This window comes from Myotis nattereri, assembly GCF_964212035.1.
Source record: "Myotis nattereri genome assembly, chromosome: 1".
In the NCBI taxonomy this organism is placed as follows: Eukaryota; Metazoa; Chordata; class Mammalia; order Chiroptera; family Vespertilionidae; genus Myotis; species Myotis nattereri.
The window spans coordinates 113,584,258-114,737,690 of NC_138075.1; the positions used below are offsets into that span (position 1 = coordinate 113,584,258).

At 43.0% G+C, this 1,153,433-nt stretch overlaps 9 protein-coding genes and 2 pseudogenes across 13 annotated transcripts; 8 read left to right on the forward strand and 3 right to left on the reverse strand.

The window, feature by feature from the left end:
- Nucleotides 1–13,278: 13,278 nt before the first annotated feature.
- Nucleotides 13,279–592,950, reverse strand: THSD4 (thrombospondin type 1 domain containing 4; the record flags this gene model as incomplete). The annotated part of the gene is made up of 17 exons (XM_081084939.1): nt 13,279–14,923; nt 15,894–16,038; nt 32,985–33,164; nt 36,116–36,289; nt 44,156–44,329; nt 44,878–45,082; nt 46,001–46,130; nt 52,751–53,026; nt 56,564–56,660; nt 58,992–59,167; nt 137,920–138,124; nt 343,550–343,686; nt 483,867–483,969; nt 507,923–508,370; nt 538,071–538,426; nt 581,746–581,815; nt 592,922–592,950. The coding sequence occupies 17 exons, from the start codon at nt 592,948–592,950 to the stop codon at nt 14,781–14,783; spliced, it is 3,048 nt and encodes a 1,015-aa protein (XP_080941065.1). The 3' UTR covers nt 13,279–14,780.
- On the forward strand, nt 507,501–507,683 carry LOC308530290 (cytochrome c oxidase subunit 7C, mitochondrial-like; the record flags this gene model as incomplete). Its single annotated transcript, XM_081106847.1, has 1 exon — nt 507,501–507,683. One exon carries the CDS (start codon nt 507,501–507,503, stop codon nt 507,681–507,683), a length of 183 nt encoding a protein of 60 aa, XP_080962973.1.
- A 77,191-nt stretch (nt 592,951–670,141) lies between the features above and the next one.
- On the reverse strand, nt 670,142–879,311 carry LRRC49 (leucine rich repeat containing 49). Of its 3 annotated transcripts, XM_081085233.1 has the most exons (17): nt 879,168–879,311; nt 878,479–878,535; nt 870,165–870,261; nt 862,501–862,698; nt 862,149–862,251; nt 857,002–857,205; nt 853,133–853,199; nt 828,137–828,280; nt 813,923–813,984; nt 743,120–743,267; nt 730,107–730,190; nt 726,473–726,639; nt 700,922–701,159; nt 699,373–699,558; nt 687,048–687,157; nt 678,094–678,247; nt 670,142–670,794 (listed from the first exon to the last, which is right to left on the reverse strand). In XM_081085233.1, the coding sequence occupies exons 1-17, from the start codon at nt 879,213–879,215 to the stop codon at nt 670,591–670,593; spliced, it is 2,271 nt and encodes a 756-aa protein (XP_080941359.1). In that variant the 5' UTR covers nt 879,216–879,311; the 3' UTR covers nt 670,142–670,590. The 3 variants fall into 3 exon arrangements, with proteins under 3 accessions (XP_080941359.1, XP_080941357.1, XP_080941358.1); XM_081085231.1 differs by lacking the exon at nt 862,501–862,698 and having other exon boundaries at nt 870,174–870,261; XM_081085232.1 differs by lacking the exons at nt 828,137–828,280; nt 853,133–853,199; nt 857,002–857,205; ... (3 more) ...; nt 878,479–878,535; nt 879,168–879,311 and adding an exon at nt 814,093–814,211.
- On the forward strand, nt 779,125–779,870 carry LOC308526839 (peptidyl-prolyl cis-trans isomerase A-like). Its single transcript, XM_081102077.1, has one exon. The coding sequence runs from the start codon at nt 779,161–779,163 to the stop codon at nt 779,653–779,655; it is 495 nt and encodes a 164-aa protein (XP_080958203.1). The 5' UTR covers nt 779,125–779,160; the 3' UTR covers nt 779,656–779,870.
- LOC308512966 (bridging integrator 3-like) lies at nt 781,422–786,029 on the forward strand. The gene has a single exon (XM_081082708.1). The coding sequence runs from the start codon at nt 782,738–782,740 to the stop codon at nt 783,365–783,367; it is 630 nt and encodes a 209-aa protein (XP_080938834.1). The 5' UTR covers nt 781,422–782,737; the 3' UTR covers nt 783,368–786,029.
- Nucleotides 784,185–784,747, forward strand: LOC308528286 (NEDD8-conjugating enzyme UBE2F-like; annotated as a pseudogene). The gene has a single exon. The product of its transcript is annotated as an NEDD8-conjugating enzyme UBE2F-like (transcript).
- THAP10 (THAP domain containing 10) lies at nt 879,214–893,202 on the forward strand (the record flags this gene model as incomplete). The annotated part of the gene is given in 7 exon segments (XM_081102605.1): nt 879,214–879,399; nt 879,600–879,755; nt 879,759–879,853; nt 892,777–892,899; nt 893,009–893,075; nt 893,079–893,119; nt 893,121–893,202. Coding segments are annotated over 7 exon segments (750 nt in total).
- On the reverse strand, nt 887,768–887,923 carry LOC308514913 (large ribosomal subunit protein eL39-like; the record flags this gene model as incomplete). Its single annotated transcript, XM_081085259.1, has 1 exon — nt 887,768–887,923. The coding sequence occupies one exon, from the start codon at nt 887,921–887,923 to the stop codon at nt 887,768–887,770; it is 156 nt and encodes a 51-aa protein (XP_080941385.1).
- A 31,633-nt stretch (nt 893,203–924,835) lies between the features above and the next one.
- On the forward strand, nt 924,836–945,050 carry LARP6 (La ribonucleoprotein 6, translational regulator). Its single transcript, XM_081085277.1, has 3 exons — nt 924,836–925,124; nt 939,413–939,623; nt 943,459–945,050. Exons 1-3 carry the CDS (start codon nt 924,925–924,927, stop codon nt 944,524–944,526), a joined length of 1,479 nt encoding a protein of 492 aa, XP_080941403.1. The 5' UTR covers nt 924,836–924,924; the 3' UTR covers nt 944,527–945,050.
- Nucleotides 945,051–991,149: 46,099 nt separating this feature from the next.
- Nucleotides 991,150–992,820, forward strand: LOC308521164 (polypeptide N-acetylgalactosaminyltransferase 1-like; annotated as a pseudogene). The gene has a single exon. The product of its transcript is annotated as a polypeptide N-acetylgalactosaminyltransferase 1-like (transcript).
- A 26,533-nt stretch (nt 992,821–1,019,353) lies between these two features.
- On the forward strand, nt 1,019,354–1,139,199 carry UACA (uveal autoantigen with coiled-coil domains and ankyrin repeats). Its single transcript, XM_081085268.1, has 19 exons — nt 1,019,354–1,019,604; nt 1,082,572–1,082,705; nt 1,087,640–1,087,728; nt 1,093,471–1,093,535; nt 1,094,338–1,094,395; nt 1,099,663–1,099,733; nt 1,099,836–1,099,942; nt 1,102,194–1,102,375; nt 1,103,459–1,103,496; nt 1,106,182–1,106,250; nt 1,107,485–1,107,592; nt 1,108,113–1,108,145; nt 1,110,559–1,110,657; nt 1,116,217–1,116,253; nt 1,117,838–1,117,890; nt 1,120,071–1,122,809; nt 1,124,477–1,124,629; nt 1,133,958–1,134,023; nt 1,137,507–1,139,199. Exons 1-19 carry the CDS (start codon nt 1,019,530–1,019,532, stop codon nt 1,137,576–1,137,578), a joined length of 4,248 nt encoding a protein of 1,415 aa, XP_080941394.1. The 5' UTR covers nt 1,019,354–1,019,529; the 3' UTR covers nt 1,137,579–1,139,199.
- The last annotated feature ends 14,234 nt before the right edge of the window (nt 1,139,200–1,153,433 follow it).

Below are 1,153,433 nucleotides of genomic sequence, written 5' to 3' on the forward strand. Positions count from 1 at the left end.
CGGTGGTTGAGTGCGAACCTATGAACCAGGAGGTCACAGTTAGATTCCTGGTCAGGGCACATGTGTGGGTTGTGGGTTCAATCCCCATTGTGGAGTGTATAGGAGGCAGCCAATCAATGATTATCTCTTATCATTGATGTTTCTATCTCTCCTTCTTCTTTCCTCTCTGAAATCAATAAAAATATATTTTAAAAGCACACAATATTCTGTGCCTGATTTCAGGATTGCAATAAGTTGTTTCCAAGTGTCTTTAGATCTAAAGCAGCCATGATAACTAAATGCAGTTTTCAGTTATGATGGATCATAGGCTATTCAAATGAAAGGATTTGGAAATAATGCATCCCAACCTCCTAAATTCACAGGTGACTGACTTACAAAGAGAAGCAAGCTCATCAGGTGGTTATTGACTGGAACAGCTCAGGCTCCCAGTTCAAAAATTCCAAAAAAGACAAATTATCCTATATACTAAGCTATAACATAGTAAAATTAATGTGAAATTGAAGGTTACTTCAACTTACATTTTTTATCTTTTCCATTGCATCAATAGTGTTATATGATAGGGAAATAAGGCACATCCTTAGCCTAATAGGGTCTCACAGTAGAGTGCAGTACACGGAATGTGTAACTTACCCCATAGTGAGAAAAGAGTGCAAATTCACGAACAGGATGCAAAAACATCTATAGAAAATTTTTAACTTTTGTTACATTAATGCAGGTTTCGCATTCAGATGTCCCTGACTGAAGCCCTGCGAAAGCCATATTCAAGGGTGTGAACCCCAGACCCACCACGTATAGAACCGATGAAGTTTGTTCATGTGCAACATCATTTGGCTGTCATTTTCCCATCAAACTGGCTGATAGTGCAGACTCGAACTGTGTAAATTGTTAGATATGATGAGTCGGACAGAAGGCTTGATCTACCTGATACTGGATTGGTGGCTGACAGAAGATAGGCCTTACAGACAAGGGTGAAATCAAAAGGTTGATAACATCACTTGTGCCATTTGCTTTCCTCCCAAACTCCTTCTATTCTCCTGCCCTTCATATGCTCTCCTCCAATTGTTTTATGCAAGATTTCTCTCTATTTTGAGGACTTTTTTGTTACTAGAAGCCCGGTGCATGGATTCATGCACATTGAAAGGAAATTAATTAGGAGCTGGCCAGCGGGGCGGGACTGGGCAAGACGGGCCTGACACGCTCTGGAGCTGACCTCCCATGGTCCCTCCCCGGCCATCCACACCTGGGGCGGCACTGGGGCTCGAAGGGTGTCTGAGGCGTGAGCAGGGTCCCTCTGGCAGGTGGGGTCCCTTGGCCTGGCCTGTGGGGATCAGGCCGAAACCCGCTCTTCAACATCCCCCAAGGGGTCCAGGAGCGCGAGAGGGCACTCTGCAAAGTTGCTGTCACTCAGCAGCTCCTGTGTTGAGCGTCTGCCCCCTGGTGGCCAGTGTGTGTCATAGCTACTGGTCAGACAGTTGAATGGTTGTAGAGTTGCTTGGGCTTTTACATATATAAATTGAAATTTGTTCCTAGCTTTATTGAGATATAATGGACTTTTAACATTGTGTAAGTTTAAGGTGTACAACGTGTTGATTTGATACTTTATATTGCAATATAATTACCATTATAATGTTAGCTAACACCTCCATCACGTCACATAATTATCATTTCTTTTTTTGTCGTGAGAACACTGAAGATTATTCTCTTAGCAGCTTTTAAGCATATAATCACCACGCTGTGCATTAGATCCCCAGAATTTATTCACCTTATAACCGGAAGTTTGTGCTCTTTAATCCCACTTTAGATTCCACAGGTGTGTGACCTATTTCCTTTTGCATAGCTTCCTATCTAAACCTGCTGCTGGCTTGTCTCTGAGCGGCCTTTCCCTGTTCCTCCAGCCGACTCCTTCACACACTTCACAAGACCCATCTCCAGCGTTTCTCCTCAGACCAGATCAGGAACTATTTTATTCATCTATTTGTTACTTGTTATTGCCTGTCCCCTTCAGCTGGAATGTAAGCTTTAGGAGGCCAGAAATCTTGTCTACCTGGTATAAGGGTTTGACACGTAGAAGGAGCCTGATAATTGTTTCTTGAACGACTGACTAAACATTGGAAAGCTTCCTCCAGTTCCCCAGCAGTTTGCTTCTCTTTTCTCTGCTTTGTCCCCTGCTCGTGCCTACCAGTCTGAGAGAACCCGCTCGCTGCTCCTGTGCAGAGCTTGGCATCGGGCCTGGCCTGGAGCAGCCCCCATCCGTTCCTGCTGCTGTCACACCCATGGCCAACATTGCCATTGATTCTGTCATAGGAGCTTTAAAACATTTACTTGCAATTGAAAAGAAATCAGAGATTATGTGGAAAGAGAGATGTAAGAACAGAGCTGCTGATCATTGTGGCAGAGAGAGAAAGAGTGTTAATAAATGGCCAGAACAGAAAAAGGGTGAAATGACAAACCACTTCAGAAGGGAATGATATTTCCTAGGGGTCCCTCTGAGGGATCTTCGCTCGGTCCCCACAATGGTGTTCCCACATGGGTGTAGCAGGGAAGCAGCCCCGCCTGTTCTCTCCCAGAGCGCGGTCGCCCCCAGGATAAACGAGCTGCCCATTCCGAGTCCTTGTGGGACCAGCCTGTCAGGCGGCTCCTGTGGCAGCCACGGTGCTGCCTTTCAGTGAACCGGCAGCAGAGAAGATGTTTGAATGGTCTGAATAACTGCTAGTTACTACAGTGTTGCTCTCTATTGAGTAACATCCACACAGTTTAAAGGAAAATAATTGTTTCACTCATCCCCAAGGTTGAATAGAATAACTTAATGTTTAACACTAATGTTTAAAACATAAAACTAAGTAGAGGGATTATAACTGTTTGTTATAGAACTCTGTAATCAAAAGGAAATTGCTGATTAAGTAAAAACACTATTGCCAAACAACATTAAAAGCAACAACATTGATAAGATATATAATGTTTTTGCTGAAACTCAGTTGCCAACATGAATATAGGGACCAACTAAAGGGTGCAAATTCTTTTAGGTTTGGCAGTAAAGACAGGTAACTTACAACTCTTGTCTACACACGCTACTGAAGACCCTTATCTCAAACATCAAGTCTGTGACATAATTTGGCTTTTGCTTGGCAGCAAGGAATGCATCTTTTAATACTAAATTTGACTCCATTCTTCTCATAGTAGCTCAGCGTGTGGCAATTAAACTAATACTACCTGGTCCCAATGCTGGAACCAATGGTATCTGGCCACAAAGAGTAAACTAGAAAATGGAGTATATATGTTCATGCCTATTGTAACAAGATTATTATTAACATTAAAATACAAAATGAAAAAACATTATGAAAACACTCCTGACAACTCTGTGTTATTATAGTCTATCCCCAGGATGAATTCCCAGGCAGGGAATTATTAAGTGAAAGGATATATTCGGCGTTATCACTTTTGTTACATTGTGCTAAGCGGATTTCCTAAGTCAACGTTTTCATTGAGCTGGTATTTCTCAGCTTGCCTCCAATGCTAACGGCCTAACCCAGGAGCGGAGGCGGTTGGGGCACAGTAAATGCAGTGCAGCCCCTGTCAGGGGGCTTGAATCCCATCTTGAATCCCATCACTCCTCTGCCTGGATGCCTGACTGGCCTCCCGTCTCTCTCAAGTGGAAATCAAAGTCTTTCCCAGCTTCCAAGGCGACTGACCTCATCTCCTCCTCACCCCCTGCTCCCTGTTCTCTCCGTTTCTGGACACTCTGCACCTGCTCCAGTGCAGCAGGCCTCTGCGCCTCCCTGCCCCTCGCCGCCCTCACCCAGACCTGCCTGTGGCTAGTTTGTCCCTGTGGTGCCCTGCCCGTCTCCACCTTGTCCCATTCATCCCTCAGCTTTGCTGTTTTCATAGCGTACATGGCCGCATGGCAGCTTAAGTTGCTTGTTTGTTTCCATTTTCTGCCTCCCCCATTCGAATGGAGCTCCACTTGGTGCACTGGTTCTTGCTCAGTGCCGACCAGAGTGTTAGGCACAGAGTAGGCATTCAATAAATATTTGTTGAATGAGTGAGTGACTGAAGGTGAATCCCAAAGGAGATTCACTTTCAGTCACTTGTAAGTGGAGACACAGAAATCAGAGGTCAGGGCAGGCTGAGGGGCCTTGCCTCCCCCCTCAAATCTGGGATGCCTGTGGTCAGCGTTGGCCAACGGTATGAGGCAGAAGTGGTGTCTGGGGCTTCACAGCCAGGCCTCGAGGGCTCTGGCAGCCTCTTCCTCTCTCGTGTGATCTTCCTCCTCCGGTCACCATGTTTGAGAAGCCCAAGCTACAAGGAGAGACCACATGAGGAGGACATTGGAGAGGGTGAGGTGCCGAGACTCCACAGGGGAGAAGCAAGGAGTCCAGCCAGCAGCAAAAACTGAGGCCCTAGACCTAGGACCTTGGGCAAGGCCGTGCCGCCAGCTCAGCCGGCCTCAGGCCTGGGCGTGAAGGAGCTGCCTTGGGCAATCCGGCCACAGTGGATATCGAAGGAGAAGACAGGATCTGTGCCCAGCGTACCTGTGGGCACCTGACCCACAGAATCATGATGACTAATCAAATGGCTGTTGTATTAAGCCACTAAGCTTGGGGGATAGTTTGTTATATAGTAACTAGAGGCCCGGTGCATGAATTCGTGCACCAGTGGGGTCCCTCGGCCTGACCTGTGGGATTGGGCTGAAACCAGTTCTCCGACATCCCCCGAGGGGTCCCAGATTGGGAGAGGGTGCAGGCCAGGCCGAGGGACACCACTGGTGCATGATCAGGGCCAGGGAGGGACGCGGGAGGTTGGCTAGCCGGGGAGGAACTGTGGGAGGGCTCCAGGGCATGTCCGTCCTGTCTCGCTCAGTCCGGATCAGCTGGACCCCAGCAGCAAGCTAACCTACCAGTTGAAGCGTCTGCCCCCTGGTGGTCAGTGCATGTCATAGTGACTGGTTGACCTGTTGACTATCTGCACCCTGGTGGTGAGTGCATGTCATAGTGAGTGGTTGAGCAGCCTTAGCATATTAAGCTTTGATTAGTTGAATGGATGACTGGACACTTAGCATATTAGGCTTTTATTATATAGGATAGGTAAGACAAACAAGATCGTTGCCTGAGAATATAAATTGGGGGTGAGTGGGGCATGGGTCAGCGAACCACAAGGCAAAGATGAGAGTAAAAGTTAGACAGGGAAGACCACCCAGGGCTCAGGTGGAGCTAGGAGCCACGAATTCTGTTGTCAGGGTGAGAGATTGACTCCGGGCTTACAATCACATGTAAAAGCAGGTCACAGAAGTAGCAGGGAAGCATCTTCCTGGAGGCAATGGTGTGAAAGAGAGAATGTCACAGAAGAGCTGCCAGTGCCCTCGGCTCTGGCCCGAAGCCAGGGAGCCTCTGTGAGGCCACAGCAGCCTCGGCTGTAACACGCAGCACACACTCAGGGAGTCAAGTGTAGCTTTAAAAGGACTTTCACTTCACACATGGAGAGTGAGTGTTAAAGAGGAACAAGCATAAGTTTTGACGTGGGTTTGAGTTCCTCAGCCCTTTGACCTGTGTGATCAGAAGTAAGTTTCCTCATCTGGCTGAGACCCGGCTTTCCCGGCTGGAGATCCGTCCCCCGCTGCCAGGTGGTTGTCAGTATGAAAGGAGGTGTTGGTGGTGCTGCACAGAGGAGGCACTGCCAGTGCGCGTTCCCTGCCTGCCTGGTCTGAAATAAAATCTGCCGAGCACCGTCCATCCCAGCTGTCAGGAAACGGAGAGGCAGATATGACGTCCGCTTATTTGCCATTTATTTTGGAAGCCTGGCTGCATTGATTCCATCTGTCTTCTTTGGGGGGGGGGGGGGGCGGGGGGGTCTCCTTAATCTGCAAAAGTTTCAGGTTGCACAGCATTTTGTAAAGTCTACCTGACTCAGTGCCCCAAACTGTGCTTGGCATGAGGTTTGTGCTCAATAAATATTTGTTGACTAAGGGGAGATGTACAGCCTCACGCCACATCAGGAGCAGCGCCCCGCAGGCCAGCGTGGAGGAGAGGGCAGGGCAGGGCTTGGACTCCGCTGCTCCTCCCCACAAGTCTGTGCTCTCACCCTGTGCCCGTGCCACCGTGCATCCAACATCTGTGGGTGGATGCTGATTGGTCAGAGCTAATCAGGACAGTCCTTTCTCTGTGTTGCAGCCAAGATGGCATGGAGCCCTTTTGGCCAATGAGATCTAAGTGGAAGTTTGTTTGCTGTGGGGAGGGGTTCTAGGAACATGTTTGCTTTCTTAGTAAATGGAGACAAATGCAGCTGCTATTGCCCTGCCTCCTTCCTGCCCTAAAGCTGGATGAAAGAGCTGGAGCCGGAGAAGCTGTCTTGCAACCTTGAGGTAGAGGCCAAGAGAACTGCAGAGAAGCTGACCGATGCCAGCAACTGCTTTCCTTCTGACTTCTCACTATGAAAGCAAAACAAATCCCTAAGTCAGTGTAGTCGGATTTTCTTCTAAGTGTGGCCAAATGAATGCCTTGGATGATACACAGATTATCTGGTTAAAAAATTAAATAATGCATGTCGTGAGTAAAAACATGTCCAACACTTTCAGAGTTTCTGTGTTTCACTGAGTGAAGGGACAAACTGGTAGATTAAGGAGAAGGATCTCAACTTTATGGATCACTGTTTCATAAAGAATCTCAGCAGTCATTGGCTCAACTTCCCAATGAAAAACAAGGAAACCTGCAACTTTCTTAAGGGTTAATTTAAGTGCCTCATTTTCAAAGCAGTAGCTTCACCTGGGAGCTTGTAAGACCTGCGGAATCTCAGGCCACATCCCAGTCATCGAATCAGAAAGTGAAGTCCAGCAAGACCCAGATGACTCACACACCCTTCCCAGGAGTTCTCAGCCCCAGAATTCCCTGCTAATTCCAGGACACCAATGCCTGGTCTTCACCCTCAAGAGCTGAAGACTAGAATATCTGCGGGGGAGGGGGAGTCCCAACATTACTTAAAATATAGTTGATTTCATTATAAAATGAAGCATGATAAAAACCTAAGGCTGACCCTGCCACTTAACGGCTATGTCCTTGGTCAAGTTACTCTCTTTGAATCTCAATTTATGTATCCATAAAATGGCCACAAAATGAAGTGCTCATTTCTTAAGAGTTGTGAAGATTAAACTACACCATGTAAAGGACCTGGAGGATATCTGGCACATGGCAGGTGCTCGGTAAAGGTATTGACCTGAGGATCACCTGGGGCATGAGGCCTTACAGACACTGTGCTCGCCTCTGTGGGTGCCCTGCGCGTGTCCCGGTGCCGGATACACAGCTGCACAAGGCACCGTGGGAGAGAGGAGCAAGGGTGTCTGTGTACCTTAGAGAGCTCAGGCGTGTTGAGGAGCACTCCAGGTGATTAGGTCATTAGACAAATGTGAAAACTGAAAAAAAACGTTAGTTCTCTTAATTCTATCTTATTTTGTAATTTATCCTCCCAATTTTTATTTTGGAAAATGTCCAACCTTGGAAAAGTAAAGAATAGTGTAATGAACACACAGGCCCTTTGTTTGTATCCACCAGTGTGCTCACCTTATTTGCATGTACCCGGTCTACCCACAGAGGGGCACTGCCGCCAGGAGAGTGATTCGCAGACATCAGGGCCTCCGACCCTCAAGACTGCAGCAGCGCACACTCCTGCTCAACTAGACACCAGTCACCACATCCAAGAAGTTTTACACGATTCCACTGTGTCATCCTAACTACAGTCCATATTCAAATTTTCTCTCTGCCCAAATGTTTTTTTTGAGGGTCTCACAGTCTCTCAAAATGCCTTTCCCACTGTGAAGCTTCTATTACAGGCACTCTTCTCTGAGCCAGGTCTAATTCCCTGCCCCTTTTCTTTGCCGATCTGCTGTCGTTTCCAGGTTCTTGTCTTTTATCCTGATAGTTCTGGAGATTTCTGAAAATGGTTGAAGACAGTTTCCCCTCTAGACACCCCCGATTCCAATCACCATCCTGGCCACCATCTCTGGGTTCCTTCCTGGAGTTCAATCAACATGTATGGCGTGTGGTCCCTTGAACTGGAGCCCAAGTGACCCATCTGGGTCTGGTCTCAAGAACAGAGAAGGGCGCATTTCCTCCCTCTGGGTGGTGACTGTGTCTCTTCAAAAGCAGCCTAGGACCAGGTCGGGCATACCAAGCTTGGTAACAAACCATACCAGACGTGTCATCAACAGCGAAGCACCCATCCAGTGCCCATGCAGCCGCTTTCCAATGATTGGAATTGGTGTGGAGAGAGGCCGGAACTAGCACGGGCTTGGACCATGAGCATGCCAGGCCCTGGGGAGCTGGCGCTGGGGAGACAGGCCGCCTCTGGGGAAGCTGACTGTGGAAATTTGGTGCCGCCCCGCCAAGTGGCAGCTGCACCCAACCGCTCTGAGTTCTCATTTATCAAAGGCGGTAACATTCTAGCTTCGGGTCCGCTGCGACGAGTCAACAAGACGGAGTGTGAGAGCGCTCGGCACGGGTTGGGGATTGCAGAATAGACGGAATTCGGAGATAACGAAACTGTTGTGCAGCAGGTTGCATGTCACTGAATGCATTAAACACCACTGAACTGTGCACTTAAGACGAGGAAAAGAATTTCGGTTACATGAATTTTACCACAATTGAAAACAGAGTACATGAAGACTTTTCCAGGCAGGAAAAGGGGGGTGGGAGGGCTGGGAAGCACATTTCGGGCATAATAATAAGTTTCTGCGAGGGACTGATGAAATGCTGTGCAGGATGGAGTCGGGACAGAGCTCATAGGCACCCCACGAGCGATCTCGGCCAGCGTGACTTTCCAGAGGTGTCATGACCTAAATCACAGTCACCTTATTACACACCACGATGACCTGGAAGATCGTGTCAAACACTTTGCTAACCTTGCGGCCAAGGCGAAGTCAGCCGAGGGAAGTTGGGAGAAGTTTTAGTCAAGTTGGGAGATGGAGCCACACTGAATGGCACCGTGGGCCCCACCTTTTCTCCTGCCCGAGGGACGTTTAAAAAGAGACCAGGAAAGGGCCAGCTGGGCGTGGCCACTTTCCTGAATATGTTATCGTAAGCTCTTCCGGGGATCCTCTCACAGCCAAGCTGAGGACTTGCACAGACCACAGGCTCACAGCCTCTGTGTCTAAGGTGGACCCTGTCCTCCAAGTGGCCCCGCCGCCCCCAGGGCGCCCGGAACACAGTCTGACAAGTCAACTGCCTCTGAAGGGCCCGGTTCTTCTCTGTAGAGGGGGCTGTCTGAAGCAATGTGAGCACAAATGTGTTAACAAAGCTGATCTCTTAACCAGTTTATTGTATTTTTACAATAATAAAAATAAATTAGTCATACACAAAAATAGTTGTCCTTTTGGCTGAAGAGAAAACAGACTGTACTTACTCATATAATTCACCTTCACATTCCACCTCTTTAAACAATAATTTAACATCACAAGGTGACACAGTCAGTGGAGTACTCAGGGGGCTCCTTGCTCCTGACTTTGCAGTTATTGATAGGAAAGCCCAGAGCCCCCACTCAGCAGTGCCCAGGGAGCCCCGGACACAGGGCGGTCAGCAAATGCATCTTCATGCCCCCGGGCCCTGCGGGGAGGGAGACTCTGCTTCACCCAGGGCTCTCACCGAGCTCCCACAACTCACTGCTGGTGACTCTCATGGAGGAGGCAAGACAGAGGAGACAGGGAAAGACCCTCATATTTCCCTTTCCAAGTGTTTGGGCATGAAGAGAGGGCATATTATATGAGCAAAAAAAATATTTAAGATGAAAAGGTGGCAATCTAGACGGATACAATGCCAGGGAGAAAAAGCCCTGAGCAAGTCGAAAAGCCAAGTAATTTATATTCCATCTTGAAACCCAAGGAATTTGACTAATCAGTGTACAAATCATAACTATGGACTTAGGGTAAGACGTTGTGTAGCAACTTTCCAGGAAGCTGGGTTAGTAGGATCAAATGATTTTACACAAACGTGGATTGCATATGTAAATAAATACCTATTAGGTCCCTTTAAAATTAACTTATTCTAAATAAGAGAACTATTTTGGTGTAGTGACTCATTCTGTCAATAGAGTTCAGAATACACATTTCCTATAAACATCTTGTATTTACAAAGAACAAATAATAAGTTATAACAAAGTATATCCTTCTGTCAAACTGAATGGTGGGGGCGTGGGGCTAAGGCAGGTGCGGCTAGCTATGTAACAGGATGGCTTTCCTCTCACTGAGGCGAAGGGCTCAGTCTGGAAGATGGTGAGGAAGCGGTTGGGAGTTCCCAGCCTCTCATGGTCACCGTCCTCAGCACGGAGGGCGGCTCCCACTGTAACCCGCAGGCGGCACTGTTCGGGGTGGAGAGGGTTACTTTGCTCCAGCAAAGGTGCAGGAAAGGAAGGTGAACTGAGAAACAGAGATGGTACTAGAGGGTCCTAGTCTAGTAGAGGCTCTGCCGCCATCAAGGCATGTGACCCTGGCATGGAACTGTCCATCGGGACATTTGGTTACTCGTGTACAAAGCAGGACCAGTCAGGGACGCTCTGACCAGTTTCCTAGTGGCTGCATTGAGCTTGGAGGGGTGCGCCACAGGGTCCAAACTGCAGACACAGGAATGGGAAGTAGCCGTGCCTGCACTGGCCATTCCAGACCAGAAGAATCATTTAAACTGTTCTACTTATAGTCACCCAAAGCCAGACTTGGTAAGGACCTTAGGTCATATTGCCCCAGCTGCGTGCGTGAACCCCCTCTCCAGCATCCCCGACAAAGGGCCATTCAGCCTCTGCCGAGACCGCCAGCGACAGGCCAGCCACCACCGGCCAGGGAGGCTCTGCCTCCTGAAGGCTCTAACTTGCAGAAAGCCGGCTCTTCTGCTAGAGTTGAAATCTGCCTCCCTGTAGATTTAGCTCCTGTTCCTGGATAGCTTTCCCAAGGGCTCCAGGCTAAACATTCTCATAAAGTCTTTTCCTCTGTTTTGACCAGCCTGCACCGCTCATCAGGACTGGGCACGCTCAGCCTAACGTTACACACAGGTGACACTCCCCACAACAGGGCACACGCTCACCAGCGTCTTCTCCTTATGTAGCCCAAGTGTTTTGTGTTTAATTTTGTTGTGGTTCCATCCCACTTTCCTGACTCACACTGAGCTTAGTCAACCAAAACTCTTATATCTTCCGCATCTTGTATAGTATTTTTTTTTTTTTAACCCAAAGGTAGGACTATATGTTGCTTCCTGGTCAATAGTCTCCCAGATCATGTGGGTCCAGAACCTGCCACCCACGCTGTTAGCTCTCCAATGCCAATGCCATCTACAAATTTCACCAGCAAGGCACTATTCTCCCCTCCAGCCACACTGACAATGTTTTACACAGCACGGATCAAATGTTGGCCCCCACCTGCCATGCTGGCACAGGTTCCTTCAGGTTTGAATATGAAGCCTGTTTTAAGGTAAGTCCTATTTCTTTTTACCACTTATATTTGTGTCTTCTTCCACATTAAAGAACTGATATTTAAATTCTAAAATGGCCATATTTTTTAAAAAAGACATTGGCTTAGCATGGTACTAGTAATATTAATAATATCTGGATTTCTCTCTCTGCCACACAATTGCATGGAAATAAATTAAGCTTGCTTCCCATTTTTTCATCCGTCTATAAAGCCATTTGTTTTAAAGGAAAAAGAGTGCTGAATATTGAACACTCTGAGGATACCTAAATGATACATATTCAAGGAAATGAAAAAGGAAAACTCAAAAAGAACCCTGGGCCAGAGAAGGCAAAGGCACAGTTAGGAACAGCTCAGAGAGCTCCTGTCACACTGCAGGTCCCTGAGGGCAGAGAAACTATTTCTGTTTAGAGCTCTGTTGATGTTTGTGAGAAAAACAGGTAACAGCTTAAATTCACCTAATTTTAAAATTCAGGGCAGAGAATGAGGCAATCCAGTACACAGGAAAAAAAAAAAAAAAGCACCATCAAGTGTAAATTTCAGTTTTGCATTGTGGCCAGTTAATAGAACATGGAGAGGATTGAGAAGGGGGTGGCAAGTAATGCAGAGGAGAAAGCAAACTCATAGGGTCTAGGAAAGGGCGAGGAGACACATCTGGAGGGAGGGAGCCACCAAGAGGGGAGCTTTCCTTAGACTCCCTACACAGGCACGCCGTCGTCGTCGTCGTCGTCGTCACTGGAAATATCAAAGGACTTTATCTGATGTGCTGTGCTAAGGACAAAGGCATTTGGATGCTGACACGAGAAGCTAGGAAATTAGTAAAAATTGGATTTCTAAGACAAATAAACAAATAAAACCCCCATTCTAGTAATTTATAAACTTTCCAGAGATAAATGAATTCCAAGAATAGCTCAGCTATTTGTTGGAAGAGAATAAAGCCCCCGAGTTTAGGTGCTTCTGCCCCCTCCCCCGAAGTCATGAGCTCCCCCCCCCCCCCCAACCCAGTTCCACAACGGCCGTCATCACGAGGTCATCACGGAAGGATCGCTGTGCTTTTAAAGAACTGTTAGGTAGCATCTGGGAGCCATGGACGTTGTCAGATGTCAGAGACAAAGCCACCACTGACCAGCGCATCATGAGCATCCCGAGGTGGAGGGAACCGGGATGTTCACCTCCCCGCGACAGAGAAGTCCCACTTAGGATGGAGAGCGAGCTCACAAATGGTGGCCACACCTCTGTTGGGCAGCTGGTATGGCACAAGGTTTTCTCTTAATTTGAGGTGAAATCAGCCTTTCTGCTCTCCCACCCACTGACCCACCCTGCCCTCCCACGTGTAAAGACAGCCTCTTGCAAGGACTCCAGCAGATGGCTGGCTTGTTCAGCGGGCTCCGAGGGCAGCTGCATCAAGAACAAACTCCCCTTGTGATTAGAAGCAAAAAACTTCTAGCGAAAGGAAGGGGGGACACGGGATGAAATCACTGACACACTTGGTGGCCGGAGGAGCGGGGCCTCTTCCTGCCTGCTTCTCTGCAGGAGTCCCATAAGAACCAGGAGAGAGGGGGTGCTTCTGGGGAGTGGTGCTGGGGCTCCCCAGCAAGAGGACAGCCACAGGAAAGCCAAAGAGAATCCCTGGAAACACAGAGTGTGTCAGACTAACTGGTGATACTGCTTCCAAAAACTGCAAGTGATCATCTAATTAGCAGATTTCTGGTTTAAAGGGCTCCTGGGAGAAACTCAATTGCTAAGGCTTGCTTTAAAAGGGAAATGGGCCCAGAAACACAGTACTAAGAGCTTACAATTCGTTTAGCCTGGTACTTTTCTTAATGTACATATATTTTCTTCTTCTTAATGGATTTTTCAAAGAGTTCCTCTCTCAATAGGCACTGTACCCCCACCCCCTACTGACCCCGCAGGCTCTGGAGCTACAGAGTTAGGTGAGGTGAGTCAGGGAAGAGCCCTCTGATGAGCTGTCACTGGAGCTCACAGCCCCTCCTCCCAGACTGGCTCCATTAATGCAGGTGTTAGTGCTCCTGTCTGGGAGGGGCGCGGGGACATGGGTTGTCAGTCCTGGGTGAGAAAGGAAGGATTTGAAGTAATAGAGAGAAATCCATAAATCAAATCAAAAAGACCAAAGGGAGACACTTTCTAGTAGAAACGAGGTTTTTGCTGGTGTGGGTTGGTTACACTTTCCACCAGGCACGTGTGGAGAACAGCCCAGGAGGGTGGCTGAGGAGGGGCTGAGCACACAGCTCTGGAAACCTGCTCTGGGGCCAGAAAGGGACTGTTGTGGCCAAAGGGACCCTGCCTTCCGGTTCCAGGGAAAACATCTCACTGGGGAAGGAAGTCAGAATTTCAGGCAATGACTGTGATACCCAGCGCCTTTATGGTCTCAGGGGAGAGTTTCTTTCAGGACGGGCTTAATGAGAGCTGCAGTGTCCTGTGATGAGGGCCTGTGACTGTGGGGGAAGGGATTGCTGGAAACAGACTTCTGAAACAACTGATGCTGGGATAAAGTTTTGACCTTTGGTTGGAGGGAAGAATTCAAAGACCTGGGTTTCGTTTGCTAATTAGGAAATTCTCACTCTTGGTCTGAAATGAAGCCGCATCCTGCAGACCTAAGACTTCTGGACAGGCCTTGGGGTCAGGGTTTTGTGGTCAGATGATTGGGGTTGGGACTGAACAGGTGAATATGGCTGGGAGGTCAATGAGTCTCAGTTTCCTTGCTAGTAAAATGGGACAATGATTCATTCCCTGCCTCCCTTCTGGGGTGTTATAAGCTGCTAAGGAATTAATATCTGTGAATATACCTGTGAAACAATAAAGCACTGCATGACATGAGATGTTTGTGTCATGGGGCAGGCAAACAACTTCATGTCTTTGAGAAAGAGGACAGGCACAGCGGGGCTGAGGTAACAGGGATGCCGGCATCTGAGCAAGGCTTCGTGGGGTCCTGGGGTATACGGGTGCTGCCTCCTCTGACTGTCCAGGAGGTGCTGATATTGGAAAGGCCAATAGCCCCCTGGGGGAGGCAGTGCCCAGTCAGGGCTAAATTGCTGCCTTAGAAAGTGCCAGGAGGAGTGGGCTGAGAGCTGCCTGAACGCTCCCCTGACTGGTTTTCAGAGAGCACTGTTAGAGGTTCCCAGGTGTCCCAAGGGGGGAACTTCAGTTGATGGCGATGCTCAGAGCTGTGGCTCTGCGCCTGGGCACCGTGTGGACACTTTACTGAAGGCGGGGCTGGTGACCAAATTGTCTGGCAGCGCCCTGGGCCAGGGAGACCCTGGTGGATCAGCAGCCTGCCAGTCACCCTCTTACAGACTTGCTGCTCTGCTCTTTGGGTAGGTGCGGGGTGTTATCTGCTCCCCAGGAAGCCCGTGTGCCTGTTGGCCACGCGAGTGCATGAGGCGCAGCAGGCAGTCTTGTAGTAGTTGTAGACGCAGAGGCGGGCCTGCACCACCACGTTGCAGTTGTAGTATCTGTCCTTGCAGCTTTCATCTGTAGCAGAAGAGAACAAGATGCTCTGAGCACGAGGAGCAGCCTGGACTACTGGGGAGAGAAAGTGAGGTGAGGGCTCTCCATCCTGGTCCTGCTGCCTATTGCTGATGGAGTGTGGGTGTGCACTAAGAGCTTGCATTTTTCTTTTTCTTTATTATTACTACTAGAGGCCCAGTGCAGGAAATTTGTGCACAGGTAGAGTCCCTAGGCCTGGCCAGCAATCAGGGCCAATCAGATTCCCCGCCTCCCCATCTCTCTGCCTCCCTGCCTCCCCGCCTCCCCGCCTCCTCCTTCCCTCGCTCCCTCAGCGCCCTGCTGCCACCCGCCCGCCATGTTCCGTGCAGTCCCCTGGTGGTCAGCGCACATCATAGTGAGCAATAGAACTCCCGGTCTCCCAGTCAAACTCCCAAGGGGACACTTTGCATATTAGCCTTTTATATACTAGTATGTAGATTATTACTTAAAAATTCTCAACTGAGAATATTTTTCCATTGATTTTTGTGAGAGTGGAAGAGAGAGTGGGAAAGACAGAGAGAAATATCAATGTGAGAGAAACACATTGATTGCCTCCTGCATGTGCCCTGACCAGGTCCAGGCTGGGGAGGAGCCTGAAACTGAGGCATGTGCCCTTGACTGGAATTGAACCTAGGACCCTTCAGGCTACAGGCTGACGCTCTATCCACTGAGCCAAACCAGGTAGGGCTTTTTCTTTTCCTTTAAACATGACATTAAAATCTCACTACTCTGACCCTAAGGATGATGGAACCAAGTCTCTGAATGCATTACCATTTTAATCAATTCACGTTTAAGTTTATTTTTTGGTGGGTGGCGTGGCTCACCATCCAGGCTTATAAACTTAACATACCAAAAGTACTTTGACCCTTGACCTCCAGATGGATGTGGCATTTCACACCAGAGAACTTGACAGAGCTTAACAAAGATGAATCTTTACTCCAGGATCCCTACTTACCGACTTCAGGGACACAGTCTTGAGGGTTACAGGATTCTTTCTCTTCTGGTTTCAACTGAGGGTCACAGAGATTACTTAGGGCCATGTCATCTGACAGACAGCGTACTTCCCGGACCCGGAAGCCCCCCTGGCAGCTCTTGGAGCACTGCATGGGCACAAAGAGAGAAGGTTGGATTTCTTGGCCGTCTATTAGCTCGGCGCACTGCAGAGGACAACTAATGGATGATTTCAAACATCTCCAAAAGGAGACAATATTCAAACAAACTCTTATGCACCTGTCAGCCAGTGTCCACACCCATCAAATCATTCAAGTCATGTCCCAGCTACTCCCACCCATGTCCACTCCTCGGATTATTTTGAAGCAAATGTAGACATCACATCATGTCTTCTGTAATATTTCAGTTTGTAGCTCTAAAACATAAGGACCCCATAAAAATTACCACAATACCACCCTGGTCAGTGTTTCTTAATGATTAGAGTGTTGGCCTATCCACCAAAGTGTGGTGAGTTTGATTCTGGTCAAGGGCACATACCTAGGTTGCAGAGTTGATCCCTTCTACTCTCTCTAAAAGAAAAAAAAATCAATGGAAAAAAAATATCCTCAGGTGAGGATTAACAACAGCAACCAAAAATTACCACAATACCATTATCACACCTAGAAATTAATAATACATAGTTCCAGTTACTATTGTTTTTATTTTTTTGTTAATCCTCATCTGGGGATATTTTTTCCATTGATGTTTTATAAAGAGGGTGGGAGGGAGAGAGGCAGGAGAGAGAGAGAGAGAGAGAGAGGGAGAGAGAGAGAGAGAGACAGAGAGAGAGAAACATTGATGCGAGAGAGACACATACATTGGTTGCCTCCTATATGCGCTCTGACCAGGGCTGGGAATCAACCTGCCACCCTTTGGTTCAGGCCTAACCACTGAGTAACATAAGCCAGGGCAATTCTGTAGTTTTTAAATACAGGGGTGGGAAAAAGTAGGTTTACAGTTGTTTGTATGGAAAATAATACAATAATCTATAATAATAAAAGCATAATATGCTAATTAGACTGAACATCCTTCTGGACGTCCTTTCAGACAACCTTCCGGACGAAGCCGCAGCGGTGGGGGCCGAGGCAGAGGCAGCTGCCGCTGCCACGGTGGGGGCCAAGCTTATTTCATGCATCAGGCCTCTAGTTAATAAATCATACTACAAGAATAAACTTTTGCATACTCACAACTGTAAACTGATATTTGCCCACCCCTGTAGATAGTCAATGTTCCTATTTTCACTTATCTTGTGAATTTCATAAAATTTTAATATTTTTTTTAAAAATCAGAATCCATATCAGATCTGCACACTCAGTTGACTGATACGCCTTTTATCCCCTTTAATCAATAAGCTCCCCTCTTCTGCGCTTTCTCCCCTTGCACTGAGTCATTTGGCAGAGTCGGGATTTTGCTGACTGCATCCTCATGGGACAGTTTAACATGCTCCTCTGGCTTCTGTATTTCCTGTAAAATGGAAGTTGGATCTAAAAGAGGCCTTAATGGGTGAAAGGTTTGATTTTTTTGGTGAGACTACTTCTCAGGATGTGTATAATTGCCTGTCTTTTGGGGATGTCAGCAGCCACTGATGATCAAAGCCCAGATCTTCTAATTCATTCAGGGTTGAAAAATGCTGATTATATTCGATTATCTCTTCTTATATTAGCTGTAGTCTTTGGTAAAGACTCCTCCCCTTCCCCAACAGTGCCCTAGCCATTACTCTCCCGTTACCCAGTGGTACAGCTTGTTTGTTAGTAAATGCTTGACTCTTTTCTTTTATCTATCAGTTTTCAGAACAATGAGTTGGTTCCTCTAACATTCTCTAATGGTGACCTATTAGTTTATTATTATTATAATTTATAAATGGATGAATTTAACATATGTGATGTGTTTCATTCAATCTATGGTAGTTATTCTTTTTCCTGATGCTCACCGATGTCCCATCAATGGCTAGCAGGAGCCTCTAAAATTTGGCTCTTGAGTCCTCTGGTCATAAACTCAGTTGTCTTTGAGAACTTCCTAAAGTATATTAAAAATATTAAAAGATATTAAGATATATTTCAATCTATTTTATAATTATGTAGTCCCAGATCTTGAATTGGCCACCTATCTAAGAATTCCTGGTTCTTTTAGTGGAGAGTGGTAGTTTGAAACTATATTCTGGCTAATAGGTGTGCCATTTGCTTCTGGGCTGGTCATGGTTTCTAGACTCTATCATTGGATAAAGCTAAGAAAGTAAGACTAATTTATGAGTTCATATCGATATTTCTAATTCAAATCCAGGACAACAGGGTTTTCACTTAAACTTTTCTTTATTTAATTAAAAAATTTTTTAAAAAATATCTTTCACTGTTGATACTATTACAGATATCTCTTATTTCCCTCTTCCCCTCTCCTCCCTGCCCTTACCCAGCCTCCTAGGTCTTCACTACCCTATTGTCCGTGTCCATAGGCTATGATATCTATATATATAAAAGCCCAGCGACCGTTAAGGCAGAACGACTGGTCACTATGACGCTCACTGACCACCACGGGGCAGATGCTCAAAGTAGGAACTGCCCCTGGTGGACAGAGTGCTCACATACTGTGGGAGCGCCACTCAGCCAGAAGCGGGGCTCATGCTGGCGAGTGCACCGGCAGTGGCGGGAACTTCTCCCACCTCTGTGGCAGCGCTAAGGAGTGGTGAGCCAAGCAGTAAGGAACAAGCAGGCGGGTTGTAAGGAGCGAGCAGGCGGGTGGTAAGGAGCGAGCAGGCAGGCAGTTAGGAGCAAGGGGTCCTGGATTGTGAGAGTGATGTCCGACTGCCAGTTTAGGCCCGGCAGTTGGACATCCCCCGAGGGGTCCCGGATTGTGAGAGGGCACAGCTGGGCTGAGGGAACCCCCCCTCCTGCCCCCACCGTGCACAAATTTCTTATTGTCCTCCCAACCCCACATTGAGGTATGCCAGTCTGTTCCATGCCTCCCTGCTTCAGGTCTTATTTTGTTCATTAGATTTCACAAATAAGTAAGATCATGTGATATTTGTCTTTCTCAGTTTGGCTTATTTCACTTAGCATAATATTTTCCAGGTCCATCCATGCTGTCCCAAAGGGTAAGAGATCCATTTATTTATTTATTTATTTATTTATTTATTTATTTATTTATTTAATTTTTTATTTTTATTTATTTTTAAATATATTTTATTGATTTTTTACAGAGAGGAAGGGAGAGAGATAGAGAGTTAGAAACATCGATGAGAGAGCAACATCGATCAGCCGCCTCCTGCACACCTCCTACTGGGATGTGCCCGCAACCCAGGTACATGCCCTTGACTGGAATCGAACCTGGGACCTTTCAGTCAACAGGCCGACGCTCTATCCACTGAGCCAAACCGGTTTTGGCAAGAGATCCCTTTTTTTTTACAGTTGCACAGTATTCCATAGTGTGAATGTCACACAGCTTTTTTTTATCCACTCATCTACTGATGGACTCATGGGCTGTTTCCAAATCTTAGCTATTACAATAATGCTGCTATGAACATAGGGGTGCATATATTGTTTCTGATTGGTGTTTTGGGGTTTTTAGGATATATTCCCAGAAGTGGGATCTCTGGGTCAAAAGGAAGTTCCAGTTTTAATTTTTTGAGGAAACTCCATATTGTTTTAGATAGTGGCTGCACCAGTCTGCATTCCCACCAGCAGTGAACTAGGGTTCCCTTTTCTCCATATCCTTGCCACCACTTGTTGTTTGTTGATTTTTGATGATAGCCATTCTGACAGGTGTGAGGTGATATCTCATTGTGGTTTTAATTTGTATTTTTCTAATGATTAGTGACTTTGAGCATTTTTTCATGTGTCTCTTCATCATTTCCATGTCCTCTTTGAAGGAATGTCTATTCAGGTCCTCTGCCCATTTTTTTTTTTTATCTTACATATAATAATACTAGAGGCCCAGTGCACAAAAATCTGTGCACTGGTGGGGGTGGGGGGTACCCTTCAGCCCCACTTGTGCCCTCTCACAGTCTGGGACCCCTCGGGAGATAACGACCTGCTGGCTTAGGCCCACTCCCGGGTGGCAAAGGGCAGGCCCAATCCCTAGGTGCAGCCCCTGGTCGGGCTCAGAGCAGAGCCGATTGGGGAGTTGGGGCGCCACCCCCTGTCATGCACAGAGCAGGGTGGATCAGGAGGTAGCAATGCCACCCTCAGTCACGCTCAGGGTAGGGCCGATTGGAGGGCTGGGGCACCGCCCCCTGTAACACTCAAGGCAGGGTCGATGGGGAGGTTGCAGCGCCACCCCTTGTCACGCACAGAGCAGGGCCGATCAGGGGGTTGGGGCGTTGCCCCCTGTCACAGAGCAGGGCCCATCAGGGGGGTTGGGGCTCTGTACCCTGTCACACACAGAGCAGTGCCAATCAAGGGGTTGGGGAGCTCCCCCCTGTCACCCACAGAGCAGGGCATATCAGGGGGTTGGGGAGATCCCCCATGTCATGCACAGAGCAGGGCGGATCAAGGGGTTGGGGAGCTCCCCCCTGTCACACTCAGGGTAGGGCCGATGGGGAGGTTGCGGCTCCACCCCATCACACACAGAGCAGGGCCCCTGGGGGGGGGGCCTCACCCTGTCACACACAGAGCAGGGTCAATCAGGGGGTTAGGGAGCTCCCCCCTATCATGCACGGAGCAGGACTGATCAGGGGGTTGGGGCGCCTTCCCCTGTCACACATAGAGCCACAGGGTGATGAGGGGGTTTGGGCGCTGCCCCCTGTCACGCTGCTCCAGGGGCCAGGAGGCCTCGAGGCTCTGCTGATCCCAGTGCTGGGAGGCATATTACCCTTTTACTATACAGGATAGAGGCCTGGTGCACGGGTGGGGACCGGCTGGTTTGCCCTGAGGGGTGTCCTGGATCAGGGTGGGGGTCCCCACTGGGGTGCCTGGCCAGCCTGGATGAGGGGATGATGGCTGTTTGCAGCTGGTCACACCCCCTTCAGGGTGGGGGTCCCCACTGGGGTGCCTGGCCAGTCTGGGTGAGGGGCTGAGGGCCGTTTTCAGGCTGGCAGGTGACTGAAGCTCCCAACCTCTCTTTTATTTCTTTTTTCTTTTTTATTCTGGGATTTATTTACCTTTTATGGCTGTAACTTGGAGCTGAGAGCCGTCTTTAGCTCTAAGGCTCGGCTCCAGCTCTGAGACCTCGGCTTCTGAGACCTCGGCTACTGAAAGCAGGTTTCTGGGCTTTGTTTACCTTCTGTATTTGAAACTTTGTTGACACTCCAGCTCTGAGATCCTGGCTGACTGAAAGCAGATTTCTGGACTTTGTTTACCTTCTGTATTTGAAACTTTGTTGTGACTCCAGCTCTGAGATCCCAGCTGACTGAAAGCAGGTTTCTGGGGTTTTGTTTAGCTTCTATATTTGTATCAATGTTTCTTAGAGAGCAGCTGAGAGGCCGGCAGCGGCAGGCGGGGAACCTGGCTTCCTCCGTCACTGGAGCAAGCAAGCCTCCCTGTTCGCATCAGTTGCCTGGCTGCCGGCGCCATCTTGGTTGGCAGTTAATTTGCATATCTTGCTGATTAGCCAATGGGAAGGGTAGCGAAGTTACGGCTAATTACCATGTTTCTCTTTTATTAGATAGGATTACATGGAATAAACATTAATATTTCAAGAATAAAAGGATTTTAAGTATAATAATATTACCAAAACTGTACTTACATAGTATGATATCACAAAAGTTGTAGGAAATATTAAACATCTGCAAATAACAGGATTACTTCTATTATATTCTAGTACATTTTTGTTTCCCTTTGGCTCTATTTTTGTTCATCAGTTTATGTTGTTCATTACATCCCACAAATGAGTGAGATCATATGATATTTATTTTTCTCCGACTGGCTTATTTCGCTTAGCATGATGCTTTTAAAGTAAATTTTGTTGGATGTGAGTATTGCTACTCCAGCTTTTTTTTTCTTTTCCATTTGCATGGAAAATTTTTTCCCAACCCTTCACTTTCATCCTGTGTGTGTCTTTTGTTTTGAGGTGGGTCTCTTGTAGACAGCATATAGTTGGGTCATGTTTTTGTATCCATTCAGCTACCCTACACCTTTTGATTGGAGCATTTAATCTATTTACATTTAGGGTTATTATTGAGAGGTACTTATTTATAGCCATTTAATTCTGTATGGCTAGGTTTCTCTGTCTGTTTCTTCTTCTCAACAATCCCTTACAGCAATCCCTTTAGCATTTCTTATAATGCTGGCTTGGTGGAGATGAACTCCTTTAGCCTTTTTATTTTTGGGTCTGGGAAGCTCTTTATTTGACCATATATTTTGAATGATAGTCTTGAGGATATAGTAATCTTGGTCTCAGATTCTTGCTTTCCATTAACTTGAGTACTGCAGGCCATTCCTCTGCCCATTTTTTTTTTAAAATATATTTTATTGATTTTTTTACAGAGAGGAAGGGAGAGAGATAGAGAGTTAGAAACATCAATGAGAGAGAAACATCGATCAGCTGCCTCCTGCACATCTCCCACTGGGGATGTGCCCGCAACCCAGGTACATGCCCTTGACCGGAATCGAACCTGGGACCTTTCAGTCCGCAAGCCGACGCTCTATCCACTGAGCCAAACCGGTTTCGGCCCTCTGCCCATTTTTAAATTGGATTGTTTGTCTTCGTTTTTTGTGTGTGTGTGTGTGTTTTTTTAATATATTTTATTGATTTTTTACAGAGAGGAAGGGAGAGAGTTAGAGAGTTAGAAACATCGATGAGAGAGAAACATCGATCAGCTGCCTCCTGCACATCTCCTACTGGGGATGTGCCCGCAACCCAGGTACATGCCCTTGACTGGAATCGAACCTGGGACCTTTCAGTCTGCAGGCCGACGCTCTATTCACTGACCCAAACCGGTTTCGGCTGTCTTCGTTTTGTTGAGTTGTATGAGTACTTATATTTTGGATATTAACCCCTTATCAGATGTATCATTGCCAAATATGTTCTCCCATTCAGTGGGTTTCCTATTCATTTTGATGGTGGTTTCTGTTGCTGTGCAGAAGCTATTTATTTTGATGTATCCCATTTTTTAATTTTCTCCTTAGTTTCCTTTGCCCTAGGAGCTATATCCATAAACATATTGCTACATGAGATGTCTGAGATTTTACTGCCAATGTTCTCCTCTAAGATTTTTATAGTTTCATGCCTTACATTTAAGTCTTTTATCCACTTTGAGTTTATTCTTGTGTCTGGTGTAAATTGGTGGTCTAGTTTTATTTTTTTGCATATGTTTATCCAGTTTTCCCAGCACCATTTGTCGAAGAGACTGTCTTTACCCCATTGTATGTTCTTGCCTCCTTTGTCAAATATTAATTGGCCACAATGGTGTGGTTTAATTTCTGGGGTCTGTGTTCTGATCCATTGGTCTATATGTCTGTTCTTGTGCCAGTACCAGCTGTTTGGGTTATAATGGCTTTGTAGTATAGTTTGATATCCAGTATTGTGATCTCTCCTACTTCACTCTTCTTTCTCAAGATTGCTGCAGTTATTTGGGGTCGTTTATGGTTCCATATACATTTTTGGAGTATGTGTTCTAGCTCTGTGAAGTATGCCATTTGTATTTTAATAGGGATTGCTTTGAATCTGTAGATTGCTTTGGATAGTATAGAGATTTTAATGTTGTTAATTCTTCCAATCTATGAACATGGTATTCCAAGCATGTCAAATTTGCGGCCCATGGGTCGCATGTGGCCCACAATGAATATTTTTGCAACCCAGCCAATATAACAGTATGTAAGAAATGTTTTAATAAAAATTTCATAACTTAATTTTTACAATATCCTGTTATACATAACTAGAGGCCTGGTGCACAAAATTCGTGCGGGACGGGGCAGGTGTCCGCTTAGCCCAGCCTGCACCCTCTCCAATCCAAGACCCCTCGGGGGATGTCTGACTGCCGGTTTAAACCGGCAGTTGGACATTCCTCTCACAATCAGGGAGCACTGGCTCCTAACTGCTCACCTGCCTGCCTGCCTGATTGCCACTAACTGCCCCCACTGCTGGCCAGGTCACCTCCATCTGCCCCCCTCTGACAGCCTGGTCACCCCCAACAACTCCCCTACCAGCCTGGTTGCCCCAAGCAGCCTGCTGTTCAGTCATCTGGTCATCCCTCACTTCCCCCCTTGCCAGCCTGGTCGCCCCACACAGCTTGCTGTTCAGTTATTTGGTCACCCCTCACTGCCCCCCTTGCCAGCCTGGTTGCCCCACGCAGCCCACTACTCAGTTGTTTGGTTTTCCCTCACTAACCCCCCTGCCGGCCTGTTCGCCCCACGCAGCCTGTTCGGTTGTTGGTTCGGTTGTTTCAAATGTGACAGTTGCTTAGGATTTTATACACCAAGTGGCCAGATTATTATGACCACCTGATGTTTGTAGGCAAATTAGCTATAATTTCACGCTGAAGTTGCTAGAGGGCCAGACCATTATAAATAGGGAAGGAGGTTGTTTACAAAGACAGTAGAAGTGATTTTTTTTCTGAAGATATGGGTAAACAATGTGATTTAACAGCCTATATACAGTGGATATATATATATATCCCATGTTCCAAGGCTGTTAAATCACATTGTTTACCCATATCTTCAGAAAAAAAATCACTAGAAGAAGCTGGGGACCGAATCAGTGAGTTAGAAGACAAGGTGGAAAAACACCCAAGCAGAGCAGCAACTGGAAAAAAAAAGCAGGAGGAGAGTCTAAAGGAGGTCTGAGACAACACGAAACAAAACAACATCAACATAATAGGGGTGCCACAAGGCAAGGAAGCTGAACAAGGAATAGAAAAGCTGTTTGAAGAAATAATGACAGAAAACTTCCCTGACTTGGGAAGAAAAATTCACACAAATCTAAGGAGCACAGAAAGTCCCAAACAACATGAACCCCAAAAGATTAACACCAAGAAACAATGTAATTAAACATCAACAACAAAGGAAGAATCTTAAAGGCTGCCAGAGAGAGACAGAAAGTTACCTACAAGGGGTTCCCCATTAGACTATCAACTGATTTCTCAACATAAATACATCAGGCCAGAAGGGAATGGGATGAAGTATATAAAGTGATGCAAAGCAAGGGGACTGAATCCAATAATACCCTATCCAGCAAGGCTATCATTCAAAATAGAAGGTGAAATCAAGAGCTTCACAGACAAAAAAAGGCTAAGGGAGTTTATTACCATGAAGCCAGCAATGCAAGAAATTCTAAAGTAGTGGTTCTCAACCTTCCTAATGCGGCGACCCTTTAATACAGTTCCTCATGTTGTGGTGACCCCCAATTCCATTGTTACAAATTGAACATAATTAAAGCATAGTGATTAATCACAAAAACAATATGTAATTATATATGTGTTTTCCGATGGTCTTAGGCGACCCCTGTGAAAGGGTTGTTCGATCCCCAAAGGGGTTGTGACCCATAGGTTGAGAACTGCTGTTCTAAAGGGACTGTTGTAAAAAGAAAAAAATAGAAAGGTAATAAGGAACAGAGGCATAAAGAATAAAAATGGTGACAAACAAATACCTATCAATAATAACCTTAAATGTAAGTGGATTAAGTGCTCTGATCAAAAGACATAGAGTAGCTGAATGGATAAGAAAACATGACCCAACTATATGCTGTGTACAAGAGACCCACTTTAGAACAAAGGACTCACACAGAGTGAAAGTGAAAGGATGGAAACATTTTTTTTCAGGCAAATAGAAAAAAATAAAGCTGGGGTAGCAATACTTATATCTGAAAAAATAGACCTCAAAGTGAAGGCTGTAACAAGTGATAAGGAAAGCCACTTCATAATACTAAAGGGATCCATACAACAAAAGGCTATATGTCTGGTAAACCTATAGCACCCAATACAGGAACATCTATATATATATATATATATATATATATATATATATATATATATATATAAAACGTCTGGAGGATATCAAGGGAGAGATCGACAGCAATACAATCATAGTAGGGAACTTTCATATCCCACTAACATCACTGGATAAATTTTTTAGACAAAAAAATCAATAAGGAAACAGCAATCCTCAATGACACTTTAGAACAGATGGAACTAATTGACATCTTCAGAACATTCCACCACAAAGCTACAGAATGTACATTCTTCTCAAATGCACATGGGTTATTTTCAAAGATAGACTACATATTAGGATACAAGCTAAGTCTCTACAAATTAAGAAGATTGAAATCATATCAAGCATCTTCTCAGACCACAATAGCATGAAATTAGAAATCAGCTACAAGAAAAACGCTCAAAAACAATCAAATACATGGAGGCTAAATAGCATGCTATTAAACAATGAATTTTTTTTTTTTATTTCAAAGGAGAAATAAAAACATCCTGGAAACAAATGACAATGAAAACACAACAATCCAAAACCTATGGGACCCAGTGAAAGCAGTCCTGAGAAGGAAGTTCGTAGCACTACATTCCTATTTCAGAAAACAAGAAAAACTGATAGTAAGTTAGCTAACACTACAACTTAAAGAATTGGAAAGTGAACAACAAGAAAAGCCCAGAACAAATAGAAGGAAGGAATAATAAAGATCAGAGTGGAAATAAATGATATAGAGACAAAAAAAGCTCCAACAATAGAAAAGATCAATAAAACCAAGAGCTGGTTCTTTGAAAGAATAAACAAGAGTCATGGACCACTAGCCAAGCTCAAAAGAAACAAAAAGAGAGGCCCCAGCCAGAACTGGTTTGGCTCAGTGATTAGAGCGTCAGCCTGCGGACTCAAGGGTCCCAGGTTTGATTCCGGTCAAGGGCATGTACCTTTGGTTGCGGGCACATCCTCAGTGGGGGGCGTGCAGGAGGCAGCTGATGGATGTTTCTCTCTCATCAATGTTTCTGGCTCTCTATCCCTCTCCCTTCCTCTCTGTAAAAAATCAATAAAATGTATTAAAAAAAAAAAAAGAGAGAGAGGCCCCAAATAAACAAAATCAGAAACAAAAGAGGTGAAGTAACAACTGACCCCACAGAAATACAAAGGATTGTAGCAAAATACTATGAACAACTTTATTCCAACAAATGGGACAACTGGGATGAAATGGACATATTCCTAGAAAAATACAATCTTCCAAAACTCAATCAGGAAGAATCAGAAAATCTGAATAGGCCAATAACTACTGATGAAATTGAAGCAGTAATAAAAAATCTCTCAGAAGCCCTTGTCCAGACAGATTCACAGGGGAGTTTTACCAAATATTCAAAGAACAACAAGTCCCTCTACTTCTCAAACTATTCCAAAAAACTCAAGAGAAAGGAACACTTCCAAACTTTCTATGAGACCAACATCACCCTAATTCCAAAACCAGATAAAGACACAACAAAGAAAGAGAACTACAGACCAATATCCCTGCTGAACATAGATACTAAAAATCCTCAACAAAATTTTAGCAAACAAGATCCAGCATTACATTAAAAAGTTTATACATCATGACCAACTGGGATTTATTTCGGAATGTAAGTCTGGTACAATATTCACAAATCAATAAACGTGATACAACACATAAAGAAGTTGAAAGACAAAAATCACATGAAATATCAATCGATGTAGAAAAAGCATTCAACAAAAAAATCCAACACCCTTTTTTGATAAAAACTCTCAGCAAAATGGGAATAGAAGGAATATACCTCAACATCATAAAGGCTATAGATAACAAACCTATAGTCAACATCATACTCAATGGGAAAAAACTAAAACCATTTACTCTAAGAACAGGAACAAGACAGAGATGCCCTCTTTCACCACTCTTGTTCGACATAGTTCTGGAAATCCTGGCCATAGCTATCAGACAAGGAGAAGAAATAAAAGACATCCCAATTGGAAAGGAGGAAGTAAAACTCTCATTATTCACAGATGACATGATACTGTACATAGAAAACCCTAAAGACTTCATAAAAAAAACTACTAGGTCTGATAAATGAATTAAAAAATGTATCAGGATACAAAATTAACACCCCAAAATCCATAGCATTTTTATAAACCAGAGAAACCTTTTTATTTAACCTTCAGTTTTGCTAGATACAATAAGTAGTCTTGGATTTAGGCCCTTGCTTTTCATTATTTCAAGTACTTCATGCACTCTCTTCTGGCCTAAAATGTTTCTATTGAGAAGTCAGTTGACATTCTAGTTGGAACTCCTTTGTAGGTAATTTTCTGTCTCTCTCTTGCTGCCTTTAATATTCTTTCTTTGTCTTTAACATTTGCCATTTTAATTATGATGTGTCTATGTGTGAGTCTCTTTGGGTTCATCTTGATCGGGATTCTGTGCCTCCTGAACTTGTGTGACCTTTTCCTTCATCAGGTTGGGGAAATTTTCTGTCATTATTTCTTCAAAAAGGTTCTCTGTTCCTTGCTTACCCTCTTCCCCTTCTGGTATTCCCATAATGTGAATATTGTTACATGTCATGTTGTACCAGAACTTCTTTAAGCTATCTTCCTGCTTTTTAATTCTTTTTTTTTCTATTTGCTGCTCTAATTGGGTATTTATTTCTACCTTATCTTCCAAATCACTGATTTGATCCTCTGCTTTATCCAATCTACTCTTAATCCCTTCCAGTGTGTTCCTGATGTCAGATGTATCACTCTTCATTGTCTAGTTCTTGTTCATGGCCTCTATTTCCCTTTTCATGTTGTTATAATTTGCACTAAGTTCCTTAAGTATCTTTATAACCATTGCTTTAAAGTTTATGTCTGATAGGTTTCTTGCCTTTATCTAATTTAATTTTTTTCTGGAGATTCCTTCTTTTCTCTCATTTGGGGGTTGTTTCTTTGTCTCTCCATTTTAGCTATCTCGTTGTATTTGCTTCTATGTATTAGATAGAACTGCTTTAGCTTCAAGTCTTTGTGAGATGGCCTTATATGGAAAATGTCTTGAGGGGTCCAGTGGTGTAGTCTCTTTGTTTTCCTGAGCGGGATGCTCTAGGATTGCCCCTTGTGTGTGTTGTTTGGGCTCTCCTGTTTTAATTGGGACTTGAATGTTGATGTCCTGTTTGTGGGAGGGATTTCCCCTCTGAGTTTCTACCAGTGAGGTTCAACTTCAATGTTGTAGTGTCAGCTGTTAAACAGGAGCTTTGGGTCCACTATTTGTGGGGCTTGCTGGATTTTGCTCTGATGTTGTTGAATGGTCCCTTTGGTATGTCTATCCTGGGACTCCTGGGAGCTTCCCTAGTGTAGGTGAATGTGAGTAACTGTCCCTTTCTGGCCCTGGGCAACTTGATTGAGGTCCAATAGGTTGAATCCCCTAGTAGTCCAGTGTTTGGGGACTCTTTAGCCCAGATGCTGGGTCTGCCTTGAGTCTCATACCTCTGTTGACCTTGTTCTGAGCTGTACTCCCTTCCCCAACAGAGCTGGTCCTGCAGGCGTCAGCTGGAGGCACTTGGGGTCCCACTGGCTTTTGCCTCACTGAGCAGTCCAGGATGGGACTGATCCTTGGCCCCCCTGGGAAAGGGGCCACATCCACTGCCACCCACTCCCAGTTTCCTGTCCCAGCTCAGGGTCTGAAGGCCCTGGCGGGGTCGGGAGAGGAGGAGATGGTTATTGGGCTGGGCACGGAAGGAACAGACACCAGACGACGACACTGCTGCTGCAGTTCCCCACCTCCACCCTCCTCCTTCCCTCACTGCTGTGCTGCCACCACAGCAGGTGGGTGCTGACTGGGGCCTGCTGGCCGGGGGAAGGGATGGGGCACAGGAGGTTGGCTGCCAGCCCCGAGGAGGGGGCCAGCCCTTGGACCCCCCTGGGAAAGGGGCCACATCTGCTGCCACTCACCCCTGGTTCCCCATCCCAGCCTGGGGCCCAGCCCCGATTGGGCGATTGGGGCCTATCAGCCGGGGGGACCATGGGAAGTTGGCTGGCTGGGGGAGGTTGTTGTGGGAGTGCACTGACCACCAGGGGCAACCCCTGTGTTAAGCGTCTGACCCCTGGTGGTCAGTGCGCATCATAGCGACTGGTTGTTTCAGTCATTCGGTCCTAATGCTCACTTAGACTTTTATATATATAAATTATATAAAATGTTGACTCAGTTATAAACTCAAATTTACAAAACAAGGCATCTTCAAAGACATCTGGGTTCCATCACAGTCTTTATTATTATCATTTATGTCAAAGTTTCATCCCACACAACAAATCCCCTGGTGAGATTCAGCCCACCCCACCCTCTGGCAATCACTGACCTGGTATCTGTCCCTATAGTTTTGCCTTTTACAGAATATTATATAAACTAGGGGCCCGGTGCATGAAATTCGTGCACTGGGTGTGTGTGTGGGGGAGTGTCCCTCAGCCCAGCCTGCCCCCTCTCACATACTGGGAGCCCTCAGGCATTGACCCCATCACCCTCCAATCGCAGGATCAGCCCCTTGCCCAGGCCTGAGCCTCTGACAGAGGTGTCAGGCCTGGGCAGGGGACCCTCATTTCCCCCCATCAATGGTTCTGCCCCCAGCCCAGGCCTGATGCCTCTGGCCCAGGCTTCAGGCCTGGGCAGGGGACCCCCAGACCCCTCCGATTGCTGGCTCTGCCCCTTGCCCAGGCCTGATGCCTCAGCCAGAGGCGTAGACCCCCATCACCCTCCGATCGCCTGATTGGCCCCTTGCCCAGGCCTGACGCCTCCGCCAGAGGTGTCAGGCTTGGACAGGGGACCCCCATCTCCCCCCGATCACTGGCTCTGACCCCAGCCCAGGCCTGAGGCCTCTGGCCCAGGAATCATGCCTGGGCAGGGGACCCCCATCTCCCTCTGATCGCTTGCTCCATCCCCCACCCAAGCCTGACGCCTCTGACCCAGGCTTCAGGCCTGGGCAAGGGGACCATTATATCCCTCCAATCCCCGTCTCTGCCCCCCACCCAGGCCTGATGCCTCTGGCCCAGGCATCAGGCCTGGGCAGGGGACCCCCAGCTCCCCGCGGTTGCAGGCTCCGCCCCTGCCCAGGCCTAACGCCTCTGGCTGAGGCATCCAGCCCGGGCAGCTGGGACCGGCAGCTGCAGCGGCCCTGCGATCGTGGGCTTCGCTTTAGGCCCAGGCAAGGGACCCCTAGCTCCTGGGACTGCCAGCTTCCACTGTGCCCAGCTCCCATCGCTGGCTCCACCCCTACTTCCTGCTATCACTGGCCAGGGTGGAAAAGGCACCTGGTTCTCTGATCATGGCTGGGGGGCAGGGCAAAGGCGGCCCCAGGGCCGCCTTTGCCCTGCTCCCCAGCTCTTAGCTCCCCCCTGGGTTTCCGATCACTGTCAGTGGCAGGGGGCTTCTTCCTGCTTTCCCTTTCGCCTCCCTGCATTGTGCCTACATATGCAAATTAACCGCCATCTTGTTGGCAGTTAACTGCCAATCTTAGTTGGCAGTTAACTGCCAATCTTAGTTGGCAGTTAATTTGCATATAGCCCTGATTAGCCAATGAAAAGGGTAGCACCGTACGCCAATTACCATTTTTCTCTTTTATTAGTGTAGATGGGATAGTACAATTTGTAGATTTGGGAGTCATTTAGCAAAATGCATTTGAAGTTCATCAACGGTGTTTGGCTACCAACAGTTCATTCATTTTTGCTGCTGAGTAATATATGTGGTTCAGAGGTACCACATTGACCTGTTGAGGGGCATTTGGGTTGTTTCCAGACAGTTGTTTTCACAGTTTGTCTTTTTTGGTAGGTCTGGTGAATCTGGCCCTTTTAGACTCTTCCAACCAAACAGTAAAAGAAAACACTGATCTGTTCCTGTGTTCTCAAGGGCCTTGGCCAGCATCAAAATAATTAAATTCCATTTCCCAGAAGTTGACAAAATACCTCCGAAACTCAACACCACTTTTGTTTCCATTTGCCTCTGATCTATGGTTCACCACACGCCAAATGGCTGTTCTCACTGGAGCTAACACACACTGTTTGGATACAGAATTCTCAGCTTTTATTCATATATTTTATAAGCAAAATCCTTTTTATCACCTATGAATGATTTTGAGAAAGGCTCTGGCCTCTACTTTGGGCTCACCCACAGCCATGCTTGAAGATCTTCAGTGAAACAAAGCAGAATGAACCCCACCCCCATGAGTCCAAGGTCTGTTATTTGGTCACCAGGAATGATGCCCTGAGGACATTTTCTGTTTTAGGATGTTTCTTGAAAATAAACTCTTTTACTTGGAGAAAGAAAAGGGTTTTATCACTATTTCCATCCTTTTCCACTTCATTCTTAGTAACCTATTTGTGTATTAACTCTATCTCTCTGTCTCAGACTCTCTCTGCCTCTCATCATTCACACAGTACCCTCCTCCTTACAAAAAGGATCTGAGATGGCTTAAGAAATGCTTTGAGGGTTACAAAATGTAAAATGATCTGGGGAAACTGAGGTTAAATGAAATATAAAAGTAGGAAAGATCCTTTGTAAGGTCTGATAAATTCTCTCTTAGAGATGGACCACAATTTTAGCTTTGAGTTTTCCAGGAGTCAATTCAAAGAGAAAAACAGGATCAGTCCCATAATACATAGCCCATATCGTCTATTGGGTTTTAAACAAGTGTATACACACACACACACACACACACACACACACACACACACACACACTGAGGCCTGACTGGTGTGGGTCTTACTCTATTACTGAGACCTACTGAAATTCCTTCATGATGCAGTTTCTCAATGGCATCCTTGAATCCCTTCAGCCATGAATCCTCTGCAGCAGCACTCCTCAAAATACAGTCCAAGGACACCTGCATCCCACTCTCCTAAGGAGATTATTCAAAATGCAAACTCCTCTTGGTGGACCCAGAATTCGTTTTTTCTAACAAGGTCCCAGCTGATTCTTATGCATACTGACACATGAGAGTCAGTGCTTAATGGCTCCGAGTTTAGATCAAGATTGCCCCAGCCTCAGGCTCCACTCCCCAAGGAGATTGCATCTGGGGTGTCCTGGCAGTAACCAACCGGATAGATCACTATAGGGAATCTACTTGAGGGCTGAGCCCTGTGCCTGGCACCTAGTAGGAGGCCCACGTGTGCATATGGAAGGAAAGCAGGAGAATGATGCACTAAAAGCAGCAATCTCTACTAAGAGCACCCTCACTTACCATGCTCCATTCTGTGTTAAACCATTTGGCTCCACAAGGCTTCAGGTGGCAGGACTGTTGGTTGGGGGGTTTCTCTAGGAAGGAACATTCATAGGGGTCCAGCACTTCAAAGGTGTCTGCATTCTTCCTAACACAAATCACCTCCCTCTGTTGGGTCCCACTGCCACACTCTATGGAGCACTAAAGAAGGAAGCAGAGAAAGATGTTATCACATCACGGGAAGGAGATGAGAATGCCAGTCCATCAGGGTATGTCTGCACATCATCAATTCAGTGAGGAAGAGCCCAAGGGCATTGGAAAACATTTCTTGAAGAGCAGCGGCCCATGAATTCCAATTTTCCTAACAGTTCTGTGTCTGGGACGGAGAATGGGTGTCCTGAGTCATCATGACTTCAGGCTACTGGTCACTGAGATCACGGTGCCCTCTGTGCTGAGACTGAAATGGTTCCCCTTAGACTCCCCTACAGGAGCACACCAGGCAATTACTTTGCTTGTTTCTGTCCAGGGGACTCTTACAGACCCCTGACTGTAAGACAATCAACTAACACATTAATTTTCTGCTGGTCCCTTAATGGGCAGACACTGGGGATGAATTAGTCTCTCAGAGCCTGCACACTTGTGCGTGAAGGACTAAGTTAAAATTCACTGAGACATACAAAGCTGAATAGAAGATTCTAGACTTGGGACAATATGGCCAACCCTCCCTTCCCAAGAGCGTGGCCAGCAGGAAGCCTTTCACCATGGGGCCCATTGCTCTCACTTCCCTGGGGTCTGAGCACAGAGGCCAGAATATTACATACATTGATGCATTTTGTTAGCTTATGGAAATATGATGCATATAACTACGCACAAATCTATTACTTTGTAAAGCGTTTTTTATTCACATTTGGTTTACTCAATATATCTTGATTAAAAAGTTTAAAACTTGTGTTTTATAGGCCTTCAGAGACTTTAAAGAATCCACTACCTTTATGAAAAGATTTAACAATGTCTATAGCTAAAGTTCTTAACATTAGCCTTGCTTCTGTAGGCAGGCACATGGTCAAACAAAAATGGGGGCGGGGGGACACCAGAAAAGGAATTGGTCACATGGGGCACAATAAGCACCCAGATTGGCAATGTCTGCTTTGGGCCTTCTTTTCTGCCATCTTCATAGGCATCCAGGGAACCTCCTTGGCTTGTATTTCCTATTTTCTTCCATGTTAGTTAGTTATGGAGTTAGTTAATCTTCTTGTGCTGGAGGTTAAGTCCAATCCCAGCATCACAGGCAGACTGTATTCTATCTATTTGGTGTGTACAGTGTGTATTAATGATGTACTCTACATGGGATTTCCCTGGATGTGATCTTTCTCATCTGTGTGTAACAATACTCATCATAACATGTTAGTTCATTATTGATCTGACACATTTTTAGTATATTTATGTTTTGAAGTGGTTGAGATCATAGGATTCAAAGATTTTCATGTAGTTTTTCACTTGCCACTATATCAATGCACTTTCCACATCTTCCTAATTATCATTGTTGCACATAATATTTTAAGGAGTTATGATATACCATAATATACTGCCCTGCTGTCATGAACATCTCTGTCAAAAAGCCTTTTCTCTTCTATTAATTATTTCCTTAAAATGAATCCACAGGAGTGGGGTAAGGCAAATGAACATTTATATGGTTCTTGACTTTTATTACTTTCCAAAGGGGTTATACCAATTACCAAGGAAAGGCAGCCCATTTTTCTCAGGGTCTATGTTTAAAGCTACGTAAAATAAATAACTCTCTATATAGAGCCAGAGATCCTGATAATGTGTAAATCATGATCATCAGCCAAAAAGTCCTTGGAGAACCAGCCAGCCCTGGGAGCCAAATGCTAAGTGGTCCAAGAACTCAAAATACTGATGGTAATCATAACAAAAAAAATAGGAGGGAATGATATTTTCCACATTTTCTAAGAGAGTTCATGCTCAATTTTGGCACAGTCAGGAAAACATTAATTGATCAATTAAGTCACTTTATTAAAATATTTAGTTCTTTATAATGAACAACCTTAATTTTTTTTCTTTTTATGCTTCTTTATTTCTCCAGCTTTATTGAGGTATAATTGACAAACAAAATTATAATATATTTAAACTGATGATTTGGTATACGTATACATTTTAAAAGGATTCTCACATTGATTTAACACATACTTACCTTTCTTTTCTGTGTGAACACTTAAGTTCTACTGTCTTAGCAAATTCCAGTTGTACAGTACAGTGTTATGAACTATAGTCGCCATGATGTACATTAGAACCTTAGACCTCAGTCATCCAATAAAAGTTTTACCAACCTCTTCCCACTTCCTCCACTCCAACCCCTGGAAATCACCATTCTACCCTCTATCAGTTTGTTTTTTAAAAATTCCACATATAATTGATACCATGAAGTATGTGTCTTTGTCTGACTTATTTCACTTAGCATAATACCCTTCAGGTTCATCCATATTGTTGGAAAGGGCAGGATTTCCCTTTTTTAAAAAGCTGAATAATATTCCTATGCATATTTTCTTATCCATCCATCTGTTGGTGGACAAATACATAGGTTGATTCCATACCTTGGCTACTGTGAATAATGCTGCTTTGAGCATAAGAGTGCATGCAGATATATCTTTGAGATAATGATCTCATATCCAGATATAGGATTTCTGGGTCATATTTATTTCTGATTCTGACACTCATATTCAGACAAAACTGGCTTTATTAACAATGATAGCAGCAGTAGCTGTGGTTTATTGTACATTTATTGTATTTCAGGCATTGTGCTACATACTTAAAATACATTACTTCATTTCTTCTAAAAATAATCTCTAAGGTGCTGTTGCTACTAGCATTTTATAGACAAAGAAACCATGCTACGCCATGAGCTTCCCTGAGGGCAGGAATATTTATTGTGTTCAAGTGCTTAGAAGAGAACATAATAAATGCTCAATAAATAGTGTTGACTGAATGAGGCTCCAAGAGCATAAGCAACTTCTTCAGGGTCATGGGTAACACAGCTGGGATTCAAACCTAGACATACCAGGTCCAGTTCCTAACCCCTCTGCTATGCTGCCTCTTCCAGGGACAGGCAGACACACCCAGTTCTGGCCACTCACCTGACTCCAGCTCCCAGCAAACCACTCCACCTTGCCCATGCAGGGCCCGTTGTCACACGGAGTGGCCTCTGCCGGCCGGTTGTTCCCACAGCCCTCCAGAGGCAGGCTGCTGATGTGGTTGGTCATGCACACCACCGAGCGTGTCCGCACTCCAGCCCCGCACTCCGCTGAACACTGTGAGACAGAAGATGGACACAGTAGAGGGGAGGCCTCTCCCCCCAGGTTCTTAAGCCACATTTAAATGATTCCAAGGAGGTTTCCCCACCAACTGTTTGCCCTGGAAATGTCTGACCACTTCTCACGCACAGCCTGCTCCATCATGGGACGTAAGTATGGCATACCCCCCGGCCTTAGATTTTCTGGGACAGTCTAATTCCATTGTTGCGATTGATATGCTTACACTTGTCAATCTATCTGTTCTGGCTTTGGATTTCAAAAATATATTCAGCAGAAGAACAACGAGAGCATGAAAACATGGGCACACGTCTACATACTGGTAGTGAGTCTGGGCTGGTCTGAGGAAGGAGGAGAGCTGGCGTCTGTCACCTCAACAATGCTGCCTAATAGTAAGGCACATGGTTGTAGTCCCTGAAGGGCACAGCTGTGATGGTGTACAGGAGGCAGCCTGGTATAAAGAGAGCCTGGACTGGGAACCGGTCATATTGGTGTTAATATCACTACCAGTTGTGTGGCCTGGGGCAAGTGACCTGAGCCTCTCACTTCTGGCATGTTTACCTGGACCGTGGGCATGGGAACACAGTCCTGGCAGCATTTCAGGGAATGCATGACATGTAGAGAACAGGTGCTCAATGAACCCATGCAGTAGGTACTCAATAATGGTATGCGGGGCTTTAAAGGGCCGAGACCTACATCTCTACTCTAAGAGAAACCAAAGCTCACAGGATTAAGCCTTCACTTAGAGCCACATAACTGTCATTACTACAATCTCACTCTGTCCTCACCCAGGTCACAGTAAACACTCCCCTGAGTCACACCCTGAAGCTCTGAGAGCATTTCCCATGTGCCTTGAAATACTTTGGAATGTTGCCTTTTTTTGCTTCTCATCCTATATTTTCAGGGCATCTTCGTGTGGGTGTCCCATCGATACCTCATGTCCAACAGGTGAAATGATGGGATACCACCTTCATCACCATTCCCATTCCTCCTCTGGGTTTTTCAATGTGTGTTCAAATGCATATCTGGATTCAAAAACGACTGCTCTTTGGCCTCCTGGTTTCCCATATCTCGCCAGCTAGCAGGTCTCATCGATTCTAGTTTAAGCACATTTATCTGTCTTGTCCCTGCTGCGGGTGATGCCCAGCACCCTGACATTCTCCCCCGGACTGTGGCCACAGCTTCTTGCTCAGCTCCACCGGCTCTTCTTGTCACTGGGCTGCCAGGTGCTGGTATATCCATGTTGAAATCCCTCTGTTGCTGGTCCATTCCTAATGACATTCACTATGGACTGCCCCTAAATGGCATTAAAGGTTTCCATTCTTCTAGACTACACTGGGAACACACTGTTTTTCATATATATATATATATATATATATATATATATATATATATATATATATTTAATTGATTTCAGAGAGGAAGGGAGAGGGAGAGAAAGGCCAAAGAAGCATCAATAATGAAAGAGAATCATTGATCGGCTGCCTCCTGCATGCTATACACTGGGGATAGAGCCCACAACCCGGGCACGTGTCCTGACTGGGAATCGAACTGTGATCTCCTGGTTCATAGGTCGATGCTCAACTACTGAACCACATCAGCTGGGCCACACTGATTTTCTTGATAGCGGTTTCCACATTATCACCATATGAACTTCTAAAACAATCATAGGGGCCGAATAGTTAGATGTAATATATGAAAACCACTGACTATCCTGGACAGAGCCAAGGTTCACTGTTCCCTGGCCACATGAAATGTTCCCAGCACCTTGACCCTGCTGTTCCTTCTGTCTGGAGCACTCTTGCCCTTCCCTGGGACACTCAAAATCTGTTCAGGTTCAGCTCAAGTGCCATCTCCTCTGTGAAATCTTCCCTGATTTCCCAGTTCAATATATCCTCCCATCCTCAGAATTCCCATGACATCTTGTGGGAACCATGCCAGAGTCCGCCGGATGCTCAAGGCCAATTGGAGTGTGAAAGGCCTTGTTCAGAGTATGCCAGATGGCCAAGGCCACTCTGAGCATGGGAATCTTAATCAGGGTGTCCAAGGACTATGCCAGTGCACAGCAAGGTCACTATGTGGCAAGAAGCCTCCTTTGTCTAAGTAGTATAATACATGTTACTGGCCATCCAGTGTGGTAGGGAGAAGCTGCTGAGGCTACTTAGGAGAGCTCAGAGCTCAGGTGCTGCTGCTATGCTAGAGAGGCTCCTGGGACAGAGAGAGCTCAGGTGCTGCTGCTATGTAAGGCTGTGGGTACAGAGGCTACTACTACTTTGTGGGAAAGATGTATTGTTAGCACCTGGTGCATGGCTGCTGTATGGGTCTATCGTGAACAACGTTTTGTTTGATGGCTCCTTATTAGCAATGGCCACTGGCTCCTCCACTAGAGACTCATTTTTATACACCCACAACTTCTCATGGCCTTTCCTTCTACCACCTGGCGTCCAAGAAGGTCCAGCCCCTAGCAGAGGGGCTCAGCCCCCACAGTTAGTGTAGTAGGGCTGGTTTCACAAGAATAAGTGGACTCAGTGCAGCTGTGCTCTGACACATCTGTATTCTTCTGTCATCCTTTGTATTATGGTTATTTGTGTCCATTTTTTTTTTCACTATAGAAGTAGGCTCAGTGCCTACATCACCTTTATTTCATTCTTAGTGAGCACCTTACTTATGGGCAAATCCCTGAATATCGGCAGAATAAATAAATATGATGGGGGTCCTCCCCCGCTCATTTTTCTCCTCTCATCAGCACCTTCCAATTCTGAAAGTGCCTTTTCATGATGACCAAAGCCCTTCTGGGATTTCTGCTGGGTCTTTTCTTAAAAATAGAGTCAGTGTTTGGTTTCTACCAATATTATCTTCTTAAAAGTAAATAAAAGCAATATAACTTTAAATAAAATTTGAGAAAAGGAATAAAAATATTAACAGCCTAATTTCTTTATCAAAAATCCTACTTTTGTTTTTGTAACTTGCTGTCTAATCTTGTAAAATCATAACCCAGGATGAGTAAAATCATAACCCAAGATGTTACACAATCCCTCAAGTCTAACTGCTTCTCTGGGGTTTTCATTTCTTTCCTATGAAGTCCCCTTCTCCCTATCCCCCACGCCATACAAAAACAATAACATCAGATACGATTTGTATGCTTTTCTCCGGTGAATCTGGTCACTGTTGGCTTAATCTGCAGCCCTCCGCTAAAGAACCTAAGAGAGTAAAGGAAAAGTTGTTTCCCCTTACAGGTTCACAAATGCTTTTCACGATTTTCGTTTTAACTGCGTTATTAGAAATCTGCTTTCCAAACTAAGTAATCTTGGAAAAACCACATGCATCTTGGGAAAGTTTCCCCATATCCCTGTGCACTTAATTTAAAAGATTAATGTTAAGGACCAAGTCAATGCCCTGTGAGAGAAAATCACAAGGATGAGCCCTGCGAAGGCTGCAGTGAAAAGCACAACCAATTTATATGTAAAAGGAGCTACTGACACAGAACCTGGCCAGGGAAGCCTAGCAGTAGAAATGAGGGGAAGGCGGGGTCCCCTCCAGGCAGCAGAGACTAACCTGCAAAGTGAGGCACCGAAACACCCCCATGCACTGTCCCTGAAGGATGTGCCTAAAAGAAGGACCAAGCCCACTTCAGAAAAGAACCTGACTCTGAAATGAACTTCTGGACAGATAAAGCACAGAGACACATGAAATTCCTAGGCAACCCTCTGGTAAGGACTGTCTCCTCACCCCAGCAATAGCTAAATGCTAAACTTGGCCGAGTGGCCCCTGAGGGACTATACGGTTCTAATGACTATTCCTGAACTTCAGTTTTGTGCATCATTTTTCACAATGTAAATAACTCAATATCTTTACTTATTTCTTCTCTTGGAAAACATACTTAGAAATTAGGTGCTAGAAAATTGAGGCTGGTGGACTTTCTAAAAGACTTTTTTCTCTGTTGTGATTAAAAATTGCACAAATTTTTAAACCTGCCACTGATTTGCAGAACTAAAAAGTAAATGAAGCCTGAATCTAATAAGCGCTACCCTCAATTAAAAGTTCTTCAGCTACTTTTAATATCCATATATGCGTAACCCATGGACACAGGCAATAGTGTGGTGAAGGCCTGGGTGGAGGCTGGTGCGGGCTGGAGGGGGTTAATAGGGAGAGAGGGGAACATTTGTAATACTTTCAACAATAAAAATAAATTTTTAAAAAGTAGCTGCAAGGATGTTTTTAAGGTGAGTCATCAAGTCAGAAAAACTATACATATTACCCTAGACCAGTGGTCGGCAAACTCATTAGTCAACAGAGCCAAATATCAACAGTACAACGATTGAAATTTCTTTCGAGAGCCAAATTTTTTAAACTTAAACTATATAGGTAGGTACACTGTTATTAAATTAATTAGGGTACTCCTAAGGCTTAGGAAGAGCCACACTCAAGGGGCCAAAGAGCCGCATGTGGCTCGTGAGCCGCAGTTTGCCGACCACGGCCCTAGACGTTTAAGAGAAGGTTCAGACTGAGTTTACAACCTCGATTTATTTAGGCAGAGACCAATTAATTTTAAATCGGACAACAGGCTACTTTTGGTATTCTGGTGCCAATTTCAATGTGTGTGCGGGGTCCCCACACCATCAAGCCATTTTCTGACACCAGCTGGGTGTCCTGCCATTCAACTCCATTCTGACACGACCTGGAGATGGCATTAGACTCCACAGGTGACTGCCCCACCCCCAACTTCAGCAGCCAACCCCAAGTCCAGTTTCTTACCTGTACTTCTGACCAACTGGCTAAAAATCCAAGGGTCCTAAGGCTCTTCTTCTCAGTTCGATTGCTTTGCTACAGCAGCTCACAGAACTCAGAGAAACATTTTGCCAGTTTATTATACAAAGATGTAACCCAGGACCAGCCAGATGGAAGAGAAGCACAGGAAAAGGCATGTGGGAAGGGGTGCCGAGCCTCCACGCCCTCTCCAAGTTCATCACTCCCCCGGCATCTCCATGTGTTCACTAACCCCAGGCTCTCAGAACCCCATCAGTTTGGGTTTTGATGGAGGCTTCATGTTGACAGGAAGAAGAACACAGCCCACAGGAAACCCTCCTGGCATGCCAGTCTCATCGAGGTCATAGTTTCAAAGGTGATTCCCTTCATGCTCACTCAGCAATGTGACAGAGGAGGAAACGGAGAGGCAAGGAGTCAGCAGCTGCTCAGGGTCTCATAAGAAATAATTCCTGAGGAAAGGGTGCCAACAGCAATTCACCTTCCTTAAACACAATAGCACCCCTTCCCGCTCATCTACTCAAAATAATCAGGAACAATGATCTATTTTGGGGGTCGATAAAGCAAACTTACTTATATGATACATAGGACACTTACATGGCTTAACACGTCTTTTCCAAAGAAGTTCTCTAAATGGAAGAATAAAGTGCTCATTCTTTGCTCTATTTGGAATTCTAAGACAAGGGTGAGATCCAACAAGTACTTAGTTAAAATACAAAGCAGAGAGTCTTTATTGGAGGGAAAATAGCTAGTGTGTAAATTTACTTGTAGAGTTTTACTGTTCTAAGGAAATATGGGAGACACACAGAGAAATGAAACATTGCAATTTTCCTCCACATAGTTGCTTTTTTCTTTGTACACAGGTCATTCTGAGTCCAATGCTTTTTTCAGAGCGTGGCAAATGTGGAGAGATGGAATTAAAAATGGTAAAGAATAAGTGAAATAAAAGAATTATAAAAGCGATCTCAGTTGCTGCTTGGGAGAGTCTAAATTGAAATAATCCTCTGGAGAGACATTTGCCAAAATATGTCAAGAGTTCTAAAGGAGTTCACAGCATTTGGTCAAATAATTCTACTTCCTAAACATTATTTTAGGAAAACAAAGAAAAGTGCATATAAAGATTTATACATAAGAATATTTACTGAGCTCAGTGGTTGAGCGTTGACCTATGAACCAGAAGGTCACGGTTCCATTCCCGGTCAGGGCACATGCCCGGGTTACATGCTTGATTTCCAGTGTGGGGCGTGCGGGAGGCAACCAATCAATGATTCTCTAATCATTAATGTTTCTTTCTCTCTCACTCTCCCTTCCTTTCTGAAATCAATAAAAAAAGAATATTTACAGAAATATTATTAACAATAGTAAAAAAAATTAGCAAAAAATATCCTCAATCATTTAGAAATAGGGCATTATTAGTTTAATTATAATAACCATATAATATCTTATTCTAATTAAAAAACATGCTTTTAAGGTTTTTAATCCCATTAAGATGTTTACAATACAAAAGTGAAAAAAATCAGGTTAACAAATTATACATATATTATTATCATATCTTTAAAATATATATATGAATACAAAATACTATGTATGCAAAGTATGTATGAGTTGAAAAAAGCTTGTCAGTATAGCTTAAAAATCTTAAATTGTTAGATTGAAGAGATTATAGGTACACTTTGAGATTCTTTTCATATTCTTTATAATAGTTTATATTACTGTATGAGCAGAAAAATGAACTATTTTCAAAAACATTTTTCCAATATAAAAAGAAGTCCCAGTAGCATTGTTTTCATTAATTTGCTTATACACTAAATTGGGCAGGTTTATTGTGAGTACAAACAAATTCTGGCTAGAAATCTGGAAAGACAAAATCAGTTGGAGGAAGTTGGAATGTTTAGCCTGGAGAAGGAGTGGGAGGGGCTCCCCAGCACCTGTGGTCTGCACTGTAAGGACAGGGCACGCACGCACTTCTGACAGGGCATGCCGGGAGCGGCAAGAAACACTTGGGTTCAATGTGGAAGGAAACCTGACACTGGGTTGTACAAGAAGCAGATGTCATTGGTTCAACACACAGGGAGTTTCTGACAAAGGGATCAGACTTCTGTCAGGGACGCTGCCAAGGGCTCCTTATGCTGCAAGGGAGGTGCTCAAAGTGACCCCTGACAGCCCTGAGCACTGCTTCCCCAAGGCCAGGAGCCATGTGCTTGCTGGGAGGGGAAGCAGGCGGGGGCTTTGGTTGGCGCCTTTCTGATGGCTAATTTGGTGCTAGAGCCCAGGGCTGGGCCGGAGGCACAGTGAGCTGCTCACCTAAGGGCTCAGTGCTTTCCCTAAAGACCCTCTCCCGGGGGACTGTCTTGGGGCGAGGGGGCAGGGGCTGTTTGCCGCGAGGTGTCGGGGAACCATGAGGGGATAAACCACCTGATGGGAATCTCTGGGGGGCTCTCTGAATGCGGAGAGAAGGCTGCATTTACAGGGTTGTTCTTCCTTTCCTTCCGAGCAGCGCCCCCCGGCGTGATTGTTTTATTGTGCTGAGAGGGAGGCTGTGCAGGAAACCCATGGAACACCTGCAGGGTGATGTCCAGAATACTCAGCAACTGGCCCATCGTGAGCACTGACCAGTCAGAGGGGACGCTGACCAGCTGGAGTCAACCAACAGGGTGGGTGGCCCCCATCCTCTGATGTGCCCCTTACCCCTCCCAGCTGGACATACTGCACTGTCTGTGGCTCACATGACACTGGGGGAAGGCTTGGGAGGTCGGGAGTACCTCCTAAGACCTGCAGCCTTGGCACCATCGGGGGCGCCTTAGAAATGCAGGATCCGGGCCAGCCCGCCCCTGCAGACCAGGTTCTGTGTAACAAGGCGCCCAGCGATCCAGAGGCACCGATACTTGGAAGCACCGTGGAGATTCATAGGATAGAAAGCCTGCAGTAGTTCATTTATGGGCCTTTCCCCCAGAGTCAGAAATTCCCCTTGGGATTCTGGGCTAGTAATTCATCTTTGTATGGTTTGGGGGGGCACCTTGTGACACCCGCTCCCACCCTTAGCCCAGCAGCCTCCACGGCCCCCCTCCCCCCTCCAGAAACCCCACTCCGCACCACACTCACCCTCTCACCCCACTCGGTGAGGAACCAGCTCCTCGCACAGGGCCCCATGTCGCAGTTCTCAACGTCATTGGGCCGGAGCTTCATGTTGCATTCCTCGTCGTCAACCACGTCCCCGATGTTGCTCACACACTTCACGTCCCGGGTCCTCTGCCCCACTCCACAGGGCACGGAGCACTGCAACACAGCAAGCTGTCAGCGGGCGGGCGGGCAGCATCAGCTCTGGCGCCCTCTTGTCACCTGCCCCCTAAACAGAGGGCTGGGGAGACTCCCCGAGTTGCTAGGTCCCCCGCATGCAATGCTACCTCAGGAGAATCCCAGCCCTGATCATTTCACAGGCCCTTTCGCTAAGGCCTTCTTTGATATCTTGCCTACTCTGTCCATCTGAGCCTCTGTTCCGTCATCTCGAGAATGGGAGAGAAGATGGGGAGGAGAGGACTCTACCAGAATTTGCCAACCTTCCCTCCACCATGACGAGCTTTTGCACATGGCTCCCCTGGGCTCTCCTGGGCTCTCCAGTCCAGTCGGCTGTGGTGACACGCTGGCTTTAACTCTATCGAGCTATGGCACATGCTACGGTTTATAAAGGTGGCTGCCCAGAGCCCGCAGACAGGTTCTCTCCTGGGGGACTCGGGGTCCTTCCAAGTCAGGTCTTGGAGGGGGAGGCAGGAGGGAAGTGTGGGCCTTGGAGGGGGTGCGCCAGAGCAGGGCCCCCCTCCACGTACCGAGGTCCAGTCCGTCCGGATCTGCCACTCACTGCAGATCTTGAGCTGGCAGGTGCTGGTGGTCTCGGGCTTCTCCAGGTGCTGGCAGCGGTAGGGCTGCACCGTCAGGCTTCGGTTGGCGTACACCTGGCGGCACAGAACCTGGCGATGCTGCATGCCCAGGCCGCAGGTTTTGCTGCACTCAGACCACTCCCCGATGTCCCAGCTGGCTCAGGAAGGAGAGAGGGGCAGGGACAGATCACTTCAGTCAACAGGAAGAGGCAGGAGCTGAGCTGACTTACACAGAACCATCAGAATCCTCGTGGGTGACCCGGCTCCCAGGGCATTGCTTACCAGTCTACCTACGGGCCACCGACTCTGCAGAGAAATGAGGTTTGTCCCACATGCTATTTGCCAGTGAGTATATACAACGTAAGAAAACGGAGAAGGTACAAAGTTATCTGGTAGAAAACCCCACATAAACAAACCCCAAAGCTAGTTTCATTACCCTGTAGGACATTAACCCATTTTGGAACTAACTTAGAAATCTGAGCCCAGCATTCTTTATTTTTCATGAACTATTTATGCATCAGTCTCATATTTCCTCCTTGTGCCACCCTGCTCATCAGGTGTTCAGATGAGAATATGTTTTTATTACTTTGAGAATTAAGTTTCGACACCTTTTGGGCCCTTTCCCCATGTTCTCCTGAAAGTGTCCCATGTGTCATTCAGGAACCAGTCCAAGGCCTCTCTGAGGGGCTCTTTCTGGTCTCTCCAGGCAGATGTGGTGTGCCGTTCATTATTCTCTCTGCACACAGCTCTCCTCCGGCACTGACTACACTGGATTGTAGTTCTTTGTTTCTCTCTGTTTCCCTTGTCAGGCGAAACCCTAATTGCTCTAATTCCCAAAATGGTGGGCTCCTGGGCGTGTGCTGACCTGCTAAAGGCTACAGGCTCCTGTGTCGATCCTGAAAGACAGGTGCTCTTGCTAAACAGACTGCATCTTATGCAAAGATCAAGTCTCATGTTTCTAAATCAGATGTAGACTGATTTAAAAATGAGATTATATCTGCTACCAAGGTCCTACGCACAAGCAACCAGAAGTGGCGTGATAATGGGGATGGAAGCAGAGAGGGCGTCTTACAAGGCCGGGCAAGGGAAGATGCTGCAGGGCTCCTCCTCGGGGGTCGGCTTCGTGCTGGAGTCACAGTAGCTCTCGGGAACCTCTTCATGAGTGTTTCTGTGCACACAGCGAAAAATGGGATACTGCGATCCTAGAAGGACAAGGACAACGTCTGAAGGGCAGTCCGCACACCTGCGTGCTGGTCTGTGGTGGAGATGCACAAAGACCCAAGTGCTGATGGAGAGGCCACAGAAACAGAACAATCCACGCGCACATTCCCACGCAAGGGCTCTGCTCAGCATTGTGGGTGCAGAGGAGAGTAGGAATCGTTCTTGCCCTCAAAGAGCTTACAGTCTATTGGTGAACATGGTTTGAAACGCTCAAAGGCAGATATAAACCAATTTCCATAATAGTTTTTTATATCACTGTGCCGGGGAGAGATTATAAAATAAGCACAAACAATAACTTCTTGAAGGTTTTCTGGAGACATCAAAGCGAAAGGGCCCGAGTGGGCTCCAGCTGCATTCCAGAGAAAGGGTTCGGTGAGAACCTGTTTGCACCTGGGTCTTGAAGGGAGGGAGCTATCCAAGTCGCTGAGCTAGAACAAAAATGCCCGACAAACTGGCCTGCAAGCACCAGATATGTTTAAGAGATAGTTAGGCTGGAGCAGAGAAATAAGAAGATTCAAGAAAGTCTACAAGCACAGCTGGCTTCCCCTATGTAAAGCATTTGACACCTTACTCTAATGTCCTGGTCCAGTGGTGTTTTAGTTACTTAAGAGTATATGTCTGCTCCCATGAGACAGTGAGCTTCTGAGGGACAGCACTAGTTCTGGGCATCTCTGTATCCCCAGGACCCAGCAGAGTAGTAGGTGTTCAATGGAAGTTTGTTGAATGAATATTTGTTAGTGGTCTAATATTTATTTTTACTACTTTGCTTAAAAATTCATACTAACTGCCTCAGATTTTTGTATTAAAAACACACATCTACACAGCCTAGTTTCATTGTCTTAAAATTTATAAATCTATTTTTGGGAAAAAAGAATTTAAGTGGAATTTCTAGCTCTCAAAACAACTAAAAACCTGCCAATGCGCAATTCTGCCTTCCTCTCCTTGCTACCCCCTGGTGGCAGCACTGAAGTATCAAGAGGAAAGTTTACAAAGTGAGAAATGTGACCAGCTGAACCTGCACCCCAACTGCTGGGAGGGTAGGAGGCGTCTCACAAAGAGCTGACCACCCCCCAGGTGAGGCCACCGCGCAGTTCCTGCCCCCAGAGCACCAGCCTTATTCTGTAGCTCGGTCTCGGCTCTGCTGCGAGTGGCCAGGCATGTACAGTTTCTGAACTGCCAGCTTGCTACAATTTTAATTGTAGTTAGAGGAATAATTTTTAATATGTGTCTCAATATTTCGTCAGCCATGAGCAGTGGTTCACTGCCTCTTTAAGCTGGTCTTGTGTGACATTGAGCCAGAGGGTAGTTTTGTAAAAAACTGGACAGTTTGTAAGACAGTTTTGAATCTGAAACACACACTTGCTTAAAGTACTCTGGCAGTAAAAATTTACGATGTGGCTATAACTTGAGACCATTATTTATAATAACATTCCAATTAAGCATCGTTATTAGCTGAGCAAAAAGCAGTAGTGATTGTAAAATTAATAGGAAGCAAAAACTTTTGCAGAACTAAGTTTGGTCCAGCGGTATATCTGCTTCCATTTAAGAAGGATCTTCAATTAAAGTGAACAAACATTAAGCACGTTGTTCTCAGTTAAAAGGTGCATAGATTCAGTGCATGGCTTTAGGGGTGTCCATTGGGACTCAGCTATTAAGGGATTAAGTAAAAGTCTTATTTTTTAGCCTATCCCTTTTCCTTCAGACCACTTGAAGTTTACTTTTCTTTTTTTTTCTTTTTCTTTTTTTTAAAAAATTAAATCTTTATTGTTCAGATTATTACATTTGTTCCTCTTTTTTCCCCCCATAACTCCCCTCCTCCCAGTTCCCACCCCACCCTCCACCCTCATTCCCCACCCACTGTCCTCATCCATAGGTGCACGATTTTTGTCCAGTCTCTTCCCACATCTCCCACACCCCTTTCCCCACCAAGAATAGTCAGTCCATTCCCTTTCTATGTCCCTGATTCTATTATAATCAACAGTTCATTCTGTTCATCAGATTATTTATTCACTTGATTCTTAGATTCACTTGTTGATAGATGCGTATTTGTTGTTCATAATTTGTATCTTTACCTTTTTCTTCTTCTTCCTCTTCTTAAAGGATACCTTTCAGCATTTCATATAATACTGGTTTGGTGGTGATGAACTCCTTTAGCTTTTCCTTATCTGTGAAGCTCTTTATCTGACCTTCAATTCTGAATGTTAGCTTTGCTGGATAAAGTAATCTTGGTTGTAGGTTCTTGGCATTCATCACTTTGAATATTTCTTGCCACTCCCTTCTGGCCTGCAAAGTTTCTGTTGAGAAATCAGCTGACAGTTGTATGGGTACTCCCTTGTAGGTAACTGTTTTTCTCTTGCTGCTTTTAATATTCTCTCTTTGTCTTTTGCCCTGGGCATTTTAATTATGATGTGTCTTGGTGTGGTCCTCTTTGGATTTCTTTTGTTTGGGGTTCTCTGTGCTTCCTGGACTTGTAAGTCTATTTCTTTCACCAGGTAGGGGAAGTTTTCTATCATTATTTCTTCAAATAGGTTTTCAATATCTTGCTCTCTCTCTTCTTTTGGAACCCCCATAATTCGGATGTTGGTACACTTGAAGTTGTCCCAGAGGCTCCTTACACTAACTTCATATTTTTGGATTCTTTTTTCATTTTGCTTTTCTGGTTGGGTGTTTTTTGCTTCTTCACATTTCAAATCTTTGCCTTGACTCTTGCGCTCCTCTGGTCTGCTGTTGGGAGTCTGTATAATCTTTATTTCAGTCAGTGTATGCTTAATTTCTAGTTGGTTCTTTATCACAACATCGAGGGTCTCATTAGATTTCTTGAGGATCTCACTATATTTATCGGCGGTCTCACCAGTCTTTTCGAGGGCCGTACTAAATTTATCAGCGGTCTCACCAGTCTTTTCGAGGGCCTTACTAAATTTATCAGCGGCTTCTAGACAGTTCTTTTCTTGAGAGACCTTAAAAGTGTGGTTTTGAGCTCTGTATCCTCCATTTCTGTCATTTCTGTCCTGTTTCTTTGTCTCTGCATTTTTTATGCTTTCTTGGTGCACCCCCTTGTGGTCTTTGTGCACAGTCTTGTTGTAGTTAAGCCTTGATTGTTGTAGGTAACACTGGGGGGGATTTGACCTCCAGGCTAACTGGCTATGAGAATCAGCTGTGTCTGCAGTGGGAGAACTTCTGTCCTCTAGGGAGGAGCTAATCTAGCTTTTGCCTAAGGCTATCCCGCAAATGCCTCTGTGCAAGGTTTGGGCAGGTCGGGTCCCAGGGGATCAACAGGGTGGGTGGGGCGAGCAGTTATGGCTGCTCTCAGTCCCATCCCCAGAGGCTCTGCCTCTCAGAGTCCCAGCAACTGCTGCAAACCTCAGAGAGAAAGCTGCCCTCGAGTTCCGACCGATGCCAGACAGTCCCGCTTCTCCCGTTTGAGTCTGGGTCCCCAGAGACTCACCCGGAACTGGAGCTCAGAGCCTGAGACTCCCTCCCGATTGAAATAGACAACCTCGCCCTCAGCCACCAGCCCGCTCCGCGCGCACCTCCGCACCTTTGTATTTTCCACACTGCGCCTCCTCTGAGTCTCGGTATGCCTTTCTCTTTCCTTCTAGTTGTAGAATTTCCCCTCAGCGAGCCTTCTTGTGTTTCTGGGTGATGTCCATTCCGTCTTTTAGTTGTATTTTCGAAGTGGTTGTGCAAGGCAGCAATCTCCAGTGTTTACCTATGCCGCCATCTTGGTTTCTCCTCTGAATTTTACTTTTCTACTTACAAGTTTGTGGGTTGGAAATAGCAACTACCCCAACCACTTGGCATTCAAGTGAGAGGGAGATTTAGTATTTCTAGGGAAAAGGATATGGACTACCATAGGAATGCTCTGTGTCTTGCAAAGAGGTGTCCTGCTTGGGCTGTTTGCCCATGGCCTCTGCCTGCCCTCCCTCACCCTCTCACCACCTTTACAGTACACTTGTGCATGGTCCAGCTCCAACGTTTAGCTGAGGAAATAAAGTTGGAGGCTCTCCCTGTTTCTCTGATGTTGAGAAAATACCAGATCTATAATTCTTGACTCCAGTGACCACGATGGTTTCTTTCTTTGGGTCAATTTTGATCTCTGCAGAAAGGGAGAAACCTGGTCATCTCTTCACTGTTCCAGCATTCCATTCAGCAGGAACAGGGTAGTGAGGTCAGGTGCTGACTGGGCTTCAGGCATCAGGAAGAACCTGGGATCAGTTTGGTTGGGTTATATGTTGGATGTATTGATCAAAACAGAAGTACATTAAGTTGGACAGGGCACTGTACCACAGGCAGAGGTCAGTAAGGCATTATGGAGAGATGGACAAAATAAGGAGCAAGAAGAAAATAAGTCCAGTGTGGAACTCCACGTACCAACCAATCAGGCCAAGAGTTTGACCAGATAGAGGTCTTAGCAACGACTGGACGGAGTACAGGCCACACCTGAATGCCTGTGACAGGGCCCCTTCTGCGATGATGATGTCATGATGCTGACATTTACAGAAAGAGAAATTTTAACGTGATGGCATAGAAATGTGCTGGAGAAGAGCTTGGGAGAGGGTCAGTGTGGGGACAAATGATGAGGTCACAAGGGGAATGGGCTTGGGTTGCCCAGAAAAGAGCCGGACAGCACTGGCAGGCTCAGACTTTCTTGTCACGACACTCTTACCACCACCGCTGACGTCCGTGAGATGAGCTAAGTGTTTGGTGCATTCACAGGGCCTCACCTGCCCTTCACCTTTGACTGAGGCTTTTGATGTCTGGGAGCAAACCTTCAAGGGAGCAAAGGAGGGCCACCCATGGGCTACTGCCATTTGTCACATGGGAGAAAAAAGGGGGCCAGGGGGAGGCAAGAAGGGAGTGTTAGAGGAATAAGACATCTCTCTTTTTCTTATATTTCCAAGGCACTTCTTCAGCAGCTCTTTGGCCTGAGAATCAGTGCAGTTTACCAGGATAAAGAGGATGAGTGAGCAAGTCATGTTAGGCACTGAGTGCGTAGGTGAAGTGTGTGTGTCCCCACAATGCAAAGGAGAAAGACTATCTCAGAGCATGAATAAAAATAATATGGAGCCCTAACTGGTTTGGCTCAGTGGATAGAGTGTCAGCCTGCGGACTGAAGGGTCCCAGGTTCAATTCCAGTCAAGGGCATGTACCTTGGTTGCAGGTACATCCCCAGCAGGGGGTGTGCAGGAGGCAGCTGATTGGTGTTCCTCTCTCATCGATGTTTCTAACTCTCTCTCCCCCTTCCTCTCTGTAAAAAAATCAATAAAATATATTAAAAATAATAATAATGATAATATGGAAATCTAGAGAAAGAGCTTCTTCAGCTTTGAATACATAAATCCACATTCTTTATGTTACTGATAGAACATGGGCAAAGGCAATAACAGATTTGTATATCCAGGATGCAATGAAGATGTAAATGCTACCCTTATATCTTTTCTAATAGCTGATATATAGATATAGAGCCATTCGTTCAAGAAGCACTTGAGGAGCACCTACTGTGTGCTTGGTATGATACCAGCTGTAGAGGTTGCAAAGTGTACACTCATGGAGACAGCCAAGCCAAGCAGAGCTGGGACAAAAAGAACTGTGTCCCAAATTGCCGTGGGGTCCAGGGGAGAAGTGCCGACCTCTGCCTTACAGAATCAGGCAGGCTTCACAGAGGAGGTGATGTCCGAGCCAGATGGTGAAGTGCAAGCAGGAGCGTGCCCGCCAGATACCAGAGAACAGTAAGGGTGGTAGATTTTATTTCAGCGTGAACCATGAAGACTGGAGTGGTGTTGAGGGGGGCAAGATAAGCAGAACCTTTAGCTGCAGGTCCCAGCATCACATCTGGCACAGAACAGACGGGACCTGCCGAATGGCCTCCTGGATGAGTAAGTGGCGTCATCTGGCGAACAGGCTGTGTGAGCAGCATGAGGGTGAGCTGGCTAACGGCACATGCTTTTGTCCTCATCCTTTATGTCCACCCAGCAATGTCTGACCATCTCCAGAGAGGGCCGCATCTCACCCTCCTGGGCGGGCTGGGCCAGGCAATTTTTAAAGGCATGAAATGGAGGAGAATCTACACATGCCACCCTCGATGTAAAACCACATGACAACCATTTTTATCTTTTTTATAACTTTCCCTTGTTTCCACCTGGTTCTGAGTGTATCTGGTTCCTGCAACAGGCATCACACCATACCCAAATGGCAGACTATTTCAGTAAAAATACATTTTGATCTTGGGTTCCTGTGTCAATTAACTTTCATACTGCTTACCTCTATCGTGTCATGGTCCTCGCCAAAAAGGTTTTGGCCTCGATGTGTAATTATCTCTAGCTTTCTGTCTCCCTTTGCCAATTCTAACCTATATATTTTTCATTGTAATAAGTTGTAACCATGAGCACAGCAGCATTCCTGTCTCGTAAGTCCAACCTGAGGGTGATCTTGGAGTCGCCCCCACATAACCTCACACTAGTGAGCCATTGCAGGGCAGGCTCATGTCCCTGCCCCTCCCTGCCCCTCCCTGCCCCCTGCCCACTGCCACCCCAACACACACACACATACACACACACACCTGTCTCCTGGTTCACAGAGGCCCTGCCAGCCCACACCTCACCTTTCCCACAGGTCGTGGAGCACTCCGTGGTCCCAAGCTGTTTCCAGTTGTGATCTCGACTTCGTCGTGGGGGCTGTGGTGCTGGTAGCACCAAATTGCCCGGCCAGTGGGAAGAAAATCTATCTGGATGCCTGGCTGAGAAGGTCTGCGCAGATTCTGAGGTGAATATTTCTGGTGCCCCACCGTGCAAGCCTTCCTTCTCCTCAGTCCGTTCCTTCTCTTCTCCCGCCTCCTGACTCCTCCCCTCCGGGAGCAGCTGGCCACGGAAGGGCTCCCCTGGGAGAGGCCAGGGCCACACAGAAGGAAGTTCAGTTTGGAGGGTGAGTCGTAAAGAGGAAACTGCTTCAACATTTGAAATCAGGTAGCATGAGATCATTTCTAATTCATAGCACATATATTTAAAATAAGCAGACACAAATTTCCCTAATGTTTAAAACATTATTAAAAACAATAAGAAAAAGATGAACATCCAAGTAGGAAAGGTAGGCAAGGGCCAGGGAGAGACAGTTTACTAAAAAAGAAATACAAGCAGCCAAAAGTTCTCAACTTCACTCATAATTAAAGAACTACAGGTGAAAATAAGAACAACAACAAATCTATTAGCCTAACAATAAAGATTAGAGACCTTGGAAACCCTTAATCCCTACACTCCTTGTTGAAGTTTCCTGAAAACACGTTCTCATACATACACTGTAAAAGAGTCTGCAAATAAGATGCAAATTTTGGAGAGCAATTTGGCAACATTTATCCAAGCACATATTACTTTATTACAAAATAAGGAGGCAAATTCTACAGTTACTGTCAAATCAAGTTAAAACATAGGGCTTTCTTTGTCTCTTCACCAGCACATTTTTATCTAGTTGGCTACTTACAATACTTTGTGGTTTAAAATATGACATGCAAATTAAAAGAACAGAGTCAAAACCAGGCATATTGATATAAATGAGACTGTCCAAGATGTTATCAGCAAAAAACACTTTTGAGTACTTTGTATGTACTGGGCACAAGGATTGATGCCTAATTTATTAAATTCCCTCCCTGCTGCCCCCCTCAAAACAAAACTTTTGAGTGTAGTTTTTCCCTCTCTGCTTTCAGACAGGAAATGTGTTCAGAGACGTTACTGACTTGCCGGAGGATACACAGCAGGAAAGTGGCAGAGTTGGATTCAGGCTCTGTCCTCCTGACTCAGCTGATATGGAGGATGAAACCTGGTCCAGAATGCCCTTCCTCACCAACTTTTTACAAATGACCCCTTCTGGGCCCGCCCTGTCCCAGGCCACGGATCCCAGAACTCCATGCTACGTGTTAGGTGAAACCCATTAGACTTGTTATCAATGATCAATATCCTATATGATCTCAAGTAGTCTGTCCAGTTGCCCTTGTAAGCCAGCATTAATAGTTTGCCACCTGGGCTTGGTTCTCAGACTGTGTATTGCTCCTGGAAATGGTTTAAAAATTCTGTCGGGTTGGCTATGCTAACCTGGAGTTTGAACAACACTTGGACCCTATGTGTCTGACGCACTCCAGGCTGTTGTTTCCCAGTGGCCAGTGGCATCAGGTAACCTTATTATCTGATTGGCAGCCCAGAAAAGGATGGATGTGCCAGGCCTCGCACCTGTCCCCTCTCTCTGTAGGACAGGCATTGGGCCAGGTAGCCTCTAGGCCAGTGATGGTGAACCTTTTGAGCTCGGCGTGTCAGCATTTTGAAAAACCCTAACTTAACTCTGGTGCTGTGTCACATATAGAAATTTTTTGATATTTGCAACCATAGTAAAACAAAGACTTATATTTTTGATATTTATTTTATATATTTAAGTGCCATTTAACAAGGAAAAATCAACCAAAAAAATGAGTTCGCGTGTCACCTCTGATAACCAGGTTATTTGGGATTTTGAGAAGGAGAGATTATCCTGGTTATTTGCGTGTCATAGGTTCGCCATCACTGCCCTCGGCAGTATAACAAGCACAGGGCTAGTCATACAGACAGGCCTGAGGTCACTGTGGAATCTGGGTAAGAACCTCATCTCTCTAAGCTTTCAGTTCCTTACTTTTAAAATGAGGCTGATAACAGTACTTTCCTCTGAGCACTATGGTGAACACTGGATGACTAATTTATGTGAAGGGATCAGCAGTGTCCAGCACACAGCAAGGACCCAGTGCGTGTGAGCAACTATCATCATAAATATTTCTGCAGACCTTCCTGTTTGAAAGATGGAAAAGATAGTCTCCCTTCAGGTGGTGGGCTCCAGGAGCACTCGGTAAAGAAACATCTGCAGAGCCCGAGTGTGTGCCATTCCTAAGCAAAAGCTGCCTGCCCTGTCCACCAGCAGAGCCCCAGGGAAGAGGCAGGTTGCTAGGTGTGAATTCGGTGTTCTTTTCTGATAGGTCAACGTATGTTAACAGAAGCAAAAGGGGGCCAATAGGAAAGGCACTGGCAGACAGACCAGTGGCCCTCAGAAGATGTCTGTGTCCCAATCCCTGGAGCCTGAAATATGTCACCTTACATGGCAAAGGGGACTTTGGAGATGTGATTGAGATTTTGAGATGGAGAGCTTATCCTGGTTATCTGGGTGGCCCCAATAAGGGTCCTTATAAGAAAGAGGCAGGAGGGTGCGTGTCAGGGAGCCCACCCTGGTGAAAGATGTGATGATGGAAGCAAAGGGTAAGAGCCAGAAAGAGATGTGAAGGGCTACTCAGCTGGCCTGGAAGATGGAGGAAGGGGCCGTGAACCAAGGAAAGCTAGCGGCCTCTGGAAAGAGGCAAGGAAACACTCTCTCCTACAGCCTCGGAGGGGACATGGCAACGATATTGATTTTGGCCCAGCAAACCCATGTTGACCTTCTGACTGTTAGAACAGTAAAGGAGTAAATCTGTTGTTTTGAGCCACTAAGCTTGAGGCGATTTATTATGGCAACAACAAGAAACCAGTATAAGGCATTTCAAAATGAGGGCCTGGAGAGAAAGACCCAGGATGTTCACTTGTTTTTGAATCAGCAAAGGCTCAGATAAATGGCGACCTCTGGGCCACTGACTCTGAAGTATGCGTCCCTGGGTTTTCTCTGTGCTGAGTTAGAGACAGAGGGTAGCTGCACAAGAAGAAGAAGGAAGGGGCTTTAAAAGGAAATGCCCCAACTTTCAGCCTTAGCCTGCATCCCCCTGTCTTGGTATGCCGGGTGCCCCTCTCCGCTGAGCCCTCCTGCACCCTGCCCGGCTCCCGTCCTGTCCCTGGGGCTATCAGTTGGCTAATACTCCCATGGGTCACATGAGACAGATGAGGAATTCGATGCTCCCTGGGTGACATACTTCAACAAGCCAGGTATTGATGTCTGGGAATTGCAGAAAGGGATGAACACGCTTGTTGGCTACGATCTGGTTCCAGAACCCAAAATCACTGATACTGCTTTGCGGGCATGCAGACGGTTATTTTGCTAGTGCTGTTCGCATCCTAGAGGTTGTTAAGGACAAAGCAGGACCGCATAAGAAAACCTACCCTATGTCATCCAAGAACTTAGACCAACTTTAAATGAACTGGGACTCTCTACTCCAGAGGAACTGGGCCTTGACAAAGTATAAACCCTAGCAATGGGCTTCCCAAGGATTTACTGATGATACGACTTGAGTGTAAACAATCAGCTGGAAATACTGATGATAACATATTACCTTATTTGGACAAGTCTTCCTTTACTGAGTACCAAACCATGTAATGGTAACTTGAACTTTAATAAAAAGGAAATGAGATTGAACTGAAATTAAAAATAAAAATAAATAAAGAGAAATGACCTGAGTGCTTGGCAGAAAAACAAGGGATTTTACCTGGTCTCCTGTGAGGTGGCACTTGTGGGCTGATGGCATTGGTCCCCATGATAACGTACTCATAGTGGACTCCTGGGTTAGGCTGCTGGTGTATCATCTGACAACACAAAAGTCAGTGTCACTGGGCTGGCACGCACATCCATGTCCCCCTGACTTTGGGTTCAGTGGAATAAGTGACAGGATCTATAAATGAGGGGGTTGATTCACATCTAATAATATTAGTGAACCTGTGACAGATTAAACAAATAGCTATGAAAGCTATTTCCAGATGGCTTTTTGTTATTTGCTTTAGAAGAAGGAAAAACTTAAAAGAAAACTAGGCTGAAAGTGAACATTTTATAAATTCCAAATAGGAAGATGGGAGCAATGATTGGAACCTTTTTGTTGGCTCCCAACCATCCTATACCAGGGCTTAGATTTTGCTTAGTGCTCTCAAAGTGTCCAGGCAGATACGTGTTGACACGACACAGAACTTGTTTGGACACTAGGTGGCGAGAGAGTCGAGCAAAGGGCCCACCTCTGGCAGAGCCAGCTGGATCCTTTAGGTTCTTTCAACACTTTCTACGTGGCCAGTGAGGCTGGCTCAGGAAAGGCCTGCCCCCACCCTCTTCCTCTTTGACTCTTGGGTTCCTCCACTTCTCATCCATAGAAAGCTCCAGACCACAAAGAGATGGGGTCAGGAAATCAGGTCTAAGGGAAGTAACTGTCCCTAGGTCCTATTGTCTTAGGAACTGACGACAAAAGTAGAACAGCAAGCAGGAAGCTGCATAGGGCTGTGGAGGTCACAGTGAGACTTCTCTGGGGCAAAAGAAAAAATAAATCAGCATGGCCCAGCAGAATGAACCCCTCTCTATTGGTTCTGGGGCACAAACGCCCATGGCTTTCCTGGTGGGCAGCAGGGTGATGGGCTCAGTTCACCAGCGGAACGAGGATTTACTGAGTAAATTGAGTCAGGTAAGGAGACACTCCACATCCTGGTATTTCGGTCTTTATTGCTTCATACAGCGGCTCTCTTGTTGACCAGCTGTCTAATCTAGATCAAGTCCCTTAATCTCAGTTTTTTATTTCTTCATCTGGAGAAGAAGTTGGAATCACAGATGATCTCAAGTCTTTTCGGCTTCAAGCAGTTTGGTTCCTGAACATGTCTATTATGTCCATTTATGCCTTTAACTCTTATGTCTTCCCTGCATGTGAAACGAGGCAATCCCTTTTATAAATCACCCAATGGACTTCATACACTCAGAAACCATGGTGGTGCACACAGAGCCCTGCGAGACAGTGTTATGACCTCAGGTTCCTGCGGTTTACCCCTCATCCCCTCACCTACTTCTCCTTTCACACAATTCCACAATTGGTTTGTGGCCGGAAATCCTCTCTCCGTCTTCCCATGCCTCTTGAGCTGTGTGAGCATTCTGCCAGTACAAACCTTGCCCCATTTAGAAAATTATTGTTGGCCACCACATCCTAGACCACCCACGGTGGTCCTTTAACAATCTGGCTTTTTATCCCTGATGCCATTCTAAACCTACCCAGAGTCCAACAACCCACTGGACAGTGTAAAAGAATATCGAAAATTAACTATAACAAGGCTTTCTTTACTGTTTCCAGTCCATGAGCCACTAGGCCCAAGAGGAACAAACATGTAAATTTGGAGAAGTAATATATATAAAACCCTAACAAAGCACACATCATGTGCTGGTTTTGGAGGTTGTAAGAGAATGCATATCTATAAGAAAGCTCCTTCTTTTTATCATAAAACCCAATTTCAAGCTTTATTTCTGTCACCTTTTATTTCCTGATGTTTTAAAGAAGACTGGATTCTAGTGTTTCTTAAAAAACAAGGACCATTTTTAACTTGTGTAACTTAATAATTGATTTTCTTGTTAAGTAAGCTAAGTTCCCTGTGAAGCAGAGAGTGCCTAGTAAACCTCTGTATTGCTACCCTGCGCTTTATTGGGTCACCTGGAGCACGCTGGAGTTCTCCCGTCTTCATTTGCTTTAACAGAATTTGAAGAGGGCTGGGAACTGTGAGTGGTCTTGTCTTGCTTTAGGCATTTGCTTTCTTTTGCCATAAAAAGAAAACATGCCAAATTAGCATTAGGAGGAAAGTGCCTGGAGGAGATCCAATGCTCATGAAATAAAGGATATGTTTTGCCTCTGATTTGGTTCAACAAGTAAAATTGGTTTTACTGGGTCAATAAACTCTGAGGGTTCTAAGCATCTGGTAAAGTTTAAGGTTTCTGGGAGCTGGGCACATTCAGGGTGAATGGTGAAGATGAAGGCCAAGATGCAAAGGCACCTCCAAGGACTCCGCTCAGATGGTCATATTAAGCACGGGCAACGGTTTGTTGCTTTTTGTTCTAAGTGTGGCCAGAAGAAGCAACAAAATAAACAATCCAGAGAACAGCCCAGAAACATACAAACTCACATAAACATCCAAGATCTCGTTAGTGGGACCTTCAGCCAGAAAGGACTCTCCAGCAGTGCTCGAAATCTCATTTGGACGCTTGTAGGTGAACATTGTCCCTCCACCCTCGTATTTTCCAGGCCGGTCAATTGCCCAGTTCCCGTTGATGATGGAGCGGCCAGAACGACTTCGCAAGGCTGTCGAGAGAAATGACACAGTTTCTCAGGTAAGCCCAGGGTATGCCATTCTAAAAACCTGAGCTGGTCCCCTACCCCCTGTTACTGACTTATTGATTCATTATGTTTTTCATCAGGATCCACTCTGTGCCAGGCACTGATTTAGGCCTTGAGGCAGGATGAGGCGTCTAGATCACATCCCTTTGGGCTTCATCACCTCTTCAACCCACTTCAATCTCTTCCACCGTAGAAATGAAGGGCAAGCGTGGTTAGGTGAGGGGAAATTATTATATCCCATTATCTAGGTGAGAGGGTGCACACTGGCAGCTCAGTAGCTGATTTTGGCCTGCAGATGGGCTTAATTTGGCCTTCGTGCCTTTGTATTATTAATTTTTAATGTAATTTAACTTAAATTTAAGAATTGGGAGATTTCACATGAAAAATTTAGAGCATTAGCTTGTCTTGTAAAACAAGAAGACATGTTAACATTGGCCGCATTCCCTCAAGGCAGCAATCGGTTAGCGCTATGGAGGACTGCCCCTTTTTGATGGAGCCTGCATGCTCTGGTTTGCCCTAATTCCCACCACTTAGGTGAAGTCTTAGTTTATTTCCCATTTATTAATGAACATGAATTATGTATTCCACTTGTGATCATGCTTGCAGTGCAATGTTTCTTATGGAATGAATTTTTCACATAATTTTTCTACTTGTATGCCTCCTAAAAGTGGCAAAGCTAAAGAAAGGCCAAGCAGTGTCACAAGATTGTCTCCTGCCAGGCCAGCTTCATTTATTTCTGTTACTCCCCCGAGTTCTGTGAGCTACGTTAGATACTTCCACATACACTGTCAGAACTAATCCTCGAAACATTGCTAAGCAGATCATAACCCGATCTTTCAGAGACTTGGTTCACAGACCAGAGGGACTTCGTTCAAGTTCACGGAGATGATAAGTGATGGAACTGTGATTTGAAGTCCACACTCACCAGGGAAGTAAAAAAGGAGGAGAGGAAAGAAGCAGGAGTCAGGGTTAACGAGGGAAGAAAGGACAGCACACTAGAGCAGACTTGTTTCCTTACACATGTGGCACCTTGAAGTCCACAAGCCAATGGCAGATTGAAGGAGATCCTTCGTAAGTGCCATGTAAACAGTGGGTCCTGGGCTCTTCGAACTTGCATCTTACCGAGTTCCTAAATGTAATGTTTTACAACGCATTGTGGAAATTGTATATGTAAACACAAGAATTGAGAACAACATAATAAACATCCAGGTACCCACTGCCCAGCTTCAACAATGATCAATTCATGGCTTATCTTATTTCACTTTGCAAACCCCAGACTCCATTTTTACTTGTTTTTCAGTAGGTGTCTCTAAAACAAAGGACTCTTTGTTTCTTTTTTTTTTCCTGTTTTTTTAAGATATATTTTTATTGCTTTCAGAGAGGAAGGGAGAGGGAGAGAGAGATAGAAATATCAATGAGAGCGACTCATTGATTGGCTGTCTCCTGCACGCCCTCTACCAGGGATTGAGCTGGCAACCCATGCATGTGCCCTTGACCAGAATCGAACCCGGAACCCTGCAGTCTGCAGGCCAACACTCTATCCACTGAGCCAAACTGCCTAGGGCAGGGCTCTTTGTTTCTTAACCTTGGGTTCAGTAGTGATTCTGTAATGGAGGCTGCTCCAAGGATGAAAGAACCTCCAATTCTTTCCAAGCAGCCTCCCCTTCAGACTCTGCCCCTTGTTGCTATGGCTACTGAGAGACCACAGCTATGGAACATTGAATTATAAAATCAATTCAGCTTATTGAGTGGCAAAGAAGGGTCAAGAATAGACACTGAGGAGGAATAGGTTTGGGCTGTTTTCTATCAAAAACCACACTTCTCGTGAGTGGGCCATACAGTGTTTCCATGTCCTCATTTTCCATTCATTCCTCAATCATTTCCTGTTTGACCTTTGCCCCCATTATCCTACTGAAACAATTCATATTAATGTCACCAAAGCTGTCATGTTGCTAAATCCAACGGGAACTTTTCAGGCCGCCTCTTACTAGACATCTCAGTGGCGTTTGGCACTATTGACCATTCCATCCTATTTGAAACACTCACTGGTTTCTGGGACACCACACTTGGCTTGCTTTCCACTGCTCTCAGGCTTCTGCTTTTCCTCTCTGTCTCATCTTTCTCTACTGGGCTATTAAGTATTAGCATTCTTCAGGGATTCATGGGCCATTGTGCCCATGCCCATGGCTTTAATTACTGTATGCAGTGACTTTCAAATTTATGTTTCCAATCCAGACTTTTCCTCTGCTCCCAGACTTCTGTATCTAATTGCCTACTTGACAGCTTCACTCAGATGTGTTGTCTAAGACTGAACTTATCCCTAAATCTACCAGTGTTTCTTGTTTCAGTAAATGGTACCACCATCTAATTAGAAACCTAGGAACCATCCTGGACACTTCCTCCCTTCCTTGTCATCTCTATCCATCCATCATCAAATTTTATTTGTCCTCCTCCATATTTCTTGAGCCCATCTGCTTCTCTCCTTGTCCATCACCATAACAAGTGCCAAGCTACTATCAGAGCTTATCTGCACTAACTCAAAAACCTTCAGCTTAGTCGTTCTGTTTCCCTTCTTTTCAGCAAGAGTAATCTTCTCAGAGTTCAGATTTGGTCACCATCTACAGCTCAAAATCCTTCAATAGCTTTCTCTTTCTCTAGGGAAAAACCCCAATCATTAATGAGGCCAGGGCCATATCTTGTATCACTATCTTCTCTGTGCTCTGCGCTCTGGCCTTCTTTTAGCTCATCTGACACATCATATTCCCTCCAAAATGCTGTGCCTTCCTCCAGACATATTTCCGTGAGCCTCCAGTCCCATTTGATCTTTTTTCCCTTTATTTTTTTTAATTGAATTTGCTGGGGTGACATTGGTTAATAAAATTATTACAGGTTTCGGGGGCACAATTCTATAATGCATCATCTATATATAGTATCGTGTCTTCACCATTCCACGCCAAGTCTCCTTCCATCACCATTTATCCCCTCTTTACCCTTTCCTACCTCCCCTCCCCTCCTTCCCTCTGGTAATCACAATACTATTGGCTGTGTCTATGAGTTTTTTTGGTGTGTTTTTTTGTTTGTTTGTTTTTGTTTAATCCCTTCACAATTTTCACCCAGCCCTCCAACCCTCCTTCCCTGTGTATCTATAAGTCTATTTCTATTTTGTTTATTTTGTTCATTTGATCCTGCATATAAGTGAAATCATACAGTGTCTGTCTTTCTCGTATTTGTTCTTTAGCTGTCGGCTCCTCAGCAGTCTTCTCCCACCCCCAGCCCAAGCCTGTCTCTTCTCTCACTTGCTCTAATGAATGTCTATCTCCCAGGACACCCTAAGCTCCTAAAAGGCAAAGGCAGTGGTGCTTCCTCACTGTTAGAGCTCTAGTCCCAGCACAGTGCTCACCAGGTAGTAGGAACTTGCTATTTGATGAACACAAAAGTAGAAAAAGGCAACATCAAAAGAAAGGCAAGAAATGATAAGTAGGCAATTCACAGAGAAACAAGTACAAATATTCCATAAGTAAATTAAAAGATGCTCTATCTTGCTTATAATTTAAGAAATGCAAATCCAAACCACAATGGTATATTCTTGATCCACCAGATTGGCAAATGTTTTAAAAGATGTAATGCTGCCAGAATTGACAGGTATATGAAGCAAGCACCCATAACATTGTTGGTGGGAATATAAACTGATTCAATCATATTGGAGGGCAGTGATTATATTGTTAAAACTTTATGTGCCTATACATAAAGTACCCAGGAATTGTACTTCTAGGAAACTACTTGAGTAATACCCTTCTCTAAATATTCGAAAGTATTTGTAACAAGATATTCTCTGAAGATTTTTTTTTTAAATGTAGAAAAACAAACAACCTGAATATTCATCAGTAGAGGATTGCTTAAGCAAATTGTCATAGTGGATGTCCATGCAGTGGGCCCTAGAAACAATGAGATAGGTCTGTGTGTGTGGGTATGGCAAGGACTCCACGATCATTTTTGAAGGAAACAAAAATGCAAAACAGTGTGTTTGGTATGATCTCATTTGTGTATACTTTATGTAAAAGCATATACATAACACATGCAGGCACATGCACAATACTTTTTAGAGAAAGTCATAAAACTGTTAACATTTGTGGACAGAAACTGGGGTTTAGGTTGGGATGTGAGTTGAGAAGGGAGCCATTATTTCTTATTTTCTATCTTTTTACTACCATTTAAATTTTGCTTTACCATATGCTTATATTACTTTTTTAAAGGCTTACGATTTTGTAATTAATATAAAGAGCACAGTACAAGCAGACATACCCTGAGGGATATATGTATTTTCAATTTTTTACAGCTTCTCCTTAAATCCCATTCAGAGTATCAAAAGCTCAGAACTGAGGTAAGTTCTGGCTAAGATTTTATTGCTGTTAATGGAAATATTGTACAAGAAGTTATTACCTGGAAACAAAAAGTTCTAGTAAAGAACCATTTGAAATACTTCATAGGAGAGAGCTGCAAGGGCCTCCAGCAAATAAAACATGGGACCTGAATCTTTTTATTGTCTACTGTCACTCACACATCCCTGCAAAGGTTTAGAGGAGTCCTTATCATTTAACAGCAAAGCATATAAAAGCCATACCAGATTTTTAGCAAACACACTCCTGATTCCATATGCCCACAGGTCAGCTTCTGAAACAGCTCCCAAAGAACCACAACCTGGTCAGACATATTGAAAACAGCTGTACCTACCGTTTATGTGCCTCTAAGCCAGCGGTTCTCAACCTGTGGGTTGAGACCCCTTTGGCGGTCGAACGACCCTTTCACAGGGGTCGCCTAAGACCATCCTGCATATCAGATATTTACAATATGATTCATAACAGTAGCAACATTACAGTTATGAAGTAGCAACGAAAATAATTTTATGGTTGGGTCACAACATGAGGAACTGTATTTAAAGGGCCAGAAGTTGAGAACCACTGCAGCAGTCACAGGGCTATAAATGGTGTCCAACACTGCCCTACAAAAAGGTGCAGGTGACTCATGACTCTTGCTAGTGGGTGTGTCCACTGAAGGTCAGGCTTTGACAAAGCTTGTTTGAAAGTCAACCTCACAGCTGTGTCAATGTGAGGAAACAACTTCTGTTTGACAGTTGGATTTTATTCCAGTTTTAGTTGTCAATGCCTGGCACATATATTTGGCTTAAACTATCTGCGCCAGCAATGCCCTCATCCAAGATCTTATGAATCGTGTATAATCTAAGCCCTGCTTCTCATACATTTTACCCCATAACCTTAATGCCCGTTGTTGACAACCCAACCACTGGCTTCCACAATCAAATAAAGAAGGTGACTTCCTTAGAGCAAACAGGTCACTGTGATCTGGATGTCGTTTCTTCCTTTGGAAGTGCTAGCAAATCACAAGCTTCTCAATCTTTCAGCAGGTCTTAGAAGTTATTTGGGAAGTAGAACAGCACAACAAAGTCTAAGGCGAAGGGGTCCGACATCACTGGCCACTGCCACAATGCCAACTTGAGGTCTGCAGCCCTGACATTTTCCGTCTAGTCTATGAGCTTTAACAAAAGCCCACACATGGGCACAAACCCAACTGAGTCCCAGGATATGCTAGTGAAGCTGGAAATGGAACACAATTATTCACTTCATACTACCACCTTGGAAGGGTCTGTCAATTACATCTTTATCTTAGCATTTCTTCTATTATAAACTAGAGGCCCAGTGCACAAAAATTTGTGCACTCGGAGGGGTCCCTCAGCCTGGCCTGTGCCCTCTTGCAGTCTGGGACCCCTCGGGGAATGACCGCATGCTGGCTTAGGCCTGCTCCCTGGGGGATTGGGCCTAGGCTGGCAGTCAGACATCCCTCTGGCAGCCCAGGAGCCCTTGGGGGATATCCATTTGCCAGCGGGGAGCAGGCCTAAGCTGCAATCGGACATCCTTAGCGCTGCTGAGGAGGCGGGAGAGGTTCCCACCACCACTGCTGTACTGGCAGCCATCAGCCTGGCTTGTGGCTGAGCAGAGCTCCCCCTGTGGGAGTACACTGACCACCAGGGGGCAGCTCCTGCATTGAGCATATGCCCCCTGGTGGTCAGTGTGTGTCATAGTGACCAGTCATTCCCAGTGGTTCTGCTGTTAGGGTCAGTTTGCATATTACCCTTTTATTACATAGGAGTGCCTGGCCGGCCTGGGTAAGGGGCTGATGGCTGTTTGCAGGCTGGCCACAGCCCCTTCAGGGTAGGGGTTACCCCTGGGGTGCCTGGCCAGCCTGGGTGAGGGGCTGAAGGCCATTTTCAGGCTGGCCACACCCGCTTCAGGGTGGGGGGATCCTGCTGGGATGCCTGGCCAGTCTGGGTGAGTAGCTGAGGTCAGTTTGCAGGCTGGCCAAGCCCCCCAGCGGGGACCCTCACCCCTTGAGGGTGTGGCCAGCCTGGGTGAGGGGTTGATGGCTGTTTTCAGGCTGGCCACACCCCCAGCCACCCAAACTCCCAGTGGAGGCTGGCTGGAAGCAGGTATCTGGGATTTATTTGTCTTCTATAATTGAAACTTTGTTGCCATGAGCAGAAGCCACAGCCAGCTCAGGGCAGGCGGGAAGCTTGGCTTCCTCCATTGCCCGGGCAACCAAGCCTCCTGCTTGCTCCAGCTCCGTGGCTGCCGGCCACCATCTTGGTTGGGTTAATTTGCATATAGTCGCTCTGATTGGCTGCTGGGCGTGGCTTAGGGTGTAGCGAAGGTACGGTCATTAAATCTTTGTCTTTTATTAGTGTAGATGTAGGCAACAGACCATAACAGTACTAGTAGCACTGTGACTTTGTCACCAATAGAAATCACGTATGTATTCATATGACATTAAGATGTTACAAATACTTTGAAAAATTGTTTAAAAACTCATTACTATATAGGTCTGAGATCTCATGTATTCAGGCCTTCTTTGATTTAAGAAACTATAAAAATTGTATCAACAATACAAAATTAAACCATTGTTCTTAACAGCATTGACCCAAAGCAATACCAGAGAGCCAGAAACCCCTAAGGGGGTGACGGGGCCTAATGGCCCACTAAATACACCTGAGCCATCTTGTTCACCTTATCTAGGACCCTGAGAAGGACTAGTCCCATCAAGCCACAAGAGGAACTCAGCCACCCAGGCTCCCTGACTACCATCTGCCCTCTCCAGGCAGTAGCAGGGGGAGAGTTTCATCTTCCACACAAGGCTTAAGATAAATTAAGATAACTTTAGGAAAGTTTTCAGATAACCCTAACAAGTACATAGATGTTCTTCAGGGATGGACATAAACCTTTAATTTATCATGGGAGAATGTAATGCTTCTTTTGAGTCAGACACTCTCAGCATCAGAGAAGCGATACAATCTAGCAGTTTGGAGACAAACACTTCTCAGCAAATGCCAGTAGGGTCTCCCATGATCAGATTGGACTGTTTTACTCCAGGGTTTTAGAGAGAGCTCCCATTTGTTTGGTCAGGCCTTAGCTCAGGATTTATGTCAGTTTAACCACCCGCAGATCAAAATATACAAAGGTCACTAAATTCACTGGTTCACATGGTAATTGGTCATAGAATGGCCCTTCCTACTATATATATGTCAACAACATATATACATACAAGTATACATATGAGAACACAAGGTATTCTTAGCAGACTATGTAGTTAAGGGAACAAATATCACATTCTCAATCTCATAAAATTTAGGCCCAAATCCAGGGTTTACTACCTGTTCCTAGCATTATTGTTTGGCCCTTGTTTACTCAATTGTCTAACTCTTTTCATCCTCTCTCGCCTAGAATCCATCAAACTACAGATGGTTATAGAAATGGAACTCTGAATGACATCCTCCCATCTTCCATGGTCCCTTAGATTGTCCACCTCTGATGGAGCCCCAACACCCCTTGCATGTTCCTCTTCAGTTGGAAGTAGCCAGAGCAGTCGTCACTCCAAATTCCAACAGCAGTTGGGGTCTCCGAATCAGAGAGGGGAATGAGACAGAAAAAGTTAGGTAGATAGGGATGGGACCATGGGAGGAGGAAGCGAAACCAGGAACCCAGATCGGCGGAGCTACTAAGACACCCCAACTCGAGTGGGAAGAAAGGGTGTGCATGAGAGGCATAAATTTTAAAATGTATGAATATTACCAAGACAGACAGAGTGCAGATAACCAATCACAAGACAGTGAGGTAAACATATATACAAACAAGCGCGTGCTCCCTTCCTTTCTCCCCTGGCATAGCGCACAATGGATATCTATTGTGGGGGAGCACATCCCCTATGCCAGTGGTTCTCAACCTTCCTAATGCCACGACCCTTTTTTTTTTCCATATTTTTTTTTTATTATTATTAGTTAAGGTATTACAAATGTGTCCTCATCCCCCCCATTAACCCCCAACCTCCCCACCACACACAAACTCATGCTCCCATCCCCCCGTTGTCCATGTCCATTGGTTTGGCTTATATACATGTATACAAGTCCTTCGGTTGATCTCTTCCCCTTACCCCCGCCCTCCCCTACTTTCCTTCCGACCCTTTAATACAGTTCCTCATGTTGTGGTGACCCCCAATTTCAATGTTACATATTGAACATAATTAAAGCATAGTGATTAATCACAAAAACAATATATAATTATATATGTGTTTTCCGATGGTCTTAGGCGACCCCTGTGAAAGGGTCGTTCCACCCTCAAAGGGTCGCGACCCACAGGTTGAGAACCGCTGCCCTATGCCCGTGTGGCTTATGGCCATGTGGGCCTCCACCAATGGGCTATTAGACTTTAATTAGCTTGGATACTAAACTACCCTCAACTGTAACATGGAAAGGAAGCTCTGGACTTGCTACTCCTGAAATCCTAGCTGCACCTTTTCCAGGACTGGCTTCTCCCAATAAACTTTGGTTCCATTAACAAACAAAAAAACAAACAATTTCATCACAATATATAATAATTACTGTGATTATTAGGCCCTCTAAGAGATCTCTTATTTTAATGATAAAGAAGCACCTGCTACTATATTGCAAATTTGCTTTCAAAAAATATGCTGATAATTATATTTCAGTATAATTCGTTTCCTTTGTACTCTTCTGTATCTTATTTTATGGATTTAAAAACAAAATTCTGAGAATGTACCCATTAACTTCCAAGAGAGTTCCTGGCACAAATAAGTGAAGAGCACCCATTTAATAATTGATGGTTTTCAAAACACAAATGAATAGATAACATAGTCAATAACCTCTAATATAAAAGCCTAAGCTATGATGCGCACTGACCACCAGGGAGCAGATGCTCAACGCAGGAGCTGCCCCCCTGGTGGTCAGTGTGCTCCCACAGCAGGAGCGCCGCTCAGCTGACCGATGGGTGCCAGACACAGGGCTCACAGCTGGTTGTCGCAGCCCAGAGACCGCAGTGGGGCCAGGATGAGCAGGAATGGCAGGTGGTGTTGGACTGCTGGTTTTGGCCCAGTACCCGCAGGCCATGCCGAGGGACCCCACCAGTGCACGAATCTGTGCACTGGGCCTCTAGTACTGTAATGAGTTTGTATAGTGACAAGCATAACTTTGTGTGGTGATCACTTTGTAACGTATATAAATATCAAATCACTATGTTGTACACCTGAAACTAATATAATTTTGTAAGTCATTATACTTCAATAATAAACCCCACAAATGAACTCATAATATGAATGCCAATCCTATAAGGCAAGCAGAACACATATTACCTTTCTTATAGAGACAAGGAAATAGGCTCAGAGAGATTAAGTTGCTTGCTCAAGTTTATAGGCTGTTATGCAGAGTTCAGCACTTGAACTTTGATGATCTGATTCCAAATTCTTCCCTTACACCAGTGTGGTCTTCGGGCCAGCAGCATCAGCATCCTGGTAGCTGGTCAGACATGTAGGTGCAGGCTGGCTGAATTGGAAACTCTGGGATGGGGACTAGCTTCAGGCCCCCCAGGTGGCTGTGGTGCATTTAAAGTTAGAGAACCACTGCAGTATACCTTCTCTCATCTCTTATTTTTGAGCCCTGATCAAAAGAAATGTTTCTCAATCAAGGGAGGAAAGGTTTTACCTCTCATCTTCTGGCTCTGCCTGGACAACAGGGCAGACACTGTGAGGAGGGAGGTGAAAGGGCCGTTCTGGGGGTTGTGGCCTTCGCTCCTCCCTTCTACTGAAGCCCTCACAACATGCCTGCCCTCCCTGTCTGTGAGTATTTAGGATTCCCAGAGCCAACTTTTTCGAGTTATCAGCAATCAATCTGAGAAGACGCCTATAATCGTGTGACATTATACACAAGGCATAAGCTATTAAGGGTTTGGATTGTGTAATCCTTGGCATGGGGGTGGGAAGGGGGGTATAAAAGAGTCCCATTCAACTCAACACAAACTACCCCCTGACACTAAGCCCACACGCTGCCTTGTTAAATGCTAGCATGTGCCATTTTCCCGTCTTCACTGACACTGGATGTGTCTTACGACAGAAAAGCAGTAGTGGCCAGGCAGATGGTTGAGTTCTGATGTAGTTGTCATTTCCTGAACACTTGAAATAGGGTTGATTAGGTCATTTCAGTTGAGTTAATTGCATTGGCAACCTGATTTGTAGCTGTATTAAAATATTTTAAAATTAGGATATTACTTATATATAGTAAGGTATTTATAAGTTTATAGCTAGATTTTTATATTTGTATTATACCTGTGTTACTATTACCCAAATAAGATATAGATCATTCCAGCACCCCAGCAGTCTCCTTCCAGGCTTCTGAAAGTCATTATCCCAATCCCCACAAGCCTCAAGGGTTACCACTAATTACTCTGCTGTCTAGCTCCATAGTTTTGCTTGTTATTGAATTTCATATAAATGGAATAATACCATACATACTCTTTTGCATGGGGCATCTTTTATTTAACTTTATTTCCATGAAATATGTTCACATTGTTCATTCTTTTTCATAGCAATTTAGTATTATACCACCACCATTTATTTACTTTTTCTAGTATTTATGGACTTTTGGGTTCTTTCCAGTTTGTGACTGCTATAAACATTCTTGTATGTTTTTGGTGGACACAAGTCCTCACTTATGCTGGGGATATACCAAGGGTAGAATTGCTGGGGCATAAGTATATGTATGTGTTGTAGTAGGCATGCCAAACGTTTTTCCAAAGTGGTTGCTCCCTGAACTTGATGTTGTTGGGAGCCAGGGATCTCACTGTGGAAAAAGAGACGTACAACTATTGAATGCAGAAGGCAATATAGAACCCTGTGGTGATGGATTTGAATTTGAGGTAATGTGAATTTATGATCTTGAAATTATGTATATGTGCACATTTACATGTGCATTTATATATGTACATGCATGTGAGTGTGCATATTTTATGTATTTATATGCATATGTATATATACATGCATTTCCTAGTTCTGTCTGCTAAGAGGGCTAAGAACCAAAAACACTCCACTAGCTATTAGCATACCTAGCACCTCAGTCTTGATCTCTACTACCATTTCCCATCAAAGGCACCATTTCCTGGAAAAATGATGAGTTTCAGGGATGGGGCAACATAAGCATGAAAGTGTTCACAAGCCCTGGTCAGATCGCTCAGTTGATTGGAGTATCAACTTGTACACAAAAAGGTTGCAGGTTCCATTCTCAGTCGGAGAACATGCCTAGGTTTCTGGCTTGATTCCCACCCCACTACCCCTCAGGATGCTTACCAGAGGCAACCAATTGATGTTTCTCTATTTCTCTCTCCCCCTTCCTCTCTCTCTCAGATCAATAAACACATCTCAGGTGAGGATAAAAAAACTGTTCATAAAAATGAATGGGGACATGTCACAAGGGCATAGGAGTCATGAAGAGGCGCCTACTGGCCACATCTGGAATTCTTTGCACACCCAAATAAGCATGGTGATAAATTATAAATTTTAAAAAAAGGAATATATTAATCCATATCAAGAATAAGTAGATTATTATAATAAATATAATACATGGGTAAAAAAGGGGAGAGCTCTTTCTTATGAGGGATTTTGAGGGCTGGCTGGTAACTATGGAGGGAGTGCCGAGTTGCAAAATCATTTCCCAATTGCCATGGTAAAGATTGTTTCCGGCAAAAATCATCAACAGATGGTAAACCTTGGGAGACATTTTGTTGTGGAGGAAGACATTCTCTTGGTCTTTCTTTTTTGCTCCTCATATTTTATTTTTTAAAAATAAATCTTTATTGTTCAGATTATTACAGTTGTTCCTCTTTTTCCCCCCAAAGCTCCTCTCCACCCAGTTCCCACCCCCCCATGCCCATACCCCCCCATTGTCCTTTTCCATAGGTGTATAATTTTTGTACAGTCTCTTCCTGCACCCACACACCCCCTTCCCCCTGAGAATTGTCAGTCCACTCCCTTTCTATGCTCCTGATTCTATTATATTCACCAGTTTACTCTGTTCATCAGATTTTTTATTCACTTAATTTTTTAGATTCACTTGTTGATAGATATGTATTTGTTGTCACTTTGCTGTTCATAATTTTTATCTTTACCTTTTTCTTCTTCTTCCTCTTCTTAAATAATACCCTTCAGCATTTCATATAATGCTGGTTTGGTGGTGATGAACTCCGTTAGCTTTTTCTTATCTGTGAAGCTCTTTATCTGACCTTCTAAATGATAGCTTTGCTGGGTAGAGTAATCTTGGTTGTAGGTTCTTGCTATTCATCACTTTGAATATTTCTTGCCGCTCCCTTCTGGCATGCATAGTTTCTGTTGAGAAATCAGCTGACAGTCGTATGGGTACTCCCTTGTAGGTAACTAACTGTTTTTGTTTTTCTCTTGCTGCTTTTAATATTCTCTCTTTGTCTTTTGCTCTTGGCATTTTAATTATGATGTGTCTTGGTGTGGTCCTCTTTGGATTTCTTTTGTTTGGGGTTCTCTGTGCTTCCTGGACTTGTAAGTCTATTTCTTTCACCAGGTAGGGGAAGTTTTCTGTCATTATTTCTTCAAATAGGTTTTCAATATCTTGCTCTCTCTCTTCTTTTGGAACCCCCATAATTCGGATGTTGGTACACTTGAAGTTGTCCCAGAGGCTCCTTACACTAACTTCATATTTTTGGATTCTTTTTTCATTTTGCTTTTCTGGTTGGGTGTTTTTTGCTTCTTTGTATTTCAAATTTTTGACTTGATTCTTGGGATCCTCTAGTCTGCTGTTGGATCTCTGTATATTGTTATTTATTTCAGTCAGTGTATACTTAATTTCTAATTGGTCCCTTTTCATATCCTTGAGGGTCTCACTAAATTTCTCAGAGATTTGTAGAAGATTCTTGAGTAACCTTATAGCTGTGATTTTGAACTCTATATACAGTAGTTTGCTTTCTTCCATTTCTTTCATTTGTGACATGTTTCTTTGTCTCCGCATTTTGGCTGCTTACCTGTGTTGATAAAGTGGCTTTGTGTGCTAGGTGTCCTATAGGGCCCAGTGGCTCAGCCTCCCTAATTACCTGAGGTGGACACTCATGGTGCACCCCTTTGTGGCTGTGTGCACAGTCTTGTTGTAGTTAAGCCTTTATTACTGTTGGTATCACTGGGAGGAATTGACCTCCAGGCCAATTGGCTGTGAGGACCAGCTGTGTCTACAAATGGAGAACTGCTGTGCTGGAGACACACTTATGGGGCAGTATTTGCTTCAGTGGGGCTTTGGTGCTCACTGAGTCTTCCCCTTGAGTGTATCACGTATGGATGTGAAGAGTTATAATTTGGTATGGTCTCACACTGACCACTGGGTACACTGGCTCTTGGATCTCCAGGGAGGTGCAAAGTCAGCCACTGCCTAAGGCCACCCAGCAGGAGCTACAGAGAGATCTGCAGATTCCTCCTCTTTGTTTGGGGTTTGGAGGTGCCAAGATGAGGCCCAACTGTGAAGCAATGCAGGCTGCTGTGGAGCCTTAGGCCTTCTTTTGGAAGCTCTGGGGCTCCTGACCCAGCTGCAGTTCATTAGGTTTTAGATTGCAAAAGGACAGTCCATTCATATGCAAAAGCCTCTGTGTACATGTTGGGTGGGGTTGTAAATTGGGTGGGGCAGGGTCTCAGGGAATCACCAGGGCAGAGCAAACAGCAATGGCTGCCAGTCAGCCTTGCCCCAGAGAGGTCCCTGGGTCTCTGTGTCCCATGGCCCCGTGCAGGAACAATGATCGCTGTAAGCACCTCTGAGAGAAAGCCGCCCTCATGTTCCAGCCCGATGCCAGACAGTCCAGTTTCTCCCCCGAATGAGTCTGGGTCCCCAGAATCTTGCCTAGAACTAGAGTTCAGAGCAATCAGGAGCTTGTATCTCCCTCCTGATTGAAAAAGACAACAGCGCACCCAGTAGCCAGCTCGTTTCAGGCATGCTTCCGTACCTCTGCACTTCGGCACCTCCGCACTTCCTACCAGTCTCAATGCGCCTTTCTCTGTCCTTCTAGTTGTATAACTTCCACTCAGCCAGCCTTCCTGTAGTTCTGAATGATATCCGTTTTGTCTTTTAGTTGTAGTTTTGATGTGGTTGTGTGAAGCAGCAAGTATAGGTGTTTACCTATGCTGCCATCTTGGTTCCTCCTCCCTTGGTCTTATAGGTCTCTCAGATTGTTTAATAGTAGCAAAGGAGAAATTGGGCAACACTTTACTAGGTGCTCAAATTAGGATCAGTGAGAAAAGGTGAACATTGCGTGCGTCCAGACGTCGTATTTTGGAAAGGATGCACTGCTACTTCAGTGCTCCGGCTGAAAGAGCATTATTGCATCTAACCACGAGGAGCATTCTAGCTTTTGAAAACGGGGGAACGGTATTCTTCAGAAATGTCAGTATCACAAAAGATAAAGAAAGTCTGCATACAGTTTAAACAAGGAGAAAGAGAAATGTCAACTAAATGTGGTTCCTGACCCTGAACCAGATTGGATCCTGAATGGGATGTAGAAAAGTGCTGTAAAGGACATGACTTGATCAATTGACAAAACTGGAGTATGGGTGGTAAATTAAATACTTTTAAGTACTGTACTAACATAAATGTGTGAAGTTGTTCGCTGTACCATGGTTACATAAGGGAATATCCCTATTCTTAGGAAATACTCACTGAAACGGTGGTATGCACAGGTAAAGGGCCATTATATATGTAACACCCTCAAATGGTTCAGAGGAAAAACATCTAGGTGACTCTTGATAAAAATAAAGGGGTTCTTTGTATTATTTTTGTGTTTGTTACATTTTATGAATTTCAAATTATAGATCCTCCTCAGCTTACAATGGGGTTACGACCTGATAAACTGTAAGTTGAACATACTGTAAGTAAAAATGCACTTAATCCACCTAACCTACCTAGCCTACCTTAAACGGATCAGAACACTTGCATTAGCTGACAGTTGGGCAAAATCATCTAGTACATATCCTATTTTATAATCAAGTGTTGACTATCTCATGTAATTTATTGACTACTGTACTGAAAGGAATATAGAGTATTGTATGGATCCTTATTAATGTGCATAGCTGAAAGTATTCTGGGTCTGGAAAATGTTTGAAGCATTGAACTAAAACAAAAGCTCTGGCTACACAGTGCACTGCAGGGCATGGGTTGCTTACCCTGGTGACAGCTTGGCTGACTGGGAGCTGCAGCTTCTGCCACTGCCCAGCATCCCGAGAGAGTATTGGATTTCATATCGCTAGCTCGGGAAAAGATCAAACTTCAAAATTCAAGGCCTGGCTTCTACATATCACTTTCTCACTATCGGAAAGTAAAGAAATCATTAAGTTAATCCATCCTAAGTTGGGAACTGTCTGTATTTCCAAATAAAAATTTGACTCCTTTTCCCTCTAATCCTCATGACTGAGTTCTGCCTCCCAGAGATGGAATTTAATTGGTTGGGGTATAGCCTGGGCATTGAGTGATTTAAAAGCTCCCCAGGTGATACTAATCACAGAGCTGGATCAGATAATAAAATTTTCAAAGCTGGCAGAAGCTGTTGCCGCTGACTCCTGCATTCTGGATCACTACTCTCTTGCTCCGCATGCATTTTTCAAAAGTTTTGAGCTAACTCTTAGGCTACAACTGCTAGAAATATGTAATTTGATGAAGGGACAACAATATGTATAATCAAACATGCAATTCAGACAAAGCCCCATTATTCCTTAAAATGCTTCGAACTTCTACTGCTTAGTGTAAACATACTAAAGGAAGGCTATGTGCACAGATTGCATGGATTCTGTCACTGTTTGCTTCTCAAAACTGCCAAAGGCCAAAAATGGTTCAGAATAAGTTTTAGGATCTGAATCAGAAGAAGGCTTAGAGTCCAACTTCAATGGCAATAGAACGAAGTAGCATGTGTGTTATGCTGTTAACTGTTATGGCTGGTTTCTATTATTACATTTATTTCCCTATTTTATATAATACTAGAGGTTTAGTGCATGGATTTGTGCACTGGTGGGGTCCCTCAGCCTGGCCTGAGCCCTCTCGCAACCTGGGACCCCTTCTGGGATGTTGGACTGCTAGTTTCGGCCTGATCCCTGCAGGACAGGCTGAGGGACCCCACCGGTGCATGAATCTGTGAACCAGGCCTCTAGAATGCATATAAGATCTTTGGTTAATTTCTTTCTGCCCTGCCCCCTCCCCTCTTCCCTCTGAGATTCATCAGTCTGTTCCATGTTTCTATGCCTGTGCATTGAGCGTCTGCCTCCTGGTGGTGAGTGCACATCACAGCTACAGGTTGAATGGCTGAATGGTTGCTTAGGATTTTATATATATAGACTAGAGGCCCAGTGCATGAATTCATGCATGGGTGGGGTCCCTTGGCCTGGCTGGTGATTGGGGGCCAGCAGGCTGTGGAGGGGTGGGGGAGGGGCTGCGGGATGTTGGCTGGCTGGGGGAAGGGTCCACAGGAGGTTGGTCGGTCATGGGAGGTTGGTTGTGGGAGTGCACTGACCACCAGGGGGCAGCTTCTGTGTTGAGCATCTGCTCCCTGGTGGTCAGTGTGTATCATAGTGACCGGTCGACTTGTCAACTGGTCGTTCGGTCGCTTAGGCTTTATATATATATATAATATATATATATGCACCTGCCTTCCTTGCTACAAGGTGAGTGCATTAAAGGCAGACACTGTGATATAAGCATGTTTGCCCACTACCTGACTCTTGCTTGGGACTCAAGAAATGCTTGTTGAATAGAAGTAAATTATGAGCTGTATTGTTCTGATCTATCTTATTTTAACCTTGGAGTTCAGATAAGAGAGTCTTGGAAACTCTACTTTAAGTAGATGTTCCTGTTTAAGAATTCCAATCGCAAAAAATGTTCTCCATTCCTCCTGACCCAAATGGTAAACAGAAGCAGTGCTGCATAAAAATTCTGTCTAAAAAAAAAAAAGCAAGCATTTCTTTTTAGGTAGATCCAGGCCCAGTTTGATAAAGTGTACAAATTATGATTTCTGTTAAATAAATATACGCATGTATCACACTGTAATTTTTCAGTTCGGATTCGCATTGGCATTTGCAGTTTGGAAAAATTGAATCTGTGTGATTTTCTAAAATATGATGTAACACATTTGGACTGAAAGTCAGAGTATCAGAGAAAGATTGGCTTTCTCTTCGGCACTCTGTGATCCCAGGTTGTGAAGGGTTTGAATAAAGAGAAATGCCAAGTCTTTGTTCTTATTTCATTGCTAAATTATAGGTAAGTACAGCTAATTCTCATTCTTTAAGATATTAACATTTGATTTATTTCAACTCCAAATTTCCTTTGAATATGTACTAACTATAAAGAAGGTTTGTGTTTTCAAGCCTCAAATAATTTGTATGTAATAGGTTCCATCTATGGTTTAAGCAAGAAAATAAACCGGGCAAAGCAGTATTGAGGGGCTGCAAAGGTAAGATAGCTCATAACTTTGGAAGCTCAGACACATGCTAGTACAATGGGAACAAAGAGGCTGGTAAAACTTCTATGGAGGGTAGAGGATCTTAGAGAAGAGGTGGCATTTGAGCAGGAATTTGCAAGGTGAGAAGCAGTTCACCAGGCAGAGGACAGGGGAAGGGTGCCTGGGGGCAAAGGCAGAAGCAGAAAGAGACCTGAGCTTGTAGGAGAGGGGACAGCCTGATGTGCTAGAGAAGGGGTGTCATGGATGCTGGGGACTGGAGTGGAGTGGAGGCTGTGGAGTGAGAGCCCCTGTTGAAGAGGTTAGAAGGGAAGACAGGATAGACGGTGCGGGCTGGATTGTGGGTACTGGGGAGCCATGGAAGGGTGTTTTTTTAAATTAAATTGATTGGGGTGACATTGATCAACATAAACATATAGGATTCAGGGGTGGGTTTCTATGTTACAAGATATGTATATTGAACTGTGTGCCTACCACCCAAAGTCAAATCTTCATAATATACCACATAAACAAAAGAAAGGATAAAAATCATATGGTCTTATCAATAGATGCAGAAAAAGCATTTGATAAGACACAACATCCATTTATGATTAAAACACCCAATAAAATAGGAATAGAAGGAAAGAACCTCCACATAATAAAGGCCATCTATGATAAACCCTCAGGTAATATCATAGTCAATGGTGAAAAACTGAAAGCTTTGCCTCTAAGATCAGGAAAAAAACAAGGATGTCCATTCTCACCATTATTATTCAGCATATGCTGGAAGTCCTAGCCAGAGCAATAAGGCAAGATAAATAAATAAAAGGCATCCAAATAGGGAAGGAAGAAGTCAAACTGTCACTTTTTGAGGATGACATAATTCTGTATAGAAAACCCTAAAAACTCCACCAAAACACTATTAGAAGCAATAAATAAATACAGTCAAGTTGCAGGATACACTAAATCCAATGTTTAGTGTCCTTAAAATAAAAAGGCATTTGGATACTCAGACACAGAGACACAATGCGAGAATCCCTGTGATGAGGCAGAGACTGCAGTAATATAGCACAAGCCAAGGAGTGCCAATTGCCAGCAGGCATCATAAGCCAGGAGAGAGCCATGAAACAGAATCTGCCTCTGAGCCTCCAAGAAGGAACTAATCCTATTGAGACCTCAATTTTGGAATTCTGGTCTCTGGAACTGTGAGAAAATGAATTTCTGCTGTTTTAATCTTCCCAGTTTGTGGTATTTTGTTATGGCAGCCCTAGGAAACTAATACAGACAAATATCTAATTCATGTTGCTTGTTTAAGGGCTGTACATATTTGGTGGTTGTAGGGTGGGGGGTGTATAAATCAGCTTGCAACAGAGTAAAATACCAATATTTGAAGCCAGAGTTTGAGTATTAAGTAGACCTATCATGAATAGAGAAAAAAGCCAAGAGCCTAATTCCAACTCCAGAGCACAAAACTTGTGGCTAAACTGTAATGACATTAGGGAATAAGCAGAATTTTCAACACAATGGGACAGTTAGTGTTTTAAATTTTATTACTTATACAAACCTATAATTTTAGAGTTCCATTCCTGTTCTAGGCTCTGTATAACCAAAGGTCCCTCAAAGCTGGAGATTTGAGAAATTAAAAAAAAATTTTATTGTTGAAAGCATTACTTGTTCCCTTTTTTTACCCATTGACCTCTCCTAGCCCTCCCCCAGCCCCTGCCCCTGGGTAATTTTTAAAAATGTTTTCATTGATTTCAGAGTGAGTAAGGGAGAGGGAGATAGAAACATCAATGATGAGAGAGAAAAACATTGATTGGCTGCCTCCTGCACCCTCCCTACTGAGGATGGAGCCCGCAACCGGCCATAAGCCCTGACCCAGAGTCAAACCATGTCCTCCTGGTTCATGGATTGAGGCTCAACCACTGAGCGACATCAGCTGGGTGGGTAGTTTTTTTTCCTTAATTACAAAAATTGATGACAAAAAAGAAGAAGCTTGAAGCATAAACTTGAATCCAATGAATAAAATGCAAGATTGTGAGGGAAATTCCAAACAACCAATCCAATAGTGTTGTTGTTAGCAGTTCCAAGATGTCAGCAGCAATTCAGTGGAATGGTAATGGCAGAAGCAGTTATTCTAAAAAAACATAGTATGTATTTAGATGTTAATTTAACATAAAGGTTTCATTGTAGAGACACAAATGAAGCCAAACCATGGTAACAGTCCAGTTTGATGACCACTGCTCTAGAGGTTAGGCTAACTTGAGACATGGACAACTCCAAGAATCAGAGATCTGATATTCCCTAGGCAAAATTTAAGAATCCTTGCTGTTATATTTAATCTTACAAATTCTGCTTTCAAATTTTATGATAAGGTATGTGCTGTAGACATCTCTGAAACTTATCCGCTTCAGGTATTAACCCACCCTGAAATTCAGTCCATGCCTGCTACAGTAATCAAGACAGTGTGGTATTGGCAAAAGAGTGAACACAGATGGACAGAACAGAACAGAATACAGCCTAGAAATAGATCTGCACAAATATGGCCAACTGATTTTTAATGAGGTTGCAAAGGCAATTCAATGAAGAAAGGGTAGTCTTTTAAACCAATGCTGCTTTAACAATTGGACATCAATATGCAAAAATTGAATTTCAACCTATACTTCCCACCTTATACAAAAACTAAATGAAAATGGATCATAGAACTATATGTCAATGTAAAACTTTTAGAAAAAACATGGGATACAATTTTTGTGACCTTGTGTTAGGTGAAGATTTCTTAGATATTACACCTAAAGCTAGATCCATGGAAAAAACACACTGATGAACTAGACTTCATCAAAAGTAAAAAGTTTTGCTCTGTGAAAGACTCTGTATTATATCCAGAAGATGTAAACAACTCTTGAAATTCAACAGTAAGAAAACAAAAATCCATTTAGAAATTAGGGGAAAGATTTGAACAGACACCTCACCAAAGAAAGATACAGATTGCATATAAGCACATTGATTTTCTCTATTGTTTTCCTATTTTCAATTTCACTCACTTCTGCTCTTATTTTTATTTTCTTCCTTATGCTTGCTTTGGGCTTAATTTGCCCTTCTTTTCCAAAATTCTCAATGTTGCAGATTAAATTATTGACTTGAGATTGTCTTTTCTAGTACAAGCATCTAATGCTATTAAGTTCATCTAAGCACTGCATTAGCTACATCCCAGAAAAAATTTGACATGTTCTATTTTCACTTTTATTCAGTTCAAAATATTTTCTAAATTCACGTGAGACTTGTGGTGTTTCCATGTGTTGTTTAACTTCAAATAGTTGGGAAACTATTTTGATTTCTAGTTACATTCCATCATGGTGATTTGGGTTGTTTTATTGAGCAGGATGCAAGGGTTCTTGTCCAGACGGATTGGAAGAATGAAGCCATGGACAAAAGGTTGTAGGTGAGAATTACAGAAACTTTATTGCAAGCAGATTTCTAATTCTAAGTTTCTACTCTGTCTCTCCTGGCTAAGGAGGGACAGAAGGGTCCTCTAAAAAGGGCGGCTGGTGTTTTCTTTGTCTGAGGCATTATAAAAGGCTATAGCTCTTTGTCTGCACATGACCCTTTCTAGTTGGACTCCTCCCCAACCTAGGACCCCCTTGCTTTCCTCATTGGTCACTCTGCTAAGGCCAAAGCCCACATGGCGCCCCGCCCCCCTTCTCTCCTTTAGATCCTGTGTCTTTTCTTTGCTCTTCCGATATCTAACTTATCTGTTCAGGTTGGAGTTACTTTTGATTTATCTTATGGATTTATCCCAGTTGTGCTGGCCAAAGGTGTTTTATTTTATAGTTCTCCCAGCTGCTCAGGTCAGGGCTACTTTTGATCTAACTATGGTACTTAGCAACCTTATCCTACCAGGTCTTGAGACTGAAACCACTGACTTCTCTGCTCAAAAGAGCAAAGCAGCCTCTTTTTTTCCCCTCTTGTCCAGAGATTTATTCTTCTATGACTCTCCCAGCTGCTCAGGCCAGACATTTCCTTGTCCTTGGTTTATGGCTCTTTTAATTGCTCAGGCCAAGATGCCTCCATCCTCTCCAGACCCCCTCCCTTTCTGTCTTAAGCTAGCTAGTTAACCCTTTTCAATGGTAGAAAAAGTCATAGTTTATATAATTACTAGAGGCCCAGTGCACGACATTTGTGCACTCAGTGGGGGTTAGGGGGGTGGGAGGCGGGGTTCAGCTCAGCCTGTGCCCCTTGCAGTCTGGGAGCCCTCGGGGGGTGTCCAACTGACAGCAGCAGTTGGATATCCTTAGCACTGCTGTGGAGGTGGAAAAGGTTCCCACCACTGCCCCTGCACTCGCCAGCTGTGAGCCCAGCTTGTGGCTGAGCAGTGCTCCCACTGTGGGAGCGCACTGACTGGCAGGGGGCACTCCTGCATTGAGCATCTGACCCCTGGTGGTCAGTGCACATCATAGCGACCGGTCGTTCCTCTCTTCAGTCGATTTGCATATTAACCTTTTATTATATAGGATAATCACATTAAATTTGTTAAGGTCTGTATTATGGCTGAGAATATGGCTTATGTTGGTGACTTTTTCATGTGCACTTGGAAAGAATGTGTATTTCTGCTGCTGTGGGTGGAATGTGAGCTTGGTCAAATTGTGTACCTGCTCTATTAATTTCTTGAGAGAAATACTAAAGCCTCCAAGTATAATTGTGGATTTGTCTATTTCTCCTTTTAGTGCTACTAGTTTTTGCTTTATGTGTTTTGGGGCTTTTGTTTAGGTACATAAGTATTTATGACAGCCATGTTTCCTTGGTTAATTTATCATGTAATTTTTCTCTTTATCCCTGATAATTTTTTCTTTTTTTTTTTTTTTCTTTTTTTTTTTTAAATATATTTTATTGATTTTTTACAGAGAGGAAGGGAGAGAGATAGAGAGTCAGAAACATCGATGAGAGAGAAACATCGATCAGCCGCCTCCTGCACATCCCCGACTGGGGATGTGCCCGCAACCCAGGTACATGCCCTTGACCGGAATCGAACCTGGGACCTTTCAGTCCGCAGGCCGACGCTCTACCCACTGAGCCAAACCGGTTTCGGCGATAATTTTTTCTTGATCTTAAGTCTACTTTGTATAATATTAGTATAGCCACCCCTGCTTTCTTTGATTAGTATATCCATGGCATAGCTTTTTTTATCCTTTTACTTTTAATCTACTTATATCATTATATGTAGAGTGGGTTTCTTGTAGACAGCATATTGGGTCTTTTCTCAAAAATTCAACCATACAATATCTACCTTTATTTGGCATTTGAGACCATCTACATAATTTAACATAATTGCTGACTAGATTTATATCTACCATTTTATCAGTCCTCTGTCTCTTCTGTTGCATGTTCCTCTGTTCTCCATTTCCTTCCTTCTTTTGGATTTGAATCATTTTTGGTATTCCATATAATTTATCTATTGGCTTTTGGTCATATTTCTTATACTGTTTTTAGTTGTTGCTTAAGAATTACAATATACAAACCTCATTTTGTCACAGTTTACTGAGAGTTAATGTTTACCAGTTCAAGTCAAATGTAGAAGTCTTAAAAACATATAGGTCTTCTTATCAGCTCCTATTTATATTTGCCATATGTATGACATCTACATACACTGAAATTCTATCAGTGTTACAATTTTTGCTTTCAGTGATAATGAATATTTTATATAACTTAAAAGGGTATGATCTTAGTTTACTTTTTTAATCTCACAATAATCCCGTGAAATAGGTAGCTAGTATAATGAATTCCATTTTGGAGAGGAGGAAACTGGTAAGTTAGGCATTCACACAACTGACTAATAGCAGAACCAGGACCCAGCCTATTTTTCTTCACTTCCTATTCCTTTCCCGTCTCCTAGGCTGCCATATGTAAGTTACGGCATTGGTGAGCAAACTAGAGTCTGTGTGGCACAGGAGGTGCCATATAATCATAAAAGATACTGGAAAGGAGAACACCTAGATTTAAGACTTGCTCTGCACACTGTAGGACACAAAGATAGAGCTTGATTCAGGTTGAACCTCAACATGTGAATGCAAAACCTGGGAACTTCAGCAAATAATATTTTAGCATTCTTCTCTTTGGAAATGCCATGGTGAGCTGGAGGAGGTGGCTCTTTTATCCCATGTGTGGCACCAAATAATAAGCATAAATAGACCTGGGTCTAGTTTCCAAGGCACTGGATCCACGACAGACTGGCCAATGCTGCTCATGTTCCCAGCTAACAAGTAGTGTAGGTCCAGCCATCGTCATTTATGTTGGCTCTCCTCCATTTGGGATTTGCTACTTCTATTAATCAAATTAATCAAGATTCCATCTATGTTTGGCTGAATACAAAATTAATTTCTGTGGCATTCCCTTCCCTTAAATTGGTGGTTTTAAAAAACTGTGTTCCCTGGAGTCCTTGAGATTATCATGAAGTTCCCAGATTTCCATGAAGTGTCCTCAGGGGTCATCATGAGAAGAGTGGGTGGGGATGGGGAAGGGAAAGTAGAATTTACCTCCTTCTTACTTCCTTTAGTTTATTTGAACAAATAGTTCCTTGGAACTATTAAAGAAATTTGAACACCTCCACCTCAGAGCACTGACTCAACCTCTCAGAAAGGGTGGGCACTTGAGGTTTGTCCCCTTTAGTCTAACCACCCATGGAAGGTTTGGGTTCATCAACCACCAAGTAACACCCGGCCTGGGTCTGAGCTGCTTCAATGGCAGGGATTCTCTTCACCCCCAGCAGCTCACTCCTCCTTTGCTCAGTTCAGATCTATCAGTTCTTCCGTAGATCACTGCTTTGCAAAGTTGGCTGTCTATTGCAATCACCTGGAGAGTTTTAAAAATACTGATGCCTGGGCCCCAGCCCCAGAGGGTTTGATTTAATTGGTTTGGGTTCATCCTGGACAGTAGAAAATTTAAAAAATTTCTTGATTCTAATTTGCAGCGAAATTTGGGAACCACTGTCTTAGATGAACTGGGATCTGCACCTTTGAAGTGGCCACCCTCCTTTGGAAGACACATATAATGAGACAAATCCATCTTCCACGTAAGAACATTCCCCAAATCCGAAGAGAGCTTTCAGTTTCTCCCCAGAGTTTTCGCCTTCCAGTTAAAACCTGGAGCTCCCTAGATGTCTCCTCCTGCAACATGTTATCGGGCTGGTCTATATTCCTCTTAAAACGAGGAGTTTCCCGCGGCATGCAATACCAGGACGAATTTGGTCTTTCCACAGGAGAGCAGAACCAAGGTGTCCCTCCTCCTCTGCACTTTGCCTTCAACCTGCAGTTTTCTGAGCACATGGCTGATTTGATAAAGAGCCTTTCCCCCATCCTGCATCTGGGTACGGACTACTGGGTGAGGTCCATGACAATCAGAAAGTCAGATCAGCACAGCCTTACACTTAGCCTTTTACAGTTCCCCAGGTAAATTCACGCCCGCCTTCCCCGTCCCGCAGGTGTCCTCACTCCAATCCTAATATTCAGGAGAGAAAGCTAGTTTTAAAACAAAACAAAACAAAACAAAAAGAGATGTTTTCAAACCCCCGAGTTTAGTAAGAGCCGAGCTGGGGGTAGTGAAAGGCAGCTGGCAGCCACGTTTAGCGATCTTTACACAGGCCACACCCTCCCACGTGGCCGCACAGCACTGGGCGGGCCAGGGCCGGCATCTGCACAGAAACCTCTGGCTGCTGCGGGCCGCCCACGCTCTCCGCACAGTGTGCGCTGCGCGACCACAGGCCAGGGGCTCTGCGGCAGTGCTGAGAAAGCAAGCCTTCGGGCGGTATCAGGTGCCCCTCGCTCTGCGTGTGACAGAAATTATGTGGTAACTTAAAAACCTCCTTCGAGGAAGGCCCCATGTGCATGGCTGAACCTAAACCCAAACCCAAACCCAAAAACGGGTCAGAAATGGTGACCATTTTGGTAAAAATTCATATTCCGTCTCAGCATCGATCCCTTCTTGCATGTCCATGTAATGCCTTTTTCTTTGGGTTCCCGACTTGCCTTTGCCCCAGGACTAAAACAGATCTTTTCTAGCAGCTGATACCTTAACTCCATACCCTTGTAGCTGCCAGCTCAGCTAGGACTCCAGACTTGGGTCTTCCGGCTGCCTGTTTAGGACTTCCTCATTTCAAACTCCCAGGGCTGACCCTACTGTGGGTCTTAATTTTACCTATCCTCTCAGAGACTTATTACCTGTCTCACAGACTGGAGAGCCCTGGGCGGGGCAGTGGGGTGGTCTGTCCTCGGTGCAGGCTATAAGGCGGTACATTGTCTGTAGAGGACTTTAAAATGATAATAAAAGTGTTGCATTTATTATCACCATGATAAAATGCTGCCACTGTCCTTCCTCCCCACTGCGTATGCCGCTGTAACATACAGTTAGACATCCATCCCAACCCTGCTACAGCCTGGGTTCTGTGTCTGCCCTGTCTGGCGGGTAGGGCAGACATCACAATGAACCAGGCTCAGCGGGACTTCCACAAAACTCCCTGCACAGTTCAGGTGGAAGGGAACTCAGTTAACTCTCTTGGAAACAATATACCCCTAGATGACAGTGCAGCTTCTATTGCAGAACTTGAAAACCAGAGACAATTGGATTTAAAAATCTCTAAGATTGTGATCTTACAGGGCACACTGCTTGCTCCTGAGCCCTGGCAAGTATTGCACTGGAAAGAGAGCAAGGAATTGTTTTTATTTGAGAGGCATTTGTTTGAGAAAACCAGGCTTTCTCCAAGCAAAATGTTAGCATGCCTGGTTAGAAGTTAATTACATTATTCATTGCTTAAAGCCAGCCTGGAATTTTGGCTTGAATTCTTATGAGTCCATTATTCAGGGGGGAAATTACCTACTCAACCCAAGGCTAAAGGTTGATCTGATAACTTCCTACTTCAAAAGAGCCCGAGATAAGAACTATATCCCAGAGGGTGTAAAAAACAAAACTGTGGTTTTAACTTTTTTGTTTAAAAAAATTAAAATTTTTACGTATTGATTTGAGAGGAAGAGAGAAAGAGAGAGAGAGAAACACACACACACACACACACACACACACAGAAACAATGCTGTTCCACTTACTTATGCATTATTTGGTGGATTCTTGTATGTGCCCTGACCAGAGATCGAACTTGCAACTTGGGGTATTGGGATGATGCTCTAACCAACTGAGCTACAGGCCATGGCTAATACTATAGTTTTAGATCTAGGAATGTTATCGGACCTACAGGAATGTTTGTTACTGAGATTGGAGCTAAATGAGGATATGACTTGAAAAGATCAAGTGGTTAGTTGCCTTGACTCCCAAATTAATAATGTCCTTGTTCTTTGATATCTTCAATATTCACCAATTGGTTTAATTAAAATATTTGGAAGTTGAAGTCCAGTGCAAATAAAGAAATCATGCCTTTGCTATGTGGCTTAATGGACATTAGCTTTACCTAAAACTCTAACCTGTCTCCCCGTAGCAACGGTTATGCTGTGGGTCATCTTCCTTCAGCCCCTCCCTCGGGGCTGAGTACCAGTGACTGACCTGTTTGGGCCTCTAGGTATCATTATTGTTTTCCTGCTGTTCCTTCCTTGGTGCCTATTTGACCTTGAACTTTGGGTTTTCCCCAAGGTTGAATGTAGTGAGCACCTGGGAAGGCACATGGGCATTTCTTTATTGTCAGCTGAAGCCAGTGGCGTTGGCAAAGCCAGGTCCGCAAACACGTTTTGCCAAAAGGCAGGAGTGTTGTCAGCTTGACCTTCAGCCCAGGTGCCAGGGGGTGGGTTTTGTTATTTAAATCCAAACAAGCACCAGGAATGAATATGACTGGGGCCCACCCAAGAATGCAAATAATCTCCTTTGTTTTGACTTTCAGTAAAACTTCCTGTTTTTTGCTGTATAAAATAAATATGCTCTATGGGCTCGGGGTCACTGTCTCTGTCCCTGTCCCGATCTGAGGACAGTGGTCCCAACCGGTCCCAGCTTTTCTCTTCCATCTCTGTGTCTGTCTCGTTCTTTCATTTTCTCAATCCTCAGTCACCTCTACTCAAGAAGCAGACCGCTCTCTAGCAGCGCTGGATGTGGAGAAGAGAGACATATTTATAGTTGAAGCCTCAGCCCTTTAGTTGTCTTCTTCCTGTGTGCCTCACTGCAGCGCTTACTCCACGTATGACTCTCCAGCCTGGCCCTGCCACCTCAGCTCAGAGATTTCAATTCCAATTGTCAATAGGCCATGTCCTCAACCTTAATCCTCCTGCTTCCTTCAGGATCACTCTTCATCAAGCATTCCTTCTCTCTTCCATCTCTTATCTCCCCCTCTCCCTGCCAGCTCCTCCCATTTTCCAATAAACATATTTAAATCTATCCTAGCTTTAAAACAAAAATAGAACCACATCTTGTCTCAACCCTGGCACCTTTTAATCTCTCTCTTTCTCTTCACTTTCAAACTTTCTGATAACATTTGCTCTGGCTGCTTTGCACCTGTGAGAGTCAGGAATCATGTTCTAGTTGCTAGATCCAGCTGCCTCTTAAGCATCATGCTTGTGGCATGTTAACCCTTTTTGCTGGGACATAGAATGATCCCTGTGAAATCTTTCTCATCTCCCGCCCCCAGGATATTGCATCCCCAACACCTGCTGACCTCCACCTGTCCTGGGTCCCCTCTGCCTCCTCCTTTCCATAGGGAGTTGTGGCTACGGTCTGCTGAGCTTCTATTTCCCCTCCATCCCCTCTCTTGGATAGCTTCAACTCACTACCCTGAAGAGATGACACTCAATTTATATCTTTGGTCTTGACACCTTTCTGAACTCCAGGAACAGCCTGCTAGAACTTTGCCCTGCGTTTCATAAATGCCTTAGAACATGTCCCAAACCAAACACATCATTTTCTCTCCCAGCCCTACGTCTTCCTGTTCCTGGCCCAGGTGTCTTCCCTGCCACTGGGCTGGAAACCTTTGTTTTTTTCCTGGCTCTTCCTTCGCCTGTGGCATCTGATCAATTACAAATCCTGTTTCAAAGCTAACTGCAACTCTCATTCCACCTGAATGAGGTCAGAACTTGCACCCCTCCAGCCAGCTGCATACACTGCATTCGGAGGAGGCGCTGCCTGGGACACTGAGAACAGAAGCTGCAGTAGGTAAAGGCTCAGTCTCGACTTGCCCCTACCCACCCTGCATGCAAAATGAAGGCTTAGACAGACCATCTCTGAGGCTTTGTGATTCTCTGGATGCAATTCCTCACCATGCCTGCATGGCCACAACTTACTTATCCTTCAAGATTCATGGTTAACTGCTGCTTTCTTCTGAAACTTCCTCCGACTGCCTCCCTGCCCGACCCCAAGTAGAAGTAACACCACCCCCTCTGGATTCCTATAACACCATCTATATCTCTTTCAGGGAATTTTGACTCAAAGATTACTTCTTATCTCCCTCATTAGATGAACTGACCACATACTCCTGGGGGAAGAGCCCACGTTTATTTTTTCTTTTTTATATCTTCCTTGTGGATAGTAGGCAACTCTGAAATACTCACTGAATGAATGAATGAATGAATGACTGCGGAATCCTTTTCCTGGGTAAAAAACCAACAATAGCTTCTAATTTCCTCCTGGCAGCTGTCCTGAGGCTGGGGCTGGGTTAGCTTGGCTGCCCTGAGTGCTGGGCAGGGAATGGGCCAGCCTGGCAGCTGCTGGGGCAGTGGTCTCTGAGGAGCTCTCAAACATCTTTCGGACGGCAATGCTGCCTCGCAAGAAATGCAAAGGTAGGAAATTTCATCTCCTTCAACCCCTCTTAGGGGCTTCTGTGTATGCCCGAAGACCTCCCCAGATGAGCTGCTCGCGGTTCAAGGAGAACCCGTTCCACCACACTGCAGTGCTTCATGAACAACAGAGACCAACCAAATGCCCTCTAAGGAAAGCGGGTTTGGTTATCTTTGGGGTTTAGTTTTGCTAATTAGGGTATGGAAATTGAAGTGCTGCTACCATTGGTCTCCCTTTTCTCACACAGGGCGCAGCTTCTTCTCAAAACCAACGCTGATTAAGCATTTGAAGGACTCACAGTTTGAGGGGCCCCTGGCTGTTGGCGAGCCATGGATGCCCATCCTTCCCAGCAGACCCTTCATTCCAGTCCTGCCAGCTCATTGGTGACCTTCGTGGTTTAGGATTATCTTCAACCCTTGGCTCCTGCTTTTCCTTTCCAAATTCTACCTGTTCTTCAAGGCCTGGCCCGTGTCCCATCTCTTCTGTGTCTCCCCTGCCTACGATTACTCTAGACATCACTGCTTTCTTTCCGTTTTTAACTTCTCCAGGCCAAGCTCTTCAAATCAGAGTCCACGAGGATGGCATCACTCTCCACTTCCCATGTGGTGACCTAGGCTGCCACGTGCACAGCTAACAGGTGTCAGGCTCTGGATTCAGAGCTGGTGTGGGCCCCGGGCTCCTGCCGTGTGTCCTGCATCCACCCCCACCCTACTCTGTTCCATCACATGTGCCACTGTGGCCTGTGGGTCTCTAGGTTGAGTGCCTGGATCCTGGTGGTTGCTGGATAAATGTGTAATAATAAATACTTAGCTCTCAATTATATAATTTAGTATAACTGTATGCACTGTCTTTACCTTGTCACTTAGCAATTTTCACTCTAAGAAAAAAAAAACCCTGTGGTTTCTTAGTGGGAAATTATTTTAAATTATGTTTAAAAACTTTGTACAGTTTTTCATTAAATATTAACTAATATTTGCCAAGATCCTTGCCCCTCACCAGAGAGGAGGACAGAAGTCAGACCTGACAAGTGTGAGAATTATGAGAATCAAACTGTAATCTTTTCTGTCAAAGAAGGAAGCTCCTTAGCTTAAGAGCAGCCATTTTCAGAGATGGCTGCCACTCTAACGCCCATGACTTGCAATTCCCCAAGAGGCTGCCATTCTAAATATCTGTCTCCTAAATGTCAACCCTCCCCTGTCCTTTGAATTAACCCTTGCTGTCTGACTCCTGAGTATCCTTTGTGTTGTACCAGGACCCCTAACTCTGGGGCTCACCTTCTTCTAACACAAGGAAGAAATGAAGGCTCCTATTAGTAGAGCTTCTCTGTCTACCACCAGAGGAGCCTTGGGCCTGCAGCTGAGTCCACGCCTGGACTTGCCCTCACTCCAGACCCTCCCATGGCAGAGGACCCACTGCTCTTGTGCCATCTGTCTGCACTGCAGGCCCCGGTGAGCTGTCTCTGTGGGAAAACCTGCAAGAGGCCAACTGGTGGGGCTGGCTTTAGGCATCTTCTAGAGCACCAAGCCCCCGGACCCTGTCCTTGGTACTTAAGATCTAGGTCAAATCTATCCCTTTTCTTTGTCACCTGACTCAGGTTATAACCACTCACAGGTTTCCCCCATCTGACTCAGGCCACTACCCAGGAATGACTGAGTAAAGCATTCAGATGACAACAGACAGCTGAACAAACATCATAAATTAATAGAAATATGTTCAATCTCCCTTGTAATCCACACAAATTACAATAATAGAGCTGTACCATTTTTTACTTAAAAATACCCTAAATGATAATATACATTCCATGGACCAATGAGGGGACAATCACATAAGAGCAGGGCCAGAAGTGGGTGTCAGACTTGCACCTCTATTCACCTAACAAACTCTTTGAGCACCTACGATGTGCACTGTGTTATTCTGGGCTCTAAGGACACAAGAGACACATGGAGTCTGCCTTCTTTGAGGGAAACGGGTTGCTGGAAGGGACAATGATGGGAAGACCTTTCAGAGGAGGTGCCTGAGTGTGGAGAAGGAGCCAGTCTTGTGAAGAGCAGGGACGCACAGCCAAGAAAGAGGGGATAGCCTGTGTGCAAAAGTCCCAAGGTCAGAAGGACTGAATTTGAAGGAATGACAGAGGTCTGGCTGATAACATCTATAATAATAAAAGTGTAATATGTTAATTAGACCGGACAGCTGAATGACCTTCTGGACAAAGCTGTGGTAGTGGGAGCTGAGGCAGAGGTGGTTAGGGGCAATTAGGCAGGAAGGCAAAGGTGGTTAGGGGTGATCAGGCAGGAAGGCAAAGGTGGTTAGGGGCAATTAGGCAGGAAGGCAAAGGTGGTTAGGGGTGATCAGGCAGGCAGAAGCAGTTAGGGGTGATCAGGCAGGCAGAGGTGGTTAGGGGTGATAGGCAGGCAGGCGAGCAGTTAGGGGTGGTCAGGCAGGCAGGCAGAATGGTTAGGGGTAATCAGGCAGGCAGACAGAGGGGTTAAGGGGTGATCAGGCAGGCAGGCAGGCAGAGGGGTTAGGGGTGATGAGGCAGGCAGGCAGGCAGGCGAGTGGTTAGGAGCCAGTGGTCCCGGATTGCAAGAGGGTGCAGGCCAGGCTGAGGAGTCTCCCCCCAACCCCCATGCACAAATTTTGTGCTCTGGGCCTCTAGTTTGTTCTATAAAGAGAAGTGACTATGGTTATCCTTCTGGGGGTGTAGGTGAGCAGCTGACAGCAATAACATTCTCAAATGGTGGCAAAGGGTTAGGAGTTTGCTTTCATAAGAATCAAGAAACAAGGCTGAGCCTCAAATCCAAGGGTCTTAAATGTAACACAATATATTAATGCTCCTTCCTTGGGCCTCTGACTCCTCATACATAAAACGTTAAGATTGAACTGAAAGATCTCCAAGGTCTCTTTAAGTGAAAAATTCTCTTAAAAGATTAAATTTAATTAAAATAATGAATTCAAAATGATGGAATGAATTAACTAAGAGTTTAACTATGACAATGAACTCCCAGACTTGGTGGTAGCCTCCTCCTGCTTTTCCCTGGTCCTGTTACAACACTGCAGCTGTGGTCACGGTGGTGTGTGTGAGGAGCCTGGACGAGGCGGCAGGGGAGAACCTGACGGGAAAGCCTGACCAGCGAGGAAAGCCCCAGAGCACTTTGCAGACAGCCCAGGCTTCGAAGTCTGTCAGTTGGGAATACCTCAGATGAGGAGAGTGGAAGGGGCGAATGGTCTGAAGACACTTTTCAGATTTGATTCATAGGCTGGACAGTAGTGTTGCCTCTGCCCGTTTTATTTGCCATGTTTCTCACCAGGATAATTTAAGTTTTTTACAACACAGAGGTTAATTCATTAAACACATCGTGTCCTAAAGGCAAGTGGAAATTCTCTCTTCTCCCTCTGCATAGCCCCAATCTCACTTCACTCCATGAGGATAACCACTTTTAGCAATTTGGTGCCTATCCTTCCAGACCGTGTTTTTTTTGTTCATCCTCACATGAGGATATTTTTTCCATTGATTTTTAGAGAGAGTGGAAGCAACTGGCTGCTTCCCACATGCGCCCTGACTCGGCCAGGGAAGGAACCTGCCAGGGCTTCTTCCGGACCGTTTAGTGCATGTTCCCACACAGATGCATATAAAGTGATATATACAGTGGGACCTTGGTTCTTAAACTTGCTTCGTCCTGGAAGGCTGTTCAAGAAGCTATTTGTACAAAAATCAAATAATTTTTCCCGTTACAAATAATGTAAATTGAATTAATTTGTTCCAGACCCCCAAATGATTCCCTGTTTTAACCTTTCTTATATACAGTATATAGTACAGGTATAATATACTGTTTACTCTATAAACACTTTAAAAACAAAATGAACATGAAATGTAGATGAAAATGTTAACAAAAAGGAAATGAAATATACAGTAAAAAGTGAAAATTTACAAATACATTAGAACTCATCTTTAATGTTGAGAACTACTGATGACTGACTATGGAGAGGAGGGATGGAGGAATGGAGGAATGGAGGGATGGAGGGATGGAGGGATGGAGGGATGGAGGGATGGAGGGATGGAGGGATGGAGGGATGTTATTGTTTGGAATGGGAGTCCCCTTCTATAAAAACATCAGGTAGCTGTTCTGGGCTTCTTTCTCTCTTTCTCTCTTTGTCTCCACTAGAACTTGCTTCAGGCTCACTGAGCCTCTGTCTCGCTAAAAGCCTATCCAATGATGTGTTTGTGTTTTTGCTGCGTTTTAACACTTGCCTGAGTAAAACACTGCATTGTTATTATTATGGCAGGGTTTGCTACTTCTTTGTCAGGGTGTTATTTCTCAATAAAACTTTGCATTTCTCCCCATTTGCGAAGCACTTCCTTGATTAGTTAAGTAGAAATACCCCCTTCCCTCCCCCTCCTCTGAAGAGACTCCTCAGCTGCTGCCTGTTGCTGCTCCCTCTGAAGGTCCTGGAGCTCCTCGGTGGTCAGCTCAGTGCTGTGGTGCTCCACCAACTCCTCCACATCGTCATCATCGACCTCCACGCCATGGACTCGCCCAGAGACACACTGCCCTCCACAACAGACACAGGCTCATCCTCAAAGCCCTCAAAGTCTCTTTCAGCAACAGACTCAGGCCACAGTGTCTTCCAGGCTGATTGCACATTTCCCCCATGCTTTGTCTATCAGCCTCATGCAAGTGGGGATATTAAAATGTTCCTTCCCAAACTCCCGGAGGGTTAAATTAGCTTCAGAGGTCACCTCAAAACACTTCTGAAACAGTGCCTTTGTGTAGAGCCTCTTAAAATTAGAAATGACCTGCTGGCCCAGGGGCTGGATGAGAGGAGTTGTTAGGTGGCAAGGACCTCACAGTGCTGACACTACTCCTCCACCAACTCGGCCTGCAGGCCTGGGAGCGAGGGGCATTGTCCGTTACAGGAAGTGCCCTGAGTGGCAACTGCTTATCCCAGAGTTACTTCTTCACACTTGGGGAAAACACTTCATGAATCCATTCAATAAAAAATTGCCTGGTCACCCAAGCTTTGCTATTAGCCCTCCACATCACATTCACCTTGTTTTTCATGACATTCTTTTTCTTGAAAACTCATGAGTTTTCAGAATAGTAGACAAGTAGAGGCTTCAATTTAAAGTCCCCACTCGCTTTCCCACACAGCAATAACATCAGCCTGTCCTTCATTGGCTTGTGTCCTGGCAATGACTTCTGCTCCAGTGTGATGTAGGTCTCTTGGCCATTTCCTTTCAGAAGAGGACTGTTTCATCACAATTGAACACTTGTTGGGAACAAATCCTTCGGCCTCTACATATTCTTGAAATTCTGTCATGAAAATATCAGCAGCTGCTTTATTAGAACTGGCAGTCTCGCTACACTTATGAATGCCACTTCTTTTCTTAAATTTATTGAATCACTCCCTACTAGCCTTAAACGAGTCACTGTCAGCATACATTCCAGGTGTCTTCCAGTAGGTCAATATGTAGCAACTTTGCTGTTTCACAAATCATTGCCTCCAAAATTCTATCATCAGGTAACTGATTTTCATTTATCCAAATCAACAACAGTTTTTCTACCTCTTCAATTGCCTGTGATTATTGTTTTGTGAGCACTTTCACACTCATAGCAACATCAGCATTCTTGATGGCCTCTTAATGTTTTAAAATTGTGCTAATCATTGATTTCACCATGCCGTACTCAGTAGCCAGATCGGACACGTGAACACTTCTATCATACTTTGCAATTATTTCTTTTTTAAATTCTACCATTGTTCTCACAACTGCCCTTTTCATGTTGCTATCACTAACCTTCATAGGACCCATGCTGACTTACTGTATATATCCTATATAATAAAGGGGTAATATGCAAATTGACCCTAATGGCAGAACGTCCAGATTGACTGCTCCGTCAGTCACTATGAGGCACACTGACCACCTCTTGGTCCCTTTCCCCGGTCAGCAGGCTCTGATCGCCTGATGGCAAACAGGGAACCGGGGTGGGTGGCTGCGGGCAGCCAGGGAAGATGGCCCTGATTGCAGACCAGGCCTAGGGACCATACCCATACATAAATTTCATGTGCTGGGCCTTTAGTTAATAATAATAATCAGCAACAAAAGCAAAAAAGCATGACAATATTCAAAGCATACTTTCCTGAGATGTTATCAACTAGTGGTTTAGTGGTAAAATGACTCACACTGGCACATTCCCTCCTCTGTTTGTCACCTGAGAGACATGTGACTGATCATACAGGCAGGGATCAGCATGAAAGGGTTGTTGGGTAAGAATGAAATTTTGTTCGACAACTGAGACATTTTTCCATGAACAACTTGGTTGTAAAACAAATTGTTCAAGATGGGAGACATTCAAGAACTGAGATTTGACTATAATTTCATATGGTGTATTTTAAAAAATATATATTTTTATTGATTTCAGAAAGGAAAGGAGAGGGAGAGAAAGATAGAAACATCAATGATGAGAGAGAATCTGCCTTCTGCACATCCCCTACTGGGGATCAAGCCCACAACCCGGGCATGTGCCCTTGACTGGAATCAAACCCAGGACTCCTCAGTCCGAAGGCCAACACTCCATCCACTCAGCCATACCAGCTAGGGCTCATAAGGTGCATTTTTAATACAAAAATGGGACCCTACTATGACTTTAAAAAAAAAGCCCAGAATCCCTTCAAAGATGTTCATTTCATGTCATTACATGTATAGAAACTCCATTAATTTTAATGGCGAGTGTTTCACAGGATGGGAAATATAACATTTAATCCCTTTCCTATTGTGGGGTGGTTAGATTGCATTTAATGTTTTTCAGCTTATAAAATTGATTGCAAGAAACATTCTTGCATAGTTATTTGTGCTCTTAAAGGAGTATTTTCATAGGGTAAACAACTGGAAGTGGAATTGCTAAGTCAAGGGTTTGAATTTGGTGGTATATTACATACTTAACACTTGATGAGAGCGGCCCACTATTTTTGCCTCCTCTCCCACACTATATATATTTTTTTAACCAACATTTACATTTTGGCAATCTGCTAGGCAGAAAATACACTGCCACAATTTGAACTTTCCAGATTATTAATGGGATTAAATATCCTTTTACATATTTTTTAGATCATTGGTGTGTCCTTCTGTCCAGGAATTATTTGCCTATATCATTTGCCTGTTTTATATTGGATTGTTTTATTGTTTCTTAGTGAATTGTAGGAGCTTTTTCAAATATTAAGGAGATTAGTCATTAGTCCTTTGTCTTTATATGTTAAAAATATTATCATTTAGTCTATTACTTGTCTTAAGCAGAGTCTTTAGACATAGAGGAGGTTCTAATTGTTATTAAATCAGATTTGTATATCTTATTAATGCTTACAGAGGCCAAGGATTTAGAGACTTGTTAGAAAGTCTCTCCTCCCCATAGAATTTAAAAATATTTTTCTCAGGTACTTTTATAGATTTTATTTTCCTATACTGTTTTCTGATATATTCATACTTTTTATATTAATTTCTATAGTGGCATAAATTTGGTCTTATATTCCCCATAGTGATAACTAATTACCTCCCATCCAAGCACTGACCATGCCAGACCCTTCTTAGCCTCCAAGGTCAGACAAGATTGGGTAAGTTCAGGGTGGTATGGCTGTAGATTGCTGATTATTGAATTGTACAATATTTCCTCAATTATTTAAAATGCACCTTTTAGCATATACTCTATGTACAGTCTATTTCTAGGCTATATCATCTCATTGCAATTTCTTTGGTAAATGTTTTCACTTCAACTTTATTCAAAAACTGTGATTAATTTTATACATTTGCTCTTGCTTTTCCAGACAAACTTTTGAAACAGTTAGATGATTTTTATTAAAATTCTATTGGAATGTTGATAAATTTTTAAAAAATAAAAATGATGAATTAATTTGGGGGAAGTTAATAGATCTTTAATATGGAATCTTAGACATAAACATGGTATATATTTTCAATTTATTTAAATTTCCTTATATATTCTTCAATAAAGTTTCATATGGTTTTGCTTTTCTGAAGCATTTATTGTTTCATTTATTCCTAAGTATTTTAAGTTTTTGTTGTTATAGTAAATGGCATATTTTATTACATGGTTTATATGGTTATTCTTTAGATATAGGAAAACTAGTGCCTTTTGCATACTTAAACTGGAATGAATATATAATTAGGTCTAATGAATAAGTGAAATTATGTTGATAAAAAGTTGTTGGTAAAAAGTTATATCATATGTAAAATTTTATCTTTCCCCTCAATATTTGTTCTTTGTTTATTTTTCTTTTTTCTGTTTTTTAAAAATTTATCTTTATTGTTGAAAGTATTACAGATGTCCCCTTTTTTATCCCCATTAACCCCATCCAACCCTCTCCTGCACTACCCTCCAGGCTTTCATTGCACTATTGTCTATGTTCATGGGTTATGCATATATGCATATAAATTCTTTGGTTAATCTCTCTCTACCCAACCACCCCCACCTTTCCTCTGAGATTAGTCAGTCTGTTCAATGCTTTTATGTCTCTGGATCTGTTTTGTTGATCAGTTTATTTTGTTCATTAGATTCCACATATGAGTGAGGTCATGTGAGACCTGCTTTTCTCTAATTGGCTTATTTCACTCAGCATAATACTCTCCAGGTCCCTCCCTGCTGTTTCAAAGGGTAAGATACTTTTTTTTTTTTTACAGTTGCATAGTATTCCATGGTGTAAATGTACCACAGCTTTTTTTATCCACTCATCTACTGCTGGGTATGTGGGCTGCTTCTAGATCTTAGCTATTGTAAATTGCAATGCTTGAACTAGGAGTTCATATATTCTTTCTGATTGGTGTTTTGGGTTTCTTAGGATATATTCCTAGAAGTGGGATCACTGGGTCAACTTCCATATTTAATATTTTTAGGAAACTCCATACTGTTTTCCACAGTGGCTGCATTCTACCAGCAGTGTACTAGGGATTCCTTTCTCTACATCCTCTCCAGCACTTGTCATTTGTTGATTTATTGATGGTATCCATTCTGACAGGTGTGAGGTGATACCTTATTAATATTTTAATTTGCATCTCTCTGATGCTTAGTGACTTTGAGTATTTTTTCACATGTCTCTTGGCCATCTGTATGTCCATTTTGGAGAAATGTCTGTTTAGATCCTTTGCCCATTTTTTAATTGGATTGTCTTCCTTTTTAAAAAAGAAATGTTTTAATTGATTACAGAGAGAGGAAGGGAGAGGGAGAGAGAGATAGAAACATCAATGATGAGAGAGAATCATCGATCAGCTGCCTCCTGCATGCCCCCCACCTGGGGATGGAGCCCTCAACCCAGGCCTGTGCCCAATCATGACCTCCTGGTTCATAGGTCGATGCCCAACCACTGAGCATTTGTTTTCCTTTCGTTAAGTTGTATGAGTTCTTTATATATTTTGGAAATTAATCCCTTATCAGATGTATCATTGGCAAATATGTTCTCCCATGCAGTGGGCTTCCTTTTCATTTTGTTGATGGTTTCTTTTGCTGTGCAGAAGCTTTTTATTTTGGTGTAGTCCCATTTGTTTATTCTCTCCGTGGTTTCCCTTGCCCTAGGACAGTGATGGCGAACTTTTTGAGCTCGGCGTGTCAGCATTTTGAAAAACACTAACTTAACTCTGGTGCCGTGTCGCATATAGACATTTTTTGATATTTGCAACCATAGTAAAACAAAGACTTATATTTTTGATATTTATTTTATATATTTAAATGCCATTTTGAATGATACCTTGCTGGATAGTAATCTTGGCCTCAGATCTTTGCTTTCTATTACCTGAGCACTTCATGCCAGTCCCTTCTGGCCTGTAGAGCTTCTGATGAGAAAGCAGACGTCAGCCTTATGGGAACTCCTTTGGAGGGAACAGTTTTCTTTTCTTTTGCTGCCTTTAAGATCCTCTCTGTCTTTAATTTTTGGCATTTTAATTATGATGTGTCTGGGCATGGGTCTGTTTGGGTTCTTCTTGTTTGGGGTTCTCTGTGCATCCTGAACTTATGTGAATTTTTCCTTTACCAGGTTAGGGAATTTTTCTGCCTTTATTTCTTCAAACACCTTCTCTATTCTTTTCTCCCTTTCTGCCTTTTCTGGCACACCTGCTATTCTAATATTGTTACATTTCATGTTGTGCCACAGCTCCCTTAAGCTATCCTCCTGTTTTCTAATTGTTTTTTCTTTTTAGTTCTCTGATTGATATTTTCAACTCTAATTCACTGATTCATTCCTCAGCTTCCCCTAATCTGCTGTGTATTCCTTCTAATGTGTTCTTTATTTGTGTTAGGTCATTCTTATCTCGGATTCTTCTTTTTTTCATAGTTACTATATCTTTTTCCATACTATTGAGCATTTTTACTATCATTACTCTGAACTCTATTTCAGATAAATTTCTTATCTCTGCTTTATTTATCTCTTCTTCTGGAGAATTCTCTAGTTCTTTCATTTGGGGATCACTTCTTTGTCTCCTTATTTTGGTTGTCTGTTTGGGTTTGTCACTATGTGCTAGGTAGATCCTCTATACCTCTCAATCTCTAGTGCAGGACAGTGTTAAAGGCTGTTTCTGACTAATTGGATCATGCGAAGAATCAATGCCTCCAGAGACCACCTGTCTACAGCAGCGGTTCTCAACCTGTGAGTCGAGATCCCTTTGAAGGTCGAATGACCCTTTCACAGGGGTCGCCTAAGACCATCGGAAAACACATATAATTGCATATTGTTTTTGTGACTAATCACTATGCTTTAATTATGTTCAATTTGTAACAATGAAAATACATCCTGCATATCAGATATTTACATTATGATTCATAACAGTAGCAAAATTATAGTTATGAAGTAGCAACGAAATTAATTTTATGGTTGGGGGTCACCACAGCATGAGGAACTATATAAAAGGGCCGCGGCATTAGGAAGGTTGAGAACCAGTGGTCTACAGATTAATAGGATTCTGACTTGAATTGCCCCCAGGCAATCATCCCCAGGTGTAGCGAGAGTTTTTTCAACAGGGTGGGGCAGTGCTTCTGCCTGGAGGCTAATTTTTACTTTTAATCTTTTAGTGGCATCAGGGCAAGGTGTTTTCCAATAGGGTGTGTCAACTGTCTTCCCCCCAGGCAAGGCAGATGTCTATGTGGGAAAGATGTCCTCTGCTGGGTGAGAGAATGATCAGTTCAAGAAACTTGGGGTGTCTGCCTTCTGAGCTCTATCTCCCGAGTCCCCAGTCCTGGGTTCTGCTCTCACAGCTCCAGGCCACTTCATCCTCCCTCTGCCAGAGCACAAGGTGGGTGGCTCCACAGGGAATTTTTGTGTGTTGGCCCTTCAAGAGGGTGCCTACACTTTCAGCTGCCACTCCCTGGCAGACAGCACCTTGCTGCTTTTCACAGCTAGATGTTATATGGGTACCCTCCTCAGATTTGGTGCTCTCTGCTGGGGAGGCCAGCTTGGGGATTAGATCCCAGAGTTCTCAGTGGCACCTCCCCACAACTGAGATTTCTCTCCAGGACTTCAGTTGCTGTCTGTGGGTGCCTGGCCAGCCCTTTCGTACCTCCACCCCTCCTACCAGTCTCTATGCGGTCTTCACCTTTGGTCCTCGGGTATCAGGGTTCTCTCCTGTGAGTTTTTCGTTGATTATTCAGGAAGCCTTTCTGTACTTCAGTTGTAATTCTAGCTTGTTCATGGGAGCATGTTTGTGCAGCATCCACATACTCTGCTGCCATTTTTAATCTCCTCCTTTCAGTTTTCAAAGATCTTCTCTTGCTGTGTTTAAAATTCTCTCTGTGTCTTTGCTGAAACCGGTTTGTCTCAGTGGATAGAGCGTCGGCCTGCGGACTGAAGGGTCCCAGGTTTGATTCTGGTCAGGGGCATGTACCTGGGTTGCGGGCACGTCCCCAGTAGGGGATGTGCAGGAGGCAGCTGGTCAATGTTTCTCTCTCATCGATGTTTCTAACTATCTCTCTCCCTTCTTCTCTGTGGAAAATCAATAAAATATATTTAAAAAAAATAAATAAAATTCTCTCTGTGTCTTTAATTTTTGGCATTTTAATTATGATGTATCTGGGCATGGGCCTGTTTGGGTTCTTTTTGCTTGGGACCGTCTATACCTCCTGAATTGTGTATCTTTTTCCTTCGCCAGGTTAGGAAATTTTTCTGCCATTATTTCTTCAAACAGGTTCTCTATCCCTTGCTAACTTCCCTTATCTTCTGGTATTTCTATAATGAAAATATTGTAACATTTCATGCTATCCCACAGTTCTCTTAAGCTATGCTCCTGTCTTTTAATTGTTTTTCTTTCCTTTTTTTTTTTTTAAATATATTTTATTGATTTTCTACAGAGAGGAAGGGAGAGAGATAGAGAGTTAGATGAGAGAGAAACATCTATCAGCCGCCTCCGGCACATCTCCCACTGGGGATGCGCCCGCAACCCAGGCACATGCCCTTGACCGGAATCGAACCTGGGACCCCTCAGTCCGCAGGCTGATGCTCCATCCACTGAGCCAAACCGGTTTTGGCTGTTTTTCTTTCTTTTTAGTCCTATAACTGAGTGATTTTCCTACCCTGCCTTCTAATTCACTGACCTAATCCTAGCTGTGGTCTAATCTGCAGTTTCCTCTCATCTACTGTTTATTCTTTTTAATGTATTCTTTATTCCTGCTATGTTATTCTTCATTTCTGACTGGTTATTTTTCATAATTTCTATATCTTTTTTCATGCTGTAGAGCATCCTTATAATCATTACTTTGAACTCTATATATGACAAATTGCTTATCTCCATTTTATTGAACTCTTCTGTAGAATTCCCTTTTTCTTTCACTCAGGGCTTGTTTTTTGTCTTCCCATTTTGGCTGTCCGTTTGAGTTTGTTTCCGTGTATTAGGTATATCTGCTATGACTTCCAGTTATCTTTGGTGCAAGCCAATGTCAGGCTGTTTCTGACTGGCTCCGAGCCCCTTGTTTGGAGTTAGGAGCAACCCACAGCTTGTGGCTCCTTCTGCTGGGGCTGGGTGCATTTGGAAAGGACCAAAATACACACTAAGGTCTCCATTTCCTAGCAGCTGGTCCAGAGGACTTCAGGCAAAGATTCAAAGTACCCAGAGTTCCGCCTCTGCCAGCAGACTGATTGTTATTCTCAGTCTCTTAATAAGCCTCAGACTGTAGACCATAGCAAGGTGTAAACTCCACAGCGTGGGTCAAGAGGTTTCCAACGGGTGGAGCAATTCCTCCTCTCCAACCCCTGGCAAAAGCTGCCTGGATAGTAAAGATCTGCCTGAGAAAGATGTCCTCTGCTGTATGGGGGAATGACTCAGCACAGGAATCCATGCGGCTGCCCTCTGAGCTTTATACCCAGAGCCACCAACCCTGGATTCTCCTCACACAGCTCTTGTCCACACTACCATCCCTCTGCCAGAGCCCAAGGTGAGCGGTTGCCCATGAAATTTTGTGCATTGGCCCTTTAAGAAGGTGCCTGCATTTTCAGATGTCTCTCCTTTGCAGACAGAAACCTCACTGCTTTTCACAGCCAGATGTTATGTGGGCACCTTTCTCAGTTTTGGTGCTCTGGGCTGGGGAGCCCAGCTTGGGGTTTATACCCCAGAGTTCTCAGCAGGAACCCCACCCCAACAGCTGAGATATCCCTCTATAATTTCAGCTGCTGACTGTGGGAGCTCAACCAGCCCTCTCGTGCACCTTCACACTTCCTTCCTGTCTCGATATGGTCTCCACTCTACATCCTTCATTATAAAGGTTCTCCAACTAATCTTCAGTTGGTTATTCAGGATGGGTTTTCTATATTTCAGTTGTAACACCAGTTTGGTCCTGGGAGAGTATCAGTGTAGTTTACACTTAATCCACTGCCATCTTTGAAAATCCACTTGTTTCTTTTTCTTATCTTATTTCATTGGCTAGAAACGTCACAGTGATAGTGGGTGTCTCTACCTTTTCTGAAATAGGACTGCTTCTCACATTTCAACTTAAGTATGATGAATACTATTGAATTCCAGTAGACATTTAATATCAAATTAAGGAATTTCACTTCTATTCCTAGCTTATTAAGGGGTTTTCTTTTTTGTTAATCCTCACCTAAAGACATTTTTTCCATTGATTTTTACAGAGAGTGGAAGGGAGGGAGGGGAAGAGAGGGAGAGAAAGTGAAACATCGATGTGAGAGAGTCATTGATTGGTTGCCTTTCACATGCGCCCTGACCAGGGCTGGGGATAGAACCTGCAACTCAGGTACATGCCCTTGACTGGGAATCTAACCACTGAGCAATGTTGGTCAGTGATTATTAAAAGTTTTAATACAGCTTGTGTGGCAAATGTTATCAAGTGACTTTTAAGTCCTATTAAGATGATTTTTTCCATTTAATATATATTACTAGAGGCCCAGTGCACAAATTCGTGCACCAGTGAGGCCCCTCAGCCTGGCCTGTGGGATTGGGCCAAAACCAGCTCTCTGACGTCCCCTGAGGGGTCCTGGATTGTGAGAGGGTGTAGGCCGGGTCAAGGGGCCCCCCTGGTGCACCACTGGGGCTGGGGAGGGACATGGGAGGTTGGCAGAGGGGGAGGGTCTGCTCAGTCCTGGTCGGCTGGACCCCAGCAGCAAGCTAACCTACCGGTTGGAGCATCTGCCCCCTGGTGATCAGTGCACGTCATAATGAGTGGTTGAGTGGTCTTAGCATATCATTAGCATATTATGCTTTGATTGGTTGAATGGATGACCAGATGACCGGACACTTAGCATATTAGGCTTTTAATATATAGGATAGGATAGTAAGAGAATTCCTAATATCACCTATTTTTTATTTCCAGAATTATTTGGACTTTAAACATTAGTTTTTTATTCCCCACAAAGCCTTTTTGATAAGATTGACCATGAAACAACAAAGATTGTCATATTCATGTGGAAAATTCATTCCATTCAGGATGCAGGTCCTGCTATCTCTCAACCTTTTTTTGCTCTGTTTGGCACTTTCAGGCACAGACAGCCTTGATGGAGCTGTAGTATGTCAAGCTGTAAGTGGGCATAGGCTCAATTTGAAGATAGTTTTTAGCAAACCCTGGGCTGTATCTGTCAACTAAAATGTGAAATGTCCAAAACAGGGAAACAAAGGAACGACAATGTTATTTTTAAGACAGATGATAATAGACACTAGGGATTCATAACATTACTAAATACTGGAGTAAAATATTTGCAGATACCTTGCTTTGGGAAATAGAGAAAAATAACAGATCAGAAGACAGGCCCTGACCAAGTAGCGCAATTAGTTAGAGCATCATCCCTATATGCCAAGGTTGTGGGTGTCATCCTTGGTGGGGACACATTAAAGAATCTACCAATGAATGCATAAATAAGTGGAACAAAAAATCAATGTTCTTCTTCTCCTTCCCTTCCTCTCTCTAAAAAAATCAATAAAGTTAAAAAAAGAAGACATGCAATATATATAGGACATACACATTTTAGCAATGAAAAATATTTTAATATCTAGCTTTGCTATTCCCAAAGGAAACTTTTTGCAAGTCTGGGCTTGAGGTAAGGTCTTATAAGACATTCTAGTTCCAAATGCCATCTTGAATCCCATGAGATGACCAGGCCATAACCCTGTCCAGCTGATTTGGCAAATCTGGCTGACAAAGTCCCCTTCCTCTCTGATTGCTCCTGGACTTCCTAATTCACTCACCCATCCTTGGCATTCTCATTTCCCTTTTCCCTGCACAAGCATGCTATGTTCTAGAACAGTGGTTCTCAATTTTCTGGCCCTTTAAATACAGTTCCTCATGTTGTGACCCAACCATAAAATTATTTTCGTTGCTACTTCATAACTATAATGTTGCTACTGTTATGAATCGTAATGTAAATATCTGATATGCAGGATGGTTTTAGGCGACCCCTGTGAAAGGGTCGTTTGACTGCCAAAGGGGTCACGACCCACAGGTTGAGAACCTCTGTTCTAGAACTTCCTGACACTGGACTCCTTAACATTTTCAGAACATTCTATGCCTATTTACACTTTAATGCATTTACAGTTTGTTCTCCTTGCCTTCAAAAGTCTTTCTCCATTCTCACCTGGTGAACTTTACTCTTCACAATCCAGCTCTGAGGCAGCTCCTCAGAAGGCCTTCTAAAAGCCCTTTTCTCTCCTCTCCACATCCTTCGGGCAGAGTCCATTGATCTCTTTTTGATTCTATCTAGTACCCACCTCACTCTGCTCCAGAGGGTTGTTTAATCTTCTGTCTTCCCTCTACACTCTGAGTTCTCCAAGGGCAGGAAATGATGTAATGAAAAGATGTGAGGTTTTATAAATATCTGATCATATCTGCCCCCCCACCCCAAATACTTAACTCAAATGCAGGTGTTGCAAACTTCACAATTTTCGAAGTGTTAATCAGTGTTATCAAGGTTGCTCTGTCTCCCTTCTCTCATTTTATATGGTGCATTTTGGACTTTAGTGACCTGAATTCTACATCATTCCTAATCCATGGTGTCTATAATCATCACTTTATTCTCAGTCTCCTTTCATCTAGCTCCCACATGCATACTCTTTCTTTAGAGCAGAGCCCTTTAGATGTTTTACCCCATCTCTTTCCCTTGCCAACAAAATACCACATGCGGGCGCGCACATACAGTGCAACTGAAACTTTGTGGCCCATGTGCAAAAGTCAGTATTTTGTGGAAGAGCCATACTCAAGGGGCCAAAGAGCCGCATGTGGCTTGTGAGCCACGGTTTGCCGACCACCGCCCCAGAGTTCATGGTCTGATCTAGCTTGTTTAGTATTTTTGGGCTTAGAACATACTTAGTTCTGCCTGGGAGCCATTTTTTTTATTTTTTATTTTTAAAATATATTTTTATTGATTTCAGAGAGGCAGGGAGAGGGAGAGAAAGAAACATCAATGTTGAGAGAGAGCCTGCATGCCCCACACTGGGGATTGAGCCAGCAATTCGGGCATGTGCCCTGACCAGGATCAAACCGTGACTTCCTAGTTCATAGGTTTATGCTCAACCACTGAGCTATGGCAGCTGGGCCTGGGGGCCATTTTAGATCAACCTGAGGCCTCCATGCTATCCTCTAATTTTCTCTTCCCTAGAGGTTTCTTGCACACATCTCTGCTCCCACGCAGGGGGGCGAAGAGGGGGGGCGTTGCGTGGGTCTTCATGTGCTGGGATTTGGTGTTCTTTCCCTTTCAGTTCGTTATTTTAATGTCGGGACATTCTCTGTCCTCAAGTTATGCTGAGATTGATTTTCCTGCAGTTTCATTTTTCCCTTTCTTAATGTTCTAGTTTGTTTGTGGAGGAAATACTGGGAGATGGGCACCTAGCCATTCTCTTCAGCTACCTTTTGTTTTACTTTTATTTTTTAGAAAGATTTTTTTATGATTTTTAGAGAGAAGGGAAGAGAGAAGGAGATAGAGAAACATTGATGAGAGAAACATCAATTGGCTGCCTCCAGAAAGACCCCTACTGGGTATGTGCCCTAAACAGGAATCAAACCAGTGACCTCTTGGTGCATGGGACGACACTTAACCAACTGAGCCACACCAGCCAGTCCTCAGCTACCTTAAATGACCATAGTTAGTGTAAAAGAACTCTTTCAACAGACCAGATACTTATATAAAAATAGTAAGACATTTATTGAAGTTACTAAGCACCAGGCATGTCCTAAATGCTTTCCCGGTAGGTACCTCTATTATTTATTTACATTTTAGAGAGAAGCTAAGTAACTTGCCCAACATGTACACATTATCATATATAATTTTCACAAAGTCTCTGATAGGCATCACTAACTCCACTGTGTAGAAGAGGAAGCAGAGGCTCAGACAAGCAAAGTAAGTTGCCCAAGTTCACGGAGCTACCATGGTTCAAGGCCAGATTTGAGCCGGGTTCCAAAACCATTCTTTTTCCTGTGAAGGAGGAAGTAGCATCTGTGCTGGCTGCTGAGTGTGTGGTGCGGAAGCTGTTCCTAGATGTGGGGCGGCAGTCAGGACACCTCCCTGACTCCGTTGTGGTTGCTGCTATCTCCCCCTTCACAGGGGGCCCAGGGACAGCAGAGGCTGGGCCTTCCTGCAGTCCTCCCTTCTTTGAGGTTGTTTCCAGCCTTCACAGAGCTATGCATCTGCCTTTTGGGGCCAGGACATTCCATGTCTCAAGGTGCCCCTCTCCTGGAATGGCAAGGGTAGACGGCAGACACAGGAGTATGGTTGGAAGGGAGAGAAGCTACAGTCTGCCAATGTCTTTACTGAGCTTGATCAATTATAGAGATATCAACATATATGAGCTGGCATCTTGCTCAAGGGACTGTGCCTGACTCTGATCAGACCTCTGATTTAGCTGCCAATTGGCAGAAAATACAGAGGAATTTACTAAACTCTACTATGACTACGCAATCAGCAAAACTCACCACCATGGAAAACCTTACAATCAAATACCCTGGGTCCTCCAACAGCTAACTCATTAAAAAAAGAAGAGAAGAGACGATCTGTAGATAAAGAGAGGCTGAAAGGACCTAATTAAAAATGGATAAGACTAGACTATAAGGTCCAAGAATGCACACTTGGGCAATACAATTATAAATAAATAATTGTATTTATTTATATAATTTATTGAACTCTAAACAGTTTAGAACTTCGTGAATTGCCTGTGACAGTACAAGAAAGAGAAAGTCACCAGAACATAAATGAAAATCCAATCCATGGCCGATGCTTTTCCAAATAGAGCATCTGACAGACAGCCTTTCCCAGATGGTCTTCACCAAAGCGTCAGCCTTGGTGGAAACTGTTCTCTTGCTTAAATGTTTATTTTTGCCATGACTGACTTTAAAATGAAAAGTTTTATGGAATTATAATTCCAGGATAATACCGCATAGATAAAGTTAAAAGGTAGTTTTAAATAGTAAATTCCCCCAGGTCAGCATTTCCCAAACGTTATACACTGGGACATGAGTCCCTCCAGACACCAGGGTGTGCAGCCGGACTCCTTACTGCCAGCAGATGCCATTCAGCCGCCTCACTGCCACGCTCTCCACCCACTTTCACTTGCTGCTGCTTCTCCAGGCCACCCTCAGACGGCAGAGCCACACGGGAAATCAGGGTGTCCTGTCCACCCCCTGGCTCTGACAGCGAGCTGAGGTCACCGCAGCTGGCTCCTGCCCTCCCGCTCTGGTAGCCCCCTGCATCCCACAGAGCTCAATCTTACAACTCAGTGAACAAAACAAATCTCCAGTAGAAGAATATGTGTCCTGCCATAAAGTACAGCGTTTGCCTGGCTAAATCCCCTTGGCATCCAGCAAAGTGGAGAGGGGGTGGGGTGGGGGGGTGTCCTGAAGTGTTTTTGAAAGATGACCTGGGAGCATAATTCCAGTAAGGTGACCTCATAATTTCTGTAATTATTGTAAATTATTATAGCAGCAATTCAGTTTAGAATGATGGAAAAATCAAAATTAGACTCAAATGTTCTCTTACATGTGCATACATACCCACATCTCTTTTATCAGGTTGCGTCTGGATGTTCTGGAACACTCATTTGTATGTACTAATGTCCTGGTATTTTGTTACTCTTAAATTAATCATGTGGGAACTGGCCCAACTGAGGCTCTTGTCACTTGAGAAAGAACACACCCTATGATTACTTGTTACTTTTGTTGAACATCCCAGCTGGAATTTTGTTACCTTTTGTGGAGAGATTTACACATTCCAGCAGGACCACACTGCTGTGTTTGGTTGCTTTCCCCTGGATGGTGCGAGCTTTGGGAATCTTGACTTCCCTTGGATGTGCTGAGCCAAGTCTTCCTGTATTCATTGCCCTTGGAGAAGAGAGTGCCCAGCTGCCTTGAATCCAAGGTGCCTTTACTGTCCTAAGCTTGGGCATCATGAAAGGGTTAAACTGCATGAGGTACTCCTACCTGGCACCTTGTAGACTTTCAACACACAACTCTGGGAAGAATTTCTCTTCTTTTAGGGCGTGGGAGATTGACATTCTCCCTGAGTGACATTCTCTCTGGTAGCCTTGTTCCAGAGATGCCTAGTGACACCACTGTGGGTAGCTGGGCCACCAGCTGGATTCAGGGCAGCTGAACACTCTCTTCTCCAAGGGCAATGAATACAGAATGAAGAGTGACACCCAGAGAGGGGAGCAAAGTTGGTTGATAATGAAAGAAGGGGAGTGTCTAGGTGTCCTATTGGTGCTGTAACAAATTATTATAAACTAGAGGCCCAGTGCACAAATTCGTGCATGGGTGGGGTCCAGCTGGCCAGCCTGGCCCAACTGGGGAGGATCAGGGCTGGGCCTGTCGGGAGGAGGAGATGGTGGGAGGTTGGCTGGCTACGTGCCCTGATTGGGGCTGATCAGGGCCAGGCTGGCTGGGGGAAGGGGCTGTGGGTGATTGGCTGGTGGGCTCCACCCCCGATTGGCGTGGGAGGGTGCGATCAGGGGTGGGCCAGCTGGGGGGAGGGGCTGTGGGCTTATCGTGGTGGGGTGGGCTGACGGGGGGCGGGGCTGGGGGGGAAGGTAGGGAGTGTTTGGCCAGCCCACTCTTGATTGGGGTGGGAGAGTTTGATCAGGGGCAGGTTGGCAGGGGGGAGGGGCCTCGAGGTTGGCCAGCAGTCTCACTCCCTGATTTGGCCAGTTCGCTGGCCACACTGGGTGTCATAGCGACCGGTTGTTAGGTTGTTATGGTTGTTAAGGCAGCTGGCTTCTTATATATAGAGATTTAGTGGCTTAAAGCATCACCCATTTAATATCTTGCATCCCTAGAGGTCAGACATCTAATATGAGTCTCACTGAACTAAAATTAAGGTGTTGGCAGGTGTTCCTTCATGAAAATTCCAGGTCAGAATCCATTTTCTTGCCTTTTCCACCTTCTAGAGCTGCATTTCCCGCACTCCTTGGTTTATGGCCCCTTCCTCCATCATCAAGCCGGCACGGAGCATCTTTAAATCCCTCTCTGACTTCAATTTTTCTACCTCCCTCTTCTACTTATAAGAATCCTTATGATTACATCAAACTCACCTGGATGCTCTCCCTGTCACAAGGTCTTGATTAGTGACTTTAATTCCATCTGTGACCTTAATTCCCCTTTGCCACCTAACCTAACATGTCCACAGAAAACAGGACGTGGACATCTTTGGGGGCATTATTCTGCCTTCCTCAGATTCTACGTCCTTTCAATTTTGAGATTCGCTGATAATGGCACTCAGGTCTCCATGGCTCCTACACCACGTGTACTGACCCATGGCTCTCACCCCACTAGGCAACCTGGTGGGGTGCCATTCAAAGATAGAAATATTGACTCTGCATCATCCCAGGAGGCAAGGATGGGAGCTACAGCTCCGCAGAAAGGATTCTGAGTTGATGCCCAGTGGTCCAGAGAAGGAGCCAGCAACACTGAAGGAGACAGTTCCACCAAGCGGTCTTAAAAATAGGAGGCTTGGGAACACACACAGATGCAATTATCCATTCCTCACAAAACCTCATTCACACCAGGGTCAAGACAGAGGGCAAGGAGGGCCCTTCTGTGAAGATCCTACTGGCTGAGCTTTTATATATTATTTCCCTTTAAGACTGGCTTCAATGCTTTACTGAACCTGATTCCATTAGGATAAAAAACCTTACGTGGAGAAAGGCTCAGGGCACCTATTATTCCATTTTATGAAGAGGCAGATTTTGGCTAAATATAAAGGACTTTTGAACAATCAGAGCCGCTCAGGGTTGAAGAGGCTGCCTGGTGAGGAAGTCAGCGGCGTGCCTCTGCGGTGTGCAGGGAGGGGGAGCATGGTCAGAATTCCAGACAGGATTCTGGACTCTGAACCCAAGCAGGAGGGAAATAACACTGGGAGAATCCCCTCCCTGGTCCAGAGGAGGTGCTGGTCTTTTTATCGGCACCTTTTCTTAGACCCCAGGACCTCAAGGGAGGTGACAGTATTGGCTCCACTTTGTGGATCAGAAAACTGAGGTGAGACACAGAGACCGGCCCGGGAGCGGCTGCCCAGGAGGGTGAGGGGGCCGGCGCAGCCTCGGGCGCTCAGGCCCTCACACCTCTCTGGTTCAGAGGGAAACCTGGGTGCTCTGGGCTGCCCCTCTGGGCTCACTCATTTCCCGGTAGCACTGGGAGTGGAGGCAAGAAAACAAAATTTACTTTGCATGTGGAGGCACCTTCATATAACATTACCCAATTTAATCCTCTCGATATTTATTTTTATTGCTATCAGAGAGGAAGGGAGAGGGATAGAGTGATGGAAACATCAATGATGAGAGAGAATGATTGATCAGGTGCCTCTTGCATGCCTCCCACTGCGGATGGAGCCGGAAACCCGGGCATGTGCCCTGATGGGGAATCAAACTGTGACCTCCTGTTTCATAGGTGGATACTCAACCACTGAGCCATGCTGGCCTGGCCTCAACATTTATATCCTCCCCACTTTATATGGGAGGAGAAAGAGATTCACAGAGTTTAAGCAAACATGCCAAAGACCACAGGGCCGCCCCGTGGTAGATACAGAGTTCAAAGGCCCGCCGAGGCTCCAACAGTGGGGCTCTCATGGATGCTGCCGTGGGAAGCCCAGGGCTCCCAGGCACCCGGAGGAATATGTGGTGGCTTCCAGAGCAGAAAGGACATGCCAACTCTGAAATCCATATTTGGTTTGGCTGCTTCCTTCCACCTGAGGAAACCAGGAGGACACAACACTTTCCGGGGCTAAAAACACTTTGTCGACATTTCCAATAGGGAGTATTATAATCTGAGGGTCATATTTCAGACATACTGTTTATCTGTCAGACTCTCTGCAGGTCCTTATGACAGTGCTTCGGATCGGAGGACCCCTGGCACCTGCCAGGCGCCCAGCCATGGACCAAAGACTTCCACGTGCCTTGTCTGTGGGCCAAGCAGGAGACAAGGAGGGAAAGGCCTCGCCCCCGAGAAGGGTCAGATGCACGTGATTCTGGAACTTCTATCACAACTGGGGATGGAAATGTCAAAGAGAATAACTAAAAATAAATAATGAACACAGAGTGATCACTTCAAGATGTTAACATTTTGCCCTCAAAAGCAGATTTTTAAAAATTACAAGCAGCTCACAAAAAGAAAAAAGAGAAAAACAACTACGGGTATTAAATAGGTAGCTTAATAGAAGAGTGCTATTCTTTTTAATCATAAAGGTTTTAATTTCCCCTTTACCCCTATTATTTCTGCTAATAAGCTTGCCACCTGGGCTGGAACTGATTATGAAAAGCTGGGAACAGATTTCATTGCCCAGAATAACATTTTTACACATTAGCATTTTATGCTTCAGTTTTATGAATTAAGCGTAATATGGAGTCTCTTTAAAAGTCAGGACACAAGTCAAAATGGTACCTCAGGATTACTTCATCAGCACATATAAATACACTCATCTTCAGGGTGAAGTCTGGGTCTTGGTGATGACTAATTCTACACAAACCCTTAAAGGTAGGAAGGAAAATGTTCTTTGCAACCTTTGGGAACTATAGGGAAATTAAAGGAAGAATTCCAGATGGGATTTAAGACAGAGACTGGATTATCAGGGCTTCCCACCAGTCAGTAAATCAAAATGTGCTTTCTCAGTGCGCCATGGCCACAGAGCATCCAGCTGTGTGGAGGATTAGGAAGAAAGGGAAAAGTACAGATCTGCACTCAAGGATCTTTCATTATTAAAAGGGAAAGTAGAAGAAATTACTACATAGAATACATATGAACATGTGAACAAAACATTTAAAAGGAGCTATAGCTGAAGTCATAACTGCAGCCTAAAACAGACTTGCCTCATAACAAGCTCTCAATAAATGTCTGCTGAATGAATGAGTGAATGAATGAATGATTGGGCATAATCTGTATATAAGCATTCAAATATTTTTGTCTGATTGATGGTCGATACAGATGAATTGTAGATGTTAGTGTGAGCTTAGCCCTTTAAGAGGTGGTTCATTTTCCCTGACAGCATTTCCTAAAAAGAGAAAGTACTACTAGAAGGAAGCAATGATGCCTGGTTATGTCCTCCTGGTGCAAACAGCCAAGAACTACAACTTTGAAAAATTAAAGAGGGTTAATTGTTTATATAAAATAAAATTCTTACTTAAAACAGAACATAACTACATTAATGAGTGAACTAAATAGTTCTAAAGAACAAGCAATTAAAAAAGTGAACACCTCATAAGAAGTTGGTAGCTTAATTTTTATTTCCCAGTGGTTTCTAGCTACCTTCTAGCTTTGTGGCTCAGAATTGACTATGAAACTTTTCTCAACTAAATGCTTGGATGAGAAATGAGTCCAGCTCTGGTACCTGTCAATAGGTGGGGTACGTGATTATCCTTCCCTGGTTACTGTTCACCTGTGTGCGGGTAGAATGCTCCTTCAAGAAATCTCCTTCAAGACTCTAGTGAAGCATGTGATAGTCAGAACTCTCAGCCCGTTTTCAGATCTGCCAGGCATTCATTTAGCATAGGCTGGGAACTATAGCCTGTGGGACAAATTTGGCCTGCCATATGTTTTTGCAAATAATGTTTTATTGGAAACCAGTTACTGCTTTCACACTACAACAGCAGAGTTGAGTAGTGGTGGCAGAGACTATGTGGCTCACAAAGCTTAGAATATTTACTTTCTGGCTCCTTACAGAAAAAGCTAGTATAATAGTGCTGGAAATCTTCCCCTGACCCTACTGTCTCTTTTCCCTCCAGAGACTGAATCAGTGGAATCCATCACCATCACCACCACCACCACCACCACCACCACCACCACCACCACCTCCTCCTCCTTCACTTTCTAGCAAGCATGGCTTCAGGGATTCTTCCTTGCTCTGACCTTACAACCCGAGTTTAACAGCATGGTGTGTGGGGGTAAAAGGCCATGCCATTACTCCACCCCCAGTATGTTCTGCTTTCATGGTTTACACAGAGAGGCAGGGACTGATGAGTTGATGAAGGAAGACTGCTATAGCCATCTCAAGACAAAGGCACTCATATGGAGGGAAAAACAGCTGCCACTTTTTGTATTTGGTATAAACCTCATGGCTCTGACTCAGTGAGAGAGGGAGGAAAAATTCCCTACTTTTCTTGTTCACCCAACTCCTGAAATTGTACAGATTACATTTTTCAAAGCAACAAAACCAGAAATCAACAGCACAAATATAACTACCTAGACATGTAAATACTATTGACAAATGCCTTAAATAATTTGGGTTAAAGAATAAATCAGAATTATAGATAATGGTTAAAGAGTTTCAGTTTCAGAGGATGAGAAAGTTCTGGAGATGGATGGTTGGCTACACAACATTGTGAATGTACTTAGTGCCACTGAATATACACTTAAAATGGTTGAAATGATATATATATCATGTATATATATATATATATATATATATATATATATATATATATATATAATATATATTACTACATTTAAAAAAAGTTAACTTAGGGGAGGCTGGGTGAAGAGTATATGGGAACTCTATTACCTTTACAATTCTTCTGTATATTTAACATTATTTAAAAGTGAAAAAATTACACATACTCCATTTATTTAGAATAGCATTTCTCAAAGTATAGTCCTTGAGATTCTTCCAAGGGATCTGTGATATCAAATCTATTTTCACAATAACACTAAGATGTAATTTGCTTTTTCTTTCTCACTCTCTCATGAACATAAAAACATGACAAGTTTATTGATATGGTTTCAGATTCCACACTGAAACTCAACTCTAAGAAGCTACCACTTTTCTATTTTGGTGTACTATCAGAGAAAACAACTCACAATCTGAAGACTAAATCGATTTTATGCTTGCCACCTATACAGTATAGCTATGTGAAGCCAGATTTTCTTCACATACAACAGCCAAAACAACATATGTCAATGAATTGAATGCACAAACAGATATGAGAATCCAGCATCTTCTATTAAGCTAGGCATTAAAAAATATTTGCAAAATTGTAAAACAGTGCCACTTTTCAATTTTTTTTTTTTTTGCTTTGGGAAATAGTTGCTCTTCAAAAACTGTTCTTATATAATGAGTTTATTATTATTATTATTAAAAATTAATAAATAAATTTAAAATTTCAGTATAAATTTTGAATACTATAATATTAACAAATACAATTCATATAAACTAAGGTTATTTGGAGTCTTCCATAACTTTTAGGCATGTAAAGGGGTCCTGAGACTAAAACATTTGAGAATCACTGACTGAGAAAATAACATAAATAAAACAAACACTGAATTTATGAGATGTGGTCAAAACCATAAATACTCTTATTTCTTAAAAAATTGATATCAAGGTGGAACTATTAAAAGTTTATAAATCGAAAAAGAAAAACCCCCACTTAATTAGAAACTGAGTGCTGTTTCTCAAAAAGTATTTTTAATAAGAAACTTTAATAAAGAAAAGAGCAATAAAGTCCAAATAAATAATATTCCAACTTAAAAATATATCAGGTTACTTTAAATTATAAGTGAATTATACATGTAATTCTATTTAACATTTGAAACTCTACATGAAAAAGATACATTGAAAGAATTAACAAACTGACTTAAGATGAACAAGAAACATTAGTAGCCTTAGAACAGTGGTTCTCAACCTTCCTAAGGCCGTGACCCTTTAATACAGTTCCTCATGTTGTGGTGACCCCCAACCATAAAATTATTTTCGTTGCTACTTCATAACTATAATTTTGCTACTGTTATGAATCATAATGTAAATATCTGTTATGCAGGATGTATTTTCATTGTTACAAATTGAACGTAATTAAAGCATAGTGATTAGTCACAAAAACAATATGCAATTATATATGTGTTTTCCGATGGTCTTAGGTGATCCCTGTGAAAGGGTCACTTGACCCCCAAAGGGGTCGTGACCCAGAGGTTGAGAACCATTGTCTTAGAAGAAAATTTAAAAGTTACAAAAAATAATTTCTTCCTAAAAGATTCTAGGACCAGATGTCTTTTGAAGGAATAGGTAATGATAAAACCCTCTCCAGAGCATATAAAAATTGGAAAGCAAACCTAAATAGCACAAAATAAAAGCAATTGGCCTGTTTCATGTGTAAATTACAGATTTAAAAATTTAAGTACATTACCAGCAAACTGCATTCAACAGAACATTAAAAGAATCACTGAGCAAGATGAAGGAGGTTGTATTCCAGGAATGCAAGGATGATTTAATGGAGGAAATTATTGGGAAAAATAATTTAAATAGATGTCAAAATGGCATTTAAAAGTTATCCTGGTAAAAATATTTACAGAATTAGAAACAGATTTTCTCAATCCTATAATAAGCATGTAATTGTATAGTAATTTAAAATATGTATTGAGTATACACCTCTCTTTCTTGATAGCAAAAATTAAAGATGAAAATTAAAGTCAGAGTTAGTGTATAGATGTCTGCTATCACTTGTTAACAAAAGTTCTAGAAGTTTTGGTAAACTTTTGGTAATATATCATGAAAAAGAAATCAGAGGTATAACTATTGGAAAGAATGAGTCAATATTATTTCCATATGATATGATTATTTCACTAGAAAATCATGAGAATCAATTGAGAAATCTCAGAAGTAATAAAATTTCAGCACAGTGGTCATATAATGATAAATGTAAGAAGTCTAAAACTGCAGTTCTATTTACTAATACCAATCTTAAAGATTATATAGAAACCGATTTCATTCTCCATCATTATCATTATCACCATCATTACCATATTCCAACAAATACAATTAAATATCTAAGACCAATCTTCACAAGAAATGTAGAGAATCTATATGGGAAATATCAAAATGTTACTGTCAGATATAAACTATTTGAATAAATGGAAATAAATGCTATGTTCCCAGGTTGGATGTTTCAACCATGTCTATTCCTTCCCAGTTGACTTAGAGATTAAATACATTGTTGCATGATGCAGGTTCAATTCAAGTGTCACCTCCTCTGAGAGACCTTTTCTGACCATGTAACTTGAATAGCAAGTTACTTGCTCCTCCAGCCAGTTACTTTGCTTTTTTCCCCATGTTTTCTTTTCTTTATAGCATGCATTGCATTCTGAAATTATTCTTTTGCCTCCAGTCTTCCCCACTTGAATGTAAGTGAGTCAGGGTAGGGTGATCTTATTCTCTGTGGTATTCCCAGTGCCCACAACAGAGCCTGGCATACAGGAAATGTTCAATACATGTTTACTGAGTGGAATTAACACCACTTATCACATGAAAACACCATTAGAATTTTAAAAATATATATATTCTATTGATTTTTTACAGAGAGGAAGGGAGAGGGATAGAGAAATTAGGAACATCGATGAGAGAGAAACATCGACCAGCTGGCTCCTGCACACCTCCAACTGGGGATGTGCCCACAACCAAGGTACATGCCCTTGACCAGAATTGAACCTGGGACCCTTGAGTCCGCAGGCCAACGCTCCATCCATTTTTTTTTCTTGAATGTGACAAAATAGTTCCAAAATTCACTGGGAATATATATATATATATCCTATATAATAAAAGACTAATATGCAAATTGACCCAACAGCAGAAAGACTGGTCGCTATGACGCACTGACCACCAGAGGGAAGACACTCAATGTAGGAGCTGCCCCTGGTGGTCAGTGTGTTCCCACAGGGGGAGTGCTGCTCAGTCAGAAGCCAGGCTCAAGGCTGGTGAGCACAGGGGCAGTGGCAGGAGCCTCTCCCACCTCTGCAGCAGTGCTAAGGATGTCTGACTGCCAGCTTAGGCCCGCTCCCAAGCTGTTAGTCGGACATCCCCATGAGGGCTCCCGCACTGCGAGAGGACACAGGCTAGGCTGGGGGACTCACGAGTACACAAATTTTGTGCACCGGGCTTCTAGTATACATATGCTAGATGATCTAAAATGTTACTAAAAAGAAGCAAACCAGGAAGACTTGCCATGACAAATATTAAAACACATTTTAAAGCTGTGATAGTCAAAATGTGGTACAGAAATAATGTGACAGATAAATGGAACAGAGCAAACCTCTATGAAACAGACTTAGGATAATAAATTGCTATCTACTTATATAAAAACCATGGGTGGTGTTCATCACAACCATCAGAATCTCAACCAAGCAGAAGGAAGTCAGTCCTGCAGGGGTTGTCTTGGCAATGGCTACGCCCTCCCCCAAGCTGTTTCCTGGAGCTGTTTCCTGTAAGGGCAGGGTTTGAGGCAGGAACCCACCCTGGGAGCACGAAGGCATCTCTTTCTAAAGTGTGCCACACCAGCACAGCCAAGGGTTAACCTGAGTGGGGGCAGCTGAAAGGCTTAGACAAGACAGACAGGAGAATGAAAGCCGGGTCTTGGTGGGATGCTGCTTCTCTGAGAGACAGCGACCACGCCCACAGCCATGCCTTCATTTTATAGCAGATGCTACGAGGCAAAGGACATGACCAAGATGTTTACAACATTATCCTGGGTTTCAATCCTACTCAACTACATTCACCTGAACTCTATCAAGCTTACATCACTCAGGCATGTGGGGCCATGTGTTCGGACCATAGGTTCAAGCTTACAACTCCAGCCGTTGGCTATAATTGTGCTGGGAGGGCCCTGCCCTCCAAACTGGGACTTGCATGTGGCAATGAGAGGACTGAGCCCTCTCATCAGTCCAAGGCTTGAACCTGTCCAAAACACTGTAACAGCTCCCCACAATAAAGTTTTAATTCTGTTTCTTTGTTAATAATGTGGTGGCCCCACCCCATAACAAAGAAACAATTTCTGGAGGATGAGGCCCAGGAATCGGGATTTTAAGAAGATTCCCAGGTGATTCTATTGTGCAGCCAAGGTTGAGAACCACTGCTATAGATAATATTAAAAATGTATCTAAACATGCAATTCTTTGTCCAAAAAATGAGCATGTTCAAAAATTAAAGGAAGAAAATTTGGATATACTCGATGGAGATTTTCACACATATTTGAGTGATGATTCCATTGATTCCACAGATGATGCTGAAAAGGAAAATTTTCCCATCCAATTTCTTAATAGTATTACTCCTTTGGGAAAGCCGTGTCATAAATTAAAATTGAAAGTGGGTGCAATCATCATGCTATTGAGAAATCTCAATAGTAAATGGGGTCTTTGTAATGGTACCAGATTTATTATCAAAAGATTATGACCTAACATTATCCAAGCTGAAGTATTAACAGGATCTGCAGAGGGAGAGGCTGTTCTGATTCCAAGAATTAATTTGTCCCCATCTGACACTGGCCTCCCATTTAAATTGATTCAACGACAGTTTCCCGTGATGCCAGCATTTGTGATGACTATTAATAAATCACAAGGACAAACTCTAGATAAAGTAGGCATATTCCTACCTGAACCCATTTTTGCACATGGTCAGTTATATGTTGCTTTCTCTTGAGTTTGAAGAGCATGTGATGTTACAGTTAAAGTTCTAAGTAGTTCATCACAAGGGAAATTAGTCAAACACTCTGAAAGTGTTTTCACTCTTAATGTGGTGTACAGGGAGATATTAGAATAAGTTTAATCACTTTATCAGTCATTGTTTCCATCACTGTTGTTTTTATATCATGTTTTTGTTGTTTTCATATGTTTTTGTTGTTTTCATAACATGTTTTTGTCGTTTTTATATCATGTCTCTGTTGTTGTTATATCCTTTTGTTACTGTTTATTTATTAATAAATTTATATATTATATTCATATACATTTTACTAACTTCCTTTCATCTCTCACACTTCTATTATAGGGAAAGGGCAAATAACAATATTAAAATATCTCTGCTAATTAATTCCCTTTTTAAAAAAATATATTTTATTGATTTTTTACAGAGAGGAAGGGAGAGGGATAGAGAGCTAGAAACATCGATCAGCTGCCTCCTGCACACTCCCCACTGGGGATGTGCCCGCAACCAAGGTACATGCCCTTGACCGGAATCGAACCTGGGATCCTTGAGTCCGCAGGCCGATGCTCTAGCCACTGAGCCAAACAGGTTAGGGCAATTAATTCCCTTTTAATGTGCATGAATTTCGTGCACTGGAATACTAGTTAGTATATAAAACTGCAGTTTTAGATTTCTTACATTTATCATTATCTGATCACTGTATTCTAAGGACTAAGCACATTCTAAGCTTTCCAAATTGGGTTGGAAAGTTGGCTAAATATTAGGGAAAATCTATATTTTCATTTTATATTATACTCCAAATTAAATGTAAAAATGTTTAGTGCCCCTGCTTCCCCCAATTAAAAAAAAGTATATGCTGTATTATTCCTTTTATGTAAGGTTAAAAAAACAAACAGGCAAAATGAATCTTTGGTAACAGTGGTCAAAGCCACAAATACTTTTATTTTTTAAAAAATGGAAATCAAGGTGGAAAATTTAAAACAAAAATGTATAAATTCTTCTCGGGAGTGGGAGGTATTAGTGGCTGAGGGGGGAGGCGCCGGAGGGCATCCTGAAATGCCAGTAGGGTTCTATGTCTTGATCAGAGTACTCGCTCCAGGAGTGTGTTCACTTTGTGAAAATCAATAAGCTGTGTAATTTTCAACAGAGGACTTATCCTATGTATTTATACTTAAAAAATACTTCAATAAAAAGCTTATTTATCAAATAAATAAATGTGAGGCCAGCTGATGGCCCTGGCCAGAGGTTAGGGTTTCTGTACTTAAACATCCATTTCTTTTTCACTTGTGCCTTCAGAGATGGGGATAAAGCTCTGTGGTGCAAAGTTGGCCTTATTTACTTGAAGCCAATTAAGCAGGTCTGTAAAGATCCTGGGTTGAAACTTGTCGTCACCCCTTCCAGGGAGGGTCTGTGTCACAGGGGCTCCAGGAATCCTCATGCTGAACAGACCTGAGGATCTCTGCCCTCAATCTTACATGCCTACAGCAGGAATATTGTTGTTTGGTGAGTATCTGAGATGCAGATGAACATTTTGAAAAATGACTCAGAATAGAAAGTCTATATTCATATTAAAAGCAGAATATCTAAAAGCCCAATCCTTGCTACTTGTCCAGACCTTAAATATGTGTTAATTAATTTCTGGTTGTATCTATGAACATCTTGATGACACCTCAAGCCAATGCGCTCAGTTAGAGTACATCACAGCAACTGGGTACAATCCCAAGAGCTCTTGAGATCTAGTTCATTGCCAGTTATAAAAGCATGTATCATAAAACTTTGATTTTACTATTTGCTTGGTATGGTTAGAAAAGGATCTTTGCTTGTGGAAAGGTATATACTGTCCAGACAAAATCTCAAAGCACAAAGACATGGGTCTATAACCATATAAATAAAAATTAGTCTATATAATAGTAACAACACTAAAAGCAATAATGACACTTGAATACTCATCGAGTAAGTATTTTGTGATGGATACTTTACTAGTAGTATCTTATTTAATCTTCCCAATGACCTGATGAGATAAATATTATTGTCAATGTATTTTCCAGATAAAGAAAGTGATATTTGGAGAGGTCAAGTGACTGAGTGAGGCCACAGAGCCAGAAAGGTGAATGGTACAACGTGCACAATCCTGTTTGTATTGAGATGTTTGCGACTTTGAATGTTGGATACATTTGCCAGTGAAATTAGTGACTAGTATTTTCCTTAAAAATTCCAAGTTAGTCTTAGCTATTCACTTTTTTATTTTTAAAATATATTTTATTGATTTTTTTACAGAGAGGAAGGGAGAGGGATAGAAAGTTAGAAATATCGATTAAGGAGAAACATCCATCAGCTACCTCCTGCACACCTCCTACTGGGGATGTGCCCGCAACCAAGGTACATGCCCTTGACCAGAATCGAACCTGGGACCCTTCAGTCCGCAGGCCGACGCTCCATCCACTGAGCCAAACTGGTTACGGCTATTCACTTTTTTTTTTTATTGTTGAAAGCAGCGGTTCTCAACCTGTGGGTCGCGACCCCATTGGGGGTCGAACGACCCTTTCACAGGGGTCGCCTAAGACCATTGGAAAACACATATATAATTACATATTGTTTTTGTGGTTAATCACTATGCTTTAATTATGTTCAATTTGTAACAATGAAATTGGGGATCACCACAACATGAGGAGCTGTATTAAAGGGTCACGGCATTAGGAAGGTTGAGAACCACTGGACTTTAAAGTATTACATATGTCTCCTTTTCTCCCGATTGACCACTCTCCCCTCCACTCCCTCCTCCCAGGAAAAGCCCCCACCACCCCAGTGTCCGTGTCCATTGGTTATGCTAATTTGCATGCATACAAGTCCTTTGGTTGATCTCTTCCTCCACACCCCTGCCTTCTCTCTGAGGTTGGACTGTCTGTTCAGTGTTTCTTAGTCTCTAGCTATTCACTTTTGTGTAAGTAAAGGAGAGGCTAGCTACAATGTGGAGTACTCATCAGAAGAAATCTCAAGTCTAATAAGTTAATTAGATCCTTTTTCTTTGATGAACCAATTTCCACCATACTAATAAAAAATTATCTTAAGGATTAATATTGGTCTTCTTGCAACAATTTTGGAAACTTATAATTTATGAATATATGATTTATTTGGGATAATTAAAAGTAGAAAAATTCAATTTAAACAGAGCATTAATGAAGGACCGGGACAAGACCTCTGCTGTCCAGTGAGAATTTGCTATGCAGATTAGGTCATTGCCACGGGTAATGATCTAGATAACTATTTAGCATTGGTGTCCCCAGAACACACCAACAAGGAAGGAAAGACTGGGGTAGGTTTCAAGAGTTCTGCTTTCGAGACAAGGAAAGAAACTTAGTTTCTTTCAAACAACTCAAATTTCCCTTTGTATATTGTTCCTCTCTCTTTTTCTTATTAAGTAGGATTAGTCACTTAAATTTCCAACTTTAAATAATTTTAGTACTCATCTGTCCCTTCTACTCTCATTTGCTCCAGATCATCTCAAAATGCTAAATGCACTTTATCATTCCATGTTCTAGCAATACTTTGGTGTGCATTATATTTTTGTATAATAAGGCACTAAACCTATAGTCTCATTAAAGACACATGTACACAAACTCTAGTTTTCAATGAAGGTTAAGATCATTGTTTGGAATCCCCTAGCCCAGTGGTTGGCAAACTGCAGCTTGCGAGCCACATTGCGGCTCTTTGGCCCCTTGAGTGTGGCTCTTCCACAAAATACCACGTGCGGACGCGCACATACAGTGTGATTGAAACTTCGTGGCCCATGCGCAGAAGTCGGTATTTTGTGGAAGAGCCACACTCAAGGGGCCAAAGAGCTGCATGTTGCTCATGAGCTGCAGTTTGCCGACCACTGCCCTAGCCCACTGATACACCAATATCTTTATTAGTCATTTCTGGTCCTCAGACTCTTGGCACAGACCTGGCACTTCTAAAACAGTTGGTTGCTTTCTGTTACCCTCCACCCCTACAATTGCCAAAAAAGTCTTTGTTGTAACCCTCCCCCAGCCCAGCATCTTCAGTGGCCGACCACTGCCCAAAGATTTAATCCAAAGATTGGAGTTTGGGATGAAAGGTCTTCCAGGGCCTGGCCTACGCCTACAGCTGCAGTCTCAAATACCAAGGCTGCTGACCTGTCTTGTAAGACACCAAGTGCAGGCCTGCCTCCCATTCCCATTATTTTGTGGCTTAGCTCATGCTGCTCCTTTGGATGAAAATGCTCTCCCCTCCTTTCCTTCTGATAACAGCCTACCAGTCCTCTAACGCGAACTACACATGGAGGCCAAATTTGGCAACTGCCTTTTTTTGTAAATTAAGTTTTCTTGGCACACAGCCTCACCTTTCACTCACATATCACCTACGGCTGATTTCCCACTGTGACCAGGAGTAGCTGCAGCTGTGACCAGACGGCCTGCAAAGCCTAAAATATTTCCTATAGGACCATCTCCCACTCCGAAAGCCCCGTTTAAACACCATCCCCTGGTTCCTCCTCAGGTTATCCTGACAGAAGTAATTTCCCCATCCTTTGTATTCCCATAGCACTGGGTCTCTTATCAAAGTCTTCAAAGGCTTTTCAAATGGATTATAAATGTCTTTTGGAGCAGGGACCATGTACTGTTCAACTTCAGACCTCGGCAGTGCACTGCATACAGAAGGTGCTTATAGGTTCATTGAAATGTCTATTTTGTATGGTATCTGAGAACGTGGGCCCCTTCACATGCTCCAACTCCCTCTCCCACCCAGAAGTCCTAATATACCCATGTCTTTCACAGCCAGTCCTCTGAATTATTTCTTTGGAATAGACAAATCATATGCTGAGGTTTCCTCAGACCTAAGCTCTTTGTATAACAAATATCAAGTCAGATGAAGGGCAATGTTTTACCTAATCAGACTATATAAATACTAGATAAAGAGAGAAATATTGATGAAGAAGACAAATTTTGCCTTTAAAGAATAATAAATATGAATGTGACTGTCAGGCCATAAAGAAAGTTGGAGTAGGACTATGTGAAAGTATATTTTCTAAGGTAGGACATAAATGTCAACTCAGAATTCAGACAGAAGGAGTGGGCCTTTTCCATACTGACATTTATGTGATCCCTAATTCAAGAACTAGTGTCTGGCTAGGGGAAAGGTAGAATAAAATCAGGAGATGCCCCTACTTCCAAGAGCAGTTGGTTGATGCATGGCTAGACAGCTGGAGAAGAGCTGATAGACTGAGGCCACAATGAGAAGGAGGAGAGAGGTTTATCTTCAAAGCTCCCTCCTTCAGGGATTTATTAGCAAGAAATAAAGTTTCAGAAGAAGAGCAGAATCTGACTGGTGTTCTGCTTGATGAGAGAAGGGAAAAGGGTGCTTAATACCTCCCGTGGGAAGGTGAGAGCAGGAGAGGGGCGGGGGGCACTCCTGGAAGGCACACTTCCCACTCCTGAAGCTTGACCCATGCAAGAAAGTAAGGGACACCCTAATGACAGCGTGACCACAGAGCAGCAGATGGTGGTGCCCCAGCTGCTAGTTAAGAAAGCCTTGAGGTTAGTTTTTCTCAGCTGTCACTTCTCTTTCAAGTCAACTATATTTACTAAATGTTGTTTAAACTTAGCTATCTCTTCTTGAGGCTTAACTTGTATTAATTCCCTAATGAGAAAGCTCATCAATCTAACACATAGCAAAGCCTGACCTTGATTCAAAGAGGGAGGCAAGTGGGTTAGGAAATGGACTGAGCTGGGACAGCATTATGCACACCTGACTCACAGACATTGGCTACTGGCTATTACCTAGTCCAGGGAGGAGACCTGGGAGCCATTAGCAGCCCTGCTGGAGATGCTGTCTGGAGGTGCTGCGGTCCAGAGCAGGCTGGGAGAGAATGTTACTCTCCTGCAGGGCCAGGGCTGTCAGATCACTTCCATAAAAGTCCACGACCCAGCCCACTCAGCAGCTGTTTCTTGAAATTGAGGAAAGCATCCCATTAGGTGTAGAAAAGCAGGTGTGGACGCTTTGCATATGTCGGAGACAGATGATACAGTTAAAAGCAAAAACAAATGGCAGGGTCACTATTTCACAGAACCAATGGCAAATACAAGTACAAACAGGCACACCCAGTCTTACATTTCCAGGTGATGAGGTGCTAAGTAAAAAGCAGGTTCTGTTTGACCCAGCAGACCTGAAAGCTTTTCAAGGCAGAGCTACTGACAGTGAAGGTGAAAAGAAAGCCCATGTAAGTAGATTAAGGACATGAGAGCTTTTCTGAATCAGACACCAGGTGGAAATATGTAATGCAAAGTTAGGTCCAGGAGCATGAAAACAAACAGCAGCATCTTTCCAAATTGCAGCAGGAGGGCACCATCTCCTTGGCAGGGGATTTCTGTGTGAAGATTTGGTTTTGGACAGGAACCATAAAAGCTAGCTGAACAAAAGGGGAGAACTGAGTCCCAACAGGAAACCAGCTGCCAGTGATCACCTTCTCTCATGAGGTCAAGAAGCTCCAGACCCCAGTTGGAGCTTCAAGGTGTTTGTGGTTTGACCAGCTCCTGGGACTGCCACTACCTGCTGCAGGTAGCGAGGAGGGTCACAAAGCCCATCTGAGCATCCTGTCCTGATGTCGAAAGCAGACCACTGCTGCGTATCACATCACCTGCTAAAATATTATTTTAAAAACATGGCATTTTAGTTAGTATGTGGAGAAATTGGAACCCTCATGTGAGGAAACAAAAAGGTGCAGCCCCTGGGGAAAACAGTTTGGCAATTCCTCAGAAAGCCAAACAGAATAGCGATATGGCCCAGCAATTCCACTCCTCGGTACCCAGAAGAACTGAAAGTAGGGACTCAAACAGATACCTGTACAGTGACATCACAACAGCCAAAAGGTCCAACCACCCAACTGTCCATCAATAGATGAATGGACAAAGAAAATATGTATATACATAAAAAGGAATACATTGTTGACACATGCCACAACATGGATGAACCTGGAAAACATGATAAGTGAAATAATTCAGACACAAAAGGACAAATACTGTATGATTCCATTTGTATGAGTTACCTAGAGTAGGCAAATTCACGAGACAAAACGTAGAATAGAGGTTACTAGGGGTTTCAGATAGAGGGAAATGGGTAATTATTCTTTATTAGGTATGGTTTTGGGATGATGAAAAATTTCCAGAAACAGAGAGGGTTACAGTTGTACAACATCATGAATGTACCTAATGCCACTGAATTATATACTTAAAATGATAAAATTTATGTTTTATATATATTTACTACAATTATATATAATAAAAGCATAATATGCAAATCGACCGAACTGTGGAACAACCATTAGGTGGAGGGGGGGACGGGGTCGGCAAGCAGGTGGCGTCAGGCCAGCCAAGGCACATGCCAGTGGGCAGAGGAAGGGGATGGTGATGGGGTGGTGGTGGGGTGGAAGGGGGGTGGTGGTGACCAGTGGCAGGGCAATGGGGGCTGGTGTCATGCCCTGATTGCCCTGCTGGTCACCTCTTACAGAGGGAGGCCAGACTGAGACTTAAGCCATCAGTTGGACATCCTCTGAGGGCTCCTGGGCTGCGAGAGGGCACAGGCTGGGCTGAGGCCCCCCCCACTCCCCCAGTGCATGAATTTTTGTGCACTGGGCCTCTAGTTAAAAATAAAAGAGAAAGAACCCACATGTTGTTTCATTTCTCCAAAGTGTTGTACTCTTTTTAAGGGCTGGATGTCCTTTTAGATGATAGTTTCAAAAGAACTCTGCTGAGGCAGATGGTGAAACTGGTGACTAAGCTATAACTAAGGCAACTTAGTACGAGAATTCATGATGGGAGGGTAAGCCAAATGATTTTAACCAGCTTTGAGGTCATAGTGGGGGTAGGCCAGAGTAAAGGGGACAAAAATACCTTAAGGAATTAGGACTTGTCTTTCTTCTAATGGTGGGGGAGGGAGGAGGCTCAGGTTCTCCCCACCCCAGTGGTTGAGTGTTGACCCAGGAGCCAAGAGGTCACTGGTTTGATTCCTAGTCTGGGCACATGCTCAGGTTGTGGGCTTGATCCCCAGTAGGAGGCTTGCAGGAGGCAGTTGATTGATGATGTTTCTCTCTCATTGATGCTTCTATCTCTCTCTATCCCTGTCTCTTCCTCTCTCTAAAAGTCAATAAAAACATTAAAAACATAATAAACCAAATGAACATACCAAATAAATATATGAAATAAACTGACAACATACACCTGTGTCACTTATTGAAAATATAATGGAAATAAAGATCTTATACCATATTAGCAAAAGCTATAAAATACCTAGGAATAACATAATAAAACATATGCAAAGTCTACATAAATAAATATTTCTTATTAAAGAATATAAAGTGGGGAGATATATCATGCTCCTAAATCAAGAGTCAATATTGCCTGGTCCATGTGGCTCAGTGGTTGAGTGTCAACCTATGAACCAGGAGGTCACCGTTTGATTCCTGGTCAGGGTACATGCCTGGGTTTCTGGTTTGATCCCCAGTGGGGGGAGTGTAGGAAGCATCTGATCAATGATTCTCTCTCATCATTGATGTTTCTATCTCTCTCTCCCTTTCCCTTCTTCTCTGAAAGCAATAAAAATAGAAATATTTTTTAAAAGAGTCAATATTGTGAAGAAAATTTTTGTCTTCAAATTAATCCAAGTTTACTGCAATCTCAATTAAAATCTTAACAGAAGTTTTATAGATTTTAAAGAGTATGTAGAACAAATATAAAAAAATTTAAGAAAAAAAAGTGTTTGAGTAGGGAATTGGGGAGGGCACAGAGAGTTGACCTACAAGAGAATAAAACACAAAAAACTTCAGTAATGAAAACAATATGATACTGAAGCAGGAAGAGACAAATCAATTAATAAACCTGAACTGAGAATCCACAAATTTATCTACACTAGAGGCCCGGTGCATGAAATTCGTGCACATGATGGGGGGGGGGGGCAGAGTCTCTCAGCCCGGCCTGCACCCTCTCTAATCTGGGACCCTTTGAGGGATGTCTGACTGCTAGTTTAGACGCAATCCTGCAGGGATCAGGCCTAAACTGGCAGTCGGATATCCCTCTTGCAATCTGGGACCGCTGGCTCCTAACTGCTTACCTGCCTGCCTGCCTGATTGCCCCGAACCCCTCTACCTGCCTGCCTGATTGCCCCTAACTGCCCCCCCTTGTCAGCCTGATCACTCCTAACTGCCCTCCCCTGCCGGCCTGATCGCCCCTAACTGCCTCTGTCTCAGCCCTCGCCACCATGGCTTTTTCTGGAAGGCAAGAGTACCGGAAGATATCCGGTCGATCCAGTGTAATTAGCATATTACCCTTTTATTAGTATAGATAGATTTGAATTTCATACATAGTGGAGGTGGCATTTTAAATTAGTGAGGGAAATTTAACAAATAGTATTGGGACAACTGTCTATTTGTTTGGACAGAAAAAGTTAGATTCTCTATCTCACACCACACACAAAAATTAATTCCAGATGAATTAAATATTTTAATATAAAGAAGATGATTATAAAAATAATAGAAGAAAATATTAGAGAATAATTTTATAATGTTTTAGGTGGGAAGATATTCCTAAATAAGACATAAAACAATCATTGATGGATTTGATTTTAAAAAGATTAAAATTTTTCTGTACAGAGTAATAGATATCATAAGAAGAGGGGAACACAGATAAAGATTAATATACATACATGCAGAAAATGGTTATTATTCATAACATATATGAGTTCTTAAAATCAGTGAGGAAACTAAAAACAATTTAAAAATAGCAAATTCATATAGGAGGACAAATAATGATAAAAATGAGTGGTCAGGAAAGAGTAAATAAAAAGATATGCTAAAAATGAAGTACATTCTTTTTAAAAAAAAATTCATGTTATTTTCAGTTATGCATTGTTATCTATACAGTATATATAAAAGCCAACTGACTGGAACGACCAGAACAACAGAATGACCGGAACGACCAGTTGCTATGATGCCCACTGCGGCCGGCTGTGGCCCCTCCCCCTGGCCGGCCCAGCCCCTGATCTCCCCCGGTTAACAAGCCAAGTTTCATAGTGTGAGAGAAGGGGGTGCCGGTCACCAAGCTCCTCCTCCTGCCAATTCTGGAATGAAGATAGAGGTCTCGGAGCACCAGTGCTCTCACTCAGGCCTTGGTTCCCTTCGGCTTTGGACAGGGAGGTGGATGCCAGCAATCTGGATGCCTGTTCATGTACAAGTTTTTTCCGCTATCCCCCCATTTTTCTCCCACCCCACTCTCCATTTTGCTTGCTGACCCCAGACTCAAGACCCCTTAGGCTAGCGGTTCTCAACCTGTGGGTCACGACCCCTTTGGGGGTCGAACGACCCTTTCACAGGGGTCGCCTAAGACCATCGGAAAACACATATATAATTACATACTGTTTTTGTGATTCATCACTGTGCTTTAATTATGTTCAATTTGTAACAATGAAATACATCCTGCATATCAGATATTTACATTACGATTCATAGCAGTAGCAAAATTACAGTTATGAAGTAGCAACAAAAACAATTTTATGGTTGGGGATCACCACAACATGAGGAACTGTATTAAAGGGTGGCGGCATTAGGAAGGTTGAGAACCACTGGCTTAGACTCTGCATGCAGGCCAGCCCTTCCTCAACACAGTCCCCTCTGCGACCTAGGCTCTTATTTTGTCTGCTTGGTTAGTGAACATTCTTCCAGAAATTTGTTTAAATCATTTAACAGATGCCCCCACTCCTGTTTTCTTGGTGGTTATAGGTTATATCTTTTCTTATTCCTTTAGGATCATTTTGATGAATATTAGGAGGAAGGGAGGAAAAACTCATATACTCTGTCTCCCATCTTGAACCAAAAATCTAAGAAGTATTATTTGTAGTAGTAGAAAACTGGAGATAATATAAACATCCCTCAATAGGGAAATATTTAAATGGTGTTACATCCATTGTATGGAATATTCTACACTCAAAAAATAATGAATGAGTTTTATATTCATTGATATGAAAGGATATCATCCTATATAAAAAAGGCCAGGGACCATAAGCGTAACGACCGGAATGACCGCTTGACCAGACGCCATGAGGTGCATTGACCACCTCTCGGTCTCTCTCCCCCCCACACCCACCTGCGAGCGGCGGCTCACGGTGGCGGGCGGGTGGGGAGGCTCATGGCAGCAAGTGACAGCGAGCTATGCGTGCACGATTTCATGTGCTGGGCCTCTAGTAATATAATATTAAAGAAGCAAACTGCAAAAAGTGTGTACAGTAATATCAATTTTAGAAAATATATATTTATTTGTACTTTCCCAAAGGACTGCAGGATACCCACTAACCTGTTAAGAGTGGTGATTTACTAGTAGCCCTAGCTGGTTTGCTCAGTGGTTAGAGTGTCGACCCATAGACTGAGGGTCTCAGATTTAATTCTGGTCAAGGGCATGGATCTTGGTTGCAGCTCCATCCCTGGCCCTGGCTGAGGCATGTGTGGGAGGCAACCAATTGATGTGTCTCTCTCACATCAATGTTTCTCTCTCTCTCTCTCTCTGTCTCTTCCCCTCTCTTCCACTCTCTCTGAAAATCAAAGGGGAAAAATCCTTAGGTGAGGATTAACAAAAACAACAAAAAAAGAGTGGTTATTTATCTCTGTCTTTCCCCTTGAAAGCAGTGGATCAAGCATGGGGTTGGCATGAGGGAGGAATTTTATCTTTTTGCTCTATATTGTCTCTACTGTTCAAAATTTTTACAATGCAAATGAAAAAATATTTGGGATTAATTGTCATACAAATACAAGACATCATTTTTAAATTCTCCAACCTTTTCCATATAGAAAGCTGTTAAACTAATAAAGTTTGCAAATTATAGATGATCCATGATACCTGTTATTTAAAATGTGAACCATTATTATTATTGTTTAAAATGTTTAAGAAAACATACTTAAAAGTAAAGATATTGCCATTTTATTTTTAAAGCTTACAGACCTTTAAAAAATTCTTTCCAAGTCTAAGGCTCTGTGACAATGTAACATGTTGGCAGATAGGACTGTCCTGTAGAATCAATTTTTGTCTGGTATGCTTTTATGTCTGATTTCTTAACTGTTACATAATGACATTAGGAAACTGAACTGGCTGAAATATGCCAAACTCTGATATTTCAGCTAAAATAATTTTACATCTTTTATTAAGGAAGAGGCAAGTAATATAAAATGTTAATCATTTTAGTAAAATTAGATTTAATTTTTTATTTTCCAAGAGAAGAGTTCTGAGTAACTCATGTGCACAAGGAAAATACATAGCCTACCACAAATATAGCATTTCCAAAGTCTTTTCCATGAAAAAAATCTAGGAATCTAAGCCACCAACTAGTCTACATTTTAGAGCATGTGAACAAAACCACTCCACTGAAAAGTGGAGCTCAATCCTGTAGAATTCAATTGGTTTCTAACTTAAAATGAGGCAAACATCCCACCTCCTGAAATCTGTGCACCATTCAACACCATGGTTGCTCCAGCTTTGTCCAGAGAAACATGAAGTGATGAACTAGCCTGTCCCCCGCTCTGCGTGGCCCAGTCTGCTGTGAGCTACAACAGGGCCGGTGCCAGACTCAACCTTCAGAACCTGAGTCCAGAAGGTTCAGTTATTGATGGCCAAACCAAATCCAACCATAAACTTACTACTTACACATTAGCCAAGGTTTTTGGTATACATGCCTCCTTCTTCTATGTAGTTTTTGATTTTTAAATTTCAACTTTCTTAGCCTAACTCTATAATTGCATTTTTAGTAACTATCACACTTAATCTTTTTATGAAGCAAGCAAAGTAAAGAATGTCCCATTTTAAAAGGCAGAAGACAATGCAAGTAAAAATGCTTGGAGACAAAGTGCTATGTATTCATATAGCATGACTGCTGTTAAAGACTGAGTGAGTGGCCTCAGTCATTTAAATATTGAGGGCTTAAGAAAACCCTTTCAAACGAGGTGATTAAACCACCTTCTACTTTTTATCTCTCAAGTTCGAAGAGTCAGTCATTAAAAAATACAAAGTGTTTCCCAAGGAAAGTTTGTTTTGCAGCACAAATAACTAAAGGTAGTTCTGGAAAATAATAGGGCAGCTGAAAAAAATCGTTCAAGTTGTATATATTTTTTAAAAGCAATGATACAAATTTGAACTATTTATTTTCTCAATATTGCCTATTCTGCAGGACAAACAGCTAAATCAATTATGTGAACCAGGTTAAACTTTTATACAAAATACAGTTTACATAGTCAATATCACAAGGTAAGAAAGAAAACCAAAACTTCCATCATTACCTGGAAAATTGTGGAGAAACCCACCAATATATCTTTGAAAAATGTTTCAACATTTGGAAATGCGTAATGTAAAAAATAGTCAATGGACAGTTCAAAAATAGCTGGACAGATCTGTGCTCTAATGGCATATACACACGATCTTAAGTAATCCCATTCAATTTTAATTTTCAAAACATACAGACTTCACAGAAGATTTAGCAGGATAAGTCCGATAGGTAAAGAAAGTGCTTGTGATGAGAAAAAGAACATCCCAACAACTGTGCACTGTCAAAGGGTGAATTTTATGGGATGTGAATTTTATCTCAATTAAAAAAGGTTTTAAAGAAAAGGGCATCCACAGTGCTGTTTAAGTCCCACAGCCAGAATCTCCTGGTCATCATCTCTGGAACCGCCTTCACTATATAGCTTGCTCTTCTGTTTCCACTCCTCCTCCTTTGCCCACGTGGCATCACGTAATATTGCACAGACTTTGAATTTCTCATGCACCCCCCTGGTTGCTGGGCATAGGAAATTTAACTCAACTTTCTGAATCACCCTCTCATGGACTCTTGGTACTTCCAATTTCCTCTTCATCTTTTTGAGGGGGAGATGGAATTTTGATTCCACAAAGCTTTGATTAATGACAAGCTCTCTCAGACAAAAAGAAAGGGACTGAATATTTACCATTGCTAATAAATGCCAGGGGCTCCGCTGAGCCCTGAATGTCTTTACCCTATCGTTTCTCACGAATACTTCCAAGATCAGGATTCTTATTCCATATGCTAGATGGAAACACTGAGCGGTTTCCATTCAGACACCCAGTGTTTATTCACCCAGGATATGGATCTTATGTTCAGAGGGCACAACTTTCAAAACCTCTTACTGCATAGGACTAATTCAAGCCGGGGAAAACTTACTAAAACAACACAAAGCTTATAAAAAGTGGCATTGTTTGCTGGTACATTTGAACACCACACTTCAAATAATCCTGAAGAACACTCCCATTCTAGGAGACAGGATGTTTATGCAAATGTGGTCTAATAATACAAAAGAAAGGAGGAAACATACAAGACTATTTCTTTATTTTAAAATATATTTTACTGATTTATTTATTTATTTATTTATTTTTTTACAGAGAGGAAGGGAGAGGGATAGAGAGTTAGAAACATCAATGAGAGAGAAACATCGATCAGCTGCCTCCTGTACACCTCCTACTGGGGATGTGCCCGCAACCAAGGTACATGCCCTTGACCAGAATCGAACCTGGGACCCTTGAGTCCGCAGGCCGGCGCTCTATCCACTGAGCCAAACCAGATAGGGCAAGACTATTTCTTACAACTAAGAATAACACACAAGCCCACCAGCGTGGCTCAGTGGTTTAGTGTCAACCTATGAACCAGAAGGTCACCATTCAATTCCCAGTCAGGGCATATGCCTGGGTTGCAGGCTCCATTCCCAGTGTGAGGCATGTGGGAGACAGCTGATCAATGATGCTCTGTCATCACTGATGTTTCTATCATCTCTCTCTCTCTTCCTCACTGAAATCAATAAAAAAACATTTTTAAAAATTAAAAAGAAAAAATAACACACAAACCATTCACTGGGAACCGAGGCTTATTGCCACTTTGACGGCTCCTGGGTTTGCCAGAGCCAATGTAATGCCTTTCCACTTTAATTTGGTTTGTCTCAGAGTTCCATCTGCCATCACTTCCTCCTCCCACCAATAAAACTAAGTGAGGCTAATTTTGGTTGCATTCGACTGGACAGAGAAAGAAGAGCTGCAGAACCTGGAGTTCTTGGTGATCCTGATGCTTGAAGTTTGCAAAATTAATGATCTCTCAACTGCTGCAGCCACTGACTGCTTCATGGCTGATGGTATCCTGGAAGGCCTTGGTTCTGAGAACTAGTCCTGAGCATTATCTCTCAGTATACTACTGCACTTGGAAAAGACAGCCTGGGTTCAAATCCCAGCTCCACCTCTTCCTTGTTGTGTGACCTTAACAAGTTACGTTATCTCCCTGTGCCTGTTTTCTATCTATAAAATGGGGATGGGAAGAGCTCCTGTCCCCTAGGGCTGTTGAGAGTGTTCAGCAATCTAACACATGGAAAGCCCTAAGGACAATGCCTGGCACCGGCTGTGCTATTTAAGTTCCTGTTAAATAAGTAATTCAAACCTAAAAATGAGCATTGTTCACTGAAAGAAATTGCTTTCCTTATAGTATTTTGTTAACTGATTTTGTACACGCTTACTTGAATTAGAAATAGGTAAAAATTAATTTGTAAGGCCTCTATTGTTTTGCATAAACGCAATCAGCTAGAAACTCAGAAAGCAACAAAAATTTCCCTTTGTGGGAAAATGGGTTAAAAAATGGCCTCTCCTATAGATGATATTGCCCCAAATGATTGCTGAGCGGCTCTGCAGCTGTTCATAAGACACAGACGTACTGTTACCCCAGGCAGATGAGGCAGAAAGAAGAGAAAAATGACTTTTGCTTTAGACCCCCAGGGAGTAAAGGTCCAGACAGGATCATCAACTGCCACTGGCTACTTCAAACTCCAGCAGGACAAAGACTGGCAGATCTCTGGGCGTTATAAAGAGCTTCCCCATCTCAGAGAGACAGTTTAGCCCTGTGGTCGGCAAACTGTGGCTCACAGGCCACATGCAGCTCTTTGGCCCCTTGAGTGTGGCTCTTCCTAAGCCTTAGGAGTACCCTAATTAAGTTAATAACAATGTACCTACCTGTATAGTTTAAATTTAAAAAATTTGGCTATCAAAAGAAATTTCAATCGTTGTACTGTTGATATTTGGCTCTGTTGACTAATGAGTTTGCCGACCACTGGTTTAGCCCATTATCCTATACTAGAGGCCCGGTGCACAAAAATTTGTGCCCTGGGGTGGGGAGGGGGCGTCCCTCAGCCCGGCCTGTGCCCTCTCGCAGTCTGGGACCCCTCGGGAGATAACAACCTGCTGGCTTAGGCCTGCTCCCGGGTGGCAGAGGGCAGGCCCAATCCCTAGGTGCAGCCCCTGGTCGGGCTCAGAGCAGGGCCAATTGGGGAGTTGGGGTGCCGCCCCCTGTCATGCACAGAGCAGGGCGGATTGGGAGGTTGCGATGCCACCCTCAGTCACACTCAGGGTAGGGCCGATTGGGGGGTTGGGGCACCGCCCCCTGTCACACTCAAGGCAGGGTCGATGGGGAGGTTGCAGTGCCACCCCGTCACGCATAGAGCAGGGTCGATCAGGGGGTTGGGGCGCTGCCCCCTGTTACACACAGAGCAGGGCCGATCAGGGGGTTGAGGAGCTCCCTCTTGTCACTCACAGAGTAGGGCCGATAGGGGAGTTGGGGCACTGCCCCCTGTCACACACAGAGCAGTGCCGATCAGGGGGTTGGGGCGCCGCACCCTGTCACACACAGAGCCGCAGGGCGATCAGGGTGTTGGGGAGCTTCCCCCTATCAGGCACAGAGCAGGGCTGATCAGGGGGTTGGGGCGCCTTCCCCTGTCACGAACAGAGCAGGGCAGATAGGGAGGTTGTGGCCCTGCCCCCTGTCACACACAGAGCCGCAGGGCAATCAAGGCGTTTGGGCGCTACCCCCTGTCACGCTGATCCCGGTGCCGGGAGGCCTCTCGGCTCTGCTGATCCTGGTGCTGGGAGGCCTCGCGGCTCCACTGATCCTGGTGCTGGGAGGCATATTACCCTTTTACTATATAGGATAGAGGCCTGGTGCATGGGTGGGGGCCGGCTGGTTTGCCCTGAAGGGTGTCCTGGATCAGGGTGGGGGTCCCCACTGGGGTGCCTGGCCAGCCTGGGTGAGGGGATGATGGCTGTTTGCAGCTGGCAGGGTGGGGGTCCCCACTGGGGTGCCTGGCCAGTCTGGTTGAGGGGCTGAGGGCTGTTTTCAGGCTGGTGGGTGACTGAAGCTCCCAACTGCTCCTTTTTTTCTTTTTTTTTATTCTGGGCCAGCTTTAGCTCTGGCTCCAGCTCTGAGGCCTCTGCTGCTGAAAGCAGGTATCTGGTTTGTTTGGTTTCTATAATTGAAACACTGTATCAACTCCAGCTCTGAGATCCCAGCTGGCTGAAAGCAGGTTTCTGGGGTTTTGTTTAGCTTCTATATTTGTAACAATGTTTCAAACTGCAAGCTCAGAGGCCAGCAACGCAGGCAGGGAATGTTGGTTTCCTCCATCACTGAAGCAAGCAAGCCTCATGTTAGCTTCAAGCTGCCTGGCTGCCGGCCGCCGTCTTGGCTGGCAGTTAATTTGCATATCACCCTGATTAGCCAATGGGAAGGGTAGCGGATGTATGGCTAATTACCATGTTTCTCTTTTATTAGATAGGATAATAAAGAGGTAATATGCAAATTGATCCTCACACCATAACGTTGTCACAAGATGGCAGCGCATACAGCAGGGGCAAGGCAGCGGGGGTGGGGCCGACGTCCACTCCGCGTGGCTTCCGCAGGCGTTCCTGCAGCCCTGTGGGGTTGCAGGGGTCCCGGTGTCCACTTTGTGCAGCTTCTGCCGGGGTTTCCGTGGCCCTGTGTGCGTGCGTGCTGCGGGGGTCCTGGCGGCTGCCTTGCATGACTTCTGCCAGGGTTTCCACGCCCCATGTGCACACCTTGGGGGTGGGGCCCAGCGGCCGCTCCACATGGCCCAGAGGCAGGGCATTGGAGCAGCACTCTAGGACTTGGGGACATCCTGTGGCACGCCAGCCATGCGGGGCGGGACTCCGGGACTCAGGGCGGTCCCATGGTGTGGGGCAGAGGGGAAGGGGTCCTTGGTCTTGCGTATTTTGTGCGACGGGTCACTAGTCCTATATAATAAAAGCCTAATATGCTAAGTGTCCGGTTGACCAGTTGGCTCTTGAATCAATCAAAGTGTAATATGCTAATGATATGCTAAGACTGCTCAACTGCTCGCTATGATGTGCACTGACCACCAGGGGACAGACACTCTGACCGGTAGGTTAGCTTGCTGCTGGGGTCTGGCTGATCGGGACTGAGCGAGATGGGCCAGATACGCCCTGGAGCCCTCCTGCAGTCCCTCCCCAGCTGGCCAACCTCCCACGTCCCTCCCCGGCCCCGATCATGCACTGGTGGGGTCCCTCAGCCTGGCCTGTCCCTCTCATAATCTGGGGTCCCTCGGGGGATGTCGGAGAGCCATTTTTGGCCAGATCCCGCAGGCCAGGCTGGGGGACCCCACTGGTACATGAATTTGTGCACCGGGCCTCTAGTTGAAATCATAACCGTATTTCTCTTGGAAAGAGCAAAGAATGGCTTATTAGTGTAAATACTAAACATTTACTTGCAATTATGACTTTTTAAATTTTCCCCATCCAAGCTGCTCATTTCACTTTGAAGACATTGCTTTGGCATTCCTAGTGACACTATGTGTCTGAGAACCTCTGGACACTGCTGTGTTCATCTCACCACCCTGGAATAAACCAGCTGGAGTGACAGATGTTTTCTCTGGAAAAAGACCAAGCTTACCCAAATAGTTGTTGCTCTTGTGCATCTCGGTGATGTTGATCTTTGTGGCTCCTTGGGGAATCTCAACAACGCGGTGGTAGCCCAGGCTGGTGAGGGCGTGCTTAAACACGCCCGACACAACCTGACAGCCTGTGTTATCGCCTCCGCACACCCCGCATTTGTCCACCACTTTGTCGGAGCCTAGGTAGTCGTCACAGCCGATGCTCTGCAAAGAGGTGGAAACAGAAGATTCTTGTAGCATCTCTCAGGGGCATCCGAGGAAAGAGGGAAAAGGGATGAAGATCTAGTGGTGGGGCTCAAATTGACCCTCCTCCTGCCCCATTCCATTCCTACAGATGAGCAAGTTCCTGCTTCCCTTCACTCAACAGATTATCATAGAGCATCTACTCCGGGCAAGGACCTTCTCTTCGAAGTATGTGTGAAATGTACATTCTAGGGGCTGGTGGGGAAACAGACAGTAATAAGACAAGTAAACAAAAGCATGCATTTGGTGGTAGAACATGACCAGCAGAAAAATAATGCAGGGATAGGGGTAGGGAGAGTGTGGGGCTACAGACACTTATCACACAGGCTGGACAATGAAGCTGTCCTGCAGATCCATCCCCCAAGGGACTCAGAGAGGAGAGGCAGGGCCATGTTGGGACTTTTATATAAACAAGTTCTTTGAGACCGTAAGTGCCACACTTAACACTGGGGGCTGCCCCCAAGTTTTCTGTTCTAAATGATTTGATGATACAAACACTTAGCAAAGTACCCCTAAAAGTCATGTTCTCGGGCCCAGTTTCTTAGGAAATTAAATTTGTTGATATTTGGGTTCCCATTGTTCACTGTGGCTCTGAGGAGCTGGATAGAGGACTTCTGTTTGGCTCCTTCAACGCACTTCCTCAGGGCAGAGGGTGCAGGGAAGCAGGGGCCAGAAACATCAGCAACCTGGATGATCACATCTAAATCAGTGGTGTACAAAGATGGTACAGGCATTCTCATCAGTGTTTAAAGGAACTCTGACTTCCCACATTTCCTCCTGAAAGAATCTCCCATTTCTCATTCCAAGATTTTTTTGCTTTATCTTTCCAGTCCCCATTTATGTTTCTGTTGGGGCAATTTTATTTTGCATAAAAAAGCTAAACCTTGGGTCAGAATGAACGATTGGCATTGGAATCCTTTCCCACTCCTGGAGCTGATGCAGAGAACTCACAGCGCACTCCTAAACCCCAAATAGGAATACGTGAACTGAGCAAAGACTTCCATCACCTCTCCCCAGGCAGACAGAGCAGTGGACTGTGGCATGGACAGTGAAATACGGAATGACAGAATCATTTCACTGAGGTATGGCAACAGGGAACAATACTTGAAACCAGAATGGAATTCTAAAACTTGAGACACATGTTTGCTGAAGACAGGCTTGTGTTGGTTTTTGAATTCTAACCATCAGACCTCATCTCAGGGGCAAAGTGGTCTGCAAACCATTAAAAGTCCACTTCTGATCTTGTTAAACAAGCCTGGGTCTGTGCATGTGGGTCCTGCGGGCCAAATCATACAGGCAGAGTCAAGTCAGGAGGTGTCCGTTCTTCCCCTCCACGTTCACACTGACTGACATCGTGCTGCAGGCACTCCGGGTCTGCACTGTCACTGCCATATTCCTGAAAGCAGTTAGTCCGTCAACAATAACTGGCCACTCTTCACCAATAGCTTCTCTGCAAAACATTATTTCTGACAATAACAGAACATCATCTCAATATGTTCATTCACATGCAATTAGCCTTTCAAAATGCCATGTTTGCTCAAATATTTCTTGTCCCTGCCCCATGCATATTTTAGCAGGGGAAAAATGTTTTCCACATGTGATTTCCACCTTCTTAACTCCTCAGTTCTCCTTTGCTTTGAAACAAACAAACAAACAAAAATGCCACCACCAACAGAGATTGTTGCGAGATCCTAACAAGAATTAAGGAGTGCCTCTGACTGTATGGCCATACAAGCAATGGCAAGAACTAAAGGGGCGACATTCTGTCTCTTCAGGGTTCAGCTCTGGATTCTGAATGACCAGGGTTCACTCCTCAAAAGAGAAATCAGAACTAGGGGTATGCAAACCTTGCTTGGGGGTGACAAGAGCTGACAGAGCACCCTGTCAGTGTTCTAGTGATTACCCCAGGTCTCTGAAAGACTGGGTTGCCATGGAGTTGCCAAATGCCCCACAGGCACTTCACAAAGCAGGAGGGACAATCCTACAAGGAGGACTGGGCAGACAACATGCATTCAAGATCTTTATTTTTAGGTAATTACATACCTGACAACTGTCCCTTCTCCAGCCCAGGGCATATGTGAGAATCAGATGATATAATGAGGGGCCATTTGGACTGGATGTCCAGGTGTGGCCTGGCTAAGGGAGTGATCCATGGGCCAGGACCCGAGTGACAGGAAGGCCCAGCCATGGGAGAACCTGAACATGCAAACATGCATTTTCATCGCCGATGCTGTGGCGTGACTACACCAGGCAGGTGGGCAAGGCCATCCCAGGCTGTGTCAAACTCCGTTTCTGCCTTCGAGAATTTGAGTCTAACTGGGGTGATGGGACACACATATGGATTTATTAGACAAGAGGAGGCCTGCATTCTCTATGTCATGCTGGGCCAGGATTTACACTCTTTTAGAAAGTTGTTAATTAACAATGAGGTACATAAAGTCTAGAGGATGATGCAACATCCCAGCCTGAACTAGGGGAATGGTGATGGAGTGAAGAGGATTTGAGAGACATCTAGGAAGCAAAATGGACAGGCCTTTGTGATTGATCAGTTGGAGGAGTTTGAATTCTTTTCAGCATCATAATATTCACAATTACAGTCCTCTAAACATGCATTTTTCTCATTTAACCTTAAAAGCAATCTGTGATATTGCTTTTGTAGGAAAGACTTAGGAAAGAAGTTAGGACCACGGGAACACACCAAGATACTTAGTTTTGCCCTGGCTGGTGTGGCTTAGTTGGTTGAGCACTGTCCCATGCATGGAGAGAGGTTGCAGATTCCATTCCTTGTTAGGGCATATGCCCAGGTTGCAGGCTCGATCCCTAGTAGGGGGTGTGCAGGAGGCAGCCAATTGATATTTCTCTCTCTCTCTCTCTCCCCTCTCTCTCTCTAAACATCAATAAAAAATATTTTTTAAAAAGCTAGAGCTGGGATTTGAACCATAATCCCATGTTTTAACCATTATGCAAAAATCCTCCCAACTTCTGGCCCCGCCCCGCCCAAGGATCAGAGGCTGCCCTGAGCTCCAGCTTTGTTGAAGGCAAGGATGGTAGCGGTGACTAAATGCAGAGGAAGAAGTCCAGCACTGTTGTCACATCTCAGTGAGAGCCTGGCCCAGAAGAGACTGGCATTCTCCTCTTCCAATATTATGGAGCACCAACCACGTACGTATCTCTCCCACATGGGCTGCTTTAACCCTATACTTTACACATAGTAAGTGATTAAATATTTTAGTTAATCTTCCTATTACATTAGTTTTTATTGTTATAAATTCTTATCTTGAAACAGTTTGACTCACAAGCAGTTGCAAAAACAATACAGAGTTTCAGTGCCCCTTTACTCAGCCTATCACATGACAATACCTCACATAAGCATAGCCCAGCATCAAAACATGGCCATCAGCATGACACATTAACTCCTGAGTAAACCTGACTTTGATTTTACCACTTTTTCTTGGTGTGTAGTTCTATAAATGTTATAACATGTCTAGATCCCTGTACTGTGCTACTGTACAGCAGCTGGCATTCTCCAGGTCACGGCCATGTAATTGATCAGTGGAGCTTCTGTCAGCAGGAAAGGCAGTCGGCACCATGGAAAGGACGTTGGACTGGGACTCAGGACACCTCGGGTGAGCCCTTGCTCGACCCCTGACTGGCTGTGTGATGCCCGTGGGTCACTTCTCTGTGGAGTTGGCACTGAGAACATTTCTACCACATCCAGATCTTTGAGAAGATAGTGTCCAAAAATGAATTTGGCCTGAATTCTGGTTTGTATCTTGGGAGACTGGTCAATTGGTTTCTGAAGCGGATGACTTAACAGTGATGGCCTATGTCTCCCAGCTCTCTCAAAGGCACCACCAAAGTGCCATCAGTGGGAGCTTAAGGTGGCACTAGTCAAGAGGTGGGCAAATTTTTTGACTCGAGGGCCACAATGGGTTCTTAAACTGGACCGGAGGGCCGGAACAAAAGCATGGATGGAGTGTTTGTGTGAACTAATATAAATTCAAAGTAAACATCATTACATAAAAGGGTACGGTCTTTTTTTTTTTTTTTTAGTTTTATTCATTTCAAACGGGCCGGATCCGTTTGCCCACAGCTGCACTAGTCTCTGCTGGACCTAGGTCATGGGCTGGCTCTGCCACTTGCGGGCACTGCCCCTTTGGACATGTTTACTAGGCATTCTGAGGCTCAATTGCGATATCTGTGGCTGGGGATGGTGCAATATCTACCTCAGAGCACTGCTGGGAGGATCAGAAGAGGTAAACATGGAAAGCACTTAGCAGAATGCTGTTAACAGGGTGTCTTCTTATTTTTACCACTGACTTCATATATTGGTTTCATCTGGAATCTATTTTTAAGTAAACCCCATCATCATGTAACCATACTTGGGTCATATTTCTATAACACTTTCTATTATTTTTTAGTCACAAATAATATCTTCTTCATTTGGAGAAATGCAGAAAAGTCCAAAGAGCTAAGAAAATGCCTTCAGTCCACGGGCTGACACTCTATCCACTGAGTAACACCAGGGCCTTCCAGTGATTTCTGCAACATGTTGCAGGAACATTTTACACGTTGCAAGTCATCACAGCAGAAACTGCTCAAGAACTGCCCCCAGTTGTGTGCCAAGATTAACCTAAATGGAATTTCCTGAGGGAAACGCACAATCTGATGACATATTTGGTGGTGGGTTTCACGGGGAGGGACCTCTGTGCACCCTGGCAGGGAGGCCAGTGCAGGGTGCAGACCGTGGAGCTCCTGATTCTCTAATGGGAAGCAGGTGTTTCTGTGTGTGTGCAACATGCACAGCCTCAGCTGGTCGGCTAGATGACACCAGCAGGTAAAACGATGTGCCTTAATAATCACGCTGTCACAACAGTGCTGGTGGAGAACGTTATTTTCACAATAGTTAGTAGCTGACATCAAATTTACAGAGAGCTAACTGGTGGACATACATATGGATGCCAAAACTTTTATTCATGACATTCTGTTGAGAGAAATCCTTTGCATATGATAAATATCTCCCTCTTATTACTGTTTGGAATGTAGATCAATACCATCTTCCTGGAAGGCAATTTAGCAATATATACTGTTTGGCCCAGTGTTCTCCTTCCAGGAAGTTATCTAAGGGAATTGTAAGAAATGAGGCCAACAAGTTTTGCATGAAGCAACGTCCCAAAGTATTATTATTATTAATACAGAAATTGGAAACACCTTACGTTTCCTACATAGGGAAACAGTTAAACAATATCTAGAACTTCTCTGGGGAAAACTGGATGGGTCTTTTCCCAGTTGTTATTCTCATTAAAATCTTCCAGTGCTTGTGCCGGCGTGACTGACCTTCCGTGTTCCCTGAGCAGCTCTACCTGGCACCCATGTGGTGTGGGCCAGGGAGGCTGGAGGTGAAACAGACCCGGTTCCCACGTAGGGTTTAAATCAGGGGTCGGCAAACTACAACCCACAGGCCAAATCGGGCCCACTATCTGTTTATGCAAATAAAGATTTATTGGAACACAAGCATGCCCATTAGTTTAGGGCAGTGGTTCTCAACCTTGGCTGCACATTAGAATCACCTGGGAAACTTTTTAAAATCCTGATTTCTGGGCCTCATCCTCTGGAAATTCTGTTTCTTTGTTATGGGGTGGGGCCACAACATCAGTAACAAAGAAACAGAATTTCCGGAGGATGAGGCCCAGAAATCAGGATTTTTTTTTTTTTTAACAGAAGGTCTCCTTTATTTGAACATATTTTTTTTAGTCTTTTTTAAAAAATTCTTTATTAGTTAAGGTATTACAAATGTGTCCTCATCCCCCCCATTAAATCCCCATCCTCCCTCCCCCCCCCCCCCCAAACACACACACACACTTATGCTCTCATCCCCCTGTTGTCCATGTCCACTGGTTTGGCTTATATGCATGCATACAAGTCCTTTGGTTGATCTCTTCCCCTTGCCCCCTCCCTCCCCTACTTTCCCTCTGGGGATTAATAGTCTGATCGCTGTTTCCCTGTTCATCAGTCTATGTTGTTCTCTATATTCCACAAATGAGTGAAATCATGAGATATTTATTTTTCTCTGACTGGATTCCCAGGTGATTCTAATGTGCAGCCAAGGTTGAGAACCACTGGTTTAGGGTATGAAGTGTTTTGGAGTGTTATTGTCTGGGCCAGTGATGGCGAACCTTATGACACGCATGTCAGAGGTGACACGTGAACTCATTTTTTTGGTTGATTTTTCTTTGTTAAATGGCATTTAAATATATAAAATAAATATCAAAAATATAAGTCTTTGTTTTACTATGGTTGCAAATATCAAAAAATTTCTATATGTGACACGGCACCAGAGTTAAGTTAGGGTTTTTCAAAATGCTGACACACCGAGCTCAAAAGGTTCGCCATCACTGGTCTAGGCCCTAGACTCTAGGGCTGCTTTTGTGTTGCAACACAGGGTTGAGTAGTTCTGACAGAGACGGTATGGCCCACACAGCTTAAAATATTTATGAACTAGCCCTTTGCAGTAACAAAATGCCAACCCTGCTCTAAGTTGACAGGCAGACACAATCCCATCACTCAATATGGCGGGAAATGTTGAGGGAATGTGCAGAGCCCAGGCAGCTTGGGGCTCAGGCTGATGCTTCCAAATTTGCCCCCTCTGTGCCCATCTCCTGAATCACAGACACCCCTCATGGCCCAGGTTCCTCAACCCTGTCCCTAGTGATGTTTTTGGGCCAGACAGACTTTGTTGTGGAGGCTGTCTTGTGGATTGTGGAATCCCCCTCAGTATGATAAATAAAAATTTCTCCAGACATCGCCAAATGTCCCCCCTGGGAACAAAATCACGGCTTGCTGAGAATCACTGCTCTTGTTTATGCTAAAGCTCATGGGACACCTAGGGGCACAGGCCAGAATGCCCAGAAGTTTAAAGTTTAAAACAATGGCAATTCCACAGATGTGCATAAACATGCTACAGAAACTAACGAGCAAAGAATACTTAATTGCCCAGTTTTAAAATTACTTCCTTGCTGCCAACAAACCAAACTAGCCTGCTAGAGTTCTTTAACCTTGCCTGTGGTTTAAACAGAATGAGCAGGATTATGTACGAAATGAGCACAGTGCCTGGCATACAGCAAGTGCTTAAGAACTGTTTCTGAGTGAAAGAAGAGTGGTGGAGGTCAAAGTTATAGGACCAATTTGTTCCTTGAACTGGATCATCTCTAAGGTCTCGTCTGGTGCCGAAACGTTTCTGAATAAAAGAGCCCTGATGAGAAGCCTCTGCTACAACTAAAGTCAGAGGAATCTGCTCAATGTAGACAAAATTAAACCGGAGGCAGGAATCAACGGGAAACAGACCAACAAAGCCATTCATTCCACGAGAAGAAGCGGTCCATGGGATTAACGGTATTTTGGCTTCCTTAGTGACAGCAGTTGTGAAACCAGCGATATGGTTTTCATCAAGCTTATGGTTATCGTTTCTCAGTACCACATCCTTTTCCATGAGAGAATAGCCTGACCAAGCAGCTCCATGGAAGAAAATGCTGGCACCCTTACAGGATAAAATTGAGGAGAATCAACCACAGCACTTGTTTACAGATCTGAGGAACGAAGCCCGAGAGGGAAACAGTTGCTAGGCTGGGAGAGAACTGCCTTCCCCCGGACCGCGCACACGCCTGCACTCCAGGTCCCCTTTCCCTGGAGAGCAGAGTATTTCAAACGCCAAGATTCCAGCACTCCACTTTCACAGTCTTCCTGTGGAATAAATTACAAGTCTGACCATTGCTTTGTTATAAAAGTAAGGTATCCATATTTTTGTATGGAATAGAAACCTGTGGACTTGCACTTTACGTTTAGTGTAAGGCTGTATGCTGAATGCGCTGTTTAAGAGAATTCTGTTAGAAATATCTGACCAGATTTCACTGTAACTCCATGGAGCCCCAGCACCATGTGGGACGGGTCGGTTAGAGGTTATGGGTTGGGCAGCTAAGAGGTCAGGACTAGGACTTTTCTTGCAGAAAGGTTCAGAGAAATGCTGCCACACGGGCAACGTTCTGGAAGCTATTGTATCGGCAAAAGGGCATCGGGTTGAGCTCTGCTCCAGGGTGGAGGCTGCTTGCACACTGGCCCAATTTCCATGGCCTCCTGGGTGCAGACAGCCCACGCCCACAGGTGTGGGTCACGACCAGAAGGCTCTCAGAGGATTGTGGGCGAATGCAGTCACTGGAAGACAATGGTGGAGACCCACCCATGTGTCATCATTTCCTTGACACAAATCCTATTACCTAATGTGCCTGTGTGCATTTTTCTCCACAAGATGGCACCTATAAGCCTTACTGAAAGAGTAGTCACCTAAGGAATACGTTTAGGGATGAGAAACACTGGTTAAATATTTAATGGAATGATAGTTGAAAAACACAGGAAGGGTGAACTCGGTAATTCAGGCTGACTGCATATTTTTTAAAATATATTTTATTGATTTTTTTACAGAGAGGAAGGGAGAGGGATGGAGAGTTAGAAACATCAATGAGAGAGAAACATCGATCAGCTGTCTCCTGCACACCCCCTACTGGGGATGTGCCCCCAACCAAGGTACATGCCCTTGACCAGAATCGAACTCGGGACCCTTCAGTCCGCAGGCCGGCGCTCTATCCACTGAGCCAAACCGGTCAGGGCAAGGCTGGCTGCATATGTATTGTGTTCTTACGGGTGAGTTTCTGCAATCTTGTTAAGATATGATTTTCATTTCTCAAAATGTTTTTGTGGAGCGCTTAACAATGTGGGAGGAATATTCAGGCCTTTTATTTTCAGAATGTTCAAGAGAATTCTTAAAAATTTGTATAAAAGAAATAAACTTTGGGGGTTACATGGCTTTTCAGATGCCACTGGGTGATCTTCAGGGACCGTTAAGAAGACTGGCTGGTGGGTGGGAGGAGATGATGAGAGAAAAGGTTGGTTACCAAAGCATGTGGACTCGAATCCCAAGCTCTTGAGTGGGGGAATGGCATACTGAAATGCGTTTTTTGAAGATGCTTGGCAGACACAGGCAGTGGGTTGGGGTTTAAAGAGACCAGAGGTTGAGACACACAGACACCTGCATTAAGATGAGCACAGAGGGATGGGGGCCAGGACCAGAGAGATGAAATTAGAATGGCGGGCAGGGGCGCACACAACCTTATGCTGAAGGAATGGCCGATGGGCTGAAGAAGGATGGCACCTATAAACCTTTCTGAAAGAGTAGTCACCTAAGGAATAAGTTTAGGGATGAGAAGCAGCCTCATCCCTAAACTACTGAAGGTGACATAAGGAAGGCTTGGAGGTCTGGGAACCTAAGTGAACAATAGCTTTGACTGTTTCAGGCAGAAATTTTACGGAGGGAGCAGGCCTTTGATGAGTCATCTTAGAGTGAGGGTCTGAGTGTGGATCTGATAATCAGTAATTCATTCATTGAATTGTGCCATAGTAAGCCTCTCTCTCTCTCTCTCATTGGAACTTTCCTCTAGGACTCTAAACATTTTTAGTTTAGTTTTTTGGATGGGAATCTTTCCAAAGTGTATACTTCTCTGCTATTTTTTCTTTTTAAATAATAAGCACTCTTTGATCTTCTCTAGCCCCTCGTTACTCAGAGTGCGGTCCACGGACCAGCAGCATAGGCATCAGCTGCAGGAAAGCCTGTCCGCAATCTTGGGTCCAGCCAGGCTTACTGAGCTGGAATCTGCATTTAGGCAGCATCCTCAGGGGATTCCTGTAATCCTGGACTATTTGACTTTTCAGGTCACTTTTTGTTTACTCTGTGGACTTTCTTCTTTTCTCAAGTTGCACACTAACTCCCAAATGACAACCAACTCTCTCATCCAGTCAAAAAAAGAAAATACAACACTATCTTCCTTTTGGTTACAATCTGAAAAGCAATAATGGCTTTGGAAAGCTTTTCTCTGTGAGATACTTAATGGGGGCAGGGGGGCAGTAAGACCCGTGTTTGCAAGCAGCCTTCTAGAATCTCAGTGCCGGACAGCAGGAAGGGCTCTGGGAACGCAGCCCTTGCTTCACCTCGGACAAGCTGCATCCTGGGAGGAGAAGTGACTTTCCCCGGGTGCCAGGGAGAGGACTTCCTGTAGAGACTCCGTTTCGTGACACCATGGTGTCCTCCTGCTCCGTCTGAGGCAGGGTTTTACTGTTTCCTCACAAGTTTCTGCCATGGGGTTAAGATATGATTTTCGTTTTTCAAAATTGTCTCTTTTCTTTCTTCTTATGTCTCTGTAACCATGCCAACAACTTTGTACCTACCAGTTAGAATAGCAACTCCTTTCAGAGAGCAAACTGTTTTATGAAAATACTTGAAAAACTGCTTGGGATGGGGGTGGGGGACCTGAGGCCTGGGGGGTCAGCAGAAACCAAGGCAACAAGAGATAAGGGCCACCCAAGATCAGGCTGAACAGGAGAGGAGCTGGGCTTTGCTTCCAGGGCTGGAGAGCGTAGACAGGGACAGAAGGAGAGGAGGCGAGAAGCTAGGAGATGGTAGAGGGACAATGACAGGTCTGAGTGTTAATACCTGGCCTGGAATTGGAAGTTCACTTGCTGTGATTTAAACCTCTCCCTGTTCCCAGCCCTTGCTTGTTTTCACTGAAGCTCTGCATCTACTTAAGCTGCTGTTCCTGCCTGGAGAGCTCCTGGGTTACATTCCATGAGCCCCTTTTCCATTTGCATAACCTGAAACAAAAACCTGTGTGTTCCTACATCTTTAAAAGCCTTTTCTTCTAGGACATGATGCTCACCTAAGAGCACCTGATACCGGCGGGTGACATCATTTTTCTGAGCCTTAGTTTCCTTGCCTGTAAAACAACGGCATTAAAATGTAATTCCCAAATCTCTTGTGAGGATTAAAGGGGAACAAGCAGATGACAGCACCTAATTCAGCACTGGCATGGAGGAAGGCTGGAAAATGCTGGTGTACTCCCCCCCCCCTCCCCACCTGCCTCCTTCCCTTCTCCTCCTTCCCCTCCCTCTGCTCCTCCCTCCCAATCCTAACCCTCCTCCTTTTCCTCCTCCTCCTCCTCCTAACCCTCTCTTCCTCTTCCTCCTCTTCCTTCTCCCTCTCCTACTCCTCCCTCTCTTCCTCCCCCCTCCTCCTGCTTCCCCTCCTCCTCCTCCTCCTCCTCCTCCTCCTCCTCCTCCTCCTCCTCCTCCTCCTCCTCCTTAAGGCTGTGGCTGGCTGCCTCCTGGCAATGACCTGTCCCTGTCATGGCCAGGAGAATACCTTTTCTCACACAGGCACACACATTCCTCCACTAACAGCAGGCTGTTCTGTTTGCACTGTTCACTGAAAGCCCACTTCTATTTACACAGGATTCTCAAGTGGTATTTGAAGCCAGAGTTGTAACAGGCAATTTGCTGTGATCTAGTCGCATTTCAGTAATGGTCTGGTGGGACAAAGGTAATCAAGGTTTCCAGAGAGATTTTCTTGTAACTTTGGGTACCTCTCTATTTTTTTTTAATGTAAACTTTTCTTTTGTTAATCTTTCCTAGTTTGTCTGGGAGACCAGCTATGGAAAGTCTCAAATGTCATAAAAAGGTGATGTTCAGTTAGAAACAGAGCGAGGGAGGCTGCTGAAGGAGTTTCTCACCTGGGCTTGTGGGATCAAGTCCTGTAGAAACTATAGGTGAAAAACAGACGCAGCTCCCAGGGAGGCAGGCAGTAGGAAGCCCCACACATACATGAGACAGCCATCACAGGTAGAATGCTCATATGTCATCTTGGTTAATTATCTTGATTATCCCTATTTTACTGAAGCTTAGAAAAAGCAAGTAAGATGTCAAAAGTCACAGAGAAGTGGTGATGGTAGGTTTGAATGAAGAACCCTTGGCTCAAAGTCCAGGCTCTGTTGCCTCTGCTGGTTGCCTAATCCTTTAGTCTAATGGAAATTCTTCTTTACTTGTAAGAACAGGGCCTGTAGATGGCCAACCAAGGGCCACATATGACCAAAAAATCAAATAAGGACAATTCCCTCTTACTGTTTCTATTACTAGACTGCTCTCTGGCTCACCCAACATCTTTCCACAGGGGCTCTACTTGCAGTCTGAGGCCTCCCCTCCCACTAACTGAATTGTTTCAGCATCTCCTATAGCTTCTCTTTATTCTCCTGCTTCCCCCAAAGTCCTAGGTTGTCTCTTTCCCATCATGCAGTGCTCATTCACCCAAGTGAAAGAACATCGATCACACCATCCTTCCTTTCATAATAAATATCTAGGTCCAAAATTATTCAGTGAAATAGTAACTATTTTTTGCATTTGTCTTCCTGGGAATGGAAACTGTTTGTTTACCAAGCTGGACATTTTTATGATCAAGGAAAGACATCAGGTTCCATGGAAGATATTACCCAATCCAAGAGCTTGCTCTTTGGGGGAGAATGACAAAAAAATCAAATAAGGATAATTTCCCCTATTATCTCTTCTAAACGTAGATGCATCCAATACATATCTAATATGAATATTCATTTCATTAAGAAATAAAAGCATTGTGTTCCATGCATACTCAAAAGGAAGAAATCTGGCTGAAATATATAAACATGAAGGCTTTTTCATGTGACCTTTGAAGGATAGCTAAGAAAAGAATTATCTGTCAAACTCAATGTGTTCCATAACAATAATTCAGGTGGCAGCCAGATGAATAATTGCCCTTCTCTTGCAACTTTTGGCGAAAAGGAAGGGAAAAGGCATCTGATACCTAGAGATGGCTTCCAAGTGACTGCATCAACAATACGCACTTGTGTACACAGCATTTAGGACCTGCAAACCAGATGAGTAAGCACTGATTCTTCACCTTCTTTGGTGCAACCTTGAAATTCTTAATTTCCACCAGTTCCTTCTTTAAACAGATCCTATTTATGAGCTTTGAAATCATGCCCCCCGGATGTGTGAGCATAAGAAAGGCTAATGTTGTGGTTTCAGGTAATCTATCTTGCATGTGGCTGTGAAATTTATCTTCTCAACAAAACTGCCGTCGTCATGTCATTGCTCTGGCTCAAAAAGCTTCCTGATGTCAGCTGTCGATTAAACAAGATGACTATTTCCTCCTAGGTATTATGCCTATATTTGGTCCCTGATTCCAGGTGAGAAGGAGAGCATAGGTCTGTAGCAGCTCAAGAATAAGCTTTATCCCAGGTCTGGGTAACTGAGTAAAAGTAGGAATTTTGAAAATGACCCAGCCTCCTTATGCTTTGACAGCAAAAATACTTTGTCAAAGTGACAGTACATGTTAATTAGCAATACTAATTATTAATTCTATATTTCAATTTATTGGGCTGATTTTATGATGACAAAGGGAGATAAAGTTTGTAAAAAGCATTTGACACATGGAAAGAACTCAATACATATTATGTTTTATTTAAAGTAACATTAAAGATAACATAGAGGTACATTCAAAGACATACAAACAAAGGATACTCATTCCTAGCTTAAACAACAGCAGCCCTGGAATGTTAATTAGCTAGAGAACAGCCTGCCTATACTTTTAAGAATGTGGAATGACAGCAAATATGAAAGTAAAAAGAAAAGCATTTTTCGGGCAGAGTAGAATAAACCCTAGTTAAAAGAGAGCCAGAGTCAAAGTCAAATTGAGTCAAAAATTCAATTTTGATAACTGATAGACTCTCTGGGCCCTGCAAGAAAAGCTTGCTCTCATAGTCAGAGAGATCTACAAAAATTCTCATGAGCACCAGGTAAAGAAATAGGCTCATGAGCACCAGGTAAAGCAATAGAAAGAAAGGAACTGGTATTTGCTGAGAACCGACTAGGGTGACAATATTTATTACCATTTTAGTGGAGGAGGAAAGAGGAGGTTAAGTACCTTGCCCAAGGTCACATACCAAAGCATCAGGCTATGAACCCATATCTATCTATCCAGTTGAAAAACTCAGAAGCACAGTGATAAGGTGGAAGCCAGGCAGGCAAGTTAACACAGTGATTGAAGACAGCACATATTACCAAGTGAAGGAGGGCAGGGGTTTCAGGAGCTCTGAATGAAGGTGGCGCTGGAAGTGGAGGGATGCAGTGGCCTGAGAAGGCCCACAAAGGCCCTCCTCCACCCATGCAACCTGAGGTAGACAGGTGGTGGTGGGAGAGAAAGGGCTCCAGGTGGCTTCTGAATGCCTCCTCTTCCCTGATATTTCATGGAAAGGAGTCATCTTATTATCATCTCAGACTTCCCCTTTTATTCTCACAGGAGAGCTCCAATTTCTCAGAAGCTTTGCGTTCTCTTTCCTGTGGTCTCCCTGTGCTGCCCGAAGCCCTGGCACTGAAAACTCTCCCAACCATTCTTTCCTGTTGCAACAAAGGGATCTGATGGGAGCTTTCTCTCCAGTGCAGGCCCAAGGGTCTGGGACTTCAGATGCTTTGGAGAGCCTCTTTTCCTACAGGGCTCATTCTGCCCCCGGCCTCCAGAATGCTCTTTGACTACCAGAAAGCGAACAAAAAAATCATAGCATCATGAGCTAACAGACGAGGATTTCCCCAAGACCATCTTTCCTTTGGATTTATTGAGTCATCTGAGCAATACTGGGCACCCCTATTGAAGCCCAAGGTTATCCTCTTTGAGACTATATTCTATGGATGTTTGAGGTCTGCAAAGAAATCACTGTGTAATTTTAATTTGCTCAACTTGTTCTTTTATTTATTTTATTTTTTTATTAAATCTTTATTGTTCAGATTATTACATTTGTTCCTCTTTTTTTCCTCCCATAGCTCCCCTCCTTCCAGTTCCCACCCCACCCTCCGCCCTCACTCCCCACCCACTGTCCTCATCCATAGGTGCACGATTTTTGTCCAGTCTCTTCCCGCATCTCCCACACCCCTTTCCCCCGCAAGAATAGTCAGTCCATTCCCTTTCTGTGTCCCTGATTCTATTATAATCACCAGTTCATTCTGTTCATCAGATTATTTATTCACTTGATTCTTAGATTTACTTGTTGATAGATGCATATTTGTTGTTCATAATTTGTATCTTTACCTTTTTCTTCTTCTTCCTCTTCTTAAAGGATACCTTTCAGCATTTCATATAATACTGGTTTGGTGGTGATGAACTCCTTTAGCTTTTCCTTATCTGTGAAGCTCTTTATCTGACCTTCAATTCTGAATGAGAGCTTTGCTGGATAAAGTAATCTTGGTTGTAGGTTCTTGGTATTCATCACTTTGAATATTTCTTGCCACTCCCTTCTGGCCTGCAAAGTTTCTGTTGAGAAATCAGCTGACAGTCGTATGGGTATTCCCTTGTAGGTAACTGAGTTTCTTTCTCTTGCTGCTTTTAAGATTCTCTCTTTATCTTTTGCTCTTGGCATTTTAATTATGATGTGTCTTGGTGTGGTCCTCCTTGGATTCCTTTTGTTTGGGGTTCTCTGCGCTTCCTGGAGTTGTAAGTCTATTTCTTTCACCAGGTAGGGGAAGTTTTCTGTCATTATTTCTTCAAATAGGTTTTCAATATCTTGCTCTCTCTCATCTTCTGGCACCCCTATAATTCTGATGTTGGTATGCTTGAAGCTGTCCCAGAGGCTCCTTACACTATCTTCGTATTTTCGGATTCTTTTTTCATTTTGCTTTTCCGGTTGGGTGTTTTTTGCTTCTTCGCATTTCAAATCTTTGACTTGATTCTTGCGCTCCTCTGGTCTGCTGTTGGGAGTCTGTATAGTATTCTTTATTTCAGTCAGTGTATGCTTAATATCTAGTTGGGTCTTTATCATAACATCGAGGGTCTCATTAGATTTCTTGTAGATCTCATTAAGTTTATTGGCGGCTTCTAGACAGTTCTTGAGAGACCTTAAAAGTGTGGTTCTGAACTCTATATCTTCCATTGACCATTTTGTCCTGTTTCTTTGTCTCTGCATTTTTTATGCTTTCTTGGTGCACCCCTTAGTGGTCTTTGTGCGCAGTCTTGTTGTAGTTAAGCCTTGATTGTTGTAGTTAATACTGGGGGGGATTTGACCTCCAGGCCAAGTGGCTGTGAGAGTCAGCTGTGTCTGCAGTGGGAAAACTTCTGTCCTCTGAGGAGGTGCTAATCTAGCCTTTGCCTGAGGCTATCCGGCAAATGGCTCTGTGCAGGGCTTGGGCGGGGCAGGTCGCACGGGATCAACAGGGCGGGCAGAGTGAGCAGTTATGGCTGCTCTCAGTCCCGTCCCCAGAGGCTCTGCCTCTCAGAGTCCCAGCAACCGCTGCAAACCTCGGAGAGAAAGCTGCCCTCGCGTTCCGACCAATGCCAGACAGTCCCTCTTCTCCAGTTTGAGTCTGGGTCCCTAGAGTCTCACCCAGAACGGGAGCTCAGGGCCTGAGCCTCCCTCCTGATTGAAACAGACAACCGCGCCCTCAGCCGCCAGCCTGCTCCACGCGCACCTCCGCACCTTTGTATTTTCCGCACTGCACCTCCTCTGAGTCTCGGTATGCTGTTCTCTTTCCTTCTCGTTGAAGAATTTCCCCTCAGCCAGCTTTCCTGTGGTTCTGGGTGATGTCCGTTCCGTGTTTTAGTTGTATTTTTGAAGTGGGTGTGCGAGGCAGCATTCTCCAGTGTTTACCTATGCCGCCATCTTGGTTCAACTTGTGCTTTTAAATAATGATAGGAAAACAGTCTGCTCCCTTTAAGATAAAGATACTTCTAGAGTTCGTGAGCAGAAGAAAGCTATAAACCTGTAACCTATAGGCATTACTGTAGAACATTGATTTTGAATTGTTCATGACTCCTGTAGGTTCCATGAGTTAACCAAGGCATTACCCCTGAGATGAGTGAGCTGGAAAGTTACTGGAAGTGTCTACTTAAACACTGGAAAATCCCTGCCTCAAATAAGTTGGTAATAGTGACATGGTCAAAACAAAGCCATGTTAACTAGCAAAATGATTTATCTGCTTCTTAGGGTGGCTGGATTGTTCTGTGCTGTGGCTCAAAACCATCAACAAATTGAATCAGGCTCTGTGATATAGGCTAAATGTCAGGGAACAAAATACAAACAAGGCATATGTCACTGACCTCGCTGGTCATGAAAATTAAATTTGCACCTTACAGTTACCAATGAGTGTTAGCAAAACTCACTAACTCTCCTTGCTGTAGAAGATCACAGTTTTCTATTTTACATAAACATTAAAATGGATAGGAACAAAAATAAAATGAATTTGAAACAAAAAGACATCTATCTTTTTTAGAAAATATAACTTTGAAATTTCATTTTATAACAGATATTTGTAATCCAGAGAACAAAATGGCCCAACCAATAGGATAAGGAGAAAGCTTATCCTAATAAAATTAGGCTTAGTAGCAAGCATTCCCACTAAACATAGAATTCTAGAATCACAGAATCTTAGAGTAGGAAAAAACCATAGAGGTCATCTAACCAAAGTCAGAGGCGGGACTATAAGGGGCCAAGTTGAACACTGGGGCCTGCTGAGACCCTGGATGGGTCATTGGGTTTAACTTAACTGATAAAAGATGTCTGCTAGACAAGATAAGTCAGCGGCTTTCAAGATGTTTCAAGGTTCTACTTTAATGTTTTTATAATCTTTAAAGCATTTAAAAAATATGAAGAACTTGATAGTATCATACATTATACTAAATCATAGTATATACTTAATTATAACACACTGGACACAATGCTACATTAATTCATTTTTATGCAACCCTGAGGACAAATGGCTCTCATGTTTATGTGGTCAAAGAGATTATCTGTTAATAATTCGCATTTTCTTGTCTGGGCTAATCAAGAACTCCTAGAGTTGTAAACAAAAACAAAATTCAGAAAGAAATAGGTACATGCAAAAATAACTGGTACATGAAAAAACTAGAGCACTTTCTTACACCATATGTAAGAATAAACTCAAAATGGATTAAAGACTTAAATGTAAGACTTGCAATCATAAAAGTTCTGGAAGAAAATGTAGGCAGTAAAATCTCTGACATTTTTCTTAACAGTGCTTTTTTTCTGACATATCTTCTTGGGCAAAACATACAAAAGAAAAAAATAAACAAATTGGACTACATCAAACTAAAAAGTTTTTGCACAGCAAAGAAATCCATCAACAAAACAAGAGAACAATCTACTAAATGGGAGAATATATGCACCAATTATATTAAGGGGTTAATATCCAAAATTTATAAAGAACTCATACATCTCAACACCAAAAAATACCAAACAATTCAATTAAAAAATGGGCAGAAATCTGAATAGACACTTCCCCAAAGAAGACATACAAAAGGCCAACAGACATATTAAAAGATGATCAATATCAGTAATCATCAGAGATGCAAATTAAAACCACAATGAGATATCATCTCATACCCATCAGAATGGCTTTCATCTATAAATCTACAAACAGTAAGTGTTGGTGAGGATGTGGAGAAAAGGGAACCCTTGTGGACTGTTGGTGGGAATGCAGATTGGTGCAGCCACTGTGAAAAGCAGTATTGAGTTACCTCAAAAAATTAAAAATGAAACTGCCTTATGAGCCAGTGATTCTGTTTCAGTGTGTATCTGAAGAAACTCAAAATTCTAATTCAAAAAGAATTTATGTACTCCTATGTTCATTGTAGCATTATTTACAACTAGAGGCCCAATGCACAAATTTGTGCACAGGTGAGATCTGGCTGGCCCGGCCCCAATCGGGCCGATCAGGGCCTGGCCCACAGGCGATTAGCCAGCGGGCCCCACCCCTAATTGGGGTGGGGAGGCCAAATGGGGGTCAGAGACCAGGGGAGGAGCTGTGGGAAGTTGGCCGGCCAGCCCCACCCCTGATTGGTGTGGGGGGCTGATCGGGGCTGGAGCTGGCTTGGGGAAGGGGCTGTGGGCCGATTGGGGTGGTGGGGGCCCATCGGGAGCGGGGCCCGCTGGGGGGAGGGGCTGTGGGTAGTTGGCCAGCCAGCCCTGCCCCTGATCAGGGTGGGAGGGGCTGATCTGGAATAGGGCTGGGCAGGGGGAGGGGCTGCAGGAGGTAGGCCGGCTGGCCCCACCCCTTGATCGGTCAGTTCACTGGTTGCAGTGGGCGTCGTAGCGACCAGTCGTCTGGTCTTTACAGTGTTCTGGTCACTGGCTTTTTATATATATTGATAGCCAAGATATGGAAGCAAGCAAAGTGCCCCCTCCCCCCATTATTCAGTCTTTACCTGAATGAATCTAGTGATGAGGAGCTCACTTTCTCTCCAAACTGCCTGTTCCATCCTGTGTGTATGTGAGTGTAAAGAAAGGTTTGAACCATCAGATGGGTTACTATATTGATGAAGGATTAAACATCTATCATGCGCCTATCTCTAACCCAGTTCTCTAGAGAAATCAAAAGTGGCAGGTGTTACATCCTTGTTCCCAATGGGATTAGTATCTGTCTGGGGAGATAAGATTCTTGAGCAAAATAAGTGAGATCAACTGCCAGAGGACCAGGATTTGATGACTCAATTAGGCAGCAATAGCTAAGGAGCTCACAGATGGCTTCATGGCAGAATTGGGGTTCATACAATAAAGAATGGCTTTTTAGACTCGAAATAAAATTAAAGATTAAACAATTATGCAGTTTTGGGAAAGTATCGAAAGTCTACACAATAGTCAGTGTGACTTGGGTCTTTATCCATGTAATGTTGTCTTCCTTGAACTTAGCTATGAAGGAATCACCTGGTTCAGTTACATCTGCCCAATTTGGAAGATCTGGAGACCAGTCCTGGGCAGCCTCTGGGAAACTCCTGGCCCTTTTGCCATAAATTACCCACCAGGCTTTGCTATAATCTGTCCTCAAATTTCAAGTCACCAGATTAGAAAGTTGCCTTTGTAACTACTTTCCAACTGTATCCCCAATACTACTATTTGGTGGCTCAAAACATAACAATTTCTTTTTTGACCTGTCGCTCCTGAAAAAAGTCCATAATACTAGTATTCATTGTAAGATGCAATATTTCTCATAAAACTAAAGTAAATTTTATTTTGAATAAGAAAAAACATTTTAATGATTTTCTGGCTTGATGTTTTTTGCTAAACAGGTCATTAACAATTGAATCAGACCGCCCTGCAAGGATTAGGGAATGAGAATCCCCAAGAGTATATGGGCAGTGAGTGGGTCAGGATTGCACAAAGCCATGCAATAAAGATCATAATGCTTTGTTGATTAACAATTTAACAGTAAGTTGTTTAAAATATTTAAATCCAAACATTATCATTGGCCTTAGACTAAAATTACATCTAAATCCCGTGAGAAAAGAACATGTGAAATTAAATGCTGCATTCCTTTCAGAACTAGCACATTTTAAGTGACAATACTTCTTAAATTGAGAGTAAAATTCCATGATTTCAACTGGGCTTTCATTCTTGTTCAGAGAATGGAGAAATTACAGCTTAGATCCTGGGGGAGTGGAATTTTATGGTTTAGTGCATTTTGGTTCTGTACCACAAACGGGGCATTTAAATCAAAGAGACACTCTTATTAGCTTCAGCAAATGTTTCTCCCAAGTTTTACTGGCCAACTGGGACTCCCCACCCCTCCTCCTGTGAGCCACCAGGATTTATTTCAAAATTACAGTTTACAAAGTTGATGAAAGTACTAATTTTTTCTTCTTAGGGAAAGGGAATAAACAAGATGAACTCCTGTTCAATACTGATGTTTCTCAGTATCTGATTCTTTGATTTTTCTGAAAATGGAGGGTTACAATTTCCCACCCCTCTAAAGTTAGGTGTGGCCATGTGACTAGTTTCTGGCCAATGGGATGTGAGTGGGAGTGGCAGGTGTCACTTCCAGGCTGAAGCATTTAATTGCCGGTGCTCAGCTCTCCAACCCTTTCCTCCTCTGCCAGAGCAAATTTTACAGACTTGGGTGAAGCGGCAGCTGCCTAAGATGGCGGAGCCTCCACCAACCTGAGTCCCTGAGGGACTGTGATGAGCAGAGCCCCTGCTGGCCCTTTAAGGACTAGTGTGAAAAAGAAATGTGTGTTTTGTATTTGTCACTCAGGCATAATATAGCCTATTCTGCAGACTTGATTCAGAACTTTTGGTTAAGTTCTTAAATCCACAGCCAAAAAATTATGTAGAATTTCATGCTAGGCGACAAATGACTAGACCATACTAAGTTTTAATATTCGATATAGTCAAACTATGCCATGAATTCAATCTTTCTGTTGCCCAAATAAGTGTGTACTTTTCACAATAATATGTCCTAAATTAAGAGGAAAGTGCTGTGACTATGTGAATAAAAAAGCTCTAAATTGAGTAGTTGAAATTGCTTAAATAGGTGTTTTTTTTAAAATATATATATATATATATATATATATATATATATATATATATATATATATATATATATATTGACTTTTTACAGAGAGGAAGGGAGAGGGATAGAGGGTTAGAAACATCAATGAGAGAGAAACATCAATCAGCTGCCTCCTGCACACCCCTACTGGGGATCAAGCCTGCAACCAAGGTACATGCCCTTGACCGGAATTGAACCTGGGACTTTTCAGTCCATGGCCCAATGCTCTATCCACTGAGCCGAACTGGTCAGGGCTTAAATAAGTTTTTTCTTTATTATATCAGAAAGACAAGCTACAAATAGATATGAAATGCTACACATCAATTCCTCATTTTCATGTATAGTTTTAGTGTTAAGAAAGTGCTTCTAGGTATGAGACATAGTTTGGAAAACCCCCTTACAAGATATTTCATCACAACTTTTACATATCACCCAAAGCCAGAGGGAAGCAGAGGCCCATAAGTACCCAGATGGCCTTCAACCCTCTGGAAACACAACCCAGAGAATCCTGCATCACTTGCTCACACTTCACAGTTATCAGCTCAATATGATATTATAACAGAGTAACGGGTCTTGCAAAAACACAGAAGTTTCATGTGGGATCATTATAGCCCTAAGTTTGATGCTGCCTCTACTTTTGCATAGTGTCCTCTCACTACCAAATATTTGGAACAAGCACCAGCTTCACAATCATGTCTCCCTAACCTGCGCTACAGACTTCTGCCCTCACCAGGTTACTGAGGCGTCTCCCATGAAGATGTCAATGACCTCATCACTTTCCCTGTGTCAAACTGAGTTTTCTCAGGTCTCATTTGTTCAGAAGGGCCTTCCTCATGCTTCAATCCAGTGGTGAAAAAAGAAAATAATTAGAAGGGAATGAAACAGAGGTGGAGTAGGAACTGACATTTATTAAATACCTATGGATTTCATTTATACTAATTTCATTTAATCTTTATAGCCATGAGGCAGCTGTTATTTTTTTCAGTTGAAGAACTGAAGTTCAGAAAAGTGAAGCAATTTGTTGAAGGTCACATGGCAGGCCTGGATAAAACTCTGGTCTATCTCCAAAGCCCACATGCTTTTTGTTGTCTCAGGATAACAGTAGTGCTGAGCAGGCACTTCAGGACAGAGAGAGCTCAAGAGCTCTGAGTTCTGACCCTGCCTTTTTACAGCTGGGTGACCTTGGGCAAATTCCTTAAGCTGTGAAGCCACAGTTACCTCATCTATAAAATATACATAAAATAGTACCTACCTCATTGGTTTTCAAGAGCCAAGTGAGATGATTCATGAAAATGAGTACATTTAAAGTGCCACAGAGTGAGTACCTAATAAACATTAACACCATGAATATTATGATTGTTACTAGTGGCCCAGTGCACAAAATTCGTGCACATTAAAAGTGAATTAATTAGAGGAAATATTTTAATATTGCTATTTGCCCTTTCTCTATAATAGAAGTGTCAGAGATGAAAGAAAAATAGTAAAATGTATATGAAAATCTTCTTCCTGTCAGAGTCTGGGGCACGCTGCAGGACCCAGAGCCAAGTCCCTCCCACCTGCGTGCACCTCAAAATCACATGAGACTCAGACCCGGCTGGCCCCACCCCATCAAGCCCCGCCGGGCGGGGGCGCAGCCTCAGGTCCCTGCTGATTGCTTGTTAGGGCTCGTTATGGGAACCCTGCCTCTGCTGTGGGCTCAGCCATCTTGTGTTATGGGAACCCTGTCTCCACTGTGGGCGGAGCCATCTTGTGATGGCATGATGGAGTGAGGGTCAATTTGCATATCACCTCTTTATTATATAGGATTATTGTCAGTATCATCTGCACCACCACATTCCTGCTCCAAACAACGTGGTTGGGAAAGAATCAGTATTTTATTTCTTTGATAACTGGCAATCTTTGTATAGTATGTTTTTGATTCTCTATTAATTAAAGCATTTGGTAACCAAAAGATCACATTCCAACCAACCCACGATGTATTTCCTTTAGAGAAAGGCAGATATAAGAGAAGGTAGACTACTCTTTTTAGCCCCCTAGCAGAGTTTCAGTTATAAATTGGTCCATTTTTGCCTTCACAGAAATCCAAGCTGCAATCTTGAAGACCATCTTCTCACATGATTATTTTTATCAGATAGCTTTTCATTTTCCAGGGTGCCTCAAATAAAGCGTGTGTGTGTGTGTGTGTGTGTGTGTGTGTGTGTGTGTGTGTTCCCACCCAATAAATCTCCTGCTTGGCAGACAGTATTGATGGTTTCTGTGAAAGGGTCTTTGTGTCCCTTTTTGTCTAAGAAACTTTTTCATTAGAAGCCTGGAAGTTAAGGTAAGTGCTACAGTGTTTCAAGGATCTCTTGGCTTTTCTCTGGTGTCCAAATTATCTCCTGGAAAAATCAAGTCCTACATTCTCTGTCATCAGTTAAAGGAGTGACAGCTGTGAGAGCTTCAAATATGGCCTTAATTAAGGGGCATTGCACAAATGTGACCAACACATATTTGCAAAGGAGAGGCTTTAAATAGCATCCAATGTTTGTGAGCATGATGCCATGCCATGGCAGGAAATATCTGCCCATCTTAATGGGATCAGGCTTTTGTGTGCAAATAATGGCGAGCAAACCCCAGCCCAGCTGAGAGCTGTTAGAATAGTTTTCCTTTTTGGTGCTGTGAAAAAGTTCTTAAACAGCCACTAATCAGAACAGAGAAAAGTGAGCTGATGGCCTAATGCAGTGGTTCTCAACCTTCCTAATGCCGCGACCCTTTAATACAGCTCCTCATGTTGTGGTGACCCCCAATTTCATTGTTACAAATTGAACATAATTAAAGCATAGTGATTAATCACAAAAACAATATGTAATTATATATGTGTTTTCCGATGGTCTTAGGCGACCCCTGTGAAAGGGTCGTTCGACCCCCAAAGGGGTCGCGACCCACAGGTTGAGAACCGCTGTCCTAATGCAAACCTTAATGAAACTGGGTGCTCAAGGGAGTGGCCCTGCAGAGATATTTGAACAGTTTCCATGGAGTAGCCTTCCCCTTGAACTTGCTGCCACCCTGGGCACAGAGGAGCATCAGCTCCTTCAAGAAACTCCTCCTTGACCTCTGAGGCTAGTACTTTGTTCTCATTTCTGAGTGTCCTCTCTTCCAACTGTTCCTTCCGTCCCCTCAAAGAGTCAGGCCCTAAGTCACTGTTCTCTGTTCACATTTGCTATGTGAGTGGCTCCCCAGGGAGATTCTTTCTCCCAAGTCATATAGGGGTTTAAGAATGGAAATTGTCCAGATATGGCCAAAGTACTGGACATGTCATTGGATTGTGGGTGTGCTCATGCTTGCCTAAATACTTACCCTGGTGACAGCAAAGACCTGGACACGTGGGCATGCTGTACATTCATTCATTTCAGACCCTTTCACTTCCAGGTACAGACCTAGAAGCTGGTGGTGCAGACAAGAGACCCCATGTTCCCAGGGAACTTATAAAACTACCCTCATCCTCATGGCAGCAGCTGACCTGGATTGGGTATGCCAAGCCTTCTGCTGGCTGCTTTACTTATATGACCCCACTTAATCATCAGAACAACCCAGTGAGGTGGCTATTCTTTCTTTCTCTTAAAAATATTTTTATTTATTCTTCTTTAGAGAGAAAGGAAGGCAGAGGGGGAGAGAGATAGAAACACCAACCATTAGCTGCCTCATGCATGCCTCCTTCCAGGGATCGAGCCTGCAACCCACGCATGTACCCTGACCAGGAATCAAACCAGCAACCTTCTGGTGCATGGGACAATGCCCAACCAACCAAGCTACACTGGCAAGAGCAAGTCTTTCATTTGACAGATAAATAACTGAATTTTGAGAAAGAGGGCAATCAGATAACTTTCCCCACACTAGGGAGCTGGCAAGCAGCAGAGCTAGGACTAGAATCAGGCTTATCTGTTGTCAACCATCCATGCCTTTATACATTACACTATGCAGACATTCCTTTCTAGTCATTTGCCTCCCAGTCTAGTGAAGAGAAATAGGCAAATAGGTTCACAATTAGTGGTAATCAGAACCCAGTAGGAAAATGAATGAATAGGAAGACAGATATTAATAATCGATATCAATACCCAGGTGAGCTGTATGTTTAAGAAATTAAAATGTGTCCCTTCAAAGGAAATACTGCTTTGGTTTCAATTCACCATGTTTCCCTAGTTACACCTATCTTCAGCCTCAGTGGAATCACCCTCACAGGCAGTTCTGGTTATTTTTACACCTAATGGATGGGTGGTGACTTAGAACAAGAATGTGAAGATTCCAAGTTTGGGGGCAGTGCAACAAAATATTCGTGGAAGCATTTCCTGTTGAGGGTCAACCCATGCCTCCAAGTTCCAAAGAGTTTGATTTTGAGGCAGTTTGCCTTTCCTCCTTTGTTTCTCATCTCTTCCTGACTCCCCACAAAAGGGGCAAGCTGTGAGGTAAGCTGCCAAATTGGGGTGACCTGTAATAAAACAACCGTCGTAGTAAACAGGAGATTTGTTGCAGCAATAGGCTCAGAAAAGAGCTGAAAAGCCAGGATTCAATTTCTCCTCATTCATGAATTAGCCTTTACCATCAGCCTCTGTGTCCTCGGGAGAGAATTTCACAGGCAAGCTGTTTGCACAGTCTTCTTATTAATGTAAATAAACAAGACCTTACATGTGCTGTAGAAGAGAAATTCATCAGGACCAGCAATGTTTCCAAATCACTCACAGCACTTACTGGGAAAACAAAACTTTGTATTTAAAACATGACAGGGGAAATATGCAACATTTCAGTCCAAGACACATAAACTGTGAGCAGGGGAGTTCATTTGAACAACACTCGGAATGACTGGAAAGCACACACACTTTTAAAACACAAACAAGGGAAGCCAGTCAAGGTTCTCGGTCGTGGGAACCCAGACCAACAATCCTAATACATGAGGGGACCACAGCGGGGCCAAAGGGCTTCACCCTCTTGGTTGCAAAGAACCCTTGGAAATTTTAATCAAGAGTCACAAGAGGCTAGTAACACCTGGGGAGAGGTTGCTGGGTGGCAGAGCTAGGTAGACTTGCCAGAAAGGGTGAGCAGTACAGAACTCAGGTAGTGCCAACAGAGATGGGGAGGAGGCGGCCAGATTTTCCAAAGACACTTCCAAAGAATAGGTCACAGGACTTCTTGATCTACTGGACTTTGGGGCCAAAGAATAAATAGTGGTAGTAGCTAGTATTTAGCAAGCCATCTGTCTACATAGTACTTTTTATGAATTATCTTATTTAGTTCTTTGACCAGGTCTGCATATGAGATAGGCCTAACTATGATCCCCATTTTAGAGATGGGAAAACTGAAACCCAAAGAGGCAAAGCAGCTTACTTGCATGCGACCTCTTAACTAATAACAAGTCCAGTGACCTCCCAGGCTCGTGCTCTTGTCTCCCTGCAGTAGTAGAAAGGAGGATGCAAGATGACTGAGGCCTTCCAGCAGCCTGAACTGACACCCAGATGTCGGACACGAACGCGCCCTATTGTTTTTCTTATCCCTTCAGTCTGCTAGTAGGACCTTTGTATCATGGAGGGAAATGGAAGGACACACAAGACCCCACGCCCGCACTGCTGGAGCCACTTCCCTACCCTCGGTTAGCTGGAGCCAAGTGGCCAGAAGGACTGCGTTTCAGTTTCAAGACCACTCCCCATCCTGACTTGTCCTTCCCTCTACCCTGAGGTCTCTAAGACTCAGCCTGCTTTTCTGTTTTTGAATCCCCAAGACAATGTCTACTGCCTTCAGGATTTCTCCTCTCTCCCAGGCGGGCTGTGAGGCATTACCCAGGCTCCCTAGCTTTAGCACACGGATTCTTCCTTTGGAGTTCTACTAACTTCTAAAGAAGACAAACAGAACACACACAGACTTAGGATGGTTGTTTGTGCTCGTTGGCCTTTCCTGCCCGACTCTCTCATTAAATTGTGATATCTCAAGCTTCCTGCTCCTCTCCTAGTCCTCTGGAGGAGGTCATGAAAGTTCTCTTTCTCAACCCTAAGCATTTACTGGAATCACTTGGGGACCTTTCGAAGTTATTATGTCCAGGCCTTCCCCCCGGACCCTGACTTAGTTGGTCTGGCATGAGCCTGGCCATTGTAATTTGTTGAACGTTTGTCAGGTGACCCTACTGTGTGCCCACTACTCTGGGTCCCACAGACCCTGCCTCATAGAAAGACCTCTTTGCAAGTCCATTCAATGAAGCAAATGGTTCGCAATGCAGGAGATTTTGCTCTCCCCGGGGGAGACATTATTGATTGTACAATGGGTGGAGGTAGGAGGAGATCAGAGCGCACACCTGGAGAGTAGAGGCCAGGTATGTCACTAAGCATCCTGCAATGCACAGGACACATGATTGGTTGGTCCCAAATGTGAACAGTGCCACTGATAAGACACCCGCTCTAATACAACTGGAGACACACGAGCACGCTCAGCCCGCCGCCTCCCAGGGCAGCCCCGGGGCGTGATGGCCCTCTGGAAGGGCAGTCTTTCCGGGGCTCCTGCCTTCCTGGACAGCCTGGCCGTTGTTACCATTCTGGAAATGTGGCCGTGTAGGTTGTTCTGTCATGTCCTCACGGACTTTGTGCCTGACATGGTGGGGAGAAACCTTTCTCTGTCTTCAGGGAAGGAGCCTATTGCACAGTCCTGCTCAGAGCGCTCACACCTCTTTAATTATATGAAGAAAGTGCTTGGGGAAAGCATGATAAGGAACGAAAACCCTAGAACTGAGGGTAAAATATAAACAAATGTTTTGGCTGATGGAGTGCACATTTTTCAATCAAAAAGTGTGCTTTCAGCGTGTACTGAGTCCTGCCCAGAATGGCTCAAATTAAAGATCAAAGGCAGTGCCGTGACGAGGCAGAGCAGAGCTCATGCCAACTCAACATCCCAGGCCTCTCCCGGATGTATCCATGTGGCCATCCATTTGCCTAAGACGTGCTTGTATGAAGCACTAGTTAAGCGAGCACTGATTAAAGGAGGGGTGTGGGAGTGTATGTTTTCTTTCTATTGTGAGAACTTTGTAACGTCATTAGATAGTAACACGTTTCAAGAAAAGAAACTGGTTGAGAGCCAGCTTTCAAAGACCTAACTAAGTCTGATGCTTGGAAAGCATGTCTATGTTTCTCATGAGATTCCAACTTGAGGCAGGGGGAAAGCTGGCCAAGGGGTTGGAGGCCTCTCTCTGGGTACACAGCGGGTATGACTACATGAGCTGTGGGTGCAAAGGAGCCACCACAGGCCCCAGAGTGGAGCCATCACTGGCCACAGAGGGCTGTGAGAAACGGAGGAATCAAGCTCCTGCATGCTGAGGCTGCAACCAACATATCCTGGATGAGAAAATAGACAGAAAGACTGCTCTAGCAACTGCATTTAAGATGGATTTTGTTGGGGACAAGGGAAGTAAACAAACAGAGAAACTTACAAGGAGGCTGACGCTATAGTCTAGGTGTGGGATGCGGGGTGGGGTGGGGGCTGGATGAGCAAGAGGTAAGTCTCTGAACATCACAAAGGAATAACTGCGAAGTCCTGAGAATCTCCTTATGTATCACAGCCTCTAGAGCTGAGCTTCGCTTCACAAACTGTCCTCACAAACAAATAAGAAAGGAAGGTGTGACCAGAGAGGTCACAAAAGCTCTACATGGGCATGGGATGGGGCGTGCCTGGGGAGGCCGCTTTAGCTTGGACAGTCAAGGAGGCGAGTTCTGGAGAGACAGGCATCTTCCCTGGAAGGACTGTGAAGGGGACATGGTGATGGAGCGACAGCTGGGAAAGCACTCAGCATCCCTCGAGCTCTCCATCTCCAAGCAGGACCAGCACTGCCAGCACTTCCAATGGTGCTTACTATGTCGCGGTTTGGGTCTCCTCCCTGACTGGCTGCTCTCCCTGGACAAGGCCCAGCTTGCCACAATTCCCCTTGAGATGGGGCCCAGAGATGCAAAGCCAGCCCTGCAGCTGCACGCTGACCGGGCAGAGAGAGCTAGTTCAGGCCACTTCTATCCGTGCAGATGGAGCCCGCATTAGTTTTCTGGCAGGTCCACTACACTGTTTATTCATACTGAGCCAATCTGGTGGCAGACTGCACAGAGAAGCTGACAGAGTGAGAAAAGTCAGGATATTTCAAGGGTTTGGGCCAGGAAAACTGTAAGGTAGACATGTAACTAAAGCCTGTGATAACTTTGGTTTAGGTTCACTCCACTAGATTATAAAAGAGCTTTGTTTATCTTTGCATCTCAAGTGCCTAGAACAGTCTCCAGCTCACCGTGGGCACACAATGAATACTATTGTGTCCAAGCCTATTTCTGTCACTGCCAAGCCCATTCTTCCCGATTCTCAGGGAGCCTGTCCGATGCCTCAGCAGGACAAGCAGCAGCTGTGAGTCAAGGTGAGGCTTCCCAGACATGCACGGACGCTAGGGCCAGCTCATTCTGTTTCTCACCTGGGAAACAGTCATCAGATTCATCTGTAATCAAAGACTCCTGAACAACTTTATCAAGATCACCCAAAACCTCCACATCAAAGTGTCCTGTGGACCAGCAGCACCAGCGCCACCTGGGGGCTTGTTAGAAATGCAGAAACATGGTCCCACCCCAGACCTCCTGAAACTGAATCTGCATTTTAACACATATGCTGGGAGACTCCTGTATGTGCACCAAAGCGGGAGCAGCCTGGTCTCTGTCAAATGAGCTCAGACTTGGTGCATCTTGGTTCAAATCCTGGTTCTGCTAATTAGTGCTGTGCAACCTTGGGCAAGTTACTTAGCTGTTCTGATCTCTGGTGTCTTCATATTTAGCTTGGGGATAAATAATGCACAGGTTATGAAGCATTAAAGAGGTTGTGGATATAAAACTATCCAGTGCAGAATCTGGAATATAGAAGGGCCCAGGGAATGTTGGTCTGGTCATGCACATGTGACCCTTCCTAAAACATTTTCTTCCTGAGAGCACGGTCTGCTTGCAGCACTCACTTAGGTTTCCTTTCCACTGTCAAAACTGAATTTCTGCCTTAATCCAGATGTTCTGCTTGAAACTTCTGCATAAATAAACTCCTCCAGCAATGGAGGACTAACATCTCTTCTTACTCTGAACCCAAATCTGCTTCCCTCCTGTCTTCTGTGCAACACAGTGCACTGAAAGCAGTCTACAAGCCCCACTTCATGGGTATTCTTTAAATATGAGAAGACATCTATCATGCCCCTTACGGTCATTTCCAGTCCAGCTCCATCAGCGATCCTTGTATGAGATTTCTGGACCCCTCACAACCTTAGTCAAACTCCTCTGAAGGCCAGTTGTTGGCTACTGAATATCCATGTGTCCTTCTAAAAGGTAAATCTACTTCTCATCTAATGAAAGGTTTACATGTAAGCTCAGACTCTCCCAAAGAAGTAATTACTGTGCTAGCTAGCCATTTGCTTCCTGGGCCCCAAGTCAGTGATCCCCCAAAATGCCAATGACAGGATAAAGAACTATTGGCCTTGTCACTGATGAAGATGTCAGAGGGATTTCATCCTACACAAACCCACAGGGTCTAAGCATCTTGCCACTTGAGGCTGCCTTCCTAGGACCAACAGGACACACTGATTAGAGAAGAGACATTTGTGTGCCCTGGACACAGACATATATTCTGACAGTCCTTGGCTCAGAGATGGTGCCTTCTTGTCCTTGAGTAGCTCTTGGGGTACTATTTCTCCTCCTGAAACACCCAGGTGGACACTCTTTTTTTTTTTTTTTTCCATGAGCACCTAAATACAATAGGTGCCAAAACCGACACAAAGGCTATGGAAGACATACAGATCAGTGGACACTAACTAAATTGATTTAGTAGTAGAAGATCTCCTTATGCCTCCCCTTCTTCCCCCAAAGCACTAGGCCCAGATGATTTTCTGGGTAAATCCCACCAATTTTTCAAGGAACAGATAATCCCCACTTTACAAACTGCTCCTTGAACACAGAAAAAGAAGATACGCCGAGCATTTCATTTCATTTAATGACATTGTTACACCCTTGACTCCAAAGCTGGATAAGAACAGTGAAAGAACCAATAATAATAAGCCAATGTTCTTTACTTTAATATGCTATAATGTAGAATAAAAATTAGATAATGAGATCTAGTAGTATATTAAAATGGTAATAATTATAATCAAGTGATTTTTATCTCAGAATGCAAGGATGGTACAAACGCTGATAAATTTATTAGTGTAATCCATCCTGTCATTGGTTCTAAAGAATAAAAATCATATTGGCCTTTCAAAAGATACAATTTAAATAAAGCATTTGTTAAATCCCAATTCATATTTAAAATAAAGCATTCTTAGAAAAACTTAGAAGGGCGCTTGCTTCCTGAAACTAAAAGTGGTTATCTACCAAAACCTACCCACAGAGAACATCACTCTCAAAAGAGAAAATTGAGACACATTTCCTTTATGGTGTGGAAGAAGGCAAAGATGCTCACAATTACTGCTGCTCGCCAATAATATATGGAAATGTTGGCCAGTGCAACAACACACGGAAGGAAATAAGCAATATAAGGGCTGAAAAAGATGAGAAAAGACTGCCATTGTTTACAGATATTGTGTTTATCTACATAGAAGAAACCAACAAAATCACCAAACTTAGAGTTCTGCGAAGTTATAAGATACAAGGTACTGTACCAAGTTGAACTGTAGTTCTCTATAACCAACATAACCAACCAGAAAAACAATATAAAATAACATACTCTTCACAATGGCCTCAAACAATGTGAATTACTTAGAAATTAAATTCAAAGACATTTTATAAGATCTTTATGGAAAAATGTATACAAATCCTCTTAAAGGATATAAAGGAAGCGCTAAATAAGTGGGAAGATGTGCCACAATTATGGATGGAAACACCACATTTGACTTACTCACTTCCAGTTCTGCAGAGTCCTCTAGAGGCGACTCCCTGCAGGAAACCCTCCCTGACTCTCAGGGCAGGACTTAGGAACTGCTGGTCTGTGCTGTTGCAGCCCCTGTGCCTCTCTCTGCATCAGCATGTTGTCATCTGACAGTCTCTATACTTTTCCCCAGACAAGTGAGCTCCCTAAAGGCAGAGGGTGAATATTCCTGCTGTACTCCTAGCATTTTGTAGAGTGCTTGGAACATAGTAACTGCTCAATGAAGGCTTATTGCACAAACGAATAAAAGAGACACAGACCCCTGCTTGCATGCTCCCACTTATTTGCTATCCATCAAGATAAACACAAGGACTATCTTCATTAATGAATATGGATGAGGTAATGAAAATAAATAAGAGGAAGTTAAAGAAGGTCTATGAACCTCATTCCCAAAGATGGCCATAGAATAGACTGATTTATCAAAGGTCTTCACTGGCCCACTAGAAAGGGGTTTCAAACTTTAATGAATCTTAAAGGCTGTAAAAAAAAAAATATGACTGGATCCCAGTCCAGCCACCAGGAATCAGATTCTTTGGGAGATAAAGTTCAGGTATGCCTGTATTTTGTGTGTGTGCCTAATATTTGTCCAGATCAGCAGTCGCACCCTGGAGTGTTCCCTAAATGATTTTGGCATGTGACATGATTCACACAGCTCCTTTCTGCAGGCAAGCCTGGTGAGGTCTAAAATGACAGACTTGAAGGATGACCTCATGATACCATATGAGCTGGATTCCTGGTCAGTGATGGTAGTCCATGCCCCTTCTTTAGTCTGAAACAAGAAATCCAGACTAGACTTCTGCTTGAACAAGGCATCATAAAAAAGAGAGCAGGTGTGAAAACAGTATTGGATTTACACATTAACACCAAATGGGTCCAAAGCACAGTGATTCAATTAAGCCACACACCAAATGCCTTCCTCATTGATTATTTTCATCAAGAATTAAGGCCATCATTCCATGGCAAAGAAAGGTACTGACAGATTTATTGGGTTTCTCCTCTCCACTGAATAGTACTTTAAAAGGAAAGTATTCCTCCCAAATGTGACTTAAGTGTTTACCTACTGTTCGCATATTGAAGTGTAGATAATTAAAAAATATATGTTTTTATATTTTGTTGCAGTGGATGCTGTGGTATATTGTGTAGATTCCCTTCAGGACTGAGGCTGGAGACTCACAGTGGAATCCCTCCCAGGATCTGCCATGAGCAGAAGAAAGCTGCTTTGTTCAAAGGTCACTCTCCCTTCCTGAGCACAGCCAGCATCTCATCTACTGACTGCTGGATGGAGGGCTATAAAGTTGTCCCTTGCTTTTACTGGGGCAACTCTGAAGGGTCATTCCAGCCCCAGAACTCCCTATATGATCAGTTGAGGTCTCTGTTACATCTGCCCATTCCTGAGCCCCGTCCCCTCTAAACCTTCCATGCACAAATCTCAGAGTGTTTTCTGGGGAATACAACCCATGATATCTGTGGTCCATGTTGAAGGACTTAATTCTCTGGTTATATTTTAAACTCTTATGATAAAATACTTTAAGATGCCATAATACCAAGTACAGTGCTAAGAAAAATATTGGACAGTTCTCCTTTCTGCCTTTCAAATATTTCTAATGTTCCTCTTTTTTAGCAGGGGCCCAGGTGTCAGTCGGTTTAGGTCGAGATCCTAGCTCTACCAATTAGGGGAAATTATTTAACTTTTCTTTCATCTGCAAAATGGGATTAATGGGATGATAGTATTTATCTCATAAGGTGCTGTGGTGATTAAATGATATAATCTATGTAAAACACTTAGCACAATGCCTGGCACATAATAAGCATTTGATAAATGGTAGCTGTTATTGCTATTAATGGCATACTACTGGCACCTGGTGACCTCAGTTATTACAGTACCTTCCTCAGTCATCACCTTACTCCATATATATATAAACTTGTCTTCCTGCCTCTTGGTTTTCCTCATCCTTACGCCTTCCCTCCAATTCTATAATGCTACCGAATTAATTAAAATATTGCTTTCATTACTTCATTCCTCAATTCAAAGTTTTTTAGGGATTGCTCTCCCTTATTTTCTTTATCAGTCCAAACCCTGCCAGCTCAAAGTGCACCTCAACAATCCAACTTCTCCTCAATCTAAGTCCTGAGCCTTCACTTAGCCTAACATTCTCCCACATTTCCAATACTGTGCAGTCAAAGGCATCCCTAAAGTTCTAGATTTTCTTCCAATTTCATAATTGGGACAAAATCTTCCTTGATAAGCTCTTCATCAGGGCCTCCTACAAAGGTTGCTATTCTGAGCCTCTCCATTGGTCTGTAGGTACTTTTCACATCATTAAAATTTACAAAAGAATGGTAGTAAAAAAGAGAGGAGACATTGAAAAAAAGATTTGGAACATGTTAGGAAAAAAAGTGAATCCTACCCATAAATAATGCACAAGACCAAATGCTGAGCTGCATGATGAGGTAATGACACATATATGGAATTTGTCTAAAAGGAGTCAACTGGCTTCCAGATTTGGAGGTTTGATGCCTCTGAGTTATTTTTACTGGTAGAGATTCCATCTTATGAGTAATATTTGGGACATGATATCAACAGTCAACAGTTCATAAACTCTTTAAGAAGTCTCCCAGCAGAAAAAGGTTTAATTAAGCTTGACAGAAACTATCTTGCAGCTTTTGTAAGTAATTGCGTTACCCAAAATAGGACTACACTAAATGATTTCAGAAATGATGAATCAATAAAAATGTTTATAGAAACAGCATTTTGATTAGTTCCTTCAGACTAACAAATTCATGGCACATGTGATAATATAAGATTCCTACTGTCAATTAGGAAAACCCAGAAATCAAAGCCAGAGGTGGCCCATTGGATAACTGGTCCCAGATTTTGGCATTGGAAATTGCTTCCTAAGATCAACCGTACCACACCTCTGGGCCTTATTCTGGGACAGTCAGGTTCAAAGTCGCTTCAATTGGCAGCATGCTAATCGCCACAGTGAAACTGACTACAGACAGCATGTGTTGTGATCATTATGGAGGCTCGATAAACCAAGCAACAAGTCATCCAAAGTAACTAATGGCTTCTTTTTTTAGTACAAGTTGAACAGCAACAAAATATCATTAGCAATTATAATAAAGTTATATCTCCTCTATTACTAGGTTACAAATTAATATGAAAGTTCCATTTGTCTATAGTACAAATAATAAATATTTTTCTTAGATGGCACTACGTTCACAGCAAATAACTCTTGCGCTTCTAAAACTCCTTTTAGGGCATCAACCAATATGAAATTATTTTGACTATAGTTTTAGTGTCCAAATTTATTTATTTGAAAATAAATAATATGACAGCTATAGTAACACTCAGCTAATCAATTAACACCTCAATGAAATTTTACATGTAATTATTTAATAGATAAAATATTACTATGTCATTCCCTAAACCACCTTCTATTTTTCCAAAATGTTCTACAGTCACTTAACAAGTGCACAAAATAACAAACCAAATAACCGAAATAAATTTAGTGTGTCATAGCATCTCAGGACCAAACGGAATCTTCAGGGACACCCAAACCTATCCCTCCTCTGGCATAACTGTCCTAGCGGCTCCTGGGGTGTTTTCTATGTTAACAATCTCCACTGAAGTTGCAAGGATTGTAAACTCTAATTTCCAGTCAATATGTTGACAGAAATTTTCAATTTTTCCCGTAGAAACTCTTGATAAAATAGTACTTAGTATTAGCCATTAATTTAATATATTTTACAGAAATCTAAATTGCCATTCAATTGTACTAGTAAGTTATATACTGACTTCCTAGATGTAAAAATGTGAAAAACATGTGCATTTTAGAATCAATAACATATGGTAGTTTTAGTGTTCAATCATATATGCAATGAACAAGAAATCTGGAACATGCAGAATACTGAAGCAAAGAAGCCCAGATATCTTTTAGTCTAACAGCCTACATCCTTATTTTAAAGACCAAGAAATTTCAAGCCAAATAAGTTATTTGCCCAAGATGACACAGTAGGGAGTCCAATAGTGAGAATGAAAACAGGTTGGTTCCCAGCCAGAAGCTTGCCCCATTGGTTGTTAACCTTTTCAACCCTCAACCCCATCTGAGGGTTAAGACATGCCCCCACCAGTAACACTGGCCACTAGGGTAGTGGGTCTAGACTAGAGGGATGGCATGGGAGCCTGAATCTATCCACTCTGAGGCTTCGCTTCTTAAAGCTTGTACGGGGGGCACACAGAATTTGTAGATCTAATTCTGTCATTTGATACCACAACTATTATTACTAGGGTTGCTTCAACTGAGTTATTTGGCTGGAACAATGAGCTAATCTTGATGCCCTTATGATGACAAATCTTCATGCTGACCTTTGTTTGGTAAAGAACATATGGATGGTTACAATCGAAGGGCAAAACCTTGATATGCCAATCTGACCAAAGCTGGGCAATGCAGCACACACAGACCAGGTGTCCTTATGGTTATGTGCAGCATCTACGTGTCTCTATCTGTCTTCTGTCAGGGACAAGGAAGAGGAACCCACAACGATGCTTTCAAATGCCAACAATACATCAGGCTCTGGAGTAAGCAATTTACATTATTTATATTATTACATTCTCAACATATTCATAAGGTAGGTATTACTGACCTTATTGTTTGGATGAGAAAACAGAAGATCCGAGGTGTTAGGTATCTTCTCCAAGGCCCCACAGGTGGCGAAGTGGCAGACCTGGGACCTGGAGCCCCAGCTATCTGACCCCAAACACTGGGTTGTCCCCTCTATGCCTCCCTCACAGGATTCTCCAAGCCTGCAATCACAGCACCAGCACAATGTGCTGTGCATTGAATGTTTTTCTTCTGGGACTGCACATGAATTTCTAAAGAGCTGTTTATAATTCTAGTCTTATGGGCTGGTTACTCTTGATAGAAACGCTGAATACTAGCTGAACAGAAGCAATACTAAGTAACATTTAAATAACCTCAAAACTTGGTCAGGATTTCCAATCAGGTGTTAACTGAATTAGTTGGTAAAAGAAATTGTTAGTGTCGAACAGACTTCCCTCCACATGTAGGTGTTTCCACTTATTAAATAAAGTTCCACCTGAAATAGAGAGTGGGCTGTGCCATTCACTTTTATGTCCTGTTTGGGTCTATACATTTGAATATAATGTACAGAGAGAAGAGAAAACTTGAGCCACAAAGTGACACAATGAATGGGAGACATAGACATTTCAATCTATATTATCACCAAGTAGGATTAAAAATTTGTGCCAGGCAAGTAGAATGTAACCAGGAAGTTAAGCCATTAAACAACAAGCATTTATGGAACCTTAGGAGCAGGTTGCTGAAAGAGGAAAAGGAATTGGTTTGAACATAGTTCTCCTGGTACTTCAGCTTGTTTCCTCAGATGCCGCTGTCCTGCTCTGCTAGGTTACTTTGAGAGAAACCTTGGGTGCTTGACAGTGCTTCCTTCGTTTTTATATAAATCCTGGTTTGGCCTAATTTTTAATTTGTAAATGATCTAAAGATGCAGAAAAGTATAGATAATTATACCCAAGTGCTCACTAAATTAACTTTTTGTTAAACGTGCTTTAGGTATTTTCTTTTTTAGGGAAACACAACATGATAGGTGCTGTTGAAGAGCCTATGGTATCCCTCCAATCCCCTCCCCAGAGGCAGTCTCTGAAGCTGGGTGTAACCATGCTCTTATATTGAATATTTTGTGTTTTATTTAAAACCTGCATCATGTAACATGTTTCCAGTAGCTTGCTTTCTTCACTGTGTTGTTCTTGAGGTCCCTCCATGTGGGCACATGCATCTAGCTGATTCATTTTAATGGCTGTTAAGTGTGTACATGTGGTTGCCCTAACGTATACACCTACACGTGGAATTGCTTGCTTTTATGGGGTGCACATTTTCAGTTTTACTAGAAAGTGCCTCTGTCTTTAGGTTTCGCTTATCAATTCATGCTGTTTTTACATCTAAGTAAGACTACTTCCAACAGCACGAGGCTAAGAGGGAAGTTTTATGAAAACTTAAGTGGGGTCAAATGAGCATCATAATTTTCTTCAAAAGATCACTTTGGGTACTTCTTGGTTTTAGATCTTTCCATGACTGAATGTGTTTCCAAGCTTTGGGCTAGGACCAGAGACGGGAAATAAGAGCCCTTGTTCAGAGGTGTGTGCTGATTGTTTGGGGTCAGTGGACAGCAGCTCATGCCAGCCGAGTAAGAACTGGTAAATGGCTCCTTTGAGAAAAAAGATAAACAGAAATAAAGAAATGCCAGAGCTAACTGGAAAATTGTTTTCATAATTCAATTTTGTTTTACATAACCTTGCTCCCCAAATGTTAGCAATTTAGCTCAAAGAGCTGTTAGTGTTATTAGTCACTAAATGTTGCAAAGAGACAGCTCAGCAAAACCCACAAATCGAGAAGCCATTTTATGACCATTGTTTCACCTCTGGGGTGGCTCCCTTCGTTTTGTTCCAGGTCCCTAGGGCCCAGAGGTAATAACATCTGTATTTTAAAGACCAGCTCTGCACCACACCTGCATGTCAATTCCCTTTTTTGACTTCTGCCTCTAAACCAAAGCCAAATGTTTGGCTACAGATTTGGTTTCCAGGGCTTGGCTGAGTATTAAATGCAGCAGCTCCAAGACTTCATTGGTCCCACAAACATTTTTTCAAGTGATGTTAACTGAGTCCTGGGAAAGACTGAAAATTTGAAATTTTTAGAGGATAGGAGATGAAAGAAAAGAGAGGATGAAGAAGAAAAGGGAAAGGCAGTGAGAAATTACCGACCAAAACACAAGTTAAATCTAAACGATGGCCGAAAAATTTTAAACTAAAATAATTTAAGAAAAAATATTATAGTCTAATTCCATGTACTTCCTTTAATTTACTTCTGGCTTGTATCTGATTTTATTTAAAATGTAGGAGATTGCTATTAAATGTTCTAAAAACAACCAAGGAGAGGAATTTGAGATAAGAATTTGAGGAATTCAAGAAATCTAAGATTAAAGTTCATGTTAGTTGATTTGTCACCATAAACTTCTGCTCACATTTGCCACGAAATCATATTTTTCCATTAAGTCAAGGTGAATTTCACAATGCTTTTTTCTTTTTTAAATATATTTTTATTGATTTCAGCGAGGAAGGAAGAGGGAGAGAGAGATAGAAACATCAGTGATGAGATAATTATTGATAGGCTGCCTCCTGCACACCTCCCACAGGGGATAGAGCCCACAACCCAGGCATGTGGCCTTACCGGAATCGAACCTTGACCTCCTGGTTCATAGGTCAATGCTCAACCACTAAGTCACACCAGTCGGGCTCACAACACTTTTTAAATAAGGAAGCAGACTCAACAAATGCTTTACTTGGTTATTCATATGACCAGGTGGCTCTAAGGCCTTTATTAAACAAACAATACCCTTCAAGACGGAATCATTAAGAAAAGCACAATTTATAAATTTGCTAACTCCTTCCTACTGATGGCAATCGCACTGTCTTCAGCCACATTCAGCAGCAGCCAGAAACTTCAGGAAAGCTGCATCATCCACCCTGCTCAGGTTCACTGGAGAGGCTGGAGTGAGCCTCTGAAACATATCAATGCTCTGACCCTGTCACAGCCTGGGCCTCTTCCCGAGTGTGAGCCTGGCAGTTGTAGAATTCGAAAGGCCATGCGGCAGAAGTGAGAGGAAGGTAAATGGCCTCCCATTCAAGTCCCGCGGCAAGGTGTCACGAGTTTAAGCCGCTGCACATTCCTCTTCTCTGTCAACAGCTGCGGCCATGGAAGAGCCTGCACAGATTCCCACTAACAACCCACACAACCTCGGAGAGCCTGGGCCGTTCTGGCGTCCCGCGGCCTACCCCTGCCCTTTGGATTCCACATCTGCCATCTCCGTGCATTTACTCTGTGAAATGTCTGTTTTCAGAAATTCTTCAATTGAAGGCACCTCTGACAAAGAAGTTTGCAGAAGTCTTGCATCAAGCCCACGGGGGGAGGGAGTGACTAGCTGAAACTGTGAGCTCATCCAATCTTAGAAAGCCTCATTACCTTTTTTACAAAAGGCTTTAATCCCCCTTCAGTGATTACACTGACACAAGCACACAGACATTGTTCATTCATGACCCTTCTCCATAGATCTTCCAGGCCTGGCCCCTCCCTGACCACACAGCTAGTGTTTCCCGTCATTTCCCGAGAACTGGCTAATGGCATGTCTTCCAAATAACCAGTCCTCTTGGGGCTCCAAACAGCTTAGCTACAATTGGTACACGATGCTCACGGACTTAAGTGCCTCTATACAGCAGCAGTTCCTGGCAAAGAGCCTTACCCTACTTCTGATCAGCTCAAAGCCTTCAAGATCTGACCCCTGCCTAGCTTTCCAGCCTTATTTATAACCATTTCCCACTCCCCGACTTTCATGCTCACCAGCACCCCCATGGATCCCGGCGTTCCAGACCCTTAACCCTACCACATGGTAGGCTCTGCCTTAACTGTCCTCATTGGCCAGACACACAACATCCTTTAAGTTCCAACTGAAATGTCATTTCCCCAGAAGCCTTCCCTGACCTCCCCAGGCAGGGTCAATCCACTCTTTACTCTGCATTTACCATCAATCACTTACTGGTCATATACACAATAGCTAGTTGTGGATCTATCTCTCCTATGTCTAGACTGGGAGCTCCTGAGGGTCCCCGCTTAGCACAAAGCAGGTGTCCATAGCGTGTTCACTGAAAAAAAGAGAACTGCCGAGTTTCCGCTGTGAGTGGGTGCAGGGGTGCTGAGGGAGAGCTGGCTTCCATAGGATACGCTGGCAGTGGGATGCAAGTTGCAGCAAAACAGACGGGCTGGCCTGGTACCACCCTCGATCTAGTTCTAGAAGGAAAATGTAATACTTTCACTTTCCATGAAAAACCCAGGCCCCTCGGAAAGCCTGATGCAGAAAATAGGAGACCAGTAGAATGGTACAAGAACTGGAAGAGCCAGGAAAACAGAAGGGAAATGTAATTTGTTCACTGGAACTACCACGGACTCTTACCATATTTACCGACTGCATGTCCGGGAAGGTGCAGTGCAAGCACATTGGCAGTAACTTCAATGCTTTTTCTTTTAAGGTATCTAAGTGCACTTTTAAAATTGCTAAGGCCTCTGCAAACAGCTGTATATTAAGAATAGAGGTCAGGCCCTGGCCGGGTTGCTCAGATGGTTGGAGTGTAGTCCCATACATCAAAAGGTTTCGGGTTCAATTCCCGGTCTGGGCACCTACTGACCGATGTCTCTCTCTCATATTGACCCCCCCTCTCCAAAAGTCAATAAAATATATCCTCCAGTGAGGATTAGAAAAGAGAGAGAGAGAGAGATCAGCATGCTGCTCATTCATGCAATCCTCTCCACAGCCCAGCCCTTCTTTCTCCTTCTCTTTCTCCTGCTTCCCCCCCTATTCACACTTGTAAATGCATATGTACATAGTATACATGTGGACATACATATACACACACACCAACTCACCTGGGGCATCTATCTAGACGCCCACACTCATGGCACAACTGTCCTGTCTGCTTTATGCTCTCTGTTCACCACCAATTTATATTTGGAGAAGGATTGTCAAAGTGTTAGTTTCCCTTATGTGAGCAAAGAGGTATAAAGACAGGCATTTTATACAACACAGGACAGGAGAGTATTCCTGGCATTGTGTGCTTCACTGTACTCCACAAATGTTGTGTTTTTTACAATTTGAAGGTATGACCCTCCAACAGCAAAAAATATTAGGACTTGCTTTATTGTGGTGACATGGAACTGAGGTGAGAGTCTCTGAGGTATTCCTGTCTGTACATAATGTGCATAAATCCCCTGAGTCTACTTGTGAGCACGGAGAGTGTTAAGTGAATTACTGGAACCCGAATGTCCTGCACACCTGTGCCTTCTAAGTGGAACCTCACCCCCAGTGTAAGTTCTCTCCTGGTGCAGGACAGACTGTTTCTCAAAGGACAGTCCATTTGCCAAACTGAGGAGTTTTGTTGTGAAAAAACTATCACGGCCTTGAGTATGCCCCAGGGCTTTCTAAGGATGGCCATTCTCTGCTTGGTAGGGGTCTCTAGTTCACACCTAATTAGGAACTGTGGCGTTTTCATTTTCTCTTACTGACAGGAGCAATGGATAAAAGACTAAGGGGGAGATCAAGGAGGGCAGAAGGTAGATAGGGGGCTCTGAGGTGGGGGAGGCACCAGCATGTATTTCCTCAGAGACATGGGAGTGGTTGTCATCAATTACTCCTCAATCGGATGGGGTCCCCCAGCTGGTACCACTGCGCTCCTCTTGTTAGGGAAGGGATGCACTTGACTCCATGAGCTTTGAACAGATTATAACAGATTATTAAATCTCTTTGCAAACAGTTTTCTCCTCTTCGTTGCTGACAACAGTCTTGGGCTCCATGCCAGGGAGCCTGTCTTTAATTTGAATTGCTTACTGGCCCCTAATTGTGCCAATGGAGTTCATTTTCCCTAAGTTCCTGGCATACAGTAAGCACTCAATAAGTGGTAGTTCTGATTGTTATTTTTCTTACACTTACCATGTGTGACCAAGTGAGATTACTGGCTAATGTGGGTCTTTCAAGAGAGCAAATCAAATCCATGTGGCCGATCTGACTCACAGCCTGAGTTAAAACCTGAGGTGACTCCAGACCTGGATGTCATTACCTGTGATCTTAAGGTCTGAAAAGCAGAAGCGATATAGGAGGGCTCAGGCATGTAGCCGAGCTGAGAACAGCTCAACGTTTTCCTGGTGAAATGACCTTCAACATTGATGAACTATGCAACACTGTTTAGAAATGACTGCAGCGGGTCTTATTGGTTAACTGATTTGCATGAACTCATATATGCTACTTATTAACATTAATAACACACATTACGTTTCCTGCTTCTCCCCCTTCTCTCTCCATAATCAGTCTTCAGCTCATAAATGCCCCAAAGAACAAGCAGCAGTGTGTTAAGAAAGGCTTCTCTCGTGTCAGTTGGTAGTTTATCTTTAGCCTCATCACCAACACACAAGCAGCACTAAGAAGAGCAGGCCAGCAGGCCTTGTAGCTCATGCCACTCTCCAGGGGCCCATTGCTGCCCAGGGAGCGCGAGCGACGCGGCTCTCGAATGACCTAACCTGGTGCTGGCTCTGTCCCTGCGCCTCACGGGCTGTGTGACTTGGAGCGAATGGGAAAACCTGTCGGCCTCGGCTTCCTTAGCTATAAGTTGGAGATAACACTAATTTCATGAGAACAGTACAGTATAAAGATTAAGTGATATCAAATTTTAAATTACAACATTAACTTTTGGAGAGTATGCAGTGCATGCTGCCAGCTGAAGCACAGATTGGAAGTATTTGTGGGAAAGCCATTTGGCAATAGGAATCAGGAGACTTAAAGTGCCCATGCCTTTTGACCCAGTCACTCTAACTATAGGAATTAATCCTAAAGGCATAATCCATACAGGATGTTCATCACAGCTTTATTTATATTTACATAAAACTGAAGACAACTTAAATTGCAGTGCTAGGAGAATGATTAAATAAATTATTGCACTTTCACATGATGGAATGTTACATATTGCTTAAAATAATATTTATAAAGAATTTTTAATAATGTGGGGAGTCCCCTTTAAATGTTAAGTGATAAAAGGATGGAAGAGAAATTATATAATAAAGGAAGAAGTACTTTAGAATGCTAACAATAGAGGATTATTTTTTCTTTCTACTTTTTGTGTTTTATCATCTTTCTACAATGAGTACATTTTTAAAGTTGAAAGGTCACAATTAAACTTAAAAACAAGAAAACCTTCACAAAGAGCCCAGTATACCGCAGGCATACTACAAACACCAGTCCCGTTCCCTCCCTCCTAGTACGCTGACCAAACTGCTGCAGATCTGGGCCTTGTCCACTTTTTCTACCTCATTCCCTCAGGACTCTGGGCACTTCTACACTCCCAGCTCCCATACATCCCAGGACCTTTCATGCTCTTCCACATGTGTTTGCCTGTGTTGGAAAATTTTACAGGTGCCTCCTACGCACGCCCAGGTCAGCCTCATTCAGCCAACTAACTGCACACCTCCACTGAGACTTCGGGTGAGGCAAGGACCTACCTCTTCATTCCCCAACTACAACCCTCGCGCTTTGTGCGGTCATGACCACACACTCGCTTCACCAAATGACTATGGTGAGGGGACTACATCAGTGTAGGCACCACCTTTTGCACCTTTGAGTTCTCAGTGCTGGGCATGATACCTGGGTCTTAGCAATTAGTGCAGAATGAGTGCAGAAGTGAGAGGCTCTTATTTCAATACCTTAACTCTCTGCAGTCATCTCTCAAGGTCTTTGTCACTTACATATGCCATCTATCCTTGCCTTTGAGTCTCTTTGCAAGCTGGACCATCTGCCTGCCCTTCCCCTTCCCACTTACTCCCAAGACAGTTAACCTGCCTTTCTCCAACCTCTGCAGTGGCTCCCAGAGCCCACCTCTCCCCGTGCACAGACCTTCCTCTGGCACGTCTCAGTCAGGGACTCCTGGACCATTCTGGCTCTCTGGTCTCAGCATCTAGCCAGTGACAGACCATCTCCATTTGTATCTCCTGAAAGGTCCTGCATTACTCTTACCATGTTGCTCCCAGCTGGCCTCTCTTCTCCCAACACATGTCTGTGGAAACACCACTGAGCTTCTGGCTCCCCAAAAGCTTTGATGAATTCTTTCTTTTCCCCCCAATGCATCCCCAAAGCCAGGCTGTCATCCAGCTCTGCCTTTTCCCCCCTCCAAGATGTTTTCAAATTTCATCTCCCAATTTTAAGGACAACCACATTACAATTGCCACGCAAAATATGTTATTTCTGGGAGGTCTTGTTCCTGTGAGCAGTTTATCCTGTCTCCTTGCTGGAATCTGTGGCTCCCAAATTGCATTCATTTTGCTGCAGGAGCTTAAGTGACAAAAAATATAAAATGAGTTATCACATCGCGGCAAAATGCCCCATCCCCAAAAGGAGCCAGATGCCAACTGAAAACCATATGGGTTCTGTGTTCTCTGTGCAGAGGAGGTTAGGAGACATCTCTTGCTTTTCGCAAGGACTGAGGAGAGGGCTGAGGAGAGTGGTAAAAAGATAAAACACAGAACGCATCCCCCACCTCGCCCCCCCACCTGCGCCACACACACAACACACACAAACAGAGACAGTATTCCTTTTGAACTTGCTGGAGGCAGGCTTCTGACCTCACTATGTACAGACATCTCCTTTGTCAAGGTCACTGAGGGCTGTTGTGATACTGAATCCAATGGTGAATCGGACTCCTCATTCTACAGGATCTCTAACGGAAACGTTCTGCCCAGCTGACTACCCGCTCCTCCTGGAGATACTGTCTTCAGTTGGCTTCAGGCACAACATGCTCTCTGGTTTATTCCTATCTCCCTGGTTGATTCTTCTGTCTTATCTGCTGTCCCCCCCATTTCACTGACTTCAAACATTGCAGCATCCCAGGGCTCAGTTCTTTGACCACCTTCTCGCTTCTGTTTACACTTGGAAAGTGTATCCTGACTCTTGGCATTAAATATAACACTCTGAACCTCTGAACTTTATACCCACTGGCTCTCCGACATCTCCACTTAGCTATCCAAAAGGCACCACCAAAAACTTTAATGTCACCCTCTGCTCACTTTTCCCTCCCACACCCCACATCAGTATGCCACTTTCCCTTCAAAATATTTCCAGAATTATTATGAGAATTCATAATAATAGAATTATTATGAATACAGACGCTTCATAATAATTCTGACAGACACTTCTCATCACCGCCATTGCTGCCCCGTGAGCCAAGACACCTCACCTTCCACGGGTTCGTTCAGTAGTTAACTAACTCACATCCCCTTGCCTGTTCTGTCCACTCAACATCTAGCTATTCTCCATGTAACACTCAGACAATCATGTCAGAATCAGATCTGTCATCAGAACTCTCCAGGACCCCCACTTCAATATGTGAGCAGGCCAAAGCCTTTAAATGATCTATATGTAGGGTTACCATAAAGTTTACCATCTAAACAAGAATGCTATTTAGAATAAAATAATATTAAGATGATTGGTATAAATTTGGATTGTCCCAGGCAAACAAGATTTAAGTTTATCCTTCTTATAAAACTCAAGTCTGGTTCACTGTCAACTTTATAGGTCTCCCCCTTCCCTTTCCTTCCCTTCCCTTCCCTTCCCTTCCCTTCCCTTCCCTTCCCTCCCCTTCCCTCCCCTCCGCTGCCCTCCCCTCCCCTCTCCTCTCCTCCCCCTCCCTCTCTCCCCTTATTAGCCATGAGGTGTGGCCAACCTCCTGGCTAATAAGCCTTCATAAGTCCTGAAAGTACAGAAGGTAGAATGCTCTAGGGAGAAGATCACAAACTCTGGAGCCAGGAAGCCCAGAAGCCGGTGTCCAAATCCCAGTTTGCTGACTGACCATCAGCCTCATGACCTTTAGAATGTCACTTGATCTCTTTGACCCTCAATTTTTTTTTTACCTAATTATTTTTAAATAATTCATAATCCATACAATTTGCTTTTTTTAGAGTATATAATTCAGTAGTAAATTCACAAATTGTGCAGCCATCAAATTATCCTGTTCCAGAACACTTCCATCACTCCCCAAAGGGAGCCCCATTAGCAGCCACTCCCCATTCCTTCCCCTTCACCCCCCTCCAAACAACCAGACCCTGACAACTACCAATCTGCTTTCTGTCTCTGGATTTGTATGAGCCTCTAAACTGAGCATAATAACATTAACCTTATAGGACTACCATGAGGATAGAGGCAATCTTGCAAAGTTTCTATTTCAGAATTTGGCATCTGAAAGCACTTTAATAAATTACTTAGAACATGCTAATTATTTCTCTGGCTCCTTCCAATTCCCCAGTATGAAACTCTTAGCTCCAGTCACCTCACTTTCCTTATCACTGCCTCACCTTACCTCTCTGTTCTCTCCCCTCAGCTCATTTCTGTCTCCTGGATCTCTGCCTCTCCAAACCCAACATGCAAGACCCAGATGAAATCCCATCTCCACATGTGAAACCTTCGCTGGTGTAACTGCGATTTTTCCCATGGTTTTTGCTAAGTTCCCCTCAAGAGAGAAAAGAGCCCTTTCCTCCCAATGTTAAACATTTCCAACATAATGAGATTCTGGTTATGACTCCAGGCTAATCAAACTTGTGTTTATTCTAGATTTTGCTTTGTGATACATACAAGGATGCTCCTACACACAGCTGCTCTGAAAGAACAAAAAGAGTGCTACAGTATTTTCAGAAGAGATTTCTGATCTTGCAACCAAACCTCCAGTACAAGATTACATTAAAACAATAAATAGTGACATGTCAGTAGCACCATACATGGCAGCTACATTTGTCCATATTCTTGCAATTTGCAATTTAGAACCACCAAAGATTACAGTCTCTTCAGAGTTTATTTGGTCTTGGAAACATTCTTAATGAGTCTGACATTTTTATTAGACTCAAAGTCTTCCACCAAAGACTGGTGCAATTATAGTCATTTATAAAGTAGCTAACCTGAAAGAGGCTAGGCAGGCCTATGACAAGTCCTTGCAAAGACCAGCTACCTGAGAATGCTCAGCCAGTTTCTGATTCCCTTGTCCTGGAAGCACCATGTAGGCCAGGGGGCAGTGGCTGGAACTGGGGTAAGAGTAGATGATCTGTAATGCTCTTTCTAGCTGTGAAATGATTTCATTCTAGGCTGAGCTCACAAATGCCTTCGTGCTCTCCACTCCCCCAGCAAAATTGTGGAGGGAAGAAAGGGGAAAGCCTGCTCTCACACAGCAACAATTGTCCAATGACAGTGCTTAGTGTAATGGAGCACTTAAGGCTGGCTCCCTGCAGTTACATGGACCTGGGCTCAAATCTTGCTTCATCATTTACCCTCTGTGGGCTGTAGGCACATTATTTACTCTCTCTAAAACAAAGTTTCCTCACCATTAAGATGGACATCTTATATAATAAAAGGCTAATATGCAAGTAGACGGAACAGTTAACAACAGAACAACTGATCGCTATAATGTGTGCTGACCACCGGGGGTGTGCACAGAACATGGCGGGCGTTGGCCGTGGTGGGATGGTGGAGCAGGTGAGTGGGGGTGCCAGACCAAGGCGGGGCACTGGTACCTGTCATTAGGGTGAGTCTCTGGTGGTTACTGAAAATTCTTTGCTCCCGTGTGCCATAGTCCTGCCTGGTGCTCGCACCTGCTGCCAGCGCTGGCCCTGCTCGCACCTGTTTCTGGCACCTGGCTCTGGCCCTGACTGTCAGCAGGTGAGAGTGGGGCTGGCGCCACTAGTGCGTCGGAGTGGCAGCGGCAGGAGTGGGGCTGAAGGCAGACAGGGGACCAGGGCCGCAGTGGGAGGGGCTGGGCAGGGGCGTGGAGGATGGGCCGAGACCCTGTGCTATAGCAGCCTCTCGGCCCACAGTTCCTTTTGTGGTGCATGAATTTGTGCACTGGGTCCCTAGTCATAATATATAAAGTGCTTATCACAGTTTCAAGAATGTAGCAAGTGTTCAGCTAATAATGGCCATCATCACTATTTTAATTTCCATCATCATTATCAGACAACATAGTAATGAACCAGTCATGAAGTTCATTAAAAATGGTTGAATATGTTACAAACTCCCAGTTATAAGATAACAATTTCTAGGGATATAAGGTACAACACATCTAAAGTTAGATTGCTGTATGTAAACCTGAAAGTTTCTAAGAGTGTGAATCATAAAAGTTCTCATCACAAGAAAAAAAGTTGTAACTATGTGAAGTGATGGATGTTAACTAAACTTATTGTGGTAATCATACATATACATATATTTATACACATAAAACTAATACAATTTTATGTATCAATAATATACCAATAAAATGAAATGACAAAAACAAAACAAAATGGTTGAGTATGATAGTTCAAATAATTCCCAATCACTCAATTTTTACCCCTACACCCCAAATATCTAAAAAGTGTCTTGTGTATGTAAGGCACAATGCTAGGTATTATCTATATCCTATCTAATAAAAATGGAATATGCAAATTGATCATCACTTCATGACAAAGATGGCAGCGCTCACAGCCAATAAGGAGGGTGTATGCAAGTTAATGTACAAAGATGGAGGTGGCCAGCCTGGAGTGAAGGCAGGAGGTGGTGGCCAGAGCAAAGGCCTGGGTCCTGGGTACCAGAGGGAAATTGGTGCCGGCAGCCAGGAAGAGGAAGGCCTATTCTTGCATGAATCTTTGTGCATCGGGCCTCTAATACTAGTAATAAAAGCCTAAGTGATCAATATGACTGGTCACTATGATGTGCACTGATCACCAGGGGGCAGATGCTCAATGCAGGAGCTTCCCTCTGGTGGTCAGTGTGCTCCTACAGGGGGAACGCCATTCAGCCAGAAGCCGGGTTCTCAGCTGATGAGCGCAGTGGTGGTCTGTGAGAGGACTGTGAGAGGATGTCCACCTGTCGGCTTAGGCCCGCTTCCCGTGGGCCAGCAGGCAGACATCCCCTGAGGGGTCCCAGACATGAGAGGGCACAGGCCGAGCTGAGGGTCGCCGCCCCCCCCCACCCCCAGTGCACGAATTTCGTGCACTAGGCCTCTAATAAGGATTATAGTGATTAGGAAGACACAGCCTCTTCCCTTAAGACCTTACAGAAGAGTAAAAGTCACTGAGGCATGTATTAAGATAGGACAAAGAAAAAAATAAGGGTTCCAAGAGAAGAGAAAAAAAAAAGCCCTCTGGAAGTTCAGAAGGGGAACATGTCGAAGGCCAGAGAAGGCCTCCTGGAGGAGGTGGTAGCCGAGGTGCGAAGTGATGATAAGATCTGACCACTGGAAGGCTAGGGGCCAGACACTCCAAGGAGAAGCTAAGGCTTTGGATTCCAGGCAGCGCTCTCTGGTGGCAGTCTTGCACAGGATACTGTCTGATCCACAGTAAGTGATAGAGCTACCTAGTGATATTTTCCCAAGGCCATGTTGCTATAAAATCTTAATTTCTGTTTTAGTCTTTAAAATGTTTTCTTATGCTCAGTCACTTTGCACTTTGGAAGGGAAATTAGGCTTTCATCAGACGGAGTCATAATGGAAACATGACACTAACCAAGCCTGGCTGGTTCAGAATCTGAGACGTGAGAGCTCTCAGGAAAACAGAGCCAAAGTTGCATCACAGTGAGATCTGTAGCTCTGCTGCTGAAAAGGAACTCCTCATACTGGGGTGCACTGTGGTGGAGACACTGGGCTTTATGCAACTCCCTGTCCGCAGGCACGAAGGGAGCCTCTCCACACATTCAGGGAGGCCACGCGCACCCCTGGATGCACACACATTCCTCAGCCCACCAGCGTCCACCCAAACCACTGCGTGGCAGAATGTAACCGTTCTCACTGAAAAACGCTCCTCATCAGGTTACATGAAGAAAATGAGCGAGACCTTGACGGGAATGCATGCCACCGAACTGGACTGCAATTACCCTGTGTTCTGACTTACTTGGGCAGGGCTCCTGTTTTCAGATCCTTCCCTTCCTTGAGATATAGCATTTCTGAGACCTCCCAGGAGACCAAGGTCTGGTCAGAACAGTTTGCATGAGTCTGAGCCTCAAACTGAGGAGCTAAGAGGAAGCATTATGGTGAGTACTGGCGGAGTAGGGCTCAGTCTGTGACAGCATGGATGAAGGAACGGCAGAATGTGGTAACATCAGCCCACAGGACTTGGACAACCATCCATATTTCCACGTGGAGGGAAAAAGCCACAGCAAAGCAGTCAATGTTTGCCTTGTACATACTGCATAACAGCATCGCCCTGTGCCAGACAGAGACTGAACTCAAAGAAACACCAAACCCGGCCCCTGATCGCCAAGATTTGCAATTTAGTTTGTGAAACAACACTAAGCCACACAAAATACTTGTACCCAATGTCATTTAGGAATTCACTACGGTTTTTGAGTGGTCCCAACTGGATAAATACTGACAGAACATGCAAGTGGGGTTCAGAGAAAGTAAAGAGGCCAGAGCAAGTTTGAGGAGCTGAGAAAGGTGTCCCGGAGCGGGTGGGACTTCAGTGAGGTTGTCTTTGTGAAATAACTTCTAAGAGAAACAATAAGCACTGAGCAATCTTGTGAGACAGGCCACCCAGGTTATCTGGTTTGTGAGAGGTGAGAGGGGATTTAAACCCGGGCTGTTCTTGAACCTCACATGCTGAATGACCATCATGGAACTTGCCAAGCCCTGGCCTCATTCTAGGTAGTGTAAGAGTAATTGTCATTTTCCAAACACATCATGAGCTGGATTCCTCCTGCCCTTGGTTCTTGCTCTTGTCCTGGCCTGGAAGGCCTGTCTCACTCATCTACCTGACCAATTCTTACCAGTCCTTCCAGGTCTAACCTCACTGTGCGGGGCTTGCCGCCCCCCCCCCCGCCCCCCCCCCGCCCCCCCCCCCCACACACACACAGCCCTTCCTACCTCTTTCAATTGCCTTCCTCCTTACTCAGCTCAGCCTGTTCCCTCTCCCCCACAGGCTGGGGCACTTTGAAGACCTGAATATGGTTTGTTCATCTGGGTGACTCAGGGCCCCAGACAGCATCTGACTCCCAGCAGGCACTCACTACGTATCTGAGGGAAGAAGGAAAGCGATTCAAGGGGGAGCCTGAACTCACTCCCTTTGGGGCTGACACAGGGGTGTTCCCTGATGAAGTGCACCACAAACACAACCTAGGGGATTGGAGTCAAGCTTGGGGGCTGGGAAGGGAGGGTGCTCTCCCACCTGGGGAGGCCATGGATGGAAGAGGCTCTTCTCACACGTGGTGTGGAGCTTGTTAAAACCCGTGTCATCTAATGATTTGGGGGCAGTACACAAGAGAAACCAGAGCACAATGTTGGACCAGAGAGTGTCTCATCTTGTGCTTTCAAGGGAAATCAGTGTGTTCTCTGAAAACATGATTTTTGGTGAAAAGCTTTTCTTTTATACATCTTATTCTCCTTACTAAAGGCCCAGTGCACAAATTCATGCATGGGTAGGGTCCCTAGGCCTGGCTGGCAATCAGGGCCAGTTGGGGCCTTCTGGCTGCCAGCCGGGGTATCCCTTCCTTGGCTGCCGGCTGCCCACCAGGGCCTCCCTTTGTTCCATGCTGCCCCCTGGTGGTCAGCACACATCACAGAGAGCGATTGAACTCCTGGTCTCCTGGTCGAACTCCCAAGGGGACACTTTGCATATTAGCCTTTTATATATATAGATAAAGACTTCTCTTAGCATGCTCTTTACAGCGTGCACTATCTATAGAAAGAACTGAGATAAATATTCTGTACTATGAGTTGGAAGGATCTGCATCTATTATCTATATTTATATAAAACACTAATATGCAAATAGACTGAACGGTGGAACAACTGAACAACTGGTCGCTATGACATGTGCTGACCACCAGGGGGCGTGCGTGGAACATGGCGGGAATTGGCAGCAGGTGGCAGAGTGCAAAACATGGTGTGCATCGGCTGCTGCGGGATGGAGGAGCAGGTGAGTGGGGGCGCCAGACCAAGGCAGGGCACCGGTCACTGTCATCGGGGCGAGCCTCTGGTGGTTACTGAAAATTCCTTGCTCCTGCGTACCACAGTCCTGCCTGGCGCTCCACCCGCTGCCAGTGCTAGATTTGCTGCTCGCACCCACTGCTGGTGCCCAGCGCTGGCCTTGAAGGCTTGCTCAGTGCCATCAGCAGGTGCGAGAGGCGGCTGCCGGCCCCAATTGCCCCTCAGGGCTTCTCCACCTCCCCCTGCTCCTAAGGGGTGATCAGGGCTGGCAGCCGCCTCTCACACCTGCTGGTGATGCCAGCCCCAATCGCTCTGTGCCATCAGAGGGTGCGAGCAGGGCCGGCACTGTCAGTGCATGGGAGCGGCAGGAGCAGGGCTGCTGGCAGACAGGGGACCGAGGGCTGCGGCAGGAGGGGCTGGGTGGGGGTGTGGAGGGTGGGCCGAGACACACCCCTGTGCCCACCGCAGTCTCGCGGCCCACAGTTCCTTTCAAGGTGCATGAATTTGTGCACTGGGCCCCTAGTAAATTTATATAATCTATTTAGCAGTTCTCTGAAAATTTGCAAAACACATACCAGACACTGAAGATCCACCCTGTCAGTGTTAGCCAGGCTACTTTTACACGCTCTCGCCTGTTGGAGAAAGGAGATTCTGGGTAGCACCAAAGAGGGCCTGTGACGAAAGCACACCAAGGAATCTGAGAAATGTGATGCTGCAATTTAGAAATAATCTAAATAGTCTGTTCCACCCCAAAACAAGATGAAAAGAACAATACTGTTGGAACATTAAGAAAATAAACATCTTCAAAGCTAAACTTGCAAGCAAGAAATTTGAACTGAAAGAAAAAAGTGAAATTTAGTTAAATATTTTGGTTTAGCAATAGTTCCCCTTTGCCCCACCCAGCTTTGTTCCCTAAAGCCTGCGGCTTCAATGCTTCTTGGCTGCTTTCCTTCACTCCCATCTCTCCGGCTGCAACTCTTAGACAACAGCATACCAAGCCGGGAGGGCCAGGGTCACCCAGGGCCCAGCAAACCACCACCACTCTTCCACCTCCCTGCGCTCTGAGCTCCCCAAACAGGGCACCATCCTTCCCCAGCTAGGAAGCCTGCAGGGTTCCCACCCCACATGCACAACAGGAAACAAGCAGAAAATGGTTCCTTCACTAACAGGTTGGCCAAACGGAGTGTGAAAGGCACTATCCAAGCAAGTATCAATCCAGGCCTCTTCTACACCAGGAAACATTCAAATTCAGAGCCCCAGAAAGTGTCTCCATCTGGAGTAATGACGCAATAAAAATACTTTTTTTTCTTTTTTGAGAGAGGGAGAGAGAAACATTCATGTGAGGGCACCATCAATTGGCTGCCTCCTACATGCCCCCTACTGGGATCAAGCCCAAAACCTGGGTATGTGCTCTGATGGGGACTCGAATCGGCAACCTTTTGGTGTACGGGACGACAATCAACCAATGGAGTCACACCAGCCACGACAAAACTAAGTATCTTGGTGTGTTCCTGTGGACCCAGTATTAGTAAGCACAATCGGAATGGCAACTCAGTTTATAAAATACAAAACTCTTAGCAATAAGCTTTCACATCACGTTCTAGAAGGTGGATATTTAATGCATTAATTGGGTCAGAGAACCGATGGCTACTTCGGGAATGTGGTGGAAGATTTTTCTTTGTTTATGATAAAGAGCCTTTGGAAATTACCTTGTATTTGTACTTGAAGAAAAAAGAGAAATAAGGAAAACCACAGTGATGTCATGATTTTGACAACATGTCTGCCCACGGAGAGGTGGCGTACGCCCTGCCATTTGCGGAAGGTCACTCTCCCCTCAGACCAGAGTTGCCTCAAGGTTTCACTCATCACTCAGTGATTTATCACAAGAGAGATGTTTTTAATAAAAGATGGAATGAATACTCATAAGAAACAAAAACACAAAAAGGAATACCTCAAGGCCATTCTGGTTGTGATTTAAAAAACAAAAAAATCCTACACTTTTGGCTGGGAAAGAAAAATAGTGACGGTTGGACAGAGGACTCACATCCCAGCCTGAAGGGACAAGAGAGGCTAAAAAGTCACCCGAAGCAGTGCCCTCTCTCTGGCGAAACCACCATGTGCAGTTACACCAACACGGACTCGAAGCTTCCCTGCTACTTACACCCACCTTGGGCAAGTTTCTTGGCCTCTTTGGGTCTCGGTTTCCTGTGTGTAGAATGGGTATAACAATACCTACCATCTTCAAATCGTGGGTATTGAACTAGCAGACCTTGGGGTGACGGGGTTCTCCTGCTCTAATAATGGAGGGGAGAATGTTCTCCAGTGCAGTAGAGGTGCGGTTAATCATTAACAGGACTCTGGAAACACAAGAACCAGTAAAGGATGCGCCCTCCTGACTTGTGTGTACACACGTGCGATTTCAGGCTCTCTGAATTTCTAACGCGCTAACCACACTGCTTATTAAAACAAACAGTGTCTGACTTCCAGGCCTCTCTGCCCACAGTGCCTTTCCAGCATCTCCCTGTGTGTAGAGGGGAGCACCACCACGTAGCTTCCCATCCCAATCTGATTAAAGAGAGCAGCCCACCATTTAGTTTAGTAACAATGTCACCTGACTTTCCTAACTCCGCTCATCCCTGACCTCTATGCTCCGGCAACACCAAACTACTTTTGTTCACACCTTACCCTCCCCACTCACTCCTACATTGGAACTGTTCAGCACTACAGAGCTGGCAAATGCTTCCTCCTTCTAACGCCCAGCTCAGATGCCATCTCTTCAGAGAAGGCTTCTCAATTCCCTAATCCCAAGGAGACTCAGCTACTCACTTATCTCTGCTCCCAAACACTCTGTGTCTTCCTTAGCATAAAAATACGTCACACCCTCCCTCTCTCGTGCAATCCTCCAGCAGACCCAGACTATATCTTATTTTCCTTTCTGCTCCAGCATATCACACAAGACTGAGATTTTGTAGGGAGTGGGTTAATGCTGGCTGGAGAAATAGAGGCAGGAGGATGAGGGGCCTGAAGCATCACCTTCCCATGTCTGCTGCCAACGCGAGGGAGGCCACTGAGACTCCAACAAGGAGGCCTCAGGTCTCCACCTGCAGCAGCGTGGGCAGTGCTTTGATTCGGGAAGACTGGATCACCTGCTCACACCTGGGTCAGGCTGGATCCTTCTGGGCTAGGGAAGAGGCTGGCTCAGAGAGGGGTAGAAATCCCAGCTCAAAGAATCCATGCAGGCTTGGAAACAGATGGGGGCAAGCAGAGCCACCAATCCAGTGGGTGGCTGCGGGTGCAGAGGGAGGCGGCTGGCAGGAAAAGGCAACTCTATTCTGTGTGCACTCAGCATCACCACAGAGCTCACTTCTATCCATCCCACTTCATTACCTTCCCGTCCTTCCTGTCCTTGAGCACCTTCCCCCTTCCCATTGGCCTCCTCTCTTGGTGACTCTGAGCTGTCACTGATTAGATAGTAATAATTTCCAGCTAGACACAGAGGAGAGAAAGGGAGATGAGACAGTGAGTGGGGAAAGGGCATTACCATCTTGTGGGTGTTGCTGTCTCTCCAGGGACTCAGTGTGTTTTAAAAGGCTGCCCATAGTTTTCCTGAGGCTTCTTTTATCTTAACGATGCCAAGGGACAAGGCTGAGGACAGAACTAGAGGCAGGAGACCTCCGCTGACTTCTTCATTTGGTCTAGATGTGATCTGACTCCTGGAAAGAATTTGAGCTTCAGACCTCGATTCTCCCTGGCTGTACACCCTTGAAAAAGTTAACTGACCTCTCTGTGAGTCCGGTTCCCCCTCCCCCACACACAGCCCCAGCACAGCCTCATACAGGCCTCGTACCTACGAATCACTAAGTGTCACTCCCGTCTCCTCCTGCGGTCAGCATTGGGAACCAGACCCCTAACACCTCAAAGCTCAATATTCCTCCAATTTATGAGCAGGCTATATTCCAAACTTCCATTTGCAAGCTAAACTATGAACACATCTCCCATAGAATGTATGTTATACATGGTGACCGGGCTCCCAGACCTGCCCATGAAAAGGCAATCCGGAGGATTTTGTCACTGCGGGCCAGAACCCAATATCAAGGAGGACATGGTCTCCATGGGAAAATGAGTTCTGCATTTTGACTTGTGATGCCAGACGACTGGCTTCTCCTTGCCCTCTACTGAGAAGTCACTGCTCAGCTTCTGCGACAGCAGGACCCTGTGGCTGTGCCCCAGGCAGCAGGGCACCTGGGGGCTGCCGGCAGCCTCTTGCTCTCTGCCATCGTGCGCTGCATGCTGGATGGCACATGCAAGAACAGCATTCACCTGGACAGCTGTCTCACCAAAAACCTCGAATGGTCTCCTAGCCCAGGACACCACGCCCTCCAAAATCTACTTCTTTCCATGGTAACCACGTGTTGGCTTATAAATGTCTGTTCTTTTCTCTTTCAACTTTATTGCTGTGTAATATAGAGGAAACACTGAGCATCAAAACAAAACTCTAGTTCCAATCCTGGCTACAGGGTTTGCCCCAGTGATGCTGGGCAAGCAAGCTGAAGTTTTAGCTCTTGTTTGTCTTTGAATTGAGGGGTACTGACACTTGCCTCATAGGGTTGTTAGGAAAATTACATGAGATAATGTTCATACAAGCCTGACACGGAGCCTATCACACATTAGAACTACAAACATTTGATTTTTGCCTTTTCTTCCATTATTTATGTAGTGAAACCATTTCTGAACAATACCATTCACATTACTTGTCCCTTCTTGTTACACACCCACTTTTTTTGTTTGTTCATTCTTAGTATATGGAAGATGTCTGGGTCTGTTGAAATTTTTTTCCTAAGGAACACATCTGGCCCCAGTCTAAACATCACTTCCCACAAATGGGCCGGTTTCAAACATTCTTGCAGAGGTTGCGCCAGGCTTCATTCCCCCAACAGCTGCCCTCTGACATTCCTGCAGCTCTGCCAGCACGAAGTTACCAGGTGTTCCCCCTCAGAGTCCTTGTAGTGCCATCTGTCACACATGGGGCATGCCATAGGACCAGCAGGGAAGCCCAGGCCATGGCCTGCTCCGCACCTCTAAGGTGGAAGGGTGCCAGGAGGACCGTTACAGCAACGGTCTAGCTTCTTGAGAGTTGAGGATGTCTCCACAATCAAAATCTATGTATCACGTGGGCATGTGCTTGTGATACACATTCAAGAAAAACAGAGACTTAAAGAATGATACTTGGGCTTTGGCCAAAGGTGGGCCCCCATGCCAGTCTTGAAAGAGTGAAAAAACCATGAGTGGACCGGATTCAATTCCCCATTCACCACATATTACTGTCTTGTCTAACCAAGTCATTTACTTTCTCTAAATTTCATTTTTCTGAGGGTTATAATAACAAACAAATGCCCTATTTTGTGACCATAAAATGAGAAGACGTCTGTAGAAGTGGTTTTCTATTTTGAAAAGCCCTTCCAAAACACAAGGTATTATTATTATTATTATTATTATTATTATTATTACTATCAGACATTGTGTGGGGATGCCTCATCTTCCTGTCACCTCGTCTGGTCTGCATGGCTCAAAGCTACACCATTGCAAGTCTCCAAATCAGTCTCTGCCCAGCCTGGCTCATGAACTACCATACCATTCTGCTCTACTAAATACATGTATTATGGAACACTTCAAGCCTGCAGACAAACAGAGGGAACCGTACTACAAAACACGAGTTCCCACTGCCCAGATTTAACATAACCAGTGCAGGTGAAAGGCTGTCTCCTGGGCCCATTCCCCCCTCTGCTCCACCAGCCATAACCACTATCCTTGGTTTGCTGTTATCAATGCCATGTGTGTATATACTCCTACTAATATTTGTAGACCCATAAATAATTCATTGTTTTGTATGTTTTAAATTTTATATAATCCTATCTAATAATAGAGAAACATGGTAATTAACTGTAACTTTGCTACCCTTCCCATTGGCTAATCAGCAGGATATGCAAATTAACTGCCAACAAAGATGGCGGCCGGCACCCATGCAGCTGAAAAGAGCAGGAGGCTTGCTTGCTCCAGTGATGGAGGAAGCCAAGGTTCCCCACCTGCTGCGCTCAGCTCTGAGCTCCGAGCTCCGGATGCAACAATGTTGCAATTATAGAAGCTAAACAAACCCCAGGTACCTGCTTTCAGCCAGCTGTCCTCAGAGCTTAGAGTGGCCAGTGATGGCAACAGAGTTTCAATTATACAAACTAAACAAACCCAGATACCTGCTTTCAGCCGGCAACAGCCTCAGAGCTGGAGCGGGCTCTCAGCTCCAGTGACAGCTATAGAAGGTAAATAAATCCCAGAATAAAAATAAAAAGAAAAAAAAAAAGAGGCTGGGAGCTTCAGTCGCCCACCAGCCTGAAAACAGCCCTCAGCCCCTCATCCAGGTTGGCCAGGCACCCAAGCGGGACCCCCACCCTGATCTGGATCACCCTTCAGGGCAAACCAGCCAGCCCTCACCCGTACACCAGGTCTCTATCCTATATAGTAAAAGGGTAATATGCAAACTAACCCTAACAGCAGAAAGACTGGGAATGACTGGTCACTATGACACACACTGACCACCAGGGGGCAGACGCTCAATGCAGGAGCTGCCCTCTGGTGGTCAGTGCGCTCTCACAGGGGGCAGCTCTGCTCAGCCACAAGCCAGGCTGATGGCTGCCAGTACAGCGGTGGTGGTGGGAGCCCCTCCTGCCTCCTCAGCAACACTAAGGATGTCCGACTGCAGCTTAGGTCTGCTCCCCACTGGCAAATGGACATCTCCCGAGGGCTCCTGGGCTGCCAGAGGGATGTCTGATTGCCATCTTAGGCCCAATCCCCCAGGGAGCAGGCCTAAGCCAGCAAGTGGTCACCCCCTGAAGGGTCCCAGACTGCGAGAGGGCACAGGCCGGGCTGAGGGACCCCCCTACCCCCGAGTGCACAAATTTTTGTGCACTGGGCCTCTAGTACATTTATAATTCAGAAACAATTTTTTCTTTCATCTTTGTTTTTCTGTCCATGGTGATTCATGTGACTTTAGTTTCTTTTTTGAACTGCTAGTTGGGACTTCATTACATGCACAGCCCACAGCTTACTTATCTATTCTCTGGATGAACGTCGAGGTGTTCCCAATTGCTGGTGATTATGGGCAGTGCTGCCGGCACTGGCGACGTCACTGCACTCGTTCCTGCGTACACATATGCAAGACTTTCTCCGGGGAGCATTTCTCAAACCTTTGGACAGCAACCCAGAGTAAGAAATATATTTTACATCACAGTGTACTGTGTACCGTACAAAATGCAAAACACAAAATATGTACACACACAAAGTGGAACTGTTTCAAGAACTAATACCAATGATCCTTATTGAATCCTCTGTCCTTTAATATATTCCATCCCATTCAATTCTATAGTTTAACTGCTGTTCACAACCAATAAATTGATTTCATGATCTATTAATGGGCCAAGGGCATATAGTCAGGCATTGAATTGCTGAGTGGATGAGAGGTTATGTGAACCACCAACTCCCCATATAAACACTGCTATTTTAAAACACTCTCCAGCTAAAAAGCACACTTCCCTACCATCTAACACCCGACGGGAAACTCCTCGGTCTCTCAGAGAGGTCATTACCCCTTTGACAGGCAGCCCGCTCCTGCTCCCACAACACACGTTGCATGTTCCTGCCTTTGCTCAACTTGTCCCCTAGCCTGCCCCTCCTTTTCCCCTCTGCATACCTGTGTCCAGCGCCCATCAAGCATCCCCAGCTACCCCAGCCCCACACTGCTCTTGAACTTAAGCTGCATTAAAAAACACCACTATATATTTCTTCCTTGATCTTCATATGTTTTCTGTGTCTTGTTTGGTCTTCCCAAGGATAAGATTCTTGAGGGAGAGACATGCCACAGAGAAGATTCTGGTCTTAGAGCCAGAGGGTCTCATTCTGAGTCACAAGTCCCAGCTCCAAGTCACTGGGTGTGTCATCTGGGGTTAATCTTTTAACCTCTTTGAGCTGCAGTTTCCTCACATATGAAATGAAAAGGTGGTAGAGCTTCTCTTTTTTAGGAGAAATGGGGTCACAGCTGTGGACATGCTTTGCAAGCTGTAAAGCGGCAGAGAGGGCTTGTGTGCATTCTGCATCCCCCCGGGCCCCAGGGTAGGCCTAATGCTCGTCTTCGGGATGAGCAGTTTCCCTTTGGCTGCAAAAGAACAGTGTGGCAGGCAGAATTCTCAGATGATCCCCATGCTGGACAGCCGCCAGGACTGCCAATGAGATGGATTTTACTCCCATGATTAGGTAATGTCAAGTGGTACAGATGACTTTGAGACAGGGCGATTACCTGGGTGGCCAATCTAACCACTGAGACTTTTAAAGGCTTGGAGTTTTCCCTGGCTGGTTACAAGAAGGATTTGTCACACTGTTTCTGGTTTGAAGATGAAGAGGTCACATGGCAAGAAATGTGGGTGGCCTCCAAGAGCTCAGAGCCAACAAGGAAATGGGACCTCAGAAATAAATTCTGCCAGCACCAGGGAAGATAATCCTGAGCTGTGGATGAGGAAGACAGCCCCGGGGACACCTTGATTTCAGCCCAAGGAAACCCTGATCAGAAAACCTAATAGTGCCCAGATTTCAGACCTACAGAAACGATGATGTAATACCTAATATATATGTATTAATATAATATACTAGAGGCCTGATGCACTAAATTCGTTCAAGAGTAGGCCTTCCTTCCCCTGGCTGCTGGCATCGGCTTCCCTCCAGCACCCAGGACCCAGGCTTCCCTCGCAGCCCCGGCTTCATCTGGAAGGACGTCTGGTCTAATTAGCATATTATGCTTTTATTATTATAGATTCTGGTATACCAAGAAACTACGACATAATACATCTGTGTTGTTTTCAGCCACCAAGTCTGTGTCAATGTGTGACACAGCAATAGAAAACTACTGTACACAGAATTGGGCAGTTGTAGTTACTGGCTGGGTTTTCCATTTCTCTGTAAAATCAGTGTCTTTCACTGCTATTGCTTTACCTTCCAATCATGGCGACTCAGATACTCTAAAATCTGTGACTGGAAAGTAGAAACCCAGGCTGAGGGTCAGCAGAGCTATGGGACTAAGTGGAGGGGTGCCTGGATGGGAGGCGGCCACTGCCCAACAGAGTACAATCCCCCTTCGGGGTGCGGAGGCGCCTTTCTCCAAGCAGAATGAAAGTACTGAAATAAAATAACAAAACTTCTGCACTGTGCTAAGCTAAGAAAGTGAATCTAGACCATTGAATTATTATTATTTTTCACTTATATTCTCTCCCTTTTCTGGAGACTTGTTTACACAAAGGTATTTCTAATCCCTCTTCTCATCAGAACCTCCAGAGGCTTGCTACAGGCAGCTCACCATGAGGACAGGTGGGTCCCTCAGGGCAGCCAGCTCCACCAGGAGCTCTCTCAAATGCCAGTGGCCCTCCAGCAAGTTAACAATAAGTAGGGGGCACCTAAAGAGCCAGATCTTAGGAAGGATACAAAAGAAATAAGGTAATAAAATTCCCTTACCTAAATTCAGTCCATGACCAGCCCTGGCTACCCCAGCCCCACACTGCCTTTGAACCAATTTATAATTATTTATCTCAAATTATCTAAACTAAGAAAATAATTACCACTACTTTCATAAGAAAAAGGTCAATGCAATCCAGAGCCCCAAATTAAATCAATATATTCAAAGACAACATCAAATGTCACTAAAATGGTCATAATTACTTCACTAGAAAACATTAGTATCATAATGTAACTTTAACCAAGTGCTTTCTTTATATTACTCAATTTATCAAATATCTGTCTATTTGTTCTCCTTAGGCTATTATCCACTGTATACTTAAGAATATACTAGAAAAAAATACATGTATATGATACTCAAAGTTTAATAATTCAACCTTTAATTGACTTAACTGAATTTAATTATTAAATTAAAGCATGCTCAGCCAGATGTTGGTGCCAATTGCACCACTGCCCAGATGACCACCTGCAGGCCACACAGCAGCTCACAAGGTGCACCAATCCACACTGGGTTTCATAAATATCAAGAGAGTATCCTCCGAACTAAATCAGGGGCATGGAGTGAACGTTTAGTAAAGCCAAGGAGTTGTAAACCAGAGAAAGAATTTCGCAACACTTTGCAGTTTACAAAGGATTTCTCCATCTTGTAAGCTCCTCCATTATACCACATTTATTTTCACCTCTGTGAATCTGGAAATTGTCCTTCATCACCTTCCCCAGTGGCCTGTCCTACTTAGCAAGTGTAAGTCCCAGAACGTTAGTGACCTTAGCCAGCATGTTTAACATTTGAGAAGTCAAGGATTAGACAGGTGACTATCCTGCCTTCTGTCTATTTCCTTGCACCTCGTCTATCCCCAGAACATGCAAAACAGCGGTCTAGTCAATCAGCAAGTCCTCATCACCATTACTTATGTCCCGGTACTGACCTGGAAACTATGAGGAATTTAAAAGGATATGTAAAACAAAGGGATTACATTCTAGTCCAGAAAACAAGGCTTAAACAAGTGAAATAATTTGAATGAGAGAATACTAAAGGTTTTTGGTAGGACAGTCCTGGAACATACTCTGAGGCATTTGTAGTTTGTGTTGAATAATTCATTATTTTCCAAAAAATACCATTAATTATAAAAAGAATTCTATTTTTTAAAAGTCCAACATAGGCTTTGGACATTATAAGGTTCATAAAAATAGAATCCCAGCCACAACACAGCCCCGGTAACTAACTATTGCGCAGCCAGCTCTGGGCAGTGAACCTCCACTGGACAGAGAGGCCCTATAGCCTCAGAGGCCAACCCCAGAACACTGCCACCCAGAGGCTGACCCACAAACTGACTCTTTGCTAAACACAAAATAAGGCAGTCTGGGAAACAAATGCGGCTTGCTTTAAAATAAGGACTGTGGTTTACAACACAGAGGAACAGTGTATCGCAGGGAAACTCAACACTTTCCTGAATACCTGGCAGGTCTAAGGCGAGTCACACTGAAGAATAGAAGAACCGAAGGACCTTCACTACTGCAATTTTTTTTTTCTTTTTTCACCTTTTAACTACGAAACCAATTTTTTTTTCTTTTTTTTCTATTCTTTTTTTTTCTTTCTTCTTTTTTCCATCACCTGACTTTACCCTTTTAATTACTACCTTCTTATTTTTAACCAGTATTATTACTGCTACCATTTTACCATTTTTTTTTAAAGTGCCATTTTATTTTCTCTTTATTTTGGGATTAGTGTCCTCCATTCTATTTTCATCGTTATATTATTGGTTGTTTCTAGTTTGCATTCATCTCCAGGGAGCTGTTGCTGGAATTTGTTGGGATTAATGGCTGTTCTATAGGAGTATTCTCCTCATATAAAATAAGTCTCCTCCCCTCTCCCACTTCATTCTCTCTTTTCGCTCTTTTTTTTTCCTTTTCTTTTCTTTTCTCGCTTTTATTTCCCCCCCTCCTTTTTCCCAATTTCATTTTTGCACTCCTTTTTTTGGTCCCTACTTTTCTTTTCTTTTTCTCTTTTATCTTTTTCTCTTCCTTCTTCCTTATCCCCTAATTCTCTTAATTCAGGTGGTCACCTTTATTTGGGGTTATTAATATCATGAATATATTTGTGTATAGTGCCTGGTACGTGGTGCCTTGTTGTGTTGTATTTTGTGCCTTTAAATCAATGCAGCAGATCCAAGCAACAGCAACCTCCTGAGCACCAACACCCTCTGCTGAGGAACAGCAGCTGTACGTGAAACCTCGCCCCACCAGCCAGAAGAGCCACCACAGCTGTGAACAGCACCCACCAGAGGAGCTGCTGCCAACTGAAGAGCAGCTGCTACCGCAACCGCCTGAAGAGCAACTACAGACCAAGGAGTCACTGCCACCCAGGGAGCAACCACTGAACGACTCAACGTCTAGATATGTCAGTGAGATCAAACATGGGTAGACAAAGAAACCCCCAAAGGAAAGAGAACGAGGACTCTCCAGAAAAGCAGCTAAGTAATACAGAGGCATGCAACATGACAGAAAAAGAATTCAGAATAAGGGTCCTAGAGTGCATAAACCGGATGGAGGAAAAAATCGACAACCTCTGCAAGAAGCTAGAAGAAACAGATGAAAAAATCAACAACTTAAGTAAGGCCCAAGAAGAAATGAAGAGTGATATAGCTGCAATGAAAAACTCCATTGAAAGTATCAACAGTAGACTAGGAGAAGCGGAGGACCGAATTAGTGAATTAGAAGACAAGGAAGCAAAACACACCCAAAATGTACTGCAATTGGAGAAAAAAATTAAAAGACAGGAGGAGAGCCTAAGGGAGCTTTGGGACAACATGAAACAAAACAACATACGAATAATAGGGGTACCAGAACAACAGAAGGATGAACAAGGATTAGAAAACCTATTAGAAGAAATAATATCAGAAAAATTCCCTGAGGTGGGGAAGAAAAAAGTCACACAAGCCCAGAGAGTCCCAAGCAAGGTGAACCCGAAAAGACCCACACCAAGACACATCATAATTACCATGGCAAATGTTCAGGACAAAGAGAGAATCTTACAGGCTGCAAGAGAGAGACGGAAAGTTACATACAAGGGATCTCCCATTAGATTGTCAAATGATTTCTCAACAGAAACACATCAGGCCAGAAAAGAATGGACAGAAATTTACAAAGTGATGCAAAGCAAAGGACTGAATCCAAGAATACTCTATCCAGCAAGGCTATCATTCAAACTTGAAGGGGAAATAAGAAGCTTCACAGACAAAAAAAGGCTAAGGGAGTTTATCACCACCAAGCCAGCAATGCAAGGAATGCTAAAGGGACTGGTATAAAAATAAGAAATAAAAAGCTCAGAAAGAAAACAGCCACACAAAAACAGAAATGGCTACAAACAAGTACCTTTCAATAATAACTTTAAACGTAAACGGACTAAATGCTCCAAACAAAAGACATCGAGTGGCTGAATGGATAAAAAAACATGACCCATACATCTGCTGTCTACAAGAAAACCACCTCATTAGAAGGGACTCACACAGACTGAAAGTGAAAGGATGGAAAAATATCTTTCAGGCAAATGGAAAGGAAAAGAAAGCTGGGGTAGCAATACTTATATCGGACAAAATAGACCTCAAAGTGAAGGCCATAACAAGAGATAAGGAAGGCCACTTCATAATACTAAAGGGATCAATACAACAAGAAGATATAACTCTGGTAAACATATATGCACCCAATGCAGGAGCACCCAAATTCATAAAAAAACTCCTGGAAGATATCAAAGGAGAGATCGACAACAATACAATCATAGTAGGGGACTTTAATACACCACTGACAACACTGGATAAGCCCTCTAGAAAAACAATCAGCAAAGATACAGCAATCCTAAATGACTCGCTAGATCAGATGGACTTAATAGACATCTTCAGAACACTTCACCCCAAAGCCAGGGAATATACATTCTACTCAAATGCTCATAAGACATATTCAAAAATAGACCATATATTGGGTCACAAGCAAAGTATCCACAAATTCAAGAAGATTGAAATCATAAAAAGCGTCTTCACAGACCATGATGGCATAATATTAGAAATAAACTACAATAAAAACAACCCAAAATACTCAAACACCTGGAAGCTGAATAGCATGCTATTAAATATTGATTGGGTTACCAATGAAATCAAAGAAGAAATTCGAAACATCCTGGAAACGAATGACAATGAAAACACAACAATCCAAAACCTATGGGACACAATGAAAGCAGTCCTGAGAGGGAAGTTTATAGCTCTACAGGCCTACCTCAAAAAACAAGAAAAAATGGTAGTAAATCATCTAACTCTACAACTCAAAGAATTAGAAAGAGAGCAACAAGAAAACCCCAGAGTGAGCAGAAGGAAGGAGATAATAAAGATTAGAGCAGAAATAAATGACATAGAGACCAAAAAAACAATACAGAAAATCAATGAAACCAAGAGCTGGTTCTTTGAAAGGATAAACAAGATTGACAAACCTCTAGCCAGACTCACCAAGAAGCAAAGAGAGAGGACCCAAATAAACAAAATCAGAAACGATAGAGGCGAAATAACAACAGACCCCACAGAAATACAAATGATTGTTAAAAAATACTATGGACAGCTCTACTCCAACAAACTAGACAACCTGGAGGAAATGGCCATATTCCTAGAAAAATACAACATTCCAAAACTCAATCAGGAAGAATCTAAAAATCTCAACAGGCCAATAACTATGGAAGAAATTGAAGCAGTCATCAAAAAGCTTCCAGCAAACAAAAGCCCAGGACCAGACGGCTTCACAGGGGAGTTTTACCAAACACTCAAGGAAGAACTAAAACCTATCCTCCTCAGACTACTACAAAAAATTCAAGAGGAAGGAACACTTCCAAGCTCATTCTATGAAGCCAGCATCACCCTAATACCAAAAGCAGGTAAAGACAACACAATGAAAGAGAATTACAGGCCAATATCCCTCATGAACATAGATGCCAAAATCCTCAACAAAATCTTAGCAAATTGGATCCAGCAGTACATCAGAAAGATCATACACCATGACCAAGTAGGATTTATCCCAGGGATGCAAGGATGGTACAATATCCGCAAATCAATAAACGTGATACATCACATAAACAAATTGAAAGAAAAAAACCACATGGTCATATCAATTGATGCAGAAAAAGCATTTGACAAAATTCAACACCCATTTTTGATAAAAGCTCTCAGCAAGGTGGGAGTAGAAGGATCATACCTCAACATAATAAAAGCCATATATGACAGGCCCACAGTCAACCTCATACTCAATGGACAAAAACTAACACCATTTCCCCTAAGAACAGGAACAAGACAGGGATGCCCGCTCTCACCACTCCTGTTCAACATAGTACTGGAAGTGTTAGCCATTGCAATTCGGCAAGAAGAAGAAATAAAAGGCATCCAAATTGGAAAAGAGGAAGTAAAACTGTCCTTATTTGCAGACGACATGATATTATACATACAAAACCCTAGAGACTCCATCAAAAAGCTACTAGACTTAATACATGAATTTGGCAATGTAGCAGGATACAAAATTAACCCCAAGAAATCTGAGGCATTTCTATACACCAATAGTGAACTTTCAGAAAGAGAGATTATAAAAACAATCCCGTTTACCATCGCACCAAAAAAATTAAGCTACCTAGGAATAAACTGAACTAAAGAGGTAAAAGACCTCTACTCAGAAAACTACAGGACGTTGAAAAAAGATATAGAGGAAGACATAAACAGATGGAAGAACACACCGTGTTCATGGATTGGTAGAATCAACATCATTAAAATGTCCATACTACCCAAAGCAATCTATAAATTCAACGCACTTCCCATTAAAATACCAACGGCATACTTCAGAGATCTAGAACGAACTCTCCAAAAATTCATCTGGAATAAAAAAAGACCCCGAATAGCTGCAGCAATCCTGAAAAAGACCAAAGTAGGTGGGATCTCAATACCAGATATCAAGTTGTATTACAAAGCCACTGTTCTCAAAACTGCCTGGTACTGGCACAAGAATAGGCATATAGATCAATGGAATAGAATAGAGAGCCCAGAAATTGGCCCGAACCAATATGCTCAATTAATATTTGACAAAGGAGGCAAGAACATACAATGGAGTCAAGATAGTCTCTTCAATAAATGGTGTTGGGAAAATTGGACAGATATATGCAAGAAAATGAAACTAGACCACCAACTTACACCATACACAAAAATAAACTCAAAATGGATAAAGGACTTAAATGTACGACAGGGAACCATAAAAATTCTAGAAGAATTCAAAGGCAACAAAATCTCAGACATATGCCGAAGCAATTTCTTCACTGATACAGCTCCTAGGGCACTTGAAACTAAAGAGAAATTGAACAAATGGGACTACATCAAAATAAAAAGCTTCTGCACAGCAAAAGAAACCATCAACAAAACAACGAGAAAACCCACTGTGTGGGAAAACATATTTGCCAATGTCATATCTGATAAGGGCCTAATCTCCAAAATTTATAGGGAACTCATACAACTCAACAAAAGGAAGATAAACAATCCAATCAAAAAATGGGCAAAGGACCTAAATAGACACCTTTCAAAAGAGGACATTCAGAAAGCCAAGAGACATATGAAAACATGCTCAAAGTCACTAATCATCCGAGAGATGCAAATCAAAACAACAATGAGGTACCATCTTACACCTGTCAGACTGGCTATCATCAACAAATCCACAAATGACAAGTGCTGGAGAGGATGTGGAGAAAAAGGAACACTTGTGCACTGCTGGTGGGAATGCAGACTGGTGCAGCCACTATGGAAGACAGTATGGAGTTTCCTTAAAAAACTGAAAATGGAACTCCCATTTGACCCTGTGATCCCACTTCTAGGAATATATCCCAAGAAACCAGAAACACCAATCAGAAAGGATATATGCACCCCTATGTTCATAGCAGCACAATTCACCATAGCTAAGATCTGGAAACAGCCTAAGTGCCCATCAGTAGATGAATGGATTAGAAAACTGTGGTACATCTACACGATGGAATACTATGCTGCTCTAAAAAGGAAGGAACTCTTACCATTTGCAACGTCATGGATGGAACTGGAGAGCATTATGCTAAGTGAAATAAGCCAGTCAATGAAGGAAAAATACCACATGATCTCACTCATTCATGGATAATAGAGACCATTATAAACTTTTGAACAATAATAGATACAGAGGCAGAGCTGCCTCAAACAGATTGTCAAACTGCAGCGGGAAGGCTGGGGAGGGTTGGGGGGCAGGAGGTAGGGGGGTAAGAGATCAACTAAAGGACTTGTATGCATGCATATAAGCATAACCAGTGGACATAAGACATTGGGGGATAGGGGAGGCTAGGGGACTGTCTAGGGCGGGGGTATAAAATGGACACATATGTAATACCCTTTGTAATACTTTAAGCAATAAATTAAAAAAAATTGTATTAGGAAAATAAAAAAATAAAAAAAATAAATAAAATAAAAATAGAGGAAACCAGGAAACTGAAAATATATTAGTCGTAAGGGTAAACAAAGTTGTTCTGATTGAATATAAAATCTGAATTTGAGGCCATTGGCATCCAAGGCAAAAAAAGATAATGTGTCAAGTTATCTCGTTATCTGAAAAGAGAAAAAACAGACCTACAGGTCATTAGAAAGGATCCCAAGACTTCCTTATGTGGAATTTTAAGGTCTACTGTGTACTGTACGAGAAAGTGTCCTTAACAACAGCTTTAAAATAAAACAAAGGCAGGAGTAGATTTTTAATTCATTGTATCATCTTTTGATCTCCATCAAGCTAAGAACATCACAGAGGCATGTAATTATTGAGGTCCAAGCATTCTAACTTTCTCAAAGGCTAGATCCAGAATTCCTAGACAGAGGGAGGAAGGAGACTATGTCTTAGATTAATTTACCCAAAACCAACTTTTAAAAAGCATGGTTGAACTGCAGATGAAATGAGATAATATTTTCTGTTAAGGGCTTGGTCATACAAATGTATTGAGAAGGATTATACTAAACATTTCTGTATTGGTTCCCTCTTTCACTCAGCCACAAGTTTTCAGAATTGTGGGTTTTGTAGGCCAAAATATTTCAATTCTCCAAAAGACTTTGAAGACTCTATAGATTTGTTCCCTTTTTATTGTCAAGTAAGAACTTTTTTTAAACAACAACAAAAAAATACATCTGTGTTGTTTTCAGTAGATAGTAGATGTATCTACTCTATCATTGCATAAATAAAAGAGAATTTTAAAAAGTGAATATATTGCCAGTCAGCGTGGTTCAGTGGTTGAGCGTTGATCTGTGAAAAGGTCAGTTTGATTTCCGGTCAGGGCATATACCCGAGTTGTGGGCTCGATCCCTAATGTGGGACACGCAGGAGGCAAGCGATTGATCATCCTCTCTCATCATTGATGTTTCTATCTTTCTCTCCTTTTCCTTTTCTCTCTGAAATCAATAAAAATATATTTTTTTAAAAGAATATATCTAGTTTCATGTAAGCTTCTCCATACCAGTCTTCATTTTCATATTTTGCTTATGGCCACTGAAAACTGCTTTTAGGAAGGTTTGTAAACCACGGGACCAGACTGTAAGCCTGGAGCGGGCAGGGGCTGGCTAGGTCATATACAGAGATACCTCCCTCTCAGCCTTTTTCATTCCATTGTCAAATATTTGTACATCCACTCCTACATAAAAGAGACATGTTTTATACCTTAGGGGGCCATTCATAAATGTACCACAGTCCTCCACATAGTCCATACACCTACAGCTAGCTCCACCTTAGAGATGGTAACAAGGGAGTGTCATCTAGTGGTAAGAACGGTAATTTTATTTCTAAAATAAAAATCTTTCTAGAAGATACGGTTTCCAGGTTTGAAGTTTGGCTCCATGTAGGACTTCCAATACAATTTATTAAATATAACCAAATAAACAAAAAGTACCCTAACTTTCAGTACATTTCTGAGTATTTAAAGACACTCTACTTGCTCATTCACTTAGTAATTTTATTTATCACCTACTATATTAAAAACTTACAGCTTATAAAAATATACAGTGCAATCAAACAAAAATTAAGTAGAAAGGAGATCTGTTAAAAGGAAGAATAACATGAAGCCTAAAGTGAAGTCAGTACCAAAATATATGTCAAGAGGTCTTCCTATTTGTTAGCTGTGAATCACATATTTGGCTTTAAGCTTTCTAGTAGACAAGTTAAAGAGCGAAATCCATTAGTTGCATGAGTCACAGATCTGTAAGATTAAAAACCAGCCCAGCTCCAGAGAAGCCCTGGTAAACCTAGTACAGAGACAAGAGGAGTCCCGCCCGCCGGCTGCTAAAATGGACAAAGTCTTTGACAACAAGCTGGGAGCAAACGGGACAAGGAGCTGCAGAGTCCGCTTTCCCATAACTTACCTGTGTTTGGGCTGATGCATCGCTACAGGCCCGCTCGTGGAGCTGATTCTAAGGAGGGCCTTAGTGTATGGCCCAGGTACGCAGCTTCTGCCCAGCTGGCTTGGTCTGAAGCTATTCTAGGGTCTTGAGAGAAATGGATGATGTCAGCGTCAGGCAGTCACGGTGGCTGCACTGGCATCCAGGCCTACACAGTGGCAATGCGACGCTGCAGCTCCCCCAGGGAGAGATGGAGTCCATCTCCTCACCCTCGAAGGCCTTGCATGTGTCTGCTCACCATCTTGGAATTACAACACTGTCACGTGAACAAGCCTGGGCTAGCCGGGCGGAGGATGTGTGGTCCATTCGCCCTTGTCACCCTGGTGGATCGCCAACAACTGCCAGACATGTGTGTGAAGCTCCCTCAGATCAGCCAGCCAAGGCCCACCACGCATGGCCCAGATGGGCAGAACCACCCCAGCTGACCTATAGACTCGAGAATAGTAATAAACGGCTATAGTTTTATAGTTTTAAGCCTCTCTTTCCTGCCTTACCTTGCATCCATCATCATGTCCAGGTGATTTTCTCCTTAAAATCCTTATGTCTAGCTGCACCTCTCCATCTGTTCTGTGGCCTTCAGTTCATCATCTCTCACCTGGGCACTACCAACTGAGGCTCAGAGCAGGGAAGGACCTGCCCAGGGCCGCACAGCAGAAGAGCACGGAGGTAGGATTAAAACTTTTTGACATCTGACACCCCGCTTCACAGTCACCTCAGCTTACTTTCTTGGTGAAAGGAGATCCAGAAGCCAGTTTTTGAACCAGGTGGATGCAGGTGAGAGAGCCAGCTTCCCCTTTGCACCCTCTTGGATGGGTACTTGGTGTTTCCAAACCACATTTCGCTCATCTGAAAAAGGGATGGTGGTGTCTACCAAGGTGGTTTGCAAAGTTCAAAATGAAAAAGGTCTTTGGTATCCAAGAACTCCGTGAATGTATGTTTGTTATTGTGTTTGCATACGGTAGGCGCTCACTGAAGGCTGAGTGCATACAGGAAAGGCTGCCTTACTGTTGAAGGCACAGGCTTGAACTAAGAGCAGTGGCTCACCATGAGACACTCGAGAGCAGGGTTGGTCTGTCAGCAAATATTCACTGAGCGCCCAGCATATGCCAAGGTGCTGGGATAAAGAGAGCATTTGACCAGGTCTGTGCTCCTTTCCCAAGAATTCACGTCTTCAGTTATGTACCTGAACTGCAAGAGTTCTTTCTGACCTCTCCAAAATTTCATTTTTAAAGGACTGAAAGTCCTCCTTCATTCAGCAGACATTTATTAGGCACCTTGCTTGCCCCAGGTACTCCAGAAGGTGCTGGGAATAGGGTGATAATGAAGGTAATCGAAGTGACACAATTAGTATCAAGTTACTAAATGAAGTCACAAGTAATGAGACTGCAGGAAATCAGTCAGAACTCACACTGACATTTATTATAGGTCATAATCCTGCAGAAGCAGTAGGTTCATAAGCTACCCATAAGCAATGTAGGGCATGTGAATGGAGAACACTGTAGAGGGGAAATTAGATGATCTATTCCCTAGAGAGTAACTCATGTATATACTAGTAGAGGATTTGAGGAAATATTTTTACATGAAAACAGTATGGTACTTAATCCATACTGTTTTTTTTTTTTTTTTTTTTTTTTTGAGGGAAGAAGGGATTCACTGAATAGACCCAAAGCATATACTAGTAATTCACAAAGCACAGATTAGAGTTTTGAAAGGAATAGAAACATTCCATTAGCCAATTGGTTCCTAAAGTCAAACACCTTTCCAAAAGCTACATTCTACTTTTTGCTCAGGGCTACACACTGATCCTTGGCTGTAAAATCAGTAAACCTCATCATGTCCCTTTCTAAATGTCTTTCTAATAGGACCCCTCCCTCCTATTCTCACGCCACTGCCCTCAGCATCCTTCCTCGAGTCTTGTAACAGCCTCTTTCAGATGCAACAAACCCTGAGCACCTAGTGTCCAGGAGGCTGGGAGTCCTCACCTACTGATTCTTCCAGAAACCCTCAAGTCTGTTGTCCCCCCTGCAGGTGCCACAGTGAGTGTTCTCGAAGGGCATGTCTGCTGAGCTCAGGCCTCTGTCTGTAAGGCGTAGGGGCTTCACCAGGTCTCTGGGATGAAGTTACTCTCCTTGGGGTGCATCAGAGGCCTCTCAGGATGTGTTCCCTGCACACCTTCCTGTTCAGCTCAACTCCTGTTACACTCTTGAGGCATCCTAAACTCGGCCAGAACAAAGCCCTGGCATGAACCCAACGCTGCCAAGCTCCGTCTCCTGGCATTGTTTGCCTTTCCTGGAATGTGCCCTCCCTCCTCCCTCCTTCCTCCACGTCACTTTCTCCTTCAAGAAGCAGCTCAAGAGGCAGCTACGCTTCAGGAGCTTCTCCCCACTCCCACACCAAGGCCACGTTTCAGATTTGGTCAACAACAAAGCATACATAACTCATAGATTATACTAACTATGGCTTGGTATTAGATGACTCAGCAGCCCTTTCAGACTCTGCTGTGCTGTGAGCAGACAGCGCCTAATATTAAGTGTCACAGTAGACAGGATATACGCCCTGGGCCAGCGCTCCACACCTCTCCCTGGGGGAAGCAGCGCGGTGCCTTTTCTCTATGCCCAGACCAGGGCCCAGCGCCAGCCATGAGCTGCACACTCTGGCGTGGCTACCATGCTACAGCTACCACCTTAACGACGGGGTTGAAGGAAATGGGGAAAATAGCAACTGCCTGACGGGTGCAACTGCAGCCACGCAGCCACCACAACCAAGGCTGTGACAGCTGTTGGATGACACAGGAAAACTGCTCTCGTGTAACAGTTATTCACCCCCACCCCCACCCTGCAACTGAAAGTCACATAATTGGCCAGGAGTGAGGATGAATAATCACAGGCAAACAACTTTTGTAAATCCAAAATATTAATAGTAGTAAGTTTGCTACGCTGGGATTTTATTTTCTTTGTTATGTCATTCTAAATATCTCTCTGCAATCTCTCTGTTTCTGCCTCTCTCAAAAATGAACATTAACTATTTTCATAATAATAGGCAATTTAAAGTAATATATTTTTATTGATTTCAGAGAGGAAGGGAGAGGGAGAGATATCAATTATGATTGGTTGCCTCCTGCATGCCCCCCCCCCCCACCGGGGATAGAGCCCGAAATCCTGGCACGTGCCCTTGACTGGAATCGAACCCGGCACCCTACAGTCCGCAGGCCAACACTCTATCCACTGAACCAAACCAGCTGGGGCTAAAAGACAATTTTAGGAGGGCAGTTTCGGCTTGGCAAATGAAAAACTGTCTTCAGAGATGCTGGAAGAAAAAAAACACAATCACAGAGAAATTGCCAAGGCTGTTCTGGCCTGCCCTGGTCCTGAGGGAGGGCTGCACAGAGGTGCAGAATTGCAGTGTAGAGCTCACCGGCATTGAAAAGCTTGTCCCAGGCTAAAGCCAAAATCTCCTACCTCTCCCAAAGCAACCTTTACTACTAAATTAGGGGGGCTTCCAGTCTCACTCCTCCTCTATCCCCTCATGGCTCAGAGGAGAATACTGTCCACAGTAGGTACTTAAAATGCATTCCAGGGGCTAAATGCAGGCATTTTTAGGGAAGCACACCAGACATCTGGGGAGTTGGTGAGGCAAACTTGCCTTAATGCAATGGGAACATGGAAATCACATTTTGAAATATAAGCTCAGGGATCTCTCTCTCTCTCTCTCTCTTTTTTTCCCATTAAATAAGGAATTTTTGGGGATTTGCTAAACATTTTGGTTTTATTCGACACAGAAACTTTTAGGCAAAGGGATACCAGGAACAAACCTGAAAACTAAAGCTCAGGACAGGGTTATTTACTTGGGCTCAGTAAACTAAGATGCAACACCCTGTTCCCCACCCCCTCACTGGGAGACCCACAGAGACATGGCCAACCTGTAAGAATACACAGCATGGACATGGGATCTCTGGGCTCAGAAGAGGCTTAACAATGAAAGAAAGAAAGTGAGTTGTTCACCAGGTCTGGATCCAACTTCAGGCACTTCCTACTGTGACTCTTCCTCAGAAGATCTATGCAGGGCAAAGTATCGATCAGTAACAATAAAAGCCTATCTGCTAATGCCTGGGAAACACCCTGTGGGGTACCTTGGGCTCAGTGGAATTCTGGCTTCTCTCAGACTGCATGATGCAATCTGCAAGCCTGGGCCCCAGCAGGCTGGGCCAACGGTGAAGGTTAAATGGCCCACAGAAGTGTGGCCAGCCTGTACACAGAGCAACTGCTAATGCGAAAATGAGTAGGAACGCCCTGGAGTATAGTCTGGGAAGCTGCCTGGAGCCACAGAACCCAGAGATGAACAGGCTGTCCCAGCTGGAATGAATCTTCCCTGACCAGTCATCCTCTTCCTTATTCCCCAATGAAGACACTGCAGCTCCCAGAAGAGGGGCCTGCCCATCACCACATAGTTAGTGGTGGGCCTAGGAGCAGACACCTCCCATGAACTCAGCTTAAGATTCTAGAGCCAAAAATCTCAAGATTCTAAATATCCACATTTCCATCACCATATCCCCCTCCCCACAATCATGAAGTAATAAAAAGGTTTTTTCTGAATAATCTGGATTTATATATTGGGTTCACCAATTATCTATCTCTATATATAAAAAGCCAGCGGCTGTAATGGCCATAACGACTATAATGACCAGTCACTATGATACCCACTATGGCCAGTGAACCGCCCGATCAGGGGGTGGGGCCGGCCAGCCAACCTCTCGGCCCCTCCCCCTGCCAACCTGCCCTGATGGGACTCTCCCAACCAAACTCCCTTTCCCTCCCCCCCCACCCCCCCCCCCGGCCCCCAGCCAGCCCCGCCCCTGATCATCCCGCCCCACCACAACAGGCCTGCAGCCCCTCCCCCCAACCACCCATGGCCCCTCCCCCAGGCTGCTGGCCCCTGATCAGCACCCCCCCCCATTTGGGGGTGGGGCAGGCCAGCCCACCACTCACAGCCCCTCCCCATGGCCGGCACTCCAACCCAAATCGGGGGTGGGGCCCACCAGCCAATCCCCATGGCCCTGATTGGGGCTGGGCCAGCTGGACGCCACCCATGCATGAATTCGTGAACTGGACCTCTAGTCCTATCTAATAAAAGACAAAAAGGGTAACTGACCATACCTTTGCTATGCTTCCCTTGGCTAATCAGGGCGATATGAAAATTAACCGCCAACGAAGATGGCAGTTAATTTGCATACATAGGCTCCAAGCGGTGGAGCGAAGCCAAACAGCCCCGAAGCCAGCCGAGCAGCGAGGCCTCAAGGCCCCGGGATCAGCGGAGCCGCGAGGCCTCACGGGCCCTGGATCAGCGGAGCCGCGAAGCCTGACAGCTGCGGGCGGGAAGGGGGGAGGCTCTGGCCGGAGCCCAGACAGAGCGAAGGCCTGGGTCCCGGGTGCCGGAGGAAAACCGGTGCCAGCAGCCAGGGGAAGGGAAGGCCTAGTGCATGAATCTCTTCGTGCAACAGGCCCCTAGTGTGTATATAAAAGGCTAAGCGACTCGCTGACTGGCTGACCGGCCGGTAGGTATGATGCGCAGTGATCACCAGGGGGCAGATGCTCAATACAGGAGCTGCTGAGCAACAGCAACTTTGCAGAGTGCCCTCTCACACTCCGGGACCCCTCAGGGGATGTCGGACTGCCGGTTTTGGCCCGATCCCTGCAGGCCAGGCCAAGAGACCCCCACCTGCTGGAGGGACCCCACTCACTCCACAGACACCCTTCAAGCCCCAGCACCGCCCCGCCATCCACCTCCTAATTAATTTCCTTTTAATGTGCATGAATCTATGCACCGGGCCTCTAGTTAGCTATATAACCTTGCTTTCTTCATGGAAAAACAATGTCTTCCTGGCCAATACCTCACAGGGTTATTGTGAGTAACAAAGGACTAATGTAAGCAGCTGTATCTGCTACATGATGTTCCTGTGCCATGATTACATGGGCTGGGATAGGGCTTGGCATACAAGAAGTGCTCTACTGGTGATAGATAGTATATTATTTGTCTTCATTTAGTGGCACTGACTTCTTGAGTCAAAGAAAACAATATCATTTATCCTCTTTGTATATGTTCCTCCAAAGTACCTAGCTCAATACTACATCCAAATAAATAAGCTTTTTTTTAAACCTATGAATCATATATTTGATTGTATTCTCTTATTTTCTCTGGCTGCTATGAAGCTCTGAGTAGATTTTCTGACCCATACTCACTAGGACTTTCCTATCTTATTTTTCATATCTCAAGTTTTCGCTTTGCTCCATTTTTTCTCCCTTACTTGTTATCTTCTACATTACAATCACTGTTTTTTAGAATGAAGGCATCTATATATATAAAAGCCTAAATGACTAAAAACCTAAAGGACTATAAACCTTTTTTTAGTATCTCCTAATTTTTGTCCTGTTCTCATGGATGCTTCCCTCATTCTCTCTCATTCATCTCACTTTATATTCTGTTATAATTTGACAATAACTCCTTGTAGCTTTACACAATTTCTCTGGCCTAACTGAGACATCCTCCATTAGGCTTGAGAGATCAAATAGCATGGAGCATCTGCTATGCAACAAACACTTTATGGAAATTACTTCCTTAATCTTCACTAAAACTCGATGATGTTGACACAACCCTCCCCATTTTAAAGATGAAGAGAATGATGCTTAGAGAAGTCACTTAGCCTGCCCAAGTAAGGACGTGCAGAATGGAGATCCAAGCTCAGACCTGTGTGTCTCAAAACCGTGGGTCTTCTCCCCTCTATTTATGACATTACAGGGGTTCGTGATATGTGGTCACTCTGAGATTAAGAAAATAGTAAGTTGAAATATATTTAAGAAGTCATTTAGTTTTAGTGACTTCCAGTAGACCTAAGAAATATGAAAACATATCCACAGAAGAAAGGAATGATATAATGATATGGAAGAATGCACACATATTATATACATCTATATCTATACTGATAAAAGGGTAATGTGCTAATTAGACCAGACATCTTCCGGACAACCTTCCAGACGTCCTTCCGGACGAAGCCATGGTGGTGGGGCCGAGGCAGAGGCAGTTAGGGGTGATCAGGCTGGCAGGGGAGAGCAGTTAGTGGGATTCGGCTGGTAGGGGAGAGAGTTAGGGGGATCAGGCTGGCAGGGGAGAGCAGTTAGGGGGATCAGGCTGGCAGGGGAGAGCAGTTAGGGCAATTAGGCTGGCAGGGGAGAGCAGTGAGGGGTATCTGGCCAGCAGGCAGAAGTGATTAGGGGCAATCAGGCAGGCAGGCAGAGGGGTTAGGGGCAATCAGACAGGCAGGCAGAGGGGTTAGGGACAATCAGGCAGGCAGGCAAGTGGATAGGAGACAGTGGTCCCGGATTGTGAGAGGGATGTCCGACTGCCGGTTTAGGCCTGGCCTAAACCAGCAGTCGGACATCCCTTGAGGGGTCCTGGATTGGAGAGAGTGAAGGCTGGACTGAGGGACACTTCCCCCCCGCCCCATGCATGAATTTCGTGCACTGGGCCTCTAGTCTACACTAATAAAAGAGAAACATGGTAATTGGCATACGACTGCTACCCTTTTCATTGGCTAATCAGCGAGATATGCAAATTAACTGTCAGCCAAGATGGCGGCCGGCATCCAGGCAGCTTGAAACTAACATGAGGCTTGGTTGCTTCAGTGACGGAGGAAACCAACGTTCCCTGCCTGCAGCTGCAGGCCTCTGAGCGGGCAGTTTAAGAAACATTGTAACAAATACCACCGGGCTTCAGCCAGCAGGATGGCAACATTGTAATAAAAGACCAGAAACCTAAGAGCTGAAGCCAAGCCTCAAAGCTAAAGCTGGCCCAGAATAAAAAGAAAAAAAGGAGCAGTTGGGAGCTTCAGTCACCCCCAGCCTGAAAACAGCCCTCAGCCCCTCACCCAGACTGGCCAGGCACCCCAGTGGGGACCCCTACACTGAAGGGGGTGTGACCAGCTGCAAACAGCCATCATCCCCTCATCCAGGCTGGCCAGGCACCCCAGTGAGGACCCCCACCCTGATCCAGGACACCCTTCAGGGCAAACCAGCTGGCCCCCACCCGTGCACCAGGCCTCTATCTTATATTGTAAAAGGGTAATATGCCTCCCAGCACCGGGATCAGCAGAGCCATGAGGCCTCCTGACACCGGGATCAGCATGACAGGGGGCAGCGCCCAAACCCCCTGATCGCCCTGCAGCTCTGTGTGTGACAGGGGGTGGGGCCACAACCCCCTGATCAACCCTGCTTTGTGCCTGATACGGGGGAGCTCCCCAACCCCCCCCGCCCCCCCCATGGGCCCTGCTCTGTGTGTGATGGGGTAGAGCCATAACCTCCCCATCGGCCCTGCCCTGAGTGTGAGAGTGGCGGTGCCCCAACCCACTGATCGGCCCTGCTCTGTGCATGACAGGGTACAGAGCCCCAACCCCCCTGATGGGCCCTGCTCTGTGTGTGACAGCGGCAGCACCCCAAACCCCCTGATCGGCCCTGCTCTGTGCGTGACAGGGGGTGGCGCCACAACCTCCCCATCGACCCTGCCTTGAGTGTGACAGGGGGCGGTGCCCCAACCCCCCAATCGGCCCTACCCTGAGCGTGACTGAAGGTGGCATCACAACCTCCCAATCTCCCTGCTCTGTGCATGACAGGGGGCGGTGCCCCAACTCCCCAATCGGCCCTGCTCTGAGCCCGACCAGGGGCTGCACCTAGGGATTGGGCCTGCCCTCTGCCACCTGGGAGCAGGCCTAAGCCAGCAGGTCGTTATCTCCCGAGGGGTCCCAGACTGCGAGAGGGCACAGGCCGGGCTGAGGGACGTCCCCTCCCCGCCCCAGTGCACAAATTTTTGTGCACCGGGCCTCTAGTCTACACTAATAAAAGAGAAAAATGGTAATCGGCGTATGGCGATACCGTTTTCATTGGCTAATCAGGGCTATATGCAAATTAACTGCCAACAAGATGGCAGCTAATTTGCATATGTAGGCACAATGCAGGGAGGCGAAAGGGAAAGCAGAAAGAAGCCCCCTGCCACTGACAGTGATCTGAAACCCAGGGGGGAGCTAAGAGCTGGGGGGCAGGGCAAAGGCGGCCCTGGGGCCACCTTTGCCCTGCCCCCCAGCCATGATCGGAGAATCAGGCACCTTTGCCGCCCTGGCCAGTGATAGCAGGAAGTAGGGGTGGAGCCAGCGATGGGAGCTGGGCACGGTCGAAGCTGGCAGTCCCGGGAGCTAGGGGTCCCTTGCCTGGGCCCAAAGCGAAGCCCACAATCGCGGCGCCCCCCGCTGCCACTGCAGGTCCCCGCTGCCTGGGCCGGACGCCTAGGCCAGAGGCGTTAGGCCTGGGCAGGGGCGGAGCCTGCAACCGCGGGGAGCTGGGGGTCCCCTGCCCAGGCCTGACACCTCTGCCGGAGGCCTCAGGCCTGGTCAAGGGGCCGATCCGGTGATTGGGGATCGGAGGGTGATGAGGGTCAACTCCTCTGGCTGAGGCATCAGGCCTGGGTGGGGGGCGGAGCCGGGGATTGGGGGATATGATGGTCCCCTTGCCCAGGCCTGAAGCCTGGGTCAGAGGCGTCAGGCTTGGGCGGGGGATGGAGCAAGCGATCAGAGGGAGATGGGGGTCCCCTGCCCAGGCATGATTCCTGGGCCAGAGGCCTCAGGCCTGGGAGGGGGCCAGAGCCAGTGATCGGGGGGAGATGGGGGTCCCCTGTCCAAGCCTGACACCTCTGGCGGAGGCGTCAGGCCTGGGCAAGGGGCCAATCAGGCGATCGGAGGGTGATGGGGGTCAACGCCTGAGGGCTCCCAGTATGTGAGAGGGGGCAGGCTGGGCTGAAGGACACTCCCCCCCCCCCCACACCCAGTGCACGAATTTCGTGCACCGGGCCCCTAGTTTATAATAAAATGTAAAGTATATCTTTACAAGCTTCCATGGGACATTTACAGAAATTGGTATATTTGGCCACAAAGAAAGCCTCCATCCTTTTCCTAGGCTGAAATTGTACTGTGTACAATATGTCCCCCAGCCATCTTGCTTACATTATCTCTCACTACATGTACATGTTCTGGCCAAAAGAGAGAAAAAGTATCATTTACCATTGTCTAAATATGCCCTTACCTTCCCAACTGAATATCTTTCTTTATTCATATGGTTTCCGAGACTTGGAATGGCTTCCTTCACTATCCATCTTTAATCCTATCTTAAATGTTCTTTCCTCCATATGGGTGTTCCTGATCCTCACAATAGAGAGTGACGAATTTATCAAGGTAGTTCATGTCTTAGCTTACTTAACCTATTGCTAGTGCCCACCTTTAGAGCACAAATGAAGGGTCTCGCCTCCGTATGAATCCCACGACACTTAGCACAGACCTTATACACAAAATAGCACTCAACACACAATTGCTGAATTTAATTGAGAGTTGCTTATTTTGGGGCAATGTAGAAATAGGAAAAAAAAAATCATAGGTGGGGATATTTCAGTATATTGTACTACAAACCACTTGGTCTTTTACATCAATTACTCATTCTGTCCCTTAAATATGCCTGTGTTGAAATTTTAGCATTTTTTTGTCAGTTCATATTAACTTTCTAAGCTAAAGTAAATACATTTATAAATATTCTGAGTCAGCAAATAAGGTTTTTTCAAGGAAAATATCCAATAGTTTCTTGGCAAGTAATTCTTCTTAAAAAGTGGCAAATAAAATTTTGTTTGAGCCTCTCACAATATGCCAACCACACTTCTCTCTAATGTAGCTGAGCTGCTTTATAACATTAGTTACACATGAATATCTTGTATACATATACAAGTTACAGTGTAACAATAATTCAGGAAAATGTCAAATAACATACACCAATAGCAACTACATACCTAGTATAGCATCAAAAATTAACTTGTGGCCGAAACCGGTTTGGCTCAGTGGATAGAGCGTCGGCCTGCGGACTGAAGGGTCCCGGGTTCGATTCCGGTCAAGGGCATGTGCCTGGGTTGCGGGCACATCCCCAGTAGGAGATGTGCAGGGGGCAGCTGATCGATGTTTCTCTCTCATCGATGTTTCTGACTCTCTATCCCTCTACCCTCCTCTCTGTAAAAAATCAATAAAAAATATATTAAAAAAAATTAACTTGTGTGACAATGCCAAATATTGATAAGGAGATAGGTCATTGAGAACCCTATGTACTGCTAGTGGAGGCAAAAACTAATACAGCCACTTTAGAAATAAATTTGACATTACCTTGTAGAGTTAAACACATACTCTATGACCCAGTAACTCAATTCCTAAGTATAAACCCTAAAGCAGCGGTTCTCAACCTGTGGGGCGCAAACAATGAAAATACATCCTGCATATCAGATATTTACATTACGGTTCATAACAGTAGCAAAATTACAGTTATGAAGTAGCAACGAAAATAATTTTATGGTTGGAGGTCACCACAACATGAGGAACTGTATTAAAGGGTCGCGGCATTAGGAAGGTTGAGAACCACTGCTTGAAAGGAATCTTTACACACATACTAGTATATGAAGAGATATGTTCCAAAATGTTCATAGCAGCATTGTTTAAAATAGAAATAAAAGAGCGCTGGAAAGAACTCAATTATCAACAGGAAAAAAGATGGCATGTTACATAGAAGAATAAAATACTATGTAGCAGTGAAAATGAGTGATCCATAACTACATGCATCATCATGCATAATTCAAAATCTAATGAATACTGTATTTATAGAACACAAAACCAAACACTTCATTCATTCATTCACTTATTTATTTATTTTTTGGGAGAGACAGGGAGACAGAGAAAGAGAGAGAGAAAGAGAGAAACATCGACTTGTTCCATTTATTTATGCATTCATTGGTTGATTCTTGTATGTGCTCTGAACGGGGATTAAACCAACAAAGTTGGCTGATCAGGATGATGTTCTAACCAACTAAGCCAACTGGCCAGGGCTACGTTATTTACATATACATATATATGTGAAAAATTATTAAAACACAGGCAAGGAAATGACAACCGTAAAATTCAGGATGATGGTTCTCTTTCGGGGAGAGAAGTGCGGAGGATGTACCTGGAGAATGGCACACAGTATTGGGAATGCTTTATTTCTTTATTCGGGTGATGAGTTCATAGGTGTTTGTTTTATTATTCTGCTTCATAACTTGCTTATATGTCACGTTTATTTTCATATATATATATACATATATATATTAAATATTACACATTTTTTAGAAATAAAAGAAAAGATAGTCAAAGACCATCCCTCCACAAAAGGGCTGGTTTTTTGACCGAGTTCAACAAACCTTCAAGAAATGGCTAATTCCTCTGTTTTTTACACTGTTTCAAAGCACACTAAAAGATGAGAAACTTCTGAATTTATTTTACAAAGCTAGCAAAACCCTAGAGTAGTACACAATAAAACAGAGCCATGAACCAACAGTACTTATTAAAAAAAAAAGACAAAAATTCCAAGTAAATATTCACAAATCAAATATAATAGCAGATTTGATAAGTAAATCACCATGATTAAGATAGTTCTGAGAATGCAAAGACAGTCCAACATTAAGAAATCTGTTAATATAATTCACTATATAATTAGGTTAAAGGAGAAAACCATATGACATTTTGATGAAGTCAAACAATAAATGTTTGGTAAAATTCAACAATCATTCCTGGTAAAAACTTAGACGGGAACTTATAACTAGATAAAATTTATCTACTTAAAACATCTTGCAAGCATTACACAGAGTGATGAAATATTAAAAGTTTTCCCATTTAAACTTGGAAAAAGACAAGAGTGTTCACTTTCACTGCTGCAGTTCAACACTGAACACTTCATGTCCTCGCAGTCACAAGACAAGAGGTAGAAACAGGAGGCACCAGCTATCAGAAAAGAAGCAAAACACATCTAGCCATATGACTTGAGGCATTTTTATTCTTTTAAATTATGAAAGTTGCAAGTCATAGGCATTATTTGCAAGTTGTAGGCATAATACACACATACTTGCATAGATATACACATATGCACATACCCTTATGCTTAAAAATGTGTAGAAATGGCTCTAGAAGGACAAATGCTAAATTGCTAACAATGGTTTCATCTGAGGCAGGAAGAAGGAGTGAGAGGAAGTGAAGGTAAAGAGAAACCTCTACCTTCTTATTCCTTGTGTTTCTTTATTGCTTGATTTGTTTTTACAACAATAGCTTTCATAATTAAAAAAATAAAAAATGTCAAAAGTCATATGGCTAGACATGGTTGGCCCAAGGCTCAAACTCGGGTCTTGCTTTATCAAGTTAGTTCCACAGAGTTGTTTTTTTATGTTACACAGAGAGTGAAGAAAAGGGGGAGCCGCCGAGAGCTGTGGAAGAGGAATCAGTCATTACAGGCATTCCATTGACCCTGCTCTATTTGCTACCAGTAACACTCCAGGGACTAATAAGGATGGCTAGCTTTTTACACAGGCTATCCTGCTTACAAAGCAACTCTACGTTCATTATTTAATTTGATTTAATCCTTTAAAATAATTTCAAAAATCTATGACCAAGAAAATGGCCCACCGTGATCATCTAAAGGACATACCATAAAAAGATAATCTTGAGAATGTAGGCATCGAATTTCTAGAAGCTTCAAAGGCACAGAGAAAAACTCCAACACTTGGGATCCAGGTGACTGAAAACCTCCTGCCACATCTCCTCACAAGGCCGTAATCTGAACTAAGCATTCTTTCCAGAATATGCTGTGTTCTTATTTATGGGGCTCTATCGATCTTTTCCCTCTGCCTGGAATGTCCTCCCCCCACTACTCTTTTCCACTTAAAATGCCTACCCATTCATGCAGAAAAGAGTTAACAAACTCAGCAGACCTGACTGTTCTCCTTGAAAAAGACCCACTTACGAGGTTGGCCATTGGCTGGCCTCTAGGAACTTGGATTTGGAGGCGGGGGGCGGGCGTTCCCACCATTCCCAGAACTGACAAGAGCAGCTCATTGTGCCCACACTGGACAGACAACGCAATTTACACTGAACTCCTGCTTCCCTTCTGGGAGTCCATAATGTTGGTACATGGCAGGCAGAGGGTGCCTTTGCGGCCAGCACCCAATAAAAACCCGAGGCGCTGCCCTGGCCGGTTTGGCTCGGTGGGTAGAGCATTGGCCTGTGGACTGAAGGGTCCCGGGTTCGATTCCAGTCAAGGGCACATGCCTGGGTTGCGGGCTCGATTCCCAGTGGGGGGCATGCAGGAGGCAGCCAATCAATGATTCTCTCTCATCATTGATGTTTCTCTCTCTGTCTCTCCCTCTCCCTTCCTCTCTGAAATCAATATTAAAAAACAAACAAAACAAAACTGGGTAATTAAAAAACAACAACACAAAAAACCCTAGGCCCTGGGTCTCTAACAAGCTTCCCTGGTTGGCGACATCCTGCGTGTTGTCACACTGATGCCAGGGAATCAAGTGTGTCCTGTGTGCCTCCACTGGGAGAAGCACCTTGGAAGCTGGTGCCCGGCTTCCCCCGCTCCGCCCAATGCACTTCCTTTCCGCTGTTCACTTCGTTTGTCGCTGGGATAGCTCAGAGCTGTGGGTGCCGCCATGTGCTGGGTTATCAAATCACTGACCTTGAACACACAACCCTCAAGTCTCAGTTCCATAGGACATGGTTTGCGGAATCTTTTTCACTTTCCGAGGCAGATTTTGTTGCTTCTTTGCATCTGCTCTTGCAGTTAAAGAGACTTTCTTGTTGCATGACCACTGTTTGCAAGTGCTCCTTTTAAAGTATAAGCTCGTCAAATACAAAGACCTTACCTTTTCCCCTTGCTTTTTGCAGCACCCAGGTGGCACACCATGGGAGCGTCTGCAACAGCAATTGCAGTACCAGCCAATAAGGGCTGTCTGCTGTGGCACCGCAAGGTCAGAGCTCTACACATGTTATCACATTTATTCCTTTCAACCACCCCTTAACGTAGCTGCCATTATCCTCATTATAAAGATGGGGAAAAACCCAGAGGGGTTACAAGTAGGTGTTAACTGAGTGAATTAGTCACCTAAACAACATCATTGTAGTCCTTAGGAATGACCTCGCTGAGCTGCACTTCAGTGTTCTGGCTACTAACTCATGTGCACCCCACCTTAGCACGCGCTCTAAGCTTCTGATGAGGACGGTGCCCACTAGAGTGAAATGTAAGTCTCTCACCTGCCCTCCTCCACAGCCACCCCTCCCCACTCCTTGTACATCCTTCCAGAGAGAGGACAAATACGTTAACTCATTTCACACAAGTCGCATTTTATACACATTGTTCTGCAACTTGCTTTTCTTATCTAACAACATATTCTGGTGGTCATTTCACATCAGCACATCTAGAGCAACTTCATTCTTTTGACCATCTGCACATTGCTCCTTACCAAGGGACATTAGAGTAGCGGCAACAACCTAACTATGAAAAAATGGCTCACAGAACATTTTGCACAACCAGAGTGGATCTATGATAACATACTAGAAATGGAAAAAGCAGGGTCAAAGAGATGCTTATTATTTATTTATTGCTTTTTTAAAGGGTATAATATCTAATCCCCAAACATGGTCATCACCACAAAAGAAACACCATACTCATTAGCAGCTAAGATTTAAATTTTTTTATAGGTTTTGCCAAATTGCTTCATCAAAACTAAAATAAACATCTTTCTGATTTGCTTCTAGGTACCTATCTCACCACAATACATGGAATCCTACAGGTTTCTAACTGCCTCTCACCCACCCATCTATAACAGTATCTTATTGGTTTCACCTGAGAAGGCAAGTTCAAGTTTAGGAAAGAAAATACCCCCTCCCAAATTTTGCTGCATCCGACAAAGAAGCTGGACCCTGCCATGCTTCCCACACTGACAAACACACCAAAAATCCACTGACCTTTCAGTCCTTTACATTCTTCTGGGGGAGGCTTGCAGTTTGTACAGTGAACACCACTGTCCTAATGTTGACAAGGGCAAGGCTTACAGCAGGGGTCCTCAAACTACGGCCCGCGGGCCACATGCAAATACAAATATTGTGTTTGTTCCCGTTTTGTTTTTTTACTTCAAAATAAGATATGTGCAGTGCGCATAGGAACGAGTTCATAGTTTTTTTTAAATTACAGTCCGGCGCTCCAGCGGTCCGCGGGACAGTGACCTGGCCGCCCGTTTAGAAAGTCTGAGGACCCCTGGCCTACAGTGCCCTCCGTGTCCTGCCACCACAAGTGAACGAAGGAACAGTTCTTTGTGTTTATCCTGAAACCCAGGCGCTGACACCATGCCAGGTGTTCTATACTTGGATGCCAGTCGTTAGTGCCAACAGTGCCAGCAACAGGGTGCCAAACGAGGCTGGCTTTGAATTACACTCTCTCCTCCCACCACCGCCAGCCCCTGTGTATCGGGCAGGACCTCACACCCTAGCAAACGGACCGGACCGAGCCTGCTGAGGGGCTTCCGGCCCCAGGCTGAGAGCACAGCCGGCCACGCACCGCTAGGTGCAGGCTTTCTCCTCCTCTCTTCCTTTTCCTCGTGTGTTTTTATGAACATCCAAAGGGAAGATAATTAAAACCTGCAAGAAAACCAGCTGGCAGAGAAAAAGGAAATCTTGGTGACTTGAGGGCGACGCCACATGTTATGGGTGAGTTTCATAAGGAACACGGCAATAAAAAGCAGCCTCTTACAAATAAATGCCACATTCTTCAAAGACCCATATAAACGACATTCTTTTAAGGAGGGAGGAGGTGCTATTCATGTTCCTCCCTCATCATGTTATTTCCAACAAGGGGAAGGAATCCCGCTAACTGTACAATTTCCCAGGAGCACGGTGGGTATGGAGCCACAGCTTTGCCGTGCGTGGCTGCACCACACACACAGGGAAGAGAACGAGGAGGGAAGGAGGGAGAGGCTCACCGGGGTCCTGATTTAGCACCGCAGAGTAGAACAAAGGGGCAGAAGGGCAGGCACCTCATCGCTTATGACTGGGTTTTTGGCTACTGGGTGCACACACACTGTGACTCTGCCTTCCTCTCCCGCGTGCTGAGCGCCCTCTGAACAGCATGAAGGTTTGGATGCGCCTGTGCAATCTCCTTTCATTTTTCATCTGCTTTGCTGATTGTAACGTGAAACAGCCACTCTCACCTCTCTGCATGTGACACAAGGCTGGAGGCACACACATTCCAGAGTGGCCTTCCCCAGAAGCCAGCTGTGTGCAGGTAACCGGAGCCTGCCCTTGGCCCTGCTGTTAATAAGAGTAATTGGCACGCAACTGCGTGATTTGCTCCGTACGGGGGTCTCCCCTGACCACATGCACATGCAGCGGTGATAGAAATATTTTCCATATGAGCTCTCCTCTCACATGCCGAAGCGCTCCAGGCTGTCAGGCTGGCCCATTTGTCATTTACTCCGCACAGTGAAAAATCAATGGGGAAGCTGTGAACTTCAGCTACAACTAGAGGGCAATGGTTTGCTTTCAGCTCCCAGCATCACTAACCCATTCAGTTCCTTCAGTTCCCATTCAGTTCTGGGCCTGTGGGGGCTCGATACCCCCGCAGGCCCAGAAAGTATCTACAGCGCAAAAGACGGGTAACTAATAGGCTAAAGGCCTAGAACAAGTGAGCCTTTGCTGCACGCCCTGAGCCACAGATCTGTTTGAGCAGAGAAGCAGGCCGCTGAAACCACAGCAGCCTTGAAGCCTGGGAGGGGGAGCTCGCTCCCTCCCTCCCTCCAGAAGAGGGGAAGTACTTACATTCAGCTTGCAGAGCCTGCTCCATCCTGACAATGCCAACAAAAGACAAGCTGCAAAGTGGCCCCATGGCCTTTTCAGGAGACACACTTTCACTTGGCTTTTCAAAGAGCAAAATGGAAAGGCTATCCTTTCGTTACTCAGGCCTCTGACTTTTCACCAACTTGAGGAGGATAAGAAGTGGACGAGGTAAATTTGTTGCAGGCGAGGGTGGATACATCTCCATGCTTCCCTCTCTGGCCCATAGGTCATCCCTTCCAATTTCTGCCTGCATCAAAAGCTAGCACCTACAGGCATCTATGATGTTCACAACTATATGCAGCAAACATATAAGCTGAACCAATATGAACAAATCATCCTCACGGGCCTTCAGTATCCCTCCTTCTATGGTAGATCTGGACACACTCCTCACCCTGAGACGTTATCATAGTCCTTCTTCAAACGTGTGACAGAAAGTTAAGCACAGATTTTTCCAAGCGCACCAAAGCATACAAGGAGAAAAAGTAGTGAAAAGCGGCAAAGAAAAGCAATTTCTCTGGCATTCATAACAGTGCCCCGGGAGGGAGCCTGACCCGCACGTTTTCTCCCGTCTGCAGCGGCAGGAGAAGCGTGCACCTCCAGGCCTCTGTCACCAAGGCCAGGCCCACTCCCCAGGGTGGCCACTGTACCACCTCAGAATGAGATTTTAGAGATGATGGGGCTCTTCAAGAAGAAAACAAGTCTGCCTATAAGAAATGGCAGGAAAGCCTAAGACAGCAGTATAAAGCATTACTCTCTGCATACCATAAACGCCCATTCCCTGATTCCTGTTGATAGATAGAAAAGGAAATATAATTCTGACAAAAATACAACTTCTGACAAGATATTTTATTTGGCTTACCTCTCCCCCAGGTCTTGCTAACACTGCTGTTTGAACGTGGAGCAATGTTAATATCAGGAAGCTGACAAACATTATTACCCGAAGTTAGAACTACCTAGAGGAGAGCTCCGTCTGCCAAGTGCTAACAGCTAGCAGATGCACTTGTGTCCCGGGTTCCAGCCCTGGAGTTCCGCTAGGCACCGCGCTGTTCCCTCTGCTCTCCCTCACCGTACTACCCGGAGCTCCCAGCTCAGCCTCTGCTTGGGAGAAAACTGGTAAGCTGATCTCTTCATGTAATAACTTCTCCCGGCTGGGGGAGGGGACAGGGCCAGCTGGGAGCTGGGGGGCTGCCTTTAACAGAAAGCAGAAAGGGGAGGGACAGAAATGATCAATGTGGAGTTCTGCATCTGGTCTCATTCATGAAAAGGCTCCAAGGTAAGCACTCCACATGCAGGGGGGCGACCCCTGCCTCATCAGCTGAGGCAGGCAGGAGGCGGTGAGCTGCGGCAGAATGAGCTGCAGGCTGAGAGCTGGGACCGGGAGACCCGGGCCTTCCTAGTCCAGCACCCCCTGCCCACGAGCTGTGTGTGCCCGGACAAGTTGCCCAACCCGTGTAGGCATCAGCTGGTTTTTTCACTGATACAACCAAGGGTTGGATGAATGACTTCTGAGTTCCCTTTTAATTCTGGCTTCATGGCTTCAGAAATCTAGGCAGGCAAAGGCTGCATTATCAAGGGCAGCCTCAAAGAGAAAAAGTCACAAGGATGCCATGTGTGTATGCATTGACCACATGGACATGATGGATGGGAACTTGGGAAGCCACTGGATCCCCCTCCTGCTGCCTCCCTGGGTCACCTAAAGAAGAGCTAGAGGAATTATAGCAGACGGTAAGGTGTGAACAAGTGGAGCCCAGGTATTAAACAGTACTGGCAGAACACACTGAAAACCCTCTGGGTAAAGTCAGGTGAACCAGGCTGGAACTTTGGGCATAGGCAACACGGGAGCAAACTGTGGAGCAGGTGTTGCTAAAGCCACTTGAGACACACCTGAGCGGCCAGCTCTTACTGTGAAATACAGGGCTCAAAGTGTAAAAAAGGTTGAAAAGCCACCAGATAGTAGATACTACTTAAAATGGGCACAAGGAACCATTCTGAGGCTGTTGGTGGCCACAGAGGACAGGATGACTGCGCAGTGCAGTGGAAACAGTCTGGGGCCCTGGAACCCAACAGACCCCTTCAAACCCCAGCTCTGCTATGGACTCCCTATGAATCTGTGGGTGACTACTTAACGCAGTGAGCCCCAGCTGAGAAGTGTGGCAACGCCATCTGATGGTTATAATGATTATCAATTAGGCCAACTAAGCACAAGTCTTGGCATTGTTCCTGATACACAGTAAGTGCTAAATATGCTGGCTTCCTCTTTGATCTAAATAACTATCAACACCCAGTCCCAGAGAGTAAGTTAATAAACACTTGAAAAGCTTGAGGTTGTGGGCATTTTCCTGCATTAATGGGGAAACTTTAAGCCAAATTGTCACTTGTTGCCATCTCAGGGTGTTTATTTTCACCAGTCACATGCCAATTTAGTAGTGGGGAGTGATTTGGGTGAGCTGGGTAGAGGGACTTACAATCCCTTTCTCCAGAAGGTACGGTAAAGATATCTCCAGTTCGAGTAAAGGAAGGAAAATTCATCATTATTATTATTGTCTGTTCTACTCAGTGACTGAAGGGGCACTGTCTTCTACTCAGTAACTTTACCACAAATGCAGGATTGTCTGAGCAAGTCAAAGTTCTTGAAAGTCCAGGGGTCTTGTCTAGTCCAGGGGCTGAGGAACTTCCTGTGAAGGGCCAGATAGTAAGTACTTTCTGTTTGTAGACTACATGGTGTCTGTGGCAACTACTCAACTCCGCTGCTGCCGCACAAAAGCAGCCCAGGCAAACGCAGGAACGACCAGGCTGTGTTCCAATAAAACTTTATTTACAGAAACAGGCAGCAGGCCAGTCTTGGCCACAGTTCATCAGTCCCTGGTCTAGACACTTCCCAATCACCCTTCCACTCACTGCAAGCTGACTTTTGACCTCTACTCCACTACAAGGACCCCAGAAATGTCACCAGTGGCTCCTGTGTCACGAAATAAACACAAAGGATGATTTTTCAGAGCTTATCTTATTTGAGTTCTTTACCGAATTGACCAGTAATTTTTCATATTGTGATGAAATACGCAACATAAAGTTTACCATTTTTACTATCTTTAAGTGTACAATTCAGTGGCATTGAGTACTAGCACATTCACAATGTTGTGTAACCATCACCAGATCTTTTTCATCATCCCAAACAGAAACTCTGTATTCATTAAATAACTCCCCAGGCCTCCTCCCCAAATCCTGATAACCTCAATTCAGCTTTCTGTGTCCATGAATTTGCCAATTCTTGGTTCCTCATATACGTGGAACCATATAATATTTGTCCTTTTATGCTGGGCTCACTGCACTGAGCATAATGTTTGCAAGGATCATCCACGTGAATGTATCAAAGCTCATTCCTTTTGAAGGCTGAGCAGTGTTCTACTGTGTATATGTACCACATTGTTTATCCATTCCCCTGTTGATGGACACTTGGATTGTTTCCACCTTTTGGCCATTGTGAGGAACACTGCTATGTACTTGAGTGTACACTTATCTGTTTGAATCCTTGCCTTCAGTTCTTCTGGGTACATATGAGGAGTGGATTTGCCAAATCATACAGTAACTCTGTGTTTATTAACTTTTTGAGGAGCCACAAAACTTTTCTATAGTAGCAGACCCTGTTATAAACCACCAGCAAGGCCAAAAGGTTCCAATTTCTCCACATCCTTGCCAGCACTTATTTTCTACTTTTTGATAATACTTATCTTAAGGGGAGCCTTGCTCAGTAATTACAGTGTCAGCCCATGCAACAAAGGGTTGTGGGTTTGACTTCAATGGAAAAAATATCCTCGGGTGAGGATTAACAAATGACAATGATGATGATAATAATAATCCTATTTAATAAAAGAGAAACATGGTAATTAGCCGTACATCTGCTACCCTTCCCATTGGCTAATCAGGGCGATATGCAAATTAACTGGCAGCCAAGATGGCAGCCAGCAGCCAGGCTACTGACACGAACAGGAGGCTTGCTTGCTTCAGTGACGGAGGACTCCAACGTTCCCCGCCTGCCGCTGCTGGGCTCTGAGCTGCTAAGAAACATTGTTACAAATATAGAAGCTAAACAAAACCCCAGAAACATGTTTTCAGTCAGCCGGGATCTCAGAGCTGGAGTTGCAACAAAGTTTCAAATACAGAAAGTAAACAAAGTCCAGAATCCTGCTTTCAGCAGCGAGGTCTCACAGCTAAAGCCGGCTCTCAGCTCCAGTGACAGCCATAAATCCAAGAATAAAAAAAAAAAATGAAAAAAGTAGCAGTTGGGAGCTTCAGTCACCCGCCAGCCTGAAAACGGCCCTCATCCCCTCACTCAGACTGGCCAGGCACCCCAGTGGAGATCCCCACCCTGATCCAGGACACCCTTCAGGGCAAACTAGCCAGCCCCCACCCATGTACCAGGCCTCTGTCCTATATAGTAAAAGGGTAATATGCCTCCCAGCACTGGGATCAGCAGAGTCGCGAGGCCTCCTGGCTCCAGGAGCAGCGTGACAGGGGGCAGCGCCCAAACCCCCTGATGGCCCTGCGGCTCTGTGTGTGACAGGGGGCGGGGCCACAACCTCCCTATCTGCCCTGCTCTGTTCGTGACAGGGGAAGGCACCCCAAACCCCTGATCGGCCCTGCTCTGTGCCTGATAGGGGGGAACTCCCCTACCCCCTGATCGGCCCTGCCCTGAGTGTGACAGTGGCGGTGCCCCAACCCCCTGATTGGCCCTGCTCTGTGGGTGATAGAGGGGGGCGCCCCAACTGCCCCCCATGGGCCCTGCTCTGTGTGTGATGGGGTAGAGCCATAACCTCCCCATCGGCCCTGCCCTGAGTGTGACAGGGTGCGGCGCCCCAACCCCCTGATCGGCCCTGCTCTGTGTGTGACAGGGTACGGAGCCCCAACCCTCCTGATGGGCCCTGCTCTGTGCGTGACAGGGGGTGGTGCCACAACCGCCCCATTGACCCTGCCTTGAGTGTGACAGGGGGCGGTGCCCCAACCCCCCAATCGGCCCTACCCTGAGCATGACTGAGGGTGGCATCACAACCTCCCGATCCGTCCTGCTCTGTGCATGACAGGGGGCGGCGCCCCAACTCCCCAATCGGCCCTGCTCTGAGCCCGACCAGGGGCTGCACCTAGGGATTGGGCCTGCCCTCTGCCACCTGGGAGCAGGCCTAAGCCAGCAGGTTGTTATCTCCCGAGGGGTCCCAGACTGCGAGAGGGCACAGGCTGGACTGAGGGATCCCCACCCCCCCGCTGAGTGCACAAATTTTTGTGCACCGGGCCTCTAGTCTATATATATAAAAGCCTAAGCAACCGAGGGATCGACCAGTCACTATTGATGTGCACTGATGACCAAGGGGCAGATGCTCAATGCAGGAGGTGCCCCCTGGTTGTCAGTGTGCTCCCACAGTGGGAGTGCTGCTCAGCTGACCGCTGGGTGCCAGACACTGGGCTCATAGCTGGCGAGCGCTGTTGCAGCAGCGTGAGCCTCTCCCTACCGGGACTGACTGGGCCTGAGCCCGTGGCAGACACAGCAGGGCTTGGATGAGCAGGAGCGGCAGGCAGCTTTGTACTGCCGGTTTCGGCCCAATCCCCGCAGGCCATGCCAAGGGAGCCCACCAGTGCACGAATCCATGCACCAGGCCTTTAATAACAATAATAATAACAATAACAACAGTTATTGGAAGGGGTGTGAAGTGCATACCCTTCTTTATGAACCACCTTTAGCTTCCAGAGCACTCTCTAGTTTTCCTTGACCTCCAATTTGCCAGCATTCTTTGAGCACTATGAGCCCAGCATTAACCTAAGAGCTTTGCAGATAGCGTCTCATGCAATCCTGACAACAGTCTTATTAGATTAAATACCAGTAACTTGTCCTATGCCACACACAGGGTGGTGGCAAAGCCAGTGTGCTGGCCCAGCAGCCTGCCTCTAGAACTCAGCCTCTATCACCCCTGCTCTGGGCATGTTCTGGTCTCCTTGCCTCCTCCGGGCCGAGCCTCTGACTGCCTGTGCTCTTGGACCTCTCTCTACTCTGTCCATTCACCTGGAGCCGTCTCATTTCAATGGCCTCAACCACCCTTTCAATGTCAGACTCTCCACAACAATCTAGCCAGCTCTCCCTCCTGACCTATAGGCTCACATAGCCAGTTGCCTAATGGATACTTGGGTTTTTCAAATGTACTCCAAACGGAACTGCTCTGAAACTGAATTAACGCTTCCCCCGAACCTGTTCTTGCCTTAGTGAATGGCATCATTACCAATCTCATTCCTAGAGGCTGGAGACTGGGTGTTGTCCTGAGTCGCCTATCCCCAACTTCCTTATCCAAACCATCACCGGCGCCGACTGAGTTTCCCTCTGGAGACCTCTCCTGTCTGTCCATGGCCTCAGGTTCCTTCTGCCCCGTTCCCACCGGCCTCCACTTTCTCTTCCTGAGTTTTGTAGCAGAACCTTGTCCTGGCCTTTTCTACTCCCAATCTCCTTCCCCCCACAACCACTGGGATTGTTCCACAATGTGCACCTATCATGTCACATCCCTGGTTCTCTTAAAAAACTTTTTATTTCAAAATGATTTTATGTTATAGAGTAGTTGTAACAACAGCAGTGTGTCACAGTGTGTTTCCACCCACTTCCTCCCAATGTTAGCATCTGGAATAGCTATGGTACCTTTAGGAAAACTAAGATGGTAACAGTAGTACAATTGTATTAACTAAAATAAAGACTTTCTTCATATTTTCCAGTTTTTCTCCAAATATCTTTTTTCTGTACCAGGACCCAACCCAGGAGACCACTTGCATTTAGTTGACACACCTCCTTAGTCTCCATGACAGTGGCTCAATCTTTCTCTGTTTTTCATAACCTGACACCTGAAGAGTACGGACGAGGAATGTTGTAGAATCTCTCTCAAGTTGGGCTTATGTGATGTTTTCTCATGATAAGACTGTTATGGATTTGGGGGGAGAATGTCGTGAGGTATAGTGCCCGTCTCATCACATCTGCCAGGACCCTCTACATGGCATGGCGGTACGGGTGATGTTAGCCTTCACCACTTGGCTGAAGTGATGCCTGCCGGGCTTGTCCACGTAAAGTTACTATTTTTCCTTCTCCACATCCTACTATTAGAAATGAGTCCTCAAGTCCAGTGGAATTAAGCTCCACTTCCAGGAGGGGGAATATCAAAGAATATTTGGGCATACATTAAAACCATCACAATAATTAATAGTTTGGCGGAGATACTTTGAGGCTATGCAACATCCTGTTTCTCAAAGTTTTGGCCACTAATTTGAATATTCATCCATAGATCATGCCTTCAGCAACTGTTACCACAGTGGTCTACATGGAGATTTTCTGCTTGCATCACACCTTCTACATCTACTAACCAGAATTCATCAATATGGAAGATTTGTCTCTCCTCCCCCAATTATTTATTAATTCAATCATTTATTTATGCTTCCTTGCTTCTTAAAATCTTTTGATGATTCTCCATTAGGGATGAAGTCCAAACTCCTTAATATGACACTTGCAGGGCTGTTTGCAATTTGGTCTCTTCCTACCCCTCAGCCTCCTCTCCTCTCTTCTGTACACTCCACTCTCCAGACACCTTGAGCCACAAGAAACTATCCCGCGTGCCATGCATTCCTGGGCCCCATGCCTTCCTTCATGCCGTTCCCTTTTGCTAGAATGTCATTTCCCCATCCTCACTGGGTTAGCTCGTTACTCTTTGTATCTTTGGAAACTTGGCTCAAATTATTTATAAACGCCGAATATTGAAAACCACCTAAATACCCATTGATAAAGAATAAATGAGTAATTTGTGACATGCATAAAATGGGATACTCTGCAGTAAAATAAATGAACAAGTAAATAAAATAAGAAATTGAGTTTGCTTCCTAAGTAATGATATGAAACATCTATTACTAAGTGAAAAAAGGAGAATGCCCAACAATGTGATCATTGCCTTATTGTTTGCATAACTTGTGTAGAACTGCTTGTGGGTGAATGTGTATAATTGCTTGTGTGCATGGAAACTGCCCGTGGAAGATTACACTGGAGGCTGCCTATCTAACAAATCTAGGGAGGGCACTCAGTGGCTTCAGGGCAGAAGTGGGAGAGAACCATTACTATCTCATCTTGCAGTCATATGTGGTTGCCTGAAATATGGCTATTCCAAACTGCTGTGAGTTATAATGTAAAATACACTTTGTATCAAGTTAAAGGCTTGGTACACAAAAGAATGCAAAGCATCTCAATACTAGTAAAATTTGTATGTTGACTAGATGTTGAATTGATTTTATATATGTGGGTTAAATAAAATACAGTGCTAATAGCAATTTCAGCCCTAGCCAGTTTGGCTCAGTGGATAGAGCATCGGCCTGCGGACCAAAGGGTCCCGGGTTCAGTTCTGGCCACGTGTCTGTACCTCAGTTGCAGGCTCCTCCCTGCGGCAGCCCTGGTCAGGCTTGTGCAGGAGGCAGCCAATTGATGTGCTTCTCTCACATGGATGTCTCTGTCTTTCCCGCTCTTTCACGCTCCATAAAAATCAATGGAAAAATATCCTTGGGTGAGGATTAATAAGCAAGTTCACTTTTTTTGCTTTACTTTTAAAAATATGGCTAAAAAGCTGAAATCACATCATATTTCTATTGCACAGCACTTCTATTACCCGTTTCATACTTCCTGAATGAGTTGTCACACATGCGAATGTATCACTATTCAAAAAGTAAAAATGAAACAACAGTAACAGTAACAGTTAATAATAGAAATAAATAAATATGCACACAACCTCCCCTCCCCCAGCTTTCCTGGGAGTTGTGCCTTGCCAGCTCCCCGCCACGCTGAAGGCAGAGCCCTGGCCTTTGTCACCCCCATGCTCTGATTACCTCCTTTGCAATTGTTATCAGGCTGTCCTGTCATTGTTAACTAATGCATCAACGTCCATCAATGGAGAGCGAGGTCTCGAGGACAGATGTATCCTTCTGTGTTCCCAGGGTGCTGCTGAGAGACAGCTTTGCACAGTGTGTGCTGAAGGTGGGGTGCATGCAAGGGAGGGTTGTACAGAAATCTGCCTGTGACTGGAGAAGAGGTCTTCTGATGGTGCGGTTTAGATAACCATGAAAGACAAAATGAAACGGAGACATTCATAGAAGGTGTATCCCTCAAGGAGATGCAAATAATTTTCTACCTACCTTTTGGGCGACCTTACTGGGGAAAATGTGAGTGGGAGAAAACAAATGGTTTCCCATGACCACGTATTTCATGTAAAATATAATCATGTACTTCTGTCTTAAGGACAAAGCAGAGTGAACCACAGCAGGCAGCACCTCTATTTTATTTCCCACAAATAATGCTGTCCTTTTGAGAAAGAGGAAGACACAGGCTTCCCCACAGTGGTATGGGTTGTAGGGCTCAACTGTTCAAACTATGTTTATTTCTTTAAATATGCTACATTGTAGGAATAGGTGGAAAAAGTCTCCGTCAAACACTTGGCTGTGGGTCTGGGATCAGAAGCAGGTGTTAGTGATTAACTCTCCCTTTGTGTGGACCAAGGAGCCATTAAATGGCCGAGGAAGTGGGAATGCGGAAACCAAAGCAGAGTTCTCAGCTTTCTTCCCCCTAAACACAAGGAAAACCACGAGAACCTGTAGCACAGAGAGTCACCGCGTCCGTGAAAGGGCACGGAGCTGGCTGCGTGTGCAGCTCTCAGCAGCAGGGCAGCCATGAAAGGGGCTGTGCTTCTTGGCTGGGCTTTGAAGTGGAGCCAGGAGCAGGGCCACAGAAACGCCCCGCAGCCAGCGAGGTGCTTATGACAAGCGCACAGGGCAGGCAGACTCACCATGGAATCAATTCGGAGAAGGCACCAGGACCGTTCTCAGGCTGACCAGATTCTTTATTTCAAGCATTTAAGGCAGAGGCTCTCAAATTGTGGTCCCTGGATCAGTATCATCAGCATCACCAGGGAACTAGTTAGAGATGTAGATACGTGGGCCCCACCCAGACCTACTGAGTCCGAAACTCTGGGGTGGGGCCTACTAAAGCTTGAGAACCCCAGCGCTCTGAGGGACAGATCTCTGTCTGGTAACCCTTCATTCAAACTGTATAGCTCGAAATATTTTACATTTTAGAAAATGTAACTGTCAGACACTAAAACATAGTATAAAGCCATAGAAATTAAAACACTGGCACCCTAGCTGGCTTGGCTCAGTGGATAGAGCATTGGCCTGCAGACCAAAGGGTCCCGGGTTCAATTCTGGTCAAGAGCACGTACCTAGGTTGCAGGCTCCCTGGTCAGGGCTTGTGCAGGGGGCAACCAATTGATGTGTTTCTCTCACACTGATATTTCTCTCAGTCTTTCCCGCTCTCTTCCACTCTCTCTAAAAATCAATGGAAAAATATCCTCTGGTGAAGATTAAAAACAAAAACAAAACATCGGCAAATGCTACCACTGTAGGATACACTATTTACATAACTAAACATGGGAAAAGATTTAGTGTACAATCAACGAATCACTTCAAATCTGCAAGGGAAGGAGGGAAAAAGATTGGGAATCTGGTGAACCACTTCTGAAGTAATTATTTCCCTAATTTATACCACATGCCAATATAAATGGCAGGTAGATTAAAGATGTTAATGCAAACAATAGGAGTATAAAAGCAGTAAAAGAAAATAGGTCAATATTTCTATATTTGTGGAGTGGAGAAGGACTTTAAACATAGCTCTAACAAAGACAAATTCTAAAAGGAAAGATTTATACATTCGTATATATATTTAAGATTCTGTAAATAAAAAATACCATAAAAGTTAAAAGTCAAATACACAGTAAAACATGTATTTCCCTTGTTTATTTACTCAAAATATCATGTGCTGAAACCTGAAGTTACAATGATTAGCAAAAGCAGAAAATTCCGATCTAGAGCTTACTGTCTGGTGCAAGAAGCCATCATTCATGACACCCAACAAATAAATTTAAAATTGCAATGTGAAAGGGCTGCAAAGGAAAGGTATGGGGTGCTGTAAGAGGCTTTCCCATTAGGGCAGTGGTTCTCAACCTTGGCTGCACATTAGAATCACCTGGGAATTTTTTTAAAAATGCTGATTTCTGGGCCTCATCCTCTGGAAATTCTGTTTCTTTGTTACTAATGCTGTGGCCCCACCCCATAACAAAGAAACAGAATTTCCGGAGGACGAGGCCCAGAAATCAGCATTTTAAAAAGATTCCCAGGTGATTCTAATGTGCAGCCAAGGTTGAGAACCACTGCGTTAGGGAGACTGGCTTGCGGTTGAAGCAATAATGGCTTTAATGAGGACCTGAGAAGAAACAGGTGGAGAGTGAGCATGGGATTAGGCTGAAGACAAAGGGAAGGAGGGTGCATGGTAAAGAGTTTTGTCCTCTTCCTAATGAGAATCTCTGTTAAGGGCAGAGGCAGTAGTCACATGACTAGATTTGCATTTTGCAAAGGCCACTCTGTTTATGGAAAAAGGATTGTAGAGGGGCAATTGTGGACGCTGGGAGATCAATTGAGCAGATTATGGCTACAGTCCATCCAAAAAGGAAAATTCTATTAGGTCATTTAAAGTGACATATTTATTGGTATAAGTATATTTTAATGTTACGTTGTTTTAAGATAAAAAGTAGAGCATATAAATAGAAGAGTCTTTTCAGCAAATACTGCTGAGATAACTGGATAACCATATGCAAAAGAATGAAGTTGGACCTCTACCTCACACAACATACAAAAATTAACTCAAAATGGACCATAGCCTGCGGCCCCCCAAAGACATCCATGCTCTAATCCTCAGAAGGTGTTAACACGTTACATTACACTGCAAAAGGGAATTAATACAGCAATAGGAATTAATGTGACCAAGCAGATGTCTTTAAAATAAGGAGATTATCTTGGGATATCCTGGTGGCCTCGGCAACAAGCAGCGAGGCAGAAGAAGTTGGAGTAACCTGATCTGAGAAGAACGCAACCTGCCATTGGCAACTCTGAGCGAAAGAGCCTGAGCCCAGGGATATACATGGGCAGCCTCCGGAAGCTGCGCAGGCGGGAAGGCAGGGATTCCACCCTCGAGTCCCCACCAGAATGCAGCCTTGCCGACACCTTGACTTCACCTAGTGAAAACCATTTCGGACATGTGACCTAGAGAACTGTGAGAAAATCAATGTGCGATTATCCCAAGCCATTAAATGTGTGTTAATCTGTTACAGCAGACATAGGACACTAATATATAAAACCTCCACAAGAAAACGTAGGAGTAACTTTATGACTTTCGGTTAGGTGATAGTTTCTTAGATGTGACACCAAAAACTCAAGTGACAAAGGAAAAAATACATGAATGGGACTTCATCAAAATTAAACACTTCGTGCTGCTGATGAAAGCATCAAGAAAAGGAAAAGACAACCTCCAGGGCTGGAAAAATATTTACAAATCATGTGTCTGATAAGGGACTTTTATCACAAATATATATAAAATGTTTACAACTTTATAATAAAAAGACAAATGGCCCAATTAAAAAATAGGCAAAGTATTTGAACTGATATTTCTCCAAAAAAGATATACAGATGGCAAATAAGCTCATCAGCATATACAGATGTGCAACATCATTAGTCATCAGGGGAATGCAAATCAAAACCACAGTGAAGATACCACTGCATACTCACTAATCAATAACAAATATTGGTGAGGATGTGGAGAAACTGGAGTCCTCATACACTACTGGTGGTAATGTAAAATGGTGCAGCTGCATTGGGAAACAGTCTGGTAGCTGCACCATAAACTTAAACGGAGTTAACACATGACCCAACAATTCCAATCCTAGGTATATATATCCAAGAGAAATGAAAACATATGTCCACATAAAACTTGCACATGGATGCTCACAGCACATGATTCATAATAATAGCAAACAAGTGGAAACAGCTCAAAAGTCCATCACCTGGTGAGTGGACAAACTGCTACACGATACAATGGAATATCATTCGACAATGAGAGAAATGCAGTGCTGACACTTGCTACAACATGATGACCCTGGGAAATATTTCCCTGTATCTGTTGAATATACTGCAGAAGTGTAGCATTTACAGTGAGTTTATCTGTATTAAACCATTAAGCTCCTTTTCATCCTGTCATGCATTATTTATTTCCTTTTCATCCCTCTACACCAAATATTCCCAAATCAACCAATGATGGCCTGAATTCTTGGTTGCCTTCTTTCGCCTATAACAAAAATCAGCAATCTTTTTCTCTAACAAGCCAGATAGTAAATATTTGAGTCTATGCAGCCCATCTGCCTGCAACTACTCAACTCTGCTGTTGTAGGTGAGAGTAGCCACAGATAGCCTGTAAGTGATGTGCATGCTGTGTTTACAAAAAGAAAATATTATGCTAAGAAGCCAGTCACTTATGAAATGACTGTTTGCGTGGGATGTCCAGGATAGGGAATTTATGTAGAGACAAAGTAGACTGGTAGTTCCCTAGGCCTGAGGGGTGGAAAGGCAAATGGGAATGACTGCGTGGGCAGCATTTCCTTTTGGGGTGATGGAAATATCCAAGACTTAGATTGTGGTGATGGCTGCACAGCGTTGAATATCCTAAGAAAGGTGGCATTATACTCTATAAGGGGGAGAATAGTATATGCGAACTATTTCTTAATAAAACTTTTTACAAGTAGGCTATAAAATGGCATGCTTAATATAATTCTATTTTGAATAAACATAAAAGGTGATTCTTGCTTTTAAGATTTTAGTTATTCATTTTTATACACTGAGCAGCAGAAAATGTAGTAGGAAAAACAAAATTATTTTAATTTGAAAAAAAGGTGAACATGACAATAAAAACGGGGAAGACTGTAAACAGGCAATTCACAAATGAAGATATACAAATACGATATTAAAACAGAAAACAAAAAAAATTAACATCAGTGGTAACCAAAGAATTACAAAACCAAATAATATGACACTATGTTCACCTAACACGGGAAAATAGTGTGCAGTGGGTAGTCTGACACAGGGCTGGTGGGAAGGTAAGTCAGACCAGGTGCTGCAGAGAACTGGGCTTCTCAAACCCTACTGTGTGCACACATCACCTGGCCTCTTCAGTGAAAAGCCAGCAAAGCTACTTCTTCCTCTTTCAACCCCTGATCTTTCTTTTACCTTTTCCCCTCTCCTTCCTCTTCCTCCTCCCAGCACAGGAGTTGAGCGGGCAGAAGGGTACTGAGACAGAAGTCCTGACTGCTGTTAACCTCAGCTGGAACCAGCAACCGCCTTGCCTTGACTGTAATGGGCCCCAGGCTGCTGCAACAGCGTCTGAAGTCTGGGAGTCTGCTCTACGGGGGTGTTCCCCGCTCACATAAAGAACTTGTTCATCTTTGCGTAACACAGTTGACCTTTGAACAACTGTGGGTTCAAAGGTTTGAACTGAGCAGGTATATGTGGATTTTTTTTTCAATAAATACCGCAAGTGTATTTTCCTTATGATTTTCTTAATAACATTTGCTTTTCTCTAGCTTACTTTATTGTAAGAATACAGTATATAATACATGTAACATACAAAATAGGTATTAAGCAATTGTTTATTATCAGTAGGGCTTCCGGTCAATAGTAGGCTATTAGTAGTTAAGTTTGAGGGAGTCAAAAGTTATACATGGATTTTCAACTGTGCGGGAATCAGCACTCCTAACCCCAACATTATTCAAAGGTAATTTGCCAGGAGTGTTTTATTTTCTTCTCCCTATAAAAAAGATTTGAAGATGATAACCTGAAGGCTGTTTTTACCAGTAAAAGTAAGAAGAAGTCAAGATGAACTGTAAGACTAGATACCATAAAAAAGCACCCTGCTCTCCAGCACCAACTGATGTTGGTTGGCATAAGCCGTCAAAGATACATTAGAAGTCTGAGGGTGATAATTCACGTTCCTAAGCATAATTTCAAAACAAAATCCAGTAAACCAAATAACTAAAGGAGAGGTCAGGGCTTCAATAGTTACTGTGTGTAATCTTCAATATGTATTGTGCGAGGCATTAGTCTGAGAGGTAGACATGCTCCCATCTAAGCCTCAGATCCTACGGATTAAGTAACCCTGACTTACAGTTGGTGTAGCTAAAGACGGGCAAACGGGCAAAGGTACAATTATTTTTAGCATAGTAGCTTGTTTAAGGAAATAAAACAAAAGCATAGAAAATACTTTAGGACAATTGTAATTTTCTAATTGATGAATTTCTAGTAATTAAAAAAAAATTACGTTTATTCTCCCATCTTTATCGAGCCCACCCTCCCCCCAACACAGCCCCTGGCAGCAGGACTGTTTAGTTTAGCACACAATACATGTAGTTAATCACTAACCCTGGCTTCTGGCTGAAACTGTTTGGCAAAAAATCAAATAGACTTCTTGCTGATAGAAAACCTTGTTCTATATTGATATACACAGCATGTTTTGCATAGATAGACCATATAGGTAGTTTTCAAGCAATTATGAAATTTGTTTCCTAATAGTAACAAAATATAAAATGGTGCTGTCATGTTCAGAAGAATGCCAAATGCATCACAAGGGGAAAGTTTTAAAAACCTACCTCTTGTTTCACCAGGTTTATTGGTTAAGGTCATGCTAGCTGCTGTAAAGGGAAAGCCTGGAGGTTTTAATGACTTCATATAAAGAGAGCCTCTTGTCGGGGGAAGTCCAGGTGGTGGGCAGGTGGTGCTCTGCTCTCCGCGGCCACTCAGGCACCAGGCTGCCAGAAGCGCTCCCACTTCAACATACTGTTTCCGGGTCGCCCTGGACATTGACGTCCACCTGGCAGGTGGGGAGGGGAGAACGTGGAGGACCCTCAGGGTTGGCCCACTTTCCATTGGCTACATGTAGCTGCAAGAAGCCTGGGGAAAATGACTTAAGTGGGCCCAGTGAGAGCCACAGGTTTGGCAAAGGAAACAGTCTGCATTGTAGGCAAGATCTTCTGAAGGAGCGTTCCCCTCTGTTGCCTGTGACGAGGTTTGTAGTAAGGTGACCACGTATAGCCCAGACTTACTCCTTATTATCTAGGTATGAGGCCTACATGCCTGCTATATATTCAGCTCTCCCCTCTGCCCCTGCTTCATCAGAGTCCAACAAGAAGTCTGATGAATTCACTAAGGAAGCATGTCTCATCCCCATCAGCAGGTGGGCAGATAGTTCAGTTTCAGAACCGAGGCTGCAGCCCAGCAAGGGAATTATTGTTTATGTTACCGGTGTGGAGGGGCAAGGAAATGAACGTTTACTGGGTGCCTCCTCCATGCTGGTGCTTGATGGACATGATCTTACTTAATTTTAATAACCATGAGGAAGAAATTTTATTTCCATCTCCATTTTCCAGATGAGAAAGCTGAGGCTCACATAGGCAGTCAACTCTGCCAAGGTCACAGTAGTACAAAAGTAGCCCCAGCCTGGTGTTGTCCAAGTTCATGCACTTTCCACCTTAGCCCTGCCTCCCACAGAGCCAGGCTCTTAGGTGACATTGTGGGGAAGCCCAGCATGGGAAGGTCCTGAGGGCCACGACTCTCAGAGTCAAGGAGCCCTGTCTATCACAACACATGGCCAAGAGAACGCGCCTCTAACCCTCATCAGCGGCCCTGACAACGGCAGAGGTGAAGGGAGGAGGGGAGTTTCCAGTTAGCTGTCCTCCATTTTCCACTTTTGTGGTTTCCAGTAACAATCACTTTGGAAGTTGGTTATTTGTCTAAGAGCAAGAGATTTCCAGGCTCTCTTCAGTGTTAGCGAGGGCAGCTTCCCTGGGCTCACACTTAGGGTAACACAGAGGGCCCTGCGGCACACGTGGAAACATGGGGGAAATCAACACAAGCTGAGTGTCACTGAAGAAAAGCAGCAAAACTTGAAGAACATTAAAAAATCCAAAATAAGAATTGTAAACACGAACTAAAGTTTCTGTGGGGTGGGTATATATCAGAGCCTAATTGATGTTTTTGGGAATCGATGAGTGGTTTGCAACCTTTTTGTGTGTGTCTATAAGGCACACTTTCAAATACTCAAAGTTTTGGCTGTAATATGAAGGACTTTAAAGGTGAACATTGATTATGGAAACGAAAGCTTCAGGAAATTGCAAGATTTCTGTACAGCTGTCACATTCTTCAGTTTTGTTGCCATCCATTTGGGAAGCATTGTTTACTTTCCCGATCATATGCTTTTTATATTCATGAGAAGTGTCTGCATATTTCAATAAATGGCCATTTTCATATGAGGCGACGCTATGTCTTCTATCTCATGACACAGAAACTGTGCCTCATTCTGTGCCACACCCCACAGACTGCCCAGTTCAACCGCTATCTGACAGACGCTATCAGAGAGTCAATTCCAAGTTGAAGCAAGAATAACTTTTACATATAGATGAAAATGCAGCAGAATACTAGGTGCCACTGCTACACAATAACCCACCACTGGCTCTGGAGATTTCCATCACCTACTTGGAAATGTGTCAAATAAAAGTCACCACATTTCACAAGTGAGATACTACGCCCCCTTTCACACGAACAGTCTTCCTCCAGCCTGTTAACCGCCAGGAGAGGGTCAACGTCATGTTTCAAATGCAGCACTGAAGACATCATTTCTTTTAGGAACAAAAGAGAAACAAACACAAGTTTAAAAAAGAATCACTAAATGAAGCCTAAGACGAGCACAATAAAACTGCCACCAACAACAGCGCTTCTGCCTGCTCGGTAGACCTTCAAGTGACTGTCCCCTAACAAGAAAGAAGTAATTTGAAAATATTCTGCCTGTGCCAGTGATGTGTGATTTAAGAGAGGAAATACTCAGGGGCTTAGGAGACCTTTGCAGGGAGCCTGGAAGCTGGCTGCAAGTCTGAAGACATTTGCATTCCCTGGAATCTAGGCTCATTTCTCTCTGGGAACCACCGGGATGTAGATTCCATAAACTGTGAATTTAGAAGGTCCCTGAAGCAGGCAATGAATCAGAACAAAATGAAACTCAGTGCAAGTAGGTAGCAATTTATCGTGGTTTTGTCCCAGTACGTAGAGGAACATTCAGACATTTGCAATGAAATAGTGATGGGCCATTGAAAGCACTTTAAGTTTGATAATGTTTCCAGGAGTAAATGCAGCTGGACTAGGGTGGTTCTCATTTCCTTGGCTCAATTGATTCAGCTACTATTTCCTGGTTGTCTGCAGTGCAGGCAGCTCCTGGGAGAAGGGCTCCAAGTCCCGAGGTGATTGCGAGGCACTGTGTCTGCAGAGATGCTAAGGCAGAGCTGCAGTAGATGAGATCTGCTCACCAGTGCCTGCCCCAGACCATGGGATTCCACTGCACTCATGGGAGCAGTGAGAGGTATGTGCTTCTCAGAAACCCACCCGACTCGGACTTCTCAGCATGATTTAGGACGTAGACTTCTGTGTCTGGGTCCTGTTTCCGCACAGTTGGAATGTTCTGGCCATGGACTGTGATGACAGTAGTCAGTTATTTCTAACTCATTGCTTGGGAAAACATCCCACTAATATATAAAATCTTTGCATGCGGCTCTTTCTGCGCTGTAAATCTGTATAACTGACTATCGACCTCATAGTTTGAGTAAACTTATCCACGGGCTCTTTTCAACCACCATCTCCCCCGATGGCTCTGAGCCCAGGCCTGTCCAGTTATGTATACTCCATTGCCTTCTGCATATTTCCATTTGCATGTCTTACCAACATATGAAATCTAAAACATCTGTAATTAAATTTGTAATCTGGTGGTTATGAATGTCAGTTTTAACTCTGGACTGCCTGAAGCCACATGCTGGTTGTACCACACACTAGCTATGCATCCTTGGGCAAGTAACTTAATCCCTATGTGCCTCATGTTCCCCACCTATAAAATCTGATGATTGATGGCACCTATCCCTTAGGGCTGTCATGAGAATTAAATGAGGTGTTACATGTAAAACACTTAATATGGTTTCTCATGCGTACTAAGAGCTCAGTAAACATCCATCTTTTTACAATCATTGCAAAATTGATGCCTATATTTGTCACTGGCACCACCCAACCTTCTCTACATGAGGCAGGAAGGGCTAAAGACTGGAGGGGCTGGGATTACTGTGGAGGTCAGGGGGCAGGAAGAGAACAGCTGTGTTCTTGGAAGGTCCCTTTCCACGCAGAGAGGAAAGGTGGGAAGGCAGTTCTTTGAGGTGTAAAGTAAGAAGGGCTCACAGCTCACCCTGCCCTCCTGTGCCAGCCATCCTGCTCCTGGCAGTATGGGAGTCGACATCCAGTGGTGCAGAGTTGGCGCAATGTGGACACTTATGTGCCACACCTCCTCTAAAGCAGAAGCTTCTGCTGTGGATAAGGAGGCACCAGAGAAAGAACCCAAACCACAGCACAGTCCCACACAATTCAAGTCAAAGGCACCTGTGCAAGCCTTCGAGGGGCGTCTGCAACTCCCTCGGACCCTGTGGCCATCCCCGTTGCTGGCAGAGGTCTTGGGCAACACACTGGCCCTCACCAGACCACCTGACTTGGTTTTCTTCACTCCGTCCTTCTGGCCCTCACATTTTCTTTTCTCCCCAATCCCTTCAGCAGAGGGTGGGAGCCTAAGAGCAATATTTTCCAGAGAGGTGTGGGTCCTTTGTCCTCTGAGATAATCTAGGGAAAACAGGGCCTAGTCCAATAGGTTTGGGAAAGGCTGTCCCACGTGTCCCCTCCGGAAAGGCGCCTTATGCACGGGCGTGCCACGGCTGGGAAGGGCCACCGAGGAGAAGCCTGTCCAGCCCTGTCTGACCCAGAGTTTCCCTAATTTGTGTGCCTATAGCACCATTCCCCACAGAGTGCCTGTCATTCCTAGCTCCAGTATTCTACAGCACACATTTTTGAACAACATGCGTTAGTTAAAATTTTTTAAATTAAAAATTTTCTTTCTCTCATTCACCAAACACACAGTGATCAAGTCCTAGCACACTCTTTCATCAAATGTCTCAGATTCCACCTCCTCCTCTCTATGCCCACGGCCTCCACCCCGAGCCAGTCCCCGTGTCGTCAGTCCTGGGCTAAGGCAGGAGCAGCCATGAGCCCAGTGTCTGCTCCCCACCTGGCATCCTGCTCCCCTGGCAAACTGTCTTCCTAATACATCCCCATCACTGTAATAGATTGAATGGTGGTCCCCCAAAAAGTTATGTCCATGTCCCAATCCCCAGACCTGTGAATGTGAATGATGGGGTTCAGAACATGGTAGCCCAAATATATGGCACCTTGCCACATTGAACATATTAAGCGAGAAGAATTTAAAAAATGGCAGGTGCAAGAAGGACTCTCTGGTCTTCCCTTGAAGCAGGTCATAGAACCTGCATGGGTGAGGTAGCCCCCGCCCCTGGAGGAGAGGAGCACCCTTATCTCCACCACAGAGCGTCCATGAGGACGCTGGACAAATAGGCCTGGATAAGGCTTAATATGTTCATCTCAGCCTCCTTTTTGTCTGACAACATTTTCCCAAAACTCTCTACCCTCCGTTAAAGCTAGTAAAAAGACACTCAAGTTTAACTGTTTCTTTAGGCCTTCGTTCCCTTAATGGCTCTGTGTCACCCAGAGCTTTCATTAAATAAATTTGTATGATTTTATCTTGTTAATCTTCTGTGTTACAGGGGCCCCAGCCAAGAACTTAGAAGGATTGAAGGAATATTTTTCCCCCCTTACATGATCTTATTTGGACAAAGTGTCTTTGCAGATGTAATTAAGGATCTCAAGATGAGATCATCCTGAATTACCCAGGTGGACCCTAACTGCAAAGACAAGGGTCCTTTTAAGAGACACACAGAGGAAGCCTACAGAGAGAGGAGAAGGCCATGTGACCGTGGAGGCAGAGACTGGGGTGATGGAGCCACACTCCAAGGAACGCCTGGTGCTGGAGGAGTCAAGGGAAGAGTCTCCCTAGAGCAGTGGCCGGCAAACGGCGGCTCTCGAGCCGCATGAGGCTCTTTGGCCCCTTGAGTGTGGCTCTTCCACAAAATACCACCTTTGTTTTTAGCAAAGGCCAGCTTAGGAGTACCCTAATTAAGTTAATAACAATGTACCTACCTATATAGTTTAAGTTTAAAAAATTTGGCTCTCAAAAGAAATTTCAATCATTGTACTGTTGATATTTGGCTCTGTTGACTATGAGTCTGCCGACCACTGTCCTAGAGCCTTCAGAGGGGATGCAGCCCTGCCCACACCTGACTGTGTATGCCCTCCAGAAGGTGAGAGGATACATTATGTGGTTTCAAGCCACCACGCTGGAGGTAATTTGCTACAGCAGCCCTAGAAAACTAATACAGTCACCATGATACATTTTTGCTCATTTCCAAAAATAAAGCAACAGGAGCCAGCGCTGATTTGAGCGTCACCTCCTCTGTTCCCATCACGGGCCGGATGACAAAGTGAGGCCACAGGTGGTGGTACACCCAAGTGTGATACTGCGGCACCAGGGAGGCTTCTAGAAAGCATGGCTCCTCCTGTGCCAGGTTCCAGGCTGGAGTCTCCAACTTTAGAACTTACTAGATCCCTTCTTTTCACTTTCCAGATTTACTGCCACAGCACCAAGTTCCGCACTAAACAGCACCTGAAGATAGACATTCATGAGCTCTGCCACGGAAACATTTCGGTCCCACTGAGAGGCTGCTACGGAAGTGTTAAAGCAGATATTCTAGGAGGCACGTTGCAAAAAGGAAGTGACTTTGCTTGTATTTATCCTCCTGATATTTATTCAGTCCATTAATGTTTCCTGAACCCATACTGACAACCACTCTCCCCGTTAACTGGTTGCATTTAAGCATGAAATGCTGAATACTTCTCTTTCAATCAGTGAGCCAGATTTCTGCTTTTCCAACACTCGTCCTGAAGCTGCATGTTCCTTTTCTTACCATATGCCCCGGACCTCCCTCACCCCCACTCCTCACTCCACACCTTCCAAGAGAACTGTGTTTTCATGGGTGGCCAGTGCGTGCCTGGGCCTGGAGAGGCAGCCCAGAGTACCATTTGAGTTCGCTTCCACCAAGGCCTTGCAGCACAACATGCTGGCTACTCTAAATAAACATATGGCTGTCAATAATAAATCATAACAAATACATACTAATAAATGTGAGGACATTCAAAGATGTAAACAAAATGTACATATAATACAATAGGCTTTTATTTTAGATAGAAAGTGCTGTGAAGCAGGAATTTGGGGTCTAAGGCCTGGCTCTGCCATATCCCACTCAGGTGACCTCTCAGATCCCATCTCCTCATGTCAGGGGAGGTAGCCTCGGTCATCTGCAAAGCCCTATCTGAGTCAGGGGCAGGAGTACATTACTGTAACAGTGCACCAGGGACAGGATCTGGAAGTTATGTGACTGTGTTCAAGGCTTTAGGCCCTTAACTCCCAAGGAACTTGGTACAGAAAGAAACACAGGCCGGCTCAACACACAGGTGGCTGTATCTGCCCCTTACTGATTTCTGTGATAATTTCTTCAAACAATGAACCCTTAAGAACAAGGCTCTCACCTTATTCATTTTTGATGTTTGGAGCCTGGAACACATCAATAGTAGGCACTCAATACACTTTCGTAAAACAAAGGGACGCATGTCTATTATTCATGACACTTTTCTCCAGAGGAGCTCAAAGGGACATTAAGTGACAGCAAAATCTGATCCACCAGGTGAAGCAAAGGAAAACACACTGATTTACAGGTTGATGAATTCTTTCAGAATCCAAGCGAAGGGCTGAGAGCAACCTCATCGGCGGTGTCCTTACTCAGGGCCATTTGGCAAAGATACTGCCAGCCCTCCACTGTGGGGAGCCGATATAGGGTTAAGCCTCGGACTGACCTGTGGGCAAAGTCACAAACAAGTCCCAGCGTAGAGGGCTCAGTCCTCTTAGCATAATCAGGCTTGACCTTATGAGGCTCCCTAGATCTTACCTGGGAAGCTAATGGGCTGAGGGAAGTGCAGCAAGAATAAGAACAAAAACAAGTGAAACTCACAAGAACAGTGTAACCATGGGAACCACTACCTTGTTTACCTCTGACTATAAAATAAAGGCTCAGCTTGCCTCTGGGTCTTTCTCTGTGGCCTCAGCCAGGCACAGGAAGGTCCACGGAGACTAAAGAGAGCTAGAGAGCTCAGAGCGCTGTCTCCGTGTAAAACATTCTCCGCCGACTCCGCCCACACCTTTGGGAGCCCCTGGCCCCCGGGCTGGACCCCGGCCCTCCACAGCAGTCCCGTTGTGCTGGGAGTCCAGGTATTCTCAAGTGGGAGAAACACCAACTGTGATTAAAAAGTGACTGTGCCAAGATGACCGGGCCTGAGAAAACTGAGATCAGATTACCAGCCCATGTTCTTGGATAGGACTAGATGAATGTCAAATAACATATTTTTTTAAGTGATGAAATGGATTTAATTAAATATGATGCCTAAAGAATCTGATTTCATTCACTTAAAAATTTCTTTTTAAAATACCCTACATATTTGTTTTCTTTTAAAAGAGTGGAAAACTAAAATACCTTAGCAAACATCTTTCATAATGCTACCACATTTCTTGTTGTGGGGAGAGTGGGGAAGTAGACAGCTTTCTAGGTGTTTACTAAGTGGAATTAAAAAGGGGAGAGTATTATTTGAGAAAGGTCACTTTTAGATTCAGTAGGAGAAAACAAGTAAGTAAAGCAGTAATTTCTTTCTCTCTATTCACATCAGTTCTCCCATTCCTACCCTTGTTTCCCCCAAGTCCATCACCTTCAGGTTGCTCCTGATCCTGACATTTCAAAATCAGTTAGTCACAGAAGACCTTGGCTGTTCACTCGCAAGACCACTCTTTCAACTCTGTGTTGCTACACTCCCTGGTTCTTTTGGGTTTGCAAAGACTTCTGGAGAAGCACTCCCCGAGCCCAGCTTCTGTATGTTCCTCACCTGTAGCAGAGTGGGTAAGGATTAACCTCTGATATCAGAGTGCAGTGTGGAAATCTCAGGTCCACCCCTCACTGTAACTTTGGGCAAGTTATATAACTCCTCTAGAACCCAGTTGATCAGAAAAAGGGAGCAAGAATAGTAGCTATACCATAAGATTGTTGTATTTATTGAAGGAACAACACATGTCAAGTGCTCAGCATAGAACCTGATACATAATAAGTGCTTAATCAATCATAGCAAATGATCATTATCACCAAATGACAGTCATGGTAAAACATCCCAGGAAATGTGTGAATATGAGCATTCTCCCCACCCAAGAGGAGTGGGAAAAAGAGGTCAAGACAGCGTCTTATTTAGATGGAAGTGCCCTTCCCCCAAAGGCTGTCTGAGAAAGTGCTCCCAGGAAGGAGTTAGTTCCTGCTCACCGGAGGCTCCCGCCCACCCGCCCACCCACAGGAGCTGCAGGAGAGCAGGCGCTCAGGGTGCCAAGCTTCCAGTTCGTGCTGACAGAGAACCTTCAGTCGGGGGAATGGCATCACGAAACAAATGTATTTACCTTCGTCACCCTCATCTGGGTCTCACCTCCAGACCAGTCTACCCCTCCCTTAGTGAGGTTACTCTCCAACCCGCTCTGACACCCCAAACCTGGCCACTCCAGCTTCCTAAATCACAACTGTCAGCCTAACCATGCCACCTAGTAGCTCCCAGTTTCTTAACTCCTTGTGTCTATTTCCTGTGGAAAATGGGGCTAATAAATGTCTACAGTCTAGGATTGGGAGAGGGCTAAAGAAGTTATTCCAAGAAAAGCACTTAGAATAGTGCTAGACGCTGCTCAATAAAAGTAGCTGCTGTTATGTGATTAGCCACCACTGCTGCCGAAACAGGCTCCCAATAGCTCATCTTCTCTTCCGAATGTTCCCTTCCCTTCAGCCCACTGACTGGACCTGGCTGACACCCCCCGCCCCCCCCCCCCCCCCGCCCCCTGGCTCCTTCCTCACATCCTGAATATCTCAGGGCCTGGGTAAAGGGAGAGTAAATGCTCTCTTGTCTCCAACCCTTTGCTGTTTCCAAAGCACTATCCTCCTTACTGAACAGACCCCAGCCTCTCGGAGGTTCATGTTCTCCTACCATTTCCTCTATCTGCTCCTGTACCTGCTATTCTCCACACAGAAACCAGGGTGAACTTTTAAAAGCTTAATTCAGATCGTATACCTCTTCTGCTTAGAACCCTTCTGCGGTGTCCTGTTTTACTTGGAACAAAACTCAAAGCCTGTCTCCAGGTCTGACCTTATGTCACTCACCCCCAGAGGCTACCTGGCAAAATCGGCCTTCTTCCTGTTCCTGAGACACATGCACTCACTCTCATCCCAACGCCTGTGCACATGCTCCTTACATTACTAATCCTCAACACGTGCATTCTGGATCCTTCATAGCATTGAGATCTGAGTGCAAAAATCCATCTTCTCGGAAAATTCTTCCAAGAGCTCCCAACACAAGCAGCCGCACCTTCACTAAAACTTTACTCCATCACTTGTTCTTATGGCATTACCAACATCTGAAATGAGCAGATTTCTGCTACAACTTACTCTTTTTCTGCTTTTATTCCTTAGGACATAAGATCCATAACATCAGGGGTCTCTCCTTTAATATTCATTGTAGAACCTGCTGACCTACAACAGTGCCTGGCCCACAGTAACTGTCAGTTAACACGTGATAAAACAAAAACAAAAACAAAAAACAGAACTACAGGGTCAAATTCCACAGACCTCTGACATTGGACAGACCTGGGTTTGAATCTCAGCTCTGCCACTAATAGGTTGTGTGACTTTTGACAAGTTATTACCTCTCTCAGACTTAAATTCCTCTCTCAGGCAGGGGGAGGTAGAGTCCATACCATCAGGGTTGTAATGAGGATGAATGAGATTGTGTCTATAGCACCTAACACACTGCTGGGCACATTCCAAGCATTCAACAAACAGTTGTTAGAGTTATTGTTATCCGAGGACAACACAGACCTTAAATTTTAGCAAAATGAAGGTTAGCTGACCTTGGGTCTATTTCTCTCTTTCAGAGTGCGGAGCAGTACGGAACCTAGCCGGGAGGATGTTTCCATTACTCCCACCCAGGCAGGGACTTCCCATCTTGGCCAAATGCCTCCCTTTGTCTGAGAAAGAAAGCAGATCATCACATCACCTTCCTGAGAATAATCGATCCCACATTTAAGGTTTTAAAGCTGACAGATGAAGGATACCAAGGTATCCTAACTTCTTGTATAAATTAGCAAGAACTAAATTTTCCATAGCCCAACTGAATGCATTTAGACTGGGGTAAAAACAAAACAAAACACATTTCCCACAAGAAATGAATAAGACTTGATTCTGTGTCCTCGTAAGGAAGGGTCTAGTTTGTGCAATCAAGCAATGCATGTATGTTCCCCAGTGCGTCCTGCTCTTCTGAGAGCTCTCGGATTCACCTTCTCTCAGAGTTTCCTGTCTGGGGCCTCTGGATAATTAAAATAAGGAGAAAGGAGTTTGGTCTGTTCTACTCCTCGATATTCATGGCCAATAGACAAAGCATACATATGTCTATGCAGCACTCCCTCTGGGAATCTTCTAGAAGCTTTCCAAACACTAGCAATGTGGTTTTTTATTTTAAAAGAAGTTACATCAAGCCTTCTAGACAATTCTCGGCTTTTAGGCTGCTCAATAAAGGTAACCGATTCCACAAAGGGAGCTTTGGGCTCCTCTTCCATGGGCCTGAAGAGAAGCATGATAAAAAATTCTCTTGTTCTTTTAAAGGGGGCTTTGGAGGGGAGTAGGGTAAAGCGAGTAGTTAGGTATGGCTACATCAGTGGGGAGGGCAGGCAGGGGTTTGAGTGGAAAACAGTTCAGTGTTAGGCGTGCTGACATTGAGGTGCCAGTGGGACTTGCAAGGTGGGACGTCTGGTGTGCGGTTGACCACATGTCTATGGCATTCTGATAGGAGGAGGCAGCCCTTATTCATGGTGCAACTCAGAATATCCTTTGGCCTGACATTATTGTAGTTGAAGAGTTATTTAAAATATGAAATCCAAATATACTCTGATTATGAATTAGGGAGATTTCTGGTTGGAAAGGGAAAAGGAACATAGAGAGAGGACTAAGAAAGGGCAAGAATGAAAGCGAGGCCAGGACACAAAACAGAGGAGCAAGAGGAAGAAGGAGCATGAAAGCAGAAAACACAGAGACACGCAGAGAAAGGTGAGATGGCCTGGGAGAGAGAGAGGAGGGGCAGAGGGTGGGGGAGGGGCGGAGGGACCGAGGGCCACAGGAAAGAGTCAGATTAGGAGCAATGACGTGAATCTGTTGCTCAAGTTCAAATGCTTCTGCTTACCTTGCTGCTTACTTGGATAATAGTCTATAATGGTCTCGGATAACTGGAATAGACTATTATCGGACATTTTTGCTAGCACTTAGTAAACTAATACTAGTCACAGTTATTTGGATAATCTGACCATATATTAGCTCACCTTGTGCCAATGAAAGCAGCCAACGTGCCCTTGGCAGACAGACAGCTCCCGGGTACAGCCTGCTGCGAAGACGGGCTGCTCTCTGCATGTCCCATATGGCGCCGCCAGCCCTGGTGGGTGCTGAGCATTTAAAATGTGGCTAATTCATTCAAGAAACTGAATTTTAAATTTTATTTTAACTAATTTCTCAGATAGTGATATGTATATCAAAGGGAGTGAAAAATGAACTACATCATATAGTAAACAAATGAACAGTTAAAAAAATTTAATAGTTAAATAACAAATTGTTTTTCTAATCCTCACCAGAGGATTGTCCTTCCCCGTACCCTCCCACCCCCAATTGATTTTTAGAGAGAGTGGAAGGTAGGGAGTAGGGGGTGGGGAAAGAGAGAGGAGGGGAGAGAGCGAGAAAGAGAGAAAGAAACATGAACATGGAAGATACATCGATTGGCTGCCTCCCACATGCGCCCCGACCAGGGCCGGGGATCGAATGGCAACCGAGGTACATGCCCTTGACAAGATAAGTGCCCTTGACCAGGAATTGAAACCCTTGACTCTTCAGTTCTCGGGCCGATGCTCTAATCACTGAGCAAAGCCTGCCAGGGCACTATGTAACTATATTAAGGTATATTAGAAAACTATAACCAGTATAGCAGAGATGGTTTAATAGATACTGCATTGCTCGGAACAAGAAAAAGTGAAAGAATGCCTTTATTTGAAGACAGTAAGTAAATAATTGTACGAATGGTGTGTGGACGTGGCGCAAGTTGCGAAGGCTAACGACTGAAGTCTGGAAAACACGAGAGTAGACAGTGCCGTCCAAGGGCATTGTACGGAAGCCTGGCAGGGGACTACCCGTTGTCAGCATGGTCTCCCAGAGGAAGAAGGAGGCGCTTTTTAACTGTCCTCATAGACGAGTGGGGTGAAGACGACGATGTGAGACTGCGGAGACTTAGGGGGAGTCACGCCAGTCTGGGGCTGCTGTGCAGCTGCTGGGCACTCACCACCAGCAACCCAGCTCTGCAGGTGCTCACTGGTGACCGGGGGCAGAATAGCAGTGATCTTCGGAAATGCTCTAGGACAGCGGTTCTCAACCTGTGGGTCGCGACCCCTCTGGGGGTCGAACAACCCTTTCACAGGGGTCGCCTCAGACCATCGGAAAACACATATATAATTACATATTGTTTTTGTGATTAATCACTATGCTTTAATTATGTTCAATTTGTAACAATGAAAACACATCCTGCATATCAGATATTTACATTACGATTCATGACAGTGGCAAAATTACAGTTATGAAGTAGCAACAAAAATAATTTTATGGTCGGGGGTCACCACGACATGAAGAACTGTATTAAAGGGTCGCGGCACTAGGAAGGTTGAGAACCACTGCTCTATGGAGTAGATAAGGTAGGCTGCAAACCGTAGAGAACCAAATACAAATGTTACTCCATTGTATTCCCTCTCCTCTTCCTTAGCTTCATCTCCTCTTCCAGGACACTACCTGGGCCCCATTTCAATGGATCACAGATAATTTATTAAGAAATAATACCAATTTCTGTGTTTTTGGCTCTTCATTTCCCATAGTATGTTGATTGCTGTTTCCATTTGGTCCCCAAATCCTTCCAAGGCACCCCAATTCCTTGGTTCCAGGGCTGGCTGCATCACTGTCTATCACTGTGTGTGACCCTGGGCAAGTTATCGCTTACCCTGCCTGACCTCAGTGGGGGATTGAGGAAGACCTAATCGCTACATTATCTTCAGTTACAGCATGCTATGAATCCTTGGCTATGTACAGCATTCCTCTCAGAGCCGGGGCTTGTAAATGGAGAGTGTCAGGCCTTTGAAATGCAGCCTTTGTGGGAAAGGGAAAAGCCCGGCAACCAGTGTGCTGCTGGGTCAGAATTCTATGTTCTTTGTGAAGGAATACATTGTGTCTTGGCTCTCGGATTGTTTCAGGTTGCCTTGGGCTTTTGCAAAAGTGGCTCTTTTGGGGGGAATTGTTCCCATTGCCGGAAAGTGGGTGTTAATTTGTACTTTGGCCATTTTCCAGGGCACAGTCTGGCAAAATCCTGGCAGCTTCATTCAGAGGATAGGCAGGTCCAGTGGCCTTGCAAGATATCACACACCCTACATTAACAAGCCAAATCAGACCCGTATTCAAAGGCCTAGGTTTATGAAGGCCCAGTTATAATAGAGCAGCTACTAACATTTTTGCTCCAGTCCTGTGTGTATATGTGCATTTTGATTTCTCTTCAGTAAATACCTAGAAATGGAATTTCTGGATCAGTTTTCCGAAGTGCTTGTGCCATTCTATATGCCCACCAGCAATGGATGAGGGTTCCAGTCTCATCAGGCCCTTGGTTTAGCCCATTCTTTATTCCCTGCACGTATGTGCTTGCCCTAGAAATACATTCCAGGATGCTCTGTGGGATAAGATGTGAATTCTACTTCCCAGAATAAAATATTAGCCTGGTTTTAGCACTGAAGGTCTTTAACAACTGACTTCCTGTCACCTTTCCCTATCTAGCTTTTATTGTTTTTAAAATAAATGTTTCAACAGAAAAGTGTAATTATATTTTCCCTATAAAATAATAAGGATTACAAGAGTTGACAATTCATTGCTATTTCAACAATGAGTTATTCCTAGCTAGAAGAACCTGAGCTCAGCAATTTGACTCCTCTTTATGTTTTGTCATTTGTTTGTTCATTCACTCATTCATTCATTACTTACTTACTTATTGATCACCTGCTAGAGATGAGTTGCCATGCTTAGAGCTGAAAACAAGACCCAGATGCTAAACCTTTTTTTTTTCTATTTTTAAAATTAAACTTATTGGGGTGACATTGGTTAATAAAATTATATAGGTTTCATGTATCCTATATAATAAAGAGCTAATATGCTAATTAGACTGAACAGCCAGACGACCTACCGGACGAAGGTGGGCTGCGAGGGCTGAGCCCCTTGCCTGAATTTCATGCATCAGGCCTCTAGTGTAATTCATAATATATCACCTGTACATTGTATTGTGTGTTCACCACCCCAAACCAAGTTTCCTTCCATCACCATCCCCTTTCCCTCTGGTAATACCATGCTGTTGTCTGTGTCTATGAGCATTTTTATTTTTTTTTCTTAATCCTTTCACCATTTTCACCCAGTCCCCAACCCCCCAACTCCTTTGACAGCTGTCAGTCTGCTCTCTGTACCTGTGAGTCTGTTTCTATTTTGTCTGCCAGTTATTTTGTTCATTAGATTACACATGTAAGTGAAATCATATGGTATTTGTCTTCCTCTGACTGGCTTATTTCACTAAGCATAATGCTCTCCAGGTCCTTCCATGCTGCTCCAAAAGGTAAGATTTTCCCCTTTTTTATGGCTTTCTATTCTATTATGTAAATGTGCCACAGCTTTTTTAAAAAATGTTTTTATTAATTTTAGAGAGAGAGGAAGGAAAAGAGATAAAGAGACAGAAACATCGATGAAAGACATTGATCGTCTACCTCCTGCATCCCCCTACCTGGGATTGAGCCAGAAGCCTGAGCACGTGCCCTGACTGGAATCGAACTAGAGACTTCTTGGTTCCTGGATCAACGCTCAACCACTGAGCCACACCAGCCTGGCTAACACAGCTTTTTAATTCACTCATCTACTGATGGAAACTTGGGCTGCTTCCAAATATTACCTATTGCAAATAACACTGCAATGAATATAGGGGTGCATATACTCTTTTGAATTAGTGCTTCAGGTTTCTTCAAATATATTCCCAGAAGTGGAATCACTGGGTCATAAGACAGTTCCATTTTTTAATTTTTTGAGGTAACTCCATACTACTTTCCACAGTGGCTATACCAATCTGCATTCTCACCGACAGTGCACAAACTTTAGCACTGAAAGTCTTTAACAACAGACTTCAAGTCACCTTCCCTTTTCTCCACATCCTCACCAACACTTGTTAATTGATTTATTGAAGATAGCCATTCTGACAGGTGTGAGGTGATATCTCATTGTGATTTCAATTTGCATTTCTCTATTGATTATTGATGTTTAGCACCTATTCATATGCCTATTGGCCATTTGTATGTCCTTTTTGGAGAAGTGTCTATTCAGGTCCTTTGACCATTTTTTAATTGGATTGTTTGTGGTCTTGGTGTTGAGTTTTATAAGTTCTTTATAAATTTTGGGTATTAACTCTTTATCAGATGTATCATTGGAAAATATGTCCATCCATTCAGTGGGTTGTCATTTTGTTGACGGTTTCCTTTGCTGTGCAAAAACTTTTTTTCCCTTGCTCTAGGTCTAGGAGATATATCAGGAAAATATTTGCTATGAGAAATGTCTGAGATTTTACTGCCTGTTTTCTTTTAGGATTTTTATAGTTTTGAGTCTAACATTTAAATCTTTAATCAACTCTGAGTTTATTCTTGTGTATGGTGTAAGTTGGTGGTCTAATTTCATTTTTTTTGCATACATCTGTCCAATTTTCCCATTGCCATTTATTGAAGAGACTGTCTTTAACCCATTGTATGTTCTTGCTTCCTTTGTCAAATATTAACTGACGATAAAGGCATGGATTTATTCCTGGGCTCTCTATTCTGTTCCACTGATCTATGTCTGTTTTTATGCCAGTACCATGCTGTTTTGATTACTGTTGCCTGTAGTATTGTTTGATATCAGATAGCATGATTCCTCCAACTTTGTTGAAAGAACAACAAAACTTCTGTGGCTCTTCTGGGTCTTTTGTGGGTCCATAAACATTTTTGGAGTATTTATTCTAATTCTGTGAAATACACCATTGGTCTCTTGATGGGAATTATGTTGAATCTATAGATTGGTTTGGATAGTATGGACATTTTACTGATATTAATTCTTCCTATCCATGAACACAGTATATGCTTCCACTTATTTGTTTGTAACTTCTTTCAATTTCTTTCTCCAGTGTGTTACAATTTTCCAAGTATAGGTCCTTTACATCCTTGGTTAAATTTATTCCTAGGTATTTTTTGATGCAATTGTAAATGGAATAGTTTTCTAGTTTCCCTTTCTGATAGCTCATTATTGTTGTATAAAAATGCAACTGATTTCTGTATATTTATCTTGTATTCTGCTACCTTAGTGAATTCTTTTATCAGTTCTAGTAGTTTTTTGGTGGAATCGTTTGGGTTCTCTATATACAGTAACATGTCATCCGCAAATAATGAAAGTTTTTCTTCTTCCTTTCCTAATTTATTGCCTTTCTTCTTGTATGATTGCTATGGCTAGGACTTCCAGTACTATGTTGAATAAGAATGGTGAATGTGGACATTCCTGTCTTATTCCTGATCTTAAGGGAAATGCGTGTAGTTTTAGCCCACTGAGTATGATGTTGGCTATGGGTTTGTCATATAAGGCCCTTATTACCTTGAGGTATGCTCCTTCTATTTTAGCTGAGAGTTGTTGTTGTTTTTTTAATCATAAATGGGTGCTGGATTTTATCAAATGCTTTTTATGCATCTATTGATATGATCATGTGATTTTTATCCTTCATTTTGCTTATGTGGTGTACAAACACAAAGCTTACTCTGAGATGTTCACTGTCTGGTAAAGAAAGCTGACAGGTAAAGAACCTTCCTTCTACAATATGGGAAGTGTTATAATGCTGGTACAAGATGCTAAGGGAGTTCAGGGAGAAGTGGTGCATCTATCCCAGAGCACTGACAGTGACAGCGGCATTTCACAGAGGAGGTGGTAATGAATGAGCAGTGCATTAAAGGGTAAGTAGAGATGTGACAGAAAACAAAGAAGACAACCTCCTAAGATGCTAGGAAGAACTTGGTTACAGAAGTTATACCTAGCTAAAAAGAATGGGAGAGAGAGAGAGAGAGAGAGAGAGAGAGAGAGAGAGAGAGAGAGAGAGAGAGAGAATGGGAATGAAGAAATGAAGTGATGACTCTCTAACAATTAAAAATAAGAAACCATACCTTGGTGAGTCATGCTGAGATGGATTCTCTCCCACGGCAGTGCTAGCTGAGGTGAGTACATGGAAAGAAACTGAACAAGAAACAGATGGTGTCACTCCAGGGTGCCCTGTATATTCCTCCTTCACAATGACTGCTCAACTACTATCTGCTTCACCTCTGTGGAAACAAAGACCAGGTCCCTTTGGCTCCTTGTCCTCCTTGTCCTGTCCTCGACACTGTGCCCAGCACACCCAGGCACTGGAAATGTACCAAAGCAATGATGCAGGAAGTCCTGAGTGAGAGGCCGCTGAGGCTGGCGCTGTCCTACAGGTAACCCACTCACCCCCCTGTCAGGGCCTTCTGCACCAGGATGTCTGTCTTTCCACTCTCATCCTGTGCTAGCATTTTGATTCTTGCTTTACATGTTTAGCATCATTTAAGCCACTATAATTCCAAGGTGATCTTAGAATATTTTGTGCCTGTCTGAGGAAGAATTTGGGAGAAAATTCTTATGTAATAGGAAATGTTCAAAGCATTCCCATAGGACTGGATCAAACCACTTTTACTTAGAGTTTTAGGGGAAGAAGCCCTGCCTAGAAACCTGGCCCAGGAAAGGATAAATGCCTCTGACCTCTAACTGGGCACACGATGATGAACACTTTCATCCCTTATTTCGGGAGGTACCTGTGCTACAGAAGTAACTTCTGTTATTTCTGAAGAAACACCAAAATGGAGCTTGTTCTTTTCTTGCAAAACTGCATTCCCAGGGCAAACCCACCTGTGGACTGGGCCTGCACCGGATGGGAACGACGGCCAAAGTGCCAGTCAAAACCCCAAAGAGATGCCGCTTCACACCCACTAGGATGGCTGCAATATAAAAGGCCAGGATGTGCAGAAACTGGAGCCCTCACACATTGCTGAATGTTAAAGGAATTAGTTGCTTTTGAAAAGAATCTGGCAGTTCCACAAAAGGTTAAACACAGAGTTGACATACAGCCCAGCAATCTCACTCTTAGAGAAATGAAACTTACATTCACAAAAACACTCACACCAAATGTTCATAGCAGCATTATTTGTAATAGGCAAAAAATGAAAACACCTCAATGGCCATTACCTGGTGAATGGATAAGCAAACTGGCACATTCGTACAGTGTAATATTATTCAGTCATAAAAAGGAATGCAGTCCTCATACATGCTACATGATGAACTCTGAAAATATTATCAGTGAAAGAAGCCAGTTACAAAAGACTACATATTGAGTGGTTACATTTATATGAAATGTCTACAGTGGCAAAACTATAGAGGCAGAAAGCAGATTAGTGGTTGCCAGGGTTTGGGGGTGAAGGTTTGAGGACAAATGGTGAGTGGCTGCTAATGGATACAGGCTTTCTGTTTGGGATAATGAAAATGTTATAAAATTAATAGTGGTGATACTTGCCTTTGTGAAAATAGTACAGACTATTGGATCATATACTCTTAAGTGTGAATTGTATGTTAATTATGTCTCAATAAACTTATTTATATACAGTACATACCAGGGGTGGGCAAACTTTTTGACTCGAGGGCCACAATGGGTTCTTAAACTGGACCGGAGGGCCGGAACAAAAGCATGGATGGAGTGTTTGTGTGAACTAATATAAATTCAAAGTAAACATCATTACATAAAAGGGTACGGTCTTTTTTTGTTTTTTTAGTTTTATTCATTTCAAACGAGCTGGATCCGGTACGCGGGCCGTAGTTTGCCCGCAACTGGTATATACTGTATATGGTAGGACAAAGTTCAATTACAAAGGGAGGCCAGGCTGTCCCAGAACTTTCCATTCCTCAGGTGAAGAAGGGTTCAAGTTAACATCAGAACCACTCTTGCATTTTCTACACCTGTATGTGTGTGGGTCTACATATTATTTATTTAGCTAACTCTTGGGAAACTATGCATTTGTGCTGTCTGATATGGTAGGCATTGGCCACATGTGTCTATTTAAATCTAAATTATTAAAAATGCAATGAAATTTAAAATTCAGTTCCTCAGTGGCACAAGCCACCTTTCAAGTGCTCAGCAGCCACATGTGGCTGGTGGTGACCATGCGACGCAGACACAGGGCAGTTCCATCATCTCAGATCAGGCTCACCAGACTGTGCTGCTCTGAGAGCCAATCCCCTCCCACCAGTCCTCTCTTTAAAGCCCAGAGTTAAAGAGCCCTTTCAATGATTGTCGTAGGCAAAAATCTGTGACCAGACCAGGCACAGAGCAGCCCTTGTAAAGAACGGAGCCACAGCAAGGCCTGTTCCTGTGTGAGTGTGTCACTCCATACTCCCACACTTGCTCTGTCCTGCTGGGACACAGGCTGCTTTTGATTTCTTTAAGAAAAAAGATGGCCCTAACTGGTTTGGCTCAGTGGATAGAGCGTCAGCCTGCGGACTGAAGGGTCCCAGGTTCGATTCCGGTCAAGGGCATGGACCTGGGTTGTGGGCACATCCCCAGTGGGGGGTGTGCAGGAGGCGGCTGATCAATGTTTCTCTGTCATTGATGTTTCTAACTCTCTATCCCTCTCCCTTCCTCTCTGTAAAATCAATAAAATATATTTAAAAAAGAAAAAAGATGGAGGAGGAGGAGGAGGAGGAGGAGGAGGAGGAGGAGGAGGAGGAGGAAGAGAGGGAGTTCCAGTATTGTTTTTATAATACCAGTGGAGTAATAAACAATTGTTTAATGTTCTGAACTGTGAGATTAAGCCGCTAGGGGAATAGGAGGGAAGATAAATCAATATTTACCAGTAGTCCTTATCCCACATTAAATATTAGCTTAAACTTAAAAACCCATGGCTTTTGTTGCTGCTTTCCCTCAGGCCCACATTTCACTGGCTTCTTGCTCTTGTAGAGAAATAATCATTTCAGAAGCAGTGGGAAATATTTGAACCATGTCCATTATATGCACTTTACCGTCATCTTTAATAGTTACTGTAAACGTAGGAGTCGCAGGAAAACATTGCCAGACTGACATGGTTCATACTGTGTAACACAGGGTCACACGAATGTCAGTGGGAGTCGACCGGCATAACCAATAAAGCTGTAGGGGTATCAAAATGAAAAGTCATTTGCTAGAAGTTTTGACAAAACCTTGTGAGCTGAACTGGAGTGTTGCATTTCACAGATTTGCAAAACTAGAGACATTGACAGTCCCTGCTCATCCTATATAGACATAACCATGACCTCCACAAGCTGGGCTTAGAACCTGCCATCTGTCCAGTTTGTGCAGCCATACCCCGGAACCACTAGCCACTGGGAAAACAGTAAAACTCGGTCTGCGGAGAAGCCAGAAGAAAGTCTCAGAAGGGAATGTGAAGCCAAAACCAGGTAATGTTATAATATTGGTTAGATGGTCCATACAGCATAGTTCCTATTGCATAGTAAAATATTCATGGGTACTGCCCTCCCTGGGGTTTCCAATAAAGATCCTTTATAAACACTAACTGAATAAAATTCCCAACACCATCTCCACAGGAGATGTATATTAATATCAAGCTCTTCTTATCGATGCTAAGGCTCAGCCCGAGAGGTGAAATCACTTGCCTTAAATAACAGCACGCCGGCGGAGTCCAGGTGCACTGGCATCTGAACCTGCTTTGTAAACCTCATTATAACTGTGTAGCATGTGACAAGAAATGCACTCATTCTACAAAGAATTTTGGAAGTTAAGTGGTTATTTAATCAAAGTCACTTTAATGATTTATGGGTGGAAGGATCAAAGAATTAATGTTACAAAATTAAGGAAAAGCCAAAGCAAAAGCAGTGGGAGTGGGGTGGGGGCTGGAAATCTGGTTTTCCCATGTTTTAATTCTTTTGTGAAATGAAACCCAACAAATGATTAAATATTTACAATGCAAGTAAATCCCTCACTACTCCCCCGCCCCAAGGAAGGAAAATGACAAGATTTGTGTTGCTCAACTCAAGGCCTCCTCGACCTTCAAATAGTCTCCTATTCCTCCCGCCTTCATTCCCAGGTTAGCTGCAGAGGGGGGATTGGATCTTCCTCTTGGTCCTTTGACCAAGAGCTCAGCCAAGAGCTGAGACAGAGGCTGGTGATTCCAGCCATGTTGTAGTTGAGCCTTGATTGCTGTTGGCATCACTGGGAGGAATTGACCTCCAGGCCAACTGGCTGTGAAGACCACTTGCGACTATAGCAGAAGAGTTGCTGTGCAGGAGACACCACTATGGAGCAGCACTTACTTCAATGGGGCTTTGGTGCTCACTGAGTCGGCCCCTTAAGTGTGTTGCTTATGGATGTGTAGAGTTGTAATCTGGTATGGTCTGAAGCTGTCCACTGGGTTCACTGGGTCTCTGGGGCCTGCTAGGAGGTGCAAAGTCAGCCACTGCCTGGGGCCAACCAGCAGGAGCTACAGAGGGTTCTGCAGATGGCTGCTACTTGTATTGGGCTTGGAAGTACCCAGGCGAGGCCAAGCTGTGAAGCAAAGCAAGGTGGTGGTATTGTCAGGTTATGGGTCTCTTATTGGTAGGTATGGGCATGCTGACACCAGCTGCTTGTTTAAGAGATTTTAGTAAAGTCTGAAGCCTGAACCATGACAGGCCATTCATATGGAAAAGCCACTGCACACAGCTTAGGTGTGGCTAGAAATTGGATGAGTGGGGTGTTAAAAATGCATGAAGGCGAAAGAGCAGCAGTGCTGCCTTGCAGGTGCCGAGGCAGAGCTCTGAGCCACAGGGCAGCCATCAAAGGGCACAGGAGGAAGCACAACTAGCTGCATCCTCGAGCCCTGTCAGGAGGCGTGCTTCTCCTGGAAAGAGCCCTACTACGCACTCCTTTTAAATTTGCTTAAAATAGATCTCTAAAGCCTCCTGCTTATGCGGCGCCCTACTGAAGGTGTTTGTTTGATTGTTTTTACCTTGTTAAAATGTATAATTTCACTCCCATTGTTCCACTTCCCCCTGCTTCAGAAAAATCACAGATATATCAACTTAACTTACATCCCATGGTACACTGACATCATTCCTCCCTTTACCAGCCACCCGTGAACTAATCCATGTCATAAGAGCATGAGCTGTAACAGAACGGAGCACACTTCACAGACAGATGAGCCTAGAACACAAACTCCATGAACCTGGCAGAAAGGTCCAGCCATGGCAGAGCTCAGGCCAGTGCAGGTCAGGAAAGACAACCTGTTCTTCAAGGGCCCATAGTGACAGAAATGGAAAAACTAAAAAATAACGGGAATTGTGGGAAATAGGATCTGTGCTTCCTATATGCGACCGGATGGTTTCATGTATTATACAGTTTTGTGTGGATTACACGGATTTTCATAATCTTGTGTTGACATTCTTGTACGGGATGAAATGCCCACTGTGTGGCACTTGTGCTGGACAGAACCGAGGTTTGGAAAGGCCATGTGCAAACAACCTAGATGTGGCTGGTATGGGAGTTACAAAGCAGAGTCAGCATATGTCGACAAATTTGCCCTCTACCTGCCCCTGGGCTGTTCCTCTTGCAAGCACACGAGGAAATGTGAGGAGAAGTGCTGACACGTGTGGTCACCTAAGGAAAAAGCACAACCCTAATCCTGTGGCAAAAGAGATTTGACTCTCAAGACCAAGAAGCAAAAACGCAAATGAGAGGTAAGGAATAACATGGGGAAACCATAGTGTCCATGTGGGGATGGACCAACTCCTGACGCCTTGTCTGATCAGGGAAGGCACACAATGAATTCTGCATGAACAAAAACATTCAATTTGACATTGGGTATAAACCACTTATAGAAAACATGTTCATGCATTTTTCCCCTAAAAAATAAACAAAAAGCATTTTATCAGCCTAAATTGTTTCTAAAATGGATTTCAAATTCCTTTGTTGTTTGCCTCTCAAAACAAACGGTTCTGTTTATAGAAATCAAACAGCAGGCCCAAAATCAAGCTTCTGGGACAGTCCTCCCCAGACCTCTTCAGTAAGTCCAAGCTGACAGCTATTAATCATTTAGGGGCTGCTAAAGGCTTCTTGCTAACTGCTCTACTTTTACAAGATCAGATAACTGGATTACTTGGCTTTTCATTAAAATTCACCTCACCTATTTGAAATGTATTTTTCCACTTATGTTTCTGTTCCCATACAAACTCAAACCACTAAATTTCCTCTACTTCTGCAAATTTTTATTTTAAAGTTGGAAACTTGTTATTTTTAAACTTTCGCTTGTGATACTACTTTTTCACTTTGTATTTGCTATCTGAATCACAAAATCTGCCCCTGTTTGATTTGGCTGTCTACTGTTGGCTGCCATTTTTCTCCCAAATTGTTTTTGTTTTTTTGGGTTTGTTTTTTTTTCTATATCTACTTTTGTATTTCATTGCGTATATCCTTTCTCAAGCCCTAAAAACATCTTTTTAAAGTGCATGTCTGTTTCATGCTCTCTCATGGACAATGTTTAAGCAGATAACAAACTCTATAAAGGGAGAGATTGCTGCTAATAAAGCAAGAGAATAATTGTAGGAGCAGGGTCTCAGTTAAGATAGGAAGGGAGAGGGTCCTAGGATGTTAAAAGGGACATCCATACCACTTACTGGGAGCTGAAAGCAGGGGAGGCTGGCCATAAGGATAGGAATGTGCTGGGTTAAATGCAAGAACTATGTTCAAAAAAAATTAATCAACATTAATATCCCCAGTGAATTTGTGTGGATATCATGTGCCCCTGATATGATGTGATGAGAAGGGCACTTTTCTTCTGTGGCAGTCTTCCCCCAAATCCATAACGCCAGTCTAACATGGGAAAACCTCAGACAAACCCATTCTGAGAGACATTCTACAATATAGTTGACCAAGAAAACCAAAAAGACTAAGAACCTGTCACCGACCAGAGGAAACTAGAGGATATGATGACCGAATGTGACGTGGAATCCTGCATTGGATCCTGGAACAGAACAAGGTCAGTAATGGGAAAACTGATGATCTGAATAGTCTAAAGTTTATTTAATAGTAATTTACCAATGTAGGCATCTTAGTCTGACAAAGGTAACTTGGGAATGTAAGATGTTAACATCGGGAAACACTGAAACTGGCTACAATGTACATAGGAACACTGTGCGTTCTGTAAATTTCAAATTATTCCAACATAAAACTTAATTTAAAAATTAATCAAATAATAAATTATTCTCAAGACCCTTGTACTTGTGGCTTTATCCTCTGGCTCCATTATTTCTATTCTTTTCCCAACCTCCTATAATTATTTGTATACTTTTTGAGATCATTGTGTGGCTTTAATTTTTATTCTTCTAAAATTGTTTCTTCTGAGATCACTTGACTTGATTAAGAAGTCCTTTCATTTTTTTCATCAATTCTTCTCCATAAATCAAAAGCAGTGGTCATGCTAACTTTCAATTGTTTCAGCACCCATAACCCGACATGCATACATTCATTCATTCCCTTATGCCTTTATTCAACACACATACATGGAGAGCCCTACAGTAGGCTGGGCTCTGAGCTACTGCTCAAAATATGCTGGTGACTTAGAATCCCAGCTCTCAAGTCATCAAGATAAAGGTAAAATTCTTTTGACTTGCTCATCATAAAACAAGGTTATATAGCAGGGGCCTTGCTGGACCTTTAAGGAAAGCCTTCATTTTCTACTTTCTTTTCTACTTTTCCCTTCCCTTCCCTCCCCAAGCCCAAACCAGGCTACATGCTTCTCTAAAATAATAATTTACTGAGTAACTGGGTTCCAGAGGCTGGCTGCATGATGAGTGACAGTATGAGCTTGTTTTTCATGGTCACTTGAGTTAAGAAATTACATCAAAGACAAAGGTTCCATTTTCCCTGTTTTGTGTATAATTTTTACCTATTGAAAAAATGGTAAGGTTGGCTCTAGGAGTTGATTCAGCACTCCTTTTGACTTTGCTGTGCTCAAAACTCTCAATCCAGGACCCAAAAGCAAATAAATTAGGAGGGTGACATCCCAGGGAGGGGTCAAGAGGTCAGCAGAGAGGGGTGGCCCAGGTAAATGAGGCAGAGTTTACGTAAAAGGTGATGGTGGTTGAAACAAGCTATAGGTCTTGAGTAGACACTTCCTGCTGCCTACATAGTAACCTCACTCATCTTTTTCCTCACTGTCAGTACACCACCCTGAACTTATAGGTGCAGCAGTGTGTACAGCCAAAACCTACCTTCCTAGCATCCCTTGTGGCTGGCAGTGACCACGTACAGTTCTGGCCAATGAAAAATAAATGAACATTGCTAAGTGGGGTTTCTGAGGGAAGCGTTTTACATGGGAACACGTTGCTGGCAGCCGCTTCTTGCCCTTTCTCTTCTTCCTGATGGGAATACAGATGCAATGCTAAAGAGGGGCAGCCACCCAGCAGCACCGAGCGTGAGGACAAAGCTCGCACTCTAAGGACGAGTGAGCAGAAAGATGGGCCGGGCCTGTGTCCCTGATGGCATGACGGAACCACCAGCCTGGGCAGTTTATCTCGGGGTTTCTTTTTATGTGAGAAAAAAATTCCAATCAAATTTAGCCCCGTTTAGTGAGTTAATGCATTCGTATTTGTTACTTGTCAAATCTTAGCCGATGGAGGGTCTGAAGTCAGAGAGGTAAGAACTAGGTGGGCATCAATTCTGCAAAGCAGAAATATAAACTTCTTCATGGTAAAAGGGTAAAATAATCAGGAATCCTAGAGAAACATAAGTAGTGGTAAAGAAAGAAGAGGTATGAGGAATGCCTACTCGTTTCCTCCGTGGCAAAAGATGTAACTATAAAAGCTACCTGAGATCACCTGTCTAGAATGGGAAACGATGTCACCTGACTCCCATAAATGGTGACAAAAGTATCAGAATTTTCCCCAATCATTGTCTTAGTGACTTAGAAGTTGTCTAAGAGACTTTCTCTCCAAGGAAAGGGTTTCGTGTGAAAAGAGAGAAGTCATAGCTTTAGAGGCCTGATATGCTAACACCAATGCTATGATGACAGTAACGCTCGCCAAAACATGACATCTCGGCTGTGATTTGCTAGATTTTTAATAAACCTCAAAAAAGCACCCTTACTGAAGTCTCTCCCGCAGCACATTGGGGTTGTGTTCACACCTCCTATAGCCTTTGCTAACCAGTGCTGTTCTGAACTGTATATACATTTGCTCGACTTCTATATCAGTTCACATACATATACACAGTACATATACATAAATGCTACAGTTATACTATCTAATCTAATAATAGAGAAACATGGAAATTGACCACACCTTTGCTACACCCCAGCCACACCCACCAGCCAATCAGAGTGTCCATATGCAAATTAACCCAATCCAAGATGGAGGCCAGCAGCCACAGAGCTGGAGCAAGCAGGAGGCTTGGTTGCCCCGGCGATGGAGGAAGCCAAGCTTCCCGCCTGCCCTGGCCGGCTGTGGCCTCTGCTCAAGGCAACAAAGTTTCAATTATAGAAGATAAATAAACCCCAGATACCTGCTTCCAGCCAGACTCTACTGGGAGCTTGGGTGGCTGGGGGCTGTGGCCAGCCTGCAAACAGCCATCAGCCACTCACCAAGACTGGCCACACCCTCATGGGGTGAGGGTCCCCACTGGGGGACTTGGCCAGCCTGCAAACAGCCATCAGCCCTTCACTCCGGCTGGCCAGTCACCCCAGCAGGGACCCCCTCCCTGAAGGGGGTGTGGCCAGTCTGAAAACGGCCTTCAGCCCCTCACCCAGACTGGTCAAGCACCCCAGTGGGACCCCCACCCTGATCCAGGACACCCTTCAGGGCAAACCAGCTGGCCCCCACCCATGCACCAGGCCTCTATCCTATATAATAAAAGGGTAATATGTAGCCCTGACTGGTTTGGCTCAGTGGATAGAGCGTCGGCCTGCAGACTCAAGGGTCCCGGGTTCGATTCTGGTCAAGGGCATGTACCTCGGCTGCGGGCACATCCCCAGTGCAGAATATGCAGGAGGCAGCTGATGGATGTTTCTCTCTCATCGATGTTTCTAACTCTCTATCCCTCTCCCTTCCTCTCTGTAAAAAATTAATAAAATATATTTTATAAAAAAAGGGTAATATGCAAACTGACCCTAACAGCAGAAGGACTGGGAATGACTGGTCACTATGACACACACTGACCACCAGGGGGCAGACACTCAATGCAGGAGCTTCCCCCTGATGGTCAGTGCGCTCCCACAGGGGGAGCTCTGCTCAGCCACAAGCCAGGCTGATGGCTGCCAGTGCAGCGGTAGTGGTGGGAGCCTCTCCCACCTCCTCGGCAGCGCTAAGGATGTCCGACTGCAGCTTAGGCCTGTTCCCCGCTGGCAAGTGGACATCCCCTGAGGGCTTCTGGGCTGCCAGAGGGATGTTTGACTGCCAGCTTAGGCCCTATCTCCCCGGGGAGCGGGCCTAAGCCAACAGGTGGTCATCCCCCGAGGGGTCCCAGACTGTGAGAGGGCACAGGCCGGGCTGAAGGACCCCCCTGAGTGCACAAATTTTTGTGCACCAGGCCTCTAGTAGTACATAATATATATGTAAGTCCAACTGTATGTAAGTTCACTCTACTGCAAATTCTGAGGCCGATGAAGCCTCTGATATGTCACCTGGCCCCCAGGACTGAAGGATAAACGTGTGGTGTCAGAGTGAGGACACCAAAATTTGGCTGTTTGTCAAAAAGACCTCACTTATAAAATGACTTGTTTTCTCTCTCCAACTCATTTAAACCATTGTCTACCCTTTTCCTAGCTAAAGTGGACAGGAGCCTGAAATTATCTCTTGAAGAACATATACTATGACCCATCTATTGTTTTTCAAACTGCTTCAACTCTTCCTATATCTTACTTCCCAATGCTTTCATCATATTTGTCCTCTCCAACGGTCCTTTCAAAGTTCCTTCATTTCTCTAACTTGTGAAGAATAAAACTCGATATTTTATTATTGCACATAGTTAATTTCAAGTTGGAAGCTTTTCAATAGATTTTATACTTGTTCAAACATCCTTTGTACTTGCTTTTGGATAAGATATTGTGTCCGTGTTCATCTGCGATCCGTAATGACCTTAAATTGTTTTCTACCACAGAAATTCACAGAGAAGCACATCCCATTATTTTCATTCATTTCCCCACCCTAATTCTGATGAACTTTTGTATGCCTGGTTAATTTCAACAGCATGTAGAAATTGTTGAGATGTATTTTTAAGTGCTTTCTGGACTGGCCCTAAATTATATACAAGCATCTCTAAATATCTCCAAAATCTAAATGCGTGAATTTGCCATGATTATGTACCTTTCTTTTCAGTAACTGTATCAACTCTAATGAGCATGCTATTCACTCCTGTACAATGGGGCTGGAGTTAAATTTCAGTTCCCACAAATGTTCTGGAATTTTATGAAAATACTTCTGTATGAGATCAGTATCGTGGATTAGTTCTACTTTATTCCTAAAATCAATCAATGTCAAAGGCCTCATTCTCAGTTTTATATTTAAACATGTTCCACATTCCTGGATGGATCTTAAACATAGTTAAATAGGTTGCATTCTCTGCATGATTTGTTCTCTCTTTGGTGGTAGAAATTATGTAACACATACTAAGTAGAGGAGGAGACAATGGGAAGGGAAGTCACAGAGATGGCTCAAAGATACCAAAACAAAAATGGTCGGAATGGAAAGGGATAGTTGCATCTTTAAATTCACATGTGCCTTCAACTGTTGGCTATTCAAAAGAGGCTGACAAGTCAGAGGACACTGCATGTTGTTGCCGTGTTGAAATACCCTCTCCAAAGAAAGGCAAATAACGACCTTGCCATTACCTAGGCCTGGTATGAAGATAGTCAACAGCTCAGATTGGCAGAATTGGAAAATTCCAGCATGAAGGAGAGTGGAGAGAGATTGAGAATGAGACTGAGAACAAACAGAATACAGGCCTGGAAGTCACTCTGGGCAAACACAGACTCTGCCATGTACTAGCTGCATGACCTTTAATAACTGAAATTATAAAGTGTGCGTCTCTGTTTCTTTCTCTGCAAAATAAGGAAACCAACACTTACCTCATAAGTTTATACTGAGAATAATCACATATGGAAAGTGTTTGATACGCTGAAAGTGCCAAATATGTGTTAATTGATTTCTTTCTCTTTTCCTCCCTCCTCCAGAAAAAAATAAAAGAAAAATCCACAGTATTGGTGACTCTTTTTCATACCTTTTTATCATCAACAACAACCTTATGATTATACTAGAGGCCCGGTGATTCGTGCACAGGTGGGGTCCCTAGGCCTGGCCGGCGATTGGGACCGATCTGTGGGGTGACTGGCAGGGCAATTGGGAGGTCCCTGCTGGTACCCACCTTGGCTGGCCTGGGGCCTGTGGGCTGGGGGCAGCTCCTGTGTTGAGCATATGCTCCCTGCTGGTCAGTGCATGTCACAGTGACTGGTCATTCCACTGGTCGTTCCGCCTTTTGGCTGATTTGCATATTAGGCTTTTATTATCCTATCTAATAATAGACAAAAATGGTAATTAACCATACCTCTGACACGCTTCCCATTGGCTAATCAGGGTGATATGCAAATTAACTGCCAACCAAGATGGCAGCCGGCAGCCATGCAGCTGAAGCGAACAGGAGGCTTGCTTGCTCCAGTGATGGAGGAAGCCAAGGTTCCCCGCCTGCTGCTGCTGGCCTCTGAGCTTCACTCTAAGAAACAATGTTGCAATTATAGAAGCTAAACAAACCCCAGAAACCTGCTTTCAGCCAGCCGGGCCTCAGAGCTGGAGCTGCAACAGTGTTTCAATTATAGAAGCCAAACAAACCCAGATACCTGCTTTCAGCAGCTGAGGTCTCAGAGCTGGAGCCAAGTCTCAGAGCTAAAGCCAGCTCTCAGTTCCAGTGACAGCCATAGAAGGTAAATAAATCCCAGAATAAAAAAAAAGAAGAAAAGGAGAGGTTGGGAGCTTCAGTCACCTGCCAGCCTGAAAATGGCCCTCAGCCCCTCACCCAGACTGGCCAGGCACCCCAGTGGGGACCCCCACCCTGAAGGGGGTGTGACCAGCTGCAAACAGCCATCATCCCCTCATCCAGGCTGGCCAGGCACCCAAGCGGGACACCCACCCTGATCTGGGACACCCTTCAGGGCAAACCAGCCAGCCCCCACCTGTGCACCAGGCCTCTATCCTATATAGTAAAAGGGTAATATGCAAACTGACCCTAACAGCAGAAGGACTGGGAATGACTGGTCACTATGACACACACTGACCACCAGGGGGCAGACGCTCAATGCAGGAGCTGCCCTCTGGTGGTCAGGGCACTCTCACATGGGAGGAGCTCTGCTCAGCCACAAGCCAGGCTGATGGCTGCCAGTACAGCCGTGGTGGTGGGAGCCTCTCCTGCCTCCTTAGCAGTGCTAAGGATGTCCAACTGCAGTTTAGGCCTGCTCCCTGCTGGCAAGTGGACATCCCCTGAGGGCTGCCGGGCTGCCAGAGGGATGTCTGATTGCCGTCTTAGGCCCTATACCCCGGGGAGCGGGCCTAAGCCAGCAGGTGGTCATCCCCTGAGGGGTCCCAGATTAGAGAGGGCACAGGCCGGGCTGAGGGACTCCCCCCCCCGCCCAAGTGCACAAATTTTTGTGCACCGGGCCTCTAGTATACGATATAAAGAACTTTGCTAAGCACCTAAGATCTGACCCTCAAATTGTTTATTAGATAAAGGTATGGAAACTATAGTACAGCTATCTCCCCTTATCTGCAAGGGATAAGTTCCAAGACCCCCAGTGGATGCCTGAAACCATGGGTAATACTGAACCCAATGGATACTGTGTTTTTCTCATACATACATGCCTATGGTGAAGTTTATTTATAAATTAGGCACAGCTATAGATGAACAATAACTAGTAATAAAGTAGAACAGTTACAACAATATATTGCAATAAAAGCTATGTGAATATGGCATTATTAAGTGAAATGAGGGTTACTTGAACACAGCACTAATACTGTGACAGTGGGTCTGGTAACCGAGATGGCTACTAAGTGACAAATGGGCAGGAGATACAGCGTGGAGACGCTGGGCCGCGGTGATTCATGTCCCTGGTGTGAGATTTCATCACACTACTCAGAATGGTGCTAATTTAAAACTTATGAATTGCTTATTTCTGGAATTCTCCATTTAATATTTTTGGAATGCAGCTGACCATGAGTAACTGAAACTACATATAGTGAAACCAAAGATAAGGGTGGGGGGTGGACTAGTATACATGGTGACATAGCAAAAAAAACCAGTCAGGAATACTATGTGCTTTGAAAACTCAGTGTTGGAGAGATCACTGCTCCATGGAGAGTCAGAGCAAAAGCAAAGAGGCTTCCTCCTGGAATTTGAGGGATGGATCGCACATAGTTAAGAGACACAAGGAGGTTTTTTTTAGCACAAAAGACAATGTAAGGCAAAATTGCAAAGAGGGGACAGCAACCAGGAGTTAAAGTAATTAGATCAGAGTGAAGGGTTTGTGTTTGGAAATAAGGATCAGTGCCAAGCTGCAGCACTTCATCCATCATCGACTCAATACTAATGAATGTCCTTGAGCTTGGTGATTAGATGACCAAAGTCATGTCATGAAAAGATTAACCTGGCTGCCCTGAATGGGCTCAGTGGAAAAGGTGGGAGCTGGAGGCAGAGGGAGCACCATGGTGACTACTGCAATGCTTAGGAACCAGAGATGAACCCTGGATGAAGGTGGTCACAGAAGTGAGAGGAAGGAATAATTCTAGAGATCTAAGGAAGAGAAGCATTAAGAGAGGCAGCCACGGGATTAGGAAAAAAAGAGTGAGAAACAAATACTGATCTCCAACTACTATCAGTAAGGTAGCACAACTGGGGTGAAAAAATTTAAAATATTCTGAAATACATTTAAGGTACTTATACACAGCAGGAAGGTTTTGTGGGTCTCAACTTGCAGTGGTCCTAAAATGTTGGCAGTTTAATTAGGTGAGAAATAATCAGCTTTCTCAAGAAGAATGAGTTACACCCCCCCCCATTAAAGCATGATAAATTATACTACTATATGGATTATTCCCATGGAATCTTTCTGATTAGACAGCGTTATGAAACTTAATATTGTTTTAGGTAATATAATCCAACAGCAGGGTTTCTATTAGTTAAAAATAACTTAATCATTAAATGTGAGTGACTATTAGATTTCTATCACCAACTCATGATGGCTTCATGCCATCCCTGACTTGGGACAAGCTCCTAATTCATTATCAGAATCAACCTGCACCCCACCCTTCTCTTGTAAAGAATCGAGTCTCCTTTAAATATAATTTTAGTAGCTTTTTGCGTTTCTCCCCTTCCTCCATCCTGCTGCCTGGAATGTGTTCTGTTGTGAGGAGTCCCAGTAGTGACTTTGGACCCTGAGGCCACCCGGGTGCAAGCTGCATTGGAAGGGTGACAGGCACAGCCAGGAGCGACTCATGGCTCTCACTGCCCACACACAGACTGCTCCAAAGGGAAAGAAAACAAAACCACCCTGGGACTACAGCAGGCCACTTTGAATCTTCTGTTTGTGCAGCGGATTCTAACCCTAATTAACCGGATACCTCATCCCGACAGTTTTCTATTGTGAACGAAGTCAATTTTTAATGTGAAAGACATTTTTTTTATACTATGAGGCAACATTAGGAAGCAAAAGCTATAGTTCAGGCAAGTTACAGACAGGTATCATCACACATCCCTAAATTATCTCAGTTCAGCTTAACCAAGGGGTAGCTCAGATTAACACAGGACAACTGGCAGTCGAGATTGACCTGTAACTTAAGGAGCCAACAGATGGTAGTATTTTGCCACAATCACCCCTCCCCCCAAAGGAGAAGCCTCTGCTCCAAGGCGGGCAGGGCCTGAGCTGGTGGTTGACTGCACCCTGAAGAGATGACTGTGAAGCCCAGCCACCTTCCTTAGGACAAACTTCCTAAGCCTGAAGCTCTGCCTGTCCCTTTAGTGACTCTACCACGGGCTTCAACAAGGTGCATGCTCTTCTCCTAAATGAAGCCTCACAAAAAAACTGAAAACGAGGTGGACTGCGTGCCTGGGAGAGTCCCTGGAGACAAGGAGATGAGTTTGTGAAATAGAGACTTGAGACTCTCTCTGATGTGGCCCATATGGGAGGTGTCTAAGCCCAAACCCTTCTCTATGACAGCGATAAGGACAGGGACTGTCTCCTTTCCAGCCGCTGCAGGCTTCAGCTCTCCCGGCCCAGCAGCTTGGGCAGGTCCTACCGGATCTGTTGGGTATCGGATCCCCTGAGCAAAGAAAAATGATGCTTTCTATTCTCCTATGTCATATTTTTAACTCTCAAAGAGAAACTATACTTCTTAGTATTTTATTTTAGAGTATTATTTTGGGGGGACTGGATATGGGGACCATCAGCTAATGACAATAAGATGTTCAAAGTCTATTCCTCTACTGGCGCCAACACCTGACCTGAGAGAAGCTGGCTCCTGAGCCTTCTCCTTCCCTGGATCTGGGCATTTGAGGTAGTGCTGGAACTGCCCCAAGCAGTAGGAGGGGTGCTCCACTTCAGATTTCTCAAAAGTAACCAACGATTACTTTAGTTATGGTGAGTAAAGCAAAGTTGGGGTACTACTGGCAATTGTCAACTTGAATGAACAGCTTCTGCCTTTTGATGAAACTGTGACTTAGTTTCTTTTCCCTGCTTTCTGAAAGCAATACATTGCCCCTGGTTCCTAGGCACCCTCCTCCGCACTGTGGGCCTACGCCAGCTCAGCTGTATCAATACTTCGGAAGGTGCGTGGACCATTAAGCAGAGACCAGCGGTGGCCTTTCTACCAGCACTTCATCAGGGAACATAAATCGCTTCCCAGGCTCTGAAAGAGAAACACGTGCCAAAAATATGTCGATTTACAAAATGTTTTCATCTTTACAGTATTTTATTTCTCCTGCTTCTTGTGACATAAATAGCATATAACACTGACCCCAGAATTCTTTAAGAACCAGCTGTGAAATTTCACTAGCACTGGCATGAAATCAAGAACCGAAAATAATTCACCCCAATGTATGGGGGCTTCTGTCTGACTCTGGTGGGGCTTTGATTTGGAAATGGTTTATAAAGCCTCTTTTCTTCCTGAAATGAAACAGAACTTAAAAGAAAAATATGGAATTTGCTAATGGACAAAGATGCAGACAGTGTTTTGGGGGGAGGAGGGACTGCTGCATGGTGGTGGTGGCGGCGGGGGGTGGGGGTGGAAAGAATATCCTATATGATAAAAAGGTAATATGCAAATTGACCCTCACTCTGTCACAAGATGGCTACGCCCACAGCAGAGGCAGGGTTCCCATAATGAGCCTTACCGAGTGATCAGCAGGGACCTGAGGCTGTGCCTCCACCCCACCTGGTGGGGCTTGACGGGGGACCTCAGGCCATGCCCCCCCTACCCCCAGCACCTGGCTGGGGGACCTGAGGCTGCGTCCCCCGCCCGACGGGGGTGAGGCCGGCTGGGTCTGGATCTCGCCCAATGGGGGTGGGGTTGGCCGGGTCTGGATCTTGTGCGATTTCGAGGTGCATGCAGGTGGGTGGGGTCTTACCTGGGTCCTGCAGCGTGCCCCAGACTCTGACAGGAGTAAGATTTTCATATACATTTTAATAATTTTCTTTCATATCTGGCACTTCTATTATAGAGAAAGGGCAAATAGCAATATTAAAATATTTCCTCTAATTAATTCCCTTTTAACATGTGTGAATTTCGTGCAGTGGGCCACTAGTGGAAGAATAAAAAGGAAACTTTTAAAATACTTACTTAGTTTGCTTGAAAGATTTAAAAATATTTAATTAAAAATCAGTGTCCTGTTGGAATCGGAACTTATGATTTGTGCTGCTTTTTGGAACGAGACTAGAGACGCGGGGGCTCGCCTGGCCTGGGACGTGGACACGTTGAGGGCACAGGTTTCCCAGCTTGCAAGGTGGAAAGGAAAAGATGGGGCAGAAATGAGTCAGTCCTTTTTTAACATTGGTGTTCATCTATTTTATTATAATTAAAAAAAATAACACCCTCCTCTCAATAAGTTCAGTTTGTAAATAAGAACAGTAAGTGAAAATTGAAAATAGTTTTCTCTATATTTTTTCAATTACAGAGCTTCAGGTGTACAGTAATCAGCAGTGTGGTGCCTGAGGAGAGTGGGGGAGGGATTGGCGGTGGGAGATGGGATAGAGGGTATAAATGGTGATGGAAAAAATAATAAAATAGGGGGAAATTGCCTCCCCATATTGGTAAGCATAATTTCCTCAAAAAATTGACCCTTGCTCTTCAATTAAATTAAAGTTGTATTACATCTGGGTGTTCCATCAGTCAGATGCCACCTGAAAGCAATGCTACTAGGAAGCTCCTGGGCAAGGCTTCCAGGTACAGCCATGCCCTTGCTAGCTCTCACAACCTGAGCCTCACACTGTTAGCACAATGCCAGTGCCAGGCCACACAAGGCTGAGTTCACACCCAGTGCAGCCTCTAGTGAGCTGTGCTATGTTCTTGGGCAAGTAAGGCTCTGAGCTCCCTTCCCCAGCTATAATGATGGCAGTCATCCTTCCTTCAAGGCAGATGTGGTTGGTCCAAGATTCTGTGTGCAAAACACCTAGCAGAGTAGATGGTACAATAGTGTGAGCTCAGTAAGTATTTGCTGTCTGAATGAAAGACGCTGTCCTTAAGACAAAGAGAGTCCATTCCAGCAATCTCAAGGCACTCCAACTGTGTTCTCTGTTTGCACTGAAGTGTATGGAGTTCTTGGAATAAAAATAGAGCCCAGGTTCATATATTACTGTTGATGCATACTAGCCGTCTGACTAACACACAATACGTTAAGCTCCTTGGAGCCTCGGTTTACTCAACTATAAAATGGGGATAATAGCTACATTTTCCATGAAGATGATAAAGATAACAAGAAAGAAGCTCTTGGGACCTGTGGGGTGCTATAAAAATATAGATTATTATTAAGTTTGAGATGGCTTTAGTCCAACTCAGCGGAAATTATGCAAAATTATAAATAAATCAAAGGAGTATAAGAGTGAGAGGAACAGGGACAAAGCAATGGTTCATCAGCCAAGCTTCAGAAAAGGCCACAGGCGGTCTCACAGTTAGATGTCAAGTTCTCCAGCTGTCTCAAAAACCTACTATCATCTCATTACCCCAGAGCACATGGAGTGCGAGGAGGGGAAGCTGGCTCAGGGGCCATGCTTCTATGCCAGCCTACAAGGACTTCCCAACACATGTTTCCTCTGAGTAGCCCAAGCAGTTTTGTTTATTTTAAGACATGAGGAATAACCATGTGTTTCAGAAATAGATTCTTTCTGCCTCCTCCCTGCCAAGATGCCCACCTGAATTCACAAAATGTCATTTGGAAAGTTTGATGGCTGCTGTGGTTTTTCCAGGGCTACTTTGTGCATTATAGTGATTAACCCCTTTTCAACAGTTCATTACACGGTTTCTGAAAAACATAAAAAAGACATTATGGGAGGGCAAAGGCTTTAAACGTGGCACACTTCAGGAATAATGCTTGCCACACACAAATCCATTCCTGCTTCCAGGTTCCATGAGTAATGGAACCGATTTAGGGGCTAATTGAGGAACAATGGGGAGCGTTTCCTTTTTGAAGAAGACCCTGGTTCACTCTGGGGCTGGGAAAAGAAAGGAAAGAGGGGTTTGCTTCTCAACTGCCATGGTTCCTTTTTGGAAGTTTCTTTCTCTCGGGCTCAGTGAGGAAAGCTCACCTTAGCTTTCCCACAAAAATATGCTTCCCTTCAAAGCACAACCTAAGGCCCAAGAAGCGCCACATGTCTCAGCCTCACGGTGCACCATCCACTCAGCTGTGGGTGCTGAGGGCACTCTGTTTTGAGAAAAAGCAAAGCTATCAATATCCAAAGTGTCACTTATAACTACCTGTAACATTTAAATATATCTCACAAATCCTGAAAAAAGCCCCCAAACAGGAAAATGTGCAAAGGACATGAACAGGCAATTAAAAAATGAAATGAAAGTGACAATTGTGAAGAAATGTTTCACCTCACTAGTAATCAAAGGTAGACGAACAAAAATAAGATACCATCCTTCAACTTACAACATTTGTAAAGATTAAAACGTATTTTTATACCCCATGTTGTTAAGATGTGGTGAAAAGGGCAAACTTTCATACTCAAGTAATGAAGGAGTGAACCTGCCTTCTGGTGGGCAACCTGCAAAAGCCATAAAGATATTTAGATCCCTTTGATCAAAGTAGTTCCTTTTTCTTATGTAGAGAAAATAAACATACATTTATCCGAATGAACATGGAAAGATGTTTACTGGAGCACAACATGGTTAGAAACTGTTTCCCTAAAGGGCCAGACACTACATCTACTACAAGCTTGGCAAGCCAGCGGTCTCCATTGCAGCTACTCAACTCTACTCTGATAGAAAGAAACTAGCTACAGACAATACATAATCAAATGGACACGGCTGTGTTCCAGTAAAACGTTATTTACAAAAACAGGCTGGATTTGGTCCATGGACTATAGCTTGCCAACCCTTATAGTAAAATTTATAATAATAATAAAATAGTCACCTAAATAAATGCCTGACAATATGGAAATGGCAAATGAATTTATTTCATGCAGCTATTACAACATCTTTTTATTTTAGTAATTTGGGGAAATAGTCATGTGTAAAAAAATCAGAATATAAAAATTTAGGATTAGAGTAATCCCAATTTTTTTTTAAAGAAAGAAAACATGTAACTATAGAAAAGGGATTAAGAGAAATAGATAAAGTTTTTTTTTATTGTTTAAAGTACTACAAATGGTAGTACATATGTCTTCTTTTTTTTTTTTTCCAATTGACCTTCCCCCGGCCTCCCCTACCCCTGGGCACATGCCCTCACCCCCCTCCCAGTGTCTTGCATCCACTGGTTGTGCTTATATGCATGCATACAAGTCCTTCGGTTGATCTCTTAGCTACCGCGCCCCCCCCCCCCCCGCAAGCCTCCCCAGCCTTCCCCCGCTGTAGTTTGACAGTCTGTTCGATGCTTCTCTGCCTCTGTGTCTATTTTTGTTCATCAGTTTATAATGTTTTTTTAATAGTGATGGTATTTATTTTTTATGTTTCTCAGGATCTGAATTTTCCATAATGTATAAGTGTTTTATTTTTAAAATAGAAAACAATGTTTAAAGTGACAGAAATGGAATTCTCATGTAAACATGGTTGCAATAAGTCAGCATTCTCTCTCTTTTGCTTGTGGAAATGAACCAAAAATGAAGACAAAAGGAAAAAATTTACTATCTTCCATTTGTGCAAAACCAAGAAAAAAACCATCAATTTTTTGCAAGGAATACAAAGAGGAAACACATTTTCTCTGGTGCTACAGAGAAGGAAATGTAGAGAAGAGAAGGAGGGAAGTTGAGGGGCAGCCAATTTCACAGAATGTGGCCCCTCTGAGGGTGCCAGGCACCCTCCGGACTAAGCAAGACCCAACAAACCCAGTGATGGGGCGAAGCTGGGCAGCAGCCTGGCCTAGATCACAGTCAGGGGCTGAAGTTGTACAATCTGGGGGTCTCTTTTAAAGATTAATGAGTTAACATTTTAAATACATAATTAGGTACCAACATTTATGTTCAATGAGCAAAGACAATAAATGTAAATGGGTTAAGCTGAAAAAATCTACAGACACCACCAAGATTCAAAAAACTGTTTCTAAAGACTAACTGCAACTATCTGCATGATCCACTTCTACAGCCCCCTCGCCTCTGAGCCCCCTCCTCTCTGAGCCCCCTCCTCTCTGAGCCCCCTCCTCTCTGAGCCCCCTCCTCTCTGAGCCCCCTCCTCTCTGAGCCCCCTCCTCTCTGAGCCCCCTCCTCTCTGAGCCCCTCCTCTCTGAGCCCCTCCTCTCTGAGCCCCCTCCTCTCCGAGCCCCCTCCTCTCCGAGCCCCCTCCTCTCCGAGCCCCTCCTCTCTGAGCCCCTCCTCTCTGAGCCCCCTCCTCTCTGAGCCCCTCCTCTCTGAGCCCCCTCCTCTCCGAGCCCCCTCCTCTCCGAGCCCCCTCCTCTCCGAGCCCCCTCCTCTCTGAGCCCCCTCCTCTCCGAGCCCCCTCCTCTCCGAGCCCCCTCCTCTCCGAGCCCCTCCTCTCCGAGCCCCTCCTCTCTGAGCCCCCTCCTCTCTGAGCCCCCTCCTCTCTGAGCCCCCTCCTCTCTGAGCCCCTCCTCTCTGAGCCCCCTCCTCTCCGAGCCCCCTCCTCTCCGAGCCCCTCCTCTCTGAGCCCCCTCCTCTCTGAGCCCCCTCCTCTCTGAGCCCCTCCTCTCTGAGCCCCCTCCTCTCTGAGCCCCCTCCTCTCTGAGCCCCCTCCTCTCCGAGCCCCTCCTCTCTGAGCCCCCTCCTCTCTGAGCCCCCTCCTCTCCGAGCCCCCTCCTCTCCGAGCCCCCTCCTCTCCGAGCCCCTCCTCTCTGAGCCCCCTCCTCTCTGAGCCCCCTCCTCTCCGAGCCCCCTCCTCTCTGAGCCCCCTCCTCTCTGAGCCCCCTCCTCTCTGAGCCCCCTCCTCTCTGAGCCCCTCCTCTCTGAGCCCCCTCCTCTCCGAGCCCCCTCCTCTCCGAGCCCCTCCTCTCTGAGCCCCCTCCTCTCTGAGCCCCCTCCTCTCTGAGCCCCTCCTCTCTGAGCCCCCTCCTCTCTGAGCCCCTCCTCTCTGAGCCCCCTCCTCTCTGAGCCCCTCCTCTCTGAGCCCTCTCCTCTCTGAGCCCCCTCCTCTATGAGCCCCTCCTCTCTGAGCCCCCTCCTCTCTGAGCCCCTCCTCTCTGAGCCCCCTCCTCTCTGAGCCCCTCCTCTCTGAGCCCCCTCCTCTCTGAGCCCCCTCCTCTCTGAGCCCCCTCCTCTCCGAGCCCCCTCCTCTCTGAGCCCCTCCTCTCTGAGCCCCTCCTCTCTGAGCCCCCTCCTCTCTGAGCCCCCTCCTCTCTGAGCCCCCTCCTCTCTGAGCCCCCTCCTCTCTGAGCCCTCTCCTCTCTGAGCCCCCTCCTCTCTGAGCCCCTCCTCTCTGAGCCCCCTCCTCTCTGAGCCCCCTCCTCTATGAGCCCCCTCCTCTATGAGCCCCTCCTCTCTGAGCCCTCTCCTCTCTGAGCCCCCTCCTCTCTGAGCCCCCTCCTCTCTGAGCCCCCTCCTCTCTGAGCCCCCTCCTCTCTGAGCCCCTCCTCTCTGAGCCCCCTCCTCTCTGAGCCCCCTCCTCTCTGAGCCCCCTCCTCTCCGAGCCCCCTCCTCTCCGAGCCCCTCCTCTCTGAGCCCCCTCCTCTCTGAGCCCCCTCCTCTCCGAGCCCCTCCTCTCTGAGCCCCCTCCTCTCTGAGCCCCTCCTCTCTGAGCCCCCTCCTCTCTGAGCCCTCTCCTCTCTGAGCCCCCTCCTCTCCGAGCCCCCTCCTCTCCGAGCCCCTCCTCTCTGAGCCCCCTCCTCTCTGAGCCCCTCCTCTCTGAGCCCCCTCCTCTCTGAGCCCCCTCCTCTATGAGCCCCCTCCTCTCCGAGCCCCCTCCTCTCTGAGCCCCTCCTCTATGAGCCCCCTCCTCTCTGAGCCCCTCCTCTCTGAGCCCCCTCCTCTATGAGCCCCCTCCTCTCTGAGCCCCCTCCTCTCTGAGCCCCCTCCTCTCTGAGCCCCTCCTCTCTGAGCCCTCTCCTCTCTGAGCCCCCTCCTCTCTGAGCCCCCTCCTCTATGAGCCCCCTCCTCTCCGAGCCCCCTCCTCTCTGAGCCCCTCCTCTCTGAGCCCCCTCCTCTCTGAGCCCCCTCCTCTATGAGCCCCCTCCTCTCCGAGCCCCCTCCTCTCTGAGCCCCTCCTCTCTGAGCCCCCTCCTCTCTGAGCCCCCTCCTCTCCGAGCCCCCTCCTCTCTGAGCCCCTCCTCTCTGAGCCCCCTCCTCTCTGAGCCCCTCCTCTCTGAGCCCCCTCCTCTCTGAGCCCCTCCTCTCTGAGCCCCCTCCTCTCTGAGCCCCTCCTCTCTGAGCCCTCTCCTCTCTGAGCCCCCTCCTCTCTGAGCCCCCTCCTCTCTGAGCCCCTCCTCTCTGAGCCCCCTCCTCTCTGAGCCCCCTCCTCTCTGAGCCCCCTCCTCTCCGAGCCCCTCCTCTCTGAGCCCCCTCCTCTCTGAGCCCCCTCCTCTCCGAGCCCCCTCCTCTCCGAGCCCCCTCCTCTCCGAGCCCCTCCTCTCTGAGCCCCCTCCTCTCTGAGCCCCCTCCTCTCCGAGCCCCCTCCTCTCCGAGCCCCTCCTCTCTGAGCCCCCTCCTCTCTGAGCCCCCTCCTCTCTGAGCCCCTCCTCTCTGAGCCCCCTCCTCTCTGAGCCCCTCCTCTCTGAGCCCCCTCCTCTCTGAGCCCCTCCTCTCTGAGCCCTCTCCTCTCTGAGCCCCCTCCTCTATGAGCCCCTCCTCTCTGAGCCCCCTCCTCTCTGAGCCCCCTCCTCTCTGAGCCCCCTCCTCTCTGAGCCCCTCCTCTCTGAGCCCCCTCCTCTCCGAGCCCCCTCCTCTCTGAGCCCCTCCTCTCTGAGCCCCCTCCTCTCTGAGCCCCCTCCTCTATGAGCCCCCTCCTCTCCGAGCCCCCTCCTCTCTGAGCCCCTCCTCTCTGAGCCCCCTCCTCTCTGAGCCCCCTCCTCTATGAGCCCCCTCCTCTCCGAGCCCCCTCCTCTCTGAGCCCCTCCTCTCTGAGCCCCCTCCTCTCTGAGCCCCCTCCTCTCCGAGCCCCCTCCTCTCTGAGCCCCTCCTCTCTGAGCCCCCTCCTCTCTGAGCCCCTCCTCTCTGAGCCCCCTCCTCTCTGAGCCCCCTCCTCTATGAGCCCCCTCCTCTCCGAGCCCCCTCCTCTCTGAGCCCCTCCTCTCTGAGCCCCCTCCTCTCTGAGCCCCCTCCTCTATGAGCCCCCTCCTCTCCGAGCCCCCTCCTCTCTGAGCCCCTCCTCTATGAGCCCCCTCCTCTCTGAGCCCCCTCCTCTATGAGCCCCCTCCTCTCTGAGCCCCTCCTCTCTGAGCCCCCTCCTCTCTGAGCCCCTCCTCTATGAGCCCCCTCCTCTCTGAGCCCCTCCTCTCTGAGCCCCCTCCTCTATGAGCCCCCTCCTCTATGAGCCCCCTCCTCTCTGAGCCCCCTCCTCTATGAGCCCCCTCCTCTCTGAGCCCCTCCTCTCTGAGCCCCCTCCTCTATGAGCCCCCTCCTCTCTGAGCCCCTCCTCTATGAGCCCCCTCCTCTCTGAGCCCCTCCTCTCTGAGCCCCTCCTCTCTGAGCCCTCTCCTCTCTGAGCCCCCTCCTCTCTGAGCCCCCTCCTCTCCGAGCCCCTCCTCTCTGAGCCCCTCCTCTCTGAGCCCCCTCCTCTCTGAGCCCCCTCCTCTCTGAGCCCCCTCCTCTCTGAGCCCCCTCCTCTCTGAGCCCCCTCCTCTCTGAGCCCCCTCCTCTCTGAGCCCCCTCCTCTCTGAGCCCCCTCCTCTCTGAGCCCCTCCTCTCTGAGCCCCCTCCTCTCTGAGCCCCCTCCTCTCTGAGCCCCTCCTCTCTGAGCCCCCTCCTCTATGAGCCCCCTCCTCTCTGAGCCCTCTCCTCTCCGAGCCCCTCCTCTCTGAGCCCCCTCCTCTCTGAGCCCCCTCCTCTCTGAGCCCCCTCCTCTCCGAGCCCCCTACTCTCTGAGCCCTCTCCTCTCCGAGCCCCTCCTCTCTGAGCCCCCTCCTCTCTGAGCCCCCTCCTCTCTGAGCCCCCTCCTCTCCGAGCCCCTCCTCTCTGAGCCCCCTCCTCTCTGAGCCCCCTCCTCTCTGAGCCCCCTCCTCTCCGAGCCCCTCCTCTCCGAGCCCCCTCCTCTCCGAGCCCCCTCCTCTCTGAGCCCCTCCTCTCTGAGCCCCCTCCTCTCTGAGCCCCCTCCTCTCTGAGCCCTCTCCTCTCCGAGCCCCCTCCTCTCTGAGCCCCCTCCTCTCTGAGCCCCCTCCTCTCTGAGCCCCTCCTCTCTGAGCCCCTCCTCTCCGAGCCCCTCCTCTCTGAGCCCCCTCCTCTCCGAGCCCCTCCTCTCTGAGCCCCTCCTCTCCGAGCCCCTCCTCTCTGAGCCCCTCCTCTCCGAGCCCCTCCTCTCTGAGCCCCTCCTCTCCGAGCCCCTCCTCTCCGAGCCCCCTCCTCTCCGAGCCCCTCCTCTCTGAGCCCCTCCTCTCTGAGCCCCTCCTCTCTGAGCCCCCTCCTCTCTGAGCCCCTCCTCTCTGAGCCCTCTCCTCTCTGAGCCCCTCCTCTCTGAGCCCCCTCCTCTCTGAGCCCCCTCCTCTCTGAGCCCCCTCCTCTCTGAGCCCCCTCCTCTCTGAGCCCCCTCCTCTCTGAGCCCCCTCCTCTCTGAGCCCCCTCCTCTCTGAGCCCCCTCCTCTCTGAGCCCCCTCCTCTCTGAGCCCCCTCCTCTCTGAGCCCCCTCCTCTCTGAGCCCCCTCCTCTCTGAGCCCCTCCTCTCTGAGCCCCTCCTCTCTGAGCCCCTCCTCTCTGAGCCCCCTCCTCTCTGAGCCCCTCCTCTCTGAGCCCTCTCCTCTCTGAGCCCCCTCCTCTCTGAGCCCCCTCCTCTCTGAGCCCCCTCCTCTATGAGCCCCCTCCTCTCTGAGCCCCCTCCTCTCTGAGCCCCCTCCTCTCTGAGCCCTCTCTTTTCTGACACCCCTGCTCTATGACACCCCTGTTCTATGACACCCCTCCTCTTTAACATCCTGCACTGCCACCCTGCTCTATGACGACTCTCTTCTATGACGCATGTGCTCTATGACACCCCTCCTCTATGACAACCCTGCTCTAAGACACCACTCCTCTATGACGCTCCTCTGATATGACATCCTGCACTGACACATCTGCTTTATGACACTCCTCCTCTAAGACACCCCTGCTCTTTGACACCCCTGCTCTATGACACCCCTGCTCTGACACCCTGCTCTATGACACCCCAGCTCTGACACCCCTGCTCTATGACACCCCTCCTCTATGACGCCCCTCCACTATGACATACTGCACTATGACACCCTTGCTCTATGACAACCCTGTTCTAGGACACCCCTCCTCTATGACACCCCTGCTCTATGACACCCTCCACTATGACACTCTCCTCTATGATGCCCCTGCTCTATGACGCCCCTCTGCTGACATCCTGCACTGACAGCCCTGCTCTATGACACCCCTCCTCTATGACACCCCTAGTCTGACATCCTGCACTATGACACCCTCCTCTATGATGCCCTACTCTATGACACCCCTCCTCTGACACCCCTCTGCTATGACACCCCTCCTATATGACTCCCTTCCTCAATGACACCGCTCCACTATGACATCCTGCGCTATGACAACCCTGCTCTATGAAGCCCCTCCTCTATGACCCCTCCTCTATGACATCCTTCACTATGACACACCTGCTCTATCATGCCCCTCCGCTATGACATCCGGCACTATGATACCCCTGCTCTATGATACCTCTCTATAACACCCTTGTTCTATGATGCCTCTACTCTATGACACGCCTCCTCTTGACAACCTACACTATGAAGCCCATCCTCTTTGACACCCCTGCTCTATAATGCCTCTACTCTATGACACCCCTCTTCTATGATGCCCCCTGCTCTATGACACCCCTCCTCTGTGAGGGCCTCCGCTATGACATCCTGCACTATGACACCACTACTCTATGACACCCCTCCTCTATGATACCCCTGTTCCATGACACCCCTGCTCTATGACACCCCTCCGCTATGACATCCTGCACCATGACACCCCTCCTCTGACACCCCTGCTCTATGATATCCTCCACTATGACACACTCCTCTATGACACCCCTCCTCTATGATGCTCCTGCTCTGACACCCCTCCTCTAGGACCCCCCCCTCCTCTATGACATCCCTGCTCTATGATACCCTGCACTATGACACCCTCCTCTATGACACCCCTCCTCTGACACCCCTCCTCTATGACGCCCCTCCTCTATGACACCCTGCTCTGACACCCCTGCTCTATGACACCCCTGCTCTATGACACCCTGCTCTATGACACCCCTGCTCTATGACACCCTCCTCTATAACACCCCTCCTCTATGATTGCCCTGCTCTATGACACACCTCCTCTATGACGCTCCTCTGCTGACATCCTGCACTGACAGCTCTGCTCTATGACACCCCTCCTCTATGATACCCCTGCACAAACACCCCTGCTCTATGAACCCCTGCTCTATGACACCCTCCACAATGACACCCTCCTCTATGACACCCCTCCTCTATGACACCCCTCCTCTATGACACCTCTGCTCTATGACACTCCTTCCTCTATGACGTCCCTCTGCTATGACATACTGCACTATGACACCCCTGCTCTGACACTCCTGCTCTATGACACTCCTCCATGACACCACTGCTCTATATTTCTCCTCTATGACACCCCTGATCTATGACACTTCTCCTCTATGACATCCTGCACAATGACACCCCTGCTCTCTGACACCCCTCCTCTATGACGCCCCAGCTCTATGACACTCCTCTAAGACACGCCTCCTCTATGACGCCCCTGCTCTATGACATCCTGCACTATTACAGCCCTCCTTTATGACTCCACTGCTGTATGACACCCCTGCTCTATGACACCCCTCCTCTATGACACCCTCCTCTATGACACCACTACTCTAAGATACGCTGCACTATGACACCCTCCTCTATGACGCCCCTGCTCTATGACACCCTGCACTATGACACCCTCCTCTATGACACCCCTCCTCTGACACCCCTCTATGACACCCCTCCTCTATGATACCCTGCACTATGACACCCTCCTCTATGACACCCCTCCTCTATGATACCCCTGCTGCATGACACCCCTGTTCCATGACACCCCTCCGCTATGACATCCTGCACCATGACACCCCTGCTCTGACACCCCTCCTCAATGATACCCAAGCTCTATGCACCTCTGCTCCATGATACCCCTGCTCTATGACACCCCTCTTCTAAGATACCCCTCCTCTATGACGCCCCTGCTCTATGACACCCCTCTCCTCTATGACACACCTCCTCTATGACACCCCTGCTCTGTGATATCCTCCACTATGGCACACTCCTCTATGACACCCCTCCTCTATGATGCTCCTCCTCTATGACATCCCCGCTCTATGACACCCTGCTCTATGACACCCCTGCTCTATGACACCCCTGCTCTATGACGCCTCTCCTCTATGACACACCTCCTCTATGACGCCCCTGCTCTATGATATCCTCCACTATGACACACTCCTCTATGACACCCCTCCTCTATGATGCTCCTGCTCTATGACACCCCTCCTCTAGGACCCCCCCTCCTCTATGACATCCCTGCTCTATGACACCCCTGCTCTATGACATCCCTGCTCTATGACATCCCTGCTCTCTGACACCCCTGCTCTATGACACCCCTGCTCTATGACGCCTCTCCTCTATGACACACCTCCTCTATGACACCCATCTGCTATGACATCCTGCACTGACACCCCTCCTCTATGACACACCTGCTCTATGACACCCTCCTCTATGATACCCTCCTCTATGACACCCTCGCTCTATGACACCCCTCCGCTATGACATCCTGCACTGACACCCCTCCTCTATGACACACCTGCTCTATGACACCCTCCTCTATGATACCCTCCTCTATGACACCCTCGCTCTATGACACCCCACCTCTATCATACCCTCAAAATATCTTCTTTCCCTATATTATTTGCTGCATTATCCTTGATCACTTCTTCATATAATAAGTTTTAATGTGAAAAAACTAGGAATAGCTGTTCCCATGAGCTTTTGTGTGAATTTCCAGAAGAAGGACCGGCCACCACACCATGTTCGGGCAGCCATGGCAAAGGCCCTGGTGGGTGCTCTGAATGCATTTCACTGTAAATGTAAAATCACAACAGACTTGAGTGTTAGGTTGGAAAAGAAAATTATAAACTAAAGAGGAGCAGAGGGAAGAAGTTAATGAAAATGAAACGGCATCATGAGTTAGGAATAGTAGAATGAAAGAACGACATGCTCTTTTGGGGATAAGAGTTCATCGCTACCCTAGTTAGTTAGGAAAAAGGGAGCACATTATAAATATACAAGTAAGAAATATAAGTAAGTAACAACCAAATATTAGCACACTAAAAGAACCATAAAAGACTACTTTGCTACACTCAAAGAAATGCATTTGAAAACCTAGATGAATACACAATTTTTGAAGAAAGTGCACCTAAATTATATATAAACTATAATATACTAAAATAAATATACCAAGGCCCCAACAAAAGAGAATTGTAGACAGACCAGGTTCTATAGGAGAAAAATGAGGAAAGTTGACAAAGAGCCTCATCTCCTAAAAAGTACCAGGTCTCACTGGTTTTCCATATAGGATTTCCACCAAATTTCAAAGAACAGAAAATCCCAATGTAATGTAAGCTATGCCAGAACATAGAAATAGAATGAAAACTTCCAAACTTCCTGATGTACTCAATAACAAATACAACCAATACTTCAAAACTAAAATCACAGACCATCACTTATGAACATGGAAATAAAAATCCTCAACTAAATATTAACAGACTCTTGAGAGTTTAGCTAAACTACTCCATGGTATGATTGTCTTGGAATCCCTTTGTTTGGCCTAGTGGCCTTCAGCGATTTTAAATGGACACTAGCCTCTTTAGGGAAGCTCATGCCCTCGATAGCAAGATAGCCTCGGGGTCACATGCAAAGGGAAGTTTCTGATATAAGGCCCCTAACGGCCCTGGTGATTAGCAGTCTGTTCTGCCTCCCAGCACCTGTGTGCCTTATGCTTTAGGTAAGACCCCACTGGGCTTACCAAAACCCTACTCTTTGGTTTGAATTGATCAATCAGGCCACAGCTTGGGAACCAGAAAGCACTGCACCCATGGACCCTAAAGAAGGCATATGCCGAGGTTCTGCCTCTCACGGTCTGTACTCTGCCTTCAACTCCCCATGCGGCCCCTCGAGGTATGTTGTGTCCTTCCTCCAGGACCTCTGAATAATAAACGTGTCTATTTCACTTCCTCTTGTGGTCTCTTGTTGAACTGTGGCTCATCATCTAGCATCCTGTGCTCCACTTAACAAAAGTTAATTTCATGAATTCATAACATACACAGAACCTAAGACATCAAAAAACAATGCATCCCAATCAGGTGGAGTTTATGCTAGGAATAGAGACAGTTCAACATGAGGAGACACATTAATATAAATTATCATATTAATAAATTTAAGTAGAAAAATCATAATGCAACATCCATTCTTGATAAAAAAAATTCAGTGATAGCTCTCACTGGTTTGGCTCAGTGGATAGAGCATCAGCCTGTGGATTGAAGAGTCAGGGGTTCGATTCAGGTCAAGAGCACATGCCTGGTTGCAGGTCTGATCCCCAGTAGGGGGTGTGCAGGAGGCAGCCAATAAATGATTCTCTCTCATCATTGATGTTTCTATCTCTCTATCCCTCTCCCTTCTTCTCTGAAATCAACAAAAATATATTAAAAAATTCAGTGACATAAGAATACTTCCTTCATATGTAACAGTTGATCTACCCTTTCCAAGAGTTTGCATCATTCTGAAGAGAGAAATAAATACAAGCAGCATTTTCAGTTGTCAAGAACAAGACAAAGATACAAAGATTTAACTTATTTAACTTTGCACTAGAAGTATTAGCCCATGTAATTAGATTAGAAAAAGAAAATAGGACTAAAAATACTTGTAGATGATATGGTACACACTCAAAAGGAAAAATAATTAAAAACTACTGAAATAATAAATGAATTTAGAAGATAAAGTAGAAAAATTACACAGACTTCAGTAACTCATATTTACAAACAATAACCAGATGGAAGATATAATGGAAGAACATATCCCATTTACAATAGCAATAAAAGTAATAAAATAAACATAAATCAATTTAAGAAATGTGAAAGGCACTTATAAAACTCTTTAAAATATTTCCAAAGTCCCCCCAAGAAAATCTGAGCAAATGGAAAGGCATACCGTGTTCTTGAATTGTATATATTTAACGTGATCTTAATAGAAGTATTAACAGTTTTTTCCTCTTAGAACTAGACCGATATCTACATCCAAGATTCTGTGCTGGGCTTTAGGAAGACTTCAAACATAAGTCAAACAAGACTTGCCCCAGTGGTCGGCAAACTGTGGCTCTTCCACAAAATACCACATGTGGGTGTGCATGTACAGTGCAATTGAAACTTCGTGGCCACACTCAAGGGGCCAAAGAGCCGCATGTGGCTCACGAGCCGCAGTTTGCCGGCCACTGCCCTAGACCATGTTGCTTGCAACCTCATGATCTGGTTGATAATTTGTGTTTACACCTATTAAAATACTCCAAAAAAAAGCTATGTATACATTAAAATACTCCAAAAAAAGCTATGTATACTGAGACTCAGAAAAGGCAACTGTATTTAGCTACAAAGAGGTTACTACTGATCTCTGAGAAAGCAGTTTCCATAGAGTAGGGAAGCTAAAAATTAGTCTGCATGTCTTAGCAAAAGCCACTCATTTCAGTGCCAAAAGAAAGCAACAGAATTTCTCGTCTAATTACAGGAAACTGAACTGATACAAAAATTCATCTCTTGCTCCAACACATAGATAAACTGGATAAAATACATGTACACACACACACACACACACACACAATATCCCACATAGCCAAATTCAGAACAAGAAAAGGAAATCCTGAGGCATCATAAAGAGGAAATGCAAAGTCAGAGTGTTGTGTTGGCATAAAGCTGAATTTCTTAAGTAGGTACCAGTTCCTAATAAATCCTGCAATTTTAATACAGTCTACAGTCAAGACTATAGCCAGCCCCTCCCCAGCTGAAAGGGAGCTGGACCTGATGGGTTTTCTCAGCATAAAGCTGAAAGCTTTATGAACTGGTGAGGAGCTACTCAACTGGTGTCTTAAAAAACTGAGATGTTAACATAAAACGTGGGCAAACACTGGGGAAATCTGTAGGATCCCAAAAAGGCAAATTCACAATTTTCCCCTAGGTACTCTTGAACCCAGGGCAAGTGGGTCTCCAATGAAAGAACTACTAAACCAGTGGTTCTCAACCTGTGGGTCGTGACCCCTTTGGCGGTCGAACGACCCTTTCACAGGGGTCGCCTAAGACCATCCTGCATATCAGATATTTACATTATGATTCATAACAGTAGCAACATTACAGCTATGAAGTAGCAACGAAAATAATTTTATGGTTGGGTCACAACATGAGGAACTGTATTTAAAGGGCCAGAAGATTGAGAACCACTGTACTAAACTAACTCACACTCCAAAATTGCAAAGCGTGGGAGAAATGCCTCACCATTAGCCAGTGTCAGCACCCAAAACATCAGATAAGAGGCCAATCTGGAACAGACTTTCAAAAACGATTTCTAAAATGTTTACAAAGTGGGGGAAAAATAAAAACAAAACCTGAAAAGAAACTGGGCATCAGGGAGACAGACCTCTGGTTCCAATGAAGGTTTCTGTACCATGTGAGTTACACCTGCATGCGCTAGGCCAGTGGTTGGCAAACTGCGGCTCGCAAGCTACATGCGGCTCTTTGGCCCCTTGAGTGTGGCTCTTCCACAAAGTACCACGTGTGGGCATGCACGTACAGTGCGATTGAAACTCCGTGGCCCATGCTCAAAAATCGGTATTTTGTGGAAGAGCCACACTCAAGGGGCCGAAGAGCCGCATGTGGCTCGCAAGCCGCAGTTTGCCGACCACTGCGCCTAGACCAAAATGGAAAAACAATAAATAGTTGGGAAAATGAACACTTATTAGGAGCTGATTATGTCCCAGGGACTGTCCTAAAATGTAACTTCCTCATACAATTTCCACAACAACTGCCCTGCGGAGTAAACACCTTCTTGCCCATTTTTTTAACTGGACCTCTGAGGGTCTAACTTTTCCAAGGTCACACAACAGGAATCGGAATTGGAACCCCAAATTAGGAAAGAGGGAGACAATAACTATAGCTTCTAAAGAAAACATGTAAAATGGAGGGGTTAATATCACCAAAGAAGGGAGAATTAAGGAAGTTGATTTTAAAGGAAGATAGATACCACCTGAGCTCTCACTCGGAGAAAAAGAAATATTTGAGAAAAGGAGGGAGTGTGAGAGTACTGAAGACTATATACAATATATAATGCTAACATCCCCAAACTGGAATCACCTCTTATGCAATTATTTTAGCAGGAAAGGAAAAAATGATCTGACTTCAATTTATTTAGCATGTATTTTCCAAAAAAGGATATTTGCCATAAGTAATTACTGTGAAAGGGGAGCTTTCCTGGTTTCAAAGGTTTTTAATCATGAAGTGGTATTTGACAATGTAATTATTTCCACAGGCTGGAAAACAAACTTGTCACTGAACTATACTAGTAACCGGATTCGACCACAAAGAAAATAGTATGCATTGCTGATACACGTGGTCACTAATTTTATTGGAATAACACCAACATATATATTAATAATGATGTGACATTCTATGAGAGGCACTGAAACATAACGTAGGAAACACAATTTTATGCTCACTTTTGTTCTTAGAGGTGGGTGACCTTGGACCCGGGCTGTGGTCTCCCCTTCACAGAAGGTGGGGGAAGAAGTCTTGGATCTTCATGCACTTGTGAGTCCAAATTCCACTTTACTCAAGCCTCATTCTGCTCAGCAAGGCTGGGCACCCCAAATGTTCTGGAGACAATGGTGAGCTCAATTTTCTCTTAATGATCTCAAAACATTTTAAAGATGAATTTGCAATAAGCTCCTCTTCTACCACTAAACCACAATAATTTTGAGCCAAAAATAGTCAATGATGGTGAACAGTAATTCTACCCAGGGAGGAAAATGAATCACAGAAAAATTCCTGAGAGGGTTTCTAGTTCAACTTTGTCAGCTGAGGGATAAGGATCTGAGGTGCAGGGGTGGACAGTAAGATGGACACTAAGGGCAAACCTTGGCCTAGAACCCATGTATTCCAGTTTCTCAGCTAGGCAAGGCTCCATACCATGCTGATGAGAATCAGGCCAGCTTAATAATGACAGAAATTATACACACACACACACACACACACACACACACGTTAAGTGAATGGTGCCTAGAAAAAGACATTTGCATTAACGAGGACAGCAGAAGTACAGTGGTGGTTACCCATCAAACACCCCTCCTCAGCCCTTCCCTCTTTCTTATAAAACCTGGAAACACTAGCTTCTAGAGCAGCTGGGGAAAGAGTGAAGAAACAGCATATCTGAGACACAATTTGGTTTAAACATTTGTGAAAGTCAGCAAGCTAGTCAGCACAGTCAGAGGAGAGCAGAGCACCCTGGCCAGAGGTCTGTTCCCAGAAGATGGGGAATCTTAAATGAATTCAACCACAATAAACATTTTACCAGTCAGGACCAAACCTTGTCAGAAATCCATGACCTCCTTTAAAATGGAATGCTTAACTGTCTTGGAAGAGAATCTTGGACTCCAGGTCTTACTCCATCACAGGTCTCCCTCAATCATGAATTCCCTGTAGCATCATGGATAAGTCACTTCACATCTCTAAGCCTGAGTTTCCTCACCTATAAAATTGGGACCCCAAAACTCTCAGTTCAACCAACCTCTAAGTTGAGAATAGGGTTATCCTATATAATAAGAGCCTAATATGCTAAGTGTCCGGTCATCCATTCAACCAATTGAAACATAATATGCTAATGATATGCTAAGGCTGCTCAACAGCTCATTATGACGTGCACTGACCACCAGCGGGCAGACAGTCGACCGATTGACCAGTCACTATAACATGCACTGACCACTGGGGCAGATGCTCCTACTGGTAGGTTAGCTTGCTGCTGGGGTCCGGCCGATTGGGACTGAGCGAGAGGGGCCAGACATGCCCTGGAGCCCTCCCGCAGTCCTTCTCTGGCTGGCCAACCTCCTGTGTCCTTCCCTGACCCCGATTGTGCACTGGTGGGGTCCCTTGGCCTGGCCTGCACCCTCAATCTGGGACCCTTCAGGGGATGTCAGAGAGCCAGTTTCAGCCCAATCCTGCAGGCCAGGTCAAGGGACCCCACTGGTGCACGAATCTGTGCACTGGGCCTCTAGTGTAAGATAAAAGATGTGCTTAAAGGATGATGATGAGAAGGAAGCAGAAAAGAATTTTGATGCTGATGATGTTACCTCTCACCCCTGACTGGAGTTGAGGCTAAGCTCTGCCTTCAGATAAGGCAAATCTGGTTTAAAAGCCAAGCTTTGTGCAACCACGATTAAAACACATAACTCTTTCTGAGTCTTGGTTTTTCTCAAATTTAAATTTGGAATAATAATAGGACCTAGCTCATAGGAAGAGATCCAGAGCCAGTTTATTCTTCTGATGTTATTCATGGAAACAACAGCATGTGGGCCTTTCTGAAAGCTAATTTAGAAAAGTGAAACCATTCTGTGTGGATGTTCCTCATGATTAAATTATGCTGGAGGAATCAGTAAAATCAGTAGACAGACTTCCCCCCGTGGTCGGAGCATTAGGAATTTTGTGGGAAAATATTCCAAAAGCTTCCTTTTGGGAACATAGTCTTGCTTCCATCTCCATTTCAAATCCCGAGAAAACCCAGTTTAGAGACATGCTATTTGATGGACCGGTCTAAAACAGATGCCATACTCACACAAATTTAAAGGCCCATTACTGTTTACTGTGGACATGCTCATTTTTTGCTCACCACCCTCTGAGGTCGGCAGAGCGGATGCTGTCTTCATTCTCCAGAAGAAGAAACCAAGCTATGAAAGTTCAAGTTACTTTCCTGAATAAATTGCCAACCAACCCAATGCTGTTCGAGTTTAAGAGCATTACCCTCACCTAAATAAAATGTCTGTCAAAAACCAATATGTCTCAATATTAATCATTAAAAATATTTTATCCATTATGATACCAACATGTCAAACCACACATTTCCACATATCCTATCTAATAAAAGAGAAACATGGTAATTAGCGTACAACCGCTACCCTTCCCATTGTCTAATCAGGGCGATATGCAAATTAACTGTCAGCCAAGATGGCGGCCAGCAGCCAGGCAGCTTAAAGCGAACATGAGGCTTGCTTGCTTCAGTGACGGAGAACTCCAACGTTCCCCGCCTGCCTTGCCGGCCTCTGAGCTGCAACTCTAAGCAACTATGTTACAAAAATAGAAGCTAAACAAAACCCCAGAAAACAGCTTTAGTCCCCGGGCTTCAGCCAGCAGGATCGCAACATTGTTTCAAATACAGAAGGTAAACAAAGGCCAGAAACCTGCTTTCAGCAGCGGAGGCCTACGAGCTGGAGTCAAGCCTCAGAGCTAAAGCTGGCCCAGAACAAAAAAAAAAAAGAAAAAAAGGAGCAGTTGGGAGCTTCAGTCACCCGCCAGCCTGAAAACAGCCCTCAGCCCCTCACCCAGACTGTCCAGGCAACCCATTGAGGACCCGCACCCTGAAGGGGCTGTAGCCAGCCTGCAATAAGGCCATCAGCCCCTCACCCAGGCTGGCCAGGCACCACAGTGGGGACCCCCACCCTGATCCGGGACACCCTTCAGGGCAAACCAGCTGGCCCCCACCCATGCACCAGGCCTCTATCCTATATAGTAAAAGGGTAATATGCCTCCCAGCACTGGGATCAGTGGAGCCGCGAGGCCTCCCGGCACCGGGATCAGTGTGACAGGGGGCAGTGCCCAAACCCCCTGATCGCCCTGCGGCTCTGTGTGTGACAGGGTGCGGCGCCCCAACTCCCCCGCCCCCACGGGCCCTGCTCTGTGTGTGACAGGGTGTGGCGCCCCAATCCCTCCCCCACCCCCCCACAGGCCCTGCTCTGTGTGTGACGGGGTAGAGCCATAACCTCCCCATCGGCCCTGACCTGAGTGTGAGATTGGTGGCGCCCCAATGCCCTGATCGGCCCTGCTCTGTGGGTGATAGCGGGCAGTGCCCCAACCCCCACCCCACTGGCCCTGCTCTGTGTGTGATGGGGTAGAGCCATAACCTCCCCATTGGCCCTGCCCTGAGTGTGACAGTGGTGGCGCCTCAACCCCCTGATCCGCCCTGCTCTGTGTGTGACAGGGGGTGGTGCCCCAACTCCCCTATCGGCCCTACTCTGTGAGTGACAGGGGGGAGCTCCCCAACCCCCTGATTGACCCTGCTCTGTGTGTGACAGGGTACGGAGCCCCACCCCGCTGATGGGCCCTGCTCTGTGCGTGACAAGGGGTGGCGCCACAACCTCCCCATCGACCCTGCCTTGAGTGTGACAGGGGGCGGTGCCCCAACTCCCCAATCGGCCCTATCCTGAGTGTGACTGAGGGTGGCATCACAACCTCCCAATCTGCCCTGCTCTGTGCATGACAGGGGGCGGTGCCCCAACTCCCCAATCGGCCCTGCTCTGAGCCCGACCAGGGGCTGCACCTAGGGATTGGGCCTGCCCTCTGCCATCCGGGAGCAGGCCTAAGCCAGCAGGTCGTTATCTCCCGAGGGGTCCCAGACTGCTAGAGGGCACAGGCCGGGCTGAGGGACCCCCTCACCCCACCGAGTGCACAAATTTTTGTGCACAGGGCCTCTAGTCTATATATATAAAACCCTAATATGCAAATAGATTGTACAGTGGAACAACCGAACAACCGGTTGCTATGATGTGCACTAACCACCAGGGGGTGCGTGTGGAACATGGCGGGCGTCGGCAGTGGGCAGCAGAGGGTGGAACATGGCAGGCATCGGCTGCGGCAGGATGGTGGAGCAGGTGAGCAGGGGCGCCAGACCAAGGCAGGGCCCTGGTAGCTGTCATCAGGGTGAGCCTCTGGTGGTTGCTGAAAATTCTTTGCTCCTGCGTGCCAAGTTCCCACCTGGCGCTTGCATCTGCTGCTGGAGCCAGCCCCACACGCACCCACTACCTGTGCTGAAGTTGCCACTTGCACCTGCTGCCAGTGCCTGGAGCTGGCCCTGTTCGCTCAGCACCGTCAGCAGGTGTGAGCGGCAGCCCAGCTCTGATCACCCTTAAGGGCTTCTCCACCTCCCCCTGCTCCTGAGGGGTGATCAGGGCAGCAACTGCCACTTGTACCCGCTACTGGCACAGGCCCCAATTGCTCCGTGCTGTCAGCGGGTGTGAGAGGGGCCGGCGCCGTCAGCGTGTGGGAGCGGCAGCGGGAGTGAGGCTGATGGCAGAGAGGGGGCCAGGGGCCATGGAGGGAGGGGCTGGGCAGGGGCACAGAGGATGGGCCGAGACCCACCCCTGTGCCCATAGCAGCCTCGTGGCCCACAGTTCCTTTCAAGGTGCATGAATTCATGTGCTGGGCTCCTGGTTCACATATATAAAGTTTGGGGGAAGTTTAAGAAGCAGGTACTGGAGAAGACCTGAGGTTTTTAATACTGTGTGACCAGTCTGAGGGACTCAAGACCAAATCAGCCCAGCTTAACCTGTGTATCTCCCCTTTTTGGGTCCCTTTGTATCCCTGGATTATGCTTTAATATTTTATATTCCTTGTGCAAGATATTTTTATTGGCAATTCTACACCCATTCTCACCTCCACACTATTTTTAATGACTTCCCCCAAAATATAGTAAAACCTCGATGTAACAGACTGATTCCAGTGAAGGGGTGTCCATTAAAGCTGAAAGTCTGTTATATAATAAACTAGATTTTCTGAATGCTTATGTTAACAAATTGTCAAATTAATTTACTTATTTTTACTTATGTAGACACATTTGTGTAATTAAAAGTAAGTATGTATGAAAAGTTTAATTTCACAGAAAAGTTTTTGTATGTATTACTGTAATTTTAAATGTATACTGAAGAGGTGTAGTGGATGTGTGCATTCACCAGGCATGGAGAGTAAACGAGTGCACAAGGCTGGGAGCGGCTTAGTGCAGGTCGGAACATCAGCCAGCAGTGTTAAAACTGCTGCAGGGCCCTAGCCAGTTTGGCTCGGTGGATAGAGCATCGGCCTGCGGACTGAAGGGTCCCAGGTTCAATTCTGGTCAAGGGTAGATGCCCAGGTTGCGGACTCGATCCCCAGTGGGGGGCATGTAGGAGGCAGCCAATCAATGATTCTCTCTCATCATTGATGTTTCTATCTCTCTCTCCCTCTCCCTTCCTCTCTGAAATCAATAAAAATAAAATAAAGTAATTAAGAAAAAAAACTGCTGCAGAAAGTCACACCATGTGACAACAGAACCAATTCCCTCCTGATGTTGTGTGATTACATGATAATCATTTGCCCAACATTGTTTATGAGAGGCGACTCTTGGATTTAAATATGTAGACTATAGTTATAGATGTGTAATATTTACTTACGTTGGTGAAATTACTAGTGTTTTTTCCAACATATGGCCTGTTCTCTAAAACTTGTTAAAAATAACAGTGAATTAATAACAAAAAAAACCACACCCTGTTAATTATAAGCAAATCTTGGTTAAAAGCATTTAAAAATGAACAGGGTGTTAATTTTCACATATGACATATGCACTGGAAATTTTGTCCCTTAAATTCGAAGTCTGTTAAATCGAGGTCCACAAATAGAGGGTTTCCTGTACTTACTTTCCCAGCCCTCCCACAGTTAGGGATGGGCATGCCAAAAGTTCTGGCCAATGAGATATAAGTTGAGCTCAGCTGGGGCAGGGGAGGAGGGACAGTCGTGGGAAAGTTTTGATTTCCTGATAAAAGCTATAGTACTGCTCTTTCTACCTTTCTTTTTGTCTTGAACTCAGATGTAGTGGTTGGAGCTGTAGCAACCATCTAGTGAACATGGGAGAAAGGTTATTGCCCACCTATAGATTTCTTGTTATGAGATGAAAATAATATCTCTTGGTTTTAGCCACTCTAAGTTGGTTATAATTACTTGAAGCCAAACACATTACTAAATAATACGGCTGTCATCTTAAGCTCTTTTGTGATCAGAGTGTGGTCAGAAGAGCAGAGATCATTTTTCTAACCCATGTTGATGTTGGACTCTGGGAAGGGCACTTTTGGTTATGGGCCATTTTTCTAGCGTTAAAAGCTAAAAGAATGCATTTTCGTGGAATGGAGGGAAACACACCCAAGATCCCTACCTTCTCACTATTCACTTATGGGTGTTCACCCAAAACATTCATTTATTAGAAACCATACTATTCGCATAAATGTCTACAGAATGAAAGATTGAGTTAATGAGGTGAGAAAATAATACTCTAGTCAACAGACACAGTGAAATAAATGATCGCTCTATCACTTGTGCACACATATGCATTTTTTCTTTTTCTCTTACTCCTTTCCTCCTTCCTTCTTTCCTTGGAAATTAAAGAGCTCAAAGAACCAATGAAAAGGAGAAAGGTGGAGGTTAAAGTAGACACAGGAACAAAAAGCTAGGGAAGGGGAAAGAGAGAAAAAAGTGAATGAGTAAGGAAAAGAAATTTTTATCTCCTCTATCTGGGCTGCACATATCAGGGAAGGTTGTTCTCTGTCATCATTGCTCTTTGGAATTCGGTGAGGGTCCTTAGCTACTTAGAAAAATCCTTGCTATGCTCTGAAAGAAGTGATCTGCTTATATTTTCAAACCTTAATGCTTATTTTAAAATTTTTTATTTTCTTAGGAATTCTAAAGGTTTCATATGAAGGTTTTATATGAAGGAATAATTCAGATTTTATAAATATACTGAAAAGCTAAGAGGTATCTGCTGGTACCTTCCATGTGAACCAAATAATATGGTATTCCAAAGTCATCAGATTACCTTATCCTGGATCTTTGAGAACTAATTGGGGCTTCTTATTTCACAAAACCTAAAGGTAACATTTTAAGAAAAATTTGCCAATAGGTATTTTTTTCCCCTTTCAATCAAATACAGCTTTTTTTGTTGTTTTGTTTTTTGGCTTAGTAAATATTCTCCTTTTTCCTCTCCTGAAAACAATCTCACAAATATCAGTAATAAATCTTCCCTGGACAATTGTTTTGTTTTGAAACAAGTTGAACAAGGGAAGTCTGGTCACATGTACAAAATTCCAAATATATATAGTCTTTGACCTTTTACCAAATTTCACTTGTCTGACTTTATCCTAAGAAAATCAATCAGGTGTGCAGACTGCATGCATAGGCGTGCTCATGGAAATGTTCAAAATAATGAAACATGGAGACAACCTGTGGTAAATTAGATCATGTTTGGAAATATTTACTCTTCATTATGTCCCTTTCTGTGGATCCAGTTATATTCCTGTCCCTGACTTCAGGCTGGGCCATATGACTTACTGTGACATTGGAACATTGGAGAGCAAGATGACACCCAAGGCTGGAAAAGCATTTGCACATTTTTTCTGTCATCACCATGAGAAGAACATACAACACTAGGTGCCATCAAGATGAGAAGATATCAGGAGGGGATGAGGACTCGTGGAGCAGAGCTTCCCCACCCGCCTCATTGTGTATCAGCATCACCCCGCCATTCTGCAAACCCCTGAGCAAGAAGTTAAGTGCTTATTTCTGTATGGCACTGAGATTCTGTGGTTGTCTGTTATACAGCATTATCATGACCATTGCTGACTGATATATACCCAAAATGTCAAAAAATAAGGAATTTAATAATCCATGATACTTACAATTGAGTGTTAAACAGTTATGATCTAAATACATTTTGACATGGGCAATATCTAAAATACATTTTTTAAAAAGCAAGTTATAAATATACATGCATAGGATGAGTCCTTTCTTATATAAAAAACATATATATATATATATATATATATATATATATATATATATATATATTTACATGTATAGGAAAAAGCCGGGGAAGAAATATAGCAAATATTGGCAGTGTTTCTCACTGAGTGGTAGGAATATAAATATTTTCACTTTCTTCCTTATAAATATCTGTATTTTTATATTAAAAAGAAACTTATAGCAATTTTAAGTTGATGAAAATAATAAAATTATGTCATTTAGAAAAACAATTAAAACATAGAATTCTGCCTTAATTTGACTTTCAATAGGAAAAATGTTATTTTCTTTTAAAGAGTTACAGGTATCTTTTTATTTATAAGCTGGCAACTGAAGGCTGCAATATGTTTCAAAAATTAAATCAAATTCCCACCAACATACCCAAACAGCCTAGCCTTTTATTTCTCAAAATCTGTTTCAGACTTTGAGTGGCATATCTGTGAATTAGTCCTTATACAATTCCCCAAAGGTCGAGTTAACCTTCTTTCCCACCACTCACTCTTGATGATTTGGCCTTGATCTACCTATAAAAACCCCCAATCCAGAAGCAATGATTAGCAAAGTGCAGGCTCTAATAAAAAATAATTTGAACTGCGTCAGAGAAAGAGAAAGCTTACCCAATTAAAAGGACTAAGGTTTGGATTGGTATCAGGAACAGAAGCTGTGAACATGATAAACAACATGGACAAGAGGACACAGGGAGTGGTATTTAAGTCTCCTGGGAATTTGTGTGTGAAATACATCCATCTAATAACTCACGGAGGTGCAGGGGAGTCACTGAAAACATTTGACAAAAAAAAAAATCTGCCAGTGATCAGCAAGCATTTACAGCTCCCAGACATGGCTTACAAAAAATTGCTCTAATTTTCCCGCAGGTGTTTCTGTCCCCCTGGACTGCCACTATCAGGGGCCCACTGCTCTCTGGTGTTAAGGATTATAGTCGTTTCAGTTACAGGATAAAAAGCAGACCTGTGGTTTCGTGAAATAGTAAAGACCTGTTTGCTTGCAGAAAAATGACAGAAGCTTTCATTTCTGGTACCCAGCAAACAGTCCCTCTCTCTCTCTAATGGCCCAGTAGGGAAGCACGAGCGGAACAGGCTCTCAGAGCACTGCCCAGGGTCTGGAGGCCCAGGTGGTGCGTGTCCCTTGCAATCACTCAGTTGGTTGCCAGGGACCTCCCATTATAAGAAAATATTTTTTGTTATATGTTACATAATTATAGTGAGTATTTGTGTTTTAAATCACATGAAATGATTCGAATTTTGGTTGCTTCCTAAAACTGAAATTCTTTCCAGTTAAAATTCAAGATCTAAATCTCTCTTCACAAACCTGCACTATTTTATGACAGGTTACTAATGTGCTGTTACTTTGATTTTGTTAATATTTAATACATCCTTTTGGTAGTTGCATCTTTCTACTTAAGAATTATATCTCTACAGATACTATACATGACTCTTCATTTACAAAAACATGAGAACAGAGGGCATAATTCTTTATATTTTATATCCCATCTTCCAGGAGGCTTAACTAAAGATAGGCACCAATACAAGATCATGCAAATTAAAATAAGTAGCTACACAATGAAGCCATGAGTGGCATTAGCAGGCAACACATATTGTGCCTTTTCGTGTACTTGCTAGAGATGGGCTCTGAGCTTTCTGCAGTAATAAGACACAGGATTCACGGACCGGGGTAGGCTGCTTGCTCAGCACGAAGACAGCTAATTCTGCTCAGCTAAACCTGAGGGAAATGTCTCCCTTTAACCTAGAACTGCTACTTCAAGAACTTAATTCTACTTATAAGCTCAATGTATGTGCAGATCTATAACAAATATCACAACTGTGTGGATTCGCAAACCTAAACACACAGCAACAGGTGCATCAGGCAGGTCCCCAGCGAGCAGATGGCAGGTTCAAATTGTGACAGTCTGAGGATGGCCTAATAAAGGGACTGTTAGGCAAAGTTGTGGGTAAGACAAAAGAAGAGGGTAGTGTGGCAGTTCTCAAACTTGAGTGTGCATTAGAATTACCTGAAGGGCTTGTTAAAACACAGACTGCTGGGCCCCATCCCCTGACTACCTGATTCTGTCGGTCTGGGATCTGCTCTTCTACCTCTAGATGATCACACTGATTTTGCTGGCCCACCACACTCTTTGAGAATCGCTTGCATAGAGAAGTAACATAGGACTAGCAAGTCTGAAGAAGCAGCCCTCAGGCCCAATGGGACAAGGGGAGGGAGAGGATGCTGGAACCTGGAAGGAGATGGTCATGTAGAGAAAGCACCTGAGATGATATTGTAAGGAACAAGGCAAGGGAATAAATACCCCAACTCACTCCCTTCCCTCCTTCCTGTCTCATGTTTGGCTTTCCACTGGCTGAAGCATTTGGAGGAGCAAGAGAAAAATAATCTGGTATAATAGTGGATTGGTTGCATAAAGCAATGGAGAACTCTGAAGATATGAGCAAGAATAAAGCAGCAAATGCCGAATACTGTGTACCGCAACATTGCCATTGGGCCCAAATGGTGCAGAATACCCTGTAAGGACGCCCGGCTACCAGGGTGCCTCTGCTTCTGTGGCACTGAGATTCCTGGAATGGTTAAAGCATGCCCATGGAGGGCATCAGAGGGCGGGTGGGTGCACCTGACCAGAGAACCACAGGAAGAGAAGCAGTCAGCATTAAGGTCCAGAAAGGTCCACTAGTGGGGCCCATGAGGGGACCACAGGCCACCACTGAGCCCTCTCACAGAGCCCATACTAAGGGACCTCACTGGGGTGGGTTTCACCCTGGATGCCCATTTGAACCACCAGGGAAGCTCTGAAAACCACCATATAGATCCTGGTCCTAAAAGCTCCCAACGAACTGGGTAAGGCTGGGCTGCTAAGTGAGAAGGTCCCAGCTGCATGTCGCTGCGCATTGTGCCAGCCCCCTTCCAGCTACTCCAGGATTCCGCCTTCAAAGCCCCCCCCGCCCCCCGCTCACAAAACAGGATTCTAGACACCCTCTCCTCTGCCGCTGAAGCTGTGGCGATAGGAAGGGCTGGGGCACAGTGTGAGCCCCCTTGTTACAGTGGTATGGGTGTGCCAGGCATTCGTGCTGAAGCTATTGCTCCTAGAAGAGAAAATAGTGACGTAGCAACAGGTCACCTTGTGGATTTGAAGACCTGGACACAGTAACTCTGAGTAATACAGTCCACAATCCTGGCTGGGTCATGGCCTGGAGAAAACGTGGCTCTTAAAATGATACAGAATGATGTAAAAGCAGGTTAAGATTCACAAAGCTGAATACAGTCAATAAAAACTGTGAAAAGATTGGGTAACATTAGGAAACAAATAAACAAAAAATCAACCCTAAAAATGCACTATTTAAAACAGACCTCACCAAGTAACAGCATCTGCAACCAGTTGGCCCGCACCACCCAGGTATTCTCCCACCAGGGCTGCGGAGCACAGCTCCCAGCCTCCGCCCCGTTTCAAAGGCTCCATTTCCTCCCAACGCTGTTTTTCTAAATTTGGAATGTAAAGTTTACCACTCACACAGTTTCAATTAAGATGACATATGCTTTATGAGAACAACACTCAGTCTACCTCCTGTAAAATCAACCCTTCTTAAAATCAAGATTCCTGTTTCTAAGCAGGTCAGTGAGCAGGACTGCAAGGATGCGTTGAGAGAGAATTGTTTCTGGAACACTCGTCTGGGAATGAAGGAAAATTCCTCAGAGAGACAATCCTAGTTTGTCTGATGTGGAATTCTGCCGGTTAGGGGAGCCAAGCCTTTGTCCACTAACAAAAGCAAAGAAACCTTTCACTCGGAGGTTCTCGCTCGGAACTTTGAGTGAGAGCAGCAGTATGGACTTGCCGGCGGTCGGAGCCTGCTGGCAAAGCCCCTCCTCAGATGAGCTTTTCACAGGTGCTCAGGAGAGTTAGTCTAGAATGGGTCAGCTCCAACTGGCGGGGATGATGATAATGAATGACAAGTTACAATATTTATTGAGCACTTAATTTGTGAGGACTGCACGCAGAGCATTTTACTGTATTAAGTTTATAAGAATGAAATATTTACAACAACCTCATAACATGGCTACTACTATTATGCATCTCCATGGCACAGAGGCGGGTAAGTCACATGGTCACCGGTTACCTGTTAGCTGGCAGACAGGCTAGGATTCCAACCCACCATGTGGCTCCAGAGCCCAGGCTCCCAACCACTGCACAGAGGCTCTCACAACCAATGCTACTGAGCTCTGTGGATGATCTTACTTGAATCTCTCTGACAACACTGCAAGGAAGGTTTTATCAACCCATTTTATAGATAAGAAAGCTGAGAAATAAAGAGTTTGGGGGACTTGTCTAAGGTGGCATACGTCATAGGTCGCTTAGGCAGGATTTGAACCCAGGTGTGTCTGAGCAGAGTAGTGTTTGCTCCCGAGCACGGCAAAAGGCAAATATCTGACTGAGGCCACAGAGAGGCCAGGGCAGGATCAAAGTGGTGAGCTAGGAGGCCTCAGAGGAGCACACGAGACCCAGTATGCCACCTCAGAGCTGACCCTGGTGAGCAAGAGGGGCCATTGGAGAGGTGAGAGTGGAACACCCTACTCTCAAGGGATGAAACAAAAGGGATTAAGCACATGTAAGGGAGGCAGGGACTCCTGTAAGAACATTCTGGAAACTCTGGCACCTGCCCCTCCCTCCATACATCTGATTTTTGGATATCTCCACCTGCTTGCTTTCATCCTTAGTTCTGAATGTTACCATTGTTACACAGAGGGCCAGTGTGCTCACATTTGTTGTCAGGCGTAGCTGGTGTGGGGCGGGGACAAGCCACAGAGGCAGCAGCCAGAGACAGATGCCCTGCTGGAGAGGGGCCCACAACATAGGAAGGCCAGGAGTGCTCCCGAGATGTCAAGGCCCCGAACCAGCAAGTTCTTTCTGATTTTGCTTCATAAATATATTTTTGCTTAGCTTAACAGCTCAAAAATAAAATAAAGAGCCTGATAACTTTAAATACACTGCCAAACTTTTGAACTGTGTAGGAGTTTAAAGTCCTGACTCAGCCACTTACTAGCTTTGTGACCTTGAGCAAGTCAGTTAATTTGTCTGACTCGGTTTCATCATCTATAAAATGGGAATAATACCAGTATTTACCTAATAAGGTTATGAAAATTAAATTAATCAATACATATAAAATGCTTAGAATAGCACCTGGTATTCTACCACATAAATATTGGCAATTGATATTTTCTAGCTGTGTTCTTCTAATCAGATTTTAAAAGCCCTTTATATTGAGATTACAGAAGTGCAGCATTCACATGGCTCTATATAGTCAACCTCTAAGACAGAAATCTAAATTTTCAGTTTTGCTGGTGCCCCCCAGGGCGGGGAGTGAATAGAATAACAAATTACAAAATCCCGTTCCATAATCTTTGGATGCAAAATCATCATTCTAATAAAGTTCTGACTTTTAAAAATCAAATGTGTTGGGGCAACATTTGTTAATAACATTTCATAAATTTCAGGTGTACAACATTATAATACAACGTCTGTATACAGTATTGCATGCTTATGATCTATTTTCCTTCTGTTATATATTTAGCCCCCTTTCCTCTTCATCCTCTCCCCCGCCCCATTCCCCTCTGGTAACCACCATTCTGTTGTCTGTATTTATGAATTTTGTTTTATCAAAGCTCTGATTTTTGATAAATTAGTGGTAATTATGAATTGCTTCTAGAAAAAAAAATGAAAAGTTTAGTTTTATAAAAAACTACTTTAAATACTACTAGATCTTCAGGTTAGGGGACCTCTTATACATACATCCTGTTTAAAGCCAAGAGGTTGTTTCATGCCTTTAGATCTTTGCACAAGTTGGTCTCTACCTATGATGTCTCCATCTCCATTTCCATAGGCCTAGTGAATGCCTATTCATACGTCAAAATCCAGCTCAGGCATATTATCTGTGCTACTTAGATACTGTGCACATATTTCTACTGTATGCTTCTCTCTATGATATAATTGCATATGTTTAGCTTTTCACCCTACATAATGAGCTCTTTGAAGACAAAAACCATGTTTCAATTCATCATGTAGCACATGGTGTTCATTCATCTATTCATTAGCAAATATTTATGGAAAGCTTACTCTATTTCAGGCAGCACGTGAAACACTGAGGCAGGATACAACAGTGAGAAAGAGCAGTGTAGTGGAGATCATGGGTAGGGGAATAACCATATTATGAATTTCCTGCTTTCCTCCCCCAAAAGAGCAGTCTTCCCAAGATATATTTGGTGTATATGTGTTGAGCATAGTTGAATACATGTCCAGCTAAATGTATTTGCATGGGTGCTGTTTAGCAGGTAGATATCTGTGCCTCACTTCACCAGAAAGGGGCTATCAGAATAAGTTGGTAGAGAGCTTTTCAGCTTTGAAAGCAGCCACCAGTATATGTCTGTGGACCTGTGAGGCATGGGGGAGCCATACCAAGGACATCCTTGCATTGTTCTTTCACTATTCACCGTGGCTGTTGACGTGGGAACCTGTTGTTGCTTTCTGAGAACTGGTAAATCTGGAATCGCGACCTCAGTCAACTGAAACTCTGATGTTGTATGAAGACCAGGCATATATGTGCAATCCAAGGTACCACACTGGCACAGAAGCGTGGGGCATGGGCAGTTCAGGGCCCGGGAAGCCAGCATCGTTTATAACATGGAGAAACTGTTTTCAGCAGAATCCTCTTTGGAAGTGAGCTGTAGATGTTTGAGAAAAATATCCCAGGTCAAATGTGAAGTGTGAAGGGAGCCTGATCATATATCAAACTAGGCAGGGCAAGAAAGATGGATGGTTATTGTTATAGGTGTAAAAGTCTGCAGGATGGCCCTAACCGGTTTGGCTCAGCGGATAGAGCATCAGCCTGTGGACTCAAGGGTCCCAGGTTCGATTCCGGTCAAGGGCATGTACCTTGGTTGCGGGCACATCCCGTGTAGGAGGTGTACAAGAGGCAGCTGATCCATGTTTCTCTCTCATTGATGTTTCTAACTTTCTATCCTTCTCCCCTCCTCTCTGTAAAAAATCAATAAAATATATTTTTTTAAAAAAAGAGTCTGCAGGATGTCCTCCAATATTTATTCTCCCTTCCTTCCATAGTAATAGAACACCCAGGTGTTAGCTGGGCACAGGTCTGCCCAGAATACAGCCTATATTTCCCAGCCTACCTTGTAACTCGATGTGGCCATGTAACTAAGTTGTGGCCAATAGAAGGGAGGCAGAAAGCCATGTGCAACTTCTAGGAAATGTTCTTAAAGGGGGAGCACATGACCTTCTCGCAGGCTGGAATGTATGTGTAAAGCTGGAGCTACCGCAGTCGTTTTGGATGGTGAGATGAAAGGTCCCGTACTAAGGAAAGCAAAACTGCCTGCCACTCTCTGACTTCCTTAATGTGAGAGGTAAAATCACCTCTCATGATCATTTAATCTTCAGTAAAGTTAGCTAGTTCATAAAAAATAGCTGCATACCATGTGGTTGTGTGTGGAAAATAGATTTGGGAGTTTAACTAACAAGGACACAAACCAATGCAGCACATGAAGGTGTGGAAGTGAAGAAGCATAGAGAAGCATGAAAAAGCAAGCCCCTAGTCTCTGGAAATCATGGGAAGTGCCTTAGGTTTCTAGGCCTTTTCCATCTGAGTTTAATAAGATTTCTTGGAGGGAAAAATTGAGTTAATAGTCAAAATATGTAAGTTGGATTATAAATGTGAGGGCAATACCTCAGAGGGAACGTCCAGTTAAGGTTCTGGTAAGGAAGGCTCTCTAAGTTGGGGACCTCATGTCCAACCCAGTGTTGCCAGAGTGAAGCTGACGGGCAAGAGGGGAGGACTGGGAGATGAGCAGAGGCCAGGCATGAAAGGCCTCAGAGACCCGTTAGGTGAACATTTCAGCTTAAGGGCAATGAGGCTGTAGTTTCTCCAGGTTTAATCAGAGGAGCCCGAGATGGGCGCTGCCTTCTGGAAAGGTAGCCCTGGCTGCAGCACAGAAAACAGATCAGAGACTAGCCAGCATGAAGCGGGGGAGTCCATTTCCAGGCCAGGGCAGCAAACTAAGCAAGAGGTAAAGGCGGCTTCCACCAGGGGATGGAAGCGCAGCAGCTGAGATACATCCAGAGGGGAACACCAGCACCTGAGGGATGGAGAGGCATGAAACTAGTCTGCAGAGAGGGTTCTGCCCCAGGGCCAGAGACGGGAGGCCTGTCAGGTAACGGACATGACCTCTATGACTTTTGAGGGCCTCTATGTGGAGGCCTTGGGGCGCAGGCAGGCAGTGAGGGTCTGTAGCATATCCAGGTCTGACCTTGTTCCCCTGACCCAGTTTCTCCTCCTCAGGACTCGATTTCCCAAGCTAAGCGGAAGCGGGGAAGAAAGGAGGAAGGAGAAATAGCCTCTAGATTCTCAAGGAAGGGTAGGTCAGACCCCCTTTCCTGCATCAGTTTCTTCCCGGGTCCTTGGACAGTTCACGCCTTTGTCACAGAAAACTTGAGCACTTACCCCCCATGGAATTGCCAATAAATATCATGAATAGGCATTCTCCTCTTTGTCACTATTTAAAACTCATGTAAAGCGGCCAAAGCATTCTTTCCCTTCCATTCCCTACTCCAGCTGATACCATGGCTTTATAAACAAGAAAGCAACAAAGCAAGTTTTGGGAAATAGACCATTAGATTAAGCTTTTCCCAACAGGGGAGACAAATACCAACAATGTAACTGAAGTTTGATTTACATGTAGGTAACTTGGGCTGCAGAGATAAAAAGTCTGGGCAAATACAAATTTTAAATTTAAATGCACGTCACCCAGATTTTAAATAATGAGTCCCCTTTCCTTTGGGCTCATTAAATTTGAAGCCAAAGAGAGAGGCCAGGGGGAAAATAAAGCATAAATCTATCATTTAGCTTTATAATGTAGAAAAGGCTTGAAACTCCCCAAAAGGTAGCAGGAACAGCTTTTAAATCCTGCCTTTTCTCTGCCCTGTCTACTTCTCACAGCCACCCCAATTAACTGCAGCGCAAGTGTCAAACCCTGGAACCACAGCCAAGATGCAGTAGGAGCCTGAGCTGCGAAGTTCAAAGGGGATCATTTGTTTATTACTATTATGTAATGCCACATTGAGCATCCTGGGGGAGATCCTGCTTCAATTAATAAAAACCTTGTTTTCTTCAAAGTGAAATACAAGAAGGGATTAATACATTTGAAAATGAGTATAAACAGGCTCATTTAGTAAAGAATTTCAGTGGCTAAAAGCTCAGATTTCCTAGCTTTTAAGGGAGAGCCAAGAGTCCGAGTTCTGTTGCAAGTCACTCACCCACCAGGAAACAACTCAGAGAAGGGCCACACACAAGCACAAATTCTACTTAGTTTGAAGGTTTTAAATGTTCACTTCCACTTACCATTTAGGGGATATACATTGATGTTTAGAATGCATATATTCACTATCCTAGGTAGGGAGTTAACGATTTAAGGGAAAAGGTGATATTTTCATCTCTTAGTTTAATTTGTAATCATAGTTTTGGAAGACCACAGAATAAATGAGCAATTGGTAGCTAGCTACCTAAGTGGAGCTTATGAATCAGGATTCTAAGAATTCTTGGTCAGAAACAATGTACATCTCATTCCTGGAAGAAACACAGGAGCAAGCTCCTTGACATCGGTCTTGGTGATTATTATTATTATTATTATTATTATTATTATTCTTGGATTTGACATCAAAAGCAAAGGCAACAAGAGCAAAAATAAACATCACACTAACATCAAACTAAAAAGCTTCTGCATAGCAAAGGAACCATCAACAAAATGAAAAGACAATCTAGGGAACTGGAGAAAATATTTGCAAATCATAAATCTGAGAAGGAGTTAACAGTCAAAATACATAAAGAACTCATACAGCAGAAAACCAATGTGATTAAAAAATGGACAGAAAAAATTAATAGATGTTTCTCCAAAAAAGCATGCAAACGGCCAACAAGTATATGACAAGATGCTCAATGTCACCACTCATCAAATAAATGCAAATTAAAACCACAATGATATATCACCTCACACCAGTCAGAATGTCTGTCATAAAAAAGGCAAGAGATAAAAAGTGTTGGTGAAGATGTGGACAAAAGGAAACCCTTGTGCATGTTGGTGGGATTGTAAATTGTTGCAGCCACAACAGTAAAAAGTATGGAGGGTTCCTCAAATGTTAAAAATAGAGCCACCAGATGACCTAGCAATTCCACTTCTAGGTCTATATACCAAGTCAGTGAAATCAGTATCTCAAAGAGAGAGTGTAAACTTCACAGTGAAAACAGGAACTAGTACTGTATTTGCTTACAATTCCAGAAGGAAAGGCACAACTCAAAGAGATATCTGCACTTCCATGTTCACTGTGGCATTCTTTACAACAGCCCGGACATGGAAACAACCTAAGTGTCCACAGAGGAATAAATGGCTAAAGAAAATGTGAGATATCTATATCTATATCTATCTATATCTATATCTATCTATATCATCTATATTTATCTATCTATTATCTATCTATGAATATTATTCAGCCATAAAAAGGAAATCCTGTCATTTGTGACAATATAGATGGACCTTAAGGGCATTATGCTAAGTGACATAAATCAGACAGATAAAAGCAAATACTCTGTGATTTCATGTATATTTGGAATTAACAAAATAAAACTGAACTCATAGAAACAGAGAATGTGGTTACCAGGACAGGGAGTGGGAGGTGGGAGAAATGGGTGAAAATGATGAAAGTTATAAACTTCCAGTTATAAGAGTACTAAGTCAAGTCTGTTGATGTAATATGTTGCATGGTAACTGTAGTTAACAAAGTATTGCACATATTTGAAAGATGCTAAAGAATAGAGGTTAAAAGTTCTTATCACAAGACAAAAAATTATAACTACGTGAGGGGAAGGATGTTACCTAAACTTATTAGGGTAATCAGTTCACAATATATACATACATCAAATCATTATGCTGTACACCTTAAACTAATACAATGTTATATGTCAGTTATTTCTCAATAAAACTGGGATAAACAAAACTCTAAAAAAAGAAAAAAAAAGAAACATACATCTCTCAAAACTGGGGAAAAGATGGAGAGTTTTAAGTGTAAGCATGAGAGGGAAAAATAAGTAGGTGAGACTATGAGACTGTGCTAGAAGACAGTGAGTGTGTCCCAGGAAAAAGCACCAAAGCTCTACATGTTCCATTAAAAAATTAGGGCAAAAAAAAAAATTAGGGAAAACTGAGTATGCTGCTCACAACTTAATGATCAACTATGGGTAACATAGTTATTTTGAATTGTTACCCTTGATGTTAAGTACCTTTTCATTCTTATCACCAAGAATGGCGGTAGGGACTCACTACTACATTCAGTAAAATATAAAAATAAGTGAAAAGAAGTAAACCTCTAAGTTCACAGGTAATAAACAGTACTGGATTGGAAAATGGAACCCAATCTCTTCATCTATTTTTCCACCCACTGCCTCCCCAGTCTTTCTGACAAGCAAATGGTAGGCTCTGTGATGTAGGGTCCAAGGTAGAGCGGGGTGATGTGTGCTCTACTTGTAGTAATTGATCCAATGGAAGTCATACCCTGGAGGGAAACAAGGTCTGCACCAGAGCAGACTGTCTAAATCTAGTTATCAAAGCTAAGACCCAAACAAAATGTGCAAGTCAGGGCATGAAGCCAAAAAGATAGAAGAAATCATAGATCCTTACACATAAGGGCGGACAACTAGGATGGTGAGTACAGGCATGTGTTTGAAAGAATTCCTAAGGTGGAACAGGGCTGACCAGGATGGCTTGTTATGGATTCATGTTTGGGGTTTGGGTAGTTTGTGTAGTTGTAGAGGGTGCATTAAAAAGTACTGACATGGCATGAACACATCTTGCACAGAAACTTACACTATATACTCAAATATTTAGTGATTTGAATTATGAAAATCCATGAACCTGAGAATGTAAGCATGGGAGAGTACAGACAAATGCAGTTAAATGGGGAGGGTGAGATGAACCCAGGACAACCAGAAAAAGCAGTTGATTAGGAGTTTAGAGACTTGGATTCTAATTAAGATTATAACACTTATAAACAATATAGGACCAGGGCCAGGGGTCAGTCAATAGATACATCTTCATGAACCTGGAAGTCCTCTAGACTGACCCAGGAGTTTGGTGGTTTGGGAGCTCAAGCAGAAGACAGAATGGTCCCCAGTTTGCTCCATTCCCTTTCTCCCCTGGAGCAAGAAGCAGGTCACTATAACTGCCAATTGTGAATGTCATAGACCCAGAATGCAGTGATTAATCAAGGCATCTGGCAAAATCTCTCAGGAAATTCTTGTGGACAAGATGGAGAAATGCAGACCAGATGACAGTATAATTTGGGCAACACATAGTTGGCTCTCAATCTGCTCTTAAAGGGTGCTGATGGGAGGGGGAAGGGAGGTGTCCAGTAACTTGTCAAATGGCTTGGTCACTGGTCCTATTCCACTACAAGTGAATTGAAAACAAAAACAGAAGAAACGCTGATAAAAACTGCAGATTACACAAAGCTGCAAGAAATAACTAATACAATGAAGTCAAGATTAAGAGTTAGCAAATATAAAAATTACTTCAATGGACTGGAACGATGAGTTGGACCAACAAGATAGAATTGGATAGAGATAAATGTGAAATCTTTAATTCAGGTTCAAAAACTAAATTACATGAATACAGTGCTGAGAAGACCTAAACTGACAATAGTTCACTTCAACAAAAACTGAGCATTTTAGTTGATCACAGCCAAAAATAATCCAACAGCTTGACATGGCTGCAAAAAAAGCTCATGTAATCTCTAGTTACATCAATAGAAACATAACTTCCAAATTAATTGGAAGACACAGTCCCACCAGGCCATGTCCTGTTCAGACATACGGACTGGCACAATGCCCTGCCAATAGACATCATGCAAAAAATACTTGTCGCACAACTGGAAGGATATGCTACCACATTCTCAGATGGACCTTGAAATTAAGATGGTCAGGGATTTGGAAACTGTTCTCAGAGGAGAAGGCTGAACAAACATGGACTGTTTAACCTGCAAAAGACTAAGGAGACCCACATGAGAGCAATTTTCAAATATTCAAAGGAATTTCACATTTGGTTTTGCTCCAGAGGGGGAAAAATGAAGGGTCAATGGTCAGAATATCTGCAGAGATAAAATTTGGCTCAAATAGCAAATGAGAACTCTGACAATCAGAGGTAATGGTTGTAAGCCTTTTCTCATTGTTGATATTAAAGGAGAGTGGGGTGATCATCCATCACATCTGTAGTGTTCAGAATATATACCTACATGCATTGGAAGGTAGGCCTGGAGGGTATCTCAGATTCTTTCCAACTAGCCATAGAAGATAGGATCCTATGATGCCTCTTGTCTTATTCCTTTAGCTCCAGAATGAGCTTCCAACTCACTGGAGTTGGCTTGCCAACACACAAAGCCTTGTGCCAGGCAATCTTGGCTCTGGATTTCAAAGAAGCAGCTAACAAAAGAGCCTGGCCTGCGCTCCAGGACTGCAATCCATGAAATGGTAACCTTGTGAAAGGAGGTTCAGTTTTGATTTGTTTGTTCAATTTTCCTCAATGCAAATACCAGGAGAGAAAAGGAAACTGACAGTGCCCATGTGGCTTCATGACGGTGGAAGAAAGTCCTGCTGGGAATCGTGATCAAAGCAGACTCTAACCTTGACTTTTCTGGACTGTGTTTTTTGTTTCTTAACAAACATCAAATCAAATGTTTGGAAAGGAATACCTCTTTAAACAGTACTACATATAATATTGACACTGTTTGGTAGTCATATTTAATACTGATGGAACCTACAAATCCCAACAGCACCTTCAGTCCTTTATTTATAGTAACACTATGGGACTTTTTTACTGAAGGGGATTGAAAGTTATGACAGGCTACAGAGAGTGTGGTAGCTCACCCCTAAGTAGGCTCCAACAATTCTTGCCTGCTGCTGTTTACGCCCTTCTGAAGTTCCCTCACACACAGAATAAGGCTAATCTGTGTAACCAAAAAGATACATTGGAAATGATGAGGTGGCTTCTGAGGACAGGTCATAAAATGCATTGGGGTTGCTACCATGTGCTTTTTGGATCATCTGGTGAAGGCAGTCGCCATATTGCTAGACACTCAAGCAGCTTAGATGGTGAGGAACTGAGGCCTCCTACCAGGAGTTGTTTCCAATTTCCTAGTCTTGTGAGTGAGCCATCTTGGGAGCAGGTTGTTTAGCCACAAACGTTTAGATGGCAAGAGACCAATTAACACCTGATGCCACCTTGATGCCAGTTCTCTCATAGACCCCAAGTCACAATCACCCAGTTCCTCTGCTCCTGAATTCCTGTCCCATGGACACTTTGTGAAATAATATTTTTTAAAATATGTTTTTATTGATTTTTAGAGAGAGAGAGAGAGCTAAACATTGATGAGAAAGAAACATCTATTGGCTGCCTCCTGCACATCCCCAACTGGGGATCGAGCCCACAACCTGGGCATATGCATGGGATAATGTTCAACCACTGAGCCACAATGGCCAGGCATATCTATTATTATTTTTAAATGGCTAAGTTTTGGAGTAATTCATTACACATCTAAAGATAACTGATACAGGGAAGTTAATACAGAGCTATAATGAGTAAAACTCAGTTTTTCTTTGTAGTGCTTAAATAGTAGGGGCCTCCTACTAAGGCCAAAATGGATAAAACGAGGACATTGGAAATAATATGGAAGACACAGATTACCATTTAGTCTCTCCAGGACAGACCACTCTACATGGTGAAAGATTAGATAAACATTTCCAGAGAATGGTGCTCTGGTGACTTCCAATCCCATCTAGCTGAGTGTCAATGACTAGACACCAGCAAGGAAAAATGAGCTTGACCTTAAACACTAAAGGCAGCTGAACTGTGCTCAAACAGAAAACATTCATCATTGTCACAAGTAGCCCTTTTCTATTTTCACTAAAGAGACAGCCACCAGCCCAGTGAGAGAAAGGCAGAACCCAGAGAGTGAAAAGTGCTGATTTTCAATGGTCCAGGATACATCAGTGCTCTGAGTCACGGACATCTGTCAGACTCTGATGTGAACTCGGGAGTTGAGGTATTGTAGCCAAGCCACTGTCTTTACAATGTGCACACATGTCCACATGCCATCCAGCCCTGCTGGCAGGCATAGTACATTCAAAATCCATTAGGTTTGGGAGAACAGGCATCATATTTAAGTGCCTTTTAAAATATCATTTAATTTACTCCTGGGGTTATCTGGGACCAATGGCATACTTTACGTAAAAAAATAGGCAACTTATATTTCTTCTCCTCCTTGCTACCTACCTGTATTTTTTTGAATGCTGGTAGGTGATTTATTTCTTCTATTAGTATGAGCTAGCCTAGTATATCAACTTCTTAGCCATTCCCTTAGGGAATTCTTGGGGAATATGCCAAAAAGAAAATTACCATCAGTATCGTGGGCCACAGAGATCAAGGGGTAGAGAGGGTACTGCTGCAGAGAAACACAAAGATGGGGCCATGGCACTTCTCTTGGGAGAGACATCAGTGTGGCCAGAAGTAGAACCTGGAGACAGGCCCAGAGGTACAGCATATTGGTCACTCCAGGGCCACAGAAGTATGGCAGAAGACAAAATCCAGGCTGTGTGGAACTGACTATAGAGCCTTTAGAAGGGAACATGATCCAAAAAAATTAAAAAGTGTAAAGTTCACTTGCCTAAGAATACCTCCCTTGAATGTATCAATCCCCCTGCCACTATCTAGTTCTGAGCTACACACAATGGCTTATCCTTCACAAAAATATATCTCATTTATATTTTGTTGCAGTTCAAGGATTATGGGTGATCATTTCTTTTGGGGTACATGAGTATCTTTTCAAATTTTTCAAATTAAAAAGGAATCTAAATAGCTCTTGTTTGAAATATTCTATTTAATGTAAGAGATTCAACATTTTGAAGAAAATTTGCAGAAGAAATACTTCAGTCTACCTTGAACCAAGCAAGGTGAGCCGAGTACAACACATACCTGCAAGCGCACTGGAGCTGACCAGGCAGAAAACCCACACAAAGATGAGAAGGCCGACGACTACTGAAGATTTGAGGAGAACTGACAAAGGCAGAGTTACACCCTTCAGTTTCCTCAAACATAGTTTGCAACTACAGTTGACCCTTGAACAATGCAGGGGTTGGGGAGCCACAGCCACGCAGAGCTAAATTTCAGGGGATGAATCTCCTCCTCTAACCTCAGGCTGAATGTATAGGTTGGAAACACCTGAATCACCACCACCCAGAAGCCTGCTCCTTTGCAGGCTAGGATGGAAGCTACATCCCATAGGCCTGTACCCTTGCCTACAAGGTGTTCATGAGGCTCTCTCATCTTACTGCTTTACCTCCCCATTCCACCACGACTCTCAATTTCTAATAAGGACTTGTTGAGAAGGATGCAAATATTGGGAAGCAGTGCCTCCAGATGGGCTCTTGGACTCAGAAGGCCCTCAGACCTTGGGCAAACTACAGAATGCACCTGGTTACCATGTATAAACTGAGGATCATGACAGAATCTTCCTAGTAAGACTGGGGATCAGTCAAGATGCTCAGGTTGGTAGTGTGCTTAGCAGAGCACCTCACTCATCTCTGCTATGCATGAAATAATACCACTCCTTCCTATTTCAGCAAGTGAGGCATTTCAGTATTTTCACTATCTTACTAGTACGCTAAGGTTATTCTTCTTTGCTAGTGGCAAAATTATCCCTGGAAATGGAAGAATTATGTAGGAAAAGAAATGCATAAGATTGCCTTAAAATCTGAGGTGAAGGGGAATACACAGGGTGGAAAATGCATGAAGGAACATGCCTTGGCATGTTTAACTGGGGACATTTTCAACTATTTATTTAAGTAATTCAAAAGCAAGCCACAGGAGGAAAAGACAGGAAGAGAAAAGTTCTTTGCTCATACCCAAACCAAACACCACAAAATAAACGCTGTCACTCATACTAGGAGGTTCTAATTGGGGGAGGAAAGCCTGATCTGGTTGACAAAAGGGGCCCAGTCTAAAGGCATCGGCTTAAACTGGGCTGGGCTTGACCCCTGACCCTCTGGCAGGCTCAGAAAGCTCAAGAGAAACAATAGGACCTGAGAATTGTCCAGCAAAGCACAAAGCTCCTTCTTGCTTCAATCCAGGGCCACCCGAGGTAAAGGGAGCACTTTCGTCTGTCACACCCCCTCCCTTTCAGCATCTACTGTGTCACACTTCTGTGCTTTCCCCTGCTCCAGTTCCTCCACACTACCTCTCATCTGGGGCTCATCTGAAACATCCACCAACTCATTACATGCTAGGCCTGGGTGTAATGCTGTGGGGAGAACAGCATCTTATTACAGGCCAATTCCTGAGGTCAAAGAATGAATCACTAATGCAGGGCATGGGCTGATGGCCTATGGACCTTCTGAAGGGACAAGCTGCCTGGAGAGTTGAATGATGGCTGCTTTTTAAAAGGGGAGCCTCCCCATCACTGACATAGGACCAACAAGATAGCTGATAGAAAAAAAGATGTTACTGCCTCCACCATGCTCTCCTTCGAACACTGCCCACCCACCAAATCTCCCATTCGCAGTCTAAGCAAAACCATACTGTTCTCCATAAACACAGCTCTAGGATAAGCCCCATAACATTGCCTCCAATCTTGGGTCTGACAGCCCAGGCCCTTCTGATTGTGTCATTGTGGTGCCACCACCACTGCAAGTATGAACACTTTCTAGCCTGAAGAGGCTTAGGCCTCAGTGTAGGGCAGAGGCAGGAAAAGCAAAGCCTGCTTTCTTCAGCTGCTCACCTCCCCGCTCCGCAGACCTCACCAAGCACCCAGAGCAAGAGATGCCGCGGCCCTGAGAAGCCAGATAGGCATTGACTGATGATAGAAAGCCAAGCCAGAAAGGATCAGCAGGGGAGGCAGATGTTTTTGGATGGTAAAGGTGGGTGTGGGAGCGAGAGGGAGCTTCTGTGAGCAACAAATCCAACCAGAGAAGATCTAGCTTTGGAAGCAAAGCATACTTATTCCTCCATCTTGCTCCCTTCAACTGAGCCCTGGAGTTTTATTTCTTCAGCCAATTTAGCTGTCTTAGTGTCCAATCCCTTTTACTTTTGTTCCTCTTTGGAATGGCCTCCATGTCAGCAAGAGATGTTTGGAGGAAGAGGGGCGGGGGGTGGGGGTGGGGGGGCTGGGCCACCACCACACTGAGAGAGCCTTCTTTTCAATTACCTTCCTGACCACTACGAATGAATTTTAAAGGGCCGTTCTTTTCCTGGGACATTTTTTCTTTGAACTCCCAGACTTCCCTTCATTGCAAGTTGCCATAATATGAACCAGATTTTTTTTCCTCCCTCTTGTTTGCTTAAAAGGCGTTAACTATAAATTAGAGTATCTTAAGAGGGAGGTGTCACATGCGGGGCCTGGGCTCCTCAGCCCTGGAGCCCCACAGCTGGGAGAGGGGCCAGGCCGCCTCTTGCTTTGGCAGCCAGGCTCCAAGCCCCAGGCCAGGGATGATCCCACCCTCCTTTTCAGGGCTATCCAGTTACATCAATGTACAGAAAAGGCCTTGTTTGACTTAAGCATTAAATTTTATTCCTTCTTTTTTTTAAAAAAAAAAAAAATTTTCCTGGAGGAGCAAGGAGGGAAGAGTGGTTTTAAAGGTACACTTTTGAGTTACTTTCCATGTGGTTCTTTCATTCCAAAGGGCATCACGGTTCATTTGCAACAAATATCCATCCAATGCTCCCATGTCTGGAGTTCCTCACCTTTGGGGGCTGCCAGTGCATGGCCATGATGGTCACTACATAAGGAGGCGACGCTCATCACAGTGTACCTTTTACTGTACTAGCCATCAGAGCCCCATCACAACCTCCGCAGTGGCACACACCCACGTCCCTCCAGGTCTGACTAGCTTGCCTCTGGGGGCAAAGCAGATAACCGTTATTTTAGGGTAGTTCAGCTTTGTTTTTTAGGACACCCAAGTTCACAGCTGTTACTCAGTGTCAACATTTAGGAAACATTCACTGAGTACCAATTGTTTACCAGGCACAGTACTGAACAATTCCACATCTGCTCATGTCACCAAACAACGCTGACAATTATTATGCAATGTATTGTTCACCTGTGGTAGGTAACCCCGTGTTGCTCTATGGCCCTTCATCCAACGAGGTATCGAAGGACAAAGGTGACTAGAGGTCAGTTCCTGAAGCCCATCTCAGACAGAAGAGTCTGACAACAAAGCACTGTGCCTTGCAAGAACGAGGTCCTTTAGAGAAAAAGAGTTTAGTTTTGAATTCCAAAGGGCTTGGCCTGCAAGATCACACAACTGCTGGGTGTGAGCCTGAAGGTACAGAGAGAAGAGACAGGCTCTCACAGGGGCTGTGTCATGCACAAGGGACAGGGGTTGTTTTAGCCTGGTTGGGCTGCCACAACAAAATACTAAAGATTAGTGGCTTAAGCAACAGACATTTGTTTTCTTACGGTTTTCTAGGTTAGAAATCCCACATCAAGGTCCACAGAGTCAGTTTCTGGTGAGGACTCACTTCTTGGCTTGCAGACATGGCCATCTTGCTGTGTCCTTACATGGCCTTTCTTCCATGTGTTTGTGTGATGTCTGTCTATCTATTTTTCTATCTTTCTATCTTTCTATCTCTATCTCTTTCTTTATCTTTCTATAGAGAGAGCACACAAGTTTTCTGGTTTCTCTTCTTATAAGGGTTCCACCCTCATAACCTCATTTAAACCTAATTACTTCCCAAAGGCCCCTTCTTTAAATGCCATCACATTACCATGAGAGCTTCAACATACACACTTTTTGGGAAAGAGGCAAAATTCAGTCCAGGAAAGGAATAAATGCCTTTGAGAGCTAGGAGAGGAGTGGAGACTGGGAAGGGAAGGGCTGAAGTATGGAACTGGTTTCTTCACCATAGGCAGCTCCCCACCCAGCCCAGCGTAGAGACACGGGAGGTGGAAACAGAAACTTCCAGACTCAGCTGGGAACCAAAGCTAAGGGGATGCGTGTCATCCTTCCCCTGTGGGAAAGTGGGAGCAGGGAGACCCCTCACTGAGTGTCCCCAGCAACACAAGACAGCTGCAGGAGAGAAGAAACAGTGGTGTGGTGAGCTGAGACAGTGGCCTTCAGTATAGCACGAGGTAGACGGCCCAGAGCTGGGAGCCGAATGGTCATGTAGGGGGCCTGGGAGCACCTATAGGGGAAATGGAACTGAGCTAGGGAGGAGGGACTGGGTGAGGATTGGAGTCCATCAGCCCTCAGTTGTGCTCTAAAAACAGCTGGAGAGCTACATCTGCTGACCTTGGCGCAGATGCGGCAAGGACAGAGGGACACCCAGAGACCCAGGCAATATGGACAACAGTCAACTGGTCAGCAGGAGCCAGCAGGGAAGGACAGCAGGGAGCCAAAGCCTATCCCCCAGCACTTCCTTCTTCACCTGACTCTCCCCAGGAGAACAGACGAGAAAGGGGAAGAGAAGGGATGCTTGAGAAGGAGGGAGAAACTCTGAGAGGATTTTCCCAAAGAGACTGAGCTAGTCCACCATCCGCGTCCGCCCTGGACGGTCACACTACGTCAGAGCCCCGACCCACTCCTTCGCATTTTCATGTTGTTTTAACACGGGGAGTAGTTTCTTGTCCTGTTTTTAAACCTAATGGTCTTTTTCCAAGTGTCTATAAATCCTATTATGCATCTTTGGCCAAGTAATCTTCCGGATACCAGTTGGTGTTCAAATGGCTACTTTTCATTTTCTGGTAGTTTGGGGTCTGAATTTTGTTGCAAATCAATTTCCATCTACTTAACTCTACTTATTTCTAAATGCTACTTTAACTTGAACCCAGTAATAGGTTTTACTGTTAAATTTAACTGCGTTTGCTCCCAACACTTTTTACAACTCAAGTTAAACTGATTATGAAATATTTATATAGGATAGGAAGAACTGGTAAGCATCACTGCCCTTTGTGACTTTAATGAATTTGGGAGTAACGACATCACTTTCTTGTGCGCTGACAGTGTAGCAGGTGCTGTGCCAGGTGGTTTTCATAGAACTCTCTCACTTGATCCTCACAATGACTCTGAGAAGTAGATTTTATTATTATTTCCATTTCTCTGAGGCCGAGAGGTTAATTCACCTGCCCAAGGCCACACAAATAGTGAGTGATTGAACATGGACTAGAACCCAATTCTCATCAACTCAAAGCTCATGTTCTTCACATTTTACTCTATGGCCACATAGAAACGATGTTCAATATACCCCCAGATGATCTGGTCAGTCAATAGAACAAGAATTTGACCCCAGTGGTGTTTAATAATAATATATGTCTATATTGTTACAAGAATAACTTAAAAACCAATCAGCCTAGTTACTAACTCATCCCAACACATAAGCCTTCTCCATCTCAATAGCCAAGTCATGGCTTGGCAACTGAGTCTCCTATGTGATGATCACCTCAGTACATGACCAACGTGAACAGGGCGGGTCACAGACGGGGTCTCCTGGGGCAGTGCTGAGCTGCCCACTGGTCAGGCAGGCACACCCAGGTAAGACCCGTGAGTCTGTTTTGGGGTTTGCCTGCTGTGGTTGCCCAGCAGGGACCCGGGATTTGAAGGGGAATGAACAGAGGGCAAGGGGATTCCTATGGAATCACCAAATGTGTTTACAGCCAGCCCCCACTTTCACCACCTTTCCTTTAACCAATCCAGGCATCCAGCCACGCCTGAAAGCCACCTATATTTAACTTTTCACCACCTTGATTCAAGAATTTGTCAGTTTCTACCAGGCTGTTAACATTACCAGTCAACTGTTGCCCGGTCAATGTGTGAGTGCCATCTAGACGTGAACAGAGATAACTGCAGGCCACGGTGGGCGAACGTGCCACTGCCCAGTTCTTTCCTAACATCTTTCACCGGCCCTTGAAGAGAGAGCAGGAAGGACTGCGTTAAGATCCTCAGCACACAACTTTATGCTGGGCTTTATATCTAGCAAATCATGCAAATATGCCTTCTGCTTCTGAAGACATGTTTAGGTAAGCCTGGGAAAAGAACTGAATGAATCTAATTTCTATTACTCCAAGGTCACAGAGAAATTACCAAATGTCTAGAGTGCTAAGGGAGTTACAATTGAGATAAGGATAAGCTGTTTCCCAAACAATCTCTGCCACTAAATTTCAGGCAAATTTGGACAAATGACACCTCTCTGGGCCTCAGCCCGCTCAGCACTGCCTTCTCAGTACTCTGTGAGGAAGCTGGACAGTGTGCTAGAAGCCATTCTTGGAAGGCTTGGTTCTGGGATATAACACAATACTTCCATGGGACAGCTTTTAGTGGCTGCTATTTTGTTGAAGATGCTACAACAAATAAGGAATAAATTACCTTGAGATCCTTTAGAGGTGAGTGAGACAGGCACTGCCAATGCCTGCACATGCCCCAGCTTCCTCTCTTTCCTAATTGAGGGACCCTCACAATGTTGGGGTCAGCAATGTCCCCATAAGACCAGATGCCACCAGAAGTCAATGAGGTGGAACTTCTGAGTACGCATTTATTTATCTGAGGAAAAGACACTATCCCAGCTGGCAAGTACCTTTAGCCTTTTTCTTGCCTGGACTCAGTAGAGAAGAATAGCCAACTTTTACTATTCTGAGAACATGCAGCCACATGTTAAGGAGAGTAGAACAAGGTGCCAGAAGAAGGCTGGGTCCTGGACAAATGGCAAGAGCATCTTCATTAGCCCGGGGCCTCCTTCTGGGGTCACTGTTCCATGAGAAAAGCAAAACCTGCCTTTGGTTAAAACACTACTGTTGGGATTCTGTTACAAGCAGAAAGTCACCCCTAACTGACATAAGAACTCAGATTTTGTTATTCATTTTCTTATTCAACAACTGTTAGAGTATGTGCCTGGAACTGTACCAGACACTAAAAGAGTCCAACCCCAAGGCACTTGTGGTCTGGTGGGGCCAGTTCCAGGGTGGTGTGACACACAAAAAGCATTGGAAGGGATGACATAGAAGTTTTTGCAAGGTGACTCCTTAGTTGAGTATTCAAGAATTAGCCTGGTAGATTACCAGGAATTAACCTGGTACAGGAGGAGAAAGAGGGTGATAGCAGACTCTTGTTTGACAACCCAATGGGCATTTCTCTTCCTCCACAGTGTCGGTGCCCTGGTTTTCATTCCATGGTCCTTCCCTCCAGTCCCCCACTCTTGGGGCTTCCTTAATTCCCTTTGCCAGTGGTTGGTTTAGGATGGGCATGAGACTCGGTTCCGACTAATGAGACACGAGGCAAATTCTGCTGAGAGGATCTAGAAAGGTCTCCTTCACTCCCAAAAAGAGGACATTTAAAGAGCAGTGTGCTCTTCTTGCCAGACTTCATGTCTGCCTGAGACCCATGTAGGTATCCTGAAAATGAGGAAGGGGAGACTGCGGAGACCATGAGCTCGGCAGAGTGGAAAGATGTAGGAAACCTTGACCTCAATGGCAATGCTGAACTGCTGCGTAGATCAACCCTAGAATCACCAGGAACGGGCTTATGTTACTAGACTGAGTAAGTCCTCTTAGCGTTAAGTCTTCTCGCTGGATTTCTCTGTTGCCTGCAGCTAAATGTTTCCTTCCAGGCAGAAGCCTCAGCAAGAGGAACCAAGAGATGTGACAGAAGATGGCTGGATTTAAGAACTGGAGGCATTACCGATCAATGTCTACACTGAAGGAGTGGCATGACAAAATGACACTGCAAACAGCAGGGACCTAGAGACTGTGGCAGAACTGCTGCAAGTTCTCATCACGGAGTGACACATTTTGATGAATAATATTTTAGAAAATGACACTGGCAATTCTGTGTAAGGAGGGGCAATAGTAGAGATAGGAAGAGCTCTACAGTATTTGCTTTACTTATCTACATCAGCAACGATGAAGGCTTGAAGAAAGGAAGTGATGATGGTAAAAAGGGGGGAAGAGCAAAATACAAAAACCTATTAAGGAGGTAGATTACTTTACAACCTCGTCACCCTGGGATGCGGTGGGGAGAAAAAAGAGGAACTGAAGATGACACTCATATTCCTGGCCTGGGTGACAGTTGGGATTGATTGCTCATGGAGATACAGGAGAAAGCATCTATGATAGTAAGGATAGAATGGGGAGGGGATTTGGGGGAATGATAAAGTAAATTCAGTTTTAATTACCCCGAGATTTAGGTCTCTGTTGGAAATCCAGGTGGAACTATCCAGCATGCAGCTGCCAAGGGGGTACAGTATGGCCATGCTTGGCAATAGTTGCTCACACTTAGTGTTTTGGTGAACAGGGAAGGCTCAGTATCCCCAGGAGCCCATGCACTGTCATGGGCAACATTTCAATCCTACAATCATGAGAACTTTCTGAGGCTTGAGCATGAAGCTAGGTCCTCACTTGCTTCCAAACGGTGATTCCATCCCTCTGAACTTGAGACTTGATCTTACCACCAGAAAGATTGGAGGGGTCATCTGAGAAAACAGAGAACCTCCAGAGGATCAAACTGATGGGGATCAGAACAAGGATTCTGGGAGGGCTGCTGTAAACGGGACACACCTGCATTATGTGGCCATGCGGTCAGGGGTATTCAGGTGAAACCTGGTGAAGAATGAACAGATCAGATGATGCCAGTAACTCCAGGTGAACAGTGTTGCTTTCTATGGTGACCTCCTAGGTGGCTGAATAAAGGGTCCACTTTATTTTTCCACTTGAACAAACATCTTTTGAGCAAGTACTGTGTGCTGACTCATTGTGCTCGTCAGTGGTCACTAGTTCGAGGTGTTTCTAGGCATCCGTGGGGAGGCGGACATGGAATTTAAAAAGGACAGTAAAGAACTACAGCTGTCATGAGAGAAGTCTTTGGGGCGCAATGGAGAGAGGCATCCACCCTCTCCTGGGGCCAAGAGTAATAGCGCTATAGAGGAAATGACACCCAAGCTGAGTCTGTGCTTTGTAAGGGGAAGAGGAGACATTCCAGGCAGAAGAAGGGGCAAAGCTGAGAGGCATAAAATGGAGACATGGCCTGTTCAGAGTGGTGTGGCTGGCTGAAGTACATGCTTTCGGAGAAGAGAGGTAGGCAGGGGCTGGATCCTGGAGCGTGCTGAATGCCATGCCAAGGAGCAAACTTTATCTGTGGACAATGGAGATGGGCATGGTGGGCCCAGAAGCAGAGGAATAACTTATTCTGATTTAGATCTTAGAACCTGTCTGGCAGCAAAGTGAGAGCTGAACTGAAAGAGAATAAGAAAAGAGGCAGGAAGTCCAGTTAGGAGACCCCTGCAGTGGCCCAAAGAACAAAAGACTGAAGACTTAAAACAAAGACCTAAATTGAGAGGACAGGGAAGGAACGGACACAAGAAGGACACCTGAAGGACACAAAACCTTGGTCACCACTGGATGTGGGGAGGTGAGAATGAGGAAGGTGCCCAGCTGGCTCTGGCTTAGAGATGGGCAGAATGAAGGTGCCACTTCTCCAAATAAGAAATATAGAGAATGAGCAAGGTGGGAGGGAAATATAGATCACGTTGAGCATTTTCAGGTGGAAATGCACAAAAGTGAATTAGTAAGAGTCTGGAGCTCAGGAGAGGCCTGGCCAGAGGGCACGTTGATTCTCCTGGTAAATTTCTGTCTTCTGACCAAGGACTAATGGATAAGCAACCAGACAAGTTAGAAATGTCACTTGTGGCCACGGAGGAGATGGTGTCAGTCTAGGACTCTTCAGATGGACTGCTTTAGACGCTCCGCTGACTTTTTTAGAATGACTGGTTCACGGTATCTTAGACTGAAAGGGACCCAGGGATGATCTTGTCCAAACCTGCTCTCAGTTTAAACACTCTTCTCCAGCACCAGGTTATCAGTTTGCCCACACTCTGCCTGCACATCTCTCAATGTGCTTGCCCTTCCTCCTCCTCTTCACCGCCCCCCTCCCCCCAAGTTTATCACACATTTACTGGCACTTACACCGTTTTTAATGGGGGAGGCATTACTACATGAAGTGGGCCATTCCACTGTTGGAAAGTTCTATTTCTTAGGAACATTTCTTTTTTTAATGTTGACAAAAGGTCTGTTATCTCAGAAACTACCATCTTGGCCTCGGATGATCACATGAGAGACAGATTTACAATTGAGAAAAAAGCATCTGATCTTCAGGAAACCCATACAACAGAAGGGATGTGTGGCAGTCTTTACTTCTAGGATTTGCCTCAGGCTCTTTCTTCTAAAAGATAAAATAAAATAAATTAGAAGCACTTGAAGAGCATTTGCAATGAAGCTTTCATTTTGAAATTACATTTGCCCATTGTAGTTTCATTAAATATAGAGGTTAACCATTTACAAGGTATTTGCTGTAGAAGGGACTAGGGTAGAAGATAGCTTTGAACATGGCACCATTTATGCTTTTTAAAGAACAGAGAATGAATTTTTTTAACAAGTGACCTGGGAAGCAGCAGTTCTGCAACAGCCCAGCAGGGGGCCTGGGAGTGACAATATATAGTTTTTCTCCCAGCTCTGAACTGAACATGCATTTTTTACTGGACTGTTCCAATGTTTCCTCTTTGCAAAATTAAGGTTATCCCTCTTCATCTCCAATTCTGAAATACACGGTGGCTGCCAAGAAATGTAAAGAGCAGTGTTCATATCTAGGAGGAGAGGGATCTGTTTCTCTCTTAATGACCGGTGGAACCCCAGTTGAGCAGAGCTAACTCGGGTACTGGACTGGCAGGTGGAGAGGACAGCTTCCTCATTTGGACACAGACAGTATTTCTGAGCAGCTTGAGCAGCCCAGGGAGGTCAGGACAGGAAGGGGAAACACACGACAGGTCTCAGAACCTAGTTCAATACTCTCCACCCCCAAAAAGGCCTTAAATGCAAAAAAGAAAACAGGGCAAATCTTTCATTCACCCCTCCAATTCTGCATTTTGAAGGATTGCAAGCATACAGAAAAGGTTGCAAGATCAGCTCAATAAAATCCACACAGTCTAGATTCAAAGAACATTTGCCACACACGTTGTACGCTGTCAGCTTCTCTCCCTCTCTCATATTTCTCAATTCTATCAACATTTCTTAAGCACTTAAAGCTCCGTCAGGCCTTCTCAAGGGGCTCATCGTTTATCAGGGAGGTCAGATATGAAAACAAATATGGGCACTACAATCTAATGAGAGCAGAAATTGTGTCAAAACCATAAACTGTGGGCAAAGAGCAATGATGACCCACCCCCAGAGCCAGGGAATGCTTCCCAGAGGAGACCTAAGTGGAGGTGGAGGGGAAAAAGGATTCCAGGCAGAGGGAACAGGGCAGAATGGCAAGGAGGATCAGTCACGTGTCCAGGGGCTGAATAGAATTTTGTTTGTCTTGTTTTAAATCTTCTGCTTCTGTCTCCTCCCTTCATGGCGAGAAGCAGTAAGAGTTAACAGAGCGTGCTTACTACGTGTGCCTGGTGTGTCTAAGGGCCTCATACACATCTGCTCATTTAATTCACATATCTTTGCCAGGTGAGCGCCAATTATCAGCCCATGTTACAGAGTGGAAAATGGAGATCAGGATAGTCAAGAAATCTGACAAAGGAGACCCAGCTAGTGAGTGGCGGAGTAAGTGATCACTTCTTCACTTTACATTTTTTTTAATTGATTTTAAAGAGGAAGGGAGAGGGGGAGAGAGAGAGGTAGAAACATCAATGAGAGAGAATCACTGATCGGCTGCCTCCTGCACGTCCCTCACTGGGGATCGAAGCTGCAACCTGAGCATGTGCCCTTGACTGGAATCGAACTCAAGACCCTTCCATCCACAGGCCAACGCTCTATCCACTGAGCCAAACCAGCTAGGGCTGTACTTTACATTCTTAAAGCTTCTCAGGCAAAACACTCTACCCAAGGCTGCCTGAGACTTCCTCCCATCTTTCTCTCCCGCACCAACCCCAAGTCAGCTGGGCAGTAGCTTTCTCAACCCCAGTGCCTTTTGAGGCAGAATGATTCCCTTCACTTGAGCCTCATACAAGCCACATTTTCTGTTCACATCAGGATACAGCTCTCGTTGCCCACTATTCCCATGATCCGGTTACAATCTCCTAGAAAATTTCTACACCTGGTCCCATCTGCCTTTGCTACCCCCTCAAGGTGCAGCAAATGAGCTCCAGACACGTCACTACCTCACTGCCACCAGCAGCACTGCCCTCATGATGCCCTGCCCCGCAGCTGAGCTCAGGTCTCTATAAACCAAACAACATTCAATTCTCCTAGAACTTAATGAGGTGGTTTCAGCATCTCTGTATTTAAGGGGATTGAGTCTCGAAGAAATGATGGGACTTGCTCAAGGTAATTTGGTTGGTGAGTTCAGCACACACCTGATTTGGGAAGGGTCAAGGAGGACTGAACTAAAAAACTGGATTAAGAACTAAGTCTGAGAGCAAACAGCGGTCTACTTTGCATGTCCATACACAATATCCCTCAAGTGTTATTTACAGTTCTTGGTGGTGTCATCAAGAAGACATCAACCTGCTCGCCCTAGCCGGTTTGGCTCAGCGGATAGAGCATCAGCCTGTGGACTAAAGGGTCCCGGGTTCAATTCCAGTCAAGGGCACATGCCAGGGTTGTTGGATCGATCCCCAGTAGGGGGCCTGCAGGAGGCAGCCAATCAATGATTTTCTCTCATCATTGATGTTTCCATCTCCCTCTCCCTTCCTCTCTGAAATCAATAAAAATATTTTTTTAAAAAGGAGGACATCACCCTCCTAACTCAAATTTGCCCCAGTTATTATCTTCATCACTCCACTTCCACTTATTTTAATTCTGGCCTATTTAGTCTATCTCCAGTCCTAGTTTCCTCAGAAGCTGATTTTAAAGACATGTAATTTCAATACTGAACACTAGATGTCACTATCAACCAGTTATATTAAACAGCCCTTCTTAAGGTATCAGCTAAAACAGGAGTCCTCAAACTTTTTAAACAGGGGGCCAGTTCACTGTCCCTCAGACCATTGGAGGGCCGGACTATAGTTAAAAAAAAAACTATGAACAAATTCCTATGCACACTGCACATATCTTATTTTGAAGTAAAAAAAACAAAACGGGAACAAGTACAATATTTGCATTTGCATGTGGCCCGCGGGCCGTAGTTTGAGGACCCCTGAGCTAAAAAGTCATCACCAGAAGGAATATTCAAGTTACATTTACTTGATACTGTGCTACATAATCTATAAGAGCTGGAAAAGTGGCAAGACACATACTTCTTACAAAATAGTGCATGTTCTCTAGCCTCACTCAGAGGGCTTAAATATTTATTTTTTAAAAAAGCCTTTTTTTTCTTTTTATCAAGTGAGAAATATTAGCAAGAATACATTAAGCAACATGGAACACCAGACACTGTACTTGTTAATATTGTATATTTGAAACCTCTCATTGTATGTGTGAAATATTGAGATCGGGCTTTTAGAAACTGATTTGAACCCAAAAGACAATGATTTTTCACCTAGGAAAAGCTCATCTTAGCTCTCACAAGTCTGACAAGCATACCTTAAGGTTTTGCCAAGTACAAGTTTTGGGAAAACAAGGCTAGTATTTGGATACCAAATGTGTGAACCCAAGATCTTTTTACATATATGATTTTACTCACTCCCCTTAAATGACAATCATGGTTAATACCGATCTTCCTTCCTTAGTCCTTTTGGGTGAGTTTGGACATAGAGCAAAAAGAGTCTTTTCTCCTGCCATCCTTTCAGGATCTGGTTAGGAGACCAGGTTTATAATATCTGTAAATGCGACAATTACTAGCATTTTGCTGATAATTGGGAAAATAAAACAAGAGAAATAAGCAGGGGAAAATGTAAATTTCAAACCATCAAGGGATGGGTTGATTAATTCTAAAAAATTTGGTAGGATCTGTATAAAATAAAACTCATAGAAGATACTGCCCATTTTCTAAATGGCAGAAAATGATACAGGCGATTCCCAGCCTCTCCCCGCCCCCATATTTTGTTCTGAAAAGCAGAACAAACTTTTCGTGCTTTTCAATTAATCTACTAATTTTATCATCTGGAGTACTCTTCATATTTGTGACTTCTGCCATACAGTTCTAAAAATTAATAAAACATAAGTTTTCAATCAGGTAAAAACTTATTGTAAATATGAAGTCTTGTTAAGTCCCCTAAAAACAAATGGCTTTTCCTAAAGAACCATTTGCATCTGAAGTCCATGAGTGCCTGAGCTCCAAGCAAAGAGCAAGCTTTCCTTGCATAACTTTAAATGCCAGAATATTTTATTTCTGTCAAAATGTATGTTCTTGTATTCAACATGTAGACTAATGGAATAGAATAGAAAGCCCACACACATACATACACATATACATACAGACAGACATATCTACATACATACCAAGAGTAATGAAGAGCAAGCCCAAAAACAGCATGGGAAAGATTTATTCTATTATGGTAAAGGCACACTGGGTAACCATCTGAAAAAAACACAAAACTGAATCCATACCTCACATGAGACATTAAGGTTAATTTCAAATGGATTAATATAAAATGTAAAAATGTAAAAGCATAGAGCCAATTACTGAAAGAAGACATAGCAGAATTTTTCCTTATACTTCAGAGTGCGGAAGAAAGTTTTTCTAAGGCACAAATTCTAGGCCGATAAAAGTGGACATTGCTAAATTCACCACTTGAAAAATGCATGGCAAAAAGTAATGAAACACCATGCACATAAGTCAAAGACTACCTAAAAACAAGACAAAACAAAACAAAACCCCCCTGCAATTTATATAATAAAAATTCTTCCATTTCCTAAAAATTAAGAAAGATCAACAACTCAATATAAAAACAGATCACACACAAGGAATGAAAAGGGTTCCCGGGTCAAAAGGGTACACACTCTTCGGGGCTGGGACTCCAATAGGGCAGGGGAGGTGCCTAAGGCACAAAATTTAAGAAGAACCTGAGAATTTCATATAACTTAATCCTCCTTAAATTGTGCCCCTCACTCCTCTTATTCCAGGCCCTGTGGTTCTTAAACATATGAAAAGATGCTCAAACTCACTGAAAATAAGATAAATGCAAATGAAAACTACCCAAGACTATCTCTCACGAATGGGACTGGCAAAAATCCCAATGCTGTTCAGCACACATACCACCTCAGACATTGCTGGTGAAGCTGTTAGATGTTTCAACCTCTGGAGAGCAAATGCCACCCCTAGGCATTCAAATCACAAATAGATGCACACTCTTGACTCAATTCTAGGAATTTATCCTATAGACACTTGCAAATATGTTTACTGGCCCACACACAACTGTACTTACAGCAGCATCGCTGGTTATGGTAAAAGACCGGATATAACCTACATGTTATAATAAATTATGGTTAGTTTATTCAGTGCAGTACCGCGCAACCATAACATGAATAAGGACATGCTTTAGATATTGAAGCGGAGAGTTCTCCAAACTATGTTAAGTAAAGCAAAGTTCAGAGCCGTGTGTGTGATGTGCTACTCCATGTGCCCCCTAACAGGGAAAATAATATAATATGAATGGGCTCCTGGGTGCAGAAAAATATTTGACTTAAAAAAGAAACTATCAAAGTGGTTATTTCCTGTTGGAAAACAGGAAACTGGGTGGAGAGGGAATGGGAATCACCTTTTGGTGTCTGAGTCATGTAAATGTATTATTATCTATAAGATAAAAAATGTGTTTTCATCTAGCACTTTTGTCATCATACATACATACACACATACACACATACATACACACATACATACAACACCTCCAGATAGTTTCTAAGGCTTGTCTATCACCCTCGCAATGATACTCACTACTCGGTTTGAGCCGACTCTGGCAGAAGTTTAGTTGAGATGCCCCCCCAGCTTGGTGTTAGGATGATGGGCTTCCCCCTCCGTCTTCGCTCAGACTTCCAGGCTCTGCCGGAATCATCATCAGGCTTAACGGCCTGTGTTTTAAAAAAAGTCTGATCCTCTGACAGTGTCACCAGTAAGAGCATGAGCTGACTAGCAAGAATGTGCACGGGACCGAAGAGAAAGGGGGCTACTGCTCCCCTTGGCCGTGCTCGTCTGGTAGAGAGCCTGCGGTTTCTGTATGCAGCACAGGTTTCTGCACCCCGAGAATCTTATTCTGTGCCTGTGGAACAGCATCTTAGAGCCGAGCAGGTATACAGTGAGCACTGTGCCACTCTGCAGCCGTGTGCCACAATGGAGCCTACTCAGGCGGGGCTTCCAGTCTGCGTCTGGTTTAGGGGCAGGGATGGGGTGCGCTGGGGCAGAGGTGACTATCTGGCTCTGCTGAAACTCCTCTCATTTCTCAGTCCCAGTCCAGTCACCAGCCCTGCCGATCTGGAGACAATACTTCTTTAGTTCCCTTTGGGGGAATGCTGCCCATTTAAGGAAACCTAGCAGGGAGGAACCCTGAAATTCTCTCTCTCCTGACACTCTGATGTAGGAGGGCCACCAGGAGGGGTAGGTTGGAAGCTCAATCACCTTACTCCACTCTTACTGAGCAGCCCTTCTTTCCTCTGTTGTAGTACTGGAGATCCTGTCTGAGCCCCAAACCTGCTCTTGATCCATTATTTCATCCAGTTTCCAGGGCAGTCTTCCTGGGCCTCAAGGATGACTGAATGGAACAGGTGGAGGGCTTTCTATTGCCAATGCCAGCATGTGTTCCAGAAGATGTGTGGGCACCCAGGAGGAACTGAGTATGGCACCATCAGGAGGAGACCCGATTAACAGGCCGAGAGCAGGGAGAAGGCACAAAATGATCACCCCACATCTGTCAGCTCCTGAGCACCGCGCAGGTACTGGGTCCTGGCTGGAGACTTGGTCTACATTTTCTCCAAATCCCAGGGATTGCCAGGTCAGTAAGTAGTCTTGCCTCCACTTGTTACCTCCACCTGCCCTCCCTGGAGACCTTCCCCTACACCCCATGTATGCCTCCCCACCACTGCTCACTGCTTCAGTTCCTATTAACTTCATAACACTCATCAAAATGTGTAATTCTTGCTTGTTAACTGGCCTTTTCTCTTTATTACTTTCTCCATTAGATTTTAAGTTCAATGTGGGTAGGAACCATGTTAATCTTTTCCATTGTTTTATCTACAATGCCTAGCCCAGTGTATGGCAACAAGCAGTTAAGATTATTTGTTGAATAAATTAATAATTATATATTGCTTGGTTGTTAATTCATAATTAATGATGATAATAATTAATAAGTATGTATTAATAAAGAAATCTAAACATGCCCTGCTGGTGCGGCTCAGTGGTTGAGCGTTGACCCATGAATCAGGAGGTCACGGTTTGATTCTGGTTGGAGCACATGCCTGGGTTTTGGGATCGATCCCAGGCATGCAGGAGGCAACCGATGTTTCTCTCTTATCACAGATGTTTCTATCTCTCCCTCTCTCTCCCTTCCTCTCTTTGAAATCAATAAAAACATTACATTTAAAAAAATAGATCTAAACAGAGTTTTTATGTGAGGTAGTGGTCCCGCTGTTTAAAAATGAGAAAAATCATAGATAATGGGAAAGAAGTGCATATAATTAGGTACATTTCATCAAGTTCACTTTAGATTTAGGATTTCAAGAGGTCTTGAGAACAGGGCCTGGGTTCTAAAATGCCAATACTTTGTTAAACCTATTCTTGATTCTTGTAGGAAAGGTTTCACAATCAGTGTTTGACTTTTTTTTTTCGTCCACACATCTATTTTAAGAACATTATTGGATAACTTTCATATGTTAAGCACTGAGGATACAAATATATCAACACTCATTCTCCTTTAGAAGCTCAGGCACATTTCAATACGGTAACTACAACTAAAATATAACATAAGCATTTTAATAGCCACAAGCGGAAAGACTTTTAGAACACAGTTTGATGGGGATAGGAATACAAGAGGGAGTCCACAAAGTGTCACATTAGCTTGGAATTCTGCTTCAAGGCTGAACCATGCAAATGTCTAGCAAAGGGGAGAAACCTCACCCAAAGTAATTACTCTCTAAGTCTCATTCAAGTAACGACAGAACTCTAAAAAAAAGTACATAAAATAAAGCTGCTCACCAAGAGAAATTAGAAAAGCAACTCAGGGCAAACAGGTAGGAAAAGAGCAGGGTCTGTTTGGCTGGGGACAGCACAGCAGCAGTTGCTAGAGGAGGAGGATGAAAACCCGGTGCCTGAACACCCACAGGACACACAGATGCCCACCATGTCTTCCTTCCTGTCAGGGCCACACGCAGATCCAGAGTTTGTCTCTGAACATTCGGAACCAGTTACCTTGCTTTAATTTATGAAATAACTCTGAAACTGCTGATGTGTCCGGATGGAAGCCTAGCGATGCCTCAGCTGAGGAGGAGATGTGAAAGGCTCCAAGAAGTGTGCTTGGAGGGCAGGCCACAGGAGCCAATTCTAGCATGTCATAATTGCCAGAAGCCAATTCTAGAATGTCATAATTGCAAGAGTTTCATCAAAAGGTTGATGGAACTTGGGGACTCAACAAGGGCTGAGTCACATATGTTGTCACCTGTTGGGAATGGCTGATGGCATTTCCCCAAACCTGAAAAGAGATGATTGTTTGCTGCCAAACAGCTCAGAGCATCTTAATCTACATGTTATTGCCTCCTACTGACCAAACACCTGAACTGCCGGCCGTAGGCTAAGTCCCCCATTCTGACAATGCCTCTGTACAGGAAACCCTACCCCTTCGAAGTGTATATCTCTGCCTTGCCTCAGGACAATTTGTGTTAATAAAAAGCATGGGGTCTTGAGACTAGATCTTAGTTCCTTCTAGCTAAGCTCCTCTGACCCCATATGCCTTTCAAAATTATGCTTCGTCTCTGGACTCTTAAGTTACACACAGCCCCTTTTCCAATTGCTGAACCCTTCTAGATGCTGGAACAAGAACCCCGGCAGGGCTGAGTAGGAAGGAGGGAGCAAGTGTGGGGGGAGGGGAGGGAAGAAGGGGCACTTTCATCTCAACAGAAGGCGCCATGGGAGCACACACTTGCTTAGGTTTGTCCTGTCATTAGCTCTGAAGTGACTCAGGAAATTCAGAGTGAGCAAAATTAAAAACGAGATGAGAGAGACAGGAGTTTGGGTGCCAAGAAACTCTCCCCAACCTCCAAGGCCTTGGGTTCTGGGGATTGGGCCAAGGGGACTTCATGCCGTTGTTTTATCTGCACTGAGCTGCCCAGCCCAGCCCAAACCGAGACTCTGCTGCATTCAAGACTGATTTCATTTGCTAAAATCCACTAGATTGAGTCATCAAGTACCTTGACTCACTCACTCATTTATTTTCAGCACCTATTCAAAGGGTCGGCATTTGCTAAAGCCAAGTGCCTGGAATTGCTCCCGGGATGGCTGGGTGGCAGGCGGGGCGGTGGGAACAAACAGTTACAAGAAGTGGGAACAGAAGAACAGAACAGTACACAAGGGGGTGAGCCGGTGGCTTTTGAACAGAGCGTATGGGGCGGACCAAGAGTGGGCACAGCATGGCACTCCAGACTGATGGAACAGCGTGTGCATTCCCTTGGAGGCACAGCCTGCAGCCTGCTGGGTCACGGAGAAACACGTCGCAGCCTGGCCAGCCCTGGGGGCCCAGGGAGGCCTGGCAGCAGACAGATGATGAAGGGCCTGGCCTTTATTCCATAGGCAATGGGGCGCCAGAGATGGAATTTAAGCAAAGAAGAGGCATGTCCTGATGTGTGTTTTGGAAAGACAGTCTTTTTGGGAAGAACCAGGGAGAAAAATAAACTCAGACTAAGGGAGACCTGAAGCACAAAGGTCTCTCCCATCACATACAAACTACTCTGTTTCAAAAGTCAATATTTTTGAATCCTCACCTGAGGATATTTTTCCATTGGTTTTTAGAGAGAGTGGAAGGGAGAGAGAGACAGAGAAACATTGATGTGAGAGAGACACATCGATTGGTTGCCTTCCCTCACGATCCAACCAAGGCTGGGGATCAAGCCTGCAACCTAGGTACGTCCCCATGACCGGCATCGAAGCCGGGACCCTTCAGTCCCCGGGCCTATGCTCTTTCCACTGAGCCAAACCCACTAGGGCTTAAAAGTCAATATTAATAGTCAACCCCTATGCAGCACTTAGTGTGTCCAAGTCATCTCATCTTTTCAACAGTCTTTTGTAAAACAGGGATGAAAACTCCTATTGATTGGCTAATTGTGAAGACAAACGAACTGATGAAACAACTGCGAAGTAAGGCACCGAGCAGGGTCTGGCACATGGCCGGTTCCAGTGCCTTGCTAGCCTGCATCAGCTCCAACATCTGCTTCCTTTGAGGTTTTGCATCAGCTTTGCAATACAGAGGACTGCGCTTTACCACCAAAGGAACAGCGTTTTTGGGTGGATCTTAGAGTGATTCTGACTCTCTCAGTATCATGCAGCTCTGGAACGTGGAGGTTTCTGGAAGGCCAGTCTCCAGGGAGTGAGGTTGGTTTTTTGGTAGTCATTACCCAAATGACCCTGTTCTTTCAAATGCCTGCTAAACCTTTGAAGGCAAAGTTTCATTTATTTGTATTAAATCATGAGCAAAAATAATAAATACACATTTAACTATAAAAATTCAAAAAATTTCAGGCAGAGTTTAAAGCTGTGATCATGTTAAAAATCATGACAGCACAGTTAATGTGATGCTTAAGGATTGATCTCTGTTCATTAGACATAAACGCTCTCATCCCCATAAGTGGCAATAATGCCTGGGCAGGGCTGGAAGTGTCTCGGAGGCTGCTCTGGAGACGGGCCAGGTGGTCCTCTTTGATGTCCAGAGGGAAGGGGTCTGGATGAGGAAGGCGGGACTCTGTGAGCTCCGGGTGCTTTAGAGAAATGACAGGGCAGAGCGCTTTCCCTTCAGAGCCTACCTGCATGCAGTCCTCAGCCTGGAGCCAACAGTTGGGGTCCTTCAGTCCTTGTCCAAAAAAGAAGTGTCACCCAGCACTGGAGGGGTCCCCCACTTCCTCCAGCCTCCAGTCCGAGGACATCTGCATTCTTCCTGCCCCTCTCCCAACTACTGGCTGTAAAACAGAGGAGCCCCAGCAAGAAGGCGAGCACGCAGGGTGCCCACCAGGCGCTGGGCAGAGCCTTCCTGCCTGCCTGGGCGGTTCGGCCTTCCGCTTGGTGTCTCTTTTGTGGGTTTCATTCGTTTTCCTGTTTAATGCTTGCTGCCTTTCATTAAGTTTTATTGCAGCAGGGGCCTCTGGAGTTATTTCAGAGGCAGACAGTCATGACCGTGAGTGACAGCTCTCTCGGCCATGAGTCAGCCAAGCAGATATCAATCTGAATTCTGGGCTTCCAATCAAATATTCGGAAAAGGGCTCTGTACCCTTTGAAAGATGCAAAGTAAACAGAATCTCAGCCTGGGAAGCAAACGTACCTCAGATCATTTAAACGGAATTTCTAACGAGGACGGGAGAGTCAGTGGTTCCAACAACTTTAATGAGTGAGTTTTAGGCGAAAGCACAGAAAACAAATAGGATGGAACATCAAAGTTGTCCTCGTAACATCCAATTCCTATGAATCTACTCACACCCTGAGACTATCTGTCTCAGCCTTTTAGCAATTATCAACTTCAAACTGTGTTGCCCTACAGTATGAAAGGTTTTCATCAATTGGTAAAAATGTATATCCATGTCCTTATAGTCCTTATAAGTGTTTGCTTTTCTTTCATATCATCAGTTCAGAGACACTCAATGCAACACTAAGAAAACATGCTTGCCCAGTAGAAAGAGATCACATTTCTTCTTCCTTCCAAATCATTTCACCACTCTGTATTTACATTTCTGATTCTTTGTTAAGTAGGTTTTAATCAGTGTCCTTTAAAACTTTGCTACACAAAGTATAATCCATAAACCAACAGCATCCATATCACATGGCAGCATGTCGGAAAACCAGATACTCCAGTCCTCCCCAGACCCACCCAACTAGAACTTGCACTCCCCAGGAGTCACACTGCAGTGAGAGAGCTGCCTCAGAGACTGTATGAGCCCTGCCCAGTGTTTCTCAGCGGTTAGAGTGTCAGCCCACGCACACCAAAGGGTCTCTGATTGGATTCCGGGGCAAGGGCACGTACACCTGGGTTGCAGGTTCAATCCCCTGTCCCACTCGGGGTACGTGCATGAGGCAACCAATCGATGTGTCTCTCTCACAGCAATGTTTCTCTCTCTTTTCCTCTCCCTCCCTCTCTTCCACTCTCTCTAAAAATCAATGGAAAAAAACACATCATTGGGTGAGGATTAACAACAACAAAATGATGGTGTGAATCTGACAACTCTATAATCTACAGAAAAGCAAATACTTTTGCAGTTAAAACTCAAATGCAACAAACAATAATACTGACACAGCAGCACGCTTACTCAGTGCAGACCTGTTACAGGGCCTTGCGGAGTAGCTCCCGACTCTTCACTACAGACAGGAGGTAGGTACTATCCTCCTCAGCCTGTAGATAATGTACAGAGGCCCAGAGAGCTTACAGAACTTGGGCAAGACCACAAAGCAAACCAGCGGAAGAGGCAGTCTGACCTCAGAGGGCATGTTTCTAACCATTGCACCGTACCCCTCCCAACAGTGTGCACCTGCACCAGGAGACCAAGCAGTTCATTCAGGGTCTCAAAGAAAGAGCCAGCTGCTTCAGGACCGTCATTTCAGTCTCAGCAACACTTAGAAGCAGAGGCCAGTTGAGCTGGACGCCACAAACGCTAATGGAACTCCCCCAGGGCTCATCTGAGGGAGGGGAGGCTCAGAGGGAATGTGTGAAACCCAATGGTTTTTTCAAAGGAGTGAAAAAGTGGAGGCCAGACTCCACTATACTTCCCACCATGCTCCCTTCCTCGCCTACACAGATTTCTAATGCTTTCGGGGGGTCGCTCTTCCAAAGATACCTCACACAGATTAGATAGCAAACACAGCTTGTTCCTTTCTCAACTTTCAGTCACAATCTGAGACTATCCAGATAAGTTATTTGTATCCTATTTGAAACCTCCTCACTATAAAAAGACTGCGGGGGAGGCCGTGCTTAGAAATCACACTTGAATAGCTCTAATACGGAGTACTGTAGCAATCTACCTTCCAGGTAGAACAGGAACCTTCAGATGTGATTGAGCTTTAATTAAGGTAGAGTTTCAGTCTGGGCTCCAACTAGTCATTTACCTGCTCCGCTCCACCTACTACGTTACAGATGCAAGGAGAGTGGCAGTCCGGGCCCACGCTATTGTGGCTGTGGGACTTGTGCCTCCTCATCTAAGATGCCTATTTTTAACCAAATGATGCTTTCCGCCAAAGGTTAGCATCCCACAGGGCTTCTCTCAGGCCCAGAATGTTTGCAGAATGTGCTGCTGGGAGTTCCTGGGACAGACTTCAGAAGGCCAAAGGGGCTGAAAACTCTTCCTGTTTAAAGTACAACTTCTGTTGTAAAGGGCAGGAGACAACTTTCATTTGGAAGCCTGCCCCATCTGGTGGGAGGCAAGATAAAATAAACCATGCCCTTAAAATGCCACCTTCAGGGCCGTCCCAGCAATGGCTGTTCCATAACCTCCACGCCGGAGGGAGGAAGGGGTTCCCGACGCAATGAGCACAGATCAGTGTCCCCTCTGAAGCAAGTAGGTAAACATAAATCACTGAGTAATTGAAATACCAGAGTGAGACATGGTGATTCCCAAAGATAAAAAACACAGAGCAGACCAAACAGTCCCATCTCCTCCCACTTCTCCCAGAGCTTATGTTTGGGGCCTCTGGGTTGGGGGGGGGGGGGTAGCAGCCCACAGCCTGGCAGTCAGAGCTCAAACAGCCCAAGCATCCACCCCGATGCCTCAGTCCGGGGGCACTTACCTTGCACTGCCCAGACACGCAGATGGCCGAGCCGTTCTGGTCGCAGGGGGTGCCATCAATGACCTTCTCAGCTTGGCGTACATAGAAGCGATAGCCCATTGCCTGGCAGTTCAACTCACACTTCCGATTGCCCTTTACTACAAAAAAACAACAAGCAGCATCTTTTTTTTCCCTTGTATTTTTTATTGAGATACAATTCACATTACATAAAATTAACCATTTTAACCAAAGTGTAAAACTCAGCGTTTTTAGTACGTTCACAATATTGTTCAACCATGACCACTAATTCCAGAACATTTCCATCGCCCCACCAATCTATTTTCTGTTTCTATGGATTTGCCTATGCCGGATGTTTTATAACCACACACTTTAAAATTGCATGAGTACTATTAGATCTCTCATAGTTGATGGCAGAGGAAAGGCATTGCAGTCTGATCTGCTGGCATATAATAGAGATTTGATGCTGAGTGAGTATTAGAAAGGAATTCTTAAAGACTTCAAATCTACCATGCAATAGTAGATTCTACTTTTAGACATCCTCTCATTCGTTGCTATACTCATAATTACAATTTATATATCAACAATCATAGAGAGTACACAATTTTATTGTTCTGCTATTGTTTTAACTTAAACTCAATGTAGTTATACCATATTTATGTTCTTTTGGCTAGGGATTCCTATAATAATTCCTCCATGATGAAATATTTTAGTGATTTCCCCATTACCTTAGGTCAGTGGTCGGCAAACTGCGGCTCGCAAGCCACATTCGGCTCTTTGGCCCCTTGAGTGTGGCTCTTCCTAAGCCTTAGGAGTACCCTAATTAAGTAATAACAATGTACCTACCTACATAGTTTAAGTTTAAAAAATTTGGCTCTCAAAAGAAATTTCAATCATTGTACTGTTGATATTTGGCTCTGTTGACTAATGAGTTTGCCGACCACTGCCTTAGGTTGAAGTCCAAACTCCTAAGAAAGGAATTAAACATCTTTCAAATATAAATAGTCCTATTTCCAACTGTTCTCCCTTAAATCCATGTTCTGTACAAGTAAGCGTGTCCTCTGTCCGGCCACTGCCTCGCTGCTCCTTCTGCCGCTGCCTCACTTGTTAGCACCGCATCTACTGTGTTTTAGTTCCCAGATTACCTCCTCCGGGAAGCTGCCCCTGGACCCTGATCTCACCTATACATCCACCCACCACAGACTGTTCTGACCTTTTCTGCTTCAGGGTTAATCAAGCTTGATTGAAGCACGGTCTTGAGGGACAACAGGGATATGTCTGTCTTATTCACTTTTGTATCCTCAGCACTCAGTCCAGACCTGGGCACACAGAAAATGCTCAACAAATCCCTGAGGGCCCGGCCGGCATGGCTCAGTGGTTGAACGTCAACCTATGAACCAGGAGGTCACGGTTCAATTCCTTGTCAGGGCACATGCCCGGGTTGCAGGCTCAATCCCCCAGCCAATCAATGATTCTCTCTCATCATTGATGTTTCTATCTCTCCCTTTCCCCTCCTCTCTGAAAATCAATAAAAATATATTTAAAACAAAACAAAACACAAACAAATCTCTGAGGAATAAAAGGAGGGATGGATAAATGAATATTGGCTTTTTCCCCTTTGTCTTTCTCTCTGTATTCACCTACCTCTGGGATCACTTCACACGAAGCCTGACACACAGTAGGTGCTCAGGAAAGGTTAAATTAATCACCACTACAACTAATATCTCCAGGGCAATTTAGTTGCCTTCAAAATAAGACCGAGAAAAAATTTTAGGCAAGATATACATTCATATCTAAAAGAAACAGACAAGCCAAGTACACAATGATTTTTTAAAAAACTGTTTTTGGATTCAAGAAAATGCTATGCTCAGGCATAGACAGCATGTTCCAGGGCCATGCCTTTGTCTGAAAATCTGATTGCTGGATTGGGTAATACTGACTTTTTCCTACACAAGAAGATACATCATATTTTCCCCAGTGTGACTGCCTGATTATCATAGCAATGAACTTCCTTGTCCTCCACAGCCATTTAAACCGCTACCCGGAAATAACATGGAGCCTCCGGGTCCACAGGGCTTAGGGAAGACTGAATCTTCTATATACCCTAAGCTCTATCTCAGAAGCCAAGAGACCTGGTTTCTTACCCTGGCTGTCCAAAAGTTGTAAGAGATGACCTTGCAAAAAAAAAAAAAAATCACAGAATCAGGTACCTTTGGGAATTATCTAAAACTAAAACATCATTTTATATTAAAAACCAAACCACAATAGCCCTAAACAAATGAAGTGACAGGTTGGAGGTAAAACTAGTCTCCTACAACTTGCTTTCTCATGTCTGCTATCTCTATCCAGACCATGCTTCCTCTCTCCCCACTCTTCACTTTCTGAAGTGACAGCAGGAAGTATCCAGATGACTGCATTTTAAGTAATAAGTGTCTGAAAGGCAGCCTCATATGGGGCAAGGGTTTTGAGTTCTCACCTCTCTCTTGGCTTCCTCCCAACAACCTCTATCCTTTGCAGCCCAATTTTATTTCTCAATATTTACAACCACACCACAGAAGAACATTCTGAGAACAATAACAACAACAAAAATGGTTAAAGGTGAGATAATTGTGGCAGCATCTCCAAATGGCTACATGAAAATAACCCAGAGGGATGGCCTTAAGTTTGGGCTCCTATCTGTGGCCCAAAGGAGACACTCAGTCTGACCCTCTGCCTAAGTGACTTAGTGCCCCTGCCTTCTCAGACGTGCAAAAAGGGGACGGGGGACCCTAGGAGATAACAAAGTGTGCACAGTGTCTCCCGAATTAAACTGCCCAGAACCTGTTGCCTTAGCAACACTCAACGAGTACTTCTCATAAAGTTACACAAGGACTGACTTCTCCAGACCCTGCACATACTTCCCAACCACTTTAACATTTCACATAAAACTACATTTGCAGAGCTTCAGTTAAAGGTTCTTCATGGAGTGTCACTTCATTCCCTCTTTTCCCTTGAATACAGTTATAATTCTGATGCCAGGAGCTGTTTCTCTAAGCACTTTTAAAAAAAAAGATATCAGAGAGGAATAGAGAGAGATAGAAACATTGATCAGATGAGAGAGAATCACTGATCAGCTGTCTCCTGCACGCCCCACCCTGGGGATGGAGGCTGCAACCTGGGCATGTGCCCTGACCAGGAATCGTGATCTCCTGATTCATAGGTCGATGCTCAACCTCTAAGCTAATTCTGCCATGGTTTTATTTTGTCATGGTTTTGTCATGGATAAAACAGAAGTGCGGCCACAAGCTGGGTGCAATGGGAAAGAGCAAGTGGGCACATCCTTTTCCTCCCTGTTTATCTCCCTCTTATTCCTCTCCCTCTCTGTTCTCATCTGCTTCCTAACTGTCCTCCCCACCCCCAAGGGAGCACCTTTAACTTTCACACACTCAGGTAGTGATCCCCAGTGTGGGCCCAGGACCAGAGGCAGCAGCATCACCTGAAAGCCTGTTGAAAATACAAATTCCTGGGCCTCACCTCCAACTTCTAAATCGGAAGCTCTGGGGATGATGCTGGGTGACCTGCGTTTTAACAAACTCTCCAGGTGATTCTGGTGCTTAGTCAAGTTTGGGAGTCACTGTCCCAAGAAAAATCAAGTAGTGAAAAGATTTGGAAGTAGCTAATCATTCTTATTTTGAATCCATAATGTTCAAATTCCACATCTAAATTTAAAAGATAATGTAAGCACCATCTTTAATTAACTTTAGGATATTGCCAAATATCTGGATCCCTGATAATAAAAAAGATCTCTGGTTATTTTTTAAATGCTGGAGAATATACAAGAAAATTCAGTTACTTAGAATAAAGTAGCTAACAGCTAAAGGGTTTCCCTCAAATAGAGATTAAATATTTAAACTACTCATTGAGCTCTGTTCTTTTGGAAAAACCACTGAGTAAAGACACTTTTTTTTTTTTTAGTGATAAATACAAAGAAAATAGAAAAGGAGTGAACAGTTACAAAATTTTGGAAGGTGGAAGTAGAAAAACCCACAGTAATGACTCGGCAAACCCAACCAAACTAATCCTAGGCAGGAATTGAAGCACCAGAACAACGTCATGATACCTGTATGATAGCATTTCTAAACATCAACTTTGGTATTAAAGGAGAATGCGGGGCTAAAAACAGAAATTGTAGGGGTGTTTAAGAGGCAGTTCAGAGGTCCCGCTTTCCAGAATGGTTGACTAAAGCCTCTGAAAATGGACTTTGTCATAAAAGCAATGAGAACACTGGCAAAAAGCAGCTGAAGTGGCTACTAATAATAGATAAAATAGACTTGAAGACAAAAATTTTTATTAAAGACATATAAGAGCATTTTATAATGATAAAGTGTCAATCTGTCAGGAAGCCAACAATAGAGGCCCAAAATACATGAAGCTAAATCTGACAGAAGTGAAAGGAGAACTAGATAATTTAATAATAAAGGTTGGAAATGTGGATACCACACTTCCAATAATGGATAGAACTAGACAGAAGATCAACAAAGAAATAGAAGACTTAAACAACACTATAAATCAATGACACCTAATAGACATAGATAGGACATGCCACCCAACAGTAGCACAATTCATATTCTTCTCAAGTACACATGAAACATTTTCCAGAAGGGAACAAATGTTAGGTCATAAAACAAGCCTCAATAAATTAAAAAAAAATGAAATCACACAAAATATGCTCACTAACCACAATGGAATGAAATTAGAAAATCAACTAAAAAAACAAATTTGGGGACTTCAAAAAGATGTAGAAATTAAACAAAATACTTAAAAAAACTGATCAGGGGGAAAAGCACAGAAAAATTAGAAAATACTTTGAGATTAATAAAATAAAAACGCAATATCCCAACTTATGGGATGCAATTATATAAGTATTTAGATGGAAATTTATAGCTGTAAACACCTATGTTAAAAAAGATCTCAAATCAAATAACCTAATATGCCACCTTAAGTAGTGGGGGTAGGGGGAGAGCAAATTAAACCCAAAGCCAAAGGAAGGGTGTAAATAAATTAAACAGAGAAGGGACAGACAATAGAGAAAATCAATGAAACCAAAAGTTGGTTCTTTGAAAATATCAATAAAATTGACAAATTTTTATGTAGCCTGGACAAAAATAAAGGAGAGAAGACTCAAAATATTAAAATCAGGAATAAAGAGGAGACATTACTACCTATTTTATAGAAATAAAAAGGACTTCTACCTAGGGTGATTAGTCAAGAAAAAGAGATAGGACACAGATTGAAAACAAAGAAATAAAACTACCTGTATTCACAGAGGACATGATTTTATATATAAAAAATATAAACAATGCACCAAAAATTATTTAAATTAGTAAACAAGTTCATCAGGGTTAAAGGATATAAGATCAATATACCAAAATCAATTTTATCTCTATATGCTATCAATGAACAATCTGACAATAAAATTAAGAACACAATTCCATTTATGATGGAATCAAAAACAGTAAAATACTTAGAAATAAATTTAACAAAAAAGTTTAAGACATACACTGAAAACTACAAAATATTGTTGAAAGTAACTAAGAAAGATCTAAATAAGTGGAAAGCTATCCCATGTTCATGCATTGAAAGACCTAATATTGTTAGGATGGCAATACTCCCCCAAATTGATTTACAGATTGAATGCAATCCCAATAAAAATATCAGCTGGCTTTTAATATTGTAGAAATAGACAAGATGATCCTAAAACGTATATGGTAATACAAGGGACCAATAATAATCAGACAACCTTGAAAACGAAAACGAAAAACAAAAACTGGAGGACTCATACTTCCTTATTTTTAACAAAAACAGTGTGATATTATCATAAGGCTAGACATATAGATCAATGAATAGAACCGAGAGGCTGGAAATAAGCTGTGTGTGTGTGTGTGTGTGTACATATAGACGTATACACTGAGTGGCCAGATTATTATGACCACCTGACGTTTGTAGGCAAATTAGCCGTACACTGCATCGTATGGGACATGGAAGCCAAAGGCCTGTTCGAACACCTGTGCTGTCTGCAGTTACCAAGATAAAACGTCTCCAATTCGCACAGGAACACAAGGATTGGACAGTCGAGCACTGGAAAAAAGTCATGTGGTCCGATGAATCACGTTTCCAGTTGCATCATGCAGATGGAAGAGTGAGAATTTGGCGGAAACAGCATGAAAGCATGCACCCCACATGCATGAGTACAACCCTTCAAGCTGGTGGGGGCAGTGTTATGGTATGGGGCATGTTTCCCTGGCATGATTTGGGCCCTTTAATTCGTGTGGAACAACATCTGAATAGCACAACATACCTAAGTATCATTGCTGATCAGGTTCATCCTATCATGTTGATGGCATATCCCAATGGAGATGGCTTCTTCCAACAAGACAATGCGCCATGTCACCGTGCTCATATTGTGCAGGAGTGGTTTCAAGAACATGAGGGAGACTTCACCTTGCTTAGGTGGCCCCACAATCACCAGATCTCAATCCAATTGAGCGTTTGTGGGATGAAGTTAAAAGAGCCATCAGGCAGCTGGTTCCACAACCATCAAATCTCACAGAACTGGACAGTGCTATTCATCAGGCATGGTGTCAGATTCCTTGCATCACCTTTCAATATCTCGTGGAGTCAATGCCAAGAAGAATCGCCGCAGTATTGAAGGCAAAAGGTGGCCCAATGAAGTACTGATGGGGTGGTCATAATAATCTGGCCACTCAGAGTATGTGTGTGTGTGTGTGTGTTTAAAGGCTGTTAAATTGTGTTGTTTACCCATATCTTCAGAAAAAAATCACTTCTACTGTCGTGGTAAACAATCTGCTTCCCTATTTATAATGGTCTGGCCCTCTAGCAACTTCAGCGTGAAATGATAGCTAATTTGCCTACAAACGTCAGGTGGTCATAATAATCTGGCCACTCAGTGTATGTATGATGTATGCAAAGCTTGGACTAAATAATAAAAGTTAATTTTAAAAAGAACGTAAAAAATTACCTCAACAACTCAGGTGCTCAAAAATGGAATCTTTCTGCAGTTATTGTCCATGGTTGGTTCCTCCCATTTTTTTCAAAATTAACAAAAAGGGTAACAACTCCTTGTTGTCTTTTCAGGAACTCTGCGTGAGAGAGTGAAATGTTGCTCAAGTGTGGAGGTTCTAGATTTTAGCTAGCCTGTTACCACCTACCACTCTCAGAAGGATGGAAGGGGCCAAAAGTGGCAGGAAAGGAGCTTCAAGCTTTTCCCAGGCTGCACATTCTCCAGCCTTCATTTAAGGAGGGAGAAAGCGTGGGGTAAGAAGAGAGAAGAGATTCTGTAAGTAAATATGCAAAGCTTTTGAATACTTGGAGAATGGATAACATCTGTGCTTATTTTTGGATCCGTTCAACTTCACAGGTTCACTCCAAGTTTAGCGCCAAAGCCCTCATTTCCTAGAGTCAAGTTCCATGTTTTGGGTAGAATATACTATAACCCTTTTCAAGAAAAGCAGCCTCATAAACACAGCTCATAAAACTCCGCCGTGGCAGGGTGCTTACCCAACACATGCTGATGAGTGAAATGTAAAGGAATTTAAAAAATGTGGATGCAATGTCTTAAGAGCATATGCAGGGTTTAAGTAATGTAAAAAGGGGGTTGCCCAAGCAGTGGGCATGGAGCTGGCAGCATTTGGTTTGCAGCATTTGGTCAGAGTGAATAAAATAGTCCAGGGGTGGTGGAGCCAGAGCAGCGCTGGGCTTAACCTCAGTGGCTGCATTGTCTGTGTGGTGTACCTCCTATTTAAGACAAAGGGCCTGCCTGCCCTTGAACTCCACATTCTGGACTGGATGCTGATGATTATTAGTTAAACTGCTTTTCCCCAGACTTCATTTTCCAGGACAAAGATATGGAAAATAAAATGAGGAGAATGCTTCTGAGAACCCAAACTGCTCTGGAATATGAAAACTATTCTGAAAAAGTCCAAACAGAGGCATGACTATCTAATTCTAGCCTTTCCTGTTCTAAAAAGGAAATTGTATTGGCCATATTCCATTATTAAAACTTAAATGCAAAACCATATAACTTATCAATTGCCTAAGATCCTAGCCTTCTATCCAACACTCGCAACTGTGTAATTAACATGTAGTCAGATGCAGCACCCTACTGAATCCTACTTCACTGACAGTCTCAACAGGCTGGGGGATCTGGATGAGAAACCATAGACAAAATGTCTTTTAAAAAAAAACCTGAAAATTCATTGGCTCCGTGTTCCAGAGATATTAAGTTCCTCTTAGCACTGCTCACACTTAAACACAGTTCTATTCTGTAACACTCTAATGCAGTGGTTGTCAAACTTTAATGTCCTCAGAACCACCTGGTGCTCTTATGAGAACACAGACTGACGGACTCCACCCCTAGAGAGTCTGCTTCATAGGGCTGGGGTGGAGCCCTGAGTCTGCATTTCCAACAAGGTTCCAAGTGACGCCCAGGAACCAACCTTTGAGAACCACTGCTTAACTGATACAGGATGGAGAAAGGAGACCTACCTAGCAACCAGACCTCTAGCTGACACCTGGGAATGTATTACCAAAGCCGACATAAAACATGATTTTTGGCTAACTAAATAAAAGTTTACAGACTCCCTGGATCAGAGCGCAGCCTCATCTGTGTGTAACTACAGTCTAATAGGGAAGACAGGTGTTAATTAAGTATTCACACAAAGAAATAGGAAATTTTAACAGTGAAGGGTAAGTAGGAGTTTACTGTGTGAAGGGGAGGGGAGGAGAGCAGAGCACTCAAGGCAGAGGAATAGCAAAGGCCACACCCAAAGGCCAGGAACATGCCCATCAAGAGGCTAAGAGACATTCTGCATGGCTGAAGTACAGAGTGGGGGAGAGCATATGAGATGAGGCTGCAGAGTCAGCCAGCAGCCCAGATCAGGCATGACCACTGTTCTTGTGGAAAGAATGAGCGTATCTGTCTAGAGCTCTATGAAGTGCCGCAGCTTGCATTCCTTGTACTTTTCTGGAGAGCAGAACATGGAACAACCACAGTTTCCCATCTGGAGAAAGTTCCTAGACATGTAGTTTCATGGGAATTGGCTAAGCCAACTTTATCCAAGTTACCCAACCTTTTCCTGCAATGTTTCTTTTTTCTCTCACATCAACACAGTAAATCTAAGCTGGAAACGTTTCTGGAAACAAACACTGTTCTGGAAAAACACAGTGCTGTTCAAAACCCTTCACGCTGTGTGACATGTAGTGTTACATCCTAAAATTTTACATTTACTAAAAAATGAGTGGTTCTGCCAGTAGAAAGCCAGCTTGGCCAACCGTTAGGAAAGCAGCTTGACAGCTTCAATAGACGCAGACCCATAACCAGCTCTCATGGCTGGGAAAACAGGTCTCTCTCGAGCAAATGTGGACTTATTAAAATGTGGAATACATACACATCCTCCAGAAAAATGACATGGCTGGGCTTTTTGGTCAAGGACTGAGATTGTTGAAAGCGCTGAGAAAAAAGTGGGGGAGGGAACTCTGGTACAAGTATCATATAAAGTACAAGTCTCAGAAGACAGAGAAATTCAGAGGCAGAGGACACAGTATCCACCCTATAGGCGACAACCAGAGGATGCTGGTTTACTTCCCATCTCCTGCTATTACCATCTTAAATTATATATCTACTAGAGGCCGGGTGCATGAAATTCATGCATTCGGGGAGGGGGGGGTCCCCTCGGCCCCACCTGCACCCTCTTGCAGTCAGGGAGCCCTCAGGGGATGTTCGACTGACGGCTTAGGCCCGCTCCCCACTGTGAGTCAGACATCCTTAGCGCTGCTGTGAGCCCAGCTTCTGGCTGAGCAGCAGCCCCCTGTGGGAGTGCACCCACCACAAGGGGGCAGCTCCTGCGTTAAACATCTGCCCCCTGGTGGTCAGTGCATGTCATAGTGACCGGTCATTTCGCTGTTGGATCGATTTGCATATTAGCCTTTTATTATATAGGATATTTATTTGTAAATGTATGGATATGTATGTGTGTATATGTGGCTATGTTTGCATATGTGAGTATTATGCATATAAATGTGGATGGAGGAATGCATGTGTGTATATACACATGCATGTACGTGTGTCATACGCATGTGTATATATGTGTATTTATTTATATGTGCATTTTATGTGTAAGTATGTACATGCCTGCATGTGTATGTACAATCATGTGTGTGTGTCTTCCAGTCTGTTGGCACCCAGCCAGAGCAATCAACAGTGATAAGAACACAATATAGGCTGGTCCATAGTTGGAAAAATTTACGGCATGAATGCGTGGGCAGACACAGCAGGTCCACATATCTGAAAACCCAGCAGTGGTTCCAACAAAGTCACTAGCTCTCTTCTAAACATTTAAGAGCAGACATGGTAAGACTGGGAAAAGAAACTTTCAGCAGGAAGAAAGTTTTGATGGCCTCAGGAAAAGAAGTTTTTTAGTATGACAAATTTTCAGAATTTAGGGAAAGCTTCAGCTAACCTTGTCTCAACTTTTAAAAAAATCCTCACCCGTGGATATGTTTACAGAGAGGAAGGGAGGGAAAGAGAGAGAGTGAGAAACATTGATATGAGAGCGAAACATCTATCAGTTGCCTCCCATAATGCTCTGACCAGGGATTGAACCCACAACCTAGGTATGTACGCTGACTGGGAATTGAACGCACAACCTTTTGGTGTACAGGATGGCACTCCAACCAACTGAGCCACCAGCCAGGGCTTGTCTCAACTTTTGACTGCAGGATAATATGGAATAAAAGGGCAATGCCTCTGTTTCTCCTGAGTGTCTGGGACCTGCTTGTGCTCAGCACACACTCTGTGCGTGGGAGGCAATGGAGCTCAGTAGGCATTTCTTGACTCGATGTTCTCTGCCATCCCCTCACTGTGTCCTTAGCAGCCCATGGAGGGCTCATGGACTCGGCCTCCCCTTTGGGGATTTAATAAAACCTCTGAAGAATGACTTTCATCATGTTAGCACTCTTCTCACAGCCATCCTGAGTTCCTTCCTGTCCACAGAACATCTACTCTAAGATGGCTTTCAAGGACAGTGTTCTCTAACAATTGGATCTTTAACTCTTATCTACTCAAGTGCTTTCTTCACTGTTCTGGAAATACGCCATGGGAATTCTCACTTCTATGGCTCTATTTCTTTTGTTCACCCATCAAGAATATCCTTGAGATTTCAATCTACTGACATGAACCTTAGCATGTGTTTATGGAATATTCAAACATAAAAATCGTGGCAGGTTAGTCTCCCCAGGAATATGGAACAGAGATACTGACTCTGTCTAGGGCAGTGATGGCGAACCTATGACATGCATGTCAGAGGTGACACACGAACTCATTTTTTTGGTTGATTTTTCTTTGTTAAATAGCATTTAAGTATATAAAATAAATATAAATCTTTGTTTTACTATGGTTGCAATGTCAAAAAATTTCTATATGTGACATGGCACCAGAGTTAAGTTAGGGATTTTCAAAATGCTGGCACGCTGAGCTCAAAAGGTTCGCCATCACTGAGCTAGGGTATCAGGAAAGGCTTTACTGAGAAAGAGACTTATGAACTGAAATCTGAAGGATGACTTACTGCTATGAGAGAGGAGATGGGAGGGAAGCCGACTCAAGGAGAGGTACCAGACTATATGAAAGGCCCTGTGGCAGGAGGAGTGGAACGGCAGCCAGTGTGGCTGGAGAGTACACAACAAAACAGCCTGGAAAGGAGTCAGCATGGATAGTAGCCTTTCTTTAAGTCCAGTTTTCATGATCTCTCTGGATTAGGGATGCCAGGTAAAATGCAGGATGCCCACTTAAATTTCTCATATATTTTATGAGACATACTTACTGGTACACTAAAAATTATCTGTTTCCCTGATGTTGAAATTTAAGTGGGCATTCTTTATTTTTATTTGCTAGAAATGTGGATACAACCAAAGGACATATTTTTCTACATAACTCATTTGTATTTTTAATCACAATGGGTCTTTTTTTTAGTTGTCTTGATGTCTTTTAGTCTCCGATTACCTAAATCAGAGAACCTTAAAACAGGGATAGTCCTTCTAAAAATCAGCTGGCCCAACCTTCTAACTCCACAGACAAGAGCAGGAGGCTTAGAAAGGCACCTAGAGCCACACAAGGTCACAGAGAGATCCCACTGGGGTTTCTTTCATGCCTCCCTGCAGGACCTAGGACAGAGGTGAGCAGATTAATCACTTGCTCTGTTGAATTAACAAGCTCATTTGCATGCCTCTGTACGGAAGGGAATGAACAGATACAATCCCAGACAGCCAGGAGCTTTCCAAACAAAATAAACAGCAAGCCAGACAGAGAAGGGGCCATTTGCACATGCACAAACACAGGGACAGACACAAAGGACCCTAGCAAGTGGCTGCTTTGACCAGCTGGACTCCAGTCTTTTCCTGGGGATTCTACAAGAGTCGGGAACCAAGGCTTTCCTCCTCGGCGGCTTGGTGAATTTACTCCTGCACAGTGGCGCACTGGATTTACAGGGCAACTGTAGACAGTGATCATTTTTACCTAAAGAGAGAAATTGTGAGCCTGAAGAGACACACCAGCCAGCTTCATTTGTCCCTTTCAGGCCCTCGTTGTTTGCTAAGAGACTTTCTTCAGGTCCTCTCTGCAGGCAGAACACGTTCTGTCCAAATACGCACAACCACCAAGAGAAAAAGGCAGGGCGGCCCCTCCACCGCTCTTTACGGAATGAAGGCAGCCCTCCACATTCAACTGGATGAATGCAGGGGATAATCCCTTCGAGTAAGCTTGGCTTTCTTTCCTCCAGGGGACTTTAAAAGATGTCAATCTATCCCAATCACAATCAAATGCAAGCATCTCACTTCCCCAAGACAAACAAGGATTTGGACAAATGAGAGGGGAGAAACTGAGGTTTCCTTGGGGTGGCGTGAAAAGGGAATTCAGCAGCCCCAGATCGTCCTGGAGGAAGCACTGGGAAGGATGCTCTTGCTGTGGCCACACAAAGTGGGGCATGAGCTCGTCATGCCGAAACCTAATTGAAACCTCAGGCTGAAACCATGTTTTGTGGAATTTGAGGGAAATGATGCACAAAGACAAAAAGGAAACACAAAGGATGTGTACAGAAGCAGCATGAAAAGCAGCCCACTTCTTGACTGTGGGATAATTTGGATGGTGGCCATTGAGTTAAATGAGGTACAGCCTTCCCCTCAACCTCGCTGAGATCCAAAGCCATTTTGAAAAATACTGCTGCCAATATTATGGTTCCATAGCCAAAGTCTTCAGGGCTCATTGGGACCTTCAAAATGCAATTATATTCAAAGAAATGCAGCAAAAAGATGCTGGTTAGGCCTGTAGACAAAACTACCTGGCATTCGAGAAACTACTGAAAGGCATGGTAAAGAGAGAGAGAGAGAGAGCATGGTTTTCTCATGTACTTACCCGGATTTGTAGCTGAGTTCTGCCACTTAATAAACTTGTGTTATTGGACAAATATGTCTATGAACCTTGCTCTTCTTATCTGTTAAAATGGATATGTCAGTGCTTATGTCACAGGCTTGTCTGAGAATCAAATAATAGAATGTTTGTAAAAGCACAGGTGCTCAGTAGATGTTCACTTCCTTTTGTCCCCCCTGAAAATAGACACACAGGAAACTAGTGGAATGTCTGGGTTTGGAAGCTTTATAAGAATTGCAGACATGGAAATATCTGCCTTTATCAAAATGTGGCAACTGTTGGCATTAAAAAAAAAAAAAAAGGTGGTAGACCCAGTCGGCTCAAGGCTTTATTAAAAGTACCCCCTAGCCCGTAGGCAGCTCACTGATTTTAGGCTGCCCCCAAAGCCCTTCTGAGCTGCCTGTTCTTTTAATTTTCTTTGATAATTGTCACAGAAGCATGGCCAAGTTAAAGTATGCCTGGAAGAAGGTTAGAGAGAGCGGCTGCACAGCTTTTTGGCTGCACGTCAGGACTCCAGCTGCTCAGTAGCCAAACCTTGGGAATGCTGTTCAGGATCTCATTATTCTATTTTCTTTCTCTTAATGGTTCTTGCAAATAGCCACCTGCAAAGTCTTTGTAGAGAAATGGTTTTAATTTTCCTTCTTCTGAGAGTCTCCAGTGTTCTGAGAGCCATAGTCTCCTGCAGTCAACTGTCATCCACTGACAAACACCAGTGTTAGTGAGGGGCTCACTTTTCTTTTCCTTCAGCGAAAGTCCCCAGCAGACAGCACACTCAGCCTCGATGAACTGGGCTAAGGCCCTACACCCCAGCCCCGCCCAGCAGTGCAGGGCCACAGCCAGTCAGCCTCTGTGCTACTGGCTCTTTTCCTGGACGCAGTTCCCTACACCACCTTGACTGTGTAGCCAGAGTCTGATGCTCTGGTTTCATCTGGATAGATTTAGGCATCCATAATTACCTAAAAAGCTGGGGGAGAGGGCTGGAAAAATAGAGACTTCTCTTTAAATATCAATATTTTTTTAGATGAAAGAATGTGATCTGAATAAACCAGATTATTACCGTTTTCCTTCCTACTGTACTATGTAGATCAGGCTCCAAAAGAAATTCCTGGATGATAAAATATGTAAACTACTCCTCAGGGCAAAGTTCTGACAAAAGGGCAAGCACAAGTATAGACCAAAGACATTCGAATTTTTTCTGTGGGTTTAGAGTGCTGGAAGCCAGGGGAAGATTATGTGACAGGGTAGATATAGGAAGATACAAGAGGTAAAATTGAATTTAACCTTGTAGACCTATGTAAAGGAAAGTTAAACTTTCCATAGCTTGTCTATGCAATCCAGAAATCTTCCAATAGTTCTATCCATATTTTTAAGTCCCCCCTAATAATTCCCCCACTCTCTTTGTCCAGTTAAGGCCATACAAAGAGTTCACCAAAAACAGATATCCCATGAAAATCAAACTAGGTAACATAACAGAGACGAAATGTAATATAAGCCCTCTTAAACCTTCGACCTACACTCCATTGGGCCCATCCTATTTGATTTTTGTAACCAGGTGTAGAGCAGCAAATGGTAGCATTTTCTGATTTGCATCTTCTTACCTGAAAAGGCAGGGATTACTCAGTATATTGTTGTTCATTCTGTTTTATTATTTCACCTTTAAAAAAGGACCCACCCAATATATCCCACCTGTTAGGATGGCTACCATCAAAAGAACATAAAATAACAAGTCTCAGTGAAGACTGAAGAAGCAGAAACCCTCATGCACTGTTAGTGGGAATGTAAAATAGTGCAGTCACTATGGAAAACAGGATGCAACCACTCAACAAATTCAAACAGAAGCACCATATGATCCAGCAATTCCACTTTTGAGTATATACCCAAATAATTGAAAGCAGGATCTTGAAGGGTTATTTGTACACCATGTTCATAGCAGCATTAGTCACAAGAGCCAAAAAGTAGAAGCAACCCATGTGTCCACTGGCAGATGAAGGGACAAACCAAACGTGGTTGTACATACAATGCAATGTTACTCAGCCTTAAGGAGGAAGGAATAGTCTGACACATGCTACATGGTGAGCCTTGAGGACATCGTGCTGTGTGAAATAGCCAGTTACAACAAAACACTGTATGACTCTACTTACAGGAGGTACTTAGTCAAATTCACAAAGACAGAGAATAGAGTGACGTTGCCAGGGGGCATGGGTTGGGGGGTGGGGAGTTGTTTAGTAGAAACAAAGTTTCACTTTTGCAAGATGAAAAGAATTCTGGAGATTGATTGCACAACAATGTGAATGCACTTACTACTGTACACTTAAAAATAGGTAAGGTGGTAAATTTTATGTTACGTATATTTTACCATAATTTTTTATTTTTTTATTTTTTTAAATATATATTTTATTGATTTTTTACAGAGAGGAAGGGAGAGAGATAGAGAGTTAGAAACATCGATGAGAGAGAAACATTGATCAGCTGCCTCCTGCACATCTCCTACTGGGGATGTGCCCGCAACCCAGGTACATGCCCTTGGCCCTTGGCCGGAATCAAACCTGGGACCTCTCAGTCTGCAGGCCGACATTCTATTCACTGAGCCAAACCGGTTTCAGCTTACCATAATTTTTTAAAAATGGAGTCAATACGCCAGAATCTATAAAATCAAAAACGCTGCCCTTCCCCTATTATATTTCAAGGAATCAAATTGACACTAATAAAACAATCACTAAAATTGGTGGCCAGATTCCCGTTGCTGGAATGATCTCCTACCAGAACACCCTGCCCTACAGTGATCTGCTTTCTGGTTTCTATCCTCCTCCTCTTCATATGAAGCCAGGCCCACAGGAAGAGCTGAACAACAAAAATCCTTTCAGAAGGGAACACATTCTTGGGCGGGGGTGGGGGGGGTGGGGGCGGGGCGGAGATCAGCGGTCCTCTGCAAACAAAAATGGCATTCCTGACCCCAAAACAATCAAGCATGGGCTACAGTTGCTGTGTTCCCCATTACCTGGGCTACATGTCCATGGCTTCATCTGCATTTTCCTACTACCAGTATACAGTGCCTGGACTGTGGCGGTGTCAGGTACTCTGTATGGGTTTGGTGAGCAAATTAATGAATCACAGAAGAGCTAAAGGGAGTAAACCAAGCAGTTCTACAGAAGAGATGTAGGAAGCCCTCAAGAGTGTTAAAATGCAAATTGATTGCTTCTTTCTGGACAAATTTAAGGGATGATGTATGTGAAATGAGTTCAAGTAAGTTCTTACTAGTCTCAGGCTTTAGCTGAGAATGTGTGACCCTGAGTGCAGTTTTGATTTGTCTTCTGTGTATGGAAACCACAAAAGCCGTGAACTGCCGATGGCCAGTAATGAATGCCTCTGCCTCTCCCAGGAGAGATTAAACAGCTCTGGGCTGAGAAAAAAAAAAAAAAAAAAAAGACAAGATCAAAAGGAGATCCAGACATCCCTGGCTGGCAGGCAGCAAGAGGTCCCCTGGCCAAGGGAGGGTAACCTTTGGGTGAACTTGAAGGAATGTGGAAAAGGGGTCTGGGCTGGAGAAGAAAATCGCCAAGATGCTTCTCCTAAGCTGTGCTAACCAGGATTCTGAGTTACACGCCTGAAATTCCCTGTTAAGTCTTTGCTGTATATGCTTAGACTTTTTTTTTTATTTTAAGAAAAGAGTTCTTTCCTTTTAATGATAGCACATAAGTTCAGGGTGAAAGTAGTATGTTTTTTTTTTTTGTTTTTTTTTTTAATATATTTTATTGATTTTTTACAGAGAGAAAGGGAGAGAGATAGAGAGTTAGAAACATCGATGAGAGAGAAACATCGATCAGCTGCCTCCTGCACATCTCCTGCTGGGGATATGCGCGCAACCCAGGTACATGCCCTTGACCGGAATCGAACCTGGGACCTTTCAGTCCGCAGGCCGACGCTCTATCCACTGAGCCAAACCGGTTTCGGCGAAAGTAGTATGTTTGAGTGATTGACTGGTCCAATGCTTTCAGGAAAATAAGGCAGATTTCAGGCAACATAATTCATACCCACTGACCCGTTCATCCCCCGCTTGGAATTTACTCTCAGACCAAATTCTAAAAGTAGAGTAGAACATATTACAGTTTTCCTAAAAATGTGTTTGAATGAATTTTGAGTTATTTTTAAAAACTCAGTAGAAGGCATTGGGGGAGATAAAACACAGTCTATTTACACTTAACGCCATGTTGTCTACCTATGACTAACCCTCTATAGGCCCAGCTTCATGGGTACCACTTCCTTGGTTTGGAGACAATCACCCACCACATCCTGAGATCTAAAAAAATATTTCTCTAACACCTGTGATCACCCAGACAACATTGTCCATCAAAAAGATCTGTTTCTATAGCCACTAAGGCAGGGTTTTTGTTTTGTTTTTAAATGTTAATGAGTTATGTCTAGCAGCTAGCTCTCAATAAACAGCTTTTACTAGTAAAGTCTACAAACAGTGAAAAAGCAGGGCCCAAGTCATCAGAAGCCTAAAACAAAACCCAAGCAAGCTATGAAAACAAATGACCCCCGTGCTTGTTCAGGGCTGCAAGGGAATCTCTAGGGACCAGGAAAAAGGAAGGCAACAAAAACACAAACAAAAAGCCCTGAAACCTAGACTCCTAAAGTAGCAAGTACTGTAATGCAAATGCATGTTGATCAGAAGGCACGCAGAACCCTTTTCTGCCTTTGGTTTCCAAAACAAAGCTTAGAAACATAGTGGGCTTTTTTGTTGGTTTTTTTTTTTAAAGTCTCACAAAGCTAGGAGGAAAGAACGGGCTAAGACTTTCAATCATTTAAAAAGTGAGCCTTCTGAATTAGAAACCTAGGCGATGCCCGTGCTTTCTTTAAACGAGTTATTTACATAAAGATCAGAGTGGACATATTTTAGGGTCCTCTCTGTTTCTGCCTTCTAAGAAACAAACCGCCTTGTTTGGAACCTGGGGAGTCTGCCCCCACCTCTAAACGTCTCATTCACGTGGTAACATCTCCATCTGCTGGAAAGTTAGATGCCTGCATTAAAGGCAGATAATGTTAGTTTTATTTTCCTATAAATCTAGATCAATGTTAAAGTCCCATTTTCTCATTCATATGCATTGCCATTTTATATAAAACATCTGCCTTTCCCCCTTATTTCCAAGGTCCCCAATGGTTTTTATTTCCAAGTCATTTGCAGCACCTTCCCTCCAACCCTGCTCAGCCCTCCCCACAGGTTGGGCAGGTTCCCCTCAGTGCTTCTTAATAACTGTACGACCTTAGGCCAATCCCGAAACCCCTCTCTGAATCTGAACCTTGTTTACCTGGAGGTCAGGCGTTCCTGTCCCCCTCAGGCTGGCATTCCTTTGAACTAGGATCTGAGTTGTTCACAGCACAAGCTCCTTTATTTGCCAGAGCAAACTGTTATGCCTGTTTGTCTTTGATTTTAAAAATAAATAAAGCCACACACATTTGGGCAGCGAGGACAATGCTGTGTTTGCCACTCTACTGTTCTGGTGCCTCCAAGTTTCCTGCTGCCAGTGCGCTGGCCTTTATCCCCCCTTGGCCAGGCACCCACCCAGGGAACAGCCCAGGAATACAACTGCATACTGGACATGCACACAACTTCTCCATCCTTCCTGTCTATTCATGAGCTCCTACAGCATCACTTTCCTCTTCTTTCTTTGGAGGTTAGTCACCATCCTGCCATTCCTTTCTTTAAAGTAAACCAATGTGCAATTCCACTTGTAAAGTACTGCTTCCTGGTGTTAAACTCACAATCGGAACCTGAGCAGCCTTGGGGCCTCGTCTCTTTATCTGCACAGCAAGGAGGTTGGGGTGATCTCTTAAGTCCATGCTGTGTCTGATGGTCAGAAGAAAAAGAGACCAGACAAGTGAAGCAGCCATCTCCTTCTGGAGTCTCTCAAAGACAACAAATTCCACAGAGCCAGAGGTGGGCAAGGAAGTAAAGCTAGGCTCATCCTGTCCTCCTCTCAGGACTGGAGAGGGCTGGTGAATGACATGCTAGGTATGAGAACACCTGACTTTAAGAAAATAGTAGTCAGATAAGTCTAAGACAGCAAATCCTCCTCCATTTTTCCCTAAGAGAACTTAGAACTGTGGAGATGAACAGGCAGGCCTTGCCTTGTCCTCCATAACCATCAGCTAAAACATACCCCGAGAATGAGAAAATGAGAAAAACTAAACAAAAACTCCTCTCTCTTTCTCTGTCTGCCTCTCTTTACAGCTGCCTAATTCAGGGGTAGAAGCTTTTGATCTCAACAACTGGTTTAAAACAAGTTACCTTCTTCTGCCTAGGAGAATTAGGTTCATTAAGCAGTGACTCACAAGAGTAAAAGGTCCGTTAAAATGACACATTAATTATGGCTAATATTTAAGCTCATTCCATTAAAAGCAAAAGCATAATGGACTGAGTTTGCGCCCCCAGCACATTATATGATTACCACATATTGTTGTTTCCCTACTTGTGCTCCCACTTAGATTCTGAATTCCTTGAGGTTGATGGAACCTTTTTTTTTTATTATGTAACCTGGACAGAGATCCTCTCACACACAAGTATTTGTTTTCAAAAAATGCTTATTATTTTGAAATGGATTGGATTGACCAGAGCCCATTCTATGATCCACACGTGGAGAGAAGATTGCTGGTGATCTATTCGCCAAAGCACTGGCCCCTCATTCATCTGGTGGGAACTCTCCAGCTCTCTTTCTTGGGCTTTGCAAGAAGTGGAAATGGTGTCCCTTCCTTTTCTATTTTACTTCCACCCGACAGAAAACTGTCACAATGTATTGATATTGTTAAAGCCACTTTAATGCCATCTGTAGGAAAGTTGTCATAGTAAATATGCAAATCACTCATGTTTAGAATCAACACAGTCATAATAAAACTATAAAAAAAAACTAATAAAGAAAAGTACAATGTAAATGCTGCCCCCTTAGAGGAAGTAACCTGTACAGTGAACAGCCTGAAGAGCTGTGCAAGGCAGATGACTTCTTTGGGGCATTTATGTGACTAGCCTTGAGAAACTGAGCCTAGGAGTTGGTGGCAAATGGTAGAACAATTAATGTTTTGCTACTCGTGTGAGCTTTCAGAAGAGTCACTGATAGAAAGAGGCAGGAGTGTGTGTGTGTGTGTGTGTGTGTGTGTGTGTGTGTGTGTGGTGGGGGGGTGGTACATGGGCATGTGCCAGGAGGTTGCGAAGGGGCAGGGAGGTGATCACAATTTAGATCACAAGGATTCTAAAGAATGACTTCTCTCCATCACAAAATTCCCAGGCCCAGCAGATTTGACCTGTAAACTTGTCCACAAAAGGATTTCCCTGTAGACAACCTGTTAATTTAGGTATCAAACAGCTGTCCTGATATATAACGGCCCACAGCACTCTGGTGTTGTCCATAAACACACAGGTACATTCACCAGGGCTGTCTCCTTTCCCGTCCTCTCTGCAGCATTAGAGCTGCAGACACCACTGCCCCCTCAGGGCTCTCTTGTCCCTTCACGTCCCTGCCGCTGCATCCTCCTGGTTGCCCTACGCGTAGGCTGTTCCTTGCCTGGTTCTCCTGCTACCCCTGATGCAGGCATCCTCCAAGCGTCATGCCTCGGAGTCTGAAGCTCCTTCTTCACTCTCCCTTTTGTGACTATCTCCCGGGAGAGGGAACACCCACATTCCTATTCACCCCAGCCCCGCACCCCAACTGTGGTCCTGGGTCTCCAAATGCCTGCTCAGCAGTCCCACCTGAATACTGTGCTTTATCACTCAAGTCAAGGGCTCAGCTTCCTCCCAAACCCCTTCTGCTCCGCTGGCCTTCCCTTTATGTCAGCGCTGTCATTATTCCAGTCACAGAGCTTCAAATTAGTGTCTGTCACCTTGACTCTTCTCTGTCCCGGGCTCCCTGCATTAAGGCAGCCGTGCAGCCTGACTGACTTTCCTCGGCGGTGTCCCCAGTGTTTCTTTCACATGTCAGTTTCTTTCGACTCCTACAACCAGTGCCACTTGCGGCCTGGATAACTGAGGCAGCCTCCTGCTGGTCCTTCCCCTGCTCATCACCCTGCTAGGTCAGAACTCCTCCAGCGCCTTTCAAGTGTCACCACCTTCCCCAGCTCAGAGCCTTTTGTGTCTCTCTACTGAAGCATGAAGTCCAACCTCCAGATCTGGGGGATAAAGACCCTCCATAAACTGACCTTACTAATTATTTCCCAATGTTTCAATTCAGTGTTTTACCGGTTCTTAACCCAACCAGACTGGTCTCCTTTTGGAACCATACCATGTTTTTCATGTTCTGACCTCCATGCCAATGTCACAGGGAGGGCCAAATCTGTATGTGAGATAACATAAGGATTTATGTCATAATCACCTAGAGGGCTTATTAAAACTGACTGCCAGGTTCCACCTCCAGAGTCTCTGAATAGGTACTTCTAACAAGGTCCCAGAGGATGCTGATGCTGTTTGGTCCAGGGACCACAGTTTGAGAACCACTGCATTTTGTAAAACCCATATCGTCTCTCCTCTTGTCCTCAACTTATCTCTGGGGCCAGCTGGAGGCCTTTACCTTGGCTTAAAATGACCTCTTCCATCTCCACTCAGAGAACACCAATACTGCTTATATAATGTGGCAACAAATATGTATTATGCTGGGAGTGACACAAAGAGGCAAAATCCCTGCTCCTACAAAAGTCACAGTATGCCGAAACCGGTTTGGCTCAGTGGATAGAGCATTGGACTGCGGACTGAAAGGTCCCGGGTTCGATTCCGGTCAAGGGCATGTACCTGGGTTGGGGGCATATCCCCAGTAGGAGATGTGCAGGAGGCAGCTGATCGATGTTTCTCTCTCATCGATGTTTCTAACTCTCTATTCTCTCTCCCTTCCTCTCTGTAAAAAATCAATAAAATATATTTTTTTTAAAAAAGTCACAGTATGGGAAAAGGGGGCATAGGCAGTATAACAGTCAATTACAATTCAGTGTGACAAGTGCTGTGAGGGGGGCCGTACAGGCTCTGTGGAAACACATAGCCAGAGAGCCTCACCCAGTATTGGAAAGTCAGAGAAGGCTGCTCAGAAGAAGACGCAACTGAGCTGGGATTTGAAGGATGAGACAAAGGTAGACAGGGATAGAGGGAAGAAACTGCCTTGGGTTGTTCCTCTTTTGCACACAAGTGTGTATGCACATGCACACACTCTATCTTATCTCCACGTCTAGAAGGTAACCTACTCAAATAAAGAGAGAATCTTTAATCTACAAGGACATTCCTTAGAGTGCTTGGGCTCTAACAGATGCGGATGTTTTTATTCACTCTTTGAATGCACACATGGCAACAGGCTGGAATTGTTCTGTATTTGGGAAAGACGGGAAAGGAGGAGAGGGGAATGTGAGGACATGTGGGTTTGGCTGAAATCCCCCTTGTGGGCTTTTGGTGATTTCTGGGTCTGTGAGGATTTCTCTAATTACCTGCAGGACAGGGGATTCAACATGGAGCCCCTACAATAATCTCTGCCTCAGCCCAGTATGCTCGCTTACACCCAGCAGCCTATCTACCGAGGATGATTAATAGCCAGATCCCAGCCCAAGCCACCATCTGTGAACAGTCTCTTGCTTGAGTAATAGCTGTGCCTAGCAAACTGTTTGCATTTTATAAACAGAGATTGGGTGTTTTCCTCTACTGCCTTATTTTCAGTGATTAGGCTGAGCTCATTCACGCAAGCAACCTCTTTGCAAGGATTCAAAGTTTAAGGGTCAGGGCCATTGCTGACACTCAGGATTCATCCCCCAAAGCAGCCTCCGAGGAGGCTGGGGGGAGGCGCAGCGCTCTGGGAGGTCAAGGCCGCCTTTTTTGACTGTCCAGTTGGTAGACCATGATTCCTTCCCCCTACCCAGCCGTGGGCAAACTACGGCCCGCGGGCCGGATCCAGCCTGTTTGAAATGAATAAAACTAAAAAAAAAAAGACCGTACCCTTTTATGTAATGATGTTTACTTTGAATTTATATTAGTTCACACAAACACTCCATCCATGCTTTTGTTCCGGCCCTCCGGTCCAGTTTAAGAACCCATTGTGGCCCTCGAGTCAAAAAGTTTGCCCACCCCTGCCCTAACCCCCAACTTTCTGATTTGGAAATTTAGATGCAGTTTCTTACCACATCCCTTTTCTTACCACACCCATTTATTTGTATTTAGAATGTGTTTGGCTCATGTCCCACCTGAGGTGGGATAAGAAGTGACAAAATTCTACCAGTTCTTTTGTCTCTCATCTATCTTTGTCTCTGCAGAAATGAACAGAGCCTGACATGTACTGTATGTCAACAGATGGAAAATGAATAAAATAATTAAGATACTGATTCAATATGTATTTGAAATGAAGAAAATAAACCAAGTGTTTTGTATAGAAGGTTACACTTCCCTCTGCTTCCCCCATTTGAGAACTTCAACCACCCACAGTCAAGGTATCAGGGGAGAAGGTGCACAGTGAGCGCTAGACACATGTGTCTGCATCACTTTCAGCGAGTACACACATCACCCAGCCTGTGCACGACTGTCCCCGACAAAGAAGATACAAGCCAGCAATGTGCGTATCATTCCAGGTCTTCTCTCTGACCTGGTCTGTCATTGAATTTGGTCCAGTGGTCACATAACATACCAAGGAAAGGGTTACCCCAGTGACTTTTACTACTGATTACAGACCAGCAGTTCCAGAATTTTTAAAATAATGATTCTGTAATTCCCAGGAACCAGTGTGCAATATTGGCCTGTGTATAGTTCTTTCTCCAAGAAACACTCACTTTCAATGGGAACACCCTCTTTCATGAACTAGCCGTGACCCTCAGGATGGAAAATGCCAGAAGCTCACACTGCAGAGTCTCAGACTCTGAGAAACAGAATTGACCCTGAGAACATCTGCCCTGAGCCCTGTATTTCATGGGGAGGCAATTTTTTCAGGGGCAAGCTAGTGGGAGAGTTGGGCCAAGAATTCACATGCCCTGCCTCAACATCCAAAATTGTTTTAGAAGTGGGAGAAAACCTCACCACCACATCTTATGGATCTGGGTAAGATTTCCTGCTTTACTGGGAATAAAATAACGAAAATATAGTTGAGTTTCATATTTGATAATGTTTTCAGTGATAATTTGCTATTTTAAAGACATAAGCACCTCCAAAATATTTTTGTTTTACTGTTGGGATTTCCTTTGTATAAGACCCTGAACTAGAAGCTATGTAAGTCCAAGGTAAGAGGAAGCCACAAAACTCTGTACTCAACAACAACAAATAAGTAAATACATAGTCTTCAAATATCCATGGTACTAAAACTGCCCAGGTATTAGGTCACCATATAACCCTCACTACATTCTAAAAGTTAGAACTCATTCAGAGCTATATTTCTGACAGACAAACAAACAAACAAAAAACAAAAAACCCCACAACCCCCCACCCCCCAAAAAATAACCCCAAACAATAAAACTAAAAATTAATGCTAAAATAATTATTTTTAATCTATCTATTAGCAAGTTACAGACAGTCCCTTAAGTACTCTTTGATTAAAGAGGCAATCAAAACTGAAATTATGAACTACTTAAAAGAATTGTTTTCAATCCCAGCCCTAACACTATCTGAACACTTAAGGACAAATCCCGTAATCTCTCAACTTCTTTCTTTCTAAAAGGAGGCCTTGCCAAGATTAAAAGAGATAACAAGAAAAAGGGTCCAGCATAGTAGAGTGATGACAGCACAAGAATGTTAAAATGGGCTGTTGCTGTCTCATTTTCAGCTAAGATAGGAAAGCAGTGGATGTTATCTTTTGAAGAAACTTACATCCAAAAATTGAAGGATAAACTCAATACATGACGCTTGAATTGATTACTCATAGTGAGGAATGACTAGTTTTTGGGAATGAAGCTTGAAAGAGGACTTTGGAGAGAGCTGTGTTGGCATTTCTCCCTCCTCAGGATGCGGGTGGGCTCTTCTTCAGGTTAAGAGAAAGGACTTCATTGAGATCACTGCATGGGTTGATCTGGGACACAGAGCCCTGGGTCTGATTCCTACCTGGGAAATTTAAAAGGTTAGATGCTCTAATGCACAAGCAAAGGAGAGGTGTCTGCTGGGCACTGTTCTGGAGACTGTCAGGGCATGTGACCTGTGAGTGCTACTTGTAGACCAGAGAGAAGGCATGTTATGTGGGGAGAGAGTCACTCTGGATCTATTTTAAATCTCAGCTAAGAAAATTCCATAGGAAGGTGACAGAGCCCCAACTGAAAGGGTCTGTGTAGAGTGGACCACTGGGAAAAACTGAGCTGGAGACAGAGTAGCCAGTCAGAGGAAAATACCACCCGTGTGTCAGGGGAAACACAGTTCAATGTGGGGTCTCAGGAGAGCCCACAGAAGAATCCGTGAGAGGAGGCAGCTCTAAAGACCCTCCAGATGATATGTTATAATAGGACTTGTCAAGTAAGAGCTTCCTACCTTTCCCTCTTCTCTCCCTGTACACCCAGCAGAGTTAGAAACCCTGGCACCAACAGGAGGGCAGGGGTGTGAGAGGAGAGCAGGGGTGTGAGAGGAGGGCAGGGGTGTGAGAGGAGAGCAGGGGTGTGAGAGGAGGGCAGGGGTATGAGAGGAGGGCAGGGGTGTGAGAGGGGGGCAGGGGTATGAGAGGAGGGCAGGGGAGGGAGAGGAGGGCAGGGGTGTGAGAGGAGAGCAGGGGTGTGAGAGGAGGGCAGGGGTATGAGAGGAGGGCAGGGGAGGGAGAGGAGGGCAGGGGTGTGAGAGGAGGGCAGGGGTGTGAGAGGAGGGCAGGGGAGGGAGAGGAGGGCAGGGGTGTGAGAGGAGGGCAGGGGTGTGAGAGGAGGGCAGGGGTGGGAGAGGAGAGCAGGGGTGTGAGAGGAGGGCAGGGGTGTGAGAGGAGGGCAGGGGTGTGAGAGGGGGGCAGGGGTGTGAGAGGGGGGCAGGGGTGTGAGAGGGGGGCAGGGGTGTGAGAGGGGGGCAGGGGTGGGAGAGGGGGGCAGGGGTGTGAGAGGAGGGCAGGGGTGTGAGAGGAGGGCAGGGGTGTGAGAGGAGGGCAGGGGTGTGAGAGGAGGGCAGGGGTGTGAGAGGAGGGCAGGGGTGTGAGAGGAGGGCAGGGGTGTGAGAGGAGGGCAGGGGTGTGAGAGGAGGGCAGGGGTGTGAGAGGAGAGCAGGGGTGAGAGAGGAGGGCAGGGGTGTGAGAGGGGGGCAGGGGTGTGAGAGGAGGGCAGGGGTGTGAGAGGAGGGCAGGGGTGTGAGAGGAGGGCAGGGGTGTGAGAGGAGGGCAGGGGTGTGAGAGGAGGGCAGGGGTGTGAGAGGAGGGCAGGGGTGTGAGAGGGGGGCAGGGGTGTGAGAGGAGGGCAGGGGTGGGAGAGGAGGGCAGGGGTGTGAGAGGAGGGCAGGGGTGTGAGAGGAGGGCAGGGGTGTGAGAGGAGGGCAGGGGTGTGAGAGGAGGGCAGGGGTGTGAGAGGAGGGCAGGGGTGGGAGAGGAGAGCAGGGGTGTGAGAGGAGGGCAGGGGTGGGAGAGGAGAGCAGGGGTGTGAGAGGAGGGCAGGGGTGGGAGAGGAGAGCAGGGGTGTGAGAGGAGGGCAGGGGTGTGAGAGGAGGGCAGGGGTGTGAGAGGAGGGCAGGGGTGTGAGAGGAGGGCAGGGGTGTGAGAGGAGGGCAGGGGTGGGAGAGGGGGGCAGGGGTGTGAGAGGAGGGCAGGGGTGTGAGAGGAGGGCAGGGGTGTGAGAGGAGGGCAGGGGTGTGAGAGGAGGGCAGGGGTGGGAGAGGAGGGCAGGGGTGTGAGAGGAGGGCAGGGGTGTGAGAGGAGGGCAGGGGTGTGAGAGGAGGGCAGGGGTGTGAGAGGAGGGCAGGGGTGGGAGAGGGGGGCAGGGGTGTGAGAGGAGGGCAGGGGTGTGAGAGGGGGGCAGGGGTGTGAGAGGAGGGCAGGGGTGGGAGAGGAGAGCGGAAAGGAACCACAACCTCTCTCACCTACAGCAGGTTCCAGTTTGGAGAGGAGAGCAGATTTAATGTTAAAGCAAGTCAGAAATTTTGGTTATTACATAGACTGGACAGTTTTAATAACTGAATTGAAACTGTGTTGTCAACTTCCAGTGGCCCCAGGAATTTTTATTACTTGAGAGTGACCAGAAAAGTCATGGGACTACCTGTGCTTTCAACCAAGGCCAGTGAAAGAACTTCTCCTGAATTACTTTTAAAAGGGCAGTGTGAGAAAAAAATAGTTGCTTGGAATTACATCCATGAGTCTCTTCGTCAATTCACAGGTTTCACTAACAAGCTCTATCTCCGTTCCAATCCTAACCCACCCAGCTCAGGAGGCTCTGATATCAAGGAGGCCAAAAAACAAAAGAGACCACCTTCCATTTTACAAAATCTCTTCTCTTCCTCTCTCCACTCCCCTATATTTCTGAGAAGTATCAGCAGATTATGTGGTTGGAGAAAGGCTGTCATAAGGAGAGAGGAAAATGTATGACAGAAGAGAGATTCTGAGAGCACAGAAGGCTTTTCACTAGAAAGGGGAGTTAGGCCAACTGCAGCTAAAAGAAGAAGGGGTGGGAATTCCAGGCAGGCAGAGAGCATCATGGAGTGGAGGGTGCCCTGGAGCTAAGGCTCCAACTCCAGAGTCCTGCCGGGACCACCATTTTGTTAGACTTATACTGTACATCAAGCATGTCAAACTCGCGGCCCATGGGCCGCATGCCGCCCACAACAAATATTTTTGCGGCCCAGCCAATATAACGGTATGTAAGAAATGTTTTAATAAAAATTTCATGACTTAATTTTTACAATATTCTATTATATGTAATAATAATCAATAACGAACTACAACGTTCGCTAATGACTGATTACTATATTCGTTTTGCATTCATTTCCCTTATGCGCCTTACGTGCAGACGCAGCATTTCTCTCCACTAATACCAGCAGCGAATATTTTATCAGCTGATTGATTTGTTTGGTGTGCACAACAGGAAATATTTCGCTTTTGGAGAACAAAAAAAAAATAGGTTTATTTGCATTATGCCTATTAATTTGTGCAGTTATTCAGTGTCTGGTAAGTTAATGTTCAAGAAAAATATTAATTTTCATTAAAATGTTCTATTTTTCTATGTTAACAATTACTCATTTATTTCAGCCCTTTGTATTTAGCATGTCCCTATCAAAATAAACCTACGTTTCTATGAAAATTGAAGCTTTTGGTTTTATGCGACCCACATAAACTTAAACCTTGTTTATTTGGCCCGTGTTAGCCTTTGAGTTTAACATGCTTACTGTACATCATTGACAGTGACATGAAATACAAAGACTGACAATTACAAGGCAAGCTAAGACAGTCAGGAGGCCAGACTTTCTCTGCTTCACTTGGAAATCCTCATAGATATTCCTTAAATCACTATAACCCCAAAAAAGTCTTGGCTGGTGCATTTGTGCGCATGTGTTAACGTATGCATGTGTGTGTGTGGGGGGGGGGGGTGGGAGAGGGAGAGAAGTACAATTTTATGATGATCTACAAGTGAAATGAGCATCATTTCCAATGGTCAGATAAATGATTTTTATATTGTTCCTGGGAGAGAAAAAAGTGGGATATGTAGTTAAGGTGCCAAAGTAATAGAATTCCTAAGATAGTTTATTGTTTAGGTGGAAGCAATGGGTCAAAATATTTGTGACTAGGGCTGTCCCCCAAACCTGCAATTTAACAGAACTTTAAATAAACATTAATTCATATGAACAGTGTACATTCCATTTATAATCCATCCCCAAGTAAGCTTCAAACCATTTCATACTGTTTCCCACTTACTTTGCCCAGAATACATGCCCCTTACACCATGACAAGCTTTAAAACTCAGTACAAAGACTAAAGAGAAAACACATGGTCCAAAATGATGTGATGAAAATAAGTAAAATAAAACTGAATTATATGCATGCTAATTACTGTGCTGGGAAATCTTATGAAATCTGGAAATGCTGATGTACAAAACATCTATTCATCCATCGGGACTCGACTTAGTGGCCATCTCCTCTGTGAAGCCTTCCTGAGCCCCAGAGGAAAACCAGTATTTCCTGGAACTACTACTTGCCAATTTGTAAAGCAGCCCTGTGAGGTGGATATCATGTTCTGCATTTGCAGAGATAAAGAAGTCAAAGCTGAAGTATTTTGCCCAAGGGCACATCCCATGGAAGGAGGAAAACTAACACTTAGTACACACTGCCCTGGCCCCCAAAGTCCTAAGTACTAAGATAAGTGCTTTCTCATTTAATACAACAGCCTGTGCGGCAATTAATATTACCCCCTAACCATAGATGAGCAAAGGGCCCATCTTGCCCAATGTTGCAGGGGTGGGAAGTAGCAATGTTGGGACTCAAACTCAGTTTTTCAGCTCCACTCCTATGCAAGGCCACCTCGCCTCACTGCCTCTTCAGACATGGTCCCTGGATGTGTCCACCTCAGCCCCTCACTGAGACGCCATTCCTCGCCTAGAGCACCGCTGGGAAACTGACCTCCTTCCTGCACTTTCACGGGCTTAAGAAGTGGCCGCTGTCAACTATCAAACTGAGTCTGAAAACCTCATGCCTAGATTTCAAGATCTTCTGTAATTTAGAGCAACATGAGCTTACTGAATGTTATTTTTATCATACAAAATTGTAAAAAACTTTGAAAATATTTTAAAAAAAGATCCCTGAATATCTTTTCCAGAGAATAATTAGACATTGTTTAATAACCTTTTCCAGGTCATCTAATTTTATAGGTCTGTGTCTTTTATTCCCTTTAGCTGAGCTCTTTACAGTTCTATAAATTGTAGAAAACTGACAGTAATGGAAATGAGTTTTGTTGGTGGAGATGCAAATAATAAGCCTCCTGGCTTCCCAGGAGGCCAGTTTTTCATCTCCAGCAAATTCCTTTCCACACTCCCCATGGCCTTTGTGTGCGCTTGCTCTCTCCTCCGAACTAACTATAACATCATACGGGTTCCATCATAAATTAATGAGCTAAAGAAAATCTTTTACAAGTGTTCATTTTACATTTGAAAGATAATTGTGATTTTACCTTTTCTTAAATAATTATTCCTTAACATCCCCATTGCTGCCTGAGGCATTAGATAGTTGGCATGGATTCCTTACTAATCTGTATCTCTCCTTCTTCCATTTTCAGTTTCCTTCTTCCCAGAGACCACAAATGCACACATCTGTGTATGTACACACACAGGCACACATACCAGAAACATCATCCATTTTCCAGAGGGAGTCAAGGAAAGGGTAGGAAGTGAAAGGGAATATAACAATGAATCCCATGACATCAAACTATGAACTAGGTGACTGTGGCCCTTTGACCAAATATGGCTTGCTGCTTGTTTTTGTAAATAAAGTTTTATTGGCACACAGCCATGTCCATTCATTTATGCACCATCTATGGCTACTTTTGTGCTACAATGGCAGAGTTGAGTAGTTACAACAGACATTGTCTGACCTATAAGCCTAAAATATTTACTATCTGGACCTTTAAAAAAGAAGTTTGCTGACTTCTGAGTTAGACACAATCTTAATTCTCTTCAGAGTTTATAATCTCAATGAGTATACAATGATGAGAATTAAAAATGACAATAAATAAAGTTGGTACCATGTTTAGGAGATGTGGGGGGCGGGGATGAAACTTAGGAAGGGAGTGTTGAATATGGATGGAAAAGGAACTAACCAGTTAAAATAATCCCAAAGTAGAACACCAAAGCCATGCCATGTAAATCCATTAATTTGTCTTTGCAAAACAGCTCAAGTGAAAGGCTTATATGCTCATCTTAATTCACGTCAATATTCTGTCATATTTTGCTTCAGATTTTATTTTTATAGTCTTTCTTTAACTTGGGAAAATGAAGCTAGGTTTCTTTCATTAACTAACCATAAAATGAAGAGGATCCATGAAATATTTATTCCACCCCTAGATCCAGAGAAGTAATGGTTTATTTGTTTGAGTTTCTTGTTTTTGTTTTGCCTCATAAAAACCAACATTCAAATGTTTCAAAATTCAAAAGGTACAAAAGAATAAGAAAAAAATTTCCTCCTACTTCTGGACTCCAGCTACACATTATTATGAATAATATATAAATGTATGTTTCCTTCCAGAGATATTTTAGGTATATTTGAGCATATATATATATATATATATATATATATATATATATATATGTATATGTATATATATATATATATTCACTTTCTATTTACAATTTTTTTCTTTTCATCTAATATTTTATTTTGGTAATCCAACTAGATCAGAATATACAGAAACTCTCATTCTCTTTTTACAAGATTTCATAGCATTTCTTTGTATGAATAAAATATAATTTATTTGACCAGTTATCTTTCCATGGCATTTAGATTGTTTCCAATCTTTTTCAATTACAAACAGGCTACAATAAATAATCATGTGCATCTGATGCTTCCTCTAAATATAAGAATATCTATAGGCTGAGAAATGGGATTGCTAGGTCAAAGAGTATGTGCATTTATAATTTTAATAGATATTTCCAAGTTGTTTTTCAAGGAGAAGGTGCCATAAGAAAGCCTACGTCCTCACTATCTCAGGTGATATTAGCCTTTCTGATCTTTGATGCTCCAAGAAGTGACAAGTAATATCTTAGTGTAGTGTGAAATCGCATTTTCCTTATTATGAAGGTGAGCATCTTTTCATAAAGTTAAGTCATTTGCATTTGAATCTCTAAGAACTGTACATTCAAGTATTTTTGGTCCATTTACTTTTGAGCTATTGGTTTTTTCTATGGGGAGGAAAGTATCCCCTTAAAATCCATCCAAAATGGTATGGCCATGATAGAGTCTGGGGACAGAGAAGTAAGTCAGTAAGTAGCTTTTAAACTCCTTCCTAGATAAATGTACCATGTGTAGGTCTTGTCCTTCCAGGGCACCCCATTACCTATCAAATCAAATCTAGGCCCCTTAGTATGACACCTAGGGCCCTTCATGCCCTAGAAATACCAAACACCATGTGCTATCACATACCCCTACCCTAGTTCCCACCTCTTTACCTTGATATCTCAGGCCATTCCTTCTGTCCCAATATCCCCACACCTTTCTTTACCCAGATAACTCCTTCTGTAGACTGTAGATTCATTATGAGGATCACATTTTCCAAGAAATCATTCCTGAACCCCAAATACTGTTACATGTGTCTCCTCTGGGGCCATGTGCAAACTTCCATTCCCAATATCTCTAAAGTACCCATCACCACTATTAAACTGTAATCTCTTCAAGGACAGGAATTGGGTCTTCTCCTTTGTTCTTCTAGCTTAAGGAAGACCTGAAACTTTATAAAAAATTAACCATATGATTTTGAATATGCTCTCTTGGGGGTCTTGGTTCTCTCCTTTATAAAATGCAAAGGTGAGATGGATTACTTCTAAAGTCCCTCTTGGATCTATAAATATATGAACCAATGAATAAAAGAGGCATCTGATGAGGATTTGTACTATAGCAAAATATACAATGGATTAGCAGCTGGGGATAGAGTTAGAACCCAATTAGGAGATGATTGTACTGAATAAAAAATGAAGCACAACAAAATCAGACCCTACTAAGGTGGTGGCAGTAGAATAGAACAGCTAAAAGGGACTTTTTAAAAACATGTTTTTATTGATTTTAGAGAGGGAGGGAGAAGGAGAGAAACATCAGTGTGAGAGAACCTGCAACCTGTGTATGTGCCCTGACCAGGAATCAAACTGGAAACTTTCCTGTGTACAGGACAGCGCGCAACCAACTGAGCCATACCAGCCTAAGAGGGACTGCTTTAAAGCAAAAATATTGATGGGTCTTGGTGACTGATCAGATAAAGATGGTGACCATCAATTCCTTCCTTGACTGTATATACATGCTCCTTCTCATATCAAGAGATAGAACCTGATAACTTGTCCCATTAAATTTGGACTGGCCTCCAAATTTCTTGCCTGACCAAGAAAATGTGGTGACAGTGAAGGTCTGGGAATTCTAAAGCTAAGTCATAAGAAGACTTGCTGCTTCCAATGGATCTTCTAGAATGATTGCTGTGGGGAAAAATCAGCTACCATGTAGGAAATTTGACCACTCTGAAGCCACCATGCTGTGATGAACCCCCAGCTCTTCCCAACCTGAGTGCCAAATATGTGAGTGAAGGAGCCTTTAGATCAGCGGTTGCCAACCTTTCGGACCTCATGGGCCACCAGTGGTCCATGGACTACCGGTTGGCAACTACTGCTTTAGATGATTCCTGTCTCAACCACCATCTGAGTGCAAGTGCAGGAGAGAACAAATATGATTGAGCCAGCTGAGTGCAGTCAACCCTCAGAATCATGAAATAATAAACTATTATTTTAAGCCACTATTTTGGGGTGGTTTGTTACAAAGAGACACATAGCCAAAACATAAAGAAATCAGCAGATAGAAGACAGCAGAGTGGGAAGTGCAGAAGATGGAGTCTTACATACCTGGGTTTCAATCCCAGCTAAGCTTACTACTTAGTGGCCTTTGGCACGGTTCTTAACCTCACTAAGCCTCAGTTTGTTCATCTGTAAAATGGAATGATTATAGTTCCTACCTCCCAGGGTTACTGTGAAAAACAATGGGATGATATTATTGAAGAGACCTGGTATGATAACTAAGGCCTTTACTGAATGGAAAAATATTAGATCAAAATAAGTAGAATAAAAGATAACTCAAGATTAATGGGAACATGGTGATATGAATGAGGTAATGGGGGTCAGGAAAGAGTTTTAGGCAGCTTGAGTCTGATATACAAGGTGAAAGTCTTGCGAGTCTTCCGTGACTTCTGGGCCACCTAGCACTCCCCTGGATCTGTACAGGCCCTCAACACTAACTGCCTGACCAATTCACAGCAGAAGATAGGATGCAAAGGACACACATGGAAGGTGGGAAAAGGAGTTGATTGTTTAGAGGGAAGATTATGTTAACTTGTGCCAAATTAAAATAAGTAACAAGGATTATACTTGTCATTACACAGCCAGCCACACAATAGTAAGATGGAGTCTTCCATCCAAATAGCTGACAGGCTACACAGAACCAGGCTGTGTTGGAGAGGGACAAGGGAACTCATTTTTGTCAAGTTTTCACTAGGAATCAGACTCTGGGCTAAGAGTCTTCAAATACATTCTTTTTCAATCTTCTTGACAATGCTATTAGCATTATACTCACTTTCGTATAAGGAAGCTAAGATTCAAAGAATCAAAGTAACTGGCACAAGACTACCAGGTAGTAAGTAAAGATGATGATGACAGTGGCAATGATGCTAAGAAACATGAGTTGAGCAATAGCAGGCACTGTTCAAAGCACTTTATGTTCATTATTTCACTTAATCCTCACAGCAACCTGAGGTAAATACTATTTTTGTACCCACTTCATAGATGGGAAACTGAGATGCAGTGAAGTTATGTCTTTGCTCAAGGCCATCCATTGATAAGTGGCCAAGCCAGGATATGAATTTATGAAATCTGGCTCCACTGTTGAAGGCCCATGTGTGTTCCTGTCCGTCCCTCCGTGAGGCTGTTGGACAGCTGCCTGGAGGCTCATCTTATCCCACTCCACCACTGAAGTACAGTCACTAACAGCTACTAACTATTCCCTGGACTGATAGTGAAGAGACTTCCTTATAAGGGCAACCGTGAGGTGGGAACTCCCCATTAAACTGAACAGAGAGGAGTCAGGAGCAGGATTCCAGGAATAGCTGAGACGGAGGAAAGGGAAACCCTGACAGGACATCATGGGGCAAGACAAACACCTTTGAGGGTCTCTGGCCAAATGTGACCAAACCCTTCAAAGCCAGAGGACAGGAAGGCCCTGGGGAAGGTGTGCCCAAGTTCCAGGTACTTGATAAGAGGCACAGCCCAGGGCCAAAATTAATGCTTTATTTCCCTCTTCAAATCAGTAAAGCAACCACCGGTAGCATGATGGCGAAGGAAAAACTTCAAAACAGATTATTTTACAAAATAACATAACTCAGTTATTTTCAGACAGCAGAAAGGGAAAACTTATTTCTCGCCACATTTAATTTTCTCACTCTCTTTCTTTTATCCGTCCAAAATCTCTGTCCCTGCATCTGGAATGTGATCCTGATGTACACTCCCCATCCTCTGCCAGAAAGGACTCCAGTGGCTGGATTCTGCCAAGACACTTAATCCGGCCTCACCCATATTAAAACTGCAGGCGGGAGAGTGAGCAAGGGTGTGGGGCCCTGCATGGACTCGATGCCTCAAATACTTTCTCAAAACCTGGCAGCCGCGCCGCTGCTCTTGGCTGCACGGCCCACGCCCTCCTGGAGAAGCTGGTCTGCAGGGCGTCCCACGGGTGGACTTGCTGAAATACACACTGAAGCGCGCGTCAGCTCCCACCTGGCCAGGAAAGGTAGCCAAGGAAACACATGCCTCCAGCCAAGCCACCTCCGTGACACGATACCAGAGCGGGAGCAGCACAGATGTCTCACACACACTGCCGGCTCCATGGGCCTCTAAACCGAAGGGCTCCAAGCAGCGTTCCAGCCCGGAAGGAGGCAGGAAGGCAGGAGGGCACATCCCTTTGCTTTTGCTCCAACTACTACACAAAACGAATAAGAGCATGCTGGGAAGGGAGGTAACGATCCTTGGCGCAGATGCCACAGGACACAAACAGAGCAGCCACCATGTCCTGTGCACCTACTGGGCACTGGGAGCACTGGCATAAGTATGCTCTTCTTACCCCAGATCCACAAGGAAAACGTCATCTTTCACACTCATGAGGTGGAGAAGCAGAGGCTGAGCTGGGCAGCCCCACTCCCTCTCTGGGCTTCTAGGCTAGACCGACCACCTCCCTAACGTGGGGCGAATGTCCAGGGGCCAAAGCTCCCCTTAGAGAAGGAGCTGTGGGGGCTGAGGAAGCTGGTGTGGAGCAGTTCTGGGCCCCTCGATGCTGAGATAGCTTAGGCAGACTCCTGTCTGGCTTAAGACAGTGCCGTGGGCTCCAGGGGGTGGGGGGATAGGTGAACCACACTGAGGGAGCAGGGTACCCCTCAAGAACTCTGATGGCTGTGATCTCTTCAGTCCCAGCTTGCTTAACATAAAATCAATTAGTGTCCCTGCTCAAGTTCCCTCCTTCCCTCTCTCCATCCTTCCCTCCCTCACGCAATGTCCTTCCTTCCTTCCTTCCTTCCTTCCTTCCTTCCTTCCTTCCTTCCTTCCTTCCTCCTTCCTTCCTTCTCTCAGTTTCCTGTTCATTCATTCAATGCATTTTCATTAAGCAACAACTATGTACCAAGTAATTTTTGTGGGCTATGGGGACATAGCAGGGGATGTAGCACTAGGTCTCCACTCTCACCAAGTTACATTCTATTGGGGGAGGGGGCAGTCAATCAGTAAATAAGAAAAAAAAAATGCCCCCACCGCGTCAGACTACACAAATGCGTGATGGAGACCAGACAGGCGGTGGCCATTGCATGGCCTCCTGGGCTGGGCGCTCACAAAGGCCTTTGAGCCTCAGAAGCACGTCTGCAGAGAGTAGTCATCAGCCTCACTGGAAGAAGAAACTAAGGATAATGTTCTGGAAAAGCACTAGTTAGAATTAACTGGAAGAACCTAAATTGGAACACTGGGAAAGAGTTACTGTAAGACAACCTGCTTGACACATGAAGGAAACACGACTTTATTCCTTGACCCTGGGTCGAGCTCATGGAAACTACTCAGCCTCTAGACAAGCAGTAGCACCCTCCTTGGGCCTTTCACCCATTCACTCAACTCCCTGAGGCTGGGCCTGGCTGCCCAGGGCCCACGTCCCCAGCTGAGCAGGGGCTGGTCCAGCAGCCCAGGACAGTCCTCTTCACCTGGAGATCGTCTTTCCCAGGGCGCCACTGAACAACACAAACTGCAGTAATATCTGGAGTACATACTTGCCACAAAAACAAGAAACAAACCTCTGGGCAGATAGGGCAATAAAATGACATTCATTTACAGCCTCCATTTTGAGTGTGCACACTCACACACACTCACACACACAGCTAATTTCAAACTAGCTAGAAAGTCGTCATGTTTACAAGTCAATTTCAAATACAGAGAGTTAGCTCCTTGGTAAAGTGAGTTTAAGGAGTTCAGGATTAATACTTACCTTATATATTAATAGATCAGTCTTTCATTGCTTGTGGTTTTGCTCCAGGCAAACCTTTTTTTGACGCATTATTTTATCGTCAGTGTGCAGAAATCTCCATTAAGAGGACTCCTGCCCCAAACAGGGTCATGTATATGAAAGTACCTAGTATGGGGCCTAGCTCATCATGGGCATTCAGCAAACGTTATTTTTGTTTTACAGAACATCTGTAATGCTTCCATGTTAAAACAACAGGATGCCCTGGGATGAAAAGAAAATACTCAGATGCAATACTTTTATCCACCTGCCAAAAATGGTCATAGGTACCACACAGGCACAGGAAACACCAGCAAGAACAAGGCTGTGAAGCTTACAGAGGGACATCCTACAAAGAAAGCAATCTAAGCATGACCAGAGTTCTGTATTAAGAACTGAAAGGCATTAATTGGCCCCCACCCCCACCCCAGTCTTGCCTGGGCAGTGATGATAAAGGACTCATTTTAGACTAGAGAAATTTTACAGGTAATCTAGGCTCCATCCCTTAGACCTGGAGAGATCGCGTGGCCTGCTCAAGGCCACACAGTGGTCCTACACGTTGTGTGATCAGCTCATCTATGCTGTTAGCATTGCAGAGGTAGAAATAATCAATGTTGGAGCCTAACGTTCGTTCTTAAGGTGAGACCTCATGAACTGAGTAGATTTATGTTGAATTAGGAAAAGAGGAGTGTTTAACTAGTTCACCAAGTAATTCCTGAGCACACTTTGGAGGAGTATGATCTGGGATCAAAATAAAAAATCAAAGGTGTCCTGTCAGTCCTTATCTAGCTGGATTCCTCTGAGGCCACTCTGGTAGCACCCTGCTTGACACTCTCCCTCCCTCAGCTCTGGACACTCTTCTTTCCTTGCTTGCCTCCTGGCTTCCTGGCATCCCCTTCCCAGCCTTCTTCATCAGCACCCCCCTTCTCCACAGCCCCTTGGATACTGTTACTCCCCAGGGTCCATCCTCAGCTCCTTCCCTGCTCAATCATCCGGCAATCTCATCTGCTCTCATGATTGCACGTGTGTGAATCTCATTATCTGTTCCCATATTACTTTCCACATTCTCTAGGGAGGGGAACAAAGCTGAGGTCACATGCATAGCGAATGGTAGAGTCGGGATTTGAGTCCAGGTCTGTCTGCGGCTCAAGTTCATGCCTCCAGTGCACAGAGGCTGGGATTTTTTCTTCTGGGCATTGAAGATGTAGTGGGGACATTGCATTCCAAAGACAACATATAAATAAGTGGCTCCTATCATTCTGGGGACTAACAGACCCTTTTTGGAATTGTATAAACGCACGGACTTTCTCATAGACATAATGTGTTTGTTAGTAGAGAAAATGTGTTGTAAACAATCTAAAGGCCGTCCTGGATCCCCCTGAAGCTCATTAATGACTCCCTCTGGACAAGGGCCCTCAAATTTAAGGAACTATCCTATCAAGACACAGCAAACATTTATGAAGTACTTTAAATAGAACCACAGTTTAGGCGCTCTTTCTCAAACTGCTCTGACTTGCCTCTCGGAAGCCAACTGAAAACTGCATCACATCATGTATTCTTTTGCAATCCGACAAAGTGGTTTCTAATAGAAAAACATGGACATTTGATTATTAGCATGGCTTATTTATTATGAAAAAACTGTACTGGGCCAAGCCAATTGAAGATGTGTCACATGAAGATTATTTTTCCTCATCCCCACTGCTCGCCTAGGTGTGACATCCTGGCTGAAGAAAGAAAAACGCTGCTTCTGCTCACGGCCACGTCTGCTGGAGCCACCAGGGCATGGCAGACACGCTGCGATTAAAGTGCTCAGCAGTGTCTGGTATGTGGCACGGAGGTGAATAAATGTAAGTTACTGCCTGCAGCTCCTTGGAAGGCTGGCCAGTGCCCACCTTCATAGCCTCATCTCCTGATCCTCCTACCTACTCTGCCTCTAGACAAGCCACTTTCCAGAGCTTTATGGCTTCTGAGCCTTCACTCTTGCTGTTCCCTCCTTCTAGAATGCCTCTTACCAATGTGTCCATCTGGAAAATTCCATCAAGACCCAGCTTAAATGTTAAGCTTTCCATTACCCCACTCCCCCACCCAAACTGTGGTTGGAATTCATTTTCCTTTCATTGGACCTCAGAAAGCACTGTGGATAAACCTCTTATCATAGCACATATGATATTGTGTTACAATTATTCATTTCTTTCCCCAGGTACCTTGGAGCTGGGAGGACAGGACGCTGTCTCTATCATTTGTATCCCTAGCAGACCACAGAAGATCTCCAGAAAGACTCTGAAATGAAGTCAGCGACACTAGCAAATCCTTTCAAATCTCAGGGTCTTTAGAAGCTTTAGTGAAGTTCAAATATGTTCTAATTTACCTGGTTTTTCAGGACCCATAACTTTCAACCCTGTTCATAACTGACCCAGCAGACACAGTACTGCCTGCCACTCAGTAATGGGGCCTTGAGTGTGGGAACTTCCTGGAATGTATCTCCATACAAGGTCATTGCCAAGGGGAAGAAACACGTCTGCTTCTCAGAAACAATGGCCGGCGCCCATCAGGGCTTTGGATAAACTCAGGCCGTTTCTTCAGCCAGTTTACCTTGTGGACCCATCATCAAGCCTTAGCTTGGCTGCGGACCGCACGTAACAGAAACAGTCAGACCAAGAGCGACGGCGTTTAAAGTTTCAGTCTTTCCGAATGGTTGGGAAAGGATGCTAAACACAGAGGACAGGAAAGTATCAACTCTGCTGGAAGCACCAACCTGCCAAGAACAAACGGACAGTGTAATCTTTTTTGTTGTTTGTTTAATTAAGAGACCCACTTTGCAAGCCAAAGAGGAAAGGTATGAGAAATACAGGGTTGTCATGATTCTTCAAAATGAGTTTTCATTGGTTAGCTGCATGATGTATTGAGAAGTTTTAAAAAGAAACAGGGTTGGAAAACTGGATGGAAAAGTCTAATGACAGAAAGTGGTTTTCCTAAATACAGACCAGGGTCGGCAGGTTACCGGTATTTGGTAAATGACTTCCGAATCAACGCGGCCCCTGTAAGGGGAGGAGGGAGACAGAAGCAAAGGCATGGACCAAGTTGGGAGACGCACTGCAGAAAGGACACTGGCTTCCATGCTCTTTCTAGTCTAATCTGACCTGAGAAAACACCATCACCAGCCCAGGAGAATACCATCTCCAGTCCCTGGTGAGAATCCAGATAAAACTGGAAATAGCTGCGATCCAGAGTTTGCAGCTATGGCCCAGATAATGAGAGCAAGAGCACAGGTGAGAAGTGTTCAGATATAACTTCGAAGTTACAAAAGGATTGCTTAGTTGATTCTTGTATATGCCCTGACCGGGAATGGATGCATAAATAAGTAAAATAATAAATCGATGTCGGTCTGTTTTTTCTCTCTCTCTCTCTCGAAAATCAATTAATAATAAAAAATTCTCAAAAAATAATTGCTTAGTTTTTATACAAGGAGGAACTTAAGAGCAGAGATGGCTGGAAGAAGTAGCAAGGTCATGAAATCCAAAATTAATTCTCAGAAGCAATATAGCTTAAGGGCCTACTACACATGTCTGTTTTACTTATATATATTTTCCCTAACGCAGGAGCTTTTATAATTTACTTATTTATTTTTTGGCAATAATGATACACACCATATATAGTGTGTTACAGTGGGAAACACAGAAAGCTCAACGCAGCACCAAGTAGCAGACTGACCGCTCCTCACCAGCTGAGTTTGGGCTTCTCTTTTACAAAAGACTGGATTGGGTGCAATGATCTCTAAAGCCTCCTGCAGTGCGCATGCTCATGACAGATGTAGCATGCAGCATGAACTTGTGATGCAGGGACGGTTTCCTACAGTACATGTGGGCTTCTACCACTCCCCAGTGGTTCCCCAAACACTCACCTGATACCCAGGACTGAAGCTGGCTTTGGAAAGCACTTCCTAAACAGGTCACAGGCAGCCCAGCCAGTGCTCAAAGCAGAGCAGCTTGTCTGATGATGCTTCTTGAACACAGGACCCCAGCAGCCTCATGCACCCGATTAGCTTAAAGATAATAAAACCACTAATCCTCCCAGAGGTGTTTCTTAGGGGAGTTATCAACAGTCTTGGTGCAATGACAAGGGCAAAAGTGTGGACACATGACTTGCCTGCAACTATGTACTTATGAGACTCCCCAAATATGGGGTGGCACGCCCTTGTCATGGACTCTGTTTTTTTTCTTCTTTGCCTTTCCCTCTAAGCAAGCCCTAAGCTTAGCTTCCGCGTCTTCCTCCCTGCCTTCCTCCTCATCTTCCATGGACATCTCAAGCCTGTTGGACATTCTTTCTAGATGAATTTTTTTGGAACTGAAGAAATTCAACTTCAGAGTCATGTATAAAGGGCTATGTTAGGAGATTTTTATTTTAAGAAATCAAGAAGGAAAAATAAAAATTCAAGTCTCAAAATACTCACTCTAGAATATATGGTACGTTGGTTATGGGACAGAGACCCAGGGAGGAAGTCACCAAACCAGCCAGCGGCAGCCCCGAAACAGAATGCAGGGCTGCAGGTTCTCAGCAAAGGGTCTGCTGCTGTTCCACTGCCCACATGGCACAGACTGTCTGAATTCTGGGGCACCCGGCTCCCCCAAGAATGCATGCTTCAACTCGAAGGTACCAAAAGGAAACACTAAACAGACACCACTATCCCTTCATGTTATACACTGGAAAGCATAACTTGGGAATATTTTTAGTGAGTGAGTGTGGCCAAACTCAGGGACTAAACAGAGTTCAGCTTAAAATAATGAAGCTTAAGTTATTATACCTCACTTTGTTTTTGGCATCACAGTACATGTTTTTTTTTTCTTTTCTGGTACTCTGCAATTTATATAATTATAAGCCTGGAAATCTATCGCACCACCTGGGCAAGGATATACTATAACTGTACTAAAATAAAATATAGACAGATATTTAATTATCATGCTACTCATGCTTTTTAAATAACAGTGTGTCAGCACCTCCATAAACCAATTTGCATTACATTAAAATTAATGGCCTGTAAACCTCCGCTCCTGGTGAAATGGACCATGCCCATCTTTCCCTCCTGCTATAACCTCCTTCCTGAGACCAGCTGCACATCGGCTACCCCTGGCTGGGTCCCCACTGAGTCTCCCCCTCAATTACAAAGCCCCTGCGGCCTCCAAGAGTAAGGACTCTATCCTATTCCAAACACAGAAGCACACACATACAGCCTCATCCCATTTCTCTAAAACACATAAAAGCAAAACTAAACAAAAAGCTGTTTAATCTCTCAGCAATCCTTCTTTCCTTAGTGACCTTTGACCAGTTCTGGAAGCAGCTGTTTTCACTGTAAGCATGTTATCCAGTGAAGAAAAGATGGGGAGGTTCCTTTCCAGAGGTAAGTGGACCAGAGAAAACACAGGATTGTCAAGGCCAAGGGCATGAGCTCTGGGTTTGGGTTACTGACAGATGCTAGGCAGACAGGGAAGTGATGAGAGCAGCTAGTGGCCACATCCTCAAAAAGTTTGTCTTTGGAGGGAAGGGGAGATGGAGTAAGTGAGCAGACTCACGTCACCAGTTTTCTGGATAGTGGAAGCGTGCATGGCTGAAAGAAGAAAAGAACTGAGCAGGGAGGGGCCAACACTATAGAGAAAAACAACCAAGAAACAACATTTTCGGGTGCTTTTCTGGGCTGGGCCCTTCTGTATGCAATTTATCCTTTGTGAACATTCCATATAATTTAATCTGCACACATCAGAGTAGCCTCATCTTAAATGAAAACACAGAAGCTCAGAAAAGTTAAATACTTTGTGATCTCACTGCCAAGAGAAACTGACAGGCTTTGCACCCTGGTTAGCCTGACTCCTCTGTCCTAATTTCCCCACCTCTCTGTGCTGCGAAGACCTGGGGATGAGATGGATTTGGGAACAAAGGTGGAAGGATGATCCGAAGAAAGGGAATGTATGTCTGAGGTCCAGACCGAATAGTTATAGAGACTGAAATACAAGATGTGACTGTAAAGGAAAATGAATTTCATAATAAAAAGGTGAGAACCTGCCTATTCCAATAAGGGCACTGCCCCCCTGGAGCCTTGGCACTTATTCCAAAAGTGCTTGTCACTCAGAATGTTTACGTGACTTCTCATTAAAACAGAGTTACAGAATAGGTGGCACATTCCTTTAAATGGCTCAGTGCTAACAGCGTTCATCCTTTGGAACCAGATCTAGAGCAAAGGTTGTTCTGGGAAGTGTAAATTGTCATTAAAGGCTAAAACAGCCATTATGATTAGGTGTGACTATAAAATAGAGAGACTACATCTTCTAAGCTCTACCTGATTTTGCACACGAGCAAGAACTAAACTCTAGGCCAGCGGTTCTCAACCTGTGGGTCGCGATCCCTTTGGGGGTCGAATGACCCTTTCATAGGGGTCACCTAAGACCATCGAAAAACACATATATAATTACATATTGTTTTTGTGATTAATCACTATGCTTTAATTATGTTCAATTTGTAACAATGAAAATACATCCTGCATATCTGATATTTATATTACGATTCATAACTGTAGCAAAATTACAGTTATGAAGTAGCAATGAAAATAACTTTATGGTTGGGGGTCACCACAACATGAGGAACTGTATTAAAGGGTTGTGGCATTAGGAAGGTTGAGAACTACTGCTCTAGGTTATTTTCTGGAGTGGTGGCATCATCAGAGTACAGACTCTTAAGGCATCTCTGTTGAAAGACAACACTTATCTAGATATCAAGTTTCGGTAAGCCGGTGTCCTGAGAGAAAACAAAGGAAAAACAGAGAAAAGGCGTGATACTTCTGAGATTCAGCATCTCAGACATCCAGACCAGCAACATCAGCACCCATCAGGGCCATTAAAATGCAGAGCCTCTGACTCCAATGGGAAGGCCAGCGGACCTGAAGTGAGGGTGAGAGTGTGAAGGAGGGAGGGAGGGAGAGGACCAGTGTGCAGATGTGTGTGCGCACGTGTGGGTGTGTGTGTGTGTGTGTACATGCGTGTGTATCAGTCAGATCGCACGCTGGAATTTGGGGTGGTTCGAGAGCCACTGCTACCACTACAGCCACTCCCCGGGCACAGCTCCAGCTTGAAGGCCACACCATTGTGAAGGTTTTACAAGGTCCTCCTTGGGAGGAGGCTATGGGGAGCAGCAGTGGCTAGGCACCCAGCCTTGCCACCACCTGGAACCACTTCAGAGAGAGAGGGGGGCTCATAGGCATAAAGAAAATAAATAAATACCTATGAATAATAACCTTGAATGGAAATGGAATAAAAACTCCAGTCAAAGACATAGGGTGACTGAATGGATAAGAAAAAAATGACCCATATATATGCTGTCTACAAGACTCACCTCAGAACAAATGATACACACAGACTGATGGGGTGAAAATATTCCATGCAAATGGAAAGGGGAAAAAAGCTGGGGTAGGAACTTAGTGTAATTACAAGGAACTCAGTAGGAACTACAACAACTCATATCTTACAAAGTAGACTTCAAAACAAAGGACATAACAAGAGATAATGAAGGCCACTACATAATACTACAGGGAATGATTCAACAAGAAAATATAACACTTGTAAACACATATGCACCCAAAACAAGAGCACCCAAATACATAAAAACAAAACAAAACAAAAAACTCTTGATGGACTTTAAGTGAGAGATCAACAGAAATAAAGTCATGTTAGCGGACTTTAACACCCCACTAACATCACTCAACAGATGTTCCAGACAAAAAAACCAACAAAGAAACAGAGGCCTTAAATGACAAACTAGAACAGATGTATCTAACTGATATTTACAGAACATTTCACCCCAGAGCTGCAGAATATAAATTCTTGTCAAACAAACATGGAACATTCTAAATGACAGACCACAAGTTAGGACACAAAACAAGTCTATACAAATCCAAGAAGGTTGATATCATACCAAGCATCTTCTTTGATCACAATAGCATGAAGTTAGAAATCAACTAAAATAAAAAACTCAAAAACACTCAAATACACGGAGGTTAAATAGCACCTTATTAAACAATGAGTGGACTACCAAAGAGATCCAACAAGAAATTTAAAACTTCTTGGAAACAAATGAAAATAAACACACATCCACCCAAAACCTATGGGACACAGTAAAAGCAGTCCTGAGAGGGATGCTCATAGAATTTGAGGCTTACCTCAAGAAATAAGAAAAAGGATGAATAAACTATCTAACCCTACAACTAAAATAACTGGAAAGAGAACAGCAAGTAAAGCCCAGAGGAAGTAGAAGGAAGGAAATAGCAAAGATCAGAATGGAAATAAATGACATAGAGATAAAAAAAAAAGAGTACAAAAATCAATAAACCCAAGAGCTGGCTCTTTTAAAAGATAAAAATGATTGATGAACCTTTAGCTAGACTCATCAAGAAACAAAAAGAGAAGACCCAAATAAATAAAATCAGAAATGAAAGAGGCGATATACCACAGAAATAAAAAGGATTGTAAGAAAATACTATGAACAACTATATGCCAACAAATTGGACAACCTGGGCAAAATGGACAAATTACTAGAAACATTCCAAAACTCAACCAGGAAGAATGAGAAAACCTGTATAGGCCAATAACAACTTATAAAATTGAAGCAGTAATTTAAAAAATAAAAAAAAAAAAACTCCCAGCAAACAAAAGTCCTGGACAGGATGGATTACAGGAGAATTTTACCAAACATTCAAAGGAGAACTAACACTTATCCTCCTCAAACTATTCCAAAAAATTCAAGAGAAAGGAACACTTCCAAGTTCTTTTTATGAAGCCAGCATTGCCCTAATTTCAAAACTGGATAAAGACACTACAAAGAAAGAAAATTACAGGTCAATATCCCTGATGAACACGGATGCTAAAATCCTTAGCAAAATATTAGCAAATCAGATCTAACAATATATTAAAAAGATCATATACCATGACCAAGTGAGATTTATTCCAGGAATGCATGGCTGGTACAGTATTCTCAAATCGATAAATATGATACATCACATAAACAAAATGAAAGGTAAAAACCACATAATCATATCAATATATACAGAAAAAACATTCAACAACATCCAACACCCATCCTATATAATAAAAGGCTAATATGCAAATCGACTGAACAGCGGAATGACAGGTTGCTATGACACACACTGACCACCAGGGCGCAGACACTCAATGCAGGAGCTGCCCCCTGGTGGTCAGTGTGCTCCCACAGGGGGAGTGCAGCTCGCCAGAAGCAGGCTCAAGCCTAAGCCATCAGTTGGACATCTCCCGAGGGCTCCCAGACTGCAAGAGGGCACAGGCCAGGCTGAGGGCCTCCCACCCCACCCCAAGTGCACAAATTTCGTGCACCAGGCCTCTAGTTTTTCATAAAAACCTTCAGCAAAGTGGGAATAGAGGGATCATACCTCAATATAATAAAGGCCATATATTACAAACTTACAGCCAACATCATTCTCAATGGACAAAACTAAAAGCATTTCCCTTAAGAACAGGAACAAGACAAGGATGTCTGCTCTCACCACTCTTATTCAACATATTACTGAAAGTCCTAGCCACAGTGATCAGACAAGAAGAAGATATAAAAGGCATCCAAATTGGGAAGGAGGAAAGTAAAAACAGTCATTATTCGCAGGTGACATGATATTGTACATAGAAAGCCCTAAAGACTCCACCAGGAAACTATTAGACTTAATAAATGAATTCAGCAAGGTAGCAGGATACAAAATCAACATCCAGAAATCTATGGCATTTTTATATAACACTAATAAACTCTCATAAATTGAAACTAAAAAACAACCCCATTTACCACTGCAACAACAACAACAACAAATAAGATACTAAGGAATAAACTAAAGCAAGAAGTAAAAGACATGTACTTGGAAAACTATAGGACATTGTAAAAAGAAATAGAAGATACGCACAAATGAAAGAGTATACCATATTCATGGATGTGGAGAATTAACATAATTAAAATGTCCATATTACTCAAAGCAATTTATAGATTCAATGCAATTCTTATTAACATACCAATGGCACCAAACTAGAACAGATACTCCAAAAATTCTCTGGAACCATAAAAGACCTAGAATAGCTGCAGCATTCCTGAGAAAGAAGAACAAAGTTGGAGGGGTCACAATATTGGATATCAAACTATACTACAAAGCCACTATAAACCAAACAATCTAGTACTGGCACAGGAACAGGCATATAGGGCAATGGAATAGAACAGAGACCATTTCGGTCAATGAATATTAGACAAGGGAGGCAAGAAGATAGTCTCTTCAACAAATGCTATTGTGAAAACTGGACAGACACATGAAAAAAGATGAAACTAGACCACCAACTTACACCATATACAAGAATAAATTCAAGGTGGATAAAATACTTAAATGAAATCTATGGAACCATAAAAAATCCTAGGAGAAAACATAGGCAGTAAAATCTCAGACAACTTACATATCAGAATTTTTGTCAATACATCTCCTAGGGCAAGAGAAACAAAGGAAAAAATAAACAAATGGGACTACATCAACACGAAAAACTTCTTCATAGCAAAAGAAACCGCCATCAAAATGAAAAGGGAGCCCACTATATGGGAAAACATATTTGCCAATGATACATCTGATAAAGGGTTAATTCCCAAATATATAAAATACTCCTACAGATCAACAAAATGAAGGCAAACAATCCAATTAAAAAATGGCAGAGGACCTGAATAGACACTTCTCCAAAGAGGACATACAAATGGGCAAGAGACATATGAAAAAATGCTCGAAGTCACTAATCATCAGAGAGATGCAAATCAAAATGACAATGAGATAGCACCTCACACTTGTCAGACTGGCCATCATCAATATATCAACAAACAAGTGCTGATAAGGTATAGAGAAAAGGGAATACTAGTTCACTGCTGGTGGGAATGCAGACTGGTGCAGACACTATGGAAAACAGTATGGAGTTTCTTTTAAAAATTAAAAATGAAACTGCCATTTGACCCAGTGATCCCACATCAGAAGTAATATATGTGTCTCTACATTTGTAGCAGCATTATATACAATAGCTAAGATCTGGAAACAGCCCAAGTGCCCATTAGTAGATGAATGGCTAAAAAAGCCGTGGGGCATTTATACAATGGAATCCTACGAAGTTGTAAAAACGATAATCTCTCACCCTTTGGGACAGCAAGGATGGACCTGGAGGCTATTATGCTAAATGAAATAAGCCAGTCTGTAAAAGACAAATATCATATGTTCTCACTTATTTGTGGAATCGAATGAACAAAACGAACTGACCAACAAAATACAACTTAAAGCAGGGAGGCATGGAACAGACTGACAAACCTTGATGTGGGGGTGGGGGACTAGGAGAGATAAACCAAAGAACTTACATACTTACATGCATAGCCCATGGACACAGGCATATAGCGTGGTGAAGACCTGGGGGGGGGGGAGGGGTTGGTAGTGCTGGGTGTAAGGGTAAAGGGGGGGATGAGAGACATCTGTAATACTGTCAACAATAAAATGCAGAGTCTCAGGCCCACAGACCTACTAAATCAGAATGTCTGCATTTTTACAACATTCCTATTTGGTTCTGCTGCTTATTAAAGTTTGAGAAGCACTGGTCTGAAGGGGGAAGCCCTATACCAGTGATGGCGAACCTTTTGAGCTCGGTGTATCAGCATTTTGAAAAACCCTAACTTAACTCTGGTGCCGTGTCACATATAGAAATTTTTTGATATTTGCAACCATAGTAAAACAAAGACTTAAGAAAAATCAACCAAAGAAATGAGTTCGCGTGTCACCTTTGACATGCATGTCATAGGTTTGCCATCACTGCCCTATACCAAGGGTTGGGTACTGAGGAACTGAAAAAATAACTTGGAATTGAGGTTTCCAGGAATGACCTAAAAAGCAAGCTTTTCAAAAGCTCACACAAGCAGGAGTTTTGGTTGTTCTCATTTTATAACTGCTGCATCACTAAGTCCCAGAGTTCCCAAGACAGCCTCAGTTTCAAATATTCTGTTCCCTTTGCAGCCATGTATCCTGATGGGCTGGGGATACACCACAGGTGTAGTGAATGAGCAGTCAGGAGTGAGATTAGTGAAGCTGCTACCATGTGGGTGTGGAGACAGGCTAGTTGGCATGATGGGTGCCAGCAGGGGTCCTCAAACTAGGGCCCACAGGCCACATGCGGCCCGCCGAAAACATTTATCCGGCCCGCCGCGTGTTTTTGCCGCCACTGCCTGTCCTGCTTAGCAGCCGACTCGTCCCGGGCCCGCAGTGCGCATGTGTGGAATGTCTGAGGGACAGTGAACTGGCCTCCTGTTTAAAAAGTTTGAGGACCTCTGAACTAAGGTAAAGTAGGAATGAAGGGCAGTCAGGGAAGAATCGAGGTTAAATTAGGAGGAAAAAGAGAGGATTTATGTAGCATATACCAGAGCTATCCAACAGAACTTACTGAAGTAAGGGAAATGTTCTATATCTACACTGTTCAATATGGTAGCTGCTACCACATGTGGCTATTGAGCACTTAACATACAGCTAGCACAACTGAGAAGCTAAATTTTAAATTGCATTTCTTTCTTTTTTTTTTCAATCTTTAATTTCTTTGTTGATTAAGGTATTACATATGTGACCTCATTCCCCCATAACCCTCCCCCTCCCCACTCATGCCCTCGCCCCCCTGTTGTCTGTGTCCATTGGTTAGGCTTATATGCATGCGTACAAGTCCTTTGGTTGATCTCTCCCCCTTACCCCCACCCTCCCCTGCCTTCCCTCTGACGTTTGACAGTCTGATCGCTGCTTCTCTGTCTCTGGATCTGTCCCTGTTCATCAGCCTATGTTGTTCACTATATTCCACAAATGAGTGAGATCATGTGGTATTTACCTTTCTCTGACTGGCTTATTTCACTTAGCATAATTTTAACTAATTTAAAATTAATGTGGCACATGTGACAAATGGCCACCTGGACATCACAGGGTACACAAACTCATGGATCAGAAACCAGGCCCCATGCCTGCCTAGTAAGACCAGCAGGATCATGTTTAGGAAAAGGTCATTGATGGGACACTAAAGATATAGTCAAGTAAGGAGGAAGGTTTGAATGAGCATATTTAGACATATAGAAGAAAGTGTATCTTACAGAAACTAGAAATCAGATAAATAATTATAGCTGATGTCATAGACCCTGGCTAGGCTAAGAAAGGATCGAGGACAAAGATGAAGAAACCCGAAAACAGTTTGTTTGTTTTTACTTTAAGTCTCATGATTTCCTCCTTGAAAATTTTGCCTAATGTAACCTGCACCCCTCTTCCCACACTTCTCCCTCACAATTACGTACATACTCAGAATTCTTGGCTCACTTTCCTGACATTACACCTAAAGAGCATTTCCCACATCAGCTGGGCCTGAGAAATAGACTTTCATACCACACCACTTTTTTAAAAATATGTTTTTATTGATTTTAGAGAGAAAGGAAGGGAGAGGGCTAGAAAGATAAAACATTGATGAGAGAGAAACAGCAATCAGTTGCCTCCTGCATGCCCCCTACTCAGGATCGAGACCACAACTGGGGCATGTGCCCTGATCAGGAAGGGAACTGGTGAGCTCTCATGGGTCAGTGCTCAACCACTGAGCCACACTGGCTGGGCATATACCACACAGATTTCAAATCCTTTTTTTAAAAATATATTTTATTGATTTTTTACAGAGAGGAAGGGAGAGGGATAGAGAGTTAGAAACATCAATGAGAGAGAAACATTGACCAGCTGCCTACTGCACACCTCCTACTGGGGATGTGCCCGCAACCAAGGTACATGCGCTTGACCGGAATTGAACCTGGGACCTTTCAGTACACAGGCTGACGCTCTATCCACTGAGCCACACCGGTTTGGCTCAAATCCTTTCATAGCACTGAAGATTCTGATGAGCCAAAGCCACATTTGTTGGGTAGATATTGTAACAGATGAACACAGACCCCACAGAGGTGAGCACAAGAAATCTCTTTGAATGCTCACCATAAACATGGTATTTTCATGGCTTTTTCTGAACATAAAAATAATGCCCCTACAATTTACTGTTTTTCCAAAATTATGTCTGGCAAGAAACAACGAAAGATAAGCTATAGCACAGTGTTGGGTGTCAAAGAAAGACACGAAGGATAAAGGAGGTAAGGTGTGTTTTTTTAAAAAAATATATTTTATTGAATTTTTACAGAGAGGAAGGGAGAGGGATAGAGAGTTAGAAACATCAATGCGAGAGAAACATCGATCAGCTGCCTCCTGCACACGCCCCACCAGAGATATGCCTGCAACCAAGATATATGCACTTGACCGGAATCAAACTTGGGACCCTTGAGTCCTCAGGCCGACACTCTCCGCTGAGCCAAACCGGTTAGGGCAGGAGGTAAGGTTTTTTAAGCAATCAACAGCTAGCACCTTGCATGTGTACCTGGTGAAGCCGCTCACATGTGTTTGGAGAGGCTGCAAATGCTTCACCATAAGGTGGGCATAGAGCTGTGGTTCTCAACCTTGGCTGCACATTCGAATCACCTGGGAATCTTTTTAAAATCCTGATTTCTGGGCCTCATCCTCCGGAAATTCTGTTTCTTTGTTACTAATGTTGTGGCCCCACCCCATAACAAAGAAACAGAATTTCCGGAGGATGCGGCCCAGAAATCAGGATTTTAAAAAGATTCCCAGGTGATTCGAATGTGCAGCCAAGGTTGAGAACCACTGGCATAGAGGACTGTATGCTTCCCTCTCTTCCCAGAATATGTCCAAATCCTGACCCTGGAAACTGAATGGAACCTTATTTGGAAAAAGGGTTGCTGCAGATGAAATTAAGTTACGGATCTTGAGATAAGATCATCCTGGATTTTGAGTCTAAATTCAATGTCAGGTGTCTACTTAGAGAGGCAGAAAAAAATTAGAGTCACAGAGACATGGAGAGGGCCACATGAAGGCAGTGCCAAGATTACTGTGATGACCTAGAAGCCAAGGGAAGCCAAGGACTGTGCCAAGGAGAGCGGCATGGAACGATTCTCCTTATGACCCTCTAGAACCAACCCTAACACCCTCATTGCAGACTTTTGCCCTCTGAACAATGAGAGAATAAATTTGTATTAAGCCACCAAGTTTACGGGCATTTGTTACAGCAGGCCTAGGAAACTAATACAGTGGGAAAGGCAGGTCATTTTGGGATGGGCTTTGTCTAGGAAAGAAGCAAGTTTCCCTCCAAGTTATGCGAAAGTAAGACCAGAATGCACAAAGTCTCTGGCAAAGGCTACTTCTCTTCAGACCCTTCTGTATGCTGAACTGGACAATACAAGGAAGAGAGCAGAGAGCTTTGAAACAAACTAGGACCTAATACGCTTTCTGAGACTCAACACTTAACTCTCTCTAAGGGTCTGGGTGGGCACAATACCAAAGGCCCAAGAGGAAATTCACACACAGAAGGGGGCATCTGGTTAGTGTCCTGGGCCCCCACTCGGTACTGTTGTGGGGCAGGACTGCTCCAGGCTCTGCTTCTGGCTGAGGCTTGGCTCTCCTCCAACACAGTGCGTGAGAGTCAGCCAAAGCGACTCTAGCCATGGAGTGCACCCAGGGGCCACTCTGAGACCTGCAGGGTCTGTCCTTGCCAGAGCACCCTGGGCCGAGGGAAGAAGGAAACACATGGAAGCAGGAGAGGAACTGGAGAGCCGAAGATATTATACAGTATGGAGATCAGTTCAATGGGAGGTCAAAGAAGGGAGAGACACGTGTGCTGAGATGACAACTCTGTTGTCTGTTCTCTCCTGGTCTCAGTCTGTCCTCCGTTTAAGGGCTCTCTATCTAGAGGGTCTGCTAGGAGAGGACCAGGGGCCCAAGCCCAGGACATCAACCCCACTTCTTTATTCGATTCTATGCACATCATTAATATTTTTGCACTTCCCACAACAGTCCCTATGACAGAAAGGGCCTCTCCATTCCAGCTTACCAAAGCATATTTTAAACCTCAGCAGCTATGTGATTTTTAAACTCAGAAATGAAATTTAGTAGATGCTGTTAAAGAACATCTGTTGTCCCATTTTTATTTTAAAAAGCATTTCAGGAGGAACCAAGATGGCAGTGTAGGTAAACACTGGTACTCGCATCCTCCCACAACCACATCAAAATTACAGCTAAAATACAGAACAACCATCATTCAGAACTGCCTGAAAGCTGGCTGAATGGGAGCCCTACAACTAGAGAATTAAAGAAGAATCCACATTGAGACTGATAGGACGGGTGGAGGTATGGAACAAGCTGGTCCAACACTCATGTGTGGTGTGTTTTTAATCGGAAGGGATATCTTGGCTAAGGAGTGAGGGGTCCCAATCCCACACCAGATCCCCAGCCCAGGGTTCCAGAGCTTGGAAGAAAAGTCCCTGTAACTTCTGGCTGTAAAAACCAGCAGAAATTGTGGCTGAGTAACACAGAGGCTCTTGGAGTCCCAGAGCAGTTTCTCTTAAAGGGCCCACACATGTACTTACTCAGACACACTCTCTCTGAGCTCCAACATTGGGGCAGCAGTTTGAAAGGATCCAGGGACATATGGGGAGGAACTAAATTGCCTGGCATCAGGGCAAGAACTAGGGGTCAGCTTTTTCCAGACCAAAGTGCTGGGACTTCTTCCCCCACTCCCCTCAGAGCTGACTGGCAGGTACCATATCTGAGTCTCCATCAATCTGACCCACATTGTTCCCCACCTTGGTAATTCCCTGAGATCTCGTTCCACCTAATTTGCAGCGCTACCAAAGCTGTTTTCAGTGTCTTTTCTATGTGAATGGGCTGCCCTGGCTCAGGCATCAGACTTCGCTAAAATCTCTCAAACAAGCAGTAGGCCGAACTCAGTGTGCCCATAGCTCTTAATAAGTGGCCCCAGGACTAGCACTAGCAGCAGCTTGCCAAGGTTCACAGCTTGGTTTCTCCTAGGCACCTCTAAGCCCAACACAATTAGCAGCTACTAGTATCTGCAGATCACTCTGTAGCTTCTGCTGGGGGGCCCCAGGCATGGTACAGGCAGTGGCTAACTTTGCACCTCCCAGTAGGCCCCAGAGCCAGTGCACTCGGTGGACAGCTTCAGACAATAGCAGATAATAAACGTACCATATCTACGAGCAACACAAGGGATAGACTCGGTGAACACCAAGCCCTACTAAAGCATGTCCTGCTCCATAGGGATGTCTTCTGCACAGCAGCTCTTCCACTGTAGTTGCAGGTGGTCCTCACAGCCCATTGGCCTGGGGGTGAATTCCTCCCAGTGTCACCAACAGCAATCAAGTCTCAACTACAACAAGATAGTGCACACAGCCCACACAGGAGTGCACCCAGAGTACCCATCTCAGGTGACTAGGGAGACTGAGCCACTGGGCCCTACAAGGCCACTCTACCAATTTCAGGAGACATAGCAGCTCTACCCAAACAAACACAGGGAAGCAGCCAAATGCTGAGACAAAGAAACATGTTACAAATGAAAGAACAGAAGAATCTCCAGAAAAAGAACTGAAATGGAATCAAGCAAACTACTGGATACAGAGTTCAAAACAATGGTTATAAGAATGCTCAAGGAACTTAATGAAAGCTTTAAGGAATTTAGTGAGAGTGTCAAGGAACTTAGTGAGAATTTCACGGAAATTAGTGAGAACATCAAAGACATGAAAAAGGACCAGTCAGATATGAAGGATACACTAGCTGAAATGAAGAATAATTTATAGGAGATCAATAGTAGAGTAGAGGATACCAAGAATCAAATCAGCAATTTGGAATATGAGGAAGCAAAAAACACCCTATCAGAATAGCAAAAAGAAAAAAGAATCCAAAAATATGAAAATAGTATAAGAAGCCTCTGAGACAACTTCAAGCATATCAACATTTGCATCATGAGGTTGCTGGAAGGAGAAGAGAGGGAGCAGGAAATTGAGAACCTATTTGAAGAAATAATGACAGAAAACTTCCCCTACCTGGTGAAAGAAATAGATATACAGGTCCAGGAAGTGCAGAGAGTTCAAACACGATGAATCCAAAGAGACCCATACCAAGACACATCACAATTAAAATGCCAAAGGTTAAAGACAAAGAGAGCAGAAAGAGGAAAGCAGCTAGTTCCCTACAAGGGAGCACCCATATGACTGTCAGCTGATTTCTCAACAGTAATTTTGTAAGCCAGAAGGGAGTAGCAAGAAATATTTAAAGTGATGAAAACAAGGATCTCTACAACCAAGATTACTCTACCCAGCAAAGCTAGCATTTAGAATTGAAGGTCAGATAAAGGACTTCACAGATAAGAAAAAGCTAAAGGAGCTCATCACCACTAAAACAGTATTACATGAAATGTTGATGGGTCTTTATTTAGGAGGAGAAGGAGGAGGAGGAGGAAGAGGAGGAAATATGAATAATAAAATGGCAATAAATACATATCTATCAACAATTGAATCTAAAGATCAAAATAAATGAACAAGGAATTTAATGAACAAAATAAATTAATGATTAAATAAAACCAGTGGCATGGAAACATGGAACAGACTGACAAATCTCAGAGTGAAGTGGGGGAGAGGGGCGGGAAGAGATTAACCAAATAATTTAATTGGGTGCAGCGGGACAAGATTAACCAAAGAACATATATGCATATATGCCTTACTCATGGACACAGACAATAGGATAGTGAAGGCCTGGGGTGTGGTGGGATCCTGGAGGAGGGCAATGGGAGGACAACTGTAATACTCTCAACAATAAAGATTTTTTTAAAAAGAAAAGAAAGTAATTAAAATAAAAAAAGCACTTCAGTCAACTGATGTATTGCTTTCTCTATCAAGATGTCCATCAATCAACCCACTCACCTATCCTCCCTCTCTCTCTTTCTCTCTGGGTTATACATATACATGCATTAGAGATGTCTGGAATTATGTTCATCTACTGTAAACAAGAGTTAATTCTCAGTGGTGGGATTTGGGGTAATTTTTTACTTTCTTCGTGGCTCTCATCTGGATTGTTTGAATTCTTTACATTGGACACACGCTACTTTAAAAAAAAAACAAAAACATTAAGGTCAGTGTTCTAAATGAAATATCAAAAAGTCCCGTAGTGGAAATAAACTGAGAGAAAGAAAGGAGAGAAGGGGGAGAAAAGAATGAAGGGAAGGGAAGACAATAAAAGAAATAAGGAAAGGAAAAAAAGAAAAATGAAATGGGAGAAAGGGGGTAAATAATCCATGCTCAGAAGAAATGCTGAGTCCATTATCTGCATACTCATCTTAGGGCCCACTGTAGGCCCTCCCACTCCCTTTTCACAAGTGAACCCTGAGGGAAAGCCCATGGAAGACGCTCATTAAGGCCCAAACACCAACCATCTCTCCTACAAAAGAAGCTTGGGAAGTGGGAGGCCTCTATGGCCACGGCCCACCCAGCTTCCAGTGAACTGTGGACCCAGGCCACACTTCATGGTTCCTCTGTTTCACCCCCTTGAGGATTTTGGTTGAGAGACCAGAACTCTGAACTACAGAGCGGGTAACATTTTAGACTGCCTGGGTTAAGCTCACGTTCAGAGGTCCACGACTTCTACCACACCTTGGACTGTAAAGTGACCTTCGACAAGTCACCTTAACCTCTCTGAGCCTCAGGTCTCTTATCGCTGAAATGGAAAACCAAGACCCATCCTACGAAGGTGCTGAATCCAACATGTGCAGCACAGGCAGGTCAAGCTGTCCTTCCTCAACAAGTGCACAGCCTGGATACAGAGACGACACAGAGCAAATCAGCATACGTCTGTTGGCTACATGCTAAGCTCCAAGGCTGCAATGGAGCCTGGAAATGCAGATCAACATCAGTAATAGTTAAGACTTATTGAGCAATTATGTCCTCTATACATAGTGCCAATTTGATCCTCACAGCATCCATAGGAAGTGAATTTTTTAATTATTCCCATTTTATACATTAAGAAACTGAGGTAGAGGGAGGTTAAGAACTCCTGAGTTAAAGGCTGGCCTCCAGTCACAAAGCTTTCAAATAGTAGCACTGCAGTTTTAATTTAGGCAAATCCATCTTTTAACACTACACCCTTTGCCTACTCCATAACAAGTAAGATGTGACTGTCATTTTTTATGAGGTTACATGTTTAGATGGGGACAAGGCACACAAACAAATACAAAATAGTGCACTGTGATGAATTTATTTTAACAGGTCATATGTGCAAAGTACAGAGATAACCTGGGGGAAAGAGGGTCAGGGAAGATTTCCTAAGAGTAATGAAACTCAACCTGGCTTTTAAAGAATGAATGGGAGTTTTTCTGGGTTAAAAAATAAATAAATAAAAGGGAGGCCCAGGCAGAAGCAATAGTTTGGGTAGACAGAGGAAAAAAAAAAAAAAGCAAGTAACAACACAGTACAAATTTAATAGAGACAAAACATCAAGAATGCTAAAATGCTGGGACGAGACGAGCACAGTGCACACAGGGAGTGGTATCTCGAAGCCTGAAAACAAGGCTGACAAAAGATCTGGGAAGAGGTCAAAGCAAGATGACCTGAGGAGAGGTGACCCACAGAGGTGGCCAGCAGCTAGAACAAGACACAGTGTGACCTCCCTGCAGAAAGCTTAGCTTTCATCCTATAAACAGCCACACCGACTCTTGTAGTTCCTTCCCCACAGGAACAAAGGGGACTCCTAGGACAGACAGCCTTTCACTGACAGCTCCAGAACTGACTCTGGTTTCCAGACAATGGCTGGACCCTGGCCTTGGTTCTGGCCACACCACACTGGATACTTAAATCTTTGCCAAGCTCACTCTGGTGGTTTGAGTTGGAGGGTATTTCCTATTTTGTCTCAGTTCCCCTTCCCTATATCTCACCAAGTGTCTGTTACTCCAAGAGGTTAGTGATGGGTGCCTCTTCTTCCAAATCATCTCCATTTTCAGTCACAGATTAACCAGACCCAAACAATAGAACTTGCTCAAAAACAAAGGGCTAAACTCCAACCTGATGTGCTGAATGCCTACGTTTCTAACTGCTCAGTCAACAACCTTCAATCTCCCTGCTTTTCTCTAAGGACACCATAAAAGGAGAAATCAGAGCCGAAAGAACCTCACTGCAGAGCAGATCAGCATATTAACTTATAACAGTCCACATACTCTTGGCATTACCTCACAGCCTGATTCTAGGTTCCATGCACGAGTATAAACTAGGACAACATGAAACTCCCTGATATAAAGGCTGGTTTAGGCTCAGGTCCAAAGAAAATGGATCATGCAACATGTAAGCAGACTCTGCTTTTGGATTCTCCCGTGCTACTGCGGAGAGCTCAGAAAGGAGGGGCCTGGGCCATCACATCAGGATTCCTGATATTTCACAGCATGCCAACATTGCAGGCTTGGCTCAAAGTCACCCATCTAATGAGTGAAAACTCTAGGATTCAAAGCTCAAACTTATTATTCAATGTTAAAAAAAACGAAACATACTTTGAAAACAGTTCTTAGGGAAATAAGGTGATGGAGTTGTGTTCTGTGTGGGTTTTTTTTGGGGGAGGGAGGGCCGGGGGACAGTTTTACAATAGCACAGGGGAGGGAAATAATGGACACCAGCCTTTGCCAGGTACTGCTGGGTGCTTTACACACATAGTTCTGTCAATCCTCATAATCCTTCAAGGAGGTCACCAGCACCGTCACTGTAGGTCACAGGGAGGGAGCTGAGGTTGAGAAGAGGCTTAGAAACGTGACCACAGTCAATCAGTGAATGAGAATCCAGATTAGAACTCAGGTTGACCTTCAAATGGGTCATCTCCCTACATCACGCTGCATTCAGGAGTTGTGTCTGCAGGTGTCGCAGCCCTCCACCAGGCCCTCATGTGCCCCCGCAAAGCTTTATCTTCCACCCTGGCCAAGGCCTCTCTTGCCCAGCGCGGAGCTCCTGAGGTCCTTCAGAGCTGAATAAAGACTTGCTGAGTAGATGACTGCCAGGGCAGAATGTACCAGGGCTTTCTCAGCCCATCCAGAGCTGGGAAACCTTTTAGCTATTTATCAGGCCAGACCAGTTTATCCAGTTCCAATTTAGGACAAATTTTACACCTTAACTAGTTGGTTCTTGTAGGGTTTTCTCACAAGGCAAGTATTTGTGGTTTTTCTCCTGGGGCAACACACACTAAATAAACAAAGCCAAGCCCTGTAGGGCCAGGTTTCCTCCCAGCTACCCTGCTCCATCTATTCCTCACTCTTAGTCCACCAATGGCCACAAGGTCTGGTTCTACACAGGCTTACCTGGTACCTAATGCAGCCGCCAGGTTCTCTGAGCCTTCATGCTGGATCCACCGTCCATTCTACCTCTGGCTTGGCTGCTCAGCCACTACCACCTCCCACAGTTCTCTCTTGGGGTTGGAAATGGCCACTCAATTTTTTAAGCAGCTGTTAGGGGTTGAACTACAGAAGCAATTTAGTGTTGTACCTAGTCAAGCCACATCTACTGCAAATCCATAGACATCCCCAGCCTAGCCTTGGACCAGGGTGGGTTTAGTTTACACACACATGGCTCCTCTCTTTCCTCCCCTCATCTCCCTCCCTACCAGACAGGCAAGTACACACACACTGATTTTTCTCAAGGTCTGGAAGGGCTACACAGATGATAAAATGTCCCCAGGCTAATGGCACCCATGCAAATAAGGTAAGGGCCTTTGCTTCCCAAGGCATTGCTCAAATGTGGCCTTAATAAATAGCATTTCCCCTGATGAAAGCCTTGCTTATTTTGACAGGTTTGATAGGTTTGTATGTCATTCTTAGAATTGTGATTGCTTCCTACAGAAAATTAGATTGGTGTCAAATCTGTTGCTTCAGAAACTCTATCTGAATTACCAAATAAAAGGAAGTAAGTTATGAATAAAAAAAGTATTTTGGGGAACAGAAATGATAAATTGTTAAATTGAGCTTCTTGAAAGCACATCTTATAGAAAGCTACCCTTTCTTTGTACATGTGGTACTTCACACCCAACAGACACACTTAAATGTGGAATATTTAATAATAGGTGGTAACACCACTGTTCCAAATACTTTAAGAAAAACAATCACATTCAAATGATCACTTTACTTTTTTCCTTAAGTGTTAACATGACAAAATATATGGTTCCTTGCTTTAAACATTGCTAATTAGAAATTCTAATATTTCAGTAACTTGAATTTAAATTTATGTTTAAATGGAAAATGAATTTCAGATTTAACAAAATATTACAAACTTGTAATAAAGGACATTAATTAATATATGTATGAAATACCACTTGTTTCCATGTAGCTCATTAGACCATCACCACTCAGACCAAAGCTGAAAAATGTGTTATTATTAAAAGTTGAAAACCAATTGCCCTAAATCACTAAACTGAGTAAATAAGTCCTAGAAACATAAGCATTTGTAGGCGAGAGAGAGTGTGTACATGTGTGTCTCACACATGCTGGGGGCATGGCAGCCATCACATTATTTCCCTAATGGATTATAACTGAAAGGCCATCCGCTGAGGTGATTTCTCCCCAATTGGAGACTTGTTTTAATTTTTTTACTGATTGTGCTTTGTTGCAGTCCAACCCCTGAGGTTTGATCTTCCACATCGTTCCCTTGCAACCCAATCCCATGCCCTTCTAGAAGAAGAATGATCTCAAGTGGGAAAGAATCGCCAGCATCTGCTTGGGGCTTTGATCCCGTGGCTTATTTTACACATCCTAATTCTGCAGGAAACTCCCTGCAGATGTGGAGGAGCCCTCGATCACTGACCTCTTGTTAAAAGCAAACAGCCAGAAATCAGGAACATGACCAGGAAGATAAACAGCTGTTCAGGTCTAGCTGCTTGCCAGAATGGCAATGGCCTCACAAATGAGCCACACGCTCATCTTCATGGAGGAGGTCAAGCTTGAAGTTCCCTTGTTTAATTAGAGACGGTAAAAGCATGGCATACGTGCCTTCCCACCCCTCTCCCAAGCCCATCATAGACATCATTAAGCAATCACCATACCCTTGTCCTCTGAAATAAATCCCAGCATTATTCTAAAAAAGGTCTAGCCAGATCCATAGCTCCAGATTAAATCTACTTGCCATCCTGGGAGTCTAGGTTCTAAGGGATGAGGATCATACAAAACTCCTTATGGAGCTGAGAGAGGGAGGTACTTTTTTCAAGTCCTAAACAGAGTGGGAGGTTCTGTTTCATTGAAGTACCATCTCTGAACCCCAAAACATTGATTTAAGCATAGAGCCATCAACTAAAAGAAGACACTGGTGTTGATAAGTGCCTGTATGTACTGAACGTGAGCTATGTGCCAGGTCCTGCTCTATGCACCTCACTTGTATTGTCTCATTTAATTAATAAAAGATGACTCTGACGCTAACATGACCCAGGATCCAAGACTCATTTCTCAGATCCAACATGTTTCACAGATGAGTGCAGCAAGTCACACAGGACAGCTGCATGCCAAGAGTGCTCTCACCCTCCCAGGACTCGAGCACATTAATTCTGCTCAAGAAGGAGGGCTTTCTAACATCCAGCGCAGCCCTGGCCCATCTGTTCCAGTCTGTCACTTAGCCACATTCGAGTTCTGAATGTGCAGCTTCAAAAAGAAACGGATTTGTAACATAACTTCGCCTTGGCCCAGAAGAACAGCACAGCTTCCATGAAGATATACATCTTCCTTACACCATCTACCATATCTGCCAATTTCTGAGAGTTGTGAAGGCCACAAATCTATTCAGCAACAAATCAAGATGATGCCAAGGGCTTAATTTTAGAGAACTGGAGACAGGGAAGCTATTGTGTTTCATCTCTGGGGCTTGGGTCAGACCTAGCCTGCTGCGTCACTTGCACTGATGGGCCAGCAGTTGGCCATCGACTTGGCCAACGTCCATCCTCAGGGATTCTCCATAGATCCTGAGAGATAACCTTGCACCAGCTGCCCCAGAGCTAGAGATTGGCAAATAACAAGAATGATGGTGAAAATAATGATCAAAATGAGAGCTACTAATTCTACTGGATGTTTAGTAAACACCCAGGAAATGTGCCAGATGCTTCAAATATATAATCCCCAAAGCGTCTAGGACCTGTTTACTTAGAAAGGCACGTACCTCCCAGAGGAAGGTTGTGGAGAAATCACGTGTTGGTTTCAAAGCTAGGATTTTGAAAAAGTCCTTTAACTCTGTTTCCCTGTTTGCAAGAAAGATATCTCTCCCTGTTTTACATGTGTATGTCATAAAGAAATATGATCCATGTGAACATGCTTTGGACTACTTTGTGGAAAAGAGCTAACTAAGTTCTCAGTTTATGACTCTTCTGTTTGTTGATATACTGCTCTGGCTTCCTGTTTGCTGGATGTATCTTATCACACTGTCCTCCATAATGTGAATTCTAAATCTTAAAAACGGTCTATCTTTAAATATTTTCATCAACTAAACTGCAACTAAAATAGGCTGGGAGGTTGTGAGTTTCTTGAGGGCAGAGGTTGCGTCTTACTCACTCTCTGAGTTCCACATATTTGTCATAAAAGAGACAGGCAAGAAAAAGAACCAAATGGTGGGAGAGAGGAGGCAGGAAGAAGCCAGAGCCTTAATCCACACTTTTCCAACAAGCATCTATTAAGCCTGCAAGAAAGAAAAGCTTGGTACCACCTTAAAAATCAGATGTTTGATACAAAATGTTACCTTCATGGAGAGAGAAATAGCACTGAGTAAAATGTGAACCAGACGTAATATGTGTTCTCAAAGAGAGCCACAGGCCCTAGTACCCTTGTTCTGCCTGGTTCTTGGGAAAATAAAAACACCCACATTGATGCCATGGGAATGTCTCCTAATAGCACTGCCCTCCTGCACTGTACCAGTTGCCAGCCACTCAAATCCATATTTTTCCAGTCCAACATTGTAGATGCCAGAATGACAAGGCTCCGAGCCAAGAAAAAACAAAGGCTCACCCTAATTAGAGCATGTGGAGGGTGAGAAAGCTCAAGTCTGAGAGGCCCACACACCAGAAATGGCAAACTAAAATAGGCAGCTGTTTGGAGTCTTTTTAAAAAAATATATATTTCTTTATTGATTTCAGAGAGGAAAGGAGAGGGGAGAGAGAGAAACATCAATGATGAGAGAGAATCTTTGATCGGCTGCCTCCTGCATGCCCCCTACTGGGGATCGAGCCCGCAACCCAGGCATGTGCCCTTTGCCGGAATCAAACCTGGGACCCTTCAATCCACAGGCTGACGCTCTATCCACTGAGCCAAGCCGGCTAGGGCAGCTGATTGGAATCTTGACGGCCAGTTCTCCATTTCCATGACACATTAACGGTCCTTTCACAAGTACAGTAACCAGGGGTCTTTGGGTTGGCTGGGGCCCACACCACAGATTATGCCTAACCTGAGACCAAGCCTCAGTACATTCCTCCCTGTGTCCTCTCAGTCCGGAGATTCCAGAGGAAGGGCATTCATGCTCTTCTTGCGTTGAGTGGCAAAAGCATGCATTACACCCTGCTTCTTCAGGCAGAAAGCACAGTGTACAGTGGCTCTCTCCACCATGACCTTGTGGCCAGCAAAGAGGGAGGATGTCCTTCTCAACCAAGCATCCGGCTCCCATAGGAGCACCACTGTCAGAGAGGCCTGGGGGGCAGGGGGAGTACTCATGGAATCTGGATGAGCTACACTGGACACCAAGCTAACGGTATGCACTCCAATATTTACTGGGAGCCTTTCGTGATTACACAGCGTGGACAAAACAAAACAGCCGCCATCAGGGATAACGATACCTACTTTAACCTTGTGGCAACCACTGGATCATAATATGTTAACATCACAAAACTTGAACTGGGATTCAAATCTCAGGCTGCATTCTAACTTTGAGGCTTCAGGTGCCCAACTTCCCAGGATTTGTAGGGAGAATTAGATTAAGGCAGTAATTTGAAGATCCCTGAATTGGGCCTTTTCTTCCCCTCAGACCCCCTGATTTCAAGCCTGGTGTTCTTCCCTCTACATTCTAAAGATATATATCCATGCACAGGTACACATCCTTAAAATAAGATCTCTACATCACTGATCTCTTATCCTCACAGACACCTTGTAGTGTAGGTATCTGTGGCACACATGAGAATGTTGTCCTTTGCAGACCTCCCACTACAGGCACCGTAACTGACCAGGGCCCTAGCTGCTGGGCTCTGAAACCCATCTCTACTGCAGCACTACACTGAGCTGAGCTTTCCAGGGCAATAACTGAAGCCAGCAAGGGTATGAGGCAAGTCTGCTCTCAGGATACACCTCTGAAGCCTACTTTGACTCCAGGGCTCCCCCACATGGCCTTGCTGAACCCTCCTTGGAAATCTGGGACTCTTCCCCCAGTCTTCCTCCCTTGCTCCTTCAATGGAGGACAGACCTGCACTGCTGTCTGAGCATTCTCCTTGGCTACCCATTTCCCCTAATAATATCCTTGCACATGTAATCCCAACTTGGTGTCTTCTTCTTGCAAGAACCTGACAAACAGAATCTTATTATCTCAATATTACAGAGAGGGAGGGCCAAGATCAAGGGATAAATAACTAATGTCACATAGTTTGCTCGTTAGAAAAGAGCTGAGATTTGATATCAGCTATTTGTGCATCCAAATGCTAGAGATGCTGCCCACCCCTGCCCAAAGAACCCCAGAGATGGGGCCGAGGTGTTTTCTGTGAAGCTGTAAACCCTTCCCAGGTCCCATAACTGATTAGTGGAGGGCCAAGACCAAAGCATAAATGTTCATCATCTAATCAGGGATCCCTTACACCTGCCTGCCCGCCCGCCTGCCCGCCTGCCCGCCGGGTATGTCTCAGGAGCCAGGCGCATCAGAGCAATCCCCTCTAGAGGAAGCGTCTGCAGTTCACCCAGCCCGCGGTGCCTGTGGAACCACAGCAGGATTTTGCATTTAGTAAGTGTGTTTGCAGACAATCACTTCATAAAGCTAATCCGCTCTGCATGGGAGCCAGCTGAGGCTGATAACGTGGAGGCTCCGCAAATGTGGATTTCAGAGGCAAAGCTACATTTCTTCCCGCTGCGCTGGCCGCCGGAGACCTGACTCTCTTCAGATGAAACCAAGTGTGCATGTGTCCACACCTAGATTTTCTTGGCCTGTCCCAGTTGGAGATTTCAGAGCTGCTTCCTCAAAGCCAGGAGGAGCTCCATCACCCTCACAGGCCAAACACCTAGGTGGCTGGGGAAGATGCCCAAACACCACGTCAGAAAAACCAATCAACTCTGTCTAAATGACGGTAGCAGAAAGCTGGAGGGGGAGACAAACAGCTTTGCTGGCCAAAGGCCTGAGCAGAGAAATGAGCTCAATTCTCTGTGCTCTAGGAGAGGCACAGGTGGGAGAGCAAATGAAGAGGACCTGCCTCCCCACTCGCCGAGGTGAGGGTGCAGTGATTCCAGGTAACCAGGCAAGTTAGTGTCTGTGCATTCAGATCACTGATGTCTCAACTGATGTCTGCTTCCTTTTAAGTTACTCACCAAATTAGCCTCTCTCTGACTCTTGGCAGCCAGAAGAGCAATGGACCTGACAGCCGCAGCAGAGACAGGGAGAGAAAGTGAGAAAAAGTGAGTGGGTTTATAAAACAGTAATTTAGGGCAGAAGAAACTCAGTGCAGGGCTTCACTCAGCAGCTGGGACCCAGGAGAACTGAGCAGGCAGGAAGGAAAGCCCTAACAGTCCCTGAGGGCTTGACGGGGTGCCAGGCATTGGGCTAACGGAGTCACATGTGTGGTCATGTGATCCTCACTGTAACTCTAGGCAGCTGATACTATTATTATTTCCATTTTTCAGAAGAAGAAACCAAAGTTCAGAATGGTGAAACCACTTTCCTAAGGCCTCCCAACTAATAACCGATCAAGCCTGGATTTTAGTAAGTCAGTCTAACTTTAGAGCCTCCTTTATTGACCACTACATGCATCATTCCCTGTGTTCACTGAATATCTATTGTGTGCCTGGTGTTTTAATTACATGACCTTATGTAATTCTTACAATAACTTTCCATAGTGGTTGTCATACCCATTTCTGAGAAGTGAGAGCTAAGATTCAGAGAGATAATTAGTGTGTGTGGGGGGGGGGCAGGGGGGGCACGGGTACAGGTTGAAACCGAGTCTTCATGACTCCACTCACTATGAGTCCTTCTCATGGGTACACCCAAGGGGCACTGCAGCCACTGCTCAGATAGCCCAGGAGGGCAGAGCAATACTAGCAATGATGCTGAATACTGATGGAGCATTTACAACATGCTGAGCACCGAATTTTGCACATATCATCTCATGTAATCATTAACCCGGCCTTGTCAAGGAAGTGGCATTACCTCAGTTTCACAATGCAAGGCTCAGAAAAGCAGGCCCACAGTCATCTGCGCAGAGCTGCAGCTCTAACTCAGGCCCACATTTCTCTGCCCACGTGGCAGCTCAACTCAACCTTCACCTTTCCACTCAGCTAACATGCCTTTTGCTAAAGAATCCTTGTAAGGGAAGTTGTTAAGGTGGCAGCAAAGGAAGGTTTCCAGGTTTCACTCTGAACAGGATTTCCTAAAAGAACCTTCTAGAAGTTATGGGCAGTGTGGGTCACCCACAGGCCCAGCCACCTTTCTGTCCAACTTGAACTTTCTTCAGGCCAAAGCCTCCCAGGTCTGCCTCAGCCTTCCCAGAAAAAGGCGCTGGCTGTTCAAAGTCAGCGAGTTTCCAGCGGAGGCCTGAGCTGACACTCAGCCCGCCCTGCCTGTCGCCAGGCAGCCAGTTCCTTGTTTTTCCTCCCATGATGATGGATACAACCTGTCAGGAAAGCTGGTAATATTTTTAGCTACTAACTGATTTTTATCTAAATTTAACTCTGGGCCACAGCACCAGCAGAGCTGCGTCCAGAGGGCAGCCAATGTTTTCATGGCGACACATCATAACTGAGACGTGGTTTTTCTCAGATCCCCTGGCGCTGCCTTCTGCTCACATAAGGCAAACAGCTCTTCAGGGAAAGAATCCTCATCGTGTAGGACTGGAGTCACTGGGCTGAAGAGCTGGGGGGAATCATGGGTATTCTCCCACCTCCTTGTTTTATAGGTGCGGAAACTGAGGCCCCGTGAGCGTTAAGTGAGTGAAACCTCAGAGTTTCGTCTTGCTTTCTTTCCACAACACCGCACTGCCTCTGGGAACACAGCAAACAAATCAGATGTGATGTCTGCAGAGGGCCATAACTTTTTATTTTATAAATCACTAGAGGCCCGATGCACAAAATATGTGCATAGGTAGGGTCCCTAGGCCTGACTGGCGATCAGGACCAATCTGTGGGGCTACCAAAGGGATGATGGGGGGCGGGGGGCACTGGCACCCACCTTGGTTGGCTTGGGGCTGGGGGCAGCTCCTGCACTGAGCATCTGCCCCCTGGTGATCAGTGCATGTCATAACAACTGGTCGTTCCGCCATTCAGTCGATTTGCATGTTAGGCTTTTATTATATAGGATAATGTCAAATGCTCTGTGTCCTGGAGCTGAAGCTTGTTTAAATCCTGATCTCCAGGAAGCAGTGGCAACTGTCTGGTTCAGCATTTCAATAAACCCATGGAAACTGGACTTTTTCCAAGGTTCAGAGTTGAAAAAGTTCCAATGAAAAAACGCCAGTGGGGCCTGTCCTCCACTCTCCCCTCTGGCATGTGAGGTCCTGGAGAGCAGGGCAGTGTCAATTTACTCACAGCTCTACCTCCAGGCCTGGATGGCACCTGGCACATAGTGGACGAATCACAAATAGTTATTCAATGGCAGACTGGTGGTATAGGCACAAATGAGTAAACATGAGGAAGAGAATGACAGGCCTGGACTGGCCGTTGGTCTGAAGGGGAAAGCAAAGCCACAAGCAACAGAGTAAGGGTACCCTTTGCTCTCCTAACTCCCATGGTTGTGCAACTGTCTCCCAGGAGAATTACATGAAAGGTTTTTTCATGGTCGTACAATAAGATGCCGACTGAAACACCCAAATGGTCACTGTCACTCAGCCGAGGGCTAGTCTGTACAACTGAAGATTGAATTAAAGAGGAAAAAAACTGAAAGAAGAGTGGCAGCCTGCTCCTGCGGCAACACAGCAGAGTCACAGCAGAATGCGACACGGAGTTTTAGTATTGTTAGAGTCCGATCACCTCATGGCTCAGGAAAGGAGCACACACAGCCACTCAGCAAGGCTGTTAGGGGAGTGGCTTTCCTTTTTGTCCCATCCCCTTAGTAACTTTGCAGGGAAAGATACAGTGTGGTCGCTACCGTCCATTTATTTATATTGAGAAATCTTCATTCTGTCATAGACATGACTGAATTGATTAATATATTCTGAGGCTCAAATGGTATCTGGTGTCCTGGGCTCCACATTGTAATACATTTATTTGCACAAGTGGGTCACTAAATATATAAACACAAAAGGCTGTATTTGTGTATATGTGAAGGCATATGATGATATGGGGAGTGAAGTAAAGAAAAAGCAGCAAGAGAAAAAGCATGATTTATAAAAAGATATCCAAATACAGCTTTATTTATTGAATGATCATTGTCCTATATAATAAAAGACCAGCAACTGAATGGCAGAATGACTGGAATGACCGGAACAACCACAGCCCCTCACCCCAGCTGGCCCCATCGGGGCAGGCCGACTGGACCCCAGCAGTGCACGAATTGGTGCACCAGGCCTCTAGTATACTATAAAGAATCTGGTTTGGGCCCTGGCCGGGAAGCTCAGTTGGTTTGGAGCATTGTATTGTCCCAACACACCAAGGTTGCAGGTTCAATCCCTGGTCAGGGCACATACAAGAATCAGCCAATGAATGCATAAATAAGTGGAACAACAAGTCAATGTTTCTCTTTCTCTTTCTCCCTTCCTCTCTCTCTAAAATCAATAAATAATAAATTTTAAAAAGAAGAATTTGTTTTTGTGTGTGGAGGAGAGGGAATCGGGGTAAAAAAAAGCAGATGAGATTTAAAAAATAAATATAATAGAATTCTTCACTTCAAAGAGCTTCAATTTGTTAGGGAGACAAAATAAACACAAACATTCCTATGTAAACAAAATGTATACATTTAGCATAGTAAAGCATTAGTGATTCAACAAGTCCCAAGAAAGGGAGCTCTAGGTGGTCAGTCTGGGAGTGCTTCCTGAGGGAGTGGCCAAGACCTAGTGGAAGAAGGCTAGGGTTTAGACATGCAGATGCTGTTTGAAAGCAATGGTGGGTGCCCGGACAGTGTGAGCCCCATCACAAGCAGGGGAATTTAACACAGGAGGAAAAGGAGACCACCATAAGCAATTACAAGGAATTAATGGAATGTAGAGGATAGGCTATTGGAGTGCTGAAGCTGTTTATCAAATATCCTTTTCAAGAACACAAGTAACATTTACGGGGCCTGCCCACCATAGCAACTTTAACATTATTTCCTTTGATCATCACTGTAACCTCAGGGGAAGGTCCTGCTCCCATTTCACAGGTGGACAATCAAGGATCACCAAAACTCAGTATTACAGAGCTGATGAGGATCAGAGACAAAATGGGGCTCTAGGTCTGTCGACCTCCCACACCTCTCTTCTTTCTACTCTACCTCTTTGCTGAATGTGTTTCATGCTGTTCAAAAAGAAGTTACTCTTCATTCTCTTTCCCTGCCACTGAATCTCAGCTACAGCTGCAATACAACCAGGAAAAAACGCTCCTGATTCACATTAGCAATACTTTTCCCACTTTTCCATCATCATCACCACCACCAGCATCATCATCATCACCAGCATCACTATCATCATAACATCACCACCACCATCATTGTCATCACCACCGTCATCATCATCACAATCCCCACAATCATCATCTCCTACAATTTATTGAGTGTTCGCTCTGCACCAGGTATTGGCTCTGGACCAGGTATTAACATTAGCCCTCAACACGCATTCGCTTCGGAATCCGCAAAACAACCTGGTACAGTCTGTATCATTATTTTCTCTACATTGGAAATGAGGAAACCAAGGCTTTGAGAAGTTAAATCACTTGCCCCATGTTAGTGGCCGAATATGGGTTCAAACTGTCTTTTTCTCCCACGCCATCCGCTTGATGCTATATCCAACTGACTAAATTCTACCCCTGGCAGCTTTGCAGAGCAGTTACATGAAATCATTAAGCAGATGTTCTTGCTCTACTAGAATGCAACATTTATTACCGAGGCGGAAATTGTTACGGAATTTGCCATAATGTATTTTACATGCATATCATTAGAATTACTCAGGGGTGAGAGGGAAAATAGTTCCCAGTAAAAATCTGTATTTCTTTCTCACTTTGATGTCGCTATAAACCCACAGTGTTCCTCTGCATAAACCATCTAGAGTTCCTGGAGGTATTTTTATTTAATTAATGTCATACTCAGAAGTCAATGGGACCTAATTTAGCATTGCTTCTGATGCTCTCTGATCTAAGCTAAACCCCAACAACAAAAAGTTTGAAAAAAAATCCCTGTGCAGTCAGTACTGCTAGCCAATTGCACAGATGTGGAAATTGAGGTTTGCAACCACCATAAGTCATGTGATCATGTGCCCTGACTAGAGCTCCAGGGAGGATTGGGCTGTGGCCTATCCCAGTTTTGAGCCCCCGTAGCCCATTTTAAAGACCCCTTTGGGCATTCAAGTTCCCTGCCTCCTTTCCATCCTCATTGGCCTCCTTCCCTTTACTGGCTGTGATAAAATCGGTTTCTCAGTCATCCCTGAAGCACCAGTGCCAGACTCAGGACTGGCTGGCACCAGGTAGGCAGTCAGAAACAGTTGAACTGAGAAATGAAGAGAAAAGTCATGGTGTTGAACCAAAGGGAAAGGAGATCACACTGGAGGTTGTAGGACAGTCTGCTTCCTGCACATGAGAGAAACGATGCCTGGACATGTGTGAGGAGTCAGCTGCAACATTGCCTATAACAAGTAAAACCTGAACTAATCCACATTTTCAGTAATGGGGGCAGATATGGGTCATACAAATTGTTAATGCACTCATATCCCGAGATCCCATAAAACCTCTATAAAATGTTGCTATAGTGCATGCAGTGTCAAAGGGGGGCAAACATTTGTTTTTCGGAGGTAAAAAAAAAAAAAGCACAAAACACTTAGATATTACAATTATTTTCAGACCTCCAAAGGACCACAACGTATAACCAGATATCCCGTGTATCTGCAGTGTTAAAATGACATGGTGGTGTTAAAAGGTTCCTTAGAGGAGCAGCATTGCAAAGGAGAAAGACTGTGGAGCAGAATCACTCTTGGCAGAGATCGCTGGTAAAGACAAGTGCTGCCTAAGAGAAGCAGTGACGGCCACATGACACGCCTTACACACACACACACACACACACACACACACACAGGGATGTGTTTACTATCACTGGGAAAAACTGAGACTATAAATTGAGTAGTATTCTTTGAGTAGTAGGGTTACAGATTATTTTTATTTTCCTCTTAAGTATCTACTTTTTCTAAAGTCTGTATAATATATTCCTTATGTGCAAAAGGGCTCCGTGTGTTTCTAACACCATTATTATTATTATCATCATCATGCTTATTAATATTTTTATTATCATTGTTACTGTGTTTTCTTGTCCTAAACCAAAGCAAAGCCACATAGGCGGCCCTTGATTTTTGCTGCTTCATCCTTTACCTTTCTTCCGATCAGCCGCTGTTCTCTTGCCAACCAGAGGACGCTAATCAACCTCCCTGTGAGGATCCGCAAGGGCACCAAAGCCTGCGGCTCCAGATGACCTTCCTGGAACCCAAACCAACCGGAAGCTCTGCAATCAGTTTTCAGGGAGCCCGAGGGAACTGAAGGGGCTTTCTAACTTCCCCACTTCTGCCACGCTCCTTCTAATCCTTCTAATTCCTCACTGGATGTCTAAGCAATCCCATCTTCTTTCCAATTGGCCTCATCCTTCTCCTTTTCTAAGCTGCTTACCATATGTCGGTCTCTTAGGCCTCCTCCTGTAAGGCTGGCCATAGGCAAACATGGGTTTCTCTGCTCTCCTCATGATCTTTCATCCTGTTGCTGTGGTAGTCAGCCTCCGAGAGGGGCCCAACGGCCAGTGCCTTCTAGTATTCACGCCCCTGTGTAGTGTTCCCACAGACTGAGTCAGGACTCGTCTGCGTCACCAATAGGGAATGGCAAAGGGAGCACTTTAAGGCTCCTGACACTAGGTCACTCAGCAGGCTGCACCTTCTCCGCCTCCTCTTTGATTGGCTGCTTTGAGGAAAGCCATCTATGTGCACAGGATGCTCAGCAGCCCAGGGAAAAGGCCCATGTGGAGCGCAACTGAGGCCTCCTGCGCCTGCCAGCACCCGCGTACCAGCCCCGGGAGTGAGCCACTTTGAAACGCTCCAGCCCTGTGAAGCTTCAGATGGCTGCAGCCCCGGCCAGCACCTGCCTCCGCATGGGAGGTGCACATCTGCTGGCCAGCCACTTCTCAACTCCTGACCCACAGACTTTTTGTGAGATAAAATTATAAGAGAAAGTTTATTTAGAAAGTTACAGAGGGGGTAGAAGTGAGCCGAGCCGGCTGGGCTGCGTGGGCTCAGGAAACAAGCTACAGAAGCAGAGAAGGGCCCTGGAAGCTTAGGAGGGAGACAGGCAAAGGGAACGTGCCTGGGGGAGGAGAGGGGGACGAAGGCGCGGGAGTGCTCTCGAGAAGGAGAGCACATTTATTGCTGCTTTTAAGCCACCAAGTTTTGGGGTAATTTATTACATACAATAGACAACTAATATATTTGTGTTTTTAGACTTCTACTTACCCAGGATCATGCAAAACAGACAGGACAGCAAAATTTACAATAGGAGGACAGCACATCGAGAAAACAAACCTAACCCTTATTCTGGTCTGCTGTTCCTTAGACTAAAAGTCTTTATTGTTTTTCTGACCCTTTTTCTCTGGATTTTTCTGATATCAAACATCCTCCAGCACAGGCTGAGTCTGTCCAGCCCGCCCGCCGCGGTGGTGTCAGCGCCTGTCTCTCTACCTCAGCAAGTGAGTCAGTGCCCTCAACTCAGGCCACCTAGGGCCGTGGTCGGCAAACTGCGGCTCGCGAGCCACATGCAGCTCTTTTGGCCCCTTGAGTGTGGCTCTTCCTAAGCCTTAGGTAGGAGTACCCTAATTAAGTTAATAACAATGTACCTACTTATATAGTTTAAGTTTTAAAAACTTGGCTCTCAAAAGAAATTTCAATCGTTGTACTGTTGCTATTTGGCTCTGTTGACTAATGAGTTTGCCGACCACTGGTAGGGGACGTTTCCTCCAAGTTCCTGCCACAGTGCCCATCCCTCCCAGTCGGAATTCCACACATCGTGTGACTTGCAATGGAATTTTAAAAACCATTTTTAGGTGCATTTACATGTACTGCAAGCTTGATTTCAACTCAATTCAACCCACATTAAAACCCAAAAAAGAAACTTATGTTATCATTTTACTCAGTTCTAAATTTTCCCTTAAGTTATTGTGATTAACATTTGCAATTGTTGATTCTGGCTTTTATTTGTTTTAAGCTGCTTTTCAGGGTATTAAGTAATTGTTTTGGTCCTTATTAAATTAACTATAATATTTTAAGATTCTTTTCAACTTTGCTCTTTTAATAGGTCTTAAGTTTTTTCAGCTATTTTTGGTTAAATATTTTAAATTAAAAAACTATCTTCTATGTTATAGCCTTTTAAGAATGCAATTACTATTACATTTATTTTAGTGCTTTTATATTCATAACTGCTTTTAATATCCTAATACCTTATTTAGTTCTAACCTATTCTTGGAACATAATTTCACAATGTTGTAGGAAGAGGAAAAACTATTTTAAAAGATGATGTTAACCTTTTGTTTTAATTCCAAGGGTTGATACAACAGATTTAATGAGGAGGATAATGAAATTCAGAAGCACTTAGTCCCTGTTCTGGCTATTTCAGTCAGATAATAGTCAGTTATTTCACCTCTCCAAGACTCAGTTTTCTCATCTGTAAAATGAGTCATCATATATTTTGGGTCAACTTCGGAAGGTGACATGGCAACTGTTATGATAGCAGTTCCAATCTTCACAGTTTTGCCATCAAATGGACTTCTATGTGTTTACACTGTTAAAAATTTTATTTTCAAAGGAAATATTATCTTACTATGGAAATGGAAAACCCATATCCCTTTCCATTAATAAAGGGTCACAGTAAAATAAATACAAATGAAAAAAATCACACAATGTTATTAAATTCTAGCAAGGTACTACTGAGGGAGCTCAGTTTGAGAACTGTTAAAGACATAACTAGCACCCAATTGAGACGTTTTTCTTGATGTTACTAAAAAAGGATGCAGCATGGAGTTGAAAGAGAACTCAAACAGGACGACTTTCTCATGTATGTTACATTACTATGTAATTAGACTTCTTGGTTCCACTTAAAGTTGAGGGACAGTCCCCAGCAGCAGCCGAGTCTCGGGTTCTGAGAAGCCGATGTAAATAAGGGAGGTCAGGGAATGTTAGTAACAGTCTAGGAGCGCGTGTCCCTGGGCTATTCAGATCTTCCCTTTTATGTGTTGTCTGTCTCTCTTTCAATCCAAGGTGAGCTGCACTGTATTACAAGGCCAGAGATTTTAAACATCAGTGATATCAGGCACCTAAGCGAGGGGGAATAATTTGTGACCTAAGGAGAGTCCCCTTTGCTGGGATGTGGTGTCACCATGGAAAGAGGAAAGAAAGAGCCTGGGAGAAGGAAAGTTGCTGCAATACAGAAATGCTCAGCAAATAATGCTGAGGTTGTCTCAATCTGGGTTAACTAACTGCTGGCCGTCAGTACATTCCCAACACCGCTGACCCTGCACAGTGGAAAAGCCTTGTATAACTGTTGACTCCCCCAAAACTTAAACGATGAATAGTCCACTGTTGACTGGAAACCTTATTAATAAAGTAAACAGTCAATTAACACATTTTGCGTGTTTTATACTATCAGCATATACTATATTCTTTTAATAAAGTGAGCTAGAGAAAAGAAAATTTTATTAAGCCCAGCTGGCATGGCTCAGTGGTTGAGCACTGACCTATGAACCAGGAGGTCGAGGTTAGATTCCCATCAGGGCACATGCCTGGGTTGTGGGCTTGATCCCCATTAGGTGGCCTACAGGAGGGCAGATGATCAATGATTCCCTCTCATCATTGATGTTTCTATCTCTCTCTCCCTCTTCCTTCCTCTCTGAAATCAATAAAAACATATTTTAAAAAAGCCACAAGGAAGAGAATATACATTTACACTATTTATTTTAAAAACACACACAAAAAAACCTTGTATACTAGTAAGTGAACCGGCATATTTCAAACCATGTTGTTCAGGGTCAATTGTATACGAAGTCTTTTATGAATTCAAATCTTATACCAAATGTAAGGCGTATGGAATTATCACACTAGGCTGCAATGTGGTTATTATGAGTGACAGCAGAATGACATGCAGTTCATTCACCCTGATGTGAGATGACTAAAGGCCAATTTCAGGCGAACTAGGAGTTCCCAGCAAACTCTAAAGCAGCATTTCCCAAAGAACTTTCTCAAGAATGTTTGTGCCAAGAGATCTCTGTAAAAACACCCCCCAAATTTAAGAAGGTTCTGTGGTAAAGTCTGGTTACTATACCTTCCCCTTGAAAATCTATAATTAACATGGGCAGAGTAAAAACTCTGAGAGAATTCCTATAATAAAGAATTTGTAACTCATTGGTCAAATAAGCTTTTGTTATCAGCCTAGCAAAACTCACATTCAGAGCCACCCTGATTTCTCACAGGGCACTACCACCAGCAGGGCACTCTGGAACCAGGACTAAGAAAATATTGAGTAAAAAATAGTGTTCTGTTCTCTTGACTGCTTTAAGTGGTTTTCCCTTGGCGTTAATATAAAAGAGTAGTTCCTAGAAATTTTAAGTAGGACTTTGGGAAATTTCAGAGATTTTGAAATTTTTACTTCCTGTCAATATTTCAGTGTTCCTTGTTTCCATGATCATGTGTATGAAGAGTATCCTAAGGTGAGCAGTTATTACTATGTCATGCTGGAAACAGACCTGGACCAAATACCATTAAATGTGACCAATTAAGAGAAAGTATTTTGCATGATCCGTATTGGGCTCAAGTGATCATTGTTCCACTCAGGACACCTGGCTCTGCCAGTAACCCACATCATGACCCAATGCATGGCCATCCTCATTCTGCAGGTGAGGAATTAAGACTCAGAAAACAGCAGCTTGTCCGAGACCTCACACCCAGCTTGGATAATCCCACTGGCACTTCCGTTCCAGGCCTCAGCTCAGCACTCTTTCCACTTGCTGCACTCCGACTCCTCTGCCCACCTGCTTCTCAGGCTCACACGTGACATCATCTGATGTTTGTCCAGTTGACCTGGGGGTCTGTCTTCCTTCCATCCCAAGTCTTAGAGTCATTGTCCCTACTAGCCTCTGAGTATCTTGACCCTAGTAACCTCCACCCAAGAATGAAATAATCCAGTGTGGTTCTGCCCTCTCTCAGGGTTCTGACTGCTGATGGCCTGAGCTCCAGACTCCGTTACTGGCCCCTGACTCTGTTTGTGTTGGTTCAAATGATCTTGTCTACTCTTGCCCCATCAATGACTGTGACCAAACCCTGAGTGTCCTTCCCATTAGGATTACTTACTCCAGGGGCCTTTGTGACCCAAGGGCGGGGAGTGAATCCTTCCCTTAAAGCGTCCAATTCTCAGTGTGGCTGAGGAACAAAAGGCTCAGGAGGGGAGGGCACTGAACCAGCCCTGCTCCACACCACACCTCGCACGTCCCTACCGCCACTTCCGGACTCCCCTCTGTCTCCCACCACTGACTTCAGTCTTCATCCTGGTGGCCATCCACACACAGAACTGTCCTGTTCTATGCTGACTAGGAGACTCAGTTGCCTGAGTCCTATCTCTCACTGGTTTATCTCTGGCTTATCGTATGCCTCTTGGGAAAGACCTAAAATCTGAACTACCCCCAAGTTGGCCCAGGAGAATTAGGGACACGTAACTCCATGCTCCCTGAATCCTTCCTTCCTCCATACCCCCTATATTCCACTGGCAGGTGGGTGTTGGGCAAGAAGTACGGTACTCCTGGTTATGTTACAAGCTCCACTGCTTTCTCTATTGTTAATAATAACAGCAGCGAGGATCAAAAGAACTACTAACATCTACTGAGCACTGACCAAATACCAGGCATTTTGCAAATCAAACACTTTAGGTGGCTTATCTAATTCAACACCATAACAACCCTATGAAGGTAAGTACTAGGATTTCCCCCATCTTTACAGATGTGGTAAATAAAGCTGTAATTTGTCAAATGTCTATACTAAGTGCTGGATCCAGAATTTGAAACCAGACCATCCCCAATGTTCAATTAACCAACTGGCCCCTTTGGAATCTTAAGGAAAAAACAAAATTCCCAAGGGGTACATTTCACCACCGTCGACAAATTCCATCCTATGTACACAGAAATGCGTTCCCAGGGAACAAATGCCCTTTCCCTTCATGGCTGCTCCTCACTTCCAGGCCTCTCCATCACAAACCTGTTTCAGAGGTAACAGAAACAGAGAGTCGGCCACTTTCATATCAACTACTTTAGACACAACAGGCAACTCTGAAAATTATTCCTTAGCAGTTTACTCAGACTATTCTTACACAAAGCAAACACTTAGGCAATCTAATCTGTCTAAACATTTACATCCCACCCAATCTTTTTAAAACTCTGGGTTCTGCCAACACTTTCGGAGAGACCTGCAAACCAGTTCCCATGGCTCATTTTGTGTTGCATAAAAATATAAATGTCAGGACTGGCAATGCTTTATTAGGTCCCACTGAAAACTACAAAGTACAATATTTTGGGTATTTTCCCAACATGGGCTCTCACAAAACAGGCAGAAAACAGGTCTTCTCTGAGAGTCCCTATGTTTGACCCTAATATCCACTACACTGTCTTCTTAGAACTCCACTGACGTGCTTGGGACATAAACCTTCCAGGCAGTTGCTGCTATTCATTGTGGGCCCATGATACCCCCAGCCTTATGACAGAGGGCCCACTGGAGGTCCGCAAGGCCCTAAGAGATAGTGGATCATAGAGGAAAGAGGTAAAGTCCCTGAATGACTCTGTGGAGCAGAGCACTCCCACCTACCCACCACCTACTCACACTGCTCTGTGATGTGAGAAATACATCCTGATCCTGTTAAGCTACTAAGATTTGGGGGTTGTTTGCTATAGCAGTGAACCTAACCTGACCAACACTCAGTCATAAGATTAAGTGACTAATTATATCTTGTTTTTCTGGCAGGGATCCTAAGGAGGCATTTCTCACAGGAATATTTAAAATTTTGCCCAATTGGAAGGTCCAAAATTTGACTTAATTCTTCACATATACAGCAACTAGTAGGTAGCACGTTAGTGTTGTTCTTGCAGTCTAACAAGGGTTATTTTTAAACAAATGTGTATATGACAGAGGTGGTTTGACAAGCCAGTGGAGAAAAGATGACTATTCAATAAATGGCTAGGACAACTGAGCCATAAGAGAAAATTTAAAATTAAATTCTTAGTTCACACTGCACAAAAATAAATTCCAGGTGGACTTAAATACAAAAAGCAAAACTTTAAAGCATCTACAATTGTAAATAGGACAAAGTATTTCATACAAACGGTATGGGAAATATCTTGAAAAATACACAATGCACAAACAGAAAAGAAAAAGATTGGGAAAAATTGATTATACTCTAATAAAAAATTCAGTATAATAAAAGGCTTCATGAACAAAAAGATAAGCAATAGTCTAGAACTGGAGTCAGCACAGTATGGCAGAAGGGCCATAATCTGGCCCTCTGCCTGCTTTTTTGTAAATAAAGTTTTACTGGAATACAGTCATAACTATTTGGGTATGTATTGTTCATGGTTGCTTTCACACTATAATGACAGAATTAAATAGTTGCAAAGAGACTCAATGAACCACAATGCCTAAAGTATTTACCGTCTGGCCCTTTTCAGAAACAGTTTGCTGATCCCTGATTAGAAGAAGGTATTTGCAATACATAAAACTGACAAAAGATTATAGTGTGTCTATGTCGTTCATGCATATAAGGAGGCACTATCTACAAGAGCTAATAGCTAAACACAGGTGAGTGTCCCTCAGTGTGGGAGTGGGAAAGTTGTGAAGTGCTTATACACTGGAATATTATGCAGCAGGAGTAAATTAGATCTGTAGATATCAACACAAATAAGTTTCAACTGAATGTTGAAAAAGGTAACTACAAGATGATACCGTTTTAAAAACACATTGAACAAATACTACAATATTTTGTTTAGGTACATACATAAGTCATAAACCATAAACTACATAGAGTCACAGCTTTCAGGATACTAGTTTCTGCTGAGGAGATTAAACAATGAGAAGAAATGATGAGGCAGGTGTTATTTCTGTAGCTTTAAAGTTTTGTATTAACTATGGCAAGACGGTAGCATGCCGGAAATATTACTAGTGAGTACAACATATTTTATCATTCTCTGTATTTTTCTCTACATTTGAAATTTCCTAATTTAAATAACCATAACATAAAAGATTTAAAAGGCCCAGATCCCTGCTATCGAGTAAGCCTTTTACAGGTACCAAATTACAAGGCAAAGACAAGTGTGTCCCCCAAAGTTGGGGGCAGTGCTGCTGTGGGGTAACACCAGCCACTCACTCATCAGCTGTCATTTCAACTATAAAACAAACCCTCCTCTATTCACTCTGAGAACAAACACCTACTTCAACGGTGTTATGAGAATTAAGTGAGACAATGCACGTAAAGCACTTTGCCCAGTGCAGACACATACTAATTGTTCAACAAATGGTAGATATTACAATTACTATTATTATAAGTGAAGTCCTCTCTGAGAATAAATAAGTACAATAGATACAAAAAATGAGTAAGATGCACATTAATCATAGGTCACCCTAAAAGGCAGAAAGTTTGTCAAAACGGGTAAGAAAGACTTGGTTAGAGTTGTCTTAAGGTGGTCTGCGGAGAGCAGTTCACAGACGTGAAGAAGGACTGCAGCACTAGAAGGGAGGTGTCTGCCGGGGTCTCCAGAGGGAAGTCCTTGGAGCCTGACTATCTCCAGCTGTGCCCCAGGGAGAGCATGTCCTGGACAAATCAGATGCGTATCTGGTTTCTGGACACACGCTTTTCAATTTTGAAAAAGGAATCATCAGACTCTCCAAGACTTTAAGCCCCTTGCGGTTCCCTCTGCTCAAATTCAATGATTAAGTGACTTTTTTAAATAACAATTCTGTAATACCAACAACTACCATTACCATGGTGCTTGGTACTTACACATTATGTCATGTAATCCTTACTACAATTCCTGTATAATGAATGATCACTACCCTATTTTACAAATGAGAAATCAGGTTCTGTGGACTTAGCAAGATCACACACAATCACACACTGTAAGTTCGGCGGGTTGAGTTACAACCTGCGTTTAAGTCACCTTTGTCCAGCTAAACAGCTCAAGTCCATTACATCATATTTGATAATTGCTCATCATTCAGGACACTAGTGGGCTTCTCCTACACATCTTGCTCAAGGGAGAAGACTGTGGGGACCAGTTAACATGAGTCTAATTCACCTGGCAGCCAGCTGCATTTACTCCTCTTAATAATTTAGAGCTCATGTGAGTCAAATCACTAACATCTAATGTCTGATTGTGCAGGGGAGAATCAGACTCTGCAATGTTGGGTTCAGACAAGTATCCCCTCTTTGAGGGTGCTGCCAGAATGGCTACTCAATCTCCTATTCTGATATTACTGTTTAATTTTAACATACCATGACATTAAGGCAACTAGAGAAAAAGAGTGTGGTCCACACAGAAGTTGGTCTCAGAAGGGAGTAAGACTGACCATTACATATAGGCTAGCAAAGCATCTGAGACCCCACCTAGACATTTCTAGGTTACACGTGCAAATGTGGCAGAGCTGGACTCAGCAAACCAAACAAGAGGTGGTACAAATTATTTGGCACAAGTATTAATCAGCACCTCTTATTTTGCCCTCAACAAAATCACAGGATCACTATTGTTGGAGTTAAAGTGGGAAGATCCAGTACTGACACAGGCAATTTCTGTTAGCCAAGGTGTTAAACAAAGGCTTTCTCATGGTCTCATTTCTGTTTATTCTTTACTCTGATACTATAAAATAAAGATAATTCAGCCCAGAATTTTTTAGGAGGCTCTCAATATATCGCTCCTTCTTATGCATCTGATCCTTTGCTCTTAAAATCTATTAAAAAGCTGTAATACAAACTCTAGTGCTATTAACAAAAAAATAATCTTTAAACAGTAATTGTTCAAAAAACAAAGTGAAGATGTGGTACAAGATGCTCAGTAAGGTTTGATGCAAATAAATATGAGCCAATCATATAAATATGCAATCATTTATTTCAATAAAATCCTTTTTGGAAAGCTTATTCAAAGATAACAAAAGCTACAATGTGGTCACACAAACAACAGTGCCATCGTCAAAGTCTACAAGATATTGAATGGGTGTCATGATTCCTGCTCTAGATGTTTTTCATAAGGATGCGGTAGCTTACATTTCCTATGGAATATCAATGTGGTGCTGTGAAAGCTCCCAGGCATCCAACTTGGAGATGAAACTTACAAATTTTCAAAAAAGTTGTTCTGAACTTATCCCACAATTTTCAGCATCTGTCCCTTGTGCAGAGGCTGGATCTCTTAACTAGAGCCATGTGTATAAATGTTATCAAATGTATTTTATAACCGAAGACCTCTCCCAAGACCTCATGATAAAAGTAGTATTAACAGAATTATAATGATGAAAATGTAACTTGTATGTGGATTTCATATTACTCTCTTTCTGTAGACTCCTGAGCCATTTTCAATCTGGGACTGGTTTGAATATGGGGATAAAACTGGGGAAAACCAACAATTTTCCTTTCTAGGCAAAAATCATCCTCTCTGATAGAGAGAAAAAAATAATCAATTGCTAAAGCTTATCACTACATTTCCAAAATCCTCAGGTCTACAATTCAGCATGTGTGGGAATAGGCTTCCAAGAGAGGCTCTTGGCTATGATGGATATCACACCCATCGGATTCCTCTGAAGCAGAAATTTATCTCTGTTGCCATTCCTGGCCTCTATCCCACTCTCTATTCCTACATCTCCAAACAGTTTCCCCTTAATGTTCCAACTTTACTTCCAATTAAGTACATGTAAAACTAAAGCCATGTTTTTAAGACAAATGAACACATAAACAATGAATAAGTCCTCTCTGCTTCCAACTCAAGAGGAGACCTAAGATGATCCTGGTGGGACCTCCATCGTTGGAATGCTGTTTTGAAACTTTGAAGCTACCCTAACTTCTTACTCTGCTTGCAACCAATGAGTGAGTGTCTTACTAAGCTTTCCTTGTAATTTCTCTTGCACTCCATATTCACCTTGATTTCTAGTTTGAAAATCACCCCTCAGTTCACTTTTGAGGATAAGGTTAGTGGATTCTACTATTAAAAACACAGCAGGACAATATCTGTGTGTGTAGAACACAAGGGCAATAGTGTTAAATATAATCTCAAACATTTTTATTCCTTGTATTCCTATTTCCAAAGGCTCACATCCCCTCCTTCACTGACAGCAGATATGATCTTGAACAAAGAAGACATTGCTAATTCTTAAAGCTTAAAATAGCAATTATTATTATTATTATTACTAGAGGCCCAGTGCATGAAAATTCATGCACTGGAGGAGGGGCCCCTCAGCCTGGCTTGTGCCCTCTCATAGTCCAAGAGTCCTCAGGGGCAGGAGGTAACCCGACGATCAGGGGAAGGTTACACCCCATCACACCTCTGCTGCTGCCACTGCCGGCAGCGGAAACCTTGGCCGGCCCTCATTACCTGAGCCTCAGGCTGGCCCTGGGTGGCTGGGGGGTTGAGGGGACTGAGGGATTCTGGAGGCAGCCACGTGGCAAGACCGGGCCCACCTAGGGGCGGGCCTGGCCTTGCCACATGCCTGCCACACCAGGGGGATTGAGGGGACTGGGCACCTCCATCTTGTGGCTATGAGTTCTGCCATCTTTGAGGATGTGGCAGTCAATTAGCATATTCCCTCCTGATTGGCTGTGGGCACTGCCATCTTGCAATGGCATGAGGGCCAATTAGCATATTCCCTCTTTATTAGATAGGATTATTATTATATACTTCTTAAAAAGTCATAAAATAGTATTTTCTAAATCCCTGGTCTAGAAGCTTGTCTAGAAGAGAAGTTCCTAGTCAGGCTTTGTTAACAACCAGGCTTGTTAAAAGGAAAAGAAAAATGTATTTGTGGGTTCCCAGGGGGCAGAGCTTGTAAGACTGACCACGGAGGAACTGTGGTCTGTCACTTAGATCTGGGAGGAACCACCCCCTAGGTGCTACAGGTCAACCAGAGGCAGCCACAGTGGGTGAAAAAGGCAGGGTGGTGTGTAGGCTTCAGAAATATTTCCCTGGGTCCTACAGTACGGAAGCTGTGTGTGGCCTGACAGGGTAATCAGAGTGCTAAAGGGTCCCAAGGACTGTCAGAATTCAGTGTGGGGACAAGGAAAACACAGAGTGTGTTATGTTGTGGCTGGAAGCCAAGGACCATCATCTGCTGCACAGAAAGACCCAGCTGGGAGGGCAGAAGGGTCCAGCTGCGTCAACGAGAAATGAGAAGGGATGAAGGCCAACAGCCCAAGGCCAAGTTGGGAGAATAAGAGCACCATAAAGGATGCCAACAGCACCCAGAGTGCAGTGTGTATACTATTCAGTGCTCCCACTGCCATCACCATGAGGCCACTCCCACCAAGGTGCCACTGATCCCAGAAGTCACCCTGAGGAACAGAGAACCCCAAGCAGAGACTAGCCCTGGACCTTGAATTGACTGAGTTTGACCCTGAGTCTTTGGAGTAATTATATCCAAACGACTGTATTAATTTGGATGAGAGAGTGAGAGTATAAGTACTGCACTTGAAAATAGAAGTTTATTTTTTGATTGCGTTGTTTGTCTTCCTTTTGTTAAGTTGTATGAGTTCCCTGTAAATGTTGGAGATTAAACCCTTATTAGAGATATCGTTGGCAAATATGTTCTCCCATGCAGTGGGTTTTCTTGTTGTTTTGTTGATGGCTTCTTTTGCTGTGCAGAAGCTTTTTATTTTGATGTAGTCCTATTTGTTTATTTTCCCTTAAGTTTCCATTGCCCTGTGTTGGTGAAGTTATTGCTTCGGCATACATCTGACATCTTGCTGCCTGTGGATTCCTCTAATATTTTTATGGTTTCCCATCTTACGTGTAAGTCCTTTATCCATTTTGAGTTTATTTTTGTGTATGATGTAAGTTGATGGTCTAGTTTCATTTTTTTGCATGTGTCTGGCCAAGTTTCCCAGCACCATTTATTGAAGAGACTGTCTTGACCCCATTGTACTTTCTTGCCTCCTTTGTCAAATATTAATTGAGCATAGTGGTTTGGGTCGATTTCTGGGTTCTCTATTCTATTCCATTGGTCTATATGTCTGTTCTTGTGCCAGCACCAGGCAGTTTTGAGAACAGTGGCTTAGTAATATAGCTTGATGTCTGGTATTGAGATCCCTCCTACTTTGTTCTTCTTTCTCAGGCAACAGTTCTAAATAGATACTTTTCAAAAGAAGACACAAGGAAGGCCAACAGACATATGAAAACATGCTCAAAGTCACTAATCATCCGAGAGATGCAAATCAAAATGACAATGTGGTATCATCTCACACTTGTCAGAATGGTTATCATCAACAAATCAACAAATGACAAATGCTGGCGAGGATGTGGAGAAAACGGAACACTCGTGCACTGCTGGTGGGAATGCAGACTGGTGCAGCCACTGTGGAAGACAGTATGGAGTTTCCTCAAAAAACTAAAAATGGAACTGCCATTTGACCCAGTGATCCCACTTCTAGGAATATATCCCAAGAAACCAGAAACACCAATCAGAAAGGATACATGCACCCCTATGTTCATAGCAGCACAATTTATAATAGCTAAGATTTGGAATCAGCCTAAGTGCCCATCAGCAGATGAGTGGATTAAAAAACTTTGGCACATCTATGCAATGGAATACTATGGCGCAGTAAAAAGGAAGGAACTCCTACCATTTACAACAGCATGGATGGAGCTGGAGAGCATTATGCTAAGTGAAATAAGTCAGTCAGAGAAAGATAAATATCACATGATCTCACTCATTTGTGGACTATAATGAACAACATAAACTGATGAACAAAAACAGATCTAGAGACAGAGAAGGATCAATCAGATGCTCAAACCTCAGAGGGAAGGTAGGGGAGGGTGGGGGTAAGGGGGAGAGACCAACCAAAGGACTTGTATGCATGCATATAAACATAAGTGATGGACGCAGACAACAGGGGGTGAGGGTGAGGGCAAGACTGGGGGGATGAGGGGACAATGGGGGGGATAAAGACACATTTGTAATACCTTAATCAATAAAAACTTTTTAAAAAAGAAAGAAAATAGAAGTTTATATTCTGTCATATTTGAAAATAAGAGTTCATAAATTGTGTTTTATTATAGAAAAAAAATTAAAGTAACTGTTGTATTCATCTGAGTCTACTGTATAAATGTTGAGCCTTCCAGAGGAGGTATATTTACCACTCAGAATGACTAAACCTGCACAGTGCACGCTGCAACCAGTGGTGGTGATGCTTGGTCACAACCTTGTGGGACAAATAATAAGATTACATCTATTACTATATATGTTTTTATCTGAAGCTGAGAGTGAGCACATACTTTGTTCTTTTAAAAAAATGAAAATAGAATATTATAGTAACTGATCAAAATCAGTATTACCAAGCCTAAGTTTTGAGATAATATAAGCAGTTCCAGCCTAAATCAAACAAAAGGGGGAAAAATCAAGGTATAATTTAATCCCTTTCTCAATAAATTGTAACTGTTACCAAACCTTTAAAATGAGCTACTGTCACATGACTGAAATTATCCTTTCTATTCATCCGGAAGCATTATTAGGGTCAATATACTCTAAAGACTGCAAACAAGCATAGAACTTTCAGGGAATTTGTATTCAAAGCCCTCCAGGCAGCAGATTCCCCCAGTAAAAGCTTCCATAAGCCTAGTCATCTGAATTAGCTTATTACAGCTCAGTTAAATGTTGGCTTTAATTTGCTTTTGTTAGAAGAAGACTGTGCTGTGCTTTTTCTGATTATCTGTTCTAGTAGAGACAATTCAGTTACGGAAACAGTCATGTAGAAATATGATACTAGTAATGGCATAAAAGCCACACAGAGCTGGAGTTGGTGCTAGTTTACTTTGATGAAGGGAGACTGTGTAGACCACAGGCCATGGCCAGGAGGTCAGCTGCTCCAGGACAGGAAAAGTACAAAATGACATGGTCCTCCTAAGACACTAAAAGGCAAACTCTCTCCTCTCCTCAAGGCAGTATTTTTAAAAATTTGCAATTAGCCATATGTTAAAAATACTCTTATCATACATCTACTCATTCATTCCAATTAATATTTATTGAGCCCCATTTTGTGTCAGGCATTGTCCTATCAAGTAGAGATATGGCAGTGAATAAGATAGAGGCAGTTGCCCTAACCGGTTTGGCTCAGTAGATAGATCGTCAGCCTGCGGACTGAAGGGTCCCAGGTTCGATTCTGGTCAAGGGTATGTACCTTGGTTGCAGGCACATCCCCAGTGGGCAGTGTGCAGGAGGCAGCTGATCGATGTTTCTCTCTCATCGATGTTTCTAACTCTCTATCCCTCTCCCTTCCTCTCTATAAAATATATTTTAAAAAAATAGAGGCAGTCACTGCTGTCACAGAGATTTCATTCCAGGAAATAAGTAAACTGACTCCATAAATCTGAGATTGTAACACATACCATGAAGAAGAAAAGGGTACTATGAAAGAGAGTGGTGGAGTATCACAGGGAAGACCTCTCTCCTGATAACAAGGAAGGGAACCACAGGAAGATCTGGGGGTCAGACCATTCCAAGAAACATTAACAGCAAGTGCAAAGGTCCTGCCAGGAGAGTGTAGAGAGAAGTCAGTGTGGCTGGAGTGGAAAGAGAAACACAAGACAACAAAGGGTCTGAAGTAGGGTAATGGACTGTGGGGAGGGAATGGCAGAAATGAAAGGCAGGAGGCTACTTGGGAAAGTATTTGCAGTAGCCCAGAGAGGAGATAATGGTGGTGTGCACAAAGTGGTAGCATGGGGGTGGAGAGAAGAGGCCAGATACAGAATATGTGTGGGAGGTAGAGAAGACAGGACTTGCTGATGGACTGAACAGGAGCAATGAGAGAAAGACTTAAGGATGACTCCAAAGTGTCCTGCTTGTGCAACTGGATGAACAGTGGTGCCATTTACTGAGAAGGAAACAGATTTTACTATATTACAAGCATGTATAAAAGAGAAACATGACATCAGCATATGATGTGAGATTCACCTTTATAAGTCTAGAACAAGGATGTGTGGTGGTAGAAAGCAATGCTAAGTGGCCAGTTAGAAAGCAAATCAGAAAATCCCTGGATCATACTAAGAAGAGTCCAGTACTTTAATAATTGGTTCAAACAATTTTCTGGAAGAGACTGGATTCCAGGAATTGTTCAACTGATGGGCGTGCAAGAGAATGTCTGCTGTCTTCCAAAACCCATGATCTTCCATAATAGCGTTTTTAGCTGAGTGCATGGCTGCCCCCTCCCAAGATGACATTTCTGGGCCTTCTTGAAGTTAGATGTGGCCACAGGTGCATTTCTGGCCAATGGAATGTAAGCATAATGGTATATGACAATTTCCTAGAAACCTACTTTGAAAAAAGCAGGTCTATGCTCTTTGCTCATCACCCTTCCTTCTTCAATATCCTGTGACCTGGAATTGAAATATGATGGATGGAACTCTGACTGCCTCTTGAGATCTAAAAATTAGGACACCTGAAATAATAAGAAACATATGTATTGGTCTCTGCCCAGGTTTCTAACAAAGTGCTTCTAAAACCCTTATACATAGGGACACCAGGAGAACCTTTTGTTTTATTATTAAACTTTGAGCCCAGTTCCCAGCACAGAGCTCCTAAGATCCTTGTAATTTCCTAAGTGATAAGAAACTAGGAGCATCTTTTGTTCTAAAATTTGGTCTTTGGTTGCTGACACAGGGTTCCTGAATCCCTTGGAATTTCCTGGGTGTGAGGAGCATCTTTTGTTTTAATGATGCAACTCTGAGTGGGCTCCCAGATGGAACTGGTCACCAGAAACACCAAGCCATGTTTAGAACCCTGGAATTTTCAGCTCCAACCCCCATTTTCTAGAGAAGACAGAGGGGCTGGAAATCGTGTTAATGATCCATGTGTATGTGAAGAAGCCTCCATAAAATCCCAATAGTAGAGGGTAGAGGGAGCTTCCAGGTTGGTGAACATAACCACCTACCGAGAGGGTGACACACCCAACTCCACAGAAACAGAAGCTCCTTGCTTGGGACCTCCCAGACTTTTCATCTATTTCCTTTGTTATATCCCTTAATAAGCTGGTAAACAGTAAGTAAACTGTTTTTCTGAGTTCTGTGACTCACCCTAGCAAATTAATGGAATCCAAGAAGGAGATCATGGGGACCTCTGATTTACAGCTGATCAGTCAGAAGCCCAGGTGACCTGGACTTGTGATTGGTGTCTGAGGTGGAGTGGGGCAGTCTCATGAGACAGTCCTTAATCTGTGGCATCTGGCACTGTCTGACCTGCCTACCTGAAACTGTCTCCAGGTAGACAGTGTCAGAATTGAGTTAAAATGTAAGACACGCAATTGGTGTTTCAGAGAATTGCTTGGTGGGGGAAACCCCTCATATCGGATGTCAGAAGTGTCGTGAATGTGGTAGTCAGGTGAAAGTAAAAGGATACACAGGAGGAAGGTGACTTTTTTCTCCACAGAACCAAACCCTAGAAATGGAGGAGTGATGAGATGGAAAGTCCTAAGGACTTTGTGGAGCGGAGCCATCATCCCAACATTGGATAATCTTCCACTTAACTTTTAAGGTAAGGGAGAAATCAACTTCTATCTTGTTTAAGTCACTTTATTTTGGGTGTCTGCCACTTAACACTCCACTAATCTAAGATGATAGAACAGGAAAGGTAGAGTTGGCTCTTTGTGGTGGAGAGCATTACATAATGTCCTAGGTATCCTTTTACCTTAATGATAACTTGTTTCTAAAGAATGCCTCCCAATCCCATGGTAAAAGAGTGTCCTAAGGTCTGGGTTCCTAGATAGTCAAATGGAACTCTCAGAGCAGAACTATTAGGATTAAAGGGGCAGGGTTCCAAGGATCACTGTTTGAAAACTGTTGCCCTAAATTACTGTTATCCAACTGGTATCTTTCTATGGTCTACCAGCTAACGTTCTCCTCCAAAGCTGATAACAATTGTATTTTAGGAATTGTATGAATAGTAAATATTTTCAGGGTGAAGACAAGCTGCATAGCTAGGGAGCCATCAATGGCTGGGTGTCCATTGCACAATATGACTGAGAGCAAAACAGCAGAGAGCAGCACTGGGGTTGATCTAGGTGCCTGTATTGTCGGTGTAATGGGGCCTGCACTTCACCATTAATCCTCAAGCCTCGTTTTTTTGTTAAGAGAGAAATGAGAAATAAACCCAGTTACCTATGGTCAACTGATTTTCAACAAAGGTGACAAGATCATTCAATGGGGAAAAAGTCTATTTAACTAACAGTGCAGGGACAACTGGCTATCCACATGCAAAAAAAAAAAAAAAAAAAAAAAAAGGAGTTCAACCCCTTCCTCCCACCATTTACAAATATCAACTCAAACTGGATCAAAGACCTAAATGTAAAATCTAAAATTATGAAAGTCTTAGAAGGAAACATAGGTGTAAATCTTCATGACATTGTATTGGGCAATGGTTTCTTAACTATGACACCAAATGCACATGAAGTAAAAGAAAAAAAGATAAATTGGACTTATCAAAATAAAAACTTCTATGCTTCAAAAGATACCATAAAGGAAGTGGAAAGACAACCCACAAAATGGGAGAAAATATTTGGAAAGCATATAACTGATAAGTTTCTAGAATATAAAAAGAACTCTTACAATCCAGAAATAAAAAGACAAACTACAAAAATTTTTAAATGGGGAAAAGATTTGAATAGACATTTCTCCGAAAAAGACATATAAATAGTCAGTAAGCATATGAAAAGATGCTCAACACCATTACCTGTTAAGGAAAAGAAAAATAAAATCACAATGAGATACCACTTCACCCCCACTAGGATGGCTGAAATGAAAAAGAGGAACAGTAACAAGTATTGGCAAGGATGTGGAGAAATTGGAACCCTTATACACTGCTAGCGGGATGTAAAATGGTGCAAGTGCTGTGGAATACAGTTTGGAAGTTCCTCAGAAAGGTAATCATACAGTTGTATGACTCAGCAATTCCACTTCTAGGTATTTACCAAAAAGAATTGAAAATATATGTTCACATAAAAACTTATACATGAACACTCATAGCAGTATTTTTCAGAATAGTTAAAAAGTAGAATCTCCAAGTGTCCATCAACAGAGGGATGGATATGCAAATGTAATGTATCCATACAATGGCATCTTATTTGGAAAAAAAAAAAAAAGCAAGAAAGAAATGAAGAGCTGATCCATGCACAAACATGAATGAAACTTGAAAATATGCTAAGTGAAAGAAGCCAGTCACAAGGATCACATATGATTCCATTTATATACAACTAGAGGCCCAGTGCACGGATTTGTGCACCGGTGGGGTCCCTCAGCCTGGCCTGTGGGGATCAGGCCAAAACCAGCTCTCTGACATCCCCTGAGGGGTCCTGGATTGCGAGAGGGTGGTTCTCGGGTGATGCACCCCAGAATCAGGCTCCCTCCTCTTCGGTTCCCGGTGCATCTCCTGAGAACCTCAGCTGCCAAGTGACCGCAGCTTAGCAGCTCCTGCACTGAGCGTCTGCCCCCGGGTGACCAGTGCACATCATAGCTAACAGTCAGAGCGTCTGGCCCCTGGTGGTCATTGCATGTCATAGCTACTGGTCGGATGGTCAAACAGTTGGATGGTCGCTTAGGCTTTTATATATATGGACTAGAGGCCCGGTGCACAAAAATTTGTGTACCGGGGGGGGGGGGGTCCTTCAGCCTGGCCTGTGCCCTCTCGCAGTCTGGGACCCCTCAGGGGATGACCACCTGCTGGCTTAGGCCCGCTCCCTGGGGGGATTGGGCCTAAGATGGCAATCAGACATCCCTCTGGCAGCCCGGCAGCCCTCGGGGGATGTCCACCTGCCAGCAGAGAGCAGGCATAAACTGCAGTTGGACATCCTTAGCGCTGCTAAGGAGGCAGGAGAGGCTCCCACCACCACAGCTGTACTGGCAGCCATCAGCCTGGCTTATGGCTGAGCAGAGCTCCTCCCATGTGAGAGTGCCCTGACCACCAGAGGGCAGCTCCTGCATTGAGCGTCTGCCCCCTGATGGTCAGTGTGTGTCATAGTGACCAGTCATTCCCAGTCTTTCTGCTGTTAGGGTTAGTTTGCATATTACCCTTTTACTATATAGGATAGAGGCCTGGTGCATGGGTGGGTGCCAGCTGGTTTGCCCTGAAGGGTGTCCTGGATCAGGGTGGGGGTCCCGCTTGGGTGCCTGGCCAGCCTGGGTGAGGGGCTGATGGCTGTTTGCAGCTGGTCACACCCCCTTCAGGGTGGGGGTCCCCACTGGGGTGCCTGGCCAGTCTGGGTGAGGGGCTGAGGGCCGTTTTCAGGATGGCGGGCGACTGAAGCTCCCAACTTCTCCTTTTTTTCTTGGATTTATTTACCTTCTATGGCTGTCACTGGAGCTGAGAGCCGGCTTTAGCTCTGAGGCTCGGCTCCAGCTCTGAGATCTCAGCTGCTGAAAGCAGGAATCTAGGGTTTGTTTGGGTTCTATAATTGCAACATTGTTTCGGTCCTGCTCACTCCAGCTCTGACGACTGAAAGCAGGTTTCTGGGTTTTGTTTAGCTTCTATAATTGCAACATTGTTTCTTAGACTGCAGCTCAGAGGTCAGCAAGGCAGGTGGGGAACATTGGCTTCATCCATCACTGGAGCAAGCAAGCCTCCTGTTCACTTCAGCTGCCTGGCTGCCGGCCGCCAACTTGGTTGGTAGTTAATTTGCATATCGCCCTGATTAGCCAATGGGAAGCGTGTCGGAGGTACAGTTAATTACCATGTTTGTCTATTAAAAGATAGGATCTCCAGAATAGGTAAATCTACAGGGAAAGAAGGTAGGTTCATAGTTGCAAGGAGGGGGTAAATGAAAGAAGGAGTTTCTTTTGGAGCTGATGGAAATGTTCTGGAATTAGGTAGTGGCAGTGGTTAAAAAACATTGTGAAATACTAAAAACTAATACTATTATTGTACACTATAAACTGGTTAAAATGGTGAATTTTATTTCAGTGAAAAATAAGTAAAATTTTAAAAAAGGAAAGAGGCAGAGCTATCTTGACCTTTCATACCAAGGTAAAAAATGGTCTCTGCCATATTTCAATAAGCACTCAGTCAGGAAAACAATATCAATGTAAAGTACCTGTTTTTTTACTTAAATTCAGTAATTCTAAAAAAGTAGCAACTTACAAGAATTTAAAAACTGTAGTAGGCGGAAATGGTTAAAAAAGGGCTAACTTCAGTAGGTCTGTGATGTCCAAAACCTGTACGTTATAAAGAAAGGCTTGTCTTACAGATAGGCCCTTGGCCAGACTACTGGGAGAAAAACTTTGAGCACCAAGAATATTGTCCTGATAAGAGTGCTGATGTATACCTGGGGCCTTGGACATGCTATACCAGTGTGACCACATACATTTATCCTCGAAAGATGATTTATGGTGAACACCTGTTTCTGTTTGGAAGTGGGGGAGTGGGAAGGTGCCAGAGTCTGAGTAGCTGAGGTCAGTCATGCAGGTGCTATATGCCTACATGACTGACCCCAGTAAAAACCCTGAACACCTGGGGTCAGGTGTGCTTCCCTGGTCAGCAACTCTTCACAGGAGTTGTGACATTATTGCTGAGATCGATAAGTGCATCCCCACACAACTCTACTAGGAATACCTACCGGGACTCTTGTTCCTGGTTTCTCCTGGACTTCACTCCACGCACTCTTTCCTTTTGCTTATTTTAATGTGTATCCTTTCATTGCAATAAACCTTAACTATGAGTATAACAGCTTTCTGGAGTCCTGTGATTCCCAGTCCTCAAGCCTGAGGGTGTCTTGGGGACCACTGACACACTTAGTCTTAAAGGTTCAGTATGCTGGCATATCCAGTGTATTTAATGTGCATATAAATCCCACAGATTTAGAAAATGAGTCTAATACCAAGTCATATGTAGGAAAGATGGAAACTGAACAGAGGCCTCACAGCCACGGCTATAACTAGGGCACGATGGCTACCTAGGTTCTGAGAGGGGCCCAAGCACACTTACTCAGCCAGCCTTAACAACATGCCAGTGACAAGGGTCCCAGTCAAGAAGATCAATCCTCATAGATCAAACTCCAAGAGAAGCCCCAAGAAAAAAAGGCAGAAAGCTGACCCAAAACCTTGAAGGGAAATGGTTCTGAGGGATGGCAATAGAGCAGGAGCCGAGAGAGCATAAAGGACAAGCACCTGGGGTGGTGCCTGAATATCCTTCCAGGCTTGAAAATAATGCCAAGTTAGAAATCTAAGAAATTTATGCTTGTACTTCAGACTGATATTTCCAAAGAATGATCTGTGAAGAGACGCAACAGAGTATTAGCACGTGTTTCACATACCCGACGGAGATCTGCAGTTTGTTTGCAAGACACTGGGTTAAGCAATTGTAAATAGTGGTGTGTTTTTTTAATTGCAGGACTTTCTTGGAGCATTTACCATGCTAATGTGCACTGTGAGTTGTCGAGCAGGAGTACAACATGTGGCCCTCCCAACTACTTTTGCCCACAGAATTCCTGTTCAAGCAGGATTTCAGAAATCAACTACTCTCTCAGTCACCAGATAAAGGCATATTGTGCATCTACTGAAATATAAACCCACAGTCAGCAAAACAGAAACGTGTGTGTTTCAAAATTCTATCCCCTGCAAACCTTTTTAACGTGCTGCTTGGTTTGCCTTAATTTCTTAAGAAAGCTCCTTGAGCAGCATGAAGGTGCACTGGAATGAGCATGGACTTTAAGAAAGATAAACTGGGAGTCTCCTCAGTTTCCTTGGGTGATCATACTTCTCAGGGTTGTTATAAGGGTAAAAATGAGATAAAATCTTTGACTTATCTAGCAAGATGCTGGCCTAGAGAAGGCTCCAATAAATATACACCCCTTCCCTCCTTATCTTTAAGCCTTCCAGATCTTATACACATTTTCGGGGCAGAGTAGGCATCTTCAGACTACCTCTAGTGGTAACGGAAAGGCGTGCATGTTGGCCAAGGTGGCAGTGGTAGTGGTGATGGTGACGTCCTACTCCAGGACCTGGGGTGCTTGGGATGACAGTGAGTGGGAACTCCAGAAGGACAGACTTGAAACTGGATGTGAAGGGAGGCCTTTTCTAGCAAGACAGGCCCCACAGTTAGTGGAACATGTAAGCTTCATTCTGCTATTAGAGTAAATAGCTTTTTCTTTACTTTCCTACTTCTCCTGGACAACCTTATTCTCCATCTGTGACAATCTTGTTAATAAACACAATAAAAGCTACCACATCTTAAGTGTATTTGAAGTACTTGGCAGCTTATAATGACATCATCAATGCTCCTAAGAACTCATAGTTAACAAATTAAGAAAAGGAACTCAGAGAGGCAGAGTAGCTTTGAGGTTTACATGGCTCCAAACCCAAGTTCACCACTGCCCTCAACTCACTCTGAGCTCCATCCCCTCTCTCAGGGTGCCCCCCCCCCCTTCCCAGCCCTGCAGCGAATTCCTCCTGCTGGTGGTCTTGGGAAGATGGCTCACCCTCATGGAGAACCTTGTGTTTGATGGTAATTGAATGTCTCCATCTTTCTGTCATTCCAGCTTTACATGGTGGATTGCAGGGGCTCCTCTGAGACTCAGACATGTCCTCTGGGGACTGGTAATGTCTTGGGGTGAAATTAGTACTTTGATGCATTAGGCAAGAAGGTTAAGAGAGAAAAATGTTTTGTCCCAAGTTGGCAGATGATTGGCCATGTGATTTTCATTTCTCTATCATCTGTCAGTTGGTCGTGGGGGAAAGTCTCCTCCCTCCTCAGGGTTTCCTCCAAAATCCTTATCAGAAAACACTTGCCCACCTTTCACCGGCAACAGAGTGGTTGGGGAAAGAGATTAAAAGAATATGTGTAGGGCCACTGGCCACTGATGGAAGAGAGGTGTTATAAACAAGCCTTATGTGCTATTTGCCTGGGCCAAGGAGAGAAATCATCTTTATTGGACACATGTATTTGATAGCATCTGGATCCATTTAGTAAGTATATTTACTTCATAACAACATGAGATCATGATGCCAGGATGATTAATGATCTTTTATAGTCTACCACTCTTTTTGCATAAATCCACAAGTCTATTAGGGAGGTTAATTAGCTGAGATGGGGCAAATAATCCTCTTGGTTACTCCTTTTACCATGGATCTCTTACATGGAATACATTTACCACAGACAAGGTTGGAGAACATTGGAAACCGCTTTAGGCGTCTTCCAAATTAGCAGCCCCTGGGGGCTTGGAAAATAATTTCAAGGTTCTTAGGTAATGCTCTTACACATCCCAAAGGGAAATACTGATATAATCCTCAAATTGGGCGAGAAACAAGGGAGGAAAGATAATTAGGGCCTAAATTTTAGTGATAAGACTGCCAAACTTGCTGCCAAAGGCATTTTTAAATATACAGGATAATACTGTATATTATAACTACACTGGAAATAAGTGACATTGAAATACAATGGAACAGAAATGCTATTCTCTATATGGCAAACTTCGGAATACGTGATGTTTCCCTTGATCTTCCTCCAGGAAGGTTTAGGATCCAAGCTCATGATTGTCAAGGCACCATCTGATCTCTGAAAGCAGCACTAGGCTCCCTCTCTCCCCTTCACTGCTCACAGGGTAAGAACAGACAGTCCGGACCAAAGGCCCCGCCGGCCACAGCCAAGAGGCAGGCTTTCATGGTGTTTCACAAAGACTGAAAATAGGTCCTGGCTTTCACATGATGCAGTCCTTTCAGTTTGATTTCCAAAGCAAGTTCCCCTCCTGGGAGGGGCATCCCAACACAGATGGAATAAAAACAACGCAGCTTGAGCCAGCTCTGCTCTTCAGCCCGTAGACCTCACGCATTCCTTGGGGACATGCCCTTCTCAACTTTTACCATCTAATCTGGAAGGTCACAACCAGGGTCACCTAGGAAAAGGGAAATCAAAGTGCAGCCCAAGATTTCTACTGTGAGGAGTAGCTGGGAGGATCAGCAGGCATAACACCCAGTGAGCGTCCAAGCACCTATAGTTGCCTATAGTGATCTTCAGTTAAACGTGCTGAAGCCACACCAGTCACAATGTCAGGCTGGAAGTAACGAAGAACACCAGCACAGTATTCTCCCTGGAGACCCCAGGCACCAGCACCCAGTTATGAGCAAGTGTCACCAGATGAATTGCACCAAATGCAAGACTCCAGGGAAGAAGTGTCAATAGTAATACAGAAAAACCTGAAAGGGAAGATTCTGGAAGAGGTGACACATTTAAGACTCAATACCAATTTCTAGCAGGCCCACAATGGTTCTTTCCACAAAATCAAAATCAAGCAGAAACCACATCTTGTTTTTTCCACAGAGCTAATTGGCTTATATGAGTTCCACATTTATAGGCCAGAACATATCACATTATTCTTCACTTTACAGGCCATTTATCCTTTGCCTCCCCATTCCCTCTGTAGCCCAAGCAGACAACAGTGTCTGCCAGGGATCTGTAAACCCTTAGCCCACGCTGGCCACTCACTTCCTGCCCCACAGCTCCCTAATCTGAGTTGATGTGGGCCCTGCCTGGAGGTTCAGCCACTGTCCTGATGACACAGGGAAAGTACAGGTGCCTGGAGCCAGTGACAGCTAGATGTGCTGGTGGCCAGAATCACCTGGGGAGCTTTTATAAACATGGATTCCAATGTCTCTGTAAGAACTGGCAAATCAGAGTCTCCTCCTGGGGGAGGGAGTCTCAGAATCCAAATGGTGCAGAGTTGTTGAGGTACATGACTCAGAGCAGACCTTACATCGGGTCAGCAGACCTAGAGTTGCTTGGAGGGCTCTCCAAATGCAGCTGCCATTCTTAAGGACCAAACAAAGGCCTCCCAGGGAAGGGCGGCCCCTTGAACCCCTTGCATAATGCGGACGGGTAGTGGAAGAGGGCTGCATGAGGAACCAGAAGGCACAGCAGCTTGTGCGGGGCATAGTGCTGGGAGAAGAGGAAAGTGAGCATGATCTCTAGTAGCTGAGGGAAGTGACTGACACAACATATGCACCACTTTCTAAAGCCAAGCCAACTTCCTGACGGCCCAAAGAGGGGGTGTGCCATAGGTAGGAGTGTGTTGGTTAGACAGCAGCCACAAATCTTCATCATCTGCTGTGTTAGCTCACTGGCCCTGGACACCCCAAACCACCCCCCTTGGACACTGGATGTGGGAAGGGCCCTTTGCAGCTGTATGCAATGCCAGAGACGGGCCTGCTCTGAGCAGCAGCCCAGACCTCTCTGTGGGACGGATCTGCTGGCACTGCTCATCTCACCTCCCTGAGTCTGGCCTTTCCCACTATGTGTTCTGGCTTCAGGGCTTCCTTCTGCCCCTTTGGTGCCGGTGACCCACTGGCTTTCCTTCTTGGGCTCATCAGGTTTTGGCTTCTCCATTTGGATCTCACCTCTGCTCTGCCTACTCCCACCCTCCACCCATTCTCCAACCTGGGGTAGGAAAACCTCTGGGTAGCCCCAGGCCCATGAAATCCCACATATAAGGACTAAAAATCCTACTAGAGACAGGAGACCCCACCCACTACTCTAAACCTCAGTCTCTGGAAATATGTCCCAAAATAAACCAACCCTAACTTTGCTCCCATGGACAAAACTCCCAGTTCTTGTCTGATCATAAAATCAGAGTGCCCTGGAGCTGTTTGGGCAGGCCAGGGAGGGCATCAGGCAGCAGAGGTCAGACCCCAACAAGACCCCCACGCAGGAGGGCTCAAAGGCACCCCATTCTTCTAATGTCATGTACTGCAAAGACTGAGTGACATTTCCTCCCCTCCCCACAAGTTCCACTGGGTAAAGGAGAGAATATTTACCTTGCAGATGTTGGGTGGAATATAATTTCAACTAAATTGAAGCATACCCTCAAATTAGAAACTCTGAATTATAATTTGAATCTCAAATTACTATAGAAGGTCTCCAAATAGCCCAGAGAAAATCACTATAAAAGAGATACTAAATTACTTCTAAAAAGAAAGCACAAGAATCACTCTAATGTTCATCTGAAAAGGGACAGCCCAGAACATCAAGGAGAACCTTGGAAAAGGCAGAGTAATAAAGGGGAATTAGGCCTGCCCAGTAGTAACACATACTCCTAAAGGAACTACACTGGAGTCATATTAGCATTAGGATACAAAGAGAACTTAAAAATATATCTTATAAAATATAAATATAAAAATTTAAAAAGAAAAGTGTCTCATCCTATATAATAAAAGCCTAATATACTAAGTGTCCAGTCATCCGGTGACCGGTCGACTATTCAATCAATCAAAGTGTAATATGCTAAGACCGCTCAACCACTCACTATGACGTGTACTGACCACCAGGGGGCAGATGCTCCAACCAGTAGGTTAGCTTGCTGCTGTGGTCTGGCCGATCAGGACTGAGTGAGATGGGCCGGACACGCCTCCTAGGCCCTGATCATGCACCAGTGGGGTCCCTCGGCCTGGCCTGTGCCCTCTTGCAATCCAGGACTTCTCGGGGAATGTCAGAGAGCAGGTTTCAGCCCAATCCCGCAGGCCACTCCCCTTGGGAGGGCGACAGATGCAGGGGTCACAGCTGGCGAGCACAGCTGTGGCAGCACAAGACTCTCCCAATCAGGACTGATTGGGCGCAAGCCTGAGGCAGGCACAGTGGGGCCGGGATGAGAGGGAGCAGCAGGTAGGAGATGCAGGCAGCGATGGACTGCAGATTTCTGCCCAATCCCCACAGGCCACCCTGAGGGACCCCACCCATGCACGACTTTATGCACCAGGCCTCTAGTATCTTATAGGATGCTTGTAAGAGCTACTACTCTCAGAGATGTTTTATGACATTATTGATTACTAAAGCACGAACATCGTCTAAATGATTTATATATGTTCCCTTAATCATCACAACAACCCTAGGAGGTAGGTATTATTTTATCACTCCCATTACAAGTGAGAATTTAAGCCACTTGCTCAAGGTCACACAGTTATCGAGTTATAAGTCAAGTCCAGACAATCTAAACCAGAGTCAGTGTCTGCATCCACAACACTCAGCTGCTTCCTCTAGCAAATCAACGAAAATGGTCATTGCAGAAAACAGTTTAAATAAGTTATTGTCAATAAACTCAAAATAGTATTGTGTAGGCCTAAAATCATGGTTATTAAACAAAGAATTAATTTAGAAAACTGTTCATGACCTTATGGGGTACAGCTGCAGTGTTTTGGACAGGTTCAAGCCTTGGACTGAGGAAAGGGCACAGTCCTCTCATTGCCACGTGCAAGTCCCAGCTTGGAGGGCAGAGCCTTCCCAACACAATGATAGCCAACAGCTATAGTTGTAAGCTTGAACCTGTGGTCCGAACACGTGGCCCCACATGCCTGAGTGATAGAGTTCAGGTGCATGTAGTTGAGTAGGGTTGAAACCCACGAGAATGTTGTAAACATCTTGATCACACCCCTACTTTGCCTAGAGGCATCTGCTATAAAATAAAGACACAGCTTGTGGGCACTGGCACTGTCCATCAGAGGGGCAGCGTTCCACCGAGACCCAGCTTTCATTCTCTTGTCTATCTATCTTTTCTAAGCATTTCATGGCCCCCACTCAGGGTCACTGAACCAGGCTGAGCTGACATGGCACATAAGGCGCCCTGGGGCTGAGTATGCCATGGCCGTGCCAGCTCCCCACGTGATCTAATATTAAATTTTTTAAAAGGCAGACACTCTGAGTGAAATCACAAAAAGATGTATCTGTATTTAGGAAATATATATTTATGGAAGCATGCATGATGACTGACCAACACTACAGCAGTGGGCCCACCCCATGCCAGCTCCAGAAGTTTTTACAGATCCAATTGACTCCAATGTTCATCATGATTAGGAACCTCTGGTGTAGAGTTCAGAGCCAGGTGAGCCAGGCTTTGTTTTTTCCCCAATAAATGAGGATAAGTAAACTGAAAGCTAAAGAGAAGCTGTAATTAGCAGAAAACATTAATAAACAATTTATTAAAGTAGGACTATAAAGGACCAGAAGACCTGGAAAGGTACTGAAAAAGAAATTGAGATGCCACTTTTTAGAACAGCAATACACAAAGGTATATGTTCAGAGATGTTTACTGAAGCATTGGTTTACAAAGTAACATCCTATAAACAACCATGAGAGCCATCAGTAGGTGATTAATAAAATATATTATGTTTCACCCACTAAATGAGATACTTGGAACACTAAAAATCATGACCTAAGTTTCTCTCTATTCACCTGAAAGCTGTTTACAATATATTTTTAAGTTCAGAAAGACAGACTAAGCAACATTATATATAGATTATCTTAGTTTCTGTTGGAAGTTAAATACCATATAAAACCAAATAATAATGGCAGTCATTGCTGAGTGATAGCATCAGAGCTGATTTCTTCTCTTGCCATTAGTCCCTAGTTTTGTTTAAAAACATACAAACCACAACAATAAAACCCCTAACCTTTAACGAAAGAAAATTAGTAGGTAATTAGGGGAAAATGACCTTAGGGCAGAGAAGTTTCCTTAGTCCTTCAGCAAAGGTACAGATTATCCTATATAATAAAAGGCTAATACACAAATTGTCCCCTCAACCAGGAGTTCAACCAGGAGTTCGACCAGGGGGCAGGGCTGCCTGCCAGCTGCCCATGACTCCGCCCTGGGCCAGCCCCGCCCCTGATTGGGCCCCCCCCATCCTGATCCCAGGCGGGGTTGGCCAGCCAACCTCCACGTCCCATCCTCCTGGCCGGCCCTCTCCAATTGGCCCCAATCAGGGCTGGCCAGCTGGACCCCACCTGTGCATGAATTCGTGCCCCGGGCCTCTAGTTTTAAATAAAACAGTCTCTGTCTAGATCTTACTTACCTTCTCCCTTAGCAAATTCTTATTTCCTAAAAGGGATTTACTCAAACAAATATTGTTTTGGACAATGGTAAAATGTCGGAGCAAAAGATTCCCCTGGCCATAATTTCAGAAAAAAATATTTTCGGGAAAAAGATATTTACAAGGCACTTTGATGCTCACTTAGAATTTGCCAGCACAATCCATTTATTTTATTATCTGGCTTGTAATTTCTTAATTTGGAACTTAAGTGACTTCTCATATACTGTTTGACTGCCAGACATTACATGAAGCGTTTAAAGCAGACAGAGCAATCAAAAAGAACACATTACACTCTCCAGATTTTTAATGATACATCTTACTCTTATACTAGTGTATTCATGGATAATTGTTTGGGGATTGGTAAATTTAGGGCTTAAAAAAGCTGACTTCTGCTTTGAACAGGCACTGAGAGATTCAGTGGGAAAAGTGATGAGAAACTTCTATGAATACAGCATCTGGTCCAGAAATAATAACCAAGCCAATCCCTAATACTCAACATGAATCAAAGCACCCCAAGTTCCAGCCATCCCCGTGCAGCTCTGAAAGCCCCTTCTACACAGAGGAGTATCATCTTGGAGCGATACTCTATGATTCCTAATAAAGGTACTGCTTATGTTCTTCTGTTAACTTGGTTAGTACCTAAAACAAACTTAAAACGCATAGGAGTGTTGTATCCTTAAAGACAGAGTAGATTAAATTCATATTTAAGAAAAAGCTCAGTTCTGCTAAGTATTTAGAGGGAACACATCTATACATAGAAAACTTTTCTTTATATGAAAACTTGGTCCTTGTTATACAATAGGGATGATAACTTCTCCATTTGTTCCAGACTGCTCCAATGTAAGAATCTATTCCAAACAGATTTTTTAAACCAATCAAAAGGCACATATATAAAAATTCCATCCCTTATCCCCAAGAGGTATTAGAGTTAGCATCGGTTAGTTTAGGGCTTTCTAAACCTGCTTTCTAAACGGTGAGGGGTCTCTTCCAGGGCCAGATTATGGGCCAGGGCAGCCAGGACGATGCCAAGATGCCAAAATATAAGAACCACTTAACTAGAGAGAAAATACTATTTGCCAGAACTCCTCTCAGAGAGGGTTCTGTGAATGGTTGGAAGTCCTCTGATGAGGGCCTGTGATGGTCCTGACAACATAAGCGGCGGGCCTAAGTGACAGCAGCTGTCACTGGCATGCTCAGTTGGGCATGCAAATTTGGGGCCAGAGCTGAAATGCCCAGAGTGATAAAGGAGCTGCTGCCCACAGTGGTCCTACTCTAAAAAGTATGGAAAACATATATAAAGAATGTCAAAGCACCCATAATCCTTAGTTTGCCTCTATCAAAAGGCCAAGCATCTATAATAATAAAAGGGTAATATGCTTAGACCAGATGTCTTCTAGACATCATTCTGGACATCCTTCCTGACGAAGCCGGGGCCAGAGGGAAGCCAGCCGGGTCCCAGGTGCCTCTGGGTGGCCCAGGGGAAGCCAGCCTGGGTTCCAGGTGCCAGAGGGAAGCCAGTGCCAGGAGCGGAGGGAAAGAAGGCCTACTCTTGCACGAATTTTTGTGCAACGGGCCTCTTGTTTGAAAATAAAGCTACAAGATAACCTAAGTATTAAACAACTCAAAATATGGTAAAATAGTTTGAAACGGTCCCATAAAAGTCACCCTACCCCGTACCTCCTCTTTTAATTATCATTCTGTTCTGTGTTTTTTCGTCCCCACTGTCCAGCTGAGCCAGGTGGAGCACAGCTCAGAGCAGACACTCACAAAATGCCAGGGCAGAACCTGAGAGGACCAGGCAGATGCAAGGGAAGGGGTGATGTCCAGCACCAAACCAGGCAGTCCCCAGGTTTAAAGCCATCTGAGAAGGAACTTGCAAATTCCACACAATGGGAGACATTATTGTAAAGGAGATTGGAGGCTTTGCAACAATCCAGTACTGGTGCCAGATATTGTAATAGGTGCTTTTCATTCCTTGTTTCAATGGGTCTGAATATTAATCCTGCAAAGTCCACATAACCATCCTCATTTCACAGATAAAAATCTAGGACTCACGGGGTTTAAGAAATGTGTCCAGGGTGCCACAATTAGCAAGGGCCTGAGCCTGAATCAAATTCACATTTGTCTCAATTCAATGTCCATGCTCTTCTTAAGAGATAGACAGAAACAGAACCATCTAGGAAGAAGGCAGTGCCACCGGACTTTACATCAGGAGACAGGATTCTATTCCAGGTTTCAAATCTTCCTAACTGGGCAAGTCACTAACCTCTCTAGGAGAGACAATATGCATGTTGATAAAATTGGAGGGTGCAAGAGCAATGACAGTAAAAACGACAATGCCCATTATAATAAAATCCAAGAGGCACATTGAGATGAGTCAGAGGTGCCCAGTCTATGGGAAGAGCACCAACATCAGGTCGTTGGGCAAGGTGGAAGGTGCCAAGGTGGGCAGCAGACACCCTGATAGGTCTCCTGAGCTGAGGGTCCCTAAGGAGGCTGGACAACTATAAGGGGAGAGCTGAAGCCTGCAGCCAAGGGCATCCCTGGGGCCCAACAACAAAGATTCTGCTTATTCAGCCATGGAGAGGATCAAAACAAAATGTCAGCATTAAACCAGGGGCTTAAAGATAAATTAATTAGCCATAAAACCGCAGATGGAGGAGAGAGGTGGAGTCAATCACATGGAAGAAGGGACTATCTAGAGCAGCGGTTCTCAACCTGTGGGTCGCGACCCCTTTAGGGGTCGAACAACCCTTTCACAGGGGTCGCCTAAGACCATCAGAAAAATTATATAATTACATATTATTTTGTGATTAATCACTATGCTTTAATTATGTTCAATTTGTAACAATGAAAATATATCCTGCATATCAGATATTCACATTACGATTCATAACAGTAGCAAAATTACAGTTATGAAGTAGCAACGAAAATAATTGTATGGTTGGGGGTCACCACAACATGAGGAACTGTATTAAAGGTTCGCGGCATTTGGAAGGTTGATAACCACTGATCTAGAGAAACCTAGAAGAGAAGAAATTAAACCTCATCAGGTGAAAAAAAAAAGTGAGATCAAACATATATATCTGATTTTATAACAGACATAGCTGAAACCCTGGTCCAGCAGCAAAGTAAATGTTTATAAGTTGGTCCTGCAGAAGAGTGGGATGGCCTGTTAATAATGGAAGTGTCTTGGGAAAGAACAACAAATTGGAGGGCTAACACTTCCAAAACTTTAAAACTTGCTGCAAAGTTATGGTAACGAAGACAACGTGGTATTCTCACAAGGCTGGACACACAAACAATGGAATAAAACTGAGAGTCTAGCAATAAATCACTGTATCTATGGTTAGTTGTAAGAAGGTGAAAAACTTGTACAGTGAAAACTACAGAACACTGATGAAAGAAATTAAAGAAGACACAAATGAATACCACCCCATGCTCATGGACAGAAAGTCTTAAGATTGTTAAAACGGCAATAAGCCTAAAGAAATCTACAGATTTCCATTAAAATCTCTATTAAAATTTTGTATAGAAATTGAAAAAAACAGTAACTGTACACCTGAAACCTATATAATTTTATTAACCAATGACACCCCAATAAATTCAAATAAAATAAAAGGAAATAAAATAGTTTTACAGATTAAAAAAAAAGAAAAGAAAAAACAGTACTAAAACTCCTATGAAATACAGAAAACCTCAAATAGCCAAAACAATCTTGAGAAATAACGAAGTTGGAGGCATCACAATTCCTGATTTCAAAATATAATACAAAACTACAATAATTAAAATTTATGCCACTGGCATAAAGATAGATACATACCAAACCAATAGAACAAAATAAAGAGGCCAGAAATCAAACCATACATATAAAATCAACTTATCTTCAACAAAGATGCCAATAATACAAGGGGAAAGGACAGTCTCTTCAACAATTGATATTGAGAAAACTGAATATCCACATGCAAAAAGTGGAATTGGACCATACACAGAACTTAACTTGAAATGAATTAGAACCTGAAATTGTAAAACCCCTAGAAGAAAACTTAGTGAAAAAGCTTTATGACATTGGTTTTAGCAATGTTTTCATGGTTATGACACCAAAAACACAGGCAACGAAAACAAAAATAGACAAGTGAGACTATATGAAAGTAAAAACTTTTGCACAGCAAAGGAAATAATCACCAGAGTGAAAAGTCAATCTAACCTTGTGAGAAAATATTTGCAAACCACATATCAGATAAGGGGTTAGTTTCCTAAATTATAAGGAACTCTTACAACTAAACAGCAAAAACAAATAAACAAATAAAAAACCCTATTAACCAGATTTTTAAGTGGGCTAAAGACTTAAATAGACACTTCTTCAAAGAAGACATACAAACAGCCAACAGGCATAAAAAAATATGTACAACATCACTAACCATCAGGAAAATGCAAATCAAAACCACAATGAGGCATTACCTCACATCTGCTAGGTTGGTTATTAAAAAATGAAAAAGACAAGTGTTGGTGAGGATATGGAAAAACTGGAATCCTGGTAAGCTATTGGAGGGAAAGCAAAATGGTGCAGTCACTATGGAAAATAGTATGAAGATTCCTCAAAAAAAAACTAAAAATAAAACTACCACATGATCCAGCAATCCTACTTCTGGGTATTTATCCAAAAGAATTGAACTCGGGATATTGAAGAGATATTAGCACTCTCCTGTTCTTTCAGCAGCACTATTCACAAAAGCCAAAATGTACACATAATCTAAATGTCCATTGATGGATGAATGCATAAAGAAAATGAGTGTGTGTGTATGTATGTATGTGTGTGTATGTGTATGTGTGTGTGTGTGTGTGTGTGTATTACTCAGCCTAAAAAAATGAAGGAAATCCTATAATATGTAATAACATGGATGAACTTTGAGGACACTGTGCTAAATGAAAGAAATCAGTCACAGAAGGCAAATGCTACATGTTTGTGCATATATGAGATATCAAAAATAGTCAAGCACATAGAATCAGAAAGTAGAGTGGTGGTTTCCAGAGGCTGGGAGAAGGAGGAAATAAAGAGTTGCGAATCAATGGACAGAAAGTCTCAATTTTACAAAATGAGTAAGTTCTAGAGATCTGCTCTGCAACTGATACCATTAAAATTAACCTAGTTATTGATCACAGGAAAGGAGCAAAGGGAAGGCCAGGCATTAAAAGGTATAGTCTTTTGTGCAGCTTTGCCAGGAAGCTGCAGTTTAACACTCCCCAGGGAGCAGATCTACTCCCTGCAGATCCCTGGGGGGAAGAGACTTAACAGGGGGGAGAATAGACACATGCCCAGTAATGTCTGGGTGATATAGGGAAGGTAGTTGTCTGTCAGTCACACCTAGGAGCAAGTCATTGGTCAGAGTAGGTATTAAATATTTAATCCCCTAAACAAAAGAACGCATTCTCCTATCTCCTGGCCCTCTTGGTTCTCTTGGGACTCTTGTTGCAGGGGGCACACTCTCTTGGCTCCCCTGCATTCGCCCACATGGCCAACAGCTATATGGACCCCACACACAAGGGAATAATGGACTGCTACTAGCCTGATGCTGTACTGGACCCAGTTCCAACATGGAGCGGAAACTCTAGACACTGGCTTTGCTTCTAGCTCTACTGAATCCCCAGCTGCACTTTTGCTAGGACTAGATTAAGGGAAATGGGAATTTGGAAACCCAGAATGTAATTCCCTGCAAATAAAAATCACCCATCCTCCCATACGAGTCTTAGAAAATTATTTTTCTCAAGATATCATAAGGACCCCCACCCCCATCATTCAGTGGGGAAAGAGGTACCCCACTTCCACGGATAACATAACATTGTCTCTGTAATTAACTATACTTAAAAATTTGTTAAGAGGGTAGATCTCATATTAAGTATTCTTACTACAATAAAATACAGTTAAAGACGTAATGGAAGATATACAAATGGCCAAGCAGCACTTGAAAATATTTATAAAAATGGAAGAGGGCACAGGAAGAAAGAGGGAGACAGCACTAAAGCCTATTTTAGTTACATTTCACATATTATCTCATTTAATCCTTACAGAGATTCTATGATGTCAATAGTATTAATGCCATTTTGCAGATAAGGAAACAGAGGCTCAGAGCCATTTCAGTAAGTAGTCACCGCTAATAAATGGCAAGGTTGGAATAAGGCTTCTCAAAATGTTACCAAAATGACAGCAACCAAGATTATGACTTAAAGGAATAGGATACAGTTTTCATAGGCACTGAAAACTGGGCCCTTGAGTTTATGGCACTTTTACAGCATGATAACACATAAAAACCTGTGATAAAATTTTATGTCTATGAAGCCAGGGACATGATGCCTTGGCCTGTGCGGAAGATAATGGAGGACAGGTGCTGCACAGATTTATGCATGCTGCTTGGCCATTCCCCTCCATCCCGCTCGGCATAACTGCTTCTCTGACCCAAAGACAAATAGAAAGACTTGGCAGGAAAATGCAACTTGCCCGAGAGGCACAAACTAATAGAGAAAACTGGCCTCAGCGAGGCTTCGGAGGTCACCTGGTCTTAGTGAGTCGGAACACGTATCCACCGGCCAGATGTATCTAAATCACCTTGGAAGCTTGTTAAATCAAATTCCTGGGCCTCACTCCAGACCTCTGGGGAGTAAAGCCCAGAAATGAGAATTTTTAAAAGGCTCCCTGGGGAGCCCTTATATGTTGCTGGTGGGAATGTAAAATGGAGCATTCACTTTGGAAAAGAGTTTGGCAGTTTCCTAAAAAGTTAAATACAGAATTACCATATGACCCAGCGATCCCACTTCTAGATACCTACCCAAGAAAAATGAATACATACATCCCACAAAAACTTATACATAAGCCTTCTTAGCACCATTACTCATTGTCTGCTAAATCCATAAGCTGAACCAAATGTCCAGGAACAGACAAATGGGTAGACTAAAATGGAATACTATTGAGCAATAAAAAGGAACAATCCGCTGATACATCCTACAACATTAATGAAGCTCAAAAACATTCCATTAAGCAAAAGAAGCCAGATGCAAGAGACCACATATTGTTTGATTCTATTTATATGAAATGTCCAGAAAAGTCTATAGAGACAGAAAGTACACAGATTACTGATGGCTTGGAGCAGAATGGGGATTAACATGGGCATGTGGAATGTTATTGCCATGATGAAAATCAGTTCTAAAACTGATATATGGTGAAGGTTGCACAAGTTGGTAAATGTACTAAAAATCATTGACTTGTACACTTGAAATCAGTCAATTTTATATGTAAAATATGCCTCAGCTCCCTGGGTGATTTTGATGCACCAGCAGATTTGGAAACCACTGAATTTCAATATACTTATCTGCCAATGAGAAAACTGAAACTCAGAGGGAAATGATTCACCCAGGGTCACACAGTGAGTTTATACAGAGCCAGAATGCCTCTGATCTGTGTCTCTGCGAAAGGAAACAGAGGGCCAGGCATGACCTGATAAAATGAACCAAAGGGGACAGCCAACCTCAATGAGTCAGTCTGCATGAAAGCTTTTCCCCTCAACTAGCAGGAAGCCGGCTTGTTTTGCTTGAATGATCCAGGAAAGGGGCTCAGGAAGCAGCTGGAGGACAGTGGAAGGACCACAGACTTGGAGTCAAAGGCCTGAGTTCAAATCCTGACCTGAGAGTTAATGGTGACCCTGGGCAGGTCACTTCGCCTCCCAGAGTCTCATCTTTTCATCCATCTGTAAATAGAGTGGATAACATCATGCTCCCAGGATCACCATAACATGGGTAAGGAAGACATTGAGTAATAGAGGCAAGAGATGATTCCACATGACTTCCTTCCTGCCTAACTGAAACCACAGATGTCCAGCCCAGTCTGCTTATCTAAATGCCACAGCTAGAGCATCCCTTTCACTGTTAGGGTACTCACAGGTCCTTCAAAGGTCTGATGCAAGCACTGCCAACCCACCTCAATCTAGGTCCCAGTCCCAGCTTCATCTAACTTCCCAGGTGTCATAAGTCTCTGGAAAAGGGGAAATAGGACTGTATTTCTTTACAGATATGGCAGCCCCTGACTGAGAACAATATGTTAAAAATAACAACCTTCCGAGTGGCCACTGATGCATCAAATACTGCATTGGGTGTGGTGTTATTACAAGACCAAGAGAATGTAAAATATCCTGTAATATATCTCAGCAGAAAATCTTTTCCATGGAAAAGAAATCTGTCTTCTGTCTAAGAGGAATGTTTGGTAATTATTTGGGCCTTGGATAAACTCAGGCCATACGTTTTGGGCCAAGCGTTTACATTCTGTACTAATCATAGAGCCCTGATGTGAAGACAGATATTGTAGACCAAGAATAGTGAGTTCCCAAGATGGACAAGGCAGCGTCAGCACTTACAGAGGGACGTGCAGCCTGTGTCAGGATGGGGAACATTTAGGCCAAGATGCTTTTTCTTAGAAGGACAGATGTAAGCACTGGTATCTCCTAAACTGAACCCACTGAAGTGGGGCTGAGCTCTCGGCCCCTGTGATCAGACAATGTCAGCGTGGCAGGAGGCACAGGTGCGTAGGCCCCTGTCCAGTTCTGCTTGCTTCAGCCATGTTTTGTTTGCTTTATTTGACTTCCTGGAGGAACCTGTTTGTGTCATTGACTATTAGCTCCTGGTAACTGAACTAGACACTGACTAACAGACATTCTTTGTAAAAGTCACTTGGGACAGACAAGAAGACAACAGAAAGAGAATCACAGCTTATGACAACGGAGCAGGCATAGACTGCGAGGAAGAAAGCTTAACTTGAGATCATTTGATTCAGAGAGGTGTTAAAGACTTGTTGAAAATATAATTTTAAGCAGCAGTAGCAGAGAATAAATGACTACAGGAGCTATAAGAGGGACGGACTAGGGAAGGAAAAATATGAAGGGAAGCAATGAGTAGGAGGACTAACATCTAAAATGGGAATGGCAAATACTTAGCATCTGAGCTGCAAAGATCCCACCCAGGATTCATGGTGGCTTCAGCAGCCCCCAGGCAGCCCCCATGCAGGGGTGGAGGGAGTGTGGGGTACATGCCTCTCTCAGGCCTGAAGGGAAAGCCTAGATTTTCACTTCCAGTTAAATACAGAGGGGTGACTATCTGCCTTTACCTCCTCTTCCTCCCCAAACCCTACCAATATGTTGGTAAAATAATTAAAAATAATTTAACCCACAAGGATAAAGGCAACTGAAAGGAGACATCAGCAAATAAAGGTGTCAGCAGACTTGGAGAAAAGTGGATGAAAAAGTTGTGATAGAGGATAAGCTGCAAACTCAGTAAAGGATGTTGCTGAGACCAAAGCTAACTGCCAGACCACCCGCAGCTCAGCCCTTGGAAGCACAAGTTTCATGAAGGATGGGGATGGGAATCATGATGGAAAGCAGTCACTGAGCCCACTTTATGCAGCCAAACCCCTGTGCATCCCACAAACCCATCTCCAAGCACACGAGGTTTATTCTTAGGAGAAACTGAGGAGAGGCGGCAGACTCAAGAAGTAGACAAGGTGGAGGTCAGAGGGGAGGGGACAGGGCCTCCAGAACACCGGCCAAATGCTTACCTCTCCAGACAGGTTACTGCAGGATTCTTCTCTGGAGAAAATGAGCAATCTCAGAGGAAATACATCCATATATCGACACTGTGTGTAAGGCCAGCTCAAAATCTGTTCTCCCCAAGGAAAGCTCAGCAGCCAACTGACTTTTAGTGCCTTACTCACAAAGTACATACAAGGTGGACAGACATTCAGGCAAAGCCCCTGACATGACAGGCAGCATCCAGACAGACAGAAAAATAACTTGGGAGGTATGAGCACATGCAGGGAAAATAAAAATAAATTTTAAAATCCTATTATATTCTTAGAGAATGAATAATTAAGATATTGCATTCATGAAACAAGAACAGGGTGTTATATTAAAGAAATAATCAGAAAATAAGAAAGAGCTCTTGGAAAGTACATGTGAATAAAAATTTAAAGCTTAACAGAGAATCTAGATGATAGCCAAGCAAAGTCCCTAGAAAGTAGAGCCAAAAAACAAAACAATGGAAAATAGGAAAGAAAATGTAAGAAAATGGGAGACACTATCCAAAAAAGAGCTCCAGAAATACAGAATGGGGAAAATATAAAGAGGAAACCTATCAAAGAACTATTAAAATAAATGACCCACAAATGAGTTTCTAGCTTGAAAGGCTGCACGGTAAGGTATGCACATGATACAGTAGACACATAAGTGCCCTCCCCAAGGTGTCTCACTGCTTAAGCATGGGAATGCCAGGGGCTACGAGAAGAAAAGCTTCCAGAGGCAAAATTCACATTTCACATGAAGCAAGGAGCTTCAGAAGGGTCCTGCTACAGAATGCCGCAGACAACAAGGAAGACCTTCAGAATTCTCAGAGACAGAGGAGCTCCAATCTTACTTTCTAAAACTAGTTTAATTGTAAGCCAGTTGTGGGTGGAATAAGCACCTTTTTTAGATATGCAAAAGCTAAAGATAAAATACCTTTGGTGCCCTTCCTTAGGTAGCTGCTGGAGGAGATGCTTCAGCCAAGCAAGAGAATAAACCAAAAAGCTGAAGAGATGGGATATGGTTGACAGGGCCATCGTGATACAGGATGCCGGCTATGCCCCAGCCTAGAACAGAAGCAGTCCAGACTGGAGCAGGAGGGTAAAGGACTAAAGGGGAAGGTTTCCAAGAGGAAGCAAAATGTAAATGGTAGGCTATTTTATGTATTTGAGCACTTGGAAAAATTGATAGATGCCAAAAGGATACTGTGACAGCTCTGGCCAGTGTGGCTCAGTTGGTTGAAGTGTTGTCCCACAAACCAAAAGGTCTCAGTTCAATTCCTGGTCAGGGCATATATCCAGGTTTCAATTTGATCCCGGATTGGGGTCTGTGGGGAAGACAAAGCCCTCTCACATCGACCTTTCTTTCTTTCTCTCTTCTCTCTCTTCTCCTCCTCTCCTCCTCTCCTCTCCTCTCCTCTCCTCTCCTCTCCTCTCCTCTCCTCTCCTCTCCTCCTCCTCTCCTCCTCCTCCCCCTCCTCCCCCTCCCCCTCCTCCTCCTCCTCCCCTCCTCCTCCTCCCCTCCTCTCCTCCTCCTCCTCCTCCTCCTCCTCCTCCTCCTCCTCCTCCTCCTCCTCCTCCTCCTCCTCCTCCTCCTCCTTCTTCTTCTTCTTCTTCTTCTTCTTCTTCTTCTTCTTTCTCTCTCTCTCTCTCTCTCTCTCTCTCTCTCTCTCTCTCTCTCTCATGCTTCCTCTCTTTCTATCTTTTTTTTTTTAAGGTGCTGTGACAATTTTGTGTCAGCTTGACTGGGTCACTGGGTGCCCAGATATCTGGTCAAACATCATTCTGCAAGTGTCTCTGAGTGTCTCTGAGTGGGATTAACATCTGATTTAGTAGACCGAGTAAAGCACACTGCCTTCCCTAACGTGGATGGGCCCCATCCAATCAGCTGAAGGCCTGACTAGAACAAAAAGACTGACCCTCTCTCAGCAAGAAGGAATTCCTCCTATCTCAGGGCTCGAGCAGGGACATCAGTATTTTTCCTTCCTTTGGAGTCAAACGGGCCTGCTGGCTTTTGGAATGGAACTCCTTGTGTCTCGGGCCTGCTGGCTTTCGGAATGGAACTCCTTGTGTCTTGGGCCTGCTGGCTTTCGGAATGGAACTCCTTGTGTCTCGGGCCTGCTGGCTTTTGGAATGGAACTATACCACCTACTCTCTTGAGGCTCCAGCTTGCGAATGAACTGCAGATCTTGGGACCTGCCAGCCTCCACAACTGTGTGAGCCAATTCCTTATAATAAACTATATATCCCCATCCTATTGGTTCTGTTGCTCTGGAGAATCCTGACTAATACAGATATATCAAATTATTGAGAAAAATGTGGTAACATATGAAGAACTGTAGTGAACAGTATTTCCATAGTCATAATCATGTAAACAATGACTATTTAAAGGTTCAGTTATAACTACATGGGGAAGGTGAAGGAGGGGAATTGAGGCTGGGGGTGACTGGTGTAAGACTACTAAATACAGTCACCTTACAAGAAAGAGGACTATCCAAAATGGATTCACATGGTCTAGAAATATGATAAATGCCAAAAGAAATAGCTCATGGAGTTGAAGATAGCTGCCTCTGGGGAGGGGAAAGTATTGGGTGGAATACTGTTTTTCATTATAAGTCTTTTAAGACTGTTCGATTTTTAAATTATATGCATATGTTCATAAATAAAATTTAATTTAAAAAAAAGGAAAAAGAAAGGAAACCAGATTTTCAAGACAGATCAATTAGGGTGTGATTATACATGTTAAAAATAAGTTGATTGCAGTTGGCAGTAGAGACAAACCTCCCTGCCACCTTTAACACGTGATGACAAGGTTACTTATTTGTAACCAAAAGTCTTTATGCAGTGAAGTTTGTTATGGGCTATAAACAAAACACAAAGGTACTAACTTATCTGTTGTGACCAAAATAGATATTCATATTATAATTTTCTCTGGTATATTTTCCAGGCAGTCACAGTTTTTTAAATTAAGCACTATGAACGATGTATCTCTGCTCTTGTTAGTAATCAAAGCCTGAAATAAATCTAATTACCATGCATTCAGTTTTCTTGGAATTCAATTCTTGGAAGAAAAAACTTTTGCAAGATAATTGTAAACAAGATAATTTTTTAAAGCCACCCAGCTAGTTTATAGTCATGGAAATCCCAAAGAGACACTAAGAAGACAAAAGGGAAAACAAGCCAAATGACATACAATTTCCAATGGCAGCATCGTTCATGGATTTTAAAAGTGCTCTAATGCACACAGAGCACCCAACCCACCCTGGCTGGTTTAAGCAGAATACACATTAAAAGGACAGGAGGCGGCCACAGGAGAGCCAGCTCAGAAGCTACTTAGCCAGGAGCAGAGGACATGCTGTCCCAGCGCTGCCACTGGGAAGCCCTAAGGGCAGACCCTGGCACCATCACCTATAGCTCACAGTATCCTAACATACTAATAACATGATTATTCAGCAGGGAGGGGTCATCCAGCTAAAAAAAATAGGTAAATGAATCCCATCAGTTATTCTCCCATCAGCAGAAAGCTAGAGACATGTTCTGTGACAAGGGTGAGCCCCACAAAAAAGCTGGAAAGCTTAGGCTAGGGCTGTGCCAGGCAGTTCAGAACTCTACACTCTATGATCCTTTGTTCTTAAAACAGATCATCATGGCCTGTTTTCTGAGTCAGGTAATGTCTGGAACTGCTCTGGATATAAAACATTTAATTTAAAAATATCCTCATATGCATATCCAAGAAGAATGTAAGGATATTAATATTATCCCATAACACTTATTGAGGTAGCACAATGGGTGAAAATCTTGATCTGTTGATTTATATAAAAACACTGTGGAATAATATTATTTTCAGTTTTTCTTTGGCTTCTCCAAATATTCTCTAATTAAATATCATCACAATCCTATATAAAACCCTAATATGCAAATCAACCGAACGGCGGAATGACCAGTCGCTATGACGCACACTGACAACCAGGGGGCAGACACTCAACGGTCAGGGCAGCTCCTGCGTTGAGCGTTTGCCCCCCCCCCTCCACCTCCCCCCCCCCCCCGAGAGGCAGGCGACCGGTGGAGGCCATTGGGGGACGGGGCTGGCCAGTGGGCAACACCAGGCTGCTCGCCAAGGCAGGTGCCATTGGGGGGGGGGGGCCTGATCGCCCTGCCTGCCAGTCACCCCACAGATCGGCTCTGATAGCTGGCCAGGCCTAGGGACCCTACCCTATATATTGGGAATATTCTCTTACATTTAAAAATTAAAACCTGGCAAGGCTACTCTAACACTGAAAAAAACAGGATGATGCAGCAATAACATGCATGGACTCTGGCTTGCACATTTTTTGTTCAGCCCTGATTCTGACACTTATAACTGTGTGATAAAGCGAATTACTTAACTTGTCTCTGCTTCAGTTTTTCCACCCATTAGATGGAAAAATGATACTACTGCCTCAGAAGGATCATGTTATGTACTACTTTTTATAATCAGGGCAAAAAAAATGTAGCTGCCCATACAACAGCAAGATGTCTTTCACCTGTATGAAAAGTATGGTCACTGGTGCATGCAGCATCCTGGATTGTGAGAGGGATGTCTGACTGCCGGTTTAGGCCCGGTCCCACAGTCAGACATCCCCTGAGGGCACAGACCAGGCTAAGGGATCCCTCCACCCCTCGCTGGTGCATGAATTTTGTGCATCAGGCATCTAGTATTCCTTAAGGTGATGAACCTTCCTGCATTTCCTTATATAAGTACTAGAGGCCCGGTGCACGACATTCGTGCACTGGGGGCGGGGTGTCCCTCAGCTTGGCCTGTGACCTCTTGCAGTCCAGGACCCCTCAGGGGATGTCCGGCTGCAGGCTTAGGCCCATGGACATCCCCTGAGGGGTCCTTAGCACTGCCGCGGAGGCGAGAGAGGCTCCTGCCACCGCCACTGTGCTCGCCAGCCGAGAGTCCAGCTTCTGGCTGAGCCACGCTCCCCCTGTGGGAGCACACTGGTCATCAGGGGGCAGTTCCTGCGTTCAGCGTCTGCCCCTTAGTGGTCAGTGTGCGTCATAGCGGCCGGTCGTTCTGCTATTCAGTTGATTTGCATATTAGCCTTTTATTATATAGGACAAGCACATGACACTGCTGTATTCAACCACTCAAAAGGCTACTCCTGGACTTTTCCTTGCTTCCTACATATTTCATTTTCTCTAGTATATTTTCCAGGCAGTGACAGCTTTTAGTATTAATTTATTTATGACCATGACTTTAACTCAAATATCATGCTTCTCAAACAGGAGTCTGCACATCCCTAAGAATGGTGATCATTTGTCAAAACTTGGAAATCTGAAGTATAAACTTTTAAGAAAAAAATGTGGAAGATAATCTGAAAGCAGCATAAGTTTTGAAATCTCCTCACTATAAAATTGACAACAAATAATAATAATAGGAAAACAACAATAATAAAAATAGGATGATCCCAAACTCAACATATAGCAAACAGGTCACAATCAATCTAAAATACATAGAAAGAATTTATACGTGTATGTCAAATTAAAAAAAAAATCTACCTACATGTAAAATAAAGAGTTACCACTATAGAGATACAAATGAGCCCAAACCTAACTATTTTAATTAAAAAATCTGAGTATTAACTACATGAGAAAATTTCTTGCAATGATATTAAGAAATTATAGATTTAAGCAGAGCTGTAGTGAACAGATATCTTAGAGAACCAAGATGGCTGCCGATGGGACGGCAGGCTGCAAGACAGTGCATGAGTGAGCGAACGAAAGGAAAGTGTGTGGATGTGCAGGGCATGTCTGTATTTGTGAGTGAGGGACAGCTATATTCCACAGGTCTGTTGGGGATTGGTGGACCAGGCTCCCCTGGCTGGGCAGCCTCTACTATTGCTGAAATATCTCCTGGAGCGGCTGGTTCTGCTGCAGAAGCCTCGCCATCTTGAAGGGGAGACCAGCTGTGATTGGAAGCCCAGCCTTACCTTCAACCAGGGAGACCTCAGATACCTCCCAGGACCTTACAACCACAACGCCCAGGGACCAGCTGCCTCAGTTGCGAACCCACGAACACCGAGACTCCAGCCTCCCCAACTGAGGGCACCTAAAAAGTCTGTCCAGGGGGAGACAAAGTGGTGCCAAATACGCAGACAGGCCCTGCGACTGATCACAGAGCAGATAGAAGGAACAGCTGAATCGAACAACACCCACCCAGAATTGGTGAATTAAGCACAGCTGGTGAGGCAATCCATGGACAGAAAGGTCAGATAATGCCTAGAGAAAGTCAACACAGGAGAGAGAAAGCTACACAACCAGACACCCTGAAAAGAGTGAACATGGGGAGACAAAGAAACAGCCCACATATGAAAGAAAAGGAGGAATCACCGGAAAGGAAGTAAACGAAATAGAAGCAAGCAATATGTCAGAGAAAGAATTCAGAGCAATGGTCATAAGGACACTGAAAGGGATGGGAGACAAATTCAACAATATGTGGAAGAACCAAGAGGAAATGAAGACGAACCAAGAAGAAATGAAAAATGACATCGCTGCAATAAAGAACTCAATGGAAAGCATCAACAGTAGACTAGAGAAGCAGAGGACCGCATCAGTGAGCTAGAAGACAAGTAGAAAAAAATAGCCAAGCAGAGCAGCATCTAGAAAAAATACTTAAAAAACAGGAGGAGAGCCTAAGGGAACTTTGGGACATGAAACGAAACAACATCCGCATTATAGGGGTGCCAGGAGAGAAAACTGGGCAAGAAATAGAAAACCTGTTTGAAGAAATAATGACAGAAAACTTCCCAGATATTGGGGGGAAAAACCTCACACAAGTCCAAGAAGCTTAAAGAGTCCCAAACAAGATGAACCCAAAAGACCTACACCAAGACACATTATAATTAAATTGGAAAACACCAATGACAAAGTAAGAAACAACAGTGACAATTTTGTGTCAACTTGACTGGGTCACTGGGAAATAGGGCTGTTAGACTTGGTGAGTTCAAATTCTTGCTCTCACTGGCTGTATGAGCTTGTTGACCAAACAACCATGGGCAGTAGTGTTGAAAATATCTGACTTGCCTACCCCACTGGTGCACGAATTTGTGCACTGGGCCTCTAGTCATCAGATAAATACCCAAAAGTGGGATTGCTGGGTCAAATGATAGTTCTATTTTTTTTTTATTTTTTGAGGATCCTCCATAATGTTTTCCACAGTGGCTGCATGGAATATTAATTAGTTTGGCATTAAAAAAAGAATGAAATCTTATCATTTGCAACAACATGAATGGAGCTAGAGGGTATTACCAAGTAAAATAAGTCAGACAGAGAAAGACAAATACTATATAATTTCACTTATATGTGAGATCTATAAAACCAAATAAACAAATAAACAAAACAGAAGCAAACTCATAGATACAGAGAACAAACTGATGGTTGTCAGATGGGCTGAATGATAAAGGTGAAGGGATTAAGAAATACAAAGGGCAGTTACAAAATAGTCATGAGGATGTGAAGTTCAGCATAGGGCAGTGATGGCGAACCTTTTGAGCTCAGCGTGTCAGCATTTTGAAAAACCCTAACTTAACTCTGGTGCCGTGTCACATATAGAAATTTTTTGATATTTGCAACCATAGTAAAACAAAGATGTATATTTTTGATATTTATTTTATATATTTAAATGCCATTTAACAAAGAAAAATCAACCAAAAAAATGAGTTCGTGTGTCACCTCTGACACGTGTGTCATAGGTTCGCCATCACTGGCATAGGGAATACAGTCAATAATCCTATATAATAAATAGGTAATATGCAAATTGACCATCACATCCTCGCACAAGATGGCCGTCCCCATGTGGTCACAAGATGGCCACCACAAGATGGCTGGCAGGGGAGGGCAGTTGGGGGGGACCAGGTTGGCAGGGGAGGGCTGCTGAGGGCTATTGGGCTGGCAGAGGAGGGCAGTTGGGGGTGATCAGGCTGTCAGGGGAGCAGTTAGGGATCAATCAGGACAGCAGGGGAGTGGTTAGGGGGTGATCAAGCTGGCAGGCAGAAGTGGTTAGGGGCAATCAGGCAGGCAGGCAGGCAGGTGAGTGGTTGGGAGACAGCAGTCTTGGCTTGTGAGAGGGATGTCTGACAGCCAGTTTAGTGGGATTGGGCCTAAACCAGCAGTCGGACATCCCCTGAGGGGTCCTAGATTGGAGAGGGCACAGGCTGGGCTGAGGAACAACCCCCCCCCCCCGCCAGTGCACGAAATTCGTGCATGGGGGGTTGGGTGGCAGTGTGTCCCTCACGTGGCCAGCACCCTCTCACAGTCTGGGAACCCCCCCCCCCAATCTATTGCCCCACAGAGGGAGGCACCTGGCCACCCACCGCAGCACCGCTGCAGGATAGCCATGGCCTCCCTCTTTAGGGGGATCAATCATGGGGCTCTGCAATCCATTGCCCCAAAGAGATAGGCCCTGTCCACCCGGCCGGGGCTCCGCGATGGATCGCTACCCATCCCCGGGCCCCCGCAGAGGGAGGCCTCGCCCACCTGCCACAGCCTGCTGGTTTGTGGCATGGGCCTCCCTCTTTGGAGTGATCATGGGGCAATGGCTGGGCCCCCGGTCAATCGCATCACACCTGCCTTGGCTGGTCTGGCGCCAGTGGGTGTCATAGCGTGGTCGTCCGGACAGTTGTCTACTGTTTGGCCATTCAGTCTATTTGCATATTATACTTTTATTATTATAGATATGGTTTCAGGTAGGTACTAGACATATTAGGGAAATCACTTTGTAAGTTAAATATCTAACCACTATGCTGTACATCTAAAACTAATGATATTGAATTTATACTATAATTGAAATATAAAAATAAAATTAAAAACAGAATAAAAACCACTCAATAGAAAATAAAATATTGCTCAGCTTGAGTTAACTGATCTCATCTTTGGGACTGGAAAAATAATAATAGTAGGAATCTAAGAACTAACATTTATTGAGCACCTACTAGGTGCAAGTGCATGAAGTATTTCATTTAACCTTCTCCAAAGACCTGTGAGGGGAAAACTATTACTATGCCCATTTTATTGATGAAGAATCTGAGGCCACTGGTTCCAGAGCAGGTAAATATCAGGGTCATGGTTTTAAAGGCTATTCTCCATGGGCCTAAGCCAAAAGGCAGAGAATATGGTGATGGTTGAGTATGAAAAAATAACAACTTTTGTTACCAAACAGCTTTGAAAATTAGAATAATCTATAATGCAAAAATCCCTCCTGTTAAGAAACCAAACCTATAATTACTGAACAAGAACCTTTTGTACATGCAAACTGATTCTTCAAGTGAAAAAAATCATTATCTTAAAATGCCCTAAGGCCATGAAAAGGGGATTCCACTTAACATGATACAGGCATCCATAAACAGCTGGATACTGAATTTCTATAAATCAAATACTAACTATATTTTCTGAAGGACTTCTCTAGGGTAAACATGCAGTATTTAATAAACTGGAAAATCATTTTGCAATCTGAATAGTCATTCAATAATTGCATTTACAGCAGACTCTTGACATTCCTGAGGCATACATTCAGAACCTTCTCGAATTCCCAGATTTACAAGTACAAAAACGTTTAAAGAGGCTCCCAGCTTTCTCTCAAATCACATTTCCATGGAAGGTCCCATGAGTTTCCTGTTCTCAGCCTTACACTACACACAACTTAACCATGCTTTCATATTTCACTACAGGCTTATCCCTCACTTGATCACCATTTTTCACAGAAACAAGATTTCTAATTAATGAATGAATATTATTGCGAATGCACAAATAAGTAGCACTAAAGCTATATGACCATTCTTCATACACATATTTTACAAAGCACACTTTCAGATTCATATTTCAGTAAAACTTTGTGCCACAGGCCCTCAAGGAAAGGAGTCACAAGCCTACAAGTTAATCCTAGGGACTAAACACATTTATTAAGTTTGCTTTAGCAGGGACATAGGCCATATCTATAGAATCCATTAAAATGCCACTGTTTTTATGAACCCAAGAGTTACAGAAGTCAACTGAGCATTTTGGCAATGAGTCCAGAAAATTTGATTATAGAAACATTAGCCACATGAAATCACAGGAATTTGCCTACTCATTTAAAATACCTATACTGTACTTGGTATGGTTGGGGTTGGTGAAAATTAAAGGTGGATGATTTCATTGCCTTCAGTAATGGAGCGAAGTCACAGCTGGCACAATGGGTACAGAACCCCGGCAGCTAAATCTTAAAGCACTGTGCTGGAACACTCAACCTCTGGCTGCGTCTGGACCCCTCAAGCTCCACTAACCATGACAGATGGGAAAGCATGAGTGACTGAGAGAGAGCCCTGGCGGGAGGGAGGATGCAGGGAGGGAGGGAAGGGAGAGACGGAGGAAGAGAGCAAGAGAGGGTAGAGGGAGGAAAGGAGGGAGAGAGGGAGGGAGGGAGGAGAGAACGCAGAAAAGAAAGAAAGGAGATAGAATGAAAAAGGAATTTGGCTGCTGTGAGGGGGAAAAAAGATATCATTTCAAAATATATACCATATACATTTCAGAACATATTCTAAAATACTAGTGTCAAATTTTCAAATTTATTTATACCCCTTCTTGTTCCAAAGAGGTTTTGCAGCATTTTGCTGCCAGATTAATTTTCTTAAGTTCAACTCTGATCCTGTCACTCCCTTGCTTACAAACCCCAATAGCTATCACTGCCTATCAAATGAAGTCCAATTTCCTTAGCCTCCTGTTTGAGGCCCTCCATTATCTGGCCCCATACTTCTCGCCCAACCATCTCCTGCCCTTCTTCCCTTTATACACCTCAGTTCCAGCCAAAGCACACTCTCTGTTGCTCCTAATACATTCTGTATTTTCCATCCTTGCACCTTTGCCTGTGCTGCTCCCTCTACCTGGAATGCCTTTCCTGGCATCTGCATTTCTTTATACTACGCACCCTTCCTGCCTCTGCTGAGAGGACACAATGCATGCAGAGGCATCCATAGAGGAGCTTACAACATTTATACACATGCTTTAGATACATCATCTCACGGGACCCTCACAAAGGGAGGAGGTGATTTCTTAATGTGGTCCAAGGAAGCTGGGGCTGGTTCCCCTGGGGTTGTGTTCTCCATCCACTGTCTTTCCTGCTACCCTAAGGCTATCTCTCACACAGAATAAAAAGTGGCTACATGAATCAATGCCGGATACTACAACAATCTTTTTTTCTAAGGTGATAAAATGCACCTTTCAATTCGCTTGTCTAGTCTGGAGGCAGTTTCATTTGGCAGCCCCTATGCAGCCCTCGCCAGACTCCATGGGGCAGGACAATACTGATTCAGAAGGCAGAGAGGCCCAGTGGTCCAGGGAGCCAGCTGGGAGTGGCTACCCCAGACGCCCCTCCACGATCCCCACCCGGAGATGCTATGAGATAATACACGGAAGGAGACCCATGACCACTGTAAACCTCAGTGAGTCAAGTTTCACGCCTTTGCATCCTAAGAACATTGACAAAGGAGTTTTTGAAGGTGCAACTTATCACTAAGGATAGGAGAGCAGGTTGGGAAAGCCATTTATACAACCTCCAAAGCTGGCTCAGACAAACATGGCAACCGGGTGCAGGACAAAGATCCCAACTGACTGATGGGGTCTATGAAGCACACGAAGCCGCCAATATCCACGTGCTCACTGGACAAGGACCAGAGTATTAAATGATGAGCAGTTATGTAGCCTTGAGTACAAACGAAACTTGGGTTGGATGCAACTGATACCTTCCCTTTCTAATGGCATCAAGAGGTTACATGAATAGACTGGAAGGTAAGAGGCCTCCCTGCCACTTACTCCCTTTCCTAAGTGACAGGCAGGCCGGATGACCATAGCAGAGACATCACATCATAGTTCCTGCGTGGCTTCCCCCAAACCAAAAGCCCCACTGCCCTGTTTAAATCTATGTTTAATGGGCTATTCAATTTAAATCATGAACAGTCACTGGAGCATGACTTTCTATGAGAGCTGTTTCCAGGGACTAATCCAAACTTCCAATTACTCTCTCTGGACAAAACTCAATGCAGCCCAATCAATTATGGATCATGGTAAAATTCTAAAGCAAAAATTAATTCAATAACCATGTGAAATCTATGGGTGCCCTGCCAGTCTCTTGCCCTATTGTGCTGTTGGTTCTGGCCTCACTAAATGCATGATAAGGCTTGCCTGTTTAGAGTTTCTGAGACCTGCAATGCCTGGCTCTCTTCCCTGATAGCCTGCCATATTCTGGTCTCTCCCAATGGCTGGACACCCCTCCACAGTCAGTGACTACCCTCCATAAAGAAATACCATTTGCATACAAATTAAGAGAAAAGTATTAACCAAATACAATGTAGAACTTTATTTTACTAAATTGTTCTTGTTAGCAATTACTAAATAGCAATCTTAAGTGATAAATTCTGTTGACCAGCTCCAAAACTTAATCACTTACATTTACAAAACCTCCATCTGCTTTTAGCAGTCTTCAGTTCAAAGCTAGAAATTCAGATGGAGCCTTTCCCTATTTCACTTCTGAATCATTTAAATATATCCAAACAGATGTTTGCCAACAAAGTTATATGTTGGTCTCCTCACAGAGAGTGTTGGTGGGTATTATTGGTGCAGGTTGTGATGGTGATGGAGGGGTGTGTGTGTGTGGGGGGGGGGGGGGGGGGTGCGCGCGCGCGCGCGCATGTGTCATTGGGCAACCCAAAAAGAGAGAATGATAAACTACAGATGAAAAACTAAGCACTACCAACAGAAGGGATAGCTGAACAGGAATCTGATACAATGCAGTAGTGATGACCACCTTGGCTTTGCTCCAGGAAGTTATAGAACTTGTGCCATCTTAGTCCCAGCACAAAACGGGTGGAGAGGTGTGCTTCCTTTAGTGGGCCACCCAAAGATCCGTGGACATCATCAGAGGGTGAGAATGGAGCAGTGACATCCACAGAACAGGAAAGAGAGGGAAAAGCAAAAATCCAGAAATTTCTCCTATGTGGAGAGGAATGGTTATGAACGAAAGCATTTCACCTCAGGGTAATATATATAACTAGAGGCCCGGTGCACAAAAATTTGTGCACTCGGGGGGAAAGGGGGGTCCCTCAGCCTGGCCTGTGCTCTCTCGCAGTCTGGGACCCCTCGGGAGATAACGACCTGCTGGCTTAGGCCTGCTCCCGGGTGGCAGAGGGCAGGCCCAATCCCTAGGTACAGCCCCTGGTCGGGCTCAGAGCAGGGCCGATTGGGGTGTTGGGGCGCCGCCCCCTGTCATGCACAGAGCAGGGCGGATTGGGAGGTTGCGATGCCACGCTCAGGGTAGGGCCAATTGGGGGGTTGGGGCACCGTCCCCTGTCACACTCAAGGCAGGGTCAATGGGGAGGTTGCGGGACCACCCCCTGTCACGCACAGAGCAGGGCCAATCCCGGGGTTGGGGCGCTGTCCCCTGTCACTCACAGAGCAGGGCCCATCAGAGGGGTTGGGGCTCCTTACCCTGTCACGCACACAGCAGGGTTGATCAGGGGGTTGGAAAGCTCCCCCCTGTCATGCACAGAGCAGGGCCCATCGGGGGGTTGGGGAGCTACTGCCTGTCACACACAGAGCAGGGTCGATCAGGGGGTTGAGGAGCTCCTCCCTGTCACTCAGAGAGTAGGGCCGATAGGGGAGTTGGGGCACCACCCCCTGTCACACACAGAGCAGGGCCGATCAGGGGGTTGGGGCGCCACCACTATCACACACAGGGCAGGGCCGATGGGGAGGTTATGGCTCTACCCTGTCACACACAGAGCAGGGCCCGTGGGGAGGGAGGGGTTGGGGTGCCGCACCCTGTCACACACAGAGCAGGACCGATTAGGGGGTTGGGGCGCCGCACGCTGTCACACACAGAGCCGCAGGGCGATCAGGGGGTTGGGGAGCTCCCCCGTATCAGGCACAGAGCAGGGCTGATCAGGAGGTTGGGGCGCCTTCCCCTGTCACGAACAGAGCAGGGCAGATAGGGAGGTTGTGGCCCCACCCCCTGTCACACACAGAGCCGCAAGGCGATCTGGGGGTTTGGGCGCTGCCCCCTGTCATGCTGATCCCGGTGCCAGGAGGCCTCTCAGCTCCGCTGATCCCAGTGCTGGGAGGCATATTACCCTTTTACTATATAGGATAGAGGCCTGGTGCATGGGTGGGGGCCAGCTGGTTTGCCCTGAAGGGTGTCCTGGATCAGGGTGGGGGTCCCCACTGGGGTGCCTGGCCAGCCTGGGTGAGGGGCTGAGGGCTGAAGCTCCCAACTGCTCCTTTTTTTCTTTTTTTTTATTCTGGGCCAGCTTTAGCTCTGGCTCCAGCTCTTAGGCCTCTGCTGCTGAAAGCAGGTATCTGGTTTGTTTGGGTTCTATAATTGAAACAATGTATCAACTCCAGCTCTGAGATCCTGGCTCGCTGAAAGCAGGTTTCTGTGGTTTTGTTTAGCTTCTATATTTGTAACTATGTTTCAAACTGCAGGCTCAGAGGCCGGCAAGGCAGGCAGGGAACGTTGGAGTCCTCCATCACTGAAGCAAGGAAGCCTCATGTTAGTTTCAAGCTGCCTGGCTGCTGGCTGCCATCTTGGCTGGCAGTTAATTTGCATTATCGCCATGATTAGCCAATGGGAAGGGTAGTGGTCATATGCTAAATACCATGTTTCTCTTTTATTAGATAGGATTAGTAATCTTAAAGAAATACATATCCCAATGTAAACTGAGGTACTAAGTATTAACTAGCTGTTATTGAAGCCTAGGGAAGAAGTGTCAGAATGATGTGTAAAGTTAGGACATAATGACAGCTGGGTTTGGAAGCAGGATGATTGGAGACAAATTACTGCTGCTACCTCAATTTTGTTTTGCTGCGGTAGAGACTGCATCAGATGCAGAAGGAAATACCATTCCAAAATGAAATAAACCTATTTAATACATAGATATCAGACAATCCAATTTTTAGAATTATCCTTGATTTAGTTCCTACATCTCTAGCTACACTGCAACCCTAAAAAGAATCCTTAATTCAAGGCAGGTGTGCGGAACCTTTTTTCTATCAAGGGCCATTTGGATATTTATAACATTATTAGTGGTTCATACAAAATTATCAACTTAAAATTCAGCCTGTTATATTTGGTCAAACATTTAATTAACTCATTACCTTGGCAGGGCCAGACCAAATGATTTCTTGGGCCTTATATGGCCCTCAGGCCGGACGTTCCTCATCCCTGATTTAAAGGATCACTCTTGGCACCATTTCAGTCATCCTAATGTGTTCTCTTACAAATGACAGTCAGATATTGTTTGGCTTTAACTTACATTTTAAATGGAACAAATTTTAGATATATTTTAGATATAATGTATAATGACATGTGCTCCTCATATTTATTGGCATAATTTCCCCATATTTTAAAATCAGAAGTTTTATACAAACATTTGTAGCAGGCCTAATGCAATGCTTGGCAAACTTTGTGAATTATTTAAGAGTCTCATCTCTGTTCAATAAGAATAGGAGCTCATCCCAAATTTCAAGCAACTAAAAGGGTTAATTGGCACCTCTGTCATCAGCAGGATAAACAAATAGCATGCTCCAATGCCTAGGGAACCCATTGAAGGAAACTGAAATATTCAGCAGGCCAGTGAAACCAGAACCTAGTGAAAAAATGACTACTTTCAACTATCTGAAGGGAAACCTGGACATAACTTTCAATTGGCTCCAAGGGGTAACCAGGCACTAAATAACCCTAGTAGAGGAACCAGAAGTGGCATTATAAGAATGGGGGGGGGGGCAGAGTTTAGGCAGGATGAGGAGGCAGGGAAAGCAGCCTAGAGGGGTAAAGGATGACTGCTAATGCACGCTCTCTCCCTTTTTTCCATCCACAGATACACAATATAGTTTTCCTTTTATCCTTTGCAAACAAGTCCTATTGATTCACAGAATGTTCTCAATGGGATGTCTAAGAAATAGAGACTAAAGGCACAGTTGCTGTTTAATAATTTTGGGGGAGGGACTGTACAGTTAGGGGAGAATTTCTTTGATGTATATGTAAGGGATGGGCTGAATTTACAATCTACACTAATAAAAGAGAAACATGGTAATTGGCGTACGACCGCTACCCTTTTCATTGGCTAATCAGCGAGATATGCAAATTAATTGTCAGCCAAGATGGCGGCTGGCAGCCAGGCAGCTTGAAACTAACATGAGGCTTGCTTGCCTCAGTGACAGAGGATCGTTGGAGGAAACCAACGTTCCCCGCCTGCCGGCTGCAGGCCTCTGAGCGGGCAGTTTAAGAAACACTGTAACCAATTCCCCAGACTTCAGCCAGCAGATTCGCAACATTGTAAGCAAAGGCCAGAAACCTACTTTCAGCCGCCTGGAGGCCTAAGAGCTGGAGCCAAGCCTCAAGGTAAAGCTGGCCCAGAATAAAAAAAAAAAAAGAAAAAAAGGAGTGGTTGGGAACTTCAGTCACTCCCAGCCTGAAAACAGCCCTCAGCCCCTCACCCAGACTGGCCAGGCACCCCAGTGGGGACGCCCACCCTGATCCAGGACACCCTTCAGGGAAAACCAGCGGGCCCCACCCATCTACCAGGCCTCTACCCTATATAGTAAAAGGGTAATATGCCTCCCGGCACCGGGATCAGCGTGACAGGGGGCAGCGCCCAAACCCCCAGATCATCCTGCGGCTCTGTGTGTGACAGGGGGCGGGGCCCCAACCCCCTGAGCAGCCCTGCTCTGTGCCTGATAGGGGGGAGCTCCCCAACCCCCCCCCCCCCACGAGCCCTGCTCTGTGTGTGATGGGGTAGAGCCATAACCTCCCCATCGGCCCTGCCCTGAGTGTGAGAGTGGTGGCGTCCCAACCCCCTGATCGGCCCTGCTCTGTGGGTGATAGAGGGCGGCGCCCCAACCCCCTGATGGGCCCTGCTCTGTGTGTGACGGGGGGTGGCGCCGCAACTTCCCCATCGACCCTGCCTTGAGTGTGACAGGGGACGGTGCCCCAACCCCCCAATTGGCCCTACCCTGAGCGTGACTGGGGGTGGCATCGCAACCTCCCGATCCGCCCTGCTCTGTGTATGACAGGGGGCGGCGCCCCAACACCCCAATCGGCCCTGCTCTGAGCCTGACCAGGGGCTGCACCTAGGGATTGGGCCTGCCCTCTGCCACCCGGGAGCAGGCCTAAGCCAGCAGGTCGCTATCTCCCGAGGGGTCCCAGACTGGGAGAGGGCACAGGCTGGGCTGAGGGACCCCCACTCCCCCCCGAGTGCACAAATTTTTGTGCACCGGGCCTCTAGTCTATAATAATAAAAGCATAATATGCTAATTAGACCGGACATCCTCTGGATGACCTTTCGGATGAAGCAGGGGCTGTGAGGGAAAGCCTGGGTCCTGGGTGCCAGAGGGAAACCCAGGTCCCGGATGCCAGAGGGAAGCCAGTGCTGACAGCTGGGGGAAGGAAGGCCTACTCTTGCACAAATTTTGTGCATTGGGCCTCTAGTCCTATATAATAAAAGTATAATATGCAAATTGACAGGTCAGTGGGGGGCGGGGCTGGCGAGCAGGCGGCGCCGTCCCCTGATAGGTCCACTGGTCGCCTCCTGCATAGGGCAGGGAGCAGGCCTAAGCCATCAGTTGGACATCCTCTGGGGGCTCCTGGAATGCGAGAGGGCACAGGCCAAAGTGAGGGACACCCCCCCCCCGCCCCAGTGCATGAATTTTTGTGCACCAGGCCTCTAGTTTAAATATAAATTGCATATGTGTTGATTACTTTCTAGCTCTAAACCCTCTAACTCTAAAAAACTTCTTGGTGTTGGCCCAATACGAATTTCTGGATGTCTATGCAAGGTGCAACACAATATCCCGACCACTCCCACAGTCACATCCCCACAATAAGAGACCACTCTGCTCAGAGGGTGACAGAACTGTGCAGCAGGGACTAAGACAGAGTCCCCAGACTGCCTGGAAAAGTCTTCACAGTCTTGATGTAAAATGCATCTGTTTGTTTTGAAAGGAAACAAAATCGGTCACGGTTTGGTTAGGTTTGGTTACACAGAGGGAGAAATTCTTCTGTAGCCCCTAAGGCGAAGGACAAAGGACTGTTCTCAGCTCATCAGGCTGTGATCCTGTAACTTCCCATTTAATCTGAGTCTTCTATTTTATTCTGTGACCTCGGTCAGACCACTCAAGCCTTAGTCCCTGCATCTGTGGAACAGGAGCACTGCAGGACATTTGACCTTGCCCATCCTGGCCAGGCATAGGAGGACTGAGGCAGTCTTTGTAGAAAGCTGAGCTTCTTGAAAAAAAAAAAAAGAAAAGAAAAGAAAGCTGAGCTTCTTGGAAGAGAGAAACTACAGAATTGAGTCTCATTATTTCATATTTTGCAATGGGTTTAAGCTCTATGCTTGGTTTTAAATATTTTAAATTATTCACATTTAGACTAATCTGCTTATTAGATGTTGAAATATATCCTGAGGGTTTTCTTTACTAATGACCTAGAATGACCCTTGTTCAAGTGCCAAGAAAGAAATTGCTTTTACACTAATCACTTACACCTCCTAGAATACCCTAGAGCAGGGGCAATTTTTCCTCCAAAAAAATCTTTACTTTTCCAAATCCTAAATTTCCCAGTGAAAAGACAGAGAGAGATGTGTAATAACAATGGCTCCATCCTCCATTCTGCTTACTCTTCAGAGAGAAAGAGAAACTCAAAGTACATGAGAATATGTGTACTTCACATACATAATCCCAGCAGGGAGCAGGAGAGCTAGACTAGGCCAGAGGATTATGGAAATCAGGAGGATGCAACAGAATCATTAGCAACCCCCTTAACTTCTCCCTGAGGTCACCTCCTGACACCACAGAACCTCAACCTCTCTCAAGCCCCTGTGTCAATGCACACTGACCAACCTGCATTATACCAGCGTAACACTTGGGAGCAAAGGGGACCCACACAGTCACATGCCTTATATCTACAAGGAGGCCTAACTGTAGAAATCTTCGGAAATGTAAACACGACTAGAAGAATGAGTGATACTTATATGTTATATTCCAATTCCAATAATCCCTCTAAGGCAGTGGTCCTCAACCTTCCTAATGCCACAACCCTTTAATACAGTTCCTCATGTTGTGGTGACCCCCAACCATAAAATTACTTTCGTTGCTACTTCATAACTGTAATTTTGCTACTGTTATGAATCACAATGTAAATATCTGATATGCAGGATATATTTTCATTATTACAAATTGAACATAATTAAAGCATAGTGATTAATCACAAAAACAATATGTAATTATATATGTGTTTTCCGATGGTCTTAGGCAGCCCCTGTGAAAGGGTCGTTCGACCCCCAATGGGGTCATGACCCACAAGTTGAGAACTGCTGCTCTAAGGTGTTAAGAAGCCTTGTGAGTCTCCTGATGAAATGACAGCTGACAAGCCAGGAGGGCTGCCTGACTTGTCATTCACCAGTTTCTGTCATGGACATTGGTCACTTTGGGCCATCCAGGATCCACTCTCACCTCTTTTGATCCAGCATCTGGATTTCCTTTCTGAGAATTAATTCTCCCCCTCTGCAAGTATCTTGGAGGGAATATCAAGCAGGACCCCCAACCTGCCTCCCTCAGCCAAGGGGCAGGCATGTGACACAGGCCAAACCAATCGAACTCTTATTTCCAGGGCTTTGAATCTTGGATGGAGAACCCCATTGGAAATTATCCCCTACAGCAGTACCATGCAAGTCAGACCATCAGTTCTTTCCACCTGGACCCTCAAAGCTTCCTCAGCTGCTGTCCTTCACCATGCCTGGTTCTACATACTTCCTGTTGATTCTCTGAGCTACTGGATATCCTCCCAATAAAATCCTTTTATGTTTGAATTAGACAAAATTGGTGTCTGATTGCAAACAAACAAACAAAAGGAATGCTAGCTATTATGAATGTCCAGCTTGCTTCCTCAGATTCTAAACCTATCTGACAATTTCTAGGCCCAAAAAAGCCCTATGATCCTTAATGATTCTAAAAAATGACATGATGCATGAGTCTATTTTCCCTAAAATTCTTTTGTTCCTCTATGGTTACTAAGAAAGAGTACCTATCCTATCAAATAAAAGAGAAACATGGTAATTAGCGTACGTCTGTTACCCTTCCCATTGGCTAATCAGCGAGAAATGCAAATTAACTGCCAGCCAAGATGGCAGCCGGCAGCCAGGCACCTTGAAACTAACATGAGGCTTGCTTGCTTCAGTGACGGAGGAAACCAATGTTCCCCGCCTGCTTTGCCGGCCTCTGAGCTTGCAGTTTGAAACACAGTTACAAATATAGAAGCTAAACAAAACCCCAGAAACCTGCTTTCAGCAAGCCGGGATCTCAGAGCTGGAGTTGATACAGTGTTTCGATTATAGAACCCAAACAAACCAGATACCTGCTTTCAGCAGCAGAGGCCTCAGAGCTGGACTCAGAGCTAAAGCTGGCCCAGAATAAAAAAAAAAGAAAAAAAGGAGCAGTTGGGAGCTTCAGTCACCCACCAGCCTGAAAACAACCCTCAGCCCCTCACCCAGGCTGGCCAGGCACCCCAGTGGGGACTCCCACCGTGAAGGGTGTGTGACCAGCTGCAAACAGCCATCATCCCCTCACCCAGGCTGGCCAGGCACCCGAGTGGGGACTCCCACCCTGATCCAGGACATCCTTCAGGGCAACCCAGACAGCCCCCACCAGTGTACCAGGCCTCTATCCTATATAGTAAAAGGGTAATATGCCTCCCAGCACCAGGATCAGCGGAGCCACGAGGCCTCCTGGCACCGGGATCAGCGTGACAGGGGGCAGTGCCCAAACCCCCGGATCGCCTTGTGGCTCTGTGTGTGACAGGGGTAGGACCACAACCTCCCTATCCGCCCTGCTCTGTTCGTGACAGGGGAAGGCGCCCCAACCCCCTGATCAGCCCTACTCTGTGTGTGACAGGGGGTGGTGCCCCAACTCCCCTATCGGCCCTACTCTGTGAGTGACAGGGGGGAGCTCCCCAACCCCCTGATTGGCCCTGCTCTGTTCGTGACAGGGGAAGGCGCCCCAACCCCCTGATCAGCTCTACTCTGTGTGTGACGGTGCGGCGCCCCAACCCCCCATCACGGGCCCTGCTCTGTGACAGGGGGCGGCGCCCCAAGCCCCCTGCCCCCACAGGCCCTGCTCTGTGTGTGACAGGGTAGAGCCATAACCTCCCCATCGGCCCTGCCCTGAGTGTGAGTGGCGGCGCCCCAACCCCCTGATCGGCCCTGCTCTGTGGGTGATAGAGGGCGGCGCCCCAACCCCTCACCCCCACAGGCCTTGCTCTGTGTGTGATGGGGTAGAGCCATAACCTCCCTATCGGCCCTGCCCTGAGTGCGACAGTGGCGGCGCCCCAACCCCCTGATCGGCCCTGCTCTGTGTGTGACAGGGGGTGGTGCCCAACTCCCCTATCGGCCCTACTCTGTGACAGGGGGGAGCTCCCCAACCCCCTGATTGGCCCTGCTCTGTGCGTGACAGGGGGTGGCGCCACAACCTCCCCATCGACCCTGCCTTGAGTGTGACAGGGGATGGTGCCCCAACCCCCCAATCGGCCCAACCCTGAGCGTGACTGGGGGTGGCATCGCAACCTCCCAATCCGCCCTGCTCTGTGCATGACAGGGGGCGGCGCCCCAACACCCCAATCGGCCCTGCTCTGAGCCCGACCAGGGGCTGTACCTAGGGATTGGGCCTGCCCTCTGCCACCCGGGAGCAGTCCTAAGCCAGCAGGTCGTTATCTCCTGAGGGTTCCCAGACTGCGAAAGGGCACAGGCCTGGCTGAAGGACCCCTTTCTTCCCCCCAAGTGCACAAATTGTTATGCACCGGGCCTCTAGTATATATATAAAAGGCTAATATGCAAAGTGTCCCCTTGGGAGTTCGACCAGGAGATCGGAAGTTTGATCACTCTTAATGACGTGCGCTGACCACCAGGAGGCAGTGCGGAATGAAGGAAGGCCCCACCGGGCAGCTGGCAGCCAGGGAAGGGAAACCCCGGCTGGCAGCTGGAAGGCCCCAATTATCCCTGATTGCTACCTGTGCACAAATTTCATGCACACCTAGGGACCCTATCCATGCATGAATTTCTTGCACTGGGCCTCTTGTTTAAAATAAAATAGGGGAGAAAAAGGTGGGTGGGAAGGGCAAGACTTAGTTTGGTATCTCTGAACCTACTCTATCCTAAAAGAAAAGATGGAAAATAGGCATTTTTCTTCCTCTGGGAGAAAGTATATTATTGGTTCCACATGATAAATTTACACTGGTTCTAAATGTCAATTTTAGGAACTGGAGAGGCAGAGAAAGAAAAAGATTAATGGCCTTTTTAAAGTATAATTTATATATAATAAAATACATAGATCACAAGTGTACAGTTTGATAGGCTTTGACAACTGTATACATCTGTATAACAACCACATCAATCACATACAGAACATTACCATCACTCCAGAAAAGTCCATCATGCCCCTTTCTAACTAAGCTTTCCCCATTCACAAAGACAAACATTATTCTGATTTCCATTAGCATGGCCTAGTTTTCCCAGTTTTAGGACATCATATAAATGGAATTAGACAGTATGTACTCTTCTATCTGGCTTATTGTGCTCAATATAATGCTTCTGAGATACAGCCAGCCTGTTTATCAGTAGAGTACTCTTTTTTATTGCGGAGTAATACTCCACTGTATGAATGTACCAGTTTGTTTATTCAGTCTCCTCTTGATAAATATTTGGGTTGTTTCCAGATTGGGACTATTATTTAGAAAAAGAAAAAGCTGTTGTGAATAACCTTAAGTCCTCTTTATGGACATACTAGAGGCCCAGTGCATGAAATCTGTGCGTGGGAGGGGGGTTCTTGAGCCTGGTCTGCACCCTCTTCATTCTGGGACCCCTCGGGGGATGTCTGGCAATTGGACATCCCTCTCACAATCCGGGACTGCTGGCTCCTAACCATTCACCTGCCTGCCTGCATGATCACCCCTAACCACTCTGCCTGCCGGCCTGGTTGCCTCTAACTGCCCTCATAGCCCCTAACCGCCTCTGACTTGGCCCCCGCCACTGTGGCTTTGTCCGGAAGGATGTCTGGAAGATGTCTGATCTAATTAGCATATTACCCTTTTATTAGTATAGATTAGTATAGATGATTGCTTTCATTTCTTTTGAATAAATGAATGTTTGTTAAATGTTGAAGAGTCTTTCTTAAGTAGCTTGCAGAAAAGCAATAATATACTTGCTCCTGGAAGGGAAAAAAATGACTATTTTCCATCTTTTCTTCTAGGATACAGTTGGCTCAGAGATATCATTCTATTAACACTGTATTTCTCTCTAAAAACTTCATTCTCTCAATCTATAGACATCCTCATTTCTCTACCATTCTAAACAAATCTTTCTCTTTCCCTTTAACCTAGCCAAAACTCTGACTAAGCCTTCTTCGTGGCAATTTTTAAAAAGAAAGCTAGCTATACTCACTGATTACTCTCTTTATGTTCTCATCGGTAATGTTCCCAACAGCCCACTCTAGTCTTATTTTCTCAGTTCTCATTCTCCCCTTGACCTCTGCTCAGCTGTACTGACTGTGGTGCCCCTCCCTCTACTGAGAAAAGCTAAAATTTAATTACTCAGGTAGTTTTTACAATGAAGACAGGTACATAAAGACTCATCTTAAATGCTCACACCGTACAGATCCTTCTCCTGACTACCATACACATTGCGTGAGAGTAGAGATTCAGTAGCCAAACTCTGGGATTTGAACTTGGCTCTTTCACTGACCACCTGGGTGACCTTGGGAAAGTTATTTAACTATTCTGTTGCTCTGTTTCCTCTGTAAAATTAGGCTGATAATAGTATCCACCTCACATGGTTGTTGTGAAGATTAAATGAGTTAGCATTTGCAGCTGTGTCTGGCGTGTAGCAAACACTCAACAAATACAAACAATTTCTGGGATCTCACTTGGACCTCATTGTGGTATATATAATAAAAGAACTTTGTAAACCACAATATTTTATTAACATAGGAAATGCTGTAAGGCAGTACAATGCCTTGGTGCCCTCTCCCCTCCAGCTTTCTTAATGGTTGAGCCTCTTTCCGCTGCTTCTTTAATGTGGACATACTCCAAAGCTCCTTCCTTGATCCTCTGTCCTCATGATTGTTTAAGGACTTATCCTTCTCGGTGGTTTGAATTATGACATCAAGGTCAATAACTTCAAGTATAGGTCTACAACTCTAAAGTCTATCCCTTAAACTTCAGTTTCCATCTCCAACTTCCTGCTGAGCATCTTGTTACCACTCATTCAAATTCAACACGTGTAACACCAAAATCACCGTTTTGTTTTCACAAAGAGGTTGCCTCAGGATCTTGCTCCTCATTGATACACTCATATGCTAAGTAAATGTAGCCTAGTCTTGCCAAATATTCCCAGGCGTGTATAAGAGAGCTTAAGAAAGAATCATGAGGGTATTATTGAAATACTTCTCTTGTTTCCCTAAGGCTTCCCAGTACACTCTGAAAGGTCCATGCAGGAGGGGTGTACTGGGGGAGAGAGTTCCAAGTACCTAGGAATGAAGCTGTTTCATTAAAACATGAACACTCTTGCCCTGGCCAGTGGCTCAATGGTTAGAGCATCAGCCCATGCACCAAAGGATCACAGGTTAGATTCCCAGTCAAGAGTACATACCTGGGTTGCAGGTTCAATCCCTGGCCCCAGTTGGACACGTGCAGGAGGCAACCGATTGATGTGTCTCTTTCACATTGATGTTTTTCATTGATGTTTCTCTCTCTCTCTCTCTTTCTCTCTCTCCTGCCCCCCTCCCCACTGCCTCCCTTCTACTCTCTCTAAAAACCAATGGGAAAAACTATCCTCAGGTGAGGACTAACAACAACAATAAAAATGAACCTCCTCATCCCAGGTTCACCAGCACTTGAACCTAAGCCTTCCTCCATCATGTACCACACTTTTGATAATAATTTCCATATTTTTTTTCGGCATCCTTGCCCCATACCCAGCATGATGTCGTGCCAGGGCAGACTGCTGGACTGGTAGAGGAATCAGCAGCTTACCTGGGCACCTGGAGCACATTCCATCTCTGTACCTCAGAGCTTTAATCAAGAGAAGAACTTAATCTACTAGTAAGTGGCTCAGAGCCCTGTGGCTCATAGAGACTGTGGCACCTTCCATATCCCCTGCAGCAAAATCTACTAATTTTGCAAGCAGTCTAATAAAAGTCACGTGGACTTAGAGAGCAGGCATGCAGGAAGTTCTGTCAAAGCGTCCTGCCTGTGCTAATTGTTAGGACTGCTCATAGATATTCCATTTTCTCCTCCTTCAAGCATATGTGGGATGGTACCTCCCTGCTGCACTTGAAGTTAAGTGTGACATGCACCTTGCTTTGGCCAATGATATGAGAGCAGAAGCTTTAAAAACTCGTGCCTGATGCACTTGCCCTTTCCCTGTCTCAGTGGAAGCATGAGTTAAGATGCCGCTTCTACCAGCCTGGATCCCACATACTTCATTACATATGGAGCAGAGCAAGAGACAAACTTTTGTTTGTGGAATCGATAGGATTTGGGGGTTCTTTGTTACTGCAGCATAAGCTTGTTACTCCTGACAGATACAATGGCCCTATTCATTCGACAAGATGACAACCTCCCATTTCTGACCTAGCCTCACCTCTGACTTTTAGATTTCCACTCTGTTCAGTTCAGTCTCAGGGTTCCTTGGTGCACTTAAGCTACCCAAACCTTGGTTTATGGTTAAGACCTGCTGCTGTATAGCCCACAGAGACTCAGCAAACCCTGGACTCTAGTGCTGCCCAAACCCAATACGCTAGGCATGGAAACAGGCACAATTTCCCCCAACTGCAGCACCTAGTCTTCCTATTAAAGTTTCCCATCCTAGCTAAGTTGACCATATAAATTTATTGCCAAAGTGTTTTTGAGAGTGAAAGGGGAGTGGGATGACAGGCTTAGTCAGGACTGTTCTAGGGAAATAGGGATGCTTCAGTACCCGAATTCTACTCTGTCATCTTCACAATAGAGGTCTGGGGCTGTGAGAAAAATTCCTACAGGCCTTATCTGAGGATAGATCACCATTCCCAGGAAATGCGATTAAAGGCCTAAGAAAAAGCATGTGGTGAAATTAATGTGTTTATCAGAGAGTGGACTCTGCTTTGACTATTGCATGCGGCCTCAGACCACATGGGTGCAGCTGTTTCCCTAAGTAGGCACATGCAAATAGCAATAGACATCCAAACAAAACCAAGAGCCCATGCAAAATCCAGCCATAAAGTATGAACACCCTGCAGAAACATTAACAGCATCTTCCTCCCACAGGTCAGCCTGGGAGTCATTTCAGAGGAAGAAGGACAAAATCAAGAAAACAATCTTAGCAGCAAAAGTAACCATTTAAACCAGTGGTTCTCAACCTTGGCTGCACATTAGAATCACCTGGGAATCTTTTAAAAATCCTGATTTCCGGGCCTCATCCTTCGGAAATTCTGTTTCTTTGTTATGGGGTGGGGCCACAACATTAGTAACAAAGAAACAGAATTTCCGGAGGATGAGGCCCGGAAATCAGGATTTTAAAAAGATTCCCAGGTGATTCTAAGGTGCAGCCAAGGTTGAGAACCACTGATTTAAACAAAGCCACTGTTGATGCAACTTCTGTGGCCACGGGCCCCTCCTCTACTAGGCATGTGAAACATTAAATGTCAGTACATATTTTTAAAGAATGCTGACTTCTCTAGTTAAAGTAACACATTGTAGAAGACAGCTGATTTCTCTAATCTGCTGCTATTCTGCATTTTTCTTTACTTTATGAATCATGAGGATTCTAATTGGCTCATTCAAAATTTCAGTGGTCAGGAAGTACAGAAGATTCTGTTTTTCAGTCTGTCCCAATCCCCACTTCCCCGGGGCTCCACATTAGGTGATACGGATCCCCAACCACAGGGTTGTCACATGACCTTAGCTAGCCCAAGTACTCCCAAGCCCCAACTCAGGTTCAGAGATGGGAATATGAGCCAAACAAGATCACAGCATGTTTTTTCTGGGATTGAAACCATCTCTGGGTATCTTAGATTTCTAAGCTGCCATACCATATTACCACAAACCGGGTGGTTTACAACAATAGGAATTTATTCTTTCACAGTTCTGGAGGTTAGAAATTCTAAAGCAAGGCAGTGGCAGGGCCATGTGGGTAAGAATCTTTCCATGACTCCTCCTGGTTTCTGATGGTGCCAGCAGTCCTGGCTTGTAGCCATATCACTCTAACCTCTGCCTGGGTTGTCACATGGTCACATCTCCCCTCTGTCTCTGCCTGCAACTTCACAGGTGTGCTCCTTTCTATGTGTGTCTCTATTCTCTTGTCTTTTTACAAGGATGTCCATCATACTGGATTAAGGGCCCACGCTACTTCAGTAGGTCCTCCTTTATACTTACATCTTAATTACATCTCAGACCCTATTTCCAAAAGAGAGCACAGTCACCGGTACCAGGGATAGGACTTCCATATATCTTTAGGGGGGATGCAAATGAACCCATAACACGAAGTGAGAAAGAGCTTCTCCCACTGACTGCCATGTAAGCCTGCCCGCCCACCTGAGAAGTAAACAGAACCAAGAGATGGAGGAAGGGCCCTATGTTATTCAATTCCTGGAATGCATCTATGTCCCAAGCCCAGTCCACTTCTTGGATTTCCCAATAACATGACCAACAAAATGCCTTTCTTATTTAAATGCATTTAGAATGGATTTCTGACACAATCAAGAGTTCTAATTAATACATCTACCAATGAACAATACTATATAAGGTTATATCAAATAGTTTTCCATAATCTAGGTGGGGAAGAGAGGGTGGGATATATACTGGCATGAGCAATAACTGTTGAAATTAAGTGATGGGTATATAGGAGCTTATTTTATATATATATATATATATATATATATATATATATATATGAAATTTTCTAAAATGAAAAGTTAAATCAAGGGTTAAAAACAAATTTCCCCAAGACTCACACTTAAAGTCCAGCACAACTTTGGAGCCTGCTCTCTTTGTGATGGAAAGAAACAGCTCAAAATTTAACACTTCTCAACCCAAAAGCCACAGTAACATCTGGATTTCAACAAAGATAAATGGTTCTGGGACCCAAAGCAGCACTGACAAACTCTACCAAAATCAGATCTTCTGTCATTTTGAAACAGCAGGAACCTTGGTCTATGGACAATGCCTGCCTATCACATTTCATCTTTGGAAACAGCATGCGAGGCTCCTCTCCCCCGACAGGAAAGCCAAACAAATGTTAACCCTGCATTCCTGCAGTTTTCTTAAGCCATCACACCAGCCCCTGCGGCAGAAACCAAGGAAAAGGGGAACTCCATCCTGCTCACTCCTCACAACCTCAGTTTGAACCTCATGCTCCAACCCATACCCCTCAAGCCCTGTCCTGTCCCACTCACCCTGCCTCCTCAGATTCTGCTTGTTCTATCAATGCCTCACCCATCTGCTGACGGATGGTCCAGGGATCACTTGAGCTAGACTACCTTTGGTGAAGACCTCTGTAGGCTCCCCTCTGCCCAGGGGTCATACTTCCTCCTCTATTGCCACTTTGGTCAGGATGACCAATTCCTCCAGCATCAACCTGAAGGCAACAGGGTTAAAAAAGCAGACAAAAATAATTCCTACAGACAGGGCAGGGTCTATTCTTACCTTCTGCAAATGGTTCCCATTCATAAAAGCGGCCCATGAATGGCTTGTTGTTGTAGGATGCACACTGTACCTCCCGAATACTCCTACTGCTTTCTGGACACACCTAATAAAGCAAATAGTAAATACGCAATTAGTGTCCACATATATCTTTCTGTAGCCCCAGTCAAATCCCGGAAGACTTCTCCAACTTTAAATACCAGTCCTCTTATACCGAAACCAGGACTTGTGAGAATTTGCTGATTTTAACTCCATCAGAAATTTTAAATACAGATTCCAAGGCTCCACTCCAAGTTTACTAAATCAGAATCTTTGTATGGACACTAGATTTTTAGCAGGCTCCCCAGTTAAGTTTCGGAAACTGAAAACTACTAACCTAAACCTTCTGCTCCTGACAAGTTGGTCTGCTCACTTCCGAGGTCATGCATTTCTGTCTTTGGTCATGCCATTCACGTGCATGGCTTAATATTCTCAGCAAACATGTATAGAGAAAGCCCTTACCATGGGCAGCCACTGCTTTAAACATGTTACACATGTTGACTCATTTAATCCTCACAACAACCAATGAGGTAGATAGGAGAGTTTGCAGACTCCTCACAGATGAACAATCTGAACATGGAGGAGCCACACAGCCAGCGAGGACAGAGACCGGATTTAACTCCAAGCAGTTTGGTCCCCACCAGGCTGCATCTCAGTGTCCTCCCCACTTGTCTACATTCTGGTCTAAAGTCTCTCCACCACCTAGTGAAGGACCTCGCAACCGTTAGCATGCAAAAGCCTCACCCAGAGATCTCCCGGGAAATGCAAATTCCTACATCCCTCTCCCAAGGCTTATCTTTCAGTAAGACTGGGATGAGATCCAGAATCTGTATTTACCTAATTACCCAGGTGATTCTGATACTCTCAACTAGTCAAAGAAAATATCCAGCTCCCTATGGCTTCTTTCTTATTTGTAAATACTACAAAAGAGCAAAGAGTGACATAAAATAAATAAATGTGAAATAAGATAGTAAGATCAGAATCTCTCATCCAAATCATGAATAAAGTAAGATCAAGCACTTTTTAATATATATATATTAATGATTTCAGAGAGGAAGGGAGAGGGAGAGAGAGATAGAAACATCAACGATGAGAGAGAATTGGCTGCCTCCTGCACAACCCGTACTGGGGACTGAACCCACAACCTGGGCATGTGCCCTTGACTGGAATCAAACCCTTCAGTCTCCTGGCCGATGCTCTATCCACTAAGCCAAACCAGCCAGGGCTGATCAAGCACTTTTAAACCTAGCTACGCTCTGTTTAAGTGTGGAGTGTGTGCGTATGAGTGTGTGTTTTAATAATCAGGAAGGAGAGGAAAGGAATCTGCCCCCTTAAATATTAAAACCCTGTATATAAGAAGTCTTTGGAATAAATTTTATATATCAGAAACACCATGTTTCCTGGAAGATGAGAGAACAGGAAGAAGAATGAAACCAGGTGGGAGGAGAGCATCTCCTGCTCAATAAAGGAGAGTCGGGGAAGCTGCTGGTACAACCCTGCAGCAGCCTGAGCCAAACCACGTGGAGCAAGAAGCCATGCAAAGTAGAACGTGATGGAGACTGGTGGGAAAAATGAGCTCCGACATCAGTGAGAAGCCGACAGGCCAGAAGGGCTCTGAATGCCACGCTGCTGGCAGCCCAAAAGCCAAACGCCAGGTGTCTCCAGGAAGGATTTGGTGTTGATGCCTTTTACAACCTTTTGGCCAGAACCAGAATTCAACTAGGATGTGATCAAGTTGGGCAACTTGGGAGAAGGCACCATCCTTGCAACCAGAAGCAATCACAAGGCTTTTGCTAAAAATACAGATCCTCAGGGCTCACACCGTGGGAGGGTGGGGAAAAGGGCCTAGGAACAGATGCTGGATTTGCTCTCTCAGGTGACTGGAGCAGTCAGCCTGACACCAGACTGTACAGCCACACCCAAACCTCAGTCACACTCCAAATCCCTTAATATGCAATCACAAAGTGGTAGAGCTGTGAGAATCAATTCCAACCCCTTTAAGGAAACAGGTCTGGAGAAGTGGCATACTTTGCCAAAAGCCCCACAGTGATAAGAGACAGAGCACTGTCACCACCCACCCTGGCTATAAAAAAACAAAATAGAGATCAGCTGCTGGGTGGCAGATTTTCTACGGGAACCAGACCAGAGCAAGTAGGCCAAATGTCCTTTTCCCAAATAACCACACCTATGTAAAGCCACCTGCCTTCCATGAGGCCCCAAACTACCCTAATTAACCGGCTGGCAGTTACCAGAATTGGAAGCTGCAGACCACAAAACTTAGCCTGTCTGCTTAATCCCTTTCTCTTCATCAGCAAAATAGTGCCAATAGGCCAGATGATGAACCCATGCACTGTCAGAATCATTGTGAACTGCTCAGAATTTGATCATATAAATGTCTATTTTACCTACAACCCATTAAGTGAAAAAAAGTGCTAAAATGATTATGTGGTGTGTGTGTGTGTGTGTGTTTGTACAAAGAGAGAGAGAGAAGTTAAAAGTGTTATCTCCAGAAGGTGGGTTATAGACATTTTCTCTTCACAATTAACTTTTTGTTTATTTATACTAATTTTTCTGCAGTAAATATGTAATACTTATGTAATAAAAATATGCCAGAGGTGAGCTCTCCCAAACACATCTGGCCTTTAGCCACTTCGTATGTGCTTCTAGTTTATAACCTCACGGTGTGTTTCCATGTCCCACTACTGCCTGGTGTACTGATTACATCCATATGCATCTGCCAAGCCAACCAGTTACAGGTGATAGATGGGTTATTCAGGACCCCCTTTCTCTAGTTATCAACAAGTACTTTATATTTGAGCACAGTCAGAGGCACGAGAACTTAGGTGGCATCCAATCCACAGTAGGGGGTCACCTACAATTGCCAGGAGGCAGCCAAGCCCAGAGGTTGACTATCCAACTAGCAGTTAGCATGGGGAGGTACAGCAAGAAGTAACATGCCCTGGCAGATGGGCATGACACTGTGTGTGACCCTGAGCAGGGACCCACATGATGCCAGGCAAGCTGCCAGTTAGAAGCAGGGCGCCACTTCCTGAGACGGAGAGGGATCTGGTAAGAGAAATGCAAGGCTCACAGGGCCCAGATGTGGAAGTGAGTTACTGAGATGGAATTATGGTGCAGATGAGGAAGCAGAAGCATGGGATGGTGGTGGTGGTGATGATATTAAGAACAGGTAACTTTTATTGAGTACTTACTAAATGCCAGACACTGCACCATGTGATTTATGTATATTAGTTCATTTAATCCTCCTGACAGTTAATATACTCATTTTACAGATAAGGAAACCAAGACAACAGAAAGTTAAATGAGCTGCCCAAGATCATGCATAGGGCTAATAAGGGGTGGAGTCAGTATCTGAACCCAGGCACTCTGTGTCTAGAACACATGCTAGTAATCACTATGCCATGATGGCCCTTGAGACTGTGCGGACAGCAAAGTTAATAAGCAAAGAATTATCAGACAAGAGGGCCTTGAATGCCATCAGGAGAAATCCTAGAGGCTAAGGTCAGAGTCAGCCTCTGAGGTATGGTGAAGTGGCCCCGGTGTCAGCAGCTGGAAGCTGTGGGCTGAGGATGAAAACCAAGCTAGGCTGGGGAAATTGTTTCAGGTCTCTTTTGTAGTTTAGATTTGTTTTTACTTGTTATACTATTATCATTATATGATCTCCTCTCGGTTTACAGACTGTCTAAAATTAACATTTCATTTCACATTAGTTATGGTTTAAGTGGGCTCTTTGCTGATACCATACATAGACCAGGGGTGGGCAACTCCTGGCACATGTGCCAAACATGGCACGCCAGTAACTTTCGCTGGCATGCAAAACCCTCTCTTATAATCTTCCATTTACAATTTTTTTCTTAATATTGACTTTTTTATTTTTCAGATAAATTCAGTGTAGGTGCATTTTAGATAAATAAATAATTTTACATAACAAGTTATCTTAAAGACCATACACATGGCTGACTTTGAAATGCAGTTGACTGAATTTCAGAGTAGCTCAATTTGGAAGCAGAAATTTATTGACCTTAGAGTTGACTTGGAAAACATTGGAAAAAAGGCGATTAGAGACAGGAATACCAGAGAGAAGTGTCAAAAACGAACTATTGAGGACTTGGAATGCCATTCCAGAAAATTTTTTCTGTTTAAAAAACTTTGCAACAGCGTTACTCTCCATGTTTTCATCCACATACGCTTGTGAATCTTTGTTCTCAGTGATGAATTTTGTTAAGTCTTGAAATAGGAGTAGCCTGACAGATGAAAGTAGTAGCTCGTGCATATCTCTGAAGGTCATGAAATATAAACCTGATGTAAAATCTCTGTCATCAGTGATGCAGCAGCAAAAGTCCCACTGATACTATCAAACAGAGTCATAAAATTCTGTCAGACTATCAGTGTACATGTATACATTAAAAAATAAATGTATTTTTCATCATCATATACTGTGTTTTTGTCGCTCGAATGAGTTTTATTATTTCTTCAATATTCTTCACATACGTACACCTTAAGAGATATCAAGTAGGAATAACATAACATGTTCTCAAAAAATTAGGGTTGGCACACAGAAGAATTTTGAGTCAGAGATTTTGCTGGTTTTGGCACGCACTCACAAAAAGGTTGCCCACCACTGCCATAGACTGAGTCACCCTCACCTTATCAGTAATTTTGTTTTACACTGTGAGCTAGCTTTGGGCAGATTTTCTGCAGACAGAAGATCCCTTATGGACACAGATTCTTGGAATTTTCAGGCCAGAAAACTGTGACAGGGAAAAAGTCATGTTGATAGAGATCAGGCTCACTCAGGATGGGACCAGAAAAGACTGGAGCTTCGGAGCCAAGTAATGCCCCCTGGGAGATAAGCTCCTTCAAATGAGTCTCTTCTGCCCAAAGAAGGAGGGATGTATCCACTGGTCTCTTATGGAAAGAGGAAGAAAGATGCACTTCAATATAAAACTCTCAGGCCCTGGCCAAAGTTCCATCTAGACAACTGTCTGGGGTTGCTATGAGTCACAGGGAGTGTTATGGAAACTGGGGCTGTGTTTCCAGTGACCCTGGTTAATTGGAGATAACAACGGACTCCACCCAACTTCATTGTTCAAGTGGCCACTGTTGGTGATCACACAGTTAATTTTTGGTAATTAATTACTTTCAGTTCCCCAGGAGACTAAAAAGCATCATCTGCAATGAAAGTGGCAACAGGGAACATGACCTTGAAGTGTGCCTGAGTAAAATATGCACTTTTTTTATCCTTTGCATTGCTCTGGATTCAATCAAAAGATCAGCTATCACAGCATCATATGATGTATTTAATATCACCACAATAAGGAAATCTAAAAAAAAAACACCCCACAGAAACAAATCTAAAAAATATGTCCACACTACCATAAGAAAGTGGCTGTGACCTTGGGCAAAGCACTTTGCTTCTCTAAACCTAAATTATTCTATCACCCACCTCCCAGGGATTTTGTGAGAATTAAATTAGTAATACGTTTAAGTTTCAAGCTCATAGCAATGCTCAATAAATGTTAGCTGAATTGGAATCTAAATAGACAACACAGGTGAAGCCACCAGTTCCAGAAAGTTCCTGAAAGGTAGGTGTTTGGAGCAAAATCCTCTCCTTTGTTTTCCAACTATAGAATAATGTAACCATAGACCAAAATTTCCTACAAGTAATCCAGCACATTTTTCAACAAATATATTTATTACCTGCTTTCTCAAACTATTCGGAATTCAACTTTGCAAAAACTCTTCTGCCACCCCACCACTGCCAGCATACCTCACATGGAAAGAGAATTGGTTTTTATGAAGCCATAATTATCCTAATTCTAAAACTAGATAAAGACACTACAAAGAAAGAAAATTATAGGCCAATATTTCTGATGAACACAGATGCTAAAATCCTCAGCAAAATATTAGCAAATGGGATCCAGCAATATATTAAAAAGATCACACACCATAATCAAGTGAAATTTATTCTGGGGATGCAAGGCTGCTACAATATTCACAAATCAATAAATGTGATACATCACATAAACAAAATGAAAGATGAAAATCACATGATCATATCAATAGAGGCAGAAAAAGGATTCGACAAAATCCAGCACCATTTTTTGATAAAAACTCTCAGCAAAGTGGGAAGAGATGGATCATACCCCAACATAATAAAGGCTATATATGACAAACCTACAGCCAACATCATTCTCAATGGGCAAAAACTAAAAGTGTTTCCCTTAAGAACAGGATCAAGGCAAGGATGTCTTATTCAACCACTTTCACCACTCTTATTCAACACTAGAGGCCCGGTGCACGAATCCATCCCACCAGTGGGTTCCCTCGGCCTGCCCTGCAGGGTCAGGCCAAAACTGGCTCTCTGACATCCCTCGAGGGGTCCTGGATTGCGAGAGGGTGCAGGCCAGGCCAAGGGACCCCACCAGTGCACAATCAGGGCCAGGAAGGGACATGGGAGGATGGCTAGCCAGGGAAGACCTGTGGGAGGGGTCCTGGGCATGTCCGGCCCATCTCATTCAGGCCCAATCGGCTGGACCCCAGCAGCAAGCTAACCTACCGGTCAGAGCATCTGTCCCCTGGTGTTCAGTGCACATCATAGTGAGTGGTTGAGCGGCCTTAGCATATCATTAGCATATTACACTTTAATTGGTTGAATGGACTGGACACTTAGCATATTAGGCTTTTATTATATAGGATAGTACTGGAAGTCCTAACCACAGTGATCAGACAAGAAGAAGAGATAAAGGGCATCCAATTTGGAAAGGAGGAAGTAAAGCTGTCATTATTTGTAGATGATATGATACTGTACATAGAAAACCCTAAAGACTCCACCAGGAAACTACTAAACTTAATAAATGAATTCAGCAAAGTAGCAGGATACAAAATCAACATCCAGAAATCAATGGCATTTTTATATAACAATAATGAACTCTCAAAAAGAGAAACTAAAAAAAATCCCATTTACCATTGCAACAACAAAAAATAAGATACCTAAGAATAAACTTAACCAAGGAGATAAAAGACCTGTACTTGGAAAACTATAGGACATTGAGGAAAGAAAAAGAGAAAGATACAAACAAATGGAATAATATACCATGTTCATGGATTGGAAAAATTAACATTACTAAAGTGTCCATGCTACCCAAAGAGATCTATAGATTTAACACAATCTCTATTAAAATACCAATGGCATGCTTCACAGATCTTGAACAAATACTCAAAAAATTTATATGGAACCATAAAAGACCCTGCAGCAATCTTGAGAAAGAAGAATAAAGTTGGAGCAAACACAATACCGGATATCAAACTATACTACAAAGGCATTATAATCAAAACAGTCTGGTACTGGCACAAGAACAAGGATATAGAGCAATAGAACAGAACATAGACCCCAGAAATTGACCCACACCATTATGGTCAATTAATATTTGACAAAGGATGCAAGAACATGCCATGGAGTAAAGACAGTCTCTTCAACAAATAGTATTAAGAAAACTGGACAGACACATGCAAAAAGATTAAAGTAGACCACTAACTTACACCATACACAAAAATAAACTCAAAATGGATAAAAGACTTAATGTAAGCCATGAAACCATAAAAATCCTATAAGAAAAAATAGAGTAAAATCTCAGACATATCACAAAGCAATATGTTCACCAATACATCTCCTAGGACAAGGGAAACAAAAGAGAAACAAATGGGACCACACCAAAATGAAAAGCTTCTGCACAGCAGAAAAAAAAAAAAAGCCACCATGAAAATAAAAAAGTAACCCACCATATGCAAGAACATATTTGCAAATGATACATCTGATAAGAGATTAATATTCAAAATATTCAACTCAATAAAAGACAAACAATCCAATTAAAAAATAGGAAAAGGCCAAATAGACACTTTCCCAAAGTGGACATACAAATGGTCAACAGACATATGAAAAAATGCTCAAAGTCACTAATCATCAGAGAAATGCAAATCAAAACAATGAAATATCACCTCACAGAATGGCTATCATCAACAAATCAACAAACAACAAGTGTTGGTGAGGTTGTGGAAAAAGGGAATCCTAGTACACTGCTGGTGGGAATGCAGAATGGTGCAACTACAGTGGAAAACAGTATGGACTTTCCTCAAAAAATTAAAAATGGAACTGCCATTTGATCCAGTGATCTCATTTCTAGGAATATATCGTAAGAAACCTGAAACATTCATCAGAAAGAATATATGCACCTTTATGTTCATAGTAGCACAATTTACAATACCTAAGACTTGGAAATAGCCTAAGTGCCCATCAGTAGATTAGTGGATAAAAAAAAATATGGTACATTTACAAAATGAAATACTAAGCAGCAATTAAAAAGAAAGAACTATTGTCATTTGCAACAGCATGTATGGACCTGGAGAATATTATGCTGAGCAAAATAAGCCAGTCAGAGAAAGATAAGTATCACATGATCTCACTCATATGTGGAATCTAATGAACTAAATAAAATGATGATCAAATAAAGACCCAGAGACAAAGAAGCACGAACAGACTTTGAACCTCAGAGGGAAGGCAGAGGAGGGTGAGTAGAAAGAAATCAACCAATGAATTTATATGCATAACCTGTGGACACAGACAATGGGATGGTGAGGGCCTGGGGGTGGAGAGAGCTGGCTGGAAGAGGTTAATGGGGGGAAAAGGAGGACATATGTAAAACTTTCAACAATAAAGATTTTTAAAAATGGCCAGAAGACCTGAATAGACACTTCTCCAAAGAGGATATACAAGAGACATATGAAAAAATGCTCAAAGTCACTACGCATCAGAGAAATGAAAATTAAAATGACAATGAGATATCACTTCCCACCTGTCAGAATGGCTACCAAAAAATTAAAAATGGAACTGCCATTTGACCCAGCAATCCCACATCTGGAAATATATCCTAAAACCTGAAACACCAATAAAAAAGAATACATACATCCCTATGTTCATAACAGTATTATTTACAACTAGAGTTCTGATACATGAAATTCGTGCATAGGTAGGGTCCCTAGGCCTGGCTGGCAATCAGGGCCAATCTGTGGGGCGACTGGCAGAGTGATCAGGGGTGGGGCCCCCGCTGGCACCCGCCTTGGCTGGCCAGGGGCCTGCGGGCTGGAGTCAGCTCCTGCATTGAGTGTCTGCCCCTTGGTGGTCAGTGTGTGTTACAGCAACCAGTCGTTCCACTGGCTGTTCCACCATTCAGTTGATTTGCATATTAGGCTTTTATTACATAGGACTAGAGATCCGGTGCACAAAAATTTGTGCACTCGGGGGGGATCCCTCCGCCCAGCCTGTGCCCGTTCGCAGTCTGGGACCTCTCAGGGGATGTCCACCTGCTGGCTTAGGCCCGCTCCCCGGGGGATCGGGCCTAAGCTGGCAGTCAGACATACCTCTGGCAGCCCGGGAGTCCTCGGGGGATGTCCACTTGCCAGCAGGGAGCAGGCCTAAGCTGCAGTCGGACATCCTTAGCGCTGCTGAGGAGGCGGGAGAGGCTCCCACCACCACCTCGGTGCTGGCCATCAGCCTGGCTTGTGGCTGAGCAGAGCTCCCCCTGTGCGAGCACACTGACCACCAGGGAGTAGCTCCTGCATTGAGCATCTGCCCCCTGGTGGTCAGTGTGTGTCACAGTGACCAGTCATTCCCAGTCATCCCACTGCTAGGGTCAATTTGCATATTACCCTTTTATTATATAGGATTGCTAAGATCTGGAAGCAGTCCAAGTGCCCATCAATAGATGAATGGTTAAAAAAGCTGTGGGACAGTTACACAATAGAATACTATACAATTGTAAAAAAGATCATCTCCTACCATTTGGGATAGCATGGATAGACCTGGAGACTATTGTCTAAGTGAAATAAGCCAGTCTTAGAAAGACAAATACCACATGATCTCAATTATTTGTGGAATCAAACAAAATGAATTGACCAACAAAATAAGACCTGAAGCATGGAGGCATGGAATAGACTGACATACCAAGTGTACTAGTTAATAATGTGGATTTTTTTTCAATAGATGGAGTTACACATATGTTGATATATATGCGATTTGATATGTATGCTATTTTGTTGTATTGACAGCAAGCTTCAAAACTTCATATGTCAAATTTTCTGAAGGTGTTAACATTATAGATATTTTTATGCTTAAAAATGTCAAATTTCATGCCAAAAAACGAGCATTTGCGGGAAGTTGTAATTCATTACTTTATTCTGAAGAAAAGTGCTGCTGAAAGTTACCATATAATTTGGGAAGCTTATGGTGAACATGCGCCATCTCAAGATACTTGTGAACGCTGGTTTAGACGCTTTAAAAGTGATGATTTTGATGTGAAAGACAAAGAACGTCCAGGTCAACCGAAAAAGTTTGAAGACCAACAATTACAAGTATTATTGGATGAAGATGCGTGTTAAACTCAAAAACAACTTGCAGAAAGATTAAATAATTTCCGATCATTTACAAGCAATGGGAAGATTTTAAAGGAAGGAAAACGGGTGTCACATCAACTGAACGAAAGACAAATGGAAAACCGAAAAGTCATCAGTAAAATGTTGCTTCAACGGTATGAAAGAAAGTCTTTTTTGCATCGAATTGTGACTGGCGATGGAAAGTGGATTTATTTTGAGAATCCCAAACGCACAAAATCATGGGTTGATCCAGGTCAAGCATCAACATCGACTGCAAGGCCAAATAGCTTCAGAAAGAAGACAATGCTCTGCATTTGGTGGGATCAGGAAGGTGTGGTGTATTATGAGCTTCTAAAACCAGGTGAAACCGTTAATACTGGTTGCTTCCAACAACAAATAATCAACTTGAATAAGTTTTGATCGTGAAACAACCAGAATGTGCCAGAAGACACGGCAAAGTAATTTTGCTTCATGATAACACACCATCACACACTTCAAAACCAGTTAAAGACACGTTAAAAGATCTTGCCTGAGAAGTATTAACCCACCCGCTATATTCACCAGACCTTGCTCCTTCAGATTGCCACTTGTTCTGATCAATAGCACATGCACTTTCTGAGCAGCACTTCAAATGTACGAAGAAGTGGGAAATTGGGTCTCTTAAAACAAGAAAAGTTCTATTGGGACGGTATCCACAAATTACCTGAAAGATGGGGGAAATGTGTAGCTAGTGATGGACATTACTTTGAATAAAGCACTTTTGATGTTTTCTCTTGAAATTATCGTGTTTTCTTTGATTACAAAATCTGCATTATTAACCCAGTACACCTGTTACCTGGATGTGAGGGTAGGGGGATGAGGAGAGATAAACCAACTTATATGCATAACTCATGGACACTGAGAGGGTGGGTAGGGGCTGGGTGAAGGAGAATAAAATGGGAGATATCTGTAATACTATCAACAATTTAAACAGATAGGACGCGCACTGCAGCAGCCAACTAGCCTAATCTGGGCCCCAATCAGCCCCCCGCAACTGCCTGGGCCTCTTCCCCGCCCCCCACCTGCCCAGCCCCTGATGGGCCCACCCCACCGATTGGGAGCGGGGTGGCTGGCCAACCGCCTTGGCTGGCAGAAATTTGAGGTCTGGAGACCTTGGAGGTGCTTGGTCTTGGGCAGCTGCACTGGACCTGGGATCAGGGCACCTGAGTGCGAGATGAGGCGGGGAGGCTTACCTGGTGGCCGCCGCAGTCCCCGCGGCCTGTGCATAGCAGCCCGGCGTTTGGCCCTGGTCGGAGCAGTGGCGGGAATAGGGGTGGCAGGACGCCCAGGAGCCAGGAGGCGTGAGGCCCAACCTGGGTGCTTACCCTGCCCACGTGGGCCCAGCAGCACCAGCAGGCGGGGCATGGTGCGCTGTGAGGAGCTGGGGTTACACAGCAGACCAAAGGGGAAGCAAGCTGGGAGGGCGAGGCCCTGGGCCAGCCGGAGCCCTGAGCGATGTGGGCGGGGCTGGAATGTACGGTGCGCTCTCATTGGCCAACAGGATCTCAGAACTCATGCGGGGTGGGCGGGGATGGAGCTGGAAACCCTGGTGGAGTGGGCAGGGCTGCAGACCAGTGCCTTTTAGGCCTTGGCCTTGGAATTCTGCAGGCGACCAGTGTACTGGCTACCAGCGCGTCAGAGGTCAGCCCTGCTTCCAGAGAGAGGACGTGGCGGAAAGTGGCAAGGCCACAGGAGGGATGGGAAATGTGGCCATCTTTGGGAAACACAGCTGCCATGGTCTTCAGTAACTATGAACAGGTAATCTTTGGTCTCCCTTCTACAGAAGAGGAAGCTGAGACTCAAAGAAGGGAGCCTTCTGCAACACCTCACCCGCTTCTCAGACCTGCGTCTGTGCAGCATTGTTTTCGTTGAAAGTAGAGGATCCAAAATGTTTTTAGATCGTTGCTATTTTAGGCAGGAAACAATTTAGCACAGGGAATTGGTGCTTGGGAAATCATCGGAAAGCTGGAGGAGTGGGTCTTAGGCTGGCCCCCTCAGCCACAACTGAATTCTAGGGCACTCTGGCACAGCTGTCACCCGGAGATCAGGAAACTGCTGCCCCTGCAAGTGCCCTCCAGCTCCCACAAAACTGGTCACTGGGCACTGCCTCTGCACAACTGCCTGTGCACAGCCTGGATTCCGCTGCAGAAAACCTCCACATCTCTGCAAACATGGTCACCAGCCCAAACTGAGGGAAGGAGCCTCTGCCCCACTTCTGCCTTCAAAATATTGTGCAAGCGCATCCAATCGGCAGAAACGAATTCATATGCAGAAACCTAGCTGCGAAGGAGTTTGGACAGTTGTATGCAACATTTTTAAACAAAAAACAATGTGCAGCCAGAGTCTTATTTTATTCCAAATGCAACTGATAGACCATCAGAACCATCTGCAGATGTTTTGAAATACATGCAAATATTCTTAAAGGGGATGTGTATATCTGGTGCTGCTGATTTATAAAGGAGGCATTAGACTATCGGCCCTGGGGCCGATCGGGGCCAGCCGGGGGCAGGTTGGCTCTGGGAGTGCACTGACCTCCCGGCTGGCCAGGGTAAGGGACCCCATCGGCGCATGAATTCGTGCACCAGGCCTCTAGTATATATATTTGAAACCTATATAATTTTATTAACTGATGTTACCCCAATAAATTAAATAAAAATTAAAAAACAAAACAAAAGGAGTTGGGTCAAGGCTTTGGATTTTAAAAAACTAAGGTCTCCTTAGATTTCAAACACTTCTTTTCCCCATTCAAGTTCATAATGTTCTCCTAGAGCAGCAATTTTCAACTGGTGTGCTGTGGCAGGCACACTGGTGTGCTGCAATAATTTTTAAAACATGCAATTCCTGACTCTTTAGTCAGGGGCACTGACCTCTTTTTCCTTAGATTGTCAAATAAAAAAAATGACAACAGCCAACACAACAACAGATGTCTGGTGTAAATTATTCGAGATTATACCTATTTTTTTTGTCAGGTCAGCAAAAACTCTATTTTTTTGGTGTGTCCCAAAATTTTAGTAATTAGTCTGTGTGCCATGAGATGAAAAATGTTGAAAATCGAGGTCCTAGAGAAAGGTATTTCCCTCTCATTCAATGCATACATCACAGACCCAACAGATGCTAAAATCTAGGCCTATCCTAAGAGTGCTTGCTTATTTCTCCCTCGTTAGAATATTAACATCTCTATGCCTGTGAGAAGTTCTAAAAGAGAACAGCTTTTTTCTAACTAACCAGGAAGTATGGCAAGATGCAAACTTTTTAAAACATTCAAAACTCCTACTTTCCCAAGGAGCATAAATTTCCTAGTGGCTACTTCAGGGATCACATGAGTAAGATTGATTTCCTTCTCTCTGCTGTCTGCTAGGGCAGGATGTGAAATGCCTTCAAAGGTAAACAGTGACTGTGCTCCTGCCATATGCCAGGTGTTGTGGATTAAGGATACAGAGAAGAACTCCTCATAACTGTCTCCTGCAAGGATTTCACAGGTCAAGGTGAGAAAAATACATCAACCAAAATACTGGGTGGGTAAAAGTAGGTTTACAGTTGTTCGTATGGAAAAAGATACATAGGTTATGATTATTACAATAGCTTTACTAACTCAAAACAATGTCATTCATAACTATAAACCTATTTTTTCACACCCCTAAGTAGTAATTCAATGAGAAAAATTTAATGAATTATTTGGACACTAAATTTCTAATCTTGCAAAACAAGGAGTTAACTGATCCTTCCTCATGTTGATAAATTAAGGAAATAAAAATTGTCAGTATACTATATATAATTTAAAATATAACTGAAAATTGAAATGTGGCTAGCAGAGATCAGCAGAGTGGGAGGACAGGGGTGAGTGAGGAGTTGACAGAGTGAGGAGTTGACAGAGAAAATTTGAAGTTGATATATCAAGAAGCAGAGGTATTAGTGTGCTATTTAGAGTTATGGGAAGAATGACCAGAAAAAAATAAGCATTAAATATAGCTAACTGTGATTGTATCTTGGAAGAGGGACTAGGATATACCTCTCTACCGCTGTTATTATTTTTTATTTTAAAGCAAGAATGAGAGCGAGAGAGAGAAGAGGAGAGAGAGAGAGAAAAAGAGACATCAATCAGTTGCCTCCTGCTCGTGCCCCAATCAGGGATCCACAACCTGGGTATGTGCCTTGACCAGGATTTGAACCCACCACCTTTTAGTGTATGGGACGATGCTCCAGCCAACTGAGCCACATCAGCCAGGGCAACCACTGTTCCATTTCTTACTATTTGTACATTTTATAATCATGAAAAGTGACAATTGTGAACAATTCATATACTAGTATAGGTGTGAGTGATTCATACGTTCATAGTTCATACATATGAAATATTTGTGACTATTTCCATTTAATATTTATATATTTAATAAGTACACTTAATATTTATATATTCATATATAGTTCACATAGGTATATGCAAGGCCACTGACAGAATATGAAGAAGTCAACTGGAAAACTTTCTGTGGAAAATTCCAAGCAGTGTAGAAGATGGAAAGCAGAATGTTCTGGAAAGCTCTGACACTAGCACAGATTTCCCGAATAAGAAGGTTTGGAGACAAGCTCACGATAAGAGAAAGTTCAAGGTCCTGTCCATCCAATAACCGGCCCACAGTAACCGGCAAGTTTTACGCCTTACAGAACTGCATTAAATTATTGCCTGGCCCACCTGCTAAGTTTCTTCTTAAAACTGCAGTCAGGAAGTTGTCAACGTCTCTTCCATTCAGTGTCAAACTAAAAATGGGGCAAAATTAGAATCTGCCTGAACAGAACAGGCTTAACTACACTGGAGATTTGTCCAGCATCTTCCCTTGATTTCACATACTGCGAGGCAGAAACAACTCCACACGAATAAATCCAGTGTCAAAATCCAGTCCCACTCCTCCCCTACCCACACCCCCCTCCAAGGAAATTTACTGAAGAGACACCCATACCAGAGCTCATCACATTCCTGCTTTTAGCAATAACTGCAGGCCAGTTATTGGATGGACAGGACCTCTAACTTTCTCTTCTCGTGAGCTTGTCTTCAACCTGCTTATTTCCTCTCATAACATTAATTGTACTCTGCCTAAACTCCTTTGGCAACAAAGCACCTTAAAAATTTACACTCTAGCCCTGGCCAGTTTGGCTCATGGATAGAGAGTCAGCCTACGGACTGGAGGGTCCTGGGTTCGATTCCGGTCAAGGGCATGTACCTTGTTTGTGGGCACATCCCTAGTGGGGGGTATGTAGGAGGCAGCTGATCAATGTTTCTCTCTCATCGATGTTTCTGGCTTTCTATCCCTCTCCCTTCCTCTCTGTAAAAAATCAATAAAATATATATTTTTTTTAAAAATTACACTCTAATCCCTGCCTTGCACTTACAGCCTCCCTTATGCAGGAGCTGGAGCGCCAGTCCCTCTCCAGGAGAAAGAAGTGCTCCAGAGAAGGCAGCAAGAGACACCACCTCCAGCAGTGTCCTGGTCTGCTCATGTATTTAGCAAATAATAATACAAAACCCAGAAACAGAATTTTACTTTAATTGTATCCCCTCAGGCACCAGAATAACTGCGGTTTGGTTTTCTTATTCCCCAGTTTCACCCCTTTAAATGCGCTAGTTCTTTCGTTCCCAAGTTTTGGCCAAGAGTTTCCATGAATAAGAAACAACTATTTACTCGAGTCCTTGAGTATTTGCTATTTTTTGCCACAGCTGAGGAAATGCGTGTTAGACCTTCCCTGCTGAAGACACACTTGCAGGTGAACACCGCTCACTGGGCAAACTTCTGACTCACTGACAGGTTTCCCCCACACTCACTCTTGTTCCTTGGCCATGATGGGAGTATAAAGGGACTCTAGATCCCTGTCACTCCCTCTTCCTAGAAAACTCTCCCCTCACCTGGATAGCCTACTTCTCTGTTAGATTAGTATGATTTTTCACAATATTGCCCTTTCACTACTTCCCTCTTTGAATAGGAAGATTTTCATAATTGGGGATTCCTGTCATCTCTTCATGTTGGACATGGGAGAGGATATGTCATTGGTGCTAAGATGCTGGAGCACGGGGGTCCACATGGAGAGTGTGCAAGTAAGACTGAACACAGCAGGACTGAGTCTGCTCTCCTTAAGAAGGGCCTGCTTGCAAGGTTGGTCCTTGGCTGGGTCTGGAAACTTGGAAGTCAGACGGGTTTCCACCACTCCCTAAGTGATAAGAGTGACTCACTATGCCCAAACCATAGTTTATGCTAAACATATGCTTTTCTTTTGGACTCTGGAATTTTGTATGTGGCAGGCTGAGAGTGCCTTCATGACCAGCCCCCAATAAAAACTTTGGGCAGGGAGTCTCTGACGAGCTTCCCTGGTAGACAACCCTCCACAGATGTTGTCATAACTCAATGCTGGGGAATTCAGTGTGTCCTGTGAGACTCCACTGGGACAGGACTCTTGGAAGCTGGTGCCTGATTTCCTCTAGACTTGGCCCCATGTGCTATTCTCTCTGTAGATTTTTCTCTATATCCTTTCATTGTAATAAATCATAGCTGTGCATATGACTGTATGCATCTGACTGTAGACTACATGCCAAGTCCTGTGAGTCCTCCTGGCAAATCATCAAACCTAGGTGTGGTTTTGGGGACCCCTAATAGAGAGTTTTAAAGTGTTCATAGGGTATAAAACTTCTAATCAAGATGGTCATGAAGGTGAATACAGTACTCAAATCCTCTCACAACCACATCAAAATTACAGCTAAACTACAGAACAACCATCATTTAGAACCTCCTGAAATCTAGCTAAACAGAAGTCCTACAACTAGGAATATAAAGAAGAAGCCACATCAAGACTGGTAAGAGGCGAGAGAGGAAACTAAGATGGCGGCATAGATAAACACCGGGAAATCGCCGTCTCACACAACAATTGAAAAATACGGCAAAGGTCAGAGCAAACATCATCCCGAACAACAGGAAGGCTGGCTGAGTGTAATTTCTACAACTAGAAGAAAAGAAAAGCATGCTGAGAGCCAGAGGAGCTGCGGAGGCTGAGTGCAGAGGTACGGCGGCGGCTCGCGCGCGCGGAAAGGGGGTGGCACCTGAGGACGCGGCTGTCTTTTTGAATCACAAGCTCCCGACTGCTCTGAACTCCGGTTCCAGCAAGTCTCTGGGGACCCAGGACATATACGGGGAGGAGCTGCTCTGTCAGGCGGCAGCGGGCGAACTTGAGGGCAGCTTTCCCTCAGAGGTGCTTGCAGCCGTTACCGGGACACTGAGACGCGCGACTCCGGGCGCGGAGAATCACCATAGTTGCTTTCTCCGCCCTTTGCCTCCCTGAGACCCCGCCCCACCCAGGCTGCGGCAGAGGCTTTTGCATGTGAATGTACCTAACTACAGCCCAGCCAAGCAGACCCGGAACTTCCAAGAGAAGGCTCAAGGCCCCGCAGCAGCTTGCATTGCTTCACAGCTGAGCCTCTTCGTGGCGGCTCCGGCTGTGTGGCCTCAGGCAGGGGCTGAATTAGCACCTCCTTAGATCCAGGAGCCACTGTACCCAGTGGTCAGAGGGGGTCCATTCTCCCACTTCAGACACAGCTGCTTCCCACAGCCAATTGGCCTGGAGGTCAATTCCTCCCAGTGATCCTACAACAACCAAGGCACCAAGAGTGCACCAAGAGTGTCCACCCCAGGTAACTGGGGAGGCTGAGCCACTGGGCCCTACAGGACACCTGGAGCGCAGGGCCACTCTATCAACACAGGGAAGCAGCCAAAATGCGGAGACAAAGAAACAGGTCACAATTGGCAGAAACGGAGGAGGGCAGACGACTGGATATAGAGTTCAAGGCCACGTTTATAAGGTTTGTCAAGAATTTTATGGAAACTGCCGATAAATTTAATGAATCCCTCAAGGAGTATAGTGAGACCATGGAGGACGTGAAAAAGGACCAACTAGAAATTAAGCATACACTGACTGAAATAAAGAATAATTTACAGAGATCCAACAGCAGACAAGAGGATCCCAAGAATCAAGTCAAAGATTTGAAATACAAAGAAACAAAAAATACCCAACCGAAAAAGAGAAAAGAAAAGAGATTCAAAAAATACGAAGATAGTGTAAGGAACCTCTGGGACAACTTCAAGCGTACCAACATCAGAATTATAGGGGTACCAGAAGGAGAGAGAGGTCAAGATATTGAAAACCTTTTTGAAGAAATAAAGACAGAAAACTTCCCCCACCTGGTGAAAGAAATGGACTTACAAGTCCAGGAAGCGCAGAGAACCCCAAACAAAAGGAATCCAAAGAGGACCACACCAAGACACATCATAATTAAAATGCCAAGAGCAAAAGATAAAGAGAGAATCTTAAAAGCAGCAAGAGAAAGACAGTCAGTTACCTACAAGGGAGTACCCATTCGACTGTCAGCTGATTTCTCAACAGAAACCATGCAGGCCAGAAGAGAGTGGCAAGAAATATTCAAAGAGATGAATAGCAAGAACCTGCAACCAAGATTACTTTATCCAGCAAAGCTATCTTTCAGAATGGAAGGTCAGATAAAGAGCTTCACGGATAAGAAAAAGCTAAAGGAGTTCATCAGCACCAAACCAGCATTATATGAAATGCTGAAAGGTATTCTTTAAGAAGAGGAAGAAGAAAAAGGAACTCTAACCATTTGCCACAGCATGGATGGAACTGGAGAGTGGATAAATACCACAGGATCTCACTCATTTGTGTAATATAATGAACAACATAAACTGATGAACAAGGACTGATCCAGAGACGGAGAGGCATTGATTGGACTGTAGGGCCTTGGAGGGAAGGTAGGGGAGGGTGGGGGCAAGGGGGAAAGATCAACCAAAGGACTTATATGCAAGTATATAGGCCTAACCAATGGACACGGACAACGGGGGGGTGAGGGGATGAGCGGGGGGTGGGGAGGGGGGGGTAGAGGGTACACATATGTAATGTCTTAATCAATAAAATATATATATATATAAAAAAAGACTGGTAAGAGGCGCAAAGAGGCAGAATGGGCTAGTCCTACACCTACAAGTGGCATTTTAAGATCAGGAGGGATATCTTAGCTATGGAGGACACCCTTGAGGAGCAACCGGTCCCAGCCACACCAGGCCGCCAAGCCTAGAGTTCCATTTCTAGGAATAGGAGTCCCAATAACTTCTAGCTGTGAAAACCAGTGGCTGAGTGAAACAGAGGACTGCTGGAGTCCCAGGCATTCCTCTTAAAGGGCCCACACATGGACTTACTCAGATTCACTTGATCTGAGCTCCAGCACTGGGGCAGCAGCTTAAAAAGTACCAGGGACATGTGTGGAGGAAATGAATTATCTGGCATCAGGGAGAGAACTGGGGGACAGCTTTCTGCCAGACAAAAGTGATGGCAGAGGCCATTGTTCCTTTTCTTAGACCGACCCCCAACCACAGAGCCAGCATGTGGGAACCATACTGAGTCTTCATCAACATGGCTCACATTGTTTGTCTTGCTCTAGTGATTCCCTGAGACCCCAGCACCACACAACTTGCAGGCCCACCCAAGCTGTTTCCAGTGGCTTTTTCATACAAATGGCCTCTCTTGTCTCATGCTTTGGACTTCCTTAAAATCTCTCAAATAAGCAACAGCTGGCCTCTTCATACACCATACCTTCTGCTAAGGACCTCAGGCCCAGTACTAGCAGCAGCAGGCCTTGGTTCACAACTTAGCCTCTCCTGGGCACCTCCAAGTACAGCACAAGAAGCAGCCATCTGCAGATCATTCTGTAGCTTGTGCTGAGTGGCCCCAGCCAGGGCACAGGCAGTAGCTCACCTTGTACCTTCTGGAATGCCCCAGAGCCAGTGCACCTGGTGGACAGCTTCAGACCACATCAGATTTCAACCTTACCACTTCCACTAATGGCACACTCAAAAGGTAGACTTGGTGAGCAACAAAGCCACATTGAAGCAAATCCTGATAAATATGATTGACTTCTGCACAGCAGCTCCTACACTGCAGTTGCAGCTAGTCCTCGCAGCTGAGTGGCCTGGGAGGGGGGAGGGGTGCATCAACAGCAATCAAGGCTCAACTACAATAGGACAGTGCAAATAGCCCACACAGGGGCACACCTTGAGTACCCAGCTTGTGTGACTGGAGAAGCTGTGTGACTGAGCCCTACAGGACCCTACTATACAAGATCACTCTATCAAATCTGGGAGAATTAGCAGCTCTATCTAATACATAGAAACAAACATAGGGGAGCAGCCAAAATGCAGAGACAAAGAAACATGTCCCAAATGAAAGAGCAGGAGAAATCTCCAGAAAAAGAACTAAATAAAACAGAGGCAAACAAACTACGAGATACAAGTTTAAAACAATGGTTATAATTATGCTTAAGTAACTCAGTGAGTACTTCAAGGAACTGTAATGAGAACTTCAACAGCATGATAAAGTACAAAGAAAACATTAAAAAGACCACTCAGAAATGAAGGATACACTAACTGAAATGAAGAATAATTTACAGGGAATCAATAGTAAAGTAGATGAAGGTGAGAATCAAATCAGCAATTTGGAATAGAAGAAGCAAAAAACACCAAATCAGAACAGCAAAAGAAAAAGGAACCCAAAACAATGATGTAAGGAGCATCTGGGACAACTTCAGGGGACCAACATTCACATCATGGGAGCACCAGAAGGAGAAGGGAGAGAGCAAAAAATTGAAAACCTACTTGAAAAAATAATGACAGAAAACTTCCCTAACCTGGTGAAGGAAATAAACATACAAGTCCAGGAAGCGCAGAGTATCAAACAAGATGAACCTAAAGAGGTCCACACCAAGACACATTATAATTAAAATGCAAAAGGTTAAAGACAAAGAGAGAATCTGAAAAGCAGCAAGAGCAAGCTGGTCAGCTACCCACAAAGGAGCTCCCATAAGACTGTCAGCTGATTTCTCAATAGAAACTTTGCAGGCCAAAAAGGAGTGGCAATAAATATCCAAAGTGATGAAAAGCAAGGACATACAACCAAGATCAATTACTCTACCCCGTGAAGCTATCATTTATATTCAAAGGACATATAAAGGCCTTCCCAGACAAGAAAAAGATAAAGAAGTTCATCACCACCAAGCCAATATTAAACAAAATGTTAAAGAGTCTTCTTTAAGAAGAGAGAAAAAAAGATAAAAAATATGAACAATAAATTGCAAAAAAATACATGTTTATTAATAATTGAACCTAAAAACAAAATAAACAAGCAGAACAGAAACAGACGCATAGATACAGAGAGCATTTTGATGGTTGCCAAATGGGAGAGGGGTTGGAAGAATGGGTGAAAAAGGTGAAGGTATTAAGAAGTACAAATTGGTTGTTACAAAATAGTCATGGGGATATAAAGTATAGCATAAGGAATATAGTCAATAATATTCTAATAACTATATATGGTGTCTGATGTGTATGAGATTTACCAGGATGATCACTTAGTAAGTTATATAATGTCTAATCACTGGGGTTTTCACCTGAAACTAATATAATATTGTTTGTCAACTGTAATTGAGAAATAGGAATTATTTTTAAAATAATTTTTAAAAATGAAAGTGTTCATAAAGTATGGTCCAAGTCACAAGAAGCCATGGGCTTATAAAAAGAAGATATACAGTAATAGAACTGCTAAGGAATGCTTACTCAATAAGAGTAAATAGGATGTGGCTTGGGGTGATAGGGTGCACTGGGGAGGACACTGTGCAAAGTGTTACAGCAGAGAAGGCAATTAAACTTGAATGATCCTTTGCCAATATTTTATTATTATGTCTACTACATCTTTGTCCTGGGTTTGAAACATTGTTTTGCCTATTTCCAAAATATAATGAATTCACAACAATTTTTGAAGATTCATCGCAATTCAATCTCCTCAGTAGTGGAGTTACCCCAGAACCTAGAGAAACCATGTTTGATACATGGGCTGGACAGCCCTGCTATGGAAGCATAGGTCTGGCAAGAAGTGCCCAGTCTAAAGAAATGTAGGTTAGATGAAAAAATGCTTAGAAAATATCAGGTCCACATATATGCCAAATACCCTCTCCCTTTTCCATTATCTTTGATTTACTTGGTCTTCAAAATTAAGAAACAGACTAGTCAATGGGAGAATGAGTTCTCCACTGGAAATGAATTCATTTCATCTTAAAAGAATTGCAATGAATGAACAGGGACCATGTCTAATCACTGGCACTAATATTTCTTTTTGATTTATGGTCCTCACAACTTTGTTACAAGACGAGCAATGATGCTCAATTAAGACTTACTGGTTGACTGATTAGTAATGGCTTTCGAAAAATCGCTGCTTTACAAAAATTCCTGAAGTCTGTCAGTTGAAGAACAAGCTAAAAAGCAATCCAGGAATTCAAAGAAATTATTAAAATCACAAATTAAGTCATTTCTATGGACTCCATGGCAGGAAATATATCTTTAATGAGGAAATTGAAGCTAATATATAACAGCTGTCCTGTTACCCAGTAACAGAGTATTAAAGCAGATTAAATTATTAATAAAAAATATAGCAACTTGGAAATTTAACCTTTACACATTCTCCATTCCTTTCTCTTTTATATATAGTTTTTAAACTGATATATTTTTAAACACATTTGGTCATATTATGTAGTTTCCATTTATAATTTCCTTTGCTATTCATTAGTTGTGAAATCTTCAATTACTCACTATCAGACTTTCTCAAGGTCTGTATCTAAAGTGTGTGTATGCCTGGAAGAGCAGGGAGAGTTCAAGGAAACTTACTGAATGATACCGAGGCTAGTCAAATGCCTAAACTCCCACTTATTTGGTGCCACCACAGGCTGCCCTAAATTAGCCAAACTGCACTTGACCCACAGATCCCTGAGAAAGAAATTGTTGACATAAAGCCACTGAGAATTTGGAAGTTGTTTGATATGAAGCAATAGGTTGTCAATAAGTGATTCAAGAAATTATTTTGGGGAGAATAAATGGAGAGAAATGAGAGGCAAGGAAGGTTTAAAAACTGAAAATCATGGCCTAGCACACAGGGGAACTTGGCTGTGAAAAAAGGAGGACTTTGTGTGGTACCACCACTTCCTCCTCCTTTGGTCTCGGCGCCTTTCACTGGGTTTCTAAAAGCGCTATGTTGGGACAGAGCACCTCGAAGTTCACAACTTCCATGGTCCGTAGGAGCCACTGTGAGGAGGCCCCAGGGAGGAATTTGCCATTTCCAGTGGAAAACAAGTGGCGGTTACTAGTTATGATGATTATATACTTTGGATCAGGATCTGCCACACCTATCTTTCTAGTAACACCAACAACTTAAGAAATAAGGGTGTTTTAGTTACTCCATGAAATAGGTAATTACTTAATGGATTTCTCTTATTCCCAAAGCAATGTTTTCCCTTTATTTCTTTTTTCCTCCTTTCTGCACTCCTCCCTCCAAAAAAAATTCCAAAAACATGGCCTAGAAAACCATGTCTTGCTGCCTTCCACATCTTCACTGCCACCCAACAGGAAGGTAAGCTAGCAGCCATCCCAGGCCCAGAAGAGGCATGTACTCACGTTGGTATTGCACAGCTTGTATTGGCGATAGGCCCCAATGCAGGAGATTGCTGCAGACCGGGCTGGCTGGGCGAAGCTCAGGGCTGTGCTGTGGGCCCCCATGCCATGGCTGCTGCTTGTTTCTGGGCTGTGCAAGGAACTTGAAGCTACAGGGAAGCCCTGGTCATGGGTCAAAGGCAGCTGGTAGATGGAAGCCTCTGAGGCCTGCAGTCCAGAATGAGGGCCACTGTCACTCCGGTACAGAGGGCCACGGTGGGGGGCCCGGCCACGTGGAGGGCTATAGCCATAGCTAGGACCCGATGCCTCTTGGGACCTGGAATGCCGGGGCGAGGACCTCTGCCTCCGAAGCCTCTGCGGTGAGTGTGTGGAGTCCGTCTGCAGTGGTAAAATGTATGGGGCCTTCCCATAGCCATACTTGCCAGGGCCGATGGGACCTCGGGTCCTGCTCCTACAGAGACACAAGAAAGGAGATGAACAGTCATGGGAATGGTCATGTTCGCCCAGAAGTTCTGGTCCATGGTAGAGGGACTGGGTAGAGAGGTTTAGGAGAGAGCCCGTGGTGGGACAGGGAGGCAGAGGGTGCATTCCAGGAAGAGGGAATGTCCTGGGGGCTGGAACAGGCTCTGCAGTGGCTGGAAGACAGAATGAAGGTGGGTGATGTAAGCAGTTGAAAATGAGTTTAGGACGGTGAGCTGTGGTCTGTACATGACTTATGTCAGGGAGTTTGGGTATTTTTATAGGTTGTAAGGAGGAGCCACTGAAGGTTTTTTGAGAAGTATAAAGATATAATTGTAATTTCAGCTATAGTAACTTCCTGTCCATTTTTTTCTGATAGTGGTTTGTGGGTTTTTTCTCACTCAACTATGCCTGATATTTCAGACCCTGTTTCCATTACCATTCATGTCCAAATAGCATTTCTAGATAAGTAGTATTTAGCCAAGCAGCCAAATTCTAATGTAGTCCTAGGCCTGACTTGCACTGTGTCAGACTTACTCCCTTAAGAAACCAGAGGAGGTTGAGCAACTGGCTACACATCACTCTTGAGGCAACCCATGCTGAACAATGGTCATCTACACATTGGTATGGATTTATTGAGACCTGCTGCCTTGTAAGACCTTATGAAAGTCACGTAAAAAGTAGTGTGCTGGGAAATGTTTGACAACTGGCATTCCAGGGCATAAAAGCTCTGATCTGTAGAATTTTTTTCACTTCCATAGTGTAAATACTCCCAGCATGGCCAACTTCAAGCTGCCATTGTGAAGACACCATCAGCTCCAGTGAGGAGAGGAAAACCAGGTCCAGCACAACAATGCATGTAAAGTGACTATAAAGGAGCTGTTTGCATAACAGGAATGGTAATGAAATACAAGAATGAATCAAGCATAGTTCCCCAAAACCTCAGCCTTACAACTAAAAGCAAGTAGAACATAATGCAGAGCAAGATAAAGGTTTTGGAGGCATTGCAAAAATGGTACACTCAGGACTGTGAGGCAAGAGGAAGCACTTTCTCCTGTTAATATGTTGTTGTTGTTGTTTTTATCTGAGAGAGAGAGAGAGAGAGAGAGAGAGAGAGAGAGAGAGAGAGAGAGATCTATCAGTTGCCTCCAATATGTCAGAGACTGACCTGTAACTTGGGCATGTGCTCTGACCAGGAATCAAACTAGCGGCCTTTTGGTACATGGGACTACACTCAACCAACTGAGCCACACCGGCCAGAGCAAGAGAAAGAACTTTTGACTGGAGGGATCTGGAAAAGTTTCAGCCACTAGTCTGAGAGTTGGGAAGCGCAGGTTCCAATATTCTGTGGAATGACTTCATTAAGTAAGTCATATAACTCTTACTTATTTGTAAAATGACTGAACTGGATTAAATTACTGCGAAGGTCGTTCCAACTCTAAAGTCATATGCTTCCATAATAATTCTACTTTTACATAAAATTGGAAATGTGCCCAAGGGTTTCTACAAGATGGCTCCATTAAAATAAGCACATTAAGTAGCAATCAAGGTGAAACATTAATTTCTGTCCTCAGGAGGAAATATCTTCACTGAACATACTAGTAACCACTGAATATAAAATTTAACAGACCACAACCAGTTACTAACATCTTCATCACTAATTGCACCTTCATTCTTAGCTGATACGGTTTTGAATTAAACTATGCTACAGTGCTTATTTTGCCTTTAGGCATTTCTCAATTAATCTTGGCAACACTTGGGATTCTGTTAACGATGGGAGATCCAGCATGTTGCTTTAAGAGATGCAGTTAAGAAGTTAGTCTTAAAAATATGTATAACTTGAATGTAATTTGCCTTTTTCTTTCTTGTGGCAGGCCAGGTAAAATGAATGACATCATGCAAAGACAAAGGAAAGAATTTCTCTCTGTGCGTGTGTCTTTTTTTTAAAGATCTGAAAGCCTACCAAAAATTCTAGCCTCGAAGTAACTACTGGGTGGAAACACCCAGCTGAAGGCGACTGAAGGTGACAGAAATGGAGCAAAGCTTCTCAAACATGGATGTGCCCAGGAAGCACCAAGGGATTTTGTTAAGAGACAGGGTCTGGTTCAGGAGGTCTGCGGCAGGGCCTGAGGCTCTCCATCTCCAACAAGCTCCCAGGTGCTGCTGGTGCTGTTGGTCCACACACCCACTGCTTTGAGAAACAAAGTCATAGGATGGAATTGAAATTCCAAACCAAAAGGTGAAAATTCAACAGCAAAATTTGTCACATTTAATGAATAACTATAAGTATAAAGTTTTACAAAAACCCTCTGAGTTTGTGACATATGTCAAAAGACCTAGGCCAGACTGCACTGCGGCAGCTCACCTAGTGAGAGCTGATGAAGCAAGACTGACTGGACCTCTGTCCTGGGAGCAGAGCAGCCACAGTAACTGCTGTTGGCTGAGGACTTGCACAAGCATCTTTTCCAAGGCTGCCCATCACTCCTGAGGGTAACGTGTACATGTGCAAATGTATATTTTTCTTTTCACACTGCCTTGTGGGAGGCTCTGCCTAAGCAGGAGAACCATTCAAAACCCACAAATAGTAACACCATCAGAAAGATGATCATTTGTAAATAAATGACCAGCTAATTCTGAGAACCAGACTAATGAGAATGAGCAGCCAATCAGGCTGTGATTATGAGATGTGATTTCTGAATACTTGACTCGGTGGCATGTTCATCCCCACTTGGCCAGGAGGACTTGTGTTTTCCCTACAGCTGGTCAGAGCCCATCATCCTGACCATTCAGAATGGCCTCTTCCCCGCCAACACAAAGTACATCTGGCCACTTGCAGAGCAGCCAGCACGAACCAGGAAGGTTTATGCAGAGTTGGGATAATGAGCACAGATGTGGCCAAGGCGGACTGTGCGGCCAGTTAACCCTCCATGTGGAGGGCTAACCCAGGGGTCCATGCGGAGAGGCCGGGGGCTGTTAAGCTGAATACTTCTGCGTGGTCTCCCCATAACCCATTGCCAGAATTTTCCCCACTTGTCACAGCTCTGGCTAATTTCAGAAACTGAAGCCATAAGAAAGAAACAGAAAAATCCCAGTTTGGAGATCAAAGATGTATATGATGGTGTAGTATAGTAGTTGTTGACTTGGACCCTGAAGCCAGGGTTCCTGGGTTTATATCCCAACTCTGCTAACTTATTAATTACTGAGCCTTTGGAAAAGTTACGCAGTGTTCTGATGCCTCGGTTTCTCCAAACAGGGCCAAGAGCAGGATGAGGCCAGTGAAGCACAGAGGGTCAGGCGAGTGCTGTTTGAACCTGAGAGTGATTTCTTAAGTTTGGGACCTAAGGACCTTCCCCTGGGCCCAGTCCTGGCCCTGTATGCATTTCTAAATAAAGATGACAAGGCCATCTTCCCTAAAGGTTGTTGTAAAGAGTAAGTAACTTAGTAAGAGCAACGGATTTAAAGCACGACTAGCAAGAACATGGATGACACAAGTGTTTGCTTTTAAAAAAGACCTGAGTTGGCCACTTAATAGCTCTACAAACTCCGGCAAATAATGAAGCCTCAGGTTTCTTACCGATAAAATGAGCGCATAGCCACTAGGATGGCTAGAGTAAAAGGACAGACAACAACAAGTATTGGAGAGGATGGAGAAACACTGAAACCATCATGCATTTCTGGTGTGTAAAATGGTGCAGTCCTTTGGAAAACTATCTGGAAGTTCCTCAAAAAATGAAATGTAGAGTTACCATATGACCCAACAATTACAATCTTGGATATATAACCAGATAAATTAAAACATATATCCACGCAAAATCTTAACTCAAATGTCTACCAACTGAGAATGGATAAACAACATATATTATATTCGTAGGATTGGCTTATTAATAGCCACAAAAGGGTTGAAATATTGATATTTTCTATAATATAGATGATCCTTGAACACATTCCAAGTGAAAGGAGCCAGTCAAAAAAAAGGCATGCATTATATGATTCCATTTATATGAATTGTCCAGAACAGGCAAATGCATAGAGACAAAAACAGTAGAGTAGTGGTTGCCAGGGGCTGGGAGAGGAGAGACTAAGAAGTGATGCTAAAGGATATAGGATTTCTTTTGGGGATGATGGAAATGTTCTGTAATTAGATCGTGATGATGGTTGTACAACCTTGTGAATATACAAAAAGCCTGAGTTATATACTTTAAATGGTGAATTTTATGCTATGTTAATTTATCTCAATAAAGCTGTTATTTTTTTTAATGAGAAGATGAATAATTTTCATCCTATCGACTTAGAAAGGTGTCAGAAAGATCAAATTGAGAATGAATCTTTTAAATCTGAAAGCAGTTTTTATCATATGTTTTCCATCATTTGTTGCAACAACCTTTAACAAACCTTCATTGAGCATCTTCTATGAACATCTACTCAGCATCTGCTGTGATGTTTTTTCTGCTTGTTCACATTTCCAGCCCTTGACAACGTAAGTCAATGCAGCGTCCCCATCCCCCACAGCATGGCTCAGTGACAAGAACATAACAGTAAGGGTTCTGACACCAGGTACCAGGCCCAGTTCTTCCAGTGAACTACCATGGGTGTTTGGGGAAATTGTTTCTTGAGATAATGGCTGCAAATAGCATTTTGGAAAGGGTAATAAACACACAAAATATTTTGCTCACAACAGGCTGGCTTGTTATGTGTGATGTTACGCAGCTTTGTGATGTTAATGCTAAACAGTCACTGTGATGATTCACACAAGGACACCACATCCTGTCTCCTAACTACGTAGGGACCCTGAAAATGTGTCATCTACAACCATCACCCACAAATGACAACAACCTGTCCTCAAAGTCAACCACATAGACCCGACTAACCTCTAGACTCGGGCCTGCTTCTCACCTGTGATGTGCAAGCAAATCACATGGGGATCTAGTCAAACTATAGCTTCTGATTCAGGAGGTCTGGGGAGCCTCTGAGTCTGCATTTCTAACAAGCTTCCAGGTGATGCTGATGCTGTGGGTCCTGGGTCCACAAATTGACAGTCTCACCTAGACCTCCTCACACGCATTTTTTTTTAAATCTTTATTGTTGAAAGTATTACAGCTATCCCTTTTTCTTCACCATTGACCCTTTCTAACCCACACCTGCCCCTTGCCCCAGGCCTTCACCACCCTATTGTCTGTGTGCATGGGTTATGCATATGTGCACACAAGTACTTTGGTTAATCTCTTCCCATCCAAACACCCACTGCCTCCTTCCCTCTGGGATTCCATATCTGTTCCATGCTTCTATGTATCTGAATCTATTTTGTTCATCAGTTTATTTTGTTTTTTAGAGTCCACAGATGAGTGAGATCATATGATACTTGTCTTTCTCTGACTGGCTTATTTAACTTAGCATAATAGTCTCCAGGACCCTGCATGCTGTCTCAAAGGGTGAGAGAGCCTCCTCTTTTACAGCTGCATAATATTCCATGGTGTAAATGTCCCACAGCTTTTTTATCCACTCATCTACTGATGGGCACTTGGGCTGTTTCCAGATCTGAGCTATTGTAAATTGTGATGCCATGAACGTAGGAATGAAGATATTCTCTCTGATTGGTGTTTCAGGTTTCTTAGGATATACTCCTAGAAGTAGGATCACTGAGTCAAATGGCAGATCCATATTTAATTTTTTTCAGGAAACTCCATACTGTTTTCCATAATGGCTGTACCAGTCTGCATTCCCACCAGCAGTGTACTAGGGTTCCCTTTTCTGCATATCCTCGTCAGCACTTGTCATTTGTTGATTTGTTGATGGTAGCCATTCTGACAGGTGTGAGATGGTACCTCATTGTTATTTTGATTTGCCTCTCTCAAATGATTAGTGACTTTAAGCATTTTTTCATATGTCTCTTGGCCATCTGTATATCCACTTTGGAGAAGTGTCTAAGTCCTTTGCCCATTTTTAATAGATTATTTGTCTTCCTTTTGTTAAGCTGTAGAAACTCTTAATATATTTTGAAAATTAACCCCTTATCAGATATATCATTGGCAAATATGTTCTCCCATACAGTGTACTCCCTTTTGATTTTGTTGTTGGTTTCTTTTGCTGTGCAGAAGCTTTTGATTTTGATGTAGTTCCATTTGTTTATTTTCTCCTTAGTTTCCTTTGCCCTAGATGTATCCGCAAACATACTGTTCTAATAGATGTCTGAGATTTTGCTGCCTATGGTTTCTTCTAGGATTTTTATGATTTCACAACTTACATTTAAGACTCTTATCCATTTTGAGTTTTTTCTTGTGTGTGTATGGTGCAAGTTGGTGGTATAGTTTCTTTTGTCTTTTTTTTTTTTTTGCAGGTATCTGTCCAATTTCCCCAACACCATTTTTGAAGAGATTGTCTCTACTCCATATGCTCTTGCCTCCTTTGTCAAATATTAATTGAGCGTAATGGCTTAGATCAATTTCTGGGTTCTCTGTTCTGTTCCATTGATCTATATGCCTGTTCTTGTGCCAGTACCAGGATGTTTTTATTAGAGTAGCTTTGTAATTAAACTTGATATCTGGTGTTATGATCCCTCCAACATTGTACTTCTTTCTCAAGATGGCTGCAGTGATTCGGGGGCCATTTTTGGTTCCATACAAATTTTTGGAGGATTTGTTTCAGATTTGTGAAATATGCCTTTGGTATTTTAATATGGATTGTATTGAATCTATATGTTACTTTGGACAGTATGGACATTTTAATTATGTTATCTCTACCAATCTATGAAAACGGTATATTCTTCCACTGTTTATATCTTCTCTTTTAAACATCCTGTAGTTTTCTGAGTACAAGTCTTTTATCTCCTTGGTTAAGTTTATTGCTAAGTATCTTAATTTTTTTGTTGCTATGGTAAATGGGATTGTTTTATTGGTTTCTCTTTCTGAGAATTCATTATTGCTGCATAAATGTGCCATCGATTTCTGAGTGTTAATTTTGTATCCTGCTAAATTGGCAAATTCATTTATTAAATCTAGTTTTTTGGTGGAATCTTTAGGATTTTCTATATACAATATCATGTTATCTGTGAATAATGACAGCTTTACTTCTTTCCAATTTGGATGCCTTTTATCTCTAATTCTTGTCTGATCACTGTGGCTAAGACTTCCAGTACTATCTATCTATAAAACCCTGATATGCAAATAGACCAGAGGAACAACCCAATAACCAGTGCCTATGACATGTGCTGACCACCAGGGGGTGCGTGCGGAACATGGCGTGTGTCGGCTGTGGTGGGATGGTGGAGCAGGTGAGCAGGGGCACCAGACCAAGGCAGGGCACGGGTCGCTGTCATTGGCGCAAGCCTCTTGTGGTTACTGAAAATTCTTTGCTCCCACGTGCTGCGGTCCCGCCCAGTGCTCACACCTGCTGCTGGTGCCAGCCCCACTTGCACCCACTGACAGCGCCAGCCCCAGTCGCTCCACGCCATCAGCAGGTGTGAGCAGGGCCAGTGCTGTCAGTGCATGGGAGCGGCATCAGCGGGAGCAAGGCTGCTGGCAGACAGGGAGAGGCTGGGCGGGGGACGTGGAGGATGGGCTGAAACTCGCCCCTGTGCCCACCACAGCCTTGCAGCCCACAGTTCCTTTCAAGGTGCACGAATTCGTGCACTGGGCCCCTAGTGTTGAATAAGAGTAGTGAGAGAAGACCTCCTTGTCTTGTTCCTGTTCTTAGGGGAAATGGTTTTATTTTTTGCCCATTGAGTATGATGTTGGCTATAGGTTTGTCATATATGGCCTTTATTAAGCTGAGGTATAATCCCTTAACTCCCACTTTGCTGAGAGTTTTTATAAAAAATGGGTGTTGAATTGTATTGAATGCTTTTTCTGCATCTATTGATATGTTCATGTGATTTTTCTATTTCAATTTGTTTATGTGATATATGTTTACTGATTTTTGATTATACCAGCCTGCATCTCTAGAATAAATCCCACTTAGACATGGTGTATGATCTTTTTAATATATTGCTGGAACTGATTTGCTAATACTTTGCTGAGGATTTTAGCATCTATGTCAGGGGTGGGCAAACTTTTTAACTCGAGGGCCACAATGGGTTCTTAAACTGGACTTGAGGGCCAGAACGAAAGCATGGATGGAGTGTTTGTGTGAACTAATATAAATTCAAAGTAAACATCATTACATAAAAGGGTACGGTCTTTTTTTTTTTTTTTAGTTTTATTCATTTCAAGCGGGCCGGATCCGGCCCGTGGGCCGTAGTTTGCCCACAGCTGATCTATGTTCACTAGGGATATTGCCCTGTAATTCTCTTTGCTTGTAGTGTCTTCATCTGTTTTTGGAATTAGGGTAATTCTGACCTTATAGAAAGAACTTGAAAGTGTTCCTTCCCCTTGGATTTTTTGGAATAGTTTGAGGAGAACAGGTGTTAATTCTTCTTTGAATGTTTAGTAAAACTCCTCTGTGAAACCATCCAGACAAGGGCTTTTGTTTGCTGGGAGTTGGGTTGTTTTTTTTTAATTATTATTACTGCTTCAATTTCACCAATTGTTATTGGTCTATTCAGGTTTTCTGATTCTTCCTGATTCAGTTTTGGAACACCGTATTTTTCTAGGAATATGTCCATTTCATTTACATTGACCAGCTTGTTGGCATCTAGTATTCACCGTATTTTCTTACAGTCCTTTATATTTCTATAGTGTCAGCTGTTACTTCACCACTTTCATTACTGATTTGATTTGGGTCCTCTCTCATTGTTTCTTGAAGAGTCTGACTAAAGGTTCATCCATCTTGTTTATCTTTCCAAAGAACCAGCTCTTAATTTCATTGATCTTTTGTATTGCTTTTTTTTTTTTTTTTGCCTCTATGTCATTTATTTCTGCTCTGATCTTTATTATTTCCTTCCTTCTACTTACTTTGGGCTTTTCTTGTTGTTCTAACAATTTAAGTTGTAGGGTTAATTTATTAATAATTTTTCTTGTGTTTTGAGATAAACCTGTAATGCTATAAACTTCCCTCTCATGACTGCTTTTGCTGTGTCCCATTGATTTGGGTTGTTGTGTGTTCCTTTTCATTTCCAGGAAGTTTTTGATTTCTTTCTTGGCCAATGGGTAAATCATTCATTGTTTAATAACGTGCTATTTAGCCTCCCTGTGTTTGAATGTTTAGTGTTTTTACTGTATTTGAGTTCTAATTTCATGCCATTGTGATCTGAGAAGATGCTTGATATGATTTCAATCTTCTTAACTTATACTTGTTTTGTGTCCTAAAATGTGTTATCTCTTTGAGAATGACCCATGTGCACTGGAGAAGAATGTATATTCTGTAACTTTTGGGTGAAATGTTCTGTAAATATCAAGTAAATCCATCTGATCCAGTGTGTCATTTTGAATCACTGTTTCCTTGATGATTTTTTGTCTGGAAGATCCATCCAGTGAGGTCAGTGGGGTGTTAAAGTCCCCTACTATGACTGTATTGCTGTGAATCTCTCCCTTGAAGTCCTCTAGAAGTATTTTTTATATATTTATATACTTCTATATTGTGTACATATATGTTTATTGGGGTTATATACTCTTGTTGGGTCAATCCCTTTAGTATTATGTAGTGACCTTTATTATCTCTTATTATGGCCTTCATTTTGTAGTCTATTTGGTCATATATGAGTATTGCTACACCAGATTTTAAGAATATATTTTTATTGATTTCAGAGAGGAAGGAAGAGCTAGAAACATCAATGATGAGAGAGAATCAGTGATTGGCTGCCTCCTGCACACCCCACAGTGGGGATCAAGCCCACAACCTAGGCATATGCTCAGACCAGGAATCGAACCATGACCTCCTAGTTCATAGGTCGATGCTCAACCACTAAGCCTCACCCGCTGAGCACCCTAGCTTTGTTTTCATTTCCATTTACATGGAAAATATTTTTTGATCCATTCACTCTTATCCTGTGTGGTTGGGTCTCTTGTAGACAGCATATATTTGGGTCATGTTTTCGTATACATTCAGCTATCCTATGTCTTTTTATTGGAGCACTTAACCCATTTACATTTAAGGTTATTATTGACTAGTGGCCCGGTGCACAAATTCATGCACAGTGAAAGGAAAGTAATTAGAAGAAATATTTTAATATCACTTTTCGCCCTTTCTCTATAATAGAAGTGTCAACTAAATTCACAATCAACGACAGATGGAAACACATGCGTGCAATTGGCACCAGCGAGAACTTTATGTATATAAACTTGCTTAATTACACCTGCTTTCTGATTTAGCTAAACTTTTTCCAGCCCAGTGAAGCACCCCAACTTCTCTTTCAGGTGATTTTCAGCAACACAGCAGTAAATATCAACATGAAGCAGATTATTATTGTAGATCACCCAGGGAGAACAAAGGGTTTAACTGCAGCAGCGTTTGACTATATTCTGTGCAGTGAGAAAACCTGAAGTCATTTTCAAGGTCCACCATTTCTTACTTCTTTTCAGTTGGGTCAAGTTTCTAAGCTTTCTAAATCTCTGTTTTCCAGCTAATGAAAACAGGATTCCATCGAGTCTCCTATCTACCTACTCCAGGACTTCTGTGAAAATCAAATGAGATGAGGCACAGGGCATTTGGTTAAAGTGTAAAATGTTCCCACTTGGCTTTAAAGCAGGTCGTGTTCCTGGCTGAAGAAACTCCAAGGAGGCTAGTCACTAGGAGAGGAAGCGGGTGTTGCCACGTGACGTCATTACCCGGTGCCCACAGCCACTGTTCTAGGCTGGGCTGGGCTGTGGGCCACATTTTGTGCCATGGAGTCTCAGCAGCGTTGGCTGCAATTTGGTGGGCTTTAGATTCAGGGTGATGGTGGGGCCTGTGTCCTGCTTGGGGGAAACTGAGTGTTGCTTTTTGGGCACCAGGTCTGCGGTGCCGTTTCTCTGTAAATGCCCAGTGAGTGTCACAGCAGCTCCTGTGTTGAGCATCTTCCCCCTAGTGGTCAGTGCATGTCATAGCAACTGGTCTGACACTTAGCATATTAGCCTTTTATATATATAGATTATATATATAGACAGGTACTTACTGCCATTTTAATTATTTATGCCTAGATCTCTCTCTCTCTCTCTCTCTCTCTCTCTCTCTCTCGATATATATATATATATATATATATACACATATATATATATATATATATATATATATATATAGTTCTTATTATTATTACAGCAGTTACTTCAGCATTTCTTGCAGTGCTGGTTTTGTGTTTTGTGGTGTTAAACTCCTTTAGCCTTTTTTTTTTTTGTCTGGGAAATCTTTATTTCACCTTCTATTTTGAATGATAGCCTTGCTGGGTAGAGTAGTCTTTGTTTCAGATCCTTGCTTTTCATTACCTTGAATACTTCATGTCATTCCCTTCTGGCTTGTAGAGTTTCTAATGAAAAATCAACTAACAGCCTTATGGGAGCTCCTTTGTAGGTAACCAATTGGTTTCTCTTGCTGTCTTTACAATTCTCTATGTGTCTTTAATTTTTGACATTTTAATGATGATGACTCTGGGCATGGGCCTGTTTGGGTTCTTTTTGCTTGGGACTCTCTGTATCTCCTGAATTGTGTGTCTTTTTCCTTCACCAGGTTAGGGAATTTTTCCGTCATTATGTCTTCAAAGAGGTTCTCTATCCCTTGCTCACTTTCTTAATCTTCTGGTACTCCTATAAGGTGAATATTATAATGTTTCATGTTGCCCCACAGCTCCCTTAAACTGTCCTCCTCTCTTAATTGTTTTTTCTTTTTTGTTCTCTGATTCAGTGATTTTTCCTACCCTGTCTTCTAATTCACTGCCTCACCTAATCTACTGTGTATGCCTTTCAATGTGTTCTTTATTAATGCTATATTTGTTCTCATGCTATTGAGCATCCTTGTAATTATTATTCTTTACTCTATATCTGATAAGCTTCTTATCTCCATTTCACTTAGCTCTTCTTCTGGAGAATTCTCTTGTTCTTTCATTTGGGGCTTGATTTTTGTCTCCTCATTTGGGCTGCCTGTTTGGGTTTGTGTCTATGTATTAGGTAAATCTGCCAATCTCTGGTGCAGGACCATGTCAGACGCTGTTTTTCACTGGCCCTGAGTACCATTTAGAGCTATCAGCAATCCACAGCTTGTGGCTCCTCTGCTGGGGCTAGATGCCTTTGTAAATGACCAAGATGTGCACCAGAGTCTGCTTTTCCTAGAAGAAGATCAGGCAAACTCAAAGCCTCCAGAGATCAGCCTCTGCCTGCAGTCTGATTATTATTAAATCTTGATTAGCCTCAGGCTATCAACCATAGCAAGGTGTAGACTCTCCAGGGTGGGGCAAGATTATCCAGGATGTTTTTCAACAGGGTGGGGCAATTGCTTTCCGCCCCCCTCCCCCCTTCCCCCCTCCCCAGGTAAGAGCTGCCTGGATGGTAATAGTCTTCCTGAGAAAGATGGCCTCTGAAGTATGAGGCAATGACTCAACACAAGAGACCAGGGTGTCTGCCTTCCAAGCTCTACCCCTGAGCCCCCTACCCTGGATTCTCCTCACATAGCTCTAGCCCACTCTGCCCTCCATCTGTTGGAACCCAAGGTGAGTGGCTGCACATGAAATTTTGTGTGTTGGCCCTTTAAGAGGGTGCCTGCATTTCCAGCCATCTCTCCCTGGAAGACAATAACCCTGCTGCTTTTCACAGCCAGATGTTATATAGGCACCTCTCTTAGTTCTGGTGCTCTGGGCTGGGGAGCCCAGCTTGGAGTTTAGACCCCAGAGTTCTCAATGGGAACCTCCCACAGCTGGGATATCCCTCCAGGCCTTCAACTGCTGTCTGTGGGAGCCCAGCCAGCCTTCTCGCACCTCTGCCCTTCCTACCCGTCTCTATGTGGTCTTTAGTTTCTATCTTTGGTTATAAGGGTTTTCTCCAGCTAGACTCCAATTGATTATCCAGGATGCTTTTTCTTTATTTTAGTTGTAATTTCAGTTTGGTCCTGGGAGAATGTCAGTGTAGCTTCTTGGACTCTGCCACAACCTTGAAATCTCTTTCCCACAGACATCTTAATTTCAACACATTCAAGCCCAAATTCATCATCTTTCCCCACCAAAACTATCCTCTTTCTAATTCTTCCTATGTTCTCTATCTCAGTCATTCTCAAACTTAAGGAACCATCAAAGTTACCCGGAAATCTTGTTGAAATTGTTCAAATGGTCATTCAACCCCACTTGCAAAGTTTGATTCAGATCTGGTGTGGGGTCTGAAAATGTGCATTTCTAACAAGTTCCAGGGAAGAATTAAGAGGTGGATGGTACTCCACACATGCCTATCAGAGCTGTAAAGCCACCCAGGCAAGGCTGTCTTTCAGCTTCTTGAAGCTAGAAGATGGCGTCACACTTCTTTCCTTAGTTTCCAATACGGAGCTGGACAGGCAGAGTGAGAACCCTGACCTCCGGAAGCCAGGCTGTTTGTATTTCTTATATTCTACTTGTTTATCCCCCTTTTGTTTTCTCTTAGAGCTCAGTCAAGTCTCTGTGAGAGGCCTAGCCTCTCAGCTGTGCTAACATGAACCACATATGGGCCATAACATCCCACAGAGCAGCAGCCTTGGGAAACAGCCTTCGAGGAGGCCCAGCAGTCTGAGTCTGCCGGCCTGGGACAAGGTGGTGAGTCAGCTGCCCCTATTCAAGTGAGAAACCTCCTTGCGCTGCTTCAGCTTGAGACTCTGGGTTTACAGTACTAAAAAAGTGGCATTTCTTGCAGCTATGTACCTGCGTTGAGTTTTTAGGTAAACAGATATTGGAAGATTATTTATTACTGAAGATAGCTGACAGAATCAACGTGGATGAAGTCCCTGCACTAGAAGCTGTTGATTAAATCTAAGAACCTACTGAATCTTGCGATAGCTAATGAATAATCTCCATCTGCTTTAAATGGATCCTTTATGCCACATTTGCACTTTGCACTAACATTAAAACTAAACTCTTACCCAGCCAATGTTTTGAAGCAAATTTACGTGGCCAGTCTTAGCACTGAAGACAGGCCAGAAGGAATGAGAAGGTGAACTTCACAGACTCCTAGTCACAATGAACGAGTTAAATCACAGTAACTATCAGAGTACACAGTGGAGCACTGCACGTCTGTTTAAGAGAATGAGGCAGGTGTGTACCTGACACAGAATGGTCTCCAAAATACAGGTAAGTTAAAAAGAACAAGTCACTGAAGGCTACACAGAATAGACATGCTCCCATTTGTGTTTAAAAAGGAAAAAGAGAAAAAATATACAATGTGTGGAACTGCATACATATGTATGTATATATTTAGGACATATATCCGAATTGATACAAATAAAATATTGGGCAATGATTTCCTCTGGGAAACAGACCCACAGGCATGGAGCAGAGGCAGATTAATTTGTCATTTATTATTCCTTTGTGCCGCCATAAAAATTTTTGTTTGCCTTTTGCACAGGCTTTCAATATATGAAAAACACTAACCCATTTTCCATGGAACTTTAAGAAGTGTAACTGTCGATGTGGGAGGATCCTGAGAAGCAAATGCAGGAATCTTCCATCGAAACTCCCAGAAGCTGAATCTGCTGTACAGGCAGCTTCACTAGAGGAGCCACGTCAGTGCACCTGATATTTCCATGTGCAGACTTTATGACCAGACACAAAACACTCCCTCCGAAATAGGCTGTAAGCCCCAAAGACTGAGGGAGCAGAAATTCTTCAAGGACAAATTATTCTTCTGAAATGTCACTAACAATAACTAAAAAGTCATAAACTCCCAGAAATATTTTAGATCAGCAAAGGCCATCAGCAGCCTCATGTGCAGACGGTAACATTGCTGAGTAAAAGGCCTGGCCCCCCCACAAGTCTTCTAGTCCTTCAGGGCAAGGCTTGCCATTTTCTTATCCTAGTGCATAATCCCTGAGACTGGCAGTGGGTCTGACCCAGAGGTACTCTGTGCAGGTTTACTGAAGTAACAATATGAGAGACTACAGCTTAATTGCTCAACATGTCTAAGCAATGGGTCAATGAAGGCTGCCTGCCTCTCTGGACCTATTAATGGAGATGAAAGGCTCTGAGTTCCAATAAGCAAGAAGTCAGGACAGCCCTGCACATCTGGGTGGGAAGCAAAGGGAGCTGATGAAATTAAAAACCAGTAGCCAGCTGAAGGCAGAAACCTGCGTTCACAGAGGAGTCACGTGATCTGGTGAGCTGGACCAAAAGGAATCTACAGCCTGAAACTGGAAAGAGAGCCCCATGCTTCTAAAACCCTCTCTGTTCCATTATGATCACCTGCCAAGCTAAGTTCAAAGAGGCTATGAGCAAACGGTTTAGGTTGAGTGCGTCTGTCTTCTGGGACATTCAGAACACTGGATGCTGCCAGGGCTGCTCTGGCAGTCACTGACCTGGTGTCTACAGAAGATAAAACTCTGACCACTCAGGGAAACAAAAGTTAGATGATGGAAACAAAAGCTTTCCTGCTTACCTACTGTGTGACACACATTGTCACAAACATTCCCCATTTTGCCCAGATCTACTGTTGATCCCGAAAAAGTATTTAAGGTCTGCATCTAAAGACCAGTGTGAGAATCAGCTGACAGGTTTGCTCTGAACCTTCAGGAAGAAGGATCCCAAAGTGGGGGAGGAAGAAGGGGAAGGGAGGGAAGAGGGAGGGACACAGAGGGAAGTGATGAATTTGTACTAATAAGAAAAGAGGTCTTGTCATAAATGGATTCAGAAGCACGACTAGGAGCCCAGAGGCAAGTGGCCTAGCAAAGGAAGCAGAAATCAACTGTGAGTTTAAAAGGCCCTTTTAATACACATACACACACACACATATATATTTATATATATATATATATATATATATATATATATATATATATATATATATATTATTGCTTTCAGAGAGGAAGAGAGAGGGGGAGAGAGATAGAAACATCAATGACAAGAGAGCATCGTTGATCGCTGCCCCTTGAATGCTAAAGGTTTTACACCAGGAAGCCAAACCTAAGAAGACCTATCTTCAGTGACCCACCACTGGCCTCCCAGGAGGTGAGGGTCACAGGATGGGACCCAGGCATCCCTAAATAAAACCGAGGGCAGCCTTCAGAACTGACCCAGACCATCTGGGACAATAACCTAGGAGATGACAGACCGATTCCAGCTATTGCCAACAGGCTGCTGCTTCTTGTTTAGAGGATGATGTTTGCAAATGAGCCAAGCATCCCAGAACAAATCTTCCCAGTGCTCACTGGGCATCCATGTGGTTCTGGATTTCCAGGACTGGTCTGCAGGTGTCTTATTCAGTGTGGGCCAGAGGGGTGGAATAAGACGAGTAATTTCAGACCAACAGAAAGCAATGGTGTCTAGTGTCTGCAGAGATGCCACTTAGAGCTGAGCAGGCTATTCACAGCACAAGGACATCTGGGTGCTGAAATCCAGTGTGGGGAGATGAATCTGGCCAGAGGAAGAGGCATCTTGTTTGAATTCACACAAAGGTGAAAAATGAGCTTATGGAGGTTCAACATAGAGGCATTTCCAGTTAAGGCTGGGCCAATATTGGAGAACTCAGAACAAAGAAGCGATGGCCCCACCCTCTTTTGTGCTGGCCAGGGCATCCTGGTAGGTGAGGGTCAACTAGGAGAGGGGTAGTAACATAGGATGGCAGAAAGAGTCTAGGCATTCCAGAAAATAAGCCAATCAGCCACAGATTACCTGTGTAACCATGCGTAAGTCACTCCCCATCCCTCATCCCAGCAGTAAGATGGGGATAACAATGCCTACCTCATCTGGCTATCACATGGATTAAATGAAATAATGCAGGTAAAGTACCTAGCACAAGGCTTGGCCCTCAGTGGACACTCCATAAATGGAGGTTTCCATGACAGCAACACTGTCCCAAAGGTGAGAGGCACAAAGCTTCCAACCTTGACATGTGAGGGTCACTGCAGAGGCAGCCAGCCAAACACGGGCTGAGAGGTACGGAGCCAGTTTTTCATGAAAGAACAGTAAATGCTTTCATTTCTCCAGCGTAACTGAGAGCAGCCCTCTTGGGAGTCAAACCTGTTGCTGGTATGGGTTGTAATCTGAAGCTGAGCAACCCTCCAGGACTACAGGGGTTTAGGAAACCAAATGAAATTACCTGTTGGGCACAGTGCCTGGTCAGGGCAAGTGCTAAGCAAATGTGAGTTCCTAACCCCTCTCCACTAGGGAGCCTCAAACAGTGCCCCTGCCCCAGAGGCGGATCCACAACAGGTTGAAGCAAGTTGAAGAACTATTTGCTTTAAGTTCTGCTGAATTTAAATCAATTATAATGCAACTTACATTTCTTAAGCATCTTTTATGTGAAAGGCCCATGGAGGAAGCAATGTTATTTCTCTCATTAGAGGCCTGGAACACAAATTTGTGCATGGGTGGGGTCTATCTCAGCCTGGCCAGCGATCCGGACCATGGAAGGTTGGCTGTGGGAATGCATAGCTACCAACCGGTCGGCCAGTCGGCCGGTCGTAATGGTCGCTTAGGCTTTTAAATATATAGATATTCTGGAAGTCTCCCAACTCTGAATTTTTGTGCTGTTGTTAATCCTCACCCAAGGGAATTTTTCCATTGATTTTAGATAGAGTAAAAGGGACTAGAGAGACAGACAGACAGACAGACCGAGACATTGATGTGAGAGAGACACATTGATTGGCTGCCTCCCTCATGAGCCCCAACAACCAGGGCCGGGGATTGAACCTGCAACCTAGGTACATGTCCTTGACCAGAATTTAATCCAAGACCTTTTGGTGCAGATGTTCTAACCACTGAGTAACACTGGCCAGGGCAGCAACTCTGAATTTTTATACCACCTTCCATGTGCCCGCTTACCATCTATCACTTCATTTTTTTTTCTTTGTCATAAATATGAAATATTTTAAGTATGGTAATTAAGGGTGAAAATGATGCATACCTTTCTCCTTTGCATTAGAGGAAATTATTTAGGTGTAAGTCTGTCACCCTTAGTTAATTGAAGGAAAGAGGGGTTTGTTCTAGAGTTTTTCCCCATCCTTCAAAATATTTAGCCTCATGCACTTGAATAAATTCGGTATTCAAATAGCAACAATTTACTGAACACCTGCCGAATGCTATATCTATGTTATCCTACTTAGCCATCACTGCAAAAAGCAAAGGAGCCATTACTCCACTTTTATGTATGAGAAAACGGAGTCTAAAACACATTGAACAACTTGTCCAAGCTAGTAAGTCTGTGTGAACAAATATTATTGTAATATTAACAAATGCTACTGAATGAATGAATGGTAAGCTCTTACGGAACTTAAACAGCTGCAGTATAGTACAGCTTATAAATACCAAATGCCATTCACACAGCATTACAGGAATGAACTGTTTGGAATGAGACTTTATTGGAAAACAGGGAGCAAAATGACTATTTTCCTCCAAATCCAGAAAGAAATGTTTTCTGCACTAGCCCACAATGAACTGTGTTCTAATTACTGAGGAAAAGGGAGTCTCAGTTAACTGCTGTTTGGTCCACCTGGTCCACAGGGGACCAAATGTTTCCATATGGAATTCATGAGAGAATAAAGAAAATAAAGTATGCCTAGAAGTCAAACCTTAAAGAGGAACAGGAAGGCTCTAAGGGCAAGGCTAGATCTTGACCTTGGCCTGACCTATAGGGCATTGGGGTGAGAATGGAGTCTGGAGCAGGAAGGGAAAATAACACAATGGTTAAGAGCAGAAACTTGGATCTAGAGTCTGACTCTAGTTCAGATGCTACAACCTCCCAGCTCTGGGACCTGAGACTCCTCAGGGCAGAGTTCCTCTCATTTAAAAAAAAAAAGGGGGTGGATAACACAGATACTTTATGTATGAGTCCTTTGAGGTTTAGCTCAGAGCCTTAAACATAGTATATTAGTTTCTTAGGGCTGCTGTAACAAACTACCACAAACTTGGTGGCTTAAAACAACAGAAATTCATTCTCTCACAGTTCTAGAACTTCAAAATCGGTATCTATGGGCTGAAATCAAGTTGTTGGCAAGGCTGTGCTCCCTCAGGAGGCTCTAGGGAAGAATCTGTTTCCTTGCCTCTTCCAGTTTCTGGTGGCTGCCGGCATTCCTTGGCTTGAGGCTGCATCACTCCATTCTTCAAAAACAGCATCTTCAAATCTCTCTGTTCTATCTTCAAATCACCTTATCCTCTGTGTCTGTGTATCGGCTCTCTCTCAGCCTGCTTCCTCTAAGTATACTCATGGTTGCATTTAGGGTACGCCTGTATAACCTAGACTAATCCCCACTTCTCAAGATCCTTGATCACATCTGCAAAGTTCTTTTTCCAAATAAATTAGTATTTTAGGGCTCCAGAGATTAGACTCTGATATCTTTGGGGGTGCACATTATTCAACTCCCTAGACAGCAAACCCTCAGTAAACATCAGTTAGGAATACTCTTGTTACTGTTCATAGAGATTAGCCAAAAGTACTACACATCCAGGAAAGGTCTATGGATGGACAAGAAAGGGAGGCTATTGGCACTTTGCCATGAGAACCAACAGAGATGCCACAGGGTTGTTCCCCAAATCTCTCACATACAGGCACATTACCTGGATCTGCATTACAAGCTCAGAGTGGCAGTGAGAAGAGTGGGGACATTGGGGTCAGGCAAGCCTGCATTCAAATCCTACTCTGCTCCTTATAGGAGCACGACACTGGGATTTCTCTACCTCAGCTCAGTGTAACTATAAAATGAGGCTGCTTGAGGTTCAAATGCACATGTAAATGACGTGGACATGATAGGTGCTCTGAAAATGATTGCTATTAATACAAACGAGCCTGCAATGCGTGCAGGAAGGGTGAGTAAAGGAAATGACAGTAACCAGCGCATGCAGGAAACACCCCTCCCATCCTTACTCAAAAGCATCTCATGCTGCCACCAGGCGTGCATCCAAGGAGAAGCCCTGGGGGTCTCAGATGCAAAGCTGAGATCCCCCTTCTGGGACACACATATTGCAGTCAGGCCTTTTCCATAGCCCATCGTATCTTTCTTCTGGAATCCAGAGTTATGAATGACTTGGAGGGGGTTCAACAAAACATTCTTATAGCAAATGTGATCTTTGTTCTGATAACTAATGAAATACTTCTGACACTTAATGAAATGCCACAAGAAATGAACAAGGGCTCTTTGGAGCCTTGTCTGAGATCAGAGTAACTCAAGCTTGAAATCTGGCTCCAATCTTTCCTAACCTACAGGCAGAAATGTACATACCAGTGGGCCGGCTCTGCTACAAACTCTCCCACTAAACAGGGCTAGGGTTTCCGATTTAGAAACCAAAGCATATTAAAACCCCATTTATCTGGTTAGCATCAACAGGTAACTTCTTGTCAAACAATTCAGGGACTAAGTGGAAATCCTGTCTCAGAGGTAAAGAAATGAAACTTTTCCTTGCAGGAGCAAAACAAAAAACACCAAAAATGTGAAGTATACATTTCAAACAGATGTACCTGCTTTCTCTGCTGACTGCCCAGGATTGCCAGGGAGGTTTTCCAAGGAGAAACACAGACAAGGCCAAAGATTTCCCTTCTCTTTGCCATGTGGTTTCTGCCCCCCTGTATGTAATAAGACTCCCTAGGTATCGACTGAGGGACAGGAAACCGGCATGTGGCTTTGTGAAGCTTAATTAACAACAAGTTTCCTATCCCGCATCATGGAGCCCACTGGCTCCAGGGGCCCACAAGACAGAAATAACATATTGCTCCAGAGTTATTAATGATGAAATGCAAATAGCCTCCAAGAAAGTGGGCTGGAAAGGAGGAGCTGAAAAAACAAATGATTCCTACCAGCAGCCAGGGACAGTTCCCTGGGGAGGCAGGAAAGGGTGACTAAAGCCTGTGATCGAAGCTTGATCCATCTGTCCTGTCTCAAAACTAATAGCCCTTTCAAGCAAACACGCACACGCACATGCACACACACACATAGCACCAACACACATGCACACAAATATGCATGTCCATGCATACATGCACAGGCACGCACATGTATGCATGCACACATACACACATACTGCACACTCACACTCGTATACATGCACATGCACACTCATACAGGAAGTTAGAGAAAAAGACACAAGGCTGTCAAACCCAAAGATAATATGGTAAATGACAAAATAATTGGCCATGTTGTTTTTGAAGTGTCTTATATTTTTCAAAATACTTTTATAGCTATTACCTCATTTGACCCTCTCAATGGGCCTCTGTGGTAGACAGAAGACATATAATTATGCACATTTCATACATAAGACTATCCAGTTAGCAGATAATAGTGCTGAGACAGGAAGTGGGGTCCAATGACGCCAGGCCCAGGGTTTCTCCAAGGTAAGGAATGTGAATGCTTCCAACAGAAAAGGGCAAGCCCCGGGGGGTGGTGGCGGGGGGGGGGGGGGGGGGGCGGGGGGGAGACCAATAAAAGAAGGTCAGGCATGTTGATGGCACTTTTAAGAAAAACTCATGTTATGAGACAGAAATCTGAACAGAGGTATCTGAAGGGAGTGATGTTGTATCTAGAAAGAACAGCCAACAAATTCTAGAGCATGTTTGAAAGTCTGTCTGAGGGCTGTGTCTCCCAGCCACCTTCTTCCCTTTCAGCACTCAGGATGGCAGAATGGTGGTGGAACATTTAAAGCAGCAACTGGTCCTCAACAATGCATCAGTATCTAGCAGGAGACCTTAATGAATGGGATAGATCCCTTTTATTTTACAAACATGTAAACCAAAGCCTAGAGAAATGAGGTGATTGGTCAAGGTGAAAACATTGGAGAGAGTTGGAATTTGGACCCTGAATTCTGGACTGGGATATAGGGCTCTTTATGCCTTCCAGCGGCCTTGGGCATCTATTATCTTTAACCTCATTACAGGTACCAGTCTTGGCTAATACTAGTGCCCAAAGAACACTGAACGATAGGGTGGGAAGCATGACTTTCCTTTTCTTTTTGGGGGGACAGAACTGCTAAATTTCCCATGGACAATCCCTAGACAGGATGTGGGGAAGTGCCAGTGGTCCTGCTAGCACAGAAATTGTCTTATTCCTTGGGTATTTTTAAAACTCCAAAATGGTTGGCTGGATAATCCTCTACCCCTACCCCAAAGGCGTCCATGTCCTAGTCCCCAGTGATTTATGTGGAGAAAGGGCTTTGCAGCTGAGATTAAGGATCTTGAGCTGGAGGAGGATCCTGGTTATGAGTGGGTGCGATGTGAACACAAGGGTCCTCGTAAGCAGGAGGTCTGAAGATGAGGGTTAGCAAAGTGGGAAATGACAGAAGCAAGAGGGTGGGTGAGGGGAGGAGCCGAGGAATGCAGGCAGCTTCTAAAAGCTGGAAAAGGGAAGGACACAATTTTCCCCTGAAGTTCCCAGAAGAAATGTAGCCCTGATAACATCTTGATTTTAGACTTCTGACTTCCAGACTGCAAGAGAATAAATTTATGCTGTTTTAAGCCACTGAATTTACGTTAAGAGTTACACCATCCGTGGGAAACTAACACAACTATTACAAAACTAGAGGGGCAAGTCTTTACTCCTCAGGGAATAAACGGGCTTCGTAAGATGTGGCACAAACGTTTTTAAAATCACAAAGGCATTAGGAGATATTTAGACTGACTAAACACTAGATACACTGTCTTGCTTTAAAATAGAAAAGAATTGGTTAGCTGTGTTTATGGGGATTTCTTTCTCAGATAACTTCTAGTTTAATTCCCTCGGTCTGCTCCATGGTCCCACCCTGGAGGGGAGCGCGTGGACCTCCCCGTCCCGCCTGGACACTCCCTCAGATGCAGCCTGTGCTCCAGCCGCAGCAGGCTGGCTCTGACTTCTAGAACGTCAGGCTCACTCATGCCTCCAGGACTCCATCCTGCACTTTGCTTTTTGGGCAATGCTCTCCTCGCCCTTGGGCTCTGCTAAAACCCTTCTTCCTCAAAGCTCAGCTCAGTCAGCACTTCCTCTGAGAAGCCTTCCCTGGCCTCCCCAGGCCTCTCTCCCACCCACTCCCCACACCCAGAGCGTCCCTCCTCAGAGAGCCCTGAACCCTCAGTCTCAGAAATGTATGTTTGCTTATCCTCCTCCCCACCCCACCGGCATGAGTCCCTCGAGGACAAGAGACCTTCTTGTTTCTGTCACCAAAGCACTGCCACCCCCTATCCATTCCAAGCACTTCCTGGCTCCTTCCAACCTGAGGAAGGCAAGCTCCTCTTGATTCCCCAAGAATTAGCCCCACCTCGGTGCTCCCAGTGTCCCGGCAAATGGAAGGCAGTCCGCCATGTTCACTGAGTGTTTATGAGTTGCTCTAACTGTGCTGAGTGCTTGTAGGAATTATCCATTCACAGCAACCCAGTGAAGCGGGTGTATTATTTTCCCCATTAGGGGAAGTCTGAACAATGCCAGCAGGGCACAGGACTAGTAAGTGGCCGAGCTGGGTAGACAATCACACCTACCAAACCCAGGGCTGGACTGTTCGCTATCATGTGTTAGCTCCTGTCCCCAGGCCCCACCTCATCATCTGAAGGTCTGGCTAACAGAAAAACAGTCATTGAGAACTGAGCACAAACTGCTCTTGGGCTGTGGGTCTGCGCAGCCTCTGTAAGAATACCCCTGATGTAGGCAGAGTCCCTCTCAACACGAAACCAGCTCTCTTCTGCAGGCGGTTCTGGGACGCCCACCCTCGGCACCCTTTCTGACACACTCCACCTAATGAAAACAGTGACCGTGATTTCCACAGATGTGACTGTCAGCTCCCAGGCTCCGACAACTGTCGCCCGTAGACACACACAGCCGTTCTACACTTGCAATGCTCAGTGGGGAGGGGAAGAATGTGCCGATCTTGAAAAGCTCTGAATTAAAGTATCAAGCTTCCCATTCCTCAGATGCCACTAGTGCACATGTGTAACGATAAGAAAAACTGGCCACTGTAGGCGAGCGTAAGGAAGGAAGCCCAGGGGTAAGGAATGCGGGCTCCCTGGCACCCAGGGAGTGAGAAAGCCCTGCAGCGGTCCTCGATAGGAGTGGCCAGCGCCCTCACAGCCTGACTTTGTGGAAGCTGAGTTAGACTGGCCAGTGGACATTCACAACATGTTTCTCTAAGGTTATGCCCTTAGACTCTGGGCAGCAGAGACTCTCTCTGGGTGCCGTTTCCCCCAGAGATTTTAGGAATGGAAAGGAATCCATTTGGTTTTGGTGTTATACAAGGGAACACTCTGCAGTAGCTCCCTCCAGTCTGCGGGTATCCATTCTGGAAACTGAGGGGAAAGGCTCTGCTACTTTGGAGTGTTGTCAATGCCACAGGGGTGTGCTGCTGCATGGTGTACAGGCTACCAGACTCCCCTGACACCCTCCTCCTCCCCCGCCCCTCCCCCTACAGCCACCACAGGGCGAAGCCTTGGGCAGGGAGAGAGGGAGGAGCTGGTGAAGTGCCCTATGGAATCTGTTGATCACGACCTGCAGGCTGAACACCCCCAGTCCAGAGCCTCCCCAGACAGCCACTCTCTTAAATCCCAGGGGAAGGCCACGCTTTGTGGAGGGCTTTCCTGAGCGGTCACATCAAGAAAGGGCAAAGGGCAGGGTGCCCAGGCCCTGGGATGCTGTGCTGCCCAGAGTCCTGCCCTCTTGGACTGGACCTCAGTTCCTGGCTCCCCATCTTCCTTGTGTGGCCCCATTTTTCCACCCGATCGATCGTTCCTGCAGAACCACAATTCTAACTGGAACTCTCTAACGCAATGCCCAGCCTTTACACCAGCCGTGGGCAAACTATTGAAATGAATAAAACTAAAAAAAAAAAAAAGACCGTACCCTTTTATGTAATGATGTTTACTTTGAATTTATATTAGTTCACACAAACACTCCATCCATGCTTTTGTTCCAGCCCTCCGGTCCAGTTTAAGAACCCATTGTGGCCCTCGAGTCAAAAAGTTTGCCCACCCCTGCTTTAAACCCATAACGGGAGTTAGAGCTATAATTTATTGGGCACCTACTATGAACTGGGCAATATAAATATTTCATTTAATTATGCAACAATCCCATGTGATAGGTATTATTATTATTACTCTCATTTGAAAGATAAAGTCGCTGAGGCTCAGAGAAGTTTAGTAACTTTCCTAAGCTCAGGATCTTTGGGAGAGCTCCAATAAACACTGATATGATTTATATGGCTTTTAAGAATGTGATTTGCAGTGCATGCTTGTGTTTTAATGAAACAAAGGTCTGATATGGAAGCAAGTGGACCCAAAAAATTTCCAGATATATTCCAGCTAAGTAAATTCTACTGATTCTTCAAGGTTGGGTTCAAACCCTACCTGCTCTGTGCAGTGTTCCAGGACAGCTCCATCCCACAGGGAATTCCCATCTTCCTGAACTCTGGTCACACCTTTACTGTTTCCCACCATGTGCAGTGTTTCCTGGGTTTCCACTCATCCACCACCACAGTATCAGGTCCCCAAGAATAGGGACTGTGTTTCCAATTTTTTTGAATCCCCCTGGTGCCTAGGACTAGAGGCAAAGATTTTGCTGATGAAGAGCGCTGAACACTGCAAGAAAGAGATGCAGTTCTTTTTAAGCCTTCAGGGCCAAATCCACCCACTTTTCAGGGTGTGGCCCAAACTGTCCAACCTTCCAGCAGCCTTTCTGATCACACCTGCTGGAAGTAGGCTGCCTCACTTCCAAAATAACCATTTCCATGAAAAGGACTTTAGTACCTGATTCCAACAGACCTCCGTGGAATTCTGGTTCTGCTGCTTCTGAAGGGGGTGATTGGAGCAGTTCAATTCATTCCTCTGAGCCTGTTTCCCTTCTGTGAAATGCGAATCTGCCTCCCAGGGTTGAGGGATGAGTGGTACATGTGCATCTCTGTATCTGCCTCCCAGGGTTGAGGGATGAGTGGTACATGTGCATCTCTGTATCTGCCTCCCAGGGTTGAGGGACCTGTGGTCCATTGCATCTCTGTATCTGCCTCCCGGGGTGGAGGGACCTGTGTTATAATGCATTTGATGTCGTGCCTGTACAGAAGACATGCTCCAAATGGTAGCCACTATCATTCCCATTACTATTTCATCATACTAGCCCATAAGGAAAGCATTTACATCCATGCCTCTTCTAACCTTCTGGAGCTCTGGTTCTGAAACTCTGGAGTCTGTCAGAATCATGTAAACGAAGTTACCTAGATCACCTCATGGACTATAAAATAATCCCCATTAGGCACGGGAGATGGTGGGGACCAGACTGCTCTACTTTTAACAATACTCCCCAGCCCACTGCAAGTGATGCTTATATGTGCTCACTAAACCTGGAATATTCTACTAGACAGTATTTGATTCCCAAATTCTTTTCCATGGAACCTTGAAAAGTTCCCAAGATACTTCCAGACCTATGATTCCCAACCTTGGCTGGATTCTTTCCATGTCTACGGTAAGTACAACCCTTAGAGACTCTTATGTTGGTTTGGGATGTGACCAGCGTGTCAAGATTTCTAAGAAGTAGGCGAAGGACTCTAATGGTCAGCCAAGGTTAAAAACCACTGCCCACTTTGTGTCTAGTCCCCAGGTTTTGGTTGTTGTTGTTGTTTAATCCTCATCTGAGGATATCTTTTCCATTGATTTTTTAGAGAAAATGGAAGGGAGAGGGAGAGAGACAGAGAGAAACATCGATGTGAGAGAGACACATCGATTGGTTGCCTCCCACATGTCCCCGACCAGAGCCAGGAGCCTGCAACCAAGGTAGGTGCCCTTGACCGGAATCAAACCCAGGACCCTTCAGTCCACAGGCCGACGCTCTATCCACTGAACCAAACCAGCTAGAGCTAGTCCCCAGGTTTTTATAGTGATGTCTCTAAAACTTCAAACAGAGCAGCTCAGCTTTTGTCTGTTACAAATTGAACCTCCATCTAAGACTGATTTTGCACAAAGAATTCTTATGCCTTAGAAAAAAAAAGTTTGCCAGCAGCTGCTCTAGCCTGTCAGTAAGAGCCTGATGCCTCCAGCCCTGTTTTTGTTATACCTTTGTGTCCCAGAGCCTTACAACATAGTAGATGCTTAATAAATATTTGTTAGAAGGTTGAATAGTTTTGTTTTACTTGTTATGTGGCTCCAGTTAAGTTTTCAGTTGCCTAGCATAACAACCTAACAGTTTCTTAAACATCTAAGCCCTAACAGCCTCCGCCTCAAACCTCAAACCTGAAACAGAGAATGAGGCAGACAGCCATCCAGAGAACACACTGACGTTTCTTCTGGGGTCATATATACTATGCAAGTTCCTAATCACTGATAAACATAAGCAAATGCGATTTTCATCAGCCGGGAAGAGCGTGACATTTTTCAGCAGCACAGGCCTCCCAGGCTAATATTTGGATTATTTCATCTGAAACTGTCAAATTACAAGAGCATGATAAAAACTTGTAGGAACTTCATAGTAAACAGTAACTGGCCCCTTGTCAATAAGTTAGAAGAGAAAACTTTCCTGCTGCCAAACGCATGGGCCGGAAAGCCTGCAGCCCAGGCCGGCAGCCAACGAGAGCCTGTTCCCTGGGCAGCTTTTCTAGGTTCTCAACCACAATGGCTGGAAGAGAAGTTCCTGAGTACTCTAGGGATCTGGGAGTCAGCAGCACCTTCAAATCTCAGCTTCTCTGTGGCTTCATTTAGGATTCTGACTAGTCATTTAATATCTTAGAACCTCGATTCCTTATGTGTAACATCTACTTCATCAGGTCCTGATAGCCATGGCTCCCCGGGTTTGAATCCTAACTCTTCGCATACTAGCTGCGAGGCCTTGGACAAGTTACCCCACTTCTCTGGGCCTCCATTGCCTCACCTCTAAAATAAGGATATTAGCGGCCATTTCATAGGGTTGTCAGTGTAAAGCGACAGGAACAGTGCCTGACATAGGACAGGCATTCAACAAACCTCAGCTATTATAAATCTGCAATCCTGACAGCAAGAGTTTTGAAAACTGAGTTTTTGTCTTTCTTTTTCTTTTAATGTTTTTATCAGTTTGGTGTCAAAACTCATTGGGGCAGCCAACCTGACCTTAACAGGCATGGTCTCTTTTACCCTACGTGATCTGAAATCCATATGCTTCACTGCAGACGTAAAAATGTGTTTAATTATGGGATGCTGCCCCACACCAGAGAAGGAATGTCATTAAAGTGTGAAATATGCCGTGAATTACCTTTCTAAAATCTGAACAGTTCTGAATTCTAAAATGCACTGACCATAAGTATTTCATATAAGGGACTGGGGAGCTATGTTACTATGAGGTGTGTCTGGAATGAAAGGAGCTAACACATGATAAGCCCTCAGCCTTCAGTAGTGGCAGACCCTCCAAGTGTCGAGTGATGTTGGAGGGTCTTCAGGTTTCTACACAGGAAGAGAGAGAAGGAAACATTCTCTCCCAGCTGGTCCCTCTCTTTACTCTCCCACTGACAGGCCAAGCCAAGCCTTGAAACTCTCGGCTCTCTTCTTCTCTCTTCTATCAGCCCAAACATGGTTTATTCCTCAGAATTCAGCTAAAGCATCTTCTCTGTGAAATGGTCCCCTCCTGACCAGGCCAAAAGCATGTGGCAGGGAGGCTGGGTGGGTAGTATCTCCTCTCCACATCCAGTCAGTGGCAGGGACAGCCTACAGCACTGGGCTGAGGAAAGACTCTCACAAACCATCTAGCCATAGTGGGAACGGGTGGCCATCCATGCTGAAGTCTGAACTGCAACTGATAAGAGAGGCTAGACTACCCACCTAACAGGCTCAGACCCTGCCTGGGATGGGCATTAACTTGGCTTGACTTCTAAATTATACCTTTCTTAAACACAGGGATTATATCTAACACTTTTTGTTTTTCCTGTAAATGTTCGTTTGTTGTTGTTAATGCTTTTGTATGAATATCCTCTCAGATTCTATTATGAGCCTAGGGCACCCAACAAATACTGTTGAATGAATGCCGTAATCTGCAAATACTGTTTGATCAATTCACTGACAAGCTCTTCTCAGCCCCTTTGCCATGGGCACTGCCTAGTTTGGCATATTTATGCTGGCCTAGCCAGGGAGGCTTCTTAGGGCTATACAACTATTTTAATGCCATGACACTGTGTCTAGAGTTTATATTTTATTAAGTCTCTAGACAACATCTAGGTCCTCAATTAGACACAGCCTCAAAGCTGTGTGTTCACTAAAAATACACTGGAGAAACTTTCTAGAAAAGTTCATAGAATCCTGAAACCTACAACCTGAGAGCAGGTAACACTCCAGACATTCAACGTGTCTAAGGATTTGAAACTCATATGAACTTAAAAGGCACCTTGGGTTAAAAGCACCTTGTCCTCAGCTCAAACCCACACAGTCTGCGGCCGGGGTCTCCCTTTCCTCCTGCACCAGGCCAGCTGTACTGGAGGGAGGTCTCCCAGCACCCACTCCCTCTTTACCCTCCACAGGGCCTCCCTAAGGTTGATGCCTAAGGGCTTCTAAGAATTAGCTTCACTTTGAAGACTATTCAGAACCACAGAGTGGGGTGGGAGTGGCCTCAAAGCTTTAAAAAGCTGCAAAATAAATCAAAGGATGAAAGGAGATTGTGGAGCCAAGAATTCCTCCCCACCCGGCAGAAGCAATGCATTAACCAAGCAATCTGTGGTGCAGAGCAGCGGGCAGCACGTCGGGCGGGCGGGGAAGAGACAGGGCCAGGGCAGCGCAGGGCGGGCAGGAGCCTGGAGGGCGTGTACCTTCTCTCCGCGGTGGGTTCGCGGACCCGCGTCTGCGGGTGCCGGCTGCCCCGCAGCACGGGGCCCTGGCGGCTGGCGTTGAAGCCGGCGGGGGCGCGAGGCTCTTCTCGGCTCCGGTGCAGCGGCACTGAAGTGCGCACAGCCGACACCACGTGGCCCGCGAAGGCGTGCGCGGGGGCTCGGGGCCGCGGGCCGCGCGTGCGGTGGGGTCCGGGCAGGCAGGGCCGCGTCTGCTCCATCACGCCGCCGCTGCAGCTGCGTGAGCACGCGGACCAGGGGCCCCAGGCGCCCCACACGCCGGGGACGCCGCCGCCGTCCTCGGGGGCGCCCTCCGCCGCTGCCATCCGCTGAGGGACCTGCGGAGACAGAGGCTGGTTAGGGACCGGACACACCGCTCCTGCTCGGCCCTCGGAGGCTGTGGGTCACCTGAAAGGTTTGCCTATTGGGCACCAGTAGGCACAGAGCCTGTGTTAAAATCTAAAGAACAAATTATAGAATCCCGCCTGGATTATATTTGTCTCTATACCAGCACACTCATAAAATATAATTTTAAATATTTCTATGGAGGAAGCAACACACCAAGGCACAAGTGCTCGGGCTCACGGAAGTCCTAACGCAGTCCTTGCTTTGGGTGCTCCCGCCTTGGAGCGCTCAGTTTGGCGCCCTCTCCTCTCACTGAGATTCTCCCCTCAGGCGTTCCCCTGAACCTGGGTCAGGCCATAAGGAGATTTAGGTCAGGTCAACCATGTGCACAGCAGAGAGCTTGGCACTAAATGCATATTTGTATGCACCATTACGACAGTCTTTCCTGCTTCCGTGGTGAATCCGGGGAGGTGGGAAGTGTCAGAAACTTAAAAGGACATTTCAAAGAAGGATCCGGAAGCACAAGAGCGCTGTCTATCCAAGGGGCACCAGCACTGAGCGAGGCCCTGAGGACAGAGAAAGCACCCAGGTCCACACAAACGGCCTGGACCCAACAGCAGGAAAGCTCTGAGCAGCTAATATGAGATTGGGGGAGGCTGGTTGGTGACGGGGTGCGGGTGGGAGCAATGAGAAAGCCGCAGAGGTGAGACTGCATGCCCACTCGGTGCCAGTGACACATGTAATCGCCACCCCACCGCAGCTCTGGTCACCACCACTCCCACCTTCCAGAGGTGAGGCGCCCGGCGGAGGTTCAGAGATGTGCGACCTGCCCCAGACATGTCAATTTAGCAGAGTTGGGATCTAAGGCTACCTAGCTCCCTGTACCTGGAGCTCCAGCAGCCCTGCTGTCTCCCCAGCAGACAGCGCTCTTGTGCTTCCGGATCCTTCTCTTGAAATGTCCTTCCTTTCAATGAGCACCACCGTGACTTTCCTTAGAAGGTGGGATTTTCAATGGCCCTCAGGCTCACATGTAAAGTGCAAAAGTATCTCCAGATTACCTGAGCCTTTTTTTGTTTTTTAAGATGTTGGTTTTTGGCCGCTTTGTTTGGCTCAAGAGCTCAAAGACCTGTCACACTTGCACTCTTCCTCTGTCCCTCGGTGCCCTGAGCAGTGAGAAGGTCCAGGGATTGCCTTGCCCTTTGTGTGGAATTCCTTCCCACAACAGGGAATGAGAGATGGAGCCAAGATTACTTCCGAGGATGACTGTGAGGAAGCATGAGGAGACCTAAGTGCTCAGTAAATGCCACCACTGTTGTAGCGGAACCATATTGCTAAAAGCAAGGACTCGCCCTTGGGTAGAGGTCTTGACCCCAGGCACTCAGTCAGCCTGAAGCCATGGGGCGGGTTTAAATGGGGCTACTTTCTGTCAACTACGTTCCAGTACACAGAGTGGTTCCAAGATGACCTTTTAAGCTTAAATTGGATTCCTGAAGGTTGAGGGAGCAACAAGGCAAGATGAGTGAGAGAGGGAACCCAGGGAGCAAACAAGAGTCTAACCAGAGAGTGAAGCCTAGAGCTGGATATCAAACAGCCAAGCTACAGGAGCCCTGTTCAGAGAACCGAGGTGGAGCCATTAAAGATGGGGTCAGAGCAAGGGCATGACAGGGGTCCCGTGACAGGGAGGCTGCAGCTCCTTGCCACCCACATGTGAGCAATGTGAGCGCCAGATGGGGATGAGCACAGGAATGACGTGCTCAACTCCTCACTGCTAAACGGGGGGCCCGGAGAGAAGACCTTTTGCCTGCTTATGAACGCAAAACAAACAAGCTTTTGTTCTTTCTTCTCTTCCCTTACATGTCCTGATTTATTAATATCAAAATGATCATAGATTCACTGAGGTGGTTATAAAAATGCCTATCAGGCCACAGTCTTGACATATAAAGGAACCCCTAAAGTGTGGGTAGTGGTTTGAATGGTGACCCTCCCCAAAAGTATGTCGATGCCCTGACCCAGAACTTGTGAATGTGCCATTAATGGAAAAGGGTCACTGTAGATGTAATTAAGTTACAGACCTTGAAATGAAATCTTCCTTGATTTTTCCCGGTGGGACCCACATCCAATGACAAATGTCCTTATCAGACAAAGACAGAGGAAGAGGCCATGTAACCACCAAGGCAGAGACTGAAGTGATGTAGCCACAAGCAGAAAGGCCGGAGCCAGCAGGAGCTGAATGAAGCAAGGAGAGAGCCACTCCTAGTATAGCGTGCAAGTGGCCTCTGGGCACCTGGATTCTGACCTTCTGACCTCCAGAAATACATTTCTGCCATTTTAAGCCATCAGGTTTGTAGTAATTTGCTAGGACAACCCTAGGAAACCGATACAGTGTGTTAGTACGTCTGAGACAAGAGAGGAAAGTGGACAGACATTTGCAGAGCACCTTTTCTGTGTCCAGCACTGCACAAACAGCTCACATGCATAAGGCTGGGTTCTATGGCACGGCCCCTCAGCCACCCTGAGGTTGGAGTTATTTTGTCTCTCTTACAGAGAAAAGATGAGGCCCCCAGGGTTGTGTGACTTGCCCATGGTTCAGGCTAATGAGGGGCACAGACAGGACTAAATTGAGGTATCCTGACTCCACTCCAGTGCTCTTGTTTTTCCCCCATTGCATGTTCCCTCCCTGCTGATGTTAGTAAAAACAGAAGGGCAAGATGAGTAGAAATAAATCCACTTGTATAGTTCCAGTAGAATGATAAGTAAATGAAGGCAGAAGTATGTTTCTGAGACATTTGGGGATTTCACTTATCACCAAGTCCTGATTTCTCACTAACATATCTCTAAGGCACTATCTATAATTTTAGGTTAAATGTGCAGCTATACTAAAAATCCGCTTCCTAGAACTAATCCCATCCTTAATTTACTTTCCTGTAGCGCAGTTGGGCTGGGTCCCTGGGAAAAGAAAATACAAAACCACATTCCATTCTATTCTATTCATAAGAATTCTCTAATATATACATAGTTGAATTATGGTGAGTGACTTGAAATTCCATCTCAGTCCCCATGGTGTGAATCTAACCACATTCTTCAGAATTGTGTTTTTATAGTATGTAGCCAGAAACATAGGGAAAGGGTGCAGAAAAAGCAGAACGGGTTAAATACAGAGAAAGAGAAAGAACCTCCATCCTCCTTCCACTCCTTCCCACCTTCCAAATAATAGTCAAAGAGTTTTCTGTGAGGCAAAATGAGTAAACTTCCAAGTGTTCTGTGACATAATATTCCTAAAATTAGGACTAACAGGACCTCTGTTAGTCAATCACAAACAACAAAACCAAAGAAAAAGTCATGGTAAAGTACAAAAACAAACAATCCAAAGTCAAAGCCTGTAACCTGCCAGCATGGTGCCCCTTCCCCAACACACTACTTGCAAAGACTGGAGCAGAAAACCTGAGGTGCTTCTAAAAAACACCCAAAATACTGATGTTCCTCATTTACGAAGAAGTCTAACCAATTAGTAAGAAAAACACGAACAACCCAGAGCAACTAGGGATGATGGACATGAATGGGTAGTTTACAGTTGTTACGGACTGAAAGTTTATGACCCCTCAAAATTCATATATTGAAGTCCTAACCCCCATTGTGGTGGTATTTGGAGATGGGACCTTAGAGAGGTCAGATTTAGATAATGTCATGTGAGTGGAACCCTCATGATGGGATTAGTGTCCTTATTAGAAAAAGAAAGGCCAGAGCTCTCTGCCTCTCTACCATTGAGGACATAGCAGGAGGCCAGCTGTTTGCAAACCAGGAACAGAGCCCTCACCAGGGAAACACATCTGCCAGCACCCTGATCTGAGGCTTCCTAACCTCCAGAGCTGTGAGAAACAAATTCCTGTTGTTTAGCCACCCAGTCTGTGGTATTTTATTATAGTCCAAGTTGACTAATGTAATGGGGAAATATATATAATACATGGAAACTGTTCAACATGTATCATCAAGTAAATACAAAATAAAACAACAGAATTCCAGTTTATAGCCATTAGATTGGTAAAGATTATAAAGTTTACAAGATTGCTATGGCAAGAATGTTCACTGCTATTGGGAATCTAAATTGGAGCAACTTGGTTGGAGGGAACTTCGAAATAGCTAACCAAATTTTATTTTATTTTATTTAAATTATTTATTGTTGAAAATATTACATATGTCTCCTTTTCCCCCCATTGACCCCTCCCAGGCCACTCCTCCCCCCACCCCCGCATATGTCCCAGCCCCCCTACTATCTGTGTCCTTTGGTTATGGTTGATCTCTTACCTCCCCCCTCTCACTCTCCCCTTCCTTCCCACCGTTAGGCCAGCAGCTCTACTTCTCTAGTAGTTCACTCTACAGATACTCAAAACTAGTGCATTAAGCTGTGTAAGTTGTGTATATAGACTTTTACTGCATCTTTTTTTAAAAAATAAAACAAAAATATCTGAAAACAAACTCGGAGCTTGGCTCAGTGAAATCTAATCTGCCCGAACAATGGAATACCATTTATCTGTTAGACACTGGGTGGCTTCAGCCTTCTATGGCATATCCATTAAAGTGGACAGCTCTCCATAACATATTAATTAGTGACAAAAAGCACATAGAGAATAAACCTATCTGCATATATCTCTCTTTAAGCATTAGGCTGAAACATAAACAAACAATTGCTGATATCTGACTATTCTTAATCTACAAAAATGCAATTTCATGATTCATTGTTTCAAATGATTCACGATTCAACCCAATATGAGCAATTCTCTGAACCAGCAATGAAAAGAGCCCAATTAGAAAATATTTTACCACTAAACTGGGCAGCATGAATGAAAAACCAGAATGTAGTGTGGCCTCCTCACCCACCCACCACCACCTTTGTATAACTGGCTGGTTGCCCCTAAAAGTCACCTCAACAGCTTGGAGCAGCTGGCAGGCCAGGCCTATCAGCACATATTTAACAAATGATACTAGTAACAACCATCATTTAGTACAGAATAGGGGCCAAGCTAAAGGCTAATTACTTTATATGTATTACCTAATTTAATCCTCAAAATAGCCATGTGAAAAAGCTATCATCCTCTTCCCTTTACAGATGAAAAACTGAGACTTAAAGAGGATGAGTCACAGAGTTAGTGAAATTCATAACAGTTCATGAGCACACAGGACTTCCCCTGTGGAGCTTTCCGATAATATTTGGATTGACCTTTGGGGTAATTAAGATTCTATACTGTTCAGCCCTAGCTAGTTTGGCTCAGTGGATACAGTGTTGACCTACAGACCGAAGGGTCCTGGGCTCAATTCTGGTCAAGGGCACTTACCTCAGTTGCAGGCTCCTCCCTGGCCCCAGGCCCTGGTCAGGGCGCATACAGGAGGCAACCAATTGATGTGTTTCTCTCCCATCAATATTTCTCTCTGTCTTTCCCTCTCTCTTCCACTCTCTAAAAATCAACTGAAAAAATATCCTTGGGTGAGGATTAAAAAAAAAAAAAGGTTCTATACTGTTCATATGTGAACAGATGGTCACTACAACTTGAATGGTTATTTTTAAATGGTTTCACACATAGACTGCTGGGCACTAAAAAAAATTAGGATAAAATTATTTAAATGATAAAAATAAATAAATAAACAAACAAAAGAGATCTTGTATTATGGAAAGTGATACAATGTAAAGAAAGGAGTGGATGATGAAGATGACACTGGATGACTTCAGCCTTCTAAAACAAAGCTAAGAACTGCCTCTGAGATGAGTGGGGGAAAATGGGAGAATTACAGAAAGAAAAGGTGTAGAAGTAGCAGTAATACCCTTTATCTGCCTGAGCTGCTATAATACAAGCCCAATATCTAATACAAGATTCACTTCAAGGATTTTTATTTCCATTTTGCAGATTTATTCATTGAGGTATAGAATGCCCTAGTGGATGAAGCATGGGCTTTGAAAATACATAGAAGAGATAAAATCATGCAAATATGATGGTGTTGTCAGGTAGATTAAATGAATGAAGTAAAGCATCACACCCACTACCAGTCATCAGCAGGAGCACTGCAGACCTCCATTTCATCCCTTCAATGGGAGAACTTACATCACGAGTCAAAAGTTTTAAATATGTAATCAGCAGTGTAATATGTAATATGTAAATATGTAATCAGAGAACCAGAATGGATCTTTCCATTCCACCGGAGATTTTAAAAAATAGGGGTAGGGTGGGCATAGGGGTAAGGTAACAGAATCAAAACAGAAGCTTTTGATGGGATTAAAGTACGCACACCATATTATGCTCCTTTCCCCAGAGGTTATGCTAGGTCCTGCCTAGAGTGAAGCTAAGGTGGGGTTAAGGGACACACATATGTTTTGGATAAAATCTTCCAAACCTTCTGTTATTCCCTTCCTCATATAAAAACTACTGCTTGATATTATGCTGCCTCTCTAAATAGTACTACGGGGCATAAGCCAGGGAGCAGGAGAAAAGGAAGGCATGCAGAGATGTAGGAGAATCAGGTAGAGTCACATCCCTCTTTAACTCAACTTGGGCCATGCAAAAGAAGAGGCTGTGCCGGAACTAGAGGGGGAAGTGAAAGCCTCCACAGGTCTGGAGTTGGCTGCCGTAACTAACAACAGTTTGGGATTGGTTGTATGGAAGTGAATGTTAGGCAGGGATGTTTGTGTAGATGTATGTGGATGGGAAGGTTGTGTGTAGGGCAGCCTGGCAATCATTCTCCTTTCCCTGGGTCCTTTAGGAATCACCCCTCCACACTGGATGAAGTGTGGTGGGAAGGTATTCAGGGGCCCTGTCAGCTGAAGCCAAGGTAGGCAATGTGGGTCAATTGAACACTCCCTCCCTGGAATTTGAATCTCCAGTAAAGTGACCAAGAGTCCACAGACGGTGCTGAGTCCTTTACCCTAGCAGTAACTCCTCTGACCCAACTGCTTATGCTTTGAGACCACCCCTCTTACTCTCTGGTATTGCCTCAATGCCCACCTGCCTCCTAGGCTTGTTCCACTAAATTCCCCATTAGTTCTCTTAGTGTTTGTTGCTTATAATAAAGAACCCTACATCATATCTAAATGATTGCAAATATCATCTCTCTATATAAAAGCCCAAGCGACCATCACAACTGGTTAACCAAACGACCGGTCAACCGGTCGCTATGATATGCACTGACCACCAGGGGGAAGACTCTCAACACAGAAGCTGCCCCCTGGTGGTCAGTGCGCTCCCACAGCCAACCGGAGCCCTAATGGGAACTGGGCAAGATGGCCCTGATCGCCCCAATGGTCGGCCAGGCCAAGGGACCCCACCCGTGCACAAATTCGTGCACTGGGCCTCTAGTAATATATAAAGTATAGTAACCAAGACAATGTGAAATAAGCCGGGTCTACCCTTGGCACAGGACTTGGAGGGGAGAAAACAGTGATTGGGATGATCAAAGAAAGTCTAGACCTGCCAGAGCCTCTGGATTAAGGGAATCCAGGGCTGGAGGATCCATATGGAGACAGTGGTTGACCACATTCAGCATAACCAGAAAAGAGTTCCATAGGGACAGACAGAAAGTGACCTCAGAGAAGATCAGGAGAAACAACAATTAGGGCCATGTCTGCCATCGCACAACGCCTCACATGCTCCAGGGACGCTGCCGGTGCCCTGTGACGCCAGCCAGCACCCCGCCCTGCCCACCACGAGAGCTGCTGCTCCTTTGGTCGTGATGCCATTACAGCGTCACAACCACAGGCCTTTTATGCTATAGATAATATTTTTAAGGGGGACATATTTGATTGTAATAGAAGAATGGGCTTAATAAATTAAGGCTTAATAACTCAATGAAATATCATAATCATGAATAATACAGAACAATATGGAAATAGTCTTATAATACAATATTAAGTGAAAAATGCCAAATTCAAACTTGTAACTATATCATGATTATGATAATGTAAAGATTCTGTAGGAACATGGATAAAGCCTGGAAGGGAACATGGAAAAATGAAAACACACAATCTGTTACTGAAGCTAGACATGGGGTAAGTTTCCTTGTAATTTAAAAAGTTCAGTCATGGTTACAATATTGCTCGCTCAATAAATAAAAATAAATAGACTAAATAGAGGAAGATTCAGAACAGATTGTGGAGTATGCGAGGCAGGGAGTAAACCAAGAATTGGTAGTCCTTGTCACAGAAAGCCCAGGCATTTCTCATCGCCACCAGTAAAGCCATAACTAGGAACAGCTCTAAATGTTTTCAGTGTATTTGGTTTCGGTCTTAATGTAACATCATGTAAGATTTCACTGGTTTCTAATTTTCTTTCTACAAAATTAAACCCACCATCTGTTTTTCATAGAAAACGAGTAATATGCAAAGTCTGAAATTCTAAAGTCTCATTCTAGGAGAGACTGGAAAAAGTAGGTTTGGTTTTAGCCACATAACCAAGTCACCACCTTAAAGCAAACATTACAAAAATACACCTTGGAGTTTGAGCCCAGAGAGCAAAGCTTTGGACAGCTGAGAGCAAATACAAGCAGGAGCCTGCAGCTGGCAGCTCAGCCAGGACATTTGTGACCTGGGACCCTGAACAGGAGCAGGGGGAGGTGGCGCAGATTGATAAAGAAGCTCCAACCTCAAACCAGTTTTAAATTAAGGACCACCACGATGGTTTTCTCCAAGACACAAATTCAAGCTAACATCTCAATAAACTCTCTTGATTCTGACATAACACGCTGCAAAGGTTCCAAATCTTACCTCTCAGCAATGCCAGCAGCTAAAAAAAATGTTAAGAACCTCTCGCAAGGGAGATGAGCACAACACTCTCAGCCTGGACCACTGACTCTGAATCCCACACACAGTAATTTATATATGAATGAGTTCTACAAGTGCATTCCAGGCACAGCTGAAAGGCTTCATTTGCACAAAACCATAACAAAGGGGGAGTGAGTGGAGGCCCAGGGAGAGATAGATAAATGTGAAAATCAAGTCATAGCTACAGCAGGAGCCAGACAGAGGGAAAAAAACATTGACTTGCAACCATCTGAAAGCTCAGCAGGTGGGGATTTGGTTGCCCTGCAAATTCCAGCTCTTTGTGTAGGGCCCTGAGGCTTTCTCTCACTATCTTTGTTTTCCAGTTGGTGAATCCTTACAGTGAATGACCTTATATGTCAAACTGTACCATATTTATCCATATAGATGGTATTGAGTATAAACTCTGACCCAAACACTGGAGAACAACAGACATACCCTTGTCCTTCTATTCCTAGTCTTGTGTTGTTTCTCCATGTTTGACCCACAGGGTACCTGCAAAACAATCAACCTACATCCACCTCAGACGTGCAGATTCCTGGCTCCTGGATCATACCTAGTGAATAAGATCCTCTGGGGTGGGGCCCAGTAGTAAGCATTTTAAATGAGCTTCCCCAGTGATTTGAATTCATCTTCTGGTTTGAGAATCCCTGGCTCCTGGATACTTCTAGGCGAGGCTCAAAGAGGAAAGCACTCGGCGGACCTAAACCTCCAGGTTTTGGAGCTCCACCAATCACTGCTATTTCCTTAACCCCGAAGTGCTTAGCCACATTATTGCATTACCCTCAAATCCCCTGCTTTTTGACCTATCCCTTTTATTTCTTCCATTCAAATTTGAGGTCAAATTGGAATTTATCATATGAGACAGGAAAACATTGGTGGAATGATACCTGACTAACCTGAGATCCATGCTAAGCAGACTCTATTTGTAATGTACTTTCATAGCAGGAACAGGAACTGTGGATATGAAAGAAGAGGGAGGGGAAGACTCATGGGAAAGCCTGGACTGGGCCCTGTGTTCCAGTCCCAAGTCTACTCTGCTCACTCCATATATTTGGGGCAAGTCAGTCTGTGGCTCTGGACTTCAGTTTCCGTATCAGTAACATGAGCCGGTTGGGCTTGATGAGGGCTGGGGTCCCTTCCAGTGCTAACAAGCTCTGATTTTTCCTGGAAGAGAGTTTACATTCCTTGCCCCATATTGATTCTCTTCTAGAGCCACAACAGAAAGAGGCAATCCCACAGGTTGTGCCCAGGGCTGCCCACTGCCCACGGAGCAGGCTGTAAGCGCAGAATATCTTCCCTGGATGCAGTGCAAAGGAGGCCAGGGTGCCTGGCCACAATATTCAGAGGCAGGGCCCAGCCAAAATGATGGAATGAGGTAAATATTTGGATGTGATCTGCATAATCGGAAACACTCCCACTTCTGAAATTGACCTGACTCTTTCATCACCAGCCACATGGAAACCGTCCTGGGTTATAACTAGAAAATAACTCAGAGCATGTGCGTGGGTACCGAGTCTGCCCTGTGCTGCCGCACAGCCACTCAGGAAACAGAAGCAGATGTCTCTGTGCGCAGTGCCAGGCATGTTCTTTTGTTTGAGGACTAGCCCATTTGGCCTTGTGCTCTCAACAGCATTTGCCTATCTGCAACCTAAGGGCAGTCAAAATAATGACTAATTCACACAATAAAGAGTGCCGGCCTCTGGACCCTGAGGTTAACTTGGGGAACAGCAACCTTCCAACAGAGAATCCTGCCTGGTAATTGGGCCATCTCCATCTAGCAGTCCTTGGGAAGCAGCTGGATCCAGCAGGTTCCTGAAAAATAGGTGCTTCAAAAGCCTGTCCCTGGAAGGTGGCAGCATACAGCATGGGGCAGAGCACACCGTAGGTGTCCTATAAATACTTTGCTAAATAAATAAGGCTGCACATGGTTTGAGATAGGACTCTACCTGGATTCCCTCAGTATTTTCCTTGCTCACTCAGACCTCGCCAGGCTATTTTCTTGAAATCTAGCTCTACTGTGTTACTCTCTTGCTTACCAATGTCTCTTGAGTTCTCACTGTCCAACAGATAAGATCCAAACTAGTCTTTGCCATGGCATTCTAAGCCTTTCATAATCTGGCCTCACCCTTCCTTCCAGCTTCAGTTCTACCACTGCTGTCCCTGCCGTCCTGAGGCTCACACCATGCATGATATAGGCCTTGCCCTTTCTCCTCTCCTGCCTTCATCATGCTGCTCTCTTAGCTCCAATGCTCCCTCCCTCCTCCCCTATCTGCCTATGAACTTCTACTCACCTCTGAAGACCTTTCCCATCCAAGTCAGATGGTCTCTCCCCCACGCTCCAGAGCCACTGCACCCATCCCTCTCCAAAGCACCTACCACGGGCACTGTAGTTATCTGTGCATACAACCAGCTCTCCAACAACACCGTGAGCTCCTCAAGGCAGGGATTATGTCTTATTTATCTTCGTGTTCGATCTAATCTCACTAACAGCACCTAATACAGAGTCTGTCACCTGACAGGCCTTCAGGAAATATTTGATGGATGATTGAATGAGCACATGGACGAATGAATGACAAATGCACCAACTGCTTGGTTTCTGCCCATTCATTGGTGAAATGTCAAACAACTCTTCTCTCTCGAAGCACATGTCGTGGCTATTCAGCCACTGGGATGGTGATCTCTGAGGCCTCTCCTGTGTTCCTTGCCATATGTGCCTAAAGGACGAGAGACTGACAATCCAAATGACAGCTCTCCTGTCTCTTCAAAGTCATCCACAGGGTGTTTCATCCCCTGACTATCTCTTGCTTGTTGAAACTTTCTCTCTCCTTCACTCTCGGACGCTATATTGTCCTGGTTTCCTCCTAAACTTCGAGCTGTCTTCTCCTCTTCTACCTGCTGGCTGCTCCTTTATCTGCTCCCCGGATGTTAGGACTGTATTCCAGTACTCCTCAGCTTATCCAAACTTTTCTGTGGCAATGATCTTCCTGTTGGTCTCCCCCTTATTCACAGGTGGCCCCAGCTCTCTCCCGAGCACCACATTTACATTCCCAATAGCCAACCAGACATACAACTACCACCAGGATGATGCATGGGCTTTCCATACCCATTATGTCACCAAACCAGGACCCGAATACCTGCTCCATCTCTGAACTCTCCATTTTCCGATTCATCCAGTGGCCCCACCCCTGAATCTGCTCCTCCAACTGCATGCAAATTACACTAGTTTTACCTTAGAAAGATCTCTGCACACTTTCCCTTTTCCTCCATCCTCCTAGCCCAGGGGTGGGCAAACTTTTTGACTCGAGGGCCACAATGGGTTCTTAAACTGGACCGGAGAGCCGGAACAAATGCATGGATGGAGTGTTTGTGTGAACTAATATAAATTCAAAGTAAACATCATTACATAAAAGGGTACGGTCTTTTTTTTTTTTTTTTTTTTAGTTTTATTCATTTCAAACGGGCCGGATCCGGCCCACGGGCCATAGTTTGCCCACGGCTGCACTAGCCGGCGGTTGGATCAAGGCCGCACTCCCATTTGCTCTTACCTGGTCTCTATCCATCTCCCCACTTCCAGAATTACATTCTTAAAAATCACATCATCCAAGCCCCATGTTTATTAACCTCGCTGAGCACCCTTTGCCTCTAAGACTAAACTCAGTCCACCAGCCTGGTTCACTAGGCCCTTCACTCTGTGACTTCTAGCTACCCCTACAGCCTCCCCTGTGGGCACTTCCCTGTTTTTAACCTCCTACTCAACCATGCCAAGCCTTTACACCACTCTGTGCCTCAGACACAGAAAACCCATGTCACTGGCCTTGAAGGACCTCCCTCACCCCCAGCTTACTTCTTGCTCGTCCTTTAAGATCTACTGAATGTTACACCCTCTGTGTAGACAACCTCAGCTCCCCAGGCAAGGATAGCTGCTCTGTCCTTTAGGCATCCACAGCATTTTGAGTACACTTCACCACATTTCATTTTAACTTCTGTTTTTATGTGTCCCATACCCCAAGTTGTGAAAAAAACAGGTATACATTTATCATGATAATTTAAAAATGGCATGAATATAAAACTGAAAAGAACAAAATTCAAATTAACAATATTAATTTCATGTGATGCATAGCTGATAGAACTAAGTAGACATTGTTGGGTGTGCCTATAGGAGGTATGTAAGACTTTGAAGTTTCACTTATTGATTACATTCTTTGAATTTGAGCACAATGAACCATCATTTTAGTTGTTATTTTTTCCTTTTGAAAAATGAACTTGTTTTAAACCACCAATCCATTACATTGGAGGGCCAATCTATAAGGCTGAAAAGTTTTAAATGATGCTTAATGAAAAAAGCAGCACACTAGTATTTATCACTGTACTTGTTGCTAATGAACTAGTGTGAGTTGGGTCTCAAAAGACAGAACCTAGCAGTACAGCTGAAGGTGGACATGGTGTGATCTCCACAGGTGAGGGTCTTGGGAGGTTAGTACCCTGCATGGTATCTCAATATCTCCACCCTTTTATGGATTCAAGCATTTAAAAACCTTCTCTCTCTAGCATGGAGGTATTCAGTTAACAAACTATCTCAGATTATCTAGAATAGACTTATGTTAATATTTTTAGGTTATCAAATTGAAAATTCTAAACTAAAAATAATTTAAGTTGCAGACCACCAAGCATATACCCAAGATTCCAGGGACCTATAGGTCCTCAGTTTACAAAACACTGTTTTAATTTTTTTTTTAATCGCAGATATGGCTCTGAGACAGGATTTTCCCCCAGGTCACGCTGACTCCAAACCTCTGACTCTCCTCTCTAACCCCAGCATGCTTAATGCTCAAGAATACTGCTACCAAAGGGCTTCACAGACCATAACATCCTATACAATTGTCAGTTTAGGGTTTGGTTACTAGTATGTAAAAGACAATACTTTTAAAAAGGAACTGACGTTTTTTAGGAAATGTACAATACAATGCTTCTTTAAGGAGATAATAATTATATCAGTTCTTCCCATATACGTAAAAGGTTACAACTCAAACTTGATATTATTTGATTGAGGAGGTGAAGATATTATAGTGGTGGGCAAAAATAGTATTACACCATGAGTATGCAAAACACAGAGCTTATTCTTGTATTATTATTTATTAATTATTGTATCACCTATTATTATGATTAACCTACTTTTGCCCATCCCTGTATTTACATGCTCCGCGAGAGCAGGTCATGGCAATAGGTAAGTAGAAAACCTAGGCCTCTACAACAAAGAAAAAGGTGCTGGTGAGCAGGGGCCCAGGTACAAACATGATTAGAAAGATCCTCTGCTTACTCAAAAGCACTTGAGTAGCCATCCCCAGAAGAGGGGCAATAATCTGGGCTGCAAACAACATTTTAACTGTATCATTTCCAAAGTCTACTTAAAGTCCCTGGTTACTGTTTTGAGACCCTTCCAATCATGTCTGATGACTTATAATCGATTTCCCTGTGTTTAAATTGCATTTCTTTTATTCTTGAAGAGAGACAAATAATGTGTACTAAGCCCCTCTACCATGTGCCAGGCACTTGACTAAATTACTTGACTTAATCTTCAAAGTTGGCTCCCCCTTATCAATCCGACCTTAATTTAAATATCACCTCAAAGAGACTTCTCTGACCACACGCCTACACACACACACGGGTGTGCGCACACCCACATGCACACATATACTGTCACTGTCACTTTGCCCTGTCTGTTCCATTTTCTTCATAGCGGTTATTACAGTATGAAATGCTTGTATTTGTTTACTTGTTTATAGTCTGTTCTTCCCATTTAAAACAGAAATTCCTCATTATGGAAGAGAATTCTATGCTTCTTATTCACTTCTAGTCCTGTTACCGGGAAACCTCCAGCTGGGCTCAGGCTGCCTGTCACTGTGTCCAATAACAAAGGCAGGGTTGAATCATACAAGGTATGTATTGAGAAGGCTAGCCAACCAAGAAGACAGGGCGCTTACAAGCATTCAAATCCTGTCTTATAGCAAGGTGCAGGGACAGGATTATAAAGGGGAAGCGACTAGGGTGAGGCAGCCCTGGAGGTCCGCAGGTGTCAGCTATTGTCCTTTACTAGTAGTCATCAGGTGATGAGATGATGTTTTGACTCCTGGTGGTTCGGTCTGACCCTGTTTGCTGGATTCACAGCTGAGTCACCTTCTCAATCGCTTTGCACAGGCCTTGAAAAGGAAACTTAAGAAAAACTTAATCCCCTATTCACATAACTATATTTTTTCTAAGATTTAAAATAATATGATTATTTTTTAGATTAATTCAGGTGCTATATCAGATTATAAGTCCCCCCCATCAGTCCTAGCTCCTATAACAGAACCTGGCACATAGTAGGTGCTATATGGTTGGTGAATGAACAAAGCCTACCAGGTAGGAAATATCCTGCTGTTATAACTGAGAAGGTGATATAAACTGCCTAAGGTTAGGCTGTTAGGACGTGATATAGTCAAAACTCAAACTCATATCTACCTGCTTTAGGAGCCAAGATGCCCGCCACCCAGGCTTCTCTCAGTGAGGTTATTAGAAGTGCACTGAGGGACCCCAGACATCCCAGAAGAAAATGTGGCATCTTCCCAACTATCAATTCCTAAAGGATTTAAAAATAGGTGCGTGCATGGGAGCTTTGTTCTAATGTTAAATAAGTTAAAATATTGTACAAAAATGAAAATAATCAGTCATGTTTTGGGACAGAATGTCACATTTCCATGAATGTTTTAAAAAATAATAGATGTCAAATAAGAAAAAAAAATAAACCTCAAGGAAACTTTGAGCCTTCAGTAGGCCACTTTGGGCTACCCCAAAGACTGGATGTGTACATAAGTGTGTGCATGTGTGTGCGTGTGTACACATGTTCACACTCTTTTGCTGACACAACATTTGGGGGGAGACAATGGGAAGCCCTGAACTGTACTGGCTGCCACCCAGAAGTGCTAACGTTGAAATGATTTAACAGAGAATAAGGTATCTGAGGGATGACCACTCTGAACAATGATCTTCAAGGTCAAAAAGGGTGTTTCTACAGAGAGAGATGTCAATAGGCCTCAGCTAAAGGGGTTTGGGTGAGAAGGCAAAAGCACAGACATCATTAAAAACCAACTCTGTTTCCAGGGTGGTTGTAAAGTCTCCTTCCCAGAGCAGTTAGAAATAGAACAGCCTCGTTGTTCTGGGATGGCATAGGCGTGGTCTTGCCTGAAAGAGAAGATTCTGGAAGTTATTTCCATCTCAAGATCTCTAAGGTCTAGACCACCAGTGGCAAACAATTTGGGAGCTTCCTCCCCCCAGCTCCCCACTATTTCTGGAATGATCAAAAGGGTCCCTCTTAACAGTCTGTCTCAATTTGAAATTTCTGCCCCGGATATTCACAGCACTCCGGCAGTGCCCATCATGGAGGTGAGCTCCTCCTGCCTGTCAGGTGCACAGGAACACCTACCTGCCCATGCGGACCCGGGTCACTGTATGGCAGAGAAGGGGCCTCTCGCTGCAGCACTCCTGGGCTTCCCCAAACATTTAACGTCTCCCTGGCTCTGAACCAAGAATCCCTCTCAGAGCCAACAGCTTACAGCCCATTAAAAACCCTGTGTGATTGCAAACACTCTTTCCATTAGACAAGGAAGAAACAAGAACCACGTCTTGGGACCAAGCTAGCAGTTGCTGAAACTAGACTAGGGGCTAAAGTCCCTGAAGAGGAAATATCACTGTATTAAAAACCACAACTATTTCCAATGCTCACAGTCAATTACATGGGAGACCAGAGGTGCCGCTGGAAGCGCAGCAGCGAAGGAAAGCCTACCCGGCCACATTCTGGCCGGGCTGCTTTGGGGAAACTAGAGGCACCTTCAGATTTTTGAGCTGCTTGGGGCTTGAGGCCTGGTGTGTTTAATAGTAAGAAGACTACATTAGGGCGTGCCTAAGTCATTTAATCCACACCCCAAGCCTGTGAGATCAGCATCATCCTCATTTTATCCAGAGGAGAGCCACTAACCTGTTAGAATTGAGATGCTAACTGGACCACATTCATTGGAGAGCAGAGGCACCACTTAGGCAGCCTCCATCCTCCTCGCCCTTGCTTCTTCTCCATGGAGCCCTCCATCTCTTACTTCACAACTACCTGGGAGTGCTGGCCCTGCTCTGGGCTGACAGAGACAGAGGCGCTACTGAGACCTCAAGTCCAAGCTGTGTGATCCACTTGAGCTTCACAGGAGCGCTGTGTAGAGAGTCACTAGGCTCTGAACCATGTAAAGTGTTTTCTGGCACTTTATTCACAACATAAATCTTTATACTGTGAATTGAGTATAATGAAAATGATTAAAAATGAGCACAAGCACCATCACCTGGATATCGGCCATCTGAGATGCCCACGGGAAGGCAGTCTCGCGCTCGGGAGACGTCAGGGCGCACACAACACAGCCTGTGCACCCACATGGCTTGCCGTCCTGCTGCTGGTGGCTGAGAATGGAGATGCTCTGAGGTCTGATTCTGTGCTCCCTGCCCCCAGCACCTCCTTTCAATTTTCTACTTTATTGATTATAACAATAGATTATGATGATCATGGCCTATAACTTTTACCAAAACATACTTTGTAGCGATTAAAACACTATTAATTAAATTCTTACAGCAAAAATTATATTGTTATTGCAAGTATAAAACTCTTGAACACAACCCTTTCCTTCCTTCAGAACAATGGCTTTCACCACTTGAGCTCTCAGGAGCAGAGCTAGACATTATAACCAGACACACCATTGTGTTTCCCATCTGTTACTGTCTCGGGGTCTCTCCCTTAGGAATCCCACTGGCAGAATTCAAGTATTTCAGGGCCTTTGGCCATACTACTACTCAATGACATGGTAAGCTCACCAGGACACAGCACTGACCTCATACATGGCGTGCTCTAAGTCACACAGCCAGTGAGAGGCAGAGCTGGGACACCAGCCCAGGATTGCTCGTGCTCTGTCCACCACCCCTGTCCCCATCAACTCAGTGTCCTAGAAGCTGCAGACCAGCCAGTCTGGGACAACAGAACAGAACAATGTGAGGAGTGGTGGGGTTTCTGGCTGAAAGAACAGCCACAGGAAATGAAAGAGAAGCATGCTGGGCCCAGGAATGGGAGGGAGCTCTGGGAAATGCCCTCAGGCACCCCAGCAGGATTGCCTCAGAAACTCCCTACGGAAGTGGCCATTCCTCCTGCTGCTGCTGCTAGAATAATGGTTCTCAACCAGGGGCAATTTTGCCCACCAGGCACATTAGCCAATGTCAGCAGACAATTTTGCTTGTCCCAGCTGAGGAGGTGGGGGATGCTACCGATATTTAGTGAGCAGAGGTCATGGATGCAACTAACAGGCTACAATGCATGAGACAGACATCCCTGTCCCTGCCCCGCCCCCCCCCCCCGCCCCCCGCCCCCCGCCCGTTATCTGGCCCGACATTTCAACAGTGCTGAGGGGAAGAGACCCTGCTCTAGAGTAAGCAGGGATATTCTAGACACTTCTCAGCACCTTCTTCTTCACCTTTTTTTTAATCCAGAAGATATTTTTTCACTGATTTTTAAAGTGTAGAACAGAGAGGCAAAGACAGAAATATCAATGTGAGAGAAATACATGGATTGGTTGCCTCCTGCAAGCAACCTGACCAGGGCCTGAGCCGGGGAGAAGCCTGCAACTGAGGTACGTGCCCTTGACCGAAATCGAACCTGAGACCCTTCAGTCTGCAGGCTGGCGCTCTATCCATTGAGCCAAACTTGCTAGGGCGCTCTCAGCATTTTCCCTGTAGAACCCCATTTCTGACATGTGCAGAGCAGAGGAACCCAGTCTCCAGTTCCCAGAGGAGGAAACGGGGGAAAAATTAGAAGGAGCAAAGCTACAGAAAGAATGGTCTACAGGGAACTGGAATGTGGCAGTGCATATGTGGGACCCCTAGTGGTTCCCTTGGCTCTCCTTCTAATGTGCCATGACCCCCATGCGAAGAGCCTGAGTAGGCTGCTTGGTTCCTGGTGCATGGCTGGAAGATGTTGACATGGGTTATTTTTAAACAAGGTCATTAATACAATGACACATCAGGGGATTTCCAGTGAATCTATTAATAGGGCAACTTCTTATGCCAATTGATTAAATTGATACTACTGAGATTAAATTGGGACGATACCCAGACTGGAATTATCAATTGGGATGACAAGGAATGCTGCTCAGATTCATTAAATGGTTGAGACAGGGCCCTTGAAGTCATTGGTCCGTATGTGAAGTTTTATGCAAAGACACCTGGCTCATCCATATCAGTGGGTGGTAGTGTGCCCTCACATGCATGGCTGAAAGAATTAACTAGATCTGACATACCTCATTGCTCTTCTTGGGTGCCAGGGATACCTGGACACGGGGAGGAAACAGATCATGCAAGGTTAACAAGCTCCTTATCCTGAATCCAAGCATCCTTCTGACCTACACTGCCCTCCAAAGCTACACTTGTGACACTGAGACACCAGTGACTTATATCCCTCCAACCCTGAGCAAAGGAGGGCAACTGTCCAGCTGGGGGAGGGAGGCGTGCAGAGAGGATGAAAGGGGTGATAGATGGGCCCCAAATGCCCTCCCAGCCTAACATGCAAGAATTTTGGTGTCCTGAAGAGAGCCCAGGGGAGACTGATCTCAAAGAAATTGGGCAGAGCTGCCCACCAAGAGGAGCCAAGGAAGGAGACAGCATTCGGGCAGCACAGCCTTCCTGTGCCAGCCTCGGGCCACCTTGTCAGCCTTTCCTGTCCGTTTTGCTCTCTTTTCCCTGCCACATCCTCCAGCTTCTAAGTCACACATGTTTCCTGCCAGAAGCCCTTATCTCTGCACCAAGTCTCCCAAGAGAACCAAACACACATAGGGCCATACACTCACCCACCTCCCCACCCCCATCCCCAGTGAGGCTGGGTAGGGAGCAGACAGGAGGCAGGGGTGCAAGACCGCCAGGCAGATAAACACAGAATCCTGCGGCCCCTGGCCCTCCAAAGGACAAGAGGCCAGTCCACACAGCCCATGGTGTGTCCTCTGTGCTGCCTTCACCTCCAGAGCTGTCTGGGACCCTTCCACCTGCCACGGAGCACGCTGTGTGTTTCCCATGGTATGGCCAGTGAGGCAGCACCAGCCAGCAGAAGGGGGCTCTGGTCTCTGTATGAACTTGGGGACCAAAATGAAAGGAAGCTCTGTTGGAACATCTGGCCCCCAAAAAACAACAACAACAAAAAACATAAAAGTATGGGAAGTTCTAGAAATAGGAGATTCTTTTTAGTACTGAAAAGCCACACGAGGCAGCAGAAATCAGGCATGATAAACTGAACAGCCCAAACCCCTGAAGAAAGGATGTCATTCCCAAGGAAACACAGGCTTCCCCAAGTCCAGCAGGAAATCATACCTCCCGCCCCTCATAACTGCCCTTCATTCTCAGATGTGTCTTTAAGAATTCTAAGCATAATCAAGTGAGTGTCACTATGCTCCAGGCACTGTGTGCATGTTGTTCAACCACCGCTTGTGATTCCTGGGACCACGCCCAGCAGCACAACCTGCCTGGGGCAGGCAAGAGAATGCCCATTCTACAGATGAGGAAACAGAGAATAATGGTCTTGGGATAAGTGGAGGAGTCACATTTCAACTCAGGTCTGTATCAAGAAGGTTTTCTGGGCCTTTCAAGAACAGGGATTTGTCTTTCTCTATCTCCTGCACCAATTGCAAGGCCAGGCAAATAGAAGCTAATAGGACATGTGTGGTGAGTTGACCTGGGCCTCCTAAGTTCAGGCTGGAGCACTAATCCTGAGTGCATGGCAGTCAGAGAACTCTCTTGGAACCAACTCCCCCATTGGTTTCTGCCATGAGCACCATGATGCTATTCTTCTTCCTCTTCCTGCTCCTCTGACAGCTACTTCTGCTCCATCCCTCATCCTACTTCCTCCAGAATCTCCCCGACATAAGATGCTCTCTCTTTGCTGTGCTCCTACTCTTCCATATTCACCGCTTGTCTAGAATGTGCATCAGGGAATATGACTGAAAATGGCCATCTGGCATTTCTGTAGTATCTTGATGGCCACATCTCTGAAACTCATCTCAATACCTTCTCATCTCAACCCCTCAAGATCCCCTCCTCCTTGTGACACTTTGGGTCTGATGGCTGTATTTCCTCTCTCCTAATATCTAATATCCAAGGCTACAAAACAGTCATTATTTTTCTCTCTGAGTCTCCTTAGCTCAGTTACCAAGTGTTCTTGATTCTTCCAATCATCTCTGCCATTTGCAATTTGATTATAACTCCCCTAGTTTGAATCCCAAATTCATAATAAATATCCCCACCTATATCCCCAGTCTAGGCTTTGAAAGAAGTCAGTGTTGAATTCACGTGCTGGTTCTGCCAATTATAAGCTCTGTGACTCTGGGTGGGCTGTTCAACACAGATAAGCTTCACTTTCCTCATGAGTTAAGTGTATTCTCTTTGTAGGGTTGTTGAGTAAGACTGAAATCATATGTGTGCAATACCTAGCACCTTGGGGATGCTCAAAATTGGTTATTATTATTATTATTATTATTACCACCAGCTGGTTTCCCTGCCATCAGTCTCTGCCCATCCCCATCCATCCTACACACACTCCAGTTGATCAGATAAATGTCCTCCCTCCATCTATTGGACAATTCCAATCCTGCCTCCCAAACCATTCTGGATCCCTGTAGAGCAGTTGTCCTTCCCTGGCAGGACATACTAGTACGTATAAAGGTTTTAACATTTCTTAGCATCTCCCATGGACTGAGTACTATTAGGTACATTCACAAATGTTGCATTCACCTTCTACAGTGGGTGAACACAACACCTTGCACATAAAAGCAGTCGATAAATACTTGCTGATGGAAGAAAACAGTCCTCAGTGAGAGTGTGGAGGGCACGTTGCATATCATGGAGGGTACAGGCCCAGACCCAGCCCTGACCTGGATTCCTGTGTGCCAGGCTCTGTTCCATTCTTCTTCCTGTGCCTCGGGCACCACCAGCTCTCCCCAAAGGATTGCAGATGTAGCAGCCACAAGGGATAGCTACGTGTGGTTCTCATGACTCTACAGTGAAGCCACTGAAGGGGGTCCCATCACCAGAGTACAGGTGTGAGCCCCTGAAGGAGAGGCCACTGAGGACCAGGAACTGCTGGTGTCCAGAAGGCAGAGGTGTGCAATATTGTGCGGCACTTGCAGGACACCACAAAGGAGGTGCAGCCTTGGACTGGTAGGATCACAGTGGGTTTGTGGGGGCCTTTCCAGATAGGACCTATATTCAGGGTCAAGTCTTGGTTTCAGTGAAAAAATGAGTGGCAATCAGAGACCAGGCCCGGCAGGGCAACAGGCCACCAGGATGGGGCCATAGGGAAACTACCCTTATACTCCCATAGGCTCCAGAAGGCTAAATTCATCCCCTGGGTCCGGGTGGGCTATGCTCTCGGTGGCAGGTGGTAGGCACTGCTGGTGGCTGGCTAGGGCTAAGTCAGTGGTGAGAAAAGCAGCCTGAGCTTATAGAAAAGAGATGTGGGCATCACTTTTTACCATCTATTAGAGGGAAGAAAAAAGGACAGACTTCCTATGTCCTTCGTATCTCCTTCATGTGCACCTGCAGCGTGCTTCATTCTTAACAAGCCCGGCAGTTGTTCCTTTAGGTAACTGTGATTGGTGACAGATCCAGGGGTGGAAGGATCTAGAAATCCTAGCAGTTATGGATCATAAAATTGTACCAATTACACCTAGATGTTTATTTTACTACTAGAGGCCCAGTGGGACTGATCAGGGCTGGCCCCGCCCCCAATTGGGGTGAGGGGGTGTTTGGGGGGGCGGGGCCAGCAGGGGTGAGGGGCCATGGGAGGTTGGCCGGCCAGCCCTGGCCCTGATTGGGGGAGGGGGGGGCAATCAGGGCCACAGTGCATGTCAAAACAACCAGTTGTTCTGGTCGTTCCGGTCACTCCCGCGTTCCGGTTGCTTGGCTTTTATATTTATAGATATCATAGCTCCATGCTACGTGTGTTAATATGGTTAATCTCTTGTTTAAGTGCTTGTTACTATTATTCACATAGTCCTGTATGAGGCATGCCAGGAGCTGCTACCCCACTCACCAACCTGTGCCAGTGACAGGCTGGTGTAAAGCCAAGGTGGCCCTATCTGACTGAGGACAGCCAGTCCATCTCAGAATGGAGCAGCGAGGCCATGTGAGGGTTGCGCTAATACTCGGATTTTCAACAGTGGCCCAGCTCCTGATCAAAAGCAGGAAAGGCAGTGTGTCCCACGGAGGCCCGCCCATCCTGCTAGAAGTCATTTGTACTCCTGTGCAGTCATCCGTTCGCAGCCAGGTTTGGCTGGGGGAGTCCTGCTGCTCATTTCTCTCCTAACCTCCCTGGTGCACAACCAAGTCTCCATTTTATTCAAACTTTAAGAACAGAAATGCATGAAGAAAAGTGATTCCCATAAAGAATGGAAAACCAATCAAACATGTGATTACTGCTGTGCAGGGCACTGCGGGGGGGGGGGGGGGGTACCTGAGCAGAACAGCTCCCGGACGTGGGAAGGCATCTCTTGGCCTTACTCACATCATCCTGCACGGATGGCTGGAATGGACAAGAGTAGGAAATCAAAATCATCGACAATGATTTGAGGGATCACCCCACACAGGGAAGCATGCTGGGAACTGTTGGAGACTGAACTAAGCTTATGACATAGTCTCTATGCTCAAGGGTTTATAACATATCCACAGAACAACACTGCCATACTTGAAAAGGGGACCCAAAGACATTATACCAAAAAAACAAAACAAAAACAAAAAACAGAAAAAGGCTTTTAGAATCCAGAAGGTGTGGAGAGGTCAAGAGGACTGAGCTTGAGAAGTGACACTGCTCTCGGAGACTGCATGTCACCCCAAGGAATTGAGCAAAAATGTAGAGCAAAAATGACGTGACCTGGAGACCCAGGAGTAAACGGTTCGTTCTAACTCTTACACAGGATAACAGATGCTAGGGCAGATCTAGAAAAGCCTCGTGTGCCAACCCAAGGAGCTTGGTCTTTATTCTAGGTACTCTGGGAAGCTGCTGAAGGCTGGGGCAAAGGGGGTGGCAACTGAGTAGAGTGATTTATGAGTGAGGGCTCAGAAGCCCAGAGTAAGCTCAAAATTCTGCCCCCCCTCCACTTGTCAGTGGCTAGGAGCTCTGGCCAGGTTCCTAGCCACCTCTACATGTCTCTTCATGGGAAAAAGAGGGATAATAATAGTGTCTACGAATCATAAGGTTGTGTCAGGTTGGAATGGGATAAGAGCATACCACGTGCGCACAGCAAGCACTCGAGATGTCTGCAGCCAGCGGCAGGAGTGTGAGCACATCAGAAGCAGGACTGAGTGCGACGTACTCGGGAGGAGAGTGGGGCCTGAGGGCGGGTGGTCCTGGAAGATTATCACAATCACCCAGCAGCAAGGTAGCCGACTGGCCATAGTGAGAGGCACGAGGTACGGGTATCAACTGGACAAGGGCGTTAACCTCCCTGAGACCCCACCCCTGGGAAATCAGAAGAGAGTGGGCTTGATGAGAAGTAGGGGAGTATGGAAACAGGGCCAACTGAGTGGACACAAAAGAAAGCTCTGTTTACAGATGCTGCCGGAGACCTGGTCTCAGAGCATCTGTCAGGCCAGTGCCGAGGATCTGGGGAAGGAATCCAAAGGAAGGAAGGTGTGCAGAGAAGTGCTAAGGGACCAGGATGGCAGCACTGGAGAAATACTCCCGTCTAAGGAGCAAGGGACGGCAAAGAAGGTAGCGAAGGAAACAGCGAAGGAGAAGAGAGGAGGCAGGAGCAACAGGCTGCAGGACAGGAGAGGGTGGCCAATGCTTCATGGAGAGCAGACAGAACGTGAAGTGCCCGTTCGGAGGGCATGGTGACATCAAGAAGGGCAAATTGAGTGGAGCAGGCGGGCAGCTGTGAAGAAGGGAGTCTTGGGAAAGGCACAGCACTGATGCGTCTGGCTAATGGCTCCCAGGCTGACGGCACCAGGGAATCACCGATGATGCTCACAAAGCTGCCGACATGAGGACCCACCTCCCAACACACCGATGCAACTGCCCTGGGAGGGGGCCCAGCAGCAATAGTTTTATCATTTGTTTGTTTTGTAAACTTCCTAGGTGATTCTAACATGCCGCCAAAAGTCCAGGACCGCTCCCAAGGGTTTCCCTCTAATGCACACATAGGGCTCAAGTTCCACAGACTTTTTAAATTATTGATTTGGGAAGTGCCAGTCAGACTGTCTAGCTCAGCACACAAAACAATTCAGCGTGTGAGCCAACCCCATCAGACTGGGGTTGACGGCACAGAGACGAGAGGGGCGGTGGGCCCATGTCCAGACTCAGTTCAAAAGCCCACAGGGATCCTCCCAGGGTGGGAGGGAAGGGGATGGCTGGACATGTAGCTTCTCTAATCCTAGCACAGACTCCACAAAACAGACTCACATAATTTGAGTGTCAGTTAGAGACCATGGGCCCGATTGCAGCAGTCTCTGGCCTGGATAACATCTGGGACAGCCAGGGCAGCGGCTCCAGCTCCCAGGGTGCGCTCCCCGGGCCAGCACAGCCAGCAGCTCCTGAAATACAAATCTCAGGCCCCACCCAGGATCTGCATCAGAATCTCTGGGGTTGCGGTCCAGCATCTGTGTTTAACATGCCCTCCAAGAGATGCACCTTACACACACACACACACACACACACGCCTAGGCTCACCAGGATCCACTGAAACAGAATCTCTGGGGGTGAGCCCAGGAACCTGTATTTTTTAAGCTCCTCAAATGGCGCTGATACACATTCAGGGAAGGATTCCACTTACTGCATTCTGCTTTCTGTCTTATGTTTAATTTCCTCGCCAGCATCCCTGGAAAATAATCAAACTACTCGCAGAGACCTGTGTCTCCTGGCAACACATTCAACACACAGCTGGTCACCTTGAGCAGCTTTCAACCTTCCCGAAACTCATTTGCTTCATCTGTAAAACAGGCGATCTCATAGGACTGACTGTTCTTGTGACAGTGAAGCGAGCATCTAGCTTAGGGTGTAGCTATGTCTTGGGCACTCAGAAAATGATCTTAGTTGGGGGGAAAAAGAATGAAGAACAGAGTAGCAGACATAAGACAAAACGGATAGTTTGGCAGCTCACGTGGAGCCTTAGTTCTGACTATAGTCAAGCAAAGTTACGAATGAGATGATCACCCACCAGAACAGATAAGCGCCCCATGCTGAGTCATCCTCCGACAGCCCGTCCTCGTGCACAGCCTGCTCCTATAAATGTGTGCTTTTGGTTATGTTCTGTCAAAAGTCATGCTAAAATAATTTTAACTGATGTTAGAACAGCAAGCTCATGTCAACTCTTGGCTGAAGGCTTCTACTTAGAGGAAACCAAAGACACCAGAACATCCGTTTGCCTCACCTGTCACATGTGGAAATTTGAATTGACCTAGTTCACAGTGTGGCCGTGGGAGAGAGGCAGGACGAGTGGCATGATGGTGCAGAGCACAGTCCAGAGGCAGCCACTGTGGTTCAAATCCTGTGTCTGCAACTCGTTGTGTGTGACCAATCCTAGACCAGGACCTGTTGATCTTTGCTTTTTCATGTCAGAACCTAGGGCAGTGATGGTGAACCTATGACATGCGTGTCAGAGGTGACACATGAACTCATTTTGGGTGACACACATCAACAGAGATAAAAAATTGCATAATTCAAATATTTGTCTCTCTCAACGGCCAGAGTAGGGCATCACTCGAGTAATATTATTACTCACGTTACTCATGATCAATATTGCAATTCTAAAACCGGATGTAAACATGTACATCGGTGTTGCATAGCAAAGATACATAGTAAAAACATCCAAGATACATTGTTCCAATATTGACATTAATATGAAAAGGTTAAGAATTGCACTATAAATAGACTAATCTTTACTCATCTTTACTTTTATTTTTACTCGAGTGACAAAATGCCCAATTCTGGAAACGGCCTCGTTATTGTCAACATGTGCCTCGGGTAAGCTTCCCGTGCGTTCAGGTGCATTCGGCAAATGGACGCATTTGATCACCATGTTCATTAGGAGACAGGAGTGGGAGGGTTAGAAGAAAAAGATATACAGTGCAACAGTGCTCAACGAGACATTCTGCATGTCGGATAATTGATTACAGCACCATATATTTGTTGGTTATACATACTATCTTTGAATTGTTTTGCACCAGGAGTGAGTGCAACAACACTGCAAAAAGTTAATAGGTAAGAAACTTATCAACCTTTTATAAAAAACGCCTTGATTTATATTTATTTATTTTTGCAGGCTTGATATGGAGAATCAAAAAAATAAAAAAGCAAGATTGAATGATAATGGGAGTGGAAGTAGCAGTAGCTGACCTTTTCAAGACATATGGACCGAGATGTACGGGATTGTCGACAGAAACAACAGATCATTGTGCATACTGTGTAATGAAACAGTAGTAAGCAGAACGTGGAATGTATAGAGACATTTTGAAACTAATCATTGTCAGCTCTTGAAAAAAAGTATCGATGAAAGGAAGGAATACATTTCTAGGCAGCTATACCTCTATAAAAGTCAATCAAATTCCATCATTAAATTTGTAAGATGCTCTACAAATTTAACATCAGCAAGTTACTGTATTGCTCACTCCATAGCTCAGCATGGAAAAACCCTCAGTGATGGAGAATTTATTAAGGAAACATTTCTAAGATGTGCACCAGCTCTATTTCACGATATGAAAAAATAAAGATGATATTATTAAAAGAATTTCTGAGTTACTACTCAGTAGAAATACTATCAAATACAGAATAATAGATCTTAACAAAAACGTACAACATCAATTAAAAAAAGACTTAAATAGTTGTGAATATTTTTCGATTTTTCTTGATGAAACTACTGATGTCACATCAAATGCTCGGTTGGCCATTATTGCTAGATATTCTGATGGTCTCACAATGAGAGAAGAGTTGATCAAGTTAGAATCAGTGCCAATAAGTACATCAGGAAATGAAATATGTAAGGTTGTTATAAAAACATTCAGTGACCTAAACATTGATATCTCTAAAATTGTGTCAGTCACGACAGATGGGGCGCCAAATATGGTGGGAAAAAATGTGGGATTCCTGAAATTGTTTATGGAAGCTATTAGACATCCACTTGTACCTTTTCATTGCATTATCCATCAGGAGGTGTGTGTGCCAAATCGGGATTCTCAGAATTGAATGATTTAATGTCCGTTGTAACAAAAATTGTGAATTTTATAGCTTCTCGACCCCTTCACAAGCGAGAATTTTCTGCACTTCTACAGGAAGTTCAACCTACAGTGGACTACTGGTGTTCAATAATGTGAGCTGGCAGAGTCGAGGTAAAGTACTTGAGCGATTTGTGGAGTGCTTTGAAGAAATGACGGTATTTATTGAGAAGAAGGATCTGGCAAACTTTCCTCAGATCAGTGATCATAAGTGGGTCAGCAATTTGATGTTTTTTACAGCTCTCTCTGTTCATATGAATGAACTGAACTTAAAATTACAAGGTTTTGGCAAAAGTATTGACGTTATGTTTGGATACATCAAATCTTTTGAAAGTAAACTTAAAATTTTCAAGCGAGATATTGAAACTAAAACTTAAAAGTATTTTCCTCGGATAAAAAAGTATTTCGAGAAGGCCACTACCACGAGTGTAATGGAGTCCATTCTTATGTACCAGAATATAGTAAACTCATTATTTGAACAGTTCAGCGGAAAGGTTTGACCAATTTAGAAGCCTAGAACAGACCATTAAAATAATTAAGTATCCGGATGTAGTTGTTTACAGTACTTTGGAATTAAAGGATTTCCAATGAATGCAAATTGATGATTTAGAGATGCAACTTGCAGATTTTCAAGGTAGCATTTGGACTCATGTGTTTGTCAACTTAAGGTCGAAACTTGAAAATCTGGAACGAAATCGTTTGAATAATGAAGAAGAGTGCAACTATGAACAAGAAATTTTGAGTGCTTGGAACAGAGTACCTGACCCTTTTAGGGACATAAAAAATCTAGCGATGGCTATGCTAACAATTTTTTCATCATCATATTTTTGTGAGACTTTGTTCTCAGCATTAAATAATATTAAAACAAACAAAAGAAACCGGCTAACAGATGAAGTGAGTGGCGCTTGCTTGGCCTTGAAGTGCACCAAGTATGAACCTGCAATCGAAGAATTAGCAGACAAACTTCAGCACCAAAAGTCACTAATTTCTAGTTTTCATACCATTTGATTATCATTACCATTGTTTTTATTATTATTTTTTCCTAAATGTACATTGTTGTTCTGTTTTTGTTCATTTTATACATATTTTTGGCTGATTTTTCTTTGTTAAATGGCCTTTAAATATATAAAATAAATATCAAAAATACAAAACTTTTTTTTACTATTGTTGCAAATATCAAAAAAAAAAAATGAATATTTCTATATGTGACATGGCACCAGAGTTAAGTTAGGGTTTTTCAAAATTTTGACACACCAAGCTCAAAAGGTTCGCCATCACTGAGCTAGGGCTTCTGCCAGCCTCCAGGGTGAAGCGCTAGTTCCCTACCTGCCCCCACCTCTCCCGTTGTTCTCCCCTCTCCTCAGGAGAAACCTCCATCTGTGTGGCCCCTCGAGACCTTGAACACGTTTCCTCACAATGCTCCCCACATTCATCCAGGCACCTGTCCCCCTTCATGAGTCCTCATGGTTTGAAGCTTAGGCCCATAGTCTCCCTGTCAACCTCAGCCCAGGCCCCTTCCCTTCCTCCTCTGACCACCTAGCTACCTCTGTCCCCACGCTCAACCTTTCCATTCATGCTTCCTGCCCTTCTAACTTATGTGCACTTAACAGGCACAAGCAGGATGGCCCATCATTAACACTCCTGAGAGTAAATGGAGGTGCTATTAATAATTACCTCAGGATAACAGGCATAATAAACAAGGATGTTCCCAAATGAAGCCAGATGTCTGGTGACCTCAAATTTAGCTCCCTTGTTCAGCCGATACCCACACCCCACGCCTCTCACTATGGCCACTCTTGCCTTTGTCTCCTTACAGCCTTCTCAACACCTGGGCCTTATAAACAAGAGTTGACAAAGTGAAATGCTGGGAACAAAACTAGCTTTCGATGGAGATTTAGGAAAATTAATCTGGCCATGCTGTGTCCAGGAGACGGGAGACGAAGGCTAGAATAATAACAGCTCACAGTTATGAATAGAAATGAGTAAATGACATGCAGCCTTTATTTCATTCTCTATAGAAATGCAAATGCAGCCCAAGGGCTGGCGTGAGGGTGAAAGGAGCCTTGCATGAGAAATTCCGTTTGCATAGTTTAATACAATTTAATATCTACTCATGGCCAGCTAAGCATCTGTCTCTAATTCCACAGCCACGGTCCTTTCAAACTCACTGCCTCTGGATGTAAGCTCCTCAGAAAGAATGCGCCTGTGTCCAATGCCTGGAAAGCAACAGCATTTGGCCACTGAGCTCCTCTCTATCCCCACCAAGCAGCCTTTCCTGTTTTGTTTTTAGCTCCAGGGAAAGGACAATGGACAAGTCAATCAGTGCAGATTACCCCGCACAGGGAGGAGCGGCACCTGACGGCCAAGCCCTTCACAACGTCCGTAGGGCAACACGCAGGGTGATCGGGTGCATGGAGAATGCAATTCTCATCAACCCCGAGGTGGCTTCATTGTTTTGCTGTTTTCCAGAAAGTCTTTAGGGTGGAGGGAGGGTGGGTGGGAAGGCAGGGCTTTGCCTATTAGCAGATATTTCAATGCGATCACCCTCCACCCCCAATCAATGTCAGGGATCAGCCCTCGCACAGGAGCGGCATCACACAGGCACAATCAGGGCTCCGGGCTGCTCTGTCCTGCTGCACTCTCGACCTGCCTTCCCGGATGAAAAGGCTGCTTTCCACTAGGCATGGCCCATGTATGGAAAAATTCCACCTCTGGTTTGCTCTCATTGTACCCACCCGCTGCGAACTCAGACTGCGTGGAGCAGAGGCCAAGAAGGTTTTCCTAGTAACCTGCCTGCTCTACACACTAGTATAGGGCTTAGCTCAGTGATGACTAGTTACGGAATCCTGAGATGTGGGATTATTTCTTTGTTTCTCACCTTTCACTGAGCAGTGCAGAGGCTTTCGTTTGAATTATAATTAATCACGCGAAACGCCTAGCACTAACTGGTATCCCCATTGTACAGATTACAGTGCTGGAGGCTCTGCAGTAGGTTCTGGGGATACAGACTTGAGCATCCTAGGGACAAAATGTCACGGAGGTTACTAATAAGTGAGTTGCCCAAGGTGACCTGAAATCCATCCAGCTTGAAAGACTGAGGACCTGCAGCTCTGGGGCTTTCCCACAGAGGCCCAATTCTTATTGGGCCCAAGCCTACGCTCAAGGTCACTTGAATAACCACTTCAAGGCTGAGTAGTTCACCCAATCACTTAAGAGCATTACATAATTAAGGGCCCATCACTTGAGGATGGAAGAGAGTTAGAGTGGGGTGCCGAGAAGCACAGACTGCTCTTTGATAAAAAAGGGTCACATGCCCTGGCCAGTGGTGCAAAATGGTTAGAGCGCCAGCCCTCACACCAAATAGTCGTGGGTTCAATTCCCAGTCAAGGACACATACCTGGATTGTAGTTTCCATCCCCAGCCTGGTCAGGACACGTTCAGGAGACAACTAATCCATATGTCTCTCTCACACCTCTCTTCTCTCTCTCTCTCTCTCTCTCTCTCTCTCTCTCTCTCTCTCTCTCTTCCTCTTTCTTCCTCCCTTCCTCTCCCTCTAAAAATCAATGGAAATGGAAAAAATATCCTTGGGTGAAGATTATCAAAACAAAACGCTGTCAAATGGTTGAAATCCCTTGATTGTGTGCAGACATGATGCTGTACCCCAGCTCCCAATGCCCCCTTGAAACACAGAGGTCATCTCATCCACTTGCCTCTGCACTTGCTATTCCCTCATTCCAAAATCTTCCCCTGGATAATTCTTACTTGGCTGGTAAGACTCAGCTTAGGGACATGCTCTCTGAGCCTCAGCTTCCTCATCTGTAAAATGGGGATAATCGCAACTTCCACCTCACACAGTTGTTGTGAGGATTAGAAAAGAAATAATGTGTAGAGGAACCGTGCCAAGGATGTAGAAAGTACTCAATAAATGTTAGTTGTCACTATCAGGAACACCATTCTCCTCTGTGATCCCACACACATTGTCCGGGTGATCACAGCATCTCTCCGACTGCAGTGCCACTGTTTATCCCCACTTGGCTCTGAGCTCCAGGCAGGGGCCATGTCCCCCCACATCCCCGTTGCCTATGTGATGTCTGCACATACCAAGTGCTCGTTAAACCTCCAGCATTGTTTGAATTGGTGATTAATTCCAGTCTGAACCTTCAGCCCTCCTCCTGTGGGCCTGTGCATCCATGTGTTGTGCCTTCCCTATGAAAGGCACACGAGGGAAATAAAGGAAGAGAACTAGATGTTCTCAAGGCTACTCAAAGACTTTCTCAAAGATTCTACATAATTCATTTGTACTTTGACATTTCGCCGCCTTGATTTTCTCCCAGTGCATTCTACAGAGGCTGATGTTTTGTCTAAAAACTATAAGGACAATGACCTCAAAGCCAAGGGTTTTCAGACAAAGTGGAAAATTGATCTCCCTGTGCTGAAAACCATCCTCTTTTCTTCCCCATGTTCACACTGACTGAGCTTGTGATCCACGTGGCCTCAGTGAGAGGAAACTGAGGTAGGCCAAAGGAAATCAGGTAACATGGATTTATGGTCCACATTATTACCAGTTCGTATAAAGTATTACTGTAACAGAGGGGGAAATACACCATAGTTTCCAAATGGCCAACATATTTTGAAAAGTATTCAATACAAGAAAGAGCCAGTAAAGGCCTTGAAGTTAGGTAGAACTTTTGTTCCACACTTCGTTCTTTATATTTGGCTTAGATGGAGTTCTGTGTCTGGGACAGAACTGAAGACATACTAAGAGTGACCACTTCTTGCTTATAGGATGAAGTTTTAAAGAGGTTGGTCTTAGGAAAATTTAGATGTTAGGACACCCAGTGGCAGCAAGGTACATTCTGTGGCCTAAGGGCTTAGCTCCAAAGTTTTAATCCAATTGATAAGATTGGTTAACAGCACAGTGAGCCTTGTCAGTGGCAGAAGCTCAGTCCGTGTGAATATGGGGAAGAAAAGAGGATGGTTTTCAGCACAGGGAGAGCAAAGACATGGAGGTGGGGTCAGGGTGGGTCTCAGCTGTGACATCATTACCACGAAACAAAACCAAACCCATCACAGTTCAGGTGGGCCTGGGGCTCCTGAGTCTGTGACCAGGAGAGATCTAGGAGCCTAAACCTAATTAGGGCCCAGACAGGGGACATTCCAAGGAGTGGGCTGCTGCTTTCTAGAAAACAGAGGGAGGCAGTGCCTGTGCTGAGATGGACAAGCATCACTGGGGTTCAGGACCTGGGGGTCAGCCGCCCGGGTGTGAGTCCACACTTCTGCCACTTGATAACTGTGCACTCACTGTCTCTAAGCTGAAGTTTCCTCATCTATGAAACAGAAATAAAAATAACTGCCTTCAGGGACAATGTGAACAAGCGCTTAGAGCAGCGGTTCTCAACTTGTGGGTCGCCAACCTGTGGGTCGCGACCCCTTTGGGGGTCAAACGACCCTTTCACAGGGGTCGCCTAAGACCATCGGAAAACACATATATAATTACATATTGTTTTTGTGATTAATCACTATGCTTTAATTATGTTCAATTTGTAACAATGAAAATACATCCTGCATATCAGATATTTACATTACGATTCATAACTAGCAAAATTACAGTTATGAAGTAGCAACGAAAATAATTTTATGGTTGGGGGTCACCACAACATGAGGAACTGTATTAAAGGGTGGCGCCATTAGGAAGGTTGAGAACCACTGGCTTAGAGCTTCGTATTGGGAAGCATTCTCTCCGTGTTAACCAAGGGTGCTCACTCAGCAAGAGGAGAGGGAAACACGCGATCCAGAGCCCGGCCATACAATCTCCCCGTATGACCCTTCGACCCCTGCTTGCTCTCCATAGCAATAAGCAGTGAATGCCTTAAACCAGTGGTTCTCAACCTTCTGGCCCTTTAAATATAGTTCCTCATGTTGTGACCCAACCATAAAATTATTTTTGTTGCTACTTCATAACTGTAATGTTGCTACTGTTATGAATCGTAATGTAAATATCTGATATGCAGGATGGTCTTAGGCGACCCCTGTGAAAGGGTCGTTCGACCGTCAAAGGGGTCGTGACCCACAGGTTGAGAACCGCTTCCTTAAACGCTAAGGGGCAGCCCTGAACAGAAGTTCTAGGGAGACTATGCCCCTCCTTCCTGTTTCTAGACTCTAGAGAAATCCATGGGATCGACAAAGAGGAAGACTTCAAAGAGGAACCCCCGCCCCTCCAACACACACACACACACACTAAGAAGGCCTCAGCAGTAACAGCAGAAGTGTGCCTGTTTCCAAACATGTGGCTAAGAGGCACATGTAACAAATAACATGCATCTTCATAAACAAGCTCAGGGAGCCGGGGCCGGCACTCAGTGGTTAGAATGTTGGCCCACTGACCACAGGGCCATGTGTTCCATTTCCAGGGGGTGTACCTCGGTTGCCGGTTTGGTCCCCAGCCAGGGTCAGGGCACGTGTGAGAGGCAACCAATCCATGTGTCTCTCCCACATCAATGTTTCTCTCTCTCCCCCTCCTCCCTCCCTCCCACTCTCTCTAGAAATTAATGGAAAAACTATCCTCAGGTGAGGATTAAAAAACAAACACACAGCTCAGGGAGAAGACAGTCACATGCAGCTAGCGCTTAGCAGCTAGCCACAGAGCTGCCTCTGCAGGAGGATTCACCGTTTAAATAGATGGGTCTCAGCTGGGGCACCTTCGTCGCCCAGGAGGCATTTGGCAACGTCTGGAGACGTTTTCCGTTGTCACAACTAGAGGAGCATCTTACTAGCATCTAGTGGGTAGAGACCAGAAATGCTGCTAAACTTCTAACAGTTCGTGGGACAGTCCAACAACAAAGAATTTTCTGGTCCAAAATACCAGCAATGCCAAGTCTGAGAAACTGTGCTCTAAGAAAATCAGGCCTGGGCAGAGATTGTGCCCATGAGGTTAGGAAAGGAGCATTGTGAGAAGAAGCATGTTTTGGCACCAGAATGTAAGCACAAGGTTGGCACTGGTCATAACAATAATTGCAAACAATGACAACACTCACGTAGCATTAACTATGGGTCAGACAACACCTTAAAGTCCTTATCTACAATTCATATCATCCTTCAAACAACCTATGCCATAAGTACTATTATTATCTCCATTTTACAGATGATAAAACTGGGGCACAGGGCCTTGGCCAATTTCCAGAATTAGTAAGCAACAGAGTGAGGATATGAACAAGGCAGTCAGGCTTCAGGGTCCAAATTCATATACCAGGCAATTGATGAGTGTTCGATGAATTAATGGAAAAAATGAACTTGGTCATAAGTAAAAACATGCATGAAACACACAAGAAGCAATACAAAGAGAATAAAATTAGAAACAAAAGGATTTTGATATCTCCCCTATTTCTCAAAACTGACCAAGGAGTGAACATCTTGCGGTGGGAAAAGAAGGGGCTGTCCCGTGAAGACTCCAAATCTCCCTTCATTGAGAATCAGGTAACATCATCATTTGGAGGAGAAGGTGGGCCACTAATATACACATAAGGATATTGGCCTCGAAACTGTACTGTGATTCACTTTTTTTTCCAAAGAGCAAGATTTGTGGTGTATGTGACAAGTTATTCTGTCTGTCAAAAGTTTGTTTTAACTATAATCTGGCTTTTGAAAACATAACATAGTGGGGAATTTAGAAGTTATTTAAGAAGTACCTTTCTATGGTTTGAGTTTTGTTTGCATAAGTGTGGGAGGGAATGGAAAGTTCAATAAAAAATTAAAGTACAAAAATACTAATTTTTCTTATAACCTGTTATAGTCCCAAAGTCATCACTTTATTAGGGTCAAAACACACACACACACACACAATTTATCCTGCATGACTTGGCTTGTTTGCAATAAGATCACATTTGAGATACAAGGTAAAGTTTGTTCAGGCAATAATCTACACTAATAAAAGAGAAAGATGCAAATTGGCCATACCTTCATGACACCCACCAGCCAATCAGGAGTGGGTATGCAAATTAACCCAACAAAGATGGTGGGTCAATGTGCATATGCAGGCGCCATGGCAACGATGCAGGCGTTCAGCACAGCCCCAGCTGCTCTGGGCCTCTGGGCAGCTTGGGAAGGCAGAAAGGCAGCTCCGGGCCAGAACAAAGGCAGAAAGACAGCTCCAGCTGGAGCAAAGGCGATGCCAGCAGCCAGGGGAAGGAAGGCCCATTCTTGCATGAACCTTTGTGCATCAGGCCTCCAGTAAAATTATAATGTATTTACTTTTAAATACCATTACAAATGGAACTACACACTCCAAAGGAAGGAATTTATAAAGTTGGATTCTGCATGTTTCTGTGAAACAAGAAAACAAACACTTAAAAAGAAGTATTCACAATATAGAAAAACAAATTTGTATGCCCCTGAACTTAGTATCAATTAAGTACCAAAAGGAGTTCTTCAAAGAAATCAAGGAAGAAGGTGTCATAGAGCCCTGACCGGTTTGGCTCAGTGGAAGGAGCGTCAGCCTGCGGACCCAGGGGTCCCAGGTTCGATTCCGGCCAAGGGCATGTACCTTGGTTGCGGGCACATACCCAGTGGGGAGTGTGCAGGAGGCGGCTGAACAATGTTTCTCTCTCATTGATGTTTCTAGCTCTGTATCCCTCTCCTTTCCTCTCTGTGAAAAATCAATAAAATATATATTTTTTTAAAAAAAGAAGGTGTCATAGAGAAGGAACACTCAAAACTCAATGATTATCATTTTTTGGAGGTTGTTAAAAAATATTTTTATTGATTTTTAGAGAGAGAAAGGAGTGAGAGAAAGAGGAAAAAACATCAATATGAGAGCAAAGCATGAACTGGCTGCTCCAGCATGCCCCTACCTGAAATCCAACCTGAGACCCAGGCATGTGCCCTGATCAAGAATGGAACAGGCAACCTTTTGGTGCATGGGACTACACCCAACTAACTGAGCCACACCGGCCAGGCTGCTATCACTTTTGCCATTAAAAATGCGGGGCAGTTGCCTCCGTTTCCCATCTTACATTACGCCTGCTTTCTCTGACGGTCCCTCAACACCCTCACAAACTTCTAAAAACAGAATGGGCGGGCCAAGCTTCTCTAGGTCTTTCCTGTTCCTCTTCTTGGTTTGGAGCCTTCCCACAAGACAACAACGCCTTTCACAGTCCAGAGACGGAGGGATTGGAAGCAGGTAAGGGTTAACAACAACAACAACAACAACAAGTTGAAGGCAGGGCCATCATGATGGGGGCGGGGGGACGGCTATGACTTCCCTCCAGTCTGCCTGGCATTAGGCACAGGTGTTGATACCAGGGTGGAAGGGACCAAGACTCCTTCTCCACAGGAGAGGCCTGGTAGACAGCACAAGGCTGGGAGGACAAAAGCCAATTCAAGTCAAGTCAGCCAAGGCTGGGGAAGGCGGAGGTCCCCACGGACTGGGCAGGTAGATCCTGCCCGCGGTTGAAGTCAGTAGCACTGGCCACCATGAAAACTGGGTGCCAGGCAGAGCTGTGGATTCCATGTCCCACCCCGTGCCACCTGCACACGGTAACAAGCACACTCAGAAAAAAATTAGGGATAGGAAGGGAAACCCTGGCCCCAATCCAGCAAGAGGCTAGAGGCCAGGGCTGCCCCAGTGCGCCCAAACTAAAAGCCTGAAGATGTCCTCTTTCTGCTACGTTGTAACAGGCTTTCCAAACACTAAGTCCTACGTTTGCTGCTCCGTTAGGAACAGAAGCTGATTTGATTTTTCTGCCATTGAATTTGAATCCAAGAGATTTGGCACACCATGAATTAATGAACATTGACATTGTTCCCAGTCCTTAATAAAGTCTCTTTTACTCTAATTTCTTCATTTCTCATAAGTAAAAATACTCTTAATTTTTCAGAAGCAGTCAGTTACATTCATGCCATTAGAAACAGAAGGCCTGACAAATAGCAGCTGGAAAAGGCACAGTGCCTGCTTTGCAACTGGCTTCCAGTTCTGGAAAGGTTCTGCGGCCAGACCCTGGCTCATGAGAGTGCACTTCCCGCTGTCCTTTGAAGAGCATCTTTGTCTCCTGGTAACTCTCAAAGGATAACACCGCACTGCTCCAAAGACTTCTATTGCCAATTCAGTGCTAGCATCTGATGCACTGCGTTGTCTTACTCCTCCTCCTTCTGTTTATTGAGGTATAACATACATAAAGTGAATAAAGTACACTCATTGTAAATGTATGAGATTTTACACTTTTAAAGACATAAATAACCACCACCTAGGTCAAGATTAAGAATGGGCCCAACCTCCTGGGTACCTATGTGCACATTAATACCCAACCCCCTCACACAGGTACCCATTATTCTGATTTTATTTTTACTACAAACTAGCTTTGCCTGTTCTTGAACTAAATATAAATGGAATCATACTTCATACTGTAAGTAGTTTTGTGTCTGTCTTCTTATGGTTAATATGAAGAAATTCATTTAGTGAATGAATTCACATGAAATGCATTCAGTTTGTTGCCTATGTCAGGTGTATATTCTTAATAGCTTTATTGGGGTATAACTGACATACAATAAATTGCACATACTTGATGGGTAAGATTTGGTAAGTTTTATAATATGTCTTCACCCAGGAAACCATCATCACCATCAAGATAATGTACATATCCATCACCCCAAAAGGTTCTCTGCCCCCCTTGGTAATTCCCCTTCCTCCCCTCCTCTTATCCCCAACAAACACTGATATTCATTGTCATTATAGCTTAATTTCCATTTTCTAGAAGTTTATATAAATGGAATAACACAGTATGTCTATGTTTTTATACATATTCTTCTACTCAGAGTAATTATTTTGAGATTAACCCATGTTGTAGCATGTAAAAATAGTTCTTTTTTTTATTACTGAGTAGTATTTCTTTGTATAGATAAACTCGCTTATCCATTCACCTGTTGATGAACATTTGGGTTGTTTCTGGTTTATGGCAAATAAAGCTGCTACAAACATTCATGTACAAGTCTAGGTATGGATATATATTTTCTTTTCTCTTAGGTAAATACTGGATCATATGATAGGTATATTTGTAACTTAATTATAAAGAAACTTCCAACTCTTTTCCATTTTTATATCCCCTCTCGCAGGGTATGAGAGAACCAAGGTCTCCACAAGCCATCAGCACTCTGTATGACCAGTCTTTTTAACTTTAGCCAGTACAATAGGGGTGTAGTTGCATATCGTTGTGCTTTTAATTTGTATTTCCTTAATGACTAATGTTGTTGAGCATCTTTTCATGAGTTTATTTGCCAACCATGTATCTTCTTTGGTGAAGCATCATAAATGTTTTCTCTCAGTCTGTGGCTTGCCTCTTCATTCTCTTTAATGTTCTAGAACAGAAGTTAGTAGTTTTGATAAAGTTCAATTGGTCAATTTTTTCTTTTATGGATAATGACTTTGACGCTTTATCTAAAAAAAAGTTACCAGTATTTTCTCCTTTTGTTTTCTTCTAGAAGGCTTAAAGATATAAGTTTTAGGGAACTCATACAACTTAACAAAAGGAAGATAAACAACCCAATCAAAAAATGGGCAAAGGACCTAAATAGATACTTTTCGAAAGAAGACAGAAGAAAGGCCAAAAGACATATGAAAACATGTTCAAAGTTACTAATCATCCGAGAGAAGCAAATCAAAACAACAATGAGGTACCATCTCACACCTGTCAGAATGGCTATCATCAACAAAACAACAAACAACAAGTGCTGGAGAGGATGCGGAGAAAAAGGAACCCTTGTGCGCTGCTGGTGAGAATGCAGGCTGGTGCAGCCACTGTGGAGAACAGTATGTAGTTTCCTCAAAAAACTAAAAATGGAACTCCCATTTGACCCAGTGATCCCACTTCTAGGAATATATCCCAAGAAACTAGAAACACCAATTAGAAAGGATATATGCACCCCTATGTTCATAGTGGCACAATTCACCATAACTAAGATTTGGAAACAGCCTAAGTGCCCATCAATAGATGAGTGGATTAAAAAACTGTGGTACAGCTACACAATGGAATACTATGCTGCTGTAAAAAAAAAAGAACTCTTGCCATTTGCAGCAGCATGTATGGACATGGAGAGCATTATGCTAAGCGAAATAAGCCAGTCAGAGAAAGATAAATATCACATGATCTCACTCATTTGTGGAATACAAAGAACGACATAAACTGATGAACAAAAATAGATCCAGAGAGCGAGAAGCATAGAACAGACCATCAAACCTCAGAGGGAAGGCACGGGTGGGGAGCAGGGGTAGTAAGAGATCAAAGGACTTGTATGCATGCATATAAGCATAACCAATGGACACAGACAGTAGGGGGGTTTGAGAGCATGTGCTGGGGAGTGCGAGTGGCTGGGGAGAGGTCAATGGGAGGGGGGAAGGAGACATACGTAATACTTTAAACAATAAAGAATTACATAAATAAATAAATAAATAAATAAATAAATAAATAAATAAATAAACAAACAAACTCTAGGTCCAGTCTCATCTAACTATAACCTAAGTGAGTATGGATAAAACTGAAGGTATGGTTTGTTCTGTGGCAAACTGCTCTCCAGCTTAGAACCTGTGAGATCAATATGTTACATGCTTCCAAAATACACTGGTGAACAGGTACAGGACATTCCCATGCAAATGGGAGAAAGAAGAAAGTAGAAAGGAAAGAGAGGTTCTAAGCAAGTTTAAAACCCAGCAGGGCAAATTCCATTAGACTTTAAACCTCAAGAATAATCCTCTTTGGCTTGCTGCTATGCCATCCAGGCCTCTAGAGCAGTGGTCCAGCCTGCAGCTTTGCTGGACAGAGGTTGGAGCCCCAAGGCTCCAGATTGTCCTGCCCCGACAGCTTTGGGCAGCCCTCCCCCCCACTGTGGCTCTCCAGGATTGGGGTCCTGAGACCACCTCATCCAGCCACTGGAGCAGCACCTGGGACAGCCAGTTGCTCAGCACCAGAGTGCAGGGAGAGGAGCCCACCAGGGGAGGTGGTGCAGAGGTGAGCCAGGTTCAGAAGAACCAGCAGCCCCTCCTTTGCAGTTTCCCATTGTCCTAGACAACAGCTCCTAGCTTCCGTCAAGATGGCTTAGTATTCTCCTTACAAACGGTCTCTCAGCAACACCCTTAGCGTGCTTTCCTGAACAGGCTTTCTCATTCTTTTCAATATAAATAAACTGAGAATTCTCCAAATCATTAAGTTCTATGTTCTGCTTACTTTCCAATTAACAATTCCATCTTCAAGTCATTTCTCTCTTCTCACATTTTACTACAAGCAGTCAAGAGAAACCAGGCCATAGTTTCAACACTTTCATTAGAAACTGCTTAAGCTAAACATCTAAGTTCATCACTTACAAGTTCTACCTTCCACAGAACACAAACACAGTTCAGCCAAGCTTTTGGCCACTTTATGACAAGCATGGTCTTTCCTCCCGTTTCCAATACCATGTTGCTCATTTCCATCTGAGACGTCATCACAATGACACCATTCATATTTGCACCCACAGTGTGTTAGGAGACTCAAGTATTGTCTGAGGCTTTCTCTACAGTTTTTTTTTTTTCATTCTGAGCTCTCATTGGAATTGCCTTTAAAAGTCCATTCATGGCCATGCAAGCTTTTCTGGTATGCAACCTCAAACTCTTCCACTGCCAGTTCTAAAAACAAGTACCATAGATTGGGTGCTTTGTAAACAACACAATGTATTTCTCACAGTTCTTGGGGCTGGGAATCAGGTATCAGGGTGCCAGCCTGGTGCCTTCTTCTGGGTTGCAGACTTCTCACTGTATCCTCTCATGGCAGAGCAAGCTATCTCAGGATTCTAATAAGGATGCTAATTCCATTTGCTCCCATGACATATTCACCGCCCAAAGGCGCATAGAGATGGGGGTAGGGTTGTGTGCAAATTTCCAACATGATGTTTAGACCTTGGCCAGGTTTTCCATTCATTCAATCATTCAACAAGTATTTTATTGAGCACCTATAATATTCTGATTCCAGGAGCTGAGAATATGACAGTACACAAGGTAGGGCAGATCCCACTTTCATGGAGCTGACATCTGAGTGGGGCATACAATGCAATACAGGTTTATATCAAGCCTAGAAAAACAAAGCCAGAACATAATACCCAAACCTAAAAGAAATTAGACTAATCAGACAAGAATATTAAGAACTTCTCCCAAGAAGGTTCACATCTAGGCAAACCCGTACACACTCTTTTCTCATTCCCTTCTCTCCTGGACTTCCCCTGTGAAAACCCCGTCTCAGAAAAGGTTCCAACCGACTCAGTCACGCTTAGGTACACACAGCTCTGAAGTGTCGGTGTTTTGTTACAGGTAGACATGAGGTGGCAGAAGGGAACTCCACGGACCCTCTCAGCGTCATATTGTGCATCTACCTCTAAGGAAACATCCATCACGCACCTGCACAAGGCTGGTTTAGGCAACAGTGAGTAGTTCATTTACTATGAAACACACAGAGCCTGGAGGGAAGTGTGCTGGATACTGTCTGTGCGTGCCTCCAGATGCTCTGTGACCCTTCTCCACCCAGCTCTGTGGCCCCAGGAGGCTGGCCTTCAAGGACTGCATCAGGGCTTTTTGTCTTCTGTCTGTGGTTGGATTCAGCTAAAGGGAATCACCACAGGAGAAAGAGGGGAGGAGGGGAGAGAGGGCCAGGTCCTGATTTCCCTGCTCCCTCCCTGCCTGGCTGCTGGTTGGCAGTGGCTGTGTCCTCTATCAGAAATCATGGCTCCCTATTAGGGTTTCTTTTCTATAGTCACAGCCACAGCTATCTATCACTACAGCTGTCTCTCTAATCATCCACACCCCTTGCCCCTGGTGGTGCCCCTAGAGCAGTGGTCGCCAATTTTTCGGACCTCATGGACCACCAGTTGATGACCGCTGCCCTAGAGGGCAAAGCTCCTTGCTGGTGCCCACCATTCCCAGGTATGTAGTCTTCTCACTGCCCTCTCTCACCTGCCCCATTCTAAAAGGCACAGGCTGCAAAGCCAGCACCACCCTCTAATCAGAGACTCGGAGCTTCATTTTTCAGCTCCAAGGACTTAGGGGGGTTTGGAGGAATGGTGAACATCCTTTAAATGGTGTTTCCTTGCAGAAGCAGCGGTGACTCACCTCCAAAAAGAACAAAACTCAGGGTGGTAACTAGAGTGACACCAGCCCCCTGTGCAGAGAAGAAAAGCCTCTGAATGGCCATGGCTTACCTTTCTGTGTTCAGTGGAAGGATGTGAGCCGATGAGCTGGAATCCTAACAGCAGCAGGTAACCCAGGACTCTGAGAAGGAAAAACAGCAACAGGCAGGGCGGTGAGCATGTTCCAGGCAGCAACACCAGCAGAAGGAGCATTTCTGTCTCATCACTGGAAGGGAGACACCAGTCCAACCCGGGGTCTGGGATGTGACCCAGTGAAGAGGCAAAGGGCAGCCCCCGGGAGGGGAGGCAGCGGACTGTGGGCAGGGCTGTGGCACCGGACAGATCTGGGATCAAACCCAGCAATACCACTTACCAGCAGGGTTTCTAGGTCAGAACAGTTAACCTCTTTGAGCCCCGTCCTCTTCCTGGTAAGATGGGGATAACACAGAAGCTGGGCCCAAGGGTTGGGGAGGACTGAATGCAACAATGTGCCATGTGTGACACAGTGAGTGCTAGTGCACGCTGAGTGCTCCCGGAGCCGGTTAGGTCTGGGCTCTGGAGCCGGGCCAGGGGAGTTCCTCTCCCACACACAGGCCGTCCTCGGAGCCTTTTCCTTGCCAGTCCTTGGTCCTTGGTGTCACATATGTTCCCCCAGGGCGGGATTAGCTGTGTTAAGCCCCACTGTCACCAGCCCTGATTAGGGCTTGTCATCAAATAAAGGGAAGGTACGGAAATAGGAGCCAGCTGGCCCTGAGACAGCGAGTGTGCTGGGAGAGCGTGAGCTTTGGATTCAAACACATCGAGGCTAGAATCCCAACTCCACCCTTCCCATCAGGGTGATGCTGGGTCAGCTGAGTCTGCGCCTCCTTGTGCTCATCTTCTGTGAGGATCACTGACGCCGACAGAGGTGAAAACTCCCGCACAGACAGGCAGGCAGGCAGAGGAGACAAGTATTGTCAAGTAATTAAATGCCCAAAGCCCCCTGATTTCAAACCAACAGCATTGTTTTAAGCATCCCTACAAAAGGCCTTGGGCCCTACTGAGCTGTCTTGAATCCTTTCTAGAGGTTAACCCTGAGGACAGAAGGTAAGCAACCCAGTGGTCCTCAACCTGACTGAGACCTCCAACAGAACTGAGAGATAAAAAACACTGCCTTGTCCAAGAAAATGCCCTGTGTGGAGTTGGAGATGAAGAAGGAAACCTGTCTGAATCTGGGCTGAAGGCTTGCGGCATTAGAAGAGGCTCCTACCATCTCTAAGAATCCTAAATCCCACCCAAATCCCCATTTTGGATGTGAATGAGCCCGGCCCTAACAGACCATACAGCACGGATATGACAAACTGGTTAGAGACTGCGCTGGGGCAGGAAGCAGGGTGAAGGGACATGCAGCCAGGTGTTAAATGCATCCTTTCTGCTGAGGCCCCAGCACAAGAACCAAGCGTATTCCATGTGCACACATTCCAAAGGGAAGGGCTGAACGTCTCTGAGGACTGAAAAAGGATGTGCACCTCCCCAAGATATCTTCCAGCAAAGGGGCAGGGGTGTCTAAAGCAGTGGGCGTGCACATGGAGGTAGAAAAAACACAGCTTTTTTCTAATGGTATCCTTACTGGATCCAATTTGTGCTCTAAACCAAGAAACATGTGCATCATGACTCAGGAGTCTATGTGCTTTGGTTCCATGACCTTGGGCAAATCACCTCTGTGCCTCAGTGTCCTCATCTGAAAAATGGAAATAATATTGCCTGCCCTGCTGACCTCAAATGAGTGAATGTGCGAGAAAGCACATTATGAACCACGCCTACAAATCTGAATGATTTGTAACACATCCTGGCACTGTTACTCATTTAAGAAAACAACAACATAGCTTGGTGTGGTTTTGTTAAAAAAACAACAACAAGCAGCAGCTCTATAAATGTGTTACACCCAGGCCCTCAAAGTTCTTGGCAGGCACCTAAGCCACACATCTATAATGTAATCAGAAGCAATTCTGCATAACTGCTCATCCCAGGTTGCACTTCCAAAACTTCAGGGCACTTGAGGCAGGAAAGGGCGAGCAAGACTGGAGGAGGGAAGAGTCTAAGTTTGTCCCTGTCTCAGAGGAACTGCTCTCCAGGTTGCCTGGTCAGCTGTACTCCCAGATATTCCTGCAGCTTGTTCCCTCACCTTCAGGTATTTTATGGAGAAAAGACCCCTGGCCCTGAAGAAAACAGCACTTCTCCCCCAGGCCGGACAATATTTGTCTCCAGCACTCACTACCTCACAGACGATGACTTTATTCGTTTAAAGTACACCTCTGCCCACTGGAGTATAAGCTCCAGGAGATTTGAGAATTGTTTCATCTCTACTTTATCCCAGCAACTAGCCGTGTCTGCTATATAGTTAGAGCTCAATTCATTGAATTAATGAATGATGTCACATCATCTTGAAATGTCAAGATAAGTGGAAATAGTGTGAATTACCATATTAAAAAATGTCCAAGGTAATCTGGGAAATTTTGAAAAGTCCTGTCATGAAAAACTTATAAAAATCAGTTACATTTTTTAATTTCTATGCGATGCCCCAAAATTCATTCTCATAGGATTGACACAAGGTATGGCAGCAAAACGTTTGCTAGTGCCGCCTGTTACAAAAATTCAACACTAGTAGTACTTAGACGTTCAAATGCTTCTTTTCTTCATTGAGCTGGGCCCCAGTGAGGCTAAAATGCATAGGGGACCCAATACAATTCATCCTGGAATAAAATCGTAGTTACTCAATGGGCTCTGGTCTGAATGGAATAGAATAAATCCCCCCAACGGGGACATTATTCTGTGGCTGCAATAGCAGCAGCGCTAGCAATATACAACCCCGGGGCCAGAAGCAACTCCACCAAGGGCGGTAAGTTTCCCACCCCTGCTCACAGACTCTGCTTTGGGATACCCCGCCCTGCTCACACATACCTATCCAATGGGTAGTCTGCAGCTGTGCCCACACCTTTTCAACACGCCAACAATCTAGCCCAAATCCTTGTTCCTCCTGACCCAATTCGAAATTAATGTTCAGGGAATGCGAGAGCATGTGTGTGTCTGTGTGTGTGCAGCTCCAGCTCGTGTGTTATTTCACTCCGATAGTTTGCTTTGGCAAACTGCTCCCAGCTTGCAACGTTTTGACAGACTGAAGGCTACCAGGGCCTTTGGCAAACAAATCACAGTTCCCTCCGAGCAGTGGGGGAGCCACATTCCTACCAAGGCTACCTGATTCACCTTGTAGGCGAATTTCACACCAATCAGAAAAAGAAAAAGATATGCCATCCCCCCGGTGTTGTTCTAGAGTTTAAACACACCATCATTCCGTTTCCTCATGTAGAAAATAATTCGCATTGAAATTTGGTACAAGATCTACATCATGGAACTGGGGCTCTGGACTTCTGTGTTTGCCTTGCCCTCCCACCCTCATACCCACCCACGATCCTCAACTCCAGTGAGGGTGGGTCATGTCACAGCCACTGTGTTCCTCAATTAACTCAACACCACTTGAGCATATCAAGTAACAAAACAAGGAACACAGAAAAAAATCTTAACTTCTTTTCTTCTTTAGTTAATACAACCCAAGAGATATTTGGGGAGCAACCTGATCACTAATAAAATTATATTGACCTTAACAAAGGAGAGCCAAAATCTTAGCATTGAAGTGAAATCTGTACCTACTGCACTCTGGAGATCAAAAAAGTTTGCTAAGCATGCATTTTACATCTTCGCTCAATCATCTGCCTTCCTCAGACAGCAGTTAAGAGTAAAAAAAGCAATGATCTTGCTTAGCGATACTTGATGGTTACCACCAATATCAATTCTTACAAGTATTATTGCATTTAATCCACAACCATCCCATCAGATACTTTTATTATACCCATTTTGTAGGTGAAGAAATTGAGGCACAGAGAGGCGAAGGCATCTACTGAAGGGGAAAAGCCTAATTCCCATGCCAGCAGTCAGACCCTTGGCCTGGACCCTTAACCACTGTGCTCTGGGGCCTCACTGGAAACAACACACCTTTAAACCAAGTATTCACATTTGATCACATCAATTTCCTTCCCCAGTCTTAGGAGGCTGTGGCTTCACACATCTTGTTTTACTTTCTGTCACTGCTTGCAAAAATAACCAGAAAATGAGTGAATGCAATACAATCTAGTTTACCCAGCCTCACCAGAGAACATTAGAAGTTTTAAAACAATTGAAACTAACCATTTAAACTTCAACCTTGAAAGAAAAATCATTCTATTTATTCCCTCTGCTTTCTCATACAACATATGCTGAGCTTAAGTGACCTTTCTTAGATGGGTCACCAGTGTGCATATCTACCAATCTGCACAGCAGTAGGTGGTGGCCTTGGAGCAGAGAGGCTGAGAGCCCAGCCTGGGGCTCTCTGAATCCTACCGGCCTTTTGCTGTTACCTCCCCGCTGTCAGGCATTGCCTCCTGGACTGTGGATGAGCCTGTGTACTCCTAATCGGCTCCCTTCGGGGCGGCCTTGACCTTGGAACCCTTTAGACAACCAGGCTGCAGCCAAACCAAGACCATACAGACTCTGGAGAAAGACCTGCCTGGCTTTTGTGGGGCAAATATTTCCATTTTAAAGCATGGACTTTGGGACACCTATTCTAGCTGCATATTGGTTTTTATTGCTTATTTCCAGCTTATCCACTCTTGCAGCCATTTCTGGTTTCTGGACCAGGGCCTCTGGAAAAGTGAGGTGTTCTGTCACTGCATAGCTTTTCTGGGCACAACATCCTTTGGTAAATGTCCCTGCTCTCCAGAAAACAGTTCTGATACATCTTTGCAGCTAGCAGAACACTCAGCAGAGTCCACACTCAGGGATAGTAAATAGGAAGTGAATCAAAGAATGGCATGATGGAATCAAGAAGGGAGAAAGAGGGAGGAAGTATCAGCCACTAAAAAAATGAAAGTGCTGCGGTGACAGACACTTTTCATCAACAAAGTGTTTTCTAAGTGCGTCCAGAATTCTGTCATAAAAATAGAAGAACTGGGAAAAGGAACACAATCGTGAAAGGAGGATTTCTATAAGTTGGAGTCATTGGTTCTGATCCCAGAAGGTCGGTGTTAACTGAGGTCTATAAATCTACTTGGATACGTAAGGAATGGGTAGCTTGAAACCCAATGATCACACCTTGACTTCATTGAACCCTTTTGGTACAGAATGTTCTAGCAAATCCCACAGTCAAGTATTAAGTGATGAGGACATGGTCCAGGTGCAGGGCTGTGCCAGGCATAACAAAAAATCAATACTGTCCGAATCCCTGCCATCATTTTATAGGAAGGGTTTGCCAGGGCAGTCTTCCAAAAATCAATTTTATTTCCTCCTGGCCTCTATGCCTGCCATTCAGATGGCTCCTACCGGGCTTCCCAGAACTCATTCCAGCAGGTTCTTGCTGGTACACTTGTGTTCGTCTGCTCTCACCAGATGACTTGTGTTTATAGAGAGTCAACCATGGTCCCATACCTGTTTATGCCCGTTGCTTTGCGATTACATAAAATATTCATATAACACACAGACCCATGAAATAGAGTGCAAAAATTAAGAGTAGTTGTTAGCTGTTTCTACAAAATGAAGCTGAATGCTTTGTAAAGATGCATTAAAGAAAAGTAGCCAAGGGGAAAAAAAAACTGCTGGCAAATTAGGTGTAGATGAGACGACCGTAAATGATTAGGGGAAAGAAAAATAAAACTCTAGAATCATTCTGTACTCAGATTGCTTTGCAAATGTCTTTAAATTCTCACTCCACGTTAAAGAAACCCAAATGCTGAGATAATGCTCATGGGTGTGGTTTGTGCAGGAGAGACAATCGGGGGTTCATGTGCAAAGAAAAGTCCTTGGCCTCACATAAAAACTGGCGAGTGAATGCACATGTGTTTTAAGTAAAAAATAAACTGTTAAAGGTGTGTGTGTATAATTTGTATGATTTTCTACTTTAACCTGTTTTATAATTAATGATCCTGGTCAGAAAAGAAAAATTTTCTCCTTTACTCCTTTTACATAAAAGATAATTATTAATTTATTCATTCAATATTCAACAAATATTTATTAAGCATCAACTGGGCAGCGGTTTAGATGTGGGCTACACCAACTGTCCCTGCCTATTAACACCATGAGGTTGAATATGTATGACCCTCCTCTTTTTCCCTCTCCCCCTCCTCCTCCTCTTCTTTCTCATCTTCTTCCTTCCCTTCCTCTCCTCCTTCTCCCCACTCCTTGGTCACTGGCATAAGGACACTGAATTACCCATGGTCCTTCCCAATTCTCACATACTAGGGGCCCAGTGCATGAATTTGTGTATCTTGAAAGGAACTGTGGGCCGTGAGGCTTTGGTGGGCACAGGGGTGGGTCTCAGCCCATCCTCCGTGCCCCGGCCCAACCCCTCCCACCACGGCCCCCGGTCCCCTGTCTGCCAGCAGTCCCGCTCCTGCTGCTGCCACTCCCATGCACTGATGGTGCGGGCCCTGCTCACACCGGCTGACACCACAGAGAAACTGGGGCCAATGCCGGCAGCGAGTGCGAGCAGGGCTGTTGCTGGCAGTGGGTACGAAAGGCAGCTGCTGGCCCTGATCACCCCTCAGGAGCAGGGGGAGGTGGAGAAGCCCTGAGGGGTGATCGGAGCCGGCAGTCGCAGCTTGAACTTGCCGACGGCACTGAGCTATCGGGACCAGCGCTTGGCGCTGGCAGCGGGTGCAAGCGGGGCTGACACTAGCAGCAAGTGCAAGCGCCAGGTGGGACCGCAGTGCCCAAGAACAAAGAATTTTCAGTAACCACCAGAGGCTCACCCCAATGACAGCAACTAGCACCCCGCCTTGGTCTGGCGCCCCTGCTCACCTGCTCCACCATCCCACCATGGCGGATGACACCCGCCATGTTCTGCACTCTGCTGCCTGCTGCCAACACCTCCCATGTTCCACACACGCACCCTGGTGGTCAGCACACATCATAGTAACCGGTTGTTCAGTAGTTTGGTCTATTTGCATATTAGGGTTTTATATATATAGATTTCTTTACCCCTGAGGGGAATCTCTGTTCTCACTGTTGAGTCATACCTCAAATATCACTATTTTGGGCATTCTCTTTCTCATACATACAAAGACACTTTTTTTACCCACTTTCTTCCTTTCTGTATTCAGGATCTTTTTCAGTTGCCTGAAGAACATCAGCCATCTTTCTCTTTCTCATTTCCTCAATCCCTTTAGTTGTATTTCTAAGCAAAGTAGCTGACAGGCATTACAGTAATATTATTCACTGAAATGTATATCAAGGAAAAGAAAAGCCTTTCTTTTCAGAAGACTAAAACCAGACACTTGACCTAGGGCCATCAATCTGTACAACGCTTAAAATGATCCAGAACTCCCCATAAAATCTATAAAAATCACCATCTAACTCTGTAATCTCTCTAATTACATCTGCATTTTTTCAAAAACTACCATTCAAAATAAGAATCACTGAATCAACTTTATTTCCTGCCAATTTAACCAATCATTTGGTATTTTCATAGTTTTGTTTTCTTCTGTGTTTTCATTTTAAACATAAAACATATCAATTACACTAAAGCACTCCACCAGGTAAAGGAAGAGCCCCAAGCAAGCAGACTGGCTCTAACAGACTCAGCTGGCTGCCCATGGTAGGCAGTCGTCATCACTTGTTACAGAGCTTCTGGGGAGAATCTGTTTCCTTCAACTCAGTCACTGAGCAAGCACATAAGGATGTACCTGTGCATACAAAGAAAAAAGGTACATGATTTGGAACATGTCTTTAGCAATATAAACACTTCTCATCACTTAGTACCTTTTCCTCTCTACCTTGGAACAGATTAAGGAACATTCCTTAATCTAGCCTTGACTGACTCTTTGGTCCGAAAGGATTTTACTTACCTTATATTTTGCATGGCATCCAGATCTGGTCCAAGGTTCAGTGACAGCCACTAACCAGTTCCATTAAATGTTTAAATCTTATATTTCTTCTGCTACTGGGTTTAACCGTGATTCTTTTTCATTACTACGGACGCTGAGTGAGTCGAACTATTCTTGCTACATTAGTAGTAAGGGCTTCTCTGTCCCTTTTAATGAGGAAGAAGCTGACTTTATGCTTTTTTGTGACTTGGCAAAAACTGAGCAGGGATTTTTAAACTAAATCTCTACATATCAGAATTGTGAATCCCCTTAAATGTTTTTTCCTCTGAGGGATTTTCTTGGCAGCTAACTTCTAATTTTGACCTGCTTTCCCTATAGGCAGAGAAGTCCGTCAGCTTCTCCAATAGATCTTTACCCATTTGGTCGCCTTGATAAATTTTAAAAAGGCCTAAATATGTGTTTCTCATCTACCATTTTTATCAATGACCTCTTACTCTTAAAGTAACCATAGCCCTTTTCCCCAGAACATTTTGAAAAGTATTTAAACAAAAGACACTCTATGTTTGTTTTCTCTTGGGTGTGGAGGGTTGTGTGATGTCTGCCCAACACCCCCACCGCCCGTCCCCAGTTTACATGGCTCTAGAAACAGACTGTGATGTGAAATAGTTTGAGTACCTGGCTTAGGAAGGAGACCTAATGGGAAACTCCAGCAGAGCTCTCCCAAAGAATCTGTCCTCACAATTCACAGTTCCCCCCCCCCCACCCACCCCTCCACCCCCTCGCCCCGCCGAGTCCTCAGGGGAACTGTCCGGCTGAGCAGCCTGGTTCAAACAATCCCTTTGCAGGGCCCAAAATCCAGAGTCCTGCCACCAGGACAGCAAGGTGACGTCACGCTGACAAGTACTCCTGCCTGCTCATTTCTAATCTGTGGGCACTTTCTCTGAAATACACTGAGTGGCCAGATTATTATGACCACCCCATCATTACTTCGTTGGGCCACCTTTTGCCTTCAATACTGCGGCGATTCTTCTTGGCATTGACTCCACGAGATGTTGAAAGGTGATGAGAGGAATTGGACACCATGCCTGATGAATAGCACTGTCTAGTACTGTGAGATTTGATGGCTGTGGAACCAGCTGCCTGATGGCTCTTTTAACTTCGCCCCACAAATGCTCAATTGGATTGAGATCTGGTGATTGTGGGGGCCACCTAAGCAAGGTAAAGTCTCCCTCATGTTCTTGAAACCACTCCTGCACAGTACGGGCACCATGGCATGGCGCATTGTCTTGTTGGAAGAAGCCATCTCCATTGGGATACGCCATCAACATGATAGGATGAACTTGATCAAGTAACGATACTTAGGTATGTTGTGCTATTCAGATGTTTATAATGATCTGGCCCTCTAGCAACTTCAGCGAGAAATTATAGCTAATTTGCCTACAAACATCAGGTGGTCATAATAATCTGGCCACTCAGTGTAATGCATAGCTTAGAGGTGAGCCTGGGACCCCCTTGATGGGAGAGGGTCTCCACACCACAGATCCTTACAAGGCTATCAATTAAAATCCTAGGACATCAAGAAAAATATTTGCAAAAGGGGATTTGTCCCAAGTAAAGCCCTTCCTGTGTAGCCTGATGGCCACAATTGTGAGGGTCCTCAGTACTTTTAAGGGCTTTTCCGATAACAACCAGAAAAGCCAAAGATCTGTTTTCTCATTGATTTTAGAGAGAGAGGAAGGGAGAGGGAGAGAGATTTTACTCTTTTTTACCACATGGTGAACCCAACTTTGGTCCTCTGCTGCTCTTTTCAATCCAGTTCAGTATGTGACTGTGACATCCGCTTCTCTGTGCCCCCTTAGGTGCTAGTGTTCAACGAGGCCGAGGTCCCCCTGTGGCCAGTGGTTTTACAGTGTGGTGGAGCTTCCACAAAACACATGTGTAGTGCATGACTTCAAATACCTTTTAAATTATTTTCTAAACTATTGCTTAAAAATGCACACATGCAAAATTAAGTTAAATGGCAAATATTAACCCTGCAGAGACCATAAAACATTAACGTGGGCTGCCCTGATAATGGCTGGATTTTGCAGAGGCCTCTAACTGTTTCTGACACGCTTGTGAATGTCACTGATGAAGAAGGCTGCAGCTCTGCACAGGTTTTTGAACTTCAGGCCTGCACATGTCTGTTCATGTAATTATACAAGCAACTACAGACTACAGTGCACACACACGCACTACTACACTCAATTAAATGCCAGGCCTAGGCCTAAGAGCACCTGCCAGGCAAATTCTCAAGCATTGGTTGGGCAATCGTATGTGGCACCATCATAATAACATACTATAAACCATTTTACTTTTTAGTAGTCCCTCCACAATAATGTATCGTTATGGGGGGGGGGGGGGATTACACAATATCCTTGGTGACTCAACTTTGAAACAGAAGGTTCTTCCTTCCCATCTTTCTAGATTCTGAATTAATTAATCTAAAGAATATCCTAAGATTGCAAGATGAGTTTTAGCAAAAACTGTTACTAATTGCAATTATTTACCTGTACGGATCAAGGTTTTCTTAATACTATGCAGCTAAAACAAGTGTAAAATCAACCAGGTGATGAGGCTGATGTACCAGCTATCAGCCATAAATCCTGAGTTCAAATTTTGGTGTTTACCCAAACAGACTCAATGACCTCATAATGTGTAAATATTACAAAGCTGAACTTGTAAAATAAATTTATCTTTCTTTTTTTTTAATCCTCACCCAAGGATCTGTTTTCTCATTGATTTTACAGAGAGAGGAAGGGAGAGGGAGAGAGAGAGAAACATTGATATGAGAGAGCAACATCTGTCGCCTCCTGTACGTACGTACCCTGACCAGGGATGGAACACACAACCTGGGTATGTTCCCTGAGCAGGAATCAAACCTCGACCTTTTGGAGTATGGAATGACACCCCATTAACTGAGCCACACTGACCGGGGCTAAAATAAATTTATCTTAATGAACTAGTGCCATTGGCTATTTTATATATTGAGATTTTACATAAAATTTTGATTAAAGAATTTTTAAAAGTGTCTATTAGCTTAAAGCTTGAAAATAGCCTCCATGCCGGGGACTACAGTTCCTGAGCACAGAGCCCTTTTTCTGACTCTACCCTGAAGGAACGTGGCACAGCAGCTGAGGACTCTGAGCACTGGTTTCTGTTCTGCAAATTGGAGATACTAGTGCTTGTCCCACTTACCTCGCATGGTTGGTATTAGGATCAGACAAAAAAAATGCAGGTGAAAGTCATAAATGTTTTGAGCAGATTTTGACTTAACTGATCTGGTTTCTTATTCTTTTTTTAAAAGGTTCTCCACTTACCTGAGAAACCCCATGAAATTGGAAACCATGATGCCAGGGTCCAGGGAAAAAGCAAGGGCTCCTGGGAGATGTTGCCAATTTTCTGCAGGTGGGAGTGGTATTCAAACTCCTACAGAAGGAACAACAATGCTATTTTTAGCATGGTGCTTGGGAAAATTCTTCAGGCTACAATGAAACCAGAAGTGAGCAATGGAAGACATGAGAACACAAATTCCACTGACCAGTTATGGTTACCAGCTTCCCCAGTTGAAGTCTAATTGTGTATGAACATGAGATACCAAATTTATAGGCCATTCAGCACAGTGACTAATCCATACAAGATGGCCAATAAATACCTATCAATGATGATCTCTGAAGACCCTAAGGAAAAAGATACCTACTAAGAAAAGCTCCAGGTGGCTTACTGGGCTCAAATTAAAAACCAAATAAATAAACAACAACAACAAAACAGAGCCTAGCAGCCATTTCTACTCAGGAGCCTCTTATGCAAATTGCACTTCATGGAGAAGCCTGCATTGTGTTTCTGCCATCTGAGCCAGCCCTTGATGAAAGAATTCCTGAAATCTAATTTCAACCAATAGGACTGAGGCTTTCCCTATACAATCAGAGATGTGCAGCTTCAACAAACCAGAGAAGCTCTATGCTGATCCAACAGGATAGAGCTTTTTGGACCAATCAAACTGTGAAGATTTGGAGTCCTCATTTGCATGAGAACAGGCCAATCGGGGAATAGGAGCTGGGACTTCTGTCTGTATAAGCCAGCTCCCCTCTGGTTCTGAGAACGCACTTTTCCTGTCCACCTAGGACTGAAAATTGCATTACCCTGGCTGAGCTGAACCACAAATATGTCTCACTGGAACGGAGTGGAGCAGAGCAGAGCATTGCAAAGCAGACCAGAATGGAGCACAGCAGACCAGGAGGAGAAGAGCAGACAGAGGGCTGGCCACACAGGTGCCTCACAGCCCTGCTGTTTGCACAGCCATATTGTATCACAATGGGGCTGTTTTGTACTGAAAAAAAGTTTCCTTTTTCATTGCATTCAAAATTGGGGATTCCTATTGGCAGTGAATTGGTACCAACCACCATCGGTTGACACCACAGACTCCAAGCTCATAGCCAAACTGGCATTAGGCTAACCTGCACTGAAAATTTAGCCCCATCTATTGAAGGCTACTTAACCACAGGAAAGTCATTCTGCCTCTGTGTTTGGGTTTCCCCAGTGTACAACTGCCCTTCTTGTGCTCCTCGATGTAACCGTTTCCTTTGAGTGAGAGGTGGACAGCAAGGGGTGGGGGCTGTGGTTGAGGGTGGGGCTGGGACCAGAGTTAACCTCAGAAGTGGGTAAAAACACTAACAAACAAAGAAATTACATACGGACACATGCTACAACATAGGTGAACTTTGAAAACATCATCCTAAGTAAAAGAAGCCAGCCACAAAGATCCAAGATTGTATGATTCCATTTGTAGCAATTGTCCAGAATAAGCATATCTACAGAGACAGAAAGTACATCAGTGGTTGCCACCATCTGGTGGTTGGATGGGGCTCATGGGAGGGTACAATGTTTCCTCCTGGGGTGACAAAAATGTTTTAATATTAGACTGTGGTGATGGCTGCACAGCCCTGTGAACATATTAAAAGCCACTGAATTATACACTTTTAAGTTGGTGAAGTATGGTATATGAATTATACCACAATAAAACTTTTAAAATACTGCATAAAAACTACTCAAAGTAGTTGTGACAATTAAGTGAGTGGACATTGGCCCAGTGCCTGGCACAGAGTTGCACTCAATAAAAAGTAGCTCTGATGATACTCATGCAAGAAGAGGTGAAGTGACGCTTAAAATGTGTTATCATAGTAACATCAGGAAGCTAACACTCCCTCCCCTACTTTATTCAGAATCCTTCACTAAACAGAATTTCTAAACATTTCAAGTGATCCAACAGTTTCAAACTTTATGAAAGCCCAGGATGGGAGGTTTGGTTGAAATGTGATGGAAGTTGGGAAGTAAAATCATGGCCCAGCCTCCTCTCCTCCCACACCTCTTTTCAGAGAAAGACAAATAAATGAGCAAGATTTCCAGGTGTGCCAAGGAGTCCTCTCTAATGAAGCCAGTTTTCCAAAATCACTGGTTTCCAAATTCTTCCTAGGACTTGACATTTCCTTTTCACAAGAAAGGGAGGATGAGAAGGTAAGTTATAAGCACTTAAGAAAAGACAGTCGTGAGAATCAGAAAATTCCATTTACAGGAGAAAATAATCAAGGTTTTAAAAGTTACCACTAGTCCTTTCTGAGGGTTAATAAGAAAGTAGAGCCTCTTAACCATAATCACCCCTAATTAGCCATCAGCAACTCATGAAATTACTCATGGTCCTGAAGACCCTTAAATTCTTGGGTCTCAGCCAGAAGTTGAGATCCACCAGGAAGAAAGCCAACAAGTGCAAAATGGAACAGTTAAAACTACTCTGAATCCGGTCTTGCTCTTGGCTGGGGAGCATGTATGTGCAAAGACAGGATTTAACTTGGGAGTCAGATGAAATCTTTGTCATCCTCCTGATGACAATCAACTAATCACTAATATTTATTCAGTATGTGGAGTCCTCAGGTCCTCTCCAAGGGATTAAAGAGAAGAATGAGTCAATGCAGGGTCTCACTTTACAATCTAGCTTAGGTAGGTGAGATTTAGGGAATGGAATTATCTGGGGGGAAGTGATGTTATTCAGAACAGCATAGAATAAATGTTGTTATATGGAGACCCTAAGTACTAATCAAGCCAGTTCATTCAACACAAGGAGACTCACTGTAGAGGGCTGGCGGGGCATCAGCAAGGATGGTGGGACTTAAGATCAGCCCTTAGCCTATGCCGGTGACCAGTGAACAACTTAGAGCAGTTGGTAAGTGTACACGCTGCAATCTGAAAGGCCTGGGTCTGAGACGAGCACCCCCACTTCCTAACCCAGCGACCTTTGGCAGTTAACCCTTTGTCTTTCAATTTCTTCATCTGTGAAATGGAGATACTGTTTGGAACTACTTCATAGAGTTGCTGTATTAATTATTTTTTGAGACTGCAACACATACACACACACACACACACACACACACACACAGTAGGCATGGTCCCTGCCTTCAAAGAACTTATAGTCTAGAATCTAGCCCAGGGGTGGGCAAACTTTTTGACTCGAGGGCCACAATGGGTTCTTAAACTGGACCGGAGGGCCGGAACAAAAGCATGGATGGAGTGTTTGTGTGAACTAATATAAATTCAAAGTAAACATCATTACATAAAAGGGTACGGTCTTTTTTTTTTTTTAGTTTTATTCATTTCAAATGGGCCGGATCCGGCCCGCGGGCCGTAGTTTGCCCACGGCTGATCTAGACTATAGATACTAGAGGGCTATATACTTTAAACAAACTGAAACATATTAAGTATAAAAATGACATTGTGATAAGAGCCTCAGAAAGTATACTGGGCAGTGGTCAGGGAAGGACTCTCTGAGGAAGTGGCCTTCATGCTGGGGCTTCAGGGGCGAGGAGGAGTCAGCCAGGCGAAGGGGCTGAGGGCCGTCCAGTGAGAGGGGGTCTGGCGTGTAAACTCCTGCGAGGACTGGGAGGAAGACGGAGCCCAGGTGGTGGGAACTTGGCAATCCAAGGAGAATGTGGGGAGATCTGACCCCATATTTCCCAGACTATGGTAAATAAATGGTTGAGGGGCAAGGGAAAGAGAGGTGTCAAAGATGACTCTCTCCACATTTCTGATGGACGGAGGCAGCCAAAGGAGGTGCCAACAGAGCTTTTCCGTTTTGACAGGAAAGGAAGGGCAATGTTAAGGGTAGAGGGTATGATATAAAGCAATGTTTCTCAAATCTGACCAGAAGTCCACCAGAAACACATCTTAAATTACCAAAACAAATTGAAAACTGATTTACAACTGCTGCTGAAACCCATGAGCCTTGTCCTCTGTCTGTACTTTGCCTTCAGATATTTGCTGATAATAAAATGAAGCTACCATGAGTAACATGTCAGTATGAAATATGGTCTCTTTCATCTTTAGCTGATCCTTTTAAAATTTATGTTTTGAATGTATGTTTTATATGCTCACATAATACATTGATAGGCTAAAAAATAACCAAACATATATTAGAGTTATACACTCAAACATATTTTTTTTTGTTAATCCTCTCCTGAGGATATTTTTACATTGATTTTTAGAGAGAGAGGAAGGGAGAGAGAAAGACAGAGAGAGAAAAACATCTGTGAGAGAAACACATTGATTGGTTGCCTTCACACACGCCCCGACCAGGACCAGGGGTCGAGTCTGCAACCCAGGTACATGCTCTTGACCGGTATCAAACCCTGGGCCTTTCAGTCCACAGGCTGATGCTCTTTCCACTGAGCCAAACCAGCTAGGGCTACATGCAAACATTTTTCACTGATGGGGTGTGCAATCAAAAAGAAATTGGGGCGGCCACTGCTCTAGAATATTTTGGGACCAACTTTTTGTCAGATTTGATGAGTCCATTTTTTCTCCTGACACAGTTGTCCCTGGAGAGTTCCTACCAGCTCTGCCAGGTCCTCCCTGTTCACTGTGCCTCCGTGATTAGCACTATGTTAAGTTGGCTCTGCTTCTCAGACTGTGGGTCACCACCCATTAGTCAGTCTACCATGAAATCAACCTTGTGGGTCACACTTTTTTAATGAAATAGAAAAGATTGAAAAGAAGAGCAAACACCAGTGTTTACCACACACAGTAAGGGTGAGTATTTCTTACTGTGGCTGCCAGAAAGGTTGAAGCCCTGGCTCTAGAACCCGGAAGGCAGTGAAGGATTCTGTGGCCTGGGGAATAAAATTGTGAAGATAGGAGAAGCCCTCCCAAAGCCCCTGAAAGGTGGCCGGAGGAGAAGTTAGGACGAGATGGGCAAGAAAGAGCCACCATAGGTTCTGGAGCAGGGAGGGACCTGATGAAAGTGAGGTCTCCCGAAAATCCGCCAGGCAGCATTGCCTGGAGCAGACCAAGGGGACTGAGTCAACAAGCCATCTATGGCGCCAAGCCGCCTTTTGAGGTTTGCTCCTGCTGATTTATAACCCTTCTTGACAGTGAACAAAACATCTAACCATCTAGTTTCTGTTACAGCATATGCTCGCTCGGGGGGGGGGGGGGGGGGGGTGGAGGCCCCACCTTCTCTCCTTTCCACAGGATCCTACAGGAAGGCTGACCAGTCACCTGATTTGATTTAAGACAACGTCGAAGTCCCCACACACTGGGTGGAAGTGGCAGGAAGGTTCGAGGCTCACGACAGCAGGGACAGAGAGAGGGGCCACCACAGATCCAGCCCAGGGCAGACAGTGGCTCCCTGGCCCCAGAAGATGCCAGACAATGGTGCTACTCTGCTGCTCCTTACCCACCGCCCCGCCTCTGAGTGTCTCCCTGCCCCTTCTCCTCAGGCCCGACCAGAGCTCCTGGTTTTGGGCCGATTCCGGAAAAGAAGGCTCTGCTCAGCCTCCCATGTCTGGGTTCAGAAAGACCTCCTTGAAGCCACATCCCAACTACAGGGCAAGTTCCACCTCCCTCCCGCCCATGCTCTAGCTTCTCCCCCTGGAAGTCGCACAAGGTAAAGCAACCAACCAGACCAACAAGAGCCCTAATCCCAGTGGGAGACAGTGAGTCCCAGCACAAGAATGTGGACCAGAGATTTCAGAGGGAGGCAGTTCCAGACCCCAAATCAGCACCCACTATCACATGGTGAGGGTGAGTCTCAGAACTTGCCCGTCTGTGAAAGCCACCCGGGGGTCCTGACAGACAGGGAGCCTCCACATGGGGCCTGCATCCTGCCCCATCCTCTGTCACCAACACTACCAGCACATTCTCTGCCATTTACCCAAACTTCCTCACAGTTTGTAGCGCCCCGAAGCTGACATTCCAGCTGTCTGTGAACGAAGCACAGGATGGTGGTCCCAGCATCAGAGTGTGTCTAACCCACCCTTGTGCTGCATTATAAGAAAAGTGGAAGAAGAGTCAGTTATCAACTTTCACTAAGCACCAATAGCTATTTGATCCTTACAGCAAAACTGAAGCCACACGGTGGGCCGAGGGTAGGGCTGTGACTACACACAGACCACCAACACCAGAGTTGGTCTTCTCTTCACTCTGTTAGACTCACTGGCTTCCACCTAGTAAAGAATCATGCATAGCTAGACACTCAATAAGTGAATGGATGGATGATGGATGAGTAAGTGGGTGCTATCCCATAGATTTGCTGGAAGACAAAACCTTTCAGGAATGACTGTCTATTGTGCCATGAGCATCACCTCGAGCAAAGTAGAGCCAAGATGAGTGATTTAATAACCTACTATTTCAGATAATAATAAGGAGGAGGCTGAGGATACTAGCAAAGTCTGGGTGATTACCGAGCATCAGATGGCAGACATCTGCTAAGTGCTTTACACATAGCAACCCACTTTATTCTCGCAACCCCTGAAGGAGACACCATTGGGAAATGGAGGCACAAAGGAGTTAACTAACTTTTCCAAAGTCACCCAGCTAGTAGTGTGAGAATCAGGATTCAGTCCCAGGTAGTCAGAGCACTTCACCATCCTCCGACTGTCTTCTACCCCATACAAGCAGGGCTACCTTAATGACCAAACACGGGTTGCTGGTGCAGGTCGTTTCCCAGGTGTCATCTTCAGCACTGGTTTGGAGATAAAGAAACATTACAGGCCTCCATGCGTGACATCCTCAAGTCACAACACAGCAGAGTGGCCCGTGACCCGTATCGGGCTGGCCCCAGTCCTCCTGAGGTCGTGGAGTGTTTGTATGTGGGGCAATCAGGTCACCAGTGAATGAACACTCAGTGCCTACTGGGTTATGCAACACACTCAATATATTGGGGGAGGGGGTCCCCTGCCCTAGAGGATCTTACACTTGTATTGAGGCAGACCAATAAACAAACAAAAAAAATACACAAGTGACTATTTCTTTAAAAATGGTAAATTACTTCAGACTGAATGCCCAATGTTTGGTACAGGCAAAGTGGAGCCCCAACATTCCAAGGCAGCAAATAGCACAGCAGACCTTATGGCGAGCATGTCCTTATTTTTGCCACACACTGGTCACTGCGCTACGGACAGTACGTGCCAGCTCATCTAACCTCATAACAACTATACGGAGTAGGTAGCGAGTGCTGTCCCAGGTTACAAAGGGGATAACTGAGGCACAAAAGGGTTAGTGGATTTTCCCATGTCCCTCAGCTAGTAAGTGGTCACACTGGTGGGCTTCAAGGCCAGGCAGTGTGACTCCAGACCCCATCCTCTGGACCCCGTCCTGGTTGCCTCGTGGGCTCGGAGATGCCTCCATGCACCAGGCAGGCTTTAGGGATTAGAAGAATGTGAGCTGGCATGTCCGGCACAGGGAATAATAATGGCTGGCTGAGGGATGAGGTTTGGGGAAAAACAAAGGCTTCTGAAACCTTCAAAAGAAAACAAGGGCCCTGCTGGCGTGGCTCAGTGGCTTAGCATCGACCAGGATGCTAAACCAGGAGGTCATGGATGAATTCCAGTCGGGGCACATGCCTAGTTGCGGGCTCGATCCCCACTGGGGGTGTGCAGGAGGCAGCCAGTCAATGATTCTCTCTCACCATTGATGTTTCTATCCCTCTCTCCCTCTGCCTTCCTCTCTGAAATCAATAAAAATATCTTTTTAAATGAGGTTCTCATGTGCTTTGTGAATGGACAAACTCTCTAGTGGAGAGAGAGCACAGTGTGAATGAATAACAGAGGGTAGAGGACCAAGGAGCCACCATCACCCAGTTAGCCGAAGAGGAGCAAGCTGGAAATGGAACACAGGGGGAGGCTGTCCTGCACTGTCCTGAGGTGCGGTCCATGGAGAAGGATGTGCATGCAGGGTGTCTCTTACTCCCCTCCACTGAGAAGATGTGGGGGATCTGGAGAAAGGACTTTGGCTGGAGAAGGAAGAAGGCTGCCAAGAAGAGCAGGCATATAGAAAGCAAAAGGCAGAAAAAGAGGTGTTCTTATTTCTTGAAGGTACACCCCACTTAAAATGAAATGATTATCCAGAGCAGGAAGAACAGAGGGAGGGATACCCTTTAAATAGTCCCCATGAACACTGTCACGGGCAAATGTGCAGCCAATAATGGAGGGACAAGACAGGGTAGAAGCTTAAAAGAAAAGGGAGCACCTTGTCTTTTAACAGAACCAAACATGCTGTGCGTATGCTTGTCCCGCACTGGACAGGAAGCTTCTCAAGGCAAGGGCTATGTCCTCTCATCTTCACACCGTTACTCAACTGTGCCTGGTGCAGGTGGCCATGCAATGAAAGTCTGATGAATTAATGTGTGGATAGGTGGATGGAGGAATGACTAAAGGATGAATGGCATATGTCTCTAGTGCTTTCACTTCTTAGAAAGCAGAGTCCATGTCTGATTACTCTCTGTCTGCTACTGCTGATTCAGCGATGTCTACAGCCTTAGCATGTCTTCCATCTGCCCTAGGACCAGATGGAAGACATGCTAAGCCAGATATGTGCTGGAAGACATGCTCAGATATGTGCTGCCTCCAGGGAAGGTCCGACAGGAGCCCTCTGGTGGCCGGCATCACTTGCCATAGCCCTTTCAGGAGATTCTGCTCCAGGTAGCAGGGCACTGGGGAAGCTGACATAGGAGCCTCAGGCTGGTCACCTTTCCAGCCTCCTCCTGCTGGGCCTTGGGCGGAAGCCAACCAAACACTCCCTTTGCTCTGGGTCTTTGCTGAACCCCGATGCAGAGCCCATCCCTGTTTCCGGGTCACATTTAAACTCAGCCACAGAGTTTATTTCTTCCCATTGAACCTCCACACCACAAACTCGCCGGTTTGCCCACAGCAACATGAACACCGACAGAGTCTGAATTAAGAAAAAATGTTGAGGAGATCTATTAAAACTCCCATACTTTCAAGCTCACACATTACAGTGGCTTCTGTTACTCATTAAAGGAACACCGGACTTCTTTCTTACCTAGAGAAATTAGGTAATCAGCACAGATTAGTTCAGGACTTCAATACCAGTTGCATCATTCCCATGGCCATTAACACTGCTGGAATTCATATTTGTTTTCAGCCTAAACGGCATTTCCCAGGTAACGAAGGAAAACCTTCAAGGGCAGACGTATCAGGCAAGTAAGATATTTAAAATAAATGAGCCAGTTTTTCCTGCTTCTGCACAGTTGCTTTTTCCATTTCAAGTGACATGATACCGCGGATCAAAGGGAGGCACGCAATGGAGTAAAAGCGCTTTCTCTCCCCCAATATTACTTAGTCACTGATTTACAGCATTTGATAAACCTGGTTGAATTTCTGGACTTCTGTGTAAGACTCATGTGGAGAATTCCAATTTAGCAATTGTGTATCATGGTGATTTATGCTTGTCTTTCTCCACGTAACATGGGATTACAAATGAGTAAAGACTCTCTTCAAAGCCTCATTTCTTATGTTCCTGCTGCCGAGAGCAGCGCTGTGGGTGTTCTGCGATGACTGACAGAACTGACATTCATCTCATCTCTCTCAAAGCTGAGTATGTTGTGTTGTCAAGGGGCTGTGCTGCCCAGCCCAGGATTTGAACAGCTGTTTTACTCTTCTGTGTAGGTAACTGCTAACTGTTTCTGAAATTAACATCATTAAGGTCATTCTCTGCTGGACTCCTAAAACACACAAACAAACAGCTGCGATGGGATGCAGGTCCCTCTACCTAGGAATCAAAGCCACTCAGAGACACACTCCCGCCTTCCTCCCACTCAGATTCAACCTCTCCCCAGCATCCTCTGCCACAAGCAGTTAGTAACCCCTGGGCTATAGTTATCAAAAGAAACATGATCAGGCAACGCAGCAAGGGAACCACAGATTTTCTGATGTGCTACCAAGGCCTCTCCAAGATGATGATCCATCTCATTCCCAAAACCTGTATACTCGACAACCACTTTGGTCAAAGGCAGGTGGCCATGGCACTACAGGCAACTTTGGCTCAGGCTAAGCTACCCTCCTTCCTGGTCTACCTTCCCTTTCTTCTTTTTTTTTTTAATATATTTTATTGATTTTTCACAGAGAGGAAGGGAGAGAGATAGAGAGTTAGAAACATCGATGAGAGAGAAACATCGATCAGCTGCCTCCTGCACATCTCCTACTGGGGATATGCCCGCAACCCAGGTACATGCCCTTGACCGGAATCGAACCTGGGACCTTTCAGTCCGCAGGCCGACGCTCTATCCACTGAGCCAAACCGGTTTCGGCCCTTCCCTTTCTTCTGACACAAGGCCCAGGTCCTGCCACCTACAGATGGTTTACTGCCACTCTGGCAAGCACCTGAGTACATCTGTGTGCAACACACATGAACACACACACACATATGTGTGTTAAGAAAGGAAAGTGTTCCAAGTGCACTGACACTGAAAGAACAGCCTCATAGAGAGTAAGTACCACATTCGTCTACAAAATAGGTCTAGGTGAGACTTCAGGGCCAGGTGGAACAGAGCTAATGTGGTATTCTTTTAGGAAAACAATTTGTCTACAAAATTATACATGTTTATTGAGAAAACTTTGAAAACTGGAAAAAGATAGATAGGAAAGCTATATTTACTCATAATGTCACAATCCAAATTTAGCACTACGAAACCTTTTGGTGTTCTTCCTTCTGGTCTTTATTCTATACAGAATACTTACACATATTATCAGCATGTTTTACATATATGTCTACATAAACAAAATCACATATACAGTTTTGCATTCTGTTTTTCACTTTAAAACATCAACATCTCATTAGTAATATTCAGAAACATTTTTAATAAGTTCGTCCTATGGAAACCAGAAAATATACTTAATAAATTCCCTTATTGTTGGAATCTGTGATGAACATCATTGTATAAAATTCTTTATGTGCTCCTCCACTTAGTTCCTTAGGATAGGTTACTAAAAATAAAATCACGAAGCCAAAAGGTATGACTATTTAAGGTCCTTCATACATATGGGTTTTTTCAAAGAGCAAATCCACCTAAAATCTCACATGTAGTGGATGAAATAGACACATTTGCCAATAGTGTTAGCATTATAAAATCCTTCCTAATTTGATACTTCACTAGGGTAGGCTAACTGTTGCAACAAACCATCCCAGAATTTCAATGGCTTAACACAACAAAAAGTTGTCTGTTCAGCTGACTGTCTCAAGTGGGCTGGCAGGGCCATTCTGGTCCACACCGTCCCGCAGGCATCCAGGGACCAAGTCTCTTTTCATCTAGTAGCTCCAGCATTGTCTTGGGCCTCAGAATCCCTGGCTGGTTTTTTCCCATCAATGAACAAACAAGAGAAAAGAGAAATCGTGGCAGATTGAGCTAGCAGCTTCATTGCTACCACTTGTGTTCCATTACCCAGCTTAGACATGTTGACATACCTAACTGCAAGAAAGTGGAGAATGTGCTCTGCCTGTATTCCCAGGAGGAAAACTTTGGTGAACACCTCCTGGTAGAGGGTGGGCAGTCAATGTACTGTTGTAAGGGGGGGGGGGAGTCAATGTACCCTTTTGATTATTAGTAAATTGGAACAAATTTTCCTTTTTACTAGTCAAGTTACTGTCTCTTCTTACAACTTCTTTACCAATGTTTCTGCAGTGTTCATAATGTTATGAACTGATTTTTTAAGAGCTCTTTGTAATATTAAGGATACTAACCCTTCTTTTGCCTGAGACTTTTTTTCAGGTTAATTTTTGTCTTTTAATTTTGTTTATAATTTTATGTAAATACGTTTTTATGTCTTTGAATATATCAGTTATTTTCTTTGTGACTTTTCAGATTAACATCACAGAATTGCAAAGCACAAAAAACTGGGAGATTCTCACCCAACTCTCCAATTTCATTATTTTGTATTCATAATTTACAGGTGAATAAATGATACTCAATGAAATAAAATAAATGCTGCAAGGTTTTGCAACTGATTAAAGGCAAAGTTAGGGTTAGGGATTTTAAAAATTGATTCTGTGTATAATATGTGACAGGCTATGCCAAACACTTTTCAAAGTTTGACTATGATGTATTATTTTAATTGATTCTCAAGACAACAGGAGGTAGATGCTATTGACTTCCCCATTTTACAGAAAAGGAAACTGAGGCTGCAAGCAGTGAAGCAATATGCCTGAATATCCCAGAGTTAGTAAGTGGAAGCCCCATGATCTGAACCCAAGCCCACCTGATCACTGGAGCCATGGGGTCACGGCACTACAGTGAACGTCCCACAGGTCTCCTGACACTGACCAAATATACAGCCCCAGGAGGGTGCCGCCCGGGCCCTACCCAGTGGAGATGCTGTGCATGAGGTTGTGTTTGGCCTGTTCACTCCTGGTTGGCTTTGGCCTGGAGTCCAGGATATTTTCTCAGTGTCCCTCTGCACTTGCCAGTCCAGAATGCATTCTGGCTCAGTGTGCCACAGCCACCATAAATCAGCCCGCCACACACGCTGCCCTTGGTGCTTCTGAACATCAAGGGAAAGGATTTGCCTTTTCCTGCTCCGTTCTGCAGTGACATTTGAGTTATGCCATTATTTTTTTAAGCCACAGAAATCTAGTCAATGATCTGTAGCAATCACTGCTGTGCAGGGTATGCCAAAAGGCTCCATATATCCTTACAGAAGAAAGCAGGAACTTAGCAAATTAGTCTTACTTCCTTGACACAATTCTGTGATGGGCTTGTATTAGGTAAAGCTGAAATCAGGTGCGGTGATTAACCGATTATAATAATGTGAAACAGACAGCCATCTCATGAATTAGGAAACATTTTCAAGGAAATCAAGAGAGGCAAGTCATTGGGGTCAAAGGTCACCTAGAAGTCGAGGGGAACAATAAAAGGTCGGGTTTAGTAAGAATAAAACTGTTACCATACCCTTTTTCTTGAACTCCATTGTCAATGTCCATGCAAATCTGTTCTCTTCCTGTCTCTTCTGTCTGCCTGGTTAGTATCCCTGTGACCTAACTCCGGGTTAGAAAAATGTCAACAATAACCAAGCCTCTCTTTGATTATTATTTCATGCCGAGGTCTCAGAAACCAACATCTCAAGACCTATCCTCTCATTCAAACTGCTTTCCTGTATTTCTAGTTTCCTCCTGCTGGTGGCCCATCCAAGATGAATAATAAAAGGACCAGTTAGTTACCAGCTCCACATCAAGTTCTCCACTTGTTGAGGTTTCCTACTCTGGTGGTGGCATCACCATCTTTCCAGTGACTCAAGCTCAACATGTACCTGGGCTTCTGTGATTCCCCCTCCCCTCTGCCCTAGGTCCAGTCTTTTGCCAACACTCAACTCTTCATTTGCAGTATCTCTCAGAAAAGTCTTTCCTCTCCCTCCATTTCTACCAGCCTCATACAAACCATCATTCAGATCATTACAGTTAGTGTTTCTTTAATTTGCCTATCCACCTCTGTCAAAAATCAGAGGGGCATATTTCTGGCTTCTCTATTCTGTTCCACTGATCTATGTGCCAATTCCTCTGCCAGTACCACATCGCCTTGATTACTGAAGCTCTGTAAGTCTTAAAACTGAGTAGACGGATTCCTCCTACTTTGGTCTTCTTTTTCAGAACTATTTCTGAAGTTTGACTATGATGTATCTTGGTATGGGTTTCTTTGGGTTCATCCTCTTTGGTATTCACTAAGCTTCTTGAATCTGTAGGTTTGTGTCTTATCCTAAATTTGGGAAGTTTTCAACAATTATTTCAGTGAGTGCTTATTTTCAATCCCACCCTCTTTCTTCTCCCGTAGGATTTCAAATACAGATTACATTTTGTTACAACCCTACAGGTCCCCGGGACCTGTTCTTTTTTCTTCCCCCAGTCTATTTTCTCTCTGTTGTTCAGATTGGGTAGTTTTTATTGTTATATGTTCAAAATCACTGATCCTTTCCTTTGTCATTTCCATTCTCCTGTTTAGGTCATCCAGTGAGATTTTATTTCAGTTACTGTTTTATTCAGTTCCAAAATTTTCATTTGGTTCTTCTTTATATCTTCTATTTCTTTGCCAAGACTTTCCCTTTTTCTCATTTTTTAAGCATGAATATTGCTCGTTGAAGCATTGTTATGATGCTGCATCAAAATTTTTGTCAGATAGTTCTCACATCTCTGTCTTCTCAGTGTTGGCATCAGCTGATAGTCTCTTTTCATTCAGGTTGAGATCTTCCTGGTTCTTGCTAAGATGTGTGATTTTCAATTAAAACCTGGACATGTTAGGTCAAATGTTATGAGGCTCTGGGTTTGCCTTAAACCTGACAATGCTCCAGCAGGGGGAGGTGGGCCCCACCTCATTATGACCCGGTAGGGATAGAAGTACAGGGTCCCTACTTGACCTCCACTGGCACCAAAGAGGTAAGGGAAACCATCATTACTGTTGAGCAGGGGTGAGAGTTCCAGCTCAAAGTGGTCTCCATTAATACTTCCCCTGGCTGGGAAGGATAGGAGTACCTCATTACTGTGCCTATGGCACCACTGGTGTGGGTGAGGGTGGAGAGAGGGGTCCCAGACCGGGATACACAGCCTTGCTGGGTGATGGTAAGAGTCCTGACTCTCCACAGGCATCCTCTAACCACCAGTGGGGACAGGAGGGATGTCTCAGCGCTGCTGTGGGAGTGAAAATCCAGGCTCCCCACATACCTAACAGAGAAACAGGCTCTCGGAAATGGGCTAGGCTATCACCATTCATTTAGGAATGAAGAATTATGACTCCAGATATGAAGAATAGGTTGCTGCAGGTCAAGTGGCAAGTTAGTGGCAAAGTCATAACTCAGTGCCCATGCCCATGGCTCCAGGACCACTTGTCTGTGAGCCAAAGAGTCCTAAAGCACAGGAGAAGCCAGCCCCCAACCCAATATGATAACGAAAAATCTAACCAGCCCAAGGTCCATGGCTGCCTCCCTTCACATCCCGCCAGACCCCAAGGCCAGAAAGCACACAAGGTTATGCACCATCATCCCCTAAACAACACAAACACACGTATACTCAAGACAGACCTTCCATCCAACACACACAGAAAAGCACACTCGTGAGCCAAGAACTACAGCATCAGTCACCTTCAGGGCTGGTAGTCTTCCATCTGGAGAGGATCCTGGCTTTCCTGCCATTGGAATCCCTGACACAAAGATCCACCCAGGAGCTGCAGCGCTCAGGGCAGCCTGAGGCCAAGCTCCCCCTCCTGGCTGGAGAGCTGGGTCTGCACACCGCTGGAGGTGTAGGCCTGGCCTCTTGTCTGGCGGCCCTGGCTGCTGGTCTCAGCACAGCACTGCTTATTCTCCCCAAGGGAAAGCTGGTGACCCAGGAGAGGAAACAGCCTTTGTTTTGTTTCCATTTTAAAAGGTTCCACTGACTTTAGGGCTCGTGGAAAGAACCAAAGTAACAATTTCAAAGAGGCACAGCTTGTTTTGGAGCTGGCCAAAGAGACAGAGTTTCTGGGTGGGGAGTAAAAGAACAAATGTTCATCCTACATGTACCAGTGCCAGACACAAGCCTCGGGGCACCTGCCATGCCCTCCCCTGGAAGCCAGAACCCAGCTCCAAACCCCTACCACAGGCCATCAGTCTGCTGAGAATCAGGCAGAGTTGTTAGACTCCAGGATGGTATGAAATAATGAACAGTTTTATGGAACACAATTGAAATTGTGAAATTTAATAAAGTCATTTGATGCCTAAATTTCTAAATAATGTGATTTAAGTTGTTAAATTCATTAAAACAACCCTTTAACAAATTATAAATTGTGTTGAGGTAATTGCCTGGTGGTTATCATACAGGCTGAGAAATACCCATAATCTTTTGATAGAACTTGTGAATTAAGCTATGTTTTATGAGCTCTGGGACTTCTATGAGTGATTTTGTTGACTATGGGGGTATTTTAATGTTCACTCTTTTTACAATTTAAAACAATTTTCAAACATTATAGTCATCTAGACCAGGGATCAGCAAATCCTGGCCAATGGGCCAAACCTACCCCACTGCCTGTTTTTGTTACATTTTCAAATGGTTGAACAAATATCGAAAGACAAAAACTATTTTATGATGCAAAAATTATATTCAAATTGCAGTGTCCATAAATAAAATGTTGCTAGAATGCAGCACAGCCTATCACTCATGTACTGTCTATGGCGCTTTTGTGCTCAAAAGACAGAGTTGATTAGTTGCAACAAAGCCCATACAGCACCAAAGCCAAAATACTTACTCTCTGGCCCTTTACAAAACAAGCCTGCCAACTCCTGATCTAGACAGTCTGTCGAATGATGATACCAGACTAAAGCTCACTGAGATGATAGTGCAGCAGCAACAACAACCAACTTGGCTACTGAGCAAGCCAAGTAACCGTCATGCGATACCAAGTAGGCAATTTATAAGCAAACCCACTGTGCAATGTTAGCGCCATCACCCACAATGTGAAAAGCAACATGAAGGCAAAACGCTGACACATTCTGAGAATGTATCAAGCACAAGTGCTCCCTCTTTACATTTGTTCTACAGGGGGTGGGGGATAGTCTGGAATCTGGGTAATGAGAGATCATCTGAATCCTGTGAGGTCTTCAAGAATGCAGCCCTCCCTTAAAACAGAACAGCCTTCTACTTCCTTTCTCCCCTTGACACCCCAGATTGTTTCCCTCTGTTAAGGTTGGGGGATGGCCCTAACCAGTTTTGCTCAGTGGATAGAGCGTCCACCCGGGTTCGATTCCAGTCAAGGGCATGTACCTCAGTTGCGGGCTCCTTTCCAGCCCCGGCCCTGGTCGGGTTGCATGCAGGAGGCAACCAATCAATGTGTCTCTCTCACATTGATATTCCTCTCTGTCTTTCCCTCTCTCCCTCTCTAAAAAAATAAATAAATAAATTTAAAAAATCAATGGAAAAATATCCTCGGGTGAGGATTAAAAAAAAAAAAAGGTTGGGGGCATAGCTCAAGTTTCTCTGAATTCCCATCAATCTCAGTCTGATGCCATTTCTGCATAACGTCAATCACATTCATTGATCATCCTCTCTGCCTGCCCCTCTAAGGCTGCAGGTCCCCCCAGACAGAAACACCATCCTCCTTATTTCTAAGCTGGATGGACCTTGCAGTACTCATTAAGGCACATAGTAGGTGCTTTGTTTCGTTGTAGGAATGACACTATACATATGCTGTCTTCTCTAAATCCTTCCCTAACTCCTCATTTGTACAGTTCACCACACAAACGAGGAAACAAGCTCAAGGCGGTAGCTGTTCAAGCCACACAGGCAATAACACGCGGCAGAGTCAGGACTGGAATTCACAAAGCAGGGTGCCTGATGCCTAGTAGAGGCTCAGAAGTATTGGATGCAAAAGAGAATAGGCGCATAGCGATGCCCATACAGAGCATATAAGCACGATCTCGGAAGTTGCCAAGACAGTGAAAGAAGCCAGTCGCAAAAGAGCACGTACCGCATGAACACTGACGTAACTTCCTTGTGTGGAGCTAAGAAAGGCCCCACCTCACAGCACCGCCTACATCTCCTGCGAGGAGAGGTGCTGAGCTCCTCTGTGTGGGCCTGAGGGCAGAACGTGCCTACTGAGGAAAAGAAAGGGGAGGCCGAAAACAAGCACCCATTCTGTCTCTGGGAACGCTCACCTGGGCTCCCAGTGCACCTTCCTGCCGAGTTCCTGAGCAGCATGAATGTTAACAGAGAGACTCCTGCTTTCGACCTGGTAATTACATGGCCAAGAGCTGAGTTTTCAAAACAGAATGTGAGATCAGAAGAAGAAGAAAAAACTACAGCAAACTGAACATTCATTTTAGTAGCACTAATTTTTTGATCTGGGAAAAACGAGAAACAACTGGATTGCTAACAGTGAGTCGGGAACCCATGATGGAGAAAAATTATGGAAATCGTCATTATGCTTAAAAATGGGAACCCTGACTAGGTCAAGAGTGGGAAATGTTTACACAAAATCATACCAGTACTATGTGGAAAAAGACAAATGTGCACATGCTCAAATTAAAATACAGGCAAGTTTCAAGGAGAAGACAGAAGGGTGTAAGCTGTTAGTGTACTATGCATTTATGCGAGGTGGGGAGGGAGGGCAGAAGAAGGAAGAAGAGGAGGAAGGGGGAAAGGAAAAGGGAGGGATGGAGGATGGTTCGGTAAAGTTACATGTACTGTAAAACTCAGATTAAAAAATAACATAGTTGTGGAGTAATAAAGCATACAGTCTTTCTAGCAAATATCTTGAGAATATTTCACTTTTTGCCCAGAAACATTACGATGCATTAACAGAAGTATTTAAAAATGCACAAAACAGCCTCCCCACGATGAACCCCCATAGCTGTACCAATGGCACGAGCCAAAGGCAGCCCAACAGGGTGCCCAGAGGGAAGAGGCTGGGCCTCCCTGCTACTCCAGACCTGGGCACCCAGCCAGCCCCACGGACCCACCCGCACACGCGGGCAGGGCACTCACCGCACCTGCCCCCTTTCCACATCTGCCCACTCTCCACACTGGGCACCTCCTGAGCCGCATCTGTTCTGAGACGGTAACTCCACCCCTTCTCTGAGCAGAACAGTCAGCCTTACCTTTTACTTTAAAAGTGGGAAGTGGTGACACAACGATCAAAAGGAATGGAGTGCTGATACATGCTTCACCGTGGACAAACCTTGAGAGTGCTTTTCTTAGTGAAAGAAGAAAATATGCGGCCAGTCACCAAAGACCACATATCGTATGATTCCATTTACACGAAATGCCCAGAATCCATAGAGACAGAAAGTAGATTAGTGGTTCCCAGGGACTGGATGAGGGAGGAGTGGGGAGTGACTGCTAATGGGTTCTGAGTTTCTTTTTGAGGTGATGAAAATATTCTGGAATTAGATAATGCTGATGGTTGCACAACTTTGTGAATAATCTAAAAACCACTAAATTATGCACTTTAACATGATGAACTACAATTGTACTTTCCAGTGGATTACAATTAGACTGAGGCACTAACTGGCTCATTAGTTCCCACCTAGCACATGTTTTGGAGTCAGATGAATTGGAATTCAAACCAAACTCTCACATCTACTTGCTGTGTGAGCCTGTGCAATGTCCTTAACGTCCATGACCTTTGGGTTTCTGAGCTGTAAACTAGGAATAATAATGTCTAGCTCACAGGGGTTGCTGAGAGGATTGAGTAAGTGGATGCAGCACCTGACACGGAACTCTGTACCACGCGCTCCCTCTCCCTGAGCCGGCCAAAAGATCCTTTGAACCTCAAGCAGAATGAAATCCTGGGCCTCCATCACTGAAGTCAAGCTGGGCCTGAGTACCTGTCTGTTCTGGAAAAGACACGAAATGGAGCTGGAGGCTGAATGTCAGAGCACACCCTACACTGAGTCTTCAAAACCGGCAGGCATGGCTCTGCCTCCAAGGCTCACCTGTGAGCAGCAATAAACTCCCTCAGGCGTCTCCGAGGGCCTCCCTGTCGGTCTGACCTCCTCTCAACCTCTGATAGTGTTACTATTATTAGCTTCAAGCAAGGATGAGGCAAAGGGGACTCAGAGAAACCAGAGAAAGAAACAGGGCTTCAATTCACATCCAATTTTTAAAAACTTTTTAAAATTTACTTTCTCAAATAATACATTTTGCTTTAAAAAAGTTTACACAGTTAAAAGTGAAGCACATGTCAGCAGTATCTTTATAATACTAAAAAACTAAACCAAAGACTTTATTTTCTTTTTAAACACCTCCAGCCCCCACCTAAAATGTTGTTATGAGCCGTATTGTAGGAAGGGCTGTCTCCACACTCCCAGGGTGGCTCTCAAGGCAGCTGCCCTCGCTGCTCTCAGCCGCTTCACTCGGGCTGCCAGGGCACAGGGAGGCTGGCATCAGGCAGAGCTGATGTGGAGGTGGCCGTGCCACAGAGGCCCAGGCAGGCGTCAGTCCACCAGATCTGGCCCCCAGGCATGGAAGCCAGGGCAAGGGGCTGGCAGTAATAAAAGGGCAGCTGGAGGCCAGGGAGCCAGCAGCAAAGGGAGGTGGGAAAGGGACCAGAATTCCAGGCATGTGAGGGTCAGGGGTCAAACAAGCAAGATCAATCAAAGAGTAGCTGTCAATTCACCCTAAGCAAGTCTTAGGGGGGGGGAGGAGAAGCTGCTTAGATCTTAGGTGGGTAAGTGAGAAAAATGACAGCTCACATTCACCTCCTTTTAAGCATTTTACATTGTCATGAATCATACCCATTTCACAGGCCGGAAAACTGCAGCACAAGAGGTTAAGGAGACTGTTCAGTGACACACAGCACGGGTGGAGCCAAGGACTGAAGACAGGCTGCGGCCTCAGAATCACGGAAAGAGCACCAGACTCCCTCTTTTATCTTCCTGGAAACGACAGGTGCTCAGGGCTCTGCGTTTCAGGAAAAGTCTGTTTGGCAACGACAAATCTGTAACTTGCTGATATGATCAAAGCAGGGCGAACAGCCTCCCAGCAGTCTGTGTATCCATTTTCTTAAGAAATTCATCTCTCTTGACTGAGCTCCCAAGAAAAATGGTTAAGTTCAAGACAGGGTTTGTCACCCACCCCGGCCCAGCCGTCCTGTGGCTGCATCCATGCAGCAACGCCAAGGCCAGGCTCCCCTTCCTCAGAAGCCTGCAGATAATCCCCTCGCCATCGCCCCGCTGGGGCTCCAAGGCCCATGGCCTAAAGGGTTAACCATCCCATTTCCTCCTTGTCTTTCAAATTTTAATCCCCATCCTGAGCTGGGTGCATTCCAAGCCCACCTGGAACAGGTCAAGACGAGCCCGGCCATGGCTGGCCCTTCATTTCCCCTGGCAGGAGATTAGATGGGGCGCCCATTAATCACTCATTACTTGGGTCCTCGATGCTGGCCAGCCCTCAGGCAGCCAGCCAGCTGCCTGGGAGGGTGGGGCAGGCACCGCCCCTGCCCAGCGCAGGTCCTGGGCCTCCCAGTGCCACCCTTTTGGGACAAGATACCACAGTGCAAGCCTGGCCCTCTACCATCTGGACCATGTCCAAGAGGAGAGGGGTTAAAGGGCAACACTACCAGGGTACCACTAAGCAATCAGTTTCAGCATGGCACATCAGAGGGCACTGTGCATTGTGCAGTTAGTTGAAAGATTAGGTAAACAGAAGACATAGGTGGAAAGAGACCACTGTCCCAGGACAACTAACCATTAATAAAGAAAACTGCTGCCCACTGCTTCTTAAATTCTTGGAGGACTCTGAAGAAAAACTGGAGAGAGGAGAGGATGTTGAATGCAGAATTCTTTATTATTATTACTGCACAGCTAGGACTGTTCATTTGCTGGGTTTCCATACAAGGTTGCAACAGTCAGCCCTTTAGACACAAAAATCCTGGACCTGAGGGGGCCTAAGATTATATATTTTTTTACAGCACAGATATTGAGCACCAAGATCCTGCCACACACTGACCAGGTGCAGAGTAGATAAGAGAAATGGGATGAGAACAGACACTGAGCACCTGCCATCTGCCAGGCATTTGCCTAACGCTCTGCATGCTGTGCACTGGTCCCTACACACCCTCCGGGCTTTGTCCATTCCTTTGTTACAGCTGAGGAAACAGAGGCTGGCGACTGGAGAGGGGCAAAATAAAGGTCTCTAGAATGAAGGGTACCTGTCAATCACCAGACCCCATGCTAGTGCCACTCACCATACCTGGAGGGCATGGCTGGCAAGGTGTGGTAGGCCCTATTTGGGGAGTTCTAGCCCATTTCTCGCCCTGGGAAAGTTGAGGCTCCCAAAACCCCCACCCTGATGCTTCTCCCTCAGCACTTGCTCAAGCTCAGGAATAAATTCACAATGAGCCTGATGGAGGCAGGACTTCCACGCCTGCTCCCGTGGGGGTGTGGGGAGTGTGCTTTCAGGGCTGCACTGAAGACCCCCTTCACCAAAAGAGGGCTCTCCACCTGGCCTGGGCCGCGATGCGTCCTTGCTCACCCCCTTTATCAAAGGTCCCTGTTAAAAAGGAGCATGCTACCTGGGGGAAAGCGGCTTATGAACTGACCACCTGACACTAGCCCCTCATTGTAAAGGCAGCCCAGGGCAATCGTCCTCAACCTGAACCTTCGGAAGAACCACCTGAGACAGTCTTAAAAATGCCAACTCCTAGGCCCTGCCTCCACCCTGGAATCTGTTTTGTTTTTGTCCCTCCTCCCCACCCCCCACCCTCTCCTCACCCTCTCACTCCCGCCAGATCCTAACTCTGATTCAGATGTTCTGAAGAAAACGCTTTCAGGAAAGAATGCTATACTGGAAAGAGCACCAGACTTAGAGACCTGGGTTCTAAGATTTAGGTTCAAAACCTGAGTTGCTGACATCAGGCAAGTAACCGGACATTAGCATTCATATCCTTATAAAATACGAATGCTAATGTCTCCGTCATAGGTTGCTGGGAAGATTAAAGCACCAAGTACAGAGCACAGCCCTGCTCATTGAATATAACCTGGATGAGTTCATCAGGCCAGTGGGGCTCCAGAAACCAGAGAAGACAATTTTGGTGAGTTGGGGAAAGAAGAGAGGGCAAAACAGGCCCAGGAGATGAGGGGGACCCTGAAAGGGAGCAGGAGTCAGAAGAGGCTAAAGCCAGAGCCTCCCACAAAAGCCCCCCAAACCCAGCATCAGCCTGTGTTAGCCTGTATCATACGTTAGATTTTAACAAAACATTTCTAATCCATTATTTTCAGAGAAGATAGCCAATATATATACACATGCAGCCTTTATATCCACATATACATAAATATGTGGATACAATTCTGTGTACACACACACACACACACACACACACACACACACACACACGGAAAGATAAAAGGGAGGAAGTGTGGAGGAAAGAGGAGAAAGATGGGAGAAGTGAGATGGCAGGTCAAACCCAGTCAAGTCACAGTGTCGACTTTGCTGTGCTGGTGATGTGATACCCCCCTTGGAGAGGCCAAGGAGAGACCAAGTACTGCTTGCAGAAGCTTCGGGGTGTCTGGGAAGATGGGGCTCGCCCTCTAGGACATGTCCAGGCTGAATATAGAGTCAGTGCAAATAATGCAGGAGAGTACAGAGGGGATTCTGGGGGTGGGGAGGGCAAGAAGGCTGGGATTCACTTCTTGGCAGGGTCTGGATTAGTAGAGGGGACATCTGAATTTCTGAGCCACAATAAAGAGAATGGGTAAGAGGAGTGAAGGGTTTCAGGCAAGAAAGAATTGGGGTGCTCTTGGATCAATAAAGCAGACTGGAAATTAAGCCAGTTTTAAATGCCCCGATAAAGAATGACCTTGGTTCAAGCTGTCCATAAAAGTACTTTCATATCTCCAGGGCTTTGCTCAAGCTCTTCCCCCTAACAGGAATTCCTCCTCCTTCCAGCCTTTTCCATCTCCTTGGAGTCCTCCTCATGCTTCAAGCCCAGCTGTAACCTTCCTAGCTCTTCCCGTGCAGAAAAACAGTCTCCCTCATCTGTGCCTCCTTGATGGTTTGCACACCCCCAATATTCTGCATTGTTTTGTGGTTATTTCTTTATGTCTCTTTCTCTCCCAGGTGGCCATTAATCATCTGCTAGCCTGTCAACAAACTGAGGGCAAGGATATTGTCTTGTTCTTCCTGAACCTCCAGCATATAGTAACAGTCCCTGGCACAGGAGATACTCCGCATATCTGCTGGCGACAAATTAAACAGAAATGAATATGGGGGTTGGGGTGGAGGGCCGATTTTGATTTCTTGAGAGGAATGATGTGGTGAAATCAGAATTTTAGGAATATTAATCTGTCAACATAAAAGAAGATGGATTAAAATGAAAAAAGAGACTCATGGCCAAGAGTCAAGAGAGGAGATTATCACTGTAATTTGGACATAAGTGGGAGCAAAGGGAATGGAGACAGAAAAATAATTTTCTGAGATATGACAAAAGAATGTAGAAGGGACTTTGGTAATGAATGAGCTATAAACGTGGGGGATAAAGTGGGGGTAGTCTGGACCACTCAAATATTGAGACTCCTGGACAACTGGGAGACAAGTGAGAGAAAAATGTGGTTGATCAAGGAGAGGGGTGATGCCTGGCCTCTCTCTAGGATAATAGGTTGCAATTACAAGCATTTCTCAGCAAAACAAAGAACAAAACCCACAAATCACAATTTCTAACTCTGATCTTACTCCCCAACTTTGGCTTGTATTTTATTCATTTTTTTCCTAGCAGTCATTTAGAAACATTTCTTCATGGCAGGGGAAACTGAGATAAAGATAAGACCCACCTGGTGCCCTGTTCAGTGCTGGGCATGGACAAGCCCACCAACCCTCCCCGCAAAAGTCCAGTGGGATGCACTGCTCATTCAGTGTGCACTCCAGTATTCTGATCACCCTCTCTTCCTTCCCGTGCCCAACCTCTGGGAAACCCCTGTTCCAGCCCTGCAAAGGTTTATAGGAAAGTCCCAGGACTCCTGTCTGCTTCCTCGCATTAATTCCAGGGCGAGGATTTTGTTTTCTAAAGGAATCCAACTATGGTGCCAACAAAAATCTATAGGAATTGAGGAGTACTGTATTCAAATAACGTTCTTAAAATGTTTGCTTCTTTGTATATTGAGACCCAGTAAGATCCTATTATCCCAACCACTTCATCGCCTTTATCAGTGAAGTAGAAGACATGTACAGGTTATGCAAGCTTCAAGAGCCGTGCAATTTTGAAAATCTTTACACTATTCTGTGCCTGGATTAGCAGAGGAAACTGTTGGACAAGATAATTCTGTAGACCTCTCTTGGGTCTCTATTTCTCTTACTCCAAATTCCAACAGGCATCTCATGATCATTCAGCTCCCCAGGTCCAAGATTTCAGATACACTTACTGCCTGCAAAAGGGAAAAGCGCTGGCGGTGGGGTCACAGAGGAGACAGGAAGAGATCCAAGTATGCACAATTAATAGGCAGTGGTGGAGGCTGGGGGGTGGGGGGTGGGGGGCGGGGGGGGGGAACGTGTGGACTGCTGAGGAAACACCAGAGCCACACATTCCAAATGCTAAGTGGGCCTGCGAACGCCCTGAAAACCCTTCCCAAGTTAGCGCTAATGTTCTTTCAAGAAAAAGAATGAACTCCCAGGTCCCTAAAGCCCCAGGGTGAGCCAACTCTGGAACAGCTAATTCTAAGAGCGCACCGAGGGGCTGCAGGTACGTGGGCTGCACTTGGGGACGCGTCCGGAGTTGGTGGGAAAAAGCCATCCACTCCGACTCCCACTGGCTCAGCGTCGCCGCGGCTTAGCTGAGACACACACGGATTCGAGGCTTCCTAGAAAACGGCGTGGCCAAGGCCGCGTTTGCAGCTCGACGCTCGCCGACCCAGACCCGACCAGCTCAACTCTCAGGCGGCGGAAGGAGGGAGGCGAGGCTGAGGTGGGGGGCGCGCGGGCTGGCCGTGCATTCGCCGGTCCCCTCTGCCCAGACCAAAGCGCGCGGCCCCGACTCGGGGAGGGCCAAGGTGGGCTGTCCCTGGAGTTTCAGAGTTGGAGGGCAGAGGGGAGAGTGCTGGCGCCGGCAGGACGGGCTAACCCACCGGGAAGGGGAGCGAGGGAAGGAGGTGCTTTGCACGGACCGGCGCCGCGGGCTTCCAGAACCCCGTGCGGGCGCAGCCCCGGGCGCCCCGGACACACCCACTGCGCCCGGGCGCCGCCGATAGCCCGCCCGCACCGCCGTGCAGAGCGGGCAGAGGAGGTAGCAGGGGCTGGACCGGGTCGGAGCGCGCGGGCGGAGCGCGGGGGGCGCGGGCAGCTCTGCTCACCTGGGGGTCCACGTCCCGGAGCGGCCGTCGGCCGCCTCCCTCACCTCGCCCAGTGTAGTTCCCGGCGCTGGGCAGCCCGCGCCCGCCGCCGCCCCGCGCCCACCCAGCACGGGCTCCCGCTGCGCCCCGGTTCCGCGTCGGGCTGCGCGGGCGGCTAGTGGCTCGGGCGCGCGCGGAAAGCGCTGGCTCGGAGTTTGCGATCAGGAGAGCCTGGACCCGCGCTCGCTGCGTCCCGCCTCCCTCCCCCATTCGCGGCCTCCTGCTGTCATCTGGAGCCGCTCCTGCCGCCCCCTGGCGGCCGCCTCGGGAAGGGCAGGCCCCAGTTCACCCCTGGGACTCCTGAGGGTCCCCTTGCAAGGATGAGCAAGGAGGATCCTTGGTATTATCCCGTATATGGGAGGACAGACTCTACCAGAGGTTTAAAAAGTCCTCAAACTTTTTAAACAGGGGGCCAGTTCACTGTCCCTCAGACCGTTGGAGGGCCGGACTATAGCTTAAAAAATAACTATGAACAAATTCCTATGCACACAGCGGCGGCAAAAACACCCGGCGGGCCGCATGTGGCCCACGGGCCGTAGTTTGAGGACCCCTGCTAGACAGAGGCAAGGAGGACAAGAGCGGTCGTGGCTGGCCAGGACTAGTGAGACCAGTAGATAAGGTAAGGCCAGATGGTGGAAGGTCTTGAATTTCATGTGAATCTTATCCTGAGGTCTGTGGGAGGCCGGGAAGGACTGAAGCCCAGGGGAACACGGCATCCTCAGGTTTTGGAACAACCATTCTGGCTGCAGCAGGATAGGCCTGAGGCTGAAGCAGGGAGCCAGCAAGAAAAATTATTCTGTAAATCAGAGCAGAGAAGGCAGTGACTGTAAGGATAGCGAGGTATAAGCCCTTGTCTAAAGAGCATGCACAGTCACACTCCCCGGCATATTCACACACAAGAGCAGCCTTCTGGATGCAAGAGAAAAAGACAAGAGTCCTCCAAATTCGGCCTGGGGCTGGACAGCATGGGGGAGAGAGAAACTCCCTGACAGGAGCATGGCTTCTTGTCTTATTCAGGGTAAAACTTTGGGAAGAAAAGAACTGCCACAACATCATCATCGTCCTCATCCTCACCATCCAGATATGATCTGTATATCCAAGCCCCTCTTTTTACTAATTTGGAAATTGTCCCAAAGAGGGCAGGATCAAAATTACACAGCTCGATGGTGGCTACTTAACTGGAGCCCACATTTCTTGACTCCTGATACAGTACTACATCCTTTACCTTCAAACAGAGGTGTTTAGGGCTAGTGAGGTAGGAAATAGAGTGACAGAGAGGAAGTGTCCCTCCTCTCCAAGGAGGGGAGGGTGGCCTGAAACATTGGAAGCAGCTGTCCAGACACAGGCAGTCTCCCTAAATATGAGTCACCTGTGTGTTTATCACTGCCTCCCAAGTCCACCAGCAGGAGTTGTTTTGAAAGTGCAGGTACAGGGTGGACAATGAAGGCAGTGATAGAAGGCAAGCTGCCTGCCCCAGAGCCAGGCCAAGCCAGGGATGGGTGCCCTGTGTGGGGGAGAAAGGAGAGCAACAGGGCAGAGAACTCTGAGGGTGTGTGTGTGGGGGGGGGGGGGGTGAGGGGAGTGAACAAAAGAGAAAGTGGCCAAGTTAGGCCAATGAAAGAGAATCACATTTGAGTGCTGACTACTGCCCCAGAGCCTGGGCAGAGCCAGTTCTCACTGATTCACTGGCTCAAATGGGTTGAAATAATTCCACACTTGATCAAACAGATTCTGATTGCAGGCAGCTGGTGTGAGTGGGATTAAATTAATTCTGAGTGTCACAGGTCCCATAGGTCCAGGTTAAGTGGATCTAACAGTTCTAGTCAATTCTGGCCAATTTAAGCCATTTAACATGATAGAAAAATAATACAACATCAGAGTGTACTCAAAGCCATTGAATTATACACATAAAAATGGTTAAAAGTATAAATTTTATGTAATGCATATTTTACACAATTTTTAAAAAGAAAGTAAAACATAAAAACGTGTTTGAATTGATTTATCAATTCATTTAAGAGATATGTACGGAATACTGAAAAAGGCTTGGTGTTAGGAAGTAAAGGTGAAATGAAAAATTTTTTCCAGTCCAAAAAAGCTCAGAATAAGGTGAGGACGTTGTCATATAATCAGGAAATCATACTAGTAGGTGGTAGGTATACTTGGGGATCTGTAGAAGCATATGAGAGCGCACAGGAGGGGAGGGGGATCTGAGATGTCCCTCCTGAGCTGAGTTCTAGAGGATGAGGGGAGGCCATCAGGCAGGGCTTGTGGGTTTATTAGTCTTTTTGGGGGAAAAAACCTAATTTTAGATTTACAGACAAGTTGCAAAAAATAGTACAAAAAATTCCCTTATATCTCCCACCCTTATATCTTCCCCTAATGTTAACATATTACAAACCAAAGTGTACTTATTTATTGACCAAACTTGATCCATCAAACCTAGTCTGGCTCTTCAGAGCTGCTTCTGGTCCACTTCAAATCGCTTTGACCATATTTTGTTTACAGATAATGTTCTTTATTTGAAGTCAAGACTATATTGCAAAATCTGCTCACATTTTACATGAAAAGGTATTTGCATTGCATATAGCCACCTGTGTATTAATTATTAAAAGCAAGTTTTTAATCTTTCAGTCCAGGTATGTTTCTACTTTTATTCAAACGTGTATATATGCATGCGTCAGATTGGCAGGATTTGGTCCCAGGTATGAAAGGAGCTACTAACCCTCAGCAATAGAGGGGACAAAGCGGGGTGGGTGCCTCGGATCACAGAGGCAGCCGCACGGGGCCTCCCTGGCGTGTCAGTGTCTTCTATGCACAACATCTTGGCGGGTGGGCGTTAGTTACCCGGTTGCGTATCTCAGTGCATACTGTCGTGGGAGGCTCTCTATTAGAAAGCCCCTTTCCATTTGAACTGAAAACTTTCTCCTTGTGACTACTCCCCAGTGGCAGACAAAAAGCATAACTTTCTGCATGTGTGAGCTCTGTATATGCGGGACAGTCCTAGCTCACACCTGATTTCCAGGTGTAATGACTAATTTATGATTAATAGTGCCCCCTTCACTCTGTTGTCCCAGTTGAGATGCTACATGATCTGGTCCTCCATGCAGAAGACGTCCACCACCCGCCTCACTAAGGCTGCCCCTGCGAGGCCCAGTCCCAGCGTCGAGCCAGTCCTCCGGAGGGGTCCACCTGGAACAGAGTCAGCGTACCGCGAGGGTGCCCAAGTGCTGGAGGCTGCTGAGACACTTTCTTGCTCCAGCAAGGTACTAGGATCCATCACAATACTTACAAATTGTTTCATTTTCTTGGTTGTAACCTTTGTAGCCTATAAAGTCAAGGCGAGCTTGTATCCAGTGAATAATAAGGAAATAAGGGAAGTGCCACACAACCCTTTAGAGCTGGTAAATTTGTCATTGTTTTAAGCAGTTTCTAAGCCCCCAGGGTGAGTTTCAAGAAGCAGGTTTCCTCCTTAACTCAGTTCCTGGGATTTCAGAGCAGGGTGTGAACAGGCCACAGGAGAGCAGCGTGGGACCCCCGGACCCATGTGGGGACTTGGGAGTCACACACCTGCTCTTCAGGAGGAAGCACTGACCACAGGGCCTTTCACCAGCACAACGTTTCTGGGGCTGAGAGTCCCAAAAATTACAGTTTGAAAAACACTGCTCTGCATTCTCGACAAACACTGGTGTTTTCATCCTAATGGCATTTCAGGGGGCTGCGTGCGTCCCAGCAGGGAAGGAAACCCTTATATTATCCCGACTTTGTTAATGTTTGGGAGGCGGAAGGGAAACAGACATGTATTCAAACCCCTAATTTCAGGCTCCAGCAAGGTACTAGGATCCATCACAATACTTACAAATTGTTTCATTTTCTTGGTTGTAACCTTTGTAGCCTATAAAGTCAAGGCGAGCTTGTATCCAGTGAATAATAAGGAAATAAGGGAAGTGCCACACAACCCTTTAGAGCTGGTAAAGTTGTCATTGTTTTAAGCAGTTTCTAAGCCCCCAGGGTGAGTTTCAAGAAGCAGGTTGCCTCCTTAACTCAGTTCTTTCTCTTCCTACTCCTGTGCCCCTGCCTGGGGCTGGCTCCCTGCTGGACCTGTGATCCAGGGCCCGGCAGAGAATGGAAATCTGCAACCACCACTCCAAGGGCAGAAGCAGAATGGTTTCTAGGTGGAAAACCAAGGTTTCCCATGAAGTGTTGGAGCCTCAAGCTACATTTCAGGTTCCAATTCTCATTAGAGCTTCACTCTCATTCTTTCTTGCCCTGTGTCCAGTCAGCGAAGATAGAAAATTTCATGTTACCTTGTACAAGACAGCTTTTGGAATCCCAAATATTCAAATGATTTCCCTTTTGCCTCTTTGCAAATGATAATACCCACCACGAGGAGGCATCACCCAGACAGCAGCCGCCCTCTCGAGGAGTAGCCACGCTGAGCTGGTTGGAAGGTGGACATGGTGGCCTCCAGATTCTCAGGCTTCCTATCTCCTGGTGATAATTAGCCAGGTGAAGACAATAGCCATCTTTGGAATAAGTCCATTTCCAAGTGCCTGCCTGTCTCAAACATGATTGATCATTCACTCATGTTTATTGAAGCCAACTATGAATGATTGAAGGGAAGATGAGAATTGTTAACCCAGAGTCAAAGGGGGTGGTGTAGGAGAGACCATTCTAGACAGAAGGGCGCACACGTGCAAAGGCCCTGAGGGGGGCCTGATGCACTCAGGGAGCACAGGAAGGGCTGTGTGGCTGGGGCTCAGAATCCAGGACGGAGAAAGGAGGGAGGTGCCGGAGGGGGGTGCCGGGAGCAGGAGGGCGTGATCTGACTGTGTGGAGCCTTCCCGCCATGACTAATAATCCTTTGACAACCACAAAGGCATGGGCATGTTGCATCAGAACAGATACAAGCCATAGGTGGAAGCAGGGTTCCGGAGCCCCCTGCTGTACCAGAGGCTGGATTTGGGGGAGATCCAAGGATCCCAGAGTGGAAGTAGTGAGGGCAGCTTGGGGTAGTGGCTGTTAGTCGACCAATACGGAAGTATATCATTTTGTAAACGATTGGAAAAACTGTTCTGTGCAAATCTGTTAAAAGTCAGTGATGCTTATGGCCATTTTTGCGCATTGGGTTATTTTCAAATGAGCAAGAGGAAGCCTCTGAGGAGTTTACGTGGAAGCTAACATGATCAGATCTGTGTTTATCCGAAGGGAGAGGGGAAAAAACATCCCTTTGTTATTAAGGGAAAAAGAGGTAATACAAAAACATCATTCCACAATTCTTTTGTCATGAAAAACAATAAATGCAAAATAAAACAACCCCATCGTTCTAAAAGAACAGCCTGTGCTTGCCTTCCCTGCTTCCCGGGAGACTCCTCATAAGGCCCCGTCCCTCACCGTCCCCAGCTGCCCTCGTGACAAGCTCTGCAAGCCTCCAGGACAGCAGGGGTGAGAGGTCTCCGGCGGGAAGCAGGGCCTCCCTTTGAGGCTTAATCAGCTTACACTGTGCCTGAAACTGCTGTCACCTTGGCCTCTTTGGCATTTTTCCCTCTTTAGTAAACTGGCTTTAGTGTTGAATGAGTTTGTTTTTATAAAGTCTCAGAGATAGCGCATATCTCGTGAACACTGGGCAGGTATGGTTTGTGTATAAACCCAGGGCACTTCAGACCAGGAAGGCACACAGTCTCCAAGTTCATTGCTTTTGCTTGCCCGCTCACCTTTGTCTTGCGTCTGTTTTCAGTGTTTAGAGGACCTACTGTGTGCCAATCATGAAATCTTGCCAGACTTTGCTGCCAAGATTCTGTGGGTCCTACATTCCTTTCTTTCCCTTTAAAGTTTTCTGTCTCCCTTCTCTCCGCATGATGGTGGAGTCCTCTACTCACGGACAGCAGGTTAGTGTGGAGAAAACGGCCATGAGTGCCCCAACCACCACGCGGGCATCACCGCTCCTAGCCCCGCCACCGAAGAAATCCCCAAATGTGTCTCCTGGTCTGTAAACGGAAAGAGCATGTGTATTCCTGTTGGAAGGAAAGGGGACTGGCTCACACCAAGTGTTGAAGCCCCTTCCAGCTCTCAGATCTGTGACTCTCAGAAACTGCAACAGGAAAGTTATGCAGCTCCTTCTGGATCCATCTGGGAAAAGATGACATACACAGAGAAGTATGTGACTTCTCTTTAAAAATCTCAAGCTGCACTTGAAATGGCTGCTTTCACACCCTGTAATGTAGAAAATGACCACGCAACTGCAGTGCCCCTTCACGGCTTCGAGGGAAAACTGCCCGCGGCCACGTCCGGAGCGGTTCAGACTCCCTGGGACAGCCCCTGTGCTCACCCACTGGGGTCGGAGGAGACCAGGCCTGCTGCGTGGGCCAGCCCTGCGGTGGCTCCTGTGTTCCTCCAGAGTCACTGCCAGCCAAAAGCTGCAGGATCCATGTCCATGCCAGCTTCTTCCCACGTTCATTTTCCCTATTTCAAATCATGGCATTCTAGCGGTGAGAGAGAGCATCTCCCCTTACACAGGTAAGGGGTGGGAGTGAGTCCATGGGTGGAGAAAACGGGGATCTTGTGCTGTCAGAAAGAGACATCGAAACCACTAAGCACATCTTGAGGTTCAAATCTCTTGCGAGTTAAAGCTGAGGACTTTAGGCCCTACTCAAAGCATATTTAACCTATTCACCTTATCTTTTTCCTTCGTTGGGGTTAAAACAAAAACACTGCTGCCCTGGCCAGTTTTGCTCTGTGGCTAGAGCATTGGCCTGTGGACTGAAAAGTCCCAGGTTCGATTCCAGTCAAGGGCACATAACAGTTGCAGGTTTGATCCCTGGTCCTGGTCAGGGCAGGTGCAGGAGGCAACCAATTGATGTCTCTCTCTCTCATCGATGTTTCTTTCTGTCTCTTCCCCACCTTTCCACTCTCTTTAAAAATCAATGGAAAAATATCCTCAAGTGAGGATTTAAAAAAAACAAAGCAAACAAACAAAAATACTGCTGGGTCTCCCTCATGGGCTTGTCCAAAGGCTCAGCCCGGCGCATGGACACAAGTTTCTACTACTACCCACGCCCCTTTCCAGAACTCTTCCAGGTCTGTTCAGGAAGAGTTCTGAGGCCTGAGAAGCATTTCTACTCACGTATTGGGGGACTACCATCTCCCAAGCAGGGGGCGACTGCCTCACCTTTGTATCTGCTCTTGCAGCTGCTCTTGTAGCCGTCAAAGAGCAAGCCGTGTGAAGGTGGGCGGCTTTACACAGGCAGAGCTATCCCTACCTTCCTTGCTATGGCAGCCTGAAGGGCAGGTTCCCAGGAGTAGGAGGGTAGGTGGAAGGGTGCAGAGTAGAGTGGACAGGAAACTAGATATGATTCAGAAAAACAATAGCAGCTGGTGTTAATCTGCTTTATCCATGGGACCTTGAGCAATCACTTAACCTCTCTGAGCTTCAGTATCCTCACCTGCAGAGTGGGACTGGCACTCACTGCTGACTTGTGCTCACTGGGGAAATGGGTAGGGAGCACTCTCATGCCCTCTGTCCTCCCTCTCAGAGCTCCAAGTCACAGGGAAGGTGGGCTGTGTACTTGGTCGGTCTCTTTTGTCTGATTAGCTATGTTGTCATTCTTTCATTGTCATGGGGACGTTCCAAAGGATGAATGAAGGGTATGGGATCAAGCAGAGAACAAACATAAGCAAGAACAAGTGTGCTGATTAAGATACACACTTCTCCTGACCCGTCCTAGGAGTGGAAAATACCACACAGTGGGAAAGAAGCCAAGTCACCTTGACATGCAATTGGATATTGTGGGGTGAGGGGTGGGGAAATGGCAAAGGCCTGCCTGGCTTGTTTTATGTTTTCTTTTCATCTCTCTCTCTCTCTCTCTCTCTCTCTCTCTCTCTCTCTCTCTCTCCTTTCTTTTTGCTGAAACAGATTGTTGCAAGGAGAGAAAAGAAACTCATTTTCACAAAATTAACTTTAATTGGAGGTCAAACGTTTTACTTGTCAGCATCTGAAGTTCCCTTGAAGCTAATAAGAACCATCTCTGTACAATGGTTTCATGAAGAGGAGACATCTGAGCTGTGGAAGATACATAAGTTTTACAGCCTAACAGATGTGTGCCTGCACCCTCGCTCTGCTAACTTATTAGCTGTAAGACTTTGGAAAAGTGACTTATTAGAGTAAGTATTTCAACTCTAGGGTTGAGATAACAACTTAAGGAAATGGTCTGGGTAGTCATTACTGAGGGTCGCCATTTCCTCCTTAGGGACAAGAGAGGATTTAATTTCTCTGTCCCTGGGAAGTTAAATGTGGCTATATGACTTTCTTTGGCCAATGGAAGGTGACTTCTCCTTTTAAAAATAAAAATAAAAAAAGGAAAAGACCGAAAAGCTTGCAGATGTTTTAAGAATCTACAAATCATCATGTTACATTTCCATTGGTGCTATGATTATGGAAGCTACTGCCAAGATGTAGCTTCAGTTAGCCTGGTTCTCAGAGGTCTGTGGTGAGCAAAGCACCCACCACTCCTTGCTGTAGGTATAGCATCTTTTGTTGTGTTAAGCCACTGAGATTTGGTTTTGTTTGTTATTGCAGCAAAACCTAGGCATACTATGACTTGTACAGTGGTGGTTACAATAAAATGTGATGGTGCTTGTAAATACCATTTGGCAGTGGCAAAAGTGCTTGAAAAGCTTTGTTATTCCACTACACAGAGGCAACTGTGCTGATTGATGGGCTCAAATTAAGGGGCAACTTCTTGCACAAGTCAGGCAGGCTTTCAAAGGCTGCAACTCACTCCAGACTATTTGTCTCCACCCAGGGCCAGAATCAGGAAAATCCTGAAAAATCTCCCCTAGTAGATCTGCCAGGATGACCTAAATGCCACCTCTGCCTTTGAAAAAGCTCCAGTTAAAGGGTCAATCTGTGTCCTGAAAGGGGGACTGCTCTGAGGAAATCGCCAGGCTCTTAGGTGGAGAGATGCTAAGGAATGGGGGGAGAGGGGGAGGACATGATCGCGGGAGGGTCTGGAAGAGCAGCATCTAGAACCGAGGCCTGCATCATGGTGGGAAGTCCTTGGCAATGGAGAGTTTAAGCACACTTCTGCACATGTCCCTGTCTCTCCTCTCGCCACGCTATGTAGTCTATCCTCCCAGAATAATTCTTTTCCTCACACTTCCACAACAACTTGTTGAGAGTCATTCTTTATGCCACCAACTCTAACCTCAACTCCAGAGTCCCATTTCCTGGAAATGTTGGCAGTCTCTTCAAGTCAATGTGTCACGGATAGAACATATCACCTCCCACCTCACCACCACCAAAACCGTGTCCCATTCCTTACTCCATATCTGGATGCTGGGGAAACATCTTCCCAATCACTCAAGCTCAAAATCACACAGTTTTTATGGCCTTCTTGGAACACTCTTCTTTCCATTAATGTGAAAAGGAAAAATGCAGACAAAACAAATAACATAAGGTATTATTTGGGCCAGGTGAGGTTGTGGTTCAATCTTGGTGTGAGTTTATTGCTGTGAAAATTTGTCTTGAGGGGAATGTCTCTGATAGTGGAGGTACGATGTGGACTGCCTAACTCTTTCAGGCCATAGTAAAGGGTTGTTGCTGGTCAATGAAATTTAAAATGAAACTTTTTTCAATAAATTTCATAAACATAAACTAAGATTCCATTTCCCACTTAGCCAATGACCAATGATTTAAAAAGCAAAATGAGATGTGAATTACAGAGAAGATGGGATAAGAAAGGACACACTAACTGCAACGATAAATCCTGGACAGATGGATGGAGCAGCTCTCCGAGGATTCTGAAACAGAAATTGTAGCAAGCAGATTAGGGAAGGAAGACAGAATGCAAAGTCCCACTTGCCCAGCGGTGGGCTTGCCATTTTTTCATTTTTTATTTTTTCCTTCAGAGTTGTCCGACTGAACTCAAGGAAGGCAGAAACTCCGCAGTGTGCACCAGGGCAGAAGAAGCTTCCAGAGAAGCCCTCTTCTTCTGCCCAACAAACAAGAAAGGGGACTGCTAACCGTCAGAGAGATGGGGGACATCCTCTGGCTTTTGCTTCTCTTCTTCTTTTTTTTTTTATCTTTAAATTCTTTATTAGTTAAGGAATTACAAATGTGTCCTCATCCCCCTCGCTCCCCCCACCCCCCCGCCCACTCATGCTCTCATCCCCCTATTGTCCATATCCATTGGTTTGGCTTATATGCATCATACAAGTCCTTTGGTTGATCTCTTCCCCTTACCCCCACCCTCCCCTACTTTCCCTCTGGGGATTAATAGTCTGATTGCTGTTTCTCTGTCTTTGGATCTGTCCCTGTTCATCAGTCTATGTTGCTTCTCTTCTTTCCAGCCTCTTGCACAGGCAACGCTGTGGCTTCAGAGGCTGGAGTGGTGGGGGGAGGGGGCAGACACCTAACACTCTAGGGGAGGGGATCTGCTTTAAAATGGGCAAAGCTGGTTTTAATCTGCAAGAGCAAAATTATTGAAATTAGAGGTGATTTGAACCAAGCTACTTTGACGAATGCCACTTTAAACTGGTTTCATTCCGTTGGAATCTGTTTGCTCTGCCAGGAGTCATTGCACTATTTTGTTTCTAATGTGAAGCAGTATCACGTGGCTGAACCCAGTTTCCCTCTTCTCAGTGGTTATGACTCCATCCTGTTGATCTGACCCAGTAAGAACAAGTCAGAACCAGGCTTACCTGGTCTCAGTCCGATGAATTGCTCTGAACCTGGTCTGTCCCGGGTTGCAATGGCTTATTCCCCTTGAGCTGGCTGTACACAACTTGGTCCAGGAAGGTTGGATTTGACCTGGTTAAAACCAGTTAAAAACTGATTGTAGCTGACCTGGAATCCATCTGCTATTTTGAGAACCAGTTGGTTTCTGTTAGAAACCTGACATTCGGGAATGGCTTGGCTGGTCTGAGCCCACTGTGAGCCGCACTGACCGCCTGAAGTTGGAACTCTTCAGTCTGGTCTGAAACACTAAAAAAATGGGAGGAGGGGTGCAGAGGTTAGGGCCTAAGAGGGGTGAAGGAGGAAAACAAGGTGTTATATCTACTCTCTTCTACATATAGGTCAGTATGGAGGATCAAGGTCCCAGAGAGGTCGGAGAGTATAGAATGGAGGGATTGGGTCAGAAATCAAGTAGGGACAAACTTTTATTGTAATTAAATAAGGAGGGGAGAGAAATTATATGGATGTGGTAAATGTTAGCTTTAATATCATATGAAGGAAATCTTAACTTTTAGAATAGAATAGTAACTTTGGTTAAACAATTTATGTATTCTTTTGACAAGTCTACCAAATTTCCAATAGCTGCAGTTTCAGCCCTCTGAGGCTTGGAGAGCACACACGCATCGTGTCCTGGCCTCACTATACCTCCCCTGTCCCCAGGAAAGACAGGAACCTGGGGGAGGGCCTTTGGCAGCCTAGGGAAGATGTTACAGGAGTTTGCAATGGCCTCCTCACGTGACCCTACAAACGGACCCACGTTCTGAGCTGTAGCGAGTGAGCACCTCTTCACCACTTCCTGTTGTCATGTAAGTGTCCGGGCTGTGGCAAAGGCAATCTCCTCCTACCCCTTCTATAGAGGTGACACTGGTGTTAGGATGACCATCTGGCCTGTGTGCCCAACACAGTCCTGGTTTACATCTGAGGTCCCAATGTCATACTTAATAGTGGTCCTTTTCCTCCCGAAGTTGTAAACGTTTGGGCAACAAATTACATGATCGAGCTTTCTAAGCCCTGCCTCCTCCCATCTGTCTCTCGGTTCCTCTCTCTTTTCTCTTCCACAGAGACTGCATTCATTCTCATGGCTTAAAATTCCTTCTCTTTGAAGATAACTCCAGAACTTTTTATCTTTGTCCCTTTTTCCCTGAGTTCCAGTCCATAATTCCCACTGGGATATTAAAAGAATCACCCACTTGGTGCTGGTGGAAATGACACAGACTGACAGGTATTGCTTCAGCTTGCTGCCCAGTACACACCCTCCACCCAGAAACTTGTTGCTTGAGGATTTATCCAGCCCAGCCCCTCACCAAAGAAAGTTGGGAAATGTGTTCCCATGTTAGAAAATAAAAGGTATTTGCACACATTGCCAGGGTGCTTCTGGAGAGCATCCAGGAATCATTCCAGAAACTCTATTTCCAGGTGTGTGTTTCCTTAGAGTCTAAGGAAACGTTGTGCAGCTGAGATGGAACACCCTGCCAGGTGCCACTGGCTGTAGGTGTAGCTGTGGTGAAATAGCAAAGGGAAGCGTCATGGGAGAAATACCACATGAAAGGGCAGAGCGCACACTCCACCCATGAGGAAGCCATAGGCAGGTAGCTGTTGCATTTCCAGAATGTGCACATTAAAGGGACCCACTTCCCCAGCTGCAGACCTACAGCAAGGACATGCTCCAGAGGAGACAGGCTCCACGCTGGATCAGGGAGCCAGCTCATACTTCTGCTGGACCCTGGGCCCCCACAGCAGGCTGTTTTGCACCAGCCTTAGCCTGGGAGAGAAGCAGGGTGCCTGCCTTCTTTGGGAACTGAAGTGGAGGCCAGTTCCGGAGATGGGCAGCTTGTCCAGAGTCAAGATTTGGGCTGATTCATTCATCTTGTCTGTGAAGAGAAGGACAAACTCCAGTGGGAAATTTCTGAATCATGTGCCCGTATTCACCCAGAAGGGCCCTCTTGAAGTGCATCTATTTCTTTTCTTCTTTTTTCAAATCCTCCACCAAGGATATGTTTTTTTAATTATCGATTTAGAGAGGAACAGAGAACAGAAAGAGAGAAACATCGATGTGATAGAGAAACATGGATCTCTTGCCTCCTACACATGCCTGAACAGGGATTGAACCTGCAACCTTTTGGTGCACGGAACAGCGCTCAATCAACTGAGCCACCTGACCAGGGCTCAAAGTGCATCTATTTCTTTGATTATGAAATATGGCCCAAATTCCATTGAAAAAATAATTTTAATACCATTTATTAGAATAATAAAGGAAAAGAAAACTTACGTAGTTAAATACCTACTAAGTACTAGGCTCTCTGCTGGGTGTGTTACTGAGAGGAGTTTATTTGAATCCTTATGCAAACCTCCAAGGGGAAACAGCAGCCAACTTGGAGTCTTTGTAGTCAGCGACTTAATTCACCAATTTGAGCCGCCGTTTTCACACAGACAAAATGAGCTGACCCTACCCTGCCAGTGTCCATTGCAGAGTGACTGACAGCTCTAAATGAAATCACAGCCCACAGAAGCTGCAGAATGTGCAGCTCATGGAAATGTAATGTAACCCAAGCTTGAAGGGAAGTGGGTTGGCTCTTCTGACGTGATTCTTGGATATTGTTCCCTTGAGCAAGTGTTGTCATTTTAGGAGAGGGAGTCTGTCCTGGGTGGGGTTTCCCCAAAGGCAGACCCTGAGCTGAGGATTCCAGTAATTGTAACTTACTTGGGAGGTGATCTCAGGAAGCATGCGGGGGAGTGAGGAGGTGACACAGGGAAGAAAGGACAGCTAACACAGGTGTGTTGGTCAGTGGGTTAGCACCGTGGGCAGCTGGGGTTCAGTCCTGCTGGTGATCCTCCGGGGACTGTGGAGCTTTCCAGAGTTACCACCAACTGCTGCTGCTCACTGGGCAAGGGTCCTCTTACAGTGTTAACTCACTAGCAGCTCCGACATGTCCCCTAAGGCAAAGCCTGGGCTGGGAGTGCCCGAAGCACAGATGAAATGAGCTGACCCTACCCCGCACAGAGATCCAGGAAAACATTCCTTGGTGGGGAACTGTCTGCATATAAACTCCATGGCAGACCCAGGAGATATGTTGGGGGGCCAAGAGCGCCTCCTAAAGAGAGCCCCAGCCTCCTGCCCAGAAAAGGAGGAAGGGAGGGCGCCTAGAGGGGAGTGAGGGGGAGAAGAAAGGCAGCCCGTGAACTTGCAGAGTGTGCCCGACATCAAAGCCTAGGCTTGAAAGTTTAGAAATTGGTCTTCCAGGAGCAGAGTGTTTCTGTCCCAGGCCACTTGTATTCCTCTCCTTCCCCCGGGCCCCACACCCCACATGTGAAGTGTGAATCCATTTATAGGGGCTGGCAGGAGAACTGGGGGCTGAAAGTGCCCTCACAACTTTTCCTACGCAATGGTGGCTCTCTTCAGCCTGTTAGACAATGGCAGGAGCATTTATGGTGGCCACATGTCAGGGTGTTTAAGCAGGGAATCTTAAAATGATACCTTCGGGACTTTAACTTTTGGAGTGAGACCAATCTGGGTTCAAGGTCTAGTGCCTTCCCCTTCTACTTGTGTATCTCAGGCCAGTTTCTTCATCTTTTCATTCTAAAGTTTCCTCGTTTGTAAAACTGGGTAAAATCATAGTAAACTTCTCATAGATTTGCTGTGAGAGTTAAAAGAGCCATTGCATCAAATGTCCTTTTCACAGTATCTGGCACATAGAAAATACTCAGTGAACTCTAGTTATTATTATTTCTCACTCATTCAACAATCATTTATTAAGTCTCTTCCATGTGTCAGGTCCTATTTCAGGCACTAGTAACACATCAGTGAACAAGACAGACTCAGTATTGCCATGAAATTTAGATTCTACTGCTTTAGAGTCAGACAATAAACAAGTAAACACATTAATGATCATTATAATTTCAGGTAATAAGAAGTGCTTGAGCTCTAAATAATGTGAAGAAGTAAGGATGAAAAGATCCTGCGGCAGCAATCTAGGCAGAGGATATAAGAAATATGAAAGCTATAAAGTGAGAATAAAGTTAGTGGGTTGAGAAAAAGCAAAACAGTTGGTATAGTTAGAATAAGGAGGGCTAGAGAGAGAAGGTGAGAGTGAGAGGCAGCCATGGTAAAGGAATCTGGATTTCATTTTAAGTGTTTAGCTGGGGTTGACATGATTTTATCTGTATTTTTAAAATATCCAGTTGGGTGACAATAGAGTGAGGGAGGGACACCAAGCAAGGAAACAGAGATGAGTTATGAGACCATTAGAGGGAGATGGGGTGGCTCAGAGAGGTAGCATCAGAAAAGATGTTGAGAACTGGTTGAATCTAGCATGTATTTTGAGGATGGGACCAATCAAACTTATTGATGGTTTAGATGTGGTGTAAGGTGAAGAGAAAACTGAATTACAGCTCATAGGCTTGGAGCCTGAGCATCTGGGTAAATGGTGGTGCCCTTGACCAAGAAAGGGGTAGCTGAAGAAGACACAGGCATGGAAAGGAGGTCTGGCAGGAAATTCAGAGTTCTACTTTGGACTGTCCAGCAGGTATACAAGTGGACATGGTAAGAAAGCAGTTGGCTTAGAGCGGATATCTAGGCTGGAGAAATGTTTGGGAATCATTATAGTAAAGCCGGTATTTAAAATTACTCCTGGGTAAGATCACCTAAGGAGTGAGGGGTGGTAGAGAACAGCCTGACCACTGAGCCTGGAACACTGACATTTAGAGGGAAGAAGAGGAGGAGAAGCCAGCAAAGGGCATGAAGGAGTAACCAGCGAGTAGGAGGATAGCCAGGAGAACTGGCTACTCCAAAATTTAAGCAAAGAGAATGTTTCCAGAAGAATAAAGTGACCTACTGTGCTAAATGCTCATGAGGTCAACTAATATGAAGACTAGAACTGACCAGTAGATTTAGCAAGATAGAGTTGTTGGTGACTTTCAATATTGCTGTGAAGACTAATGCCTGGATGATATGTGTCCAAAAAAGACTAGAATAGGGGAATTAAAGATAGTAGCAACAGCTGTTTTGAGGAGTTTTGCTATAAAGAGAACAAAATAAATAATAAATGAAGGAAGAACTGGAGGTTGAGGAGAGATTGATTTATTTATTAATATAAGAAGGGATGTTACAACACATTGATATGCCAATAGGATGAACCACTAGAAATGAAAAAATCAATGACACAAGAGTAATATGCAAAGTCCTTGAATGGGAAGAAGGATGAGAAGAAGGAATGGGACCCTGTGCACAGATGACAGGTTGCTATGGACACAGACAGAGGCAGGTCATCCTTTGCAACAGGAAGAAATGCAGAGAGTAGAACTACGGCTGCATGAATGTTCCTGGATGTTTAGGAAATTTACTTCTTTCTTTAGAAAATTTTCAAAAATTCAACTTAGCACCTAGTAAATAGCTCAGCTGGAGCTGGAGGTTTTGTGCTACCTGCCAAGCAGTTGAGGTTCACAGCTAATCCCAAGAGGGTAGGGAACATGAGGTTAGAGACAACATTCTTTTCCACCCTTGTAGGCTTTCGATAAATGTTCATTGACTTGAATTATGAAAAACTAAACTTCACTTGCTGAAGGTCTCCTTAAAAGATATTTAAAAATGGTTCAGGAAACCATTATTTTAGGGCATGAAAGTAGCCTCCACAGTAGTCTGAGCAAATCAGTCTGCAGATGAGAAACAGGAAAGGATGGAATCTTCCACCCCTGAGAGCTAGGTTTTGTCCACTGACTTGGCTTCTGTCCAATAATATGGCTTCCTCTTAGTCCCACTTACCAATCTGACCATGCCGGATGGCGAGCTCCCTGAAGGAAGAGGTCATGTCTTAGGCAATAGTCTATGGCTTCCCCAACCACCCCAGGTGCTTAGTCAATGTGTGTTAGTGCAAACGATGGGGCCTCTGCTGACAGTTATTAGGGACGGAGAGCAGATCTCCTAGATATAAAAGAAGACCCTCTTCACATCATGTTCCCTTAAAGGATTCTGACTGAAACACTGAGCCTAGACCCCAAATACCTCTGAGAAAGAAAATGTCAAAGTTATCAATGAGAAAAAGCTTCCACGCAGGAAGATCTGGAGTTCTAGTATATTCCCCTCATCACCTAGCAGCTCCTGCAATGATAATCATTTTCCCTGGGGTTTCCTGGCCCCTCAGGAGCTGCCTTATCCACACAGTCTTCTCTTCCTTTCTCTCACCACTCCATTGGGACCTGTGCCCACCTCATTCCCCTCACCTCCATACCTAGGGGTCCCGCTTCTCTTTGACCCTCTGTTGAGGGTCTCAGATCCATGGAACCTTCTAAGAATACTTCTGGGAAATTTAGAAAACCAGCTCTCATAGTCAAAGGCCTTTATAGATATAACGTAATGAATCTTCCAGACTTTCAAAAATGGCCTCCTCTTGGCACGACCCCTGCGTGTTTCCAAGCCCCCCTAATGTTTCCATGGCTGCATGGAAAGTCTGTGGAAGGGGCTGAGGCTGCAGAAATAGGCCTGTCCTTCCAGGAAAGCGTCCACATCTGAGTGGCTGCCTGCCTACCAGAACCGGGTACAAGGCAAATTGCTTTTGAAGACCCCGACCAGCATGTACATGCTGAAAACTTGCTTTTCTTTATTGGATGGTCCAGAAGGGATTCAAGGCTTCAAAGCAATTCTGCACACAAGATGGTCATTGCAGCTGGAGGAAGGGACCGTGAGTGAGGAGTGCCCCCAAACTTGGGTCAAGTTGCTCTTTGAGAGCCAAACCTCCATATCCGATTTTGAACAGATATAGCCTCCTTACAGAAGGCGAGGCCCGCAGGCCAGAACAAGACTGTGCATTCGTTAATGGATTAAATTAGCATATCTAAAGAAAGAGTGTGTGAAAACAAGCAGAAGTAGGTCAGCAAGGAAATTATAAGAACCTTCATCAGAAAGGCCCACTTGGGAAGAGTCCATCTCCGCCCTGAGTTGTACTTACAGTCACCTCATCACAGTCACCATCCTGCTGGCTTAAGAAGTGAACTGGCTTAAAAGGTGAATGCCTCTGGAGTACCCAAACATCAGCCTTTGGTAGATCCAAACACTCCTTCCTTGTCTCCGATCTTCCTCTGCTCCTCGTGGGTAAATGGAGACTGAGAATGGTGTATACACAGCAGGGAAGATCCTGGTATAGGGAAGCAATTACTCTGTGAGGTGGGTCATGGAACAGGAAGAGAGAGAGGTCAACAAAACTATTCAGATCAGAATCAATACCTTCCTTTAACCCCACCTGGTTAAAAAAAAAAATCATCAAATTCCTTGGTGCAGAAGAAGTTAGTCATTAACTTTAGAACCCTGCCCTGTCGTGTGCATAGTTTAATGTTGTAGCAGGAGTTCCCAAGCCCACCAGAGATTTGCTACAGGGACTCATGGGACTCTGGATGTGGCTTCACTCATGGCTATGATTTTTTACAGTACAGGGTACAGAGCAAAATCAGCACAGGGAAAAGGTGTGTGGGGAGAAGAATCAAGTTCCCAAGAGCCCTCTCTTGGTGGAGCCACACAGGAGAAGCTTAATTCCTTCAACAAGAAGTTGTAAGAACATATCAGGGAAGCTAATTGGAAATTCAGTGTATAAGTTTTTTATTGGGGACTGTCACAGGGATCCAGTGGTACAAAATTTTTGACTCCCCAAAGAAAACCAGGTGTTCAGCATCAATAATATTATACACACAATACGGGCACAGTGAGCTACCCTTGTCATTTAGGAAACGTTCCCTATCAGTGTGGGGGACTGTTTACTAGCCAAGTTCCCACACACCAGCCACGGGCCAGCCTTGGGAGCAGGCCTCTCTAAGGACAGCAATCGGAGCCTATGTTAACCCTTGCATAATTAGACTTACGTTATCCATGTAGGAACCATATAAAGTTTTCTTTCGAAAGTATAGGTCCAGCTCTTCCCAGGCCTGGTGGAGCAGAGGCACCATCATGGGGTTGCAACTGCCACAACGAAGAGCGAAAGGTTCATGCAAGTTTCCCAAGAGCCAGGGCATCTACCTGAGGCCTTGGCCAAGCTGTGCAGGTTTCTGGCCAACAAACCAACTCCACCTTTCAAAAGGTTGTGCATGGCTGAAACTGGTTTGGCTCAGTGGATAGAGCGTCGGCCTGCGGACTGCAAGGTCCCAGGTTCGATTCCGGCCAAGGGCATGTACCTGGGTTGCGGGCACATCCCCAGTGGGGGATGTGCAGGAGGCAGCTGATCGATGTTTCTCTCTCATCGATGTTTCTAACTCTCTATCTCTCTCCCTTCCTCTCTGTGAAAATTCAATACAATATTTTTTTAAAAAAAAAAAAAGGTTGTGCATGAGTCGCACCAACCCGCTGCCTCTGTCCTTTCCCCAGAGGATCAGAAGATGAAGCTTCCTGGCCGGGAGGGCAACGCTGCTGTGGTTGCAGAGACTACAACTGACGAGGTGCTTGTCCAGGGGGCGCCCACACTGAGGGTGCCTGCACTTCATGGGAAGGGCAGCGCAGGAGCCACAAGGCTGGAGGCAAGAGCCTCACCTTCGACCAGCTGGCCCCGGACTCCCCCCAGTGCCATGGACCGTCCTGCTCTCAGGACCTCGCAAGGGCCCAGAGGTGCCAGCATTTCAGGAGACCCCGGGAACCCTCAAGGCACACGGAACCCTGCGGACATAGGTAGGATCCAAGGGCGGGAAGGGCCAGCGTGCCAGAGGCCCAGGGCCAGCTGTGACTACAAAACAAAAACCAACCCTAGATCCTACCTTGCTATTAAAAAGATTTTGGATGCTGGAAAAAAAAAAAAAGTATAGGTCCATATATTATCAACATCCTTTGCTATCTTCTTAAGAGTCCTGAGCTTAAAGCACTCCTCCAGACGTGGACGTGAATATATTTTTCTACCAGGAAGACGCCATGTGCCACTGCCATCAAGATTCTAGCTCCAAGTTGGCAAAACAGCAGAAAGGCCATGCTCTGCCCCTTCACACTTCCTCCCAGGGCCGCACGGTGGCTTCTTGCTGAATTGGGCTCAAACACAGGCCAACTTGAAGTGCTAAATATTGTTCACAAATGTCCCTTTCTCACCCTTCCCCAAGCCAAAGTTCATCAGCGGGGAGGCTCCACAGCACCCCTCGCCCTGGAGGCAGCAGCCCCTCCTCCTGAGCGTAGAAAGGCACCTTCCCACAGCGTCCTCCCTTCATGCTCCACCTTCCTCAGTCAGGACAGTATTTACTTATTTTTGCCTTTCTGAAGTAAGCTATTCCCCCAGCTCAGGCTAGGTCATAGGGAAATTTTCATTAGACAGTTTCTCTAATATCCTGTGATATATAAACTCAACCACCTTAAAGTCAACCTTGAATCTATGCAATGGGAATGATTCAATTTCTCTTAGACCCATGGATAGCCTAATCCCCAACCCCATTTCACACAGGAATGACTTAGCCTGGCTTACCTTTCTTTTCTTTTTTCAAAAGACAGAGTTTAGGGACGCTGTGAGAGGTTAACCCCCCACCCCGAGCCTACCTAGTTCAATCAGTCCATTCACAGGAGCCAGACTTGAGTGCCCCTCCACAATACAGAACTTTGCCCCAGTAGGAATTCCCTTTCTGTTGTTTCCCTTCCAAATTTAGAACCTTGGCCCTATGTGTGTGTGATGGTAGGGGGGCGGAGGTGGTGCTGTTTTAGGACAAATGACATCATGCAGACCCATAGAAACAGATGTTCGGACTTTCTGTGCTCTGTGAACTCAGTTTCTTGCCACCTACTGAAATGGAAACTCACCAGTCAGCACTGAGGGATTTCTAAGATGAGTGGGTGGGACTGCACTGCTTTCCTTTCATTAAAACAGGAAGGGTCTGGGCTGGAACATGTTAGTGAGGACGCCAGAAAAGGGCATGAAAGCCGGTGCTGAAACCTGAAGTAGGCAAGGGCTCCAGTCCACTGAGCAGCTTTGTACGCGAGATGCTGAAATAATTTTTCCGCTCCACCTCCCCACTCCCTACCTCCAGAAAGGCACAGGATATTTTTAGCAGGAAAAATAAATGCCCCATAAAAATGAACATAAAAATACCATATAGGAGACAGGGCACCCTCCCACCAGTTTCCAAGAGATCCCTGGAGTGACCATTAAATTAAACAGGCTTCAAAGCCAGTATTGGAGGCGTGGATAGGCATGGCAGCACTGGGCCGAAAAGAGCTGGGAAGGAGAACAGAAAAAAGAAACTGGCCCAAAGAACCCCTCACATAATTCAGGGGAGCTTGGGGCTGGGTGAAATCCACAAAGCACCCAGTATGCCTCTTCTCTGACCACAGAACCATTTTATTACCAAAGCCGATGACCTTCCCTCCAAGCTCATCTTCCCTGACCCCTCTGTATTCCACACATTCCTCCTGCTCTCGGCTTCTGTGGAGCTGCCTTATCTTCACGTTCCTCCCTATCTCTGCTGCAAGCTTAACAGGTCAAAATTTGAGACCCTGATTTTCCTCCCCAAACCTGCTCGAATCTTCATTCCTCCCTCCATTAAAGCACCTCCAGTTCCCAGGCTTGGACTTTGGGGTCATCCTTGACTTTTCCTCTCACACTCTACATCCAATCTGTCAACAATTCCTGTTGGTTCAACTTTCCAAATATACTGAGATCTGTCCACTTTCACCACCTCCACTGCGCCCTTCCCCTGACCCCATCCAAGTCACCATCAATTTCACCTGGGTTATTGCACTGCCTTGCCCTTGCCCGATTCAGATCATGGACTCCCAGTATAGAAGTCAGTCACATATTACTATAATGAAAGCCAGGTGATGTTGCTCTGCTCAAAGCCTTCGAAAGCCTTTCGATTCTACTTTGAGGGGAAACTGAAGTCCTCATGACAGCCTTTAAGGCCTCTCCTGGTCTAGTCTAGTGTCTCCTAAGTGCTCCTGTCTTTCCTCTCCCCAGTAAGCCCCTTGGTCACTCTGCTCCACCACAAGGGCTCTGGGCTGGTTCTCACAGCCCGCACTTGCTCTCCCGCTGCCAGAAATGCTTCCACCAGCTGTCCTCACAGCTCACTCCTTCAGTGTCCTCAGTTCGTTACTCAAATGCTCCTTCCTTGTCCCTCCATCAAAAACTGCAACCATCTCATTTTGGTATTCTTTTCCTTCCTTTATTTGTCTCCTTAATGCTTACCACCACTACCCTACTATAGAGTAAACTTACTTAACTTGTTACTAGAATGTAAGACCTGTCTCTTTTTGGTTTGCTTTGCTGCTGTATATCTAGCAGAATCTTTAATTGAGTAAATGGAATAAATTTATATTAATTCAGATACCAGAGCTAGAATAAATTGAATGAATGAGACTATGTACTAAAGTCCGCTACTCTCCTAACCTTCCTGCTCTATGAATATGAACACCACTACTCACATCTTCCAGCTCATGTGAGCCCTCCTGAGCTGCCAGATACCCAGCTGAGCTGTTTCCTCCCCCAACATGAATGACAGTCTCTGCTCAAGTTGAGAAAATCATAACAATCCTCTCAAAATAATGCAGGGCAAGTGGCTTTGACAAAGTCCACACCTCTGCTTCATCTGTAAAGAAGGTGTAGTAATACGGACTCAGTTAGGCTGTTGTGAGGAAATGAGGTAACTTGTCTATAGCATTTTCCCTGTGTCTGATACAAAGCAGATGCTCCACTGCCACTGTTGCCCTTCTCTCGGTGCCTGTGCCATTCAGAAGGGCTCTGATGGCTGCCAGATTCCCCTGAGGGTATCTCCCTTCAGTACCTTCACCAAGCTGGCCATCTTGTCCAATATTATGCAATTTCTTCAGATTACTCTCTGGTCCAAAAATCCACACATTTCTTCTATAGAGGGAACATTTCATCACACCCAACATACAGAGTTAAAAGAAACCAAATGAAATAATTTTGATGTCAGCCCAAGCAAACCAATTTCTTTGCAGGAGCTGCTCAGTAGATAATTGAGTGAAGATGAGGGCCCAGCCCAGCCCTCCAGGAAGTCTGTTGCCAGTTCATTAGCTGAGCACTCTGAACCATCCTATCTAATAAAAGAGAAACATGGTAATTGGCGTATGACCGCTACCCTTCCCATTGGCTAATCAGGGTGATATGCAAATTAACTGCCAGCCAAGATGGCAGCCGGCAGCCAGGCAGCTTAAACTGAACATGAAGCTTGCTTGCTTCAGTGACAGAGGACTGCAACGTTCCCCACCTGACTTTCTGGCCTCTGAGCTTGCAGTTTAAAAAACATTGTAACAAGTATAGAAGCTAAACAAAACCCCAGAAACCAGCTTTCAGCGAGCTGGGATCTCAGAGCTGGAGTTGATACAGAGTTTCGATTATAGAACCGAAACAAACCAGATACCTGCTTTCAGCAGTGGAGGCCTCAGAGCTGGAGCCAGAGCTAAAGCTGGCCCAGAATAAAAAAAGAAAAGGAAAAAAAGGAGCAGTTGGGAGCTTCAGTCCCAGCCTGAAAACAGCACTCAGCCCCTCACCCAGGCTGGCCAGGCACCCCAGTGAGAACCCCCACCCTGAAGGGTGTGTGACCAGCTACAAACAGCCATCATCCCCTCATCCAGGCTGGCCAGGCACCCCAGTGGGGACCCCCACCCTGATCCAGGACACCCTTCAGGGCAAACCAGCTGGCCCCCACCCACGCACCAGGCCTCTATTCTATATAGTAAAAGGGTAATATGCCTCCCAGCACCAGGATCAGTGGAGCTGAGAGGCCTCCTGGCACCGGGATCAGCGTGACAGGGGGCAGCGCCCAAACCCCCTGATCGCCCTGCAGCTCTGAGTGTGACAGGGGGCGGGGCCACAACCTCCCTATTGGCCCTGTTCTGTTCGTGACAGGGGAAGGTGCCCCAACCCCCTGATCAGCCCTGCTCTGTGCCTGATAGGGGGAAGCTCCCCAAACCCCTGATAACCCTGCCGCTCTGTGTGTGACAGAGTGCGGGGCCCCAACCCCCCCACCCCATGGGCGCTGCTCTGTGTGTGACGGGGTAGAGCCATAACCTCCCCATCGGCCCTGCCCTGAGTGTGAGAGTGGCGGCGCCTCAACCCCCTGATCGGCCCTGCTCTGTGGGTGATAGAGGGCAGCACCCCAACCACCGCCCCCCCACAGGCCCTGCTCTATGTGTGTTGGGGTAGAGCCATAACCTCCCCTGAGTGTGACAGTGGTGGCGCCCCAACCCCCTGATCCACCCTGCTCTGTGTGTGACAGGGGGCGGTGTGCCAACTCCCCTATTGGCCCTACTCTGTGAGTGACAGGGGGGAGCTCCCCAACCCCCTGATGGGCCCTGCTCTGTGCGTGACAAGGGGCAGCGCCCCAACCCCCTGATTGGCCCTGCTCTGTGCATGACAGGGGGTGGTGCCACAACCTCCCCATCGACCCTGCCTTGAGTGTGACAGGGGGCGGTGCCCCAACCCCCCAATTGGCCCTATCCTGAGCGTGACTGAGGGTGGCATCGCAACCTCCCAATCCGCCCTGCTCTGTGCATGACAGGGGGGGTCGCCCCAACTCCCCAGTTGGCCCTGCTCTGAGCCCAACCAGGGGCTGCACCTAGGGATTGGGCCTGCCCTCTGCCACCCGGGAGCAGCCCTAAGCCAGGAGGTCGTTATCTCCTGAGGGGTCCCAGACTGCGAGAGGGCACAGGCCAGGCTGAGGTACCCCCCCCCCCCCCCGCCCCGAGTGCACAAATTTTTGTGCACCGGGCCTCTAGTCTACACTAATAAAAGACAAACATGCAAATTGACCGAGCCTTCGCTATGCCTTAAGCCATGCCCACCAGCCAATCAGAACAACTATATGCAAATTAACCCAACCACGATGGCGGCCAGCAGCCACAGAGCTGTAGCAAGCAGGAGGCTTGGTTGCCCCAATGATGGAGGAAGCCAAGCTTCCCTCCTGCCGCAGAGGCTCTGAGCTCCACTCAAAGCAACAAAGTTTCAATTATAGAAGATAAATAAACCCCTGATACCTGCTTTCAGCCGGCCGTGGCCACGGAGCTGGAGCAAGCAGGAGGCATGGGTTGTCCCTGGCGATGGAGGAAGCCAAGCTTCTCTCCCGCCTGCCGTGGCTGGCTCTGAGCTCTTCTCAAGGCTACAAAGTTTCAATTATAGAAGGTAAATAAATCCCAGAATAAAAAAAATGAAAAAAAGGAGAGACTGGGAGCTTCTGTCGCCCGGGGAGGTTTGGCCAGCCTGAAAACAGCCATCAGCCCCTCACCCAGGCTGGCCAAGCACCCCAGTGGGACCCCCACCCTGATCCGGGGCACCCTTCAGGGAAAACCAGCTGGTCCCCACCCGTGCACCAGGCATCTATCCTATATAATAAAAGGGTAATATGCAAATTGACCCTAACAGCAGAATGACTGGTCACTATGACACACACTGACCACTAGGGGGCAGATGCTCAATGCAGGAGCTGTCCCCTGGTGGTCAGTGCACTCCCACAGGGGGAGCTCTGCTCAGCCACAAGCCAGGCTGGTGGCTGCCAGCACCGCGGTGGTGGCGGGAGCCTCTCCTGCCTCCTCAGCAGCGCTAAGGATGTCCAACTGCAGCTTAGGTCTGCTCCCTGCTAGTAAGTGGACATCCCCCGAGGGCTGCCAGGCTGCCAGAGGGATGTCTGACTACCAGCTTGGGCCCAATCCCACAGGGAGCGGGCCTAAGTCAGCAGTTGGAAATCCTCCGAGGGGTCCCAGACTGCAATAGTGCATAGGCCAGGCTGAGGGAGCCTCCGAGTACACAAATTTTTGTGCACTGGGCCTCTAGTCCTATATAATAAAAGGCTAATATGCAAATAGACTAAACAGCAGAACAACTAGAACAACCGGTCGCTGTGACATGCACTGGCTACCAGGGGGTGTGCACAGAACTAGGTCGCATGGGATGGTGGAGCAGGTGAGCAGGGGTGCCAGAGCAAGGCAGGGCACCGGTCGCTGCCATCAGGGTGAGCCTCTGGTGGTTACTGAAATTCTTTGCTCCCATGCTCTGCGGTCCCGCCTGGCGCTTGCACCCACTGCCAGTGCCAGCCCCACTTGCACCCACTGCCAGTGCCAGCCCCGCTTGCACCCATTGCCAGTGCCTGGAACTGGTCCTGATCACTCAGCGCCATCAGCAGGTGCGAGCAACAGCTGCTGGCCCCAATCACACCTGAGGGCTTCTCTACCTCCCTCTGCTCCTGAAGGGCAATTGGGGCAGCCGCTGCTCACACATGCTGACAGTGCAGAGCGATTGGGGCCAGCACCAGCAGCAGGTGCAAGTGGGGGATGGGGAGTGAGGGAGGAGAGGAGGCCACAGTGGCAGGGGCCAGACAGGGATGCAGAGGATGGGCTGAGTCCCACCCCTGTGCCTCTGCAGCCTCGCAGCCCACAGTTACTTTCAAGGTGCATGAATTCGTGCACTGTGCCCCTAGTTTGTAGATAAATTCAAGCAGCACATACTCTTCCTTGTCTCCAAGCCATTGTGAAAGCTGCCCCCTGAGCCTAGAATGCCCTTCGCCTCTTTCCCCTCCTGCTCTTCACCCATCAATAATACCACACCCTCGGGACACTTAGGAAAGCCCTCCTTTGAAAAGCTCACTCTGTCCCCTCCCCAAGGTGGCTTAGCTGCCCCTCTACTGTGTTCCCATCATATAATCGGTTCACCCTAAAGCATGGGCCATGATGAGGGACATCTGCCTGTGTAGTCATCCACTTCCCCAACCTAGGCTGTGATCTGGGCTGGGCAGGGGCCATGTCCTACTCATCCACCTAAACTAGTATCTGAGACAATACTCGGCACATGGTAGGTGCTTGGTAAATGTTTTTTGAGTGAATGATCAAATGAGGCTGTGAAAAAATGGATGACTCAGAAACTGAATGAAGAAATGCAATACTTCACCAGCCCAAGTGGAGGTGTGTGAGGGCATGACGAGACTGGAAAAACACACATTTTAGGAACAGAACCAACATGGCACCCGCCCCACTGGCCTTCTATCCTGAGTTCTCTCCCTGCACACACTTGTTCTCCCTGAGCCGCCTCACCCTTCCCGGAGGCTTCCCTTCCCATCTGAATGTCATGGATTCCAAAAGGGTGTCCCAAATTCCGTGGCAAACTTAAGACAAACTTTCCTTTTCTTTTTTTATTTTCTTTTTTTAATATATTTTATTGATTTTTTACAGAGAGAAAGGGAGAGGGATAAAGAGCTAGAAACATAGATGAGAGAGATACATCCATCAGCTGCCTCCTGCACAACCCCCACTAGGGATGTGCCTGCAACCAAGGTACATGTCCTTGACTGGAATTGAACCTGGGACCCTTCAGTCCGCAGGCCGACGCTCTATCCACTGAGCCAAACTGGTCAGGGCAAGACAAGCTTTTCTTGCCTATGGCTTTTTCATTTGAATTTTTACTGCCATCACTTTCTCCATGCGAGAGCTCTCGTATCTCTCAATTCAGGGAGTGTTCACACTCCAGGAACAAGGAGCTCTTGTGCAGGCTGCGCTCTGACCTCCACTAACTGAGGCAACTCCTGCCATAATGCTCAGGTTCTGGAAAGGTTTTAGCAAGTTTGGCAAAGGTAACTTCATCCTCTATTCCCATGGGATGTGGTGTTTCACAGGGACAGAGGACAGAGAAGCAAAATTACACTTATTTACCTTGAAATGCAGTAGAAAAATGTAAAACCCAGGGCCTGGAAGTGTAACGCAGGAGTGGGGAACTTCTGGCCTCTAGCTCTTGGCTTGGTTTTCTTCCAACCTTTGGCAAATAGAACAAACAGAAGTACATTAAAGAAGAAAGATATTTATCAGTCAGATACCACTGTCTGGAAATTATCCAGAGCCAACTGGAAGGCATGGGTGGTGATGCATTTTACAAGCATGTTCTCCATTAGCCTATTCCAATTCAGAGTTCATTTTGGCTTTTAACTTTTCAAGTCAGCTCTCTTTCTCCAGAACCTGTGTTAAGTTTTAGAGGAAGTCTTCTGCTTCCCACTCTTGTTTATATTGTTGACTGAAGCCATAAAGTCACTAGACCTAAGAGTTGGAAAGACGCTTATAGATTACCTGGTCTAAACCCCCCGTTTTATGGGTGAGGAAACTGTCAGAGGCAACCTTTACTTTGAATTTTATGAGGCCTATTAGTGTTGACAACAAGATTGATCACTCTGCTCCTGAGACTGAAGGTTTGCAAGGGGAAGCATACTCGTACAGAAAAGGCAGTGTTCTTCCTTACAGAGGAGGGAAGGGAGCGTACAGCGCATCTCCGGCTGGTGGAAAGCAACCACAGTGGGATGGCTGTAGGAATTTGCTGCTCTTTTCAAAGAGAAAAGTATTAAAAGGTCAGAGGTCACTGCCCTTGGTGGTGATTCGGGCTGACAGTTAGGGCTCAGATCCCCCGAAGCAATGTGTTCAGGCAGCAACACCCACTATTCCAAAGGGCTTTCTCTCAGGGTTCTGTCTGTCTGGGCCTCCTTGCATGAATATGCTCCTACACACCACAGCTGTCCAACCCTTGCCTGTTGAGCAGGGTTTTCCTGGGAGGGAGGCGTGGCTTGATTGGGAGCTTACACACATTAGGCTGTGGTGCATGATGCTGGGTCTGAAGCTCAGAATCGTTCTGGAAAGACACGAAGTTCAGAGCCAGAAAACCAAATCAAAGCCTGTTCACAGAGCCCGTGGAAAAGGTCAGGAATGGCAGACTGGTGTCCTGTCCCCTCCGAGCAGTGGTACCTGCCAGGAGCGTTGGATTGAGAAAGGTTAGAGGCTGAGCAGGGGAAGAGGCCCCATTATGGATGGTGCTGCCTGCATTGGGCCTAAGGTTGGAGGAGCAGCAAGTATACATTTTCTTTTTATACACTTAACTAGAGGCCCAGTGCACTGGGGGTGTCCCTTAGCCCAGTCTGCACCCTCTCCAACCCAGGACCCCTCGGGGGATGTCCAACTGTGGGATCGGGCCTAAACCGGCAGTCGGACATCCCTCTCACAATCTGGGACTGCTGGCTCCTAATCGCTTGCCTGCCTGCCTACCTGATTGCCCCTAACTGCTTCTGCCTGCCAGCCTGATCACCCCCTAATCACTCTCCTGCCAGGCTGATCAACGCCTAACTGCCCACCCCTGCCGGCCCAGTCGCCCCCAACTGCCCTCCCTGCAGGCCTTGTTGCCCCCAACTGCCCTCCCTCCCCTGCAGGCCTGGTTGCCCAACTGCCTTCCCCTGCTGGCCAAGGATGGAGTTACTGCCTTTATTTTCCAAGGCTGTTTATTATATAAACTAGAGGCCCAGTGCACGATATTCATGCACTGGGGGGGGGGGGTGTCCGTCAGCCCAGCCTGCACTCTCTCCAATCTTGGACCCCTCGGGGGATGTCCAATTGCCAGCAGTCGGACATCCCTTTCACAGTCCGGGACTGCTGGCTCCCAACCGCTCACCTGCTTGCCTGATTGCCCCTAATTGCTTCTGCCTACCTGCCTGATCACCCCCTAACCCAGGGGTCCTCAAACTACGGCCCGCAGGCCACATGCAAATACAAATATTGTATTTGTTCCTGTTTTGTTTTGTTTTTTACTTCAAAATAAGATATGTGCAGTGTGCATAGGAATTTGTTTATAGTTTTCTTTTAAACTATAGTCTGGCCCTCCAGTCTGAGGGACAGTGAACTGGCCCCCTATTTAAAAAGTTTGAGGACCCATGCCCTAACCCTTCCCTGCCAGCCTGATCAATGCCTAACTCCTCCCCTGCATGCCCAATTGCCCCCAACTGCCCTCCTCTGCTGGCCTGGTCTCCCCACCCCCAACTGCCCTCCCCTGCTGGCCTGGTCACCTCCAACTGCCCTCTCCTGCCAGCCTGGTCTCCCCCCAATTGCCCTCCCCTGCAGGCCTGGTCACCCCCAACTGCCCTCCCCTGCCAGCCATCTTGTGACCACATGGGGCAGCAATCTTGTGACCACATGGGGGTGGCCATCTTGTGCAAGGGCATGATGGTCAATTTGCATATTACCTCTTTATTATATAGGATATCTTTGAAAAGATAATCCAGATAAAGCTGACAATGTCTCTGCTTAGAAGACTGAGAGGAACACAAGAGACTCATGAAGAATTGTCCCTCAACAATTGCTCTTTGGCTATTTATTTCTAACATAATTGCGCTGCGGTCAGAGAACATAGTCTGGGGGTATAGATCTTTAAGGCACATATGGAGAAGGCTGGGGAAGGCCTCTAGGAATGCCAGCACCACACATCACAGCACCTGAGGCCAATTCCATTCTAAGCTGCTATACCAGGCATTGCCTCCATTCAGAGAATCTTCTTTAAATTCTTGGAAAGAAGCAGGTTATCTCCAAGAGGACATAACCTTGTTAGTGTGCAATCTGCTGTCATTGAAGGTGTGGAGAGAAAGGCAATGAGGAAGCAAAGGCCTTAGGGCAGCCAGTTACCCATCATACCTGTGTTCTAACCAGATTCTCAACCTGGGGGGATCTCGAAGCAGCCCAGATATTCTCCCCAACTTCCCAACCCTTCCATTTTCCCATACACACACCTGGCACCTGGGTTGCTCTAGCTAATTTCCATCCTACAGAAGTGATGTAGAAAATAAGATCTTGCCAAAGCAATGTGGAAGACATGTCAGAGCAAACTTTTCCCTCCATAGCTGTACCCCCACTCTGTTCCCATCACAGACTGCCTCAAGCTTCAGACAGTTCATAAGGGTCTTTGATCTCCTCATGCCTTTTCAAAGTTTTTATGTTAGTTCTGCAGACTCTGCCTTCTCTTCTCCTCTATCAATTTCTTAACCCTAGCTGCATATAAGTTGGATCTGAGGAGTATTTTAAAAATAATAGTGCCCAGATTCTACTTCTGGACATTCGGATATAATTGGTCCAAGGAGGACCTTTGATTATCAATAGATTTTATAGCTCCCTGGGTAATTCTAATGTGCAAAAGAGGTTTGCAATCCCTGTTTCTAATTTCCTTTGAAATGATTTTGGAAAAGGGCCTCACAGCCCAGGTTTCTTAATCTTCTTGTCAGGAACTGGACACTTATATTTTATTGTTGCATTTTTAAAATTTTTATTGTTGAAAGTATTACATATGTCCTCTTTTTCCTCCTATTGACCCCTTATAGCCCAACCACACCCTCTGCCCCAGGCCGCCACCATCTTATTGTCTATGTTCATGGATTATGCATATATGCATACAAGTTCTTTGGTTGATCTCTTCCCACCCACCCACCCACTCACTTCCACCTTCCCTCTAAGATTCTACAGTCTGTTCCATGCTTCTATGTCTCTGGATCTATTTGTTTATCAGTTTATTTTGTTACTTAGATTCCACATATAAGTGAGATCATGTGATACTTGTCTTTCTCAATATTGTGTCAAACGGTAAGAGATCCTTCTTTTTTACTGTTGCATAGTATTCCACAGTATAAATGAATCACTTTTTTATCCACTCATCTACTGATGGGCACCTGGGCTGTTTCCAGATCTTAGCTATTGTAAATTGTGCTGCTATGAACATAGGGGTGCATACATTCTTTCTGTTAGGGGTTTGGAGTTTCTTAGGATATATCCCTAGAAATGGGATCACTGGGTAAAATGGCAGTTCCATATTTAATTTTTTGAGGAAACTCCGTACTGTTTTCCATAGCGGCTGCACCAGTCTGCATTCCCACCAGCAGTGTACTAGGGTTCCTTTTTCTCCACATCCTCTCCAGCACTTGTCGTTTGTTGATTTGTTGATGGTAGCCATTCTGACAGGTGTGAGGTGATACCTCATTGTCATTTTAATTTGCATCTCTCTGATGACCAATGACTTTGAGCATTTTTTCATTTGTGCCTTGGCCATCTGTATGCCCACTTTGAACAACTGTCTACTTAGGTGCTTTGCTCGTTCTTTAATTGGATTGTTTGTCTTCCTTTTGTTAAGCTGTATGAGTTCCTTATATATTTTGGAGATTAACCCTTTATCAGATGTGTCATTGCCAATATGTCCTCCACACAGTGGGTTCCCTTTGCCTGTTGTTGATGGTTTCCTTTGCTGCACAGAAGCTTTTTATTTTGATGTAGTCCCATTTGTTTATTTTTTTCTAAATTTCCATTGCCCTAGGAGATGTATCTGTAAACATATTGCTATGAGAAATGCCTGAGATTTTGCTACCTATTGTTTCTTCTAGGATTTTTATGGTTTCACGACTTACATTTAAGTCATGTCCATTTTGAGTTTATTATTGTGAATGCTGTAAGTTGGTGGTCTAGTTTCATTTATTTGCATGTATCTGTCCAATTTTCCCAACGCCATTTATTGAAGAGTCAGTCTTGATTCCACTGTATGCTCTTGCTTCCTTTGTCAAATGTTAATTGAGTATAATGGTTTAGGTCAATTTCTGGGGTCTCTGTTTCATCCCATTAATCTATATGCTTGTTCTTGTACCTCCTACTTAGTTCTCCTTTCTCAAGATTGCTGCAGGTATTTGGGTTCTTTTTTGGTTCCATGTATATTTTTAGTATTTGTTATAGATCCATGAAATATGCCATTGGTAATTTAATAGGGATTGCATTGAATCTATAGATTGTTTTGGGTAGTATGGACATTTAAATTATGATAATTCTACCAATCCATGAACACAGTATATTCTTCCACTTGTATATATCTTCCTCTATCTCTTTGTTCAACATCCTCTAGTTTTCTGAGTACAAGTCTTTTACCTTCTTGTTTAAGAGTATTCCTAAGTATCTTAATTGTTTTATTACTGTGGTAAATGGGATTGTTTAGTTTCTCTTTCTGCCAATTCATTATTAGTGTATAAAAATACCATTGATTTCTGGGTGCTAATTTTGTATCCTGCTACATTTCCGAATTCATTTATTAAATCTACTAGTATTTTGGTGGAGTCTTTAGGGTTTTCTATGTACAATTTCATGTCATCTATGAACAATGAGAATTTTACTTGCACCTTTCAAATTTGGATTCTTTTTATGTTAATCTTCTTGTCTGTGGCTATGACTTCCAGTACTGTGTTAAACAAGAGTGGTGAAAGCAGACACACCTGTCTTATTCCTGTTCTTAGGGGAAATGGTTTAAGTTTTTGCCCATTGAGTATCATGTTGGCTGTAGGTTTATTATATATGGTCTTTATTATGTTGAGATATCCCTCTAGTCCCACTTTGCTGAGAGTTTTTATCAAAAATGTTGTTGGATTTTGTTGAATGCTTTTTCTGCCTCTATTGAAATGATCATGTGACTTTTATCTTTCATTTCATTTCATTTATGTGGTATATCACCTTTATTGATTTGTGAATATTGTATCAGCCTTGCATCTCTGAAATAAATCCCACTTGGTCATGATATACAATCTTTTTAATATATTGCTGGATGCAATTTGTTAATATTTTGTTGAGAATTTTAGCATCTATGATCTTCAGGGATATTGGCCCATAATTCTCTTTCTTTGTAGTATCTTTATCTGGATTTGGAATTAGGATAATGTTAGCCTCATAAAAAGAGCCTGAAAGTATTCCTTCCTTTTGGATTTTTTTTGGAATAGTTTGAGGAGAATAGGTGTTCTATGAATATTTGGTAAGTCTCCCCTGTGAAGCCACCTGGACAAGTTGTTCATAGTATTTTCTTACAATCCTTTGTATTTCTGTGGTGTCAGTTGTTACTTCACTGCTTTCATTTCTGACTTTATTTAAGGCTTCTCTCCTTGTTTCTTGATTAATCTAGCTAATTGTTCATTAATCTTGTTTATCTTTTCAAAGAATCAGCTCTTGGTTTATTGATCTTTTGAATTGCTTTTTAGTCTCTATGTCATTTATTTCTGCTCTGATCTTTATTATTTTCTTTCTTCCATTTACTCTGGGCCTTTCTTGTTGTTTTCCTTCGAAGTCTTTAAGCTGTAGGCTTAAATAGTTTATTATTAATTTTTCTTGTGTTTTGAGGTAGGCCTGTAGTGCTATGAACTTCCCTCTCAGGACTGCCTCTACTGTGTTCCATAGATTTTGGGTTGTTGTGTGTTCATTTTCATTTGTTTCCAGGAAGTTTTTGATTTCTTTTTTGATCTCATTGGTTATCCATTTATTGTTTAACTACTGGCCTAGTGCACAAAATTTGTGCACATTTAAAAGGGAATTAATTAGAGGAAATATTTTAATATTGCTATTTGCCCTTTCTCTATAATAGAAGTGTCAGAGATGAAAGAAAATTAGTAAAATGTATATGGAAATAATATATAAATTTATTAATAAATAAACAATAACAACATCATGTCCCCTGCTGGCGCCAGGTAGAGGACGCAACCTCACATCCCCTGGCTGACGTGGGGTGAGGGACACAACCTCACGTCCCCTGGCCTCACCATGCACACAGCCCTGCCCACCTGTGCCTGCTGGGCATGCAGCCTCCTGCTGATCAGTTGTTATGGCCTGAGGGCATCATGACCATTTGCATATTGCCCTTTTATTAGTATAGATAACATGCTATTTAGCTTCCCTGTCTTTGAATTTTTTTGAATGTTTTTACTGTAGTTGATTTCTAATTTTATTCCATTGTAATCTGAAAAGATGTTTAATAATATCTCAATCTTCTTGAACTTGTAGAGACTTACTTCGCATCCTAACATGTGGTCTATCTTTGAGAATGATCCATGTCCACTTGAGAAGAATGTATATTCTACAGCTTTGGGGTGAAAAGTTTTATAAATGTCAATTAAATCCATCTGATCTAGTGTATTATTTAGATATCTGTTTCCTTGTTAATTTTTTGTCTGGAAGATCTATCCAGTGAAGTTAGCAGGGTGTTAAAGTCCCCTACTATGACTATTGCTGTCAATCTCTCCCTTAAAGTTCTCCAGAATATATTTTTATATATTTAAGTGCTTCTCTATTTAGTGCATATATGTTTACCAGGGTTATAACCTCTTGTTGGATAGATCCCTTTAGTATTATGTAGTGATCTTTATTGTCTCTTGTGATGGCCTTCAATGTGAAGTGTATTTTGTTGTCAGATATAAATATTGCCGCCCCACTTTTGTTTGTTTCTATTTTCATGGAAAAATTTTTTCATCCCTTCACTCTCATCCTGTGTGAGTCTTTTGTTCTGAGGTAGGTCTCTTGTAGACAGCATATATTTGGATTATGTTTTAGTACCCATTCGTCTACCCTATATCTTTTGATTGGAGCATTTAATCCATTTACATTTAAGGTTATTATTGATAGGTACTTATTTATTGCCATTGTAATTCTTTACGGCTATGTTTTTCTTTCTCTCTATTTCTTCTTCTCATTACAGCAGTCCCTTTAACATTTCTTGTAGTGCTTATTTGGTGGTGACAAATTCCTTTAGCCTTTGTTTGGACTGGATATAGTAATCTTGGTTTCAGATCCTTGCTTTTTGTTATCTTGAATACTTCATGCCATTCCCTTCTGACCTATAGAGTTTATGATGAGAAATCCGCTGAAAGCTTTATGGGAGCTCCTTTGTAGGTAACAAATTGCTTTTCTCTTGCTGCCTTTAAGATTCTGTCTTTAATTTTTGACATTTTAAATCTGATGTGTTTGGGTGTGGGTCTGTTTGGGTTCTTCTTGTTTGGAACTCTCTGTGCCACCTGAATCGGTATGGATTTTTCCTTCATGGGGTTAGGGAATTTTTCTGCCATTATTTATTCAAACACATTCTCTATTCCTTGCTCACCTTCTTCCCCTTCTGGTACACCTATTGTGCAAATATTTTCACACTTCATGTTTTCCCACAACTGCCTTAAGCTATCCTTCTGTGTTTTAATTGTTTTTTCTTTTTGCTTTTCTGACTGAGTGATTTTTTTCTACCCTGTCTACTTATTCACTGATCTGATCCTCAGCTTCCCCTAATGTGCTGTGTATTCTTTCCACTATGTTCTTTATTAGTGCCATGTCATTCTTTATAGTTATTATATCATTTCTCATGATGTTGAGCATCTTTGCCATCATTACTCTGAATTCTATGTCTGATAAATTTCTTATCTCCATTTTCATTTAGCTCTTCTTCTGGATAATTCTCTTGTTCCTTTGGGGGGGGGGGCTTGTTTCTTTTTATTTTTTGGCTTCCCATTTTGGCTTCCTATTTGGGTTTGTGTCTATGTATTAGGTAGATCTGCTATGCCTCTCAATCTCTAGTGCAGACAGTGTTAGATGATGTTTCTGACTGGTTCTGAGTATCCTGTTTGGAGCTATCAGCAATCCACAGCTTGTGGCTCCCTCTGCTGTGGCTTGGTGCCTTTGGTAAGGACCAAGATGTGCACCAAGGTCTGATTTTTCTAGCCCTGTGCCCCAAATTAGATCAGGAAAAGACTTAAAGTCTTCAGAGACCCACCTCTGCATACAGTCTGATTGTATTGTCTTTATCAGCCTCAAGCTATCGACCATAGGGTGGGGTAAGATGTTTTCCAATAGGGTTGGGCAAATGCCTCCCACTCCCCAGGAAAAATCTGCCTGGATAGCATATGACCCCCCCCCCCCCAGAGAAAGATGTCCTCCAAAGGGTGAGGGAATGACGCAGCATAGGAAACTGGGGTTCTGTCTTCTTAGGTCTAACCTCAGAGTCACCAACCCTGGCTTTTGCTCACACATCTCCAGTCCAAACTACCCTCCCTCTGTGGAAGCCCAGGGTGAATGGCTGCACACAAAATTTTGTGTGTTGGCCCTTTAAGAGGTGGCCTGCATTTCCAGCCATTTCTCCCTGGCAGACAACAACCCTCCTGCTTTTCACAGCAAGATGTTATGTGGGCACCTTTCTCAGTTCTGCTTCTCTTGGCTGGGAAGCCCAGCTTGGGGTTTAGACTCCAGAGTTCTAGTGGGGAACCCCCCAATCCCCAGCTGAGATATCCCTCTCAAACTTCAGCTGCTATTTGTGGAAACCTCACCAGCCCATTCATGCCTCCATACTGCCTACCAGGCTTTATGTGGTCTCCACTTTCCATCTTTGGTTATCAGCGTTCTCTCCAGCTAGTCTTCAGTTTATTATTCAGGGTGGTTTTTCTGTATTTTAGTTGTAATTCCAGTTTTGTCTTGGGAGCATGTCAGTGTTGCTTCCACTTATTCTGCCACCATTTTTAATATCTTTTTATATTTTGTTTAATCCTCAAATTATTGAAGTCATATAACTAATAAACAAATATTTTTAAAATATAACTAATAGCCCTGACCGGTTTAGCTCGGTGGATAGAGCATCGGCCTGTGGACTGAAAGGTCCCAGGTTCGATTCCGGCCAAGGGCATGTACCTTGCTTGCGGGCACATCCCCAGTGGGGAGGTGTGCAAGAGGCAGCTGATCGATGTTTCTCTCTCATCGATGTTTCTAACTATCTCTCTCTCTTCCTCTCTGTAAAAAATCAATAAAATATATATATTAAAAAAAATAACTAATAAACAAATATTTTAAAAACAAAATATCTTGAAATTTAAGCTGACTATAATTTGATTAAATTTACAATCATTTAAAATGCAATTATGCATTTACTATCATAAAATTTACTATCATAAAATATCATAAAATTTAACACAAATGCAGAGTAAAAAGCTTATTATTATATTTACTAGAGGCCCGGTGCACAAAAATTTGTGCACTCCGGGGGGATGGGGGAGTCCCTCAGCCCGGCCTGTGCCCTCTCACAGTCTGGGACCCCTAGGGAGATAACGACCTGCTGGCTTAGGCCTGCTCCCAGGTGGCAGAGGGCAGGCCCAATCCCTCGGTGCAGCCCCTGGTTGGGCTCAGAGCAGGGCCTATTGGGGAGTTGGGGCGCCTTCCCCTGTCATGCACAGAGCAGGGCGATCGGGAGGTTGCGATGCCACCCTCAGTCATGCTCAGGGTAGGGCCGATTGGGGGGTTGGGGCACCTCCCCCTGTCACACTCAAGGCAGGGTCTATGGGGAGGTTGTGGCACCACCCCCTGTCATGCACAGAGCAGGGCCAATCAGGGGGTTGGGGCACTTCCCCCTGTCACTCACAGAGCAGGGCCCATCAGGAGGGTTTGGGCTCTGTACCCTGTCACGCACAGAGCAGGGCTGATCAGGGGGTTGGGGTGCCTTCCCCTGTCACGAAGAGAGCAGGGCAGATAGGGAGGTTGTGGCCCCGCCTCCTGTCACACACAGAGCCACAGGGCGATCAGGGGGTTTGGGCACTGCCCCCTGTCACACTGATCCTGGTGCCAGGAGGCCTCGCGGCTCCACTGATCCCGGTGCTGGGAGGCATATTACCCTTTTACTATATAGGATAAAGGCCTGGTGCACGGGTGGGCGCCGGCTGGTTTGCTCTGAAGGGTGTCCTGGATCAGGGTGGGGGTCCCCACTGGGGTGCCTGGCCAGCCTGGGTGAGGGGATGATGGCTGTTTGCAGCTGGTCACACATCCTTCAGGGTGGGGTCCCCACTGGGTTGCCTGGCCAGTCTGGGTGAGGGGCTGAGGGGCTGAGGGCTGTTTTCAGGCTGGGGGTGACTGAAGCTCCCAACCACTCCTTTTTTTTCTTTCTTTTTTTTATTCTGGGCCAGCTTTAGCTTTGAGGCTTCGCTCCAGCTCTTAGGCCTCCGCTGCTGAAAGTAGGTTTCTGGCCTTTGCTTACAATGTTGCGACTAAAGCAGATTTCTGGGGTTTTGTTTAGCTTTTATATTTGTTACATAGTTGCTTAGAGTTGCAGCTCAGAGGCCTGCAGCGGCAGGCAGGGAACATTGGAGTCCTCCGTCACTGACGCAAGCATGCCTCATGTTAGTTTCAAGCTGCCTGGCTGCTGGCTGCCATCTTGGCTGGCAGTTAATTTGCATATCACCCTGATTAGCCAATGGGAAGGGTAGCGGTGGTACGCCAATTACCATGTTTCTCTTTTATTAGATAGGATACTTGATGTATTCTAAAGCCCCAGAACAATGGACTTATTTATTTCTTTGGTAATTTATGTGGTTATAAACTCCTAGGGGATATTAATATACTTATTTTTAATATCTTCCTAGGGTTTCAGTGCTATATTTTTATTTCTTCCCATGGATCAAGTAATAGTATTAGTCCCCAGAGAGAAAATATATGTGCTCAGCCCAGCAAGGCTACAGGATATGGATGACTCGCTGACCCACTTGGTCTGGGGCAGGACTCATCATCAGGCTACATTCACTTCACATGTTACTGCAACATAATTTTTAAGGTCACACCTTCACTTGAATTTAATTTTTTTACAACCTGGTGTCTTTCAAGAAATGATGTAGTACTTTTAAGTTCTCACTTTGCCAGAGTTACAAAACTCACTTCCTATTGACTTGGTCTGTTACCTTTTAAAAGAATTATGTATTCCTTGTTGGTGTTTTATTAAAATGAGTAGAGACATCTAGTAGTTTCATTTCCTATGAGATGCTCCCCCTTTGGAACATTTTACTAATTCTTCTTTTTGAGAGACCCTGCTGAACTTTTGCTTGGTAATTTTGTGTGACCACAGATCCTGATTAAGTGTTGAACCTTCTTTCCACCTAAATTATTACATGTTAATCCCAATACCAACCAAACCAGTACCCCCTCTTCTTGCTGTGTCCTGTTTTATCTGACATTATTGGTTTACTCAGTTCCATAATTTTATTTCCCACAGACATAAATATGCACATATATTTATATTAAAAAGAACGTAATTTAGTGGGAGAGACAAAATAGCCCTAAGTAAATAATAGATACTTGTTAAAATCCATCAACAAGAAACAAACCTATAAGTGTTCTGGGTAATAGCCCATGTTTGGTTATCCATTTTTGAACTACAACCATATTTCTGTACTCATTATGTTAAATTTTTCTCTATTGAGAGTAATTATGAATCCATGATCTTTCATAGCTTCAACTTACTCCAAGTAAGCACAGTAACAATATTATATTGTGCTTAAATTATCACCCCTTGGTTAGTGGAAACCCTTAAATTGGGTCCTTTGGCCTTTTGATATTGCTCCTAACATTTTTTAAATATAAAATTCTGGCTTTCTGGTGACAATGAGATATTCCAGCCTCATTCTGATCCACCACTCCCCACTCCTGCTTTTCCCAACATAAGGAGCCACCAATTCTTTGGGCACTCTTGTGTTTTTTTAAAACTTGATAGTCACATGTAATAGTGGGCATGGAAGGTTGCATATATGAGCAAAAGTTCTACCACTGCTGTTAAGCCATTTGCATTGGAAATTGTGACTTTAAAAATACCCATAGGCCCTGGCTCATGTTGCTCAGTGTTGGAGCATCAGGGTCATGGGTTTGATTCCCTGTCAGGGGCCTGTAACTGGGTTGCAGGTTTGATCCCTGGCCACGGTCTGGGCACCTACGGGAGGCAACTACTTGATGTATCTCTCTCACATCATTGTCTCTCTCTCTCTCTCTTTCTCTCTCTCTCTCTCTTCCTCTCTCTCTCTTTCTCTCTCTCTCTCTTTCTCTCTTTCTCTATTCCTTCCCTTCGTCCCTCCTTTCCACTCTCTCTAGGAATCAATGGGAAAAATATCCTGGGGTGAGGATTGACCAAAAAGAATATCCCATGGTTTCCAATGATTCTTCAAATTTAAAGATATTATATTGTTGTACCCTGCATGATGTAAGGATATTAAAATTCAGAAATCAAGGGCTGTTTCTAAAATGAGAATCCAAATTAAGTGAAACTGGTTTACTGCACAAACCCCTAGATAAAGCTTCATTACCCATCCAATTGTTTTTCCTAAATATGCTGGAGAGAGAGCAATGAAGACGTGTTCAGATATAGTCAGGGATCCTACAGACCTATGGAAGAGGAGGGCGGATAAATTGCAAGTAAATTCTAAGAAAGAAAGACAGGGGCCTGTGCACACATTGATAAGGATACCTCACGCACAGGAGACGGAGTATAGCTTAGCTAGATGAAAAAGTAGAAAGAAATGTTGCAAAATGCCCAAGGCCGTAGGGAATAGAAAATTAGCATGGTATGTGTGGCAAACAGCTTCAAAATGGCTGCAACATTATTTCCAGTTTCACATGCTCTGCTGACACTGTGATTTCGATACTCTACCCACCGAAAGCTGAATCTACATGATCCGGGATCTGAAGTGATGCTTGTGATTTCTGAGGCGCGGTCATACAGGCCATAGAGCCTGGGATGCTTGCTCTGGGGAGCCCGTCACCATGCTGTGAGGAAGCCCAATCAGCCACCTCATGAGGCCATGGGCCAGTGTTCTGGGTGATAGCCCAGCTGAGGTCCCAATAAGCAGCGAGTATCAGCCACAAGGCGTATACGTAAGTAAACCTTCCAATTATTCCTGCCCCCAGCCTTTGCATCTTCCTGCTGAGGCCCCAGATATCATTCATGAGGGGGAAAGCACGGCAGTAGAGAGGGCTTCACGCATGGTTCAATTAGCTCTCCTTCTCATTTCTCTTTAATTTCTCAGCTCTCCCCTTGTGGATGTGGGTGGTTTCTTCATGGTATTAAAGTAGCTGCAGGAGCTCCAGGCTTCACATCTGTGCACCTTGGAGAGAGCGAGAGATGGAGAGAGGAGAGAGAGAGAGAGAGAGAGAGAGAGAGAGAGAGAGAGATCTTACTCGTAAACATTCAAAACAAACAAACAATTGCACTATTCTCTAATTGGCCTGAACTGAGCCAATTTCTGATGTTAACGTCCATATGTTAATTGGCTTAGGCCTGATTCACTGTACAATAACTGTAGCAAAAGGCATGAGACTCTGTTAAGCAGCTCATGTCAATCAAGGCCCATCCTGGAGCTAGGATGTGAAGGCAATCTTACCAAACTAAATTTCTGCTATCCTGGTGGAGGGGATATTTAAAAACAAACAAACAAACACCTATATGCATGTTCCTCAAACCACTTTCTCTAGAACACGGGTGGACCCCAGCACTCTAAATGAGAGGGCTACTGATAAAAGGTCAAAAATAATTTTTAAATTGTTTTCATATATGTGCAACAAATTTGGAACATAAAAAATTAATTATTTTCACAGAAATATAAAAATGCTCTTATTTTTATATTCTGAAAGAATATCCATGTTCCAATCAGTTGTTTTCTGCCAGGAATCAGTCAGTATAGTCCCTCTGGGCCAAGGTAGCTTCTCACCATTCACATTCTATTGTCCACTTGACTATGACTTCTGTGAAGCTGCAGCCACTCTTGCTTACTTGTATACCTCCAGCCACAGCACAGTGCCCGGCATATAGTAAATACGCAAATAAATATTTGTTGAATAAATGAGTTTCCTTAGTTTATATGTTTGTCATTTCTATTATGATGTTTTTTCCCAAATTCACAAAAATGGCTTATTGGAGATTAAGAATAATGATAAATTTATTATATTAATGCAAATAATAGAAACCTAAAAAATTAGCTAATTCCAGTGCAAATGAGATGAGAAAGTGAATGTGCTGGGCAAATGAAATTGTGTAAAATGAGAATTTGACATAAATAGGTGAAAAAGAAAAGTTTGAATATGAAGTACAACTATACCTTGCCAAGTCTAATAAAATGTGGGCTTTATTGAACTGGTGATGTTTTTATCCTCAGCTCTAACTTCATTGTTTATTATGAATCTACCTATCTATCTCTCATAGCAAAACCTCCATTTTATATATTCCTAAATTCACACAGGGAAAATGAGGGGGTGAAAAATTCCCAGTGATTCAAAAGGGAGCAATTAAGGAGGAAAACAAAACATGGGGCAAGTGAAATCACATAGTGAGTAGGTTAATTTAAACCCAGTGAGTTTTATAATTCTAGTAAATATAAAAGGACTAAATTCAACCTCTAGAAAGCTAAATTGTGAATTTGATAGAAATATAAATTACATGCTATTTAAAAGAAGCTCACCTAAAACATAAGAACATAGAACGGTTCAACTTAAAGTGTACAGAAATATCTCATTCCAATGTTAATAAAAAGAAAGCTGGTGTAGCTTTATTGAACTAAATTACTTTAAGGCAAAAATAATTTCTAGAAATAAAAGAGAGTCATCTCATAATGTCAAAAACATCATCTAAGATAGGTCAAGTTTTTAACTTGTTTTTTGTTAATCCTCACCCAAGAATATGTTTTTCCCATTGATTTTTAGAGAGAGTGGAAGGGAGGGGGAGAGACGGGGAGAAACACCAATGTGAGAGAGACACATTGATTGGTTGCCTCCCACCCCGACCAAGCACTTGCCATCAAAGATAAATTGATGAATGGAATTTGTGGATGAAAAGGGGCCACATGCTAACCTGACTAGCTCAGGGAAGGCCTGTGTGGTGGCTTTGCAAACTCAGAGACCTAAAGTAACCACAAAGGATGGTCTGAAATTAAAAATTTTTAAATTAAAAAGCAGTCATGCCCTAGGCTGGTTATCTTCCCTGCAAAAGGTCAATCTTTACCGTAACTGAGCCTATTGTCTTTTGTATCTATGATAACATATCATTGGAATGTCAAAGTAATTTTCCTTTTTTCCAAACCCCTCAAAGTGCAGGCACCACTCTGGGTAGACCACAAATCCCCTCACTGTTATTGAGTTGTTTACTGTTAACTATCCTGCACTCACCTAAGTAAAAGAAGCATGTGTCCATCATTCTACTTTTTATCCGAGCCCAGAGGTTTCCCACTTTGCTTTCTCCCACCTCCCTAATCTCTCACCAATGGATTTCATGTAACCCACCTGCGTCTCCTCCTTTGGTTGTAATGCATAAAACAAGGTGCAAAATGCCATTTTCGGGGCACCATCTCAATCCATTGTCGAGGTTCCGCTTCCAGGCATTTGTTGACAGTTTGGCTCAAATAAACTCACAAAAATTCTTCACAGGTTTGAATGTTTCTTATATCAACAAACTTTATCATAATTCAAAACAAAAGCATGTACCTAGAACATATACATAATTCATATAAATCAATAATAAAAAGACAAACAATTCAAGTCAAAAGAAACAGGCAACAGACCTGAGTATTTGATTCACAAAAGAAGATATAAAAATGATCCAAAAGCACATAAAAATGTGATCAACATCATTAGACATCAGAAAAAATAAAATTAAAGCAACAATGAGATGGTTGAAAAAGCCCAGTGGAATAGCTAAAAATAAAAAGGTCTCAAAAATAAATGCTGGCAAATAAGTGGAACGGTTGAAACTCTCCATACATTGCTGAAGGGAGTGTAAAGTTAAACAACCACTAACAAAACGTATGGCAGTGCCTTCCATAGTTAAACTTAAAACTATTCTATGACCCAGCAGTTCCACTGCATGAAAATGTCTCTTTATAATAGCCCCAAGTTAGAAACAACCCATTGGAATGGTTAAACAGATGCTGATATTTTCATACCATTCAGTAAAAAACAATCAATTACTTATACAGGAAACAGTATGGGTGATTCTCAAAAACATTATGTTGGATAAATGAAACCCAATACAGAAAAGCACACGTTATTGTTCCACTCATAGGAAGTTCCAGAATAGACTAATTAATGGCAAAAGGAATTAGAGAAATAGTTGCTCCCCCACTGGCTGCTCCAAAAAGCCATCTTTGCATTGTTCCTTGTCCGCAGCTTTCTGGTCAGAGTCCGTGAACTCGCTTTGTAAATAACCCGATGCATGGGGTCGCTGCTGCTCTACCCAGCCAGCCGTGGCCTGACACCAGCTCCAGGACCGCCACCCAGGAATTTAAGGAGAAGAAGAAGGTTGTGGGGGAGGCAGAGCATGGAAGAGACCATAAGAGGAAAATGGGGAGCAGGAGGCTGACAATGAGGTAGAGGAAGAGGCGGATGGGGAGGGGGGGGTGGGTAAGGCAGGAGGCTGAGGCAGCTACCTGCACCTGCGGGCGGCTGAAGGTGGTGAGGATGGCGACGCTGACCCCAAGAAGCAGAGCACCTCTGAGGATGACTAGGCAGCAAAAAGGAAAAGTTAAACTTAAAATGAAAAATAAAAAAGAACACGTGACCTAGTCACTCTGCACTTCCCATCTCAGAATTCGCAACAGGGGAGAAAAAGAACCCAAACTTCCAAGGCCCTGCTTTTTTCCTTAGAAGCACTTTAGAAAGGGAAATCTGTTTACATTTTTATTTACATTTTCTATTTTTATACATGTTGTTAGGGCCAGCATTTTTAATGATCTTGGGATGACCAATCCAGCCTCTAGAGCATGCTGTGTCTTACTTCTGCTTTCACTCGTAGTGTGACCATGTTCATTATAATCTCAAAGGAGAGAAAAACCTTGTAAAAAAGAGCAAAATGAACAAAACAATCTTATTCGAGTTGTCCAGTACCTTTGTGTATTTAGCTGTACAATAAGCAGTTGGTTTGTGGAAGATGGTTAAAAAGGCCAAAGTTAAAAGATCTTTATTTTTCCCCTTTTCTGTTTATGAAGTTGCTGTTTATTTACATTGTTTATTTTTTGGCCTGTTTGGTTTATGTGTAAAACAATGTTGTCCAACAATAAGTTGGAATTTTAGTTTGCTGAGTTGTTCTAACAAAAACTAAAGTTGCTCATAGGGGAAGGACAAGGATTGACTAGGAGACCTTTCCTGAAGTGATTAAAATGTGTCATATTTTAATTGGGATGTTGATTATTTCTAAAATTAATCAGTTATACATTTATGTGCATTTCACAGTATATGAATGCCATCCTATCAAATAAAAGAGAACCATGGTAATTAGCGTACGTCCGCTACCTTTCCTATTGGCTAATCAGTGAGATATGCAAATTAACTGCCAGCCAAGATGGCGGCTGGCAGCCAGGCAGCTTGAAGCTAACATGAGGCTTGCTTGCTTCAGTGACGGAGGACTCCAACGTTCCCTGCCTGCCTTGCCGGCCTCTGAACTTGCAGTATGAAACATTGTTACAAATATAGAAGCTAAACAAAACCCCAGAAACCTGCTTTCAGCCCACCGGGATCTCAGAGCTGGAGTTGATACAGTGTTTCGATTATAGAACCCAAACAAACCAGATACCTACTTTCAGCAGCAGAGGCCTCAGAGCTGGAGCCAGAGCTAAAGCTGGCCCAGAATAAAAAAAAAGAAAAAAAAGGAGCAGTTGGGAGCTTCAGTCACCCCCAGCCTGAAAACAGCCCTGAGCCCCTCACCCAGACTTGGCCAGGCACCCCAGTGGGGACCCCCACCCTGAAGGGTGTGTGACCAGCTGCAAACAGCCATCATCCCCTCACCCAGGCTGGCCAGGCACCCCAGGGGGGACCCCCACCCTGAAGGGTGTGTGACCAGCTACAAACAGCCATCATCCCCTCACCCAGGCTGACCAGGCACCCCAGTGGGGACCCCCACCCTGATCCAGGACACCCTTCAGGGCAAACCAGCCAGCCCCCACCCATGCACCAGGCCTCTATCCTATATAGTAAAAGGGTAATATGCCTCCCAGCACTGGGATCAGTGTGACAGGGGGCAGCGCCCAAACCCTCTGATCGCCCTGCAGCTCTGTGTGTGATGGGGGGTGGGGGGGCACAACCTCCCTATCCGTCTTGCTCTGTTCAAAACAGGGGAAGGTGCCCCAACCCCCTGATCAGCCCTGCTCTGTGCCTGATAGGGGGGTGCTCCCAAACCCCCTGATCACCCTGCGGCTCTGTGTGTGACAGGCTGCGGTGCCCCAACCCCCTGATCGGCCCTGCTCTGTAGGTGATAGAGGGTGGCGCACCAACCCCCTGATGGGCCCTGCTCTGTGCATGACAGGGGGGAGCTCCCAACCCCCTGATGGGCCCTGCTCTGTGCGTGTCAGGGTACGGAGCCCCAATCCCCTTGATGGGCCCTGCTCTGTGCGTGACAGGGGGTGGCGCAGCAACCTCCCCATCGACCCTGCCTTGAGTGTGACAGGGGGTGGTGCCCCAATCCCCCAATTGGCCCTACCCTGAGCGTGACTGATGGTGGCATCTCAACCTCCCGATCTGCCCTGCTCTGTGCATGACAGGGGGCTGCACCCCAACTCCCCAATCGGCCCTGCTCTGAGCCCGACCAGGGGCTGCACCTAGGGATTGGGCCTGCCCTCTGCCACCCTGGGGCAGGCCTAAGCCAGCAGGTCGTTATCTCCCGAGGGGTCCCAGACTGCGAGAGGGCACAGGCCGGGCTGAGGGACCCCCCTCGCCCCGACCCCCCGGAGTGCACAAATTTTTGTGCACCGGGCCTCTAGTCCTATATAATAAAAGGCTAATATGCAAATAGACCAAACAGCAGAACAACGGAACAACTGGTAGCTATGACATGTGCTGACCACCAGGGGGCACGCGCAGAACATGGCGTGCATTGGCCGCAGTGGGATAGTGGAGCAGGTGAGCTGGGGCGCCAGACCAAGGCAGGGCTGCGGTCGCTGTGATCAGGGAGAGCCTTTGGTGGTTACTGAAAATTCTTTGCTCCCTCGTGCTGCGGTCCTGCCTGGCGCTTGCACTAGCCAGTCCCGATTGTGGGAGTGAGCAGGGCCGGCGCCAGGAGCAGGGCTGCCAGCAGACAGGCAACTGGGGGGCTGTGGCAGGAGGGGCCAGGTGGAGGCTTAGAGGATGGGCTGAGACCTGCCTCTGTGCCCACTGCAGCCTTCAGGCCCACAGGTCCTTTCAAGATGCACAAATTCGTGCACTGGACCCCTAGTCTTTAATAAAAGCTCTTGAACAATCTGCACAAAAGCCATGCTCAACACACACACACAAACACACACACCATAAACACGCATGCTCATATTAAGCATCAGACTTGCAAAAATGAAAATCTAATTGTCAGTGAGTATGTGGAATGACTGTAACTTGTATTCTGTTTTTGGGAGTGTAAACAAGCTGACAGTATTTAATCCAGGCAAGTGTGTGCATGTGGCCCAGCAATTCCACCACTAACTGTGTACCTCCCCCAAACCACATGCAAATAAGTCCTGTACATTCAAAGCAGTATTGTCTGTAATAGTTATAAATCAGAAGTCACCAACAGCAAATTGACGTGCAGATTGTGTATCACCCACACCACCGAGTATAGAACAGCATAAAATGAAAAGAGCAGAGTTGCTCCCATCAGTGGTTTCTGAGTAGAGCTACTCAGCAGCAGAATATTGAGTGAAAAAAAATGATGCAGAAAAATATACATTGCATGATACCATTTATACTAAACTTGAAAATAGAAAATCTCAATTCAATAAACTCCCTATGCATGTATGCATAAGTAGAATGGTATGAAAACATGAATGAATATTAAGTATTGAAGTCAGGATAGTGGTTACCGCTAGGGAGGGAAAGAGGTACCTAGGAACTCCATCTCTATTTATAATGTTTTATTTAAAAAATCTAAAGCAAATGTGGAAAAATATTAATCTCTTTGTGCTCGGTGGGATATAGGGTATTTCTTTGAGATATTATTCTACATGCATTTCTGCATGTTAAAATATTTCAAGGTAAACAGAGAGAAGTCAACTCTGTGACAACTCAAGAGAGACTGGTGTAAGGAATTAATAGTTTCATTGTCTCCTGAAGAGAAACTAAAACTGTCCCACTGCCCAAGAAATACAGGAGTCATTTATTCTTTGGAACTTTGGGTGTACTTTAGCTCATTTATTTATCCTGATCCTCTTTCCACAAAGGAGTCAAGGTAGCTTGCAACAAAAGATACATACAATGAGCCCAGAAAACATAAACATCAAAGATAAATATCCCATCAATACTGGTTAACCACGGTTGATGTGATCAAGTTTCAAACTTGGCTCTGCACTTCTTGGTAACAGTAACCATTCCACCTCCAGCTGACCCATAAAAGCAGGTTATGAAAACTAACCTTTGTTCTTCAGAATTCAAACTTAATATTTTCCCGAGCAGTCTCCCTATCTATTTTTCATTTCGCCTTGCTAAGTAGCCAGGTTCTTCTTTCCCTTGTTCTGTTGTCCCTCCCTCCCTCCCTCCCTCCCTCCCTCGCTCCCTCCCTCCCTTTTCATTCTTTATTTTTCCCAAATGCCAGGTCCTTAAGACTGGCAGTGGTTTTGAATGCAGGTTCAATTTACTATTTATTGGCTGAAATACCCTGAGGTGAGATTTTTAACTTCTCTATGTCTTAGTTTTCTAATGGTCAAATGGGGATCATCTATCATACGGATATCACAGTGGTGGGAGATTACATGAGATAATGCACGTGAAAAGCTTTGAACGATGCTGGTCACTGCTCAGTCACTCTTCGCTGTTGTTAGGATTATTACTCGGCGGAGGAGAGTATGAATCGCAGTGTATGTCATGCCCCGCTCAGGAGCAGGTCGGAGCGGGGTAGGCTTTCCTGTCTCACATGCAGGACTGGCAGTGGTGTGAAGCTCAGGAAGTGGGAGCTGACAGCACCACCCTGAGACGCCGCTGCAGCTCCCCCCTCAGGTCCGGGTGCACTTAGCAGCCACCGCAGAGCTAGCAGCACACTCAACCATCCAGCTGCTGCGCCAGAACACGAGGGGACTGGACATTTCTGCTTCTGAGGCAAACACAGATTCTGTTGCTGCTTGAGAGTCCTTTTGGAGAAAAGCAGGCCTTCAGTGCAGACTGGCCTGGACGGCCTCAGACCCCGGGTGTGCATCTCTGCCCTTCCTGAAGGCCCGGGAAAGCCCAGAGGACAACTTATTCTAGGCATCACCTCTGCCTGCCTAGGAGCCTCACTTGATTCCAGGCCCAGCAGAACCTGCTCCTTGTCCTCTCATCTGGAGATTGTCTGAGGAGTTCCGACACAATGGGTGGGCGGAAGCTGAGCCGAAGGGGAGAGGAACTAGATAGGATGACATTGGGGGTTTGGAACCAGGCAAAATAAGGGTCCAAGAAGTAGAAATCAATCAGTATGGGCAGAGGGGCAGACAAGAGGGAGCTCAGGTACAAAGGGATGAAAGACCAAGTGACTAAGGCTGGGACATAAGGAGGTTTGGTTTCAGGAACATGATAGACACCTATTACTAGGCCTGAAGCAGAGGGTCTAGGTCAGGGGTGGGCAAACTTTTTGACTCGAGGGCCACAATGGGCTCTTAAACTGGACCAGAGGGCCGGAACAAAAGCATGGATGGAGTGTTTGTGTGAACTAATATAAATTCAAAGTAAACATCATTACATAAAAGGGTACGGTCTTTTTTTTTTTTTTTTAGTTTTATTCATTTCAAATGGGCCGGATCCGGCCCGCGGGCTGTAGTTTGCCCACGGCTGGTCTAGGTAGAGCCAGCAGTGCCTGTGGGCTTGCTGCCAAGTCATTGAGTGCTGACTTAGGGTTCCTTAAATTCCCAGAATAACTGAGGAGGGCCAAGAATGCATGCACATGTGAGGGTCAAGTCCCTTTAGCATAAGGGATGAGAGGGGTGAGGGAGGAGAGGCGAAACATTAAGGAAGCGAGACAGATTACTTACTGAGCCGCCAGTCCGTTCACCGGCCAGCCCTAGAGCCAGCAGCAGTCCCTGCACCGCTGAGCAGTCACGAGTTCTTGCCTTTCCTATTCACTAGAAGCCCACAAGCGTGGTGTTCTTATTCTTGCTCCACATTGCTCTCAGGTGGGACCTCATTTCTATGTCAAACAAGATATAAACTCAGGAGAGAGCACCCTTTACTAGCCAGATGAGAGGTCCATGTGTTTCAATCTAGAGACTGAAGGATCATCAAGAAACGCTAATAGCTTTTCCTGTCCTGGGGCACCAATTCTTCGGTTCAACTTGCAGCTAGAAGAATAATAGCTCCATTTATTGGCTGTTCACTGTGTGCCAGGCATTATACTAACTGCTTTAGATGCATTCTATCTCATGCAATCCTCACAATATTATGAGGTGGGCACTGGTATGAGGAAACAGGTCCAGATTGGTTGCAAACTCTCAAGATGGTAGCTCAAATGTCAAGATACAAACCCAGGACTGTGTGACTTAAAAAGCCACATTCTGGCCTGGCCTGTGTGGCTCAGTGGTTGAGTGTCGACCCGCACACCAAGAGGACGCACATGCCTGGGTTGTGGGCCCAATCCCCAGTCGGGGGCATGCAGGGGGCAGCTGATCAATGTTCTCTCTCATCAATGTTTCTCTCTCTCTCTCTCTCCCCCTTCCTTCCTCTCTCTGTGAAACAATTTAAAAACATATTTTAAAAAAGCCACCTTCTGAAACATGATGCTGACCCCTGACCTCGAGCACTCCTTTCTGGGGGAGGAGGACCAAGAGCTCCTACAGATGTGGGGCCCGAGAGCTGCAGCAGCAGCTTGCCTGCTTCCTTCCAGCATTTCGGTTTGGCTTTGTTGTCCTCTCTCATTCTTGTTCCACATCTCGGTGGGCCCGCTGCCAGTTAGCAGCTGCTAGGCGAAATCTGAGCAAATTGGAGAAGTACCATTTACTGACCTGTGAGATCATTTTCTAACATGGTCCCATCTCTAGCTGCGGGAATGCACTCCAGCCAGCCTCCTGAGTGGCACAAACATGGACAAACCCCAGCTTACCGCCTGTTTCCCCGTTTGGTCTTTAAATGAAATTGGAACAGTTCACCTGTAAATCCCTACTACTTCTGGGGTACAGGTACACAGCCTGCCGGAAAAAGAGCCCAAGAATAGCTAACAGTAGAAGGAAACACCTTTCAGAGAAGCCGAATTGAAACTGCATTTCACATTCACGAAGGATCCCTTAAGACAAAGCATTTTCTTCCTGCTGGTTTTGACTCATTTTCGTATTTCCTGCCCCCAGTGGCCGTCGGATCTCCTGTGGTGTCCCCAGGGAATGCACCTAGATGAGGGAGGGCCTCTTCCCACCTGAGTGAAGAGAAGGCTCCGACTCAGCTGAAGGGGAACTATACAAGAAAATGACAATTCTGACGGAATAATGAGGCAAACATACTTTGTTTACTAATTTATTAATACGTTTAATAATAAACTTATATAAAATAACATATTTTTGGCTTTGAAATCATGACATAAAACAGGAAGGCAAATAATTGGAAATTATCGGCTGAAAGACGGTAGAAGCAACTCATGCTGAACCTGAGTAACACTCCAGCCCTGCGGGCGGCTGTGGGCACCAGCCCAGCAGGAGGGGAGCGCAGTGCTGCTCCCAGCCAGGCTGGCTCTGCGCCTGCTCAGCTCCCTGCCGTGGTCTGGTCACCGCGTACAGGGAACTGGGCTTGCCTCTCTCTCTGTTCCTTCTTTCCGTCCTGACTTGAGCTATGAGAATAGTGATGCATCCTAGTTTGTAGGATAGTGTTGTTTTCTTAACTTGTTTGAACTACACGTTTTTGACCCTCAAGAACAAAAAACTGCTAAAATCAACTGTAACTATAAAGCCATTTCTATTTTTGGTCAGCTATCTGCTGTAGGCAAAGCTTCATGTAGGAATTTTTGTTGCGAGTTTCCAAGACTGCATCCCTAACAAGCTCGATGAACATCTGTGGCCAAAGCTTCTGCAAGGCCTCTTTTTTCATGCTGATCTCTGTGGCTTCCTTCACAAGGTCCTCTATGTAAATTTTGCAGAATTTCTTTTTCTCCTTTGTTTCCTGTTAAAAAAAGGAAAATCTGCACTGAATCACAATTAACCCAAAAGCTAAAGCAACAATGAGCCGAACCAGAGAAACCTGAATACTTTCTCTTCCTCTCTCTCTAAAAATCAATAAAAACGTATATTTTTTAAAAAGATAAAGTTCTAGTAATAGGGTGAAAAAAATGTTATAGTAATTTAGGCATAATAAAAATTTAAAGAAGTTTTGGATTATGTATCTTAAATAATTTATACATAATACAAATAGAAACAAACTTTTCATAATTGGCATAGTGCAATTTTTGGTGCTTTAAAGTTTTCTGCTATAGTTTCTTCCATTACTTCTTCACAAACATATTGATACAGAAATGTATCTGCTATAATAACCTAGTAACTGTGTTTGAAAGTATTTTCATTTCATCTCTTCTCTCCTCTAAGCCAATTACTCTGCATCTCCATGTAGTGCACTCTAAAACTCGTCAGGTGTCTGCCAGCACACCCCCGCTGCCCATCCAGAATGATCCTGCTAAGAAGCACATTAGCAATACCTCTCTTGTCATGACCGTTAAGGAGTTGTTGCTCTTTGAATAATGCTCTTCCCATTCTCAAATGCTTTCAGATACTTATGTTTTTCTATCCCACAATATCCCTGTGTGGTTCATAAAGCAAGTCCAATTTTATAAGTCCAATCCTGATGAGATGAATTATAGACAATCTTGTTTATATTATTTTATTGAACTAAAATGTTGTTGTCATGAAGATGGTTAGAGGGAAAAAGTAGGCCAGCAGTGGGATTTGTTATAAAGTGATTTTAACTATAATGATATTGTATTGGGATTTAATCCATATCTCCATTTTATAAATAGGAAACTAAGACCAATAGAAGTTGAGAAACTTGATCAGGATCAGATGTCATCTACTACTATTTGCCTAGGGAAATCTCTAACCTAGTCCTTGAAGAAACTGCGGTCTAGTTGGAGAGATGGCCTAAGCATATAAAAAGCCAACTTAAAAAGATGGAACAGTGAGTGAGCGCTGAGTGAGACACTGAGGCAGCAGATACAAGCAGTGTTCTGAGAAGAAAGCCCTTTTGCACTAGGTGGTCAAGCAGACTTCGGAGAGCGGCATGGTACACTGTGGCCCAAAGTCAGGAACCAGGGGTCTGAGTTCTGGAAGCAGCCCAGTCAGTAACTTTCCATGTGATCCGGTTACCAGTTTGCCTCATCTGTCTAAGGACAGGATTGGATTCTAGAGTCCCTTTCAGCTCTGATGGGCAATTACCAACCGACAGAATTATGCATGTCATATGTATTATTGTACATGTCATATGTACAATGAAAGGGTCTGCCTACTCTCATTTGTGAGGAACTCATTTCAATGAACTCCCCCAGTATGTACAGAAGAGAGTGTGAGCACTTTATGCTATAGAGATTTAAAATTTTTTTTTCAATTAGTGGAGAGGGAGAATATATGGTATACGTGAAGGAATGCTGGGTTGTGAGTCAAGAGAGAGTGATTAAGGGACTAGAGTAAGATCTATCAGTGGTAGAATCAGGGGCCCAAATCTAAGTCTCCTGGTGGCCTCATGTTCTTTTCCAAAATATCATGTGACTTCATATTCATTCTTTTCCTTTGGTATTTCTCAAAACAGGAGTCAACGTTCCCTGTCTTTACTTCTTCTTGCTTATTTATGATCAAACTACTTTAATTAAGACTGCTTTTATGACTCCTTTGAAACGATTTCTGTTATACACACACACACAGACACACACACACCAAAAAACACACAAAAAAAACCACAAACCAAATAAACCCCAATGACCTTGATTGCCAAATTTATCAATAGTTTTTTCTTTCTAGTTTGTGCCCTTGGCACAAATCTTAGCTTACCCAACCAAGGTCATAAATGTTTTTCTCCTTTTAAAAAAATGAGAACTTATTTATTTATTTTTTTTGCTTTTCATACTTGGATTTTTATTTAATCTGGATTTAATTTTTGCTGTATGGTATAAAGTACAGTCAGTACCATTTATTATGCAGTCTGTCTACACTAGTCTGCAAAACCTGCTGTCTGTATAAAGATTCCCCATACGCATGGGATAATTCTGGTTCTATTTTGTGCACAGGCCTATTGTCTATTCCTACACTGCCTTCGTTACTATGCTGTATAATAATACTTGCTATCTGGTGAGGGAAGTTCTCCCACTTTTGCTCTTGTGTATTTTAGGTCTATCAGGTAATATTTTAAGAAACTGCTCTATCAGATAACTTTTATGATAAAATGGTGAATTTCCATAAATAACTGTCCACATTTTAATAAAAGCTGCCTTATAGTTATGGGTAGATTTAGGAAGAATTGACATTTTTATCATGTAAAAAGTTTCTGTCCAGGCCAGCTGGCATGGCTCATGGTTGAGGAAATCATGGTTCGATTCCCGATCAGGGCACATGTCCAGGCTGCAGGTTCGATCCCCAGTTGGGGGCGGGCAGGAGGTAGCTGATCAATGACTCTCTCTCATCATTGATGCTTCTATCTCTCTCTCTTTTTTCCTCTCTGAAATCAATAAAAATATATTTTTAAAAAGTTTCAGTCCATGAACATTATCTATTTAATGCTTCTTCGGTGTCTTTCTATAAAATTTCACAATTTCATTGAAACCTCCATAAAGGACTTAAACATATCTTATTATTCATGCCTACAACGTTTGTTTTTCTGGTAAATGGTACATTATTTGAAATTAGTTTTTGAATAAATAATACAACCTAGATTAAATAATTGACTCCTTTCCTAAAAGCTCTGTATAATTTAGATAGATCGTTGCAAACTATTTTTTGTCATTTATCTTTCCTTATTTTATCCCCCTGAAGGTCTTTCTCATCCTAATGATACACATTAATTTTCCATTTCTTGTATAATTTTTATGCTTTTATTATAAACTTTTAAATCTCTGATCCATTGGGAATTTATGCTGGTGTAAGACATAATGACCAAATCCTGTTACCCCCCTCAGTTTCATAATTATTCTCAAATCATTTATTGGATAGCCCACCTAACCAGTTTGAGATTATTCTTTATCATGTAATAAAGTCTCTTTTGTATTTAGATATATACTTGACTTTTCATCCTATTCCATTAGTCCATTTCTTCATACCATCTTGTTTGAACTGGTGTAAGACACTGTAACCTGCCCTAACACCGAGCAGTGCTGGGCTTCTTCTTCAGAGTCTGTATGGCTATTAGTTATCTTCCCAGATGTACTGCAGGATCAACACACCTCAATGTAAAATGTTTGTATTTTTATTGGAATCACATTAAATCTGTAAATTAACTTAAGGAAAATTAGCATTTAACTTTAGGTCCTTCTTATCCAAAACGTGGTAAGTTTTTTCATTTGCATAAATCTTTTGTATACTTCATTAATGTTTTAAAGTGTACTTCAGATAGTTCTTACATATTTATTAATTAGTTTCTTACTAGGTATTGTATCTTTTTGTGCTGTTACTATGGGTCTTTCCTCCAATATATTTACTTTTTCGTTGTTATTTATATATATGGAAGCTGTTGATTCTTGCTCCATTACTGAATTTTCTTACAGTTTTTTATAGTTTCTCAATAAATTCTCTTGACATTCCCAGGTATTCAGTAATATTTGAAAATAATAAATTCACTCTCTTCTTGTTAAGTTACCAATGATTTCTTTCTCTGGTCTAACTGTATTATTTGCTTTGATAAATAATAATAATGGTGATATTGGACATTCTTGTCTTGATACTGACTTCAATAAAGCATTGGTGTTTATTGCTGTGCACAGATCACCTCAAACTTGGTGGCTTAAAACAACACACATCTATTATCTCACAAGTTTCCATGCGTCAGTCAGTCCAGGCATGGCTGAGCTTGAGGTCCTGCTCAGGACGTCAGAAGGAGTTGGCCTGAAGCTTGGAGCCCTCTTCTAAGCTCAAGTAGTTGTGGCAGAATTCACGTCCTTCCAGTTGTTGGACTGAAGTTTTATTTTCTTGCTGGCTGTCAGCAGGCAGCTGCTCTCTAGAAGCTTCTCACAGTTCTTTTCCATGTGACCTTCTCAAAATATGGGGGCTTATTACTTTAAGGCCTGTAGGAGAATCTCTCAGGGAACTCTTGAATCCCCTTTTAAATGATTGCCTGATTAGGTCAGGCTCATCCAGGATCATCTATTTTTACTAACTCAAGGTCAACTAATTAGGGATCTTAATTATATCTGCACAATTCCCTTATCCTTGCCATATTCCACTGGTCAGAAGCAAGTCAGAGGTTTCACCTGCACTCAGGGGAGGATATAACCCAAGAGTGTGAATGCCGGGGGATGGGAATCGTGGAGGCCCTTTCAGTCAGAATTCTGCTTCCACTAACGCCAATGTTCCTACAGCTCCCCCATCACGCATGATGTTCACTATCCAGTTTCTAGTTCTTCTATCTATCTAAAGAAAGCTTAGAATGGGTGTTCAATTATGTGAAATGCCTTTTCAATACCTACAGAAATCATCACAATTTTTCACTTTCGATCTATTAATTTGCTAGAATTGCACTTGGCTATAGTGTTTGTTATTCATTTAATGTTCTGCTGTATTCTGAGTGATAACATTTTAAAAGGATTTTTGCAACATTAATATTCTTAGGTACCTGGTCTGGCTTCTCTTTTTCTGTGCAATCCTGACATAACATTTGAAATCAATGTTATCCTGGCAACCTTAAAAAAATGTAAAGATGTTCTTTATTTTTTGGTGCTTTTGAACAATTTAAAAATCACTGGAATTGTCTGCTTCTTAAACAGTTGGTAGATTTCTCTATGAAACTGTCCTTGTGTTGAATGCAGCTCTTTCATATTTTTCTAAATGTCTTTTATAGAAATTGTATTAATTTTTCACTCATTAAAACAACTGCTTTCAGGAAGAGAAGGACTCGTAATCCTGACAGCTTGGCTTTCATTTTCCTTTTCTGACACAATCAGGAAGCCCCTGATGGCCAAAGGATTACACTCAGTCTCTTTCACGCAGCGCTCCTTCTTCCTTTCAGGCTCATCTTTTCACCATCTTCCTCAGTCTGTGCCTCAACAACACTAAGCTGCTTCTAGCTCCTGGCCCTTTCCTTGTCTTCCTATACTTCCACGCCTTCTATTCCCACTGTTCTCTTTGCCAGCCTTGCCATTCCCTTTGGTATGTAGTTATTTTACCCTTTAAGACTGACACCAGGAAGCTCCTTCTTTAGAACGCCTTCTTTGACCTGGGGCAGCCATCCCTCCTGCACTCTCTTGATATATTGATTTGTTATTATCCCTGTGTATGTCCGTCTCCACTATTAGAATGTAAGATCCATGAGGCTAATACAGGAACTTCTTATAGCCCAAGTATTACATGTGATAGGTGCTCAACATAGGATTTTTGAATGAGCAAAAGTATAAATGTAGATAGAATTAAAATGAAGATTAGCTGGCTAAGTACTTGAAGAATTTTCTTAAGAAAGGGACTTGTTCTCTTTTTGACACAAAGCAGTACTAGAATCATTAAAGTTATTAGCTTAATTTGGGTAAGAATTTCTTCATAGTTAGAGTTGTTCAGTGATATTCAGCTACATCATGAAGCAGTGACCTTTCCTGCACTAGAAGAATTGAAAGTAGAATCTGAACATCTTTTAGGAAGCTATAAAAATATTGTTACACAGTACATTGATTTTTCAGGTGATTTTCAAGCTATGCTCCACAGAGCCCAATGGGTTCAAAGGGATGCTTGAGGATTGGGGTGAAATGTGGGGAAAGGAAAAGAATAGACGATCCAATCAAATGAAGCTCTGAACCCCTACTTTCCCTCTGCAACAGCAGCAGCTCTGCTGTCTTGCTTTGTTTTGACATAGTGGGTTTTCGGCTGCAATATGGTTTGAATAAAGAGTCCCATAGCTGTTAAAAAACACACACATTTGAAAACTACTTGCCTATTTCACTTCAAATTTTATATATCTATGATACCTATTCTATCTCTATGTCTAGATTTGGATCTAGATGATGTATCTATGTATGTAATTTTATATATAGTGCCTTGCACATAAGTCATGGGTGCTCAATCAATGCTACCTGATCTTTTCTCTTATTCTTTTGCCCATTAGTTCCCTCAAAATCTCTTGTGGAATCAATCTAACATTCTATTGTTAATTAGATGACTTGTTTCCTCAGCTTTTTTAGGAGCTCCATCAAGGCAGAAACTGCATGCTTTTCTTCTTTGTAGCTCATGTAGCACCCTAACATTGCATTCCCCCAATAAACCTCTGAGCTCTTTGCCCTGTAGTTACAGTGAAAACAGAACAGGTCACAATTACATTATATGATTAAGAACACAGAAGTTCTTTGGTTGAAGCATTACCAATGGACACAACACTAGGGGGGTGAGGGCATGTGCCGGGGGTGGGGGTGGGGGGGTGGGGGGGGGGTGTCCAGGGAGAGTTCAATGGAGGAAAAAAAATATTCTAATAGCTATGTCCAGGCCGGGGCGGGGGGTACTTGAAATATCAGGGGGACCACTCTGTAAAATATGTGATTATCTAAACACACACACACACACACACACACACACACACACACACACACACAAACATACACACATACACACATACACACACATACACAAACATACACACACATACACACATACACACATACACACACACACATACACACACACATACACACACACACACAAAGAATACAGAAGTTAATTGTGTAGAAGATTGAAAGAAGTGAGTTAAAACACCTAGGACTCAAGCAAAGGGAACAGAAATGTGTCCCCTGCCGGTCCAGCATGAGCTAGTTAAGTATTCACAGCAAGCCCTATATCTCTTTTCTTTTAAGTAGGACCTTGGGTCCTACTTTGGTCTAGATTTTTGATACAGATTTATTTCTTTTTTGTTTGTCTATTAAATTTATTGGGGCGACATTGGTCAATATGAACATATAGGTTTCAGGTGTAGGTCTCTAATGCTATAAAGATCTGTATATTGTACTGTGTGACCACCACCCAAAGTCAAATATTCTCTAGTCACCATTCAAATTTCTTTTGAAGATTCTTTTTCTGCAGAAATAAAGATATTGGAACTATGGGCTCTAATCTTCTTCCTAATGCCATGGTGCCTACTTTCCCCACCTCTGTATATTTAAGGCCGGCTAACATTCCAGACAGTAACAACACTAAAAGGTTATCTTGACTGTTTGAGGGAGAAATGTACAACCTCCTCGTCCTAAGCCATGTGATATACACCCAGGCACTAGATTCCAAAAATCAATGGTAGTTTTACCTCTAGCTTTTCATTATAAAAGTCTCTTGTGGTATAATTTAGCATAGCACGATTTGTATTTTCTCCTACAAATCTTTTGCTATCATTATTTTCTTCATTAACAATACCATGTTTTCTCCCCTTGGTTTCTTGTAGATAGCGGAATTGCTTCTTCCTGCAGAAAAACAGTAGAGAGATATAGAGTTACTTAAGAGATGTATTAACATATGTCCATTTTTTTGTTGTTGATTTTAGAGGGGAATGTATACTCTTTTGAATGTTTTATGAGATTGAGTTAATTATTTCCTTGAGCTCAGTTCAGTACTCCAATCTTTCTACTAATTAAGCTATTCAACACAAATTCTTGTTTCATAACTACCAATCATCAATACAAACATGTCTCAAGAATTTCTCAAGTGAAAAAGACTCGACATTTAAAAAATCAATACAAAAATTAAGTAATCACAGAGCACAATACAACCCAATTAAAGATGTAGTAGACCAAACTTTCAAAGTCTTTATATTCCATAAAACATGTTAGTTACCCTCTTATAAAGCACACAAATACCTCATAATCCCACTATGAAGCTCAGTAGTATTATAAATAGCTAGAATATGAAATGGGATACTGGTTTAAGTTCAGACAAAATCAAAACAAAAACTTCCAACTATTAGCATATCAGTTCCAGATCTCAGTAGGAGGTAAATAATGAGAGAGGAGCCTCAATTGATTAAGAAGAACATAAGTGGTGCTCATAATATCACTTACAGACCCATAAACCTAATGCAGAGGACTCCAACTCATCCTCCATGAAAGTTGCTTCTGGTTTCCACCACTTGCAGTGGTTCTCAACCTTCCTAATGCCGCGACCCTTTAATACAGTTCCTCAAGTTGTGGTGACCCCCAACCATAAAATTATTTTCGTTACTACTTCATAACTGTAAGTTTGCTATTATTATGAATTGTAATGTAAATATCTGATATGCAGGATGTATTTTCAGGGGTCGTGACCCACAGGTTGAGAACCACTGATAGAGTGTCTATACATGAAGTGGTATTACTACTTTACTGTGAACTTGAGACTGGGAGCAGAAGAAAAATATTTCTTTTAAAATTTCTTCCATTTTCCAATTTAAAAGTGTATGATAAACATTTGAGAAATTGTAAGGAATACAAATTTTTGAATAGTATAAAGAAATAGATAAAATCACTCATAAATCTATAGTATATATATATATATATATATATATATATATATATATATATATATATAACATTGTTCACATTTGACATATTTCTTTTTAGGCCTTTTCTATAAATTTTTGTAAAATGTTAAAATCATACTAAACATCCAATTCTGTACACTGTTTTTCACTTAATGCTATACAATAAATTTTTTTCATGTGATTAAAAATTAATAATTTTGCCCTGGTTTATGTGGCTCAGTTGGCTGGAGCATCGTCCCATGCACAGAAGGGTCGCAGATTCGATTCCCAGTTAGGGCACATACCCAGGTTGCAGGTTCAATTCCCAGTAGGGCGCGTACTGGAGGCAACCGATGAATGTTTCTCTCTCGCATAGATGTTTATCTCTTTCTCTCTCCCTCTCTCGCTCTCCCTTTCTCTCTCTCTAAACATATTTTTAAAATTTAATAATTTAATGAATATATAAAATCAATTATTATGTAGAACACAATTTACCTAATCAATCATTTTTATTGGATATTTAGACAGTATAATACTCTCACTTTTAAAAAGAAAAAAGGTCTTTAGCTGCATTTATTTTCTTTATTAATTTTTAATTACAAGAACAATGTAAACATACATTTTATATCACTTTTATTAGTCTTTTCAAATGATCAACTTTTCATTAATTCTGTTTTTAATGTCATTATTTCTTTAACTCTTCAGAATTATTTTGCTGTTCTCTAATTTCTTTAGATACAATGTTTAGCTCATTCATTTTCAGGCTTTATTCTTTCCTATTACATTCATTTCAGGGCTAAAATGTTCCCATTTAGCACCATGGTAACTTGATCCCACAAGTTTCGAAATATTGTATTTTTATTATATTTCATTTCAAAGTAGTTTCAAATTTCCATTATGAAACTGTCTTTAATCTGTGGGTTATTTAGAAGTGTTCCTTAATTTGAATCTGTTGACTTTTGCTTTACAAATAGTATTTGGTTAATTTTTATAAATATTCCATGTAAGCTTGAAAATAATGTACAATCTACAGTTGTTCAGGGCAACGTTCTCTAAATGTCCATTAAGTCAAATTATAAATCATGTTGTTCAACTATTTCATTTTTTTCTATTAATTGCACAGAGGTATATGAAAATTTCTCAAAGCAATGTGGATTTGCAGTGCTGTCAACTTTTGGCTTAGACATTTTTAAGGCTATGCTGATGGATGCATACAGATTAAATTAGCAGATTTATCATTATATTCCTGGTGAACTGAACCTATTATTTTGAAATGGTCCTCTTTATATTTCTATTTTTGCTTTTAAACTTAGTCTATTTAGTCTTCAATGGCTATTCTGTTTTTATGCTGGTTAGTATTGGTGGTGTTTATTTTTCCCACTTTTTTACTTTCAAACTTTATATAACCTTATGTTTCAGACGTGTCTCCTGTAATAACATATAATTGAACTTCACTTTTTTATTCAGTTTCACAATCTCTGGCTTTTAACCAGTACATCTAGTACATGTGCATTTTATCACTGAGGTGGATTGGTTATACTGATGGTCATAATAGCTTCCTTGAATGCATACCCTTTACAATGTGATTCTGCAGCTTGGTAAAGTCTACCTCCAAGTCCCTTAAATTTTGCTCTGTGAGTTGCTTTGACCAATAGAATGTGGAAAATATCAGTGTATCAGTTCTTAACCTAGACCTCAAGAGGTCTTATATGATTCCACTCTCTCTTCAGACTTTGCCTCTGCCATAACAACAAATCATGTGGAGCAGAGATTTCTGCAGTATGACAGACCATGTGAGCAGAGACAAGTCCTAGTTAAGCGCCTTCTTAGACCAGCATATAGTCAGCCAACCCCCAAACAAATGATAGAGCCAGGCTAGATCAGCAGTGGTGCCTGCCCAAACCACAGGGGACTACAGATGCACGAGGAACCTGGCTGAGAGCAGAAGAACCACCCAGCTGACCTGGAGACTGCGGGGAGGGGGAAGGAGGGGAGATGTGTTTTGTTTTAAGCCACTGATTTTTGGTACAAATGTAAGTGCTAATATAGTAGTATTCAGATTAAATTTGACATTTTCTTTCCTATTTGACTCACATGTCCCATACTTTTTTAATTTTTCTTCTCCCCATCTTCCCACCCCTATCCTTACTAGTCTGGAAGCAATATATTCTTTTATTCTTTGCTTACCACAGAAGCTACAATATGCACTCTTAAAGTACTGACATCTAAAGTTAATGACTGTATCTCCATCCTATGCAATACAAGAATCTAGAATACTATATCTCCATTAACTCTTTCCTAATATATACTACTGTTATAGTGATATCACTATATATATATATATATATATATATATATATATATATATATATATATATATACTAGAGGCCCAGTGCACAAAAATTTGTGCACTTGGGGGGAAGGGGGGTCCCTCAGCCCAGCCTGTGCCCTCTTGCAGTCTGGGACCCCTCGGGAGATAACGACCTGCTGGCTTAGGCCTGCTCCCGGGTGGCAGAGGGCAGGCCCAATCCCTAGGTGCAGCCCCTGGTCGGGCTCAGAGCAGGGCCGATTGGGAAGTTGGGGCGGCCCCCCCCCCCATCATGCACAGAGCAGGGCAGATCGGGAGGTTGCGATGCCACCCCCAGTCACGCTCAGGGTAGGGCCGATTGGGGGGTTGGGGCACTGTGGGAAACTGTTTATTGCCTTCACTATCTGATAAGCATAGACAGAGAACCCCCCCTCCCCCGAAGGCTGGGTGCCTTTGAAGCCCTCCCAAAGGTTGGAGCTAGGTGCCACCTCCGTTTGTCCAGACAGTGGTAGCTGAAACTACTCCCCCATTTATTATTATGTAAATCCTTGCTGATGGGCTAGTCTGCCTGTTGCAGGGGGTCACCTGCCTAGGGCTATGCTATGGGTGTATCCCAGATGAATAAAAGCTTGGTGAGGCCTGAGCACAGGGAGAAGTCCTTCGGGACTTGCTGCCTGGTCACCCAATATTGCAAAATTATCTCGTGTCTTTTTCTCTCATTTGCTGTGCGGCTCCTCTTTCAGATACTGAACCCTACTCCAAGCGAGTCGTGGAAGGAAACACTCAACAGGGCACCGCCCCCTGTCACACTAAAGGTAGGGTCGATGGGGAGGTTGCGGCGCCACCCCCTGTCACGCACAGACCAGGGCCGATCAGGGGGTTGGGGAGCTCCCCCCAGTCACGCACAGAGCAGGGCCCATCAGGGGGTTGAGGAGCTCCCCCCTGTCACTCACAGAGCAGGGCCGACAGGGGAGTTGGGGCACCACCCCCTGTCACGAACAGAGCAGGGCGGATAGGGAGGTTGTGCGCCCCGCCCCCCACCCCCCCCTGTCACACACAGAGCTGCAGGGCGATCAGGGGGTTTGGGTGCTGCCCCCATCACGCTGATCCTGGTGCTGGGAGGCCTCTTGGCTCCACTGATCCCGGTGCTGGGAGGCATATTACCCTTTTACTATATAGGATAGAGGCCTGGTGCATGGGTGGGGATGGCTGGTTTGCCCTGAAGGGTGTCCTGGATCAGGGTGGGGGTCCCCACTGGGCTGCCTGGCCAGCCTGGGTGAGGGGATGATGGCTGTTTGCAGCTGGTCACACACCATTCAGGGTGGGGGTCCCCACTGGGGTGCTTGGCCAGCCTGGGTGAGGGGATGATGGCTGTTTGCAGCTGGTCACACACCCTTCAGGGTTGGGGTCCCCACTGGGGTGCCTGGCCAGTCTGGGTGAGGGGCTGAGGGCTGTTTTCAGGCTGGCAGGTGACGGAAACTCCCAACTGCTCCTTTTTTTCTTTTTCTTTTTTAATTCTGGGCCAGCTTTAGCTCTGAGGCTCCAGCTCTGAGGCCTCCGCTGCTGAAAGTAGGTAATCGAAGCAATGTATAACTCCAGCTCTGACTCCAGCTCTGAGATCCCAGCTCGCTGAAAGTTGGTTTCTGGGTTGTTTTTTTTTAGCTTCTATATTTGTTAAAATGTTTCAAACTGCAGGCTCTGAGGCCTGCAAGGCAGGCGGGGAACGTTGGTTTCCTCCGTCACTGAGGCAAGCAAGCCACATGTTAGTTTCAAGCTGCCTGGCTGCCGGCCGCCATCTTGGCTGACAGTTAATTTGCATATCTCCCTGATTAGCCAATGGGAAGGGTAGCGGTCGTACGCCAATTACCATGTTTCTCTTTTATTAGATTAGATTCCCTTTGGGCTTAATAAATGTTCAATTTTTTTCCAAACTATTTCTTAGGTGTTTGAATAGTCTTTTTTTTTTTTTTTTTTTTTTTAATGAATTGGGAATAATTTTTAAATACAGGTTGGAGAAAAAGTAGATTTACAGAAGTTTGTATGGGAAATAATACAATAATTAATAATAATACAATAGCCTGGCCAGTGTGGCTCAGTGGTTGAGCATTGACCTGATTTACTAAGAGGTCCCTGATTCGATTCCTGGTCAAGGTACATGCCCGGGTTGCGGGCTTGATCCCCAGCAATGGAGTATGCAGGTAGCAGCTGATTGATGTTGATGCATCAATGTTTCTATTTCTCTCTCCCTCTCCCTTTCTCTTTGTCTAAAATCAATAAAAACATATCTATACTAATAAAAGGGTAATATGCTAATTAGGGTGGAGTCTTCCAGACGACCTTCCGGATGTCCTTCCTGACAAAGCCGCAGTGGCTGTGAGGGCCGAGGTGCAGCTGCGAAGGGCGCAGGCTCAGGCAGCTGTGGGTGGCTGCAAAGAGCCCAGGCTCAAGCTGACAGTGGCAGCAGCAGCAGGGTTATGGGGGCAAAGCCTTCCCCTGATCTGCCAGGTCGCCTCCCACAGAGGGAGGCCAGACTGTGGCTTAGGCTGGGGGCTGAGGCAGAGGCAGTTAGGGGCGATCAGGCAGGCAGGCAGGCAGGCAGGCAGGCAGGCAAGCAGTTAGGAGCCAGCGGTCCCGGATTGTGAGAGGGATGTCCGAATGACGGTTTAGGCCCGATCCCACAGGACATCCCCCAAGGGGTTCCAGATTGGAGAGGGTGCAGGACAGGCTGAGGGACCCACCCCCTGTGCATGAATTTCATGCACCGGGCCTCTAGTTAAAAATAAAACACAACAATAAACTCTGTTTTGTGTACTCACAACTATAAACCTAATTTTGTCCCAATCTGTATAATTTATTTGATAAAATGTGTTAACTGAGTTATTCAAATCCTATTATTCTTTTTTATTTTGGTTTATTTGATCTACTGATCAAACAGATTAATATTTACCACAATAACTGAGACTTTAACAGTGTATACTTGAATTTCTCTTTCTTTTTTGGTAATAATATTTTTTATTGATTTCAGAGATGAAGAGAGGGAGAGAGAGATAGAAACACCAATGATGAGAGAGAACCACTGATTGGTTACTTCCTGCATGGTCCCTACTGGCAATTGAGTCCATAACCCAGGCATATGCCCTGACTGGGAATTGAATTGTGACCTCCTGCTTCATAGGTATATACTCAACCACTGACCCACACTGGCCAGGCTATACTTGTATTTCTTAATATTTAGAAGCTGTTATCTTTGTTAAATTAAGTTTAACATTATTATCTTTTTTGGTGGATTGTAGTTTTGGTGTCATGAATTCTATTATCACTAATATTAATATCCCTGTATTTGTTTGTTGTGGTGGTCAGCATTTGCTTGTTATGTATTTTCCATTCCTTTATTTCAATCTTTATATATTGCTTTCTTTAGGGGTATCTCTCAAAAACAACATGTAACTCAATTTTTACTCCAATCTGAGAGCCACTATCTATTAATAGGATAAGTTCATTCATTAATATTTATTGTGATAACTGACATTTTTCTGTTTTAATTCCTTTCCTGCTTTTTGTTGATCAGTGTTTTTTTCCCCTTTTAGTGATTTAGAAATTATACAGCTTTTGTTTTTCTAATGATAGCCCTTAAAAATTTAAAACACACAGTTAAACACATATTTTTCCATCTATTTCTGGTGTTAATTAATACCTATTATTTCTCCTAAGCAGGGAAAGAAACCTGACAAGTTTAAGTTCCTTTTGTTTAGAATTTTCTTGGATTTTAATCCTCAGGTTATTAAATTTTTTTATATCATGCATTAATATTTTTAGACAACTATAATTTTTACTGGTTTCTTTCCCTATCATTTCTTAAATTCATTGCTTCCTATTTGTTGCATTCACTGTCAATTTTGTAGCCTTATCTCCCTCAGTATTTGTTTCTCAGAGTGGTTCTATAGGTTTTCAATGGGATTTTGATTCCACCAATTAGATACACTTGGATTAAGTAAGAACTGAGCTAAGTGGGAAAGTACAGGTAGCACATAAGATACCTGTTTTGTTGGTGTAAATTACATCAGGGGTTCTGGAGCAGGGAGTGGGAAACCTCCTGATTACCAGTGTAATTCAAATGGTATGATCCTGGAACCCACAGCTGGGACAACAGTCTCTTGATCACCCAGCTCCCTGATTGTAGCAAAGGTGGCAGTTCCCTTGGTGGTCTGGCCCAGTCTAGAGACTGTTTTTCCAACCTTTGTAATGATTTTGTAGACAACTAATTCCTTTTATATTAATCATTTTCTACATACTCTAGTCAGAGTGAATTCTCTTATAACTGAATCATGACTGGCAGACCATCCTTGACTTTTCTCCATCCATCTATGCCACATCCTGTCAGTGAGTGTGTTCAGTCAGATACATCTCTTCTAAATATTTTTCAAATTATCCTCCTCTCCAGCTTCACTGTCTTAGTTCAGGCCGTCGTAATCTCTCTCCAGGACTATATACTAGCCTCTTTATTGGTCTCCATTCCTTCCATCCATGTCTGCTCAAATAGCAGCCTTTCTAGAACATAAATCTAACCTAATGATTGTTGGGCTTAATTACAAAGCACAAGTTTTCACTTTTGTTTTGTATGGACTGCAAGACTCCTCAAAATCAGACCATAGTCTATTTTTCTAGCTTCATTTCCTATCACTATTCACAATCATCCCATGCTCCAATTATACTGAACTATCTCCAATTCCTTGTGCCTCTGCAGATCTCTTTCCAGCATACCCTCTATCTGAAATACTCCTACTGATTCTTAAAAAAACTAGGTAAAATGTTACCTCTTTTGTGACACCTTCCCTAATGTTCTTCCAAAATGTTGTTAGTCTCTCCTATGCTCCCATGGACCTCTTACAGCACCTGAAACATCTATATATATAAAAGCCAAGTGACTGGAACGATGGAACACTAAAACGACTGGAACAACAGGTCGCTAAGATGCGCACTGTGGGGAGATCTTTCTAGCTTCATTTCCTATCACTATTCACAATCATTCCATGCTCCTCCCCAACCTTCTGTGGCCCCTCCCCCCAGCCGGCCCCACCCTTGATTGACTCACCCACCCCCATTGGGGGGCAGGGCCCGCTGGCCAACCTCCCACGACCCCTCCCCCTGCCGGCCGTGCCCTGATCAGCCCCCATTGGGGCAGGCTGGCTGGCCTCCACTTGTGCATGAATTCACACCTGGCGCCTAGTTTTATTATAATTACTTATCTATATCTTTAACTTATTAGCTTATAACCACATAAGAGTGAGGACTTTGTCGTATTCATCTTTATGTCCCCAACACTTTGAATAGGGCCAACCACAAAACAAACAGGATAACTGTCTGTGAGATGTATAAATGGCAGAGTGAAGAGGTGTGTGGAATCTATTCCTTTTTCTAGTACAACAGTAATTCTATGAAAATGATAGAAATTAAAGGTTACCTGGCATCACCCAGAATTGAAATCACACGGTAATGGGGTAACTCAGAAGATGCTACATGAGCTAGGATTCCAAAGAGTCTTTCAGCCATTATCATATCGTTCTGTGTCACCTGAAGATATACAATGGAGATGGTTCAGAAATGACACTGTCTCTTAGCTTCATACAACATTCCAAAGAAATGCCCAGATTAAGTATTTTTTTTTTAGCCCAGGAAACTACATTGTCCTGTGCTAGAAGAAGAGAGTTTTCATTGACATTTCATTTTCTTCCCTGAGCTTAATTAGAAGATGTACAAAAGTGGCTCATGGTGACGGAGGATGACTACAAGTTGAGTTTGCATTGACTTATAAGCTATATTTCCTGAGAATTATACTGAGGCACCTTAGATTCTTAGTGACTTTTTTAGAAATCCTATAGCTTCTTGAGGTAGAATGATGTAGGGGGAAATTACTAAGTGTCAATGAAATAGATTCATTTCAATAATGTTTCAAAGGTACAACAAGGTGTTGTTCAGACCTTGCTCTTATAAGAATAATTTTGTCCCTGCCTAAGAGAACACTGGATTAGCAAGGATACTCCTGTTCATTCTGAAGTTATGTCCACCTTTCACACTACAAGGATTCACTTGTCACAGGTATTCCCTGTGATGGTTCACTCAGATATTAACCTAAGCCAGCAGGCGGTCATCCCCTGAGGGGTCCCAGACTGCGAGAGGGCACAGGCCGGGCTGAGGGACTCCCCCTCCCCCCCGAGTGCACAAATTTTTGTTCACCAGGCCTCTAGTATATATATAAAAGCCTAAGTGACCGTTATGACCAGTTGACCAAACGACTGGTTGACTGGTCACTGTGATAATGCACTGACCACCCGGGGGCAGACGCTCAATGCAGGAGCTGCCCCTGGTGGTCAATGTGCTCCCACAGCCAATCTCCCATGGCCAGCCAACCTCCCATGGTCCCTCCCCCCAGCGGCTAGCCCCGATCGCCGGCCAGGCCAAGGGACCCCACCCATGCACGAATTTATGCACTGGGCCTCTAGTTGGTATATAAAAATGCCATCGATTTCTGAATGTTGATTTTTTTATACTACTACTTTTCCAAATTCATTTATTAAATCCAGTAGTTTTTTGTGGAGCCTTTAGGTTTTTCTATGTATAATATCTGCATGCATTTTATTTTTCCTTCTTGTTTTATTGCTGTGGCTAGGACTTCTAGTACTATCTATAATAATAAAAGCATAATATGCTAACTAGACTGGACAGCTGAACGACCTTCTGGACGTCCTTCCAGACGACCTTCCGGATGAAGCTGGGGGTGTGAGGGCCAAGGCAAGTCACTGCAGCTGCGAGGGCTGAGCCCCTTGCATGAATCGGGCCTCTAGTGTTGAATAAGAGTGGTGAAAGTATACATTCCTATCTTATTCCTGTTCTTAATGGAAACATGTTCAGTTTTTTGCCTATTGAATATGATATTGGCTGTAGATTTGTTATATATGGTCTTCATTATGTTGAGGTATGATTCTTCTGCTCCCACTTTGCTGAGAGTTTTTATCAAAAATGGGTGCTGGATTTTTGGAATGCTTTTTCTGTGACTATTGATATGATCATGTGATTTTTATCCTTCATTTTGTTATGTGATGTATCACATTTACTGATTTGCAAATACTGTACCAGCTTTTCATCCCTCCAATAAATCCCACTTGGTCATCATGTATGATTTTTTTAATGTATTGCTGGACCCAATTTACTAATGTTTTGTTGAGGATTTTAGCATATATGTTTATCAGGGGTATTTATTGTCGATCTCTTTCCTTGTAGTGTCTTTATCTGATTTTGGAGTTAGGATAATGCCGGCTTCATCAAGAAACAAAGAGAGAGGACCCAAATAAATAAAATCAGAAATGAAAGAAGTGAAGTAACAACTGACACCATAGAAATACAAAGGACTGTAAGAAAATATTAAGAATAACTATATGCCAACAAACTGGACAACTTGGGTGAAATGGACAAATTCCTAGAAACATACAACTTCCAAAACTCAATCAGGAAGAATCAGAAAACCGGAATAGGCCAATAACACCTAAAAAACCTGAAGCAGTAATAAAACTCCCAGAAAATAAAAGTCCTGGACTGGACAGCTTCATAGGTGAGCTGGTTACCAAACATTCAAAAAAAGAACTAACACCTATCCTCCTCAAGCTATTCCAAAAGATTCAAAAGGAAGACAGACTTGCTTAGACTTTCATAGTTATTGAGGCTGTTTCTCCCACATACCCTTCTTGTAGCTGACAGCTAAGTTGTGTGGTCTAATATAGTCACCTAGTGGTCAGTGCAGGCCACTACTCCATCTTTTCTTCTTGATGTTCATAATTCAATTTAACTCTACCTCAAGCAGTATCATCCTCTCTTCCACAAAGAGAAGTAGAAATATCATAACACATTACTATCTATTGTCAAGGATGCGTAAGCAGCTTTATTTTATGTCTTTTATTAAAGGGTCAAATATCTCTGGCCTTGACATTTTTGGAACTTTAAATCAGAATAAATTATATTGGTTCTTTCTCATTCTTTTCTATTTTCTATAATTATAGTATACTATTCCTTTGTAGTTCTATAATAAATTATTACATTTCTAGTAGTGATCCATTACTGGGTAAATATACTTACTATTTAGAGTTAAAGGGTTAATCAGGCTAACAGTTTAGCTACTAATGAGAGAGAATTACTCACCCACAGCCAAAATAGTCATTCTACTTCCAGTTCACAGTGGACTGGAAGTCGCTTTGGAAACTTTGGACTAAATATTAGGTCTGACCAGGGATTCACAACCTATGTGGGGAAGTACCAAGAGGGTATACAAGGGTATACAAGACTGAACCAAATCTCTTAAGAACTAGCTAGAGAAATTAATAGTTACAGAAGTTTCCAGATTTGCCCTTATCTTCAACAGATGGCTGATACTGTGGTCATGGGCCTACCCTGGCTGATGCAAATTTCAGAAGACTCTTATATAATGGCCCAGAGACCCCCAGACTCCTAATAGTATGCTGCATTTGTGGAGTTCTGGGCCAGAGCTATTTGTAGTGTATCAGCTGCAGGGAAATACAGTGTCTGTTACTACCTGCCAACAAAGTTGATTACAATTGATTTTACAAGAAGAGGTCCTCTGAATTTTAAGAGATAGTCACAATAAAACTTACAGTGCATTATAGAAGGTAAATAAATCCCAGAATAAAAAATAAAAAAAGGAGAGGCTGAGAGCTTCCATCACCAGGGGGGGGGGGGGGGGGGCTTGGCCAGCCTGAAAACGGCCCTTATCCCCTCACCCAGACTGGCCAGACACCCCAGGGGGGACCCCCTGCCCTAAAGGGGGTGTGGCCAGCCTGAAAACAGCCATCGTCCCCTCACCCAGGATGGCCAGGAACCCCAGTGGGACCCCCACCCTGATCCAGGACACCCTTCAGGGAAAACCAGCCAGCCCCAACCGTGCACCAGGCCTCTATCCTATATAATAAAAGGTAATATGCAAATTGACCCTAAAAGCAGAATGACTGGGAATGACTGGTCACTATGACACACACTGACCACCAGGGGGCAGACGCTCAATGCAGGAGCTGCCTCCTGGTGGTCAGTGCGCTCCCACAGGGGGAGCTCTGCTCAGCCACAAGCCAGGCTGATGACTGCCAGCACAGCGGTGGTGGCGGGAGCCTCTCCCGCCTCCTCAGCAGCACTAAGGATGTCCAACTGCAGCTTAGGTCTGCTCCCTGCTGGTAAATGGACATCCCCCGAGGGCTGCCAGGCTGCCAGAGGAATGTCTGACTGCCAGCTTGGGCCTGATCCCCCAGGGAGAGGGCCTAAGCCAGCAGGTGGTCATCCCCTGAGTGGTCCAAGACTGTGAGAGGGCACAAGTCGGGCTGAGGGCCCCCCCCCCCCGAGTGCACAGGCCGGGCTGAGGGCCCGCCCCCCCCCCCCCGGAGTGCACAAATTTTTGTGCACCAGGCCTATAGTAGTAACTATAAAGAATGACACAGCACTAATAAAGAACACAGTGGAAGGAATATACAGCAGATTAGGGGTAGCTGAGGATCAGATCAGTGAATAAGGAGATAGAGTAGAAAAAAATCAGAGAAGCAAAAAGAAAAAACAATTAAAACACAGAAGGACAGTTTAATGAAGCTGTGGGCCAACATGAAACCTAACAATATTTGCATACCAAATGCAGTGTGGAAGAAAGTGAGCAAGGAATAGAGAACATGTGTAAAGAAATAATGGCAGAAATTCTCTAACCTGGTGAAGGAAAAAGCCACACAGATTGAGGAGGCACAGGGAGTCCCATGCACTAGCTGGCTTGGTGAAGTGGATAGAGCGTCGGCTACAGACTGAAGGGTCCCAGGTTTGATTCCAGTCAAGGGCACAAGTCTGGGTTGTGAGCTCTATCCCCAGTGGGCATGCAGGAAGCAGACCATCAATGATTCTCTCTCATCACTGATGTTTCTATCTCTCTCTCCCTCTCCCTTCCTCTTTGAAATCAATAAAAAATATGTATATATTTTTAAAAGAAGAACCCAAACAGGCCCATGCCCAGACACATCAGATTTAAAATGTCAAAAATTAGAGACAAAGAGAGAATCTTAAAGGCAGCAAGAGAAAAGTAATTTATTACCTACAAAGGAGCTCCCATAAGGCTTTCAGTGGATTTCTCATCAGAAACTCTACAGGCTAGGAGGGAATGGCATAAAGTATTCAAGGTAATGAAAAGGAAGAATCTGAAACCAAGATTACTATATCCAGCAAGGCTATCATTCAAAATAGATGGTGAAAAAAAAAGCTTCCCAGACAAAAAAAGGCTAAAGGAGTCTGTCACCACCAAACCAGCACTGCAAGAAATGCTAAAGGGATTGCTGTAATGAGAAGAAAAAAATAGTGAAACATAGGCATAAAGAATTAAAATGGTAATAAATAACTATCAATAATAACCTTAAATTTAAATGGATTAAATGCTCCAATCAAAAGATATAGGGTAGATGAATGGCTACTAAAACATAATCTTGTCTACAAGACATATATGCTGTCTACAAGAGACCTACCTCTGAACAAAAGACTCACACAGGATGAGAGTGAAGGGATGAAAAATTTTTTTCCATGAAAATAGAAACAAACAAAAGCTGGGATGGCAATATTTATATCTGACAACAAAATACACTCACATTGAAGGCCATCACAAGAGACAATAAAGATCACTACATAGCCGAAACCGGTTTGGCTCAGTGGATAGAGCATCGGCCTGCGGACTGAAAGGTCCCGGGTTCGATTCCGGTCAAGGGCATGTACCTGGGTTGCGGGCACATTCCCAGTGGGGGGTGTGCAAGAGGCAGCTGATCGATGTTTCTCTCTCATTGGTGTTTCTAACTCTCTATCTCTCTCCCTTCCTCTCTGTGAAAAATCAATAAAATATATTTAAAAAAAAAAAGATCACTACATAATATTAAAGGGATCAATCCAACAAGAGGTTATAACCCTGGTAAACATATATGCACTCAATAGAGGAGCACTTAAATATATAAAAAAATATTCTGGAGAACTTTAAGGGAGAGATTGACAGCAATACAGTCATAGCAGGGTATTTTAACACTCTGCTAACTTCACTGGATAGATCTTCCAGACAAAAAATTAACAAGGAAGCAGATACTCTAAATAACACACTATATCAGATGGATTTAATTGACATTTATAGAACATTTCACCCAAAGCTGTAGAGTATACATTCCTCTCAAGTATACATGGGTCATTCTCAAAGACAGACCACATGCTAGGATGCAAAAATAAGTCTTTACAAGTTTAAGAAGATTAAAATCATATCAAGCATCTTTTAAGATCACAATGGAATGAAACAAGAATTTAACTGCAGTAAAAACACTCAAAAAATTCAAAGACAGGGATGCTAAATAGCATTTTATTAAACAATGAATGGGTTACCAATGAGATCAAGAAAGAAAGCAATAACTTCCTGGAAACAAATGAAAATGAACACATAACAACCCAAAATCTATGGGACACAGCAGAGGTAGTCATGAGAGAGAAGTTCATAGCACTACAGGCATACCTCAAAAAACAAAAAAACATAATAAACTTTTTAACCCTACAACTTAACTAATTAGAAAGGGAACAACAAGAAAAGCCCAGAGTAAATACAAGGAAGGAAATAATAAAGATTAGAGCAAAAATAAGTGACATAGAGAGTAACAAAACAATAATAATAATCAATGAAACCAAGACCTGGTTCTTTGAAAAGATAAACAAGATTGATAAATAAAGATTTTTTGATAAGTAAAGATTTTCAAATAAATAAAATTAGAAATAAAGGTGATGGAGTAACAACTGACACCATAGAAATACAAAGAATTGTAAGAAAATACTATGAACAACTATATGTCAACAAGTAGCTAGACAATGTGAGTGAATTGAAAAAAGTCCTAAAAATATACAATCTTCCAAAACTGAATGAAGCAGAATCAGAAAACCTGAATAGGTCAATAACAACTGATGAAACAAAAGCAACAATAAAAAATATCCCAGCAAACAAAAGCGCTGGTCCAGATGGCTTCACTGGGGAGTTTTATTAAACCTTCAAAGAAGAACTAACACCTATTCTCCTCAAACTATTCCAAAAAAATGCAAGAGGAAGGAATACTGCCAAGCCCTTTTTATGAGGCCAGCATTATCCTAATTCCAAAACCAGATAAAGACACTATGAAGAAAGAACTACATGCTTATATCCATGATGAACACAGATGCTAAAATCTTCAACAAAATATTAGCAAATCACATCCAGCAATACATTAAAAAGATCATACACCATGAGCAAGTAGCATTTATTCCAGGCATGCAAGCATGGTACAATATTCACAAGTCAATAAACATGATACATGACATAAATACATTAAAAGATAAAAATCACATCATTATATCAATAGAAGTACTCAATAAAATCCAACACCTATCTATCTATCTATCTATCTATCTATCTATCTAGATATATTTATAAAAAATCATATGCAAATTGACCTGACAGCAGAACGACCAGTCGCTATACTGTGCACTGACCACCAGGGGACAGACACTCAATGCAGAAGCTGCCCTCAGCCCACAGGCTCCGATTGCCTGATGGGGAATGGGGAACCAGGGTTGGTTGGCAGCAGACACGGGTGGCAGGGGGTGGAGTCGGCAGCCAGAGAAGATCGGCCCTGATCGCAGGCCAGGCCTAGGGACCCTACCCATGCACAAATTTCATGCTCCAGGCCTCTAGTTTTTTCTTACAAAAACTTTCAGCAAAGTGGAAATAGAGGGGTTGTATCTCAACATAACAAAAGCCATATATGAAAAACCTACAAGCCAACATCATACTTAATGGATAAAACTGAAAACATTTCCCCTAAGAACAGGAACAAGACAGGGCTGTCCACTTTCACCACTCTTATTCCACATAATACTGGAAGTCTTAGCCACAGTGATCAGACAAGAAGAAAACATAAAAGGCATCCAAACTTGAAAGGAGTAAGTAAAACTGTCATTATTTGCAGATGACATGATACTATACATAGAAAATCCTAAAAACTCCACCAAAAATCTACTAGATTTAATAAATGAATTAAGAAATGTAGCAGGATACAAAATTAATACCCCAAAATCCATGACATTTTTATACACTAATAATGAGCTGTCAGAAAGAGAATCTAAACACACAATCCCATTTACCATTGCAACAAAAAAATTTAAGATACTAAGAAATAAACTTAACTAAGGAGGTAAAAGACTTGTACTTAGAAAACTAGAGGACGTTGAAAAAAGAGTTAAAGAAGATATAAACAAGTAGGAGAATATAACATGTTCATGGATTGATAGAATTAACATCATTAAAATGTGCATACTACCCAAAGCAACCTACAGATTCAATGCAATCCCTATTAAAATACCAACAGCATATTTCACAGATCTAAAACAAATACTCCAAAATTTTATATGGAACGGTGCTGGGGGCCAGCCCCAGCGGGTCCAGGGGTTCCCAAAGGTGTGGACGGAGTCGGCGAAGAATGTTTTACACAGAGACAGCATTCAAAACTCTCTAGCTTTCCTTAGTCTCCGTGGATCTTCCCTGTGCCTGGCTGAGGCCACAGAGAGAGAGATATCCCAAGGCAAGCTGAGCCTTTATTTTATAGTGAGTGGTAAACAAGGTAGTGGTTACCAAAGTTACACTGTTCTTGTGAGTTTCACTTGTTTACACTGTTCTTGTGAGTTTCACTTGTTTTTGTTCTTGTGAGTTTCACTTGTTTACACCATGGTTATACTTCCTGCACTTCCTCAGCCCATTAGCTTCCCAGATAAGATCTAGGGAGTGTCATAAAGTCAAGCCTAATTATGCTAAAAGGACTGTGCCCTCTAAGCTGGGAATTGTTTGTGACTTTGCCCACAGGTCAGTTTGAGGCTTAACCCTATATCAGCTCCCTACAGAACGGAAAAAAAAAAAGGGACCCAGAATAGCCACAGCAATCTTGAGAAAGAAGAACAAAGCTGGAGGGATAACAATACCAGATTTCCAGTTATACTACAAAGCCACTGTAATCAAAACAGCCAGGTACTGGCACAAGAACAGGCATATAGATCAATGGAACAGAGCAGAGACTCCAGAAATTGACCCAAGCCATTACGCTCAATTAATATTTGGTAAACGAGGCAAGAGCATACAATGGATTCATGACAGACTCTTCAATAAATGATGTTGGAAATATTGGACAGGTACATGTGAAAAAAATGAAATTAGATCAACTTACACCATACACAAGAATAAACTCAAAATGAATAAAAGACTTAAATGGAAGTTGTGAAACCATAAAAATCCAACAAGAAACAATAGGAAGCAAAATCTCAGACATCTCTCAGAGGAATATGTTTATGGATACATCTCCTAGGGCAAAGAAAACTAAGAAAAAAATAAACAATTGGGAATAACTCAAAATAAAAAGCTTCTGCCCAACAAAAGAAACTAACAATAAAATGGAAAGGGAACACACTGTATGGGAGAACATATTTGCCAATGACACATCTGATAAGTGGTTAATATCAAAACATACAAGGAACTCATACAACTTAACAAAAGGAAGACAAACAGTCCAATTAAAAAATGGGCAAATGACTTAGTTCTCCAAAGGTGGTAATTAGATGGCCAAGACACATATGAAAAACGCTCAAAGTCACAGATCATCAGAGATATGCAAATTAAAATGACAATGAAGTATCACGTCACACCTATCAGAACGGCTACCATCAACAAAGCAACAAATGACAAGTGCTGGCGAGGATATGAAGAAAAGAGAACCCTAGTACACTGCTGATGGGACTGTGGACTGGTGCAGCCATTATGGAAAACAGTATGGAGTTTCCTCAAAAATTAAATATGGAACTGCCATTTCACCCAGTGATCCCACTTCTAGAAATAAATCCTAAGAGACTTGACACACCAATCAGAAAAAACGTATGCTCCCCTATGTCCATAGCAGCACTATTTACAATAGCTAATACAGGCAGTCCTCAGGTTATGTCGGACTACTCAACATATGTCGTTTCGTGGTTACATAACCATCTCCCATTTATTTATAAAAAAAAAAAGTTCCATCATTTTGATGTACGTACACATGTGCTTTATGTTTTTTTACTAGAGGCCCAGTGCATGAAATTCATGCACGAGGGTGTGTGTGTGTCCCTCAGCCCAGCCTGCACCCTCTGCAATCTGGGACATTCCTCTCACAATCCAGGACTGCTGGCTCCCAACCACTTGCCTGCCTGCCTGATTGCCCCTAACCGCTTTTGCCTGCCAGCCTGATCACCCCCTAACCACTCCCCTGCCAGCCTGATTGATGCCTAACTGCTCCCTTGCCGGCCCAATTGCCCCCAACTGCCCTCCCCTGCTGGCCTGGTCGCCCCCAACTACCATCCCCTGTTGGCCCAGTTGCCCCTAACTGCCCTCCTCTGCCAGCCCAGTCATGCCCAACTGCCCTCCCTTGCAGGCCTGATCCCTCCCAACTGCCCTCCCCTGCAGGCCTGGTGACCACAACTGCCCTCCCCTGTCGGTCATCTTTGACCACATGGGGGTGGCCATCTTATGTATTGGAGTGATGGTCAATTTGCATATTACCTCTTTATTATATAGGATTATTTATTTACCACAAGGTCAGGAATTGTTATCTTTCTTTTAATTTTTTTTTTTTTTTTTTTTTTTTACTGTTTCACTTCATTACTGCTGTGTCTGTGCTCCATGTGAGTGACGTGGGTGCTTGTGTAGGTGGGTTCCGACTTATGGCGATTATGTTGTGCCGTAGGAACGGCTCTCTGACGTAACCCGAGAACCTGCTGTATATGGAAACAGCCATGAATGGATGGAAAAGCTGTGGTACATTTATACCACGGAATACTATGCAGCAGTAAAAAAAGAAGAATCTCTTACCCTTTGAGACAGCATGGAGGGACCTGGAGATTATCATGTTAAGTGAAATAAGTCGGTCAGAGAAAGACAAGTATCACATGATCTGACTCATATGTGGAATCTAAGTATCAAAATAAACTGATGAATGGAGTGGATTCAGAGACATATAAGCATGAAACAGAGTGTGGAATCTCAGAGGGAAGGTGGGGGAGGGTCTTGTATGCATATATGCATAACCCATGGACATGGACAATAGGGTACTGAAGGACTGGGGCAAGAGGGGAGGTGGGCTGGAGGGGGTCAATGAAGGAAAAAGGGACATATGTACTACTTTCAACAATAAAGAATTATATAAAAAAAAATGGTAAAACTAAAAAAAACCAAAAACTTAAAATGACAATGAAGTATCACCTCACATCTGTCAGTCAGAATGCCTACCATCAACAAATCATGAAATGACAAGCGCTGGTGAGGACATAGAGAAAAGGGAACCCTGGTACACTGCTGGTGGGAATGCAGTCTGGTGCAGCCATTATGGAAAACAATATGCTGTTTCCTCAAAATACTAAATATGGAACTGCCATTTTATCCAGTGAAGATATCCTAAGAAAGCTGAAACACCAAACAGAAAGAATATATGCATCCCTATGTTCATAGCAGCACAATTTACAATAGCTAAGATCTGGAAACAGCTCAGGTGCCCATCAGTAGATGAGTGGATAAAAAACAAACAAACTGTGGTACATTTACATAATGGAATATTATGCAGCAGTAAAAAAGAAGGATCTCTTACCCTTTGACACAACATGGAGGGACCTGGAGAGTATTATGCTAAGTGGAATAAGCCAGTGAGAGAAAGAAAAATATCACACGATCTCATTCATATAATGAACAAAATAAACTGATAAACCAATAGATCCAGAGACACAGAAGCACGGAACAGACTGTGGAATCTCAGAGGGAAGGCGGGGGTGGATGGGTGGGTGGGAAGAGATCAACCAAAGAACTTGTATGCATAATGCATAACCTATGAACACAGACAATAGTGTGGTGAAGGCCTGGTGCAGGGGTGAGGGGGGGGTAGAAGAGGTCAATGGGGGGGGGAGGGGGACATGTGTAATACTTTTAACAATAATGATTTAGTTAAAAAAAATACAAAGATCATGAATGGAGAGAGATAGAAACTTTGATGAGGGAGAAACATCATCGATTTCAGCGGTTCTCAACCTATGGGTTGTGACCCCTGAAAATACATCCTGCATATCAGATATTTACATTATGATTCATAACAGTAGAAAAATTACAGTTATGAAGTAGCAACAAAAATAATTTTATGGTTGGGGGTCACCACAACATGAGGACCTGTATTAAAGGGTCGCGGCATTAGGAAGGTTGAGAACCACTGGATTAGATGAATCTTGCATGCCCCCTCCTGGATATCAAGCCCAAGAGTTGGGCATGTGCCCTGACTGGGAATCAAACCAGTGACCTCTTGGTTCATGGGTCAATGCTCAACCACTGAGCCACACAGCTGGGCTTTTTTTTTTTTTTTTAAACTGTCAACCTACCAACTTTTTACATCTCTGAATGCTTACAAACAATAGTAAAAGTATTTACTAGTCATCATGACCTGGTTACTACTTTATTTTCAAAATTTTCTAGTGCTTTAGAAGATTTAGGATAAATAGTTTTTAGCTTTTTGACATTTTAACTGTCAAGATTTGGGGAAAAACAACTACAATATTTCTCAAAAGTTCCAACATGGTTACTTAAATTCCTGACCACTTGTATGACCATTTCCCTTAAAAACGAACCCTTTCATTACACAGTGACTTAGTGTTAGGCTTACCTCTGTCCCATTTATTTTCTGCATATTAAAATGGCTCAGCCTAAATAGTACATAGTATTTCCAGAGTGTAAAATTGACAACTGGATTTCCTTGAGGATCAATTGTCAACTGGTCAACACGATGGAGTTGTGCTAATGCGTTAAACTGTTGTAGCATTGCAAGATTTGTTTCCTTGAATTTAAGGTGCTGCAATAATAAAACACACACAAAAAAGCTGACCATTAAATTTAACCATCTTAAAATAGTTACATTTAAACTTCACTAATTATTTCCTAAGTAAATCCGTAAACTTTAGGCTTAGATAATATGTTTTCAATTACATTAAGTCAACTGAATCTACTAAACCTTACCTACCTTTAATCCAGCGGTTCTCAACCTGTGGGTCGCGACCCCTTTGGCAGTCGAAAGACCCTTTCACAGGGGTCGCCTAAGACCATCCTGCATATCAGATATTTATATTACGATTCATAACAGTAGCAACATTACAGTTATGAAGTAGCTACAAAAATAATTTTATGGTTGGGTCACAACATGAGGAACTGCATTTAAAGGGCCAGAAGGTTGAGAACCACTGCTTAATCCATTTAATACATCATTGATGAACTCCATTAATCCATCCAATATTGGATTCAAAATAATTTCTATTTTGCAAAGGATATTTCCCCATTTATTAACAAACTAAGATCCTTAAAAATTACATAAACACAATAACTCATTACAATGAATTGTATATACTTTTTGCTAAAATAAAAACTACAAGGAATCATTAATATTAAAATTTTAAGAATTTTATAAATGCAGGGTTCACAATGCTTCTGAGAGAACTAGTTAGGTGTTATACCTGCATCTTGCCAATTACTGTGCAGGCTAGTTAAACTGGCTACAGGAACATCAAGTCACAAAAACTGAAAGGCTAATGTAGGTGTTCTGTCTGTGAAATTGGATGTTCTTTTCTAAACCTACTATCTTCACTTCTATCTATCTTATTTAGGGAGACTGATATGGGGAAAAACAACTTATCAAAGGCCTAACAGAATAACAACAATAATAACTCAAGAAAGAATGCATATAAATGACAGTTTCTGCAAATGCATACCAATAAATAATACAATAATACCATAACTGGAAAAGGCTAACTCTCAAAGTAATCATTTTATATGTTGCTAGGAGACTACTGTGAACATTATGTTAAAATGTACATGTCCCAATAACACCAGGTACAATAAATGAATATATAATATATGGTCAGGTGAGGTCCTGTTGAACGCTTCTTTACAAAGTAGAAATAAACAATTTGAATAAAATTATACTAGTTCTTTATACTTCATACAGAATCATTTTCTAGACAGATAATTTCCAATATTAACTGAAAGCTGCAAGGGCATTTATAAATAATAATTTAAATCCCAGGTCCATAAAATTAACACAAAGCTTAGTCTCCCTGCCAGATAGAAACTCCATAAATAATAGTTAAAAACAGGTATTTAGCCTAAACATACAAGTCATGACTGAGAATGATTCAAATAGACTACTAAAAGTAAGTATTTACCAGAGAATTAGGGAACTTCATCTTCAATTTGGGAAGCACTTGGACGATTTCATCAAATTCTATGAAAGTGAAGGACACTGTTGTCACCATTCCTGCTGTTTGAATGCTCCAATTCCGATCTAGAGATTCCAGTGCTCCTGAGCCATACAGGGAAAGCGTGTCCCCATCCACATCAACAAGGTGCGTGTCTGTGACAGATAAGGCTTGTAAAGCATTGGTGAGTACTGAGTCCAGAGACCTGGAAAAATATCGTGCAAAATAAATAACAGACTATAAAGACCTGTTGGAAAAGGTATTTAAAATTCTATATTCACTTTTTCATTTAAATAATTAAACCCAGAGTACCAAAGACTAAATTTCAATAGAATATCTGAAAGTTTTAGATCTTCTAGTCATATATATTTTATTTTTATTGTTGACACTATTACAGATGTTCCATTTTCTCCCACCCCCTTTGCCTGCCTCCACCCAGACCCCACCCCTTTTTCCCTCTGACCATCACCACACTGTTGTCAGTGTCTATGGGTTATGGATATATGTTCTTTAACTAATTCCTTTAATTGAGTTCTACCCTCCTCCCCACTTCTAGTCATATACAGGGTGTCCCAAAAAATGTATATACACTTTAACAGCTGATAGATAAATTTTGAAAATGCAATGTACTTTAACAAACACTGCCTTTATAATTATTCAAAATGTGTATATACATTTTTTGGGACACCCTATATTTTAATTCAAAAAGAAGCACATGTGCATTAAAAAATAACACCTTTAAACCCAAATGTTTTCTGTCAATGAAAAATAATTGATATTCTATTTAGTTTTAAAGCAATCCATTTAATGTATCATAGATGTTTTCATGGCAATATAAATAGATTTTTGTAATCATTAAAGTATTCCACTGTCCAGCTGAAAAACACACACACACACACATTTTACAAAACACTATTTCTATACCAAGAACCATATAATATCCTATCCTATATAGTAAAAGGCTAATATGCAAATAGACCAAATGGTGGAACCGGAACCAAAACAACCGAACAACCAGTCACTATGATGTGCGCTGACCACCAGGGGGCGTGCGCGGAACATGGTGGACGTCGGCCGTGGCAGGATAGTGGAGCAAGTGAGCGGGGGCACACCCACAGCCGGCACCGAAGCCGCAGCTCACACCCACTGCCTACAGCAGCCTTGCGGCCCACAGTTCCTTTCAAGGTGCATGAATTCATGCACTGGGCCCCTAGTAAAAATATTTATAAAACACTTGGTAAGACATAAAATAATTCTTAACAATAGTTAATCTCTCAGAAGTTGGGTTAAAAGGTAACTTCCTATTTTTGAATACTTGTTTAAAATTTTGCATGTGTATGCCACATTTATAAGCAGTAAAATTAATCAAGATTTCTTCCCCATTTTGAAATAAGAAATGATGAAAAATAATCCATTACTTATATAATGTGTACACATACACAATCACCTCACATACACTACTCAATATGAAAGTTGTTACTATTTTCAAAGTAGGAGCCACATTTTCTATAAAGGTTACTTAAATGATAGAGAAGAAAAGAAATAGCTTGATTCAACTCAAATGTCCTGTTTTTTCCAGTCTCAAAACTGAAACAATGTTTGGCTTCTGTTCCATGTGTTTTCATTCTGGCACTTTTACTTTCAGATTTGCCCTTACTAATATTAGTGCTTTACTCCCCTTTGTGCTTCTATGGACTTTTGCACACTCCTCCAATAAATCACTTCTCATACTGCACCATAATTGCATTTCTGCAATTTTGTCACCTCTATCAGATGGTGAGTTCCTCAAGGCTAAAGACTACATTTTTTTTTTCATATTTGGGGGCCTGGGGCCTAGTAATGGGCTTTTCACAATGTATATTGGATAAATGCATTATTAAAGACCTTAAAAATTTGTATAATGGTGCTGTTGCACGATAAAGCTGAAAAACCATTACCCTGTTGGTTTATCAAGTTTTACTAGACTTATGTGAACGTATATCAGAGCCACCAGTGATTTTCAACCTTTTTCATCTCCTGGCACATATAAATTTATTACTAAAACTTGGCAGCACATGAAAAAGTATATATATTTTTCCAAACTGGTTAGGACTTCCTCCAAAGATAATGACTGGATATCAGTCCCTTGCAGATGCAGCTACTACTAAGAACAGCTCCACCACTAAAAAGAGGTCTGATGTTTAAGAAGAGACATCTTCTGAGTATTCTCATAGAAACTGGAGCAAGCAATTGAGATTGGGAAGCTGAACCACAGCCTTTTCAAAAGCAGAGTGGACTGCATTTAAATTTGATTTTCATCTAAATGTTGCTAAGATATAAGAGAAGTCACATTTGGCTTTGTCTTGCACTTCTGTATTAATTTAAAAACTATTCTTTTAGTTAGTGTCCACTTATCCCAATCAAAGAATTACAGTATACATTGTCCCCAGAATCCATAAATGTGTTTCTGGCCCACTCAGTAATAGCTTACAAACACAGTTTACCCATCCATAAGATTAAAAAAGAACTTGTATTTCTAAACCTTACAGGAAAAGTAGTCTGTTTGTGTTCCGTTGTATGGAGGACTATATTTTACTGGTTTGAAAGAGTATGATGGAGATAGTTTTCTAGCAATTTTCTTTGTTTTGTTTGACACCCTTGTCTTGGACATTCTTGCTGATGGCTGCTAGATTTTAATTTCTTTGTTTCCCTATTTGATCACATTAGTGATTTCATTTTAGAGTTTCATTTGTTTTTTTCTTCATGTAACATTCATTGATGAAGGCTCCAAGAATATGACACAAAAGTGGAATAAAAATTAATTTTGGGCATTCTTTGGTATTTTTTTTTTTTGTAACTACAAACCTTTGCTACAGATTTATGCATTTCATTCAAATCAGTGATTTATGTTTGTGTAATTTCCTAAACATAATTGTGGACTATAAAAATGTAACATCATAATTACATTCCTAATTAGAATTAGTATGTCTATTTTTGTATCTTTATACTGTATTTTTAAGCACTTTATATTACTTAGGTTATTTTGTTTTGGTTAAAAAATGTCTCAAGTAGAAAAGCAGTCCCATTCATATTAGGACACTGCACAAAACTATACATAAAATGTGCATGTGAATTTCACTTTAGACAACTAAATGTGTCCATTCATTTCTCTATCTCTATAGAAGGTAGTACTTCTTACTGCAAGTACTTGTGTTTTCTTTAGTAGTATCTTCCACATGAACAGCATGAAGTTTGGAGCACTATTTGATTATTATGTTTATTACAATTTTTAATAAATTAAATAGGTAGCATCACATAGAAGGAAGTAAAAAAGAATATAAACTATAAAATAAAACTATAACATTAGAAAAGGATAATTTATTTTGTTTAAAGTTTTGTCAAGCAAATTGTTGGGAAAATAAGTAAAAAAAATAAGCCTACATTCAGCAAAAACAGTCATGTAGTTACAAAACAAAGCAGAAGTAATCTCCAATTTATACAGATCTGACATGGACATTCAGTACAAGCAAATGGAAAGTTTTCTCGGCTGCAGGTTGGTTCATCTTTCTCAATAGGAATATAGAACCTGTTAAATAAGTCATGTAATACCTAAGCCACATCAGTTATTTTCTGACTGAGGCTTGAGTTTAGCCCCTGGCCAATCAGAACAGAGGAATCTGTTCCGCAGGGAAGGTGTGCTCGGAGAGTTCCATAAGAAATACAAAGTTTGCTAAGCAATGTTTCTATGTTGAGGATTGTCCTTTCAGTGTCCTTGTAATATGTCCACCTCTTTTTATTCATATACATATGAATATTTATTCACTAAACATTTGCTGGAAACCCACTATATACAGGGCACGATAGATATCCTAAGAATTATGGTAAAAGGCAACAAAATCATCTGTACTGATAAGGATAATCAGTATAGAAATCATGTACAATTTTTCTTCACTTTTATTGGGTTATGGTCCCAGAAATATAAATGCTCTAACCATACTCTGGAATTCACTTAATAAACACATGGAATAAAATTTCTCAACGAAAATGACCTCACCTCATCAAGTAAAAAGGTCAATCTGGAGAGCTTATTATGTGTTAGGTATTGTGTAGGCCATCTACACTAATAAAAGAGAAACATGGTAATTGGCGTATGACCGCTACCCTTCCCATTGGCTAATCAGTGAGATATGCAAATTAACTGCCAGCCAAGATGGAGGCTGGCAGCCAGGCAGCTTGAAACTAACATGAGGCTTGCTTACTTCAGTGACAGAGGACTCCAACGTTCCCGCCTGCAGCTACAGGCCTCTGAGCTGGCAGTTTGAAACATAGTAACAAAAATAGAAGCTAAAAAAACCCCCAGAAACCAGCTTTCAGCTAGCCGGGATCTCGGACCTGGAGTTGATACAGAGTTTCGATTGTAGAACACAAACAAACCAGATACCTGCTTTCAGGAGCGGAGGCCTAAGAACTGGAGCCTCAGAGCTAAAGCTGGCCCAGAATAAAAAAAAGAAAAAGAAAAAAAGGAGCAGTTGGGAGCTTCAGTCCCAGCCTGAAAACAGCCCTCAGCCCCTCACCCAGACTGGCCAGGCAACCCAGTGGGGACCCCCACCCTGAAGGGTGTGTGACCAGCTGCAAACAGCCATCATCCCCTCACCCAGGCTGGCCAGGCACCCCAGTGGGGACCCCCACCCTGATCCAGGACACCCTTCAGGGCAAACCAGCCAGCCCCCACCCATGCACCAGGCCTCTATTCTATGTAGGAAAAGGGTAATATGCCTCCCAGGACCAGGATCAGCGGAGCCGCGAGGCCTCCTGGCACCAGGATCAGTGTGACAGGGGCAGCGCCCAAACCCCCTGATCGCCCTGTGGCTCTGTGTGTGACAGGGAGCGGGGCCACAACCTCCCTATCTGCCCTGCTCTGTTCGTGACAGGGGAAGGTGCCCCAACCCCCTGATCGCCCTGTGGCTCTGTGTGTGACAGGAGAAGGCGCCACAACCCCCTGATCAGCCCTGCTCTGTGCCTGATAGGGGGGAGTTCCCCAACACCCTGATCGCCCTGCGGCTCTGTGTGTGACAGGGTGCGGCGCCCCAACCCCCCCACCCCACGGGCCCTGCTCTGGGTGTGACGGGGTAGAGCCATAACCTCCCCATCAGCCCTGCCCTGAGTGTGACAGTGGTGGTGCCCCAACCCCCTGATCGGCTCTGCTCTGTGGGTGGTAGAGGGCAGCGCCCCCCTCCCCCCCCACCACCACCACGGGCCCTGCTCTGTGTGTGATGGGGTAGAGCCATAACCTCCCCATAGGCCCTGCCCTGAGTGTGACAGTGGTGGTGCCCCAACCCCCTGATCGGCCCTGCTCTGTGTGTGACAGGGGGCTGTGCCCCAACTCCCCTATTGGCCCTACTCTGTGAGTGACGGGGGAGCTCTTCAACCCGATTGACCCTGCTCTGTGCGTGACAGGGTACGGAGCCCCAACCCCCCTGATGGGCCTTGCTCTGTGCGTGACAGGGGGCAGCGCCCCAACCCCCTGATTGGCCCAGCTCTGTGCGTGACAGGGGGTGGCGCCGCAACCTCCCCATCGACCCTGCCTTGAGTGTGACAGGGGGTTGCACCCCAACCCCCCAATCGGCCCTACCCTGAGCATGACTGAGGGTGGCATCGCAACCTCCCGATCCACCCTGCTCTGTGCATGACAGGGGGTGGCGCCCCAACTCCCCCATCGGCCCTGCTCTGAGCCCGACCAGGGGCTGCACCTTGGGATTGGGCCTGCCCTCTGCCACCCGTGAGCAGGCCTAAGCCAGCAGGTCTTTATGTCCCGAGGTGTCCCAGACTGCGAGAGGGCACAGGCTGGGCTGAGAGACCTCCCCCTCCCCCCCGAGTGCACCAATTTTTGTGCACCGGGCCTCTAGTCTATACTAATAAAAGGGTAATATGCTATTTAGGCTGGACATCTTCTTGACGTCCTTCCGGACAAAGCCATGGTGGCAGGGGCCGATGAAGAGGCAGTTAAGGGTGATCAGGCAGGCAAAGGAGCAGTTAGGGGTGATTAGGCTGACAGGCAGGGGAGCAGTTAGGGGTGATTAGGCTGGCAGGCAGAGGTGGTTAGGGGCAATCAGGCAGGCAGGCAGGCAGAAAAGTTAGGGGTGATTAGGCAGGCAGAGAGGTTGGGGCAATCAGGCAGGCAGGCAGATGCAGTTGGGGTTATCAGGCAGGCAGGGTAGTAGTTAGGGGTATCAGGTAGGCAGGCAGAGTGGTTAGGGGTGATGAGGCAGGCAGGCAGGTGAGCGGTTAGGAGCCAGCGGTCCCAGATTGAGAGAGGGATGTCCTGGATTGGAGAGGGTGCAGGCTGGGCTGAGGGACCCCCCCTACCCCCATGTATGAATTTCATGCACCAGGCCTCTAGTAGGGATATAAAAATAAACTAAAACCTATTTGCCCTTAAAGTTATCTCAGTCTGGATGGATGGTGGTGAGCAAGATAAATTTAGATATTACTCTAATATAACATGCTTATTGTCAATAATGAATATTTAAATGATATGCTTTGGGAATACAGAGGAAGGAATTATTTATTCTTCTAGAGGGGAGAGGTCAGGTTTCAAAAGGAGGTAGCATTTGAAGTGGTCCTTGAAAGATTAATAGAATTACATCAGAAGGAGAAGGAGGAAGCACAATTTAGGTAAGAAAAACAGAACAAAGAAAGGCACAGAAGCCTAAATATGTATAACATTCAGTTAAGAGCAATTTCAATATGGCTGGAACACTGCAACATAGGACGGGACAGTGAAATGTATGGGAGAGAGCAGTAGCTGAAGATGAAGCTGGAAAGTCAGATTTTATCCTATAAGTTTGAGGAGCAAAAAATAAATAAATAAAATAAAATAAAAAGTAAAAGGACATATTCAACACAAGGTTTTAAACACCTCTAACGTACCATGCATGGAGCTAGATGCTAGCATGAGGGATACAAAGATGAATGAGATATGTCTCTGACCACAAGGACCCATTTGAGACAGGTGTTCCATTTGTGGAGGATGTAGGAGTGAAAGGCTTGATGAACAGAGATTAGTAGGAAGCCCAGGGCAATGGTGTGATTAGACCATAGAAAAGCATAATCAAAAAGAGGGTTTGGTGTGGTGGAAATGGCATTGACAAGACAATCAGACAGGCCTTAGTTCCAATCCTAGAATGCCATTGATAAACATGACTTTGGGGGCAAGTTATCTAATTTCTTTGTAGTTTCAGTATTCTGGTATGTAAAATGGTGATCCTAATACATATTTTTTCAAAGTTGTTATGGAGACTAAAAATAATATTCTAAACCATACTTATCTCAATACATTTTAGTTATTACTATTAATAAAAAAGAGAACCAGATATTTAAGAGAAAATAAAAGTGGGACTTAGTGGCCTAGCCGGTTTGGCTCAGTGCATAGAGTGTCGGCCTGCGGACTGAAGGGTCCCAGGTTTGATTCCAGTCAAGGGCAGATATTTGAGTTGCAGGCCCTGGTCAGGGTGTATGTGGGAGGCAACCAATCGATGTGTCTCCCTCCCATCCATGTTTCTCTCTCTCTCTGCCTCTTCCCCTTCCTCCCCTCTCTAAAAAAATCAATGGAAAAATATCCTCAGGTGAGGATTGACATTAAAAAAAGTAGGACTTAGTGACTGATTGCAGGGAATGAAGGAGAGGGAGGAATCAAGTATGATTCAAATGTTTTAAAGCAGGTGGCTGAGTCACCTGGCCCAGTTTCTTCTTCAAAGGGCCTATGTTTTACAATTTTTTTCCCATGAAGTCAAATACACTTCCATGGATATATCCCAACTCAAATATTATTTCTATAACAGTTAGGCAGTCTGCCATCAAATAGAAATTCTCTTCAAGATCATTAGTGGTTAATCCAAACATTATATATTCAACTATCTTCATATAAGAACTAATCAGAAAAATATTCTATGCCTTCTTGGTTAGTAAAGGACACTAAGATAGGGAGATTAATATATATATACATATATATTAATTATAGTTGACATCAAATAGTATATTAATTTCAGATACACAACACAGTAATGAGACATTTATATACCTTATGAAGTACAGGGTGATTAACTTAATGCAATAAAGTGTTGACTCCCTGAAAACCAGGTTAAAAGGAGAATATACTCTTAAATACTTAAATGGGAAAAAGAGTATTTCAGATAATTATGGGTTCTTTTGGCATATTTTGAAAACATCTTTAGGCTTTCTATAACTGGTTAGAACAGAAAGACTTAAAATATTTCAGATTATTATTTTCCCAATGAATAAGTGGTGCTGATTCCTATAATAATGTTTTTTATGGATTTTGAATGCAACATTTGTAGGTGTGGAAATTCATTTTATGCATTATATTTTATTATAGTAGTGTTGGCTAAAATACCCCAGTGTTCATAGACAGGAAATGACCAAAAATAAACCAGCTTCACTACACGCATCCAATGTAAGCAAAGAAAACATTACACCAAGTACTTTCCCGTTTCTGGCAGGGGAAAGAAACCTGCAATTGTCACTTTACTGTGAAGCTGTCCCAAGGACAGTGAGTAGTAAAAAAATTGATGGGATATAGCAAAGTTTTATGGAATTTCTTTCTTGAATGTGCCTATCATTTTTTCATGGTACTTGTTTCCTGGCATTTAGTTACACACCTATACGCTAAAGGTCACAGACACTGTAACACAAGAATTAGCAACCTTTTTGGCATTATGAAATACTATGAAAGACTATAAATGGGAGGACCAAGATGGCGGCATAAGGTACAAACCTGTACGTGCTGCCCCCCACAGCAACATTAACACTACAACTATAAGACAAACAGCTATCATCCAGAACCATGGGAAAGCTGGCCGAGTGGAAGTTCTACAACTAGAAGGAAAGAAAAAAGCGCATTGAGACAGAGTAGGAGGTGCAGAAGTGCCAAGAACAGAGGTACAAAGGCGTGACCGAGGTGGCTGCACCTGGGGGCACGGTTTTTTTCAATCGGAAGAGGATACAAGCTCTCGAATGCACTGAACTCATTTACGGCGAGACTCTGGGGTCCCAGACTCCTACAGGGAGAAACTGGACTGTCTTGCAGTGGGTCAGAAAGTGAAGTTGACTTTCTCACAGAGCTGCTTGCAGGGATCATTATTGCTGTGGGGGCGCGGGACTCAGGGACACAGAGACGCAGAGTATGCGGAGATGGCTGACGACAGCCATTGCTGTTTGCTCTGTCCTGGTGATTCTTTGAGACCCCGCCCCACTCAATTTACATCGCCACCCAAGCAGTGCACAGCCGGCAAAGCAATCACCTGCGTTTTTGCAGCCTAACAAACTGCAGCTGGGTCAGAGAGCTCCAAAACTTCCGAACTCCAAACAAAGAGGAGAAATCTGCTGATACTGCTGTAGCTCCTGCTGGATGGACTCATACAGTGGTTGACTGGAAACCCAGGAGCCAGGGTACTCGTGGTCAGATACCAGATTTCAACTCCTCACATCCATAAGGGACACACTCAAGAGGCAGACTCAGTGAGCACCAAAGCCCCACTGAAGCAAGTCCTGCCTCATAAGGGTGTTTCCAGCACAGCAGTTCTTCTTATAGACTCAGTGGGTCCTCTCAGTCAGCCAAAAATGCGGAGACAAAGAAACATGTCAAAAATGAAAGAAATGGAGGAAAGCAAACTAATGGAGGACATAGAGTTCAAAACCACAGTTATAAGGCTACTCAAGAATCTTCTACGAACCTCTGAAGAACTTAGTGAGACCTTCGAGGATCTTAGTGAGACCTTCAAGGATCTTAATGAGAATGCCAAAAAAATGGAAAAGGAACAGTCAGAAATTAAACATACACTGACTGAAATTAAAAATAATATACAGAGATCCAACAGGAGACTAGAGGAGCGCAAGAATCAAGACAAAGATTTGAAATACGAAGAAGCAAAAAACACCCATCTGGAAAAGCAAAACGAAAAAAGAATCCAAAAATATGAAGATAGTGTAAGGAGCCTCTGGGACAACCTCAAACGTACCAACATCTGAATTATGGGGGTGCCAGAAGAAGAGAGAGAGCAAGATACTGAAAGCCTATTAGAAGAAATCATGACAGAAAACTTCCCCTACCTGATGAAAGAAATAGACTTACAAGTCCAGGAAGTGAAGAGAACCCCAAATAAGAGAAATCCAAAGAGGACCACACCAAGACACATCATAATTAAAATGCCAAGGGCTAAAGACGAGGAGAGAACCTTAAAAGCAGCAAGAGAAAAACAGTTAGTTACCTACAAGGGAGTACCCATACGACTGTCAGCTGATTTCTCAACAGAAAATTTGCAGGCCAGAAGGAAGTGGCAAGAAATATTCAAAGTGATGAATAGCAAAAACCTACAACCAAGATTACTCTACCCAGCAAAGCTATCATGTAGAATTGAAGGTCAGATAAAGAGCTTTACAGAGAAGAAAAAGCTAAAGGAGTTCATCACCACCAAACCAGGATTATATGAAATGCTGAAGGATGTTCTTTAAAAAGAGGAAGAAGAAGAAAAGGTAAAGATAAAAATTATGAACAACAAAGTGACAACAAATAAATATCTATCAACAAGTGAACATAAAAATTAAGTCAGGCCGTAACCGGTTTGGCTCAGTGGATAGAGCGTCGGCCTGCGGACTGAAGGGTCCCAGGTTTGATTCCAGTCAAGGGCATAGCCCCAGTAGGGGGTGTGCAGGAGGCAGCTAATCGATGTTTCTCTCTCATCGATGTTTCTAACTCTCTATCCCTCTCCCTTCCTCTCTGTAAAAAAAAAATCAATAAAATATATAAAAAAAAAACACAAAAAAAATTAAGTCAGAATAAACTGGTGAATATAATAGAAGCAGGGGCATAGAAAGGGAGTGGACTGACAATTCTTGGGGGGAAGGAGGTGTGGGAGGTGCGGCAAAAGACTGGACCAAAATCTTACACCTATGGATGAGGACAGTGGCAGGGGGTAAGGGCATGGGGTGGGATGGGAACCAGGTGGAGGGGAACTATGGGGGGAAAAAAGAGGAACATCTGTAATAATCTGAACAATAAAGATTACAGAAAAAGACTATAAATGGGATTGTTAAAAATGGAAAACCTATGTAATATTTTTAAAAAGCAAATCAGAACTCCAAGGAGGACACTTAGTGGTCCTCTGACTAGCTTTCCACCTTCAGAAAGAACCAGGCTTATATCTTTCCAGAAAGATGAAATTTAATTATATTTTTTAAAGACTTGCAGATAATGTAGTAATACAACTTGTAATATTTAAAACACTTCACTTTGTACTTTCAGATAAAATAGAATGAGCAATTGTGTTTGAAACCTCTCCCTTTTAGACCCCATTAAAGTAACTAAAATGGTATAAACCCAACAAAAAAACAACTACAAAGAGGGGGACAATCTGTAGCAAGAGGTTTCAGCAAATTTCTGGATGCTGGAAAGTAAAAAATGTTGAGTGATGAGGAAACAGAAAGGAAACTATAGCTTTGAATATGCCCTGGAAACAACAAAGATAGCAGCCAAACTGCCCAGTAGAGCTTTGAAAAGGAAAGAACAGTAGATATGTTGGAAGATGGGAGTGAGAAGTGACACTAAACATGGGGACATTAATTGAAGATCTATAATTGGACTATCTACTTCTCCCACTACCAATAAAACAGTCAGGCAGAGTAGCATTAAAATCAGTGAGAAAAAGAAAGAATACAAAATAAATAACACTAGGGTAACGGGCTATGCCTGTAGGAGAAAAACAACAAAATCAGATTTCAACCTCAAACTTAAAAATAATATGTCTGAGATTTTGCTGCCTGTGAATTCCTCTAGTATTTTTATGGTCTCCCGTCTCATGTTTAAGTCCTTTATCCATTTTGAGTTTATTTTTATGTATGGTGTAAGTTGGCGCTCAAGCAATTTCTTCACCAATACAGTTCCTAGGGCAATGGAAACTACAGAGAACATAAACAAACGGGACTATGTAAAAATACAAAGCTTTTGCACAGCAAAAGAAACCATCAAAAAAAAAAAAAAAAACAACAAGAAACTCTTGCCCACTGCATGGGAGAACATATTAGCCTATGTTATCACCGATAAGGGTTTAATCTCCAACATTTACAGGGAACTCATACAACTTAACAAAAGGAAGATAACCCAATAAAAAAATGGGCAATGGACCTAAATAGATACTTTTTGAAAGAAGACAAAAGGAAGGCCAAGAGACATATGAAAATATGCTCAAAGTCACTAATCATCCGAGAGATGTAAATCAAAACAAGAATGAGGTACCATCTCACACCTGTAAGAATGGCTATCATCAACAAATCAATAAACAACAAGTGCTGGTGAGGATGCAGAGAAAAAGGAACCCTCATGCACTGGTGGGAACGCAGACGGGTGCAGCCACTGTGGAGAACAGTATGAAGTTTCCTCAAAAAACTAAAAATGGAACTCCCATTTGACCCAGTAATCCCACTTCTAGGAATATATCCCTAGAAACTAGAAACACCAATCAGAAAGGACATATGCATCCCTATGTTCATAGTGGCACAATTCACCATAGCTAAGACTTGGAAACAGTCTAAGTGCCCATGAGCAGATGAGTGGATTAAAAAACTGTGGTACATCTACACGATGGAATACTATGCTGCCATAAAAAAGAAGGAATTCTTACCATTTGCAACAGCATGGATGGAACTGGAGAGCATTTTGCTAAGTCAAATAAGCCAGTCGGAGAAAGATAAATATCACATGATCTCACTCATTTATGGAATATAATGAACAACATAAACTGATGAACAAAAACAGATCCAGAGACAGAGAAGCATCGATCAGACCGTCAAACCTCAGAGGGAAGGTAGGGGAGGGTGGGGGTGAGGAGGGAAGATCAACCAAAGGACTTGTATGCAAGCATATAAGCTTAACCAATGGACACAGACAACAGGGGGTTGAGGGCATGAGTAGGAGGTGGGGGGGGGGGGCAATGGGGCGATAAGGACACATGTGTAATACCTTAATCAATAAAGAAAAATAACTTAAAGAAACCTTAAAAATCAATTTCGGGTGTAATAAAGACTAAAATATGAAGGCCCTGGTCAGGTACCTCAGTTTGTTTGAGTGTCATCCCAATACGACAAGGTTGCGGGTTCTATCTCTGATCACGGGACATACCAGAATCAACTAATGAATGAATAAATAAGTGGAACAACAAATCTCTCCCTCCCTCCCTCCCTTTCTCTCTCTCTCTCTCTCCCTCCCTCCCTCCCTCCCTCCCTTCTTTTATCTCTCCTTCTCTCCCTCTCCCCCTTTCTCTCTCTCTCAAAATCAATCAATCAATAAAAATTTTAAAAATAAAGTGTTTAATAAAAGCCTAAAATATGAAAGGCCAAATTTTAAACTTTTAGGAAGCCAACAATGGGAGAATATTTTTATAATCTCAATTTAGTAAAATATTTTTTCCCTAAATACAATCTAAATGAATAAATCATAAAAGAAAAGGTATACATATTAGTATCTTCAAAATATAAGTAAAAAACTATGTAAAATTGCTTAGAGGGAAAGCAGAGTGAAAAGAGGGACCAAAATCAGAGCAACTCTACCATCTAGAAGTAGAGAGGCTAAAAGTACTTGAAGATATAAGAAGCATAATGAAAGAAAAAAAATCTAATAGTAATATGATACATAATGATAAAGGAAATAATGAGACTAAATTAGGTCAGAGAAAGAGTAGGCTTCAAAAAGGTAAATAAGAAGTTCAAAAAACATTGAAATGTAGTAAAGGCAGCACAAATTTTGTTATTCAGTTAAAAAAAAAAAAAAAGACAGGCAATAAAAAACCCCAGATAGCCCTGGCCAGTGTTAACTCAGTTGGTTGGAGTGACAACCTGTATATCAGAAGGTGGTGGGTTCGATTCCCGATCAGGGCACATACCCAGAGTGTGATTCGATCCTGGTCAGGGGAGGCTACCAATAGATGTTTCTCTCTCTCTCTCTCTCTCTCTCTCTCTCTCTCTCTCTCTCTCTCTCATCAATAAAAATAAAAAAAATAAATAAAACACCCCAGATTAAAATTATATATGAAAGGCATGGCTCAAGTATCAAGCAAACTAAAGTGTGGCACAGTTTTGAATAACTTTTGAAGTATAATTAAGAGGGGGACATTTGGATAATTATACTTGAATTAGTCTCTTTGAGTGGTTTAGGAAGCAGAAAAGGAGATATAATTATAATACACTACCTAACTCTCAAGTAAAAAAATAGTTACATAATAGTTGCATAACCACAGACAAACAGTTTACTAGTTTCCAATCTTTAGAAAATACAACTGACAAATGTTATGATTACAGAACAGATGATCTTGATCTTGATCTTGAAATGTAAAAATACAGCTCATAGAACATAGCAAAATTATTAAGAGTTCCAAAGGAGAGAAAATGGTAGAGTACAGAACTCCAAAATTTCATCCCTTCATAAAAGCAACAAATATGATAGCAAGAACTGTCAGATCAACTTTTTATGAAATATAGAAATGAATTAGGGGAATGCTTAAGAAAAAATGCTGAATTTCAATGAGAGTTCTGTGGCATTTTAACTTCCTGTTATCCACTGCTTTACTCCCCAGCTCAGTGGTAGCCTTGAAGATGGCAGATCACATTCTATGTGCAGATTGCTGGTACCAGAGGAAGTGATATATATATATGTATCTCCTTACTCTCAAAAAATTGTGGTTGTGTGTTTTGACATATCTAGTGGCTCCGTAACGGACCAGCTCAAGGGATTGCCTTTGTTTCACCTGCCTTGGAGATTCCTCATGGCTGAGTTGGCTTCCTGGGTTATTTGTTAAAAGCATATAAAGGCAAAAATTTATTAGCTGCTGCCACCTGGGGCAAACAATAGACAGACCAAAAAGTCTGAGGAAGAAGAGACTGGGAAAGAAGATACTTGAGGGTATAAGGGCTTTGAGAAGGTCCTATGTATTCCAGGGAATCTAGAAGATCACACTCATATTCAGGGCTGGGTACATGCTCAGAAAAGGCCTAAGAGGATCCTAGGCAATCATATCCAATTGTTGAAAAACAAATGAAACGAAAGAATCTTGAAAGCAACAGGAGGAAGTGACTGGTTATGTATAAGGGATCTTCAATAAGATTAGGGGGAATTTATGGTCAGAGTAAGTTTTTTCCGTTTCTCATCAGAAAGCATAGATGGCCGAAGGCAGTGGAATGACTATCAATTAAGTGCTAAAAGAAAAAACTGGCAATCAAGAATTCTATATCCAGCAAAACTGTACTTCAAAAATAAGGGAGAAAGCAAGATATTCCTAGATAAACCATAGCTGTGAGATTTCATTGCTAGGACACCTGCCCTGCAAGAAACGCGAAAGTAGTCCTTTAGACTGAAATGAGAGGACACTGGGCAGTAAATCACAGCCATATGAAGAAATAAAGAATAGTGGGAAAGGTAATTACATAGGTAAATCTAAAAGCCAGTATTACTGTACTTTTTGTTGATAACTCCTCCCCCCCCCCCAGTCCTCACTTGAGAACATGCTCATCAATTTTAAAGAAAGGTGTGTGTGGCGGGGGGGGGGGGGGCGGGGGGAGAGAGAGAGAGAGCGAGAGAGAGAGAGAGGTGAGAGAGAAATGTCAATCAGTCACCTTCCCATATATACCCAGACCAAGGACTGAACCCCCAACTTGGGTATGTGCCCTGAACAGGAATCGAACCCGCAACCCTTTGGTGCACAGAATGATGCTCCAACCAACTAAACTGTACTGGCCAGGGTGGTAACTCCTTTTTTTCCCATATGATTTAATATAATAATGCATTAAATAATAATTATAAATCTAGCAGTTGATTTTGCATTATAATCTCCACCGATAAGTTGCTATCTCTAAAGTTTTACCTTTATGGCTTCATATGTAAATATTAACTTTCTTTTTAATAGGTTTTAGTTTATTAAAAAGGGTCAGACCAAAATAATGTAATGTTGCTTCCATGGCACTTTGAACTTGCATCAGTAGAAAATACATCTTTTACCAGAAATTGTAGATCCTTCCCCTAATGATTCATTACTGCTCTCCATATCTTCTTCATTGAACCCATACATCACTTTTCCCACGATTCCCAGACTCTTCTTTTGTGCTCCTTGCTTAAAAACCCTCTGACATTATGGAACTCCTAATAAAAATTCTGAAACTCTTGGCAGTAACTATAAAGCACAAAAATTTATACAACAGATACTTCCTCTTGGAACTGATTGCTTGTTTTTGAGAACATGAAAGTGAAGACTCTATAATTTTAAGTTATTTTAGAGGGTCACAAATTTTTCTGGCCATAAGCTGCTTAAAAAGTTCAGTGTCAGAAAAGTCACCTAATAGTGTGGAATCCACCTATCAGAGTCAGTTTTGCCAAGTAAAAGAGCCGATTAATAAACAAAGACACTCTTGCACGCCTGCAGCTTCCCACACTAGTAAAACTTGAACAGTGAACAGTCCTGTAACAAGGGCATAGAATGGGTGGCTGAGATTGGAAGGAGATAAGGCTTGTCAATGTTGACTACTTTGGTCCCTGGTTCCACACCTAGCTCTCTACCATCAGTAACTTCAGTGTTGACCATAATAGCTTGACCTGATCTTCTCTTCTCTGATGACCCTTCACTTTTACTCTTCAACAATCCATTCCCATGGCTATGACAATGGTCTCCAAATGTTCTTAGTGTTGTCATTACTTAGATATGTTCCACCTCTAAAATCTTCAACTTCAAAAACTTACTCTGACCATAAATTCCCCCTATTCCAGCTCACTATTAACTTTCTTACTTAAAATACTTATCATCAACTTCATTTAGACTTTCAGTCCCAAAAATTCTAAATTTTTGCCCAGTCTGTTGGCAATCTTCTACTAGTATATATATTTTTAAAATAATTTCTTTATTGATTATTACACATGTGTCCTTATCCCCACATTACCTCCTCATTCCCCCACTCATGCCCCCACCCCCATGTTGTCTGTGTCCATTGGTTAGGCCTATAAGCTTGCATGTAAGTCCTTTGGTTGATCTTTCCCCCTTTTCCCACCCTCCCCTACCTTCTCTCTGAGGTTTGATGGTCTGATCGATGCTTCTCTGTCTCTGGATCTGTTTTTGTTCATCAGTTTATGTAGTTCATTATATTCCATAAATGAGTGAGATCATGTGATATTTATCTTTCTCCGACTGGCTTATTTCACTTAGCAAAATGCTCTCCAGTTCTACCCATGCTGTTGCAAATGGTAAGAATTCCTTCTTTTTTACCACAGCATAGTATTCCATTGTGTAGATGTACCACAGTTTATTTTTTTTTATTTTTATTTTTATTTTTTAATATATTTTATTGATTTTTTAGAGAGGAAGGGAGAGGGATAGTTAGAAACATTGATGAGAGAGAAACATCGATCAGCTCCTCCTGCACACTCCTTACTGGGGATGTGCCTGCAACCAAGGTACATGCCCTTGACCGGAATCGAACCTGGGACCCTTGAGTCTGCAGGTTGACACTCTATCCACTGAGCCAAACCGGCTAGGGCTGTACCACAGTTTTTTAATCCACTCATCTGCTCTTGGGCACTGAGGCTGTTTCCAAATCTTAGCTATGGTGAAGTGTGCCGCTATGAACATAGGGGTGCATATATCCTTTCTGATTGGTGTTTCTAGTTTCTTGAGATATATTCCTAGAAGTGGGATTACTGGGTCAAATGGGAGTACTATTTTTAGTTTTTTGAGGAAACTCCATACTGTTCTCCACAGTGGCTGCACCAGTCTGCATTCCCACCAGCAGTGCACAAGGGTTCCTTTTTCTCCACATCCTCGCCAGCACTTGTTAAGGAGGTAAAACACGGAAAACTACAGGACACTGAAAAAGGAGATAGAGGAAGACATAAACAGATGGAAGAACATACCGTGTTCATGTATTGGTAGAATCAACATCATCAAGATGTCCATACTACCAAAGCAATCTATAGAATCAATGCACTCCCCATTAAAATAACAACGGCATATTTCACAGACCTAGAACAAACATTCCAAAAATTCATCTGGAATAAAGAAAGACCCCAAATAGCTGCAGCAATCCTGAGAAAGAAGAACAAAGTAGGTGGGATCTCAATACCAGATACCAAGCTTTATTGCAAAGCCACTGTTCTCAAAACAGCCTGGCACTAGCACAAGAACAGACATATACATCAATGGAATAGAATAGAGAACCCAGAAATCGACCCAAACCACTATGCTCAATTAATATTCGACAAAGGAGGCATGAACATACAATGGAGTCAAGACAGCCTCTTAAGTAAATGGTGTTGGGAAAATTGGACAGATACATGCAAAAAAACCGAAACTAGACCACCAACTTACACCATACATAAAAATAAACTCAAAATGGATAAAGGACTTAAACATAAGATGGGAAACCATAAAAATACTAGAGGAATCCACAAACAGCAAAATCTCAGGCATATGCCAAAGCAATTTCTTCACTGATACTGCTCCTAGGGCAATGGAAACTAAAGAGAAAATAAACAAATGGGACTACATCAAAATAAAAAGCTTTTGCACAGCAAAAGAAACCATCAACAAAACAAGAAAGCCCACTGCATGGGAGAACATATTTGCCAATGTTATCACCGATAAGGGTTTAATCTCCAACATTTACAGGGAACTCATACAACTTAACAAAAGGAAGATAAACAACCCAATCAAAAAATGGGCAAAGGACCTAAATAGACACTTTCTGAAAGAAGACAGAAGAAAGGCCAAAAGACATATGAAAACATGCTCAAAGTCACTAATCATCCGAGAGATGCAAATCAAAACGACAATGTGGTACCATCTCACACCTGTCAGAATGGCTACCATCAACAAATCAATAAACTACTAGTACATTTTATTCCTCAAAAATCTAGCCTAGACCATATGGCCCATCATTTCTTTCTTTTGTTATTATACTTAAAATTTTTATTCCTCATCTTTGATCCTATATCTCATTTTTTCTTTATAGTTGTATGCAAAATAGAATTTATTCTTTTTTTTAATTAAATCTTTATTGTTCAGATTACATTTGTTCCTCTTTTTTCCCCCATAACTCCCCTCCTCCCAGTTCCCGCCCCACCCTCCGCCCTCACTCCCCACTCACTGTTCTCATCCATAGACGCACGACTTTTGTCCAGTCTCTTCCCGCATCTCCCACACCCCTTTTCCCCCCAAGAATAGTCAGTCCATTCCCTTTCTATGTCTCTGATTCTATTATGATCACCAGATTATTTATTCACTTGATTCTTAGATTCACTTGTTGATAGATGCATGTTTGTTGTTCATAATTTGTATCTTTACCTTTTTCTTCTTCTTTCTCTTCTTAAAGGATACCTTTCAGCATTTCATATAATACTGGTTTGTTGGTGATGAACTCCTTTAGCTTTTCCTTATCTGTGACGCTCTTTATCTGACCTTCAGTTCTGAATGATAGCTTTGCTGGATAAAGTAATCTTGGTTGTAGGTTCTTGGTATTCATCACTTTGAATATTTCTTGCCATTCCCTTCTGGCCTGCAAAGTTTCTGTTGAGAAATCAGCTGACAGTCGTATGGGTATTCCCTTGTAGGTAACTGAGTTTCTTTCTCTTGCTGCTTTTAAGATTCTCTCTTTGTCTTTTCCTCTTGGCATTTTAATTATGATGTGTCTTGGTGTGGTCCTCTTTGGATTCCTTTTGTTTGGGGTTCTCTGCGCTTCCTGTACCTGTAAGTCTATTTCTCTCACCAGGTGGGGGAAGTTTTCTGTCATTATTTCTTCAAATAGGTTTTCAATATCTTGGTCTCTCTCAACTTCTGGCACCCCTATAATTCTGATGTTGGTACGCTTGAAGCTGTCCCAGAGGCTCCTTACACTATCTTCGTATTTTTGGATTCTTTTTTCATTTTGCTTTTGCAGTTGGGTGTTTTTTGCTTCTTCGCATTTCGAATCTTTGACTTGATTCTTGCGCTCCTCTGGTCTGCTGTTGGGTGTCTGTATAATATTCTTTATTTCAGTCACTGTATGCTTAATTTCTAGTTGGTTCTTTATCACAACATCGAGGGTCTCATTAGATTTCTTGTAGATCTCATTAAGTTTATCGGCAGTTTCTAGAAACTTATTGAAAGACCTTAAAAGTGTGGTTTTGAGCTCTGTATCCTCCATTTCTGTCATGTTTCTTTGTCTCCACATTTTTTATGCTTTCTTGGTGCACCCCCTTGTGGTCTTTGTGCGCAGTCTTGTTGTAGTTAAGCCTTGGTTGTTGTAGGTAATACTGGTTGGGATTTGACCTCCAGGCCAACTGGCTATGAGAATCAGCTGTGTCTGCTGTGGGAGAACTTCTGTGCTGGATCTCTAGGGCGGTGCTAATCTAGCCTTTGCCTGAGGCTATCCGGCAAATGGCTCTGTGCAGGGCTTGGGTGGGGCGGGTTCCCAGGGATCTACAGGGCGGGCGGAGGGAGCAGTTATGGCTGCTCTCAGTTCTGTCCCTAGGTGCTCTGCCTCACCGAGCCCCAGCAACAGCTGCAAACCTAGGAGAGAAAGCTGCGTTCGAGTTCGGACCGAAGCCAGACAGTCCCGCTTCTCCCGTTTGAGTCTGGGTCCCTAGAGACTCGCCCGGCTCTGGAGCTCAGAGTCTGAAGCTCCCTCTCGATTGAAAACGACAACCGCGCCCTCCGCCGCCAGCCCGCTCCTCGCGCACTCCGCACCTGAGTATTTCACTTTAGCACTGCGCCTCCTCTGAGTCTGGGTATGATATTCTCTTTCCTCCTATTTGTAGAATTTCCACTCAGCCAGCCTTCCTGTGGTTCTGGATGATGTCCGTTCCGTCTTTTAGGTGTAATTTGAATTGGTTGTTTGAGGCAGCAATCTCTGGCGTTAACCTATGCAGCCATCTTGGTTTCTCCCTCCTTATTTTTTTAAAAAATATATTTTATTGACTTTTTACAGAGGGGAAGGGAGAGGAATAGAGAGTTAGTAACATCGATGAAAGAGAAACATCAGCTGCCTCCTGCACACCCCCTACTGACTGGAATTGAACCTGGGACCCTTCAGTCCGCAGGCCAACGCTGTATCCACTGAGCCAAACCAGTTAGGGCTCTCATTATTTTTTATCAGACATTTAACTTCTCTACTGTGATACCTAGCTATTATGTGTTCCTGGAATACACACTAACAATTCAGACTACAGTTGCTATAATTTCATGGTCTGTAAACTCACTTAGTTACTCATAATTTTCCTTCAACCTTTCAACCCTTACCCAGTTAGCTCCCTCTGAATACCAAATAAGACCTGACAAAATGAAGAGATATACAATGTTTTTTAAAGTGATGATTTATTATCCTAAGCATGTCAATTCTTCTGAAATGAATAACTTAAATAAGATTAAGCACATTTGAATAAGATTCTAACGTTTCTATTTAGATTAAATAATTTTATAGTTCATATGCCAGAAAGTGTGTGAGAATTATAATGTTGAATAGTGAAAGCAGATTTCCCAGATATTAAAACTTCCTACAAAACTACTATAGTTGCCCCATCAGTACGGCGCAGTGGTTGAGTGTCAACCTATGAACCAGGAGGTCACAGTTCGATTTGCTGTCAGGGCATATGCCCAAGTTGCGGGCTTGATTCCCAGTGTGGGGTGAACAGGAGGCAGCCAATCAATGATTCTCTCTCATCATTGATGTTTCTATCTCTCTCCCTCCCTCTCCCTTCCTCTCTGAAATCAATAAAAAATATTTTTTTAAAAAATTACTTTAATCAAAACAGTCTGGTATTGGCATGAAAACATATTAAATAGATTGTGAAATGGAACAGAAAGTCCAGAAGTATAACCATATATTTACGGGACCTTAATATAAGATGAAAATGGCATTCTCATTAAAAAATAGGAATAATAATCAAGAAATGCTATTATTAGCAAATTGACTTGTCAACTGAAATAAAATCAAGTTAGACTCTTACCTAACACCATCTACACTAATAAAAGAGAAACATGGTAATTGGCGTACGACCGCTACCCTTTTCATTGGCTAATCAGCGAGATATGCAAATTAACTGTCAGCCAAGATGGCGGCCGGCAGTCAGGCAGCTTGAAACTAACATGAGGCTCGCTTGCCTCAGTGATGGAGGATCGTTGGAGGAAACCAACGTTCCCCGCCTGCGGCTGCAGGCCTTTGAGCGGGCAGTTTAAGAAACATTGTAACAAATACCGAGGGACTTCAGCCAGCAGATTCACAACAGTGTAAGCAAAGGCCAGAAACCTACTTTCAGCCGCGGAGGCCTAAGAGCTGGAGCCAAGCCTCAAGGTAAAGCTGGCCCAGAATAGAGAAAAAAAGGAGCGGTTGGGAACTTCAGTCACTCCCAGCCTGAAAACAGCCCTCAGCCCCTCACCCAGACTGGCCAGGCACCCCAGTGGGGACCCCCACCCTGATCCAGGACACCCTTCAGGGCAAATCAGCCGGCCCCACCCATGCACCAGGCCTCTACCCTATATAGTAAAAGGGTAATATGCCTCCCGGCACCGGGATCAGCGTGACAGGGGGCAGCGCCCAAACCCCCTGATCGCCCTGCGGCTCTGTGTGTGACAGGGTGCGGCGCCCCAACCCCTTGAGCAGCCCTGCTCTGTGCCTGATAGGGGGGAGCTCCCCAAACCCCCTGCTCTGTGTGTGATGGGGTAGAGCCATAACCTCCCCATCGGCTCTGCCCTGAGTGTGAGAGTGGCGGCGCCCCAACCCCCTGATCGGCCCTGCTCTATGGGTGATAGAGGGCAGTGCGCCAATCCCCTGATGGGCCCTGCTCTGTGTGTGACGGGGGCAGGGCCCCAACCCCCTGATTGGCCCTGCTCTGTGCATGACAGGGGGTGGCGCCACAACCTCCCCATCGACCCTGCCTTGAGTGTGACAGGGGACGGTGCCCCAATCCCCCAATTGGCCCTACCCTGAGCGTGACTGAGGGTGGCATCGCAACCTCCTGATCAGCCCTGCTCTGTGCATTACAGGGGGCGGCGCCCCAACTCCCCCATCGGCCCTGCTCTGAGCCCGACCAGGGGCTGCACCTAGGGATTGGGCCTGTCCTCTGCCACCCGGGAGCAGGCCTAAGCCAGCAGGTCGTTATCTCCTGAGGGGTCCCAGACTGCGAGAGGGCACAGGCCGGGCTGAGGGACCTCCCTTCCCCCCCGAGTGCACAAATTTTTGTGCACCTGGCCTCTAGTATTAAAATAAATTTGATGTATTATAGGACTAACTTTTAAAACCTTACTAAAATTTTAGAATAAAATTTGCAAGATTATTTGGATAAACTTAGAACTAGGAAACCTTAAGGAAGACAGGAATAACATTTTTTTAAAAAAGAGAAATTAGGCCGTAACCGGTTTGGCTCAGTGGATAGAGCGTCGGCCTGCGGACTGAAAGTTCCCAGGTTCGATTCCGGTCAAGGGCATGTACTTTGGTTGCAGGCATATCCCCAGTGTGGGGTGTGCAGGAGGCAGCTGGTCGATGTGTCTCTCTCATCGATGTTTCTGACTTTCTATCCCTCTCCCTTCCTCTCTGTAAAAAAAGAGAAATTATGCAGTATTTTATAAATCTAAAGACCAATGATATAAAGTTTTAACTTTATAAAGTATTATATTTCTAAACAAGTAAAATAATATTTTGACATGTTTACGTGATATTAGAATGATATATTTGTTATATAAATTATCACTTAATTAGAATTTCTATTCTTTTTTTTAATCCTCCCCTGAGGATATTTCCCATTGCTTTTTTAGAGAGTAAGGGAAAGAGAGGAGAGAGAAACATCGATCAGTTGCCTCCTGTACATGCCTTGATGGGGGATTGAAAATGCAACATAGGTATGTGGCCTGAACAGGAATCGAACCTGCAACCTTTCGGTGTATGGGACGGCACTCCAACTAGCTGAGCCACCTAGCCAGAGAATAGAATTTTTATTTTTTATGGCCTGACTTTTTTTTATTAAAAGAGCTGAAAAGCTATACATGTGAATACCTAAGAGAACTGAAGAAAATACATTGATCAACATATAATAATTCTATAACTAAAAATTTGTAAGTTTGTCTAAATACATATCAGACTCTTTAACGTCAGAAAACTTCCAAAATATTATTCTAATGCCTCTTAAATTACTTTCTTTATTACATTATTTATTTTATAAAAAGCTTAAAGAATAGGAGCTAAAAACTTGACATAAAAAAACTACATTACATTTGGTTTGAAATATGTGCTTCATCACCTGAAAAAAATTGAAATTTCATCCAATTTTTAGGCTTTATTTTAAAATTTTATACATACATATTTTAAATTATAAATAAACTATAAAGATATATATGCTTTATGTCTCTCTCACTTACTTGATTCCAATGTGCTTGCTTAAGAGGAAGAGAAATGTGCAAAGTCTATATAGTGTATTCAGATTTGCTCATAAACCAGGAGATATGAATTATATGACACGTGTCATTGGAGAAAAGAGGTTTTGAGCCACAGGAATAGAGAGATATTATAAAACAAAACTGAAGTAATTATTCAGTTTTTATGCTGAATTGCTTAATACTACTAGTTAAGGAGTAAGGTTTTGCGCTGGCTGATGGGGATATCATATAGGTCAAGAGCATCAGGATTATTTTTCTCTTGAAACTTATATTCTAGTGCAGTGGTTCTCAACCTTCCTAATGCCTCGACCCTTTAATACAGTTCTTCATGTTGTGGTGACCCCCAACCATAAAATTATTTTCGTTGCTACTTCATAACTGTAATTTTGCCACTGTAAACAATATGTAATTATATACGTGTTTTCCGATGGTCTTAGGCGACCTCTGTGAAAGGGTCGTTTGACACCCAAAGGGGTCATGACCCACAGGTTGAGAACCGCTGTTCTAGTGGGAAAAGCAGATCTGAAATAATTATCCCCTAATTTAATTATGGTTATGGTAAGTGCTAAGAAGGCAAAGTGCAGAGTACTGAGAGATAAAAGGGGTATCTGATCTAGGGTATTTGGGGGAAGTAGTTAGGGAAGGCTTTCCAGGGGATATGAAGTCTAAATTTAAGACCTCCAGGCTGAGTTGGAGTTAAAGCTAGGATAGGGTGGGGGAAGTCAGGCAGGGAAATGGTGTCAGGGGAGAAGACAACTGTTTGCAGGAGAAAAGCTGGAAGTAACTGAACTGAAAGTCACTGAGGCTGCAGTAGGAAACAGGATAAAATGGGTGAGGCAGGTAGGAGGTCTCATAGGCTAAATTAAGTAACCTACATTTTTTCCTATGACAAATAAAAAAACACTAAAAGCGTTTTGTTTTATTTTTAACTAGTAGTCAGTTGTTTTTTCAATAATTCCATCTTAACTTTTAAATGTAAACTTCTAAGTTCAGTGGTTTTCTTAAGAAAACTATTGTTAAATGGCTTCCCATTTCTGCTTCAAATTCATGTCTTCAAAGACTGGTATCTGGAAAGAGTACCATGGCATACCCCGTTTCCTCTGGAAACGCAGCGGCGGTGCTCCCGTCCGTCGTCTGACAGCGGTCCAGAGAAGGAGAGTCAGAACTTTTTCTATCTTGATTTGCAGCAATATTGGTTACTCGATGTTGCAAGTCCCATTGTCGTGCTATGTTGTTAATTGTCAACCTTTTCTTCTCCTGTGAAAAAATTTATTGTAACAAGTTCATAAAGCAATTTTTGCAGTAGGGGAATATCCAAAGTGCATACTGTTTGTACTACTTATCACACTTTTAAAGGGAGTCTATTCCTTAAAAGTAGCTATCAAATTTGTATTTTTTAAAATATATTTGTGTTGACTTCATAGAGCAGGGGTGGGCAAACTTTTTGACTCGAGGGCCACAATGGGTTCTTAAACTGGACCGGAGGGCCGGAACAAAAGCATGGATGGAGTGTTTGTGTGAACTAATATAAATTCAAAGTAAACATCATTACATAAAAGGGTACGGTTTTTTTTTTCCAATAGTTTTATTCATTTCAAACGGGCCTGATCTGGCCCGCAGGCTGTAGTTTGCCCACGCCTGTCATAGAGGAAAGAAGAGGGACAGAGAAAGAGAAACATCATTGATGAAAGAGAATCATTGATCAGCTGCCTCCTACATGGCCCCTACTGGGGATCGAGCCTGCAACCAGGAATTGAACCGTGACCTCCCAAAGCATAGGTCAATGCTCAATCAGTAAGCCACACCAGCCGGGTCAAATTATTATTCTAAAACAAAGTACAACTGGCCTTTATTTACCTTGTGCATTTAAACACCTTAATAATTGTCTATCATCCTTAAAGAAAAAGAAACATATACAAACAATAATTACTCCTATTGAAGATATAAAAATTTCACTACCTGAAAGTTTAACAGAAATTTATATACTTAAGTGTTATCTGAAATTTTAATTTAACAGAAATTTACATACCTTTGTGTTAAACACAGAAAGAAAAACTGAATAGTATTTTAATTTTCCTGCCCAGTAATTAGGACGAACATGATGAAATAACCTCAGTGGGGGGAGAAAAGGCGAGGAATTGATTAATGCTCCCAGCTTCACAGTATAAATTACAATGTTTGAAAATTAATAATTATGTACAAACTACTAAAAGAAATGGTACTAAGTTGGAATATTTCTAGGTAACTAGTGCCTTCCTAGATGAAGATTAAAGCATTTAATTCATTATATGGATTGGATACTTTAGGGGAGTGATTCTGAAACTTTAGAGGGCCTTAAGTCATGGAGAGCTTATTAAAACATTAATTGCTAGCTCAAACCCCATTCTGATTTAGTGAGTTTCAGGTGGGGTTCTTGAATTTGCTAATGAACTTCACTTTGAGAACCACTGATTAGGGCATTGGGGCTCTATTCTCTCAGAGAAACCTGATGAAAAATTAGTTCTGGACTACTGAAACTGCCATGTTAAAATGTTTCTAGTCAACTTATATAAATGTATTGGGGAAAATAATCACTAATCTATTCTATTCTATACTATAAAAAGTTAATATTATTATATGGCATATTAATTAGATCAGAAGCTGAAAACAGACACTTTCCCTTCCCCTTAGGAAGGTTTTTGCCCATTTACTCAGGGCATGTGTACGTGTAGAATAATTACTTTTAGTTCCACCTCTGTGCCTATATTTGGTTATCTTTAGCATGTAGAAATGGCACTGAATATGAGTAAAAAGCAATGACAAAGGTAATTAAAACTAAACTTTAAAAAGTCTATTTCTAATTTTAGCATTTTTTTCTATTGCTTGATATTTCAGATATATTTCTGAGACTTTTTGACATTTTATGTATGCCCTCCTTATCTAAAGTAGGAATCTACTATTCAACTGTAAATTTTCCCCCCAAATCTATAATAAAAAGCCATCCGACCTTAAGAAATTCTGTTTCAGTCATTTGCAGATGACTGGGATAATCCAATTTTTAACCTAAGCAGTGCCATTATTTCTATTCATTTCCAAGACCACTTTGAAAGAGACAGGGACAGTGGGTTAATGGAGAGTGGCTATCATGAGGGCTCTATGCATTTGGTTTTCTGGCCAACTGGAGGTTGACAGAGAGAAATAGTTATTTATGTATTTTTGTTCATTTATTCACTCATTCACTTATGCATCTGACAGCAGCAGTGGCATGGCAGGAAATACTACTTTTTATAAATGAACCAGTTAGGCAGTTTGCCAGTATTAGTATCTGGCAATGGTAAACCTTGTGCCTTCAAATTTAAAAAATACTGCCTACAAGGGGAGGGGAGGATGTGGAGGATACGAGATCAACCAAAGGACTTGTATGCAGGCATATAAGCATAACCAATGGACACAGACACGAGGGGGGTGAGGGCATGTGCTGGGGGTGGGAGTGGCTGGGGAGAGGTCAATGGGGAAAAAAGGAGACTTATGTAATACTTTAAACAATAAGGAATTTTTTAAAAAAAAATACTGCCTACAACTATATTCCCTATAAGCCAATGTGTTTTTGGCCAGCCATTAGGGATATTCCATTACAGGGAAAACTAAAATCTTATTGGCTAAATCAATAAAACGGTAAAGATGTCAAGAGGGGGGAAAGCACATTTAATTAATGGAATGAGGGGAAACAAAGGTGGGGAGGAGTCAGCAGGTTAGAGATAACAGCAGGTGACAAAAATGTTAGTATCCAGAGAAATGGTTCTAATTACTTTTGAAATATTAGTGCTGAGCTGAGAGGGCTTGGGACCAAGTTGTTTTTCTTTTTTGCTCATTTTAGAGTAGTTTTCGTAGAGTAAAAGACACAGATTAACATGTACTCTGATTAGTTGTGACAAATGCATATGCCTGTGTGTAATCCATAGCCCAAGATACACAACATTTAAAACACCCCCCCCACACACAAGTTTTCTTGTTTCATAAGTTTATTATATACAACTTGACATCCCTAGTAGTCATTTTTTGAATTCTGAACACCATTTTAATTTAATTTTTTAAAAATTTTTATCTTTATTGTTGAAAGTATTACATATGCCCCCTTTTAAAAAGAAAGCACCTAGGTAAGACACAAATGAGTAGTGATCATCAGAGTGATATTCTTAGTTTTACAGCACAGCAGAAAGCATAATACAAGACACAGGCTTTCCGCTGTCTTTATTATACATTGTAATGTTAATATAAAATTTTTTAAAATAAAACATTTTATTTAAGGAAAGAAATATCTGATATGTTGAATCACTTAAAACCAGTTTATAACAAATTTCAATTCCTGTATTTCTCAAAATCTTTACCAAATCTGTAACAGAGAAGCTAACAGAAAGTTTTCAAATTTAGAACTTTAAATGCCATGAGGAAACACAGGCGATGCACTTGTATGGAAACAAATGATAACTTCTATTATATTTATTTTTATTTCTTCCTTTTAAAATAGCTTTTGCATGAGTTTTATAATGTATATTATACAGTATTTCAGAAGTACAAGTTTATTTATAGGAGTAAACTTATAAAAGTTTTAGGGGTGTTTATAAAAAACATTCTATTGATAAGAATGAACATTTTAGAGTTGGAAACCACTTTTCTAGCTGACTAGCTGGCTTCAATGCAGTGGATATGAGCACACACATGCATACAGCTATGGGAGAAAATACCTTAAGCAAGGATTGTTTATGACTTTCCCGCCTCTTTTCTTCCTCTTTTTTGGCTACAACAGATGCCATACGCCTTTCTTCTTCCTAAAGAAATTTTAAAAAATTATTAAGCATTTAATCTCTTTTATGTTAAATATCTTTGGTTCTGTAAGTCTGGTTTTCTTTGTGAGAGACATACTAACTTAACTAATATAAACTATGCCCTCAAAGAAAGTTATCATGGTCTTCTTTATTTTGTTCTTTATTCTTAAAAAAACTGCAGTCTTAACTCTACTCCCAACTATGGAGGTGAGACAAATCTAGTTAATACAAGAGGGCAAAATAATGAGAAGAAAAAAGAGGGGAACAGCTTGTATAAGTTTTCTTAGTATACTGGGCACAATAGTTCCACATAGAATGACTTAAATTTTTTATTATGAAGATTAAAAGGATCAAAATGATATTTCTAACAATTTTGATTTTATTTATGGCTGCAAATCAGAGTTTTATTTAATGATAAATAAGAGTGAAAGCCTTTTAAAACTCTCCATTGATATTAACAAATTATTCTCAATTAATATCATTCCTTTTACTTTGTTTTTAAATTGATTTGGCCAGCCTAATTTCTTAAATTCTAAAAACTGTTAAATAATATTATAGACAGCTTAGAAAAGTTTTAAAAATAAGTCATAATCTCAACACCCTAACTCAAATTTTATCATGTCTCTATTACCTTACAATATTCACTATGAACAAATTTTTAAAAGTTGTAATCTGTATACACAATCTTAATCACATTTTTCCCCTGAAGATTACCAAAATTTAACAGTAAATTATAACCATGTAACTTTTTTATTATCAAAAGATTTATGGACATTCAAAATTATGTCCCAATTTGAGAAAACAATTTCTTCATAAAAAACAAGTTTGCCAGTATCTTCAGAGATAGAAAACTATAAAAGATCAATTTAGCACATTTGAAGGAGATCTCTTTCAAAAGTGAAAAGTTACAAAAACGGAAATGAAAAATTCAGGGGGAAGGCGTTGCAGAGTATATTTTACACAGCTGAAGAGAGGATCAGATGACTGAAAAGCAGGTCAGAAGAAATGTTCTTATATGCTTTCATAGCACCCTGAACAACACTTACTAGTAACCTGTTTCATTTGAATTATCTCTGGCACCATCTCTCCACTCTCTTACCCCAAAGTGCTCCATAAAGGTATAGAACATGTCAGCTCTGAGCACATAATAGATATTCAATAAACATATACTTAAAGAATGAATTATTGGAATATACATCTTTGTATATTTGTTTAATAATTACCTAAAACTATAACTGCTAAATAAAATGACAAACATATTTCTAGAGCTTTTGATACATTTGCAAATTTCCCTCCATAAATGTAGTACTAATTTGTATTTCTATCAGAAGTAACATGATGAATAGTCATATGAGCTGTTTACCAAATATTCCTGTGTCTTCCCACACCCAGGCCACATCGTGAGATAGTACATCTGCCCCTCAAAGTTAAGTTTGGACATTGACTTGCTTTGGCCAATGCCACATGAGCAAAAGTGACATGTTTAGTTCTAGGTGGAAGCTTTCAGAGACATGTCTGATATAGCTTTTCCTCTCTAGCCTCTGTCACAGAATCTGCAAAGCTTCAGATAATGGGTACTTTGAAGGTCTTGGTCCTGGAATGAGGACAACACACAGACATGTTCTGGGACCACATACCATGGGCAGGCAATTAGTATTAACATGAAATAAACTTTGTTATTTTAATCTACTGAGGTTAGATAAATCATTACTGTAGATTATCTGGCCTATTTTGACCAGTATACATAGGTTATTATCCGTTATATTAAAATTAAGTAAGGTCAAAGGGGCCATGAAAATGTAGTCTAGAGGGTGAGCCATTATAAATGCTTCTGAAAACAAAGAAAGACCTAGACTAAAGAAGCATACTGAACACGCACAAAGAGAAACTATCACCGCGTTAAAACGGAGACTAAAAATGCATCCACTGGAAGCCTCTCCTTTTAGAAATGAGAAAATGGTGCTTTGAGAAGTAATTTTGGAGTTTTTATAAGGTGACACAGCTGGTGACAGAACTAGAATCAGGACCAGAAGCCATGTCTTTTAAGAAATGGAAGTAATAATGTTTATAATAAGGATATATTTAAATGCATTTTACTGATTTTAGAGAGATAAAAAAGGTGAGGTTAGCATTCAGTAGTAATCTGCCATATGATTTAGTTGTTTAAAAGGGAACAGAAATTTAATGTGATTTTGAGGGAATTTAAAGTGTCTTTTACAATATGGAATATACTTATTCTTAATGTAAGGCTGAATGGAGATAATGAGGAGAAATAAATTAAATAAAAATTCAAAACCTTGATTCCTAACATCACAAAATAGCTATATTAATACTTATATTAAATTCTTTTGTTCAGGAAATACTGATTTGGTGCCAATTTAGTATAAACTATTTCAGAACAAACTTTTTAAAGAGCAAGTTATACTGATGTTCAATTGTTGACTCATCTATAAAATGTGAACTAGAAACAGATTGGTTGTTTAAAGAGCCAATTTCAAACAGCACTGGAAGCTGTATGGAGCACGTCCTACACATACTTAAGAGGTGATTCCATCAGAGTTTCCAAAAGAATCTGAGCTTCTATTAAAGACAGTAGGGCTTTCAAAGGAAAGCCAAACCTAGGGAAACTAGATAGATGCCAAATCAATTCAAATATTGAGTGTTTTAAGGAATTTATATATATGATATCTGTATTTCAGCCCAAATACTTACAGAGTAACTAAACTTAGAAACAAAAAACAAACCTCTAATTTTAAAGATAAGCTAGAACTCTTGCTAAGATGAAAAAAGAGTGAAATTCTGGCATCTTCATGATAACAGTTTAATTTCTGGGATCAAAGCCAAACCCTTTATGTAGCAAAAGAAAGGAATCTAGCTGGGACTCAAAAAATATTAAAAAATCAACTTTTTTCCATATTTCAGTTTGTCTTGGAGACCTATTATAGAAATAGAGAATCCAGAAATCATTCTATTATAGGAATGATTTCAAAGAAGTACAGTGATTCAATAGATGTTTGATAACCTGGATTATTAAGGTTCTAAAAACAATGCATGTGTTATATGAGAAGTTTGTTCCAAACTAAATAATAAAATGGTCCTAACTAATATAGACAGCAATTTATGTGGCATTAAAAAAGTAAATGGCAATGTGGGCTTTTAACCCTATAGTTTAAAACAACAGAACAAATAAAAGGCATTGTTTTCTTTGACTATATCAAGCATTAGAACAGATTTTAAAGTCACAGTGTTTTTGTCTAGAAGAGATGGTCCATATTTTTCATTCAAAGAATTTTGTTTTACAGAGAAAACTGATTTTTCTAGGGTCATAGTTAATGTCAGATTCAACATTAGAAGCCCTGTCACCTGACTTCTATTGGCCCAGGGCTATTAGTTGTTAAATACCAAAGGAGGTAGAAGCCAGAGCAGGCTAGGTTATGCTGTTATAACAACTTCACAACTTACACTGGCTTACAATAAGAAAAGTTTATTTCTTGATCCTGCAAGAACACTACCACTGTCCTCCCTAAATTGGCTAAGTACTCCTGGGTGTTGTGATCTGATAATATCTTCAATTCATCATATGCTTCCACAATGACCACGGAAGAAAGGCATGGAAAAATCACACATAAGTTTTTAAATGCTTCTGACTGGAAATTATATACATTACTTCTGCTCACATCTCATGGGCCAAAGCAAATTGCATGACCACACCTAACTGCAAGAGGAAAGGAACTATCGTCTTTCCATACGTCAAAGAGAGGAGGAGAACCAGAACACATTGATAAGCATTAGTAACGGGGACCACATCACTGGAGTGAGAAAAAAACTCACTTCTGCTTCAGGTAGGCGATACCACTTTTTGGTGAGCAAACTGTAAATAAGTTCATATTAAGCCAATTAAATGTGGGTGTGAGGTGAAGACTTTAGGCATTGTGTCTGTTTCAGAATTGTGAACATAACAGCCTTAGAAATAAAAAGGAGAAAATTCTGTCTCCTAGAATTTTCTATACAATGGTCCTTGTTTAGCCTCTCAAAATTGTGTCTTTTCTCTTATTGGATAGTTGTGAAAATATCTGAAGACCTGCAGTATCATCCTTATGTCTACTTTTAAGATTCTGATTTGATCAACCAATATATCAGGATCTCTAACTTCTCCAGTTTCTGTCATTCACATACTTAATCAGAATAAAGTAAATATTGTCATCATCATCTAGTCATTAATCACAAATGTTAAATAGAATAGGCCCGAGGAAAAGCCTCATGGCCTACAAATACAGATTTCTCTATAGGCTGGCATTAATCAATTAATTCATGTTCTATAGGTATACCTGAACCACAAATCCATTTAACCATGTTGTCATACAATTTATCCAAAGTGATCTCATAAAAGACTTGTCAAGTACTTTGCTTAAGTACTAAAACACTATCTATCTATAGCACTCTTCTGAAAGGGGCTATTTATAATATCTAAAATAGAAAAATGACCTTGGTGTAAATTGTTTTTAGTGAACTAATGCTGCCTCCTAGTGATCAATTCCTTAAGTACAACCCCTCTTGTAATAATCTAATTTAGTTTTCTTTCATAACATCAAGTTTATTATTACAATTTGTGGAATTTACATTCTTTCCTTCTTTGATAAAAAGACAGATTAGTTTACCTTACTTTCTGGCTACTACATTACTCAACACTGCTTCTCAGAAATAACTTTCAGTGGTTGACCAATTCATTCACTATGTCTCTTCAGTGTTCGATCAAGGATTGGTGAACTCTAGCCCACAGGCCAAATCTAATCTGCCACTTGTTTTTGTAAATGACGTTTTGCTGGAACACAGCCATGCTCATTTACTTATGAATTGTAGTATATGTCTGCTCTCACACCACAATGACAGAACTGAGTAGTTTTCAACGGAGCCTGTACAGCCCCAAAAGCCTAATTAGGTCCTTACAGATGAAGTTTGTCAGCCCCTGTTCTAGACGGGTCAGAATTCAAACTTATTTATTCACCTACCCTAGGCCTCACTTTTACCTTATTAATATTTATTTCTACTCTTTACATACTAAAAGCCATTCTTGTTAAAGCAAAGCAGGCATTGAAGCCAACAATTCATATTACCTCTTAGCACCACATTATCTCTTGCCACTCCGCTGGATTGGAGCCCTAGAAGCTCTTAACCCTGACTATCTCCCTGCTTCTCATTTCACCACCCGACCCATCCTCCCCAATTCATCCTCTGGGCTGCTACTCAGAGAAATAATCTCTTTCATAGACAATTCCAATTTAACTACCTTAAACTCTTCAAGAGCTTTTTTTATGATCATGACAAAAATCTAACCACTTTATTATGATATAAAATGCCTTTCACGGCCTAGTCCTTGCCTGTCAGATGGCCTTTGCTGCTGCTAGTCTCCCCCATGTACTCAGCCATGTTGAACTGCTATCAGTTGCTATAGTCTCTCAGCACCCCTCTGCATTTGGCACACCTTCTCCCTCCCTGTAACATTCTTCACAGATACTTCCTCCTTCTTCTTTGCCACTCTTCAACACTCAAGTATTTTCTCCTTTGGAACTTACCCTATTTCTCTGGTAGAGTGCTTTGCTCTTCAATATGACTGTGCTGTGTGTGTGTGTGTGTGTGTGTGTACATACAAATATCCATCAGTCTATCTTATCTAACTAGTCATTTTGAATTATAATCAAGCTGCATGACCGCCTCTGCATTAGTCTGTAAGTTAATGGGAGGGCAGAAATTATAAGTCTAATCTTACCATATCTAGTATCTAACATAGACCCTAGTACAGAAACTTTTCAGTTCAAAGTGACTAAGAATGTCTCAGAAAGTTTTGCACAGTGCCTCTAAGTTAAAACAAAAAAGCTCTGTTTACTATAGTTAGGAAGCAACTTAACAAATCTTCATGTTCTAGCAACTTAGTAGCCATTTGAAAACAATAATATATATAAACTGAAAGAAAAAATAAATCACTCTTGAATAACCACAATTACTTATACCAATGGAACAGGTGTACCTGTGGGGCACTAGACAACTTCTCCAACCCTGGAATTAGATCCGACACTGCCACCCCCATTTCCTGTTCCATACTAATTCGACATGGCATTTGTTTTTATCACAATAACCACTGAAAAGTCAGCCTTGAAAAGATATGGTGCCAGAGAGAGAAATATAGTGTGATCTAATGTTGAAATGGTAAACTACCTTGAGCTGGAAGTTTTTCAGTAACTCATAGATACCAAATATCACTGTGTTTTCCTTAAAACTAAAAAGTGTTCCACAATGCCCCTGTGAGTTCACTTCAGCATCTTTGGCACACAGTTTGGGAACCACAGCCCTTGTTCACAGAAGTTCATTAAATGTCTGTGTAATCCACCTCAGCTAGAATGTTTACATTATAAATTACATAAAATTCAAGCAAGATATCATTTTTAAAGAGAAAAAATTATTATAGAACAGGTATCAGCAAACTTTTCTAGTAAGATGGTAAATATTTTAGGCTTGTAGACCATATAGTTTCTTTAGCAACTACTCAATTTTACTATTGCAGCATCAAAGCAGACATAGATAGTACATAAATGTGTGATAGGCAGTTAGACACACATGAGCAGAGCAAGGATGGATGGGTAAGATACAGAAGGTCACAGGGCAGAAAGCCTCAGATGCCTAGCAAGGAGCAAACCTGGGAAAACAAGAACCTCGCCTCCAGGGTGACCTATCCTCCCCTAGCACATCAATAGTTCTTTAGTTTGGACCACCTGACCTTTCATTTTGTTGGTCTTGCGGTTCAGACCCTCTGACATTTCATATCACTGGCAATGTGGTTTAGGCCCCCTGTCCTTTACCTCCCTAAAGATAAGATCTAGGCCTCAGATATATTTCAGCTCCACGCCCAGAAAAGCAGTAAAAGCGGACAAGTGATGCCCTTGCTGCCTCAAGACCAGCTGCATTGAATAATGACCCCCTGCCCTGGCGCCAACTAATCAATGAAGACCATCACCCTGAAAGAGCACATTTGTAAAGCTGATGACTAGTCTATTGAGACCCTCCCCTGTAATCTCCTCTAAGAGATCCACCTGCAAGAGAGAGAGAAATATGTTCAGGATGAAGGACCCAAATGCAAGCTCTCACCCAGGAGAGCATGCCCATGCCATTCCCTTCTCCTTTCTTCCCTCTAGGACTCAGGAGACTGCAACCAGGGGAGCAATGGGCAGCAGCTGGTCCTGGGCTAATCCCTTGAACCTGTCTCTCAGGCTGCCTTTTCTCTGACTTCTCAGTGAACCAAAGCAGCCCAGCCTAGGCTCTCTGTTACTTCTTCTATGCCCTTTCTTGTTTCACTGTCCTAAGTATGTTTTCACTGTGGCCAATAAATTCTTACCTAGTTTGCTTTACCTTTTCTCTTGATTGAAATATTTTCTTCAAGAAGACAAGAACCGTGGTCTCATTGTCTTGCCAGGAACAAATGGATGAACATGACTGTGTCCCAATCTAACTTTTTTACAAAAACAGGTGACCAGCTCATAGGCATTGTATGCCAACCCTGTTACTGCAAATCTTTAAAAGGTATATTCTTTCCACAGTAAAGTTACTATAAAATTATAAACAAAAAGTGAACTAAATAACATGGTCCATCCCAATATAAATAAATTGAAATTTTTATGAGGAATTGGATTACAAAAGAAATGCAGTAACTTCACATGGAGAAGCCTGGAAGACATCATCTTAATTAAAGTGAACAATATCAGTAAAGGGATAAATAAAAGTTACACATCACTTAACACGATGCAATGAGAAGAATGCAAAATCACTTGTGATATTTATCCCGAAGATCTTTAGCTAAAAATTAATCATGAGGAAATATGAAAAAAAAACAACAACACCTGAATTGAGGATCATTCTACAAAATAACTGATCTGTAATCTTCATAAATACTAAAGTCATGAAATCTCCCCAAAAAAGAATTGAGGAACTGTGCCTGAAAAAGAGACATGACAATAAAATGCATCTACATGTAATGTGAAGGGACCAAATTCCGCCACCCCAAAGCTGCTTTCCAATGTATTGAATTTAAGGTGTTTACTAAGAAACAAAAGACTCAGAAAGAATCTTTGACCCTCACCCTTTCCTACTCAAGATATTCAGATAGAGAAACCTGTTTCAGGAAGGACAGCTCAGTATGCTGCCTAATTTGAAGTAAGTACGGTAAATAAGAGGGCTTCAGGCAGGTGGATACCCTGTGTCCCACTGTTTCTGAATCTCCTGGCTAGGATTTTTCTGCCAAGTGTGTTCCCTCCTCCTCAACTACCTGTAAATCATCCATTCTTATTTATGAAATATAATTCCCTGTTTCCCCCCCATCCCCTTCTCCTTTGTCCAAAAATGTTTTATATATCCAATGTTAGCTCACTGTCTTTGGAATTTTCATGTAATTCTCATGCCTATGTAAATTCCCTATGCACATATATTAAACTTTCATATTCTACTGTTAATCTGTATCTGTTTGGTTATTGGCCCAGCCAGATTTAGGAAAAGTGTTAATATTTTTTAGCCCCCACAAATGAATAATTCCAAACTGGATCATTTTGCTATACCAAATATTGTTGATATGATTGCTAAAATTGAAAGTGGTGTGAGAATTCGACCCTAGTAATTATTCAATATTCATTTCCTGATTTCATTGGTTATATTGTGTTTACACAGGAGAATGTCTTTGCTTACAGGAAATACACACTAATGTGTTCAGGGTTGTTGAGGAATCAAGTCAGCAACTTACTCTCAAGTGGTTCTGTTACAGTAGGCAGCTAGTAAGATATTAACAAAAGAGAAGGGAGCCAGACATCTAATTAAGTTGGATTAACTAGGAGTCTTTGGCTTCCAGACGCAGGGGATAGCCAAACTGCCCTGCCAAGGGGATTAACATCCCTTCTTCGCCCTGAGTAGGGAGGAAGAACCAGCTTTCCAACCTCCCAGGGAAGTACCAGCCCCTTCCCACAGATTAAACCAGGGAAAGGGGTGAAACAGAGAGGGGGAAATTCTCCTCCTGAGGCATGCACAGAAGCCAGATGATGAGGCAAAACTATGAGGCATTTGCAGTAGGAGCCGAAATGGCCACCATAAAGGAGACGAGTCTAGCCTGGGAAAATTTGGGAAAAGGACAAGGTAGGATAAGGGTATGGAAACCTGGATGATTAAGGAAAGGGATTGGATAGGTGGGAGGGCCCAGAACAAGCCAGAGAAGAATTAGGAACAAGATTGGGGTGTTTGAAAAAAAGCCTGCTCTCTCTCAAGCCCAAGAAAATATAACCAAAGCTGAACAAAGACCCGAGACACACACTGCCTTGCTGGTGCTAGACCAGCAGTTCTCAACCTGTGGGTCACGACCCCTTTGGTGGTCGAATGACCCTTTCACAGGGGTCGCCTAAGACCATCCTGCATATCAGATATTTACATTATGATTCATAACAGTAGCAACATTACAGTTATGAAGTAGCAACGAAAATAATTTTATGGTTGGGTCACAACATGAGGAACTGTATTTAAAGGGCCAGAAGGTTGAGAACCACTGTGCTAGACTATTAGAGCCTTGAATGCCAGGGCAATGGCACGGCAGGTCTGGGTCCTGGCCCTTCTCCTGAGTGAGGACGTGTGGCTCCATAGGTTACACTTCTTCCACAGTGAGATGAAGCTGACCCACCTGGTCAGGAATGAGGCAGTACAGCAGCTTCTGGAGGGGCATCTATGCCGTACATGCCTCTCCAATAAATCTTGCCACTATACCTCAACTCCTCCTATGCATGAGTCCCCGAAATGCTTTTTCTGCAACTTTGCAAGGACCCATTTCCAGACTCTCCTGGCAGACCTGCCTTGGTCCTGGTCCATGTCTGACAACAGTACAAGAAAAAAAAATTTCTTTGTACTGTATGTACAAATTCTCTGTAACTTTGAGATTGTTTCCATGTAAGAGTTTTTTAAATTTCTAAAATGAACAGTGGAAGAGCAGATGTGAAGGACTGCTGCTCTGTATTTAGCAGGACAGCTGGCCCTGCTCCCACCCCAGGTGATTTCCCCCATTTTCTCACCAGGCAAACATACTCTATGGACTGTAAAAGAACAGTGACTATATACAGTTTTATTCTCCTTTATTTAAGGCATAGAAGTGGGTAAATATCACTGAACCAGCAAATCTTTATTGAACATTATTACATTTTCTGCATTGAGTGAAGTAGAGAAGAAAAGAACCATGTGCAGAACACTTGTATGTATTAGACAAGGAAAAGGAAGAATGGTTTCTGCTCTGTATGGACATTAGTTATGTAGACAAAGCTGACATAAATTCACTATAAGAAGCACAATACAGTAAAACCTTTATATAATGGACTAATTTGGGTGAGGGGGTGTCCATTAAAGCCTAAAGTCTGTTATATAATAAAGTAGGTTTTCCAAATGCACATGTTAAAAAATTGACAAATTAGTTGGTTTACCTGTTTTCACTTATCCTATCTAATAACAGACAAAGATTGAAATTGACTGTACCTTCGCTACACCTCCCATTGGCTAATCAGCGAGATATGCAAATTAACCGCCAACAAAGATGGCAGTTAATTTGCATACATAGGTGCGAAGCGGCCGGAACCGCGAGAGGCTTGGAGGCGCCTCCGGCCGATGAAGGCGCCTCCTGCCCCCGAAGCTGTGAGAGGTTTGGAGGCGCCTCCAGCTGCCAGAGCCGCAAGAGGCTTGGAGGCACCTCCGGCCACCGGAGCCACAAGAGGCTTGGAGGCATCTCCAGCCGGAGCAAAGGCCTGGGTGCCGGGTGCTGGAGGAAAACCGGTGCCGGCAGCCAGGGGAAGGGAAGGCCTATCTCATGAATCTTTTAGTGCAACAGGCCTCTAGTCTATAATAATAAAAGCGTAATATGCTAATTAGACCGGACATCATTCAGGATGTCCTTCCAGACAAAGCAGGGGCCGGAGGGAAGCCTGGGTCCTGGGTGCCAGCCGGTGGCCAGAGGAGGAAAGACCGGGTCCCGGGTGCCTGCCAGCAGCCAGAAGGAAGCCCGGGTCCTGGGTGTGTGCCGGTGGCTGAAGGGAAGGAAGGCCTACTTTTGCACGAATTTCATGCATTGGGCCTCTAGTGTAAACATGTTTGTGTAATTAAAGTATGTATGAAAAGTTTAATTTCACAGAAAAGTTTTCTGTAGGTATTACAGTAATTTTAAATTTAAACTGAATAGATCTAGTTAATGCATGCATTCACCAATCACTGAGAGTAAACAAATGCACACAGCTGGGGCATGTGCACATCGGAGTATCAGCTGACCTGCATTAAACTGCCACAGAAAGTCATGCCACACAACAACAGAACCAATTACCTGTTTTGTCTACATAATTCGGTGTGATTGCTAATCATTTGTTTAAGAGCTGTAGACTATAGTGGTAGATATGTAATATTTATTTATGTTGGTGAAATTACTACAGTGTTTTTTCCCAACATTCGGCCTATTTGCTAAAATTTGTTAAAAATAACAGTGAATTAAAACAGAAAACAACCTGTTAGTTTAATTATAAGCAAATCTTGGTTAAAAGCATTAAAAAATTAACAGGGTGCTAATTTTCACCTGTGACATATGGACCAGAAATTCTGTCTGTTAAATCCGAAGTCTGTTAAATTGAGGTCCACAAAATCAAGGATTTACTGTACATAATTAAGCACTAATTTATATAAATGGGTTAGCTTCACCTCTTACCCCACTCATATCAACTCCATCAGGAAGAACAATGAGAAGTAGCCAAGATGCCTAATTAAGAAAGACATGTAGATAGGGTAAAAGTATGAAACAGTGTTGACAGTATAGATCTAAACAAACTGAGAGAACAAAGAACCATGCTGGAACAAAGAGAGAGACAGAACCTACCAGACCCCTGGTATTCATGATTCATTAACACTTAACTCTGTGCTAGCCATCTTATCTGTCCATAAAACTGCTGAGATAGACATGTAAACTGCACACATTGTGAAGCTGTATACAGGCCATGAGTCAACTGGCAATTGAATAAACTTAACTGATCACTCAAAATGCACATTAATATTGGAAGCATTAGGAAGAAAACAGGTAGAAGCTTAGGTCTGAGATTATTAAAAGGACTTTTCTGAGAAAATAAAAAATTAAAATTAACTTGGGATGCAATGAAATGAATTAAGGCAAGTTTCTTTCTTCCAGAACTTCTTGGAGCCCAAAATATGCTAATGTACATTGTATACCAATAAACAAGATATCACATGCAGCATTTCACTCAGATGAGGAGCCATATCAAAACCTATAAGTAGAATAGGTAGAGTGGAGTAGAATGAATAAGAAAAGAGATAATTACTTTGAGAGGTACAGCATCAAAAACAACTCCATATGATACCTCCTAGAAGCCTCACCCTGTTCTAAGGTTTGTTCAATAGTTTATTTTACCTTACTAACAACATAATACAATTATGACCCCCATTTTACTTTGAGAAAATGAGGTATAGAAAGGTTAAGGAAACTGCTGAAGGTATACAAATAGAAAATAGTCACAATAGGATTCAGACTTAAACAGTTTGCTTTCTTAATCATTATGTTCTTAACCATTACCGATGGAATTCTTACCCATTACAAAGTAAATTATTAGTTAGATATTAAGCAAAAATGAAAAATAAGCATAATAATTAAGTTAAATAGAAGGATAGAAATTTAAAAAGCCCTATTCAATGACATTAGGAATAGGGGAAAAGTGGTAAAAACATCTACAATTACAATTTTGAAGTATACCATAATTACATTTATGATAATCCCTAGTTTATTAAAATTAAGAAGCACTTCAAGCAGAGAATATAAAACCCAATTTCCTCATGCACACTAAGGAGAACAGACTGTAAGCACTTGGAGGAGCTCTCACCGTGACTCTCCTTGTATCCAGCTGGCGCAGCTGCAGCATGTTCTGAAGAACAGTGTGCTTGTACCATGGCTCCTGAGCTATGGGGTTGCCATCAAAAGTGATGTCTGAGAGAGAAGGAGAGTCAGCAAGGCAGCAAACACTCTCGAAACTGTAGAGACAGAAAACAGTTATTGTGACCTTCAAAACTTTGATTTGTTTTAATAGAACAGTTTTAAATTTACAGAAAAACTGAGAGTATAGTGCACAGTTACCACATACTCTCCACCCAGTTTCCCTTATTATTAACATCTTATATTAGTATAGTATACTTTTAAAATAATCAATGAACTAAAGCTATGTAATAAAAGGCTAATATGCAAATTTTCCCCAAGCACGGGAGGGAGTTCAACCTACCAGGAATTAGACATATGCTGACCACCATGGGGCGGCATGGAAAATGGTGGGCATTGGCAACATGGTGCTGGCAGCGGGCAGCAGTGGAGGTGCTGCTGGCCGTGATGGGCCCCGATGAGAGCGGGACTGAGGCAGGATGGTGGAGCAGGTGAGTGGGTGGCACCAGGCCAAGGCGGGTGTGAAAGGAGGCCCTGGTCGGCAGCGGCGGCAGGCAGCCAGAGGAAGGGAGGCCCCGGCTGGCAGCTGGCAGCGACTAGGAACCCTACCTGTGCACAAAATTCATGCACTGGGCCTCTAGTATTAATATAGATTAAATCGTGCATGTGTAGCGTCCCCTAGGCCTAACCTGCCATCAGGGCCATGTCTGCTGCCTCGCGAAGTCTCGCACGCTCCATAGATGCTGCCAGTGGCCCACTATGCTCCTTGGATGCTGCCAGTGCCTTGTGACGCTCCAGAAGTCCCACCTGCCGAGGCCACCACAGGACCCAGGAGTCCCCCACACCGCGGCCACCGCGGGACCCATCAATGCACCTCCTGGTGAGTCCAGTCATTGGTTGTGACGCTGTTACGGCATCATGGCCACAGGCCTTTTATGATATAGATTCTTACTAACTCAAGTCCATATTTTATCCAGACTTCCTTAGCTTTTACCTACTATTCTTATTCTGTTCCAGGATCCCACCCAGAATGTCATATTACATTTAGTTGCCATGTCAACTCAGGCTCCTTTTAGTTGGGACAATTTCTTAGAATTTCCTTGTTTTTTGACAATCTTGACATTTTGCGGCATACTTATCAGTTATTTTGTCGGATTCCCCTCTATTGGGATTTGTCTGATGTTTTTCTAGTGATTAGACAAGGCTTGAGGTACATACTATTAACTAACATGACATCACTGTTAAAGTTGACCTTGATAACCTGGCTGAGGTAGTGTTTTTCAGGTTTCTCCAATGTGAATTTACTCTTCTCTCCCCTGAATTCGTTGGAAGAAAGTCATTATTGGCAGCCCATAGTTAGGAATGGAAAGTTCAGTTTCCCCTCCTTGAGGGCCAACTATCTACATAAATTATTTGAAGTTCTTCTTTCTAGCAGGTTTGTCTTTTTTCTACCATTTATTTATGTATATCAGTTTGGATTCAAGAATATTTATTTTATACTAGAGGCCTAATGCACAAAATTTGTGCATGGGAGGGGGGTGCCCTCAGCCCAGCCTGCACCCTCTCCAATCCGGGACCCTCGGGGGATGTCCAACTGCCAGTTTAGGCCCAATCCTAAACCGACAGTCAGACATCCCTCTCACAATCCAGGACTGCTGACTCCTAACTGCTCATCAGCCTGCCTGCCTGATCACCCCTAACTGGCCCCCCTGCCAGCCTGATCACCCCTAACTGTCTCTGCCTGCCGACCTGATTGCCCCTAACTGCCCTCCCTGCCAGCCTGGTCATCCCCAACTGCCCCACCCCTCCACTGGCCTGGTCACCCCTAACTGGCACCCCCTGCCAGCATGGTCGTCCCTTACTACCCCACCTACCGGCCTGGTCGGCCCCAACTGCCCCCTCACTGGCCTGGTTGCCTCTCACTGTCCCCCTCTGCTGGCCTGGTCACCCCCAACTGCCCCCCCCCCCCCGCCCCGTCAGCCTGGTTGCCCCACACAGCCTGCTGTTCAGTCGTTTGGTCGTCCTTCACTAACCCCCCTGCTGGCCTGGTCACCCCACACAGCCTGTTCAGTCATCTGTTTGGTTGTTTCATATGTGAAGGCCCCTGGCTTTTTATATATATAGACTTAGGTTACAATCTAATACTATGTTATTTGTTTTATTGTTCAAATTGTTCCAGCTTTGGCCATTGACACCTCTTTTAGTTGGCTCCTATGTCCCTTTGACATATGCCCATCATTAATGTGGATTTGTGTGTGTGTGTGTGTGTGTGTGTGTGTGTGTATGTTTCCTTACTTTCTGGCACAATAAAATTCTCTAGGCTCATATTAAATACTAGAGGCCCAGTGCATGAAATTCATGTGCAGGTATGGTCCCTAGGCCTGACCTGCAATCAGGGCCATTTTCCCCAGCTGCTCACAGCCGGCCCTGCCCCCTGCCACCACCCATCCCCAGTTCCCCGTTCACCATCGGGTGATTGGTGCCTGAAGGCTGGGGGAAGGGACTCAGTGGTCTGCTGTTCCCGCCCTCTCGCCGGCCCCACCCCCACTGCAAGTGGCCATTAGGTGATCGGAGCCTGTCGGCCAGGGAAAAGAGCCAAGAGGTGGTCAGTTAGCCTCATAGTGACTGGTCCAGCGGTCGTTTGGTCATTCTGCCATTAGGGTCAATTTGTATACAATGGGGCCTTGACTTACAAGTTTAATTCGTTCCATGACGGAGCTTGTAACTCAAATTACTCCTATGTCAAATCAAAAAGTGAACGAGTGAGACACGTGATGCTGGGCTGATGTTGTGATGTTGTGGCGTTCACTGTGACGTTCGCTGCGCCAACTAGCATTGGGGTATCTGAAGCTGGCTTGTAACCCGAATTTTAGCTCGCAACTCAAAGCAAAAAATCAGCCAAGAGATGGCTCGTATCTCGAAAAACTCGTTTGTCGGGACACTCGTAAGTCAAGGCCCCACTGTATTACCCTTTTATTATATAGGATAGAGGCCTGGTGCATGGGTGGGGGCCAGCCACGCCCCCGATTGGGGTGGGGGTCCCCACTGGGGGGAATGGCCGACCTGAGTGAGGGGCTGCCAGTGGTTTTCAGGCCTGCCACAACCCCGATTGGGTGGGGATACCTGCTGGGGGGGGGCGGCAGCCTGGGCGAAGGGCTGCGGGCAGTATGCAGGCCACCCACGCCCCCAATCGAGCTGGGGGTCCCTGCCGGGGGGTGGGCCGACCTGGGTGAGGGGCCTCAGATGGTTTGCAGGCCATCGACACCCCCATTGGGGTGGGGTTCCCCACTGGGGGGCGGGGCCGGCCTGGGCGAGGGAGCACGGGCAGTTTGCAGGCCAGCCATGCCCCTGGCTTTGTCTGGAAGGACGTCTGGAATGACATTTGGAAGATGCCCAGTCTATTCGGTCTAATTAGCATGTTACCCTTTTATTAGTATAGATTTCCTACCCCAGTCCCAGAATCAGCCTTCTCTAAGGATCCATGTTCCTTATATTGGGAATGGCATTAAAAACAAATATCTGCATATTTGCCATCTGCAGAACTTTTCTTGTGTTTTCAATCTTGTGCCCATTTTTCAAATGTTTTTTTTTTCTTATTGTTGAAATTTAAGTTTTTTAAATATATATAGTTCAAGAATTTAAACTTGGAAAAAAAAAAAGCTGGGGGAGCAATACTCATAGCTGACAAATTAGACCTCAAAGTGAAGGCCATAACAACAGATAAGGAAGGCCACTTCATAATACTAAAGGGAGCAATTCAACAAGAAGATATAACTCTGGTAAACATATATGCACCCAATACAGGAGCACCCAAACACACACACACACACACAAACACACACACACAAAACTTCTGGATGATATCAAGGGAGAGATTGACAGCAATACAGTCATAGTAGGGGTCTTTAATACCCACTAACACCACTGGATAAAACCTCTAAACAAAAAATCAGCAAAGAAACAGCAATCCTAAATGACTCACTAGATCAGTTGGAATGAATTGACATCTTAAGAACATTTCACCCCAAAGCCACAGAATATACATTCTTCTCAAGTGCACAAGGGTCATTTTCAAAAACAGACCACATATTGGGACATGGCAAAGTCTCTTCAAGTTCAAGAAGACAGAAGTCATACCACGCATCTTCTCAGATCACAATAGCATAAAATTAGAAATCAACTACAATAAAAACAATGAAAAAAAATCAAACACTTGGAGGCTAAATAGCATGCTATTAAACAATGATTGGGTTACCAATAAGATTAAAGAAGAAACAAAAAGCATCCTCGTAACTAACAAACAATGCAAACAGAACATTCCAAAATCTATAGGACACATGAAAGCAGTCTTGAGAGGGCAGTTCATAGCTCTATAGGCTTACCTCGAAAAACAAGAAAAAATGGTAATAAATTTTCTAACCCTACAACTCAAAGAGTTAGAAAGAGAGCAACAAGAAAAGCCCAGTGTAAGCAGAAGGAAGAAAATAATAAAGATCAGAGCATAAATAAATGACATAGAGACCAAAAGAACAATACAAAAGATCAACAAAACCAAGAGCTGGTTCTTTGAAAGGATAAACAAGATTGAATCCCTAGCCAGGCTCACCAAGAAGCAAAGAGGACCCAAATAAACAAAACCAGAATGAAAGAGATAAAGTAACAACCAACCCCACAGAAATACAAAGGATTATGAACAAATACTATGAACAATTCTATTCCAACAAAATGGACAACCTAGACAAAATGGACATATTCTTAGAAAAATGCAAGCTCTCAAAACTCAATCAGGAATAATCAAAAAACCTGAATAGACCGATAACTACCAAAGAAATTGAAGCAGTCATCAAAAATATTCCAGCAAACAAAAGCCCTGGACCGGATGGCTTTATAGGGGAGTTCTACCAAGCATTCAAAGAAGAACTAAAACCTATCGTCCTCAGACTATTCAAAAAAATTCAAGAGGAAGGCACATTTCCAAGCTCTTTCAATGAAGCCAGCATTACCCTAATTCCAAAACCAGATAAAGACAGCACAAAAAAAGAGAACTACAGGCCAATATCCTTGATGGACATAGATGCTAAAATCCTCAACAAAATTCTAGCAAATCGAATTCAGTATTACATTAGAAAGATCATACACCATGATCAAGTGGGATTTATCCCGGGGATGCAAGGATGGTACAATATCCGCAAATCAATAAATGATACATCACATAAACAAATTGAGAGACAAAAATCACATAATCATATCAATTGATGAAGAAAAAGCATTTGACAAAATCCAACATCCTTTCTTGATAAAAACTCTCAGCAAAGTGGGAATTGAGGGATCATACTGCAACATAATAAAAGGGTTATATAACAAACCTACAGCCAACATCATACTCAATGGGCAAAAACTAAATCCATTTCCCCTAAGAACAGGAACAAGACAGGGATGCCCACTTTAACCATTCCTGTTTAATATCGTACTGGAAGTACTAGGCACAGTGATCAGAAAAGAACACAGAAAAGGCATCCAAATTGGAAAAGAAGAAGGAAAACTATCCTTGTCACGGATGACATGATACTGTACATAGAAAAACCCAAAAACTCCATCAGAAAACTAGTAGACCTAATGAATGAATTTGGAGCAGTATACAAAATTAACACCCAGAAATCCATGGCCTTTTTATGCACCGATAATGAAGACACAGAAAGATAAACGAAAAAAAAAAATCCCATTTACCAGTGCACCAAAAAAATTAAGATACCTAGAAATAAACTTAACTAAGGAGGTAAAAGACCTGTACTTGGAAAACTACAGAACGTTGAAAAAGAGATAGAGGAAGACATAACAGATGGAAGAACATACCATATTCATGGACTGGTAGAATCAACATCATTAAAATGTCAATACTACTCAAAGCGATCTACAGATTCAATGAAATCCCCATCAAATACCAACGGCATATTTCAAAGATCTAGAACAAACTCTGCAAAAATTCATCTGGAATAAAAAAAGACCCCGAATAGCCACAGCAATCCTGAGAAAGAAGAACAAAGTTGGAGGGATCAGAATACCAGATATCAAGCTACATTACAAAGCCACAGTTCTCAAAACTGCCCGGTACTGGCACAAGAACAGACATATAGACCAATGGAACAGAACAGAGAACCTAGAAATCCACCCAAGCTATTATTCTCAATTAGTATTTGACAAAGGAGGAAACTGCATACAATGGAGTCAAGATAGTCTCTCCAATAAATGTTGCTGGGAAATTTGGTCAGATACATGTAAAAAGTGAGACTAGATCCCAACTTACAACATACACAAAAACTCCAAATGGCTAAAGGACTTAAATGTAAGATGGAAACCATAAAAATCTTAGAAAACTCCATAAGCAGCAAAATATCAGACATATGTCATAGCAATATCTTTACCGATACAGCTCCTAGGGCCACGGAGACTAAGGAGAAAATAAATGGGACTACATCAAAATAAAAAGCCTCTGCACAGCAAAAGAAACCTTCAACAAAACAATAAGAAAGCTCACTGCATGGGAGAACATATTTGCCAATGTTATCACCAATAAGGGTTTAATCTCCAACATTTACAGGGAATTCATACAAGTTAACAAAAGGAAGATAAACAACCCAATTAAAAAATGGGCAAAGAACCTAAATAGACACTTTTCGAAAGAGGACATATAGAAGGCTGAGAAACATGAAAACATGCTCAAAGTCACTATTCATCTGAGAGATGCAAATCAAAACGAAATTGAGGTACCATCTCACACCTGTCAGAATGGCTATCATCAACAAATCAACAAATGACAAGTGCTGGCCAGGATGTGGAGGAAAAGTAACCCTTGTGCACTGCTGGTGGGAATGCAGACTGGCGCAGCCACTATGGAAGACAGTATGGAGTTACCTCAAAAAGTTAAAAATGGAACTCCCATTTGACCCAGTGATCCCACTTCTAGGAATATATCCCAAGAAACCAGAAACACCAATCAGAAAGAATATATGCATCCCTACGTTCATAGCAGCACAATTTACCATAGCAAAGATTTGGAAACAACCTAAGTGCCCATGAGCAGATTAGTGGATTAAAAAACTGTGGTACATCTACACAATGGAATACTATGCTGCTGTAAAAAAGAAGGAACTTTTACCATTTGCAACAGCATGGATGGAACTGGAGAGCATTATGCTAAGTGAAATAACCCAGCTGGAGAAAGATAAATACCACATGATCTCACTCATATGTGGGATATAATGAACAACCTAAACTGATGAACAAAAATAGATCCAGAGACAAACGGCCAGGGAGGGGGAGTTTAGAGATCAACCAAAGGACTTGTAAGCATGCATATTAGCATAACCAATGGACACACACACTGGGGCTATGGGGGTTTGCCCTTGGTGGTGGCAGTGGCTGGGGGAGGGGGGATGGTCAAGCAGGGAAAAAGGAGACATATATAATACTTCAAACAATTTTTAAAAAAGAATTTAAACTTAGTCACTTCAAATGTAAATAAACTTAAACATGGTATTTTTTTCTCACCTAGAATTAACAAAATTATTTTTTTCCATCAATATAAAAAAATCTCAAAGCAGTTTCTAGTGTTTGAGATGGTTGTTTAAAAGATGTTTCTCTCCTGCCTTCATAGTTGTTAACATACAGCTTAAACCAAATAAAAACGATTCTGATAAATTAAAAACTAAAACACAAGGCAAATGTTTATTTCTTACACATTGTTAAATGAACTAACTTATCACCTTCCCTCCTCAAATCTGCTTCTCTGGGTATACTTCCTATCTGCTAAGTGATATATAATCATTGTCATCATCAAGTCAGTTGCCACTGTGAACCAATAAATCCCTTGCTCAGAAATTGATTATTCATAATGGGAACTGTGAAGAGTCATCAATAATTTTAAGCAAGTGGGGATTAATGTGATTAGAATAATCAGAACTAAGTAACATCCTATATAACAGCGGTTCTCAACCTGGGGGTCGAACGACCCTTTTACAGGGGTCACCTAAGACCATCGGAAAACACATATATAATTACATTACGGTTCATAACAGTAGCAAAATTACAGTTATGAAGTAGCAAGGAAAATAATTTTATGGTTGGGGGTCACCACAACATGAGGAACTGTATTAAAGGGTCGTGGCCTTAGGAAGGTTGAGAACCACTGCTATATAAGAAGAGAGAAACATGCAAATTAACCATCCCTTCACCACAACGATGGCTGCACCCACAGCTGAGGCCAAGTTCCCATATCGAGGCTTAAGGAGCAATCAGCAGGGACCTGAGGCCACCCCGCCCCCTTGCCCCCCCATGCGGATTGACAGGGGACCTCAGGCTGTGCCTCCTACCCGGCAGGGCTTGATGGGGGACCTCAGGCCACACCCCCAGCCCTGGTGCCAGGCCAGGGGACCTCAGGCTGCGCCCCCTGCTCAGCGGGGCTTGACGGGGGACCTCAGGCCATGCTCCTCGCCCCAGCACCGGGCTAGGGGACCTGAGGCCGTGCCACCACGCTTGAGGGGCTTAACAGGAGACATCAAGGTGTGCCCTCTGCCCTGGTGCTGTGCCAGGGGACCTCAGGCCACATCCCCCACCCTGGCACCAGGCCAGAGGACCTGAGGCCATGTCCCCCACCAGGCCAGGGGACCTAATGCTGCACCTCCCGCCTGGCAAGGCTTGACAGGGGACCTCAAGGTGCACCCCTACCCTGGTGCTGGGCCGGGGGACCTCAGGCTGCTCCGCCCCCCCCCTGCCCCAGCGCCAGGCTGGAGGAACTCAGGCTGTACCCCCTGCCCTGGTGCCAGGCCTGGGGACCTCAGGCCATGCCCCCTGCCCTGGCACTGGGCCAGGGGACCTGAGGCTGTGCCCCCCACCCTGGTGCCAGATCAGGGGACCTGAGGCCGTGCCCCCCCACCCAGAGGCACTTGACGGTGGCCCTCAAGGTGCACCCCCTGCCCTGGTACTGGGCCGGGGGACCTCAGGCTGTACCCCTGACCCCAGCGCCAGGCCGGGAAACCTCAGGCCATGCCCCCCACCCTGGCGCCAGGCTGGGGGCCGGCAGGCCGCTCCCCCTGCCCAGCGGGGCTTGACAGGGGAACTCAAGCCGTGCTCCCTGCCCCGGCCTGGGCTGGGGACCTCAGGCCGCACCCCCCTGCCCTGGTGCCAGGCCAGGGGACCTGAGGCTGCGCCCCCCCACCTGGCGTGGCTGGACAAGGGTGGGACCGGCCAGGTCTGGATCTAGCCCAATGAGGGGAGGCCGGCTGGTTCTGGGTCTCACGTGATTTTGAGGCACATGTGGGTGGGTGGGGACTTGACTCTGGGTCCTGTGGTGCACCCCAGACTGACAGGAGGAAGATTTTCATATACATTTTACTAATTTTCTTTCATCTCTGACACTTCTATTATAGAGAAAGGGCAAAGAGCAATATTAAAATATTTCCTCTAATTAATTCCCTTTTAATGTGCACAAATTTCATGCACCGGGCCACTAGTGGAGAATATAAAGAACAAAAAGAAATGACTCGAAAACCAGCTATAAAGTAGATTGCAGTAACATATCGAGAACTAAGGTAGTCGTCATGAAAGTAAAGAGGAAGGGGTAGGTTTTATGGAATTTTAGAGTGTGGCATGGACAGAAGTTAGCAGCCATCCTATCTAATAAAACAGAAACATGGTAATTGGCGTATGACCGCTACCCTTCCCATTGGCTAATCAGCGAGATATGCAAATTAACTGACAGCCAAGATGGCGGTCACCGCCAACAAAGATGGCGGTTAATTTGCATACTCGCAATGATGAGAGGCAAAAGGGGAAGGACTGAAGAATGGTGATCGGCAACCCAGGCGGCAGGCAAGAGTTGGGGGGTGGGCAACGGCTGCCTTTCCCCACCCCCAGCGGGTGATCGCCATGGGAAAGCTGGGGTTGCCGGCTGGCCTGCGGCCCTGATGCCATGGCAATTGGAGGGCAGGAGGGTTGGAGTGCAGGCCAGGCGGCAACCGCAGACACCTGCCATGGCAATCGGAGGGCGGGAGGGCTAGGTGCAGGCCAGGCAGCAACCCCGGACCCCCACCATGGCGGTCGAAGGGCGGGAGGGTGGGGTGCAGGCCAGGCAGCAACCCTGGACCCCGCCATGGCAATTGAAGGGCGGGAGGGTGGGGTGCAGGCCAGGCAGCAACCCCGAACCCCGCCATGGCAATTGAAGGGCGGGAGGGCGGGGCGCAGGCCAGGCATCAACCCCGGACCCCCGCCATGGCAACTGAAGGGCAGGAGGGCCTGCGTTCCTCGATCGCCATGGCGATCGGAGGGCGGGAGGGCCGAGCTGCAGGCCAGGCAGCAACCACGGACCCCCACCATGGCAATCGAAGGGCGGGAGGGCGGGGTGCAGGCCAGGCATCAACCCCGGACCCCCACCATGGCAATTGAAGGGCGGGAGGGCCTGCGCCCCTAGATCGCCATGGCGATCCGAGGGCAGGAGGGCGGGGCGCAGGCCAGGCCGCAACCCAGACTCCCGGAACCTCTCTTAAAGGTTCTCTTAAGGCAGTTGGCGAGGGACCTCGGAGAGCCCCAGGGGGCCCTGGTGCCAGCAAAACTGAGACCTGGGGCGGCTCTCCCCAGAAGGTCCAGAGAACAGCCACTGCAGCCCGCCCCCACCCCAGCGCCAGGCAGGGCACGCTGGGCCCGAGGACCCACCCCCTCCCAGAGGCCCTGGCTTGCTCATGCAGCCCTGGTCACATCACCGGAGCAGCTACAAGGCACAGAAAGCACCAGGTACAGCCGCTTGCCCCCACCCGCATTTGCAAAGACAAGGCCGGAGGGTGTGAGGGCCGGCTCACATCTCCTTCTCCCTCCTTTTGCTCCTCCTCTGGCTGCTTAGCTCGCCCAGCTTCTTATCCAGGCTCCTCTGCAGCTGGGCCCACTTGGCGGGGTCCAGGGACCCGTCCTTGGCCCCACTGCCAGCATACAGCACTCCCACCCAGCTGATTCTCTGTGGGGCGTGGGCGCGGGCCCTCTCCCCACAGCCATGGATCTTGGGCAGGCAGTGGCTGAGGCAGTAGTGGTGGCTGCAGTGTGGGCAGAGCAGTCCCGGATTACGAGAGGGATGTCCGACTACTGGTTTAGGCCCAATCCCTGTAAACTGGCAGGACATTTTTCGAGGGGTCCCAAATTGGAGAGGGTACAGGCCAGGCTGAGGAACACACCCTCCCCCGTGCATGAATTTCGTGCACCGGGCCACTAGTTTGGATATAAGGAAGAAAGGAATCTAGAATAACACCTAGGTTTCTCTCTTAGGATACTGGGTGGTGGCTACATGGTGTATATTTTGTCAAAATTCATTTAACTTTATACTTAAAATGGGTGCATCTTATGACATGTAATTATACCTAAGTAAATGAATTTACAAAGAAATTTAAAGTATAAAAATACATACTTGATAGATCACCTCTTCATCTATCAGGTCTCCTTTATCTGGAAGACTATTTTACAATAGTGGCCATTAGAATATGCTTCAAAAAGGCTTTATGTTTTCCCCCAACTACCACAGGAGGAAATTTCAACCTTAAGATAGTAACTAATGTAAGCAGCCCAGGCAACAAAGCCAGTAGATGGTCTATGCTGAAAAGCATTTTTCTTCAGTGGCTCAGCATATCTGAACAGAATTAAACAGAAGGCTAGAAATGTGCTATGACAATTGCCCTAACTCAGTACCTAGCATTTAATAACTTGTTCAATAAAGTTTGGGGAATGAATAAAAGAATATGATGAATTGAAGTGATTCCAAAGGGCTTATCCTTGATTTAAAAAATTAGTAAATGAGTTTCCTTATACTAATCTTTTAATTGTTGATTAAAAAGATACCATGCTATTCAAGAATCATTATGACCTGATATTTGTCCCTAATCAGGTAGATCAATTTAAAAATTGTAGATAATGTGTCCATTAAGAAAGGTCTAGAAGCCATGTTAATGCCCACCTGGCATATATCTATAATTCAAGCACAGCCAAAAAGAGGCACAGGAATGGAAAAACCACTGCAATTCTCAGTAGGCACTATTCTGGCAACTCTTCCCAGATCAGCTCCTAATATTGCTTTGAATAGTGTTATTAAAGTAAAAATAAAACTGTATTTGATTCACAAGATTCCTCATAAAAGATCATTTCCATCTGCAAGGCATTTGACCAATAAACATGCCAGACGTTCCTAGAAACACACTGACAAAACGCATATAATTTTAAAGACATTCTCCAATCAAACAAAATACTTTTAAAGTGCAAATACAGGCAAATAAAAGGTTATAGTCTACCTAACCAAATAAAACCAAATTATTTAAAAATAAAAACATAAATAAAAAACCTGGAAATAGAGCAGTAATTATACTGGAGGAGTACTACTTTAAGAATCTCTCTCTCTCTCTCTCTCTCTCTCTCTCTCTCTCAATGCTCACTGCTTGTCTCTTCAGAGTACCAAGAATGGAAAAGCTTTGGTCCAGAGGCTGACATTTAACTCATAATTTGACTTTAATCTTTTTCCAGATTACTCATACATTTGTTCCTCCCCTAGTAGTCTCCTCCCAATGCCACATCTGCTTTCTATCTGCTGAAGAACCTATAGAAGAACAATCTGTCCCTCCTGACCAAATTCACATCTCAAAAGCAAAAAAAAATATTTCAGTTCATTTTATGCTTACTTAACAAAGTACAGAGAAAAGGTAAAATTCCCATTTATGCATATATAACACAAAGATCTTTAACTAAAAATTCCCAAATATTAGCCAAATCTCTTCAAATTAAAAACTTCTCCCCCAAAAGTACTCTGATATAACCTTAATGAAAAGCTCTTATTTTATATAGATCAGTGAGAACTTTACTGAATAGTTACTAAGTGAAATGAAATGAAACAGAATAACTTCAGTGTGCTCAACAGGACTGAAATATACACAACTGACAAACAAAATAATCAGAAAGATCTATAAGTTAATATATACTTGAGTATTAAAGAATGAAGCACAGTTAAAGAGCATATAATTGAGTTTGTATTTTGAATAAAATAAGCTAAGTTTGTGAACTGAGTTCCTTGATCAAAACAAGTAAAAATGATGGGTAAAATATATATTTAAAATATTTTCAAATGCATTCATGACCTGCTAAAAGATGAGGGATACACAGGTTAAAAAAAATAAACACGGGAACTCAGAAAGGTAAGCAGAATGTTGAAATTGACCTTTTTGCTGTGAAGGTATTTACTAGACCCAATGAACTTGAGCTTTGGCTTTCATGATCTTCGTGGCCATGGACCAAGAATTGTCCATAAATCTGCGACCCCAAGGTCTCAACATAGAATGAATTAGTTATAAACTTTCCTACTCACTACCCCCAAAATATTGCCTATCTTAAAACTTGGGACTAAGTAAAAGGGGAAGAAAATTCTTCTTTGATTATGTATAATCACAAACCACAATTTGAGGTCCAAATCCACACTAAATGGGTGATTTAAAATGTTTCAATATTTGATTTTTTTTGAAGAGCTCTCAGGCTGGTAATGCCTATAAGCATCTGACAGAAACAAATGAAACTCCTCTATGAAGGAACCTACCTTCATAAACCCCCAAAGAATTCCCAAAGGTAAGGTACCAATGAAAACCAATAGCTCACAGTTGTAAAGGAAATAGAGCACTCTGACTGCGAGCTAGCAGAAACAACAGATGAGTCAGCTCAGCTCCAATTTCTTCATATAATGGGCTTATCAAACTCAGAACATTAAAAAAAACTATAGCATATTTCAAGGAATAAAACAGGTTTGAAAATATGAATAAAATTCCAGACGATTTTAAAATACAGAACTTCTAAAGATAAAATTAAATTAACTAAAATTAAAAAGTCAACGGCAACGGATGGAAATAAAGGAAATCAAGCATTTACCTCACTTTTCTTGTACAAACTGTTCTTTGGGGTAACTAAAAAATAATAAAGTTTTTCTTTATAGAAGAACTGCGGAGGAAGAAAATGGCGGAGGTTTAGACAGACGTGTCGGTGCCTTGTCCCGGAGCAGATAAGGGCAGGCAGCTGAAACGGGTAGCATACAGCCCGAATAAGCAGAGGAGATTCAGCTGAGACAGTCTGCAGCCAGGAAAGACAGAGAAATCCTAGATAAAGGGAACGGTTAGAGGCAGAGGCTGAAACCTCTCCAGGTGCGCCGGCACAGCCACGGAGACCTTGCCATCTTGGGTGACTGTCGCCGGCATCCAGAGACCAGCTACTAACCCGGCAACAACGGCTCTCAAGCAGCGCGACTACGTGAACTCAGAGGAACTCTGCTTCTCCCCACAGAAAGGTTAGACTTTCCCCAAAGGTGCGGTTTGCAGTTTAGGTTGGAGAGTGGAACGCGCGCAGGGGGGTGGGGGCTCTGCGCCCCACAAAGACCGCGGCCGTTGGAGCCAGCGTGACCCACGAGTGTGGAAGGGCACCCCCAGGGCTGCTGGCAGAAGGGAACGCTATAAATAAGCACACAGTTGGACGGGTCACAAACGGGCAGCCTCAGATTACGCCAGTTTGCCGGCTACTCGGTGCCAGGAGCCAGAGCGCGCGCAGAGACTTCGCGCAGATTTGGAAGGTGAAGCGTTGCGAGTTCGCACAACTTCCCAGGCTCTTAAATCTGTGCGTTTGATTGTTGAACCCAGTGCAAGGGACTACCCAGTTGGGGTCAGTCACAGAGCTTGTAAGGGAAGGCTGTTTTGGGGGAGCCTGGGAAACAGAGCGGGAGTGACTACTGGAAAACCAGCTCTGGGCGGAGGACATTCCCAAACCAGCTTCCGGTACAATAGAGAACACCTGGTCAGAGAGGTCCTATACCCTCCGAGGTCAATCCCGACGCACTGCCACCCAGAGGCAGAGCCACGAACTGACTCTTCTGTAAATACAGATAAGGGCTGTCTGGGAAACCAATGTAGCCTGCCTTAAAATCAGGACTGTGGCTTACAACACAAAGGAACAGTGTATCAGAGGAAAATTCAACATTCTCCTGAATACCTGGTGTGCCAAAAAGAGGAGCAGAAGATCTGAAGCACCTTCATTACAGCCCATTTTTTTTTAATTATTTTTTTAAATTATTGTTTCACCTTTTAACTAAGAAACCATTTATTTTCTTTTTTCATCACCTGATTTTACCCTTTTAATTACTACATTTTTATTTTTAACCAGTATTATTACTGCTGCCATTTTACCATTTTTTTTTTAAAGTGTCATTTTATTTTCTCTTTATTTTATTTTGGGACTAAGGTTCTCCATTCTATTTTCATCGTTCCTTTAGCATCATTTTCCTCTACCTCAATTGTGCTGCTGTGCTAAAACTCTCTTCCCCACTTTTCCCCTTTTGCTGTCCTGTTTCTCTTACCCTATTCCTGCTTTAGATTTTCCCTATTCTTCATACGCCCTGTCTAAATTTCACCCTACTTATATATCCCTTTTCCAATCACCTGCTCTAAATCCTTATCCACCTCTCCCTTATCTTTCTTCACTATCCAAATTTTTTATTCTCTCCTTTTCTCTATTGTTCTGTTGTTGCTTGCTCGATTGTTGAGTATATTGTGTTTTTTTTTTCTTTTCTTTTCTTTAAGGATTGTATGTGAGGTTGTTCTGCTTTTTCTTTTTCTTTTTCTGTCTCCCATTACCCCTCCCCCCCCCCCCCGGCCAGTTATTTTTGTGCTTCTGCTTTCCCTTGCCTCACTTGATATTATTGGCTGTTTGTAGTTTGTATTCACTCCAGAGATCCATTGCTGGAATTTGTTGGGATTAGTGGCGGTTCTATCGGAGTTTTCTCCTCATATGAATAGTCTCCTCCCCTCTTCTACTTCATTCTATTTTTCTTTTTTTTTCTTTTTCTTCTTTTTTTTTTCTCTCTTTTTTCTGTTTTTCTATCTTTTTCTCTTCTTTCTTCCTTACCCCCCAACTCTCTTAGCTCGGGTGGCCATCTTTATTTGGGGTTATTAATACCGTAATTCATTTGTGTTCAGTGCCTGGTACGTTGTGCCTTGTTGTGTTGTATTTTGTGCCTTTAAATCAACGCAGCAGATCCAAGCAACAGCGGCCTCCTGATCTCCACACGCTCTGTCTGAGGAATAGCTGCTGTGGGTGAAGCCTCCCTCCACCAGCCAGAAGAGCCACAACAGCTGTGAACAGCACCCATCAGAAGACCCGCTAACAACAGAGGAGCAGCTGCTACCACAACCGCCCAAGGAGCAACCACAGCCCGAGGAGCCACTGCCACCTAGGGAGCAGCCACTGAACGACTCAATATCTATATACATCAGTGAGATCAAACATGGGTAGACAAAGAAATCCCCAAAGGAAAGAAAAGGAGGACTCACCAGAAAAGCAGCTAAGTGATACAGAGGCATACAACATGACAGAAAAAGAATTCAGAATAAGGGTCCTAGAGTGCATACACCGGATGGAGGAAAAAATCGACAACTTATCCAAGAAGCAAGAAGAAACAGATGAAAAAATCGACAACTTAACTAAGACCCAAGAAGAAATGAAGTGTGATATAGCTGCAATAAAGAACACCATTGAAAGTATCAACAGTAGACTAGGAGAAGCGGAAGACCGAATTAGTGAATTAGAAGACAGGGAAGCAAAACACACCCAAACTGTACTTCAGTTGGAGAAAAAAATTAAAAGACAGGAGGAGAGCCTAAGGGAGCTTTGGGACAACATGAAACGAAACAACATACGAATAATAGGGGTGCCAGAACAACAGAAAGAGGAACAAGGATTAGAAAACCTATTGGAAGAAATAATATCAGAAAACTTCCCTGAGGTGGGGAAGAAAAAAGTCACACAAGCCCAGAGAGTCCCAAGCAAGGTGAACCCGAAAAGACCCACACCAAGACACATCATAATTACCATGGCAAATGTTCAGAACAAAGAGAGAATCTTACAGGCTGCAAGAGAGAGACGGAAAGTTACATACAAGGGATCTCCCATTAGATTGTCAAATGATTTCTCAACAGAAACACATCAGGCCAGAAAAGAATGGACGGAAATTTACAAAGTGATGCAAAGCAAAGGACTGAATCCAAGAATACTCTATCCAGCAAGGCTATCATTCAAAATTGAAGGGGAAATAAGAAGCTTCACAGACAAAAAAAGGCTAAGGGAGTTTATCACCACCAAGCCAGCAATGCAAGAAATGCTAAAGGCACTGGTGTAAAAAGAAGAAATAAAAATCCCAGAAAGAAAACAGCCACACACACACAAAAAAAGAAATGGCTACAAACAAGTACCTTTCAATAATAACTTTAAATGTAAACGGGCTAAATGCTCCAACGAAAAGATATCGAGTGGCTGAATGGATAAAAAATCATGACCCATATATTTGCTGTCTACAAGAGACCCACCTCATTAGAAAGGACTCACACAGACTGAAAGTGAAGGGATGGAAAAATATCTTTCAGGCTAATGGAAAAGAAAAGAAAGCTGGGGTAGCAATACTTATATCGGACAAAATACACCTCAAAGTGAAGGCCATAACAAGAGATACGGAAGGCCACTTCATAATACTAAAAGGATCAATACAACAAGAAGATATAACCCTGATAAACATATATGCACCCAATGCAGGAGCACCCAAATACATAAAAAATCTTCTGGAAGATATCAAAGGAGAGATCGACAACAATACAATCATAGTAGGGGACTTTAATACACCACTGTCATCACTGGATAAGTCCTCTAGACAAACAATCAGCAAAGATACAGCAATACTAAATGACTCACTAGATCAGATGGACTTAATAGACATCTTCAGAACACTTCACCCCAGTGCCACAGAATATACATTCTACTCAAGTGCTCATGACACATATTCAAAAATAGACCATATATTGGGTCACAAGCAAAGTATCCCCAAATTCAAGAAGATTGAAATCATAAAAAGCGTATTCGCAGACCACGATGGCATAATATTAGAAATAAACTGCAATAAAAACAACCCAAAATACTCAAAAACCTGGAAGCTGAATAGCATGCTATTAAATATTGATTGGGTTACCAATGAAATCAAAGAAGAAATTCAAAACATCCTGGAAATTAATGACAATGAAAACACAACAATCCAAAACCTATGGGACACAATGAAAGCAGTCCTGAGAGGGAAGTTTATAGCTCTACAGGCCTATCTCAAAAAACAAGAAAAAATGGTAGTAAATCAGCTAACTCTACAACTCAAAGAATTAGAAAGAGAGCAACAAGAAAACCCCAGAGTGAGCAGAAGGAAGGAAATAATAAAGATTAGAGCAGAAATAAATAACATAGAGACCAAAAAAATAATACAGAAAATCAATGAAACCAAGAGCTGGTTCTTCGAAAGGATAAACAAGATTGACAAACCTCTAGCCAGACTCACCAAGAAGCAAAGAGAGAGGACCCAAATAAACAAAATCAGAAATGAAAGAGGCGAAATAACAACAGACCCCACAGAAATACAAATGATTGTTAAAAAATACTATGGACAGCTCTACTCCAACAAACTAGACAAGCTGGAGGAAATGGACAAATTCCTAGAAAAATACAACATTCCAAAACTCAATCAGGAAGAATCTAAAAATCTCAACAGGCCAATAACTATGGAAGAAATTGAAGCAGTCATCAAAAAGCTTCCAGCAAACAAAAGCCCAGGACCAGACGGCTTCACAGGGGAGTTTTACCAAACATTCAAGGAAGAACTAAAACCTATCCTCCTCAGACTACTACAAAAAATTCAAGAGAAAGGAACACTTCCAAGCTCATTCTATGAAGCCAGCATCACCCTAATACCAAAACCAGGTAAAGACAACACAATGAAAGAGAATTACAGGCCAATATCCCTCATGAACATAGATGCCAAAATCCTCAACAAAATCTTAGCAAATCGGATCCAGCAGTACATCAGAAAGATCATACACCATGACCAAGTAGGATTTATCCCAGGGATGCAAGGATGGTACAATATCCGCAAATCAATAAACGTGATACATCACATAAACAAATTGAAAGAAAAAAACCACATGGTCATATCAATTGATGCAGAAAAAGCATTTGACAAAATTCAACACCCATTTTTTATAAAAGCTCTCAGCAAGGTGGGAGTAGAAGGATCATACCTCAACATAATAAAAGCCATATATGACAGGCCCACAGCCAACATCATACTCAATGGACAAAAACTTACACCATTTCCCCTAAGAACAGGAACAAGACAGGGATGCCCCCTCTCACCACTCCTGTTCAACATAGTACTGGAAGTGTTAGCCATTGCAATTCGGCAAGAAGAAGAAATAAAAGGCATCCAAATTGGAAAAGAGGAAGTAAAACTGTCCTTATTTGCAGACGACATGATATTATACATACAAAACCCTAGAGACTCCATCAAAAAGCTACTAGACTTAATACATGAATTTGGCAATGTAGCAGGATACAAAATTAACCCCAAGAAATCTGAGGCATTTCTATACACCAATAGTGAACTTTCAGAAAGAGAGATTATAAAAACAATCCCGTTTACCATCGCACCAAAAAAACTAAGCTACCTAGGAATAATCTTAACTAAAGAGGTAAAAGACCTCTACTCAGAAAACTACAGGACGTTGAAAAAAGATATAGAGGAAGACATAAACAGATGGAAGAACATAACGTGTTCATGGATTGGTAGAATCAACATCATTAAAATGTCCATACTACCCAAAGCAATCTATAAATTCAATGCACTTCTCATTAAAATACCAATGGCATACTTCAGAGATATAGAACGAACTCTCCAAAAATTCATCTGGAATAAAAAAAGACCCCGAATAGCTGCAGCAATCCTGAAAAAGAACAAAGTAGGTGGGATCTCAATACCAGATATCAAGTTGTATTACAAAGCCACTGTTCTCAAAACTGCCTGGTACTGGCACAAGAATAGGCATATAGATCAATGGAATAGAATAGAGAGCCCAGAAATCGGCCCGAACCAATATGCTCAATTAATATTTGACAAAGGAGGCAAGAACATACAATGGAGCCAAGATAGTCTCTTCAATAAATGGTGTTGGGAAAATTGGACAGATATATGCAAGAAAATGAAACTAGACCACCAACTTACACCATACACAAAAATAAACTCAAAATGGATAAAGGACTTAAATGTACGACGGGAAACCATAAAAATTCTAGAAGAATCCAAAGGCAACAAAATCTCAGACATATGCCGAAGCAATTTCTTCACTGATACAGCTCCTAGGGCACTTGAAACTAAAGAGAAAATGAACAAATGGGACTACATCAAAATAAAAAGCTTCTGCACAGCAAAAGAAACCATCAACAAAACAACGAGAAAACCCACTGTGTGGGAAAACATATTTGCCAATGTCATATCTGATAAGGGCCTAATCTCCAAAATCTATAGGGAACTCATACAACTTAACAAAAGGAAGATAAACAATCCAATCAAAAAATGGGCAAAGAACCTAAATAGACACCTTTCAAAAGAGGACATTCAGAAAGCCAAGAGACATATGAAAACATGCTCAAAGTCACTAATCATCCGAGAGATGCAAATCAAAACAACAATGAGGTACCATCTCACACCTGTCAGAATGGCTATCATCAACAAATCAGCAAACGACAAGTGCTGGAGAGGATGTGGAGAAAAAGGAACACTTGTGCACTGCTGGTGGGAATGCAGACTGGTGCAGCCACTATGGAAGACAGTATGGAGTTTCCTTAAAAAACTGAAAATGGAACTCCCATTTGACCCAGTGATCCCACTTCTAGGAATATATCCCAAGAAATCAGAAACACCAATCAGAAAAGATATATGCACCCCTATGTTCATAGCAGCACAATTCACCATAGCTAAGATCTGGAAACAGCCTAAGTGTCCATCAGTAGATGAATGGATTAGAAAACTGTGGTACATCTACACGATGGAATACTATGCTGCTCTAAAAAGGAAGGAACTCTTACCATTTGCAACGTCATGGATGGAACTGGAGAGCATTATGCTAAGTGAAATAAGCCAGTCAATGAAGAAAAAATACCACATGATCTCACTCATTCATGGATAATAGAGACCATTATAAACTTTTGAACAATAATAGATACAGAGGCAGAGCTGCCTCAAACAGATTGTCAAACTGCAGCGGGAAGGCCGGGGAGGGTTGGGTGGCAGGAGGTAGGGGGGTAAGAGATCAACTAAAGGACTTGTATGCATGCGTATAAGCATAACCAATGGACATAAGACACTGGGGGATAGGGGAGGCTGGGGGACTGTCTAGGGCGGGGGGATAAAATGGACACATATGTAATACCCTTTGTAATACTTTAAGCAATAAAATAAATAAATAAATAAATAAAAATAAAAATTAAAAAAAATAAAAAAATTAAAAAAATATATAGAAGAACTGCAATTTTAAAAAACCTGAAGAATCACAGAATATCTCCTTTTTGTAATTCCTGATAAAATAGTGGATTCAGATAACGGTCATCAATGACCGTTAAAATATTTAGGTAACAACAGCTGAACCCAATAATCAGTTTGAACATTACAGCAAACAAAACATTTTTTTCTCTATATATGTTCTCCTCCCTTTTATATTTTATTTCACTTCCCTGTTTCTCTCCTTTGGGTGCTCAATAACAAGTAATCATCTGTATTGGTACATTTGAATGTTAGTCACTAGAATTTTTTTCACTATATGATGGTAGTGGGAGTGCTTAGAAACTAAACAGTTCTAAAGAAACTAAACACACCTAATAATAAGCCATTACTTTTGTCACAAAACAAAAATATGGTTGAGACAATAAAATAAAAATTTTCACATGCACAAAAAAGATCTCCAAATTTCCTTTGGGAAATGTTAAAAGATAACTGAGGATAAAAATGTTAAGAGTTTGTTGGAGCAAGAATCGATTTGAATCAGGCAGTATCTAATTTACAGCAAATACAAAGGGTTCCATGCAACTGTACAAGATGAAAGACTTACATCTGAAGGGAGCGGAGACAAGTCAGTTCCTAGTGGAATGGCAGGCATTTACCAGGCAGATTACCTAACTAATGCTTCTGGTCAGGCAATTCCTGATGGACTGGTTTAAGATTCCATTTCTGAGAGAGCCAAAACTGTACGTAAATCTAGGTTTGGTGATGTGGGGCCTTAGCATCAGTAACTCCATTTTGGGCCTATTGTCTTGTACTTAAAAGGAAACTATTAAAATAGTTTAACCCATTCATCACAATGTTTAAAAGATTTTAATATTTGAGAAGCTAAAGTGATACAAGAGAGAATATAAGACTGTGATGCTAATGGAAACAGCAATTGAAAAGGAGGAGATAGAGATATAAAGAGTTAAACGGATATAAAACAGAAAAATGTTAAACCATCTCTTTACGTAGCTTTTGTTACCACAATGTCATTGACAACAATCAGTAAAGAAAATATCTATTATGTCTGTATGCATCTGGCTGACAGAAGACAGCAGAGTTGAATGTCTCAGAAATGTAGGTGATAATTCTATTAGCTTTCTCCAGCAGTAAAAGGAAAAAAGCAAGATTAGCTTCAGTCTCTGGTGATTACAATGACTAATAACTAAGGTTAGATTTTAAGATGTAGTAATGTTCTTGTACTGCTAATTTGTGACATTGAAATCAAATTTGAAGTGATACAGAAAGTTCTTGATGACATTTTATTTTCCTGAATTGATATGTGAATGCAAATAAGCCTCCTCACATTTACAGAAGGAAAATTTAAAAAAAGGATTTTTTGCAATCTTAAAATTTAATAGGATAACTCTAAAAAGCATGGTCATTGTAGCTACTTTCAACATTTACATTAATTATTTAATAAATACACTGGCTATAAAGCAAGTCAAATAATATCTTGTGAGCAGAGATCTAAATTCATCTGGAATAAAAAAAAGACCCCGAATAGCCACAGCAATCCTGAGAAAGAAGAACAAAGTTGGAGGGATCAGAATACCAGATATCAAGCTACATTACAAAGCCACAGTTCTCAAAACTGCCCGGTACTGGCACAAGAACAGACATATAGACCAATGGAACAGAACAGAGAACCTAGAAATCCACCCAAGCTATTATTCTCAATTAGTATTTGACAAAGGAGGAAACTGCATACAATGGAGTCAAGATAGTCTCTCCAATAAATGTTGCTGGGAAATTTGGTCAGATACATGTAAAAAGTGAGACTAGATCCCAACTTACACAATACACAAAAACAAACTCCAAATGGCTAAAGGACTTAAATGTAAGATGGAAACCATAAAAATCTTAGAAAACTCCATAAGCAGCAAAATATCAGACATATGTCGTAGTAATATCTTTACCGATACAGCTCCTAGGGCCACGGAGACCAAGGAGAAAATAAACAAATGGGATTACATACAAATAAAAAGCTTCTGCACAGCAAAAGAAACCATCAACAAAACAACAAAAAAAAGCCCACAGCATGGGAAACCATATTTGCCAATGACATTTCAGATAAGGATTTAATCTCCAAAATTTACAGAGAACTCATACAACTTAACAAAAAGAAGATAAACAATTCAATCAAAAAATGGGCAAAGGATCTAAATAGACACTATTCGAAAGAGGACATATAGAAGGCGGAGAGACATATGAAAATGTGCTCAAAGTCACTAATCATCCAAGAGATGCAAATCAAAACAACAATGAGATACCATCTCACACCTGTCAGAATGGCTATCATCAACAAATTAACAAACAACAAGGGCTGACGAGGATGCGGAGAAAAAGGAACACTCATGCACTGCTGGTGGGAATGCAGACTGGCGCAGCCACTATGGAAGACAGTATGGAGTTACCTCAAATAGTTAAAAATAGAACTCCCTTTTGACCCAGTAATCCCATTTCTAGGAGTATATCTGCAGAAACCAGAAACACTAATCAGAAAGGATATATGCATCCCTAAGTTCATAGTATTACAATTTATAATACCTAAGATTTAGAAACAACCTAAGTGCCCATCAGCAGATGAGTGGATTAAAAAACTGTGGTACATCTACACAATGGAATACTATGCTGCTATAAAAAAGAAGAAACTTTTACCATTTGCAATGGCCTGGAATGAACTGGATAGCATTATGCTAAGTGAAATAACCCAGTTGGAGAAAGATAAATATCACATGATCTCACTCATATGTGGGATATAATGATCAACATAGTTTGATGAACAAGAATAGATCCAGAGACAAATGGCAGGGGGTGGGGGGTAGAGAGCAATGAAAGGACTTGTTTGCATGCATATTAGCATAACCAATGGACACAGACACTGGGGCGGTGGGGGCTTGCCCATGGTGGGAATGCCTGGGGGGGCGGGGCGGGAGGGGAGAGAATTCAAGCAGGGAAAAAGGAGACATATGTAAACCTTTAGACAATAAATAAATTTAAAAGAAAGAAAGGAGTCACAATTCTAAGGAGAAATATGATTCCTCCAGTGTCACATTGTGATATACTGGCCCATGTTCACAAAATAATATGTTCAAAAATGTGTATCACAACATCTTATATAATAAAAGCCCAGTTACCTTAATGGCATAATGACTGGAACGACCACTCGACAAGTCACTATGAGGTGCATTGACCACCTCTCGGTCCCTCCCCCTGGCCCGTAGACTCTGATCACAGCATGGCGAACCAGGTGGTGGTGGAGGGCAGGATCAGGGACTGGCAAGTGGGCGGAATGGCCAACCTCCTGGTCCCTCCCCCCCGGCCCGAAGGCTCCAATCACAGCATGGTGAATGGGGAACCATGGGAAACCGGGTGGGTGGCAGTGGGTTGGACTAGGGACTGGCAAGCGGGCAGAATGGCTGACCTCTTGGTCCCTTCCCCTGCCTGAAGACTCTGATCGCAGCATGGTGAACGGGGAACCACAGGGAACTGGGTGGGTGGCAGCAGGGCAGGATTGTGGACTGGTGAACAGTCGGAAAGTCCAACCTCTTGGTCCCTCCCCCTTGGCCCGCAGGCTCCAATCGCAGCATGGTGAATGGGGAACCACGGGGAACCGGGTGGGTGACAGTGATGCAGGGCTGGGGACTGCCAAGCAGGTGGAAGATGGCCCTGATCGCATTCTAGGCCTAGGGACCCTACCCATGCATGATTTCGTGCGCTGAGCCTCTAGTACAGTGATGGCGAACCTTTTGAGCTCGGCATGTCAGCATTTTGAAAAACCCTAACTTAACTCTGGTGCCGTGTCACATATAGAAATTTTTTGATATCTGCAACCATAGTAAAACAAAGACTTATATTTTTGATATTTATTTTATATATTTAAATGCCATTTAACAAAGAAAAATCAACCAAAAAATTGAGTTCGTGTGTCACCTCTGACACGCATGTCATAGGTTCGCCATCACTGCTCTAATAGCTAATAATGACAAAACACAGCACACTAAATAACCATCAAGAAAGAATTCATTAAATAAATTAAGATTAATCCATACAATAAAATTGAATGTAACCATAAAAAAATAAAATGTAGAGAGAAGAAAAAATGGTGGCCTAATAGGCAGAAGTGTCGTGACTGGAAATACAACTAAATCAGAGAACATCCACCCGGAATCAATCCCCCAGGCGCAGCTGAGGAGGCAACCTACAACAAGGGCAGAAAACACCTGGAGACCTGTAGGAAGGGTGGCAAGGGCTTGAGAGAGGCAGCAGGCTGGTGGGCCAGGCCGGCAGGCAGAGAGGAAGAGGAAAGAGCTGCATTATGGGAGATTCAGTTCCCTCATTAAAATAGAAGCTCAGACTTGGCTGAGCATCAAGGCTGAGTCCCTTGGCAGCAGGTGAAATAACCAACTTCAAAAAGGAAAAGTCGCGGGATACTGGCTGCTGGGGAGTCAGGTCTCCAGACCACAGCTGCAAGAGGCTATGCTGTGAGGGGAAAGCAGTGTGATGCTGGGGGGAGAGAAAGCCAGTTTCGTTGTGGGTTTTGTTTTGTCTTTGTTTTTATTCTCTAAACTCAGAACATAGAACTTTTCAATTGCAATCATTACCCGAGGCTTTGGTGCAGGAAGGGAGGCACAGACTTGAGGTGCCCAAGGAAAGGCAGGGGAGGGAAGCAGGGCAGGGAGACATGGTCAGGAGTCTTGCATTGGGACGTTCTTAGGCTTCCAAACCTAAGCGGCTATTTCTCCAAAGAGAAGCTATCAGGGGTGGGCAAACTTTTTGACTCGAGGGCCACAATGGGTTCTTAAACTGGAGGGGGGGGGGGGTGGAACAGAACAAAAGCATGGATGGAGTGTTTGTGTGAACTAATATAAATTCAAAGTAAACATCATTACATAAAAGGGTACGGTCTTTTATTTCAATAGTTTTATTCATTTCAAACTGGCGGATCCAGCCAGCGGGCTGTAGTTTGCCCACGGCTAACTGCTAGCTAGACCCTCCCAATAGTCTCAGGGCAGGAGATATAGTCTGCCACACCCTGCATTTTGAGCTTTACAGAGGAAACAAAGGCAGAAGCCAAGAATATGGGTCTGAATAGTCTCGAGGAGCCCTCAGTGATTGGATTGGAAGAGAGGCCATATTCACCCCACTATTCTGGGAACCAGACTGATTAAAACTCCAGGGTGCCAGCCAACCCCATTGGTCTTCATACAAGGATCTCTGTCCAGCCAAGGGCAGAGTAATATTTTGGGCCACTCACGGAGGAGAAGCTCTGGGTCAGGAAAATCATCCATCATATTCCCTGAAAGTGAAATAGCACCAACCCCACCTAAAGCCCTGTCAGAAACAGATGTTTAAGTGATTGACAATTGGCCAACAGATAAAGAGGGCATATTGGCCCCTCCTGCTTGCAGCCAAGGCCTGTGGAGACAGACATAAGCAGAGGACCTGTGAATTGGTTGGAACTTCAAGCAGAGTGCTAAAAGCCAAATGACAGTGCCTGACAGTAGTTAACACCTAAGTACTTACTAGGAAGCCCATAATTGGCAGAAAAAACAAGAGTGGGGTCCCATGGGGCATTAAAACTCAGCTGAAGGGAACAACACTTCACTTTTTTAAAAAAATTATTATTATTTTTCTTTCCTTTTCTTTTTTGCACCCTTTTATTCCTCTCTGCTCTTTTTTCTCCCGTTTTTCTTTTCCTTTCTGTTTTAGTTTTTCACTTTTTCTTTTTTCCTCTTTTTAAAATAGATCTTATCTGCTTTATTAATGTGCTATTATTCTAGTTTCTGTTGGTTTATTCATCTATTTCCCCCTTCTCCTTAATTTTCCTTCAATTTTACAATTTTTTTCTATCTTCTTTTCTTGTCCTAATTTTTTAACTTGTCTCACTTCCTAAATGCAGGCCTATCTGCTCTCTCCTCTATTCCCCTTTTCAAAAAAATTTGTTTTAATTTATGTATTTACTCTTCTTCTTGTCTTATTTCTTTTCTCCTTCCTCTCTTCTAAACCAAGTTCTTTCCCCTGTTCTTCCAATTTATTAATCTTATTTTCTTTATTTAAGCTCTGCATCTACAGATTCTGTCCCCCTCTTTTTCTGGGTAATTTTTGTTTGTAATTTTTAGTATGTTTGTTTGTTTTACTGTGTTTTCTCCCCATATTATTTTTTAATTTTTTCTTTTTATTGGTGGCAGGAAGTGAACACCATTATCAGACACCCTGACACTGAGATGAGATTCAATCCACGAACAGTGCAATAACATTAAGACCCAACTACATGAGGAGAACCTAATCATCTCAAGTAGAGAGCCTACTCAGAACACCCAGCTATGGAGACTTAAGAGATTGCACCATGGGGTCCCACAAAACATCTTCTACATAAGGCCAATTAAAAAATCTGGGTGGCATGCAGTTTGATCTAATACAAGGAAATAATTACATAATAACAGCAAAAATGGGGAGACAAAGAAACAACACCCAAATGAATGAAAAGGAGGAAACACCAGAGAAGGAACTAAATGAAATGAAGGCAAGCAATTTGTTAAAGAAAGAATTCAGAATAATGGTTATAAGGATGCTCAAACATCTGGGTGAGAAATTAACCAACATATGTAAGAATCAAGAGGAAATTAAGAATAATCGAGCTGCAATAAAGAACACAATGGAAGATTATAACAGTAGACTAAAAGAAGCTGAGGACCAAATCAGCTAGTTAGAAGACAAGGTAGAGAAAACATGCAAGCGCAGAAGAAACTGGAAAAAAATGAAAAAGCAGGAGGAGAGTCTAAGGGAGCTTTGGGACAACATGAAACGAAACAACATCAGCATAATAGGGGTGCCAGAAAAGAGGAAGCCAAGCAAGAACTAGAAAACCTGATTGAAGAAATAATGACAGAAAACTTCCTTGATTTGGGGAAGAAAAGGGTCACACAAGTCCAAGAAACACAGAGTCCCAAACAAGATGAACCCAAAAAGTCCAACACCAATACACATCACAATTAAATTGGCAAACGTCAATGACAAAGTAAGAATCGCAAAGGTTTCCAGAGACAGACAGAAAGTTACCTACAAGGAATCTCCCATTAGACTATCAACTGTGATTTTTCAACAGAAACATCAGGACAGAAGGGAATGGAATGAAGTATACAAACTGATGCAAAGGAAGGGACTGAATACAAGAATACTCTACCTTTCAAGGCTATCATTCAAAATTGAAGGTGCAATCAGGAGCTTCACAGACAAAAAAAGGCTAAGGGAGTTTATCACTACCAAGCCACCAATGCAAGAAATGCTAAAGGGACTGCTGTGAAAAGAATAGAAAGGGAAGAAGGAACACAGGCATACAGAATAAAAATGGCAACAAACAGGTACCTATCAATAAAAACCTTAAACATAAATGGATTAAATACTCCAATCAAAAACAGGGTAGCTGAATGGATAAGAAAATATGACCCACATATATGCTGTCTACAAGAGACCCACCTTAGAATAAAGGACTCAACACATACTGAAAGTGAAGGGATGAAATTTTTTTTTCAGGCAAATGGGAATGAAAAGAAAAAGCTGGGGTAGCAATACTTGTATCTGATAAAACAGACCTCAAAGTGAAGGCCATAACAAGAGATAAGGAAGGCCAATTCATAATACTAGTGGGGTCAATACAACAAAAAGATATAACTCTGGTAACCATATATGCATCTAAATATATATAAAAAAAAACTTCTGGAGGATATCAAGGGAGAGATCAACAGCAATATAATCATAGTAGGGGACTTTAATACCCTACTAAAATCACTGGATAAATCTTCTAGACAAAAAAATTAACAAGGAAACAGTAATCCTAAGTGATATTCTAGAAAACTAGAACTAACTGACATCTTCAGAACATTCCACTGCAAAGCTATCCTATCTAATAAAAGAGAAACATGGTAATTAACCATAACTTCGCTACCCTTCCCATTGGCTAATCAGCGAGAAATGCAAATTAACTGCCAACCAAGATGGTGGCTGGCAGCCAGGCAGCTGAAGTGAACAGGAGGCTTGCTTTCTCCAGTGACGGACGAAGCCAAGGTTCCCCACCTGCCGCTGCTGGCCTCTGAGCTGCAACTCTAGCAACAATGTTGCAAATATAGAAGCTAAACAATCCCCAGAAACCTGTTTTCGGCCGGCCGGCCTTAGAGCTGGAGCTGAAACACTGTTTCAATTATAGAAGCCAAACAAACCCAGAGACCTGCTTTCAGCAGTGGAGGTCTCAGAGCTGGAGCCGGGCCTCAGAGCTAAAGCTGACTCTCAGCTCCAGTGACAGCCATAGAAGGTAAATAGATCCCAGAATAAAAAAAAAAATAAAAAAAGGAAAGGTTGGGAGCTTCAGTTGCCTGCCAGCCTGAAAACGGCCCTCAGCCCCTCACCCAGATTGGCCAGGCACCCCAGTGGGAACCCCCACACTGAAGGGGGTGTGACCAGCTGCAAACAGCCATCATCCCCTCATCCAGGCTGGCCAGACACCCAAGCGAGACCCCCACCCTGATCCGGGACACCCTTCAGAGCAAACCAGCCGGCCCCCACCCGTGCACCAGGCCTCTATTCTATATAGTAAAAGGGCAATATGCCTCCCAGCACCGGGATCAGTGGAGCTGCGAGGCCTCCCAAACCCGGGATCAGCGGAGCCTCCAAGCACCGGGATCAGCGAAGCAACAAGGACTCCCAGCACCGGGATCAGCGGAGCAGGGAGGCCTCACTGCCCCTGTGTCAAGCGGAGTCGCGAGGCTTCCTAGCACTGGGATCAGCAGAGCCACGAGGCATCCTGGCCCCTGGAGCAGCATGATGGGGGCAGTGCCCAAACCCCCTGATCGCCCTGCGGCTCTGTGTGTGACAGAGGGCGGGGCCACAACCTCCCTATCCGCCCTGCTCTGTTCGTGTCAGGGGAAGGCGCCCCAACCCCCTGATCAGCCTTGCTCTGTGTGTGACAGGGTGTGGTGCCCCAACCCCCCCATGGGCCCTGCTCTGTGTTTAATGGGGTGGAGCCGCAACCTCCCCATCGGCCCTGCCCTGATTTTGACAGGGGGGAGTGCCCCAAGCCCCTGATCAGCCCTGCTCTGTGGGTGTTAGGGGGCGGTACCCCAAACCCCTGATCCGCCCTGCTCTGTGTGTGACACAGGGCGGTGCCCCAACTCCCCTATCAGCCCTAATCTGTGCATGACAGGGGGGAGCTCCCCAACCCCCTGATCGAACCTGCTCTATGGGTGACAGGGGGCGGCGCCCCAACCCCCTGATCCGCCCTGCTGTGTGTGTAACAGGGTATGGAGCCCCAACCCCCCTGATTGGCCCTGCTCTGTGCATGACAGAGGGTGCCGCCGCAACCTCCCCATCGACCCTGCCTTGAGTGTGAACGGGGGCGGTGCCCCAAACCCCCAATCGGCCCTGCTCTGAGACCGACCAGGGGCTGCACCTAGGGATTGGGCCTGCCCTCTGCCACCCAGGAGCAGGCCTAAGCCAGTAGGTCCCAGACTGTGAGAGGGCACAAGTGGGGCTGAGGGACACGCCCCCGCCAGTGCACAAATTTTTGTGCACCGGGCCTCTAGTCCTATATAATAAAAGAGAAACATGCAAATTAACTGTCCATCTGCTACGCTCAAGCCACTCCCGCCAGCCAATCAGGAGCGAGTATGCAAATTAACCCAACTAAGATGGAGGAGTGAGCAGGAGGCTTGGGTTGCCCTTGGCGATGGAGGAAGCTAAGCTTCCCGCCTGCCCTGGCCGGCCCTCCACTCCGCTGAAGGCTACAAAGTTTCAATTATAGAAGATAAATAAATCCCAGAAAAAAGAAAAAAAGGAGAGGCTGGGAGCCTGGATTGCTGGGAGGCTTGGCCAGTCTGCAAACAGGCATCAGCCCCTCACCCAGGCTGGCCATGCACCCCAGTGGGGACCGCCACCCTGAAGGGGTGTGGCCAGCCTGAAAATGGCCCTCAGTCCCTCACCCAGGCTGGCCAGGCACCCCAGCGGGACCCCCACCCTGATCTTGCACACCCTTTAGGGCAAACCAGCTGGCCCCCACCTGTGCACCAGGCCTCCATCCTATATAATAAAAAGGTAATATGCAAATTGACCCTAACAGCAGAACGACTGGGAATGACTGGTCACTATGACACACACTGACCACCAGGGGGCAGACGCTCAATGAGGAGCTGCCCCCTGGTGGTCAGTGCACTCCCACAGGGGGAGCTCTGCTCAGCCACAAGCCAGGCTGATGGCTACCAGCACAGCAGTGGTGGCGGGAGCCTCTCCCATCTCCTTAGCAGCGCTAAAGATGTCCAATTGCAGCTTAGGCCTGCTCCCTGCTGGCAAGTGGGCATCCCCCGAGGGCTACCGGGCTGCCAGAGGGATGTCTGACTGCCAGCTTAGGCCCAATCCCCTAGGGAGTGGGCCTAAGCCAGCAGGTGGACATCCACAAAGGGGTACCAGATTGCGAGTGGGCACAGGCCAGGCTGAGGGACCCCCCCGAGTGCACAAATTTTTGTGCACTGGGCCTCTAGTCTACACTAATAAAAGACAAAGATGCTAATTGACCATACCTTCGCTACGCCCATCAGCCAATCAGGAGAGTATGCAAATTAACCCAACAAAGATGGCCGTTAAATTTGCATACTGCAGGCAGGGCAGAACAGTGCCATCCGCTACCTGCCCCACTGCCATCCAGGCCTGCTATTTGCGACCTGACCCGGGGCAGTGAGGCCTTCTGGGCCTCCCGTGTGCGACCCGACCTGGGGCGGCCAGGCGGGATAGCAGCGAACCGCCAGCCTGCCCGGCCACCATCCAGGCTTCCCATGTGCGACCCAACCCAGAGCAAAGACTGAAGACAGTGTAGAAGGAAGCCAAGCACTGCAGAAGGGAGCAAAATGGCGGAGAAGGGAACGGAAATGGGAGCGGAGCTGAGGCAGCGGACACCGAAGGGAGTGAGGCAGCAGAGATGTCAGGGAGCGAAGTGGCCCAGAAAGGAGGGAGCGAGGCAGGGTACAAGGAAGGGAGCGAGGTGGCAGAGAAGGGAGGGAGCCAAGGCAGCAGAGATGGGAGGGAGCTGAGGCGGTAGAGACAGGAGGGAGCGAGGCAGCGGAGAAGGGAGCGAAGCCCGCTGTGGGCTTTGCTCCCTTCTCTTCTTTGCTCCGGCCTCAGGAAGCCCTATTCTTGCAGGAATAGGCCCAAGGAAGCCCTATTCTTGCAGGAATCTTCCTGCAATGGGCCTCTAGTGGAATATACATTTTCAAATGGGACATTTTCAAATATAGACCACATGTTAGGACACAAGCTAAGTCTCTACAAATTCAAGGAGAAATATCAAGTATTTTCTTAGACCACAAGGGGATGAAATTAGAAATCAGTTACAATAAAAACACTCAAAAACAATCAATACATGGAGGCTAAATAGCATGCTATTAAACAATGAATGGGTTACCAAAGAGATCAAAGAAGAAATAAAATACAACCTGGAAGCAAATGAAGATGAACAGACTAAATTCTATGGGACACAGTGAAAGCGGTCCTGAGAGGGAAGTTCAAAGTCTGCCTCAGAAAATAAGAAAAACTGGTAATAAGTTATCTAACACTACAACTTAAAGAATTAGAAAGAGAACAACAAGCAATTCCCAGAACAAGCATAAGGAAGGAAATAATAAAAATCTGAGTAGAAATAAATAAATAGAGACAAAAAAAAATACAAAATATCAATAAAACCAAGAGCTGGTTCTTGAAAGGATAAACAAGATTGATGAATCTCTAGCCAGGCTCACCAGAAAACAAAACAAGAGGACCCAAATAAACAAAATCAGAAATGAAAGAGGTGAAGTAAGAACTGACACCACAGAAATACATAGGATTGTAATAAAATACTATGAACTACTTTACTCCAACAAACGGGACAACCTGGTCTAAATGGACATATTCCTAGAAAAATACAACCTTCCAAAACTCAATCAGTAAGAATCAGAAAACCTGGAATAGGCTGATAACTACTGATGAAATTAAAGCAGTAATAAAAAAACATCCAGCCCTAACCGGTTTGGCTCAGTGGATAGAGCATCAGCCTGTGGACTCAAGGGTCCCAGGTTTGATTCCAGTCAAGGGCATGTACCTTGGTTGCGGGCACATCCCTAGTAGGGAGTGTGCAAGAGGCAGCTGATCGATGTTTCTCTCTCATCGATGTTTCTAACTCTTTATCCCTCTCCCTTCCTCTCTGTAAAAAAATCAATAAAATATATTATAAAAATAAATAAACACCCAGTGAACAAAAGCCATGGTCCAGACAGATTCACAGGGAAGTTTTACCAAATATTCAAAGAAGAACTAACACCTCTGCTCTTCAAACTATTCCAAAAAATTCAAGAGTAAGGAATACTTCCAAACTTTTTATGAGGCCAGCATCACCCTAATTCCAAAAGCAGATAAAGACATGACAAAGAAAAAGAACTACAGGCCAATATCCCTGATAAACATAGATGCTAAAATCCTCAGCAAAATTTTAGCAAACCGTCTGTAGCAATACGTTAAAAAGATCACACATCATGAACAAGTGGGATTTATTCTGTAGAAGCAAGGCTGATACAAGATTCTCAAATCAATAAATGTGATACAGCACATAAACAGATTGAAAGCAAAAATCACATGATCATAATAATCAATGCAGAAAAAGCATTTGACAAAATCCAACACTCTTTTTCGTTTTGTTTTTCAACACTCTTTTTTGATAAAAACTGTCAGCAAAGTGGAAATAGAAGGAACATACCTCAACCTAATAAAGGACATATATGACAAACCTACAGCCAACATCATGCTCAACTGGCAAAAACTAAAACCATGTCCCCTAAAAACAGAACAAGACAGGAATGCTCTCTTTCACCAACATAGTTCTGGAAGTCCTGGCCATAGTGATCAGACAAGAAGAAGAAATAAAAGGCATCCAAAATGGAAAGGAGGAAGTAAAACTTTCATTATTTGCAGATGACAAGATACTATACATAGAAAATCCTAAAGATTACTTCAAAAAACTACTTGATTTAATAAATGAATTCAGAAACATAACAGGATACAAAATTAACAACCAAAAATCCATAGCATTTTTATACACCAATAGTGAACTCTCAGAAAGAGAAACTAAAAAAAAACAAAAAACAAAAAAAACAATCCCATTTCCCTTGTGACAAAAAAATTAAGATACTTAGGAATAAACTTAACCAAGGAGGTAAAAGACCTGTACTCTGAAAACTATAGGATGTTGAAAAAAGAGACAGAGGAAGAATAAACAAATGGAATAATATACCGTATTCATGGATTGGTAGTCATAGACATTTTAATGTCTATACTACCCAAAGCAATCTATAGATTCAATGCAATCCCTATTAAAATACCAACAGCATATTTCACAGACCTAGAACAAACACTTCAAAAATTTATATGGAATAAAAAAAAAAAAATCCCTGAATAGCCACAGCAATCTTGAGAAAGAAGAACAAAGTTGGAGGAATCACAATGCCAGATATCAAGTTATACTACAAAGCCGCTGTACTCAAAATAGCCTAAAGGACCTAAATAGACACTTCTCCAAAGTGGACATACAGGCCAAGAGACATGAAAAAAAGCTCAAAATCACTAATCATCCAAGGGAGTGCTGGGGATGTGGAGGCACTGAGCAAAAAGGAAAAAAAAAATGTTAAGAACTCATGGATATGAACAACAATGTGGTGATTATAGGGAGGAGGGGGAGCAGAGGAGGAGTGGGAGGAGGTGGATGAGTTTATCGGGGGGATAAATGGTGACAGAAAAAATTAAATTATATTTAACTGGAGACCCGTTGCACAAAGAGATTTGTGCAATAGGCCTTCCTTCCCCTAGCTGCCGGCACCGGTTTTCCTCTGGCACCTGGGACCCAGGTCTTCACTCCGGCCATAGCAGAGAAGCCAAGCCTCGAGGCTTCTCCACTCCAACCGCAGCAGAGAAGGCAAGCCTCTTCAGTCTTCAGTCATCTTCAGTCTTCAGTCGTCTTCAGTCTTCAGTCATCTTCAGTCTTCGCTCAGGCAGAGCCTTCAGTCTTTGCTCCGTGCCTGCATATGCAAATTAACCACCATTTTTGTTGGGTTAATTTGCATACTCATCCTGATTGGTTGGTGGGCGTAGCGGAGTGACACCAATTTGCATGTTTCTCTTTTATTAGTGTAGATAATAAATAAATTAATTAATTAATAAAAAGATAGACAGCCCTTTCTCCACACATACACACATTTGTGCACACACACACATACATACAATACTATGCTACACTGACAGAAGAAGGCACCCCTGACCTAAGATTCTTGTAAACCACCCAAATGAACAAAATAAAATGGTAAAAACAGACTTAATTTATACTAAGTATTTTAAGGTTAGAACATCAAACCTACTCAAGTTCATAAAAATTCCCCCCTCAAAATAACGCATGAAGAAGAAAAGTGTAACAAAACATTCCACACTAGGCTTTGCAGACGCTGCCGCCCCGAAGCCGTCCGAGACTAGCCATGGTGAACCCCACCGTGTACTTCGACATCGCCGCCGACGGCGAGCCCCTGGGCCGCGTCTCCTTCGAGCTGTTTGCAGACAAGGTTCCAAAGACGGCAGAAAACTTCCGTGCTCTGACCACCGGGGAGAAGGGATTTGGTTATAAAGGTTCCTGCTTTCACAGAATTATTCCGGGATTTATGTGCCAGGGTGGTGACTTCACACGCCACAATGGCACAGGCGGCAAGTCCATCTATGGGGAGAAATTTGAGGATGAGAACTTTGTCCTGAAACATACAGGTCCTGGCATCTTGTCCATGGCAAATGCTGGACCGAACACAAACGGCTCCCAGTTTTTCATCTGCACGGCCAAGACTGAGTGGTTGGATGGCAAGCATGTGGTCTTTGGCCAGGTGAAGGAAGGCATGGATATTGTGACAGCCATGGAGAGCTATGGGTCCAAGAATGGCAAGACCAGCAAGAAGATCACCATTGCTGACTGTGGGCAACTCTAATAAATTTGACTTGTGTTTTATCTTAACCACCAGACCATTCCTTCTGTAGCTCAGGAGAGCACCCCTTCATCCCAATTTGCTTGGAATGTTCCATAATCTTTGTGCTCTTGCCAGTTTATTGGGTTCCATAATTTCCCTCCCCTTTCCCAGTCTAGCTGGATTACAGAGTTAAGTTTATGATTATGAAATAAAAACTAAACAGTTGTCTGTCAAAAAAAAAAACATTCCACACTAAATTAAATAACCTCAAGTAAGCATTTGGAGGTATGAAAAGCATTTCGAGGTCAGAAATTCAAAAATTAAAGGCAGGAATGGACAATAAACAGGGAGAAATTTTAAAAAGAGTAGATTCAACATAGAAAATGTGTGAAAGAAAACGTCAAAACCATCCCAGATTCAAAGATTAAATCACAAAGTCCCATGGGAGAACAGATCCAAATAAAATTTTACTAGAAACATTTAAGCAAGCCAGAGAAGCAACAAAGAGAGTGAAAATGAGGCACAGAAACAAAATGGATCAAAAGTATGTGGCTGAAGTAAAAGAAGGCCAAAGAAAGAAAACAGTAGGGAAAACAAGAGGTTCTCAAGATAAAGATAAAACAATTGAATAGAATACTTAAAACTACATCCCAAGAAAACTTCTGGAAGTAAGAAAATACTAGTACTAAAATGTACATATTGAAAAGGTCTAAGAGATAACTAAGAAACTTAACCAGAAAATCACTTTGAAAACATATCCTAATAAAACGATTAAATTTTAAAAAGAAATAAAAAAATCAAAACAAAACAAAACAAAAAACCCCTTCAAGTACAAGGATCAAAACTGAAATTCATACTGGCATCAAATACCCTAAACACAACTTATAATGCAAAGTAACAATGGAGCCATATTAAAAAACAACTCAGAAAGAATGATTGAACTTACAATTTTCTATTTAGACAAGCTGTTCTTTAAGTATCAAGATATAGAAAAACTTTTAAACAAGCAAGGTAGCTTCTTGAGCAATATACTGGATGAGCTCCATCCACTATGAGATAATGGAGGAAACCTGAGCAAAATGACTAATGATGAGCTTTCAATAATTAATCATAGATGCAAGACTAAAAGGCAGGAACCCAAGTGGAAGAACAACATGCTATATATTATATATAATATATTTTATGGGCAGGAAAGTGGAAATCATACAGCAAAAAAAAAAAAAAATACATAGAGTTTTAAATATACTATTATAAGCAGCATGATAGTAAAGGAGAAAATAAGAAAACAGGGGACTACTGGGGACCTGATGCCCAGCATAGTGACCATAGTCAACATATAAACTTCAAAGTGCAAAGAGACTAGGTTTTAATTGTTCTTCAGCACACACACAAAAAAATGATAATTATGTCAGGTAATATAGCTAATGTTATAGTGGTAATCATTTTGCAATATATAAGTGCATCAAATCAAAACATTGTATACCTTAAACTTAAGACAATATTACAATTTACTCAATTGAAAAAAGAAAACAGGGAACTTAGGCACTTAGATGATATTATGTAAAAAGTAACCATATAAATCTGATGATTTCTCATTCTATTTCTTTAAAAAATGACATTAGGATTTTGATGGGGATTGCATTAAATCTGCATATTGCTTTGGGTAACATGGCCATTTTAACTATGTTGATTCTTCCAATCCATGAACATGGGATATTTTTTCCATTTTGATGTATCATTTTCAATCTCTTTTAGTAATGCTTTGTAATTTTCAATATATAGGTCTTTCATATTCTTCGTTAAGTTTATTCCAGGGTATTTTATTCTTTTGGTTACTATTGCAACTAAATTGTTTTTTTCCATTTATTTTTCTGAAGTTTTGTTGTTGGTATACAGGAGGGCAATGGATTTTTGCACATTGATTCTGTATCCTGCAACTTGGCTGTAGACCCCGAATAGCCAAAGCAATCTTGTAAGAACAAAAAGAACGAAGCTGGAGGTATCACACTACTTGACTTCAAATTATACTACAGAGCATGATAATAAAACAGCATAGTATTGGCAGAAAAACAGACACACAGATCCGTGGAACAGAATAGAGAGCCCAGCTATAAAACCACATGTATATGGACAGATGATTTTCAATAAAGGAGCCAGAAATACACATTGGATTAAAGATAGTCTCCTCAATAAATGGTGCTGGGAAAACTGGAAAATCACATGCAAACGAATGAAATTGGATTACGGTGTGTCCCCATGAACAAAAATTAATTCAAAATGGATCAAAGACCTAAATGTAAGACCGGAAACTATAAGTTACATGGGAGAAAGTATAGGTACCAAACTTATGGACCTGGGCTGTAGAGAACATTTTATGGACTTGGCCCCAAAGGCAAGGGAGGTAAAGGCAAAAATAAACGAATGGGACTATATCAGACTGGAGAGCTTCTGCACAGCAAAAGAAATGGAAACAAAACAAACAGGCAGCCTACCAGATGGGAGATGATATTTGCAAACAGTAGCTCCGGCAAAGGTTTAATTTCAAGAATATACAAAGAACTCATAAAACTCAACACCAAACAAACAACCCAATCAAAATGTGGGCGGAGGACCTGAAAATACACCTCTCCCAAGAAGACATAAAAACAGCCAATAGATAAATGAAAAAAATGTTTAACCTCACTGGCAATTGGGGAAATGCAAATCAAAACTACAATGAGATATCACCTTACACCTCTTAGAGTGGCCATTATCAGCAAGACAAACCATAGCAAGTGTTGGAGAGGTTGTGGAAAAAAGGGAACCCACATCCACTGCTGGTGGGAGTGTAGACTAGGACAACCGCTATGCAAGGCAGTCTGGCGATTCCTCAAAAATTAAGAATAGAGCCCGAGGACCAAGTGGTGGCAGTGGGCCCGGGCGGTTGGGCCAGGTTCGGGACCATGAGCTGGATTCCTTTCAAGATTGGGCAACCCAAGAAACAGACTGTCCCAAAAAAGTGGAGCGAGACTTTAAGAGGGAGTATGAAAAACTGCAGCAGCTGGAAGAACAGACCAGGAAGCTGCAAAAGGACTTGAAGAAGAGCACCGATGCTGACCTGGCCATGTCCAAATCTGCTGTGAAGATATCCTCGGACTTGCTCTCTAATCCCCTCTGCGAACAAGACCAGGACTCTCTGAACATAGTGACAGCCCTGGACACGGCCATGAAACAGATGGACGCCTTCAACCAGGAAAAGGTGAACCAGATTCAAAAGCCCTTGAAAAAGTTCGGCAGTGTCTTCCCGAGCCTCAACATGGTGGTGAAATGGTGGGAGCAGGCCCTGCAGGACTACAGGAGGCTGCAGACCAAGGTGGAGAAGTACGAGGAAAAGGAGAAGACAGGGCTAGTGTTGGCCAAACTCCACCAGGCCCAAGAAGAGCTCCGGCCCATGCGGGACGACTTTGAGGCCAAGAACAAGCAGCTCCTGGATGAGATGCGGCGGTTCTCCAACTGCCGACTCGACTACTTCCAGCCCAGCTCTGAATCCCTGATCCGAGCGCAGGTTGTCTACTACTCTGAAACGCATAAGATCTTTGGAGACCTGACCCAACAGCTTGACCAGCCTGGCCACCCTGATGAGCAGTGGGAGCAGGAGAATGAAGCTAAACTGAGCAAGCTCAGAGCCCTATTGTGGCTGATGACTGAGCCCCGCCTCTCGGAACACCCCTGGAACACAAGTCGGCTTCTCTAGTCTCTGCCCTTTTCAAGCTTAGGCTCAGGCATCAGCCAGCGAAAGGCCATCCCTGGGGGAAGGCCCCTACCCTCCCTCACCAGCCCTTTGGAATGAGCCTGGTACCTGGAGCCCCAAGCAAGCTGCTGTCTCCCCACCCATAGTAGGAGCCTGCAGACAGGTAAGCAGCCTATAAAAACCTGAGAGGCTTTCTTATTTCCAGAAGAACCGTCCAAAGTGCCTCCTGGTCCACGGCCAGAGCAGGCTCCCCGCCTGCAGAGGACATGGGTTCCGTCAGCTCACCTTCGGGCTCCGCCTTGTGTGCATGGCTGGGATCACATCTACCTCCAAAGACCGTCCTGGGCACCCACCCTCCTTGCTGCCCTCCCACTTCTCTCCTTTTCTGGGAGAGGGCCACACACCATCCTGAGCATGATACTGTGGGCCCCCAGCCTCGACAGGTCCCTCACTCTAGGCTCCCAGCGCGACAAAGGCTGGCTTTATCCTTCTGGTCAAGTGCAGGGAAGATCTTATCTTGTAGATTTTCTAGGAAATGGATTCAACTCATGTAAATGTCCAATCCACAGGCCTCAAAGCAACAACAGTGGGTTTGTATCTCACCTGAATATTTGGAATTTTTTTCCCAGTAAAGTTTTCAATAAAAAAAAAAAAATTAAGAGTAGAGCTTCCATTGGCGTCTCCTCCCCGCCACTTCCCGTCCGCCGCCCTAGAGCTGGTGCAGCTGTGAGGAGCTGCGTAGCCAAGGGCTGGTGGGAATGGTGTTGGGCGCAGGGCCTGCCTCACTGGTCTCGAGGTGCCCAGGGAAAAGGTAGCAGTGATGCTGAAGCTGGTGAGCAAACTGAAGCGGGATGATGGTCTCAAAGGGTCCCGGATGCCAGCCACAGCCTCTGGCTCCACACGGAGAGTGTCTATGAGAGACAGGCTGCTGGTTAAAGAGGAGGGTTACTACCAGGGTGGAAAATTTCAGCTTGAAATGGAAGTTCCTGGTGCTTACAATGCGGTGCTGCCCAAAGTGAGATGCTTGACCAGGATCTGGCACCCCAACATCACAGAGACAGGCGAGATATGTCTGAGTTTACTGAGAGAATATTAGATGGATGGGGCTCCCACCAGGCCACTAAAGGATGTTGTTTAGGGATTAAACTGTTGTTTACTAATCTTCTGAACTTCAATGACCCAATGAATATTGAGGCTGCAGAGCATCACCTGAGGGACAAGGAGCACTTCCGGAACAAAGTGGAAGACTACATTAAGGGTACGCCATATGATGCGAGGGGTGCCTGCAGTGTGGACTTTGCTAAGGGTCCTCTCCAGCTCTCGAAGGGCCTCCATCCCAGTCCTCGCGTCCCGCAGACCCACTGGATCTGCTGGGTCCTGTGACATGTCCTGTGGAGGAACCTCTTTACGGTTGCCCATTGTAGACAGAGTTCCACATAATTACAGCAAGAAAATGTGTTTGTGCTCTAACGAGTTGACTGCTTACCTTAACATGTTTACTTTGTGAACCTGTACTGTGTAGGCGGAGGAAATGCTTGAGAAGTTGTAATGAACTCAGAATCGGAGCTTGCTTATTACCTTCCCCCAAATAACTTCCCTGCGCAGCAATGCCAATGACCTGCCAGGAGCTGGCAGGTGGGCGGTACCAAGCCCACTGAAAACTGTGACTGCATGCCAGTCTCTTATCTCCTCCCACAAATGTCAGCCCTGCCTCAGGGTCTGAGGCTTCCCAGAATGCAGTCATTGACTGTAGATCTCTTACTGAAATGTGTATTTTATTTACTTTAAGTATATTTTGGAACGAATTTGTAATTTGTACAATTTAATGCTTTATTTTTTTTTTCTATTCTCCTTTAGTTTGTACCTTCATAGTATACAGCAGACAGAAAAATGTTGGGTCAAGCAATTATTGAAGAGAAATACAAAGAAAATATGAAAGACATTCATTCTGTCCAAATGCAAAAAAAAAAAAAAAGAAAGAAAGAAAGAAAAAGAAAAAAGAAAAGAATAGAACTACCATATGACCCAGCAACTCCACTCCTGGGTATATACCCAAAAAACTTGAAATCACTTATTCACAAAGATATATGCACCCCTATGTTCATTGCAGCACTATTCATGGTAGCCAAGACATGGAAACAAGCAAAGTGTCCTGAGATAGAGGACTGGATAAAGAAGATGTGGTACACATACACAATGGAATACTACTCAGCCATAAGAAAAGGTGAAATAGCACCATTTGCAACCACATGGATGGGCCCTGAAAATATTATGCTAAGTGAAATAAGTTAGAAAAAGCTAAGAACCATATGATTTCACTCATATGTGGGATATAAAGCTGAAACTTACGAACACAAACAGCAATGTGCTGGCTGCCAGAGGGAAAGGGGTTTCGGGGGGAAAGGAAGTCCTAATATGCTGTGACAATAAATGATCTGACTTTGGGTGGTGGGCACATGGTGCTATATACAGATTTTGTAACTTAGAAATATACACATGAAACCTATATGTTCATGTTGACCAATGTCACCCCAATAGAATTTAATAAACTTTCTAAAAAAGAAAAAGTAACCAATAGAATAAAAATACAAAACTTCACAAATACCAAAAGAAATTTTAAAAAACAAAGAAAACACATATAAAAACATAGCAATTACAAATAAATTGCACATTAGAATTATAAGGTTTTATGACAAAGTTGAAGACTTCAGTCATATGAGTAAATATAAATGTGCTTAACTTCCCTATTAAAATAAAAAAAAATTGAATTTGGCTAACAAAGCAAGAGCCAATTCTATGCTGTATAGAAGAAAGATGCCTGAAATAAAGTGTTTCAGGAAGACCAGCAGTTGGCAAACTATAGTCCATGGGCCAAATGTGGTCTATTACCTGTTTTGTAAGGCCCATGAGCTAATAATAGTCCCTATGTTTTTAAATGGTGGTAAAAACTCAAAGGAAGAATAACATATCATGGCACATAAAAATTATATAAAATCTAAATTTCAATGTCCAAAAATAAAGTTTTATTGGAACACAACCCATCTCATTCCTTTATATATTCATTTTGTCTGCTTGTGTGCTACATAAGCAGAGTTAAGTAGTTAAAACAGAGACAGCTCGGTTTGCAAAGAATCATGGATATACAAATCTAGGTTCTCTGAACACATACACACACACACGCACACACACACACACACACACACACATGAACACAGGGGTTCACAGGGATAGTCTATGAAATCTTCAAAGACCAGAATAGTAATGCTTTATAAACTATTTCAGAGCATTGAAAATTAAGGAAAAGATATTAATCTTTTTATGAAGCAAGCATAACATTGACACCTAAACCACATTTTAAAAAGTATTTTTAAAAAAGAGAAAATGACAGATGAAAGTCACATATAGGTATTATTGCCAAAGTTTTAAATAAAATATTAGGAAACAAAATTCACACCACATTAAGAACATTTTACACTTTGACCTAAATGCTATCTATTCTATGCACCAAAAGTGTCCTCCAAGTGGATCAGGGGTCTAACATAAAAATTGAAACCACACAAAAACATGTGTGAATTCCTCTCTAGTACATATATTATCTTCTGATTTGGGCGAAAAAACAGGACAACAACAAAAAATACAAGAAGAATAAACCAGAAACTAATGAGATTGGTTATGTATAGGGAGGGGTGAAAACAAAACGAAAAGGAGTGGAGTTGGAAATGGGATAGAAGGAATGGGAAAGTGATAGATCTCTGAGTAATACCCTTTTGTGTCATTCTGAGTTTTAGAACCATGTAATTACTATACGGATTGAAAAATAAATACATCAAATAGTAGTAAGGGGGATGGGGAAAGGAATACAAACAGAAAAACAGCTCTTCCTGTTCAAATGAATAACATAATCACACTGAAATCAGGGGAGAACTAACCTAAGCAACTTTGAACACACTTCTTTGATTATATGCTTTTAGGCTAAGGACAAAACACAGTGTAAATAAATATTTATCCCTTGCTAGTAGTTTTTTTTCTTCCCACAGAATTAGGAGTCAGCAATTCTGAAACTATTTTTCTATATATTCAGGGTTTAAGTAAATAAGTAAATATATTACATATAATGGGGAGTCAATGTCAGGGAAATTATAAATATCAAAATGGAACGTGTTGGATGGCTAAAATAAAGCCCTGGGGTGCTGGTTGTATTGTTTGCTTCATGGTTGAATTCATGAAGGTGTCAGTATGAAGCCACAGTTTTTGTTATATATACAGAAAGACAAATAAAGATGTATAATGCACACACACACACAAACACACTCATTTCCTAATTTCATCCATTGAGTAGGCTTAGAAGCAATGATACCCCAGCCTCCCTAGCATTCGAATTCTAGTTTCTAAATACCATTTTCCACTAAAAAGAATCATAACTCCTGTAAAAGAGGATCCTGGAATACCTTGTGCCAGAAAATGAGGACGTGCTCAAAGAATGATGAGGAAGGCCATTATCAAAAGATTGAGATGAGCCAGTTTGACAAATCCTGGAAAATTTTAGTATCAAAATAAATAACAGTAAAGGATTATAACCCTCTCTTAGTGTATAAAACTCTGTCAAGTAGTCACTAGGAGTTATAATTCCTGAGGGCTAAAAGTATTATGACTTCCTCTAGCAAATGCAGATGCATTTTAAATAGTTCACAGCTTGATTAATGCCTTTGTGATAAAACGAAAAGCTTTGAGTGAGGCATAGCTGCTCTACCAATAGTGCAAGGCAGTGAAGACAGACTTAGGCACAAGTATGTATGTGTTTATCCTTACTGTATTCATATGTATTTGAAAACTATAACTCTGAGAAGCAACAGAAGAGCCATGCTCTGGAAGAAGCACGAATCTCTGATATCTAGGTCAAGCAGACAGATGGCATTGTGAGGTGAGGGAGATTGGAAGTAGAACACATGTGCACGCACGCGTGCCCACACACATCAGGAAATGGGATGAAATGATCCAAGTTGAAAAGGCTAGTGAACAACAGCCAGCCGTAACATTAATGTGAGCTAAGATATGAAAGAAGAAATAAGTTTATTGGCTATCTATCACTATGTTCCTGCTCAGCTTCCCTTCCCTGGTAACAGAACACTTCTTTTCTGCAGCAAACCCAATCCGCAAACGTATCCCACCCCCATTTTACTAGGGTACAGGAAACAAAGGTACCAGGCTTGAGCAGTCAGTGTGCCCTGTATGCCCTGGCCAGAGGATTAGTTCCCACTGGGTACTTGGCCCAATAAGTGGAGCCAGAATCCTCTGCAGCAGTGCTGCCCAGCCTGTGATGGGCACTTGCATCACCGGGACCTTTTAGAAGTGATGGCTCTGATCCAGAAGGGAAAGGGCAGGCTTGAGATTCTGGATTTCTAGTAAGCTCCCCAGTGATGCTGATGTTGCTGGTCCCGGGTCAGTTTTGAACATGAAGGCTCGTCAGAAACTTTCTGTCAGCGTTAGCAGGAGGAAGTGCTCTTATATCAGGGTGGCTAAGCTGACAGACTGTGTTTCTGGGGGCTGGGGGCTTTTCCACAAGCTGCCGGTGGGCTTGTTCTATGTTTCTGTCACTCCCTTTATGTGTTCTTTGTCATTAGATTACACAATCATAGAAAACAGAGTTTGTGTATTTATCACTCCCCATGATGTCTTATTGCTATTTTAATGCTATGTTCTTCAACAGCCAACTGGAAAGAAATTTTAAATTCTTTACATGAAAGAGATAGAGAAATACTTTTATGAAGTGGTAAAGAATGTGAAGGAGGAGGATCAGTTACGCACTACCACCCTCTGAATATCCCGAGCCAGCCCTACATCTTGACCTCATGCAGCTATGAAACATTGGCATCACTTTCACGATCCCTCCAGGGGCTCATTATGAAGAATCACAAGGCAATACCCCTGAAGTACAAAAAAACAAATCCCAAAGATGAGATTAAAGGAACTTCAGAAAAATATTATTAATCTGGTTTAGAGATTTATTCAGTGCTTCCTAAATTAAACACTATGGTCTCTAACATGGCATCTACAATTGATATTGTCAATTTATTTTATTTTTTAATGCCTAATTAACTTTATTTATTTTTCTCATAATTTATTTCTAAGATGGGGGAAGCCTGGGCAAAACTATATGTATGATTATTTTTTTAATTTAAATTCTTTATTGTTTAAAGTATTACATGAGACTCCTTCCCCCCAGCACATGCCCTCACCCCTCTACTGTCTGTGTCCATTGGTTTTGCTCATATTCATGCATACAAGTCCTTTGGTTGATCTCTTACCCCTTCCCTGCCTTCCCTCATAGGTTGGACAGTCTATTTGATGCTTCTATGTCTCTGGTTCTGTTTTAGTTCAACAGTTTATGCTGTTCATTATATTCCACAAATGAGTGAGATCATGTGATATTTATCTTTCTCTGACTGGCTTATTTTGCTTAGCATAATGCTCTCCAGTTCCATCTATGCTATTGAAAATGGTAATAATTCCTTCTTTTTTATTACAGCAACATAGTATTCCATTGTGTAGATGTACCACAGTTTTTTAATCCACTCATCTGCTGATGGGCACTTAGGTTATTTCCAAATCTTAGCTATTGTAAATTGTGCTGTTATGAACACAGGGGTGCATATATCCTTTCTGATTGGTGTTTCTGTTTTCTTGAGATATATTCCTAGAAGTAGTGGCCTAGGGGTCAATCCCTTCCAGTGACACCAACATCAATCAAGGCTCAACTACAATAAGTCAGTGCACACAGCTCGCACAGGGGTGCACCTGGAGTGCCTAGTTCAGATGACTGGGGAGGCTGAGTCACTATAATTGAAAAAATTTAAAAATGATTTAATCTAATAAAAGAGAAATATGCAAATTGACCATACCTTCATTACACCCCAAGCCACGCCCACCAGCCAATCAGAGTGACTATATGCAAATTAACCCAACGAAGATGGCGGGCAGCAGCCACGGAGCTGGAGCAAGCAGGAGGCTTGGTTGCCCCGGCGATGGAGGAAGCCAAGCCTCCCACCTGCCCTGGCCGGCTCTGGCCTCCGCTGAAGGCAACAAAGTTTAAATTATAGAAGATAAATAAACCCCAGATACCTGCTTCCAGCCAGCCTCCACTGGGAGCTTGGGTGACTGGGGGCCATGGCCAACCTGCAAACAGCCATCACTTCTCACCCAGGCTGGCCAGACACCCCAGCGGGGACCCCAACCCTGAAGAGGGTGTCGCCAGCCTGAAAACGGCCTTCAGTCCCTCACCCAGGCTGGCCAGGCACTCCAGCAGGAACCCCCACCCTGAAGAAGGTGTGGCCAGTCTGAAAATGGCCCTCAGCCCCTCACCCAGGCTGGCCAGGCACCCCAACAGGACCGCCACCCTGATCTGGGACACAATTCAGGGCAAACCAGCCAGCCCCCACCCATGCACCAGGCCTCTATCCTATATAATAAAAGGGTAATATGCAAATAGACCCTAACAGCAGAATGACTGGAAATGGCTGGTCACTAGGACACACACTGACCACCAGGGGGCAGATGCTCAATGCAGGAGCTGCCCCCTGGTGGTCAGTGCGCTCCCACAGGGGGAGCTCTGTTCAGCCACAAGCCAGGCTGATGGCTGCCACTACGGCAGTGGAGGTGGGAGCCTCTCCTGCGTCCTCAGCAGCACTAAGGATGTCCGACTGCAGCTTAGGCCTGCTCCCCACTGGCAAGTGGGCATCCCCCCAGGGCTCACAGGCTGCCAGAGGGATGTCTGACTGCCAGCTTAGGCCCAATCCCCCAGGGAGCAGGCCTAAGCCAGCAGGTGGTTATCCCCTGAGGGGTCCCAGACTGCAAGGGGGCACAGGCCGGGTTAAGGACTCCCCCCGCCCCCGAGTGCACAAATTTTTGTGCACCGGCCTCTAGTTAAAAATAACATGTACTCAAGAGTAAATTTTAAGACTCAAAATGTCCCTTAGTAATATGAACCAAAAATTGCCCTGCAACTTCTAGAACCTTCACATTAGGAAAACCCAAAAGTGCCTTTGATACAGCAATGCTTTAAAAAATGTTAATACAGGAGACACAAAATGGCAGCCAAATAGGCAGACGTCTCCGAGCCTTACCCCAGAGCAGATTAAAGGAGCATCTAAATCAAATTACATCCACCCAGGATTGGCAAAGTGGACACAGCTGGTGAGACAATTCGCAACTGGGAAGGGCAGAGGATGCCTAGAGAATGGTAGGATCAGAAATCTGGGCTGGAGAGAGTTGCGAGACCTCCGAGCCCAGAGGGTCAGAAGGAAGCCGCACAGCACCAAGTCTGCATCCCTTGGGGACAGCTATAAAATCTGACTGTGAAACAGAAGTCCACAGGCCTGCTGGTGGCAGGGGATTCTAGATCTAAGTACACAGCCTGAGCCCAGAGAGGGTGGCCTGAAGAACTACACAAACCTCAAAGTACTAGGGGGAGAGAAACTCACAGTAGCACAGTTACTTCCCCTTTTTGGCCTTTGCTTTTATTCACTAAACCCAGTTCACAGGACCTTTCAAATACAAACACTCACCCGTGGCTGAGGTGCAGGTGGAGGTGCAAACTTGTGGAGTTTGGGGAAAGGCTGTGGAGAAGAGCAGTCAGGGAGAGGTAACAGGGAGTCTGGCACTGGGATATTCCTGACACTCCGGACCAAAGCAGACATTTTCTCTTGAAGAGCTAGCCCCTACCAACAGCCTCCAGGCAACCAGTACATCCACACCCAGACTACACCCTGAGTGGTACAAAGGACACAAAAAATCTGAATAGCCCACAAGAGCCCTCAGGGACTGGGTTGAAGAGATACCATTCAGTCCCAAAAAGCTATTCAGCAATCTACCTAACTATAGTCCTGTCAGAAACAGCCACATGATAGATTAAGATTGACAGTGGGCAGACAGGCTTAGTGGGCAGATTGGTCCTGCCTACTGGCAGTCAAAATGGTGGAGACAGACACAAACAGAGGAGCAGTGGATCGCTTGGAACTTCAAAATGGTGTTGACTACCAACAGGAAACTGAGAAGTGGCAGATAAAACAGAAGAGTGGGATCTTAAACCAGCCCCCATGGGGCATTAAAACTTGGCTGAAATCAACACTACTTCAATTTTTAATTTTTTTTACTTTTTTATCTAAAAAAAATATTTTTTAATTTTCTTTGGGGTTTTTTGGTTGCTTTTTTTGCATTATTTTTTCTTCATTCTACTTTTACTATTTTAATGATTACTTTATCTTATCTTTTATTTTTTATTTAAAATTTTTTTCTTTCTCTTTCTTTTTTCTTATCCACTCATCCTCTTTCTACCTCCTCTATACTGAACCGAGGTCCCCCACATATTCATTCAATTCCATAACCTTACTTTCTTTTCTTTTCTTTTTTTTTTAATATATTTTATTGATTTTTTACAGAGAGGAAGGGAGAGAGATAGAGAGTTAGAAACATCGATGAGAGAGAAACATCGATCAGCTGCCTCCTGCACATCTCCCACTGGGGATGTGCCTGCAACCCAGGTACATGCCCTTGATCGGAATCGAACCTGGGACCTTTCAGTCCGCAGGCCGACACTCTATCCACTGAGCCAAACCGGTTTTGGCTCCATAACCTTACTTTCTATATATAAGCATTGCCTCTACAGATTCTGCCCCTAACTGCTTTTCTGGGTATTTGTTGTATACATTATTTGGTTTATCTGTTTGTTCTGTGGTGTTTTCTCCCCATGTATATATATTTTTTATTCTTCCTTTTTCTTCTTTTTCTTTTCTCTCTTACCATATTTTTCTTTTCTCAGTATCATTTTTGCTTTCTTTTCTCTCCCCTAATTCTTGTTTCCCTGGTGGTCATTTATAATGGGGTAATCAGTGTCATGAGTACATTCGTGTTTTGTTCCCTTTGTGTTGTGTCTTGTCGAGTTGTATTTTGTACAGTTTGGTCAATGTGGGAGAGAGAGAGCCACATAACACCCTGAAAGGGACTCCATTCATGAACATAACAATAACTCTCAAAACCCAACTACACCACATATCCTAAGTAGGAGGCATCCCTAGATTGCCCAGCCCAGAAGACTGGAGAGATTACAACACTGGGTCCCACAAAACATCTATTCTAGATATGTAAAAGCCATGTGACTGGAATGCCAGAACAACCATAATGACCAGTTGCTTTGATGCACACTAAACTCCTAATGGGCCCCCACCACCCTGATCGGGGGCGGGCCAGCCAGCCAACTGCCCATGGTCCCCTGGCTGGCCCCACTCCCAATAAGCCCCTCCACCCAGATCGGGGGCAGGGATGGCTGGCCAACTGCCTGCAGCCAGGCCCTCAAGCCAGCCCAGCCCTGGGTCAGCCCCGATAACCCAATCAGAGGCTGGGCTGGCCGGCAAACCACCATGGCCCCTCCCCTTTTCCGGCCCATCTCCCAAAGCCCGTCCCCCCGGCTGGCCCTGCCTGCGGCCCAACACTGCGGGTGGACCCACCCCCAATCAAGCCCCTGACCTGATCAGGGGGTGGAGCCAGTCAGGCAACCTCTTGTGGCACCTCCGCCCAGCCATACCCACCCCCAAACAGCCCCCCCCACCTTGACTAGGGGTGGGGCCAGCCGGCCAACTGACTGTAATCCCTCCCCCTGGCCAGCCCCAACACCTATAGGCCCCCAACCCTGATTTGGAGCAAAGTGGACTGGCCAACTGACCATGGCCCCTCCCCCTGGCTGGCCCATCTCCTGTAGCCCCTGCCTCCTGATGGATCTGCTCATGGCCCCTCCCCACGGCTGGACCTGCCCCAAATTGGGCCTCACTCCCTGTGGCAGCCCCTGCCCCCAGCCAGCCCCACCCTTGAAGGGCCTCTGCCCGATTGAGGGTGAGACCGGCCAGCCAACTGACCATGACCCCCAGGTGGCCCAGCCCCCTAAAGGCCCCCCAACCCCGATTGGAAATGAGGTCGACTGACCAACCAACTGCCACCCCTCCCCCAGGCCGGCCCACGTCCAACAGCCCCTCCCCTCTGACAGCCCAGCCCTGATCTGCTACCACCACCCCGATCGGGGTCAGAGCCGGCCAGGCAACCTCCTGCGTCCCCTCCCCCCAGCCAGCTTGGCCCCAAACAGCCATAATCGGGACAGGCTGGCCAGACCCCACCCTTGCACAAATTCGTACACCAAGACTCTAGTATAGTATATAAGACAAATGCAAAAAATATGGGTGGCATAACTGTTTGATCTGATATGTAGAAATAATCACAAAGGAACAGCAAAAATGGGGACACAAAGAAACAACCCCCATTCAAAAGAAAAGGAGGAATCACCAGAATAGAAAATAAACGAACTGGAGGCAAGCAATTTGTCAGAGAAAGAATTCCAAGCAATGGTTATAAGGACACTGAAAAGGATGGAAGACAAATTCAATAATATGTGTAAGAATCAAGGGGAAATGAAGAAGAATCAAGTAGAATTGAAGAATGACATAGCCATAATAAAGAACACAATGGAAAGTTTCAACAGTAGCCTAGAAGAGGCTGAGGATGGCATTAGTGAGTTAGAAGACAAGGTAGAACCCCTCCACCACCCTCCCCTGCACAAAAGCAACTGGAAAAAAATTTAAAAAGCAGGAGGAGTAACTAAGGGAGCATTGGTGTAACACAAAACTAAACAACATCCGCATGATAGGGATACCAGTAGAAGAGTAAGCCGGGTAAGGAATAAAAATCTTGTTTGAAGAAATAATGACAGAAAACTTCCTTGATGTTGGGAAGAAAAAAATCCACACAAGTCCAGGAGGCACATATGGTCCCCAAAAAGATGAACCTAAAGAGACTTAGACCAGTGATGGTGAACCTTTTGAGCTCGGCATGTCAGCATTTTGAAAAACCCTACCTTAATTCTGGTGCCGTGTCACATATAAAAATTTTTTCATATTTGCAACCATAGTAAAACAAAGATTTATATTTTTGATATTTATTTTATATATTTAAATGCCATTTAACAAAGAAAACTCAAACAAAAAAATGAGTTCGTGTGTCACCTCTGACACGCATGTCATAGGTTCACCATCACTGACTTAGACAAATACACATATAATTAAATTGGCAAACATCAGCGACAAAGTAAGAATCTTAAAGTCTGCCAGAGAGAGACAGAAAGTTACCTACAAGGGGTCTTTCATTAGAATATCAACTGATTTCAAAAATAGAAACACATCAGGCCAGAAGGAAATGGAATGAAATATACAAAATAATGCAATGCAAGGGGCTGAATCCAAGAGTACTATACCCAACAAGGCTATCATTCAAACTTGAAGGGCAAATCAGGAGCTTCACAGACAAAAAAGTGCTAAGGGAGTTTATTACCACCAAACCACCAATGCAAGAAATGTTAAAGGGACTGCTGTAAAAAGAAGAAATAGAAAGGGAAGAAGGAACACAGGCATAAAGAATAAAAATGGCCACAAACAAATACCTATCAATAGTACCTTAAATGTAAATGGATTAAATGCTCCAATCAAAAGACATAGGATAGCTGAATGGATAAGAAAACATGATCCATATATCTGTTGTCTACAGGAGACCCATCTCAGAATAAAGGACTCACACAGACTGATAGTGAAGGGATGGGAAAAAAATCAGGCCAATGGAAATGAGAAATAAGACTGGGTAGCAATACTTATATCTGATAAAATAGACCTCAAAGTGAAGGCCATAACAAGAGATAAGGAAGGCCACTTCATAATACCAAAGGGAGCAATTTAAGAAGAGGATATAACTCTGGTAAACATATATGAACCCAATACAGGAGCACCCAAACATATATATATAAAAAAAAAAAACTTCTGGAGGATATCACCGGAGAGATTGCCAGCAATATAGTCATAGTAGGGGACTTTAATACCCCAATAACACCACTGGATAAATCCTCTAAACAAAAAAAATCTGCAAAGAAACATAAATCCTAAAATCACTAGATCAGATGTCCTTAATTGACACCTTCAGAACATTTCACCCCAAAGCTACAGAATGTACATTCTCCTCAAGTGCACACAGGACATTTTCAAAAATAGACCACATATTAGGACACAGGTGAAGTCTCTTCAAATTCAAGAAGATAGAAATCATATCAAACATCTTCTCAGATCACAATGGCATAAAATTAGAAACCAACTAATAGTGAACTTACAGAAAGTGAAACTAGAAAAGCAATCCCATTTACCATTGCACCAAAGAAATTAAAATACCTAGGAATAAACTTAAATAAGGAGGTAAAAGACTTATATGCAAAAAACTACAGGACACTGAAGAAAGGGATAGACGAAGACATAAACGGATGGAAGAACATACCGTGTTCATGGATTGGTAGAATCAACATCATCAAAATGTCCATACGACCCAAAGCAATCTATAGATTCAATGCAATCCCCATTAAATTACCAACGGCATAGTTCACAAATCTAGAACGAACGTTCCAAAAATTCATCTGGAATAAAAAAAGACCCCGAATAGCTGCAGCAATCCTGAGAAAGAAGAACAAAGTAGGTGGGATCTCAATACCAGATATCAAACTGTATTACAAAGCCACTGTTCTTAAAACAGCTTGGTACTGGCACAAGAACAGACATATAGATCAATGGAATAGAATAGAGACCCCAGAAATCGACCCAAACCACTATGCCCATTTAATATTCAACAAAGGAGGCAAGAGCATACAATGGAGTCAAGACAGTCTCTTCAATAAATGGTGTTGGGAAAATTGGACAGGTACATGCAAAAAGATGAAACTAGACCACCAACTTACACCATACACAAAAATAAACTCAAAATGGATAAAAGACTTAAACGTAAGACAGGAAACTATAAAAATACTAGAGGAATCCACAGGCAGCAAAATTGCAAACATATGCCGAAGGAATTTCTTCTCTGATAATGCTCATAGGGCAATGGAAACTAAAGAGAAAATAAACAAATGAGACTTCATCAAAATAAAAAGCTTTTGCACAGCAAAGGAAACCATCAACAAAACAACAAGACCCACTACATGGGAGAACATATTTGCCAATGATACCACCGATAAGGGTTTAATTTCCAACATTTACAGTGATCTCATGAAACTTAACAAAAGGAAGATAAACAATCCAATCAAAAAATGGGCAACGGACCTAGATACTTTTCGAAAGACGACATACAGAAGGCCGAGAGACATATGAAAACATGCTCAAAGTCACTAATTATACGAGAGATGCAAATCAAAACGACAATGCGTTATCATCTCACACCTGTCAGAATGGCTATCATCAACAAATCAACAAACAAGTGTTGGAGAGGATGTGGAGAAAAAGGGACCCTTCTGCACTGCTGGTGGGAATGCAGACTGGTGCAGCCACTGTGGAGAACAGTATGGAGCTACCTCAAAAAACTAAAAATGGAACTCCCATTTGACCCAGTGATCCCACTACTAGGAATATATTCCAAGAAACCAGAAACACCAATCAGAAAGGATATATGCATGCCTATGTTCATAGCAGCACAATTCACCATAGCTAAGATTTGGAAACAGCCTAAGTGCCCATCAGCAGATGAGTGGATTAGAAAACTGCGGTACATGTACACAATGGAATACTATGCTGTGGTAAAAAGAAAGGAACTCTTGCCTTTTGCAACAGCATGGATGGAACTGGAGAGCATTGTGCTAAGTGAAATAAGCCAGTCAGAGAAAGATAAATACCACATGATCTCACTCATTTGTGGATTATAGAGAACAACATAGACTGATGAAAAGGGACAGATCCAAAGACTGAGAAACAGCGATCAGGCTATCAATCCCCAGAAGGAATGTAGGGGAGGGTGGGGGTAAGGGGAAGAGATCAACAGAAAGGACTTGTATACATGTATATAAGCCAAACCAATGGACATGGACAACAGGGGGATGGGAGCATGAGTGTGCGGGGCTTGGGGGGGAAGGTTGGGGGTTAATGGGGGGGATGAGGACACATTTGCAATACCTTATAAAAAAAAAGAGGAAGAAGAAGACAAACACTTGGAGGTTAAATAGCATGCTATCTACACTAATAAAAGACAAACATGCAAATTGACCATACTTTGGCTACACCTTAAGCCACGCTCAACAGCCAATCAGAGTGACTATATGCAAATTAACCCAACCAAGATGGCGGCCGGCAGCCACAGAGCTGGAGCAAGCAGGAAGCATGGTGGCCCCAATGATAGAGGAAGCCAAGCTTCCCAGCTGCCATGGCCAGCTCTGAGCTCCACTCAAAGCAACAAAGTTTCAATTATAGAAGCTAAATAGAGAAACCAAGATGGCAGCATAGGTAAACACCAGAGATTACTGCCTCGCACAACCACCTCAAAAATACAACTAAAAGACGGAATGGACATCACCCAGAACCACAGGAAGGCTGGCTGAGTGGAAATTCTACAACTAGGAGGAAAAAGAATATCATACCCAGACTCAGAGGAGGCGCAGTGCTGAAGTGAAATACTCAGGTGTAGAGTGCGCGTGGAGCGGGATGGCGGCGAGGGCGCGGTTGTTGTTTTCAATCGGGAGGGAGTTTCAGACTCTGAGCTCCGGATCCAGGCGAGTCTCTGGGGACCCAGACTCAAATGGGAGAAGCGGGACTGTCTGGCTTCGTTTGGAACTCGAAGGCAGCTTTCTCTCCGAGGTTTGCAGCGGTTGCTGGGACTCTGAGAGGCAGAGCCCCTAGGGAAGGAACTGAGAGCAGCCATAACTCCTTGCTCCGCCCGCCTTGTAGATCCCCAGGGACCCGCCCCGCCCAAGCCCTGCGCAGAGCCATTTGCCAGATAGCCTCAGGCAAATGCTAGATTAGCACCAGCCTAGAGATCCAGCACAGGAGCTCTCCCACTGCAAACACAGCTGACTCTCATAGCCAGTTAGCCTGGAGGTCAAATCACCCCTGGTATTGCCGACAATCAAGGCTTAACTACAACAAGACTGCACACAAAGACCACTAGGGGGTGCACCAAGAAAAGATACAAAAATGCGGAGACAAAGAAACAGGATGCAAATGTCAGAAATGGAAGATAGAGAGCTCAAAACCACACTTTTAAGGTCTCTCAAGAACTGTCTAGAACAGCCGTGGGCAAACTACGGCCCGCGGGCCGGATCCGGTACGTTTGAAATGAATAAAACCAAAAAAAAAAAAAGACCGTACCCTTTTATGTAATGATGTTTACTTTGAATTCATATTAGTTCACACAAACACTCCATCCATGCTTTTGTTCCGGCCCTCCAGTTCAGTTTAAGAACCCATTGTGGCCCTCGAGTCAAAAAGTTTGCCCACCCCTGGTCTAGAAGCTGCCGATAAACTTAGTAAGGCCCTCGAAAAGACTGGTGAGACCGCCGATAAATGTAGTGAGATCCTCAAGAAATCTAATGAGACCCTTGATGTTGTGATAAAGAACCAACTAGAAATTAAGCATACACTGACTGAAATAAAGAATATTATACAGACACCCGACAGCAGACCAGAGGAGCGCAAGAATCCAGTCAAAGATTCGAAACGCGAAGAAGCAAAAAACACCCAACTGCAAAAGCAAAATGAAAAAAGAATCCGAAAATACGAAGATAGTGTAAGGAGCCTCTGGGACAACTTCAAGCGTACCAACATCAGAATTATAGGGGTGCCAGAAGATGAGAGAGAGCAAGATATTGAAAACCTATTTGAAGAAATAATGACAGAAAACTTCCCCCACCTGGTGAGAGAAATAGACTTACAGGTACAGGAAGCGCAGAGAACCCCAAACAAAAGGAATCCAAAGAGGATCACACCAAGACACATCATAATTAAAATGCCAAGACCAAAAGACAAAGAGAGAATCCTAAAAGCAGCAAGAGAAAAAAAACCCAGTTACCTACAAGGGAATACCCATACGACTGTCAGCTGATTTCTCAACAGAAACTTTGCAGGCCAGAAGGGAATGGCAAGAAATATTCAAAGTGATGAATACCAAGAACCAAGATTACTTTATCCAGCAAAGCTATCATTCAGAACTGAAGGTCATAAAGAGCTTCACAGATAAGGAAAAGCTAAAGGAGTTCATCACCAACAAACCAGTATTATATGAAATGCTGAAAGGTATCCTTTAAGAAGAGGAAGAAGAAAAAGGTAAAGATACAAATTATGAACAACAAATATGCATCTATCAACAAGTGAATCTAAGAAACAAGTGAATAAATAATCTGTTGATCATAAAAGAATCAGGGACATAGAAAGGGAATGGACTGACTATTCTTGGGGGGAAAAGGGGTGTGGGAGATGCAGGAAGAGACTGGACAAAAATCGTGCACCTATGGATGAGGACGGGGGTGGGGAGTGAGGGCGGAGAGTGGGGTGGGAACTGGGAGGAGAGGAGTTATGGGGGGGAAAAAAGAGGAACAAATGTAATAATCTGAACAATAAAGATTTAATTAAAAAAAACAACAACAAAAAACTGTGGTACATCTACACAATGGAAACCTATGCTGCTGTAAAAAAGAAGAATTCTTACCATTCGCAACAGCATAGATGGAACTGGAGAGCATTATGCTAAGCAAAATAAGCCAGTCAGATAAAGATAAATATCACATGACCTCACTCATTTGTGGAATGAACAACATAAACTGATGAACAAAAACAGAATCAGAGACAAAAAGCATAGAACAGACTGTCCAACCTATGAGGGAAGGTGGGCAGGTAAGAGAGTAAGAGATCAACCAAAGGACTTATATGCATACATATGAGAATAACCAATGGACACAGACAGTAGGGGGATGAGGGCATGTGCTGGGGTGTGGGAGCAGCTGGGGAGAGGTCAATGGGCAAAAAGGAGAATCATGTATTACTTTGAACGATAAACAATTTAAATGAAACAAAAAGAAAATGTAAACCACAATAAAATTAAAAAAATAAAATAAAATGAAATAAAAATGTTAATACACTTCTATAATAGTTATTAACCTCTCAACTGTGTATTTGTGAACCCAATTTGAAACTAAGTGTGCAAGCAGCCTACTCACAGGATTTCCTTTAATTTTAGTTCAATAACCTTTCTATAAAAACTCACCCACATATACATACAAATAAATTACCCTTACACTAATGAAAATTTAACCTTCTAACTACAATAAGAGTATATGGGAGAATTCCTGGGAAGTTTCTTCATAATCTATCCTATACAATAAAAGAGAAACATGGTAATTGGCGTATGACCGCTACCCTTCCCATTGGCTAATCAGCGAGATATGCAAATTAACTGCCAGCCAAGATGGCTTCCGGCAGCCAGGCAGCTTGAAACTAACATAAGGCTTGCTTGCTTCAGTGACGGAGGAAACCAACGTTCCCTGCCTGCCTTGCCAGCCTCTGAGCTTGAAGTTTAAGAAACATTGTAACAAATATAGAAGCTAAACAAAACCCCAGAAACTTGCTTTCAGCAAGCCCGGGATCTCAGAGCTGGAGTTACATTGTTTCGATTATAGAACCGAAACAATCCAGATACCTTCTTTCTGCAGCAGCGGCCTCAGAGCAGGAGCCAGAGCTAAAGCTGGCCCAGGATAAAAAGAAAAAAGAAAAAAAGGAGCAGTTGGGAGCTTCAGTCGGCCTGAAAACAGCCCTCAGCCCCTCACCCAGACTGGCCAGGCACCCCAGTGGGGACCCTCACCCTGATCCAGGACACCCTTCAGGGCAAAGCAGCCAGCCCCACCCATGCACCAGGCCTCTATCCTATATAGTAAAAGGGTAATATGCCTCCCAGCACCGGGATCAGCAGAGCCGCGAGGCCTCCCAGCACCGGGATCAGTGTGACAGGGGGCAGCGCCCAAACCCCCTGATCGCCCTGCGGCTCTGTGTGTGACAGGGGGCGGGGCCAACACTTCCCTATCCGCCCTTCTCTGTTCGTGACAGAGGAGGGCGCCACAACCCCCTGATCAGCCCTGCACTGTGCCTGATAGGGGAGAGCTCCCCAACCCCCTGATCGCCCTGCGGCTCTGTGTATGACAGCGTGCGGCGCCCCAACCCCCTGATCGGCCCTGCTCTGTGTGTGACAGGGTGCGGCACCCCAAACCCCCCCTCCTACGGGCCCTGCTCTGTGTGTGACAGGGTAGAGCCATAACCTCCCCATCGGCCCTGCCCTGAATGTGAGAGTGGCGGCGCCCCAACCACCTGATCGGCCCTGCTCTGTGGATGATAGTGGGCGGCGTCTCAACCCCCTGATCCGCCCTGCTCTGTGTGTGACAGGGGGCGGTGCCCCAACTCCCTTATCGGCCCTACTCTGTGAGTGACAGGGGAGAGCTCCTCAACCCCCTGATGGGCCCTGCTCTGTGCATGACAGGGGGCAGCGCCGCAACCTCCCCATCGACCCTGCCTTAAGTGTGACAGGGGGCGGTGCCCCAATCCCCCAATCGGCCCTACCCTGAGCGTGACTGAGGGTGGCATCGCAACCTCCCAATCCGCCCTGGTGTGTGCATGACAGAGGGCAGTGCCCCAACTCCCCATCGGCCCTGCTCTGAGCCCAACAAGGGGCTGCACCTAGGGATTGGGCCTGCCCTCTGCCACCCGGGAGCAGGCCTAAGCCAGCAGGGCGTTATCTCCCGAGGGGTCCCAGACTGCGAGAGGTCACAGGCCAGGCTGAGGGACCCCCCCCTTTCCCCCGAGTGCACAAATTTTTGTGCACCGGGCCTCTAGTATATATATAAAAACCTAAGTGACCATTACGACTGAACGACTGGAACTGGAACAACCGGTCTCTATGACCACACTGACCATCAGGGGCAGATACTCAACGCAGGAGCTACCCTCGATGGTCAGTGCACTCCCACAGCCAATCTACCCCAGCCAGCCAACCTCCCAGGGATTCTCCACCCCGCCAGCAGGCCCTGATCACCTGATGGGGGCCAGGCCCAGGCTGCGGAAGGGAACCTGTGGTGGGTGGCGGCAGACGCGGTCCCAACCGCGTGGCCAACCTCCCACAGTCTCTCCCTACCCATCCCTCCCCTTGGCCTGCAGGCGCCGATCAGCCCAGCCCCAATTGGCCTGTCCCCAATCGACCCTGATCACGGGCCAGATCTAGGGACTTCACCCATTCATGAAATTCATGCACCGGGCCTGTAGTGTTATAAATAAAATCCATGTCAGCATTTGTTTGTATTTTTGTACTTACAGAATTGATTTTATTTCTTTTTTTAAAATATATTTTATTGTTTTTTTTACAGAGAGGAAGAGAGAGGGATAGAGAGTTAGAAACATCGATCAGCTGCCTCTTGCACACCTCCTACTGGGGATGTGCCTGCAACCAAGGTACATGCCCTTGGCCAGAATCGAACCCGGGACCTTTCAGTCCACAGGCCGAAGCTCTATCCACTGAGCCAAACCAGTTAGGGCCAGAATTGACTTTAAATGAGCTTTAAATGTCTACATATGCCATTAGAAATAAAGAGTATAACTAAGGCATCCTATATACTAGGTGTACTGGTTAATAAAGCCAGATTTTGTGCCCTAACCGGTTTGGCTCAGCGGATAGAGCATCAGTCTGCGGACTGAAGGGTCCCAGGTTCAATTCCAGTCAAGGGCATGTACCTTGGTTGTGGGCACATCCCCAGTAGGGGGTGTGCAGGAGGCAGCTGATCGATGTTTCTCTCTAATTGATGTTTCTAACTCTCTATCCCTCTCCCTTCCTCTCTGTAAAAAATCAATAAAATGTATATTTTTAAAAATGCCAGATTTTGTAATCAAAGAAAACACGGTAATTTCAAGAGAAACATCAAAAGTGCTTTATTCAAAGTAATGTCCACCGCTAGCTAAACATTTCCCCATCTTTCAGGTAATTTGTGGATACCGTCCCAATAAAACATTTCTTGTTTTGAGGCAAACCATTCAGAGACCCAATTTTCCACTTCTTCGTATGTTTTTAAGTGCTACTCAGAAAGTGCGTGTGCCATCGATCAGAACAAGTGGTAATCTGAAGGAGCAAGGTCTGGTGAATATAGCGGGTGGGTAAAAATACTTCCAAGGCAAGACCTTTTGCCGAAACCGGTTTGGCTCAGTGGATAGAGCGTCGGCCTGCGGACTGAAAGGTCCCAGGTTCGGTTCCGGTCAAGGGCATGTACCTGGGTTGCGGGCACATCCCCAGTAGGAGATGTGCAGGAGGCGGCTGATCGATGTTTCTCTCCCATCGATGTTTCTAACTCTCTATCTCTCTCCCTTCCTCTCTGTAAAATATCAATAAAATATATATATATATATATATATATATATATATATATATATATATATATATAAAAGATCTTTTAATGTGTCTTTAACTGGTTTTGAAGTGTGTGATTGTACATTATCATGAAGCAAAATTACTTTGCTGTGCCTTGTGGCCCATTCTGGTTGTTTCATGATCGAAGTGTGGTCCAAATTGATTATTTGTTGTCGGCAGCGATCTGTATTAACAGTTTCACCTGGTTTTAGAAGCTCATAATAAACCCCACCTTCCTGATCCCACCAAATGCAGAGCATTGTCTTCTTTCCGAAGCGATTTGACCTTGCAGTCGGTATTGATGGTTGACCTGGATCAACCCATGATTTTGTGCATTTGGGATTCTCAAAATAAATCCACTTTTCATCGCTAGTCACAATTCAATGCAAAAATGGCTTTCTTTTGTGCCACTGAACATTTTACTGATGACTTTTCGATTTTCCATTTGTCTTTCCTTCAGTTGATTTGGCACCCATTTTCCTTCCTTTAAAATCTTTCCCATTGCTTGTAAACAATTGGAAATTGTTTGCTGAGCAACATTTAATCTTTCTGCAAGTTGATTTTGAGTTTGACATGCATCTTCATCCAATAATGCTTATAATTTTTGGTCTTCAAACTTTTTCAGTTGACCTGGATGTTCTTTGTCTTTCACATCGAAATCATCACTTTTAAAGCATTTAAACCAGCGCTCACAAGTATCTTGAGATGGAGCATGTTCACCATAAGCTTCCTGAAGTATATGATAACTTTCAGCTGCACTTTTCTTCAAAATAAAGTAATGAATTAAAACTTCCCACAAATGCTCTTTTTTTTGGCATGAAATTCGACATTTTTAAGTGTAATAATATCTATGATGTTAGCACCTTCAGCAATTTTAACATATGAAGTTTTGAAGCTTGCTGTCAATACAACAAAATAGCATACATATCAAATCACATATATATCAACATATGTGTAACTCCATCTATTTAAAAAAAATCCACATTATTTACCGGTACACCTAGTAATAAAAGCCTAATATGCTAAGTGTCCAGTCGGCTGTTCAACCAATCAAAGTGTAACATGCCAATGATATGCTGAGGCCACTCAACTGCTCGCTATGACATTCACTGACCACCAGGGGGCAGACAGTTGACTGGTCAACCAGTCACTATGACATGTGGGCCTAAGCCTTCAGTCGGACATCCCATGAGGGCTCCCAGGTTGCAAGAGGGCTCAGGCCAGAGAAGCATCAAAAATGCTTTATTCAAAATAATGTCCATCCAACAGATTTTTTTCTGTCTTTCTCTCCTTCAAAGGTAATGCCAAAGGAATAAAGTAAACATGATATAGGTTCCCCAGTTTCTCCCTATCTTATACATTTTCCCCTTTTCTTTCTTCTTTACTATCTACCATCCCTGCCTTATGAACTTTGACTCTTCAATAAACCACCAGGCTTGCAAAAACAGTCCTCAGAAAATATCATTCTGATAGTTGCTGAGTCCTCAAGCAAGAGGAATGAAAAAGGAACCACCTTCCAGTTGCTACTGGAGGTTAAAATTGGAAAGTGCCTATGGTGAAATGCAAGGTGGCATCCTCAACTCTCTAATACCCTAGGAAAGTTCTGGCCTGCTGCAGAGAGTACCTGCATTCAGATGCTCCCTGGCAACACATTTGAATGAAATTTTTAACTTCTATTCACATCACTTAAATATTTTTCTCTTAGCAGTAAACTCTATATGCAACTTAGTAAATTTGAAAATATAAAGCAAATGTACTCTGTTCACTTTAAAATGGTAGCTTAAAGCAAAATTTTTACAGAATATTTAAGTACAAAAACTATAAAAATGTTTAAGGTATACAGTGGTAGGCAAAATAGGTTAAATTACCAGCCATTATTACCTAAAGCTAAATCATAAATAAGTAAGAATACAAAATCATAACAATAAGAAGACAAATACTATAAATAATACAATCTACACTAATAAAAGAGAAAGATGCAAATTGACTGTACCTTCGTGACGCCCGCCAGCCAATCAGGAGTGAGTATGCAAATTAACCCAACAAAGATGGCAGGTTAATTTGAATACACAGGTGCTGAGTGGCCGGGGGCAGGGCGGGACGCTTGTGTCATTGCCATGGCGACAACGCAGGTGTTCTGCACTGCCCTACCTGCTCAAGGCCTCTGGGCAGTGTGGGAAGGCGGAAAGGCGGCTCCGGCCGGAACAAAGGCAGAAAAGTGGCTCCAGCAGGGAATGGAGGAGGTGGGAAGCCCCTATTTTTAGAACTTGTTTTTGTTGGCCCTTTTAAAAATGCAATTAAATGTTTGTCTGAAGGTAAATCCCATGTGAGTTCCTAGGCAAATACCTCAAAAGGAGTTAAGTAGCTAAATGGGTACTGGTAATGAAATTTTCTCAACAAGTATGTAATCATTTCTTTTCATATCATTTCTTAAATTTAAAACTTTTCTTAATAGGTGGTCAGAAAAAATATCTCAATAGTTGATTTCCTCTATTGTATTCTGTTAGTAACAAGATTCGCATATTGTTCATTATCTGTAACTTAGCCACAAAGGGGGAAAAAAATAAAGGCATTTTAACATTTTGTGAGTACTAAGGAAAATGAATTTCCTTCAAGCCAAAAGAACAGAAATGGCACTTCCAATCCTGGAAATTAGAATAGTAAAGGCCTATATCTCAACTATAGGAACACTTTATGAAACAACCTGAATTCCCAACAAATATCAATACATTCTGAAGGTCAGTAAAATAATTTCCTTCTTAAAATAGCAACTAGTACTACAAGAAACAACTGCAGGGCAATTACAGTTTCTCTGATTTTCTGAAATAGAAATAGGTTCTTCTCTGGATACATAATTCATTCAGGGTTACTTTTTTTCTCAAGCTAAAGTGTGGCTTGAGAAAAAAACATAAAGGTAAAATTATGAGCCATTTTCAGTGAAATTTTGAAAACAGCCTAGAGCAGTGGTCGGCAAACTGCAGCTGGCGAGCCACATGCGGATCTTTGGCCCCTCGAGTGTGGCTCTTCCACAAAGTATCACATGCGGGCGTGCACGTACAGTGCGATTGAAACTTCGTGGCCCATGCGCAGAAGTTGGTATTTTGTGGAAGAGCCACATTCAAGGGGCCAAAGAGCCGCATGTGGCTCACCAGCTGCAGTTTGCCGACCACTGGCCTAGAGGATAATCTTGCCCTGTAATAAAAGAAAAGTCAAACCCCAAAGCTTAGAGTCCAGTGACCTTTAGTCATGTAATTACTAAAAGAGGTCATTGGAAAACTTGTAATAGCATTCCTTCCTCAAAAATAACAAAATGAAAATCTTTAAAAATTTCAATGACATCATAAAGAGAAAGCAGCCGAAACCGGTCTGGCTCAGTGGATAGAGCATCGGCTTGCGGACTGAAAGGTCCCAGGTTCGATTCCGGTCAAGGGCATGTACCTGGGCTGCGGGCACATCCCCAGTAGGGATGTGCAGGAGGCAGCTGATCGATGTTTCTCTCTCATCGATGTTTCTAACTCTCTCTCTCTCTCCCTTCCTCTCTGTAAAAAATCAATAAAATATATTTTTTAAAAAAAAGAGAGAGAGAAAGCAGAGTCCAAAAGGAATTGTTTCACTAAGGGAAGGAAGGAAGGATTTTATCCCTGACATTGTTTACTAGTATAACTTCCAGTGTATAGAGATAATAAAAGAAAAATTATATTTGGCAGTTTTGTTGTTGCTTTTAAATGCCCTGCAGATACTGCAGATCCTTATTGCCTGTACCCTGGGGCACACCACAATAACAGAATGGTTTCGTTTCTATAGATTTTTCTTGTATCTGGAAGTTCTGGGCAAGATGCTTACTGACAAATCAACAGATTGACCTGGAAGCCAGAAACAACTGCCAAGAAAGTTATGAACATTTAAGCCTTTAAACCTCACATGTCTAGGTATTAAACATAGTCCAAATGACTTGTATTGACAGGAGACCCACAAAACAAGTTCTTAGACCACACAGATAAATATTTCTACTTGAGGGATTCAATTCTTTTTGAAAATTTTGTTGATACGAGAGTAATATTTTTACTGAGAGCTTACCTATAAATGCTAGCTACTGAACAAAGCAGACATACGCCTCTGCCCTTTTCAAGTTCACAGTCTATCAAGGAGAACAATTTAAAATGAAATTACAATAAACTATGAACACTGGAATAATAGTGGAAATATAGGAAGTTATGAAAGGATGTAGCAAGACCCCGCAGTATTTTTCAGACTTTTAAAACCTAACCCATAGTGAGATATATATTCACATTGTAATCCACAAATGCATGCATAGATACACCCATATATAATTAAAACTGAAAATTTTTCATGAAACAATATTTTCCCTTAAGTATGTGACAAACTGATATTTTCTATTAGCTTTCTAGTCTTGATTCACTAAATAGATTTTAGGATCCCTCTAGAAGTTTTGACTTGAAGTCTGAAAAGCACAGACCAGTGGTATTTTTAAGTCAGCTGCATCACTTGCTAAAGATATGAATTCCTGAGCCCCACTTAAAACTATTGAATTAGAATCCATGAAAGATGGATCCCAGAAAGAAGACTCTCCAGATGATTTTTAGGCATATTAAAGTTTGAGAAGTTGTGGTGTCATTTCATCTGAAATCTAAAGGAAGCTCAGGATTTACTCAGACAAAGAGAGGATAGAAAAATGTTATTGCCAGAAGCCACAGGAGATAAAGACTGAGTGGGATGGGGGGAGCAGGATATGTTTAAGGAAGTTCAGTGGAAGAGGAGTCTAAGGCATTATGGGAAGGCAATAAGGATGGAGAGGTAGGCATGGCTTCTTCTGCAAGCTCCCTCTTCTACTCTCTTTCATACCACCTCAAGAATGATACGGAAGTATTCAGCCTCAAAAAGAAAGGACATTTTTACATGTTACAACATGGATGAACTCTGAGGACATTATGCTAAGTGAAATGAGTGTCACAAAAAGACAAATACTGTATAGTTCTATTAGATGAGGTATCAAGAGTAGGCAAACTCATAAAAAGAGAAAGTAGACTGGTAGTTGCCAGGGGCTTGGGGAGAGAGGAACGGAGAGTTGTTGTTTAATGGGCATAGAGTTTCAGTTTTGCAAGATGAAAGAGTTCTAGAAATTGGCTGCACAACAACGTGAATGTATTTAGCTTAACAATGGTCAAGATGGTACATTTATGTGAATTTTACCACAATGAAAAAAAAAAAAGAATACATGAGACCTGAGCTGATATCTGACCTTGACTAGTATCTGACTCCTTTCCTAAAGATACTGAATTCCCCTTAGTTCTAGAGGCAATAGCAACCATGACCTTTTAGGCAATCAAGGCACTAGAATTATAAACCCTCTTCTTTCTGTTTAAAAAAAAAAAAAAGCAGCTTATAAAAACTTTCTACATTTGGAGAATGAAAGAAAAGAGAGATTGAAGAAAAGAAGAAATTACAACCTAACTTTGTAACTTTGCAACTATCTCAGTGGAAGAGCTGAAACTAATGAAACACCCCAGTTTTGGCTACAAAGCATAAACTGCCTCTGGAGGGTAGCATTGGTCTGTGACAAAATTTGTGTTTAGAAAGCTTTTCCTTTTGAAGGGAAATTATACATAAAACAGTGATCTCTAAATTAACAAATATTCTCATTTTGGGGTATCATAACTCAATGGTTCCCAAATCCAGCACTGAAATGCCCATTAGAATCCTCGAGAAGACACCTGGCCCCACTACGAATCTGCTGGAGCAGATCACCCAGTGACTACTATGCATCTTCAAGGCCTCCAAGGTTATCTGTACATGCAGCCTGTGTGGAGAAATCACTCAAAGGAAGGACAGTTATGAGAAAGGCTGCCTGAGCACATGCTCTAGCCCAGGGGTGGGCAAACTTTTTGACTCGAGGGCCACAATGGGTTCTTACACTGGACCGGAGGGCCAGAACAAAAGCATGGATGGAGTGTTTGTGTGAACTAATATAAATTCAAAGTAAACATCATTACATAAAAGGGTACGGTCTTTTTTTTTTAGTTTTATTCATTTCAAACGGGCCGGATCCAGCCCGCGGGCAGTAGTTTGCCCATGGCTGCTCTAACCTCTCTCCACCCTCTCTAAATCTCTTCCATAGCAGTACTAAAAAACAGGAAGCCCATCAGCAGACCAGAACAGTAAGGAATTTCTGGAAGATATAAAGCAGATGGAATCAGTAAAACCCAAAATTGTTAAAGAGCCTTAAATGAACAGGATGATTACATTGTAAACTGGTAAGTGTTGCTGGCAAGGCCGCAGAATATACCCTAAATCAGAGGCAGCAAGTGTTGGCAGTAGATATGAGTCACCTGTCCAGTAATTATTGAAGGGTTTAGTGACAATCTGCTAGCCTCTCACTCTCAGAGCGGCTAACTCCTGAACTGTCCCCAAAATGAAGGGAGAGAGGGCAGTGATCTGGTTAAGTTCTGGTGGCAAAGATGAAAAAAGCACCTGCAGTCCCAGAAGGCAAGTTCTTTGTGCACATTCTAAGGGAGATCTGACTGGGTAAACATCCCCCCTCCTCCCTATCCTGTATTCCCTGCAGAAAGAAATCCTGTACTCACAATTTGCATTCACAGTGATTTTTTTCATGTTTAAAAACAACTGGATCTTTATTTTTTTAATCTTTCTTGTTGAAAGTATTACATATATCCCCTTTTTTCTCTCACTGACCCCTTATAGCCAACCCCTGCCTCCCACTTTAACTCATGTTGAGGAAAAATAACTCCATCTAGACTCTCATTTATAAATATAAACTACCATGCAAAAATCATAGAAATAAAGAAACAAAGAAAGAAAGAGCATTTTTGTTTCTTTCTTTTGTTTAGAAAACAAATACAGGTATTAGCTCCAAGAAAAAAAGTAAATTCTAGAAATCAAAGAAAACTTTACCTCATTCATAAAATAAGAACCACTAGAAAAAAATACAATAATTACTTGGAAATTATGAGCATAAGAGCCAAGAAGAACACAATGAATCAACCAAACAGCACCCCAGAAGAAGAGGTGAATAATGAAATTTAAGTAATTCCCTTGATTAGCCACAGAATATTTCTCTTAAGGTAATCAAAAAATGTACTTTGGCAGTCCCCTTCAGCACTCTGTGAGCCGGAGGAAGGCCCAGGGTTTTTATGGTTGGGGGAGGTTGGGGGGAAGAGGGGGAAGGCAAGGCTCACTGTAGTTCCCAGGGAGAAGACCTAGTGAGTCCACCCTGAGCCCTCTGCATCAGCTTTGCCCAAGTATGCCCTGTGCCTTTAATGTCCCAGGACCCTTTACTTTGCGAAGGCCTACTCTGCACTTAGAGTTCAGTGCTGGTACCATCTACCTCCGGGAAGGCTTTCTTCACTTCCAGGCTGATTTACATTTTCTAATATTGCCACAACTAAGTTTAACTAACTGAATTATAATTACCCATTCCCTACAGACCCAGTGTCACTGAGCAAAGGCTCGTTACCAGATGCACATAGAAGCCAAGACTATGGCACCAGCTTTTGAGAAAAGGCTTTTGTTTTACAAGTGGAATAACAAGGAGATAGGAGGCAAGACTCAAATCTGTCTTCCCCCTCAAGGGTTTGGGGCAGGATTAAGGGGTTTCAGCACTGGATCTTCCTGGACAATGGACCCTTCACTTAAGAAATGGATCCGATGTTCAGGATCTGGCCATGTTTGGTCCTTTGGTTCCATGGAGTAGCAGTTAAGGGTGCGCAAGTATCATTCATGAGTGGTGTTCACAAGGGTTGCTCGCAAACTTTGCTTCCAGGTCTTGCTAGAAACAGGGTAGAACCAGTTTGAGCTGGTTCTGGGGTGCACCAGGAGTTCAGAAGTTCAAATGTCCTGGGGATCTGGGAGTATCATAATCTGTATACCCAAATTTATATCTCTCTTTAAATTATTCCCATAAACAATACAAGAAGCATAGTATTGAGTTCCACCACAGGCTTGGAGACTTAGGGTGCTTGCAGCACCTTAAACAGTTAATACTGTGACACATGAGAAACAACATACTGTGAGAATAAGGAACTATCTTCTCAAAACAGATGTTAATGGCCTTTAGGTAGAAATTCCCTAAAGAAAGTTGAGTGTCCCTTGCACTGCCATTGAAAAATAAATCCTACCTCCTCAACAAGATAGAAAGGCAGATGGAAGAGTATTCAACACAAACTGAAAAAAAAAGTCTTACAGAAAACGTTAATGCCTTTTCCACAGAAAATAAAAAAAAAGAGATTCAAGGTATCTTCTTTGAAATAATGCCTATTTGTAAAGTTCACCATCTGGATTTAATCTCTAACATTTAGAGATATAGCACAGGGATACAGGTAATACAAGTCTGATGGAGGAGGAAAAAAGATGCAAATAGAAAACACACAAAAACTAAACTAGTTTTTAATAATGAGAAGCATAGGCCTAGAGGCCAGGAAGAGATGTGTTCTAAACTCTTTTATACTTAATTCTTACCAGCTTATAAAAGCAGGTTCAAAGAACAGCCTTGAAGTAAAACTAAAGAATTTAGGGATAGTTAGTTATAAAACCTAGTTCAAACTAAGTGGCTAGGGGGAAGAAGGAGAAGGAAAGAATTAGAGAAGGAATAGAGGTCCCTTCTCACTGAAAAGTCTGACTGCTTGTTTCAGCTCCAGTTCTAAAATCTTCCACATTGACAGTGAATGAGACTTTATCACAATATAAAGAATTATATGCTTCAAATCTTTGTAAAGCAAAATTTATACATTCATATAGATAGATAGATAGATAGATAGATAGATAGATAGATATAGATACACACACACACACACACATATTAGTATAGTCTCTTGGCAGCACTCATTCTAAGTAGGGATACTAAGTTAGAAGTTATGGCTTAATTAGCAAATGTCTCTGACAAATATAGCCAACTATATCAAAACTGCTTAGTAGGTAATTTATGAAAGAAATTCTAATTCAACTGACTAGTGCAGTAAGTGTCAAACAAAAGACAGCAAAATGTATGTTTAAATTTCCACATTTTACAAGAGAGAAACTCTAAAGTATAATGAAATAAAAAGCACATTGCATAAATTTCATTATTTTAGTATGAGAGGCACTGATACACAACAGAGCTTTGTTTTTCCACAAAGAACTTTGTCACCGATGGCCCTATCATTTTCCAACTTAAAAATCTCACATGTCAATAAATTCTCCAAGGTACTTACAATCTTAATTTAAAACACTACAAACCACACTATCATATTATTAGTAAATGACAAGTTGGGAGTTTCCACTTACTTAGATATATTGTTGAAGCTGAGAAACAGACGTTGGAGGCAGGGCAAATTATCCACATCTCTCTGGAAGGAAACAGAAAGCAAAAATTGATCAGCCGAAAGCAAAAGAAATATTGTAAATGTCTTCTTGCTCAGCTGTTGAAATAAATAGTCATTTCTATTCACTGCAACCTTGCTAGACCATAGATTTCTCCTGGACATTGGGCTCCATTCTTCTCCACTGCAGATTAAAGGGGAGGGTTGCAGTACATCCGCAGAACAAGCTGCACCACTCACAAGGTAAAGCACTGAAGGGAACAGAGAAATGCTGCCGCTAGCCTCTTAAGCATGCTTTTGGGAAAGAAGCCAAAATGCTTCTTCAGCGTTTGCACTGTAGCACAAATGTAGTATGATCAAACATTTGTTAAAAATCATTTTTAAAAGGAAGCCATTCTAATGCTTTAAATTTTAAATTTATGCACTTCGCTTTCCAAATAGTACTGAGAATTTCAAAGCAATTTACTTCACGATTCTCAAACCTTTGGAAATATACCACTCAGTTATAAATGAACAAAACACAAACAATTCCTCCATAAAACTAAACGCAGATCATAGTGTCACTGAAGGGCACCATAAGGGCAATTTCCATTCTAAGCAAGAATTGGAGGTTCTTGTAATTGGAAATTTACCCTTTACTGTTAAGGTATAGCACCCAAAAGCAAACCTCTGATGTTTACATGTAGTTACACTCAGCAAATATTGAAATCTTTGGCCCAAATTATTGATTTTTAGAGAGAGAGAAAGGGAAAGAGAGAAAGACTGAGGTGAGAGCAGATCACTGATCATCTGCCTCCTGCACACCCTATGCTGGCGATCGAGCCTACAACCCAGGCATGTACCTGACTGGGAATCTAACCAGTAACCTTTTGGTGCACAGGACAACACCCAACCAACTGAGCTACAACAGCCAGGGCCTAAATCATTTTTTAAAAATCATAAAATAAAAAATAAATAAAAAATAAAAAATAAAAATCATAAAATAAAAATGAAGTTACCTAATCTCATTAAGTAAAAAGACACAAACCTTCTGAAAAGTATGACATACTGGAGTAACAGAGTATTAAGAGGAAGCTTAGTCTGTAATATCATTATTCACATAAGAAAAAGTATACAGTTGAGATTGCTGCAGGGGTAGGGTGGAAGTGGATGGGAAGGTGACTCAGGATTTCATACTATCCTAGAGGCTGAGAGCACAAGATTCCATTTACCCTGACTTCCAGTACTCTGCTTTTTAAAACAGCACAACCTTCTCTCAACCCCTGCCAGTGATGGTGAACCTTTTGAGCTCGGCATGTCAGCATTTTGAAAAACCCTAACTTAACTCTGGTGCCGTGTCACATATAGAAATTTTTTGATATTTGCAACCTTAGTAAAACAAAGATTTATATTTTTGAATATATTTTATATATTTAAATGCCATTTAACAAAGAAAAAAAACAAAAAAATGAGTTCGCGTGTCACCTGTGACACGCGTGTCATAGGTTCGCCATCACTGCCTTAGGCCCTAAAGAGTGTAAAATGAATATAATTGCAGCTATAAAATCACCCAGTAAATGCACCATTCATTTGGCATTACCATTCTCAGGCCCACCCCTGAAAAACCTGTTCCATAGCTGTGAGTTAGTGATTTTTAGAGTTTATCAACCATGGTCAAAAAATAAGTCTGCATAGAACAAGAAGTCCCCTCAGTGGGTGATAGGCTCCACATGTTGGCAAACTTCTTGAACCAGCTCTACCAGCTACCTCACGCTCTGATATTCCCAGAAATGAGACGGGAGGAGGAGTGATAGACTAGTAGTAGAGCTCATTTTATTTCATGGCTCTATTTTCCAAAGAAAATGGTAGCTTGCTTCCTATCTGCTTCCCAGAAGTATGGAGTCACAACCTAACTGAAAGCCCTCTCTGAACTCTGGGGGAATCTGTTCTCCAGTTCTTCCTGGAACCTGCCTGAGATATTGCTAGGCACTAGCATTGTTTGCTGGCATTCAACTGGAAGAAACTGAGAAGCAGTAGCCTAGAATTCCCCTAAATCAAGGCATCTTAAAAAATTTTTTTTGTCTCTTTGAGCTCCAGCCTACCACCTCCTGAAACTACAGACACCTTTCAAGACATATTTTTTGGCTATTAAAATATAAAATCAAATTACATCAGATGATAATTTATGAGAAAGGTTTTTTAAACTTTATTTAATTAAGTTATAATGTTTTACATTTATCTTCATTTATAAAATAAAATTTTAGCAGGTTTTATCAAATTTTCAAAATCAATAACTGTCATGACCTATAGAGCTATGAAAAATATTCACAATAAATTGAAAAGCTAAAAATCAGAATTCAACTACATATATAACCATTTCAATAGGCAGTCTTTACAGCAGTTTAACAAGCAAAATAATTACAATCATTTTTGTTGTCCCAAATTTCATTTTTTTAAAGAAAATTATAACTTTTCCTTATTTTTTCTAGCAATTCAGAGATATACTTTGTAAAGAATTCCTAGCATTACAATTATGGGGGAATCAGTATTCAACAATCTGTTTACCAAAAATGTTTAATTATTTTGGAATGATAGGGAAGGGAGAAATGATGTAAAAAAGCTAAATCCTCACTTTGAGAAAAAATCACCATATTTCATTATCAAGCATTAAACTCAACAGTTTTTTTCTGGAGATAACAGTATCATAGGCAGAAAAACTATTGCAAAGAAGCAATAATGTTAACATACCTAAGATGAGAAGATAATGAAATAAAATATTTACATATAAAATATTTATAGCTCATTTGTTATTAATCTGTTCATAGTTTCAAATTTATTATATTTAACAAAATGCAATTCTGAGAATCACATTCAAAACTTTTTTGAAGATTCAAAACCATTTTATATATTTATAAGTATAATCATTTTAAAATAGATTTAAATAAAACTACAAGATTATTGAGATTATAATTCTTTATTCTTCAAAAGCATAATAACTTGCCATTTGATAAATATGCCTGTCCTATTCTGCTCAGTGTTTTCCACATTCTTAAACTTCACAAAAGAACTAAATGATTCAGCAATCTGACCATGTGTATAACATCTATTTCTGGAGCTATTTTTAGAGCAACCTCCTGCAGAGGAATAAGGAAGAAGAAAGGCAAAGAGAAAAAGGCGTTGGCATGCATGAAGTAGGACAAAGATGACTATAATAAAATCACAGTTACTCTCATCTTGTTATTTACTCTGTCATACAAAAAAAGTCAGAGTAAAAAATATATAGGGGTGATTGATTTAATTTTGAGAACTGGAAATTAATTTAACAAAGCATAATAAGTTTGGAAAAAACAAAGGAAAAATGATATTTTTTATAAAGAGGTTTATTAAATTAATTCTAACATGATTACTTGCTACACTCATCACTTTGTAACAGAGACGTATATGAGGAATAACGTGTAAGCTATCATATCAATGACTTTAATCATATACAGTGGAACCTCGGTTCTCAAATTCAATTCATTCCAATAGGCTGTTTGAGAAGCAATTTGTTCGAAAACCGAATGATTATTTTCCATTAGAAATAATGTAAATTGAATTAATCCATTCCAGACCCACAAATGATTACATTTTAATCTTTCTTATATACAGTACATGTCTAATGTACTGTTTAATCTACAAATAAACACTTCTTTTCTTAAGTTTACCGAACCACCTCCTACTAGCCTTAAGTCACTTTCAGCACTCATTCTAGGGGTATCTTTCCGGTCACCATGCAGCATCTTTGTTTGTTTATATATTGCTGCCTCCAAAATGCTGACACTGGCTAACTGCTTTTTATTTATCCAAATCAACAACAGTTTTTATACCTCTTCAACTGCCTGTGATCATTATTTCTTTCACACTCTTAGCAATAGTTGCACTAGATGGCCTCTTTATGTTTTAAAATTGTGCTAACCTTTGACTCCCCCAACAACAAAAGCATTCTCTCCTTTTTTTGTGGCCTGAGAGATCTTTCAAAAACCAAAGTTTGGTTTCACAACCTAGACATTTTTTCTGTGCACAACTTGGCTGAGAACCAAATTGTTCATAAATTGGAGATGGTAGAGAAAGGTTTGACTGTATTTAAATGCCAATGAAGAAAAGCCCATTATTTGGTCTGTTACCCAAAGGCATTAATATGCATATCTGCTTTTTATATTTGTTTACTACCCATTACATGGCAATAAATATCAATCTAGCTGCAAGTTACTCTTCAAGTCTGCTTTTCTTCTATGCACTATTGTGATCCTCTCACACAAAGAAAACAATAAAAGGGAACTGGAAATTATATTGATAACAGCCATTGATACTCTGACTACATAGATTGTTAGTCTTTATAATCTAGGACAGATAGATTTAATAGCTATGAGAAAAAAGGAAAAAAAGCCTCAATTTCATAATCAGGTTTTTTTCTCACTTGAATTTGTAGTTCAAATTTACATCACATGCATGATCTAACAAGACTCCTCATAAAAATCGGTCCTTAGCATTCATGCCCCTATCACCCCTGGCAAAACTTGCTGAAAGACACAAACTCAACTCAGGCTTTAATAACTTTCTGACTATGCCAAGCTACTAACCTATGGGGGTAAAAAAGTTAGTATGAGCAAGTAGGAATTTCAGAAAGCAAACTGCCAAAAAATGGACCTCTCCCCTCCAGCTCCAGTCCCACCCTCCATGCACATGCCTTCACCCCCCTACTGTCTGTGTCCATTGGTTATGCTTATTTGCATAAAGTCCTTTGGTTGATCTCTTACCACACACCCCCAGTCTCCCCTACCTTCCCTCTGAGGTTTGAGAGTCTGTTCCATGCTTCTGTGTCTCTGGATCTATTTTTGTTCATCAGTTTATGTTGTTCATTATATTCCACAAATGAGTGAGATCATGTGATATTTTTCATTCTCCAACTGTCTTATTTTGCTTAGCATAATGCTCTCCAGGTCCACCCATACTATTGCAAATGGTAAGAGTTCTTTCTTTTTTTACAGCACCATAGTATTCCATTGTGTAGATGTACCATAGTTTTCTAATCCTTTCATCTGTCTGCTGATGGGCCCTTAGGCTGTTTCCAAATCTTAGCTATTGTAAATTGTGCTGCTATGAACATAGGGGTGCATATATCCTTTCTGATTGGTGTTTCTGCTTTCTTGGAATATATTTGTAGAAGTGGGATCACTGGGTCAAATGGAGTTCCATTTTAATTTTTTGAGGAAGCTCCATACTGTTTTCCACAGTGGATGTACCAGTCTGCATTCCCACCAGCAGTGCACAGGGTTACTTTTCCTCCACATCCTCACCAGCACGTGTCATTTGTTGATTTGTTGATGATAGCCATTCTGACGGGTGTGAGACAGTATCTCATTGTTGTTTTGATTTGCATCTCTTGGATGATTAGTGACTTTGAGCATGTTTTCATATATCTCTTGGCCTTCTCTATGTCCACTTAAAGTGTCCATTTAGGTCCTTTGCCCATTTCTTTTTTAATTATTTTTTTACTGTTTAAAATATTACAAATAGTAGTACATATTCTCCTTTTTTTCCCAATATACCTTCCCCCAGCCTCCCCTACCCACCGGCACATGCCCTCACCTCCCTGCCCCCGCCCAGTGTCATGTGTCCATTGGTTATGCTTATATGCATGCATACAAGTCCTTCAGTTGATCTCTTAACCACCCCCCCACCAACACTTCTCAGCCTTCCCACTATAATTTGACAGTCTGTTCAATGCTTCTCTGCCTCTGTATCTTTTTGTTCATCAGGTTATAATGTTCTTTATTATCCATACATGAATGAGATCATGTGGTATTTTTCTTTCACTGCCTGGCTTATTTCATTTAGCATAATGCTCTCCAGTTCCATCCATGCTGCTGCAAATGATAAGAATTCCTTCTTTTTAATAGCAGCGTAGTATTCCATTGTATAGATGTACCACGATTTTCTAATCCACTCATCTGCTGATGGGCACTTAGGCTATTTCCAAATCTTAGCTATTGTAAATTGTGCTGCTATGAACATAAGAGTGCATATATCCTTTCTGATTGGTGTTTCTGGCTTCTTGGGATATACTCCTAGAAATGGGATCACTGGGTCAAAAGGGAGTTCCATTTTTAACTTCTTGAGGTAACTCCATACTGTCTTCCACAGTGGCTGCACCAGTCTGCATTCCCACCAGCAGTGAAGTAGGGTTCCTTTTTCTCTGCATCCTCACCAGCATTTGTCATTTGTTGACTTGTTGATGATAGCCATTCTGACAGGTATGAGGTGGTACCTCATTGTTGTTTCGATTTGCATCTCTCAGATAATTAGTGACTTTGAGCATGTTTTCATGTCTCTTGACTTTCTGAATGTCCTCTTCCGAAAAGGTCCTATGCCCATTTTTTGATTGGGTTGTTTATCTTCCTTTTGTTAAGTTGTATGAGTTCCTTGTAAATTTTGGAGATTAAACCCTTATCAGAGATAACATTGGCAAATATGTTCTCCCATGCAGTGGACTCTCTTATTGTTTTGTTGATGGTTTCTTTTGCTGTACAGAAGGTTTTTATTTTGATGCAGTCTCAGTTGTTTATTTTCTCCTTAGTTTCCATTGCCCTGAGCTATATTGGTAAAGATATTGTTACAACATATGTTTGATATTCTGCTGCCTATGGATTCTTCAAAGATTTTTATGGTTTCCCATCTTACCTTTAAGTCACCCCATAGATTGGCCCTGATTGCCGGCCAGGCCTAGGAACCCTACCCATGCATGAATTTCGTGCACTGGGCCTCTAGTAGTATCATAAAATGTTAATTTCCTGGTTTTCATTACTGTAATGTGGTTACATAGGAAAATTCCTATGATTTTAGAAAATACACACTGAAATATGTGAACATAAAGATGTTTAATGCCTGCAACTTACTCTTAAATGGTTCAGAAAAAAATAGAGAAACAGAGAGATTGATAGATATAAAGAGAAAGAAAGAGAGAATGATCAAGAGAGAGGATAAAGCAAATGTACTAAAATGCTATCATTTAAAAAATCTGAATAACAGTTACTGGTAACTATTATTATACCATTATTGCAACATTTTCTGAAATTATGTCAAAACTTAAAATGTTAAAAAGGTTAAGGAATAAAAAAGATATACCAGGAAAAAGTAACCAAAAGAAAGCCGATATTAACATTATACAAAATAAATGTTAAGACAAGAAGTATTATTAGCTTCCTGATACATACACTACGTACCTAGAACAGTGTCTGGCATAAGGCCCATGCTCAAAAATTGTTGTTCAATGAAGGAGTAATAAAGATATGTAATACATAATGAGGAAAGGAACAATTTACCAGGAAAATGCACCAATTTTAAATTTACGTACACCTAGAAACATAGCTTCAAATACTGAGTACATACTCGGCAAATATATTGTTAATAAATATTGACTATAAGTATTAACAAGGTAATAAAGCAAACCTCAACAAACATAAAAGAACCAATTACATATAATCCACATTCACTAGCCACAATAAAATAAATTAGAAAAGAATGACAAGACAATCCATATTAAAAATTTTTAGAAATATTTCTTAATAGCACATAGCTCAAAGAAGAAATAATACTGTAACTCAGAAAATAATATAACTACTAAATTGCAAAACTTGGGGAAAGAAACTGTAGTGGTTCTTAAGAAGGAAATTTATAACCTTAAGGGCTCATATTAAAAAATTAAAAATACTGAAAAGAAATGTATCAAATATCCAGCACAAAACCTTACAACAGTGGTTCTCAACCTTCCTATTGCCGTGACCCTTTAATACAGTTCCTCATGTTGTGGTGACCCCCAACCATAAAATTACTTCATTGCTATTTCAAAACTGAAATTTTTGCTACTGTTATGAATCGTAATGTAAATATCTGATATGCAGGATGTATTTTCATTGTTACAAATTGAACATAATTAAAGCATAGTGATTAATCACAAAAACAATATGTAATTATATATGTGTTTTCCGATGGTCTTAGGCCACCCCTGTGAAAGGGTCGTTCGACCCCCAAAGGCGTTGCGACCCACAGGTTGAGAACCGCTGCCTTAGAAAGAAAATAGAGGGAATAAGAGATGACATCAAAAATCCACAAAATAATATTTTTTAAAAGCTATGAGAGAGGTTCAATAAAGCCAAAAGCTGGTTCTGTGAAACCACTAGTAAAATACACAGCCCTCAGGTAATATTGATAAAAAATTTTAAAAAAGTGTACAAATAAGCATTAGTAGAAGTGATAAGGAAGACATGACTACAAATAGAACATAAAAAAGTAAATTTAGATGAAAGAAAACTATTACACAGCAAAACTGATGCCCACTATTATTACTGAGTTCAATAGTTTAAAACTACCCTGACTATTTAACAGATAAATTCTACAAATATCCCAGGAACAGATCATCTTTATCTCATATTAAACTGAGATTTATACTAAACTAGAGGCCCAGTGCACGAAATTCAAATTCATGCGGGGGATGGGGGTGAGGGTGGGAAGGGGGCCTCAGTCCGGCCTGCATCCTCTCACAGTCTGGGAGAGTTCAAGAGATGTCTGATTGCCGGTTTAGGCCCGATCCTACAGGCTCCTAACCTGCCTGCCTGACTGCCTGGTCACCCCTAACTGCTCACCTGCCTGCCTGATCACCCCTAACCACTCACCTGCCTGCATGATCACCCCTAACCGCCTCTGCCTGCCTGAGTGCCCCTAAATGCTCGCCTGCCTGCCTGATCGCCCCTAACCGCCTTTGCTTGCCTGACTGATCACCCCTAATCGCTTGCCTGCCTGCCTCATCGCCCCTAACCAATCACCTGCCTGCCTGATCGCCCCTAACCACTCTGCCTGCCTGCCTGAGTGTCCCTAAATGTTTGCCTGCCTGCCTGATTGCCCCTAACCACCTCTGCCTTGGCCCCCACCATGGTGGCTTTGTCCAGAATGACATTCAGAAGGTCGTTTGGCTCTCTGGTCTAATTAGCATATTATGCTTTTATTATTATAGATAGGAAACCAAAATAGAGATACACAATTAAAATGGGAAGCACCCCTATTATACTTTACAAAGCTAGTATGACCTTTATACCAGAAAAGAACAATAAAAATAAAAGAAAGTACAGGCCAATCTCATTTATTAACATACATGTCAATATTGTAAACAAATTATTAGAAAACAAAATAAGTAATGTATATAACATACATAATGACCAAAAATGTTGGAATGACTTATTACAAAATCTTATAATTTTCAAATTTAATTTATTAAAGAAGAATCCATATGATCAATATAAGAATTGAAGAAAAATCATTTAATGAAACCCAACAACCATTCATAATATAAACCTTAAGCAAACTAATAAAGGATAATTTCTTCAGACTGATAAATGGCATTTAGCAGACACAACAAGTGATGCAGTCCTTTTAAAATAAAAAATAAGGTACTTTTACTTCTTTACCCAACTTTGTACTGGAGATTCAGTCAAACTGGAAGTTCAGTCAAACAAGAAGATACAAAATCTACAATAGGAAAAACTATCATTGTTTGTAAAAATAAAATTAAAAAAAATATATATATACATATATATATATATATATATATATATATATATATATATATGTCTAAATTTTAAAAAACCTAAGGTAATCTACAGATATTTTATTCAAATTATTAAGTGTTAGAGCAAGGTTGCTAGATATAAGATCAATGAACCAAAATAAACTGAAGTTCCATATACTAGTAACAGTAGGAAACCTATTTCTGACCAAAAAAAATTTACAGTAACAAAAAAGTGTAAGATATCTAGGAAGAAATCTAAAGAAAACAAAATAAAAATGCCCTGGACAGTGTATCCCAGTATCCCAATGGTTAGAGTGTTGGCCCCCACACCTAAGAGTCGCAGGTTTGATTCTCAGTTAAGAGCATATACCTGGGTTGCAGGTTTGATCTCTCTCTCTCCCTCTCTCTCTCTCTCTCTCTCTCTCTTCCTCTTCCTCCTCCTCCCCTCTCCCTCCTTTCCACTCTAAAAAAAAATCAATGGAAAAAATATCCTCAGGTGAGGATTAACAAAAAAAATAATAAGCTACTTATGGAGAAAAGCATAAAATAATTAAATTAGACATATAAACTGAGAAAGGTACAATATTAATATTATGTCATTCATATTAATATTATATATTCATATTATGACACTGAAGGCTAAATATCATTAAAAAGTCAATTGTCTTCAAATTCAAAGGTATTCCAATCAAACAGATCAGTAGGATTATTCATAAAACTTGATATGCTATTTCTAGAATGTATATAGAAGAAAGGACCAAGATTATTTTTCAAAAGTAGGGAAGGATCCCGCCAGCATGACTCAATGGTTGAGTGTCAACCTATGAACCAGGAAGTCATAGTTTGATTCCCAGTCAGGGCACATGCCTGGGTTGCAGGCTCGATCTCCAGTGCGGGGTGTACAGGAGGCAGCCAATCAATGATTCTCTCTCATCATTGATGTTTCTCTCTCTCTCTCTCTCTCTCTCTCCCCCCCCCTTCTCTTCCTCTCTGAAATCAATAAAAATATATTTAAAAAAACAAGGAAGGAAAGAAAGCGGCTTGTGAACGAAAGGAGAGGGAAGATAAAGAAAGATTGGGGATCTACTTCTACTAGCTCTGACAACAAAATAGAAAGTTACAATTATTAAGAGAGTGTTATACTGAAACATGGATAGGTATCAGTTAGACAGGCAGAGAGGCCAGGCACAGACCCATGCATATGTGGATATTTAATTTGCTAGAGGGAGATACTATTGAAGGCAGAGGGAAAGACAGAAAGAATTCACTTTTCAATAAATGAAGAAAAAATGAAATTGGATTTCAACTTTACATTACAAGCAAAAATCCATTTAAAGACCAACTTTAAAACTTTGTTAGACAGTATAGAAAAATATCTTTTGTCCACAGCCTTATAAGGGATGATTTTTACTTCTGTGCCTCAAAAGACAGCAGAAATAAAAGGGATTTGTTTATCAACTGAAAAAGGTAAACAAAAAAAAAAAACAAAAAAAAAACTTTTTACAATGGGCAAAGGATAAGGCTATTCAGAAAAGGGGCAATCTCAATACTAAAGAAGAAAAAGGATGAAAGGCCAACCTCACTGGATATTCAAAATGAAATCTCAATGCAATACAATTTCGTAGTTAAAAGATTAGCAAAAATAAAAAGGTCTGACATCAAGTTTCACCAAAGACGTGAAATTAAATAAATTCTCAGGTAGTACTGATGGAAATGTAATTTGGTACCATCACCTTGGGAAAAACCTGGGGGTATCTGATAAAGTGTAATAATGTACATAATCCTGGCACCCAGCAAGCTTCTCTTAAGTATCCACCATTGAGCACTGTTTTTCAAATACAGGTTGCAACCAATTTTTTATTGGTCAAGAAATCAATTCAGTAGGTTGAGACCAACATTTTTAATGAGATAAAATCAAATCAAATAGGATATGCCAGAATGGATTACAGCAAGGGTAAGTGTAGTTTCATGAAACGCTTGCTCCCGGTATCTATAATGGACTCACATAATATGTATTAAATAAGTGGGCCTCAATGTAAATGTTTTATTACCATAAATTATGGCTAAAAATGTTTGAAAGCCACTGACCTAGAGACAGTGTTATATACATAGGCACAAAAAGACATGTAAATAAAGTTAGCTGCATCACTCTTAATAACCAAAAATTAAAAATAATATTATTTTCCATAAATAGAAGAATGACTATTTAGTTACAATAATATAATGTAGTACTATATAACAATGAAAATTAGTGAACTAGAGCTACAGGTATCAACATAGATAAATCTCAAAACTTAATGTTAATAAAAACAACTTACAGAAGATACATACACTACTATAATACCATTTATAGGACATTTAAAAGAATGCAAAAGAATTACTTCATATTATTTAGGGTTACAGACAGATATGGGGGACAAACAGACATGCATGGAAATAAACACCAAATTCAGAATTGTAGTCACCTCTGCAGAGGAGGAAGAACATGTGATGGGGGAGAGTTACACAGAAGGCCTCAACTATTATTTGAAACATTTTTATTTATTAAGTTGATTAGTGGATATACAAATGTCAGAATATTCCTATTCTTTTGGGAATGTCTGTAATGTTTTATAATGTTTTAAAAGGAAAAATCCCATGTAAACTAAAATGACATGTGATTTAAAATTTCCAAGAAAAAGATCAGCAAATTTAACAAACAACTTTTCTACATCCAAAAAACGAGATCTCTAACGAGATGGTGAAATACGTAGTGCATTCATTTCATGTCCTTCTCAAGATTCAATGGGTGAAGCAAAACAAACAAACAAAAAACACAAAATGAGTAAATCCATGGAAATGCTTTAAAAAAAAGAGAGAGTTATCAATAATAGATCAACATTTGATGAATTTCAGGGAGCTGAAAAGCAGAGAGGATAATATCAGAGATGATCTTGAAAAGAGAAAACTGCAGCTCAGAACTCACAAAAGAGCTGCTGCATTGCAAAGGCGGCAATCCTTTTTGACAGAATGCCATCCTGCTCCATGCTCCAAATCAGTACATTCAAAGCACAAGTGTGGACTGGTGGTTGACTGAATCAAGTGGAAGTGTAATTAAAGTTCTGTCTACTCAACAGCTATTCCAGAAATACCAACAAATCCACACACCCCCAGCCCACCTCTACCCCAGCCATGCACACATACAACCACCTACAGAGCAGGTGGCGGAGGAAACCTTTAGTTGGAGAGTTGGGATCTGGTCTCTAAATAAAGAGTATTTGTCAAGGGAGGATGGACAGTGCAGGTGTTTTATCTGTGGAGATAGTTAATAACTACTACAGTAGGACCAGAGGTGGAAAAGGAATGGCAGTTTCACCTGGAACAAAATTATATTAATTTCTAAAAGTTTAAAACATTATACATATAGTATCATTGTCAGGATAATAAGTATGATGCATATTAATTTATAGGAAAATGTGAGTATACATATAAGGATAAATAAGAAACTTTACCCAACTCTTATTTTTTTAAAGCATTTTCACTATACCAAGCTGCCTCTTTAAGAATTGCAGCCGAAACCGGTTTGGCTCAGTGGATGGAGCGTCGGCCTGCGGACTGAAGGGTCCAGGTTCGATTCCAGTCAAGGGCATGTACCTGGGTTGCGGGCATATCCCCAGTAGGGGATGTGCAGGAGGCAGCTGATCGATGTTTCTCTCTCGTCGATGTTTCTGACTCTCTATCTCTCTCCCTTCCTCTCTGTAAAAAATCAATAAAATATATATTTAAAAAAAAAAAAAAGAATTGCAATAAGCCCAGCCTGTGTGCTCAGTGGTCATGGTTCAATTCCCGGTCACAGCACATGCCTGGGTTGTAAGCTTGAACCCCAGTAAGGAGCATGCAGGAGGCAGCCAATCAATGATTCTGTCTCATCACTGATCTTTCCAACTCTTTCCCACTCCCTTCCTCTCTGAAATCAATAAAAATATACTTAAAAAATAAAAATTGCAAAGAATATGATATTTATGCATGCCTTCACAGCTCCAAAAGTCCTTATTTTTTCCATTTGCAACAATTCATCAGCATTCATTAATAAACTTCTTTCATATGAATTCTATACCCATGATAAAACAGAAAAGGATTCAGTATACATTTACACTGGCTGATTCATTTACTGATAATATTTCTATTCTGTTTTTAATTTTATATTTTAAAATAGAAAACACATAAATACTTCCCAAAATCAAAAAATATAAAGCTTAATAATTATGTCTGCAATTTAAGTTCAGAAGGAAACAGAATTACCTTAGCTGCTTGCTTTGCATAAATCAATGCGATAATATTTATTTAATTTCCCTAAAGCCGTGGTCAGCAAACAGTGGCTCGCGAGCCACATGCGGCTCATTGGCCCCTTGAGTGTGGCTCTTCCACAAAATACCACATGCAGGAGTGCACGTACAGTGCAACTGAAAGTTTGTGGCTCATGCGCAGAAGTCGGTATTTTGTGGAAGAGCCACACTCAAGGGGCCAAAGAGCCGCATGTGGCTCGCGAGCCGCAGTTTGCCGACCACTGCCCTAAAGGAATGGCCAGGAATCACACATTGGTTCCATTTTAATACTTACCACAAAAGTGATTTGATTGTGCCGCAAGTTAAGTTCAGTTAGTGAATCCAGCCCATTAAGATTATCAACGTGACTTAAAAGGTTCCTGGCAAGGTTTAAAACTCTCAAATCACACAAGTGATTGACATTTTCGATTTTGGCAATCTGTTAAAGATGAGGAAGAGATGGTTAGCAGGCATAAATCTCAGATATGTATGTTATAAAAACCAAAACTTAACTATACAGCCATTGGACTAAGTGACCATTTATACGAAGACATTTAAAAATCTATTTCTCATCTCAGTGACATCAGAGGAATGGCAGCATGAGAGATCCCCTCGGTCTCTCCCCTTGAAGTTTCAACAATTTGAACAGCTAAAATTCAACAAAGGATTCCCTGCTCAACTCACAAACACAACTGAGATCTGCATATTGAAACATATAAAGGTGAGCAAGTGGGAGTGAACAGGGGAAGTGAGAAGTGAGAAGAGCTCAAGGAGCCATGGACTCAGCCTTGCAGCCAGAAGCTCACTGCAGGGCTCAGCCCAGAGAGAAGAGGAGTCAGGTTGTGAATGGCACTCCCTTCAACTCAGAGGAGGAAAGAGATTTAGTCAGCATTCATGCAGGAGTGGAGAGTATAAGCTGCAGGTGAGCCCAGTGACCTGGGCAGGGATGAAACACACAAGTAAAGCCAAAGTTATTTGGCCATGGAGCCTGGCCACCTTCCCTTAACCACCAAAAGCTTGCCTCCCCTCACCCATCATGTAGGGTTGCAGAGAACATTTTCTACAAACCTGAGAACTTGTACTACAGAAACACTTTTTCACTGAGTGAAAGGAACACTCTGCTACTGATGTCAGAGTTGTGTGGAGGTTCAGGGGAATGCTGCGAAGTTCCACTGGTTGCCATTGCTCAGAGGGTAAAGCAATAAAGAAGGTAGCCTGGTTCCCCAGCTCACCCCACAACTGCACAATGAGGCTACACTGCCAACAACGTATGGCCAAGGGAGACAGCACTGGGATTTCACAAATTTGGAGCCACATTGCCCACCATGTTCCCCTATAAGATTAGTCTCCTGAGACCTGGGTGACTGGATCTCAGGGAAAGCGCCCACCTTCTTAGGGAACAAAGGCCATTCTCCACCACCCCCACAGAAACCTGAAAAACCAGAGAAGTGCAAGAGAGCTAAAAAAAAAAAAAAAAAAAAAAACTTATAATCCAATGCCACCTACTGGAAAACAAAGAGAGACTTCTTACCAATCTATTAGAAAAGTGCCAATCATACATAGATGCCTAGACAGAGAAGGAATCCATCAAATACCACGAATAGCCAAGGTTACAAGGCAGCTCATAAAGAAAATGGAAAATCTCTAGAAAATAAACTTAAAGACATAGAAATATGTTATTTAAATGACAGAGGATTCAAGATTGCAGTTCTGAAAAACTCAAGATTCAAGAAAACACAGATAGGCAGTTTAATAAAATCAGACACCAAATAAGGAAACAAAGAAATGGAAACTTTACAAAAGAACCAAATAAAAATTCTGAAGATGAAGAACTCAATAAAAGAGATCAAGAATGAACTAGCGAGCATAGGAAGTAGAGCGGACCAGATGGGGAAAGAATTAGTAATATCAAAGATAAAAATCTAGAAATAATGGAGAGGGAAGAAGAGAGAGGCATGAGCATAGAACAACAACAACAAAAGAACTCTACAAGAACTATCTGACTCCATCAGAAAGCAATACAGAAATAATATGTATTCCAGAAGAAAAAGAGAGGGAGTAGGGAACAGAGAGCTTATTCTAACAAACAGTTGATGTGAACTTCCCAAATCTATGGGAAGAGCTAATTCCTTTAATCCAGTTAGCAAACAGAACACCTAATTACCTTAATCCAAAAAGACCTTCTCCAGGCACACTGTACTAAAACTGCCAAAATTAATTACAAAGAAAGAATTATCAAAGCAGCCAGAAAAATGAAGAAAGTAACCCATAAAGTAAAGCCCAATAGGATATCATAATACTTCTCAGCAGAAATGCTACAAGCCAGAAGAGAGTGGATCTGAATATTCAAACTACTGAAAGAGAGAAATTACCAGCCTATAATAATATATCCAGCAAATTCATCCTTCAAATATGAAAAAGAAATAAAGACTTTTCCAGATGTACAGATGCTGAGGAAATTTATCACCAGAAAACCTCCATTGCAGGAATTACTCGAAGGGGTTATTCTATCTAAAACAAAGAGCATAGGGTCATAACACTATGAGTAAGATCATCAACAGACTTACAGCATAAACAAATAATCTGTGATAACAGTAACATAAAAGTAGAGGGGGTAGAGGTCTCAATTTGCAAAGAAGGATGGATATCAGATGCATTAAAAAAAGGACTACTGTATATATGAAACTTTCTTTTTCATAAACCTAATGGTAACCACACACACACACACACACACACACACACAGAAACACATAACTTAAAAAAAAGAGGAAAAAAGAAAAAAAAGCATGAAAACCAACAGACAGAAACACAAAGGATAAGAACCAATGGAGCCACATAGCTACCAGAAAACAAAAAATATTATCATTATAGAGAATCCTCATACATCAATAAGTACCCTAAATGTAAATGGACTTAATTCACCAAGAAGGTAAGTAATAGCATACAGGATCAAAAACAAAACCCAACCATATGCTGCCATCAGGACACACATCTAAGCTGCAAAGACAAAAACAGATTCAAAGTGAAAAATAAATCTCCAAGCAAATAGAATCCATAGAAAAGCAGGTGTAGCCATACTTATACCTGAGAAAATAGATTTCAAGATAACAAAAGTAATAAGAGACAAAGATGGACATTTTATAATGATGAAGGGGACAGTACATTTAGAAGACATAACACTTCTCAATATATATGTACTCAGTCAGGGAGCACAAAAATATATAAAGCAACTACTAACAGAACTAAAAGGAGAAACTAAGAAAAACACAATCGTAGTAGGGGCCCTAAATACTCTACTGACAGCTCTAGATCGATCATCCAAACAGAAAATCAGTAAAGAAATATTGTTAAGTGACACATTAGACCTAATGCACATAATCAATATATACAGAGCTTTTCATCTCAACACCAAAATATGCATTCTTCTTTAGTGCACATGGAACAGTCTCAAGGATAGACCATATGTTGGAACACAAACCTATCCTTAACAAATTTTAGAAGACTGAAATCATACCAAGCATAGTCTCTGACCACAATGTTTTGAAATTAGAAAACAACTGCAGAAAGGAAGTAAAAACCCCTACAAATATTTAGAGATTAAACAAAATACTACTAAAAAATGACTGGGTTAAAAGAAGAAATAAAAGGTCAGAGCAAAAAATATAGCGAGACAAAAGAGAATGACAATATGGCATACCAAAACTTCTGGAATGCAGTGAAAACAGTAATAAAAGGAAGTTTATATCATTGCAGGCCTATCTGAAGAAACAAGAAAAATCTCAAGTAAACAACCTAATATCACATCCTAAAAAACTAATAAAGAATTCCCTAACTGTTACTCAGTGGGTAGAGCATCAGCCTGCGGACTGAAGGGTCCCGGGTTCGATTCCAGTCAAGGGCACGTGCCTGGGTTGCAGGCTTAATCCCCATTAGGGGACGTGCAGGAGGCAGCTAATCAATGACTCTCTCTCATCATTGGTGTTTCTATCTCTCTCTCTCCCTCTCCCTTCCTCTCTGAAATCAATAAAGATACATATATTTAAAAAAAACTAATAAAGAAGAGCAAAAGCAGCCCAAAATCAGCAGAAAAAAAGAAAATCATAAAAATTAGAGAGGAACTGAATGAAATACAGAACAAAAAGACTATAGAAGAAATTAATACAGCAAAGTGCTGGTTCTTTGAAAAGATTAATAAAATTAACAAACCCCTGGCTAGACTCACTAAGGAAAAGAGAGAAAAGAGTCATATATACAAAAATCAGAAATGAAAGAGAAGTTACCACAGACATTACTGTTATATAAAGGATCATACTAGAATACTAAGAAATACTATATGTAAGCCACCAAATTCAATAATCTAGAAGAAATGGATAAATACCTAGAAATATATAACCTTCCTAGACTGGATCATGAAGAACTAGAAAATATAAATAGACTGATCAACAGTGAGGAAATTGAAGCAACCATTAAAAAAAAAATAAACAAACAAAAAAAAATTCCAGGACCACATGGTTTTATTAGTGAATTCTACCAAACATTCAAAGAAGATCTGATATCTATCCTTCTCAAACTCTTCCAAAAAAACTGAAGATGAAGCAATGCTTCCTAACACATTTTATGAGACCAACATAACCCTAATACCAAAACCTAACAAGAATAACACATAAAAAAGAAAACTATAGACCAATATCTCTAATTAATACAGAGGCAAAAATCCTAAATAAAATACTAGCAAATTGAATACAACAATACATTAAAAAATAAAACATCACAGTCAAGTAGGGGTCATTCCAGGGGCATAAAGATGGTTCAACATACACAAATCAATCAATGTAATACACCACATTAACAAAAGAAAGGATAAAAATCACATTATCTCATCAATAGATATAGAAAAAGCATTTGGTAAGATACAACATCCATTTATGATTAAAATACTCAATAAGATAGGTAAAGAAAGTACCTTAATATAATAAAGGCCACATATGACAAACCCTCAGCTAATGGTGAAAATTGAAAGCTTTTCCTCTAAAATCAGGAACAAGACAAGGATGCTGACTCTCACCACTCTTACTTAACACTAGAGGCCCAGTGCACGAATCGTGCATGAGTGGGGTCCGGCCGGCCTGCCACAATTGGGGGCACTGCCAGCCATGGGGAGGGGCTATGGACAGTCAACTAGTCCCACCCCTGATTGGGATGGAGGGGGCTGATGGAGGGTGGGGCCAGCTGGAGTGAGGGGCCCCAGGGGCAAGCTGGTCCTGCCCATGGGGATGGGCAATTAGAGGCGGGGCTGGTGTGGGGAGGGGCCATGGGTGGTTGGCCAGCCAGCCCCACTCTCAATTGCGGGGAGGGGCTGATTGGTCACCTCAGTGCGCATCATAGTGACCAGTCATTCCAGACGTCTGGTCGTTCCATCGTTCTGGTCACTTGGCTTTTATATATATACTAGAGGCCGAGTGCACAAAAATTTGTGCACTGGCGGGGGGGGGGGGGGTGTCCCTCAGCCCCACTTGTGCCCTCTCACAGTCTGGGACCCCTCGGGAGATAACGACCTGCTGGCTTAGGCCCACTCCTGGGTGGCTGAGGGCAAGCCCAATCCCTAGGTGCCTACCCCGCAGCCCCTGGTCGGGCTCAGAGCAGGGCCAATTGGGGAGTTGGGGCACCACCCCCTGTCACACACAGAGCAGGGCCCATCGGGGGGGTTGGGGCTCCGTACCCTGTCACACACAGAGCAGGGCTGATCAGGAGGTTGGGGAGCTCCTCCCTGTCACACACAGAGCAGGGCCAATCAGGGGGTTGGAGAGCTCCCCCCGGTAATGCACAGAGCAGGGCCGATCAGGAGGTTCTGATGCCACCCTCAGTCACACTCAGAGTAGGGCCAATTGGGGGGTTGGGGCGCCTCCCCCTGTCACACTCAAGGCACGGTCGATGGGGAGGTTGGGGCGCCACCCCATCACCCACAGAGCAGGGCGGATCAGGGGATTGGGGCACTCCCACCTGTCACACTCAGGGCAGGGCCGATGGGGAGGTTGTGGCTCCACCCTGTCACACACAGAGCAGGGCCCAAGGGGGGGTTGAGGGGCCGCACCCTGTCACACACAGAGCAGGGCCGATCAGGGGGTTGGGGAGCTCCCCCCTATCAGGCACAGAGCAGGGCCGATCAGGGGGTTGGGGCGCCTTCCCCTGTCACGAACAGAGCAGGGCGGATAGGGAGGTTGTGGCCCCACCCCCTGTCACACACAGAGCCACAGGGCAATCAGGGGGTTTGGGCACTGCCCCCTGTCATGCTGCTCCAGGGGCCAGGAGACCTCGCTGCTCTGCTGATCCTGGTGCTGGGAGGCATATTACCCTTTCACTATATAGGATGGAGGCCTGGTGCACGGGTGGGGGCCAGCTGATTTGCCCTGAAGGGTTTCCTGGATCAGGGTGGGGGTCCCCACTGGGGTGCCTGGCCAGTCTGGGTGAGGGGCTGAGGGCCGTTTTCAAGCTGGCGGGTGACTGAAGCTCCCAACTGCTCCTTTTTTCCTTTTTTTTTTTTTTTTTTATTCTTGGATTTATGGCTGTCACTGGAGCTGAGAGCCGGCTTTAGCTGTGAGACCTCACTGCTGAAAGCAGGTTTCTGGCTTTGTTTACCTTCTGTATTTGAAACTTTGTTGCGACTCCAGCTCTGAGATCCCGGCTGACTAAAAGCAGGTTTCTGGGGTTTTGTTTAGCTTCTATATTTGTAACAATGTTTCTTAGCAGCTCAGAGCCCAGCAGCGGCAGGCGGGGAACCTGGCTTCCTCCATCACTGGAGCAAGCAAGCCTCCTGTTCGTGTCAGTAGCCTGGCTGCCGGCCGCCATCTTGGCTGGCAGTTAATTTGCATATTGCCCTGATTAGCCAATGGGAAGGGTAGCGAAGTTACGGCTAATTACCATGTTTCTCTTTTATTAGATAGGATAGACTAGAGGCCCGGTGCACAAAAATTCATGCAAATGGTGGGGACTGAGGGTCCCTCAGCCTGGCCTGCACCCTCTAGCAGTACATAAGCCCTCAGGCGTCTAAGCTGCAGTCTGGCCTCCCTCTGCAGAAGGCGACTGGCGGGCCAATTGGGGGACAGCACCGGCCAGCAAGTGGCCAGCCCTCCCCCCCAATTGCCCCTCCACCACTGCTGGTTGCCACCGCCATCCCCTTCTTCTGCCCGCTGGCACCCACCTTGCAGGCCTGGCATCACCTGCTCGCCAGCCCTGCCCCCTGCCAACTGTTCCGCTATTCAGTCATTTTGCATATTAGGCTTTTATTATATAGGATAGTTATGAAAGTCCTAGCCAGAGCAATCAGGCAAGAGAAAGAAATAAAAGGAATCCAAATTGGTGAATGAAAAAGTAAAAGGTACTTTTTGCAGATGATGTGGTTCTGTACGTAGAAAAGCCTAAAGACTCCATCAAAAAAAAACTATCAAAAACAATAAACAAATACAGTCAATTTGCAGGATACAAAATTAATGTATAAAATTATATGCATTCCTATACACTAACAATGAAATTTCAGAAATACAAAAATGAAAATAGCAATTCCTTTTGCAATTGCAACAAAAAGAATAAAATACCTAGGAATAAACTTAACAAAGCATGTGAAGGACCTATATACTGAAAACTACAAAGCTTTATTAAAAGAGATTGAAAAAGACACAGTGAAATGGAAAGATAGTCTATGTTCATGGATTGAAATAATCAACATAGTTAAAATAGCCATATTACCCAAAACTATATATAGATTTAATGCAATACGCATCAAAATTCCAATGACATTTTAAAAAGAAATAGAACAAAAAATTATCAGATTTGTATGGGACCACTAAAGAACCCAAATAGCTAAAGCAATCCTCAGAAAAAAAGAACAAAGCTGGGGATATCACACTACTTGACTTCAAATTATACTACAGAGCTACAACAATCAAAACAGCATGGTATTGGCAGAAAGACATACAGTGTAGGGAGCAGCTATAGGGTTAAGCCTTGGACTAACCTGTTGGGAAAGTCACAAACAAGTCCCAGCTTAGAGGGCACAGCCCTCTTAGCATAAGTAAGCTTGACCTTATGAGCTCCCTAGATCTTATCTGGGTAGCTAATGGGCTGTGGGAGATGCAGCAAGTGCTGCCAAAACAAGTGAAACTCACAAGAACATTGTAACTATGGTGACCACTACCTTGTTTACCTCTGGCTATAAAATAAAGCATCAGCTTGCTGTCTGTGTCTCTCTTTGTGGCCTTAGCCAGGCCCAGGAGATCCACCTAGACCCAGCTTATTCTCTTTGTCTGTCTTTTCTACATCCTTTGCCGCTCCCCGCCCACCCAATCAGGCTCACTGCACCCTTGATTGAGCTGGCTCAGCACAATACAGACCAATGGAACAGAACTGAGATCCCAGAAATAAAAACACATGTAAATGGGCAAACACTTATTGACAAAGGAGCCAAAAATACACACAAAAAAGCCTCTTCAATAAATGGCGTTGGAAAAACTGGAAAGCCTCATGCAAAAGAATGAAACTAGATTAGTTTGTCCCCATGTACAAAAAAATAATTCAAAATAGATCACAGACCTAAATATAAAATCTGAAACAATGTTACATAGAAGAAAGCATAGGTACTAAACTTATGGATGTTGATCATAGAGAACATTTTATGAATTTGAACCCAAAGACAAGGGAGAGAAAGTCAAAAATAAATGAATGGGACTAAAAAAACTCTGCACAGCAAAAGAAATCCTAACAAAACCAAAAGGCAAACAACAGATCCAACAAGGGGTTAATATCCAAAATATATAAAGAACTCATACAACTCAACACCAAACAAACAGTCCAATTAAGAAATGGGCAGAGGACCTGAACAGACACCTCTCCCAAGAAGACATACAAACGGCCAACAGACATATGAAGAGATATGCAACTTCATTAGCTATTAGGGAAAGGCAAATCAAAACTGCAATGAGATACCATGTCACACCTGTTAAAATGGCTATTATCAACAAGTAATAACAAGTGTTGGAGAAGTTGTGGAGAAAAGGAACCCTCATTCACCACTGGTGGGAATGTAAACTGGTACAGCCACTATAGAAACAGTCTGATGGTTCCTCAAAAAATTAAGAATAGAGTTCCCATATGACCAAGTAATGCCTCTTCTGAGTATCTACCCAAAAATATTGAAAACATTTATTCAAGAAGTTATATGCACCCCTATTTTCATTGCAGCATTGTTCATGGTGGCAAAGAAATGTAAACAACCAAAGTGTCCTTTGGTAGATGATTGACTGGATAAACAACATGAGTGGTACATATATACAATGGAATACTACTCAGCCATGAGAAAAGATGAAACAGCACCATTTGTGACATGAATGGACCTTGAGAATATTATGCTACGTGAAATAAGTCAGTCAGAAAAAGCTAAGAACCATATGATTTCACTCATATGTGGGATATAAAACTGAAACTCATAGACACAGACAATAGTATGGTGGTTACCAGAGGGAAAGGGGGTGGGAGTAGTAAAAGTTAAAGGGGCAAAATATATGATGATGGAAGATGATTTTACTTTGGTGGTGGGCACAAAATGCAACATAAAGTTCATGTACCATAGAAATGTACACTTAAAACCTATATAATCTTATTAACCAATAAGACTATATAATATAATTAATTAACCAATAAGATTAAATAATATAATATATTAACCAATAAGATTATATCCCTGGGGGATCGGCCCTAAACTGGCAGTCAGACATCCCTCTGGCAGCCTGGGAGCCCTTGGGGGATGTCCACTTGCCAGCAGGGAGCAGGCCTAAGCTGCAGTCGGACATCCTTAGAGCTGCTGAGGAGGCAGGAGAGGATCCCACCACCACCGCTGTACTGGCAGCCGTCAGCCTGGCTTGTGGCTGAGCAGAGCTCCCCCTGTGGGAGTGCACTGACCACCAGGGGGCAGCTCCTGCATTGAGCATCTGCCCCCTGGTGGTCAGTGTATGTCTAAGTGACCAGTCATTCCCAGTGGTTCTGCTGTTAGGGTCAATTTGCATATTACCCTTTTATTATATAGGATAGAGGCCTGGTGCATGGGTGGGGGCTGGCTGGTTTGCCCTGAAGGGTGTCCCGGATCAGGGTGGGGGTCCCGCTGGGGTGCCTGGCTAGCCTGGGTGAGGAGCTGAGGGCCATTTTCAGACTGGCCACACCCCCTTCAGGGACCCTCACCCCATGAAGGTGTGGCCAGCCTGGGTGAGTGGCTGATGGCTGTTTGCAGGCTGGCCACAGCCCCTTCAGGGTGGGGATCCCCACTGGGGTGCCTGGCCAGCCTGGGTGAGGAGCTGATGGCTGTTTGTAGGCTGGCTACAACCCCCAGCCACCCAAGCTCCCAGTGGAGACTGGCTGGAAGCAGGTATCTGGGATTTTCCTATCTTCTATAATTGAAACTTTGTTGTTTTTAACAGAGGCCACAGATCGGCTGAGGGCTGGCGGGAAGCTTGGCTTCCTCCATCGCCTGGGCAACCAAGCTTCTTGCTTGCTCCAGCTCCATGGCTGCCAGCCACCATCTTGGTTGGGTTAATTTGCATATAGTCGCTCTGACTGGCTAGTGGGCATGCCTTAGGGTATAGGTCAATTAGCATCTTTGTCTATAATTAGTATGGATGCCATGCCAATAAATTTAATTTTAAGAAACCCTATCTAATAAAAGAGAAACATGGCAATTGACGTACGACCGCTACCCTTCCCATTAGCTAGTCAGGGCGATATGCAAATTAACTGTCAGCCAAGATGGCGGCCGGCAGCCAGGCAGCTTGAAACTAACATGAGGCTTGCTTGCTTCAGTGACGGAGGAAACCAACGTTCCCCACCTGCCTTGCAGGCCTCTGAGCCTGCAGTTTGAAACATTTAACAAATATAGAAGCTAAAAAAAAACCCCAGAAACCAGCTTTCAGCGAGCTGGGATCTCAGAGCTGGAGTCAGAGCTGGAGTTATACATTGTTTCGAACCGAAACAAACCAGATACCTACTTTCAGCAGCGGAGGCCTAAGAGCTGGAGCCTCAGAGCTAAAGCTGGCCCAGAATTTAAAAAAAAGAAAAAGAAAAAAAGGAGCGGTTGGGAGCTTCCATCACCCGCCAGCCTGAAAACAGCCCTCAGCCCCTCACCCAGACTGGCCAGGCACCCAAGTGGGGACCCCCACCCTGAAGGTTGTGAGACCAGCTGCAAACAGCCATCATCCCCTCACCCAGGCTGGCCAGGCACCCCAGTGGGGAACCCACCCAGATCCAGGACACCCTTCAGGGCAAACCAGCCAGTGCCACCCATGCACCAGGCCTCTATTCTATATAGTAAAAGGGTAATATGCCTCCCAGCACCGGGATCAGCGGAGCCGAGAGGCCTCCCAGCACTGGGATCAGCGTGACAGGGGGCAGCACCCAAAACCCCTGATCGCCCAGCAGCTCTGTGTGTGACAGGGGGCGGGGCCACAACCTCCCTATCCACCCTGCTCTGTTGTGACAGGGGAAGGCGCCCCAACCTCCTGATCAGCCCTGTTCTGTGCCTGATCCGGGGGGCTCCCCAACCTCTGATCGCCCTGCGGCTCTGTGTGTGACAGGGTGCAGCGCCCCAACCCCCTGATCGGCCCTGCTCTGTGTGTGACAGAGTACGGCGCCCCAACCCGCACCCCCCTCCCCCATGGGCCCTGCTCTGTGTGTGACAGGGTAGAGCCATAACCTCCCCATCGGCCCTGCCCTGAGTGTGAGAGTGGCGGCGCCCCAACCCCCTGATCGGCCCTGCTCTGTGGGTGATAGAGGGTGGCGCCACAAACCCCCGCCCCTCGCCATGGGCCCTGCTTTGTGTGTGATGGGGTAGAGCCATAACCTCCCCATCGGCTCTGCCCTGAGTGTGACAGTGGTGGCATCCCAACCCCCTGATCCGCCCTGTTCTGTGTGTGACAGGGGGCGGCGCCCCAACTCCCCTATCGGCCCTACTCTCTGAGTGACAGGGGGGAGCTCCCCAACCCCCTGATCGACCCTGCTCTGTGAGTGACAGGGGGGAGCTCCCCAACCCCCCTGATGGGCCCTGCTCCGTGCGTGACAGGGTAAGGAGCCCCAACCCCCCTGATGGGCCCTGCTCTGTGTGTGACAAGGGGCAGTGCCCCAACCCCCGAATTGGCCCTGCTCTGTGCGTGACAGGGGGTGGCACCGCAACCTCCCCATCGACCCTGCCTTGAGTGTGACAGGGGGCGGTGCCCCAACCCCCCAATTGGCCCTACCCTGAGCATGACTGGGGGTGGCATCGTAACCTCCTGATCCACCCTGCTCTGTGCATGACAGGGGGCGGCGCCCCAACACCCCAATCGGCCCTGCTCTGAGCCCGACAAGGGGCTGCACCTAGGGATTGGGCCTGCCCTCTGTCACCCGGGAGCAGGCCTAAGCCAGCAGGGCGTTATCTCCCAAGGGGTCCCAGACTGCGAGAGGGCACAGGCCGGGCTGAGGGACCCTCCCTTCCCCCCAAGTGCACAAATTTTGTGCACCAAGCCTCTAGTTAAAAAATAATAAAGCTGGTTTAAGTTTAAAAAGTAAAATATATTTCTAATTTTCTCTTTTGTAGATAATATAAAGTCATTTAACTTGTAAAAATTAACTAAAGAACATTTTATAATTTGACCATACTAAATATTTGAAGTCAATTTTATCAAATAATCAAAGTGTCCATCATTTGAGGCATCTCTAAGTGCCTAACATTGTGCCTGGTCCCACAAAGGTGACAAGAAGTATACTGTACATACTATCTGCCCAATAGAAACTATGAGTCCATAGTATTAGCTCACAATGTTTTGACCTAGCAAGACCACCCTCTGAAAGAAAAGACAAGGCAAAAAAATGATACCAAGCTCTCTTGTTAATTTCATTTATATTTGAAGCATCCTGAAAGCAGTCAAGAGTCTGAATGGAAAAGATTCGAGGGACTGGGATTCCCACTGAAAGGTGAGGACAGATATTTTTCATTAGTAGAAGTGCTTAGGATGGGAGACAATGTTTAGTCAGGATTGAATTGGTAGATATTAACTGTTTAGAACAGGAGGACTTGAATCATGGAGTATGCACATGCACATAAGCACTGAACTGTAGCAGAGGAGTTGGAGTTGCAAAGTAAGGCGAGGATAAGTAAAAACTATACCCATGAGCCCTGGCTGGGTGGCTCAGTTGGTTGGAGCATCGTCCATATACTAAAAGGTTGCAGGTTCAATTCTCGGTCAGGGCACATACCTAGGTAGATACCCAGTAGGGGCATGTATAGGAACACCGATTAATGTTTCTCTCTCTCTTCTCTTCCTCTCTCTCTAAAATCAATGAAAACATGTCTTCAAGTGAGGATTAAAAAGAAATAACTACTCAGAAGGTGATGAGAGCTCAACATGATTTTAAGCCTCACTATTGTAATATCTACTGCAAGCATAGCACAATAGAATGAGTTTCTGCATGACACAGAAGCAAGCAGAGTTCCTTGCAGGGACTTTATCGGTCTTTCCATGTAACAAACTTAAGTAACAATGAGTCATACATCTATAACACTTTTCTTCTGAACATTAAAAAAATAAATTTCACAATCACTAGAGATTTTCTTATTTATACTGCCATCACGCATTATTTGAAATTTTTTATTTAACACTTCAAATGTTAAACACAGATGTTGGCTAAAAAAATTTTTTAACATTTAGAATCCAATTTCTATGTTGTCATTTCTCTTACATTTGAGAAATACCATCTAGATTCCATATAGAGGAGAAATCTAAATATGCTTATTGTAAATTCAATAATATGTAAAGGTAACATTCTGATCATGCTTTAAAATTTGTCCTAAGACTTTTGGTCTAAATAACATGAAATAAAAGAATTAAATAGGAGAGAATGCACCATCTTGAAGGGGACAGCGGCTGTGACTGGGAGCTCAGCCTCACCTGCACTCCGGGACACCTCAGACACCACCTGGGACCCTACAGGCACACCGGCCAGGGACCAGCTGCCTTGGCTACGAACCCATGAACACCAAGACTCCAGCCTCCTGGCCGTGGGCTCCTAAAAAGTTTGTCTAGGGAGAGAAAATGGAAGCCAAATAGGCATACGGGTCCTGCACCTCCTCACAGAGCAGATAGAAGAAACAGCTGAATCGAATAACATCCACCCAGAATTGGTGAATTAAACACAGCTGGTGAGACAATCCATGGAGTGAAAGATCAGAGGTCACCTGGAGAGAGGTGGGATCAGGGACCTGGGCTGGAGGGAGAAACACATGCAGCCGGGACTAGAGTGTCAGAGGGAGACTGCACTGTACCAAATCTGCGTCCCTTGGGGACACATGTAGCACTCGACTGTGGAAGGGGGTCTACAGGGCTGCTGGCAGCAGGGAACTCTAGATCTAAGCCCACAGCCATAGGAGGCTGCACCCAGAAAAGCAGCCTGAAGTTCTGCACCAGCGTGCAGTGCCAGTGGGTGAGAGACACGCAGTGGCGGGGCTGCTCTGTCTTTATAATTTCCTTGCTTTTACTCGCTAAACATGATGAGCCCAGTGCAAACATGATGAACCCCAAAAGATTGACACCAAGACACATCATAATTAAATTGGCAAACACCAGTGTCAAAGTAAAAATCTTAAAGGCAGCCAGGGAGAGACAGAAAGTTACCTACAAGGGATCTCTCATTAGACTATCAACTGACTTCTCAACAGAAACAAATCAGGCCAGAAGGGAATGGAATGAAATATACAAAGTGATGCAAAGCAAAGGACTGAACCCAAGAATACTATACCCGACAAGTCTATCATTCAAAATTGAAGGTGAAATCAGGAGCTTCACAGACAAAAAAGTGCTAAGGGAATTTATTACCACCAAGCCACCAATGCAAGAAATGCTAAAGGAACTGCTGTAAAAAGAAGAAATAGAAAGGGAAGAAGGAACACAGGCATAAAGAATAAAAATGGCCACAAACAAGTACCTGACAATAATAACCTTAAATGTAAATGGATTAAATGCTCCAATCAAAAGACATTGGATACCTGAATGGATAAGAAAACATGACCCATATATCTACTGTCTATAAGAGACCCACCTCAGAACAAAGGATTCACATAGACTGAGAGTGAAGGGATGAGAAAAAAATTTTCAGGCAAATGGAAATGAAAAAAAAAGCTGGGGTAGCAATACTTATAGCTGACAAATTAGACTTCAAAGTGAAGGCCATAACAAGAGAAAAGGAAGGCCACTTCATAATACTAAAGGGAGCACTTCAAAAATAGGATATTACTCTGGTAAACATATATGCACTCAATACAAGAGCATCAAAATACATAAAAAAAAACTTCTGGAAGATATCAAGGAAGAGATTGACAGCAATACAGTCATAGTAGGGGACTTTAATACCCCATTGACACCACTAGATAAGTCTTCTATACAAAAAAATGAGCAAAGAAACATTAATCCTAAATGGCTCACTAGATCAGATGGAAAAATTGACATCTTCAGAATATTTCACCTAAAAGCTAAAGAATATACATTCTTCTCAAGTGCACACAGGACATTTTCAAAGACAGACCACATATTGGGACAGAGACAAAGTCTCTTCAAATTCAAGAATATAGAAATCATATCTAACATCTTCTCAGATCATAATGGCATGAAATTAGAAAACAACTACAATAAAAATAATGAAAAAATCCAACACTTGGAGGCTAAATAGCATGCTATTAAATAATAATTGGGTTACCAAAGAAATCTATAGAAGAAATAAAAAGCATCATGGCAACAAACAACAATGAAAACACAACAATCCAAAATCTATGGTTCATAAGTGAAAGCAGTCTTGAGAGGGAAGTTCATAGCTCTACAGGCCTACCTCAAAAAAAAAGAAAAATGGTAATAAATTAACCCTACAACTCAAAGAATTAGAAATAGAGCAACAAGAAATGCCCACAGTAAGCAGAAGAAAGGAAATAATAAAGATCAGAGTGGAAATAAATGACATAAGAGACCAAAAAAAAAAAAAATACAAAAGATCAATAAAACCAATAGCTGGTTCTTTGAAAGGATTAACAAGATTGATGAAACTCTAGCCAGGCTCACCAAGAAACAAAGAGAGAGAACCCGAATAAACAAAATCAGAAATGAAACCGGTGAAGTAACAACCAACCCCACAGAAATAAAAAGAATTATGAAAAAATACTATGAACACTTCATTCCAACAAACTGAACAACCTAGACAAAATGGGCATATTCTTAGAAAACTACAAGCTTCCAAAACTCAATCAGGAAGAATCAAAAAACCTGAATAGGCTGATAACTACCAAAGAAATTGAAGCAGTAATCAAAAATATTCCAGAAAACAAAAGCTCTGGTGCAGACGGTTTTACAGGAGAATTCTACCAAGCATTCAAAGAAGAACTAAAACCTATCCTCTTCAGACTATTCCAAAATAGTCAAGAGGAAGGCACACTTCCAATCTTTCTATGAAGTCAGCATTATCCTAATCCCAAAACCAGATAAAAACACTATAAAAAAAAGAACTATAGGCCAATATCCTTGAAGAACATACATGCTAAAATCCTCAACAAAATTCTAGCAAATCGAATTCAGCATTACATTAGAAAGATCATACACCATGAACAAGTGGGATTTATTCCAGGGATGCAAGAATGGTACAATATCTGCATACGGGCGAGTCTTTAGGGACCCAGACTCAAACGGGAGAAGCGGGACTGTCTGGCTTCGGTCAGAGCGAGTGCAGCTTTCTCTCCGAGGTTTGCAGCCATTGCTGGGACTCAGAGAGGCAGAGCCCCTGGGGACAGGACTGAGAGCCGCCATCACTGCTCTCTCTGGCCCACCCTGTTGATCCTGTGCGACCCACCCCGCCCAAGCCCTGCAGAGAGGCATTTGCCGGATAGCCTCAGGCAAAGGCTAGATTAGCACCTCCCTAGAGGACAGAAGTTCTCTCACTGCAGACACAGCTGATTCTCACAGCCACTTGGCCTGGAGGTCAAACCCTCCCTGGTATTAGCTACAACAATCAAGGTATATAAGACTGCGCACAAAGACCACTAGGGGGTGCACCAAGGAAGCATAACAAAATGCGGAGACAAAGAAACAGGACAAAATTGTCAATGGAAGATATAGAGTTCAGAACCACACTTTTAAGGTCTCTCAAGAACTGTTTAGAAGCCGCCGATAAACTTAATGAGATCTACAAGAAAACTAATGAGACCCTCGATCGTATATTGGGGAACCACCTAGGAATTAAGCATACACGGACTGAAATAACGAATATTATACAGACTCCCGACAGCAGACCAGAGGAGCGCAAGAATCAAGTCAATGATTTGAAATGCGAGGAAGCAAAAAACACCCAACCGGAAAAGCAAAATGAAAAAAGAATCCAAAAATGCGAGGATAGTGTAAGGAGCCTCTGGGACAGCTTCAAGCGTACCAACATCAGAATTATAGGGGTGCCAGAAGATGAGAGAGAGCAAGATATTGAAAACCTATTTGAAGAAATAATGACAGAAAACTTCCCCCACCTGGTGAAAGAAATGGACTTACAGGTCCAAGAAGCGCGGAGAACCCCAAACAAAAGGAATCCAAAGAGGACCACACCAAGACACATCATAATTAAAATGCCAAGAGCAAAAGACAAAGAGAGAATCTTAAAAGCAGCAAGAGAAAGAAAGTCAGTTACCTACAAGGGAATACCCATACGACTGTCAGCTGATTTCTCAACAGAAACTTTGCAGGCCAGAAGGGAGTGGCAAGAAATATTCAAAGTGATGAATAGCAAGAACCTACAACCAAGATTACTTTATCCAGCAAAGCTATCATTCAGAATTGAAGGTCAGATAAAGTGCTTCACAGATAAGGAAAAGCTAAAGGAGTTCATCACCACCAAACCAGGATTATATGAAATGCTGAAAGGTATCCTTTAAGAAGAGTAAGAGGAAGAAAAAGGTAAAGATACAAATTATGAACAACAAATATGCATCTATCAACAAGTGAATCTAAGAATCAAGTGAATAAATAATCTGATGAACAGAATGAACTGTTGATTATAATAGAATCAGGGACATAGAAAGGGAATGGACTGACTATTCTTGGGGGGGAAAGGGGTGTGGGAGATGCGGGAAGAGACTGGACAAAAATCGTGCACCTATGGATGAGGACAGTGGGTGGGGAGTGAGGGCGGAGGGTGGGGTGGGAACTGGGAGGAGGGGAGTTATGGGGGGGAAAAAAGAGGAACAAATGTAATAATCTGAACAATAAAGATTTAATTAAAAGAAAAAAAAAGAATGGTACAATATCTGCAAATCAATAAATGTGATACATCACATAAACAAATTGAGACACAAATATCATATAATCATAAAAATCAATGCAGAAACGGCATTTGGCAAAATCCAACACCCTTTCTTGATAAAAACTCTCAGAAAAGTGGGAATAGAGGGCTCATACCTCAACATAAGAAAAGCCATATATAACAAACCTTCAGCCAACATCATACTCAATGGGCAAAAACTAAACTCATTTCCCCTGAGAACAGGAACAAGACAGGGATGCCCACTTTCACCACTCCTGTTTGATATAGTACTGGAAGTGCTAGCCATAGCGATCAGACATGAAGAAGAAACAAAAGGCATGCAAATTGGAAAAGAAGAATAAAACTGTCCTTGTTCGCAGATGACATGATACTGTACATAGGAAACCCCAAAGACTCCATAAAAAAACTACTAGACTTAATAAATAAATTTGGCAATGTAGCAGAATATGAAATTAACACCCAGAAATCTATGGCTTTTTAATACACCAATAATGAACTCACAGAAAGAGAAACCAAAATAAAATCCCATTTACCATCGCACCAAAAAAATTAAGATACCTAGAAATAAACTTAACTAAGGAGGTAAAAGACCTGTACTCGGAAAACTACAGGACATTGAAAAAAGACAGAGGAAGACATAAACAAATGGAAGAACATACTGTGTTCATGGATTGGTAAAATCAACATCATTGAAATGTCCCTACTACCCAAAGCAATCTACAGATTTAATGCAATCCCCATTAAAATACCAACAGCATATTTCACAGCATAGAACAATCTCTCCAAAAAATCATCTGGAATAAAAAAAAGACCCCGAATAGCCACAGCAATCCTGAGAAAGAACAAAGCTGGAGTGATCAGAATACCAGATATCAAGCTATATTACAAAGCCACGGTTCTCAAAACTGCCTGGTACTGGCACAAGAACAGACATATAGACCAATGGAACAGAAAAGAGAACCCAGAAAAGGACACAGACACTGGGGTTGTGGGGGCTTGCCCTCGGGGGTGGGAGTGGCCGGGGTGGGGTGAATCGGGGAAAAAGGAGACATATGTAATACTTTAAACAATTAAAAATACCTTAAAAATAAAATAATTAAACAAATGAATGGATTAAAACCATCATGCTCAATTAATATTGCATACAATGGAGTCAAAACAGTCTCTTCAATAAATGGTGTAGGGGAAATTTGGTCAGTTACATGCAAAAAAAAATGAAACTAGACCACCAACTCACACCACACACAAAAATAAACTCAAAATGGATAAAAGGCTTAAAGGTAAGATGGAAAACCATAAAAATCTTAGAAGAATCCATAGGCAGCAAAATATCAGACATATGTCATAGCAATATCTTTACTGATACAGCTTCTAGGGCAATGGAAACTAAGGAGAGAATAAACAAATGGGACTATATCAAAATAAAAAGCTTCTGCACAGCAAAAGAAATCATCAACAAAACAACAAGAAAGACCACTGCATGGGAGAATATACTTGCCAACGTTATCTCAGATAAAGGTTTAATCTCCAAAATTTACAGGGAACTCATACAACTTAACAAAAGGAAGATAAACAATCCAATCAAAAAATGGGCAAAGGACCTAAATAGACACTTTTCAAAAGAGGACATACAGAAAGCCAAGAGATATATGAAAACATTCTTAAAGTCACTAATCATCCAACAGATGCAAATCAAAACGACAATGAGGTACCATCTCACGCCTGTCAGAATGGCTATCATCAACAAATCAACAAACAAGAAATGTGGCGAGGATGTGGAGAAAAAGGAACCCTTGTGCACTGCTGGTGGGAATGCAGACTGGTGCATCCACTGTGGGAAACAGTATGGAGTTTCCTCAAAAAGTTAAAAATAGAACTCCCATTTGACCCAGTGATCCCACTTCTACAACTATATCCCAAGAAACCAGAAACACCAATCAGAAAGGATATATACACCCCTACGTTCATAGCAGCACAATTTACAATAGCTAAGATTTGGAAACAGCCCAGGTGCCCATCAGCAGATGATTGGATTAAAAATCTGTGGTACATTTACACAATGGAATACTATGCTGCTATAAAAAAGAAGGAACTTGCCCTAGCTGGTTTGGCTCAGTGGATAAAGCATCGGCCTGCAGACTGAAGGGTCCCAAGTTCAATTTTGAACAAGGGCACATGCCCAAGTTGCAGGCTCAATCCCCAGTAGGGGGCGTGCAGGAGGCAGCTGATCAATGATTGTCTCTCATCATTTACTTTTCTATCTTTCTCTCCCTCTCCCTTCATCTCTGAAATCAATAAAAAAAAATTGTTTTTAAAAAAGAAGGAACTTCTACCATTTGCAACAGCATGGATGGAACTGGACAGCATTATGAGAAGCGAAATAATTAGTCAGAAAAAGATAAATATCACATAATCTCACTCATATGTGGAATATAAAGATCAACATAAACTGATGAACAAAAATAGATCCAGAGACAAGGTAGCACTAAACAGATGGTCCAACCTCAGAGAGAAGGTGGGGAGAGGGGGCATGTTAGAGATCTACCAAAGGACTTGTATGCATGTATATTAGCATAATCAATGAACACAGACACTGGAGTGGTGGGGACTTGCCCTCGGGGGTGGGAGTGGCCGGGTTGGGGTGAATCAGGGAAAAGGGAGACATAGGTAATACTTCAAACAATTAAAAATACCTAAAAAATAAAATAATTAATTAAACAAATACTGTAAAAGAAACAGGTTATCAGTATTTGCAGATGACAGAACTGAATAATAAAACTAATAGAATTAGAAATGAATGGAATCAGCAAAAAGCAAAATTGACCCTGTAAAAAATCAGTTCATGTCAGCATAAGCTTGAGAAATTCTTCTAAAACAGTAAGGAAAAATAGAGATAGGAAAAAATAAAAGATAAGATGGGGATGTGAAAGACAGACAATAGTAACAAGTATAAGTGGATAAGCAATATTTAAATATGTAAAATGAAACTTTCCTGAGCTCAAGAGACATATAAATATTTAGAATGAAGGTGCACAATTGTTGTATGAACTGCATAGTGCAGGTGTGGGCAACCTTTTTGTGAGTGCATGCCAAAACAGCAAAATCTCTGACTCAAAATTCTTCTGCGTGTCAGCCCTAATTTTTTGAGAACATGTTATGCCTACTTGATATCTCTTAAGGTGTATGTATGTGAAGAACCTTGAAGAAATAATAAAATTCATTCAAGCGACAAAAACACAGTATATGATGATGAAAAATACATTTATTTTTTAATGTATACATGTACACTGATAGTCTGACAGAAAACTTTATGACTCCATTTGATATTATCAGTGGGACTTTTGCTGTTGCATCACTGATGACAGAGATTTTACATCAGGTTTATATTTCGTGACCTTCAGAGATATGCATGAGCTACTACTTTCATCCGTCAGGCTACTCCTATTATGAGACTTAACAAAATTCATCACTAAGAACAAAGATTCACAAGCGTATGTGGATGAAACCAAAACACTGGTCGGATCTAGGAAGGCAGGGAGAGTTAAGGCAGAGGCATAGAAATTGCTCTTCTCCTCTCTTGTCAATCCATGCCTATGGTCTTTAAGATAACTTGTTATGTAAAATTATTTATTTATCTAAGATGCACCTACACTGAATTTATCTGAAAAATAAAAAAGTCGATATTAAGAAAAAAATTGTAAATGGAAGATAAGAGAGGGTTTCGCGTGCCAGCAAAAGTTACTGGTGTGCCATGTTTGGCACATGTGTGCCCACCCCTGGCATAGTGTCTTCCTGCTTCTGCTAATAATACTGGGGCGTTTCTTTTAGAAAACAGTCTGTTACCCATTACAGCCATGGACAAAGTCACAAGCACACAGCAAATGATAGAAACTTCAGGCAAACAGTGGTATAGGGTGAGAACATAGTTCTTGATTAGTGAATAAACTTCATAGCAAGTAGAGATGATGGGAATTTAGAAAGCCCAATTATGGGTCACACTGATTAGAGTGAAGGTTGCAAGACAAACTGCAGAGCTTCTTAATAGACAGTCCTCGGTTTACGTCCGACTCGACGTATGTCGCCATCTCCCATTTATTTATAAAAAAAATTCCGTCATTTCGACGTATGTACATATGTGCTTTATGTTTTTTTATTATTTATTTACCACAAGTAAAGGTCAGGAACTGTTATCTTTCTTTTAATTTTTTTTTACTGTTTCACTTCATTATTGCTGTGTATGTGCTCCATGTGAGTGACGTAGGTGCTTACGTAGGTGGTTTCCGACTTACGACAAAAATTGCGTTAAGTCGCTCCCGTAGGAATGGATCTCCGACGTAACCCGAGGACCTACTGTACATCTAAGAAGGCTGGACTCCAGCCTTGAGTTTTTTTATAAGAGTCACCCAGACTGCTCTGTCTGGATAAAGACAGCCTTCCTACTCAGCAATGACAAAAAGGGTAAATGTCTGCTTCCAGGCAAGAAATCACAGAAAGGGCAAGCTCTTCCTGAAGGTAAAGATGGCCCTGAAAGAACAGATTTTCCTTAAACCACACGTGTTTCCATGTTAAAACAGACATCGACCAAGAGAACAAATTCTAGGAGACCAAATAAAATTTAGGTTAAGAAATGGAGAGTCAATCTCCCACATTCATTTGCATTCTTCACTACTCACATATAATCAATTGCTAAATCTTGATGCTTCTACTTTTTAAATATTTATCCAATCTGTCCCCTTATTATGTCCTTATTGCTATTCCTTTAACCCAACCCATTATCACTTCTCACCAAGATTAGTGGATTAGACTCTCAAATGTTCTGTCTCCAATTTCACTTCCCTCCATCTCATTCCTTTCGCCAGTCTATTTTTTTAAAAAAAAAACTTTATTGTTGAAAGTATTAAATATGTCCCCTTTTTTCTCCTATTGACCCCTAATAACCTACCCCTAACCCCTATCCCAGGCCTCCACCACCCTAACCTGTGACAATGGAAGAGATCAACCCAAGTCTATTTCTTGAACACTACCATCATTCCTCAAGATGCTTTCACACGCATCAAACAAATACATTTTCACAATGTAAACCAAGTATCACTTTTATTTCCAACAGATGTAAACTCAAAAGACAAAAATTATGCACTTACTTTTATTTTAGTTTTTCTAACTACCCAATTCAATTTTTTAAGTGTTAGACATTGTTTCACTATTAATAGTCATGGATAGTTCTTAAAATAGTGGGCTATAAGAAAAAATATCAATTCCTTAGTATGACAATAAAAAGCCCTCCACAATCTGGCTTCTACCTAGCTCTCTTACCTCACCTTTCACCGTTCCTGAATACCTGCTAAATTATCTAGCAGTAAAAAAATACCATGCTATTTTTAGTCTCAGTGCTTTGCATATTATTTTCTCCAACTGGCAAAACTCTTTAATTCTTATGCCCCTTACAGCACCATCTAACTGGGCAACTTCCCCTGTATTAGAGTGACACTAACCAGCCTGTAGATCAGGCTACCAACACTCCTCCCATAAGGTGCACACACAGACACACACACATATAGCACTGGCACAAGATAACCTGGCAGAGGTGGCCTATCTAGATCTATCAAGGATTTAATTAGTTACATTAGCTTTTCATCAAAATGATTGGGATTAACAGTTTAGAGAGTCCAAGGATCATACTGAAGTTTGTGCCTGGATGACTGCAATTGGCAATGGCAGATCTTGATCATCAACAGGCAGGGACTCCTGGATCATCCCAGAATGTACGTTTACTACCTTAGCGGTAAGATGAACTTCTGCTTATGGAGCTATTCCTAAGTAAGTACTCACATTTCAAATGTTAAAATGTAAATGGAAGAGCAAAGTGTTAAAAAAGAAACAGCCAAGATGTTCTGAAAGAAAAGAACAGGAGGGGGAACATAATAAATCAGATAGAGAAATTAGGATAGACAGATATGGGAGTAGACAAGTTGAGTAGACAAGAATTGAAGAATGAGTCCAGATTATATAGTAATCAAAAATATAAATTAAAACCACAAGGGGACACTATAAAAATTTAATTGGAAAAAATTTAAGTCTGACAATTTTAAATGTTGAAAAGGATGTGAAGTAACAGGATCTATTATGTAGTACTGGTGGGAGTATAAACTGGTGCAACCACTTTGGAAAACAATTTGACATTATCTTTTATTAAAGTTAGACATTTAAATAACCTAATCCAGCAATGTCAATTCTAGATCTATACTATAGAGTACATATGGTATATAGAAGAAGTATGTACAAGAATGCTCTTAGAAGTACTATTCTCAATAGAAACAAAAGGAAACAACCCAATGTTTATCAATAATAAACTAGAAAAAAAAGTTTTCATGTAACCACACCATGGAACATACAACAGTGAAAATGAATAAACTACAGCTACTTAATAAAAAAGATGAATTCCATTAACATACTATTGTATCTGAAAAAACTAGATGACAACACTATGATACCTTTTTTAAATTAAAAGACAATGCTACTAAATGATATATTATTTAGGCATACATATATGTGATAAAACCAACTAAAAATAACTAAAAAAAGAATGATAAATGTGAAATCCAAAAAGTGGTTATCTCAAAATAAAGGAAGAACACCTAGGTAAAAGAAAATCATTAGTAATATTCTAGTCTTGAGTTGAGGTTGGATAATGTATATTTTAAAATAAGTTGATAAAAGATTAAATAAGAAACAAAATTGTCATTACTATAAAAATTTTGAATGCTTTCTATATCATAAGATAAGGAATTACCAAATCTTATAAAAATAGGCTTAACATTTCAGTGAATCAGTAAACTAACTCTTGAAAATTTCAGTATAATTCTTAAAACTCTTGCAATGCCAATTTTCCTGGACTTTTCTCAAAGAAGAAAAAAATAAAAAATCTTTACAATACCTGATTTCCATGAAGGTCCAAGACATCTAAACTTTTTAGATTCTCCAGATTTGAGATTTTCTTGATTCTAAAAATCAGAATAAATAGAATAGAAATGTAGATGTATCACATCTATTGTAAATCAAAATATGCTAAAGTATAACTCATTTTTATTTAGTCCCTATAACTTAAACACAGATAATAGAAATAACTACAGTTATCTATCTACATAAATATATGTTATATATAAATATGTATATTACATAAAACATATTTCCCATCAATTTAATTGTATTGTTAAATATGCAGCCATACTAGAGGTAATGTCCCCCCGACTTAAACAACGTATCTTTAGAAAAGAGCAATTCTTCTAAGCACCTTGGGCTTTAGGAGAGAGTGATGCAGGCTGACCTCAGAGCTACTAGAGAAGCCTTTTATTCAATTCTTTTATATGCCTAAGCTCACATTCCCTAAAACAGTGGTTCTCAAACTTCTCTGTGTATCAGAATCATCTGGAGGGCTTGATAAAAGAAAGCTTGCTAAGTCTCACCTCCAGAGTTTCTGGGGCAGGGTCCAAAAATTTGCATTTCTAGTAAGTTCTTGGGTAATGCTGATGCTCCTGGTTGAGGGATCACATTTTGAGAAGTAATGCCCTCAAACATAGACCTTATTCTTATCAAATCTCAATTTGCCCCCATATGAGCTTTATGAGGGTGAACTCACCTACCTAATAGAAAATACTAAGGAAATAATCAGAGATGGACAAGAATATTCATTACAGCATTAGAGAAAAAAAAAAGTACTATAAATATCTAATAAAAAGGAAAATAAGTAAGTTATTACATATATACCCATATAGATTACGTAGCTATAAAATTATATTTTCAAAGAACATTTAATAACATTGGAAAACATAAGTAATAAAATATAAGTATTCAAGTGACAAACACATAGTATAAAAACAATTTTATAAAACTGTGATATGTGAATATAGAAAAAAGCGTACTACTCAATGTTGATAACCAGACCTTGAAAAGAAGGCTAAGAAATGACCGCAGGTCCTCTCAATGTCAGAACACTGTCAACAAACTTAATCTGATCATGGCCTCCTAGGTGAGGAATTTGCAGAATCCTAGTCAGTTCCCAAATAGTTGAAGATTTTTACATTAACACCAATGTGACTGGAAATTTTGTTTAAGTTCTCCCGTTGAACAAAACTGAAACTAGAAAAAAGCAAGGCTCAGATATCACCTCAGTAGCTACAGAACTCTAGAAATTTATGACAGCCTTTCTCTGCAGGTTGCATTATGTTACTGACAGCAGGATAAGGTCCCTTCTACAGATCTATATGAAGGTGAGGCTTTTCAGGTGTCAGAGACAAATCCATAAGTGGGAACCCTCAAACAATCAAAAGGAAAGAAAAATGGAATCCCAGGGTCTGGCGGAAAGTTTTATATACAGTCCTTGGTGATCAGAAGAAAATTCAGAGTTCTATTCATTAGCCTGTGATATGAGGGCACCAGAAGATCTCACAAGGATAATCAGGATACAGAAAGCAGAACAGTTAGACAGCAAGAACTTCAACAGCAAAGTCAAGTTCTTGCTGTCTAACTGTTCTGCTTAGTAGCAATGTAAACTTCAAATATAGCATAGCAGGGTCTTTCTAGCTTTTCAGCAGAAATATTTATTGGAGCTGTTTGAACTTAAAGGCATCTGGTTACCCTAGATGTTCATATATGGTTCCATTGTCTTGGACTAGAAGACAGTGCAGTGCTTTGAAATGTGGGAGGAAGAAAAGTTTCTGGACTTGAGCAGCAGAGGGCAACAAGTCCACCAAGACGAACATGAAGGCACAGGGTGGCAGATGAGCTTCTCTCTTCAATAGTCCTCGGCCAGGTTTGCCTAATGGTTACTAAAGTACTGCTTCAGGATAGATTTGCATCTTCAAGACTCAAAGGCCCCTTGCCTTGATGAAGTCAGCTGACTGAAGAGCATTAGATATATGTTTAAGGGATCAAGATTTGCATTATACTGATACTTCAGAAATCTACCAGTTGGGAGAATATGGAAAGTTGTCTTCTGACTTATTTTGTTTTTTATTCAAGAACTTGAATAAGAGCTATTTTCTTTATGGGAAAACTAAAGTAAAATATGACCCAAAGCAAGCAAACAAACAAAAGGATGAAGGACTAGAAGGCAGGAAAAAGAAACTGCATTAGATTGCTTTTACTGAACAATGGTAAGATATAGAGAAGGGCAGAAGGCCCCAGAGAGTTGGAGGAGCAAAGAGACCTTTAAAAACATTAAAAAGGCCCAATACACTCATGTCTTTTTTTTTTAAATATATTTTATTGATTTTTTACAGAGAGGAAAGGAAAGAGATAGTCAGAAACATCGATGAGAGAGAAACATCGATCAGCCGCCTCCTGCACATCTCCCACTGGGGATGTGCCCGCAACCCAGGTACATGCCCTTGACCGGAACCGAACCTGGGACCTTTCAGTCCGCAGGCCGACGCTTTATCCACTGAGCCAAACCGGTTTCGGCCACTCGTGTCTTTGAGGCACAGGAAAAGAAAGTAGATTGAGAGATCATTTAAAACACTAGGAAACAGGAGCAGCTCTAGACACTAAGTTTAAAACTAGAAAAGGAGATTTACAATGTCATGAAAACAGTGACATGGAGGGCAGAAAGGCAATGGTACTGCAGAATAAATGGAAGCTAGAGAAACAAATCAGTAAAGTAACTCCAAGAATCAGAAGCGAGTGATGAAATCTCTGGGAGAGATAACAGTGAGCACCTAGAAGGAAATGCCTTGATGTATGAAAAGTTTACACCTCACTTTACTCAGTGAACTGCTCCGGGGGCATCCTCCTACTGTATTTAGTTTGTACATATCTAACCTTGCAGAAGTCACCTTTCATCTCCATTTCTCCATCTGCAAAATAAGAGAGCTAATCTCTCTGGTCACTTCAAGTCCTAATACTCTATAATCCTATAATTCCCCCAAATTCCTTCGTGGTACTATATTGCTTAGTTTAACACTTGAACCAATAGTAAGTGATAGACTACACCAATGGGAACTTTCAAGAAACCACAGAGAACAGATTTGGACATGATCTTGGAAAAAGTATCTTATATTACTGCTCGCTAATGAGAATAAACAGGTAATGCAAGATCCATGCTGGGGGGAGGGGGAAAGGTAGATGGAGGGGAACCAAGCTTGGGTATAATACCACATCTAAACTTTATTATTTGATAATATAAAGATCATTTTTAGATTTTTGCCAAAACAGCTCTTCTTTCTAGGCATTGCAAAACTACCCAGTGAAGCAGAATGAAGAGAAAGGTCTTCATTTCTCAAGGAAATTAGGCAGGAATTGTGTAGCTGTACACATAATAGAACCTTATAAAAAGAACTGGGCACGTTCATATAGGATGTAATCCTGAATATATACTGAAAACACCACCTGAACAAAAATCAATCAATAATTTGACAATCACAAAGTAAGAAATGTCTATCTTCAGTCAAGCACTAAGGAGAATCACTAGTGAAATACTTATGTCTAAAGTGAATACAACATGCTTAAAACATAGCCAAAGAAAACACAAAGGCCAAATCTGCTATTTACTTACATATAAAGCTTTGACACTGGAAAGCAATAGAAATAACAAAATACACACTATATAAATGTTACTTGTTTTAACTAATTGTCAGACTAAATCTCATAAGACAAATTATGACTGAATCTTAATTCATTCAAATAATCTTTCAAAAATTTAGTCCATTAGGTTCTTAACTATTTTTCAATTCTGAGTTGCCATCTAAACACCTATAACTCAACATTAATTCTAAGTATAATAGACAAAAACTGCTCTATAAAAGTTACCTGTTTTTCCCCAACAGAAGAACACGGAGGGATCTGAGAGTAGAAAGCCCACTAATTTCTTCTATATGATTATCATATAAATCCAAGAATATTAGCCTCCGCAGATTAGAAATATTTTGGATTCGAGTTATAAAATTGTGTTGAAAGTTCAATAAACGAAGGTGTTCTTCCCCATCGATAACAGGACATACAGTCAGCTTTTGCCTAAAAGACATTTTAAAAAGTTAATAAGATTCTGATTTGGCAGCTTGCCCCCTCTTAAAAATATTATTAGTATTTTGGGGCTCCCATGTTATGAAGAGAAAAAGATAAGTAGAGCCACTTTTTGCCTCCATGAACTTCGCATCCTAGATCTAATTATAAATCTATAATAATAAAAGGGCAATATGCTAATTAGACCAGACAACCTTCTGGACATCCTTCCAGACAACCTTCCAGATGAAGCCAGGGCTGCGAGGGAAGCCCGGGCCTGGGTGCCAGAGGGAAGCCAGTGCCAGCAGCTGGGGGAAGGAAAGCCTACTTTTTCCCGAATTTCGTGCCATCAGGCCTCTAGTCATTCATATAAAAGCCAATATACTTTAACAAGGATAATTATTAAAATGAAGCCTAAGCTCTCATTATATTGAAAAAAACTCCAATATAAATTATTTCACATAAAATTGACTTAACATCAGAAAACACTCAATGTAACTGCCTTATGTAACAGAGGTTTAGATGTTTCAAAGAACCATCCTATATAATAAAAAGGTAATATGCAAAGTGACCATCATGCCATCACACAATATGGCCGCCCCCATGTGGACACAAGATGGCTGGCAGGAGAGGGCAGTTATGGGTGATCGGGCCAGCAGGGGAGGGCAGTTAGGGGCAACCAGGCCTGTAGGGGAGGGCAGTTGGGGGGGACCAGGCCAGCAGACGAGGGCAGCTGGGGGGGACCAGGCCATCAGGGGAGGGCAGTTGGGGGGGACCAGGCCTGCAGGGGAGGGCAGTTAGTGGCGACCAGGCTGGCAGGGGAGGGCAGTTAGAGGCAACCAGGCTGGCAAAGGAGGGCAGTTGGGGGTGAGCAGGCTGGCAGGGGAGGGCAGTTAGGGGCAATCGGGCCAGCAGGGGAGTGGTTAGGGGGTGATCAGGCTGGCAGGCAGAAGCGGTTAGGGGCAATCAGGCAGGCAGACAGTCAAGCGGTTGGGAGCCAACAGTCCTGGATTGTGAGAGGAATGTCCGACTGCCCATTTAGGCCTAAACGGGCCTAAACGGGCAGTCAGACATCCCTCGAGGGGTCCCAGATTGGAGAGGGTGCAGGCTGGGCTGAGGGACACAACCCCCCTCCCCTTCCATCCACAAATTTCGTGCACCGGGCCTCTAGTGTCATATAACCAGAGAAATGCCTTGCCATCAATCAACTGATATAAAAGGCTGCCCAGGTAGCTAAGTCGCCAGAAAACAAACAAACAAACAAAAAACATAAAAAAGGATCTCTCATAGAATTGTAGACTCTTGAGCTGAATATTTTAGGTAGAGCAAGAAATTCAGTCATCTACAGTTCACTTTGATAGAAATTATTTCATCCTTTATTGAACACTTCTGCAGACATTTAGATTTTAATTATTTGTTTACATGTTCAACACTAACTTTGAACTTTGCAGAATGCTATTGGGTAGGATGAAACCTTAACAATGTATTTCTTTAGCTATATTTAAAACAGTAAACCTCCATTATGCAAAAAGTTATAGGTGAAGTTAATACATGCAGGGCCCTTTAAGAATTCTATTAGAATAATAAAATGGCCAGATAGAAATGATCTGAGATGCTCAATAGAGTCTTCAAGAAAAATGTAGTTTTATTGTGTGAACAACTCTTATAGGGAGATTAATTAGAAATATTTCCTTACAGGTGGAGGGGGGCCAATGGGGGAAATAAAGAGGACATCTATAATACTTTCAACAAAAAAGATAAATTTAAACAAAAGAAATATTTCCTTTCAGTAAGAATCAAGTTAATGAAATCTTTAAAGCAAATCAGAGTGCTACAAGCATAAGTGAAACTGTGTGACTGATCAGAATCCTCCCCATAAAGAGAGAAAAATGATTAGCACCAGGTAATAACAATATTAATGGTTAACAATGATACGATGTTTAAAAATACAGACCAACCCTGAAGCCCTGGTTGGCATGGCTCAGGTGGTTGGAGCATCATAGTCATCTCGTACACTGAAGAGGGGTGGGTTCCATTCTGTGTGAGGGCACATACCCAGGTTGTGGGTTCAATCCCTGATTGGGGCACATACAAGAGTACATACAAGAGGCAACAGGTCTCTCTCTCTCTCTCTCTCTCTTTCTTTTCCCCTCTCTCTAAAATCAATAATCCTCAGGTGAGGATTAAAAAAACACAGACCCTGAAGAAATTGGTTTAAAATAGAAGAAAAACAATATTACATAATAGTTTAATTCTTTTAATGTGTGCTTAGTATTTAGAATTCATTTCATGCACTTACTTACACTACCTCATTTGGTACTTTTGTTCTATAAATTGTAAGTATTCTCATTTAAAATTTATCTTTGTGCATCAGTTTAGCAAAAAACTATCTTCCTCTGTTTCTCATAGTTAAAATTACTGATACCCCAGAGTCTAGTTCATCCAATTCTTGAGTCAGTATCACTAAGCTAGAAAAAAACACACAACCCTCTGACTCACCTCTTATATAAGCCATAGCAACTTGAAATAAAGTCACTTTCTTATATTCCAAATCCAGTGACTAAGTCCCAATTCCAAGGCTCATATGCACAACCCTTAACCCCATTAAGACCCTGTCATCCAGCAAAACAAGCGAACATACACATACTGGGTTATTACCCAGCGCTCTCAAGGAGAGTTTGTTAGGCCTACAAAATCCCTGAGTTGTCTACTGAATTATGTTTTTGCCTCTAATTGCCACTAGGTGCTGGTAAGCTGCCTTCCTGGTACTCCAGGCCTATATACTAACTTCCAGAACAGACAGAGCCTAGCTCTTCCAAGTATTTCTTCTCAGGGCTGGATTCTACTCTTTAAAAAAAAAAAATTCATCCTCATCTGAGGACTTGTTTTTAATGTTTCTTAAAGAGAGAGGAGGGGGAGAGACAGAGAGAGACATCAATGGGAGGGAGAGAGGGAGCGAGGGAGGGAGAGAGGATCAATGTGAGAAACATTGTTTGGCTATCTCTCAGACATGTACTGACCTGGGATCAAACTTGCAGCTTAGGTGATTTGATTCCCTGACCGGAATCAAACCTGCAACCTTTTGGTGTACTGGAGGATGCCCCAACTAATCGAGCCACTTGGCCAGGGCCTCAATTCTACTCTTGACCCCTAAGAGTAGAAACAAGCTAAGAAACAAGCACAGCATGGCAGATCTCCCTTTGAAAATCACGGAGCTTACCTACTGGTTCTCAAACAATGATCCTTGACTGTCTTACTGCCAGCCCACCTTTCGTGACTGCACATCCTGGTACTAATAAAATTGTGCCTAACCCTCTGACATCTTTGTGATCCTGCCATCATAACCAGCCTTTGAAGCTGAGTCAATTCCCTTGGTCCTGACTTTCTGGTTAAACAAGTCTTCACCTGATCAAAGTGCCAAAGACAATCTTCACAACTGCTCGAGTCACCCAAGCTACAACACCAGTGCCCAACTTGTATCACAATCTTATAAATACTGGCTCCTGTTAGTCTCGAGTAACATGACACTAAAGGGCTGAGGTATTATTCTTGGATGGACTTTTAAAGAGTGAGATAAAATTATCACAAAATCCAACAAAACATTAGAATACTGTGAAAGTGGCCTGGCCAGCATGGCTCAGTTCGTCAGGCATTGTTCTGTGCACCAAAAGGTCACGTCCGATTCCTGGTCAGGGCACATACCCAGGTTGCAGATTCAATTCCCTGTTGGCAACCAATTGATGTTTCCCTCTCACATCGATGTTTTTCTCTTCCTCTCCTTTCCTCTCTCTCGCTAAAAAATCAATAAAAACATATCCTAGGATGAGGATTAAAAAGAAAAACAAAAAATATATTGTGGAAGTTGTAAGTATTAGCATTACAATTTCAAAAACCAATAATTCTGCAAAGATGTAATAAGAGTAACTGCCCTCAAGTGTTACTTTGCCTACAAAACAACATGTCACACTCTCCAGAGAACCTCCTCCCAAAAACAAATACAAATGATCTGTGACATTTGCTGTCAGGGAGCACTACTAAGCTAAGAAGTTCGCTTAACAATTTGCTATTATATAGGCAGTACTGAGATAAAGGAATGCACAGCAGAGATGATTTTTTTTTCTGATTATAGCACTAAGGTAGGCTTGATCCTACATCCACTATTCTATTGCAGGTACTTTCCAGAATTTAATGATGAAGATCAAGTCCTAACTCTATTCATTCATTCAAAAAATTTTATTGAGAGCCTATTTTGTCCCCGGTTCTATTCTAAGTGCTGGGAATACAGAACTGAACAACAACAACAAAAAACTCCTAGTGTTTGTAGAGTTTATATTTTAGTAGAAGGAGACAAATAATAAACTTGATAAGTAGAATATTTAATACATTAGAGAGTGATAATACCTAAAAAAAAAACGAAGCAGAGAAGGAGCTGGGGACTGTCAGGGTGAATGGGGTTACTATTTTGGGGAGGGTGGCCAGGGAAGGCCATCCCTGAGATGATGACATTTGAGCAAAAACCTAAAGGAGGGAAGGAAGTGAGAACAGTAAGTGCAAAAGCGCTAAAAATGTAAGCATGCTTGGTGTATTCAAGGAGGCAGAGTGAGCAAAGGAGAGATTGGGAGGAGGTGAGGCCAGTGAGGTAACAGGGGATTCAACTGAACAGGGCCCAGTAGCCTGTGTGACGACTATATTGCAAAGCTTTTGCTATCCTAAAATCCATTTTCATCAGTCATATTACAGAATTACTTAGTACTCTCTTATTTTACATTATATAGGTATAAAATTCTTCCTCATACCCCTCAAAGGATAAATAAACAATTGATAACAGTGGTTATTCTCACGTGGAAGAACTGGATCGTTGGAGAATGAGATGAGGGACAGAGACTTTTATACCATTCAAATCTTGTACCATATCTATGTATTATCTAGTCAAAAAAATAATAAATCGTCCTCACCTTTCTAGGGTCAGTCTGTCTGAGTAAAGAATTTTCTCTTCAGAAGAACGCTGGAGAATGTGAAATGATGACACTGATGAGCTCACCAAATTAATATGATCACCTATTGAAAATGATATATATACAAATTACTTGATTAAGAAAAACCTTTAAAAGCTTAAATTTGGAGAACTTTGGCACCTAAAAATATCTTTTCTAGAAAGTATAGTTTCCATAGCTCTCCATGTTTGAAGTTAATTACTAAATTTGAGTTTGTTTCTTTCTTCCTCAAACCTATCTTTATCCCTTTTAATGCTGACACCTAATACTAAATCTTAACTCTCTTATAACTGAGATGATAGTCCCTCATTACCAGATACATTTGGGCCAGCACTATGACAGCCCTGCCGGATTCTGAACTTGGAAGGTATCTGAATGGAAGAATCTCCAAATGCTGATAAGGAGTTCATGGTAGTTTTCATGTCCAGCCCATTTAGTTCTGTCACGTTTGCTGTGGATGAGATGCATGATGATTTATTACGAGGTGAAGGGCTTATTACTCTTCCATCTCCTTCAAAATATCAAAAAGTTTATCACAAAGCTACATAGCATATGACTTTACTACAGGGCATACAGAGAAAGTACTTTGGATAGCAAATGTAAACCTCACATCATCACTTTTTTTGTATGCTCGGCTACTATTATAGAGAATATAGTAGAATCAAAGTGGATGTCAACAAATTTTATACACTTCTAATGACAACTCCATGACATTTTTAGGCTGTTGGTTATATGTTGTCGCTCCCATTAGGTAGCTTTCAATCTAGTGGGCAAACCCATATGAAATTAGTAAACTATTTAGAAGAACATGCACAAAATGCAGAATAAAAAAATAAAACCTAACGGTATCTTCAACATAAATGTGTCTCATTATTTTTCACTTAAACAAGATAGTTACAGATGGGTTTGACGGAAGGTGGATTTTAAGATATAATCTAAAGATCTATAACAGCTGTGGGCAAACTACGGCCCGCGGGCCGGATCTTGAAATGAATAAAACTAAAAAAAAAAAGACCGTACCTTTTTATGTAATGATGTTTACTTTGAATTTATATTAGTTCACACAAACACTCCATCCATGCTTTTGTTCCAGCCCTCCGGTCCAGTTTAAGAACCCATTGTGGCCCTCGAGTCAAAAAGTTTGCCCACCCCTGATCTAGAAGCATGTAGAATGTTCAAGAAGAGATTGCTGGAAAGTTCCAGAAATGAGGTAAGATTTGAGTATGGGTTGAAGGAGACAGTTTGAACACCAGAGGAATTCTATTGTATTTTCTTCTATGAAAAGCAAATTTCCTGAAAGTGGCACTTGATGTTAAAGGAAGCAATAAGCGGTAAAATAGAACTTAAAATTACCACAGAATTCTGCTGCTTAAACTGACCAATAAGGAAAAAATAAAACTAAATATAGAAAGTTAACATACTCTTTGGGAGACCATCATCAGACAATATGATGACAACTTGAAATCACATTAAAGAGCTAGAAAGCAATGGTATTTGATAGCTTCTCCAGGTATGAAAGTTATAAACCAAACTATCACACACCTAGCTTCCTGAACAATATTTTGTGCTCACACCCACTTTTCTAAATATCATGAAATATCACAAGCATTCTAAATTGACACCATGTTCACCAATGACCTGGTTTTGTGACATGACCAGCTGCTAACAGGATACCAAGCAACCATCATTCAATTAAACTGATTTGGAAATAAAAACAAACAAAAACTAATCTAAGGATTAACTGTAAAGGATTAACAAGTCATATAAAAACAAACAAACAAAAACTCCAAACAATAGACAACCTTGATTTCTCTTATTAACAGCAGTTAGGTTTTTTAAATTCTTTTGCCAAGACTTCAAGCTAATCCTCAGTTTAAGAGGCAGATTTAAATTTTATAAGACTTGGGATGTATAGGCAGTAAAACAGTAAATTTTATTTACACTCAATGAGTAAAGGAATTTTATCTTCACCCTTTCCAGCTTCTGTCATAATCACTATCCCCATGAGCTTACTATCACAATCAGTGTAATATATGGCTTACAATAATTAGCAAGAGATGAGAATGATTGGGTAGAAAAGCCTCAAAATACACAAACAAGATCCTCTAAATCAGGGGTTCTCAAACTACAGCCCGAAAACATTTATCCAGCCCGCCAGGTGTTTTTGCCGCCGCTGCCTGTCCTGCTTAGCAGCCGACTTGTCCCGGGCCCGCAGTGCGCATATGTAGAATGTCTGAGGGACAGTGAACTGGCCCCCTGTTTAAAAAGTTTGAGGACTTCTGCTCTAAATGATTGGGGACCAGAGTGATCTGTGTTGAAACATTCACTTATTTATGTGGATATATAAACACCCACATATATACAAATATATGTGTATCACAATCCCACATATATTCATGGGATGTTTCATCCTACATATACACTGCAATACTATATAGCGAAATTTTAATGGAAATATTTCCTGTTGTTGTTTATTTCATATACCACTATTTAATTTACCAGATATGCAGCCTTTCTCTTCCCAATTAAATGTCTAAGCTTCTTGAGAGACAGGCCTCATTTCATATTTTTTATATTCTTGGAAAAATCTAAATTCAATAGGAAATCAGTAAATTAATTTATTTTCCAATTTAATAAGAGTTAATAGGAAATCCATTTTGTATATAGTATTTCTGTTAAAAAGAAAATCAGAGTAAAACTGCTGAAAGAATTTTTTAATAATTAGAATCTCACAGCTGTTTAGAGGAATAATGTTCAACATTTGATAAGAATCTTCACTGCACTTGACCCTAAATACATGGATGAATAGATGGATGGATGGATGGATGGATGGATGGATGGATGGATGGATGAAGAGATGGATGAGTGGATGGATGGAAAGAAAGATGGATGAATAGATGGGTGGGAGGCTGACTGATATAATTCATGGTCATATATGTGGCTGGTTTTATTCAGTGGTTAGAGCATTGGTCCGTGCACGGAAGGTTTTCGGGTACTATTCCAGTCAAGGGCTGCAGATTCGATCTCTAGCATGTGGGAGACAACCAACCAATTTGACTCCCTCACACTGATGTTTCTCTCTCTCTCTCTCTCTCTCTCTCTCTCTCTCTCTCTCTCTCTCTCTCTCTCTCTCCCTTTCTCTCTCTCCCTCCCTCTCCCTCTCCCTCTCCCTCTCCCTCTCCCTCTCCCTCTCTCACTCCTTCCCTCTCTTCCACTCTCTCTAGAAAATATATGGAAAAAATATCCTCGGGGAAGATTAACAAATATAAAATAAAAAGTTAAGCATTGCTTCTTCCTCTCTATATTCACATTTTAGAATTCTTAATTAAGGGATTTGATCACTTAGGTCTATTTAACTGAGATTTTACTGTATAGTAAGTAGTTCCTGGACTATCTGACTCTTACAAAATCTCAAGGATATCAGGGTTAACTTTAAACAATATTCTTAAAAAGCCTAAAAGAAATCACATACCAAGTTTTAGACTAACTAGTCTAACTAAAACATATACTTTCATTGCTTAGGACTGAGAGTACAATTAGTTCATTTACCAGTATGCTGAGCAATATGAGTTTAATGGGAACTGACCCCCATGCTGCAAAAAATTTGACTATAATTTTTGACTCTTCAAAATCTTTAATCATCCCTTGGTGTTTGTGGGGGATTGGTTCCAGGGCCCCAACCCTGCAGATAGCAAAATTCATAGATGTTCAAGTCCCTTATATAAAACTAGACGCCCGGTTCACAACATTCGTGCACTGTGGGGGGGGGGGGGGGAGGTCCCTCAGCCCGGCCAGTGCCCTCCAAGACCCACAGGGGATGTCCACCTGCTGGCTAAGGCCCGCTCCCAGTGGGCCAAAGCCAAAAGGCAGATATTCCCCCAGGGGTCCTTAGCACTGCTGCGGATTCAGGAGAGTCTCCCGCCACCGCCACTGCGCTCACCAGCCGTGACCCTAGCTTCTGGGTGAGCAGCGCTCCCCCTGTGGAAGTGCACTGACCACCAGGGGGCAGCTCCTACGTTGAGTGTCTGTCCCCTGGTGGTCAGTGCATCTCATAGCGACCAGTCATTCCACCATTTGGTCGATTTGCATATTAGCCTTTTATTATATAGGCCTAGTGGCCTGGTGCACAAAAATTTGTGCACTGGGGGGGGAGGAGTACCTCAGCCTGGCCTGTGCCTTCTCGCAGTCTGGGACCCCTCGGGAGATAACGCCCTGCTGGCTTAGGCCTGCTCCCGGGTGGCAGAGGGAAGGCCCAATCCCTAGGTGTAGCCCCTGGTTGGGCTCAGAGCAGGGCCGATTGGGGAGTTGGGGCGCCGCCCCCTGTCATGCACAGAACAGAGCAGATTGGGAGGTTGCGAAGCCACCCTCAGTCACGCTCAGGGTAGGGCCGATTGAGGGGCTGGGGCACCGCCCCCTGTCACACTCAAGGCAGAGTCGATGGGGAGGTTGCGGCGCCACCCCCTGTCACGCACAGAGCAGGGCCCATCAGGGGGGTTGGGGCTCCGTACCCTGTCATGCACAGAGCAGGATCAATCGGTGTTGGGGAGCTCCACCCTGTCATGCACAGAGCAGGGCCGATCAGGGGGTTGGGGAGCTCCCCCCTGTCACTCAGAGTAAGGCCGATAGGGGAGTTGGGGCACCGCTCCCTGTCACACTCAGGGCAGGGCCGATCAGGTGGTTGGGGCGCCGCCACTGTCACACTCAGGGCAGGGCTGATGGGGAGGTTATGGCTCTACCCCGTCACACACAGAGCAGGGGCCCGTGGGGAGGGGTGGGGGAAGGGTTGGGGCACCGCACCCTGTCACAAACAGAGCAGGGCGGATAGGGAGGTTGTGGCCCCGCCCCCTGTCACACACAGAGCCGCAGGGCGATCAGAGGGTTTGGACGCTGCCCCTTGTCACGCTGATCCCAGTGCCGGGAGGCCTCACAGCTCCACTGATCCCGGTGCTGGGAGGCATATTACCCTTTTACTATATAGGTTCCCCACTGGGGTGCCTGGCCAGCCTGGGTGAGGGGATGATGGCTGTTTGCAGCTGGTCACACACCCTTCAGGGTGGGGGTCCCCACTGGGTTGCCTGGCCAGTCTGGGTGAGGGGTTGAGGGGCTGAGGGCTGTTTTCAGGCCGACTGAAGCTCCCAACTGCTCCTTTTTTTCTTTTTTCTTTTTTTATTCTGGGCCAGCTTTAGCTCTGGCTCCAGCTCTGAGGTCTCTGCTGCTAAAAGAAGGTATCTGGTTTGTTTCGGTTCTATAATCGAAACAATGTATAACTCCAACTCTTAGATCCCGGGCTTGCTGAAAGCAGGTTTCTGGGGTTTTGTTTAGCTTCTATATTTGTTACAATGTTTCTTAAACTGCAAGCTCAGAGGCGGGCAAGGCAGGCGGGAAACGATGCAGTCCTCCGTCACTGAAGCAAGCAAGCCTCATGTTAGTTTCAAGCTGCCTGGCTGCCAGCCGCCATCTTGGCTGGCAGTTAATTTGCATATCTCACCGATTAGCCAATGGGAAGGGTAGCGGTTGTACACCAATTACCATGTTTCTCTTTTATTAGATAGGATGGCACAGAATAATGCATACAGTTGACCTACAGTATAGGCGGATTCCTAACCATGGGTGGAAATACTCTTCCATCCATGGTTGGTTGAATCTGCATTTCCAACCCAGAAATACAATGTGCCAACTGCATATTTTAGTGAAAAAAATCCATGCATAAGTGGACCACACAGTTTCAAGTAGTGTTTTTCAAGGGTCAACTATATATAGATAAGTTCAATTAATTTTGAAAAATAAAAAATGGGGTAAAACCAATTATAATGATTAGATATCAGGATCAGTTTATTAAACAGACACCCCCAAACATTTTCTGATGAAGTGCTAATTATAATTTTTCAAAAGTTTTATGCCTTTGAAGGTAGACTTGTGAGCAAAAGTCAAGAAGACAGCTATATACTATGTGGACTTTTTTACATGAAACTGCCTGAAGCTATGGAGGAGGCACATTTAGAAACAACTAGGTACAAATGAGTAGCCTGTAACAGAGAATGATTTTGAATAAAATCTTTTAATAAAAAACAAATAGGTTTATTTTTCCCTAAATAATTAATTTGAATTTACGGGTCATTATTTATATATGAGACTTTATCTCTCATGTTCACAAAATTCAGTGCCTCCATATTATTTCCTCATTAGCAAGCACCTAATAATACTTTACAACTTAAATAAATTTACGTGGCCAGCCATTCACAAATCTGTATACCAACTTCCCCCTCTAACTTGAGAATAGCTTGGAAAAGTATTTTGACTCATAATTTGTAAAAAAATAAGATATTGTTATAAAAAATGTGAAGGAAGTTCACAATGCAAACATCAAAAATCTTAGTTGATGGCCTGGCCAGTCTGGCTCAGTGGTTGAGCATCGACCTCTGAATCAGGAGGTTCCAGTTTGATTCCCAGTCAGGGCACATGCCCAGGTTGCAGGCTCAATCCCCAGTGGGGCGGGGGGGGGTGGGGGGGGGAGGTGCAGGAGATAGCCAATCAATGATTCCCTTTCATCAGCCAATCAATGATTCCCTTTCATCATTGATATTTCTGTCTCCCTCTCCCTCCCTCTGAAATCAATAAAATATTTTTTAAATCCTACTTGAGAAATGTCAGGTTTTTCACATGTAAAACTTTGTGCCTAATACAGTATCTGGCACATTACATACTCAATAAATATGTATTCAACCGAACCAAAGAAGGCAAGAGAGATGTTTCCTGCACTGTGGAACTGCAGTTAGGTTGATGTCATGCCCAAGCAATTGGCCAAGGCAAGAGTGTAGGATATAGGAAAGAGAAAAATCATATCAGATTACATGGGCCCATGACGCAAGTCCAAAAATAAAAAAACACAAAGTGGCCGAAACCGGTTTGGCTCAGTGGATAGAGCGTCGGCCTGCGGACTGAAAGGTCCCAGGTTCGATTCCGGTCAAGGGCATGTACCTGGGTTGCGGGCATATCCCCAGTGGGAGATGTGCAGGAGGCGGCTGATCGATGTTTCTCTCTCATCGATGTTTCTGACTCTCTATCTCTTTCCTTTCCTCTCTGTAAAAAATCAAGAAAATATATAAAAAAAAACAAAAACACACAAAGTGAAAACTAATCAAATATTCAAAGTTGCCACATATTGATGCAGTAATGAAATGAATAATCTAGAGAGGCCTATACTAATCAGTTCTCTCACACAAACTTCTAGGAGGTGTAGATGGTACTGTACATAGGATTCTGTACTACTACACACTACCAATAGCTAATAGTTATTAGCAACCAACTAACAACTCAAATATAATATTGGAATTTTCTCCTTAAATTGAAAAATACACTTCAGAAATATAGCCAGATCATATGAGGCAGTATTTTTCAAAGTGTGGTCCACAAACCATATCTGTTAGAAACCCTTATTTCATTTATTAAAATATACATTTATATATGCCACCTAAGACCTATAAAATCAGAATGGGTAAATGGAAAAGGGCAAGTGGAGCGCTGGAATACACTTTCTAACAAGATCTTAGGTGATGCACACTAAAGTTTAAGGCCTTTGATATAATATCTATAATTATATGCATTACTAAGGGAGATTGTTTCTTTTTCACTCCTAACTTTCCACTCTTCCCACTGTTTCCTTATTTTCTAAAGAATGTTTCCATACTCTTACCTTCACTAATTAGCCATTTTTCCTACTTCCAATAAAGTATTTGGAAGATTCCTTCCCACTCTCTTATACATAGCCCATCCACAAACTAAAATACATCTTTTTCTGTTTTGGAAATAATCTACTATGTTGTGTATATAAAATAAATTCTGACTTAAGTAAATATCAAACCAATTTGGTAACCAATAACCATTTCATTTTTAATTCAAGTCTATTTGAATCTAGAAATTCAATAATGTTAAACAATATTACTCAAAGAAGATAAACCATATTTGATCTCTACTCATTGACAATACCTTGCCTACTTGAGTAGTTTCTTTCAAGGTCATGTTGTAAGAGTCGACCAGGGAATGATGGTGTTTCTTTATTTAGCCTTAATTCAACCTAAAAAACATTTTTTTAAAAATTGGGTAAGAACTTAACAGAAGTAATGAAGATAAGTACAAAATAACATATAGTAAGTGGCACATACTACAACATACAGATGAACCTTGAAAACTTTCTGCTAAGTGAAAGAATCAAAACACAAAATGCCAAAAATTGTATAATTCCATTTATGAATAACTGAGAATAAGAAAACCTATAGAAGTCACAGTAAGGGACTTTAACACCCTGGCAATACTGGATAGATCTTCCAGACAAAAAAAAAAAAACAAGGAAACACAGACTTTAAATAACACACAAGATCAGGTGGATTTTATTGACATAGAACATTTGACCCCAAAGCTGTAGAATATACATTCTTCTCAATTACACATGGGTCATTCTCAAAGATAGACCACATGTTAGGACACAAAATAAGTCTCTGCTAGTTCAAAAGGACTGAAATTATATCAAGCATCTTCTCTGATCACCATGGCATGAAATTAGAAATCAACCACAATAAAAACACTAAAAAACATTCAAACACATGGAGACTAAATAGTATGTTATTAAACAATGAATGAGTTACCAATGAACTCAACTAAGAAATAAAACACTTAATGGAAACAGCCATGGCAGGTTTTGCTCAGTGGTTAACATGTCAGTCCCTGACAGAAAGGTGGTGGGTTGGATTCCAGATCAACAGCATGTTACTGGGTTACAGTTTTGATCCCAGGCCTCATTCAGGAAGCTTAAGGGAGGCAGCCAGTGGATGTATCTCTATCACATCAATGTTCTTCTCTCTCCCTCTCCCTCTCCCTCTCCCTCTCCCTGTTCCCCTCCTCCCTCCCTTTCAACTCTCTAAAAATAAATGTAAAAGGAAGGAAGGAAGGAAGGAAGGAAGGAAGGAAGGAAGGAAGGAAGGAAGGAAGGAAGGATGGAAGGAAGGAAGGTAGTTCATAGAAACAAAAATGAACACACAACAACCCAAAATCTATGGGACACAGCAAAAGCAGTCCTGAGAGAGAAGTTCCTAGCATTAAAGGCCTAACTCAAGAAACAAGAAAAGTTCTTTTAGAAAGAGAACAAGAAAAGCTCAAAGTAAGTAGAAAGAAGGAAATAATAAATATTAGAGCAGAAATAAATGACATAGAGACGAAAAAAACACTACAAAAGGTAAATGAATCCAAGAGCTAGTACTTTGAAAAAGATAAACAAGATTGATGAGCCTTAAGTCAGGCTCATCAAGGAGCAAACAGAGAGAATCCAAATTAATAAAATCAGAAACAAAAAGGTGAGGTAACAACTGACACCACAAAAACATAAAGAATTGTAAGAAAATACTATGAACAACTATATGTCAACAAGCTGGAAAACCTAAACAAAATGGACAAATTCCTAGAAAAAAATATAATCTTCCATAACTGAATCAGGAAGAATCAGAAAACCTGAATAAGCCAATAAAATTGATGAAATTGAAGCAGCAATCAAAAAAATCCCAGCAAACAAAAGCCCTGGTCTGGACAGCTTCATAGAGGAGTTTTACCAAACATTCAAAGAAGAACTAACACTTACCTTCCTCAAACTATTCCAAGGAATCCAAGAGGAAGAAATACTTCCAAGCTCTTTTAGGGGACCAGCATTATCTTAATTCCAAAACCAGATAAAGACAATACAAAGAAAGAGAATTACAGGCCAATTTTGCTGATGAACATAAATGCTAAAATCCTCAAGAAAGCATTAGCAAATTGGATCCAGCAATATATTAAAAAGATCATACACCATGACCAAGTGGGATTTATTCCAGGAATGCAAGGCTGGTACAATACTAAAAAATCTATAAATGTGATACGTCACAAAAACAAATTGAAAGACAAAACCACATGATCATATCAATAGATGCAAGAAAAAGCATTTGACAAAATCCAAAACCCAACTTTATATATAAAAACATAAGCAACCATTTGACCGGTAGCTATGAGGTGCACTGACCACCAGGGGGAAGACACTCAATGCACAGGCATGAAAACATGGAACAAACTGATGAATCTCAGAGGGAAGGGGGGAGGGGCGAGGGCAGGAAGAGATTAACCAAAGATCTTATATGCATACTAGAGGCCTGGTACACAGATTCATGCACCAGTGGGGTCCCTCGGCCTGGCCTGCAGGGATCGGGCCAAAACCAGCAGTCCGACATCCTCCAAGGGGTCCTGGATTGCGAGAGGGTGGAGGCCAGGCCGAGGGACCCCATCTGTGCATGGCACCGGGCCTCCAGGTTTTTATAAAAACCCTCAGCAAAGTGGGAATAGAGGGATCATACTTCAACATAATCAAGACCATATATGGCCTTAGTTGGTTTGGCTCAGTGGATAGAGCGTTGGCCTGAGAACTGAAGAGTCTCAGGTTCAATTCCAGTCAAGGGTATATTCCCAGGTTGTGGGCTCAATACCCAGTAGGGGGTGTGCAGGAGGCAGCCAATCAATGATTCTCTCTCATCACTGGTGTTTCTTTCTCTCCCTCCCTCTCTGAAATCAATATAAATATATTTTTTCTAAAAAAGACCATATATGAAAACCTACCAGTCAGAGCATCTTCCCCCTGGTGGTCAGTTCACGTCATAGCAACTAGTCAACCAGTCTATTGTCTTCCCCTGGTGGTCAGTGCATGTCATAGCGAGCAGTTGAGTGGCCTTAGCATAACATTAGCATATTACGCTTTGATTGGTTGAATGGCCAACCAGACACTTAGCATATTAGGCTTTTATTATATAGGACTAGAGGCCCGGTGCACAAAAATTTGTGCACTCGGGGGGGAGGGGGGGGTCCCTCAGACCGGCCTGTGCCCTCTCGCAGTCTGGGACCCCTAAAGAGATAACGACCTGCTGGCTTAGGCCTGATCCCGGGTGGCAGAGGGCAGGTCCAATCCCTAGGTGCAGGCCCTGGTCGGGCTCAGAGCAGGGCCGATTGGGGAGTTGGGGCGCCGCCCCTGTCATGCACAGAGCAGGGTGGATCGGGAGGTTGTGATGTCACCCTCAGTGACGCTCAGGTTAGGGCTAATTGGGGGGTTGGGGCACCGCCCCCTGTCACACTCAAGGCAGGGTCAATAGGGAGGTTGCGGCGCCACTCCCTGTCATGCACAGAGCCGGGCCAATCAGGGGGTTGGGGGACTGCCCCCTGTCACTCACAGAGCAGGGCCCATCAGGGGGGTTGGGGCTCCGTAACCTGTCACGCACAAAGCAGGGCCCATCAGGGGGTTGGGGAGCTCCCCCTGTCATGCACAGAGCAGGGCCGATCAGGGGGTTGGGGCACCGCCCCCTGTCACACACAGAGCAGGGCCGATCATGGGGTTGGGGTGCTGCCACTGTCACACTCAGGGCAGGGCCAATGGGGAGGTTATGGCTCTACCCCGTCACACACAGAGCAGGGCCCATGGGGGGCAGGGAGGTTGGGGCGCCGCACCCTGTCACACACAGAGCAGGGCCGATCAGGGGGTTGGGGCGCCGCACCCTGTCACACACAGAGCAGCAGGGCGATCAGGGGGTTGGGGCGCCTTCCTCTGTCACGAACAGAGCAGGGCGGATAGGGAGGTTGTGGCCCCACCCCGTCACACACAGAGCCACAGGGCGATCAGGGGGTTTGGGCGCTGCCCCCTGTCACGCTGATCCCGGTGCCGGGAGGCCTCGCGGCTCTGCTGATCCCGGTGCTAGGAGGCATATTACTCTTTTACTATATAGGATAGAGGCCTGGTGCACGTGTGGGGTCCGGCTGGTTTTCCCTGAATGGTGTCCTGGATCAGGGTGGGGTTCCCCACGAGGGTGCCTGGCCAGCCTGGGTGAGGGGATGATGGCTGTTTGCGGCTGGTCACACACCCTTCAGGGTGGGGGTCCCCACTGGGGTGCCTGGCCAGTCTGGGTGAGGGGCTAAGGGCTGTTTTCAGGCTGGCGGGTGACGGAAGCTCCCAACGCTCCTTTTTTTCTTTTTTTTTTATTCTGGGCCAGCTTTAGCTCTGAGGCTCCAGCTCTTAGGCCTCCGCTCCTGAAAGCAGGTATCTGGTTTGTTTTGGTTCTATAATTGAAACAATGTATAACTCCAGCTCTGAAATCCTGGCTCACTGAAAGCAGGTTTCTGGGGTTTTGTTTAGCTTCTATATTTGTTACAATGTTTCAAACTGCAGGCTCAGAGGCCTGCAGTGGCAGGCGGGGAACGTTGGAGTCCTCCGTCACTGAAGCAAGCAAGCCTCATGTTAGTTTCAAGCTGCCTGGCCCCGGACGCCATCTTGGCTGGCAGTTAATTTGCATATCTCGCTGATTAGCCAATGGGAAGGGTAGCGGTCGTACGCCAATTACCATGTTTCTCTTTTATTAGATAGGATAGTACTGGAAGTCTTAATCACAGTGATCATAAAAGAAGAAAAAATAAAAGGCATCCAAATTAGAAAGGAAGAAGTAAAACTGTCATTATTCACAGATGACATGATATTGTACACAGAAAACCCTATAGACTCCACCAAAAAACTACTAGATTTAATAAATGAACACAGCAATGTAGCAGGATACAAAATTAACATCCAGAAATTTATGGCATTTTTATACACCAATAATGAACTCTCAGAAAGAGAAACTAAAAAGACAACTCCATTAACCATTGCAACAAAAAATTAATATACTTAGGAATAACCTTAACCAAGGAGCTAAAAGACCTGCACTCAGAAAACTACAAGATGTTGATAAAAGATATAGAAGAAGATATAAACAAGTGGAAGAATATACTGTGTTCATGGATTGGTAGAATTAACATTACTAAAATGTCCATACTACCCAAAGCAATCTATAGATTCAATGCAATCCCTTTTAAAATACCAATGGCATATTTCACAGATCTAGAACAAATACTCCAAAAATTTATATGGAACTAAAAAAGATCTTAATAGCCGCAGCAATCTTGAGAAAGAAGAACAAAGTTGGAAGGATCACAATACTGGATATCAAGCTGTACTACAAAGCCACTGTAATCAAAACAGCCTGGTACTAGCACAAGAACTGGCATATAGATCAATGTTTCAGAACAGAGAACCCAGAAATTGAGAACCCATAATTGAGCCATTATGCTCAATTAATATTTGACAGTGGAGGTAAGAGCATATAATGGAATAAGGATAATCTCTTCAATAAATGGTGTTGCAAAAATTGGACATGTATATGCAAAAAAATAAAACTAGATCACACAACTTAACCATACACAAGAATAAACTCAAAATGGATTAAAAACTTAAATTTAAGTCATGAAACCATAAAAATCCTAAAAGAAAACATAGGCAGACATCTCATGAAGCAAAATTTTCACAGATACAAAGGAAAACATAAATGGGACTACATCAAACTAAAAAACTTCTCCACACCAAAAGAAACTAGCATCAAATTGAAAGGGAACCCACTGCATAGAAGTACATGATACATGTGATAAGGGGTTAATTTCCAAAATATAGAAAGTACTATACAACTCAACAAAAGGAAAGCAAATGACCCAATTAAAAATGGGCAGAGGACCTAGCCGGTTTGGTTCAGTGGATAGAGCGTCGGCCTATGGACTGAAGGGTCCCGGGTTTGATTTCCACCAAGGGCACATGCCCGGGTTGCAGGCTCAATCCCCAGTGTGGGGTGTGCAGAAGGCGGCCAATCAATGATTCTCTCTCATCACTGATGTTTCCATCTCTCTCTGCCTCTCCCTTACGCTCTGAAATCAATAAAAAATATTTTTAAAAAAAAAAGGATTGGTAGAATTAACATTATTAAATAGACACTTCTCCAAAGAGGACATACAAATGGCCAAGAGGCATATGAAAAAATGTTCAATGTCACTAATCACCAGAGAGATGCAAATTAAAACAATGAGATACCACCTCACACCTGCCAGAATGGCTACCATCAATAAATCAACAAACAACGAGTACGGAGTTTCCTCAAAAAATTAAAAATCGAACTTCCATTTTGACCCAGCAATCCCACTTCTGGGAATATATTCTAAGAAGCCTGAAACACCAATCAGAAAGAATATATGCACCCCTGTGTTATCAGCAGCACAGTAGCTAAAATCTGGAAACAGCCCAAGTACCCATCAGAGGATGAATGGATTTAAAAACTATGGTACATTTACACCGTGGAATACTATGTAAAAATGCAACTGTAAAAAAGAAGGATTTATTACCCTTTGAGAGGGACCTGAAGAGTATTATGCTAAGCGAAATAAGGAAGTCAGAGAAAGACAAATATCACATGATCTCATTTATATGTGGAATCTAATGAAGAAAATCAATTGACAAAATAGATCCAAAGACAATGAAAGCATGATTTCAGAGGGAAAGGGGAAGGCGGGGAGAGAGTGGGGAGAGAGGGAAGAGATTAACCAAAGAACTTATATGGAAGGTTTGGGGAGGGGGTGGGAGTAGGGGAAGAGAGGTAGCAAGTGGGGAGAGGAAACATCTGTCACACCTTCACCATTAAAGTGTAAAAGTATCTATAGACACAGAAAGCAGATTTGTGTCTTCCAGTGGGGTAGGGTAAAGGACATGGGGAGTGACGGCTTAATGGTTACAGGGACACCCCTTCAGGTGATAAAATGTTCTGGAAGTAGACAGTAGTGATGAGTGCACAACATTGTGAATGTATTTAATACCACTGATTTGTACAATTTAAAATGATTAAAATGGTAATTGTTATGTTGTGTGAATTTTAACACACACACACAATCTGAGTCAATTTTATGTTGTCAGATGAAACCATGCTCCCTGAGGCACGTCCAGTTCCTCCATACCCTCACCACAAATGTAATGATTAAAAGAATCATTTTCTCATAAACATAAGGAAAAACATAAATAAAAACTAAATTCTGTTGGAAAAAAATCAGTTTTTATTACTAGAATTCCTTTAAGAGTTCAATTATAACATAATAAAATTATATACCTAAACCTTCTAACAAGGGATTTCTCTAAATTTATTTTAAATTATTTAATAGAAAAAAAAATCAAACAACATCTCATGACTAGCCACAAAATAATTTAAATATGTATTTTAAAAGAATTATGATGCTTCTGATTCACCCATACTATAAACATTATAATAGCATTTGAATTATCTTCTTATGAATTATATGAGCTAAAGGTGTTTTCTTAAAACATTATGTCCACATAAGAGAAAATGAATTGTTTGGAAAGAACTGGAATGAGGTACATCATTCTTAGAAACACATTATAATGGTAGGATTTGTCCAGTGAAATCAATTAGCAAAGCTTTGGAGGGAATCCATTAAGGCCAATTATAATAGAGAATGTTTTCACTTAATCTAGCTAACCGTTATTTATTCAAGATGATCAAATGGTCTAATTTCCAAGTGTTCATTTTCATACACAAAATGTAAGCAACTGCTGCCTCCTTAACTGTGTCCTTCCATTCACCCTTCTTATGCCCCTCCTTACCCTCCTCGGGCTGTTATCTATAAACTCTGCCCTTTCCTTTAGAATTCCTCCAGTGACATCTATTAAGCATTTTCTTCAGGGGGAAAAAAAAGAATTGTGATGTTTTGAGGTGTAGAACTTGCTCAAAGGAGAAAAATTATATTCTGTCTTGATACAATTATGGGGAGGTGGGTATGTTTGAATGCTGAGGTTAGATAGGAGAGAAAGAAAAATGTGTACCTCAAAAATCAAATGAAAAGCCAAAAATTATGGAAATACCAGAGATATTATGGTAAAATTGTTTAGAAAAAGAATCTCATCTTCATATCATAACTTCTAAATATCATTTAGCCTAATATATTTCCACTACATATCTATTTTTCTCCCCTGATTTTAAATGGAATGTATAGATATGCCCCTCCAAATTATTACATTTTATCCATTATAAGATTCCATCAATAGTAAAACACACCTTTACCCATTACTAAGAAAAAGACTTTCCCAATTAAACTACAATGTCCCATCAATTTTAAGAAAGATCCTGATTTAAGAAATGTTTAAATATAAAAAACAAAATACAAAAACCTTACCTCTTGCAATTGGTGAAATACGATTCAGTTTTTAAAAGAGGTGGTTTTGTGGTATTTTTGGTTTTGGTTTTGGGGGATTTTTTTTTTTTTTTGGCTTTATGCAGACAGAAAAAAATAGGTTTAGAGGGGAGACTAAAATAAATATACTTAAAATTTCCAGTTCAGACTTTACTCTTTAAATCATGCTGCTATTTCTTACTTTGTTTTTCTCAGGAAAAGGTGAAGTTTGAATAACCAGATGAAGCCCACAGTTCACCTGCAATGTAAAAATTAAACCATAAAATATGTTAACTTACACACACACACACACACACACACACACACACTCCTCCCCAAAATAATACAAATAAAGATACAACAAACAGAATGTTTGCTCTTTGTTTCTGCTATATGATCATGTTCTGAGGATTTGCTGAAAACAGTAAAATCACAACTAAGAATTAAAGGTTTCACTGTGCTTTATTTTCTAAAATGTCTGCAGCAATTTAACCCTCTACTTAGCACCTCAGGATCTAGACACTTGCCATTTCAGGCCTAAGTAAATATCTCAGTGAAAAAGGTGAAGGAGTTGGGAGCGTCAATTAATAATAAATTATTTTCTTAAGCTAAAAAAATGAATTGACTAGTGAAAGGAATTTAAATGAACCTTAGCCTTTCACAGCAGATCAGCTCCACCTCCTGGGAGGCGCGGATCTGGGACGAGACTGAACCCCATCATACAATATTAACACCCTCAGGTGCCTGGGCCCGGTGCTCGAACCTCGAGCCGCCGCCAGACAATAGCTTAAGGCTCAGCCATCCTAGCCCCGATCACACATCACCAGGACAAAGACGCCACAGACAGGACGATGCGAATGGAAAGAAGGGAGAGGAGGACACCCAACCTACATTGTTCGTAGCCCGGCCAGAAACAGAGCGGAATTTCCCGGGAATCATGGCAGGCGTCAGTCCAGGATCTGTTAGATCTGCATTAGAAATGACGCTACAGCAGAGACTCAAAGAGACCAAAACGGGTCAGGTCCCAGGCAACCCGCTCAGGGGTTACTATGGAAACAACGATTTCCGGTCTGGTCCTCTCCCAAATCGGCGGTTTGTGGGGGCGGGGCCGGTTGGACCCCCGGTAGCTATGACAGCCACCGCTTCCGGTCCGGGCCTCCTCAGGGCCCGCCTCTGCTCGCCCAGCGCGAGCCAAGTGTCCCTGTGCGGTGGCCACCTGCTCTCCCGCTGCGACCGCGGGAGGAGGAGGAGGAGGAAGGTGTCCCAAGGCCAGCGCTCCCCCACTTGGGGCCACAGTTCGACTCTCCTGGGGGCCGGAGGTAGGGGAAGGAAACGCTGGGGACCCCGGCTTCCCCGCGCCAGGCCGCCTCCGCGCCAGCCGTGGTTCCGCTTCCCCGAGGACCGGCCGCGCGGGGCCGCCGCGCCCACTGGCCGGGGGGTGACCTTGTGATCTGCGCTGACCACTGCGCTCCCGCCTGTTGAGACGTCTCTTCGGTGATCCAGAAGAACCTGCGATTCCCCCAGCGCCTGCGGCTGGTGGCGGGCGCCGTGTCCGCCCGGCACCCTGTGTCCCCCCAGTACCTACGGGGTAACCAGAGGGGGCCACGCGGGCGGCCCTGAGAAGGCGGAGAGCCCGGGCAGGCGGGCACTCCAGGCCGCCGCGTCCGGCCTCCCGGTTTGCCCCGGCCGGGGTTGGGCTGCGGCTTCACCGGGGAGGGGCTGGCCGGGGCCGCCGCGGGTGGTGGAGACCCTCAGACCGTGGGCGGGCGCATCCGCGTGGGAAATCACTCGTCTCTAAGGTGTCCGTTGTCCTAGATGTAAAATGAAGAGTGTGCTTTGAAGGCGATCGCCGAGATTCTCTTTAGCTTTAACACTTGGGAATTACAGTTCATTCCACTTACTCCTCCCTCAAAACCCACACCAGCCAACACTGTGGTCCTGCAGATTGTAAAGGCGTCTTCCCCCGGGCTCCAGGGTTTTTATAGTTTTATTTGAGCAAATCTCAAGGAATGGGGTGCTCGGTACTGATTTTGCAAAACATTAAGCAAGACAAAAATTTGACGAAATGCCAATTGTATGCCTCAAAATGGTGGGGAAGGGGGTTGCTGATAATCCCTTCCCGCTCTTAAACTTCCTTTGACGGCCACGAGCTGCCTTTAAGTTAAATGATCCTACTAAGGTCAATTTCACCCATCTGCCTGCATCTGCCTGCTGCCTTTGTCCTTATAAGCCATCTGGTCACTACCATCTTCGTCCCCACTTCCCTTCTTAAGGACTGCCCAGCCTTCTTTGAGATAATGAAACTTCAGCCCTATCCATTGTGTAGATTAAATTATGATTCTTAATTGGATCTAAACGTTATTCTTTCTACACATGGGAAGAGTTCACCCAAACATGACCTGTGTGTCAGATGGGTACTAGGCCTATGGGGTGATCATTTCATAAGTTATACTAGTATAAATGTTTAATCACTATGTTGTATGCCTGAAACCAATATGATATTGTATGTCAACTATAATTTAATTTTTTTTACTTTAAAATGTTTTTAAAATTTACTGTATGTTTTTGTAATTTATTGTTAACATAATCTGATGAACAGAATGAGCTGGTGATTATAATAGAATCAGGGGCATAGAAAGGGAATGGACTGACTATTCTTGGGGGGAAAAGGGGTGTGGGGGATGCGGGAAGAGACTGAACAAAAATCGTGCACCTATGGATGAGGACAGTGGGTGGGGAGTGAGGGCGGAGGGTGGGGTGGGAACTGGGTGGAGGGGAGTTATGGGGGGAAAAAAGAGGAACAAATGTAATAATCTGAACAATAAAGATTTAATTAAAAAAATATTTTTAAAGAATGAACTTTGCTTTGTTAGTCTTTTCTCTGGTATATTTTTCTTTTTCATTTATTTCTATTATTATTTCCTTCCCATTAAGTTTTTTCAGCTTTATTTTTTAATTGATAAGTTGTATTTATAATTACTGAGCTAAATGATTAACAGGTCTTTTCACATCTGTTTTTTAATTAATTAAACTTGTTAAAAAGTGAAAACTTAAATACTTGCATATTTTTACATATTCAGATGAGGCATTTCGCGCAAAGAATACCTTAAGGATAACTAACTTGCTTATGTGAAGACAAGACAGTGAATTACCAAATATTTTCTATTTTGACCAACTCCTTACATTTTTTAAAAAGATTTTTAGTATTTTATAAACTATTTTAAGACTATTTTTAGAATGGTTTTGCTTAGGTTCCTAGCAAAATTGAGGGGAAGGTAAGGAGACTTCCCATATTACTCCCTGTTCTCACATATGCACAGCCTCTCCATTATCAGCATCCCCCACCAGTGTGATACTTTGTTACAACTGATGAACCTACATGGACACATCATCACCCAAAGTCCATAGTTTACATTACAGTTCACCCTTAGTCCCTCTATTTTTTGAATCTTTATTTACTATTCTTCCTTAACTTCTTGAGAAGTTAAATGATATCATTTTCAGAATTTTCATAATGAATGGCAGATGGTGCAGCTGTTTTATGATCTTACTTCCCATATGCAGGATTCAGTAGAATGAGATAGATAGGGAAAAACTGACTCTTGAAATGGGTACATGTTAGAAATATTTTGTGTAATACATTTTGCATGATGTCAATGATTCTAGTCTAAATTAATCAAGCCTAATAATTTTCCTATAATGTACATTTTAAGACTATAATTTCCTTCTAATCAGGCATTAACTGAATCCTACAAGTTTTAGATATAAAATGTTTTTCATTCTTTGTAAAGTATCTTCTATCTATCTTTATTTTTCAATGTCATCTTATCTTTTGCTCATGAGGTATTAAAAGCATATTTTACATTTTCCAAACATACAGGCATTTTGGAGTAACATTTTTGTTGTAGATTTCGATATCCATTACATTGTGGCCAGATAATATACCACAGATGGACTTAATCTTTGAAATTTATGAAAGCTGTGTTAGGCCTAACATAGGTCTGCTTTCATAAATGTTCCATATGTACTTGAGATGTGTATGTGTGTTCTGCAGTTTGGTACAATGCTCCATATGTTGGTCAATCATGTTGTTTAAATTTCCTATATCCTTATGGAATTTTTGTCTATTGTATTAGTTACTGAAAGTGGTATGTTAAAAATCTTCTGTGATTTTGAACTTACATATGTAGTCTTATAATTCTAACAGTTTTTGTTATATATTTTGAAGCTATGTTATTAGTTATGTAACACTAATATAGTGATTCCAGCTTGCTTTAGTTAGTGTTGGCATAGTACATATCTTCACATCATTTTACTTTCTTTCTTTCTTTGCCATTTTTATTTTTTTATTTTTTTTTGCATCATTTTACTTTCAATCTTTCTGTATCCTTAAGGGTTTAGGTATTATTCTGTCATATGGTTGCCCCTTTGAAGGAAATGTATCTTTAGTCCTCTGGCTGCCCCTAAGTATTTCTCTGTGGTTTTCAGTTTTACTATAATGTGCATAATTATGGCTTCCTTTATTTTTATTCTGATAAAATTTTTCTTTTAATAACATCTGAGAATTTTGGTAAAGTTTATTTGTTCAAATATTGCTTTTATGCCATTTTCTTTCTCTTTTCCTCTGGGACTACAATTAAAATTATATATTAGACTTTTTCATCTTATCCACTATTTCTCTTGTGGTCCTTTCTATATTTTCCATCCTTTTGGCTCTCTTAGCCTCACGCTAAATATTTTCTTTTGACTCATGTTCCAGTTAAGTAATACATTCCTGGAAATTCTGCTTCTTAACCTTTTAATATGAAGAAGTAATGAGATATATATACTCAAAGATTTCCATTAGGACATCAAAAGAATGGCAGAGTGTGAGAGCCCCTTATCCTCTCTCCCTGAAATTGCAATGTGAACCAACTATAATTCAACAATAAATCCTTGCTCAGCACAGACACATGCCTGAGAGACCCGCGCATTTGAACATCTAAAGGTGGGCAACCAGAAATAAGCAGGAAGACAAGAAGGGAGGAATGCAGACGGCCTGCAGACACAGCCTTGCAGTCCGGAGCTCCTGGCTCAGCCTGCAAGGAGAGGGAAGAAAGATGGGGGTGGCAGGTGCTTCCTTTGGCTGGGAGGAACAAAGAGCTGGTGGTGGTGAGTGGGGGGAGCAGGGCAGGGACCACCCAGCGGGGCAAGCAGCCAAGGGAGTGAATAGTATCTGAGTCAGCAGACACCTGACAGAGCATGAGCTTCTACCTTGTGGCTCTCCAATGTTGGGCCAGGAGTGATGTTTCAAACAAAGAAATGGAACCACAGAGCCCTGCCATGGCTTCGACTCCCAAAACTCTCTTCCCATTGCCTTTGGAGTTGGGTCCAGGAGCATATCATCTGGAAACCAAGAGCTATTGCAGTAGAACTGCTGTTTCCATCTGTGACTGATCCCTAGGATGGGTGCTTGGGGTGTGTTAGGTTAGGTGGCTCAGGAGGCGGCGTAAGAAATAAAGAGTCAAGTGAATCAGAAAAGAAAGGAAGGAAGGAAAGTTTATTCTGCGTCCCCGGGAGACCCACGTACCTCCAAGGACAGGGCACGTGGATTCATGCCAACAGGGAGGAGGGCGCTTTTTTTATACTGCGGTTTGGTGAGGGCGGGGGGGCCTGAGCTGAGGAATTCTCTGCCGCAGGGATCATCAGGGCATTCAACTAAGGAATTCTCTGCCGCAGGGGATGGGCGGGGGTATTCAGAAAGAAGTCAGTATCTGTGTGGGAGTATGTGGATTAAGGGAGAAGAAGCCAGTATCTGTGTCTGGCACGTTGATCTGTGAGAAATTCCAGGGGAAGTCCATTCATTATCTCGTCACATGTCTGCATGTATCCGATCCTGGGCTCTCTCCGACCTAACAGTGTGGAACCCCACGGAGGTCAGGGGTTGCCATTATAGTGAAAGCAAAACAAACCCCAGCCCTAAGCAGGAAGGCTGTACTGTCTTATAGCAGATGCAGAAGTTCAAGACTAGGAGATGAGAGATTAAAGAATCTTGCAATTCAGCACCATCTACTGGAAAATAGTAGAAAGAGCTCTTCAGAGATAAATGCAAAGGCAAAGGAGGATAACAAATACCATAAATAATCACAGTAACAAGGACGATCAGAAAGAAAATGAAAAATCTCCAGAAAGCAAGCTGGAACACAAGGAAATATGTGATATAAATGACAAAGATTTCAAGATTGCAGTTCTGAAAATACGCAATGAGATGCGAGAAAATAGGCAATTCAATGCTCTCAGAAAACAAATCAATGAACAAAATGAGTACTTTACCAAAGAGATTGAAACCTTAAAAAAGAACCAACCAGAAATCCTAGAAATGAAGTATGCAATTAAGGAGATTAAGCATGAAATACTGAGCATAGATGGAGGAAGGAATTTGTGGTATCAAATATAGGAACCTAGAAGTGACACAGAGGGAAGAAGAGGAAAACTGAGCATAAAGAAAAATGAAAGCGCTCTGCAAGGACTATCTGACTCCATCAGAAAAGCAAGGCCGCACTGTCTATGGGAGAGGCAGAGGCCGCACCTGCCACTCCATCTGCCTGTCTGGCTGGCAGGGAAGGGAAAGAACTTGCATGCTGGTGCAGGAACAAGCCAGGTGGGATGACAGTGAAATCCGGAGTAAAACCAAGCTGGTCCAAGGTGTCCTGCAGGCTGTACAATGCAGTGTAGTCAGAGTGCCATTTTTTTCAGATAATTCTTTCAAATACCTGAAAGATAAATTACCAGCCATGAATAATATATCCAGCAAAATTATCCTTTAAATTAAAATGATAGGCATTCCAGAAGAGGAGGAGAGGGAGCATGAATCAGAGAGTCTATTCAAACAAATAGTGGATGAGAACTTCCCAAACCTATGGAGAGAACTACATCCTTAAATCCAAGAAGCAAATAGAACAACTAGTTACCTCAATCCAAAGAAGCCCTCTCCAAGGCATTTTGTATTAAAAAAAAAAAAAAAAAAAAAGGAAACAGAAGCAAGAAGTATGGAATACCACCAAACAAAACAACAACAGAAACACAAAGGAAAAGAATACCAGAAAACAAAAGATAAAATGGCTATAGGAAATCCTCACACATCAATAATTACCCAAAATGTAAATGGTCTGAACTCACCCATAAAGAGGCACAGAGTAGCAGAGTGGATCAAAAAACAAAACCCAACCATATGCTGCCTACAAGAGACACATTTAAGTTGCAAAGACAAAAGTAGATTCAATAAGAGGGTGGAAAATTATTCCCCTAGCAAATAATATCCACAGAAAAGCTAATGTAGTCATACTTATATCTGACAAAATAGATTTCAAGATAACGAAGATAATGAGACAAAAATGGACACTTTATAATGATAAAGGGAACACTGCATCAAGAAAACGTAACACTTCTTAATAGTATATTGCACCCAACCAAGGAACAGCAAAATATATAAAACAGCTACTCACAGAATTAAAGTTAGGACAGATAAAACACAATCATAGTTGGGTACCTTACTACTGGATTGACAGCTCTAGACAGATCAAACAAACAGAAAATCAATAAAGAAATAGCAGCCTTGTCTCACAGCCAGTTGGCCTGGAGGTCAAATCCCCGCCAGTATTACCTACAACAATCTAGGCTTAACTACAACAAGACTGCGCATAAAGACCACTAGGGGTTGCACCAAGAAAGCATAAAAAATGCAGAGACAAGAAACAGGACGCAGATGTCAGAAATGGAAGATATAGAGCTCAAAACCACACTTTTAAGGTCTTCCAATATTTTCAAAAAACTGCCAATAAATGTAGTAAGATCCTCAAGAAATCTAATGAGACCCTCGATGTTGTAATAAAGAACCAACTAGAAATTAAGCATACACTGATTGAAATAAAGAATATTATACAGACACCCAACAGCAGACCAGAGGAGTGCAAGAATCAAGTCAAAGAATTGAAATGTGAAGAAGCAAAAAACACCCAACCGGAAAAACAAAATGAAAAAAGAATCCGAAAATACAAAGATAGTGTAAGGAGCCTCTGGACAGCTTCAAGCGTACCAACATCAGAATTATAGGGGTGCCAGAAGATGAGAGAGACCAAGATATTGAAAACCTATTTGAAGAAATAATGACAGAAAACTTCCCCCACCTGGTGAAAGAAATAGACTTACAGGTCCAAGAAGCGCGGAGAACCCCAAACAAAAGGAATCCAAAGAGGACCACACCAAGACACATCATAATTAAAATGCCAAGAGCAAAAGACAAAGAGAGAATCTTAAAAGCAGCAAGAGAAAGAAACTCAGTTACCTACAAGGGAATACCCATACGACTGTCAGCTGATTTCTCAACAGAAACTTTGCAGGCCAGAAGGGAGTGGCAAGAAATATTCAAAGTGATGAATGCCAAGAACCTACAACCAAGATTACTTTATCCAGCAAAGCTATCATTCAGAACTGAAGGTCAGATAAAGAGCTTCACAGATAAGGAAAAGCTAAAGGAATTCATCACCACCAAAACCAGTATTATATGAAATGCTGAAAAGTATCCTTTAAGAAGAGGAAGAGGAAGAAAAAGGTAAAGATACAAACTATGAACAACAAATACACATCTATCAACAAGTGAATCTAAAAATCAAGTGAATAAATAATCTGATGAACAGAAAAAAAAAAAAAAAAGAAAGAAATAGCAGCCTTAAATGAAACACTAGACCAAATGGACATAATTGACATTTACATAACTTTTCATCCAAGAACATCAGATTATACATTCTTATCCACAGCACATTAAACACTATCTCAAGGACAGACCATATGTTGGGTCACAAAACTAGCCTCAATAAATTGAAAGGGATTGAAATTATACCAAGCTTATTCACTGACCACAATGCCTTAAAATTCGAAATCAACTGCAACACGTCAAAATTACAACTAAAATACAAAACAATCATCATTCAGAACTGCCTGGATTCTGGCTAAATGGAAGCCCTACCACTAGAGAATTAAAGAAGAAAGCAAGACTGGTAGGAGGGGCAGAGGTGCAGAATGGGCTGGATCAACACCCACGTGTGGCGTTGTTGTTGTTGTTGTTGTTTTAATCAGGAGGGATATCTATGCTGCAGAGGCCTTCTGTGAGGAGCAAGGGGTCCCAGCCCCACACCAGACTCCTCAGCCCAGGTTCAATGCTGTGGAGATAAGCCCCTATAACTTCGGGCTATATTACCCAAAACACTATACAGATTTAATGCAATCCTTTTCAAAATCCCAATGTCATTTTTTTTTTAATGGTCTCACACATTTATTAGTGAACCAACTCACTATTGCAGGGGGAAAAAATCAACAGAGCAAAATCACAGGTCCATTAATTTTCCAATTAAAATGCCCCAACTGTCCAGACAGTAGCATCTTTTCAATCATTTAAAGGTGTAGGCAACCTGGATACAGCATAAATATGTGAGTCATCTCTCATGTGTGATTTCTCATAGGCCCAGTTTGGTTCTTCTCCAGTGTCTCCTCTTCGAGTTGTAACTGATTTTATTACCAGTTTTCATCTGAATCCATTGGGGAATGGGCCAATTCTGCTTTTGTTTCTTGGCCAGGAACCTCCTGATCCTGAAAGTCTTGTGGGAAGACATGGTGAAGGAGAAGCAAACACACACACCTCGATGGAGGAGAAAGAGAGAGAAGGAAGTGGAAGCCCCAATGTCATTTTTTAAAGAAATATGATGAGAAATCTTTCAGATTTGTATGGAACCACAAAAGACCCTGAATAGTCAAAGGAATCCTGAGGAAAAAAAGAACAAAGCTGGAGGTATCATGCTACCTGAATTCAAATTATACAACAGAGCTACAATAATCAAAACAGTATGGTATTGGCAGAGAAACAAACACAGAGACCAATGGAACAGAATAGAGAGCCCAACTATAAAACCAGAGATAATTTTCAACAAAAGAGCCAGAAATACACAATGGAGTAAAGGTAGTCTCCTCAATAAATGGTGCTGGGAAAACAAGAAAGCCACACGCAAACAAATGAAACTGGATTACAGTTTGTCCTCATGTACAAAAATTAATTCAAAATGGATCAAAGACCTAAATATAAGACCCAAAACAATAAGTTACATAGAAGAAAATATAGGTACCAGACTTATGGACCTGGGTTGTAGAGAACATTTTATGAACTTGCCCCCAAAGGCAAGGGAAGTAAAGACAAATATAAATGAACTAGAGGCCCGGTGCACAAAAATTAGTGCACTGGCGGGGGGTGGGGAAGTGGTGTCCCTCAGCCCCACTTGTGCCCTCTCACTGTCTGGGACCCCTCGGGAGATAACGACCTGCTGGCTTAGGCCCACTCCCAGGTGGCAGAGGGCAGGCCCAATCCCTAGGTGCCTGCACTGCAGCCCCTGGTCGGGCTCAGAGCAGGGCCGATTGGGAAGTTGGGGCACCGCCCCCCGTCATGCACAGAGCAGGGCAGATCAGAAGGTTGCGATGCCACCCTCAGTCATGCTCAGGGTAGGGCTGATTGGGGGGTTGGGGCGCCGCCCCCGTCACACTCAAGGCAGGGTCGATGGGGAGGTTGCGGCGCCACCCCGTCACGCACAGAGCAGGGCGGATCAGGGGGTTGTGGTGTCACCCCTGTCACATACAGAGCCGGACGATCAGGGGGTTGGAGAGCTCCCCCATGTTATGCACAGAGCAGGGCTGATCAGGAGGTTGTGATGCCACCCTCAGTCACACTCAGGGTAGGGCTAATTGGGGGGTTGGGGTGCTGCCCCCTGTCACACTCAAGGCATGGTTGATGGGGAGGTTGGGGCGCCGTCCCGTCACCCACAGAGCAGGGCCAATCAGGGAGTTGGGGCACTACCCCCTGTCACACTCAGGGCAGGGCTGATGGGGAGGTTGCGGCTCCACCCTGTCACACACAGAGCAGGGCCAGGGGGTTGGGGAGCTTCCCCCTATCAGGCACAGAGCAGGGCCGATCAAGGGGTTGGGGCGCCTTCCCCTGTCATGAACAGAGCAGGGCCGATAGGGAGGTTGTGGCCCCACCCCCTGTCACACACAGAGCCGCAGGGCATTCAGGGGGTTTGGGCGCTGCCCCCTGTCACGCTGCTCCAGGGGCCAGGAGGCCTCGCTGATCCCGGTGCTGGGAGGCATATTACCCTTTTACTATATAGGATAGAGGCCTGGTGCACGGGTGGGGGCCTGCTGGTTTGCCCTGAAGGGTGTCCTGGATCAGGGTGGGGGTCCCCACTGGGGTGCCTGGCCAGCCTGGATGAGGCGATGATGGCTGTTTGCATCTGGTCACACCCCCTTCAGGGTGGGGGTCCCCACTGGGGTGCCTGGCCAGTCTGGGTGAGGGGCTGAGGGCCATTTTCAGGATGGCGGATGACTGAAACTCCCAACCGCTCCTTTTTTTCCTTTTTTTTTTTATTCTTGGATTTATGGCTGTCACTGGAGCTGAGAGCCAGCTTTAGCTGTGAGACCTCGCTGCTGAAAGCAGGTTTCTGGCTTTGTTTACTTTCTATATTTGAAACTTTAAAAAAAAAAATTATATATATATATATATATATATATATATATATATATATATATATTTGACTTTAGAGAGGAAGGGAGAGGGATAGAGAGATAGAAACATCAATGATGAGAGAGAATCATTGATCGGCTGCCTCTTGCATGCCCCCTACAGGGAATCAAGCCTGCAACCCCTGGCATGTGCCCTTGGCCGGAATAGAACCTGGGACCCTTCAGTCCGCAGGCCGACGCTCTTATCCACTTAGCCAAACTGGCTAAGGCTGTATTTGAAACTTTGTTGCGACTCCAGCTCTGAGATCCCAGCTGACTGAAAACAGGTTTCTGGGGTTTTGTTTAGCTACTATATTTGTAACAATGTTTCTTAGCAGCTCAGAGCCCAGCAGCGGCAGGCGGGGAACCATTGGAGTCCTCCGTCACTGAAGCAAGCAAGCCTCCTGTTCATGTCAGTAGCCTGGCTGCCTGCCGCCATCTTGGCTGGCAGTTAATTTGCATATCGCCCTGATTAGCCAATGGGAAGGGTAGTGGATGTACGGCTAATTACCATGTTTCTCTTTTATTAGATAGGATGGGACTATATCAAACTAAAAAGCTTCTGCATAGCAAAAGAAACTGACAACAAAACAAAGAAGCAGCTAACCAGATGAGAGATGAGATTTGCAAACAGTAGCTCTGGCAAAGGTTTAATTTCCAAAATATATAAAGAACTCATAAAACTCAACACCAAACAAACAACCCAATAAAAAAGTGGGCAGAGGACCTGAAAATACACCTCTTCCAAGAAGACCTACAAACAGCCAATACATATATGAAAATATGTTCAACCTCACTGGCAGTTAGGGAAATGCATATCAAAACTACAATGAGATACCACCTCACTCCTGTTAGAGTGGCCATTGTCAACAAGACAAACAATAACAAATGTTAGAGAGGTTGTAGAAAAAAGGGAAAACATTATCCACTGCTGGTGGGAATGTAGAGTGGTACAACCACTACGAAAAGCAGTATGGTGATTCCTCAAAAAAATTGAGAATAGAGCCACCATACGACCCAGTAATTCTTCTCCTGCATGTATACCCAAAAACCTCAAAATAATGTATTTCCAAAGATATATACACCCCTATGTTCATCGCAGCATTATTCACAGTAGGCAGGACATAGAAACAACCAAATTGTCCTGCGATAGAGGACTGGATAAAGAAGATGTGGTACATGTACACAATGGAATACTACTCAGTCATAAGAAAGGATGAAATAGAATGATTTGCAACAACATAAATAGACTTTTAGAATATTTAAATTAGAATATTTAAATTATGCTAAGTGAAATAAGTCAGTCAGAAAAAGGGAAGAACCACGTGATTTCATTCATATGTAGGATATAAAACTGAAACCCATGAACACAAACAGCAGTGTGGGGGTTGCCAGAAGGAAGGGGGTGAGGGGAGAAGAGAGTCCTAATATATAGTGACAAGAGAAGATTTTACTTTGGGTAGTGAGTACATCATGCAATATACAGATCTTGTAACATAGAAACCCACATCTGAAACCTATATGTTCATGTTGACCAATGTCACCCAATGAATTTAATAAAATAAAAAAATATTTCCAGTAATATGGTTTTAATAAATTACTGTATATCTGTACAATAAAGTGTTTGAAGCCATAAAATCATGATGTAGGATATTTAGTAACATTAAAACGTGATATATTAAAGGAGAAACTATATTATAAAATACATGAGTCTAAATTATTTTAATGCATAATGACAGAAAGTATACCAAAATATTATGTTGTTAGCTGTGCATGATGAGATTATGACTGATTTTTTAAGTTTTTGTTTTTTTGTTCATGTGGGGTGTTTTTTGTTTTTGTTTTTCGCTTCTCTGTATAGTGTAAATTTTCTTCTCAGTGATAAAATGTATTGATATTTAGGCAACAAAAATTAATTTTTTAAAATCTAATTAAATTACTAAAACTCCTTTTTGTTGGGCATACATCTGTTCTGTAAAGACAGATATACATATTTTAGACTTTAAAATGCTTGGCTTAGATGTAGACATAGCCAGTGGATATTAGTCATAATTTTATAAACACAAATAAGATAAATTTTTTTAAGTCTTTAATAATATCAGATATAATTATTCATGGTACAAAGGGACTCTTTACAAAAGTTTCTTCATAGAGTTTTTTTTAACTTGTGTATTAATAGCCTGTGTTACAACAACCAAAGATGCCAATGAAATATTTTTTCAGTGGTCTGAAGACAGTTGAACCAGAACCCTGGGTAACGTTGCAAAGCACTATAATTTTGTTTTAATTTTCTATCACTTCTTCTTTTTTCTTCTCTCAGGCCCTCTTACATTTTTTAGATGTATTTTCTTAGCCTCGTCCACATAATCTATAGGTACTTAGTCTTATGTTACTTTCTAAGTTTCCAAATCCTCATCCTATCACTTCCACCACAAATCAAAATTTCCATTTCACATTGTAATTTTCCTCAGGGACGTATAAAAACACTATAGCCAATCTTATTATCTTATTATGTATTTCTCTGTAAGGTATAAAGGACCAATGATTGGGTTTTCTAAAATAGTGCTACAGCTCTAATATCTAATAATTTAATATTAGTAACATTACCATAGTCAGCTGTTGATTTAGAAAAAATAATGGTTGTAAGCAAAGAGATTAATAGTTTATAGATTTCTGCTTGACCAGAATGTTTAGCAATTTATGGTTTAGAAATGGTAAAGAACAGTATGGAAGAGTCCTTAAGAACTTGGACTATGGAGCCAGTTTGCCTGAGTTCTAATTCCAGCCATCCTGATGTGATCTTGAAAAGTATTATCTATACTCTTTTACTACTTGATACTTTTGGAAAGATAGAACTATATAAATTTACCTTTAATATAATTCTCCTATGACTTACCTTTTTGGATTGCATTTGAAAATGAAGTTGTACAAACACAATACATGTTGATAATCTATTAAATGATGTCACTTCAGCACCTATTCACTGTGAAGAAGGCTCAGTGCATAAAAGCAAACAGATTTCTCTGAAAAGGGTCCTCACCGTAGTGTGGGTATGTTTTGACTCTTCAATTAATTGATCAGTTGAATTGATCTTTTGTATATGGAAGATATGTGAAAGCAAAGCCAAACTCATTGATAATTTATTCTCTTTCCAGTATTCAGGCCAAAGTGAAAGTGTTTGGGAAACTTCTGTGTAATGCAACTAGTCAGGCTGGTGAATTATAGTCTAGAACTCCCTCTATCTTTGGCATTTACTCCAATGACTCAGACAGATTCAGCCTTGGACATCAAGAGTGAACAGAATAAATTGTCTTATATAGCTAAGCAAGTGAAAGAAGAGACCAGTTAAAAACACAACAGCAAATGATTTGATGTGCTATAGGTTTTCAAATCTTGACTCATATACTTATCTCTTTGCTTTTGCAAATCTGTTACTTCCAGTTAACTTGACAGTTGAGTATCAGCAAAATATGTTTAGCTCTATGCAAAATTTTACCTGCCTGCCAAAATAATGAAGATAATCCTGTCCACAACCCCGAACTCCCTCTTTCGCTTTCTTATTCTTTTTATCTTTTTGGTGAAAATCGAGTTATAAAATAAAACCATATACTTGCCAATGATACATCTGATAAGGGGTTAATTTCCAAAATATATAAAGTACTCACACAACTCAACAAAAGGAAGATAAACATCCGAACAATAAAGGTAAATTTTAAAAATACACACAATAGCAACATTTCCAGGTCAAGATTAAGAATTGAATATTTAAGCTTAGCTCAGAAGCAAAGCTCATATGGGAACTAACTTGATATTCATGAGTTAAAATTTCACTATTCTTCTAAATAATCTATATAGTAAAAGCCTAAGCAACCCTTACGGCAGAACAACCAGAACGACCGGTCACTGTGATACACACTGACCACCTGGTGACAGACGCTCAACGCAGGAGCTGCCCCCGGGTGGTCAGTGCGCTCCCACAAGGGGAGCACTGCTCAGCCAGAAGCCAGGCTCATGGCTGGTGAGTACAGTGGTGGTGGCGGGAGCCTCTCCCACCTCCGTGGCAGCACTAAGGAGCAGCGAGCAGGTGGGCGGTAAGGAATGAGAGGTCCCGGACTGTCAGAGGGCGCAGGCTGGGCTGAGGGAACCCCCCCTCCAGTGCACAAATTTCATGCACCAGACCTCTAGTTTAAAAATAAAGAACAATGATAGTGAGCACAACCATTATATAATATAATAATGATACTATTAAATGATTTGGGGTAAAGCCAGGATGTTTACCCTTGATAATTATTTTATTTTACCCTTGATTATTATTGTCTATGTTATTTATTAGTCTGCCCACTTGTAATACTATTAAATCTACCCTGTGAACATTTCTGGTGAAGCAATGGCTCTTACAGAAAATTTGAGAAGGGAACCAATTTTAAATAGTGGTTATATACTTACATTACCTTGTTAATGAAATCTAGTTGCATCAGTTCCTATCACAAGTTAATTTGTTTAAATTAGATTAAAAGTACTAACATCATGCAAAAAAATTACATTTATAACATACCCTAATTTTAGGAATTAGGTTTTCCTCTATCAACCCCTCTGTATTGAATTAAATAAGCATATGAAACTTAGCTGACCCATCTGCCATTGACCAGGAAAATGTATATGACAACTTTGTACCATGAAGTAATTTGTTACAATGATTTCTGATAAACTTCTTATAACTCTTTTGTTGAAAATAATAAAAATAAATGCCCATTTTGTACCTCACATGTCTTTTTAGTTCTGGATGATTGGAAGAACCTGCATGCATTTTATCCTTGAAGGTTTAGCTAATATACCGAAGTTATTTTCTCCAATAGCTAATTTTATATATGACTTCATTTTAATAAAAGGAATAATAAAATTAACAAAATATTAATTTTTTATTTTGTGAGACTGAATAATGATTATGCAGAAACATAGCATTAGTACTATTGCTGCTTTGGTTTGGATTTAAGATGACTACTTTATGTTTTAAGAGAGCATATTATGTTTTAAAATTAAGCATGTGAACTTCTGAAGCTAAATACTATCAGTAAGTACCTGGTGTCCCTTGAGCTTTTATTTTATTTTTTTTAAATATATTTTATTGATTTTGTACAGAGAGGAAGGGAGAGGGATAGAGAGCCAGAAACATCGATGAGAGAGAAACATCGATCAGCTGCCCTCCGCACACTCCCCACCGGGGATGTGCCCGCAACCAAGGCACATGCCCTTGACCAGAATCGAACCTGGGACCCTTGAGTCTGCAGGCTGACGCTCTATCCACTGAGCCAAACTGGCTAGGGCTCCCTTGAGCTTTTAAACAGCCTATCTCCTTAATTCAAATCACAATGAATGTTATATGCCCATTCATCTCCAAACTTCACTGCCATAAGTTTACTTTCTGCATGTTAAACAACTATGACAGCCTAACAGCACTTTATTTACATTTTTACAATTCAGTTAGGTTCTTTTCCTCGTATGAATTGAAAATATATATTTAGTGTATTGATTCACATGATTTTATAATGTATTGTGTAATGTTTCACTGCCCTGAAGTAAAGCAAAAATGCTGGCTTTATTTTTAAATACCATAGAGAACCTATTGTTTAAATAACACTGTTTACTTTTTGCATAAATATTTTAAATTATTTTATTGCCAGATAAGTTTAATGAGGGAAAAGTTAGATTTATCTCAATACCTCCCATACCATTCTTCATTTATATAATAAGTACTCATTAAACCTACCCTGTGCCAGACAACTAAACTACAAGCATTTCCTTTAAGATCAGGAACAAGGAAGGGATATCTGCTTTCACCACTCTTATTCAACATAGTACTGGAAGTCCTAACCACACGAATCAGAAGAGAAGGAGAAATAAAAGGCATCCAAATTTAAAAAAAAGAATAATTAAAACTGTAATTATTTGCAAATGACATGATATTGTATATAGAGAACCCTAAAGATTCCACTGAAAAACTACTAGAACTGATAAATTAATGCAGTAAAGTAGTAAGACACAAAATAAATATTCAGAAATCAGTTGCATTTTTATACACTAGTAATAAACTATCAGAAAGAGAAGCTAAGAAAACAATCCCAATCACAATTACTTCAAAAATAATAAAATACTTAGAAATAAACTTAACCAAGGATGTAAAAGACCTATACTCAAAAATTATAAAACACTGAAGAAAGAAATATATATATATATATATATATATAAAGTTGGAATTAAACTTTAAAGAAATATATATATATATATATATATATATATATATATATATATATATATAATACATAGGGTGGCTGAAGATAATGAACAAGGAAAAGAATAGGAGATGAAATTAGAGTGGTGTACAGAACCAGACCATGAAAGGCATTTGAGGTCCAATCAAGAATATTTACTTTATTCTAGATTTAAATTCTATTTAAATGTTTTCTGGTATTTATTTTTTATGCTTAAGAGTATGTGAATATATAGCTTGTTCCATTAAAAATATTCTATGGGAATTCTAGAGAGATGATGGTGGTGATGGTGTCATTTTTTTCTTTTTCATTTAAAGTTAAAATTCAATATTACTCTATATTACTTTTTAGACATTTATATAATTTATGAAGTGATTCCCCCATAAGTCTAGTGCCCACCTGGCACCATACATAGTCATTACAATATTATTGACTATATTCTTTATGCTGTACTTTACATCCCCATGACTATTTTGTAACTATTCATTTTAATCCCTTCACTTTTTTCACCCAGTCCCCAACCTTCCTCCCCTTCTGGCAATGATCAGTCTGTTGTTGTGGTTATCTATGAGTCTGTTTCAGTCTCGTTTGTTTATTTTGTTCTTTAGAGTCCACATATATGTGAGATAATATGTTATTGGGAGCAATAAAATCTGCTTATAAACTCCACCCAAAATTTTCACTAATCACTGAACTACACATGTGTTGTGTGGAGAGATACAAGGGACCCAGCAAAAGCAATAGTTGGAAGTTTTAGCATAATTGCTACCCATCATAGTGGAAACAAAATTTAGAGTTTAGTTCAGTCAAGTTAACTGGTTGTTAGAAAAAAATTCATCATTATTTGGGGAAAAATAGCAGAATTCATTTTCCAAAATGTTCTTAAAAGGTAAATTTAATTAAAAATTACTAGTCATGTGGAGAAATTGGAAAGTGTGACCCACAAACAAGACAAAAGGGAATCAAAATAAACCAACCCCAAGATGATCAGAAGTTGGAATTAAACTTTAAAGAATCTATTAATGTTCAAAATGAAAAAGTATACCAATAATGAATGAAAAGGAGGGAATCTCAGTAGAGAAGAGGAAACTAAAAAAGAACCAAATCAAAATTCTAGAACTGAAAGGAGAAAAGCTATCAAAACTGACACAAGAAGAAACAGAAAATCTGAATAGTACTATACCCATTAAAGTACTTGAATTTGTAATTATTCCTTCACAAAGAAAACTGTAGGCTCAGATGACTTCACTTACAAATTTTATCAAACACATTTTTATTTTTATTTTTATTTTTATTTTTATTTTTATTTTATTTATTTATTTATTTATTTTTTAAATATATTTTATTGATTTTTTACAGAGAAAAAGAGAGAGAGACAGAGAGTTAGAAACATCGATGGGAGAGAAACATCGATCAGCCGCCTCCTGCACATCTCCTACTGGGGATGTGCCCGCAACCCAGGTACATGCCCTTGACCGGAATCGAACCTGGGACCTTTCAGTCCACAGGCTGACGCTCTATCCACTGAGCCAAACCGGTTTCCACCAAACACATTTTTAAAATGTCAATGATGTACAGTCTGTCAAGAGAAAAGGACTAGAGACCATTTTCCAGTTCATGTTATGAGTTGAACATTCCCTACTAACAAAACAATTCAAAGACGTTATAAGAAAAGAAATTACAAACCAATATCCCTTGTGAAGATATTTGCAAATATCCTTTACAAATTATTAGGAAACATATTCTGCAGTATATTAGAAGAATAATACTATATGTCCAAGTATAGTTTAGTTCAGGTAATACAAGATTAGCTTCAAATTAAAAAATCAACCAATTCAATTCACGAACTAAAAGAATAAAGTAGACAAATCCTATGATAATCTTATTAGATTTAGAAAGAATAGTTGACAAAAATCAACATCCATTCATGATAAAAAAAAATCATCTCAGCAAAATAGGAATAGAAGGGAACTTAACTTCTCAACATGATAAATTTTAGCCATAAAGTATGTACCAATTATATTATAGTTAACATTCAAGGGCTGAAAGTTTTATATCTAAAATTAGGAACAAGGCAAGGATGTCCATTCTTCAATACTTTTATTTAACATTGTATTATAGATCCCAATTAGTGTAGTAAGAGCAAAAATGCATAGAAGTTTAAAAGGAAGATATAATCTGTCGTTTTTCTATAGATGTCATGATCATGTACACAGAATGCCTATGGAATTTACAAAATCTTCTAGAACCAATAAGGGAGTTTAGTAAAGTCAATGTAGAAAAATCAACTGTATTTTTATATGCTAACAATAACAATTATAAAGTGAAATTAAAAAGCAATACCATTTACAATATAGAAATGCAAAGGATTTAGAATAAACAAGTGTTAGAAAAAGAAAGAGCAACTGAAACTCATGCATGGCTGGTGGGAATGTAAAATGATATAACTACTTTGGAAACAGTTTGTCAAATTGTATAAAGATAGGAGACCCACATCATTCAACCATGCAATTACACTCATAGGTCTTTATTCAAGAGAAATTAAAACATATAGTCACACAAAGACTTTTACACAATGTTCATAAGAGCCAAAATCTACACACAACCCTATGGGGCGCGGCTACAGTGTTTTGGACAGGTTCAAGCCTTGGACTGATGAGAGGGCACAGTCCTCTCATTGCCACGTGCAAGTCCCAGCTTGGTGGGCAGAGCCTTCCCAGCACAATGATAGCCAACAGCTGTAGTTGTAAGCTTGAACCTATGGTCCGAACACGTGGCCCCACGTGCCTGAGTGATGTGGGCTTGATATAGTTCAGGTGCATGCAGTTGAGTAGGAGTGAAACTCACGAGAATGTTGTAAACATCTTGATCACGCCCTTACTTTGCCTCATGGCATCTGCTATAAAATAAAGACACGGCTTGTGGGCATCGTCGCTGTCTCTCAGAGAAGCAGCGTCCCACTGAGACCCAGCTTTCATTCTCTTGTCTGTCTTAATCCTTTCATCGCTCCCACTCAGGGTCACTGAACCAGGCTGAGCTGGCATGGCACATAAGGCGCCCTGGGGCTGAGTATGCCATGGACGTGCCAGCTCCCTACACAACCCAAATGTTCATCAACAGGTGAATGAATAAGCAAATAATATTGTACAACTGAAACCATACAAAATTAAACAAACAAAAAGCACAATGCAATTCTCTTCAGTAATAAAACAGAACAAACACATATAACAACATGAATGAGTTTTTGAAACCATTATGTTGAGTGAAAAAATCCAGACTCAGATCGGAATACATACTCCATGTTTTCATTTGCATGAAATTCCAGAAAAGAAAAAAATTAATCTATAGTAATGAAGAAAATCAATGGTTTCCTTGGTCTAGGGCAGGGGAGCACTATGTGCAAAGGGGCAGAAGGAAATGTTGGGGGTGATGGGAATGCTTTATATCTTGGTGTGATGATGGGTTGTAGTTGCATGTAAATTATACCTTTATACAGTTGACTAAAGCAAAAGGCAAAACATGCTAATTGTCAAATGACCAGTACAAACAATAAACTCTGTAGTTTTTTAAGGTAGGCTTTATAAAAGAGGCAAAGTTGTAACGGCTCTTTAAGGAGTGATAGGATAATGTTCTTCAGGTCCATCCAAGCTGTCGCAAAGGGTAAGATTTCCTTCTTTTTCATGGCCGAGTAGTATTTCATTGTGTAAATGTACCACTCAGTGGTAAAAAAGAAGGAAATCTTACCCTTTGTAACAGCATGTATGGGCCTGGAGGGCATTATGCTAAGTGAAATAAGCCAATCAGAGAAAGACAAGTGCCATATGATTTCATGTGGAATCTAGTGAACAAAATGTACTAACAAGCAAAATAGATTCATAGATATAGAGCAGGCAGACAGCTGTGTGAGGAGGTGGAGTGAGGGGAGTGGGGGTGGGGGGTTGAGCAAAAAATAAATAAAAATAAAAAGAACTCATGGACATGGATGACAGTGTGGTAATTGCCAGGGGAGGGGGGAGCAGGGAGTAGGAGGGATACATGATGATGGACGGAGACTTGACTTGGGATGGTGAACACACAATATAGTGTACAGATGATGAGTTGTAGAATTGTGCACCTGAAACCTATATACTTTTATTAACCAGTGTCACCTCAATACATTCAATCTAAAAAGGAGAGAAAGGATATCTACACATATAATCTATACATATAAGGAGGTAATATGCTATTTGCCATTACCGTGTTCCTGTAACGACCTATTTGCATATTGATGCATACGCAGCAGGAGGGCGGGTGGCTGTAGCCAAGTTCCCAGGGTTCTGAGGAGACCATCTGACAGGAGCCCAGACTGCAAAGAAGGAAGAGGAAGCGGCCACGGGGAGCTCTTCCAATCCCCCTGCAGGGACACCCTACCCCAGCCCCCGCACCCCTGGGGGTACAGATGGACACCCTACCCCAACCCCTGCAGCCCACACCTCCGACTCCCCATCTCTTCCCCAGCCAGGGGTGCCCACAACAATAGCACACGGGCAACCACCCCTCACCGCCCCTGAGGCACCCAGGGCCCCCTCCACTGGGGCCGGCACGTCTCTCCTCCCTACAACTCCAGACCCGGTTGGAGGCAGGCCTGAGCAGGCCCCCAGGGTCAGGCCCTCCCCCCTCCCCCCCCAACACACACACAAAGCAGCAGCGGCTGTCTCTGCAGCTGAAGCACGCAGAACCTTGCTGGAGGCGGGGCTAAACCCTCCCCTAACCCACCTGGCTCCGCCCTAGCCCAGCCCCAACCCCGCTCCAGGATATTGGAGGCCCTCCCTGAGCAGGTACAGCTGTGAAATAGCCACTTACAATTTAAAGAAAGGCGCCAAGTGGGAAGGTTTGACAGTTACTCCCCCTTAGGCCTTGCTGCCCTCCTAGCCCCCCCCCCCCCCCCGCAACTCCCTGCTCCCCACCAGCACCTCCAGGGACGACCACCACTACAGGGTTGCTGGCCAGAGCCTGCCCCTCCAAAGCCTGTGGAACCCTCTGCAAAGCTTTCATTAACTACAGTCCCAGAAAACAATCATGCCCTTCTCCCCTAATCAGCACCTGCTACCTGTGAGGGTACCCATGGGCAGTTGGGGGTGAGCAGGCTGGCAGGGGGGCTATTGGGGGCAATCAGGCCAGCAGGGGGGGGGGCAGTTGGGGGCGAGCAGGCTGGCATTGGGGGGAAGTTGGGGGTGATCAGGCCGGAAGGGGAGGGCAATTGTGGGCAATCAGGTCAGCAGGCAGAGTGGTTAGGGGCGATCAGGCAGGCAGACAGGTGAGTGGTTAGGACCAGGGTCCCAGATTGTGAGAGGGATCCCAGATTGGTGAGGGCACAGGCCAAGCTGAAGGTCCCCACCCCCATGCACGAATTTTGTGCACCGGGCCACTAGTCTATATAATAAAAGCCTAAGTGACCATTACCACAGAACAACCAGAATAACTGGTCACTATGATGAGCACTGACCACCAGGGGGCAGATGTTCAACAAAGGAGCTGCCCCCTGGTGGTCAGTGCACTCCCACAGGGGGAGTGCTGCTTAGCCAGAAGCCAGGTTCACAGCTGGTGAGCGCAACGGTGGTGGCAGGAGACTCTCCTGCCTCCACAGCAGCTCTAAGGAGCAGTGAGCCAAGTGGTAAGGAGTAGTGAGCAGCTGGGCAGTAAGGACCCAGGGGTCCCAGACTGCAAGAGGGATGTCTGACTACTGGCTTAGGCCCGCTCCCCTGAGGGGTCCCAGACTGGGAGAGGGCACAGGCTGGGCTGAGGGAACTCCCCCCTCCCCCAGTGCAGGAATTTCATGCACTGGGCCTCTAGTGTGTGTGTGTATTTTTTTTTTCTAAAAGGGAATTGAAGGCTAAGTAAAAGTCAACACAGACATGACAGGTGGGTTAGAGGGATAGTGGTATCATTAGATTGAAAGCAGAGGCTCTTACAAAGGAGTTGTGGGAGTTTTAGACAGAGGGGTAGGAGAAACCTCGAGGTAGAATGCTGCCAGGACAAAGAGATTGGTCTTTATCCTTTGGGTGCTAACTGACCTTTTGAGATTTTTGAGCAGGAAAGTATACTAGGCAAATGATTCTGGGGTATGGTGCAGGGAGAGTTGGAAAGGAGCGAATTGTTAAGGTTAAGATGATAAACTTTTGCAATAGCCCCAGCTTGACAAGATAGGAGATTGAACTAGAGTGGGGAAATGTAAAGAATGGAAGAGATATTGAGGAGGAAGAATTGACTGAACATGATAATTAATTTTGATAGTGAATTTGTGAATAAGGAGATAGTACTCAGTGGCTGAGTTTGAAGCCTGGGAAACTAAAATTGACAGCACAATGAGTATAATTAAGAAGAAGACAATTTGGCGAGAATTATGTTAATTTCAGTTTTTAGGACTCACTGGTCTAAGGAACCTAACCAGGTCCTACTCTTTCCTCTCTAAGACTGGATTAAATGTCACTGCATATACCAAAGCATGTCCATCATAGCATTTATTACCATGTGTTTTAAAGGACTGTTTACCAATCTTCCCCACCAGACTCTTGTAAAACTTGAAAGTGAGGACTGTCTTTCCATCGGATTCCCATGTGCCAGTGTTCTAATGGCCTAAGGGTTTTGCATATGTGGTTGGCATGTAGGAAGTGCTTTTAAGTCTTGGCTAAATGAATCTTAAGTGTTGCTTCTGAGAGAGGATAATGTCAACGGAGAGTAGATGCATTTCTCAGGCCATCAGCATGGTGAGGCATGGAGATGTAGTCTGGAGGCATTCACGTAAAGTGGTAGTTGAAACCATGATGGATGATCCCTAAAGGAGAGCTGATAAACCTCCTCTGACACTTCATGTCTTCATTACTTACCTGGTAACATTGCTTCAAAATGAGAAGCAAGAGAGACCTAAAAAATGCATACAAGCATGCATTACCCATCAGCAGAATTAACAAATTCTGAATATTTAGGAATTGACTTTTCAGATAATTGATAAAACACACACACAACAAAACTACGTCTGGCATTTGATGCTTGCATCGTTTCTTTCTGTACCAAGAATAATGAAGCAATGACATTTGGGAAAGTGGGAGAAAAAAATCTAGACAGATGGAAGCAGCCTGGATGCACCTTTTGGTTTGCTCCCTTCACTCTGGCAGAATACTGAAGTTTGAGTCCAGTCTCTATCACTTCTCAACTACTTGGGCTTAGACAAGTTACTTCATCTCTCTGGTCCTAAGTGTTCTCATCTGAAAAATTGTGATTTTTAGTACCCACATTATATTTTTGTTTAGAGGATAAGGGAGGTACAAATGCAGAAACCTTGAACAGTGCCTGGCACATGGTAAGTATTCTGTAATTTTTAGCTTGAAATCAGGAAAGTGTGCTGGTTAAGAGGATGTATTTGGTAGGCCACTACCTGGGCTTGAATTCTGTCTCTGCCACTTACTAGGCAAGTTACTTTATCTTTCTGTGCCATTTCCTCATCTGCAAAGTAAGGGTATTATTAGTACCTTTATCATAGGTTTCTTGTGAAAATTAAGTGAATGTTAGTCACTTAGAACAGTGCCTGACACATAGTAAACATTATGCCAGTGTGAGCTGTGATCACCACTAACCTGTTGCTCTGTTATCTTCAGTTATGCTCGGTCTCTTCAGGGGCCCTCACTGGTCAGTGGCAGACTACTGGAGGTTTTGGCAGAGACACTAGGTGGGGTTGCTGAGCTAAAGCACTAAGCACCACTTGGCAGCCAGATCAGAATGTTGGAGCTGTATGAGACTTTAGGGATGATCTAATCTGCCCTTTTATGTTGCATATGAAGTAGCTGGAAGTCAGAGGAGTTGTCTGATGTAATCTGTGCCTGCAATTGTCTCAGCAACCCTGTCTGCCCATTTTTGGCAAACCCAATCCCACTCTTCATGAGAAATGGTTGAATAATAAAGCTGCATGTGCTTACAAATCCTACTTTTTCTCTAAAATTATTTGAACAAACCTGCATGATTCTGTAAGCAGGAAGAAGCTGCAGGAGCAAGAGCAAGCTGCTGTCATTCACTGACTACTCTGTTAGGCATATAGTAGATCTTTAGTTAATATTTGTTGAAGGCATGATAGGGATTTTTCATGTCATTAACACTCTAGAGATTTCACATCTTCCTCAATACCTGTTCCAACGCTCTCTGCAAGGGATTCCTCCTAACGTAGACTCATTCCTTTCACATATATGCCAATCCTTTGCTCCTTTTTCTAGCTTCTGTGAAGATATTAGAGCTGGATAGAACTTTGGAAAAATCATTGAGTCAAAATCTCTGATTTTGTCAATGAGAAAACTAAAAGAGGTAATTCATCCACAGTCACATAACTAACTGATTAGTGGCAGAGCTGAGTTTAGAATCTTTACTGGCTCATCATCTTTTAAAAAATTCAAACTGCTTCAGGAGAATATCACATTTCTTCCACCGGTTCTTTAAATGTTCCCTAACATTTTATCCAGGTCATATTCTCCTGCTTATTATTAACTTTTATTGCTTACTTCTGGGAGTGGGCTTACCATCCATAGTCATTTATTTTCCTGATTCCATCTCAAACAACTAACCTGTCATTGCTACTCACCTAGCCATCCTTGGCACCTCCTGGCTCTTCTTCTCTGCCCTTGAAAAGAAAAGGTAGATCCTCTTTCCCCATCAGGGTTAGGTTTTCAGATAATCTCAGGTGGTTGTACCTGCCTGTTTAGATTAAGAACAGATGGATCCCAGACATCCATGACATCTCAAGATTGTTCCAAAATGGTATTTGCAGTCCTACTCAGATCTTTAAACGTGGCTTTGGGATAACATAACCCATGGCAGTCCCTAAACGGAGCCTTTGCTAGCTAGACTAAAGGACATTCAGGCACTGTTTTGTTAACACTATCCAAGAAATGAATACTTTCTATAGCTAAGGACTGTGTCCTTGATATCCCAACCCTTTCTCTATAGTTCTGAGGACTTACTGGTTTATTTATTTACTGACCCTACTATCTAGTTGTAGTAGGTTTTTTTAAATGGCCATAAATTCCACTTCCACCAAGAGGTACATGGCTTGGCCAATGGGACATTAGCAAAGATGATGCAATCAGAGGCTTTGAAAGGCTTGTCCTCTTGTTGTGCTTGGAACCCGGGCTCTACCAGGTGAATGAGCCACGCTAGGCTGCTAAAGGATGAGAAACCATGTGAAGAAGCATCCAGACCTTTGCCAAGAGACTTCTAAATGCCCAACATGGGTGAGGCCATCATAGGTCATCTCAGCACCAACAGCATGCCAGGTGACTGGAGAAGCATGAGCAAGCCCAGCAGCATCAGCCAATCCTGTCCTGACAGAGAGACTTTTCAACCAAGCCATGGAATTGTGAGATAAATTAATGGTCATTTAAATCATTACACTCTAGGGTAGCGTGTTATACAGCAAAACACTACCTGCTGTATATGTAGTGGTAAAGATTCACTAGGGAAAAGGCATCAGTATTTTCCTGTTTCCTTCTCATCTAAACCTTCATCCTTCTATTGTATCATAATAGGTTTAGTTTGCCATTTTAAATGTATGTGATATTTTACCTCATAATGGAATAGCAGAGCATAATTATTATTAAATTTGGGTCAGCTGCAGGTTTAGACTCAGGTTACCTCTGCTTGACTTCATCACTGACTCATTTCTCTCACAGGTCTCAGAATCTCTTGGGAAATAGGTCTTCTTTTTCTCTGGGTGCAGATCCATTGCCTGGTTTCAGTCCCGAATCACTCTCCTCAGGGATATGACAGCTTTCTTAGATTCTGTTTATGGAACTTTTCTGGTCTAAATTTCCTCTTTTATTAAAGTGGCAATAATTTTCTCCTCATGATAATTTTCTTATCCTTTTAGAAGACATACTTTTGGAGAAATTGTATCACCACTTTATCCCCAACATCACCCCAGGCTCCTAAACCACAATTCTGGGTCCCCAAATTGAACCCTTCAGAAAGTTACTTCTAAGTACTCATCCCCCAGGTTCATCCCTTAGCACAATATGAATGTTTTTTCACTCATTCAACAAACTGAGGAGAAAATCAAATATGGCAGAATCAGTCTCCCCATAGAAATCTTAGAGCGCATCTAAAAATTTCCAAAATCAATTCCAATCATTCCTTAGTTAGAATTTTATTCCCAGTGGGTAAGAGGATGAGATGATGACCTTGAGAGGGATAAGAATTAGCTAATAGGCTTAGTCAAACAGTCCTGTCCTGAATTGTATTACCCTTTGGGATTGATGTAACTTCACATGAATCTGATGTGTCATAAAAAGTGGTAATCAACTATATGACATTCACTCATATTTCTAAAAATAAAAAGCCACCGTTGAGCTAATGTGATACTGCAACAGAATTTTCATGCGAACTGAACTGCTCTGCAGCAACCCCTCCCAATTCATGCTGCTGATGACTCACCATTCCAATCTTACAGTCCATAAATCAATGGTGAAAACCATGCCCTTCATCTTTTATTTGCCATCAGTCTTTGCTGTTGGAGTACTCAGAGAGTTGCTGTGGGAAATGATAGGGCTTGGCTCAGTACAGGACAAGACTTTTTCATGGACACTTTCCAAACTTAAACTCTCTCCTGGATTTTGAACCAAACTGCTTCAGTTTCTGAAGCACAGAGTGTTAAAAAAAAGGTTTGGAGGAGAGAGCCAGTAATCAACCCGGAACTTGCCAGTAAATATTTTTTTCCATTGCATGTCAGTGTTTTAATTTTAGTATTATTTTCCTGTTAATAAAAGCAACAATACATTCAGTGTGGGAGAATAAGAAAAAACAAACTTGTATGAATAAACAAATAAAAGTCACCTGCTAATCTAAAGCACACTTGCAAGGAAGTGAAACCCTCTCTAATTAGCTCAAGGCAAAAAAGAGATATTGTTGGAAACATAGCAGAGACAAAAGGATTACAGCTTAATATTTACAACCTTTCCTCCCCCATGCTTTCTAAGGAGGGTTTGTGTGTGCATGCGCACCTGCATGTGCTGCTTATCCTGAAGCTGTCATAACCAAGAGCTGCAGATCTGCACTGGCCTCCTCTGCTTGCATACAACCCAAGATGGTCACCAGCCCTAAGTCTACACATATCCCACCACTGAATAACCACAGTTGCTGAGTTTAGTAGTCCAATTTTGTGATGGAGTCTCTGGTAGGTTCACCTTGGGTCAGGTATATACAGGGTCCAATCACCCATCACTGGGAGGGTGAATCACTTGGCATAAATATACCAGCCTAAAACTTCTCTTTGGATTGGAAGGATGGAGTTATGGGTGTGAAAGGTTATTTTAGAAGATCAAATAGGAGGGAAATGACTGCCATCTATAATACAAATGTAATGCCTTCCAGAATTCATCACTGTTAATACTTGCGTGTTTCCTTAGATAATATGCTGTTTATAGCAGTATGTATATATAATTTGCTTGATATACTATATAAGTAGTGTCAACCTATGGTTGTTGGCACCAATTCAATGCCAAAGGAATCCCCAATTTGGGGCACTATGAAGAAGGAAACTGTATTCAATGCAAACAGCTCAACATTGCTACAGGGTGGCTCTGAAAGCAGCACAGCTGTAGAAACGCTCTGGGGCCAGATCCCTCTCCAGTGGTGGTCTGCTTTGCTCTGCTCCACGCAGGGCTGGTTTGCTCTTGCAAGATATCTTCACTGTTGCAGCTCAGCCAGGGAGAGAAAGACTTCATCCTTCAATAGAAAAGCCAGTGCACTCTCTGAGCCAGAAGGAGGCTGGCTTGTATGCACAGAAGTCCCTGTGTTTAGTCCCTGATTGGTCAATCCTCATAGTTTGATTAGTCCAAAGGCACTGTCCTGATTGATCAGAATAGAGCCTCTCTGATTGGCCAGAGCTGTGCAGCTCTGATTGAATGGGGAAAGCCTCAATTCTATTGGTTGAAAGAGAATTCCAGGAAACCTTGGTCTGGCTCAGATGGCAGAAACAGTGTAGGCAGGCAGTTTAGCATAGAGGCCTCTCCATAGAGTGAGTGCAGTTTGTTTGAGAGAGCCCTGTGCAGAAATGGCTGCTAGGCTTCTGCTTTTTTAATTTGAGCCCAGTTAGCCACCAGGATCCCTTCTAAGTAGAAGTCTTTTTTCCCTCTCAGGGCTCACAGTAGCTCTGTGCCTTGGACTTTTTATTTACTAGTTGGATGCAACTAGTTAATGCAAGCATTTCCCATCATCACTAAAATTTTTCTCTAAATATATTACTGAAAAACGCAGGTCTGGCTGCCTATTGCAATGAAAGTCAAACTCATGAGACAGATGCTGCTGCAAAAAGGAAAGAGGTTTTACTCGGGTGCTGCGTTACCTGGGAGAATGGTGGACTCCTGTCTCAAAGACCATCTCTCCTTCCTGCTCAAGCCAACAGTTCTTACAAGAATAGGGAGGAGAGGTCTTTTTTTTTTTTCCTACCCAATTCTCTTGCTAGCTTTCAGGGTGCTGGAGCCCTCTCTATGCATCTTCCTAGTTTTTGGTGGCTCAGTGTGAGAACCTCCCCCTGCCACCATCTTGGCCAGTGGGGGAGACTCTCTAGCACTCTGACTGACTGTCTATGATGACAAGGCTCCCCTTCAAAACTGTGGACCCTTGTAATCGTACAAAGGTAAATAGAGGGAGTTCTCATCTTCTGTAGTTTCTTCCTGCTGTCAAGGGGCATGGTCTTACCAATCCCCAGGTCCAGAGATTCTTGCTATCTACTAAAGGAAGAAGGAGATCAAGAATGGAGAGAGGTCTTTATGTGAGGGAGAAGAATTGCTGTCTTCAGAAATGGCATACTCAGTGTGTAGAGGATGGCACTGCTGAACAAGTGAAGCTGGTAGACTGCTTCATATTTTAAGAGATGGTGCAGATGGGCTTCCAAAGTGAGACCTATTGTGTAGACAAGCAATCAAGTATTTAGTGAGAGTTATGCCTAGTAGTGCAGGAGGAATTGTAATGAAACCAGAAACAGAGGAGACTGAAAGATCCCCATGATCTAATTCTGAACAGGCTTTGGGTGGACAACAATGAGTGGATAAGTTTACAAAGAAAGCCACTGTCTGGGACATGTGGACAAAGGCATTATCAGTCCCAGTGTGGCCATAAAGGATAGAAATTGTCAAAAAGTAATAGTAATATGAAAAATAACATTGTCACTTAGCTTTGGGAGGTCCTGTCCCTTTCCAAAGGAAGAATTTTACATATCTTTCAGGAATGCAGGTCCAGCTTTTCCTTTCAGTATCAATAGCAGCAGCAAGACACAAGTCTTTCTCAGGTGGCGCCCAGTTTATCTGTGTGTGGTGGATCCAAGGCTTAATTTCCATAAGCTATAGGGAAGAGTGTGTAATCAGCAGGACACCATAGGGACGGGTCCATTGCATGGCTAACTGCTGTTCAGGACCTTGAATCTTCTAGGTCTTTAGTAAAACTCAGTCTTCCAGCTGGAATGGGTGCAAGGGCTCATCAGATGGGTAGATAGACCAGCAATGAGAAAACATGTTAATTTAAGCCCACTTTGGGCTGATACCCTAATCTGGAGCAAGGCAATAGGGAGTGCCTGGTCCCTTTCAAATGTGTTTTCTGGCATATTTTTGCCAGGATCTTCTTTATTGTATGGTTCATTTTCTCAGTCTTCCCCATAGATTGGGGTCTCCAAGATGCATGTCCAAAGTTTGAAATTCAAATTTGGCAAAACCTTGTAATCCCTAAGAACCCATGAAGTTGCCTCCAGTTCTATGGGAAGTTTATCATAGCAATGGTTTGTTTTTGATCAGCCATCAAGTTCCTAGTGCCCTGTTTCAGTTGGAATCACAAGTATATCACCTCCTGTTTGCAAATCTTGGCCTTGTGAAGTGATACTTTATATCCTCTTTTTGCCAAATGATTTAGGACTGTGATGGTGTTGAGCAAACAGTCTTTGTAAATATTGCTAGCTATTAGTAAGTTGTCTACATATTATAGAAGAATTCCTTATTTCAATTTAATATCCCTTAAAATCTTTAGCTAACATTTCCTCAAATATGGTCAGGGAATTCTTAAATCCTTGTGACAACACAGTCCAACAGTATTGGTGCACTGCTTTAGTTTCTGAGTCCTTCCATTCAAAGGCAAAGAATAGTTTAAGCTCAACTGGCCTGGCTCAGTGGTTGAGCATTGACCTATGAACCAGGAGATCATGGTTGGATACCTGGTGAGAGCACATGCCCAGGTTGTGGGCTTGATCCCCCACAATGTGAGATGTGAAGGAGGCAGCCAATCAATGATTCTCTCTCATCATTGATGTTTCTATCTCTCTATCCCTCTCTTTTCCTCTCTGAAATCAATAAAAATATATATTTTTTAATAATCTTAGATGGAAGGTGAGGGAGGGTGAGTGGGTGGGAAATAATCAACCAAAGACATTGTATGTATATATGCATAACCCATGGACACAAACAATAGGGTGATGAAGGTCTGGGGTGGGAGGTGGGGGTAGGCTGGAGGGGGTTAATGGTGGGAAAATGGGGACATATGTAATACTTTCAATAATAAAGATTTTTAAAAATAATAATACTAGTTTAACCTGTTCATCTATTGGGATGAAGGAAAAAGCATCCTTCAAATCTAGGACTGAGAATCATTTGCTATCCCTGAGCACCATGGTCAACAAAGTGTAAGGCATGGGCACTGTAGGAAGAATATCCTGGACAATGTCATCTATGGCCCTAAGGTCCAGTAGAAACCAATGTTCATCAGGGGGAGGCATGCCTGAATTAATCCTGATTTTAAGAATTTCTACAGACTGGTTGAATTCCTTCTAAAGCTTCATTCTTAAAGGGATATTTTTTCTTCCATCTTGTAGGTTTTGCTCCATCTCTTAGGTTAATTTTTACAGGTTGGATGTTAACTGTCTACCTAAGTTTCCTTCAGCCTAAACAGCTCAATCAACCTGGTCATAAATCTCAGGTAGGAAGAATTAACCTCCGTGTCTTTCCTAGCAAGTCGGGAGCACCTGGACTGGAGAGCATGTTCCAGCTGGACTCATAAACAACATCAATGCTTCTCAGGGGAAAAAGTTATATGTGCATGCAATTTACAAAATAAATCTTGGTCCAACAATGAAATGGGGCAGTGGGACTATAGAGAAAACTATGTGTAAGTTTTTTGATCCCCAAACTGGCATTCTAGAGGTTGAAGGAACATCTGTTTTTGTGATTGCCCGATCACTCCAGTAACTATAACTGTAGCTAAACATTTTTTGGTTAGTTTTCTAGCTCCCATATCTATGAGGCAGTAAATTATCTTGTTCCTCATTGTTAATTGTACCCTGAGGTCCTGTGGGGAAATACCAACAGGTCAGATGTGTCTAGGGGTGCTCCTGGGCCTCCTTGCTCATTACCAGATTCTTCATTCCTTTCTAACATTTCTCGGAGAGAGTTTCTATCCTTTTTATTTTTATTTTTGAGTTCTAGGCAGTCCAATGGCCTTTCTCTTTTCAATAGGCACATAGATTGGCCCCTAGTGGGTCTTTCCCTTTTCCTTTCAGGTTCCACCTTTCCTTCTGGTTTCCCTGCACTGTTTCTAAGAAAATGGTAGCCTGCTTTAATTTCTTTGGCATGGTAAACTTCATGTCCACAAACTGGGAGGAATTCATTCTCAATGCCCTGTCTAAATATTGGAGCTTCCTTCTGATATCCATTGTACTTTGCCCAATAAAAATCATGTTTACATCCAGACATTTTCTGGTGCCCATGGGTCAGCATCTATATGCTTTCAACAGGCCTGATAGAGTCTTTCTAAAAATTCAGAAGGATCTTGGCTTTATTTCTGTTGATTGGCTTTTATCATATTCAGGCTCTTTTGTTTAGGCACCCTTTCTTACGCCCTTCCAATATGCACCTTTTATAATGTTCTAGGAAGGCTAGGTCCCTGCTATTTGGGTCCCACTTGAGCTCTGTCAAGGGAATTGCCCCAGCTGGGTTGGAGGTCTCTGTTGGGATTCTCTTGATGGAGGGCATGAGCTTCTTCATTAGCCTTCCTATATAATAAAAGCCTAATATGCTAAGTGTCCAGTTGTCCTGTTGTCTGTTCAACCAATCAAAGCATAATATGCTAATGATATGCTAAGGCCGCTCAACTGCTTCCTATAATGTGCACTGACCACCAGGGGGCAGATAGTCAATCAATCAGTTGCTATGATGTGCACTGACCACCAGGGGGCGGACGCTCCAACCAGTAGGTTAGCTTGCTGCTGGGATCAGGCCAATCGGGACTGAGTGAAACAAGCTGGACATAACCTGGAGCCCTCACGCGGTCCCTCCCCGGCTGTCCAACCTCCTGCATCCCTCCCTGGCCTTGATCGTGCAGTGGGTCCCTTGGCCTGACCTGTGCCTCCTCACAATCCAGGACCCCTTGGGGGTGTCGAAGAGCTGGTTTGGCCCAATTCCACAGGCCAGGCCAAGAGACCTCACTGGTGCACGAATTCATACACTGGGCCTCTAGTATTATATAACTAGCCACCTTTCTCCTGTTGTCTGCCCAGTTTGGATGACAAGTGGCAAAAATGGAGATGATAAGATCTGCTGTTTTCTGGGGGTCTTCCCTAATGTGAGGGGTTATAATTCTTCCAATTCAGTAAATATGAAGTGGAAAATGGAGTATGGGCCAATAGTAGCTAGTAGGCGGGCCTTCCTGGTTTATTTCACCTATAGGGTTTTGCCTCAAAGGGAATTGTCTTGCTCTGGATAGGGATACTTTCTGGCCAAGTTGGGTGCCCTCCCAGGTCTTCAAGGAGGAGACCATTCCTTAATCATACAGGGGTGGGGCTGTTGCATCTCTGGGCCCATTAGCAAGGGTATCTGACAGCAGGGGTGGTGGTGGGGAAATCTTCCTGTTGATGATCCTGGGTCCTCTGAATTCAGGACATTAAGGAGACTCATCTCCTCATTTTCCTTTTCTTCCTGTGTCTTACTTTCAGGGAGGGGTTTTGAAGCCAATTCCCTTCTCTGCATCATTTGGTTGTTCCCTTTCTTTGCCAAATCCTTATTGTGTAAAGATATAAATGCCTGGACATAAGAGATTTTGTCCCATTTCCCTGATGACTGGCAAAGCAATTTCAATTGTATGATGGTGTAGTAATTTAGGGAACCATTTAGGGGCCATTCCTCCCTCCCTATAGTCTAAAGTGTACATAGGCCAACCAGTGTTACAGTAGAAAACCAATTCCTTCTTAGTCATTGGTTCACAGCTGTACATCAACCAATCTGCTAAAGTTCGGCCCAGTGGGATACGTTCAGGAGTTGAAACAGAACAAGCCCTGGTGGCATGAAAGTATAAACCCAAACCATAACCATTGCAAGACCCCAAAGAAAGTGGGAACATACCAACAGAACTTGGATTCCTAATTCTATTAATCCAAATGAGTGCTCACAAGCAACTCCCAGGGTCTTATCTCCTACCAACCAATACAACAAGTGGCTCTTACCAGACCCGAACGGAATGAAGCCCACCTGGTGGGGACAGCATACCAGTTGGTATGCGGAATGGTCCTAACTGGACTGAAGCATTATGAAGCCCAAGCAATAGAGACGGGGGCCCTGGGTTTGCACACCAGTTTGACTTACCCAGCGTTGGAGTCCGTCTGTTCCCCAGAAACCCATTCTTTTCATCAGCCAAGTGTTTCGGGTGGCTGATGCCTTGAGAAGGAGTGCAGGGAAATTCCCACAGAAAAGCTCTCAGGAGCTGGTGGGAAATCCCCACAGTCCTGTTCAGGGGTTGGCCTGCCACAGGCGGCTGGGACCCCAGCCCAGGCCCTCAGGGACTTACTGAGGCCCATGCTGTCCCTTCAGAGTTGCCAAAAACTGTAACTGAAAAATGCAGCTTTGGCTACCTGCCTCAAGGAAAGCCAAACTCTAGGTGCTTGTGCAAAAGGAAAGAGGTTTTATTCAGGTACTGTGATCTGGGAGAATGGTGGACTCCCATCTCAAAGATGATCTCCCTTTCCTGCTCAAGCCATGGTGCTTACAGGGATAGGAAGGAAATGACTTATTTCTACCCAATTATCTTGCTAGCTTTCTGGCACTGGGGGCCCTCTCCAGTTATCTTTGTAGTTTTTGGTGTGCTTGGGCTCTGCTCATTCACCTGTCTAGCTTTTGGCACACTCAGTGTAAGAATCTCCCCCTGAGCCATCTTGGTCAGTGGGGGAGACTCCCTGGTCTCTGATGGACTGTCTACAGTAACAAGTACTTTGATGGTGGCATAATATTTCATTGTATGAACATTATTATAATTTATGAACTATTGGCTATTTATGTGATTTCCAAGTGTCTACCATTTTAAATAAAGCTGCAATAAATATTCCTGTACCTTAATCTTTATGCATATTTCTGATTATTTCTTTAGGGTAGGGAATACCTAGACGGTGGGATCAAGGTCTATAAATACTTATTTACTGCCAATTAGTTTTCTAGAAAGCTTGTACCAAAGCATCCTTCCACCAGCAATGATTAAATGTGACCATCTCATTTTAGCATCAATTCTTGGCTAGTTAGGAAACAAAACAAAGCATAAAACTGAACTTTGCCACTGTATACAGCTCTATATAGTTTTTGCCAATCCCATGTACTGTGTTCAATTCCTCACTTTGGTTGACCAAAGTTTAAAGCTGAGATTTTCAAAATATGTCCCTTTATAACCAACCCCTGACCAGTAGTATTAGCATCACCTAGGCCAGTGATGGCGAACCTATGACACGTGTATCAGAGGTGACACGCGAACTCATTTTTTTGGTTGATTTTTCTTTGTTAAATGGCATTTAAATATATAAAATAAATATCAAAAATATAAGTCTTTGTTTTACTATGTTTGCAAATATCAAACAAATTTCTATATGTGACACGGCACCAGAGTTAAGTTAGGGTTTTTCAAAATGCTGACACGCCGAGCTCAAAAGGTTCGCCATCACTGACCTAGGAACTTACCAGAAATGCAAATTTTTGTGCTTTACTCTAGACCTACTGAATCAGAAACTCTGGGGATGGGAGCCAGTCTAATTTTTTTTTAAATACATTTATATTGATTTCAGAGAGGAAGGGAGAGGGCGTGAGAAATAGAAACATCATTGATGAAAGAGAAACATTGATTGACTTCCCCCTACTGAGGATCAAGCCCACCACCCGGGCATGTGCCATAACCAGGGATCAAACTGTGACCTCCTGATGGTCAACCGCTGAGCCACACTGGCCGAGCATCCAGTCTGAGTTTGAATAAATCTCCCAGGTGCTTCTTTTGAAGCCATCCGGTGTTTCCATTTTCAGTGCCCAAATATCATTTTTTGGACCCTGACCATTTACCAGGAATAATGTGATATGGGATAAAGGTGGTGGGCCCTGCCTGTAACTGCTACATGAATCCCTGCAGGGTACACATCCAAACATGTGTGACGGTCAAGGTGAACATTTTTCTATGTCATTTAGCCCAAATGTGACACTGGAGGGGAGTGTTAAGCTAAGTTACTCAAGATGTGTCATGGTTACACAAGAGTGCAAAGCAAAACATGTTTTCCCCACTGAATAAAACACAATATAAGTTTTCTTTAGCAGCTGTGGCTAGAGATTGCAAAATGAAAAATCAGGCCACCCTCCAGGCTATCCGCGCCCTTTCCCCTCCCTCAAGAACAAAAGACAATCAAGCCAAAGAGACAGGCAAACACAGTGCTCTGAAGTTCACGGCTAATACTGAGAAATGAAGCTGCTGGGACATCTGGAATGTATTAGAATGGAGGTGACAGAGAAGAAGAGTACAGAGGAACTTGCCCCATTTAGAATGGCTCTGAGAGGCATGGCCCCAATATTCACCTCAAAGCAATGCATGCCAGGACTGTGGTAGGTGTGGGAGATAAAATTGGAAAGCAAAAATATCTTTCCAGGGCTCTTGGAATAGCATGGCAGCAATGAGTGTGTCCTTCACCTGGATTTAATAATCCTCCCACTTCTGAGTCTGTTTAGGCCTTCATCCCATTGTATCTCCAAAAGAATGCAGCGTGGTATAGTGGGAAAGGTAGAGATTTGGAGTCAGACAGCACAAGTATAAATGTTCATGTTCTGTCACATCCCAGCCATATAATTTAGCAAGTCACTTAATTTTACTAAACCTCACTTTCCCCAAACAATACTTCATTAGGACTGCTGCAAGGATGAAATGAGGTCATGCGCATAGTAAACAGTAATTGCTTCATGAATGGTCATTCTTTTTATCTTCTTTACAATACTTCGGTGTCTTCTCAGTACCTCAGTCCCCACCCTAGTGTGAGGGACACATAAAAAGTACTCTGTTGATGTTCAGGATTAAGAAAGAAAAAATCTCATGATATATTTCAAAATTTCTTCTCAGTTAAGAAGTTCTTTTCTTTTCTAAATGCTCTTCTGTATCAAGTCTTTCTTTGATACTTTGTAGTGTCCCTGACACCTCTTTCTTTGGTGAGTAACTGAACTAAGTGTTCCTGCCACAAAGTCAGCCCTTTTTTACTTAGCCTGGGTCCCAACCAGATCTTCCTCTGGAGAGGGAGAAAAGAAAGAGAGAGCATGCATTGAGATGTGATATCTTCCACTTGTACCCTGTCAATCCTGGGCAGTGGGCCCTTCAAGACTCCAGCCCAGACCGGCCTCCAATTAAACTATCTACAATCAGGTACTCATTGCAACTTCAAGTCTGTCACCAAATCCCCAGTCCAGAAGAATTCCCAAGGGCCAGACTTGACCTTGAGCCAACCTGAGTTCAGGCCAGGTCCAGAATTACACCATATTTCAATTGCTTCCCCAACTCCAGCCCCTCCTTCTTGGCTTCTCAGAGACCAATTATTTAATGGCCCAAATGGTTCAAATCTAAAGAATGGTACAAGTAGAATTATTATTTTAATAATAATTTAATTATGATTTAAATTTAAAATACTATAGGATTATTATTTTGATTTCTACCTGATTTAATTGAATTTTATTACAGTGAGATTGATTTTCTTAGGACTCGTATATGGGCCAGAAGCTGAGCTCACTGCTGGCGAGCATAGTGGCGGTGGCAGGAGCCTCTCCCACCTCCATGCAGTGCTAAGGATGTCTGACTGTTGGCTTAGGTCCGCTCTCTGTGGGGAGCAGGCCTAAGCCATCAGTTGGACATCCCCTGAGGGCTCCTAGGCTGCGAGAGGGTGCAGGCCGGGCTGAGGCCCCCCTCAAGTGCATGAATTTCGTGCGCCAGGCCTCTAGTTTTGTTAGATGAGGCCATAGTGTTGTGCTTATGTAGATGAATGTCCTTATTTTTAAGACTTAGAGGTGAGGAAATAATGATGAAAAAATCTTAACAATTTTTAATCCAGTAGTTTATAAGGATATTCATTTTATTTTTTCTGTATCCATGAAAATAATAATATTTTAGGAAAGAATTCAACAACCACTAAGCAGAATAGGGTTTGGGATGAGAGCAACTTCCCCTGGATCAGAATATGATTCCTCCAGAATGGAAGCAAGAGAAAAAGGAGGAAAATGATTGCATGTCAGTGGTGTTGGTTCCAGGTGCATGGGATCACAGAGAGCCTTGAAAAGATCCTCATGCCCCAAACTTGGCATTGAAGCAGCCAAGAGAGCTCTTGATTGATGATACAGAAATCTCAGTAGACAGATTCCTGGATAAGCAGATGACTGGTGACCAGACGCCTGGAATTTGATCCCAGTCCAAGTTATGGGTTGAGCCCAAATTAAAACCGAGATTCGGTTTTCATCACCCCAAAGAGTTACATTTAAGTCTCCACATCTGAGTTTATGAACTGCATTTAATGTCCTATACAACTAACCTGGTCCACCAGGAAGGTCCACCGTAGTGAGTGCCATTTTGGCTGCAGCCTGAAAGATTAGTAGGAGTTGGCCAGGGGGAAAGTGCAGAAGCATTTAAAACATCCGAAACAGCGTATAAAGCATAGGAAGCTAAAGTGCTTTAGAATAAACTGAGAGGAGTTCCACATGGCTGGAGCAGAGAGAGTAAGGGCTAGGGTGACATGAGATGAGTGGGGAAAGGTGAGCAGGGACCAGAATACGCTAGACCTTCCCCTGAGCAAAGGAAATGACCCTCACCGCCTGCCCCTCAGAACTCTAGGGTCCTTTCCTCTCAACAGCCTGCCCCATCCCAGTGCCCATGCCTCAGGGCCTCTCCAAGTGCTTGGTCTGGCTACAAATCAGAAGTTACTCCAACTAGGCACCAAGTTCTTTCCGCAGCAAAGATGACGAATGAAAAGAAGCCAAATCTTCTGGGTCTTTTACCCATGTTTCTAGGGTTCCTGCCACCAGTCCCCTCTCACCCACTAATGCCATTAATATCTGATCCTAGCTACCCCAAACGCTCCCCAGCTACCTGTGGGCATTTCCTAGGGTGTCTCACATGTGTTCCCAGGCAAGTCTAGCTCGTCTCCACCTGGTGCCTGCAGGTCGTCCCTCCTTTGCTGCCCTAGCACCTGTCTTCAGTGTCCTCTCCCCTGGGCACAGCTGTGTCCACCAGGCACCACAGGCGCCCCTGCAGCTGAGAAAGAGCCCAGAGGGTGCCAAAACTGTGAGCTGCTGTTCTGTGCATTGGCAAAGAATGCCGCTCCCTTTGTGCGTATGCTCATGAGTGGGGTCCCAAGTCACATTCCTTCTGCCCAAATAGCTTATATGGGCTACAGGGAAACAGCTCTTTCAGTGCACACGCCCCCAGCTTCCCTGGGACTCAGATATATAAAGACAGGACATAAACAGGGGTTGAGCCTTGGGGCTTTGGCTCACAAATAAACATGTGTCAGACACCAAGCTGTCCCCCAAATCATTCCTCCTTCCTGACAATGAAGGCTTTGTTGGTGGGTCAGGCTTGTGGTGCCTGGCTCCTACTTCCCTGAGATGACTTTTCTCTTGGGAGGAGCTTCAGTGCCTCCTGTGGAGATCTCCGGGTCTGCTCACTGGTTCTCTAAATGAGCCAGACCTATCTGAACCACAGCGGAGGTCATGGCTTGGGCTTCTGGGAACCAAAATTTTGTCTGAGTCTCCCACTAACTCAGGATGTTTGAGGAAGGAGTGGGATCTTATTTGCTCTTGTATCTCTGAAAAGTAGCATGGGCCTGGCATGTAGGAAGTGATTATCTATTTATCTATTTATTTGATTTCCGAAAGAGTAAGGGAGAGAGAGATAGAAACATCAATGATGAGAGTGAATCATTGATCGGCTGCCTCCTGCATGGCCCCTACTGGGAATCAAGCCTGCAACCCAGGGCATGTACCCTGACCAGAAATCAAACTATGATCTCCTGATTCATGGGTCTATGCTCAACCACTGAGCCACACCAGTAGGGCTTCAATTTATTTTTATTGAAAGATCATCCCATACCCTAGGCCAGTGGTCATCGAACTTCAGCTTGATGAAAACAAATTGGGATATTATTAAAATACAGATTTCTAGACCCTGTCCCCAGAGATCAGATTCGTTAGGTCTAGAATCAGAGCCCAGAAACCTGTATTTTAATAAGATCTCAAGTAATTCAGATGCAGATGGTTCATGAATCTCCCTTTGTCTGTCTCAGGCAGACCTGACCCTGAACCAGGGATACTATTAACCCTTCCTCTTCTTTCTGACAATTAGGAATAAGCATCTCTTTCCCTTTAGTTGGACCAAGCCTAACGCCAGAATGACAATTTGGTGAGCAGAGTTTAGGCTGTAATTTCAGCCCCTTCTTCCCCTTTGTCAAGTGTCCTTGTGCTGTGCACAACCTGCATACAATTTGCAGCAGCTTGGTCTGAAGCCTGTTCCTGCTAAGAAATGGTGCACCAGAGAAATTCAGCTTTAAGTCACCCAATCTCTAAGTAAGTTCCAGGAAGATAGTAGGGTTGAACTGTTCTGGTTACTTGCTCCTGGATACACAGTGAGCCACTAACCAGTCTCTGGGAAAGGTCTGGAGAATATGAGCTTGAAAGATCTAACACAGAGGTTCTTAACCTTTGTATCATGTTGAAATCACTTTGGGAGCTTTGAAAAATTCTGATGCCTGGGTCTCACCCCCAGAAGTTAATTGAATGGAGGTGCAGCCTGGGCATCAGCATTTATAAAAGCTCCCCAGGTGATTCTATTGTGCAAAATAGCTGACCTAATAGAGCCCTCACCCTGATCAGATGCAAGGGCTGCTGTGTGTCTTCCTAGGGATGGAGGACCAGCGATGGGCTCACCTTTCTGACTGGAGCCTACAGCAGGCCCTCTTGTTCTGTGTGGCCCAGCTGAGAGCAAGTTCTTTAGGCTTTTCCTCAATAAATGAACACGAACAGTTGCTTGTGCTTCTTGGCATTAATGCTAGTCACCTTTACCCCTGCAATTTCTGAACACTCTCCTAGGCCTAGCCCTCCTCTCACTTCCCTCCTCTCAAATAAAATCCATCCATTTTTAATGTGTCATACTCCCCATCGGTTTGATAAACTGGTGTTCCACAAGGCATAAGGGGCAGGCAAAGCTTAAGTACTCTCTCTGAAGTACGTGTCAACTCAATTTGTTAATATGCCACAAAGAAGTATATATTATAACAGTGAGGTGTCATTTTTAAATGGTAGGAGCCCAACTTGGGATAAGATTGCTTTTTTGGTAGGGAGAAACCTCAAAATTAGGGGAGTGGGAGAGAGTAGCAGAGAGCCTTTTTCAAAGTCCCTACCGTTTTGTCACTTGCAACAATGGTTGGACTTCCATCAGGAATGCTGGTAATCTTATCCTTACAAAAGGGTTTGAAGCAGAAACACAGAGTCCAATTCTCCTATTAGGACATGAGTTCCTAGAAAGAGAGAGCATAGTCTATTCCTTTTTGAAGTCTACATCATTCTTACCACACAAATTGTATAGTTTTGTCATGCAATAAAAGTTATTCAGTTGTCAAATTTTAAAAATTAAAATTCAATACCAATTTTACTGTGTGGCTACCTTGTCCTGGGCCCTGAGCTAGGTGTTTCCATATGTTATCTCTTTCAATCTTACCACATCCTCAGGTTTCAGTTAGGATAAAGGCTAAGCTGCTATAAAAAAGATATCTCAAAATATAGGTTTAATCGAGGTACGAGTTTCTTCTTTTACTCAAATAATGTTCCAGATGATGGTCCACTAAACAAGTCCACAGCTAGGTTGCTGGCTCTGCCACCTTTAACACGTGGCTTCCTTGGGTCCAACGTCGCTGCTATGGCCAACAGGTAGAGGAAAAGCCCGGAGAAGCACATCCGAGTTTCCAGAAGCACATCCAGAAGTGGGAGAAAAGCATTTTGCTCACATCTTATTGGCCAGAATTTAGTCACATGGTTATAACGATATGCAAAGTGTGTTTGGAAATGTAATCTCTAATTTGACAGGCATGTATCCATCTAAGACTGGGGATTCATATTATTAAACAAGGGAAAATGCATATTGACGGGTAAGTCTGACAAAACACCTCATTCCTATGGATGAGTATCTTAGCTCTTATTGAAGCCGGAAATGAGCTATAGGAAGATGTGGATTTCCTGCCTGGAGAGGTCCTCTGTTTTGTCAGTGTATTCAGAATTAAGTTGGTTCTGAAAGGCTACCTCAACTTAGAAGAGTTTGGCATATTGACAAAAAAAAAACCAAACCAATTTCTTAATTTCCAATGAAGGAAAATACATATCAGTAATTAGAATGTTTATGTTCCCTATTCAAGCTAAGAGTTTCCTGATATGTAGCTCTTAGAAGACCATATCACAGTACATACTAGCATATACTGAGCATCTAATTTGGGCCACAGGCTGTGCTAGACATTTTTTACAAATAATCTAATTTAATCTACATCCTCAGCTTGATGAGATAAGGACCATTTGGACCATTTCAAAGATAAGAAAATTTAACAGTAGAGAGGTTATGTAGCTAAAATATGGTGAGGCTGGTGCCTGAATCCAGATCTGATACCAGAGTGAGTGCTTTTTCCACTACATTCTACTGCTTATGTGGGAGCTTTTGTAGTAAGCTTCTAGACAACTATGGTGATGTTTTCACTGCTTGTGCCTCTTTGTACAGACTTTGACGATAGCATTTGTTGCAGTTCTTACTATGGAAGGCTATCTTTTCCAGCTTCCCTCCATCTCCTGGCATTTATGGATCATGTCTTAGTCATTTTATACAATTGAGGCCAGCACAGGGCCTAGTCTTCGTTACATGATGAAACAAATGATTAAATGAGTAAATAAAAACTCCCTTCACCTATAGTTAAACCCAGACTCTTTACTGGACCCTGATCATATTATCAGTTTGTAGCTTCAACACTTAACCTGCCCCCAATTTCACCACATTAATACCTTATTCTAAGTCCTTCTTTCCAACTCTAGTGTCAGGGACACTGAAACATATTTCCAACTGGACCTAAAACAACAACCTCTTATATACTGCAAAGGTCTTCCTTAGTGAGTGTTTGCTTTAGTCTAACCTCAGTCTATCCTGATGCCTTGTCAATGTGTTTCCTTTTGTTTCATCCTCAGAAGTGATGGGGAAAAAACTTTTCTATTTTGAGTTTAGTGTAAAAATGAGCCCTCAAGAATTCCAGGGAAAGGGGCTGATGTCAGCTCCAGACTGAGGTCATGAAAGAGACTTTGCTAGTCATCTCAATGCTGGTCCAACTCCCTGCCACGATGCTCAGCACAGGCCTGCGCAGGACTGGCCTCATTCTCCAGCCACAGCTCTATGAAGGAAGGAGCTAGAAACTACAAGGAGTCCTTTAAAAAGCCTGGTTCCTTCACCAGTGACAGAAATGATGGGGCACGTGGGTAGGACTAGTCAAATCAAATGTGAAGTTTCCTTAAAAATACCAGCAAATTTTGTATTTGATTTCACAGTATATTCCAAATTGTTAATATACTCATATATGCTTTTCTCTCAGTGGAGCCCTGGCAGAAAGGGGTTTGTACTCTTGGGGTACCCATTCCCTAATTGGAGAGCTTAGGGCTAGATGACGTTTTATATTTTTTCTAATCCAAAATTCTTTTATGAGGAGTAAATGATATCAGAACCAGCATAGCCAAAAATATTTGAAACTAAGGCATATAAATTGAATTTATTTGTCAACACTCCAACTAAATAAAATGCTTCTGCAGACCAGATTCATTCGCCAACTGCAAGTTCTCAAACTACAGGGGCCTAGGAAAAATCTTCAGAGGACTCATTATCAGGTGATTGGAAACCCTGAGATAAGGTATGCATGAATTCTTCATAAACTATAAAACCTGGTACATATGTGAGGCATTATTGTGGTGTAAGGGTAATAATCCCTGCTGTCTTTGCCACACAGGATGGTTTAGATAAAAAAAAAAAAAAGGCATTGCTTTGTAAAATTCAGGAACTAAAGCTATCAGACCTAGAGGCATGGAAGGGGATGCAAACCTCTTCTTGATCCTCATCGCAGGAGTGGGCTGCGTGGGTAGAGAGGTTCTATAAGCCCTATAGCCCCAGAGAAAGGCACAGGTGGCTTGGAAAAGGTCCTTTCCACTTCTTGCCTTTCCAGTATCTCAGAACCTGGGCTGTAAGCGGTGCTGGTACAGAACACCAACGCCCCGCTCTTCCTTCAGCTACTCATCCTAAGGCCTCTTCTGTCAAGAGAGAGCTCTCACAAAGAAAGGGACGTAGATTCCAGTCAAACCTTAAAAAGACGAGCTGTTCTTCCTGAACCCCTGGATCTCTCCTGACACCAGCCCAGACATGAGTTCTTTTACAAGGCACTGCTTTCCAAGAGACCCCATTTCTTGAACCTCTCCTGACTTGATTCCATATATCAAAATGTATTGGTCTAGGCTTCTGTTCTTTGGGAGTCCTAGTGTGGCAGATCAACATGATAAATTATGTGTAAGGCACTACGTTAAGAGCTTCCAGAAAGCAGCTTTGGGGTTTATTCATTTCTAGGCCTAGGCTCTGGGTCATATTTGAAGGGTTGAGATGGAACTCATTTAAAGCTAAATGTGGAAAAGGTGGCAGGCATTTCAATAGCGCCCTGTATTCATTCAACAAATACTTGAATACTTACTATGTGGAGGACATATTCTAAGAAGTAATATAGGACAGTGGCTTTTCAAACTCAACTTCAGCATTACTTAGAGTGCTTGTTAAAAGTTCTGACTCATAGATCCTGATTCGGGTCTGGATTGGAGCCGGTTAGAACTTGCATCTCTAACCAGTTCCCAGGTAAAGCTGGTGCTGCTGGTCTGGGGGCCTCCCTTTGAGAACCAGGCACCAAGTCCCTGCCCTCGCAGGACGCAGTCTAGTTGGCTATGCCAAAAAAAACTAACGGTGGAGATTTCAGACATATTGTCAGGGCAGCGGGGGAGACTCGCAGGAGGCACCGAAGCCCTTAGCTGCTATCTGTGCCTGCCACCCCCAGAGACATCTACAAACTGGGAAGTCAGATGTGTTGCGCCCCGCCCTGGGCAGCTGTGAAAGGAGCGGGCTGGAGCCCGGAGCCCAGCTCTTCGGCTCAGGTCGGGGCGGTGAGCCGCGGGTGCGCACTGGAAGGCTAGGGGCCGGGGCATCTTCCCGGACAGGCCTCTGCGGGAGGAGAGCAGAGGAAGTCGCCCTCTCCCTCCGCGGCCCCGCCCGTGCTGGCTCTCCGCCTGCGTCCGGGGCGGTGGCGGCAGCAGCGCGGGGCGGGGCGCCGCGACCCCCGTGCCTCCCGGGCCGCCGCTGCCCCTGCCCCCTGGGTCGCAGACGCTGCAGCCGCGCTGGCTCGGCCTTGAGGCGCCGCAGTGCCGACCGGCCCGCGAGCCATGGCCCAGGCCGGCGAGGAGGCTCTGCCGGGGCCCGAGACCGCGGTGCAGATCCGCGTTGCCATCCAGGAGGCCGAGGACGCGGAGGAGCCGGAGGACGAGGAGGAGGGCGCGGAGGCGCGGGGCGCGGGGCATCCGGCTCGGAACCTCAGCCCGAGCTGGGGCAGCGCTAGCGAGGAGGAGCCGAGCCGCGGGCACAGGTAGGCGCGGCGGCGTGCCGGGCCCAGTGGGAGCTGCCGACCCCCGGTCCGGCACCTGGGAATTCGGGGGCGACCGCTCAGCAGGGATGCTGCTCCGGGTGTCGCATGGTGTCAGAACGGCTGTGGCAGTCCTGTGCCAGGGTCTGCAGCTCTGTAACGCGACCAAGGCTCCCTCCCTCCCAGGGCTGGTGGCGGGGATCTGAGGGGCCTGTCGGTGGGCATGGTCTGGGGCCCAGGAGGGGGTCCTTACTGGGCTATCCTCTCCCTGTCCTCTCCTTCCCTGAGCTTCTAAAAAGCTCAGCTCAGCCCGGACTTTACCCTAGACTAGCGGCTGACACCCCCCACCCCCCACTTCCCCCACCTCCCCCACCCCTTGCCCCAGGGATTCCAGCAAATCCTCACTGCCCAGTCTGTTTATCAATCCAAATGGCTTCCCTCTCTGGGTGGGGCCAGGCACAGGGGACACTTGCTGCTGTGGGATCCCAGGGGGGGTGATTTCATGGTGTAGAGAGCTGATTCCGTTCAGGGCTTGCTGCCTGTATCCTCCCTTGCTGGGGATTCCCATTTTCGCATAGTCTTCTATGCTTGCATCATCTTCTTGCTGCCTTGGCGTTGGGTTCCTGGGTGGTGGGTAGCCTGGAGCTGGTATGGCACAAGAAGCCACCTGTCTAGCCGTGCCTCTGGGCCCTGAACTTTATCATCAACTGGAGATCTTATTCTTGTGTCCAACTAATGCCCGGGCCTTTTAGGACTGTGGTTTTGTTCCTGCTGTTGAAAGGAGAGACAGTATGGAGTATCCATAGACATGAGAATAGAGAATGGCAGAACTTGCAAATTCTGGGAAATGCCAACAGGCGCTTATTAAGAGCCTTCTTCTGAGACTCTTTGCACATGCTTTTAGCTGTCAGGGCTCTGCAGGATTATTCTGCGGCAGGCATAAATCTCCTTCATTGGAAAAATAGTCAACTCAAGGGCATAAGGAAACTGGGACCAAAGCCATCCCCCACCACTGGCTGACTCTTTCCCAGTGAAAAGTCTGGATTTAAGGACCCAGAGATTCAGGGTAGTCCAGTGGTGACAGAGGTATTCGAGGAGGAAAGCTGGGCCACAGCAGATGACATAGTAGATATTTCAGCATTTTACATACTATAAAGTCTGATTCATTCATTCAGCTCTGCTGAGTATTAAGAGTATAAAAATAATGACTCCACAGTCACTGGATCTCACAGTGCTGAGGAGAAGGCAGCCACCTCGTCAAATAATTGCAGAGGTCATGTATAATAGCCCCGAGTGGTTTATCCTTCTCACATTTATTTTGCCTGTGGTTAGCAAAAAGCTGTCCTCTATCCTGGGGCTAAGACAGTACCATTAGCACGGATGAAAGCCCTACTTATTTTGGGGGCCCAGAAAGATCCCCTGTGGGATCTAGAACACATCCTCAGTACTGGTAGGCCTCTTGCCCCCACCCTCCTCACCTTCCCTCCAGCACCAGTGGCTTGAGTCTGATAGAATATTCAGTCAGAAGCATTTCCTGCTGCCCACTGGCATAGAGTTGACCCCAGAAAATCCCTGGGGCTCTTCAGGGTAGTGCAGCCAACAGAACCCAGCAGGCAGACATCCAGAGCACAAGGGGATGCAGCCAAGGACAGGATGCACACTGTCCCTCATTTGGGCCCAGCCTGGCACGGGAGAAGCTGCCACCCTGAGAGAACACTCTGGGGTCCCAGGGCCTGCTAGAGGCAGCCCAGGTTTCTGAATGTGCCCGATGAGATGTGGCACCCACCCACATCATCCCACAGCCCATTGCTTCCTCTCCTGCCTGCCCTAGCAATTCATGCTCCCACAGGCCCGATCCCCTCTAGGTCCCTGAACACAGCGTGCAGTTTGTGTCTATATGCCTTTGTAGTCACGCCTCTAGGTCCCTCTGATGGATGACTTCTAGTCAGCCCGAAGGCTTTACTGCCTCTTCCCCATCCCGACCCCAAAACTGAATTTGTTTCCTCCCCTTTGCGTTGCTGTAGCCCTCTGTCCATTTTAGCCCGAGCACTTACCCACAGTTATAATTCTAGAGTTCCATATCCCTCAACAGAATATGAGCTCCGTGAATTCAGGGACCATGCTTGCCCTGTTCGCTGCACCTGGCATGTAGTGAGTATTTTTTAAATATTTGTCGAATGAATCATGTCTCTGAGATCAAAGTCACTCTATGGGGTTGAAGTATATGTGTTTCTCCTCCACTACATAGTGAGATCCTTGAAGGCAGTGATCTTGCCCGAGTCCTCTCCGTATCTCCGGTACCTAACCCAATACCTGGCTTATACCCAGGGACAAGGGTTAAATGGAAAAATCTTTGTAACCTCCAAATGGTCATTAGTCTTCTCACATCTTGTTCACTAAAAAGTTTTTTTCCTTTCATTATCACTTTTTAAATTTCAGACATAAAATGTGAAACAATAATACAGTTGGAAATATTTTTGTCATTTATTTGATGGACATATAATGTGTATGGTTTCTCCTGAAGCATTTACAAATATCTGGGACATAAGACTTATACCCTACATACTTCATTTTGTAGCGCTTAATAATGACAGTCTCCTATATTCTCCTAATATTATTATTGCAATTACGAAAATTAACAATTCCCTGCCCTAGCCTCTTTGGCTAAGTGGATAGAGCATTGGCCTGTGGACTGAAGAAGGGTCCTGGGTTTGATTCTGACTGGGGGCACATGCCTGGGTTGCCAGCTCAGTCCCCAGTAGGGGGAGTGCAGGAAGCAGCTGATCAGTGATTCTCTCTCATCATTGATATTTCTATCTTTCCCTCTCCCTTCCTCTCTGAAATCAAGAAAAATATTTTTAAAGCTTTTTTTTTAAAAAAAGAAAATTAACAATTCCCTAATATAATCCCTAAATAATCTAATAGTCAAGTTTCATAGTCAGGATTTCCCCAATTGCCCCATATTGTGTTTTACAGCTGTATTTTCCCCCTTTACACCAGAATCCCATCCAGGTCGAGGCACTTGCCTATTATGTGTCTTTAGAATCTTTTAATCTAGAACATTACCACTTTTAAAAAAATCCTTTTCTATTTTGGAACTAAGAGGCCAGATGTCTTGTTGAATGTTTCACAGTTTGAATTGGTCTAGTTTAACTTGCTCCTTTGTGCCATGTGTGTTTCCTGTGAACTAGAAGTTAGGGCTAGAGGCTTGATTAGATTCAGATGAAACATTTTGGCAAGAACACTTCATAAGCAATGCCATGGGCTTTTCATTGCATCTCCTTAGGCAGCATGTACCATTAGTGATGCTAAATTTGACCTCTTAGTTAGGGTGGTCCCTCTATTGCAATTAACAAGTAATAGGTGCACTTCTTGTGAATATTCTTTCTCCAACCACTTTCTCCTAATGGCTGTAGCATGCACTGATGATCCTTGCTGGAGTCAGATCCTTGCCATCATTGGGGATGGCAAATTGGTGATTTTCTAATTTTATCCTTTATAGAACATTTATTTGCATTCTTCTGTAAAAGAGAGTTTTGTGTCATCACCTGGGATTGAACAGGAGTTCCCCCTAAAGAGGCAAACAGAAATGGTTCATTATTTCCCCCTTTTTGAATACTTACTTTCTGATATTAGATATTCTAGACTTAATTTATATTTTTCCTATTCCAGTCATGGGATACTAGTAGAAAGGTACTTAGAAACCAAGACTTGGATTTGAGTGCTAATTGCTATTGGGCACCACTGCTTCCAGGTCCTTTCAATGGACTGAGCTAGGAGATGTTTTCTTTTTTAATTTATATTGCTAATTCTAATTTTATATTATAAGGTTTTGCTTTACTTCCTTTAATTTTACACTGGAACTCTTGATTTCTAATAATATTAACCTATTTATTTGTTTGCTTTGTCTTACAATGTATAAAATGATTTAAAATTATAATACTAAATATTAGTACAAATAATAAGCCACTGAGCACACCTGTATTCATATAGCAAACAGAAACATCTAGGCTTCTTTCTCTCCATAATGTTTAGGGACATTGCTCAAGTGATCCTTTCCTTGCTCTAGATGATGATAATGAAAGCCTCCATTTATCAATGCCAGTGTGTGCCAGACATGGAACTAAGTACTTTGGTTTTTTGTGTGTTTTTTTAAATGTGTTTTTATTGATTTCAAATAGGAAGGGAGAGGGAGAGAGAGAGAGAAACATCAATGATGAGAGAGAATCATTGATTGGCTTCCCCCTGCACGCCCCTCACCCCACTGGGGATCAAGCCCGAAACCCGGGCATGTGTCCTGACCAGGAATCGAACCGTGACCTTCTGGTTCATAGGTCGATGCACAATCACTGAGCCAGGCTGGTCAGGCTGGAACTAAGTACTTCGTTCCTCTGCTCCTCATCACAAATCATTATTTAGATCTGCAGAAACATCCACTAGTTATTCTCTTCCCAGGCACTGAGAACATATCCAAACCTCATGTCAGAAGAAGGTCATGATCTCTAATAAATGTATCAGAGCCGTGGGCACACAGAACACGATGTGGCCTCTGCTAGTGGCATCCAAAATGGATCGTTCCCAAGGTGCCTTTTCCGAAGTTGAACAAATTTGCGTATCTTCCATCTGTCTCCAAGAAGAACCTTTGTCTTCTGAGTCTGCCCTCGTGTTTTCATATCGCATCACCAATTTGGTTGCCTTTTTGAACTTTTTCAGATTCTTATCTTTTTCTAGAGACAAAGCAAAAGAAACTTCACCCAGATGGAACTAAACCCTAGTGCTTTTCATAAACGATGTTTTCTCAGTATTGTCCTTGTTGCTGTCCAGCATTGTCCTGGCCTTGGCGGCCAAAGCACATATCAGACCATCTGCAAGGGTAGATGAGTCCAAGAGGTCTTTCCTGTGTTGAGCCTCAGTGAGGAGCTTACTACTCCACCATTTTAGATTGGACATTTTCCTTCTGTAAAGTTTCATGGATTAACCACTCAATTAACATATCCAAATTAGCTTGAGACTTTATGAGAAAAGCCTTGGATATTTTATGCTGTATTTGTTTCTCCAAATTATTTGCAAATATGATAAATACTTCAACACTGGCCTGTGGAGCCCAGTCCTCTGTTTTGAAATGTGGCCCCTATTTCTACACTATGCTTCTATTTCTAGCAGGCTTTATTAGAACTTATCACCATTCCCAATGTACAATGCTTTATTTAAAATGAACAATAATGTAAACATAAAACTTAAATCTTTTTCAAAGTTCTCTTGAAAGGCCACTAACAAGCCCAGCTGATGGGCTCAGGGATTGAACATCAGCCTATAAACCAGGAGGTTATGGTTCAATTTCCAGTCAGGGCACATGCCCAGGGCTCAGTCCCCAGTGTGGGGTGTGTAGGAGGCAGCCTATCAATGATTCTCTTCCATCATTGATGTTTCTCTCCCTCTCCCTCTCCCTCTCCCTTTCCCTCTCCCTCTCCCTCTCCATCTCCCTCTCCCTCTCCCCCTCCCTTTCGCTCTCCTTCTACCTCTCCCTTTCTCTCTGAAATCCATAAAAAATATATTTTTAAAAAAGAAAGGGCACTAAAGATATTCACCAGTAACCATATTTATACTTTCTGTCTCAAAGAATCCTGATAGGCATGATTTGCCCTTACAGAAATGATTCACTTTATATTGGTGGTACTTTTTAATTTCCTACTATGTGCAAGGCTCTTGGTTGATGCTAGAATGAAAGAACCCAATATGAACCCTGCTCTCCAGGCACTTTGAGTTCAGGGCATTAAAAAGAAGTGCACCCAAGTAGTTCCAATACAAGTATAGATAGGTGTTAGTTGAAAGCTCACATGACTTCCTTCTTGGGAGAATTGCATTTGAGATGAACCTTGATGTCTAGCTAGGATTTATACTTGAGAGATGGGGCAAAACATTCAAGGAGATGGGAACAGTATGCTCAAAGGCCTCGAGTTCAGAAACCTTGGGACCCTTATAAGGAACTGTAAGTCTTTTTTTTAGTTTTCTCAAAATATATTTTTATTGATTTCAGAGAGGAAGAGAGAGGGAGAGAGAGAGATAGAAACATCAATGATGAGAGAGAATCATTGGTCGGCTGCCTTCTGCACACCCCACACTGGGGATCAAGCCCGCAACCTGGGCATGTGCCCTGACCAGGAATCGAACTGTGACCTCCTGGTTCATAGATGGACACTCAATCACTGAGCCATGTTGGCTGGGTGGAACTATAAGTCTTTTTTTAAATGTTCTATTGATTTTAGAGAGAGGGGAAGAGAGAGAGAGAAGCATCGATCAATTACCTCCTGTATGTGCCTGACCAAGGATCAAACCCACAACCTAGGTATGTATCCTGACTGGAAATCAAACCTGAAACCTTTTGGTGTACCAATGACACTCCAACCAGCCTTCCACCAGGCCAGGGCAGGAACTATAAGTCTTTAATTGCTTGGAGCAAAGGATCTGAAAGGGATAGGTTGAAATAAGTTTGGAAGCCAGTTACACAGCCAGATTCTAAGTGAATGTGAATATAGAGCTATGGACTTAGGTTTTATTTAATATGAAATAGAAAACGTTGTTTTGTTAACATCATCATTAGAGCAATGACATGGCTGTTCTTCAAAACATGTGATAAGGCACAGAGTGGAAGAGGCTTAACCTGAAATGCAACTGGAGTCGGGCAGGGGGCCAGAGGGGGGTCGCAGGAGATGGGAAGACAGGAGCCTGGAAAGGATACAAGCGTGAAACATTGCTACAATGTTTATAATTGTTTATAATTAGCATTATACATTGCTAATATCTGAGAAGTAATTCAAATTCTTCCTTTAGAACAATTTCCAGTCTCTCTGCCTGACATTGAAAAGTAGCAGACAGCATACCATTTACTTTCAAGGGAGGAAAAGAGATTATTTTCTAAAGGAACTAAATGAACTAACTGGTGATCTAGGGCTGCTAAGGTAGAGCCAGTATCTACAATGTAAAGCCTTCTCCACATAAGCCTTTACGTCATGATTCCCTGCCTGTTCTCCCTAAAGTGAAGCCTGCCAATTGGCGTGAGCCACCTAAGAAGAAAACCAACAGGAGTGTACAGCTCTAGAGGGAACCCACATGACCCACCAATAAAAAGCTATCCAGACCTTCATTCTTCAAAAGGAATAGCCTTGGAGTCTAACTCCCCATTCCTTACGTGTGGGCTGTATGCAGTGACTACCTTCCAATGTGAACAGTATGGGAAGGGAGGGAAAGGAGTCACTTTACGATGGAGACAAACTACCTCAGCCAGATGACCAGGGTCAGCGTCCACAGTGAGTAGTCATATTGATAGTATGTAGCCTTGATATGATGTGATGAGAATGGAAATTTACTTCTGTGGTCCTCCTAGAACCCCATAGCTTCAGTCTAATCATGAGAAAAATATCAGATAAATCATAAAGAGAGACATTCTACAAGACACCGGAATGCTGTCAACACTGTCAACTTGTCAGCAAAAACAAGGAAAGTCTGAGAAACTGTCACAGCCAAGGGGAGCCTAGTGAAACATGATGACTAAATGCAATATGACATCCTGGATGGGATCCTGCAACAGAAAAAGGATATTAGGTAAAAAACTAAGAAAATCCGAATAAAGTGTGGACTTTAGCTAATAATAATGCATCAATATTCATTAGTATATTATGAATGTAAGCTGTTAATAATAGAAAAAGAAGCCTGGTGTGGGGTTTATGAGAACTCTCTGTACTATTTTCACAATTTTTCTATAAATCTAAAAACTATTCTGAAATAAGTTTATTTTTTAAATGTTTATAAAGAAAAAGATGAATTGTTTACCAATCACATGAAGAAAATCAATTACATGAAAGTTAAATAGAAAAACTGACCTCAGAGGACACAGAGGTGACACTGTTGGGAAAAAAAAAAGACTAAAAAATGTGTACTACAGTTAGTACCCTGAGAGAGAATTTAAAATATTGCATCCACAAAACAAGAACAAGATGCTCTTAAAAAGGTACAATCTGAAAACATAGAGGAGTTCTTAGAGAATAAATAAATAATTACTAAAATTGAAAAATTCACTAGGAGAGGTTGGAAGATAATGTCAAGGAAATCTCTTACCATGTAAATCAAAGACAAAGGCAAAGACACAATATGAGAGAAAACAGACCTAGAGGACCAATCCAGATGGTCAGTCAACTAACAGGCCTTTAAAAAACAAATGTAACCTTAGCAAATGCCTTCAACCTGCAGTGAACAATACTCATAAAAATAGATATTACTGATTAACTTTTACTGTCTTTAGACAAAACACGGAAAATTAATTACAAATTAGAATGCAAATGTTATGAACCATTATAAAATGAAGTAAAGGTATATCTGATAAAATTTGGATGTTTGGAAATGGAAGGAGAAGTGAAAGAAAAGGTAGGGTAATAATATGCATATCATGTGTAGTGAGGAATTGAGAAATATTATTTAATGTTGATAGAGTAAGAAACAGAATTTAAGTGCATTATTTAAAAACACAAAAAGACAAAAAGAATATAAAATTTTTTAATATATATTTTTAATCCTCACCTGAGAATATTTTTCCCTTGATTTTTAGAGAGAGTGGAAAGTAGGGAAAGACAGAGAGAAATATCAATGTGAGAGAAACACATCGATTGGTTGCCTCCCTCCTGCATGCATCCTGACCAGGGCTGAGGCTGTGGTACGTGCCCTTGACTGGAATCTAACCCAGGACCTTTCAGTCCGCAGGCCAATGCTCTGTCCACTGAGCCAATCAGCCAAACTGGCTAGGGCAAAAAAAAAATTTAAATTGGAATAAGAGGCTTTGAGAGGTGAGCAACCCCAAATCCTCATCTTATATAATAGGACACGAGTAGAGAATGTCTGTAATTGACAAGTGAAAAGTAGAGCTATGAGCATATTTTGTAGAATTATAAGAAAATTCTCATAAGAACTAAATGATCAAATAAAGAGAGGTTGCTTCTAGTGAGAAGAAATTGGCAGGAAAGTGTTGCTAAAATAAAATCTCTAGTATTTTATTTTAGTTTTACTGAATTTTTAAGATTCATTTTTGATGAGCTATTAATAGTCTTCAAGGGGAAAGTAATGAGGATAGTTGGAATGGAAAAGAGAACAGGTGGGCCCTAACCGGTTTGGCTTAGTGGATAGAGCATCAGCCTGCAGACTGAAAGGTCCCAGGTTCAATTCTGGCCAAGGGCGTGTACCTTGGTTGTGGGCATATCCCCAGTAGGAGGTGTACAGGAGGCAGCTGATCGATGTTTCTAACTCTCTATCCCTCTCCCTTCCTCTCTGTAAAAAATCAATAAAATATATTTTTTTTAAAAAAGAAAGAAAAGAGAACAGGTGGGAGATGCGGCAGAATAAAACCAATACTTGACAACTGACTTGATGTGGGCAAAAGAGACATTTTAGGTTTTGAGCCCAAGTGCAGAGAAGAATGACTAGGCAAAGTAGTTGGTGAGGCAGTTTGGGAGAGACGATATAAGGTTTTTACGGGGCTGCTGTAATTGACAACAAGTTGCCAATATTAATATTTAAAGGATATAAACTTTTTAAATGTTCGTAAAGGATTCAGGATCTTTTTTGTGTGAACCAGGAAACAGTAGCATGCTCCCAGGTATAAAACAGGCTCTCTGATTCTTCCAACAGTCCCCTTTGGAGAGACACGTTGCTGCTAAAGCACCCATGCAGCGGGAGGGGTCCCCTGTTGGCAAGAAGCTCACCTCTGCACTCGAATATGGGTTGTACGCACCTCCCCAGCTCTGCCCGCCTGTTCAAAATCTCTGCCTACCTGCTTGCTTGCTCATTGGGTGCAAATAACTGATGCAGAGTTACCCCGAACACATTATGGATTGTTTACTGTGAGGCTGAAAGGAAGTTGAGCTTCCCAGATAGAATGTCTCTTGGTAGGCTCAGGTGTCAATCCTACCTGAGGACGAGTTCTGCAGAACCGGACATAATGAATTGGATGCAGTATCAGGGTATCTAAGTGGAATGGCAGGCAGGCAGGTAGGACTGGAGCTCAGGAGTGAGAGAAGGACAGAGGTGGGGGAGGAAGGCAGAGTTGAATTGAATGAGCTAACCAGGGGCAGAAGTGAGGCTGTCAGGAGATAAAAAGTCAAGGAGAGGTCCTTAGGGAATACCTCCGCTTAGAAAAGGGAGAAGAAAGAGGAGGCTGAAAGGGCAATTAAATGGACGAGAAGCATCAGAAAAGAACAAGTCATATAAGCCCAGGGAGAATAGTTTCTAGAAGAAGGTGGTCAGCAGTATCCACCATCCTGCAGCAGAGCAAGAGGACCAGGATGGAGAAAAGGCTTCTGAGGTGGTAAACGGGGCCTCTGGTAGATGTCTAGACACGGAGGAAGCTTGGGGGTGGGAAGGCAGGACACAAGGGAGGTTTGGGCAAGTCTGATTGGATGAACTTCTTTTCCTCAAGCCCCCAAACAAATCATCGGCAGGAAATAAAGTCTTCCCGTGGCAGACATTGGGAAGAACAGGAGGCTCTAGAATGGGCACTGGAGAAATTGAAAAACTAATCGCCTTCCTGCCTTTATGTTTTATTTGTTTAAGAATACAGTTTTTATAATAGCATCAAGGTTCTGGTTAGGACTTAACTGGACTTCTAATACCCCTGAGTCCACCCACAATTCTTCATTGATCATTGTCACACACCTTACCTCATCCCCTGCTTTTATTGTAATCCTTGTCTGCTGGGCTTAGAATTTCCTATGCATTTGTAATTATTTTACCTGGTATATTCAACCTGCTGTTTCAGCTACTATTTAGGGTACATGTTTTCTCTCATAAAGTGAAAATTTGTTCTGTCCATCTCACTTCTCCGTTTTCACTCCATTGATTGTTACACTGCATTTCCCGCTGGCATGTTTGGAAAACCTCTTTCCTCAATGTAGCATTACTACCCTAGTATTTGGCTATAAGTAATAGATAATACAACTAACGAGTGAATTAAACAAATTGGATATTATCTTCCTCATGTAATTAGAAATCTTCAGGTAGGTAGTTACAGGAATTGGTTCAGCAACTCAATAACGGCAGTAAATCAGACCAAGCTGATTCTTTTTTTAAAAAATATATTTTATTGATTTTTTACAGAGAGGAAGGGAGAGAGATAGAGAGTTAGAGACATCGATGAGAGAGAAACATCGATCAGCTGCCTCCTGCATACCCCTGACTGGGGATGTGCCCACAACCAAGGTACATGCCCTTGACCAGAATTGAACCTGGGACCCTTCAGTCCACAGGCTGACACTCTATCCACCAAGCCAAACTGGCCAGGGCCCATGCTGATTCTTTGGCCTTTTCCTTATGGCAGTAAAATAGCTGCTAAAGCTCTAACCATCACATACACACTTAAAACAGATAAAAGGGGAAGGGGCAGGGCCAAACATTTTCATTTGTGTGTTATTGACTATAATGTGACAAATGGCTATTACTTGTAAGAGAAGCTGGGAAAATGTGTATTTAGTGTTTTGTTTTGTTTTTAATAATCTCTCTAGTAAAAGAAAAAAAAAAAACCAGGTGGGGAAGAGTTTGCTAGTAGATGCTGGGTAAGTCAGATTTATGTCTGCCACAGCTACGTTTTACAGGCCTTCTAAAATAGTCAGCTATCTAATGTTGAAATTGCATTTGACCTGTTATTCCCATGGGTTGCTTTAATATTTTTCCTTGTATAGCATTCCATTTTTAAAAGGCTTTTTAAAAAGATATTTTTAAAGTTAGTCTCCACGTTTCTTTTCTTCATACACATTTGTCTTGGGACATTAGGAAGGTATTTTTTTTAAAAATTTCCAGACTGTCTGCAGGCAAATGAGAAAACCTTTTCATTTTTAAAATCAACCAATGCCTATATTTTATGCTAATTTTAATTTCTGAATTTGAAAAATTGTGAGATGGATTGGTTGATTACTTCAAGTAAGAGTTTAATGCTGACCCAAGGGAAATGTTACTTGTTTGCTTCCTTGTAAAGGAAACATAATATGCATGTAAACATACATACTTTTTTTATTGAATGCCTCCGTTTTTAAAAAAATTTAATTGTGGTAAAATACACATATAATTTATCATCTTAACCCTTTAAGTGGCATTAAGTACACTCACATTGTTGTGCAACCAACACCACCTTCCTGCTCCAGAATGTTTTTCTTTCCCACTTGAAACTCTATCCATTAAACAATAACTCCCCATTCACCCTGCCCCAGTTCCTTTTACCCACCACTCTACTTTCTGTCTCTGTGAATTTGATTATTCTAGGGACCTCATATAAATGGAATCATACAGGATTTGTCCTTTTGTGACTGGCTTATTTCACTTCGAATAATGTCCTCAGGGTTCATCCATGTTATAGTATGTGTCAGAATTTTCTTTTTGAGGATGAAATCTATTTCACTGTATGTACATACCACATCTTGTTTGCCCATTTATCCATCAATGGACTTTGAGTTGCTTCCATCTTTCGGCTATTGTGAATAATGCTGCTGTGAACACATTCTCCCAGCAGAGCAGAAGCACGCTGGTGCTTTCGGTGGACTAAGCGTGTGTGTCTGTACCAGTAGTTGTTCTCCCTGCTTAGAACATGGTAACGGAAGCTGTGGGCCGGGTGTTCATGCTCTTGGACATAAAGCTACCACAATAGGAAAGCAGCTGTATTTTTTTCTGGAAGTAATTTTTAACTAATCCTTTTTATTGTGGAGTATATGTAGTATTTGTATAATGCATAATTTAATTTGGTAATATATATACAAATGATAACTCACCTTTGATAACTTTTAATGATGATATCCACTATGATTTGGATAATCACACATTCCCTAAATATTTATGGCTTTGAAGTTTTTATAACTTCTTTGTGAAAGGTTGACCATCCTGAAGAAGCTTTGCCCAGGATTTCCTTGGCTTGTTCTCATGTTCTATTCTCAGGAGGGGAAGTCATCCAGGTGGAGCTGCTGCGGGTGTGGGTTTCATTTAAGCCCCCGGTGAGTGGGATTGTTTCAGATTCCAGGGCAGGGTCCCAACGAAACCTGGAAAATATTGTGTGTGCTGGCTTTGGAGACACAGTTTGAGTTTGGATCCTAGGTCTGCCTCTTATGAATGAGCAAATGGCTGTATCTGTCGTTCACTGATATGGGATGTCTTAATTCATCTAACCTTCACAATAATCCTATCATGACTCCCAGTTTACAGAAATGGCACCGAGGTGTGGCAGTGGAGCTCCTGCCCAGTTTGACTCAGTTAATAAATGGTGGTGTCAGGGTTCAAACCCAGGCTGTGTAACTCTAGAACTGGGACTGTTAGTCACTTTGCCAGACTATCTTCTGGAAATCAGGATTTGCAGGGTGGAGGTGGGGAGGGAAGGATAAGGAGTGTGTTGTGAAAAGCATCGGGTAACAGAGCAGCACATAAATATTAGTAGAGGGTGTTGTTGTATTAATGGTCCCCCCTCTTTGTTAAAAACAAAAGCATGATTTCTTAGCTTTTTGGAAGCAAAACCTACCCCCTGTGGCCATGTGATCACCCCCTCTGTGGAGCCCAATTCAGGTATGGCCCAGCGCAATTTCTGAGGGCTGTTGTAACAAAGCACCACAAATTGGAGGGCCTAGAACGGTGATGGCGAACCTTTTGAGCTCGGCGTGTCAGCATTTTGAAAAAACCTAACTTAACTCTGGTGCTGTGTCACATATAGAAATTTTTTGATATTTGCGACCATAGTAAAACAAAGATTTATATTTTTGATATTTATTTTATATATTTAAATGCCATTTAACAAAGAAAAATCAACCAAAAAAATGAGCTCACGTGTCACCTCTGACACATGTGTCATAGGTTCGCCATCACTGTCCTAGAACAACAGAAAATCATTGCCTCTCAGTTCTGGAGGCCAGAAGTCTGAAATCAAGGTGTCAGTGGGGGCATGCTCCCTCTCAAGGTGCTATGGAAGGGTCTGGCCTAGGCATTTTTTAGGCAGTCTTTGATGTTCCTTGACTTCTGCATGCTCCCCTTTCCCCATCCCTGCCTTCATCTTCACACAGCATTCTCTCTGTGTGTCCGGATTCCCCTTTTAAAGACGAGTCATACTGGATTAGGGACCTTCCTGCCCTGATATGGCCTCATCTTCAACTAATGACATCTGTAAGACTTTCCAAATAAGGTCACATTCTGACCTGGGAATGTTGGGACTTCAACATATGAATTCTGGGTGGGGGGAGACAAATCAGCTCATAATACCCAGTCTCTCCTTCTGGTCTCAGTGGCGCCACAACAAGTGGGGGCGAGAATGAGCATGAGGACCTGGAGCAGGAGTGGAAGCCTCCAGACGAAGAGTTAATCAGGAAACTGGTGGATCAGATCGAATTCTACTTTTCTGATGAAAACTTGGAAAAGGATGCCTTCCTGCTAAAGCACGTGAGGAGGAACAAGTTGGGATATGTGAGTGTTAAGCTACTCACATCCTTCAAAAAGGTGAGCCTCATTGTCAGAGCTGCCCCAAGGGTTCCAAGGCTGTTTGGGGTTATGGGTCAAAATATTTTTTGCCCTTTTCAAACATAATGACTAGTAATTTTTTACTTCCTCTGAGGCCTGAAAAAAGAGAAAAATGATCAAGAGGCGGGATTTGGGATTGTCCCACACATGAAAAGGGTCCTGGGTTTGGGGACAGATCTCAGCAATGGCCTTTTGAGACACCTACCAGGCCTAAAATTATATGCAATTCAAGCTTTTCATTTGTATAGTTGAATAAATAAAAGGAGGAAAGAGTGGTCAGAATTCTGGGAGATAAGCCCTTCTCCAAGATTCCAGCCGCCTTTGTATGCAATGCCACCCTCATCTGTAGATGGAGATGTGGGAAATCTGCCTGTTGCTGCCGTCTGGGCCGCAGACCGCATGTCCCTGCTGTGTACACATCCAGCAAGTGGACCGTGTTTGCCTGCTTCTCGAAGAGCTGACGGATTAGTTGGCCTCGGAATTCTGTCTCCCTTGAGGGAAGTGTGTTTACTAGAATGGAAAAGCACTACGCTGACTGTTGTATAATGAAATGTGTAATGAGTAGGTCCTGGCCAAGTTGTCAGGAAGCACCTAGGACAGCTTTTCTCCCAGACTGCTTCTCTGCCTCAGGTCCTGGTATGCTCTGCCCTCTTCTGTTGTTCTCTTTGTTTTATTCATTCATCAAGCATACTCATCCCGTATGCTGAGTCCTGTGTTAGACACAGGCTATACAAGGTGAATTTGGCATTCCCTTGCCTTTGCAAAGTCCAGTGAAGGGGAGAGAGACCAGTGAAGGGCTACGATATGACCTTAGACAGCACCATGAAAGCAAGCACTGTTGGTGGTGAGTTGCTTAGAGCAACTAATCCCGACTGGAGAATTGGGAAGTCTTCCCAGAAGTGGCGACATTAAAGTTGGATCTTGGAGAATGAGTAGGAGTTTTCAACATACAGGAGAGGGGAAGGGGCATTTCATGTTACAACGGAAAAACCTACTCTCCTCCTGTGTACCTCCTTTGCTGCCACACTGTTCCCACACTCACACTTCCGTAGAAGTGAGGGGAGGGTTCCCACACCGAGCATTTCTGTGACACAGCTGAGGGTCCTCACTTCTCCTCAGTTCTGACGCTGTCTACCTCGAGATGGCATTGGATCCCAGAGGTTAAGGGCTTGGTCCCACAGACTGACCCCCACTTCAGGTGCCAGTCACAAGTAGTAGGTCCCCAGCTTACCCACAACTTCTGTCCAACTTGGCTACAAATCAGAGGTTCCTGTGGCCTCCTCCCCTTGGATTCGATTATTTGCCAAAATAGCGCACAGAACTCGGGGAAACACTGACATTTACCAGTTGGACGTAACAAAGGATACAGATGAATAACCCGGTGAAGAGATACAGGGATGGGATCTGGGAGGGTCCTGAGCGCCGGAGCGCCTGTCCCGGTGGAGTCGGGGTGCACCACCCTCCATGTAAGCAGATGTGTTCACCCACCTGGAAGCTCTCCAAATCCCCTACTATTGGGATTTTTTTGGAGGCTTCCTCACATAAAAGTGATCATTATTAACTTCATTTCCACCCTTTCTCCCCTAGCAGAGGATGGGGCAGAGGCCTGAAAGTTCTAAGCTTCTAATTATGACTCAGTCTTTCTGGTGACCAGCCCCATCCAGGAACTTTGGGCGCCCACCCAGGGTCACCTCATTAGAACAAAAGATGCCTCGAGTGCTCTGATCCCCAGGACTTGGCAAAAGGATTCAGGAGCTCAGTGCCAGGAATGGAAATGAAGACCAAATACATATATTTCTTATTATAAATCACAATATCACACATGTGCAGAGAACAGTGAGCAAGCCTTCACATGCAGAGTGTCGGGAGCCCCAAAATGCAGCAGCCAGTGGAATCATCCTATACATTTCTTTTTTCCTCCCCAGACGCCCTAAGAGTCATCCTGATTTTCTCTCCTTTTTAACTTGCCATTTATGTATCTATTTAGGAGGTGTCTTCTCTGTTGAAAACCTGCCGCAGAGTGGACACAGTCTCCCCCATACCTCCAAAATGAGAGCAAAGACCTTTTTCCTTTGACAGGGTTTCCTGCTAATCATAATAGCAAACCTATACGACAAAGGTAACAAACAAGGAAATTACAGCGTTTTAAAATCTCACAAAGTTCTTTCCGTAATTGCACAAAGCCCGCAGCTCCCTGGTTCCTCTTCTTAGGTGCCTGGCCACTCCTAAAAGCTCAGACACAGGCCTGGGACGCTCAGACTGAGATTCTCATGGACCTTGCTCCCGGCTCTGGAGGAGTGCTTGCCAGAACCTGCTCTTCTCTCCACTGGCTGTGGCCAGCGGCCACTTCTCCAGCCCTTTGAGCAAGGCAGCACTGGCCTCCTCCGGGCACCGTCCGCTCAGGCTCCGGGCTTAGGCAGTAGACTGTCCTCTCCAGAGTCTCCCTCCCTGGCCTGTTTTGGAGAAGGCTCCCCATGTTCTACCCTCAAAAGGACCACTGTTTGGCTCTCCCACAACCTGGCACTGACCTGCGGTCATCATCTTCACCCTTTCTGGATCCCTCATTACATCCACTCACCGCCAGTCCAACGCTTTCCCTGGACCCACTTCTCTCTGCCCTTAGCCTGGGTCACAGTGATCAGCCCCATTGTCTGTGTGTAGGTGACTTGTGGTTCCCACACCCTAAGCACAAATCCGGTTATTTCATCTGGAGGCCACAGGCTAGAGTGGAAGTGTCCTCTTTCCAGGAGCCTGCCTGTGCGCTTGAGAGCTCTGCCAAGGTCCTCCCAGTGCTGCCCTGTGAGGGAGGCCTCCTTCTTGAGCCCTGGGAAGTTCCTGCTTTGGTTCCTCTGCAGAGCAGCTTGCTCTGGCCTGGCCTCAGAGGATCTCACCATTCCTGGATCAGGCCGCCCACCCCACCCATCTCCACCATTTCTTCAGGATGACTCATTCTTCCTGGAATTCCCTCACTGAAAGTGGGCCTCTTGAAAATTACTGTTTTACCATATAAATATAGCTTTCACATACTGCAACATTGATACCCACACTTTCCACTGTGAGGAGGGGCTCTATTGAATCATTCTTCATGAGGCCCAAGTTGCATTTAATTCCAAGTTGAAACAGCTCAGATTATTTCCAGGAGATATTGCAGTGAAATATGAAACATTTTTTGGAACCTCCTTTGTAGCAAAGGCATAAATGCAGATATACAACTTCAGAAAGGTCATCAGTTTGAAAACAAGCATTGGCAAAACAAATGATTCATTTCTGTAGATTCTTTTAAATTTTGAAAATGAACTGCGTGCTAATAAACACCGATTTTATAATCATTCAAAGTGCATATACATTTTTGGGGGGACACCCTGTATTTATTCATTTAATCCTCAGACTGACTCTATGAGGTAGGCATATTAACATCCCCATTTCACAAATGAGGAATTTGAGGCACTGGGAGGTTGAATAACTTTTTAGGTCTCACTGCCAGTTAGAGGTGAGCCTTGCATTTGTGCATCCAACAGCCTTGGTCCAGAGCCTGCAGGTTTAATCTCTAAATTTGTTCAGAATAGATAGAATATTTCCATCAGCATGACAAGTTCTTTTGGACAGCACTGCTCTAAACTGTGCTGCCTCGTTTGAAATTCTGCAAAGTGTGTTTGTTCATTCATTCATTCACTAGATTTTTGAGTGCCTGCTCACACTGGTATGGTTGTAGATACCAGTCCTTGGGAATAGGAAAGGTGGGCGGGAGAGTACAGAGGACACAAGGTAGACCAGGACATTGGGTGCCATTTCAGATTTGCTCTGTGTCCTTCAGGTGAAACACCTTACACGGGACTGGAGAACCACAGCACATGCCCTCAAGTACTCGGTGACCCTAGAGTTGAATGAGGACCACCGGAAGGTGAGGAGGACCACCCCTGTCCCTCTCTTCCCCAATGAGAACCTCCCCAGCAAGATGCTCCTGGTCTATGATCTCTACCTGTCCCCTAAGCTGTGGGCCCTGGGCGCCCCGCAGAAGAATGGGAGGGTACAAGAGAAGGTGATGGAACACCTACTCAAGCTCTTTGGGACCTTTGGCGTCATTTCATCAGTGCGGATCCTCAAACCTGGGAGAGAGCTGCCCCCTGACATTCGGAGAATTAGCAGCCGGTACAGCCAGGTGGGGACCCAAGAATGTGCCATTGTGGAGTTCGAGGAGGTGGAAGCCGCCATCAAAGCCCATGAGTTTATGATCACGGAATCTCAGGGCAAAGAGAACATGAAAGCTGTTCTAATTGGTATGAAGCCACCCAAAAAGAAACCTCCCAAAGACAAGACCCACGATGAGGAGCCCACTGCGAGCATCCACTTGAACAAGTCCCCGAACAAGAGAGTTGAGGAGCTTCAATACATGGGTGACGAGTCTTCTGCTAACAGCTCCTCCGACCCCGAGAGCAATCCCACGTCCCCTATGGCTGGCCGGCGGCATGTGGTCACCAATAAACTCAGCCCTTCTGGCCACCAGAATCTCTTTCTGAGTCCAAATGCCTCTCCGTGCTCAAGTCCTTGGAGCAGCCCCTTGGCTCAACGCAGAGGCGTTTCCAGAAAATCCCCACTGGCCGAGGAAGGTAGGCTGAACTGTAGCACCAGTCCAGAGATCCTTCGCAAGTGCATGGATTATTCCTCCGACAGCAGCATCACTCCCTCTGGCAGCCCCTGGGTTCGGAGGCGCCGCCAAGCTGAGATGGGGACACAGGAGAAGAGCCCCAGAGCGAGTCCCCTGCTCTCTCGGAAGATGCAGAGTGCAGATGGGTTACCTGTGGGGGTGCTGAGGTTGCCCAGAGGCCCTGACAACACCAGAGGATTCCATGGTGCACACGAGAGGAGCAGGGCCCATGTATAAATACCTTTTATTTTTAATACCGGCTCCATTGAAAACCACCTGTTTTCAAGGTTCTGATAAATACCTGGCATGCCATAGAATGAAATTAAGTCCCCTTTCAAGAATTTTGTATACATATGAACCTGTTAATTTATATGTTTGTAATGTGTATAGATTGTCTGGACACCCTGGTTTTAAGGCCATCTTCTAGTTCAGGAGACCCCTTCCTCCCAACACGACCGCTGTTGTGATGCTGTCCAGCGTGTGTGTGAACGTCACGGCTCCGTACGGCTGTGGGATGGGCTCCCGGGAAGCCTGGCAGCCAGCTTCTTCTTCGGGGCAGGATTCTTCTCCTTCTCTTTGGTGAGCTGTCCTCGGCCACGCGGCGTCCTCAGAGCCCAGAAGAGCTCTTTTGTGCAGTGGCAACTCGTTAAACCTGTAGCATGGTGTTTTCTAGGATCTAATGTATGTTTTCTGTCAAGTGAATAAAAAATAAAACACTCAAGCCCGGCCGTGTGGCTCAGTGGTTGAGTGTTGCCTATGAACCTGGAGGTCACGGTTCGATTCCTGGTCAGGGCACATGCCTGAATTGCAGGCTAGATCCCCAGTAGGGGGCATGCAGGAGGCAGCTGATCAATGATTCTCTCTCATCATTGATGTTTCTATCTCTCTCTCCTCTGTTCCTCTCTGAAATCAATGAAAATCTATTTTAAAAAATAAATAAAAAGGAACACTCAGCTGGGAGTGTTGGCTCTGAAATACCTGCCTCCTGACAAGGCTGTGGTTAGTGTGTCATGAGGCCCTGAAGTGCTTCACCAAAAGATTTCCTGAGCGTGCCTCATGGCAGCCCTGGGGCTCGTGGCAGCCTGAGAGGTGGCAGAGTTTATGCAGATGTTAGAGCACCATCCCTCTCATCACAGTGAATCACAGAGCAGAAGACAGCTCTGTGTAGACCAAGCTCCCTAGATGTGATCTCCCTGGACTGGCATTGACATCACTTGGGAATTTGTTAGAAATGCAAATTTTTAGGCTTGCTGAATCAAAACCTCTGGGAGACGGGCCTGGCATCTGGATTTTAACAAGCCTGCCTGATGATTCTGAGAACAAAGGTGTGGGACTAGAGGTCACATAGTGTGGCTGCCACATGCCATCCCCCACTTCCTAGACCTTAGGCGGTTACTAGCCCCACTCAGCCTCATTATGTCCCTGCACAGTGCTTGTCTTGAAGTCAGTGCCTGAAATGCAGTTGCTCCTTTTCCTCGGGTTAATGTCCATTATCACTGGAAGCTGCCTGAGTGTCGCTGAAAGAGCACTGGCCAAGGCTTCAGTGTTGGCTTATTCGGGGGGATTGGAGGCAAGTCACATTTAATGGAATTTGTTAATATTATTGAATAGTGATTAGATGCCAGGAGCTATGCTGAGAGTTTTCCATGCATTATCTAATTTTCCTAAGAACCACATGAAATAGGTTCAGATATTATTTCTATTTTACACCAGAAGAAACAGATATTGTGCAGATAAATGACTAACGCTTCCAAGATTTAATGGCCAGATAGGTGGAGCTGGTGCTGGAGCCCACACTCTAAACACCGGCTGGACTCAGCATCACTGAACCGCTAACCACAGCCCTGGCCAGGTTGGCTCAGTGGATAGAGCGTTGACCTGTGGATTGAGGGGTCCTGGGTTTGATTATGGTCAAGAGCATGTACCTAGGTTGCAAGCTCAATCCCTGGCCCTGGTCAGGGTGCGTACGGGAGGCAACTAACCAATCGATGTATCTCTTTCCCATTGACGTTTCTTTCTGTCTCTCCCTCTCCCTTCCACTCTAACTAAAAATCAGTGAAAAAATACCCTTGGGTGAGGATTAACAAAAAATAAATAAAATGAGACTAAGATTCATCTAAAATAAATAAATAAAAGAACCACAAAAGGCGCTAATATTTATTCAGCACCTCCTATGTGCTGGGCATTTACTAGAAACATTCAGTTATCCTTTCAATGCCTCAGGTAGGATAATACTACAAGCCATTATGAAAATGGAAAAAGATAATGTATTTTAAGTTATACAGCTCTATACAAATTAGCAGGTGTTCATTATCTGTTTAGTAAGATAATGGGTCCCTTTGAAGACCCAGAAGAATCTCTATTAACTGGTAAATGCCTCCAGGAATTACTCAGATCTGCCTTTGCTACCACTACCAGCTATCGGTGGCCCAAAGGCCCCCTCACCCTGGGCAATGCTGTGGCCGCTCCAGGCCTCTGTCTGTGCTTCACTTCCTGGCTCTGCCTCCACTCAGGCCTGCCTGAGCCCTCCCCACAGCCAACGCCTGCCTGGCCGCAGGGCGCTCTGAGCTTCACCAGCTCTGGGCCTGGTTAGCTCAGACTCTTCCTTCCACTCCTTTATGCTCTGGCACACAAGCTGCAGCTCTGTTTTTAGATTCAATCCCGTGGACCATAATTTCTTTGAAAACATACTTATATCCTCACCTTTCTATGTGAATACAGATGACCTTGGCCTTCTATTTGTAGTATTGCCCTATGTGGTCTTATGAAGGAACCCAAATTTTGGGTCAGCAGATCTGGTTTCTAGCTTTTTTAAGTGTCTGTTCTGACCTTGACAGAGTAATTTCTCTTTTTGATTCAAAGCTTCCCTATCCAACCAGTGGATAATAATAAGATGCTCCTTAAATAAGGCCATGTATGTGCCAGTGCTTTATGAACTGAAAAGTACCCTGTAGACGTTAGTCATTACCCTCTGCTCTGATCATCTTTAAAGACAAACCCTCCTTCTAGTGCCCTGGTGCTTACCCCCAGCCTCACATCAGAATCACCTAGCGAGCTTTCCAAGACTGCCTGTGTCTACCCTGACAAAGTCTGATTTAATTAGTTATGAATGAGGCCAGGGAATCAGTGTTTCTTTAAACTCCCTAGGCCAGTGGTCGGCAAACTGTGGCTCGCGAGCCACATGCGGCTCTTTGGCCCCTTGAGTGTGGCTCTTCCACAAAATACCACGTGCGGGCGCGCATGTACAGTGCGATTGAAACTTCATGGCCCGTGCGCAGAAGTCGGTCTATCTGATAGACGAAACAAGTATACAAGTCAAGTGTGGATGGGAGAGTTGGAAGGGGTCGACCTCAGTGAACGTACCTCAATCAGATTGAGGACATTTTTAGCAAAGGCCAGCTTAGGAGTTCCCTAATTAAGTTAATAACAATGTACCTACCTATATTGTTTAAGTTTAAAAAAATTGGCTCTCAAAAGAAATTTCAATCGTTGTACTGTTGATATTTGGCTCTGTTGACTAATGAGTTTGCTGACCACTGCCCTAGGCGATTTCCAATGGGCAGGCAGCATGAGAAGCACAGACTGGTTAGAATGAGGGGGGCATTCAGAACAATTGAGGGGGCCTTAGACCCATCCATCCCATCCTCTTTTTTCAAAGCTTGGGCTTGGTTTCTCTTGCAGACCTTCATGAGCCCAGAGACCCTGAACACCTTGCTAATGAACCTGCTCTTTCTAAAGCTCTGGCCAAACCTTCAGCAGGAGCCTGGGCTTCCTGTTTGTTAGCATAGAAGGCCTTTCTTGAATAGCTTGACTGGGAAACGCAGCCAACGGTATTTTTACAGATGTTTCATTATTTTTAATGAAAACCAGCTCTCTCTCCATATTAAGATTCAAAGCTTGTTGGACCTCACCACCTGAGGTGCTGGCAGAACATTCAAACTCTACACATGTCCAAAACACCCTCCTCCACCTGCACCTTCCACACACGTGCTCCTCCTGACTCCATCCGAGCCAGGGACACCACCATCTCCTGTGGCCCCAGACTGGAAAAGAGCCTGCACGGCATATGTGCAGAAGGCAGGTGCTGGGCATTGACAGCTGGGTTCAAATCCTAGTGGCCTTTCACAAATACCTTCTGTTTATCTGTGCCTCCGTTCCCTCTCCCATAAAAGGTGGACGATAATATTCCCACCTCATTTGATTTGTGAGGATTAAATAAGTTAGTACCTGTAAAATACTTAAATTGCACACGGTAAACACTCAAAGAATGTGAGGGTCAGCAACCCAGAGCTGTTGGTTCTAGTCCTGAAATGTTTCTTGCATGCTCCTTCTTCCCCAAGTCCTTCTCCCTTCTCCCAAGGTCCTTAGTGTCTGGTCCCTCCTGATGCCTCCAAACTCATCTTACTTCACATAACTTTTTTTTTATCTTTAATTTCTTTATTGGTTAAGGTATTACAAATGTGTCCTCATCCTCCCATTAACTCCCAACCTCCCCCCCCCACACACATAACTTCTTTACTTAAACAAACAAACAAGTTGCTGGCTCTTCCTTCCCTAAACATAGAATAAGGGGCAAACTACCCTCACCTCCCACCATGTGTCTTGGGGGAAGGCCTCTGAACATTAGCTCTGTTCATCCAGAGGCGTGTCCATTCCTGCATCTCATCTACCATTGCATCACTCCCGGGTTTGGCTGGGTGGAAAATGGCTCTGCTTGCTTTCTGCCACATGGGACTGAAACACTGAGAAAGGACATATGTGAAGACACATTGGTGACTGATTATTTTTATCTACTTTCCCTAAAATGTGAACTCACTATTTCCAGTTCAGCACATATTCTATATTGTAAGTGGCAACCATGATGGAAAAACACCTAGAAACTCATGGCAATGCTCTAGGAGGAAAGGATGGAAACAATCGGGAATGTTGACTTCTGGTTCCACCACCACCTGCGATCCAGGTGAGTGCCCATTCCACAATGGAGACATAATCCTGTAGGCGACAGCCTGAACACTTCGTCACATGAAACACCTCTCACAATGATGGGCATGTTGATCGGCCAGTCCTTTGTGAGGCTGTCAGTGGAGTGGGAGTCATGCCAGTCACTCATTGCTCTGGGAGCTGGAATAAATGTGGTGGGGGTCATGTCTGGAGTGTGTATGCAGTCCAGCGGGCAAACTGAGCTGCTTTCACTTGAACCAGTGTCTAGTTGAGCAGCTGTTTGCACAGCACTCCTGACTTGTAATCAGCTATGGATGCGCAGAAGCAAGCGAGACATACACAGACTGTACACAGATATCTAGTTAAATTCCACATGCATTCTATACTATGGATAAAAGAAATAATGGGCTACAGTGCTTTGGATGAAAGATGAAGCCTACGTGATCCTTGCTCTTATCTGTAGCTGGAATGTGCAGTACATTCAGACCTGCTTTCTTAACACTGTGCTTATTATTAACACACCTTCAAAGATGAATTTGTGGTCAATTTCAAAATGGTAGCCCCTGGGGGCAAATTCCTCCCATTGGTTTGCTCTCAGCGCCCTCTGGTGTCCAACCTGGGACATAGCCTATCTAAAGGGATTATAACCCAGCACCTGCAGAGAGTCGTTTACACTTTCATCTTCGGGGAATAAGAAAGACTCTACTTTAAGTTCCAGCCTTGTAATTTCCAGACTATGAGGCCTGTCTCACCTCTCTAAGATTCAGTTTCCTCATCTGTAGAATGATGATGATAGCTACAACATCAGTGTTTTTGTAAGGATTAAAGGGGATAATATATGGAAAATACTTCACACAATACTAGTTTAAAGAAATTTCTCCCCCCCTCCCCAAAAAATGTCATCACTAAAACTCTTAGCCATATATACTCATTCTACGAAGTATAGAAACAATTTACCTACAGCACTGATCACGTTGCATTAGAGTTAATTGTTTATGCACCATTTCTTTGCTGGATTATGAACCTTGAGGTAAAGACCATGTAGCTCAATGCATCTAATTAAGTCTGGCGCATGGCTGGAGTTCAGGAAATATTTGTTGAATGACTACTGAATAAAAACTTGTTTTCTGCAGCCTTAAAAATATTATACAGTGTGCTACAAGTTTGGTGTTTCCGAACATCCAAGCAGGCCCTCTCACAGGCCATGTAGATCCCAAGGACTCGTTGACAATGCCTTGTCCTGAAACACTGTGGTGCTGGAATGTCCCTTGGAGAGGCTGGTGTCCCGTCATAACCTATGGAAAAGTACAGTCTGCATGATTAAACCTGGGACGAGGACTCTGAACCCCTGAAGAATCTGAAAAGGAGTGTGAGTACCTAGGAGAGATGGGAGGAGCTTAGGGATGGAGACGGGATCAAGAAACCACCGACGCTGCCTATCATCTGTGCAAAATAAGGGAGATGTCCCCTCCTGAAGCACCTGGAATACACTCCAAAGAGCCAACCCAATTAGCAACTCAGATACATTCAATTGTGCAAATGTCCTTGAGGCTCTAATATGTTGTTTCAAGAGGACATGGGGCAGACTTCAGAGAAAGAGCAAATATGAGCATGGATAAATATTTTCATTATCCAAAAATGACTCTTCTAATACCGTAAGTCCACAAACCTATAACAGAGAACAGAAAATAAATCAGAAAGACAAGTAGATTTGTTCTATTTTTAAACACAGTAATATAGTGTGAAAAATTTCAACTGTGTTTTTACTTTTAAGGAGCTAAGTTTTGGAACAGAAACTTTCTTGTTCTGAGTTGCAGAGTCTCTTCAAAGATGGAGAAGCTGACTTTGACATTGGAAACTGATTAGAAGCTGGTGATTGCAGATTAACAGAGTGCAACATCTGTTCTTTGTTAGCAGAGCCCTACAACAATTTAAGGAAGATGGGTCTATAAAGCCCCAGAGTACTTTGAAATCAATAGCTTCACAGAAGAACTTAACAGTAGGTCAAATGAAAGTGCTGGGCTTTGTAGTTGTTACCCATTGGCAGACAATGAGCTCTCAGGACTATGAAATGATTGTTGAAGAACTCCTGGAGGGACTGTAGTCTCTGCATCCATCAAAGTCTGACTCCATCCAAGGAAAAGGAGTTGGGACACCTGTGAGGAGCTGGGATCCCTTTGAGACAAAAAGTGAGGCTGTACTGAGATTTTACTCTTTAAATAATATAAAAATAAAATATCCATTACCACACATCAACTGTTTGAGAAATCATGTTAGATGTAAGATACTGACAAAGTTCATTGTTTTAACTTTTTTTGTTGTGGGGAATGAATGAGTGAACAAGTCTCAGGTGCATTCTATTCTTCTTGTGCTTATATTCTTCTTGGAGGAGGCCTGCAATACACCCATAAAAAAGATAATAACAGATAATAGTTTAGAAAAAAATAAAACAAGGTAATGGGGTAGAAACTGACAACAGGTGGGGGTGACGGGTTATTTTATTTATTTATAATTTTATGATTACAAAATTTAAAGCAAACACAAAAGTAGAGAATATAAGAAGCTCTAATATGTTCCCCAGATTCAACAATCATCATTTTTCCCACAATTACTTCATTTAGAACTTTTTCTTTCCTCCTTCCTTTCTTCTTCTTTTTCTTCTCTTCTTCTTCTTCACCTTCTCCTCCTCCTCCTTTGTAACTAAAAAAATTTCTTAGGGCATAGTTTCTGGATTAATTGCTAAGGTATTTTTTTTTATTGATTTCAGAGAGGAAGGGAGAGGGAGAGAGAGATAGAAACATCAACGATGAGAGAGAATCATTGATCGGCTGCCTCCAGCACACCCCCTTCTGGGGATCAAGCCTGCAACCCCAGCATGTACCCTTGACTGGAATCGATCCTGGGACCCTTCAATCCGTAGGCTGATGTTCTATCTACTGAGCAGAACCAGCTAGGGTAGTTGCTAAGATATTTTGAAACAGATCCGGATGGGGGTGAATGGTGGTGGGGGCGGGGGGGGGGGGGAAGAGCAATGAGAGATATCTGTAACACTATCAACAATAAAAATATATTTAAAAATAAATAAAAACAGGTCCAATACTTCATTCAGTTGACCCCTACATACTTCAGTATGCATCTCTAATAATTACGAGCCAGAGAATATTTCTAAAACTTTGGCTTAAATTTATAATTCATAAAAGTATACTGTATAAATTATAAAATTATAAACTATATAACATAACTAGACATTTGGTAGTAATCATAGTTATATAAATTATATAGTAATAAATTATAAAAGAATTATTAAACATTATGAAACATTTTTAAAAATTATATAAACAGCCAAAATCTAATCACCTGAACTTAGTAACTGTTTTAATTTAAGTGTTTTTCCCACATCTTTTGAAAAACATTTTATTACAATAGAACCGCTGGAAAGTACCCATATCATGAGGGTATGGCTTGCCAAAGCATCATAAAGTGAGCACATCTGTTAACTGACTATACACTCAGGCACTGCAGGGGATTTTTTCTTGCAATTTACTTACTGAAGAAACTCATCATCATCGTCATCCTGTAGTTTCCCACATACTGGATTCATTCAACATTTCTTCTATCCTTGTATTTACTGTAAAATGACTATTTCATCTCCAGGGGTGGACAAACTTTTTGACTCGAGGGCCACAATGGGTTCTTAAACTGGACCGGAGGGCCGGAACAAAAGCATGGATGGAGTGTTTGTGTGAACTAATATAAATTCAAAGTAAACATCATTACATAAAAGGGTACGGTCTTTTTTTTTGTTTAGTTTTATTCATTTCAAACGGGCCGGATCCGGCCCACGGGCCGTAGTTTGCCTACGGCTGAATCTAGACTCTACACCAGGGTAGAGTCATATGGAACCTGCGGCAAAGGAAAAGTCAGTAATACTGATCCTACCATTGTTTAAAATGTTGGTATTTTTTTATCATGCATTTTTTTCATTAATTTTTATTTTTTTAAATATTGCATTAAAATGTTATTTTTCTGAATCACTGAGTTGTTTTCTTTTGGCATCCTCTGGTCTGATCCTGAGTTTTTCTTTTTTGGTCTGCCTCTGGTTTAATTTTTTGTCAAGAAGACTACTTCATGGCTGACTGTGTATCCCTCCTGCATCACACTGACAGGGACTTGCCTGGCTCTCTCTCTTTTTTCCTTATGTTAAGAACTAAAGGCCAAGTGCACGAAATTTGTGCACGCGGAGGGGAGGGGAGTCTCTCAGCCCGGCCTGTGCCCTCTCTCAGACCGGGAGCACTGAGGGGAGTGGGCCTAAGCTGGCAGTCGGGCATCCTTAGTGCTGCTGCGGAGGCAGGAGAGGCTCCCACCACCACCACTGCGCTCGCCTGTCGTGAGCCTGGCTTCTGGCTGAGCGACACCCCCTGTGGGAGCTCACTGACCACCAGGGGGCAACTCCTGCATCTAGTGTCTGCCCCCTGGTGGTCAGTGCATGTCATAGCAACCAGTCTTTACCCCATCAAGTCGAAACTGGCTCTTCAACATCCCCCGAGGAACCCAGGATTGTAAGAGGACGCAGGCCAGCCGAAGGACCCCACCAGTGCACGATCGGGGCCAGGGAGGGATGTGGGAGGTTGGCCATCTGGGGAGGGACCACAGGAGGGCTCCAGGGCATGTCCGGCCCATCTCACTCAGTCCTGATTGGCTGGACCCCAGCAGCAAGCTAACCTATTGGTCTGAGCATCTGCCCCCTGGTGGTCAGTGCACATCAGAGCAACTAGTCGACTGGTTGACTGCCCCCTGGTGGTCAGTGCAAGTCAGAGCGAACGGTTGAGTGGCCTTAGCATATCATTAGCATATTATGCTTTGATTGGTTGAACGGCTGACTGGACACTTAGCATATTAGGCTTTTATTATATAGGAGCCCTAGCCAGTTTGGCTCTGTGGATAGAGCATCAGCCCAAGGACTGAAGGGTCCTGGATTTGATTCTAGTCAAGAGCACACACCTCGGTTGTAGGCTTGATCCCCAGTCCTGATCAGGCTCACACAGGAGGCAACCAATCAATGTGTATTTCTCACATCAATGTTTATCTCTCTCGGTTTCTCCCTCTCCTTTCCACTCTCTCTAAAAATCAATGGGAAAATATCCTCGGGTGAGGATTAACAAGAATGGTTAGCTCTGATCCTAGCTGTACCATATTGTACTAGAATCTGAGCAAGTGTAATGAGACAAGATATAAAAGCCTTCAAAGTGGAACGGAAGAAGTAAAATGCCGTTATCATAGTTGACATATAGAAATCCCAAGAATGCTACAAAAAAGCTTCTAGAGCCAAGTGTGTATAGCGAGATCATGGAATAGGTCACCATACAAAAATAAATCATTTTTCTATACCTACAAATGATCAATTAATTGGAAACAAAAACTAAAACACATTACTGTTTGTACTTAGCTATAACTTTAACAAAATATGTGCAAAATGTAAATGGTAAAAACTACAAAACACTGAGGAAAGACATCAAAGAAGACCTAAACAGCCCTAACCGGTTTGGCTCAGTGGATAGAGTGTCGGCCTGCAGACTGAAAGGTCACAGGTTCAATTCCGGTCAAGGGCATGTACCTTGGTTTTGGGCACATCCCCAGTAGGGGAGTGTGCAGGAAGCAGCTGATCAATGTTTCTCTCTCATCGATGTTTCTAACTCTCTAGCCCTCTCCCTTCCTCTCTGTAAAAAATTAATAAAATAACTTTTTTTTAAAAAGAAGACATAATAAATGAGGAGACATATTCCGTTCATGTATTAGATTATCATTATACTTAAAATGTCAAACTTACCCAATTGGTCTGTAGATTAAAGACAATCCCAAGCAAATCCCATTATGATTTTTTTGGTAGATATAGATAAGCTGATTACATTGCATTCAAAATCAAGGAACTAGAATACTCAAAACAATTTTGAAAAAGAAGAACAAGTTGTAAGACTCACACTACCTGATTTTAATATATACTATGAAATAAAACTATAAGCCCTGGTCAGTTGGTTAGAAGCAGTGGCTCTCAACCTTCCTAATGCCACGACCCTTTAATACAGTTCCTCATGCTGTGGTGACCCCCAACCATAAAATTATTTTCGTTGCTACTTCATAACTGTAATTTTGCTACTGTTATGAATCATAATGTAAATATCTGATACGCAGGATGTATTTTCATTGTTTGCGACCCACAGGTTGAGGACCGCTGGAGAGTGTCATCTTGATATGCAAAGGTTATGAGTTCAATTCCTGGTCAGGGCACTAACAAGAATCAACCAATGAATGCATAAATTAGTGGAACAACAAATTGATGTTTCTCTCTCTCTCCCACCCCTTCTTTCTCTCTCTAAAATTCATAATTAAAAAATAACTAAATAAAAAAACTACAGTGATTGAAACAGGATGGTATGGACTGAAAAAACACATAGGTAAGTGGAACAGCATAGAGACTCCAGAAATATAGTCAATTTTAAAGAGTTTTATTGAGGTATAATTGACTTACAACAAACCGCACATAATGAAAGGGTACAAGATGATAAATTTTGACATATGTATACATCTGTAAAACCAATACCTCAATCAAGTTAATGAACATATCCATTATTCCCAGAGTTTCCTTGTGTCTTTTGGTAATCCTTTCTTCCTACCCCTCTCCACCTACCTACTTTAACTCCTGGCAATCACTGATCTACTTTCTATCATTTATGTTAGTTTACATTTCTTGAAATTTAATATTAATTAAATCATACAGAAAATGCTTTTTTGTCTTGCTTCCTGAACTTAACATAATTATTTTGAGAACGATCCACGTTGCAGCATGTATCAATAGTTCATTCTTTTTTATTGATGTGCAGTACTCCACTGTATCCATTTTGCTTATCTGTTCACTTGATGGGCATGACGGCTGCGTCCTGTTTTGGCTATTCCACATAAAGCTGCTATGAACTTCCGTGTATGATTTTTGGACATGTGTATGGACATATGTTTCCATTTCTCTTGGGTAAATACCTAGGAGGAGAATCGTTGGAAGAAGTGGTAATTGTGTGACTAACTTTTAAAGAAACTGGCAAACACTTTTCAAATAGTTTGTGCCATTTTATATTCCCACCTGCAGTGCCTGAGAGTTCCAGCTCTGACACTTCCTCACCAACACTTAATTTTAGCCAGTCTGAAAGGTGTGCGGTGATAACTCATTGTGGTTTTAATGTGCATTTCTCTAACATTGAAGATCTTTTCCTGATGTTGAAGACCTTTCACATGCTTATTTGCCATTCATGTATCTTCTTTTATGAAGTGTCTGTTCAAAGTTTTGACAAAGGTATGAAAATAATTCAATAGGTTGTCTTTTCAACAGTTGGTGGTGAAACAGTTGAATATTCATATGCAAAGTTTGAACCTCAACCTATACCTCACATCAAAAGCAAATATTAAATAAAAATAAATCGCAGGCCCTGGATAGTGTGTTCAGTGGTTAGAGCGTTGGCCTGTGCACTGCAGGGTCATGGGTTCAATTCCCTGTCAAGGGCACATACTTTGGTTGCAAGTTCAATCCCTGGCCCTGGTCAGGGTGCCTATAAAAGGCAACCAATCAATGTGTCTCTCTCACATTGATGTTTCTCTCTCTCCCTTTCCCTCCCTCCCTCTCTCTAAAAATCAATGGAAAAAATATCCTCAGGAGAAGATTAACAACAAAATTACAGGCTTAAAAGTAAAATAAAAAAAACTATAACACAGATAAACAGAAAATCTTGTGCTATTGGATCACAAAACAAAATCCTTTAAAGATTTTGATAAATTGAAATTCATTGTATTAAAAACTTTTTCTCAGGAACAAGACAGGGATGCTCTCTCTCACCACTCCTGTTCAACATAGTACTGGAAGTGTTAGCCATTGCAATTAGGCAAGAAGAAGAAATAAAAGGCATCCAAATTGGAAAAGAGGAAGTAAAACTGTCCTTATTTGCAGACGACATGATATTATACATACAAAACCCTAGAGACTCCATCAAAAAGCTACTAGACTTAATACATGAATTTGGCAATGTAGCAGGATACAAAATTAACTCCAAGAAATCTGAGGCATTTCTATACACCAATAGTGAACTTTCAGAAAGAGAGATTATAAAAACAATCCCGTTTACCATCGCACCAAAAAAATTAAGCTACCTAGGAATAAACTTAGCTAAAGAGGTAAAAGACCTCTACTCAGAAAACTATAGGACGTTGAAAAAAGATATATAGGAATACATAAACAGATGGAAGAACATACCGTGTTCATGGATTGGTAGAATCAACATCATTAAAATGTCCATACTACCCAAAGCAATCTATAAATTCAACGCACTTCCCATTAAAATACCAACGGCATACTTCAGAGATCTAGAATGAACTCTCCAAAAATTCATCTGGAATAAAAAAAGACCCCGAATAGCTGCAGCAATCCTGAAAAAGAACAAAGTAGGTGGGATCTCAATACCAGATATCAAGATGTATTACAAAGCCACTGTTCTCAAAACTGCCTGGTACTGGCACAAGAGTAGGCATATAGATCAATGGAATAGAATAGAGAGCCCAGAAATCGGCCCGAACCAATATGCTCAATTAATATTTGACAAAGGAGGCAAGAACATATAATGGAGCCAAGATAATCTCTTCAATAAATGGTGTTGGGAAAATTGGACAGATATATGCAAGAAAATGAAACTAGACCACCAACTTACACCATACACAAAAATAAACTCAAAATGGATAAAGGACTTAAATGTACGACAGGAAACCATAAAAATTCTAGAAGAATCCAAAGGCAACAAAATCTCAGACATATGCCGAAGCAATTTCTTCACTGATACAGCTCCTAGGGCATTGGAAACTAAAGAGAAAATGAACAAATGGGACTACATCAAAATAAAAAGCTTCTGCACAGCAAAAGAAACCATCAACAAAACAACGAGAAAACCCACTGTGTGGGAAAACATATTTGCCAATGTCATATCTGATAAGGGCCTAATCTCCAAAATTTATAGGGAACGCATACAACTTAACAAAAGGAAGATAAACAATCCAATCAAAAAATGGGCAAAGGACCTAAATAGACACCTTTCAAAAGAGGACATTCAGAAAGCCAAGAGACATATGAAAACATGCTCAAAGTCACTAATCATCCGAGACATGCAAATCAAAACAACAATGAGGTACCATCTCACACCTGTCAGACTGGCTATCATCAACAAATCAACAAACGACAAGTGCTGGAGAGGATGTGGAGAAAAAGGAACACTTGTGCACTGCTGGTGGGAATGCAGACTGGTGCAGCCACTATGGAAGACAGTATGGAGTTTCCTCAAAAAACTGAAAATGGAACTCCCATTTGACCCTGTGATCCCACTTCTAGGAATATATCCCAAGAAACCAGAAACACCAATCAGAAAGGATATATGCACCCCTATGTTCATAGCAGCACAATTCACCATAGCTAAGATCTGGAAACAGCCTAAGTGCCCATCAGTAGATGAATGGATTAGAAAACTGTGGTACATCTACACGATGGAATACTATGCTGCTCTAAAAAGGAAGGAACTCTTACCATTTGCAACGGCATGGATGGAACTGGAGAGCATTATGCTAAGTGAAATAAACCAGTCAATGAAGGAAAAATACCACATGATCTCACTCATTCATGGATAATAGAGACCATTATAAACTTTTGAACAATAATAGATACAGAGGCAGAGCTGCCTCAAACAGATTGTCAAACTGCAGCGGGAAGGCCGGGGAGGGTTGGGGGACAGGAAGTAGGGGGGTAAGAGATCAACCAAAGGACTTGTATGCATGCATATAAGCATAACCAATGGACATAAGACACTGGGGGATAGGGGAGGCTAGGGGACTGTCTAGGGCGGGGGGGAAAAACGGACACATATGTAATACCCTTTGTATTACTTTAAGCAAAAAAAAAAAAAAAAGAGTAAAAAATTCATCTAAATCTGTGCAAATGTAAAAAATTTAATTAAATGAGTATACTTATGTCTTTATTGTAGCAAAATATAAAGTCAACAATTCATTGGAGCTAGAAATCAACTGTCTTTTCAAAGCACCTGCTATGTCTAGTCAACAATGTATTATGTTCACTAATTATTAATTAATAATACAATTTATTTTAGTGCTTTAATTTTCATAGATATAACTACATCAAATAATGGTAATAGAAAATTAAATAAAAGTCATCTCTCAAACAAACAAACAAACAAACAAAAAAAACAACAAAAAAAACCTTTTCTCTGTGAAAGACACTAATAAGAGAATGAAGAGATAAGGCACAGACTTATCCAATAAAGGACTTGTATCCAGAATATATTTTAAAAAATTCATACCTCAACAATAAGAAAACAAACAACCTAATTTTTAAAAATGGGTAAAAGGCTGGCCCATGTGGCTCAGTGGTTGAGTATCGACCTATGAACCAGGAAGTCACGGTTCAATTCTCTGTCAGGGCACATGCCCAGGTTTCGGGCTCCATCCCAGTAGGGGCCATGCAGGAGGCAGCTGATCAATGATTCTCTCTCATCATTGATGTTTCTATCTCTCTCCCCCTCTTCCTTCCTCTCTGAAATCAATAAAAATATATTTTAAAAATAAATAAAAATGTGCAAAACACTTGAACACATACCTCCAAAAGAAGATATACAGATGGCAAATAAATATATGAACAGCTGTTTACATCATTAGTCCTTAGGGAAATGGCGGTCGAACGACCCTTTCACAGGGGTCGCCTAAGACCATCCTGCATATCAGATATTTACATTATGATTCATAACAGTAGCAACATTACAGTTATGAAGTAGCAACGAAAATAATTTTATGGTTGGGTCACAACATGAGGAACTGTATTTAAAGGGCCAGAAGGTTGAGAACCACTGAGCTAGAGCTAAGATCTGGGGTGGGGGTGGGGAGCGGCACAGTGAGGTCAGTGAGAGGACAGGGCCATAGAAACAGTTGTAAAGGAATCTGCTTCTTAAAAATCATGCTGGCTGCCATGTGGAGAACGGAGGTATACTAGTAACAGTGAATTATGGAAAAACGGCTTTTGCATTTTTAAAAAATGATGAATTAAAGAGAAAAGTAATCATACCTTGAGAAGAACAGTCCAAATAATTGGAACATTTTACTGGAACCGAGGGCAAGGAGGGCAAGAAATCAGTTGACTTTTTAGATGCGGTGTGGTCTTGAGGTTCGAGAGAATTTCCTTGTCTGGCCAACTCCAATGGTGAAGGGACAGAGTTCCTTTCAGTGTGTTGTTTTCTTGGCCTTCTGCCTCCGAATAAACAAAAGTGGTGTCTCCAAGCTTTTCCGAGGGTCCCAGGCACAGGGTGTCCTGATCCAGACCACAGACACTTTATTGCCAGCTTCCTCCAGCTCACAGCTTAGGACCTGTTGCTATAAACATGCCACTCAGGAAGTGTGGGCAAGTTTGAACACACCCCAGAGTTACTTTCTGTGTCATCCCAACTCCACAAGGACAAGGGAGGTTCATCCATGGAGAACAGAGCATCATGGGAAGGGCTAGCACCTCAAACCTCAGAAAACAAGGGTTGTCAAGGCTGTCGGGAAGCCTGTGAGTCACCACTTGAGGTGGCTTCTCATTTAATGTAGAAAAAGAGATACTTGAGTGCCAATATCGGTCTCTATTTCCTGGACCCTCTGACTAGCAGCAAAAATCCCAACCCAAATTCCCAAGTCCAGGTTGACAAAATGGCTATGTGAACATTCATTCTGTAAGATGAGAGAGAGAAAGAGAGCGAGAGATTCTCCTTTCCCGGTCTGTCCAGTGTAGCCAATTCCCATTCAAAAGCGGTGGTTCACTTGGTTCCTGGAATGTCTCTGTGCCTCTTTCCTGCTTTGTCTCTTCTTTTAAGAATCCTGGTCATGGGCAAATGTCTCCTCAACAAAAGGGTTAGGTCTGCCCCCATTGGAATCACTTAGCATGGGGACTGCAGCCAAGCTCTCTGGCTCAATCTCGAGTTCCCTTTTAAATGGAAACCATTCGATACACTTGGCCCGTGCAGTCCTAAAGTCTGAGTACGCTGAAAACAAAAGGGAGAGTGCTGCCTCAGATACTTAACTCCCTGCCTGCACAAACGTTGGTAATTACGAAACACAAAACAACAAAAATAGATTTCTAGAATACTGAAAATAAAATGTACTTTCAATTGGCACCATGAAGCCCAATGAAAGAATATGGGTTGGTGAGTTCCCTAAAACATCCCACATATTGCCTTCATGTGTTCACCACAGTCAATGTTCAAATGACTAGGTTCAAGATGACCCCTGGGAAAAGAGAAAACAAAAGCAAGCCCTGTACTGGGAGTCAGGGGAGGTAGAGTCGAGCCAAGGATCTCAGGGCAAATAGCTCTGTAGCTTTGGGGACGTCAGTGACCCTTGCCTCTGTCAGGGTCTCAGTTTCCTCATGTGAAGTATAAAGGGTTAAGACTTGTCTATGTCTCCAAAACCTGCTATATCTGGAAATTTTTCATAGTGCTTAGAGTCTACAATTTTTACCTCTCAACTTCAATTTTTCACCTTGTCTTTACCACACATGTCCTCATACCTATGGGGAGTCTCTGCTTGACTATCCTGCTGCTACCCCAAACTAATAAGGAAAGAATTACAGCTCTCTCTCAGCCCTCTCAGTCGCCTGCCTTTCTCTTTCCCTTCATCTCAGGAATGAAAGAATATATGGTGGAACCCAGATGACAGCTTTCCTTCCTTCTCAAGGGGCACCTCCCTCTATATTTGTGAGAGATGTAGGGGCTGTCACCCTCCCCTCGGGTCTGAGTTTTCCTGGCTTCTGTCCCTGTGAGTTTTGTTCTCCTGGTGGCTCTGGGCTCTGGGTGGCCATGATCCCGTCAACAATGGGCAGGCCACACCAGCATCCCGCTGCTTCCTGAGTCATAGCCTACATGCAGGGAAGGCAGGCAAATGCGTCCCTTCTCTCCCCCACAAAATTATCAATCAAATGCAAGTACATATATCAGATGTTACTAAAGGTTGAAAAATCAACGTTATACCATATCAGAGAGAAAAAATTAAATGGCAGCCAGGTATCATTTTTCTTGGAAAAAACATCCAAGAAATTAAACATTTCACAGGAGGAATCTCTTTAAGTGGGTGCTCTCCAGAACCTAAACATGTTCCCTTATATCTGCTTCCTTTGGGTGAGGCAGCCTCCCTCTCCAAAACTCCCCACTCTGTGACAGCATCCACCTATGAGGACTGGTCTGTCGCAGGAGACTCTCCCACTCCCCCCGCCCCCAACTCCCCAGAAGTTCATTGGGTCAAGTCTTAATTATTTCACCCAAATGTCTCAGCAAATGGTTCAAGATGAACTTGAGTTCTCTAAGTCCGTCAGAGCCAGATAAGCTGTGAGGGATGTGGAGACCCCAGATTTTGACCTCTTTATTTTTCCAAGTATCCATGGACTAAAAGTTGGTACATGCACACTCATGCCTCTCAATGACGAACTTTAATTCCCAGAGACAGTATAGACTAACTTCATACCCTTAAGAAGAAAACAAAACAACCTCTCTTTCCCATAACTTCCCATACTTTGCAAGGCTGCTCCTTGGAGTTGTACTTTACATTCCAACCAGAACATGTTCCTTTGCTCAGCTCTCCCCCACCCATTCTACTTGCAGACTCTGCTCCCTTAGTCTGGACAAGAACCAGAAAAGGAGCCTGTGAGCTTCTCAAAGACCACTGGAAACTTGGAAACTATTCCTTGTAATGTGAGAGACAGATTAAATTCTTAGATGATGGGGCCATACTGCTCCCCAATTTCTGTCTGAGTGTGGGGAGTGGGAGAGGTGTGTGTGAGGGAGTGGTTCTTCCAGTTATAATAGCAATTAAAAGGGTGATGTCTGACCTATGCTTATCAATTTGTACGGGATCTTTCAATCCTGACAGCACATTAGAATCACCTGAAGAGCTTTAAAAATACCAACACCTCACCCCTGAACTATAAAGTCAGAATCCCTGGGGGTGAGATCTGGACTTCACTGTTTCTAAAAGCCTGTGGGTGATGCTAATGTGCAACCAGAGCTGAGAGCCACTGGTGTGTAGGGATGGGAAATTACCACAGATGGAAAAGGTCACACTTTGTTGCACCTGAAATGAATTCTGCAGCCCCAGGCATCCTTATTCCATCAGGGTCCTTCAGCAGCCAAGATTCTGGATGAAATCTCAAAGAGGGGGGTGGGGCGGGGGTAAGGCTATTGGATTCCTATGTTACAGCTGCTACGCAAGGTCTGGAATGGCAGTTACCACCAGTCCCAGGGGCATATTCCTACCACATAGGCAGAGTCTTATTTTAATGTAAACAGACGACTGCAATTACTATACAGTGCCTGTTGCAAAGTGGACCCTCAACAAATGCAGTACTTACTGAAATAATGAATACAATCCCAGAACATAATAGGCAGTTACCATCTTCCACCACGAGATGGCGACACACCAAGTATCAATACAGAACAAAGTCTTAACTGACAAAATGAAAAGGGATGAATAGTTGAACCTGGAGATAAAAGATGTAGGATAGGTGGAGGCTTCTTGTTTTTGTTGTTGTTGTCATCGTCATCGGTTTTTGGTCCTTCATCCTTTTATATAAGGGGATCAACAAAACGGAAAGTGGTTTAAAAAAAAAAAGTCAGACACTTGGCTTATCCCTCTCCTGGAAGGCCAAGCCATTTGGTTGACATCTCTGAGCTCATGGCATCTCAGAAAATCAGGCCAGGGCTTAGCACTAAGCTATCTTATATATGAGGACAATAAGCGGCACCAATTTGGTTGCTCTGCCAATAAATCTTCTTCCGGGAAACATATTTCTAAGTCATACTCATCCCTAGCTCTTCCCACCCACAATGGGGAGTTTGGGGAAACAACTAATTGGTGGAAACACAGAGTCAGTATAATAGAACCTCTGAGAACAACCCCTTTTAATAAAGTTGGCCTTGGCACCAGGAAAGGTGGGTGGCATTTCTTGTCCATATGTGGGATCCTAGGAAAAAAGGCAGGGTGACATCTCATGAAAAGTTTCTGATGGATGGACAGAGATCTAGGCCTATGGCCCCAGGGTTTAAAGATCCTGTGTACCCCAGGGAGTCAGAGATTCCACCTTGTCTTGGCTGTGTGCTGTCTTTGGGACCCTGAGCACAGGGAGATCAATCATTGCCAGAGAGGTAGGGTACAGCCTGGCCACCTATCCCTGTCGCACCTCAACTGTCCCTAAGACCAGTCGCTTGACTCTAGGGTGAGGAGAAGGCGAAGGCATGCACGGTGGGCATAGGAGCGTCTGATGATAACTAAAATATCTCTGAGCCACTTATCTTTTGACCGTTCTCAGGTGAGGGACAAGGGAAGATCTGGGCTTTAAAACTATTTAGATTCCATGCGTTGGGCAAAATGCTTCCCATAATGATGCCCTTTAGTCCCATTCATAGGTAGTGACTCCGGACTAACACCACCTCTGCTCTCTTGGACCCCGGATCCCTGGATCTGCACAGCTGGATGCTGCTAAAGAGAAAATCACAAATTTACAATCTTCAGTGCCTCTGAGCCATATCTCTAGAGAGCATCTTGTTTCTTCCTCATGGTGGCTATTCTGGATCTTCACTACTACTCTAATTCCATCCTTACTTCAGCTCCCCTCTCAGCAGGTGACCGTGCCTTCTAGTTCCCAGAGAACATTGAAATCCTGGCATGAAATCCCTCAACGTCCAGTTTCCCTCCTACAAACTTACGTCTGCTGCCCTCACATCCTCTTGCCAACGTCAGAGAGTGGAGGTGTCCCATCCATAGAGAGACTATAATCCTCACCTGTGTCTTGGATTCCACAGCCTTTAACCCCTCCCGGGTTTCCTGTGGGCCTTTGCTGTACCAACTGTCATCTCTCTCTCTCTTTGGCTCCTTCCATATACAAGCTCCCCCGTCATCCAAAATGAAACAGAACAAAACCAAACCTTCCCTTATGAGACCTGTAGTAGCATATTTTCAAGTTCACCTCGGTTGCCTCAGACCTAAGGGCTCAGCTCCAGAGACAGGGCAGGTGTAGAGACCCAGGGGATGAGGAACAGGCAGAAGCCCCTCCCTGTCGTCTCTCCAGTCTACCTCCCCCCCCACCCCCTAGTGGTCTGCTCCCACTCAGAAGTGGAGAAGTAAAAGTAAACTCAGGCCACAGCAGCAGCCTGCTGTGCCAATGTGACAGTGACCTTGAGCTTGAATCACTGACATCCGAGCTGGCATCAGAGTCTTCCGCAGGCTGCTGAGGCCGTGGGCAGTGACAGTCTCTGTCCTAGGCTGCCCTGGGCCTCACCCCCTGCCAAATGTCACCTTCAGTCTCCAAGACTAAGGCCAGGGTGTAAATGAGCCAGGCAAGAAGCCTGTCCTTTCTGAGAATGAAATGGGGACAGGAGCAGCAGTGGAAACAGCACTTGTGGGTGAGGGGTGGACGGTTTCTGGGCTGAGATCTGACTGGGTGTCTGAGTGGGCATGTGTGGCCTATAGATAAAATGAGTGACTGGGGCAAGGGGCAGGGGGCTGAATGAATGTTCATGTCCCCTTCCACACTCAGAATCTAGTCTGGGATATTTTCCAGACTGGCCCCTCCCACAGGCCACAGATGTCCCTCTCTGCAGTTGTTATAAGGCGCTGACTCAAAGGCCTCCTGGGTGCCTACTCTTCATTTTTCCTATCATTAGAACAAAACAGCATTGTCTGATTCATCCTACGTGTCCAGAAATCTGCTAACTATTACACAAACATCATCTCATTTCACTTAACCATCACCAACTCCATGCAGTAAGTTTTATTATCTCCATCTCACAGTAGAAACCAAGACTTAGAGAAGTCAAGTCATGGCCCAAGTCTACATGCTAGTGAGCAATGAGCTGGATTTGAGCCCTGGTCTGTTTGACTCCATGCCCTCTTGATTTTACTGCCCAAATGTCTCAGACAAGTATGAGTTTGTCCCAACACACTCCGGGGCAACAGAAGGATGGCCAGAATCAGTTATTACTGAGGACCCTCTGTCTTACCCCAGGTTCCCTAAAAAACAAGAGGCAGAGTTGTATGGGGAGGGGAGTTCATTCCAGGGCAGTGAGAGTGAAAGAAAGGGGAAGTGAAGCTGGTCAAAATTCAGCCCATGGGCATTTACTTCCTCATACTTCTGCATGAATCTGGCCCTCTGGGCAGCTATGGGGCCAGCCTCAGTGGGTCCAGATCACTTTGGGCACACACAGGTGCTAGAGCTGTTTCAATGCCTCCTATCAGAGTGGGCATCGTAAAGGTCATGCTAACCCAGACCTCACGCCCAGGATGGTGGAGACAGCTGCTGTGTTAGGAAGTGGGTGGCAGTGGCAGCAGAGGCTGTCCATTGAGCAGGGCCAGGGAAAGAGCATGGGGGGAGGCAACTGGGCTCAAGCATAACTGACTTCCCATTTCTTTCAAGATCAAGTCCAAGTTCCTTCGCATGGCATCCAAGATTCTCCATGGGGTGGCCTCAGCCTATCATTCCAGCGTAGTCTACTGCACCCCCAACCCCAACCCTGTTAAGGCCATGGAGCTCCTATATATGGATGAGAAAAAGGCACCCCTCTAAGTGCTCACAACCCTGTGGGCTCTGGGTCTGGCTGGCAGAATAATGTTCTGGTGAAAATTAGAAAAATAAAGCACTCTTTCTTCCTGATCACCACTCATGCCAGAGTGCACAGCTGGATTTTGATGTGCCCCTTGGCTTTGCATGCATGGAGGCCTGGCCAACCACTCTACATCCCAGATGAGGAAACAGGCTGCAGAGGTAGAGGCCTCAGGCCAGAGTGACATAGACCCAGACACAGGACTCAGAATTTAGCTGTTGCCTCCTACTTCACCTCGGCCCAATGAGGGAGCCAAGAGACTGCCTCTCCTCCATCCCAAATAGAAATGGTTTCTGAAGTTCCTGGCACTGATCCCTGTTCTGGTGCCCAAAGCTGTGCCTCAGCTTTCCCTTCCCCACCCCCATGACCGGCAGAGAATAGGCCCCGGGGACCTTGCCATTGAGGCCAGGGGGAATTGCTGCCTGTGGACTTCCTGTTTTTATATTCTTTCCTCTAGCACTTGTTTTTTCTATTTGTTATTCTTTGGTCATTTTTTATTCTCCTCCCCGAGTCCACCGTGCAAAAACGAAACTTTGTTTTTTGTGATTATTTTAAATCCATGTTTAGAGATAGAGAAGTTATACTTCTTTATTTCATTTGAGTGTTATTTCTCCCCAGGGTTTATTTCTCAGACCATAGTCTTCAGGTTCCACAGCTTAGAAGAAACAAACTCAAAAGCTGCATCTGCAAATAACATGTGAACTCAGGGTCTGTCTCTACTAGACGTTTCCTGTCTACAGGGTGCTTAGCAAACTGAAGGGAAGAGATCTGCCAGCTTCCCCACTGTCATATCCTTGGCTCCCTAACACAGAAGACGCAGTCCCCTCTTAAAACCCACGTGGGCTCTCCACTTCCAGAGGGCCAAGTTCAAATCCCTTAGCATGCATCCAAGACCCTTCAAAGGGCAGCCCAAAGCAACTTTCCAACCTTGCTCATGGTTATTCCATCTGCGTCCACCCCCCTCCACCCTGCTTCCTGTATTCCAGCCCTGCTAAACTTCTTATCTGTTTTGGAAACACGGCTCCTTTGTGCCTCCCTACTTGGACACTGCTGTTTCTCTTCTCCTTTTCTCTGCCTAGCGAACTCTTACTGATAATATCTCAGACATCACCTTCTCAGGGTGCCTTCACCAGCTCCTCCAACTGAATTTGTCATTCCTTCCTCTGTGTTCCTTTGCACTTTGTTCCTTAGCGTCAATACAATGTATTTATATTTTCTCTTAGTCAAGAACCTCACATATATGCTCTCTTTGGTGGTATTTGATGCACTTTTGCACTGCTTCCTTTTGTATTATTGTAGTCTCCTTTTCCTATACTGGATTTGTCACACGTATTTATATTTATTTTCTTTATCTCTGGTATAGATGGCTTTCTCACCTATTCTGTATATGCATATGCACACATGTGTGTGTGTGTCTGTGATAGGTATGAATGTTTTTCTAATTGTAGCATTAAACTATGATTAGTGCCCTAGCCAGTTAGTTACAGCATTGGCCTGCAGACCAAAGGGTCTCGGGTTCGATTCCCAGTCAAGGGCATGTACCTGGGTTGTGAGAGGGAACCAGTCAATGTGTGTCTCTCACATGAATGTTTCTCTCTCTCTCTCTCCTCCAATGCCCCTCCCTCCACTCTCTCTGAAAAGCAATGGAAAAAATACCCTCAGGTGAGGATTAACACTAATATATTTGATTAGGGCCTGATGATATCACTGGGGTCTGAGGGGCAAGGTCCCTGAGGGTAGGGGAGGAAGGGTAAGCTGATCATCAGCGTTGACTTCCCACAGAGATTGTAGATCACTTAGCAGGAAATTAGAACCTGGGCAAGTGGGAAAGAAAATGCTTCTGTCTTCTGGGCAGTGTTTATCAAAATATAATTTGTGAACAACTGTATCAAAATCACCTGAGTGAAGGGAGGATTTCTAAAATTCAGGTTTCTGGGCCCCAACCCAAGCATTATGAATCCAAGGTTCTGGAGGCAGCCCCAGGAATCTGCATTTTCATAAACTGTCAGGGATTCTTCGGCACCAGAGTTTGAGAACCACTGACCCAGGTTTTGGGGAGCTGTAGTTCATGCCATTGACACTGTGTTTGCCAAAGTCACTTGTTGTGAAGCCTCCTGAATGTCTAATTTAGTGGCTGCTCCTCAGGCCCAATTCATACGCTCCCTTTGGTGGCATGTGACCCATCTGAACATTGCCTCCTTTTTGAATCTCTTCACTCCCTCACCCTCTATGACACTTCCTATTCCTGGTTCATATCCTAACTCTTTAATCATTCATTTCCATGCTCCTTACCCAGCTCCTCTTGCTCCAAATGTCCCTCATTCTTGGGTCTTCTCTCAGGTCCTGACCTTGGCCCTGTCCTTGACATTCCACAACAGGCCTAGGGTTTTCACCACCACATATGGACATTGATGGTGCCCAAGTTGATGTTTCCAGCACAGATGCTCCCCTTGGCCTCCATCCTATAAATATAGCTTCCTCCCGAAGTTCTTCCCTGAGATGGTCCCGGGCATCCCAAATTGTGCATTTATAAAACTGTACTGTGTATCTTCCTCCTGCATTTCCTATCTTTGTGGGAGGCACCAACTTAAACACTGAACTGGACATCTGAGGATCATCCACTCCTGTCATTAACTGGCTGTGTCACTTTGGACAAGTTACTTGTCTCTCTGTGCCTCCACTTCCTCATCTGAAATATGAATGTAATGCCAATGCCAGTCATTCTGGGTTTTGAGGATTAAATTAATTCAGGCATACAAAGGGCTTAGAATAGCTCCTGACATGGTGGAAGTGCTTTGTAAATGCCAGCTATCTGTAGTCTAGGACATCCTTCCGGATGATCTTCCAGATGAAGCTGGGGCTGCGAGGGAAGCCTGAATCCCAGGTACCAGAGGGAAACCAGTGCTGGCAGTCAGGGGAAGGAAGGCCTAGTCTTGCACCAATTTCATGCATAGGGCCTCTAGTCTCTATATATAAAAGCCTAAGGGACTGAACAACCACTAACCACCAGGGGGCAGACGCTCAACGCAGGAGCTGCCCTCGGTGGTCAGTGCACTCTTACAGTGGGAGTGCCACTCAGCTGACCAACCCGTCCTGGCGGCCCACCAGCCCCGCGGCAGCCACTCACTCCCTCAGTAGTCCTGCAAGTCCAATCTCTGGTGAATGGGCCAGGCACCAAAGGACAGGCACTGCTGGCGCAACAGTGCCGTTGGCCTCCTGGAAGTCAGCCTCAGGCACCTTGGCGGCTTCTCCTCCCTAGATGCTCTGCAAGGAAGAAACGATATAAAAGCGGCTGCCAGGTGGTTCCTGACAACTGGCACGAATGTCAGCAGGACGGATCTGGATCCTGGGCAGGAAAGGGCATCCCACCACCAACCTGGAGGGCCCAATCCTGTCCCGGCCCTCCCACCCACCTCAGGAAGGGCACCAGTGGCTGGCAAGAGCCGCTGCGGTGGCGCGAGTCTCTCCCAATCAGGACTGACTGGGCATGAGCCCATGGCAGGTGCAGCAGGGCTGGTATAAGTGTGAGCGGCAGGCAGGAGTGGCAGGTGGCGTTGGACTGCCGGTTTTGGCCCAATCCCCACAGGTCATACCGAGAGGCCCCACCCGTGCACGAATTCGTGCACCGAGCCTCTAGTTAATAATAATGATGATACTAATAAATACATAGTAGTTAATCATTTCAATCATTTTTCTTATACTGGTTTCCTCCTTTTCCCTCACTGCCCACCCAATAGGTAATCACAGTCCATTTTCTCTCTTTGACATTCTCTTTCTCTGATATTTGTCCTTTCTTTCCTATCACCTTCACTCACTCTTGGTGTATCCTTATTCCCTCCATGAACTTGTTCAGGACTGGTCTCCCACCTAGAATCCTGTCTCCCTTTTCAATTTTGAGGTTCCTTAAAGGCAAGGCCCATGCTTTATTTCTCTTTGTATTCCCTAGCATCAACTGAGTACATATTACTATTCACAGGATAAATAGGTGAAATTATGAATGGATGGATGGATGGATGGATGGATGGATAAATGGATGGGTGGTGGATGGGAAGATGGACAAAATCAATGCATTATGTAAAAATCTTTGAAGAAGCCCTAGCTGGTTTGGCTCAGTGGATAGAGCGACGGCCTGCGGACCAAAGGTTCCCAGGTTCGATTCCAGTCAAGGGCACATACCTTGGTTGCAGGCTGGTCAGGGCCCTGGGCCCTGGTCAGGGCTTATGCAGGAGGCAACCAATCAGTGTTTTTCTTCACATCGATGTTTCTCTCTCTGTCTTCCCCTCTCTTCCACTCTCTCTAAAAATCAATGGAAAAATATCGTTGAGTGAGGATTAACAACAACAACAAAAAGAAAATCTTTGAGGGGGTAAAATGCCTTATCAATCAAAGTGGTAATGGACAATCAGGAACGTGGGAAAGCAAACTTTAATTAAGATGGAATCCCCAAAAGTGCTTCTGAACTTTAAAGTAACAATAGCCTAATCAATTATATTAATGTATCTGAGGAAGCATGTCTCACAAAAGAAATGGGTTTGGCAGAGAAGAATCAATGTCCATAAGTGGTCAGTGTGCCTCAAGTTCTTCTCAAGGAAGAGAGGCACTGGACCTGCGGTCAGAGGTTTACCTATTACTGGAGAGAGGGCACTGTTGTCAAACAGAGATATTTTATCTGCCTGTTCTGACTCATGTATAATATTCTCTCTGAATCTTTCCACTTCCTTTCTTTTGATTCCATCCTCTTCCTGGGACTGAGCCTTTTAAGTGACTAATTAATGTGGGGAGCAGATAAGACTTGTTGTATCCTTGGAAAGCCCTCAGATTTTATTTTGCTGTCAGTATCTCACAAATGTATTTCTAGTAGGTCTGTTCCCAAGAGCCCAGTCAGCTCTGGATGCATCAACAACACTGTGTTTCTGGACCTATGAAGCTGATGACCAGATCTGTGACCATAGTAAACCCACTTGTGCACTGTCCCAGGCAAGCCTGGGTAGCCACCTAGAGTTTTAAGTTGTGGTTTTCCTTAGTCACAGAATTGTGTTCTCCACCGACATAAATAATGTCTGGTTGAGTTCACTCAAAGAATTCTGCCTTTACAATCACTCTTCCTGTGAAATGTTACCTAATTCAAGAGACAAAATTCCCACCAATTGGCCAATTTAACATTTAAGTTTAATGATTTTGCTTTTCTTATTCATTGACCTCTGACTGATATAATGTGGAATAAGAATGGCAAATATAAGGCAGACATATTGCCACTATTTCCACTCATGTTTTTGCACACATTACTAACAAATTATGGCTTTCTTTTCCATTAACATGGCTTTCAAATTCTTTTCAACACAGCCTCCCAGGAAGACACTACCAATCAATTAGAGTTGATAGACAAGTTGTAACATATTTGTCATTCCTGGTCTAAAGGAGTCTATACATATTTAAAAAAAAAGAAAAAAAAGAAGTAGTATCTCGATTATCTCTTAATGTATAACATGCCAACCCAAAATTTAGTGGATTAAAACTACAGTTATATTTTCTCATGATTCCATGGGCCAGCAACTTGGGCTAAGTTAGGCTGGACGATTCTGCTGACTGTCTGGCTGTAGTCATCTGCTGGTTTGCTGGGGACCGGAGGGTCTGACACGACCTCAGTCACATGACTGTAGATGGAGTTCGCTGTTGACTCTACCACATTCTTCAGCTGGCTGGCTCAGGCTTCTACATTTAATATGCATGTCCTGATGTGCTTTTCAAGTCCCTGCTAAGGTACCATTAACCAAAGCAAATGTGGCCAAGCCCAGAGCCAATGTGGCAGGGTCCACACAAGGACATGGATTCACAGAGGCATGCTTCATTGGGGGCCATTCTGTAAATATATACTCCAGATCAGGTGGTATTTCATTGATCAGAAACTTCCTGTCTACTATGAGCCAGATACTGTGCCTGTGTGTACGTGTACAGGCATGCATGTGTGTGTACGTGTGAGAAGGAAGACGGATGTTGAATTATTTAGATAAGTTCTTCTATTCTGCATTTCATGTAGATTTATACAGCCTAGGATGAAGGGTAACTCTATTGCTATTGATTGTGATATGTCCCTTAAAACTTTTCTTCAGACTCTGAAACATTCAAAACAATCACATAAGTGTATTCTTCATGAGATTCTCCCCACCCCTCCCTCCCCCCCGCCCACTTGAGACCTGGCCAACCATGAGACTGAGGCCCACACTTGCTAGCTCTAATATTTCCTCTTTCCCTGCATTCCTGCCACCCACGGCTGCTCCAATCCAGAGTGAAAGTCAGAGGCCAAATACTTAGGATCCAAACAGCCTCTCCTGCAGTGATAGCAAAGAGACAGCCCACTTATGAAAACAAGCATTCCTTCCATTTACATAGCTCTTGAGACTTCTTTTCAAAGCATATTCATATCCTTTCTCTTATTGGATTATCCTCAAACCCTTTGAGATGGGCAGGGCAGGTAACAAATGGGAAAACTGGGGCCTGGAGAGAAGTGACTTTTTCAGTGAGTGACAAGGCTGAAAGCATAGCTCCAGCTTCCTGATTTCAGATCTTGGTTTTTCCAGTAGACCACACTGCCATAAATAGAGCTGCACGCTGTCCCCAGTTCTAGGAGGCCCACTTTTAAAGTCCTCCTGGGGTTTTCTATTCCACACATTACAGTTCTATTTTAAACTTGCTTTATTTTGCATTCACATGGAAAGAATAAGGAGAAACAAATATTTCCCTGGGTGCTGGCTTCTAAATCTTTTGTTACTAGATGATAATGGATTCTCTTTGAAGTTCCAACTTCCGGCCCATAAATGAGCCAGCCAGCATCCTCCCAATGGAAAACAGAGGCTGAGGGCCAATTTCACTGTGAGTACCCACTGTATCTCCTCAAAACAAACTGTGTTACAGCAGAAAACTAAAGTTAACGTCAAGAGAAGGCTTGGAGAGGACAAGCTACCACCTGAGAGGAGAATGCAACTTGAGGAAGTCCAGTGTATGCGTGATCGCAGACACCTTGCCTCCATGCTGCTAGAGGTATTGGGTGAGATGCAGTCCTGCTATACAGCCCCAGTCACCTCCTTCTCCCCTAGCTCATCTTCCTTGAGAGAGCTGATTTTCTGTATCATTACCCTGGATCATAGGAACCCATTGGAAAGCTGGGACTAGAGCAAATATATCTTGATTCTCATAGTTTAGGTCACAGAGAGTGAGAAATGGTGATGTCACTGGTGTCCCACATTCCTTGCTCATGGCAGACATGGAAATCTTTCGGGCTGAGAATTGAAGTGATATAGAGTCCTTTTTATTATAATCTTGAGGCAGCCACCCCCACTTGATTGGGCCAGCATGCTGGACAAAATCTCTCTGCCAACTACATAGTGCCTGGTGTACAAAGGCCTTACAAAGAGGAGGCAGAAATGCAGAATTATCCAGGTATATGTGAGGTGGATATTCTTAGCTCCTAGAAGCCCTCATCTTCTAGGCTTTACATATAAGGGGCATGGGTTTCTAATCAGATGGCAGAGTAGGTCAATGCAGTACTCACTTCTTCCAATGACCACATGAAAATTACAACTAAATTACAGAGCAAAATTCATTGAGAACCACCTGAAGTCTAGCTGAGCAGAAGCCCTATAATTAAGGATATACAGAAGAAGCCATGTGGAGACTGGTAGGAGGAGCAGAGATGCATAACAAGTTGGTCCCACACCCACATGTGGTGGTTAAAAGTCGGAAGAGATATCTCAGCTGCAGAGATCTGAGGATTGAGGGTCCCCAACCCAACACCAGCCCCCCAACCCAGAGTTCTGGTGCTAGAAAAAGAAGTCCCCATAACTTCTGACTGTGAAAACCAGCAGGGACTGTAGCTCAGAGAGACGGAGGGCTGCTAGAGTCCCAAGTATTATTCTTCTTAAAGGGCCCATGGATGGACTTACTCGGACTCATTCCCTCTGAGCTCCAGTGCTTGGGCAGCAGCTTGAAAGGCACTAAGGATATGGGGGAGAAACTGAATTGTCTGGCATCAGGTGGGGGCTGGATGGGCTAGAAGTGCTGGTACAGGCCATTGTTCCTTGGCTAAGCCCTCCCACCACAAGCACAGGTTGGCACCATATCTGAGTCTCCATCAACATGGCTATCACCATTCATCCAGCCCTAGTGATTCTCTGAGACCCTGCCTCACCCAAATTTCAGCCCCACCCACCCCCCAAGCTACATCCAGTGCCATTTCCATACAAATGGCCTGTCTTCATTCATGCTTCAGACTTTCCTAAAAATCTCTGAAAGGTCTACAAATGCTAAACAAACAAAAACTTGCCTCAGTGCACCCCATATCTTTTGCTAAGCAGCCCCAAGCCCAGCACTAATGGCAGCCGCCTCAGTTTGCAGCTTGGTTCCTCCTGGGGATCTCCAAGCCCAGCACAAGTGGCAAATATCTGCAGATAGCTCTGCAACTCACACTAAGTGGTCCTGGGCAGGGCACAGGCAGAAGCTGACCTCACCCTGCACCTCCCAGGAGGTCCCAGAGCCACACGGAAAGCTTCAGACGACATGGGAGCACCACCCAACCATCTCCATGAGCAACATACTCAAGGCATGGATTCAGCAGGCACAAGAGCCCTGCTGAAGTAAGGCTTGTTCCGTGGGATGGGCCCCTCCACTGTAGCTCCACTGCTACATCAAATGTACCAACATTCACATAAGGGGACTGCCAAAAGGAAAAGAGAGGAAATAAGAAATTGAAAACCTATTTAAAAAAAAAAGTGACAGAAAACTTGTAAGTTGGCAAAGAAAATAGACACACAACTCCAGGAGGCACAGAATCTCAAAGGAGATGAATCCAAAGAAGCCTGCATCATAATTAAAATGCCAAAAGTTAAAGACAAAGAGAGAATAACAAGAAGCAAGAGAAAAACAGTTAGTTATCTACAAGGGAGCTCCCACAAAACTGTCAGCTTATGTCTCCAACAGAAACTTTTCAGGTCAGAAGGGACTGGCACAAAATGTTCAAAGTGAGGAAAAGTAAGGCCCTACAACCAAGATTACTTTACCTACCTAGTAAGGTTATCATTTAGAATCAAAGGACAAACAAAGAACTTCCCAGACCAAAAATAAAAAAAAAAAAAGGTAAAGAAGTTCATCACCACCAAACCAATATTACAAAAAAATGTTAGGAAACATTTTTTGTTAAATGGTCATTTTTAAGAAGAAGGAAAAAATATATTAAAAAATATGAATAATAAAATGACAATAATTACATATCTATCAACAATTGCTTTAAATATAAATGATTAAATGCTCCAATCAAAAGACACAGGGTTGCTGAATGGATAAAAATACAAGGCCCATATATATGCTGTCTGCAAGAGACTCACTTTAGATTGAAAGACACATACAAACTGAAAGTAAAAAGATGAAAAAACATCTATATATCTATATATATAAAAGCCTAAGCAACCGGATGACCGAACAACCTAATGACTGGTCGACCAGTCACTATGACATGCACTGACCACCAGGGGACAGATGTTCAATGCAGGAGCTGCCCCCTGGTGGTCAGTGCACTCCCACGGCCAACCTCCCGGCCAGCCAACCTCCCGCGGCCCTGGTCAGCCCTGATCCCGGCCAGGCCAAGGGACCCCACCCATGCACAAATTCATGCACTGGGCCTCTAGCATTTTATAAAATGTAAACAAAAAACAAAAGCTGGGGTAGCAATACTTATACCAGATAAAATAGACTTTAAGACAAATGCTATAAAAGAGACAAAGAAGGACCCGTCAATTCCACTTCTGGGTATTTAGCTGATGGAACACAAAACACTAATTCAAAAAGACATATGCATATGTTAATTTCACCACTATTTACAATAGCCAAGATATTGAAACAATCTAAGTGCCCATCAATAGACAAATGGGTGAAGAAGAAGTGGTACACATATACAATGGAATATGACTCAGCCATAAAAAGAATGAACTCTTGCCATCTCCAACAACATGATGGACCTACAGGGTATTATGCTAAGTGAAATAAATCAGATAGAGAAAGACACTTCTCTATCTGACTTCACTTATATGTGAAATCTGAAGAACAAAATAAACAAATAAACAAAACAGAAACAGACTCACTGATACAGAGAACATTTTGACAGTTGCCAGAGGGGTGAGAGTAGGGGACTAAGTGAAAAAGTTGAAGTGATTAAGAAGCACAAATTGTCCTGGCTGGTGCGCTCAGTAGTTGAGGGTTGACTAGGGGCCAGAAGGCACAGTTCCATTCCCAAAGTGGGGCAGCAGCCGATCAATGATTCTCTCTCATCATTATTGTTTCTATCTCTCCCTCTCCCTTCCTCTTTGAAAGCAATAAAAATATATTTTTTTAAAAAAATGAAGCACAAGCACAAATTGGTAGTTACAAAATAGTCATGGGGATGTAAAGTACAGCATAGGAAATACAGTCAGTAATATTGTAATAACTATATATGGTGCCAGATGGGTACTAGATTTATTGGGTGACCATTTCATAAGTTATATAAATGTTTAGTCACTGGGTTATACACCTGAAACTAACATAATATTGCATATCAACTGTAAATTAAAAATAAAAATTATTTTAAAAAATGGAGGGTTTAAAAAAGCAAAAGCGGCATGGTCAACTATAAACAAGAGCTTGCTACAGCAGAGGTGACAGTAAGCCTTTGACACTGGCATCAGAACATCAAAACTTGCCTTAGAATTTTTCAATGGCACTAACATAAGATCAGTTACTAGTGACTTGTCTATAAGATTTGAAAAACAAAAAAAGTATCAAAAGACACACACGCAAAAATGCTCTTGTTTTGAACCATGTTACAAAACAAGTTTATCAGATGAGTAAGGGAAACAGCAGAGTAGCTAAAGCAGAAAGGAATAGTGAAGTTCAATTGGTTTGTTGGTCCTGGTTAACTGATGAAAAAACAGGACCAAAGTAGGAAAGCAACTTCCTCAAAACCACACAACACATTGGCAGAGCTGGAGCCCAGTCTCCTCACTCCCAGGTCAACACTCTTTTCACTTCCCTGCACACCCTCCCCTTACTTCTACACCCCCACTTGTATTCCTCTATAAATCAGTTGCCTGTCCCAGCACCCCTTCCCCATCCAGCCATCCTCCTCCTTGGATGAAGATTATTAATATACAGATTCAGCCACTTGGTAGCTCAATTTAAATGGCACTATAAGGCATGGTGGAGTATGATGGCTGGGAGGAGTCTTGCCCTGCTTTCTAATAAATATGGCAATTTGTGTTTCTGTTATGAGGCCTTTGGATTATTCTCCAAATCCCCTCAGGGCAGAGATGTTAAGTGAGAAGTAGGCACTGTGAAATAATAGCCCAGGACAGTCCTATAGAACTTCAAAAAATATTTATATCCCAACTCACCTGTGGCCAGGAGGAGAGACAGAAGTATAGACCTGCAATGTCCAAGCATGCTAAAGGCAGGTACATACCAACAAGGCTGATGCTCACAGCACACTACTCCACTTGTATCCCAGACCTGAGGCTCCAGGAGATGAACAACTCCCATAGACAACTTTGAATTAAGAGCCTTTGCTTTTACGAGAAGTTGTATTGTCATTGGGGCTCTCATATTCACAGCTGGTGTTCCCAACTCTCTGAGAAATCTGGTGAGTTCATTCCTCCTCTTGTACCTGAACCAATGGGCCTGGCCTCTGGCTCTGGGTTGTCCATTACCCTGCCCCACCAGCTTTTACTGTGTGTGTAGTACCTTAGGCTAGTCTCTGGGGTTCATTTTCCTAACATATGAAAAGCAAGAAATTGCAAGCAATTTGACTTTTGGGACTGTATCCCCCTTAAAAGGAGTTAAGAATGTATGCAAATATTTAGCTGCATGGATGTTCATGACAACATTATTATTAACAGAGAAAAAGTTGTAATAACCTAAGTGTCCAGCAACAGGGAACTGGTTAAATAAGCTTAGTACTTCAGGTAATGGAATAGTATGCAGGCCTCAAATTGATGTTGAGAAATCAATATAAAGTCAGAGAAAATGTCAGGTAAAAGAAGGAAAGAAATCACAACATATATGCAGGATTAACCTATTTTGTTTGAAGAAAGGTACATTCATGTATATATAACATATTATATGTAGAATGGGTATTATGGTATGTATAATATATTCTGTATATTACAAATATATATTTATTTAGGAGGGCATTCTAATGATCTAATATGGTGTTACTAAGTGATGATTCTATAAAGTAGGTGAGATTATGAATATTTTACTATTTGTTCTTTTTACTTATCTATATTTTCTAGTTCTTTTAATAGTGAACAGTAGTGCTTTTTAATAAGAAAAAGCAATAAAAGAAACTTTATTTTGAAAAAAAAATAAGGTTGACTATGATTATTGATGTTCAATCATGCTCAAGAGTTCTGTAAGGAAAACTTTCTTCCAGAAGGGAGGTGAGATGGAAGGAGACAGGAGGGCCCTGCCCCGCCCTCCCTTTCCCATCCAGCCTGGTCCCGCCTTCCCCCCTCCCCGCCTGGGTGAGAGCTGGGGCAGCAGCTTCTCCCTTTGGCTTCGCCTGGCCTTGTGTGCTCAGTCAATATACTCTCAGTGCTCCAGCTGGAAGTTACTCATCTCAAGCTTTCTGGCCTCATTTTTGTTCCCTCTTCAGACATCATTTAAAAGGAATTTCTGTTTAACCACAGCACCCACAGGAAAAATCCTACTAAAAATTCATTCCAACTAAGGTTCAGCAGACAGGTGACTTAAATTAGCTCCACCGGCCTCTCAGAGGGCGCCCAAGTCCCATACTGTCCGAGCAGCAGTTGGGCTGAGCAGCTGGCAGACAAACCCCATTTTACACATGCAAACAGTCACACACTCACACTCGCTGTCTTTGAGGAGCCTCCGCTCTCTCCCTCTCCTCTGAATGCTGATTTTCCTTTGTTGATCTTCCCCGCCCTGGCCGCGCCCCTCCCCCCCCCCCCCCCCCATCCCACCCACGGGAAGCTCTTTCTCAGTGGCTTCAGCATTCACTTGGCTGGCCCCCTGGGAACGCCTTGATGTGCCGTTATTTTTCTTTTTATGTTTAAGGTCCCCTCCCATGCCCTTGACCCTTGTGGGCTGGTTACACGACTCCAGCCTGAATTCCACTGTGTGTGACCAGAGCAGTGCAGCTGGGTAGGGGTGGTGGGAAATGGGGGTGGGGGGCTTTTCCCCCCTTTGAAGATACTATAATATGATCATGGTTAAGACTAATACGGAAATACATTAAAGGAAGCTCGACCGTGAGACAGATGGAGAAAAGCAGCTCCCACTCCCCACCAGCCAATGATGGAACTCTGCTGTCCCCAACCCTGCCGCTAGGCATGCTCTCCCCACGCCCCCTTAGCTCTTAACCATTCCACCGCCTGTGACAAGGAAGCTGTCCCTGTGATTGTCTTAGTCCAGGGGCTTATTTCTCAGAGATTCCCTCTGCTCCCAGCACCCCCAGCCTTTCTTCATTGTGTCTGTTGAACCCATGACAACTCAGAAGCTAATCTCAGCCCTTCCATGGTTTCCGCACAGCATCTCTGCAATGTGAGTTAGGTAGCTCTGTGCCCGGCCTCCTGGGCAAGTGCGTGAGCCCCCTTCCCACACACCACACACTCTCTCGCTGACAGTGAGGACCCTCACATCTCTTCACTTTCCTGTTCCTTCTATGCAGCACATTCACCCCTTCCTCTGAAGCCTGGGCACCTGTTCATTTGAAGGCACAATCCTCATATTCATGATTCCCTGTTCCCATGAATCTTTATAGACACATTTCCTTCATGTAGTTTTTAGGGTGTGGAAGATGTTAACAGTTGGTTATAGTGCTTAGAAGGCATTTTAAAAAATCTGATAAATTAAGTTTCAGATTTTCTTGACTGATTGGTATACATTACTAGGATGAGTGGCTTATCAAGTCTTTGCTAATATCCTGGATGCTCTTAAAGGAAATTAATTAAACTGAAGTTTCCATCCATCTGAGCTCCAATTCATCTGTGTACCTTCTGCTTTTGAGCCTTCATGGAGAGAATTATGGCATGTAAGTATGAGTCTTGTGGCCTTTATCCTTTCATATACATTGAAACACCTGAAATGGGTTGAACTTCAGATATGATCCTGCTATTAAGAACTTACTTTATTATTCAAGGCTGAATTCAAATCCAATCTCTTTAAAAAAAATCCTTTAACCTGCTTAGGTTAGTGTTTACTTTCTTTTCTAAATTTCACCTGTCTATGCCAGTGGTTTGAATAACCCTATTTGATTATGTTAATTCTTTTTAACTTCAAAAAATGTTCACAGAACCCACATGATAATTGTTCTTTTAGCACCTATTTTAAAAATTCATGATGACCAAAGCAGAGCCTTTAATGTGGCTATATATTTTTCCAATCACACTATACATTTGAAAAATAAATATATGTGTCTCCTGGGATTGGCTTAAGTCATCTTACAGATGTTAGGCTTGGAGATACTTAGTACAATTCATGAATGACAAGGGACCCAAGGTCCAAAGTTTGAGCTCCACTGGTCTGTTGCATTTATTTTTAGTGAGTCAGAGGCCAGTGATTGTCCCTTAACTCTTCAGGTTGGACTATATCCCTCATTAGACTGAATCCTTCCTGAGGAAAAGAACTTTCACTTACATACCTTTGTACATCCACAATGCTAATGGACCAGTCAGTTAAGGACCATTAATCGAGCACTAACAATGTGCAGGACACTGAACTTGAATCTGTGGGAGATACAAAGTGTAAGATCCAGTTGCTTCCCTTGAAAGCCCACAGTGGTTATAGAGACATGGCAAGTGGGTGGATTTGCCTATAAATCTGTGGGCAATAAATTGATTAATGATTTGAGTCTCTGAAAGCCTTGAGAAATATGGAACAATTTATTGGCTAAATTCTACAGGTTATAAGATTAATTACGGAATTAGTTGAACAGACACTAAATGCTATGAAAAGTTGTTAGAGTGTGCTGGTGAGCAGGAAAGCTTTGTAGAAGAGAGGTCTGGGTGTGAACATGAAAAATGGTTAGGACTTGGCTGGAAGGTGCTCAGAGAATGCCTGAATGAATGCATGCATAAGAACACATCATGGGTCATTTGTTCCCAGATAGGTACAAAGTGAAACCCTCATTCTTCTAATGAATAATATTTTTCCTGAAACACACGAGTCAATTTCTTGAAGGGTGTGGTGGATGGAGAGGAGAGGTGCTTTCCCAGTTCCTTCCCCAAGCCACTGAATCCCATAATTACTTAAAATGTGATTCCTGAGGTCCAGGATCATAATAACTATGAGTAGCAGAGCTGGTACTTGACCTCTAGGTGCTGGACTAGAAGCCTGGTATTCTTTTTACTCTATCTTCTACCCCTGGAATCCCCTCTCTTTTATTGAACTTGTCTAAAACAAGTTTGCCTGAGGCTAACCCTTCCCACCACCTCTTATTCTAATCACAGTGCTAGGCTGACCTTTCTTCACTTGCTATGTAAATGTGCCCTAACTAGGAATTAGAAACAGCTGGTCCTAGGACAATGCTTCAAAGAGACCCATTGTGACAAAACCATCTCAGTAAAAAGAAAAACTGTTGCCAAAACTGGTTTGGCTCAGTGGATAGAGCGTTGGCCTGCGGACTGAGGGGTCCCGGGTTCGATTCCGATCAAGGGCATGTACCTGGGTTGCGGGCACTTCCCCAGTGGGGGATGTGCAGGAGGCAGCTGATCGATGTTTCTCTCTCATCGATGTTTCTAACTCTCTATCTCTCTCCCTCCTCTCTGTAAAAAATCAATAAAATATATTTTAAAAAAAAGAAAGAAAAACTGTTAATTACAAAATACAAATCATTGCTTTATGGATTGTGGGAATCTTATAAACGTGGGTAGATGATGGGGTAGCTTTGGAGGGGGTCCTCTCCACTGGCATTAGCTATGATACACAACAAAGAGGTGCCTTCTCTGGATACTACAATCAGTTTGGGACCCTTCCAGAGAAGCTGCCACAATCTGGAGAATATTTGGGCAGCCGGGGGATCTGAAGAGTCGACGGGTGGGCACTGGGGTACACAGGTATGTCTTCTGACCAAGGATGCTCAAGTCTCAAGAACCTAGAGAGCAAATGCCTTCAAGAAATTATTCCCAAATCCCCTAGAAATCTGTGGGCTGAAGTCAAGCGATTGGTTTAGCCTGCTGGCTAAGAGGTATTGGCCTCTCCTAACTGTGTACTTTTCTTATCTCCGTGACAACTTTCTTTACCACTCTCAAAGACGCCTGGGTCTTCCCAACAAAGCCTCGCTGGATCCCACATGTCCTCATTTGAGAAAACACCATTACACAGCTTATCATTTAGGTAAACCCGTGATTCTCATATCAGTGGATTGAGCATTTCCTAGTATAGACGATTTACTGCTACAGAAGCAACTTCTGCTCTGCACATTGTTTAATTGAAATATTGAAATACCAAGAAAGAAGAACAAATAAATGTCCCAAGTAATTGTGATCAACTGTGCAAATACAGCAATGCTGTGCTGGTTGCCTTAAGTTTATTTGCTCTCCCATGAATGAAGATTAAGCAGAGGTGTGGTTCAGAAGTGTTCTGAGTGTTTGGACAAGCCGTGCTCTGTGTGAGGATGATGAACTGGCTGTTGACCTTTGTCAATATCACTTGCACTTGATATTTAGTGACATTTAGCCTCTGTGACCCTAGAGTTTGCTGGCCTGTGTTTGTTTCCCCACCCACCCTGTAAAAGCTGCTGTTCGTCAGGCTCTGTCCTAGGCATGAATCACTTTACACACCTCCTGGGCCCTCTTGTCCATTCCTATGGCTAAAATTCTGTGTAAACATGTTGACAACATTTGAGTTCTTATCTTCAGCTCCAGACTGGAATATCCTCCTTGCTGCTGGATGTGCATGCATTATAGGCGACTCTGGCACAACATATGCCAAGCTGAACAAACTTTCTTACCCTTCAAACCTGTTGCTACTCCTGTGTACCCTTTTAGTAAAACATTATTTCAACATTATTTCAATCAGGTGTGCAAGTTAAAGACCAGGAAGTCATCCTTAACTTTCCACTCCTTCATCTACCACCTCCAAATCAGTCATCAAAGCCTACTGATTATCCCTCCAAAATTTCTAAAATCCAGCTCCTAGTTTCCACCCCACTCTAGCTCATGTGCCAGACCTCTAACCTGGAATACCACGGCCTCTTAAATGGTTTTTAATCACGAAAATATTGTACTTACTAAAAATATATACCTATTAAAAAGAATCCAGCCAGACCTAGGCTGAGGGAGTGTCCTCTGAGTTGATTTTGGTTTGCTCCTGCCAGCGGTGTCAGTGGCTTAAGAACAATTTTTAATACAGATTTCTTGGCTTCAAGGTTCCTAGTCCACACAACTAGTATAGTCTCAACCCCCTCAAATGATGTGAGGCCAGAAATGGGCTTAAAAATCCTTAATGGAGACTTTCTTCTCCCCACCTGAAGCCAGGCTGACTGACACCTTTCCCTGCATTTCTTTGCTGGTGAATGGAGATCTCCCAGTGCATCCTATCATGGAAGAACCAGCTGTCTGATGGTTTTCTAGTTCCAGCTCCCAGGTCTTTGTTTTTCCCTCCAATGTACTTGGTAGCTAGCATACCACTTACTGGTATTTGTCATCATAGAAAAGGCTAGCAAAACTGGAAAATTTGTGATGTAAATAAAGTGCAATCGTGTCTTTTGGTTGGATTTTAGATTCTTCCAAATGTGCTTTACCTTAGAACAAAGTATTGTAAAGCTTCTACTAGTTAAAGCTTCTTATAAAAGCCGCTACACTGATGATATCTTAAAGCACACAAATGAAATATGTAAAGATTTGCACACAAATGAAATATGAAGAGCCTGCTATTCCCTCAGGACCCACCACTCACAGTGCGTGACCTGGGGCTCTGACACACAATACAAGGGATGCCACCTGTGTCAGTCCACATATTAAAGACTAGAAAATGTAATTGTTTTCTTATTTTTTTAAGAAAAAATTAAGTAGAGATAAAAATTTCAATATTTTCTTCCCTTTCCTCAAAGGCTTATCTTGTGTACTCTGTGGGGTTCTCACCTCGCTTTGTAGATCACAGCTTTATAGGAGGGTGGTACAGGTTAAGCTGTGTTCCCTTGATTTTGAACTTCCAGCTTCCAGAACTGTGAGGCAATACATTTCTGTTGTTTCTAGCCATGAAACTTGTGGTACTTGTTACACAGCCCTAGGAAACTAATACAAAAGGGGGTTCAGAGAAAATCAAAGAAAGTTCAGAGAGCAGGAATACCAGTAGAGCAAGGTGACCCAGTAAGTTGTGCAGGTGAGGGCTCAGGAAGGAGGGTGTGGGCAATGGTTTCAAATGCATCTAGGAAAGCAGGAGGATGTGAGCAAAGCTATAGGAATGTGCTTGGGAGGGATGGGAGCTGGGAAAGGAGACACACCTGCTCCGAGGGGTGGGGACACTGAGGAAGTAGAGGAAGATGCACCTGGAAGAGTTGGGTGGGAACAGGCTGAGAAGGGCCCTGAATGCCCATTACATCTGCTCTCTTGGCTTCCCTCTTTGGGCATTCGAATTTCTTCAGTTGCCTTCTGGCTATTGCAACCTTCTCTACACTACTTTACTTAAGATTTTCTTGGACACATGTCTGGCCTTCCAGGCACCTAATCTCCACCACAGTTCCCACCATACCTTTTCCTACACAGGACCAGTCACATTTGCTCTGCCTCAAATGCCTGAAATTCTACCACATTTGAGTCACCACTTTAGTGCCCTATGTATAAAGGTTTAATAAGTTGTTAAATAGCTGTTGGCAACAGCTACTTAATAGCATAGCTGTTGGAAAGATTGGCATTGTAAAAAAAAAACACACACAAAAAAAACAACAACAAGGAGTAAAAATATATGTCTTAGGAGTCTTCCCTTTTATATGAAAGAGTTGTATATGCATAGAGTTAGATTATGCATAATCCTGTTAGATTAGACATAAGGGAGAACAAGGAAGAGAAACTGACCTGCTCCCAGAGAGGGGAGTCCTAGTTCTCTTGAAGGAATCAGTTATCATCTGTTGTTCCTAAAGAAGAGATTTCTCCTATAGCAGCTCACTTGAAAGAATTCATTTATTTATTCATTAATTCATTCAGTCATTCAATAAATATTCCTTAAGCACCTACTACATGCCCTGGGCTAAGTGCTCAGAGGGTGAAGAGCAAAAGTGAAACAGTTTCTACTCTCAGAAAAAGTCTTTTAGGGTATTCAGACCTTTATAATGCAGTATAATAAATATCAATAGGAAAAATGCAAAAGTTTTATATTCTTAATGCTTATTCATCTACATGTCAGTCACTGGATGTGATAGGCAGAATAATGACCTGAACAGATGTCCACATCTTAGTCCTCAGAATCTGTGAATACATTACCTTACATAGCAAAAGGATCTTTGCAGATATGATTAAATTAAGGATCCTGAAATGGAGATGTTGTCCTGGATAGTCTGGGAGGACCGATCTAATTACATACCTTCTTACAATCAGATAACCTTTCCCAGTTGATTTCTGAGTCAGAGAGAGATGTGACTATGGGAGCAAGGTCAGAGAGTTGCAGTGGTGCTGGCTTTGAAGATGGAGGAAGGGGCCACAAGCCAAGAAATGTAGGCAGCTTCTAAGCTGGAAAAAGCAAAGAAACAGACACTCTGCTGACACTTTAATTTTAGCCCAGTGATCTGTGTCAGATTTCTAATTTACAGAGCTGTGTTGTTTTAAGCCACTAAATTTGTGACAATGTGTTCCAGCAGAGATAGAAAACCAATATATTGGGTTAGCCCCGTGGTAGGCAAACTGCGGCTTGCGAGCCAAATGCGGCTCTTTGGCCTTTTGAATGTGGCTCTTCTTAAGCCTTAGGAGTACCCTAATTAAGTTAATAACAATGTACCTACCTATATAGTTTAAGTTTAAAAACTTTGGCTCTCAAAAGAAATTTCAATCGTTGTACTGTTGATATTTGGCTCTGTTGACTAATGAGTTTGCCGACCTCTGGGTTAGTCTATAGAGTCAAATAAAACAGGTCCTTGTCCTCAGAAACTCACAGCTTACTGGGGGAGGGAGACATGTAAACAGTATAATAAAAGTGCAAAGATTGGAGTACATGGAGCTATGTAAATAAAATTTGGAGACATCCTTCAATCTCTACCATTTAAGAAAAACTTCTCTTGATTTTATTTTCTCCACCAGCTAATGCCCTATTTCATCACTCTCCTTTGCACCCAAACTCCTTCATAGAATTATCATTTATTGTAGTTTCCAATTCTTCTCCTCCCATTTCCTCTTAAAGCCACTGCAGTCAGACCTTTGCCCACTACCCACTCATCAACTTGCCTATGGTCCAGGCCACCAATAACCTCCATGATGCTAAACCCAATGGTGGTTTTTGGCCCCTACATGTATGTACAACTAATTAGCAGCATTGACACAGCTGACCACGTCCTCCTCCTTGACACACTTCCTTTATTTGGTCCCTGGGACTCCACCCTTACTCTTAGCTTTCTTCTTTCACTGGATGCCACTTCTCCAAGCCTGATAACATTGGAGTGCCCCAGAGCTCAGTCTTTAACCCTCTTTTCTTTATATGTCCTCTTTTGGTGACCTCATACAGTCTCATACCAACCACATGCTGATGACCTCCAAGTGTATCTTTCCATCCCTTACTTCTCTCTTGGACTCCAGTTGCATACATCCAGCCTCCTACTTGTCATCTCCACTGGCGTATGTAATAGACATCTCATACGAACATGTCTGACAGTGCTGAATTTCTGATCTTCCCTAATCCCTCAGCTTTCCCCGCCTCTGTGAATGACAACTCTGTCCTCCCAGGTATTCTAGACATAATTGACTCTCTGACATTTCATATCAATTCATCAGCAATTTTTATTGGCTCAACCTTCAAAATATATCCAGAATCAGACCGCTTTTCTACTGCTACTACCCTGGTCTGGCCACCATGTCTTCTTGCCTGGGCTACTAAAAGGAACCTGATGCATTTCCCGTGTCCCCCAGAGAACAGCCGAGCCCTTACAGTATCCGGCCAGGCGCTCCATGGCCGCGGTCCCGGCTCCCTGTGCCTCTCAGGTAGCCTCCTTCATCTCCTGCTCTTTCTCCTGCTGCTACAGCTACACTGGCACTTAGCACTTCTGATCTGTGTCCTTTAGAAACAATGATTAATCTCAACAAATTTGAACAATGACTAGCACTTAATAGGTACTCAATAAAAATTTAATGAATGAATAAAATTACCAATCCTAAGCACTCATGTTACTTAATTTTCCCTTTTTAAAAAATGCTGTTTGCTACTTCAGTTGTTTTTTGAGTTATTTATTTAGAATCTCAATTTTGGTCAGCATTGAATAGATTTTTTATTTAAAATGACAAAAGAATGTAGTGTTCCTATAAAACCAGGAACAGTGACATAAAAAGAAAAAACATCTAGGGATAATGTTTGAAAGAAAATTTGATTCCACCCTAGAGTCTTGTTTCAACCCTGGACTCTAAACCATACTTGATCTGACATGAATCAGAAATGGAACTGAAAAGATATACTTTTGATAGTTCACATAACAATCAACCATGACTTTGTAAATGCACCACTTTGGTGAGTATTCATGATCTTAAACCTGAAACCAGAAGGTCAATGAATCCTTTGTTTAAGATGGCATTAAGCTAAATCTCTGTGTGTGTTGTTTTCATACAGAAGTCTCAGTCATTTACATTATCCAATGAATCAACACCAGCTTCTCAGGCACTTACTTGAGTAAGCTGTATTAACTGCTGCTTAAGAACATAGGCCTGGAATTACACACACATGTTGAAACATGAGAAGTGATCACTCAATGTCTGCATGTAAGTATATTTTATTCACATAATATTTTCAATATTTGGGGGGAAAGAGAAAATACAAACACCTATTTTTAACCTTAATATAAAAAAACATTAGAGTCATTACAATTCATGGCTAGAGTTCCATTTTTATTTTATTTTATTTTATTTTATTTTGCCCATAGGAAGGTGGCTACAAGCTCAGACCAACTGAAGTTCTGAGATCTCAAAATTATCCTTGTTAGACATACCTAAGGGAACAAGAGTTCTGGTAGTACCAGAAGGAGTCATATCAATTTCTTCCAGTGATATGCTGGAGCTCACACACAAGAGCAAATTGGTAATTTTTAAAGAATTTTTGTGAGTTGGTTGAGTCACATTGTTAGCTTGAACTTTACGGTGGAAGTATTTACACCACAGAAATTGGCAGTTACCACAAACCAGGGATCTCCCTGCTAACTCCCAAAAGCCAGCTATTAAACACTTTACTAGAACATTAGTGATTGAATCTCTTCTTCAACAGACTTTATGTCATCAGGGGTTTCTAAATTCCTATTTTTCAGTTTTAGATTTTATACCTCAAGTATTTTAATTTTCTATAGTGGATCATTTACATGTATATGTCATCTTATTTAAGTTTTAGCTTTATAGTTTTTTCCCTTTGGTCAAATTATTTATAAGCATGAATGCCTTATTAAGTTTTGGCTTTACATTTATTTACACAACTGCATTTATAAGTACATGGTGTGATTAATAGTTGCTGACTCTGTCCTTCCCATCTCATGGACAACTTCATAGTCTCTAATATTACTATAACTTAGCTTTTGTAAGCTTCAGCTTCATCGTTTATAAAACTAGAATAATTATAGTGCATGCCGCTCATTTGGTTTGCTATGAGTATTAAAAGAAATGGTATGTAAAGGACTAACTAAATACTATGATAACAAATGTAGTTGAGGAGATTGTCTACTACACTGCTTGTTGTCTTATATGTAAAGCTGCACCCACATGAGAATTTATTTTAGAATGCAGCATCAGGAAAACTTTATCTCTAATGAGAACTTGCTGTGCCTTTCCCTTTCCAGTATTAAAATTGTCACTGATTGCTCCCATTTTTGTTTTGCCTTGGTTATTTAAAAGCTGGAAGCCAAATTTCAAACTCAAGGACAACAATCACAGTTGTGCTAACAGTAAACAAAAACCCTCCCTTCCTCAGTTTATTTCCTGCTTTTGTTATCAGAATTATGGCAATAAAATTTGTTACTTCAGTTTCTTTTTGGAGAGAAGTGTGATTTAAACAAAAGCATTTACAGTGCTCAAATTCTGGCAAGGGCTAGATAGCGTTGACTTGGAACAATGTGATATTAGATGGGAGCTTTCAGGCTGTAAGAGTTTACCGGTAACGTGAGCAACCTTTATTGTTGTAGGTATTATGCTGTGATTCATATTAGGGCATTTCCTGAGGTTACTTTAGTTAGGGTTTACTTGCCTAATAAGAGCCCAACCTTCTCTGTGTTAGGGTTTTCAGGCTTATTTTGTTGACTTGATGGATGTCACTTCAGAATTATGAGCTGAAAAGCAATGGCTCATGAGAGTTTATTATTCTCCCAGAGTTCCATGTCTCAGTACTGGAAGAAGTAGGCCTTTGAGTTTAGCCTTAAAATGCTATGCCTTGATCTTAAGCAAATCCATTGAATACACCCTTCTAAGGTTCAAAAGAACTGTTCTTAATTGCTGTTTAGGTTTAGAGACATTTTTGAAGTTTATGGAGCATAGTATATAATGCTTCTCCCTAGCATGGCAAAATTTAAATGTTGTCTTTTTTGAAGTCCATAATATATCCGTATTTTAACTTAACTATTTTATATATTTTGCTTGTGGCAATAGCAATTATAAAACAGCAATAGGAAAAACACACATTGATCCATTATTATTGAATATATTTTGATGCTTGTACTAAAGTGATATAAATGATGAAAAAAAATATATATGTGAGTGGCGGCGGCTGCGACCGCATATGGCTCGACCCGGAGTAGTGCGTCCAGCCCGCGAGACCGGGGGAGCCGCGGGCAGTGGCCGAGGAGGCGGCGCGGTGGACAGCGGCCCCAGAAGAGCGCCCGCGCTTGGCTCGCGGACCGCGCCGCCACCGCCCGGGCTGGCCCTGAGGAGCGCCCGCGCCGCCGCCGCGAGGACCGAGGTTATGAACGTGATTTTTGATGAAACTGGATTGGAAACATTTTCATGATCTTTGTACATTTATATATATGTATTTTAAATTTTTGCATTTGACTTAAAGTGCCATGAGAAAATTTGCATATTGCAAGGTGGTCCTAGCCACCTCCTTGATTTGGGTACTCTTGGATATGTTCCTGCTGCTTTACTTCAGTGAATGCAACAAATGTGATGAAAAAAAGGAGAGAGGACTTCCCGCTGGGGATGTTTTAGAGCCAGTACAAAGCCTCATGAAGGTCCTGGAGAAATGGGGAAACCAGTCGTCATTCCTAAAGAGGACCAAGAAAAGATGAGAGATGTTTAAAATCAATCAGTTCAACTTAATGGCAAGCGAGATGATTGCACTCAACAGATCTTTACCTGATGTTAGGCTAGAAGGATGTAAAACAAAGGTATATCCAGATAATCTTCTTACAACAAGTGTGGTGATTGTTTTCCACAATGAGGCCTGGAGCACACTTCTGCGAACTGTCCATAGTGTCATAAATCGCTCCCCAAGACACATGCTGGAAGAAATTGTTCTAGTAGATGATGCCAGTGAAAGAGACTTCTTAAAAAGACCTCTGGAGAGTTATGTGAAAAAATTAAAAGTACCAGTTCATGTAATTCGAATGGAAAAACGTTCTGGATTGATCAGAGCCAGGTTAAAAGGAGCCGCTGTGTCCAGGCCAAGTGATCACATTCTTAGACGCTCACTGTGGGTGCACAGTGGGGTGGCTGGAGCCTCTCTTAGCCAGGATCAAACACGACAGGAAAACAGTGGTGTGTCCCATCATCCATGTGATCAGTGATGATATTTTTGAGTACATGGCGGGTTCTGATATGACCTATGGGGGATTCAATTGGAAGCTCAATTTTCGCTGGTACCCTGTTCCCCAAAGAGAAATGGACAGAAGGAAAGGTGACCGGACTCTTCCTGTCAGAACGCCTACCATGGCCGGAGGCCTGTTTTCAATAGAGATTACTTTCAGGAGATTGGAACATACGATGCTGGAATGGATATCTGGGGAGGAGAAAACCTAGAAATTTCCTTTAGGATTTGGCAATGTGGAGGCACCCTGGAGATCATTACTTGCTCACATGTTGGACATGTGTTTCAGAAAGCTACACCTTACACGTTTCCGGGAGGCACAGGACAGATTATCAACAAAAATAACAGACGCTTCGCAGAAGTGTGGATGGATGAATTCAAGAATTTCTTCTATATAATTTCTCCAGGTGTTATGAAGGTAGATTATGGAGATATAGCATCAAGACTTGGTCTAAGACACAAACTCCAATGCAAACCTTTCTCTTGGTACCTAGAGAATATTTATCCTGATTCGCAGATTCCACGTCACTATTTCTCTTTGGGAGAGATACGCAATGTAGAAACAAATCAGTGTCTCGATAACATGACTAGAAAAGAGAATGAAAAAGTTGGAATCTTTAACTGTCACGGTATGGGAGGTAATCAGGTTTTCTCTTACACTGCCAACAAAGAAATTAGGACAGATGACCTTTGCTTGGATGTCTCCAAACTCAACGGCTCAGTCACAATGCTCAAATGCCACCACCTAAAAGGCAACCAACTTTGGGAGTATGATCCCGTGAAATTGACCCTGCAGCATGTGAACAGTAACCAGTGCCTGGATAAAGCCACGGAGGAGGACAGCCAGGTGCCCAGCATCAGAGGCTGCAGCGGAGGCCGGTCCCAGCAGTGGCTTCTCCGCAACGTCAGCCTTCCAGAAATATTCTGAGACCAAATTTACACAAGAAAAAGATAAGGGTTGACTGGGCTACCTCAGCATACATTTCTGCCACATTCTTACATAGCAAAAAAGGGACAGTGCTCCCTCCTGCGGGAAGTGAGGGTTCTCAGCCAGTAAGACTAGACTCGCTACTCACGCGCCGTGAACCAGCCTCCTGCCACGTAATGAGACTGTGCACACTGATGTTTACAAGGTCGAAGAGGCTTTCGTCAAGAGTCATTATAAAGACTATTCAGACAGTGAAACAATCAGCAACATGTGCTTCCGGAAAGCTGCACCTCGGAGGATCTGCTTGCACAGCAGTGGTTTCCGCTGGACATGCTGTCACGGTGAAGAATTTCCAAGATAGAACTGGTAGCCAGTATATTAATATTGATACAAAAATACATGAAAAGAACTGGAACCAGGTTCAAAATCATGAAAATAACATTTCTACAAAAAAAAACCACACAACTATATTAAACTGGGTTTAAAGGAAATTAAAAAAAAAAAAAAATATATATATATATATATATATATATATATATATATATTTAATCCATAAGGGCATAATAGTGAACAAATCTTTTTGAATAGTTAAGGTATGCTTTTAAAATAGTCCAGATGGCTTATATACAATGTGGAATAATACCACTGTATACAAGAATTGTACCTTAATTAACATTTTTCTCTCAAATCAGCATTGTAATTAAGGATTATTTAGCAGTTTGATAGAAAATTATATTTTAACTTGTAATGATAGTTTAAATGTTGGTGCAAGTAGTTTTAAAGAATGAGGCAACTAAAAATTTTACTAGAAATTTTTTCATAGGCTATTCTTTTACAGAAAGCAAAAGTGTGAGTCTTTTGGTAACCAAACTCAATCATACATACATCCTGTATGATACCATGAAATAAACTAATTTTTAAGATTAACCCTTAAAAATATACATTTTACCCACACTTCTATGGGTTCAATTTTTTAAAATTGTTTTATTGCTTAAAGTATTACAAAGAGTATTATATATGTCTCCTTTTTTTTCTCCCCTTGACCCTCCCCTAGTCTCCCATGCCCCGCAGTGTCTTGAGTCCATTGGTTATGCTCATATGCATACAAGTCCTTCAGTTGATTTCTTACCGCCGCCCCCCCCAACCCTCCCCGGCCTTCCCGCTGTAGTTTGACAGTCTGTTCGATGTTGCTCTGCCTCTGTATTTATTTTTGCTCATCAGTTTATAATGGTCTTAATTACCATAAATGAGTGAGATCATGTGGTATTTTTCTTTCATTGACTGGCTTATTTCACTTAGCATAATGCTCTCCAGTTCCATCCATGCTGTCGCAAATGGTAAGAATTCCTTCTTTTTTACAGCAGCATAGTATTCCATCGTGTAGATGTACCACAGTTTTCTAATCCAGTCATCTACTGATGGGCACTTAGGCTGTTTCCAGATCTTAGCTATGGTAAATTGTGCTGCTATGAACATAGGGATGCATATATCCTTTCCGATTGGTGTTTCTGATTTCTTGGGATATATTCCTAGAAGAGGGATCACAGGGTCAAATGGGAGTTCCATTTTCAGTTTTTTGAGGAAACTCCATACTGTCTTCCATAGTGGCTGCACCAGTCTGCATTCCCACCAGCAGTGCATGAGTGTTCCTTTTTCTCCACATCCTCTCCAGCACTTGTCGTTTGTTGATTTGTTGATGATAGCCATTCTGACAGGTGTGAGATGGTACCTCATTGTTGTTCTGACTTGCATCTCTTGGATGATTAGTGACTTTGAGCATGTTTTCATATGTCTGTTGGCTTTCTGAATGTCCTCTTTTGAAAAGTGTCTATTTAGGTCCTTTGCCCATTTTTGATTGGATTGTTTATCATCCTTTTGTTAAGTTGTATGAGTTCCCTATAAATGTTGGAGATTAAACCCTTATCGGTGATAACATTGGCAAATATATTCTCCCATGCAGTGGGCTTTCTTGTTGTTTTATTGATGGTTTCTTTTGCTGTGCAGAAGCTTTTTATTTTGATGTAGTACCACTTGTTTATTTTCTCTTTAGTTTCCAATGCCCTAGGAGCTGTATCAGTGAAGAAATTGCTTTGGCATATGTCTGAGATTTTGTTGCCTTAGGATTTTCTAGTATTTTTATTGTTTCCTGTCTTACATTTAAGTCCTTTCCATTTTGAGTTTATTTTTGTGTATGGTGTAAGTTGGTGGTCTAGTTTCATTTTTTTGCATGTATCTGTCCAATTTTCCCAACACCATTTATTGAAGAGACTGTCTTGACTCCATTGTATGTTCTTGCCTCCTTTGTCAAATATTGAGCATATTGGTTCGGGTCGATTTCTGGGCTCTCTATTCTATTCCATTGATCTATATGTCTGTTCTTGTGCCAGTACCAGGCAGTTTTGAGAACAGTGGCTTTGTAATACAGCTTGATATCTGGTATTGAGATCCCACCGACTTTGTTCTTCTTTCTCAGGATTGCTGCAGCTATTCGGGGTCTTTTTTTATTCCAGATGAATTTTTGGCGAGTTCGTTGTAGATCTGTGAAATATGCAGTTGGTATTTTAATGGGAAGTGCGTTGAATTTATAGATTGCTTTGGGTAGTATGGACATTTTAATGATGTTGATTCTACCAATCCAAGAACATGGTATGTTCTTCCATCTGTTTATGTCTTCCTCTATCTCTTTTTTCAGCGTCCTGTAGTCTTCTGAGTAGAGGTCTTTCACCTCTTTAGTTAAGTTTGTACCTAGGTATCTTAATTTTTTTGGTGCTAAGGTAAATGGGATTGCTTTTTTAGTCTCTCTTTCTGTAAGTTCACTGTTGGTGTATAGAAATGCCTCAGATTTCTTGGCATTAATTTTGTATCCTGCTACATTGCCAAATTCATTTATTAAGTCTAATAGTTTTTTGATGGAGTCTTTAGAGTTTTGTATGTATAATATCATGTCACCTGCGAATAAGGACAGTTTTACTTCTTTTCCAATTTGGATGCCTTTTATTTCTTCTTCTTGTCTAATTGCAATGGCTAATACTTCCAGTACTATGTCGAACAGGAGTGGTGAGAGTGGGCATCCCTGTCTTGTTCCTGTTCTTAGGGGAAATGGTTTTAGTTTTTGTCCATTGAGTATGATGTTGGCTGTGGGTTTGTCATATATGGCTTTTATTATGTTGAGGTATGATCCTTCTATTCCCACCTTGCTGAGAGTTTTTATCAGAAATGGGTGTTGGATTTTGTCAAATGCTTTTTCTGCATCAATTGATATGACCATGTGGTTTTTTTCTTTCAATTTGTTTATGTGATGTATCACATTTATTGATTTTTCGGATATTGTACCATCCTTGAATCCCTGGGATAAATCTTACTTGGTCATGGTGTATGATCTTTCATGTACTGCTGGATCCGATTTGCTAAGATTTTGTTGAGGATTTTGGCATCTATGTTCATGAGGGATATTGGCTTATAATTCTCTTTCATTGCATTGTCTTTACCTGGTTTTGGTACTAGGGTGATGCTGGCTTCATAGAATGAGCTTGGAAGTGTTCCTTTCTCTTGGATTTTTTGTAGTAGTCTGAGGAGGATAGGTTTTAGTTCTTCCTTGAATGTTTGGTAAAACTCCCCTGTGAAGCCGTCTGGTCCTGGGCTTTTGTTTGCTGGAAGCTTTTTGATGACTGCTTCAATTTCTTCCATAGTTATTGGCCTGTTGAGATTTTTAGATTCTTCCTGATTGAGTTTTGGATTGTTGTATTTTTCTAGGAATATGTCCATTTCCTCCAGGTTGTCTAGTTTGTTGGAGTAGAGTTGTCCATAGTATTTTTTAATAATCATTTGTATTTCTGTGGGGTCTGTTGTTATTTCGCCTCTATCAGTTCTGATTTTGTGTATTTTGGTCCTCTCTCTTTGCTTCTTGGTGAGTCTGGCTAGAGGTTCATCAATCTTGTTTATCCTTTCAAAGAACCAGCTCTTGGTTTCGTTGATTTTCTGTATTGTTTTTTTGGTCTCTATGTCATTTATTTCAGCTCTGATCTTTATTTTCTACTTCCTTCTGCTCACTCTGGGGTTTTCTTGTTGCTCTCTTTCTAATTCTTTGAGTTGTAGAGTTAGATGATTTACTACCATTTTGTGTGTGTGTGTTTTGAGGTAGGCCTGTAGGGCTATAAACTTCCCTTTCAGATCTGCTTTCATTGTGTCCCATAGGTTTTGGATTGTTGTGTTTTCATTGTCATTAGTTTCCAGGATGTTTTTAATTTCTTCTTTGATCTCATTGGTAACCCAATCAATATTTAAAAACATGCTATTCAGCTTCCAAGTGTTTGAGTATTTTGGGTTGTTTTTATTTTAGTTTATTTCTAATATTATGCCATTGTGATCTGAGAAGATGCTTGTTATGATTTCAATCTTCTTGAATTTGGGGAGACTTTGCTTGTGACCCAATATGTGGTCTATTTTTGAAAATGTCCCATGTGCACTTGAGAAGAATGTATATTCTGTAGCTTTGGGGTGAAATGTTCTGAAGATGTCAATTAAGTCCATCTGATCTAGTGAGTCATTTAGGATTGCTGTTTCTTTGCTAATTTTCTGTCTAGAGGATTTATCCAGTGATGTCAGTGGTGTATTAAAGTCCCCTACTAAGGTTGTATTGTTGTCGATCACTCCCTTGATATCTTTCAGGAGTTTTTTTATGTATTTGGGTGCTCCTGCATTGGGTGCATATATGTTTATCAAGGTTATATCTTCTTGTTGTATCGATCCCCTTAGTATTATGAAATGGCCTTCCTTATCTCTTGTTATGGCCTTCACTTTGATGTCTATTTTTTCAGATATAAGTATTGCTACCCCAGCTTTTTTTTCATTTCCATTTTCCTGAAAGATATTTTTCCATCCCTTCACTTTTCATCTGTGTGAGTCCCTTCTAATGAGGTGGGTCTCTTATAGACAGCAAATATATGGGTCATGTTGTTTTATCCATTCAGCCACTCGATGTCTTTTGATTGGAGCATTTAGTCCATTTACATTTAAAGTTATTATTGAAAGGTACTTGTTTGTAGCCATTTCTATTTTTTGTGCCTGTTTTCTTTCTTAGCTTTTTATTTCTTCTTTTTACACCAGTCCCTTTAGCATTTCTCGCATTGTTGGCTTGGTGGTGATAAACTCCCTTAACCTTTTTTTGTCTGTGAAGCTTCTTATTTCCCCTTCAATTTTGAATTGGATAGAGTATTCTTGGATTCAGTCCTTTGCTTTGCATCACTTTGCAAATTTCTGTCCACTCTTTTCTGGCCTGATGTGTTTCTGTTGAGAAATCATTTGATAACCTAATGGGAGATCCCTTGTATGTAACTTTCCGTCTCTCTCTTGCAAACTTTAAGATTCTCTTTTTTTTTTCTGAACATTTGCCATGGTAATTATGATGTGTCTTGGCATGGGTCTTTTCGGGTTCATCTTGTTTGGGACTCTCTGTGCTTGTGTGACTTTTTTCTTCCCCACCTCAGGGAAGTTTTCTGATATTATTTCTTCCAATAGGTTTTCTAACCCTTGTTCCTCTTTCTGTTGTTCTGGCACCCCTATTATTCATAAGTTGTTTCGTTTCATGTTGTCCCATAGCTCCCTTAGGCTCTCCTCCTGTCTTTTAATTTTTTTATCCAATTGCAGTTCAGTTTGAGTGTGTTTTGTTTCCCTTCTTCTAATTCGCTAATTTGGTCCTCTGCTTCTCCTAGTCTACTGTTGAAACTTTCAATGGTGTTTTTAATTGCAGCTATATCATTCTTCATTTCTTCTTGATTCTTACATAAGTTATTGATTTTTTCATCCATTTCTTTTTGATTCTTACATAAGATGTTGATTTTTTCATCTGTTTCTTCTTGATTCTTGCATAAATTGTTGATTTTTCCTCCATCCGGTTTATGCACTCTAGGACCCTTAATCCCAATTCTTTTTCTGACATGTTTCATGCCTCTGTTTCACTTAGCAGTTTTTCTGGTGAGTCCTCCTCTTCTTTCCTTTGGGGGTTTCTTTGTGTACTCATGTTTGATCTCACCGACAGATCTAGATGTTGAGTCCTTTAGGGGATGCTCCTTGGGTGGCTGTGGCTCCTTGGGCTGCGGTTGCTCCTCGGGCAGTTGTGGTAGCAGTTGCTCCTCAGTTGGCAGCAGCTCCTCTTGTGGGTGCTGTTCACAGCCGTGGTGGCTCCTCTGGCTGGTGGGGGGAGGCTTCTGTTCCTCAGACAGAGGGTATGCTGATCCCGAGGCTGCTGTTCCTTGGATGGGGGTGGGCTACACACGCAGCTGCTACTCCTTGAACTGGGACTGACTGCTCACATGGCTGCTGTCCCTTGAATGAGGGCTGGCTGCACACTGCTGTTGTTTCTCTGATGTGGTGTGCTGCTTGTGGGGCTACTGCTCCTTGGACTTGGACAGGTTGATTGCAAGTCTTCTGCTCCTCAGATGGGGTGGGCTGCTTGCACGGCTGCTGCTCTTTGGACGGGAGTGAGCTGCACGTGTCGCTGCTCCTCCTCTCCAGGTGTCTAGTTATGTGGCTTACTTTCTAGCACTTTAGCCAGACAGGATAAAATTCACCTTAACTAGACATGACTCAAGGGGAACAAAGCATGAATGTACTCACGACACCAATAACCCCAATATAAGTGACCACCTTAGAAAAGAGAATTAGGGGAGAGAAAAGAGAGTACAAATGATACCTAAGAGAGATAGAGAGAAAAAAGAAAAAAAGATAAGAGAGAAAAGAAAAAGGAGAAATATATATATATATATATATATATATATAGAGAGAGAGAGAGAGAGAGAGAGAGAGAGAGAGAGAGAGAAAACACCACAGAACCAATAGATAAACTAAACAAATACAAACACCAAACACCCAGTAAAGAGGGTGGGAGCAGAATCTGTAGAGGCTGAGCTGATATACAGGAAGTTAGGTTAAGAATTGGATAACTATGGGGAGGACCTCACTTCAGTATAGCGCAAGTAGAAAAGGGATGAGTGGATAAGAAGAGACAGAAAGGGAACAAAATAATATATTTACAAAAAAAATTGATTTAAAAAATGGTATAAAATAGAAAATAACAAGTAAAAATAAAATAAAATTGAATGATGAAAAAATAATGTGAAAAGAAGTAGAAAATAAAGCAACAAACAAAAAAGGAGAACAAAGAAAAAAGCAAAAAAGAGCAACAAACAAAAAAAGGGAAACAAAGAAAAAAGCAAAAAAAAAGAGCTAATAAAATAATAATAAAAAAATAAAAATGAAAAATTGAAATGTCATTCCTTTGGCTGGCTTAAGATCCCAGTTTTCTGGAGTGTCTGTGATTTTTTTTTTCTGTTGCTGGTACTGAAGGCCCCTCTATAGGCCAGACCCTGTTAACTCCCAGGGACTAATCAGATTTGTTTAATCCTTCATACCATTCAGGGTGAAATCTGGGTGTGGCTGTATTCCTTGCCTGGGGGCTGGAGGGAGGAGTTATATCCTCAGGAGAAAATGGCTGCCCACATCCTGGGCTCAGGCGTGACTCAGCACTCAATTTGCTGCCACCTCTCCTGGACCCCTTTCTCTCCCCAGCCTCTTCCCAGATTCCACTCATTCGCACCTCCTCCTGCTCCTCAGCATGGGTGAGTGTCTGTATCTGAAATGTCCTATGAACAGGGTTCAGTGAAAATAAACAAACAAATGCCAGCCGCAGAAATGAGGAAGACTGAGTCTCTGTAAGCTCCTCTCTTACCAGCACTGTATGGTCTGGTCAGTGCTTCAGGCTGCCCCCTTTAGGCTCATTCCTCCGTACTTATGGAACCCAGATCTCAAATACCCTGGTACCAACAGTCTTGCAGATTTCCTTTCCCCAGTCAGGGGCTGTGCCTGTCCCTCTGACCCTCTGGGCTCAGAGATCTGGCAAACTTTCCTGCCCAGGTCCCTGGTTTTTACCTTTCCAGGGGAATGCTGCCCTTTCCGGCTGCAAACTGTCTCACCAGCTGAGTATACTTTGCCAATTCGGGGGTGGATGTTATCTGTTTCAGCTGCTCATTCTATTTGCTCCGGGACAAGCCTTGGGACATGTCTGCCTATTCCACCACCATCTTCGAAGTTCTGGGTTCAATTTTTATATAAAAATTAGGACATGTGTAAAGGTGTATGGATTTATAATAATACTTGGGGGGGGGGGGGAATTCAATATGGTGGCAGAGTAGGTAGATCTTTCTTGCACCTCCTCCCAGAACCAAACTGGAAATAAAGCTAAATTGGGGAACATTCACTCTGAATTACCAACTGAAGATTAGCTGAAGAGACTTTTTAAACAAGGAAGGGCACAAACCACCTTGAGGCTGCACCTATATAACAGCTCACATGATGTGGTCAGGGTTGAGCCTCACAATCAGCTAGCCTGAGGAGAGAGCCCACCCACGAATGGGACAAAAACAATCAAGATCCAATTACAACAGGAGGGCCCAAATAAACCACACAAGGGACATTCCTAGAGCATCCAGCTCAGGAGAGCAAAGAGACTGCACCAATGGGTTCACAAGACACTTACTACATGTCACCCTACAAAGACTGGGATTCATAACAGTTCTATCTAATAAATAGAAATAAACACAAAGAGACAGCTAAAATGGGGAGACAAAAAAACAATGCCCAAATGAAAGAAAAGGTGGAATCTCTAGAAAAAGAGCTTGATGAAATGGAGGAAAGTAATTTATCAGATGTAGAGTTCAGAGTAATGGTTATAAGGATGCTCAAGGAACTTAGTGAGAACTACAAGAAACTTAATGGGAACTATAAAGAACTTAGTGGGAACTACATAAGCATGAAACAGGAAATAGAAGCCATGAATACAAACCAGTCAGAAATGAAGAATACCGTATCTGACATCGGAATACACTAAAAGGAATTAAAAAGTAGGCTGGTTGAAGCAGAGTTGTGAATCAGTGATTTGGAAGATAAGGTAGAAAAAGAAAACATCCAATCAGAGCAACAAAAAGAAAAATAATAAGGATAGTTTAAGGGAACTTTGGGATATGAAAAATAGGAATATCCACATTATATGGGTATCAAAAGGAAAAGAAAATGAGCAAGGGAAAGAAACCCACTTGAAGAAATAATGACAGAAAACTTTCCTAACCTGGTGAAGAAAAAAGTCACACAAGTTCAGGAAGCACAGAGAATCCTATTCAAGTTGAACCCAAAGAGGCCTACACCAAGACACATCATAATTAAAATAGCAAAGGCTAAAGACAAAAAGAGAATCTTAAAGGCATCAAGAGAGAAACAGTTCTCTCTTGAAGGAGTTCCCAAAAATCTGTCAGCTTATTTTTCAACACAAATACTTCAGGCCAGAAGAGATTGTCATGAAGTATTCAAAGTAATGAAAAGTATGGACCTGAAAGCAAGACTACTCTATCCAAAAGTCTATCATTTAAAATTGAAGGTAAAATAAAGAGCTTTCAGGACACACACACAAAAAAGCTAAAGGAATGTATTACCACCAAACCACAATTGCAAGAAATATTAAAGGGAGTGCTTTAAGAGGATGAAGAAATAGAGAGAGAGAGAGAGAGAAACTCAGGTATAAAGAAAAAATGGCAATAAATAAGTATCTACACTAATAAAAGAGAAAAATGGTAATTGGCTTACGACACTACCCTTTTCATTGGATAATCAGGGCTATATGCAAGTTAACTGCCAACAAGATGGCGGTTAATTTGCATATGTAGGCACAATGCAGGGAGGCGAAAGGGAAATTAGGAAGAAGCCCCCTGCCACTGACAGTGATCGGAAACCCAGGGCCGCCTTTGCCCTGCCCCCCAGCCATGATCGGAGAAACAGGTGCCTTTTCCGCCCTGGCCAGTGATAGCAGGAAGTAGGGGTGGAGCCAGCGATGGGAGCTGGGCATGGTCGAAGCTGGCAGTCCCAGGACCTAGGGGTCCCTTGCCTGGGCCTAAAGTGAAGCCCACGATCGCGGGGCCACTGCAGCTGCGGGTCCCCGCTGCCCGGGCCGGACGCCTCAGCCAGAGGCGTCCTGCAGGGGCAGGGGCAAAGCCCGCGTGATCGCGGCACCCCCCCGCTGCCACTGCAGGTCCCCGCTGCCCGGGCCGGACGCCTAGGCCAGAGGCGTTAGGCCTGGGCAGGGGCGGAGCCTGCAACCGCGGGGAGCTGGGGGTCCCCTGCCCAGGCCTGACACCTCTGCTGGAGGCCTCAGGCCTGGCCAAGGGGCCGATCCGGTGATTGGTGATCGGAGGGTGATGAGGGTCAACTCCTCTGGCTGAGGCATCAGGCCTGGGTGGGGGGCGGAGCCGGGGATTGGGGGGATATGATGGTCCCCTTGCCCAGGCCTGAAGCCTGGGTCAGAGGCGTCAGGCTTGGGCGGGGGGTGGAGCAAGCAATCAGAGGGAGATGGGGGTCCCTTGCCCAGGCATGATTCCTGGGCCAGAGGCCTCAGGCCTGGGCGGGGGACAGATCCAGTGATCGGGGGGAGATGGGGGTCCCCTGTCTAAGCCTGACACCTCTGGCGGAGGCGTCAGGCCTGGGCAAGGGGCAGAGCCAGCAATCAGAGGGGTCTGGGGGTCCCCTGCCCAGGCCTGACACCTGGGCCAGAGGCATCAGGCCTGGGCTGGGGGCAGAACCAGTGATGGGGGGAAATGAGGGTCCCCTGCCCAGGCCTGACGCCTCTGTTAGAGGCGTCAGGCCTGGGCAAGGGGCCGATCCTGCGATTGGAGGGTGATGGGGGTCAACGCCTGAGGGCTCCCAGTATGTGAGAGGGGGCAGGCTGGGCTGAGGGACACTCCCCCCCAACCCCCACACACCCAGTGCACGAATTTCGTGCACCGGGCCCCTAGTCTATCAATAATAACCTTAAGTATAAATGAATTAAATGCTCCAATCAAAAGACATGGAGTATCTGAATGGATAATAAACATTACCTAAATATATGGTGTCTACAAGAGACCAACTTCAGAAGAACAGATTCATACAGACTAAAAGTGAAGTGATGGAAAAAAATACTTAATGCAAAAATGGAAACAAAAAAAAAATATCTGGGGTAGCAATACTTATATCTGACAAGTGAAGGCCATGAAAGAGACTTCTAAATGAAGACCAAAAAAGGGACAAAAAAGGTCACTACATAATACTAAAGGGATCGATCCAACAAGAGGACATAACCCTTGTAAACATATGTGTGTGTGTGTGTGTGTGTGTATAAACTTGTGGTTGATTTTAAGGGAGAGATTGGCAGTCATAGTAGGGGACTTTATCACTCTACTATCATCACTAGATAGACAAAAAAATAAAAAAAAAATCAACAAGGAAATAGTGACCTTAAATGACACAGTAGACCACATAGATTTAATTGATATTTAGAGAACATTTCATCCCAAAGCAGCAGAATATACATTCTTCTTAAGTTCATATGGACCATTCTCAAAGATAGACTACATGTTAGGACACCAAATAAGTCTTAACAAATTCAAGAAGATTGAAATCATACTAAGCATCTCCTCAGACCACAATGGCATGACACTAGAAATCAACTACAATAAAAAACTCAAAAACACTTACACACATGGAGGCTAAATAGCTTGTTATTAAACAATTAATGGATTACCAAAGAAATCAACAAGAAACAAAAATTAGCTTGAAATAAATGAAAATGAACACACAATAACCCAAAATCTATGGGGCACAGTGAAAGCAGGTCTGAGAGGGACATTTATAGCATTACAGATCTACCTAAAGAAACAAGAAAAATCTTAAATAAACAATCTAACCTTACACCTAAAATAACTTGAGAAAGAACAATGAGAAAAGCTCAGAGTAATCAGATGAAAGGAAATAATAAAGATCACAGTGGAAATAAATGACATAGAGTCTAAAAAATATATATACAAAAGATCAATGAAACCAAGAGTTGGTTCTTTGAAAAGATAAATAAGATCGATGAACCTTTAGTCAGACCCACCAAGAAACAAAGAGTGAGGACCAATATAAATAAAATCATAGCCGAAACCGGCTTGGCTCAGTGGATAGAGCGTCGGCCTGCGGACTGAAGGGTCCCAGGTTCGATTCCGGTCAGGGGCATGTGCCTGGGTTGCGGGCACTTCCCATTGGGGGATGTGCAGGAGGCAGCTGATTGATGTTTCTTTCTCATCGATGTTTCTAACTCTCTATCCCTCTCCCTTCCTCTCTGTAAAAAATCAATAAAATATATTTTTTAAAAAATTAAAAAAAATCATAAGTGAAAGAGGTGAAGTAACAACTGACATCACAGAAATACAAAAGATTGTAAGAAAATACTATGAACAACTACATGCCAACAAATTGGACACCCTGGGTGAAATGGAGAAATTCCTGGAAATCTGTTATCTTCCAAACTTAATCAGGAAGACTCAGAAAATTTGAATAGGCCAATAACAACTAATGATATTGAAGCAGTAATAGAAAAACTCCCAGCAAACAAACACTCTGGACTGGATGGCGTCATAGGTGAATTTTACCAAACATTCAAAGAAGAACTAACACCTATCCTCCTCAAACTATTCCAAAAACTGCAAGAGGAAGGAAGACTTCCAAACTCTTTTTTACAAGGCCAGCATTATCCACCTTCTAAAACCGGATCATGACACTACAAAGAAAGAAAGTTATAGGCCACCCAGCTGGTGTAGCTCAGTAGTTGCGCATCAACCCAGGAACCAAGAGGCCACCGGTTCGAGGTTGCAGGCTCAATCCCTTGTAGGGGATGTTCAGAAGGCAGCTGATTGATGATGTTTATCTCTCATCAATGTTTCTATCTCTCTATCAAAAAAGTCAATAAAACATATTTTTAACAAAAAAAAAAAAAAGAAAAGAAAATTATAGGCCAATATCCCAAATGAACATAGATGCTAAAATTCTCAACAAAATATTAACAAACCAGATCTTGCAATACATTAAAAAGATCATACCTTAAGAATTAGTGGTATTTATTCTGGGGATGAAAAGCTGGTACAATTTCAGCAAATCAATAAATGTAATAAATCATATAAACAAAATGAAAGATAAAAATTATGTGATCATATCAATAGATGCAGAAAAAGCGTTCGATAAAATCCAGCACCCTTTTCTGATAAAAACTCTCGGCAAGGTGAGAATTGAGGGATCATAACTCAACATAATAAAGGCCATATATGAAAAACCTACAGCCAATATCATAGTCCATGGCAAAAACTAAAAGTATTTCCTTTAAGATCAGGAACAAGACAGGAATGTCCATTTTCACCACTCTTATTCAACAAAGTACTGGAAGTCTTAGTCATAGTGATCAGACAAGAAGAAAAAATAAAAGGCATCTAAATTGGAAAGGAGGAAGTAAAACTGGCATCATTCACTGATGACATGATATTGTACATGGACAACCCTAAAGACTCCATCAAAAAACTACTCGATCTAATAAATTAATTCAGTAAAGTAGCAAGATACAAAATCAATATCCAGAAATTGGTGGCATTTTAATACACCAATAACAAGCTCTCAGAAAGAGAAACTAAGAAAACAACCCCATTTACTATTGCAACAACAAAAATAAGGTACCTAGGACTAAACTTAACCATGCAGGTGAAAGACCTGCACTTGGAAAACTACAGGACACTGAAGAAAGACATAGAGGAAGATGCAAACAAATGGAAGTGTAGACCATGTTCATGGCTTGGAAGACTTAACATCAGTAAAATGTCCATCTTATCCAAAGCAATCTACAGCTTCAGTGCAATTCCAATTAAAATACCAATGGCATATTTCACAGATCTAAAACAATTATTCCAAAATTTTATATGGAACCAAAAAAGACCCAAAGAGTCTCAGCAATCTTGATAAAAAAAAGACAAAGTTGGAGGGATCACAATACTAGATACCAAACTCTACTACAAAGCCACTGTAAGCTAAAAGAGCCTGGCCCTGGTACAAGAACAGGCAATACATCAATGGAACAGAACAGAGAGCCCAGAAATCAACCCATGCCTTTATGGTCAATTAATATTTGACAAAGGAGGCAAGAGTGTACAAGGAAGTAAAAACAGTCTTTTTAATAAATGATGTTGGTAAAATTAGACATGCAAATAAATGAAACTAGACCACTAACTTACACCATACACAAGAATAAAGTCAAAATGGATAAAAGGCTTACATGTAAGTTGCAAAAGACCTAGAAGAAAACATAAGCTGTAAAATCTCAGGCATCTCTCAGAGCAATATTTTTGCCAGTATGTGTCCAAGGGCAAGGGAAACACAGGAAAAAAGAAACAAATGGGACTACATCAAACTAAAAAGCTTCTGCACAGCACAAGAAACCATCAACAAAACCAAAAGGAAACCCACCGTAAGAGAGAACATATTTGCCAATGATTCCTCTGATAAGGGGTTAATCTTCAATATATATAAAGAACTAATATGACTCAACACCAGGAAGACAAACAATCCAATTTAAAAATGGGCAAAGGACCTGAATAGATACTTCGCCAAAGAGGACATAGAGATGGCCAATAGGCATATGAAAAAATGTTCAAGGTACTAATCACCAGGGAGATATAAATTAAGATAACAATGAGATAACACCTCACACCTGCCAGGATGGCTGCTATCGAGAAATCAATAAATAAGTGCTGGCAAGAATGTGGAGAAAGTGGAATGCTAGTGCACTCTTAGTGGGAATGCAGACTGGTGCAGCCACTGTGGAAAACAGTATGGAGTTAACTCAAAAAATCAGAAAGAATGTACGCAACCCTATGTTCATAGCAGCATTATTTACAGTAGTCAAGATCTGGAAATAGCCCAAGTGCCCATCTATAAGTGAGTGGATTCAAATGCTGTTATACATTTACAGAAGAGAATACTATGCTGCTGTAAAAAAGAAGGAACTCTTACCCTTTGCACCAGCATGAATGGACCTGGAGATTATTATGCTAAGTCAGCAGTTCTCAACCTGTGGGTCGCGACCCTTTTGGGGGTCGAACGACCCTTTCACAGGGGTCGCCTAAGACCATCGAAAACACATATATAATTACATATTGTTTTTGTGATTAATCACTATGCTTTAATTATGTTCAATTTGTAACAATGAAAATACATCCTGCATATCAGATATTTACATTATGATTCATAACAGTAGCAAAATTACAGTTATGAAGTAGCAACAAAAATAATTTTATGGTTGGGGGTCACCACAACATGAGGAACTGTATTAAAGGGTCGCGGCATTAGGAAGGTTGAGAACCACTGTGCTAAGTGAAATAAGCCAGTCAGAGATAAATACCAAATTATCTCACCAATATGTGAAATCTAATGAACAAAAGAAACTGATGAACAAAATAGAACCAGAGGAATGGATACATGGAACAGACTGACAAATGAAGGGAGCGGGGTGGGGGGGAACGAATAAAGGAAAGTGAAGGGATTAGCTAAAGAACATATATGCATGGCCCAGGGACACAGACAATAGCTTGGGGAGGGCTAAGGTGGGCAGGGTGGAGGTGATCAAAAGGGGGGAAATGGAGGTCATCTATTAAACTTTTTAAAAAAGATTAAATTTTAAATTAGAACTTCTTATATTTTGATGTCAGTCCTTATAAAACTAATATTCAGAAGTTAGAGAGAGCCAGAGAACAATGAGAAACCATAAATAACATTTTGATCACAATATAATGCCACATAGATTTTAGATATGTGTTAAAAACAAGTTATCAAATTATTAGAAAATAAAATAATTTTTTTGAAATTTCAGAAATTTCCGTTCAGCATGAAAGTCATACCAATTCTATAATGTATATAATGTGGTGTTATGAACTCTTGCAATTAATGAGTTTTTAAAAACACACTTGCAAGCTACTTTGAGAACAATGTTATTTTAGTGAGTGGAAGTGATATACATTCTTTAATACATGTATTGAGGAGTTTAAGAACAAATGTAGTTGGATTTTTCTAAATAGTACTTGCAAGCTCTGTTGTGCACAATGTATTTCAGTGATTGGAAGGGATAGTTATTCTGGACTACATATTGGGTAGTGTTTAAGAACATTTAAAACAAGCATGTTTCAAACAAAGCTACTTGGAAGCTGCATTTAGTATAATGTTATTTTAGGGAAAGGAGGTGATACTCATTCTCTAATGCATGTAATGAAGTATTTAAGAACACTTCTAATAAGTGTTTAAAAACATTTGTAATGAAGATATTTCTATAAGCACTATGTGCAAATTGTGTTCAGACCAGTTATATTACTAAATAAAAATAATTCCTATTTTGTTATGCATGTAATGAAGTGTTTAAGAATGCTTGTAATAAAGCTGTTTCTAATAACTTTGATGCAAAATACATTCAGAATAGTTTTAAATCTGTACATGGAAATGGGCCCAATTGTGTAATGCATGAAGTGATTAAGAATATTTGTAGTAATGATGTCTGTGAGAATGCTGCTTGCAAGTTGCATTGAGAACTGTGGGATATCAGTGACTGGAAGTGACACCCATTCTGTAACAAGTGTAATGCTGTGATTCAGTTCATATTTTATAATATGTTTCTTAAGAATGTTATTGGGAAGCTGATATAGTAAGTGAATACAAGTAATCCCAATATTTAATGTATGGAGGAAGTGTTTGATAACATTTGTAATAAAGATTTTCTAAAAATGCTAAAAAAGATATTTTCTGAAAGAATTCCAAATCCTACATTAAAACTTATAAGTAATCTTACAATATAATATACAATATAATAAACATAATAAATTGTGTTTACATATAACTTTATCAGAACTTCTACATATACAATATTTTGCCTATTACCTTCCTTTCAGTATAAATTAACCACGTAGTCATTAGTAATTTTAATTTAAGTGACTGTAAGGTCATTGTTAAATGTGTATCATAATAAAGGTTGGGTCATTTACCTAGTGCATTTGAACATGAACTTTAACTTGACTTATTCTGTCTGAAATGTTTTATCATTAGGATAAATAGCAAAGATTGGCATGGAGTCATGAACGGGTGGTATAATAGTCACATAATTCACTAGTAATTTAATTATTCAATCAAGAGTATTTACTAATGCCTTGCCAGAATTTTAAAAGGCCCCTACAGATCTGGAAGGAGAAAATGATAAGGAGAATAAGTAAAACTATCTTTTAAAATCTATAGAGATAGTCTTTATTTGGCATATTTTCAATTCAAAAGCAAGAAACTTTTCTATTCAAATTATCTGACTGTACTAAAGTCTTAAAAGTCTTTTTGCTCATCGTTTATGCATATCCTGATATCCTGGTTAAGATAAGAAAACTCCAAGGTCCAGGGAAGTTGGTTATGGAGTCAGACGGTTAATGAACCCTGAACCAAATTCCTTGCGTTTGTTTATCTGGGCTCCTGGATGAGTAGCCTGTTTTAAAAGAGGCAATCATGAGCTTCTGCCTTTGAACCATACACACTCAGGACCATCAGTCTTCTCACTAAACAGAAGCCGACGGTATTTCTGGAGCTTTGTATAATCAAGACTTGATAACAAAAGTTAATTTTCACCAAGTGAAATGGGTTGGTTTTCTTGACATTAAACCTGAATCCAAAGAAATAACTGTGGCCCTAGACAGTTTTGCTCAGTGGCATCAGCCTGTGGACTGAAGGGTTTGATTCCTGTCAAGGGCACATGCCCGGGTTGTGGGCTTGATCCCCAGTAGGGGGCGTGCAGGAGGCAGCCAATCAATGATTTTCTCTCATCATTGATGTTTCTATCTCTCTCTCCCTCTCCCTTCCTCTCTGAAATCAATAAAAATATATCTTAAAAAAGAGATAATTATGGATATCTCAACTGCTTTTATGCATAAATTCAATTTTGCCAGGAAAGTCTAGTGTTGTTCCCAACCATGCTCCCACTTTGATGCTCCCCCTTTCAGTATTGAAGCTAATGGCACACTTGATGTGAATGGCAGTTTGTTCATGGCCAAAGACAGAGGAACAGGTGGAAATGAGCCCTCTTCAGGGGGTAACTGGTAGGTTCAAGACTGAAATAGCAGAGCATAAAACAACAGTGGGGGAGATTAAAGAAGTTTCTGTTAGAGGGAATTGGCATCTCAAGAAGTTTTAGTGCTGAGTAACCAAGGAAACTCTCACAAGTGTCTGTGATTATATGGAGCAGAAGCTACCTCTTCTTCCCACTTTTCTTTTTCCTACTTCAGTTTTGCAGGATGGAGTCATTAGAGAGCTTACTAGAAATGCAGATGATTTCACAATCAGTGCCAAAGATGACCTACTTATTTTTGTTTAAAGCTCTGTTATGTAATGTGTTTTAGTTCTGATTGTTCAAGAGAAGAGGATGTGATAACTGTCTCATGTCTTCCATTCCTGGGGCTGCCGTATGAGTTGTGGGTGGCAGTGCCCTTACTCTGACCCCGTGGCAACACGTGGCTCTGCCAGCTATCTGCCATGGCATCTGAGCTGAGGGAGAATGAGTGATATCCTGGGTTCCTCCATGGAATCATTGACTGACTCTGTTGGCCAGATTAACTGGAGCTACCAGGAGCAGTGTTCCAAAAGCTCTGAAAACGAAGAGGGAAGTAATTAGATATGGAATTCATAACTGAAATTAGTCTAGAAGGAGATCTGTGTGTTTGAAAAGGAATCGTTTTATGTGTAAACTTTCCATGTTGTATGTTAATTTTTCACTCTTCTCCTTCTAAGGAATGCATTTGTTATCTTGTTGCCATTATTATCATATCGCTATCAATGAACATCTCCCAAGGGTGCCTTCTTATCTGCTCTGGCTGGTCCCCTGGATATTCTCTGCCTCTCTAGTGTTCCTTCTCACCTGTATACACTCACTGAAGCTCCTCCCAACCTTGAGTACCCTCCCTTCATGCAAACTTGTTTCCGAACCTTTTCCTTTCTTGAATACTACTAACATCTACTGCCCTACCATACAGTTCAGTAAGAAGTTGTTCTTCATTTGAGCTATGTGTTAGCTTTGTTCCCAGTATGGAACACAAGTTCCTTGACAGCAGGGGCCAAAGGATAAAGCTGGCAAGAGAGACTAACTCTTACCCTTTTTGTATTATTATTATTTTTTAAAAATATATTCTTATTGATTTCAGAGAAGAGAGAGGGAGAGAAAAATAAAAACATTAATGATGAGAGAGGATCATTGGTTGGCTGCCTCCTGCATGGCCTCTACTAGGGATCAAGCCTGCAACTCTGGCATGTGCCCTGACCAGGAATTGAACCACGACCTCCTGGCTCACAGGTTGATGCTCAATCAACTGAGCCATGCCACCTGGGCTGTATTATTTGATACTTCTTTACATTGTCCATGTATGACTTGTTAAAACAATTTTTAAAATGCATTTTCTTTCCTGGTTTCGTATTAGAATTAAACAAAACATTAGAATTAAACAAAAATATTCATATAGATTCAAAATGGTAACAAATCAAAACTTATCTAGGTTTGATAAGTGCCTTTTGTTCTGAAGGGAAGACAAAAATAAATACTACTGATAATAGTTAACAAAACAAAACAACCTGTCTGGCTGAATGCTAATAATAGCAGCTTTACTTCATGTAGGGGGCTTCGAGATCAACATGAAAAAAAGCCTTACTGCACATTCAAAGCAGTACTATTTACTTAGCTGCTCTCAAACGGGAATAAGCAGACATCAGCTATCAAGTTTCCAGCCTGGAAAAATCCATCAAGGCCACTGGACACAGACACGATGGGGACATCATGCAGACAGTTCATAAAAATAACCAGTCTAACATTTTTGGAAACTGATGCAAACTGTCTTTGTGTCTCTGTCTGTTGCTTTTGCTTTATACAGTAACAACTGAAAAGCTGTGAGAATTTGGCTGCTACATGAGACACCCAGTACAATAAACCCTCGATTTTGCAGACCTCAATTTAACGGACTTCCAATTTAACAAACAAAATTTCCAGTCCGAATGTCATATGTGAAACTTAACATTCTATTAACTTAAAAATGCTTTTAACTAAGACTTGCTTATGATTAAATTAAAAGGGTTTTTTCCTTGTTAATTCACTGTTATTTTTAACAAATTTTTAGCAAACTGGCCATATTTTGGGAAAAACACTGTAGTAATTTTATCAACATATTTACAACGATAGCCTACATAATTAAATAAGAGTCACTGCTCGTAAACAATGTTCAATAACTTATTAGCATGTGATCACACTACATTTTGCGTGGTAATTGGGTCTGTGGTCCGTGGCATGATTTTCTGCATCAGCTTTTTATGCTTTTTTAAAATATGTTTTTTTCATTTTTAGAGAGAGAAGAAGTGAGAGGGATAGAGAGATAGAAACATCAATGAGAAACATCATCCATCAACTACCTCCTGTATGCCTCCTACTGGGGATCAAGCCCGCAACCCAGGCATGTGGCCTGACCGGAATCGAACCAGTGAACTCTTGGTTCATGGGTTGTTACTCAACTACTGAGCCCACTGGCTGGGCTCTGAAGCAGATTTAATGTGTGCTGGCCAACATGTCCCATGTGTGCTAAGCCCCAGGCATGTGCATTTGTTTACTCTTGGCGACTGGTGAATGCATGCATTTACTAGGCCTATTCAGTACAAATTTAAAATTGCAGTAATATATATAGAAAACTTTTCTGTGAAATTAGAGTTTTCATTCATATTTTATTTTAATGACACAAGCATGTATACATAAGTAAAAACAGGTAAGCTAACTTGTCAGTTTTTTAGAAAAATAAGTTTTTATTAATTTCAGAGAGGAAGGGCGAGGGTGAGAGAGATATAAACATCAATGATGAGAGAGAAACATTGATTGACTGCCTCCCGCATGCCCCATACTGGGGACTGAGCCCACAACGCGGGCATATGCCCTGACCAGGAATCAAACTGTGGCCTCTTGGTTCATAGGTTGACATTCAACCACTGAGCCATGCTGGTTGGGCTAATTTGACAATTTTTTAACATGTGCATTCAGAAAACCTAGTTTATGACATAACAGACTTTCAACTTTAACTGACACCCCCTCACCCAAATTAGTCCATTATATTGAGTTTTACTGTATTCACAATAGGGGGAGTACTAATCCTGTGTTATATATGCGTACATAGATTAAACAACCAGAATTCACTCCAATAACCAAAAAGAATGCATCAATTTATTCAGAACTATTTATTGAGCACCTAACACATGCTAAACTTTCTAGAGAATTCAAACATCAGATTTAAGAAGTCCAAAGTCTAGTCGTAAAATAATGCTTGTTCAGAACAGATGTGTTAGTATCATATGAGAGATATAATTCAACTATTCAGGGGATGGGGAAAACACTTTCAGATGAGCAATCAGGGAAGGCTCTATTAGAGAGGAGGTCATTTGAAATGAAAGTACAATTAGAATGAAACCTTTTAATTAAAGTATTATACACACATAAAAGTGTATCTATATATATAAAAGCCTAAGTTACCAGTAGACTGAATGACTGGTTGATTGGTCGCTATGACGCACACTGACCTCAGGGGGTAGATGCTCAACACAGGAGCTGCCCCCTGGTAGTCAGTGCGCTCCCACAGCAGGAGTGCTGCTCAGCTGACTGATGGGCGCCAGATGCAGGGCTCATGGCTGGCCGCTGCAGCCAGCCCGGATACCACAGTGGAGTGGCAGCGAGCCTACCGAGCAGAGGTGGCAGCAGGCTTAGCGGGGCCGGGATAAACAGGAGCAGCAGGCAGGGGGAGCAGGCGGTGTTGGGTTGCTGGTTTTGGCCCATTCCCCGCATGCCACACTGAGGGACCCCACCTGTGCATGAATCCGTGCACCAGGCCTCTAGTATATTATAAAGAATATAAGCTCACTGAATTTTCACAAACCAACACATTAGTTATGTAACCAGTTGGAATAGTATAATACTCCAGAAGCCCCCTCGGCCCTTCCAGTCATTTTGAAGGGAGTAGAATTTTGTTAGATGAATGCAAATGGAGAGAAAATGACAGGGGGAGGGATAAGCATGCACTAAGATGTAGAAATTAAGACTGTGTTTGAGAAATGGGCTGAAGAGTAATTTGCTTGAAGTGTCAGCTGGTGGACAGGTCCATGTTGTAGCCTTTTTTTTTTTATGTAATGATGTTTACTTTGAATTTATATTAGTTCACACAAACACTCCATCCATGCTTTTGTTCCGGCCCTCTGGTCCAGTTTAAGAACCCATTCTGACCCTCGAGTCAAAAAGTTTGTGCTGGGGTCCAACCCCAGCAGGTCCAGGGGTCCCCAAAGGTGTGGACGGAGTCGGCGAAGAAGGAATGACACGGAGGCAGCGTTCAGTTGATCAGCAGCCTAGCCAGGATCTCCAGCCAAGTTCTGGTTAGGATCTCCAGCCAAGTTCTGGTTCAGTTCTCTCACTAGGTTCTCCAGCCAGGTTCAGTCACCAGGTTCCAGTCAGGTTCTCTTGCCATGTTCTATCCAGGTTCTGTAGCCAGGTTCTGTCTCTAGGTTCTTCAGCCAGGTTCTCTCGCTAGGTTCTGTCTCTAGGTTCTGTCTCCAGTTTGTCGAGGATCTTTTGCCATGTTCTCTCCAGCGAAGTTCTTCTGTCTCTAGGTTCTGTGTAGGTTCTGTGTCTAGGTTCTGTGTCCTGTTGTCTTGTTACATCTGTATTTATACCAGTTGATTCCAATCCTATCAATCTCTATTCCAAAGGTTAGGGCGTTTCTTATCTCCATTCCAGGGAGTAAAGATTATGTAGCTTAAGCATGATTGTTCGTAGTTAAAGTGATTAATTACCCACCTGGCACTTAGTTAAGGGGTTTTATTCCCTCCCTAACTTCAGGGGAAAATCCCTACCTGGGGAAACAACCTTTCTCAGAGAGGTGACCTTGGTTAAAACACATAGTGCCAAGAAGGTGAGCAAACATATTAAGAACAGTATGCCATATATGCCAGGTCCCTTGAAACAGCAAGGATGGACCGGCTCCCGGCAAATTCCCCCTTTTTTATTTTTTAAAAGCAGGAATTAAAAAGAAAAACCCCAAATGCTCTCTTGTATCTGAAAGGGCGAGTCGTCGCGGGGCCTGACCACGCTGCTGGCGGCCTCAGGCACCGACTCCCCAGCCCACGGCGGGAGCCCGGCGCAGGCTGCCACCTGCCCGCTGCCCCCAGCGGTAGCAGCAGTGGCAGGGCGGGGCATGTGCCCTCGCCCGAGGAGATGGAGGAGGAGGCGATCACCGGCGCCCCCGGGAACGAGATGGAGGACATGGACTTCCTGTCTGGGCTGGAACTGGTCGATCTGCTGGACCCCCAGCAACCGGACTGGCCCCTGGAGCCCAGGCTCAGCTCGCCCTGGGAGGGGGCTAGGACTGCACCCTCCATCTTGCCCTGGGTCCTCCAGTTTTGGGGCGGCCGCCATGTGCTCAGGAGAGTGCCTTCTTCCCAGAAGCCCAGGCCCCTGCTGGCCACGCCCAGGATTTCTTTAAACTAACCAATGACAATCAAGGGACGTGCGGCCAGAGAGATGACCACATCCTGTGTAACAAGACCCGACTTGCGCCTGGCCAATCGGCGGGGCCCACAGTCCCCTCCCCTGCCCTTACTATAGTAAGGGCACAATCCCATCAGGCCTCGCTCTCTCTCGGCCACTGGAGCTTACCGTTGCATCGGTGAGTGTGGCAGGGGAGCCAAACCTAGGTTTGAAATGAATGACTCTTTGCTTTTGCATCGGACTCGCTGGCTCCCTGTGGGGGTTCTTGGGAATCTTGAAATCTGGGCACAACAGTATCCATTTTAAGAGTAGGATTGGCGCTTTCTGCTATTACCTGAGTCCTGATCTATCACCCCAGGGAGAGCTTGCCAATCCTGCACTTTCCCGGGGTGGAAAGGCTGCAGTGGGGTTAAGGATAAGGCTCCTTGGGCCTACCTCCTCCCATGCCTTTACATTTCCCTTTCCTTCCTCAGAAAAGCATGGACATACTTCTTGTATAAAACGTTCTGACTGGGAGTAACCTTAATTCCTCTGCTAGCAAGCATGTGTTAAAGATCAATACAGAGTCTTCTTTCTTTGGACTCAGTATGGCACATCTTCTCAATCTAAGAATCAATACAGAGTCTTCTTTCTTTGGACTCAGTATGGCACATCTTCTCAATCTAAGTTCTGTACTATCCACCTTCTTACCCTACTTATCCTCTATAGGGGGGTCTGCAGCACCCTGGTGGAGTCCTATCCGTCCTGAGTGTGGGGTTCTCAATGGGGGGGGGGCTTACCTAGGGGAATCCTGTTCCAGGGGTTCCCAAAGGTGTGGACAGAGTCGGCGAAGACTATCCACCCTCTTCCTACGGTGGAGTCCTATCCATCCCGAGTGCGGGGCGCTTACCTAGGGATCCCTGTTCGGGCGCCAGATGCTGGGGTCCAACCCCAGCAGGTCCACGGGTTCCCAAAGGTGTAGACGGAGTCGGCAAAGAAGGAATGACATGGAGACAGCGTTCAGTTGATCAGCAGCCTAGCCAGGATCTCTAGCCAAGTTCTGGTCAGGATCTCCAGTGAAGTTCTGGTTAGGATCTCCAGCCAGGTTCTGTGTTCATGTTCTCTTGCTAGGTTCTCCAGCCAGGTTCTCCAGGTTCTCCAGCCAGGTTCTGTCACCAGGTTCTAGTCAGGTTCTCTTGCCATGTTCTATCCAGGTTCTGGAGCCAGGTTCTGTCTCCAGGTTCTTCAGCCAGGTTCTGTCTCTAGGTTCTGTCTCTAGGTTCTGTGGCCAGTTTCTGTCCAGGATCTTTTGCCATGTTCTCTCGCTAGGTTCTGTCTCTAGGTTCTGTCCAGGATCTTTTGCCATGTTCTCTCCAGCGAAGTTCTTCTGTCTCTAGGTTCTGTGTAGGTTCTGTTTCTAGGTTCTGTGTCCATGTTGTAGCCTTAACTGCCCTGTAAAAAAGTTAGATTGTATTTATTAGCCACTGAAGACCTTTGAGCAAGAGAAAATATTTTGTAAGATTTTTAAAGGATAGTTGGTAATTTATTGGTAATGTGAGAGGTGAGACTAGAGGTTAGGTGACTGGTTGGGAAGCTTTTATAAAACCCAGGTATGAGATAATTTGGCCTCTGCAGTGGCAGGTGAAGAAAGGGAGTAACCATCCACAGACAGTATAATGAGCCAACAAAAACTGAATGGCTATGGATCTTGAAGAAGTCCAAGAAAATTTCCTTCTATAAAAGTTGTCAAGAGAAAATTGTTATTTACTATTTTGTCAAGGGTTAACACAATCTTTGAATGCTGCTTCTCCAAGAGAATTCTAAAAACTTTTTTTGCAGTATTTGAATGAAACCTTGAGTTAATCTAAGGAAACTGACCTTTCAGACAAAAAGAGTTCTTTGTTACTCAGAAATGTGAATTGTTTTTCTTTTCATATGGGTGCATGCTAGAATAAACATTTTGGTGGGAAAAACTGACTTCAAGGAAGACTTTTGAAGATGTCATGTTAACAATAATTACTGAATATTGTTCACCTGTTTATTCATTCTTCAAGTTACTCTCATAATCCAAATTTCTGGATAGGATACATTAATTTCATTGTATATGTTTACCTGTAATGTATTTCTACAAGAAGTAAACGTGTTTTTGGAAGTAAAGGCCATAATATATTTTTCTTTGACAGCTTCTTATTTCACTTTGGCTACGTGGGTCATTTTTTATTAAAGGCACCCCCTCCCTCCCCCCGCCCCACATACATTCCATCTCTTTCACTCCAAAGCGGTTAGTTTTTTAAAAATATATTTTTATTGTTTTCAGAGAGAACAGGAGAGAGAGAGAGAGAGAAAGAGAGAGAGAGAGAGAGAGAGAGAGAGAGAGAGAGACATCAACGATGAGAGAGAATCATTGATTGGCTGCCTTCTGCACACCCCACACTGGAAATCAAACCTGCAACCTGGACATGTGCCCTGACCAGGAATGAACCCTGACCCCCTGGTTCATAGGTTGAGGCGCAACCACTGAACAAAACCGGCTGAGCCAAAGCAGTTAGTTCTTAACAAATAATTATTGAGCACCTAACCTGTGCTTTGAGTTCCTGTTAGGTCTTTCAAAGTCTGTTCTTTATTGTCCTTCTATACAACTGGCAACTGGCACCTTATTCCTAGAGGCTGTTTGTTTGTGGAGTCTTTGATGCGGGTGGTTGTCTCCAGGTACTGGGATTTGTGTAGTAAAGCATCAGTAGAAGGAAGGAAGTTTCTCTTGAAAGCCAGTGTGCGTACAGGTAACCTGGGACCAGGCGGTAGGGCAGGCAGGGAACTTTATCTGGGAAGAAGCACGTGGGCGGGAAGAGGACGGGGACTGCGCACCCACTGCGGACCCGAGACTCCCCCACCCTGGGAGCCCGGCGCCGGTGGTCTGGAGCCTGGCTCTAAGGGCTCCCCACGCTGCTAGTCGCCCGTCTTCGCTGCTCCCGCAGCTGAAGTTCCAAACTTTTCCTCCAGCAGGGAGAGGAAGGGTGTTAAGTGAGTAAGGGAAGTCCCTCCCCCTTCCCGGATTCCGATTGGCCGAGGCCATCCCGACTCCCGGCGAGGCCGCCGGCCGATTGGCTGCGGGCTGCGGGGCGCCGCCGCAGGCCAGGAGCGGCCGGCCGCCCGGGGCCCTCAGGTGGCAGGTGGGGCCGGGACCGCCGGCTCCTCCGCGCGCTCCCATCCCGCAGACTTGGAAGTTGGCTGGCGGGGCAGGCGCGCCGCGCTCGCCGGGAGCGGACTGCCCAGCCTTGGCCATGAAGAGCCTCAAGTCCCGCCTGAGGAGACAGGACGCGCCCGGCCCCCTGCTGTCCGGCGCCGCCACGAGCGCGGTGAGTCCTGCCGCCCGAGCGCGTCCCGGGCTCCCGGCGCTCCCCTCCGAGAGTCCTCCCGGCTCCGAAGCGCGCTCCTCCCTTGGCTTTCCCTCCGCGCGCCCTCGCCGTCGGCCCGGCGCCTCCTCCTCCCACAGGCCGGGGCTCCGCGTTGGCCCGGAGACCCTGGGGACCCTTCCCACCCGACGGGCCCCTTCCCGCTTCTCTCCCCCCGGTCTCCGAGCTTCGGGATCAATTCGCTCCTCCTCCTCCTCCTCCTCCTCCTCCTCCTCCTCCTCCTCCTCCTCCTCCACCACCCCGACTCTTCCTCGGCGACCTCGGGGCTGGCCCGGCGCCCCGCGCGCACTCTCCCGGCCCGGCTCCGCGGGGTTCCTGGCGGGCACCCCTCGGTCCCGGGGGTTCGCGCCCCATAGCCAGGTGGTCCGGGCAGCGGAGCCGCCTGCCCGCCCGGCCTCCGCGCCTTCCGTGAGCCAGTCAGTCCGGGAGGAGTGAGCGCTGCTTGGCTGGGTGGGTTTGCTCTGGCCGCCGCTCCTGTCACCGGGAAGGTGGGATTTCTGCCTGAGCCCCGGTGGGCGGTGAGACTGGGAAGGGGGTTGTCTGTGGGGCCGCGTCGCCCGGGACAGACCTCCATTCGGTGTCCCCGGGCAGCCTGCCCTCGCGCACAGGCTCGGAGGCACTCGGGGCCTCGTTAGCTGGCTGGAGAGCAGAAATCTTGAGAAACAGCCTGTCTGCAGATGTTGGGATTTAGATAATTGGGCAAATTCGAAGAATGGCTATATCATCAAAATTTCATATTATTGAAATAAACATTTAAAAGCCTTGAAGAGTTAGAAACGAAAAGATGTGCTCGAACTGTTTAGTTGCCCATCTTAAGTAATTAAAACGGACTCCTATTTTACATAGATTCTTACCAAATGATTATATGCTTTTTATGAGAGCTATTTTAATTAAAATGCTCTTGCTTTTGAGTTAAATCAGAATTGTGCCTTTCTCTCCACCTACTTATAGGATGGTTTTTCTTGGACGTAACAGGAAATTATGGTGAAACTAGGCTCTTTAATTCCCAATTTTTACAAAAGGAATAGCTTCAGGTGGTATATTTGATGTTGTTTATTAAAGCATGAATTTGTTTTATAAGGGCATAAAAGGAGAGATTACTTTGTTTCACATTATTTTTAAAAATAATTGGAAGAAATGTCATTTAGTGATGTCACAGGTCACTATAGTTGAGTTAAAGATTCAACTTCTTTGTAGTACAGGTTGTGTTTTCAGCTTTAGAGATGTACTTTTCAAGGTTTATTTGCTATTTTTCCCATTTTATTTTCACTAAGGATTCACATTTGACTTGAAGGTTTATACACCTTAATTGTGTCTCTTTTTTCCTACTAGAAATGCAGAGTAGTTATTGGTATTATCAGCATGACAGTTTACATTTTATACATTTGAAACATGAAGTGCATCTCTTTGAGCCTAAATCGTTAGCACTTGCTAAACTGAGCATTTTTATTATTTTTCTTAAAATAACAGCATAACAATAAAGAGAAATACATGGTATGAAAAACAGAACCTTATCTGATTAGAAAAGTGAACATCTCTCAGTTTAAGTTAAATATTAGAATACGTTTTGTAAAGTATTGAATGAAAATAAGTGAGTGTGAAGACTAATAAAATCAAACCAAGCAATGTTAGAAAAATAAATAAATCTACAGGAGAATAAGTTCCTTTTTGCTTTTTAATCTATAAATCATAATCCCTATTGTCAGAGTTGGTCACATACGGTGCATATTGTTATGATGGAGCATTTTTCTTCCCAAAATATTTAAACTTTTATTTATTTGCTTTGAATAGATAATATAGCATATGGCTTAATATTTGAAAGAAACAAAAATATAGATAGCAAATAGTGCTTTTTTCACCCCTGTCCTTCAGTTACCTGTTCCCTTTCCTCAGGGGCCACTTGTATCAGTTGCTTGCATGTCATTCCAGAGAATGTTTAGCAGTTACAAGCAAATTTAAATATTTCTATATATTATTTATAGAAATGGTAGCACACTGTACTCACTGTTCCATATCTTTTTTTAAAAAACTGTAAATATGTAGGCCCATTCAGAGCATACCCATACAAATCTTTTGCTGTAATATACAATGCTGTGATGAATAAGCCTGTATATATTTCAAGTGTATGTGTATGTACACTTGTAGGGTCAATTCCTAAAAGTGGAATTGCTGGGTTAAAGAATACGTGCGTTCGTATAGAATGCTGTTAAATTTCCTTTCATGCACCATGTACCCAATGGATGAGAAATTTTTTTTTCATGCTTCTGTTTTAAAGTCTGTATAGATTTTTTGATCTTTGTGAGCCAGATTGGTGAATGTGGTATCTCAGGATAGTTTGTATTTCTCTTTTTTGATAGTTTTAAGGTCTCTTATGTTTTTTTTCTGTGAACAATTTATCGTTTTCATTTTTCTATTGGGTTGTTGGTTTTTTCCTATTCATTTATATATACTTTATTTATATTAGAGAAATTAGTCCTATTAATCTGAATAATCTTTTTTCTTAATTAGTTATCTTATGACTTTGTTTATGGTGGCATTTGCTATGCAGAAGGTGGTTATTTTTATACAATTGAATTTATCAATCTTTTATTTTGTGACTCTTAGGTTTATAGTATATCTTGATCTTTCCACTCTGCAATATTAGGCAAAAAAGAAAGCCCCCTAGTTTCATTTGTTTCATTGTTGTTGTTTTTTAACATTTAAATTTTTGCTCCATCTAGAATTATTCTGGAATAAAGTAAGAGGTATACATACATCTTGTTCTCTTTTTTTTTTTTTTTTTGCTCTCTTTGCCCCATTGCTACCTGATTGATATCTTAGAACATTTAATTGTCATGGAAATGACCACAATATGTTCTATACAACTTTGTTTTGAGGAAAAAATTTTAAATGCCTATTTTATAAATATTTTTATTTAATCTTTTTATCTGGAGACACATTAGAAATAGATTGAGGTATGTAAATATTTTATGACATTATAGTATGTGAAATATAGTATGTTAGTTTAACAGGTAAATTATAATTATGCAGGTTATGTACAGAAAAAAAGTTATTTAAAATATTTGGAATAGTACCATGGTCATAAATAACTAGAGGCCCCGTGCACGAAATCGTGCACGGGTGGAGTCCTTTGGCTTGGCCTGCGGCGATTGGGACCGATTTGGACCGTCTCGTCCAGTCCAGATCAGGCTGATCAGGGCCGGCTAGCCTGGGGGAGGGACTGCGGGAGGTTGGCCAGCCACGGAAGGTTGGCTGTGGGAGCGCACTGACCACCTGGAGGCAGCTCCTGCTTGGAGCTTCTGCCCATGTGCTCAGTGTGCATCATAGTGACTGGCCAATGGTTGTTTGGTCGACTGGGTGTAACAGTCGCTTAGGCTTTTATATCTATAGATGCCAATGAGTTTAAAGCTTACTAAATAGATGTGTGTTTTTACACATATAAATAAGTAGTTCACAATTACCATTTGTGGGTAAATACATTTGAGAGTCCTTTACTAACCTCATCTGGAGATAGCTGCATATTTTAATCCTAAAATAAGACAATTTTTGTTTTTACATTTTTTTAAATTACTAACTGGAGCTTTAGAGTTCTGAAAGGGATAATTAAGTGACTCTAAATGCTATTTTAGTTCTAGTCAATTATAGATACAGTCATAACATGTATAATTATGTTTATAATTAAAGTATAGTGAGAATAGGCATGTTCCATTTTTGCCTAGTTCAGATTAGGAAATTTGAGTAATTAAAATTAAGGGACTGTAATTCCAGAACTAGGCAAACCAATTGCAGTAATACTGCAAGCCAGTATTGTAAGCAGAATTTTGGAAGGGTTTCCCCTTTAAATTGTACCTATGCTCAACATTTGTAGCTAAGTAAATACTTGCTTTAAAATAGTCTACGACCTGGGATGTTCTGCAATGGTTATTTTGCTGCTCTTTTTGTAGACTACTTCAAAATAGTGTAATGATTTTTTTAAATGAAAAACCAAATATATTCTAAAGTATCTTATTAATGTCTCACTACCTTGAAAAAATACTGGTATTTCAGAAGGCCTTTAGAGTTACAAATATTGCAACTGAAAAAAATCTTTAAAAAAAACATATTTTGGTTCCTACTAAGAACAGAGGTTTGAGATATTTAGAAAGCATACAAGATTAAATTTGATTTTGTTTTAGTTGTGGTTTGGTGAATGAGGATTTTGTTTTCCACTCAGGAATTCAGGTGTGTTTTAAAAGATGCTAGTGTCATTATTATTATAATGATTTGGGGGTAATATGAATAATTAAGATCACAAATTGTTATGTTTAAAATAATGATACTTTGGCCCTGGCCAGGTAGTTCAGTTGATTGGACCGTGTCCACATGCTCCAGGGTTGCTGTGGGTCCCTGCTCTGAAAGCATGTTGGAATCAACCAATGAATGCGTGGGTGGGTGGGGCAACAGATCTATTTTTCTCTCTTTCTCTCCCTCCCTTTCTCTTTCTAAAAATTCAATGTAAAAAACCTCATGATACTTAATTGAGACTGTTTACTCATTTTTATTGAAGATGCCAACCTTTAATTTAAAATGATTACCTTAATTAAAACTTTATTCAGACAGTTTCTTAGGTTTATCCCTACATTGTATTTCTTGTGGTTCTTGAAAGATCACAATAAAGAGCCCCTTTTTTTATACTTTTGGATTTCAGCCCAGCCAGAGTTTCACTCAGGTCTTCATGCTGATTTGAATTGCTAAATCTATAATAATAAAAGCGTACTTTGCTAATTAGACCAGATGTCCTTCTGGACGACCTCTGGACCAAGCTGGGACTGCTAAGGCCCAGCCCCTTGCACGAATTTCATGCATCGGACCTCTAGTTTTATTATAATATCAAAACAGAAAGGTTGAGTTGCTTTGGTATGTCTTTTGGTACATGATGAGTCTTACAATTTAGATGATGAGTAGTTAAGGATTTTAGTTACTTCTTTTAATATTATTAAGAGTGGAGTAATGATTATGTGTCTTTATTTATTGTACACATACACATTTTTCAAATTTAAAATTATTCAAGAATTGGACCTTGCTCAGCAGTGGTCTTACTTAGTTTGAAAAACATTTGGGAACACATAAGTTAGGTTTAAGATTCCTATATAATAAAAGCCTAATATGCAAATTGTCCCCTTGGGTGGCTGTTCAACCGGGAGTTAGACTGCTCACTATGACGTGCGCTGACCACCAGGGGTGGCACGAAACATGGCAGGCATTGGCAACGTGACGCTGGCAGCTGGTGGCAGTGGAGGCGCTGCTGGCCTCTGACGAGAACTGGACCACAGTGGGATGGTGGAGCAGGTGAGCAGGTGGCGCCAGGCCAAGGTGAGTGTGAGCGGGGGCCCGATCGCCCTGCCAATCGCTCCACAGACGGCGACCAGCGGTGATGGCTGGGGGCCAGGGGCCCAGCCCTGATCGATTGCCCCGCAGGCGGGATGGTGGAGCAGGTGAGGGGGTAGCACCAGGCCATGGCGGAGTACCTGGTGGAGCTGCGAGGCTGCAAGGCTGGGGGTGCAAGCTGGGGCCTGATCCCTGCAGGCTACCCTGAGGGACCATGCATGAATTTGTGTACCGGGCCTCTAGTGAATTAATAAGGTCATCTTTGAAGAAATGGATAATTCCACATTGGAAACAGAAAATGTGCAAGATAGGTTTGGAATCCTTTGTCATGCTAGAAAGCAAGGAGGGTATAAAAGATTAGGACTTGGGAATCACTTGAAGCAGCTCCCACTTGACCAATGGTGGGATAGTTTGATTACCAATAAAGATAATACAACAGGAGACTGAAATCTTTAAATCATGAGTTCATAATAATGATTACCAAAAAAAGAAAGAGAGAAAGAGAGAGAGAGAGAGAAAGAGAGAGAGAGACAGAGAGAGAGAAAGGAAGGAAGGAAGGAAGGAAGGAAGGAAGGAAGGAAGGAAGGAAGGAGCGAAGGAGCCACTGTTTGAGAATGTTAGGGAACTGATGTACTTTTCATATTCAGAAAATCAAGAGAAAGAATGAAACATGCTTTTTCTCAGGGTAACCAAATACTCAGGAGAAGTTTCTCTTTTATAAAAGCTATTGTATCCTAGCTAATAGATGAAGATGGGATGATATAATTAGTATGTCACAGTTTTGCAACTCCTAATGATTAAATGGATCTGGAGTCTAGACATTGATTATTAGTGGCTACTGATGTCTCAAAAAGAAAACCAGACATAATTTATCTCCTGATTGAAATTTCATTATTATTAATAGTCGTGACCAAAGAACCAAGCCTGAATATGATAGGCCTCTAGATCTAACCACCATTTTACAGAAAATGCAGGGGATAGAGTAATGTGGGATGCAATGAGCAAAATTCTGTTCTTAGGAATCTCTATAGAACAAATGGCCTGTGTTTTTTGTTTTTTTCTTTTTCAAAAAAAAAAAAAAAACATGAGAAGGAGAAGAAAAGGAGACAAACCATTTAAGAGACAATAACCAGTTGCATTGATAGATTTCATTCAGACCCTGATTAATTAATTGTAAAAAGTTAACGTATAAAAACCAGTTGAAGAAATGTAAATACTAACTTAGGTACATGATGATATTATAGAATTATTATTCTGAAAGATTTAAATGTGACAATGGTAGTGATGTGGTTAAGTTTATAAAATGTTTTGTGCTTCAGAGAAATTTTAGAAGTATACTATTTTCAGGTGAAACGATGTGAAGTCTAGGTTTACTTCAGAATAATCTGTGGGTAGGAAAAGTAAGTGAGGAGTATGGTTGAAATAGGATTGGTCATGAGTTAATAATTGTAGGTATTGTATTTACTTTTGTGATACTATTGTATTTTTCATATGTTCTAAAATCCTATATAATAAAAGCCTAATATGCTAAGTGTCCTGTCATCCATTAAACCAATCAAAGTATAATATGCCAATGATATGCTAAGGCCGCTCAACCGCTTGCTATGATGTGCACTGACCACAAGGGTGCAGACAGTCAACCAGTTGGCCAGTCACTATGACATGCACTGACCACCAGGGGGCAGACACTCTGACCGGTAGGTTAGCTTGCTGCTGGGGTCCTGCCGATTGGGACTGAGCAAGACCGGCTGGACATGCCCTGGAGCCCTCCCGCGGTCCTGCCTTGGCTGGCCAACCTTCTGCGTCCCTCCCTGACCCTGATGGTGCACCGGTGGGGTCCAACGGCCTTGCCTGCACCCTCTCACAATCTTGGACCCCCCTTGGGGGATTTTGGAGAGCTGTTTTTGGCCCAATCCCGCAGGCATAAAAGGCTAATATGCAAATTGACCAAACGGCAGAACGACTGGTTGCTATGATGCGCACTGACCACCAGAGGACAGACGCTCAATGCAGGAGCTGCCCCCTGGTGGTCAGTGCGCTGCCACAGGGGGAGTGTCGCTCAGCCAGAAGCCAGGCTCATGGCTGGTGAGCGCAGTGGTGGTGGTGGGAGCCTCTCCCACCTCCGCTGCAGTGCTAAGGATGTCTAGGGGCAGTGGGCCCAGGGAATTGCGTGCACTGGGCCTCTAGTTTCTATAATAAGAAAGAGCAAGTCATAGCCTTCAAGAATTTTAATATTAATTAACATACATTACCTCACTTAGTAAATCATCTTTTAATAACAAAAGAACTTTAAGAGAGCTAGACATAAAATAACAATAATACAATACTTTAAGAGCCATAATAGAGGTGTGTATAAATTGCTATGGGAGCATGGATGGATATGGTAGGGTTGGGGAAAAAGATGGAGAGGTAAAGCTTGAACCTGGCCAGAAAGACAGTTTGTAGGGCTTTCCACACAAAAGCACAGCAAGTACAACGGTGTGGAGCTGTGAAATCATATAACCCAGGAAGGGAGCACCAGGTTTGGGAAGGAAGGTTAGTGTTATGGTAGTGGATGGCACAAATGAGGTACAGCAAAGTGACAGTAAGAAGTTAGAGGGTGGCAGTTGGGGGGTATAATCAAAGCAAGGATTTTCTTTTTTGTTATTTTTTTTAACTTGAGTTAAAATTTTGAATTCCTTTACAAGTTTAAACCATTGCTTAGAGAAATCACTGGCTGGAGCTATAAAGTTTCATCTTCAGAAATTATCCTGTTAGTGAGTTAATAAGTTCATCCTTCTTTTCCCTTTCCTACCAGAATTAGCTAATAGCCAACAAAATTTTGTTCTCATTAGCCCTGTTTAACTGAATTGTATCCTTGGTGAAGAAATCTAGATCCAAGGATATTAGATTTAAATATTATAACTCATGTTTTCTTTGTTACATTTCTATCATATGGAAGCCTTTACCATCCTGTTATAGATTGCATAAACATTTGTCCTGACACCTAAGGGATATAATAAGAAATTGTTGAAAATTTCTACCTCCATGAGCTTATTCATGCAAGGGAAGTCAAATTGATTTCTATAGGGAACTTGCCTAAAAATGGATGGTTGAAATGTACTTCCTGAAATTAAAAATGGAATGTTAGGATAGTATATGCCTGTTACCTCATTTTCCTAAATCATAAAACAATCGAAAGCATTATTTGCTTTTCTAGGCTTAATAATATATCACAAAAATACAAGAATAAATTCATGTGTTTGAAGTTACAACACAGTTTTGTCTTTTGGACTTCTTATTCTTAGGAATCCTGGATATTGTTGACAGTGACTAATTTATATTCAAATGGTATAGTCTCTGAACTGATGTGCAAAAGATGAACCGATACAGTTGTATAACCAAAGCTCCGGAAAATGATGGGATATGATGAACTGGCAAGTGCCCTTTGGAGACAGTAGTGCATGACTGAACCAGTTAGAAGAAATGACTGCCTATTGTTTTAAAAATCTTTTTCCCACCATTAAAGGCATACATGTTCGTTGTAGAAAAGAAAATATAGTTGAAGATAAAGAATAAAACAAGTCCCCCTACATGCTATTTCCCATGCCATTAACCACTGGTTATGTTCATTTTAAAGATTGCATACTGCCTTTTTTATTCAATTAGCATTTAATTAATTACCTTGATGCCACAGTAAATGATACATGTATAATTTTTGAATCATTTTATGCTAATAAACTTTATGCTTAAGATGATAAGTAATATGAAATGATTTGAGCAAATACAAATGTCCCTTTAGGAATACTCAGTAAATGCCAGTGAATTACTTAAAAGTATGTTACTTATGAGAAATCCAAGTACCAATAGCCAATTTTTATTGAGCATATATGTCATAGACATTGTTCTAAATGCTTTACATTAACTCAGTCCTCATAGCAGCCCTAAGAAGTGGGTACTATTGTCATCATTTTGCAAATGAAGGTAATAATTTACTTGTCCAAGTTGCCATACTGATGTGTGGAGAGCCAGGTAGCCTGACTATGGAATCCATGTCATTAACCATTGTGTTCTGATATAATTTAAAATTTAAAGCTATGGGATTTGTAACTTAAGCTATATACCAAAAAAGTTGGAGAGAGGGGTCTTTGGGGGGAAGGGAGGCCTTTTATTGTCAGTCTGAAAACCAATTTGTGTTCCTTCCAGCTATGCATAAATTATTGTATTCCCTTACCTTTAAATTAATGGATATTATTATTTAAAGCATATTTGTCAAACTGATAGAAAAAAAAATTATTGCTTTAGCCAAAACCGGTTTGGCTCAGTGGATAGAGCGTCGGCTTGCGGACTGAAAGGTCCCAGGTTCGATTCCGGTCAAGGGCATGTACCTGGGTTGCGGGCACCTCCCCAGTAGGAGATGTGCAGGAGGCAGCTGATTGATGTTTCTCTCTCATCGATGTTTCTAACTCTCTATCTCTCTCCCTTCCTCTCTGTAAAAAATCAATAAAATATATTTAAAAAAAAAAATCTCAAACCTTTAAAAAAAATTATTGCTTTAATCCATTGTTTTTTATTTCTGGGGATATGAACATATTTCCATGCTTATTGCCACTTTCACTTCTGTTTTTAGGAATTACGTGTTCATGTTCTGTGACCATTATTTCTATTGATGCCTCATAGTGATTTTTAAGAGCTTTACATGTTTATTTTTACTGCTTGACCAATCCTGTATAAAAACCCTGGGCCTGTCACATTCGCAATGACCAGGAGGCTCGACTGTTCACCAGGCTGCACACGCAGCAGGCGAGCGGGCTGAACTGCTGACCTCTCGGGGAGAGAGAGAGAGAGGTGGAGCTGATCAGCAGTGGCAGTGGCTGCTGGCGAGGTTGGGAGAGAGAAGCAGGGTGATCAGACCCTGCTTCTCTCTCCCTCGCCAGCAGCCAAGCCTCTCTCTGTCTCTCCCAAAGGTCAGCAGTGCAGCCGCTCCCCAGCAGCCTGGGGCGGCTGCTGATCAGTCCTGCCTCTGCCAGGGTTCTTGTTCCAGCATCAAGAAAGGTTCAGGAAATCTGGAGAAGGCTGTGCCTAGATTAAATAGGAGTCCAGAGACGAAATATAATTTTGAAGGGCATTTGGGGGTCAGAGGAGCTTAGCTTAAAGGAAACTAAGATCTAAGGTATAAGGCAGTAGTTGGCAAACTGCGGCTCGGTAAACTGTGGCTCGCGAGCCACATGCGGCTCTTTGGCCCCTTGAGTGTGGCTCTTCCACAAAATACCGGCTCTTCCACAAAATACCGACTTCTGTGCATGGGCCACGAAGTTTCAATGTGCGCGCCCGCATGTGATATTTTGTGGAAGAGCCACACTCAAGGGGCCAAAGAGCCTCATGTGGCTCGCAAGCCGCGGTTTTCCGACCACAGGTCTAAGGTCTTAAAGTCTAAGGTCTTCTTGTCCCAGGACCCCATGCTTTTTATTAACACAATTTGTCCTGAGGCGAGGCAGAGATACACACTTCAAAGGGTATACACAAGCATTGTCAGAATGGGGGAATTACCCTACGGCTGTTCAGGTGTTGGCCAGTAGGAGGCAATAACGTGTAGATTAAGATGCTCTGAGCTGTCTGGCAGCAAACAATCAATTTAACCCCTGGAGTGCCGGGGAGCGCTATCGCGCTCCTCCTGTCTTTCGCCAAAAGTACCGGGAGCGCTTTGCGCTCCTCCTGCAGTGTCCAGTTCCAAGTCTGCTATTTCTGGTGATGATGATGATGTTGCTAAATATGTCAATTCTTGCTGTGAAGATGACAATTTTGTGGAAGATATTTACTTGCGATTGATAATTTTTTTCCTAAACTGCTGTAAAATCAGCAAAAATGCCTTGGCAATTTTAGCATAGTTCCTAGGATATTGGTTGGCCCTCAAAAGGTTAATGTATTCTATTCAGGTTTGGGGAAATGCCATCAGCCATTCCCAGATTCAGCCCTGCTAAACATGCTGGAATTGGTTTCCAGCATGCCTCTTGATCAGGCCCAGAGATAGGCCCGGAGATGCTGACTAGGATAGAAACCGACCAATCAGAACCAAATCTGGGTGAATTGCAAGGAGCCAATGGCTGCCTAGGAGGCGGGGCTTTTGACATTGACTGGCATAGAAACGGACCAATCAGAACCAAATCTGGGTGAATTGCGAGGAGCCAATGGCTGCCTGGGAGGCGGAGCTTTTGATGCTGACTGGCATAGAAACTGACCAGTCAGAACCAAATTGGCCGGCAGAGGAGAGCTCTTGGGGGCGAGATCAAGCCTGTAGGGGAGGGCAGTTGGTGGCGAGATCAGGCCGGCAGGGGAGAGCAGTTGGGGGCAAGATCAGGTTGGCAGGGGCAGGCAGTTGGGGGCAACCAGGCCAGCAGGGGAGGGCAGTTGGTGGGGACCAGGCCTGCAGGGGAGGGCAGTTGGGGGGGCCAGGCTTGCAGGGGAGGGCAGTTGGGGGCCATCAGGTCAGCAGGGGAGGGAAGCTGGGAGCCATCAGGCCTGTAGGGGAGGGCAGTTGGGGGCTATCAGGTCAGCAGGGGAGGGAAGTTGGGGGCAATCGGACTGGCAGGGGAGCAGTTGGGTGTTAATCAGGCCAGCAGGGGCGCGGTTAGGGGGTGATCAGGCTGGCAGGCAGAAGTGGTTAGGGGCAATCAGGCAGGCAGGCGAGCAGTTAGGAGCCAGCAGTCTCAGATTGTGAGAGGGATGTCCAACTGCTGGTTTAGGCCCCTTCCCACAGGGATCGAGCCTAAACTGGCAGTTGGACATCCCTCGAGGGTTCCCAGATTGGAGACAAACCAGCAGACAGACATCTCTTGAGTGGTCCCATATTGGAGACAAACCGGCAGTCAGACATCCCTCGAGGGGTCCCAGATTGGAGAAGATGCAGGCTGGGCTGAGGGACCCCCCCCACCCCCACCACCAGTGCACGAATTTCGTGCACTGGGCCTCTAGTTGTAAACAAGAGTAGTGTGTGGCCCTAGCCGGGTTGGCTCAGTGAATAGAGCATCAGCCTGTAGACTGAAGGGTCCTGGGTTTGATTCCAGTCAAGGACACATGTCACGGTTGTGGGCTCGATCCCCAGTAGGGGGCATGCAAGAAGCAGCCAATCAATGATTTTCTCTCATCATTGATGTTTCTATCTCTCTCTCCCTCTCCCTTCCTCTCTGAAATCAATAAAAATAAAAAAATCTATTTAAAAAAACCCAAAAAAGTAGTGTGTATGTGTCTCACTATAGTTGTGTTTCTGTCACCTCTTATATTTCAAACTGTTTTTTGAAGTACTTAATTTTGTGATAATTGACACATTAAGGTTCATGGCTGTTTATATTTACTGTAGAATCTATTAGTATAAAAGTCTTTGATTTGTCTCATTATAAAGTTTATCTTGAATTCTATAGTGTTTCTCATATTATCTGTCATACTATCCCTTTTGCCTTCTTGTTTTTGTGTGTATGTGTACATTCACCCAGTATATTATCCTGTCATCTTAGGTTTTAGATATTTGGAAGGACATTTAAGTGAAGTAAGACCTAAGAATCTGAACTAAAAATTATTGTTTGACTGTCTGGAGGTGTGTGTCTGTGTGTGTGTGTGTGTGTGTGTGTGTGTGTGTGTCTAAAGTTTATACACACTTTTTTAGAGGAGAATGATACATTTTTTTTTTTTTAAATATATTTTATTGATTTTTTACAGAGAGGAAGGGAGAGAGATAGAGAGTTAGAAACATCGATGAGAGAGAAACATCGATCAGCTGCCTCCTGCACATCTCCCACTGGGGATGTGCCTGCAACCCAGGTACATGCCCCTGACCGGAATCGAACCTGGGACCTTTCAGTCCGCAGCCCGACGCTCTATTCACTGAGCCAAACCGGTTCCGGCAAGAATGATACATTTTTAAATTGACTTTAATTGATATGTTTTCAGAGTTTGACATTACCTCTATAGTAAGATTTTCCCTTCCATATATATCTACACTAATAAAAGAGAAACATGCAAATTGGTGTCACTCCACTACACCCACCAGCCAATCAGATGAGTATGCAAATAAACCCAACAAAGATGGCGGTTAATTTGCATACGCAGGCATGGAGCAAAGACTGGAGGCTCCGGCCAGAGTGAAGACTGAAGACTGAAGAGGCTTGGCTTCTCCGCAGTGGAGAAGCCAATCCTCGCTGCAGCCACAGTGGAGAAGCCAAGCCTCTCTGCGGTCGCTGCGGAGAAGTTAAGACTCACTGCCTGGGTCTCAGGTGCCAGAGGAAAACCGGTGCCGGCAGCCAGGGGAAGGAATACCTATTGTGCCAATCTTCATTTATATATACATACACACACACACATATAATAGAGGCCTGGTGCATAAATTCGTGCATAGGTGGGGTCCGTCTGGGTGGCCTGTAGGGATCAGGCCAAAACCCGCAGTCCAATACCATCTGCAGCTCCTACCTGCCGCTCCCACTCATCCTGGCCCTGCTGCACCTGCCGCGGGTTTGCGCCCAATCAGTCCCGATAGGGAGAGGCTCATGCTGCCATAGCAGCGCTCACCAGCCATGAGCCCTGCATCTGGCGCCCTCCCAAGGGTAGTGGACTGTGGTATCTGGCTGAAACCGGCTCTCTGACATCCCCCGAGGGATCCTGGATTGTGAGAGGGCACAAGCCAGGATGAGGGACCCCACCGGTGCATGATTGGGCCGGGGAGGGGCCGTGGGAGGGCTCCAGGGCATGTCCGGCCAATATCGCTCAGTCCCAATCAGCCGGACCCCAGCAGTAAGCTAACCTACCGGTCAGAACATCTGCCCCCTGGTGGTCAGTGTATGTCATAGTGAGCAGTTAAGCAGCCTTAGCATATTACGCTTTGATTGGTTGTTTGGTTGTTCTGCCATTCGGTCTATTTGCATATTACCATTCTATTAGATATCCTATCTAATAGAATGGTACTATGCAAATTAACCATCACTCTGTCACTCTGTTACAAAGATGGCTGCAACCACAGAGCTGGAGCAAGCAGGATGCTTGGGTTGCCCCTGGTGATGGAGGAAGCCAAGCTTCCCACCTGCCCTGGCCGGCCCTGGGCTCTGCTCAAGGCTACAAAGTTTCAATTATAGAAGATAAATAAATCCCAGATACCTGATGAAAACAAAAAAGAAAAAGGAAAAAAAGGAGAGGCTGGGAACTTGGGTCGCCAGGGGATGTGGCCAGCCTGAAAACAGCCATCAGCCCCTCACCCAGGCTGGCCAAGCACCTCAGAGGGACCCCCACCCTGATCTGGGACACCCTACAGGGCAAACCAGCCATCCCATATCCATGTACCGGGCCTCTATCTTATATAATAAAAGGGTAATATGAAAATTGACCCTAACAGCAGAACGACTGGGACTGATCACTATGACACACACTGACCACCAGGGGGAAGACGCTCAATGCAGGAGCTGCCCCTTGGTGGTCAGTGTGCTCCCACAGGGGGAGCTCTGCTCAGCCACAAGCCAGGCTGATGGCTGCCAGCACAGCGGTGGTGGCGGGAGCCTCTCTCACCTCCTCAGCAGCGCTAAGGATGTCCAACTGCAGTTTAGGCCTACTCCCTGCTGGCAAGTGGACATCCCCCGAGGGCTCCTGGGCTGCCAGAGGGATGTCAGACTGCCAGCTTAGGCCTGATCCCCCCCAGGGAGCGGGCCTAAGCCAGCAGGTGGACATCCCCCAAGGGGTCCCAGACTGCCAGAGGGCACAGGCTGGGCTGAGGGACCCCCCCGAGTATACAAATTTTTGTGTACCGGGCCTCTAATATTCTAATATATATATATACATATATATATCTTGTTAATCCTCACCTGAGGATGTGTTTTTTCAATTTATTTTTTTCAGATAGAGTGGAAGGGAGGGAGGGAAGGAGGGGGAAAAAGAGAGAGAGAGAGCGATGATTGAGAAAAGCATTTATTGTCTGCTTCCTGAACGCCTTCCAGATTGGGGCCAGGGATCAAACCTGCAACCCTGACTCATCCCTGACTGGGAGTCGAACCTGCCACCCTTTGATACGCGGGTTGACACTCCAACCACTGAGCAATACCAGCCAGGGCACAAATATATATTTTTTAAATTTCAGAGACTTTTTAAAAAAACTTCGTTTTATTGCTTAAAGTATTACAAAGAGTATTATGTATGTCTCCTTTTTTCCCCCTTCTTGACATTCCCTCAGCTTCCCCTATCCCCCAGTGTCTTATGCCCATTGGTTATGCTTATATGCATGCATACAAGTGCTTTGGTTGATCTCTTACACCCCCTTCCTGCCCCAACCCTCCCTGGCCTTCCCGCTGTAGTTTGATAGTCTGTTCGATGCTGCTCTGCCTCTGTATCTATTTTTGTTCATCAGTTTATGATGGTCTTTATTATCCATAAATGAGTGAGATCATGTGGTATTTTTCTTTCACTGACTGGCTTATTTCACTTAGTATAATGCTCTCCAGTTCCATCCATGCTGTTGCAAATGGTAAGAATTCCCTCTTTTTTACAGCAGCATAGTATTCCATCATGTAGATGTACCACAGTTTTCTAATCCAGTCATCTGCTGATGTGCACTTAGGCTGTTTCCAGATCTTCGCTATGGTAACTTGTGCTGCTATGAACATAGGGATGCATATATCCTTTCCGATTGGTGTTTCTGGTTTCCTGGGATGTATTCCTAGAAGTGGGATCACTGGATCAAATGGGAATTCCATTTTTAACTTTCTGAGGAAACTCCATACTGTCTTCCATAGTGGCTGCACCAGTCTGCATTCCCACCAGCAGTGCATGAGTGTTCCCTTTTCTCTGCATCCTCTCCAGCACTTGTCGTTTGTTGATTTGTTGATGATAGCCATTCTGACAGGTGTGAGATGGTACCTCGTTGTTTTGATTTGCATCTCTTGGATGATTAGTGACTTTGAGCATGTTTTCATATGTCTCTTGGCTTTCTGAATGTCCTCTTTTGAAAAGTGTCTATTTAGGTCCTTTGCCCATTTTTGATTGGATTGTTTATCTTTTGTTAAGTTGTATGAGTTCCCTATAAATGTTGGAGATTAAACCCTTATCAGTGATAACATTGGCAAATATATTCTCCCATGCAGTGGGCTTTCTTGTTGTTTTGTTGATGGTTTCTTTTGCTGTGCAGAAGCTTTTTATTTTGATGTAGTACCACTTGTTTATTTTCTCTTTAGTTTCCAATGCCCTAGGAGCTGTATCAGTGAAGAAATTGCTTTGGCATATGTCCCAGATTTTGTTACCTTTGGACTCCTCTAGTATTTTTATTGTTTCCTGTCTTACATTTAAGTCCTTTATCCATTTTGAGTTTATTTTTGTGTATGGTGTAAGTTGGTGTGTTAGTTTCATTTTTTTGCATGTACTGTCCAATTTTCCCAACACCATTTATTGAAGAGACTGTCTTGATTCCATTGTATTTTCTTGCCTTCTTTGTCAAATATTAATTGAGCATATTGGTTTGGGTCGATTTCTGGGTTCTCTATTCTATTCCATTGATCTATATGTCTGTTCTTGTGCCAGTACCAGGCAGTTTTGAGAACAGTGGCTTTGTAATACAGCTTAATATCTGGTATTGAGATCCCACTTACTTTGTTCTTCTTTCTCAGGATTGCTGCAGCTATTCGGGGTCTTTTTTTATTCCAGATGAATTTTTGGAGAGTTCGTTCTAGGTCTGTGAAATATGCCGTTGGCATTCAGAGACTTTTGATTAATTTTTTTCCTGGCTCTCCATGCCTTGGTTTGTAACATTATTAAAGAGAGAGAGAAAAGGGTGGGGCGGGTGATAGGAGGAAATATACATCCATCATGCTTGCTAAACTAAAAAAGCCAGTGTGTAATACTTCTTCCAGTGTGTTTTTGTTACTCTGTGTTTTTCTCATCTGCAAGGTACTGTGCAGAGGTTGGGTACTCTGAAAATGAATCTCCAGTGGGGAAGCCATGTGGGTATGGTTCCAGTGAGGCTAGCACATTCTGATCTTTTCAGCTCTGTACTGAGGAGTAGGCCACAAACACTTGCTGATTTAATGTTTTTAATAGGAGAGCTTTTTTTTTTTTTAATTCTCACCTGAGGATATGGTTTTTTTGTTGTTGTTGTTTGATTGTTTTTAAATTTGGTTTTGGAGAGGAAGGGAGAGAAAGAGAGAAACATCAATTGCAACCCAGGTATGTGCTGTGACTGGAAACTGAACCCACAACCTTATTGTGTATGGGATGATGCTCCAACCAACTGAACCACACCAGCCAAGGCAATGGGAGAGCTTTTTAATGAGAGGATTTTTAAATGGGAGATCTTTTATATGATTCATCTTTTTAAAAAATTAACATTTTGTATTTTTAACAAGTACTTTATGATATATAAACAGCATTCATGGCAATGGATAAGTAGACAAATGTGCAAAAGGAGTGTTTTTTTCAGCCTTAGCAAAGGCAAGTTGTGGGCCAAAGAATGTCCATTCATAGCTTTTGAGCAATATGAAGGGGCAGGGTGATATCTTAGTGTTACAGGGTCAAGCTTGCAGTCTAGGTGACTTGTATTTAAATCTTGCTGCTCCTAGTAATCAGCCTTGTGACCTTAGGCAAGTTGCGTAAATATATTTGTTTTCCCATTTTCCAAATGGGAAAGTAGTTAAGAATTCTATCAATGTTCTTATTAGTAACTGAAAACCTCACCAAAAGTCATTTCATTTTTGTTCTTTATAACCAGATAAACTGCAGTCTTTCCTTATCTTTTCCTTCTATATTTATATACTAGTATACCCTCGTAGGCTTTTATATAATCTAGATCTTCAAAACTTCATCTACTCTAACCTCCTGCCCCAAGGGAGCTAAGTGGTATTTCTATTTTTCACTTACTTAGAAAAACATTTCTTGAGGGCCTAGAGCAGTGATGGTGAACCTTTTGAGCTCAGTGTGTCAGCATTTTGAAAAACCCTAACTTAACTCTAGTGCCGTGTCACATATAGAAATTTTTTGATATTTGCAACCATAGTAAAACAAAGACTTATATTTTTGATATTTATTTTATATATTTAAATGCCATTTAACAAAGAAAAATCAACCAAAAAAATGAGTTCACGTGTCACCTCTGACACGCGTGTCATAGGTTCGCCATCACTGGCCTAGAGTCGAGGCCCTAGACTAAGCACTTGGCGATGAGAAGATGAGGAAGATAAGAGGCTCAAAGTATTATGGGGGAACTCTATAAACAATATAAAGTAATAACTGCTGTGGTAGCAATGTGCAAGGTGCTGATTCAGTCTGCTGCTCTTGCTGTTGCTGCTTTTTGAAAAATTGATGTGAAATTCGTACAACATAAAATTAATCATTTTAAAGTGAGTAATTCAGTGGCATATAGTATATTCATAATATTGTATAACCACCATCTCTATCTAGTTCCAAAACATTTTCATCAAACTCAAAGGAAACTCTGTGCCCATTAAGCAGTTGCTTCCCAGCTCCCCTTCCTCTAACCCCTGGCAACCACCAATCTGCAGGGTGCCTTTCTTAATCTGAGGCTTTGGAGTGATCACTAAAGGATGAAGTTTCTTTCAGAGGGAAGAGCAAGAACAAAGGCATGCAGCTGAGAAATGTCGCAGAATTGGGGTCAGGGGCAGCTTAGCTCTGGTGGATTCTAGAATAACAGGCAAGGGGATGGATGGGAGGAGATAGGCAGGAGAGGGGAGGGTGGAGCTAAATCTTGGGGTGGCTTAAATTTTTCCCTGTTTTAAGAGTATTGGACTTTGTTCTGTGTATCCAGAAGTGGGAATTGCATGGTCTGATGTGTTTTATTTCATGAGTTACTATGGAAGCTCTGTTTGGGATAGACTTGAGGGAGGTCAGACCTGGGGGTGGGTAGATCCATTTATAATACTGCTGCAATCAATAGTAGAGGCAAAGAGTATTGAGGGCCTGAATTATTAAAATCCTGGAAGGATGGAGAAGAGGGTTCATGTTAGAGAAACATGAGTCATCTGAGACCGAGAGAAGTGACTTGTGAAAGTGACAGTCAACAGACAAGTTATCAGAGCCTTTGCCTGCTAGCCCTGAGTGATTCCCATTAAGCCCCCTGGGCTTGATGAAGAGTGTGGAATCTCAGTCCCTGACTGGAGGTAATTACGTTCTAAGTGCAAGAGAGAGAACACTGTCTCCCTCTATAAGCTAGCAACTTAGTGTTGCTGTGAAGTGCACCTATAATCAATTTGGATGAATAACTCGTTGTCCTGATGATGGTGGTAGAAAAAATACTTTTGAAAGTTTAACTCACTATAGTAATCCTATATAATAAAACCCTAATATGCAAATCGACCAAATGGCGGAACGACCAGTTGCTATGATGCACACTGACCATTAGGGGGCAGACGCTCAACACAGGCGCTGCCCCCTGGTGGTCAGTGTGCTCTCACAGGGGGAGCGCTGCTCAGCCAGAAGCTGGGCACATGGCTGGTGAGCACAGGGGCAGTGGCGGGAGCCTCTCCTGCCTCCACGGCAGTGCTAAGGACCCTTCGTGGGATGTCCGCCTGTCAGCTTAGGCCTGCGTGGGGAGCCGTCCTAAGCCGGTAGGTGGATATCCCCTGACACCCGCTGAGGGGACTGCGAGAGGGCACAGGCCGGGCTGAGGTTACCCCCCTTCCTCTCTGTAAAAAATCAATAAAATATATTTAAAAAAAAAAGAATAAGACATCCTTTTACTTTTCTATAATATAATAGTGATATTTTAAACTAAAACTTGCATTTATAGGTGAGGAAACTTAAGTGTTATATGACTTATGAAGGTGAAACAGAGTTGGAAGAAATAATATTTTCCAGTTCTTCAGATTGCTGCACCTTATTTTATACATGATAATACTCTCTCTCAAACTTCAGTAATATTAATGTATTATCTTAATGATTTCTGTTATATTCATGGAATACTGTACTAATTATTATTTTTTAAAATGACTTACTTAAAAGCTCTTAAATATCAATATTTATTTAGAAAAACCTGTATGAAGAACAGGAAGAGAAAGGGGTCCTAGTGGTCCTCTGAGCTACAAAGTGATCTCTTTGAGATTAGCATCTCTAGGGAAGAGGCAGTAGTAAAGGGGTGGGGGCAGGTGGGAGGAAGAGGCTGGTGTGCAGTCATGTGGCTGCAGGCTCTATGTGAGTGTTTGCATTCTCCTGGCCCTGTCACTTGGTTGAGCTGTGGACCAGGATTTTGGTGCTCACTTATGTTGGGCATTTTCCGTTTATTTCTCACTTCATATTCCTGGCCCCACTGTTGTACTTATCCCTGCTGCAGGCTGATATTAAATGATCTGGAACCTTCTAAGGGGCTGCCAGTAGACTGTGTCACCCACTTTTGTCCTGTGCCAGTGAGTTCTATACATCTGCATAATGGTGTGTAGACCACACTCTGAGAAATGCTCAATTTTAATATTCTGCTATTAAATAAATACTTTCTGGGTATGGATCGATAAAAGTCAGCACCCATTCTTAAGGTACTGTATGCCAGGTACTGTGTTCCTAATGAATGTCAACAAAAAAAAAATCAGTGTATATTCAAGATTATTAGAAGTTTATTTTTCTTCAATTTTCTTTTTTTTATACACTTAGAATCACTTGGAATCATATTTAAGTATATAGCAACACCATTTTTGAATAGCATTTATGTTGTTAAATATCAGAATAGCTTATATGATGTGGAAATTATTGTGTCCAATATTTTTATTTGACTACTAAATAAATATTCTAGTTTAGAATATTAGATACATGGCCATTTTTGTTTTCCTTTATTGGTTTATTTTATTAGGAATGTATAAAATCAGTGATTTTTCTGTAACAAAAACTTTTTCCTGTATAAATGGAAGGAAAAACATGGTACAATTTTAAAAGTATATTTTTTTCATTTTTGTGCTGATAGCATTTAAGTAGGCAAAACAGGCAAAAAGCTCAGGAATATCAAGATGTCAGAAAATCTGGTTTGAGTCCAGGCACTTTCCGTTGAAAAGCTCTGTGACCTTGTGCAAATCACTTTATCTCAATAAATTTCAGTTCTTCCTTTTGGAAGATGATAGTGCCAGAGATTTTAGGTACTAAAAAGAATGAAAACATTTTAGAAGCTGTAGAATAATATAAGTAGACATTGAAGCAATGATCTTTATCTATCAATTAAACCATTAAGTTAGTTTTTATTAGGTGTGCCTAAATTTGTATCGATCCAGTCCTGAAAATATAGAAAATGTTTCACATCTATAATACTATCCATAATAAAAAAAATATATTAAAAAAGAAAATGTTTATGAGGTAAAGAATAAAGTTTATTGTTTATATGTAGATTGAAAATATATTCTGAATTGTAACTTGAATTGCTTTTTATATTGATTGCATGAGTGGGGAATAAGAAGAGTACAACTTTTGTTTTTGTACAAAGGAGTTTTGAATTGGTTAGCTAAATATAGTACAGTTGGGATGAAAAAATCCTTTGTAAGGTGACAAAATACATATTTTTCCCCACTGAATTTTTATCACAGAAGAAAGCAATGAATGAGGAAGAGTGTTTTGCAAGCTGTGGAAAATATTGTGGTTATGCATTTGATAAAGAGTTGAAGCTGTGTTAGTGTTTTATAGTTAAGGCTTTTATGAGCTTCTTCATTCCATGGTGTCATCCATAACTGTCAATGTACTCTTTCTACTTACTAGTTAATACCAATAGGCAGAATCCTGGCTTATTTTCCTGGGAACAAGTTGAGTTCAGTTGAGGGACACTTCTATCTTTGTCATTGTAGAAGTTGTAATTACTAAAAATTTCAGTAAAATTCAATTCCTCTAATATATGGCAGATTTCCCCCTCCTTTTTTCTTAACATTTTCTTCTGTGACTCCTAGGAACTGTTATCCAGCCCCCTTGTGAACTTCCCACCTTGGATTGAGTGTCTCCCTATGGGCAGGTTGTTGGTAGTTTTTAGCCCATTGGTAGCTGAGATTTAGAAAGAATTCTCTTCTTTGTTTGGGGGAGGGGCGGGGATGGGGGAGTTCCTGAAGGCTAACAAACATTTATGGTCTATTACATTTTACTTAAATTCAACAAATATTTATTTGGCACCTACTATATGACTTTTTTCTTCATGAGAGGTTGTGACTAGAAAGTTGCCCCTCCCAAAAGGTGACAATTTTGCAAAAACATGTCTTTTTTTTTTAAACTAAGAAAATATTCAGCTCCCTTTTTGATTTAAGTAATTTTTAAATTCATATAGTTTTATATTCTATCCAAGTTTTAAAAAAAATCTTACATTTTATTTCTTTTGTGTTTAAATATTAAATTTTTAGCACTTTAGGATTAGAAAGGACCTTACAATTTTTTTAGTCCAGTGCAGTGGTTCTCAACCTTCCTAATGCTGCGACCCTTACAGTTCCTCATGTTGTGGTGACCCCCAACCATAAAATTATTTTCGTTGCTACTTCATAACTGTAATTTTGCTACTGTTATGAATCATAATGTAAATATCTGATATGCAGGATGTATTTGTTACAAATTGAACATAATTAAAGTATAGTGATTAATCACAAAAAACAATATGTAATTATATATTGTGAAATATTTATTTCTAATTACAAATAAATGAAATTTTGTCTTGAAGCATTGTGTAGCATGGGTAACAGTCTTAATATAACAACAGTAAACTACATTGCTACATTTTTCGACAGTATGTGTAAAAAGCCAACATCAGTGCGAAGGTTGGGATTGCTTCTTTCTCACCAGATCAGAAATTCTCAGGGCAGTCTTTGCAAGAGCACAACGAAGATCATCTTCCACAACAAGTCTACTTCTGTATTTAGACTTGATGACCAACAAGCTGGAAAACCCTGTTTCACAAAGATATGTTGTTGGAAATGGAAGAAGAAGGCGCAACACAGTCTCAGACAGAACAGGATATGACTGCAAACACTTGATCCAGAATTTTATAACTGGCATTGTAGAGAAATCAGTTCCCGTTGCATCGTTGTTAGTAAGTTCAATGAACTCCTCTTGTGCTGTCCTAGGAACATCTTCAACTTTGACTGTGAATGGGCTTGTGGCAAGTGCAAATGGGGTGTCAGGTAGATTTGGAAAGTATGATGAAATTTCGTCTGCAAGCATGTGCGAGTGTTCTTTCATAGAAATTATCGTTATCCTTGTCTGGTTCAATGTCATGTTCCTCAAAGAAAGCAGATAAGGTAGGCAACATATACATTTTATTTTCATCCAATTTTTTTTGCCAAAGCTGAAGTTTCATTTGGAATGATCGGATCTTTTCAGAGAAATCGAGGCATGTTGCATTTGGTCCTTGCAGTGATAAATTTAACTCATTCAAGATGGTAAAGATGTCAACCAAGTAAGCTATTTTCTGCAGTTCACTTTTATTGCTGAAAAGTGCTTCGAACTGCGGTCTTGCTTTCTCATTAAAAAATGTTTTGAGCCGAAACCGGTTTGGCTCAGTGGATGGAGCGTCGGCCTGCGGACTGAAGGGTCCCGGGTTCGATTCCGGTCGGGGGCATGTACCTGGGTTGCGGGCATATCCCCAGTGGGGGAGGCAGCTGATCGATGTTTCTCTCTCATCGATGTTTCTAGCTCTCTTTCTCTCTCCCTTCCTCTCTGTAAAAAATCAATAAAATAAAATAAAAAATGTTTTGAGTTCATCATGAAGCTGAAAAACACGTTTTAAAATTTTTCATCTAGACAACCATCTCACTTCAGTGTGAAATAGCAGAGCATTGTTTGGCGCATCCAACTCCTTGCACAGTTGTGAAAACAGTTGACTGTTTAAAGTACTCGCCTTTACAAAATTGACACAACTTATGATGCTTTTCATTACTTCTTGTAACTCTTGTGGCAGCGTCTTCGTTGCTAATATTTGCTGATGAATCATACAGTGTGTTCCGATGACTTTTGGTGACTCATTCAGTACCAAGCGTTGAAATCCAGATCGACATCCTAGCATAGCTGGAGCACCATCTGTGCAAACACCACAAACCTTTTCCCAAGAGATCTTATGCTCTTTCAGAAATGAACCAACTGTGTCAAATACATCACATGCAGTAGTTGTCGTTTCAAGAGGTTTGCAAAAAAGAAACTCATCTTTAAAGTCGCCATCGTTAATATACCTCAAGTAAACCAGTAACTGTGAACAGTTTGCAACGTCTGTAGATTCATCAAGCTGGATACTAAATATTGGAAGTGGAGCAGATTTAATTTCCTGGATCACCTCATCAAGAATATCAGCGATATGTCATCTATTCTTCTGTGAACAGTGTCGCTAGATAAGGAAATTACACTCAATTCTGTAACAAATTCGTCTCTGATCATAACTCGAACAATGTCTTTGGCCGCTGGCAACAGTAAATCCTCAGCAATGGTGTGAGGTTTCATAGCTCTGGCGTTTCTGAGTGCCACCAAGTATGAAGCTTCAACGGCTGCTACGTTTTGTTTGTGGTACTTGCCACCAGTGTCAAGTCTGGCTTTCTTGAGTCCATCAGCTTTGCTTCTAAAATAGTTGGTATCCTAGCTGGCAAAGCTCGGATGCTTGCTGTCAAAATGGCATTTTAGTTTGTTCGGCTTCATAGATTCGGCTGATAGAACTTCACAACAAATAACACATTGTGGTTTCTCAATTCCTGCTGTAATTATTGAGGTAAAACCATACTGTAAAAAATCCTCACTATATTTTCTTTTCTTAACGTTCTTCTCTACATGATCCATTGTCATGGGATGGTGTGCTAATGAAAATAATATATAGCAATAGCTTTAATAATACAAAAGATGATACATGGCATAGTTCGGTCAATACAATTCATTAAAGTTTCCTATGATTTACCATTCTCTTTGTTTTTTTTATATACCTGTTACTATCACAAGGGGGCAGTACTCACATCAACCACAGCTGAATATAAAAAGACCGGTCAACATCCAGATTAAGTTCCCATGGTACAGATATTTTTTTTTTGCAGTAGTTGATGATTTTACAGTACATGATTTTACATTTACCCAGTAATTATAATTCACGAAGTGTCATTTTACCTTCAGTACTGCTACTTTCAACACAGTAGCTGCTTTCTACACAGTAGCTGCTCTCTACTCATGTGTGACTGGTCCGCATAAGTACATTATGGTGCCAACCCTGTCACATACACCTGTATTTATACGGGGTGTATGTGATGGGGTTGGTGCGATAATGTCATCTCGCCGGGTGCTCATATGTGGGTGTATCTGCATGTGTGGACCCGCCTGGAGATGGATAGAGGAGCGGTGTCTCGGTTCCTAAGACCATCGAAAATATGTGTTTTCTGATGGTCTTAGGCGACCCCTGTGAAAGAGTCGTTCGACCCCCAAAGGTTGAGAACTGCTGGTCCAGTGGCTAGATGACTAAAACTTTGTGACTACCACCCAATTAGAAATACAGTTTCCACTGTGATGCAGAGGTGTGATAGGTAGAATTCTAAACATGCACCCCCCCACCCCCATGATTTCCCACCCTAATCCCTAGGACTTTGAATATGATGAGAAAATATGCCCAGGATACATGGTAAATGAGGTTTTTATGGATGTAATTAAGGTTACAAATTGAGTTAGCCATAAAAGGGAGGCTGTCCAAGTTGACCTATTCTAATTGCACAAACTGTTAAAAACAGATTTCTCTGGCTTGCTGTGGAATGAGAATAGCCAGAGAGATTTGAAGGACAAGAAGGACTTGGGATGTTGTTGCTGGCTTGAGAATGGATGGGGCCAAGTGAGAAGGAATTCGAGTAGCCTTAAGGAGCTGAGAGAGAGACTCTGCTCTGACAGCCACCAAGCTGCAGGGAACTGAATTCTACCAACCACCTGAATGAGGTTGGAAGCAAATTCTTCCCAGATAAGAGCCCAGCCTGGCCGGCACCTTAATTTTGGTCTTGAGAGACCATAAGCAAAGAACCCAATCCACTCCACCTGAACTAATGACCTACAGAACCGTAAACTGTTATCCAGCCCCCTTGGTTTTAAGCCTGTAAGTTTGTGGCAATTTTTTACATAGCAATAGAACACTAACATGCAAGACTGTTATGCAACCATATGAAGAACTTCTGTGGAAGAAGTGGAACTTATATAAGTGAAAAAATCAGAATTAAAAATATAGATATAACCTATATTTATATAGTCATATAAAACATCCAAATGGGAAAAAACCAGCAGGGGATATACAAAGATAATCATAGTTATGAAGTTTTTATTGTCCATTTCTTTGTATTGTTACTTTTCATAATTAAAATAGATTTATATTAATATAATTTGTAAAAGTATAATTTATCCTATGGATGAGGACAGTGGGGGGTGGGTAAGGGCAGAGGGTGGGGTGGAAATTGAGTGGAGGGGAGCTATGGGGGAAAAAAGGGGAACAACTGTGATCTGAACAATAAAGATTTATTTAAAAAAATAAAAATAAATAAAAGTATAATTTAAACTAAGAACTTTATTTATTACTGGAAGCATGCATATTCATAGTCCTGAAAGACTGCTGGCAAGTGTTACACATGAAAAACTTATGAATGTTTTCCCTAAGATTGCTTAACATATCAGTAGGATAATTGGTATCAAGAACCTGCAGGTAATAAACTAAAAACCCTATATCCCTTAACACACCAATTTGCTGAGGAAATAGCTTTTGCTGTTTTGTGTTGAGAATGCACAGGCCTGCGTGGTTTTTGTTTTTGTTTTGAAAAAAGCTCTGTGTAAAGGTCAAGGAGTGGCTGTTGGAAAGATAGATTTAAAGTTTCTTATGTATGGCCTTTAAAATAAAGATGTCAAAGGACTTGTGCATATTATTATTTGTCTTCAATAATAAGACACTTTATTTAAGTTGGCCTTCTTAAAGAGCTTTTTGCAAAGGTCAGGTTAAGCTTTATTAATCACACATTGAGGAAATAGAACAGCAGGTTTCCTAATTGCTTAGATGTAGTTGCATTCCTGCTGTTTAACTGTTTTGATAGCTTGGGAAGGGTGAGTCACAAGGAGGAAGGAACTACACTTATGACCCATTCTAAACACTTTTGGGTGTGGTGGTGTTTTTGGGTGAACTCTGAAGACAAATGCAGTGTCTCATTTAAAGCACTGAGGATATCTCTAGGTATTTTTTTAGATTGTTGGTGATATTAACCTATAGGATAAACTTTTCCTGTGTCTGCTCCTGACTGCTTAACATTGAAGATACACCTTAAAGAGGACTATTAAGTAGGGAAGATAGAAACTTGTATTGTGAAGCTGAAACCCTATCCTGTTGTCATTTTGTTTGAAACTGAATTTTTAAAATTAACATTCCTAACCACATAGTATACTATTGCTATTCAGCATTCCTGGGTAATAACATTGATTCAGTTAAATAGCAATAATTAGAAAGATTGGCTAAAATAACATTTCCATTAAAAGTGTGAATACACACACTTAAAAATTATAAACCATTTTTAAGCACAAGGTCAACTTTTTAAAGGGCAAGAGCTTTGGAGTTCCTAGAATTCCCATGTTTCCACTGTCACAATTTTAAAAACTTTCATGCGGCCCAGTTGTATACCTGTCTTGACCCTCTCTTTCTGCTGGGCTCCCCATTCCCAGTGTGGTACCATCACTCCAGCAGACTAGGCAGGCCCTGTGTTTCTTTAAGGAGACATAGAGATGATGATGAGTAAAGTGTAAGTGCCAAGGCTTAGTATAGGACAGGCCTTGTGGATGTGGAAATGTGGGTGCTGTTTTCTACTGTGAAGTGCAATTGCGGCTGGATTGGAGATGGGATTAAAACAGCTGGCTTTTTGCCTCATATTTTGGCCCATTGCCTGGCCCTGAGTGTGAGTCCTTCCTTAAATTTGGTGACCTAAGCACTTCACTCTTCTTACCCTGGTCCCAGCTCTGCTTATTGGTACACCCCTGGATTAACAAATTACCCCATTTCCTTTTATTTTCTCTGAAGGAGAAATTATTTTTCATCCACAGAATACATGAAGAGGATCTTTAAGTAGGTCCTTGTTTATATTACTTTACTTGGCTAGTGCTATTACAGATTTGTACATTATTGTAACCTAGAAAATATTTAGTTTACAAAGGTTCTCAAGATTTCTTATGCATTTGAAGTTATATTGTTGTAATGTACCCCACTAATCACAGAAGGATGCCTCAAGAAGTCGAATTAAAGAGTCACATTTATTGCAATCCGGGACTATGAGGGGGCATCTTGCTCTCCCAAATCTCATAGTGGTAAGATGGCCACAAGGCCAGATTTATATAGGCTAGGATCACAAAGGTATTGATTACATCCCAAGGTTTGGAATGAGGAATCTGATTTGCAAAAAGCAGTTTACAGAAGCAGAAGCAGCATGTTATCTAAATTACAGTTTTGGGTCTGTGGATCACTGAATTGACAGAAACACATTATCTAGAGCCCTTGGGTCTGGAATGAGGAACCTGATCAGACTTAAGCATGTTACCTAAATTACAGTTTTGGATCTCCGGATCACTGAGTCAACAGGGACACGTTAACTGGAGCCCTCTGACCTTGGGATAATTGTGCTGTCCTTCCCAGGTAAAGGAAAATGTGCTTTCTGAGACCAGTATGACCACAACCCATGGGATGTTCACATTACAATCAATAGGGTATTTAATCAAATGGGATAATTTATATAATTCAGAAAATCAAAATAACTTTCCTATTATTTTAGCAAACAAGTACAGAAACCAAACATCAGGGTTAAAGTTAAACTATAGTTCCTACCTGAGGTGATTGCTACCATACTTCAATATGTAGCGTTTTAAGAAGTAAGTATTATGAAAACAGTTTAGATCAATCAGTATTTCATGACTATGACTGCCAGGTTTTCCCATGTTTCCTAGTTTTCTTAATATTCTGATTTGTTGTTTTTCTCCTTTTTAAAAACAAATTAATGCTTTCTACTCCTGCAATTTATTACAGAGGCGTTCTGAGGTATCTTTTACATTTATGTTTGGTGTCAGAGTGAGAGGTAGAATTGGGAGGTCATTGCCATTATGAAATGGGAAGAGAGGAGGATTGGACATGAACTGTAGTTTTGAGACAGTTTTATATTTGTAGGTTGCAAGAGAAACATTATTGATATTTACTTATTTATTTCTTTAAAATGGACCAATTTGGGGTTTATATGCACCACCTACCAAATTCTAGAGCCAATCATATTAATTTAGTTTAACTTTTGATACAGTTACCTTCTTTTATATTGAATTCAAAATGTAATATTTTTGGTTAAATTATATAATTATATATTGAGGAAGCAACCTAGGTGCCCATTGATATATGAATGGATAAAGATAATGTGGTCTGTGTGTATGTAATATTACTCAGCCATAAAAAAGAATGAAATCTTGCCACTTGGGGCAACATGGATGGTATTATGCTAAGTGAAAGAAGTCAGACAGAGAAAGACAAATACCATATGATTTCACTTATATGTGGAATCTAAAATTCTTTGCTCCTGCGTGCCGCGGTCCTAAAATAAGGTGGTCCTCAGGGGGTGACAGGTGAGGAGTGGCAGTGGGTGGAGCAGGGCACTGCGGGCTGAGGAGCGGGCTGAGGACTGAGACTGTCTGTGACAGTGACACTGAGCGTGTGTTGGGGCCATTGCTGGAATCATTGATCCCCAAGAGGTTTTGATTCCAGACGGGAGTGCCGGGGTCCAGCCCCAGCGGGTCCAGGGGTCCCCAAAGGTGTGGACGGAGTCGGCGAAGAAGCAATGACATGGAGGCAGCGTTCAGTTGATCAGCAGCCTAGCCAGGATCTCTAGCCAAGTTCTGGTCAGGATCTCCAGCGAAGTTCTGGTTAGGATCTCTAGCCAGGTTCTGTGTCCATGTTCTCTTGTTAGGTTCTCCAGGTTCTCCAGCCAGGCTCTGTAGCCATGTTCCCTCACCAGGTTCTCCAGTCAGGTTCTGTCCAGGTTCTCCAGCCAGGTTCAGTCACCAGGTTCTAGTCAGGTTCTCTTGCCAATTTCTGTAGTCAGGTTCAGTCCAGGATCTTTTGCCATGTTCTCTCGCTAGGTTCTGTCTCTAGGTTCTGAGGCCAGTTTCTGTCCAGGATCTTTTGCCATGTTCTCTCCAGCGAAGTTCGTCTGTCCCTAGAGAACGTTCTGTGTAGGTTCTGTGCCTAGGTTCTGTCTCTCTCTCTGTCTCTTGCTGTCTTGTTACATCTGTATTTATACCAGTTGATTCAATCCTATCAATCTCTATTCCAAAGGTTAGGGCGTTTCTTATCTCCATTCCAGGGAGTAAAGATTATGTAGCTTAAGCATGATTGTTCATAGTTAAAGTGATTAATTACCCGCCTGGCACTTAGTTAAGAGGTTTTATTCCCTCCCTAACTTCAGGGGAAAATCCCTACCTGGGGAAACATCCTTTCTCAGAGACCTTGGTTAAAACACATAGTGCCAAGAAGGTGAGCAAACATATTAAGAACAGTATGCCATATATGCCAGGTCCCTTGAAACAGCAAGCATGGACCGGCTCCCGGCACGGGAGGAGAAACATGGAGATCAACAGGCCTTTCTTAGCCTAAAAGGTGAAGCGGGAGGCAGGAGTGGGCTGCCCTGCTTCTCTGCAAATGTAAACATGCAGTGTAACTGCACATGAATGTCAGTCACAGGGCCAAATCAATGCCCAGACAGCAGTACTGGTGGCTGTGTCCTGCCACTCTCTGGCTGTGCTGCGATGCTATTGGCTGGGGGCGTGGAGGGGTGAAGCCACGCCCCCAAGTGCAGGTAGTCTAGGAAGGGGCGGGCAGGAAGCTGGAAGTCCAGAGCTGAGGCATCCGGCAGTGCTGCATCTGCCTTGGAGCTGGGTGGGGAGCAGCTGTCAGTGCCACGGGCTTTGGAGTTGGAGGGGCTGTGCTTCCTGCATGTCACCAGTGAGTCCCTGAGAGCCCGCGGACAAGGTGGGGCCTGGGAGGCTTTTCCCTCCTGGAGCCATTCTTCCCAGGGTGGCAGCATCAGCCGTTTTTTTTGTTTGTTTTTCACCCCAATTTATTTTTTTTATTGAAAAGCTAACTCTGGCCTTGTGGTTCCTGGGAAACTTGGGCCATAGCATGCGCCTCAGGGCCTCACTGCGCCCCCCTCCCTCTCCTCCTGGGTTGAGCGTCTGGCCCCTGGTGGTCAGTGTGCATCATAGTGACTAGTCTGCTGGTCGTTCAGGTCGTTATGCCCTTAGAGCTTTTATTATATAGGATTATGTATAATAGGATATTGTAAAAATTAAGTTACGAAATTTTTATTAAAACGTTTCTTACATACCGTTTTATTAGCTGGGCTGCAAAAATATTCGTTGTGGGCCCCATGCGGCCCATGGGCCATGAGTTGGACATGCTTGGTCTACAAGCTCAGAACAGTAATGATTTTAAAGCACCACAATTGTTCTGGATCTCACATCTGGTCATTATTGAACATTTTCCACATCCTTGAATTTTAGAAAAGTAATATGGATAAGAGATACCCCCTTATTTCTCACAATACCAAACAGTACCACTAGTTAACATTTGAGAACCAGTGAGTTGAAACTTGTTACCCACAAGCGTGGCGCTGCTCTGTCACTACCAGCCAAGAGGTTGCAAGCATAAGCATTTATTAACTATGATTAGGATAATCACCTCAATACAAATAACTGCAATCCACTATTAAGGTGATAATAAAGATGTTGAACTTTAAGCTCCATAATTTCTCAAGTACAGAAAGTATTATTTGAAAGCATGTTGACTATGTCAGCTTTCTATTAAAATCAATACAAAATATTTTAATTCCAATCATATAGTAAAATATAATTTTTATGGTTGACTATAAAAATACAATAGTTAAAGCATATTATTAATATGAAAACTACTTATTACTCCATGCCAAATTCAATTTATTCTTCATATACAGCTACTTGACTGATATAAAATATAATGTGAAACATTCAAAATTCTTTTTAATCATTAAATATTTCTAAAACATACAAGGTAATTTAATTAACCAGCTTAAAAGTCTGGCAATTAATTTCCAAACCCCAAACCAAGGGTGTTTCTCATAAAGGTATCTCTGAGTGCAATATTCATATTATTATCCCCAACATTTAATTCTAACTTCAATTCAGAGTACTCAAATAACAAAAATGGCAAAATTAAGATATTTTGTTATTTATCCCTTAAAAATCTGTTTTCTCTGAATATAGAAAATCCTAAATTTTTAGAAATATCACTTAGAGTGTGAAAATTTTTCATATTTACATATATGTGACATGTCAAGATGTCCAAGAAATATTTGTGATGTGAAAAAGCAAGTTGGAGGACAGTTTATTAGTATAATGCCATGTCATTCGTGGAATGTCTTATAAAATTTATCCTTACTGATGATATGTTCTTATTGATTTGAGAGCAAGAGAAAGGGAGAGAGAGAAACTTCCATGTGAGAGAGCAACATTGATTGGTTGCCTCTGGTATACTCCCTACTATGTCCCCTGACTGGGAATCAATCCTGCAACGTTTTGGTGCATGGGATGACGCTCCAACCAACTGACTCACCCTGCCAAAACAGTGGAGAATTTTTTTTAATTGGAAAAATATACACCAAACTCTTAAAAATAATTTCCTAAGTGTAAGGGCTACAGAAATATGGGGTTCTCAAACATTCCTGGACCATACTTTAAGAGATGGATTTAGAAGATTGAGAGTAATGTCAGTTTGCATTTTGAATAAACACACTGGCCAGGTCATTTTGATGCAAATAGGGTCCCTTCTGTCTCAAGGGACCCTACCCTTAATAGAGCAGCTCCCCTTTGTTCATTTCAAAGAAAAGTAATAACTTCTGCCCCACCTGCTTGGCTCTTGGTTCTTACACATGTTGTTGAATTTGTCTTCCATCCGTTTCAGTGTCCTTATGACCATTGCTCTGAATTCTTTCTCTGACAAATGGCTTGCCTCCATTTTCATTTCCAGTGATTTCTCTTTTTCTTTTGTATGGGAGCTGTTACTTTATCTCCCCATGTTTGTTCCTCTCAGGGTGTCTGGTTATATAGCTCACTCTCTACTGCGTTGACTTAGAGGCCCAAAATACAACACGACAAGATGCCACACAGAGGGCACCAAACATGAATGTATTCATGATACCAATAATCCCTTAAAAAGGTGACCACCAGAGAAAAGAGAATTAGGGGTGAGAAAAGAGTTCAGAAATGATATTGGAGTAAAGGAAAAAAGGCAAGAGGGAAAGAAAGAGAAGAAAAAAGAAAGGGAACAAAATCTTTGTATATGGGGAGAAAACTCCAAAAAAATGCAAACGACAAACACACAGAGGAGAAGGAGGGAAGCTGAATCTGAAGAGGTAGAGGTTATTTCCAGAAGTTAAGGTTAAGGAATTGAATGAATGGGGAATCGCTTCTCGGCCTTTTGGCTAAGATCAAGTGAATGAATGGGGAAATGGCCATGACTCAGTATAAAGGAGGTAGAAAGAGAATGAGTGTATGAGAAGAAAAGTAAAAATAAAATACTAAGAAATAAATAAAATAAATAAATAAAAAATAAAAACAATTGAAAAACATATACACTGAATGTCCAGATTATTGTGACCACCTGACGTTTGTAGGCAAATTAGCTATAATTTTTTGTTTGTTTGTTTGTTTGTTTTTTAAATATATATATATATATATATTTTATTGATTTTTTACAGAAAGGAAGGGAGAGGGATAGAGAGTTAGAAACATCAATGAGAGAGAAACATTGATCAGGTGCCTCCTGCACACCCCCTACTGGGGATGTGCCCACCACCAAAGTACATGCCCTTGACGGGAATTGAACCTGGGACCCTTTAGTCCCCAGGCTGATGCTCCATCCACTGAGTCAAACCAGTTAGGGCAAATTAGTTATAATTTTGCACTGAAGTTGCTAGAGAGCCAGACCATTATAAATAGGAAAGCAGGTTGTTTACCACGACAGTAGAAGTGATTTTTTTCTGAAGATATGGGTAAACAATGCGATTTAACAGCCTTTGGACATGGGATATATATTATTATGAGTGGCCAGATTATTATGACCACCCCATCAGTACTTCATTGGGCCACCTTTTGCCTTCAATACTGCGGCGATTCTTCTTGGCATTGACGCCACGACATGTTGAAAGATGATGCAAGGAATCTGACACCATGCCTGATAAATAGCACTGTCCAGTTCTGTGAGATTTGATGGTTGTGGAACCAGCTGCCTGATGGCTCTTTTAAGTTTGTCCCACAAATGCTCAATTGGATTGAGATCTGGTGATTGTGGGGGACACCTAAGCAAGGTAAAGTCTCCCTCATGTTCTTGAAACCACTCCTGCACAGTACGAGCACCATGGCATGGCGCATTATCTTGTTGGAAGAAGCCATCTCCATTGGGTTATGCCATCAACATGATAGGATAAACTTGATCAGCAACGATACCTAGGTATGTCGTGCTATTCAGACATTGTTCCACACAAATTAAAGGGTACAAATCATGCCAGGGAAACATGCCCCAAACCATAACACTGCCTCCACCAACTTGAAGGGTTGTACTCATACATGTGGGGTGCATGCTTTCATGCTGTTTCCGCCAAATTCTCACTCTGCCATCTGCATGATGCAACTGGAAAGGTGATTCATCGGACCACATGACGTTTTTCCAGTGCTTGACTGCCCAATCCTTGTGTTCCTGTGCGAATTGGAGACGTTTTATCTTGGTAACTGCAGACAGCAAAGGTGTTCGAACAGGCCTTCAGCTTCTGTATCCCATATGATGCAGTGTACGGCTAATTTGCCTACAAACGTCAGGTGGTCATAATAATCTGGCCACTCATAATAATATATATCCCATGTTCAAAGGCTGTTAAATCGCATTGTTTACCCATATCTTCAGAAAAAAATCACTTCTGTCGTGGTAAACAACCTGCTTCCCTATTTATAATGGTCTGGCCCTCTAGCAACTTCAGCGTGAAATTATAGCTAATTTGCCTACAAACGTAAGGTGATCATAATAATCTGGCCACTCAGTGTATATGCAATGTATTTTAAATTTTAATTTCCGTTAATATAGCAAAGGAAGAAATTAATTTTTAGATTTTTTTTATACAGTATACTGCAGCTTTTGGGGAAAATGACAATTACTGTTTTAGAGTCATAGAATTTGCTAAAAATCTATCAAATAAAGATAAAAATCTGTTAAATACCCTATCAAATAAAGATTTGACTCAGAGATATTGTAAGTCTTATTGCTTTTTTGGTTTTGTAAATGAATAGAGGATAAATTATTAGGGCTAAAATATCTACACCAATAAAAGACAAACATGCAAATTGACCATACCTTCGCTACACCTTAAGCCACGCCCACCAGCCAATCAGAGCGACTATATGCAAATTAACCCAACCAAGATGGCGGCCAGCAGCCACGGAGCTGGAGCAAGCAGTATGCTTGCTTGCCTCAATGATGGAGGAAGCCAAGCTGCTGCGGCGGCTCTGTACTCCACTCAAAGCAACAAAGTTTCAATTATAGAAGGTAAATAAACCCCAGATACCTGCTTTCAGCCAACTATGGCCATGGAGCTGGAGCGAGCAGTAGGCTTCCCTCCCTCCCACCCTGGCTGTCTCTGAGCTCCATTCAAAGCAATAAAGTTTCAATTATAGAAGGTAAATAAATCCCAGAATAAAAAAAAAAGAAAAAAGAAAAAAAAGGAGAGGCTGGGAGCTTCCATTGCTGGAGGGGTTTGGCCAGCCTGAAAACGGCCCTCAGCCCCTCACCCAGGCTGGCCAGGCACCCCAGTGGGGACCCCCACCCTGAAGGGGTGTGACCAGCTGCAAACAGCCATCAGCCGCTCACCCAGGCTGGCCAGGCACCCCAGCAGGACCCCCACCCTGATCCGGGACACCCTTCAGGGCAAACCAGCTGGCCCCCACCTGTGCACCAGGCCTCTATCCCATATAATAAAAGGGTAATATACAAATTGACCCTAACAGCAGAACGGCTGGGAATGACTGGTCACTATGACACACACTGACCACCTGGGGGCAGACGCTCAATGCAGGAGCTGTCCCCTGGTGGTCACTGTGCTCTCACAGGGGGAGCTCTGCTCAGCCACAAGCCAGGCTGATGGCTGCCAGCACAGCGGTGGTGGCGGGAGCCTCTCTCACCTCCGACTGCAGCTTAGGTCTGCTCCCTGCTGGTAAGTGGACATCCCCCGAAGGCTGCTGGGCTGCCAGAGGGATGCCTGACTACCAGGTTGGGCCCGATCCCCCAGGGAGTGGGCCTAAGTCAGCAGGTGGACATCCTCTGAGGGGTCCCAGACTGCAAGAGGGCACAGGACGGGCTGAGGGAGCCCCCTGAGTGCACAAATTTTTGTGCACCGGGCCTCTAGTACTATATATGGTCCTTGGAAATACTTAGTATGTAAAAAATGAGTGAACTCTTTAAGTTCACACTCTTTAAGTAATTGTAGGTTTAACATGCTTTGGTTTAAAATAGAGCTATTGCATACTTTCCAAGAAACCACTAAGCACATCTTTTAGCTCTATTAGTTTATTTACCACTGATTTTCTGGAAATGTAAACCTCTGTACTGTAGAATGAAACACTCAATTTTAGACAAATTATTAGTTGAATATTTGTTACAAAAACAAACTATACAAACATTAAAATTTAAATCAGAAGTGTGTAAATGACTCTCATATTTAGGTTTCTGTCTTCTTAAAGATTTTTTTTTTTTTGAAGGGCACAACATTTTCAGTAACTTCATGTGTTAAAGATGTTTCTATGATTTTTGACCAGTCTTTATGAACACCAGCTGAGTAACAATACAAAGCAAAATATTTGTAATGCTATTTTACACTTATATGGCCACCTTTAACTGAAGTAGTCATGTTTAGAAATAATTCTTTAATTTCAGTATTTGTTAATTTCAGTTTGTTCAGTCACTCTCCAGATACTTAAGTACCTACTCCATGCAGACAAGTGGCTGGATTGTGAGGATACAGTGTACTCTCTGCTCTTGAGGAATTTGTAGACAGCCAAATTACCATGCTAACACATTTAAAACTAAAGCTTAAATAAGCTGTGTGAAGGCCTGACTTGGTCTGGGAAATCATAGAAAGTTTTCCTGAAAAAGTTGAGTTGAGATATTTAAAATGAACCTATTTGTTAAGTAGCATCAAAGAAGGGACTGGTGTTTCCCCAGGCACCCTGTGAGGGAACTTGCTACTTTTGAAGAACTTCACTATGAAGAGAGATTGGAGGGCTTGAGGGAGGGTATCTGACTTCAAGACTATACTTCTGAGGTCAATAGGGGCTGGACTGTGAAGGATCTTAGAAGTCATATTAAAGATTTTGATCTTGAGAGCATTAGGAAGTTATTAAAAGAGTATAAGTACAGTAAGTTTGTATTTTAAACGTTAATCTATTTGAATTTGATAGCTGTATTATAATTATTTTTTATTTCTTTTTCTTTATTGATTAAGTTATTACATATGTGTCCTTATCCCCCCATACCCCTCCCCACCCTCCACTCATGCCCTCACCCCCCTGGTGTCTGTGTCCATTGGTTAGGCTTATATGCATGCATACAAGTCCTTTGGTTGTTCTCTCCCCCTAGCTCCACCCTCCCCTACCTTCCCTCTGAGGTTTGATGGTCTGATCGTTGCTTCTCTGTCTCTGGATCTGTTTTTCTTCATCAGTTTATGTTGTTCATTATATTGCACAAATGAGTGAGATCATGTGATATTTATATTTCTCTGACTGGCTTATTTCACTTAGCATAATGCTCTCCAGTTCCATCCATGCTATTGCAAATGGTAAGAATTCCTTTTTTACTGCAGCGTAGTATTCCATTGTGTAGATGTACCACAGTTTTTTAATCCACTTATCTGCTCATGGGCACTTAGGCTGTTTCCAAATCTTAGCTATTGTAAATTATGCTGCTATGAACATAGGGGCATATATCCTTTCTGATTGGTGTTTCTAGTTTCTTGGGATATAGTCCTAGAAGTGGGATTACTGGGTCAAATGGGAGTTCAATTTTTAACTTTGTGAGGAAACTCCCTACTGTTCTACACAGTGACTGCACCAGTCTGCATTCCCACCAGCAGTGCAAGAGGGTTCCTTTTTTTCCACATCCTCGCCAGCACTTGCCATTTGTTGATCTGTTAATGATAGCCATTCTGACAGGTGTGAGATGGTACCTCATTGTCATTTTGATTTGCATCTCTTAGATGATTAGTGACTTTGTGCATGTTTTCATATGTCTCTTGGCCTTCCTTCTGTCTTTCAAAAAGTATCTATTTAGGTCTTTTGCCCATTTTTTATTGGGTTCTTTATCTTCCTTTGGGTAAGTTGTATGAGTTCCTTATAAATGTTGGAGATTAAGCCCTTATCTGTGATAATGTATTATAATTCTTTAGTAGTTATGCTATCTCACCACAACTCATCATCTTGATAGGGATATGGTAGTAATAGCAGTAATAGTTAACTGCTTTTATTTTGCACTTACTTTGGAGCATACCTAAGTATAAGTATATTAACTCTAATTCTTATAACTCATGAGAGAGTTGATATTAGCTTTATTTTGCAGATATGGAAACTGAAGCTCAGAAAAATTAAGTAATTTGACCAAGGTCCTTAGCAAATATAAGATCAAGCAGGGAATTCAGTCCAGGTTTTCTCATGCCAATTCCTTGCTGGCTAATACGAACTCACTAAAAATTTTTCCACTGTAAACTTTCTGACCAAATTGTACATTCAGACAGGTTCTTAAAGATGTTTTTAATGGTAAATTAGTGCTACAGTGGGGCCTTGACTACGAGTGTCCCGACTAACGAGTTTTTTTGAGGTACGAGCCATCTCTCGACTGATTTTTTGCTTTGAGTTGCAAGCTCAAAAAAATACGGGTTACGAGCCAGCTTCAGATACCCCACTGCTAGTTGGTGCAGCGAACGTCACAATGATTTGACATACGAGTAATTTGAGTTATGAGCTCCATCATGGAACGAATTAAACTCGTAAGTCAAGGCCCCACTCTACTTTGAATTTGATTTTTTTCAAATCAAATTGACTTTTGAAAAAGCTTCTCTTAGTTGCCAGCAGAGGGAGTTGGGAAGATTATTTTAATCAGTGTTGGAATTCTCCAAGTTGGGAATATTCATTCATAATCAGTTCTGTTGAACTCATATTAAGCATAATTGTTTAAATGAAATATAATATGTATGGAGTATGTTATTTTGATATGAAGTAAATGTGTATTTAGTTATTGAAAAGAAATCTGGAAAGGCGTGTAACAAAATATAAAATTATTAACCCTTTTTAAAAAAAATATTTTTATTGATTTCAGAGACGAAGGGAGAGGGAGAGAGAGATGGGACATCAGTGATGAGAGAGATTCATTGATCAGCTGCCTCCTGCATGTCCTGCACTGGGGATTGAGCCCAAACCCAGGCATATGCCTTGACTGGGAATCGAATCCGTGACCTCCTGGTTGATAGGTCGATGCTCAACCACTGAGTCATGCCACCCGGGCTATTGTTAACTCTTAATGGTACTTTTGCTAGGTTGTCTTTTTTTTTAAATATGTAACAGTTTTGTCTAATTTTTCTACTGTGAATATTTATTATGTAATTAAAAATAACCCCTCTTTGTATGAGCAGTGTAAGAGCTATTAAATGGTTTATAAACTGTTTAAAATGTTTGTTCTCTCAGTCTAAAATGCATCACCCACCATATAATACATTATTAAATTGCTTGGGAAATCTTTTTCATATTGACAAGGTAAATTTTGGTCATCACTTATTTGAATCTTTAAAACTCTCAATTACTATAGTTGAAAGTTAAGAAAATTTAAAAATAAAAAAATGTATTATTTTAGATTTTTATTTGTCACAATAACAAGAATATTTTAGAGTATAAAAGAAAAATTCATTATGAATAATACATTTAATAGGATTCAGAATTAGAACTAAGTTTATGGTATCAGCTTTTCACTGCATCTGTCTTGTAGGATTAGTAAATAGTATAAAATTATCACTTTAATAGAACAATTACTAAATAATCTGTACTTTTGTTGACATCATGAGATAGAAAAAAATTGAAGTTAATATTAGATAGTCTTGAATTTGAATTTTACTCATCACTTGATAACTATTTAATGTTGGCAAGTTACTAAACTTCTCTAAGTTTCTTTTTTATATGGAAAATGAAGATGGTAATAAAAGTCTTTTTTTTTATATTTTGTTGATTTTTTACAGAGAGGAAGGGAGAGAGATAGAGAGTTAGAAATATCGATGAGAGAGAAACATCGATTAGCTGCCTCCTGCACATCTCCTACTGGGGATGTGCCCGCAACCCAGGTACATGCCCTTGACCGGAATCGAACCCGGGACCTTTCAGTCCGCAAGCCGACGCTCTATCCACTGAGCCAAACCGGTTTCGGCAATAAAAGTCTTTTTTGATTATAATTGAGGACTATGTGAAGTTTGTATGAAGTGTTTTTTTATTATTATAATAATTATTGCTGCTATTATTTTAATTCTCACCTGAGGTCATACTTAGTGAGAGGGGAGGGAGGGAGGAAGGAAGAGAGGGAAAGAGAAAGAGAGAAAGAAAGAGTGGGGGGGAGAGAGAGACAGAGAGAGAGAGGGAGAGAAATTGTTTGCCTTCCGTATGTGCCCCATCAGGGATCCAAACCTGAAACCCACGTATGAGCACTGACCACGAATCGAACTGGCAGCCTTTGATGGGGGATGAGGCTCAATCAACAAAGCCACTCCGGTCTGGCTGAAGTGTTTATTATTAACAATAAATGTTTAAAAATATCAGGTTACAACCTTAGATTTATCTTTACCACAGCATCACCTTCAATAACTAACTTGAACTGATTTATCCTTTATAGAATTTTACCCCCATAGCTGCTGTAGAAACGTAGACCCTTCACTAACTGCTTATTACAACAATAGGCATCTCACACTATAGTCTGCAAACAAAATAATAGATATGCCTCATATAATTTCTCCTCTTTTTACCATTTATTTTATTTGATTTCTGTGTTAATCAATTTTTTTTAATATATTTTATTGATTTTTTACAGAGAGGAAGGGAGAGAAATAGAGAGTTAGAAACATCAATGAGAGAGAATCATCGATCAGCTGCCTCCTGCACATCTCCTACTGGGGATATGCCTGCAACCCAGGTACATGCCCTTGACCGGAATCGAACCTGGGACCTCTCAGTCCGCAGGCCGACGCTCTATCCACTGAGCTAAACCGGCTTCGGCTCTGTGTTAATCAATTTTACTGCAGAAACAAATAACCCTCAGATCTTGGTGTATAATAACATTACATTACATGTAGACTTTGGGCTACTTTGCAGAGTGGCTCTATTCCACATGCTTTTATTCTAAGACCAGCCTTTATGTGGACCTGCCATTTGCATGGTAGTGAGGATTCAGAGGGCTGCCTGAAACTTGTGATAACTCTTGAAGCTTGTGCTTAGGTGTGAAGTGCTTCATGACTTCCAAAGCATGTCACAAGGCTAGGCTCAAAGTCAGTAAGGCACAGATAGATACTCTTTCTACTGGAGGTATAGGCAAGTTATAAATCAATGGCCAGGTTTGTATAAACCTTTTCTAAGGATGGGGGTGGTAAATAGTGAAAAATAATATAATCTTCCACAATCTGACCTCTTGATCACAATTATTGACTTTTTTCCTTTCTGCATATAAAATTTGTTTATCCTTTCCTCAAGGAAACTACCTCAAGAATTTCTCTCAATCACAGGCTTGAAGTCTAGAACCTCATTAGAATTTCTACATTTATGCATGTAGATTTTCTTGATCCAAAGACCAGTTATCTTATACCTTCCATCTCTACTGCCTATAGTAATGGAACAGGGATAGGATATACACAGTAAATGTGCCTGTTAAGAAAGGGGAAGAATGGAGGCACATAGCAATCACTGGTGCCTGGTGATTCTAAAAATCTGCTGGGTAAATGTAATGAGGGTCCCTTCTCTTGGCAGAGGGATGTTTGTTGACAAGGCCATGATTTTACTCCTGTGTGTAGCTCCCCAGTCCATTGTTTTCTATGGCTCTTGGCTGTACCCTCCATGGGATGTTTCCTTTAATATATCATCCTTGTCCATATTTGAATAGAGTATTGGAGGATATCCCCTTCTTTGCTAGGGAATGAGGTAAGGGTTGAGCAGCTTTCCCAGCCTGCTTCTTGCCTATAGAAATCTGGGGCCAAGAATGATCAAGAAGTGACCAGACCGTAGGTCAGGCGAGGGGTGGTTTTGGAAGTTTTCTTTTTATCTATTCGGTATGAGTCAGATCCACTTGCTAATAATTATATGCTCAATTCTTTGAGGTGTGTATTTTTCTCTAGACTTCTATACAATTATCTTGAGTTACTGGGCCTCTGTAGGACATCCTTCGTCTTTTCCTGTGGGGAATTCCCCTCCAGGTCATTTTGTTTCACCGGAAAGGGCTTACTGGGTGAAAGGAAAACACTTGTTTCCTTTGCTCACTATTCACCGAATACTTTTGTACTTCAAGTGTGTGTGAGTTTTTCCATACCAAGTAATTTTCTGTGGGCATCAACTGGGTGTCCTACAATTTAACTCAATTCTGACACTAACTACCCAGAATTAGCTTAGACCCCACAGGTTAAGGGCTCAGCCCCACCAGACACTCTCTCCCCTACTTCAGACACCAATCATAAGTTTAGTCTTTTCTCCAAGTTACCTGATTTTTTACACATGACTAATAGTTTTGTTTACTACTATGTTATGTGGTTTATCAATTTTCTAATCTATATAATAAAAACCCAGTGGTCATAACACTGTAATGACCAAAGACCAGTCACCAGGAGTTGCCTTGACACTGCGTCCCGCTGCACCAGCTGGACTTGACACTGTGTCCCGTGGCATGCCGGGTCTGGGTCTCGCACGATTTCGCACACTGGGCCCCCAGTCTCCAATAATGGTTTCTTTGCTGTCTGCCACCTGGTTTCAAAGCTTACATCACAAAATGTTTTTATTTTTGGAGATGGTGGTTAAGATAGCACCCCACTTATGTACCAATTTCTGCAGTGTTCAGTTTTGTTGTAGTAATTGCCTCCAAGTTTCAGTGGCTTCTCAAAATAACAAAATTTTATTTCCTATTAGCTTTTTGTTGTAGACTGTGGGTCAGCTCTGTAGAAACAGCCTGTGGCTCCCCTCCAGAACCAAGGCTGAAGGAAAGCCCTTATATGAAGTATGCCAGTCTCTTTATAAAATACTGAAGCAGGAATTCAAATTGGCCCAAATTCAGATTGCTGCTTCAAATTTTTGCTTAGATGTGATGTATAGGACATCTGTTCACAATCTGTTGGCCAAAACACATCAAAAGGATGATCCCAAATTTGGTAACCTAGAGACGTCCATTCTTTCCCTATGAAATATACTAGAACACAAGTCACATGTTTATATATGGATCTGTCTATCTATCTATCTATCTATCTATCTATCTATCTGGTCATCATCTTGCAAGGAAGCAGGGGAACGAATAATATCAAATAACAATACAGTCTACCACAACTTCCTCACATAGTTTTGGATGATGCACGAAAAATCAGAGTGTATCCTTTTTTAAATTTAAGGGCATATTACATTAAAGTATATATTAATAGATCTATATATCTCCACCTATGAGAGATGTTTACAGGAATTGGATTACATATTGTGGGGCCTGGAAAACCTGAAATTTGTAAGGCAAATTATTGTTACAGTCATGAGGCAGAATTGTTTCTTCTTTGGGAAACTTTAGTTTTTGCTCATAAAGTCTTCAAGTGATTGGATGAGGCTATTCATGTTATCAGGGGTAATCTCCTTTATTTAAAGTCATCTGATTTTAGATGTTAATCATATCTACAAAATACCTTCATAGCAACATCTAAACTTGTTTCACTAAACAACTGGACACCATAGCCAAGCCAAGTTGACACATAAATTTTACCATCACCTATACATAGTGTTATTTTGCAGATAGTAGACTATGAATACAGAGAATACTTTAAAATATATATATATATATAATGTCAAATTGATTGTGAATTCTTTTTTTGTTAAATCTCCTTTATTGATTTTTTAGAGAGAGATGAAGGGAGAGGGATAGAGAGATAGGAACATCAATGAGAGAGAAACATCACTGATCGGCTGCCTCCTGCAAGCTCCCTACTGGGGATCGAGCCTCAACCTGAGCATGTGCCCGGACCAGGAATCAAACCAGGGACCTCTTGGTTCCTGGGTTGACACTCAGCCACCAACTGGGTGAGAGTACTTTCTAATACATCTCAATCTAGGGCCTCAGATTAGCTTGATCGCAGATAATAAACTGGGTGTGTTTTGGCTGAAGATAATTGAGCACTTAAAACAAGGGCTGGCAAACTATGGCCCATTGCCTGTTTTTGTAAATAAAGCTTTATTGGAACAGAGCCTTACTTATTCTTTACATGGGGTTTATGGCTGTTTTCACTCTACAATGGCAGAGTAGTAACAACACCAAATTGCTGACCCATGGTCAGAGTTGAGTAGGTAAAACGGAGACCATATGACCTGTGAATCCTAAAATATTTACTATCTAACACTTGCAGTGGTTCTCAACCTTCCTAATGCTGTGACCCTTTAATACAGTTCCTCATGTTGTGGTGACCCCCAACCATAAAATTATTTTCGTTGCTACTTCATAACTGTAATTGTGCTACTGTTATGAATCGTAATGTAAATATCTGATATGCAGGATGTATTTTCATTGTTCGCGACCCACAGGTGAGAACCGCTGCTTATAGAAAATGTTTGCCAACCCTTAGAGAATACATAGAAAATGTGTTGTGGTTCTTGCTCTGTAATGGTGCTAGTTTAGTGTTTCCATTCAAATATGAATGTATACTCATTAAACATTATAGTAGCAATGTTTATTGTTTAAAGCCATACATTTTATTAGATTCAGAAAAATTAATTTCTTAATTTTTTTCTGCAAAGACATTCAGATTTTCTTTTAGATTACATGCTAAGTTCAGTTTTTGTGGATAAAATATATATGAATGTTACTAGTTTTGAAATGAATATTTGTGTATCTTTGGGAATAAAGAGAAAGTACTTTTTCTATAAAATTTTATCAGTTTCCACTGATTACAATTAGAGAGTTCATTGAATGTGTCTATTTCCTTCTTATAAGGCAATATAAAGTTATATTTCTTTTTTTAGGTAATGCATAAAAAATGTCATTTTTCAATTTGATTGCTCTTGTATAATATCTTTAAAATTGAATTAGACTACAAAATGTATTTGTTTTTAAATGAAAGAGTAAATTTCAGCTTTAGTTAGTGGAGAGAGTCTAGGCTCAGGATTTCTAGGTTTAAATTCAGTGGCTTAAAATAACAGCTATTTTATTTGTTGCTAACTTCATGGGTCAGCAGTTTGGTCTGGGCTGAGCTGGTGGTTGTGCCTCTGATCTTATTTGAGGTTACTTACATTTGGTTCTTTCTCTAGGGTTGTATGATCTAAGATGGCCACACTGTAATATCTGGCACTTTATGCTAGCTGGCATGGCCTGAGGTTGGGCTCTTTCTCTGGCAAAATCTCTAATGCTCTAGAAAGCTAGTTTGTTCACTCCATACAAGCAGCATCCCAAGAGCGTGCTGAGACCTATCCTCAGAAGTCCTACAAGGTCACTTCTGCTGCATTCTGTTTGTCAAAATAAGTTACAAGGCCAGCCCCGATTTAACTGGTGAGGGAATAAATGCCATCTCTTGGTAGCAAGCATGGCAAAAATCACATTGCAAAGTCATGGACTTACAGGAGTGAAAGGAATTAATAGCAGCTGCAGAACTCACCACTGTAAATTGCTCAGTTTCTTTATGCTCCATTTGTAAAGTAGAAATAACAATATGACTTGAAGAGTTCTTCTTAAAGTTTAACAATTATGTATATAACGTACTTAGAAGTATTTTTAATTCTGAAATTGAATTCTAATTTTATGTTGCTGTTTTTATTATAGACCTAAATATCATGAGATTATGAATTCTTTCTCGTTATTAATTTGGCCAACTAGTTTTAATATAGGAGACATATTAAAGCTCATTGGAAGGAAATTTTCTGTAAAATAGCTGTATAGGAAGAGTTTTGCATTTGTGTAGACTTATTATTCATTTAATAAATAAAAAGAAGATCAATTAACTTCTAATGTCTTTACAGGTACATACATTTTCCTGTAAACCTCTGTTTTTATATACATGTCTTTCTATATTTTCCACTTAAAAATGAAAAAAGTATTGGCTTGTTGTGTAGGGTTTGTTATCAGTTTAATTCTTGAAGAGTCTCTTCTAGCAAACATATTTTTGTTTAGCTAATGTTTCTTTGCAAAGCTGAGGAAAAATAGAAGGCCAAAGAAACAAAAATATCTTTATTTTTTTACTAGAGGCCTGGTGCATGAAAATTCATGCACTCAGGGGGTTCCCTCAGCCTGGCCTGCGCCCTCTCACAGTCCAGGACCCCTCAGGGGATGTCCACTACCAGCTTAGGGGCATCAGGCCTAAGCTGACAGTCAGACATCCCTCTGGCTGGCAGCCCGGGAGCCCTCAGAGGATGTCTGACTGCCGAGGAGGCAAGAGAGGCTCCCACCACCACTGCTGCGCTTGCAGCCATCAGCCTGGCTTGTGGCTGAGCAGAGCTCTCTCTGTGGGAGTGTACTGACCACCAGAGGGCAGCTCCTGTGTTGAATGCCTGCCCCCTGGGGGTCAGAATGCGCCATAGTGACCAGGCATTCAGCCATTAGGGCAGTAGTTCTCAACCTGTGGGTTGAGACCCCTTTGGCAGTAGAATGACCCTTTCACAGGGTTTGCCTAAGACCATCTTGCATATCAGATATTTACATTACGATTCATAACAGTAGCAACATTACAGTTATGAAGTAGAAACGAAAATAATTTTATGGTTGGGTCACAACATGAGGAACTGTATTTAAAGGGCCGGAAGGTTGAGAACCACTGCATTAGGGTCAATTTGCATATTACCCTTTTATTATATAGGATTGTGGTCAAACCCCATCAGAGGCTCCTTTATAAGTGTATCTGTTTTGCTTTGTCAGGAACATAGAATGCTTCCTAAATCTGTCCTGTTTTGACATATATATGTATCAGACATTGGCAAAAATGTTTGTTAAAACTCACCAGAAGTATTCTGTTCATTGGTGTATGTGGGGTGGGGTAGGAAGCATAATAGACTCTCCTTTGTTTTTACCTTGGTTATTGTAAAAATTTCACTTATGACATTTAGGCATATTAAGAACTCTAATTTGAATATAAGGACAAAGCTTGTATTTATTTTTCCAGAATGACTAGTTGCTTAACATTTTAAGGGAAATGTTAAACGAAATCTTAACTTATCCAGTCTGAGAGCTCTATTCTTTTTTTTAAATATATTTCTTTATTGATTTCAGAGAGGAAGGGAGAGGGAGAGAGAGATAGAACCACCAATGATGAGAGAGAATCACTGATCTGCCACCTCCTGCACACCCCCTACTGGGGATCGAGCCCGCAACCCAGGCATGTGCCCTTGACCAGAATTGAACCCGGGACCCCTCAGTCCGCAGGCTGATGCCCTATCCACTGAGCCAAGCCAGCTAGGGCATGAGAGCTCTATTCTTATTTGATATACATTATAATTTGTTGTGCTTAAGATTCACGTATATATTTAATTTGGAATTTAATGCTTCTTCTAGTGAGGAAGGGCTAAATAAGTAATATTACAGGACAAATGACACATTAAAATTGGAGAGACAATTTCCTGTCTATACTTTAATAAACTTCTGGGTGTCTAGACAGTTCTAATAAAGGAACAAATACCTGCACTAGGGAGGATAGACAGTCTGGTATTTATACCATAGACTAGAATAGAATCAAACTGCATGGTTAGAAAGTCTTATTAAAACAGTGCTTTCTGAGTCTTTCGTACTCTAGTTCTTTAAAGTTTTTCAAATTTCATAGCCACCTTCAGTCCTGAAGATGTTAGATTATTTAAGTAATAATCATTATTATCTTTTTGTCCTTGAAATTTTTGTGTAGAAAAACACAATAAAGCAGGATGAAGCCTGTTATTGTCTTGGCCAGAAAAATGATTGATACAATATAATTTTCCCTTTTTTCTACTTGTTCCATTGAGTCCTAACTACATACTTCCAGATCATATAGTGGGAGGCTTGAAAGGATAAGAGGAGTGAATGGGGCATAATTAAATGAGGATAAAGAAAAAACAGAAAGGGTTGGTGACAAATAAGCTGGGTGTACATCTTTTGTTTTCCTGGCTTATTTTAACATTTTTTCTTTTTCTATTATGTAAACTCAAATTTGCTGTTATATAAAGAGAGAGGCATAAATAACCTTTGGACTAAATAGAGTAGGGGAGCTATTTTTAATTATCATCAATGCAGTGAACTGTTTAACAGTTCTAATTGTGCAGCCTAATCTTCAAGGAATGTTTATGCTGGGCTAACATTGCTTTCTGTTGTTTGTTCAGTGTTCGGTTGTGATAGAGCTTGTCTCAGATTTAGTAAAGGGTAATGTTGATAATTGTAGGGTACTATAGAAGCCTGTTGCACTTGGTTTCAATTAAACGTTTAGGTGATTTGCCTACACATACATGTTGTTTAGGATAGTTTTCTCCTTGGAAAGACTTTAGTTCCTTTTTTTTGAAGAACCTTATCTTGAGGATGTGATTGTGAAATTTTGTCTTTTGGGGTGCTACTTTTTTATGATGGATAAAGTATAGTTCATTGTAAAGTTTGTTTAGATTTCTAGGTCTGAGGAGGATGATGGAGATTAAGATATCTATTATGTTAAGATAATTGATTCATTTTATAAACATTTCAAGGCAAGTTAAGATCCAGCCGTTATTCAATAAAATTTTTAGAAGTGAGAAAAAGAATAGTATGTTGGGACGAATAATTTTTTTAGACTTGATTCCAAAGTGGCCAAAAGAACCTTATAAAAAAGAGCTGCCTTAGTTCCTGAAGAAGTCCCTTTTGAAAAGTTTTTCTGAGAAAACTGGAAAATACCACACTTTAGTGCCAGCCCTTCCCATGCCCTCATCTCATTCTGTGATTCCTCTTACTCATTATGTGTCAGCTGTACTGGCCTTCTTTCAATCACTCCATCTTCCTTTCACTAGTTGTTCCCCTGAAATGTAAGTTATCACTGGCTGGCTCTTCCTTTTCATTCAAATACCATCATCAGTATCACCTTCTCAACACTTTCCAGGTTACCTAACCTAACAGTGTATCCAAGCATTCCCATCACATCTTCCCTATTCTTACCTCATAGTTTCTTGTTTTCCTTAGTTATTTATCCTATCTTTCTCCAATAGGACATCAAATTCCATTGGAAGAGATACCTTGATATGTCTATGGCCTTAATCAAGGTGGTGATGGTTTCCTCAAACTCATTAAATATGTATAGCTTTTTATATATATCAAACTATCTCAATAAAGTACGTAAAAAAGGAGACTTTATCTTATTCTCTGCTATATCCCCAGTGCCTTACATGGCATATAGTAGGTGCTTCATAAAAGTTTGCATGTGCAAATTATGGAAGTTTTCATCTTTTTTTTTTTTCTTTTGCTGTAAACTTATAATGTTTAAAATTTTTAAAGATACTTGCATTTTTACATTGAAGATTTATTTTCAGATGATTAGAGACATGGAAATAGCTTTAATTAGTGCAAAGCACTGGACAAGAAATCATAACAATAGGATTCTCTAATTATTCTGCAACTAACTGCAATTGCCTTATAGAAGACAAAATCCCATAATCTCTTAGTGACTCCGTTTCTGTATAGCATGAGAAACTGTTTCATATGATGAGGCTAAGGAGGTAGTAGGGGCAACATTGTTCACGGACTGTAGGATCTGTTAATGAATTTTGTTTTTCTACAAGAAGAGAAAATGACTAAAGGATTTTAAGTTAAATGGGACAGTTACATGGAAGGGAGTGGTAGTGGTGTGGTGTGATTAGGTTTCCATTTTGGAAAAATAATTCTGGGTGCAGGGTGAAGGACACAGAGGAAGGGACTGGAATGAATATGGATAGACCCTTCAGTAGACGAATGCAGTCGTTCTGGTGAGGGATGGTGCTAACTTGAAATAGAGTAATGTTGGTGGGCATGGAGCTAAGCAGGTGGATATGAGTAATGATGGGGAGGTGAAATCACCAGGACTTAGTGACAGAAGACCGTGAAGGGGAAAGACTGATTTCTAGGTTTCTCTCTGGTACAACTATATGGATTATAGTATCATTTGCTGTGTTGGTGAAAGTTGGAAAAGGATCAGATTTTAGGAAGGACATGTTTTTGGATGGGGACATGGAGATACTTTTAGGACACTAAAGAAGAATTGTCAAGAAGAATTGAATACATAGACCTGGAGTTTGGAGAAGCCTGGGTTGCAGATGTTTGTTATTCCTGTACATATTTTAACTGACATGTTATGAATATGAAATGCTTTGTAAACCATAAAGGGCTACAACTTACGTTTGTAGTTTTATAATTTTTGGTGCGATTTCAAATCTGGAAATTTCTTACTTATTTTTTTAGGAGGTGCTTTAGTCATTTTTTCTACAAAACTTTTCTGATTTTATCTCTTTTGAAGTATTTTTATACCTTACATGTAATTATCACTGTATTGCAGTGTTATTATGATTACATGCATGTGTATATATGTCTTTCTTTTTTTATTGTGAGATCAGTTGAAGACTGAGTTTTATTCCTGTAAACTGCCTGAAGCCACAGGAACAAATGTATGGTTTGTTTCCTATGGTGCATCTAGCACTCAAAATGTGGCATAGCACGTATCAAATGATCATACATATTTGCATGTTGAGTGAAGTATTTATATTCTTTACACATAGAAACTCAGTTAATTTTTATTGAACAAATAAGTTATTCAATTGTCTGACAGTTATTTATTACTTATTTTATAAATTATATAAAAGACAAAACTCTTGCTGCTTCTCTTTATTTATATTAGGGGTCTTCTTTCTTGGGGTTCATTCATGGACTCCATTTTTATAGAGAGATCAATGAACCTCCCTGAAAATAAATATAACTTTGTAAGAATATGTACTCATGTATAATTTTTAAAGAGGGTCCATTGCTTTCATCAGATAATTTTTAAAAAATATTTTTTTATTGATTTCAGAGAGGAAGGGAGAGGGAAAGAGAGAGAGAAACATCAATGATGAGTGAGAATCATTGATCAGCTGCCTCCTTAACCCCCCCTCCTGGTGATCCAGCCCATAACCTGGGCATGTGTCCTGACCAGGAATCGAACTGTGACTTCCTGGTTCATAGGTCGATGCTCAACCACTGAGCCACACCGGCCTGCTCATCAGTTTCTTGATTAGGTCCATGATACTAAAATTATTAAGATCTATGAATTAGGTACTTTTTTTCAGCATGACTCCTCTTGGTTTTAAGCAGTTTTCTATGAAAGTTTTGCTGTCATCCTATCTAATAAAAGAGTAATATGCAAATTAATCATCACTCCATCACTCCATCACAAAAATGGCAGCAGCCACGGAGCTGGAGCGAGCAGGAGTCTTGGGTTGCCCCCGGTGATGGAGGAAGCCAAGCTTCCCATCTGCCCTGGCTGGCCGTTGGCTCCGCTCAAGGTTACAAAGTTTCAATTATAGAAGATAAATAAATCCCAGATACCTGCTGGAAAAAAAGAAAAGAAAAAAAGGACAGGCTGGGAGCTTGGGTCTCCAGGGGCGTGGCCAGCCTGAAAATGGCCATCAGCCCCTTACCCAGGCTAGCCAGGCACCCCAGCGGGACCCCCTCACCCTGAAGGGGCTGTGGCCAGCCTGCAAACAGCCATCAGCCCCTCACCCAGGCTAGCCAGGCACCCCAGTGGGGACCCCCACCCTGATGGGGGTGTGACCAGCCTGGAAACGGCCCTCAGCCCCTCACCCAGGCTGGCCAGGCACCCCAGCTGGACACCCCCCCATCCGAAGGGGCTGTGGCCAGCCTGAAAACGACCCTCAGCCCCTCACGCAGGCTGGCCAGGCAGCCCAGCGGGACCCCCACCCTGACCCGGGACACCCTTCAGGGCAAACCAGCCAACCCCTACCTGTGCACCAGGCCTCTATCCTATATAATAAGAGGATAATATGCAAATTGACCCTAACCACAGAATGACTGGGAATGACTGGTCACTATGACACACACTGACCACCAGGGGGCAGATGCTCAATGCAGGAGCTGCCCCCTGGTGGTCAGTGTGCTCCCACAGGGGGAGCTCTTCTCAGCCACAAGCCAGGCTGACGACTGCCAGCACAGCGGTGGTGGCGGGGGCCTCTCCCGCCTCCTTAGCAGCGCTAAGGATGTCCAACTGCAGCTTAGGCCTGCTCCCCTCTGGCAAGTGGACATCCCCCAAGGGCTCCCGGGCTGCCAGAGGGATCTCTAACTGCCAGCTTATGCCCATTCCCCCTGGGGAATGGGCCTAAGCCAGCAGGTGGACATCCTCCGAGGGGTCCCAGACTGCGAGAGGGCACAGGCTGGGCTGAGGGACCCCCCTGAGTGCACAAATTTTTGTGCACCGGGCCTCTAGTCTCATATATTTCTCTTCTGGATAATGTATCAAAAGTTGCTGGTCTTCAGCTCATTGTAGCTGTAATCTGTTGAGTCTACCCTGTAAATATAAGTATTTTATATGGATTTACATGTATTTTAAAGTCTACTTGTTTACTTGTATCTATAAATTTCTTCTCAGGAGACCCTCTATTCTAAATAGTGAATAAATAAAGCAACTGTTGAACTCATTCAAGTTTAAAAAATCTTAATTAGACCTTTTAACAGAAAAGAGATTAGAGTTCAATATAAACCTTTTTAGTAATGGTCTTTTATGCATGGTAGAATTATAGGTCATCTCTATTTTCATATATAAATTTAAATCTATTACAAATTTTCTACACTTTTACATTTTAAAACATTTCATTATTTCTGAAAAAGTTATGAATTTGCAATTGATATTAATATGAGGTATTACTATTCAAACTTGTAAGTGATTTCCTTTATGTTGATTTAGAGTTTAAAGTTAACATCCATTTAGGTCTACCTAGTGAAATAACTGTTCTGTGTTTGAATGTTATATTTATTCTCTTTTTTAGAAACAGTATTTTGACTCTTCCCAGAGGTACTTGGACTTGCTGCTTCTGAGTTTGATGAATAGTTCTCTTTTTCAAACCAATGCAGTGCCCTAGTATAGAAATGTATTCATTACAATATACTAGAGGCCCAGGACATGAAATTCGTGCATGGGTAGAGTTCCTAGGCCTAGCCATCGATCAGGGCCAATCAGGGCCTTCCTTTCCCTGGCTGCCATCTGCCGGCTGGGGTTTTCCTTTGTTCCGCACCACCCCCTGGTGGTCAGTGCATATCATAGCAAGCAGTCGAACTCCCAGTTGACCGAACTCCCGAGGCAACAATTTGCATATTAGCCTTTTATTATATAGGTCTAGAGGCCTGGTGCACACATTTGTGCATGGGTGGGATCCGGCCAGCCCACCTCGATTGGGGCTGATCGGGCCGGGCCAGTCAGGGGGAGGGGATGTAGGAGGTTGGCTGGCTGGCCCCACCCCCTGGTCTAACTCCCGGTCGAGGGTACAATTTGCATATCAGCCTTTTATTATATAGGACCGATGCATGAAAATTCATGCAAGAGTAGGCCTTCCTTCCCCTGGCTGCTGGCACTGGCTTCCCTCTGGCACCAAGGACCTGGGCTGCTTCCCTCCTCTGGCCGCTGGCAGGCACCTGGGACCTGGGCTGCTTCCTTCCGGCCACCCGCAGGCACCCGGGACCTGGGCTGGCTTCCTTCCAGCCCCTGTCAGGAACGAAGTCCGGAATGACAACTGGTCTAATTAGCATATTACCCTTTTATTATTGTAGACTAGAGGCCCAGTGCATGAAATCGTGCACAGGTAGGGTCCCTAGGCCTGGCCTGTGATCAGGGCCGATTGGGGCCTTCCTTCCCCTTGCTGCCAGATGAGTGCCGCCCCCTGGTGGTCAGTGCACGTCATAGCGAGTGGTCAGACTCCTTGTTGGTTGAACTCCTGAGGGGATGATTTGCATATTGGCCTTTCATTATATAGGATAGTTCCTTTTTAGAATGCTTTTTTTTATATCATGGGGCTTTTCTTGTAAGTATATGACATTGACTTGCATAGATATGTTGAAATGTCAATAGCTTCATTTTAATCCAGAGTGAATTCATTATTTTTATTTTTAATTATGGTAAAAAACATATAATTTACCATTATAACCATTTTTCTTTTTTTAACAGCTTTATTGAGGAATAAATCACATCTTTATTATTATTATTTTTAATCTTTATTGTTGAAAGCATTACATATGTCCCTTTTTTACCCCCAATGAATTCTTCTAGCCTGCCCCCATCTCCTGCCCCAGGCCTTTATCCCCCTATTATCTGTGCCCATGAGTTATGCATATATTCATACAAGTTCTTTGGTTGATCTCTTCCCATCCACCCATCTCCACCTTTCCTCTGAGATTTGACAGTCTGGATCTGTTTTGTTCATCAGTTTATTTTGTTCATTAGATTCCACATATGAGTGTGAGATCATGTGATAACTGTCTTTCTCTGACTAGCTTATTTCACTTAGCATAATACTCTCCAGGTCCTTCTTTTTTTTACTGCTGCATAGTTTTCCATGGTGTAAATGTATCATAGCTTTTTAACCATTTATGCCATTTTAACCATTTCTATGTGTACAGTTCAGTAGTGTTAACTATGTTCACATTGTTGTGCAATTGATTACCAGAGTTTTTTCATCTTGCCATTCTGAAATGCTATACCCATTAAACAACAACTCGCCATTTCCCTCTTTTCCTAGCCCCTGGTAACCACCATTCTACTTTTTGTTTCTATGAATTTGACTATTAGTGGAATTATATAGTATTTCTTTGTTTGGGACTGGTTTATTTCACTGTCCTCAAAATTCACTCATGTTATAGCATGTGACAGAATTTCCTTCCTTTTTTATGGCTGAATAATATTTCATTGCATGTATATACCACATTTTGTTTATTTATCCATCAGTGGACATTTGGGTTTTTTCTAGTTCTTGGTTATTGTGAATATGTTGCTGTGAACCTGAATGTGCAAATACTTCTTTGAGACCCTGCTTTCAATTCTTTCAGATATATACCCCTAAGAGGGATTGCTGGATCATATGATAATTCTATTTTTAATTTTCTGAGGAATTGCCATCCTGTTTTTCATAGTGGTTGCACCATTTTTCATTCCCAGCAACAGTCCACAAGGGTTCCAATTTCTCCACACCCTTGTCAGTACTTATTATTTTATGTTTCTTTTATAGTAGCAATCCCAATGGATATGAAGTGATAACTCATTATGCTTTTGATTTGCATTTTTCTAATGATTAATGGTGTTAAGCATCTATAATAATAAAAGTGTAATATGCTAATTAGACCAGACAGCTGAACGACCTTCTTGATGAAGCCTGGGCTGCGAGGGCTGAGGCAAGCTGCCATGGCTGTGAGGGCCAAACCCCTTGCACGAATTTCATGCATCAGGCCTCTAGTCTTTTTATATGCTTTTTGGTCATTTGAATGTCATCTTTGAAGAAATGTCTATTCAGGTCCTTTGTCCGTTTTTTAATTGGGTTGTTTCTTTAGACTTCTCTCTCTTTTTAAAATCTTTATTGTTGAAAGTATTATATATGTCCCCTTTTTCCTCCCCTCTTCTATCCCGCCCCACCCCAGACTTTCACCACCCTATTGTCTATGTCCATGGACTATGCATATATGCATACAAGTTCTTTGGTTGATCTCTTCCCACCCACCCACCTTCCTCCACCTTCCTCTGAGATTCCACAGTCTGTTCCATGTCTCTATATCTCTGGGTCTATTTTGTTCATTAGTTTATTTTGTTCATTAGATTCCACATGTGAGTGAGATCATGTGATACTTACCTTTCTCTGCCAGGCTCATTTCGCTTAGCATAATACTCTCCAGGTCCATCCATGCTGTTTGGAGTTCTTTATATATTCTGCATACTAGCCCTTTATCAGAAATATGACTTGCAAATATTTTCTCCCATTCCATAGGTTCCCTTTTCACTGTGTTAATGATATCTTTCAATGTGCAAAGTTCTAAGTTTGATGTTCCATTTGTCTAGTTTTACTTTTGTTGTCTGTAAGGGTGTCATCTCTAAGAAATCATTGTCAAATCCAATGTCATGAAGCTTTTACCTGTATTTTCTTTTAGGAGTTTTATAATTGGATCTTAAATTTAGGTCTTTAATCATTTTGAATTGTTTTTGTATATGGTGTAAGACAACCTCACTCTTCTATGTGGATATCCAGTTTCCCCAGCATCATATGTTGAAGAGACTGTCCTTCCCCCATTGAGTGGCCTTAGCACTTTTGTTGAAGATCATTTGACCCTATATATCTGGGTTTATCTGTGGGCTTTCTATTCTATTTCATTGATCTATGTATCTGCCTTCATGCCAAGTGCCACACTGTTTTAATTATTGCGCCTTTCTAATATGTTTTGAAATCAGGAAGTGTGAGACATCCAGTCTTGTTTTTCTTTTTCAAGATTGTTTGGCTGTTTGGGGGGTTCTCTTGAGATTCAATATGAATTTTAGGATGAATTTTTTACTTCTGCAAAAAAATGAAATTTTGTTAGGGATTGTGTTGAATCTGTGGGTCACTTTGGGTAGTGTTGACACATAAAGTATTAAATCTTCCAATCCATGAGCACAGATGCATTTCTATTTATTGTGTCTTCTCTAATTTCTTTCATCAATATTTTGTAATTTCAGTGTATAATTCTTTTACCTTCTTGATTAGTTTTATTCCTTATTGTAATTTTTTATGTTACTGTAAATGAAATTGTGTTTTTAATTTTATTTTTTGGATTGTTCATTGTAAGCATATGGAAACACAATTGATTTTTGTGTGTTAGTTTTGTATCCTACAACTTTGCTGAATTTATTTATTCTAAGAGTTCTTTTTCCCTCTGGTATTTTTAAGTTTTTGTACATACATATAGATCAGGTTATCTGCACACAGTTTTACTTCTTTTTCAATTTGGATGCCTTTATTTCCTTTTCTTGCCTAACTACTCAGGTTAGGACTTCCAATACTATGTTGAATAAAATTAGCGAGTGTGGGCATCCTTATCTTGTTTCCGACCTTAGAGAGAAAAAATTTCAGTCTTTCACTATTGAATGATTTTAGCTCTATGCTTGTCATATATGGCCTTTATTATGCTGAGATAGTTTTCTTCTATTTCTTGTTTGTTGAGTTTTTTTTTAATCATGAAAGATGTTGAATCTTGTCTAATGCTTTTTTCTAAACCAATTGATATGATCATGTGATTTTTGTCCTTAATTCTGTTAATGTGGTGTATTACATTGCAATTTAAATATGTTGTAAATCCCATTTATCATGGTATATAATGCTTTTAATGTGCTAGTGAATTCATTGTTTTGAAGTAAATATCAGACATGGGCAGGAAGCTAATAAACAGATAAACATCCTGTATAATAAAAGGGTAATATGCAAATTGACCCTAACCACAGAACGACTGGGAATGACTGATCACTATGACACACACTGACCACCAGGGGGCAGACGCTCAATACAGGAGCTGCCCCCTGGTGGTCAGTGTGCTCCCACAGGGGGAGCTCTGCTCAGCCACAAGCCAGGCTGCCAGCTGCCAGTACAGCGGTGGTGGTAGGAGCCTCTCCCGCCTCCTCAGCAGCGCTAAGGATATCCAACTGCAGCTTAGGCCAGCTTCCCACTGGTAAGTGGACATCCCCCAAGGGCTCCCAGGCTGCCAGAGGCATGTCTGACTGCCAGCTTGGGCCTGATCCCCCAGGGAGCGGGCCTAAGCCCGCAGGTGGACATCCTCCAAGGGGTCCCAGAGTGCAAGCGGGCATAGGCCGGGCTGGGGGACTCCCCCTCCCTGCAAGTGCACAAATTTTTGTGCACTGGGCCTCTAGTATAATATAATGGCAGATACTGATTAGCATTATAAAGAAAAGTAAAACAGGGCAGGAAGTTAAAGAGTGCAATCACCCTGGAGTTTGCAGTGGGGCTGTGGCTGTTTAGATACAGAAGTTTGAGAAGCCTTTTGAGGAAGTGACATTTAAGAAGAACCCAAATGAAGAACCTGAAGGAGGAATCTTGTAGGCACAGGGGACAGCAAAGGTGGAAATTTACCTAGAGTCTTGGGAAATATGTGAGAAGGAGGGTGTGAGAGTAGGAACAGGAGATTAAGTCACAGGCTGTGGAGGCTCAGGACAGTAAGGCATGTAAACCCTGAATCCTGAGCCTTCGCAAGGACAGCTCCTTATATGGCTTTGAATATTTGTTACAGGTTTCCCCTTTTCTTTCTATTTCCTTTGCCTTTGCTGTCCTATTTCTAGAAAGAATGTGCTTGCTTTGTTAACCAAAGGACAGATCCTGAGTTCTATTCCAGATTTCCTTTCAAGAAGGGTGTAATACAGTGGGTGGAGTCTCTGGGTCCAGCCAAGAATTCATTGTGATGTCTAATGTGATTTGAGGGGGGAAAAATCATTGTTTCAGAAATAATACATTATGGTCTATGACCTTATTATATATCTTATAATTAGACTATGTGCCTAATATTTTAAATGTAAGTAGTAGGAAATTGATTTTTTTATGACGTTCATAACAATTTTTAACCGGCAGCATGCATGTTCTATAGTAAGTATAGCAGTTACCTCCTTCATAAAAACAACGTGTTGGAATGTTTTGAATTCTTATGAAACACTTTTCCCAAACCTGTCTTTTTGGAGGAAGTATAAATTATTCTCATGCTGTTGAAGTAACTAGAAGGTAAAAAAATACCCTGGAGCTTGCAGATGTTTGTTGTGGTCCTTGATAATGTAAGGAATGTTGGTATAAATATGCAAAACATTATCAGAATGTGGAGAAATTATCTGCTTTGTCCCCAAAAAGGGTTTTATTTACAGTCTAGCTCAATGTTTAATATACATTTACCTCCTTTAGTATTTAATCAGTTTGGTTTTTTTAAATCCCAGAGTCCTGATAATTTGATTTTCCACTAATAAAATTCTTACTTGTCATATCAGGCAGGGGTCTAAACTTGGAAATTAAGAGTACTGAGTTAAATTTAAAATTTGTTGAAAAGTATTCATCATGATGCAGTCTATTTAATGTCTTGGCAGTGCCTCTGGCTCTTCTCATTTAACATGTTAGGAGACAGACTGGCAGCATTTGTAAACTGAAACCTTGTTGTGTGCAGGAGAGTGACAGGGGTAGGAAGGAAAATGGACAAAATTTGAGAGTTACTGTGTGTGTTTCCTTAAATTAAAGTGTGACACATTTGCTTAAAATAGAATTTTATATTCTGTTTACCAAGGTTATTATAAGTTCACCATAGATGATCCTAAGACTGAATGGAGCTGATTTAAAATATTATTTTGTGGAATAACCAAATTTGACTCTTAACAGTATTGTCATAATGTCACACAAGTTGTTTTGATAAACTAAGCATGTTTTACAATACGTTTGAGTCATTGGTCCCCCACTAGACCTGAAATTTGTTACTCAGAGGAGAAGCATGCATTTACAGTATATTCTTAGCTGCTGCTTGCTTTCTGTCACTCAGCTGTCAAGTCCTATGGAATCTAAAATAGACCTGACCAATGGGAGGAAGCCTCCACACTGTTTACAGATGATTCGGATGTGGTCAGTTTTATCCTGCATTACAGCGTCTCTGCTGCAGTGTTGAGGCAGCAGGATGCAGAGTGCACTTCAGATTTTCCACCGGAGTCCCTGACAGGGAAGCTTTGAAGGACAGCTTCTAAAGAATAAGAAATAGGAGGAGTTACAGTACCTGACTTGGGGCTGCTCTTATTCAAATTCTGCACAGCAAGGAAGATAATTTTCAGGCGTTATGAAGGCGGAGAAGGATCCTGAAGATGAAGAAAATATCGTTAGAGATCCAAGCTAAGTGTAGCACAGCATGGGGATTGGCGAACAGGGAGAGTTGTAAAGAGAGGGCCAGGTCACACTGATTAGGAGTTTGTCTGCTGGCTTGCTTTGTCAGCTACAGAGATTTGTAACTTAATTTGTAGTCGTTTGCTGTTAGCAACAAAAACTAAGTTCTGTCTATGATGAACTGTTGGTTTTCTTGTGCTCCTAAGAACAAAGTAGGTATCCCTGTAGTCCGGTGTAACAAAAGATTCTGTTGGCTTTGTGAACTGTATTCGTTTAAAATGTACTACTGTTTTATTAATTTTGGTTTCTTTGTCATATTCTTTCTGATTTATCTGATTGGGGTTAGTAATAGAAAACAAAAAGTTCTTGTTTCTTTTTCTAGGTTTAAAAATCACATAGTAGAATCCCCCCCCCCCCCCCTATGTAGTAGAATCTTAATAACTGAGCAGTATTTCTGTTAACTGGCAGTTGAGCAAAAGGGAAACCTGTGCTTGGTGGCGTAGCAGTGAAAATCACATGATAATATGAGACTCATCACCTTTAATTATCCTTTTATAAGTCTTACTTTTGGATTTTACCATTTTTTTAGTGTTTTAAATAGCTCCTTTCTCTACCAGCAAATTTACATGGAAATAAATTTGAGATTGCTTTAACTGCAAGGATAACTTAATCAGTTTAGATCAAGTATTTGTGTGACTTAATACCTTAGGTGTTTGAAAACACAGTATCCGAGACCTACATCTACTACTGTTCTTCAATTTAGAATCAGTAAACTGTTTGTTTTGTTTTAAAGCTAAAGAAAGCAGATACCTAAAATGTAGTTTAGCCTTTGAGTCAATAAGTAGAACTATCTCTACTCATAGTTGTCAGTTTGAATTTTTGAAATTAGAAGGAAGTGGGTTCATCTCCAAATTTGATGAATTTAGAGACAACAATTTTGAAGTCTGTGTAGGTACTTGAACCAGATTCTATTTCAGGAGTGGGTTAAAATTTTAAGGTATTTATTTTTTTCCATATTTAATATTTATTTTTTACTTCAAGTATTTAATAAATGCATTGCTTATTTAGCTAGATAATTGGCAATTTTTTTCTTTCAGTTTGGAGGGGATAGTAGATATAAAATAATCATATTGATCTAACACTTAGAGGATATGCCTCATATAAGTGATTAATTCCCCCCCCCCCCCGAAATTTATTATGGTATTTATGGACATAGGAATTGCTTTGTCAGTTAAGTCAAAAAACACGTATATCACTTTTTGCCCTAGAAATAATACTGGACTTAACACAGAATTTAGCAATAAGTTTACTCTATAATATTTTAAAAGGCTAAAATAATGTATATTTTAGTTCTGGGTTCTACATTTCTGCTTACTAAGAGAAGATCCAAGTTTTTGGTTTCAGAATGTCTTGAATGTGTTTTCTCCTATCAAAGCTAGGTTTGATTCGATTAGACCATATTTTAAAAATTGCTTTTTGTCTTCCTTGTAAATACATGTACAGTGAGATTTTGTTAAAATTAAAAATCTTTTTTTAAAACAAAAATAATGTATGTTGAAGGTAGATAAGAAGGAAGAAAATGAAAGTCACCTGTACCTATTATTTTACGATTTTTAAGTAGTTACTACTTCAGAGTCCTTTGTAGAGTTTTTTCCTATGTAGAAGTTTCTTTTTACCCTAATATAAGCATAATGAATTGCTTTCTCTGTTGAGTGTGTGTCTGTGTATAATTTGCCTTTTACTAAAGTTGGGAAGGAGGTTTTTGTTGTTGTTTTTAAATATGTTTTGATTTTTAGAGAGAGAGGAAGGGAGAGGGATAGATAGAAACACTGATGAGAGAAGAACATCATCCATCAACTGCCTCCTGCACATCCGAGCCCGCAACTCAGGCATGTGCCCTGATCAGGAATCAACCTTGACCTCTTGATTCCTGGGTCAGTGCTCAACCACTGGACAGGAAGGAGTTTTTAAAATGTGTGCAGAATTCTGCATCTAAAAGGTTTTGAAGCAGATGTAACCAGAACCAAATCTGAAAGCATGAGTTAGAGATAGGAAAAGCACACTGATTGTGGAAATCATGAGAAATCATGGTTGGGCTTGGCCATTTAAGTCATTTAATGTTCCTGGGGCCTTGACTTTTCATCTGTTAATTGGGGTGATAGTTTTAGTTTACTAGGGTTGTTTAAGTAATTTATGCCTGGCACAGGGTAGGTGTTCATCAATTATTAATTTTCTTTCTTTGTTCCGAAGGCAAAGTAAACAAAGCAGAGAACATGAGAAATATGCTTTTTCTCAAAAATCTAATTTAATATAGTTCTTCTTTATCATGTTTCTGAAAGGTTCTCTCTGTGAAGTTAGCACAGCAGGGAGAAGGAAATTTGGGATGCAGTTGGAAACTGAGTGGTGTATATGCAATATTGCTTGTCCTTTCTTCTTTAGTATATGATGTTTACTAATTTTTTAATTTTGTAGCATGCAGCAGATTGGAACAAATATGATGACCGATTGATGAAAGCAGCAGAAAGGGGAGATGTAGAAAAAGTGTCCTCAATCCTTGCCAAAAAGGGGGTCAATCCAGGCAAGCTAGATGTGGAAGGCAGATCTGTGTAAGTATTATTGATGATAATTTCCTAAAGGAAATTTGGGAAGACCCTTGGGAAACAAATGAAGTTTTGTAAATTGTGGTTATCTACTTTTTAAATTAAAAAGTATTTATCAAACCTGACATTATAAAATCTTACGAACATCACTTTGTTTTTTTTAAAAAAATATATTTTATTGATTTTTCACAGAGAGGAAGGGAGAGAGATAGAAAGTTAGAAACATTGATGAGAGAGAAACATCAATCAGCCGCCTCCTGCACATCTCCCACTGGGGATGTGCCCGCAACCCAGGTACATGCCCTTGACCGGAATCGAACCTGGGACCTTTCAGTCCGCAGGCCGATGCTCTATCCACTGAGCTAAACCGGCTTCGGCCGAACATCACTTTTAAACATTGTTCTCAATTTGAAAGATTTCCAAGCTAGAGAGAGAATACTAAAGTACTACCTGTAGTCTAGTTCTTTAGGCCTTGTGGCAAACCACAGCCTGCATTATTTAGTGCATTTGTTCTATAACTTTTTTTATGTTCCTTATCATATTTAATCCTCGCAGTGGCCCTCTAAAAGAAGTAGGAAATGTTTACAGAGCTGGGATATGAAACCAAGTTTCTGTCTTGAAAAGAGTTCTATAAATTGCACTGTCTTTTCCTCAAAACTCCCAATTCATTTGTATATTTGGGGAAATGAGAATTAAATTTAGTTTAAATGAAAATGTTTATAGTAAAAAGGAAGGCAGAACAGCTTATGTGGCTCAGGGTGACATAGGCAGCAATCCTTCCCTTTGCTGCTGTGTCACTGAGGACTATTGGCTTGTTTATATGATCTTTTCTCCCCTCCCTCCTCAGTCTTCATCACTTCCCTTTCTGCTTAGGATGGGGGTCAGTTGAGTTAAAGGGTAAACTCTAGGTTCTGTTACTATCATCTATAATTATAGCAGTTAAAACCAAATCTGGGAAACCTTCCAAAGTTAGAGCTGAAAAGTCTCATTTCCTGAAATTTCTCTCAGTCTTATACTTGCATGAATTTATTTAGAATATCATGACTGGCAACCAGATATTAAATATAGCAATGAATATTAAGAAAGGGATAGTTAATTCTTTTTTTATGTCTTTACATCCTTTTGTTTATTTATTTTTAAATCTTTATTGTTGAAGGTATTACATATGTCCCCTTTTTCTCCCCATTGTCCTCTTCTAGGCCGTCCTTGCCCCTCACCCCCTACCCCTGGCCTTCATCACCTATTGTCTGGGTCCATGGGTTACGGTTGATCTCTTCCTCCTCCCACCCCTTCTCTCTGAGATTCCACAGTCTGTCCCATGCTTCTGAGTCTGGATTATTTTGGTGAATAGTTCTTGATATGGGTCACTATCTTAGAATGCTTAGATATTTGAGAATAGTAAAAATAACAAAGCATGACTTAAAAAATAGTTTTTAAGAGCAATAAAGTTTGAAAAGTTTCAGTTTATTCTTTTAATTTTATCCAGTAGGCAATTTGATAGCTACAGAAACATTGGTTATTTTGAGTCCTACTCCTTCCTATTTTGACTAAATTTTAAGCTATTTATAGGTCTCACAGTATAAATGGTGAAATCTTAATATTTAAAACTGACTTTGTTTTTCATTTTTCCTGTTTTCCCTAAATACCAAGATGTTAAAAAATGAAGGGAATCTTCTTTGTGATTGAAAATCTTCACTGAAACCTTTCTTCAGTTTTGCCTGTCCATGCTTTCAGTGTTTTGAATTAATGGTTGCTTGAGTTTTTGCTCAGGTTTTTTTTGAATCTAGATCAATTTTGAGTGAAATTATTTATACTAAAGGTCAGAGTTATAAAAACTTGATATAATTTGATGAACTATGAACATAATTTTGTGAAATATTTGAGTTATTTTTGAGGTTTTCACTATAAGAAATAGAGTTCTTTCTGGGATTTATAGGATAAAATATTTTCCTTTTGTTACTCACAAACTGTATTCTCCCTTAATTAAAGCATTTTATACTTAGTCAAATACAACCTGTTACAAATATATTTTGTGTATAATGTATAATTATAAAAATAATTTTATTTTGGATGATTTGGGGGAGGGGGTTTAATTTGAAAATTTAAGACAAAAGCAACAAGTGCTCCTTGAACTCAATCTAATTTCAAAAACAAGATATTTGGAGCCTGGCCATAGTCACTGCAAGGATCTGTTTTCTTCCTGTTCACCTCTCTCCTAGGTTGCAGTCCTTTGCCAATGCAAAAGGGTCAGATTCACCCAGAAACCTCCCTGCCACTTGGAGAGCTATGGATTCCAATTCCTATCTCCCCAATCCCTCAAGCTGTCAGATGTGCTGTTCAGCTTTTCAGATGTTTTCTCTGGAATTAGCAATTGCTCCTAGCCAAAAATAGCCTCGAACACCAAGCCCTCCTCCTCTCTGGGCCTCTGGCCTCATAATTTTTCACTATCTTGTTAGCTTACTGCTGACTTCATACTTATGTCTTATATTTTATGTAGCTTTTCTAGTTGTCCTCAGAGGTAGGGATTGTCCAAATTTTCTGCATTTCTGTTATGGAAGTGGAAGTACATGTCTTGTTTAAAAAAGAAAATGTATTGCCTTTTTTAATTGTAAAAGAATATTTCTGTAATGCAGTTTTTTTCAAATTTCCTTGACAACTCTGTATACAATTTAGTGATTGCTATATCTTCTTTCTGATGCACATCTACTTTTAGCACACCAGGATTAATAATGCATTTTGGATTGTTGAGATTTCTACCCTTTAGTACATCATTAGTGTATAATACTGATTTATTTTGAAGAAAGAAGTCTTCCAAATTTTGTAAGCTAAGAAATGAAAACGGGCAAACAAAAAATATCACTAAGATTGTTGAGAGAATAAAAACCTGTGCTTGAAAGAAATTACCATTCCTCAAGAGGTTCTAATGGTACATTGCATAGGATAATTCCCCACTTCTATGCTGCAAAGAGATTAATACCCTCAACCTTATAGCATTTTAATTCCCGTAAAAGCAGAATTCATCCAACTCTTAAGAATATTATATTCCTTTTATCAGAAATACCTCTTTCTCTCTAATTCAAATTGTACCAAATCTGTTTAATTAGTAATGCTTGGTCTCTAGTTTGCATTTATATCCATCATAGAGATGCATGACTAAATGTTGTACGATCTTGAATTTGTAAACTCCAGATTTTGTCTTTAAGCATTCAGTTATTTAAATATGTGAGGGCTCATCATCTAACTAGGTTAGCGGTTCTCAACCTGTGGGTCGCGACCCCTTTGGGGGTCAAACTACCCTTTCACAGGGGTCACCTAAGACCATCGGAAAACACATATATAATTACATATTGTTTTTGTGATTAATCACTATGCTTTAATTATGTTCAATTAGTAACAATGAAATTGGGGGTCACCACAACATGAGGAACTGTATTAAGCCTTTTCGGTCCAACCTTGAGGCTGACTCGACAGACCAGGCGCTAGGAGCAGGTCTAACGTCGAGCAATAGAACATTAAAAAGTTCAACATTCAATCCCATCAATTAATTTGGACTAAACTGTTTGAATTCCAAAAATAACATTGGACTGCAAAAGGTTAAAGGGTCGCGGCATTAGGAAGGTTGAGAACCACTGGACTAGGTTGCTTCTGGGAATATAATAGGAAACAAAACAGACGAAAATCCTTGCTTTTATGGAGTTTATAGTTGAGTGGGAAGATATTGATAGACTATAAAGAAAATAAATCCTGAATTTATGTGTTATATTACAAAATGTGTAATTCTATATAGAGTAATAAAGGTGGGGTTGGGAACTGGAGTACTGAGGTTTCGGGAATGGGGAAATATAAATCCTTTAAATGATGTGGTCAGGAAAGACCCCTGATGAGAAATTCAGAGTGTTTCTGTATCCAGACACCTTTTCAGCACTTACTCATCCTTTATCTCCTGCCATCTCCACAGTGGTTATTGTTTAGGGCCTCAGTTTTATTTAAACCTAATGTATCACTTGCCAACAAGTCTTCTGTATTTACTTACCAGTTTAGATTTGGTGGAGTACAGTCAATGTAAGTTCTTATTGCATGCAAATATTTCTGTAAATATATTTTGATTAACAAAGTGTTAGATGTTCAGAGAAACAGTGGGATATTTTATCTTGTGTTTGGAATACTTGATGGCTTAAAGTTAATTTCTAAGCAGGCTTTACTTGCCTTATTAGGAAAATTGTTCAATTATGTCTGTTTAAAGGCTGGAACGCCTATATATCTAATACAGGAAAAAACCTATCAATCAGTTATACAGGTCCATGAGCAAAAGGAAGAATTAATGGTAGTCGTTGGTACTTTTGGAGAAGAAGATGATGCCAGTTCTTTTATGGTTTTTAAGTGTAATTTAGTTTGTTGTTTTGAAGACTTTTCTATCCTAGGTTTAATGCGATAGTTCTAAAAAGAAGGAATAGGATTTTGATGAGTCTTTGGCCTTAGTATTCTGCTGTAACTTCATTTGTTTGGGCAGTTTCAGTGTATTTGAAACTAAGCAAAATATGTATTTAATTTATTATATTTACTAGTATATCACTGCTGATAGAAAATTTTCAGTGTGTTTATTAAGTTTCAAGCACCAGTGCCTTCAACTTGAAATAATAAACTATAGAGTTAATGATTTATAGTACATATTTTCTATTATTAAGACTATTGAATATTAGAATATTCCATTGGTTCTAAGGAGGTATTTCTAGAAAGTATTGGCCCCTTATATATATTGGGGGTAAAATGAGTTTTTCAGTATATGGGATAGTGTTTTTTCTCCTTGTATTAAATATATAGGAGTTCCAGCCTTTAAAACATTTGTGTGTGCGTGTATTGAATAAAAGGTAACATCAGTGTAACAGTTCAGTTGACTTTTGGTAGTTTTATGGCATAATAAATATTTTCTTTTTCTTTAGCTTCCATGTGGTGGCCTCAAAGGGTAATCTTGAGTGTTTGAATGCCATCCTTGTAAATGGAGTTGATATTACAACCACTGACACTGCAGGTATGTTTGCCTCCATAGTCAATTACAAAACAGAAAGATACAAGCATTATCTAATGCTAATTTTCTTATTCAGACCTAAATATGATTTTAAAAGAGAAGTCCTTAATTTTCTGGTGTTTTTTTATTTTTTATTTTTGTGGGGTTTTATTTGTTTGTTTTTTTGTTTTGTTTTGTTTTTTTATATTTTTTATTGATTAAGATATTACATATGTGTACCCTCTACCCCCCCCCCCCCCCCCGCTCATCCCCTCACCCCCCCGTTGTCCATGTCCATTGGTTAGGCCTATATGCTTGCATATAAGTCCTTTGGTTGATCTTTCCCCCTTGCCCCCACCCTCCCCTACCTTCCCTCCAAGGCCCGACAGTCCAATCAAAGCCTCTCCGTCTCTGGATCAGTCCTTGTTCATCAGTTTATGTTATTCATTATATTCCACAAATGAGTGAGATCCTGTGGTATTTAACCGCTCTCCAGTTCCATCCATGCTGTGGCAAATGGTAAGAGTTCCTTTTTCTTCTTCCTCTTTTTAAAGAATACCTTTCAGCATTTCATATAATGCTGGTTTGGTGGTGATGAACTCCTTTAGCTTATTCTTATCCATGAAGCTCTTTATCTGACCTTCCATTCTGAATGATAGCTTTGCTGGATAAAGTAATCTTGGTTGCAGGTTCTTGCTATTCATCTCTTTGAATATTTCTTGCCACTCTCTTCTGGCCTGCATGGTTTCTGTTGAGAAATCAGCTGACAGTCGAATGGGTACTCCCTTGTAGGTAACTGACTGTCTTTCTCTTGCTGCTTTTAAGATTCTCTCTTTATCTTTTGCTCTTGGCATTTTAATTAGGATGTGTCGTGGTGTGGTCCTCTTTGGATTCCTTTTGTTTGGGGTTCTCTGCGCTTCCTGGACTTGTAGGTCCATTTCTTTCACCAGGTGGGGGAAGTTTTCTGTCATTATTTCTTCAAAAAGGTTTTCAATATCTTGCCCTCTCTCTCCTTCTGGTACCCCTATAATTCTGATGTTGGTACGCTTGAAGTTGTCCCAGAGGTTCCTTACACTGTCTTCATATTTTTTGAATCTCTTTTCTTTTTTCTTTTTCGGTTGGGTATTTTTTGTTTCTTTGTATTTCAAATCTTTGACTTGATTCTTGGGATCCTCTTGTCTGCTGTTGGATCTCTGTAAATTATTCTTTATTTCAGTCAGTGTATGCTTAATTTCTAGTTGGTCCTTTTTCATGTCCTCCATGGTCTCACTATACTCCTTGAGGGATTCATTAAATTTATCGGCGGTTTCCATAAAATTCTTGAAAAACCTTATAACGTGGCCTTGAACTCTATATCCAGTCGTTTGCTTTCCTCCGTTTCTGCCAATTGTGACCTGTTTCTTTGTCTCCGCATTTTGGCTGCTTCCCTGTGTTGATAGAGTGGCCCTGCGCGCCAGGTATCCTGTAGGGCCCAGTGGTTCAGCCTCCCCAGTTACCTGGGGTGGACACTCTTGGTGCACTCTTGGTGCCTTGGTTGTTGTAGGATCACTGGGAGGAATTGACCTCCAGGCCAATTGGCTGTGGGAAGCAGCTGTGTCTGAAGTGGGAGAATGGTCCCCCTCTGACCACTGGGTACAGTGGCTCCTGGTTCCAAGGAGGTGCTAATTCAGCCCCTGCCTGAGGCCACACAGCAGGAGCCACGAAGAGGCTCAGCTGTGAAGCAATGCAAGCCGCTGCGGGGCCTTGGGCCTTCTCTTGGAAGTTCCGGGTCTGCCTGGCTCGGCTGCAGTTAGGTACATTTACATGCAAAAGCCTCTGCCGCAGCCTCGGTGGGGCGGGGTCTCAGGGAGTCAAAGGGCGAAGAAAGCAGCTATGGTGATTCTCCGCGCACGGAGTCGTGCGTCTCAGTGTCCCGGTAACGGCTGCAAGCACCTCTGAGGGAAAGCCGCCCTCAAGTTCGCCCGCTGCCGCCTGACAGACCAGCCTCTCCCCGTATGAGTCCTGGGTCCCCAGAGACTTCCCAGAACCGGAGATCAGAGCAGTCGGGAGCTTGTGATTCAAAAAGACAGCCGCGTGCTCAGGTGCCACCCCCTTTCCGCGCGCGCGAGCCGCCGCTGTACCTCTGCACTCAGCCTCCGCAGCTCCTCTGGCTCTCAGCGTGCTTTTCTTTTCTTCTAGTTGTAGAAATTACACTCAGCCAGCCTTCCTGTTGTTCTGGATGATGCTTGCTCCGTCCTTTGGGATATTTTTCAATCGTTGTGTGAGGCGACTATTTCCCGGTGTTTATCTATGCCGCCATCTTAGTTTCTCCTCTGTTTGTTTGTTTTTTAAGTAGTTGAGAAAAGATTTACTTCTGAGGTATCATGAGGGAGAGGTCAAGTACCCTAATTCTTTAGTAGAAAGGATTACTGAACTGATGAGCAATTGAAGACCTGAAGTCCAGTGCTGGTCTTGGTAGTGTAATAGTATCTTAAAATCTCAGGTTTTGAGGAACCATTCGGGGCCATTTAGTTTATACTCATTCTGTTCAGTATATGAATCCTCTATGTTGTAAGGTCACTTGGCATTTGGTTGGATATGCTTTGTGATGGGAACTAACTGCCTCATAACAACAAGAGCATTACCAATAATGATCATAACAAGAATGGCTGACACAGAACATGGAAGTGCTTTATAGGTACTAACTCCTTTTACCCTACATCATCCCAATGAGACTGTGAGGCACGGGGTCTTTCAATGGATACGTCGCTGTCAGAGTCTGTGTTCTTAATTATTATGCCTCACAAGGAAACCTGTTCTATGTTTGGCTAGCTAAGTACATAAAAAAAATTACTTCTTGAAGATAGTTTAAGTCTAACCCTTACCACAGTTTCTGCTTAAACTTAGTCCTACCTATAGCTATCTTTTAAAATCTTACAATGTAAGTCTTTGTGCATATCACAAGGTAGACCTTAAGTATTTGAACACAATTATTGCTTTTCTTCAATGAGTATGTTAGTTTTCTGTTCATTAGGATGATTGTTCTCAGTTCTCTGGGACTCTTGATAGCTTATTTCTTTGCATTTCTACTTTGTTATTCATGTAAATAGGAGGTGACCTAGAACAGAGAATTTCCTTAATATTTTATTCTATGAGGTCATGCTTAGATAAATAAATACATTCCTATTGTGCCTGTACCAGGCAGTTTTGAGAACCGTGGCTTGGTAATATAGCTTGATATCTGGTATTGTAATCCCTCCAACTTTGTTCTTTTTTCTCAGGATTGCTGTGGCTTTTCTAGGTCTTTTTCATTCCAGATGAATTTTTGGAGAGTTTGTTCTAGATCTTTGAAGTATGCTGTTGGTATTTTAATGGGGGTTGCATTAAATCTGTAGATTGCTTTGAGTAGTATGGACATTTTAATGATGTTGATTCTACCAATGCATAAACATGGTATGTTCTTCCATCTGTTTATGTCTTCCTCTGTCTCTTTTTTCAATGTCCTATAGTTTTCCAAGTACAGGTCTTTTACCTCCTTAGTTAAGTTTATTCCTAGGTATCTTAATTTTTTTGGTGCAATGGTAAATGGGATTGTTTTGTTTTTTTTTCTTTCTGTGGTTTCATTACTGGTGTATAAAAAGGCCATAGATTTCTGGGTGTTAATTTTGTATCCTGCTAAAGGGTGTCCCAAAATTCACGCAAGAAGTAATTTTGATAGAAAACACAGGTTTATAATTAAAAATTGTAAATTTTTTATTGATTCATAAAGTATACAGTATAAGGTTATGTATGGAATAGCATATTGGGTAAATGGCCTCCACGGCTTTGCTGGCACATACGCACTCTTTTGTTGAAATTTTCCATGACCGTTTTGCATAAATGTGGCTGAATTTTGATGAGGCTCATTTTCATCTTGATGGCTTGGTTAATTGACAAAATTGTCACATTTGGGGTTCAGAAAATCCACGAGTGATTGTTGAGAAACAAATGCATCCACTACGTGTCACTGTTTGGTGCGGATTTTGGGCTAGAGGCATCATCCGACCATTCTTCGAAAATGCGGCTGCTCAGGCAATAACAAAAGAGTGTGTATGTGCCAGCAAAGCCATGGAGGCCATTTACTCGATATGCTATTCCATACATAACCCTATATTGTATACTTTATGAATCAATAAAAAAATTACAATTTTTAATTATGAACCTGTGTTTTCTATCAAAATTACTTCTTGCTTGAATTTTGGGACATCCTTTACATTGCTAAATTCATTTATTAGGTCTAGTAGTTTTTTGATGGAGTCTTTGGGGTTTTCTATGTATAGTATCATGTCATCTGCAAATAAGGACAGTTTTACTTCTTCTTTTCAAATTTGGATGCCTTTTATTTCTTCTTTTTTGATCGCTATGGTTAGCACTTCCAGTACTATATCGAACAGGAGTGGTGAAAGTGAGCATCCCTGTCTTGTTCCATTCTCAGGGGAAATGAGTTTAGTTTTTGTCTTGGAACAGAACAGAGAACCCAGAAATCGACCCAAGCCATTATGCTCAATTAATACTTGACAAAGGAGGTAAGAGCATACAATGGAGTCAGGACAGTCTCTTCAATAAATGGTGCTGGGAAATTTGGTCAGATACATGCAAAAAAATGAAACTAGATCACCAACTTACACCATACATAAAAACAAACTCAAAATGGCTAAAGGACTTAAATGTAAGACGGGAAACCATAAAAATCCTACACGACTCCATAGGCAGCAAAATAGCAGACATATGTCGTAGCAATATCTTTACTGACACAGCTCCTAGGGCAATGGAGACTAAGGAGCAAATAAACAAATGGGACTACATCAAAATAAAAAGCTTCTGCACAGCAAAAGAAACCATCACAAAACAATAAGAAGGCCCACTGCATGGGCTTTGCCAATGATATTTCAGATAAGGGTTTAATCTTCAAAATTTACAGAGAACTCAAAAACTCAACAAAAGGAAGATAAATGATCCAATCAAAAAATGGGCAAAGGACCTAAATAAACACTTTTTGAAAGAGGACATACAGAAGGCCGAGAGACATATGAAAACATGCTCAAAGTCACTAATGATCCGAGAGATGTAAATCAAACCAACAATGAGATACCATGTCACACCTGTCAGAATGGCTATCATCAACAAACAACAAGTGCTGGCGAGGATGTGGAGAAAAAGGAACCCTCATGCACTGCTGGTGGGAATGCAGGCTGGTGCAACCACTATGGGAAACAGTATGGCATTTCCTCAAAATATTAAAAATGGAACTTCCATTTGACCCAGTAATTCCACTTCTAGGAATATATTCCAGGAAAACAGAAACACCAATCAGAAAGGATATATGCACCCCTATGTTCATAGCAGCACAATTTACAATAGCTAAGATTTGGAAACAGCCTAAGTGCCCATCAGCAGATGAATGGATTAGAAAACTGTGGGACATCTATATGATGGAATACTACACTGCTATTAATAAAAGGAATTCTTACCATTTGCAACAACATGGATGGAACTGGAGAGCATTATGCTAAGCGAAATATGCCAGTCAGAGCATATGTGCCAGCAAAGCCATGGAAACCATTTAATTTTTCTTCCCACCTTCATTTTTTGGTGTGTACAATTATATCTTAAAATATCAACCCAGATGAAACATCTTAGAAACTGAAAGCATGCTTACAAATTAAGTATCCTGTCAATTACCTTTGAAAAAATGAATCATATTTCTGTGGAAAAATTCTCATGTATTTTAAATTATTTCTTTTATAGGAAGAAATGCTCTTCACCTGGCTGCAAAGTATGGACATGCATTGTGCCTACAAAAACTTCTACAGGTAGTAAAAGTGGTTAATATTTTGGCTTTATTATTTTAATTGCAAATAATAGATGTGTTTTTAATGTGTTTTTGGAATTTGAGATCAAAGAAAATAGTAGGCTAATTTTGACTATTAGCTTACATAATATTTTTTCCAACATTTGTGAAAGAATGTGAACAATAAAGAGCAAAAACTCTGAGGGAAGTGAATTGCATAACTCAGTGTATTAAAAATAAATAACAAAAGACATGGCCTTCCTGTTGACATTAGCTGGAGATTGGAATTTTTCTGTTGTCTGGTATATGGCAATAAGATAAAGCGAGACAACATAGGATCTATCTGTTTTTAATAAGCATCCATAACTTAAGCTAAATAATATTAACCGCTAGTTAAACATGTAATCAGGCAGCCAAAAAATTCTATGAACTAGTGGGCTGAATTTTCAGTTACAGGGTCCAGTCATACATTTTCATAAACATTTTCGCCACTAAGTTAAGCAGCAGAACTCATTTGTTTTTTCTGATTCAGTTCATGTTTTAACCCATGCGGGAAAAAAACATACAAAATCCAAACTATAACGTAGTTTATATGTACCAGGCTATTGTAATGTGCCATATGTTTTCCTGTTTGGTGAAATATTGTTAAATTTACAGTATAACATTATTATGTTTGTTTCATGTGAAAATATTTAGTGGCTTATCTAGAGTTTTTGGTGTGTTTTTAATGGAATATTTTAAGATTAACACCTGTTAATTGGAGTCCAGATATTTAATTTTAAAATAAAACTCTTCTAGATGACTAAGTTTTTGTATTTTAACAGTATAATTGTCCCACTGAACATGCAGACCTGCAGGGAAGAACCGCACTTCATGATGCTGGTAAGCAAAGATTGCACTTGGACAGAAAGAAATATTTGTTAAAATGGCTAGGCACTTATATTAATTTGAAAGTTTTAACATGCATATATTTGTATGGAGAAATAGAATATTATAATTTTTTTTACTCAAATTTGAATATATATATTTTTAGATTGTACAGCTTAGAAAGATTCATTCATTCAATATTTACTGGTCAGTTTTCTAGATACGAAAAGTCCAAAGATGAATAAACCTAATATCAGGGATCTCCAGTAGTGGGGGTGGGGAGCAGGGGGGTGGGGGTGGGGGGCGTGGGAGAAGGAGAGAGAGAGAGAGAGAGAGAGAGAGAGAGAGAGAGAGAGAGAGAGAGAGAATGAGAATCAGTGAGTTAGTTTGGGAATTGGCAGGAGAAATGGGAGGAAGATTTTTCTCTTTCTTGAAAACTACATTTACCTAATTAACATGTCTGAACTTCATTTTTCTCATCTTCAAAATAAAGTTAAGCCCAGCCAGTGTTGTTCAGTGGTTAAGCATCGAGCAGTGAACCCAGAGGGCACATGTTGGGGTTGTGGGCTTGATCCTCAGTGTGGGGCGTGTAGGAGGCAGCTGATCAGTGATTCTCTCTCATCATTGATGTTTCGGTCTCTCTTTCCCTCTCCCTTCCTCTCTGAAATTAATTTTAAAACGTGAAGTTAATACTACTGCAGTAATTATGATTAAATCATGAATAGAGCCTAGCATGTAGTAATTTCTTAATTAAGGGTGGTGGTGATTATTTGGTTAGAGGTGTTAGTACTGAATTTCATGTCACTGTAATATGCTATATTTTAAAAAATATTTATACTAATCATTTCGCAGAGTTTATTACTCTTAGTTGTATATCTAAATTTATCTGTATTCTTTAGGCGTCTTAAAATACTTAGAAAAAAGTTGGATATTAAGTATTTTTGGAATGTAATGTTTGACCTGCCATTTGATTCTTCTAAACCTGACACTCCTGCAGTTTATTAGAAGGCCAAAAGAAAGAAAGAAAAAAATACTTACCTTTCTTCTCACATATATGGACTATCTGCAGTAGATTAAAGTGGTTTGCATTAAACATGCATTGTACTTCAAATTTCCTTTAAACTTTTATTCCTACATTTTCTTTCAATTTTTTCTTTTTATATTTTTTGTGCTTTTATAATAGTTTAATTTTTACACAATACATTTTTGTGTAGAATGGTATTATTTGCAAAGCATTTTTACATACATTATCACTTAAGCCTCGTAATGACCCCTGTGAGTTACTATAGATTTTATTTTTCTTAATCCTCACCAGAGGATATGTTTTTCATTGCTGTTTTAGAGACAGTGGAGGGAGGGAGGGAGGGAGAGGGAGAGAGAGAGAGAGAGAGAGAGAGAGAGAGAGAGAGAGAGAGAGAAAAGAAGCATTGATGTGAGAGAGACACCCTCATTGGTTGCCTCCTACACGTGCCCTGACCAGGGCCAGGATCGAACCTGCAACCCAGGTACGTGCCCTTGATGAGGAATCCAACCGGAAACCCTTCAGTACATGGATTGATGCTCTAACCCCTGAACCACACCAGCCAGGACACTATATAGTTTTTATTTTTGCTGATAATTTTGTATTGCTACTTAAATAAAAACAGAAGCTTAGATTCACAAGTGATGTGCTATCAAGCTTTTATGGAATCATCAAGACAAATTCACATATTAAATTTAAAATAATTTTTAAAAATTTATATTTGTAATGCTAATTTGCTATGCTTGATGGAATTTTAAAAATTATTTTGCTGCTTTCTAAAATATGAATATGCTACATGATATTTCTGTTCTCTTACTACCTTTTCCTAGTTTTTAAAAAATTAATCCAACATTATTGATAATCACTTTTTAAAAATTATATTAACTATTTATTGTGGAAAATGTCCAACATACATAAAGTTAGAGAGAATATTATATTAAAACACCTGTACTCTTTTTGTTGTTGTTTTTTTGTTAATCCTCACCTGAGGATATTTTTTCTATTGATTTTTAGAGAGTGGAAGGGTGGGGGAGAGACAGAGAGAAACATCTATATGAGAGAGACACATCAATTGGTTACCTCCCACACACACACTGACCAGGGCTAGGGATCAAGCCTGCAACCGAGGTACATGCCCCTGAATGGAATCAAACCTGAGACCCTTCAGTCCATAGGGCTAATGTTCTAACCACTGAGCACTGACCAGTGCAAACACCTATACTCTTTACTCAGCTTAGACAGTTATTAATATACCAGAGGCCCAGTGCACAAAAGTTTGTGCACTCAGAGGGGTCCCTCAGCCCGGCCTGTGCCCTCTCGCAGTCTGGGACCCCTTGGGGGATGACCACCTGCTGGCTTAGGCCCGCTCCCTGGGGAATTGGGCCTAAGCTGGCAGTCAGACATCCCTCTGTCGGGGGATGTCCACTTGCCAGCGGGGAGCAGGCCTAAGCTGCAGTTGGACATCCTTAGCGCTGCTGAGGAGGTGGCAGAGGCTCCTGCCACCACCGCTGTGCTGGCAGCCATCAGCCTGGCTTGTGGCTGAGCAGAGCTCCCGCTGTGGGAGTGCACTAACCACCAGGGGGCAGCTCCTGCATTGAGCGTCTGCCCCCTGGTGGTCAGTGTGTGTCATAGTGACCAGTCATTCCCAGTCATTCTGTGGTTAGGGTCAATTTGCATATTACCCTTTTATTATATAGGATAGAGGCCTGGTGCACGGGTGGGGGCCGGCTCGTTTGCACTGAAGGGTGTCCCGGATCAGGGTGGGGGTCCTGCTGGGTTGCCTGACCAGCCTGGGTAAGGGGCTGATGGCTGTTTGCAGGCTGGTCAAGTCCCCTCCCCCCCGCCAGTGGGGACCCTCACCCCATGGAGGTTTGGCCAGCCTGGGTGAGAGGCTGATGGCTGTTTACAGGCTGACCACACTCCCTTTAGGGTGGGGTTCCCCACTGGGGTACCTGGCCAGTCTGGAGGAGGGGCTGAGGGCCATTTTCAGGCTGGCCAAGCCCCTCCAGCAACAGAAGCTCCCAGCCTCTCCTTTTTTTCTTTTTCTTTTTTTATTCTGGGATTTATTTACCTTCTATAATTGAAACTTTGTTGCCTTCAGTGGAGCTCAGAGCCAGCTCCTGCTCGCTTCAGCTCCGTGGCCACGGCCGGCTGAAAGCAGGCATCTGGGGTTTATTTATCTTCTATAATTGAAACTTTGTTGCCTTCAGTGGAGCTCAGAGCCGCCGGGAAGCTTGGCTTCCTCCATCACTATAGCAACCAACCCTCCTGCTTGCTTCAGCTCCGTGACTGCCAGCCGCCATCTTGGTTGGGTTAATTTGCAATAGTCGCTCTGATTGGCTGGTGGGCATGGCTTAAGGCGTAGCAAAGGTGTAGTCAATTTGCATGTTTGTCTTTTATTAGATTAGACTAGAGGCCTGGTGCCCGAATTCATGCACCAGTGGGGTCCCTCGGCCTGGCCTGCAGGATTGGGCCGAAACTGGCTCTCCAACATCCCCCAAGTGGTCCCAGATTGCAAGAGGGCGCAGGCCAGGCTGAGGGGCACCATTGGTGCACAATCGGGGCCAAGGAGAGATGTGGGAGGTTGGCCAGCCGCGGAGGAACAGCGGGAGGGCTCCAGGGCATGTCCAGCCCATCTCGCTCAGTCCCAATTGGCCAGACCTCAGCAGCAAGCTAACCTGATCTGAGTGTCTGCCCCTTGGTGGTCAGTGCACATCATAGCAAGCGGTTGAGCGGCCTTAGCATATCATTAGCATATTATGTTTTGATTGGTTGAATGGCGGACTGGTTGACCTGACACTTAGCATATTAGTCTTTTATTATATAGGACTAGAGGCCCGTTGCAGGAATATTCCTGCAAGAATAGGGCTTCGTGCGGCTGGAGCAAAGCAGAGAAGGGAGTGAAACTCGCTGAGGCGGGCTTTGCTCCCGCTTCAAGCCCCTGCAGCTGGTCTTGCCCTCTCACTCCCAGCCGCTGCCCCTTCCCCTCCAAGCTGCTGCCCCTCCCGCCCCCAGCCACTGCCCCTCCCGCTCCAAGCCACTGTGGCTGGGCATTCCCTCCTGCTCCCAGCTGCTGCCCCTTCCCCTCCAAGCCACTGCCCCTTCTGCTCTAAGCCGCTGCCCCTTATGCTCTCAGCCACAGTGGTTGGGCTTGCCCTCCTGCTCCCATTCGCTGGGCTGGGTTTGCCCTCCCATCCCAGTCATTGGGGCTGGGCTTGCCCTCCCGCACCCATCCCCTGTGGCCGGGCTTGCCCTTCTGATCCCAGTGGCTGGGGCTGGGCTTGCCCTCCCGCACCCATCCCCTGGGGCTGGGCTTGCCCTCTGATCCCAGTGGCTGCAGTTGAGCTTCCCTCCTGCTCCCAGCCGCTGCCCCTCCCGCTCCCAGCCGCTGCCCCTCCCGCTCCCAGCCGCTGCCCCTCCCGCTCCCAGCCGCTGCCCCTTCCCCTCCCAGCTGCTGCCCCTCCCGCTCCCAGCCGCTGCCCCTCCCGCTCCAAGCCACTGTGGCTGGGCTTTCCAAGCCGCTGCCCCTTCCCCTCCCAGCCGCTGCCCCTCCTGCTCTCAGCCACTGCGGCTGGGCTTGCCCTCCCGCCTCCCACCTCCCATCTCCGCAGCCTTGGCTCTGTTTCTGTCCTCGCGGCCTCTACTTAGCTCCCTTCTGTACCACTTGGCCTCCATGTTGTCCTCAGTCTTCGCTCGCAGCTGGCATATGCAAATTAACTGCCATCTTTTAGCTTCTATAATTGAAACATTGTATCTTTTGGAGCTGTTGCTTCAGGAGCTCAGAGCCGGGCGGCGGCAGGTGGGGAACCTTGGCTTCCTCCATCACTGGGGCAACCAAGCCTCCTGTTCGCTTCAGCTGCCTGGCTGCAGGCCGTCATCTTGGTTGGCAGTTAATTTGCATATTGCCCTGATTAGCCAGTGGGAAGTGTGTCGGAGGTATGGTTAATACCATGCTTGTCTATTATTAGATAGGATGTATATATTTTGGTTCATCTATATACCACCACACATTATTGTCCCACTCCACTTGCATTTTTTTTGTTTTGTTAATCATTACCCAGGGGAGGAGAGAGAGAGAGAGAGAAAGAGAAAGAGAGAGAGAGAGAAAATTGCTGCTTATAATGCTAAACTGAGAGTGAGCGATGTGAAGCTTGGTAGTCTTGAAAATGAAGAATTTATCCCTTATGTGGACCTAGCAAAACACCACATATGTCTTACCAACAGCTGTTCATTATTTATCATTTTCCTTTGTTCCTCAAAGCTATGGCAGACTGTCCTTCTAGCATACAGCTGCTTTGCGACCATGGTGCCTCAGTGAATGCCAAAGATGTAGTAAGTCCATTTATGTTTATTCTCATTTCAACTCCTGTGTTCTAGCTTTTATGTTTTGGGTGATTTGTTGTCTTAATACTTTTTATTTTTCTTGTTGTTTAGGATGGGCGGACACCACTTGTTCTAGCTACTCAGATGTGTAGGCCAACAATATGTCAACTGCTAATAGATAGAGGAGCAGATATTAATTCCAGAGACAAACAAAACAGGTAAATTTTTTTTTTTAATCACAGCTCCCCACACACCAGCTGCATGCACAGAGATTCTGAAATTCTGCTGCTGTGATAGCCTTTCCATCCCTTTTGGTTCAGCCCTTCCTTGGAATTAGCACCACTTATTTTTCTTCAAAGTCTGCTGAAGAAGGATGGAGAGGCACATAGGGGAAGATGACGGGTAAATGCAAAATATAAGCAATGATTAGGGCTTGTCTTCCAGTCAAAGAATTAACAAACGAGGACCCCAGTTATTTTAAGCTTTATGAAAATGTTTCATAAAATGGGCTTAAATAAGATACAAGGGAGAAGAATAAAAAATCAGATCTACAGTCTACTTTGTTAGTGAGTCTTTTGGTTCCTGGAGCTTGACATGTTTCAGTACTGATTTTCTCAAGGTGTTTTTCTCCTTATCCTGCTCAGGCACAATGCCACCTCCTTCTGTGACACTGAGTTCATTCTCTATCCCACGATTCCCTTAGTTTATTTTTGCTTCTGTATTTGATGCTATTTTAGTTGGTGTGCACTTACAATTTCTATCTGTGATTCTCGCTTTCCCCTTTTCTAGGTCTGATATTTCATAGTGCTTACTATATTATAATTCTAGGGTTTATGGTCATAAAGTTTTGGACAACAAGGTATCTGAAAAACAGCCCCTCCACTTGTTGAATAATTAATAATGAGTTTCTGGGATTTTACAGATGATTGAGTGAAGTTGTTGGTTTCTTTTGACTTCATTTTATTTTTCTAAACATGTATCCTATTGTTTGTAGTTCATTGGAAGTGGAGCAGTATAAAGGCTTTAGATGTCAGGTTTTTTAGCACTAACTGTTTTTATTGTTCAGGCATCTCAAAGGAAGAAATTCTTAAGCAGTTAAATCATTGACATGATTATTAAGAAAGTGGCTTTTTGTATTTTTTCTGCAAATATTATAATCTGGTTCCAAGTATGTCTTAAAAATAAATTTTAGTATCAGAGAGAGATGATCTGGTTGATCCATATATAAGGCTTTATTTTTATTTTTTATTGCTTTTATATTTTTCCAAGCATGTTTGTCTCTGTTTTTTTTTTTTTTAAATTGGAATTTCTCTGCCTTTCCCGCCCCCTCCAAAAAAAATCAATGAGGTAGGGCAGTGTGTATTATATAGACTAAATAGTAGATGGTTTTAAAAATAAATTAAAATCTTCAGTTCTGACACTGTGTTCAAGTTTCATTTTATTCACTGCCCTATCTATATATAGCATTTCCCCCAATAACAAAAGCTTTGTTAATGCCTGTTTTATATAAAATTGTATACCAGTAACTATTAGAGAGTATAAAAGAGAAATAGAACATAACTAGTAGAGTAAAGCAAGAATCAGTTTCCTTATGAAATCCAATATTCACAATTGAAGACAGTTAGATATAAGATAACTCACTTCATTTCATTAGGCATTGGTTTCCTCAGCAATAAAAATAGAGAATTGGGCACAATAATTGCTAGGATCCTTCTAAATTTGCATGATGATTTAATTATTTTGTTACATTATTACTATTTGCCGATATACTGTTAAGCGTTTAGTGCTGATGATTCTATGATGGCAGAATAAACCAGAGGTCCATGTTAATGGGGTTAATTGAGGAAGGTTTATTCGAGGAGGGGATTGTCAAGGGCGGGGGAAAAAAAAGGAGACATATGTAATACTCTTTGTAATACTTTAAGCAATAAAAAAAATAAAATAAAAATAAAATAAAATAAAATTAGGTGTGAAGATGTGAAGGTCTCCAGATAGGAGAAGCAAGGCTCTTCTAAAAAAAATAAATGAGGAACAGGAATTTGGTTCTTATTTTGTTTGGTGTAGAAGGGATTCATTGGGGAGGTTTGCATGTTGTGGTTCAGTTCATGAAGGGTCTTGGATAGTTTGGGTTTATTGTAGTTTTGAGCTGGTGGTTATCTGTGGTAATTGACTTGTAGGACATAGTAGGACAGGAATAAAGGGAGTTAGTTTGGGAGTAGAAGTAGGAAACAAATGTCTATAAAGTGATACATACTTTAGCTCTGCAAACTAAAACACAAAGCACATGTTTTTATAAATGCAGTGACGTAAAAATATAAGATTAAAACATAGAGTGAAATTTGAATCTGCAATAAGGATGACTTTTTAAAGTAGTATTTGTTCTTTAGAAATGGGAGCTCTGGAAGAAGATTTCTAAATATTTTCTTAGATCTGTCTCAAGGTTTTTTTATTCTCCATCTTCTCTTTTAGAACTGCTCTCATGCTAGGTTGTGAATATGGTTGCAAAGATGCTGTAGAAGTCTTAATTAAAAATGGTGCTGATGTAAGCTTGCTGGATGCCTTTGGCCATGATAGTTCTTACTATGCAAGAATTGGTGACAATCTTGACATTCTAACCTTATTGAAGACTGCGTCAGAAAATACCAACAAAGGTACCAGAAGTTTTCTCTAACTAGAAAAGTCCAGAATAATAAGGAGCAGCTTTTAAAGATTTAGGAGGTAGAACTTTAGTTTGTAAGAAGCAAAATATTCGTTACTGAGGCAATATGTGTTGCAAATATTGTTTAGTTTATCACTAAAGCCTACTATACTGTGGAATAATTTATGAACTGAGTATAAAGGTCAAATCAAGTGTTTTAGTTATATATATATTTGGGGGGGGTTGAAACTCTTAACTTTTATACTTATAAATTTTTAAAGAATCATTGTTCAAACCTGTATGTAAAATATTCACCCAATATTTATTGAATACTTGTACCAAGTATTTTTCTGTGCTTATTAAAGAGAAATTGGAAAACATAGAAGAGTACAACAAATAAAATTAGTCTTTCATGCCTACTACATTGGAGCCTCTATTGACATTTTGAGGCCTATCCTTGCACTCTTCTCCCTATGCATGAAATCGAGGTCACCTGGAATGAACTGTAGATTACTAAGTGTAATATATTTTATAGGCTTTTCCCTTGTAAATATTTTTTCTATGATATGATTTTTATTGATGCATAAAATTTTATCTAAGTTTAATTTAATTATGAAATTTTCTATAGGTGTGTATCATTAAAGTTTTTAATTTTTACTAATATAAATAACAATTTAGTGACTGTCCTTATGCATAATTATTTCAGCATATTTTTATTATAACCTTAGAATCAACTCCCATAAATTGAATCATGGCGTTTCAGGGTATCCACATTTGTTCAAGCTTTTATTGTATATTGACAAATTGCTTTTCAATTAAGAGGTATTTTTAATATTGTATTTTTCATCTCTTCCCTCCCTAGCATTGAATATTATCTACCTGGATATTGTCATAGCAAAAAATCCCACAAATTTTGCCAATTTGAGATGCAAAAATGCTATTTCACTATTATTTGAACTATAAAGTATTAAGCATTAGAGGAAACTTAAAATTTAGTTTTTTCATATGAACTCAGTTGTACAGTTAGGGAATTCATATCCAATTGAGTTAACCTGCTGTTTCACTGTTTCTGTTCCTCATCTCTTTAAATCTTCAGGGAGAGAACTTTGGAAGAAAGGACCATCAATACAACAGGTAGATCTTAGGATTATACATAACTGTTTTGAGTTTTAATAGGTTCTTCTCTCTCTGCTCAGTTAATCATGCCCACGTAAAACTTATGTATTAAGATCTGGAGGTTTTATCTAAATACTATCGCTCAGCTTGAGACTATGGGTTTTAATTACAATGAATATATCCAATGGGAAATAAGTAGCCTCCTGATTGCTCACCTTCAATATCCAGCCCTTTGAAGTATGAGATACTGCACTTGGTTGAGATTCTTAAATGATGTAGCCTGGCAGGTCATAGCGGCTTTTTCTGTTCTCCCTTAATAACGGATCATTTATTTACTGTTTTGGCAAAATTCTTCCAACGTAATAAGAAATGAAGAAAACAGAGCTCAAAATTGATTATATATTGTGATTTCAATACTACTGTTAACATTTTGATTCCCTTCTCCTCTGTATGTATTTAATTTAATGAGGACTTTTCTTAAAAACAAAACACAATACATGTAATAATTCATACCTCTTACTAATTTTATTACCAAGTCACTATTTAACACTGGTTTTGTGACCTAGTTTCAGTAAATATCATCATTTTGCCCTAATCTCTTCGAGTTACAGCGGGGTTGGTTTGCGGCACTCTCTTCATCTTGCTCAAAAGCTAGTGTAGGCAGCTTTCCTCTTCTGCTGGCTGTTTCCTTCCAGGCTTTCAGCTTTTCTCTAGTGAGAGGAACCTGAGCACTTCCAATCCCTGAAGAGAAAGTAATCAGGTACCTTCTGAGCAATTCTGATCATCATTCTGCATCATTTCTCTACCTCTCACCTTAATCTGAAAGCTATATTAAAGCATGTTTCCCATTTTAATCCATCAGAATTAAGTAATACATTCATGCATGGGCCATGTCTGCTGTCACTTTTCTTTTCCATCTGGAGCAACTGTGTCAACCTTCTCTCTCAGATAACCTAAGTGGGGGGTAGAGTGAAATATAGTGTGCACTGTTGTGTTTGTACCAGCCATCTTACTTAGAATCTGAGAAAAATGATTTCTGAAATATATGAACATTTAAAGAACTATTGAATGTTAATATATGAATGATATTCCTTTTAGTGTTAATCTAAAAGAATGCATGGAGTTAATAGTCTGCTAGGAACTGAAAAACTCATTTACTTCCATTTTTATTGAATACATTAAAAATATATTCTGTAAATAGGATATTTTCCAGTACTAAAGGGCATATAATCCCTGTTACTGAGAAGACTACAGGATAGTTTAAAAAAATAAAACTTAATTTCAGTTTGCTTAACAGATATTTGTAGAGCACCTGTTTTATGCCAATTATTCTTCTAAGTGATGGGGAGATCATAGAGTTAAAGTTTCTGACTCATGGAACTAACTCCTAGCCTAGTAAGAGAGATGACTGATAGGAAGACAAGTATTTAGGATCATAGCAGATGCTTTGAAGAACAATGGAACAGGGTTAGGAGATGAAGAGGGAGAGGCAGGGAACTGTTTTAGATTGTGTGGTCAACAAAGGCCTCTTCCAGGAAGTGACATTTGAACAGAGATCTGAAGGAAGTGAAGAGGGAGCCTCAGGGCTCTGTGGAAGATGCCTCACTGAGAGAGGCAATGGCAAATGCACACCCCTGATGAAGGCACATGTTTAGCAAGGCCAGAGTGACAGGAGTGATACGCACTTCATGGAGCAGTGACAGGGCAGGTTATGAAAGGACCCTCTGAAGGGAAGGTAGGGATGAAAGTGGTATGAGACTGGCCAGATTCCCCATGAAGAACAGTCCTTTGGTAGAAGGACAGAGGCTAGAAATGTATTTTGGGCCAAATTGTAATTACAGAATATTTTTTTAATGGGAACTTGTCCCTGTAAATCTAAATCCAGACTTGTTAGAATGATAGTTTAAACACTTTGTTAAACAAAACTCAATAAATAATATAAAACATAATAAAATTATCTTACAGAATGAAAGCACTCGCTTTTTTTTCCCTAGCTCTCAAATAGAAGGAAGAAATGGTTGTCTAAATTATTGTGTCGATTTAAAAGTCAATTTGGGTGAAAAAAAAGGCGGTTGTTCTCTTGTTTAATAATTATGTTTTTATTAAAGCAGATCTCTAAGCTGGAATAAGGTTTGAAAGCAGTAAGTGTACAAAACAACACATACCCAACCAAGTCACTAGAGGTCTTTTATATAGCGCTGTTCAGAATATTGTCTGTTTTTTACTTACCACACCATTGGTATTTTATTTCATACTCGGGTAGTGTTAAAATGTTCAAAGAAAGAAATAATTTCCATATTTTTTTTCAACATTATGTGTCTCCTCCACCACCTCCTTGTTTTAAAGTCTAAATTCTTCCTTTGGGAATGGCTAAGTGATGCTTTATGGCACAACTCTAGCTTTATGTCTAGTACGAAGTCTCTCACATTTTGGTGACTTTGGTTAAAACAACTCTTTAACAATAAGGATTTTAAATTGTGTATTTTATAGTATTTTAAAATTGATTTATTTAAAACCAGTATCCTTAAAGATGCTTTCCACTTGGAGTTTTAAATGGAAACACTGCTGCCTTGCATTATGTACACCAAAATTTAATGTTAGATAAACTGAAAATCACTAATTGGCTTTATTGCCTATTGAGGAAAATGCATATTTCTGTATTCTCATACTTGTTAACCTGTGTTCTCTTTTGTTTTACCAAAGCGAAATATGACACACATGCTAGATGAAGTAAATATGAAGTCAAATCAGAGGGAGCACCAAAGCATTCAGGTAAAAAAGGGGAAAAAAATTGGTAGGTTCTTTTGCAAAGAATTTCAGTGTTTTTTTTGGTAGTGGGGTGGGTGGGGAAAGGGAACAAAAATGGGGGGAAATGAATGGGGGAAGAAGCAAAGGTAGCTTGGTAGGTTTTGTGATTCTGTTTTCTTATCCAGTTCCTTCTGAAAGAATTGACTTTTGGTATGAAAGTTTGGGTCAGTATTATCTTACAGAAAGTATTGCTTTAATATAGAATAGGAAGCAAATAATTTAACAACTTCACATAATTTTTTGTTCATTGAAATATATCTTTTTGGGGCCTAAATCATAAATTGCTATTTATTTTAGGTAATTAATTATAGTGATAAAATGATAGTTTTTAATATAACTAAATAAAATTTGAACTTCTTCTGAAAGTATTTTTATGCTGATTAAGAAAAATAATTTGTTAATGACATAGCACTTTTTACCTTTTACGTTTGTCATTGTTCAAAAAATAATAATTATGTGGCTTATGTTGGAAGAAAATCCTATAATTGAATGGTTTGTCTTACGACTAAAATACCATTAGAATATAATGGTATTTGAATGGCTATTTTCCATATGCTAAAACAAAAGTATTTTATTGGGGTTTTATTATTTACTATGTAGTGTTAAGAAAGTGGAACCATAACAAAAGCATTAAGAATAGTCTTGTAAATGTGAAGGGTGTTAAACAAAAGTGAAAATGGCATATTCTTCTGCTATATCCTTTTTCCAGATGATGCTTTTACTTTTTATTAGAATTATAATGGTTTGCTGTCTTGTATATACTTGTATTTATTGGATATCATAAGACTGTAATTTTCTGTTATTATTTTTGATCTATGCATTTAAATCATTTGAATGTGATTGAAATTATTGAATTCTGTAGTTAAAGCTTTTATATATGTATATAGAGTAAAAGAGAAAAATTCTTTCATAAGAATTGCTCTTTTAAGGTTGGTCTAGCACAACGGTTCTCAACCTGTGGGTCGCGACCCCTTTGGGGGTCGAATGACCCTTTCACAGGGGTTGCCTAAGACCATCGGAAAACACATATATAATTACATATTGTTTTTGTGATTAATCAATATGCTTTAATTATGTTCAATTAGTAACAATGAAATTGGGGGTCACCACAACATGAGGAACTGTATTAAAGGGTCGCGGCATAAGGAAGGTTGAGAACCACTGGTCTAGCACTCACTTATTATCTTTACTATTTAAGGATCTCCAGATTGAAAATGGAGATTTGAAAGAAAGGTTGAGAAAAATTCAGCAAGAACAGAGAATATTATTGGATAAAGTCAATGGTTTACAGCTACAGCTAAATGAGGTAAATAATCTGCATAATAAAAAAATCCAAAACTATTTTGCTACCAGTAATCACCATCAGTAATAAATTGTTAATAATTGCCTGTCACATCAAGTCAGGGTGCTAGGTGCTAAGGGAACTAAAATCAGGCCATTGCCTTGAGGAAAGTTCTATCTCACTGGGACCTTTACATGAAACTTTTATGTCTGATATAAGAACAGAGAATACCGTTGGTATGTAGTAGTAACAAACAACTTTAAGTTGGGGCTGTTGGATTGGAGAGGAAGGAGTAGACAGAAAATGTGAGAAGGAAGAGCAAGTAGGTGTTGATAATTGATGGTGCCCAGAAGAATCAGAGATGCTCCCGAGCCTGCAGAGTGAGAAGAGTGACTGACATCTCAGAGAGCAGACAGTAAGAATGGGCATCCTTGTTCCACTCTTAAAGACAGGTGCCAGTTCTTTTAAAAGATATTTGCCAAGCTCAAGTTTTTTCAAAGAAACTGTCAAAAATGAAAATACATTTCTTCTTTTTTTAATTTAGGAAGTAATGGTTGCTGATGATCTGGAAAGTGAGGTAGGAGGATAAATTCTGCTTTAAAACTGTGCAATGTTATATTAATTGAAGATGATACTTCAGTATAGGTTTAAGTCGTGAATTGAGGTGGAGACCAGGATTCTATTTCTGTTTATTGCTCAAAGAGAAAAACAAAACCTACATGTGACCATAAAAGCATGTTTTAAATATATGGCATGGATTATCATTGACATTTTATTGTTAATGCCTCTGAATATATCATTTTCTGTGAAGCTTTCATGAAAAGATGTAAAATTCTAAACATTTTAAAGGAAATAAGATTTAAGACAAACAGAAATTTGAAATTTTCATAATATTGTTTGTATATATTATATATTTTATTAGTATACTAGAGGCCCAGTGCACGAAATTTGTGCACGGGAGCAAGGAGTTCCTCAGCCTGGCCTGCACCCTCTCTAATCCGGGATCCCTCAGGGTTGCTGGCACCTAACTGCTCACCTGCCTGCTGGCCTGATCCCCCTAACTGCTCTCCCCTGCTGGCCTGATACCCTTAACTGCTCTCCCCTGCCTGCCTGATCACCTCTAACCGCCTCTGCCTCAGCCCTGCCACCATGGCTTTGTCCAGAAGGACGTCCGGAAGGTTGTCTGGAAGATGTTCAGTCTAATTAACATATTACCTTTTTATTAGTATAGATGCCACCTTGCCTAAAAATACAGGTTGTTAGCAGGTTTTCCCATCATGGAAGGAGAGCCTGCAATAGCATCCTGGGTTCTGACCAGGGCTTATGCACTTGTGCTTTATCTCAGCAGATGAGATTCCTAGAAGACTCTTGGATGTACCTTGAACATTTCTATCGATTTTGCCAAATCATCCTCCAAAAATGTTGAACCACTTTAAACTCCCACCAGCAACCATGCATGTGCCCTCTGTCCTACTTTGATGCCAGTATCATTGATTTCCCCCTAGAAGCTTCCCTCCCCTCAGCCGGGACTGCTTGGCACTTGAGCCAAACTCACTGTTCAGCCCAGGACTTGATTTCCCAAGATAGAATTATGGAGGAGGAAAAATAGTTTTCCTCTACCCTTCTGAGTTCTTAGCAGAGGCCCTTGTAATGAAAGACAGATTGCCAAGAGAAAAACTAAAGTTCTTTAACATGTGTACCTCGTGTATATGTGGGAGATCCCAGGGAAAAATGAATAACTCCCCAAGGTGGCTTAAAATCCAGATTTAAATACCTTCTTCCTAGGGAGAGGAGACGGGAGATGTAGGCCTCTTAGAGGAGAGTACATGATTTTTAGGAAAGATGAATGGGGTGGGGGAGATAGTTTGTAACAAAGCTTGGATGTGATGTCAACTTCTAGTCTCCTGTCCTGTGACAGGAGTCAGTCTTCACTGGCTGATTGCACCTTTCCCATCAAGGGAACCTTTTGGGGGGTCCAATTTTAGGCAGAGAAGGAGACTTCAGTGAAAACCTCTTTTTGCATTTGCTGTTTTTCAAGCATCTGCAGGTCAAGATCGTCAATATAACAACATTGGAGTGGTCTGTTCTCTGACCTCCAGAATAAACCCAACAAAAGCTTGTTTCCTCTCTTAGATCATTTGCCACAGTAGTGTTATTCCTTGGAAACAGTATTCTGACCAGTATTCTGATCACTTCCTGGGAGTGGTCATAACACACCCTGTGTTTGTAGAAAAGTGTGGGCCATATCACTAAATAAATCAGGGTCAGTTTTCTCATCTTGTGGAAAGGGAGATAAAGTTATGATAGTTTATCTCCCTTTCCACAGGTTTCCTGCCGGTTTGTGTCTCTGCTGCAGCCCCAGTGGCCCCAGCGCCTCTGTGGTCTTGGGGTTAGGGGCTGCTGGGTGCCCGCCCCCCTGCGGGCTCTGTCTCTGCTCCTCTGACCCCAGCAGCTCCAGCCCCGCTGCAGCTGTGGGGCTTGGGGCTGCTGGGTGCTGGGCCCCGCTGCAGGCTTGTGTCTCTGCTCCTCTGGCCCCAGTGCCTCTGGGGCCGTGGGGCTTGGGGTTGCTGGTGCCCACCCCCCTGCGGGCTGTGTCTCTGCTCCTCCATCCCCTGGCAGCGCTGACCAAGCAGGCCCAGAGGCCCTACACCAGCGGGTTGGGGCAGAACGCCTGCGTCATCACCAGGCTTCTCTCGGCCACTTGGAGCCTGCGTATGCAAATTAGCCGTCATCTTTGTTGGCGGTTAATTTGCATATCGTGCTGATTAGCCAATGGGAAGGGTAGTGAAGTTACGGTTAATTATCATGTTTCTCTATTATTAGATAGGATGTATAGAAATTTCAACTCTACTAATAGTTATAAATCTACCAGGCTAAGAGAATTCATTAACTGCATTCCCCAAAGTAATTCTAATTCATGTTTCCTAAAACATATTTTTAACCCAATCTCAAGCACAGTGTGATTTTGTTCTGTATTCTTTCCATTTCAGAAAGAAAAGCTGAAGTCCCTTTTGGTGGCTAAAGAAAAGCAACATGAAGAAAGCTTAAGAGCTATTGAGGCTCTGAAAAATAGATATAAATATTTTGAGGTATAGAAAGCTTAAATTATTTCATGTAACTCATAATGGGTAGTATTAAAGGACTTGGAGTCAGACTTGAATTTGTATTATCATTCTTTTCTTTATAATTTAAATAAATTGACCTTAGATAGTTTTTTATTAAAAATTTCTGAGGTTGTTACATTTTGACAAAATTGTAGTAATTATGCCTTTTTCCAGAGTTGTTGTAAAGGTTAAATGAGATCTTTGAAATTGACTAGCATATAACAGACATTTAGTTCAGTTCTAGTTTCTCCTCATTTCCATGCTAACCATTTAAAGACTTTATATATTTGCCTATAAACTTGCAATGATTATAATGGCAATAATAACAAAGTATCATATCAGTGAATAGTGGTATTATCAGGATTATCTCAGAAAACATTCCATACATATGTGGATTACGTAGAACACATTGGTGAAGAATAGGGTGTTAATAAGGCTCAGATCACATACTCGTCTTTGGTTGGATCAATTAACTTTTAGTTTTTGCAAGGCCATGTTTTTTTAAAAAAAGACTTTATTGAAATATTAGAAAGCACACATGATCAAGTGTATAAGTTGAAGAATTTTTACAAATTCTTAGGATCAAGAAAAAGCATTATCAGTATCCAAAATCCTCCTCACACTTGCTTCCTTTTACTACTCTATTCACCAAGAGTGACCACTCTCCTGACTTTTAACTGCATAGATTCATTTTGCAAGGTCATAATATATATTTTATAAATGTCATTCATCACTGGGGTTCACTGAAAAGGGTGACCTATTTAGTGTGAATCTTCATCTTTATTGGGGAATATAGCTCCAAAGAACATAGCAAAGGTAATTTTTTTTCTTTTTTGATTTTTTAAAAATTTATATTAGTTTCAGACATACAGCAAAGTGGTTAGACAATTATATAATTTATAAAGTGGTCCCCCTGATAATTCAAATACCCACCTAGTACCATACCTAGTTATTACAATATTATTGACTTATGCTGTACTTTACATCCCCGTGACTATTTTGTAATTACCAATATATAATCACCTTTTCCACTGTCTCTCCCAACCCTTTTCCCCTCTGGAACCATTAGTTTTCTGCATCTATGACTGTTTCTGTTTTGTTTATCTTGTTCTTTATATTCCACATACAAGAGAAAACATTTGGTATTTGTCTTTCTCTGTCTCACTTATTTCACTTAGCATATTACTCTTTAGTTGTAAGATTTCATCCTTTTGTATAGCCAAGCCATATTTCATTGTACATATGTACTACATCGTCTTTATCCCCTCCTCTGCTGGTACTGGTGGGCACTTGGGTTGCTTCCGTATCTTCGCTATTGTAAATAATGCTGCAGTGAACAAAGGAGTGCATATATCTTTTCAAATTAGTGTTTTAGGTTTCTTTGGACATATACCCAGAAGCGGAATTGCTGGGTCATAAGGTAGTTCTATTTTTAATTTTTTGAGGATTCTGCATGCTTTTTTCATAGTAGCTGCAACAATCTGCATTCTCACCAAGAGTGCATGAGGGTTCCCTTTTTTCCATGTTCTCACCATTTGTTGTTTGTTGATTTATTGATGATAGTCATTCTGACAGGTGTGATATCTCATTGTGGTTTTAATTTTTATTTATCTGCTGATTAATGACATTGAACATCTTTTCATATGCCTGTATGTCCTCTGGAGAATTATCTATTCAGGTCCTCTGCGTATTTTTTAAATAGATTGTGGGGTTGTTGTTTTGTTTGTGTTTTTGTTTTTTTGGTGTTAAGTTACATAAGTTCTTTATCAATTTTGGGTATTAATCCCTTATCAGATGTATCATTGGCTAATATCTTCTTCCATTCAGTTGCTTGTCTTTTCAATTCTTTGATGGTTTCCTTTGCTGTGAAAAACCATTTTAGTTTGATGTAGTCCCATTTCCTTATTTTTCTTTTGTTTCCCTTGCCTGGGGAGATATATAAGTATTGCTAAGAGATATGTCAGAGATTTTACTGCCCATCTTTTTTTCTAGGAGTTTTATGGTTTTGAGTCTTACATTTAAGTCTCTAATCCATTTTGAGTTTATTCTTGTATCTGGTGCAAGAAAGTGGTCCAGTTTTATTTTTTTGCATGTATCTGTCCCATTTTCCCAACTCCATTTATTGAATAGACTGTCTTTACCTCATTGTATGTTCTTGCCTCCTTTCCATATATTAGTTGACTATGTAGGCATGGGTTTATTTCTGGGCTCTCTATTCTGTTTCCTTGCTTATTTTACTATTATAGTCTTGTATAATTTGATGTCAGGTAGCTCGTCACCTTCAACTTCTTCTTTCTCAAGATTACTGTAGCAATTCGGGATCTTTTGTGGTTCCATGTAAATTTTTGGATTATTTGTTGCAGTACTGTGAAAAATGCCATTAGCATTTTGATGGGGATTGCATTGAATCTATAGATAGCTTTAGATGGTATGGACATTTTAATGATGTTAATTTTTCCTTTCTATTAACACAGTATATGCTTCCATTTATTTTTATTTTCTTCAATTTCTTATAACCTTTTGAGTGCTGGCCTTTTACCTCCTTGGTTAACTTTATTTCTAGGTATTTTATTTTTTGATGCACTTGTAAGTGGGATTTTCTTAATTTCTCTTTCTGATAGTTCATTATTGGTAAATAAAAATGCAACCAATTTCTAAATATTTATTTTTGTCTTGCTATGTTACTGAATCATTTATCAGTTCTGGTAGTTTCTTGAAGGAATTTTTAGGGTTATCTATATACTAAGAGCCCAGCGTGCGATTCAAAATTGCGCAGCGCCGCCCACCCTTGAGTCACGGGTCGGCCCGCAGCAGCCTCAACCGCTGTCATTCCGGCCCTGCCTCCCTCTCTGGCCCTTGAAGCAGTCACAGCCGCTGCTGATCAGGCCCTCCCCCAGCGCAGGCGTGCGAGGCCCCTGCCGCCCCGCCGCCAATGCTTCGGGTGCAACCTCCTCTTGTCCAGTCGACTGGTTATGGCGTCCTGGTTAATTAGCATATTTCTCTCTCTCTCTCTCTCTCTCTCTCTCTCTCTCTCTCTCTCTCTCTCTCTCTCTCTCTCTCTCTCCATAGATAGATAGATAGATAGATAGATAGATAGATAGATAGATAGATAGTATCATGTCAGGTGCAAATAATGAAAGTTTTATTTCTTCCTTTCTAATTTGGGTGTCTTTCCAATTTATTGCTTTTTCTTGTCTGGGTGCTGTGACTAGGACTTCTAATACTATGCTGAATAAAAGTAATGAAAGTGGACATCTCTGTCTTGTTCCTTATCTTAAGGAAAATACTTTTAGCTTTTCCCCATTCAATATGCTGTTAACTGTGGGTTTGTCATACATGGTCTTTATTATATTGAGGTATATTTCCTCTCTTCCCACTTTGCTGAGAACTTTTATCATAAAAGAATGCTAGATTTTATCAAATTCTTTTTCTGCATTTATTGATATGATCATGTGATTTTTATCCTTCATTTTGGTTATGTAGAGTGTCATGTTACTTGATTTGCAACTATTGAACCAACCTTGCATCCTAGAAACAAATCCCATTTGGTAATGGTGTATGATTTTTTTATATATTGCTGGATATGATATGCTAATATATTGTTGAGGATCTTTGCATCTTTGTTCATCATGTATATTGTCTTATAATTTTTTTGTAATGTCTTTGGTTTAGAATTAGGATCATAATGGCTTCATTAAATGAGCTTGGGAGTCTTTCCATAGCTTGAATTTTTTGGAATAGTTTGAGAAGGGTAGGTGTTAATTCTTCTTTCAGTGTTTGGTAAATTCAAATGTGAAGTCATTTGGGGACTTTTGTTTGTTGGGATTTTTTTGATTATTGACTTGATTTTATTGGTTGTAGTCAGTCTGTTCAAATTTTCTGTTTCTTCTTGATTCAGTCTTGGAAGATTGTATATTATTTGGAATTTAAAGATTTCTTCCAGATTGTCTAGTTTGTTGGCATATAATTGTTCATACTGATTTCTTTTTTTTTTTTTTTTTTTTTTTATAATATATTTTATTGATTTTTCACAGAGAGGAAGGGAGAGAGATAGAGAGTTAGAAACATCGATGAGAGAGAAACATCGATCAGCTGCCTCCTGCACATCTCCCACTGGGGATGTGCCCGCAACCCAGGTACATGCCCTTGACCGGAATCGAACCTGGGACCTTTCAGTCCGCAGGCCGACGCTCTATCCACTGAGCCAAACCGGTTTCGGCTGTTCATACTGATTTCTTATAATCCTTTATATTTCTGTGGTGTCAGTTGTACCTTCTCATTTCTGATTTTATTTGGGTTCTCTTTTGTTGGTGAGTCTGATGAATGGTTTATCAATTTTGTTTATCTTTTCAAAGAACCAGCACTTGGTTGCATTGATCTTTTGTGTTGTTTTTTGAGACTGCACTTTGTTTATTTACACTCTGATCTTTATTATTTCCTTCCTTCTCACTTTGGGCTTTCTTTGTTCTTTTTCTAGTTTCTTTAGATGGAGGGTTAGATTGTTTATTTGACATTATTCTTGATTCTTGAGGTAGACCTGTATTGCTATGAATTACCCTCTTAGGACTGGCTGCCTCATGTTATTTGATTGGACGATTTAACCACTTACATTTAAAGTGATCATTGATAGGTATGAAGTTGTTGACATTGTATTATATTTACTTTTCTTTTTATCCTTATTTTTAAAGAAGTCCCATTAACATTTCTTGTAATACTTGTTTCTCTCTCTCTAAAAAAAAAAAAAAAATCAAAAAGCATATCCTTAGGTGAGGATTTAAAAAATGGACCATTTTTATTGTGATCACCTATATCAGAGTTTGACCTATAGCTATTAGTATAATATACACAAATATACCAACATGAACTACATCTGCATATCTTCACTCTTGAAGGTATAATTTTTAAAATTTATATGCTAGATTCTTTGTATTTGGCTTACTTGAAAAAGGAGCAATCCTAATACATTTTGATTCAGAGCATCTTAAGTTTCTTTATTTTCCTTTTCCTGTTGCATTGATGGGTTTATTACTGAGTGTAGGTCTTTGTCTCAATTTCATTTCCTGCTATCTGTCTCCTTTTGCTTTCAAGAGTAATGGGTATTCTATAAATTCTGAAAGAAGTTAACATTAATATTTCACAGTTAATGAGGTAGGATTCCCTTTCTGCTCCCAACAGTGTAAAGTAATATTGTACAAATGTGGCATTTCCTTCTTTGGAGAAAAAGAAGCAGCAAAGAATATGCATTGAAAGTTGTTTTAATTCATTTGGAGCTCACTTTTTTTTTCTTTTGAGCTATACAGTTTTTCCTTGAAACACTTTGCTTTTATTAAAATGCTTGGTGAAATAGTTCATTACCAACCTATCTCTCTAATTGTTGGTAGTGCTGTGTCTTTGTGGTTCTAGTAGAATAATGCTTAGGAGAAACAAGGAATGTTGAAAATGTGGTTTTAGTGACTACATGGTTTAGAGCTAAAGTAGATATAAAATATAACAAAATGAAGACGTATTCACCTAAAATGTTTTAATTTATACTTTTGATTTCAGAGTGATCATGTAGGATCAGGAAGTCATTTCAGTAACCGTAAGTATAAAAATGTAGATTATCATTACAATTCACCAAGTTTGATCAAAGAAGAATGCTATGCCTATTTATTTTTGTCTAACTGTATATTCTACTCCTGCCGCTAAACGTTATCCAACTATTTGTGTGTTATACCTCAACACCTGGAACTATTATAGCCTCTAACATAAAATCTGATCATCTCTGAGGCACTGACTTTCCTTAGCCCCTGTTTTAAAAACTGTATATATGAATTACCAAATTTGCCTTGTTGGTTAATTGACATTTATCTTGTGATATTTGGGATTTGTTTTTTATGGAAGTAAACAGTTTTCTGATTTGGAGAAATCTTTGGATATAGTTCCAATGCAGCTAATTTTAAAATTAGTTAGAAGTCCCATAACAGTTACTTATTTTAAGACTATACTTAATTAATCTTCACTTTTATGTATTTTTTTCAATTTTAAAGAGTTTCTCTAGAATATCTATTTTTTGCTTCCCATTGAATATTAATATTTATCCTGTAAATTGCAAGAACATTTTTATTTTGATTAATTATAAGATACATATTTTATAATGGTTACTAGAGGCCTGGTGCATGAATTCGTGCACAGGTGGGGCCCCTCGGCCTGGCTGGCGATCAGGCCAATCGGGGCCATCTTGCCCAGTCCCAATCGGGGCCAATTGATGGGGGCCAGCCAGCCAGGGGGAGGGACTGTGGGAGGTTGGCTGTGGGAGCACATTGAACACCAGGGGGCAGCTCCTGTATTGAGCATCTGCCCTCTGGTGGTCAGTGCGTGTCATAGCGACTGGTTGACTGGTCATTTGATTGACCGGTCATAACCATCGCTTAGGTTTTTATATATATATAGATGTAGCTTTTTTAGTCAACAGGTGTTTTTTGTTTTGTTTTTTTGTTTTGTTTTTTTTGTTTGTTTTTTTTAAAAAATATATTTTATTGATATTTTACAGAGAGGGAGAGAGATAGAGAGTTAGAAACATCAATGAGAGAGAAACATCGATCAGCTGCCTCCTGCACACCCCCTACTGGGAATGTGCCCACAACCAAGGTACATGCCCTTGACCGGAATCGAACCTGGGACCTTTCAGTCCGCAGGCTGACGCTCTATCCACTGAGCCAAACCGGTCTCGGCAGTCAACAGTTTTATATATATATATCATTGATTTCAGAAAGGAAGGGAGAGGGAGAGAGATATAGAAACATCAGTGATGAGAAAGAATCATTGATTGGCTACCTCCTGCATGCCCCCACACTAGGCATCAAGCCTGTAACCCTGGCATGTGCCCTAACCGGAAATCGAACTGGAACCTCCTGGTTCATAGGATGACAATCAACCACTGAGCCACACTGGTGGGGCACAGTGTTATATGGTTCTAAAAGGGAACTTACTATCTATTCAGAAGAATATGGATACTTCCCTGTGTACAAGGTAAAATATGAATATTTTAGAACAAGGATAATTTTATACTGTAACTCATACTTCTCTTTTGTTTGAAAAATAGAGGAGAGATACCACCAAATTAATACTTAGCCTACTTTGGTATGGATAATGAAGTTCATATCATTTATTTGTATTTATTTAGGAAAAGAAGATATGCTTCTTAAACAAGGTCAAATGTACATGACAGACTCACAGGTAATACTATTTTTTTAATTAAAAAATTTATTAAAATATTTCAGCCTTTTATAAAAGAGAACAACTTGTATATTTACCAAGAATATATGCATTGGCTATGGTTTTCATCGTAAAAAAAGTAAGTTGGTCTTGCATTCTTAATTTTAATAAAAGTAGATATTGCTGTTTCTGGTGCCCCCTAGCGTGTTTTTGATGACAGTGGCTTAAATGAGAGATTTGAGTTACAACTTCATGGTCTTTACAGTAAGCCTGTATTACAGCAGATGGTTAACTCTTCATATTTTTCCATAAAAAAGGGAAGACAGGTATGAATAATTAAAAAGTCATTTGTTTTGACTTTGCAATATAATTTTCCTTGCTTTCAAATATGCTATGTTTTAGAAATTCTCCTCAAAACAAATAAAGCTTCCACGAGAGAGTATTGTCTGATTTTCTTACTTGTTTACCTGTTCCTCACTTTTAGTTTGCAGTAGAAACAAGGTTTACATTCCTAGTACGTCCTATGGAATGTAGAACTGATAAATATTTGAGCTTCAAAGACCTTTTTACATGCCTTCATCTGTGGGCAGAGTGAATTAGTGTACATGATGTCTAAGATCATCTTAAGCTGGAAACTTTCTAAGATTTTAAGTTGAGAGAATGGATATTAGTCAACTGAATAGTACTGAAGTAGATTAGGTAATATTTAACCATAATAAAATAAGTATGGGAATTATGAAGCTGTGTAAATAACTTGTTGGTAAATTATAGTAGTCTCAGTCTAAAGATAATTAGTAAGTTGAATGATAATGAGAAGCAAACTGAGGTTGGGAAATTATTTCATATTGTTAATTTTCTTCTTGATCCAGGAGAAGGCAGTGTAGATTGAACTAACAATACTAAAATAGTGGAATGTACTCATAGCACATCACTTTTTATCAATGAACTAGTGGCCCGGTGCATGAAATTCATGCGTGGGGGTTTGGGGGGTGTCCCTCAGCCTGGCCTGTACCCTCTCCAATCCGGGACCCCTTGAGGGATGTCCAATGGCTGGTTTAGGATCGGGCCTAAACCGGCCGTCGGACATCCCTCTCACAATCTGGGACTGCTGGCTCCTAACTGCTTGCCTGCCTGATTGTCCCTAACCACTTCTGCCTGCCAGCCTGATCGTCCCCTGACCCCTCTCCTGCCGGCCTGATTGATACCTAACTGCTCCCCTGATTGTCTTATCGCATCCAACTGCTCTCCCTTGCCAGCCCGATTGCCACCAACTGTCCTCCCCTGCTGGCCTGGTCACCCCACGCAGCCTGCTGTTTGGTCATCCCTCACTTAACCCCCCTCCTGGCCTTGTCCTCCCAAGTAGCCTGCTGTTTGGTCATTACTGTGATGGTGTCCCGGACAATTTGCGTATTCCTCTATTATTAGTATAGATTAGTACTTGTAAAGAGTCCTTATTGTAATTGGCAGTATGGGAAAAAATACAAATAAGTTTAATCTTTCATGATTATATATTCTGTTATTTATGAACTGTTTCACTGAGTTTAATTATGTTTCTTTTTTGTCAACACTTAATAGAGGGAACAAGATGTTAATCAAATTTTATAGTAAGATTATATGCAAAGTTCTAATTTATCTCTCTATTCCAGAGAAGAAAACTTGTGGGCTTTTTGGGGGGTTGATTAACATCATTCTCTTGACCACTCTCACACTAGCTAGGTTTATTTTGGTGGTATTTTTATAATTTAAGAACCTTACATTGCAGTTAACAATGAGGGTACTCAGAAGTCAGATATTTTATTAGAAACTAATATCACTTTTCTTCAGGGGTTCTGATGGCTTCAGAATTTGAAGTTCTATGCACACAATGTGCCATAAAACATAGCAGTAATAAATGTGTTTTGTCTGAGTTGATATTCATGTGTGGGGTAGGTATTGTGAATGGGAAAAGAGAAAATAGTCTCCAGAGGCCACAACTGTTTTCTTTCTTCTGCTAGAAGTACACTTATGTGAATAGACTTTCAAAATGTCACTGTGTAAGTGTGTATTTGGAAATCATACCCAGAACTGTTTTCTTCACAAATCAGTCCTATATTTTTCCAAAATACTAGTCTGAAACCCTTTGACTGCTGATGATGTGGGTACTTTATAAGTATCTTCTTTAGGCTTTTGTGATTGATATCTTTTTGTTTTCCTTTTTTCAGTGTACTTCCACAGGTGTGCCAGCTCATATGCAAAGCAGATCTATGTTACGACCACTGGAGCTGTCCTTACCAAATCAAACTTCATATTCTGAAAACGAAATTTTAAAGAAAGAGTTAGAAACAATGAGAACTTTCTGTGAATCAGCAAAACAGGACCGACTCAAGCTCCAAAATGAACTGGCTCACAAGGTGGCTGAGTGCAAAGCATTAGCATTAGAATGTGAAAGGGTCAAGGAGGACTCAGATGAACAGATAAAGCAATTAGAAGATGCATTAAAAGATGTGCAGAAGAGAATGTATGAGTCAGAAGGGAAAGTTAAACAAATGCAGACTCATTTTCTTGCCCTTAAAGAGCATCTTACAAGTGAAGCAGCTTCAGGGAATCACAGACTAATGGAGGAACTGAAGGATCAGTTGAAAGACATGAAAGCAAAGTATGAAGGCGCTTCAGCAGAAGTGGGAAAATTAAGAAACCAAATCAAACAAAATGAGATGTTAGTAGAAGAGTTTAAGCGGGATGAAGGCAAGCTGGTAGAAGAAAATAAGCGACTGCAGAAGGAATTCAGTATGTGTGAAATGGAGCGAGAGAAGAAAGGGAGAAGGGTCACAGAGATGGAAGGCCAGTTAAAAGAATTGTTAGCAAAGTTGGCCCTTTCCATTCCAAAAGAAAAATTTGAAAACATGAAGAGCTTATTATCGAATGAAGTAAATGAGAAGGCAAAAAAATTAGTTGATATGGAAAGAGAATATGAAAAATCTCTTAGTGAAATTAAACAGTTAAAGCGAGAGCTTGAGAATTTTAAGGCTAAGATTTCTCAGCATGTCAAACCAGAGGAACATGAGCAGCTCAAGAGCAGATTAGAACAAAAGTCAGGAGAACTTGGGAAGAAGGTCACTGAGTTAATATCCAAAAATCAGACCTTACAAAAGGAAATCGAAAAGGCTAATCTGGATAATAAGCTCCTCAACCAGCAAGTACATAACTTAACAATTGAAATGAAAAATCATTACATTCCTTTAAAAGTAAGTGAAGAAATGAAAAAGTCACATGATGTAATTATTGGTGATTTGAATAAAAAGCTTTTAGATGTAACAGAAAAATACACAGAAAAGAAGTTGGAAATGGAGAAATTGCTGATGGAAAATGACAATTTAAATAAAAATGTTAACCGCCTGGAAACTGTGTTCATACCTCCTGAGAAACATGAAAAAGAGATGATGCTGCTGAAGTCCAATATAGTTGAACTTAAAAAACAGCTCTCTGAACTTAATAAGAAATGTGGTGAAGACCAAGAGAAAGTATATTCACTCATGTCTGAAAACACCAACTTGAAAAAGACTATGAGTAATCAGTATGTACCAGTTAAAACCCACGAAGAGATTAAAACTGCACTAAGTAGTACATTAGATAAAACTAACAGAGAATTGTTAGATGTGAAGAAAAAATTTGAACATGTAAATAAAGAACTTGTGAAAATAAAAGATGAGAATGAAATATTAAGAAGAAACCTGGAAAATACTCAGAACCAAATGAAAGCTGAGTACATCAGCCTAAGAGAGCACGAGGAGAAGGTGAGTGCTGTCATTAAGAGCATGAGAAATGCACAGGAGAATAGTGCAGAAATGCTGGCCAACTACAAGAAAGGCCAAGAAGAGATTGTGACACTGCATGCTGAAATTGAAGCCCAGAAAAAGGAACTTGACACGATACAAGAATGCATTAAAGTAAAATATGCTCCAATTGCCAGCTTTGAAGAGTGTGAGAAAAAATTTAAGACAATAGAGAAAGAACTAAAAGAACAGTTATCAGAGCAGACACAAAAGTATAATGTCAGGGACGAAGAGACCAAGAAGTGCAAACAAGAGAATGACAAGTTAAAGGAGGAGATTTTCACTCTTCAGAAGGATTTAAGGGACAAGAATGTTCTCATAGAGAATTCTCATGAAATGGAAAGAGCATTAAACAGAAAAACAGAAGAGCTGAACAGACAGTTAAAAGACCTGTTACAGAAATACACGGAGGTAAAGAATGAGAAGGAGAAGCTAGTAGAAGAAAATGCCAAACAGACTTCTGACATCCTTACAGCACAGACACTTTTGCAAAAGCAGTATGTCCCATCGGAACAGGCAGAGGCCCTGGAAAAATCTCTTAATGGCACAATTGATACTCTAAGGGAAGAACTGAAGAATAAGCAAAGGTGTTATGAGGAGGAGCAGCAGACAGTGACCAAGCTGCATCAGTTGCTGGAAAACCAAAAGAACTCTTCTGTGTCCCTGGCAAAGCATTTGCAAATGAAGGAAGCATTTGAGAAAGAAGTTGGAATTATAAAAGCTACCTTGCGAGCCAAGGAAGAAGAAAACCGAAACAAAACTGAAGAAATCTCCAAACTTCAGTCAGAGGTTCAGAATAGTAAACAAGCATTAAAAAAATTAGAGACAAGAGAGGTAGTTGATATGTCTAAATATAAAGCAACAAAAAGTGATTTGGAGACACAGATTTCCAACTTAAATGAAAAGTTGGCCAATCTGAATAAAAAGTATGAAGAAGTATGTGAGGAGGTTTTGCATGCCAAAAAGAAGGGACTGTCTGCAAAAGGTGATAAAGAATTACTACATTTTAGCATTGAGCAAGAAATCAAGGATCAGCAGGAGCGATGCGATAAGTCCTTATCAACAATCACAGAGTTGCAGACAAGAATACAGGAATCTGCTAAGCAAATTGAAGCAAAAGATAATAAGGTAGGCCCTGAGTCATCTTCGTGGCTTTGCATTGGAAACCCCAGAGCAGAACAGAGCAGTATTTTAGCATCCTACGGACAGGTTTACAAAAGCATAGTGGCCATTAAATGCTACCTTTCTGTTTGACTACTGATGAGCGAAAAATTTCAGAATTGGAAAAAAAAAATAGTATAGTCACACAAAAATGAAAAGCATTTTGTTTCCTCAGCTGGTACAGCCAAGAATTGAGGAAATATGGGGAGATTCAAGGTTCATGTATCCCATAATGAATCCAGTGGGTTTGGAATACTTGAAGAATGCTGAAGAGGGGAGGGAAAAGCTATGTTGCTGGCCTGCAAGAAACCAAGGATGGTAGGGAACACCCCAGACTTAATTGTGGCACTCACCCATATCAGCACGCCAAACTCTCCAGTTGGCTGCACATTCTGTCCCCATATCTTTCTACAGACTGGTTACCTTGCCCAGAATGTGCTGCCCTCCTTTGTACTGAGTCAAATTCTGTTCATTTCTTAACCCTCATGTCAGGGCTTGTCCTCTTTCCCAAATCCTTCCCTGTCCAATCTAGTCCACAGTAAACTCTTCCTCTTCAAAAATACATGTTTTGTTTTGGCTTTGCCATCCTCTTAAAACATATATGTTACAATGTCAGAATTATGTGGTTGATCTTGCCAACCAGTTTTTAGGAGAAAAACTGAAATTTACCTTTTCTTATCATTCATTCTCATGTTATAATTTGCATGATAGGTGCTCAACAATATTTGCAGAACTGAGAGTTGCATGAAGTGTTTACTATGAAGATGAGAAATCAGGGACACTGAGTGCAGTTTTATCAGCTCAACAAATAATTGTTAAATGCCTTCTGCATGCCAGGTGCTATGCTCAGTGCTGGGGACACAGCAATGAGTGAAAGTAGACACAGCCCCAGCCCTCCTCAGTGTAGAGGTGTAGGTACTGACACCTCTGCTCAGATGATCCAGACTTTAAATGGTTAATGGAAGGTAGTTGTATATATAATTATATATCATTATAATAGCAAGTTATTAATATCTAGTTATAATTGTTGCCATTAATTGAGCATGTACTGTGTAACAGGCATATCTTTATGATAGCATTTGATTTTTTTAATTATGAAAAATTTTCCCTCTTTCACTGTTAATGAAATTAAGGTTTAGAAAAAGAAAGGAAATGAGCCAAGCTCACACAGCTCATAAACATCAGATCTAATTTAAAGGCTTAAAGCCTGTGCTCTTCCCACTGTTCTAAATAGCCTCCCTATTTTTCCCTCTTTAAGACAAAGGAGTCTAAAATCATATGTTCTTGAAAGGAACAGGACACGTAAGTTAATGTTAGATATACATGAGCCACTATTTTTGTTTTTTTAACTTTTTAACTTTGTTGGAAAGAATCTCCTCTACCTTTCTATATTTCATATGACCTGGAATATAGTCTATCTAACTTTATAGGTACTTGTGTGTTATCTAAAAATAAGACTGGGGTTACACTCAAATCTTAGGATATACCCATATTCATTCTTAATTTTGTAATGCTTTTGTAAGGAATTCCTGAGAGAAATATAATTGTAAATAATATTGTATATACTGTGTAAAAATGTTCATTGTAAATGAGTAATACATGTTTTTCCCACAACTTCTTTCTTTTTTTATAAGATAACTGAGCTGCTTAATGATGTAGAAAGACTAAAACAGGCACTGAATGGCCTTTCACAGCTCACCTATACGAGTGGGAGTCCCAGCAAGAGACAGAGCCAGCTGATCGACACTCTGCAGCACCAAGTGCGGTCCCTGCAGCAGCAGCTGACTGTAAGTACCCCAGGCCCGCAGGGCTTCATGCTGCTGTATGTAGGGTCACGTTAGCTTGTCTGTTTATAAAAGCTTCTTTAGAAATCAGATTGATTTGTGGCTGTGTTCAGACCAAGAAGGTAATCTTTTTTGCTAAAACTTACTTTCACTAGTGGTATAATATACCTTATTTAGTGCCTACAACATGCCAGGCACTATATTACATATTTTACATACTTTAAACTTTATCTTCATCAAAATCTTTAAAGTTTTATTCCCCCATTTAACATCCTTATTAAGGAAACAAAGATGAAAATACTCAGTGTCTGGGGTCATACAGCTAGGCTTTAATCCTGAGATTCGCTGATTCCAAATCTGGTAACTGCAGCACACTCTCTAAAGTAATGGTCCACTAAATTAAATGGAGTTTTTAAATAATCTTCTCTTTATGAGTAAAGATAGACATTCCTGTGGTTTTATGCTCTATATCATTATATATTAAAATAAAATATCTGGATATGTATATCCATATAGGTACCTATATCCTTATAAATACCTATATGGATATTTATATCTCCTTTATATATTAAAGGAAATGTCTGGATTTAAAAGCTGAAGATGGGAGCTCAGTTCTAAATCCTGCCATTTAAAAGCAAGTGATATGAGCCCTAGCTGATTTGGCTCAGTGGATAGAGTGTTGGCCTGCGGACTGAAGGGTCCTGGGTTTGATTCCAGTCAAGGGAACATGCCGGGGTTGCGGGCTTGATCCCCAATGTGGGGTGTATAAGAGGCAGCCAATCAATGATTCTCATCATTGATGTTTCTATCTATCTCTCCATCTTCCTCTCTGAAATCAATAAAAATATATTTTAAAATATAATAATAAAAGCAAGTGACATGAAACATTTCCCTTAACACTTGGCTTCTTCTTTTTTTTTATTTTTATTTTATTGCTTAAAGTATTACAAAGGGTATTACATATGTGTCCATTCCCCCCCCCCCCGCACTAGACAGTCCCCTAGCCTCCCCTATCCCCCAGTGTCTTATGTCCATTGGTTATGCTTATAGGCATGCATACAAGTCCTTTGGTTGATCTCTTACCCCCCTACCTCCTGCCCCCCAACCCTCCCCGGCCTTCCCGCTGCAGTTTGAGAATCTGTTTGAGGCAGCTCTGCCTCTGTATCTATTATTGTTCAAAAGTTTATAATGGTCTCGATTATCCATGAATGAGTGAGATCATGTGGTACATTTCCTTCATTGACTGGATTACTTCACTTAGCATAATGCTCTCCAGTTCCATCCATGCTGTTGCAAATGGTAAGAGTTCCTTCCTTTTTAGAGCAGCATAGTATTCCATCGTGTAGATGTACCACAGTTTTCTAATCCATTCATCTACTGATGGGCACTTAGGCTGTTTCCAGATCTTAGCTATGGTGAATTGTGCTGCTATGAACATAGGGGTGCATATATCCTTTCTGATTGGTGTTTCTGGTTTCTTGGGATATATTCCTAGAAGTGGGACCACAGGGTAAAATGGGAGTTCCATTTTCAGTTTTTTGAGGAAACTCCATACTGTCTTCCATAGTGGCTGCACCAGTCTGCATTCCCACCAGCAGTGCACAAGTGTTCCTTTTTCTCCACATCTTCTCCAGCACTTGTCGTTTGTTGATTTGTTGATGATAGCCAGTCTGACAGGTGTGAGATGGTACCTCATTGTTGTTTTGATTTGCATCTCTCGGATGATTAGTGACTTTGAGCATGTTTTCATATGTCTCTTGGCTTTCTGAATGTCCTCTTTTGAAAGGTGTCTATTTAGGTCCTTTGCCCATTTTTTGATTGGATTGTTTATCTTCCTTTTGTTAAGTTGTATGAGTTCCCTATAAATTTTGGAGATTAGGACCTTATCAGGTATGACATTGGCAAATATATTTTCCCACACAGTGGGTTTTCTCGTTGTTTTGTTGATGGTTTCTTTTGCTGTGCAGAAGCTTTTTATTTTGATGTAGTCCCATTTGTTCATTTTCTCTTTAGTTTCAAGTGCCCTAGGAGCTGTATCAGTGAAGAAATTGCTTCGGCATATGTCTGAGATTTTGTTGCCTTTGGATTCTTCTAGAATTTTTATGGTTTCCTGTCGTACATTTAAGTCCTTTATCCATTTTGAGTTTATTTTTGTGTATGGTGTAAGTTGGTGGTCTAGTTTCATTTTCTTGCATATATCCGTCCAATTTTCCCAACACCATTTATTGAAGAGACTATCTTGGCTCCATTGTATGTTCTTGCCTCCTTTGTCAAATATTAATTGAGCATATTGGTTCGGGCCGATTTCTGGGCTCTCTATTCTATTCCATTGATCTATATGCCTATTCTTGTGCCAGTACCAGGAAGTTTTGAGAACAGTGGCTTTGTAATACAACTTGATATCTGGTATTGAGATCCCACCTACTTTGTTCTTTTTCAGGATTGCTGCAGCTATTCGGGGTCTTTTTTTATTCCAGATGAATTTTTGGAGAGTTCGTTCTAGATCTATGAAGTATGCCGTTGGTATTTTAATGGGAAGTGCGTTGAATTTATAGATTGCTTTGGGTAGTATGGACATTTTAATTATGTTGATTCTACCAATCCATGAAAACGGTATGTTCTTCCATCTGTTTATGTCTTCCTCTATATCTTTTTTCAACGTTCTATAGTTTTCTGAGTAGAGGTCTTTTACCTCTTTAGTTAAGTTGATTCCTAGGTAGCTTAATTTTTTTGGTGCGATGGTAAACGGGGTTGTTTTTATAATCTCTCTTTCTGAAAGTTCACTACTGGTGTATAGAAATGCCTCAGATTTCTTGGGGTTAATTTTGAATCCTGCTACATTGCCAAATTCATGTATTAAGTCTAGTAGCTTTTTGATGGAGTCTCTAGGGTTTTGTTTGTATAATATCATGTCGTCTGCAAATAAGGACAGTTTTACTTCCTCTTTTCCAATTTGGATGCCTTTTATTTCTTCTTCTTGCCTAATTGCAATGGCTAATACTTCCAGTACTATGTTGAACAGGAGTGGTGAGAGGGGGCATCCCTGTCTTGTTCCTGTTCTTAGGGAAAATGGTGTTAGTTTTTGTCCATTGAGTATGATGTTGGCTGTGGGCCTGTCATATATGGCTTTTATTATGTTGAGGTATGATCCTTCTACTCCCGCCTTACTGAGAGTTTTTATCAAAAATGGGTGTTGAATTTTGCCAAATGCTTTTTCTGCATCAATTGATATGACCATGTGGTTTTTTTCTTTCAATTTGTTTATGTGATGTATCACGTTTATCGATTTGTGGATATTGTACCATCCTTGCATCCCTGGGATAAATCCTACTTGGTCATGGTGTATGATCTTTCTGATGTACTGCTGGATCCAATTTGGTAAGATTTTGTTGAGGATTTTGGCATCTATGTTCATGAGGGATATTGGCCTGTAATTCTCTTTCATTGTGTTGTCTTTACCTGCTTTTGGTATTAGGGTGATGCTGGCTTCATAGAATGAGCTTGGAAGTGTTCCTTCCTCTTGAATTTTTTGTAGTAGTCTGAGGAGGATAGGTTTTGGTTCTTCCTTGAATGTTTGGTAAAACTCCCCTGTGAAGCCGTCTGGTCCTGGGATTTTGTTTGCTGGAAGCTTTTTGATGACTGCTTCAATTTCTTCCATAGTTATTGGCCTGTTGAGATTTTTAGATTCTTCCTGATTGAGTTTTGGAATGTTGTATTTTTCTAGGAATTTGTCCATTTCCTCCAGGTTGTCTAGTTTGTTGGAGTAGAGCTGTCCATAGTATTTTTTAACAGTCATTTGTATTTCTGTGGGGTCTGTTGTTATTTCGCCTCTATCGTTTCTGATTTTGTGTATTTGGGTCCTCTCTCTTTGCTTCTTGGTGAGTCTGGCTAGAGGTTTGTCAATCTTGTTTATCCTTTCAAAGAACCAGCTCTTGGTTTCATTGATTTTCTGTATTGTTTTTTTGGTCTCTATGTCATTTATTTCTGCTCTAATCTTTATTATCTCCTTCCTTCTGCTCACTCTGGGGTTTTCTTGTTGCTCTCTTTCTAATTCTTTGAGTTGTAGAGTTAGCTAATTTACTACCATTTTTTCTTGTTTTTTGAGATAGGCCTGTAGAGCTATAAACTTTCCTCTCAGGACTGCTTTCATTGTGTCCCATAGGTTTTGGATTGTTGTGTTTTCATTGTCATTAGTTTCCAGGATGTTTTTAATTTCTTCTTTGATCTCATTGGTAACCCAATCAATATTTAATAGCATGCTATTCAGCTTCCAGGTGTTTGAGTATTTTGGGTTATTTTTATTGTAGTTTATTTCTAATATTATGCCATCATGGTCTGCGAAGATGCTTTTTATGATTTCAATCTTCTTGAATTTGTGGATACTTTGCTTGTGACCCAATATATGGTCTATTTTTGAATATGTCTTATGAGCATTTGAGTAGAATGTATATTCCCTGGCTTTGGGTGAAGTGTTCTGAAGATGTCTATTAAGTCCATCTGATCTAGTGAGTCATTTAGGATTGCTGTATCTTTGCTGATTGTTTGTCTAGAGGGCTTATCCAGTGCTGTCAGTGGTGTATTAAAGTCCCCTACTATGATTGTATTGTTGTCGATCTCTCCTTTGATATCTTCCAGGAGTTTTTTTATGAATTTGGGTGCTCCTGCATTGGGTGCATATATGTTTACGAGGGTTATATCTTCTTGTTGTATTGATCCCTTTAGTATTATGAAGTGGCCTTCCTTATCTCTTGTTATGGCCTTCACTTTGAGGTCTATTTTGTCCGATATAAGTATTGCTACCCCAGCTTTCTTTTCCTTTCCATTTGCCTGAAAGATATCTTTCCATCCTTTCACTTTCAGTCTGTGTGAGTCCCTTCTAATGAGGTGGGTTTTTTGTAGACAGCAGATGTATGGGTCATGTTTTTTTATCCATTCAGCCACTCGATGTCTTTTGGTTGGAGCATTTAGTCCGTTTACGTTTAAAGTTATTATTGAAAGGTACTTGTTTGTAGCCATTTCTTTTTGTGTGTGTCTGTTTTCTTTCTGAGCTTTTTATTTCTTCTTTTTATACCAGTCCCTTTAGCATTCCTTGCATTGCTGGCTTGGTGGTGATAAACTCCCTTAGCCTTTTTTTGTCTGTGAAGCTTCTTATTTCCCCTTCAAGTTTGAATGATAGCCTTGCTGGATAGAGTATTCTTGGATTCAGTCCTTTGCTTTGCATCACTTTGTAAATTTCCGTCCATTCTTTTCTGGCCTGATGTGTTTCTGTTGAGAAATCATTTGATAATCTAATGGGAGATCCCTTGTATGTAACTTTCCGTCTCTCTCTTGCAGCCTGTAAGATTCTCTCTTTGTCCTGAACATTTGCCATGGTAATTATGATGTGTCTTGGTGTGGGTCTTTTCGGGTTCACCTTGTTTGGACTCTCTGGGCTTGTGTGACTTTTTTCTTTCCCACCTCAGGGATGTTTTCTGATATTATTTCTTCGAATAGGTTTTCTAATCCTTGTTCATCTTTCTGTTGTTCTGGCACCCCTATTATTCGTATGTTGTTTCGTTTCCTGTTCTCCCTAAGCTCCCTTAGGCTCTTCTCCTGTCTTTTAATTTTTTTCTCCAATTGCAGTACATTTTGGGTGTGTTTTGCTTCCTTGTCTTCTAATTCACTAATTCGGTCCTCTGCTTCTCCTAGTCTACTGTTGATACTTTCAATGGTGTTTTTCATTGCAGCTATATCACTCTTCATTTCTTCTTGGGTCTTACTTAAGTTGTTGATTTTTTCATCTGTTTCTTCTAGCTTCTTCCATATGTTATTGATTTTTTCATCTGTTTCTTCTTGCTTCTTGCAGAGGTTGTCGATTTTTTCCTCCATCCAGTTTATGCACCCTAGGACCCTTATTCTGAATTCTTTTTCTGTCATGTTGCATGCCTCTGTATTACTTAGCTGCTTTTCTGGAGAGTCCTCCTTCTCTTTCCTTTGGGGGTTTCTTTGTCTACCCATGTTTGATCTCACTGACATATCTAGACGTTGAGTCGTTCAGTGGCTGCTCCCTGGGTGGCAGTGACTCCTTGGTCTGTGGTTGCTTTTCGGGTGGTTGCGGTAGCAGCTGCTCTTCAGTTGGCAGCAGCTCCTCTGGTGGGTGCTGTTCACAGCTGTGGTGGCTCTTCTGGCTGGTGGGGCGAGGTTTCACATACAGCTGCTGTTCCTCAGCAGAGGGTGTGGTGCTCAGGAGGCGGCTGTTGCTTGGATCTGCTGTGTTGATTTAAAGGCACAAAATACAACACAACAAGGCACCACGTACCAGGCACTAAACACAAATATATTCACGATATTAATAACCCCAAATAAAGGTGACCACCCAAATTAAGAGAATTAGGGGATAAGGAAGAAGGAAGATAAAAGAGAAAAAAGAAAAGAAAAGTAGGGACCAAAAAAAGGAGTGCAAAAATGAAATTGGGAAAAAGGAGGGGGGAAAATAAAAGCGAGAAAAGAAAAAAAAGAGCGAAAAGAGAGAATGAAGTGGAAGAGGGGAAGAGACTGTTTATATGAGAATACTCCTATAGAACCGCCACTAATCCCAACAAATTCCAGCAACAGCTCCCTGGAGATGGATGCAAACTAGAAACAACCAATAATATAATGATGAAAATAGAATGGAGAACACTAATCCCAAAATAAAATAAAGAGAAAATAAAATGGCACTTTAAAAAATGGTAAAATGGTAGCAGTAATAATACTGGTTAAAAATAAGAAGGTAGAAATTAAAAGGGTAAAATCAGGTGATGGAAAAAGAAGAAGAAAGAAAGAAAAGAAAAAAGAAAAAAAAAGAAAAATAAAGGGAAAAAATTGGTTTCTTAGTTAAAAGGTGAAAAAAGAAAAAAAAAAATTGCAGTAGTGAAGGTCCTTCGGTTCTTCTATTCTTCAGTCTGGCTCGCCTTTAGTCCTGCCAGGTATTCAGGAAAGTGTTGAGTTTCCCTGCGATACACTGTTCCTCTGTGTTATAACCCACAGTCCTTATTTTAAAGCAGGCCGTATTTGTTTCCCAGACTGCCTTATTTTGTGTTTAGCAAAGAGTCAGTTTGTGGGTCAGCCTCTGGGTGGCAGTGTTCTGGGGTTGGCCTCTGAGGCTATACGGCATCTCTATTGCACTTAAAAGTGATTTGGAGAGGTCAACTATCCAGAGCTGGTTCCTTAATAGTTACCCACTTTGTGTTGTTGCTGGGATTGAAAATCCCTCTATAGGCCAGACCCTGTTAACTCCCAGGGACTGATCAGATTATTTTAATCCTTCATCTTGATCAGGGTGGAATCTGGGTGTGGCTGTGCTCCTTGCCTGGGAGCTGGGGGGAGGAGTCTCACTCTCCGGAGAGAATGGCTGCCCCAGTCCTGGGCTCAGGGGTGTCTCAGCACTCAGTTCGCTGCCACCTCTCCCAGCCCCCCTTCTCTCCTCAGTCTCTCCCCAGATTCCACTCCTCCGTACCCTCTCCCTCTCTTCAGCACAGGTGAGTGTCTATATCCGAAATGTCCCATGAACAGGATTCAGTGAGAACAAACAAACAAACGCCGGCCGCGGAGACGGGGAAGGCTTGGTTCCTGTAAGCTCTTCTCTTACCGGCACTGCATGATCTGGTCAGCTCTTCAGGCTGCCCCCTTTAGGCTCAGTCCTCCGTGATCACAGAACCCAGCTCTCAAATCCCCCGGTGGCGCCAGGAATCCCGCGGATCTCCTTTCCCCAGTCAGGGGCTGTGCCTGTCCCAAGGGACGCGGCTGTCTGCCACGCGGTCTCCCTCCGACCCTCTGGGCTCAGAGGTCTGGCAAACTTTCCTGCCCAAATCCCTGGTTTTTTTTACCTTTCCAGGGGAGTTCTGCCCTTCCCGGCTGCAAACCATCTCACCAGCTGAGCAATTTCACCAATTCAGGGTGGGTGTTATTAGTTTCAGCTGCTCACTCCATTTGCTCCGGGACACGACCTGGGACGCGTCTGCCTATATTGCCGCCATCCTGGCTCTTTTCTCCAGTCAACACTTGGCTTCTTCATCCATAATTGGATAATTAAAAACTGATTACTTGTTTGTTTGCTTTTTAATTGAACGAGCTAATATAATATGCATGGAAATGCTAAGTAAAACATAGCATAATCAAATGTGAATTGTTGCTAATATTTTCCTATTCTATAGGTATTTGTTATGAATTGTTTTTGAATAGAAGAAAGTTGTGTGTTTTTTTTAAGTTTCCATTTTTATAACACCATTGGCCTATAGCAGTTTGTCAGAATTGCTTATTTGGATCTTATCACAGGGATATGGTAGTCTCTTGAGTAATTGGAAGTATTTATTATTAACTAGAAGCCCAGCGTGCGAAATCACGCAGCCCTGCCCACCTGTGCTGGTCTTTGGTCGTTACAGCGTTAGGGCCACAGGCCTTTTATAATATAGATTATGTTCATTACACCATGCTAAACTCTGCCAGGGACAAAGAAAGCATACAGTTCTTGTCCCGAGGAGTTATGGGTAGTTATGAGGCAAAATATAGATCCAACAAAAGTAAAATAACATGGCAAAAATACCAAATATAGACTTGTGAATACAGTCCAGATTCTAAGTGATAATTAAATCCCAGGAAGGAAAGATTACTGGTATGGTAGGAGCTAATTTAAAAAAGGAAAGGACTAACTGGCCTGAACTTGTAAGGTAGGTGGTGTTTGAGAGGAAAACACAATCTTCCAGGCAAAGGCAATAGTGTGAAGCAGCCATGGAGGTGGAATGCAAGGGGCATGCCCCAGGCAGTGCAAGGCCCATCAGCCTGGCTAGTACCAGGAGCTATCTTTACAGCCAAATCGTGGAGACTGTTGAAAACCAAACTGATGAATTTGGATTCTCTCTTGTATGTACTGAGGTGACACCCAAGATTTTTAAGCCAAAAGGATATGAGGAAAGAGCTGTCTCTACCTTCAAAGCTTGATAGGGAGTCAGATTTAGAGATGGGGACAAGATGAGAAGCTTTTGTAGTCATCTAAAGTATAAGTTGATAAGTGTCTGGATTATTTTGTGACATTAGTTGTCACCTAAGAAAATCATTCCATGTGACCTAGGATAAGTAGAATTGCTTTCACTATCAATATTTCACACATTCATGAGAAAAGTTCATACTATTGTTATGCTGTGAAATTTGCATGTGGTCGGTCCAAGGTGGTTTGTTACAAAAAGCATCAGGAGCATTTTAACAATACTGATGTTTTGTAGCCTCAAGCCCAAAGACAGCAGTATCATGAGCCTCATGTGTTTGAAAACAGGAATGCTGACATTCTGCTCTGCCCTTCTTCCTACATTTCTAGGATGCCCACAGACAGCACCAAGAAGTAATTGCAATTTATCGGACACACCTTCTTAGTGCTGCACAGGTAAAGAACTGTTTCTCCTTTGGAAAGGATATTATTTTTGAGAAAATAAATTTTTCATGTTCAAATAAGTTTATGTGAAAATCATGTTTAAAGTAATTGAACCCCATATGCTTATTTAAAAACAATTGTGTTTCTTTTAATCATGGCTTGCATATCTCCCAGAGAAATTTACAAAGCTATATGGCAACACACCATCTTAAACTTAATGTTATCTCCATCTGCTTGTCACTCATTTTATAGACAGTTTGGCAACATATGATTGCAGCACACATTGATGCTACTGCTAGCTGAGATGATGCCTTGACAGCCACACATGGCTGTCACCGAAAAAGGAGAGTGGAAAAGATGTCATTGTTTCTTGGTAGCTTAGGAGTATTTCTTTGAAATGTAAAGAACACTATAAAAGTACAAAAATGACGAGTAAGGTGTGCACAGAATTTGTAATAATTTAAGGGAAAAAGTTGGTTCTGTTAGAAGATTATCAATAATATTTATTTATTGAGCCTTAAACTCAGTCAAGTATAAGATTAAGAATTTCCTTCTTTGCCCTAACCAGTTTGGCTCAGTGGATAGAACGTGGGCCTGCGGACTGAAAGGTCCCAGATTCGATTCCGCTCAAGGGCATGTACCTTGGTTGCAGGCACATCCCCAGTAGGGGGTGTGCAGGAGGCAGCTGATGGATGTTTCTCTCTCATCGATGTTTCTAACTCTCTATTCCTCTCCCTTCCTCTCTGTAAAAAATCAATAAAATAAAATAAATAAAATAATAAAATAAAATAAATAAAATAAAATAGAATGCCCTTCTTTAGATGTGTAATGAGAAAGCTGTTGTTGGTTGTTTTTTTTTTTAAATAAATCACACCAAGAAAATGTTTAATATATGAAGGATGTTATGTTTAATGTTCTGCAGAAACCTTATGATCAGTATCTCCAAAGTTCTCAGAATAGATTTTTCAGGAAGATGTCCTAAAGGAGACAATATTAGAATAGCAAGTGAGATATAAGAGGATTGTTTACGATTTGAAGTGTGTCAGGCTGCATGGTTAAAAGAAAAAGCATAGCTTGTTGAGAGAAAACTTTAAAGAAAGGTCTTTTTTTAAAAAAGAACTAGGTAAAATAATCAAAAGGAAGAAACTATGATATCAAATTCTTAATATAAAAAAGCTGGCCTGTTCTATAAGAGATGAAACCAACGGAAAAGAATGAATCGGTATGATGAAAGAAAATATCTTGGGCTACTTTTTTTTTGAGTAGGTAAAAGATAGGCCGGGATTGGGAAGTTTATTGCAGTTATTAGAGAACACTGTTGAGGGACCATGAATGGGAAGTTTAGGAGGGGAAATAGTAGAAGAGTATAGATCTGTATTAGAGAGGGTGAGGAACTCACTCAGCTCTGATATTGGCCAACGGAGGAAGAGTGTGCTTTCCCGAATGACACTGTAAACTAACAAACTTTTCAACTTTGAATGTATGCTTCTGAAATTATTTTCTACTGACTCCTAATTAAACATAACAAAAGCAGTTGGCATTTGAAATAGTCTTGCCGTCTGGCATCATAAAGTTAACTAAGAAATTCAGTTTAGTCAACTATGGATAATGTTTGAAATTTAAACATCCTGCTGTTATAGAAACAAATTTCAGAAAGAAAATTTTTTGTATAAATAGGAAGCGTTATGCTGAAACCTATTCAAGTGCTCCAGCAAAGAAAAAGAAGGGGGAGCTGTAATAAGCCCACCACATTGACTTGCATTTATTCAACCCTCTTGCCCTCTTTTTAAGTTTAAAGTGTTTCTTTCTAAATATGAATGGCTAATGTTTGTGTATAAAGATCTCAACCTCACCAGTAATGGGGAAAATGCAAATAGCAAGAAGACACCATTTTTCACTATTGGGATTGGCAGATATTAACTGAGATGGTGGACTATAACATTGGTCTGGGTGTTGTGGGAAATGGGCATTTATACCCTGTTGGTAGGAGTGTAAATTGTTATAATCTCTATAGAAGAAAATTTTATAGTACTTAGCAAAATTAAAAATTGAGCTTGCTTTTTGACCCATCAATTTGTCTTCTAGGAATCTGCTAAGATTGGAAACACCTTTAAGTGCTCATTATTGGGGAAATGGGTAAAGAAATTATGATTCATCCACACAGTGGGATATTCTATATAATAAAAGAGAAACATGTAAATTGACCATCCCTCTGCTACGCTCACCAGCCAATCAGGAGTGAGTATGCAAATTAACCCGCCAGCTTTGTCGGGTTAATTTGCATACACAGGCGCTGGGCGGAGAGCAGAGAGGGAGAGCTTGGCAGATTGGGAGGCCATGGGACGGAGACAGAGCAGGAAGGGAAAACCAAGATCGTGGGGAGCACCAGGAATTCTGGTAATAGTAGTTTTGGTGGCAGACGGATCTCCTAGACATTAGAGCAAAGTGAGCCTGGAGCAAGTTACTGTTGTGGTGGGGAATGGAGGGAAAGCAAAGGTGAGAGACATAAGTAAAATCAGAGTGTCTAGGAAAAATTAAAGGGAAGATATCCTAAAACTTCCAGGAAATCTCCACCAATGAAGCAAAGAAAAAAAATGCCTCTATTATTCTGTGAGCAACAAACCAAACTGATTTGGGGTCTCAGACAATTCGTTCATATGATTGCAAAGTCAGACAGAAACTCCCAGATTGGAGAGGGCTCCCCTGAGGGCTCCCCTGAGGGCTCCCAGATTGGAGATGGTGCAGGTCAGGCTGAGAGACCACCACACCCCCCCAGTGCACAAATGTCGTGCACCGGGCCTCTAGTTATATAATATTTTTAAATAGTTAGGCATATAACTTAGGATAGATTTCTATGACACTAGGTGAAAAGGCAAGTTGAAAAATTATATGTATGATTTTATTTACGTAAAATGTGGGGATTTTTCATTAATTACTTCTCTCGTTTTTAAAAAAAAAACTCAACAGGAGCAAAAATAAAAATTTCCTTGTAGATTACTTTGCTCATTTATAACTCATACTGTCCCTTATTATCCGAGCTATTATAGGAGAGATGTGTGCCCATCTGTTTTCTAATAATAGATGTTAAGAGCAACTGGTGAGCGCTACGGTTTTTTAAAATATTATTATCATTATTATTATTATTATTATTATTATTATTATTTCAATCTTCACCTGAGTACATGTTTAGAGAGAAAAAGGAAGAGAGAGAAGGGGTGTAGGGGAGAGAGAAACATCAATTGGCTGCCTTTCGTAAGTGATTCCACCCAGGTATGTGCCCTTTCAGTGCACAGGATGACACTCAACTAACTGAGCCACTCTGGCTGGGCGGTGAGCACTACTTTTAAATTGAGTTTTAAAAATTCCAATGTATTTTCCAATAAATCCTTCAGGCTATAACCAAGGTAGTGAGGATTTGGCCTTTGTCTTTAGTAAGAATTATTGTGTAAATGAAGATGACATAAAATATTTCTCTTCTTTCTTCTTTGTCTCAAGGGTCACATGGATGAAGATGTGCAGGCGGCCTTACTCCAGATCATACAGATGCGGCAGGGGCTTGTGTGCTAGTAGTCGGTGCTGACCCGCCAGTGTCTGCTTCGCCAGCTGGTGCTGAACGTTCTGTTGCAATTGCATGGCCTTTCTGGGCCTTCCTGTTCTAGTATAAATGAAATAAAATGTATTTTTTTTTCCATCAGTAGGTTTTAAAAACTTAGATGAATATGTTACTGAGGTTTTTCAGTCTCAATTCAAATCTTATATTCCATATATGTTAATTTTACAGTTAGGCAAACAGCATAACACTTTGCCTTGGACTGGCCACATACTTTTAAACTGTGGAGTCCCTAATAACACATGAGCCATCTGAATGGGTTGAAGAGGGGTTAGGCTGAAAAATTGTTTAAAGGTTTCTCCCAGAGAAATTGATTTGGTCAATGGCCACTTTAAATTGATCAAAAGATCTTTCAGATCTTTGGTCTGAGCCATGAGACCCAATGCAGTGTCAAGGAATGCATTATAACTTGGCTGGCCAAGTTGTGTTTTTTATTGAAGTAACTTAATGATTGCCTTTGACTTCTTTTGGAGGTACAATTTTTTCTTCTTCTTTACACTAGTAACTTTCATGCCTTTTAAAATAATTCTTTTTCATGCTGGTTTGCAGTGCTAAATTACATTTAGATTAAGAACAGGCCAGGGTGGACTATATCAGGAATTTATAATAAAATTGCCTCATAATTTCCACAACAGTATCTTAATTTTCATTGTGATGACTTTTCTTCCTTCAATATTTAGAGAAGTATAAATGCTATGCTAGATTTTTCAGTGTCGAAAAATTTAGACTTTTTTAGTTACTTTGACATTTGCTACTATAGTAACCAAGCACTCATTATACATGCATCCTCCAAATATTTGTACTTATTTATAGGAAAATTACACTAATGAGGTTAATAATGTGAAATGCAGCTTTCTTGCAAAATTAGCATGAGAGAATTGGTTTTAGAAAACAAGTCTTTAAGATTTTAGACAAAAATGCAATAATATAGTAAACTTTAAGAATATAAATAGTGAGAAAATAATAAAATTGGACATGTTTATAGTAAATAGTCTGTTGTAGCCAACCATTTTTATTAACTACATTTCATTAGAGAGTTTATATGTTTATATGTTTTGTTATTTTTATTAATTTTATCATTGAAATTGAAAATTACTAATTTGACTGTTAGCAAATAAACTGAACAAATTATTTCCACCAACATTTTTTAAATTGCAAAATGTGCCTTAGCAATAATAATCTTTGAACATCCTCAATCAGACTTTTGATCCCATTTTTGTATAATAACAAGGACACATGACTATCAAAATAGCTTTTCCCACCAAAGAAGAAGTCCTCGTATTTCTTAGTGTAGAAACAACAGTGAAAAGTCAGAATTGGATTTATTCTTAATTCTTTAGGTAGACATACACAGTTTACATAAGCAATATAAAAAGGAATGTTCTTTTTATATTTAATATGTTCTACAGCATGGGTTCTGTTTCATGAGTATTAATGTCACTTACTGAAGCTCTGGAGTGGAGAAAGTTCTTAACTGAATAGTTACATTTTAGTGCTGTATTTTCCATACTAGGGGTGAGAAGGGAACCTTATGTATATTTTATTTTGTCTTCAGCCATCAATAAAATGTTTTCTGTGAAATAATGTTTTGAGCATCTTTTTAAGTAAACAAGTCCATTTGCTATCCTTAGAGAATTTGGTGTAGAGAGCAATGGTTTCCAAAGAACAGATGGTGATATCCATCTTCAGTTACTATGTAGAATAAAGGGAGTTTCAAGTAACCTTGAATTCATCCCATCCTCTCATTCACCTTTCAATATCAAAGGCAGAGACTGCATTTACAATACTGAAGGCTAAAGTTTTTAGATAGTAAACAAGTGGAACATAGATAATGAGTGACGCCGGCGTCTGCTGTCCTGTGTTCAGAAAGACGATGGGGGCTGAACTTCTGGCCAGGAGGAAGGATGCTGGTTGCTGTCTAAGAAGTGAGTACGCTCTAAAAGAATCACTGCAATCCTGTGGGAGTGCAGTCCTTTGTAAAAGCTTTATTACTATTCCATTGTATAGCCCTTTTTTTCCACTCCTGATTCATCAGAAAAGCTCATTCCTTTTGACAGAGGATCGGTGTTACAAAGAACTATTAACATAAAATCAAATATTCATCTAATGAACATCTTAAATTTTCATATTATAGTCACTAATCACTTGCTATACCTGTGCTGTCCTTTAACTAGTTTAACCTTTCGTATGGCTTGTTTTTTGTTTTAACCTTTTGGTCCCAACCAAACGTTATATAATTCAAGATGTTCTGTTATTCTAAATGCATGGGATTATTTCTGCTTAAAAAATCTTGCAGCTTTAGAACATGAGCACTTGTTTCCTCCAGTGTTACCAGCTGTCTGCTAACAAGGACCTAAACATGTTCTCAGACACACGCTTCTTACCTATCTGAAGAGCCCATGTCCTTGATTCACTTGTTTCAAAGTATATAGAATAGGGCAGAGTTTTAAATGAACTGTTGGTGTCCATGATGACTGCTTACACTGGTGCCTAGCATTAGCTAGCAGGAGTTACAAGCATCTTTTGATGTCTGCTTCACAGTGGAGGAAAATGACTTCTTACTGCCTCTTTATTTTCCTCATCACTGGATTCTTCAACCTTATGATCTTTTTTCCTCTTACATGGTCTGTGCATCAAAGTAATGGCACTACCTCTGGCTCTAAAATAAGGATTGAAAGAGGGTTGCCTGTGATGAGCATGCAGAGTGTGGTTGCACATGTCTGGCAGAGAAAAGGAGCCTAGGCCTTACTCTTGGCTACTAAATATTTTGAATAATTTTTCCTTTTTTCAGAAAGGAAAAAACAAATGGCACCATAAAATATATCATGTACAGACTACACCATGCACAAAATACAAAATGAAAAAAATGGGAATTCCTGCTCTTGTTTCATTCAATGTCCTTGACCAAACTGGATCTGACATTTGTTGTTGGAAATTCTTTCCCATGTTTTGGACCTTGGCTATTTGAAACAGCCTCTTCTGGGTAGATATTAATCTGCTTCTTAGCATAGCTTCTGTTTCTTATTGCACACTAGAGGCCTGGTGCACAAAATAAGTGCGGGGGGTTGGGGAGGGCGGTTCCTCAGCCCGGCCTGCACCTTCTCACAATGTGGGACCCCTTGGGGGATATCCAACTGCTGGTTTAAGCCCAATCCCAACCCCTATGGGATTAGACCTAAACCAGAAGTCAGACTTCCCTCTCGCAATCTGGGACTGCTGACTCCTAACTGCTTGCCTGCCTGCCTGATCACCCCTAACTACCTCTGCCTGCCTGATGCCCCTAACCACTTGTCCGCCTGCCTGATTGCCCCTGCCACCTCTGCCTTGGCCCCTGCTGCTGCGGCTTCATCTGGAAGGACATCCGGAAGGTCATTCGCTGTCTGGTCTAATTAGCATATTATGCTTTTATTATTATAGACTAGAGGCTCAGTGCATGAAAATTCATGCACTGGAGGAGGGGTCCCTCAGCCCGGCCTGGCTCCTCTCACAGTCTGGGAGCCCTCAGGGGTGGGAGGTGACCTGGCAATCAGGGGAAGGCAACGCCTCATCACACCTCTGCTGCTGCCACTGCTGGCAGTGCAAGCCTCAGGCGGTTGGGCGGTTGGGGAGGGCAGTGAGGGGGCTGAGGGGACTGGGAGACTCTGGAGGCAGGCGCGGGGAGCTGAGGAGACTGGACGCTGCCATTTTGGAGGGCATGACAGTCAATTAGCATATTTCCCTCATTGGCTGTGGGCGCCACCATGTTTTGTGACTGCGTGAGGGTCAATTAGCATACTCCCCCTTTATTAGATAGGATAGGGGCTTTTGGCTGACAGACATGAATGCAGAGGTTTAAAAAAGATGAAGCTGCAGCAGAGATGGCATTCCAGTGAGACTCCCTGGGCAGTGAGAACATTGGCATTTAGCATAATTGGGCATGTGGCATCTCATGCACTAGAGGGCATTTTCATTATTTATGCTTGCATGAACAAACATTAGTGATGAATGAATTCAACCAAAGGGAGAAGGTTACAAAAGTGTCATATTTACTAAATGGAAAAAAAACCCAATTTTGTGTGTGTGTATGTGTGTACATATATATATTCCATTCAGTGAAATAGACGAGAATCAATAAAAATATGTCCCTGATAATTGATATTTAGAATCAAATTGTACTTAATGGGCCCGATTTTTATTTTATATTTTAAACAGGTTTGCAATTTTTTTTTTTTTTTGAGATAGCAGTCCTGGGAATATCCTGAATTCAGGAAAGAGTTTAGAGAGGTTATTGCCTTCTTAATAATTTAGAGCTTCTATTACTCTGCCAAGTCAGAAGATTAACATTTAATAGAAAAAAATTACATATCTATAATTCAGTCACAGCTATTAGATCAGATGGATTTCACATTGAGTAAAAAAGATGTTGAGCATTTAAGGACCATTAAACTACAGGACTCTTTTATTGGGTTTTAAGGCCTCCGAGCCTGGGTCCTGCTGCAAGGAGTATTTATTTTATATATATAGGATGCATTAAGGGTGGGGAAAGGGCATGCATTTTAAAAGAAAATAGGCCATGAAAAAGTGTCATTTTCCACATTGTGAACAGCTACCATATAGGTTCAGCCTTATTTTATAATAATTAGTTTTATGCATCATTAAGTTGCTTTCTTACAAGCTAGCAGAATATGGTGAAGGCTGCTTTAAAAGTGGTACCTGCAGGGAATCCAAGTAACCTGGAACCCTCTGTTGATATTTCATTCCGAGAAACCACATTTCTAATAGTTCCCAGATCACTCTACCTTGTAAAGAATTCGAGTTTGAAAATGCCTTCTCCAGTGGTCCTTAAAGACCATGGAGGAGGGTACCTAAGGAGGAGGTGTTACTTCTAATAAGTGTCTGCTTTTCTCTAGTGATACCCAAATGATAAGGACGGACTAAAATTCCACACTGAGGACAACCACTCACTGGTGGGGAGAACATCTGTGCCATTCTGTTTAATAAGCGCTAGTAACACACTTTTCATAGTTGTAGTTAAAACATGACAAGCAATAACTTTCCTTATTATTTACCCACTAGAGGCCCAGTGCATGAAAATTCGTGCACTTAGGAGGTCCCTCAGCCCGGCCTGTGCCCTCTCGCAGTCCAGGACCCCTCGGGGGAGGTCCCCCTGTTGGCTTAGGCCTGCTCCAGGCCTAAGCTGACAGTCTGACATCCCTCTGGCAGCCTGGGAGCCCTAGAGGGATGTCCGACTATCAGCTTAAGCCACAGTCAGACATCATTAGTGCTGCTGAGGAGGCAGGAGAGGTGTCCGCCACAGCCGCCACATTCGCAGCCATTATCCCAGCTTGTGGTTGAGCAGAGCTCCCCCTGTGGGAGTGCACTGACTACCAGGGGACAGCTCCTGCATTGAGTGTCTGCCCCTGGTGGTCAATCGTGTCATAGCGACTAGTCGTTCCCTGTAGTTTCACTGTTAGGGTCAATTTGCATATTACCCTTTTATTATATAGGACTAGAGGCCCAGTGCACAAAAATTTGTGCACTCCAGGGGGGTCCCTCAGCCTGGCCTGTGCCCTCTCGCAGTCTGGGACCCCTCGGGGATGACCACCTGCTGGCTTAGAGGGCCTAAGCTGGCAGTCAGACATCCCTCTAGCAGCCCAGGAGCCCTCGGGGGATGTCCACTTGCCAGCAGGGAGCAGACCTAAGCTGCAGTCAGACATCCTTAGCGCTGCTGAGGAGGCGGGAGAGGCTCCCACCACCACCACTGTGCTGGCAGCCGTCAGCCTGGCTTGTGGCTAAGCAGAGCTCCCCCTGTGGGAGCACAGTGACCACCAAGGGGCAGCTCCTGCATTGAGCGTCTGGCCCGTGGTGGTCAGTGTGTGTCACAGTGACCAGTCATTCCCAGTCGTTCTGCTGTTAGGGTCAATTTGCATATTATCCTTTTATTATATAGGACAGAGACCTGGTGCACGGGAGGGGGCCAGCTGGTTTGCTCTGAAGGGTGTCCCAGATCAGGGTGGGGGTCCTGCTGGGGTGCCTGGCCAGCCTGGGTGAGGGCTGATGGCTGTTTGCAGGCTGGTCAAGCCCCCCACAATGGGGACCCTCACCCCATGGAGGTTTGGCCAGCCTCGGTGAGAGACTGATGGCTGTTTTCAGGCTGGTAACACCCCCTTTAGGGTGGAGGGGTCCCCACTGGGGTGCCTGGCCAGTCTGTGTGAGGGGCTGAGGGCTGTTTTCAGGCTGGCCAAGCCCCCCTGGCGACAGAAGCTCCCAGCCTCTCCATTTTTTCTTTTTATTTTTTTTCTCTGGGATTTATTTACCTTCTATAATTGAAACTTTGTAGCCTTGAGAGGAGCTCAGAGCCGGCCAGGAGCGGCTGGAGGGAAGCTTGGCTTCCTCCATCGCCAGGGGCAACCCAAGCCTCCTGCTTGCTCCAGCTCCGTGGCCACGGCTGGCTGAAAGCAGGTATCTGGGGTTTATTTATCTTCTGTAATTGAAACTTTGTTGCTTTGAGTGGAGCTCAGAGCCGGCCATGGCCGGTGGGAAGCTCGGCTTCCTTCATCATTGGGACAACCAAGCCTCCTACTTGCTCCAGCTCCGTGGCTGCTGGCTGCCATCTTGGTTGGGTTAATTGCATATACTCACTCTGATTGGCTGGTGGGCATGGCTTAAGGCGTAGAGAAGGTATGGTCAATTTGCATGTTTGTCTTTTATTAGTGTAGATACCTCCTGTCCCATTCCCACTTCCATAAACAGGATGAGTTTCATGTAGGAGTATAAAAGCAAATACACTCAGGGAGCATGTGGGAAGGAATGGAATTAATATAATTTGTAACTTTTTTCCCTACAATGTCCAAACAAACTGATTTTCTTTCTTGCTATTATAGGCTTTTTAAAATTGACTCGAACTAAAGTGGCACCTTATGGGCCACCTCAGAAATCCTCTTCAGGATTTAAAAATGAAGCCAATTCACATTCAGAGTATTCTTGCTAAAATCTGTTGAGTCAAAATAAAAATGACTGCTACTTAAATTTTCTTCTCATTGTCGCTAAAAACATTGTCTCACAGGAGTTTCAAGTTGCCATATATGGACAATGGACAATTATAAGCTTTGTGGAAATGAAGAGGGGGGACCTTCCAGAACTGCAAGCATAGCCCTCAAGTTTAAAGTGCATCTGCTTCAATCAAATAAAGGGGAACTATTTCCTGGCTTGGAGGCTTTTTTATCTTTTTAAAGTGAATTGTTCCAGTTGGCCTTAATCCCTAAGCAATATAGCTCTTTTAAAACCATCTCTGTTCTTTCACACCAATTGACCCTTTAAGAAATTCTCCCAGCTTCTGTTAGTCTAAGTCTAAATACATCTGTTAGAGTTGAAAGTGTTTAAGAGGATTTGCAATCTGTGATTATTCAAATACTATTCATTGTCAATATTTTTGCTGTGCCACAGCCAATCTTGTTATTATAAGGTACATAGCCTCTTAACATCAGCAAAGGCCAAATACATCACAGCAATTGGGATAACTGGAAGGAGGGCTTTTCTCTGACTCCGTGCTGCCATCTGCACAGCTTGCTGTGTGGTTATGAACATCAGGAAGAATTTCTTAATAAGCTCTTGCTCTCCTTCCAGACCCTTTTGGGCAAGTTCGGCCTATATGTTCTCTAAGTAAAGAGCAGTTACCAGGACAACAGAATTTGAGGAAGATTTCATTGTGATCTGATATCTAATGAGAATAAGGAGCTGGTGCCTTGAATTTATATTCTAGGCTCCCAAGCAAATGTCAATATGTATATTTAGTGTTTTTGCCCTACCTTGTTGCAGAATGGATTTTAAGGGGGCTTGCACGATTTTCTTAATATGAGAAAGGAGAAGGAGGAGGTAAATACCAAAAGGTGAGGAAAAACAGGCAGCAGCTTGGGATGCAGAAAGCATGCCATGAACACCAAAATATCCTGTTTCGTTTTTGGTAGCCGACCTCAATTTGAATCAACTTGCTGGCAGTCAATGCAAGGAAGAGAACATCACTCATGTGAGGCACAGCACCTGCTAGGAAGAGCACAGTTATTCCTGGTTCTGAGGCCGGCCAGTCCCCGCCCCCCATGTGGCTACAGCACATCAGTGGAGACACTCCTCACACAAGTGTGCGCTCCCTCCAGGACACGTGCATCTTCCCAAGTGCTGTCGGCCTTGATGGTAAGAAAGGAACACTTTTAAATAACCTTTATATTTAGGACTAATTTGTAGCCTCTGAGATCACTGAACCAGACTAATAGTATGTACATTTTGGGTCCTTTGGGTCCATAAGGAAGAATTCTTTTTTTTCCCTCTTGCCTTACTCTTGGTCTTCAGATGTTTCAAACAAATTTTTAAAGTAGATGTCTGTCTCTGGCAGTTTCTGCCTTCCTTTCTCTTTATGCATTCAGTTTCTGCGCCCCTTCAGACCTCCTATGCTCTTACCATTTCCCCCATTTTTGCACCCCTACCCCCATCCGGGCCTGCCCTGTGCTTCTGTTTTCCCTCATTGCCCTCACCTCCATTCCAAGACAGAAAATGATGTAGCTTTCTGAGGCAGGAGTTAAAAACCAGTTGACCAAATTAATTTACACCAGTTGTAAATTATAATGTTAACTTTTACAAATGAATTTTCATTTTAAAAAAGCATGTTTAACCCTCAATGTATTAATCAGCAGAGACTCTTAGGAAGAATAATAAACTTAAGAGAAAATCATAGTTTAAGGGGAAAGAAGATAATTTACAATAAGTGGAGGCATCATTTCTGCCTGAATTATGCTCACCCTGTCTTCAAAATTCCAGCTTTTCACAGATTCCTCCTGCTATATTTCTGATGAAACTTTTTTTTAAAAAATGTATTATATAGTCAACTATTATCTTTTTGTTGTTGTTAATACTCAACTTTTTGGAGAGTGAGAATGGAAGGGAGGGGAGGAGGGGAAAGAGAGAGAGAAATAGTGATGTGAGAGAGAGACATGGATCAATTGGTTGCCTCCTACATATACCCTGATGGGGGCCGAGGATCAAGCCTGAAACCCCAGTACATGCCCTTGACCCTTTGATGCATGAATCAACACTCTAACTGCTGAGCAACATCAGCCAGGGCTGTATTCCTTTCTTGATCACCCAGCATAGGAACCACTTTTCTATGTTTAGGGAATCCTCTGCCTTACCAGTCTTTTTATTTCATAGAAAACATTTGCAGTTTATTAAAAGTTGCAAGCATGCCAACATAAAGACAAAGTTTTCCATTTGATGTTTCTATTCCATTCACCTGGAATGCCTTTGGGTTCCCTCCTGAGAACTACCTGTTCAGTTTTCTCTTTCTGTGAGTTCATTATTGGTATATAAAAGTGCTATAGATTTCTGAGTATTAATTTTGTGTCCTGCTACATTGCTGAATTCATTTATTAAATCTAGCAGTTTTTTTATGGAGTCTTTAGGGTTTTCTATGTACAATATCATGTCATCTGCAAATAAGGACAGTTTTACTTCTTCTTTTCTAATTTGGATGCCTTTTATTTCTACTTCTTGTCTGATTGCTATGGCTAGCACTTCCAGTACTATGTTGAACAGGAGTGGTGAGAGGGGGCATCCCTGTCTTGTTCCTGTTCTTAGGGGAAATGGTTTTAGTATTTGCCCATTGGGTATGATGTTGCTATAGGTGGGACAATGGAAACTAATGAGAAAACAAATGGGACTACATCAAAATAAAACGCTTCTACACTGCAAAAGAAACCATCAACAAAATAACAAGAGAGCCCACTGCATAGGAGAACATATCTGATAATGTTATCTCCGATAAGGGTTTAATCTCCAAAATTTATAGAGAACACATACAACTTAACAAAAGGAAGATAAACAATCCAATAAAAAAATGGGCAAAGGACCTAAATAGACACTTTTTGAAAGAAGACATACAGAAGGCCAAGAGACATATGAAAACATGCTCAAAGTCACTAATCATCCAAGAGATGCAAATCAAAATGACAATGAGGTACCATTTCACACCTGTCAGAATGGCTACCATCAATAATCAACAAATGACACGTGCTGGCGAGGATGTGGAGAAAAAGGAACCTCTTGCAGTGCTGGTGGGAATGCAGACTGGTACAGCCACTGTGGAGAACAGTATGGAGTTATCTCAAAAAATTAAAAATGGAACTCCCATTTGACCCAGTCATCCCACTTCTAGGACTATATCCCAAGAAATCAGAAACACCATTCAGAAAGAATATATGCACCCCTATGTTCATAGCAACACAATTTGTAATAACTAAGATTTGGAAACAGCCTAAGTGCCCATCAGCAGAGGAGTGGATTAAAAAGCTGTGAGACATCTACACAATGGAATACTATGTTGCTGAAAAAAAGAAGGAATTCTTACCATTTGCAACAGCATGGATGGACCTGGAGAGCATTATGCTAAGTGAATGAAATAAGCCAGTCAGAGAAAGATAAATATCACATGTTCTCACTCATTTGTGGTATATAATGAACAACATAAACTGATGAACACAAATAGATCCAGAGATATAGAAGCATCGAACAGACTGTCCAACCTCAGAGGGAAAGCAGGAAAGAAAGGTGTGGTAAGAGATAAACCAAAGAATTGGTATGCATGCATATAAGCATAACCAATGGACACCGACAGTAGGAGTGTGAGGGCATGTGCTGAGGGGTGGGAACAGGCGGGGAGAGGTCAATGGAGGGGAAAGGAGACATACGTAATATTTTCAAGAATAAAGAATTTTTAAAATGATGGGAAATTCTCTTGCTCTGTGGGTGGCAGCATTTTTCTAGGGTGGAAGGAAGATAGACCATACATTTTATCCAATGGCAGGAATGTTAAGGGCTCTGCCAATGTGGAGGAGCCTAGTAGGGAGGAGAAATATGGATTTTGTAAGGGAAGTGGTGCCTTCCATAGCCTGTCCTTTCCTGCTGGGTTACTCCAGGCTCCCACAGTCCTGACCACAAGGGCCAGGGCCACTCCTGGGCAGTGCTCAAGCTCACACCTGAGTCAGGACACTCAACATGCCAGTCTATGGCTGGGCAGGCCCAGGGCTGCTCTCCCTCCCTCTCTGAGGCTTGTCTCATTGAGGACCTCAGGATGCAGCCCTGTTTCATCTTCCTCTTGCTGCCCCTCCAGCTGTCAGCTCAGCAATGTAGCCCAGAGAACACATGACTGAGTCACTCTGATGTCCTGAGCACGTGGCTCTGCGTGATGCTGCTGCTCTGCTCACTGGTGCAGCAGACATGGGTCCAGCCTGGTGGGAGACAGACAGACACCTATACTGGTATGCAGAGCACTGGGTGGGGGGAGCAGAGATGTCCTGGGGACTTAAGGGAGCCTCCTGACACATGTTGGGTGAGCTATGGGGCTCTGAAAGGCTCCAGGAATACATGGTTAGCTGAAGAGTGAGCTGAGGGGAATGAAAACGGAGGGAAAGAAGGACACACAGGACAGGGTGACAAGCTGATGGGACAGCTTGTGCAGCAGCCCCGAGGCAAGAGAGCCACATAAAGCTCCCAAGGATCAGGCAGGAAAGTGACGGGGTAAGTGGCCAAAGCCCGGCCGTGCCTGTGCTGGGGCAAAGCTGTGCTTGGCCTGGGAAGCCATGTCAAGAGGCTGGGGTTTGGTGATGAAATGATGGGAGTCAGGGAAGGGTGTTAAGCAGGAATCTCAGGAGCAGGTTTCTGTTTTAGAAAGAGGTGGGCTGCTGAGGGCGCATTGGTTTTCAGAGGGAAAGGATGGAAGGGAGGATACTTGGTCAGGAGGCTGTCTTGCTCATCCAGGTAAGAGCTGCACTAGTCGGGCAAGAAGGGAGAGGCTGGACAGATGGGGAGGGAATGCTGAGGAGGTACACCAGGAGGGAGAGGGGTCTGGGCATCCTGCTTGGTCTTCTTGGTGGGAAGTTCTGGAGGAAACTAGATTCCTGGGGGAGGCAACCATGTAAAACATGGGTGGACATCACGAGAACCACCCAGATGCCCCTTAAGTGAGACCTGTTCCAAGCTGCAGGGAGTGCTGTGGGCAGGCAGCCTTCAGGGTCAGCCCCTCCAGGTGGATGAAGTCCTGGACATCTTAGCCCACCTCAGCACGTCTCTAAAGGGGCATTTCACCTTGAGCGCTTCTGTGGCTTAGGCCTAGGCTCTCTTTGGACCTAATCACAGCTCACCATCTCCCTCCACGCTTTCTTCTTTTCTTCTCCACAGGTGTCTGTTCTCCTTCATAAATTTCCTGCTCACTACAGTCCACCAAGAGTCTGATTCCCAGTGGCCCCAATGAATCACATCCTTGTGTGCACACCCTTTTGCAGTGGCATGAAGGGGTGCAGCCTATTTCTCCACCCCTTGGATCAGAGCTGGCCTCATGTCTTGTCTTGCTTTCACCCAGAGAATGTGTAGAAATGACTTTCTAGGACTTCTGAGTCCAGGCCCATATGGACTTGAAGTTCCACTTCTGCTCTCAGAACCCAGCTGCCATGTAAACACATCAGGCTGTCCTACTGCAGGAGGCTGTGTGGGGAAACCGAGGCATCCAGCCACAGCCCGCACCCTGGCCCCAGTGAAGCCACCTTGGATCCATAGTCCCAGTTGGGCCACCGGAATCAACACAATATGGAGCTTTCCCCGCTTGAATCACCCAAATTTTGTCCCATAGAATTATGGGTAATAAAATGATTGTTGTTTGAAGGCCCTACGTTTGGGGTAGTTTGTGATTCAGCAACAGAAAAGTAGAACGGCTTGTCTGTACCGCCAGGAAAGAGGCATGGCCTGTGATCAGTAGGGTAGCGATCCACACACTGGAAAACCTTGGAGCGGAGGGCCTTCCACCAACTCCCACAGGGTTAAATGCAGCTCTTGTCTCCCGGGATGAGGTTCTGTTTTGTTTCGTCTGAACCCATCAATGCTCATCTATCTCTACTCCTGGAACAGGGAAATGATAGTGCTATTACCTCTTTTTTTAAATATATTTTATTGACTTTTTACAGAGAGGAAGGGAGAGGGATTGAGAGTTAGAAACATCGATGAGAGAGAAACATCGATCAGCTGCCTTCTGCATAGCCCCAACTGGGGATGTGTCCGCAACCAAGGTACATGCCCTTGGCCAGAATCGAACCCGGGACCCTTCAGTCCACAGCTGACGCTCTATCCACTGAGCCAGACCAGTCAGGTCAGTGCTATTACCTCTTAAGCAGGTGTCTGTAGAGAGAAGCAACTAGCTGCCAAAGGAGAAAAGGCCCAGCCTCTGCAGAGACATCCATTGTCCTGTTCTGCTCCAGGCAGAATCCTAGTGTTTAATCCCCTTCTGTGAGAGCTGGCTCAGAGTGCTCCACACGCTCATTACTCATCTGACTATTTTCATGCCATCCCGGTGGAAAAGAAAAGCCATCAGTAAATCACAGTGTTGCCGCAGACTATACTAAATGATCTGGGCAGAGCGCTGGCTGTACCAACCGCTGTGACCACAGGGACAAGGCCACTCATGGGCAGTGCTCCTCCAGGACTGAAGAACACACGCTCTGCTGTCATTCCAGATGTGAATCCACCTCCCCATTCCCCCTGATAGCTGAGTGGGATTAAAATCCATGCGCAGAGGAGCCCTGGACTTGTCAGAAGGCCTGGGTTCAGCCTCGGCATTAGCTGTGTGCTACTGGGCTGGCTGCTGGCCCTATATGAAGCTTTGGGATCTTCATTTGTGCAACGTCCAGAAAGTCTTGTTGGGAGAACTAAACGAGAATATGAACATGAGATCTGCACACCAGTAAGTGCCATATATGTGCATTTGTGGCATCATTATGGCCATTATTTCAGAGTAACCATAACATGTCGAGGGTACCTTCAGAGAAATGTACTAGATTGGACACTGAAGTACCATGAGCAATCATACATGATTTGTTTTTAACTTTAGTTCTTCATGGTTCAAATATATCCAGTAATATTTGCCCCACCAATTTCATAGAGCTATTGTGAGGCTCAAAGCAGATAACTGTTGGGGGAGCCCTTTGGCAAAGCATTAAGTTGCACAAATGTGGGATGCTTGACGAAATCACTCCTTTTCTAAAGTCTATTGTTTGTGAGCATTTTTTGTTTGTTTGTTTGCCAGTCTTCCTATTTCTCAGGTTTTCAGTATTATTGAGAATTTTCCCCAACACTTGCTAAAATAATCAAGAAAATTTAGGCCAGTTGGTTTTTTGGAAGAAAAAACCATTACTGAGTACTCACTGCATTCTAGGCTTTCTAGTGTGTTAGCTCGTTTAACAGTGCTTTAACATGGGCGCATTTGTCTCTGTTTTCACAAGGGAGGAAACGGGCCAAGAATCTGCTCAATGACACCGAACTGGAATTCGGCCTCAGTTCTGTCTATCACAGCACCCTGGAGACTCAGGATCACTGTTTTTTTCTCATTAGAGATGCTCTCCACTTATGCACATTTTCACTTCTTCCTCCCCATTATTGATCTTTCCTATCACAAGACTCTTTTAGTTAAAATTAATTCAAGTATCATATGAAGCTACTGATAGTCCAAGCAATCAGTGGTGACAAAAATATGTTGATCTGATTCATGACACAGAAAAGCTTTTCCGTAGATGCATTATCTCCATGTGCCTCTGCACTGTGGAACCACTCAGGAGAGCCACAGGCCCTCTATGGAACGTTTGAGAACATGAGAATGTTTTCTTTTAAAACAAAGGATGGATTGATCACGTCAGGAAGACAATTGGCTTGCATATCGACTGCGCTCAAGGGAACCTAGTAAGTACTGCCCTCTTACCTTACTCTAGTTTCTGAGTGGACTGAGAAATAAGACAAGAGAATAAGGCAGATAAACACCAAAATAGCTCCTTTATTATTGATGAACTTGACGTTTTGTATTTTTGATCGTGAACTTCAGTTTTTGATAAATGTATCCATCCAGAAATACTGGATTGGGAATTTTTGCTCTGGGAGGAATGAAACAGAGGGTGTGCTTCCTTAGGGCAACCTGTTTCCAAGAGAAAAGGAAGAAGAGACTGAACTGCGCATCCCAGTTTGTCTTTCCTCCTTTCTAACTCACCAATCTGAGTGAGGCCAGAAGTGCTACAAAACATGGTGCCCAACTTAGCTGGTTTGGCTCGGTGGATAGAGCGTCAGCCTGCGGACCGAAGGTCCCGGGTTCGATTCTGGTCAAGGGCATGTCCCTCAGTTGCAAGCTCCTTCATGGCCTAGGCCCTGGTCAGGGCATGTGCAGGAGGCAACCAATCAATGTGTTTCTCTCACATTGATGTTTTTCTCTGTCTTTCCCTCTCTCTCCCACTCTCTCTAAAAAAAGAAAAAAAAATGGATGGAAAAATATATTCATGTGAGGATTAACAAAAACACAACATGTGCCCCTACATGTAGAATTAGACATGGGTGGGGAATAAACTTTTCCTCCTAACAGTGACACTGGGTTCTAAGGAAAACTGTAAAACTAGCTAGAGTACTGTAGAAATCTAGAAAATATTGTATTGTTGAAGAGGAAGGCAGTCCAAAATAAGTCTCTTGGATTGATAAAACCAAGGGATCAAGGAATAGAAGAAGAGTAAAAAAAAAAATGAACTCTCTCCTTCCTCAGAAATCACCACTTAATAAATGTGAAAGACAGAATAGGCAATGAGAAATGGTTGAGAACATACTGGTTGAGAGGATGACAATTTTGAGTTCCTCTTGGAAGTCCCTATTTAAAAATGCCTAAGTTTGATTCTGAAGCTTGTTCTGGGAGAATAAAATACCTTTGACCCAAACTTCATTTGACTTATGTTTCAAAAGGTGAGCCAGTCTATCCCATATAGAAAAAT

Bases quoted from the DNA above. Each gene is read 5' to 3' on its own strand.
- LOC308526839 (XM_081102077.1), top strand. From the start codon at position 779,161: ATGGTGAACCCCACCGTGTACTTCGACATCGCCGCCGACGGCGAGCCC.
- LOC308512966 (XM_081082708.1), top strand. From the start codon at position 782,738: ATGTCCAAATCTGCTGTGAAGATATCCTCGGACTTGCTCTCTAATCCC.
- LRRC49 (XM_081085233.1), bottom strand. From the start codon at position 879,215: ATGATTCCCGGGAAATTCCGCTCTGTTTCTGGCCGGGCTACGAACAAT. The intron at 743,268-813,922 runs GTAAGTGGAAAC...CTGTCTCTACAG, and splicing joins AGCTTCAACAATATATCTAA to TTTCGAGAGTGTTTGCTGCC. The intron at 678,248-687,047 runs GTAACCTTTAAT...GTTTTTCTGCAG, and splicing joins TCAATTCTGGGTGATGCCAG to GAAGAAGCAATTCCGCTATC.
- LARP6 (XM_081085277.1), top strand. From the start codon at position 924,925: ATGGCCCAGGCCGGCGAGGAGGCTCTGCCGGGGCCCGAGACCGCGGTG. The intron at 925,125-939,412 runs GTAGGCGCGGCG...TTCTGGTCTCAG, and splicing joins GAGCCGAGCCGCGGGCACAG to TGGCGCCACAACAAGTGGGG. The intron at 939,624-943,458 runs GTGAGCCTCATT...TGTGTCCTTCAG, and splicing joins TACTCACATCCTTCAAAAAG to GTGAAACACCTTACACGGGA.
- UACA (XM_081085268.1), top strand. From the start codon at position 1,019,530: ATGAAGAGCCTCAAGTCCCGCCTGAGGAGACAGGACGCGCCCGGCCCC. The intron at 1,099,943-1,102,193 runs GTAAATTTTTTT...CTTCTCTTTTAG, and splicing joins TCCAGAGACAAACAAAACAG to AACTGCTCTCATGCTAGGTT. The intron at 1,108,146-1,110,558 runs GTAGGAGGATAA...TTTCCATTTCAG, and splicing joins CTGATGATCTGGAAAGTGAG to AAAGAAAAGCTGAAGTCCCT.